Here is a 1,079,223-nt window from a genome sequence, read left to right as displayed (position 1 = left end):
GTCTTTGAAAGGAGAATCCCTCACCAGGCATGTGGTGTCTGTGTGTAAGAAACAGCTGCAATTTAAGCAGGCCCTTGGACTCCCATGGGTTCAGTTGGTTGAGGCGTGAGGTTGGCGCCCTGCCCTTTGGAAGCTGTACGGACACTATATCCCCATAAACATGGCCTGCTCTGTAACTCACCTCTCCCTACAGACACTAGCAAAGCAGTGGCACACTAGACCAGCTCCCAAGTTTCAATTAAACAGTCCAAGCTAACCTCCTCTATCAGCCCACAAAAGGCCAAGCCAAATGAAATGTTGATGCAAGAGGATTCTGATCCCAATTCTTCCCCAAACCAAAGAGGCTGCAGCTGCCAGTTAAGAGTCATTTCATTGCTCTCGCCCTTCCAGTGTCAGCCCCCCCCCCCCGAAGTCACTATTCATAGCAGGGGCTTGATGTGCTCTTAAATAGAGAGGGTATCTGCCAGGCACTCCGGAATGAGTCATACTGAAAACCAACCTCTGAATGTCTGCAATGAAAAGAAGTATCTTTATCATGAATAATTAACATTTAAAAAAATACTTTGCCTAATTAATCAGGTGCCGTGTTTTCAGTCAATCAAAAGGTTTTTAATCAGCTAATCAACCACTCGGTGCAGCCCTAAAACACTGGCATGGGGTTGCCTGGCTGGGAGCAGAGCCTGGTGGCTGAGCCGGGAGAGAAAATACGTTTTATAACCATCCTCTTTTTGGCGGATGCCTTCATGCCTCTAAGCCAGCAACCGGCCAAGAGTTCTATTTACAGCTTTATCAATGAGGCCTTTGAGAGTCAAGCCAGAGGCAGCACTTCAAAGTGTGAAGAGAGGAGCAGATGCACCATGTCTGCCTTGATGCCAAGAGAGGCAGGCAAAACACAGTCCCAGCCCCTGCCGCTCCTGTTCAGGAGGCGTCTGATCCGAGGCTGCAAAGCCAGGGCCAATAGTCAAGCATGCCCAGTGCAGAGGCCAGCCTGCTGGAAGGTTTGGTTGCCACAGCAGAACTCAGTCAGAATGCAGCAGACACTTTTGTTTCTGCTACAACTACTAGGGGAGCAGAAATAATGCAGGATAACTCCAGAGTGAGGTTTGGGTGGGACTGTGGGTGCTGGTCCCTTGAAGAAAGAAGAGACTTGGGGCTTGCACCCACTAGAGGGAGCTGCCAGTCACCCACTCTGCTGCAGGAAAATATTGAGGGGCTCACATTGATTAAACTCCAGGGCAAGTCTGTGGACATTCTCTGAGGGCAGCGGCAGCGGCAGCAGCAGCAACAGCAGCAACAACAACAACAACTTTATCCTCATTATGTTCAGTAGAATCTTATATTATTTGGTCAAACTCAGAGCATGGCAGCCGCTCCTGCTCGTGTAAATTACATTATCCAGGTGATTTGTGATGTACACTTTGAAGGCGTAAGAGTAAGAGTCTGGGTGCTAACATCCCTTCTGCCAATCCCACAGGTCACAAGCACAGGTGCCCAGAAAGAGCCAAATGACAAAAGATGTCAGCAGATGTCCCAAAAGCATGTTAAGAGCAGGTATGAGGACACATTGGATCAAGGGCACAGTGCTTGAGAAAGGCCTAACCTGCCCCCATTTTCACAATCCTCTCCTTCCCCCTGACAAATACACTTATTAATAAACTTGGGGTGTCATGTAGTGGGGAAACAAGACAGCTACAATCTGGGTACCCGTCTTTTCCCAAAGGAACTAATAACAGCTCTGGGGTGGACAATATGTTCATGAAAAAGGTCAGGAAGTAAAAAAGTTTAAACACTTCCTCCCCCAACATCAAGTTTGCTTCAGGCAGCTATTTTTAAACCTTGAATAACAACATGAAGAGACACAGATCTTCTATATCTTGCTTACTTTGATAGAGCAAGTCACTGACAAAGAATTTCTATATCCTCCCTCCCACCCACAAAGCATATCTGAATTGCGCTAAAGATCCTCTCTGATTAGCAGAACACCTCCAAGAGACTTTAAAACACATCCACTAGCTCCGTGGCCTTCAACCTTTCCAAATCCAGGATTCGTCTTTAACCAGAGCATGCATTTGGTAACACAATTTTTCCTCTCTCTCTCTCTCTCTCTCACACACACACCATATAGTTATATGGTGATGCTGCTGCTGTTGCACTATCCCACCTTGGATCAGGCCATGACCTGGTAGTGGGTCTTGATCCAATAGTTGAAGACTGGTGCTCTAGCCTATGTGGTTTCAGTGGCAGGAGCCACTGAGAAAAGGCAGGCAATTGGCACAAAAAATCTCTGTCCTTAGGCAGGACAGCTGCATGTTAGCGAAACCTGGATCTCATGAAAGCAACTGTGTGCAGCTTTCAGAGCAAAGGCCATTTCTTCCCTATCAGATGTGCCTAGATGATAACCATGCCCTTTTTTCTGGTGTGTGCATGTTTAAGGCACAGAGACACTCTACCCCTCTGGCTTATGATTGTTTATTTTGCGGCAAGGGAAGTTACAGAAGGGGCGGAAAGGAAGTTCTGGGGTGCAAGGGCCTAGTCCCACTCTCCTCCATCCCCCTCGGGGTTGTCATCCCGTGGTGGCTCCTGGAACTGGATATTTGCCAGCATGTCCCGCATGGCTGCCATCAGTCTGTTCACACCTTGGTTCAGATTCTGTCCTGCACCCGGCTCTTCCTCTCCACCGGCTCGGACTTCTCCCTGAAACACAGCACAGGGCAAGGAGTTAGACAAGGCAGCTTGACTGGAAGAGGTGCTGGGCACTGAAGGAGAACCAGCCCAGTCTTTGGGGTCCTCAGAAGAAATGCTAGAAAGAAGCTTATCTCGGTCTCTTTGCTGAAAATTCTTCACCTCTTCTGCTCCTTAGAAATACCATACACTTAGGGAGGAAGGCCTGGACACTCCAGTCTTCTCGGTGGGAGAACCTGGCAGACTGGATTGTAGAAGCACACTAGATGGGGCTGATGGGAGTTGGATCAAGCAAAAGAGGGACCATCTAGTCCAGCCTCCTGTTCTCACAGTTGCCAACTTGGTGCCCATTATGGGAAACCTGCAGGCAGGACCCAAGTGCAAGAGCACTCTCCCCTCCTGCCGTTCCCAGCACCTAGTACTCAGAAGCATGCAGCCACTCAACACACCTGCCTTACCTTGGCCAGTCATTTCACACTCAACATACCTGCAAGTTGAAGTTTGGCAAGAGTGAGCGAAAGAAGAGAGATAAAGTGCTTTCATTGGCTGGATGGGTTGCCCTGGAAAAAAAAGAGAAAGTCTGGTCACAAATGGACCTCCTCCTCTTTCCTAGGAGGGCACGTCATGGCACTTCATGAGCCAGGGAGTGTGCAATTTTGGACTACTATCCAGAAAGACAGTCTAGTGCAACGGATCTTAATGCTGGGCTAAGCTAAGACTCTGGTTCCAATCCCCACTCAGCTATGAAACTCACTGGGTAAACTTCAACCAATCACAGGGGCAAGAGGCCGATTTTATGTCATCTGAACTGTTTGGAGGACCGGTGGGATACAAAAGGCAATGTAAAAAGAATAAATAGTTGGCCCCCTGCGTGGGAAGAACAAAGTGAGATGGGGAAGGGTGGGTGGGTCTTTGATGCACTGAGGAGATGGACCACAGCTTATGAGCAAAGTATGTACTCTGCAGGCAAAAGGTCCCAGGTTCCATCCCTGTTATCTCCAATAGGAGGTGATGGGAAAGAACATTCTCTACCTGATTCCCCAGAGCACCTCTGCTACTCAGAGAAGACAATAATGAGTGTGATAGGCAGGTAGGCTGGCCTGGAATAAGGCAGCTGACTGGTGTCCATTGGGACTAGAAAGCAGGGAGACCAAGAGGAGCCACAGTTAAGTGAGAGGTGGAGCCAACTAATTCTAGCTTTTTAGTTTTGTCCCCATCCTTCTCCTTGCTGAGTTCTACAAGGGCAGCATTGAGGCTAAGGAGGAGAAAGCTGACAGGCAGTGACACTTGTTGGACTGGTTGTAAGTAAACGGGGGAGATTACTGAGGGAAAACCGAGAATGGTGGAGCAGTGCCCCATTTGCCCTAATGGACCAGTTTTCACTGCCTGTATAAAAACTCGTAAACACAATGCATGTTTAAAAGATTCAGAGAACTGGACCACTTCTGGTCCTTCCTGGGTTTTTTTGTCTACCCCAGGCTGACACAGATCTAAGTAAATATCCAAGCTACTGAATTGGATGGAGGTGTGCAGGAAGCAGCAACAGGTGGTACCTTTCTGGCCTTGTGTACGAAACAATGGAGTCCAGAGGCGGCAGGGGGTCAAACCCCATTATCGGCTGGGAGGTCACTTCCTTGAGAGAGGGAGGGAAATTGAATCCAGGTCAGAACTCATCACCAGCTTTGTATTTAGCTGTAGCATTTTTTTACCCTGCTTTTCAGCAAATAGGCTCCTAGAGCAGCTTACAGAAGAGCCGTAACTAACAAGACAATCATTGTGAGTAGGCTTATGGTCTAAAATACATGTACCCAAAGGGAAAAGAGAAGCAAATTCAGGCACCCCTTCTTAAAATTAAAATATTTGTTCCCACAATGGCCAGCTTGAGTGGAAACAGTTCAGGGAGAGGCACCTGATGTAGCTGATCTCTGGGCAGAGCCGATGGAGTGGCCCTGCTTTGCTTCCCTCCCTTTGCTGCTTCCTACTGGATTACTTCCTACTGGGGACGCGGGTGGCGCTGTGGGTAAAACCTCAGTGCCTAAGACTTGCCGATCGCATGGTCGGCGGTTCGAATCCCCGCGGCGGGGTGCGCACCCGTTGCTCGGTCCCAGCGCCTGCCAACCTAGCAGTTCGAAAGCACCCCCGGGTGCAAGTAGATAAATAGGGACTGCTTACTAGCGGGAAGGTAAACGGCGTTTCCGTGTGCTGCTCTGGTGCCGGTTCGCCGGAGCAGCTTCGTCACGTGACCCGGAAGTGTCTGCGGACAGCGCTGGCTCCCGGCCTCTAGAGTGAGATGAGCGTGCAACCCTAGAGTCTGTCAAGACTGGCCCGTACGGGCAGGGGTACCTTTACCTTTTACTGGATTACTTATAAAGTGCCAAATATGCACTAGGTGCTGCACAAAAAAACATACAAAAACGGGTTCCTGCCTGTAGGCTTACAATCTAGAAATATGAGACAAAAGAAGGGAACTTTGTACAAGCTGGGAGAACTGTGAAAGAAAAAATGTGGCTGCTCTCAAGGTGGTGGCAGATGCAGCCCTGGGATGGCTAGCAAGGCCCCTTGTGGGTGGGAGGGGCCTAAATGGCAGTAGAGCTGATAAGCTTGCTATACTGACGAGAGGCACAGTGCACACTTGCCATGCAGAAGGTCCCAGACATTCCCATTAAATGGTATCAGGCAACAGTGCTGGGAGAAGCCTCTGCTCTCCAGCTAACAACACTGTGCAGGATGGGCCATTGCCAGCTCAATACCAGCCAGCTCCTTATGCCCAAAGAACTGTGATACGGGAGCCCAGAAAGGCCATATTGAACAGAATCAGAAGAAGGAAGAGATACCGACAGGATATGCTCCCCATAAAAAATAGGTTTGTGAGGTGCAGCTATGCCCCTGCCCCATCCATTCTCTCACCGGAGGCAATGCTGCTGTGGCTTCCCTTATCTCCGAGAGGATCACATGGCGGTAGACATTCCTGGGAGCGTTCTGGTACCTTGCCTTTCGCCTAAGGGCCAAAAATATTTCAGAGAAGTGGCTCTAATTTGCTATATGCATCCCTCGGAGCTCTCTTTCCCAGCCACACGTAAGCAAAGGCCTCCTCTGCAGAAACACATTGGCACCCAGGGCTGCTTGCCAGAATCCCCCAAAAGTAGCTGCATTCAGTCAGCCCAGTTAACAGTTCTTGACATGATAGCTTCAAAAAGGTTTCTTTCCCGGCCACCCTCAAATTAGCTGGCACATCTAAGCAGGCACCAAGCACAGCCCACTGCCCAGCTATGTCTCTCCCCCACCCCCTGGTTGTTGAACACTCTCTTCTCTCAACAGGAGGGTAACAGCATGCAGGAGCCAGCAGAATATGGCAGGGAATGCTTGGAGCCAGAGCGGGAATGAATTCTGCCCGCCAACATCCTGGAGCAGGTGCAGAGACTCACTTCTGCTCAGCCTCCTCCAACATTGGGTCCTTGGCATCCACCATCCGCAACACCTCATGCACGTTTGTTTCGAGCCAGGCCATGACAGCCGGGTCCTTCCAGAGGGAATGGGTCCTCCCAAGATAGAGGGCAACCAGCTGGTTCAGCACAGGGGGCGAACTGCAGAGGGAAAACGAGACACCTTTAAACATGGCAGCTTAAAGCATTTTGCTGCCTTAGAGGTAGACTTGCTGAGGGCAAGTCCTCACAGGAAGAGAAACGAGAGCAGAAGGCCTCAGTTCCACTACTAGGCATCAAGGCTGATGAAGACAGCGGAGCTGAGCCACCCAATAAGGCATTTTCACTTTTAGCAGGGTACATTACACTTTTATTCTGCCCTTGTCCTGGGGGAAAGGCCAGAGTCAGAAATCATCCTTATGTCCATTCCATAGACTGTGACCTGCCCCTCCGACACTGTAGCAACAAGAGACCAGACAGTCTTGAACCAGAAACGTGCCCAGCCTCTTTGCTGTAGAGATCCCTTGATGCTTGCTGAAAGCATTAGAAGAAGCTTCTGCTCTCCTGCTGACTGCCATTGGCCCCAGAAACTGACAACACAAGCACCCATGTAAGCAACTGATTCTCAGTTTGACCTGACGTTGCTGACATGCAATCCTCTGGTTCTGATGCTTCCCTTGGTATTCTGAAAAACCTCCCCCCAATCTTGCTAGTACTCAATAAGAAGATTCAGCTGCTGACACCTCAAAACGCCTCACTCCATTCCTGTAAGACTTGCATGTTCTTGGACTGCAAAGAGCATTTTCACACACTCCTTACCTCAACTGGGCGTCCAGTCCAAAGAATGCATGGGATGCTACTGTGGAATCTGGCTGCACACTACAGCGATCCAACAAAGGCATAAGAACTGGAAGAGGCATGAAGAGAAAGAAATGAGAGGGAAAGACCTCCAACCGCCACAAATGCTGCTGCACGGGTACTCAAAATGGGTCACAATATTGCTCTGCCTCTTGTTCTTTTATTCTTCCCACCACAGAAACAAGTTCTGAATGAAATGGACTTGCAAGGAGTGAGGTGCCATTAAAACCACACAACAGAACTTTTCCTGGCCCCTAATTATTATTTTTAAGGGGTTTTGTTTGAAGTCGCTGTGAAGGAGCAGAAAGGGTGTGCCTTGTCATGGGTCAGCAGCCCAAACTGGACTCCCTTTGTTTGGAGCAGAAGACATTCCCTGCTCAGCCATGCAAGGCTGTCTTGGCAGACCTTATATCCCTTTGGAGCCTGGGGCTGGAAGGGGAAACTGGGCAGGCCCCTCCCAGGGACGAGGCAGTCACAGCATGATGAAAGGCAGGACCCATGTGCTGCTCCTGGCTAAAGCGTGACAGTGTCTTGAAGGGAAAGCGCGGACAAAGAGGAGACGACCAGTCACGGGAAATCTTGATTAAAGCAACCCAACCCCCCTCTGAGGTTTAGCATTACTGCCCGCCCTGAGCCACCACTGCTGAGGGAATATGAAGGGCTTTATTCACAGCTGCGGCCTTCTGTACACCCATCTTTGAACATTTTACACAGACAGACTCACCATTTGGGAACATGACCAGTGACTGCCGAATGAGGCTGGCAGCTCTTTCGTGGGCTTGGTTGATCTCCGACTCTGGGAGGTCTTCCTGCTGGCTCAGAAAGAAATATGCCAGAGGGACCGAGAAGGCAAAGTTTGGGAGTTGAGACAGGTTCCGATGACCCTAAAGGTGGGGGGCAGGAAGGGGGGGGGGGAGAAGAGGAAGAGAAGCTATGTAAGTATCTGGTTGACAGCTGAGCTGATTTTTAAGAAACTTGTATCCCATTTTTTGACCCTAAACGGGGCCACAAAGAAAATTACCAGTTAAATGCAACACATTAACAGTCCATAAAACCAAACACGGAAAGTCAACAGTAACTCTAGTGGTAAATTGCATTATAAGAGTTGCTCATGAACAGGCTGCAGTTACGACCAGCTCCAGAGGAATCGGAAGCACCACAGGCTGTGGCCAGAGTGACTCACACCTAATTCTTCTGCAGGTGGTGGGGTGACCTTCTGGCAACTCAGCCAGACTCTTCCGTTCTCAGCACACTTCCTGCCAGGGCCACCCACTAGCAACTCACCTCCCACTCCTGAAACATGCGTGTCAGGAAGGCGTACTCTCTTGCTCGTAGCGACAGCAAATCAATTATCAGCAGTATGCACAGCGGGTCATTCTCTGGATCAAGGCTTTGGAGATAGGAGTGGAATTCAAGGGTGGGGAGATTAAAAACCATGTGAGTCTATTGCAAAACCAACCAGCAATAGTCAAGACCAACCAGCAAATTAATCAACCCTTCTCCATGTCTACATAAGGGAGTTAACTGCCCCCTTAAAAACTTTTAGAGAAATTAAGGGCTCAGTATGTAAACACACACCTGCTCAGGGTAGAGGTGGGAGACGGGTGTGCTGGTCAGTCCTCCCACCAAGTCTAAAAGACAGACCAGAGGCCTAAAGCTGCCTTATAAGAACCAGTAGTTACCTCAGAATAAGTTTGCAGAACTCCAGGGCGGTGCGAGGACAACCTCTCCTCTCTAGGAAAATCATATGCTTGAACAGAGCCAGATAGAAGGCTCTGAGAGGAACAGCAAAAAAAGCAAAGATTAATGATTAACAATATAACAACAACAATTCAGTCTGGCCATGGAAAAGGGCATAAACAGAGGCCTAGTAATGCAGCTCGAGACAGATTCAACAGGCTTGATCAGCCATGAAGGGCAGCACATTCTGGTTCGACTCCTTTCCTGGCTTGTGCAAAGAAGTCATCTATCTTTAGAGTGAGAAGTCCTGACTGAGCAAGCAAACTCCCATTCGGCACTGTCAATGGGACTCTTACCTGTTCTCTGGCCTCCGGTAGTCCAGTCTGCAGGTCCCGCTAGTGAGGCTGAACATTGGGTGAAAGGCGCACTCCAGGGTGTAGAGGGCTCTTTCTGCAAAAGAGGCACCAAGAGTGGGGCATGGCTGAGTCACCTTCTGTAGCCTTTCATGTACTGATTATATTCTTCAAAAACAAGGCGAGGTATTAAATTTTAATACTTTAAGCCCATATGGTTTGGGTGCAGGATACCACCTCCCTACCAACTTGCATGCTGCCTTAGATCGTAATAACTTAAGAAGAGCCTGCCGGATCAGACCGATGGCCCATCTAGTCCAGCATCCTGTTCTCACAGGGCCAGCCTATGGGAAATCAGCAAGCAGGGCTCAAGTACAAGAGCAGTCACCACATGTGTGGTTTTCTGCAACTGGTATTCAGCTGTGGTGGACAGGCCTTCCTCCATTTCTAGCACCGACATAACAATATTGTAGATTTTTAATGATACTGTGATTTGAACTGTTGCAAGCTGCCTGAGTGATGCAAATGCATTTGAAGTATTAGAACAGAAATCTAATATATACACTATGTAATGTAAACAAACTATGCAATACAGATTTAATAACACACAGTAAGCAAGTTTTAGTGTTGGTTTTTGCTGTTGTGAGTATCATGTTTAGGTGGCAGCAAAAAGGTCAGGCAGAGGTAGCCACAAGAGCAATCCCACTCTGGTCCAAGCTACCTGGGAAATTGGTGTGTGTGTGTGTGTGTGTGTGTGTGTGTGTGTGTGTGTGTTCCCTCCTATAGCACCAGAGCAGGGGTAGCTAACATGATGCCACCTGGATGTTGTAGGCTGCAACCTCCATCATCTCTGACCATTGGTGATGCTGGGAGTTGTGGATCAATAACATCTGGAGGACGCTATATTGGTTACCCCTGTCCTGGAGGCAGGAGACACCACTCATCTTTGGAGTTTTTGTTGTTGTTGTTGTTAAAATATTGTTAACCCATTTCTCTGTCAAATCAGCATTAAACCCAGATTCCACTAAATGCTAGAAATACTAAAATTAGTACTCTACTGTTGTTGAAATGGCTAGAGTGGGAACATGATGAACTGAAAGGGGACTTCATAGATGAGGTGCCACAACTGTTCCCTTCAAGACTGACTCTAAAGAGCAAGTGGAAGGTGCTTCCTAATCCAGGTGTCCTATGAAACAGTAGCATCCCAGGGGGTGAAGAGCAATGCTCTGGATTACTAGCTGGTGACACATATGGCTCCCACAATCCCCTATTCTGGAAGGCATGGCCCTCTTTAGAACACATGCATCCTTCTAGACTCCCTCCTCTGTTTTGGGGAGAACCATAATTCCAGGAGCAGCTCAAGCAACACAGCACAGCCCTCCCAGCTTCTACTCTGGCTGCCCTCAGCTTCTTACCGACAAGGTCTCTGGCCATCTCCTGGTCCTCCTGCATCCGACAGACGTCACTGAGCTGTAAGAGTGAATCTACATGCGAAGGGTTCATCTGGAGCAAAAGCTGCAAGCAGACAGATGAAGCAAGCATTTTGAAATCTGTGACATGGCTATTTCCTTCTCTTCATATTTTATTGATCCGGAGGACGACTTTTCATGAAAACAGCCGGCTACATAATAACAGGCTAGGGAACAAACAATTACTCCAAGATGTGAAACATTCAGTTCTTTGATTGCTCCGAAGTGGTGTATTAAGTGAAATTCCAATGGGCTGCACTTCACCTTGAATGAACTCCCAAGCCCATCAACTGTGAATGGTGCAAGAAAGCAGATCTAAGATTAGAGAGGGATCTCCGGGGTGGGGGTGGGGAGGGGCTGACCAGAATCACTACAAAGTTTTCAGTCAGCCTGATTAGGCACCACCATATACGTACGAGACAACGAATTTCAGAACTTGTACTGTGAGGCAGTTGATGACCTGAGGAGTCACACTAGGACATCTTGACTAGTCAATTGGTCAACAAGGGCCTAACCCCTTGGAGTTGAAGGAAGCAAAGGTAGCTGCAGTGTGGTGTGGGGGAGGCACATGCTGGTGGGACAGGACAGGGTCGTACCATGCCTAAGGGGCTGCACACACCATAAGCTTTGATGCCTGCAAATCGCAACCTCAACCCACCCCTATCCCAATCACAATTAGCTGGGAAATAACAGGACCACCCAGCTCTAGTTGTCTGTCTGTCTGACCACTTGTAGGCCACAGAATGCTGAACTCAGCAGACATTTGGTCTGACCATGACCCACTGTGCCAAGGCTTGCATTGCGACAACTGAGTGTCATCTGAATTTGCAAAGCTGCAGCTTCTAGCTGCTGCCTTCTGTTTCTCCCCAAGCCAAAGACGCCCATCAAGCACAGATCCCATGCCCAAGCAATGAGTGGTGAGAGTGCAAAGCGTGAGTCTTCCCCAGACAAAGGGTCTTCTATCTAAAAAACAGAACAGTAAAGTTTCAAAGAGCCGTGTTTGCCCTCATCGGGGAAGGGGAAGGGGGGGGGGAGCTGGGGGCTCTCCAAGCTCAATGTCCTGATTATGCTAATATTAGGCCAAGAATGATTTGCCTGCTTTGTGTGTGCCATCAAAGTTGTTGCCCAACTTAATTCACCAGGATATGGTCAGTAAAGCCTCAAAGCAGAGCCTGTTCTGCTAAAGTACCAAGAAAAATTAGGCACGCCTTTCTTCAAATCTGGAAAAAGAAGTTTAAAAATAGCACAGCTGCCTATTCAAATCTTGCTTGTTAGAATCCACTCAGCGCTCTCTTTGCTCACCCCCACCTTCTGTCCCAGACAGGAGGGGCGTCCTCAGCCAGGGGCTTGCTTTATGGGTGAGTTCATCCAGGTCAACAACAATGGCTGCAAGCCCAATGTGGAAATCAAGTTCCTTTATGACAGGCAGGGCAACCTCTGCGCTGCAGGAGAGCCTTGTTCCACATCAGATTTCTGCTCCATAAAGTAACAGAACAGACTGCCTCTTCCCGAACCAATGACTTCAAGTTACAAGAAAGCAGACTGAGACTAAACACCAGCAAGAACTTTCTGACAGTAAGAGCTGTTTGACAGTGTAGCAGATTCCCTTGGGAGGTGTGGACTCTCCTTCACTGGAGGTGTTTAAGCAGAGGTTGGATGACCATCTGTCATGAATGCTTTAGCTGAGATTCCTGCATTGCAGATGACTGGACTAGATGACCCTTGGGCTTTCGTTCCAACTCTATGATTCTCCACAGGACCAGGAGTACAGACCAAAGCGTCAATGAACATAATTATATCGCAATTCCAAAAGTGATTTTTGAATTTTCAGAAAGAGAGATACAAAGGAGGAACTTCCAGCTACCCTCCCACAAAATACAGAGTCAGCCTTTGGAATTCACTGCCTCAGGCTGTTGTGATGCTACCAATATAGCTTGCTTTTGGAAAGGATTAGGTGAAAACATCAGTCACTAGTAGCAAAATCTTCCAAGACACAAAAACGTGGCAGCAGATAATGCTTTAGAAACCCACCACCATCAAGGGTCTCTTTAGTGACTGAACCCTTCAGTCCAAATCTTACAAACATGGGCAAACATTGTGCATAAGATCTGGGCAAAAGGATGCAGGATCTGTGACTATGCTATGTACTGTGAAGGACTAGAGCCCAGAATGCAGCAGGGTTTGCCATCTTTTGTCATATATCTCCATGTAATGACAAACTCATTGTCCTGTACTCTGAAGGCCAAACTAGACAAGACATTTGTCATGCAGTTTGTTTTCTGCTGTGTTTGAGTTTAAAAACAGAAGGGGAAGGAGCCTTCTTAACCATTTCCCCCTGCCACATTCACAACCAGAATCGCTCACCCATCCATGCCTACAATTCAATTATTCTGTTTGCTGATGGGGAATATCAAAGGAAGCTCCCCTTCAGGTTGTGCAGGGAGAGGAGAAATTCTGATCATGACTGTGGCTATGGGGCAAAGGGATACAATCTGATTTGGCTCCCTGCCCCTGCAAGCCATGGCAAACTACATGAGCAAAGACACATCTCATTTGGTCCCAAGACATGGCACTTCTTGCCCACGCTGGCCGCAACCACTTTTTCCAGCTGTCCGCCTCTGACCACTAGTGTGTAAGGACATCACAGTATACATGCCCTGCTTGTGAACCTCCTACAGTGGCCACTGCCAGCCTTGGGTCAGAGCAATTCCACAGATGGAATGCTGAGCTACCTGGACAATTGCTCTGACACAGGAGGGTCCTTCTTGTAAAACATTCAACACGCAATCGCCTGATACAATACAGGTTGGCAGACTGCTGGATATTCAGAGACCAGGTACTGGCAACATCAAAAATGGCTGCCATTCTTACAGGTGGGTTCTGATCATCGCAGCAGGGCCTTGTCCGATTGAGAACCTACCACCAGATTGTTTGGATCCATGGACTCCACGGCATCCAAGAACTTGAACTGCACCTGCTGGTATTCTCGATGGTGCTCAAATGCAAAGTGTTGTACCCCTCGCTTTGTTTCTAGCAGCGCCATGGATATGCCTAGGCAGAATTGGGGACGGGAAGGGGAGAGAAAGAGGGCTGTTAATGCACGATGCAATATATTTACAGCACCTAAGGGAGCATGCCCAACCCAACTTAACTAGTTCTGTTAGTTGACTCCCTAAAGCAAGTGTGGGAAACCTTTAGATCAGCCTTTCTCAACCTTGGGTCCCCAAATGTTGTTGGACTTCAACTCTCATCATCGCTGACCACTGCTCCCACTAGCTAGGGGGAGTTGGAGTCCAACAACATCTGAGAACCCAAGGTTTAGGAAGGCTGCTCTAGATGTTGCTGAACCACAACTCCCATCATTCCTGGCTACTGGCCATGCTTGCTGGGGCTGATGGGAGTGGTAGTTCAGCAACACCTGGAAGGTCAAAGCTTTCCTGCTCTTGCACCAAAGCAAGGATTCTTGCTTTCTCCAGGCTTAAAAACAAATTGAGGCTCCAAGCAAGCACACAGGCAAAGAAGTGTGGGCAGTCAGGGTTATAGATACTTGGTTAAGGAGATAAATTTTCCTTTCCGACATCTTCCAGAAAGCTAGACTGCGCAATGATTCCAGGCACAGAGGAAGAGACCTCCTTTTGGTCACATAAACAGAAAGGTGGGTGGTAAAAGGTAAAGGTACCCCTGCCCGTACGGGCCAGTCGTGACCGACTCTAGGGTTGCGCGCTCATCTCGCTAAAGAGGCCGGGAGCTGGCGCCGTCCGAAGACACTTCCGGGTCACGTGGCCAGCGTGACGAAGCTGCAACTGGCGAGCCAGCACCAGTGCCGCACATGGAAACGCCGTTTACTTTCCCGCTAGTAAGCGGTCCCTATTTATCTACTTGCACTTAGGGGTGCTTTCGAACTGCTAGGTGGGCAGGAGCTGGGACCGAACGACGGGAGCTCACCCCGCCGCGGGAATTCGAACCGCCAACTATGCGATCGGCAAGTCCTAGGCACTGAGGTTTTACCCACAGCGCCACCCGCGTGGTGGGTGGAGTGACATACAAACACTGCTCCTACATGTCAGCTCAGCACATGCGGTCCTGCTACTTGACATGTGAAGATGTACTTCCTCACACACAAAATAAAGCAGCCTGCCCCAAATTGGCTGGGAATGACGGGAGTTCTAGTCCAAAACATCTGGAGGAAACTAAGTGGAAGGGGAAGATTGCACTAAAGTAACAGCTATGAGGATGTAATCAGCAACCAGGCATGTGTTTCCAACGCAGGTGTAAAGCCAGCGGGAGTGCACAGAGCACCTGAGGGAAGCGGGGAAAGCCTCTCACCTGTTTTGCTATGGCGTGGCCAAGTGTTCTTAGGCACTGTCAGCCACGTGCTGCGGACATACTGGCGCTGCCTCTGCCGTGGCCTGCAGAAGAAACAGAACTTGGAGACTGAATGCAAGACCAATGAATACCACAAGGTATACCACAGTGACACACAGAGAGAGACACATACACAAACAAGCAGAAACACTCATGCAAAATATTAATAATAATTATACCCCGCCCATCTGCCTGGGTTTCCCCAGCCACTCTAGGCGGCTTCCAGCAAAATATTAAAATACAATGTTATTTTAGCTGAACAAACTGATGAAAATTACTTTTGATATTTATTTTATTTATAAAATTTATATCCCATTCTTTAATGCAAACAATCTCAGGGTGGCCACATTCCAATAAAACAATAAAAATACACACAGTAATCCCTCCACAATAAAACATTAAAAACAGAACAAGAAATGCAATTTTCAATCTGCTCCATATGATGGCTCAGCATTTCATCTCCTATCCAGATTTCCAATGAGCTCTGTCTTAAGGGGCATTTATTTACCTGAGCCCTTATCTAATTTCCAGATTGGTCTTCTAGTCCACATAGCTGATGGCTACATTTGGAGCATTCTTTTACCATGAAAGGACTCTGTCATGTGACTGACCTGCCCTGGCTTCCTCCTGTGGTTACCTAATGTGTATCATAAATATATTCTGATACCGGCCACTAATAATGAACAACACATTATAGATATTACTGCAATTTTTTAATGCTATTTTTTGTGATATACAAATAACATGAGAAGGAAAAAAATGCAATCTGGTCTCTCAGAATTAGGAAGGTCAGATATCATCTCCTTCCCACCTAACTAGAAAGCCATCTTTTTCATTAGCAGATTTCTCTCTGTTTCAGCCTTTCCCCACCTGTTGCCTCCCACAACCCCCATCAGCCCCAGTCAGTACAAGTTTGCTGCCTGGGGCTGATGGGAACTGTAGTCCAAGCCAGGGCACCTGGTTAGTGAAGGTGGCTCTACACTTTGCTGTGCTCTGCCAGTAGTTGCCGCTATCTTGCTGAAGCAAACAGCACTATAAGCACCAACTACAAGCACAGCACAAAAAATTACAAAATGCACCAAAACGAAGCAAACACCCACAAGATCTCCCATGCAGAGAGGAAACTTGTTTAAGTCTGACGCTGCAAGCTGCTCACGCGCTCTTTGTAAACAAACCAGAGAGTCATATGTAGCACCTCATTAAATTCAGCTGATTAATTGATACTTGGGGAATGGCACGGCAGTAAGGGAAAAGAAGCTCAACAGGACAGGTATTTAGGACAGCAGCACACTACTGGCTTGTGCCTACCAGAACTGGGACCATGCCTCCTGAACCTTCAGATATCTGTGTTGGCTCCCTGCCCTCCTGAAGAAATTATAGGCTGCTTCCTGCACTTGGAACAGCAGCATAATCATGGTTCAAAGTCACCACCATGTCCTCCTTCCTACCACATCCGAATGACCTACAAGTACTCGTCCCCATCCAGGCACCTCACACTTGTAGGCTGGGCTTTAAAGAGATTGTTTAGATTAGCACAAAGGGTTAAAAACTGACACTATCTCTAAGGAAACACTGAGGCTATTGTGCTGAGGTCCCATTTCCCTCGTCTTCAGCACTCTGTGATGTCTGAGATCTCCACAACACAACCCTAACCCTAACCCTTGTCTCAGAGACAGTCTAAAAGTGGAGTGTTAAGCAAGAGGCATTCAGAGTTCCTCAGCCTAAGAGGCTTAAGCAAAAAGTATGTTTTTATAGGACAACTGGCAGATGCTTTAGTCTCCCACAGGACCTAACTAAGCACATGCTTCACACTTCTAGAGTTTGAACTTACCTCTGATCACCAAGAACTGCTCGGGCCCCGAAATATCTCTTCAGCTCTGTTTCTGGATTCAAGTTCCTGGAAAAAAATTGTAATACAAATCAACCTATTTATTTATTTATATTAATTATATACAAAGAACAAGAAACAGGTCTGTGCCCTGAGAAGCTTACAATCTAAAATTCAGCAGCAGCTGGGGAGAGTGCTGTTGTGCTCAGGTCCTGCCTCTGGGCTTCCCCTGGGCATCTGACTGGCCACTTTGAGAACCAGACAGGCCTTTGGCCTGCTCCAAGAGGGCTCTTCTTATGCAACAAGAGAAGGAGCAGAGATGGAGCCAGAGGCAGCCGGGTGACAAACACCAATTTGTTTCAGTTTTCTTAGGCGTAAGTCAGGGGCAGGAAACCCATGGCTCTCCAGATTGGCCAATGGTCATGGATGATGGAAGTTGGAGTTCAGCAACATCTGGAGGGCCACAAATTCTCCTATCCCTGATGAAGATGTTCTGGGAGACAGATTCACACTTACAGGAAGGGAGACATGGCAGAGGCCTCCCCAAAAGGTATATTCAGCAACCCCTTTGCTGAAACACCCTACCTAGCCTTACATTTCTTTCCATACCTCTTCTGAGTGTTTCACTTATCTCTACTACTGGAGGAGCAGAGGCTATATTTAAAAGGGCAGAACCAATAAGGACTACAGTAAACAAACACAGGAAGAAGCAGGGCAGCTTAATACAGTATTTTCATCTCACCACTCCTTGCCCTTTCAGTATTACTACAAAATAGCTTTGAAACAGAAAGTGCCAATACTGCCCTCTCTTGATCAAACAGTGCAAGACTTCTAACACATCACTAAACTGCCAGCAATCCTACAAGCAACTGTAAACAGGGCTGGAATTAAGTTGCACTCTCTGAAATACAGTGCAGAATTCTGATCTCTCAGAATGCAACCCTCTGTTTTGATCCAAATATATTTCTGACCCCTGTTGTGGAGAAAGGTTGGCTTAAGGCAGACTTTTCAATGGTCAGCGTGAAAATGGTGCGTCATTCATGTAAAATGCTGCCGTAATAATAAACTGAGGGAAGCTTGTAATTTGATCTGCTCTTCTACATAACGCATGCTACGTCAGAAGTTCAGCTTTTCATACACTAAGTAGAATAGAAGCATTGCCACCCGATCCCACCCCCACTCAACATGCCCCCTCCACCTCTTTCCCCCTTTTCTTCCTAATGTTACACTAATGTCTCAACAAATGAAACTGATCTGTAGAAAATATAATTGGAAAAAAGAGACATTGCACATAACTTTTGTAAACCAAGAAATCTTTAATAAAAATATGTTTGTTTTTTAAAAAGTTCAGTTTTTGCACAGACTTTTGAGAAGCTTTACCAAAGACTAGTGGGAGGACTATTGAGAAGTGCATGGAGTCTGGGGAGAAGCAAAAGCTGAAATAGGAAGAGGCAAGACAATTTAGCCACCAGAGAAGGTGAAGAAGAGATGCTCAAGCTCCATTGTTCAATTATTGCCTACCGCAACCACTTCCACTTTTTGAGGATACACCACACATGTATGATTTTAATAGACAACAATTCATTGTATTTGCATTGAGCTTCCTGTGAGGCATGCCTTATTTTCTGGGAGGGACAAACACACACACACACACACACACACACACAGACACGGAACATCTACTGAGCTGCTTCAGCTCTCCCTTCCCAGGTGTAACTTGACAGGCCAAGGATTTGGAGACACCGTTGTAGCAGCAGCACAGGAGGTGCAAGAAGTGCTGGTTGGTATGGCTGGAGGACACGCCCTTAAGTCAAGAATATGCAACATGGTGCCCTCCAAATGCTGCAGACCACAGCTCCCATCAGCCCCAGATAGTATGGCCAATACTCATCGAGATGCTGCAGTCCACAACATCTGAAGAGTACTACCTTGGCTATAATATGCTGCCATCTAGCATGGACTCCTACTACTCACAGCAGCAACCAGGTCCTTCTCCAATCTCTTTAATAGTTTACAAAGCAGCAACTGGGAAAATGTAAGGTAGGTGGCAAAACATGCCTCAACTCCCAGACACGAATTGCTCACTGAGCCTGATTGTTTTCCCCATTCATCTTTGGGGAAGACATACAGTCTGCATGCTGGAAGGTACTTTGTTGGCAGATAAAGAGCAAGTTCCAGAACCTCCAGATATCAAAACCTCCACAGCACGCAGAATACATGTGGATGTGACAATATAAAACAGGGACTTCATTAGGAAGATAAAGGACTTCTGTGAATGGTGTCTAAATGCAAAACAAATGGAAAAAAGGAAGCAACAAAAGCTCTAACAGCACTCTCTAAAGCAGAGGAGGAAACCTGTGACCACTAAGCATGGCCAATGGTCAGGGATGCTGAGAGCAGTAGGCCAGCAACATATGGAAGGCTGCAGCTTAGCCACCTCCGTTCTAAAGCAAAAGTACTTTTGTGCAGGAATTTTGGTTCCTCCCACAAACATTCCACAAGCCACAGACTTCATTTGGTCAACATGCTCCCAGTCCCAAGTGTCCCTAGGTTAGGAAAACGCCTTCGTAAGACTCGGCTTCTTACCTGTGCTCTATGTAGAGCAAAGGCCGATGGTCCGTGATAACTGTGCTCTGGCTCTGGCAAGGTGGCCCATTGGAGTTCTCAATCCTCACAAGGATGCTTTCAATGTCTTCTGTATCGTCCTCATCTCCAGGGCACTGTTAAGAAACATGAAAGTTTACAAGGAAAGCTGCAATATTCTGAGATTCAGCCCCTGATAAAGGAGCTGTCTGTAATGCCTTCCACGTACCCAAACATACTGCTTTAACTTGTCCTAGCACAAATTTCTTCACCCTCTTCTACTAATATGGTGTGGCTGTGTGGCTGTCATGACATCTAGTCTCTGTTCACTACATCTAGCTGGTCAGCTTTCAGTGGGGCTGGAATTACGTTCCCACCACATTTTAAAGAGCCAATCCTACACAAGGGTATATAAATATTTCAAATCCCAAGGGGGCCAGGAGGGTGGGATTCATCCAGCCCTGTCTTATCCTTCCTATATGCATTAGCCAGCCTCACTTGGCATCCCCCTCTGGGTGCTAAACCCACAAACCTAGTTCATATTTACCAGAGACTCGCCAGATGCATTCTTCTTATTCTTTCTTTTCTTCTTTTTCTTTCGTGATTTGTTATTTGAAATAGGCTTTTAAAAATAGAAGTGAATGGTACAATTAAGATATATATATTGCAGCATCAAACCAGAAGCAGAAACATAACTAAGGGATCTAGTCCTGAGAAAAACTTCAGCATTACTTCAGCATTTCTTTTTAAATAAATCATCTCTTGATTCACACATTCTAACACACAGGACACATTTGCATAGTGGCTATCCTAGGAATTAGATGCAATCATGTAGCACATCTGACTCCTGAAAGTAAAGTTTGTCAGGAGTTTATGTCACAGCAGTCTTCCTGCTGTCACTGCTTCTGCTTCCAGAAGCAGAATCTATACAGCCTCACATTATATGTATAAGGGTTTCCCAAGGAAAGAGCACCCTGCCTTTTCCAGGGATACATCTGGGGCACTCACTACTCTTTTACACAGCTGCCTACAGGGTACTTGCCATATGGTCCGGTTGCTCTGTCTCGTCTCCTTCTCTCCGCCTGTCAGTCTTGAGACCTTCTTTGTTCCCTGTGTCACCCTCCTCCTGCAGCCTGGAATCATCTTTGTCCTCTTTAGATGCTACATCATCCTCTGCTTCTTCATTGGTTATCTGTGCAGGTAAAAATTAGTCCAGTTGAACAAATAGGACACATTCCCTAATCATTCAGTGAAATAAAAGCACAGGTTATGTTCGTTTCATTTTGCAGAATAGCAGAATAATGCAGAGGTATGGATTCTTTCACTTATCATATAAAAGGGAAACACCACAGCCTGGTGATAAGTCATGATTTGATAGAGAAAACCACAAGTTCAATTTCTTGTAAAACACACTTTAGAAAGCAGGGCCAGGAAAGCCCTCTGGTTTGATGCTTCAGAGAGCCACTATCACTCAGAGTAGACATTACTGGGCTAGACAGACCAATGGCCTGATTCTATATATGATGGCTTTCCAAGTTTATAAAACGGGGGGAAGGAGAAGAAAAGAGATTAAATGGGCCCATTTCTTTCTCTCTCCCTTATAATATTAGAATGCAAGGCCAGGAAACAAAGCTGACTAGCAGCAGTCATAGGAAAGTGCATTTCATGCAATGGAGAAATTAACTTCATGTCACCACACAATATTTGCCAATAGCTCAGCTTGCTTTAAGAAAGCAACTTCATGGCACATTAGACAACTTCATGGCACATAGAGCTTCCCAATACAAAGTCATTTTTGGGGGTGGGTGGGAGAGGGACTGTTGCCTTCAGGTCCTACTTCTAAACTTCCCAAAAGCATTTGCTTGGTCACTATGGGGAACAGGATGCTGGACTACATGACCTTAGGGCTGATCAGTCAGGAAATTCTGATTTGCTATGACAGCTAGGGACACGGGTGGCACTGTGAGTTAAACTACAGAGCCTAGGGCTTGCCGATCAGAACGTCGGCAGTTCGAATCCCCGCGACGGGGTGAGCTCCCATTGCTCGGTCCCTGCTCCTGCCAACCTAGCAGTTTGAAAGCACGTCGAAGTGCAAGTAGATAAATAGGTACCGCTCTGGCGGGAAGGTAAACGGCTTTTCTGTGCGCTGCTCTGGTTCGCCAGAAGCAGCTTAGTCATGCTGGTCACATGACCCAGAAGCTGTACACCAGCTCCCTTGGCCAATAAAGCGAGATGAGCACTGCAACCCCAGAGTCAGCCATGACTGGACCTAATGGTCAGGGGTCCCTTTACCTTTATGACAGCTAGCAGTGGAACCTCCACATACTGCGAGGGTATTCAACTGAATACCATTTGCTGGGGTAGGGAGAACATAAGAAGTGCCTAACTGCTGGATCAGGCCAAAGGGCCATCTAGTCCAACATTTCTCTTTTCACAATGGCCATCAAGAGGCCTATGGGAAGCATGGAAGTAGGACCTGAGCTTAACAGCAACTCTCTCAACTGGCATTCAGAAGCATAAACTGCCTCCAACCGTGGAGGATAAATAAAATGCCTGCTGCCTGCCATCACACCCTGCTGCTTCTGAGCTTCTTGGAAACATCTGCCAGGCTACTACGGGAAAGCAGCGGAAGCTGAAGCGGGCGGCGGGCCTTTGCCTCTTCTTCTCCTTCTTCCTGAGCCATTATGGCAAGCCTCCTCCCGCTTCAGGGCCACACTGGCGGCAGCTCGGCAGACCCGACCCTCACCAGCTCGAAGAGGTTGGTGACCCGACCCGCCGGCTCCTGCCGGGGCCGCCTCCTGCTGCCTCCAGCCCCCGACAACGACGGCACCTCGCCTCCTCCTCCACCTCCTCCGTCCTCTTCCTCCTCCTCCTCCTCCTCGCCGCCGCCTCCCACATCTAGGCCTCCCAGAGGCGACTGCCCCCGCGACTCCCCCCTCAGCCTCCTCAAGGCCCGTCGCGACATAATAGAACCGTAGCACCCCGGGCAAGAGAAGCCGACGGACCGGAAGCCGCCTGGAGGACCCGAAAGAGAGCAGAGGCGCTTCTTCGTGACGTGTGCGCGCCGCTGCCCGAGAGGACGCCTCTGACGAGCCGGACGGCTCTGCGCATGCCTCGCTTGCCTGCGCGGTCGTTATATTTGATGCCACCAGGAGCGTGCGGCATAAGTCGCGGCTGCAGAGCAAAGCGGGCTGCGTGTGCGCAGGTCCTCGATTCCAGCTGGAATTAAGAGCGAAGGAAGAGCCTCTTGGATCCGGCCATCCCTCATCCAAGCTCTCGCAGCGGCCGACCAGTTGCCTGAGGGAGACCCGCAAGCGGGACCCGAGCACCACAGCGCTCTCCCCTCCTGTGGTCTCCAGCAACTGGTATTCAGAAACATCGCTGCCTCCGACTACGGATAGGGAGCCTAGTCGTCGTGGCTCGTAGCCGTCGATAGCCGCGCCCTCCATGAATGTGCCTAATTCTCTTTTAAAGCCACCCAAGTTGGGATGGATATTGAGATTGAGGAGAAGGAAGGAGCATCGTTCTCTTGTATGGCCTTTGACTGCTTGCTTTAATATGGTTAGAACTGCCATTGTGAAAAAGATTACTCATCAACTGAAACGCAGGCAAGGTCAAACAAAACTAAACTCTATATACTTTCATTTGGCCTTTTATTAATTTAGTTGGCTTTCCAAAGAAACTGCCCATTCAAGCTTGGGAAATGTAGCAGCATGTATAAATACCACAGTGGTCATGCATATTCCGTCGTTGTTGCTGCTCTTGTTTTTGCCCCCTGAGCTACAGAGTGCAGTAAATTGGGTGATAGGCAATCTCTTACACTTCTAAATGAAGCAACAGTGCCTAACAGTGATTTCTATTTTATCAAAATGCTATTTCAGATTTTTGCTATCACACTCCTTGTAATTGGGAGACACTGTAAAAAGGAAAATGGCAATAAAAATATTTAGGACTAAGAGAATAGAAATTATCTGTTTGGATTATTGCTTTGTTATTCATCCTGGACGTTGCTGCATATACAGTATATGCACACCTGGAAGCCACTTCAGTTTCTAGAGAAAAAGCTGTCACTCAGGTAGGAGATCTCAGCCTCTGACATCATGAAGGTGTGAAAGAGAACAACAGAATCTGGCAGTCTTGGGTCTGGAGCTGGGAAGAGGTGTAGAGACCTGACTTGCTCACTGAGAATCCAAAGTTACGGTATTGGGGAACAGGATTTCTTGGAGTCTTAATGCTCCCACTCAACCCCTTATATATGTGCAAATATATATATCATGGAAAGCACCATCAGTCACCACTAGGGCTGGATGAATCTGAAACCTCCCACTGCCCAGAGGTGTTTATTAGCAAGGCCACACCACCAGATCAGTTTCACTTTACATTTTATTTACAACTCTTTACAATACAGGCTGCGTATAAAACATTGGTTGAGGGGGAGAGTAAGTGCAGGCAGAACATACAAGAAAAAGGAGGGAGCACACACACCCCTTTTGACACAGAGTGCAATGAATTATTGCAAAGAAGGTGAGCAGGGTGATAAGGCATGTTGAACTCCAGAGGCAGCAGCCAGCACGATGCAGCCAAGGCAAGACTCCAAGCAAGCAGATTGGCACAAACAGCAATAGAAGTAGCAGTGGCAGTGAAAAGCACTAGCGGTTCCTATAGCTGGATTACTTTCCTTTCTCAGCACCGAGGAAAAACAGGCTTGAGTACTCACTGCAAACACCTGGCTTCCTCTTTGACCCTCATAACACTCCACCTGATTTGTTTCTACAATGTCCTCTCTCAGTCCCCTGTGTAACTCAGTCCTTTCTTTTTCCACTTGCATCATGTGCAAATTGACAAGCACTTAATCCTCACCCCATAACTGATTGGTTGTACAAGTAGGTATTTGCACATCCAGCTGTGCACCTTCAGGTACACGGTCTGTTCCACTATAAAGCACCGACTGCATGAACTGTATATTTGGCGTTTGCAAGTATTGGCAAGATACAAAATGTGGAGCTCTATGGTGCTATACACAAAACTAGTGGCATTTTAGGAAGCAGTTACGTTCCCTGGGGCAGGAAGAGGAAGGGGGGGGGAGAGAGAGAGAGAGTGCAGCTTTTGAGACTGTGTGCAGGCTTGGCAGGAGATGGTGCTAGTTCTGAGCCACAGAAGTGGTCCAAGGGTGTCTTAAGTGGCCGGTTGAGATCCTGAGCAGCGGAGCCACTGTGGGTAGGCGACATGCAGGAATGGAGCCATGGAGGCTCTTGCCAAACCCAAATGGCCGTGCTGAAGCCCACTTTCTCAACAGGACAAATGGGTAACACCAGCCTGGCACCTTGCAGCCCATGGCTCATGCCACAGAATAAAGCCCAGAGCTACAAGGCTAAATATAACCAAAAAATAAAAAAATTGTGTCCTGTGGCACTTTAAAGACTTCATTCATTATGGCATCAGCTTTTGGGGACTAGAAATCCACTATGTCAGATGCAGTGGTCCACTAGTCCATGAAAGCATATGTTGGGGTGCCTTTCATATGTGGTAGACTACAGTTCTCATCATTTCTGTCCATTAGCCATGCTGGATAGGGCTGATGGGAGTTGTGGTCCACCACTCCCAGAGGACACCATGTTGTCTGCCTTTGGCTTATACCATAATAAATTGCATCCTTAGGGAGCCACAGGGTATTGGCTGTCTTTGTTGCTCAGAAGACTGAATGGTTCACTGGTGGAAGAAGACTGGGCTGCCATTGCTAGCGAGGAACTTAGCTTATCCCAGCCTGGTCTCACACTTGAACATTCAGAGGCAGATCTGTCATCATCCCTGGCAGAAATAAGCAGACCAGAGACGGCAGAAGTGCTGCCATCCAGGTTGAATAAAACTGATCCAGGGAAAAGACAAAAGGGTAGGAGAAGCAAGACCCTTTTCTATCCATCTGTCAAAGATAAATTGATCTACTCCCCATTCCGCTAGTCACACTCAATAGTCTCAGGCCCCATCTGCACTATACATATGAAACAGTATCATACTGCTTTAAACAATTATGGCTTCTCCTAAAGGACCCTGGGAAGTGTAGTTTGTCAAGGGTGCTGAACGGTATAAGATGACCTGTATCCCACCCCCCAGCTACAGTTCCCAGAATTCCCTGCAAAGGATTGATTGTTAAACAATGCTGGGAATTGTGGCTCTGTGAGGGGAATGGGAGTCTCTTCAGAACTCTTAAGTACACTTAACAAACTACATGCCACAGGATTCCTTGGGGGAAGCCAAGACTATTTAAAGTAGTATCATAGTGCTTTAAATGTATAGTGCTGATGTGCTAATTTGGCATATTAGGGCTGTGGATTTTGTATTTACAGCCTCTGTTTTTAGGGTGCTTCCAGGGTTTGGAAATTAGCTATCAAGGGAAGATGAGCTCAGGATGCCATGGCACAGCCAATTTACATGTGCTGGCCACCACAGCAGCAGGCTTGACAGGGAAGGTGGTTGAAAGACTCTGGGGCAGCCCTGCATATCCCAATCTCCTCTCTCCAAATTCTCTTAAGGGCAGAAGCGAGACCCTAGCCCAGGCCTGGCATAGGCTGGATCGGGCTTTCATTCTGTCCTCACAGGGAGAGCTCCTTTGTGCACCTCTGTTTTCTATTTTCAAGGCAATCCTGAATGGAGTGGGGGAATGAGACATGTGGAAATAGACTGCTCATCTTATCAGCCTTTGGAGAGCCAGAGTCCTGTTCTGCATGAGGAGACATTGCCATCAGGATCCTGCCACACACAGCTGATAGTCTTGTTGGTGCCTGGCTCTTCCCTAGCAGCCATGCAACCCCCCAACTGTAGTTCTGACAGCCACACAAAACCCACTGTGTGGGAATTGTTCAGCCTTTGTCTAAATGATTACAAAAATTACCCCTTGCCTCCTAAACCCAAGGAGCCAAAAAAAACCAGGGATTAGAAAACAGAAAATGATAGTCTGAACACATTTTAAAAAGCACCTCCTGCTGCTTGGTGCTGGGAGGGAGCAGATAATCAAGACATCACCAAGAAAGGGGGGGGGGGAGAGAAACAGCTTGGAGGAAGATACTGGAAAGCAGCAGACAGGTCATGGCACAATGGGCCTGCTTCCCATAAGACTAGAAGCTGCACAAGTAAGACATCTCAGAGAGAGCTTCTCTTACTAGTATGACTGAAAGGGCAGAGCCCTCAAGGGAACAAGGTCAACCTCTGGGGTGGCTGCATCTGGGATTTCTAGGTTGCATTTGCAGCAACTGAGATGGCCAGGCTTCCAAACTCTCTGGAATTATCCTGCCCCAAATCCATCTTTCTTACAATCCAAAAAAGGTGGGTGGTTAGGAAGACTTCAGCAGAGTCCTCGTTTGCCAAGCAGGGGCATTCCCAGCCCAAACGTAGCCCATGGACCACAGCAGCTGATCGACAGATATAAATATAGTGTCTCTATAAGGTTATGTATATATGTACACACGCACGCAGGCCAGGCAGGGGATGTTCACGGGAGGCTGGGATGGAGGGAAAGGAGGAGATGGGCTGGACAGAGAAGCAAGGAAGCCAGGAGGCAACAAGTCCAGACAAAGCCAGCTGAAGCTTCCTTGGCCAGAGAGCACCTGCATCCTCCTTGCTGGGGGCTGGGAAATACAGAGGATCAAAGAATGAAGGTTGGGTGCAGAGGGCAGGGGGGGGTTGTGGAGGAGACCAGCAGCAGAGGCGTGTCATTTAACTGGAAGGGATGTAAAGGGACTGGGTCTTGCGGCTCCTGCACGGGGTGGTGTTCAGGATGTCCATGCTCTTGCGGCTGGAGCTGACGACATCCGTGACGAACCCGGAACAGTCGCTGCAAACATCCTTGAGCACAGAGCCATGCGCATAGATGTACGGGAATTCCTCCTCCACGCTGCGCCAGCGCGTGCCCTGCAAGGAGCTGGAAAGGCAAGTGGGGTGGGGGCAGAGGGGGATCCGTCACAAACGCCCCAAGAAAGACAACTAAGCCTGGTTACTGACATCCCCCTGGCTCAGCTAGGATGACAACGATGACGTAGCAGCTAGAACACTGGGCTGGCAGCAGGATAAGGGTTCAAATCCCCACTCAGGCATGAAGTGCACTGCCTAGTCTACCTCTCAGCCTAGTCTACTTCACAGGGTTGTTTGTGAGGATAAAATGGGAGGGGGAGACACATGTAGTGCCCCAATTTGAGCTCCCTGGAGGAAAGGTGAGTGATGATGATAATATTGATGACTATTATTATTAGGTGGATTTGTGCTAAGGCAATAGTTCCATTGGCGTAAGCATTTCCAATTTCATGGTGGAATGAACTCTGCTCTCCTCCCATCATGCACTATTCTGGTGGTACTTTCAACTCCCCATAGCTAATTTGTGGGGGAGGAGAATGGAAGGAATGCCCAGTTGCCCTAGTGGGACTCTCTGTGCTGGCTCCCACTAGTGCAACTATTTGGTTCATTAATAGTAGTAGTAGTAACTCATTTCTAAAGCCACCTGAATCCCATCTTGCAAACAACCCCAGCCTCCTCAGCTTTCAAATGTCTGCATGATTTCAAGAAGACAGAGAGATGGCACCAGCTCCAGTCTACACAGAGCTCTGCTGTTCAGCTGTATGAACTCTCAGCCCCCTGTAGCTCAAGTAAGACCTCTGCAAACAAGCTTACCCCCATAAATAGTAGAACTTATTTAAAAGAAAACTAATCCAGTATTTTGTGGTGTATTCATAGAACTGTGAGCACACAAGTGCCCTGGGAAAAACTTTGCCACCTCATATTCTTCTTGGACCTGGCTAAGACCACATAAAATTTGCAATGGCAAATTTCTCTCCCTAAGCATTTGCAACGATGTAAGGCCTGTTGTCTCCAATCCTGGATGACATTGGAACAGGGGTAGGAAAAACGTTGCACTGTTCTATTTAAGGCCCTTAACTCTACCAGGAATCATACAGAGCACACTGCCATCATGAACGAATGGGGGTGGGAGAGACAGATGCAGAGAGTGCGCGGGGGTCCTACTTACTGGAAAGCCTCCCTCCTCCGGAATGGAGGTGCCCTTGTACCCAATGAGCCTGGAAGGGTCTCAAAGCCCAGGGCATAGACCGGGATATGGGCAAGCTTCTTTGAAGGCATCTTGATCTAGGAGGACATAAGAAAGAAAGGTTCTCAGCAAAGGTGAAGAGCAGGAGCACTGGACATCACTGTCATGACAGGGAGTCATCACCACAGCAAGGGCCTGCACTGTATCCCACTGTATTGGGAAGGAGATGTTTATTGTAGGTCAGGGATAGGGGACCTGTTTTCAATCTACAGCTCCCATCATTCTTAGCCATGGACAATACTGGCTGGGGCTGATGGGAGTTGGAGTCCAATGACACCTGGATGGCCCTTATCTGGTGTAGATCTTCAGAAGATGGGAGAAAACCATCTTCTGAGCCACAAGTGGGCTCACCTTTTGCTCTTGCACCAAGGGGCATATTCATGTCATGGGCAGAGCCAAGAGTCTCTTACCTTTAGACTACAGGAGCTGCAGACAGACCTAAAACCAAAAAGGGGAAACCAACATCAGATCAAAGGAAGGAGCCCCTTCAGCAGCCATCAACCAACAACACTCCCGGGCCTAGACCACACAAACAGAGCTTGCTCACCTCTTGCAGAACAGGCAAGTTGGGGGCCAGGAAAACAGAGCAAACTTGGTTTTGCAGCAGCAGCAGATCTGAGTGGTGAGAGGGGAGGGGAAAAGGAGACACTTGAGCTTCCAAGTGGAGTATTGCTCAACGCAAGAGGCCCCTGCTCAGCAACACACACAGTCACCCCATCCCGCATCCTCCAACTCTCACCTTCCCTTTCTTCAGGCTGCTGTACAGCTCCTTGCTCTGCAAGAACTTCTCCATCTCTGCTTTGACCAACACCCGCCGCACATTGATCATCTCCTCCACAGTGAGTGCCAGGCTCTCCACAGGGTGGCTGAACTCTTGCTGGAGAGAGGAGAGAAGAGAAGGACATAGGAGCCACCTTTGACCACCAAGCTGTTGGTCCAACTAGCCCAGTATTGTTCACTCTGACCAGCAGCAACTCTCCCAAGTCTTTCTTCCCCTGCTAGCTCCTTTTTAATAGGAGAGCAAAACTCGAATCTGCACCTATCACTTCAGTGGAAGAGCCCAGTATGTTACGCTGTTCTTTAAATTGTTTTCAGCAGACTGAAAAAATGGGAACCTGAGAAAACTGAAACAGACAGATCTTTCCATGCCCCATAGTGTGTATTGAGACCACCCACTGGGGTGTTGATAAGGCTGTGGAGGAAAGGGGCTCAGACCCCAAACCTTTTTCCTGAGTGCCACAAGCACATTTTGGTGGTGTAATATTAATTGGAGGAATACATTAATTTAAGATGACTTTATCTCTCCATGTTTTGGGGCTAATGAATGAACTAAATGAAGGGGACTATCTGGAGCAGTGTCCGTAAGGAAATTAATTAAAGGCAGATGGCTTTAAGAGGAACCAATTTGGGACTGTCTGGGGTGGGAGGAAAAGGAAGAACTTATTTGGAGTGATCTGGAGCAGAGATATTGTCTGGTTTGCCTTTTGTGACATATTTAACTTGTAAATCTGTATCTATACATATAAATTAGCATAAGTGTACTTTAGGCAAATCTGAGTCTCTGGGCCCATGCTCCAAACCTTACAGGTACCTAGCAGTTCTCCCTCCCTTCCACCCATGCCATTCATTCTATATGCAAGTTTTCTTCCAGGTTGTGACAACATCTCAGCTTACTGCATGTTTGGGGCATGCCAGACTAAGACCGGGACAGTTAACGGATGCTCCTTCCCTGCCTATCCTCACAGGCTGGGAGTTCACCCAATGCACAGGAACACCAGACTCCATGAAAGTTTGATTCATACCAGAAACTTACCAGCCACAAATATTTCAAGTTGACATCTGGGGCAGTACTGGAACCAGCCTCTGACTTCTCGTCCACAGAGCTGAGGACGCCATGCTTGGGGGGGAAAGGACTGGCACCACAGGGAGCCTGCTGGTAGCTGGCTGGAACTGAACCTGGAGGACGACAACAGAATGCCAGCAAGACCAGAGTCAGTGCCATCTTGGTATATGTGCACGTTGAGAGACAGACAGAGACAGACTTGCCCATTTCCTCCACACTGGTCAATGCAGGACTCATGCTATTTTAGTGCAGAGCTGCTGGGTCCCTTAGGTTGCAAACACACCATGCATTTAACCAACTTAGAACCAGAGTGTCAGTGTGTGGAGAGTTAGGAAGAAAGGCTTGGGTGGAGTTGGAAAGCAGGGGGGTGGGGAGTGCACTTGCCCGTATTTTCCATGCTGGTCCATGCAGGGCTCTCGGTACCTGAGCGGGGTCTCGGTTCAGACCCGCTGGGTCCCAAATACTCTGAGTCAGGCTGGCCCCCACCACTTTCGCTCTGAAACTGGGCCAAGTCTTGCTCCGAGAAAGAGCGGTCACGCTTCAGGGGCATCAGTGGACCTGGTTCCTGTACAGCCTCAGAGCTTGGAGAGTCTTCCTCCTGTAGAGAAAAGGGAGCAGGAATAGGTGTATTCATCGATGCAAGAGGTCACACTTGAGGGAATGGCTTTTGAGCCCAAGAACATCAGGAAAACTCTGCAGCAGCTGGGTCAGGCTGGGGTGCAGGCATGGCATCTACTCCAGTATCTGCTCTTACAGTACCCAATCAAATGAGAAGCCCACAAGCAGGACATGAGAACAACAACACTCTCAATTTTGTAATTCCAGAGACTGGCAGAGATGGGTGAATCTGCCCATTTCAGTTTTCTAATTTTTCCACATTTATGCAGCAGTTTGTGGTTTTAAAATTATATATATTGTTAATCCTCTTGAAAAATCAGCATTTTGGTGTGACTTTCCTTTCGTATGCATTTTGACTAATATGTACACTTTTGCAAGCAATTTTCTCTAACATAATGCATTTTTGTATGTTATGTATTGTAATGCTCACTTCCCCTTCATATATGCATGACTGTTTGGCTGGAGAACTGCATTGCAAAATTTGTAGCAGTACAAATTTAAAAGGTTAATTATTTCGGTTCAGGAAGTGTGCATTAGGTAACTTCTCGTTAAAATGCCAACAAAATCTAATTTATCCTCCATCCCTAGTGCCAACTGGTAACATCAGGCAATGCAGTTGAAGGCTGATTCCACAGGCACCACCACAAAGTGCATCCCCACCATTTCCAGACACCTCTGGGCGCCATGTGCAGTACAAGGCAACATGGTGGCTGGGACCAAGGAGCAATAGGGTAGCAAAGTGTCTCCATTGAAGCACAGCACCAGTTCCTACAGGCTAAATAACTCTTCTTCCTGAAGGTGTCAAGAGAGGCAAAAAGCTTGGTTCTCACCTCCGAGGTCAACATCTCCTCCATCTCTGCCAGTGTGGGAGCCTTCAGCAAGACCCTCGGCCTCTGGCGCTGGGGCAGGGCATTGGCGTCAGAGACATCTGAGAGGTTGATGCAGGAAGTTGAGGTCACATTGCTGGAGCAGGCATTCAGGATGCAGGGGAGGGAGCCAAACCCTGGAAGAGGAGAAGAACAAGGATGGCAGCACCATGAGGGCCCAGTAGGAGCACAACAACTTCTAGAGTTGGGGCCACCTAAATCCTATTCAGAGAAGACCCACTGAAATTAATGTGCCTAATTTATTTATATCCCACCTCTCCACCCAAAGAAGCCCAGGGTGGAAAACAGCAAGTGATGAAACATCTTTAAAATGTCCATTACTTTCAATGGGTCTACTCTGAGTAGGACAAACATTGGATACAACCCCTTTCTATCTATAAATTGCTGGACATATTGAATATTTTGACATTGCTTCTCCTTTTTATTAAAAAAAATACATTTGGGTTGTATTTAACCAAATCCTATTTAACCAAATACTAGAAAACCTATTGAAATTACTTAGTCATGTTCATTACTCTGAGCAAGACTAGCATTGAGTACAATCCTTAGAATACACTGGGCACATGACTGACATTTCTTCTCTCATTGGAGAGTGTTTTGTGTAACTAACTCTACTTCCCTAACCTGGTGCCCTCCGTATGTTTTGGCTGATCCAAGACACTCAGACAGCTTCAAAGCCATCTTCCACCAGTCACAGTAACAGCTGGTTCCACAAAACGGAATCTCTTCAGTTTTTCCAGGTTTTTTGATCACCTTGACATCTCTGAGATTTGCACTTTGAGTGTTTTGAGTTTCCCACTGAACCCAATAACTTAGGTCCCAACTTTTGCCCCTCCCATTTCCCATGTAATTTCTGGACCCAGCATCGAAATGTGAATGATAGTGGCATACAAATACCTTATACAAATATGGCCCGAATGGCCCCATGTACTTACTGATGAACATGTTGCACACTAGCATTTGTTAGGATATTTCCGTTCCACCTTAAGAAGGGAGCAGGTTGTTGTGTCACAGCCTGCGTATTTCCTGTTCACAGGATGTTTCTGTTTTTGTATATAGCTTTTGTTTCCTCTCTCTGCGTCTGGACATCAAAGCAGGCAGTCATGTTTTTTCCTTTGTTCTGACCAACGCTGAATAAAGTTGTAAATAATGCTCTCCTGAGTGCATCTTTTGCTGTGCGAACTCTGCTGAAAGAGCGTGCACCAGCCTTGGAATGTTATTTCTGAGGCTCGTGTCACTAATTGAATGATACTGTATTTACGGGAGATTGATGGATCGTCCGGAGGCGACGTGGAATCATGATGGCCTTTGTCTCCCTGGCAGTATCCCAACAGCATTAAGGATTCCCCTTTGCCTTTGTCATCATCACAGGCTTACCTTTCTGATTCTGGTGCCGGGATGCCACAGGTCGGAGCTTCCTTTCCTGCTTGATCTCCTCCAGGATTTTCTCATGGAGCGTCCTCTGTTTCTGAGGAATGGGGCGCAGCCTCCGTTCCGAAGCCTGCAGCCAGGTCAGGAGGACAGTTTTTCATTTTCAGAAGGGCTATATAGTTAATTGCCACCTTCCTCATTAAGGATCCCTAAGGCACGTTGATCCCACAAAACTAAGGTGACAGGGTGACCAAGATACAGCAACTGCACAAGAAGTTCCACATGTCCAAGTATAACCCCCATCGGTCAAGTTGCAGGGCACATGCTCTCAGCTTACAGAAGAGCCCCAGGATCAAGCCCTGGCACAGCCAGTTGAGACAGAGGTGGCAAACTGTTGGCCAGTGGGCAAGGTCTGCCCATCCCCACAGGCATTCATTTGCCTACCCAACCTTGTGATTTTGCCACTGGCAGTCACACAGCAGTGGCAAGAAAAAAGTAAATAGAGTTTCACAGGAGGATCCTCTTTCCCTGCACAGCACAGTCCCCCTAAGAAGAAAACAGTGGAGGGACCCAGAGTGTGGCTTAAGATGCCCATTCCTCTCTTGCAGATGCTGTGTAGATACACCTTAGGTGGCCTTATCGGCATGAGGTTCTCAAAGGGTTTCCTAATAGTTGAGCCACCCACCAATTAGATGGAGATTGCAAAACAGCGGGTAAATAACCAGGAGAGTCCCCTGCCAATCTGCTTGGCTAGGGAATCAGTAGCCTCTTAAGTTCATAATGTTTGGTTCTCCGGATCCAAAAGCAAACCCCTGCCAGGCTACAGGGCCAACCCAAAATTGGGGGCAGGGGGCTTCTTCCTAAGAATAACCTTTTCCACCTACCTGTCTCAGGGGTGGCCGAGATCTTATGAAGTCAAGGATAAGCTCATGCGCATCCTTCTTCACCTTGGGAGGAATGTCGCCGTCCACCTGGTAGATGCCCCAAAGAGGAAGAATTAGCAGCTGGACGCTATCCAAGTGTCCCTCTTTCCCAGCATCTGTCCAGTCCCCCATTTTGCCTTTGGTGAATGCCTTAAGAAGCTTTGAAAGTGTGAGCTGCTACATGTGTGAACCAACCAGTTTCAGCTCCCTCCCGAGAGGGTCTCTGGAAATATTTCCAAGCGTGATGGGGACTCGGTCTATGGCCCAGGCATGGGCAGACTTGAGGCTTGTGGGAATTCTCCCTGTTAGTGGGTCCATCAGGGGGAACCAAAACAGGTGGCTCAGGGGGCAGAGCCAGTTACCTGCTGAATCCCAGGAGCCACACACTGGGAAGGTGCTTCCAAACAACCTGTTTATTGAGCATTCATTCTGATTTGTTTGTGGGGAGGTTAGATGGCACTGATGTCAAAGCAAGTGTTATCCCACTCTTTTCAGGGCATTTCCCTGTCACTCTACACAGTCCAGCAGGACCAGGCTTTGGGAGGTGTAGGCAGGGGTAGAGACAAAAAGGAAAAGGAAAAGGGGCCCTATTGCTGCAGTGATCAAAATAGCCAGGGACACCTACCCACCCACCTCACTCACCATGACCTTGCGGAGCTTATAGTTGCGGGCCCGGATGTCCTGCATCAGCATCTCAAAGGGCGTCAGCTGGTACTCAGTGGGCAAGGGGTTGAACTGCTTCTCCTGGACCTTCTTGAGCTTGACTCCATTGCGGAGCTCCCTCATTAGCTGGACCCACAGCCGAGCCTACAGCAGGCAGAGAAATATCAGTCACTGATGAGAAATGGCTTGGCATAAACCTCGTGCCCCTTCCTCCCCCAGAAAGAGCCTCTGCAATGCATTTTTGGGTCCACCTTGGGGAACTCTCCCTAAGGCCATTGTGCCACATAGCCCCCCAGCGCGCGCACACACACACACGGCCCATACATTCCCTCCTTGCATCTCCCCCAATTTGGAGCAGGTGAAGCTGGAGTAGCAATTGATGCCACACCTAGCAGGACCAGCATGCAGGGCGCCTCTCCTGGCAGCCCCAGGATTAGTCCAAGGAAAAGAAACTGAAGTTGACTGGCCAGCTTTGAAGCTCTTGCCATGGTTAGCCCACTGGGGCTAGCCCAGGGCCACCAGCCATTTATCCAGGTGACAGTCCCCCATCCCACCCACCCCCATCACTCTGTACCCAGTCTGTGTTCTTCAGGTTGTCTAGATCTGCAGCTGATCGGTCCGTCAGCTTCTCATCCTCATCCTTCAGCTTCGTCAGCATCTGCACACCACAAGAAACATAAACTGGCTAGCTTTTCCTTCTGCACAGGCCACTCAGCCATCTCCCCAGAGACAGTCACCAATGAGAGTGGCAGTGGAATACAGGCCCTTTGACCAACAGCCCAGAGGGACTTGTTAGTTTTTCTAGATTCTGTCAGGATGTGAAGTCTACTGAGATCCACCACCCAAAAAGACACTAATTGCCACAGGGCCATATTTTTGGCGCCCTACAGCCAGCAAGCTGCTTTATTGGGATGCGATCGTACAAACAGTTATTTCCACTTAACAAATCTGCAATGTATTTTTGTCAGCTCCTGCTAGAGAAACCCACATCATATTTCTACTGCCGACAGATGGAACAGGCAGAGGCCGTGGTAAACAAGGCATTTATCTTATTAACCACTAAGTCCTCTAACATATTAATAATAACTCCCACTGGGCTGATGGGAGTTAGGCATCTAACAGCAGCTGACAGACACACATGTTCTCCATCCCTGACTTAAGGACAGTGGCTGTGAAGAGCTGTGTTACATTTCATCCCCAGGAAGGGCAGGTATGGCCAGACTTCACCCCTCCAGAGAGGCCAAAATGTGCCAGGAGGAATTCTGGGTCTCCATGAAATCGTTTCCTAGAGTAGCTCATGATCCCTTCTGAACTGCTTGGCTGCAGAGTTATTAATTAGCAACAAGTTAATTAGCGTTAATAGGTTTCCGCCCATGAGACAAGCCCACAAGGATGTCACTTATTATTTTGTGCTGGAAGAGCCAGGTGAAAGCATTGCCTGCCTGCCCTCCTTTATTCCTCCCAGGAGACAGGTGATGTCTCTTTGCAGGTGTGTCATTTAGAAGCTTTGGAATGAGAGGAATGCAAATTGCTGCTCCGCCCATTCCCAGAAGAAAAGCTTCCCTGAGATTCTATGAGGGCAGGTTGCTGCCGATCAGAGATACTGGCCTAAAGGAGGTGCTGTTGCTGCTGGTTTTTTTACAGCCCAGGGAGTCTATACAAGGAAACAGCTGAAGGAAGTAGGGAAGGTGCCTAATACTCATGGAAGGATCTGTGTTTACACAACTGGGATGGGCTGCACGTGAGAGACCAGGAACTGGGTAGAGAAGGAAGGACAAGTGGTGCATCAGGATGTGGCCCACTGCCTACTCTCTCCATCTCCCCTCCCTCCCCTGGAATTCTTGCAAAGTCTGCGCAAGGTGGGAAATGTCACTGTTCATTAATCAGCAAGCTTAGTGACTAAGGCTGTGTACACAGCATACATTTAAAGCACAGTTCCCCTACCCAACCAAAGAATCCTGGGAGTTGTAGTTTGTTAAGGGTGCTGGGAATTATAGTTCTCTGAGGGATAAACTACTGTTTCCAGGATTATTTGGGCAGAGGGTTGTTGAAAGGGGGGATGTGCTTTAAATGTATGGTGTGATCACAGCCTGAGATTGTTAACTATCAAATTCCAAGGACTTATGCAGGATACTATTGCTTTAAAAAGCTAAAAAAGCCCAACAAAACAAAAGCCAGGGAACCTCAGACATTTTAAGAAAACTGCCCCTTTGCCAGCAACTAGGAATTGCAACATGCATCACCAGTGCAAAAGGGTGTAGGGAAGTCAGTCTCCACTGAGTCCGTCTTCCCCAGCCCAGGTGCCGTTAACTACTCAGCCACCTCCTTTGTGCTCCAGCCCAGATACAGCTTCCCTTCTCTGACACCCACAGGATCATCATCCCTATCTACCCTGTTCTGCAACTGCCACCAGAATGCCCCCTATTCTCAGCTTACACATTGCAACTTAGGCAGCCTGCACAGAGACCAAGCTGGGACACACAGGTGCCATCATCAGGCTGACAGGCAGAAGGAGCAGCCTCATAAGCTCAATGAGGCAGAAAACAGCCTCTTTAACAACAGCCGCAGCTCTACAGACAATTGATGCCTTTCCTTCCCAGAGAAACAAGGTCACTGCTCTGCAGATACAGGTGGGTGCAGGGTCTGGAGCATCCTTATCCTTCCTCTAGCTGCTGTGTAGGAAGCTTATCCATGTTGCAGCTTCAGGCAAAAAGCAGTGACGCCGTCATCCATGGAGTGCATCTTCCAACAAAGCTGCAATGCTGTCATGTATGGAGCATGTCCTGAACTCCAATCAAGCTAAAGGCTTGTAGTTTGCCGTTTGCCCCAAATCTTCCTTTCCTCCCTTGACTCTCCCTTTCTCTGTTTTCCCTACTGCATTTTTAAAACTGTTAGTTCCTTGCAGGCAGAGACATGTCACTGTGTAACTCTCCAAGCTGCCATGTGAATAGTAGGGATGCAAGAGGGCTACGTCCCACCCTACATTCATCACAAGCAGCACTGCTTCCTTTCTGCTGCAGTTTGTTTTCTACAGAAAACTGCATCATGGGTTTCACTGTCGGTGGTAGCAGGATCATGTAAATTATGCAATTGATTACATAAAATATATAAGCTCTATAGTAGTCTCATTATTCCAGCCTATTCATCTCAGTGCAAAGGAAATGCAATGTAAATTGGGATGGGGGAGAGTAATAGACTATGCATCATTTGTGGACTGGAAGTGCTAGTAGTGAATATAGACTCTATGCCATAGTTTGATTTCCATTCCAGGCATGGGACGAACAAGAGAACACCAGCCACTTCCACTCCTGTTTCCGTTTCCAACAGAAATCTCTGACACCCCTAGCAAGCAGACAACATGTCACAAGTGCACACATGCTCCTTCTTGGGGCCAAGCAGCGCTGATGCTGCCATGCATGCCCTCCCATCAATGCCCATGAGGCAAGAGCAACACAGCCCACTGCAATGCTCACCTCCTTGGCATCGCGAATCTTGGCCAGAAAAGCCTTCAGTTCAACTGTTTCCAGGAAGAGGGCTCTGCAGACAGCCTGGTAGTGGGCCTCAGCTTCCTGGGGCTGTGTGAGGCGCATAGCACATAGCCGCATGGCTTGGCTGAAGGTGCACACGGCCCTCAGGGTGCCCTCTGCCACAGCCTCCTCTTCCTCCTCCTGCCCGCCATAGCCTTCGTCTGCCGTGGCACAGCCACTGTCCTCTGAATCGCTGTTTGCCATCAAGTCAATAAGCCGCTCCAGTTCAGGGCTGAGCTCTCGTTCCTCATTCTCATCCAGACCCCAGTCCAGCGCTCGGTAGATCGCAAAGCCGAGAGACTGCACCATCTGCAAGCAAATGGACACAGGTGGTAAGGCAAAAAGGTTGTTTAGGTGAGACTGTATCATTAGGATACAAGGTTAAGTGATGGCCACTAACTTGAATGGCTTTCATAGCGGATTAGACAAATCAACAGAAGATGTGGCTACATGTAGCCAGTGGCGTTGCAAGGGGGGCGGGGGGCAGTGTGCCCTGGGTGCCATGTCTGGGGGGGTGGGGGTGGGATGCCCTTTTCAGAGGCAGTATCTGGCTGGAACTCTGAACAGGAGCACTCCTTTTGAGAGGGAGGATATACCGCAACACTTAGTTGCAGGTATTGTGTTGTATACTGTTCTTGTTGTTACTGTTGGTATTACAGTGGTACCTCTGGTTAAGAACTTAATTCGTTCCGGAGGTCTGTTCTTAACCTGAAACTGTACTTAACCTGAAGCACCATTTTAGCTAATGGGGCCTCCCACTGCCGCTGTACTGCCGGAGCACAATTTCTGTTCTCATCCTGAAGCAAAGTTCTTAACCCGAGGTACTATTTCTGTGTTAGGGGAGTCTGTAACCTGAAGCATCTGTAACCCGAAGCATATGTAACCCGAGGTACCACTGTATTGGAGATTTACTGAAATGTTTTTTTAAAACAATTCATTTTATTTCCCAAACAAAGGTGTGCATTCTGCCCCCCCCCCCCCCCCGTTTTCCTTGCTCTCTGCACCACGAACACCAGGGCTCCATTATCTAGAAGTCAAGGGGAACATGAGCCCCCCGCAGGGAACAGGGTTGATGTGGAGAGCCAAGAGTCTCCGAGCAGAAACAGAAGCTGCACTGTTAGCTGGCTTCCTTCCCCTGTGGGAAACTTGAGTGGGGGGTGGGCAGCCATAAAGGGAAGAGGTGAACATTGATAGAAGAAAAACAAAGATACTGTCATGTCAAGTTGAGCTCAGCTGTGGAGACCAAGAGGAGGACGTGGGGAAAGAGGGAGAGGGAGACACACATGTTCAGGGTGTGCAAAGAGATTAAAAGGGCCTAAATTCCACCCTTGTAAGATCTCCAAACCAGATGCAGCAGGTGCATGGCACCTGCCGAAGGATCTCCCTTGCTGGCTGCTTTTGGTTCCTGGCCCATCTGAAGCCAAACTACTCCAGTCTCCCAGCTACAATTTTGGCCATCTCTAATGGGATCAAGGAGGGACTTGATTTGGCCTGGGACAGCTCATTAAATATAGTTATGCTTCAGCATTTGTGAATTATTCATTGCTTGGGCTTAGCTACCAAGGCGACAGGCACCCAGGAGAGATGGGCTGATGGCGGAGCTGCAGCTGCTTTGAGTTTGGGAAGGGCGGGGGAGGAAGGGAGAGGAAAGAGCCTCCCCCAGAGGTCTTCTCAGGAGGAGGACACACAGAAATCACTCGGAATCAGAAGGGTTCTGCTTGCACCACCTTAAAGCGCTTTCATTCACATAAAGTTGGAAAGGCATGATAGGAGCTTTTAAAGAAAATAAATGGCCTGCAGAAGGCATATCTCTCCCTCTCTCATAACACCAGAAGGTGGGGTCTTTCGCCTGATCCAGCTCCAGAGCTCTTATGTTCTTAGCAGACTGAGGTTTTCTGCACTGATCTCTTAAAATCTATGCTGTCTTTCAACTGGCTGAAGGCAGAATGACTTCACCCACATGCTGAGATAAAAGCTTTTTAGCAGGTCACCAGAATGATCCAATAATGCTGGCTTTTGGGGGCAAGTTTCAGTGACCCCTTATTTCCTAGGAGGGAATAGACAACGTACCTGGGCTTCAGCAGAGGGTGTCAAAGTCAATGGGAGCTCTGCAAGAGGAAAATGACACCATTAAGATTGCTGCCTTTTGGAACCATATCCCATATTGTCAAGTTGGGGTCGTTATACCACCTTGTTGTTCACATGCCCCACTTACACACACACTCTTCCCAACCACAAGAGCCAGGCCAGACACAAAGGACCCAGATTCACCTGGGCACCTTTGTAGGAGTCCAACCCAGCCTCCTTCCCTTATCAAAGCAGGAGTCCATATTCCCTGCTACTACAGACCAGATAGCAATTCAAAGGGTGCTGTAGACACTGTCCAAAGAGGCCTACAGGACAGCTTAAGAACCAAGTCCAAGGGTAAGAGATTAATATTTCAATGCATTAAGGGAGGTGGTGCCAAAGCCACAGCTCTCTCAAAGACAATGAATGACTGGCTCAGCTACAGCACTGGGGTGCTCACAGAAAGCCCACTCAGCAGCATGCATGCAACACATTACCTGATGCAGGCCAGACTGAACCACAGTGACATAAAAAACACTCACATCTCTTATGGTCAGAGGGCAACGAGTAGTATTCCCCTTTCCCCACAGCCACAGTTTCTCTGTCCCAAGGCAAGCTGATTTAAGACTGGGAAACCCTATCCAAGCCAACTGCCCAGTAATGCTTGTCTCTCCCCCCAAACTCTTTAAAACAAAAACTAACTTCCAGTAGCTATTTTTATGGGGACTTGAGATCTCATCAGTTTCCCCTCAAGTCTCTTTTCATTGGTCAGACAGGAAAAAAATATTCTTTCTTTTCCTGTTCCTTTAGAATCTTATGTTCATATATAGTTTTTATTCTATTGGTGTTTAAATGTTTTTAATGACTCTCACCCTGCTATGTTTTTAGCTGTTCCTATGTTATTTGTAAGCTACCTTGAGGTATTATAATAATTACAAACCCCTGTTTATTATTGCTTTACCCTCCATGGTGAAGGAGAACTATGGCTTGTCATTGTACCAATGATGATTTTCTGTTTTATACACCAGCACACACTACTCCTTCTCCAAGCCCAAATGTGTCATTTAAGTACTGCCTTCTTCAGTCCTGGTTGGCTGGCAGTGAATCATCATGGAGAGCCACACAGGTAAAGAAGGTGTAAGTCTGCATGGCTGAAAGTCTCTGTCTGCTGCACCTGTAGGATCAGGCTCAAGTGTACACATGAAACATGAACAATCAGGGTTTGCCTGTGAACATTAAAAGAGCAGCAGCAGCAGCAGCCTCCTCCTCTTCTGCAAGGGACAGGCTGTGAACTCCAAATATCAAGAGGTGGGAGGGGAAGAAGCAAAAATGCACGAGTGGTGGGAGTTTGGAAAAGAAACAAAACAGAAAAAAGACACGTGGCAGCTGGTGCACCAACAGTCAAAAAGGCAAATAAAAGGCTCTCTGGGGCAGAAAGTGTTTTTCCAAGTGCATCTTTGGCAAGACAGAAATTAGCCCTGAAAAGGCAGGCCATTAAATTCACCCACTTGGGGACCATAGTCCTCAGAGAACCTGCCATTTATGAATACAGAGCCTTATTTTGGGGGGGGGGAGAGAAGAAGAGCACTAAGTGGAGCAGGTTTTCATTCCCAGGCAGGGATAAAGCAGTTAAGGCAGGCTCCCCCTGCTCCATTTTCCATAATTGTCCGCAGTGCTTCAGAGCCACTTTGCTGTCATGCCCCCTGTGACCCGAGGGAGCTCAGACCCCCCCATTTCCTGCCATTTCCCCAATCAATGAGCCACTTATAGGCTGCCCTGCAGAGAGGTCAACCTGGCCCACACAAGTGCCTCTTGTCTCCAGTGACACTGAAGGGTGAAGCTCTCCTTCTCTCTTAGCATGCGCAGCACAGAGGTCGAGGATGCTTCCTGCAGGGCTGCCCAATGCTGTTTAGACTGGTTTGGGGTTTGTTTGCTTGCAGGTGGTGGAGGAAGGGTAGTCCTGGTGGTGGTAGTGGTGGCAGCGCTTCTTACAACAACAAAAAGTTGTTTTTACTGTATACTGAAAAGGATTGTAAGCCGCTCTGAGGAATATTATGGGCAAAGGTCCGAGGATATAAATCAGAACAATATAGCCTATTGTTATTTCTTCCCATCATCGCTCTGTCCAAGAGGTGCTGGGGAAAGAAGGCTCAAATAAGCCATCTCTATTTAGAGGTACTTCCATAGCCAACAATCAATGCTCTCAAAATTTTGCAAATACTACAACCTTCCCCAAGCTGGTGCCCTCTAAATATTTTGGACAACTCCCATCACGGCTGAGAGGTATTATAGTAGGAAATGGCTATCCTGGCTGGGGCAGGTGGGAGCTGTAGCCTGAACTACCAGGAGACCACCAGGCTGGGGAAGGTTGCCCTACCTCTAGGATGGGGGGGGAGGCAACATGGTGCCCTCCAGATGTGGACTGCACAGGTCCCATCCTTCTTGGGGCTGATGGGAATCGTACTCCAAAATATCTGGAGCTGCACCAGATTGGCTGCCTTGCATTGGAAGAAAGCTGAGCATGGCTTCATACAGCCACATGAATGGAGCAAGTGTCCTGTACTCCATTTATCAGCAGGACAACAGGAGCAAAAGCTGTTAAAGAGGCATAACTTGCTAGGGCAGCCGCATCAGCAAAGCGCAGTCTAACAGACTCAGCAGATTCTCAGCAACTCCGAGACATTTCAGAGAAATTAAGGCATCTCCTAAGCATCTCCGTAGGCAGCACTACACAGCAATTCTGTGGCAGAAGAACTTTAAAAAAAACCCAGACACACAAAGAAAGTAGCAGCAGCTCAGATTTGCATCCTTGTAAAAGGGGCACAATGTCAGCTGGTGAACGGATTTGCCCCTCTCTCAGTTCCTAGTATCTCTCATATATCACAATTCACCCTTGACTCCAGTTCCATTATCAACCAGTCCCTGAAAGAGGAACTGCAGATGCTAAGCAGGAAACATTTCTCTTTGCATTTGGCATTAAAATGTCCCCAACATGGAAATTCAGTCACTACAGTTTCTCTGTTGGTCTCAAAAGGGCAGGAGATAGCATGTAAATAGTATATTTAAATTAGGTTGAAATAGATATAAGCAAGGTTTAGAGCTTTACAGAACTCTCTGATGGACAAAGGAAAAAATATAAGGGGTGGGGAACCAACCCAGTCATTTGTAACAGAGTTTAGTCTTGCTTCTCAAACTATCTGATGTGGCAGACCAGCAATTCCTACCCCCCCCCCCGCCCCAATGTGTCAGAAACCAGCACCATATTGGTCCCTGGGGCATCTCACCCAACTTGAGTTGTGATGACGTTTTCACAGACTGGCAGCTGATGGCTTATGGACTGGCACTATTTTGTGGACCACCACTTTGAGTAGCCTTTTTCTAAGGCCATGCCCCATGCCCCATGCTCTCTCAGAATCTCCACACAGAACATGCAGGGGATGGCAGCAGAAAGTGCCATACATCAAGATTTAAAAACACTTCGCAAAATTATGTGCTGGTCTTGCACAAGACTCTTCATTCCAGTATTTCATTGCTGCTCTCTTTTGGGGTAGGCTGAGGAAGACAGGTGGTTGTGTTGTTAATGGTTACAGAGGCCTACTGGGTATTATTATTATTATTATTATTATTATTATTATTATTATTATTAGATATTGCTTACCCATCACACCTTCACCAAATCAAACTGCAGACTGATATAGCTAAACATTGTTCTTGTGCAAGGGTTCACCATTAAGATTACAGTGGTGCCTCGCAAGACGAAATTAATCCATTCCGTGAGTCTCTTCGTCTTGCGGTTTTTCGTCTTGCGAAGCACGGCTATTAGCGGCTTAGCGGCTATTAACGGCTTAGCGGCTTTAAGAAAAGAGAAACAAACTCGCAAGAACTCGCAAGACGTTTTGTCTTGCGAAGCAAGCCCATAGGGAAATTCGTCTTGCGGAACAACTCAAAAAACGGAAAACCCTTTCGTCTAGCGAGTTTTTCGTCTTGCGAGGCATTCGTCTTGCGGGGCACCACTGTAATGGGAAATGTTGCACCCTCCTCAAAAGCACAAGTCTGCATTTTAACTACAGTACTGTTAAGAGTGATGCCTAAAGGCTGGTTACATTTGGTCTTGCAGACTTCCAGTGGGTTGAGTTTTTCAGAAGTGCACACAGATGCAAAAATACCTGCAGGTGTGCCCAAAAGTGTCAGGACTTATTCATGCTGTGCATAGTTAAAACTAAGGAACTTGGTCCCACAGGAGGCAGTGATGTTGTCCACCAGCTTGAATGGCTCTCAAATAGTATTAGACAAATTCATGGAGGAGAGGGCTATCAGAGGATACTAGCCAGGATGGTTATGCTCTGCCTCCACAGCTGGAGGCAGAAATGCTTCCAAGTAACAGTTGCTAGAAACCACAGGAGGGGAAGATGCTCTTCTGCTCACATCCTGCTTGCAGGTTTTCTGCAGGCATCAGGTTGGCTACTGTGAGAACAGGATGCTGGACTAGATGGGCCCCTGATCTGATCCAGCAGGCTCTTCTTATGTTCAGAACAGAAAAGGTAGAGGAGGGCAGGGGAGACATGGCAGAGAGGAAGATCAAAGCAGCTCAGCACAGATACATCCCATCAAGCTCTAATGTGGATGGGAAATAGTGGGAAGCAATGTGCGACACACAAACGTAGAAATCAGATCTGAACTCCCCATATATGATTTTTAAGAAGTGTCCTTCTGGAAGCACCCCTAGCTATATCAAGCAAGGTTTTCAGGATACCATGGATGCTGGAAAGTAACATGCTAGGAACTGAGCTTCTCTCTACTGCAGCAAAGATTCCTTGCTATATACTGCTACTGTTCATCACCGTGTTCCTTCAGGGACCATTAAACTGATGCAATTCTTGGCCTCCTCCCCACTAAAACATCAGTGGTGCCTGTGGGCAGAGAGAGAGAGCTCTTGGGCTGGAATGATTTAAATGCACCAAAAGAGTCACCTTCGCTTTGCATCGTTGGTTGAAGGTCAAGAAGTCAGTGACCCTTTAGTAGCTGCTGACAATCATAGGCTAGGCTATGTATAGCCCAGAACCGGGCAGACCAGTTTTTAAGGCACTCTGTGTAATGCTTCTAAGTAAATATTATCAGAACAAGCAGATCAGCAATAGCTACTCCTGCAAAGACTCCAACGCAACCAGCTGCAGCCCCTGCAAGGACAAAGCCAAAAGGTTCCATTCTACTTTGTCCCTCCAGGCATCTCTTATTCTTTCAGAGTTTTCATACATGACAAAGAACATCAAAACAGAAAACAATTACCTTCCGCATGCATTCCTTCCAGTATTTCATTCTCTTGGGATTAGCAGGAAAGAGTTGGAATTTTGAAATAGAATTGCCACCTGCCTTTGCAGACACCAGAGAGATGTCAAAACATGGGGGATTGTGAAGTGCTTTCTGGGGGATGAGCACAATGGAAAGGATTTCGGTGCCTGTTGGTGAGGATTGGTAAAGTAGCAGCAGCCAAACTGATTCAGATACTGTATATGAAGCTTAGGACAATAAGGTTGTCAAATTTAGACAACAGGGCAGTGGCTTTGAAGTTGAGAACATCTCAATTCTTTGCATGTAGGCACACCCTCATTTCTTCAGCTACGCAACAGGAGAGTCACACACAAAAGGGACACACACACACACACACACACACAAACGCACACATACACACAGAGGAAGTCATGATATTGCTGCCTCAATTCTTTGTGAATTACTCTTAGGAAGCTGCCTTATGCTGAATCAGACCATGGCATTGGTCCATCGAGCTCAGGATAATCTACATAGACCTGGTTCTCCGGGGTTTCAGGCAGACGACATTCCCAGCCCTACCTGGAGATGGTAAGAAGAGGATGGGACCTGGGGCCTTCTGCATGTAAGGAAGATGTTCTTCCACTGAGCCATGGCCCTTCCCTCTTGACACAAGTTCCGTACAAAGCACATGAGTGTCAGACAGACATGCTCATCCCGCCTCTTGTTTCCATCCACCACAGACCTACCTTAAGTGGGGAATGGAGCTTCGGGGAACAGAGCACAGAATAAAGTTGTGAAGTCAAGAGCTTTTGTGGACAACAGGATTCATGTGATGCATAAAGGGAACCGAGGGGGTGGTAAGTATATATATGTGCAGTGCACACATAAGAACATAATAAGATCCTGCTGGATCAGGGCAATAGCCCACCTAATCCAGTATCCTGTTCTCACAGTGACCAGGCTGATGCCTCTGGGAAGCTTGTAAGCAGGACCTGAGTGCAATAGCAGCCTCACAACTTGTGATTCCCAACAACTGGTATCCAGAGCAATACTGCACCCACCAATAGTGCAAGCAGAACATAGCCATCGTGACTAACAGGCATTGATAGTCTTTACATCTGTGAATTTGTCTAATCCTTTTTCAAAGTCATCCAAGTTGGTGGCCATTGCTGCCCTTGGTGGGAGCAATTTCCATTATTTAACCATGTGCTGTGTGAAGAGGCACTTCCTTTTGTCTGTTTCGAATCTTCCAACATTCAGCTTCATTAGAGACCCTCTGCTTACGGGCTGAGAACACCAAGTTAACAACGTAAGAACTCAGGATGCCCAAAGGAACAAGTCGCTGCCTGATAGCTGGAGCCTAACTTCAGGACACATTCTTCAAAAATATAAATAATTACTGGCATGGCTGAGATAAAGAGCAGTAGCTGTTTGCAGAGATGGAACCTCCTTGGTTTTGAATTTCATATTCAAGCAGCAATTTGCCTCCAACAGGAAACATGGCAGTATGCCAACCTGCCCAGAACCTGTAAGTCCCCAGCTTGTTTGAACTAGGCAAGAAGTGCATTTTTTTTTCCACTGAGAGAGATAAGCAGCTGAAAGAGAACCCAGGGTACATGCATGTCCGTTTCCTCCATTCATTTCACTGGTAAATCCAACATCATCCATCGCTAACCTGGTGCCCTCCAGAATTTTTGGACTGCAACTGTTATCAACCTCAGTCAGCAGACAATGGATGGGGTGATGGGAGTTGTAGTTGTAGTCTAAAACCTCATCTCAACACCTGCCTGCCCAAACTCCAAGACAGGAATTGGGAACCTGTGGTACTCCAGATGTTGGACTACAGCACCCATCAGCTCTGATCATTGGTCATGCTGGCTGCTTAGAGTTTAAGTCCGACAACATTAGAGGACAGCACACTAGATACCCCACTCTAAGACCTTCAGCAGAGGCTGTCCTTTGGCTGCCCCGTCATCTAAGGTGTGTCAACAGGCTGCAGGGGAAAGGGCCTTCTTGCTGGTGGCCTCCTGACTGTGCAATGCTCTCCACAGGCTTCACTGATGTCTTTTCAGTGCTGCCAGTCAAAGCCCCCCCTTTCCTTCTGGGCTTTTTAATTCCCTTTCATGCCACTTTCATGTCACACACATCCTGTCTCTTTTAGTTCTGATAGCTTTCATATCGTGTTGTTTTTGATGTTTTATACGTATTGTAGCTTTCACATTTGATTCCCAAAACCCTTCAGTGGCTTTCTAGGTAAAATGTCTACTGCAGCTCTTCCTGCCTGCCCCAAGCCTTGAGATGCATGCAAGAGCATAAATGAATGTGTGTGTGCATTAGTTATGCGCATCGCTGGTGGGGACGTAACCTCTGCTGCATTTCAGAGAAGCCACAAAGGGAGCAGCTTTGCAGTGATTCAATACACAATTCTCTCCACCTGCCATGTGGCTGGTGACTGTGAGATGCTAAGCACCCAAATATTGATGTCCCTGAGGCCACACAGGGCCTGGCTCACCCCTTGGGGCCAAAACACTTCCCTACCCTGGAGACAGATAACAAGGCAGAATCTATAGCTCTTAAACATCTACACCTGCCTTGCATGGATGTACTAAACGATGAAGGCAAGCAGCGTGACTCAAGCACTGAATGGCTTGTGTTTATGCTAGCACATGAGAACACTCCGCAAATTGCAGCAGATTTGTATTGGCCGTTGGTGTAATTACACACATCATAAACATACCAAGGATGTGAAGTGTGCCCTTGGGAGATACTTTGATCTCTTTGCTCACACATGAAAGATAATCCAGGACTTACTACAATCCAGGATCCCCACCCAGTTTGCAGGTGCACAGGGAAGCTTAGACTTTGGACTTGCGTGACAGCAGGCAAGTGGGGGAGGGGTGGGGCAGGGAAGAGGTTTGCTTGAAAAGAAAAGCATGCAAAGAGGTTGGGTAACACATAATAAAATTATATAATTAATTTGAATAAGGATTTGTTAATATGCTGCTATATTGTCATGTTATCACAATACGTATAGCTTTAATTTCCAAATAAAACAGTGTTAAAACTTTTAGAAAGGAAAATGTGCTTCTACAGCAATGTGTGGGCGGTCCAAGACATTTTGCTGCCTGAGATGGCCAGGATTGCACCTCCCCGCCCCCGCGTACAAAAGTCAACCAGACTGACAGCTTTCTTAGATGTCCACAATTGCACTCAAGGGAGCAAGTTACCGTAGTTTAAGCAGGCTGTAGGGCACACACAGTTCTGCCCACTCCCCACCCACTCCACAGCATTTGCCACCTGTGGTAGTTGCTTCAGCTTCCCTCATGTTAGTGCTGGCCCTGGGACAGCCTTGCAGTGCTTAAGGCAATCGCAACATACCTGGCGGGTCTTCCATTAGGAGGCTTGTTTGGTTTGGTTTTAAAGCATGATGATATTGTATCTACTTTCCTGCAGTTTAAGTGCCTTTCACCTTCAAGTGGAGACCCCACACACAATCTTTTGATTCATAGAAGTGAGAGCATGTAGAAAACAGACCCTTCAGCTTACTTAACCTGAATTAATTCTTCTCTGCTTCTCAATTTCCTTTCCAAAGAATTAAGTTTTGTCTGTTTATAAGCAAGGATCGGCAGGAACACAAAATGCACAGAGACCAACTCCTACAAAACAGGACGTCCTCAAATGCCACCACATCTGACAGATTGATGCCTTGAGGATTCCCTCTGCCTACTTGGGAACAGGCTGCTTTCATGCTCCAAGAAAACAGCTTTAAGTTAGCACATGGGGAGAGGCTGGCCCCATCCACAATTCACCTCCAGTTCTTCCCTTGAGATATTCAGAGCCAACCAAATTGTTAAAACCTTTTGCCCTTCAGAAACAACAAGTCCAGGTTGTTGTTTTTTAATGGAGCGTCTTTACAGGCCCCTTATCTTGCAGAAGCAAGATTTCACTTCCCACCATAACACTTTTTTGTTTACTTCTGGAACACATCTCAGGCTCAGAAAGGGGGGGAAAACCACACACACATACATGCTTAGATGTACTTGGAGGGCTTGACTATTATATTAGTAGATTCTAAAACAGGAATCACAAAAGCAAATCACCAATGAATACTTCCATACTTTTTTTAAAAAAAAGGAAATGAGGGTGAAAGAAAAGGAGGGTATTAGCCCGGCAGTTCAGTTGTTGGCTCTTCCCTTGCCAAGGAATCGTCCCCCCACCTCCCCCTACAGCTCTGGACACACCCGCCCACTAGCCTCTCAGGTAGGGACCAGCAGGTGAGTGGGGGTGGCTACGGTACTGCGGGACACAGAAGCCCTCTTTGCTTCCCCCCCCCCCCCCAGCACTCGCGGTGCGTTTAGCTCTTAGCTAAAAGCTCCCCCCCCCAACTTAATCCCTGCGGGCTGAGAAGACGGGGGAGGGGCCGAGCGCTCAGCCGCAGTCCCTCCAAAGCGCCTCCGTCCCTGAAGCTTTTTCCCGGACAGCCCAGCAAAAACCGACGAGAAGGTTGCTTTGCCCGAGTCCGGGGGGGGGGCGCTCCCCTCGCTCCAGCCCCGCCGCCGCCGCCGCCCTTGTGGGTCGTTCGGCCCGGCTCCGTGGTGCCGCCCTGCTCGTGCCCCACTCACCGGCCACGCCGTACTCGCCGCAGGCGGAGACGGCGCCGTCCCGGTGCAGGCGGATGTCGGCGGTGTCGCGGATGCGCCCGGCGGGCCCCCAGCGGCGCGCCTCCTGCTCGGGCGCGCCTTCCTCGACGGGGCCGGGCTGCAGCAGCCCGCGGCAGCACTGGAAGCACACGGCCCAGGCCTGCTCCTCGTTGATGGGCTGCTCGTAAGACTTCAGCACCTCCTCCAGGGACAGCTCCGCCGGCTCCCCCGACGGCCGCTCCTCGGAGGCCGCCACCGCGGCCGGCGCGCCGCTCCCACCGCCGCCGCCCTCGGTTCCCGCCGCCGCTGCTCCTGCCGCCGCTCGGGCCATGGCCGCTGCTCCATCATCGGCTCCTCCGGCGAGGCGGGCTGGTTGCCATAACAGCGGCGCTGCTGGGCAGCCTGAGGAAGAGGAGGAGGACAAGGAAGGGGAGGGCTGAGCTGGGCTGGCCGCCGCCACGGCTGCTTTGTCATCCCTCCAGCCCAGCCCGCCGAGGAGGGAGCCCCGCAGCCGCAGCCTATGGAGGGGCCAGGTGCGGCCAGGAGGTGGGGAGACACGCCCCGCGGGCCCGCGCCCGGCTCCGCCCTGCGGAGGACAAAAAAGCCGAGGGCGCCCTCTCCCACGCTCGGCTCAGCTCCGGCACAGAGGTTCAGCGCCAAGCCTCTGCCCTGAAGTGCTTCGAAGCAGTGCTTCTGAGCGCATGCAGAGAGTGGCTTTGTAAAAAAAAAAGGGGGGGGGCTCTGAGCGCATGCGGCTACTAAAAAGTGCTCCTGAGAGCACGCAGAGCGCGTGCAGAAAGTTGCCTTTTATTTTTAAAAAAATGCCTCTGGGTGCATGCAGAGAGTGCCATTTTTAAAAAGTGTCACTAAGCACATGCAGAAAGCGACTTAAAAAACAAAATGCATCCAATTGGTCACTGTGGAAGCGAGTGGGTAAGATAAAAAGGTAAACGACCCCTGGACAGTTAGGTCCAGTCAAAGGTGACTATGGGGTGCTGCGTTCATCTCGCTTTTCAGGCCCAGGGAGCCTGCATTTGTCCACAGACAGCTTTCCAGGTCATGTGGCCAGCATGACTGAACCGCTACTGGAGCACAGAGGACCGTGATGAGTGCCAGAGCGCACGGAAATACCATTTACCTTCCCGCTGCAGTGGTACCTATTTATCTACTTGCACTGGCATGCATTCGAACTGCTGGGTTGGCAGAAGCTGGGACAGAGCGATGGGAGCTCACCCCATCGTGCAGATTTGAACTGCTGACCTTCCAATCACACTGTGGAAGGGGATGGGAGGGACCAGGTATACCTTTGATGAGATCTAGTGGGGCTGCTCTTAAATAGCCAGAGAGCCCCCTTCACCCTCTTCAGTGTTCAATCAGGAACAAACTGATAATTTTGTACATGAGTGGAGCTCTATATATAAAGAGAGAGGAACACCAAGAAATCACTATGTTGAAAAGGGAACACCAAGGCTCAAAGGGGGGGGGGAGGAGGAAGAGAGCACATCTTTGGATCCCTGGATGCCATACAGATGTGGGGCGGCTGGCTGCAGCAGCTCAGGAGAATCACAGAGATTGAAGGGGCCTCCAGAGGTCATTACTTCAACCCATTGCCCTGTGGAAGGCCTCTCATAGAGGATGCTGCTGCAGCACCCCTGACAAGTGGCTGTCCAGCCTCTGCTCAAATGTCTCTAGCAAAAGAAGAGCCCAACCCCCCTCCAAAGTATAAAGTGCACACATGGGCCAATAGCCTGTCCCCCTGCCTCAAAAGTAGGGATGGAAAGACACTCTGCTCATGCTCTGAAGCACTAGTATATCTACCCATGTTTGAAAGAAGGGGTTTTAGAGCCTTTACCAAAGACTTCCGGGAAGCCCTTCTTTCCATCACCCTTCCCTTGCAAATTCCCAGCCACTGGGGGCTGCTGCTTTTTACAATGGGAGGCAAAACAGAGAACTGCCATCAAAGGCACGCATAGCAACGCAACTCTACAGGATCCTGATGACCAAGTATAGTAATTTAATCTTAACCTAGTTAATCCCTTAAAGCATTCACAGGGAAGGGAGGGCTCTCTCCAAATAAATTGCATTTTCCTCTATCCAGCTCTTGCAGGTGCCCTTGAACAACCCTTCAGGAAATCTTTTTATTTTCTTTTATTCAGTGCACGAAAGGGAGGGCACATTACAACAGCCTTAGCAGAGGAGCTCCCCCTGCCCTCATACAGTAAACGCAGTGATTTGTTGTAGGGGGTTCAAGGGTCTTTCCCTTCACTGCATGGATGCCCCATTTTCCCCCAGCACTCCAGACGTTAATATTTTTGTTCCTCAGGGGAAAAGACATTTCTTACTCAAGCTGCTAGTATCTTAATTGCATGCTGTGCAAAATGCAGTTGTATGATACCTGAGAGCTGGCGACATCAATAGCAAGCAGTGGGGTGTGTTTGTGTGAGTTCCTGCGTGCAGGCACACCCGTGTCATTTTGTAACTTTTAGGAGTGGTTTTTAAAAAGAAGCCTAAGAGCAGGAGTGTTGTTGTGGAGCTCTAGAGGCCAGAAGCACTCCACTCATTATAAAACTGTCTCCACTCATTATAAAACTGTTCCTTTACTTTAGGATCCTTTTGCTTCCCTTCAACAACTAAGAGTTATCTGAAAGCTGTGCACTTGCCCAAAATTATAGAAAACTGCAGCTGTGTAGCCTACACCCAAGAGAGGGCGCTGCCAACTACCATCCCCTTAGGTTAGAGAGGGGCACACTTCCTCAGCCAGAGGGACCCATTCCCTCGCCAGGCAACCTCCCAAGGGCCAACTATGTTAATAGTTGGTGGGGCCAGGGGCAAAAGAGGGCCAGGAGATGTGATGTGTGACTCATCTTCGCACAGTGGGTTACATGCCAGCTATGCAAAAGCCAGATTTCTACACACCTCTTATGTGTCTCTCTAGCCACAAATGCAAAAGGCATTCCTGCAGTTCAATGGCACATTCTGACTAGGCAAAAGCACATAGTAGCAGGGCACAGAATAGCACTTGGGGGTGCATGGTTTGGGGAGGGTCCAGGACCAGAGAGAGAGAGGGAGGCCTGAAGGCCATAGACATTCCTCACTCCAGCCATAGATATTCATATGCAGTTTTAGGAGATTAGGAAGCTGCATCATACTGAGTCAGACCATTGGGCTCTCTGGCTCAGCATTGTCCACACTGACAGCTCTCCATGATTTCAGACTGGAACAAATTCCCAGACCTGCCTGGAGATGCTGGGAATTGAACCCAGGATCTTCTACATGCAAAACAGATGCTCTGCCACTGCACTGAGCTGCAGCACTTACTGATTAGGGAAAACAAGAACACACCATGGTCTGCAAGATATACATGAGATTTCGATAAATCCCACCTCTAAGAGCACTTGGGAATCATTTTCAGAATTTTAATTTGTTTTTCAAAAACTGTACTGTTTGCCATTTTGTTTGCTGCCCTTGGCTTCTTTGGGAGAAAGTGGGGGATAGAAATTGAAATGATGATAATAATCATAAACGGTTTACTGATGGGACCAGACTATTAATAGTTGGGAGCACAGGGAAATACAGGCATATGGAAATAAATAATTAGAATAAGCCAACAAAAAGCAAAGTCCTTTGTCAGGCAGAATAAGGAAGTAGACCATTGACTCTCTATGTAAAGCAAAGGTAGAGGAAAAGTAATGATGGCCAAACATGCTATCCAAAGAGCATTTGGCCTAGAACTGCATGATTACAGACTGCTAATGATGCTACATAACTCAAAAGTTTGTCTAGATAAATTGGCCCAGTAAAACATACAAGTAGGATGAACTTGGAAGCCAGCATTGCAACACTTTTCCATACCAGGTGGTTCTCCTGGGCTCAGCTGAAAACACAGTGTGATCATACATACATATTTTGTGGGTAGGAAGGAACACAGCAAAGTAACCACCATAATAGCAGCACATACCTATAGACTGCTCCATTCAAACTCAGTTTTGCAGATAAGCACCATACCCTCCAACATTCCTGGAGGGTTTGGAGTACCACCTCAAGTTGTCTCTGCTAATCCCTCCCATCAAAATGAAGGTAGGATATTAACGAGCAAATGAAGTTCAGCTGGTTAGCAGTAGCCAGGTTGGAATGAGGCCACCATTTTTAAAGAACCAGGCAGCACATGAAGTGTGAAGGTGGGCAAGTTAGAAGGAGCAAGAGTTGTACAGCTCTCCAATTTAAAAGCTCTGGGTGGTGGTCACTACAAAAGGAAGGTAGAAAGATGGTGCCAAATCCACCCATCTGAGAACTTGGGGTGCTGACAGGGAGGAGATAGGAAGTGGCTACTCCTGTAAGGAAGGCAAATTGCCTTGAAAGACAAGGAACCAGATGGAAGCCTCATGTATCTGCTCCCAAGTAACCTTTTGCTATGGGGCCACTTGGGTGAAGTCTAGCCTCAGAGCTGCTTCACATATTATAAGATGACTGAATGTGCACATGTTTACCCATGGTGTGCCCCACAATGTATGAAGCGGCCACATAGGTAGAGCATCAGTCCAGCTTTGCACGCAGAAGGTCCCAGGTTCAACATCTGGCAGCTCCAGAGACCTCTGCCTGAAACCATGATGAGCTGCTGCTTCCAGACGTAGAGCTAGTAGACCAATGGTCTGGTTTGGCATATAAGGCAGCTTCCTGCGTTCCTATATTCCACCTTGCAGTCAAATGACCATCAGAGCTGTTGACAATATATTGTAATGATAGAAATGCTAGGGCCGTGGGCCATGGAGCTGACTGTTGCAGGGTGGGGACAGGGACTCCCTGCAACTGCTCTTTCTCCAGCCTATGGGTGGGGCTAGGCTGGTGATGTTCTGGGAGCTTCATGGTGTACATTGCCAGCAAACTTTGGTCTCCTAGCCAGCAAACATAGAGTTAAAGAATCAGAGTTGGAAGGGACGCTGAGGATCATCTAGTGCAACCTCCTGTAATTCAGGAATATGCATACAGGGTTCAAACCTGCAACCCTGGCATCATTAGCACCACCATATAACCAACTGAGCTATCCAGGCACTATGTGCAAATACCAATGTGATTGACCAATAACTAATCTTTTATAGAGGAGTACATAGGCGCCGACTCCATGGGGCCTGAGGGGGCCCGAGCCCCCTCAAAAATTCGTTTGGGGGGCTCTGCCCCCCCAATAATTTAAGAAAATTATTAGTTCGGCCTCATTACGCCCCCCCCCCCCCCGGCGATTCTCTGCCAGCCGCTTCATTCCGCTTCCACGCGCCTCGGATAGAAGGTGACGCGCACCGCTACCTTCTGTTGCCTCCGTCACCATTTATGGGGAAAAGCAGGAGGAGGAGACCGGAGGTGCCCAAAATAAAACTGTAACGGCATTCAGCACTCCGCCTCCCCGGTGGGATCCCGCACGGGCGGCCGGGCAAACGACAAGCCGAGGGAGAAAGTCTGCCTTTCAGCCCCGGCTGACTGACAACTTCCCGGGGCAGGACCCCGGTATGGGCCCCCCCAATATTTTTTATAAGTCGGCGCCCCTGGAGGAGTACCTACATTAGTCTGTTGAAATAAGTACAACAAAGAGCTTTGTGGCACCTTAAAGGCTAGCAGATTTATTGTGGCAAAACAGACCACACAGTCTCTCTCTGTGTATTAGATTTACGAAGGAAGAGTACATACTCAAGTTCTTTTTAACAGTTAATGCATAGCCCACCTGTGTTGATTGATTCTGAGTCTGCTTTTGTCTTGCTTAATAAGAACACGAGAAGGTGGTTTGTTGAATATGATAAATAAAGGTTGATAGTCTGACTGGCTAGCATTCTTTGCAAGAATCCCAACAACCAGCATGCTTCAAATGGTCCATTGGCTAGTGGTCAATAGTTCACTGATGGACTGTGCTCTGTTTTTTAAACCAATTCCGGCATGACATGCTACACCAAAGGTGAGCATGGTGTGCATATTGGAGCTAGGAGGGCCTCGTATACAGCGGCAAATCTTGCCGTGAGCTTTTATCCAAAGTTCTGTGTGAATGATGGCCACATAAATTTACAGAGCTGGAAGTTATACGTGACAGATGGCAGAATGAAATAACATGTTGATAGGACTCACTCAGTGGTCTGCTAGATACTGTGAATGGTGCCAGCCATCAGGTTCCTTTTCACAGAGGCCAGGTCTCAAGAAATAACAGGGCACATCCACCTTTCCCCACATAATTAACCACAATAAAAGCAAAGCTCATCTGCTGTGCTCAGGAAAAAATAATAATAGGGCAATGTTAAACACCACCACCTACATATTGCAATTAGAGATGGGTGGATATTTGAATTTTAGTGTCTCTCAATTTCTCATTTTCCAATCTTAAGTTCACATTTCCACAAGTGTTTGCATTTATAAAAAAAATGCTCGTTAAGATTTATAAGAGATTTTTTAGTATGAATGTCTCCTACATATTTTTGTATATCATTTTCTTAATATACACATTTTTGTAGGGCTGATTTCTCTAATATAATGCATTTTTGTATGTCATTTTCACTAACATATGCATTTATATGCACATTGGTATATGCATTTTTGCACACATTACTTGGCTGGAGAACAGCATTGCAAGACTTGGAGAAGCATAAATTTCAAAGGATGGCTATGTATTCATGTATTTTTTCAGAAAGTGTGAATTTGTTAAGTTTGCCATTAAATGTGAATTTAATAAAAAAGAATCCCATGCCTAACTGTGATAGATGTCTTGGTGCATGGACAAACACCCAGATACATGTATGTTTATCAGAAGGGGGAGACTGGTGCAAAGAACAACAGGGGACAGGTGATTCTGCTCCAGAAATGTGGCTTTTAACAAATAGCCCTGTGTCAGTTGCTGGCCTCTGCGGGGCTGGGCCAAGAATCCTTCAGAAACAAAGACGGAAGCTGCAAGTAGTAAAAATTCCATCCACATGCAGAGTTAGGTGCACCTAAGGTCATTGAAGTCAATGTTTAAGTGCACCTGAAGCTGCAGTCTTAATCCCACTTACCTGGGTATAAGCTCCAATGAATTCAACAGGATTTATTTCTGAGCAGATATGAGCTAGGATTGTGGTTGTGCTGTTGGTCTGTATGGGCTGTCTAGCTCCAGTCCAATGCACAACCAGTGGGAATTACTTCCAAGTAAACAGGCAGGGGATTCTGCTGCATGCTGACTGCATACTGAACACAGGGAGCTGCCTTATTCTGACAGTTCCTTGGTCCATCTAGCTCAGCACTCCTACAGTGATTGGCAGCAGCTCTCCAGGGCTTCAGGCAAGAGTCGTTTTCTGTTGCACCTGGAGACGCCAGGGATTGAACCAGTGAGGTGGGGTTTTGGGAACAATGTTTATGCAAATTAGGGACATTTGCATTGGGAAACTTCCAAACTTTCAGATGCCCTACAACGTGATCTAATAAAGCATGTTTATTTGCTTAATTGTATTTGGTAAACAAAGCCAAAAAACATTAAAACTGTTAAGCTTGCCCAGTGATTTTTTTCTAAAAAAATGTTTCAGGGTACTCTCATTTTCCTACTCATACTGAAATATTGCCCCTCAATGAGGCCAAACTTAGATTCACAAAATGCTTAGGAGTATGTGTCCCCCCAGAAAAAAAAATCACTGAGCTTGCCTAATATTGCCACTGATACATTATTACTAACTTCCACCCTGCTAGATTGAACCTGGACCTTTTGCATGCAAAACAGATGCCTTGTCACTGAGCTACTTTGCCACCTCCTGCTTCTGCTGGCTCTGGGACCTTCCCAGTCCTGATTGCCTTCTTCCCTTTTAGTTGGCTGGGAGCTGCATACAGATGCCTTCAAATCAGGTCAACTTCAGTCCCAGATGTTACGCATGAGGTTTGCCAGGAAGCAGACAGGGCTTCTAATCTGCCACCTTTTTGCCTTGCTGATCAATAACTTTCAGATTTGGGTCCTGGCTTCCATTTACCCAGCAGCGTTTGCAGCTTGGGACAGACCCCATGCAGCTGATTATTCTTGCATTGCACGGGGTTGGACTAGATGATCCTCAGGCTCCCTTCCAATGCTTCTATGAGATATCTGTGATTTCACATCGCAACTGCCAGCCCTCCAGACTTCCACTGGGGGGATTCCTGACCATCAGCCCCTGCCAGTGTTGGCCCTCACATCTTGACTGGAATCTTGCTGCTCACTCTTCTCCCCACGATGCATCCTGGTGTGCTAAAGGAGAAACCAGAGGTTCATTCTCACCCAGTCTGAAGCCTTCTGGGGAAGGAACCGACACAATAGTAGAGCAGGAGGACCATTGATCTGCTTGCAAATTAGAGCAATCAGTGACATGCTTTTGTGTCTCCAATCTGCCACTTGGAAAACGGGGAAGCAGCATGCAGTTGCCAGTTAGCGTCACTACTTCAAGGCTAAACTGAGAACTCTGCAGAATGGGCCCCCTTCTTCAGTCCCCTGCACCACCCTGCAAGGGCAGCCTGAAAATTATGTTGCAGGCCTCTCTGATTGGCTTGTGCTTTTTATCCTCCTTGCCCTTGCGTAAAAGCCTGTAAAAAGGATGCAGTGCAGATGGGAGAACGGCTCAGCAGATTATTTCTTTTTGTAGCTTAGCTGCGGAGCTGTGTGTATCCACATATGTGTTTTACTAGTATCCTCAGTAACAGACTGCCAATATACTTAATTTCTCGAGCAATGGGGGAAACAAAAAGTTCCTTTTCCTCTTCATTAATGTTTCAGTTAAAACAACCCCCGATCCATGCTATTAATGTCAGCATGCATTAACTCAAGAGTTGCTGGCCTTTCATATGCTTCGTGGCCTAATAGCAACCACGTTGACCAAACAGGCTGAGGAAAATTTCAAGTAAAATTAAAAATAGATGTCCTGTTGTTAGTGGCACAGAGAGCAAGAAGAATCAGTTGCTGCTTCAGTGGGGACAGCAGTCACCTAGGGAGCAGATGCGACACATGTAAGCAGCAAAAGGTAAGTAAAAGGTAAAGGTACTCCTGACCATTAGGTCCAGTTGCGGATGACTCTGGAGTTGCGGTGCTCATCTCACTCTATAGGCCGAGGGAGCCGGCGTTTGTCCACAGACAGCTTCTGGGTCATGTGGCCAGCATGACTAAGCCGCTTCAGAGCAGCGCACGGAAAAGGTAAGTAGCAAGAGCCAAATAATTATCCATCACAGAATTGCACAAAAGAGGTTGCTGCGAAAGTCAGAGTGGAGCAACCTACAGTACTTCGTTCCACTTTTCTGGCCTGGCAGATGATCAGGATCCAGTTTATTAAACACTGTCTCTCCTGAGAGACTGAGCTCCAGAAAAAGAAGGGGAAAGCCCACTGCTGCACGCTTCTACCTTTTCCAGAGAGGACTTATGCCCTGCTTCAGGCAGAAACTATTGTATTCGTAATTGTATCTGCATCCTGTTCTTCCTCCCAGGAGCTCAGGGCAACATGCACAGGGCTTGTATGAAAGGATGAGAGGTATATAACATTGTAAATGGTGTGGAGAAATCAGAGAGAGAAAAGTTTTTCACCCCCTCTCATATTATTAGAAGAACCTGGGAGCATCCAATACAACTGAAAGTTGGAAGATTAAGAATAGACAAAATTCAGTACTTTTTCATACACGCAGACTGTGGGATTCCCTCCCACAAGATGTAGTGATGGCCACCAACTTGAACTGCTTTAAAAGAGGGTTAAGACAAATGTAGTATAACTGGCTACAAATGGGTACCTTGCTAGGAATCTGAGGTGAGATAGTAAGAGCTGCTCACCGGTGGAACAGACTCCTATGAGAGATGGTGGACCCTCCTTCCATGGAGGTTTTTAAGCAAAGGTTGGATGGCCACCTGTCATGGATGACTTAGTTGAGATTCCTGCACTGCAGGGGGTCAAACTAGATGACCCTCAGGGTCCCTTCCAACTCCACAGTTCTATGAGTCTACCCATGCAGCGGTTCCAGTCACCACACAGAGGCAACTTAAGGTCCAAAATAGTTTAATGCTGCAGAAGATCAGGCTTCAGTAATATGGTTCCAGACATCGGTCTATACATACAGCTTTTAGGCTCTGCAGATACAGATACAGACATATATACAAGTAGGAAGTGTTTCTGTTGCTCCAGCAATTCAAGACTCTTGAGACATAACGGATGTAACAGACAGACTCACAGAATGACTAATAAGCTGACATGCCTTACTCGCTTATATAGATGGCACTGGGCCATTGTCATAGCAACTGGCTGGTTCAAATCCCGTATTCCATCTCCTACACCACAGTGGCACCTGAAATTGAAGACCCTGTCCATTGTTGGAGCAGTGCAAATCCACGACATGGCAAATATAATCCTAGCCAGTGGTCAGACTTGTTAGATATAGGGATCAATAAACAGCTATTCCCATTCTATCTGGAGTGCCTCTGTGCTGTTTGATGTGGTAAGGACACGCGGCCCCGATCCCCAAAAGCTTGCTTCGCTTTCCTGCAGCGCTCAGCCCAGCTTGCCTTCTCCTTGCTGCTTCCACCCATTGGCCCACATGATGAAATTCCTTTCTTGTTCCATCATCATTATTTGCGGCTGCTAAATATTTGCCAATACTTATCATCTCCTCCCAACCATTGACATAATTGCTTTGCCAACCTACACAAAATTGGGGGCCTTTTCTTTTATGAGTCAGGTCCAGGGATTCCAGAACTCTCCCTGGAGCAGGGAGGAGAACTAGGGGTGGCACTCCAGGTGTTGTTGGCCTCCAATCCCCATCAACCCCTCCCTGTATGGCCAATAGGCAGGGGTGATAAAAGCAGGGAGTCTAGCAACATCTGAAGGGCCAGAGGCTGTCCACCTCTGCCCTAGACCTTTCTTCCACTTTATTTTAAATGAGTACATCCAAACCCAGGGTCTTGCTGCAGCTACTCAGCAAGGAGCTATCTGGGTTTGTTGCTCCAAGAGTCATGGTTTGTTTCTTTACCATCACTATGTTATCTAGGTACATAAGGAGCTGCAACTTCTTCATCTAGCTCAGTATTACCTACACTGACTGGCAGTGGCAGGGTTTCAGACAAGGAACAGTCCCAACCTTAGCTGCAGATGCTGGGGACTGAACCTGGGACCTTCTGCTTGCATGACAGATGCTATACCACTTGGCTATGGACCTTCCCCAAACTGCAACGAAATCTTATGTAGCTGCAAATGCAATTGTGTGTATTATCACTTTTTGCCTTTGTCTCTCCTTCCTCTAGTCCAGCCTTTATAAACTTTGGGTCTCCAGATGTTGTTGGAGTACAACTCCCATCATCCCTAGTTAGCAGGGCCAGTGGTCAGGGATGATGGGAGTTGTAGTCCAACAACATCTGGAGACCCAAGGTTGCCTCCTGTGCCACACTGCGGTTGTAAGTTATTGGGGCAGGAAGCAACCTTTTTTTGCTTATCCTCCAAAACGCCATGTACAGCTATAACACCCTATAAACAGCTATAAACCCAAGTGAGACAGATTCTTCCTGCAAGAACGAGAACAATGAAGTAAATGGATACCTTTTATTACTAAGTCAAAGTTCACTGTCAAGCTTGTGGTAACAGCATTTTTATTTCAGGGTGGGGGGCGACCTGGTTGTCACCTGTATGACATGGACCTGGGCAGTTTCTGATATGTTAGCGGAAAGCACAGCAGGAGAGAATCTCCAGCTCCAATCCTAACCTCAAGCACCTAGGAGCATAGGCGCCGACTCCATGGGGCTTGAGGGGGCCCGAGCCCCCTCAAAAATTCGTTTGGGGGGGCTCCGCCCCCCAATAATCTCCGGCGCCCCTCCAGCAGAGCGCCATCGCCGCCCCTCCCCCAGCCCAAAATGCACAGGGAGGGGCGGGCTGCATGCCTCCTGCCCTCCCTCCCGAGCAAAAGCTCCACCCAATTTCCTTTGGAGCTGATTAATAGGCGCAGCACGCTCTCCCCTATTCGCTCACGAGGAGGCGGCACCACTTTATTTGCATATTCATGAGCTTATTTATTATTCATGAGCTTTCCCGGGCCCCCCCAATATTTTTTATAAGTCCGCGTCCCTGCCTAGGAGTAAGTCCCACTGAATTCAACAGGACTTACTTCTGAGTAGACATGGTTAGGTTTGTGCCGCCAGGTTAAGTTTGCTTCCAGTTTCAGAAAGGAACCGCCACTTCAATCTCAGATGCTGACAGCAATTATTCTTTTTAAATATTTTATTTTCTAAATGCACAGCAACAACAAAATAACTGACAGCAATTCTTCATGTCCCTTTGGTCTAATCCAGCAGGGCTCTTCTCCTTGTAGCGGACATGTCCCCAGGCTGAGCCAATGGGGTTCTTGATCTTGCCTATTCACCCTCTCAAAGCCTTAACAGCAAGGAGCTATTTGATCCATGCACATTTCACGACTGGCCCAAGCCGTAGCAGAATACGTATGTGCTTCTCCTGTCCTTCCCTTGCCAGCTGCAAGGTCATGTTTTGCTCCCCTGGAGGAATAACACTCAGGGGGCAAAGTTGGCATCCCAAGAAATCAAGTTTCCTCCCAGCGCTCCCCGAGGCATGCTTTGACTGGGCCAGGAGATGGCAAAGGGTCAAGGCAAATAGGACAAGGGAAGAGTCAGGGAAAGGCAATTAAAGTATCTCCTGACAGTTCCAACAGAAGCCAGTTTTCTTAATTGGTCTCTTGGAAAGTGAAACCAAGCCTGTGCTTGCTCCTCAGGACATGGTCACTGGGTTTTCCACTTGTTTGGCCGGTCACAGGCTCCAAATGAATTAGCAGGACGCGGCACTTGGAATGAGGAACTGCAGCAGCTAATGGGCACTTGGGCCAACCTGAACACATTGCAGATGGGAACCCAGCCAGTCCTGCTGAGAGAAAAACCACAGAAGTTATTCCTGCTAAAGCAGCACACTGTGCAGTTAACTACCTTATGGCCTCTTCAGCAAAGTGCCAGAGGCTTCTGCTTTTTCTTTTTTGTGTGTGTTGCCGGGGGGGGGGGGGGGAGGGGGGGAGAAGAAACCAGCTACTGCAGTTTTTGCCAAGCTGTCCCCCTCTAGATCTTTGGAACTACCATTCCCATCAGCCCCAGCCAGCAATGGGAATGGTGGTCCATAACATCTGGAAAGGGCCAGTCTGGCAAAGGCTGAGCTATTGTAAAGGGACCCTTCTAGGCCAACTAAACTGCAGCAATTGCGTTCTCTTCTCCTGCCTTTAACACACTGCACATATTTTCTTTTTTAAAAAAGAAACAATATATACTGCTTGATTGCTAAAAAAAAAACACCTCCATCACTCTACTAAAAAATAAAACATTGAACTTTAAAAAAATGTTTAAAACAACTATTTAAGATATTAAAATAATAATTAGATTTAGGAATAAGATAAAAATCAGATTAAAACACATATCAGCATTTTGCTTATCTGGATAGGCTTGCCTACACAAAATTGTTTTTAGCAGGCACTGAAAACAGTCATGGAGCCTGCCTGCCTCATGTCAATGGGCAGGGGAGTTCCGGAGTGTAGGTGGTGCCACACTTAAAGATCAATTTGTTACAAAGGGCGAAAGAGTGGTGCCTGCAATAGTGCCAGTTCCGCATACGCTCAAAGGGCTTTCCTTCCACCCCCGTACATATTATGTGCTTCTGAGTGTCCAGGCTCTTATAGGGAGTCACCTTTCATTAAACTAACACACTCAAGCTGCAGCCTCTCAGGCAAGGCGTTCAAATATTTGCACACACCCCTAATAACGCAGCGGTGGCCGCCCTTTTGATAAATGCAGCTCCAATTCCCAAAGATGCAACAGATCTTTGCAACAGATTTATAGGCAGAACTCTCAGCTAAACCATAACCGGGGTGGGTGGGTGGGAAGGGGAGCAATCCTCCTCCCATGCCGGAATTAGTGATCCTTCTGCTATCCCAAGGCGTCCGTTTTCTACCCGCCCCGCCCCTTCCACGGCTCGCTCAGCAATGACAGCGGGACGGGCGCGGCCTAACTCTTCTGTGCCGCCACCACAAAGATGGCGGCTCCCCTCCCCGAGCTTCCTCACCGCCACTCTCAAAATGGCCGCAGCTCTGCTTTAGGAAACGGCAAAGGGCATGCCTCCAGTTCTTCTTCCTATTGGGCAAAGGCGCCCTGCTGGCGGCCAATGAGGGCATAGGGCGCGCTGGTTGGTTGGTGCGCGCGCGCGCGCGCTCGGAGAGCCGAAGGGAAGGGAGCGATGTCTGCGGGAGAGAGAGGCCTTTCTGCGCTCCTGGGTAGGTCGTAGTAGTTGCACTCTGTGTATGCTCAGAAGCTCTCCTTAGAAGGGGTGCAGCTCTTGCCCAGTGTGTTTGTCTCTCTTGTTGTACATTGTATATGCCCAGAAGCTCTCTTTACTAGGGCGGCAGTGTGGAATGAGCCCTGCTCTGTGTAGGGAGAAGTACTTTGTGCATGTTCAGGGGCTCTGTTGACTATTATAGAAGAGGTATTGTGTTGAGCCTCTGGCACAGAAAGCTGATTTGGGGGCTGAACCTGAGAGCAAACTAAAGTTTAACGCTTGTTATGCAACCCTCCAACAGCTCAGAGCCTTCTCACAGCCACCCTGAGAGGTGCATTAACCTGTAAGGTGAGCATAGGAAGCTGTATCGTTATAAAAGGTTTGACAGTTTGTTCATGTAGCCCAGTACTGTCTATTCCAAAAATAGGGAATGTGTGGTTCTCCAGATGTTAGTTGGACTACAGCTCCCATCATCCATCATCCCTGATCATTACATTGATGCTGCATCCTAAGCTCTTTGTGGACATGCCTCTGCAGTGATTGCTACTCACCTATGGAATGCCCTCCCCAGGGTTAGTAAGGCTCTCCCTAATAATGTTGGATTCAGGTAGGTAGCCGTGTTGGTCTGAAGCAGTCAAAATAAATTAAAAAATTGTCCAGTAGCACCTTAGAGACCAACTAAATTTGTTCTGGATATAAGCTTTCATGTGCATGCACGAAAAGGTATCTGAAGAATGCATGTACACGAAAGCTTATACCCAGAACAAACTTAGTTGATCTCTAAGGTCCCAACAATGTTGAATAGAGGTCAGGGGAGTGCTGGGAGAGGGAGGCTTGCCCAAAATGGGACTTGGATGCTCAGAAAAGTTAACTTTAAAAAAATTATAGATGAAAAGTTCTCTGTTTCTTCCTTGCTCCATCAGCTTCTACAACACCCATGTTATTCAGGAGGGCCCCTGGATCTCTGGAGAGGCTTTTCAGGGGGCACCGGGGACTACAGAGGGAAAGAGAGAATGGCAAACTTTCCTTCTATGAACTTCCTTAGGTTATCTTAGGTTCCCATCCCTCATATTTAAAAGTGGCTACTGGAAATGGAAATATTTTCCCATTCTCCATCAGGATGCACAGAGTTCAACTCAGCTTGAACCAATTACCATACCATACCACCTTAGCAAAATTTAGTGGCATGCCTTCTTGGGCTAAGATTTCTTTGTTTCTCTCAATCCACCCTCCCTACCCCTCCCAAAAAAGCTGGAAGATCCAAGAAACAGAAATGTGAACGTAAAAATGAACAGAAGCTGAAGGAGGCAGCTCTTCATATTTTGAGTTGCCATCACAATTTGGGTGACCTGTTGCTTGAGGTAAGAAAGTAGCAGTGTTGACATCCAACAGCTTCCTGGTGCCTGCTTTGCTCCCATTGAACTTCAGTGTTGTGTTTATGTTCCTGGTTTAAATTGTGCTTCTGGACAGGAGTCCTCAGTATGTACTGGGGGGTAAATACAGATGACTAAAAATAAATATCTGGAGTTGATTCTTATTGGAGAGAGAATAGTAAGTCCATGGGGAGCAAAATTGCCTTACAGTGGCAGGCCTAAGCATCCTTACTCAGAAGTAAGTCCCACTGAGCTGAGTAGAGCTTACTGCCTATTTATTTTTTGTATTTTATGAGATGCCTCAGAAAATAAACTCTTTAGGCATTGTACAAGAAATAAAAACAGCAATGAAACCATACTTCAATAAAAACCCACAATCATCTTAAAATACAAACGGTTGCATAAAAGCCAGATACAAAAACAAAAAACAGCTCCATAAGATACCTTCTCTAAACTCAGTAGTAAAAATATAAATTCCCTAGAGGAAAGTATGTTTAGGATTGCAGCCTTAATTTCTTATGAACATTTTCTACCCTACTACCTGTTAAGTTTCCTTTAATCATAAAATGATTGTCCTTTAAAAAAGAAAATGTGTGGATAAATATCTGAAACCTGCCGAGGCCACTGGGTGTTGTTCCTGCATTCTGCTTCCTTTGGACATCATCTTATTCTATGAAACGGGAGAAATTATTTGAATAAAGAAATGTGCAGATTTGTCGACTGAGTAAGTCCCCTATCTATGGAATGTTCTCCCTTTCTCTTCACCGACCTGTTTGCCCTCCTAATGTTTTGGACTACAACTCCCATCAGCCCGGGCCAGCATTGGCTAGGGCTGATGGGAGTTGTAGTCCAAGGCACCTGGAGGGCAACAGATGAGTAAAGGTTTCCTTCTTCCATTTCAGAGAATTTTGGCATTTCCTTCTGGACTCCCAAATGTTTGCTGTGCAAGTATGCCCAAGCATTTTGCGGTTGCATCTGGAACAGGCTAGGTTATATTTGATAGCATAAGTAATAAACAAGATGAACATGTCTCTCTGTGTGTTATTTTTACAGGTGGAAAGTTCAGAGTGGAACAAGCAGCTACTTTCCTTTAGTCCAGCCAATGAAGCTTCCGTTCCAGAACAATTTGCGGGTGGGTGCAAGAGATTATCTGTTTTGCCAGAGGGAGCTGCTGAAAATCAAGTTACTGAATTTTTCACTCTATAGGACGCACCTTGTTTTAGAGGGGGAGAACAAGAAAAAAAAAATCTCCCCCTCTCTGCGCAGCACCCCTTCAGCGAAGGGGCAGGAGAAACGGAGCCCCTTCCATTTCTCCTCCCGCTTAGCTGAAGGGGCGCTGCGCCTTAGCTGAAGGGGCACCTACCCTTGAGCGAAAGGAACCCGAAGCCTCCAGAGCATGGCAGGAGCTCCCGCCACGCTCCGGAGGCTTCAGGCAGCTATATTTGAAGCTTGGAGAGCAAGAGGGGTCAGTACGCACTGACCCCTCTCGCTCTCCAGGCTTCAGCGAAAGCAACGCGAAGCCTCCGGAGCGCGGCGGGAGCGCTCCCACTGCGCTTCGGAGGCTTCACATTGCTATCGCTGAAGCCAAGAAGCCTGCATTTGCTCCATAAGACGCACACACATTTCCCCTTGATTTTTGGAGGGGGAAATGTGTGTCTTATAGAGCGAAAAATGTGGTAATCCATTCAGAAAAATAAAAATATTCTGATCAACATTCTGTCTAGTCTGGTATTATCAACAGCAACTGGGAGCAACAATTTGCCAAGTTTGGGGACAATGACCTTTCCTAACCTTGTAGCCTGAGCCTCTTTTTTTTAGCTAGAAATGCTGGAAATTTATCCTGGGAACTTTTAAGAACAAGATGTGTTTTCTCCCTTGAAATATATCCCCTCCCACTTTCTGTTTTGGGTGTTATTGTTAAGGTTCAGGTGCAAGAATGGATAGGCTTATGTTGCACAACCTGTCCCTGCTAACCCTGTTTCCCCTCTCTTTTCACATTTCTATCTCTGATATTACATTCTAGTCTCAGCATTGCAGGATCAGGCCTTCATGTTGGGTGTGCCAGTGGAAATCCTGTCAGCCAGAATAGCTGCTGGAAACATTGAGAAGATCTCTGCTGAGTCTGGTCCAGCTGTGATGCTGAATGCAGAGCAGAGAGTAAGCAGGAAGGAATTCCATTTCTGGGCATGGCAAGAGTGGGAGAGAAGTGCACACCCCCATCTTGCTGCTATTGTCTCTAAGTATAAACTGTAAATGTTTATCAGAGGAACTAAAGGCTGAGGTTGGCAACCTATTTCCTTACACAGAATGCCACCTCAATTAGAGGGTCTGCAAACAGGAATTATGGCATTCATTTGGGTTTACCTGCAGTTCCTCTGTGATGAAAGTGAAATATTTTTAGCTCATGCTTCATTTGCTGTGGTCCTGTCCAGATGTTTTGGACTGCAACTCCCATCAGCCTCAGCAGCTTACATCTATGCTGCCTGGGGGTGATGTGAACTGTAGTTTAAAACATCTGGAGGGTATCATGTTGGGGAAGGCTGTTGGGGGCAGCTTGGCAACTTCCTTCTGAGGTTTCTGTGACCTACTGATGTCTGATTGGCCTCTGGGAATTACAGTAGGTGAGCTCTCCCTGCAGTTCATATGGGATTTCACCCCCTCCCTGAAATTGAGAAATAGCTCAGCTCATATCTAAGACATTTCAAATGCCCTGAAACCTCCATGAGCCTCGTTGCACTGCTTTCCTTGTATGCAGCCCTCTTATATTCCATTTACTTCATCGCCCCAAATCCCTTTCCCCTTCACTTTACCTGTCTGGTACAAGCAGCTGCAAGGAGAGGGGAAGGAGGGAGATAAAGAGTCTGCACCCTTGAAAGCTGCTGGCTACTTATTATCATTTTTTAAGTTAACAGCACTTTTTTCTTCAATTACAGAAAAAGTTGTCATGCTTGCTTCAGTCTCTGAAGGATTTGTTAACGCACAATGCTTTCTGCCGTTTGCGGTTTGCTCAAGAAACCTGGAAGTTGCAAGTAAGAATGCTTTAGAAATATGGGGTGTTGAGAGAGAAATGCTACATACCAGGGATGGGGAACCTGCGACCTTCTGGACGTTAGGGGGACTCCAACTTCCATCAGCCCCAACCAGTGGTCAGGAATGATGGGAGCTGCAACCCCACCACATCTGGGAGGGCCGCAGATTCCCCACTCCATCTATAGACACATGTGCTGGAAAAACATTCCTCATATAGCTTCACTCCTCTTTGATGCCTTAATGCTGACAAGCGCCTTTACACTGTTGGGGAGAAATACAGGATTCCTCTTCTGATGCCAGCAAACAATTTAAGTAGCAAACTTAAGAGCGCAGGCCTCTTAATAAACTCTTATCATTGTAGTACTTAAATAATAATGGTCCTTGCCAGCTATCCTATTGCCTCTGAGCTTTATTTATTTTTATTTATTCATGCTAAGTATTTATATATGGATCTCTCACAAAATGTCAGGACAATGTCTTCATAGCTTGCCACAGCTGAGGCAGCAAATGGGTTGTGGTTAGATGTGGGCCTTCAGCAACTACGTGGGCCACACTAATCAGCTGTTGAGCCTTAGCCAAGTGGCTGAGTTATTTGGTTGTGGGTGCTTGGCCATACCTCTTTGCGGGTCCTGAACTTAATGGTAGCGTTATTTCCCCCAGAGCCCACTCATTCTGGAAGTTGCATGGCGGTTACACAGAGAGAACATTGTCAGCCTGGAAGAGCTGCTGGAGAAGTAAGTAGAGGCTGCCAAGACTTGCTAGGATTTTGGGCTTGACATGAAATATGGTCAGCTCTTTGGCCTCCTCGTCTGTGGCAGCTTGTATTTTACACTCATAAGATAAAGGCGCATTTGACAAGGCTGCACATAGAGCGCTAAGCAAGATTTGCAGTGACCCAAAAGATTTGCAGCTTTAGGGGGGGGTGTGGGGGGGGACTTGTGGGTCAGGGAAACAGTCCCTAGAAAAAGATAATATTGGGAACTGCAGTTGGTGTTGTCTCTTCTCAGTAATCCAGATGCTCCTGCGTTGGAGGAGTGGTTGTGCAGTTGTCTCTGTCGTCTTTGCCATCAAACACAAGACCTTTCCTTGGACACAGAGACACTGGGGTCTATGCTTACAGGCAAGCTCTGACTTGGAACACAGTTGGTATGGGGCAGTTGGTGGGGCGGGGGGTTGTTAGATGTTGGCTTCTGTGGGGATTGAAGGCAGTGGCCATTGCACATTGGTAAGCCTAGGAATCCTTCTGAGGGCTGGAAGATGCCAGTCCATCTCTGCCTTCTGTGGGGTGTTCTAGGCCAGGGTTGGGATGGCTTGTGGCCCTCGAGATGTTGAATTCCAGCTCTCATCAGCCCCAGGAACATGGCCAGTAATTGGGAGTTGTACTCCAGCAACATCTGGAGGGAGAAAAGTTACCCATCTCTATTCTTGATTTTCATTCCTTCCCTGCATAGTCCTTTAATTGCCTGGGAATTAAACAGAACCTTCCCTAGCTCAGCTGGTCTTTGACCCAGAATATCCTGACTAAGACGATTCAGGGTCTGATGATTCTCCTCATTAACAATTTAATTTTTATTTCTTTAGTGATTAAACTAATAAACCAAAGGTGAACCCTGTTCTGTACAGAAGGGATTTCCAGACACCATTTGTTGCCTTCAGCCTTCCTTTGTTCCCTCTATCTATTTATTTATTCATTGGATTTATACACCACCTTTCTGCTGAGGCACTTAATGTAGTTTACAATTTAAGCACTAAAACAAATGCATTTTGTGAAATGAAGAGAGAGTCCTCTCCTGCCAACTGGGAACTGATGGTATATGTGCTCCCTGGCCTGAGCTCCCTTGCTTTTGCCTTCCTTCAGGGCATGCAGGTCTTCAGCAGCCCTCAGGGAAGATGGGCAAGGAGCTGCCCTTTTAGATTATCTTCCTTTCCCTTTTGGTATGCTGGGAGTATGCTGACAGTGGCTTTGCTCTTAATTTGTAGACTTTGTGACTGTGCTCCTTCATAATGGATTTCAGAAAACATTTGAGATGGGAAAGAAGCTGCAGTTGCAGAAAATCTCCAAAGTAAGGACAGTGCATAATCACTAAGTGTTGTGGTTCTTAATAAAATGGTTTTTGGCACACCAGTGAGATAAATGAAACTAGAGTCTCTGCAGCAAGAGCTTAGTTCTCCCTTCATCTTCAGGTAAGACTGGGACACACCCCTGTCTGAATTTCTGGAGATAGGTTGCCAATCAATGTAAACAGTACTGAGCTGGGTGGATCACTGCTCTGATTGGTACATATGAGGCAGCTTCCTGTGTTGCTAGCTTGCAGCCCATAGACAAGGCAAGTCAGCAGTCCTAGCCCTCAACAGTGAATCTGTGGACCTTGGGAATTTTTCTGAAAGCTCATGCAAGCCTCAGGATGCAAGACGATGCTCTCCCAGAGTCACTGCCTTCTGTTCAAAAGCCTGCACTTGCTTCCTCATCCTTGTTTCTTTCCACCAAAGAGGTGGAAAGGAGAGGAAGTCAGTTTTGGCAATTCCTCTGCCTCTGCCCCCATGTCTTCCCAAGAGGGTTCCCCAGACCTCTCAAGTAGCGTTAGGGAAAGGAGGAGGGGCTATGGGGAAAATGACCTCATCCCCTGTTCTACTGACTGATGCCTTCCATCAAGGAAGGGGGCAGCACTGCATTGAAGCCTGTGCACTTAACTGATTGACAGATTTATTTCCCATTACATTTGAAAGAGGCAGAGCATCTTAGAGTCTGTTATGTGAACATATCTGATGAAAAGCTAATAATTATATTATTATATTTTTGTGTTGTTGTTTTTTTTAAAAAAAAACAGGTCTGCTGTGCTGTACTTGAGAGAATGTTGACATGTAAGTGGTGCCTGTAGAAGTAAATTGCATTGGGATCTAAATTATAATTACACCTCAGTAGAGATACTTCTCCCTGTTCTGACGGCTGGGGGTGTTGTTGACATGCTGGAATGTGCTGTGTATGTAATTAGCCTTTCCAGATACCACTGCATTTGTAGCGAGCTGGGGATTGGTAATAAAAATGAGCTGTAATGTGAAAGAGGAGTAGCTGGAATGATCTCATGTTTTGACTGCTGCCTCGTAGTTGGCACTAATTCTTTTCTAAATGAGCATTTATTTTCTGCTGGAGTTTGAGAATGAACCGCAAATCGTCATGTTGCACATCTCTCTGAATTGTAGTAACACCCCTGGGACCAGGGTTTCATGTGCTTGTGGATGGGGGTGAATTCCAATGTCCCGCAACAGACTAATCCAATGCAGTATTTGTGCTGGCGGAAACTCGTTGCACAATCTGTTGTGCAATGAAGTTACCAGCAATCTGCTTATGCATTTTCTTGTGCAACAATCTTCTGCTGGTATGAAACATTTGGCTACCTGAGCAGGTGTACCACTAAGTGAGTTTTAAGTTAGCGACTACACTGCATCTGTTATTTGTTGCCATGTGCTTCAGCTGTTTCTTTGCACGGCAACAGGAAGGCAGGAAAACCTGTAAATCTTTGGGTTCCAGGTCACCTGGTGCTTTTGTTTGTTCTGATTGCCTTTCCCCCTCTGTTCATGTGCAGCCCATGTTCATTTTAGAGGCGCTTGGCATAACAAATCTTCCTGCCCCAGTTACTTCTGGAGTATAAACATTAGGGCAACCTTTCAGAGCTAAATCTGTGCACGTCAAACCTTTTAGAGTGGTTCAAGGTCAGGGTTAATTGTTTCCAAGTCTTTGCCTCTTAAGAAATTGTTCATAATAACTTCAACGTGAGAAGAATTGTTCCTTTCCACCACTCTCCTAATGAGGTCATCTCCTTAAATGTGTGCCTCCCAAACGGCTTCTTCCATATTGTGGGAGGTCCTTTCCAGCTGTGTTTCCCACTGAGGCTACTTTGTTTTTGTTTCTCTTTAGGGGTGCTCGATGCTGCGGCTGAAAAAAAGCAGGAAGAGACCTCCACACTGAAGGCAGTGAAGTGCTGGTAAGGGGCCATGCCCCACTCTAGAGGTTTTGCAAAGAACAGCGGGTTATGCATGACTATGAGAGCGGTGAAATGGTCAGGGGGAGCACTTCTTAACTATGCAAGCACATTGTTTAATACAGGGCTGTGGAACTGATGGTCCAGCAGCCCCAGCCAGCATGGCGAGTGGTCGGGGATGGTGGGTTTTGTTCTCCAACAATATTTGGAGGGCCAGAGGTCCCCCACCCTAGGTTTCATGGAATGTGGCCTGCAGTTTCAGTTCCCTTCTCACCCTAAAGATACATGAGTCTTTTTTGTTGTGTGATAACCTCACTAAGAATAGAACTTCAGTGTCCAGCAGCCGTTCTCTGTAAACTCCATAGATGGTCCACTGTTTTGGTGCAGTGTCCCAGTGCTTATGTTCTTTATCTGTCAGTCCTGGCCAATGTGCAACTTGCAAAGGAAATCCTAGGCATTGTTTTTAAAGTCCACAAATCATTGAAGCAGTTGTGACTGGTGATGTTTTACCTTGAGCTTCCTATGCCAGAGTTACTCTGCAGGATGCAAACTGCAGATGCCACCTGCTTTCTCTCCTTATCTGCCTATTTATAGCACCCAATTAGTTCAGTTCCTGGAAGTTGGTATGTTTAAACCTTTTCCTGGTCATCTGCATTCCTTCCGAGTTCCTTCCCCAACCCCCATTCCTTGCTTTTGTGCAACAGGGTTTGTGTGTATATGGTGAGGGAATCTAGTGTAGATAGAAAGATAATTTATTACGGTCGGAGACCAGCTTATAAAACACACTTGGGGGTACAATCCCAGAAGGAAAACAAACATTTTAAACAATGTACAACAATAAATTTAAAATTTATAAATGTGATAAGCGTATAGACACTTAAAACTTTAAGATAAGCTACCTCAGAGAGATGACCCAGAATACACCCACATTTTCTTAACAAACTAGTTTGAGTCGGGGGATGGTTTGCGCCTACAGATCTGTACACAGAATCTGATGACCATCCAGGTCATCTTATGATCTTTGCCTAACAGGAAAAGGTCGAATTTTTGCTTTTCCGGGAGGTCAGTGAGCCTCACCAGCAGGGGATCAATGGTCTCACTACGTGCCTCTTCATAAAAGGGACATCTAAAGAATAAGTGCTCTGGGCTTCCTATATCCCCCAATGAACAGGTGCAAAGTCTCTGAGCATATGGGACTTTTTAAAAGGATCCTTCCAGGACCGGCAAGGGCAGAGCCGAGCTTCTGGAGAGTGTAAAAGCCCTTCTTGCATTTTTGGATACGAGAAAGAAGAGATATGCTGCCGGTGCGGCTATATATATCTCGATTTCTCCAATTTTGTAGTCGGGGTACCCTGTCTCTCGGTGTCTATGATTCTTTGCATAACCGTAGCTTTTGCTTGGCCCAACCCCAGACTTAGAAGGGCTTGAGGAGCAAAACCCAGTTTCTGAAAGGTGTTCAGGACTGCTGTCTGCCAGCCTGACTGGAACTGGTCGCAGAGGATCAGTGGGGCTATTCCTCGGGGGAGCAGATTCAATGTCAGCCATTTGCAGATTGATGTTAGGCAGATATAAGCCTCCACTCTCATCATCTCCGTTTCTGGTCTAACCCATGAGTTTGTAACGCATCTGGGGACTTGTATGTAGGAGAGCTCTAAGGAGTTTGGACTGAACTCTCTCAAGGGGGGGAATCTAGTGTATTTTTTCCGCATATGTTAAATGGATAAATATTTACATTCATTTTGACAGCCCTCCTAGTGAATGTCTTTATACTGAGAAAATTGGAGCCATTATCAGCAATTCACCTCTGATGAATCATTGTTCTTGAGCACTGAGACTTAGAGGTTCCCTTTCCATTTCCAGGCTCTGCGTATTTGGCATGACGGCATCCCAAGGCACAGTCCCTCCGGAGTCTCTGCATCAGTTCTTTAGTCACACCTTGACCCAGGTTCTTACTTACAACGCTCAGCTAACAGGTGGGGCTTCCTATCAAAGGAACTGGGAAATAGACCTATAGAGAAGATGGGTTTGGAAGTCAGTGCCCCAGTTAGCACTGAGTGTGAATTTAAAACAAAGCTTTTATAAATGGATGTTTAGACACGCACCCTTCCCTTAAGATTACGCCAGATTTCTCCATGAGTTAATGGCAGTAGTACTGGCATTGTAATTTTGTCTGTCTCATTTGTTAGAAATGCCACAAAATTAGGGAATACTGGAAGTTACTGTTGACCAGTGTACAATATATGACTGGTTACATATTACGTATGTTGGGACTAATAATTAAATGATGTAATGATAATATGTATTGTTGATGTGTTTGGTGATGTATTACTGGTTTTAGAATGATTTTAGTTTAGGGTTTTTTTTTTTTAAAAAAAGCTAGGACTCCAGGGATGAGAGAGGAGTTAATCATACTGGGCATAACTCTTTATATACCTGATGTAGAGCTGGGTGGTGATTTCAGGAGGGTCTGCTTTTCCTTCCTGCCATGCAACCAGCAACTTCTGAAAAGCCCCCACCCTTTGACCCAGGCCCTGCTACTGTCTCTAAAATGCCACCCCTGTTTGATGTGGCCTTCAGAGATAGGCTTAAGCCATGCAGCCCCTTTCCTAAGTTCATGTGGTCCTCAGCCTGGTTTCAAAACTCCTCTGCCCAAGCTCATTGGGCGGGGGAAGGAGGAGAGAGCGAAAAGGAAGGCTGGCTCCCTCCACTTTGGGCTCCGACCCCACCCACTGCCAGCTTTCATCCCCTGACAAATTGTCCTAAAGGCAGTGTAGCCCTTGGAAGTGGAGAGGTCCAGGCCAGAAAACATGAAGCCAGAGGCACGTGGGAGAAGTCGGGACTCCGGTGGAAGTTGGAAAAAGAACAGCTTAGGCTTGAATGCTCTCGCTCCTGCTCCTTAGTCTTTAAAAATTGTATTTCAGACTTCTTTTTTTTAAACCATTTTTCAGCTAAATAAGCCAACCAACTGGCTGACAAAAGCAAAATACACATTGCTCTCATGCTAACAATTACTTTTCACATACTGTAAATGTTACAGTATGTTACAGCCTCCAGTAGAATAGCTGGCTATTAATCAGCCAGGGAGGTTGTCACCATTTAGCTCTTCTGGAAGATAGCAGAATTTCAGGAGTCACCTGAACGTTTACTAAGCCACAAGTCTGCCCTCAGAGCATCCTGCGGATAACTTGCTTTTCACTCATCCTATGTCATGTATTTCCTGAAAGGCATCCCTGCATTGCCCTATGGGAATGCAAACACCTCCATCACCGTGAACTCACAGCTTTTCACTCAGTGCCTTAGCAATGCAGCGAGCAGCGTGTGAAGGGGAACAATTGAAAGAGGCCCTGGGCTTGATGGTTTTAGGAGTTGCTAGAAACAATTGACCTATTTGGTGAGGCATAAGCAAGGGAAGCCTTTCATATTTTGTTATCCTTTGGCAGAATTGCTCTTACTGGTTTGTAAAGTTAGATTTCCCCCCTTCCCTTTGTCTTCTCTGAACACAGCTTTCGAAGCCATTCATCTACAGAGAGACTGGAGCTTTGCAAGAACCAGCTCAGTGCTCACCATGCTGTACCGCAAAGTATGTCTCTTCCTTGTGGGATCTGACCAGGAGCACCTCACATTTTAGCACAACCCTTGTTTATTATTATTTCCTGGAGCTCGTGCAGCTTACTGGAACTGTACCCTTTGGTACAGTCCCTGTAACATGATATGTGCTGCGTCTGGGCTTTTCAGAAGTAGCATGCTTCAATTATAGCAAAATTGGAGCCTGCTCTCTTTCACAGAACAAAAAAAATAAAAGCCAATAGCTTTGTAAGCTGAGGCCAGGAAACCAAACAATGCATTGGGGAAATGTTGTTTGTGCCAAGAGGCTTGCAGAACAGAATGGGGATATCAAAAGGGAATGTGCAAGCAAGGAGAAGTATCCAGGGTGTTCATCTGTGCTTGCTTGCTTGCTTGCTTGCTTGCTTGCTTGCTTGCAAGGAAAGGAAGCCATTTGGCTCTGGCCTTAGAGAGGATTCATCTCTCCAGGGCAGAAAGCTTGGATAAGAGTTCTTTTCTCAGTTCTGCTTATATATAGACACTTCCCTTCTGCTGAATAGCCTCACGGGCAGCTAGCTTTGAAGGTCCTGCCTGACTCACCATCTTATGGGAGAGATGCAGAGTGACACTGACCAGGAGGCCAGGCGGTTGGTGTGGAGAATTAGTCCTGGGCAGGGAAGTCTGGATCCAGTGGCTCTTCAGGGGCACTGGCAGTATAGAGATCTCTTGGTGGAAGTGGGAGTTCCTGCCTCCCCTGCTCCTCTGGGTTGGGTTTCAGGTCTGAAATATAGGAAGCTGCCTTAGGATGAGCCAATTATTCCACTTTGTTTAATACTGTCTAACACTGATCAGCAGTGTGATGGTCAGGAGTGAACCATGAATGTGTTTTGGGTGCTCTGCCCCAGCGTCCTTTGATTCCAAAAGGATTTTCGCTTCCTTCCCTTCTAGTTGTTTGTGGTGTTCAAAGCAGAGGAGCTGACGCATCATTTGCAGTTGGTCTTAGAGACAAGCGAAGTGAATTGGCACCATGTCCTTTCCTGTGTGTCTACATTGTTAGTCTGTCATCCTCAAGCACAACACTTGATTAAAGGTATGTTTGGAGAAGATGTCTGGGCTGCTGCTGGTCTTTCAAGCGCAGAACCAACAGACATGAGAGGAAAATGGCTGGTGTGATCCAATGCTCACAGCTGCTTGTTTGGTGTTTTAGAAATATTCGCTTCTCAGCCAAATATTATCAGTTTGACTTGGATGGCTTTGCCAAGTCTCTTCTCTCTCTCTGAATTTTTAATTTAGCTGTGGGTCATTATGTTGAGACTATTTAAACTGCTATTAATTGCGGCTTAAACTGTCACCTGGAGGGGGCATATTCTCATATGTTTGCAGTACTGTGCCAGGCCCCATTCTGCAGAAAACGGCTTCTTCCATTACCTTTGGAAGGCTGGAAGTGCATGCTCAGGTATGAGCATTAATATATCGAGATTTAAATGTGGTTGTATAATGTTGGAGCTTTAAAACCCTTTAAGTGGTTATGAGATCAGTCCTGTATGTGTTTGCTTACTTTTAAAGAAAATACACATATCCGGCTCTTCTTCTGAAAACCGATCCCAAACTAAAGTTAGCAAACAGTAAAAACAATCAAATCAAAATGCTCAGTGAAGATTTAAACTAAAAAGCAACAACACTGTAGCAGTAGATGCAATAGGAGTCTGCAAGAAGAAGAAGAAAAGGACTTCCCCATATTGTAGTAGCAGCATCAGCAGAAATCAGTAACTACTCTCCTGAGAGAGCTGCATCTTTACCAGGCAGCTAAACATGTGTAATGATGGTGATAGGCAATTATTCCACAATAGCCAAATCACAGCAAAAAAATGACCTTTCTTTCTTATGCGCCCTCCACACATCTGTCAGCTGGAGCTCTGGTGTTGATCATTGGACTGGAAGGGAGACCTACCTTCAGATCCCCATGCAACCATGAAGCTCATTGGGTTGCTTTGGGCCAGTGGGAAAGAGTAGCACATTTGCTGCTGTGGCCTGTGAACTGAGACAACAGGGTTGTCTGTTATTGTCTACAGCAATTTCCTTGGCATTTTTTAATTGCAAAAAAATTATAATACAAGAGTATTCAATATCTTGTTTGATCTTTGAACAGAGGGTTACCTTTTTGTTTTTTTTTATTAGCATCCAGGTTTCCCCATAGGTATGTAATATTTTGGAGATCTTGCTGTGCTTCTTCTAGACCTCCTGGATCGCCTGTTGAAAAAAGCCTTTGAGGACTATGACCTGGAAAACATGATCACCGCATTCATAATAGTCCGCCAGGCAGCCTTGGAGGGCCCTGCGATATTCATGTCTTATGCAGAATGGTTTAAGGTAAGAGCAAATGGAAGATGCTTCCCCAAGAAACTTGTTATGCCAGACACAAGGACGGTGTGTGTGTGTGTGTGTGTGTGTGTGTGTGTGTGTGTGTCTTGAAGGGTATCCAAGCCTCTACAGGAGTGAGCTACTGTACCAGAAACTAGGATTTGAAGGTGCTTTGCATTTGGCTGGGATGGGTCTGAAGTCAAAATGAAACAAGGCTGCATTAGCACAGCAGGAATTTGGCACTGCTGTTCAACCCACACCTTCATTTATCCAAATGGCAAAGGGACTGCGGAACAGAAAACTCAAACTGTAAAAACATTATAAATCAAACTTGGAGTGAGCAGTGCCTGGACCAGCACTGCATAGTAGAATCCCAAGAGTTGGGGGGGGGGCTGTGACCCTACAGAAGATGTTGGGCTCTAACTCTTCTTGGGCTATGATGCATTTTGAGTCCAGCAACATCTGGTGGGCCACAGGTTCACACCCCCCTGCTGTAGCAGATTGCCAGTTTCCTACAATGGCCCTCCAGATTATTTTTAAGCCCACAAACAGGGCATAAGAGCACAAGCCCTCTCCTGCTCTTTCCCCATCCAGTTGGAGAAGGGCCATAGCTCAGTGGTAAAGTATCTGCCTTGCAAGCAGAAGGTCCCAGGTTCAATTCCCAGCATCTCCAGGTTGGGGCTGGGAGAGACTCCCGCCTGAAATCCTGGAGAGCTGCTGCCAGTCAGTGTAGACAATACTGAGCAAGATGGACCAACGGTGTGACTTGGTATAAGGCAGTTTCCTAGGTGGTGTGCAGTAGCTCTAGTCCTACAGGTAACACAGTCGTTGACACCTTTTCCGCCATGCATTTGCCTTTTCTCCTTTTAAAGCTGTCTAAATTGGTGACCGTCACTACATCTTGCAGTAATGAATGCCCTTGTCTCAGTGATGTGCCTAGTTTAACAGTCTTCTGTGTGTTGCTGTCGCTTTCCAGGCTGCCTTTGGGAGCAGCAGTGGCTTCCACAGTAGCAGTAAGAAGGCCTTAGTCTTCCTCTTCAAGTTCCTGTCGGAGCTGGTGCCCTTGGAAGCCCCTCAATACCTGAAGGTGAGAAATGGACAGGATCTTGCCACCTTTTTTAGATTTTAACTGCTGCTTGAACTTCTAGGAAGTGTAAAGTGCTCTCTGCTTTTTTTGTTTTGTTCATATGCATACAAAAATGCAGCATGCAGTGTACTGGTGTGCAATAAATCTTGCATCTGTTCTCTGTAGCCCATACCTTGGAGGGGAATGTGCAAAACTGCTAGGGGCATCCAATGGGCGTGACGGCCGTTGGCCTAACCTTGATTCGAACTGTCTCTCTAGGTCCACATCATGTACCCGCCGTTCGTACCCATCAAATACCGCCCCTTTCTTCTGGAATACATCACTCTCGCCAAAACCCGGTTGGCTGATTTCAAGGTCAGTGAAGGGCTTCTTCCATTTCCGGGCTCAGCCTCTTAAAGAGGGAGGTGCAGGGGCTCAGTCAGCTACCTGGAATCTGCCTCTTCTCTTGCAGATGTGCAGGGGATGCTGGCAGCATTTGTGCAGGGTAGGAAAGGCAAGATTAGCCCCGGAGCTGTCGGAAACCAGTTCTAGGGATGAGTCTTGTTTTGCACTAAGCCCCCTGCCCTTTTCCACCACCATGCCTTCAGTTGTGCTCCTTTTTCTTTCAACGCTTTCCAGGTAGCAATAGAAGACATGGGTCTCTATGAGGATTTGTCTTCTGTCAAGGAAGCTGTGCAGGTACACAAGAACCACCTGGACTGACCCCATAAGCATAATTTCTATGACTTGCTGCTGTGGTAACTTCTCTCAAGTGCAGACCTGCCCTTAATAATTGGTTACATGGGGAGAACATTAACAATATGACTTTACAATGTTTCTTAAGGCTTACAACTCCTACTGTGATGCATCTTAAGGTTATAACCAATGTGAGGGCAGGCAGATGTTGCTGGACTACAACTCCCATCATCCTCCCTGGCTATTGGCCATGCTGGCTGGGACTGATGCTAGTTGGAATTGGGTAGCATCTGAAAGGTACCACATTGGTTGCTTCTGAACTGCAACACTAGCACTGCAACATGCATGCTGGACTTGGGGGTGGAGAGGGGAGTAAAAAGGCTCCATTGAAGGGTAAAGTGGGCATGTATTGACTTGGAGAATTTCTGTTCCACCCTTCCACTATTTTAAAAGCTGGTATTCAGGGTGGCTTACCTCAAGTTCTATCATTTTATTTATATTATTGCTTGGTTGCTCTGTGACCCGGCACTTCCACAGGTTCTCGGGGCAGCTTACGAAAAGTTGCAATTTAGATAAAAAATAAAGCAAAAACATTAGGGCACCGTAATATAAAAGGAGCCAGTGTAATTAAAAACAGACACCAAGCAGCACAAAAACGTAAATGAGCTGAGGATTAAAAGGCCTGAGAAAATAAAAAGGACTTTGGCTGGTGTTTAAATGACATCAAGCACAAACAAATTAAGCATAGCTGTAGATAAGACTGGAACAAAGCAGCCATTTTGCACTAACCAGGCAAATTGAAAGCCTATTTGAAAAAGGAAGGTCTTAACTTGGGAGCAGAAAATTGAGAGAGAGAGAGGGGCCAGCAGTCCTCCTGAAGAGGAAGGGAATTGCACGATTTAAAGGTGGTCAGAAAGAAGTTGCTCTTGTGAATCCCAACCAAGCTTGCCTCAGTGACAGAGAAGCACAGAGGGAGTGAGGCGGCCCTTCAGGTAGCCGGGAACTAAGTCAAGAATAGGGTCTCTCTGAGCACCATGAAAACTACCTTGCATTATCAATGCCCTTCTTCAGCTTGACCCCTGATGAGCAATGACCAAATGTTGAAGCAGGCAAACCCTTTTACTAATCAGAACTCAGGGTTTTTTGTTCTTTGGGAGTGGGGGCACATTCCTCCAGGGCTTCTCCTTCAGTTTCGGAGGCTTCCCTTGGGGTCTTTCAAGGACCTAACTTGATCTTGCAGTTCCACTCATTCTCACCTCTCTTTTCCCCTGCACTTTTGATGCTCATTCTCTACTCGGAATCTCACCTCTCCTGACGCCCACAGGGCTTAGAACTCATGGCCTTACTTTGAAAGGAGGCAAAAGCTTTAATTACACACGGTCAGGGGAAAAAAGGGTGGGTGAGAGCAGCCTTGTGTTTGAGCATTTGCTTGGTAGCTGTAGGTGGGTAGGCTCTGCATGCAGGTGATCTGTGGTGCTCAGCACTTCCTCAGCACTCAGCATTGAAACAGAGGAAGGAAGCCCAGTGTAGAAATACAGCTGGCAGATGAACAAGGCATGTAAAATGTTTGCAGACTGGTAACTTTTGTGCAGTTACGTACAAGGCAGACAGAAAAGTGTAAGTAGGTCCAATTTTAATCTCCATGACAAAAACGAAACATGACATTCCGGTTTGTTTAGTTCGGACCAATATTATTCTATTCATTTATTTCTACAACTCTGTCTGCAGTCTGATCAGAGATGCTGGAACTTACTGGTGGAAATGCAGCATAACAAATTTGGTCTTTTTCTTTTAAGTGTGATACATAAAAGCTGTTTGCTATAGCTATGTTTGTTTTCAGGGGGTTCTTATTTCAATTTCTCAGCGTATCCTGCAGGAAAGGTTGCTTTTCATTCCTCTTATGTCTCTGTTGGGCCCTGTTGAATGTCACAGAATTGATTCCTCGGCTCTTGCTGTTTCTTTGCAGTTTTTATTGTGGCTGCTCATTTGTACCAGACCCAAAACAGCATTATTTCTGCCTGACTTTACCCAGAGCAGCCATTTACACTTAACAGCAGAATCTTTAAGTCCCAAGGCATAAAATATATGAAATTTGGAAGATACACTGGAGTATCTTTTATCTGATTGTGATCTTATTCTGCTGCTGTTATGCTGTCTTAGTTCCCCATCACCAAGTATTTGTTATGCAGCTGAACTGGCCATATCTCCCATGGGACAGAAAAAGCAGTCACAAAGCACAATAGAGCAGGAAAGGAAGACTTGGATCAGTTGTGCAAAAAGAGATAAAAAACATTTCTTTTCTCCTCTGTTGCTTCTCTCTCTGTGTGTATGCCAGCCTCACTGCCAGGCACTTCATGATGTTGAAAAGGCCATTCAGATATTTGAAAACACCGGAAAGATCCCAACTAGTGTGATGGAAGCCAGGTATGATATCTTCATCTCCCAGCTCCCCCAAATATTCTGTTCCAGGAACATATCAAACAATACAGTCAGGAAAAAAGGCTTTAGAAGAAGAAGAGACGGAATTGCTGGCTAAAATAATAATAATAATAAAACCTGTTGGTAGCTGTTTGTCTAGTGTTTGCCGCTGCATGTGGAAAGAATGTGGAAGGAGGGAAAGAGCCGAACACCCATGAATGGTGGTTCCCCAACTCCGGTTAGAAAGGCATCCTTTGGAAACATCCCCCCAGGAACATAAGAGCCCTGCAGGATCAGGCCAGTGGCCCATCTAGTCCAGCATCCTGTTCTCACAGTGGCCAACCAGATGCCTGTGGGGAAACCAGCAAGCAGGATTCTCCTCTCTTGAAGTTTCCAGCAATTGGTCTGGCACAGTCCCCCTCTTGTGCATTTCCTCAGTGTAGCTCGCTCAGGGCAGGGGGGGAAATTGTGGGGCTTGTGGCCCTCGGATTGCAGCCCAGAACTTGCTTGTTCTGTTGCCCTTGAATGGACCCGCTTGCCTTGAGGAAGCTGCCGTGGGCTGCAGCTGAGGGTGTGCCTGGCTCCCTGTGAATGCCCCCCAATGAAGGAAAAAATGTTGTTGCTCTCAGGTCCTATTTGCAGTCTCCCTTGGGGGCTCCTGGCTGCCCACTGTGAGAGCAGGATGCTGGAGTAAGATGGACCCTTTTTAGTTTGATCCAGCTGCTGCAGGGCTCTTCTTAGATTATTATTCATTCGGTTCTGCAAAGGCTGCTTTGTGTTGTGTAGTCCTTCCTGTGGTGGAACTGCCCTATAGCTAATCATATCAATGGGTTAACATAACAATACGCCCACATGCCACGTTTTTGAAGTACTGTTTTTCTGTGTGATTTTTTGAAATAAAAACCAGTAGGTTTGTTTTAAGGCATTCCTAAAAATGTCAAGATGCACTTTGTGTTCCAGATGTGATTAATTTCTACCGCATCTGCCTTCCTGTGTTTCAGCATCTTCAGACGGTCCTATTACACTTCGCGTTTTATTCCTGCTTTACTTGCGCCACGTGTGGTGAGCATCCTTCTTTTCGTTTCCTCCAGTTTTGGGCGGCGAAAGAAATTTTTTGAAAGTTTTGGTTGCTTTTCTGTTTTATGTATTCCTAAACTTATAGGTTACTGTTCTATTAAGCACATTCACACTCAGAATGAGCTGCAGCATAAAAAAACATGGGCATCTAAATCATTTATGTCAAAACAGATATTAAAACACTATTTTTTATTTTATTTTTTTAATTGCAGCTTCCTGAAACACCCGACTCCCGCATGGCTTTGATAGACTCCCTTAAGAGGTAAGGAAGTGGATTCTGTAAAGCTGCAATTGTTTTTGGTATTAGAGGCTTCATACGGGGGACGTTTGACATCACCTGATGTGATGTCCCATGATGCTGAGTTATCTCTGCACCTGCAGCCACGTAATGCAGTGGTGTTATGGTCTTACCACACTTCTGAATACCCCACAGACCTCTCTGCCTCTTGGGTCCACTGGTCTTGGTCTCCAGGTTTCCTTTGATTAACTGCATGTGCAAGAAAATATTCCCACATGGAACAAAATGGTCTTTATCTCTTTGGTTGCTTCCATACTGAAGCCGTTTTGCACTTCTTCGGCTGTTCTTTTCTGCACTTATTGAGAAATGGGATGACAGGAGAGGTTCCAGACAGCGCTTTATAACCAGCAATGCCTTTTCCTATGGCCAACATCCGTTTACATAATCATGATTAAGTTCTGTTCAACAAAAAGTCCCCCCCCCCCCCGGATGTTAATTGAAAGCTTCCTGTTTGCAGCTCTGGCCCATTCTATTGCTTACTTGGTCAGCCAGTAAAAGGGGCAGCCACCTGCCTGCCCTGGCTCACTTTAAAACATAGTTTGCATGTGACATGCCAACTGCGTCATGATGGTAACTGGAGGCTGGTTCAGTGGTGGCATAAAAACGTTTCTGTCTCCTAAAACAGGGCTGAAAAAATTCCCGTGAACATGTACGCCACTTATATTGAAGAATGCAAAGCTGTTAAAGAGAAGCTCTTGCAGGGTGAGAAAGATCTATATTTGCCTAGTGGTAAGAATGAAGCAAAACAAATGCTGCTTCTTTGCTCACCTCCTCCCAGGTATTAAAACAAATACGAAACATTGGCATTTTCCCAGGGATAGTGTCTCTTTTGTGGTTGTGTAATGGGGAAATGCATTATGGAGGCGCTGGCATTTTCCTTGCTGCAAAGAGAAAAGGGGGGATGCTGCTGCTGAGCCACAAAAGTGATTCAGTGTGGAGCTTCCATGCCTGTTAATCTGGAATGTGGGCTGTGCAAGAAGCTCCCTGTGTTTTCTGGTACAATTCTGACAAAAGATGAACTGGAGCTGATGCGTCCTGCTGCTGCCTCTAAAGAACTCTGGACCTTTCTACTTAATGTGAAAACTCAGATGCTGCTCTCAGGCTTGGGCAGCTTGAGGTCCTGAGTGCCAGAAATCAAGGGTGAAGTGAAGCTTTTTAGCAGCTTGCAGCAATCAAAAGGAATGATTTGTGTTCCAGAGAAAGTGGGGACACTGGCCCCTAGTGGCTGTTCCATTAAATTCCTGGTGCTGTAGCAGAAGTGAATAAAACGATTTAGCCTGCTTTTGTCCTTTAATGCAGCTGGCTTGATATCGATGGAATTGCATTGCCTGTTAGCTCTAAAACGATCACTGTCTGTTATATGTAGCCTTGGGGCATCACGCCAGTGAAGCAGGATTAATGAACGGTGCTGCTAAATTAGCCTGGAGACTTCGATGTGCTGAGCTGGCTTAATACTGATACATATGTGGAGATAAATTTGTTCAATTGCACAAATTCCAGTCCATTCTTTAGGTTGAGTGCCCTAAACCAGACCTAGAGAGGTGGTGCTGTGAGTCACTGTAGGTCAATAGTCTGCATACTGTCTAAGAACCTCGTTAAAAATGAGGGCTGTTACTCTTGCAAATGCTCTTTTGAGGTTGCTCCATCAAATTAGTGGGGCTTCAAGTTGACAGTGTTTATATTACAGGCTGAACTAAAATGCACTTCCCATTGGGAGGAGGGGTAGCGAGACTATAACTCATTGGTGGAGAGCACACACTTTGCATACAGAACATCCCAGGTTCAACTCCCAGGCATCTGTGGTTAAAATGGGATCTGTTTGCAAGTGCTAATGAAAGACATTTCTCTGCCTGGGACCCTAGGGGTGTGTAAGGTTAAGGACTTTTATATTGGCCCAGGCATTTTGGATGGAATTGTAATTGGAGCTGCTGCTTTCTTCTTGTTGTCCATAGTTTGTAAACATGAGTTTTTAATCTGCTTTTTCATTTTGCTGTTGCTTTTATATTGCATTTATATTTATTTAAACATTTTAAAACTCAACTTGCATAAAATTACAGCCAAGTGGCAAACGCCATTCAAAATTATAGTAAGAATAATAAAAACATCACTAAAATACTGGTTGGCAAAAAGAAATTCACATGGCTTGTCCGAATAACACAATTTTTAGGAGATCTCTGTAAGTTGGCAGGAATGATTCCTGCCAAACCTCTAGTGGCAAGGAGTTCCACAAAGGCAGGGCTTGCTGCACTAAAGGCTCAGTCCCTAACAGAGGCTGACCAAACCTCTGGGGTGTGGGGAACCCCAGGAAGTGGCCCATCAGAAGATCTCTGTGACTGAGGTGGAGCATAAGGAATCAGATTGTTCTTAAGGTACTTGGGGCCCAAGTTCTTCAGGGCTTTGTGAATTAGCACAAGAACCATGAACCTGGTCCTGCAGCAAATTGGCAACCAGTGTAGCTCTCTCAGCAGAGGAGTTCCCGTCAGCCTGCTCCTGTAAGCAGTCTTGGCCATTCATATATAGCAGTTTGTATGTTGGGTAAATAGCTTGCATTTTGTACGCTGCCCTAGAACCTTCTGAAGGGCAGGTAAAAAAACATTTTAAACACAATAGAAAATTCTGGGCTAACTTTACAAATAGCTTGATCCTGGCATAAGACTGCAGCAGCTTCTTGTGTTCAGCAGATGAATCAATGGAAATTGAGGCAAGTGATCTCAGGGAGCCCTTGGAACTTCTAAAAGCTGAACTTGACACACTGAGGCTGCTTATTACAGACCAGAATAAGCATGATGGTAAGTGAAGGCAATCGGGGAGAGAATGGGGACGAAACAGCACAGAACGCGTCTGCAAAGCTGCTTTGGCAGATGACTTGAGCCTGTGTCAGACGTGTGATATGTTTGTGGGCCTCACGCATCACCAGCCAACTTCAGGGGTAAAAGACAACCCCAAGGGGGAGACTGCAGATCCCTGGGGTAGCTGGTTGGGCAAGGGGAGATGAACCAGGCATGACAGTCCAGAAGGTGCAACCTGGCCTACTCAGGGGGTGGCCAAAGGGCAAATGGAACTGCTGTGGTGGAAACTGTCACGCAGCTCCAAGTGGCCACAGTGGGAAGAGGTGGTGTGAGGGCTCCAGCAGGGTATTATGTCATCCCCTTCGACTTAACATGGCTTGTTTTGGTCAGTGGGCCAAAGCAAAGCCATTGGGAGAAGCAGGTTGGGGTTGCATCTTGGACCGGGGTGTGTGTGCGCGCACATAAGTTGTCTGATTCACTTTAATTTCGAGCATCTAGTATTTGGCAAATGTTGTGCTTTTTCTTGGCTGAAAAAGACCCGCCCACTTTTTTGGCTTGCTAGATGCAAGCCTGGCCTAATCTGCTTGAGATGGCTCGAGGTCTGTTTCTAGTTCTCAAGTGCATCACTTAAACCTGGTTGCTCCCTTGTTAACGTTATTGCTTGTTAAAACTTCCCGCTTCCTTCAGATGGAATCAAACGCCACATATGCCGGTGGCACTGTGTGTTCAGGGTGGCAGAACAATTTGCGTATGAGGTTTTAAAATAAATTCCTAAGGAACTTCAGCAGCTGGATATACCCTTGCCTCCTTTGTTGGCTGTTCTGTCATGTTGTTCTCTTTTGCAGAGGTGCCAGCTCAGATTGCTGTGGTCTCTGATAAACTGGTGGGCGTTCTGGGACGTATGAAAGACGAGGATGAAGCCGCATCCCTGAGTCTTAGGATCAAGCTAAACCTTTCCATTCCTGAAGTTGAAAAGCAGGATCAAGGGGTGCGTACAGAGGTGCTTTGCTCTAAGTTGCTTCACTGAAACATCTCTGAGACAGAATCATTTTACGGAGATAAAATGTTGGGAACCCATCCAACCAATGAGCCATATTTTCAGTATTTGTTGCGGTCCTGTCAGACAAAATATGAGAATTGTAGTTCTCAGTTCTTCATAATTGCATGGTAGGAGCTTGTATCTCTGCCTGCTAGATACCAACACCAGATACAAAGGCCCTGGGGTAGAAATCAACAACCAGCCTCTCTCTTTCAGGCTATTGATCTTCTTCTAACATCGTTCTGCCAGAGTGTAATGGCTGCCTCCTCCTTCCTCCCTCCAGACAGGTAAAAATAACATTTGCTAGGTACTTAAAGTTTCTGGAACGTAGGTAAACAGAGATAAATAATTTTTCATCCTGGCAGCAATATGATGGCATGGCTTGTATTCCTTACAGACAAGGGGCCTGGCCCTCCCTCTTTGTGAAAATGGTTTGTGGGCACCGCCGACTCTTGCCATCCTTGTTGGGCAGGCTCTGCCAGCTTATCTGTCATCAGGTGGGTTTCCCAATGCGATGAGCTGACGTCTTAATGCATGCACCCCTCTGAAGAACCAGAATTTAACTGGCTCCTTCTGTTGCCATCACAGAGTGTCGGTCTGCTTGAGGTCCTGAGATAGGCCTCTTTGAGTTCTGGGCTTTACTGCAGGGATAACCTGTGACCTGTCAGATGCTGCTAAATTCCAACTCCCATCAGCCACAACCAGAATGGCCCAATGGTCAGGGATTATAGGAACTGTATTCCAACGGGATGATGGGAACTGTAGTCCAACAACTGATGGCCTGCAAGTTAGCCACTCCTGGTTTACTGAAACTGGTTGTCATGGATACAAAATGTATTTTCATGTGCTTTGATTGGGATATGTTTTGTCTGTTTGCCAGGGGCCTTCTCTAAGTGATGCTCATGTCATCGGCCTGGCTGTCTTTGCAATCCACTTAAATGAAGCCAAGTCCTTGATTCCTGAGGTGGACATCTGCTCTTGGCTTCCTCACTCTGCATCCAAAATATGTCTTTCAATTACTGAGCTCTGGGATTATTTATTGGTGTGCCGGACAGGAGAGTCCATTGTCTTCTGCATGAGGTAAACTTCCTTCTCCATCAAAGGTTTCATCTGTTGTGAGAGTAAAATAGGTGGTGGGTATATTTCTCTTGGAGGATGGGATAAAAATACAGTAGATAGCATTTGAAAGGGGACCGGTGAATGACCAAACAAAATAATACTTTTTATCTCTCTCTCTGTAGGTTTTGCACAGCTGCTCTCTCTTACTACTTCTGCAAATTTCCTTCCCTTTCCAGTGCTTGTCTGTGCTCCAAACTTCATCCTGGTTTTGTAAAAAAGGTAACTTTATAAAATATATATTTAAAGCAAACGACAGTTATCCTGCACTCAGAAGTCAAAATCTGAACACGAATGCATCTTTCCACTGCAGATATTTCTGCTCAGTTACTCTATAGTGTGCTAACCTGCATGTTTGTCCAGGATTCTCTCTAGATTGATTGCTCAGCATTCTGTGAGTGCAGCGTTTTCCAGCCTGCTTTTCTCAAAACTTGTGGTTCCAGATTTTATTATTGTTATGCTCCAACATTTTTCTTTGGGGGGGGGGGGATACATCAGTGCTGTTTAATAATTTGGGGTCATATTTGTGATGAAATCAATAATGTCAGCAAATATGAAAACCCTGTTATTCTACAAAGTGAACTTGTGGATTTGTATATGGAATATAAGAAGTCAGACCAGTAGTCCACCTAGCTCAGTGCTATTTATATTGACAGGGTTTTTTCCCTGTTTTGTAGCTTCAGTATGTTGTTCCACGGCTCAGCTTAGAGGCTCGAGGAAGAGCCTATGACGGAGACCCAGCTGAGATTCCTTGGAAAACTTTATCTCACCCTGCTATCTGTTACCGGAAAGCTGCCCTCTGCTTGTGGAAGCAAACCCAGTTCAAAGAGCTCTTGCAGGAGAAAGAGTTCCAGGTAAATTCAGTGACTGTGCCAGGTTCTTCCCTTGCCCTCTGGCAACCATGTCTCAACGTTATCTTTGCAGGTTGAGGCCTCACTGTTGGGGTGCCAGTTAAGCAGGCAGAAGCTGCTGGGCTCAGTTTAGCCAGAGCTGAGCAGCCCTCTGAAAGTTTGAGTGAAGTGTAGAAGAGCTCTTAGTCCATTACGCATGAAGGCCTTGTGGTAGTGGTAGGATAGGTTATTGTTGCTGCTGTTAAGCAATGGGGAGTCAGAAATCCTTGCCAGTCTACTTCAAATCATTGAGAGCTCTGCTAGTAAATCCTGATTTCGCCCTGAGTACGTTTCCGAGCACAATTCAAAGTGTTGGTGCTGACCTTTAAAGCCCTAAACGGCCTCGGTCCAGTATATCTGAAGGAGCGTCTCCTCCCCCATCATTCTGCCCGGACACTGAGGTCCAGCTCCAAGGGCCTTCTGGCGGTTCCCTCACTGCGAGAGGCCAAGTTACAGGGAACCAGGCAGAGGGCCTTCTCGGTAGTGGCGCCCGCCCTGTGGAACGCCCTCCCATCAGATGTCAAAGCGATAAACATCTGCCTGACATTCAGAAGACATCAGGGAAGTTTTTAATATGTGACATTTTAGTGTATCTTTCATCTTTGTTGGAAGCCGCCCAGAGTGGCTGGGGAAACCCAGCCAGATGGGCGGGGTACAAATAATAAATTATTATTATTATTATTATGATTTAAGAAATTCACTGCTATTAGCACTTCGGTTTATGCCTGAGGGCCAGAGCAAAATGACCTAATGCTTAGCATGAAGGAAAAGTCTAAGGTGTCTGGGGAGCTCCTGTTGCTGTTTTGTGTCTCCCCTACAAAAATTTATCTGTCTTGTAGCTGACCCTCCAAGAGTGGCTGCTGATGGAGCTAGGGGTCCAGCCTGATGAAGACGTTCTTTCTCCTTGTGAGAGGTGAGTGCTGCAGGCTGGCTTTAACTTTAGTTCAAGGTTCAGCCTTCACCAACCTGATGCTCATCAGACATTTTGGACTACAACCTCCAGCAGCCTCATATGGCTGTGCTGACGGCAATTGTAGTCCAAAACATCTGGAGGGCACCAAGATGGTGAAGGCTGATTTCCATCCATGTGAAGAAGTACTTTGGGTCACCTGCAAATGAGCCCAGAAAGTGAAAATTAAGCACTGAGGCTGGTTTTTCACAAGTTGGAACATTAGGCGGGGGAGGCAGTTGTTTTAGAAGGGTTTTTTGTTTTTTTAAAGAATCATAGTGCAGGTGTTTATGATGTGAAAAACAGTGATTTGTGTGTGAAAAATCACCCTTTCTCAAGCACCTTTTGTTGCTTATTCTTGGTCTACTGTGTGATGTGTGTAGCTACGTTTTCTGAAAAGCATTATAGAAATATTTTAATAAATAAATAAAATAGCCCCTTAATCCTTCCAAAGGCAGAGCACAAGATCCTGACACCCTCGTTCCTAAAGCTAAAGTCCAGAGAAGGATAATTAACTAAAATAATTCATGGTTTAGTCTCTGAAATGGTTTTGCAAAACTCTCACCCTCTGTCTGTCCCTTTGAGTCTGAGCTTAAAAGCCTTCACTTCTATGGCCAGCCTTGCGCACCGATGATAACCGTAAGAAGATTTGGCCCAAGGTCTTTCAATCCCCCCACCCTCTCTCTTTTGCCTTTTGATTTGCTGGCAGAAGATCTGAGCTTTTTCTGCCTGTCTCTCCTACATGCAGGCAGGAATTCCATTACTGGGCTTTGTATCAGCACTTTCTTCCTGTGCCTGCTGCTGCTGGAGGCTGTGATGGAGACCTGAGAGAGATGTGTGCTGTTCTTATTGGCACCATCCTGGATTTCTGCCAGAGGTAAGAGCGTCAGAAGAGCTTCACTGGATCAAGCCAAGGCCCATCTAGTCCACTGTCCTTTTCCTGCCAGCCAGGTACTCCTTCTGGGAAGCCTGCTACCAGAACCTGAGCACAACGACTGGTTCCCTTTGATTAAAGGTGCTGGTTAAATTGCTTCTACAGATGAACAAAACACCCATTATCTTTCCCACCCAAACTCTGCCTTTTCCCTCTGCCTGTGATCAGCTGGGTGAAAGGGTGTGTTGCTCCTACAACCTACGCAATACTGATAAACATCTGCCTTAATTGAGATTGTTCCTTTCCCCTGCCCAGGAATGCACTCTATTAAAATAGTTATGGTTTATCGGTAGTGTGTTTCCATGGCATGTTAAAGCAGGTAAAGAAGCAAAATTAGCAGCTTTAGGACTTGCACGTATCCCTCTCCCAGTTTCTCTGGCAAATGCTTCTCTGTGTGTTCAGATATTTCTGGGCCCTGCAGTAGCTGCTCCTCCATTGCTTTTGGTTCCAGGTCTGAGCTGGACAAGCCCAACCACCCAAATAATTCGAAATGCTCCATATCCCATGGGAGAGGAAGCCCCGATATCTACTGCCGGTTGCAGGTGATGCGAATGTGCATGCTATGTGTTTTCTGTTTGTACTTGTCTTCTTTTGCTCAAAGATTTTGCTGCTTGCTGGGGTTGGTCTTCTGATGCTAGGAATGATATGACAAGTGCAAAGGTGCTTTCTAACCCATAAAGCAACATTCAGTTAAATTGCTGGAGAGTCAGCCAGTCTTGTGGCTGGCCGTCTTGTGCATTGGCTTCTAGTGATGGCTAACGATGACCCAGTCTCAGGTACCATGCTGATAATAGAACATGCACATGCATGTTCTCCTGTACAGCATTGTTGCTAAATACTGCAGCTTGGGCCGGAATGCTTGAGGCCGCCACAGGCCACTGCATTCTGCACTTAGTATAATGGTCTTCAAGGGCAGGTGGGAATTGTAGACCTAAGCATATGGAGGGCACTGAGTTGGAGAAGATTGCTCTAGACTGAGCTTATGGTAGCTTTATGATAGTGGCCTGCCTATCTGCAAAGCTGTTTTAAGGATAAGGGACATATGTCAAATGCTTGTGAGGGAAAATGACTATATAATAAGTACTGGGCATTTATTGCTATGGAATACCACTATTTTGATCTTTGATCCACTGCTGTGAAGATATTCATGTTTTCAGACATTCTTTTTTAATTTTTATTTATTATTTTCAAATTTATACACTTCAATAATTTTACAATCCTTTCAACATTTTGAAACTCAACTTTCTTCCCCCTCTTTCCTTAAATTTATTTTTTATATTTTCTGCATATTCCAAATTGACTTAACTTACTCGTTTATTCACCTACTTTAAATATATACTCTTATAAAACTGCAGGTTACTGCAATATGTTTTTAGACATTCTGAAGAGTTTGAAATGTTTTAGGTGGTTTAGAATTTTTTAAAAATATGTTGTTGTTGTTCTTTTGAATGGAATTGTTTTAAATTTTTGATGTTTTCTGCCCAGGGCTCCTTTGGGAAGAAGAGTGGGATGGAAATTTAATAAATGAATAAACAAACAAACAGGAGTTGAAACGCCATCTCCTGCTGTCTACTAACTGGCTGCCGTCTCAATTTCAGGAGATGCTACTGGAGCTGGAGCTGGAGCGCAAGAAAGCCCCACCTGACTCCTGCCCCAGAAGGGAGGAGCACTTCCTATTCAGGGTTTTCCAGGAGCGGCAAAAAGCTCTGGGCAATGGGTCCTCTGTGGGTGAAAGGCTACTTCAGCAGCAGGAACTGCTGCTTCAAACCAGGTAAATGCACCATGGCTGCCTATGAGTCCAAGTGGCTTTGGGGATAATTAAAAACACAGCTGCATAGAGGCCAATGGAAGGCAAGATTTTCTTTTCCTGCTCCCTCCTGGGTTATGGGACATAGGAAGCTGTAGATACCCAAGACAGGGCATTCCCAGTGGTGGCACCCCAGCTGCGAAAGTCCCTCCGAAGGAAGACTTGGAAAGACCCTGTTTCCAGGCCTCTGGCTATCAGATTTTTCACACTGCTGGTTTTAACTGTTGCCTCAATATGTTACAGTGGTGTTTTTAAATGGGTTTGCATCTAATTTTATTATGTTTTGAGACCCTCTAGGCTCCCTTTGGGAAGGAACGTTGGCCAAACATTCAAAATAATAAAGATACGGAGTCAGGCCACTGCTCCATCTGTCTCAGCATTGTTGAAACTGACTGGCAGTGGCTTTCCGGGGTTTGGGGGGGCGTTTCCAGGCCTCCCTAGTGATGCCAGCGGGGATTGAACCTCGGGCATTTTGCATGCAGACCTGGTGCTCTGTCACAGAGCTACAGCCTTCTCTGCTCTCATGAGGGGCAGAGGGAGGGCTAGGAATAGGCTGATCTTGGCCCCAGTTTTGCTAATGCTTCTGTTCATTGCTTTCATTGGGAATCTGAAATCCTGTCCACAGCAAATCAGACACTATTCTTAAAGCCAGAATGAATATGGTTTTTACCTTGAAACAAACTGCTTCTTGTTCAGGATTCTTTTAGGTCTCCCTCCATCGGTTCTCATAGCAACACAGAAGAGAGGAAATAAAATTGCTCTGGATTGCGAAGACTTCTTCTGTTTTGCAAACACAGAACTGGTGTGTATCCTGTCCCAAAGAACTGCAGTGCTCCTGATAACTGTTCCTGGCTGTGTGTTTTGCTCTCTGGGGGTGCTGTTGCTGAATCTTCCTTCTGGGGCTTAAAGCAGCCTCAGTGAGAGAGCAGTCTGCTTCCGTTGTTCTCAGCCTGCTACTCTCCAGATGTTTTTTGGACTACACAGCACAGTTTCATGATGATAGGAGCTGCGGCCCAAAACTTCGGATTGAACCACATTAGAGAAGGCTGGTCTACCGCTTTTTAAAGAATGCAGCCCTTATGCTCGCTTGCTGTTTTGGGGAAGATCGCTTCCCTTGGAAAGGGACCTGATCCCCTCTCTCTGTGATATCACTCTGATCTCCTGCCTGCTAACTTGAGAGGAGGAGCAAACCCCAAACAACCTGTGCCGCCAGCAGCCAGAATAAAACCATCACAGTCTTGGGTGGGGGGCACCATTGAGTCAGGGCGCACCTACATTTATGTGCTGATTTTGGAGTTATTATCCAGATTTCTTGGGAATGCTTTCCTCACTCTCTGAAATTTCCTTATTCACATTTTTACAGAGGAATATCTGCTCCAGGGGTTGTGTGCTCTCCTACGACATCACATCTCATTTCTTCAGGGTAATGTAACTGCAAACTCACCTCTTGTCTTCTGAATTTCCCCCGACAATTTGGGGTTGCAGGGAAGGAATTCAGTCCCCTGGCCATCTTATGTAGTCTCTCTGTGTGTGAGTGCTGTGTGATCCATTTAGAATGGGTAACGAGACAGTTTCCTATGAGGGCTGAATGTCGGCTTGGAGTACATTTTTTAAAATCCTCCCAAGTGTTGTTTCTCCACTGCTCCCACTCATGCCAGTGGAACATCTGAGGGACATGGCCTTTGTGCTGCCTACCACAGCCTGATTCCCCCCCCCCAGTGGTTTTTCACAGCAGCCCTCTGTATCAGGCTGATGAGAGCTGTAGTCCAAAGCAGGGGACCAGGTTGGCTTAGGCTGCCTTAGTGAAGCGCCTTTGCTACCTTAAAGGTAAAGGGACCCCTGACCATTAGGTCCAGTCGTGACTGACTCTGGGGTTGTGGCGCTCATCTCGCTTTATTGGCCGAGGGAGCTGGCGTACAGTTTCCAGGTCATGTGGCCAGCATGACAAAGCTGCTTCTGACGAACCAGAGCAGCGCATGGAAACGCCGTTTACCTTCCTGCTGGAGTGGTACCTATTTATCTACTTGCACTTTGACGTGCTTTCTAACTGCTAGGTTGGCAGGAGCAGGGACCGAGCAACGGGAGCTCACCCCGTCGCAGGGATTCGAACCGCCAACCTTCTGATCGGCAAGTCCTAGGCTCTGTGGTTTAACCCACAGCGCCACCCGCGCCCCTTTGCTACCTTAGTGCTCTGAAATTTGCCTTAGTGACTGTCCTTGCTGTCCTTCAGGGCTTGCTGAGCGCCAGCTTGGAGTGTCACAAACCTGCGCAGGAGGTGACTGCCGTTCTCACCTTGTGTCAAACCACGTGCCCTATAATCCTGTGTTCTGCAGCGGTAAGAGGCCCGTGCTGTTGATTTACCTTTCTATATGTCTCCTTGCAGTTCCAAAAGCTCTTGGCTCAGCTGGTAGAGCACAAGACTCTTAATCTCAGGGTCATGTGTTCGAGTCTCACGTTGGGCAAAAGATTCCTGCATTGCAGGGGGACCAGATGACCCTCATGGGTCCCTTCCAACTCTACATACAATTCTATGATTCTATGATAATATGATGCAAGTTCTCTTAAGCAGGAGCTTGATCAGCCAGGGTGGTTTTGGAGATCATAAAGGTACACTTTTTGGGGGAGGGTTGGGCGTTTCTAACACCATAATAGCCCATCCTAAGCAAATATTATGCCGAACTACTCAAAATAAATTCTTGGTTTAAAATAGCCATATTAAAACAGGTAAACAGGTGTGTTTGTTTTTTTAAAGCATCAGTCCTAATTCTGCCTGCAGATATTCAGGTCGCACAAGAGCTTTCTGTATTAATAACAATAAAGTTTTTTCTGTTACGCCTCATGAATATTCCACTTGATGATCCTAATGACTTCAGATGCATCCTTAGAAAAGTAACTAGTTGGGGCCCAGAATATGGGGCAGGGGGGGGGGGAACGACACTTGATTCTGCAACACTGCTCAAATAAAGTCGGTGAGGAAACCCTATGTAAGAGTGGCATGTAAACACATGGCATTGATGCAATTTTAAGAAGTGGCTGATTTGTGCTCTCTGTCTCGACTCCACGAAGTGCTGGTGGCAGAGGCTGGAGCCCGTGCTTTTCTCGGAGTGGAACAGACTCTTCGGCGCTCCAGTCGCACCGGGATTGCAGAGCCTCAAGGAGTTGCAGACCTCTGTCAGCAGGTAATTCCAAGGAAGCAGCTCACACCTGAGAAGCTGTTGAGCTTCTGTGTTCCCTTCCTGCCTCCCACTCCAGCCATGGGAAGAGATGGGGAGGGGTTGCATCCCTATTACCTTTTTAGCTCTCACCTTGAAAAACTTGGTTTTGGACTTCCAGATGTCTCTGCATCATCTCTTCTCAGCCATGTCACACACCTGATTAAGGAGGGCTGTCATCTTATGAAAAGGAGCCCACTGGCCTTTTAACTGACAACTGTTTTGTCTTTACCACTTAGGTTCCTCTCACTGGAAGCAGCTTCCCTGGTCTCTGACATTCCATGGATCTCTGCTGCCTTTCTACATTTCACTGTGCAACGGCAAATGGTGCATGAAAAGATGGCTGAAGGGCTGAAAAGGCTGGGGTCTGAAGCAGAGCAAGTAAGAGATTACATTTTGCATTTTGCTTTACCATGATGGCACAGAGGGTGACACTGGCTTCTGCAGACTAGACCAGTGGGTCGACGTCAGGCTTGAGAAACTCACTTTGTGTGATACATGCGTTTATTTTTTTCTTTTACCTGACAGCTCTTGGTGAACCTCTTCTTCTTTTCAGTCGTGGATTTCATCTCAGTGAGAGTAACCCCACAGGTAAGTAGATTTCTCAAACTGCCTGGTAGACCCAGGGCCTTCATTTGTCACTGTTCAACTGTCACATAAACTTGCAAAGGTGGAGTGGATAGCTCAGTTGGTTAGAGCATGGTGCTGACAATGCCAAGGTTGCAGGTTCGATACCCGCAAGGGACAGCTGCGTATTCCTGAATTGCAGGGGGTTGGACTAGATGATCCTCAGGGTCCCTTCCAACTCTGATTCTACAAGTCATAAAATTCCTGTACTTTTAAGTATGTGATGATTGTTACAACCTTTGCCTGTCTGCTGCTTATCCTGAAAGGAAGCCTGAGAAGTAGGAAGCTCCTATAAACCTGTTCTGTATAGATAGGTAAACTCATGGAGAAAGGTAGTGGGGTTTGCTCAAAGTGACCCAATGGCTGTTCCCAGTAGCTCTGGTAATGCCTCCAGGGTGTACCAAAGAGGGGAGGTACGTGTGTGCTTTTCCCTTGTAACTTGCAGGAGGGCATGGATGCTCACAAAGCCTTGGATTGGAGCTCAAAGCTGCTTCAGGGCTTGGAGGAACGAGGTGCATCCTGGCTGGCCATCTTCAGCTCAGCAGTGAAAGGTACGAACGCTCCTTCATAAGCTGCAGCCATCTGAGGGTTGTAGCCAGCTAAGTACTGCTCAGGCTAGACCATTAACAGACAGAACTTCCGTTACTTTCAATGGATCTAGTCGAAATGAGTTGGATACAACCCCCAAGAAAACAACTGTGAGAAATGTTTGATTGAAAGCTGGAGCCCAGCTAAGATCTGTCTCTTTTGGCATTGCAGACCACAACCCTTACCAAATCCTGCATGGTACTGTATCACATCAACACTTGAGGCTGTTACCGGTTGCCTTCTATAGGTAAATTTCACAAATGTATTCTGTGTGTAATGAATATACTTGCTGAGAAAATCAAGGGTACCAGAAACTTGTCAAGGGCCACTTTATGCACTTGCTTAACTGATACATCCAACCACCCAGTAATCCCAAGTTAAGAAAGAAGCACCATTAATAGCCTGTATTTTGTGGAGTTTCTGCATCCTTCCTCCCACCTTCATTTTATTTTTTCATTTTGATGTTTTAGTGGTCCTCACCAACCATGTGCCCCCCAGCTCTTTTGGACTATAGCTCTCATCCATCCCAGCCAACATGGGCTGTTGGGAGTTTTTATATGGTAGAGGCACTTGGGAGTTTTGTTCTATGAAGATAAGGTAAAGGTAAAGGTACCCCTGCCCGTACGGGCCAGTCGTGACCGACTTTAGGGTTGCGCGCTCATCTCGCTCTAGAGGCCGTGAGCCGGCGCCATCCGAAGACACTTCCGGGTCACGTGGCCAGCGTGACGAAGCTGCAACTGGCGAGCCAGCACCAGTGCCGCACACGGAAACGCTGTTTACCTTCCCGCTATAAAGCGGTACCTATTTATCTACTTGCACTTAGGGGTGCTTTCGAACTGCTAGGTGGGCAGGAGCTGGGACCGAACAACGGGAGCTCACCCCGCCGCGGGGATTCGAACCGCCGACCTTACGATCAGCAAGTCCTAGGCACTGAGGTTTTACCCACAGCGCCACCTGCGTCCCCCTCTATGAAGATAAAGTGGAATGCAAATACAAGCTAGAGGCTTCCCCTGCTGCTTTTTAGCAGGACATCATCACAGCCTCCTTTTTTGCTTTGCTGTCCTGACTCTGGGCAGGGGGCAGTGTCTATTGCCGAATTCAGAAGACAAGAACTGCCATTGTGGGCCTAGTGAACAGTCTCCTTTCAGCACCCCAGTACCTACCACAAATGGGCAGAAATGCCATGAAAGTTGCAATCAGGTCACAAAGGCACACCTCAACCAGTATCTGGAGAGTGGCCTTTTGGGCTGTCAAGGCCAAAATCTATCAAATTTGGCTTTCAGTTTGTCCTCTAGTCCTTCTTAAAAGGCCTTTGTGCTAGTTATATGAACCAGCCCAGATCCATCAGAGGCCCTTCTCTGTGTGTCCCACCTGAGGGGTGTGGAAGTTGGTCACACAAGACTGGACCTTTTTCAGTGGTGGCCTCTTATCAGTGGAGTGCTCTCCCCAGGGAGACACACCTTGGGCCATTCTTGTCAGTCTTTAGGTGTCAGGTTAAGACCTTTTTGTTCACTCAGGGTTTTGTATTGTTGCCTTTTTGTGGTGCATTTTAACTTGTCAAGTCGCGTAGACTTTTCATTGTGTTGAAGTGACTTGATACATGTAGATAAATCATCATCACCACAAAACCCTTGTAAAGTTGTTTTGAATTTTCAAGTCAAAAGACATGGCTGAGTGGCTCGGCTGCAAGTCTGCCTGCAGACGTACATCTATGCAAAGCGAGCAGGGAGCCTGACCTGGTCACACTTGTTGCCTGCTTGGTCTGCTAACTTGTTCTTTCTTCTGTAGCCTTGTTGTCACCTTTGAACCAGGACACCTTATTAAGGAGCAAACATTCCTGTATGTTGCCATTGACATGTACACACAGTTGCTGCAGCTCTTTATGGATGGGACAACAGCAGTGGGACCAAGCCTACATTCCATTGAGCCTGTGAGCATCTCATCCCTTTCATTTGTTTAGATCAGCCCCTCTGCTTCCTTCCAAAGTACAGAACCATCCTGTTCCCTTTTTGGCTAGCCACAGTCTTTATTTGCCTATTGTGTTGACTCTATGAGTCATTATTTGGGCAGCACCCACCTCGTACTTGGGAGCACCTGGAACAGATTAGGGCTCAGTGATGAAAGGGGGATGTGTGTGAGAGAGAGACTGCAGCTGTTCTGATAAACAGCCATGTCAGTCAGCTTTGCATTTCTGTCTTTGCTGGCTTCTGGCAATATATATAGTTTTACCTCCAAGCAAAGTCACTCAAGGAAAACCAGTGTGGTGTAGTGGTTAGTGTGGCCGACTGGAACCTGGAAAAACCAGGATTCAAATCCCCAATCAGCTGTGAAGCACACTGGGTGACCTCAGGCCAGTCACTGCCTCTAAGCCTGACCTACTTCACAGGGTTATGGTGGGGATTAAATGAGTTGAGGAACCACTGATACCACCTTGCACCCCTTAGAGAAAAAAGGTGGGATATAAATGCAATAAATAAAATTCTGAGTAAGATCAGTCTACAGAAGTATTATTCACTGTTTCCATTCTGAAAATGTGTTCAAAGCAGAAGCAGATTTAGCTTAGATACCAGGAAGATGTTTCTAACGGCTGATGCATTTCAGTACCAGCGAAAACTGCCCATGGGCGAGAATCCATTTGAGAAAAGCTACACCAACCAGGGGTTAGAACAGGGATGGGGAACATCTCTCGGCCATTTTGAGCTCAACCCTGTTGTTGGGAAAGCGGAATACAAATATTTAATCTAGATCTGTGGTCCTCAAGATGTGGTTGAATTCCAGCTCCCATCATCCCATGCCATGCTAGCTGGGGCTGACTTCCCTGCCCTTGGATTAGATGAGTCGCCAGCTGCATCCCTTCTGTTCCTGCAACTCTTAAGCTGTGGCTTAGTTGCAACATTATTTGAATGGTGCCTCTCTTTCCCAGGAGGAGTCACTGGCACTGATAAGAAGAGCACGGCAGTTCCTGCTACGTGCAGTCCCCCAGTGTCCTCAAGGGAGCTTTTCCAGCCTCCAGCAGGTGGGTGAAAGGTCTTTCTGCTACCTCAAAACTTGGGAAATCCAGGGCTGCTGGCAACAATGTGGATTGTCCTGCTGATCCATCCAGCAATCAGTTCAACAAAGCCAATGGTGACTGGCTCAGTCTTTCAGCCCTCTACTTCACACTTCCTTTGCAAAGATCTTTCTATTTTGTTTTATTTGGATATGGCTTTGTACAGAGGTCATATCCAGCATTTATTCTAGGAGAAGGGGACAGAAACTCAACTTCGCCATTTTAGAGGGGGTGAGCACAAATTAATAGTAGGACTTTTGGGGAAGAAAAAGCTGAAATGTGCCCAATATTGGTCTGGCTGCACCTGAAGACTGGCCCTTGCTCTGCATCCCCTAAAGGCCTACTTAAAGTGGAGGTGTTTTCCAGCCTGTCTGTGGGTTCCATTCACTGGAAATGCTGGGATTGAACCCAGGCCTTAATGCTTTGCATGTCTGGCTCTATACCTGAAGCACAAGCCCCTGAGTAGGATCTTCTGAGGCTCTCGAGCAGTTATTTCCCATTCTCCAGTCCTGTGGTTGCTTCCAACCTCGTGTAACTGGCAAAAGAAGGGCAAGGAAGACTGTGCCTTTTAAAACTTAACAGTTGTAGTGGGTAGGAACCCTAGCTCAGTGGTAGAGCACATGCTTTGCATCCTTGGCAACTCCCAAGAATAGAGCTGAGAAAGGCCGTTTTCTGCCCAAGAACTGCCAGCCAGTCTGACCTGGTATCCGGCAGCTTCCTCTGCTCCTAGCCTTGCCGCCCGTGCGCTCCAAGCAGGAAGCAGCTGTGCATTGACTCTTTGCACACCTTTGGCTCCTGCCGTCCACAGGTGTGGTAGATTACTAAACACTGTGACCTGTGTGCTCCTAGAAATGACATGGCCAGGCCAGAGATCTGTCTTTTCAGAGTGCTGCTGGCTGACTGCAGCGAGGCTGAACCGGTGGCAGCTTTTCTTTACAAACCCGATGTCATCGTGCTGTCTGCGGACAGTCTGCCCAAGGATTTAGCTTCAGAGAGGTAGCAACAATTGACACCAGACTCTTTTCCTTCTTAGCTGATGAGTCTCTGTGAAGACTTGGACCCAGAGATGAAGGCTGCCCTTGTGAACTCCAGTGATGATGGGGACCTGCTTGATGAAGAACTTCTCCTTTTCTGACAGCGGAAGTCCAGGCAGGCAGGCATGGGGCGATTCCCTGCCCACCCGGACAAAATGCACAGATAGGGAAAAGTGGACACGCCTGCAAGGGCTTAATCTGTTCAAAGTATGGTGTAAATAATTTATTACAAGCATGACCATGACTTTGTAACAATAAAAACCATGTTACAAATATTCTGGTTCGTCTTTCTTTTTCAGATTGGCTTTGGAATTTAATTTAAAACAAGTTGTCTCGGGCTTAAACTGGGCTTTCCGTCAGCTTGAGAGCCTCTAAAAATGAGCCTGTGCCTATGGCCGACACACCTTTATAACAGGTGCGATACCTTTTCTGAGCTCAACCAATCGCCACATCAGAGGGAAGGCAGGACAGCCTGCTTCCTTTGGCGAGACGGATATGGCTCTGTAAGACACTGCTACGGTCTTGGACACAAACACACACACGGAGAATAGTCACAGCAATGGAAAGCTTTTCACCAGCAAGCAGAAGCGAGTCCCCACCCCTTTCTGTTTTTTGGAGGATCTGTTAAAACGTACGTTTAAAACTCCCACTCAGTGTTGCTTTATGCAAAGCTGGATCAGGGCTCCCATCCAGGGCTCTTTCAGGTGGGCTCCTGCTGCACACTCGGTTCCAATTTTACAGGATGGTTCTCCGCAGTCTCTGAAGCCTCCGACAGAGCCTCTGGCAGAGCCTCTTGCTCCAGCTCAGCAGCCTTGGCTTTGTCCTGAGTCTGGGTGAGGGGATGCACCATGGACATGTGGACGTTGAGGTTGTGGGCCTTTTCAAAGCGCTTCCCACATTGGTCGCAGGCAAACTCCAGCTCAGTCTCTGCTTTGTGTTTGGTCATGTGGTACTTGAGGGATGCTCGCTGCCTGCACTGGAAGCCACAGATTTCACACCTGCAGGGGGAAAGCAGAAAGCAGACCTCAGACCAGCCACACGGTCTCATCCCCATGAAGGAGGGGGAGCAGCAGCACAGCCTCAGCCTTGGAAGAAATATATCAGCTGCTCTCAGACAGGTGAGAGGATGCTTCCAATAACCAAGTGTATTTTATCTACTAAGAACCCTGAATACCGAGCTGCACTTGAGACTATTGCTGGGGCGGGAAACATGCTTCCAGATTTTAGTTTGGATGTCCCGTTCAAAAATCCAGGATGCTGGTGGGCGCTGTGTCCTCGCTCTCTGTGGGAATGGAATATCCTATAGGAGAAGTGGAAGCTTAGCTCTTGTTAAGTCAGACACTGCAACCTTGTTCCTCTTACAGACTGGTCAGCCCTCTGTTAGGGACTGGTGCTTTAACAAGACAGACTTGTATGGCATTTTTCTCCATCACTCCAGGTTAGTTGCACTAACCTGCATAGGTGTTTTTGAACATCTCACCAGCAGCAGCACTCCTTCATTCTGAAGTGCAGGAGAGGCCACAGTCCACCAAAAGAAATCTGAGTGCTGCTCTCCACTATGGCAAAATGATCAGTCACATGTACAGTCGTACCTTGGTTGACGAACACCTTAGCAGTCGAACTTTTTGGCTCCCAAACACCGCAAACCCAGAAGCGAGTGTTCCAGTTTGTGAACATTCTTTTGGAAGCTGAATGTCCGACAGGGCTTCCGATTGGCTGCAGAAAGCTCCTGCAGCCAATCGGAAGCTGTGCACTGGAAGTCAAATGAACATCTGGAAAGGATTCCGTTTGGCTTCCACGGTACAACTGTAATTCTGCATTGAGACAAGATGGTTTTGCAGGAAATGTCTCCCAAACCAGTCCTAAAATCATCATTTCCCACACTACTGGACGTATGAACCAAAAAACCAATCCCAGGACCCAAAATGTGTGTGTGTGCTTGTGTGCCACATCTTAATTTGGAAGTGTCATTATTGGCACATCTGCAAGGGAGATGACCTTTCTTCAACCTTGTTAGTTAGGGAATAGTAAAGGTAAAGGGACCCCTGACCATTAGGTCCAGTCGTGGATGACTCTGGGGTTGCGGCGCTCATCTCACTTTATTGGCCAAGGGAGCCGGCGTACAGCTTCCAGGTCATGTGGCCAGCATGACTAAGCCGCTTCTGGCGAACCAGAGCAGCGCACGCAAACACTGTTTACCTTCCCACCGGAGCGGTACCTATTTATCTACTTGTACTTTGATGTGCTTTCGAACTGCTAGGTTGGCAGGAGCTGGGACCGAGCAACGGGAGCTTACCCCGTTGCGGGGATTCGAACTGCCAACCTTCTGATCGGCAAGTCCTAGGCTCTGTGGTTTAACCCACAGTACCACCCGCATCCAGTTAGGGCATACTAGTTTTCAAATTCATCTTTGAGTAATCTTAAGATGCCCCTTAAAGGCAACACAAGCTTATCTCTAAAAGGCCATAGGCGAAAAGTGTGCTTACTGGAGAGGCTTTGCTCCTGAGTGGCGCATCTGGTGAACGGAGAGGTGTTTGCGTTGCTTGAATGTCTGGCCACATTCGTCACAGATATAGTTCCGCACCTCTGCAATGGGAGAAGGGAACAGGGTTGAAAATCACAATGACTTGGGTGGCTGTAAAAAAAGGGGTTTAGGAGAATTCATGGTGGAAAAGGCTACCAACAGCGAGTGCAGTACTAACCCCCCCACCCCAGCATCAAAGGCAGTCTATCTTAATACTAGCAGCTGGCGAATGTGTGTGAAGAAGTCTGATGCAGGCTTTCCCTAGGTATCTGGCTGGCCATTGTGGGAGCTGCGAGGTGGGGGTGCCCCTCTGGCCTGACACCAGCAACCCAGCCTCTTCTTATGTTACTGGGACTGTCACCATCATTGACACTCTTGAAAGACTTTGCTTAGGGGTTTATGATTGCATTTTGTGTGAACCTCTTAAAGAGACTTTATTACATTAAGCAGTAAATAAGTAATGAAAATGAAATGAATGAGAAGAATGACGGCAGAGGAGGGGAATAAGATGGCAATGTTTTCCCCCAAAAGGAGCTAGAGCACTTTTCCAGTGCTTTCTCTGTGATGATACAGAGGTCTGCACAGTTTGTGGGCAGGTAAACTGCAGATCCATGAATATCAACATTATTTTTATTTTTTAGTTTCTTAAGTTGCTTCATACAGAACAGCCTGCAAACAACCTAACTTAACAAAATAAAAAACAGATAAAATTAATTAACAGTCAAATTAAAAACAATAAATCTGCATTTCAAAATTCCTAAAAATTTCTTCCAGCAATACAGGAAGAAGGACAATTTTTGTCCTATCCAACTAAAAGATGAGCACCACAGTAGAGGCTAACTTAACCACCAGAAGAGTGGGGTAAATAAAAACGTCTTATAATGATGGTGCCAGGCATGTCTCCCTGGGGAGAGCATTCCAGATGGGGGGGTGGCCACCACTGAAAAAGCCTGTTCTCCTGTGCCGTGTGTGATGCCTGATTCTGCCCAAGGCATTTCTTTCTCTTCCATGCAAATCCTCCGTCATTCTCTCATAAGCACAACATACCTGTATGAATGAGCTTCACATGGCGCTGAAGGTACCGGTCAATCATGAACACCTTGTTGCAACCTGGATGCGGGCAGGGCCTTTCTCTGACCTCCTCATGATGCTCTTTGATGTGCTTCTAAATGAAAGAAGAGAGAGCAAGATCTTCACACAGAGCCACCCTTTCACTCCATGCAGGTTTGCGGGCAGTGACAATCTGATCACCTATGGCAGGCCTGGCTAACTGGGGGCCCTCCAGAGGTTTTGAACTACAAGTCCATGTGCTGGCTGAGGCTGATGGGGATTGTAGTCCAAAACGTCCTAAGGGCAACTGGTTGGCCAAAGCTACTCCATGGCAGCGATCACGTGAACAGAATGAGAAAGGAGGACGCTCCACCCATTTCCTCAAACTGGCAGCAAAATCTGGATTAAACACTTTTAAAGTAATAAGCTTTTCTCCTTGTTTTTCTCTTGTAAGCTAGGGTTACTCCCTCCCGTTAGGCAGGGCTGTCAATCATTACAGTCTGGCTTTTGATTGGTTCGCTTCCACCCAAAGGAACTGGCAGGGAGAGAGAGACACTTGTTCCAGAAAGTAAAGTCCCGCCGAGGGTCTGACGACTCCAAAGTTAAATGTAGCTAGTAATTATCCACATACCTTCATGCCATCTGCACCTCTGTACACAGCTGTACAGCCCTGATAAGGACACTTGTAAATAGTGGGCAGCTCTTCCCTTAAAAAAAGCAGAGGAAAGAGTAACTGGTGAGTAGGTTGGACCATTCTTGGGGGTGGGAATCTCACACCTTGGAAGCTTTGGGTATATGATACCTTTCACATTTTATTTTCTTTTTCCAGCCAGGTTTGGGTCCTGGCTTCTTCCTTATTTTGGGCTCTTCAAGCTTCTTTGCTTCTCTGCTTTCAACGTTCCTGTTGTTGGATACCCTAACAGAGGAGGAACAGGGAACTGTTGCTACATGTCAACTGAGGTTATAAAACAGGGCTGAACGACCTCCCTACCCCTGTTGAGGGCTGCATCTCCCTATTTCTGCCCCCCCCCTCCCCAATGCCTACATGACATTAGGCCAGTGCAAGGATCTCAGGCTGGCCACCCATTAATAAATGCAAACATTTGAAAGCCTTACTTAGAGACTAAATTGTTGAAATAAAGGGAAGTATACACATCACTCGTTTCAACAGCACAAGGATTTGCACAATGGAATATTCCCACCCTATCCTTCCCCTGAGCTCTCCACAAATCTGCTCGGAGGGTTGAGGGAGCCCCTAAAACAGATTGAAGGGGCTTTTAGGGGTCAGGAGAATATTCTATTGTAAAAACCCTTGCACTGACAGAGCGTTTGCATAGCTCTACTTAAAATACAATCCTAAACAAATGGACGCATTTGTGAGGAGGCTGAAAAGAAACCTGCTCACTCCTAAGAAAAGAGAGAATGTGCGAATATGCGGGGAATGGATGTGGGCCTTTGCCCACTGAGTGTGGAAGAGGGTGCAAAAGGTCAAATTCCTTCGAGAGAAAGAAGTTACCACTCCTGTCTTTTGCTACAGGACAAGAAAAAGCCCTCACCTCTTTTCTGGGTAAGGCTCAAAGTAGTCGTCCGAAGACTGCGCTCTCTTGTCGTTCTCGTCGTCACTCAAGGAGTACCTGAGAAAGTAAACAGGCCCTTTCACTAAAGCAGAAGGCAGGTGAAGCCTCATTGGGCCTTTATGTTGACAGCGGGGGGGGGGGGGGGAGCTCAAGAGAAAATGCTGCAAGTCCGGCTGCCCCAAAGTGAGCTTTCCTTCTTCAAGAAAACAACACACTCCAAACAGTGGCCCAGAACCACTCAATGTAAAGGCTGCTATGCTACAAAAAGGCGAGCAGAGAAACTGCCCTGCCATGTGGGTTCCTGGGCATCAAATAATTGGAAGCCCAGCCTTCGTAATCTTTTAAAAAGCAAGTGCCCAGCTCTAATCAGTTCCATGCTTAAAAGCTGAAGGTGGTGCCTGCAAAAGGTTTCAGACCAAAGTAATGTAGGGAGCTGCCTTACACCAAGTCAGACCAATGTTCCATCCAGGTTGGTATTATACACTGACTGGCAGCAGCAGCTCTACAGAGTTTTAGGCAGGGGGCATTCCCAGCCCTACCAGGAGGTGCTGAGCATTGAACCTGGGACCTTCTGAATGCAAGGCAGAGGCTCTACCACTGAGCTATAGCCTTCCCCCACAAGATCACTTGCTAAGACTCCCCCCAGTTCTCTGTCTAGGCACCTCACCTGCCCACTGGTTTTTTGTTTTTTTTTTTTGTCAGCTACACTTTTGTAAATCACTTAGAGGTGCTTAAAAAAAAACACACCAAAAAACCTCAAAACTATCAAGTGGTATATACATTCTATTAAATAAGTAAAATAATAAGACTGCCCCAAGTGACATCCTTTGGAATCACTGCCATAGGCAGTGTGGATTTGTATCTGTCCACATTCTGGCCCATCAGTGAGAATAATATATCCAGTATCATAAAAAAACAACCCAATACTTGGGCATCATTTATAACCTTTGTGAAGAACAAAGGTTATAAATAGTGATAGTAACTGCAACAATTACTTTGAACTAAACTTAAGGTAGTATTAAGGAGTTGTTGTTACAGTTAATAATTGTATTTTTATTACTGGACTGCATTGCTTCTAATAAAGGCCGTGAAAACTGCCCTTTGTGCTGTCCTGACCCCTCCCTCCACCCCCTAAACAAGCCGTCTCCAGTGACTGGACCCTCCAGTGAGGAATGAGATCCACTCCCGCCCCACAATCATTGTTCATGCTTGCAAAGGTGACATTTGAATCCCGCTCTTCTTCTCTCACCCCTCAAAAAGGTCACTGAACTCGTCTTTTACCCGCTCATCCGAGGCTGCAGAGGGAACCGGCTTCTCACTCAGTGGCCCTAGAAGACGGAGAAGAATGCGTGTTGCAAAGGGCGCAAAGGAAGGCACAACAGTCGTCAAGGCACAACAGTCCTGCGGCACCCGACCCAATGGAGCATAAGAAGAGCCTGTCTGCCAGGTAAGGCCCACCCAGTCCAGCATCCTCTTCTCGCGGTGGTCAGCCAAAGGATGTGGGCCTGAGCTCACCTGGGCAAGAGCCTGCTTCACTATGAGAAGACGCGAGTGTCTGGGCACACTGGCTAGAGGGAAAGCCAAGTTAACGGGGCGGAAATTAAAAAGCAACAAGAATGCAAAGGGCACGCCTGGTCCCAGACAGCTGAGCTATAAATCAGAAATGCTGGCACTCAGCTCTGTGAACGCACTGCTTCCACACAGGCTTGAACAGCTGAACACTCAGAAATAATGATGATGATGATGATGATAATTATTATTATTATTATTATTATTATTATTATTATTATTATTATTATTATTTATTATTATTTGTACCCCACCCATCTGGCTGGGTTTCCCCAGCCACTCTGGGCGACTTCCAACAAAGATTAAAAATACATTAAAATGTCACACATTAAAAACTTCCCTGAACAGGGCTGCCTTCAATTGTCTTTTAAATGTCAGGTACTTGTTTATCTCTTTGACATCTGATGGGAGGGCGTTCCACAGGGCGGGCGCCACTACTGAGAAGGCCCTCTGCCTGGTTCTCTGTAGCTTTGCTTCTCGCAGTGAGGGAACCTCCAGAAGGCCCTTGGCGCTGAACCTCAGTGTTCGCGCAGAATGATGGGGATAGAGACGCTCCTTCAGGTATACTGGGCCCAGGCCATTTATGTGTATATTGTGTATATGTGTATGTGTATAGATGTGTATATTGTGCTAAGAAATGTGCAAAGGCCTGTGTGGAGTTGTGACCCGCACCCCTACGACATCCTGGAGATACATCCTTGGCATGCCACTTACCTGGACTGCCATTCAGAGGGCAGTCTGGCTGCGGCAGGCTTTCCTCCTGCAAAGGAGCTTCCGAGGCATCTTGGAAGGAAGGCAAATCCTGGCTCTCCGACACCCAGCTTTCTGTGCTAAGCGCAGGTGGAGGAGTCTCACTTTTTGCAGGTTGCTGGCTGGCTGCCGTATGAGTGGCGCCACGCTGGGGTTCCGGCGGTGCTGCCGCAGCCACAGTACAGTCAGCCCCCACCCCGTTGCCCGTCACGTGCGCCTGCTGCAGGGCAGGGCCCTTGTTCAGTTCCCACTTGACGGACAGGGCGTTGTCCACCAGCAAGGTGCTGCAGTCCGAATCTGTGCTCATGACATAATCATGACCCTCTTCGCAGCCCCACACGGCCTGGATGATCCCGCAGTACTCCGAGGACAAGACGCCTTGCAGGCTGGGAGCAATCTGGCAGCTTTCGGCGTGGTTGTGGGTCCACATCACTAAGCTGTGGAGGCACTGGGGGCTGGATGTGATCAGGTCTGCTGTTGGCAGGGAGAAAGACAGAGGGTAGCAGAGACCAGGCATGCCACTGAAACCCCTGCCCCACACCATAAGCCCCAGAATAACTGGCTGGCATGGACTATGGCACCTGTGCTAGGTGGTCACACACACACACACACACACACACACACACACAAAATCAATCAATCAATCAATCAATCAATCAAGCTTGTTGTATTTTATTTATGGAATTTATAGTCCACCCCTCCTCCTGAACACATTGCTTTCTGTTAGGCAGAGTTACCTCTTGAAATTACACCACCTTCAGCTCCTTGAAGGAAAGAAGTGTAATAGATAAACAATAAAGCCAGGCTAAATACATGCAGCTTTGCATCTGCTGAAGGCAAGGGATGATGAGCTACTGCTTCTTTATACTGAGCTTGGAAGAAGGAAAACCCACTTGAGTATCATCCTGCCTAATACTTGGTTTGCAGAGAGACTGACAGTGGCAAACAGTTGTGTGGGGCTCCTTGTGCAGAAGGGATTATTTACTGTGCTGTGACTTTGTCTCATACACAAATCAGGGGTGTGTACTGCAACGTTGATCAAAGCCTTTCTTCAGATGATGGATCAGAGACCAAGTACAAACTGTCATATTATTTTAAAGTATACAGAAAAGATCCATGTTCCCAACAGATCTTAGAAATATGCTTGCCTACACTTAAAAAGGAAAAACATTATTTACTTTGTTTATTCATATTCCACCCTTCCTCCTGAATGTTGCACACATTGTTTTCAGTTAGTAATTGCAAGATGCAACTGTGTCTATTTTATTTTGTTATTTTTGTCTTTGTATCTTGGAAATAAAATTCAAGAAAGATAAAAAGAGGTTGCCTGAACCTGTGATCTGGCAAAAGAAGCTGGGGAGCCCTAGCTAGAATTGCACATGGCTGGCTCATTGGCACTCAAAAGATGAGTTTTCCTTTTCTGTAGCTGATGCTGAGTTATTTTATTTTGGATTGATGTTTTACACTGTTTTTATTTTAGATATCTTTGTGCTTTCATACTGATGGTATCCTGCCTTGGGACTTCTCATGAAGGGCTGCTAACAGATGTTTTAGATAAATAAAAATACGGCCTTCCCAAGCGGACGCTGGAGCTGGCCCTAGAGTGCAGAGTCCACCCTGGTCCCCACTAGTCATAGGGAAATTGCCAGAGACTGAGTCCCACATCAGCTATAAGCATAGGCAAAGTGGAAACTGCCCTTAATCTGTGGAAGCAACAGAGCAGCCACAACTGACACCAAGGAGAACATTCAGAGGAGCCAAAACAATCCTACTTACCTAGAGAGGGAGCATCTCCTTTTGCAGCAGGAGGAGGAGGTTGGGCAAGGTTGTCCCTGTACACAAAACAGACAGCAGAGCAAATCAGATGCCTTCTAGGGAGGACAGACCCAGGCAGCATGTGCTCTGGTCTCATGGTGGCAGTTTCACAAACAAAAAATGTGCACAGGCAATTTCTAGCTGCTGGAAACGGGACTTTTGGCCTTGCAAATAAGGCCACATACATTACGAACCCACAAAGTATTTCCCTAGCCCTCTGTACAAAGTGCAAGTCATTAGTGGGACATCAGCAGCCTAACAAAGTATTTTGTATACAGCTCATAAATGTTTGCCTGCTTGGGGGCCAAGTCTTGGTGGCTACCGAGACAAGCCACAAGCAGCCCAGCCTCCTGCGAGTGGAGAAATCCGCTCAACCTACTTTCCGTGTGGCTTGAGGTGGCCAGTGGGAGACAGGTTCACCTTCTGGATGAAGGCCTTGAGGATGCTGCGGCACTTGTAAAACTGGGCGTGGCACTTCTTGCAGACAAACTGGGGGAGGGCCGGGTCTTGCCGGACAGCCACCCCCACCAGCCGCTGGAAGTCCGTGAAGAAGACCTGGTCCATGCGCCGCTGCTTCTCGGAGCTCTCCCCCACCACAGGGACCTTTCCAAAAGCGTTCCGCAGGCTCCGAGAGGAAAACTTCCCGTGGCAAAGCCGGCAGTAAGCGGTGCTCACACCCCGGCCGAATCCTGCAAGGATTTCAGGAAAGAAAGGAGGTCACTCGGAGACTAGCATTGCCTTTAGAAGCATAATGAAGGTACAAGGCAGGCAGAGGGCCTTCTTGGTAGTGGCGCCCTCCCTGTGGAATGCCCTCCCTTCAGATGGCAAGGAGATAAAGAATTGCACAACTTTTAGAAGACATCTGAAGGCAGCCCTGTTTAGGGAAGTTTTTAATGTTTGATGCTTTTAGATATGCTGTAAGTCGCCCCGAGTGGCTGAGGAAACCCAGCCAGATGGGCAGGGGAATCAATATTATTATTATTACTACTACCATTGGTCTACCTACCTCTGTATCATCTACAGTAACTGGCAGCAGACCTCTGAGGTATCGGGCAGGCAGCTTTCCCAGACTTGACTGGAGATGCATTGGGGATTGAACCAGGTGCCTTCTGCATGCAAAGCAGGTGTCCTGCCACTGAACTACAGCCCTTAAAAGACTCCTGGGCAGAGCAGGATGGCAGGAGGCAGGACAGAGGAGAAACAAGCCCAACCGTTGTGTGAACTAACTCCCAGAGCATATAAGTGGGTGGCAACCAGAGAAACGCTATTAAATGGTCCTTGCCAAATACCCAGGAACATCCTTTTGGGGCATGGGGGGTTGAATTTAATGTATTTGTCTTCCGATTCCATCAATAAAACTTTCCATAATCACAACACGTAAAAGCGTGGCATTCTGCATCAAATGCATAACTCAGCATCCTAAAAATTAGGAGTTTCTTCAAACACACCCAAGGTCCTAGTCCTCATGGATGAAAACAAACTGTGTTAGTGAACACAGGAGCAACCTGAGCTGGAGTAAAGTATCAAGCTGAGTGTTCACCCCTGCTGTTGCAACCAAGAAAGGCAGCCCTGGTCATATTGTCACTGCCCCCAACTCCAGCCCTACCTTCTGGCATCCCTTCGCCTTTTTTGTCTTCGGCTCAAGAGAGCAGTCCTTGCTTTGAACCATCCAGCTCCTGCTTTGCCAAGAACTGTGAGAGAAACAGGAACCAATTTCTTTTGTTTTCCTGTTTGCTTTCAAGCAAGTTCTGCTGTCTGTGCAGGGACCTGGTTTGCAAACTGCCCACAGCCCCTCTGCAGCACTTCCTGACTTGGAGGAGCCACAGAGATGATGTCAGCAGTCTTTACTGTGGCACTGGCCAATCAGGCGACTCGTTGTCTCAGAGGCATAGCAAGTCTCCTCTTGATCATGGGTGGCGGCCCCAGCTTAGCACCCAGGGCCCTTTCTCATCCAGGACTCCTCCCTCCCCCGCCACCAATTCTATGAGAGAGCAGAGCTGAATATTTTAAAGTAGAGAAGGCAGACAAATGAAACTAAGGTGCCGCAAATCAGGCCTAGAAAACATAAAGCATCAGCTTTCTGTTTTGGTGCTATTCTGCATATTTTCCAGGGTACCAAGCTACCTGTGATTTCTTTTTATCCCTGCAAAAAGCCCTCCAAGCAGCACAAAGGTTTTCTCCTCAAACCCTCAGCCTAGACTTCCCCAGAACCGTCTCTGCTAAGCTACATAAAAAAATCCATTCACTAATCAGCTTTCCCATGTAATAGTAAACACACTATACTTTCAAAGCACATTCAAAGCATCTTTCCAGACATTGTAGTTTAAGGGTTGCTGGGAATTGTAACTCTGGGAGGGTAGACAACAGTGCCCAGAATTCCTTCCCTCAATAACAATAAGGAAAGTAGGGGAGCCTGCAGTTCTCCAGATGTTGCTTAGACTACCACTCCCATCATCCCTGACTACTGGCCATGCTGGCAGCTTGAGACTGCTGGGAACTGGAGTCAAAAGACAGCTAGACTGTGCCCGGTTAGTGAAGGCAATGGAAAATTTAAACAGGTACATTTACCTGATCTGAGGCCAAGAACAAGGGTTACAGATTAACACGACACAAAACCGTCCAACGTTTCAACAAGTACATTAAGTACACATGTGTTTTTGCTATGGTTATGGAGGTGCAATTGCAACCCACGACCCACATGTTGGCATATGAACTGTCAGTGAGTGTGGGACTATCTCCACGCCAAATCAGTTCAGCAAATGTGGAACATGATGGTGCCCAGGTTATTACATCTGTAGAAACCATTACCCCACATCACACCTGGTACAAGAATGTAACAGGACAGATCTATGATTTATAGCTCCCCATAAGGCCTCAGGTTGTACTCCTCTAAAAGAGGGGTGGGGGAGACCAGAGCATGTGGCTACTAGGTAGGGAAAAGCTGATTGATTCCTTGATTCCCTGTTGTTGGGGAGCAACACCATCGTTGTCTATCTAGCAGCATCAACTATGTATCGTCTTCCACAGAATTATCAGCAAAAGATAAATATAAAAAATGCAAGTTCCTGTTCTAAGACTGCAAAATTGTGAGTGAACCCCGTACAACTAAATCATGATACAGGGAGGAACAATATATGAAAATGGATGAGCAACCATTTGCTGCTAAGGAATCTGGGAGCTGAAATCCATCAACCTCTGGAGGAAGGCCAGAGGTTCGTGTCAAGTCCTCTTCCTGGTTCATCCACCTGGCACCTCTCCATGCCTCTGATGGGCACTGATGGCTTCAAAGTGGGAGGCCAGAGCCTCTGTCACCCCTGCTAGGAACTTGTCAGCTCAATGGCCAGGGCATACCCACTTCACGGACAGCCTAAGCAGTGAGATTCAAGGAGGCCCAGCTCAATCAGCTGCCCCAGCGCCCTCTACATCTCGGCAGTTGCACGATGCTTGCGACTACAGGGATGGTGAAAAGTTTTGGGTGCGCCTTGTGGGTGGCGGAGCAGCTAACCTAGGCTGTGCATGGAAGCTCTACAAGAAACCCACGTGACTGGACTCCAAAGCTGCCCACTGGAGAGTTCCGGGTGGCAAAAGGCACGGGCTCCTGCAGTTAGCATTTCAAACGTGACCGATTGGGAGAGGAGAGCGTTGGCTGTTTGCGCGCTCGCGCCTGCCTGCCTGCCTGCTTGGCGCACATCAGCGACGGATGTGCTGACCCAACGAACAGGAAAAGGCATTCTGCACGCGCTCTGTTCACTGCTTTTCACATCTTAAGGCCCAGCCCCGGCACTGGAAGCAGGACCAGCCTAGCCCAGCTCCGCCGCCACCCGCTGGCCAGTCCAGCCCCGGTGCCAAGGCGCCTCCCGAGCGCGCGCGCCCCGTCCGATCCCTGCCCGGCGCACTTCCCGCGGGGAAGCGCGGCTTCCATCCGAGCGCGCACGCGGAGGATCGGGCCGCCCGCCGCCGCCCGCCGGGTCCCCGGAAGAGCGCGCTGCCGGGGTGCCCCTATCCGCCTGCGCTCACCCGCTGCCGCCGCCTCCGAGGCTGGCGAGGCCCACTGCTCGGACTCCGGCTCGGGCTCCTGTTCCTGCTCCCGGGAGGTGGCGGTGGGGCGTCCCCGGCGGGCCCGGACACTCTTGGCCTCGGCTGGTGGCGGCGGCGGTTCTGGAGCGCCCCTGGCCGCCGCGCCCGCGGGTAAGAACCGGCCGCGCCGATCCCGCTTCATGGCCGTGCAGAGCCCGGCCCGGCCCCCGCTCGGCAGGCTCTGGCTGCGGCTCCGGCAGCGCCTTGGCTCGGTTCCGGCCCGCAGCGCCCCTGGCGGACGGAGGAGCCTGCCCGGGCAGGAGCTCCGCCCGGCGAGGGGCTCCCGCTCGCCTGCCAGCGGGTGGCGGACCTGCTGCGAGAGCCGCCTCTTCTCGCCCGGAGCGGGTCTGCCGCGGGCCTAGAGACGGGCTGAAAGCCGCTTAGTCGGAGCCGCGCCGTCTCCGCTGTCCTTCGACGGATGCGCCCGCAGGGTAGGGAGGGCGCCGGTGCGGCTGGAGAAAGACTGCTGGCAGGGGCGGGCACCGGAAGAGTTTTGCCTTTTAAGTCAAAAGGCTGTTTGGCATCAGGGCACATAACGAGCGCCAACTTGATTAAAATATTGGAGTTGGGGCAGGTAGGTCCTATCCCGCACAACTGATCACAAGTCATGGCATTCGCACACCATTTGAATAGCAGTGCCCATCAACTTTGAGGGACCCCAGTTGGCTCCTGCGATGGGCGCAAAGTTCTGGTGTTATGAAAGAGGGACAAAAAGTTTTCTCTATCCACTTTCTGAGCTTTCCTGAGGAGAGCATTCCAGAGAGAAAGATGGTGTTCACCACCTAGTTCACTTACGACAGTGAGCACATGAGGTGAGGAGGCTCTGAAGACGGGCAGAGTCCTGTAGAGAGTAGATCTTGGATCTACAGAAAGTAGATGCCATTGTGGTGCTGGAAAGGAAGGAAGGAAGGAAGCAAACAAACAGACAGACACTCTTCAAAACAAGCAACCCATCCTTTACCACTAGACCCCCGCTGTTACTTGAAGAAAAGCCTCTTTGCATAGGTAATGTTGTTTATTATCACCACTGTATAATAAATATTTAATTTACTACATAAGTAGTGTACCTTCTAAACTGGGCAATTTTGCCCCCAAATCCGGGGGGGGGGGGGATTAAAGCATTGGTGGCATAATAAAGGTGCTTCGGAGTGTGTTCTATGCATGCTTAGGGGGTAATAAGGAACCTGAGAAGTGCAAAGGATAATTTTCGAACATATTGCGAAAATTGTGTGTTTTGTAGGTGCATAAGCACATTTGCTATGGGCTTGCATATGTGTGTTACTTGTAAGACTAAGGCTGCACACACCAAACATTACGCATGACTTCTCACAAAGAATCCTGGGAACTGTAGTTTACTCCTTGCAAAGCTTCAATTCCCAGCACCCTTAACAAACTAGTTTCCAGGATTCCTTGGGGGAAACTATATTTTTAAAATGTATATTGTGTATGCAGCCAAAAAGTACGCTACCACCCCCAAAATACCCTTTGCTCCTTTTGTGCTCTCCTCCCAAATATTCTCATGTAGCACCCCCACTGCAAGGGGACCAGCCTGCGATATTCTTGCTCAAATGAGCATAATGCTAATGTGGTGAGCCAATGCAAAATTAGGCTTGCCATACGTCAGGAAAATTCCTGACATGTCCTAGTGTTCGGGTGTAAAAATGGTATCATGGGGGAATTTTGCCGAATCGGCAAAATGTCAGGGAAAACCTAGATGTATGGCAACGCGATGGAAAAACCAGCGGAAACAGTTTCAAAAGCTCAGCAATGTTGGGGTTCAACTTTACGGGTGTCAGGAATTTTACTTTTTGAAATATGGCAACCCTAGCAAAATCGTTAACAACCAAGGCCCCAAAGGGTCTTTCGGAGCGTCTTGCGAGCCCAAAGGTCGCGCTCGGGAAAAGCGACGAGCCTCCCTGCGCGCTGCCGGCCAATGGCAAAATAGACGGAGAGCGCTGCTGGCAGCAGCTCCGCCCACTTCTGACCTCATCTGCCCCGGCTCCGGTGCTCTAACTCATCCGGTTCTGCCGTGCCCGCTCTCTATTCTTCCCGTCCGGGCGGTGCTCCCTAGAGGAAAGGTTCCGGCCCAGCCATGGCCGCCTCGGCACCCGCCCCGGCAACCCCGGAGCCAGCGGCGAAGCCGCTACAGGGCGCCATGAAGCTGGCCAGGGGCGCCCTCGAGCTGGACGCCGGAGACCGGCCGCGGGTGAGACGGGATGAGGGAGGGGCGGCGAACAGCTCCCCCCCGGCTTTACAGGAGAGGGGAGGTTTTGCTCGGGTCGGAGTACGTGTGAATGCGCATTCCGTGTTAGCTGCTGCCGGGGGTTTGGCGTGGCTTTGAAGAGAGGGGAGGAATTGAGGTGCCTTTGGATTCCCCAAGCCCCTCTCTGCCCGACGTCCACGGGCCCGGGTGGGGTGGGGCTCTTTCCTCTGCGGCGGACAAAGACCCTGCGGGGCATCCCGCTCCTTCTGCGCCAGCGGCCCATCCAGTGGTCAGCGCTGCCCAGCTCCCCACTTTCCTCGGCCTTGGCGTCCGGCCCCCTACCCTTGCTTCGGAAGCGCCCTTGCACACGCCTCGCATCGCTTCAAGCTCCGTAATGCAAATGCCGTCTGCGGCCGTTGCTTTGTTCCACGTCTAGATTGCTGTCTTAAAAAACAACAACACAAAAACGATTATTCATGTGGTGCCTTCAGTGGGTTTCCTTTACTGGTTTCCTTAGGAGGATTTAAATGCACTAGACTGGTGCCCTCCAGATGTTTTGGACTACAACTCCCATCAGCCTTTGTTAGGGGCTGATGGGAGCTGTAGTTCATAAGACGATCCTGCTGGATCAGACCAATGACCCATCTAGTCCAGCATCCTGTGGTCAACCAGATGCCTGTGGGAAAGCAGGGCCTGAGTGCAAGAACACTCTCAGCAAAGTGTTTTCTAGCAACTAGTATTCAAGAGCATAGCTGCCTCCAACTGTGGAATTCAAAACATCTGGAGGGTACCATGTTGGATCAAGCTAGGCCTTGCCCTTTCACGAACACTCATTTATTTGGCTTCAAGTTAGGATTAGAGCCTGCCGCACCCCTTTCAGGGCCGAGAGTAGCATTTCTTTGTGGCCAACTTTTCAGGGGTTGCATGTCAGAGGTGGGCATGGCCAGAGGCAAAACTGAGCAGAGCAACAGATGTGGCGTCATTACATTAAATGTTCCTGTAAATGGCCCATTGCCAAGAAAAGCCGACATGGCCACATTTTATTTCAAAAAAGGAAACTTCCCCCAAATGAGAAGCTTCCCCCAAATGGGATTGGTAAAAAGAAATTTGAAAGGCAAAGTCAAGATTCAATTCAAATTCAATTCAAAGATTCAAATCATTCCAAAACGCTTGGGAGATGTTTAAAAACATAATATTAGAAATTCCACTGGAGTGTATACTGCAGATCAGGAAGGTACCACGAGGTCCAGTGCTGTTACAGGCAAGGAGGCTTCCTTTAAAAAGTGGAAGTCTTGTCCAAATGAAGGGAACAAAAAAAAGCACAAACCTTTGCACAAAAAGTGGCTGCAGACAGCAAGGAATGCTAAAAATATATATTGAGCACATTGCTAAAAACATTAAGACAACTACAAAGTAGTTCTTTAAATGTATTAGTAGCAGGAGACTTTCTTGGCAGGCGGTTGGTCCCTTTGGCACACGAGGAAGTCAAAGGTGTGCTAAAGGAGAAGAAATTGCAGAGAAAGCAAATGAGATGTGGGTCTTGTCTTCACTATGGAAGATATAGGGCAGACCCCATGGCCTGAACTAACTTCTGTAAGAGGGGAGTATGAGAAACTGAGGCAGATACTGGTGACAAGAGATGAACTTGTAGGCCTAAGAGACAAAATAAAAATTATTGCGTTTGAATCCTGCTTGCAGGTTTCCATAGGCATCTGGTTGGCCACTGTGAGAATCGGATGCTAATCTAGATGGATCTTTGGCCTGATCCAGCAGGCTCTTCTTATATTATTACCTCTGCTCTATAGCACCCCAAGTGGCAACATTTTCAGGGCTGACAATGCAAATAGCACACTGCCTGAGAGAGCTGTCACAACATCCTCTGGGACAGGATTCTGACTTATGCTTCCCAAATTGTTGCACTGCAGCCAAGCATCTGGGACTGGTCTTGAGAATGGGAAGAGTAGGAGCTGTGTACCGATACTGGGGACTTACCCTGCTGAACTGTATTTCTCTCCTGTTTCCCTCTGTTTGGCAGGAAGCCTACGTGGAATACCTGAAGAGCATCAGCTACATTTCCCAGGTCCTGTTGGAAGAGGCGGCAGCAGGCAATGGTGTGTCTAGGGTTTTGCTTTGCAGCTTAAGTGGTTGCTCTCCTGGCTGGTTTATGTTTCTCGTGGCTAGAAGGTGCCACTTCCCGAGGTGGCGATGGGCTCGTGTGGATTGCTGAGCCCTTAGGCTGCCTCTGTGGCTCTTAAGAATGGGTTCTACAGGAGACTAGGAGGACTGTTAGAAATAAGCAAACATGTCTGGATACTCAGGACCAGAACAAATATTTGTAGAGGTCAGAGGCAACTAACAGTGTATTTGCTTAGGGAGTTGTGAACTCTGCTGTGCCCCACCCCACCCCACCAAGTTTTCCTACTAGTCAATAACATCCCTCCTCTCCTGGATAGTGAAGCTGGCTGGACAAAACTGGGCAGATTTTATGGCTCCATCTGGCATGGAGCCTTCAGAATGTCGAGGTGGAGGGACTCTTGAGAAGGCCCTTTGTTAAGCTGCTGTTGGCTGGAGGCACATTGCCAATTGCTGCAGTTCTTGAGTGTGTTTGTGGAAGGCTTTGGGGCTGCTCTTTCCTGATGCGGTTCCTGCAAGATGGGCCAATTGTTGTGGAACAAGTATGGAGAACATAGCCTTTCTGGCAAGGTGGGGGCAGGGAAGGTGACCTTGTGGTTGATGATAGCGAGCCTGAGGATATTTGACTTCCAAATGTGACGGGGCTGAGGCATTGCACTTTTTCTGTCCTTCCCTTACAGCGGATGGAAACGACATGACACCCGACACTCCCAAGATGCTGAAAGTGGCAGAGCAGTGCCTGGAAAGAGCCAAAAGCAGCATTGCCAAAATCGGTGAAGGATGTTCCTCTCTCTCTCTCTCTCTCTCTCTCTTTCTCTCTCTCTCTCTCTTGCTTCATTTCTGTTATCAATTTTGTTGATGTTAAAATGTGACTTTGGGCTGAAATTCCAGGATGAAAGCTAAGGAGGGGGCTGCATGTTTAATATTCACATCAGTGAATTGTTCATAAATTGCATAACAAGTTATAACAGCTCATCGCCAATCCTTCCAGGGATGGGCCAGGGAGGCTCTGTGGTTCCTTGCTTTGCCCAATGCTCAGCTGTTGTCTTTTCTCCCCAACACCAGGAAAAACTAAGCTGAAGCTGGCAGCAGCGGAGAGGATTTTGGGCCCTGCTCCTGTCTCCCGCCACCGCAGGGTCTTCTCGGATGAAGGCGGGAAGCTGTCGCCTTTCCTGCCTCCCGAGATGTTCCAGAAGCTGCAAATTACAGAAGTGCAGTGTGCGAAAAAGTAAGGGGAGCCTTCTTGATGGGCTGGTGGCTTGACTTGGGGGGTAAGGGAAGGGTGGTGACTGAAGCTCCCAGCCTTCTGCTGGAGGTTCCTGGGATAACCGGTTCTGGGCTGAGAGTTTCCTCTGTTTCTGCTGACCCTTTGAAGCATTTCTGCTTCCTGTGCAGGGAGCTCACCCCTCTGGAGGAGGCATCGCTGCAGAACCAGAAGCTGAAGGCCACCTACGAGGCTCGGCTGGCCCGCCTCAACCCCAGTCAAACCATGCAGAAGACATCGCTGGCAAGTGGGGCTTGTGGGTGCAGTGGGTGGCCCGGAGGATGGGTCCCAATAGGGCTGAGTACAACACCCCACCCCACAATCCGATCTGGGGCCCCTTCTGACACCTCAAATCCATCCTGATCTTGCCCAGGACAATCTGGGGCCAAGCTGACCCACATCTGGGCCCTGAATTGATTTGGGGGTCAGCCCATATGCTTAATTAAACATGTGGTTGGAAGGAGGAAAAAGGCGCTTCCTTCGGTCCTGCTGGGGGCTGCTTTGCAAGCGGATTCCCTGCGGGGAATGCGTTGTCAAAGCAAACCTTGAAGGGGTGTCCTGCCTCTCCTCCCTGCTCCCCACTGCCCAACTGCTTGCTTTTCAAGAGCCCTGGGAATTTTGGGAGTGGGGACCTCCTTGCACAGCCTTGATAATGTGGCACTGGGTTGGTGGTGGAAGGGGAAGTTGCAGCTCCTCTTCCTGGCTGATCCCTAAGTGCAGCACAATGCAGAGCAGACCCCTACATTGTCCGTCTGGCTCCCCCGCTCTGGCCATGACTGTGGGCTACTCCCCTGGAGGTGCTTAGTTGCCTTCTGGTACCCAGCAGGCTGTGCCTCTGCCATCTCCTGTTTTTTAAGAAGCTAATTTCAAGGGAACGACCCACCTGCCACCATAGCAATTTCCTAACAGTAGTGATGGTGGTGCAGTTGTGCATAATGAGTACACAACACCATCCATTGACAAATTGTACCAGCAGTGACAACATTCATGTGAAGGAAGCTCCAGGCTACAGAGGTGGGGGATTCGGGCCCCCCACAGTTTCTGTGCTTGCTTTGTGGAGGAAATGTTTTTGGTGTCCTTGTCCTTCTTCTTTCCCCACTCCTGGTCCAAACAGTTCTGTGAAGTGTAGCCTCAGTGCCATTTCTTTACCCTACAGACTCTTTCCCTTCAGCGCCAGATGATGGAGAACTTGGTGATTGCAAAAGCACGAGAAGAGACAGTATCCTTTTCTGGGGAAGATGCTTAATTGCTCTTCAACCATCCTTGGAGGTGACCAACTCAGGGGGACATGACAGTAAGAAGTTTGGCAGGGACAGTTCCTTGCAGGTTCTCAGATCTGTGAATGGGATTAAATCATACCTGTCTAATTTTTCATGGGTAACCAACCCTGATTCCCTTCAGGTGTTGACTACAACTCTCGTAGAAACAGATGACTGACAGCAATGGTTCTCCAGGACTTCAGGCAGGAAGACTCTCCCAGCCCTACCTGGAGAAGCCAGTGGGAGTTAAACCTGGGACATCTTCTGCATGCAAAGATGCATTGCCTCCCTCATCATTCCTAACTGCTGTCCATGTTGGCTGGAGCTGAGCCCACAATACATGGAGGGCACTGTCTAGACTTCCCCTGCCCTACTTATTCAGGGGCTCTGCTCTGAGTGAAGGTCTGGGTTTTTGTGCGGGAGATGATGATTATTACTGGGAGATCAGCTTTTGCATCTCTGCTTTACTGAGATTTTCAAGGTGGGAGAAGGATGCTGGCAAACTGGAATGCCTCCAGGAGCGAGCTGCAGGGCAAATTGTAAAATGACAACTAGCTGGAGAAGTCTGGGTGCAGAGGAGGAGGAGGTGGCTGTTCCTGGGCCTAAGGGTGCGCAGAATGGTCCAGGCCTTGAAAAGGGAATTAGGAAGGTGAGCCACTTCTTGAGCAGAATGGCCAGAGAGTAAGCCAGGAAGCAGGGCTGGCCAGCTCTCACCAACTTGGTGCCCTCCAGCTACTTTGGACTACAACTCACATGAAGCCTGAGGTCATGGACGCCACAGCACTGTCGGGATCGGGGAAGGAAGGAAGGGGAAGGAAAGGGTGGAGAGCTGAATTGTGGGAATGGGTTGGAGGAAGCAGGAACCTTCCCTTTCCACCCCGATTTCAGTCACATTGGAAGGGAGAGCAGGGTTGCCATCTCTTCCCTCTTGACCTTCCTGCGAAGCAGAGAGCCTCAGTGGAAGCTGGGAAGGGCTTTAATCAGCCAAGGGAGGGGGCAGAATGACTGAACAGGAGTCAGAACCAGGCCCCTCCTACGCAGATGAGAGCAGACCCAGCTGCCTCTTGGAGCATGCACTTGCAGTCTTGACCTTCCCTTGAGGCGAGAGCATCTCCTGAGTGCGCATGCCTTGGCTTTAAATGTGTGGCAAGAGGGGCGGGCAAACTCATTGGGACATCTTTGTTGCTTAGACTTGCTGCTGAACTTCTTGCCTTGCTCCTGAACTCCTGAATCATTACTTATGAGCCCTCATTCTCCTGATGAGCCTTTCCCGCCACCTGCCTGAACAAAGCTGTCTTTCTTACCTCCAGGGAAGAACCTCTGCCTGCATATGTTGGGGGGGAGCCAGGTTCCCCTGCTAGCATGGCCGTACAATGACAGGCCTGATGGGAGTTGTAGTCCAAAACAACTGGAGGGCACCAAAGGCTGACCAAGTCTAGTGTCACATCTCCCGCAGTGAGCCAGGCAGATGCCTCTGGGAAGATCACAGTCAGGACCCAGAAGCAGCAGCCTCGCCTATTTCTTTGTGTAGTGGTTAAGAGCAGTGAACTAGTAATCTGGTGAACCGGGTTTGATTCCCCGCTCCTCCACATGCAGCTGCTGGGTGGCCTTGAGCCAGTCACACTTCCCTGAAGTCTCTCAGCCTCACTCACCTCACAGAGTGTTTGTTGGGGGGGAGGAAGGGAAAGGGGATTGTTAGCCACTTTGAGACTCCTTCGGGTAGTGATAAAGCAGGATATCAAATCCAAACTCCTCTTCTTCTTCGTACCCAGCAACTGAGATTTAGTGGCTCTGACCCTGTAGGTCAAATCCCACCCTTCTGTTAATAACCAGGGACAGACCATCACATTCTCCTCCATGGATTTGTCTTGCTAGTGGGTTGCAAACCTCTGCCCCTGATCTTCTTTTTTGAAATAGCTGAAAGCAGTTGGACAATCCTGCCATTGTCCTCATGCCTTTCCCTGCCCCCTGTTCCAGGCTAGGCATGCACACTTCACCCAGACTCCCCTCCTTGGATTTACCCCCAACACTGTTTCTTTCTCTTGGTAGACTTTGGAATCTCTCCCCCCCCCCCCCGGGCACTTTGTATGGATGTCTGTGAGGTCAGATGCTGGTGGCTGGGCTCCTCTCTTCCCCTCCAGTGGCTCCCTTCTCCCCCCAACTGACCAGGAGGACTGGAGTTACCGGATGCCTCCTATGTTTACCTGCCCGTGAGCTTGTGATGCTTGCAAATGGAGGAACAGGCCCCCTGTTGGCCTCTGGGGAGATGTGGTCACTCTGGCAGAGGCGGAGGAGGAGGGAGTGTTGCATTGTGAAACCTTAACTCTGCTTCCCTCCAGCTCCAGAGGAAGATGGAGGAGCGTCGGCTGCGGCTGCAGGAAGCAGCCAACAGGCAAGTCTGCCCTGTGGGGGCCAAGCAAAGCCTCCTTGTGCCCCCAGATCGTGGCTTGGAAAGGGAGGCCTGGGTGCTCTGCTCCCCCACTGACCCCGAGCCTTGTGCTTGCATCTCCTTAGGAGGTTTTCCAGCAATGCGGTGCTGACCCCAGAAGAGCAGGAGCAGAGGGCCATTTACGCCGCGATCCTGGAGTACGAGCAGGACCATGTACGTGCGAGGCCAGCAATGGGTGGTGCAGTTGGTTGCAACAGCGCAAAACCGAGTGTCCTCTACCTGGTGCCTCTCAAGCTCCAGCTCTGAAAGGATGTGGTCTTTTACTGGAAAGGGCAGGGGTGACAGAGAGCCACCGTGGGGGGCCTGAGTCTGGAAATGGGGCGGAGAGGCTAAATCCACCCAGCATTCTTGGTTGTGCTTGGGGGATTTAAAGGGGAGAGCTGCAGCTTGGCGGGAGAGTATGTGCTTGGCATACAGAAGGGCCCAGGTTCAGCTCCTGGGGTTGTATTTGGGGTTGGGAAAGGACCCGCTGCCTGGAAAAACCTGGAGAGCTGTTTCCAGTCAGTGTTGGCAATACTGAGCTGGGTTGACTTGGCCAAAGGCACCTTCCTGTGCTCTGTGCTAAGCCTTCTCTTTGCAAATCCAGAATCATAACAGGAAGGGAATCTAAGGTCCCTTAATGGGAAGTCTCCCCCCTCGCCCCCTTGCCTAGGTGGGTCAGGCCGCTGAGGGACATCCCCCCGAGCACACACACAGCAGAGGGGGGGGGTGGAGGCATCAACCAGCACCATGTTTGCAGCTTTCGGTGTTTGCCAGATGGGAATTGGGGACTGTTCTGCAAGTGGAAAGGGTGGCTGACACAAGGCAATGGTGTTCTCTGCTCCCACAGGAGTGGCCAAGGTTGTGGAAAGCCCAGCTGAGGAAGAGCCCCAACGATCTGTCTCTGGTGCCCAAGCTCATCTCCCACCTCCTCAGGTAAGGAGCAAATGGCTGTAACCTGTGTGGGCTTTGCTAGGAGGCCTTGGGCAGGAGAAATTACTGCAGTGTGTAATATGTGAGACTGCCTCTGAAGACGGTACAGAAACTTCAGCTGGTGCAGAATTTGGTGGGCAGGTTGCTCACTGCGACAACATGGTTTGAGCATATAATGCCAATCCTGACCCAACTACACTGGCTGCCAGTCAGTTCCCAGACCCAATTCAAAGTGCTGGACCAGAATACCTCAAGGACTACCTCTCTCCATATGAACCTACCCGGACCCCGAGATCACCTTCTTAGGCCCTTCGTGTACATCCTCTCTGAGAGGTCCAGAGGGTGGCAACACGAGAATGGGCCTTCTCTGCAGTGGCTCCGTGCTTGTGGAATACTCTCCTCGGGGAGATTCACCTGACAACTGCATTACATATCTTTAGGTGCCGGGGTGGCAACACGAGAACGGGCCTTCTCTGCAGTGGCTCCCCGTCTATGGAATGCTCTCCCCAGGGAGGTTTGCCTGGCGCCTTCATTTTACACCTTTAGGTGCCAGGCAAAAACATTCCTTTTCTCTTAGGTCTTTGGCTAATTAAACAATCTGTGGCCTTTTAAACTGTGTTTGGCAGGTGGGGGGGGGTATTGTTTTCATTTGTCACTATGTCTGTATTCTTGTCTTTTTACATTGCATTTTTGGATGATAGTTTTATTAGTTTTCAATTACAATCCAATAATAGCCTCATTATAACAATATCAATTTATAATATAATTACTAATGCCAATTGTTCAAATACCAAATTATATAATTTAGATAAGGTGCCCCCCTTCATGCTAGAATTGATGGTTTAATGATATTTTTTGTGTGTGTTCCAAAATCTTATTAATTTCAATTACATTCTGGTCATAATAATAATAATCCCTTATAGAACAACTGCAATATTTACATTGTAAACTGCTCTGTGACCCTCTGATGAAAGGTGGTATAGAAATTTAATAAATGATATTTTTAAAATGGTGGTAGATTATTGTGGCCCAAGCAGGGGTGGTGGCCTTGAGGTTGCCTGTGAGTGCCCTTCTCAGCATTGCCCATGCTCCTGCCATAAGAGACGGCAAGGGGAAAGCATTCATCAGCTGCTGGGGAACTCCCTGCCCTGTGACTGTCTTCAGACAAGTCATTGCCTGAGCATCTGTCAGAAGCTTTGGAAGGACTTTTCAGGAATGACTTATGAGGTGCATAGTTAAGTTGTTGTGTAGCCTGGATTTTCAGTCAGCTAATATTTTGGCTTCTAGCACATAATCAGACATCTGCTCTCCTCCCAATATGCCTTGCAGAATCGTTGTGGAAATAAACTGGGGGCACCCTGAGCTCCTTGGAGGAAAGCTGGAGAAATATAGGCAGAGTTGTCACCACCTAACTTCTACTGAGAGTAGACCCACTGAAATTAATAGACCTAACACAGTAATGCCCATTAATTTCAGTGGATCTGCACTGAGCTTCACTAACAGTAGATACAACACAAATCATTTTGGTTGGCTGTGCATGCTTACTTGCTTCCAAATGAACCTGCCAAGCAGTGGTGGAAGAGCATCTGTGGTGGGCTCCCACTCCCCTCTGCCCCAGCATCTGGCATGGCCAATGGTCAGGACTGAATGGAACTGGAGTCCAGCAACATCTGGAGGCCCCCACAGATTTTCCCTGCCCCTGCTGTGTCAAGGGTGCTGCTGCAAATCTCTTACATCCACTGACCCCAAACCTTTCAGGAGGCAGCTGCTGCAAAGCTTAGATAAACGAAGGTAAGGATGTGACCTTGCACAGACTCCCCTGAGGTCATCCCTCCTCTCGCCTGAGGGTCTTGTGTTCATTTTATGCTGTCATGAGATCTAGGAACCTTAAACCCTTCTCAGTTATAGTCCATGTCAGCTCTTGGGCAGCTGATGTCTCTGCACCTGTTGGTCAAAGGTGGCCTCCTTGTTTTGTTCTGCCCCAAGAGAGCGAGAGAGAAAGTGGTGCAGCCCCCAAAGGGAATGGGTCCGTGGGTGCGGGTCCTTCCTGCCATGATTCTCTAACAAGTCCCTCGTTTCCTTGCCTCCAGCTTTGCGGATCACCCCATCTGCCAGCTGCTGCGGAAGCTGCAGTGCTCGGCCTACAGCCGCGTCTATCCACTCGTGAGCTGGGGCAGAGCAGACGCTCGAGCCGTTGGGAAGGTCTCCCGAGGCCTTTCCCTCTCCTCCTCTCTGGATGCCGAGGCCTTCCTCTCGCCAGCCCCCGAGGGCCGGAGGCTGCGGTCCTCCCAAAGCATGCACTCCATGTTCTCCGTCCAGGAAAACAACAAGCTCAACCTGCGGCACAGCGTTTCCAGCAGCCCCCTCATCGAGGACCCCAGCCTGAGCACCCCGGAGCGGAGCCTGCCTCGTGAGGAGCCAGCACCTGCCCTGGCAGAGAAGGAGAGTTCCTTCGAAGACCTGGAGCAGTTCTTGTCTGCCTCCGAAGCCTGGCCTTCAGGGCCCCTGAGAGAGCCCCAGGGCCCGCCGGCCGGGAGGAAGCTGTCGAGCCAGCAAGAGCAGCTCAAAGCAGTCGTGAAGGACATTCACAACGCCATTGGTGAGAGCAGATTAATTAGCTTGCAAGAACGAAAGAGCCTTTTGCATTTATTACGGAGTAAGGCTTTTGTGCGTTAGGTGTCTGTTTCGTCCAATGCATGCAGTTTTGTCTCGTGTTGCGAACACATATTATATAGATTGGGGCTGTAAAAAGCAAAGTAAGAGGGAAATGAAACACAGAGCAAATCAGCAGTGGTGGTTCACAAATCTGTTTTGGACGATGCAGACATCCTGGTATCAGTACACCAGTTAACACTCATAACTTTAAAAATAAATAAATCCTGTCTCTTGGTTCAGGTTTTTTTTTAACGTAGAATACCTTCTATCTATAAGCTCAGAGCAGCTTACAAAAGATTTTCACAATAAAAACCACCACCAAGTCTTTTGCATCGGACACAGGGCAGGCGGCCATGGCAGGGAGGGGTGACCACTGACCTGGGGGGGGGGGAGAGGGGTGCTGTGAAAGTAGTAAAGATGTGCCAAATCCTACAAAGTTGCAATGGACAAGTATGTGAGAATTCAAAGTCGAGGATTTGCCTTCAGCTTCACCCACCCGCTTCAACATGCTCTTTTGATTTTTTAAAAATCAAAACCAGCAAGCGAACCTTGGGACGCTATCCCGTCTCTGCGAAGAACATCAGCAGAGCCCCGCAAGTCCTCTTCTGAAACCATCCAAGCAAGCGGGCACCATCCCCACGTCCTGTGTTGGCAGATTCCATCAATCAGCCTCCCCGCTCTGCCTAGCCTATTGCCTTCCAGTTGTTTTGGACTAAAACTCCCATCAGCCCCAGCATCATATGACCATACTGACAGGGGCTGATGGGAGTCGTAGTCCAAAACAGATGAAGGGCACTGAGTTGTCGAAGGCTGCTTTGAAAGATTCATCTTCTGTGGCTCCCTGAGCACCACCAGAAGGGGGCAGCACTGCCTCCTTGGAATCCTTGTCTCCGAAGGCTGTAAGGTTGCTGACTCCTGTACCTTTCCCCTTAAAAGGGGCTTCCTGCAGTCTTGACCTCCACCATCTCGCTTTCATTAGCTTACTGGTCCACAGAACCTACAGTCTTGGGTGGGAGAATAGAGAAAAATCCACACACATGTGCTGAAAATGTTGGTTCACTGGTGGCTGTTGCCCATTGGGACGGGAGGCAGGGAGACCGATAGAATGCCAGAGCCAGGAAGCTTCTCCTTCTACACAGGCAAGACTTGAGATGGAGCAGGAGGAACCTGCCAGCCAGTTCACACAGGCAGGAGCTGGCTGAGGGCAGACAGAGGTTTTGGGGGCAGTGCCCCATATGGTGCCCCTAACGTTTTGGGGTTTTTTTAGAGCTCAGCAATATATATATATAGAGAGAGAGAGAGAGAGAGAGAGAATAAAATGGATTTGCTGCTACACATAACAGGATCTCATTTCTTTGCATTATTCTGATAATTGATATTTGCCTTGCAAGCAGAAGGTCCCAGGTTCAATCCCCAGTATCATCTCCAGCTAGGGCTGGGAGAGACCCCTGCCTGAAATCATGGAGAGCCAATCAGTCTGTAGGATACTGAGCTGCATGGACCAATGGTCTGACTTGGTATAAGGCAGGTTCTTGCGTTTCTGTAATCTAAGTTAGCAAAAAGAGAACAATAAAATAGGAGAGTGTGGAGTGCAGTGTAAGAAAGTTCCGACTTTCCCCATGAGTGCTGCTATTATTATTATTATTATTATTATTATTATTATTATTATTATTTTATTATTATTATTTTATTATTATTTTATTATTATTATTATTTTATTATTATTACCAAATGTCAATTTTTAAAAGAAAAATCATTATTTTTAGTGCCCCTGCTTTGCTGGTGTCCCAAGGGCGTGCTCAGTCTGCCTTATTGGCTAATCGAGCGCTTCCTTACAGGACCGGCCTTCCCTGTGTTGGTTTCATTTGCTGACCACCCTGTCAGTCCACCTCCTGGGCTGCCTTGTGGAAGTGTCCTGCGCCAGCCGCTCTCTGGAGCCTTTCTGGCTTGCTCTGCCTGAATTGTTTCTCTCCCCAGACAGGCTGCTTTCCCTGACTTTGCTGGCCTTTGAGGGCCTGAACACAGCAGCCTCCAAGGACCAGTGTGTGGCACGTTTGGAGGAGGCCTTCTTTGCCCCACTCTGGGGGCCTCTCCTGGCTGTGTACAGGTAAGGGGGCCATGCCTTTTCTGGCAGAGATCCTCGTGGCGGGACTTTTCGCAGCGCAGCAGGTGGGGCGAGAGCCACCAGTTGAAAAGCCCTGCCTTGTGGACAGTTGCTTCCACTCGGGGGCCTGTGAGTTTGGGAAACCCCACAACATCCATTCAGGCTGTTCCTTTCTCTCTCCCTTTGCTCCACACCCCACACACAGGAATGTCTACAAAGCCCGGGAATCAGCCCTTTCCAAGATCATGGAGCTGCAGAGAAATACGCCCCCCTCTGAAATGGGGATCTCTTCCAAGCTGCTCCCCCAGGGGAACGCCACCTGGGGAATCGGATCCTACCCATACTGCGCCGCTGTGCAGGAGCTGATGCTGATTCCTCTGGGCAGCTGCCCTCAGAAGAAGCTGGAATGCATAGGTGAGGCTGCCTGATGCACGTGAGGTGCTGAGCACCCAAGCATTGGAGACCTGTGTAGAATCCAGAACCATCGGTGCATTAAACGCATGGCAGACTGCATGTCTGTCTATCTAGAGTGCTGGTGGGGAAGAAACCTAGGAACAGAGCCGGGCCTTTGGCCCACCCAGCTTCATGCTGTCTTACACTGACTGGCAACAGTTCTCCAGAGTTTTAGGAAGGGAATACTCCCCCATTGGGGTCTGAATCCGAGTATCACAGCGCTCTCCCCTCCTGTGGTTTCCAGTGACTGGCATGCGGAAGCATCACTGCCTCCAGCCGTGGAGACAGAGCACACCTTTTGTGGCTAGTAGCCACTGAGAGCCCTCTCCTCTACGAATCGGTCCATTCCTCTTTTTAAAGCCGTCTAAGTTGGTGAGCTGCATGGACTTGATAACTGACTTTGTATTGTGTTCCTATGGCACCTCTTTTTAACACGCCCACTGTCTTTTGGCTGCCGTTCCCTGCAGTGCGGACGTTGCGCGTCATCTGTGAATGTGCTGAGGAGTACTGTGGGGGCCGGGAGGGCCGGCCCCAGCCAGCATCGTCTGCCATGTAAGTACTGCAGCCCAAGTCCTTCCTGTGGGGAGAAGCAGGCAGAAACCGAGCCCTGGGTTGGCCCTGGGTGGCAAGAGGCTTCCTCTGTCTTGGAGCCTGCCCCTTCCTCGAGGCGTGGGCTGCTTCTCCTTCCTTCCTTCCTTTGCACAGGCCCTCCCCTCCCCTCCTCTGCTGTCTGGAGCTCCCGGCGCTGCCATTGACTCACTCTCGCTGGCTCCAGGCTTTCCGCTGCCCAGACACGCACCCAGCAAGGGGGCTCGGCCGTGATGGATCCCTTCCGACAGCGGGGCTCCCCGCTGTGCCCAGCCTGAGTGCCGGTCCCCGCGCCTGTGGACCGAGCCCGAGTCTGCCAATTAAGGAGCTTGGATCTGTCAGAGGGACTTAGCCCGCGAGCTGCAGAAGGGCAGCGGGGAGGGAGGGAGGGGGGGAGCGGCTTCCCAGCCAAGCAGCGCTTAGCCAGGCAAAGGGGGAGGGAGGACTGTCAAAAGAATTAAAGTGGGCGAGGGCAAGGCAGCCCAAGGGCTTCAGGGGCAGAGCTCCAGGCCAGGCAGGAGGGGCCCTGAGTCTTGGGACAAATCTGCCAGGCTCCCCGCTGAGCAAGGAATGCAAGGGAGGCTGGGGCCTGCCCCCAGGGATGCTTTGTCTCGCCTGTTCCCCACATTCCAGGGCTAGGCAAGTGGGGAGCTGCTTCCTCTCCCCGGGCCGACTTGCGTCAGAGCGCCTCCGACCACCGGCTGCTGGGGAAAGGCCCTGGCATCTGGGGAACAGCTGGCAAAGTGACCAGCCTCTCTCTCTCTCTCTCTCTCTCTCTCTCTCTCTCTCTCTCTCCCACAAGAGTTACAATTGTGGTGCAAAAAAAGTCTTCTTAGGTTGTATGAGTAGCTTGTTGGGCTGGCTTGCTTCCTTGCCCTCTTGGTCACACCCTTCCTCATTTCCACCCCATGGTGTTATTTGCTAAAATGCATTCTCGTTTTTTTAAAAGTTTGCTTCATTGTTTTCTTATAGAATTGTTATAGAATTGTAGAGTTGGAAGGGACCCTAGTCCAGCCGCCTGCCATGCAGGAATCCCAGCTAAAATGGCAAAGCAAGAAGCAGCAGTAGAACAAAAGCCCAACTTTCCATGCTTTCCAAAGATGTGAGGTTGGATTGCATCCCTTAAGTCGTGCCAACATGCATTCTGTCTACCTTTAGCAAGGAGAAGCTGTGCCCATGAGTAGAGCCTTCTCTGCAGAGGCCCCCAGCAAGAAGGGCTGCCTTATCCATTCCCTGACAGGTGTCTTTCGACAAAGCCAAGGCCAGACAACTATGGGTTTGCAGTGCATTTCAGGGGACTCTCATGCATTTTGGAAATGCACTCCCCCACCCCCCGCAATGCTTTGGCCGTCACTAGTGTACTGGGTACTCCCTAGCTGCCTCTTGCTGAGCCAGACCAAGCACCTCTGGGCACTTCTTGTGCTAAAACTGCCACCTGTGGGACCCCTGAGCCAGCCCTCCCTGCAGTGTGGGCCACAAAGCTGATGTGGAATTTTGTCTTGCAGTGGTGCTGACGATCTCCTTCCCATCCTTTCCTATGTGGTCCTCAAGAGTAACCTGCCTCAGCTGGTCTCGGAGTGTGCTGCGCTGGAGGAGTTCATCCACGAAGGGTAGGCAGCAGGGAAGAAGCGCCTCTGTCGGCCGCTGTGACAAGCAGGGGCCGACCTCTCTCTTGAAGAGAAGGCAGGCAGGCAAGCATATCAAAAGCACATCCCAGTTGAAACCTGCACTTAAATCTTAAGAACCAGAGAACCAAGTTTGGAGCTCTCCTGGACAAAATCACTGTTGGAACTTTCTGCATCAGGCTTTGTAACCAGAAAAGATGTGGTTTGGGGTGTAATTTAATGGTTGGCTGATTCAGAAGTCATGTCCGTTCCTGTATGTTTTTAGGTGCTAAATGCATACTCTGCAAGCCTTATAGCAAGTCAGACCACTGGTCCAGCTAGCTCAGTGTTGTCTGCACAGACTGGCAGGGCAGTTCTCTACAGGTTTCAGATCATGCGTGTGTGTATAAATATTTTCTCAGCCCATCCTGCAGATGTTGAGGACTAAAGCTGCATGCAGAGTGAGTGCTCAGCCACTGAGAATAGTTGAGGGCGTTTCCTGCCACAGCAGCTCCTAGTCACCGGGCATAGTTCTGTCCCCCATTCCCTGGGTGGTTTGGGATGGATTCCTTTGCTCCAGAGGGGATCTAGTGCCTCACTCCATCCCCTTCTCCAAATTTCTGGAGCCATGAGCCTTCACCCACAGGCCCACCCAAGGCAATACAATCTGGCTGGCGACAGACACAGACACCATTGCCTAAATCTGGCCGAGTCTAGCTCTGCCCACCCACAATCTCCATGCCGCCCGCCTCCGCATGGGGAAGGAGTCCCTCCACCACCACCTCAGGCTGTCGGCTCTGCTTACACGGCCTGCCAGCTTTGGAGTCTGAGCAAGACGCAGCCAGCATGTGGGTGAAGCAGCCAAGGCATAATCAGACTGGACAGGTGCATGGGGATCGCAGCTCGGCTCTGGAGCCTCTCCTCTCCAACCTTGCTCTGTTTTGACTGGGAAATGTCCCCATTTCGAGCCCAGAGGCCTCCACAGATAACCCAGAAGCTGCCTAGTGGCCCGGTCACAGCCAGGCATGCAGCCAATTGCAAACTCCAAAAAGCTCTCTTTGTTTTTCTAACTTCTCTGTTTTCAGTAGATACTTCTGTGACTTGTTTTTTGTCCCTGGAGGGACCCAAAGCCTTTCTAGCTGAGCTTGTTCATTATCTGATTGACTGTCTTTTTGGTTTATGCTGCTTTGTCTCAAAAGACTGCAGGGATGAGCACTGAGAACAGCACCCAGCCAGCATAACTTTACCTCCATCCTCTCATTTCTGCTCTGTTTATGCTTTGAACATTTGCCCTGAGTCCAGAAGAGATCTGGGTGACTCCAAAGCTTGCTGCAAGCATCTTAATTATGAATCCATCTTTTTTTCTCCTTAAAAAAGCTTTGCTCTTTCCTGCTGCCTTCAGTAGACGAGTCCTGCAGGTGGCTGAGACCAGGATCGCCATCTAGTTCAGCGTACCCTGTCCTGCAGTGGCCAGCCAGACGTCCCCATGGGAAGCCCACACAGAGGAGAGAGAGGAGGACAGTAGGCCTTCTTCCCTGAGCATTTCCAGCATCCATCATTCAGAGCCAGACTGCCTCTGAACCTGGAGGCTCCACCTGGCCACCGGGGTTGACACAGCATCCTCCATGAAATGGGCACTACATTCAGGACAGACAAAGTACCTCTCCATGCAGTGCTTGGCTATATTTGCTCCCACATGAGGCAGTGATGGCCACCAAGTTGTGGGGCTCCAAAAGAGGAATAGACCAATTCATAAAGGATGCGGCTACTCCACACGATGGCTATGCTCTCCCTCCACTGTCAGAGCCATCTGCCTCTGAATGCCAGTTGCCAAAACCTCAGGAGAGGAGAGGACTGTTGTGCTCAGGTTCAGGTTGCAGGCTTCCCATTGGGTCACCTGAGGGTCACTGTGAGAACAGGATGCTGAACCCGATGGGCCACGGGCCTGATCCAGCAACAAGGCTCTTTTTTGTTGTTGTCGACACTTTCATTGTCTTTTCTCATATTGCCTTATTTAGTCAAGAAACGCAACAGACTGCAACAAGAATATATAAACAAAACATGCATAGTTTGGTTCTCTTCATATGTTCATTTAAAGTCGCCCAATTCCATACATTAATGCAGGGTTCTTCCCCGTCCTGAGTTCTAATATGATGGGAGAGGAAAAAATGACATCTCATTTTCTTGCTAGCATACCCTCTACTACAGGTGTTGCCTGTTGGCTTTAAGGCCCTGAGAGTTTCAGCTTCTCCAGCCAGTCACTTGGACATTGCCATCTGCCTGATGTCTCTCCCTGCAGATGCTGAGCAGATCTTTCTCTGACACTCTCGTTTCCTTGCCAGGTATCTGATTGGCGAGGAGGGGTACTGCCTGACCTCCCTGCAGAGCGCCCTCTCCTACTTGGAATCCCTTCGCCATCCCATCCTGCAGAAGTAGCTGAGCTCTGCCCTGGGATGCCAAGGCGACGGCCTCCCCCTCTTTCCTTCTCCCTCAGGTGGGAACACTCCTGCCCCCCTCCTCCAGTCTGCGAGATGACAGCTTGCGGTGTTCTCCAGAGGGGCCCAACTTCCCCCCCCTGCCTGCAAAAAACAAACCTGCTGAGGAGGAGGAGGCCTCCTGCCCCTCCCTGGACTCTGTGCAATATTGGCAGGGGAAATCTTCATAGCCTTTTGTATTAGCCTGAAATGTTGGAAGGGGGTCCCTGCCTTGCAGCGTGGACTGGATGTGGGAAGGGGGTGGTATCTGACACTACCCTGGCTTTGGGGGAGGGGTGCCTCTCCTGAGCCTCAATTTGCTGCTGACTTTCTGCCTGGATGCACTGGGGGGGACAACGAGAATCAGGCTGTTTCCCTCTCCTGTTTCCCTTGGCTAAGGAGAATCCTCTGTCCCTGTCCCTCCCCAGATCCATTGTATTTGCTGCTGGGTCCAAGGAAGCCAAGCCCCTCTGCCCATCGTAATGCGGGAACTCCTTTTAGCGTCTGCAAGAGCAGTGATGGGCACCTGCCTAGGCCAGCATCTCCTGCCACCACTTCCACCACCACCCGGCCTGCATGCTCCCTCTTGCATCCTTGCTTTTGCTACATGGGTGGTCTGCGGTGGGGAATCAGGAAAAAGGGGGCAGGGGGCAGAGATCCTGCTGGGATTCATACTGTGAGGTAAGAGAGGGGAGTCTGATGTTGTGTGTGTGTGTGTGTGAGAGAGAGACGTATGGATGTTACGTGCATGTATGCTTGGTGAAGCAGGGTAAGACCGGTTCTTATCCACTCCCACTCACTGAAATCATGGGATTGGTGCAGTTTTTAGAGGCTGTTTGTACTGCCTCCCAAGTGCATGGATTTCAGAAAGGAGTGATTGTGTGAGAGAGAGTGTTTGTTTGTGTGTGCGTGTGTCAGAATTTGCACGATCTACTGAAGATAAGCTTTGGCCAGAGTGGAAGCAAAGCCCTGGACCTTGAGCATTTTGAGGCCTCTGGATGAATTTGCACAAAGCCCTGCAGGTGTGTTGCCTGAGTTGCAGTTGAGTCACGCACTGGCAGGACTTCCCTCTGCTACGTTTTCCGGAGGAGTCAAACGGGACTTTGAGAAGGGAGGCCCTGTAATACCTGCCTGAGCCACACCTGCACTGTAAGCCCTTCCAAGCTTGGAGGAGGTTTCAAAGAGCAGAATGGGGAGCAACGGGTCTGATGGGGGTGATCTTCCTCCTTCCTCCTACTGTTATTATTATTGTGAATATTTATTTATGATCACACTCCTCACTCTTTCCTCCAAGGAGCTCAAGCTGGCTTACGTGCTTCTTCCATGTGAGCCTCACAAAAGCCCTGCGAGGTTGGCTAGCCCCTCTGCTGCAAAGACACATTGGCTGCTGTTAAAGGCAAGGAGAAGCGAAAATTGTAAAGCAACGGGGGTCCAGCTGCTGCTGTTCATGCTCAGCGCTGCCTCCTCTTGCAGTGCCCCTGCCTGGCCAGCCATGACTCCTCGAGCCTAAATTGCTGGTTCCTTCCCTTTCCACTTGTCCAGCTTTGCTCTTGGTGGGCTGTAATAAACACACTGTCTTCTGGCTGCTCAGCAAGTCGTGGTTTTTTTTAAAAGTGGGGAGGGAGCATTAACGGTTGGGTGGAGACATGCTTTTATGAGTTCTTCCCCTCCACTCAACATAGCATCAGTTTGGGGAATCATAAAGCCAGCTTGCCTGATCATCGGATGAATTTAGTTGGCCACACACTTTGGGGAGACGGCAATAGACCAGACCTACAGAGGAGCGGACGTGGCGCTGTGGGTAAAACCTCAGCACCTAGGACTTGCCGATCGCATGGTCGGCGGTTCGAATCCCTGCGGCAGGGTGCGCTCCCGTCGTTCGGTCCCAGCGCCTGCCAACCTAGCAGTTCGAAAGCACCCCCGGGTGCAAGTAGATAAATAGGGACCGCTTACCAGCGGGAAGGTAAACGGCGTTCTGTGTGCTGCGCTGGCTCGCCAGATGCAGCTTGTCACGCTGGCCATGTGACCCGGAAGTGTCTGCGGACAGCGCTGGCTCCCGGCCTCTAGAGTGAGATGAGCGCACAACCCTAGAGTCTGTCAAGACTGGCCCGTACGGGCAGGGGTACCTTTACCTTTACCTTTACAGAGGAGCGGAGGGGTGATGGGCTGTTTGTGGCTCACTGGAGGCATTCTAAGCAGGGCCTATTTTCACCCCCTCCCACCTCTTTGCAGGAAGATGTGAAGACCAATCCCAGGCTCGTCAACAGTGTGCAACTTTTATCTTCTGTACTGCTCTTCCTCTCCCTGGATTCAACAGCACTGGGTTGGGGCAGGGGTTAGTGCCAATCTCCCAAGCCTGTTGCAGCTGCCCATGCAACCATGCTATGCTAACCACTTCCTCTTCCATGTGAGAGTTGTCGTGGGGATACGCCATTTCTGTGGAACCCAGCAAAGAGTGGGGAGAAAACTGAATTGGGGCATGTGGAGAGATCAGAGGATGGACCTGGCTTCAGATGGTCCTGGCTCCAGTACTTAACTAGCCAGTTAAGGCCATTGCCTTAATGAAGGAGCTGTCACCTTTCTCTTACCCCACAGACACAGAATCACAGGTTTGGAATGGACCCATGGGTGTCATTCAGACTGAACCCCCCCCCCCAAAAAAAAACACCCTATAAGAGTTCTTTTCTGCTGCAACTGAAACAAAGCCACATGGCCCTCTTGAATGTAAGTGTGATTTGAATGGTTCTGCTACCATTGAGCTAGACCAGGGCAGGGGATAGAGGCAATTTACAGTGAGTCTCAAAGAGAAGTTTATATTCATTTAAGATCTATCTCTTCCCAGGCCTGTGAGAAGGACCTTAACAAACATCTTGTGGTATCTTAACAAGAGGGATGTGTTTTCAAAGACAACAATCTGCCCTCTGGGTGGGGTTTTCCCGACTCCCCTCCAACTTCTGCATGTATGGCCCCTTTGTTCTTCGATAGAAATCGTTTAACACAAAAACTCCTGCTCACCAGAAAGGGAGATGAGATGCTTCTCATTCTTTTTTCTTTCCTTGCAGAAAGGCACGTACTTTCTCTGGAAAGGAGGGGGCCTTGGAAAACAGCTAGTGGGAGCCAGGCAGGGACCTTCGGTGCTGAGCTATCCCAAATATGATTGCATTGCTGCAAAATCCTTGCTTCGGAATGGGTTGGTTCGTGTGGATTGAAAACGTGCTTTCCTTCATCTAGGGGAGGGGTCTGAAATGGTGCCTGATTTCTGCCCAAATTCAAAAGGGTCCTTGCAATACCCCCTTCTCCTCAGTGTTAACCCTTGCAAATATCAACTGGGGCTGCTGTTCATTGCTACCCTGTAGTCACTCCCCCAGAAGGCAGATGAACAGCCAGCAACCCCCCCCCCCAGACCTCCTCCAAAAGGCACTTAAAGAGGGAAAGCAAGAGAAAGCAAAGGAAAGCACAATAGACAGTATTAAGGGTTTATTAAATATAATACAATGTTTAGTGAAAGGCGCAAATGAACATGGCAAGACGGGGACAGGAATGTGCAGCGAGTGCTTGGCTGTTGGCATCTCTGTCTCTCTCCTCTCCAGGCTAGGTGGGCCACAGGCCATTTCCAAATGCTGGGCTGCACTTAGGATGGGGGGGGGGGGAGATAGAGAGACTCAAGGGCAGGGTGTCTTTAGAGCAAGGAAACTGGTGCCTTGGAGGCTGGAACCATCTGCCTGGAAGACAGGACATCGTTAAGGTAGTCCAAACGGGTTGGGTGGGCTTGTAGGACACACAGTGAGTCCCCAAAGCAGGGGTTGCTCGGTAAGCAGCTCATAATTTTGCAATGGTTGTTTTATTTAAAGGCAAATCTAACACAACCCATCTTGTTTCTGGGATGAGAGGGGCCCCTCTGAACTAAGCCACAAATGCCCAGCATCCCCCTGGCCTCCTTAAACCCTCTTTTGCCACCACTGGTACTTGATGTTTCTCCTTATCCCTGCCCAATCTTGCAAGCCCACCCACCACAAGACTCTCCAGGCAGGCTGTTGATGTGCAACCAGCTAGAGGACCAGAGCTTCCCTGGGGAGGGTCAGGCTTGGTTGTTCAGAGGAGCTTCTCCCTCTCTCAACCAGATCCACCACCAGATGATCCACTACCTCCCTGAAGTGGCTCATGCCGGTTTCTATGTGTGATGTTGATGCTCCCTTTCTGTGCCCATCTGGCTCTGAAGAAGGGCCAGAGAAGGAGAGAAGGAGCCTCAGGGCTGAAAAGCACCCTTTCCCTACCAGTCAGGCACCAAGGAGAGACACAGGGGGTGGCATAAGGGGAGGGACTATGGGTGGGTATGGCTGGCAAGTCTCCTAGCCGGCGCCTCAAAGCTTCCCTTCCAGCGCCAAGGTCTTGAGGTCAGCAGGCGAGCTGGCGCTCAGCACCGTATGTGAGACGATCCTCTTGTCCACCAGGGAAGCCACGGCCTCTCCCACCTCCAGGTGGCTCACGTACCCGGGGCCCAGGCGCTCTGGTGTCGTCACACCCATGTTGATTTTCACCTGCCAGGGAAAGCCAAGACAGTGCCAGAAGAGACATTGGGAGGGGGGAGGCTGCGCCAGCCATCCACTGATCTGCACACAATTGGGAAGCCCCCCCCCCGACATTGTTGGATTCAGAGTCCCAGCACCCAACACAGCCAGTGGTCAGGGATGATGGGAGTTGTAGCGCAGCCACATTTGGAGAGCGACTGATTTCCCCATCCCTGCTGAATGAACCCTGCCAGTCAGAGACTTGCGGCTCACTGGGATCAACTAAAGTCAGCCATTTCATTTATCCCAGACCCATGGTGAACCTCTAGCAGCACAACTGGGCACCGTCATCTGCCCCACCTGCAGTCTGCGATTGTCTACTGAGGCAGGCAGATGCCAGCAACACCCTGCCTAATGATCTCAGTCATTCAGAAGGTTTTCCCCAAAGTTCTGAGTGAGTTAAAGGTTCCACAGAAGTTCTGCTGAGTTTGGTGCTAGAAAGAGGCTTGGAAGGAGCTGTAGGGGGAGCGCTGAGCATCAGGGTTGAATCTGCCTGGGGACTATTCTCCTCACACACACACATTTCACAGAGAAACCTCAAAGTCTCCAGCTCTCTCTCCTGCAAGGAAAACCAACCCCACAGATCAGCAGCCAACATGGACTACATCCCCATCTCCCCTTATTACTGAGCCATGCTGGGACTGATGGGAGTCAGGACCCAACAGCATCTCCTGGGTGCCACATTGGCTACTCCTGCTGTTGATCTGGCTACTAGCTATGCTGGCTATGCTCTGCCTCTATGGCTGGAGGCAGTATCCTTCTGAATGGCAACCACAGGACAGGAGTGTGCTCTTGTGCTCAGCTGTTGCTTGTGGGTTTCCAATTGAGGCAGCTGTGAGAACAGGATGCTGGACTAGGTGGGCCTGTGGGCCTGATCCAGCAGGCTCTTCTTATGTTCTTAGATGCTGAACACCCCACTAATTACAGCCCTGGGAGGGCAAAATTACTCCCCACAGTGGGTAGGGAGCTGGCTGACCCACCAACAAACCCAGCACTGACCTCATTCAGCTTGCAGGGAACGTCTGGGTACTCCTCACGGACCATGAGGGAAAAGGCCAAGGCCCCCGCTGCCCCCAGTGTCAGGAAGCCTGTGCCTGGCATGAGGAGGCGCTCCCCAGCCCCTCCTGAAACAGAGAAGATGATTTAGCCGGGAGGGAAGGAAGGAAGCAGCTGCCATCACCACCAGTGGCTGAGTCAGAAGGTCCAGGGTTCAATCCTCACTCTTTCCATCTAAAAGGATATGTTTGCAGCCAATGGGAGACCTCCCAGACAACCTGCTTTTTGAATATTCATCCCAATTTGTTTGTAGGGAACTTTGATGATGTCTACATCATCAAATATATGCTTTGATGAGACATTTTCCAGTGCATCAATTCCCTTATTGCAAAAAGTCCAGTCTTTGTGGGTGGAGCAGGTTTGTTGTGCAAGACTTCCTGGCCAACTATAATTGCGCAACCTGAATTTGTTGGTATGTGATTGAATCCCACCTGGAAACAGTCTGGAAGCGCCTTGAGACTCCAGCCACTGCTAGCCTGAGAAGGCAACACTGGGCTAACAAGTCGTCTTCTTCCCATGTGCCTGGGTAGCTCTCAACAGGGCAGCTTTTGTGCCAATGATGGCTCAGTACCTGCCAACCTAGCCCCACAAGGCACAACCTGCTGCCCCACAAATGCTGGTCATCTGCCCACATGCTCAGGCATGCAGGACTTAATTGGAGAGAGGGTATGGAAAGGTAGAAAAGCAATGAGGGCCTGCGAACTGAAATGAAAGGTGCATTTCTATTGCTACTGGGCAAGAGAAGCTGGCTGAAGCCCCAGTAAAAGTTCTCTCCCCAAAGTTAACTTCTGCAGACCAACCCAGCTCATCTCACCAGTGATGAAAGTGTAGGTTCCATCTGCGTTGTCCTTCACGAGGGGGAAGAAGGCCTTCCAGGCAGTGAAGGTGCTGAGAAGGAGGGTGTCCAGGACCTGTGGGAGAGGAAACAGAGGGACACCCGTGTTCATTGTCCCAGCTGAAGTATTCCAAGAGTCTCCAAAAGAGGAGATCCACACAATCACACCTCTTCTGCAAATGTGATCAAGTTACAGTTTTCTTAAAATTAGGAATTTGCCTCTCTGCCACTACAAACTATTATCTGTGGCCAGTTATTCCTGTCCCAGCTTTTTGCATTGCTTAAAAGCACCGCTGCCACTTCCGGTGTTTCTATCAACATTCTACCTGATGGCTGGCCTTACCCCAAAGCCCTCAACCCTGGCTTGGCCAGCATCAAGGAGAAAGTGCTGCTTCAATGGGCAGAGATGTGTTGTTATTAAAAATGCTATAGCACTTTCCAGTACATAATTGCAGAGTGCCAACAAGACCAACTCAGGGGAAGAGTACCATTATCATAGAAATGGCCCCAAAAGCCAGCAAACAGAATCTATCCATCAGAGAAAGGGAGAAGGAAAGAGAATGGGAGAGGGTTGATCTGGATAACTTTGGGTTCCTCCAGACAATCTGTTTTGCTTGCACAAAGCTTACACAAAAGTTATACAGTGTCCTATCTGATTTTATTGCAGGCAGGTCATATATGAGCATTGAACCTGATGTCCTTGTGGGGTCTTTATGCATCTTCCCATTCATAGGAGCCAACTCCTAGGGGCCATGGGGGCTTTGGCCCCCACAATAAAATATTTGAGGGGGCCAGGCCCCCACAGAGTTGATGGGCATTCCCATTCAAATGGTGTGTACACTGCATCATGTGATTAATTATGCAGGGCAGGGGCTTACTTGGGCCCCTAACAATATTTTATTCAAGTTGGTACCCCTGTTCCCATTAATGATTTGTTCATCCCACACTTTTGAATGCATTTCCCCATCACTTAGGTAAAGGTAAAGGTACCCCTGCCCGTACGGGCCAGTCTTGACAGACTCTAGGGTTGTGCACCCATCTCACTCAAGAGGCTGGGGGCCAGCGCTGTCCGGAGACACTTCCGGGTCACGTGGCCAGCGTGACATCACTGCTCTGGCGAGCCAGAGCCACACACGGAAACGCCATTTACCTTCCCGCTAGTAAGCGGTCCCTATTTATCTACTTGCACCCGAGAGTGCTTTCGAACTGCTAGGTTGGCAGGCGCTGGGACTGAACAACGGGAGCGCACCCCGCCGCGGGGATTCGAACCGCCGACCTTTCGATCAGCAAGCCCTAGGCGCTGAGGCTTTTACCCACAGTGCCACCTGCGTCCCTTCCCCATCACTTAATTTACTGCAAAAAAAAAAAAAAAGCCAGTTTTCTAAATTTAAAAAAGTGGATTTGTTGTCTTAGGGTGACAGAGCCAATTGCACAAACCTACATTCCTGGTATGCACTAGAATCCTTCCTGCAAAACAGGGACAATCTAGGGGCACCCCTGTTTCTGATCTATTTCCCTGCTCACCCGGTGCAGCTCCTTCAGGGTCTGAGTGAGAGGGGGACCCCCTTGCCACCAGCTGAAGCCCAGGGAGGACACCACGTCTGTCACCTTCCCAGTGCTCTTCAGCAGAGCCTCCTTGGCTGCCTCTGCACCTTCCTCAGAACCTGGATGGATGGGGAAAATTTAGGAGCAGAGATAGTGAGACCAGGTGGCTGCATTCCCCAGCATTATCAATCTGTACTCCCAAACAGCCCAGAGCCTTTCCCCTCCTGCCAAACTCATGGAGGAAGAAAAAAAGCAAGGCCACCCAAGGGTCTTCACCTACAGGTGGCCTGCCAATAACAGCATGATGCCTGTATCCTGCAGATAGGATGCTATGGCTGCCTTGCAGGTGTGAATGGTCCATAAGGATTGCAGCATCAGTGACTCAGATTACAGGCTGGTGCATCCCACAGCCACTGTGACATCCTGTGCAGGTGCAGTTGGCCAAGGGACCCCAGTTATTTGGTGGAGAGATGACAACATACTTGGCTCAACTAAAGCTCCACTGAGCATGCTGGGGATTCATCTTCAAACCTCAAAAAAGAGAGAGAATTGCCCTCAACTGTCAGGGCTTCCTTAAAAAGAAAAGAAAAAGTAGGCTTGAGTTTCCTTGCAACAATTTGAATTTGTATTTTCCCAAGAGAATTCAGGTACTTTCTCCTATTTCTTTTCTTCTTCTTCAATGCTCCCAGTTATGGACCATCACCTTCCTCTCTTTTTATTTATAAAGTACCTTGAATTCTAAAGGCTATAGGATTGTATGTGGGTGTTTACTGCAGTGGTGCTCATTGCTGCCTTAATTTTATCACAATATCTTTCGATGCTGGCCGTCAAAATGCAAATCATGAAATGCTTTCCCAGATTCATGCAAAGGCTGCCTTTGCCTCTGCTTTTCTGAAGGCAGCCTTGATCAGCTCTTTGCTGGAGGGGGCAGTACAACCGCCTGCAGCTTGAAGGCTGCCTGTCTGCTGGGCGCCTTCTGCCTTCCTTTTTCCTAGCTCTGGACACCTCAATAAATTTGTGCCCCCTCCACCATTCAGCCCAGCCACCTCCCCGGACATTATGGAGATACCGTTCCAGCAGGGAAGGAAGGACCTGTCTGTTTTGCTTCTCTTGGTTTCTCATTTGCCTAAACTTAAATTCAGTTCTCCACATTTTTGCAGAAATTTGAGGTTTTTTTAAAAAAATCCTTATGAAAATTTACCAACATTTTAGTGTTAAGTTCTCCTAATAAACACATTTTTATATGCAGTTTTGAATAATGTACACTTTTTTTGCAAGCAGTTTCCCTCAATATAATTTATTTTTTGCATGTTGTTTTCTGCATTCTAATGCACACTTTCCCCTCATATATGCATTCTTGTAAGCACGGGTGGTTGGAGAGCTGCATTTGGATAAATATCAGCTTCGAAGAACAGTTGTGTTTTGGTTCGCATATTAGTTTGGAAAGTGCAGATTTGACAAAATCACCTTTAGATACAAACTAAAATGAATTTCTCCACCATCCATACATTTCAGCCCCCACTCCGTCTGCCCAGTATTTCCCCACAGCAGCCCCACACTCATGGCCCTCAGAAGCACTGTAGCCGAGGTCTTACACACAAAGTCTTACCTATGTCCCCAACCAGGGTGTGCAGCCGCTGGCAGGCTGATGGAAGCAGAAACTGTTTCAGCTTCTCCAATCTGCTTCTGTCTCGAGAAATGACAGCAACCTGGAAGCCTGCACAGATGACAAAGGATCAGAGGAGGCAACGCCCTGGGCACAAGGAGGGGGCATGGATGCCATTGTATCAGTTCCTATGTCTGATTGATGGCGGAACAGCTGATGAAACGGAGCTCAGCCTGGTCTTGGCAACTGTTTTTAATGCTAGGGCTCAGGCCTCAGGCACATGAGTTAATGAGAGAGACACAAGTGGCTTCTGGGTGTGTGCAAAGTGCTTCCAAAAAGCACAGTAGTCACAGATACTGTCCCCCTCAACACACACACATGCCTGATATTAGAATATTAGAACTTCCATGGTATATTTGGGGCTCATCACCGCTTGGTAGAAACAAACAATTGGTAGCAGGAGTCAAACAGATCAGAACACTATGGAAAGATAGTTGAATGTGCAGCTGCTGGACTCAGACAGCCCCAAGTATATGCATTCAGGCAGACACACACAGACACAGTCAATGAATCTCGACCCAGGCTCTTGCAAGATGGAAGGCACGTCAATGTAAGCCTTACCTTTCTCCAGCAGCGCCTTGACAATGCCAGAGCCCACTGTGCCAGCTCCGCCAAGCACCACCACCACCCGGTCCGATGCAGACATCCTGGCAACGAGAGGCTGTTCAGAGGAGAGTCGCCAAACGACAAGTGGGGCTGCGGTTTCCACGCAGGAGAATAAGTAGGGAAAGCAGCACCTAAGAGTCCCACCTCCAAGGAAGCGGAGCCCAGCCCACCACCCTGTATCTCCACCTCCTGGTCCTGTTCATGCTGCACATCTTGAGCCTCGGGTCCCACAACCTGGCAGGCAATAGATCCTTCCCGAGATGGTCTTGATGAAAGTGATTGCCGGCCTCCCAATGTCCCACGTAAACTGAAGTCACTTTGGCTGCAGTCTTGGCTTGTTACGTAGGTGATGGGCTCAGCACGTGGCTTGTGGGGTGCCGTGGTCTCCGTCCTCAAGATTATGGCAAGCTAAGGTGCAACGAACTTTCCTGAGTCTCTGATGGAGGGCTCAGCTGGCTACATATGTCGTCTTTGACTTGAGTTCAAAGAATGGAAGAGAATGGGGACCATGTGGACAGGAAAATGTTGATATCAGTGGAGAGACATGTTACAAAACAGACAAGTACATCACTGCCCTCTTGCAGTGTCAATCTACGCAGTGAAGAGAGCCACAGATTGTGTTCAATAACCATCCAGATACAGTGGTACCTCGGATTAAGTACTTAATTCGTTCCGGAGGTCCGTACTTAACCTGAAACTGTTCTCAACCTGATGCACCACTTTAGCTAATGGGGACCTCCTGCTGCTGCCGCGCCGCTGGAGAACGATTTCTGTTCTCATCCTGAAGCAAAGTTCTTAACCTGAAGCACTATTTCTGGGTTAGCGGAGTCTGTAACCTGAAGCGTATGTAACCTGAAGTGTATGTAACCCAAGGTACCACTGTATTTATTGCAGGGAGGAAGGAGTTTTGATCCTTCCCTCTAACTCCAGCTCGCTCATGATTTGGGAAACTCCATGGTTCTGCAGTGCATGCAGAGGCTATTCATTGCACTAGACACCCCTCATTCCTGCTGGCCCTCTGGCAGAGTGGAACCAAGCTAAGCATTGCAGACGCTGAATTATTGGCCCAAAGCGAAGCACCAGGCCACGTGTATTGCAATAAATGAAGATAAGCTTATAAGTGAATGCACAGAACAGCCTCTCTCTGAGGGGCTGACCAGAAGAGGTATGGGGTAAGGTTGGGGTACATTGGAAGAAAGCACTTTGCTCATGAAGATTCGCAAAATGAATGAAAATGAAGAGCACCAGTGCTGGCCTGGCCAGATGTTTTTGTGGTTTGAGTTGAACTGCAGTGGAGCGACAGGAAATGTGAGTTGGGAAAGGTATCCGTGGCAGAGCACCTGCTTTGCATGCAGAAGGTCTCGGGTTCAATCCTCTTCAGGTAGACCTGGGAGAGACCCACGGCTGAAACCCTGGAGAGGTGCTGCCAATTATTTTTGACAAACTGAGCTAGATTGACCAGCGGCCTGACTCAGTATAAAGCAATTTCCTGTGTTCCCGATTCCTGGGATGGGAAGTTCCTGGTTGGGCAACGTAATCTGGTGGCAGCATCCCTGCTTCCCTCCCTGGGCCTGTGGCTCAAGAGTGCCACCTTGTGTTCTTAGTTTGAAGCAACACCACTGCGGGGGCCAGAACTGCAGGACAAGACTGTAGACAAGGTGAGGAGTCATTGGGGGGGGGGGGGGAGGGAGGCAGAGGCAACTTCAGTGCAATCTGGCTGCCGGCTTGAGGTGCCAGGAAGAGGGTAAAAGTTGGATCCAGGAAATTAAAACCAAATCTCCAAAACCATCAAATCACTGGCCACACCCACCTCTCTACACCCTGAATTGTTAAAAAAAAAGTTCCTTTGTTCCTATAGCTTGGAGTTTGCAAAAGCAAGGGCCCCCCCCCCCACATTTCTTAATGTCACTGGGTGGGGTGGGGCTCCTGCTGTAGGTTGCTTAAATTAGACTGAAGCCAGTGGGAAACAAGTGTGGAGGTTTTGCTCCTATTAACAGGTGACCTGCTGTTGGATCTCAGTAACTAGATGGGGTTTAAATGCACAGTTCTTAGGGAGTTACCCTGCCTAATCGAACACAGTGGGTTTCCATATAGTCATGCTTTGCAGGCAGAATATCACACCTAAAATCCTGGCAGGTCCTGCTGGCTTCAGGCATGGAGTGATGGGAAAAGTCTCAGCTAAAGCCCTGGCAGAGCTGGTGGTGCCTGTCAAAAGTACACAATATTGGTCTGAATGGAGAAATTGTTTGACCTGACCTGAGGTTTTGAATTCGCAGTATCAGAGAACACGAGTCTCACATTCGCAAAATCTCTTTTTATTGTCATCTGAAATTGGAAAAGGCCCCTTGGGAAACAATAAGGAGGTTGAAAAGGAATATGTAGACATGGAGCTTGCATATCTGCCACCCAGAAAGCAGTGCAGACTGTGCCACTGAAGCTTCATCCCCACAGCATGGAAGGGATGGGAAATAAAAGTGGGATGCCACCCCACCCCTAGAGAATAAGGTGCCAGGCCCAACTTTTTGTACATGGCTGGAAGGGATGAAAAAGAAGTTTTCATTATTCTTCCATTCACCTGCCCAGAGCAGGGAGGCTCCTTGGCACATCAACCTCTGCACAGACAGCTGCAGAATCCTCCAGCCTGCCCAAGAAGTACCAAGGGCATGGGTCACACACACAAGGCCCCGCTAACTCCAGCAGGCATACTACGCTGTGCCACAGCCTATGGCAAAATGAATCCCCTCGCACACATTCAGCACAGAAACAGCTGTGGCCTCAGGAGGTTGAAGGACCAGCTGCTTTAGAGCAATGGCCATTTTTCAAAGGGGATGAAACAACAGCATCTATTAGTACAGGCAGCTGAAGGACTACCCACAGAATAGTGCCTGAAACAAGATCCAGGACTCATTAGTAACTGAAACAAAGCCTAAACATCCAGGACTGTAATTGTGCATGTGTTCAGTAATGCTCTCGGGGCAGGAGGGCCCCCAAATGCAGAAGGGCTGAGTGGAATAATATACCCTGCTATCTAAAGTGCCCCCACAAAGTCCAGAGTCTGAAGTTACCTAACTGCATCATGGCACCTACTGTATTCCTCTCCTGCTGCGCTTGTACCTCATTTGTGTGTCACTTCCCTTGCCTACCGAAGCATAACTGTGAGGTCCTTGGGGCAGGGACCTGTGTCTTGTCACTCCTATTACGGTACTCTGCAATGTGCCAAGGACACAGGTGGGCACTGTGCAGAAGAGGCAGCTGCCAACGTTCTGTTGTGACCCGGAAACAAAACACAGGCCGGGCCTGGGCAGGGAGAAATGGGCAAGATTCTGCATGGCTGCAATCAGCTGGGGGCAGGGAGCAGATTCAGTCTCCAGCCCATGTCAGTGCAAAAGAGAGTGTTGTACCTGGAGGACCTGTAATGGTGTGGGCAAATCCAGACCTAACTCCTGTCGATGCTGCACCACAGAGTTGCAAGCATGCACACGTGTCTACACACAGCTGTAAACATACACACTTAGCCCTCTCATAAACTGCCCCTACCATACTAATGTGGTAAGTGAATAAAAATAGTAATTAAAAGGGAAACTGGCCATGATTTAGGGGAAAGGTGTCTGCTCTGCATACAGAAGATGCCGTGGCTACACTTTCTGGCACCTCCAGTAAAATGACTTCAGGTAGGAGGGCTGGGAAACGCCTTTCCTTCTGCCCAAATGCTTGAAGAAAATTCTCTTTTACATGACTAGGTTCAGAAGATCAATGGTCAGATTCCGCTTAAGGTAGATTCCCACAGCCAAGGCCAGTTTGAGGAATATTTCCCTATTTTGACATCAGTCACAGCCAGCTGAGCACCCTGGGCCCCAAAACCTACATGTGAGTGTGGCCATTGCCCTGCTAGAACAAAATAGTCAAATGGGAGCAGGAGGAGCAGAGTCCAAAATTACCCCTTTCCTCCAGCAACTTACCTACTCCCACCCGTGGCCAAATCCAGAGGTGATAATCAGGGGTGGGCTACAGAAGTGACAGTTACTTTCCAAAAAACCAATGAAGAGAAAGGGTTTAGGACCCCCTGCTCTCACTGTACCCATTTGACAAAGATAAACATTACATCTGAATTTCACTTTATTGTTGCTAGCTCATGGTCCTACCTGACCCACCTGTGGGCCTAGCTATATGGAGCTGTATGCTCCCTCCCATTTCCTGGCATGTGAAACTGCAGAATCAGCCTCCTTTATCCACACATCAGCTCTCACAGAAAGACCAAGCTACGTAAAATGCTCCACCTGCAAAAGGTTCAGGCAAGGACTGAAGAGTCAAGACGCCAACTGCACACATACTGTAAGAGCAGCTTAGTAGTCATGCCTGGGTTGATCAATAACAACACAACTGCAACACATCATTAACAATCCTTAATCAGGATTGGTGCTCATTTATAATGTGAATTAACAGGGCAGCTACGGGAGGCAAGCAAACACACCCACACCTTCCTCACCACTTGTACAACTTGCTGAAATTCAACCAATTTGTATTTCTGCTACAAAGTTTGGAAGACACTTTCTAGTTTCAAGCAAATCATTTTCACACCTCCCAGTAATCTCGTCTTGTGCTTCACATTACCCAGTCCTGTTCCTTTTGCACAAGCAAACCTCTAAAGAAGTGCAGAGGACAGAATGTTGAAAAGGAGTGAAGAAAGTTTACAAGAAACCAGGACTCATGGGCAATTCAGCCTATGGAAGAAGACAGAGGTTTCCCCCCCACGCCCTCGCAGAGCACACGTTTCTCCCTACCAAGCCTGCACAGAGTATATAAAAACCTCTTGCAGCCAACCTGCATGTTCAGCGGTCTCTAATCTGCATGCAGATTCCCTTCTGCACTGATATGAAGATCTCAAGAATTCTAGCCTTGTCCCTTGAGGCTTTCCATGCTTTTTCACCTTCCTCTTGTGTTTCCCCAGACCTGGCTACCTGCTTCATTCATTGTTGATGAAAGCTTTTACCTGTTTCCAGCAAGATCTGGCTTTCTCTTCTCTCCTTACCACTTGCTAACTCCCCACCCCACAGTCCAGACCTCAACATCCCTTTCATCCTCTTCTCATCAGTGGATTGAATTCATGGGTTTAATTATGGCTCCAGTGTAGCTTTGAGACCCTGATACTACAAATAATGGATTTATTGCTGTTGGTGCTGTAGGAAATGAAGAAGCATCTCCCCCGAGAAAGGGCTATGTTAGACCTGCCCAAGCACCCTCCTTGCTCATACGGAAAGATTACAATTCTCCCTTTGTAATGCTACAGCAATTAGACATGCATTATATACAGTGATTACAATGCTGAAGAAAAAAGCTAAGAGCAGATTCTTCCCTCCCAGTGGATAAACCTCAACAATGGGCATGGAAAGATAGTTTTTGTTGTTCATGTTATAATTCCTGTAATCCTATGATTAGGGATACCCAAGGGATTTCTGCTGGAGCATCTGCCAAAGATACCCAAGAGGACTCCAGAAGAAGTGGTATGGTAAGAGAGTGCAGTGGTTGATGTATTGCTCCTTCAAGGTCTGAGTTGTCCGTTTTGGACACTCTCTGTGGCGATTTCATGGGAATATGGTGGTTGGTCATTCTTCTTTCTCAGCTTCCCTTCCAGGCGGCTGAAGGACTTGAATATTTTGCAGAGGATGGGTGTTAAGAAGAGCTGAAAAGCTTTCCAAAACTGTAATGGTGGGGCAGAGGGCAAAGGAGAAAGAAAGCAAGAAATACAAAGATTCTGCAAATTAGACATATATTTGCAAGCTCCAGCTGCTTAAAAGGAGGTTGTTCCCATGAAGGATCCCTAGGTAGAGTAAAGGGAAATTACAGAACAAATCCTAGAATTGCACGAGAATCACACAGCTTCTCATAAGGCTTGTAGAGGGTGCAAACCGGAATGAGGGCACCGGGTATTAGTTGCATTTTGTAGTGCATACATGGCATGAAGGGGAAAACGTTACAGCTCCCAAGAATAGGTGGCTTGGGCCCAAGTAAGGCCAGAACTTGGCAAGACCCACTTAAAGTGCCCAAAGGTGGCAGCAATCTTGATTTCTGTCAACAGGATCTACTCCTTAAGCAAATGCTGAGCAGCAGGAGGAGGAGGCCAGGGCACCAGTGTCAAACCCTCACACAAGAGGCACAGTGGCTGAACGGCATGGAAAGGGAGAGAACAGGAGAGAGCATCTAGTGTGTTGTGGAACTTACAATTTTTCAAGAAATAAATAAATAATCATCATCAAATCAACAGGCCTGAACCTGCAGCCACGTAATGCTATAAAGTTCTTATCCAAGTCACATGATGGGCTCAGAGACATGGGGGGAAATAAGAGAATATACAGCAAGGGTACCTCCTACTCAACTGCTCCAGAGGTCTCTTTGCGTACCCTAATTTCCTGCTACAGCAGGTGGAAAAGAAAGGAATGCAAAGGAGCCTGTGAAAAGGTTAGGAAAGAGGCAACCAGGCTGTGTTTGTTGCATGGTCTCTCTCCCTTTCCCCGCATACCCCACTCACACAGACAGAGTTGCCCAGTCAGAACTCTCACATTTAAAGGAAAGCTTCCTGGATCTGAATCTCATGGCAGTTAGCCACAGATCACAATTTTTAACATGATTCTTAAGTGAGAGAGGCATGTTCAGAAAATAAGCACAGGGCAACAGAGCCATGTTGGAGAACAGCTTCCTGGCTCATGGAGGATACTGAGTGGCTGCTGCTCGTGTCACACACACACACACACACACACACACACACACACACACACACACTTATTTACACTGTCTGCAAAGTGCTGGTTTTGGTTTGTCCCCACTCAAGCACTAAACTTCAGGGGGGCAGGGAAGGAAAAGCAAGCATGCTAAGCTGCTACTACCTTGGCCAGCTGTCCTCCAAATATGCAGACCTATGTTGCAAACTATGCATAACATACTGTGGAAGTTTCATTCGTGTGTTAAGCAGTGTGTGTGTGTGTGTGTGTGTGTGTGTGTGTGTGTGTGTTTTCATTTTGGTAAAAAGTCCTCCTTGAGAAGTGCATTATGTCTCGAGCTCTCGTGGCTCCAAGGGTGAGTGCTTTGCCCTCAAAATGGAAAACGTGAATCCCTCCCCCTTCCAGCTGCCAGAAGAAGCCGCCATCATGATGTAAGTAACTGGATGTTCTTCAACATTTCATCGAAAGCCTCCTGCGAGGGAGCATCTGCGTTCTGGAAGGAGTCCTTGATGCGGCTGTAGAGACTAAAAGACTGCAGCTCCAGCCAGATGAAGCCAAAACGGTCGTCATCAAACAAGACAAAGACGCCAGGTGTTCGCTCAGGGCTGGTGAAGCCATGGCCAGCTATGAGCCCCGTGCCGTAGAAACTAAGAACAAAAGAAAATAAACGATGCAGTGATATACCTTCCACAGGAAAATCCAGGCATCACACACCTTGCCCCATCAAACAGAACTGCCAGGTTACCTGGCTTCCATGTTGACACAGAGATTTCCAAGAATTAACATGTCCTTGCAAGGCCTATGCTATGTGACTTCCAGAGTTTCAAGCTCCCTGTCTCCTCTAAAAAGCATTAATCCAATATATGCTAATAGCTCCAACCAGAAGTTCCTCCCTGCTTCACACCCTGATAGAGCAGCAGCTCTTTTCTTGGAAAGATTGGATCTCCTGGAAAGGGCTGGAGGTGGGGTTATTTTGTGTTTCTCTTTCTCTCTTTTCAATAATATTGTATTTGCTGCATTAAACAGTTTTTATTTCCACCAGATCTTTTTGAAAATATATATATTTTAAATTGTGCTTTATTATTGCTTTGTTATTTTCTTGTGTTATAATGTTATGATCTGGTAATGCTTTTATCGTATTTTATGAACTGGCAGAGTTTAGGAATTCTCTTATAAATGCATTATTAAGTCACCTTGGGTAAAATTTCTTTTTAAAGGGAAGGACAGAAATAATAATTGGAGCTTCTGTCATACATTGAATTAAATAAATGCTGCAGGGGGGGCGGAGAGAATATTTTCTTTTCTGGGAGCAAATACTTCATAAAATATTGGGTGTGGTTGAACTGGACAGAAGCCCAAAGGATATTCATGGGCAATTTGCTCCACACCCTCCAGGGATGCCCCTTGAAACACAACTCTTGGCTTTTCATATTTACCATGCTCTGCAGGTCCGAGGGTAATCCTCATTCCTGGATGCAATGCCACCAGGCAGCACAAAAGGGCATGAGGCTGGGGGAGAGCCCTGGGCCACAGCTTCCTCTTCTGCTCCTCTGCCTGCTTCCCGCTGAGAGGGGCCTGGCTGTGGCTGCTCCTCCTCCTCTTCCTGGGCCTGCGGCTGGTGCTCCTTTTCAAGGCCACCCTCCTCCTCCTCCTGCTGCTGCTCTCGCCGCACCTGCTCCTGCACTTCCAGGACAATGCGGGAGAGTTCGCTGAAATTGCTCAGGTTTTCAATATCAGGCAGCTGGATGGGATGCGCCAGGTCAATCTCCACTGTTTGCTGGCCAGCTGGGATGTTAGGGTCACCCTGGAGGATACGCAGGAAGGAAAGAGAGCGGAATGACTTTGCTATGAATGCTAATGGCCACTGACTCCATCCCATTCCAGTGCCTCGAACAGCCTCCTCATCCTTGCCAAACCAGTTTCTCCTCGTTCCCTTCCCCAGACCCTTATTTGAAACAGAACACATCCTGAACCACTGTGCCTTGCCTTGCCTGTATATTGTGGTACTAGCAAATCTCTCTTCTCCACTCTGTTCATCACTTTCAGTAGGTCTTGCCCACTTCCTTTGCCCTGCTAGTCTAAGAAGCTGTACTATTTGTTTACTCATTGAGAGCTGGTGTAATGTAGTGTTTAGTCATGATCTAGAACTTGGGAAGCCATGCTGTACATTATGCTGTACATAATTTTATAAACTTCTATCTTGCCACCTCTTACTCACTTTTTCCTCAACTAAAAAGTCCCAAACGATGCAACCCTTTTCCTCAAATGGGAGTTGCTCCATTCCCTTGTTTGGCATGGCAACAGTGACAATACATACTTGAACAGAGAAAGCCAGATGCTCACTGTGATTTTAGTTCCTTTGGCCTTTTTTCCATGGAAGCTGAGCATGACTATTTCAAGACCGTGGCTCCCATATGTCCCCTTGAAAAGGCCTGGCTTGATGAGATCAATGGCACTCCGTGGAGGGAGGTAGATGCGTCTGTATGTCAAGCAGTTGCTGGAATATTAAAAAGAACCACAGCTTGATATAATGCAGGCAGGCCACAACCTGTTTGGTGCAATCTCTGAATCACTGACAAGGCATAGAATTTGGCATCTGACTAGATCACCTTCCTGTTATAAAAGCAACGATGCCTTCAAAAATCAAAACTCTAGCTCTCTTGCATGTTGAATGCAGCTTTGCCATGAATGAGCAGAATCTGAAAGGGGTTCAAATTAGCAGAGTGAGTTTCTGGTAGGGAGAGGATTGAAAACCATGTTGCTGCGCACGTTTGGCCTTCCCTCTGTACCCACCATAGCTACTATTTCTTAGACTCAAGACCCATCTGCTCCCTCCATTCCTCATTGTTATGGTCTCCATTCACTGTCATTCCCTTGCACCATTCCAGTTCTTGCCAAAGGCATCTACAGCTTTTGAAGATGGGGAACAGAATTTGCCAAAACAAACCAATTCATGGTTCTAGCATTTATTTTTATCTGTAAGCTTCCTTGAGTCCCACTAGGTAAAAAGGTGAGGTAATAATAATGATAATAATAATGCTTCTGCAAACCTTTGGGCTTGCCCAAGTCTGCTGATACCTCCTGATCTTGTGAATGGATGGTACTGTTTAGGGTACATAAACAATGGCATGTAAACCAGAACATTGGAACTAGAAGGAATTACGATGATTACAAAGGCATCGTAAGTCTCCACTGTTCTCTGAAGCAAAAAGCAACCACACCTAGATAGTGCACCCCTTCCCTTTCAAATGTTCTCACTGTATGGGGAGTTTGCAACTGTACTACTTTACTTGAACAAGTTATTCTAAAAATACATTTCCCCCCCCTCTTTTTGACTGCAGAAGCAGGAGGAGGAAAGAAGGGTCCTTCACCGCCCCTTACTCATATTGACTGGTATAGATGAACTTCATCAAGATGAGCTCTTGCATGTGCTCATGGAAGATGTCTTCTAGAGTCCGCCCCCACTCCTCTCGCAGCCATGTCCGGAACTCCTACAACAGCACCCCAAAGAGAGAAGCAAAGTCAATGAGTTGCAATTGCCTGGGACCCCTTCCTCCAATAAGAAAGCACAGGTAGATATGGACAAGAGGCAATTGCTTTCCTCTGCTTTCATCAAGCTGCTCACCCATTAAATGCCCCTTCCTGTTACTGGACTACAAATTCTAGAATTCCAAACAGATGATCCATAAACTGATCTGCTTGCAGAGCCAAAGGCAAAATGATTTCACTCATTTAAACACAATAACTGGGTGCTTCCAGACACAAGCCCTCTTAAGGCCATTGTTTGTTGACTGTGAAACCACAGCAGATCTTCCAAACTATTGTAAATGAATCCCTTGCCCCCAACAGTTGTTTTGTTTGTTTGTTAGATTTTCTATGTTTCAGGTGGTGGAACAGACAGGTGGAAGAAAAGGCACACAGTACTTTCAAAAGAATGACACCATCATGTGGAGTCGCAGTAGAAAACACTGAACTGTGGAGAAGCCATCTCTTACACACATTTCCAAAGCTTTGTTTCAAGCATTTGCTTTAAGATGGAAGAATAAAAAAGAATCTGCTTCTGCAAGGATGGTGTCGTTTTAGTGTTACAATACGCATTGAACCCTCAGAGGATACAGATAGCCTAATTCATCCTAATGATCTTGCTGCAGACAGCATGATTACTTGTCAGCCGTGGAAAATAATTTCTCACCCCACCCCCACAAATTCCCAGCCCTGCTTGCTTCTTGACAATGAGCTACTCGATCATGAGGCATATTCGTGCTAGAGCACAGCAGCAGCATTTCAGCCTTAACTCTGCATTGCCAACTGTGACTTTAATCCCCAACCGCAGATAACTGTCTCTTCCTCCCTAGTCAATACAGGGCAACAGAGCCTAATTCATCAAGCCTCTCTGTGTGCCTGTGAACATGCCTAGGCCTGCACATGTGCAATAAAGACTGAAATAAAACATTCTGTGAGCTAACTTCATTCCCAGTGGCACTAAATTACCACATATGTTGAAAAAGCACTATCTCAGATTAACAGTTGCTGGTGGTAACCTTTGCTAAAGGCCAAGTTTTCAGTGCTTACATCAACAATGTTTATACAAAGACGACATCGGAAGCTCGTCTTAGAGCAGGTCTCCCTTTTCTTGGAACCTTCGTCTCAAGGTTTTCCTGGGAAAGGCAGAACAGCATTTTCCTGCCTTCTCTATTTTAAACAGGAGTGCCCAAAGGTCACACCAGAGGTTGTGTGCAATCTCTCTCTCATTCCTCTGCTCCATTTTCAGAAGCAGCCTTATATTATTAAATGAGGTGGGGTCAAGGCATACCACCACCACTCCTTGCAAACAGATAGTTATGTTCCATGTGCATTTCTCCCATAAGCTTTGAAAGTTGTTTGCCAGGCAGTATGGGGAGAAATGCACATGGAACATAGCTTTCTGTTAGCTGCACAATCATTTGGATCGTGTCCAGAGCAATAAAAGTTTCAGTTCTTTAAGAGCCCAACTCAAGGAAGCTATAAGTCACTCCCTGGCTAGCAATGCAAAGCATAGACCACACTGAATGGCACTGAAGCACCTGGACAGCAGCTGACAGTTGAACCAAAAAGTGACTTTTGGCTTCCAGGTGCTGGGGGAAGAAATCTAAGCCATGGGAAGTTTACACAAGAAACCCTGAATCCTATCCCTGCTGGGGCTAATGGGCATTAAAGTACACTAAATGGGGGGGGGGGGGCACAACAAGTTGACAACCCCTGCTTTAAAGTAGTAATCATCCAACAGGCTGAAAAGCAGCTCAGGGTATCTTCATTACACAGGGCCTACCTCTTGCCTTCCTCCTGACATTCGGTGGTGATCTGTCTGGTTGCACTTTGTTGAAAACTCATCCTTTTTCACAATCTGTAGATATTAAACAGCAGTATGAAGCATTACAGGGCATAAATCCTCAATGAAAACAGACCCACAAACAGGCTAAAAATTACCCTGGCACAGAAGGCCTTAAAAAACAAGTGTTTATTTTGCATCTGTGGCAGAGTGAATAGGTAGCTCACCTGAATATGCCCACTGTGGGGTCCCTTGTGGCCATACATGCACTCCACTGTGGCACTCTTTCTTTCCATTAAGTGGATCCTGAAGAGCGGCTTGACTCTCATTGGATCATCCACATGAGGGTCATGTGGGGGCAAGTACATCCAGCCAATAATGAACAAGCCATCTACCTGTCACAGACAAAGTAAGGAGAGTCTTTCTTTTCAGTCACTGTAGCACCTTGAACAAACCCCTGCTCTATGCAACATGGCAGAGCCTCTATACTCACCACTACGTTCAACAGCCCCCCATACGGTCCGATGTCTGGCTGCCAGAGTCCCAAGATGTGCCGGTATCTGTGGAGAACTGGAGAATTGAAGAAAAAGCAAGAGATAATCAAATGGTACACAGAAAGCTAAAGGGAGGGGAAATACTGAAGCAAAGGGAGAGTTTCAGTGGTGTCAAAGAGCTCCCTGTACAGCAGGGCTGTGTGTACTTGGCAATAAATCCAGACACCAAGATTCTATGCCCTGGGTGTATCATGCAAATTAAAGAACCCCTTGCACCTATTCTACTCATTTTGTACAATTTATTCTACTTCTGCAAAACACAGGGAAGAGGAAGGACTGCAGGACAGTCAAGACCTCCCTTCAACATTAGTGGGAATCTCAGAGATAAAAAAGGCGTATCTCTCAATTTAAAATGAGAACTGAGAAGCAGCTTGGGGAACAAACTGGATCAGAGCAGCAGAATGTAGTGTAGTGGTGGGGAAGAAGATTTCTTAAAGCCCATCCCTCTATGTCATTTCCCTGGTTAACCCTTCCCTCTGCTAATAATTTTGCTGGGTGTGTAAGAGACAAATACACAGATTTCTCTTCAGTATGGTAAATAGTAGTTGGGTGTGTGTGTTTGATCAGGGAACACCCCCCCCCCCACTGTGCTCCTGCCTTTACCTAACTGAGCCCCTTCCCCTACCACTGCTTTTAAGATTTGAGAAAAGCCATCCAAAGATATGGTCCTGGATTTCCCAACTTCATGCTTTTCTTTTTTAGTCCCTCCTTTGGCTTCTTCAGCTCTGGAAACGGGAGAGAAATGTTGCATCAGGGAACCTGGGGGTGCCCCTCCTGCTTTTCCCTCTCTTTGCCTCAAATTCACAGCTTGTAGCCCTCCTCAGTGGTGCTGACTGCTGCTCTTTCACTCTCAGCCATGTCTCAGGCAGGGAGAAGGGTGCTGGCACTTGATCCTTGTCCAAATCATCTCTCGCCTGTCTGTCCTGCAAGCTGGGGGAGGCTCCACAGAGAGCCAACACTGAGAAGAGGAAATGGGCTCCTCCCCTAGGAGTTTAAAGGGCCTTCAAACCATGCTTCCACCCCCAAGGGAGAAATCTCTAACTAAAGTAAAAGTAAAAAAGGTAGAGAAGGCTCTTTCACCACCACTGCGGTCATCAGAAACATATTCTGCATTAAAGAGGTCAGGGTGTTAACATTACACTACTCAAGGGAGACGCCAGTTAAAGCAGTGCCTTGGTCAAAATAAGGGACACTTAATGCCACCATGCCCTTTGCAAGGGAGGCCTCTGCAAAGGAAAAGGCTGTCACCAAAGGGATGTTTATGAGCTGCTTTCTAAGAAAACTGACAATCCTCACAGAGAGGGTTTGCTCAAGACAATACGTTAAGTCATGCAAACATACCCCTGTGAGTATCAAGGTCCCCCTGAACTTTTGAGACACTTCACTGAAACTCTCCCTCTCACAGCAGAATGGAGTTAAGAAGGAAGGGGTTATCTGGGGCTATTCTGCCTAAAATTAGGGAGGAATGAGAGGCAGCTGAACACAGGACAGAACACAGTTGTAGCTGTGGAAATCAGAAGCACAATTTCAAAATAAAAATATTAAAGTGAATGATACAATGCATTATTTTGATGAGCACTCTGTTTCAATAGGTCAGCAATCATCTGGGCAAGGCACTTCTTTCTGTTTTTATTTGGGATTCCCAACCTGGAAGAAGCAGCTGTCAAATACTAAAAGCTTTGCTTCTAGCATCTGTAATGCTCATTGGTCAAACAGAGGCAGGCCCCAACTGCCTCTGTTTCCATATGAACCTACCTGGACTCTGAGATCATCTTCTGAGGCCCTTCTTTGCGTGCCTCCTCCACAAGAGGTCCAGCGGGTGGCAGCATGAGAATGGGCCTTTTCTGCAGTTGCTTCTCATTTATGGAATGCTCTCCCCAGGAAGGTTTGTCTGGCGTCTTCATTATACACTTTTAGGCACCAGCCAAAAACGTTCCTCTTTAACCAGGCCTTTAGAGCTGACTGACATCCAATGTCCTTTTAAAATGTGTTGCGGAGTAGGGGTGTTATTGGGTTGTTTTTGTTTTTATTATATATTTCGTGTTTTTATATTGTGATTTCATGTTGTAACTGCCCTGAGACCTACAAGTATAGGGCGGCATACAAATTTAATAAATAAGACAAGGGAAGGCAAAATAAAATAAAATAATGTGGTCAGGGGGATAAATGGCAGAATAAAGGTTTAGGAGCTTGTGCGCTTCTAAATGGGACTTTTTACAAGAGCACATCTGTCCCTCTGCACAGCTCTGGTGCATTTCAATCTTATTGGCAGTGTTTATTTCTTTAAGAGGCAACAATTCCAGAGATGCAGACTTTTCCAACACTGCATTTCCAATCTGGGGGCAGCTGTGTATGTTAAATGGTTGCCCGGCTTGCAGCTTATCGTTACCCAAAGCAAAACCACAGACTATTCCTCCTGAGGGTTAATTGGCATTTTGGGGAACCCATGACCTAGAAGCATGTGAGCATCACATGGATGGAGCAGTGTGAATATAATGTGGATTTCTGAGCAGCTGCCCAGGACAGGACTTGTTTTCATAAAATAAAGTTTCTATTTCACAGTGTCTAAAATCTTCAGACTGTTTAGACTGTGCTTCTTTCCTTTCACTATTATTTTACAGAGCTGAATATGTAATAGGCAGCCTCAAGATCCATTTTGGACCAAAATGAATGCACCAGCAGTGACTCTCAAAAACCCACTGATTTATTTTCCAATCAAACTCACACAAGAACCAGATGACTCAATGAAGAACTCACTGAATGAAAGCAGCTTACCAAGGGCTAGGAATAAAGAGTTGCTGCTCAATATTTTTTTCCTTCTGTTCTTTAGTTAAAAAAAAAAAGCTACATTATTTCCACTAGAACAGGGGTGGCCAATTAGCAGATTGGGATTCAATTTCAGAATTCCAGTTTATGTTTTAGGGACTGCTACCCTTGCTGAAATGGAAAAACAGCACACACTTACATGGGAAGACCATAAGTTTCTGGCTTCCCAGCATGGATGTCACAATTTCCCAGTGCTTTCTCTGCTGCTCTAGAGGATCCTGAGTTACTGATCTACATCCCCTTGAATCTCTTTTTGGGATGGCAGAGATGCTTTGTCAGAAAGGAACTGCTTTGGGACCCAATTCAAAAGGGTATCACGCTAGAGGCAATGGCTCTTTCCTCTGAACTACAGTGGTACCTCGGGTTAAGAACTTACTTCGTTCTGGAGGTCTGTTCTTAACCTGAAACTGTTCTTAACCTGAGGTACCACTTTAGCTAATGGGGCCTTCCACTGCTGCCGCACCGCTGCTGCGTGATTTCTGTTCTCATCCTGAAGCAAAGTTCTTAACCCGAGGTACTATTTCTGGATTAGTGGATTCTGTAACCTGAAGCATCTGTAACCCGAGGTACCACTGTATTGGAGACCTGATCAGAAGCAAGAAGTTTTCTCACTTGGCTTAAAGACAGCCGTATTCTTGCTACAGCCAGGAAGCAACTGGGAGGGACTTCCCAGTCAGGGGTCCTCAAATACTGGCTTAGCTTACTTAGGTAGGCTCTTACTTCTGGTCCCATCCCCTGGCAAGGAAAGGGGGTTTGGGAGACAGGCCAGGTCTTCTCTCAATTGTGCAAGGTAGGGAGAAGGTCAAAATCAGCAGCAAGACTCCTTTTTCAGTGCTCAGAAAAGGCTCCTACTATATCTTACCTGCTTGAAAAATGCAATGGAGTGAGCTCTCTGAGGTAGGGATCTACAGGATGTTAGGTGTCCACCTTGCCAGAGGGGTGGGCAACCTTGCCCCTCGTGAGTAGATTTGTGGATGCCTTTCCCTGCAATAACCTGGTATGTAATTCTATCAAACAGCTTCTGACTTGATGCTTCCTGAAAACTTCAACTTTTCAGCAGTTTCTTTTGAGATGCCAATATTTCATCTTCCTGGGTCTTATCCCCTTCCCCTAGTGTTGATACAAAACTCTGTGAGTGGGACTACAAGGCTCTACCCAAACTCTATCCACCCTCAAGACGGTCCCATCTGCTCCTCAATGCATTTTTATAGCTCTAGAGACCCACAGCTACTGCTACCTTATTTGTTTGTAGCACTGCTTACTCCTATACCTTGACATAGCAGTGGTGGTTAGCATTCTTTCTTAGTCTGCTGGCTTTGGCACCCGCTGCTCTCAAAACATATCCGTCCCCCAAATGGCCCTGGGAAGCTTAGCTTGTCAATTAAGTGGTGAAGCAGGCACACTCCATGCTAACACAACGCAAAAAACATTTGCCAATGGAAGGTACATACGGCAGGTGTAAACATCTCTGTATTCCATGTGCTCGTAGTCGGGAAGGATTTTCATAAAACGCCCTGATTTCACTCGTGGGTTTATACCTGAGCAGACACAGCAGGGTGAGTATGAGAACTCTGGTCCTCTTTTTACCACCTCTTCTTACCACCAGATGTTTTCAAATTTGGCATACTATTGTAGAAATGGAGGGTGGGAGAGGCTGGCCTGAAATAAGTGGCATCAGGGATGATCTCTTGCAGGGTTGTTGTTGTTTTTTAAATGAAATAACAGGAAATACTTTTAAGGAATTCTCTTTAAATAAGCAAAATATGGCTCAAGGGATTGACTCCTTCAGCTCATGTTGCCAGTTGAAGGGTTGGGGATATTCAAGGATCTATCCTCCAGACAGTAAATTCAATGTGTGTCCCTACAATAGAAGCACCAGACTTATACATCACTGGGGAATGGGGAGCTGCTAAGCCTGCTAATCATAAACACTCATGTATAAAAGATTCACACAGAGTGCTGATGCCTTTTAAAAATGTATTTAAGTTTAGAGAGATGGGAAATAGAGGTAATGCTGTTCTAAATCTTGACATTTCTAGAGTGCATGTAAGTGCTAAATGAACTAATCTCAATATGGATTTACAGATAAGAGAAATATTGCTGTTGACACACAGCCCTGCTGTAGTTTAGACTATTGAGTTGCTCAAGTTAAAAATTCACTTAGAAATTCACTTTCAACAATGAAACTCAAAAAGGATCCCAAGCGCTTGACACTTACGTTTGGCATATACATCTCGACAGGACACTCCTGTGATCTCCAGCTTTCGCAGGTTCTCGCAGACACCATATTCTGCAATTAAATAGGTCAGGTCATACCATCTGCTGTCCAGAGGTAAGGATGTCCAACAGCCTTTTCCATTAGAATCCTTGGAGCTTCCACTTAAGAAAGCCCTTGCAAGCTTCCACCTTGATTTTTAATCACACTGGCACTATCAGCTCTAGAATACAGTCAAAAAGCAACAAAAAGCCCATCACGTGTTTTTCTCTGTCCTAGCAGTCATATTTGTTGATTTAAATCCAGAATATAAATTCAACTTTTAAAAATGTTTCCTAATAATTGCTGAAAGTCTAAACAGGTAGGTGGATTTTTTTTCATATGTGGTGCACTTGCAAGAAAGCGAGGGTATTTTGGGAAGTGATACATGACAAAATTAAAAAGATGTTTAAAATGAGTATATATATAAAAAAAAACGCCCAAAACATTTCTGTTAGGAATCATAGGGGCAGAAATCCCCAAAAAATGTTAAAGTTGTTTATCAGCAGCTAGGATTCTATATGCGCAGAAACAGAAGACGTTCCAACCAAAGAAGAATGGATAAATAAGGTAATGGACTATGCAGAACCGGCTAAATTAACAGCAAAATTAAGAGAATCAAATGATGAGTGTTCTATGGAAGAATGGATGCCTTTTTTGGACTATTTAAATAAATATTATACTATGATGAACTTGCGAGTAGGATTTGAGCTATGAGCAACAGAAGTAATTAGATTATAATATTGTGATTTTATATATAAAAGATAGGGTGCAGTAGACGGGGAGAAACAACAACGCCATGGAAAACGGGGTGGTGCAAATGCTGTGGAGACAACATGAATTGCAAAACAATATGGAACTGGACAGGAACTGGACACTGGCTTGGAGGAGTGTAGACTGGAAAAGTGAAGATGAATAATGACTGGAAGGTGATGGATGGTGGAGAAGATAGACACAGATGGCAGCACACGCAAGATGAAAAGAAAGGAAAGCGGCTTGTCTTTGTTGTTATGAGAAAGTAAGGGTTCACAGGGGGTTTTTGAATCACATGTTAAGGAAATCACTATATGGTGTATGGGATAAATATGGGATAACCCTGGTGGTTATCTCCACTTGAAGCCTTCACAGGAAAGAAAACAAAACATGAATAAGAATTGGGCAACATACAAAGATTTATTAGAAGAGGATAAAACCCAGCTAAAACTGAAAAAATCTTACAGGTTAGTTACAATACCACCAATTGAAAATCTTTAAGGCTGATAAAAAAATATGTTTTGTGATAGAAATTTTGGAATTAGAAAAAGGTTTATTAAAAAATAAAGAAAAACAACTTTCCAAAATGTACAGATTATTATTAGATTGGGAAGTAAAGGAAGAAGAGGTAAAATCAGTCACAGTTAAGTGGACGAAAGATTTGGTTACAATATTCAAATGGAGGAATGGGAAAATTTATGGAGAAGGGAATTGAAATTCACGGCCTGTTCACTATAAAAGAAAATTTTATGAAGATGCTATACAGGTGGTACATCACCCCCAGCAAACTGTCCAAAATGTACAGAACCAACTCAAATTTATGCTGGAGGTACAGAGAGTTAGAGGGCATGATGTACCCCATGTAGTAGGGTTGCAAAAAAAAAAAAAAAGAGCTTTTGGGAACTTATATACAATAAATTTTTTAAAAACTGTTCAAAATAACGTTCAATAAGAAACCTGAAACCTTCCTATTAGGCATAATGGCATCAGACATCCCAAGGGAGAAAAGAAGGATTTTTTTTTAATGCAACAACGGTGGCAAGGATGCTGACTGCCAAGGGATGGAAAGGAGATAAAACTCCATCAAAGGAGGAGTGGCAAGTAAAAATGCTTGAATACATGAAACTAGCATACTGTATATGACAAAAAAGATCAGAGGTCGATCAACCCAAAAGTTCAAAAGAGAATGGGAGATCTATAGACAATATTCAAAAGAACAGTGTCCCCATATAAAAACATTAGAATGCTTCGAATAACCCTCAGAATTGATTAAGGCATAAAGAAGTCAAACAAGATTTAATAAAGACAAAGGTTATTGAAAAACAGAGGCAAGTAATTAGGAAAACAAAGAGCCCATATCAAGGAAGTCGGAGGATGATGGTCGGAACATTTTTGTGAATTTGTGATGTATTGTTCTACTGTTTTTTGTTTGTAAGAGATGTATCGTGCTGCTTTTGTTTCGCCTTCTTTCCTTTTTCTTTTTTCCTTTTTTTCAAGCTTTTGTTGTGTGTATGTTTTGATTTTAAACCAATAAAGATTAATTTAAAAAAGAAAAAAAGAAAAGAAAGAAAAATTAATATAGAAGTAATAAGTAATGCTTTAAAGTGGATAACCTCTTTTGTTCTTTAAGGGAATATGTTATTGTTATGTAAATATATGAGCAGGAATTGATCAAATAATAATTAATAATTGTAAATTGAATATAATGTAATTTCAAACAGCAATGGGGGGGAAAGAGGGACACACGTAGGATGAAGAGTGGGAAGTCAAGTTTTTGGGGAAATTGTATTAAATTTGATGTAATTTGGCACTGATTTATTAAAAATTGGGAAAACTAATAAGAAAAGGAAATGAAAAAGAAGAGGAAAACGGGGTGGGATGTTGATAAAAATAAAGAGAAAAGATGAAATTGCATCTTGATTTTATAGATTAAAAATATTGTAACTTAATAAAACTCATTGGGGAAAAAAGCTTTTAAAACTGGATTATTCAGCTTCCATTTCCACTTCTATAAAATGACATTAATGGCATACCAGTGCATTTGGAACAGACTGCCTGCCCACCCGCCTACCTCGCCATGCTACTGACTCCACGTGTATATGACTTAATATGTCTTGTTTTACTATGGCTGCCAAGATTTCCAAAAAACAAAACAAAATCATGGGGTGGCAGGGGATGAGAATATTAGGCCACAACACATGGCTAGTGAGCTGCAGTTGACTTCCAAGGGAACGAATTGTGGCAGCTGCTCTTTACTATAAATTTAAACAGGACTTGTGGGGGGGGGTGCGTGATCACATTTCTAACCCCCAGCATCAAAATTCTAAGCATTCAGCAGGATTGGTCCCCACCAGTCCTATGTAATGAAGGATCCCTGAGTGTTTTGGAACATGGGCACAGTGCAGCCTGCTCCCTTGCCAATCAATGCCACGGCAATGGCACCCTCTCAGTTCATTACACTGGGTATTGCTGGATGTTTCTAACTATAAGGTAAAGGTAAAGGTACCCCTACCCATACGGGCCAGTCTTGACAGACTCTAGGGTTGTGCGCCCATCTCACTCAAGAGGCCGGGGGCCAGCGCTGTCCGGAGACACTTCCGGGTCACGTGGCCAGCGTGACAAGCTGCACCTGGCAAGCCAGCGCAGCACACGGAAACGCCGTTTACCTTCCTGCTAGTAAGCGGTCCCTATTTATCTACTTGCACCCGGAGGTGCTTTCGAACTGCTAGGTTGGCAGGCGCTGGGACTGAGCAACGGGAGCGCACCCCGCCGCGGGGATTCGAACCGCCAACCTTTCGATCGGCAAACCCTAGGCGCTGAGGCTTTTACCCACAGCGCCACCCGCGTCCCGTTTCTAACTATAAACACACACAAATGGCTTTTGCTACATTTTGAAAAAGAAAAACAATTCACAGGAGTTAGATCAATTTACAAAACTGCTACAACCACCATGGGAGAGGAAATAAATGACAAAACAGAAGGCACCCACAGCCACTACAGACCACATGCCCGTCTGCCAGTACCAAGAGTCTATTTGTTCCAGGCCTTTGATGTACTAGTTAAAATCAGACCAGCTTTCTAAAGTAGAAGATTTAAACTGCAGTTTTACACTTCTAGCAGCTGCTAGACATCAGACACCAAAGATCTGCTGCCGCTCTGCCGGTGAGTCTTGGGGAGGACCGCTCCCCCCTGAAGCCCATTCTCCATCTTGGGCCTGGGGGCGGGCCCCATACTCCACCTCAGCACATAAGGCTCCAAGGAGGCCTCGGAACATTGCTGCTGCCGCTCTGCCGTGAGTTTGTGGGGAGGACCGCTCCCCCCTGAAGCCCATTCTCCATCTTGGGCCTGGGGGCGGGCCCCATACTCCACCTCAGCACATAAGGCTCCAAGGAGGCCTCGGAACATTGCTGCTGCCGCTCTGCCGGTGAGTCTTGGGGAGGACCGCTCCCCCCTGAAGCCCATTCTCCATCTTGGGCCTGGGGGCGGGCCCCATACTCCACCTCAGCACATAAGGCTCCAAGGAGGCCTCGGAACATTGCTGCTGCCGCTCTGCCGTGAGTTTGTGGGGAGGACTGCTCCCCCCTGAAGCCCATTCTCCATCTTGGGCCTGGGGGGCGGGGCCCACACCCACCACCGCCACAACTTTGGGGACACTGGTGCTGCTGCAGCAAATTTTTAAAATGCTTTTATATATTTTAAAGTGTTGTAAAGATGTTTTTACTTTTTATTTTGCTGTACCACCATAAACGGTGGTTTTATCCATGTATTTTTATTTTGTTTTGTTTTATTTTGGGTTGGGGTGGGCTGGTTGTTGAGTGGGGTGGGGTTTGGTTTTGTTCTGGTGTAATTGTTTCTGTTTGTTTGCTTTTATATTTTGTAAATGGAGGCGAATATGAGGCTTGGGATTCCTACTGTGGAGGGGCGAGGGAGGTATGGCGGTGGGGGCAGATGTTATAGGCGAAGGGGATCGAGATACGGATATGCTCGTACCCCTTCCAATCTGCGCCCCATCCCGAGAGACGAGGGTAGGGTGAGCAAGGATTACTCACCTCCGTCACTGGTGTTGTGCAATGCCAGGTCTATAGGCAACAAAACCGCCACCCTGCGAGATTTCTTCATCTCTCAGGGGGTCGACCTGGCTTGTGTGACGGAGACCTGGGTGCGCGAAGGGGATACTGTTACCTTACGAGAGATGGCGCCCCCGGGTTTCTCCGTCCTCCACCAGTCACGGACTGTGGGCCGGGGGGGAGGGGTGGCATTATTGATCCGGGAAGATTGTTCTTTCAGGGCTCTACCATCGCCATCGATCCCCGGCATTGAATGTGTTGGCCTAGTGTGGGGCTCCGAGGTGAGCTTGGCTGTCTGGCTGGTGTACCGGCCACCTAGCGCACCAGCAGCCACCCTGTCAGGCCTGCTGGAGGCGGTGGCCGGCTGGGCCTTGGAGTTCCCTAACCTATTGGTATTGGGGGACTTCAACATCCATGCTGATGCCACTCCCTCCTCACAAGCTCTGGACCTGGTGTCTTCCATGGCGACACTAGGGCTCTCCCAGTTTGTTTCGGGCCCCACACATCAAGCAGGCCACACGCTGGATTTGATCTTTGGCGTCGGTATAGATGTGATCATGTTTCCTTCGATGAAGGTGCCATGGTCTGATCACTACGCTCTGAAAGCCAGGATTGACGTTCCACCCCCACCCTGCTTGGGTGGCGAGCCGATTTGGGCTCGCCCGCGGAGGCTGATGGACCCTGATAGATTCCGTCAAGCCTTGAGGGACCTTGCTCCCCCTGGCGACTCATTGACTGAGCTTGTTGAGGGCTGGAATACCCAGCTCCTGGCAGCCATCAATGAGATCGCACCTAAGCGCCCTCTGCGACCCCGCAGAAACCGGGCTCCCTGGTTTACCGAGGAGCTCCGGAAAATGAAGCGGGACCTCAGACGGCTAGAGCGAGTATGGCGGGGTGCCCGTGACGGAGCTTCAAGAACATCCTATAGAGTTTTTATGAAAACCTATGAGATGGCAGTGAAGGCCGCTAAGAAGTCCTACTTCTCAGCCTCCATTGCATCCGCTAGCTCTCGCCCGGCGCAATTATTTAGTATAATTCGGTCTTTAACGTCCCTCGAAGGACAGCCAAATTTAAATAACAATTTGACACACAGCTGTGAGGCATTTGCGAGCTTTTTTGCGGAGAAGGTCCTGTTGCTCCGCCATGACCTCCCCGCCAATTTCGATACAATAAAGGAACTGGAGGCCCCTCGACTGTCCTCGGGTCCAGTATTGGACCACTTTGACCGGATATCCCCAGCCGATGTGGACAGACTCCTCCGAGCTGGAAAGCCCACCACTTGTCCTCTCGACCCGTGCCCGTCCTGGCTGATTAGAGCGTGTCCAGACGAGGTGCGGGCCCCCCTGGGGGATATCATCAATTTGTCCCTTGGCACCGGGACATTCCCAGGGGAACTGAAGGAGGCAGTGGTGCGCCCGCTTTTAAAGAAAACATCATTAGATCCCTTAGATCTATCCAATTACCGCCCGGTTTCGAATCTTCCATTCCTGGGTAAGGTGATTGAGAGAGCGGTTGCGGAACAGCTTGGTAGGTTTCTGGATGAAACATCGGCTCTGGATCCATTCCAGTCCGGCTTCCGCGCTGGTCATGGGACCGAGACGGCTCTGGTCGCCTTAACAGATGATCTCAGTAGGCAGCTGGATCGAGGCGGGTCGGGGCTGCTGATTCTTCTAGACCTGTCAGCAGCCTTCGACATGGTCGATCACGAACTCCTGGACCACCGCCTTGCCGACGTGGGGATCCAGGGCACAGCCCTTCAATGGCTGCGCTCGTTTCTCTCTGGTCGGGGACAGAGGGTGGCGCTTGGGGGGGAATTGTCATCCCGCCACTCCTTGGTGTGTGGAGTGCCTCAGGGTGCGATTCTCTCCCCGATGCTTTTTAACATCTTTATGCGCCCCCTTGCCCAGCTTGTCCGGAGTTTTGGGCTGGGCTGCCATCAGTATGCTGATGACACCCAACTCTATCTGTTGATGGATGGCCATCCTGACTCGGCCCCAGACACACTGATCAGATGCTTGGAAGCTGTGGCTGGATGGTTACGTGGGAGCCAGTTGAAGTTAAATCCTTCGAAGACAGAGGTCCTCTGGCTGGGACGGGACGATATGAGATTGAGGGGGCAACTCCCTTCTCTTGCGGGGGTGCAATTAGTGCCAGCACCGTCCGTTAAGAGTTTGGGGGTAATCTTCGATACCTCCCTCTCCATGGAGGTGCAGATTGCAGCTATAACAAAGGCGGCATTTTTTCATCTCCGCCAAGCTAAGCAGTTGGCTCCTTACCTCTCTCGCCCTGACCTAGCCACTGTGATCCACGCGACGGTCACCTCCAGACTGGATTATTGTAACTCGCTCTACGTGGGGCTGCCCTTGAGACTGACCCAGAAACTCCAGCGGGTGCAGAATGCCGCAGCGAGACTCCTTACGGGGTCTTCGCTGCGAGATCACATTCATCCGGTGCTATACCAGCTGCACTGGCTCCCGGTGGAGTACAGGATCAGGTTTAAGGTGCTGGTTTTAACCTTTAAAGCCCTATACGGCCTAGGACCCTCGTACCTACGGGACCGCCTCTCCTGGTATGCCCCACAGAGGAACTTACGGTCTTCAAATAAAAACATCTTGAAGGTCCCAGGCCACAGAGAGGTTAGGCTGGCCTCAACTAGAGCCAGAGCTTTTTCGGCTGCGGCTCCAACCTGGTGGAATGCCCTGTCGCAAGAGACAAGGGCCCTGCAGGACTTGACATCTTTTCGCAGGGCCTGTAAGACAGAGCTGTTCCACCAGGCCTTTGGTCAGGGCGCAGCCTGACTCCCTCCTTTGGCAATCTCTACAAAGCTTTAGTCTATGGTTGCCATCAATTTGTATTTTAATTAATTTTTAGAATGTATTTATAATGTTGTACTGTTTTAGTGTTGTTAGCCGCCCTGAGCCCGGCTTCGGCTGGGGAGGGCGGGATATAAATAAAATTTATTATTATTATTATTATTATTATTATTATTATTATTATTATTATTATCTTCTGACACAAAGCTCATCCATAACTACAGCGGCTGAGGGTTTACCCATTTCTAAATTAGTGATCACAGCCTCTGACTTGCAGAAGCCATTTCAGGGTATACCATATGATGTGTTTATTTGCACATACCTCTAAGAGACACTGTCACACACTATTTTAAAGAGAACCTGGGTTAGAAACGGAGATATGAAAGCTAAGAACTAAATGGCACCTTAAACCTACGTTATGGGAACAACGGAATGTCTAGGCGCACTTTTTTTATAACAATACCTATAATGTTGTTGTTGTTGTTGTTTAGTCGTTTAGTCGTGTCCGACTCTTCGTAATACAAAGCTCAAAATGAATGAATTGCAGCTAAAATATTATGTCCATTTTTCGCATGGTCTACACCTTCCCCTGCTCACCCCCTAATATTCTTAAGGGGGGTCTCTTCTCCAGTCTTGAGAGAGAAGCTGGAACTGGGGAGGCAGAAAAAGGTCCTCCTTTCCTTCTACTCTGCAGTTTTAATCTAAAATCTTAGGGGTAGTACTGTGCCCAGAGCTCAGAAACTGCTCGCACTAATGAAATTTCCTGTCGCAAAATGCGCCTAGAACAATGGGAGTTTCAAACACTGAACAGAACTATAACACAACAAATAGGTTTCCAGTATAAGGGGCAAAAGACTTTTAGATCTGGGTGCAGGTTAAGGCAAGCACTCTGGGCATTAGTGAGTAGGTTCCTTAGCAATGGCTGGCGAGAGGAACAATATGAAGTGGAAAAGGTCAATTTTTAAAAAATTGTACCAAGAAGCTGATCCAATCAAAGATCTCTCAATAGGCTCAAATGCACACAGATCACCCTTATATCTGAAAAGTTACTCCTTTAACTCACACCAAATTAAAAAAACAAAAAACAAAGCCTCTTGTGTAAGAGTGAGCTATCCAGTACCAAGACAACAGTCCTCAGGCTTTGCCAGTCTTGCTTTCTCATGATTCAGATTTGCTCTGATAATTCAATAGCTACAAGGGCCACCAGTATTGTTAACCCAGCCCCTATTTTATTTTTAGAGTAGTCAGAAGTTTAACTGAGCAATGCGACTTCCAGCTGTGTGTACAGGATTGCAGCCTTAATCAATGTACGGCACAAAGCAGTTTTAAACATGTTAAAGCAGCCTTTTCCAATCTGGTGACCATTACTGTTTTTCTGCTATGCAGGATTGTTGTAAGGTTTTAGTGAGATAATGTATGTTAAGTGCTCTGAATACTGTAAAGCCAAGTATAATAGTCATTTATTCTGGATACGGGGGTGGGGTGGGGTGGGGACTGGATACTGGGGTTAAAAAACTCAGTGTATTTGATATAGCTACAGACCTCTAGAAAATCAATATCCTTTTTGCTTCCTATAATAGGCTGTTGCTTTTTTCTGTGAGAAATACTGCACTGTTACCCTTAAGGCTATTAAAACACACAAACAACCACTCTCGCTGCTGCAAATCACCAGAGAAAATTAAATATTAAAGCTGTTCTATGCAGATAGAAATGTATACTCCTAGCAACAAACAGAAACCACATACTATAATCTGGACATCTTCCGGGGAGATTAGGGTTCAAATCCCCATTTTGCAAAGAAGATCACTGGGTGACCTTGGAGAGGAGACAAATACCCTCTTCCTGAGCAACTTGGATGACAAAAATCTGATTAACAAAATTAGAGAAAATAGCCATGCTTTAAGTCTGTACTAGCAGGAAAGGCTGAAAACACCATGTAGTTTAACTCCCTGTTCAAAGGCAAGGTTACCCACTACTCCTGCCATAGTCCGGACCCTCCTCTGCCACAAGCAGGTGCCCAACAGAGATACTTGCTCAACAAGTAGCTCCAGATAAGTCAAAGTGAACACTGCATACTCGGATGAGATGGGCAGAACACATCCAAAGTCACTGCTAGTCTGATCTGAAGTAAATTCCTTCTTGGTGTGAGGAAACACCTTTGCTTATCTACTCTACATGAGCAAAGGTCTAACTCACTAGGGCATGGGTAGGCAAACTAAGGCCCAGAGGCCGGATCCGGCCCAATCCCTTCTAAATCTGGCCCACGGATCATCCGGGATTCAGCGTGTTTTTACATGAGTAGAATGCTTTTATTTAAAATGCATCTCTGGGTTATTTGTGGGGCATAGGAATTCGTTCATTATTTTTTTCAAAATATAGTCAGGTCCCCCACAAGATCTGAGGGACAGTGGACCGGCCCCCTACTGAAAAAGTTTGCTGACCCCTGCACTAGGACTTCCCTATTAGCTATCAGGTGTGGGCCAGGCTTGTTCCCTCCATTTCAATGAACAGCAAAGTGCTTGCGGTCAGGGTGGAACAGCTGGTTCAACTGCAGTCTAATCCTAATAGCTTCAGTCACCCTGTCTTGCATTCTAAAGCTACAGGAATCTGCAAAGCAAGTTGTTTGTTAGCCATTCATGCCCTCTGTTGAACTCAAGCCACTATTCACTTTGCCAGGAGGGCTCACTGCCACACCCTGGACACTTTCTTTTAAAGACAAAGGTCAAATCACTTAGCATTTAAAAACAAACAAATGGAGCATGGAAACTGTTGATTAATCAAGGTAAGCTGAGCTACAGGGAGGAGAGAGAGGCGCCAATTTGCTTCCGCGCCCGGGGAACAGTCAGTACCACCTATTTATAGCTTTGCCCAAAAAGTGAATTGAAATCCACAGCTCCACAAAAATCGCAGAATCTACTTACTCGCAAACTCCAAAAAAGTAAAAGGGAAGAAACATACAGACAACACAAAGTAGGCAGTTACCAGCATGACCCACAAGTGTACTCCAAGCCGCTCTGGAATTGCTGCATTGAGTGCCAACTGCCATGGTCTAGTTGCCCACATGTGCTATGAATCATCTAGTCCAATTCCCTGCAATGCAGGAATAGATAGCTGTTCCATATGGGAATCAAACCTGCAACTTTGGTGTTATCAGCACCATACTCTAACCAACTGAGCTATGCAGGCTAAGTTGGACATGCTTGGGGAAATCTCTCTCTTCTTGATGAACTACAAGAGAGAAACAAAATTAAAAAATTCCTTCCAGTAGCACCTTAGAGACCAACTAAGTTTGTCACTGGTATGAGCTTTCGTGTGCATGCACACTTCTTCAGATACTGTATCTAAAAGAGAGAAAGGCCATTAAAAAAACTTGTAATTTCTGACACACGGCAGAGCTTGGGTTTTTAGAGAGAGAACAAAATAAGGCCATAATAAGATGCTGGCACATTTAATAGTGGGCGGTGGTGAAAAATAAATAAACATTTCTGTCTTGGTGATGATTGCAAACCTGACTGCAAGGCAATTAGGGGGCTTCAGAGACAATGCTACCCGCATGAATGGGATTCTGTCATAAGAAGCAGAATTAGGCAGCAACTGCAACATGTTGCTTCTATATAAGCACTTATATTTGATCATCTCACACTCAAATATGTGTTTCTAAATGGAAAATAAACAAATAAATAAACATGCACCACACTGGATGGCAAGCATGTCTTATCTGACTCCAGCAGCTTGCATGCTAGTAACCCAAAACCTATTATCCCACTGTCTGGCATCTTAGCTCTGACATCAACTCAAACCAGAAGTTAAAAACACCAACTCCACCACTACCAACAACAACAACTGTGCAATATCAAAACTCTCTAGCTGTACCTGTGGTTTGGGTCTGCCAAGCGTGGTCTGTTTATGTTTATTTGCTGCTTTCTTCATTATTTTCTACATTGGGAAAAACATACAACGATCCAAGCCTTTCTCATAAAAGAAAATGGCTGATTAATTCCAAAAAAAAGGGTATAAAATTATATCCAAGAACAGACAATCCATATTTAACCATAAATTAGGTTATGGTTTTTGTTATCTATTTTTTCCCCTAGCTCCATACAAGCAGGTCATTAGATAATAATCTGTCTTGGCAGGGCAGACATTAAGACCCTTGAAGATTCGGATATTCTATTTTATGGATGGGGGCTATATTAGATTTAGATAACCAGGAATATCCCTTCCAGCTATAGAAAAGGCTTAAGGAAAACAGAGCTTTGTACCCAATTTAGAAAACTGATGAGGCCTCTGTGTACAACTGCCATGACATTCAGTGGCACGAAGAAAGATGCCACCCCTTTATTTTCCCCAATAACTGTGATGGAACTAAGATGGCACTTGCCCAAAATCATGCCAGGCAAGAAAGAATGCAGCAAGCTGAGGCAACATGATGCAAAATCCATTTAAAGTGTGTTCCAAGCCTATCCACAAGGATGAGTCAATGTTGGCAAATATCCTCAAATGAGGCTATCAAACAAATTAGAAATAAGTTCTTGCAGCTGCAGACTGCATTCTTAATGTACCCAAAGTCTCCAGCTCACCCAAATGCAGTTGCTGGCTGCACTCTGATGTCCAACCCCAAAGTTCTTCTTGGCAAGGCCAAAAAGCATGACTTCATAGCTGGCAACAGATACGGCTGGTGTGGGTCCTCACTAATGGGCCAGAGGGCATGAATCCATTTGCAATATGAAGAAGAGGGATGAAAAGTGCATGGCAGGATGTGATCTTGCTGGGAAATGTTCAATAGAGCACCAATTGAAGAAGGCAAGCAATCCCCTTAAATGTATTGTGGTTGGGGTTCCCAAATTTAGCAGTGCGGGTACAAGATGCATGAATGACACCTGCCATCAATGTATCCTTCATACCACAAACTTCACCCTATCCTTTGAACTCTCAATATCATCTTGGCCCTCATATTTCCCAGGTGAGCACAGCAGCACTCTTCATCCCAAGTGTTGATTTGAGAAAACTGAGGAACAGGAGCTACTAAGGGATACCTCCATGCCTGGGTTCATCACTCTCAATCCAATAGAAAGCTAAGATTGCTGGCTAATCATCTTATAAATAAAAGCTGATGGGATGGACCCTTTAACATATATATAACATGTATAGTTGCCTCATGTTTTGCCAACTTGCAACTCACCAAGCCAAATGACTCCCATCCAGGGACAGCCCAGGGCATTTTGCCACTAGAGGCAAAACAGAAAATGCTGCCACCTTCACCTTCTCCACTGCATGCCTGTTGTGACCCACCTGAGTACCCACTGCCACCCTGTGCCACTGGGTGGGTGTGCAGCAGCAGGCACACAGGGGAGGAGGCAGCAGCTGGAGTTTGCCACCCTGAGAAAACTGCCTCATGGGCAGGTTGGCCCTGAAGCTACTGAAGGGTTGCTTCCTTGTGTTATTTGCCACCTATAATAAAAAAATTATAATTGGGGAGATGGAGAAGTACCCAACAGTTCACAGTACAGTACATAGTTGCTGGACTGTTCTTAGCTTGCTGCGACACAGTTGTACAGACCTAGTTTATGTCATTGGTTTGTGATTTACTTGTATTCATACCTCATAAGACTGAAGTGGAGTTCTATAAATGCCAGCATTTTACATTAATAGAGCAGTCTATAAAAGAGTTGATGTCAAAACTAGTCTCTACCTATTTTCTGGATAACTCAGTATTCTATCAGTATTTTTTTATCAGCAATTTTTCTTGTACCTCAGTTTACAAGCTAGATACAGCAGAGCCTTCCTCTGATCTACTTCACTTTGTACTGAAGCCTACGTTTCTAGACTAATTTCTTTCCCAGTGGCTCATAGGATTTGAGATCCATGTTTTTGAGAAGAGCTTCTCCTGAACTTCCTGAATTCTGTCTTAACTGTACTTCCACTAAATCTTCCCAAATCCACCTATGTTTCCATTCCTGCTCTCTTCGCTCTCGTCTAATTTAGGCTGCCCATTTTTAGGTATGTGCCATGCTGCTGGTATGCTCAATCTCGAAACATAGATGTGAATGGTATTACAAGAATTACAGAATCACAGGATAGGGAAAGACCAGGAGGTCATAAATCAATCTACTATGTCAAGGCAGAATCCTCCATGCCTCAGCTCCATTATCCTTTTAAGTTTGTGTGTTGCACAGCTGTAAACTGTCTTGCAACCTTCTGTTGAAGGGGTGGAGTAAATTTCTAAATATCCCTTCACAAGTTTCAAGTTAGGCTACAAACAAACAAACAAACAAAAAAAGCTCTGGTACTTTAAAAGATAAAAGGTCACAGTGCAAGGCACTCCTATGCCTCCAGTTTTTTAAGCAAATTTCAGCTGCCCTGCTTCTAATTCAATTACCCTGATGTTTTTAAAGCTTTGATTTTATGGGTTTCCCAAGATACAGATAGTCCCTTTCTTTCAGAATGCCTTTTTGTCTGGATAGTAAGAACTTCAGAAAAAGTAGCTCTGCCTGTTGTTTGCACTGCAAGAGGCAGTACTTTAAAAACTAACAGATTTACTGTGGCAGAAGCATTTGTGAGTATCAGGCTTTTGATCTGATGAATTCACCTGTAGCCCATGAAAGCTTTTGCCACAGTAAAAATCTGTTTGTCTTTAAGGTGCCACCAGCCAACCCTTTGCTGTTTTTTTCATCTGAACTACCAGCATTCATTTCCAAAGCAAAAACACCAGTGCCACATGGTATCCTCTTCTGCTGGCATCATCTGACCTACCCAGGATGTGAATATACCATATATTTAAATCACATTCTAAGTTCCTCCCTCTAAGAATCCTGGGGACTGTTAAGGCCGGGTATTGATATTTGAAGATCTGTGAGGGGTTAACTACACTTCTCAGGATTCTCTGGAGTGGTGGAATTTGCTTTAAAGGCATAGTGTGTATGCAACCCATGACCCCCACCATTGTTTGGTGAGATAAATGAACTCACCAGATTTAAGGCTTCCAACTCTCTGCAACTTGAGCCTTATTTTCCTATATTTTGAGGCTTTGCCTCCTTCCTTTAACCTGCACCCCTTCTGCAGCTCCTCCACCCAAATCAGCTCTCTTCATTACTGCTTCCTCCTCCCACCTTAAACTTCTTCATACCAAGCCTTGCCGAGAGCCAGGTCTGCGCATCTGTCTGTGGGCATGGACAAAGCTCCCCTTCTACTCCTGTGCTATATTGGGGGAGAGGGGGAGATGGGGAGCGAGGTTTCGGGTCGCCTCAGAAATGGGAGCGGGTTGCTACCTACACACGGAGGGAAGCTCACCTTCTTTGCACCTCCGGCGCCAGATGGTGTCGGTGCGGAGGATGCGCCTGAAGGCGCTGCAGACGAGGGCCAGGTTGGGCAGGTCGGTGCCGGGTAACGAGCCGAATATCTGCACCAGCAGCTCCGGTGGGAGGTCGAGGAGCGAGAGCGGAGCCCGGGCGCGAGGGCTGCTCTCGGCCAAGGCCGCCCCCTCGATGCGCTCCTCGGCAGCGTCGTCGTCCTCTGCCGCCGCCGCCTCCCCGCAGCCGCCGCCGCCTCCCTCCTCAGGGTCCGTGTCTGGCTCGCTGCTGTCGCCCGCCGTCCCCTTTTGCTGAGCCCCCCTCCGCCGGCAGCCCCGCGCCGGGCCCACTCCGCAAAGCCGAGCGCAGACCGCCATGACGGACCGACGGGGCGAGCGCCTCAGCTGCGCTTTCTCCTCGCTCGCGCTGACAGTCGGGGGTCGCCGGCACGCGTCGGGCCCCGCCTCCCGGCCAATCGCAGGCGGGATCCGCCCCGTGGCCTGCAGCCCTCCGCCAATCCAGCGCGCCCTCCCCGCGCCCTCATTGGCTGGGGCCTTTCGCCAATCAGGGCCGCGTTCTTCCCTATCCTTCAGGCTCCAGCCCGGACAAGGCCGTCCCAGCCCTTTTCCCTTTCCCTCAGCCTCCCTACTCGGTTGTTGGCTGTCAAGGTGGCCACGCCCTCCCGAGCTGCTATTGGATGAAACGCAGGTCCGCCTGGCTACGCCCACCCGGCCGTCATGAATGCACTGCAGAATACGCCCGCAAGAAGGGAATCGAAAAGCCCCGCCTCTTTGGCCTTGTAGCTCCGCCTTCTTTGTTTACTCATACGGCTAGTCCTGTTCTTATTATCAATGGAGTTTTTTTGGGTTTTTTGCCCGAGAGGCAGAAAGTGAAAAAGCCGAGAGGGAGAGAAGGCCCTGTAAATAATCTACTTTGGATCATTAAAACCTTTCATTTAGTGATCCAGTGCTAGCCTGTTTTTGAAGCGGAAAAGATGGCCAAATGGTTGAAGGGCGGGGGGAGGTGGAATTAAAAATAAACTCGGAGTTAATATTTCTGCAATTACCCAAATCCAGAGCATGGTTAAGTAAGTTGATGTCCGAGTAGCATCTTTCTACGCAAAATGGCACAGCCCCAGTGCAGCCTGTTCTGCACCTTTGCGTCACACCGTATACATAGAATCATAGGCGCATCGAATTGTCGAATTGGAAGGATGGGCGTAGCGGGGTTGGGGTGGGGGGGGGGCAGAACGTCTGTTATGTATTTTTATTGATTTACTTGATCGGGAGGAACAGGAATCAGAGTTACGCATCCGTGCTAAGGATATGTGTGCTTGTTGTCTTCGTGGAACAGTAAATTCTCCTTTGCAGTTGCGCGCTACAAGGGGTGGGGCAATATAGAGGCAACAGTTAAAATGTCGCATTCTTCTCCTTTTTACGACTCTCCTCCATAGTTACTTCTTACCATGCATGGACGGCAGCATTTGCCACCCCGAAACCCCCAGCATTGGTGGCTAACGGTAAACTGAACGAGTAGCTGTTACGGGGCAGAAATAAAGGGAGAATAAAAAAGTAGGCTTGCCCCGTGTGAGGCTCGAACTCACGACCTTCAGATTATGAGACTGACGCGCTGCCTACTGCGCCAACGAGGCTCCTGCGAAAATCGGCTCGGCAGAACCTTCTTGATAGCCACCAGCAAAAATAAAATATGGGTGAGTTTTAATCCTTGTGTAGCTCGTATGGATTTCGTCAAACCTCTCCCCCGAAACTCCAAGACATGTAAAAGCGGCATCCGGATTCACAGCTCTACACTACAAAACAGTTGTCATTGCAAATAACTTTGTGGTTTGAAAACCGTTACGAAATCCCTGACCAGGCAAATAATCACCATTTTCTTCTTACATGGCGACATGGCTCAATGGTAAATTACGGTATAAAAGTTTATATTTATAATACATATCTGCATATAAATAATATATTTTTTTCTTTTTAAAAAAACCCCTCCACTTTAGAAAGATTAGTTATAAGACTTCAAAAATTGACTAGCTTGGTGCGGTACAATTCTAACAGGTTTCCTCTGGGAAGAACCAGCACACCACGATAAATAATGCAAGGAGTGTGTGTGTGTGTGTGTGTGTGTGTGTGTGTGCGCGCGCGTCTGTATATGTATGTAAACACACACAAACAAAATAAACTATATAGATATATATCTAATCTCTGATATATAACTATCTCTATCATCTGTCTGTCTGTCTGTCTATATCTGATACAAAATTAAACACGTAACAGTCATTTATTAAGGTTCAAGGCGTAGGTGTCCTATCAGAGATATTCTTATGAGTTTGTGGGTGCTAGACCATTATAATCTCTTGAATAAACTAGTGTTAGAAATTAATCAATGCTTGGAGTGTTAAAACCAGGACTCATGCGTATTACGCCAGATCCATGTGTATTAAGCTGTGTGGTAGACAATACTTTGAATCAGCAAGTGTTAAAAGCTAATTAAGCAAGGCTAACTTCCTCATGCCTGTTGTCTTCGTCCATGGAGTTTTCTTGGCAGGGATACTGGAGTGGCTTGCCGGTTCCTGCTCTAGGTGGATCACGTTTGGTCAAAACTCTCCACTATGACCTGTCCATCTTGGGTGGCCCTGCACGGCATAGCTCATAGCTTCTCTGAGTTATTCAAGCCCCTTCACCACGGCAAGGCAGTGATCCATGAAGGGGATCACTGCCAACAAAGGTCCGTATAGTTACATCTATGGTTTTCCCAGTAGTGATGTATGGAAGTGAGAGCTGGACCATAAAGAAGGCTGATCGCCAAAGAACTGGTGCTTTTGAATTATGGTGCTGGAGAAGACTCTTGAGAGTCCTATGGACTGCAAGAAGATCAAACCTCTCCATTCTTAAGGAAATCAGCCCTGAATGCTCAGTGGGAGGACAGATCGTGAAGCTGAGGCTCCAATACTTTGGCCACCTCATGAGAAGAGAAGACTCCCTGGAAAAGACCCTGATGTTGGGAAAGATTGAGGGCACAAGGAGAAGGGGACGACAGAGGATGAGATGGTTGGACAGTGTTCTTGAAGCTACCAGCATGAGTTTGACCAAACTGCGGGAGGCAGTGGAAGACAGGAGTGCCTGGCGTGCTCTGGTCCATGGGGTCACAAAGAGTTGGACACGACTAAACAACAACAACAACTTCCTCATGAGGCGATGGCCTGGGGATGTGCCATTAAGAACAAAAAAGGACCACAGAACTCTGTCTAAAAAGGCAAATGAATGAGGCCTCTCCCTCCCCCTACAGATAAAGGCACACAGCTAAGAGAGAGTTAGCAGTTATGTGAGCAAGATGCTAAGCAACAGGCAGAGCCATGGCTATTGTCTGCTTGAATCCAGGGCTGCACATATGGGAAAAGCAAGACCCTCATGGAGTGTTAATGTTGTGAACCACTCCATTGTAGGCTCAGGTTATATGTGTAAATAAGCCATATATCATAAAAACACCACAGTCTCCACTGTGTCACCTTTCCAAAAGGAAACACAGACCCTGGGTAAGTGTGCCTGGAAACCCTGGAACATCGCACCACTTGGCGATTGAGTGGCAGGCAACAATATTATACAGTGTGGTTCTATATGACTGTATACTCAGAAGTAGGTCCTACTGTAATCCAGGGTGCTTGTTCCTAGGCATCAGTGCAAATGAGTACAACATTGGAAATATCTAACACTGCAATCCTATGCACATTTACCTGAAAGTATGTTGCACTGAATTCAGTAGGACTTACTTCTGAGTAAAATTGCACTGCAATGTTGCTGATGTTATCTAGTTGCACAAGCAGCCAGCAATCCACAAGCCAATGGCTCTGAGTCAAAGCATTTAAAAAATCAATATCCTTTAAAAATTTACCACATGGGAGACAGTCATAATCACACTCATTCTCTTGGATGGTAGCTTTACTCATCATTACTTGCTTACCCATCTGTAATATGGGACTTCATTCTGAGACAAAACTAAGCTCAGTGCAAACTAGAGAGGTTTCTATAAACTCACAGCCTCCTGGTTCTCAGGCCTGTCTGAAATGGGAGCTCAGTTTCTCAAATCATACAAAGGAATACATTTAACCAAGAGAGATTGAACACTGTACAGTAGTTTGCCTCAATGTATTACTGTCAATGTGCTGGAGGTTTTTCTGTTATTTTTATTTATTAAAAAGTTTATAAAGAGCCAACTAATTTTTAAAAAATCACAGTGGAATACAATAAAATCTAACAAAATTATAAAATACAGATTGAAAGACCAACAATGAATCAAATTGGTTCAACCCACAGCGCCACCCGTGTCCTTTAATTATCTAAAAATGCTTGGCAAAACATAATGTTTACAGCAGGCAATGAAATATCAAAATTGTAGGTGCTTGTCTGAATTACCTGGGAGCAGTGTTCCAAAGGGAAGTTTTTCATGTTTGATGTTTTATTGCATCACCACCACCATCATCATTATTCTGTCGGGAGCCACCCAGAGCGGCTGGGAAACCGAGCCAAATGGGTGGGGTATAAATAATAGATTATTATTATTATTATTATTATTATTATTATTTACTTTTATTATGATAAAAATAAAAGCTTATTAATAGAATGGGTGCTCAGTTCCTTGCCTACATAGCCCCATACAGTACTAGTTCAGAGACTCCTTTTACTGTATATGTAACCCAAACAAACTTAGGCATGGGGAGCACAGGCTGGTTCTGGGTCTAAGGAAGCCTCACTGGGAATGATGTAGCATTGGCAACCTGCAATTGGGGTCAGTCACCTGCTATGTGCCCCGTCACCTCTTCTTTCATACCACCTAACAGATGATTGATGTGGTGAGAGTGAAACTTCAAACATTAACAGAGCCAGCTGGCATCTGGGGACTGTGGGGGAGTGATTGGTGGTGGTGGGAGGCTCAGTGGCACTCACTGCAGCAGGGAAGGCAGGGCAGGCATCAAGCCCCAGTGAACCTTGCCAGGTGTATGGGCCCAACAGTTACCCAAACACACAAGGTGCTGACACTAGACCTACTGAATCAGACCAAAGCCCAGCATCTCATTTTCCAGTGGCCAACCAGATGGCTCTGGAATTCAATAAAGCTTTATGTCATTTATCTGTTGTTGGAGATATATTATTAATTTGTTTTTGTCTCTGGGATCAGAGTTTGGCAGGCAGAAGTCCCACAGCTGTCTGTCAAACTGCCTCTTTGTTCTGTTTCAGCTGCATGCTGGAAGTTCCTCTGAAATTGACATCCGACTTCAGAGTATAAAGACTCTGTCAAACAACTATGCCAGTTCCTTTTCCAGTGTTGTTTTGAGCAGACCAGTCCTTCAAACTACGTAGTCATAGCCAATAAGATCCATGTGGCTGGGAAAGGGGGGAAACAAAACAAGTTCTTCTTCCAATAAAATGTATGACATGTCTTATTAGAGTTCAAGGACATCACACTTGTAAGTGCCATTATAATGTTAGGCTTATGCAGCTACAGGAAATACTTGGCTTTGAGTAATCAGTAATTAAATGTCTGCTGATCTGCTATTGTAGAACACAGTCAGAGCATCTTGCAATGGATTTGCATCCTTTCTTGGCCACAAATGCAATTAACAGAGACAAGTTACAGAGAGAAACAGTGTTTTTTTTTTCTGGTGGTACTCAGAGGGTACACAGCACCAGCACCTTTTTTCTAGAAGCAAAGCACTGGAAACACACATGTTGTGTCACCTTAAATATGAAAAGAATTATTATGGAAGGCATGCCCCCCCTATAATACTCCAATAAGGCTGATTGGTGGGAGATTTGTAGCAAACAAAAGGAACTACTTCTTCACACAACACATAAACAATGGCATTTGTGCCCATAAAATGTGGTAATGGCCTCAGATAGATGGCTCTGAAAAGAGATTAGGCAAATTAAGGGAAGCATATCCGTGATACCCCCAGGATTAGAGGTGGCATGCATCTGAATACCAGTTACAGAGAAACAACACAGGAGAGGGCAATGCTATCAGGTCCTGTTTGTGGGCTTTCAATTGCACATTGGAGACGGGGAGGAAAGTGTTTTGCATATGTTCAAAATATCCCCCCCGCCGCTCTCTAGTATTACTTGATGAGCTCCAGATCTTTATCTGTGAGATCAGATCCCGCCCCAGGTGCTTGATCGTGAGATGAGGGGAACTTCTTTCTTTAATATGGAAATTGCGGCAAAACCAAACCAGAGGCCTTCTCTTCCTCCGGGGAGGGTGATATGGTAACCATGGTGATGGGCGGGGCTGCGTTTGTGCGCGATGAAGTCACTGTTTTAGCGCCGCCCTGCGGCAGGCTCAGCTTCTGACTCCCCCGCCCGCGGCTCGTTTCGCCCGCGCAGGCGCGCTCGCGTCACCAACGTCGACTCCCCTCCTTCTCCTCTCCTCTTCCTTGCTTGAGGCGTCGGGCTTCCGTCGCTACGCACGCGCACTACCGCGCGGCGAAGCCTACGAATGCCCGGCCTCTTGCTTTTCCTTCCTTCGTCCGTCTGTCCCTCCCTCCCTGTGACGCAATCAGCTCGGGAGAGGCGGGGCTTCGTTGGTCAGCTGATCGCGGACGAGGGTTTTGGTGTGGATGGTCCGCGCCGCTGAGAGGGGAGAGAGTCGAAGGAGGTGGAGGAGGAGCCAGTCGCCGCCGCCGCCGCCGCGATGCCCTCGGAAAAGAGCTTCAAGCAGCGACGCACTTTCGGTGGGGGAAGGGCTTGTGCGTTAGCCCCTCGAGGGGGGGGCAAGAGGGGGCTGTTACTGAGTCGGGGGGGGGGCGTTGGGGAGAGACGCACCACATCAAGTGGGGCGGCCAAGGGAACACCTGCGAGGTGGATTTGAGTGGGGGGGGGGGGAGCTTGGTGACTGGAGGGGGGATACTCAGAAGTAGGGAACAGTGAAGAGCTGGGAAGATGGTCCATGAACGTGGCGGCGGGCGCTGTGTGCGCTATATGTGTGGCGGTGGGGAGAGGGTAAGTGGGTCTCGCTGGGGCAAGGGAAGAAGAGTTGAGGAAAAGGCAAAACACCCCCTCCCATTGTTGGGGGGGGATGAGGCTTCTCCCCCCTTCTTCCTTCACGGAGGTCCTTGAGAAGGTGCTTGGCCTGTTAGCGCACTCTCCGTCGGCCATGGGGGGCGGGTTTATGGGTTGGTGGCACAGTCGTATCCCCCCCTTTAATACAGTAATCACCTTTTCCCCCATCTCCTAGTTCTGGATCTTGGGCAGAGTGATTCACCACCCACCATGACTGTTATTCCCCACCCCCCCAAATTGGGAGTGTAAGGAGGACCCCCTTGCATTACTTTCCGCCCCCCCTTGAAACCCCTTAAGGATTGAAGGCTAGCCCTGAGGATGACTGTTGGTGGTTGGAGGCCGGGGTTGGAGGGGCCTGAGGTGTTGTGTTTGAGGCGAATGCAGGGCCTGTTGACGGCTCTGCCGGCTTCCGTGGAGCTCAAAAGCCAGAGGAGTAAACAGCCCCCCCCCCCGGTGCCAGCCTCTTTCCCTGCCTGGCATCGTGCCTGCTCTGCACTCTGCTGTAGCACCCCTTTCCCCTCACCCCCAGCACTTAGAGGGTGGTGGGCCTACCCTTTGTTGATCAGTTGTCAAAACACTGGAGATGGTGCTGTTTATCTTGAGTATATTGTACAGTATGCTGGATGCTGTAGTGTAGAACTTCTTGTCTGGATGCTGCATGTGTTTGTAGTTTCATTCCCAGGCTTTATCTGCGGTGTCTTCCCTTAGCGACGTGAAAGTATTCAGTACTTATGACGGATCCCCTTCTCTATTCTTTCCTGGGTATTGCCTGCACAACTTTAAGCAGTTCAACTGTTTGGATTCCATGGATTTGTTTGTCTCCGATCTGCTGTGTCAGTTTGTTGTTATGTGAGGAAGCAGAGGGTAATGTTGAATCATTGGGCTGCAATTTTCCTAATACTGTTGATGACCAAAACAGAGGGTGACCTCCAGACAGAAGCAGGAAGTTTTGGGAACAACGTTGGGCAATTACCTCCACCTCTCAGGAGTTAGTGACAGATTAAATAACAAATATTGGCTGTAGCAAAGGCTTGTGAATTAGCTAGCCTTCCAGCCAAGTCCACCAAGTTTCAGCTTCGTGATATGATCCAAAAATCCTGATGTAACAAGCCCTAGTTAGGTTCTATTGTAAATTTATTAGTTATTACTATCACTTTAAAAAGAAATACAGGAAGACTCAGGCTGTTGCTTTTGTTGTTACTGTTTTTGTTCTGCTTAAACTGGTTTTCCTGCTTGCATGTTGGAGTGGAAAAAGAATTGAGGCTTTGTTTTGCTGCTGTGCCGCTGAAAACGAAAGTAAAGGTCGTTCTAGCTGTTTGTTTTCCTTTGCAAAGGAGTTTTGGACACCAACAGTCCTGTAGGCTGGGGGTGGGGAAACCTAGTGGAAGCTCTTTAGCTTTAAGAATGCAATAACTACAATATATATTTAAAATGCTTTGATGAAATTAATATTTTATACTTTTAATTTACATAGAGCACTTTTCCTCGAGGGGATAGCCATGTTTTCTCACTAACTTCTAGCAGTAAAAACAAAGAGTCTTGTAGCACCTTAAAACTAACATTTCATTATGACATAAGCTGTGAAGTGGGCTCTAGTCTAGTCTTATGCGATAAGACTCTTTGTTGTGTTTGCTCCTTTCCCATGGCCCTCAGACTGGGTCCTTGGACTTCCCAGATGCTCTCAGATTTAGAACTACTTCAGCCTTAGCAGATTTGTTGTACTACTCTGTGCCTTTAAACCAACTAAGCTCAACTTTTTTCTTCTTCTTCAACTTAACTTGCCTGCTTTAACTTTTCACTATGAAGGGTTATGCTTCTTTATTTTTCAAATGGCATTTTCTCCCCCCCCCCCCCGAGTTTGTCTTAAGTTGTCCCCACCCTTCCTGTTAATAAATTGTGCTGCAGAATTTCTACTAGCACACAGGTATGGTGGGGGGTGGCATCAGTTAGCAGCTTCATTTGTGGGGCTACAGTCAAAAGTGGGCAAGTACCCCTTTTTCTCTTGTGCCTCCCCCTTTCCACTGTAGCTTCTTCATTCCCTACATGAATTTTCAGCAGCGCTTGAGTTGCATTCCCACCCTGATCTAGAAAGACTGCCAATTAACCTTGCTTCTAATGCTATCAGCTTGGGTATACTAATGTGGGTGTGGTTTAAGCGCCTCTCATTCTGCTTATGATTTATTTATTTGATTTATATCCTACCCTTCCTACAAACTACTGCCTCTGTGTGTGCTTCTCTTCCAGGGCAATGAAACACCAATATAACAGGTTGTTCTGTGTAGATATTATACGATATATCTGACAAAAGTGCCTCTTCAAGCATTTAAGTACAACTTTCTTTTTCTCCCCTGTAGAACAAAGAGTAGAAGATGTCAGACTTATTCGAGAGCAGCATCCTACAAAGATACCAGTGAGTAGACTTTCAACTCTATTGTCTGTCATTTGGTGAGACTTAAATCAGGGAAATAACCTGGTAGGTAGTGGCAACACGTGCACTTTGGGGACTAGCAGTGAAATCATCCATACTAGAGGCTGCAAAGATATTTGCCCTACTCCATTTCATTTTACATAACAGAAGTCAATTGTTTGCTGCTCCCAGGTTTTCCTGATTGTAGTCCTCTTGCCCTGTTTATGCATAACTGAATGGAGAAGAGAAGGGGCTGAAATTGGGGTGACAGGTGGGGAGGAGGGCACGCTAGCCTTTCACTGCAAACCTGTGCCAGGAACGGAATTAGCTCTCCCCACAAGGCTGGGGTCTTCTCTATTGCAGCTCCTTTTCACAGCTTAATTCAGGTGACTGGGTTTGTTTTAAGAATTTCAATGCTGAGCCTCATTAAAAATGCAAGGTGGCATACAATAAAATGATAGAAATAATAAAATTATAAACCACTGTATTACAAAGTAGAATTGCATTAAACAAACCCATAGGTATCTAGCAAGAATATGCCTGTGGCTCACCATACTGAAAAGTCCTAAATTATAAGTCCTAACTTTACCATTTTCCTCCAGGTAATCATTGAAAGGTATAAAGGAGAAAAGCAACTTCCCATTCTGGATAAAACAAAGTTTCTGGTCCCAGATCATGTCAACATGAGTGAGCTGATCAAGATTATCAGGTATCTAACCTACCTGCTTTACTGAAAGGTTTCTCATTCAGGACAGTAGCTTGTGCTATATATTAAGGGTTTCCCAAGTGAGTTAAAAAAAAAGTCAAGTAACAATCATAACAAAGGTCCAGAGTGTTTGACCTACTTGTTGGCAAAGCAAAAAAAAAAAACAACTGGTCTTGCTAAGCCTCCTTCCTTCCTACAGAAAAGCCTGGCAGGGAGTGTGCATGGTTGGGCTCCATTGCCTGAAGGTGCCACAACTTCTTGGAGGTTGAGTGGAGAATGTTTTGTTCAGTGCCACTGCCTGTAGTTGTTCTGTATGCCTCTAGGAAGTGGAAGGAGCAGGAAAGAGGCTAGGTGGTTTTTTTGGTGAGGAGAGGGATGCTGTGTTGGTTCTGTTAGAGCCAAGGCTCTTCAGGTCTGCCTTTGCCATGCAGATGCCAGTTTTCCACCCAACTTGGAAGGTGGCAGAGATCTTCAGCAGACAATCCCTGCCCACCTCTGCATCCTCAAAGTTTGGATGGTTGCTTGATACGGAGCGGTGCCACACTCTGCATGGCAAGCATGTTTGCCGATGCTTGATCGTAACAGGAATTACGCTGACACAGCTTTCCGTCTCTATTGGTAACTCTTCACAGAAAGGGAACTTGCTTATATGGGCTCTTTATAATTCTGGAGTGTGGTGCCTGTTACTGAGTAAACTCCTTGCTGTAGCTGGCACTGATGTGCTCTGTAGTCCATTGAAATGGTTAAAATGGGTGGTTAGCATCTAAAAGCAACAACCTAACATGCACATTATCTCTAGCAGTGTTGTCCTTCCTCTTAGGCAACACAGCAGGCCTTAAGTGTCTCACTTGAGGCTTTATAAGATCAGTGTAGTTGCAAGTCCCTCCCCTCTGATGTTGCTTGGGTGAGGAGGCTGCCTTCAGAAGTGCTCTAATCACACATGCTTTCTGGTATTCATGTGATTCTTGGATGTGGCAAAGGAGGAGACTGTTGCTAAACCTGGAATTTCCAAAGGCAGTTCTTTTTTTGTATTTTGCTTCTGCATTTAAATTTGTTAGCCATGTTCCAAGGGAAGTGTCCATTCAGTTTCCTGTCTTCTAGGCGTCGGCTGCAGCTGAATTCCAATCAAGCTTTCTTCTTACTGGTGAATGGACACAGCATGGTGAGCGTTTCAACACCAATTTCGGAGGTGTATGAAAGTGAAAAGGACGAGGACGGATTCCTGTACATGGTGTATGCCTCTCAGGAAACATTTGGAATGAAATCTGTGTAAACCATCCCCAGTGGCTTGTAGCCTAGGATAGTTTTTACCCCTCCCTCCCACAGGAAAAAACAAAGGGATGTCACCAACCTGCTCACAGTAGTTGTGCTTAGCGGGTGTTCTCACCGTACTGTTTTATTTGTGAATATTGAACAGATGAGTGCCAGTATAGACAAGCAGCGCAGCTTTGTAGACCTGCTATAAAATTTGCACAGGCACATTTGCTTTAAGCCTCTGGAATTTTAAACTATACTGTATGTGTGTGTGTGTGTTAAGTTGCCAATAAAAGGGATGTTTGCATTAATCATAGAAAATGGGCTAGCATTTAGCAGCAAACTAAAATACTTGCGTGTGACATCTCATAATGTTAAGTCATGTTTCAGCTCCTGAAAACTGCTTTTTAAGAAAGGGAACAAATAGGAGTAATGGTCTGCTTCTTTTAACCTTTTTTTGATAGATCAGTGCATGTGATGAAAGGGGTGGGCATTAATTCATTGGTACTGTTACTTTAGAAGGCAAAACATCAGATTGCTAATTATTGTTATATACCAAACATCACAGCTTTATGCTAGTTTTAGGAAATATATACATAACTGTTGTCAAAGAAAAGCTTCCGTCTACCCAGAGTCTGGTATTCTGTTCTACACCTTGTTAAATTTATTCTAATTAAATCAACCCAAACCCTCAGCAAAGAGGACTTCATTTTGTCAGTCAGAAAGCATTGGGAGGTAGCAGGGTTTTGAGGTTAGCCAATTGCCAAAGTAATACAGTAAACATTGGCAAGCCTCGCAGCTGTTGATGTTTCTTTATATTTAGCATATTAACCTCGCTACCCAAGTTCTTGATTTTCATTGAAATACATGAAGAACATTTTTGTATTTCCTCGTTGGCAGAAAGCCCTTGTTTCTTTTAGCTGCATTTCAAACTATCAAAACTCAAAAAGAATTTCCCTTTGTTTTAGACTGGGCAATATCTAAAGTTGCAAAGAAGTTTGATCACTGCTTCCAGTCAGTTGCATAGGGACTTAAATTTTGCTGTAAACAGGGTATGTCCTGTGCAAAAGGAAAGTAATTCAGATAGTGTCCTGCTTCCCCATTTGTTATACAGTGAAATGTAGTAAGCTAAGACTTATCCTTGTATATTAATGCATGTGAATTTAATTATATGTTATAGCAAACAAATTTTTATTATGTGGAGAAAAGAGGCTAAATCTTGACATGCTGTAAAATATCAATATGACATGCAGTTTCTACCTTTGCATGCATCTGTTCAATGCTTGCTTCTAACAAGTTCACTGTGAGCTTTTACTTCACTGTAAAATTTTAAAGTCTTCTGTTCAGTTACTATTTCTTCATAAGACAACCATCCTTACAATGGGCTAATGGCTGCTCTTGTATAAATGTTGATTTTTCTTTTGTTTTTTAAAGTGCTGAAATGGATGATTCCATCTCAACTTGATTAGAAGTTAAGCTTATATACAAGTCCATTTTAAAACGATCTTAATGCTGTATATGAAGAGCAGTAGACAGAATTGAACAAAAGCCTTCAGCCTCCCACAACTTTGGCTCAGATTCCTTTACTGTTGCAGAATAGAACATTGTCACAAAAGTAGGAGATTCTGTGGCCATACTAATGACACTTGTGAAGATGCTTGAGCTATGAAAATCAACAATGCCTGCTTTCTGAGTGTGGGCAAGATACTGAATTCCAAATGAAACTGAGAATTAAGTACCTGTATGAGAACATGGAAAAGCTCCTGACGGAAGAAACTGATATCCCAGGCTGCAGTGTGGCTTTTCTGTACCCTTCAGAGCACCTACCTAAAATGGACAACTTGCAGATAATGCTGTTGGATAGCTCTGCAGTACCTGTCTACAGCTGCCACATTTGAGACAATGCATGCTTATGTTAGCCTTTGGTTGAACCTGCTGCGCTTGCAGTAAGTTTTCTTTAGCCTCCCACTGAAAATGGAAAAAAAATATTAAAAGTGAGGATGTCAGAAAAGACACTATTATAGTCTTTAATTTTTGTTCAGTACATTAAATTTACTCAGATAAAAACATTCTAAAAATGTACAATTTTACCTTTAACAAAGTATAATAAAACATAAAAATTCAAATACCAGAATACTTGACATTTACAATTCAAAATCAAATTAGGTGGATATTAAATATTTACAAAACTTTTAATATTTATATAAAGTTACATGCACATTTGTAATATAATGTAAAAGAAATGGCTCGAAATGGGCAGAGGTGTTTCCTTCATTCCTAATGGAAAGTCATTTCTGAAAAGAAAGATGTTAACCTGTGCTGCAAGACATAGGCTCTTCCTATGTTTATAAGAAGTTAGTATGCAGAAATAGTTCCAAAGGTAGCTGGAAGAGTAAAAATTGTTTGAATATTTGTTGCTTTCTGAATTACTATTTAGGGTTTCTGCCTTTGGCCATATCTAAGTAAAGCAGCGTAAGAGGCTTATAAGTGTCTGTTCAGAAGCAAAACAAAATACTCACCCTTCCCTCCCACCTTAAAATAATTAAGTTGGCCTCAGTTTAGGGCTTTTCCCATAAAATGGTATTGTACCCATTGAATAACTTGCCTTTTACTTGGGGTGGCTTACATTTGGGTGTCTCTAACAGAATTCTAGGCTGGCATGAAAAAAAGGGTTTGACATAATTAAGAAAGACCCTTCTTTGTTCAGGCATGGGTCCGCATACTGCTCGAGAAATTTACCATTAACTAAGTCATGCCTAGTTAAAACCTTAGTCATATGCAAATAGCAATTCTCCAGCAGTTTGCCATGCCAGTTTTTAGTACATAGTTTGTTTCATACAGACAAGGGCTTTTGATGGTTCTGTTTTATGCTCTCTTCATGATGCAAGTTACATTCTCTAGTGTAAAGTTTCAGCCAAACTATGATCTATGCAGCTAGTGTCCATTCCTCTTGCACTTGAGTCTTGCTTCAAAGTCCTCTGCCTGCATGAAACACTGGCAGCCACTTTGTGGAGGAAATAGTAGAGAACAGCTTTAATAAAATTAAGTCACTATGTAGGCTTGCCTTTCTATGTCTCAGTTTACCTTTAGAAACGAACAAGGCAATTGGCTCTCCAAAGCTTTCCCCTGGTAATTCCACTTGTCCACTAGTTAAGTTAAACATAGTTTTGTTTGACAGCCCAACAGCTAGCTGAGACAGCTTTCTTTTTATATGAATGGAAACCATATTTCTGAACATCATACTGCTCATGGGGCCATGTTTCTAGAAACTTTCCAATTTAAATGCCTGATAAAGGCTTTCTGTTGATCCTGGAAAGTTTGTATGGTGTTTGGTTATTTCTGTTTAAGAACTGATACATTTGGCTTTTGGCACATTTTGGGCCAATGGGAAGGCTCCCAACTTTTAAGAGTAAACAATAACTGACAGATTTAGTACAGAGTGGCATGTTTCTGCTGATGTCAATCAGGGTCATTAAGGCAAAGTAAATTGCTCTGTCAGTTCTCATTACCTCTGGTAGTTTTACAAGTTTCCTAATGGTATCCACCTCTATTAGCCGTCTCAGAAGTTCAGTCATTACACGCATAATTAAATATTGTGGGTTGGATCTAACCCTATATGTAATACTGTTTTGGTAAAGCCAAACTGAGGATATGAAAGTCTAGCACTTCATTGCATAGAAATAACTGAAGTTGGATGTAGGGCTGCTACAAACCATGTGTTTTTACAACTTTGGACTTGGTCTCTATGAAGCTGAGAAATGGCAGGAAGCTCATGCTAAGCTTCTCCCAGAGTTGAATATGCAAAACCCATTGAATGCCTACACCCAAGAGAATACACCAGTTTGTTTTTAAAGGCAACAGGTAAGGATAATAGAGCTTATTTCTGATGATATAGAAAACAATAGTGGAGTACCTGGTTTTCTGTCAATCCTACCATTATTTCCACAAGATCCACTGTTTTACTACCTCATGGATATGCAGTGCAGTGATACAGCCAACCCCACCTCCCTGCACCTTCAACCATACAATACTTTCAAGCAGAAATACTCATTTGCCACCTCCATAGTAACATATTGTGCACAGCCACTAAAATGTCCTATGTGGGGCAGTTTAAACTTCAGCCCTATCAATGAAAGAAGATAGCTACAACCAATTCAGCATGAATACAAAAAGGTATGCCTCCTTTTGATCAGGTAGGTCTACAATGTTTCAGTTCTGAGCTTTGCTGGCTTTAGTGGAAAAGAATTCTAACTATTTAACATCAAAGCCAATACTCTACGTATTTCAAATAAAGGAGGCAGACTACAAACCCGAGTTGTGGTTAAGATGTACAGCTGTTTCTTACTTTGTGACTTCTATATCCTGTAAGCAAGAGCCCTTGTAGAAAGACTTTTGCTATGCAAAGTAAAGCAACAACTTGCAAACTCTGCTGCAGGAGTCTGTGTTTTAAAACTCGGTTTCAAAGGTAGAGTACTGTTTCCTGTGGCAGAAACTAATATATGGTAAGATTTGAAAGTTGTAGAGGAAAAGTATTTTTTTAAAGACCTGTTTGAGCTCAGTCTCTGGCACTAGACACTTGGAAACGTAAGTTTAATCCATGACTGACAAATAAATGCCGACAAGCATAGCATAACCATTTCTAGAATGAACTGAAACTTCTATCTTTGTTCTTTTGGAAGAGAGGGAGGGTTAAGATTTCTTTATTAGAAGTTCACATAGCCTGCTGGTGCCTATTTCCAACCATTGGAACGTCTCTCGCACTGATCTCAGTCTGCTAAAAGTGCAGATAGAATTATACATTCTTCTGTAGTGCAATCCTTTAAAATCCCAGAGTGTGGTGCCTGATTAGTTTTTGAGAAAAAGTAGACATGTTTACCTAGCCTCAAATGTCAAGAGTCCAGCAGGCAAATGGCTACTGTACCGTCAACCTCTAGCTCTCACTCCAGATTACAACATAGCTGCCCGGGAGTTCGAGTTTCCAGCACAGAAGATCAAAGTATGGCAACATTCTTCAGCAAAAGTGCAGGAGTTTGTTTACAACAAAAAAAGGGTAGTTGGCCAGTTTCACCTCCCATCTGGAAGGTCCAACATTTAAGATCCATGTTATAATTTTGGCAAATCAGTAAAAATGGGTTTGATAAACCCCTAAGCTTCAGTTTCTTCCTAGTGTAGTGAAGTAGAGCACCTTTGGATTAAAAAAATAATGTTAATAAGCTCAACAAGTGGACTTCTCAGATTCCAATTTGAAATTCTGTAATTACTCCATGGGCTTTTGCCATCACAAAAAAAAAGAAGTCCATGGAGTTACTGTCAATCTGTGGAATCTAAACTTTCAGCTGGTGGAGCATATTTTAACCGAAATGTACCTGCATGGAGAAGAGAAATACAAGTCAGCAAGTGTAAGACTTTTGTGAAGTCTACATTTCACAAGCAATGACACATCACACAGTTGAGCACCATGCTGTTCATAGATAAGGAATGAACATATTAGCAGTAGCTGTGAAATAAGGCAAGAGCACCATGGATACCGGTTTTGAGCGTGAGCAATCTCAAAGCTTACTACCACAAGAAACCAACCCCTTATTACCCCACAAAACTATCTGGGCACTGCATGCTCACGCCAGAGCAACATTTTGCCACTCCTGTACTTTGGTTCTCTCAGGTTTGCTTCAGAGTGCTACTGCTCATCCACAAAAGTACAAACTGTTGGCAAAGTGTGAGACCTACAGTGGATTCCACTTGAACATGCTCAGACTTGCCATCACTTTAAATTACTGACCATTTTCAGATTTTCCTTTATCTACCACCCCCTTTCCCCAAGCAGCCAAACCTGTATTCTGAGCAATCTACCAACTGCACTTCTGGGAAGCCAATTATGTTCCTAACCTTGTCGATTGAAATCCATTGGTGGCTGCTTGCAGTCTTGAGCTCGGTGACCACTGGCTCCACAATTGTAACAGGACAGATTCCCATTCTTTTTATGGCCTGTACCACTGTTGTTGCTCATCATCCCCTGTGCTTGGTACACCCCTGCTGTACTTGCCATAAAGCTTTGCATTGGTGGCACTGCAAACGTAGACTGCCCACTCATGACAGAGTCTGGTGTTATGCCACTGTTGTAAGGAGAGTGAACCATAGGGAAGGCTGAGCTGCTGTTGTACTGCTGTGTGTTGATGTAGCCACTGCTGCACAGTGGATTGAAGGGCAGAAATGGGAAAGTAAACACGGACGGTCCGGAAAAGGGGTGCTGGAAGTAATTAGCATAACTGACAGTCATGCCACTTGAACCACAGTTCCCACTACAGCCACAGGAACTGCACACCATGCATCCAGGAGGCTGCTGCTGATGGTGGTGGTGATGGTGGTGATTCTGATTTGGTACTGGGATACTTCCTCCTGAGCCACTACTACTGCTGTTGTAGAAATTGTTCTCGGCAGCTGATGAAAGCGTGGGGCTGGAGCTGGGAGCAGGACAACTGGGTAGGTTTGCCATATTTGCAAAGGATGTGGAGGGGTGACTGCTAGAAGAGGCAGTGTTGCTATTTGCACAGAAGCTGCTGCTGGGCATTGGGGCTACTGGCATACTGCTCAGGGCAGAAAAGGCCACTTTGGTATTGGCTGTATAGAGAGCAGTCCGGGGGTTTATTATTGCTGGGGACACACTGAATTGCATATTACTGGAGCAGGAAGACTGCCCCACAATGGTTGAATCAGTAGGAACCGAAGAGGATACCAGGAGTTTTATGGGGGGTCGTGCCACATGGAAGACGGTGCTGGAAGTTACAGTGGCTGTGGTGCTTGTTTCCACTATTATTCCCGGCTGCTGGGTTGTTTTCACCACTCTGTCTAGAGTGGAAGCATGTACCATTTTGGTCCTGGGACCAAAGTTAATTGAAGGTGTAGAGGAGCCATTTTCAGAAACTCCAGAGAGCACTTGCATGGGCTGATGGGGAGAGGCTGGTATCCCATCCACAACAGTACTCCCAAAGCTCTTCTCCATCTTGATGCCACTTCGAGGTGTGCCAGGTGAAAATTTTGTCCTGTCTTCTAAAGACAAAAGCGAGTGCATAGATGACGAAAGGAGCTTCATGTCTGTATTTCCTCGCTCTGATTTGTGCATAGAGTTCAGTATTCTAATTGGAGTGATGTGAGGGGAGCCCGCAGCTATCATCTGTACTGGCAAGGTGTGGTGACCGGATGGACTGGACACGGCATCATTCTGCACTGGTAAAACCTGAGCAGTGGGCCTGGCTGAGCTGGAGTTGAAGTGATTCAATAACATTACTGGCTTCTCCTTTTCTGAGGCTTCCAAGTGGACCTCTAAACCTACAAGATAGACAGATGTCAGGTACGACCAGTCACCTAAATGTGTTAGATGCTGCAACACAACGAGACAGCTTTCCTTACGTCTCTCATTCTCCTCAGCACTGTCTGAGCTCTCCTCCCGGGTATGGATTCCCATGGGGCTAGAAGAGGAGCTGGAGTATTCTGAAGAGCTTCCTTCGCGGGGGGTTGAGAGGGTTGGCTGATCAACATCGACACGTAACTCTTGTGGAGGCGGGGAAGAGAAGAAGAAAAATCAAGTCATGTGAATGGTACTGTTAAGTCATTTTTAGACAGACAAAATCTGTTGCGACTCCCAAGTACATTTGGCTGATAGCCATTGTTAGCCAGGCTCAAAAATAGATCCATGGAAAGTAATTAACTTGAGTCTATTAATTCAATGGGTCTACTCTTCTAAGTATGACTATCCTGAACTACATTGCTATCCAGTATGTTACAATAATTAGACAAGCGCCAATCTTCCCTGTGTAGGAAATATACATATTCAAACCTCATAGCCTGTTTACCTGCTGTATGGTTACCACGAATGCTTTGGATGGGACCAATATGAGTGGTAGGAGGAACTCTGGCCACCCCAGTGCTCAGGGAAGGAGATGTAGCTGGATTGAGGGTCCGTTTCTCAGACTTTTCCCTGGAATGAAAAGGGAAGTGTGGGAAGCAATTTATTAAAATAAACTTGGGATTTAAATCTGAATTGGTTCTCTAATTTAAAGTATGTGTGGTATCCAACTAACTTAGAGTAAGCCCACTAAAGAGGTTCTATTCTATTAATTTCAATGGGTCTCCCTTGAGTAAAAATTAGCTGCATATAACCTACTGGTATTTTTAGATTTATTGTTCTAGACACATGCATGGGGTATAAATGCAACAAAGTTTTAATTCAACTAGTGCTGAATTAACCCAGTCCTACCTCTGGGTTTTCCTTAGGCAAAGTCCACAGCAAGCATTTTTACTGGGAAAATTAGGAGGAAAAGATCCTGAAATAACATGGAAGAAGCCAGTTTTCTTTAATACCTACTTTTCCAACTCCAGCTGGGTCTTGAGCTTCTTCTTTGCACCCATTGTAAGGGATTCAAATTTATTCAGATCTTCTTCAGTAAGGCTCAGGAACTTAGGAAAAAAGGGAAAGTCAATTTTATAGTATGCATTTAAAAATATAGTATGCTGTCTAATATGGCATACTTGACAGAAGCTTCATTATGAAACTAATGAATATAGCTAATTTACATATTTTGCTTAGTTTTAAAGCAAAATATGTAGATTAGCTAGATTCATGAGTTTCATGAGGTGTTATTACAGTAGCTAAGGCTCTAGGGACAAACAAGTGTTTAACAGCATCCTAGTATAGAGATGAGCAACAGATTTGGGGACACTGTGGCTTCCGTGCAAAATCAGCTTTTAAATTTGTTTTGTTGAGCTGTTGCTACTGATGCATGCCCTTGATCATTTCTGTTATTTTGTCAAGCTACTCAACAACTGAGGTTGTCTCAGCATCCAATTTTATGTAAAATTATTCAGTAGTTATTTGTCAACTTGCAGACTAAAGGTACTTGTCAGATTCAGAACATCCAACCCAGACTTTATTTTCAGGCTTATTAATATTGATAATTATTCTAATAAAAGCAGAGAGAAATACCACAACAATACCCCATTCTGCTATTAAATTCAATTTATATTTCATTATGTATCTTTTATAAAGTGTCTAAGATGTGCTAAGCACTGTACACAGATTAATGATATGATGTATTTGAAAACAAATTAGAGCTTTAGATTTGAGAGCAAAAAAAATAGAGCAAAGAATCCACTAGAGGGCACTCTGATATATATATTTTTATTAAAAAAACACCCCAAGAGTAACGTGATTAGCTTACAACATATCTGAACAGAGTTGTGAATAAAACTGTTAAAAAGAGTGACATTCATTTGAGCAAGGCACAGCATCTCCGCTCCTTCTCAGATCACATGAGGAATTTTGCTTTCTAGGAACAAATACTCATGCATCCAGGGGGAAAAAAGACATCATAGAGGGATGTTTGATCTATGTGCAACAGCTTTTGTTAGAGGGTAAATACTTGTAGTGTGTCAACATTTCACAAAGAAACTTCTAAATATTAGATGAAGACTTTTGCTAGAAAGCCAAATTGCTGAAGAAGTCATATCAGTATTTCTAATCAGTCTTAAGCCTATCCCAAAATTTGCATTCTCTCTCTATACCGCAGATTAATACAGCAAAACAAACACAGCAAACTGTTCCCCCCTAGCCAAGCCAGGACTCTACCTTCTCCATTGAGAGCTGTTTGAAAACAGGGTAGTACTTATGCAAGCGTAGTTTCCGCAGCCAGTCTAAAATCCCATTTTGTTCCTGGGGGGTTTGAGGACTAGGAGTCAATACCGATGAAGAGTTCTCCAGCTGGGAGCGGCAAGTGAGTGAGGATGCAGCCCCACCTGTATGAGTGCAGTGGGGGAGTGCAACAGGTGTAGCGGTCGGATGCTGCACATGATGCTGGAGACTGTTCTGCGAAGACTGGATACCAGCTACGCCACAGATAGGTCTGCAAACATAGAAGGAGAAACTATTCTATGCATCAAACCAAGAACAGGAATGCTGTACATTCTCGTTTCATCCTAGAGCATGTCCCTTGATCCATGATGCAGTTTGCCATCTTTCTGAAGAGCCAGCATAACAATGAAAAGCCAGAGGGCTGGCGAATGTAAGGCCACAGTTACTCCAGCTGCTTAGGTTAAGGAATTACTGATCTGACAGTGCCAACAGGCATAACCAAGAAAAGGGAGCAGAAGTGAGGATTATGTAGATGCAGTAAGTCACTAACCATCCTGCATATTTACTTCAACATGAGCCTCTTGTATAGAAACATAGGGATGAGTTTTAGCTGCTTTTCGTAGGCCAGTTCTAAGTTAGCATTTATATCCTCATAAGTGTTTTGAGGAATTTGTTTCCATGGAAGAATATACATGGGAAATCTTACATCAGAACTGTAAATGATGTGTTGATTTTCAAAGGCAACTAAACATTTTCTATGTTAATTCTCTCCAATGAAATAAAGCAGCTGTACAAAGTAAAATGCCACCTTTGAATGTCTTTTGAGTTTATCATTGGGTCATCTAAACATGCTCAGAACAGAAGGATGACATAATGCCAGCAATACCAAATTTATTCCACACAAAGAATGAAGGGGCAATCTGTGAAGTCACTTTCAAAGTGATAGTGAAAAATGTTTCACATTATGTGGAAATCTGAATAGCATGCTATAGCTTCCCTACATCACACATACACTAAAATCATCTCACCTTCCGGAAGCACCCAGCGTCGTACCTACTTTATAAAGGGAAGTGTTGCCTGGACCTAGAAACAAGGAGATCAGGTGTTTGGACAAGGCCTGAGTGGTAAAATGTCTATTCACATGTTTGTTAATAGGGAGAAATGAATCATAAAACTCACTTGAACTTTGAAATTGCTGGGAGTGAGATGAAGTGCTGAAAAATTTCTTGACGTGGTCATTTTTCCAGATGTGGGAAGGTAATGATGCCAAATACCTGAAAAATGATTTCAACTGAGTAATGGTGTCTTTGCATTTGCACCACAAAGATCAAAACTGCAGCTTTTAACAGAAGAGTGCCAAAATGAGCATTTTAGCACACAGGACACAAACAGCTACTTGACACACTATGGAAATACCAGGCACACATACTGAGGAGGTCCCTACAGACAAATGCTATTTGTTACAATGTGTAAATTGTCACAAGGAGCCCTGAACCTCACAAGTAGTCAATGAGAAGAATATGGTTCTCTCTTGATACGGAGTATACACAACAAACGCGAACACCTACTAATTTCTGAAATGCGAAGTGGGTCATATTAACACTGCAATGTGCTAAAAAACCATGAATCTAATCTGAATTTGTACGGATTGCTGCTAACCGAGTGCTATAAATCACAATTTATATATATGTATATGTGTAGGTGTGTACAAATGCATGCCACTTCTCTCAAAAGTTGTTTACAATACACAGAAGAACCATAAAACTAGGAACAGTTAAAAGTCAACTAATAAAAAAACATAATTTCAGCAACAAAGAAAAATTCAGTATCAGCAGTCAGGAAATATCTGGGTAAACAAAAAGGTACATTAGAGAGCTCATTTCACAAGGTGAGTGTTGTTGTTTAGTCGTGTCCGACTCTTTGTGACCCCATGGACCAGAGCACGCCAGGCACTCCTGTCTTCCACTGCCTCCCGCAGTTTGGTCAAACTCATGCTGGTAGCTTTGAGAACACTGTCCAACCATCTCGTCCTCTGTCGTCCCCTTCTCCTTGTGCCTTCCATCTTTCCCGGCATCAGGGTCTTTTCCAGGGAGTCTTCTCTTTTCATGAGGTGGCCAAAGTATTGGAGCCTCAACTTCACGATCTGTCCTTCCAGTGAGCACTCAGGGCTGATTTCCTTAAGAATGGATAGGTTTGATCTTTTTGCAGTCCATGGGACTCTCAAGAGTCTCCTCCAGCACCATAATTCAAGAGGAGCTCATTTCACAAGGGAGCTCATTTCACAAGGTGGGTATCATAACATAAAAAGACCTTGCTCTGAACCCCAGGCAGCCAAACTTCAGCATGGTACCATCATAAGAACCCCATCCAAAGACTACAATGACCTGGGCAGACTATATGGAAAAAGGTGGTCTTGGAGAGAACCTCGCCCCAAGCTGTTAGGGCCTCACTGGCTAAAATCAACCACTTAAAACTTCCCAAGGTAAATATTTAAAATGGAGGGCAAATTTTGAAGTGTATATGTAGACAAGGATGGAATTGTGAACAATGAAAATTTCAGCAGAGGAAATATTTTATAGTATTGCTCTTACATAATAAATTTTCAAGAGATCAACAGAAGTGAAAGATAGCAGGCAGGCTTTTAAATGTTCTCCTCTGCCAGTGCTTTGCTTTCTCTTGAAATTAAAAAGACTGAGCTCCCTAGAAACATATGCTAACTACATGCTATATATAAACATATTGTCATAATTTCTCCATAGGCTTGTTTGAAAGCAACCAAGTATTTAAGGTCCCACAAGCTGCTTAGAAGCAGGAATGGAGAAGAGATCAAATTGGGAATATGTTTCTCTTGCATTTACATTTTTAATCACAGTTCTGATCATTTACTAGGGATCACAAGACCCAAACTGTTAAGGCAGTATCTGATTTGCAGACGAGTGGGGAGAAAAATAAGCAAACCTCAACAATCCAGACCAAATCACAACATCTGGCAAGTCAACTGGTATGTGCTCTTCTGGAACCCTTGGCCCAATTACAATCTCTATGGTCCCATGACTGTGGCTTTATTTTACAGTGATCAGGGACATGTGAAAATCATTAATATGAAAAATGCAGGCACTACAGTTTTGGAGCCTCAAACTTGTAATGAATCCAGTTTTTAAAAAAAGAAAAAGAATCTGGACTCCAACTCTTCTATGAAACAGCAATCACTGTATGGATATGCTAGTTAGTACAGCAAAGGTGGACTAATTAAAACTGATCCCAAAAGCCCAGAAACCTCATGTCCTTTACAACTTGCAAAGCCAATAGCTGCAGTGATCAAAGTTATTTCTACTATTATATTGCTCATGTCAGCGAAACATGAATTTCAATACTGGGAAGAAACTAACTAAACGTTGATGCACTATTTGGTTTGTTACCAGAGGCACATCCTTCCTGTCTCAGCCCGGGAAATTACTTGTGCTGCTCTGTCAATCCTAGCAAAAGTGAAGAAAGACATTCCTTGAGCCTAAATGATACATAGAAATTTTGTTTCCAACACACCACTGAGTACTATAAATTATGATTTTCTAAACTTGATTGGAGCCCTCAGAATACAGCCTATTTCCCGCTAGAGTAACTATTTTTATCTACTGAACCTGGCTTATCATTTCAGGGGCCAAATAATGTTCTGACCTAGTTAGGATGTAAAAAGCTGCATCGGAGTCCTTAAGACTCATCTGAGCTGCATTACCACAAGCTATAACTTGGGCTTCTGCTGCTAGTATGATTCCTTCTTTGTACTTTAAAACTTGCTTGTTAGGGAACTTGGCACCATTATTTTCTGTGAAAATGATTCACCTCTCTTGTCACTCAGGCCATGAAGTGGGATCTCTCCATATGCAGGCTTCCTGTCCTCTAACAGATCCATCACAAACTACTATTGCCACTCAAAGAAGAAGAAGAAGAAGAAGAAGAAGAAGAAGAAGAAGAAGAAGAAGAGGAGTTTGGATTTGATATCCCGCCTTTCACTCCCTGGTCCCTGGTCCCTGAAACAATTCTACCTCTCTCCTTATGCATGCAACCCAAAATGCCTCCTCAAACCACACCTTTGCTGGGAGCCTCTAGAACAGCTCCCTAGTCCCAATACCCTGCTGTAATTTAGTCAAGAATGGGTAAATGAAATAATGGAAGAATGTTTATTGCTGCCATCATTGTTTCACTGTCTGTTTTTATATTTGTAAGCCCACTGGGAGTAAAGACCAGTCAAACCTGTTCTTTGTAAAGTGCTGTGTCAATAGATGGTGCTATCAAAATAAACTTTCACAAATGGCTGATATTTGGGTATCTGGTGGGCCCTTTTGGCTCCTAAAACTGCAAACAAGGGGCCAATAAAAACCCCTACCAAGTAGAACTGCTTGAAAGACTTAAACATGTGTAATAGCAATTCAGGTACAGCCACTGCCAGTGCTGGTACTGGGTCCAGAAGGTACTAGATATGCCACCCCACATTTGGAGCATAATTACTCAGCACTAAGGAAATGCTGTCAAGATAAATGTGCATAAAACTAACAGTAAACTTAAATCCCAGTAAATCTGACAAAACATTCACAGACCAATATGCAGACAATCAAAAGAGCGAGAGAATTATTAACAGCAAGTATTTGACCCAAACAGGTTTCCATTTGGTGTAGTTTCCTTTTTGCACTGACATAAAATACTTGCAAAGCATACCTAAGGTCCGATTCCAGGTCCATGTGGTTTCTTTCTAAGTAAAATGAATCTGGACCAGCTAGGCATGGAATGAATTTCTCCAATTTTTCTTCTGGGTACATTTGACCTAACTAAGAGACAAGACAATACGTTTGAATGCAACAATTGAAATTGAAAGAAACAAACCAACCCAAGCTTATTTACACAATTTATTTAAAACAGTGCCTTGCAGATAGCCACTATTTCAATTGCACTGATACTACAATATACCTCAGGATGCTCCTGAAACATTTCTTATACAACCCAAGACATCTTATTCATTTTACCTTCGAAATGAATTCAGTCACTTCAGCAGAAGACTTTGTTACCAATGTCACTGAAGAATCAGACCAGAAGACCTTTGGGAAGAAAGAAGAATTTGAGTTACCTGCATCAAACACATCTGGAATTGGCCTTGCTAGGATGCATGACCAGTGCCCTCAGATTGGTGACTGAAAAAGGGATTCTGGGAGGTATCTCTGCCTACTTTTACATGCCAAAGATGACTATCTTCCTTCCTTCTCCCTGGGACCTCTGGAATAATCTGCTATGCCACTCTCACTAAATTGTACTGGCATAGATTGCAACATTTATCTCTCCCATTGTTACACAAAATCCTTTGCTGATTATAGTGTATTATTTTGTATCTGAATTTGTGTACCAAATATATTTCAAGTTAATACTGTAAGTCCGAGCCCATTTCACATGTCATCCTTTGGACAGGTAGCATTACTCTATGTGGGAGGAACTATTCCATATTAAAAAAAGGACATGAAAACCATCACATGAACAAATTCTACAGTCAACACCTACTGTAACTTGTACAAAAGCTGTGGCTATACTCTGCTTCCTTAGGTCTGAAGCAGAAAAGCAGCACAAAATGTGCCTCTTTACATCAGCAAAGTATTACTAAGGGAGAACTCCATATTGATGGAACAGTCAGCATATTGCAATAATCACACCCACTTGCAGTGCAAGTTGTTAATGATGGGGGCTAATGCGTGTGAGAATACGACATGTTGTAGAATCTGCAAATCAGTTGCCTATCAGGACACGAGATGGGCTTCTAACCTATGCCTATGGATTTGTACCTGAAGTTACCAAGCCAACATGGTCAGCGTTCCCTTTCATGTATTTTCAATAAATTTACTGAAAATTTATTAACACTAGCCAGAGGATCATTAGGCTGTTGGCTGACGGATTTAATTCAGCTATATTTACATCTTAACACAATGCCCAAGAATTTATCCAGCACTTTAAATTTCGTACTTTTTCAGTTTGAGATAGAGGCATTTATAAATTATGGGGAAATATTGCCTTATGCTTAAAAAAGAGGGGAGGGGGAGAAAATTAGAGTGATATTTCTACATGACGCTAGTATCGATGACAACCAAACACACACAATTTTCCAGAACTGATGCTGCTGCCAGAAGTACTGGTGAGAGGAGAGAGTTTCAAAATACATTACGTAATTCAGGAATTTCCTCTTCCCAGCACTTGTTCCACCAAAACCAAGAAACGAAAAGCAGAGTTTCTAGCACCACCACAGGCTTTAAAAAAAATCTCTTTTACACACAGATAAATGATACAACGTGAGGAACTAACTAAGCTCTTGAGGTTATACAGCCTTCAGAACTATGGCAGGATGGTTCTATTAGATTACATCTCACTTGCCTTTCCAGACACTTGAATGTGAGAGAGTACCAATGAGATCTGCCCAGAGAGGATGGGATACAAATCTAAATTAAAGAAATATATTTGAATTTTCAGTACTATTTTATACAAGTTGGCCCCAGAACAATTTTGCTGACAGCTACCTGTAATTCTCACTGAAATTCTAGCACAACACCCCTGTGTTATGCATGTGATATTCTGGGTAGAGCAGTTTATACATGCAACTCTCTCTCCTTTTGTAAATCGCCAATAATAAAACAGCAGCCAAGAATAAGTAGAAAGCTGGGGAAAGAAGTTATGAAAAACGGCAAAAGCATTTGGACAGAAGAGGCAAAGAGGCTGCTTCTGCAGTGGATCATCTACAACCAGGGAATTAGAGTGCAGCTAAAAGACACAGGGATTTTTGCTGTTGTGGCTTATACTGAGAGTAAAATATATTCAGTGCATTTTTTAAAAAATGCTAAAATTAAATTTTATCTATTCAACATCTTTACACCCATGCCCAATTTCCCCTATAACTGTATGGCTCACCTCCAGTTAGAACATGGTTTCAATATACTGTTTGTTTTAGTATATTGTGATGTAATATGAGAAAAATTTTATCAAATGTTTCAGATATAGTTTTGATGTCAAAAGACATCTGCTAAAGCAATAGAATCCTCAAGGCTTTGAGTGCCCCAAAGGCTGGTCCCTTTCATACCTTTTTAAATTTAAAAGTTCTCATTCCTTGGAACTTACCTCAAAGGAATATTCAAAGTTCCTATCATTCTTCCTATGCGTTAATCCCTTTAGTTCCACTTTTTCAACACTCACTGTTAGAAAACAAAATGAACAAGATCTGTTAGGAACATAGAAAACTAGCTTATACTGTCAGAACATTGGTCCATCCAGTTCACTACTGTCTACATGGATGGGCAGCAGTTCTCAAGTTTTCAGCCACGGGTCTCTACCAGGCCTACCTGAAGATGACAGGGATTGAACCTGGGACCTTCTGCATGCAAAGCAGATGCTCTGCCACTGAGTTATGGCCCTTCCCCTCAAAGGAATATTGTTGTGTCCCAAACAGGCAAAGGATGAATGCACAACATTATATCCTTTCTCTCAGTTCCAGAGGTGCAAGTTCACAGATGCTCCTGGTAGTAGAAAACAGCAAAAACCCTGCACGTCTACTCGTGTTCTTGGTTGGCATCAAACCAAACATGACAAAAAGACTTAGCAAATTGGTATGAAAGTTTCAGAATGATAATGACCCATAACTCCCACATTTCCAAATAGGCTAGGCTAAGCATGGTGACTAGCTCAAAGTCATCCAGTGAAAATCATGGCTGAATGCAGTGGCAGAGAGCAGGCGGAGGCGGGGCTGGCGCGCATCCCGGGGGGGGGGGGCAGCTGTGATGGAGCCCCACCAGGATCGCGTTGCTGGGGGTGGTGCACTCTCCCCGCCCCCCCTTCCTCCACCAGTGGCTGAATGGCAACTTCCAACTTCCAAACCTGTTTTCCCAAGGCAACCATCCAGCATTTGTTTCACTCTTGCTTTCAACTTTTACCTTTCCTAATGCACCCAAATTCTAGTTCCTTGATTCCTTCTAGCAGCTCATTTCTACCAAAAACTTGTAGAATGAAGGCCTCTCTTATGAACTTCAGATAACTTTCCCATCTTTAGCAGCCTAGATTTGGAGTAAGCTATACTTGTGGTGATTACAGGAGCAGTTGCGGTAACTGTAATTGTGATTCCATGTGGAAGACGTTTACAGGACACAGTAATGTTTTTGTTATGGTTGTGAAGGGGAAAGGTAGAGAGGTAGAAAAAGAGCACCCTCCCTCCCCAATCATTAATACTTTGTCACCCAACTAAACCTTTCATCGGCTCCAGGAGACTAGGCTCTGCATACATTTGAACCTCGAGTATTCAAACTCCAAGTTGTTATGTAAAAATAAAAATAACAGTGAGGGAAATTTCTAGAGGTGCAGCCATACTTTTCTATTGAAGGAAAAATACCCTGTGACACTTTAAAGACTAACAAATTTATTATGGCATGAGCTTTTGAAGATTAATCTTCCACTTCATCAAATGAAGTTGTCTCAAGTCACTGAAAGTTGATGCTGTAATAAATGTGTTAGTCTTTAAGGTGCAACAAAACACTTTATTAATTTTACTGGAGGAAAGTTAGCATCAAAGTCCCTTTGCCACTGGGATTCTTTGCCCTTTCCTCTAGGAAATTTGGTTCTTGTTGTCACCAAGTAGAGATGTACTGATCAGTTGAGGAGCCATGCATATGCTGAATGGTTGCTCACAATAGTCTTGAGGATTTTCAAAAGCCAAGACTGCAGACCACCTCAGACAGAGCTTTAAATGGAGCATTTCTATGTTGTTCTAAGCACTGGCAACCTCTTCCATTGCTGCTGTGCATGAGAAAACACATACATTTGCTCCATTGTCAACTCAAAAGGTGCTCATCAATCAAGCTCAAGATGGACTGGATGGACTTTTTGAACTTCATGAATGACTTAAAACAGGCCAAGGCCATTTTCAGAACTCATATCCTGTTATTTCTGAAATTAAAAGAGACTTTATATTAAGACATGGTTAATGAAAGCATGACTATACAGGAAGAAACAACATAGGCACTTACTTGCTCCATCTGCCAAACACTTATGGAATAAAGCCACAAATGGGAGCTACTAAAACTCACATTTTAATTGTCCAGAACTCAACTTACAAAAGATATCAGAAATGTCTTTGAGGAAATCTTCAGAAGTTGAGATCAGGAGGTCTCTAATAATAGAGTTACTAAAGGACAAAGTCATGCTGAAATACTATTTGCCAGTTTATACAGAGCTGAAGTTGTGAGCATCTTGAAGAACAACTGACAGAATTTTAAGTTTGCTTTGCAAGTTACCCAATACAGTACTGTACTGGCACCGAAAACAGAATGAAGAAGAGTTCCAAACAGACTTTCCAAAAAGGAAACATCACTCTCAATGAAGTGTTTCTTTTTTACATTGCAACATTCAAAGAACTACACAACCACTTCAAGCCTTGAGGTAAGCAGCTCTTATTCAAGACTAAGGCTTTACAACTGAGGCACATTTGGACCATCATCTTTTTTTAAAAAAAGTGAGCTAGATGATAGGCTATCACAACCCAAAATTAGTGCTTACTCAGAATGTTTTTAACATATGCAAAATACTCAATTTTGAAACAAAAGGAAGAGTCGGGTGATTGTACCTTTCTAAAAACACAACTGTTCTTAGCTTGCTGGTGAATATGCCAGCAGGCAAAGTCAACAAGAACATGTTTAAAAATAGCAATGTCTGTATAATAGCAGCATTCATATGTAACACTAAACCATAACATTTCGTTTAGCAAACCGTACTCTGCAGGTGTACATGCAGCCAGAGCCCCTCCCACTTGCACAAAGGGAGGAGCAAACAAACCACAATGGGAAAAGCTTAGCACGTTGTCCAAACCTAAGATCATGATTTGTTTCATCCTAACAAACCACAATCTCAGATTCAGATATACGGAAGTTTCTCTGTCATGTTTTGCTCACCCACTTACACAAAGGGGCATGATTTAATAAGCCAAACTTTATGGCTTACCATGACCTGCAAATGCAGCCAGTGAATAAAGGTAATTTGGAAAAAGTCAACACAAATATTTAAGCATTTTTCCAAACCTCACATAGCTCCCTTCCCCTCTTGCCCACCTCTTGAATAACATTATTTCTCTCTACATGGTGAATTCCAGTTTTAAATGAAAAAGTTCATGTTTCACTTTTGCTCAGTCTGGTCCATATTCAGAGAGCACCAACATATAGGAACCACTGAAAGAAACATAAATAAAATAAAATAAAATAAAATAAAATAAAATAAAATAAAATAAAATAATAAAATAAAATAAAATAAAAACTCAACTAAGCTTCTAGAACTATTTAATACCTGTAGTATTACTTTTCAGTACTTTGTACTCCAACCACATGTTCATCTTCCTCTAAAACCTAATCAGACTTAACTAATAGGGATTCAAGAACAGTCCTAAGTGCAGCCGGTCATTTATTTACAGAGTACTCATTCCACTGTGAAGCAGGTATCTGAACACTTTGCCATGGATGGAAAGAGGGACATAGCATACTATCACCGTCAGCCCTACAGGGAGCAAGTGCCTTGTTTTGATTGCATGTGCTATGTTGCTTAGGCACCTTCTTCATCATAGGTGCACTAGTCAGGCCTGAGGGCAAAACTTAAAGCTGCCATCCATATGTCCAAGGGTCATAGGACTTGGCCTCAAAATGAAGCAATAGAAGATGGATTCAGCAACTCATAAGCTGGTGTCTGGTGCCTTTCAGTACAAATGATCCCTGTATTCATTCTGTTTATTAACTAAATCTGAAACACAGTATATGATTTTTAAAATGTGTGTAAACTACATTCAGAAAGAAATCACACCAATGCTCAATAGAGTATGTGCCATCGCAAACTCAGGAATATAGCTGATACTATATTCTTGGGGCTTCAACAAAGGGTTCCTTACTAGAACACTCCACTTGAACTCCTTTTTTCACCTCCACCCCACCCCATTTATAACAGCTCAGCTGAGCTTCCTATCTCATGACCTACTCTGTTCTAAATCATTAAATATTAAGATGACACAGAAACCTTTAGACTTAAACTTTACTCCATTTAATGCTCAGCACACGAGACACAGGATTCTCCTGATACACATTAACTTGTTCCAGAGACAGCATGAGCACAGTAGAAGCAGAAACAATTCTGTCTCTTTGGATATGTGGGAGAGCTGTGCTCGTGACAAAGACTTAACTTTCTTCTGCTTTCAAGTCTGCTTTACATGGGGAAAGTGGCCCTCAAACTGCTGTTAAACCCCAACTCCCATCAAGGATTAATAGGAGTTAAGAGTCCAACAACAGCCTGAAGGCCAGAGGCTCCCCATCCTTGATTTACACAAATACACAGAGTGTATCACTCTTTTCTGCACCTGTAAAGTACCAAAAATGAAACAGCCAGTGAGCAGGTAAAGAGTTATGGGCTTTTCATAACTTATTAAGAAGCAATTAAACATGCATGGACATCAAATTACCACAAGCTTACTACCACCTTTTTACATAACATTATTATATGCCTATCCTATAGGTTAGAAGAGTAAAAAAAGTGTTTTGTATCTGACTGAACACCAGCTTGGAGTCATTAGCAGCCAGTGCTTGTTCAATGATCCTGCTGAAATGAATTATCTAAATCCAATCAATGACCCCACTGAGCATATTTTCCCACTGTATGGTCACCCAAACCACATTCAAACACAGTTTTTGATACAACAGGAGTCTGCTTTAATAAAAACTGATCAAGTAAAAAAAGGTACTACAGGGCATGTGCAAGTCTTTTAGACATGCTAGAACAAGCTCTTTGGCTCTGAGTCAAGACTTACATGTAACAAACTTCAGAAGCCAAAGTTAACACAATGAGCCCAGAACATGGAATCCTAGCTACTCCATATAGAGGCAGTGTGGACATACATTTTTATTTTTGAGAGATACTCTAGATGTCCATGCACAAGCACACACACCATGCATAGTGAAAGTAGCCCTTCAAAATCTGACTGACTTTTCCCTGAGGGAACCCACTATTTGTGCACAGTATATTATGGAAAGGGAAGCACTGATGCGTCTGATTCCTAAAGTGTCTGCATACAAAGATAAGCCCATAGGTTGAAAACAGTACCAGAACTTGGTATACACAATTGGCAACACAAAAGAGATGGGGTTATTTACTACTACTACTACGTAAGAGACAGGTTGCCATCACCCATACTCGTCACAGAGGAAGGCCTAGTACCTTTATAATTAACAGTTGCTTCAATCAAATACTGTAATGAAGATTTCCCTCCCACTCATGCAAGATGAGCTCTCTGTGGCTGCATTCACCCATTATCTTAAAACCATAGTTAAGATTTAAATACGATTAAACATGAAGCAGCAGCATGGTATATATTGTTCAAAACTTCCCCCTTTGCTCCCCTTGGGAGGAACAAACCATAAACTTTGGCTTGCCATGTCATCAGAGCAAAAGTTTGTGGTATGTTTGCCTCAAGCAAACCATGAGCAGTAAGGCAAGAACAAACTGATGGTGCAGCTTGTGCTTTATTTGGAGAGGAATCAGCCACAAACTCAGGTTCAGACATTAACTATGGTTTAACATGATGTGCAACCAGGTTAACATTCCATTTTCACCTTCATTCAGTCTGTTCTAAGAAAGCAGATCTAAAAAAGGACACCACAGACCTCCTTACCTCTACAAGGAAGGTTGTTTAAATTTTTTAACACAGCTCACATACCACACTGACATCTTTTTCCTATAAGCAAATTGATATACAACTTAAAGACTACTAAATTTTATAGAAGCATGTAGTCCTTTACTCAGAAGGCTTTACAATCTTAAATGGTTGCTTTACACTAGATTTCAAGGTCAAGAGAGGGGAAGAGATCTGGTAATAAATCAGCAACAGAATGTCTACAGTAGCTAGTGACAGTTAATCACAGGAGAGCTGCCATTTAGTGATTATTTGTAGACTCTTCAAAGTGCTTTCCAATTTTTCTGGATGGGTTGGGAACTTTTTCAGTGCAAGAGCATTGGCAGGCCTCAAGGTGCCACATGCAAATAGCTGGCAGGACCAGAGGTGAAGCAGACAGAGCAGAGGATGCACTTCATATCTTTGTACAGTTAAATGTATTTCAGCCATGCAAGAAGCAGAGGTTTCTATACAAACCTCAATCCTTCATCCCAGCCAGAGGCATTATCACAGTTCAAGGACTGCAATACCTCAAGGACCACCTGTCTCCATATGCACCTACCCAGACCCTGAGATCACCTTCTGAGGCCCTTCTTTGTGTGCCTCCTCCACAAGAGATCCAGAGGGTGGCAACACAAGAACAGGCTTTCTCTGCAGTAGTTCCCCATTTATGGAATACTTTCCCCAGGGAGCTCAGCTGGTGCCTTCTTTATACACATTTAGGGGCTAGGCGAAAGTGTTTCTCTTTAACCAGGCCTTTGGCTGAGTGACATCTGATGCCCTTTTAAAATGTGATGTGGAAGGGGGATTATTGGGTGGTTTTTGGTTTTGTTTTTATTATGTATTTTCTGTTTTTTGTATCGTGATTTTATGTTGTGAACCACCCTGAGGTCTACAGGTATAAGGTGTTATACAATTTAATAAATAAATTGGGGGATGTAACCCACTGGGAGAAGTCAAATACAACATTCCTTGTTTTGCTAGAGTGGACATGCAAGGGAATGTTTGGTCCAGCCAGTCGAAACTTCCTGTTCCTCCTGGCCTGGAGCATCTTTCCTTGCATGTGACTGGTAGGTGGGTGTGACCTTTCCAGACCTGGTAAAAGGCCAAGTCACGCAGCCACCTCCCTCTCTTCGATCTTTTTTTGTCCTGTGAACCTCCTGATTCACCTAGACTGTACTGCTGGCTGCCAGCCAAGCAGTCCCCCAGGTTATCTCCCATATGGGGTAAACCTGTTTGTACATGTTTGTAACTTTAAGCCTAAAGCCTGCCTTCAGGGATCACACTGTGCTCTGCCTGTTCATGAGAAAAACCACTTTTTGTTACTTATAAATAAGACTGTTGTGTCTTTATTCTTTTAGGAGGGATCAAAGGGGTCTTACCAGGAATAATAGAACATATCTCAATCTGGGCAAGCCAGATTGAATTGTTTATTGTCTTAAGACTCACAAAAGTTTGCAACCAGTTTTCTGCTGCATAAGAAGGGGAATGTAACTCTGCTATATAAAGAAACTTGCTAGTGCGAGTTAGGAAGGATATTAATTATCAATATATCCTCTCCTGCCACCCTCAACATTCCCACATAAATAAATTCCAGCCAGGCAAAAGAACTTGAGAAGAGCACTGAAAAGGGCAGTGAAGCCCCCTGTTTGGGGAAGTGTCTTGAGGGTTGGAAAGACCTGGAGGGCCATATTTTACCTCTAGACCTGAGATTTCCTGCTCCTGTTTTATGGAATAGCAGTATTCATAGGGACAAACACATGGAATACTTATTTATTGGTTGTGTCCCTTACTTTTAAATTGCAGTGCTAATCTTTTTTATGTTCCTGGCTGGTTCTGCAAATGGGTTTCTTTCAGTTTCAGACAGTGAATAACTCTCATGTGTCTCCAAAAACAGGATCTAAATTAAAAGAAAAACTTGTGCTCATATCCTTTCATTCTTAAAAAAATAACAATCAAAACAAAGTATGAATTCAATGGCCAGAGGAGTAGTGAAGTCAGCATTTTAGTTAACCACAAAGTCCATCTTAATAAGTATTCCAGAAGTTTATTAGTATATTAAGGGTTATGAGAAAAAAATAACTGCTATTTAAAAGGGGAATGACTCATCTCAGGAACAGGAAACAAAAAACCAGATGCATATTATTTCTGCACAAAACAGCTGAATACAACACAGTATGATCTGATGCTAGAAGCAAAAAGGTATTAAGTTTCTTAAAACTCCCTGGATAACACTGCTATATCTTGTATTAAGAATAAAACTACTGAGTCTGCCCACTTTCTAGGAGACTTTAAAAAAAGAAAATGAACAAACTTGTGAAAAACAGTGTTGTATGTTTGTTCCTGGAGCCAAGAATATATTGTTGATCATCACACCACTCTTTCAAATTCTTACCTCCTATTCACTGCACACCTAATCTATGAAATGTGTGCAGAAAGACAAAGGTGGAATTAAAAAATGTCAAAGAATCTCCAGCGCCACACTTCATATCAGTCTAAACAAATGTCCTGATTTATTTTGGCAAACTCAGTTCTAGGTAAAAAACAAAGATTCCGGACTTCCAGGTAATACAGTAAGTACATGCATCCCTTCTGAAAACCGCGATCATCCAAAGTTCAGAGGTCAGTTAACAACCTGCAGCTTAAATATAAACGTTCCAAATATAGAAAATCTATACTTGGTCGAAGGTAGCTTCATTTCGGGGAGAAAGGGGATGTGAATCAACATCTAGAACAATTGAGGTTGGCAATGCCAAAATGAAACCCACATTTTTACCATTTTGAATCTTGGAAACCTATCCTTGGAGCCAGCAAGCTGTAGACAGAAAAGATTTAAGCTAATTTTGCAAATGATTTTTTTTTTTTTTTTTTGAAACCTGGACTGCTCCAAACACAGGATCTCTAGAGGCACAGCCCAATGGAACGTTCAGTACACAAAATTTAAACACGTTCAGTACACAAAATTAAAACAAGCTATTAAACAGGCTGGATGCATGTCACAGTAGATTAATATAAACCTATGTTGCAGCGACATGCACAGTTGGTTGCCCAGTCTCAGAATGATTTCTTAAGAGCTAGAAAAGGGCAACCAGAAATTATCAACAGGTAGGAGCAGTGTGAGCCTTTTTATTTTTTAAAGAGATAGGGAATGCTAGGATGGAGAATATGACAGAGGGTTTATACAATGACAAATCAGGTGGATCAAACTGGGGAATTGAATCCAACATTCATTTTGATGCACTATTTTTCTATGTACAGGGTCTACCTACTCTATGAACAGGAAATCATTCTGGTATGCGGTCTCTCTACAGGTAATTTTGTGATACAGCCCAACAACAATTTTACCATGTGATCAACTGCTTGAATGGACAAGGCCTGATTTGTAGTATTCATGACTAAACAATGCAGCCATAACCTTTTAAAAAAGGATTGGACAAATTCAGGGTAGTAAGTCTATTAATGTTAAAATTGAATTTCTGCAGTATCCTGTAAAATAAACAGCCGCTTGACAGAATTAATCAAATCAGGATCTGAAGCAGCTGCAGAACGTTCATGTTTTCAGGCATTAATTAATCCATGTAGGATTATACCTGGAACCTGTCAGTGGGACTACAATATAGTATCAGCAGCTGCTCTGACAGCATGCGCCTGAGAACTGTCTTGTGATAAGACACCCCAGCCAGATCAGATGGCAGTCTGAAAAAGCTCTATGCAGAGTAGCATTTGTGACTAAAAAACTGCAGCCTTAATATAATTCAGACCTAAAATGGTAAAGAGACTATGAAATTAAGATTGTGAACAAGAGGAAGTGATTCTCTGCATTTTGATGATTGATTTACATGGGGGTATCAGTGGACAACATGGAATTCGTAACCAGAATATACATGTATACATACAACATAAAAATAGTGAATACTATTTTAAGATGTAAAATATTATAATGCTACATCATAATACTGTATGCCAAGGTGGGGAAACATCAGTTCACAGGCTAATCTTGGCCTGCCAAATTACCCTGTGAGACCATTTCCCCCATACCACGCCTACCTGCTGACGTCAGTAGTTACATCTGCTGATATGGAGGATAGGATTTAATCCTGCCTTGGCTGTCTTGTCCTGTTCTCAGCAGAGCCCTCCCACCTCCTTCCCAAGGCCCAGCTCCTTGCTTACCCAGCCTTGGTTAAGGCAGTGAGAGGGCTAAGGGCAGGCGTCAAATGTTGCTGAGGGCCACCAAAAAAGGTATTGAGGGCCGTATGCGGCCCTTGGAATGAGCATTGGACCACCCTGTCTTAGAAGCTTATAGATACTGATGTCACACACAATTGCAACAAAGCCCACACATGCTACTGGCCAGTGTGCCCACACATGCCCACTTGTTGACAATCTACACCACAGCCTGAAAGAATCAATTGCCTCGTTCAGTTTAAAAAGTAGCCTCAAGCTAACTCTTTTCCCCTACCGCTAAGTAGTTATTTACAAGCATGAACTATCAGAGGACAGTTGCCTTCCAGAAATCTAACAAATACCAACCCAGTCCAGACCTGCCTATTCTTCCTTCCCTCCTCACCCAAGTCCTTCCAAAGTACTTTAAACAGGAGTCTATGACATGCTGTATTTCGGATGATAGTAGAAAAAACAAACAACTGTAATTCATCTTCAAACTCTTACAAAGGCTAGGTATTTCACAAAACACCTGCCCCAAGTCAAAATACAGAAAATGCAACTATTATCAATGCATAGCTTCTTGCTACTCAAGGAATAACAGCCCCATCCAATCACTCTTTGAAGTCACCCAACCTGTTCACATGAGTCACACAGGGATACTCTCTTAAATGATCTTGGTGATTTATACCACTTTCTCTCAGCCGTGTATGTAAATGATGTAATTTCATCAGTGCTGCCCCTTCAAGTTATTGTTAAAAATAGCACAGGCATGATACACTGATGAAATGGATACACTCAATGCAGTGAGGTAATGCAATAAATCAATGGTCCTTCCTAAGAAGCACAACACAAGACGTTAGAGAGGATAGCAGCTCTGCATTTTCTACTTGGTCTTTTCTTCCTTCTTCTGCTTTCTTTTTTGCTTGATCAGAGAAAACAAAATGATGACTATTCAAACTATAAAATAAATTTAAAAATCAATTTGGGGGGATAGTCATCACCAAAAACAAATCATTTTGCTGCGTAACAGCTGACCTGTATTGCTACATCTTGATTCCCATTACTTCTAAAGTTGATCAAAAGGCTGCATCATCTACCCCTTTTAAGACTTAAAATTGCCTATACCACATAGACTCAATGTAGGTTAACAACATTAGAAACAGAAGAACTTAAATATGCCATAAACAATTTCCATGCTTTAAAAGTATACTACTAAAATATCCCATGAAAATTACAGTACTGTACTTAAATGTGGCCATAAATTTAAAAGAGTTCAGGTTCAACATTCCCTTTCATCTTAAGTTTAGAATACTGCTACATGGTAGAGCTGCACAATGGACAGAAAATCCATGTTTTACTAATTTTGCATCATTTGAAATCTTAAATGGTGAAGTATTTGGAGTTTCATCTGGTTTTCATTCTCCTTGGCTAGGGCCGGACATACTTCTTCACATCACTTTCCAAAGTTTTCCATTCATAGTAGGCCCTCACAATCAAATGGCACTGGTCCTGACCTAGCCACATGTTACGATCTCCTGTTCTATGGCGCTTTCTATTTTATCAGGTTATATTCCTCTCAGACTAAGGCCTGTATACTACAGGTGCTGTTTGACAGAAGTTTTCTCAGCAGTGTTAGCCCTGATATTTTTTCATATTTGGACCCGATACAAAAACTACTACAGTGACTATAGATTCCAAGCAGGCTGCAGGAAAATGTAGAAGTACTTTTTCAATTCTTGCATGAATATTATTCTCTCTTTACTTCAGTTAGATGTAAGTGCACATATTTGCACTCAGTTGGGAGCCATCATCTCCAAATCAATTCAATACTGGCAATATAAAGATTAAGCTTTTCCCTTCCCTCCACATGCAAGTGGATATATTCTGGGTAACCTCTTATCATTACTGCTGACACTTGAACCTCACCTTCTTTAAACCACCGGATGTTCAGCTTCAAATGTTTTTTAAACAAGTCGTCCAGAGAAACATTTGTGTATACAAGCAACATATATTAGGAAATATGTGAGCAAGAGACAGACTGAGTAATGAGTTAATAGGAGTAGCAAGAAATAATGAAACTAGCAATCAGCAGTATTCTTTCATCTCTTTAAAATTTAACCACTCTGTGCAGGAAAATAACCTGGGGGAGAAAAAACTTTAAGATGCAGATTGATTCTATGCTGAGGTACAACATCTATAACAGGGTAGAAATCTTCTTCAGTCTGACAGCTATATTCCCTTGTTGGAAATCTTCAGGGGCCACATGCAAGTGGTGGGTGGGGTCAGAGGCAAAAGGAAGAGGAGCAGCTAATTTAAAATTTACCTTTGTAGAGAAAGACTAGTTTCATACACTCACACCTCTCCTCCATCCAGGCAAGGAAGAAGCATTATCAGAGTTCACAGACACATTCCACTCAGGCAAAAACACTCAAGGAGGGCAAGAAGGTGGGCCAAATGTCAGACCAATTAGGGTATGGCCTGGGAAGAGGGGGTGTAGCTGGGGATCCGACTCAAGGATCAGTAGTAAAAGCCGAAGGATATCATTTGGACCCTGGTCTGAGGTTCTCTACTGCTTCATTATAAACGCAGAACTGTCTCACACTATTTGTTGTACACCCTACTAAAAATGTTAAAAGAAAGAGAGCCCTATACACCACCTCACATAAAAATCACATGTTTCTATATTGCAATGATTGCTTGAGCTTGGAAGATGCTACATTCTTGACATGACTGCATACCTGTTATATATGTTCTTATGTAAGTGCTCCAAAAAAGTCATATGAGGAGCCCTGTGCAGTAAGGTTTTAATGTTTTCTCCATCATAAACTACTACTGTAAAAGCTTATCGAATGTAGAATTCTCTTCAACATCTGGTTTAATGTACTTTATCCCACACTATGCTTTTGGAAAATATGCTGTGGTCAGGGCAACATCTGTTACAGTTCTAAACAGACATACTGCATACATAAATACTACTTGTTGCTCTTATCATCTGCCCAAAAAGCAGAGAGAATAATCTTGTTTTGTTTTATGTTTACATTCAGGGACCTTAATTGCAGGTTCTCTAGCAACAATAAGATAAAAGGAATGTCCAATGTTTATCAGGTACTGGTCTACTGAATGCCTGTATTCATTGTTTTTAATATTGGACTAGAGCAATGTTCTCACAAACCAGTACCCTCCTGATGTTACTGGACTCCAAGTTCCATCAACCCAGGCCAGCATGACTAATGGTAGAGGATGATGGGAGCTGTAGTCCCACACATCTGGGAGGCACCAGGTTGGGAAATTCTGGACTAGACTGATTAGACACAGATCATTCACTGGATTATTGTCAGGGAGGCTCTAGTTTTGTCTCTGCATGTGATCTCACAGAATGGAAAGACTGTTTTCAATTCTTTTGGAAATTAGCTCAATTTAATATGTAGACAAAAAGACAAGCTGAACTTCATAATGAATTAAACTTCTTGGACTTGCTTAGTATTTAGCATAGTCAAGTTTTAGCTCTTTTTGCTTCAAAGCATACTTTAGGACATTGAGTATCTATGTACAATACTTTGGCACAAGAGAAGTTGTGCCTATATTAACGACAGTACAAGATTTTCCATCATAACAAATCATTTGGTGAAGAGGGTAGTATCACAAATAATCCTAAATGATATTTGGGGATTGCCAATTGAAACAGAACACTGGGAGCATTGATACTTTTCCTAGCACCAGAGTGAGTTAAAGTTTGTTTAATTAAATCTCACATTCTAAAATCCCAATGGAAGTTTGGATAACTCACTCTGGCTCTAGGAAAAGTATCAAGACTTCCACTGAGATTTTAGAATGTGAGATTTTAATAAGCAACCTGTATCTCATTCTGGTGCTAGGAATGGTAAGTTTTGCTCATTAAGATCTCACATGCTAAAATCCCAGTGAAAACAGAGAGGACCAGACCTATATAGATCCACTGATATTGGAAGTGTATGCCCTTGAGGTATGAAACATACAAATTATGAAAAACCACAGAAGAACAATAACTGGACTTGAGGTAACAATGGAAAGCAGCATGCAATTGTTTATAAAGTGGAACTTAATTGAAGCATTGGATATTCAGTACAACAGTGCTTTGCCCTGCATGCACAAGACAGGCTGTCAATTCAGAATCTGCCATGTAAGTCTCTACTGAAGTGGGCTAATACAACCTGGCTATTAATTCCACTTGCATGAACTAGAAAAACTGAAAGCAGATTTGTACTTGATTGAGACATAAAGCAGCATGAATAATAGCATACTCCCTTGTTTTGATTCTCTCAATCATTTAGTACTATTATAATATTTTAAAGACACAAGGAGGAATGCAAGACAGAGCCATGGAAAACACACCTGCACACCAATACAATAAAGAATAGCAACTCCTGTGGCTAACCAGAAGCTCTGGGGGCAAGCGCTACTATAATTGTTGCAGTTACAGAACTGCCACAGAGAGGCGAGAGATAAAATTGTTGCACTGAAAAATAAATAGGGAATGAACAAGGCACTTTCCTTTCCTTCTGGATTACCGCTGGATTGTTCACAAATATATACCCAAACCAGGAACAGCACGCCTAGAAAATTAAGCATTTCCTGTTTTCATGAAAACTGAACTAAACAAAGAATTTGGATTCACTGCACATTTTACTTTCAAGTATGTATTAATAGAAATGTTATGTCTACTTATAACTAATGTCACTTCACTGGCAAGGTTCCAAAACACAGAAAGTCAAGGAACAAAGGACAAATAACTTGGCTTCTGCTTTCCAAGTCTTTGCTGTAGAATCACCATTCTCTCTAACCCTGGCACAAGAGGGAAGTTTCAGCACACTTGGAGAAAGCCGGAAGTTTGCAGAAGTACAAATCCCATTTTAAGAAAAATCCTAAATGAGGTTTGAGCATGCTCAGTCACCATGGAATGCTGGTGAACTGCTGGGGTGGGAAGGGGGAAGAGGAAAGGAAGAACAGAAAACCAAATGGGAGGGGAATTGGAGTATATTGGAGGGGAGATTACTAACTGGAACTCCACACTGCAACGTTTTGTTGCAAATCCAACTTTTCAACACCCCAGTGCATTTTCTGAAATCACCAGTGGTTTCAAAAGAATTGTTTTTAATCATTATACAGGAGATACGGAAGGCAAGAGGCTTATTCAATACAGAAAAAGCATTACCGGTTATAACACGCAAAATATAGATCAGAATTCCTTCCAAAGGACAATTTGCTGATGTCTAGTTGGTGTTGGAGACCAAGTCCAGAAATGCAAAGAATGGAAATAATAGAAATAGTAGAATTGTAGAGTTGGAATAGACCACAATAGTCATCTAGTCCAACCCCCTACAATGCACATGAGCATTAAATACTAATTTATTCCCAGGAATAATTTATGTGCATCAATTTATCTATAAACTGATATTAATTCAGCACTGAACGAGAAACACCAAACACACTTTATCATCTAGAGTCAATTCTTAAAATATTTTAAAGCAGAAATATATTTTTTTCTTCAAAAATAGGAGTATTACACAGAAATATCATGCAAAACCCGTAGATGCACCTTTTGAGTGTTTCCCTGAAGGCCTCTTGGGTAATGACTCCTCAATGGAATGTGCTGATGTATGTAGTGCATTTTCTAAACTGTTACCGATGTTGTTTATGGGGGTCTCAGATCTTGGAGTGACCTGGGAAGGAAGAAAACCACAAGAAAAAAACTAGTCAGTTTTATTTCTCCAAGTCAGAATCTTCTAATAGCCCCATGGTTATTTAATTGAAAGCAACTTTCCTATTTACAAGTTCCTTTGCATTTATGGTATGTTATCATACCCATGATGAGGATCCAAAGGGTATTACACTATGAGGTTTCCAAATTAGGATTCAGTTCAAGGTTTGGCTTTGAACATGAACCAAAACCATGTGAACAACCTGAAGACTCTTGTTTGTTGACGCCTAGCTTGCATCAGTTTGTTACTACTGTTTATCCTAGTTGCAAAAGGGTACCTAACTTCCTCAAGATTTCATTTTCTGGATATAAGCCTGACTCTCATTTCACAACCAACACAAGTTCACCTAATACGATGACTCACTTTCATAAAATACACATATGAACAAAAGGCCCCAATCATTTCCAAATGCAGCACTTATGGCTACCAATGTTATTGTAGCTGGGGCTTAATACAACTGTAACTTTTTCCTCTAATGCAACATATTGTTGATATTCCTCAGAAGGAAGAAATGCAGTAAAACAATTGTTTACAAAATCAGCTGTGTTTTCTGTGGCCCTTCCCTTTCTTAAAGTTACAGAATGCAACTGTTGGAATATAAACCATTATATACACTGCCTTACTAATCATTGTCCTCCCACCTTCAAGACACAACAGGGCATTTGCACACAACTCACACTGGAGCCAGCTAGTCCATGCTAGGACCCCTAGCTTGCCTACTCGCCTATTTCTGAAATGTGGCCCCAGCAGGATCCCAATAAGTTATTGCTCCTCATCCAGTTACACTTTCTTCCAATGTTAATGGTCTCCTAATATCCTCCACCTGCTTTCTAAACAGCACCATACTCTGTCCATCTCTATGTCTTTCATCATCCCTGAGACACAGAACCATGTGCACCAAAGCAGCACTTGCCCACCCAGCATTACTGTCATAAAAAGGTGTTGAAGACCAGTATTTGTTATTTCTAAAGTACACCCCCACACTCTAATAGAGTTAGCCTAAATTTAATTGTTTTAAGTAACCCAGGCATCAACTCTGTATAAAAACTGTTATACACTACAACTGTAAACTGAAGGCAAGAAATAGCATTCATCGCAGAACTGGCTTATCCATTAGCATCCTGATAAACAACAGGAACTTTGGTTGTTTTTTACAAGAAAAGTGGGTAAAGATAAACTTTGCTCTCAAGGAAGCAAACAACTGGATGAACGCAGGCAACAAATAAAGTCAAGACTAATAGCACAATCCAAACTTTGTTTACTAAGAAATAAGCACTAACTGAATTCAATGGGGCTTACTACCAGGTAGGTGGGGTTACAACTGCAGCCTAAGAATATCTTATTGTTGTGTTAGGTTTCAAGGAGAATGTACAACAAGTATCATCAAGTAAAAGAAGCTAACAAGTAAAGAGAATGGTACCCCAAATATCTCTTTCACAGATGTTGCTTCTGTTAAACCTCCACTTGCTGGAGAGAAGGTACACATGAGGGTATATTTTCTATAGCAGCAGCCAGCCTGTAGAACATTCTTCCCCAGAAGACCTTTCTAGCTCTTCTTGTGTTAAGTTTTTGTCACCTGTTTTCTTGCCATACTTTCTTTTTAAAATGGATCAGTCCCAAACTCTTACCTATGATTAGATCAGCATCAAGCTCCTTCCTTCCCTCCTTCTCTTGTGCAAATCCCACCTTTCATGGTTTGTTTTAAACATGATGTAGCATTATGCCAGCCTCAATATTAACTAAGATTAATACTAACCAGGATTTACAAATGGTCTGCAAATCCTGGTTAAAGGGGGTCAGGGATGACATTTAAAGGAAGCCATGGAGGGGGAAGTAAGTATGTGCAAGAGAAGGAGGAACATGTCTATCCTTAGCATGCTCCTGAAACCAGGAATGATTAGGTGGCTCCAAGGCAACATTCTAGAAAGAACTGTTTTATATCATTATACAGATAGTTCTCTTTTCCCCTTTTGACAATCTCAGGATTATTGATCGCTGTAGGGTTAATTATTGCTGTTGATATAATATTTTAATAAGTAGATTATTTGTAGAATCAAAGCATCCGAATAAGCATTGAAAATATGACATTTATACAAGCCTACTTTAGAGTAGCATACACTTTTCACCACTAGTTTTCCTGTTAGTGATCACTGTCAAAGTTCACAGAAAATATGAAGAAAAAGTAGTCTTTACTTCAGTAGCTAATAGGGAAATTTGTTGCATAACATAATGCCTTAAAAAAAGTTGGTCAGACTAAGGCTTGGATGGGAAATCTATGGCCATAGAGATGTTGTTGGGCTAAAGCACCATTATATGGATATTTAATGATGAACTATATTCAGAACAGGAAAACATTCCTTTTTAATACCTTTTTGTGATTTTAAGATGTGTCTGAGAAGGCATTCATTGAGCTGGAAATGAGTACCAGGAATCTAAGGCACTATACTTGCTCAACATTAATTTCTATTGTCCTGTTGCATTTGTTACTATAGTATGCTGCCATGTTTTTGATAGAGTCGCGAGTTAAATAAACTCTGAGCAAAGATGCTATATTTTCTGATTTATACCACAAAGCCCACAGGATGCCAAAAGGAAGCTCTTTTTTGGATTCTCCACCCAAGGGATTCCAAGTTCAGGGATTCCCCTTTCAAAGCCCACAGCACACCTTCTGGCCACTTCCATGAGTCCCAACTATGATAGAAAATACATCTTACATCCTACTGCGTAGTGTTTCAAGCTAGGCTTGTACTTTTTCTTCTCTGTGGTAAAGGTTTTCATAGAAATGTATTGTGGTGGTTTTCTGACACTTAAGAGTATTGGACTTTACAAGTGTGTAAAGAAGCCTCACATCTAATAGTACTTGTGATTTGTATGGGTCATTTAACAGGGACTGCCAGAGAATGTTGTCTGTTGCTTGTCTAGCTACAGATTGAATCCAATAGCTGTGTGTTTGTATGTGTGTGTAGAGAGAGAGAGAGCGTGCGCTACCTGTAGCTGGTCTAAAAATGTCAGTTTATTCCAATAAATGAAGTTTTATTCTTTGAAACAAAGAATACAAAAAAAAAAAGTTTACAGTAAGGATAGATTAGAGTTTATGTTTCTTAAATATACGGAGACTTGGAATTATCAAAATTCACAAAACAACACATTTCACTGTTTTTATATACTAACCAACAAGCAGGTCTCTCTCTCTTAAACACACACGGAAAGCAATGTTCTAGCAAAGTAAATATTAGCTATCAGATAGATGCTTCCATTCACAGACCTATCAGTCTCAGAATGGACAAATTTGTGTCAGAACTCCTGAACCAGAACAGTTTTTTTTACAGTGAAAGTTCTAAAGGATAGATCCTTAAAAAAGCTTCACTTTTAACATATGTAGTGTATTGACCTGTCAAGTTTACATTACAAAGCCACAGTAAAAAAAGCAAAGCTTGCCTTCGACCACTTCTGAAAAGTCTCAAAACTCTTTTATATTATACCACTTTATCAGCACCTTACCTGGAATGTAAAACCATTCATGCCTCATCTCTCCTTACTGATGCTACACAAGAGACACATGTGAAAGTGTCAAAATAACAGTGACAAAACCAGCACACTAATAAAGGATGCCTGCAGGAAGTAACTTTAACCTGTAGCTCCAAATCACATAGAATTCACTCAGCTATCTTAAATCATTAAATAAACAATTTCAAGCACAATTGAAAAAGCAAATACTTAGGTCTCTACCTTTCCAGAGTAAAACAGCAGGAAGCTATTCTCTTGGTCCATCTAAAGAATAGCCAGTGCAAAACAGCTATACACTTCACAGAATGGCCATTGTTTTACTTAGGACCCACATCTAAGCAGCTTCTGACCATTAGGCATGGGACTATCTTACTAGAGTTTAAAAAAGAACACCAACTATTGATGTGTAGGAAGAGCATCCTAGGAGAAGAATGCACATAAGAGAACGGAGTTTGACACTCTACTGATGAGAAGAAGGGAAGTGGGATAGGGAGAAAAGTGACCTTTCTGGCCCATTGGTGAAACTAGCCAACAGCCACCATAAACCATAGCTGCAAGACATTCTTTCTCAGCTATATCCTAATAGGCAGACACCCTCCTCCCAGAAAGGAAAGAATACTGTCCCTGCCATCTCTACAGTTCCTGGAAGAGAAGTCCCTGGATGTAATACACACCTTGTGGCAACCAGGACAAGTTCCCATGTTGCTAGCTGTGGGAGTGCTGGGACTCTTGCTAGTACTGGCAATGATGTTTTGGATCTTGGTGAGCTCTTGCCTCAGCACCTGCTTTTGGTGGAAACTGAAGGCAGGGTGGTTGGAGGCCATGGTGAAGAGCAGCAAAAACTCATCCCCAGTCCGACCCTCATTGAGCTGCAGTCCATAGTTGTTGATGACAGAGTCAATATGGGTGAGGGTGCGGAAGAGGACGCCAGCTGCTTCCCGGTGGGATGAGCCCAGGAGTGCAAGTGAGACCAAGAGCTTGCTGCGCACCACCTCATCCGTCAGGTTGGTGAGGCTGCCCAGATCAGCCGGGTTATTGGCCTTGATTTCGGAATCCCGCAGTGAGTGATAGTCTTTGCGGGCCAGGTCCTCTAGGCAGGCTCCCAGGAAACGTAACTCAAGTGGGATGCACAAGTCCAGCAGGCCACAAAGGAACTCCACCCGTTGAGGAGAAGGCAGCTCAGAAAACCAGCGGTACACACTCTCTCTCTGCAGTCGTGGACACCTCTTCTCTACCATGCTGCTAGCTACTGCCACCAGAGGCAGCAGAACCCCCCAGGGCAGAGGGTGGCCAGAGACGTGTTGCACAGGAGGGGAGATTTTTTTAAAGACCAGACCCAGATAGAGACTTGGCTAATAGGGCCTAGCCTGAAAGAGGGTTTGGTTGTTGGTTTGTAAAAGGAGGCAGCACAGATACCAACACTGAAGGGAAAGGTAGACAGAGCACCCCCACCCACCACCCCCAAAAAGAAAAAGAAACTAGGACTGGGGATCTGGTTGCTAATAAGGGTAAAAGTGCAGAGACCAAATTAATGAAGGGTGCAGGACCTGAAAAGGGAGGGAGAGAGGGAGGCAGAGGCAGAGCAGCTTCTGCAAGGCTGCAAAAGCGGATAAAAGTAGAGGACCCTCAGAGATGGGGCCAAGCACGAAATCAGAGCACCCCAATGGGGGAGAGGGAGAGGAGAGAACAGTGAGGACCCCAGCAGAAGGCCTCGATCGGAGGGCCAAAGGGGGCCCTGATCAGGTGGGGGAGGGGCGAGGGTCTTCCTCAACGGGCTGATGATGGTCGAGGCTGGGGGAAGGGCGGAGGAGGGCGGCGGGCGAGGGGCTGAGGTACCCCCCCGGCATGAAAAGAAGGGGTAGGGAACCGGGTGGGCCTCACGTGTTAATCTCCCCCCTCCTCAGAAACCGAGGCTAAATGGGGGGGGGGCAAGGGGGAGGGAGGGAGCTGAGGGAGGGCCTAGGCCCGTTATTTGGCGGATGAGGAGTGGAGGCCTCCTCTTGATTTCCCACCCTCCTCCTTTCCCCCTCACGGGGCGGCTCCCTCCCTCCGCCTCAGCCCGGCTCTCTCCATCCCCCTCTCCGGCAGGGCGGAGGAGAAAAGCCCGCCGCCGTCGCTGCTCACCCGCCCTCCTCCTTTCTTCCCTTGTTTTCCCGTCAGCCGCCGCCTCCTCCTCCTCCCCCCGGCGGCCAATCCACCCGCTTCGCCCGGCCGCCGTGCCGTTTCCTCCCCCGCCTCTCCGGTTCCAACGGCCACTAGCACGACAAAAGAAACCCCCGCGGTAGGCAATAGGCGGAGGCACACACGGTGCTGCTGCTGCTGCCACTAGTGCTGCTGCTGCCGCCGCCGCCTCCTTCGCCGCCGTTATGTGTGGTGAGTGTGTGTGATTCCAAAGGCGGAAGGATCCCTCTTCGGCTGGAAGTGAATCGACCAGGCCGGCTGGGAAAGGAGGAGGAGGCCGGGACTCATTCGCGCTCGTTGCCCCGCCCACTCCTCCCACTGACGCGTCGCGATTGGTCTGAGCTCCTGCACCCTTTCCTTCATCCCCCTCCTCAGCTCCGCTGCCCTCCGCCGCTTTCTCTCAGCTCTCCTCACCGCCCGCCTAACGTGAACCACTCGCGGTGCCGCCGAACATCAGCGGCTGTCAATCACGTCCCCCAAAGCCCCGCCCTTCAGCGTGTGGCGATTGGGCCAGGCTCTGATGGAGGGGCGTGGCCGTAGAGGGTCTGTTTCTGCGCGTGTTTGGGGCACGTGCTTGCCTTTGCCTTGATATGGCGGGGAAGAAAGAAGCGCCTCGGCCAATAGGAGGCTAGGGCCCTGGTTGCTTAGCAACAGGGAGATGGGGCTAGGGAAAGTCTGAATCGATAGGGCGAGAGGAGGGGGAAGTTACTCGTTGATGGGACGAGAGATGCTCTGGTTGCCTAGCAACCAAGGCAGCTGCGGTGACTGGGTCAGTTGGGAAGGGGTCTTGAGGCTGTCTTGAGGAAGTGAGGACAAGAGGGAGCAAAAGAAGAAGTTGGAGTCCACAATGGACCACCTTAACATGGTGGAAAGAAAGGCCTATGTTAGCCTTCCACAACCTAGTCTACAAAAACTTTCCTTGTGCCAAAAGAGATGCTTAACAACAGGCTAAGATGTCCGTATAGTTAAAGCTATGGTTTTCCCAGTAGTGATGTATGGAAGTGAGAGTTGGACCATAAAGAAGAAGGCTGATCGCCGAAGAATTGATGCTTTTGAATTATAGTGCTGGAGGAGACTCTTGAGAGTCCCATGGACTGCAAGAAGATCAAACCTATCCATTCTTAAGGAAATCAGCCCTGAGTCCTCACTGGAAGGACAGATCCTGAAGCTGAGGCTCCAATACTTTGGCCACCTCATGAGAAGAGAAGACTCGCTGGAAAAGACCCTGATGTTGGGAAAGATTGAGGGCACAAGGAGAAGGGGACAGCAGAGGACGAGATGGTTGGATAGTGTTCTCGAAACTACCAGCATGAGTTTGACCAAACTGTGGGAGGCAGTAGAAGACAGGAGTGCCTGGCGTGCTCTGGTCCATGGGGTCACGAAGAGTCGGACACGACTAAACAAGAAGAAGAAGAAGAAGAAGAAGAAGAAGATGTCCTAATTCTTATACTGTATGTCAGGCAGAGGCAAACTCGGCCCTCCAGATGTTTTGGTACTACAACTCCCATCATCCCTAGCTAACAGGACCAGTGGTCAGGGATGATGGGAATTGTAGTCTCAAAACATCTGGAGGGCTGAGTTTGCCTTACGCCTGCTGTATGTGGTATACCACTTATGTGGTGGAATGGAACCAGTGAGGCATAGTTCTTTCAGGATACAAATTCTGGAGAAGGGACACCAGCAATAAAACTCCTTAAATGCATCGGTAGCAGGTGACCAGCTGGGGAGGTGGTTCAACCTTGGATGATAAGGGAGTCAAAGGTATCCTAAAGGAGTTTGCAGAGAAGTTGAATGTAGTTTTTGCATTTCTCTTCACAGCAGATTATTATTATTATTATTATTATTATTATTATTATTATCTATTAAATTTGTATGCCACCCCTCATCTGAAGATCACAAGGCAGTTTAGCAAAATAAATAAATAAATAAATACAAAATAGAGAACACAAAAATCATAGTAAGATATAGGGCAGATCTCTGTGCCTACTTTTGCAGGAAGGGAATCTGAGGAACTGAGCAGTGACAAGATATTCCAGGCTAGGGCGATTCATTGTTTCATACCAAGTGGGCCGCAAGAGTACTTTGACATGGAACCCACGGGCCACACACTGCCTTATTGGGGGGGGGGGGTGAGACCAAAATCTGACAACCCATTGCCCCCAGCCCTCCTCCTGTCTTCCCAAAGGCTTTGGGAAGGAAACGCGAGGCTCTGGTATGGTCCTAGAACTCTCCTATCTCCTTCCCAAAGCTAGAAAGCACTAACTAGGCTTTGTGAAGAGACAGGAGGACTCTAGGACACTGTCAGAGCCCTCACACCTTCCCAAAGTACAGTGCCTTGCTTACCACTTTGGGAAGGCAGGCAAGGGCTGGTGTGTGTGTGTCTAATTTTGCTTAGGGCCACTAAAAAGGCATTGGACTACCCTGTTCTAGGCCTTGTTGACAAATTAAAAACTGACAAATCACTGGGTTTGGATGGCATCCGCCCAAAAGTCCTGAAGGAACACAGGTGTGAAATTGCTGCTCTCCTAACAAAAATACGTAACTTGTTTTTAAGATCAGCCTCCATACCTGAGGCCTGGAAAGTGGCCAGTGTATTACCATCTTTTCGAGAGGAATCCAGAGGAAGTCTGGAAAATTATAGGTTGGTTAGCATATCTCTGTTCTGGAAAAACTTGTGGAAATCATTAGTAAATATACAATTGCCAAGCGTATATAAGAATATGTTTTGCACATTAGTGATAATTCAGACAGTGACTGAAAATAAAACCACTAATATTACACAGTACAGTTATACTAATCTAAGGTGCAATCACAAAGAGATGTATAAAATTATGCATTGTTTAAGAAGGTGGATAGAGATTCACTGATAAAACTCAGTGGGGCCATCTAATGAAGCTGAATGTTAGAAGATTATGCACGTATGGGCAAGATGCTTTTGCCCACATATGTTCTCCAGACTGATCTCACGTGACTGAAAGAGGCCAGCTGAGAAGACTAACTCTTGTAGGAAACAGAAACACAGGGAACCATCAAAGTATGACAGGTGTGTGTTAGAAATTTTAAAAGGGAAAAAAGAGTAACACAATTTTAAATATTTATATTAAAAAAAGGGAGACTACTATCAATGACTAAAATCATGCTAAGCTACTTCTTTGGCACATTCTTTATTCTCTGGTACATCCTGATCAGTACCCCTCCCCCCTCATTTCCTCTCAAAACAAACTGCTCCCACCCCCCCAGTAGTGTATTAAAGGGTCAATAAGCGGTGGTGTCCTGTAGGAATCAATATCAGATATGTGATATTTCAGTTGTTGACATGCACAGTGATGGCCACTGGTTTTCATTTCTTGAACAGGGAACTGGACAAATTAATGGAGCAGGCAAATTAGCTGTGAGCCTCTATGTTAAGCAGGATGGCTAAATGGAGGCAGTGTGTCATGGAATAGCAGCTGCTAGGTTCATACCCTAGGAGTTTGGGTCCATCTAAGCCTTCCACTGCAGCCATATCCAATGATAGTTAGGGCTGCTATATTTCAAAGAGTGAAAATCTGGACAGGAAAGTTGTTGAACTTTTTTTTGGGGGGGGGTGCAAAAATAAATTCATTTTGAGCTATTTCTATGGGAAACTGGCAAAAACAGCTTCCATATCTCCGGATTTCCCCGGACATTTGCCTGATTTCTGCCCAGACACTGCTGCCGACTGCAGTATTCTGGGTATGTCTGGGAAAATCTGGACGTATGCCAACCCTAATTAGTATAAATGTTTTAGTTAATAGCTGACAGTGAAATCAAACATAGAAAACCTGATTTAAGATGGGGCCTTTAGTGCTAATGTCCCATTTCCTATTTTATCTGATAGGATTCAGCTTCATGCAGTGCATTCTCTCAGGTTAGAGCAGGGACAGCAGCAGCAGCAAGCTTCCTTCATGCCCTGCTTGTGGGCTTCCTGGAGGTACTGGTAGAAACAGGATCCTAGGCTAAAAGTGCCCAATTGGGATTTATCAAGCAGAGCTCTGCTTATGTCCATATGTGCCATTAATGTATAAACAACAACAACAACAACAACAGGTTAAGGCTAAACAGCTCAGGAGGAATGCAAGTCTATGTTAGTTCCTTCAGAACATGATAATGCCATCTAGTGGAAGTTTGATAGTAGCGCTCCACAATCCCCCGCTTCGGTGCTTTCCATCCATACTGGCAGTGCTTTTTTTCTGGGGGAAACGGGTACACATACCCCTAAGCATTTTGTGAATATAAGTTTGGCCTCATTGAGGGGCAGTATATCAATATGAGTAGAAAAATGAGAATACCCCTAAACATTTTTTTTTAGAAAAAAGCACTGCATACTGGGATAGCAGAAAACTAAACTTGGAAGAAAATGTTATATATTTAATCAAGTGCTTAAATAAAAGGTGAAGATGCACATAGTTACAGAGTGAAATCCATTTTTTTTTTCAAATTTCTGTTTGGTGATTACAGTAACTGTAATACATATAAAGATGCATAATGTTTGTGTGTGTGTGATATCATTGCAGAGCGCAATGTAGGTACGTGAGCAAGCTCATACATCTGCAAAAAGTTGTCAAAGCTTGTCATACAGCCTTTTATGTGGGCATCTGCTACTCTAGTCCAGCAACTGTGTGTATGTTCGGAGTAAAACTCCTGAGACACTTCTGGTTACCTGAACTGCAAACTTGTCTTATGGGCTAGTTTCTCTGTTTAAAACATGACATGGCAGGTTTGGTCACTTCATTACGGAAACAATTGTGTGGCCTTCTAACATCTGCTAGTCCACCATGCAAACAGAACGCTGGATGAGAGAGGCTTTTGGTATGACCCAGCAGGGCTCTTCTGATATTCTTGGAATGACTTTAAGGCTTAAGCCCCCTTTGAAGTGAATACGTCAAGGATTGCAATGCAAGACACAGTTCTACACATGCACACACCTCCCCAACAAGGTAAACAAGAGGCATTAAGAGACCAGCTGGTGGGAGTTGTAGCCCAAAACATCTGGAGGACACCCAGTTGGTGAAGGCGGACATCCATTTCAGGTTGCATAACCTGAGAGTGATGGTTTCGCTCTGCAGCAAGCTGTGTTTTCCATTGGTAACCATATTCCATATGAAAGATCTTCAGGAGGCAGTTTCCTGTCATGTACCAAGTTATTTCTAAGCCTCAGCAAGACAAAGGAAGATCCCTTGAACTCTTTGTTGCAATGAGGGCAAGGAGTGTAGCACAGGTTGGAAATATATGTTCCTGCATATATTCTCTTCAGCGCCCCCATTTCCTCCTTTGTTCCCACGCAGCTAATATCGCAACTCTGGATCAAAAAAAAAAATTATTTATAGACCCAAACTCTGCAAAGGACACAATTGGTTGTTGCCATGGAAACTGGCATTCTGAAAGTATTCAAACAGTTTGTTCCGGGAGACTTCAAGCCAGCACATGAGCTTCAAAAGCAGCGGGCTTTCAGCTGCAGGGATCTGGGTTCAAGGGGTTGCCTACCTGAGCATCTCCCCTGTTAAACACAGCCGTTTGCAGCAAAGACAACAAGAACCTTTTCTTAGGGTTTGCACATGTCCTAAGGAGTGGAGCATTCTTGGTGCGTATTCTTGAGGTATACAACGCAGCTGTTACGGATATTCTGAGAGGCCTGTGGTAGCCTGCCTTCATTTGTTCATAGCAACACATGTGGTTTGTCTGGTGCAGCTGCCATGTGAAGATGAGGGACTTTCACTTTTAAAGGCAGCTTTGCAAATGGTCTTGAAATGTGCTCTTACCATCTCCAGTCCCTGCACCCCAACCCCCACACTTCTCCTCCACCTGCACTTTTTGTCCATCCCTTGGTTCCTTATGCCTGCCACTGTCACTTAGGACCAAAATAGGTATGGCCCAAGAGATCTGTCATGTGATTTCCATGTGTGGGTATGCTTGTTCTCAGTCTAATCCACCACCCCTCCACACACACCTGCTATTAGCCCCACTTGGGGCAATACAGCAGGCCTAGTAGCTGGGCATGGGGGCAGTTAGAACAGGAAAATGATGGTGGTGGGGAAATCGTTAAACACCCCCATCTCCAGCACCAATTTTCCAATCAAATTCATCGCCCCTTTTCATCCATTCACAGAAAATCAGAACACAATTCTTCCATATCTGTTTTGGTACTAAGACTGCTGCTTATTTCATCTGATAGCACTAGGCATTGGGTTGGCCAACTAAGTCCTGCTCAGAGTAGACCCATTGAAGTAAATGGCCCTAGGTTGTCATATCCGTTAACTTCAGTGCATCTCCTCTTGAGTAGAACTAGGATTGGCTGCAGCCCATACACTTGTAGGCTTCACCTCGAAGTGGCTAACCGTAGTTGCACTTCAAAACGCTGAAATGATTCTCTTCAGCCACATATTTTGGTGAGCTCCGCTACCAACCCTGATGGTTGGAGGCAGTAATGCTTCTGAATACCAGTTGCAGGAAACCACAGGTGGGAAATGTGCTGCTATGCTCAGGTCCTGCTTGCAGGCTTCTCACAGGTATCTGGTTGGCCACTGTGAGAACAGGATGCTGGACTAGATGGGCCGCTGGCCTGATCCAGCCTCCAGGTTCTTCTTAAATTGTTATTATACTTGTACGCAAATATTGGTCTGGTGACTGCTTTGTATAGGATTACAGCTGGAAATTGCCCCCCTTCTGTAAATGGATACCAAAGTTAAAGCAGTTAGCATCTTCCTAACCCCACTTACTTGGGAGTAAGCCCAACTGAATTCAGTAGGACTTCTGTGGAAGCACGGTTAGGATTGCACCAATAGGAAATAGGAACAAATCTGGGGTTCTTGTGAGTTAAACGGTGCTCAGCTAGTGACTGCTGGCTGAGCAAGGCCTTTTGGCCTTGCCAAATATGCAGGAGGAGGTGGCATCTGGATGGGAGCCTGGCAAGGCTTTGCTCCTTTGCTGCATGGCAAATCCCCAGAGTAAAAAGGGGCTGGGAGGCACTGCATTGTAGCATTGTAACTGGGCATTGCTGTAAAGTCTCTTTGCATAATAGAAGAAGAGAATGCAACTGGCTCTCTGGGAATAGCTCGTTTAGTCACTGTGTTGAATCAGCACCGAAGAGACGCCTGTTTGCAGGCTTCAGCCTCCCCCAGCATGGCTGCCAGATTGTCAAGTAAAGTTCTGTTCCTTAGTGTGCTCTTGGTATTCAATCAGCACATTCTTTGGGGCTTGTCTAACCACAGAGCATCAATTCAACGCTTGAGAGTTCCTGGTATGAGACTGGGGTGGTGCTTGAACAGAAGAAGCACAAAAGGAAAACCTCAAAGCAGTTGCAGTTGTTGTCTTCTTCCATTGGAGGGAGCCTGGGGCCTTTCAGTTGCAAGTTGGTTCTTGCAGAATCAGCGCCACCCTCGATTTGGAGCAATTGCCAAATTCCAACAGAGTTCAGCGCAACCATCTTGTTGGATCGCAGCCAAAATCATTTTACTATATTCCATGCAAAGGGATTTGAAACTCATGAGAGATCACAACCACAGACATCTTTAAAGAAGAGTTCCTTGAGCTCACTTGGGTGCTATGAGAGGCACACTTCACCTTGGAGTGCCCCTGTTCACCACAGAGAGAATTTATTTCCCCACTGAAAGTGAGGTTAAAGGAGGGATATGATCCCATAGGGCTGTATCCAGCTACACTATACTCAGAGGGGTCCCATTGATATAAGCTGACTTACATTAGGGATGCAGACTGATTTCAACAGGTCCACTTCGTCACATGCAACCCATAGTTTCATGGAACCTTCAAGATTCGATCACATGCAAACAGAGCACCGCCTGTATCTAAAAAGAAGGAAAAGAAAAGCATCTGACCCTGTAGAAAGACTTTATGCTGTAAACAGAGCCTGAGACACTGTGAAACAGGCTGTGAGGTCATCTGCACCATTATATAACACCCAACACACACAGCCTGTGCGTTTGGCAACTACATGTCCTGCAGCAAATCAACAGGTGAATGACATCCTGTTGTTGCATGTTCTATGCTTAAAGTTTCTTCCGCTGAGTTTTTGCTTGTCATAAAGCATATGTAGCACAGGAGCCCCAGCAGGGGAAAAAAAGGTGGTGGTTGGTTCTAGCAGTGAAATGGCTCACCCACAGCTATTCTGTAGCAGCCACAGCAGGAGCACTTGGCCTCCTGACTACAGAGCCTGTGCTTTAAGCCCAGTGCCTGCCATCCTTCTCCTTGGCACCCATGTTGGCAGTTCTCCAGACCTTCCGTTCTTGCTCCATGCCGCGACAACACTCTGTCTGGAAGAAAAAGCAACTTCTGTCTCATGGGCACCCAATCCAGATGGAACCGCTGCAACATTTTGACTTGAGACTATGAAGCCTATTTTCAAACTGGGATGTTATTAAGTGGCTGCTCTGAATTTAGGGCACAAAGGATGCTTGCGCAGAATCAAACATCTGGGAAAGAGACTGATATATTCTCTCTCCAACCCCTCTAAAAGTAGAGACTTATTTCTGCCAGAGTCCATCACTAGAACATAGACGGGGAAGGGCTGTGGCTCAGTGGTAGAACAACTGGGCATCTCCAGGTAGCACTGGGAGAGACTCCTGTCTGAAACCCAGTCAGTGTAGAGGCAATGGATTGTAGCCAGTGCCAGCCTACTCAAAGCAAACACTTTGAAATGAATGAACAGGCCTAACTTAGGTTCATTCATTCACCATCTTCATCACCATCAATTCCAATGGGTCTATTTTGAGTAAAAATTAAGCTGAATACAGGCCAATACTGGGCTAGATGGACCATAGTCTGGCTCAGTTTAAGACAGCTTCTTTTATTCTTAATGCTGTTGAAAGCTTAGCCAACTCTTTCTAATTATTAGTAATGAGAGCAGTTTAGAATGTCATTGATCTTTACCCAACTCCCTTGCTATTACAGTAATTGCTTTCTGATCTCCCACCTCTCAATTTTGTTTTATGTTGAAGAAGTTGGTTGCTCCTTCCTTCCTTCCTTCCTTCCTTCCTTCCTTCCTTCCTTCCTTCCTTCCTTCCTTCCCACATCACCTGCAGTTAAAATGAGCTTTGCAAGAGACAGGCTGCAAGCGGATTGCTGGGGAGACCTCACTTCCTTACAGAATTACGGTCCCCATGTTTCCTTGGCAAAGAGTTTTCTCCCCAAAAGCACCCTGTGCTCCTCCACCAAGTCTCACAAATCTTCAGAGGCCTCTGGCTGTTCACTCCATCTATCTGTAGGCAGTGCTTCCTGTGGGGGATTCACAGGTGCATTTCATCGCTTGATGTCACTCATTGAGTCACAGTGGAACATGTGAATTCTCTTTTGAAATGTATTGTGTTTGAGGCGATGTACAGAAGTCTTCCAAGTCTTCCCTTGATCATACTACAGGGCTGAGTGATGAACTCACATGTATGAATGTCAGAGTGTTCCTGTCTAATGAAATAGATGTCCTGGCTTCATAGTGATAAATGGGGAAGAGCTTTTAAAGCCCTATGAGCTATATGAATCACAGTGAACATTTTTGTTACAAAAGATGGGATATTAAATCAACAAAATATAAACTCCTATAAAATCTCCCATTTATCACAAAGACCCACAGTTCACTTTTCTGAAGCTCCTCTCATTAATTTGTTGCTTATTGTCCTCGATCATGTTTGGGCCCCTATCTTAAGGACTCAGGGGGGAATGAAATCAAGCTATCTCATTTCAACTGCAAAAACTAAAGTTCTATGCAGCAATTTGGATCCGAATCTCCCACCACTGCACACCATACACTTAGTACGCACCTGTCACAATTTAGGGTCCAGAGGTTGAGATACAATCACACAACTTGGTTTAGTTTCTGTATGGATGGTGGGAGACCTTGGGTGGTAGTCAGCCTTGTTCTACTAGGTGTGCAGGGAGAAAAGTTTGCTTGTGGACCCATTACCTAGCTGGAAGCAACATCACCTTATAAGGTAGAAGAACAATAGCCTGAGTTTTGTGTGTGAATTTGGCTGAAGCTGAAAGCTGGAGACACAAAGACATGACTGCTTTGTGCTGGACCCAAAGCCATCACTTGGGGCTTCCCTGCTGGAGATCTAATGGGGAAGTCAGATCTCCTGGTTTGTTAATGGTGTGATCTCCTCCACCCTTTGCTCAGTTTGTATTTATATACATCTAAATAAAGCCAAATATCCTAAAGACTCCACAATCTCCGCTGACTTTCATTCTAAGGAAACCGAATCATGGGCAAGTGCAGGACCTGCTCACCACTTGGAGATCAGGGTGTGCGCAACACTATTTTCCTTTATTGTCCCAAGAGGGAAATTCAGTGAAATTCTACCTCTGTTCAGATGCTCAGCTGTTCCCCACCCCCTCCTCCTTGCTGCCTTAGTGACCTACCAGCAACGTGGGGATGACTCACTCAATGCTTGTGGCAAGTCCACACCTTTTTAAACACTGCTATTTTAGTTGCTGCTCTGAAAAGCAACAAGGACGGGGGAAGCCTGGGAACAGGGGGGTGCTGTGGAATATGTCACTCTCCAGAGATTCTGTGGCCTATCTGATCATTGGAGCTGCTCGTTTGCCTCCCAACCCGTGGAAGATGTGGGACATAGAAGATGTGGGAATATAGGCCTAGATTTTGTTCAGTGCAAGGAAGAGGGAAAGAGAGAGGATGCAGACCATTGGCCAGCTCAGCAACACTGATTTAGGACTCCACATTTGCAGTTTAATAGGGCTGTCATTGGCATTTATGATAAAGAAGCAATGTAATGCAATAACATCCAGATTCATTGGCTGCATGTGGGGAACTCACGATCTCAGGGCATCAAGATGGCCTGTCCTGAAATCTGTCCAGTTCTTGGGCATATGAAAGGGACATTCTCAATGTTTGTGAAGCAGGCCTACACGTTAGACATTTGCTTAACTTGGCAAATCCACAGCATGCATTTAAAGCATATTCAATGAATGTTTAAAGAGCAGGCATATCTCAGATATATTGCGGTTCCATTTCCAGACCACCACAATAAAGCAAATATCGCAATAAAGCAAGTCACACACTTTTTGTTTCGTTTCCCAGTGCATATAAAAATTATGTTTACACTATACTGTAGGCTATTAAGCCAGGCCAGCTGCAGGGGTGGGAGGGGGGAAACCTGGCTCCATCCCTAGCCAGCTTCACTCCTGTGGCCAGAAGAGGGAAAGCAATAGCAGGGGCTTTCCCTTTTCCTGGAAACAGCTGGGCTGCCTGCAGCTGCACCTGCGTCCTCACAAGGAGCAATATCTGTGAAGCACAATAAAGAGAAGTGCAACAAAGTGAGGTACACAAACTACACTTCCCAGGATTCTTTGGGGGAAAGTCAAGTATAAGTGTGGATCTGCCCATTGATATCAGCAGTGTTTGTTTCTCTTCAGGGTTTTGTGTGAGGGTGGCAGGCAGCTTCTGTTCTAAATACACTGATTATCAAGGGAAGCAATAAACTATGTGAAATAATAACTCTGTCCCCCAAGAAAAGATCCTAGCAGCTTAGTTAGTTTGGCAGGGATTAATTTCAAGTAAGCAGACCCAGGATTGCGACCTAAGGGTGCTTTCAGGTTGTCAGCATTTTGTGGGAGGGATTCAAGCAGAAACCTGACATTTAGGGTTGTGCAACTGAAATGGACTAAAAGGCTCTGTCACCCGAGTGCAACAAATCCATTTTAACAACAACAACTGGACTTTTTGCAGTGTGGAAAATTACAGGGAAATGCCCTGAAAAGCATATGATGAGAGCACAATTAACAGGAAGACCTGAAGGCACTCTGCATGTTAATCAGGATGAAGGCTCATTGTCATATAACTGCCCTGTCAACAAATCAGAAAAAAGCCCCATAAAGAGTGGACAGAGACTATAAAATTACTGAGGTGTTGGCAACCTTGTTAGAGCTGGAACACTTTCATTACCTTGCCCTCTCCAACATGAATTACATCCAATACTTCATGCCAGCTTCACATGGGGGTCAAGGGCCCCTCCCTTTGGGACCATGGCATTGGTCAGCAGCTGATGTTTGCAGGAGACACAGCTCCCCTTCTCCATTCATTTTGCCCAGGGGAAAAAAAGTAATATTTGTGCAACCAACTGATGGCAAAATGTACTGGTGCCTGGTGCCTATTGGAACTGATAGGGGAGAAGGCAGGTGGACTAACAGGAAGTGAAGCCAGAACCAATGACAGGCAGGGACACTCTCTGACTGCCTGTAAGTAAGATGGTTGGCAGGCAGGTGAGGACCAGCTGGGGGAAGACTGAGATTAGTGGCCCAGTATCCAATTCATCCTAATGGAACAGCTTCCACTAGCAGAATGTAGCTTCTGTCTCACCCTTGGGGAGTGTCTGGTTTAGGGTGCAATTCCACAATTCATAAGGTACAAGATGAAGGGGAGGCATGCACAAGCCCCTCCCTTAGACCTGTACAACTGGTAGCCCACCAAGGTAACCTCATCTCACCTGACATTGTGTTGTGACCTGCTGGGTGCTTGCCAATGCTCATCTCCCATTTTTGCAGTCCCAGGCAGGTAGTAAAACCAGAGGTTTGGTGGGCTGGCATTAGGTGGATTGCATTCAGTGGCTTTTCAAGCTCTCATAGGCAGGGGAGCTGTCCAGCAGGACAAAGTATGTAGAACGTTTCAGAGAAAGGTTGCTGAGGCAGCTGGGGAACTGTCCAGCTAGGTAGTTATGACAGGAATCGAGAAGCAACAAATTGTGCAACAGCAACATCCAAGCAACAAGTGAAAAGCTAAATAACTGCCTATGGCTGCTAGCTATGGCTATGCTGTGCCTCCACCATTGGCCAGAAGGCAGTAATGCTTCTGAATACCAGTTGCTGGAAACCACAGAAAAGGAGACCACTCTTGTGCCCAGATTCTTCTTGAGGGTCTCCTACAGACATTTGGGTGGCTACTATGAAAACAGGATGCTGGACTAGACGGGCTATTGGCCTGCCCAAGAAGGCTCTTCTTATGTTCTTAACTCTCTTCCCACAGCATTGGTAGGGTCCTGATCTAGAGGCTACTTAGGTTGAGCTGCCAGCCACATGCCGCACCTTTTGGCCTGGGCTTTAGCAAAGACCTATGCTCTCACCTGCTGAAGTTGTGTAATTTGTTTAGAGCAAACAGGTGTGTCTCATTGGCATGCATTAGATTCCCCCCACATTCTGCAGCCTCTCCAGGTGGACAGTCTCTTAGGGCTGGCAATCAGAGCCTACACTGTTGACTTTACACCAGGTGTGGGGAACCTTTGGGCCACCAGATGCTGCTGAATGACAACTCCCACCATCCCTGACCACTGATCATGCTTGCTGGGGCTGTTGGGGGGTTGAGCCACATCTGGACGGCCAAAGCTCCCCCACAGAGTAGACTCTGATTCTCCATAGATGAAACTGCAGGTCCCAAGCTGAGGGTGGGAGGCACAGACCCTGGTGAATTGGCCTCCTCTGAAGACACTCCTTCTGAGTCAAGCTCTGATGGTGAGACATGATCTAGCTTGTGCTTCAAATGATAACACAACAATGCATATAGAGCAGGCTTCTCCAACAGCTACTTAATTCTTCTCCAAAGACATTTCAACAGGTGTTTATGCACGATAATCTGTTTAAAATATCACTCATTCATTCATAAATACTGTATACTGATTCTTCTCACAACAGGCATTCTCACAGCAACTTTATTACGGGATAGTTAAAATATTTCTTTTTGAACATTCTGGCCTTTTCTAATATTGCACAGTGTGGGGTTTTTGCTTGTTTGTTTCTTTAGAGATCCAATATTGCTGCCTAATTTCCCCTGTCTGTCTCATTTGGGGAGACTTCTGCTGCCCTAGATCATCTTGGGAGTCCTGCTATATTGACAAACCAAAGCCCGGTTCTTCCCGGTGCTAGAAGCAAAGAGACACACACACACCTGCCCAGTTTCCAGCAGAAAGCTTGCTGGCTGCTGTGCTTTTTCAGATCAAGATCAACTCTTTCCTTTTGCTGCTGCAGTTCAGCCTCTTGATGTGGAAACTGGCTCTATTTTTATCTGGCTAAGGAAGATCAGATTTGCAGTAATTGACTGGATAAACAGACACACTATGTACGAACCAAGTTAATGGGATACATTTGGTGGCCAGCAAGGGCACTTTGCTGTTGCTCTGCCCAAATAAGTAATTGGACTAATTTATGACACTCAGGCTGCTAACGTGTCCATTAAAGGCCCCTTTTGTGCCCTTCCCCTCCACAAATAAAAGGGGGGAAAACACATTTCCTCCTGGTTCAAAGCATGCAAACACCATGCCTTCATCAGGAGTAAGTATAAAGCATTTCCTGACTGTCACTAAAGCTCTTAGCAAAATGGAATTAGAGCCAAACACGTGCAAGAATTTCTCTTTCCGGTTAACCCAGGTCCTGACCTTTATTAACCTGGCAGAGATTATTGACAATACAGTATGCTGGAATCTACAGGAACTGTACTAACATCTATCCTGTCCTGACTGCAATATAGCTCAATAATCTGCTGATTTTTGGGGGGTTGGGCAACAGATCAAACTGATAAGAAAAAGTTGGAATGGAAGGAGGGAAATCTATGCTACATAATCTTGCCTAATGAAACACTAAATGAGCTGCTCCCCCCCCCATTCCTTCTCCCCTGATGCACCAAAGCTGCTCTCATTTGTGCAATTTGTGGTTCCCTTGTGACACATTCTAATGGATATGGAGAACAGTCAGATGCAAATATGAAGCTTATGGCAAGTACGGAAGTTTACAGGGTTTGTGCCTCTGACTTAAGTGTTCTGAACTGCACATCCAGCCATTTTCCGACTCCTTCTCCACATGTAGGGAAAAACACAACACCAGAAGCAGTTTTTTCCTTTCCCAGAAAGTGGCAAGTGGTTGACCATTAGATTATGATTGTACAATGTAAACAAGTGTCAAGTGATGCATATTGAGTTTAAGTAAATAAATAAATCTTAATTTCACACATACACGTATGGAGTATTAACTGGTGCTGATTGACCAGGAATGAGACATTGAGGTTGAAGCAAATAGCTTGATGAAGACAGCAACCCAGCATGTGGCACCTGTGAAAAAGGCAATCTCCTTCACTATATCTCAGAAGTGGAATATTTTTCCAGAAACATTACACAGCACAGAGGCATTGCTGCCTCACTGGCTCACGAGTCCACCCCCACCCCCTGTTCTCCTAAAACAAAGTAGCATACCCATGGGAAGGTGCCACAGCTATAGAAAATGTTTCCATGCTGTTTCACAGCATGGGGTGACAGGAATTAGGAGAATGAAACTTCTGCATATTAGCACCATATAAAAAGAGAAAGAGTCGCCCAAGTAAGAATAGGCTCAGAGGAGAAACTGTAATGCTGGATGAGTGTCCCTTATTTCAGAATTGTTACATAAAGGATGTCTCATTATTTTACTCTGATGTGCCCCTTTTGCCTGGACATCTGCTCCTGCAAACTTTGTGCAAGTACCTGTCCCAGAAAACAACAGTGCTGCCCTTGGTGACTGGTCTTAAAACTACTGTCACCTAATACAGGGTTCAGGAGCATGTGGCCCTCCTGATGTTGGACTCCAGTTCCCACCATCCCTTATCATTGGCCATGCTGGCTGGGGCTGATGGGACATGGAGTTCTAACATCTGGAAGGCTACAGGTTCCCCAGCCCTGACTTAATAAAATGCTGTGGCTGGTAGAACATATAAATAAGTAGATGTTTTTTGCCTAGGGTGTCAGTTGGAGTTACTAGATCAGGAGATTCTTTTGCTACCATTAACTATGGTGTCCTCCTGGAGCAGCTATACAGGTGGGAAGTTGGAGGCCTGGTGCCAGGGTGAATCTGCTCCTGGGAAATGGCCACTGCTCAGAGGAAGAACAACCATCTTTGCAGAAAGAAGGTCCCAGGTTTAACCCCCAGCATCTCCAGGTAGGGCTGGGAATGTTCCCAGGCTGAGACATTGGACAGTCACTGCCAGCCTAGGTTGGCAATTCTGAACTTCCTGATTCTGTATAAATAAGTTTCCTGTGTGGTCATCAGGGATGTGTGAGCCCAGTGTCAAGATTAGCTGGATGTTACCCAACTATGTGTCTCCTTGTTATCTGAGTGAGGTGATTGATAGGTGATTGGAGGACGCCATGGTCTGGATGAGTTCAGATAGCTTGTTAGCTCATTCTGTTTCTATATCCCTTTGCACAACCAGAGGTGTCCCAAAGCAATTTACAATGAAGGCCAATGAACTGAACCTGAACACCAACATGATGAAGGTTCTGTTAGCCAGAGGTTTTCAGGTGCAGGAAACTTAAGGTTTTAGTGTTGGCATATAATGTCTTGAGGGACGCGGGTGGTGCTGTGGTCTAAACCACAAAGCCTAGGGCTTGCCGATCAGAAGGTCGGCGGTTCAAATCCTCACAATGGAGTGAGCTCCCGTTGCTTGGTCCCTGCTCCTGCCCACCTAGCAGTTTGAAAGCACATCAAAGTGCAAGTAGATAAATAGGTACCGCTCCATACTGGCATTAGGGTGTGTGATGTATGAAACTAATTGGAGCCATTTGGGTTGTCTTAGAAAGGAGCAGAGGAAAAGAACTGTCTGCTGCCATGCTAGTTTTGAGGTTTCTGATTGACTTTATTATTTTTGTTTTCTTTTTGCTGTTGGGGCCCTCCCTGGACTCACGCAACAACCAAGTGGATGGCCACCAAGTGGAATGGATTTAAAATGTGATTAGAGAAATTCTTGGAGGAGCCGGCTATCAATGGCTACTAGTGGTCAGAGGAGACAGTTGCTGGAATCTGCAGGAGGGCTGAGGGCTCTTGCATCTGGCTGGCGACTGGGAGAACAGGATGCTGGGCTACATGGGTCAGGCATGTCCTTATGACAGGAAGGATGTAATTTGCTTTAGTAAATAAATAAGTGCTCTTGCTGTTGATGCAGGGGTATACCTGGACTCACTTGTGCCCTTGGGAAGGAGCTGTATCAGTGCCCCCCCCATCCCTTGTACCCTCCTCCAAGGCACCCAAAGGAGCCTGCGCACCTTGCCTGGCCAGTTCAGAGCAGGAGAGGAGTGGCCCTGGGAATGGGCAGGCGAGCGGACTCCTAGCCACTCCAAGCCAAAGGGGCGATGTGTGATTTTTGTGCCCCCCTAGGCCTGTGTCTTTGGCAGGGGCCAAACTGGACAACTCCTAGGTATGCCCCTGGCTGTTGTTTTCAAGTCAGGAGATTAGGCTTATTTAAGAAGGGGGATGGGAGAAGAAAGTATTGCCAGCAACAAAATTAAGTGAGGAGTGGGGTCCTAAGCATAGCCTCTTGCGTCTCCCAGCAAAATCAGTGCCACTTGTGAATGAATAAGCCAGGTTAGTGTTGGGCTATCATTATGGAAGGCAAGAGCTCCCACTTGGTTTCCCTGAGAAATCTTTACCCTCTTCCTAGGCTGATAGATTGCAGCCTGCCAAATGCATTTTTTCTGGATGCTATCTCTTTCTGGCCTGCTGGAGGTTTTTTAGCCTCCTGTCTCTAAGGAAGTGAAAGAGAACAGAGAGATCTGCTGGGGGGGGGGGGCGAGGAGAGAGCGAGCGATGAGTGTTACGCAGTTCCTGTACCTTTAAATCTAAGGAGCTTGAGCTGAGACAGAGAGCGAGAGAGGCAGAAGCCGAGCCGGGGGTCTGTTCCCCTTAATAAGCAAGATCGGTCTCCACTGAGGAAGATGGGAAGAAGAGGGTGAGGAGGATGCAAGAAGACCTCTGCCCCTCCCAGACTGGAGATACAAAAAAGGAAAGAGAGAGAGGCGCCTCTTTCCCTCCACCCTCAATCTCTTCCGCCTCCTCCATCCCTTCTTTTTCTGCCACCCGGCTGAAAGAATCCAGCCCTTCCGAAAAGGGCATCTCTCCCTGTCTCTCTCTTTGAAGGCAAAATGTGGGAGTCGTTCCAAAAAACAAGCCGAGATCTAACGGAGTGAGAGGTTTGCTGTGGGTGGCGGTGGGAGGTGTGGGGAGGGGGGGAGGAGGAAGAAAATGAGAACAGTTGTTTTTGTAGGGTGAGGTGTAGGTGTGTTTGTGAGTGTGTATGTGTGTGTGTGTGTTTGTGTGTATGCGTGAGTGTGTGTGTGTGAGAGAGAGGAAGAGAGTGTGCGTGAGATTGAGACAGACACAGACACTGCATTGCTGCTGATTCAGGAGTCTCTCCAGCAAAAACATAACCACCAAGATGCTGCTCTGCCTTGGACTGCCTGATCCATTTCTCCATCAAAACAGCAGCAGGTGGAGGTCACAGAGGGGGATTTGAGACCCTTCCTGCCGCCTGCGTGTTGCATCCTCCCCCCTCCCGCAAAACCAGAAATTCTTCTTCTTATATGTTGGCACTTGGCCTGTTTCTCCGCATCCTTTCTTTCCCTGGGTTTTGCCTCGGATGGTTTTAAAGGAGACTTGCTTGCACCAAAACCTGATTTGCTGTTCTGGACAATATTATTCTCCCTCTTTTGCTCCAATCCAGCCTCCAGAGCAGGAAGCCAAGAGGATCAAGGTTCCATGAGTCTCCCCCTTGAGAAAGTGTGAGCAGCAGAAATTGACTCAAGCAGCTATTTGGATTTGGTGCATTATTTAAGGTGTTGTTTGGGGGTTTTTTTTCCTCCCCTGGCGGCTGCTTCTCCTCCTCCTCTCTCTCTTTTTCTTTTCACCTTTTTGAGAATTTTCAAACTGAGTTACATGCATGTCCAGTGGGGGAAGGTTTAATTTTGACGATGGAGGGTCCTATTGTGGAGGCTGGGAGGACGGCAAGGCTCACGGCCATGGAATATGCACCGGCCCCAAGGGTCAAGGAGAGTATGCGGGTTCCTGGAGTCACGGCTTTGAAGTGCTGGGGGTCTATACCTGGCCGAGTGGCAACACCTACCAGGGCACCTGGGCCCAGGGAAAGCGCCACGGCATTGGTGTGGAGAGCAAAGGGAAGTGGGTGTACAAAGGCGAATGGACTCATGGATTTAAGGGACGCTACGGAGTACGTGAATGCACAGGCAATGGGGCCAAATATGAAGGCACCTGGAGCAATGGTCTTCAGGATGGTTATGGGACAGAGACCTACTCGGATGGAGGTAAGTAGCCCATTTGCTCCTTCTTTTCCTTGGTGTTGTCCAGTGGATCATCCTTCCTTTTCTTTGCCAGGTTGTAGTGTATCCTTTTAGGAAGCCCTGCCAGTTGAAAGCTTTGTTCTTACTGTAAGACAGAGAAAAGCAGCTCACCCAGGCAGGGCCCCTTCCCAATGGAGCCCTCTAAGTTCATTTGCGACCAGGGCTGTTTCTTTTCTTGTGCTCTGTTGCCTGATGAAGGGAAGGCCTTTTTTTTGCAAGCTGGTTTGTTGGATAGAGTGGGGGGTAGAAGGCTGGAAGGCATTCAAATTCTTACTCAGCTATGAAACTCCCTGTGGTGGGTTAGTCACTATCTTTCATCTAAGCTTACCTTGTGGGTTGCTGTAAGGATAAATGAGGTGAGAACTGTGAAACATTTTTATTTTGTTTTTTGCGTATGGAAAGGAGCTTAGAAATTAAGAGCAATGGCTGTGAGGAACCAAACTATATCCAAAGTTGTATATGAGGAGGAATACAGTAAGGCAGGGTCAAGAAATTGGTTAGCATCATAACAGGAAATGCAGGTTTTTGGTATCTGGAGCAAATGACCCAAGAGAGACCCCTTTACATGGATTAATCTGAGGCACAGTGTGCCAGGAAGTGACGTTTGGCTTCCATTCATTTTCATGAGGGTTGTTCAGAACGTCCCAGTGAATTATGCCCCCTGGATCAGATTTGTGTCTCTGCCACTGCCAGTCTGCTATCCTTAATTGTTGCCCATAATCTGCCACCTGAGGTGGTCACATGCCTGTCCTATCATTGGACTGTTTCATGACTTGAAGGCATGACTCTAGACCCACCACTTGAACCTGTAGGTTCTTTCAACTCTGAAGCGGATTAGGTTTAAAAACAAACAAACACATAACCAAGGCAGCAAGATGCACTGCTGGATCTTCTCAATGCAGGCACTTTGAAAATCTCACCATAATGAAAACATATTGCAAGCTGCTATCGTTTTTTATAATCCCCCCTCCACACATAAAGCTCAACCTGATGGATCCAGAGCTTATCTGGAAAACGACTGCAATTCATAGAGTGTTCCCACATTGAGATTTCACAGCTTGATTGTGTGCAGCAAGGGTAGAGGCCCTCAGGCCCAGAGGCCAGATGTGGGCCCAAGCCTCTCTCTCTAGGCCATACTCCTTCTTTAGTCATGTCCTTTCTGCCCAGGCCACCCTGCTCACTGGTCTTCCTTCACACCCTCATTGAGTGCTTTTGTGTGGCTGGGATGTGTCCTTGAACTCTGATAACGACTTGCCTGCCTGTATAGAACATAGAAAGGTGTATGTGTGTAGAAGTACATTTACATTTGTTGCTCTGGCCCCGTCCATCACTGACTTGCAGCTCCCAGAACGTTGCTCAGAAGGGAATGTGGCCCAGGGACTGGAAAAGCTTTCCCACTCTTAATGCAGAGAAACCCAGAGGCAGGTGAGGAGAGCTGTTTTTGACCTCTGATGGCACTTTCAGGTGTATCAGGGTGAGTGGGAATGGGTACAAATACTAAATAAATATTTAGCAGAGACACAGAGAGAAATTATCTAGTTCTGATGTCTTATCCTGAGAAAACAGCTTTCTTTCTCTCAAGTGACTGAATCACTTGGTCTCTTGTTCACTGACAGTGTCCCAGCTCCCCTAGGTAGTAGGGGCCAAACCAGCTTCCAAGAGCCCCATGGAAACAACAAGGGAGGCCTCTGGTTTTCATCTTATGTGTCTGTATCCAAACAGCTTTGATCTCCCTCACCCCAGCCCATGTTGCTTAGAGTGTTTTAAAGATTTTAGATAGAGAAAGAAAGAAAAACATCCAAGGCCTTTATCCTCAGCCTTGAAAGTCTGGATTGGCAGGGAGGAGGAGGAGAAGCAGTAGAGATCCAAAGCTTTAAAATGCAACTCTTTATAAACAAGTTTGTTGTTCTGACTGGGGTAATAGCAGAATGGGGCAGTGGGAGGTTTTAACACTCTGTGCTGTGCTTATGAACTTACTTTGAAATGGTTAGAGCTGAGGGTTTTCTTGATTGAACACAGAATTTTGAAAGAGCATGGATACATTCTACATGTTTCTTGCTCTGCTTCTCTACCTTTATAATAATAATAATAATAATAATTTATTATTTATACCCCGCCCATCTGGCTGAGTTTCCCCAGCCACTCTGGGCGGCTCCCAATCAGTGTTAAAAACAGTACAGCATTACATATTAAAAACTTCCCTGAACAGGGCTGCCTTAAGATGTCTTCTGAATATCAGGTAATTATTTATCTCTTTGACATCTAATGGGAGGGCGTTCCACAGGGCGGGCGCCACTACCGAGAAGGCCCTCTGTCTGGTTCCCTGTAGCCTCACTTCTCGCAATGAGGGAACCGCCAGAAGGCCCTCGGCGCTGGATCTCAGTGTCCGGGCTGAATGATGGGGGTGGAGACGCTCCTTCAGGTATACAGGACCGAGGCCGTTTAGGGCTTTAAAGGTCAGCACCAACACTTTGAATCGTGCTCGGAAACGTACTGGGAGCCGTATCACTCGCTAAGGAGAGCTGGGATTATTCCGAATACATGGTTTTCTATAAAGACAAGACTGAAGACCAGCTTGAAAAGTCTCTTAAAACCCAAGGGATGGTTTTTTAAAGAAGGCATCTGGCCTGTCCATGCCTTTATCCAGAGCTCAGGTGGTCACGATGGAATCTTGCTGCAGCAGTACAATTCCTAATGAATTCTGGCTGGCTATGGAGTCCACAGAATAGGACATAAATTTGAATAACCCAGGAATTGGACAGAAATGTAAATCTTCTGTCGTGGCTAAATTAATGTTGCCTCTAAAGCTAGAAAGGATGGGGGAAACAGACTTCATGATGTTTGTGAAACTAGTTTAGGAATAAATGCTGTCCAGGTAGCAGAAACCTACCCAGCAAAGCTTTGGTAGAGAATTGTAGGGCAAGTGTGGGCAACTTTTGGCCCTTCAGATGTTGCTGCAACTCCCATCATCCCTAGTCATTGGCCATGCTTGTTGGGGCTGGTAGGAGTTATAGTTAAGCAATATCTGGAGGGCCAAAGGTTCCCCACACCTGATGTAGAGCCTTATTTTGCACCTATGATTATTATTATTTTTTTAAAAAATATTTTTATTTTCCAATATTTTTTTAAAAAATAACAACACTTTTACATTCAATTATACACCAAATTCAACTTGTTTGACTTCCTCCCCCTCCCCCTGGCTTCCAAATTCAATCATTCATCATTATGCATATCATTATTTTTTCTCTGCAATTTTCAAATCTTAATTATAAATATGTTGTCCATATTTAACACATCATAAATGTTACAACAACCCTGCTAATGTTTTAACATATTTACAGTGTTCTTTAACATATTTTATCCAATCTTGTAAGAATTTCTTCTCATCTTGTTTACTGATCCTATTGGTAAGGGTTGCCATTTCGGCATAGTCTATCATCTTGATTATCCATTCTTCCTTTGCCAGTGTGCCTTTTTCTTTCCATTTTTGGGTAAATAGCATTCTGGCGATCGTGGTAGCATACATAAACAGTCTCTTTAAGTTCTTTGGTATGTCCTCCCCCACTATTCCAAGCAAGAAGGCTTCTGGGTGCTTTTTTTAATAAAAGGTTATCTTAAACATTTTTTTAAACTCATAGTAAATCATTTCCCAGAAGTCTTTTGCCCTTCTACAAGTCCACCACATATGCAAAAAGGTATCTTCATTATCTATACATTTCCAACATATATTGGTGGAATTTTTATACATCTTTGCAATCGTACCTGGGGTTAGGTACCAACGGTACATCATTTTCATATAATTTTCCTTTAAAGAACTGCATGCAGTAAATTTTAAATCCTCCTTCCACAGCCTTTCCCATGACTCAAATGAATATTGTGTCCCAAGTCTTTTGCCCATTTTATCATTACATCTTTAACCTCTTCATCTTTTGTTTCCCATTCCAACAGTAGCTTATCCAATTTTCAGACCCTGAGAATTCCTTCCCAAAGCCTCTCTCCTTATCACTTCTGAATATGTCATTTAATTGGTGATATTGCAACCAATCTGTTAAGAGAAATTTTATTTCATCAAAATCTTTTATCCTCAATTTATTTTCTGTTTCTGTTAACAGATCTTTGTATGTGGTCCAATTTTCTTTGCACCTACGATTAGCTCAGCAGTTGTCGGTGTAGAATCAAAACAGACATAAAAGTATGTCCCTAAAACAGGCTCATGTCTCATATGTCTTTTAATCTTGGTTCACCTGAGGATAACAAATGGCCTTAGTGGAATTCAACTGAGTTCTTCAAGGGGACTGGGCTGGCGATCAGTCCTAATGAACTCATGCATTCAGATATTATTGCATCTGGATGTATGTATGGTCAAGAATATTACACTAGGAAGGAATGGCTCACTGCTTGTCATGACAAAAAGAGGTAGCTGTTGGGAATTAAAGCTCATGTGCTGCTTTAATCCTTCTGATTTCTTAAGCTTCATCATTTCCTGGGATGTCAACATTGCTATCTGCCACAATTCTATTCTTTAAATTGTAGATAAACTTCAGTATTGTAAGCAGATCAAGTTTTATTAACAGGTTTAGACAAAGCAAAGCTGGTGTGTATTAAAGATCTGATCTGAAGAGTCTACATTTTCTTGCATAGGAGAAACCAACCAAGGGGCATTAAGGTGCCAACAGGAGCTCAGCATTATTTACAAATGACCATTGCTATGTGTATAGTACATTTTAGCTTGAATTTGGATCCAAGGGGTCCAAATACTTCTGTTTTCATCAGCTGTCCACCTTATTGGATGCACATTCCTCTTTCTACCTTTGATGCTCCCACCCACCCCCCACATCCCATAACATGTGCTCATTCCTGTTGCAGCAGTACACAGTTTCCTTTTGCTGTTATCAGGCTCTTGGAACTCCCACACAATCTCCTGTTCTTCAGGCACATGCGCATTGTCACTCTCGCACACTTCAATGCTGTCATACACATAATATTCACCCTTTGTACACATACCCACACACAGATGCTCACACCTCCGCATTTGTTTCATGTTTCAGACATGTTTGTCAAAAACAGACCCATAGATTGCACAATTATATCTCACTGTTGCACAGATGCTTCAGAGGCACAGGAAAGGTACACTAGGCCTTGCAAGCACACAGATGCATTGCTCATACCCAGAAGCACACAGTGAATACCTTTCACATAGACACATCTCGTTTTCAGTATCACTCGGAGGCCCAGATCACAAACATTCCAAAGCCCACTTTTCTCGATGTCATGCTGAAGTTGCCACCTGCATGTAATCACATTTGTGTATTTGCTGTGCATCCTGGATATCTGCACTTGCATCCTGGGTCAAATACATCATACGCACAGCCACATTGCTACTATCAGACTGACTCTCCACATACATAAGCTTCCCTGTATTGGAGCAAGGGGTTCGGACTTGCGAACCCTTCCAGCCCCATGATTTTATACATCTCTAGCAATGCCATTTCTCTCTCAGATCATGCACACATAGAAAGAAGAAGCATATTCTTGCTTTTCCAGGGTACAAACCTTCACAGCAATCAAAGCAATGGACATTAGAGTGATAGGAGAGCTAAAGGAGGAGAGGAAAGTGAGTACTCATTTCATGTTTCTAGGACTGAAAATTGCACTCTCTATATAAGTGTGTGTGTGTGTGTGTGTGTGTGTGTGTGTGTGTGTAGCCTGCAAGCATTTCATACATGCCAGCAATCTCTATTTTAGTTGCTTTATATTTGGAAATTGAAGCAGAGCTAATTGAACAATACCAGAAAGCCATCCCAGTCCTGGAAATAACTAAGCAATACTATGTCAGGCTGACGTTAGCAACTCAAATTAGCCTAGCCAATCATCAAGAACATTCTTTTTTAAAAAAACAAAAAAAACCAGTTTTAATTTCTAGCAATCTAATCTCAAAAGAAGCACACACTCTCAATCTTTCTCCTCCTCATATCAACACTTCCTTTTTCAGGACCTTGGAGAGTACTAATTGAGCTGACTGGGTATGGAGCAACTGGGCCCTGCTGCCATAAAATTTCCACTTATTTCAATCCCTTTGCCCCAGCACCCTAAAATGAATGTGGTCTGCAAGCCTCAGTCCGTGGTTTATTGTAACCAATGCACTCTCCAAGGGCACATCCAGATGGCCGTTGTGAAGGGGGAGATGCTGTATGTGTATCAGGCGCACACCTGTCTCCTGTGGGTTAACTCAATCCTTCCCTGGCCCTGGAGGTCCCTGCCCTTCCCTGAACAACAGCAAGCATATCGGACTAATATTAAGTCATGAATGGAGACTGCAGAGCTACAAGGCTTGGTATACGGCAACCAATGTTTTCTCCAAGGACAGATCCAGATGGCAATTCATATGGTGCGAATCTAACTCTGATAAAGTGGAGGGGGAAATGGTACTGCCATTTGAAGATACTTCATGAGTCAAAGACTCGTTTACTGATTCACATGCACAACTTGTAACCCACCAAGCCAATTTCATCCACCTTGGTTGCCAGATGCTTCAGAGCCAGCCTGTTTTTTCTGCAATCCCACACAGGCAACAAAACAGGAGGCTGATTGAGTCCCTGTTGGACTTCCATAATGGCTGTGGGCACAGTTTGGGTCACAAGGTATATGTAGGCCTGGTGTACATCATCCTATGAAAGCTCTGTGGTGTTTGATCTGCAGTGGCTCTTTCTTACATGCAAGTAATCCTTAAATGCTGCCCTCAACCTGTGTGGCAGACAATGCATGTCCAAACCTCCCTAACCACTCTCCAAGTTTATCACACAACTGCCCAGCTGAATGTGCTGAAAGCACTTGCTCAGCAATCCCAACCCATTAGGGGCATGGTCCAGCACATTTTTCAGGGAACAGGGAAGTTTTTAAATGGAACTTCCCCAGCTCCCCACTTTGAGTCGTACCTTCCAGTACTGCAAACAGATTAGTTAGGAAAAAACAACAAGTTGGAGGTAAGAAGCATCTCCTTCCACATGTAATGAATTTTATTCTCCTGCCCTCTTGATTTGCACCAGATTTGGTACCCACACTAAAAGGCATATTTACAAGAATTTGGACGATTTGTTCTGCAGCCAAAGTTTCGTTCTGAAAATAAGATGGGTTTTTCACCTCACCACAGTGATAGAAATAGACACTGAACTCAGCTCTGTGGGTGTGCAGAGAGAGAGGGGTGGTGGTAAAGGAATATAATTATTATTCTTTGCTGCCATTGTTTATTTATTGCCTTGCACATATACATCTCAGGACGATGTACGAAACATAAAACTGAAAAACACAAGAAATAGATGATTTTTGTTTGTGTGTAATTATACAGAATGGACACCTTGGCAGAGACCTCTTCATCCAGCAGGGAAAATGTGGCAGAACATGTAATTATGCCCCCCTCTCTCTTATTTTACTCTCTTTCCTTATAAGGCCTTAGCATTTGCTTACTTTCCTGGACAGCACATCATCTTCCAGATGGGTTTCTTTTCAGAGGCACAGTCACTATTTCCCCCACTGTGCAGGCCACTGGAGTGCTCTGGGTTTGTAACTTAGGCTAAGTGCACATCCCATCTGCACCTATTTGATGATGAAATACTTGCCCCCATCCATTCCAGAGCCCCATGTGAACTTTGGTGTGTGAGCTCAGAGCTACCACATGTACGGGGCACTTGTGCTGTTGTTCTGTAGAGAATAAAGAACTGTTGGCCCCCTCACCAAGCACAGAAGGGCCACAGGTCAGTGGCAGAGCACCTGCTTTGCATGCAGAAGGTCCCCCATTCAATCCTCAGTGGCATCTCTGGTTAAGTAGTCAGATAGCAGAGATGGGACAGATCTGCTCCTGAGACCCCAGAGAGCTGCTGTCAATCAGCACGGACCAGGGATAGGAAAAGTTGTGGCCCCCTCCAGATATTGTTGGACCACAACAGCCACCATTCCTGACCACTGACCATGTTGGATGGAGTCCAAACAGCATCTGCAGGGCCACAGCTTGCCCATTCCTGGGGTAAACAATACTGAGTTAGTTGGACCAGTGGCTTGACTCTGTAGAAGGCAACTGCATGTGTCCAGGCTACAATTTTGCAGGGTTTCCTGAGGAAAACAATGCATTAAAATGGTATAGAACCAACATAGTGTAGTGCAGATTATGGTGTAGATTAGCATTCTTCAACATTGGCTAAGCTGGCTGGGGATGATGGGTTTTGTAGTTCAACTGCACTTCATGACCCAAAGTTGAAGAACGCTGGTGTAGATAATCACTAGAATTCTGTCAAATGGTGATTATGGGACCCGCCCAGTACCTTTTTTTAAAATTACACATTCCTGATTATTTGTGCTATAATGCTATGTGGGGGAAGGGCAGTGTCACACATGATCCTGCTCTTTTTATACTGTTCACACTTGCAAATGTTTCAGGGTGATCACACTGCTTCATTTCCAATCAGTGCCTATCCTGTAATTACCTGCTGAAATCATGTAGCTTTTTATACCAGAAAAGTTCTAGTTTATTTTTGCCCTGCTTTTTTGTGCTATAGCCCCTCTGGAGAGCAACGAGGTGGTAGCTTCGGGGAAGCATTGCAGAACAACAAGTAAAGCAGAATAAATCCACCACTAAGGCACCATTTTTGTCTTAAGAACATGTTGCTGAATACAACCAAAATAAAAAAAACCGGTCTGGTGGGGCCCAGTAAGATTTCCCTCAAGATGATGGTGAGGGATTGTTTCTTTTTCCTGGGATGTAAGGTGTGTGGCAAGCACCCTCTTCAGCCCTTCTTGCTCATATTTCTCCCTGTCAGATTCTCTTCCTGATAGTGAAGCATCTGAGGAACCGGCTGGTTTTTGTTAAGTGCCTTGGTTTCGCTGTTTACAATTCACCTCAGCGTCGTGGTAAATGTACCATGGAACATTGCATAAGGAGAGAAAGGGCCTTAACTCGCCTGAGAAGTGGGATGAGATCACAGAGTTTGTGATGAGGATTATTGAGTTTGAGGATTAGTGAAGAGAAAGAGAGAGAGAGAGAGAGAGAGAATTAGCCAGATTCTGCTGTACTTTGTGCAGGAAGCGTATTAGAAATAATAAGGCAGCTGAATGCATTTGGGAATGTTTAGCATGATACATGCTGGAGCATCAGGCAATTTTGTGGCACCGATCTTACCCTCAGAAGCAAAGTTTCTTGGATCAGGCTTGGATCAGGACAGGGAAATGGGCTGATTCAGGTGCCATTGATGCTGGGTGCTTTTTAGGTGAGTGGCCAAGATCCTTTTCTAGCCATAAAGCCTTGGCAAGTAAACATTTATCAGCCTAACCTACTATGCTGGGTTGTTGTTATGGAAGAATGATAGAGGCCTCCATTCTCTGGAAAGGGCTACAGACATAATTTATGAATAAATGGCAGTCTAAGGTTGCACAGTGCAGAGCTCCTTCTCTCTTGCCACCAACTGTTCTTCTGCAAGGCTGGTCCAAGCAGAAGTGGCATTCACCTGGGGGGCATGGAACTCCTGGGGACAGATGCTCAGTGGCTCTTTTACAACCTGCCTGAATATTGTCATAGATACAGCTCCTTCTGCCTCTGCTGCTACTGAAGCACTATGGAGATGCCTGCCTGTTGCAGAGAGACATCTCCTGCACTTTACTCCACCCCACATTAGCCCCTTGTGCCCCATGGAGAAGATCCTTCCTGGAACACCTGATTTCCAGAGCATCAGAAGCCACCCAAAGTGTCATTTAATCCATGGTAGCTTTTTTTAAAAGCAGGTGTGGGGAATTTGTGGCCTTCCAGGTGTTGCTGAACTAAAATGCCCACCGGCCCCAGCAAACATGGCCAATGGACAGGGATGATGGGACTTGTAGTTCTGCAACATCTAGAAAGCCAAAGGTTCATCACACATGCTTTAAAGCCTCCTCCAACAGAGGCTCCCTGTCCAAACCTTTTCTTTGGACAGAGAAAAGAGATGCCACAAGCTATTTAAGGCAGCCTATTGCTGAACTGTGCTTTACATTTGGAGAGTTTCTTCCTTATATTCCACCCTGGAGTAGGGGTCAGCAATGGGAGGCTCCAGCTCTGATCTGGGTCCATCAGGAGGAGTTCTTCCTAGCTTTTCAGCCAAAGGAGTTGAGGCAACAGAACTTACTGGCTGGCTACTTTGGGGGTGGGTGGGTGATTGAGGTGCAGGTTCATTGCTCCTAAGCTTCTTATCAAAGCCCTCAGAAAAAAACTAGTTTCTGACAGGTCACCTAAATCAACCTTCTTGCAATTTAATTCTATTTCTTCTTGCTCTTTGAGAACATAAAAAGAGTCTGGCTGGTCAATCAGGGCAAAGGCCCATCAGGTCCAGCATTCTGTTTTCACAGTGGCCAATCAGATGCCCCAATGGGAAGCCCAAAAGCTGGCCCTGAGTGCGACTAGGGATTCCCAGCAAATGGCATCCAGAGCCATACTGTCTCCGTCCGTGGCAGTCAAGCATAGCCATCCCTGCTAGTGGCCACTCGTAACCTTATCCCCCAAGAATGTGTTGAATCCTGTAAAAAACATCAAGTTGGTGGTCATCATTGCATCTCAGGGTAATTAATTCCAATTCCATATTTTATCTATTTGATGCCTCAAGAAATACTTTTGTCTGTCTGTCTTGAATCTTCCAACACACAGCTTCATTGGATGGCCTCAAGTTCCAGTTTTATGAGAGAAGGAGAAAAAACTTTTCTCTTTACACTTTCTCTCCATCCTGCATAATTTTATACACCTCTGTCACAGACCCTCCAAGTGTTCCTGTTTTCCAGCAATGTCCCTGATTTAGAAAAGCTGTCCCAGTTTGTGATTTGATTCCAGAATGTCCCGCTTTTCCTTAGGATGTCCCTTTTTCATTGGAGAGATGTTGGAGGGTATGGAGTTATCCAACCCCCAAGCTGTCTGAAGGCAATCCTGTATAGGGAAGTTTTTTAATGTTTTATGTTTTATTATGTTTCTGTATATGTTGGAAGCTGCCCGGAGCATCTAGGGCAACCCAGTAAGATGTGTGGGGTATAAATAGTAAAATTATCATTATGGAATGGGATGTCCCTATTTTTATTGGAGAAATGTTGGAGGGTATGCTATCATGTCCCCTTGTACTCACATTTTCAAGTTTAAACTAAAAACCTCCAAGTGTTCTTTAATAGGGAGTATATTCACAGTGGGTTTAATATGCTCATGTTAGCTGTGAGCAACAATTTTGTTACAGATTGAGAATCCGCACGAACTGTCAAGCAGGAGGGACAGAAATTTGCCTTGAGAATATAGAGGAGCATTGTCTCTTGGTGGTAAAGTTTATTCTAGAGCAAACTGTGAGAGCAACATTGTACACACAGAGAGATTTTGTTTCAAATATCTATATGCTATTTTCAACCAAAAGAAATTATTGAAGCAGCTTTCAAAAATGTTAAACAATTGGGCATTTAAGCCAAATAAAGAAGCAACATTTTTAAAAATAGAGGGAGGGGTGATTCAAAGATACCATTCCACTAAGGCCTTTTGCCAGCTGCCTTAGGAATTCCCAAAGGTAATTCGGAATGCAGAGAAGGCCCCTCCAATGGGAGAAGGCAATACTGTTCCCAATCTGCCCAAGAAAACTATATGAACAAGAGAGGGTTTTGCATCCGGAAAGGTAATGCATACTGAGGCAGGCAGAGGAAAAACTCTCACTCCAAACTGAAAGTCCAATTTAAATTTTGTTTTGTGAACAAGATTGCCTGCATTGTCCAGTCTGAATGTTGGTTCATATCCTAGAAGGGCCAGAAACTCACCAGCTAGCCATAGGGCAATTTACTGATTTCTCAGCCTCAGCTTCTTATCTAGAAAATTAGTGTAATAATGACAATAGTCCACGGTGCTGTTTCAAGAAAGCGTTAAGTACAGATAATGAAATACACAAATATATGACAAGAGGTTGTAAAAACTTGTGATGTGATGATTAACTTCACAAGGACCTCTAGTAAGTCTTAAAGCCTTTCTTCTTCATTTATGAAATGTGTGTAAGGATATAGTAACATCAAAAGCAAGGATGATTGTTTTTGCTTTGTGCTGGCTTGAAATCACAGGAAGTTGTCCTTTGGGAAACTGGTGAAAACAAGCCTTTTCTCTCAGGAGAATACCGGGCGGAGGGCCCAAGAGTTCAACAAACAAACAAAATGAAAGAAGGAAATTACTTGGGAGTGTATCACATAGGAGATCTGCCAGACATTGCCTTTAAACTTTGGTCCTCACTAGGCTTTTCTCTAATCACAGATTAAATATTGCAACTGGAGGTGGGGATATTATATTTTCCCAAAATTCAAGCAGCAGAATTTTTGTTGGGCAAAATGCTTTTCTCTCCTCCATCTCCTCTGCTAGCACCATCCCCTCTATTAGCAATGTTTTGCAGAGTGAGTGCCAATCCTTATTTAGCCAAAACTGCACCATACACACACAGGAGAGATTTCAGCTCAAGGGAGCAAGCATTATAGAGCTACCAAAAAGAAGAAGAAGGAAAAATAGAAACAAAAATGTAAGGAAGCAAACAGAAAACCCCCAAAACAACTCACCAAGGCCTAGTCATACACAGTAGGCACAGGATGCTGGCTGGCTGCTGAAGGGAAAAAGCTGAAAACTGGGGGAGGGAATGGAATGGAGTATCCTGGGGAAGGGTCTTACTGGCCAGAACCTTGAACAGGAGCATTCCATGTTGCACCATTATGTTGCAGGCCCTGCGTACATCCATTGTAATGGTGATGATGGAATGTAGTTCTCTGATTGTCAGGAAATGCTACTGAATGTGGCCAAGTGACTCACATAACCCCGTGCCTGTGCTGTTTTTTGTGACTGCTTTTAAAGATGCACCTTTTAATGTTTTTAGAGGCAACACACTCCCTCACTCAACCATCAGAGCTATTGAAATATGCACCTGTTTCTACACATCCTTTGCGGGGGGCAGGGAAGGGGGGAAATGAAGGGGAATGGGAAAGAATAGCTGTGCTTGTTAAAGCTGCACACCAAAGACTCTTTTGGAACCGAATGATGCCCTGCTGCACCTTTAAGAGCTTCTGCTGTTTCCATCTTTAAGCACCTCTGCTTTGAAACAGCCAGGTAGCTCACTGCAATATGCCGTGTTGTTACTGTTTTAATGCATTACATGCCTGAGATTCTCCAACGCTGCCACTTTGCATGGAAATGAATCCTGCATTCCAAATCCACCGTTGGAGGCCAATGCAGCATATTTCCAGACTCAAAAATCGAAATCCAGGTCGAAGCTGTGGTGCAGTGCGCGCTTTCCTTTCCTGCTCGGTAAAGATTCAAGCCAAAGCACCTCCCATTTTCTTCGTAGCCTTGTCTGCTTCAGGCACCCCCCTTCCCGCCCCCAGCCATGCCCCAGCATCCTTGCATTCTCATGTTCTGAGTGAGTCAGTTCCTTCTCTTCCACTCCATCTTCTGCAAATGCATCCTGAGATTTTTTTGTTACTTGTCTTCGGCAGAAGCATTCCCCCTCGGCCAGCCTGCCTTTCTTTACAGCACTTTCTTCCTTCTCTAATAGCCTTGTTACCTCTCCCCCTGCTCATTTCAGGCAGAGGTGGCCTTTGCGGCTCTGCTGCCTTCTGCTTGATCATTGGTATTTTCCAAAGAAGCCTGTTGCTTAATCACACAGGCTGGAAGAAGGAAATATTACTCAGTCTCTGGAGGGAAAGAGTCCAGAACAATGGGCTTCTTTAAAAAGAAAAACCTACCAACCAAATCAGCCACCCAAATAAGCAGCCAAAGTGATAGTCACCTGGAACAGAAGCTGAGGAGCTAAGCTGAAGCAGAGGGAAATTCGCTCTCCCGAATGTGATTGTATCTATTTAAATCTATTTTATCCAAATTCATAAGAAATAAAAAAAGGACACTGCCATTCCAGGTCAAACTTATTTGTCCATCTAGTTCAGTACAGTCTACTCTGACTGGCAGCCATTCTCCAATGTCTCCAACAGAGACACCTTTCCTATTGCCTTCCTGTATGATCCTCTTAGTTCAAGATACTGGCTATCAAATGAAATCTGAATGTCAGATTAGCACTGTGTAAGGATACAAGCGAAGAAGCTTAAGTTCCAATTCATGCCAACTTGTTTAAATCAAACTGGAAAATTTGTTTATGCATTTATCTTGTACATTTCAACTTCATTAGATCCAGTTAACTGGATTCCTAACCCAAGTCCATGTTTGGCATGCATTAATTAATTTTATTAACTCAAAATCAGGGTGATGTGTTGCTTTAATTAAGGCAGCACGCAGACAAGTTTAAATCCTCCTGTGAGTTATTTCCAGTGCCTGGGGGCGGTAACCAACTAAGTCTTACTCAGAGTAGACCCACTGAAATTAATGGATCTATGTTTGCCATGGGCATGAATTTCTAGAGGTCTGTTCTGAGCAGGACTAACATTGGATAACAACCCCGAACAAAGAAACAGATAGCTTCCTTTCCCCCCACTCCACATTTTATACGCCCTCAACATGCTCCCCCAAACACATACCTTAATAAGATTTTTGATAAGGTTTTGATAAGATGCTACTCTGGGAGATGCAGGTGGAGTTGAGAGCTATATATACTCCTGTAGTGTTATATGCACATACCCTCCAACATTTCTCTGATGAAAATAGGGGCATCCAATTTATTTAAACCCCTCCTATCTGACTGGGTTGCCCCAGCCACTCGGGGCATCTTCCAGCATATATAAAAACACAATAAAAAAGCTGCCTTCAGATGTCTTCTAAACATTATATAGTTACTTATCTCCTTGGCTCGGGGGTGGGAATGGAGTCAAATGACACCCCACCCTCCAACATTTCTCTGGTGAAAATAGGGACATCCTAAGGAAAAGTGGGACATTCCGGGATCAAATAAGGAACTGGGATGGCTTCTGTATATCTGGGACTTTCCCTGGAAAATAGGGACACTTGGAGGGTTTGTATGCTGTCTAGGCACCCTCACCTCTGTGAAACAACGAGTGTTTTCACAGCTCCTTTGTTTTCCAGCAGCAGAAGCTTCCTGCATTTTTTCTTCCTTCCATTTCTGCACTGCCATATGAGTGTGGACTGAAGCAGAGCTATTCCCCTTGCACTGCCCTATTCCAGAGAACAGAGAACATGCAGCCCACCTCCTATGTTTATTTGTATTTGGGTATAGGACAAGTGAGCAACACACCAGCCTCATGTTATGCAACCCCCCCCCCAACACCTCCTGTTCTCTGCTCTATTCTTCCATCCCAACAGAATTCCTAGCCTCCTCCTCATTTCCCCTTTATTTACCATGGATTTTTAACGTGTAATCCTCTCCACCTCCTTCTGTGTTTTTAAGAACAATTAGATGGGGCAGTATTTTATTTAAAGAAAGTAAACTTTTTTTAAAAAAAAAAACCTTTTGCTGGTTGTCTTGGAGAAAAGCTGTCTGAGAAGAAACTGGTAGGTTTCTGCCATGCATAGCACACTAAAGTCAGAAAGGAATTACTTTCACTTGCTTTCTAGAACAGTAGCTCTGTTGTACTAAATAAATCAATCTTCCATATACTTTTTTTGAGAACAACTTTTTTAAAAAAGCAGTGGGGTTCACTTCTTATCAAGCCTGCATAGGTTTGGGAATTTTAATGTGAGGTCACCAGGATGAGAAGTGATGCAAGGTGATCTTTATTCCAGGTTAGTCAGTCCCAAACACTCTTTTGTCTGGCTCCTTTCACCACTGGCATCTGCCCCCCACCCCACAGATAACCATCGAAGGAATGCAACCCTGGACAGCAACTAAATTGACCACCCCAGAACAAAGGATGCAGCCTTTGAAAGTGGTCTCTCCCCATCATTATTTCAGTGGCAATAGAACAGAAATAGTTACTCATAAGAAGAACTCAGCATTCTGGTGTTGTCATTGTTGCAGTAATCCAATTTTCTACATTTTCCCCAAGAGCATCCCCATGCACGGGAGTCTAAACTGGAGGTCACTAGAGCATGAATAATGGTGGCAATATCAACTGTGTAGCCTCTGTCACAAAGGTGTTCAATGCTAAAGTGCCCAAGTTATGTGGCTGCACTCACTCAATCTCTTCCCAGTTCAGCAAAATGTCCCACTGTTTTCGAAAGCCATATGGGTTGCTTTCTCTGCAGTGCAGTCAGCATTATATAAAAAAAACCCTCACCCAACATCTCTCTCTCTCTCTCTCCTGTGTGCTTTTAACTGCTGCTTGATGGAGATTCAACAGGTGCACATTTTCTCTGTCATGGTGCACCTGTTGAATTTCTACATGCCTTGTAAAGCTCCCCCTCATTGGTTGCCTACTGAAAGACACATCAGTGGGAACTCCTTCTGCTTTTTCCAAGTGATGAGGCTCCCTTCTGAACTGTGACTCCCCAGGCTCATCGCTGTGGGTCCGTGGGAATATATTTTCCGAGGGCCCAGCAATACAACCAACTCGCTCATGAGCCTCATTTCTGAGTCCTCACCCTCCTCCTTTTGGTCCTTATCCTAATCCCTAATCTTTCCCTACTTCCCAGCGCTAATCCTATAAATCCTCCATTAATCCTATCTGTCTCGTTCTCTCTCCATCACCCTTCTCTGTCTTTATGTGTGTGCTGGGGGCGGGTGGGGGAGACAGTGACGAACCTATGGAGGCTGCATTTTCATATTCTCCCACAGTAATATTTAATAGGCCCTGGAGCCATATCTCCCTCCCTCCCTCCCTCCCACATACACACAGAGAATTTATACCTGATCCTGGAGCTCACTTGCTTCTGCTACCCATCCATTCAAACTGCCTTGCTTGGGAAAAAGACCTGAGAACTTTTTTTGGTGTGCAGGGAATTTAAAAGAGCTCCTATGGATCAGATTAAAGGTTCATCTGGTCTAGACTTTCCTCCAAGGAGTTCAAGGTGGCAGATGTGATTCTCCACCTCCTCATCTGTTCCTCACAGCAACCCTGTGAGGTAGGTGAGGCTGAGAGACCCAGTGACTGCCCTAAGGTCACCCAGAGAGTTTCATGGCTAAGTAGGGGCTTGAGCTGTGGTCTCCCGGGTCCTAGTTCAACACTCTCAACCATTACACCACAATGGAAGCTTGATGTTTTCAGGAAGCTCACGAGAAGGCAATGACAGCAACAGCCCTCCCTTGTTGTTGTTTTCACCCATTATTGGCATTGTGGTACACTTACCCCTGGGCATGGAGTTTCCATTTCAGCCTCAGAACTCATAGTCATTGACAGGCCTACTAATGTTCTCCATGTAGTTGCCCGATCGTCTTTTAAAGTTGTCCAATGCTTCAGTCCTAACTCCACTGTGAATAAGCCCCATTGAATTCAATGCGACTTTCTTCTGATTATACAGGGTTGGGATTGTCCTGAAAACCATTGTTAACTGCATAGCAAAAACTGTGCAGATTTGTAACATCTACCCTTAGGACTGATGAGCGTTGCAGCCCCAAATACCTGGAAGGCACCAGGTTGGGGATGGCAGCGGATGTAAAGTATTCTTATCCTGCCCTTTGGCCAAAAGAGGCTCCCAGAGAAGCTTACAGATGACAGCAATATGACAGTCCCTGCCTTCAGGCTTACATGTCTAAAATACACGATGCAAAAGGAAAAGGGATTGGGAGGGAGGGAGGGAAAAGGAAAGCCAGGCACAATTTCTTTGTTACATGTAATGACTGGCAGGAATAGAAAGGTTTCAAGGAGAGGATCAAAAGTCAAAAGTTGCTGGTCTTTCAGCAGATCCGATGGGAAGGGTGTCTTCAGTCTCCCTCTCCTGCAGCCTGATGAGAACCACTGGTGTAGGTTTGTGCATGCTAAGATTTCTGGGCTTTAAGGGAAGAGAGAAGTTAATATGCAATGCATGGGAAAGGTGTTTCTCCATCTCTCCTAATCCTAGAGGACATCCAAGGAAGCTGAATGTTGGAAGATTCAGGACAGGTGAAAGAAACCTATACAAGCCGCTCTGAGGTCCTTGTAGGAAGGGTGGTGATGTGCTTCATGCAGCACATAGTTACTCCATGGAATTTGTGCCCACAGGAGGCAGTGATGGTCACCAACTTAAATGGCTCTGAAATAGGATTAGACAAATCCATAGAGGGGAGGGCTATTCAATGGCGGAGGAAGCGGGTGTGGGGGATACAGTTTGCCCCGGGTATCATCATGGTGTGTGTGTGTGTGTGTGTGTGTGTGACAAAATGAGTTAAAAATAAAATAAAAATGGACCTACCAGACTTATTAGGAGTGACGTGGTGGCCTAGGCGCCTGCAGGTTCCACGCTGCCTGAAACAGCAGTGTGGGTCTTGCCTCTGCCTACTGCCTCTCCCTCAGCAGCCCTACAGCTGGGGGGGGGGAGGCGGCGGAGAGGCCCCAAGTGTTGGAGAGGTGTGCCTCGCCCCCATAGGCAGCTTGCCCCGCCCCCACGGACAGATCGCCCCACCCTGGCTGCTGGACACGCCCCTGCATCAGTCACCCAAGCGGCTAGCTACGCCACCGGGGATATTGATGGTTGATAGCTATGATGGCTATGCTCTGCCTTCATGGATGGAGGCAGTAACACTTGTAAAAACCAGTTGCTAGAAACCAAGAGGGCTCCTGCGCTCAGGTCCTGCTAGCGGGTTTCCCACATGCATCTGGTAGGCCACTGTGAGATTAGGATGCTGGACTAGATAGGCCATTTTAGAGAGAGAGAAGAGTGTCCAGGCACAAGGGACAGAATGGGAGAAAGGGCAAACTTTAATAAAATGTTCAAAAGAACATTTCCCACAACCCCAGAATCTTTTTTGTCAAGGATAATCATAACAGAAGTTACAAAAAAACAACAACCAATAACCAGAGAAATTTGTTCCTGTATGTGGCAACTGCTACATGCGTGTTATTAGCACAAAAATGGAAAATAGATAAGGTACCAATGAAAGAAGAGTGGCATCTCAGATTGTTAGAATATGCAGAATTAACAGGCATGATCACTAGAATAAGAAACCAAAATGAAAAAAGATATAAGGAGGACTGGGTATTATTTATATGAAAAATTATTATAAGCAGACAATTAGCCGAGGAGGATAGTAATATTTTCAACAACATAAGTTAGAACTAGAATTGACGGGAGGAGCAGAGAAAGATTGGGGAAACGAAGAAAACACGAGAGGAAGTGAAAGATAAAAGGAACCATGGAAGGAGAGGAAGGGAAGTCAGTCAATGCCTGTTGGTTGTTTTTTTTAAATGTACTAGAATATGTAATATGCAATTTTCTTTTTCCTGTTTCCTATTACTTTCGGGGGGAGTTGTTTAGTTTTTTTCTTGTGTTGAAATGTATCAGAAATGCAAAATAAATAAAAAAGAATGGGAGAAAGGGCAGAGTCATTTAAGACAAGGGATCATAGTACAGTGGTGCCTCGCAAGACGAAATTAATTCGTTCCGCGAGTTTTGTCGTCTTGCGATTTTTTTCATCTTGCGAAGCACGGTGTCGGGAAAGTTTTGGAAAAGCTTCAAAAATCACCAAAGTCTTTAAAAACCTCAAAAAAGGCTACCACACCGCGTTCTATGAGTTGCTCCTCGAAGTCAATTCGCAACTGCATTAACGGTGTTAAGAAAAAGGAAACAAACTTGCAAGACGTTTCCGTCTTGCGAAGCAAGCCCATAGGGAAAATCGTCTTGCGAAGCAGCTCAAAAAACAAAAAACCCTTTCGTCTAGCGAGTTTTTTGTCTTGCGAGTTTTTTGTCTTGCGAGGTACCACTGTAGGTCCATAGCAAACTCATTTGCCCCAGTCCTTCTGGGCATGCTTTGGACTAATGGTTTTCCTACGGCAGGAGTATGTCAGCTTCCGCATGATATTTCAACAGCTGGAACAGAAAGGGAACTAATTATTGGCTGGACATTGTATTAGAACCCTCTTATTCCATCACCAGAGCAGGTTGAGCATATCTAACTTGAAGGGGTCTGACCCTGATTATGCCTCTGAATACCAGTTGCTGGGAATTGCAAGTAGGCAGAGTTCTGCTGTGTTTGTGTCCAGCTTGCAGGCTTCCCACAGGCTCTGCTTGGCCACTGTGAGAATAGGATGCTGGATTAGATCACCATCATAATTTTTAATTTGTATACCATCTTTCTGTCTTACAATTCTCAAGGCGGTTTACAAGCTGAAGAAACAAAAAATGTACATCTTATAACAATCTAATGCAATACAAAAATGTGATAATAAAACATAACTTTACAATAGGCAACCTACATCAAAAAAGTAACATTCAACAATCATTAGAATAGCATTAAATAACAACAACAAAATATAAAAGTTAATCAGAAATCCACTCAACAGTTACAATAAATAATTTCTAAACTATAATCAATAAAACGACGGCAAGCCACAGTACATAAAATAATACAATACACATTAAGAAGCAGAGACTAGAGGGTAGAGCAAGGCAGGTGGAAGGAGGCCTTGCCTGATAGGGTCTCTCCCCTCACAGTTCTTCCTCCTGGACCAACTCCCTTATGAGGACTCCTAGGGTTGGAGGGTGGGGCAAGATGGGCTTGATCCAACAGGCTTTTCTTATATTGGATGAAAGACCACCCAAGAAACCTATGAAAACCACTCTGAGGTCCCTGTAGGGAGGGTGGTGTATAAATGTATTAAATCAGTGTTCTTCAGTCTTGGGTCCCCAGATGTTGTTGGATTACAACTCCCATCAACCCCAGCCAGCCTTCCTAATGGTCAGGGATGATGGGAGTTGTAGTCCAACAATGTCTAGGCTAGGGAGCCAAGATTGAAGAACAATGTAATAAATAACTTTTTTTAAAAAGGTTCCTTTTAATGTTAACAGATGCTATGTAATACATTCCACTGACCTCTTCTGGACTGATGCAGAACTGCTCTGCAGTGCTTCTGCCTTTCAGCCAGAGAGATTGTGCAGGGCAGTCTCCCCACCCTCTGCTCCTGCAAAGGCCTTCATGCAGCATTGTGCTGAAAAATAATTTGGCCTTTCCCTGTTGGAAATAACACCTCCCCCCCCCCACAAAAATCTAAGTTTATTTTCACCAGTGGGAAATGCTTCATTGCAATTGCAATTCCATCCTGTCACTTTTCAAAATGTGACAAGTTCAGATGTTCGTAGAATTTCCCAAAGTTTTCACAGGGCCTGGATAGCTCAGTTGGTTAGAGTGTGGTGCTGATAATACCAAAGTTGCAGGTTCAATCCCTGTATGGGACAGCAGCATATTCCTGCATTGTGGAGAATTGGACTAGATCCGTGGTTCCCAACGTAAGCCACAAGCCACACAGGGGGGCAATATGATTTTTAAGGAGGGCAATTCAAGAATGAGTTATTAACAGTAAATGGCCTTTTAGGCTTCCTCCACGTGAATAGGAGTTCACTTTTTGAATAATAAGAATTATATGTCACGAGGGAAGAAGAAGAAGAGGAAGAATTTGGATTTGATATCCCGCTTTTCACTACCCAAAGGAGTCTCAAAGCGGCTAACATTCTCCTTTCCCTTCCTCCCCCACAACAAACACTCTGTGAGGTGAGTGGGGCTGAGAGACTTCAAAGAAGTGTGACTAGCCCAAGCAGCTGCATGTGGAGGAGCGGGGACACGAACCTGGTTCCCCAGATTACGAATCTACCACTCTTAACCACTACACCACACTGGGGAGGGGGCATCAGGATTTTAGAGATGCTTAGGTGGGGCATGGCCAAAAGAAGGTTGGGAACCACTGGACTAGATGATCCTCAGGGTCCCTTCCAACTCTACAATGCTCTGATTCTATGACTTGCAGTCCTGTGAGTGCAAGGAGCTTCCACTTGGAAGGGACTGTGTTGCTCAGAGGGTGCTGCTACCACCAGCCTGCTAACCCACCCGCTTTTCCTTTCCTGCCTCTTTACTCACAGGGACATACCAAGGCCAGTGGCTTGGAGGGATGCGCCAGGGATACGGTGTCCGGCAGAGCGTACCGTACGGCATGGCTGCGGTTATCCGATCCCCACTAAGGACCTCCATCAATTCTCTGCGCAGCGAACACACCAATGGCACAGCGCTGCACCCAGATTCTTCGCCTGCCCTGGCCGGAAGCCCTGCCGTCTCCCGGGGCGGCTTCGTCCTGATGGCTCACAGTGATGCTGAGATCCTCAAGAGCAAGAAAAAGGGCATCTTCCGACGTTCCCTCCTGAGCGGGCTCAAGCTGCGCAAGTCCGAATCCAAGAGTTCCTTGGCCAGCCAGAGGAGCAAGCAGAGCTCTTTCCGCAGCGAGGCGGGCATGAGCACGGTCAGCTCCACGGCCAGCGACATCAACTCCACCATCAGCCTGGGTGAAGGGGAGGCCGAGCTCTCCGTCATCGAAGACGACATCGACGCCACCACCACCGAGATCTACGTGGGCGAGTGGAAGAACGACAAGCGGTCGGGCTTCGGGGTCAGCCAGCGCTCCGACGGGCTCAAGTACGAAGGCGAGTGGGCCAACAACAAGCGCCACGGCTACGGCTGCATGACCTTCCCGGACGGCACCAAGGAGGAGGGGAAGTACAAGCAGAACATCCTGGTGAGCGGCAAGCGGAAGAACCTCATTCCGCTGAGGGCCAGCAAGATCCGTGAGAAGGTGGACCGAGCCGTCGAGGCAGCCGAACGGGCAGCCACCATTGCCAAACAAAAAGCGGAGATTGCGGCTTCCAGGTAAGGCTGCTGCTGGGTTGTCAGAGGAGCAGCAGGAGGGTGTCCTGCGTATATCTGTGGTTCCAGTTTCTGAAGGGAAGGTGGGGTGATTGTGTGGGGGACTTCCACCACTGGGCTGTGGTGGGACATAATTCAGTGGCATCTCTTTGTTACGGATGGTACCACGAGGTGCAATAACAAGGCCAGAATAACAAGTGTGGTCTGTAAGATAGAAGGCAGAATTGCTATGAACTTGGGCCCTGAACGGAGCAGTCCTGGGTGAAGGCCCGGCTCATTCTTCCTTTTTGCACTGAGCTCCTAATCGAAACTTATATTGCTATTTTGATGCTGCTTCAGCACTGTAATCTGAATGACATGTTGAGGGCTTGGTTGGTCTGTCTGTTTGATGCTCAGAGCACACAAGGGTTGTTTTTTGGCCGTGAGTCAGGAGAAGGGAAGCAAAGATTCCAACTGGAGGGAGAACAAAACAGGAAACGGGCAGTGTGTGAATCTGATAAATGTTCTCAACAGATCAAAATGAGGTTGATGGGAGCAAGGAACCATAGCAGCTGAGCGGACCAAAGAGGGAGATCCCGGGCTGCACTTGCCTTAAATGAGGCAAGCCACACCCCCTGAGCCAGCCGATTGGCTGGCCAGGGGATGACGCGGCCCGAGGATTCCCCAGATCGCGCGGGGGCTGGAAGCCAGCCTCTGCGCGCGTGTTGGGGGTGTGAAGCCCGCAACACCACCTCCTCCCGAGGTCGGAAGTGGCTTTCTCAACAGATCAAGATGAGGTTGATGGGAGCAAGGAAAATGGGGCTGGGGAGAAAGCGGGGAGTAGAAACTCAACTTGTGGATCTGCCTCTGTCTGCCTGAAATCCAAGGCAAGATGTTTAAGAGAGACGTGTGGGGTCCAGAATGTGTATAGTTCCCATGCACTTTCATCTGACCCTAAGACAGGAGGGGGAAGAAGCTGACCCTCCAGATGTTGTAGGACTCTACCTAATTTCAGAAGGAGGCCGCTTGATAGGTGATAGTCCTCTGATGGTGGTCTTGGGCTATAGGCCAGCATTTTAGGCCTGCTGTGTACTTCTTAAAGACACCAGGGTTGTTTCCAGTTTGCCTGTTCATGCCACAACAGTCCATGCAACACAATACATTCTTCTGTCCCACACAAAGTTCTCTGTTTACTGTAAAGTACAGAAGAAAGCATCAACAACAGTAGGTGCAAGTAATGAAGGTAAGCCTAACAATGTCTGTGTTCCACCACCACTGTTGGGGCTACTATGCCTCTGAATAATACCAGTTTTTGGGAATCCCAAGTGGGGAGAGTGCTGCTGTTTCACTCAGGTCCTGCTTGAGGGCTTCCTGTTGGGGCATCTGGTTGAGAACAGGATGCTGGCCTAGATGGACCTCCTTTGGCCTGATCCAGCTGCAGGGCTCTTCTTGTGTTCTTTTAGTGTACTGTGTGTTGGTTCAAATCCTAACTTGGCCATAAGGATCAGGGGGAGGCTCTGGATAGGTCCCCATCTCACAGCATGGCTTCCCTCAGTAGGTTCATTATGAAGAACCTACTGAAGTTGGTGTTACATTTCCTGTGCTGTGCAAGGTTCGCATGATACATACTGACTGAAGTAAGTACAATCCAGAGCAAATACCAGACATCTCCTTCCCCTCTTAAAAAAAAGTCATAGCTAGTATATTTGCACAGGTATGCGGCTTCCTTCCTAGAACAATGATGTTTTGTGTTTCTGGAATTCAAATTTCCTTGAGTCAGAGATTTGAGAGGAGGTAGAATGTCCAAAGCTGGAAAAATCCCAGGTGCCCTTTTGCCCAGGTGCCTAAAACGAGACACCTGTGCCTAAGTAATTTGCCATTTTTGCTTCCTGCCCCTGCCAATGTGATCTTGGAATCTGGGGATCTAACATGTTTTTCCATCCCAAGGAGCAGACTAGCACTTGCCTAGAATGGAGAGCAGCATCGCATATCTTGGAAGAAGGCTGAGAATCTCCCCCTCTCTCTTTTTTTGTGGGGGGGGGGGAATCATAGCCAACCCTCTCCACTTCCTTTTCAGACAGGCTCCTATGGCCCCAGTTTTTGGCCTCTCTTCAGCCCACAGCTTCTCTCTGCCAGAGAGCAGGGGACTGTGCGTACCCAGAAAAAAGACAGTAAAATCAAACCAGCACACCCAGGGAGAGCACAGACAGTTTCTGCCCAGATGAAGGAGGCTTTTTGAGAAAAAATAATAATTGCTGAGCAATGCTTAGCACCTGCGGGACAGACCCAGTTTTACCCCTATTGTTTAATTACACAGATCTTCCAGTTTTAATTACATTTTCAACACGCACACAAAAGTCTGTGCTGTGGAACACTGATCTTTCTTTCTTTTTCTTTCTTTCTTTCTTTCTTTCTTTCTTTCTTTCTTTCTTTCTTTCTTTCTTTCCTTCTTTAAGGATTTCACACCTTGCTGCCCATCATCATATGCTGGGGCCATAAGTCTCTGTCTTTTTCAAACATGAGCTCCACCTTTAACCCTATCATATAATGTGGAACCCAGTTTAGGTTTTTTTAAACATGCATGTTCCTCTTTCCACATTAATCAATGGCTGCTAGCCATGATAGCTATGCTGTCCCTCTGCAGTTGCAGGCAATAATACTCCTGAATACCAGGTGCTGGAAACGACAGGAGGGGAGGGTGCTCTTGTGCTTGAATCCTGCTCACAGGTTTCCCACAGGCATCTGGTTGGCAACTGTGAGAACAGGATGCCGGATTAGATGGGCCATTGGCTTAGTTCTTTTATTTACTAAATTTATATACCACCCTTGATCCGAGAATCACAGGGTGGTTTACCATATAAAAACACAAAAGGACATGATGACCTGATAACAAACAAAACAATAGCCCTTTCCGCACACACAGTTTAGAAGGCTATGGCTTGATCCGTCAGGCTCTCCTTATGTTCTTAATCCAGTGATGGCCAAATTTAGCCCTCCAGCTGTTTTGGGACTACAACTCCCATCATCCCTAGCTAACAGGACCAGTGGTCAAGGATGATGGGAATTGTAGTCGCAAAACAGCTGGAGGTTCAAGTTTGGACATCACTGTCTTAATCCTTCTCCCTATTACTTTTTCAGCCCATATTATCTACACCACAGCCAGGCACTTTAACAGCTGTTCCTTTTCCAGACAGAACCACGGGGGTTGGTTTATGTGTGGTTGGGAAAGAGGGGTAAAGATTTGTAACAGCAAATTCATAGCATCCACACCAAAGTACTTTCCTGGCATCTTTTGTGGAAACCAAGGCTGTTGAGTCTGTATAGAGCTGGTATAAATATGACAAGTAGGCTTACCTTGTTTTTCTCCCAGCCTTTCCAGGTCTCCTTAAAAATATCAGTTGTTGTGGTGCCCTGGTATGGCCCACCTTCGAGGAGTCTGTGGCCCACTTGTGGCCATAACTCACTACTTAAAGACCAGCATGCTGTAACAGCTGGAACAAGTTTTCCAATCTGCTCCCTTCTCAATGCATTTTAACGACAGGAATATTTCCATCCACTCAGATTGGGTTTTGGATGATGGTGGGTGAGTGGAGGAGAGTCCTCAGCGTGACCCACTTTCCGTAATCTCTCTCATCTTGTTTCTTCATGTGTGAGTGTGTGACTCATCTGGGTGCCTCAATGCCTCTTTGTATGATTGAGATTCAGGGGTGATAATCTCATGGTTTAAACTCCAGCAAAGGAGGTGTCTCAGCTGTCCACTGTCTTGGTGTTGTTATACTGGGGCTGTTATTCTGAGAACAACCTCTGACTGGCTGGGGTCCAAGGCTCCTACAATATCCTCTTTTGATTGCAGTTCCTTTTGCTGGGTCAAAGGTTGATTTGAGGCTAGCTAGAGTAAGGTTACCAGATGTTTTTCAATGAATCCGGGGACACTTTAAAAAAAAAAGAGAGAGAAAAGTTATTAAAAAAGAAGAAGTAGTAATATCTTCTCTTCTGTGGTCTCCTCTGTCGCATGGCCTTCCTCTGGGCCCTGGCCAGGTATCCTTGCTCTCCCGGTGCTCTCCTACCTCTCCTTCTCAGCAGTGGTGGCGGTGGCACAACAAAGTCGGGGCTTCTTTCTTTTTTCTCTTTCTTTCTTTCTTTCTTTCTTTCTTTCTTTCTTTCTTTCTCTCTCCTCCATCTCCGTCTCCTCTCCCCTTTCCTTTTGTGTTGGCTCCAGGTTTTTCCTGGCCGCGGAGCGCCACTGGGCAGTCGGCTGGATGGCCAGCGTTCTCACTCCCAGCTCAATTTGGGTCACAGAGATGTGTGTGTGTCAGTGGCTCCCCCAGTTGATGAACCGGGCGTCCCCGGTTCCCCTTCGGTAGTGGCGGCAGCAGCGGCAGCGGCAGTCTCAGCAGCCCAGAGCCAGCCTGGTAGCTTCAGGAGCTGCTCGCTGCTGTGGCACCCGCCATGTTGCCTCGTCGGAAGTCCCCATATGATGTGTCTTGTGCCATTGAACCAATTACGCAACATTCATTCCCCACTAATAAATCTACAACACTTAAAATATAAATCTGGGGACATTAAATGAAATCCAGGGACATTCCGGGGATGGATTTGTCAGGGGACAGATTTGTAAATCTGGAGACTGTCCCCGGGAAACAGGGACGTCTGGTAGCCATAAAATATAGCCCTTTTAGCAGGGCTGAGGCCCTGCTCCTCCATAGCCAGCTAGAATCAGTTCTATCAGAGTGGCTCCACATGACCTATAATATAGCCTTACATCCTCCTTATAAACTGCAGTGCTGACCAAGGGTACCAAAGGAGCTTGCAGGTGTAATCTCAGAGCCACTGTCTATAATCGTTGAGAATTCTTGGAGAAGAGCTGAGGTCCCTGCAGAATGGAGGTGGGCAAATATTGTCTGTCCCCATCTTCAAAGGGGGGGCGGGGAGAGTGACCCAGACAACTACCGACCGGTCAGCTTCACATTGATACCAGGAAACGTCCTAGAACAGATAATTCAACAGTACATTTGTGAGCACTTAGAAAAGGATGCTGTGATTATCAAGATTGAACATGAGTAGCTCAAAAACAAGCCATGCCTGACAAATCTCATTTCTTCTTTTTTTTTATAGAGTTATAAGTTTGGTAGATCAGGAGAATGCTGTGGATGTAGTGTATCTTGATTTCAGTAAGGCTTTTTGACAAAGTCCCCCATAAATGTGTTAAAATGTGGGCTGGATGAGGTAGCTGTTAGGTGGATTTGTAGCAATGCCCAAGAGTGCTTGTTATTGGTTCCTCAGTATCCTGCAAAAAAAGTGACAAGTGGGGTGCCGCAGGGTTCTGTCCTGGGCACGTTATTGTTCAACGTCTTTATAAACAACCTGGACAAAGGAATTGAGGAGATGCTCATCAAATTTGCAGATGATGCCAAACTGGAAGGGGTAACTAATGTCGACTAATATTGAACAGATGCCCTCAGAAGGTTGTGGACTCTCCTTCCTTGGGGGCTTTAAAGCAGAGTTTGGATGGCCATCTGTCATGGATGCTTTAGTTGAGATTCCTGCATTGCAGGGGGTTGGTCTAGATGACCCTTGGGACCCCTTTCAACTCCACAGTTTGATGATTCTATGAATCCCCAGTGGAACAGTAAAAGAGGAAATGCAGGCTACTTTTGAAGTAACAGGGACCATTTTTGTTCCTGCACTTTCACTCCCTTGCAACTAGATCATAGGAATGCAGGAAGCTGCCTTATCCCATTGATTCATCTAGCTCTGTATTGGCTACACTGATCAGCAGCAGCTCTCCAGGTGCATTGCAATAGTCCAGCCTTGAGATCACCAATGCATGCATCAAAGTACAGTGGTACTTCTGGATACGAATGGGATCCGTTCCGGAGCCCCGTTCGCACCCTGAAGTAAATGTAACCCACGACTGCACATCTGTGTGTGTGCGGGTAGCGTTTCGCCATTTCTGCGCATGCGCATGACGTCATTTTGAGCATCTGCGCATGCGCGAGCAGCGAAACCCAGAAGTAACGCACTCCATTACTTCCGGGTCACTGCAGAGCGCAACCCGAAAATACTTAACTTGAAGCTACTTCAACCCGAGGTATGACTGTAGTGAGTGCATCCTGGAATTGCCGTTGCTGGTTTACCAGCGCAAACTGGTCAAAGGTGCTCCTGGATTAGCTGTCCTTCTGCTTCTTCCAATGCAGCCCGAAGCCTGTTTTTCTCCACGTGAAAAATGTTCCTCTCCTTTCCTTCCATTCTTAAGAGAAACACTTGAACATGTGCGAGGAATGTCAACAGTCGGTGTGCAGGGGAGAGCAAGCTAATGATATTTTCAGGACACTGTAACCCCCAAAAGAAATCGAGCAGTTCTTTCCACAGACAACTTGTTGGATTTATGCAAAAGTTCCTGGCAGATGAATGTGGCTATCCTAGCAGGCCTCATAAATCTCACAAAACTCTCACTCAGATTGAGGAGTGGGAAACAACTCCTTGAATCCTCGGAAATGCCCTTCTGCATCATGGGGTGCCTTGCAGGGTAGCTGGCTTCTGTTTGCAACACATTCTTCTCTGGATTTTTTTCCTGAATGAGACTGGAATGAATGAGGATGGGAAAGGAGGAGGGGTTGGGTGAGCATTCCAGCTTTACTGGATTAGATTAATTGTATGTTTCAATCATGTAGAAGATGGGTGCTTAAAGCCCTTTATCAGCAAGCTGCTGGCTCCCTTATCTGCAGACGTGAATGAACCCTGTGGGTTATGCTAGCTTTTGTGTTCAATGGATTAAGTATATTTGCAAAAATTGTTGTCAGAACTGGAGAGAAAACAGATTGTTGAACATGACTGAGGCTAGATCTCTCTCCTTGTGGCTTTGGTTGCAGATTTTCCATGGTGATGGGATTGTGGGTGGGTCCAGTTGGGAGAAGAAGAAAAAACCCATCTTCCACCAAGAAGATGAAACAATTTCCATAGACTTTTATTAACACAGATGCTGTCTTGGTGTTTGCATTTCATGGGGCTACAAAACAGACACATAGGTGAATGCAGAGCAGATAATGTGGTTGATTTAAGGATTGACAAACAAAGTTTTAATCTGTGGGGGAGATAATTTCTTCCAGGTATGCAGAAATATATACTTAATGTCCCCTGCTCCCCCCCCCCCCACACACATTGGCAGGAGTTGTGGGGTGGACACACTTTTCAGTTTCCATGTACCCTTGTGTCCCTGGAGGTGTAGCACAGAGGATGGGCCATTTGCCTGATGAGGCCTGAGATAAAATGTGCCAACCTTGATCCTTCCAGAAGCAGGAGCTTAGAGTAAAGGTGACATGGGGAAGGCTTTCCCCAGACCCAACGGGAAAAAGCCACCCCCACTCAAAACAAAACCCCAAAGACCCTCTGACCCTCTGTGCTCTCTTTATGCATCGCTGTGGGCCATTCCTCCATCTCACATCCCACAATGTGAACCTTTCCTGTGACTCAGCTCAGAGGGCAGCTGACACAGCCCTGAGCCCCACACTGTCAGTGCCTCTGTTAGTGGCATTCCCCATGCCTGTGCCCAGAAGAACCCGAGCCCTGTGAAAATGGGTTAGCCGTCCAGGCACCACCAGCTTCCTGAATGTGCTCTGGTCTTGGAAACGATGCTGGAACACCAACATCGACCTTCCCAAGAGGCAAATTAAACAGCTAAAAGAAAGACCAGGTCGTTTGAGATTCCTCCCTATGGGAGCTCTTATGGCAGAGGGAGTCATTAATGTGCTGTGTGCGGACTCGGTCATTTGCGCAGGCAGCAGGAAGCCGTGGAAGGGGCCAGTTGTGCTGCTGAGGCTAGGTAGGCAGATCATGGGCAAGCAGGGTTTGAGGCCAGAGATTCCTTGGAAGGCTTGGTGGAAGAGAGCGGGAGCTGGAGAGCCACTTTTTAGTCTGCAGGGGCCCTGAGAGTAAAAGGTTGGCTGCATGAAGATATGGAGGGTGGTTGGGGAGGAGCAGTGGGCATTGGACAGAGTTTGACCCCGTTCTTGTCAGAAGAGGCCATGAAGAATAAACGGGGCCGGCGCTGTGGGTTAAACCACAGAGCCTAGGACTTGCTGATCAGAAGGTCGGCGCTTCGAATCCCTGTGACGGGGTGAGCTCCCATTGCTCGGTCCCAGCTCCTGCCAACCTAGCAGTTCGAAAGCACGTCAAAGTGCAAGTAGATAAATAGGTACCGCTCTGGCGGGAAGGTAAACGGCGTTTCCGTGTGCTGCTCTGGTTCGCCAGAAGCAGTCATGCTGGCCACATGACCCGGAAGCTGTACGCCGGCTCCCTTGGCCAATAAAGCGAGATGAGCGCCGCAACCCCAGAGTCGGTCACGACTGGACCTAATGGTCAGGGGTCCCTTTACCTTTACCTTTAAGCAGTAGCCAGAATTAGTGACAGCTGGTGGAGCATAGTACTCTTACTTTCGGGGTTGTGGGTTGAAGCCCAATGTTGGGCAAAAAGTTTCCTGCATTGCAGGGGGTTGGACTAGGTGACCCTTGTGACCCTTCCAACTTTACAGTTCTAGAAATATGCCATGTTCAAGTAGGGAGGGCTGAACCAAACTGAAGGTCTTCCCAAATTTTCCCACAGTCACACTTGCAAAATGAGCTCTTTATTTTCTCTCCTCTGTGCAAGCTAAATAAGGAGAAGGGGTAACACTCTGTTTTGTTGTAAAGAGATCTTTACTCCCAGGTGTCTGATAATTAAAAAATCTTCTTCGGATAAAACTGAGGAAAGAGCACAGGAAGCAGAAGTGTCACCTTTCTTTTTTGTGTATCTTGCAAGCCTTCGTGCACATATGTATATTTCAGTTTGACAGATTAATTGTTTGTACAAGAATATTTTGCAATAACGACCTGCTTGTGGTGATGCTGTATATTATTTATGTGTTCCCCATTTTTCTCCTCTTTGTAAGTTATTTTACTTTTCTTTTCTGTATGATTTTAAAAGTAATATTTTTAAAAATGGGGGGGGGGGCGTTCCTATCATGCTGTCCAACAAAGGTGCTGGCCGACATTTTCACCCAGGACTTTTTGCCACTGCTCCTGAATAGATGTAGTGAAGGAGGAGGGGGAGAGGAAAAGAAGGAGAAAAACAGAAAGAGAAGGAGAGAAATAAAGAAAGCAGCTCCACTGAGAATGGAAGCTTGTGTTCCCTTTTCCTGGGGGCGGGGGGACTGCCATAGTGTGGCCAGGCTCCTTCACTATCTTAAAAGCTCCTTGCTAGTCCTTTATGCCTTTCACGTTGATGAAGACGAGAGTGGGGTGGGAGAGGGAGGAGTGGAGAGATGCTTCAGGGACGTGCGCTGCTGTTGCGCATGAGCAGTGGCCATGTAAATAACATGTTTTCCTAGGGGTTTTCCGCCTGATTGCTCAGAGCATGGCCCAGCCGCTTTTTAGCCTGCCACAGAGCTTTCAGCATCCCCCTATAATGGGTGTTTGCCCAGTGGCTATGTTGTCCCCTTTTGCAGATGGAGAATGGAGCGGGAGGAGCAGGAGGACGAGGCAGTCGTGGCTCTGGCCTTGTGAACTGGTCTTCAGTTGCTTGCAAAAAGAACTCAGTTCAGCACTGAGAGTCCATTCAATAGGATCTGTTTTTAATGCTTTGCTAACTGTTTGGAGGCTCCTTTTGAAAAATCATGCTTGATGCATGCTCTGACAACCAAACTAAAAGTGGGGAGGGGTGGAGGGTTTTTTATTTTATTAAAAATGTGCAACTAATGGAATTCTGATGAGCAGGAAGTAAACGTTTTAGAGATGCGTGCACACGCAGTTCTTTCATATGCAGTTACAGTGGCAAAGGATCTGTTTGCTGGTAGGAGGCTTGCATTTTTATAAGGGCACCAGAACCTGCCTTAATACTGAATCTGACCATTAGTCTGTCTAGTTCAGTGCAGTCATACCTCGGGTTACAGACGCTTCAGGCTGCGCGTTTTCAGGTTACGGATGCACTGATACCCGGAAGTACCGGAATGGGTTACTTCCGGGTTTCAGCGCATGTGCAGAAGCACTAAAATCATGCTTTGCGCATGCTCAGAAGCGCCGAATCACAACCCATGCATGCGCAGATGCAGCACTACGGGCTGCAAATGCTGTGGGTTGCAAACATGCCTCCCATACGGATCACGTTCGCAACCCAAGCGCCCACTGTATTGTCTTCTCCAGTAGTAGCCAACACAGTGTCCTCTAGATGTTGTTGGACTACAACTCCTGCCATTCCTGACTATTAACCATGCTGGCTGAGGCTGATGGGAGATGTAGTCTGCAGCATCTCCACATTGCCTCCCCTTGATCCATACTGACTGGCAAGAACTCTTCAGTTGCATCTTTGACAACCCTGCCAGCAGGTGCCGTGATTAAATTCAGAGACTTTCCGTGTGCAAGGCAGCTGTTTTACCACTGGTCTATGGCCCTTCCCTTCAAGGTATAAATAAACCAGTATGTTGACTGCCTAGAAGACTCAGAAGTATTTGTTTTAACACTGAGAAGATGCAATGGCATCATTAATTTGAGTCAGTTTTCATTGGCAGGGCAAAGCCTTTGGATAGGTGCAGATGTAAAAATGGTGGAGGGGAATAGCTGAGCCCAGGACTGACCTGTTGGGAGCCTGAAGGGCCCTGCCCTGCTTCTCTTCACCTGGCTTGGGGCGGGGCCTGACAGGCTTCATAAAGGACTGCTGCCGCTGTTGCTGGGCAGAGGGCTCCGTTTTTGTTTTTGTTTTTTAAATTGCTTTTATTTTTTATCTATGTCATTTTAAACTGTGATTTATATTAACACTGTAGTCTTAGTTTTAGATTTTATGATGTATGCAGAAATTGTTTTCCACTTGGTTGTGTACTTTTTGATGTGTTTTATGTATTGTTTATGACTTTTGTTATGCTGGTAATTATGTAAATCTTGTCATGTTGTAAGCTGCCTTGAGCATTGTTTTAACTATGGAAAGGCGGCATACAAATAAGATGATGATGATGATGATGATGATGTGCAGAGTGCATTCCTCTCCCTAGTGCATAATCACAGCCAGCTACCTCACTACTGTTATTGTCAGGAGGGACTGAGTCCCAGGTCAATCTGAGGCCCAGCCGGTGCTGATGGGGAGAGACAGAAGGAGAGAGAGGCCAGTTCTCAGCCTGCAGTGCTGGACAGTGAAAATGCTTGGTTTCCACTCCCCTCTTTGGCCTGGATGCATTTGGGGTCATGGATCAGGAAGGAGCACCAGACAACGTTAAGGTGAACCAGGTCAGGGATAAACTGGATTCCAGAGAGGCCACCCAAGCATGAAAGTTCATCTTTAAGAAAAAGTGGCAGTGAGCCATGTCCCGCCCTGACCTATTTAAAACAGCATAGCGAGAGTGCCTATTAGCGCAGGCAGCTAAATGGGATGGACGCAGCTGGTGGCTGTGAGCAGAAAGGGCGCCCATTCATAATTCATGGGCCTCCTTGGTTTGTGAATGAGAAGTGGGAAGGGGCAATGCCATGGGATTGGCGCTGCCACCGCTCGGGGATATGACCTACATCGAGAGCTAAGGGGCTGTGGGCTCCATGGGTTCTTTTGAGCCACAGCTTAGGGAGAGCACTGCAGCCGCCCTCATGTCTTGCTTTTGAACTTCCCATTGGGGCATCTGCTTAAAACTAGGATGCTGGACTATCATAGGCATTTGGCCTGATTGAGTTGCAGGATCCTTCCAACACTTACTCTTTCCAGAGGCATTGAATGTCCGTTGCTGGGAATCACAAGTGAGGAGAGCCCTGTTGCACTCAGATCCTGCTAGTGGGCTTCCCACAGGCACCTAGCTGACGCCTGTGATCACAGAATGCTGGACTAGATGTGCCTTTGGTCTGAACCATCAGAACTCTTCCAGTGTTCTTTAGGGCAGGACGATGCAAAACAGCGGCAAGAGTGCTGCTGAGCATGTGCAGAGCAGTTTCTGTCAGCATGGAGTAACCCAGGTTTCCAAGTTTAAAGGTGTGGTTCCCAGGATGCTTTTGAGCTCTGGTGCTGTGCCCGGGCATTTCTGCTTTATTTCTTTTGGCAATATATACCCTGCTTTTCTTTAGAAACTCAAAGCTGCTTACGCCATGAAGGAATAAAAACCAGTGTTTTAAAAAGCAAAACAAATGCAAACATTCGTTTAAAAAACAACAACAACAAATGCCAATAATATCACAGAGAGCAGCAGCAGCACTCAGTAAGCAAGATATAAAAACTATTGTTTCTCAGCTGAGAGCTTTCTGAAGCAGCGTGTCTTAGCCACAGCCTCAAAAGGAAGAGTGTCAGATCCTGGCACAGCTTCTTAGGAAAGGCTCTCCAAAAAATGGATTACCTGCTCCTTGTAGCTCCCCAGTCAGACAAATTCTGGTTACATGGCTGCGGTCCAGAGGCAGAAACTAGTGCTGAATGCAACTGCCATCTTGATAAGTGGGGCAAGGAGCCCAAGGGACTGCGTGATTGGCATTGACCAAAAACACTGCCTTTGCAGTGGTGATTCCCTGTCTGTGGAATGTTCTCCTGGTTGAGGTGCACTGATCTTCATTATGGAAAGTTAAAAACAATCCTGTTCACTCAGGCATTTGATGGCTGGGAGATATTGGCTATGGCAACCCTGGAATTAATAACTGAGAGTATCTGGTTGGTTTTTAAATTCTTTTAGATGTTCTAAAAGTTTTTAGATTGTTTAAGATTGTTTTAAATATATGTTTAGTTTACTTTGGATTGGATTGCTTTCACAATTTGCTGTTTGCCGTCCTGAGCTTTGGGTGGAAGGATGATTTACAAATGTAAGCAATAATTAATAGTAGTAGTAGTAGTAGTAATTCTGCTACAGTACCTGGATCAAGGCCTTGGGCTTCTGGCCTATCATGGTTCACTGTGCATGAGCCTTGGGCTGGTGCGGACTACCTGATTCCGTCCAGCTCACTCCCGCAGGGTTCGTTGCTTATTGCTCCTTGAAAGCCATAATCACTAGGGAAATGGTTGGCTTAGAGTGTGCACCCTTTTGGTAGTAACAACCCACGACCCCAGGCTTAGACATAACAGGAAGCCAAGCCTCTCATGTGAAAATATGGGAATCAGGAAAAAGAGAAACAGAGAATCTGAAACGGAAAGGGTTGTCCACCCTTAGTATGAGGCAGCCTCCAGATGTTCCAAGCAGTAATCACAAAACTGGGCCATAGATTGTAGAGATCTAGTGCTCAGTGCCACTGTAAAAGATGCAAAAGTCCACTTTCCTCAACGCAAAGGGAATGCAAAGATTTCCTGTCCCCAGAGCATTACTACAGCCACAAGGACACTGCTTTCATATAGGACTGCATTCTGAATGAGTGCCGATCAGCATTCCATTATCAGCTTCCAGTGACTTTATCTTCAGCATGGAGGGGGGGGACACCTAGATTTGGAGTGGAGGGAGTCAAAACAAGCTTTTATCTGCTCAGGTGATATTGTAAGTGCCAAGCCTTGTTCCCAAGTCCTTCCAAATTTGGGGGGGGGGGGGGGAGAGAGAGTCTCATGAGTGAGAATCAGTTGTTGTCATGGCTTAAGGAAAATAAGAGAGAGAGAGAGAGCATGTCAAGGGGGGTGGGGTGGCATTCCTGTTTCTTTTGTTAGGAACAAAGCAATTGTGTGCCTGTAAATGGGGGCGGGAGCTAAGCACAGGAGGGTTTGTGGCTTTACGGCATCCTCTCCCCTTTCCTTGAATGCCTCCTTCTTCTTCCTCTTTGTCCCTGACAAAAGAGGGTCAGATGATAACCACCGTCGGATGAGATTAGGATCAGCCGCTGCATCCTTCCGTTTCGTTGGCAGGCTGGGGAACATGGGCTTCTCCACTCTGACTCATTCACAGTGCAGGCCCTGCTTCCACCTTGGGGCCATCAAGGCTTCTGTGAATGGCACAGAGCAAAAGTGACGTCTCTAGCTGGACTCCGTCAGTGCTAGGAAGGCCCAGTGGTGATGGGAACGTCGGGTAGCCCTCTCCAACTGTGCATATCTGCTACTGGTGGTATTTGCTTACTTTCAGTGTTGCTGTTCTGCCTTTATGCTTGAGAGTGGGCTCCCAGGGCAGCTGGCAGTAAGTGAAAATGGACACATAAATAATAACAGCGGCAGCTTATGAACGTCTTTTTTAGCTGAGAGGAAAGACTAGGAAGAAGTTTATGAAGTTATTCATGGCATGGAAAAAGTAGAAAGAAAAGAGTGTTTCTCTCCCTAAAATAACACTAGAACTTGTGGATGTTCAGCAAGGAAGCTGAATGTTGGAAAATTCAGGACAGATAAAAGGAAGTAGTTTTTTTCACACAGAGCATAGTTAAACTATGGAACTCACTCCCACATGAGCCAGTGATGGCACCAATTTGAATGGCCTACAAAGAGGAATGGCTGTCCTCTCCCCAGGAGATGAGTGAATCAGCTTTTGTGAGCAAGAGCTCACGATAAAATGTTCATCTTCAGTGTGCAACAAGTCGCTCTGGAGATGTCTTCATTACCTGCTAAAGCCTCTTGTTCCTTGTTCTGCAGGGGGCCCAATGACCTGCTGGCACCCCCAGCAAGTTGCTATTGCATCGGTTTCTACAAGCTATTCTAGGATCATATGAGAAATTGTTAGAAGGCTTTTAGTTGCCTCTTCCTGCAGTGTGACATCAAGGACTCTCTGACCCTACGTGGGGTCTCTCGCTGAAGGGGGCAAAGGCAGAGTAGTGGCTGCAGAGGATCTGGCTTCAGCAGGGTGGCACAAGGAGCTCAACTGTGCTGTTGCCATGCAGAAAGCCGCCTTCCTCCTCCTCCTCCTCCTCTTTCCTTACCCTAAACTCCTGTGTTAACAAGCCATGGACACAGAATACAAAATCAGTGCTGCAGAGTTTGCCTGTCAGCAGCATGCCGAAGGCTGGACTGTCTGTTGATTTGCTGCTCTGTCACCTGGGGATGAACAAAACAACACAGGATTCTTTCTACCAGAAAGGAACTGGGAAGGGGAGAGTTGCAGGCCCCCTCAAAGCAAATGTTTTTGAGAGCAGAAGGCATCTTCAGCTGCCGTTTTACAACCGTCCTGGAGAACCCATGGCTCAAAGACTCTTCCATGTCAGGGAGAAAGACTGAGATGGGGATTCACTCGTTACACAGTGAGAGGCTGGGCTTGGGGATATTATTCCTTTTCAATAAGGAGCAAGATACATGTGCCATGAGGCAGCAAAGCAGTGGAAGGAAAGGATCCTCCTTGTTTAAATCCTGGGCTTTGGCACAGCCCTCTGACCAGTTGCTGGGGGCTAACATCAGGGTGCTCTCCTCGTTCTCACTGCCAATTCATCTGTCCTCTATGTGCATGCAAGGAGTGAGGAGAAAGAGGGCTTCTCTACACTTACATTTTGCCCTGCTATTTCCAGGCACAGCTCTTGAGTTTTAAAGCTCCATGTCCAAATGCTCTTCCCTGCCCCCCTCCCCCCTGAAAACCCGCTTTTTAAAGCAGAATCAGAGCAAACATCAGTCCAGTTTTCCGTGGGTTGACGTTTACTCCAATTGAGCTTTAAAGAGCGGGTTTTTGCACGGAAGGCTCTGGAGGGTGCTCAGAGGCAGATTTTTATATTGCCAGCCATGCCTGGAAAGAGCAGAGGAAAGGTAAGTGTGGATAAGCCTTAGTTGTTCTGGGTATCATTTTCTGTGAAAGGCAGCCACCCAAAACAAAACAAAACCTTTGCATATGGTGATAACCAACCAGTGCCACTTCCTTCCCATCCATGTCAATGTGTTGTTTATTTGAGGCCTCAGGAGAAAGGACGCTGAGCTAAGCAGAGCACGGTTCTGACCCAGCAGTGCATGGCAAGTCTTGTGTTTTTATGCAACCCAACACCAGGGAGCTCCATAGCTCAGCGGTAGATTGTGCAGATGGTCCCAGGTGCAACCCTGGCATTTCCAGATGTGGTTGAGAATGTCCCAAACCCTGGAGAGCCATTGCTGCCAGTTAGCATAGGCAAAAAACTGAGCTAGGTGGACTAGGGCAAGGCAGCTTTCTCTGTTCCTAATGAGGCAGGGCAGCAGTTTCAAGCCTTTGCCGTTATGAGCCTCCCCAGTAAGAAGGATCAGGGGAAGCAAGGAAGGAAGCAGGCACCACAGGCCCCTTCCCCAGGCCCACACGGCGAGGGTCTCACGGAGCAGGGGAAATCTTCCTGGGGAGGGTGTGGCTGAAAAGGGAACAGTTTGGAGCGGAATGTTCTGTCCCTGCGAGTCTTTGGGTGTTTTTAAACAACAGGGCCAGATGGAAGCAGGCAGCAGCGGCACGGCAGGGTAGCGAGACAGGAAGGAGAAGAAGGAGAAGAAGCTGACGGTGATTCACTCTTGGCACTGAACCACTTTCCAAAGAAGGAAGGCAGCAGCGTGAGAGAGAGAAAGGGACGGGCAGAGAGCAACAGAGGCATTTAATCCCTCCTCCTTGGATCCAGGCTAAGCCACTAGATCCGGCTGTGCCTTCCTCCTTCTCTCCACCTCTTCATCACTGCCACTTGCTTGCCTACGCCACTCCTCCCCCACTCCCACCCCATCTCTCAGCTCCCCTCCCTGGCAAAGACAATGCAGTTCAGATGGATGGCACACATGCACTTAGCTAATAATTCTGTCATTCTGGTTATATTGGGATGGATTTTAGGGAAAGGAAGGAAAGGGGTTGTGGGGTTTTTTTGGCAGGGAAGGAGGTAAGAGAACCTGCTAGTTTGGAAGATGAGGATCAGCCACATTTGAGACGAAATTTGCCAGAGAGCAGGTGTTCTTGTACAGCATTTGCAGCAATTATTTCTGGAATAGTGGTTGCTATTGTTAAATTTGCAATAACTACCATGTTGTCATCGGTGTAGGAGAGTCACCTCTCTTTGGGCTGAATGGAAGGGATTTGTGCCTTTGTTCAGCATATTGTTATGTGCTGCTAGCTAGAAAGAACGTCCAAGGGTGCACAGCTGACCCAGATTTTGTTTCCTTGCTGGAAGGTCATGGGAGGGTGTGTTTTTGTTGTTGTGTTTCTTATAGATAAGACAGGTCCTTGGAGGCCTGCTTTCACCAACCCAGTGCCCTCCAGATATTTTGGACTATGACTCTCAGCTTTACTGCAATAAAAACCCCAGCCATATAGCAATATATACCCACTTATTGGTTGATATTTGTTGCTTATTGTGATGAACAAATGTGCTCCTGAAGAATCACTGTACATAGAAGGGGTAGCTGCCCTCTCCATCCTTCCTCCTTAAATAGTGCCTCTGGAAGAGGAATAAGGAGACCAGAGAGCTTTCCTGCACAGTGACATAGCTTTTAAGCTCTCTGTCTTGCTTAACAGGCTCTGAGAGGCTCTCACAAAATCTCATGGGGCCACCTGAGTTCCTGTAAGATCTCGCTCGAGCCCTTGGTGGGAAATAATGGGGGAGGATCTGAAATCACACTTGTGAAACACTGCTATTCAATGGATATTTACTCAGAAGTAAGTCCCATTGAATTCAGTGGCACCTACTCCCAAATAAGTGTTCAGAGGAGGGTGACCAAGATGCAGGCATGCCAACTCTAGGGCCTTTGGCTCCCTCAATATTTGTTGGAAGGGGGCCAGGCCCTCTCAACATTGAGGGGTGGAAGAGGTTGAGCACAGAGTCAAGCATGGCGCAGCTTCAGTGGCTGGCTCCTTCAGAGTGCTCAGCTTCCTCCAAACAATGTGACGTGTGTGTGTGTGTGACATCACATGTGCGTGTTGCGTGCTGGGCCTCTTCAGTCTTGGGGGTCACATGGTGCATCTGCCAACATGATAAAGGGTCTGGAAACAAGCCATATGAGGAATGGTTGAAGGAACTAGGTATGTTTAGCCTAGAGAAGAGAAGACTGAGAGGAGATATGATAGCCATCTTCAGATTTATGAAGGGCTGTCATGAGCAAGCTCCCCCCCCCCCATTGCTCTGGAGGGTAGGATCCGAACCAATGGTTGCAAGTTACAAGAAAGGAGATTCCAGATAAACATCAGGAAGAACTTTCTGACAGTAAGAGCTCCAACTCTATAATTCTATTATTCTATGCGTGCAGGCAATGTAAGCAGCTGTAAAACAGGTGGGCATGTACAAAATATTTGTTTTAAAAGAAGAAACACGCAAAACTCTCTAATCCCTAAGATTGGTGACTAGGAGGATGTGTATTATTATTATTATTATTAATTGTGATGACTGGGATAAGATGAGAATTAGGGGGAGCTCATTTAAAATGTGGAGCTCATTTTAGCTCTCACTACAAAGAGCAAATCAGGTCTGAAGACAGCATTTGTTGTGGGTTGGCATAAGCAAAATCAGGTGAATACTGGCTGATGTGGACATACGATGCACCACAGAATGATACCCAGGTTTTGGTTCCAATGCTGCCTCCTTTTAGCAGAGGGCCCCTTGCATGGAATCGCATCCCTCTACACACACACACACACACACACACACACACACACACACACACAGCTGATTTTACTGTACAAAGAGCAGAGACAGCAAAGCTGCCTTCTCTGCAATTTCGTGAAGAAAGAGGAGCTCACCTCCTACTCCCAGAGCTGCTTCTTTTCAGGCCTCTTGGCAACCGTGCATGTATTTCTGGGTTTCTCTACTCTTTCTTTCTTTCTTTCCTTCCTTCTTTCCCTATGGGGGCTGGGGGTGGCTCTGTGACAAGTTAAATAGGAGTAGGTGGAACACGAGGGCTGTGCTTTGAAAGAGGTAGAGCTTAAAATGTCCCTTCTTGCTCTTACACAACTGCATAGCCAAATGAGGGCAGATGCCTGCCTTCAGTAGCCAGGCCTGTTTCCCAATGGGCAGTGGTTGGAAGGAAGCTCACCATTCCCGCCACCAGTTTCTAACCTCTGCCCTCTGACATTTGAGGGCAGAAAACAAGGTGCCACACTTTATACTAAGGTTTAACTAAGGAAGGGAGGGAGGCTGGCGAATTGTGTCTGGGAATGAAAAGAAACAAAAAAAGCAATTGTGGTTTTGAAATGGATAGTGTTATTTGTGAGTTTCAGGCACACACACAAACATGGCTCATTGCAGCCGATGGAATCCAAACATTCGCAAAGCCTGTCTCCTCCATGCTGCGAAACCTCATTTGTAACCATCATGCCAAATTGAGTGCAGTCAGGCAGCGGCAGAGCAAGCCGATTGGGCACCTGGGGCAGCGCGTGTGCCCTGCACCCAGGGGCAGGGCCAGTCACCCACGGGGTGGGGTGAGCCAGGGCAGGAAGCTCAGCGGGGCCTCTGAGGAGTCTGCCTGCCTCCTCCCACTCAGCCACCCTACAGCTCAGGGGGAGGCGGCGTTTGGGCACCCAAGCCACCGCGTCACTCCCAGGAGAGACGCATGACTTGGGCGCGCTGCAGGCCCCCGCAGTGAGTGCCGCCCAGCATTTTGTCACCCCCCTCAGTGGTGACACCTGGGGCGGCCTGCCCCCACCACACACCCCTTCCTCCACAGCTGCAGTCAGGCCAAAGTCATGTTTTGACCCGCCATCTTGATTTAAAAAGGTGCTGGGTGTCTGTACAGACTAGGAGCCCTTGGGCCAAGTCTGGTGGTGATCTCTCAAGAGGCAGCCAAACCTATTCTCCAAAATATATAGTAGAGTGGAAGCCGTCCTAGACTAAGTCAGGCCAATGGTCCATCTAGTTCCAAGGTTCCAGGTGAGGGGGGGTGTCTTTCCCATCCCTACCTGGTGATGCTGGGGATTGAACCTGTGAACTTCTGCATGCAAAGCAGATACTCTCCCTCTGAGCTACAGCCCTTCGCCAGAAACTGCCTTCTCCCAGGTCAGATTTCTTGTCCATATAGTCCAGTACTGTCTACTTTGCCAGCAGCTCTTCAAGGCCTCGAGTCAGTGTGGTGGTGCTTCATTTCCATCACCTTCTTATCTGACCCCTTTAACTAGGGACTGAGCAAACAAAACGGGGGCTCTGCTATAGAGTCTCCTCCCAACAAACATAAAAGAATGGGAGCATCCCTGTATCTTGCCACCCGAAAGAGGCTTTGCACAGTTGTACTTTCAACAGTTCCAGCCACATTCATTACGCAGGGGGGCCCACAACCCTAGCTCTGGATCCTTTGTAATCCAGGAAATTAAAGGCTTTGGCTTCAGACCGCAGCTCAGCCGGCTTCAAGTAGATTTAATGCACAAGGATCCCTGAGATTATCCTTCTAATATCATGACTAAACAAAGGAACAGCTCATCAAGATGGTGTGTTGCTGTACTTAGTGACCCCTGGGTCAACAAGGGGACACCTAGACTTCTGCAGCCAGTAGGGCACGTCATTTTAGGGGGTGAAAAGTAAAATGTGCAAATTTCTTCAGTGAAGGGTCTTAAAAATATGTTTTTGGGTGTGAGGAAACCTGCTATTATTTTTATAACTGGACAACATTTAGTGTGGGAAGTCTATGTTTGATGAAGAAGCACATGAACTAATTTGGGAAAGCCAAAGGTTTTGCCATCTGAAAATGTCAGGTAGTGTCAGAAAAAGTATATTAATATAGATTATAACTGAAAGTAGTTGACAATCATTTTTAATTATTTCTATGAAATTTTACACACTTACCAAACAAAGCTGAATTATATTAATTTAACCAAAATATATTTTGAATTCTCAAGTCATGTTGCAGCTTTTTAGCACCCCTCAGTTTTGAAAGCTGAAAAATTCAACACACCCTACTGCTGCAGCTCATCTGAGCTGGGGGCTGCACCATGTCAGCGCCCCCAGGCCTTGCACTCCTGACGCACAGAGGGCCCAATACATGTTCAACTTCTGCCAGACCACACACCCAGTCAAGTTTATTTTTCTTGGCCACAGGTTGGCACGGGGGAGACATTTGTTTCAGATTGCAGTTGAAAGTGAACCTGCCAAATTCACAATTAAAAAAAAAAAAGTCCAGTGCAGAGAGAATAAACACTTAAAAAACAACAACCCAACTGTGTGGAGCACTTACTGCAATACAGAGGACACAAAGTATGCATGTACTTATTCTTACACATTTAAAGGAAGAGAATATTCTGAAGAGGTCTTGGTGTTGAGGAAGAAGTATTGCTTATTGACCCAATAACCAGGGAGGAATACATCACAGGGGAGCTATTTCCGTTAATAAAGCTTATGAAGGGAAACCACATCAAAATCGTGTTGTTCCTTTACTTCCTTCATTATCCTGTTCCGAGTAAAATGCTCAAACGGAGCTATATCCCAAATTTTCTCAAAGCAACCCTCTTGAGTGGGGTCAGTAGGCACTTTCCAACGCTGGGTAATTTCTATTCTAGCCACAGCTCACAATAATGCTACCAATTCTTTATGTGTAAATGTGGGATTTAAATTGCTTTCCATAGTCCAAAACACTAAAGCCTGGTCCAGAATGGGAGTTTTATTTGCTATCTCAGAAATTTCAGCAAACACAGATTTTCAATAAGTTGCCAATGTGCTACAGCCCCACCACATGAGAAGCAAGATGCCTCTATGACCACAACCTCATCAGCACAATGGCAAAGTATATTTCTGCACATGTGACAACCTTGCTGATGTAACAGAAGTTGCCCTTTCCAAAATAGTATGTGAAGCAAAACATGGGCATCTTTCGAAATTCACTTTTCTGAATTTTGCAATGCAATTCTCCAGCCAACTAGTGTGTAAAAAAACACATGTACTAGAGCAAAGCCTGCATGAAAATACAGATTAGTAAAAAATACATTATATTGTGCAGAATTGCATTGTAATAATGTACCGGTATATATTGGGCAAAATTGCATGCACAAACGTGTGTTTTAGAAGAAATTTACACTAAAACGCTGATGAATTTTCATGAGAACTTTTTTTTTAAAAAAAAGCCACAACAACCCACAAACTGATGTGGAAATGTGGAGAACTGAAGACTGAAAAACCCCCCTGAGAAATGTAGAAAAACTGAAATCAAAAGATTTGCCATTCACATAAGGATGGGCAAATCAGTCTTTCTGGTCTATTTCACTTGCATGTGTGCTCACCAGCAAACCTGCCCCATTCCATTTCTGAATTATTCTGCATTTATGAAATACTGTGTTTTTCATAAATTAGCTCCTGTCTGAACTGTGAAAACAAACCACCTAACTGCGTCTTAAACCAGCAATGCGAACACAGCCTAAATTTGAAGGGAGGGGGAGCATCTGTTCTGTGTGCTGAAAAGTCCTGGTCTCGATCCCCTGCAGCTCTAAATAGGGCTAGTGGAGTCCACTGCCTGAAACCCCCAAAGAGCTGCTGCCAGTCAGTGTAGACAGTGCTGAGCTGGATGGCCCAATTGTCTGACTCGGCCTAAGGTGGCTCCATCTGCCCCTAACTCCCCTCAGCCCCACGGAGAACTGGTTTAAAAATTAAGAGAAGAATCTTGCGCCTTCTACACTGAGCAGTGCTATAGAAACCCTTTATCATAATGATCTCCTGGGGGGGAAGAGAAGCCTTAGAAATATCTACTACCGGCGTGGCACACGCAGCAGGGAGGTTGGCAATCTCTCAAGGTTCCCTTTCCCTTTTCTTTTTTGTTGCTGTCATGAGAGAGGCAGGAGAGGTTTTTCAACACAAAAGACAACGTGATGATGGCGGTGGGGGAACTGTGCCCAAAGGAAAACAAATCTGGAGTGAGATTAGAAAATTGACTCTTTTGGCGACGGGGCCTGAAGTTCTAATCAGGAAAGAGCCTGCTGGTTGTCATGGCAACAGCAATGATCTTGGTGCCGGACCGGCACAGAAACCGAGAAGGGCGTACGCGGGGGTGGCGCGGGTGTTGTTGCCGGGGAAAGCTTGGTTCTGGGACAGATTCTGAGTGAGAAAGCCAACAGGTAACATCTGTAGTTTTCTGCCTGGTCTAAGGCTGGGAGGAACAGGTGTCACAGCCATACTACGGTGCATTTTGGACTACAGTTCCCATCAGCCCCCAGCCAGCATAGGACTTGTAGCCCCGAACAAATGGAGGGCAAAAGTCTGGGCAAAGACCGGCCAAACGAAAGGCTCATGAGAAGGGCAACCTCTGGAAGTGAGATGCCAATTTCCTCCCCCCCTCCCCCCAGCTCATTGGCAGAGATGCTTTCAGAGAATACCCCTCAAAGGCTAATGGATTTGAGTATAATTCTATCAGCTCTCCATCCTTGCCCCATTTGAACTTGGATCTCTGTAGTTGCTGGGATTCTCATGCAACTGGCACTGCTTGAGGCAGGTGTACATAGCTCCTGAATTCTACAAAGACTCCCCCTCACTGTAAGCTTGGACTGGACCTTGAACCTCATGAAAGCTCCCCAGTTGTTTAGGCACACACACACAGGCACACACACACACACACACACACACACACACTTGGGACTGTGCCCCTGCTTGCTCCATATTAAACCATTTCTACGCCTGACTACTGGTGTTCTGCAACCTGTCCCATCCCAACTTCATGCAATTCAAAAAAATTGTGATGTGGCACTACAAATCCCCCAATGGAGGCTGCATGACGACAGCCTTACATTTTTATGTATATAGGAAGATCGATGCAATAGCTGCTGCCCTCGACTATTGCTTCAGGAGCTTAGGGCGGTGCAGAATCCAGTGGCCCAACTCCAAAAAGTGGAATGTCCAATTAAAAAAACCAACAGCCATTAAATTCACTGACTTGTAGATTGCTTCCAGATAACCTGCTTATTGAGCATTAATGTTGATTTGTTTACACAAGGTTTGCAGGAAGGTTATCGACAACTTTGACTACTGGAGTGGCCCGTCCCATTTCACCACATGAGGAGAAATGGGAATTGCTGCCTTCTGTTCACCCCTGTGCCTCCCCATCTCCACCACACCTCGGCTCCTACCGAACTATGTGGGAACTGAGGCGCTGCTCAGAGTGTTCCTCCTCCACCCAAGGGGATGGGTGGGAAGCCAAGGAGCAACATGGCGTGCAAGAATGTCCCGCCTCCTGCTGAACTCAGTGGGTGTGTCCCATAAAGCGTTGCCACTCAGCTTCTCTGCCTGGGGGCGGGGAAGAGGAGCAAAAATGCTGCACACCAGAATGCCTCCGTCTCACCGCTGCCACCACAAAGCAGTGGGATGGGCGGACTACCACCTCTTGCACCTCTGATGGGCAGGCCAGCTCTGGTTGGCTATTTACTGAGCAATCATCCTGATTTGTTTGTGGCTAGGTTAGACAACATTGCATCATGCAAATGTTATCCCACACTTTCCAGGGTGTTTCCCCATCCTTTTTCTTATCACAAAAAAATCTTATTTTGTAGGGAGGAAAGTACAGTGGTATCTCAGGTTAAGTACTTAATTTGTTCTGAAGGTCCGTTCTTAACATGAAACTGTTCTTGACCTGAAGCACCACTTTAGCTAATGGGGCCTCCTGCTGCTGCTGTGCCGCCAGAGCCTGATTTCTGTTCTTATCCTGAAGCAAAGTTCTTAACCTGAAGCACTATTTCTGGGTTAGCGGAGTGTGTAACCTGAAGCATATGTAACCTGAGGTACCACTGTAGTTTGTTGGTGAAGAGCACCAAAACAACTTTAATTGTGCAACCTGAAATTGTTGATATTTGACTGAATACAAGCTGAAAATAGTGACAGTCTCGAACCTCCTGCAGATACAGCTATAGTTAATTCTTCCTTCCCTTCTTCCCCCTGTTAGCATCTGATGTTTTGTAAAATGAGATTCTGGATGAGGAAGAAGGATCTTGGACTGAAGATGAAATCTCAGTGTCTTGTTTTCCTGCACCCAAGACATTTCCTGCTTATTATTTTCCTGCCTGCCTTGTCTTAATCAGTCACTTGCCTGATGCCCTTGATAGTGTTCCATTAGAGGTGACAGATGGCTGGAGATGCAGCTCCCTCTCCAGATGTTAATTAAGTTGCAATCTGTAAACATCATACATAGACACAGACGTAGTCAGTGTGCAGGCATCACATGGTAGAATTGTCATCACTAACTAATCAAAAGCAGTTGGTTCTGGCCCCTAATATCAGAAAGCCTGTTTGAATCTCATTGTAGACATGTGCTTAAGATATGTCCCCATGTAAGAAATGGTTGGTTTCTTACTTCTTTCACTATCCTTGATTTGTGGGAAATGGATTCTATCAAATATTCACCTTGGCAATTCAGCCAGGCACACGGCCATGATGCTCCCCTTAAGAGACACACATTGGACTTAAAACAAGAACCTCTACATAGAATGCACATTTTTCAGAAAGAAAAGCAATCAGGAATGTTTGTGCGTGTTGTATACAGTAAGTGTCCACTTCTGAGAGGATGTTGGATGGTGTATCTACTACCAAAGGAGTTGCAAGTGGCAGAAATGTTGAAAACTGAAAGTTGCACATTGTTCTGGATTTGTGCACTGGCTCCCCTGGAAACTGAGATTAGGCAGGGATTTTTGAGCTCACCATCCCACCTGCCCCAAGAAATTGGTCACAATTTAATTCCTCTAGTATAGGGCTAGTCACATTATGTTCATATTTAATTTCTCTGAAATCTTAGAGCCAACTGAACTGATTAAACCAGATTGTATCCAATTGAGTCATACTCAGAGTAGACCCACTGCAGTCAATGGATTCGAATTAAACTTCATTCTGTTCTTTTCAGTGGTTCCACTCCAAGTATACAATGTAAGACTTCAGGGTTTTTCTTCCCCCTTACCGCCAAAGGGAGTTTAAAAAAAGTAGCTCAGATATTTTAAAGTTAAAAATTGAAGATTAAATATTTATCTGGCCCAATCTCATTTTGTGAATGAGAAGAGGATGAAAATAGCCTATAGAGAAAAGAAGAGCTGACATGAGGAAGAAAATTGGGATATGAAGTTGTCTGTATCTGAATTTAAATTATTCTGTAATTGCACAAATGTTCCTTCCAGGACCAGGGAGGAAGAGCAGCAAAGTGTCTCTGAGAACTCACTCAGTGAATGACCTTTCCACCATTTCAACCACAACTGCACAAGCTCACTTCCAGTGAGATCATGAGGCTACTTCTTAAGCAGTGAAAGCTTTGTAGGATATTTATTTCATTCTTATGCTTAAGACATTTATCCCTTTGTTTCACACTGGGTGTTCAAGGCTGTTTACAAAAGTTTCAGGACAAATATAAGAAGGTACTTCTTCATGCAGTGCATAGTTAAACTATGGAACTCACTGACACATGAGGCAGAGATGACCACCAGCTTGGATGGCTTTAAAAGAGGACTAGACAAATTCATAGAGGACTCCTGATGGCTACTAGCTGTGATGGCTTTGCTTTACCTCCACAGTTGGAGACAGCAGTAGATGCTGTTGCTGGAAACCACAGGAAGGGAGAGCGCTTGTATCCTGCTTGAAGGTTTCCTTCTGGCAGCTGGTTAGCCACTGTGAAAACAGGAAGCTAGGCTAGATGGGCTACTGACCTGATCCAGCAGGCTCTTATTATGCTCTTACATTCTTACATTTAAGATAATGAATAATTACAAAACCAGCAACAAAGAAAATCACAAATTTCAGAAGGAGCAGCTCCGCACTGTATAATTGCAGTGGAAGGGCAACAGAGAAGGAGCCAGGGAGGCCCCCCAGGCACAGCCTCCTTTAGTGAATAACAGAACAGCCTTCCTCAGCCTCATGCCTTCCAGATGTTTTGTATTACAACAGGGATGAGAAATCTCAGCCTTGGGCAGCACATGTGGTCCCCCTGGCCTCTCTGTCTAGCCCTTGAGACTCTCCCCAGGCTATATCCCTCACTAACAGAGTGAAATCCATTCTGCGCTAAAGGGAAGAGGGGAAGACTCTGCTGTCCACCCATTCCTAGAGTCCAGATGTGATGGGTAAAGAGCTCTCGGGTAAAGTCAGAGCTCCTACTGGCAATTGAAACTGACTAGTCTAAATGCAGATGGTGAAAAAGCAGCACACCAGTTTCGTCTTGGCAACCAGACTAGCTGCATTCTCAAAGCAGAGCCTGAAGACCCTGCTGCCCAAAGGTTGAAATCCCAACTTGCCTGTGCTTCTCTACAATTCAGCTTGAGGTTAGTCCGCTTCAGTTCATTTGCAACACTATTCTTTGCAGGTTTTGCATGGGGGTTCAAAATATGGGGAGGGGTGGGTACTTTAACATAAGAGCCCTGCTGGGCCAGACCAAAAGGCCCATCTAGCCAAGCTTTCTGTTTCTTTCTGAAGCCCAAGGAACATGAGTGCAATAGTTTTCATTTGGTATATACACAGACATGATGCCTCTGAAGCTGCAGGTACCACAGAACCATCACAAAGAGCTTTATATGAGAGCCAGTGTGGTGTAGTGGTTAAGAGCGATAGACTCGTAATCTGGGGAACCGGGTTCGCGTCTCCACTCCTCCACATGCAGCTGCTGGGTGACCTTGGGCTAGTCACACTTCTTTGAAGTCTCTCAGCCCCACTCACCTCACAGAGTGTTTGTTGTGGGGGAGGAAGGGAAAGGAGAATGTTAGCCGCTTTGAGACTCCTTCGGGTAGTGATAAAGCGGGATATCAAATCCAAACTCCTCTTCCTCTTCTTCCTCTTCTTCCTCTCTTCTTCTTCTTCTTATATTCCATGTCTTTGTGTAATCCCCCCTAAGCCAGTGGCCATCTTCTTGCCCTTAAACAGGAAATTCTGCAAGTTGCTTGTCATCCATGATGTCGCAGGCACTGCCCAATAGGTACCTGTCATACTTACATAAAAAGATGCTATGAGGATGCAATGGTCTGGAATAAAGAATCGTCCTTTAAAACAGGTCTGGGGAAGAACCTTTGGGGACCCTCCAGATGCTGTGGAGCTTCAACTCCCATCAGCTCAAACCAGCATGGGAATTCAGGTTCCTCATCCCTGTTGTAAACTAAGAGTTACCAGGAAGCAGGACTGTTTTGCATGCAGCCCTGCAACTGTCTCTTGCAACAAGCATCAATTAAGCCAGGACCTGCAAGTCAATTGACACCTGAGTAGCAAGTCCCTGCTGTTTGCTATTCATAGCACTTGCCTTCTGTCTGGTGGTTGCAAAGGACCAGGGCAGGTGCGTTTCCCTCTCAAATTGCATCATGCCAGAGGTTGCAATAGCTGTTTTGCCTTTCTTAATTAGGGATCTAGCTAAAGGGCCTGCTCCAGGGGGTGGGCACAGGTTTAACAGAGGAGCTGGGCTTATCTGTGACAAGCAGGTAATTTGAAAACCCTCCTTAGAGAGCTAATTGCGGTGGCTAACAGTTCATTCCCTGCTTCTGACATTCTATTACTGCTTTCATAAATCACTGATTGCAGGTCTTCTGTGCAGATAGCAACTTGGGGAGGAGAAGGGGACAAAGCACATTAAGGTAGATAAGAATCGTCTTATTGGGGCTGCAGGCACATGATGGACAAGTATCTTTTTTTAATGAACACAAGAACATCAGAAAAGCCTTCTGGATCAGGCCAATGCCCCATTAATCCAGAATCCTGTTCATGCCTGTAGTAAACCCTCAAGAAGGATCTGAACATAAGAGCCCTCTGCCTTCTTGTGATTTTCAACAACTGCTACACAGAAGCATTGCTGTCTCCAACTGGAGGCAGAGCATAGAGAAATGGAGAGGAAACCAAAACTGACATATTCACCTGTCTCCAGTCAGGAACAATTCACACTACCAACTACCACCATAAAATATTTTGAGAGTTGTTCTGTCCCCTTTTCTTTCTTTTCCTGTATGCACTTAATGGTGTCAAAAGCCCATCAGATGGTCTTTCCTTCTCCTTTGCTTCTTCATCTATTACATGACTACAAAGACCACTTGTCTCTGACATAATACAGAACTAGATTCCTCTGCAGAACACTGGGGATTATGGGATGTGTATGTGCAGAAGTGGGTAGGTCTTCTGTGCATTCCACAGAAGTGGAGGATGAACCGAGACAGGATAACAGGCAACCCAGATAAAACTATGAGGCTCCAGATCATGTAACTGGCAGCAAATCTCCCTGAAATGAAACCTGCCATGGTGGTGCATTAAACCGTTATCACGGCCTCCTCTCTCATAATTTGACTTCCCTGCAAGGTTGCCAGGCCTTGGGAAGAAAAGCAGGTCAGGGGGTGGAGTGAAAAAGAGAGTTTGCCTCTGGGAGTTGATGGAGCTGTCTCCCCAGCCCAGGAGAAATGAGATCAGGACGAGGCAATGGAGAGCTGATAAAGCAGTGGCTGGGCTTGATGAGTTGCAAGTTTAAACAGACTTCAGTGTAGAACTTCTTGCTTTCTCTGCAGAACCTGAACAGCTCTGGTAATGTTCACAGAATGTTCAGAACACAGAACAGTTCAGAAAGAGCCCTGCACACACACGCACACACACACACACACACACACACACACACACACACACACACACACCCTTTTCTTTAAAGAAGAGTCTTTCCTGCTGATCTGTCTTCTAGCTACACCCGTAACTAATCATTTTACAATGAATAATGAAGTGAAAGTCTTTGAAATGGCCTGTTAAGATATTTATTAATGATTTACGTGTGCCTCCACTGGGAATAACAGAGGCATGTACAGAAGCGGCCTGTTGAATTAGGTTGATTTGCATTGGTGCCACTGGGATAATGGAAGCCTTTCATATCCCCTCCATTTCCCCCAAGTCTACTCTAAAGTGGCTGCTCCTTAGAACAGAATTGTGGTATCCAAGTAGTGTACAGGCCCTGACTACAATGGGATCTTGCTGTGGATGCAAAGGGAGATTGGAGAGCACACTTTGAACAACCTCCTGGGTCTTCCTTTGCGGCTACATTTTGAAGTCTAAATCATATTCATATGAAGCCAGGCTGGTGCTGGACTGGTAGGTGACCTTGCCCACCTGTCACAGTGCCCTGTGGAAGCTTAGCCATATCATGATCTCTAGCCCTTTCTCCAGATCCAGTTCAGCACCCCTGGTGTCGGGTAAGGGTCAACCAGGCCTGGTGCCCGGGACAGACAATGTGAAACGTGACCCTAAGCCAACCCTGTATCTTATGACTTAAAAAATTAACAGCAGTTGTAATGCAATGATAAACAAGTGCAATTCTAGGAGTGAGTAAGACTCTGTTAGTGAATATTCATGGGTTGTTTTCAGGAGGTCTAAATGAGCTGCTGACTCTGGAACTGGGAGAACTGACGGCAGCTGGCGCTTGAAGCTTTCAAATTCTGATAAAATTTCTGCAGGATTTAACTCGCCCCCATATTTTATCGCCCTTTCCAATCACCTATTATTAAAATAATTAAATTTTATTTCCGTAAATAGTGTGTAGAACAGAAATCGTGATTTTGGTCCTCCCCTGAACCAGGCCACTGCTTGCCCCACCCTAGTTCTGGCCCTGGGGTCAAAACAATAGTTGTGTCAGAAGAGGGAGTTTTGGCAGGTGCTGCTTGCCAGAAGCTTTGCCTGCCGAAATTAGTTGTAGGCAAGCATCCACCCTTCGGATCCTGCCGAATGGCCAGTACCCTGCTTTGCAGGCAGCAGGGAAAGGAACCAAGAGACTCTCCTCCTTCTCCCACTTGCTGAATGGGTTCCTCCTCCTGATGCTTAAAGCCGCAGAGAGAAGCCAAGAAGTCTGCAGTGGCAATGAATAATTCAGTCGCTGCCTGCGTCCTCCAGAGACAGCCTGGAGAAGAGAAGCTACTTTCCCAATCAATTGTTTCCAGACAGAACCTGAGAGCAGAAGGGGGTTGCTTGCCACAGAGCGAGGCCAGAGGCAAGGAAAGGCCTTCCCAGTGCTCTCCCAGAGATATTGATCCCAAGCTGGGTGGTGTCTGTGCTGAGAACCCATTGCCTTTCCTCCATTAGCACTTTAGTTCGTGGAGGCCATCTGATACCCTTTGGGGAGGCTGACTTCATTGCAGAGGTTGTCTTTCCCTCCCCTTCCCCTGTGTGGGGAAGGGATTCATTTCATCTGCCTGATCGATCAGGGGGCTGTGCTTTCTCCCTCCTTTGGTGCAGCCAGTTCTTGCACAACTTGCCATCTGAAGTGCACAAGTAGGGGTGAATTTGGAAGGCTTCCTTGTTGCTGAAACGTCTCGCTGATTGTGGGTTTCTCTTCTCTCCCCGCACCCTCCTTTTCGCCTTTCGCTGCATCGTTTCCAAGCGAGCTCTCCAGGAAAAGCAGATGACTTTGTCGATTTGGCTCTAGTAAGCTCCCCTGCACCTGTTGCCTCCTGGAGGCAAGGGGACCTGTCTCCATGGCAACTGCCTGACACCACAAATAGATGCTTCAACAGGGAAAGTCTGGCAAAGGTGGTCCACCGAGGCCTCTCAGCTTCGCCTGGTGATAGTGCCAAGACACTGGGATGTCTCAGTTGAGTCTTATGTAGTTTGGATTGGGGAGAGGGGTTTCCTCCCCTCTATTTTTTATACCATGCATGATCGTAAGTGTGCTCTCTTTTCCCTCTGTCTCCACTGTAGCTGTGACTCTTCCTGCCTTAAAGTAGCAAGGGTTACACCATGCCTAACCCTGTGAGAACTCCTTGTTAGTTTAAACTCGGGTTTGTTAACAGGCCAGGAGCATAAAACATTTATTGATTCCGGCATGTTGCACCAAATCGTAGCAGAAGCTAACTATGTCCCCCAGGTTCAGATAAGACAATAAACTTCACTTACTTGACAGTGGCAGAGGCAGAGGGATGAGTGCAAGCCTATAGCTTGCTTCCGCTCATTCATGGTGTGCTAAACCAGGGGTAGCAAACATGGTGCTCTCCAGATTTGCTGGACTACAACTTCTCTCACCCCCCACCGTTGGCCATGCTGACTGAGGCTGATGGGAGATGAAGTCCAACAGCAGTGGTAACCTACTGCAGTGCACTGTAGGTGGAACTACCCTTGAGACTAGTCCAGAGGCTGCAGCTGGTGCAGAATGTGGTGGCTAGGTTGCTTGCGGGGGCAAAATGCTGCCACCATGTGATGCCCTGCTTTACATATGCTGGCTGCCAATCTGCTCTTGGCACAAGTTCAAAGCGTTGTTAGTAATATATAAGATCCTATACAGCTCAAGACAAAGTTACTCGAGAACCCTCATAAGGTTGCTGTAGTCTGCACGAGAACTTCTCCTGCATGTTCCAAGGACCTCAGAAGTCCTTTCTGCAGTGACTCAGAGCAGGGCTTTCAGTGTGACTGCCCCTGTTCTGTGGAATAGCATTCCTACTGCCTCTCTCCCAAAGCCTTTGAAAAGCACACTTTGCACACCTCCTCTCTATTATCTGGGAACTGAAACTGAAAGCAGTTGTTTGAGCATCCCATTTCCCAGAGGATTAGGAGGGCCAGTGAACTGATGCTTCCTCTAGCTATGATGATCTCCAAGCCTTCATTAAGACAGAAAGCTAGGGAAGATGTCTCTGAGGAATCTGGGTTTTCTGTTGTCTGCATGTACACACACACACACACACACACACACACACACACACACACACACACCATGCTAGATATTATCCTGCAATAAAGTGCAACTTCAATGCATTGCTTACATCAAGAAATGTCCATATGGATCGTTTACACAGTCATCCCACCAGAGCAAAATGCATTGTAGAAGTTATACACTTTTATTAGAAGCCCACGTTTAATTTTTTTGCAAAGCAATTAACTGAACCAATTAAGATGTGAATGCTTTCAGCATCATTTTTAACATAGCCAGTGTCTGTGCTTCCTTCCAACATCCCCTGACAACCTATTCCTCATTATTGGTCACACAACAATAATTATCTTGCTGATCTCAAAGAAAAACAAATATGATCTGAATGCCTCTAATGGTGATTTGTCTTTTTACGGACGAACTGTGTGTTGCCAAGGTAGCAAGCTTTTCAATCGCACAAAATTGTTATTTAGGCATGACAAGTGAAGGCTGCAGCAAAATGTTGCAGCTTGGAGCACTCCTGCTCAGAATTCCAGCCTACCAGTCATGCCATTGTTCAGAATATCCCATTTCATTCTCCCTCCTCACTGGTTTTATGCTTTCCTCCTCCTTCTACAACACTCAGCACCATTCCACCTGCTTGGTTGGCTTTAAAAGAGAATTGCACAAATTCATGGAGAAGAAGGCTATCGGCAGCTACTAGCCCTGAAGGCATTGTTTTGCCTCAACTGTTGGAGGCAGTAATGCTTCTGAATACTAGTTTCTGGAAACCACAGGAAAAGAGAGTGCTCATGGGTTGCAGGTTTCCCACAGGCGTCTGTGAAAACAGGATGCTGGAATAGATGGGCCTTTGGCATGATCCAGCAGGCTCCTCTGATGTTCAGTGTAATTTTCCAATAGGATCACCCTGAACCATTTTGGAGTCCCATTGTGCACTGAAAAAGGTAACAGGTGCAGGCGAAACCTTTTTCTTTCTTTATTTACCGTTGCAAGGATAGAGAAATTGTGCAAAGGGATACGGATAAAATAGGTTGAAATGTCGCCCTATCAAGATCCCAAGAGCAGGGTTATACAGAGGTACCTCGGGTTACAAACGCTTTGGGTTACAAACACTTCGGGTTACAAACTCTGCTAACCCGGAAGTAGTACCTCGGGTTGCGAACTTTGCCCCAGGATGAGAACGGAAATCACGCGGCGGTGATGCGGCGGCAGCAGGAGGCCCCATTAGTGAAAGCGCGCCTCAGGTTAAGAATGATTTCAGGTTAAGAATGGATCTCTGGAACTAATCAAGTTCGTACCCTGAGGTAGCACTGTATTATATACGTGAACATTCGCTGAGCTACAGGGTGAAGTGGTGAAGTTGAGTCTCTTAAAACAGGAACCTTGTGTGACTAAATGCTTTTATACACACACACACACACACACACACACACACACACACACACACACACACTTCCTGCAGAAAACTAAATGTCAGAGAACACTTCCACTTACAAGCTAGCTTTCTACTTGTAGGATGCAATCTCTTCCCCTCCCCTCCTAGTGAGAAGCATTTCCAGCCCACGAGCTCCCAAGTGAAGTGTACATTGGAGACACTCTGTGAGCACTAGACCTGGAAATTGCACCACCAATTACTCTGCAGTGGAAGGGAATATTCCCTTGCTGTAGGAAGATTGAGAGGCATTTCTCAAAATATGCATATTTACCTGAAAGACAGTGTGGTTTCCATGGAACCAGCCCAAACCTCAGAGGGAAACACTGGCCTTCTATGGGATGGAGCCACTTGTGCTTTAACTCCTTCACAGCCTATGCGCTTTGAAGATATGAAGCAGCAAGACAGAAGGGGTCTCTTGGCATAGGTGTGAGCCCCAAGTTTTGTTGGGGCGCAGCCAACTGTGATCAGTCTGTGCGCATTTACTGCTATGCGCAGGATGTGGTTCTGGCATGCTCCACAAAGGTTGCTTTTCAAGCATTTGTGGTGGGGTGCCGGAAGCTGGCACTTCAGCTTTGTGGGGGCTGGGAGGAAGCGTGGCTCAGGGGCTGAGCACCTCTTTTGCATGCAGGTCCCAGGTTAAAGGAGGGCAGGGCTAGGAAGGACCCCTGTTGTGCACTCCCCCTGAGGGTGTCACGGTCTGGTTCATGGGTGATTGAAGTCCCGGCAGGGGATGTCAGGACCGGGGGCAAGATGGCAGGGTGGGAGCAGGAATGGGGGTCCAGAAGCCAGGAGTCAGGAAGCCAAGAGTCCAAGGGTCAGAGAGCCAGGAGTCAATAAGCTGAGGTTCAAGGATCAGGAAGCAAGAAACCAAATGCAGCAAGGAAGGAAGTGTGTTGCTGTGGCAAAGAGCCAAAGAGAAATGCTGACCTTATATCTCTTCCCAGCTCTTGCCACCAGGTGCTGTGAGTTACCAATCGGCCTCACCTGTGAGGCCGCGCCTTGCCTCTTCAGAACAAACTTAGGAAGGCCCCAGTCCTGCAAAGTCCTATTGGTCGCAGGGCCTGGCTCCTGCACGCATACCTGACAGAGGGAGAGGGCAAGGCAAACAGCTGCATCTCCTTCTCCATTCCACGGCCACGTTCACATCTGCACGGCATCCTATGGGGCTTGTGGGAATCATAGTCTGAAGCTACTCGATGGTCCTTGGGGTCCCTTCCAACTCTACAGTTATATGATCTGGAGGACACCAGGTTGGGAAAGGCTGGCATAAACAATGGCCTGGATTCAATAGAAGGCAGCTTCTTATGTTCCTATGTATAAGATTTTTCTTTAACTTACAGGCAGTGTATGTGAGAGGTGGATTGGGACCATAGTACAGAGAAGGGCCTGACTCCTTGTCTCTGCTACATCACTGACCAGAACATAAGAAGAGCAGAATCAGGCCAATGGCCCATCTAGTCCAGCATCCTGTTCTCACAGTGGCCTGTGGGAAACCCGCAAGCAAGATTTGAGCACCAGAGCACTCTGTCCTCCTGTGGTTTCCAGAAACTGGTATTCAGAAGCATTACCTGTTCTCCCACTGTGGAGGCAGAGCACAGCCATCATGGCTCGCAACCGTTGATAGCCTTATCCCCCATTATTTTGTCCAATCCTCTTTTAAAGTCCTCAAAATTGATGGCCATGACTGCCTCCTGTGGGTAGGAGCAAGTTCCAGAGTTGTCCTGAGTCTTCCAGGATTCATCTCCATTGGGTGCTCAGTCACTTCAGTTGCCCTTTGCTGAACCTTTTCCAACTCTACAATATTCATTTTTAGGTGAGGTACCCAGAACCAGGGGACGCGGGTGGTGCTGTGGGTTAAACCACAGAGCCTAGGACTTGCCGATCAGAAGGTTGGCGGTTCAAATCCCCGTGATGGGGTGAGCTCCCGTTGCTCGGTCCCTGCTCCTGCCAACCTAGCAGTTCGAAAGCATGTCAAAGTGCAAGTAGATAAATAGGTACCTTTCTGGCGGGAAGGTAAATAGTGTTTCTGTGCGCTGCTCTGGTTCGCCAGAAGCAGCTTAGTCATGCTGGCCACATGACCCAGAAGCTGTACGCCGGCTCCCTCGGCCAATAAAGCAAGATGAGCGCTGCAACCCCAGAGTCGGTCACGACTGGACCTAATGGTCAGGGGTCCCTTTACCTTTTTACCCAGAACCAGACAAAGCATTCCAAATGTGGTCGCACCAAAGATTTGTATAGTGGCATTATGATACCAGCAGTTTCATTTTCAGTTCCTTTCTTAATGATCCCAAGCATGGAATTTGCCTTTTTCACAGCTGTCGTGCACCAGAACCTCCCCCCTCTCCCCTCCCTCATTCCTGCTCTCCTCCTTGCAATGATCTTGTGCATTTGCAGAGTTCTCCATCTCCTGGTGCGAGGTCAGTGCTTGTGCCTCCACGGATGTAAGGAGAAAGTCTCTTCCGTTGCTCCTCAGAAATAATCGTCTGCCTAAGGCAGCTTTTGCTATTAGTGTGATGTTTATATCAAAGGAAGAGATTAACATCTTATTCTGATAGTTTTTCCTGGAAGACTGGAGGATGCTTATTTTGGCAGGGAGACGTACATCAGCCCTCACGAAAAGCTCGTTGCCTGGTTAACCATAGCTGCTCCGTAGCCTGAGCCCCAGGAGGCTGGCTTAAGCCCTGGTTATGACGACTTCAAATTAGAGTCTCTTGTTCCCTTAGTAATGAAATCCAGCTAATAAAATAGGTTACCTTTAGCTACTTGCTTATGGTAAAGAGAGGATACCCCATGGTTACAAGTTCATAACAATTCATTAATACTACCCCCATCACGTATATTATATTAGTTCATTCTCATCACAAAGGATCATCACCTGTAGTAATTGAACAATTAAAAACATATAAGAATATTCTACCTTAACCCATCATATGCTGTTCCTCTGTAAGAGATACAGTGGTACCTCTGGTTACGAACTTAATTCGTTCCGGAGGTCCATTCTTAAGCTGAAACCGTTCATATCCTGAGGCGTGCTTTCGCTAATGGGGCTTCCCGCTGCGCTCGCACCTCCAGCATGCGATTTCCGCTTGCATCCCGGGGCAAAGTTCACAACCAGGAGCAGCTACTTCCGGGTTAGTGGAGCTCGTAACTCGAAGTGTGCATAACCAGAAGCGTTCATAAACAGAGGCACCACTGTACAGGCACAAAGGGTTCCTGGATAGCTCAGTTGGTTAGGGCATGGTGCTGATAATGCCAAGGTTGCAGGTACAATCCCCGTAAGGGACAGCTGCATATTCCTGCATTGCTGGGGGTGGGACTAGATGATCCTCAGGGACCCTTCCAACTCGACAGTTCTATGATTCCAAACACGGGGCCTTTCTACACATGCACAGAAATATTATGGTGTTGGAGTAAGATCATTTCTTTCAATATTCTCACCTATAAAAGCTCTCTGCATGTAGACACTGGTGTGTTGGAAAGGAGGGTTCTAGGTAGGGATGTAAAAAGGCAGAAATTTCTTTCTGACCTGTATCCTTCACAATCAACTCTGCTTCCATTCTGCTGCAGTTCGGTTTCTGCCAACTGCTATGTTATTCATCTTGCTATCCTCTTTTTAATCTAAGTTATGGAAAAGAAAAGAAAAAGATGTCATTAATTACATAGCATTTGTAGACGTAAGAAGAAGAAGAACAATCATGTGAATGAATACTGATCGTAATTTGCTTGATCATATTTTCATTCCTAACGGTAGATCAACACACAGACTGCATCAGTTTCCACTTCCTTTCCTGTTTGTTGTCCAGCCTTTATTCAGCATTCATTCTAATTTGTTTGTGGGGTATTTACAGTATATGGTTTCCCATTAATCATTCATCCTTCTCAAACTTTTCACTGCTTTTCCTTGACACTTTCCTACCACAAAAGTCCTTTTTTAAAAAGAGGATTTGTTTCCCTTAGGCGAGAGACCACTTTAATTGTGCATGGTTAAGTTTCCAGTACGTGCCTGAACCTGTCCTGCAAAATACTGGCAGTCTGGGAGCACCCTGAATTACAATACAATGGACAGGACTATCCCTTTGAAATCAGCTCAGTCAGAGAATGCCCTTCTTTGAGAGAAAGTGGTCTGGGAAAGACCTGCACCAGTGAGTTCATGCACACTTTTGTGGGGAGGGAGTTCTGCTCTCTGGGACTACTGCAAAAAAAAATTGGCCATCCTTCCCCATTGAACTGACCAAGCCAGCAGTGGGTATGCAGACCTCTTAATGCCTAGGCTAGCTCATATGAGTATAGGCAGCCCTTCAAATAACGGGCCCCAAACAATATAAATCTTGCACAAGACCAGCACTTTCAACTGGGCCCGGAAATGCACTGGCAGCCGGTGTGACTAATACAGAACTTGGGTCACTTGCTCCGATCACTTTGCTCCCACCAAGGGACACTCTGCACCAGCTGAAGTGTCTGGACCATCTCCAAAGGCAGCCCTACACAGAGCGCATTACAGTAATATATCCTAGATATGATTAGTTTATGGATTATTGAGGTAAGGTCCAATCTTTCTAGATAGGCAGCTGGGTATCAGCCTATGCTAGCAAAAGGCAGCCCTAGGTACAGACGTCTCTTTCACAGACAGTGCTGGATCCAGGCTAATAAAACTGGTGCTGCAGGGGAAGTGCAACCCCTCTAAGACCAGTTGCACCCCGCTATCCAGATCAGCTGGCTCCCCCGCCCACAACGCCTCCATTTTGCCTGGACTGAGTTTCAGTTTGCTTGCCCTCCTCTATTCCACAACCACTTCCAGATGCCTGTTCCACAGCTTCCCTGGGATTCTCAGTTGAGCAAGGGAGCTTTCTGTGGTGCACATTCTTCCTGTTTATGGGACACCATGTAAGATCTGGAAGGAGTTATTCAGCAGCATTTTTGCCCTGCCACTGGAGACCACAGCAAGGATGGTGTCTGTTCTTTGATGCTTTGTGGACACCTGCTTTATTTAAAGTTGTCTTCTGCTACTCAGTGTGGCGGGTGCGTGAAGCGGGTGAAAAGTGATTAGACAGCATGTACATGTCATGTCAGAGAGCCTGCTTTACAAGGATAATAAAAGCAAGCAATTAACAGGGGAATTAGGAAGATGAGCTAATGCACATTCTATACGGAGGGCCTATATGAACGCAGGCAGCCGATAAGTGCTTTGTGCAGCAAACACGCTTTGCAAGTGCTAAACGGATTACTTGCATTTATTTAGGGTGCTTATGCTTATTATAATGAAGCTGCAATATATACAGATTGCTATCTTAATTCTGCATTTCACTCCTTCTGCTTCCAAGTGCCTTGCTGCGCATTACAGTCACACCAGAAAATTCCCATAAGGCAGATGAAAAATGTGGGTTTTATACACTGGGCCTGTCTTAAAAGGAGAGGTTCCAAATTAACACCCTTCCCCTCATGGGCTTGACATTAGTTTGTCTGTGGACGCTGAGCAAGGAACTTTCCTTCAAACTGGGAGAGGTTCAAGGTGGCTTTTCCCCAGAGACAAGGACTGACAGCAGGGGCTCTGTGTGAAGCCAAGGCAACCAGTGGTGAACAGCTGGAATTGTAAAAGGATGCTAATTAGACTATTATATTGCAAATGCAAACAGTTCCATTGCTCAGCTTGGAGGAGAGTGGCATCCAGGGACTTGTGGGCTCTCTTCCTTCTTCTCTTCTGGTGGCATTTCACATATCTGGACTGTCAGAGGCATCTTCCTCCACCTTTTCTCTGGCATCAGTAGGTGTTTCTTCCGCTCAGCATGGTCCATTGTTTCCAGATTCATCTTCCCAGAGATCCACAACAGGATTCAATGTCCCCTTTCATGTGCTGGCAAACAACTGAGTTCCCTCTCTCCCTTTCTTTTCCTCCATCGCCATCACCCTTATCACTTATGCAGTGCATTTCAAGTTTTCAAAGCATCTCGCCATCCTGTATAGATTGATATAGACAGAGAGATATAGATTTATTAACTGCACTTTCATAAGTAACATCACAAGGCGGTATACGGAATAAAAACACAGCATCGCAGTCAAGAACACTGCCAAACACATCAGTAAGAGCTAGTTGGCAAAGCATCTCAGGCTTGAAAGGCCTGTCTGAATCATTAAGCTTTCAGAAGATGTCTGGAAATGAGTAGGGATGACTCCTACTGCTGCCCAACCTCTATTGGCAAGGAGTTCCACAGGACAGGGCCTACCACACCAAACATCCAGACCCTGGGAAAGGTTAGCCAAATGTCAGGGACATGGAGGAGCACCAAAGGTTGCCCTCAGAAGACCTGAGTGTTCAAGGTGAAGCATTAGGAGTATATTATCATGGTGATGCTTATGCCACCCTTGTAAAGTAGACCAGCAGCCTAAAAGTCCACCATCCTGCTCTTGCAGTGGCCAATCAGATGCTTGCAGAACCTGAGCACAACAGCACTCTGCCCTCATGCAACTCCCAGCAACTGCTCTACATCCCCTTCTGCAAAGGTGGAACTAAAGTGGAGAAAATAGCAACTTAACTACAGTCTGCCTAACTCTATGGAAAATGGCCAAAATATTTTAAATCTGCTCCCCCTCAGCTCCACCCCCAAATTATTTTTATTACTGCTTGATAGCAGGACTGCATGTGAACAGGGATTTTGTAAGAATGTGGGAACTAGCAGTCCGTAATCACTGCCCACTCCAAGTTGTCATTCCCAAGTAAGCATGACCCACGGCTCCTCCTGGAACTAACACGAAGGGCTTCTGCTCTCCGGTTTGCCCTTTGTTATGACAGACATCTGTGAGCAACCATGCAGTGCCCCTATGAAGACACCTTCTTGCAACCCCTGAACCCAGCCCCTCCCAGCGCCAGGCCATTGTAAGGAATTGCTGGCATTCACTCACAGTTCCAGGGCTAAGAAGAACAGAAGGATATATATGCCCACTTGTCAGCTCTGACTGGCCGAACTGGGACTGTTACAGGGCCCACAAAATGCTCACTGTGCCTTTGTAAGAAATTCATCTTTTAGTGTAAGAAATTCATCTTTTGCCTTTGTAAGAAATTCATCTTTTAGTGCAGCACTGTCCACACTTTGGAACTCCCTGCCGATGGACATTCACAGCCCACTTTTTGACACATGCTAAACCCCTGTTTTGTTTAGGGAAGCCTAGAATGTTGGCATGTGTTTCAATCTGGGGTTTTCTTTTAGCTTATCTGATAATGCACTATAGTGTAATTATACAGAATGAAAGTGAAGTCACTGAAGAAAGGAGATGGGGAGGGAGGGGGAGAGGGAGAGGGGAGGAAATAACTTGCGGACCCAATCAATTATTAAGCTTAAAACAGCAGCTTTTTTCTGCCACTCTGGGAGAAGTGCAGAAGAACCACCTTGTGAAAGCCGATTTGTGTCCCAGGAGAGGGGAGGGGGGTTTGAAACTGTCACTCAGGCTGTCAGTTTCAACAATGCTCTCTCTGCTTATTCCTTTGACGTGGACATGGCAAGGGGCCAAAGAGGGACTGGATTTGCTTGCTACTCACTGCTCTTTCACCCAGAAGGGCTTGCAAAGGATCCTCTCACCTCCAGCTTGCACATACACATCCCTCCAGCCAGCTATATCTCAACTGTTGTAACCTAGGAATAAATGCTCATATTATTTTTTATTGTGATATATTGTTAGCTGCCTTGATGCAGGGCCCAAGCAAACATATTGTGTGCATATGTGCTTTTCTTTATTTAACTATGATTGTGTGGCTGTGTGTGTGTGTGTGTGTGTTCGTAAATATTCAACTGGACATTTCCTGCACCTGATCAAGTAGATCCTTGTCTACAGGTGGCTATGCTACAATAAATGTGTTAGTGTTAAGGGGCCACAACCTATTTTTTAATTCTTAAAAATCAAGATACAACCCCACAGGTAGAGCTGTACTGTAAATAAACCTTGATTTTACACTACTTACCCTTCTCCAGAGAATCTTGGGGATTTCAGCGAAGGTGCTAAGAATCCTTTGCTACAGGGGTAACCAATATGGTACCATGTTCTGGACTCCAACTCCCATCAGTCCCAGCCAGCATGGCCAACAATTAGGTAGGGTTGCCATGTGTCCTCTTTTTCCAGGACATGTCCTCTTTTTCAGGGATAAAATGTGAGACAAATTGCATTTGCTTTGAATGGCAGTCATAGCATCCTCTTTTTTGCTCTTCAAAATATGGCGACCCTACAGTTAGGTATGATGGGAGTTGTAGTTCAAAGCACCTGGAAGGTACCACTTTAGTTACACCCGCCTTGCTCCTCACAGAACTACAGTTCCCAGAGTTCTTTGAGAAGCAGTTCTTTAAGTCACAGCAGCAAAATCAGCCACTACAGAGGAACACATTAAGGCAGCATGTGCTAAGAGAATGATGTCAATACTTGGGTGGAGCGGGGAAATGACTGCTCATCCTGCCTTCATGTTTTGGCATCGCAGTTGGCACATTCTGGCAGAATCGCACCACCACTCTGGCGTTTGAGCATTGATTCATACAAGTGAAATAACTAATGTGATGGCCTGGACTGGTTCCCAAGAGTTCCAGTTCCCAAGCACTGGTGCTGCAGAGCTAAAGGATCCAGACAAGCCCGATGGGTGGTGCTGGTGCTGGTGGTGTGTGGATCATGGAACGAGCTGGAGAAAACCCTCTGACCCCCGGTGTTGCCTTTTCTGTCCCCCTTGATCTCTCACAGGACGTCCCACTCCAGGGCAAAGGCAGACGCAGCTGTGACGGCGGCGCAGAAGGCGCAGGAGGAGGCTCGGATTGCCAGGATCACTGCCAAAGAGTTTTCGCCTTCCTTCCAGCACAGGGAGAACGGTCAGTGACTTCATCCTCTCATCCCTGAGCGCTGCAAACGCAGCTGTGTGCCTGGGAAGGGAGCAAGCCATCCCTTGCAGGAATTCTCCTGAGTCAGTGTCAGAGAGCGGGCCTCTCTTTGGCACTCTCGCTCGCTCGCCTGCTGAGCCAGGACTTCTGCTCCATCTCCTTCAGAGTCCCTGAGCTGCCATTTCTTACCTCTGGGCCACGATTCACAACCACCTTGGTCTTACACAATCAAGATCCTGGTGAAGGGTTGCATCCAGTGCCCATCCGACTCGGAGTAGACCCATTGAAATTAATGGGCATGACGGATTTAGGCCCATTCCTTTCAGTGGGTCTGCTTGAGTAGGATTTTGCTGGATGCAACACTTAGTGCATAAGCCCACACTTACAGACCCTCCAAGTGTCCCTGATTTCCAGGGATGTCCCTGATTTAGAGAAGCTGTCCTGGTTTCTGATTTGATCTAGGAAAGACTCACTTTTCCTTAGGATGTCCCTATTTTCACTGGAGAAATGTTGGAGGGTATGGAGTTATCTGACCCTCGAGACATCTGAAGGCAATCCTGTATAGGGAAGTATTTTTTTTTAAGTTTAATGTTTTATTATGTTTCTATTTATGTTGGAAGCTGCCCAGTGTGGCTGAGGTAACCCAGTAAGATGTGTGGGGTATAAATAGTAAAATTATCATTATGGAATGGGACATTCCTATTTTCATTGGAGAAATGTTGGAGGGTATGCACTTATCATTCCTCCGCACTTTAAAGCACCATGTCTGAGCTCTTTTTACCTCTGAATCAGAGCAAACAGCAATCCATGGGAACCTTGAATTGCTCTTTGTTGTGCTTCAGCTTTAAAGAGCGGGCTTTTGCTGTGAAAGCTCTGAGGTGAAAAAATAGAGCGCAGACATGGAGCTTTAAAGTGCAGAACTGTGCCTGGAAGGCACAGGGGGAAAGGTAAGTGTGGATGAGCCCATATCCTCCAACATCCTGGGGATCCTAGTGCTGCCTCTGACTGCTGCCCAGCTGGAGTTTACTCATGGCAGGGCCTTCTTGGTGGTGGTTCCCCGTTTGTGGAATGCCCTTCCTGGTGAGGTGCATCTATCTCCCCCATTACTGACTTTCAGGAGAAATCCAAAAACATTTTCCCAGGCATTTGATGGCCAATAGACACTGGCCATAACAGCCATGAAATGCATATTTGTGAGGATACGTCATAGTTTTTAAATGTTTTTTCTGTGTTCTAAATGCTTTTAGATAGATTTGAATCTCTTTTTATTTTATTTTAAATTGTCCTGTTTTAGCATTTTGATGTTTGCTGCCCTGGGCTCCTTTGGAAGGGAAAGCAGGATATAAATTTAATAAATAAAATAAATTTCTGACATCAGATGTGGACAGAGGAAGATGCAGCTCCCTGTTGAAAGTGGGGCTTGTGGGCAGCTCATGAAACCTTCTGCCTTTTGCCCAAGTGGTTTTATTTCTGATCGTGCAGGTAGAGGAAAATGAATCACCTGATCTCTTTGAGCTCTCAGGTGATTGACAGGTGGGTGGCCATGTCAAAGTTTGTCTGTGGGAGGTGGGAAAAGGAAGGCTCTGACCTGCCAGCCAGGTCTGGATGTTTCAGTACAAAACATACCCATATCCCTGTAGAAACGCAATCAATCAAGGTGTGCTTGCTTTCACAGATAGCTCAACTTGGGACCAAGCTGTTGTTTTTGGTATTATTGCTGCGGCTGCCACTACCGCATATACACATTTTCTGAAGATAAATCACACTGGACCAGATGACCCTTGTGGTCCTTCCCTACTGTATAATTCGATGAAAGGGATGGATAAAATTAAAAGCATAAAAAGCAATCAATTAAATTACAAACGAGAAGGCAGCCTAAGAATCTAATAATATTTCAAAGTGGCACACACTTAAAAACGCACCCTAAAAGCCTGTTGAAAATAGTAAGGTCTTTAAAAGAAGCCTAAAAACCAGCAAAGAAGGAAGCCAGGGGACTGTAACTTTGGGACCACCACTGAAGTGGCCTTGTCGCTTGTACTTACCCCTTAACCCAAACAAGCCCATCCCTATACTCCATGCATTCCCAAAAACAATTCAGACAGCAAATGTGGCGATGGGACAAAATAGAAGCAAACACAGAAGGTTGCATTTGGTGTTGCTGCTGGTTCTATCCCACAGGAAGGGTGTGGATCTGTGGAAGAGCACCTGCTTTGCATGTAGAAGGTCCCGGTCCAACCCCCAGCAACTTCAGGCAGGGCTGGGAGAAAACCCTTGCAGAACTGCTGCTGTCAGTCAGTGCACAGAATACCGAGTTAGGTGGCCTAAAGGTCCGTCTCATGATACGGCAGCTGCTTCCTATGTTCCTATCTACCAATATGGTGCTTCCCCACCTCTCCCCGCTCTCTCCTCATTCATAACCAAACCATCACACAAGATGAAGATGACGCAAAGAGACACAGACAGACACCGCTCCCCGCATCTTTTTCATTACTTTACATGGGAGAGCAGGCCTGTGCTTTTGCTCTGTGTAACGCTGTGCACTGCCAGAAGCAGAAAAACAGTACCTTCCTGCTCAGCCAGCAACACTTTAGGAGGAGGGCTGGCTCCATTTACAAGCAGAGTTGAAAGCATCCTGGTGCCCTTCGGGGCCTGTAGCGCTGTGTGATGTTCTGTGCAAAATTTTGCCTGCTGGGGTAAGGAATTTGTCGGGGTTATAAAAATTAAATTGGAGGTTGCCTTGTGACCATGAGATTTTAGGGGTAGCCCTTTGGTGATGATGATGATGATGATAACAATAATATATTATTTATATCCCTCCCACCTGGCTGGGTTTCCCCAGCCACTCTGGGCGGCTCCCAACAGAATATTAAAAACATGATAAAACATCAAACGTTAAAAACTTCACTAAACATGGCTGCCTTCATATGTCTTCTAAAAGTCAGATAGTTGTTTATCTCCTTGACATCTGAAGGGAGGGTGTTCCACAGGATGGGCGCCACTACCGAGAAGGTGCTCTGCATGGTTCCCTGTAACCTTACTTCTCGCAGCGAGGGAACCGCCAGAAGGCCCTCAGAGCTGGACCTCAATGTCCGGGCTGAACAATGGGGGTGGAGATGCTCCTTCAGGTATACTGGGATGAGACCGTCACATGGGCACCCTGGAGATTCTTCCTCTGTGCTCCCTACCACTACTGAGCCCTGGTAATGGAGGTTAATTGGAAAAGGGGGAGGAAGTCCATTCAATAATTTGCAGCTGGCTCCTACAGGGGTTAAGCTTGCAAGCTGCATACATAGTATTCTTCATCATCATCATCATCATCATCATCATCATCATCATCTAAAGGTGCTCTTTCCCACCTGGAGATTCAAACTCTCCCTTTGCCACCTGGAGGGGACCAGACAAAGTTGGAGACTTCAGGTCAGCCCTGGAGGTCTGGTTGCCCGTCATGTGATTATTCTTGAGAAGAGCAGGTAAAGGTAAAGGTAAAGGGAACCCTGACAATTAAGTCCAGTCACGAACAACTCTGGGGTTGCAGCCTTCATCTCGCTTTACAGGCCGAGGGAGCCAGCGTTTGTCAGCGTCTGCAGACAGTTTTTCTGGGTCATGTGGGCAGCATGACTAAGCCGCTTCTGGCAAAACCAGAGCAGCACACAGAAATGGTGTTTACCTTCCCACCGGAGTGGTACCTATTTATCTACTTGCACTGCATACTTTCAAACTGCTAGGTTGGCAGGAGCTAGGACCAAATAACTGGATGTGGAGGAGCCACCCCAGATTTTAATGCACAAGGGTTTGGCTTGGCTGCGTGTGTCTTTCTGTGTAGGGCAAAGGACAGGAGGGATGGGAGAAGAGATATAAGAAGTCTAAGATGCAGTCATTAAACAGCACATTAATTAATGTGTGTTCATGTCAAGGCACCCAGTTCCAGTGCTCTGCACCCTCATTAGAAGTCTTTTGCTAACATTTTTTTTTAAAAAAGAGAGATTTAAATTGGAGGTTACTCATCGCCCTTATATTAGGGTATTGAGAATTTGACAAGTGATGATTCACTTTGCTAGCTTCTTGTCCTTTTTCAGAGCTCATTCCCACTTCCCCCACCCCCTCTCAGCAGCAGTGACTTAGGAAGGCTACCCTGCCGGTCCTGTAAATTATCTGACCCATGGGGAAATCTCAGCTGACGGCTTCTGTTTCTCCTGCTTCTGCTTAGGGAATGGCCATAACTCAGTGTAGTATAGCATATGCTTTGTATTCAAAAGATCTTCGGTTCAATCTCCAGACATCTCCAGGCAGAAAATACTGCCTGAAATGCTGGAGAGCTACTGCCAGTCAGTGTTGACAATATAGAGCTAGATAGACCAGTGATCTGATTCATGTTCATAGGTTCCTCCGGTGGGCAGAAAATCAGGGTTCCCCGCACTCCCTTTGCAAAAATGGCCTGCAGTCTTCCCCCCTCCCTAAAGTGAGTTCATGAGGGTTCCACCATTTAATCATCTCATTAAGAAAAATAATCAAAATCTGGTGGCTGGCCTGTTCTGAGCCAGAGGGCTCAGACCCGACGGGATAACTGTTCTGTAGTTTATTTATCCATTTCCCGCTTTAGCATGTGTCTGTTCAAAGTGCTTCCTTGCGCTCTGTACAGGCACGCTTGCAATGATGAGGGGCTGTGGTGGGTGTTTCCATGGCTGCTCCTGTCCACCAGTGCCTCAAAGGACACTGAGTTTCTCGGTTTTTAAAAGAAGTCTCAGTACCACAAATGCACACTGCAAATATGGTATGAATACTTATGGAATTCAATTCCACAAGATGTGATAATGGCTGACACTGAGCCCTGGCTTTTTCACCCATGGCCCTGAGAAGATGTTTATGTCGTCTTCCTCCATTTATTCCACAAGTCAGCCAGCAAATCCGGCAAGGGGAACAAGCCTGTCTTTGGAGGATAGGCCGTTCTGACATCAACATCCCCCCGGGGTTATCGCTTCCACACAGAACTACAATCTGGGTATCAGAGATCTGAGCGCTTTAGCAGGCCTCTCTGAGCCCCAGAGGGCTCCTGCAACCCCGAGCTGTTTGCTATCTACCTCTCCAGCTGCCAGGGGACTTCTTCTCTTTAAACATAATCTCTCAAAAAGACTTTTTATCTAATACATTTTTTATCAGCTTCCAGACTAGGCTGCAGAATTCTGTTTGCAATGGAGTTTGTTTCTGATGCACTTAGGAGGGATTTTAATACACATCCCACTATTGCATGCATTTACAAAAAAATGCAAACACGCCAAGCGGAGAGGATCTTGCTCAGGAAGAAATTGAGTAGATAAAAACTGGAGCCCTTCTTGCATTATCTGCCCCAAGCCTTTAGGCTGCAAACTTCAGCAAATCGATAACAAAATGGAAAGGAGCTACGTACAGTTATACCTGCACATATCCAATTGATATTAGTGGGGCTTATCTGAACACAAGATTAGAGGGAGAGAGAGGGAAATGAGGACTTAACTGGAAATGCTGGTGCTGGTGTTTCAAAATATGAGGAACTGTATTGCCTTTGTGTCAGTGAAGCCTTTGATTCTCACCAGGGAGTGATGCTGCACTGGGGTGATCTCACAGAATGTCCACAAACATTCCAAATGGTCATTGAGCGAAGCTGTTAGAATGTTTGCTAACAGAAGGAAAAGCTGAAGAAGTGGGTTGAATTTTCCATGTGGATCTGCGCTAACAAGCCAGCTCTTTGGCAACAGAGTGCTAATATTGTTGACTACAGTAACTGCTTGCCTGCAGAACCTGCAGGAAAGGATAATAACCCCCATGGTAGCACTTGCACAAAATTCAGGTCTTGATTGGTGTTGCTGAGGCTTGATTCATGTGTAAGTCTCCCTGCAATCCTCTGATGAAGAGCAGCATATAAATTTAATACATAAATAAAATGTGCAGGTGGTCATATGGGTGGCCAATAGCAATGTGGTGTAACTTCCATGTGGCTAGTTGCACTAGCAGTGTGCAATTAGTGTGGCCATGCAGTTGTACTGGATGGGTCTGAGCAAGACCCAAGAGAGGTGGTAAAGTCGGCATGAAAGGCAATGTATGATCTCTTGTGCAGTGTGAGGTATTTTCCAGCAATTCCTTTCTGGGAATTTTGGGCCATATGTTTCTCCCTTAAATACCAGAGTGTGTACCTAAGGCCCTTAGAGAGCTGAGAGAGCCAGAGTGGCGTAGCGGTTAGAGTGTCAGACAAATGCCTCGGAGATCTGAGTTCAAATCCCTACTTCACCATGAAGCTCACTGGGTGATCTGGGTCAATTCCTGTTTCTTAGTGTAACTTACTTTGCAGGGGTTTGTGAGGATAAAATGGGGAGAGAGAGGGCTATGTATGCCACCTTGACCTCCTTGGAGGAAACGTGGGATATAAATGTAATAACAAAACAAATAAGCAATGGCTGACTCTTGTGTGCACCTTTTCTCCGTCTCCTTCCAGGACTTGAGTGTCAGAGGCCAAAGAGGCAGAATTCAAGCGACGACATCGAGGTCCTTTCGACAGGGACGCCGCTCCAGCAAGAAAGCCCAGAGCTCTACAGGAAAGGGACGACGCCTTCGGACCTCACCCCCGATGACAGCCCCCTGCAGAGCTTTCCCGCCAGCCCCTCCTCCACCCCACCTCTGGGTCCCTCCTGTAGAAACAAGAGCACCCACTTCTCCAGGCAGGTATGCATGGACGAAGAGAGGGGCGGGGAGATCCAAATGCTGCTGGAGGGACGTGGCAGGGACTATATGAGGCCCAACAGCTGGGGCGAAGACAAGGAGGGCAGGGCACACGGCGTGAGGGGCGGGGCCTTGCGCAGTGGCCAGCCGGGCTCCTCCGAAGACTACCGGGGCCGAAGCGGCGGGCACAAGCACGTGGCCTCCAACCACAAACAGCGGGAGAGGTGGACAGACCCCCCGGCCACGGTTTCATGGACTCACCACCGACCCCACCACCACGGCTCAGGGAGCAACAAGCTCCTGGAGCTGGATGAGGAGAAGCTGAGCAACTACGAGATGGAGATGAAGCCTCTCATGAGGATGGATTCTTATATGCAAGAAATACACTCCCAAAAAAGACATTATAGCAAAATGGGCCCCAGCAGGAGCCTCGCGGAGGACCACCACGGGGAAGACCGGGGCTTTGGAGTCCAAAGACTGAGGTCTAAGTCCCAAAACAAGGAGAACTTCAGGCCAGGGTCTTCTGCTGAGCCAACAGTGCAGAAACTAGAAAGTCTGAGGTTTGGGGACAAAGGGGAACCCCGGCTATTGAGGTGGGACTTAACCTGCTCCCCGCCACAGAAATCCTTACCTGTTGCACTAGAATCGGAGGAGGAGAATGGGGATGAGCTCAAATCCGGTGCGGTAAGTGGAATGTTTAAATAGATATGTATATTGTGTAAGTGTGATCTCTTCAGTTGTTAGGTGTAACAAGCAGAGGCTCACAAATTTTTGAGGACAGATTTGTTTCCACACGTGTGCAGAGTACTCAGCCATTTATGCACCCAGTGTGTGTGTGTGTGTGTGTGTGTGTGTGTGTGTGTGTGACCAGGACTGCATTTTTGAGGCTAGTACAACAAATGGATGGTCTTGTGCCAGGATAATTGTGACACGCTGAATCAAAATTTCCCACTCAACTTTCCACCCACTGAGGTTGCTTCCAGATGGGTGGCTCCTAGGGCTACTTAGTCGACACCCTTCTGTTAATAAGCTACAAGCGAATTGCAGCTGACTTCCCACACTATGGGGAGTATTGCACTTCCTTTGCGTGAACATCTTGTTGCGTTCTGTCCGCTGTAGTGAGGTGTGAAATGGCTGATATGGGTGGTGCTGGTTGCAGCTCAGCACAAATTCCCTCTATCCGTTGGGGTGGATGCTGCTTTATTATCCTGCTTTTAGTTTAATCAATCTTTTAAAAGGAAAAAACACTGCTCTGCCTTTAAGGAAAAAGGGATAGAGAGGTCGAGCACTATAGCACCGCAATGCTATGAAGCTATAGCATTATGGTGTAATGCACGCACACACACACACACACACACCCTCTAAAGTTGCTAAAGTGATAAATAAGTTTTAGCAGTAATTAAAAGATAAGTAAAACCAAAAATAGGCCATCCCCACAAATGTTATAACAAATGATTCAGTCACTTGGCTTACACACCACTGCCTATGTCAGAACCCCACCAAAAAAAAGGGACAGTAGCCCTAAGGGTATCTACACCTATGGAGGCTTACAATACTCTTTCATTTTTTTCTGAAAAGAAATCAAACTTTCTGCAGTCTACAGCCACATTTAAAGCACATTTAAAACACCCCCCAAATCCTGGGCGCTGTGGTTTGCTATGGCTGCTGGGAGTGATAGTTCTATGAAGGGTCCACTACAGTATCCAGGGGAGCAGTGGGGAATGTGTTTTTAATGCATGATGTGTGCGCAGTCTGAGAAACTATGGTGGAATGCCAGCAAAAATACAGAATGTCAATTATTGGACAATGGTGTTATGTGGATTGCCTTGTAAAACGAAGCTTGTCAATGAAGCTCAGCAATCCCACACTGAATATCTGGTGTGGAAGACGCCTCAGGAGCTTGCAGCGTAGATGTGCTGTTGTTCTGCAGTATCTAACAGTACTCTAAAGTAGGCTGTGTTTCAAAACAAACAGAACTCTTGATTAGATTACAGTGGTACCTTGGGTTACATACGCTTCAGGTTACATACGCTTCAGGTTACAGACTCCGCTAACCCAGAAATAGTACCTCGGGTTAAGAACTTTGCTTCAGGATGAGAACAGAAATCGTGCTCCAGCGGCAGCGGGAGGCCCCATTAGCTAAAGTGGTACCTCAGGTTAAGAACAGTTTCAGGTTAAGAATCGACCTCTAGAATGAATTAAGTTCTTAACCCGAGGTACCACTGTAATCTCTTTCTGTGTGTGCATGTGTTTTAAAAGGGAGGGATGCTGTTACCACAAAGGAACACAGGTCTATTTTTGACCCATCCAGAATAACTCCAAGCAGATCTGAGGTCAGGTATGTGGGGCAGTGTGTTCTAAAAATAACCCCCTGCCAGACAGCCCCATCATAAGCTGAATTCTGTCTCGTCACCAGTTTCCTTTGTGTACTGGGTTACTCCTCCCTGACATGCATCCTGGAGTGGCAAATAGGCCTGATCTGTAGTCTCATTTGCACTTCAATTCTGCAAGTGGTGCGAGAAGTTCTAGGAGTGGCATGGCAGGGTTGAGTTTCCTTGGGATGAGAGAACAATGGAGACTTCAGGCATACTCGCAATGTTTGCTGTATTTGCAAATATGCGTGTACAAGCAAATCTTAAGTGCAGTTGAAAAGGCCGGTTCTACTAAGCACAATTTGGGCAGCCCTCCAAACTGAAATCCCAGTTTCATCTAACTCCAGCTGGAAAAACTCAGCTCTCTTTCACATCCAAAACCGGCCAAATTACCCCATCACACACACACACCCCTTTGTCTGTTAGCTGTAGGAATAGCACCTTCCCCACATCCTGGGGTAGGTACAGGCAACGGGGCTTGTATTATTTCTGGGTCATCGCGCATAATGGCGGAGCAATCATATGCCCACCCAACCCCATTCTGCCCCATTACGTGCCCCACCCATGTTACGCCCCATTCTGCCTCCTTTTCCTGCCACTTCTGGGTCACCGCAATGCACGCGGTTGCAGTTGTGGTCTCGCATCAATTGGACGCACGTAAATTGGTTGTTGCCTGTTTACCATTCAGAAATACATAGAGGTTCCCCCTCAGTGATCAGGAGACAATCTCCTAACCTTTAGCTCCCATGGATGTTGCCTTAACTGAGCCTTCTGGCCTATTAAAAAGCACTTTGCCTAACAAAGGAATGGTCAGCCAGCATCCTTAAGAATGGATGGTGCTTCTTGTAGCTACTTCATCAGGAGAGCCTGCCGGATCAGGCCAAGGCATCCTGTTTTTCTGTCCAGCGTCCTGTTTTCACAATGGGTTTCCCACTGGCATTTGGTTGGCCACTGCTCCCTCCCATGGTCTCCAGCAACTGGTGTTTAGAACCATTGCTGCCTCCAGCTGTGGAGGCAGAGCATAGTCATCATGACGCTGATACCCTTCTCCTCCATGAATTTGTCCAATCCTCTTTTAAATCCATCTCAGTTGGTGGCCACTGCTGCCTCCTACAAGAGGCCCCAGGGGTGCAAAACCTCTCAGAGAAAGACAGGGAGAGCTGGCGATTGCCAAGGGTGCAAGGGATGTGAGGGTGACGATACATCTCCTTGCCAAGAGTGCAAGTGAGCCTAAGTATGCCACTGGGAGTGAGTTCTGTAGCTTATGTGCTGTGAGGCAGCGGTGTAAGAAGTGAAGAAACTTTGTGTGTGGCCAATGGGTTGTGGCTTGAGAGGCAGATGCTGGCACAGAGAGCCACCTGAGCCGTGTGATGTCTGTATTTTATATGTTCCTAGAATAGCTTGGAAAGCAGCCAGAGGGAGGGAAGGGCTTGTGCTACTCAGGGAATGACCTTGTTCAGGACCATGATGGGACCTGAGCTCTTCTTCCTTTTTGGTCCAAAGTTCTTCCTATCACTCATAACAAGTGAGGGATGACAGTCTGCTTCTGGAATAAGGAGTGGGGAGGGGGAAGATAAATTGATGCTCCCAGACTCTTGTCAGTGAACAAACTGAAGACCAGACACAACACTGATTTCCATCTAATCATTGCCAGGCAGCCTCCTCTTTTATAAAACTACATATATAAAACTGCCTGCAGAAGCTGGAATAATGTTACTCCTTAGCAGTGTCCTTGTCAAAACTCTTTTGATCTGAGAAGGCTTTTGATATAGTTGAAGCGTTTGCCCTCATTTACCTTGTGCCTGTCACCACCAACAATTAGCTTTACATTTACCCAAGTAAATTTTTAATAAACTCAAAACTCTTGAGCATTTCTGAAGGCAACTGAACAGGGTTATTCCGTGCAAATGAAGCTGGCCTTGGAGATTCTGGGAATAATATGAACATTCCTTTCCTCAGATCCCAAGTCTGGGTGGGAGATAATTTGGCTCACTCAAGGAGTGGGAAGCAGTTTCCATTCCCTCCCAGTTTCTAGGGTTTTGTTTTTGCTTGCTTGCTTTTACATTTAGATACTATAAATCTGTATCTCGCTGAGGCCGTTCACAGATTGGCCTTCTAAGTACAATACTGCTTCAAAAATTCACTACGAATAAATACACTAAAAGCCCAGTAGCAAAGTCAAGAACGTTGATAATCTTGTTAAGCACATTGATTGACCACTGCATGTCATACCAGACAGAGGGCCTAACCTATCTGCACTACAAAAATACCAGTTTTACACCATGAATGCCTTCCCTCATAGAAGCCAGAGTACTGTAGGTTCATTGAACTTCCCAGGATCCTCTGGGTTGAAAGAATGTTAAACTGGCTTAGTCTGTAGTGCAGATTCACTAAAAAAAAAAAGTGGTGTGCCTTGTCACGAGGCTCCTTTTCTGGGATAACTCACCTTTGGTGCTAGTATAGGCTGTGTAAATCTGTAATTTTTAGTAATAAGAATTATGTTATGTTCTATAGCATGGTGCCGTTTTGAGAAATGTGTCAGGCTTACACCAAGGAACATCAGCTCTGTATGACTGCCTTTTCAAAACATAAGCTAGAAATGTTTGAAAGGAAGAGTAGGGAGGGATGGAGAGGAAGTGTCAACACAGCATCTCCCAATGGGATTTTATTTTCCTGCACAGTTTTTCAGTTTATTTTGTCCTGGTTTGACTTTCTCAGCCCTCCCCCATTATTCTTAAGTATGGACACTGTTGTTGGGAGGTGGGGTGTTTTAGAAAGGGGAAGGTACCCAAAATATCAAATATGACAACTTGTCCTTTGACATTATTGCCTTTCCATTCTGCTGACAAGCTGTGAGTTTTAAAAAGTTGTCCGCAGAGTGAAATATCAAAAGTGGCATTTGAAAATGCTCAAAAGCCAAACAAGTCAACTCTGGGTTCTGAACGTGTTTTTGCTGCCATTCAGGTGAGCTGTACGAAATGTCACTTGAGTTATTGTGGGTGGAAGGGGCCTCTTGCCAGCCTGGGGGCAGGAGAGGGCTTTCCCTGGGATGCGGCACTTCCCTCCCCCTGCAGCACAGGGAGGGCAGGTGCAGGGGTTGGGGGTACGGTGCCAAAAGCCGCCCAATGAGAAACCCAGACATAAAAGTTCAACTGCTGGGCTTACTGGCAGAGCTCAAGAAAAAAGCCTCAGGGGCGGAGGGAGCGAAGGCGGAGGCAATCGCAAAGCTTTTTATCAGATTAGTTATGAATATTAGGCAGCCTTCCAGACCCCGGCCAAAGCCGCTGCCTGGTGCCTTTCCAAGGGCCGAGCCATTTCCTTTTGGAGCAGTGGCTGCATTTCTCCTGGGGGAGCTAGGAGAGGCAGAGGAGCAGCTAGCGGGAACGAGAACGACAGGCTGCCATCAGCTGAAACAAGGGGCTCATCCGCTTGTGCCTCCTCACTAGGCACTACTGCCTATTCAGAGTAACACCACTGTTTTGGTGCTAGGGTTTGCTGTGTAAATCTTTATTTCATATACAGAGGGCCACATCCCCTTTTGAGGACCAGGGCCAGAGGGGCGAGAAAGTGGAGCAATTTGTGCAACTCATGCTTTATATTTTTATTCCTTTATTAAATTTGTTAGTTGCTTTATCTTGTCAAAGGCAACCCAAAGGAACTTACAACCTGTAAAGCAAGCTGCATTCCAGGCATGCAAAACAAACAAACAAACAAACAAACAAACAAACAAACAAACAAACAAACAAACAAACACATTAGAGGTTTCCAAACATGCATGCAGGCTCCTCCATCCAAGCAAGCAAGAGGCATTATCCCCATTCAAGGCTATATTCCAGCCTGAGAAAAGCACTGAAGGAGGGTGCAGAGCAGCACGGAGAAGGGTGTTACCTGGGAAGAGTCCTGAGGGCCAGATAGAGAGTCCTGAGGGCCAGCATTTGACCACTAGGCTTGAAACTCCCCACCCATCACACCCTCTTATAACAACCCAGTCATGTTGCTGAAGGCTCCAATCTTCCCCTACAACCCTTCCCTTGGTAATAGCCTTCCTACCCTGCCCTGTTTCAGAAAGCAAGACAGTATTTGCCTCATAATCTGATGGCAGCTATTCAAAATAAGCTTCCCTGAAGCAGAAGTGTGTGCATGCAAGTGTGTTTACATACAATGCAGTTTATAGAGACAAGACACCTCCAACCTTCCGTTCCCACCCTCAGGTGGAGATTTTAACTTCTTGAAATCCTGGAGAGGAAGTTCAACCATGAAGCATGACTGGCCCTAGCTAAATTTCATAGGCAGCATTTTAACAAGTCATTGCCCAAAGGCAAAAATCAGCACCATGGAGAGAGACCAGGAACTGTCCCAGCTAAACAGAGAGAGTTGGCATACATGATTTGTTTGCTGCAAAGTTGTGATGGTTTGATCCACATCTCATTCAAGGCTCCCCTTTTAGAATTCACTCACTTTTGGTAACTGTCCTGGATTTCAAGACACTAGGATTAGATTAAATTCAAGTGCTTCTGATTTACTGGCTTGCACTAGAGTGGCCTTGAAAGGGATTTGTTTAGAAACCTTCCAAAAGCAAGTACCTGTCTGCTAGGTATATGGGAGGCAGTTGGGAGGGGTGTGAAGAGGAAGAGGTGGGTCATGTGGAACCTCTCCCTTTGATTGGCTAGCTTTCTTTCACCTTGTTGCTATGCAACAGCAAAGGCCTTTTCTATCCATTGAAGAGAGAGCCCTTTCCTTTGCCTGTGACAGGACTGGTTGTCTCTCTCTTCCTTGCCAAGAGACGCAATGAATCCTCTTGGTGCTGGAGGAGCAGATTATCTCCCCACTCCTGTCACCAAAGAGTTTTTTAAATACCTCTGCATAGCAAGGCAAAGACGTTTTAATGTCTTCTGTATCCTTAGATGCACAAGCACCCAACTGCACCCAGAATAGGTGTCCTTTGTGTTTGCTATTGAAAACAAACAAGACATTATAAATAATCCTGCAATTTTAGAAGTTGTCAGATCTTGGTCCATGGACTGCTTCCATCTGGTCCACAATTGAAGCCAATTAAACCCAGCAATTAAAGTTTCGCTTGGTGAGTCCATCTCTAGGCCTGGGATAGGGCACTTGTGGCCTCCAGGTATTGCTGGACTCCATCTCCCATCATTCCTGGCCATTAGCCATGTTGGCTTCTGAGAGTGGAGTCCAACTACTTGTGGAAGGCCTCAGGTTTTCCATTACTCCAGAGGCCCCAAAACCCTTGCTCACGAGGTTGTTCCACGTGGAAATGGTGACATTTAAGTGCCCCGGATGTCACACACACACAAGGTCCCTACCTATGCAGCGCTTTGTGGCACATGGGCTAATGAGCATTTACAAATGGCTCCCTCCACATGGAGGGGTACCATGGACAGGAATTGGAAGGCACTGAAACCTGCATTTTAGCCTATACTACACCACAGGGTTGGTGTGGGGCAAAAATGCTCTTGAGAATGAGGAGGAAGAAAACCTCCATCTGGAAAATGTGTGTCTCCTCCTCCCCTTGAAGCAAGAGGGGGAACTCTGGTAGGCGACAGTCTGAGAGGTTTACGAGAAGGCGGCAGTACAGGCTGAACTCAGCGCAGACTGGCTCCAGTCTCACAACAGTCTGAAAAGCCAAGGGTTTGATGGAATATTAAGATCAGATCAGTGCCAACTTCAGTCTGTGTTGTTGACAGCCATGCGACGGGTTCAGCTTCTGGCAGTCCAGCTGAAGGTCAGGAGAAGCAGGTGAAAAGGAAAGGCTGCCACAGTGTGTGGACAGGTTAACCTTTGGAGCCACCCACTGTCGCGAAGCAAAGTTTGTGTTGCCAGTTCCTACACATCAGACCAGCCGGCTTCCCTTGCCCCAGTCCCCAAACTGATCCTGCAAGTGTTGCTCTTTGATGCCGTTAAATAATTCCTTTCTTCTTTTTCTTTTCCCACAGGGCTCAGCTCCAATTCTGGTAGTCATGGTGATCTTGTTAAACATTGGAGTCGCCATTTTGTTTATTAACTTTTTCATCTAACTCGAGACTGTCTTGTTTGCAAAAATTAACAGATTAATAATAATAAAAAGGTGTACGAATGGGGGATGATGAAGCGAATGACAAAAACAAAAAACCATGGGAAAGATGGCATCTTTTTGAACTGTCCTGCGACAACTTCCAAGTCTTTTCACAGATGAACAACAAGATTGAGTATCACTCACAGTTTGCCTTTTTTTCCTGGGTAATGTTTTTTGGATTTTAGCCAAAATTCTTTGCTTGTATAACACGTATGCTGTGTGGCATGGCAGAATGGTACCAGCACTCCACTCCTCCCCAGCGCTAGGCAGGATGGGGGCTCCTCAATGTAATTACTCAGCAAATCTTCATGGATGGTGGGAAAGGCGTTCATGTCAGCTGCATGACTCTGGGAGGGAGGGTCCTCTCGCTGCTGGATCATAGGGGAAATCCAGAGCTGTGTCCTGGGATAGCCGCGTTGTGTGAAATGGCTGGCCCAGATCAGCATGGTTATCAAATTATGTGCTCGTCACTCAATAAAAGTCTAAACTCCGGGATCTGCACGTATTGGGAAGTTGAGAGGAAACACCTAAGTAGTTTTTGCCACTTAGCAAAAAGTTATTAACCAATCTTTTTTCCACTTTGTTCAGAAAAGGGAAATCTGAACTGAATGATGCCTGCTTAAGACAGGAACAAATTCCATCCTAATAAAAGTATTTGATGTGTTAAAAAGGCAATGGGTCTTAAGCTCTAGAGGCCCCTAAATTCCAAAACGCTCCTCTGAGGATCCCACCCAAAATCATTCTTAAGAACTTAAGAAGTCACAATACCAAATTTATAAAAGGTGCACATAGACACATGGAACTGAAAAGATGTCTTGGCTCAGGTAAAATCCTGTACCTATAATTTAGGAAAATTACCAGTCTCACCCAGTGCTTCAGAAACTTCTCAGTCACAAACGTCGTTTCTGGCATGTGTTAAAACTTGACCCACAAAGATTTTTAAGATGACCAAAGTTCTCCTAGGGTTTGTTTGTTTTTTTGCCCAGCTATCCGCTGGAACCCCAGTCTTCATTGGGTCCAGCCTGCTAGAGGCCACTCTCCTGCTGTGCTGGAATGCAGTGGTGTTAAAGGAGAAACTCTCTTGCTTTCCGTCTTCCATCATGAATCACAGCCGCACCTGGCTGTTGGCCTCAACTGTTCCCACAAGGTGCGCTTGTCAGGAGGTTTGCTTGAGGACCCTTCCCTGGCAGGTGTGCAGATGTGGCCGAGGGAGAGCAGCTCCTCCCTGCTGCTGGCGAGGAATGGGGTGTGCTGGGGGGTTCCTGTTCCATCTTGCCATGGGCCATTTCCAGATGTCATGCTTGGCCTCTGAGCATGTAATATTTTTGCACTTTGTCCGCAGGATGTATATTCCGGCTTCCGACATATCCCTGTACAAAAAACAAAAACAAAAAAAACATCATTGACAACAGCAGCCTCCGAGTACGTAAATGCTCTTTTTATATTTTGTTTCTTTGTTTTTTCCTCCTCTATGTATCACTTAATTTTGGTATGGTTCAAAACATCTTTGTAAGATGCCTGCCTTGTTCTTCTTTCTTCACTTCCTTGTTTGGTTTGGTTTCTTTTTTCGTTCTACTTCCCCTGGTAACTCACTGAAAATATGCATTGTTCATTAAAGATGCAGTACCCCTGATCAGGCCACCATCATCCCAAAGAGAGCCTGGTGTTGGCTCAGCCCTGCCTCATATGGAGGAAAACAGCCCCTGGCTGGGGGGGAGGGAAGGCAACCTGGAAAACATCCCTTTCTTCCTGCCAATCAACCTGGACCTGCTGATCCGTTTGACCAGGTTTCACACGTGATGACTTGACTGCCCCTCTCGTCCACTTTGTAGTGATTGGGACCCATTTCTACACTTGGTGTCCTTTAGCTTGAATGCAGGTTTAAGGTGCATCCTGCTTATTTCTGTACCTGGTGCAAAACCTACAAGCTACATGGTGCCATTTCCCTTCCATGTGAGGAGATGTGCGGAAACCATAAGTACCTGCACAGAAGCCTGCCTGCCTACCTGGGAGAGGGTAGGGTGGACATGACAATGCCCCACATGCCAGTGGGGCACCTTTTCTCTGGGGTTCCACCTTCTGCTTCCAGCTGCAGGGCAGAAGACAACCTAGGACCACTCCTTGGGCCCCCACTGTGGCTCAAAGGGCAGGGTTGGCAACTTAGGGGGTGAAGGGGCAGGTGATTGAGGGGCACATTTGGCTGGGGACAGCGCTCCAGTCATCTGGATCCCTCAGCTTCCCATTTCTTCCATTTTAGCAGTCCCTCTGCAACCTTTTGAGCAGGCCTCTTTCCTACACTGTTGGATTGCTACATTTTTAACTGGAAACAAAGCTGAAAGATTAGAGCTTCCCCTGCCCACCCAACACAATTCACCTCCTCCATGTCCATTAGCCATTACTGGCCAACTTTTGAAGCTGGATGATACAAGTGGAGGGGACAGCAGCTCCTCTGTTGCTTCTTCAGATGGTTTCACTTACTCTGCTCCCCAAAAATAAAAATAAAAGTTTATGTGCCTATGGTTTCACTCCCACCCTTTTAATCTGAACCACATAAGGGTTGAACGCAGGCAGCCATTTGTGCTTTGGCATTCAAGAAAGAAAAGGAACTAAGCTTTAGAGAACCTTTTCTGTGTTTTAAGAGCCCCAGCCTGGCCCTTTTGGCTCCCTTTCTCCAGGAGAGCTAAAGCACAAGCCCGGATTCCATAAAGACTTATCCAAACTTCCTATTGTTCCTCTGCTTTCTCCCAGGGAAAACTGCTCTTTAGCACTCAGTCAGAGCACACAGTAATTCAGGTTCTCTCCAGATTGACGTTTGCTCCAATTTAGCACTAAGGAGTGTGTTTAAAACCACTTGGACCCAGTGGCGTAGCGTGGGGGGTGCAGGGGGGGCCGGCCGCACCGGGCGCAACATCTGGGGTTAGGGCAAATCCACAGGTTAGGGGGCGCAAATCAACGGGTTAGGGGGCGCAAATCCACGGGTTAGGGGGCACAAATTACTTGCCTTGCCCTGGGTGCTGACAACCCACGCTACGCCACTGCTTGGACCCGAACTTTCTAGGCACAGGACAAGCGGAAGTGTGGATGAGCCCTAAGCCACACCATGGCTTGATGCCGGGCAGCAAAATTATGGCCCTCTCCCTTTTGGCAGCCTACATGTTTGCACCCAGACATGGTTTGGCTTAGCGTTACAAGCAAAGTTATTAATGTCAGGCAGTTTTGCAGACTGAAGCCCACTTTGTCACAAGCATGAAGTTGGCAGGTGCATAGAAAGTCACAAACACACGTGTGTGTGTATACTGGCAAACATTTGGACCACACTTCCCCCACTCTCCTTGATAACTGAAGCCGACACTTAGAGCAGATAAAGGAGATTTAAAGGCTCATGCTACCATGAAATGGTTAGGGTTTAAGGTGCCACAGGACTGTTTGGTGTTCCAGGGCAGCCTTTGGCAAACTGGTGCCCTTCAGATGTTGTCAGGCAGCAACTCCCATCAGCCACAGCCAGCATGGCCAATGGAGAGGGATGATGGGCATTGTAGTCCAACAGCACCAGGTTGTTGAAGGCTGTTCTAGGGTTTGGGTCAATGCCTCATTGGCACCTCATTCTTCTTCCAACCTGAGGAATATGTGAGTTGGCCCAGTTCTAGCTTGCGGAAACAAAATAGGACATTGTATCTAGTGGTTAATTACACCTAGGAAGCCACACACCCTGTCTTTAAACTCCTGAACTGTTTCACACATGCGGTGTTAACTCCTGGTGACAGGCTATGGTGTCTGCCTCCTGCAGTCACCTCTGCTTTCCAAGAGCGCCTGTTCACACATGCAATTTCCGACCATCAAGCAAGGTTTGTGGAAGGATGGAGCAGCTGTTCAAACTGCCGTTATTCCGCGGGGAGGGGGGACCACCCTAAATGTCTTCAAGAGGAGATGACAGGGGTGCGATTATCCAGATATTTCCCTTTGCATGTCGACGGGAGACTAATACAGCTTAAGAGGCAGAGGGGCTGGAAGATTTCAAAAGACTCCTTCGAAGGTGGTTCCTGAGCAACATGATCAAAAAGAACAAGTGTTTGATTCTTCACAGTGGGCTGAGCCATTTATCATCGCCTCTGCCCTGCTCTGTCTCAGGCAGCCAAAAATAGTCCGACAACATTCATCCAGAGATGCAAGCACGTAATTGGCTTCTCATGCCCAAACTGTGCATTCTTTGTTCTCCCATCTTGAATAACACAATCCCCACCACCACCACCATAGATGCCCTGAATCTGCACAATTCCTTCCCGTTTTCCGTTTCAGATTCACACGTAGACGTATGTGGGGTACAGCTGTAGTGTGCACAGAAAGGCTAGTGATCCAGTTGGTTTCCAAAAGGCCAATCCTGCAGCTTCTGAGAGATAACCCCAGTGAAACACCTTTTTCTACTAGCATTTCATATAGAATCATAGAACTGTTGAGTTGGAAGGGTCCCAAGGGGACATCTAGTCCAACCCCCTGCAATGCAGGAATCTCAACTAAAACATCCATGACAGATGACCAACCTCTGCTTATAAACTTCCAAGTAGAGTTCATACCTCCTGGCTCCGTTTCACTGTCAGGCAGCTCTTGCTGTCAGAAAGCTATTCCTGATGTTTAGTCAGAATCTCCTTTCTTGTCATTTGAATCCATTGGTTTGGGTTCTACCCTCCAGAGCAGGAGAAAACAAGCTTGCTCCATCTTCCATGTGACAGCTCTTAAGATGTTTGAAGATGGCTATCATATCTCCTCTCGGTCTCTTTTGCAGGCTAAACATACCCGGTTCCCTCAACCATTCCTCACAAGGCTTGGTTTCCAGAACCTGATCATTTTGGTTGCCCTCTTCTGCACACATTCCAGCTTGTCAACATCCTTCTTAAATTGTGGTGTACATAATGGATTGTAACTTACACACACCTGTGGGGCTAATGTCACATCCTCACCATACAGTTAAAGCACACGGCTTCCCCCAAAAGAATCCTGGGAACTGTTGTTTGGATGTGACCTACGAGGGTGGAACACCTACCCTGCAAACAGGACCCCAGCTTCAATCCCTGTCCTTATAAGATACCATGAGCCATGTCTGAAGGGTACAGGCCAGTGTTGTGAACAGCCAGAGGTGACAAAGAGGGCAGAGCAACAGAAAGGAGGTAGGGCCTAGAGGAAGACGGAAAGGCCAGATAGGGAGCCCAGCAGGGCCACATGCAGCTCCTGGCCCAGGGCTCCTTTACCCAAAGTTAAAAGGCTCTCAAGGCAGCAGGACTGGGGGAGGGTGGGAATAAAAGCTCCCCCCAAGACCTCCTGGAGCATCAATATGGAGGAAGCATTGCTATGCGAGGTGGACTTCAGGGGAAAAGCTGTAGCTCAGTGGCAGAGCATCTGCTTTGCATGCAGGTGGTCCCAGGACCCACCCCAATAGCATCTCCAGGTTGGGTTCCCTGCCTGAAACCCTGAGGGGGTCAGGGCCCCACCAATGCCCCCCCCCAAAAGCAGTGAAATCCTTCCTCATTCTTTTTTGAGCACAGAGCACTTTTCTTGAACTTCTTTTAAGGGACTGCAGAAAAGCAGCATTGTGCAGAGCATTAAACCATTAGCCGCTGGAGATAATGTTCCCCTCCTGCAGGGCAGGTCCCTTGCGACAATAACCATCTCCACGGCTGATGGATATCCTGCCCGTCAAGAGGCGCCGGCTGCTGTTGGCGCCAGGCCCAGAGGGGCTTGTCCTTCGCTTCCTCACTTGCTCTCAGCCGCTCTTCCCGTGATCAGGGATCCTGCTCTGCCGTATGGCACCGCGGGGAACAAAAGCAACACTTGGTTGTAAAGAAAGCCAAGGATATTGCTAGGTGGAGACAAAGGCGGGCTATTTAAGCAGGAAGATGCTGACCTTTGCCCCAGTTCTGGTTTCAAATGGTGTTTATTGAAAATAACAACAATAATACTGAAATATAATAAAAATCAGGCCACTAAAAAAGAACGCAAATGGAATCTACAATTCAATGCCGAGTGAATTCCTGCGATTAAATAGTGAAAACACCCATTGATGCTCCTTCTCTAGGTTTATATATCAATTCCAAAACTGAGCAAATGAGTCCAATTTTGTTGCAAGAGTTCAGAAGAGTTAGTCCTTAGCGGCCCATTTGACCCTTGGAAGCAAAAACTACTATTTCCAGGGAATCTATTTTGAAGCAGCTATATGAACACATGAAGCTACCTTAGTCCTGAGCTAGATAACACCCAGACTTGAGTCCGTCTCTGACTTACAGCAGAGGGACTTTCCCAGGTCTATTCCAAGATGTTTAACTGGAGACACCAGGGATTGAACCTGCCATCATCGGTCTGCTAAACACACACGTGGCCTGCCACTGAGGGATGGGCCTGCTACATTGACTATCCAAGATCTCAGGTGCCTGAGGTACTTTTAACAGGAATAGCCGAGGCCAGAACCTGGGCTTTTCTATAGACAAAACAAGTGCCAGCATGTACAGCTATGGCCCTTTCCTTGAAGATGTGGTTGTGGGTTAAGATCCGTTTATCATGCAAGCAATAAAACATCTGCAGCTGCTGTACTAGGATTGAAGTAGACTCAACCTGAAGTTAACAGGACAAAAATCAGCTTAAATCAGCATGCAGATCCTCTAGCCAGTCCCAGATTAAGGGTCTAGGCTAATACTCAGATCCAGTTGCTTGCTTATTTAAACTTGTTTAAGGGTTAAATAATCTTGATAGGGGCAGTTTTTCTAATTCCAATGAGAAAAGTTCTTTTTAAGAAATGAGGAATTCTTAAGACATTGTGAATGTTTATAAAATATGGTTCTGACAGCACAGTCAGTCTGAGAAAAAAAGTAAAAAGTTAATGTCTTATGAACCAGATGATGAACCTTGTGGGGCAGATTCAAGGCCTCTTCCAGCCCCCACCCCACCCACAGAGCTCTTTCTCCTATAAATTTGAAACCAGGGTTACTAAGCTTTATTTCTGCACTCTACAAGGAAAGAAGTTAGGCAACGATCTGGGAGGAAATTCAGTCTATGCATTTGGTATGGTGACGTGACGGCGCCCTAAAGCCAGCATGATATAGCTTTCTAAGCATGAAGAATGTCTGGCTTGATGTTGGCACACCTGTCAGATGCAGAACAAGATGGGAGCTTGGTACATCCTGGCTCAAAAGGTTTCCCATCTTCAATACTGCCCATTAAAAAGGAGAAAGCATCCTAACAGACAAAAGAACCTTTATTTATAAAACCTGCCAAAATGGTTAAGTCCCAGTTCCTGGTCTGATGATGGGAGCGGAAAACAGGAGCCTCCTGAAACTCTCAAACATTTAAGTATCAAACTCAAAGCTTCCAACAAGAATAGCCAAGTTTTTAAGCACCTGGTCCCTCTAATCCACCAACTCCCTCAGAGTGGCCCACCCAACCCTCTCCCATTTCCTTTCCTCTTCCTGCTTCCCCTTCTTGGAAGGCATCCCTGTGCCAACCAGGGTTAAGTTCACAATATCACAAGGGAACATCCTCCAGTCCCGAAGCTCCAGCAACCTGTCACAAAATCAGCAGGAGCGGATGAGGGAGAGGGAGAGAAGTGCTTGCAGGGCCAGAGGTGGCCTTCTAATCCTTGTAGCTGCAAACTGCTCCCTTATAGCCAATTCATTAACATGCAGAAAGCCAAGTGGTAGTTTCCGCTGAAGATGGGAGAATTGCATGTTTACACAACAGCTGTCCCAACGTTCATTGAGGGGCAGGCAAGACCTCGCCTAGGCAGACCCTTCGTGGAAGGCCTTTGCCATTGCATGCCCCACTTTCACCATCTTCTTCTCTTTGGCATCAGGGCCCATCTTCTGGCGGGCCAGTTTCACCCAGTACTGCTCTGTCCGGGAGAGGTAATCTGTGTACTTTTCATCAGGCTGCACAGCGGGGTGATCTTCCTCTGCTGCAGAAGGCAGGAAGGGAGAGGGGGAGAGAGAAAGTGCAATGAGGAGCAGAGCAGAGAGGACCACCTGGTCTCTTCCAGGTGTAGCACTCCATAGACAAAAAAGATGCTGCACAAAGAATGCATAATATCCTATGGCAACTCTACTAAAATCCCCAACAAATCTCCACTTCCTTACAGATGAAGCTTGAACTGCACAATTCGTTGCCAAATCCACTTAACAAAAAGTCAAGCTGATTACATTAAAGCTAACATTTGGCATGCAAAGTCAAGCGGAGACAGGAAACATAAGCGTCTCCTTTCCAGCACATCTGAGAACACAGGTGCTCTTTTCCAGCTCTTTTCTGGGCAACTACCTTCATCCTCACCCTCAGCATCGTCAGAGTCCTCTTCTTCATCTTCTTCTTCCTCCTCGTCCTCCTCGTCTCCTCCCTCCGCACCTTCCACATCTCCCTCATCATCAGACTCCGAATCTTCAAGCCATTCCTGAGTTTCTGCCGCAGCCATTAAAATTCACAGGTATAAAAGGGAATACAAAGTTAGCAGCAGGAACGGCAGCTTCCCCTCTGGCCACTTTATCTAGAATTTCATCACCATCAGGGGACCAGCAGCAACTCTTTATATACCTGGGTTTACTAGGGCAAACAGGAGGTTGCCAAGGCAAGCTTGAGACTCATTGTCTCTAACTTTCAAAATTAAAAATACGAACCTAGACTGGGGCTCAGGTACCCAGAGAGGGAGAAGACCTCCTCAAAGCTTAGAGTGAATGGGGAGTTGATTAACCATCAAGCAGGAGGGAAATGGGATCAACCTCACTTGAAAAGCAACACAGCCAGGTGCACCGAGTCCACAGCAGAGTGGGAGAGCATCTGCTTTGTATGCAGAAGGCCCCTGGTTCAATTCCTGGGACCTCTATGTTGGGCTGGAAGAGAACCGTTTGAACCCCTGAAAAGCCTCTGCCAGTCAGTGCAGACACTACTGAGCTACACAGACATATGGCAACTTCCTATGTTCCTAGAACCCAGGGAAAAGACCAGCTAGGCAACTGTACAGCTTTTGGCGAATGCTGAAGATGCACGACTTTATTCTGGCCTTTGACAGCTGAGATGCGTGTGCTTTCAGGGCCCAACCTGTGACTGTAATCTGCTTTTAATTCTGAATTTTTAATTGTTGTAGCCCACCCTGAGACCTGCTGGTGAAAGATGGGCAATGCATTTAATTAATGGTACAAATCATAATAATCAGTCAACACAGCTGCCTGTGTCCAGGTATCATGGAAGGCTTGTGAGCAGCAGAGGCTGAGATTTGTTTTACTTTATTTAAAGGAGTCATATCCTGCCTTCCCACTAGGAGACGGCACTGAAGGCAGGTAGCAACCTTATTTACATGACTGTGATTAGCTGTGATTCCTGCATTGCAGGGGGCTGGGCTAGATGACCCTTGGGGATCCCTTCCAACTCTACAGTTCCATGGTTCTATGACAACGGTAAGTGGATAAACGAAGTGGAAAGACCTGTGGGATAACTAAGAGGAGTTTGTGGCTGGTGCCTGGAGCTCTGGGCAACTGGGGGTTGCCAAAGGCACTCAGCCTAAAAAGGAGTCAACACACAGACATGACGACTTTGGTGGGATTAAGACAAAGGTTTCAAGGTCCAGACACAAATGAGGCCAGACAACTTAGAGCCAAAGGGCATGGAAAAAAAGGTTTTCCCAGGGATTAAGCCAGGCCAAAATTAGACTTTGTGTGCGCACACTTGATGAAATCCAACGCTATTCACAGCCCTAAGAATTAAAAACAGCCTCGGCTGCAGGCTGCATCCCCATCACCTGTCTAATTTGCCAGCCTAAATAAGCTTTTGTCCCCAGTCAGCTGCAGTCGTGTAGTAAAATTAACCACGGCAGCCCTCAGATTTCTAGGAATAGTTTCCAATGCCCAGGAACTTGATGAGATTGTTATACAAAAGGCTTTCCTGAAGTTCTGTCTGCTGACGCCTGTGGATGCTCCACATGCTCCCACTGGTTTTGTGTCAATGCTCCTTGTCTGGCACAGAATCAAGTATTTTAAGAATAAGGGCTTTCTCTTAAGTTTCTAGTCCTTAGGTTTGCAGAGACAGGCTGGTTAAAAAAAAATTCAACGTGGGTAGTGCCTAGTGAAATTTCAAAAGTCATGTTGGATGGGCAGCAGCAGCAGCAAAGCTTGCAGCTCACTGGAATTCGTCGTGGAAAGGAGTTGACAAATACTACAGAATCAAAGCCCTAGCAACGGAGCATGTTTTGTGTTTGTGCCTCCTAGGTAGCTGTTCTATTTAAATCAGACAAATGAACAAAGCGTGCATGTTTTCTGTGCAATACAGGTAAATAAGAGCCTGCAGGATCAGGCCTGTGGCCCGTGTAGTCCAGCATCCTATTCTCACCTTGGCTGACCAGATCCCACTAACTCCAATTGCTGAGTCGAGGTCCTAACCCAATTAAGGACCTGATCAGATGGAAAGCCTGTCATCTATTGGTAGAGTTGTGAAGAGGGTGGCAATTACTGTGTTATTTTATTCTTCTGGTCAGTGTTGTGGATTTTGCTTCTGCTGCCAAGTGAGTAAGGGCAAGGAGTCAGAACACCAGTGTCTGATCCCTGGCTCCAACAGCTTTTGGGATTTCATCAGGCAGCACCAATAGGCTTTCCAGAAAGTTTCGGCCATAACGACTAGCAACTTGTTGCTGTTGTTGTTTTAAAAAATAAACGCAAGAGAATTTGAATTCTTAACATCAACAAATGTTGAATTGCCCAGCGTAACGGCAGAAGTACAGAACAGAAAGCTGGCTGCAAGAGCTTGAAGCAAAATATGGTAAGTGGCTTCAACTTACTTGGGTCCATCTCCACGAGGACCTTCCATTCTTCCATCTTGTGGAGGTCAATAGCATAAAGGTCGTTCAGAGTGAACTGGCGGTCGCCCACCTCAAACATCCCTCCGTAAACATAGAGCACCCCGTGCTTGACTGCCAGCATGGCGTTTGAGCGTGGGCATGGCTCCACCTGCTGGCCGGAGGCCTCATCACCCGTGCCATCCTCTTCATCCTCCGACTCAGGATCCTGCAGCTCCAGCTCAGGGGCCGAAATCACCTGCTTGATAGTCATGATGGTCCCATCCTCTGCCACCACCTCCTTGACGATCTCCACCGGGCCCGGAGGGAGCTGCTCCTCACTCTCACCACCTTCACAGCCAGTCTTTGCCGCAGGCCCTCGACGCCGCTTCTTCTTCTCAGTCTTTGGGCCCTGTTGAGGTTGGAGGGGAGGAAGAGAAACACTTTAATGGAAGCAGGCCGGAGCCCAAAAGCAAAAGCCTGCACAACTTTTGAAAGGCAAAGCAGAACAGACAGCTGCCACCTTCCTGACAAACTGATGAAATTTGGCAGGAATTGGTTCATTATCCAGTGTGCTCTCCCTCCACCTCTCCACTTCTGTTGACAGGGAGCTGACCTGTGCCACAGTGCCAGAAGGACTGTACCATTCAGAAATGGACTGTACCACTTTAAAATGCAGGTGGGAATTGCATGATTGAATTTTTTAACAACAACAACGATGATGGTCGCACTGGGGTGTAGGCTTGGCTGGAGGCTCTCCCCTGGCATGCTAGCTTTCCTTTTTAAGGACTTTGTGATGACACACAGGGATCATTCAAACACACAACTCCCAACCTGCTTTCTGAAGTGGTACAATCCACGTGGGATGGCAACACTTGCATTTTGCTGAATGGGCAGATTAGTCCACTGTGATGACTGCAAGTGATCATTATCTATTTTGTTTTATTCATTAATTGCATTTTTATCCCAGCTTTCCTCCAAGCTTGCAATGACGTGCATAGTCATCTCTCTTTTATCATGACAACAACTCTGTGAAGTAGGTTAGGCTGAGAGGGAGAGATTGGCCCAAGCTTCATGGCTGAGTGGGGATTTGAACCCTGGTTCTCCAGGTCCTAGTCCAGCATTCTAACCCCTGCACCACCCAGGCTACAAGAGGTCTGCATGGGTTGAATTGTACTGCAGGTGAAAATATGTAGGGTCTTTTCTTTTTTTTCAGTTTGCCTTTTTTTATTTGGCAACTTTGTGGTGTTCGTGCACACATCCTAGTCTCCTCTGCAAGGCCAGGGGGCTTGTAAACCAAAAGGTGAAACCCTCAGAACTTGCACAGGGCTCTGAAGTGCTCAGAGCACTTTCACCGACATTTTGCACACAACAACAACCCTGTAAGGCAGGGCAGCATGATTATCTCCACGTTGCAGATGAAGGCAGAGCTGGTGGCTAAAGGCTGCTGAGCAAGAGTAACCCCACGGTTAAGAATCTTTCCAGACCTTTAGCTGTCCAGGAAACCACCGGTTCTTTGCCAAGTCGTAGAAATAAATATCGTTAAAGAAGTCTCCTTCAAGGTCCTCCTCCTCTTCCTCATCGTGGACCCCACCAAAGAGAAGGGACCGGTTGCTGGGACCCACAGCCACCGAGAAACCAGACCTGGGGGTCGGCTTCACCCCTGAAGAACTAATCCGAGCCCAGGTCCACTTGTCTAGGAAACATGAAAGAGAAAAGGAGTGCTTCTTTTTTTAAAGGTGGACAGCATTTGCAAATCACAGGCAAAGGGAAACATCATGAAGTCTAAGGTCAGCAGAATGTGAGCAGAGTGCCACCTTGGAATGAAAAGCAAGACATTAAATCCTGCCTCTACTCCTCTGTCCACCCCATACCTCTGAAATGGCAGCTCTGTCACCCATCCACCTGCTTCCCCCGCCATCCTAAGAGCAAATAGCTCCAAAAATCTCATATAAGTAAGCTTAGCCACTACACTGAGAATATCGAACCCAGGCCAGGCCCAGCTTCCTATGTATGGAGTCCAGGCAGCCCTGAGCCCTCCTGCTTACCTGAGCTTTCAGCCTTCAACAGGAACAAGTCTGTATGAAGAGTGCCCTTGTCAACGTCTTTTTTAATTCGCTGTAGAAAAAAAAAGAAATGTTTGATATATATTTTAATCTAGCTATCTATCTTTTTTTTTTTTTTTAATATAATTTTTATTGGATTTTCAAATTTTAATACAAAGCAAAAAAGAAAGAAGAAAGAAAGGAAAAAAAGAAAGAAAGAAGAGAAGAAAAAGAAAAAAAGAAAGGAAAAAAAAAAGAGAGAGAAATAATCACAAATAGATTCTTTCATAACCCTCTTTCATTGACTTCCCCCCACCCCCGCCCATGCATCCCAATTTTCACACTTAATTCAGCAAGTTCTTGTTTCATTCCTTAAACCTCTTCTTATTATATTTAAACTTAATTCCCTTTATTAGGCCCAACTTATTTATCCCATTTTCTTATATTCCTTAAATTCTTTTTCTAAGATCGATCGAGGTTCTTTTACCATAAATTTCCCCATTTTCATGTTAATCTAGCTATCTATCCACTTCTTAAATAAAGGAAAATCAAAGTGGTTGATATAAAAATGGTACAAAATTTCCATTAAAAACTAATAACTAAAACAGATTTTAAAACTGTGAATATAATAAAAATGGTTTTTTAAAAAACAAACAAACAGATTTTTTAACACAAGGTGTACATCATATGTCTTAATATGTCTGAATGGGCTTGCCTACATATACAAATTTTTACAAAAGGCTTTCCTCTGCAAGCCTGGAACAGAGTTTACTAAGGCACAGAAAGACTGAAATGCAAACAAGGCTACAGGCTAAAGAGTAACCACAGCATCTTCTACGACTTTTAAGGAGTTCAGAAAGTGCTTCACGTGCGTTATCCTGTAATCCTTACAACAGCCCTTTAGAAAGAGAAGATAAGGCAGGCTGGTGGCTTTCCAATATCTGGTCTGCATCACACAGAAGGTGGAACAGGCTTGCTGAGAAACCTAAGAGCCTCCTGCTTGGTCAGGTCCATCTAGTTCAGAATCCTGTTCTCACAGTGACCAGCCTGTCAGAAACCCTCAGAAGGACCTGAGCACAAAAGCTCTCTCTCCTCCTGCACTTTCCAGCAACTGGTATTCAGCATTCCTGCCTCTGGAAGCAGAGCAGAGCCATCAAGGCTAGCAGCCATCAATAGCCTCTCCTCCATGGATTTGTCTATCCTCTTCCACTTTGATGGCCATCCCTGTCTCCTGCAGGAGGGTGTTCCATAGTTTATGCTGCATGAAGTAGCACTTTTTTTAATCTACACTAAATCTTCCAACACTCTGTGGATGCCCGTGAGTTCTAGTGTTATGAGAGAGGGAGGGAAACTGTTCTCTATCCATCTTCACCCATCTTCAACTTTATAAGATTAGATCATCTCATCTCTTACACACCTTTTCTCTAAACTGAAAAATCTCAAACACTGCAACCTTTCCAGCATAGGGGAGTTGCTCCACCCCCTTGAACATTTTGGTTGCCCTTTTCTGAACCTTTTCCAACTCTGCAATATCCTTTCCGAGGCGAGGTGACCAGAACTGAACACAGTATCTCACACCCAAATGTGGTTGTTCTCTCTAGAATGGGCAGGAATTAAAAGGATGCAGATTTTGGCTTAGCATTGTGGAGGCAAGAATTCTGCACTGAGGGTAGGACCAGATGACCCCCCCAATTACCCTTCCAGCTCTACGGTTCTGTATGCTACAACAGGTCTCAAGCAAGTGTCAACACACAACAGACTTGTGATTCCACCTGTGGAACCCGACCCATCAACGTGGAGCGTGGGAACAAAGATGGCCTTCACATATGACTTTTAATGATAAGGACCAGAATCAAGGCTTTTGGCATTTTCAAAGGGTGGCGCTCTTAGACATGTTTCAAATTGCACCATGTCCTGTGCAAAAAACACCCAGCGAGATCTCAGACCTGGTTAAGACAATCCCACTGCACACAGCATCTTGCAAAGGGAGCCAGTGTGGGGCAGTGGTTAGAGTGCTGGACTAGGACCTGGGAGACCAGGGTTCAAATCCCCGCTCGGCCATGAAGCTCACTAGGTGACCTTGGGCCAGTCACTCTCCCTCTCAGCCTAACCTACCTCACAGGGTTGTTGTGGGGATTAAATGAGGAGAGGAAGAACCATATACGTCTACCTGAGCTCTTTGAAAGATGTGGGATATACGGTAAATGCAATAAATTCATTAAGACTGTAAGATCTTGCTAAGGCTATATAGGCTGCCAACATACCTGGGTGTCCCCTGGTGTCAAATCCCCAAAAGAGGAAGCGGGGAGTTCCATAAGCCCATATACAGCAGGCCAAAACTAGCAAGCAGCTTGAAGCTAGGCACTACAAGGCCTTTCCAGCTCCATGCTTGGAAGAGCAGAGTCAGACAGGTAACAACATTGTTACCCCACTTGAAACCACATTACCCTAGTCGCAAACCACCAAGTATTTATTTAAAAACACCCACAGACACCTTGCACGCTTTGTGGTTTGTAGATTGGTGCAGATATTGGGAATAGGAGAAAGCAGGAAAGGGGCAAATCACTGGTGCCTTGCAAGAAAGGAGTTCCTATTTTCTGCATCCAAGCAGGAGCTCCAACCTTTTTGAGCCAGGGGACAAATCTGAACTTTTGAGAAAATGCTGTGGGTGCCAGGCACAAAATGGCTGCCGGGGCTGGGGGCTGGCATATAACAAAATGGCTGCTGCAGGGGTGAAGCAGGTCACAAAATGGCTGCCACATCTAAAAGAGCAGGAAAAAAGAGAAAGGATCACAAAATGGGGCAGGCACCTACATATGTCAGCCGCTGCTGCGCTTGCTCACCGGAACAAGCTTTTTGCCCCTCTCTGCCCTCTGTGGCTACATGTAGGCAACCCCTGAAGCAGGTGAGCATCTGCACAATTGGAAATCCAAGCAGATCCCAACCAATATGGCAGAACACACTAATGAGAAAGTCAGAAAGTAAAAGTAAAATGAAGAATGAACACAGGAGAGCAGCCCCCATTTCCTTCCAGACAAACGGGATCAAAAGAAGGGGGTGGGCGATCGCAACAGTCTAGCTTTCTGCTCATGCTATTAGACATCTTCATTATGTCTCCCCTTAATTTCTAACATGTAGTGCACAAGCCAGCAGAGCAGAGCTGAGCAGCCACTCAGATCTGCGTTTAGTGACTTCCTTGAGGCTTGCCCTCAACCCAACCTACCTCCTGGGGTTGTTTTGAGGCTTAAATTAAACAGCATCCGGTGGGTGCCATCGCTGCCGCAGCTCCAAGATAGGCAAGTTTATGAAACCAGGGAAAGTGGTCCTTGTCCTCGCTGGGCGTTACTCCAGACGCAAAGCTGTTATTGTTAAGAATACTGATGATGGCACCTCTGACCGCCCCTACAGCCACGCTCTGGTGGCTGGCATCGATCGCTACCCACGCAAAGTGACAGCAAGCATGGGCAAGAAGAAGATTGCCAAGCGTTCCAAGATCAAGTCCTTTGTGAAGGTCTACAATTACAACCACTTGATGCCTACCAGATACTCCGTTGATATTCCCCTTGACAAGACCGTTGTCAACAAGGATGTCTTTAGGGACCCTGCGCTGAAACGTAAAGCCCGGCGGGAGGCCAAAGTGAATTTTGAGGAGAGATACAAGACGGGCAAGAACAAGTGGTTTTTCCAGAAGCTCAGATTCTGAGTGGCATGCATTTGCACCAATAAATATTTTTGAAAAGCCAAAAAAAAAAAAATTAAAAAAAATTAAGCAGCATCCTGCCTAGAGCTCCCAGGGATTGGGCAGGAAAGAAAGAGGCATTGTGGAGTTAGCACTATAGCCACAGTCTAGTTATCCACTAGGAAAGGCAACATCAAGGCCTCCATTCCATACCCTTGAATGATGAAGCAAACAGGAAGGCAAAAGAGATGAGACTGGAGAGGCTCAAAAGGCGGTGTCCCTCTGACTGTTCAGATGCAACAGCTGCTAATGAGATCTGCTTCCAAAGGAGGGAAGTCGTACATTTTCTGTACAAACTGCAACAGAGCCCAACTTAGGGGATGTGAAGCTGAACGGGAACATTTTCACTTTAAGAAGCCTTGACCACCCAAATGTCCAGTCTGCTTAACCAGACTGAGGCTCAGTGGCCAAACTTCTTGCAGATCAACAAGTTTGCTGAATGACTTGGGGCACAGAGTGATCACCCCACCCCCCACCATGTGGGAAATCTGAGCCACATGAAGGGAGAGCTGTCCCGGAAAACAACCAGCCCTGAGTGTGTGTCTTCAGTTATGTGGACATTGCTACAAATGATCCAGAGCCCCAACGAAACACAGATAAGAGAAGCTAGCCTATTCCTTGCAAACTCACTCTTAGTCACTCTAAGGAATATGGAACAGGGAACTAAGCAAGTCAATGTAAAAGGCACCACTTACCTGCTTGGAGTAGCCTCCATAGACGAGGATGTTGCCTTCAGGAGTGGTAGCTAGATGGCAACCAGACCTTGGAGCAGGGGCAATCCCGGAGGGAGTCAGCTTGGTCCAGGCAAATGTGTCCAGGTTAAAGGCATAAACATCGTTGTAGTAGATGTAATCTCTGATTGGAACAAAAGCAGCAGGCAGAGGTACTGATAAGGCGCATGGTCTGAAGGCACATGAACCTTGCTGAAGCTAAGCAGGACTGTGTCTATTGATTATCGGACAACCTGCCTCTTGGAGCACTAAGCTGGGGCACGTGCCCACGTCACTGGCACTCCCAGAGATTGCGATGTACACCTTATCCTTTGGAAGGCAGAGAAAAATGTATAAGCACATGAAACTTATCAGGAAGTCTCTTGCTTCCTAAAGTTGCTGTCCCTGGTGCTGAATGTCAAAAAATCCTTACTCTCTGACATGTGGGTGACAAGAAAAAAGGAGTCATTTCTGGAAGCAGATTCCTGAAAGGAACCTCTCTGAATTCCACTGTTTCTTTCTTTCTTTTTTTAATGGTGCTCCAGTCTAGCTTCCAGAATACACTCCAAGCTTGGCTTTAGATGCAACTTGTAAGACATTGACAACATGGAGCAATGCAAAGGCACATCTAGTTCAGCATTTAACTTCCCACACAGTGGCAGATCAAATGTCCCAAAGAAGCCCACAAACAGGGCATGAGTACCTTCCACACTGTATGCCTCTGCTACCTAACATTTAACGGTATACGTCAACTGAACATGGAGGCTCCATACAGCCACCATGGCTAAGAGCTATTGATAAATCCGTCTTCCAGCAATCAGCACAATCCACTTCAGCATCTGTGTAAGCAAGTTTACACAGAGAATCCCACAAGTTTCTTGCATGAAGGTGGACTTCCCTTTGTCCATCCTGGATTTACAGCTAGTCAGTTTCGTTGGAGTTCTTTCTAATGTTATGGGAAAAAGAGACGACACTTTTCTGTGGCCACGTTCTCCAACCCATTCCATCACATGACAAACCTCCACAATGTCCCTAGTCCCTTAATTGACCTTCCTCCCCCTTCCTCCCCACCTCCAATGAAAGAGAGTTCTGCAGCAGATCTGTCTCTCCACAAGCCCTTGCCATCAACACACGGCACACCGTGGAAGAAATGAAGTCCAATGACTGGAGATTAGCTGACAACTCCATTGACCAATGGAACTCCACTGACTGGCAGCATTCAGAATGGGGCGCAATGAACAAGATGGATCTGAGGCAGGAATGGGGCAGCTGCTGTAGCCCTCCAGATATTGTCGGACTCCAGCTGCACAGCCATTGCTGAAGGATGATGCATACGGAGACTCTGGAAGGCCACAGGTGAGCAGCCCCTGGCCTAAGGTCTGCTGGGCCCGAGCCAACCCTTTCCAAGCGAACAAAAAGCACAGCGCCGACCGACCTTGCACTTTCGTGGAACCCTCCAAAGAGGATCAGCTGCCTCTTGCACACCACCATGCGGTGTCCGCTCCGACCCGAAGGGCCCCCAGAAGCCCTGAAACACAAGTGAACAGACTGAGCAGTGATTGGAGAAGGCCCCACTGTTTGCCCATCGTCAGTTTCTGTTTCATACCATTTGGGGGGGGGGGGGACTGAGATGCCTCTGCTACTCCACATGTTGCTGGACTCCAACTCCTGGCAACTCTTGCAGCCAGCAGGACCAATGGCCACAGGGATGGTGGGAGTTAGGACTCCCAACTACACCAGAAGGGCCAGAAGTTGCCCAACCCCAATGTGGGGAACAAGAACGTCTATTTGGCTCAAGCACCAGCTGCCTGTTTTTCTGTAGGCAACACACTTGCCCTCTTGGCTGACAAACTACTTCTTTCCCTCCCCCACCCCTGCCCTTTTTTAGTTATTAGAAACAAAAGCTCCATCTCCGCCTCCTCCTCGGGAAGAGCTCCAACATCTGTGCTGATGAGAAAGTCTGCGGGGGAGGCAGCCCGCCTGTGTTTCACTGCTCTCCTGACAGCGTGTCTGTGTGTAAATCAACTTTCTGCTACTCCCTCCTTCTGGCATTTCGATTGCAGTTTGCAGAAAACAAAAAAGAGGGGGTGAGCAAAACAGGGACCTAGGAGTCTTACTGACAACACAGGGTCAGACAGGGCTTCCGCAGAGTAGTGGCAGAGCCAGTGCATCACAGGCAGAAGGTCCCAGGTTATTATTTATATCCTGCCTTTTCTCTCCAAGGGACTCAAGGTGCTGTGCAGGGTCCTCCCCCTTTCTCATTTAATTCCCACAACAACCCTGAAAGGTAGGTTAGGCTGAGAGGCAGTGACTGGTCGAAGATCATGCTTGGTGAGTCTCAGGGATTTAGAACCCTGGTCTCTAACCAGGCACTCTAACCACTACACCAGACTGCCATCTTCAGCTGATCAGATCTTAGGCAGGAGGACCTGGGAAAGTACTTTGCCCGAAACCTTGGAGAGCCTTTGCTTGTCCAAGTGGTTGATACTGAGCTAGGTGGTCAGACTTGGAATAGAGCAGCTCTGTACAGAAGGGTATTTCTACTGTAGCTCAGGGGTAGAGCATCTGCTTTGCAGGCTGATGTAAAGGTAAAGGTACCCCTGCCCATACGGGCCAGTCGTGTCCAACTCTAGGGTTGCGTGCTCATCTCGCTCTAGAGGCTGGGAGCCAGCGCCGTCCGAAGACACTTCTGGGTCACGTGGCCAGCGTGACGAAGCTGCAGCTGGCGAGCCAGCACCAGCGCAGCACACGGAAATGCCGTTTACCTTCCCGCTATAAAGCGGTACCTATTTATCTACTTGCACTTAAGAGTGCTTTCGAACTGCTAGGTGGGCAGGAGCTGGGACCGAACGACGGGAGCTCACCCCGCCGCGGGGATTCGAACCGCCGACCATGCGATCGGCAAGTCCTAGGCACTGAGGTTTTACCCACAGCGCCACCTGCGTCCCTGCAGGCTGATGTACCCCGGTTCAATTCCCAGCAGCATCTCCCGGTAGTGCTGGGAGAGATTCCCTGCCTGAAACCCTGGAGAGCCATTCTGCTTGTCAGTGTGGACAATACTGAACTAGAGGGACCAACAGTCTGAATTGGTGCAAGGCAGCCTCCCGTGTTCCTGCATGTTCATATAAACACCAATGTGCACTTTCATGTTTTAAATATTTCCTCCAGGTAGGTAAAGGTGATCACACATAGAAGACAGCATTGCCTATTTGCCAACCAGGTAAATGCACGCTTTGTGTTGTCACAATTTCCTAAACGCTCTTCAATATTTGAAGATGCTCTACCTTTCCAATCAGTTGGGATCAGAAAGCAAAGACTCGCTTTGCCTACCCACTTATCACACCCCTCTACTAAGGTTGGGAAACATCTGTGGGCCCCCCCCCCCCCAGACACTGTCGGACTCCAACTCTGGTCTGCCCCAGCCAGCTGATGGGAGTTGGGAGTCCGACAACATCTGGGAAAGGAAAAAAGAGACGTTTCCCAGGACTGGACTCTGGCAGTGCTGCTGCTCAAGGAGACAAGCAGCTTATGCATTATGCCACACCTCACTTACTTTATTTGCTCCCAGGTCTTGCTGGCCAAATGCAAGACCCAGAGATCTTTGTAGTGGTAAAACTGCTCCCCGTCTGGTGAAGCAAACTCCCCGCCAAACACCCAAAGCTGTCCGCCACCCTGAGCTACCACCACAGCCTGCCAAAGAAGGAGAGAGAGAGAAAGTTAGGGCAAGTTTTGTGTAATTTTCAACATGTACAATACACGAACAGCCTCTCTCATTAAACCTTACCAACAGCACTGTGCTTACCCCCCATTTTACTGTCAGGACAACCAAGGCCAAGGCTCTATGTGTACAGGTCATCCAGAGTTTGCAGATCTGAACCCGCTCCAAGCAGAAATGGTAATCATAGCAATGGGTAAAGCAATTCCTTTCCTGACAAAGCCAAGCCTGTGACTTTAATAGCAGAAAGGGGGTGGGAGAGAGATGGCCTGATTGTGGAGGTTTCACAGTTCAGTGGTGGCAGATGGGTCTTATTGCCTCAACTCCTGGGCTGCATTTGGGCTAAAGCTTCAGAATCCCTTCGTAATTCAGAATGGACACCAAAGGATAACAGTGTCACAAGGAGAGGAATCTAGATGTTCTTTCTCTGCAGCATACAAAGTAATTTAGCAGACAGGACTTTTTCCCAAGAGTGGCCCCTCAAGAGGAATCCCAAGCAATTCCCTGCCTCAAGAGATACATCTGGCTCTCTCCTTGTCATCCTTTCACCAGACCTTGTGAATATTTCTTTTTCTATGAGCTTTTGGGTAGAAAAGTTGGTGGGAGGAGGGCGTAAGTGCTTCTGCAGTTGCCTTGTGCTGGGATTGCTGGGTTGAATGAAACAGTATTTTTATGCTTTGATCTGGGCCAAATGGTGCAATGTATGTATGCCAAAGTGTACTGCAACTCCAGGCCAGTGGTGGCCTACAGTAGTTGGATGGTGGCCCAAAAACAGATCACATGTAACCCAAAGGTAGGTCACACAAAGAAGTCTAGAAGGATTTTCTGCTGCTGCTGCTGCTGCTGCTGCTGCTGCTTGGTAGGGAGAGAGAAAGGCATATCCAGTAAAACAAATTTAAAAACAGGTCCAGGTTGCAGGATGAGGTTAAGAGTGGGATCCCAGGAGTTGATCTGTACGGGTTGGAGAGTCCTGCTCCAGGGAATGGCTTGTTGTGGAAAATTACAGCTTGTTAAAGCACCACCTGCTGGACACTGTCATTTATGACAGGTAGAATTTTACAGAGAGAGCACAGAGAGAGAGAGAGAGAGAGAGAGAGAGAGAGAGAGAGAGAGAGAGACCATCCTTTTCTGAGCACCAGCATCAAACTCAGTGGGTTTCTCTAGCACCCTTCTTGCATACATGCTTATTTCCACATCTGATGCAAAAATAACCATGCAACTTTCTCTCTCTCTATCTACGTAAAAATGTAAGGCTGTCATTGCTGTCCCTTATTGGACGATCTGCAGTGCCACATCACAATCTTGGATTTGCATGAAGTCAGGGTGGGGCAGGGGAGGGGAAAAGAAGACAGGTTGCTCAACACAAGGGGCAGTGGCACGGGAGTCAGAAGGGAGAGACACTGATGGGGAAAGTGGTTTTAAACAACAGCAGAAGTTTGAGTAAAGAAGGGGCAGAAGGAACTGAGAGGAAAATGGCAAAGGGGAGGAAGAACAGGGGTGAAGATAAAAACAGGACTGCAGAACCAAAGACAGAGAAATGGAGTTGGGACTGTGCGTAATAGTTGTATGAGTTGGGAAAGGGGATCCCTAGTGTGCATGTGTGTCTCTGTGCCTATATATTTATATGATTTTAAAGTTAAATATATGTTTTATTTTAAATTGTTAATACCCGCCCTGAAACCTTAAAGCAAACAACAAATAATATACTTCTACTCTGAGGCAACACATGGTATGATGCTGGTGAAGGAGGATGTCAGGAAGGCCTCTGCACCAGCTGTGTAACCCCTTCTGCTACTGCGAACCCTCACCTCCTAGAACTGCTTCCTGGGGCACAGAGTATTATTACCTGATGGGCACAGCGGCGTGGAGGGGGGTTGGGGATGTCAAGTTTAGCCCAGCTGTTCTTCCGAATGTTGTAAACAAGCAGCTCGTTGTACAGGAACGTCTAGAGGAAGAGGAAGAGGAGGCAGAAGCTTGCTAGAATATGTAGTGTACTCCACACACTCCTTTTATTTATTAAAATACTTGTATATGGCAATTTAATAATAAAAAAGCCCAAAGTGATTTGCCACAATTATATCTATACAATTAAAAAAAACCCACATCAACATTTATTTATTTTTATAAATTTATTTATTTGGTTTTTCGAATTAAAGTTTTACAATCAAATATCCAACATACATCATAAAAACAAGATTACAAAGAATCTCCTGGACTTGCCTCCCCGCTTTTGTGGGTCCTATCGTTAATCATTTCCTCCTGCATCTTTTGTAATAATCCAAGTCTTTTATATCTTCATCATATCCAAATTTCACCATTAAACTGCAAGTGCTATTCCAATCCTACTAATGATTTTAAACTGTAACCACATTATAATTTAAAATCATGGCTCTTATGTGTATGCATAACCTAGCACTGAATTTTTCCCAGCAAACGTTTAAAGGTGAATGTAATCTAGAAGGCGCCCGATGAATCTTCACCAGTAACAGAATGCCACATCATCAATGCTGCTGAAGACTCAATTTCACATTAATGCCAAATGAGCTTTGGCAACTTGTAGAATGGTCAACACCACCCTTGCAGTTGCTCTCAATGATCAAGCCAGGATATAAGGGTTCAGGTGATCCCTAAGCTACCCTGGACCTAAGTTGCTCAGGCCTTTGCAAATTAATGCAAGGACCTTTAACCTGACTTGGTAATAGACGGGCACTCAGTTTCTTCTGTTAGTTTAGAGCAGGCATCCCCAACCTGTGGCCCTCCAGATGTTTTGGCCTACAACTCCCATGCTCCCTAGCTAACAGGACCAGTGGTCAGGGATGATGGGAATTGTAGTCGAAAACATCTGGAGGGCCAAAGGTTGGGGGTGCCTGGTTTAGAGACTACCCCATCCCTTAAGTCTTGGGAGAGGTACTGATGCCAAAGCATTATTTTAAAAGCTCCCACCATGATTTTCATTTTCCAAGCTCTTTGAAGAGGGACAAGGACACGTCTGCACCCTAGTCAGTGCTCAGAGCTAAACAGAAATCTATTACATTCATAAAAGACTTCTAGTTACCAAAGCATGACCTTTTTTATGTACTGAGGGGTGAAGGTGCAACTCCTAGCAACTTTACCTACCTCAGAAGGGAATCTTGGCATTAAGGGGATAGGAGCTTGGGAAGACATGGTGGTAAAAGCCAAGCAGGCTCCTCCACAATGAGCAGACCTCCAAGAAACCTGTTGCCCCATGTTGAGAAATTATGGGCTGAAGGATGAAGCAGCAGAACTGTCCGCTTCCCCCACTGCACCAGCCCAAAGAATGCTTTGTGCAGAAAGAGGGAGCGGTTGGGGGAAATGACTCAATTCCTATACTGCTAATTTGAGACCACAATCAGTCTGTGACCCAAATGTCTCTGCAAAATTCATAGTCTGGATGTACTCAATTTGGACAGAAAGGAGACCAGCTCCTTTTGGACAGCAGCAGGAGGGCTGTTCATGTGCAGAGAGGCCGAGGAGCTGAAGGAGATGCTCCAAATCTGTCTCCAGGAGTTATGAACTCCTAAAACATTGATGATGGCCAGGCAATCACTCTTGGCCCTTTTAATGGAACCTGCCATGTCTGTGGCAGCTGGGACGTCATTACAGTGGGCAGCATGGACAGGCAGTCCCATTTATTCTGGGACCCTGAATAGCTCCTCATTGCAGTAAAATAATTTTGTGCAAAGTCACTGAAAGCAAAAAGCCAAGGCAGAGTTTATAAGCAGGGTGAACTGGGGTTAGGGCAGGGCTGGGGAGCCCATGGCCCTCCAGATGTTGCTGGAGTACAAAGCCCATCACTCCTGCCCATTAGGCCATGCTGCCTGGGGCTGATGGGAGTTGGGAGCCTGGCACCACCTGGAGGGCAACCACAGGTACCCTGGGTCAGGGAAGGGGGCAGGAGGATAGACAAAAGGATATACTTTACTTTTTTGCCATTGAAATATTCACCTCCAAAGAGGATTAGCTCATCTTTCTCAGGATGTGCAGATAGAGATGCGTTGAGCCTGGAGATGGAAAAGTGGGGCAGATATAAGAAGGGGCACAGACTGGGGAGCTGTTCCATTCGTACCGTGCAAAAGTACTTTACAGCTTTATATAACTCCATCCTGCAACACTTATGGTGACATGCAAAAGCAGCCACTTTCTGAGACGTATGAAAGTGGTCACTATATTGATGACAGCTTAGATTCATTACTGTTGTCCATACTAACATAAAAAGAGGGGAAATATCAACACATTTAATTTCAAAATCAGAGTGTCATTTATTTCATTTATATCCCACCTTTCCCCCCACAAAGGAGCTCAAGGGGCTCTTCCCATCCTCATTTATTCCACACAACAACCTTGTGAGGCTGAGAGGCAGTTTACAAAAACACCAAACCAATAGAAATACAAGAGCAAACACATAGCAGTTCTCCACCTGTGGGTCCCCAGATGTTATTGGACTACAACTCCCATCATCCCTGAGCTCTGGCCTTGCTAGCTAGGGGTGATGGGAGTTGTAGTTCAACAACATCTGGGGACCCACAGGTTGAGAAAGGCTGCAAGCAAGTCTGAAAAGATTACGACTATTAGGTAAAAACAAGCAAATTAAAAAAAAAAAAATAGTAGAAAAAATACCAGAGAATAAAGCCAAACGATGAGACCACTCTGATCTTTTAGTTATTCTGAATACTGCACAATCAATGCTGGTTCCAGCAAGCCTGGTAAAATTATTAGGGGTTGTTTGTAGCCCACACTTCCAGGAAAATATGACCCCTGTGCACATTCTTACCTTGGGGAGGGCGGGGGGCAGCTTGTCTCAACCACTTGAGTCTTCTTAGCATCCAGTGTCTGGAATTCCGCTATCAAAGCTTCAAGATCCTCCTTTAAACAAAGAGACAGTCTGATCAAGAGCATTTCACAACCAGGTGCCCTCTTTATGTTGTTGGACTACAACTCCCATCAGCCAGCACAGACTGAACCACAAGATCTAGAAGGAATTTCCCATCCTCAGATGATATGGGAGCTTATTCTATTACACTGTTCTCTATTACACTGCCACAGCCCCCCAAACCTTTATTTTTAAAAGAACTATAGCTTAGTGGCAGAGCATCTGCTTTGCATGCATAAGGTCCCAGGTTCAATCCCCAGCAGCACCTCCAGGTAGGGCTGGAGACACCCCCTGCCTGAAACACCAACATCATGGGAGGGGGGGTTTCCAGTTACCCCACCCTTTGCCCTTGGAAGCCTTCTAAGCTGCTGCAAGAGGGGGACACTGAGCAACACCTTGGGAGGAGTGCTTCTAGGACTAAGACAAAATGCAAAGCTCCTTTATTATTTCCACTATCAAACGCTGCGTGTTGTTTAAATAACCCTGTTCTATTTATAGTATCAGAATGTGGGTTTTTGTTATTATATTTGTTATTGTTCTATGTTATGAAACTGTTGACGTGTTCTGCTATGTTACTATGAAATTGTTTGAAATGCATCCCTGTTGTTTTGTTGTAAGCCGCTTTTTTGAGCGTGATTTTATTTTGTGGGAAAGAGGCATACAAATAAAATGAATGAAACGAAACCTCTGGAAAGCTTCTGCCAGCCAGCACTGTGCTCAATGGACCAATGGTCTAACTCAGTAATAAGCAGCTACCTACGTTCGTATGAATTGCATTCCTTCCCCCCACCCCGCCCTATAGCTGATGCGCCTTTTTTTTTTTTAGCGGGGTGGGAGCTGAAGGTTGCACAGAAATTCAGCCAAGGGGGCTTTTCTTCTTTATCCAGGAAGTGCAGACCTGTTGAGCTTCTGCCTGCAGCGAAGCTCTTAAAGGCACAGGAGCCCTGGCGGGAGGGGGGCAGCTCAGCTTCCTCGCAGCCCTCTGGGCTCACCTGCTCCTTCTTGGCCCTCTTGGAGACTTTCTTTTCCATCTTGGCGGCTGTTTTCTCAGCCCCCTTCACCTTCTTCTCCTTCTTGCTCTTCTTGCCCATCTTTGCAGCAGGAGAGGCCCCCTGGCCAGCCTCTTCCCTCTGCGCGCAAAAGACACGTGCCCCGACCCAGCCTGGCCTTTTCCCAAGACCCCAAACAAAGGTCATTTCCTGCCGAGGGAAGGAGCAAAGGCGGCAGGCGGGATCCTTCTCATCCGCCGCAAAAACGAGACTATTGCCACCTGCTGGAAGGGAAGGCTCCCTGCCAGGCCTTCGGATCTGGCGAACAGACGAAGCGGGCTGATTTGCTGCAAGTCGGCGGCCGCTTATTCATAGCTGTCAACTTTCAGATTTGAAAATAAGGGATCAGCAGCCTCACCTGTCCCGGGGACAGTCTACGGGATATCTAACAATCCGGGATAGCAGCGGGAAGCAGCGGGAAACGGCGCTGGAATGAGGGAATCTCCCGCGAAAAAAGGGAATGTTGACAGCTATGCGCTTATTCCATTTGCAAATGAAACTGTGCAAAGCGTCTTGGCAGCAGACACGGTTATCCTGGACGATACGGCTTGAAACGAGAATGGTGCCGTGGTGGTTATAGTGTCGGACTGGGACCTTGGGAGAAAGCAGGGTTCAAATCCCCACTCAAACATGTTGCACATTGGGCACTTCCTGCGGTCAGTAGCCTACCTCACAAGGTTGTTGTGGGGATTAAAGGAGGCGGGGGGGGGGACCATGTACCACCACCTTGAGCTCCTTGGAGAAAAATACAAAATATATTCTTCCCTGGGAAAGATTGTGATGGATAAAGCAACTTTTGTGCTGTCCCCAGGATGTTGTATGGGTGGTAAAAGGGTAAAGGTAAAGGACCCCTGACAGTTAAGTCCAGTCGCAGACAACTCTGGGGTTGTGGCACTCATCTCGCTTTACTGGCCAAGGGAGCCGACGTTTGTCCACAGACAGCTTCCGGGTCATGTGGCCAGCATGACTAAGCCGCTTCTGGCGAAACCAGAGCAGCGCACGGAAATACCGTTTACCTTCCCGCCAGAGTGGTACCTATTTATCTACTTGCACTTTGATGTGCTTTTGAACTGCTAGGTTGGCAGGAGCTGGGACTGAGCAATGGGAGCTCACCCCATCGCAGGGATTTGAACCGCTTACCTTCCAATCGGCAAGCCCTAGGCTCAGTGGTTTAGACCACAGCGCCACCGCGTCCCTGTTTGTATGAGTGGACATTTGAATAATTTTTATGAATTAGTAGCAATCAGATTCCTGTATTGCAGGGGGTTAAACCAGACAGCCCTTGTGGTCCCTTCCCACTGTACAACTCTCATTCTAAGCCTCATCAGCTCTAGCAAGCATAGCCAATGGCCATGGATGATGGAAATTGTAGTTCAGCAACTTCCAGAAGGCCACAGGTTCCCCACAGCTGATTTACAAACCGGCGGGAGAACATCTCTGCTTCTCAAAATCAGTGAACAAAGGGAAAGGGTGGGGCTTTTTTCCAGCCAGAAGTCACAGGAGCTCATTTCTGGCACCTCTCAGGTGGGTGTCATTGCCATTATAGCAGAACAAGGGAGGTGTTCATGGTGAGTTCCGGCATCTCTTTTTTCTAGAAAAATAGCACTGGGAAAGGATAGTGTAGAACTGGAAAATGTCCAGAAAAGGGCAGCCAAAATGACCGAAGTACTGGAGCTGCTTCCGGATAAGGAAAGGTTGTAGCATTTGGGGCCTTTCAGTTTAGAATGAAATTTGGTAGCAGGAGACGTGCTAGGAGTGTTTAAAAGTATGCATGACATGGAGAAAGTGGGTAGAGACAAGTTTTTCTGCCCCTGCACTAGAACAGGGGGCATCCAAAGAAGTTGAAAGTTGGAAGATTCGGAACAGACAGGAGGAAGGACTTCTTCATGCAGCGCATAGTTCAACTATGGCTTAGCCTTCCACAGCAGGCAGTGACGACTGCCAACCTAGATGACTTTAAAAGAGGGTTAAACAGATTCATGGAGCAAAGGGCTATGGATGGCTGTTAATCACAACAGATATGCAGTCTCCGCAGTTGGAGGCAGCAATGCTTCTGAATACCAGTTGCTGGAAACCTCAGGAGGGAAGAGGACTCTGGCGCTCAAGTCTTGCTTTCAGGTTTCCTGCAGGCATTTGGGTGGCCACAGGATGGTGGACTAGATGGGCCATTGGCCTTCTGTTCTTCTGTTCTTATCCGGAGGGGCCCCTAGAGGTCCCCCCCCCATGACCTTAGCCTTCAATGGGCCGTCCCTGGCATGCATGGAGGGAGATGTCCCTCTGCCTCACTACACATATCAGATTTCCTTTGCTTTTGTGGACACAAATGCACCACTACAGAGAGAATCTGCTGACAGGGAAGAAAACACAGGTGCCCCTTTTGCCAAAAAAGAAAAAAAACAGAGAAACTGCCGACTGCAATGTCTGCTGTGTGAAGCAGCCCCCTGCTGTCATCCCTGGCGCTGGGGGAGGATCTGAGGCCTTGCCTTGTTATTCCAAGTCACTGTCTGGACTAGGTTTTCATTCATTCGCTTGCGAAATTTGTGCAGCATTAGTAATGCAAAACCAACGCACATGTCTGAGACCCTTCTGGACTGGAACATCTCCCAAAAGCGGGGGAAAGAGGGAGGGAGGCCTGCCTGTCTCGTTTTTCTCTGATCACACACAAAGTGTTTCAGATCAAGATTCTTAACCCTGAGGCCTGTGATGTTTTGTTGATTTGTGACCAGGTGAGGGGGTTGGGGGGGAATGTCTACCCACCCCCTTTCTGGAGAGCACCATCACTTAGTTGCCACTATTGCCACCTAGCTTAAGGTTACCAGATTTTTTTCAATGAATCTGGACTGATTTGTAAATCTGGGGACTGTCCTGGGAAATGGGGACGTCTGGTATCCTTAACCTAGCTCCATCTGTGAGATGCTGAAGAGGGCATGGAACAGGCGAGCCATCACCTTAATAAAGGAATTGCTTTGGCAGGTTCCTCAGCCTCTTCTACTAGATCCTAAGCCTTGCTGGATACAGGATCGCAGGCCTGGAAAGGATGCTAGGATATTATGCAGGCTGACCCTGGAAATGATATCCTACTCTAACTCCCAAAGGAGCTGAGTGGGGATTGGAACAAGCGTTTCCAAAGCTTGAATCCTGCTTTTCCTGGATATTTAGTACCACAACTTCCATTATTATTATTATTATTATTATTATTATTATTATTATTAATTCAATTTATACACCGCCCTATACCTGGAGGTTTCAGGGCGGTTCACAAACAAGACCACAACATATAAAATCAAACCAAAAACAATTAACCTCCCCCCCCCCCCCCAAAAAAGAACCACATTCTAAAAGGGTGCTGGATGTCAATAAGATCAACCAAAGGCCTGGTTAAAAAGGAACGTTTTTGCCTGGCGCCTAAAGGTGTAAAATGAAGGCGCCAGGTGAACTTCCTTGGGGAGAGCATTCCATAGACGCGGAGCCGCTGCAGAGAAGGCCCGTTCTCTTGTTGCCACCCTCTGGATCTCTCAAGGAGGTGGCACACGAAGGCCAGGTGAGGAAAGGCTGCATGAGTCCAACACTGGTTCCAGGTTTCAGAGGACGCTTGAGCAAGATGCCTTCAGTGCCACCCCTTCCCTCAGTGGGCCACGATCTTCCTCCTTACTGACATTCCCACTGCCCATTTATTTGCTCTCTCCTAGACCTTATGGGGCACGGGTGGCGCTGTGGGTTAAACCACAGAGCCTAGGGCTTGCCGATCAGAAGGTCTGCAGTTCGAATCCCCGCAACAGGGTGAGCTCCCGTTGCTCGGTCCCTGCTCCTGCCAACCTAGCAGTTCGAAGGCATGTCCAAGTGCAAGTAGATAAATAGGTACCGCTCCAGCGGGAAGGTAAACGGCGTTTCCGTATGCTGCTCTGGTTCACCAGAAGCGGCTTAGTCATGCTGGCCACATGACCCGGAAGCTGTACGCCGGCTCCCTCGGCCAATAAAGCGAGATGAGCGCCGCAACCCCAGAGTCATCCGCGACTGGACCTCACTGTCAGGGGTCCCTTTACCTTTACCTAGACCCTATAGAACTCCCTATAGAGAGTGTGGCAAGGCCAATGAAGCAGTCTCTTCTCACTCCTTGCATGCTCAGAAAGGGCAAGCGGACACAGAGTAGGAGCCAGGAGGCTCCGGGGGTCGGCAGTGGGAGCCTCTGCAAAGGTGGGGACCTTGGCACCCGCCCCCAAATGCCTATGTCTGGCTCTGGCTCCGCTAACCACGATACTGGCTCCCTTCCCAGAGGGGGTAAAGTGGAGTCCCCCTGCTCACCTCTTACTTCTTCAAAGGAAAGGGGAGGGTGAAGGTCGCCGTTGCCCAAAGATTCCCAGGGGAAAGCACCCCGAGGTCTTGTCTTTGTAAGCAGACGTAGAGGGCCACCTAAATTAATTAAGCTGCCTAAAGCTTCTTAAGAAGTATTAAATCTCCACTGTATGTTCAGCTGTCGAGGGTCAGACAGTCAAGGGGAGAGATGCACAGCAACTTTGATAAAACTGGCCATTTTTCTGTAGCATTCCGTAATATTTAGGGAAGGTTTGTAGGTGGGATTTGTTGCCTCATTAAGGCTCGAGAGGGGGAGTGATTAAACCCCTAACGATGCTCAACTTTGTCTTTGCAAATTAGCTTCAAAGCAGCTAAACATTCAACTAAAATAGATTATAGGAGCAAAGGGTACCTGCTGCCCACAACTGATGTATTAAACAATAATTAAAACATGTTTGTCATTGCAAGTTCTGCTCCTGCAGAGGCACCTTTTTAATCAGGCAAAAGGTTTCAAAGTCAGTTAATCAACCCAGTTAATCAACCATGAGCTGTAGCTCTAATTAGAAAAGCGTCTCATGGAAAACATTCAGCTTGCGATAGTTTTTCTAGACCAAGGGTGGGCTGCCTTTTTTTCTGGAGAGAGAAAGTCACATTCCTTAAGGGGGCTGCATGATGGCTGTGAGTGGGGCCAAAACCACTGCTATGCAAGGGCATCCCCCCTCTCTTTCCTGGCCCTCTCTCTCTCCCCCCATAGTTCTCCCCACCCAGTGGAGGAACAGACAGCTTTTGAAATTAGGCTGAGAGCCACAAAAATTAGTCTGAAGATGAATAACATGGAAACATAAATGAATACCTTTCTGCTGCTAAACACTGATCCAGAGCTGCCAGAGATCTCATCAGATAATGAAACTGGGACATTTACAAGATGCTCCAGAGGGTTGCTTCTCTGCAAAAGAAAAGCCCTGCAGGATCAGACCAATGGTCCATCTACTCCAGCATCCTGTTCTCACAGTGGCCTCTCAGGTGTTTCTGGGAAGCCCAAAAGCAGGACATGACTGCAGCAGCACACTCCCCACTTGCGTTTCCCAGCAGATGACAGTCAGCTGACATTATGGCTTTATTCTTGATATGAAAAGACTCCTGACACTCAGAAGATGGAGACAGGGTGATTGGAGGGTGGGGCGGGGTAGGAGCCAGGCTTCACTCTGGATCTGGGGGTGGTACCTGGTGGCGCCTCCCTGCCCCAGTAGTGTCCAAGCCTTGAGTGCAAGGCAGTGGCGTAGTGTGGGGGGTGCAGGGGGGGCCGGCCGCACCGGGCGCAACATCTGGGGTTAGGGCAAATCCACGGGTTAGGGGGCTCAAATCCACAGGTTAGGGGGCGCAAATCCACGGGTTAGGGGGCGCAAATTACTTGCCTTGCCCCGGGTGCTGACAACCCACGCTACACCGCTGGTGCAAGGAGCACAAACATGATTGAAAACCAGATTTCACCTGATAACCACAATGAACCCAAATCATGATGAATGCGCAATTTAAAAAAAAAGACATCTCCAGTTAAACTTGGAGGTCTGGCTACCCGGATCCATCTGGAGTACAGTGGATTGCAACACAGTTGGAGTTGTGGAGCAATTGCATTTATGACCCTTATGTTTTGGCTGCAGCCGAGCTTCACCCATGACTTTATAGGGAGTGTATCACACGCTTCTTGGCCGGGGGCTGATGCAACTGCGGCTTGGAGGTGACGGGTGCCTCCTTGCTGCAGTGACTGCCAGCCCACACCAGGGGTCAGCATTCTGCAGAGGATCCGGCGGCTGCAGCTGCATCGCCAGCCAAAGCAGTCTGCACCTCTGCTGCTCGGATGGCGCAAGGGATGCCGAGGAGTTGCATCATACCAGGGGGGCTGGTTTGGCTTCTTCCTCCTTGTGCTCAGGGCCAAACAAAAGGCTTTGAGTGGAACAAAAGAATATCCTTGCCTGCATGGGGTGCAGGGCGGCGGCAGGGGGGGGGGCACCTTTCCAGACAGCTTGTCTAAAAAAAAAAAAATGCTTCTTGGTTCGCCCAATGAGAACTTCCGTGGTACACAAAGGCTGCTCAAACGGGCAGAGGCACAAGCAATCTTGCAACGAGAGAGAGAGAAAGAGAGAGTTCAAATCCAATTAATATGCATAGGTATATAGGTCCCAAAATAACACTACCTGGGGGGGGACTAACCTGCTCCTCCACTCACAAGGGGGGAGCTGATCCCCAGTCCCCCACTGTCTGCAAGAAGGATTGTCCAATCTGACCATTTCAGTTTATCATTTTCCCATTCTTAAATTCAGTTCCTCACATTTCCCCAAGTTTTTTGTAAAGGACCACACTAAAATTCATCAGGATCTTAGTGCAAATTTATCCTAACATGGACACAACCAGTATTTTTTTGGGGGGGGGGGCAGGCCTTTTGTTGGGGAGGCAGGACCTCAGCTATGTATTTTTATTGATTTAGGGGGGCAGCTGCCCCTCCCTGCCCCCGTAGACTATGCCCATGCTAATATACAGTACACACTTTTGTATGCAAGTTTGCCTAATCTACACATTTTTGCAATGATTTTCGCCAAATATAATGCATTTTTGCATCTTGTTTCCTGTATCCTAGCTTATGTATTTTGGTATACCTTCCTTGACTGGAAAATTGTATTGCAAAATCAGGAGATGCATGAATTTTGAGGGGTGGCTGTATTTTGGTTCATTTATTGTTTCAGAAAGCCTTCCCAGGGAAGTAGAAAGTAAGGATTTGAACTGCAGTCTCCCAGCTCCTAGTCTATTGCTATGTCACACAGGGCTCTTTTCTGCTGTACACTGCCCTGAAATCTTCATATGCTGGAGGTCAGCATAAAATATGTTTCAAATGAATCACAGTGACTAAGCAAGCACCCCACTTCTCATATAGAAAGTGCAGAGGATTCCACGTGGCAGTCGCAGAGGTCCTCACCCCCAAGCTGCAATATCAGTGTTCTCTGCCTTTGATCTCCTTTGCAGACCACACAACAGAATCAGATCCTGGCGATAGCAGGTGAGGGCCTTTTAATAATTCTTCCTTTAGCTAATTATAGACATGTTCTAACAGAAAAGAAATCAGCAGCACTGTGGTGAGATTGGGACACCCACACAGAAACGACTGCGCAAGAATCACCCATTTCACCATTGTTGAAGGAGATGGTGGAAATGTTTGCTCTTTCTGGCTGCTGTTTACCCTCGGACAATGGCTCTAGGGTGTTCCCATGAATCAGATTTCTGCATTGGCAGCTTCTCGTCTCCCATCCAGGTTGAAGTGTGAGGAGGCCACAAGCCTAGGGAATAACAGGGCAAAAGGCACAAGAGCAATAGTTTTATTGGGGCAGAAGAAAAGGATGAGTGGATTGGCAGGGTGGTGGTGAGGAGGTTAGCCATCGTCGAAAGGAAGTGAAGTAGTAGACATGAACAGAACTGGCATCAGCTGTTGGGGTGACTGCATTTGGAATACCATGCTCATTTATGGTTAGGTAAAGGTAAAGGGACCCCTGACCATTAGGTCCAGTCGTGACCGACTCTGGGGTTGCGGCGCTCATCTCGCTTTATTGGTCGAGGGATCCGGCGTTTGTCTGCAGACAGCTTCCGGGCCATGTGGCCAGCGTGACTAAGCCGCTTCTGGCGAACCGGAGCAGCACACGGAAACACCGTTTACCTTCCCACCGGAGTGGTACCTATTTATCTACTTGCACTTGAAGTGCTTTCAAACTGCTAGGTTGGCAGGAGTAGGGACCGAGCAACGGGAGCTCACTCCGTCACGGGGGTTCGAACCACCGACCTTCTGATCAGCAAGTCCTAGGCTCTGTGGTTTAACCCACAGCGCCACCCGTGTCCCTCAAAAAGCACATTGTAGAGTTGGAAAATATTCAGAAAGGGGAAACCAAAATGATCAAGAGCAACTCCCCTATGAGGAAAGATCGTAGTGCTTGGGACTTTTTAGTTTAGAGAAAAGGTGAGTGAGAAGCAACATGATGGAAATTTATTTAAAAATGGAGAAAGTGGACAGAGAAAAGTTTTCCTCCCTCTCTAGAACTCATGGACACCCAATGAAGTTGAGAGTTGGAAGACTCAGGAGGGCTAAATGAAAATACTTCTTCATGTAATGCTTAGCTGAAGTATGGAATCTGCTGCCACAAGATGTAGTGATAGCTGCCAACTTGGATTGTTTTATAAGGGTTTAGGTGTGATAGCTATGGTCTGCTTTTGCTGTCAGAGGCAGCATGCCCCTGAATACTAGTTGTTGGAGAACACACAGAAGGGAGAGGATTGTTTTGCTCAGGTCCTGCTTCGCTCAGGTCCAATGGAGTGTTTGGCTGGCCACTTTGAGAACAGAATGCTGAATGAGATGGCGCCTCTGTGGCCTGATCCAGCTTCAGGTCTCTTTCAGTGGAAGCCTGCAAGCAGGACATAAAAGCCATAGCTCTCTCCAATTCTTGCTCACTGGTAACTGGCATTCTGGCTTTGTGCATAGGAGTTGGTTAGCCATTGTGACTAATAGCCACTGAGAGATCCACCTTCCATGAATCTGCCAAATCTGCCTTAAGCTAGCAGCTATCGCCCACAGCCTGCGGCAGTGAATTCCATAAACTAATTAACTGGTTTAATTATGGGCTGTACAAAAGAGAAGTCTCTTTTGCCAGTCTGGAATCCTCTGCCAAACAATTTCATGGGATGATCTTAGTTGTAGAATTATGGGAGGGATACAAAGGAGGAGGAGGGGAAGATGTCACCCTGGTTACCTTTGCAAAGGAAATGCTGCTGGAAAAATAATCAAAGGAATGCATGACTACCTCCCCGTACTGATCATGTCAAGAGACCCCATGGCCCATCAGGCTTTCCCAGTGGCTGAGATTCTTCACATGACCTCAATGGCAACCTGAATATTAGGCAGCTCTAAAGGTGGGTTGGTGCTCCCTTTAGGTCACATTGCATCAGAAAAGGCCCCTTTGCGCATCTCATCAAAGGGTCCCTCTAGCTGTACTTTTCATTGTGCATTCATGATTATTTGTGCTCATTATGGTATTAAAGCAGTTATATGTGAACATGCTTTCAACAATATTTTAGGCTTGGTGGGTCTGCCTAGATGACACCTGCCAGGCCTACTTAGAATCTAGAAGAAGAGGCCACTGAACCAGACAATTGGCTCTGGAAGATAATGGCTCTGGCTGGCCAGTTAAGTACCGTGATTTAACATATCCAAATAAATTTCTCTCTTACAGAGACAAGAGCACGGGCCCTTTCCCACCTCATCTGGCTGGATGCCACATCATCCTAGGATGAATAACAATAAGTGGGGGAGGGTGTTGTGGGTGTGAGTGAGGCTGATGCTGGAAGATGGAGATGGAGACATGTCTGCTCTGTGCTGGATCCAAAGTTGTGACTTCCCTGGAAAATCTAATGGAGAAGCATGATCCATTGGTGGTGTTAATGCTGCAAGCCCTTCCATCCTAGGCTCAAGTTGTACATATGTGTAAATGAAACCATATATCCTAAGGACACCATATGCTCCATTGACCTTCATTCCAAGGACACCAGAGCTTGGGTAAGCACTGGAACCCCTTGAGGTTTTTTCCTGCTTAGAAATTGGGGGAGCTTGTAACAACACTGTTTGCATCTGCAGAAGTTTTGGGACAGACATGCTGCTTCCTTTCCAATCAGTGCATGACCTGCCATCCTTTTTATACCACAAATATTTTGGGGTGGTTGCTTTCTTGCTTTTGTTGCACTATAGCGCAAGAGTGTCTCTCCCGGTGGGAACAATGGAACAACAATGGAGAAGCATCACATAACGCGGAATGATATGTGAATTGTACAATATAAATCCACCGCTAATGTCCTGTGATTGTACCAGTGACATTCTGCAGAAATAATGCACTCACTGAAATAAACAAAACCCAAACCTAGTCTGGCCCATAGGCTGTACCTTCATACTGTCTCTTGTGTTGCACAGACTCTCCAAGTGTTCCTATTTTCCAGGCACAGTCCCAGATATACAGAAGCCATCCCGTTTTCAGATTTGATTGTAGAATGTCCTGCTTTTCCTTAGAACGTCCCTATTTTCAGCAGTTAAATGTTGGAGGCAAAAATCTTCCGGCAGACAAAAGTGCAGTTGTCATTGACAAAGCCTAAGGAATTATGTTTTTATTGAGACTTGGGAAAGAAACCAAGCAAAAACTTCAGCTTAATACCCAGTACTATGCAGACTATGACTTCTGCCTTCACAGTAGTCACTGACTTAACAGGAGGGTATGGAATAGGGCATCCCTATTTTCAGCAGAGAAATGTTGAAGGGTATGATTGCATAGTTTGGAACAAGACGGATGTGGACATTTTATAGTACGTCCTGTCAAGTTGGAGAGAGGGGAGACTGGACAAGACTGAACACAAGCAGTGGCAGTTCTCAAAATTTCCAGGGTCTCTTCAAATTGTTCCCTGCCGTTCCAGCCTCAGGGATTTCCCACTTAAAGTTTCTCTCACGCCCATCCTGCTGAGCCCTGCTCCAGAGGCCCTGCCTTTCCCACAGAGGCAACTGCCGTCTGGGCCTGCTGAATACAGACCATTCTTTTCGCCTGAGGCTCCACAGCCCAACCCTTGTATTGACATGTCCATTCACAGCTCAGCTTCTGCCCTCCTATCCTGTAGCCACCTGTGTTCTTGCGGCTGAGTCTCTCTCATATACTCTTGCCTTTGAGGATCAAGGGCTGCTCTTCCTCCTCCTCCTCCTCCTCGTAAAACCAGCTTTCATCTGCCCTTTTATAGCGAGGGGGCAAAGGAGTCCCCCCCCCCCCCGCTGTGTGTGGTTTCCCTTTCAGCTCCCTGACATGTTGCTGCCTTTCTACACCACTGTAATTAAAAGGCTGGTGGCCTGGCAGAGGTTTCTGATGCAATGCCACAGCCACAGAGATGGCTCAAGCAGTTCCTTGTGTTCCTTGGCACAACTGGGCTCCAGCAATAACGAAAAGTCTTGCATCATTAGATCTTTGGCCTCAGTTTGCGATGGGGCAGCCGTCAGGATTGGGGCAAGGCTTTCATGTTGCCCCAGGGAGGCAGCAACACACACGGGCCTGAGACAGGCACAGCAAAAGGTTTTTCATTAGAGGCAACACAAAACACACACACCCTTTCCTTATCCTAATCCAAATCCAGATTCACAGTTAAGTAATGCCTTATTATAACCAGCCAAAACGTCATAAAAATGTCACAAGCTTTTAAGTTCTCCAGAATTCTTCATCAGGCAAAATGTTACACAGAGCTGTTGGGGGGGGGATACCTTCTGCCTCAAGAAAACTTCTAAAATATTGGCTCTAGTGGCCATAAAGTAAGACTGCGAGAATATAAGAAGACTGCTGCCGGATCCAGCCAATGCTGTCCAGCACCCTGTTCTCACATTTGGTCAACCAGATGTCAATGGCAAGCCAATAAGCAAGATCTGAGCTCAACAGCAGCCTCATCACTTGTGATTCCCCACAACTGGCATTCAGAGGCCTCCTGTCCCTGGAGGTGGAATCCTCCCAGCTGCTACAGATGTCAGGGTATGCGCTGAGGATTCTGGGACAAGGAAGCAATGACTGCTCCCCATTTCTGAGAATGTCTGGCTAGTTACCCAGATCTTATCTAACCGGGATTCTGGAATCACAAGGAGCTCACCAACAACAACAACAACACCTCACTCACCTACACGACTCTTTCCCTTTCTATTTCTGATGTTAGTGAACCTTTTGTGTTCACTTTTTCTAAGAAAAGAAAACCAGAACCAATAATAATAATAATAATAATAATAATAATAATAATAATAATAATAATAATAATAATAAACACCATCCATTCTCTGCAAATAGGAGTTAGCTTGCTGAAATTCCTGGCTGTGCTTTAGTTATCACACACTGGCTCAAATGCATCTTTTGCAATTCAGCTGAAGTTGTAAGACTAGCACCAAGTTCCTTATTCTGGAAAGCAAAGAATTTTTTGAACCTGTGTGATGAATTTCCCTCCAGCCATTAAAAAAGCTGCCAGCCCCCCTGCTTCCCTCTCTCCCACCCCTCACTCAGACACGAATATCTATGGCACAGGTGGTGTCATAAAACTGAGGCATATCTCACTAAAGGAGAGGGGGAATAAATGGGGAAAGGGGCTTCCTCATGTTCATACCCTACAATTCTCTGCGTCTGCTGTGGGAATTGCTGAAGGTGTGGAATTCTGGGTATGCCAGCTGGGGATGAATTTCCTTCTGGCTTGGGGAGACTGGGGGTATTCATTCAGAAAAACCCAAAGGGGAAAATTCATCCTATACAACCCATAACAAGCAAGACTATCTGTAAGCTAGAGCAGTGTTTCCCAACCGGTGTTCCGCGGCACACTAGTGTGCCGCGAGACGTTGCCTGGTGTGCCGCGGGAAAAATTAAAAAATTCGAAAGATATCCGGAGAGGCGGCCTTCAGGCGAGTTTTAATTTTAATTTTCCTTCTCCCACTTAATGCCCCACGCTCGCCCGAGCAGCTTGCAGTCCTCGGTAACCACGGCGACCCGAGGGAGGGGAGGGAACAGGGAAGTCGAGGGCGGCGGCGAGCCGCGATGACGTCAGTGGGCCGCGCCGCCTCGCCCTGGCACGGTGTGAGAGCCCCGGCTAGTGGCGCGAGCTTCTGAATAAGTGGGATCCGCGTGCGCGAGACCGAGATCGCGGGTAAGGAGCTCAGCCCTGGGCAGGAGGAAGCGGGGCCGCGCGTGCGGGCCACATCCCCACAGAGAGCGAGCCTCCCCCGGCCCACCACTCCGGGCAGGTCCACTCGCATGAGGGGGCGGCGATGGCGACGGCCGGCAGCTTGCCTGCAATGCCATCCCTCGAGCAGGCAAGGAGCCCGGAGGCTACCAGATGCGAGTCCTCTTTCCCACCCTGCTCGGGAGTCCAGAGCACTTGGTCGCATTCAGGATCTAGAGTGGGGAAGCGGGGCTTGGGTCTGGGCTGGACACATTGGGCTGCCTGTGCCGCTCGACCTGCGGGGAGAAATCAGGGTGGGAGTCACGACCGTGAGGCAGGGCTGCCAAGTGTGGCAGAAGAGGACACGGCCGTCGCACCTGTCCTTAGGTAGGAGCTTCTTCCGTGTCGACCTGCTGCCCTAAAGTCTTGGCTTTTTTCTTGGCTTTTTGGCGGTTGGCACAGAAGGAAGGCAAGGGGGAGGGGGAAAAATTGAAACTTACACTTTCGTGCGTCCCTCCCGGCGTGACGCTGCACGCTGACGTCACGGGGCTGTAATGGTGGTGTGCCTCGAGATTTTTTTCATGAAACAAGTGTGCCTTTGCCCAAAAAAGGTTGGGAAACACTGAGCTAGAGCAAACCATCACCATGTCTTCCTAATTAGGCTTTTGGCTGGCTGCTGTGAGAACAATACGCTGGTCTAGGTGGGTCGTGGCTTGATCCAACAGCCCAGGCTCTTCTTCTATACTTAAGTTTATATATAAAAAGTACCTAAGATACAGTATGCTAGGTCCATGCCTGTAAGATCACAGTCAAAAGACCAAAGTCCATGTGATGTCAGAGACACACAATTGCATCCCGCAGCCTGCCTTCTTGAAGCTGCTGTTAGCAGTGGCATGCATCCCAATCTCCAAGCTGCGAAATACTGTAGGGGCATAGGCGCTGACTCCATGGGGCCTGAGGGGGCCCGAGCCCCCTCAAAAATTCGTTTGGGGAGGCTCTGCCCCCCCAATAATTTAAGAAAATTATTAGTTATATTATGCTTTGTAAAATCACAAAATTATGTTGGTATTTTTTATTTTCCTTGTTTGACGATAGTTACCTTTTAAAATACATTCAGTAATGAGTTAAAACAAAGCCACTCCCGATCTAGAGAGGGGGTGGGGTTGCGGGCTCTCGACCCATCAACAATCTCACGGGGCTGGCGAGAAGTGGGGATTCCCCCTAGCTCATTAATATTCACCACCCACGGCGGCAGCCAATCGGCTGCCGCAAAGGGCGAGCCCTCACAGGTTCACTTAAGGTCGGGGCAGCCCGGGGCTCGCCCCTTTCGTTCCCCCAGCAGCAGCGGTTTGGAGGTCTTGGGCCCCCCCCAATATTTTTTATAAGTCGGTATGGGCCCCCCCCCCAATATTTTTTATAAGTCGGCGCCCCTGTGTAGGGGTCCCTGTGTGTACCAGGATTTGGTTTCCTTGGAATGAAAGTCAGCAGAGACTGTGGTGTCCTTAGGCTATATTGTTTTACTTACAAATATATATACAACCTGAGCACAGTATGGATGGGGTTCATAGCACTAGCAGGGACGCGGGTGGTGCTGTGGGTTAAAGCCTCAGCACCTAGGACTTGCCGATCGAAAGGTCGGCGGTTCGAATCCCCGCGGCAGGGTGCGCTCCCGTCGTTCGGTCCCAGCGCCTGCCAACCTAGCAGTTCGAAAGCACCCCCGGGTGCAAGTAGATAAATAGGGACCGCTTACCAGCGGGAAGGTAAACGGCGTTCCGTGTGCTGCGCTGGCTCGCCAGATGCAGCTTGTCACGCTGGCCACGTGACCCGGAAGTGTCTGCGGACAGCGCTGGCTCCCGGCCTATAGAGTGAGATGAGCGCACAACCCTAGAGTCTGGCAAGACTGGCCTGTATGGGCAGGGGTACCTTTACCTTTACCATAGCACTAGCACCCCCATAGATCTCATTTCCCCTTTAAGTTTCCAGAGGAGCCCCAAAGACCAGCACAGAGCAAGGTATATGTCTCTGTGTCCACACACACCACAACTCTGGCTATTATTCTTCCACATGGGATCATGCAGCCTCCAGTCAGGTGAGGGGAGTGAGGAAAATGTCTACCCCTCTTCCTGGAGAGCACCATTGCTTAGCTCAGTGGTTTTCAACTAGTGTGCCGTGGCACCGTGGGATGCCTTGAATGTTGGTCAGGGGCAGCACTGGCCTCTGTCCCTCTTTCCTTCCCTTCCTCCTCTAATGCCCTCTCGCATCTCTGCCTCTGAAAGGCTTGCACAGCTGTCTATTGCAGCAGCCCTGGCTATAAATTCCACAGGTGAATGCTGTCTCTGGGAGACACCTCTCTTGGGGGGGGGCAGTTCAGAGACCAGGGGTGGCAGCTGTAGCTGCCCAGAGGACTCCCAAGGAGAGGGGAGAGGGAAGGAAGCTGAGGGAACACTCCACAAGGGTGTTCAAAAAAGGGCGAGAGACTGCCAGCTCTGCAGGCAAGGGGTGGTAAAATGGGCTCCTGAACCCCACAGGGGTGCCACAGAAAGAATGCAGTTGGTTAAGGGAGCTGTGGACTCAAAAAGGTTGAAAACCTGTGGCTTAGCTCATCCTTTGAGACGCTGATGAGCACTTAACTGTGCAGCTGAAGCCATTGCCTTGACAAAAGGACTGGTCTGACCAGGCTCTCTCTGATACATTCCAGCCCCACAGAATCAGGATAATAAAAATCTGAAGGGACCCAGGGGGTCATCCAGACTGACCCCCCCTAGTTCACTTAGATAATACATTATTTTTAAAAAACAGAGAGCTGCAAAGAGGAGGGACTGGATGCACCCTCGCCCGAGCCTAGGCAGCTAAAAGGGCATTTTCCTGGGAACAAGAATACTGTGCAGAAGGGGGACGTGGCTTTGCGAAGCAGGAGGAAGCAGACAGGACGGCATCTCCAGGGGGGTTACAGAAACATCTGGAGTCACAAGACTCAGGAAAATAAAAGACTCCCTAAATATTTGTGATGCCTGTTCAATATAACAGCTGCAGGGGGTAGGAAATGCAGCATAAACAACCAAGGCTAATAATTGAGGAGGAGGAGGAAATGCCCCAAGATCCTCGTTCTGCCTTGCCTTGTTATCTAGATGCGCTTTTTTGATGGATGGGGTTTTGATAACATGCACACAGTCCCTTTTATCTCCAACATTTGTGTTTTCCTTGGCTCCCAGAGAAAGGGGCCGTTTGTGATGACAGCGGATGCAATTAACTGATCTGCAGGGAGCACAATATGCAGGCAGGCCAAGCGAAACACGCTCCCGGGACCTGGGCGACAAACAGTGGTGACCTCAAAGCTTGCCTGAGCCCTTGTCCAACAACAGGTTGCTGGGTTTTGAAAAATAAAATGTAATCTTATCTCTAAACTCAGACAATCATCTTTACGTGGGGAGATCCAGGTGAGTAAACAGAGTTTGAACTGGGCATGCAAAGGGACACAGAATCAAAGAGTCGTTTGGGGTCTGAAAGGCTTTCTAAGGTGGGCCCCAAGGCTAGCTGCCTACCAGCCATCTCCCACATTATTCCTGCTAATACCAAAGTCATATGGTTGAGGGACAACAAGACTGGAGCCCAAATGGAACTGCTGTGAAACAACTGGGAGTTACCAATGTGCTCAGGTGAACTCTGAGGTATGCAAAAGCACAAAACATTTAAATGAAAAAAACCCAAAGGAGTTGACTCTTACCCTTGGCTGCACTTAGTAGTTTTAAGCTCTGTACTTACATGGGTGTGGGTGGGTGTGCTTGCTTTTTTAGATGGTTCTCTGTGTTACCTGAAAACATGGTCAGCAAACCCTGCTCATTCTACTGAGACTTCTGAGCCATGTCCTGCTCTGCTGGCACCGTGGGACCTCCAGGAAGGCGCAAGTGTGCTCAGTGGCCACCAGGAGCCATAGAATGTCAAGCATCTGGCTGTGCACACAGCTAGGCGGTTCTTTTTCTCAGTTCAGATTGAAGCTGGTTTTGGGGGGGAACAAATCAGAGTGCAGTAATTCAGAAGAAACAACAGGATAGATATGGATCTTGTCCACACTTCCTTTTATCTTGCTGCTTTCCGCCAGGGAAAACTGCTCTTTAGCACTCAATTGGAGTAAAAGGCAATTCTGGTTTTGCCTAATTTCCTAATGTATCACTAAAGAGAGGGTTTTCCCTTGGGGCAAGGGGAAAACCTCTCGGAGTCATGCTTTCCAGGCACAGGACAAACAAGTGTGGCCGAGTCCATGGATAGTGGTCAATGTAGTGTACACACTGCTTCGCAAACAGCAATTGGAGCACATTGGACACAGAGTGAACAGGAACATGCGCACAGCCTCCAATGAAAAGAAAAACAGGACAAGGAGAGGGAACTTGCCTGTTCAAGCAACTCTCAGCTCATAGCTTCCTGGAAGGGGTCGTGGCTGGCTGGATTATTACTATTATGATAAAATTTATTACCTTACCGTCAGGTCCTAGGGCAGGTTATGACAATTGAAAGTTCAAAATTAAAACAGGAGCAGGAGCGCTCATGTTCAGAGGTAATAGAAGAATCAGAGACCCAGCATGTATATTTTGATTTAATTATGTCTCATACATTAATGGCATTTAACCTTTAGAAAGATAAAACACATCACTGAATAGTTTTTTATGCATGGTTCCTGTGCGCCTACATTTTACAACATCTTATAACCCAGGTGCTCTATAGGCCATAAACAAGAAATCCTATCTAACTCTGAAAGTGCTGTCATCAGGGCATTGGTGAGTTTGAATCCCAAAATGAAGAATTACCTCCCCAGTGGTTTTGCATTAAATAGCATGGGGGAGAAGATTGAACGCCAAGGGACACCATAGGCCAGAGCCCCACTGCCCCCAACTTGAAATCACTCCTTCAAGTTGCTCCTCAGATCACCATATATGCAGGTACAGTGACCACTTTGGAGACTTCTAAGAGAAACATTTTTTAAAAGTAGCTGCGCTGACCCCACAGGAGTTGTTAGAGAAAGGTGATCGAAGACAAGGCAGACCCCCAGCTTCACCCAGCTGGGAGGGGGAATTGGCATTCAGCGTCTTTTAAAGTGTGCGGCAGGTCCAGGCATTCCAAGCACAGCACATCTCCTTTTTTGGCAGTTTCTTTGGAAATACTTTACTTCCGCTCTCCACGCTACCTCGCCTTGTCCTCCCCTCCCTGCGGGCATTTCAGTAATAGGCAAACTGGGTCACGTACGCAGCCGCTAAGTGGGCACCACTCCCTTCCCACAGCCAGCCACCCAAACATCTCTCCGTCTCATCCATTTGCCAGCACCTGGGGCTTGAAACAAAAGGGCAGAGTTGATTGTTTCGGTAAGCAAAGCGTGGGCTGGGATGGCAGAGAAACAAAGAGCACCTGTTCAAACCTGTGTCCATTCATGCTTCCTCCTCTCCTGGCAGTGTGATTGCATTAGCCTCCCGCCCCCACCCCCCGCCCCCTTTCTCCCTCCATCTCTGCACAGCCACTTTCCCATTCCTCTGCTGTAAGTGCAAAGTGATGCATGTTGAGACAACCCAAGCCCCATCATTTCACATATATGCTCCTGGGATTTGAACTGATGGAACGAGACCTCGGGGTCCTAGTTGATAATTGAAGAAAGACATCGGCCCAGTGTGTGTGGCAGCTGTGAAAAAGGCACACTCCATACTAGGGATCAACAGGAAAGGAACTGAAAACATGACTTCCAATATCATAGAATGCCATCATGCAATTCTATGGTGCGACCACATTTGGAACCCTGCGTACGGTTCTGGTCGCCTCAACTGAAAAAGGATATTGTAGAACTGGAGATGGTGAGTCCCCTATGAAGAAAGGCTGCAATGTTGGGGACATTTTAGGTTAGAAAAAAAGGGAGGGTGACAGGATCGAAGTTTGCAACATATATGTGGCATAAGGAAAAAATTGTGCTTGGATGCAGCTTAAGGGCTTCTCATAAGCATCTTGGCCACTGTGAGAACAGGATGCTGGACTAGTCGGGTCCTTTTTGGCCGAATCCAGCAGGCTGTCATTATGTACTTAGGAGAGGTGTTGCCTGGCATTATCCGAGCCTTTGCAGATCTGTCTGTCTAGAAAAGCAGAGCTGACATGACTACCAGCTACAAGTAATCCTAACAGAAATAACAACAGTAAAGCACTCAAAATCAGCTGTCGGTGCTGGCTGCTCCATTCTGCCTAATGGTAGGACTGGGCCTGAATTGCAGGAGCTGCAGGGCCATCGGTCAGCTGGCGTCTTTTATACTGGCAGTCAGCTGTTCCAAGCCAGGAACGCTACAGGCCAATCTGTGTTCCTCTTCATCACTCCTCACATCCCCAAACAGCGAGGACTCCACCTCACTGAAAGCCTTCTGCATCTTCCATTGGCAGCACGTGCCACGTGCCTGATGCTCATGGACCTGTTTTTTGTAAAAGAAGACCGTGGGCAAGGTGCTATTAGATTTAACATATAATTAAGCTATTTGGAAGTGTACAGGCACAACTCTCTTAACAGCTTTGCTAAGACATGTCAGAAAGGTTTGGCCAAATATACCCTATTATGAGTAATAATAGCTGCTTCCATTCAAAAATATTTTGCCTGAAAGCATTTCCCTCACTAAAACAAATTATTTTAGAGCCAAAGCATCATTTTATGATTTACACACATACACACAAAAGTGTGAAAGAGCCCTTAAGAAAATGGCACTAATTTCTGACTAAACTGAGAGGGATCTGGCTGAGCAGCTCAGGATTTGCTATCTCAAGTTCTTGATGTTGTTTTTTTTCAGTGCCCCCAAATTCCCTCCCGTCTGGAGGGCATGTCAAGAGGGCTGGTGGCAGCAGTGATTACTGGATATTTAAGACACAGCCTGTCTATCCTACAAGGCAGTGGTGCAAAAGAAGGGCATAAGCTGGCTCTCCTAGCCTTTCTGTTCTGATACAAGCACAGAATCCTCTTGAGAAGCTTTAAGCACGGCCCAGTTCCTGCCACATGTAGGCCTGAGAGTCAAATCACTCAAACAGGTGGTGTGCATCTCCTCCGCTTCTTCCTTATTCAATCAGTCGCTTGCTCACTTTTGCAGCGAGGAGCCAGAAAGGTGTGCTGATCTGAACAAGAACCCAATTTGTCACTGGCAGGTGGAGTCTCAGAACAGCGATTAAGGAGCAAATCCAGGATTTTGCAAATTGCCAAGTAAGCACAAGGCAGAATTAATTTCAGTTTTGAAATGTGTCAGAAACCATGTTCACCTGAAACTGCCTGGCCACTCTCCAACAAAAAAATAATCATGGTTTGATGCAAGAATTACTATTCTGGCTTAAACAAACAGCAAGTAGCTGGGGCTGTCAAGGGCTGTTTGTAATTGCAATTAAAGGAGACCATTACAGAGGGAAAACTAAGTGGCACTGACCTGCGAAAGAACAAACGGTTCGCTCTGGTTCACTTCTCTTGCTATTATGAAAGCCTTCAGTGTTTGAGGAGTCGTCTGTTCTTGCACCCACTTCTCCCCCCCTTGTTTAAAACCGGAATGCCCAGTATTTGGCCAGGAACACACTGCAATCTTGAGAAAGGGCACAGTGACACTGAAGTGAAATCTTCACACTCTAATGGGAAAGGACACATTTTCCTCACAACCCGTGCTACAAATTCTACCAGCTCAGCAAATTCACCCACAATCTTCTCTTTAGATTCAGGGAGAGGCCCCACCCACCCCAGGAAGAAAACACTCCTCCCCACGCCGGTTTCACATGATGAAAAGGAAATCTCAGGCACCATCTTTTTCCTTCTTCAACATGGTCTTGCTTTTCAGCAGGGAAGTCAATAACACTTGAAGCAGCCTCCAGAGTCTGGAGCCCTTTCGGATTACACAGGAAAACTGCTGTGTTTGCCTCTCTACGTGGCGCATAAGAGGCTGCCTTACGCCATCATGCCCTTGGTCCATCAAGTTCAGCATTGCCTCCACTGGCTGCTGCTCCCCGTAAAAATAAATGCAAGTTTCCAGTCCTCATGGTTCCAGAGGGCTGATTTAAATAGGAATGTAGGGAGTGGCCTTACACAAAAGTTCAGACCCTTGGACCCTGCAGCTCAGCATCATCTTTACTTTCACTCTTGTCTCTACTCTTTATTGACAAATCAAAGATTTTATTTTTATTGTATTTTTTCACATTTTATACTGAAAGATTGGGATGAGGAGGAGATAGCACTCCAGTATTTCAAGCAAGATCCTTAACCTGGAGATGCTGAAACTTTTGCACACTGCATGGACAATCTTGCCTCTGACAAGTGTGCCTGTGGTGCACGTTTTTAAACATCAGTCATATTTTTAGGGACATACCTATTTTTGCTTTTTACAGTGGTACCTCAGGTTAAGTACTTAATTCGTTCTGGAGGTCCGTGCTTAACCTGAAACTGTTCTTAACCTGAAGCACCACTTTAGCTAATGGGGCCTCCTGCTGCTGCCGCGCCACCAGAGCACGATTTCTGTTCTCATCCTGAAGCAAAGTTCTTAACCTGAAGCACTATTTCTGGGTTAGCGGAGTCTGTAACCTGAAGCATATGTACCCTGAAGTGTATGTAACCTGAGGTACCACTGTAGTATGAAGTGCCTGTGGTAATAGGATCCAGTATTTTGATTTGCAGTTACCTTAATGTCCTTGTTTGGAAGCCAAATCAGCAGCCCCCAAAGGCAAGAGTTGTAACCTTTTGAAAGAGGGTCACAGTAGCTTTGTATAAATAGAGATGGAGGATGTGCATGCAAAAAGGTTCCTTTCCATCAGCCCTTATGACCCAGCTTATACCACCCAGTAGCACTGAGAGGAAAGCAGCAGCCAGTCACTTTGCAAGGAAGGTTCTGGGATGGGTGGAGGGAAGAGAAACCTTCCATGATCTTTGCTTTATCAGTAGTTATCCTAGTCAGCTTGATTCCCCACCGCCCTGGTGGAAAAGTCACGTGGAATATAAATACAAATAATAAACTTACTCAGAAATGCAATACTTGCTTTGTGAAAATATCGGGATTTAAAAATATAAAATAAAGAGGCTCCAAGACAAAAGACCAGCAACAGCAGTGTTATAATTCAGAGCACTTCGTTCAATTTAAAAATCAAACACATTCAAAAGGTAACAGAATTTGTTAATTATGAACAGCAAAAAGAGACCCAAAAGGGGTGGGGGGACACACTCAACCAAGAGATTATACATCTTTTTACAAAGCGGAATTGACCGAGTTTACTACAGAACTGATAATAAAATAAGAAGAAGGGAGAACAAACAACACAAATATTGGAACAAAGCTATACCGACAAATGCAAACGTCATAATAAAAATGGCACTTTTTGAATTGAGACACTTAAGATATTTCTTATTTAAGCCATTTAAAATCTAGCATAATCATTAAATTAGTAAAAAATACTTTGCTTCAAGAATAACGGGGAAAAAAACCTTTTAAAGTTAGGTTTACATTTTTCCTACTTTTAAAAAAATAACTATGTTAAAAGAAAGGGGGAGAGATTTGTAAGGGAGTCAATATTATATACTGGGGGGGGGGCATAAAGATAACCCCCTTGGCTGAGAGAGCCTCTGTGCAAGGTCCGTGCAATGGATTGGACTTCCCCATGTTGAGGATTGATTAGAAGGGGCAGGGGCAGAGAAACTACTGTTCCTTCCATGCAGAACTGCAGGACAGAGGAGGAAGGGCTTGCTCTCCTACTCCAGGGAAAGCTCATATAAGATGAAGAGTCTTTGGAGTGGGACACACTTATGAAACGCCATGCGCACAGGGGCTTCATGCTCAAGACAGAAATGTTCTATCTGCACGTAGGGGGGTTCCAAGCTACATGCGTGGTGCACCCTCGCTTCACAGAACAGGGCAGTCGTCATGCTCTGGTTCAGTTCCAGAGAGGCTGGGCCCCAGCAGCCATATGGACTCCAATAAGGCTAAGCCAGAATGAAGAGCCATTCAGCAGCCTCTTCACATACAGTGGTACCTCGAGTTAAGTACTTTATTCGATCCGGAGGTCCGTTCTTAACCTGAAACTGTTCTTAACCTGAAGCACCACTTTAGCTAATGGGGCCTCCTGCTGGGTTAACGGAGTCTGTAACATGAAGCGTATGTAACCCGAGATACCCCTATAATGCTTTTATTTGTCAATTTCAAGACCTGGCATGTCTGCAAACTTCTATATAAGTTGAAACTGACATGTAATAAGAGTCATTTTGCGGAGAACAACTCAGCTAGCTATGCACAAAGCGTTCCCACAAGCCTGGTGTATTAATATTCCGCTGGCAAGTGATTTTAGTGGGAGTCTTCCTGTTTTTTGAAACCAGAAGCAGCTCTCAACCTACACCATTCGGGGGCAGACTATTTTAGACGAGTAGCAACAAAGGGCATTTCACCCACACTGGGAATAAATGGATATAAAGTCACCCAGCTTTAATCATTCATTTGTGCCCCTTTAGAAGTCCTTAAAACTTAAGATGACAGCAAAATTAACACAGGAAGCATGAAAGAGAGAGCTCTTTGGGGGAAGCCACGACTGGCTTGTGCTATCGCTGTGCTTTAAATGTATGGTGGCCTTAGGTAGCATTACTCGATGAAAACAAAAACAAAAAACCCACAAGAAGAAGAAGAGGAGTTTGGATTTGATATCCCGCCTTTCACTCCCTTTAAGGAGTCTCAAAGCGGCTAACATTCTCCTATCCCTTCCTCCCCCACAACAAACACTCTGTGAGGTGAGTGGGGCTGAGAGACTTCAAAGAAGTGTGACTGGCCCAAGGTCACCCAGCAGCTGCATGTGGAGGAGCGGAGACGCGAACCCGGTTCCCCAGATTACGTGACCACCGCTCTTAACCACTACACCACACTGGCTCTCGAACATCATTAAAAGCAACCAGTGGCTTTAGTCATCAACTTCAGCTCAGCTCTTTTGAGGAAAGTGTTTGGGTACATTCTTTTAATAAAACTTAAGGACCCAAAGAGACATTGCACAATTAGGATGGCTCCACAGTTTGTTAGCCATGTGTTTGATGCCTTGTGTGGAAAGAAAAGGGAGCCTCTTACCCAAGACCTTTTGTTAGGAATAATAATTAAAGAAAGAAAGTTAACAAACAACAACACATTTCATTACAAGTCCAGAAACAGCTGTAGTGGTTTGCAAAATAAAATAAAGCACATTATGAGCGTCATTGGAATTATTGTTGTATTCTGCAATAAAAAATGGGGAGAGGGGTTCAGTGAAACTTAAAAGAGAAATGGAATCCCAGTGGCATTTAATTACTGCTAGGGGAAATCCTGATCTGTTACCTTCTTTTTAAAATATATACAAATACATATATTTTTCAAATTGGGCATCTCTTATCTTCTTTCAAGTAAATACTTAAGAAAGATTTTAGCTGCCAAAAACAGGAATTGGAATATTTTGGATTCTACTTGCATGTTTGAGAAAGGCAGATGCAAACACTGAACTGGACTAAAACTAGCACATTTTTTTTCAAATCTAAATTTCCAGTGAAGCATAAGGAGAAGTAAGAAAACCACAAAAGCATGCTAGTCTGCCTGCAACTTAACAATCTCAGAGCTGGCTCCCCTGCATTCTTGGTTTTACACTACATCTTGCTCTCAAAACCAACTTTTCAACGAGGTGCTTGTATTAGGCTCTTGCCCCAGTAGTTAGCAGCGTTCATCCAATATATACTTACGATAAACATGCCACAAGTCACAATAAACACTGTAAAAAGGTGACCTGTTCTCCGAAAAGGGTGATTATCCACAGGGCCCTTCATATCTTGTACAGTACATGACTTGCCCTATTCATAAAAAGTAACTTCAGTGTCAACTTACTTCCTTGAAGTTCATAGTTTGGGGGCGGGGGGATGCAAGCAGTTTTGCAGCACAAAGCTCTGAAGACAGACGACGTGTTTGGTACACAGCCACTCACAGAGCTCTAAAAACCATTCACAGCAGTCATGAAGACTTAGAAATGTATCCCTTGGTAATATTCTGAGCCCTCCAGTTATTTGCCTGCCATTCTTGGCACCACAACAGACGACAAAGGCAACCTTCAATTGTCTGCCTATTCTGCTTTTACAAAACTACTTTGCCTATTTGGAAAGAACAGTTGCCACATTTCAACAACGCGTACATGTTAACAGCAAACAGCAACTGCATTATTCTGGTACATGTCTGAAAAGAGAACAATAGGGAAGTTAAGGCCAACTTCTGTGTTGACAGGGTAGGGTGTTCTTAACTGCTAGGAAGTGGGGTTCGTTAGGCACTTTTCCCACGGAACCCAACTCTCAAAAAAGATAAAGACACAAATATGCCTAACACTTCTGACAATACACACATCTTGGTCACCTCTACTTTGGGCCACAAGAGGTAGATGACCCCAAAGAATTCTGGGAGCTCTAAGCTTGTTTGTTAAAGGTGTTGAGAGTTGTTAGGAGACCATGATTGCATGAAAAAATGAAGCTTAAGCTTCAAGGCCCCTCATCACGGAGGGGCCCCAGAAGCAACGTTGGTCCATGTTGCTTCAGTTTGAGTCGAACAACTCAAAACTGATTATTTTTTTGTTGTATATATTTTAAGAATCCCAAAGTTTGAGAGTCAGGAGCACAGATGTTGAAACGGTGTGGTGATCTGTCATGGAATAACTCCACTGAAGAAGAGAACAGGGGCTACCAGGACTTTATTGCTGGTTGCGAAGGGGCCCCCATAACAGGTCAAGCTTCAGGTCCCCCAAAATGTAGGCTTGCCACTGATTCTCAGAGTGGATAAATACTCGACCCCTCTTTACACAGAGCTCTGGGAGAGGACGGTAGGGGTCTCTTAACAACTTTCAGCATCCACAACAAACTGCAGCTCCCAGAATTCTTTGGCAGAAACCACAGCTGCTTAAAGCGGTATCCTGGTATTTTAAATGTAGGGTGTGAAAGTGGCCCCACAAGAGGCAGCATCTATGCTCCCTTCACTCTCCCACAAAGATGGTGCCTGTTTTGACATATACATGTACCACTTAAAGCAGAAGAGGCTAACCTGCGGCCCTTCCAGCATTGCTGGACTAGGACTCCCATCACTCCTGAACCCCTGGGCCTTGCTAGCTGCTGGTGGGAGTTGGAGGCCTGACCGCTGAAGGGCCACAAGCCCCCCACATCTTCAAAACAATAAGTTGATCATATGCAAACTTAATTAATTGCTTCAAACTAATTTGATCAACCAATTAATACGTATTTTAATTAGGTGACACCTGGGGGGAGGGGAGATTTCTGTGATGCAAAAACAGGGTCCCTTAACTCATGTTCTCCAGGATTAGGATGACATCATTATTAAAAACAGTTAACTGACGGCTAGAGAATTACATGCATATCATTAATTACGCTAAATGCTTGGTCCTCCTCTAAAAGGTCCCCTTGCACAAAGTGGGTAACCAACAGCAAAACCTGCAGCTTTAGCAGCACTGATACTGGTACATTGTGTCTTGGACATTGTAAATGCCACTATAAAAAGGCAGGCATTTTATTCCTCTTTATGGTGGGCCAAAACCATAAAGCAAGTCTCATCCAAGAGAAGTAATACATTCTTCCTTTTGGCTTCCCATGGAAGGACTTGATTGTTGGTCCCCCTGCCCTTTTGCCTGCTGGTTTAGCTAAGAAAATACAGATTCTCAGCAAAACATTTGCACGGCTCCCCTTCTGGCTTAATATGCCTCTTGGATAGCACAAACTGCTGGGATCACGAGCAGGAGGACAATTGTGCTCATGCCGTGCTTGTGAGCTCCCCACGTGGGCATCTGGTTGGCCACTGTAAGCAGAGGAGGCGGCTATGTTCTGCCTCCACTGTTGGAGGCAGTATATGCCTCTGAATACCAGTTGCTGGGAATCGCAAGAGGGGAGAGCAGCACTCCTGTTGCACCCAGGTCCCACTTGCAGGCTTCCCATTGGGGCATCTGGTTGGCCACAGTGAGAACAGGATGCTGGACTAGGTGGGCCCCCTTTGGCCTGATCCAGCAGCTAGGCTCTCCTTAAGTCTGTTTGCACTATGAAAGCATGGGGAGGGGAGGGATAATATCTGCTTCAATTGGCGTTAACATTCATGACTCTTAATCAAATGAATCAATGCAGGAGACTGTAATTTCGTGAAAGGAAACTTTGCCAACAGGAGTTGCGGTCCAACAACACCTGGAGGGCACAGGACTGGGCTATGGTTGCTGTCAAAGCATTCCTGGTAACCCCTCCAAACAATGAATTTCTCAGGGTTCGTTTTGGAGTGTGAAAGGCACAACACGGGCTTGAAATGGTTGAGGCCAGCTCAGATACAGGCAGCCCAACAGAAAACACAATTGCCATGCCTGAGGTGGAAGGCCTACCTACAGTGCACCCCACTCAGTAGCCGTGCGGTTAAACGGCCCTTTGAAAAGGACAACCCCAACCCTCAAACACCACAACTTCTTTAGGGTTGCCAGTGTGGTGCCCTCTGAATGATGCTGGACTCATCATCTCTCTCCATTGGCTTTGCTGCCTGGGGCTGATCAGAGCTGGAGTCTAACCAAAGCTGGAAGGCAGCTACCCCTGTTGTAAAACATTTGCTACACTCCTCCTATGCCTCAAAAACGGGCCTCTCAGCTGGACCATAACACTGCCCTAGTGTGAATGAACTACTTCCTGTGTTGACGGATGCTGGAAATTCTGTGGGGCTGGAAGGCGGGACTTCCAGGGGTCAAGTTTAATTCCCAACGATTAGCACAGGGAGAGAGGAGAAAACCTTTAAATAAAAATAAGAGGGCTTGCCAGAACAACGGAAGCAAAACATTAACATTGAATTGTATACAAGCAGGTCCCCCTTGCCTGCTTGGTCCCCTAAGACGTGAAGTCATAAGACCACTGCCAGGGGGGCAGGGGATGAGATGGCAGCAGACACTCCAAGCTTGGCCAGTTAAAAAGCCTCCACACAGGGTGAACTAGAGCCAGGCACACAAAACTGATACAGGCCGCTGCTGCCCACCCAGAGCTTCTGCTGTTTGCAAACTTTTGTTCCAAGTCTTCCAGGTTCGGCATCACATGGAACTGTCCTTCCCACCCCTTCCCCCTACCAGCCCCAAGAGCAAATGGATGTCACTGGAGCCTATGACTCTCTGTGCAGAAAGAAAAAGCGGCAGGGATTGGCATAACCGTCCGTGCAGCCAGAAGTCGCCGATCGATCCTGCAGAAGGTACTGGGCGAAGGCTGATCATGGAGAGCAAGCTGGATTTCTCCTGTAGCCACCAAAGCTGGCAGCGTTTCAATTCTGGCCACAGAGATCGCTGTGCCACATCATTGTGGATTCAGAGGCCCCGGAGGGAGCTTTTAGCTTGGGTGCCCAAGAGGTATCAACTTAAGAGCCGCCCGGAAGGAACGTCACAAGGGTGACCATGTACAAAATGTTTATTGCAAGTCAAATACAAAGCGGAACTACATGGGAATCTTAAAAGGGAAAAAGGGGAGAAAAATAAAAAGCAGATCCCTAAAAAAAATAATTAACAACAATAAAAATTAAAAAAAAAGAAGTTCATGTTGGGGCAGCCAAGTCTTTTTGCGAGTGGAATTAAGTTGATATCTGTGCAAGTCCACAATTTCAGCGTCACAGTTTTCCTTGTTTTTGCCTGTGTGCGTGTCCATCTGTTTTAAGGAGTGTAAAGCTCAGGGTGGGAGGGGCACAGACTTTTTTTTGCGCCCCAGGAAAACCCTCCGCCGGCAAGAGAATCGGTTGCGTTGGATTCTTTGTCCTTTCTGGACATGTGGAGGGGCAGTTGTGGGACTGCTGGTGATTCTTGGCAACTCTCGTTTTCCTTCTGCAAAGGAACTCAGGGTGGAGAAACTTAGGCCGCTAATGAAAGAGAGGACCAAGCAAAGGACAGACCGAAGAGTCCAGCCCACAGCTGCACATGTAAACATTGCCATCCTGTTGGCTTCCCTGTTGGTGGGTCTACTGAGGCCTCTTGAGGTTCCCAGCAGAAGCTTCTCTTCCTGGATTGAATTTGCACCTGGGACTCTTTGCCTCCTGCCGGTGGTCAGCTGCCTGGCTTGGGGGGGAGGGGAGGGAGGGAGGGAGGAGGGGAGGGGAGGGCCATGCAGGCAGCAGGGGTCTAGGGACTTGTCACTGTCAGGCCCCTGGCTTCGAGGTTTGCTTTCTTGTTGAACGAAGAGTCCGACGTACTCGTGGTTTTCAAAATAATATTGTGCGTTGATTTGGACCGAATGCCTTTCCTCTAGTTTTAAGATTCCTGTGGGACAACCTCCATCAGCTTCTGGCACAGGACTGTCGTGGAATCTGTTTTGAGGTAGGGTTGGGGGTGGGGGTGGACAAAAAACAAAAATGACCAAGCTGCATTGTGAAATGCTTGGAAACCGTAAACACTGAAGGGAGTTTTAAGGACACTCTAACAAATTGTTGTTCTGCTTAGAATCAGCAGGAGTGTGTGGCTCTCTCAAATGTGCACCTGTCCCCTGCCTGATGCATAGTCTAGGTGTCGGTGTGCAGACAAAACCACAATAGCTTTGCTTGGATGTAAGTGGCTTTGGGTTGCCTTGGACAAGATAAAGTGACCAGCATCATCATCATCATTATTATCATTATAATCATCAATAATAATAATAATAATAATAATAATAATAATAATACAGTGGAACGTCGGGTTAAGTACTTAATTCATTCCGGAGGTCCGTACTTAACCTGAAACTGTTCTTAACCTGAAGCACCACTTTAGCTAATGGGGCCTCCCGCTGCTGCCATGCCGCTGGAGCACGATTTCTGTTCTCATCCTGAAGCAAAGTTCTTAACCCGAGGTACTATTTCTGGGTTAGCGGAGTCTGTAACCTGAAGCGTATGTAACCTGAGGTACCACTGTAATAATAAAATGTGAAAGGTGGTTTGAGCATTAGATCATGGTGAGTGGTGTGTATGCTCACGCCACTTTTGCCTCTGTTGAACAGGGCTTGGAAGTATTTCCCCCCCCCTCCTCAGAAAACCTGTAGCACCTATTCATCCAGAGAGACAAAAGAAAAACATAGCTGCACCCTGAAGAGTGTGAAGCCTCTCTCCAAATGTTCCCCATTCAACTTCTGCCTGCTTCCAGCAAAAGGGCTGGACACTTGGCTTGCACCAACATTTTCTGGCTACAAGGAGATTTTCTTGGGTGGGAGGGTGGTAAACAACACAAGGCAGTAAGAGCATTAGCTTTGAATTAAGTCACTTGCAAGATATTCCTTCTATCCACCCTGGAATATTCCATATGCCTCCCCCCCCCCCCGGCCACCCCACTATTCTCTGGAAGGAAGGAAGGCCTGCAGTGCAGGACCCAATTAATATGCTGATTTGTCACCTAACAGCTTTAAAAATTGGCTTCTCTAAGAGCAGAGACGGATACTTGGAAGAGGAAGAAAGTGTGTGTGTGTAAAGGGAGAGAGAATCCGAGAGAGCAACCACTGAAAAGCTCTTGCGTCGTTCTCCACCCGAAAGTGCAGCATTAAACCCTTGGCGCTTCTGCTAGTCTGCATTTCTAGGTCAGCCTGTTTGTTGTTGTCGTCTCGAGCCCCCGGAGAGACAGATGGTGGTGTTTAGTTACATGGACACCATCCAGTGAGACTTCTCATGATTCAGCTGTTCAAACAGAACTTTGTTTCTGGGGCTGAAGAAGAAGGAGAGCAGGTCAGGAGCACCAAATGGCCCCCAACACTTGCTCTGTGGAGTGGACATATACAAGCTGGCTGCCCTCAAGTTATTGCTGTTGTTTAATATATTCTTATATCCCACTTTTCTCTCAATTTGGAATTCAAGATGGCTTGCAGCATTTTTAAACCAACTTCATAAAATGCAAAATAGTGAAGATAAACTAGTTAAAAGCAATAGGTAAAAGACCACAAAGCACATTTAGAACCAGCATGAAAATATCAGTTTCCCTGAGAGCAGCCCAGTGGTCAAAATCATTTCCACCTAGTTTTCAAAGGCTCGTCTTAGCCTGATGGGAAAGTTAACAAGAAGTCAGACAGACCAACAGGGGAGTCAGAGAAGAGAGAGCTAAGAGGACTGTGACTGGGAGCTGATTAAAGTTGCATTTTAGTTGTGTGCAATAAACCAGATCTTAGGCTTTTCTGTTATAGGAACAGAGAAAGCTGCCCTCTGTCAAGGCAGACCACACCCAGCTCAATATGGGCTCTCTGGGATTTCACACAGAAGAGGTTTTCCCTGCTCAACCTGGAGAGACCAGGGACTGAACTGGGGATATCTGGCAGGCAAATGATGTGGTTGGAAAGTATTCTGCACATCCGTGGCACTACCAAGCAAGCACAGACTCTGGAAATGTGTAAGCATGAGGGAATTTGCTTAGCTGACATGATGCAACCTATCTGCAGAGTTCAGGCTTCCTGGTTACAAAGACTGGGGTGGGGCTGAGTGTGTGTGGAGGGCTAGGGTTGGAGGATGCAAAGAGGCAATGTAGCAGAAATACTAGTTCCTAGAACCTAGAATTCCAGCTGCCCCCACAAAACCTGACTGGTCCTTCTCAGTCAGGCAGGAAAAAAGTGTTCTTCTTGTTGCTGCTTGGATAAATGCATGAATCTAACCTTTGGAACATTCTGTAAGTAAAGCATTTTAAACTTACTTAACAGTGTGTTGTCTGTTCATTGCAAGAGGAATAGAAGGAGGGGAGCACTTTGCAAGCTGACTGAATAGGATATGCAAAAGGTTTAATGGTTTACATTCCTATTGCTGCTTGACTTTGTGAGTTCAAACTCTGCTACTAGTGATTCTCTCCTGCTGGAGAATGAGTTTAGTGCCACACTTTGAAACCAGGCATCCAGCTGATTCTTTCGTTATTTATCCCACACACATGGGTCAAAAAATAATATATTTTTCCTCCCATACTTTTAACAATTTATCGAAAGGGAATTAAAAAAAACCCCACACGAATTGATTTAATACCATTATGCTGAGATCAAGAGTACAGGTTACTGCTCTCGCACCCATTCCTAACCCGCACAATGCCGCCATCACCCTGCAAGCCAGGAAAGGGACTCACATATGAGCTGGAGGAGCCACTTTGGTTTGTTTTTCCACCAGACCCCAAAGTAGTAAACGGGGACCCCGCTGAGAATGATGGCAAAGCCAATGCCACACTCCTTTGGGGTCATCCAGAAAGAGACGACAATCAGGAATATGCAGGCCAGGATGAAGAAGACGGGCAAAATGAGGTTCACCTGTACATGGGAAAGGGCCAGGGGGATGGGACACAAAAGAGCAGCGAAGTCAGACAATTTCTATACTAAAAGAAAAAAACCCCATTGGACTGGATTAACCACTCACTGCTTCAGTTTTATTTAATTCAATTAAAAACCTTTCTAGACCATTTGGAGAACATATAGTTCTCTCCCCCCCCCACACACACACAACAACCCTGTGAGGTTGGCAGGCTGAGAGGGAGTGACTGGCCCAAGGTCCAATCCAGTGAGCTTCATGGGCAATTAAGGATCTGAACCCTGGTCTCCCAAATCAAACACTCTAACTACCACACCACACTGGCTCCCACACTTCCCCCCACATTTTACAACCCCCCCAAGAAGTCCTTTTAAAAAATAAAGCTAATTTATTATACGCTAGCATGACAAGAGAGCTTCTCCCCACTTTAACTGTGTAAACTTAAAATTTCTGGCATGTGCTTAAATGCCTCCCAGAAGTTTGGGGTAAATCTGCAGGGACCTTTGAAGCAAGAACACAAGCAAGGGAAGATCAGCCTGTCCTCAGCGGGATGTAAAAGCCATCTTGCAGCTCACTACTTGGTTCTGGCCTTGAAGTAATGGCCCAGCTATGCCTTTTCCCTCCTCCCCCACTTGCCTCGAGTGCCTTTTTCAGTCTGTAAATCTGAGGCTGAAGCTTCTCTCACTTTTTAATTGATATGAGTCAATTTAGGAAACAATAACCGACTGAAAAGCAGGATGAAATTATAGTAAATCAATAAACAGAGCCCACAGAAAGAGCCCTGCTGGATCAAGCCAATGACCCGTATAGTCCAGCATCCTGTTCTCACAGCGACCAACCAGATGCCTGTGGGAAACTCGAACGCGGGACCTGAGCACAACATCAGAAGTCTGCCCAGCTGAGCTTCCCAGCACCTGCCTCTGACAGTGGAGGCAGAGCACGGCCATCGCGGCTGGCAGCCATTGACAGCCTTATCCCCCATGAAAACTCCCCCACTTCTGCTGCCGCCACCACATCCCTCTCTCACCCTTATAGGCCTCTCCAGCTCTGGCTTCTTGTATCTCAACCACAACATGCCGATGATAGCCAGGGCCACGCAGAGCCAGTTGAAGAAGCTGAAGAAGTTGATGACCGAGAATATGTCGTTGGAGAAGGCGTAGAGCAAAGTCATGATGCACTGCAGATTTGGAAGGGGGGAGCGGGGAGAGGAGAGGAAACAGATCGATAAAATTCAGGAGTGACCCAAATGACAATCATTGACTTTTAATGCCTGCCCTCCCTTGCAAAAATGAGAATTAATGGAGGACGTGGTAGTGCAGGTGATTTTGCCATTTGAACGGAAGCCACTAGAAAACAAAAGTGGCTTTAAAGTTTTAAACCTTTGAAACGTGTGCAGTGGAGGTAGGCATAGAAGCAGCAGACAGAAGCAGGAAATTCAGAGCGCAAGCTCAAACAAGCAAGGTGGCTAGTCCTTCTCAGTTCCCCCAAAACTTAAAAAACACAAACAAACCTACGACGCCCCTCTCAGTTCTCCAATAAATGGAAGCCGCTTTCTGGAACAACTTACCAAACCTCAGCCAGGGGTCTGCACTCTGATTTCTCAAGCAAAGGATTTGCTCAACACAGCAGTGGCAAGTTGGTCCCCCTCCAGATGTTGCTAGATTGTAAGTCCATCACACACACACCTCCGCAACCATGAGGCATGCTGGCTGCTAGGGTGGGTGAGGCTTGGAGTTCACAGTCCCTCCAAGTGTCCCTATTTCCCAGGGACAGTCCCGGATTTACAAAAACCATCCCAGCTTCTGATTTGATCCCAGAATGTCCTGCTTTTCCTTAAGATTTTCCTCCGATTTTCATCGGAAAAATGTTGGAGGGTATGGAGTTATCCAACCCCCATCTGAAGGCAGCCCTGTATTGGGAAGGGTTTTTTAATGTTTTATTATGTTTTTATTTTATATGTGTTGGAAGCTGCCCAGAGTGGTTGAGGCAACCCAGTCAGATGGGTGGGGTATTATTAGGGGTGGTATTATTATTATTATTTGGGACGCCCCTATTTTCATCAGAGAAATGTTGGAGGGTATGAATCCAATGACATCCGCAGAGCTACAGATGTTTCCTATCCATGGCTTAATCCCACACACCCTTCCTGAGTGGTCAGTGGGAAGCCATCTCTGATGGACCAGAGTGTCACCCTCTCTGAAAATTCTATGTAGACGCACACACCCCCCCAGTCAAAACTGAGTGCATTTCAGCAGGGTGATCCAATCCAGTGTCCGTGACTGCTGTCCACACCACGCTCCCCACTGCCAGGCCAAATCCACTGGTGTTGATGACAATGTGCTGCTGTTCTCAAGAGAAGCAGCTGGCTTAAGCTGGGTGAGAACAGCTTTGCTGTCCTTGTCACCACAGGCTCTGGCATGAGGATCCTGGCACACTCTCAGCCTGTGCCGCAGGGAGTTCTTCGAGTAGCAAGAGGCAGCCAGGAATGCTGCAGAATGCCCCTCCTTCTGCCAAAGCTGGGACCTCTCTTCTGCTTTCTCTCCCTCTCTCGAGAAAAGAGAGTGAGGCAGCTGTCCGTGTTGCCTCCCCTGGCTCCAACACTGCCTCATCCACTGCTGTGTCCCCCAAAGCTATAAAGAACAGTCCATGAGGAAACGAGAATGCAAGAGCAGCCCTGCTCCATCTGACCAAAGGCTTATCTATGTGGCTTCTCTATGTGGAAGCTGACAAGTGGGGACAAAGCCACCCCTCTCTGACAGACTTCTGCTGCTGCTCCTACTGCTCCCTAGCAGCTGGTATTCTGTGACAAAACCTCCAGCTAGAGAGGCAATGTGGCAGAGCATGTGCCTTGCAACCAGAGGGTTCTGGGTTCAATCTCTGGCATCTTCAGGTAGGGTTGGGAGAGACTCCTGCCTGAAATCCTGGAGAGACACTGACATCAGATGCCCTTTTAAAATGTGTTGGGGAGGGAAGGGATGATTGGGTTGCTCTTGTTTTTGTTTTTATTACATATTTTGTCTTTTTATATTGTGATTTTATGCTGTGAACCTCTGAGATCTGCGGGTATAGGGTGGTATACATATTTAAATAATAGTAGCAGTAGTGGTAATAATAACAATAACAACAACAACAACAACAACAACAACCACCACCAAACAGAGCAAGATTGACCAAATCTGAGTTCGTATAAGGAAGCATCCTATGTTCCTAAAGAAGCAGCATATTTAGCCATAATGACAGATAGCCACTGCCCATGAATTTGCTCACTCCACTTTTAAAAGTCATCTCAGAATTCCTGCAGGAGTGAACAAGCCCCATACATTTTGGGGAAGATGCTCTAACCCTCCTGATCGTTTTGGATGAACCTTTCTCCAACTTCAGAGTGTCCTGCCCCCAGCCCCAGATGGGGCAAGCAGGACTATAGACCACTAGCCCAAAGGTGGTACAAAGTGCCACAGCTTTAAATCAGGGCAGATCTTCCCCTGCTTTGAGGAACCCAAGTGATGCAGCTGTAATAATCCGACTGAGAAGGTGGGCTGGAAGCAAGCAAGGATAGAGGCAGCCTTGGCTAGTTGGATATGTCCAACAGGTGCTGCTGCTTGGGCACTGCAAACGAAAGGCACACCAATTCGAAAATCCACCGACAAAACAGCATTGCTGCTGTTTAGGGAGCTCTATTCCAAGGGCAGCGGAACTGGTTTGTAAGTCAAGGCCCGCAGGTTGCCAAACCTATCATTTTACATCACTGGAAGAGTAAACACCATCACAACAATCCAGCAGCGGACAGAAGAGCTGTCCTCACTCGCCAAACATAGCGATGTATCGTTGGGAACAGAAATTGGATGCTTACCAAGCTGCAAGGAAAGCCGACAGCTAACTCTCTGCCTAATGAATGTAGAAGATATTTTGATTATAACACACGCCCCCTCCAAACTGAAACTTGAATGAGCAGAACTGTTGAAGGTGGACCTGCATCCTCTCCCCCCACCTCCTGACACCACCAGCCATTTTGTTGTAATGGCCACGCCAAAAGAACTATCTTTTTTTTTTTTTAACTAAAAAATCCACTTAAGAAAGTAAGATGTAGCCATTGATATCCCTCTCCTCTCTGAATTTGTGTAATCGTCTTGTAAAGCCATCTAGGTTGGGGGTCATCACTGCCTATACCGCCTCTCAAATGGAAAGGATTGAGGTTTTCCTGTGGGCATCCTTACTGTGAAGACGAGTGAAGGCACCGGCGTGAGGAGCCTGGGATGGATCATAGACAGAACAGAAGGCAGGTGTCCCTCACGAGCACCAACAAAGAACAGCCTAAGAGAGAGAGGAAAGAACAACAACACTGTGGTTAATTCACACTGCCTGAAATTACTTTAAGAGGGCCGTGCAGCTAGAAGGAGCTCCTTGTGGGGAGCCAAATTACTGTGCCTCAGAGGATTCTGTCTGGAGCTGCACCCGTTTCATACAGACAAGGAGGAAGCACAAGTCTGACCTGATACAAGGCACAGCCAATAAATGCAGAAGAAGTGTGGAAGGTATTCCACAACAAAAAAATGGAAAACATGATGCAAGTTGTTCTCCTGAAAGATCCTGGAAAAGTATTTATGGAATTGCCTGCTTTTCATTCGGTCCCTGCACCAAGCTCCAATTCCACCCTCCAGTCACCACAGGAGACTCTCCCACTCCACCAGAGGAGCAAGACACGTACCTGGATGAAGTAAAGAGTGACCCATTGACTGAGCCAAAGCACGACAGGCCAACAAAGACGGGGATGATCCAAGCCATGACGCCCAGGTGATAGTTCCCAAAATCCTACGAGCAAACAGGAAGGAGGAAAGAAGAGGAGTGTCAGAGGTTTGCCCAGGAGATGCCAACAGCTGAGCACGTGAAGAAGTGGGAAGATGACAGTGCCCAGGTGGGCCAAACTGGATTTGCAAGATCATGTGATTCACAGACCGACTTGAACCCAGGAGACCCTCAGCCCAGTGAGGCACACAGGGGGGTTGATTCTCTTCTTCCTGCCAACTGAAAATTGATCTCTCTCGCAGGGTCGTTGCACTGGCAATCATTAAGAACAAGGAGCAAGTTACCTGTCACATTTCCCCCTTTCCCCTTCCTTCTAGGGGACTCAGGAGAACAGGCGTGGTTCTTCCACACTGCCTTCCATTTTAGCATCAACAACCAGCCTGTGAGATTGGGAAGGCTGAGAGACAGAGGCTTCCCCTACAGGGGCTTTATGGGCCAGCGCCCATTTGACCCAAGGTCTCCCCAACCCTCTAGCCAGGGCACCATCAGGCTGGCTGCAATAAATCAGTAGCAGCTGCATGCTCTAAGTGTTTAAAATTACTAGCGACAAAACAACAGCTGGCCTCAAAAGAAAAGAAAAAGGAGAGGACATTTCACGTCAATACTGACACAGCACTTCCCCCTGTGAGGTGTCACTTTGGAAACTGATCACGAGACCACACAGGCTCTGATTTGCTCTTATAGCCAGTGGTGATGGTTTCTCAGACAGATGCATATCCTCGGCTAACGTTCCACTTATCCCAGCTCATCGTCATGTGAGCCACGATGGCATCCTCCAACGCAGAGGGGGTGGCAGCGGGGAAAGATCAGCGTTGGCTGAATGGCAAAGATGGAACTCCAAGATAGCATGAGGTCCAGATTGCACACAGGGAAATGTCAAAAAGCCAGAGAAGCGAGCTAGCTAAAAGAGCAGCCATTTCTGGGTGAGTCACTCCATATTTTACCACAGCAACGGCTTCCGACACCAACATCTGATCCACAGACAGCGTTGTGAAGTAAGCCAGGTTGGTCAAGACGTAAACCAAGGTGACGATGGGCAGGGAGATGATGATGGCCAGAGGCAGGTTTCTGAGGGGAAACGTTGAGAGAAGGTTAGAGTGTTTTGCAAGCAGTTCTAAGATCACCTCTGGGGTGCATATATTGGTGCCCAGGGCACCAATGCACGTCACAACTGCAGCATTAGCAGAAGGGACATTATTCTTTAGTCATGCACACACGTTGGATCACGTGGGGGAAACTGAATATAGCAGCAGATCCCCACCACGTTTAGGATTAAGAGGCCATACGCAAGACAGCAGAAAATCCATCGCCTCCCCTCTCCCCCGGGATCACAGCAGCTCGCTACAAAAAGCTATTTTCTATTGAAAACAGCCTCCTGCTTATCTTAAGACCCTTAGGAGAGCCCGGCTGGATCAAACCAAAGGCCAATCTAGCTCCACATCCTGTTTCCCACAGCGGTGAATCAGATGCCTGAGGGAAGCCCACTTTTTCTCCCACCCCCAGCCACACCAGAGTAACTGCCCAGTCCAAAATATTCCATTGCTTCCTGTGTTGCTCCTCGCAAAACGGGAGGTACTTTGGAAGAGCCTGCAAGTCAGGCCATATGCTACCTTGAGGCAAACAGTCCACACATCCTTCTTGCTGGCTTAGTTAGTTGGCTGACTGGGGCAGAGATTCACAGTTGCCTCCGTGCCAGCTTGTGGAATTAAACCCCACAAAGCCACCTGGCTGTGGATTAGGAACATGTCCTAGTTTGGGTAGAAAACACTTTTAAAACTCCAAGTGCATGGCCAGGCAATAGAAGGCATGGGAGGAAATAAGGCAAACAAATCAAAGGAGATAGACCAGCCTATCCCCCAAGATCTGGTGGCCTCCAGATATTTTGGACCTCAGCTCTCGTTGGCCCCAGTCAGCCCTGACATCACATAGCTGCACTGGCTAGAGCTGATGGGAGTTGTAGTCCAAAACATCTGGAAAGCACCAGGCTGGGTTAGGCTGAGCTGGCCTACCTGCCTTAGTCCAATCATTAAAAGAACCAAGAAAGTTTTAAAAAATGAAGACCTCCTCAATGCTACATGTAACCAACCAGCAGACCAGAAAGCCAGGAGAGGCCAGTGGACATGCTGTGTTTGACAATCTAATTGCAGCCACAACAAACATACTTTAGAAGTTATAAAGCATCCAGGTCAGATGAACTGAGCCTGTACAAACCTTTGTAGTTTGAGCCAAGCATCGCGGGGAGTTGGGAGAGGGGCTCAGCCTCCGGGAAAGAACAATAGCACAGACCCCACCCGCTGCAGGCGGTTTGTGCCTTCTTAGGGCTGTGCGTGAATCAGAACAGGCATATCTGATTCCAACACACTTTGCTGCAAAATCCTGCTTTGCACACGTGAATTAGAAGATTTCGTGGAAGACTAGGCTCTTGGTGGCTTCTAGTCAGGATGGCAATGCTGTCCCTCACTGCCGGAGGTTGCATGCCTATGCATACTGGGGGATGTTAGCAGGGACAGATGCTGCTCTTGCACTCAGGTCCTGCTTGTGGGCTTCCTATTGGGGCACCAGGTTCAATGCTGCAGGCAACAGGATGCTTAGCTGGGTTCAGCTAAACTTTTCTTTAAAAAACACCAACACTCCACCAGATTTCTGATTGAAACAATAGACAGAAGCCTGCTATCTGAATTCTCCCTGAACTGCCCGAATTATAAGGCTTCCATATTCGGTGTCTGGTGAAACAGGGCCACTCCTCCCATGCTATATAACATGGTACGGAATGACTTGTGGGGAAAAGGGAGTTCATAACGGCATTGCCAACTAACAGCGCTCTTCAACAGCTACATGAGTGAGAAGCAAAATTCAGCTCCAACCCCAGAAGAGCTTTGCCAGCCAGGAACCAGAAACCCAGCCAGATGGGTGGGGTATAAATAAATTTATTAATTATTATTATTATTATTATTATTATTATTATTATTATTATTATCATCATCATCATCATCATCATCATCCTCCTCCTCCTCCTCTGCATGCCACAAAGCTGTCAAGAGGCACACGAGCACTGCCAGAAAAGAAAGCTGGTGACTCTTATTATGCAAAAAACAAGTTCTGGAGAAACACTGAAAATCTATAAATACAAGTCAATCACACCTCCCGCCCCAGATGAAGCCTTATTTTAGGATTCTGAAAGCAGGGCCTGCTACAAATCCTCCCTTAGCTTTAAGTTATTTTGAACTTCTGCAAAATTTGGGGTCCCCCTCCCAAACTGCCTGATCTTCCTATTGCTTGCGTGGCTGCTTTGGCTTCATAAGGACGGGCATCTGGAGAACAGTGATCAATAAATATTGATCTATGAGAGCTGGGTGAGGACGCTAAAAAAACATTTCCAGGTTTAAATCATATTTTTAATGGGCTTTCCAATTAAGGAATTAGTTTTAATTGTCTTGTGCTGCACTTTTTCTTGGAACTTGGGGATCTGTGTAAAAGGCACTCAAACACACACCCAGCACAGGGTTTCCAAGGCTTAGGACAGCCATAGCAAGTACGGGTTGGTTTGTACAATTGCTGTAAACCGCTCTGGTGTTGTTTTTTTATGAACAAGAGTACATAAATATTTTTAAATAATATATGAATCTGTTGACAGGAGGAGCTTTGCCTAGAGACAGTGATGGAGGAAGCTTTACCTGTTGAGTTTTCAACCTGCCATTCAGCTGTTGGAAGCCTCTTTCCTAGAAAACCAAGAGGCAATCCAACCAACTGACGTCAGTAAAAGCGTTGAAGTGGTGGCAAGTACAGCAATATCTGATCACCAGGGAGGCTGTTTCACGGGCCAACACAGCGCACAAAAGTGCAAGGAAGCTGTGCTGCAACCACCACCCACAAACACCATATTGAACCCGATACCAAAGCCCCCTCCCAGCAGCCATTTTGTTGTTCTCTTTGCAAGGCACCTGGTGGGGCAGTTTGTGGCAGGCGAGTTAGGGGACTTTTGGTGAACAAGGATGAGAGGCAAAGGCTCAGCTCCTTCCTTCATCAATGAGTTGCCCAGAGGCAAAAGAAGAGCAAAAGAAACAGAACTAATAGCTCAGTTGCTAGAGCATGAGACTCTTCATCCCAAGGTCGTGGGTTCGAGCCCCACGTTGGGCCAGAAGAGTCCTGCATTGGAGGGGGTTGGAGCAGATGACCCCCACGGTCCCTTGCAACTCTATGATTCTATGAAAAGAAACCCCTTACCTGTAAGGGTTGATCATCTCTTCCGTGACAAAATTCAAGTAATTCCTGCAAAGGACAAAGATTTTAAAAGTAATTCAGCTTGCTGAGTGGGATAAGAGGCATCCTGCCCTTGATTATAGGGTTGTATCCAACTAAATCAAATTAGAGTAGACCCACTGAAATGAATAAGCCCAAGTTAGCCATGTTCATTGAGTGGGTCTACTTTGAGAGTAAGTCTAGATTTGATAAGAAGCATCAAGGTTGCAGCTTAGGAAAGATTTCTCTCTCACGCGCGTGGCACAGGAAGCCACAGGTAATTGTTTTATCACGAACACACAGAAGGCTCCTCTCCTGACAGGAACAACAAACCATGGACTTAACAGTGGCATCTGAATTAGCAATCCTGGAGCATTACTCTCTTTTCAAACCACAGCTGAGGAACCAAGAGCAGAACACAGTCTTCTGATTGTGATTTGTTTGGAGCAAAACTGCAGTCCCCTCTTCAGATGAGGGGCTGAGCCACGGATTGTGATCTGCTGCTCCTGCTAGAAGAGGAGTTATGGGGGAGCTGTCCACAGTAACCCATTACCTGTGACTTACCGTGTCAGGCAAGCCTGCCATGCGTGTGCCAAAAATCCACAAACCTCTGTGTTCATTAATATGTATATGGGAGGCCCTGGTCTGGGTGCCAACCACTGCAGAAGGGATATTGAGAGCAACGGAAGGCAGGGCCTTTTCAGTAAGTCTGTGTTCCCAGGGAATTCTGGGAATTGTAGCTATGCAGGGGGAATGGGGTCTCCTAGCAACTCTCAGCACCCATAGCAAACTACACTTCCCAGGATCCTTGGGGGGGGGGAGCTGTTGCTGTTAAAGTGGTATAAGAGTGCTTTAAATGTCAAGTGTGGATGTGTGCTTAGGATGTTTGAACACAGAACTCACCAGCCTCCATATGCGAAGAGACCGCTATACAAGGCCAGGACGATGTTCCCAACCTCCAATTTCGTGCCATCAAAGGAGTGTTCAGGGCTCAGGATTCCAGGACCGTCTTCACAGGGTAAAAACACAGGGGGGGGGGACAAAAACCACAAGGTGTTCAAATACAGTGTCTCCATTTCAGTGAGCTTTTTTTATGGCTGAAGCTGTAAGAATACATTTCTTCTGAATGGGTGGGCAGCTTTATGCTGGACGCTATAGAAAAAAGGAAAGGGCCTTATACAGAATCACCTAGCTCAGTTTTATCTCTACACTGGCTGCAGGCAGAGGATTCAGGTAGGAGTTTATCCTAGCCTTACCTGCAGATACCAGGGACTGAACCAAGGATCTTCTGTTTGACTGTTGCCTTAGTGCTTTTGCTTGCCTGTACAAAGGGGGATGCTTGTGTGTGGAAACCAGCCTACTGTAGAAAGGTGAAGTTCACCATTGTTGCCCCACCCACTTTATCTCTGGCCCTGCCCACCACCGGCATGTGGCCCCAAAGAAGGGAATGTGGCTCTCAGGCTGAAAAACGATTCCCCAGCCCTGGTCCACATCCAAGGAAGAAGGGGGTCCAAACAACAAGAGATTAGCTAGCAAGACAGTTTTGACCTAAAGCAGCCCTTCCGTTTCCTCTTTATGTTCCATACCAAGGAAACAATTCTCTCCCCAATACAAAAAGGAACAAAGTTAGGTCACCGGTTCATCCAGCACAGCACTGCCCACACTGACTGGCAGCAGCTCTCTGGCGTTTTCAGACTGGCAACATTCCCAGTCCTACCTGCATTCTGCATGCAAAGCAAACGCTCTGCCCCTGAGCTCTGCCCTTCAATGCTGGGATTTGCCGGAAAGGGAACCCGAGGCCTTCGGCATGCAAACTGGATCATGTCCGCAAGGCACCCCGAGCAACTGAACCCAAGTGCCCAAACGTCCCATGCCACCCAGAATGCCTACTACAATCTTAGCCAAGCGGCAGCTCTGTCATTTCTCATCTTAAGCTCCTAGGAAGCAATTGCAAAGACGGCTTCTGGCAGAGTGACAGAGGCTACAGCTCAGCCCCAGAGGCCAGCCCCACAAGGATTTTCAGGCAAGAGGAGCACAAAGTTTCAACCAAAATGCTGCGGTCCTCGTCCCCCCCACCTTGGTGAGGACATAAAGGATTCCTCAGGTTCCCGAGGCGCCCAAGAAAACCCTCAAGTGCTCACGTCCCTGTCAGCTGTGGGAAGGGTCCAAATATTTGGAGTTCCTGTTATTCATCCGTTCTTGAATGGAAACAGCCCAGGAAAAAATATATATAAGGGGAGAGGAGGGGAGGGGGTGGTCTTCAATTGTTGAAGACACTTCCAGCACGTTTGCTGCGTTTATTTTAGTTCTGAAGACGTCTCGGTGGACGTTTCGTTTCATGCCTTTTGATCTGGAGGCCAAACCCAGGCTCCTCTAGGAGAGGGAGGCTGAGAACATAGGAGTTCCCGTTTCCTGGCTCCCTTCTGAAGACGGAGCCCCCAGGTGCGCCCGGAGGGGTAGAAAAGGGATCTGGGAAGGTCACTGGTGGCCACCTGACCTCCCTGCTGCCTCACATGTGATTTGTCTTAGGGCGCTAAGAGCCCAGAGAGCCCAGTCACATGGGCGCTGTGGCTGCATTTGGGGTTTAACTCTTCACCCTTTCTCAAACTCCGCATTCCAGCGACTCACAATGAGGTGAGGGGGAAAGGAGGGGAAGACAAATTTGCAACAAAAGCAGCTTTCTTCCATAAACTACACAGAACAGTTCACTAGGCTTTTTACTTGCTGGGCGGCCTGCTGCCAGCATCACTAGCTGGAACAAGACGGCAGAGGAGAGAGGCACGAGAGCCCAACGGAAGGGCAAGGCAAGTGCGTTTCCAAAGGAGGCTTTGTTGAGGGAGATCTCTGGGGTCCTGCCCTCTGGAGGCTTTCCACCACTGGCCCTGCTAACTGCAGGGTTCTCAGGCTTGCTCATCCCCACGTGGCAACATGACTCACAGGTGCGGGGGAAAGACATGCCACCAATGACTCAACCGTGCACCATGAGTTCAATCCTGTTACATTTAGTCTGGAAACGGCTTGATGAATTTTGCACACAAGAAGCAAAGAGCCTGCTGGACCAGGGCAATGGCCCGTTTAGTCCTGCATCCTGTTCTCACAATGGCCAACCACTGTGGGGAACCAGCAAGCAGGATTCGAGCACAAGAGCAGCCCTCTCCCCTCCTGCAGTTTCCAGTAACTGTTATTCAGAAGCATCACTGCCTCTGGCGTGGAGGCAGGACAGAGTCACCATGGCAAGTAGCCATCAATAGTCCTCTCCTCCACGAATAGGTCTGACGTTCTTTTAAAGCCATCCAAGCTGGTGCCCAGCACTGCCTCTTGTGGGAGTGAGTTCCACAGGTTGGCTATGTGCTGCTTGCAGAAGTACTTTCTTTATCTGTCCTGAAAAGATCCCAGGACCAGCCTCCAATCTCCCCAAATAGTAGGGCTAGGTTTAAAAAGCTTCTTCCTGAAGACCAACCTGATGCTCTCAAGGTTATAAGCTATGTAGCCGTTTTGGCCCATGGGCACGGCACAGGTCTTCTAACTGCAGGCAAACTATTAAATCACTGGAGGAGGGTGGCAAGAGACAGGTGGTGCTTACATTGCTATAGAACAGTGTTTCCCAACCTTGTGCCTCCAGATGTTTTTGGCCTACAACTCCCATCATCCCTGACTAGCAAGACCAGTGGCAAGGGATGATGGGAATTGTAGGCCAAAAACAGCTGGAGGCACAAGGTTGGGAAACACTGCTATAGAATATGATGCCACCAGGTTGGTGCCACCCCTTCCTAAGCACCTGCTGCAGTTCAAAATGGCCTTCTCCGTTTACAGGCATCCTTGCTAGTCTTCCCTTCTTCCCCAGCACACCCTCCAACCCCCTCTTCTTAATTCAACCGGTTAACCATAAATGCCCTCGCAACACAGCAACAGCTGCTGGGACAAGCCAAGGTTCCCCCACCATGGCGCCAAGCTCAGATGCCTCTCCAACCACACTCGGCTCTAAAATTAACCAAATTAAAATTAACGAGCTCCAACAACAGCCTTCCGTCCGCAGTTCTTAAGTGGGCAGAACTGCTGGAAACGGTGGCCTGTCCTTTTTAATTACCACCCAAGGGATCTTTTGTGGGAGGGTGAGGGGAGAAAGAAAGAGAAAATTTGAGTTGTTTCATGCCTGGAATGCTTAATTTTCATGCCATGGATGCACAGTCCTAACAGGGCTGGATAGCTGGCATAAAGGGGCTATTAACTGCAATTATTGAAGATGAGTACAGGTAGGCCTAAAATGGGGGAAGGAACAGTTGATATAATTGACAAGATAAAAGGAAATGAAGGCAATATCTCAAAGGCCCTCACAATGGTCCGAAGGCACCTTAAGTCTTCTGATCTCCAACACTAAGTGGGTTTGAGATGGAGCCAAGAGTCCCAGGGGTGCTGGTCTTGGGTCCTGGTGGAATGCTAATTATGTACGTAGACAAAATGCCCAAAGCTACCCCAACTTTAGAACTCAGTGTTGTCTACACTGACTGGCAGTGGCTTCTCCAAAGTTTCTGACAGGGAACAGTCCTGATCCTGCCAGTGAGTGAACCCAGGATCTTCTGCATGTTCTGTCACTGAGCTACGCCCCCTCCTCTTGCAACTTGTGAAATGTCCAGTCGGAGAACTGAAATGAGCTCGCAGTCCCAGAGCCCACTCCTTGTTAGCCGTTTTAATTTCAGCAGCCCACTTTAGACGAAAAGCATCCTTTGGTTGCTGCTCTTGTTAAACAAGGAGTCAAAAGCAAGGAATCAACCACTTGTGTCCAAGTGAAGATGCCTGGGATCATTGGATCTGGACTGTTTTCACACACTAATACCACCCCATCCTGTAGAATTCCATCAGTTATATTTTATCTGCACAATCAGAATGAATTTCCGGAACCAAAATGCTTTTTCTGTGCAGCCTGAGCAGGAGCAGTCACCATCAAGAAAAAGAGGTCAGAATAGGCCAAGATATATGTGGACTATCCCTGGATCAAGTGACTTTTATTCTTTAAGTTCTCAAAGCTCTTAACCTAGCTCAAGGTTGTCATCTGAACTAGCTGGATGTCACAGCAGTCAATCATTTGAAAAATAAGACTTTAAGATGTCTTGCCCCCAAATGGCAGCTAGACATTCCATTTTGGTGACTGTAACCTTGGTTTAAGGAGCCATTTGGTGTCTAGCTTATATATCTGAGTTTCTAGCACTGGTCAAAAATTCTTAGTCACGTCTAGTTCAAGTCTACTGATAGACTGAGCTCTACTTTCTGCCCACCCCCTGCTCTGCACGGAGTGATAGCGGCTCCCCAGATTTTGAGATCCTGACTGGGGGCTGGAATTCCAAGACCTTCTGAGTGTGAAGCATGTGCTATGAGCTGCAGAGCTTCAAAGAGGGTACCCAACACCTACTTCGCCCTGTGCTGTCCAAACTAAAAAAGTGGGGTGAGATTCAGGACCCCAATCCAAGAGTGCCCAAACCACTAATGTGAATTCAGGGCAAAACAAAAATGAACTTTCCTTCTCTCTCCTTGATACAAAAGGAAGACTTAATTCTTCTCCGCTGCAGGTTAGGAGTGCAAAGTTTGTTAGCAGACACTCATGAAGTGCTATTATTAAAATGTACTGAGACGAGCACACACACACAAATGGGGCCTTGGCTGCCAGATTTCCTCCTCCCCTGCTGGGCTAAAAGCACATTATTAACTCAAGTTGAAGAGCCCCTGGTGTTCGCACAAGGCCAGCGCCTGGGAACGAACACCAGGCATCCTGTACCATCCTGCTCCCCACTTTGTCTGGAAGGCTTCTCACAAACAAGGTGGGGCTCATCCTGCCTCAGCCCAACCTCATCAGCCGCCACCACATCAAACCCCCAAAGCGAGATTCTTCCTGATTTGCCCCAACAGGAGGCCCAAATCAGGGCATTCCCATCTCGACCAGACCCCATTGCATCATTCTGCCTGCTTGCAAAACACAACAGCCTTCGCCTGTCTGCTGCCCTCCAGTTTTGGGGGATGCCAACTTCACGTGCCCCAGCCGGCATGGCTGTGTAATGCAGGGGCTGATGGGAGCCTGGCCATGCTGGCTGAGGCCGATAGACAATGCTGTGGAAAGCAACCCCTGGGAAAATAAGAAGAGCCTGCTGGATCAGGCCCGTGTAGTCCAGCACCCTGTTCTCACAGTGGCCAACCAGATGCCTGCAGGAAACACACAACAGCACTCTCCCCAGTTCTGATTTCCAGCAACTGGTCTTCAGAAGCATTACTGCTTCTACCTCTGGAGGCAGAGCACAGCCATCAGGGTAGTTGCCATTGATAGCTCCTCCATGAAGCTGTCCTCTTTTAAAGTTGTCCAAGTTCCCATCACTGTCTTCTGTAGCAGTAAGTTCCATAGTTTTACTATGAAGAAATACTTTCTTCTATCTGTCCTGAATCTTCCAACATTCGTATCCATGAGTTCTAGTATTATGTAAAAGGTAAAGGGACCCCTGACCATTAGTTCCAGTCATGACTGACTCTGGGGTTGCGGCGCTCATCTCGCTTTACTGGCCGAGGGAGTCGGTGTACAGCTTCCGGCTCATGTGGCCAGCATGACTAAGCCGCTTCTGGCGAACCAGAGCAGCGCACGGAAACGCTGTTTACCTTCCTGCTGGAGCAGTACCTATTTATCTACTTGCACTTTGACGTGCTTTCGAACTGCTAGGTTGGCAGGAGCTGGGACCAAGCAACAGGAGCTCACTCCATCGCGGGGATTCGAACTGCCGGCCTTCTGATCGGCAAGTCCTAGGCTCTGTTGTTTAACCCACAGTGCCACCCACGTCCCAGTATTATGAGGGAGGGAGAAAAAACTGTTCTCCACCCACTTTCTCCATGCCATGTATCATTTTATAAACGTCCATCGTATCACTTCTTTCTTGCCTTTTCTCTAAACCAAAAGTCCCGAACGCTGCAGCTTTTCTCATGGCACGTCCTCTTCCTGGCTTTCAAGACAGAACGCCCTGCAGTAGTCTGACTTGCTTCTCCCTAAGCCTATTTCCTCTGGCTTTTGAGCCGCTCAGAAGATTTGGATCAGAGGCCACAAAAGGATGAAGAAGTAAGAAGCCGGCCAACTGGGCTTCCAGGCCAACGGAACACAAGCTAATTAAGGGTCTTTGCTTGGCTCACAACACAGCCAGGAACAAAACACCTTCATCTACGGTACGGATTTGCCCAAGGGAAGTTTGCTGGCTGTTCCTGGTTTCAGCAAGAGGCCACGAGAGATGGAGCAACTCAGAGCGCAGAGAATAGCAACTTTGCTGCAGACATGGAGAGGGGCAGCGCCAGGGAGGGATTAAGACCTTTAGAGGTCCTAAGCACTGAGAAGATTATGCTGCCCCCACATAGACAGTTAAAATAAAAACAATACTGAACCGCAAAGTGTTATTTCTGAAATGGCACAAAACTTACATGCATGCTAAAACGTTTACATGCATGTATGTCCTGTGCAATTCATGGCCGGATCTGATTTCCTCGCATTATTTCAGTCTATGTTCGTAGGACACCCCCTTGGTTTAGGTGGGGATAAATAATAAAAAAGAACAGAGAGATTCAGAGGGTGGCAACACAAGAATGGGCCTTTTCTGTGGTGGTTCCCCATTTGTGGAATGTTCTCCCTGAGGAGGCTCACCTAGTGCCTTCATTACATATCTTTAGGCACCAAGTGAAAACATTCCTCTTCACCCAGGACCTTGGCTGTTAAACAATCAACCACCTTTTAAACAGGGGAGGGGGTATTGTATTGTTTTGTTTGTTCTTATGTTATGCAGCCCTGTTTAGGGAATCTTTTAATGTTTGATGCATTATTGTATTTTAATATTTTGTTGGAAGCCGCCCAGAGTGGCTGGGGAAGCCCACCCAGATGGGTAGGGTATAAATAATAAATTATTATTGTTGTGTTTTAAAACTGTAAACTGCCCTGTGATCCTCAGATGAAGGGCGGGAGGAGGAGGAGGAGAAGAAGAAGAAGAAGAAGAAGAAGAAGGAGGAGGAGGAGGAGGAGGAGGAGGAGGAAAGTCTAACAAAGTTATTATTTTTCCCATGATAACTACCTCAATGTTGTTTTTTGAAAAGTCCAATTGTTTCCAACAAAAATTCTCATTTTTGTTTTGTGCTCCTGCTTTACTGATGCCTTAAGGATGTTCCTAGTCTGCCTACTGAGTAATCCAGCACAGGGCAGTGCCAGTTTGAAGGGGGGGGGGGACACGAGTATGTGCACATTTATGTAGAAAAGGAAATCATGCTAGATGTGATGTGATGCAAACTCTGCTTAATTCTCCCCCAAATATAATTTCAGCTGCCACGCTGGGCTTCTAGAAGAAACACCAAAGTTGCAAGTCTGGCTTTCTGCTTCCGTTAAGACAAGTGTGTTTTCATCGCAAAAGACTTTACATGGCAGCAAGGCAAAAGTACTAGAGGAGAGGGTGTCCTGGTGGGTGTCCCAAGGGTTAAGCAGAGAGGCCAGAAGGGACTGCATTTGGCCCCCAGTTCCTCACCCCTGGTCTAAGGCCACAAGCTGCCTACACAGCCCTCAACACTGCCAGAGAAGCTTAACAGGAAAACTTAACCAAGTCTTGCACTGTAGGGTCAGGAGCATAATTGCACAGATAAGTGTGCATGTGTCATATGGCCTGCCTACTTTTTAATCACAGGTTTCAAGCATCCTATCCAAGGTGAAAGAGGGCCCTGCGGGGCCAGGCGTGCCCAGCTGGCAAAGGCGGGTGCCCATGGTGCCTGAAGCCAGGCGGGCACGGCAGAGAGCGCGATGCAACATGTTGCCAGCTCAACTTTGCAAATCAGGAGTGATTTAGGGTTTGGGCATTGCCAACTCCACTTTGCCTTTTGCTCTGGGGCTTTTCATCACAAGCAGAATCCGGGATTTTAGCATCACCTAAAGAGGTGAGCTTGAACTTCCAAAAAGCTTTCAATGGAAGTTCCTCCCCAAAGCCACCCGTGTTTGCTTAGCAGTCATGGAATAAGAGGAAAGGACTTCTTCTGGATCAGAAACTGGAAGCAGAGAGTAGGAACAAATGGGACAGTCCCCACAATATGGAGGGATGTAAAGAAGTCCCTCCATTCTATGGGAAGGGCTGCAGCTCAGTCCTAGAGAATCTACCCTCCCAGGTTTAATCCTCGGCATCTCCAGATAAGACTGTGATTGTTCCCTGTCCGAAATCTGGGGAGCAGCTGCCTGTCATTGTAGACAATGCTGGTCTAGATGGACCAATGATCCGACTCTGTATATGGCAGCTTCCTATGTTCCGGGCTCCTACCTAAAGTCTTGTGCTAGAACTTTAACTAACTGGGATATCCCAAGTGGAACAGAACCCACTGCAGCTTGCATCTGGTGCTGGATTTAAACAGCACTGACTACAAGCCCATTTGCCAAGGAACACACAGAGGTGCACTGTAAGGTTCCTGACTGGTCACCTGATAATACTAATAAGATCACAGGGCAGAATATGGATGTGCAACAGGCTCAAAGGCTTCAATTCTTCTGGCAGCCCAGTCTACAAACCCCATGTCATTCCTGAAATTTCTGCTTTTGAAGATCACCACTGCTTTTCCTTGGGAAGGACCCAGAAGCAGGGCTCCGGTGCTTTCTAGTTTGCCCTTGCCATGTGTTTTGCTGCAGCATCATGTACAGTCTTAAATAGAGGTACACAATTTAGAAAAAGCACCAGGTGAGTGTTCTGCACTCTGCTGCCAGTGCTCAAGTGCCATCCATCCAGGAGGAGAAAAGAAGGCTGTTCTCATCTTTTCCAGGTCTGGTTCTAATAAGAAAATCCGAGACAATCCCCTCTTCCCCAACGTTGGTGCCAAGCCAAGGAATTAGTCAGATAAGCCTCGTTGGAAGAGGTGGGGAAGGGGCGATGTCCACCAATAAAGGGAATCTGAGTACAATAAAGACGCCAGCCTCCCCTGGGAGAAGCATCACCAGCCAAACGAATTAGACAAAGCGCTCTTTCTTCTGGAGGTAAATATTTCTCTCGCAAGAGTGAACAAGGTAATGAGGTTCCTTAGATGGTCAAGAGCGGCCCAAATGCACAAGCTTCAGCTAGAAATTATATATATGATATGTCTCAGAATCCTTTGCAACACTGCAAGAGATCCTTCTTATGGAGTGTAAAGGGCACATTTTCTTCCTAGTCCAATTTCCCACTCCCCAAAATTTATAAACCACTTAAATCCTCAAATTGTAGTTATTATTATTATCATCAGCTTTTTTCTCTCCACCTCTCTTTACTGATTTCCTGTGTGTGTCTTTTGTATTTGACTATACTAATATAATTTCTAATGGATGGGGTAAAGTAATTAAGTATATAATCACACCTAATGAAATGTGCTGTTTTTCTCCTCGTTTACTTTCAACTTTTCATTATTTAGGCACCCCTCTCAAAAAAAGCAATGCTGAGATCATGCTAAGATGTCTGAACCACATGACAATTACAAAAGTGTTTATCCAGACTTGAAAAGAAAACTATCAAAAAGGTCAGCATAAAATAGTGTAACACGTACTGATAAAATCAAACTTTAAAAAGCAAGGGCCTGTAATGAAATTGTTACTGGGGGCTCCCAACTCCCAGCACCTCCAGCCAGCGATCAAGGATGAAGGGAGTTGGGAGGGTGACATGTGGAAGGCTGCAACTTCCCCATCTGTGTGACAGATGTGTAAAACACCATTTTAAAAAATAAGACATTCAGCCAAAGTCACACACCTAAGCTTCCCATGAAGAGCAACCAAAGCTAAGCGCACTTGCAGTGTCCTTAAATGACCCTGCATCTGTTCAGCAGAAGCTCAGGAGAAGAGCCCCAGAAGACGGGAGAAAAATGGCTTTACTGCAAAGCTGGGTCTGACAGCTGACCTGAAAAATTATTTAGTTCAAAGACATGCAAAAGCAGCCAGAACTTAATTTTTTTTATTTAAACAATTTAAATACCTACAGTTGTCTCTAAGCAGTGTACAAAAAGTACAATATAGAAAAGATAAAAATTCATTGGAACTGTAACATCAATTAAAATGCCAGTGCTGAATAAAACATTTTCAGTAGATGCCAGAAGTTCATCAGGGAGCTGTCCTGTCTGAACTCAACTGGAAGAGAGATCCACAAAATCAGGCCCATGATACTGAGCACACAACTTCTGGTGGGTCTGAGCCACGGAGGACCACTAGCAGACCTCAACGATGACGCAGGGATGCAAGGGCTTGGGCTGCCCTTGAAACATCCTGGACTCAAGCTGTTAAGGGGCCTGTAGCTGAATACAAGAACAATGAAGCTGGCCCAGCAGCATGCAGGCAGCCAGTGCAAGCTTTTGAGCACCAGAGTTATGTGCTGGCAACATCAACCGTCTGGCCAAAGCATTTTCCACCAGCTGGAACCTCTGGACCAGGCCCAAGGTTAGCCCCGCATATAGCACATTGAAGTTACCAATGCATGAATTGCTGTGGCCAGGCCATCCCTGCCCAAGCCAACTTAGTAGAAGAAGAGGTGGGTTTTTATGCATCTTTGCCATTACAAATTTTGATGCTAATGCTTCCTTTAGTGATTACTCAGTGGGCCACTGCAAACAAAGAAGGTGCACATTTTACTGGAAAAATCTTTGTTCTCAAAGGCAGATGGGAATAGGTTATTGACCCAGCCCAATTATCTAGAACTGCACAAGGCCTTTGGGAACCCCTCCATTTGTAAGTGGTGACCAGAGAAAAGAGTCCTGCTATGGAATGCTCCCCACAGAGCTAAGTGCTGACTTCAGCATCATTTTGTCAATGGATCAAAACTATTCCATTTACTGGGGTTGGGGCTAGAGAACTTGCAGCTCTCCCATTGTTTTTGGACTCCAGCTCCCATCAGCATGCAGAAGGGAGAAAGTTGTAGCCCAGGATCATGTGGCTCTTCTGGTTGGGGCTGATGGGAATTGTACTCCAAAGCATTTGGAGAGCACCAGGGTTGGCAAAGGCCGCTTTGCAAGCAGGAAAAATGGTGCAATGCGGATCCAGAGAAGATGGGAGTGCCCTGATATAGGGCTTCTGTTGAGGCATAGTGAGAGAAAAGCCATGAGGTGAGGAAGAATCTCATTTTGGGGGTTTGATGTGGTGGCTGAGAAAGCTGGGCTGGGGCAGGACAAACATCTGGAGGGAAGAAAGCTTGCAAAAGTTGGATTAGGATCTGCCTGCATACTTAAAGTTTTTCTGTTCTCGCTACTTTTTTTATTAATGTATAGCTCCTCTTTGATGCTATATTATTGTATTTGATAGCTTCAAGGTTGTTTTAATGGCTATTTTGTGCGTATAAGACCTGTGAACCACCTCAACAAAGGTTTTTAATATAAAATGCATTAAATGCCCAATAAAAACAAAAAATCAAAACTGTGAATCGCTTCTGGGAACTGTGAAGTGCAGCATATTAAGGGGTGAGATTGTAAACCCAACAACCAGACCAAATGGCTCTTAACCAGACAACACCGTTTTCCCATCATTATCTATGCACAGCATGTGCAGGGTACCTTTTTTGGGTTGCATCCTGCACACAAAGTGAGAGTTATATGACGGGAGAGCACAAGAACGCAGAACTTGTCATGTGCAGAATTCAGAAGCTGAGTGCCTCGGGGTGTTGATCTTGTTAGAAAAAAGGAACCAACTCCCTAGTTCTTATTGATGCACACAGGTAATGGGGGGGGGGGAGTGTGATAGAAACACAAATGTCAACTATTTCAAAATCTACGATTGGTTTACAGCTGTGAGTCTGCCGATTTCTTGCTTGCATAATCATGACCTGAGATGCAGAGAAGACCTTTGAGGCAGATTCCTGTGAGTGAGAAAGGAATCTCTGGAGATATTAAAGGAAGGCTATTATTAGCCTAGAGCCCAAAAGGTGATGCCGGCATTCCATGGCCATTAACGACAGCCCACCTTAAAGGAGGAAATAAGTTGAGCAAAGCACCCTACGCAATATGGAAGGGGTGGGAAGAAGAAAAAAGTGTGTTTTGCAAGCATCACCGCTGAAAAACTGCCCAAAGGTCACAAGGCAATTACAGGGGGAGGCAGTAACAGGAGAAGAGGGAAAGGAAAAATAATATCTTGCAAGTTCCGAAGAGGGCAAAGAGAAGTGGAGAATTCCTTCTGAAAGCTTTGTTGTTAAACAAGTGTCCCTTATATTGCTCCAGAATAGAGGGGCTCCCTCCCCCCCCCCAACAACCTTCTGTTTTGTTTTACAGAGGGAGGAATTCCTCCCTCAAAAGTTCCCATCCGCTTCTTATCCGTTTATCAAAAAATACTGAAAATTGCTGAGCAGAGAGATCTGTGCTGACACCAACCAGGTCCGGGTTGGCAAGACATTTCAAGAGTTTGTGTCACGAGGCTCTGCCATTTAGAAGGAAACAAACACAATTAACAAAGTTAGCTTTATTCTTTTAAAATGCTGAGATGTTAAGAAAGGAAGGAAGAAAATCTTTCAACTTAAGAGACAGGCTCTTTTTTTATCCCTTTGCGTCTTCATTGGACAGAACTGCTTCATTAAGCTCCATTTATTTGTTTGCATTTCTAGACCGCTTGTAAGCTGCAAGATGCTTGAAAGCAGCTTGCGAAGTGAAGCACACACAAAAATGGAACGAAAATAAACAAGAGTGTGCAAGACAGAGAGAGCAGCAAAACAAATCTCCATCTGTAAACACACACACACCCCAAAACACTTGAAGACCAGGGCTGTAACTAAAACAAAAATCCATTTAGACCTTCCAGTCTCTAACAAAATAAAAACAGAACAGTCATGGTTATGGCTACTAGTGCCTACTAACTGGGGATGGGAGAGAGAGAGAGAGAGAGAGAGAGAGAGAGTCATCCAATTAAGCCGGAAGCAGGAAGATCCAGGAGACACAAAATTCAGGACTTCTTCAGACATAGGTCACCTATGGGATTTGCTCCCACAAGATGTAGCAATGGCTACCAACTTGGGTGGCTTTAAGAAGACAAATTCATGGGAGGTGAGGCTATGCGCTAGCCCTGATGGCTGCTGCCCCAGGGCCTCCACTGTCAAGAGAAAGAGAGCCTCTGAACACGAGTTACTGGAAATCTTAAGCTGCACTCTGGGTCCCACTAGTGGATTCCCCATGGGTAATCTGGTTGGTCACTGTGAGATCAGGATTCTGGACTGCATGGACCTCTCATCTGATCCAGAAGGGCTCTTCCAATGTTCGTTTTTGACAGGAAACATAAACACAGGCACCATGGAGGTCATACAAGGGCCCGGGACTCATCTAGGCGTCGGTAGGGAAAAGCCGGAAGGTGGCAAGATGCGGAACAAGGCCTCTGCTGATGGCTACTGATGAGCTTCTGGGTTTGTACAGAAGAAAGCAAGCCCTTGAGATAACCCCAGACACAAACGGTATGCCTGAATTCCTGGAAACCTATGTTACCAACACATAAAGCTGCCTTATATTGAGTCAGACCACCAGTTCAGCTAGCCCAGCATAAACTCTACACTGATTGACAGGAGCTTTCCAGGATTTGGGCAGGAGGAGTTTCCCAGCCCCACCTGAAAACAGACACCAGCACTGAAGAAGTGCATGCAAAGCAAGTGTGGTGAAAATTACAAGCACCTATTTCCTGACTTCTAGCATCTTGTGGCAATCGATCCTCTATATCAGTGTTCCCCAACCTTGGGCCTCCAGCTGTTTTTGGACTACAATTCCCATCATCCTTGACCACTGGTCTTGCTAGCGAGGGATGATGGGAGTTGTAGTCCAAAAACAGCTGGAGGCCAAGGTTGGGGAACACTGCTCTATATGTATCTCTTTGCATGGGGGTGGAGGCAACAGCCCCCTGCTTGCTTTCTAGATTTCCCCAGAAGGACAGGAGGGGGCGCAGTTTCCTCATGAAGACTATCCTGTACTGACAGCCCACAGGCGTCATTCGTCTGCCTGCATCTCTCTTCTGGGAGTCAAATATCCAGCAAGTGGGAGTGGAAGGGGTGTGCATGTGTGTGCTATTTTGCACCAAGCAAGCCCTGCCGGCTGGCGAAAACACACAGAAGGGAAACACCATCCTGGCATTTGATCTCCTCTCCTAGACAAGCAGCGAAAGCAGAAACAGGCTGCCACAAGCCATGTGACCAGCCTGCCTGGACCCCTGTTGAATGAGGGGTTGGCTCAGGTGCCCACCACGTCCTGCCATGTTAAAAACAACAGCGATACAGGCAGGAAGGGCAGAGGGTACATGCAGTCAAGAGGACAAGATCTGAGCCAGGGAAGGTCAGACAGGGTCAAGGGGAAAACTTGACTCTTCCCAAGCAACTCTCGTTTCATAAAAGGCTGATGTGGGGCAGAGAGCACAGCAAATGAGGGAGGAAGGAAGATAAAGGCTGTCAAGGGTCGCTCATCCTTAGGGATGAGGCAGAAATTTGATGCCGTTTGCATTTTAATGACCTACTTTGTACACCTTGAACCAATACACAAACCAGAACGCACCACACTTCGACATTTGTACTCTGATTTTTTTTTGCAATGCAGTCTGGCAACCATAAAATGTATGTGCCGTGGGGAAATGTGAGTGAAAATGCATGCACTTTGTGAGTGTAACAGACAAGAATGCCTGACGTTAGAGGAAATTGCTTCCAAAATCTGTATATTAGTCAAAACTGTATACAAAAATTGTCTCTATTTGGAGAAATTCGCACTAAAAATGCTAACTTTCCTGAGTGGTTAAACTGGGGGGGGGGGGGGGGGCGGGGGCGGGGGCGGGGAGAGATAAAATCCACAAATGAAGGTGACAATACAGGGAACTGAATTTTAAGATTAGAAAAATGAAAAACAGAGAGACCAAATGTGCCATGGATGTCTCTGTGCAAATGAAGCTTTCACTAGCATTTCATATCCATGAAGGCTAGGAATAGCTGTAGCTGCTGAATTTCGTCTGACAGCTTGTCCTGAGCATCCGGTCAGATCTCAGAACTACCACATTGCCCAAGTGAAAGATGCGCCGTTACAAGGCGTTTTCTGGAACGTTTCTCCTATTTTTGCAGTTACCTGAGAAAATGCAGTTTTGTTTTCCCTGGACCATAATGAGAGAGATCAAGTCTAGTCTCAAATAGAAGAAACAGGGGGGCTGCCTGCAGTGGCAGGCCTTGGGGTCCCAAATTTCAGCAGTGCCGTACGTGACACCAAAATCTGGTGCCCCCACCTCTTGTCCATGCCAAGTGCAACTAAAGTGGCTGCACTCCCCTAAATCTGCCTCCCTTTCCTGGAGCTTTTGGAGCTGCGGACAGCGAAATCAGGTACAATATTTAAAGCTATTCTGCCTCTGCTGCTAGAGCCAGAATTTGGGGGAAGTCCTCCCTAACAACCTGCCACCCCTACCCCTGTACCACCTTCTCCTCCACTTCCATCCTGTTTTTTGAAGAAGCAAAACACACATACACACTCACTTTTTCCCAGCTGAACGAAGCCCAGGATGATGATCAAGGCGAGAGCCAAGAGCTTGGCAGCCGCAAAGCCATCTTGGACGCGGGTGGCGGCCTTCACACTGTAGCAGTTGACGGCTGTGAGCAGCACTGGAAAGGAACAGATCAAAGTGGGTTAGTTCACTGTTGGGAGTAGGAGCTTCGCAAGCCACCCTCTTTTTTTCTACAAACAGGAAAAGAAATACACCATACTAAAGATTGAGGGCAAGGCACAGCTGTTTTCTTGCAAAGTTTGGCCCTTTAAGGAATACCACATTCAGCACAACTCCACACCCCCCCCAATCATCTGCTGGAGTTGTACCTGCAAAGCACAGTGTAGGATCTGTGCAAATGAATCCAGGCCAATGAATATCCCCTTGCCCACACCAGGGGGGGAAACATATGCATACAAAATAAATGAGAGCTGCACTACTCTCACCAATGCACAGATGCACTTCTGCGGCCAAACTTTTTGGAAGCTTGTGGTTGCTAGGACTCCACTTGGCAGACGGCTTCCTCTGAAACTGTCCCCACTATAAATGCATCCATGCTGCCGGCACCTGCACACAAACACACAGGCACGCTCCTTCCAATTCTACATTCCTCTAGAGTGCAGTCTGGTGAGAGAGGGTGAGCTTTTCCACCTGAAGGCTGGAGGCAACCAGAGGTTTGCTCTTTTTCCCTCTCAAAGGGAAAGCCTAGAGAGCTCAGCCTCTTCTCCAGCTGGGGAGCTCTAGAGGAAGACTCTAGGGAAGCAGCAGACATTGCACTGGTTCCGTTTCAGAATATTCTGACAGAGGATGCAAGAAGAGCCTGGCTGCTAGATCAGCATCCCATCTAGCCCTGCATCCTGTTTTCACCAGGTGCCTCGGAGATGCTCACAAGCAGGACCAGAGCACTCTCCCCACCTTATTTTTGGTTTCATTGTTTTGCACTGTAGTCAAGCTGGTAACTGTTTTAAAAACAACAAGGACACACAAGGCAACTGAGAGCCACTTTGGGGCCCCTTCAGGGCTCATCCTGCAGCATATAAACGTGAGAGAGAAGATTGAGAACTTCTCTCTAAACTATACCTGCATCTCTCTGCTGCCACCCAGCTCTTCCCTCTCCACTCCAGTCTCCCTCCTATCACACCCTGGCCTCTAATGCAGACTTGAAAACGCTCTCTGCAAGGACAGGGCCACGTGGATGGTCTATGAGAAGCAGTGCCTAGCACAGTTCCGGGTACAAAAAAACCTAACATTTCCCCACAAGCAGATGTTCACATCCTAAGGCAGAAACAGCAGTATCACTCAAAGCTCACAGCTGCAGATTCTGAAACACAGGGGAGGATGCTACCTCCTTCCTAGCTGGGGAGTTTTCCCGTCAAGTAAGGTTACTGCATCTTTTTGATGCAGTAACACATGGTGAGTAGGGGAAACTCGAGCCATACTCAAAATGCTTGCTATCCAGGAAGTCCTAGTTGGGGTTTCCCCCCCCCCCTAGTGAATGAATGAATGAATGATTCAACTTCCTTGCAGATGATTCAAAGCTAGGACAAGCAAGAGAGGAGGACAGTTGCATCATTCACACCTAAGAGCTCCTTCGCCCATTTCAGTAGGTGCCACCTCCAGCGCCACCGATTGGCCCTGCAGCAAGGAAGAGGCAGCAACCCGAGAAGCCGGAAGTTCCTTTGCATAATCCCCTCTCCACCCCCATATTGTATTTGCCTGCAAAGCTGCTGTTGCCTCCTTCGGCAGGGTGGGGGCACCCAGCATCCCCTTGCAGAGAGTCAGTCACTGCCTTATCTAGAGGACGCTGGCTATCTTTGCATCACACTTTTATTAAAATGTTTGCACACTATGAGAATGCAAGCGCACAGGAGTGTGAGAAAGAACATTCCCCCTTGAGGCTAGAGCAGTGCGGTTTTAAAACGTGCACTGCAATCCCGTCCAGTGGCACTCCTGCCTGAAAGTTTTGGGCAACATCTGTGCAAACTCCTCCTTGCAGAATACTGCCCTGTTTTTTAAAAAACCTCCAGGGCTTAAGGCACACCAAGGTATAGCCCTGGAACCTTTCCCAAGAACTCACGGGGGACGAGTGCTTTAAGCAAGTCAGTCTCTCTCGGCTTAGCCTCAGTGCTCCTATCTGCAAACTGGGCGATGCCAATACTGTCCCTACTTTACAGGGCTGTTGGTGAGGACTGCAAGCACGGCAACACACGTTACTTTGAAACACTTACTGAGTGATGCGTCAGTGCCAAGAGGACCCTGAAGCATATACAGAGTGCATGTTTCCCTCACCCGAGTAAACAAAGATTGGAATCATGTGCTCCCACTCTTAATGTAGCATCCCTCCCAGGCTGGTCAGAATACCTGCACATCTAAGTATAGAAATGAAGCGCAGCCAGCCAGAAGCTTCCGAGGCTCATATACGCAGCAACAAGTAAACAGATACATATGTTCAGCAGGAGCTGATCTCAAACTCCCTACAAGACCACAGATGCAGGAAGCCAGATCTGCTGACTCAACATTTGAAGACGGCACTGCAAGATCCAGCAGGGCACCCGACACTTTGAACTCAGACGGGCTAAGCTGGCACCCTTGTCATTTCGGCACACTTTTAACTGGCTAACTGTGCCATGCGTAAAAACAGCAGAGAGGAAGGATGCCAAGGGGTGGCATCCTCAGCAGCTGCTTAAGCCTCCCCCCCCCCCACGGGAGCGGCAAGCAGCCCAAAGGTTTTTGCTTTGTTTCTCCATCCAGCCTGGTGCCCTCCAGATGTGTTGGACTCCCAGCAGCCACAGGATCATGCTGGCTGGAGCTGGTGGGAAGCGCATTCCCAACACATATGGTTGGGATGGCTGCACTACTCCATTTATTTTACAAGGTGACATTCATAGAATCACAGAATTGTAGAGTTGGAAGGGCCCCCAAGGGTCATCTAGATCAACCCCCTGCAATGCAGGAATCTCAACTAGATCATACATGACAGATGCTTTAAAACCTCCAAGGAAGGAGAGTCCGCTACCTCTCATGGAAGTCTGTTCCACTGTCGAACAGCTCTGTCAGAAAGTCAAAGCTCAATTGGACTTATCCCCAGGTAAATGTGCAAAGGAATGCAGCCTTAAAAGGTGCTCTTTGTGTCTCTGAACTTTGATAAATAATAAAACTATATTTTATAAATAATCCCGGTTCTCTATGCTGTGCATTTTGAAAACAAACTTCTATTATGTCACCTAACGCAGCAACTTTTAAAAAGTTTATAGAACCTTACTGGGGTAGCGGGGGAGGTTTTAGTTACAAAACTTTGCTGGTAATGAGCGGCTCCTTCGTTCCCTAAATTTTAGAAGTTCCCACTATGAACAGATAAAGCGAGACCAAGTCACTGTACAAACAAGCCATTTAAGATGAGAGAGAGAGAGACATAGTAACTTATTTGTGTATCTCTCTTTCTAGGCCTGCACAGGACACAAATTTGTCACTTTCAAGACACGTAAGTAGTTTTTTAAAATCATCAGGCTGCTTGGGAAGAAGAGAAGACAGTGGCACTATCAGAACACACTAGCAGGATTCTGAGTGAAAAATAGGGGTTATCAGCACAGAACAAACCAGTAGCAGAAAACGCCTCAAGGAAAGGAGTGTGTTCGTGTGTAATGTGTCAGTGACTTGACTCCACCTCCCTCCCTCAAATTAGCAAAACAGACATCTTCCTACGGTTAGAAGTCCACTCAGAAACACAGTTTCCCCGCTAAATACACAGGTGCATGATGTTGTCTTGCATTGAGTCAAAGAACATTGGTCCAAGCAGCTTGGCATTGCTTACTCTGACTGGCAGCAGCTTCCTAAGGTTTCAGGCAGAGGGAGGTATTCCTCTGCCACACCACCCTCACATAACATGCCAGGGACAGAGCACAGTGTTATAAGAAAACAAGATCACGTGTGTTTGCAAAGCAGGAACTCTGCACGGGCCTCTGTTACACCCCCTCCAGGAGGAAGGAAGGTGCTCATTTCTTGCTTGCTTTCACGCATGAGAGTAACATGTAAGCCAGAAGCTCACACAGCTCTAAGTTGCACCAACCTCCCGTTAAAAAATAAATACAGTGGTACCTTGGGTTACAGACGCTTCAGGTTACAGACTCCGCTAACCCAAAAATAGTACCTCGGGTTAAGAACTTTGCTTCAGGGTGAGAACAGAAATCGTGCTCCGGCGGCGCGGCAGCAGCAGGAGGCCCCATTAGCTAAAGTGGTGCTTCAGGCTAAGAACAGTTTCAGGTTAAGAATGGACCTCTGGAACGAATTAAGTTCTTAACCCGAGGTGCCGCTGTAATTGTTTTGCCATATTCAGCACGATTGTTGGGCAAAGTAGCCAGCCCAGCATAGTCAAACAATGCAAGCAACGTGTTTCCTAAAACCACAAGAGAAACGGGGGGGGGGGGGTAATTAAGCCAAAGCAGCCCCCCATCTGCCTCCCAAAGGATTTTTTAAAAAGCAATAGAATATTTGTTTCCTACTGGTTATAGAGTCTTCTGCAATACAGCTGTTTGTAGATGGGACAGTGGAAGAATCTACCTTTGAATGTGGTGGTCTCTCCTTCCTTAACTCTGATTCAACAGGAATTGGTCAAATCTGCTAGCTGTCAAACAACTGCTTCTTACACGTGATCCTCTTTCATGAGCTTCCCCCACATAGGGACCCACATCCTTTCCAAGGCGCCACGAATGAGGAACCAAAACAGTACCAGAGCCGGATGAAAGAAGCGGTGCAATGCAGGGTTCTGAAACCAGGAACGGAAGCCAGAGAGGAATCCCAACAGCCAGGAAATGAAGGTGCGGAAAATACAACATATTAGATAGGTGTAAAAAAATAAAAATAATCAAATGGAAGAGCAAGTAAGAAGGCCAGTTGCAGTGATAGTACACCATAAAAGCAGAAGGTCTCAGCAAAAGATTAGCCTACTAAGAGAGTTTGCATCTACCACAACAGACAACAGGAAACTGAACTTGTGCAGTGGGTGCAGCTGCTGTTTTGGGGTGGTTGTTTTTTATGAAGACAGGTTGTCTGGCTTTCCAAGAAATGCAAGAACAGGTTTTTCAGTCAGTGGGTTCTGGAAGCCCACTCACTTACAGGAATTGGTCAGCGGAGGAAATATGCATGGGAAAATGGAAATGAGAAAGGCCAATAGTTCTCCAGGAAAAAAGTATGCCATGGCTCAGTGGCAAGGCATCTGCTTTGTACCCAGAAGGTCCCAGGATGAGGCCCTAGCATCTCAAAACGGGGCCCAAGAATGTCACAGACCCTGCAGAACAGTTTCCAGGCAGTGCCACTGATCCTGAGCTAGGTAGATTAATTGACTTGACTCTGCATGGTGCACCTTCCTATGCTGCAATGCTTCTTTTCACATAAGAGGCTTGATCACTTTTGCAGGGTCAACATCAGGGGCTTCTCAACTCCCCCACCCCCAAGACCAGCAGAAAATTGCTGAGGGTCTTGGTGGACCAGTTCATAATTTGTCTGCCTGTTACAGTGGTACCTTGGTTTAAGAACAGCTTAGTTTATGTACAACTTGGATTAAGAATGCTGCAAACCAAGAAGTAGGTGTTTTGGTTTGGGAACTTTGCCTTGGAAGAAGAACATGTTCCCGTTCCTGTTGAGTGTGTTCCATTTGTAAATTGAGTCCCCCCGCTGCTATGGGAAAGCATGCCTTGGTTTAAGAATGCTTTGGTTTAAGAACGGACTTCCGGAATGGATTAAGTTCGTAAACCAAGGTACCACTGTAACGTGTTATGCTAAAATGCTGCATGCGTTTTAACTGCATTTTTATACATGCCATCTGAATGAAGCTCACGTGATGGTCCACGGATCACATTATGAGAATTGCTGGTCTACACTGTGTACCAAGGAAGCCAACACTATGAGCTACCAGGAGATGTCAGTTACTTCTGAAATTTGGTCAGACTTGCCACAGTCTTCACTACCTTTGTAGCATCTTGTGGGTGTTTGCTCAGAGTACTATTTACATCCCAGATCTGGAGCTGGATTCTGCTCTTAAAGGGCTGAACAGTTCTTACTGCTAGGCTTCTTTTAAAATAGGAACACATGTCTCTCTCGCAGGGCACAATATCAGAAGAGGTATCACTTCTCATCTCTCATGCGCATATGAGTGAATGCTTATTTGAAGTTGGCGCATGCCATTTGGAGCTTTTAGTAAGTATTTCCATTTCAAAATAAAAATCTGCTGCCTCGTTTAGATCGCAGAGTAACCTTTCAGTTGGTTTAAAGTGTTTATTTTTTTATGAGCGATTTGATTTGATTTGTGAACTAAACACTTCAGTTGTGGCATTAGAGAGAAAACTTCCCAATGTTAGTAAGCACGCCAGAGATTAAAAGGTTGGACCTTCCATCCCAGCAAGTACAAGTCCCAGGAAACTGAAAGACCCCACACTCTGCTTTGCTGTACAGTGGTAGCTCGGGTTACAAACACTTTGGGTTACAGACTCCACTAACCCGGAAGTAGTGCCTCGGGTTAAGAACGTTACCCCAGGATGAGAACAGAAATCGCGTGGTGGTGGCACGGCGGCAGCAGGAGGCCCCATTAGCTAAAGTGGTACCTCAGGTTAAGAACGATTTCAGGTTAAGAACAGACCTCCAGAACGAATTAAGTTCATAACCAGAGGTACCACTGAACAACTGTCTCAATATATTAACTTTGTTTTCATCCCTTGTAACCCAGTTTATAAATGAAGGAATATGCAGCTGTCCCATACGGGGATTGAACCTGCAACCTTGGCATTATCGGCACCATGCTCTAACCATTTGAGCTATCAATGAAGGTGCCTGAATCTCATTATCCAGCTTGCCTTGCAAAGCAAAAACAACTGCATTCCACTTTGCTAGCCTCACCTTTTGTTAATATGCATGGCAACTTTGCCAAAAGAAGAGGCTTCTTCATCCCAGGCCCAGCGTTATTCATTACCTATCATTTAGAATAGATAGCAAGGGATGCTTCCTACACTGTAAACATACCCAGGAAAGAACTGGAGCAAAAGCATTCCCCACAGGCTCCAGTGTTAGCGTCAGGTGGTCTTGGAAACAGCAAATCTTCTTACAGCCACACAGTGAATGAGAGGAGCCTGTATCCCTATGACCTGAAGCTCCACTTCCGAAAGGACAAAAAAAAAACACCCCACCAGGATGAGTAGTCATGGAGCATGCCCTTCCAGAGGCCAGGGAGCCTGATGCAAGCAAAAACAAGTGGTGCTTTTGCAAACACAGTGCAGCTGTAATTGAGTGAGGGTACTGAACAATTCCTGTAAGCCAGAAAACCAAAGGCAGTTCTGATATGACCACACTTCATAGCTTGGAGTAATTGCAACAGACAAATCTGGTTAAGTTTGGTGGCCAAAGGGATTAAGAAGCTTGAGCCAGACGCCTGAAGTTGAAAAAGCAAGGAGAGCTGAAAGCAGGTTATGCATTTCCACCAGATGCAGGCGGGAAGAAAAATGTGCTGCTACCAAGAGGCACTCAGCGAAACAGTGAACTAGACCCCTCTTGGGGCATGGAGCGAGACTGTCTGACTTGCAGCTCAATGAGAAAGGTCTATCCTGCATCCCTATGCTCCGCACATTACTGGGCTGCAGAGGGAGGCACAACAGGGGTTCCCCAGATGACTGCAGCTTGGTTGATGCAAGGAGAGATGGTCCTTCAGGTAGCATAGTAACAAGCCAAAAAGATTGTGGCAAGGTAAGCTCTTCTAGGAGAGTAGGCAAGAGGCCAAGGCAGCACCACACAAAGAAAGATAAACGCAAGACAAACAGGAGTCAGGCACCTACAGCATCAAAAAGCAATCTTAGGGTGGAGGTCGGCAACTGGCAGCCCTCAAAGCAAAACTGTCCTTGGACTGGAACCATTTGGCCCCCAAACCTCTAACCACTTTTTTCTGGCCTGCTTAACCAGATTTCTTGAAAGGGTAGGAGGAATCCACTTCTCACATGTTCCTCTCTTCCTCCCCATTTGTGGCAAGAGGGTAGCAGGGAGACAAAAAGGGGGTAGGAACTATGGCTAGACTTCCCAGCAGGCCACTTTGGGGAGTCCTGACCAAACACACATAAATAACCTAGATAAAAACCAGGACCCTGGGAGGTTACTGGCTTGCAGTGGAAAAGCTCACATCTCTAAGGCATCAGTAGCAAATGGGCACTGCTGCAGGTGGTTATGTTGATGCAAAACCTTTCAGGATCTGGAGGGCAGCTCTCAATCAGGGGACGCCTAGTCCGGCCAAGCAGCTAAAGGATCAATGCTCAGAGTCAACCGAGCCCCTAATATGGTCAAAGCAGCATCATTGCTCCCTGGAAACGCACAAATATTTATGATCCTCAGTGTAGTGGAGCAAGCAGTGAGCCACCACACAAGCCCTGAATTGTGCAAACCGGGGAGATTATGGGTGCAGCTTGGATCCTGCCTCTGCAGAGAGGCATGAAAAGCACGTTAAAAGAGTCAGGTTGAAAAAGTACAAGAAAGGGGACTGTTTGAGAAGTTGCTCCCAAGTACAAACTTTGAATGCAGGTAGGCAGGGCTGGGGAGGGGGAAAGGAGTGAAAAACAGAAAGAGCTCAGCTTGCACTACATTTATTGGGGAGCCCAGGGCTCTCAAGAAACCAAGGAACACAGAAGCACATAAGTTCTTTTGCAATAAAACTAAATTGTCTCATCCCACCTTTCCTCCAAAGAGCTCAGGGTTATCCCATTTTATCCTCACAGGAACCCTGCAAAGTAGGCTAGGAGCCGAGGGAGACATACTCAAGGCCATCCAGAGAGCTTCATGGGTGAATGGAGATTTGAACTCAACTCTCCCCTGCAGGATCAACAGTTTTGAGAGCACTGAAGAACTTTAATAAATAAATAACTCAAATCCAAACTCCATCCACTACACCGGACTGCCACTTGGTCAGATGTGCTCTGGTGTTCAAGTTACAAGTTACTTCAGTCCATTCTCACTTTTGCACAGATAAGATAAAGGCAATTAAACGCAAAATAATAACACTTAATTGTATGGTTTCCCCCCAAAAAATGCAATTAAAACTATTTAGTTCAATTAATTCAATGAAATTGATGAATGTGATGCACTGATACAAGCTTTTCGATGTCTGATAGTCATTTGCGCTTCCAGTGCCCCCTGCCTTAGTGCTCCCCCCAGGTAATCCCATTGCCCCCCCGGGAGCAGTTCCTAGCCATTGGTCTAGACTCCCTTTTTAAAGCCAGCCAAGCTAGTGGCCACAGCTACATCTCAAGGGAACGAGTTGCATGACTTAACTATGGCACTGTGTGAAGAAGCTCCTCTTAACTTTGATTTAGAACCCTGAAGTCATTTCTGTTTTGCTCCTTGCAAAGGGAAGATGCAGGCAAGCAGACTTGTGACGGATGTATTTACCAGCAGCGCCGAGAGCTCTGGAAGAACATCCTGGATTCCGAAAGTATAAGCAGTGCAATCTTTCGCGTTTGCCATTTATCACCGCCTGCTCATCCAACTGGAGCGAGGAAAAGATATACTGCAATTATAGAGCAGCCAATTCTAAGCAGCTGGAGCAAACATTTCTCAAGTGAGCCAAACCCTCTGGATCAAAACTGCTTTGATCAAGCACTTTGAACCCTTTGCCCTAGATTTGCTCCCACCTTGGGCAAAAAGCTGGCTTTGTTGTAGGCAAGGAAGCAGATTTCGAAGGTGCGTTCACACGAAACCATGCGGAGCACAGATCAAAACATTTCTGAAGCCCAGTTTTGCAAAATTCTCCTCTCCCTACCGATGACATGTCAGAGCTGGGTCAGCAACTGGCAGCCCCTGGGCACAATCCTGCCCAAGTAAAAGCCACCAGCTAGCCTCCCTAAAAACATAAAACGCTCTCATTCCTGTGTAGCCAGCGGCGAGCCAATTCTCCCACCCAGACAGCTGTCTGCCATCTTTATTATTGTTCAGCCAAGCCACCAAGTGGCCAGGCGGGGGGGGGGGGGAGGTGAAGTAAGCCTTGAACTGGAAAGAGAGGAGGGGGGAAACCGGAGAAGTCACGTGCCTAGTTGCTGGGCAACCACACAATTGTCTCCCATTGATTCCCGTTAGAATCCAGCAGCAACGTGGGACCACGAGGGGTTGCCTGGCAACAGCACGTGACACCCCTCCTCCCCTATGTGCGTCTCTCCCCCCACCCCACCCCGTCTCCATTTTCGCTTTAAGGCTTGCTGAGCTCAGCCGTGCCTGCCGCCAAAGTACCTGGCGCTAAAATGGCAGAAGTCAAGAGAGAGCCTCCGCCACCATGTCACATGGTCCAGTGCGAGGCTGGCCCCTGCTTCCAACATGGCAGGCAGCACATGCAGAATCCCCAATGGAGGCAGATTTGGGAATGAGGCATAAGCTGATCACTCCCACAAAGCTCTGTGCAGGAACAGAGTTTAGAAATGCCTGGCGAGAGATGGGGAATCTGCTTGACCCCAGCTACAAAAGCTGGGGCTGCTGAAGAGGCCAGAGACCATCTTGGCTGTGAGTCCTGGAAGACCTGCTCCCTCTCCTGTAGGCCTTTTCCCACATGGCCTGGGAGGGTGGGGCCAGGACGGACTCCAGCTACAAAAGCTGAGCCTGCTGAACAGACTCTTGGGCTGGGGGATGTTGCTATTGGTTTTTTACATCGTTGTTTTAGATCTTGTGATTGATGTGGAGATGGTTCGGTTGTGTATTTTTAATGTTTTATTTACCTTTTATCACTCCTTTTGTTAGGTTGTGGTGATGCATTTTTGCCACGCTGTAAGCTGCCTTGAGAATATTTTGAACAGCAGAAAAGCGGCATGCAAATAAAATGAAGTATGTAATTTTCTAGAGGGATTCAAATATTGCTTGCTGCCACTTTGGACAGCGCTGACGGGTGTGGGTGGCTTTAAATGGAGAGAGAGCAGAATTCATGGCAGACAAAAGAAGCTATGCATAGCTACTAGCTGGATTAGGACCTGGGAGACTCGAGTTCCAATCCCTGCTAGGCCATGAAGCTCGCTGGGTGTCTTAGGGCCAGTCACTGCCTCTCAGCCTAACCTACCTTGCAGGGTTGTTGTGAGGATTAAATGAGGGGGATTAAAAGATGGTATACGAAATAAATAAATAAATAAATAAATAAATAAATAAATAAATGCAAACGGGCATGTTTGGCTGCCACTTGTCGGAGTCAGTAGTCCCTGAATACCAGTCGCTGCAGTTGCAATTTCTCCTGCAATAGAAAAGGTCATTGTTTGCCTGTTCGGATGATCATGGCAGAAGGTGGTGATCCAAAGCACACTTACATGGGGGAGAGTTACCCTCCCAAGTAACACTATCAGATCAAGGTGTTAGCACTGGCTCCAGGCCAGCACCTCCCCTCCTTCTAAAGCTCTTGGGAGGCCAGAGAGTGTGGCTGGAATCTCTGCCTTTCAAATTTTCAGTCTAGGAACAGGTAATGGTAGGGTTGAAATAATCCCTCTGAGCCACATCAGAGATTCCACAGTTAATTCAAGCATGTATATGGATGGGGAACAGGGAGGGAAGGAGGAGCAGCACATCAAAGGCACCAATTAGCAGGGATCTAGTAATCTCCCAACGCAAAAGGAAACATATAGAAGGATTTAACCAAAAGCTTCAGAAAAAAAAAGCCAGGCAGCAGCTCACTCCAAGTACCTAAACTCAGACCCTGTGAAGTTAGAAAACAATTTTTACTTGACATGCATTAAAAGCTTCTGTACCAGGAGGAGGTTAAGTCAGGATAGCAACGAGATTCTAAATTGTGAACCTATTTGTAGTTGCTACGTGAGATAATCCAGGCAGGTGTCAAACAAAAACCTTGCACCCAAATACTGTACAACCTGATGCTGAGTTTGCTGCTTCCAGACAATCCAGGTATTTTCACCTGTGCTCAACCCAAGAAGAGACTCATCTGCACGCACTATTGACCCCCCCCCCATGAAAGTGCCCCCAAGTTACCATTTTCTTTTCTCCCCCAAGTTACCACTGGGCCTCAAGGTGACAAGGGGAGCCAGTAACATCTAGAAGGCAGGGACCAGACCTAGATGACAGAGCACCTGCTGTGCATGCAGAAGGCCTTGGGCCAATCCCTGGCATCTCCAATTAAACGAATCAGGTATCAGGTGACCAGTAAGGCACAACCCTGGAGAGCTTACTTGTCAGATCAATCAATATTGGGCTAGATGGACAAATAGCCTGGACTGGAATAAGGCAGCTTCCAATGTACCTCTCTTCCATACACACACACACTCCACGGTTGTAGACAACATCATTAAGCAAAGATGGAAAGCTGATGATGCTCTGGCATTTTATTTTGAAAACATTCCTGTAAACAAGGACGGGAATGCAAGGTAAGTAGGATGAGGCAGGTGGAATCTGCCCTGCCTTACGGGTGTGAAAAGTAAGAAGATATATTTCTAGTTAAGAATTTTGGCTGGGCTGCACCAAGCAACCCCACCTATCGGGAAGAGTGCCACAATCAAAACGAGCATCAAGCCAAGGGGAGGTTTGCTCTTGGCGAAACCAATTGTGCAATTTTCAAATTCCAAAGCACTCTTCCCCTTGGTTGCTCCAAACCAAGTGCCCTGGGGCGAGAGGAGGGGAGAGAAAATCTACCCCAATGGAGAAAGTGCAATTTGAAACTAGAAGCCCCATGAATGTTTAATGCTTATTTAGTGCCAGCCAAGGCAAAGTGGGTGCCATACAGGGCCCATCGTCATCTGATGAAATTCTACTTGTGACATCACACCTTACAGAATACCACAGGGCTGTGACCCCAAAACGGTCGTATTTTTCACTGCTGCCCCTGTACTTTGGAATGTGAAGCCGCAACCGTCAGTCGACGTCTTGTAAAGACAGATCTTGTTGCCCAGACTTTCCCTAGGCCATAACATAGACTTTGCTTTAATTTGACTCTTCTTTATATGCTTTTATACTACTGTTTTACTGGTTCTATGTAGTATTTTTCTTTTCAGTGATACGGTTATTGCTTTGTACGGTGCTTAGATATTTTATAAATGCTTTGGAATTAAAATAAGTGACAGGTATAGCCTCCGCAGCCAGACACAGGCCATGAAGTATGCGAGGCAAAATGAACTGGGGAGAGGAGGAGAGGTTGCAAAATGACAGATGGCGGGAGCCAAGGGAATTAAAGAGGGAGTGGCAATGTACATGCAAGGGGAGACTTTAAAGCACTGCTGACTCCTGCACAGAACACAATTTGCCCTGAGCTATCTATGCAGGAGGTTAAGCCGGGAGGAGTGTAAACAGTAACAGCCTGCATCCCTTGGATCCTACTGAAAATCCTCCATGGACAGAAAGGGAGAAACAAAAGTAAACACAGTGAGGCACACTCTGGGCTCTGCCATCAGCCAGGTAATCTAGAGAGCCACTGGGAGGCTGCACTTTCTGCTTCCCAGGAAGAACCATCAGGGCAAGAGGGAGACCAATTGGACCCCATCCCTTGCCCAGTGAAGGAGCAGCTGGTCCAGTGCTTGCTTTCCTCTGCCCTACCCATTAATTTTTCCTTTTGTATCATGTCTGCTAGGCATGTGTGCCTGCACAATCTTTTGATATATGCGCATAGCAACATAAGAAGCTGCCTTATATCAAGTCACACGATTGGCCCATCTAGCTCAGCACTGTCTTTATATATTGGCTGGCATTGGCTCTCCCTGGAAGTGTCAGGGATTGAACCCTTTCGATGCAAAGCATGAACTCTGCTTCTGATCCACCAGTTTTAAAAATTTAGGTGCTGAATAAGCTTATTATGCAATACTTCTAAAAACAATAAATTAGCAAAACAGCAACAGAACTAAGAACAGTTCTTCACCAATAGGGAAAAGCCACATTTGCTAGGAAATGGAAATACACTAGGCATGGGGAACCTGGATCCTAGATATTGTTGGACACCAACTCCCATCAGCCCCAACCACACACAGGCAGGCAGTCAGGGATGATGGGAGTTGGAGTCTCCTAATAACTGGGAGGGCCACAGGTTCTTCATACTTCAGGTAAAGAATCCATTCAGAAAACAGCTACCCTAATCCCCAAATCACGTCAGGTAAGAGTTTTAACTCAAAACAGTTGCAACAAAATGCATCTGAAGCACATTTACACCACAGTCTCTCACAGAGCTGCTACTACAGCTCCCAGGATTCTCTAGAGGGAAAATGTGCTTTGAATGTACAGTGTTTAAATGACCCTTTAGATAAATAGCAATACCTACTTTGCTTGTGGAGGAGGCACCTACACCTCGTCCATGAAGGACAAGGGTATTGGCAGCTCCTAGCCACCACGAGCCGCTGTGATAACAGGACGCCGGACTAGACAGACCCTTGGGCCTGATTCAGCATGGTGATTCTTATCAGAACCAGATACTGGGCAAGTGGAGAAATATCAAAAAGAGTAAACAGAAAACTTCATAAACACACAAGTTACCCAAAGACTGATAAGATAAGAGCTAAAATTCTGGATCACACAACACAATTGTTAAAATATTGATATTTTTTTTCATGGCAAGGAGATCTCTTCTCTGGGGCCAAGTGGAACTGGGACCACATACATACAAGATGAAAGTGGAACCAGCTTTTGATAATTGTGGCTCTTCAGAAACACTACCTGCCAGGTAAAAAAAAAGGTACTGTATATTTTCCAGTGTTTTTGCAGAAACTAGAGGGGAGGGGGCACTAAGTCAAGGAAACATCATTTCCCTGAGAACAGTCCTCTAAAGCAGAGGGTGGGGATCTTGCTGTCCCCCCCCCCCCCCGATTCCAGTCCCCATCATCTCTGACCATTGGACATGCTGGCTGCTGCTATGGCAAATGGGACTTGGAGTCCAACAACACCTGGCAGGCCACAGCAGGATCTCCTGCCCCCTCCTCCAAAAGAAAAATGCCCCTCTAAAAAGCAGACCACTTCATCTTGTTTTTCATAAAACCCTGAACTGCACAAAACGCAGCTTTCACACAGTGCCTAATTCATTCTACTGAGTCTCCGCCCCGCGCCCCCCCCCCCTTGTTATTCCAGCTCTCCCTGAGTCACAGGGCCGGCTCTACAAGTCAAACCTCACCTGAAAGCAGCAACATGTGCTGAGGCTCCGACACACACACACTCCCGATTTCCAAGCACCCTCCATTACTACCGACGTCTTCCGATTACTGGTCTCATTTAAGGAATTATTGCTATTTAGTATACAGGGTTGCATCTATCCGAGTTCTATTCAGATTAAATTAATGAACCAAAATTAGGCATATCCATTAACCTCAGTGGGTCTACTCCAAGTAGGACATCAGGGTAAGCCACTTTGCTTATAAAACGTTGGCGTTTCGCACCATGTTCTCTGTTTAACAAATTAAACGAATGCCTTGAGATTTACCAGCTCTCTCGCTTCGCCACCACAGCACCCAACCGAAGAGACCCACTCGTCTCCCTTAGTCCCAGGAGGCCATTTTTTTTTAAATAACCTCGTCTTAGGAGGCCAGTCCTCCTCAGCGCCTCAACCGCGAGGGACCCCCCCCTGGACCGGCAGCAACTGCGCCCCGAGAAGCCCCTTCTCCCCCCCCCGACCCTGAGTTAGGCACCTGGGCGGTGTCAGAAATGGCACCGGCCACGTGCTCAACGCAGCCCCTTCTCTAGCTCCCGCCCCGCTTTCCGAAAGCGAAGCTCCCTCCGCACTTCGCCCGGCGTGCCCCTGAGCGCGTACAGAGTGCCTCGGAGGACGGCGCGCGCCGGGCCCGGATACTCACGGACGCAGAGGCAGGCGACGAGCTTGGCGGCGCCGATGGGGACGGGGCAGGCGGGGAAGATGGGCTTGAGGAGGTAGGTGGCGAAGACGAAGGCGACGATGTACTGCGAGGAGGGCCGGATGATAAGCAGCTCGATCCAGAGCTTGAGGAAGGCCGGCAGCGAGCCGTAGACTTCCAGCATGTAGGCGTAGTCGCCGCCCGACTTGGAGATGGTGGTGCCCAGCTCGGCGTAGCAGAGGGCGCCCACGATGGAGAAGACGCCGCAGGCCGCCCAGACCACCAGCGACAGCCCCGGCGAGCCGGCCTCCTTCACCACCCCCGTGGGCGTCACGAAGATGCCCGAGCCGATGATGGTGCCCACGATGATGGCCACGCCGTTCAGCAGCGTGATGTTGCGCTTCAGGGCCACGCCGGGCGAAGACGGGTCCTCGCCCTCGGCGCCCGGAGACGGCAGCGGCGCGCAGCCGTTCTCGTGAGCCTCCGGCCCCGCGTCGCCGCCGCCGCCCGCCGCCCCGGACAGCATCTGCTTCTTCTCCTCCTCCTCCGGCGGCGGCCCCGACGAGGCGGCCGAGCCGCGCTTCTTCACCACGCCGCCGGCGCCGGACATGGCGAGACCGGCTTGGCGGATGCTGCTGAGGCTGCTGCTGCTGTTGGCTCACCCGAGCCTGTTTGTGCAACCCGAAGCTCCTCGCTCGCTTGCTTGCTTGTTTGCTCGCTCGCTTGCTCGCTGGCTTGTCAGCCCCGGCACGAGCAAAGCGCGCGACACGCCGGCTCCCTCCGCCGCCTTTGGCACCCTGAACGGCGGCGCCCTCTTCGCGGGCCCTTTTTATGGTGCCGGCACCTCCTGCTGGAGGGTGGGGAGAATGAATGGGAGGCCGGCCCGGCCCCTCCCCAACACGTGCTGGCCGCGCCAGAAAGAGGGGAGACTCGAGATCACCCCCGTTTGGCTGGGAGGAGGAAGGGCGCCTGACAGGAGCCCCAGAGAAGCAGCCGCGGGGCCGCGCGGGAAGAAGGGACTCGGTGCATCCTGGCACCGGCCGCTTCAAGCCGGTTCTGGATCGCTCCGCAGAGCCATTGCAAGGAAGGAAGAGGAGAGGTGGCAGCTGGCGGCGGGGCTCCTTTGATCGGATGCAAAGGAGCGCACCGCTGGGGGAAAGCGAGATCCCCACGGGCCAAGCCGAAGGCAAGAGAGCGCCTTCTCGTCCCAAGGGTGGCTTTACGCATGCTCTGGGCGGGGACTGTTTACGCTGCCTGGTGCTCTCCTTGCCTTTGCAAGGTTGCTTCCAAGCGCCTTAAAGCCTCGAAGGAACAGAGCGCGACAGTGCAGCGCGCCAGCAGGAAGCAGCTTTCCATCTGGCTGCCGCTTCTTACTGACACGTGGTCTTATATACAGACGTTTCTTGCGGAGACATGGCTAACACGTTTTGTATGCGACTCCCCGCCGCCCGTGGAAACTATGCAGACAGGAAAAGTGTAGCTAATGTAGATCTGCAAAGCCATTCTGACTGACCCAAAATGTAGAAAGCATCCCGGGACAGTGCTCTTGAATAGCATCATCGCTCCTATGCTATCATCTTTTTCTTTTTCTTCTTTTTGCAGAGTTAAGTCCTGGCCAGTTTCCTTTTTTCAAAGGTCGTCTATGGGCAGGTCTCAGCAGCCTTTGGGTTTTGAATCTTTGCTTGTGAGAGAAAGGCTCGCCTCACCTTTTAAAATTTGTACAGAACTGAGTGAGTGAAGAATAGCAGCAGTGGCTGGTGCCCATTGGGACTGGCAGGATAGAAGGCAGAGAAGCCATCAGTTGGCAAAGCCAGGCCCTGGGGGAGGCGGAGCCAGAGCCAATGAGGGACGGAGCCAATTCTAGTTTTAAACCTATTTTAAGTCTATTCCACTGTGAAATAGTTATTTCTGGCAGAAAGCTCTTCTTGGTGTTTAGTTAAAGTCACATTTCTTGTAAATTGAAACCATTAGTTCGGGTCCTAGTTTCCAGAACAGGAGAAAACAAGTTTTCTGCATCTTCCATATGACAGCTCTGTAGATAATCTGGAAATATCTATCCTATATCCTCTCACTCTTTTCCAGGCTAAACATACCCAACTCCTTCAACCGTTCCTCATAAGGCTTGGTTTTCCGACCCTTTATCATCTTGGTCACCTTCCCCTACACACGTTCCAACTTATCAATATGCATCTTAAATTGTGATGTCCAGAATTGGACACAGTACTCCAGGTGTGGTCTGGCCAACACAGTGGGACTATGACTTCCCTTGATGGGGACACTAGACTTCTGTTGATGCAGCCTAGAATAGCATTAGCTTCTTTTGCTGCTGCATCACATTGTTGACCCATGTTAAGCTTGTGGTCTGTTAAGATTCCTTAGATCCTTTTCACCTGGCAAGTCAGGTATCCCCCATCTTATATTTGTGCATCTGGTTCTTCCTGCCTAAGTGTAGAACCTTGCATTTGTCCCTACCGAAATTCATTTTGTTAGTTTGGATCCAGTTGGGTCCAATCCAGTAAGATCATCTTGAATCCCGATGCTGTCTTCTGCGCCACTGGCTATCCCTCCCAGTTTGGTGCCATCTCCAGATTTGGTGAGCATCCCCGCAACACCTCGACATCCATTGCTTCACACGCTTCTGCCTTTGGCCCTGCCACCATAGGCAAGCAGTCCCCATAAGGATGTCCATGTCTGAATGCTGCAAAAGGTTACCCTCCCCTGATTTAAAATGTCGACTTGCATCATGTGAAGAAAGCTCACAAACGCCCCAGTTTTAAATAAAAGTTTTTTGCATCAGAGAGCAATGTCATCCTCCTTAGATCACCAGTGTGGTGGCCTGGCTCACTGCAGACGTTATACATGTTGTTTAGTCGTCTAGTTGTGTCCGACTCTTCGTGACCCCATGGACCAGAGCACGCCAGGCACCTCTGTCCTCCACTACCTCCCGCAGTTTGGTCAAACTCATGCTGGTAACCTCGAAAACACTATCCAACCATCTCGTCCTCTGTCGTCCCCTTCTCCTTGTGCCCTCCATCTTTCCCAGCATCAGTGTCTTCTCCAGGGAGTCTTCTCTTCTCATGAGGTGGATGTTAAAGAACAACAACTTTGACAAACATTCAGAGTTGTCTGCATAGTCTCCCTATCTAGGCTCAAAGGTAGGTTACCATCTCAGTCCTTGTAAAATAACCAGGCTGGGCTTCAGTTCTTAATACAGTACACAACATCCAGGCTACTCGAGTTCATCCTTATTTTGGGGCTTTTCCATTATCAGCTCCTGCCCCCTAGTGGACTCAATGCTCCAAGGATCATCATATTGACGTCCACACCACACATTTAAAGCACTCTGCTCCCTCCAAAGAGATGGACATGGTCTCAAGGCACAGGCTCATTGTGGAATCTCCTGCCTATTACCTAAGGGATGGAGAATCTGCAGAATCTAGAGTTTTTTGGACTCCAACTCATAACACAGGATGAACCTGCTAGATCAGCCCAATGGCCCATTTAGTCCAGAATCCTGTTCTCACAGTTGCTGACCAGATGCCTGTGGGAAACCAGAAAGCAAGACATGAGCACAAACAAGTGCACTCTACCATCCTGCCATGGGGGGAAGCTGGAGCTAAGCAGAGACCTGCTGCAGGCTTTGACAGGCTGTCAGCCATTTTCAAAGCATTCCTGGGAGAAAGCTCCCAACCTCCAGGCCTCCAACCCTCTCATGTGTCCTGCTTGCTTCCTATCAAGCACACATTTTCTTTTTTAGCTTGATTATTCATTATTACTGCCTTTGTTTTTTTTTACACATATTTCAGTGTACTTGTGTGATGTTTCTAGATCTCTCTAGTCAGTAAATTAATACATACATACAATGATTTTTATTTTTATTTTTACGATGTCTCTAGGAGGCAGCTGGTGAGAATGGTCTGTTCCAAAAGGTAAACGTGGCCTTAGAAGCCAGTATCAAATTAAGATGATTATTTATTACCAATCCTTCCCCAGCAGGTCCCGGGGCAGGTTACCAACAATTTAAGATGAAAAACAGTTAAAACAGATTACAATCACCAAAATAGGGTGGGGCCAGTAACTTTTCTCTCTCTCCCAATTCAGTCCAGCGAAGATTTGCAAGCAACCATCCACGTTCTGTTCACTTCTAAGATCAAGCTGTTCCTGGCTTTTGGTTTCATTCCACTTACTCCTTTCAGTTTTTCAGAAGCAGCTCAAATGAACTTCATCTATTTAGGGGAATGGCCTGCCATACCCCCAGTGGTTCAGGGTAGGCACAAAGGCTTCCCATTTTCATTCCTCCTCCTGCAAAGGCAATGACAACCCCCATTTTATGGATGGAGAAACATATCCTGCTTGAAGGAGTAGAAAGTATACACCCTCTGAGGAGCCTGTGGCTGGCAACCATTTGAATTTGGGTTCAGCACTCTTTCCACCCGTTCACACAGTAAAATTAGATTATGTCCATTTCCAGCCATTTCAAATATATGAAACTCGTTGCCTCTTCTGCAAAAGGAGAGGGGATTATTTTGCACTCGAAGCTTTGAAGTTACCACGCAGAACATAGGAGTAACAGCTCTGAGTGCCTGCCCTATTACCACTCCGGTCCTTCCATTCAGCCACGGACCCTTTGAAGAAGATTCAATTATAGAATCAGTACTCCATGTGCTAATACTCAGACAAGCGGCATTTGTCACATCAAAGGGACTCCTTGCTCACACGGCATAATTATACCTGAAGCAAAAGTGGCCCCAAGGCCAGAGATAATGCACAGGTGACTTTCAACTATCAGGATAATTGCTTTGCTCCAAAATGTAAGCTATTTGCTACACACACACACACACACACACACACACACACACGGTTTTACGTTCTAGCCAATATCTGGAGCTGGTCCTAGCATTCAATAGCTAATTGATTTAGATATCATCTTTATGACACAATCCTGCAGCAGACGATTTGTATAGAACAGGCACATCCAACTCCCAAGTGACTGCGATCTACTAACAGTATAAAAATACTGGCTGTGATCTACCCATTGTCATTGCCAGGCAAAGTTGTTGAGCTTTTATGGGGGGAGGCAAAGCTGTTGTTGAGCATTTTGGGGGGGGGAGGCACAGTTACTTTCCCCCCTACTTCTTTAATTGGACACGATCGACCATTAATGTCCTGCGATCGACCGGTAGATTGCGACCGACCTGTTGGACATGCCTGGTATAGAACAAAGAATCTCCACTCGTCCCAGAACTTGCTTCAGTTTAGACGTATTCTGTTCTTGGAACAGCATCAGCTTTATCACAGGGCAAGGATTTGCTGGAGGGCCCCACACACCCAGAGGCAAGATGCTGCACCCAGAGGCCCTTTTGCTGCTTCACAGGCATTATGATACTGGATGGTGTAGAAGTTTCTTTCCAGACATTGATTCATAGCAGCCAGGAGTCAGGCGGAAGATTGGAGAGGGGCATTTTTGTACAGTTGCGCTCAACGCTGAAAACGCAGGGAAAGAAGAGGCAGAGAATGTTTTCGCATAAGAATATCTCTCAAAAATAGGGGTCAAAATAGGAGGGAGTGGAAGAACGGGGTCAAATTATTAATATTGCTGAGGCCTAGTTACAAAGTGAGTTTGATTCCTTGCAATGCATACAACATGGTTCCCCCATTAAAAGCAAATGGTACAGGCATTTATCAGCTTAAAGCAGACAAACCCCTTTACCTATCACATATTTCAGAGCCATTTTATATGCAACTAGTTCTTCCATTCTGAGATGCCAAAGCACTTTTTTTTTTTGCAGACGTATCACGATTTCTTTATATGGGCTTGTACATGCCCCCAGAATAGCTTGCAAATCAGTGCTCTCTGCTTCTCTTATCTTGAGAGGTTCAAATGCTTCTGAGCCATTTCAGAAACCTCTGGCCTAGCATTCATGAAAAGCCCTGCTTGGCTCTGGGGTCCCGCAACACTGTATTGTGCCAGCACGTTCATGCACTGCTTCTGCACGCAGCCTAGCCACTCCACTGGGAAGATGGAGGGAGGAGGCCAGGCAAACCATCCAGCCTCCATCCAGATCTCCCCCGGGAGGCCCCAGTGATTTACAGAATTTTTTTTAAAAAATGCCTAGTAGGCAGTTTGCTTGGTATTCTTTATGGTTACTGCTCAAGCGAACAGGCAAATACAATGGCATTCAAAGCACCCAGATTGCTTTTGGAGTGCATGTTTCATGCAGTCCAGGAGCATAATGAACCATTACGTTATTCTTCAGCAAGTACTGCTCTCAACACAGTGTGTTATTGTTCTTCCGTTCCAAGTACAATGCAATTCAGTAGATTTTTTATCTAGTCACAGGCGCTCTCCATACAATGAAACAGTTCATTTTTCCTCCCTAAAAGGAGGATAAAACTGAAATAACTTCTGGCAACAGGAGGAGAGGTTTGTAAATACGCATTGTGTTTAACCAATCCACCAACCTAAGTGTCTGAGGTTTTTTGTTTTAGAAAACAGGTGTTAACAGCCTATATAAATTGTTTCCGCCTGGTATCCAAGCCACATGGAGACACATTAATTAAATCAGAATCACCGCATCGCACTATTACTAATTTGAAAGCAATTCATTTAGCATATTCAGAACAAGGGGTATATATGATAGCAGATTTTATAAATACACAGGCATAAGAACAGTCAGGAAGATAAACCATTTATCAAAAAGACAAGTCAAAAAGACAACCCTGAAGTACAGAAGCCAATCCCGTTTCCTAAAGTTGTGTAAACTACCTGGCTCCTATTCTCACCAGCCTAAGTGGAATTAAAGGGTTGATGCAACTAGGTAGACCCACTGAAATTAATGGGCCCAAGTAATCATGTCCATTCATTTGAATGGGTCTTCTCTGGGTAGAACTAACATTGGCCATAACCTAAAGTTGCCACCTTCTGCAAGGTTTAAAACCATTGTGCATGCCAAACTGAGCTCCTATCCTTAGGCCAAGTGTGGGGACCCTCTAGATGTTGCTGAAGTACAACTCCCATCAGCCCCAGCAAGCTTGAAAATGGGCCAGGGATGATGGGATTTGTAGTTCAGCAATATCTGGAGGGCCAAAGCTTTTTCCACACCTGCCCTATTTAGTTACTGAGAATAGATTGGTCCAAATATATCCATACGGCTGATGCCATATTCTAATTTTTGCTATACTCAAGTTATATTTGGCACACAAGACCCACCAGCCTATGGTTGAAAAGGAGAGGACACCCTTGCAGAAAACAAGCTGTGTGCTAAAGACACTCCCTGTGGGCAAGTGGGAAACGTAAAATTAATCCCACTTTTGTATGGAGCAAAATGAGGGCACACATGTAAACAAAAACCGATGCTTGCAGAAAGTGGATTTCAGTTCACCCTATAATTTAAGTAACATGACTAATGAAGCTTGTTTTTCAAAACTGCTAGAACAATTTATTTCTACTTTTGACATGTACATTCTGAAACTGTAACAGAACACTCCTTAGTACTATTACGTGATATTTGGGGGGGGGGGTCTGAAAAGGGCTGCAATGCTAAAAGCAATTGATTAATTCTGGCACATGATAAATCTCAAGATAGCTTTAGCAGAAGATGGATCCCGGATGAGGCTTGTTTCTGCTCATACAAATGCTTTGCAGGCTTTTGTTTAAAAATACAATTGAGACTTGAGATCAGCCTACAGAGTAGGGGGGAAATATATAATTATAGGTGTGCTCATGCCGAAGTCTACACGTGGGAGTCCCAACCATGTCAGTAAATATATACTGATGTGTACATACACCAAAGCCCAGTCCTATGCCCATTTCCTTAGAAGTTGGTCCCGCTGATCTTAATTGAGCTCATTTCCAAGGAAGCACACTTAGGATTTCATCCAGAATCCATTTAAATCCACTGGTTTGTGGAAAGGGCTCATTCCCTGGATCTAGGAGAACTAAAACAAACACCTCTGGTAGGCACAAAAGATACAGTGAAAAATTATTTAACTGTTATAAAGTTAAAAGCTCAGAGGTAGATAGAATTGGACCGTGTGTACCAATATAAGCACAAGTCCATGCATAAAAAAGTCATCTACTCGTGCAAACTCTCCATTTCCTAGAGCTATGCTTTAGTTATGTCTTTCCTGGAATGTGTCCTCTTGGGGACATCTTTTGCCACCATACAGCTTATGAAACTGAGAATCTGCAAATACATATATATTGCAATAGAGAAGTCTTGATGACAAAGCTTGGAATTCTACTTGATGTATACTCTGAATGACTATTTGTAGGAGGGGTTTAAGTTAAAGCAGGTTATTGTGCTACAGAAAAAGCAGCTCATTAGAAGAGGAAAGAACCCCAAACAAACCCAATACCCTTTAAAGTAAGTGACCTTGCATCAAGATATATTCTAAACATATAAAGTGCTAATAAACATTGTATATATTCCCCCCCCCTCTCCTTAAAGGCGCATGTGCCCCGCCTGGGCCGTTTCCTGCTGGGCATGATGTATCTGTTCATCTGATCTTGTTTCAATGTTCCGTCGGTGCTGGATTAGGAAAGAGGAACGGACGGTACGATCCATTATTGGCTGAAGTGGACGGAAATTGTCCACCATCCTTTGCTCTTCTTCTCCCGCAGGGGTGAAAAGCAACATCCGAAACACCTCAAGCTGGAAATGACAAAGAGCAAAGTCCAGAAAACGTTAGGGAAGAAACAAAATTGGTCTCTCTCTCTCTCTCTCTCTCTCTCTCTCTCTCTCTCACACACACACACACACCCACACCCACACCCACACCCACACACACACACACACACCTCTAATACCCAAGTTAATGGTTCAGCTCTCTTCCAGAGCTGCATAAGAAGAGACTGGGCCGCCCTTGGCCACCTGGAGACAAAATCCATCTCTTATCATTTGCAGCTTGTCAGCCTTTGAGAACATTATCAAATCCTAGACATTTGCAGGATGGCGGCATGCCATCTCTTAATCAAGCCTACATTCTTAAACTGGCCCAGTTTCCAGGATTCAAACACCCAGAAGTTAGAGGCCCAGTGCAGTCACAACTATGGTTTGTTGCCTTGGCCCCGAAGATCCCAAATGTGCAACAAAAGCAACCACAGTTTATCTTAACTAGCTAAGCCCTGCACCCAGAGGCCATGCAAGACCAGGCTGCTGATAACAGGGAAGCTGCCTTAACCATGGTTTGCTCAACAACAGTTATTACTTTGTTGTTGTTCTGATTATGTTATACATTTTTAAGTTAGCTTTGTACTGGCCTTTTTTTTTCCTTAACCCGAATTCTAATGGCCATTACAGATCTCTTCTTCTGAGTCAAAAAAGGAATGTAAGTCTTTAAATGAAAGAAAACATTAATCACATGCCACAATTTCGCAGTCAGGTTTGTGATCAATTCTTACTCATGACTCAGATGCAATGCTCAGCTTTGGCTAAAGGAAAGCAAACTATGGTTAAGCATTATGACTGTACCGAGTTAGTGAATCCTGGAAAAGGAATCTAAGGAGAAAAGTGAGAAGGCCATTGCTAGAAAAGAATTCAAACATAATTTGACCCATAGAAACTGGAAAGGCCCAATGCGTGCCACAAAAGCAAGTGTTATTTTAGAGAAGGAAGGAACTGAGCTTAAAAAGAGGGAAATAGCTGAAATCCTCAGGACCCAACCATGAAAGTAAATCCCACTGAGATAAGCAGGAATTGCTTCCAAATGAGAATCCGTATGATTTTGCTTGTTCCAATAGTGATATTATTGTACTGCCACTGTTAGGAACAGGAAGCATTTCATTTTGTTTGTCATCATCTGTCTGTCTCTCTCTGCACCAGACGTTGTTTAAAATGCTCATACTTGGAGCCAAATTGGATGTAATGCTCAACATGCCATTTGCAATCATGTCAGTTTACAAAACAATTAACACAGGAACTGGACAATTTTCACTGAGAGGGCTTAACCTCCCCCCACCCCACCATGATCCCAAAGTCACCCAAAAAACCCGGAACACTATCTCCCCGGAAGCTGCAATTAGCATTGGGTGGGAAGCTTTGAGATACCAAACAAAAATTACAATTTTTTTACCCACATGGTTGCTAGTTACATGTTCGTGACTACTACTAGTTTAGCTTGCAACACACACACACACACACACACACACACACACACACACCTCTACAATACAGAGTTTTAAAGATTTGCCTTTCCACATATAAACTCAGCCTAACAGTGTTAGATACGTCTGCAGGTATTATTCAGCAGTATGTGCTTTCTATACTGCACTTGCAGAGGTGAAAATAAAGTAGAGTTGCATTCACAACATTTTAGAAGACGCCAAGTTCCTCCTAGAAAGCTTTTTTCCCAGCTGAGAATCTCATTCTTCCTTTTACTTTCCCACATCCATCCCCAGCAATACATCAGCTACAGATGGCGAGTTTCCATTTGCTCTACCTGATCATCATCAACCTCTATTGCCTTCTTCTTGATGATCCAGGTGACGGACTCTGAAAGCGGTGGGGTGGTCAGAGATCCTGCGTACGTCCAATAATCAGGGCATGATGGCAACAAGCAGGACGGGTCAAATTCATCAAACTCAACGAGATCATCCTAGCAAATGCAAGCATCAGTGATTAGCCTGGGTTATTCTGTGCAATTGCCTTAAAACTTAGGGAACAAGCTGTGATATCATCATGCTTAAGGTTTTAAATGACACTTCAGGTTAGATTTTAGTGAGTAAGATCTAATTTATATATTTTAACTGCTGCTATATCTGTACTGTCCCTGTTATACCGAACTGCTAATTTAAATGTATCCCTATTGTGTTTCATGACTTCCCTGATTTTGGATGTGAGCTGGAACTGGTCTGTGACCGAAATAATTCATTCAGTCTGGATTATTTGTGATGGGATCCTCAGCTTGCATTACTGGTCTTCCTGGGTCCTCAGGCACCAAGCGTGGAGAGAGGAGCCACAATTCAATACACCACAGCATCCCCATCACATATAGTAGGCCTCAGCTCCTTTTGTACTGCTGTCAGATTTTGAGCCTGTAGGCAGGGATGATCTTATCTTTTTATGTATGTACACAGGGAACATATACGAAGTCAGACCACTGGCTCATCTTAACTCAATATTGTCTGCATGGACTGGCAGCAGCTCTCCAGGGTTACAGGCTGGGTTCTCTCCCAGCCCGACTTGAAGATGCTGCCAGAGATCAAACCTGAGACCTTCTGCATGCAAGGCAGACGCTCTTCCACTGAGCTACAGCCCTTCCAGAAGCCACTGGGAGCATGGCACACACATCCTGGCTCCTCTGCTTGGAATCAGACTGCGCAACTCTCTGAACAAATGCCTGGCTCAAAGTGGGAGCAAGGCCTTGTGAGGTTCCAGTGCTCTAGGCCACCTGTGACATAACACAGGCACCATAAGGCCACCAGCATAAACACAACAGGCGAAAGCATCATCCAGGAATGATCACCGTCAGGTTGGCTTCAGGTTGACTTCAGGGCAAACCTACTGATTGCTCCTGTGCATTGTGTGAGATGGATACTGAATAGCAACTAAAATTCTCTTTACCTTGTGTTTAATTGATGGCAAGGCATCTACTAACTTCTGCAGCCCACTGTGATTGGCTCCAAGCTGCGAAGGGAATGGGAGAAAGAGTATGTTTTTATTCATTGCATCTAGAGATCAAGTGGTTTAGTGCAAACTCCTATGACACGAGGTCAGCCTTCTCTAACCTGTTGCCCTGAAAATGTTTTGGACTACAACTCCCATCAGCCCCAGTTGGCTGGGACTGATGGGAGTTGTAGTCCAAAAGTTCCACAGGGCAACAGATTGGCAAAGGTTGCACTATGCCATTAGCCTTTGCAGGACACAGCTGAAATATTTTCTGGTATTTATTTGTTCCCACCAACTGCATCACACTATGCAAGGGAATGCTGGAAGTTCTCAATCAATACAATAATTGAACCGCTGCAGGGTTCACACATATGCAGTTTGGGTGCTGAAAAGTCCTCACTCTTTCCCCCCTTTCTCTCTTCCCTCCTCCCTATAATTCATTTTTTTCTCCATTTATTCCTTCTTCCTGCTCAGTATGATCCTTGGTTTCTGGTTTTGTAACTGATCTAGTTAACCAACAGGATGTATGCTTATATTACTGTGATATAAACAAAAAGTTAAAAGGTTACTTGCAGGTGGTCATCTGTTTAAAAATCTCAGAAGAAGGAGAGTCCACCACCTTCCAAGACAGCCCATTCCATGGCTGAGCAGCTCTTACCATTGAAAGGAAGAGTTCAGTTGGACGTATTCCCAGGTAAATGTGCAAAGGAGTGCAGCCTTGAAGGTGCTCTTTGTGTAAGGAAGTGTCTCCACACTTTTATAAATGACAGTTCAGAATGAACCACTGGAAGATTACAGGCTTCCCACCATCATACCTTCAAAAAGACTCCAATCACAGCCAAACCATTTTCTTCCATCAAAGCTTCTTCAAAACTTTCATATTTGCAAGAATTCCAGTGTACCAAATGCAGCTGCAATTAAATTCAATCCATATTTTAGAACCGTGGAAGAAATGAGATGGAACAATCTTTTTCTTCAGAAACTGCAATGAATCGTGTAGGGTTCTCAAAGACCTTGCAGTAGAGTTCTGAGCCTTCTACTCTTGGCTGCCCAAGAGCAACCCCACCCCCACACAAAAAAAGAGAAATGGCCGCATGGCTACTGGCCAAATCTTTCCACGCGTTGACAGAACACAGAGGAAATGTCACAGGCCCCAAATGCTTTGGTGAACACTTCTGATTAAGACTCACTGGTGCACAACATTCCAGAATTTCGCGAAAGTATTATGCGAAAGTATCCTCTTACCTCTGCTGGGAAGACCTTACAGTCAATCGTGTGCTCCGAGCCCCATTCATTTATGGCCCCCCAGTGAAAGTGGAATTGCTTCAGCCGGTAGTTGTTTTCTAAGGGGCCTCCTGTAATAACTTGGATAAGAGGGAAAATAATGTTAGGAGGCCAACACTTAAGCCCCAAGCCTATACAATTACCTGAAAGTAAGCTCCCATGAAATAAATGAGATTTATTTCTGAATACACATGGGTAAGATTGCACTGTTGTATCTCTCTCATCCCTCTCCCTCTTAATCTAAAGACATGTGGCAAGTAGGAAGTAGCGGCAGAGTCTGCCTGGTTCTCCTGAAAGTATGTGGATGGCATCAAATGGCAACAACACAGAGGCCAAAAGCAGAAGTGGGGCAGATTTGGCTTGGTGCACAAAGTGCATTGTGCTGAAGAGAGGAGGGGTGTTGCGGGATTGGCAAGAATCTTACAGCAACGTCCTTCTAACTGTTCACACTTCAGAGGGGGAATAAACCACAGCAGGGCTTGCAAAATCACAGTGAAGATGCACAGTGTGACTTCTCTGCTGCTGTAAATAGGAGTCTCTGGGCTGGCTCACTGAGATATTATAGGATGCTTACATCCACAGTATCCAAACATAGTCTCTGCATTGATCCCATGATCTTACAGGGATGCTTCTGGAAGCCTGAAAAATATTGGTGACTACGAAAGACAGAGCTATTCCTGGAGTTCTAGCTGAGCCATCTGAACACAAGCCTGGCATGTTTACCGGGAAGTTAGACTCGGTGGTTATGACCGACACCTTATATACATATAGTAAAGCACACTTGAGATCACAGATTAATTACATTTCTTATCCACACCGTAGCAGCAAGAGATTGCCATTAATGCAATGCAAGAATTCTCATGACTTGCTTTTGCTTAGGAAAAGTAAAATTCTGGAAAAGGTTTTCTGCAGTAACACTTTAGTAATTTAGCACCGTTGCAAGGACTGTTCTTCTGGACTATTTTCCTTCTTTCCGATGGAAGCAAATGTCAAACACATCTGCTGGATACACATCATCAAAGATGCAGAATCTTTGGCACACCTAGCACATGACCTAAAAAGCTTCAGAGGAAGAGAACTGCCGTGTGTGACAGCACCTACAGTATCCAATGTGGTCTGGTGTGCATGCATTATCCCTCCTACTTCACTCCCTATTATTTCAGTTTAATAGATGTAACCATTGATGAAAAGAATGGATATTGAAATATAATTTTGAATTGTTACAATTACTTGCCTGTCTTCCCCAATCTAAACATCCTATGTTATTGCACATCGTAATGTCATTGTAATTACTCTGGCATTCATGCTCTCCCATAACTCTGTCTACAAGTTCAAAATGATATTATTTTGGACTGTTTTATTTTATTTTATTGTTGTAAGTTATACGTTGATATGCAACCAAATCTGTAAGCCTATGCAAATGTATTTTTAAATTTTACAAGAAAATCAATTTTAAAAGCCTAAGTTAGAATTGCCGTATGTGGATAATTCCTTACAGAAATAGAGTCCTACATTGTCCCCATTTAGATTTTTCATCACTAGGATGGCAGCTGAAACTTCCATTGGGCTCACATACGAGGACAACCTAATAAAGTTATCTGTTGCTTAATGACGCCAAATCCTTTATAAGAGATTGAAAACGGTATGTTGTTATGCTGTGTTTAGTCTGTTACTTGCTAGTCGCCATTCCTTTGGCTGACTTTAAAAAGGGGTAATCTACCTATGTGAGCCCAAACATAAGACAGTGCACCCTGCACAACTAAAACCACTTTCCTCCAGGATGTATAGAGAAAAGGGTTTGTGAGCATCTGCAGAGAATTGTGGATGAATGTAGCAGAAAATGAGGCTGAATATGACTGCCCCCTTGTGGTAAAAATAAATACTCGCGTTCTTAAGTCATGTGCTAGTACAACAAAAACATTACTTCTATGTTACTCGGCAATTTCTATACATGCGTGACTACAAAACAAGCGTGATTTTGCAAAAAAAGTGCATATGCAGACACTGAGCAAAATTCCTGAGATGCTTGCTGCCCTCTCATGCCTTATCCACTTGATAGGAAGTGCTGAAGGGTCAAAAAGCGACGTCGCTACCACATGCTTGTTTTTCTACCACATGCTAAATAAGCAGTTCCTAAAGTTTTAAATTAAGGAGAATGGGAGGAAATGCAATATAATGTGGTCTCTTTTGCACCATAGCCTGTATCTCTAGGTGCAGGCGGGGATTCTGTTAGGATTCTGACAGAACAATCCTAATTACAGAAAGCCAGTGTAAGTGACTCCTCCATGCAGGAGGAATTTGACTGCTTGTCAGCTAAGTTCCACTGGGTTTCCAGTCACAGACCAAAGTGAAGGAATAAGTTTGGAACAGGTGTAAGTCTCTCCTTGTCCCTTCATGTGCCAACACACTCCTGGAACACTGCTTTTGGGAGATTTGCACTGACATATATTATGTCATTTTAAGTTCCACCAGCTGAGCCTAGTTTATGCCGGCATAACTCTGGCCCAGCTAGGGTGGGGGGACTTACACTGGGCGCAGCCCCGGCTCAGCCGAGAAAGCTCAGGATCTGACGAATCCAAGTTCTCTCTTCTTGGTGGATCTTGGGCTTGGACTGCACTGCCAAATAGTAATTGCAGGCAATCCCACAATGCACTGGGAGGTGCCTCTAACTCCACTTTGGAAGTTCTGCCTGTCACCAAAAACAGCGGACACCAACACCACAAAGCAACCACCAGAGGGCAACACTGTGCACACAACCACCAGCACTTACCTGCCTTGTCCAAAGCCTTTGTTTCTCATTTCCTTCTCTCTCTCTCCCCCTTTGATTTCATTCTACTCCCAGTAGTGCTGCTAGCCTCATCCTTGGAACAAATCTGATTTAGATCCCATCTCTTAAAAGCACGCTCCTTTATTCAGTTTACTGCCATTGTCTTCCTTCTTACTTTTTGACTCTAATCCACTCTTTTTCCTCTTCTCTATCTGTGCAGCTGCCTATTACTGTCAGACAGCAGAAGCAAGGAGAAAGAAAACAAAGGAAGAAGAGAGCATCAGGAGCAGGTGGGAAATAAGAGTAAGTTACGTGTTTAGGAGTCAGAAAGAACCACAAAGAAGAAATGCATTATAGTAAAGCAAGAACAAGCCTATAATTTAAGTCCCTTCCTAATCCCGCTCCCATTGGAATGAGCAGGGTTTGCAACAGGGGGACTGCAGCATAGGGAAGGTACGTTTATTCATTTTGGGGCTTGAGTAATGTAAATGACACTTGGCTGGATGCTTATCATGCAAGTTAAGACATTTTTATGCCAACAGCACAAATGTGTTTTATTTTATTGTCTTGTAAAATGAGCCTCAAGGATGGCCCATCTAACCTTAGCATCCTGCTCTCACAGTGGCCAACTAAATACCCTAATGGGAAACCCAAAAGCAGAACCGGAATGCAATGGCATTCTGCCCACCTGCAATTGCCAGCAACTTGTATTGAGGCAAAATGCCTCTCTGACAGCAGAGGTAGCATATAAGCATCACCACTAGCAGCTGTCTCTGCTTAGATATTTAAAAAGAGGGAGAAGTTATAGGCATATAATGATTAGATTAGATTGAAAAGAGTGACGTGGATCAGAATGACTTCAAAGCAAACCTAAAGCGTTTCAATGGAAACCGGCAGAGAGCAGCTGAAATTTAGAGAGCAAAAGTTACCCCCGAGGAAGACTAGGAAACTTGAGCAAGAAGGCCGAGATAGAGAATGCAGAGGAACAGGAAAGGAGGGTGGTGTCTGAAGTCAGCCACAGCTATGATAATCATCAAATTTGGAGGGGGGGGGGTTGGGGAGAGAGACCGCTGTGCAATTTCTCTTAGCAGAAACCAAGGGACAGCATGCAGGATAATGGGAAAAGTGAGTCATATCAGGATGCTAAGATAGAAGCGAGATCTTGGAAATGCAAAGCAAAGGTGCTGTTTTCTGCTAGTAAATCTATCAACCTTGCCTAGTATCTCTTCTCCATGTTTAATATATTAGAAGCCTGCTTAAGGAGACCCCCAACACAATTTTAATGTTTTCACTTATACTGCTGGATTGTAAAAATGTATCACAACAGTTTACAACAGTATACAAACATCAAACCAAACAATAAAATCATAAAAAGTTAAAAAAGAAAAAAAATTAAAAACATAAATAGACCACTGTGGGAAGTGTACCCTTAATTGCCTGCATAGTTATCTATATATATTTATACACCAGCATGAACACAAAAACCTGTCTTATGCTGAATGAGCCCACCTAGCCCAGTACTGTCTACGCTGACTGCTAGCAGCTCTCTGAGGATTTTGGTGGACGTTTCTCAAGCGCCACCCTCCAGGATGCTTTCTTAAGGTGGAGATTAAAGGTAAAGGTAAAGGTACCCCTGCCCATACGGGCCAGTCTTGACAGACTCTGGGGTTGTGCGCCCATCTCACTCAAGAGGCCGGGGGCCAGCGCTGTATGAAGACACTTCCGGGTCACGTGGCCAGCGTGACAAAGCTGCATCTGGCGAGCCAGCGCAGCACACGGAACACCGTTTACCTTCCCGCTAGTAAGCGGTCCCTATTTATCTACTTGCACCTGGGGGTGCTTTCGAACTGCTAGGTTGGTAGGCGCTGGGACCGAGCAGCGGGAGCGCACCCCGCCGCGGGGATTCGAACCGCCGACCTTTCGATCGGCAAGTCCTAGGCGCTGAGGCTTTTACCCACAGCGCCACCCGCGTCCCTAAGGTGGAGATTACAGGTAACCAAGTCTGTGACCATCTGCTTCCAAAGCATGCCCTCTAACACTGAGCTACATCCACAGCTCATCCTCTCACAAACATGGATCTGTGAATTCCATCACTGTAGCTAAATGGCCATGTTACTATTAGTACACACTACAGTTTTAACCTCTCCTCCTCTGGGACTGCAAGACAAGCAAAAAGAAAAGCCATAAAAAGCAACTGCAGTATCTAAAATAGCTTTCTTAAGATACTTGATACAACCCAAACACAAGCTCTAAGCTTCAACCCAGGAAGGTTACTACCAGAGAACGATTATGCTTCTTAAAGAGTGCTGTGATGGGCAACCTATGGCTCATAAATTGGATCCAGGTGAGGCCACACTAGGATGATGCCTTATAGAATCACTAGTCCATCTAGCTCGGTACTGTTCCCTACATCAGGACTTGAACCTAGGACCTTTTGCATGGAAAACATGTATCCCACCACAAGGCTATGACCCTTCTCTAATTTAAACATACTCTTTGCATAATGGCTACTCAAGTAACTAGACTTAATCCAAGTACTGTGTAACACACAACTTACTTAATGAGTGCTGCTAAGTGTTCTAACCACACACCACTAACAGCCACCACAATATTAGTTATTGGCTAAACAGATTATCAAGGTACAACTTTTGAGGCTCTGTCTTATCTGTTTGAAATTAAAACAACCATTACAGCATTAAGCACAGAGCACTTGGTTCCAGTGAGCTAACAAAACCTGACTTTTCTTTTCAGGAAGAATAAAAAGAGCTCTTCCAGTGCCAGAGAAGGCAGCTATATTCAGTTTCCTTCAATTTACTGAGGTTTCAATACAATTCCAAGGGGAACCAGAGAACAAGGTGCTTTGCTAGAACCAAGCACCTATCTTGCCTTCTAGATATTTTCCAAGTACATTATTCAAAAGCTTATCTGTGAAATGCAGCCAAAGTGATAAACAACCTTTTATTTCATTAATGTTTAATGCCAGTGTTATACTATTCATTTGGGAACATGCACACATGAAACCTCCTCGAGGGCTTCCTCTACAAAAATGAATGGGTAAAAGTTGAATGAAAAAGCATCCAAAAGAATGAAAAAAATGCATCCAAATAAAGAACGTCAGCTGCTCCCCAAGTCTTGTATGGATTACAGTTGGAGTGAATTTTAGCCAAGAGACAAAATTAATGGAAATCATAGCAAAAAAGAATAATTGCTGGACTACTGGACTAAGATTGCTTGACTAAGACCCTGACGGAAAAACTTGCTTGGCAGTAAAGTTCTCTGAGCTTTTGCACCCCAACCTACCTCACAGGGTTGCTGAGAATTAAAAAAAACAAAAATGAGGAAGTTTCCAGCTATGCTGCCCTGAGCTCCATGGAGGAGGAATGTGTGTGGTTAAAATGTAATACATACACAACAGGAAACAGCCTTTGTTAAGGATTAGTTCCTACATTGAATATACTGTAAATATGCAGTTTCTCAAAAACCAGGGATGGGGAGACAAAACTAGATACTGTATTAATTATCTTAGAGAGAGGATTAGTTAAGAATTTCCACCCACAGACTTCACTCATGAACATTTATATGGCCCCTTTCAGGTATAAAACGCGATACAATTCTCATCTGAACAGGGGCCTTTATTTGGTAGGGCTCTGGGGTCAGGAGAGCCACGTAACCAAACCCACGTAATCGGCCTGCTGGAAAAAGGGGAGATTTGAATATAGATCTCCAGACCAAAAACCTGGCTTTTACCCTAGCAAATTAGCAGGGCAATTGTCACTCGTATTTTAAAGATGTGGATCAACTTTCACAAGGGCATGGATACGAGCAAAAATGCAAGGATTCACATGACACATATTTGCCCAGATATTTAGGGAAATGGGAAATAACTTGCAGAAATGTCTGCCAACGTACTTAGCTTTTGCCAACTGGAGGGGTGGCGAAAGGTGCCTGCTAGGCCAGAACTTAACAGCAGGACCAGTGGGTCTTAGGAGTCTGCTCTACACCAAGTCAGATCATTGGTGCATCTAGCTCAGTACTGTCTACACTGACTGGCAGCAATGAATGGGTCTTCAGGGTTTCAAGCAGGGGGCATTCCCGGCCTGAGCTGGAAAAGCCATCAGGCATACAAAGCAAGTGCTCTACCACGGAGCTATTATCCTACGATCCCAGGGATCCCCTTAAGTCTTACTTGATTTGTCTGTGGTATCCTCAAACTCAACCAGGAACGAGTATCCGTTGTTCCACATATGGAGGCAAGTGGCTGGATCATAGCGTATTTCAAGGGGTTTAAGATGGGGGTCATAGACGCTGTCTCTCCACTGGATATTGATCGGAGACTGCCGGCTGCCCCCCGGAATTGTAATCGGGCTCTGCCACAGCGGATGTACTGGAAGAAGAAGAAGAGGAGGACACAGGAAGCTTCTCATAAGCTGTATGGAACTCACAGATATGTTTTAGGCTGATTGATCAATGGAAGTTGCTTGGAAGAATAGGCCACAGTGCAAACAATTCTCCAAGTTGTTCTCCAATTCTGAAATGAAGGGGAGTTTCAAAAGCAGTTTACAACGACACATGAAAATTCAAAACATCCCACCAAGCAATGGGAAGCTCTTCAGCTTGCTTGAAGTCCTTCTCTTGATCCTGGTGACAGCCTTCCAGCTGGCAACCATATTCAGAGCCAGCCTGCTTCCAAAAGTTATCAATGAAAGGAATAAACAGTTGCAATTCAGATTCACACAGAGAAGCCGCAATTAGATTTGAACCTGATGCTCCCTCACACTGTAGTCAACACCTTTGCATTTTCCAATAATTCTTTTAGGTTTCTGCACTGATTTTAATGCAATTGCTTTCAACAGATACGCTGTCACATCATTCCCTAATCTGTGGTCTTTCCTGCCACTGCTAAATATCAGCACAATTCCCAAGAAAGCCTGGATGTCAGTGCAAAGGAAAGGAAAGCTGCTTTGGGGAGAAAAGTCTGACAACTGAGTATGGAGCATGGTTGAGGGAGACTTCCAACAAGTGGCAGACTTTTGGCTCTCAAATTTCAGCAGCGCCGTGTGCAATGCTAACATTCAGCACTACACCCCAGCCCATCTCTTGCAATCCATTCTATATCCTGAGGTGCCAGCACCCAGTGCAGCCAAACCAGTTCCACTATCCTCATATCGTACAACCCCATGACTAGGGGACTGTCCCCTATGAGATAAATCCATGATCCATTTTTCCAATCAAGTGTTGCATTTGTGCAATACTGAAAAGTATGTGGGGACCCCAGATGTGAACAACAAATAAGGAACTACGGGTGTGCATTTGGGTCACCCCACATTATACATCCCCTCCCCCAGAAGACTGTCCTCTGCAAGATGGTATCAGGACACATGGCTCTGTGACATTTCCCTGCAAAGACCAGCTGAGACCAAAGGGGGCCACTTTCTAAAGGCCCTGCTGTGCTGTTGCTACAAAACCATGGACTAGTAGGTTGGGACTTGGGGGGTTTCTGAAGTGGGTGCAAACAGGTGAGGAAGAAACTGGGAAGGACAGTGCGAAGTGTGTTGCGATTTAATTTATCAAAAAGTTTTAACTCCTCCTTTACCTAATGAGAGCTGGTATGGTGTAGTTGTTAATAGAGTGTTCAGTTAGGGCCTGGGAGAAACCAGGGTTCAAGTCCCAACTCAGTAATATAGCAATTGGGTAACCTTGATCCTGTCACTACCTCCCAGGGCTGTTGTGAGGATAAAATGAGGAGAACCATGTATGCTGCCTTGGAAACTCCTTAAGAGAAAGGTATGGTATAGATGCTATAATAATGTACATACTGTATACACAACAGCAGAGTGTACAGAATACATAACAAGCAGTCCACACAATAATCCATCATACAATATTGGGGTGCTAGGGAAAGGGCACAACCACTGAGGTTCAAAAAAGCAGATCAGAAACGAAAGATTTAAGTTGGGGACAGGTGGAGAATGAATTGAGAGGGGTGTTTTGCGCAGGGGCGAAATTGTAAAATAATAGTAGGTTAGGGTTGTACAGTACCTAACTAAGCAAAAAGCAACCCGTGTGTGTGTGTGTTAGAGAATGAGAAAAGGAACATGGTGGTGGGGAATAATAAGCAGGGTGTGGACAGCTGGGAAAAGAGATGGGGAGGGGGCGAAGGGGAAATATTAGGGCCTTATGGACCCCAGGTACAGGCCATAATTTTTTGGGGGGGGAGGAAAAGTTCCTGCAGAGAGAAGAGGGGGGGTCTCTTTTCTGGGGGGGGGGGGTCGCCGCGGGGTGTGTCACTCACCGCCGTCCCGGAGGCGGTAGGAGGCGCAGGCGCCCAAGCTGCACCGCCTCACTCCGCCGCCGCGGCGGACGGGGAGGGCGGCAGGACCCGACCGAGGGTCCCTGCCGAGGCGGAGGAGCAGCGGCGACAGGAGACGACGAGCCATGGCCGAGGCGGCAGGAGGAGAAGGCGGCGGCGGTGTTATTTGGAAGCGAAGGGCTCCCTCAGTCCTCGGCCGGCCCAGCCGAGCCAGCCCCTTCCGGGGCCTCGCCCACCATCTCCGCCCGGCAAAGCGCAGCGGCCGCCAGCGGGCGAAAGTATCCTGGGAGGGACTGCAGAGTCATTTCCCCGCTCGCCGCCTGAGGCGCCAAAAACGCTCCGCGCCGGAGTTGGCGGGCGAGAGAAACTTTCCCGGCTCGATCCGGCAAAGCGCAGGTTTCGGTGCAAGTGGCACTGGAGAAACCTAAGGGAAAGAGCGGGGCACCTCCATCCCCTCGAGGCGCATTTTATGAAGAGATTTGGCGAGGGAGATAACCAGGCGCTCCAACGTTTTTAATCGGTCCGATGATCGGATGGCCTGGAGCGCTTTCAGGGAGGAAGCCCCGTTGGATTCAGTGTAGGGCTTACTCCTGAGTAGACACCAATAAGGATTGAGGTTACAGATAGGTAGCCGTGTTGGTCTGCCATAGTCAAAACAAAAAAAATTCCTTCCAGTAGCACCTTAAAAACCAACTAAGTTAGTTCTTGGTATGAGCTTTCGTGTGCATGCACACTTGGTGTATCTGAAGAAGTGTGCATGCACACGAAAGCTCATACCAAGAACTAATTTAGTTGGTCTTTAAGGTGCTACTGGAAGGATTTTTTTGTTTTGTTTTAAGGATTGAGGTGTTAACGTGGGAGAGAGAGGGCGGCCACTTAGGCATGGCGTGGGGGTGTGTGGGGAGAGATTTGCATGAAATTATCACTTGCTAATGTCAGATGTGTATCAGATGCAAATTTCTAAATGATTACAATACTATGATTTTAAAAAGCACGCGAGAGCTCTCACCCAAGGAGGGAAAGGGAGTTTCTCTGCGCCTGCTCAAGCCACTGACTGACTGTTGATAGGCAGTTGTTTTATAGGCCTATAAAACGCTGTACTAACTGCCCTTTCTACTGTTTTATAGGCAACGTTATATAGGCTATCGTCCAAACACACAGTCTTTCATTTCTGGGCTTTAGAAAAACTATATACTGCGAATGAAGCATACAGACAATTTGATCCTCCCTTTCTTCCCTGGAAATGAGATTAAGAACACAATTTCTCAAAGAGTTAAATGAAGATTCACAGTGCAGTCCTACTCAGAAGTTGAATCCCGTAGAACTTACTCCTAGATGGGTGTACAGCCTAAATATGGAAAGGTCCTCTAATAAGCAAGGACTCTCTCATTAGTGAGCTAACTGGTTACAGGTGCTCCAATGACCAGGTGTGGGGGAACTTTGGCTTGCTGGTTGTTACAGAACTGCAACTCCCATCAGCCCCAGAAAACATGCTCAGTGGTCAGGGATGATGGGAGTTGTGGTTTGTCAACATCTAGAGGGCCAAAGGTTCCCCTTACCTTCAGAATACAGTACTATAAAATCCAGGCAGGCTTCATGTTAAGGATGCTGGGAATTGTAGCTCCATAAGGGACAAGCTACAGTTCCCAGGATTCTTTACAGAAAGTAATGTGCTTTAAATGTGTGGGTGTGATCTTTGTCTGGATTCCAGTATTTCTTGGTGGTGTTTAACTGTAAGTAAACTACTGGATTAAGAAAGTAGTGTGGTTATTTATAGTGATCAAATTTAGCACATGGCTGTTTAGAATGGTGGCTCTTTCTCTGGGGGAGACACTCCTCATCAGAAGGTATTTGTTATACTGTGATCCTAGGTATCTTTACTTAGAAGTAAATTATGCTGAGTTCAATGGGACTTACTGTCAGATAAGTGCACAGGGTTGTCATCTTAAGTTTATAAACTTATCCTATCAACTGGTGTGCAGTTACCTAAGAGTAAGCCCCTAGCGCTTATTTCTAAAAGAACACATATATAGGATTGGGTCGCCGTGTAACTTCAACTAAATTCTTGTTTTAAAAAATAATATGCAACACTTGTGTTTAGTTTGGCTTATTGGTCAAACTCTTGAATTGTTTTCACCTTTTTTAGGTGGACTTTTAAAAATTTGTGTTGAAATTATGGTGTAAACTTGAAATACTTATGAAATATTTGTACAGTGTCCTCATCAAAAGACTTGTCCCTTAAAATATGTTGGGTGTTGATAGTTTGGAAGGAATTTGTGCTCTGTAAGTTTTGAAGGCATTTGTGTTCTGTAAGTTTTGCAACAAAGTGGATTTGGACTTTATAATGAGTAAGACCTCATTGTTTTGCCCACCACCACCATTTTTGTTGCTCTTGAACTATTTTAAATCAGAAATGAAACCCAACCTGCTGTTATTGCCCTCTAGGGAGAAGTAAGGATGGCAACTGAGGGACCTCTTGAGGAGCTTATTGATGCAATGACTTGTCCCATCTGCCTGGGATATTTCAAAGATCCTGTGATGTTGGACTGCGGGCATAATTTCTGCAAAGCCTGCATTGTCCAGTCCTGGCCTGAATCTGAGGAAGCCTCTGCTTGCCCTGAGTGCAGGAGACTCTTTCAGCCAATGGACAGCAGGCCAAACTGGCAACTGGCAAAAGTGGTCCATCTTGTCAAGCTGTGGGTGGAGAGATGCACAGAAAGGAGAAGAGAGGTGTGTAAAAGGCATCGGAAGCCCCTGAAGTTCTTTTGTAAGGATGATGAAGCCCCGCTTTGTATGGTGTGTAAACGGACCAAGGCGCACAGCGGCCATAAGGTAGCCCTGTTGGAGGAGGTTGCCCGAGAGCTCAAGGTAAGCAAGGCAAACATTGTAATCTGCTTTATACTGAGGCTGTTTGGGGGAAAGACCACAGCTTAGTGGTAGAGCATCTGCTCTGCAGGCAGAAGGTCTGAGGTTCAGTCTCCAGGTAGAACTCAGTCTGTATCCCTAGAAAGCTGCTGCCAGTCAGTGTAGACAATACTGAGCTAGATGGACCAATGGCCTGACTCCTTATAAGGCAGTGTCCTGTGTCCATGTGGCTCAGAACTGGCTGGCAGCAGCTCTCCAGGGTTTCAGATGGAGAACATTCCCAGCCCTACCTGCAGATGCCTGTAACTGAACCAAGGACTTTCTGCATGCAAAACAGATGCTCCACCCCTGAGCTCTGACCTTCATTGGTGGAATTTGCTGCCACCCTATAAAGATGTGGAGGTGGCCTCAGGGACGCGGACTTATAAAAAATATTGGGGGGGCCCGGGAAAGCTCATGAATAATAAATAAGCTCATGAATATGCAAATAAAGTGGCGCCGCCTCCTCGTGAGCGAATAGGGGAGAGTGTGCTGCGCCTATTAATCAGCTCCAAAGGAAATTGGGTGGAGCTTTTGCTCGGGAGGGAGGGCAGGAGGCATGCAGCCCGCCCCTCCCTGTGCATTTTGGGCTGGGAGAGGGGCGGCGATGGCGCTCTGCTGGAGGGGCGCCGGAGATTATTGGGGGGGGCGGAGCCCCCCCAAACGAATTTTTGAGGGGGCTCGGGCCCCCTCAAGCCCCATTGGGTCGGCGCCTATGGGTGGCCTTGGGTTGTTTTAACTTGGGGGTGGGGGAGGGGGTTGGACGAACAAATCAGGTAAAGGGAAAATCTCCCTGATAAAGCAAAAAACATCATTATTTGTTGTTGTTGTTGTTGTTGTTCAGGAGAAAACCAAAGCCCAGCTGAAGGCTATGGAGGAAGAGAGGAAGAACCTTGAGGGCTGCAAAATTACTCAAGAGCCGGGAAGATCAGAATGGCTGGTAAATGTTTTGATTTATATAGCTTGCACAACCTTGGCACTCCTCTCTCCTGTTTTCCAGCCCCAGGCAGCAACAGCACTGCAATGCCCCACTTCCACTTGGGAAGGGATATTTCTTCCTCCCAAGACTTCCTTCCACTTGGTGCTCCGTGCTGTTCTGCTTCCCCTTTGCTGCTGAAGCAGACAGAAAACAATTATGAAAACCCCACTGCTATGTGGTCTTAACTTTATAAGTTAAACTTGTCGTGTTCGGTGTTAAGTGGTTGAAACAAATGACCCCACCCCAGAAAATCTGTGGTAAGAAAAGTTACAGGATTTTAGCAGGGAGCTGCAGGATATGTACTGATTGTAAACTTCTGCAGGCACAAACAGTATTCATAGTAATCACCCTGACACCCACAATCATGAATTCATGATATAAAGGCTTTATGGAGGGGCCCTAAGCTAATTGCTGCCCTTCTCTTAATAAGAGGGAAAACAAGGGAGAAAGGTAATTTTTCTGGCACATCAAGGAAGTGTCTGGGAAGAGGAAACCACACTGCAGGTCTCTGGAGACCAGGTGATGCACACACCCCACCAAACATAGTCCATCTGGCCACTCCTACTAGTGAACGCAGACAGAAATGAAGCAGCCCATGGACATTGCGAAATGAAAGGGAAGCACTGGTGTGCTCCGAGGACCCCTGAGTTGCTGGATCTTCCATTTGCACAGGGAGATGGCACTATCAATAGACCTTGTCCTGTCCAGCTCTGGGATTATGTCTCTTTTACTGGAGCTGTGGGAGTTTAATATATATAGTGGTACCTTGCTTCTCAGACTTAAACCGTCCCGGAAGTCCGTTCGAAACCAAAGCGTTCCAAAACCAAGGCGCGCTTTCCCATAGAAAGTAATGCAAAACGGATTAATCTGTTGCAGACTTTTAATAACAACCCCTAAAACAGCAATTTAACATGAATTTTACTATCGAATGAGACCATTGATCCATAAAATGAAAGCAATAATCAATGTACTGTACTATAAAATAAAGAAGACAGTATTGTAGATAATTAATTTTTTTTCTTATGTTGTAAGAAAAAACTGCTCCTTTTCCCTTATGGGGTACCCAAGAGCCCATATATGTAGGTTCCTTATGTAGGTTTTCTATTGGTAGGAGAAAAATAACAGAGGCCAACCAGAGAATATTGAGAAGCAAAGCAGCTAGTAAGCCTGATCTTTATTAAACTGATGCAACAGGGTGCTCACCCACCCACCCCTGCAGGAGGGAGGAAGAACCCAGAACAAAGGTCCCCCAATACATCATACATACATCACAGAAGGGCAGAAAACCTGTTAATGGGTTTACCTGGAGAGCCTGACCATTCTTTTGTGATGATAAATACTTAATTCCTCAGTCCAGGTCACAGGCTCACCCTATTCATACACAGATATGCCCTTAAGACAGGATTTTTGAGCAAAGAGACAATGGGGAGGCTTTCCCATTTCCTTCCTCCTTGCAGAGAAACATTTGAGGTCAATTTGGGGGAGTCAAAATGGTTTCAGGATTGCTCTCCTGTACTATTTCAGTCAGGGACGCGGGTGGCGCTGTGGGTAAAAGCCTCAGCGCCTAGGGCTTGCCGATCGAAAGGTTGGCGGTTCGAATCCCCGCGGCGGGGCGCGCTCCCGTTGCTCGGTCCCAGCGCCTGCCAGCCTAGCAGTTCGAAAGTACCCCCAGGTGCAAGTAGATAAATAGGGACCGCTTACTGGCGGGAAGGTAAACGGCGTTTCCGTGTACTGCGCTGGCTCGCCAGATGCAGCTTTGTCACGCTGGCCACGTGACCCGGAAGTGTCTCTGGACAGCGCTGGCCCCCGGCCTCTTGAGTGAGATGGGCGCACAACCCCAGAGTCTGTCAAGACTGGCCCGTACGGGCAGGGGTACCTTTACCTTTACCTTTACTATTTCAGACACGTAGTTTATATACTTATGTATGTGTTTGCCTGGTCAATTTATGAACATATAGGAATTCTATATATTCTCACATATATAAATCATAACACTTACCTGCACTGATGATAGTCATTGTTTGGATGGGGGGGGGGGGGGGCTTTTATCCATTTCCATCATCAATCAATCAGTAGCTGAACTGGGTTCCACACAGTCACAAAAACAAATTAACCAAAAAAGCCTCAAAAACAAAAACACAAAATAAATAGCAAAAACAAAAGCATCAAACTTAATCCATTCTGGAAGTCCGTTTGACTTCCAAAATGTTTGAAAACCAAGGTGCATGCAGCTTCTGATTGGTGCAGGTGGCCCGGAAACAATAGCTGACAGCCTCATCGGACGTTCGGCTTCCAAAAAACGTTCGAAAACCGGAACACTTAAATTCGGGTTTTTGGTGTTTGGGAACCAAGGCATTTGAGTAGCAAGGCATTTGAGAACCAAGGTACCACTGTTTATCTTGATAACTAGCCACTACATTCTCTTTGTCCTTGACTTGCCTCTACTAACTTGAAGGGAGTATTTTCTGCTCTCTACGAGGCTTCCTGACCAAATCCATGTGAAGTTTGAAGAGAGAATGTTTTGTGAATCTGTCTGCAACAGCGGATGCTGATGCATCCCCTGATCTCACCCATCCTTCTCCTTTTCTTTCTCTGCCCTGCAGAAAATGTGACTGGACCCAGGCATAGTGCCCTATCCCCTGTCAATCTTTCTGAGGACCCTAAGGGGGTGAGACGCAAGGCGTAAAAGATTTGGAACCTGCCTGTCCACCCTCTGATGTTGTACAAAACACAAAGGAATCCAACTCCCACGAGCATCACTCTGAAGACAGAGGGACCACCAGGTTGTGAGTCCTCGGAAACTTTAGCCCCATCCCATAATTCAATGTGCATGTTCAGTCATGGGTGGGGAGATGGCAGGCTCCACCTCCCCACCTGTAAACTTGCATTTGAACTCCCATGTAAAATTCCCACGTAGAGGGATCTGTTCAGGAATTCAAATGCACAAACTGAGTTACTAACCCTATGCTTCTGTTGAGGAAGCCTTAATACTTACGTTTACCTAGTTGATTCTAGGTTCTTAAATTCCTTCTAAACTAACACTTTTGCCCAGGGAGAAGACTGGGTTTTTTCCTGGACTTTTAGAGGATTTTTTAGAACTTTAATTTCAGCCTTGCTTTGTGAGGTTTGGATTGATCCCTAAAATAAACTGTTGGGAACAATTCTTTAACATGCCTCAGGCAGGGAGTAAATACACACCTTAGTGACCAGAGTCCTTTACTTGCAATGGTTCCTTGAGCGAACTGATAAGTGTTTTAATGCCATCTCATCCATCTTACATTTTTATGTGCTCATCAGATATTCTGATCAAGTGGCATCTCTTTGCTGAGGTTTGTTCTTATATATTTGTGGGGTGGGGGTTGGTTACATATGAGCACTGAAAAAATAAAAATAAAGCTTTTAACAAACTAAGCAGAAATGTATCAAATTGCTGCGTATCAAAGAGAAACTCTTCCATGATCACTCTGATGGCTCTTGCAAGAAGATTTATCTCCAGCACTCAGTTGTCTAGAGATGTTTGAGAGCCGGATGATGTTTGAGGGAGTTGTTTCCTCCAGGGGCATAGACCTGATTGCAAGCAGAGGGAGAGACCCACTTCAAGTGGGAGGAGGGAGAAACACTTGGTCAAAACTCTGTGGATTAAACAAGCAAGGAGGCCAGGGTCTTAGTGTGGGAATGTTCAGGGAGGCAGGAGAGGATATATTGTTTAATGATATCCTTCCTAACTTGTGTTAGCAAGTTCTGTATCTTAGCAGATACAGAACATTCCCCTTTAAACACACAGCGGTTTGCTTGTTGCAGGCTCGTCTGAGCCTCTCAATACCTCAGGTTACATACGCTTCAGGTTACAGACTCTCCTAACCCAGAAATAGTACCTCGGGTTAAGAACCTTGCTTCAGGATGAGAACAGAAATCGTGCTCAGGCGGCGCGGCGGCAGCAGGAGGCCCCATTAACTAAAGTGGTGCTTCAGGTTAAGAACAGTTTCAGGTTAAGAACGGACCTCCGGAACAAATTAAGTACTTAACCTGAGGTACCACTGTATAAGATTCCTGGTAAGATCCCTTATTGTCCCTTTTAAAAAGAATAGAAACGGCAATCTTATGAAAGTCAGCATAAAAGTAGTTTACTCACAATCTTTCAGTTCACAGTTAGATCCCTGAAGGCAGACTTAGGTTGCAAAAGTACAGATCTACATGAACTATCCCATAAAGGAGTTAGTCCCAAGTGACTGCAACTGAGCAGTCACTTCTCCTAACACATAGGAAAACAAAATGGAGAAGAATGTGTGCTCCTTCTTGTCCAGATTTGGCCTCTCTCTCACGCACACAGGCCTCTAGTCACATGCAGAGGAAGTTTGCCACAGCTCAGGAGGAAACAGGAAGTTTTATCCTGACTGCATACAAAGCACCCCCTAGCATGTTCATTCTAGGAATGTTGTACTTGACTGCTATATGTTTCACATCCCACACTCAGAGGCAGCAGCAGTAGGGGATTTCTGTTGCCTCTGCGCTGCACTTGTGGGCTTCTAGTAGTAGAGCACTTTTTGCATGCAGAATGTCTCCCAGGTTCAGTTGCCTATGGGCCTCTCCAGGACTGGAAGAGACCCCTTGGAAGAGACTCCCAGGGCCCTCAAATATTTTAGTAGGGGGTCTGAAGGGACCTCGGACTCTAGGAGTTGGCTCCAATGGAGTGAATATTCATTCAGAGCTTTTAAAACGTGTTGGAACAGTTCCTTTGGATGGAAAGAACATCAAAGGGGAGGGATTACACTGAAAGAAAAGCATGTAAGGTTAAAAAAGAGGAACCCATTTGTTTTATTGCTGGAAATATATGTTGCTTTAAAAGTTTGCCTAAGGACAAAAGTAAGGGAAAGGGCAGGATTGCACCATTAACTGATAAGAGCAGTTGTGTTCTGTCTACCTACGCAAATAGCTGAGGACAGATGATCGCTCCTGGGATTCCCTTATCATGTGGATAGACAGGAAACTGGTTTTTGCCCACACTACTTAAATTAACAAGTTGTAGCAGTAGAGTGGTTCAAAACTACACACCTAGTAAAATTATCCATTTCATAGTGAGTGTGTGAAACAGTAACGAAAAGTCATGAGTAACAAACTTTCCTCTTTGTGTAGCAAGCAATGAATGTGCTCCGTTTCCTGGCTGCTTGCCATCTGACAGATTTCTGTGTTATCTGGCAGGTTGCTTACTGACAGCACAACCGGAAGAAGGTGGTCCAAAGAAAGTAAACAGAAATAATTATTTTCTAAAAGCAGCAGGAGGTGTATCTGTTCCCCCAAAAAGCCAGAGGAGCAAATAGGTGGGATAAACGGGTTAAATAATAACAATGAACGTAGCAAATACAGACAGTGGGTATGTTGTAATATTTGTCTGGCCCGAAGTCCCCAAAAGTAGAAGTAGCACTTATTACAGTGAAGGGCATACAGAATAATAGTGGTTTTTTTTAAAAAAAAGATTGGCTATGTTTATGAGAGCCTGCTCAATATGGTGATTAGGACAATTAATGCTCTTTCAGAGGGTCATCCCTCCCCCCCCCCCCATCTTAAACTTCAGTAGGCAAGAAACAACCTGGAGGGAACAGTGATTTCAGTTTGTAGCGTGCTTGTACTATTGTAAGTTTCCATCAGGGGCTGTGTTTTGTCAGTGTCAACATTCAAGCATGACACACAATTATCTTGACTCCGTGAAGTTGTGTTTTAAGCTCTCTGTACTTTTCCATGTCAATGTGAATTCATATTTGCCTAATATTGTGGCTAGAAAATATCTGAAAGGGCATTCAGTTAAATCTTCCGCTGGAGTAAGAACTCTGATCCAAATTGCAATATTTGGGGGAGGTGAAGAAGAAGAAGGGAGAAAAAAAGGCATGTGCTTTTTTAAATAAAATACTTTTTTTAAAAAAAGTTTTTGTAGCAAAACAAACAAACCCCTGAATAGGATGTGGGCAGGGGAAATGGAAACTGTTCCTTTCTAACAAAGAGGCTTTTCGTTACAGGCTGAGCTAGTATAATTGCCATGGTGATACATTTCAAAACATAAACAAATTTATATGGCTGAATATGTTGCTTCTTTGTTGTTTTGTCTCCTTCACATGCACGTCCAAACCAATATAGGTGGCTTTTTATCCCCAACATCTCCCCCCAGTGCCATAAATGTTTCAAATTATCCCTATTCCCTACCCATCCAATCTGCCTCTTTAAAAACAAAACCCAAAAAACCTGTCTGTCTTGTAGATAGAGTTTCTGCGCTAGGTTGCCACTTCAGCAGTGATCTTTAAATGGGTTGGAGAAACTGCTGTGCAGTCCCGCCCCACCCCTTTGTTTAGACAGGATCAAGGGGTCTGCAATGGATTTTGACAAGGGAAACCCCACCTGTCCATCATGTGGTAGCAGTGATGTCATGTGATTGACAAGTGGATTGCCCCACCCACCTGTAAAAGTTGGTCTGCAAGTTAGTTCCCCAAAAAGGTTCTCCATCCCTGATTTGTACAATATACATGAAAAGCAAGAGTAACACTTCAATAGATGCATGAAGTGGGATCCAGTTCAGAAAGTGTCTGCCACAGGGACTCATCTATAGTGGGGCAAAGATGCTATAGTTCACCCACCCCAAATTATGTTATTCAATACGTAAACTCCTTGCGGGAAAGGACCTTTCTCTTTTTGCCTGTGAAGGCACTAGGTGCGCTGTACAAAGAATAATAAGCACATTTTCTCGCTGAGACACATCTTGCCATAATCGGCATAATCTCTTTGCTTGGCAGAGTTCTGTTTGGGAGGATGTCACTCTTTCGAACCAGGAAATTGCCAGCTTCAGTTGACTAAGGCTTTAATCCCTTTCAGGCCTCAACAAAGAATAAATACAGAAGGTATTTTCACCCCTCCCCCTGCAAAAAAAAAAATCCCTATCTGAAGGTGCACTGGACTGTGTCTGAAACTTGTTATGCAGCATTGCCTGTGAAATGTGAAAGAGGAGAGAGGACATAAACATATGAATTCAGAAGCTGCATGTAGGATGACTCAGCGCTGATGCCATTCTTGACCCCACTCAGCATAGATAGGAGTCATATGAAGGGCAGTTTCTACAGGGCCTTTTTACATCCACACACAGCTGATATCCAAGTGATGTAATGATGTGATACAGGAGATCTGAACAACCCATTTGCAAAACAAGTCACTCTCTACCCCAGTATGTAAGCACCAAGTTTGCCTTTTCCCTCCTCTGCGCCCTTGCCAAATCCTTTTATTTTTGTCTCATGTCTTTTAGATTGTAAGCCTGAGGGCAGGGACTGTCTTATCACTGACATCTGGAAACCACTCTGGAGGCCCTTTTTTGGCTGAAAAACAGGTGGTTTTTTAAAAAAAATATGCTTTAAAGAAGTAAAGTTCCTATTAACATTGTGTGACCTCCAGACAGTGGAACTGAGAAGGGATTGACATACTTATGGGAACCATGACAACATCCAGCACATCAACAGTGCTTGTATTCCCATGATCTCAGTGCCTCTTTTATTAGGTCCAACAGACCCAGGTGTAGCTAAGGACAGCCTTTGGCAGCCTGGTGTCCTCTCCACATACTATGTACTACAGCTCCCATCAGTCTCAGCATCATATGGCTGCAATGGCTGGGGATGATGGGAGTTCTAGTCCAAAACATCTGGAGGGCTCTGTGCTGGGGAAGGCTGACTTAGGATAACAAACAACAGAGATGGGTGGGGTTGGCCATGCAGTATAATCACATTGTCTGCCTGGAGGCATCTGACTGACACTTGGTTGCCTGAAGACAGGGAGGGCAAAGTTGTTTTCTCCTGCCCAAAATGTGCTTGAAATAGAAGTGCCAGGTGGGGAGGATGCAGGAACAGCAAGTTGTTGCGAAAGTGGGGATGATATATTGCGGATCTGGCTGAGCTGCTTGTTAGGCTGAAGTATTGGGAGAAACTGGATAAAAATCCAAACCATCTGGAGATCACCAGGTTGGAAAAGACAACGATGGGTGGATCAAGTCAAACTTCTTGGATTAGTGTAAATGTGGCCTGCATTGGACATGCTGGTCTTTGGAGAGTGCTCAGAGAAAATCTAGGCCATGTGGGTGTAGGGAATTATCTGCCTTGGATGCTATGGGAAAGGGAATACAGTGCTGGATGGATCTGAGAGTGAAAATTTCAGGCATCAGGTTCAAATGGATTTATTTCAGGAGGCCTTTGCACCATGGATGCTGCTCTACTTTTTTTACTCTTATGTTTGGAACATACAATGAATCAGACCACCAGTGGTGGCTTTATGATCTGTGGTGCCCTGTGTGCAGTCCACTTGGGGGGGGGGCCTATTACCGGTAAAGTTAAAGGTAAAGGGACCCCTGACCATTAGGTCCAGTCGTGACCGACTCTGGGGTTGTGGTGCTCATCTCGCTTTATTGGCCGAGGGAGCTGGCGTACAGCTTCCGGGTAATGTGGCCAGCATGACTAAGCTGCTTCTGGTGAACCAGAGCAGCGCACGGAAACGCCATTTACCTTCCCACCGGAGCAGTACCTATTTATCTACTTGCACTTTGACGTGCTTTCAAACTGCTAGGTTGGCAGGAGCAGGGACTGAGCAAAGGGAACTCACCCTGTCGCAGGGATTCGAACCTCCGACCTTCTGGTTGGCAAGTCCTATGCTCTGTGGTTTAACCCACAGCGCCACCCACGTCCCATTACCAGTTGTTCACACAAATAAAGTTGACTATGTCAAGTGTATTCACAACAGAAACAAAATACCCACTTGGCAACCCCCACCTTGATGGACCAGCCTCCTCAGTTTCTCACCTATAAAATGGGAGTGGAATAGTGACCTACAGGGCCTTGTGAAAGTGATCAAGAGAAAGATTGTCACTGGGTTGGCTCAATGAGCCTACGCACCTAAGAACAATCATTTGGGGGTAAATTTCATTGAAATCACTGAAATATAGTTCTGAGTAAGCATGCAAAGGATCAGGCTGCAAAAACGAGAAGACGTGTTGATGTTAATCATCATTATACCTAGCTATATACTGTATATATCACATAATAACCTGTGCTTCTTGACTAAACTCTGGCGCTGAGAGCAGGGCATGGAAAGTGAGGTTTTTTAGGCTGTTTGCATTGGTTTCAGAAAACATTTTGAAAGGCCAGAAAGGGGAAACTCCCTGTTACAGACACACTTCTGAGTCATACCATGTACTAAGATGGGAATAAATGACTCAAAATTTCCTGTGGATTTGCTTTAGCATTAAAAAGATCTGGCAATAATTGTGCCTCAGTGGGGGGGGGGGGGCTGGAATGATGGATAATAGCACAGAAATTATGAAATACTGTGCCTTTTATGGTTAGAAATTGATTGTATATTTTGCTCCTTAAGTTGCAGGAGTCCTTAAAAACCTTGATCTTGTTTTCTATTCAAAAGTAGTAGTTTTAACAGGTTAATCTTTTCTAGGAAACATTCCAAACCCCACAGTCAGCAGTACCTTTGTTAGGACCAACAAAAATGCCTCAAACTTATTTTCACTATTTTGCCCCTGAACTGAAAAATGTCCTCCCTGATTTGTATCCAAAAGCTTAAAAGTTCATTTACTATTTTGTGAAGGTGCTGCCTGACTGGATTTTGGATTATTATTATTATTATTTTGACCATTCACACAGCTTCTTTTGGCTTTTGTGCTGCCAAGAAATGTGTTTTTCTTAATGTGAATCATTAGTGCAATTAGTTCCACTTTATCAATTGACATTGTTCTGAATGGATTTAGTTCTGCTTTGTTCTGTGTTTCAGTTTTTCCTGAAACACAAACCTGTCAATTTAAACTCTTTTTAAGAAAATCTTGCATGCATTGTTCAGAAAACACCCCAAAGTTTGTTGGCTTGGTACCTTAAGTGAACAATGCACCAGCAAATTTTATACAAACTTGAATGAATCACTCTTAATATTCTCCACAGTAGCATGGGATAGAGTTCCAAGTTCAAGGATATTAATTATTATAGGATTTACAATAATGTATATATCTGAATATCATTCCATGTCACTGGCTTCTTGAAATGCCAGACAGGCAATGAATGGCAAAGGGTTTTTGCTCTCCATTTTCTTGGGCACATTTGGAAATCTAGGAAACAGTTGTGGGCCTCACAAAATACCCATTACATTAAAAGAAATAAATAAAGGTGACCTTGGTGGGCACCATGCATGTTGACTGAAGATTCCACATTGGGGATTTCAGCAAGGAACACTACAGAAACATTGAGCATAACTTTTCCTGCCACTTGTCAAAAAAGACGAATTAATGTAGAGGAACACAAGGATGGACATTTAGAGAAAGTGTTACATTGCCCAAGTATCAACAATAATATGGTATTACACCATCTCTCATTCTCTAGAACAAACACACCAATTACTTCGCACACCTAATCCTTCTTCAAAAAGCATTTATTATAGAGCAAATTTTTTCACAAGTAATTAGCTCCCTCATTCTCATAATAAATCTTATGAGGTGGGTTGTGCACACCCCCATTTTAAAGATGGAAAGCTGAGTCTGAGGGGAAATTATTAACCTGCAGTCAGGTTTCATCCGAACCAGTACAAAATCCAGTTAAGAAAGCTGCAGAACAGGTGGGCTAATCATAAAGATGGAAATTATTCTGAGCATGCACAGAATGCATTTTTGCTTCACCAATCAACCACAGCCTGCACTTGCACATTTAGAATTGCAGGACAGGTTTTTCTGTGTATTTTCCAGGCAGCTTCATCCCCAGCACCCATTTTTTGAAGTGTAGCCCTGCAGAGAGCTTCTGCTCCAGAGGCAGTTTCAACCCAGCTCTTGTTAAAATGCAAACAGTTCTCTACAGTATTTGCAACACGACACTAGCATTTTCCTCCTCTCTGATATTTTGTAGAAGCTTAGTATTTATGGCATTGGCATTCAGGCTGACTGGCAAGAATGAAAACTTTTTCCTATTCAGTTTGACTCCTATTAGATAGCTAATGACTTACATTCATTTTCATATCGTATAACCATTACAGCTGCTGCTTTCACCAAACTCACAATTTGTAGAATAATTACTAACTCAAATGTACCAGCAAACTCGTAAAGGGCGACATTTTATTCCTATGCAGCTGGCAAGGAGGAAAGTCCACTGAACATTGGCAGTGAATCTTCAATTTCTACTTTATTCCCCCCTCTTACAAAATTATATTTCTTTCCCCCCGTTTCAATCACAGTATAAAATTCCCTCTGGGTTCTTTCTCATCTGAAATAATGGCCACCATTTTTCTTAACTTTCATAAATGGCTTTCACCCTCACAGTTTCTGCTATGTGTTGCCTCATCCTCACACAGGTGCCAGTGATGCAATTCTAACAAGAAGGATAACAAATATAGATACTTACATGAAGCGTATCTGTTTTTATAAGTACAAGTGGCCAAGCTGCATGCCCTGGCTGGTATCAGATGCTGATGCTGCCCCCAGAGAGTTGTCAGCTGCTTGCTGAAATGTGTCATGTTCGTTACCTTCAGCTTGGTCAGAAAGACCATTTTGGACCAGCACCAAGGCCTCCTGCAGGGTCTATATAGCCAAAGGAACGAGTGCTCTCCCAATGCAAAGCTGGAATAATATGCTATGAGTGATTGGACTTAAATAAACCCAGTTCTGTTTATGAACTATTCTGATCACCCAGGGGCACACCCATTTGGTGGTGGTGATGGTGGGGGGAGCCAAACAGATAGTTAAATTTCAACCGATCCCACAGCTGGATTCTTCATTGGTTCTAATTTTTTGGTGGAGAGGCTGGACTCACTGGCTGCTGCCTGGGAGTTTTGCATATAGAAATGGCCCAAATAAATTCCCTGCCTTGCGCAGCACATTCTTCTGCAGAGTCCGGTGTGATGCTTTAGTGATTTGCATACCTTACTTTTCTTTTGCTTCTTTTTAAAGATAGTGTTGTTTGTTCAGTATCCATCCACACTGTTTACAGATGGCAAACAGGCAGATGAAGGACAAAGTGCTTGTGGAGGGGGGCAATGGTACGAATATTGTTACACACCACTGCAATCCCTGAGCAGTGAGAGACTCTGCGGGTTCCAAGCGCTTACCCAGTGTTCATTTTTGGGGGAATGAGTGTCAGTGGAGACTGTGGTGTCTTTAGGATATATGGTTTTATTTACCCATGTATACAACCTGAGCATAGGATAGTGGGGCTCACTGCATTAACATTGCCATAGATATTGCTTTCCCTTTAGGTTTCCAGGGGAGCCCCAGTACAGAGCAAGACATGTCTCTCTGTCTGTAGCTACTGTTTTCATATATGAACATATCTATCTATATGTATCACACACAGAGACTACCGGTATATTTTTCTCCTATAGTCTGCTTAGGTGAGGGGGTGCAGGAAAGGCTCACCTATTTGTTCTGTGAGTAACTTTTTTGGTTATGCTAAATTGTGGTATTTAACTAGTCAGTCCAAACCATTACCTTGAAAGAAGGAAATGGTTTGGTTGTTTTCCCCTTATACATTCTACCTTCACAGATACAGGATTGCAGATTCTGGAGGGGGACCCAAGGTCCCATCCAGGCTGACCATGCAAACTCATAACATTATGGATGGTCTTGGTGGAGGAGAGAACTGTTGCAATGTTGGCAATTGAGAAAGGTGAAGACAAAGGTTGCTCCCTTCCACACCAAACCCCTTTGGAATCACTGTCACTGCTCTTCTGCAGTTAGTTGGGAGCAGAACTCAAGGCCAAGATCCTTTTATAATGCTTACTCACAAGCCAAGTCTTGTTCAGCAAAGATCCCTGGCAACATCACTTCACAGTTTATTGCTTTCTGTGTTTGTTGGGGACTTTGCTTCACTAGAAGGAGTTCAGAATGGAACCAATTTCCCAATAAATGCTTTTTGGGGTGTGGAGTGGGATTGCAGACTGAGTGTGGACTACAAAGAAAAATTAAGTACTCTGTGTCTACTGATTCCAGAATAAAATGTTGTGTGAATGCAGCCTAAGAATGTCTTAAGAACTGGGGCCTCAATTTGCTTGTTTTCCTTCCCCACCTCACCTTCCTTTTCTCTCATGTATCTTAGATTATAAACTTGATGAAAAGGACAATTTTGTTTTTTTTAACCTTTATACAGCACCTGGAAAACTTTGGCACCTTATAAATTTTTATAAATGTTATAAATTTTTATTAATAATACACATGTAATGCTTTGAACTGTCACAATCTGCTATACATTCACTCATGCTATATAAAAATGTTAACTGTTTATGACAAGATTTCTCATCTATCTTTTTCTGCTCTATATCTGTAGACCTGCTACAGGTTACACAGGAAATTACTACAGATTGTGAACATGTATGATTTTTTGACCTCTTTACATGGGGCAACCTTTGCACTGACCCTTTGCAAAACTGTGTGCACAGAGAGTTAATTTTTTACAATAAATTGGTGCTCCCCCCCGGGGGTACGCAGGGGTACGCATACCCCTAAACATTTTGTGAATCTAAGTTTGGCCTCATTGAGGGGCAGTATTTCAATATGAGGAGGAAAACGAGAGTATCCCTAAACATTTTTTTTTTAGAAAAAAAGCACTGCCTTAAATTATACACTGGGTATATAGAATTTGCTTTGAAGAATAATATTTAAAAATGCCTTGAACTGATAAATGAGGTTATGGACAGTGCTTGTCAAACACTGATTTGCTTGGGAAAAGCAGAGAATCCCAGGGCCCTGCCATGGTTGACAGAAACTTAAAACATCAACAAATCTAGTATGGCATAATACATGTTGAGGAATAAAATCTACATGAAGTGTTATTTGCAGTTATTAGGTGTAGATGTTGGTGGGACCTTATAAGTTTCTGTAGATGAGAGTTCCCATCAATAGATATGTGAACTGTTATTCTCATGAAGTGGACTGTTGCCTATGAAAGGTTATGCTGAACTGTTAGCCTTTTATGATGCCACATAGTTCCCCCTCTCTCCGAATTTGTAACCAGTGAGGCCAAAAGACTATGAATCACAGTGGGAAGCTGCAATTCAGTTACATTTGTATACATAATTCAACATATGCACCAGCTGTCCCAGTTTACCAGAAACAGTACCCTTTTCTTGCTACACTTGCCTTGCAAATTGCTATCCCTGTTCTGACCATTTGCAAATGCCATTTCAATTACTGTATTATTATTTTGCATGAGATACCACACTTCCAGCTCCAGCTCTTTACCTAGGATCTCTAGAGTTAGACCTACAACCTACATTTACAGCACATGGCTTCCCCTGAATAATCCTGGAAACTGTAGTTTCTTAAATGTGCTGGGTATTTAGTTGTGTGAGGGGTAAACCATAGTTCCCTGGAGTGGTTTTTTTTTTTTTTTTGAGGGGGGCAACCATGTGCTTCAGATGAATGGCACTGGATGTGGTGCTGCTATCCTAGGGAGATTTACTTCTTGAGTAAACATGAGTAAGAGTGTGCTGCATATAGAAACATGGCTAGACAATTTGTCTACCTGGCTTTGTAAATGCCTTAGAGATTTTTATGTATTTATTTTATTAAGTGTTCTATAAATCTTGTTAAATAAGCAAATAAAATAAAAACAGAATGGTATTTGTACAAAAGCTTACGTTGGACTAAATTTGTTCACCTTTAAGGTGCTACAAGATAAATTATTTTGCTTTTTTACTGACCAGCACCAGCTTTCCAGGTTTTCAGACAGGAGCCTTTCCCAGCCCTGGGACCTTTTGCATGTAAAGTAGGTGCTCTGTCACAGAGCTAGACCTTCTGCCACAATTCTGACTGGTTTTAACACCAAGCCAGTTCCTCCTTGTTGTTCAATGTATAGGACTAAGATATGGCAGACTATGATTCCAGTCCCCACTCAGTCGTGAAGCTCACTCGGTGACCTGGGGAAAATCGCTGTTTCTCAGCCTAACCTACCTCACAGGGTTGTTGTGCAGATAAAATGGGAAGATGGAGAACAGTGAATGCCAGCTTGAGGCCCTTGGAAGAAAGGCAGGGTATTAATGTGATAAAATGAAAATAATTATGTCTCTCTCCCTGTATATGTAATGTATCGGTCTCTGTCTATGTGTTTGAGCCACACACACATCATATATACAAAATCACGCCTACACGCTTATTGAGGCTTTGAGCAATATTTGGCGGGAATGACAATCCGTGAAAACATGACCTAACCATCGCTCTGCTTTATTTCTGCCGCCTGGTGGCCTCAAGCTTTCAAACTCTGAGCCCAAAGCATCATTGAGCTTTACAACTACACTCCCCAGCGTCCACTTCTTCTTTCCCTGGTTACTACAACTCCCAGAATGCCTCGGGAGAAGCGAGCTTCACGGGAGTCCCCCGCGCGCAAGGCCCTCCGGGACGTGTAGTCCAGCCGCTCGCCGGCTGGAGGCTCTGGCGTTGGGTTGGCTGCCGTGGACCTAAGGTGGGAGCCGTTCAGCGCGCGTGCGCGGCGCCTCGAGGCAGTCGAAGGGGAGCGGCGGGGCTTTGTGGCGCATGCGCAGTGGCGACTCTGGAGGATCTCTCGCGAGGAAGGACGCCATTATCGCAGCCGCCCGACCAAACACCACGAGAATTCGGCAAGGCAAACGGTAACCTCGCTCTCCCCCGCGGCTGGGCGGCTGGCTCGGGCTGGAGCTCCTCGGCGCGGGCCTCGCGCGGCTCCCTCACGACGCCGGAAAACCCGCTCGGTTTCCCTCACAGCGCCTCGGCCGCTGGGCCGCGAGGGGGAGGCGGGAGGAGGGCGAGCGAGGGGCGGGGCTTCACTCTCAGCCTCTCACTCCCCCCCCCCCGCGCCGCCGCCGCCGCCGCCGCGAGCCGCCTGGCCCCTCCCCTCCTGGAACGGGAGGCGGGATTTCCCTGCTTATCTCTCTTTCACCGCCCCACCGCCTGGCACGAATTTAGATGATAAGACATCATTTATTTAGGATTATAAATGTTCAATATGTGTGCGTGTATCTGTCTGTTAGCTTCCTGATTTGCATATATTTGCATACCTCTAATTCGCTTTTTTTTTTTACACGGATAAAATTACTCGTTTAAAAACGTATGGTTGCAACTTTTTGATTTTCTAGATAATATTGATTGATCCTTATGGTTTCATCAGCGCGTGTGCTGGTGCCTTTTAAAAAAACGAACAACAGCAACAAAATACAGATCCTTGCCCGGAAGGGCATGCATACCTACTGGACACAACACAGAGATAAGGTTATAATCTAATCTGCTTTCCCACAGAAGAACAGCGTTCAAGGTGGATTGTAGTATAGGAAGTGAAAAACCACAAGCATGTGTGATTGAGTAAAAACAAATTTGAATAGGTTGAAAATGTGTTCTTAATTTGGTGGGAAGCCACTTAAATATATGTATTTACATATCAATGGGGTATTTTAGCCTATGGAAGCCTGGTGTCAGTCCTGCCACCAAGGTTTTCCTCTGTTGCTGTGCCTAGGCTTTGGAGCTACCAGCTACCTTCCTGACAACATTTGTCATCACTTGAAGATTGCTCTGTTCTGAGAAGCATTTGGCTTGTTTTTGATTATTTTTTGATTATTTGCTGTTTCTGTTGTATTTCTGTTTTTCAGTATGTGTTTTTACACACACACACACACACACACACACACGGGATCTCCCAACCTTAGAACTTAATAATAATGATAATAGGATGCTTAAGTAATCTTGTCATGATGGAGTCTGAGTGGATAATGTTTAGAAACACATTCAAACTACCTCTGTTTTGTAGTCATCCTCTTATTAACTCCCAGATTCCTCCTTTGCTACCAAAGTTTCATTGCCAGTTTCGTTCATTTTAACCTGATGAAATTTTTTTACACTTGTTCAGTTATTGTCAAAAGGCTAATTGAACGTTACAATTTCAGTAATGCGCACATGTTGGAACAACAACCACATGAAATTTTGATTGTGACACTATGCAAAGAAAAATCCAATGAAAACATGTTTAATATTTTGGAACCATATTTATCCTTGGCTGGACTTGAAGTGAATGCACTCCTTTTGATTAAGCTTGACGTGAAAACAATACATAATCTAGTTTTAAAACAAGGATAGGGAATCTGTGGCCCTCTGGATGTTCATTTGGGAGGATGGAAGTTGTAGTCCAACAAAATCTCCTGGAGGGCCACAGGTTCCCTATGCTTGCTGTAGGGCAAGCACATGTTTTCTAGGCTCCCACTCCCCATTGTTGATATAAGCTAAACTTCAGTGATCTCCAGGCTACTTTACAATTTTGCAAAGTTGTAACCGGCAAGCTTTGCATATAACTGGGATAGGCAACTTGTTTAGTGCTATTAGAAAGTGAGATGGGCCACAATGGAGCTTGCTGCAAGTTTATTATAGGTAACTGATTATTAATACATAATATTATTTAGATAATTTCTCACAACCTAGTTAAATGCCAGGTGTGGCATGTAAATGTGCTGTATTTCTGTTTTCTATAATGCAGAACTTGTTTATACTGTGCTCTCAGTATGCATGAAGATATGATAATAGAGAAAAAGGGAGCTTACAATTTATCCAACCAGAGCAGGAGAAGCAACAGAATAAGTCTGGAAATGGAAGTGGCAAGTGTAGCAAAGAGTAGCCCTTAAGGCATCCTCATGGGATTACAGTGGTACCTCAAGATGCGAACGGGATCCGTTCCGGAGCACTGTTCGCATCTAGAAGCAAACGTAACTAGTGATGGCACATCTGCGCACGCGTGTGTCGCTTTTCACCACTTCTGTGCATGCGCGTGACGTCCTTTTGAGCGTCTGCGCATGCGCAAGCGGTGAAACCCGGAAGTAACACGCTCCTTTACTTCTGGGTTGCCGCAGAGCGCAACTTGAACGCGCTCATCCTGAAGCACATTCAACCCGAGGTATGACTGTACAAGTGAATTGCACCCTGTTTACATTTCTTAAGTGCCATAACATTTGCCCTCAAACTACACGTTGCCAGAGAGTGAAGTCAGTTGCATGAAACTGTTTAAATTCTTAACCCCAAACACACGAACAATGAAATGGGATTTGAAAGCAAGAAAATTAGTTCAGCTGCCATTGCAAAACCTGCTTGGAACCAGGGTCTGTGGGAAATGCAAGTACTATTTATTGTACATATATTTATGGTCTAAAAAGGAACATGAAACTGCCCTCCCTGCTGGAGCCATGCAGGTCTGGGTCAGATCAGTACCTGCAAACCACACGTATGCCACTTGGGGTTCCATGATGGAAGAAAGACAGGCTATAGATATAAGAAAAATAAATTAGGGGGAAGGAGGCAGATTACTGTTCTTTGAATATTGATGAATTGGGAGGTATACAGAAGAATAGCTCAGAGGTAGTTTTTGCCTGCTTTGTGTGCAGACAGGCCCAGCTTCAATCGCTGAGGAATCTTTGATTGAATCGGGGTCAGTGGGAATGCTGGTGGGAAGGACTCTTCTGATTGCCTGAAACTACCCAGAGAGCTTCTAAATGACCAGAGTGTACTAAATGGACAAATAATCTGGCCTGATAAAAGGCAACTTCCTACATTCCTGTGAAAACTAGTCTGTGTCCATCCTTGCTGAAATAATATTTCTTTTTTGCTTGGATCCATTCCTCCTTTTTCACTGGTTTAGGGTCAAGATAATCTCCCTTATGTTGTTGCTTCTTATTCACTGCTTCTTTCTGTTCACAATATTATCCTTTCATCTTTACCATCTTAAACAGAAAAAGTGTAACAAAAGAGTGCTATTTGGATTTGTAGCTGCATAGTTCACCTGTTTGGTTTTGCTGCTCAAGACACTTGTGGTGCATTCTGCAAGGACATACTGGTTTTTCACCAGATGGCGCTCTTCCCTTGAAAATTATGAGCAGCAAATGTATCACTGTACAGTATATTCAGTGCTATTTTTCTAGAAAAAGAGGTGCTGGAACCATGAACACCTCCCTCATTCCCTTAGAATGGCAAATGGCGCCCACCTGAGAGGTGCCGGAACTGAGTTCCTGAGTCCCCCCTGAAAAAAATCCCTGATTATATTGATAATGCAATACAAATTTGACATGCTAGCCAATCATTGGCTCTAGCAATTGCTTTCAAACAGCTTCAGTCTTGTGGGTTCTTTTTTAAACTGTTGGAAACCTTCTGAAGGATATTTAAAGCACAACCTTTGTTAAAATAAATATTTAAACTCAGAACTGTTATGCTGTGTAATTTGTTTTGATGATGTCAATCCAATCAGTTTGGTAAAGTTACTCCATAATCTGTGTTCGGATTCCCTGAAGTGGATTTACAAGTACAAGCAATTTCTGTTCTCCCTACTCAGTGATCTGCATTGTTAAAATAACTATGCAGAATCCAAGTGTGACTTTTGCAATTGGATCTTGTCCTTTCTAACTTATACGTAAATTTCTGAGAAAAACAAAAACTGCTCCCTATAGGTGTGTTAAGGATTGCAGCCTTAGTTTTTCTTCTTTGTTCCTTCTTTTTGTACTGTTCATTAACTTGGGGTGAAAGGGGTTAGACATATGGTTTAAAGTGTTGAAACAGTATATTGGAAATGTGTGAGAGCACGCCCTTGGCAGCCTAAATCAGTAATGGCATATAGTGCTTGGGTTTGTTTTAGATGGCTGAAGGCTGTGAAGCAGGCTGAAGTACTGGAACTCAGCTCTCTCTCTCCATGTGGGGCTGGGTTCCAGTCCCACAAGATTCCCTACAGCTGTGCTTCCCAAACTTAGAATAACCGCATAATGCTTTTGAGAGTTTAGTCTCACTGGCATACCCTTTCTCTGGCAAAGATAACTTGGAGGTAGTTTTAATAATACTATTTTATCTAGACCAGAACAAATTCTGCCATGTACCCTTTGAAAGCCTTTTGAATACGCCTGAGAGTATACCACACTTTGCGGAACACTGCACTACAGGATAGGAGCTTGCCCTCTCTGCTCTCCTCCCCACTAAAGGTGTATTGCGGGGGGGGGGGGCTTTTGCTGTCTCTAGATACTGTGTGCTCCCAGCCCCATCTATATATGTGGGCCAGGGTTTGGAGTATGCAAATACCATTGGGGAAAAGTTAAACAGAGTTCCATTGTGGGACTTGCTTCGTCATTCTCCCAGTCCATTGGTGTAATCTTCATAACACAGATGGACAGTGATACTCTTGAGTGCAGCAAACACAATACCATCATTTTCTTCTCGCTCCTATTAATTGATAACGTGGGTCAGATGGTCACACTTTTTAGTAAAAAACTAAAGAAGAATACACTGAATTCTATTTTAAAGTGGCAATCTTCCTATATTTGTTTAAAGTTTCTACAGTTCTCTCCCAAGCACTGCCCACCCCCATATATGGCAGGCACCCATATCCCCCCAAAGTATTAGTTTTCTGCAGCATTCTAAAAAGAGGTCCTTTATTTAAAGAGTTAGTGTAAATTCTTTGGATAATTTGAAGTAAGATGTATCCAGGTTGTTTGCACTTCAATCAGCATGTACAAATATTTTGATTTACAGACAAGTTGACTGCCGAGAAATGTTTCTTTGCCTTTGCTGTGAACATCTAAATGGTCAAGAACATTTGGTAAATACAAACCATTTGTCCACCACAACTCCTTCCCTTTCTGCACCAGTCATACAATCTTATTTTCTGCTAATATTTTGTAGGCACTTCTGTTTGAAGGCTGTTCACATTAAAGGCTAATGATGCAGCCTCTGTAAAGGGTTGAGATGGAGCAGGAGTTTTGTTTGTGTTCTTCCTATGTACCTGTGACCCTGTGCCTGTGATGATACTGCGTGACGTTGCCCTGTGTCCATGGGCTGGTGTGGTGCCAGGAAGAGAGACAAATCAAACCATGAGGTCATGTAGATTCACAGTATACCATATTTTTCTGTGTATAACATGCCCCCATGTATAAGACGCCTCCTATTTTTGGGGACTCCAAATTAAGAAAATTGGAGATTCCCCAGAGTTGGGGGGGGGCTCAGACTTGTTGAGATTTTTTGGGGGGGGGATTTTGTGCCAAAATTTGCTCACCTAACTGCTACTTGCACATGGTGCAAAAGCTGCCTATCGTCTGTCCCCTCGCCGGCAGAAGCCGGCAGTCACCCAACCAATTGCCGTAGCGACAGCCAGTAAAAACTAGCCCTTGATGCAACCACCAACAATAGCATGCCCAATAGCTGCTGATAATCTTCAGCTCGTGGCAACAACCAATCCCAAGTCCCCCCATGCACATTCCGTGTATAAGACAACCCCCAATTTTTAACATTTTTAAATAAACCTCGTCTTATACACAGAAAAGTACAGTAGTTTAAAACTCCAGTTTGGGTTCCTAAGAAAATTACAATGATGTTTGCCCTTTTAGGCCTCCCCAGTGCCAGAGAAGCACAAGTGACCTTACAAAGGGAGCATAACATGGAGTGGATAATGCACGTTTAGATTTCTGCATAGGAGTGAAATAGCATTACACTTTGCACAAATGAATGTATAGGGTAGATGTATTTTACCCTTAAAGCAAAATGAGGTAATGAGTGCAAAGGCTATGGTTGTTGATAAATGGTTTCTTTTAATTGCCGTTTATCAACTTGGAGAGGTTGAGGGTTCTTGACTACTTCAAAGGCCACACAGTAAGCTTTGTGACTGAATGGGGAGCAGTGTAGAACATGACTCTGAAACTTTGTTCAGTGCCTCAGTCTCCCCTAGTGCAGAGAGAAGAAATGCCTTACTGCACCTGCAGCAGCGAAACCTGACGCCTTCATCTACCCCACCTGCAAAACATACATTTTTCTCATATCGGTCTCTATAGCTGCATCAGACGCTGTAACTCTCCCAACGGTTTGACTTCACTCTTGAATGCACACTCTACCATAGTCTCCTGAGACAGACGCCAACAACCATGTACATATTGCGCAGCAGTCCTACAAACACTTACTTGGGAATAGGTTCTATTGAACTTTATGGGAATATCTTCCATGTAGGCTGCATCTATGTAAGCCAAAAGAGGCATTGGTTGCCTCTCGGTATCTTTTTGGCATATCAAGGCCTTTACACTGCCTGTAAATGGAAGCTTCCAAAAGCACAGCTGTAGTTTCACATGACAACTCTGTCAGATCAGGCCAAGGCCCTTCCAGTATGGCATTCTGGTCTCAGACTAAATGCCGATTTATGTTCTGCACCATGCAGGCTTTTGATGAATTTTTGATGATTATAGTTGTGATTAAAATTAGTAAGAATCTGAAGTAGGCAAATGAGGATTGGAAGAACACATTAAATTCTGAAGAGCCAACATTTAGGGGAAAATGCTTCATGGAACTGAGAAAACACCAACATGAATGACTAGTTGCCTAGGGTTTTCCCAGTCCAGATGCAAGCAATTTGAAAAATAGCTCTATATGGAGGCAAGAAGGAAGGCAAAAACTAAGAAGAACTGCAGTTCTGTAATCTTGAGACTGGACACGTTTGGGTTCCCTTTGTAGTTTTATGAGGGTGCCTGTGTAGCATGAAATCTCTCTTTCCAATGAGAATCCTTTTGAGGTTCTACATCTTAATTCTACCCTTAAAAGTCATGCAGAAAAGGCCCTCGGAGAACTGGCAGGGCTCCTGCTTACAATGCGGTTGACCTTCTTTTACTAAAGGGCTGCTTTTTATTATGTTATGCCTATTAATCAATGTTACAATATGTTGACATATGATGTAATTGGTTAGGGAGCAATGGGCTAGCATGAGATGACTAAGATCTAGCTGCCAACAGGTCTGCCGATAGGAGCCAAGTGTAAGGTTTATAAAGTTAGAACAAATCACAGAGGTGACTGGGTTTGTAAAAGAGCGTTCTTAGCTGTTTATGTCAGAGCTGGATGAAGGGCAAGTGGGCTACTAAAGGAAGATTTGGCTGTCATTTGGTGCCTGGGAAAGGGAAAATGATGCATTGAATAACCATGACAGCTATGTGTTAGAATGTTCATAAATTCTCACTTCGCACTGGACTTATTTAATCTTAAGTTTTTGGGGGTTTTTTAATACCAGGAAAGAATTTCTGTTTGTGCAGTAAATTACTACAGTACCACAAACATGCATGATAGAACAAAATTGGTTCGGTAGGCTGTTAGTTATGTGACTAGAAAAGCCAAGAATTACACTTCAATTAAATACCCTTTAAGTACTGGAAAAACCTTTGTATCTTGACACGTAGCTTCTTTTTATTAATTTTAGTTTATTTTGTATGTTTTAGAATAACTATGACAGGTTTCAAATGCTGAGTATAGTTTTTTGGATTAAGATGTTGACAGAATGTTATGATTGTATTTTGTAAGCTGTAAAAATGTTTGGGCAGTTCTATTTTTTAAACTGATACGGCTTTTGATACCTAGTTTTATTTTGGAATAGGAAATAATTACAGATTCTTAGATGACATTATCAAGTATTTAGGTGCCCACACTGAAAAAGCAGAGGCCATTGTTCCTAGGTGCCCGGGATCTCTCTCTACTCATGTTTTTTACCCTTAAAACAGCAAAGGATGGAAACTGTGAAGGATGTACAGGATTTATTAGAGTTTCCCCCTATATTTCTATTACTGTCATAGCTGTCACTTGGAACCAAAGTTAATAGACAGAGACATTGTTGTAAATATGGATCCCGACCCAGATTTTTAAAGCCGCCAAAAATATGATAGCATGAGTATTCATTGACCTTTTCTGCTTTTGTGAAATATATTGTGGGCTTTAGCCCACATATGTTTACACCATGCTAACTATGAAACCTTAAACATGCTTCTTCAGAAGTAAATCCCACAGAACAGACATACTCCCTATTTGCAGCGGCCAGCAAACTTTTTCAGCAGGGGGCCGGTCCACTGTCCATCAGACCTTGTGGGGGGCCAGACTATATTTTGAAAAAATAATAATGAACGAGTTCCTATGCCCCACAAATAACCCAGAGATGCAATTTAAATAAAAGCACACATTCTACTCATGTTAAAACACCAGGCAGGTCCCACAAATAACGCAGAGATGCATTTTAAATAAAAGGACACATTCTACTCATGTAAAAACACGCTGATTCCTGGACCGTCTGAGGGCTGGATTTAGAAGGTGATTGGGCTGGATATGGCCCCTGGGCCTTAGTTTGCCCACCCATGCCCTAGTGAATGTATTGGGGATTGAAGCTTACAATTCCTTAAACCTCAGTGGTGACACAAGACCCTCTAATTCTCTGCAACAGACTTACATGACTGCCTCTGGGTTCACTGTTAGTGTTCTCTTACCTTAGTATGTAAGCTATTTTTCAGGCTGAGGACTGCATTTCCTTGCAGGTAACCCCCAGGGTAGGGGTGGGAGGCAGAACACGTTAGTAATAGGTGGGGCCAGAGGTGAAGTACAGTGGACCGACAGATGCAACTCTCATCTTTGTACAATGGCAAACATTCTGGCCTTGTGAGGGCTCATGGTTTCTACTGAGGGCATGGCACCCAAAATTGGGATGTCACATTTCAACTGGGACAGTTGAGGGGTATGGGACACATTCCAGTTTTGCAAAAGCACTTAAATGCCTGGATAAGGGCTGCTGAGGGGTGGCTTGTTGAAAGAAGTGTGGGGCCTGGGAAGATTTCTTAGGGCCTGGTAGAGAGCCCTAGAGTGTTCATTCTGCTCCTGGGCCAAACATTCTCCACCCCTCATATAAACTGTCATTTCAGTTTTACAAAATGTGTAGATGGCCAGAAGATGTAAATTGATAGAATTCTGTGTGATACATCCCAATGATGTCATTTACCGAATACCTGATGATTTTCATGGATTTTGATTTTTTCTTTTAAACTGTGACCCAAAGCATGCTTGGTTGAAAGTTAGTTCAGTTTAAGAGGTTATTGCCAAGTTGCATATGTTTTTAGGATTGAGGTTCCAGTAAGGAATGGATAACTGACAGCTCACAAATCAACTCAGGCCCAATTTTTCTTGGCCTTCGGACACTTAATGAAATTGAAATAATTTTCAGTTTTCATTAAAATGAAAAGCAAACACCTCAGTACTGCATAGAATAATAAGCTATTTTTGTGGCTTTGGAGCAAAGTGTGGAAAACACATCTGTGACAAAGCCCAAGGCAAGATTTCTTGAATTGGGAAAAAGACTCAGCTGAGTGCTATCCGCATATGGTACCAAGTTGAATTTGAAATGGATAAACCAATCTTATGCATAAAAATCATCTTACCATGAAAAGGAGGGAAAATGCCTTTCTTATAACTAAACAAACAAAACTAAGCATGGGTAACAAAACAATGTAGTGTTTTCAAAATGTTTTGGGAAGTAACCCAAAGCAGTCCCATGCATTGCCCTTCTGGTGGGGGGCTGCCAGGAACTCATTGCCACATTGAGTCCTCTATGTTGGGACAGCTATTGGCAAGGCTGCTATGTGGCATTTCAAAGGCACTCTATCTTGTCTGTGGGCTTTCCATGAGGCATTAGGTTGCATCTTATGGACCTTTAATCTGATCTAGGAAAGCTCTTATGTTCTTAAGTTGTATTCAAGATATGCTGGCCAAAAAGAGAACCTGCACAAGAGCCCAAATATTCCCCAATTTGTTCCAAAAGTTGTGTAATCAGGCAGGAGACACTTGTGAGTGCACCTATAAAATTGCAAAAGGTACTTGACATGAAGAAGAGCATAAACTGAAAAATGGAGCAGGACCAGCTGGTCTTAATGTGCAGTACTATAATATGCTTTATATGATTCAAACTTTCCAATTTTTTTATTTTTAAGAAAAGTAGGGGACTAGGCTGATTTCTTCTCCCTTGGCAGGATGCAAAATTGATTCCTAAGCCTGATAATTACCCAGCATTGCTTGAGAACTGTCTGTCTATCTCTCTTAGTGTAGATAATAAAATACCAACCTCTGCATAATAAGCCATTACTAAAGCATTTATTTTTATTATTTTATTTTATTTTATTTTATTGCAGAGGAGGAACATATTATAAAATACAAAACATATAGTGGTGTTTGTCACTGCAGAAAAGGCCTTTGATAGGCTGGAATGCAAGTAAGCAGAGAATGCAACTTATCCTAAATAATATAGGGATTATCTTTTAAACATAAATACCTAGGATGAACAGTACATTTTCAAATTGTATTTTAAACTTCAAGCTAAAAAACCCAAGGATAAAAGGACACTGTAAAAATTGGTGTGACCTCTTGGTGAACTGCTCTGCATGTGGAACACTGACTACAACGTTATATGATTTTGGACTCTCTGGTTGGTCACCAGAACCTGCAGTATGGTGATTGTAAAATACACATGCATACATATGTCAATATTACTTTAAATTGCGGGACATGTATTGTGTTAATCTGTGTGAATTTTGATTTTCTTACGAGTAAAGGAAGATGAAAAGCGGGCGAGGGATTTTGACTTGTTCTTTCCCTTTTCTTAATGCATGGATTGAAATATTCTTTCCCTTCAAGTTCAGGGCAGGGCTTCCAATAGCTTGCAGTTAGTGACAATATGAAACAGTAATCCTAGCACAGCTGTTTTATTATGTTACGACTGGCTATTTTCCAGGACTTCTGAGAAATGGCAAACTTAATTTGCCAAAATGATAGAAATGGCAACCACATGCCCTAAATCTCTTGCTAGGTTACTTGGGCATGCTGCCACAGTGAATGCAATCACAATAGTTTTCACGGTGATCCGAATTTCAAATGAATCTCTTGGCAGCAGAAGTGTTTTGAGTAAATGCCTCCAATACCGTGTAGTGTCCTCATTTGGAAGAATCTAGAATGCATATATTTTTTGTAACGAGCAGCTGCTGCCTTGGCTGGTCCAGGAACCTGGGCGATGCTGTGGTGTTCTCCACCTGCCTGTTTTAATTGCATTCTTATATTTGAGCAGAAGAAGGGAAAAGTCGTTGTGTGCAGTTGGCTTTGATTCAGTGCTAGTGGTTAATGATAAATTGCCATTTCCACTGGCAAATGAAGTTTATTTCCCCAATATTTTTTTTGCTTCAGGTATTGAATAAACCCCTCAATCTGCCTGTTCTTTTCTCTCTCTCTCTCTCTCTCTCTCTCTCTCTCTCTCTCTCTCTCTCCATTTTTCCCCCTCCCCCAAGTGTGGGAAATGCAGATGTGAATTGCTCCAGCAATTTTAATTCAGCTTTTGGAGGCTGGAGATTTCCTTTAATAAGACCTCTAACAATCCCTGACAGGGAACTCCAGGGGGACAGTGCTGAAAAATGTTTGGCTCTAGAACCAGAGCTGAATGCTGGGATTGGAACTGAATATTGCAGGAGCTGAATTGTGGGAACTCTGGAGACTGGAGAGAGAAAACTGATTTAATTCAAACCAAAGCAGCTTCCAAATCTCATTTTGTGCTGACAAAGAGAGCCTATGACAGCCTTCCTCAACCAGGTGCCCTTCAGATGTTTTGGATGCTGCTTCATGATGCTAGGGCTGATGGCAGTCGTAGTCCAAAAAAATCTGGAGAGCACCAGTTTGGAGAAGACTGGTTTATGAGAATGTCTCACTTTTTGGCATAATTCCTCATATATCTGTGTGTACAGATGTACTGGATCAGTCCAGGACAAGGAAAGAGGACTTGGGGAAGGAAGTGGCAGAGCGCAAGCCACTCTATCACTTGATTGCAGTAAAGACTAGTCCCATCCTCTCCTCTTTCCTGCAATCCACCATGCTGTCCCAATCTGCTCTAGAGAGTTGGTGTATTCTCCAAGACAGTCCGGGGGGGGGGGGGTGGAGGGCTGCAGGGGGCGGGGGTGGTGAGGAGAGGAAGGGAGAATCCTATTGTAGAAGTGGAAGTCTGCTTGTGTGACATTTGAGTTCACCTCTTACTTTAATTTTCAATCTTTTGTCTGCTTTGAATATTATTGATTTGTTAGTCTCCCTTGGGGATAAGGTGGGGTAGAATATTAATAAATAAATGCTGTCTTGCTTAGAAGAGAATAATAGAATCATAGAATTATGTCGGTGTTAAGAGTATGCATGTTACAGTGTCTGCATCATCTAAAAACAGAGTTCCTGCTTTAGAACTATTGCTTGCCTCCATATACACATTAAATTTTCTAGAACTCTGCTGACTTACTAGGAAGCAAGCACCATTGAACTTAGTGGGACTTAACGTCTGAGTTGACAAGTATAGAATTTCACTGTTAAGCTAAAAAAAGGAAGACGTCAGCTATCATTTATTTAACTGTCCTAGAATCTTAATATATAAGCATGAAAATGGTGGGAAAAATATGTCTACCACTATTTACACACCTCTTATGGTTTACATTAGAAGGCTTATTGTGCAAGTATGTTGTGGTAACTAATTTCAAGATGAAGAGCTTTTGAGACTGTCCTCACAATGAGTCATCCAAGGGTAAGAAAAGGGTAGCTTTTTCTTCCCTTTTCTTCCTTTTTCTTCTTATGAGTGCAGTGGGAAATTCTAACCTTAGCATTTAGTAATTGTGAATATTGAGTTTCTCTCTCTCTCTCTCTCTCTCTGTGTGTGTGTGTGTGTGTAGAGAGAGATTTCAGATTGCTATAGTAATATAATTATGTATATGCAGCATGAATTATCTGCCTATTGTTGCTGTTGGAGACAGTGCTGTACTAAATGACCGATGGAAACCTGGTTCTTTATCAGGATCAACGGGATGTTTTCTAAAAAAAAAAGAGAAATTAATAAAAATCTTTTTGAAAAAGCTCATAAATATGATTTGAACATACTCTTACCCCCTTGTGACATATGGTGACTCTTGCATCCACTGTGTTTATTACAATTTCTTCTTAACAATGTTTTACAGGATCAGATTTGCATGAACTGATACATCTCTTCAGGACCAGCGCTGCTGCCTGTTTCTGAATGATGACAGAACAGGATTTAGCTGAGGTGGTTCAAATTGCTGTTGAGGACTTGAATCCGGATCATCCAGGTATGCTGTTGGAGGGGACACACAGTGGGAGATGTAACACAGAGAGGAATAAATGCTAAGGCACCCTATATTTTGCTGTTGGTTGCATGTATGTTTTATTATGTCTTGTACAAATGAAGAATGATAAAGAACTGATCTATAGAATCTCATGTTTCTTTGGGACTAAATAAAATAGTGCTTTAGTAGAGACAGGCTACCACACACCCAGAGTTTATGTGCTCTTTTTCCAGTCCCTACTTCCTGTGTCTCATATTGTACTATGCCCTAAACATTTCTTATGATACTGAAGCATGGCAACTGAGACTGAGGTGCTGGCAGCCACCAGCAACAGAATCCATGTTAGGATACAACATGATTGAAGATGGTTGGCAAGCCTGATGTAGACTGTGGCTTGGCCTGTTTGGGAGCATGGATCTAGAGCTTATCTCAGTCTGAATCAACCATTGAAACACCCTCGGATAGGAGGTAGCTTCAGCTGTTAAAATAGGATTGGAGAAAGGAATTTCCTTGCATGTACTCAAGTGGCAACTTTGCATTCAAAGGCTGTATTTAATTTGTACTGGTTGTGCAGTGTCTGAAAATAGCTTCTCTGTTTCTGTTTTGCAGTTGTGTTGGAAAATCATGACGTGACAGAGGAAGATGTAGACCCACCTATAAAGCGTCAACGGATCGAAATTAATTGCCAGGATCCCTCAATTAAGGTGCCTGTGGACATTTGTTGTTATTTACTACATGTTGTCAAGTATTGGATGGACAAGGGTAGGTTCTGTTACTGCACGGATAGGGACTTTGTGGCCCTCCAGATGTTGTAGCATTCCACTTCCCATCAGTGCCAGCCATCATAACCAATGGTGATGGGAGTTGTAGGTAAGCAACATCTGGAGGTCCACAGGTTCCCCATCTCTGTATTGTGGGCTAAAGACTTCTAAATTGTCTGCAGCTGCAGGTTTCTTGTTCTCCTTAAGAAAGACAGAGACAGATGCTTCAGAAGCTAACCCAAGAATCTTGCCACAGCAGATTGACTCCATACTCCTAGTACTAGGTGCTTCTTTATGGGGCTATTGGGCAGATAGTAGAGGTGGTTGCATCAAAAGCCCTTCAGGGGCTAGATTTTATTGTATGCTTTAGCTCCTTCTGTAGGGAAATGGCCTAATATTTTGTTAACTAGTTAATTTAAGCATTGTATTTTTTCCAAGCTGTTTTTTCTATCTTGAATAACTAACCTAACGGGCTAAATTTGCTGCTTCTGTGTAACTTTTAATTAAAGTCCACCAGGGGGCACAATAGAAATTTCTTTAAGTAAAGTGAAAATCAAAACAAAAATATTTTGTAGTGTGGGGAAGGTTCTTCTTAATGCTGCTCTTTTGTTATTTCTTTAGGAAATTAATCACAGTAATTGCACAAAGGGTGTGTGTATGTATATTTACCAAACTTGCTTCAGAACCCAAAACTTTGGGAATTGATTATAAAATATTTATATCCCTCCTTTGTTTCCAAAAACAACCAAAGTGCCGCTTAGTTTAAAACCTATTGGAACATCAGATTAAAAATTACTTTGGTGGGAGGCGTAGGATAACAGATCAGATATCAAGCCCTAGGGCCTGCTAAAGCAATATAGATCTTACCTGAGATTGGGGTATCATTAAGAAAAAAATATTTCCACAGCCTACTACAGTGGAAATGGCCTCTCCACATGTCCCCACCACTTGTGTTTCTAGAAGTGGTGGACATGTGTTTTACAAAGACCTAAGTGATCTGCTTAGTTGAATGTTTCATGTTAAAATGAAAAGATTTCATTAATAATAATAGTAATAATAATTTTTATTTATACCCGGCCCTCCCCAGCCAAGACCGGGCTCAGGTCAGCTAACATCAGGTATAGTAACAATTGATTCAAATACAACTTAAAAACAGGATTAAAGTACAACTTAAAATGCAGCCTCATTTCAGTGGACGCCCAGATCAGAACTGGGGGAGAAAACGTGAAATCTTCACCAAGGCCAACTATCCAGATTGGTCCTATGTGGGCCAGAAAAAAGCCAAGGAAGTGTCCAAATAGGGGTTTCATCACAGAAGGAAAAGGAAAGAGGGGGAGGATATTAGGCTGATTCCAAGCCAAAGGCCAGGCGGAACAACTCTGTCTTACAGGCCCTGCGGAAAGAAATCAGATCCCACAGGGCCCTGGTTTCATGAGACAGAGTGTTCCACCAGGCTGGAGCCAGTGTTGAAAAGGCCCTGGCCCTGGTTGAAGCTAATATGACTTCCTTAGGGCCCAGGACCTCTAGAGTGTTGCTATTTATGGACCTTAAGGTCCTCTGCGGGGCATACCAGGAGAGGCAGTCCTGTAGGTACGAGGGTCCAAGGCAGACATAGGTATTATGACCATTTTCGGGAAACCATTGCATCTGATTTGATGACTGCATATCCTCAGAGACACCCATATTAAGGGTAAAGTAATGGCATTGAAAACAAGGTTCTGGAGTTTGACCTCAAATTCAGAGCCTTCTAAACTGAGACTTGCAGGTAAGCCTCAATAATGCTGTGATATTCCATCAACTTTGCGACTGATCATACTTAGAGACCGGGTGGCCTGATAGTGCTCCTTTAGTAAACGGGGCATTTAGTTGAATATTGATGTGTGTGTGTTCTTTGAAGATATATATACCACTGTTTTATTTGGCTGCTTCTCTTCCCTAGTCGTTCCTGTATTCCATTAATCAGACAATATGCCTGCGATTGGATAGTATTGAAGCAAAGCTGCTAGCCCTAGAAGCTACTTGCAAATCACTGGAAGAGAAACTGGACCTTGTCATGAACAAGCAGCATAGCCCTATCCAAGTCCCCATGGTGGCAGGTTCCCCGCTTGGTGCTACACAGACATGCAACAAAGTGAGATGGTAAGACATTAATGTGTGAGGACAGCCTGCGCTGTCTCCAGAGCATCTGCTTGGCATGAACAAGCTGGGCAGCTTTTTGGATAACTGTCAGGAGCTTGGTATGCAGTTTAGAATGACAAATGAATTCCTCTCAGGGGCTATTGCACTGTCAGGTTCACAGTGTTGCTCTCTGTGAGACAGAGACTGAACACGCCCCCTTACTTTGTGAATGACTTGGAAATGCTACCACATTTTGCCTTAGCTTTTGCCTGGGTGTAGGGTACATTACAGATGGAGTGGCTTGGCTTCTGTTTTAGCTTGGTGGCAGATCGCTCCTAGTTTATCCTGGGGCAATTGGCTGGGATTTCATTTTTATCCTTTCAATGAAGAATTCAGCATTCTGAGAATTTATTTATATAACATAAATACAAAGACTAGGGTGATATACAAAAATAAATACCAATAATAGAAGATTACAATCAGTGAAGAACAGTTAATTAACTACATGCTGTGGTCCAGACATACGCATCAAAGGCCTGATGAAAAATATGGTTTCACAATTTGAGCATTTGCTTTTTAAAGCAAACTTCTAGCTCTTAGGGCTCGCTAATGCGTCTGTCAACATCCATGGCCTTTCAGATGTTGGACAACAGCTTGCATCATCCCTCACCAGGGCTGGAGGGACTTGGAGGACCAGATGTTCCCCATCCATAGTGGAATGACTAGCAATCTCTTGGAAGCCTGAGCAGGCAGTGGTTAGAAGGCATGACTTTGGGGCTCTGTATAGATTCTGGCTACTCCACACTAACTTTGTATAAATAGCACAATTAGATTTGCATAATTATTTTTGTCACAGAATTAAGCTTTCTTTGGTGCTGAATTTGGGATGTATTGGTATTGATTTGGTATGTATTTTAGTGTGGTTCACAGCCCCTTTACCTTTAGTCTCATAGATCATAGAATCATAGAATCATAGAATTGGAAGAGACCACAAGGGCCATCGAGTCCAACCCCCTGCCAAGCAGGAAACTAATAGTATGGTCCAGTCAGAGGGCAGGAAGCCAAAATGCATCAGAAATATAAAATGAAGACATAATATGGGTTGAAGAGAGCATGCTTGCACCTGGAGAGCCAAATGTTCCCCACACCTGTTTTAAAGCAGCCAATGAATTTCTGTTATCATCCCTTTATTTGGAGGGTTTTCTGTAGTATAATACTTTTGATTCTTAGGGAGGTTCTTCCCAACCAATTCTGAACAATAACCACTTTTTTGCTTTGACTTTTGTACTTCATATGTTTATACTTTCCTTTGCTTTTACTGTCTTAAATAGCTGCGTTTGAGCAGTTACTTCTTTCTACACCTGGGTGTATTTTCTATCTGTATAATATATCTATAGCTATATCTGTATCTATATATATCTTTAAAATTCATTGGCAAACTCTGCAAGTTTCTGAATATTTTTCTGGTATGTGATGCTAGAAAGTGATCTCAGTATTGCAGGTGCCCTCGATACTCACAGAAAGAAGCTGTTCTCTTCTGGCTTCATAATGACAGGCTTGCACATCAGCAGCACAGAACATCTTTTGTTGACATACAAATCCTTTCCTATCTGATTTGGCATCCATGTTTAGCCCTAATCCTTTACTGGATGGCTTCTTCTTTGGTTTCTTTCCAACTCACGCTCCTCTCATATTTTTTTTATAACATTTCATTCCTTACAGATACTAGCAGATATACTCAGTGGAATCTATTTATTTCATAAATGTACAATTCATAGCTTTGCTACTTTTTAATGCACATGTTAAAATGATACTGGACTTTTTACAGTGCTGATCATCTCAGCCATCTCAGTCTATGATTCCATACCCCAAGTATTATATAAACATAATACTAGTAACCATGTATCCCTCTGTGGAAGGATTATTGTGAGTGAATCACTGGTGAAAGCATTCCCCTGCATTGGCAGCAAGACTAGTGTGTGCTGCATTGTGGTCAAGCTGCTGCTGTGCCATAAACTTCTCTATCTGCTTACCCTCCTATAGAAAAGGATCTTTCCAAATATTCTGGATGTTTGTAAGGATGGTTTCACCCAAACCTAAGAAAGTCTGCTTGTGTCCCTATTGGAGCTAGAACTGTGAACTTTGGTGTGCCTTCTTATCTTGCATGATAAACAGAAATTAGGTTGCATTGATCCAGTTCTTACATAATGCTAAGCCAAACCATGGCTTAGTGCAAATGTACAGGTTCTGAAGAGATCACAGGCTTCCATGCCCTGCTGCTGCATTGCTGCGACCTAATCCATGGTTTGTGTAGTATGTAGTCCAAACACAGGCTTGTGGTTTGACTCATTTCAGACAAACTGCAAACTATAACCAAGGGTTGTTCTTAGTTTACAGCTTGTGGTTTGCCTGGAGAAGATTAACCACGAGCCTGGTTTTGGATGACACACTATACTAAACTATTGCTCAGTACATCAGCAGCAGTACATCTGGAGGAGGAACAAAGTGGCTGCAATCTCCTCTCCAGGGATATGCATGCTTGCACATTTGCGCTAAGCCATAGTTTGGGTTAGTGTTACAGGCAAACTGAGCCATTTCCTATCCATAATTTACTAGCAAGAAGCAGTTTTTAATGTGTTGTATTACTACTGGTGTGTATACCCTGTCTTGTATAATCTTTCCTCTTGCGTTGGCCTTTTTGCTGAAAATGCACTATGAAGGAGATTTCTTGAGGCGAATAACTTGGTTAGGAACCCAATAATGCATGTCCAGCGAATGTCACTCTTCACCAGCTTTTACTAATTAGACTCTCTGACAGATTTAGCATGTGCCCCAAGGCTGTGCTTTGCCTTCTGAAGACTTGGGGGCCTTTGATAGGCATTCTGATGGAGCTTCACAATTAATCTCTCACCTGGGGAAGTACTTTTATTGAAAATGTTTTCTTCCCAGGTGGAAAGAACACAGTTTTGTTAGTTGAGATATATGTTATATAGTGATGATATATGGTCTTGCTCTGCTTTCCATTGCCATTAAATGCCAGCGAAATGAGCCTTGCTGTTTTATGGGCTCATCATAAATATCAGCTTCCATAAAAGAAAGTAGAAATTTATGCTCTTCAAGACAGAAGCGGTGCTGTAGGTAGGGAAAGAGCAGGAGAGAGTTGTTATCACTTGCCTTATCTTTAAGAGTCTTTAATTAGATTTGTATGCTTTACTAAATTACTTTTTCCTTTGGGCTTAAAGGAAAACTGGTTCGGGATTTCCCCTTCTAAGAAGCATTTCTCTTTCTAGGGAGCAACCACATTTATTTTGTTATCTATATTAATGAAATATGAGTGAGAGGTGTAGCATAGAACCTTCTCCAGCCCCTTCCTGGTGACTTTGACTGCAGGTTTAAAAAAAAAAGTTGTGCTGTCCCCAGGGTAAAAGAAAAGTAATGAAGACATTTACTTCCTCTGTTCACCATAGAGGTGATGGAAAGACTCGTGAAGATGATAACTGCAGTCCCATGAGTTGGTGTGCATATGGGAGTTGATGTGGGAGCCATTGTTCTTTTCAGTCACTTTGATGGTGAGGGTGAATTCACTTGGGCATCTTCGGATCAGAACCTAGGACTGATAATGTTTAGCATAAGTTTAGAACCTGCAGTTCAATTCTCGGTCTCAGTTTGATGGTTGCTGAAGCAGCACCAGAGCTCTGCTCTCCTGTAGTGTAGCCAAATGCCCAGCACCTAGCCTGAGTCTTGTTGCGACTTGCATCTAGCCTGAGCCTGGCCTGAGATCAGTTCTTGCTTCACAATAGTTATTTCTAGTAGAAACCGGACACTGTTGCGTTTGCCTTTTCTCTTTTTGTTCCCATCCTCTGCCTTGAGTGTCGACTGTAGTGGATATGTGCCAATTTCAGTAGGCATTTTTTTCATTTAGGTGCTCAGCTTCTTTACCTGAGTGAGAGGGATCCCTACCTTCTCTGCTGCTTGCCATGATTATGGCGGTTAATGTTCCTCTCCCCCAATCTGTAACACAAACTTTGGGTGTTCTAGTGAGCAAAAAGGTGTAGGACAGATGGTTTTAAGCCCAACAACACTGTCTTGATTGAGTGCCCAAAAAAACAATCTTGCTCTTTCCCCCCTCAAAAATAAACACTTATACATGTTATGGTATTTTATTTCCAGTGCCTGCAAACTTTGTTGGAGTTATATGTCAGTTAACTGCTTACAGTGATGTGACATGCATTTTTCATAATCAAGACCTGAGCCAGTTTTACTGCTTTAGGCTGCTCTTTTTTATTACATTTTTTTAAAAAAAGTGATACTGTTTAAGTGTATTCCTTTTGGCATATTAGTTTCCCAGTCAGCAGTCTCAATCTCTGGTGGCAGAGCCCTTTTTTAGATGTTGCAATCTAGAAATTTGTGATTCTCAGGTCATAGCATTGTTTAAATTTGCATGAACATCCCCTAGGCAGGATGGGACTGCTCACATGGATGAAAATGTATTATGTAAATTGTCCTTAGAATCATAGGGTTGGATCCAGTCTTAGTTGTACTCGGAGTCGATCGATTGAAGTTTACAAGCAGAACATGAACACAACAGCACTCCCTTTTTAGTTTTCCATAGCATCATGAATTTCAGCATTACACGGTCACTTTCCAAAAAGTTCCTACTACGTTATCTCATTGGTTGAGATTTAGTCAAGGATAGCTGATCTCCTCATTCCTTTCTGCCCCTTACTGAAAGAAAAAGTTGTCAGCAAAGCATGGCAGGAATTTGTTGGAGAGTCTGTGCTTAGCGGTGTTTGTTGCCCAACAGATATCAGAGTAGTTGAAGTCCCAGATTGCTACTGACTATCTGAAACATGTGTAATTTGAGACAAGAAAGCGTCATTGACATCCTTACCTTGGCTTTGCAAACTATTGTAGAATGCGGCTACAATGTTGTTTTATTTCTATTTCCATTTATTTTACCCAAATGGGATACCTTGTTCACTCTCTTGAATTTCTGAGAAGGCATACACATTTGACATATAATGTTATGTCCTCTCCTTTTCTTTTGCATCTATATTTTATTTATTTATTGACCAACATGAGTCATCTGTTATTCCTATCAAAAAATACTTACTGTCCTGAAGTAGTAGTTGCTGCTCATCTTGTTTTCCATACCTGTTAGTGTATAGACACAGAAAGCACTGAATATTCTGCTCTGAGTTTCCCCTACTACGGTATCTTAGTGTTGAGTTTGGCACCTACAGTACCTCCTGGTTTTTGCTGTAGCGTCATAGTCCTTGTCTTTAGTGAACTTACCTTCAGGCTGTTTTCTCTTTCCCTATAGGATTTAGTTTAAAGTCCTCTTGATCAGATTCATCATGCTCTGCCAATCATCTTCATGAGATGCTGCCCATCTCCTGACAAGTAGGAACGTATAGACTGTGGTCCTAGAAACTGAACCTCTCTTATTGACATTTTCTTTGTGGGTGGTCATTTGCCTGAAGTACTCTTCTCTCTCTTTGTAGTCCTCTACCTTTTGCAAGAAGAATGGATGAGCACAAGGTCTGAGCTCAATCTCATCAGTTCTTCCTCAGATGATTATCTGTTGGGCATAAGGGTGATTCCTGTATATCTGGGTATGTCTGTTGTAGCAAAACCAGCAAAGAACCTGAGACAAAGCAAGAGCCCAAGAGCCCAAGAAAGAAAGGATAATGATACAATAATTACGTTGATATTTAAAGTGCCGAAGGGCATTGATTTTTATTCCACTGTCCACTCCATCTTTCTGTGCCAACTTGGTGTTGCAGTGTGCTGGCTTTAGAAGAACAATTTAATTTACACATCCCAGCTTTTCATTCCTTTTGGATTGTGATATAGAATGTCCGAGTCTTCTGATGCTGCACTTTGCAGTAGAATTTCCTTCCTTTTCAAAATTTTGATTGAGTAATTCTAGACTGTAGAAGCCCCTGCCTGAGAAATGCCCATCCTTTCCTGTATAGTGACAAGGGGCCCATGAGTTTCAAGGTTTTGTGTAGAAAATGAGTGGAATTGAAAGGGATCCATGCCTTATTGATCAGAAAGTGAGAAGGTGTTACACACAGAGAGACTAGCTCCACTCTCATGCACATTCTTTTAAAAAACAGTCACTTAATGGCCCATAACTAAGGAGAGCTGTAATAATGATTAAATAAATAGGTGGGAAATAAATATGTAGCTTTTAGTCTTATCTACCAAGCCAGGCCTGTGGCCCTCTAATACTATGTGGATGTTTTTATGTGCTCTATTTATTTTTGTTGCTAAATTAATATACTAGAGAGGGAGCTGTTTTCAGATTTGTGTTTTACCATGGAGCTTTAAATCAGCCAAGAACTGTGTACTTTTTTCCTCTGGGAAAGAGAGGAAGAGGTGTGTATCAATAAGAAATATGACTACTATGTTCATCTGCGGCAAAAACAAAGAGTTTTACGGCACCTGAAAGACTTAATTTGTTGGTTGTGAGCTGAGCTTTTGTGGGCATATGCCTGCATCATTGGATGAAGTGCATGTTTTAAATATTTTAATATATTTGGAGTATTCTCAGCCTCACTTAGCTTTCTTCAGCTCTGTTCATCTTTTCATCCTGCCTGTTCCCGACATGCATTATCTGGCCTTGGGCCGCAGTCTCTTTAATTTCCTAAATGTCTGGCTCCAGAATTATCTTATCCTTCAAGGAAATATGCTGACCACAGCTTCCAACATGATAATTGACAGCCATGTTTTCTTTTTACTGCAGTATGACATCAGATTTCATCATATTGTAACCATCATGATTCTGTTAATGTGCTAGAAAATGTGCAGTGGCACACAGAATCAAAGCTCTGATATACCAAGTCCAATGTGTTGGCCATGATCCATCCAGGTGGCACCAGTAGTTCTGCTTGCCCAGCAAGCTTTTATTTCTAGAAGCTTTTGCTCTGTAGTGTCGATTCTTTATCTGTTTTAAAAATGGGTCTAAACTACAAAACACTTAGGAAATGTTGACTTGACTTGACTTGTGTGTCTTGGATTTGTTTTCAGCACAGCAGCAAAGGAATAGTTGCCCTTTCAGTTGCCAAATGTAACCAAGCATTTATCATGTGTGTTTTATAAAAGGAATCTGGTGACTGCCACTTTATGTAACCTTGGTATGTGTGCATTTTGTAGGTGTAGCTTTGTGATATGCAGTGTGTCTTGCTCTCTCTCAGGATTCAGCAGATTTGGATGTGTTAGGTTTTGATTGATGGGATACATCTTGTGCCATATCTCTGGTATGCCAGCTGGAACGGTTTATTGGCTGGTGTACTGGTATAATTCAATAATGCAGGGTGAGGGAAGTTGCTGTGTATATTGCCCTTAGGAAAGTAATGTGCAAATATGAACAAGAATATATAGACTCAATAAATAAAATAAATGAAAGTTTAGAATCCTAAGGGGAAAGTAATTAAGTTATACATATATACATTTGCATCAACACCAATACATTAGCTAGGCTATCTTCTGGCTGTCAGCAGCAAAGCTTGGTGCGTGTCCTTCCCCCCCCCTTTTCTTTATATTTGAATCGTAAAGATGTTCATTGATTGCAATAAACTATCCCACAGGCTTGGCCATGTGGTTTAAAATAGGAAAATGGGTTGTAGTTTTAATCACAAAACTTTGATGGCTTAGTCTCTGGGGTGTGCGCTAATCCTCCTTTTCCAGCACTTAAGAGTAGCAGATGTGGAAATTCATTGGATAATGTATTCAGCACTCAAAAATTTGGTTTACGTATGAATTCTCTTCCTTTTACCCTTTTACCATTCTTCCTCACTCTAGAGCACCAAGCATGCAGATACAGGTTCTCTTCAACATTCAGGATAGGAGCTTGTTCCCATCCTTGCTGAATCAATGTACTTGAAAATTCTTTGGATATCTGTCTGCTGCAATTTCTCATAATTCTAACCATTACTATTAGGACTAGCTGATGGTCAATTGCTGACTGAGTGAGTAACAACTTAATTTATATAACACATAGACATTGCAAAGTGCTTTACAGTTAAACTTATTTATGGCAAGCATCCTTGCTCCATTATTAAGCATGCAAAAGGTCAAAGGTTGAGTTATTGGCATCTGCACGTAGACTTGGGAAGGTTGCTTCCAGTTGTCACTGAAGTCATTTCTGAGCTAAATTGGTTATGGTTTGACTCTGTAAAAGGCAGCTTCCTATGCTCCTACAAGTACAATGGCTTGGGAAGTCATTATTCTTCCCATTTTATCTATGGAGAATTGAGTCTGAGAGTGACCTGCCAAAGACTGTGCTCCAGATTCGTGTGCTCAAGAGAGTGTGTGAGTGTCCCCTGAGAGAAGACTGTAAGCCTCAGACAAGAGGAGAGTTGCCCCCTTAAATTGGTTCAGTACTTGTTCTGTCTGAAATCTCACATTCTTCCATTCTTGCACTTAAAGGTGAAGGAGCCAAGGATTCAATAGTTTGGTGCTGACATATTACAAGTCCTGGAAAAACATAGCCCTTTCCAATATGAGCACTGGTGTTGAGTTTCACAAGGTCAGTTTATAGAATTAAGAATTAAAGCCAATGCTGCTTATGGGACTGATAGTGGAGTCCAATCATTCATGCGAACACATTGCAGAATTACATTTGTCAAACCTTCTTGAACTGACCGAGATCTGAACTGCATTTACTCCATGTTTTCAAAGCCAGCTGCTATTGTTTTCTAATAAGCCATTTATTTTAGGATTGTTGAAGGCTTCATGTAACAAGTCGAGTGCTTCAAGCAACTGATAGATAAATAATAAGATCAAATGCAACTTGCCAGGTTTTTTTATACATGGCTTGGGGGGGCGGACTAAAGGGATTGTATCTGAATTTTTAATCACGTATCTTAAGGCAAAGAACAATAACAAGCTTCATGTTGCAAACGATTACTGTAAAAAGATCTTGTAAAATCTTAACATCTCTGCAAGCCAGAAAACTTTATAAAAGATTTCAAAGAAGAACGTAAATTAACAAGGTGATAACTATAACCAGAAAAGAAGAAATATGAAAGCAACAAAACCAGAGATGTTTGAGTTCTGATGTTCCTTTAGAAGAATTGTGATCCATCCTGAACAGTCAGGAATAGCAAATAGTAAGGTGGAAGCAGAATTGATCTAGCTTTCATGAATCAGGAGAATTGGTTTTCAATTTGTGTGATTATCAAACTGTAATCCTATACACTTTCCCAGTAGTGATGTATGGAAGTGAGAGCTGGACCATAAAGAAGGCTGATCGCTGAAGAATTGATGCTTTTGAATTATGGTGCTGGAGGAGACTCTTGAGAGTCCCATGGACTGCAAGAAGATCAAACCTATCAATTCTTAAGGAAATCAGCCCTGAGTGCTCACTGGAAGGACAGATCCTGAAGCTGAGACTCCAATACTTTGGCCACCTCATGAGAAGAGAAGACTCCCTGGAAAAGACCCTGATGTTGGGAAAGATGGAGGGCACAAGGAGAAGGGGACGACAGAGGACGAGATGGTTGGATAGTGTTCTCGAAGCTACCAGCATGAGTTTGACTAAATTGCGGGAGGCAGTGGAAGACAGAAGTGCCTGGCGTGCTCTGGTCCATGGGGTCACGAACAGTCGGACACGACTAAACGACTAAACAACATCAAATCCTATACACATTCCTGTGGAAGGACTGATTGCCACATTATACTCCTTATGAGGGAATTTGTGTATGGGGTGTGTGTGTTTGAGCTCCCTTCTGTCTATTTTGAGGTCCCAAAGAATGGAGCAGATGTTCACTAATTCAGGTTAAGGGGGTTGAAGACAGTTTCTAGAGAGGAGATGGTATCTCTTTGCAAAGTATGCAGTGCATTGCCATAGGTTGTGCACATGTTTATTAGAAGTGTGACTTTTTGCAGTATATATATATATATATATATATATATATATATGAGCAAGGAGGTCTAATCTCTGTTAAGTTGTCATCTCCTTTGTTTTAAAGAGATCTAACACTTTAGCCACTGACTCATGCTGGCTTCCATTTGCTGTGACCTTTAAAACAAAACACACCATTTTAGGGTACTTAGCAGCTTCGCCACATGTTTGATTTTGGGGTATGATCTAGAAACTTCATGTGCAAGCCATATTATTCTTATGGAACTTGCATCCATATCAGTGAGGTCCATAGTACAAAGTACAAGTGAAGATACCAGAAACCATCATTTTGGAATTGACCTCTATGCTGGTAATTCTGGATATCTTAGTAAATGTTTGAAAGCATTGTTCTCAAATTCAATGAGTTGCATGAGATTTTTCTTGGTTTAGTTAATAGTAAACAGAAGGGGGCAGAAAAGTATTATATATAAAGCTGAACCTTTGACACTTATGAGCTCAAAATACTTGGCATGTATATAATTTTTGCATATGGGGATCAGGTTGAAAATGCAAGCATTAAAACCACCTTGTAGTAAGTTGGGGTGCATGACAGTAGGGGTGTCCTTTAAGAATAAGACTGAGGAGAGCCTGTATGTAAATTATGACTGGAAAGGATGGATGTGGAGTGTTACCTGTATGTGTGTGTGTGTGTGTGTGTGTGTGTGCGCGCGCACGCACACACACACACACACACACACACACGTATACCCCCACAGAGTGCTAAATAAGTGGTAAGTTGCTTTGGGTTGCCCTGAACACGATAAATCAACTAACAAATGTTAAAAAGGAAGAAATAAAAAAGCTGACTTACCTCAACATGGACATTGTCCAGGTTTATTTCTCTTCTTTACCAGCTTCATAGCCTGCATTAAAAGCTGGGGCCAAAGGGTTATTTAGAGACCTTTACATTTAGGGATGTAAATTTCATTATCAAAGCTTTTTGGCCATGTTTAAAAACAACAGCTCATAACAGGGAATGTATGAGCAAGTTCCTTTAAAAAAAAACACACGATGTCTAGGTACTGTAAAACAGCAGCAAGCTTCTCTTTCCCAGTCTTGGGATCTGTGAGTCATAGAAGCATCAGCCGGACAATTGCTCCATAAATGAACCTTTTGCAATTGAATGCAGTATTTTTTTCATGAATGGTTACAGTGGGCAATGCCTCTGTGTTAAATGGCCTCCCCCAGAGGAAAACAAACCGCAACAGACTTTATTTAAACAGTCTTTCCGTATTGGTTGGTGAAGTTGGACTTGAAACCATTAAATCATCCCTATGTGCTTGTCTGCCCATTCAAAGGGACTCTTTGTAGAGCTAGGGCTGAGGGGATAAACCCCAGCATAAATGTCTTCTGTAGCTTAGAGAAAGCCACAGTTTTTTGTGCATATCTGAACTGAAAGGTGCTTTTTTAGAAACATACTCGGAATGTTTTTGCTGTTTTAATAAATGCTGCTTTTTTGCCTGTTCGTTTTGCAAATTGACCACAACTTCATAAATCTTTCAAGTTCATGAGTCACATTGGGAGGATGGCTGGTATGTTTTGGCTTTTGACCATAAAGTGACTTTAATAATCACATAGGCTATCATTATAATGTCTGCCTTGTTGTGATGCTCCAGATACTTGGGACCCAAAGTGAAGTTTCAAGGTGTGAAATTAAGAGCTGCATTTCACAAACACAAACACTGTTTGCTCCACCCATTCAGTCAGCTGCAACCAGGGAGACCAGTCATGCTAATGAAATCAAGCACTGTGAAGGTTTTTCCAGTGCAGTTGTCCTTCCACCATGACTTGTGCTGCCACTTAAAGGACCCCCTCATTTGTGTGGGGCTTGTATACTTGTGATCCTTTAGAAGGCAATTGTCTCCCTTGGCTTTAGTTTCCCACATCCATAGCCTGGGCATATCTGAAGCATTGCCTCTTTTTTCTGTCCTGTTGCAGCTTGAGGACCATGGCCAGATAATCTTAATAGATGTGCAACCCCCCCCCCCCGCACCCCATGTTGGAACATGAAAAGGACCTGCCTCTTAGGGCTGGTCTCTATATGCAACAGAATGAGGTAGTATAGAGGACTGTCTCTCTTCAGAATGCAGGTGTGTGTGGGAAATCTGCCTATGAGTAGAAAGCTAGCTCTTCAGGGAGAGGGCAGGGGTAGAATCTTTTTCTCCTGAGGTGCTTAAAAGTTAAAGGTAAAGGGACCCCTGACAATTAGGTCCAGTCGTGGCCGACTCTGGGGTTGCAGCGCTCATTTGCTTTATTGGCTGAGGGAGCCGGCGTACAGCTTCTGGGTCATGTGGCCAGCATGACTAAGCCGCTTCTGATGAACCAGAGCAGCGCATGGAAACGCTGTTTACCTTCCCGCTGGAGCGGTACCTATTTATCTACTTGCACTTTGACATGCTTTCGAACTGCTAGGTTGGCAGGAGCAGGGACCAAGCAACGGGAGCTTACCCCGTCGCGGGGATTCAAACCGCTGACCTTCTGATTGGCAAGTCCTAGGCTCTGTGGTTTAACCCACAGTGCCACCCGCGTCTTCCTGAGGTGCTTAGCTTCTTGCTAATGGGGGGCTTTGGTTTGTTTTTACTTGTTTATTAATGCAAGCTTTCAGAAATGGTACTGATTGAAAACTGTGGGGGCAAGTCATAAGAGCCCTGCTGCATCAGACGAAAGGTCTGTCTAGCCTAATATCCTGATTCCCTTAGTGGCCAATCAGATTCCTCTGAGAAGCCCAAAGATGGACATGCAGGCTGTAGCTCTCTTCTGCTGTTGCCACTGCTACTCCCCACAAGTGGTATCTTTTCATATCTTTACATATATGTCAGGACAGTGGGATAAAGATATAATAAAATAAATCTCCAGCTCTTGTGCTACCATCTGATTCTGATGCTAATGTCGGCTAGAACTGTGGTCAGTATCGGAGCAAACAAAGTTGGTACTCTACAAGCTTAGCAAAAACAGTTGGCTCAAATTCTATTATCTAGTATTGCATACAGATATGGGCACTGACAACTGGTGCAGACGCCGAGAAGCAATATAGCAAGCCAATTAATTTGCAAGCGTGGTTTAAGTAATGAAACAGTTTCACTGGTCACCCTTGAAAGTGTGTGTGTGTGTGTGTGTGTGTGTGTGTGTGTGTGTGTGTACAGTCTTGAAAATAGAGACAATGCATGTACTTTTGTAACCCAAGAAATAAAAACAACAGTAAAAAAGGAAAACAGACTGTACTTATAACTGTGTTTAAGGAAAGGCGTGTATCCACTGTACAGCATATTTGATGTGAGTGCATCTAGGATTGTGTTTATAAAGAATGAACAAAGAATACATTTCAAGCCAGGTCCTGGAAATCTCGCTGCCCCTCCTTCATCTCTTTCACCCGGCGAAGTATTTCTATAAATAGCCCATTGATCTGAGCTGTGAGAGGAATCAGCTCCTTGCCCAAAGTGTTCCTGTGTGAGTTTTCCCATAACACCAGTCTGACCCAACTCCTTTGATCATTTACCTTGAGGGAGGTGAAATGTCAGTTGGTTCCTTCTGGTTTCCTTCTGGTTTCCTTCTGCCCCACCCAATTCCTTCTCTTCCAGAGTAATGCAGTCTGGAGGGTGCCAACAGTCCTCTTCTTTTACTGGCTGCCTCCTGGGTAAGTGACAGGTTGTTGGCCAAGAAAAGCTAAATGCTGATGGTGATGGATATGAGTCACACATGCTCTTTCCATGTTAAAACTTACCTCTGGCAGGAACTTAATTGTGAAGTACAAACACTTTTTCAAAACAGAGGCCAAAATATGAGAGCCTGAAAAGCCAAGTCCCACAACTTTATTAATGGCATAAATAACTGGTTGAGGCATTTATGCTTTTAATAAACCTGTGCTTTATTTTTCCTCATACTGAGACATAGAAAAATATCCCATATTGTGCAAGCCCCTTCCCCTTCTTCTCTTCCCTATTGTAACCCTGTGCCCACCCCACCCCCCTGGATCTGTAGGGTCCTCCAACTCTCCTGAGCAGATTTAGGAAGTGCATAGAGCAGATGAGAGGAAGAAAAGTCATGTTGCCTGAGCAGAAGTCCATTCCACTTGCACCACTTGGATATCACCCATAAGCAATACAGCATATTCTAAAAGTGTTTGTAGTTAGTATATCCAGAATAAACAGACGTCTCAAATTTTTCAGTATATACTGAAGGACTGAACAATGTCCTCTGTCTGAATGCAATGTTGTGTGTCTTTCTCTTCCTCCATTCTGTAGTTTGCTTCCCAATGTTTCCAATTCCCAAGTTATTTTGGTGAAGCTATGCTGGCAGCTCTTCTAGGAAGAACCTTCTTACATTGGGTTTGTACAGACAGAAATGTTTTTAGTTGATGCTGATTAGCTCAGATGACAGGCCTTCTGGCTGACCTTCCTATGATCAGTGGAATCTTCTTCTTCTAACTGAGAAATGTTTTTTAAAGATCTGATACCACCTGCAATTAACCTTTATTCTGATTCTTTTGGGGGGGGCTTGTTTGTTTGTTTGTTTGTTGTGGTTTTATGCTTTGTTTTGTTAAAAGGTAGAATTGCTTTCACCACATCCTGCTCTCTCTGATTTAGGTTGTTCCTTCTACCACGTGTGGCATGATATATAATTAATTTTAACACTCTTAACTATCTACAGGATTTTGTTTAATCAATACATTTTTAGTTTTTTGCTCATGTGTGTTAAGTATTTTGGTTGTAGTTTGTAGCTAATTGTGTTTGTCTTTTAATATCTGTTTTACCCCCCCCCCCCAAAAAAAAAGCATTTGAATGCAAATTGCTTCTTTGGGTCAAGTCCTTTGTGTCCATCAGATAGTACAATTATATGTACAGGAAAAAGAATCTTGGCAGAAGCTTGAGAACCCAATTTAAGCAACTGATATCATGTAGACTTAAGCATTCCTGTCGTCTTAAAAATAATACCAAGCCCTGTGCAATTAGGATGTGCTTGCTTTCAGACACAATGTTGGCATCTGCCTGTCTCAAGAGACAGTGGAGTGCACCTCCAAGGATGCTCCTTTAGCAGCACAGAAATGACCTCCACAGGGCGCAAGCCTGGGCAGTGTGGATGGAGGTCCTGGACTGCCCAGATAACAAAAAGCCTTCTGGGTATCTCTGATGTGGTTCAAAGGAAAGCAGAACATTACGTTTGGCACCAGCTTGGTTGCAGGAACTGCCAGAAGTCCCAAACTCACTGCATGCAACATGTTTAGTTTTATGTCTGAACTACCAAATTGATTTTGTTGCCTACATCTTGGATAGTTCTGTCCCAAATGTTTTATGCATAGACATAGCTCTGGATTTTGCCTCTGACTAGAGAATGAAACCATCTCAAACTATCCTGTTCTGAACACCTGACCCTGGTAAGTTGGGAGATAAACCTCCAAAGCCACAATGTCCATTTCTGATGGGCCTTCGGGAATAGTTTCCACCAGATGTTATCAAAGAGCTCCTTAACCCAAGAAATAATACTGGTCTCTTGTGCTAACCCTCTCATCTTGCATGGGTCTTCTTGGCACCTGTGCATACCTGAAGCAACACACACACATGAACGCTCCCCCTCTACATCCCAAGAGCTGCTTCTCAATACCTCCTGCAACTTCCCACTTGAATAGCACATTCAAGCAGTGTACGTGAAGAGCCATTTCAGCTGAAAGAATTTTCCTCCAGATCTGTTAATGAATCCAGCACATGCAGTATCAATGGCTACATTTAGAAGTTCACCCGTTCACGGAACTTCCACACCAACTTGAATCTTGGCACCTCTGTTTGTACAAATGAAGCTGTGAGTAAATGCATCCTGCACGTAGCTCCAGTCGCTTGGAAGTTCCTTTTGCCAGAGATTTTACTGAGTAGAAGAAGGAAAAATGTGGCCTAATTCAGTGTCACTTTGGAAAAGGGCACAGCTAAAGACAGCTGGGGCTGGGGACAAGTGGTACTTGGTGAGACCACGTTCTCTGCAGTGCAGAGGACCCATAACCCTTTGTGCTCATTAAATTAATTACTAATGGCTTATATCAGGGCATTTCTTCTCCTTTCATTTTTAAGTTGTTTTAAGTTAATTAAATGCCATCAGGCACACTTTAAAATGGTCTACAAAAATGAATTAGTTCTTTTCTTAAAAAAAGGACTTTCCCATTTTATATCAATTTTCATTTTAAAGATTTTTCTATTCAAAGGAAACTACAGAATGAGCAAAAGCCTGAGGTCTCCATAAATGGAAGCTTAATTTTATTGCATTTATCTCTATTGCTGCAATTAATTATTCAGAGTGTTCATTAAAAATTGCAGCCTTGGTAAGTGACACTTTTTAAACAGGCATTCTGAGTTTATTGAAATTGAGGGATGTGGGTGATAAAGAATTGGACATCCAAAGGAATGGCATTAAAGTGTCTCAAAGAAGGTTCAGAATGTCATTTAAAACTCACAAGTCAAATTGTAGAATACCTGAAAAGTTCTGGGGGAACATGAAATAGAGCAGATAAGTGTGGTGTTTTGTTGTGACCCCTTTAAGCCAAAGGGCTTCCTTCGAGCATGCAAATGGATGCATGGTTGGAGTTGACCCTTTTGTTGGAATGAAATGGAGAAGACTGTTTGTGCAAGAGTATCATGTGTACAACAGCACATGCGGGTTCCTGGACACTGTGTGTAGTGCATCCTTTAGCGTTACCTAAGCTAAATCTGCAAATGCTTTATTCATCTTTTTCTCTCTGCCCCTTAACTTTTCCTACTTCTTTTAGTTAAAGGGTCCCACAACTGGGGTTCCTGTGTTGAGCTGAAAAGGAGAAAGGAGAACATCAAGCAGACTCCTCTCCCCCCCCCCCCACTTGTGTGTACTTTGAGTTGATAACAAAAATTGAATAATTTTGCTAGAGGTCAGAAAACATTACATAATTCCACAGAAACAGTCAGCCCTTTGAAAGAATTATGAGTTCTAGGAATGGTACAGAGATCAAAATATGATGGATTACAAGCTTTAACAACTGATACATAGTAAACAGCCTTGAAACCAAAGAAGGGGAATAACCCAACACATCCGTGGAAGAACTCATTAATGTGTGGCTTAATGAATGGCAGAAGAGCTTTTGACTTTCATTCTGTTTATTCTTCTTTCCTCTACATTTATTGTCTTTACAGTGTCGTCCCTCAGACCACAGTAATCCTCAACAATGATCGTCAGAATTCGATTGTAGCCAAGATGGTAGGACAGGAAGAGCCATTGACCAGACCAGCGGATTCACTGGAAAACATCCTTAGCACGTTAGTAATTGCAACTAAGCAATGCTCTACCCTCAGTGCACATAGGAAATTTCCTTATGCTGGGTCAAGCCTTTGGTCCACCTGACTCAATATTGTCTACACTGAACCGGCAGAGGCTCTCCAAGGTGAATTGTTGTGAGGTTTAAAGGAGTGGAAGGGATGTGAGACATACCCTTGCAACTTAGTGCCCTAGAATTATTTTAGCTCCCTGTATTGGAGTTCATTTGCTTGCTATTCGTCTGTGGTGCTCAGGGCCATGGACATTACGTGAATGTATTTATGTTTGCAGTATTGCAGAGAAAATGCTCTTCTGGATAAGTTGATATATGCATGTGACATACTATGGTATGGTATGTTATATTGATGCATTTTAAAATTATTTCTATACTGTCCTTCATGAAATATGATTCCAGAGCTATTTACAACAGTGCAGATATCCCTGTACAAGAAAACCAGCATATTAAAATACAGTAATATTCCAACCACAGCAAACCTGTCAGATTTCTAACCATAAGCTCAGTATTAACAACCAATATGGCCCAGATAAAGTGCTTTTTAGACTGAGCTTAAGACTCTGGTTTGCCTAAAGGAAAGTGAGTAAAAAGAGCACAGCAAAGGCAACAGAGCAGCTCACCTCTGGCATAGCTGCTCCCTCTCTGTCCTTGGACAGTAAAAACACTTGCAAAGGACAGTAAAAACACTTCAGGCAAAGGAGCAAGGATCACCCAGTCAGGGAATGGACCACCTGATTGCCTACAGGATGAAAGCTGAAGGGAATAGCTACAAGGATCTACTGAGAGCTAAGGTTTTGGGTCGGAGCATATGCCTTGGGTTGTCTTCAAGATTGAAAGGCAGGATAGAAATCTAACAAAATAAAATATATTCAGAGTTTATACTTTGAGTTCCTTTATATAGTATGTTGTTGGCGTATGTCTGTCTCAGGAGACAAGGGAGGAGTGAGCCTTCTGGGGTGAAGTCAAACTGTTGGAAGGTTGCAGTGTCTTCCGTGGCTGTAGAGACTGATACGGGATGTGCTGCTACAGATGCACCGCAGTGTTTCTTCTCTTTGCGCTCCTTCTGGTGGTCATTCCTCCTCTGGTCACTGCTTTGGATACATGACCTGTCTCCAGGCGTTGCAGTTGTCTGCAAGGGATTCCCACATGTTATGGTTGATATTGCTAGCTGCCTTGTCACATTTTCAGGCATCTTTGTAACACAGAGTTGCTAGTGGGCCTGGTGCCTGAAGCCAGTTCCCTGTAGAGCACACCCTTGGGGATCCTGTCGTCTTCTGTTCTGTGTACATCACCAAGCCAGTGCAGACGTCACTGAAACAGAAGTGTGAATGTGCTGGGAATGTGGGCTTGGGAGATAGCCTGTCGGTAGAGCATGAGACTCTCGAGGTTGTGTGTTTGAGCCCCATGTTGAGCAGAAGATTCCTGCATTGCAGAGGGATGGACTAGATGACACTCATGGACCTTCCAACTCTATGATTCTATTATCTTTACTTGAAATTCTGTCCTGTCATGTGATACCCAAAATCATCCTGACACAGCACATGTGGAAGGCATTGAGGCGTACCTGCTTTTCATGCAAAAGGTCCAGATTCAATGCCTGGCATCTCCAGGTAGGGCTGGGAGAGATTCCCTGTCTGGATTCCTGGAGAGTTTTTGGCAGTCAGGGTAGGCAATCTTGAGCCAGATGGACCAAGGATCTGATTTGTTATAAGGCAGCTTCCTATAGTCTTGTGTTCCTATACATATTGCTGTCCTCCTGTTACATAGAAAGCTCACTTGATAAACTTAGTGTTCTGTAGCACCATGCTGAAATCAGTAAAGCTGTGCAAATATGATTTCCTCAAATTGTATGAATTTCTCCCACTTCCTCAGTGCTGTTCCTGGACGGAGGCAGAATACCATTGTTGTGAAGGTGCCGGGGCATGAAGACAGCCATAATGAGGATGGGGAGAGTGGTTCTGAAGCCAGTGACTCAGTTTCCAACAGTGGCCAATTAGGAAGCCAGAATATTGGGAACAATGTTACCCTTATTACACTGAATTCTGAAGGTAAGCAGATAATAGTTAAGTTCTTTGTCCAAATTAGGGTTGATTTGAATGTTGGAGCCATAATAGTCTGGTACGGCGCAATCTTTCTGTTCTCCTAGGAGAGGCATGCATAAAGTAGTTCTCCTGTTTCAAAAAAACTTTATAGTTGCCTTTCCTCCCCATTTTTGGCTTGTAGTCTGCAGCACTCTTGTATTTAGCACACCTGCGGTCCCCACTTGCTCTTTTTTAAATGGCATTAGCATCTAAAGAACTATTTGCCCTGGTTTTGTTCAAGGAGCACTGGGTTAACTGAATAGTACTAAAGTGTATTAACGTGTTCTCTGGTTATTTCTTAAACTGCCAATTGGGGGATGTATTGCTTTGTTTTCTCCGAGCAGCAGGTGATGGGCAGCTCCTAAAATGCCAGGGAAATTCACCCCCTTCCACTAGGGTTTGATGTCACCCGTACTCTATGTTCTGTAGTTTTTAAAGTGTCAGATATTATAACAAACACTGCATACGAAGCAGTGTCAGACTTAAGCATCCAGCTTTCTTTCATTACTTGCTCTTATTGGTCCAAACAGGCGTTGTGTTCCTGGGACATATCCAGAACACAATAATTTTTTCAAGTGATTCTGGTAGTCTAACAGATCAAGAACACTTGATTTCAAAAAATATATAAGGCTTTCAGAACTATGACTTAATTCTGTGGTTGTGCCTAGAGTTGAAACATAGTCCTATGAAAACAGCTTCATTTCTCTAAGAAGCAACATAATGTACCAGCATGCTGCCTCCTGTAACTCATTATGCCCTTCTGTTAATGTGGAACTCTTCTGAAAGTAAACAGTTACTTTGGCAACTCTAAACAATATTTTTAAAAACAGGAAATTCCCATCAAAAATGTATTGTTTATAGGATAGCCTTGTCAGCAATTTCTCAGTTTCCAAAACTCTGTTCTGGTCTTCAAATATCTGAAAATCAACATTGCTGGAATGCAACCATTTGGAATATGTCTCTAATAATCCTTTTCCCCCCCATTGTATATTGAGTCCATATATAATTCCAAATGAAAAATAGGTGCAGCAATCAATAGACGTGGCAAACAATACAGAGTGTGGCAACCAAGAGGAGCAGAAGCCTTGTGTAATTTGAGGCAGTCAGTCTGTGTCTGGGTTGGGGATGGGGCCTTCCATGATAGTGTTCCTTCTTCGTACACAAAGTGTTCCTTCATGGATAAAACTCTCATGTTGAGAAGAAGACTAGGCTTTTACTATTCTTCCTACCATACCCATTTTCTGTATGGAGGAGCCCTTACTGGAGTGGTACAGCCTAGAACAGTTGTGGCAGATGGGCAAGATACAGAGGTATCTCAGGTAACTGGAGAGCCAGCCAGTCATTAGCACTTAATGCAGTTGCTTTGTCCCTTGAAGTATTAAGAGGTTGCCAGGGATTGATGCATAGGTGATCTTGTTAGGACTATGATCAGAAGGTGACTCTTGTGGGATTCTAAAGTTAAGAGGTGGTGATAAATAACGGCAGCAAGATGTGTTGTGGGTGGCAGAGAGGAGGATGGTGGTGAATGAACTGGAGTGAAGAATTTGTCATTAAAGATGTTTCTGAATGGTGGTGTGCCCCCATCTCCATAATGAAGGTGTGTAACTACAGAAGCAAAATTCAAATTCTTCATTCCAGTCCATGGGAACGTTTTAAAACTCAGGAATAAATAATACTTAAGAAAATTGGTGGAATGTTTTATGTCTTTTGAAAAAGCTCAAATATGAACAGGATCTCCTCCCCCACTTCCTTATGAGAACTGGGATGTTTGTCACGTTGTAGTCAAATTTTCTAAGCAGTAGAGTAGACTACAGTTAAAATTTTCTGCCCGCAGTATATATTGGAAAAGGCAATAATTTTGAGTAATTCTCTCAGCTGTTTATTTAAGGGAAGCAATTTCTAATGGAGTAAAAAGAGGTTTGTAGCAGTCTGACCTTTTCAACATGATTCTTTGGCACAGATTTTCACACAGACAGATGTTGGACTTTTAATAGGAATCTTGTATATATAAATGCTGGTGAAACCGCCTTTGGGACATCCATCCAGTAAAGCTCGCACCAAGATTTATGAACGCTTTGAGAACAAAGATTAGTTATAGGAATTGCCCTCCAGGCCCCACCCTTGTGTCTCTTGCTTTAAAAGTCTAGAGGTGACTTTGCTCAGCTGTAGAGAAGTCTCAGAAGATAAATTCACTGCATGTCAAATTACTGGGCATAGCTTAACACACATAATGTGCTGTGTAGTTTACCGTGTCTATCATGACAGAAACACTACAACAGACCCATCATTCAGAAGGAAAACTGGGACTGACCCAGACCAAACTGAACAAATGGTTGCAGAGAAGTGTAGGTTGGGCCAGGATATGCAAGGAAGAGTTAAGGTTAAAATGCCTGAAGAAAGTTCTGATTTGGTCACAAAATGTTAATTTCTTTGTTAATGAATAGAAAGATGTTGTGGTCCAAATAAGCATGTAGGGACACAGAGCACGGAGCACAGTCTGTCACGTCAAAAGAATCATGTGCATTTCAGTTGTGTCACATTAACAGGGAAAAAAAGGTTTCAGATTGGTTTTAAGAAGATGAAACAGGTAAAGTCATTTACTAGCCTTGGATTGCTTATACTGAACTCATCAAATGCCCTGTTTATTTTTTGGAGTCTATATCAGTCAACAACTACTTATTAAAAAGCAGAGTAACACTTAACTGGGGTGCTAGAAGCAGATGAGAATTTTTCCTCTTCTTACTAACCAGTACAAAGCAGTGCTTTTAAAACCAACAGTTCTATAGCATTATTTTATACTGCAGGGGGAGCTCTATGTCAAGTGAACTTGAAAACATTCTCTGTGTATCTGTGTGCAAGGGTGAGTGTGCACATGTGTTAGTGGTATTTTACAGATAAGGGGTCGTTTTCTTCGCCACTTTGAAACCTGGAAAATGATGTCACTTTAAAAGTGTTTGTAAACCAACCCAATCAACCTAATTTTTATGATTTTTATAGGCATGATACAGCTTAGTACCTTAAAATAGTTTATATCAGAGGTTTTCAACCTTTTTGAGTCCACTGTTTCCTTGACCAGCTACACTCTTTCTGTGGCACCCCTGTGAAGAAACATACTCCGAGCCTCAAAAGGCCAGTTATGTCGCCCCTTGCCTGCAGAGGCGGCAGCCCCTCACCCCTTTTTGAACACCCTCCCTTGTGGAGTGTTCCCTCAGCCTCCTCTCCCCTCCCCTTGGCAGTCCCCCCACCTCAAAAAGAGGTGCCTCATCATGTCGCCACACAGGGGCCTGGGAAGAAGATGCCCACAGCCTTAGTGGCCCAACAAGAGGAAGGGAAGGGAAGAGGGATGGAGGCCAGTGTTGCCCGCGGCACCCTTGACCATCTTTCAAGCCACCCCAGGGTGCCACGGCACACTGGTTGAAAACCATTGGTTTATATGTTTCTACTGTAACCTTCACTTTTAAATTTATTCTTATTTTATGTATTTAATACATTTATCACTTATCTCAAGAAGATTTTACAATGAGGGCTCAGGGTTTTCTAATTTTAATATTAATACACACAAAGAGAAAATGATATATATGTCTCTTGAGAAGTGAATTCTACTAAATTCACTGGGGTTCACTCCCAGGTAAGTGTCTACAAAATTGCAGCCTAAGAAACAAATAAAAAGACCCCCACCTTTTATCCCTCTTGGCAAAATGTCTGGACAACTTAAAATTCTGTGCATTTCTTCTGGCTGTAACTGAAGATTTGGTGAATTCCCAAATTTACAAGCCTCCATTTGTGCTTGGTGCATAAAAGGGATCGTGGAGAATGTTGAATTTTAGATTGTAACCTCTTCAGGACAGAGGCCTGACTTCTTGTCATTTCTCTATAAACCACCCTGCACCCTGATTGTTCTATATGAACAATAATTTAAGAAGCCACTCTGAACCCGTCACCGCTTGGATGTGCTGGGGCCAAGCTGGAAACTTGTACCTGTGCTTGTATTTCCGTGGCAGAAAGCCACCAATGTAATATTCACATCTTCTCCCCTGAAGTGTTTTTAAGTAAGTGGCAATGTAATGGTTAGAATATTTTCCAAATTAACCATTAAGTATTCTTTCAAAGCTATCCCTTCTGCTCTGAAGAACAGTTTGTAGAAACTTGACAAATTATTCAACTATTTCCATGTGCATGGTAGGCTCCCATCTGCTTTGGTTGTCTTCTGGAAACTGCTCATTCTTTGATTATATAGACATTCTTAGTTTATATAAATATTTGCTTTTTAAAAATAATTCTTGCAAGTTATAGCATAACCTGTCAAATATTTAAACAAAGCATTTTGCCATTCCAGCATATATCTATGTGGACAGAGGCTGAGCTTCTCAAACGTTTTGGTGGATGAAAACAGAATAAACATTCAAACAAACCCATTTTTGTTTTGCCTCTTTTCAGCCAGAGAACATTTTTCTTTACTCTAGAGAAATTAAAGTTCAAGACAGAGCATAGGGATATTTTTCTTCCTGTTGGCCACAATGAATATTACGTTTTTAAAAACCAATATGGATTTTGTGATTGTAATTGCAGACATTTGAAAAGAGGAGTGGTAGAATTAAGGGGATGTGTAATGTTGGCTTTGGAAGCTAGTTCATCCGTGTGACCTCAAGACCTGTTGGCTGTACTAAGGTCTACTCAGAGTAGATCTATTGAAATTAATGGGCCAAAGTTAGTCCATTAATTTCATGGAGTCTACTCTAAGTAGAATTAACATTGGTTGCAACCCTGATATATTGTATGTTGGAGATTGGCAACAGGTCAGATCCACTTACTGTTGTACCATTTTGCATGGTGATGGTGGGGACAGCCATGGCAGTGGTCTTGCAACTTCATGGCAGCCTAGTTTGGGAGCTGGAATTGGAGTATGGTCTACTGTAATCCATCTTGGCTGGGGGTTATTTAGCTTTTGAGATTGAGCTGCTGGACAGGGTTATATGGCCTTTGAGATACCGGCGCAGCCCCAATAGGCAAATAGCTCTCAGTCTTATCCAATTACATTAAATGTCTAGCTGCCTGCAAGCTGGGATATTCAAACAGCAGGTGCTCTGGCCAGTCTGCTCATAAGCATTCCTATAGCCTTTGGAATATGGTCTGTGTTGAGCGACTGCAGATAACTTCTTTTATACTTTAGAGAGTTTGCTGCGTGATGAAGAAATCAGATTGTGATGAGCACCACAGTTTTAAGTTGTAGTTTCATTTATAAAAATAAGCAAATGCTGATCTAATATTTTTTAAAACAATTGAAACAAATGAAAAATATTAGCCAAATAGGGAAAGTTATTAGTGTTTGTAGAAACAGACTTGGTGACCATTGCTCAGCTAATTAAACACTGCAGTTGGACTTTCTGATTGATTCCAGACATGCAGATGACAAACCTAACCATTATATAAGTATGCGTTCTTGAAAGCAGAGTTGTGCAATTTAGCAGCCCATCTGTGGAGAATTTTAATGTATTTGAAATAATTCCTCAGTTGCAAAGGGAGAAAATCTCCCTTCTCAGTAATGGCGGCTTTTACATTTTGATGCTAATACAGCAAAGAATGAGACCAAGATCTCCGGAACTGGGAAGACAATCGCACAGTAATAGCAGACATTAGTAGAAATAAGGAATCAACTCAGTAAGCTGAACAAAACTACCCAATATTGTTCACACAAACATGATTTGAGACTTCAGTTTGCTAGGAAATGGGGAAAGATTTGGTGATTCTTGTGTGATTAGTGTTCATTTTACAGCTGCTATATTGAGTACCCTGGAGCAGCAGTGCAGTGAATGGGAGACTAGTACATTCCTGAAATTGATAGTTACAGGCTGCTCTTCTGAGCAGAGCTATACCAGTTTTCTGCGCTCCTTAAAAAAACAAATTCCCTCAAGTTTCCATTCTATTTAAGCTCTGAACACTGGCACTCCTGCATTGATAGATAATGGGAAGGATAGAGAATGAAGGTGGATTGGTGGAACACTTTGTGAAGCAGAAGGTGGGGAGCTGGTCCCTGACCTTCTCTGCTGTTGTGTGCACATGTTGGGATGGATGTATTATGTTTGTCCTGATGGAGAGACCCTCTCTGGCCTCTCATGGGATTGCATTGGAATTTCTTCCTGTTAACTGCTAATCTTGAATTCTTTTCCCAGAGTGCCCACTACAGAGTGACTGGGCTATAAGACAATAATTCCAAAAGTCTTCATTATCACTACTCTGGTCTAAATGAATAGTTTATGGTTGAAACTCCAGCCGGCAGGAAACTTCCTTGTGTTTTTGATAGAGGTAAAAAGCACTGCCAAACAGAAGCCTGTTGCAACTGAACAACAGTTGAAAACTTTGTTATCTGAGAATTACTTACCTCACACATCGTTTTCCTTGGATGCAGTTGTTGGGTGGAAGCATAACACTTTATCTTCAGGTGAATCTCCTTATAGTTAGTGAATTAGTATGAGTTAGTAAAATGGTTTGTTTGGGGAAAACACTATTTCTTTATAAAACTGAGATCGGTTTTACTTGCCTCATGTTTGCATTTGCATTGAATTAAATCTCCCCCCCCCCCCATTCCCAGCTGTGTTCTATTTCATTTTCTGTCAGGTGAAACTTTTATAGGCATCAGGGGAACATAGGAAGTGAATCTTGTGAGTGGATCCCTGGGCGCACTTGTGGTTTTTTTGGACCTTCTTATCCCCACATGTCCTCACAATGTTTACTGCAAATGAATTCCATGGTCCCAAGAGTGCCATGGTGCTTCTTCCAGTGGACCTTTGGTGGTAACTCATTCCATATGTTTAGAACCCTTTGGGTGATACTGTTTTGCCAAAATAATTTGCGTTCCCAGTTTCCTAAGGTTGAGATCATTTTCCTTGGATTTGTTTTCTTGATCATTTTTGAAGAGTTTGTCAGTTTCATAAATCTTCTCTACAATGTAAGGAAAAAAACAATTAAGTCACCAGCAATCCATTTGTCTTGGCCAAAGATAATACATTGAACAGACGAGCAGCCAGTGTTACAGTAGAACTTGGAACCAGTGCTTGGTTGGAAATCACGGAAAGGCCTGTATGTGCTGCGTTTGGGATGAGCATTTGGGCAAGTTAACTGAAGAATGAGACTTCGAAGTTAATTCTTTCACAAATAGTAGTAGTTTTGCTGGGGCCAGGAATTTAAAGTTGAACAAGTGGCTAAGATGGGCAACCCTTAGTTTTGTTCAGATATGGAGTTGCTCCTATATCTGACAGGATATGTGTTAAATGAATCTAACAGTCCCAGATTTGTTTACAGCTAGGCTGTCTTTCATCTTGAACCTTCAGATTAGTTTGCCACTGAATACCAGTTACTAGGAACATAAAACCAAGGAGAACTATTGCCTTCATGCCCTGATTCCCTGAGGCACCCACTAGGAAGAAGGATGCAGGGCTGTGGTTATGTTTTTAAGCATGTATACATTGACGACAGTACCAATCAAGATAATTATGCATCAAGTATACAGATTAGATGAGGCAATCCAACAGAAATATGTTTTCAAGGTTTTCTTACTAATGGCCTTCAGAGAGAGAGTGAGAGTGTCAAGTGCTTGGAGCCACACCCAGGGCTAGAGCTACTTTCCTGCAGTTTGTTTTCATGCCATTATCCTCCTGATAAGTTTTTCCATTTCCCAGTGTACCTGTCAACACCTTACAGGGGAAAGATGCATCATGAGAAGAGAGCTGGATTTTACTGCAGTGAAAATAATTTTGGTCACTGTGTCAGGGGAAAGCTTGGGAATATCTCGCTTATTTAGATTCTCCATTGAGGAATCCTTTTGGTGGAGGGGTTCTCTCCGAATTGCCTTTCTGCTCTTAAAGCACCTGTTTTCCCCTGTCACAGGTATTTTGGTGAGCTTCCAGTCTGAGGAAGAGTCCCCTGTTTCAGTGCTCTCAGCATACAAACTGGGCTGACTAGGTAGTGTTTATATCATCCCGGCTTCAAGTTATATGGATGACATCAGTGGGAGAAAACTGTTGGAAAAGGTTCATAGACTGTACTCAAAATGGCAACACTTGGCTGACCTGCAAGCCCATAATGAATAGGCAGCACTTTTTGTTGAGGAGTCTCCATGGTCTTACGTCTGGCAGCATCTCACCTGCATCAGTTTCTCCGGACCTAGCCACAGGTCTGACCTTTCTGTTCCATGCTAGTGCCTTGATTCATCTGCCCTCCCAAGTTTGTAGCACCTGTTAGAGTCTATCTCCAATTAAGAAGGCAACTGTGGAACCCCCATATTTGTCACAGCCCAATGGTTTGCCTAGCACCAGAAATACTTGTTGCTACAAAGCCCTCCTGTGTGGAACTTTGTTGTGTTAGGGGTTTGGCAGCCAACAGCCTTGGGGTTCTGGTTACAAGGCAGCAGCTGATGAATAGTAGGGATTTGTTAATAGCCAGTTCAAGCCTTTGGATATGAATCCTGGGGAAATAGACCGTAGCCATATGCTGCTGGATTTCTTTGTGCCAAATGCCATATTACTTAAACTTTTTTATTACCTTAATAAGCATTGTGACATTTCTCTCCCACTTACTCTTCAGTGTTGACTCTTAAAATGAGTTCTATCAACCTGTTTGATAAAATGTTTAGGATGTTGGGATATGTGAACAGTTGACTTCTTGTCTATCCCAAGATATTTCAACTACTTATTGTTAACATTTTGGCGAGTATTTAGCATGCTTTCTGCCTTTTATTTGCAGGTCTTGATTTAAAACTTTATGAAGGGCAGGATGCAGGCAAAGAGGATAATCTGCACACTGAGGAACTGCACTGACTCTTCTTGCCAGTGCTAGCGCAAGTGTCTGAACCTTGGTAGAAACATCAGGGGTACCTGAGTTCCAGCACAAGCCAATCAGCAAAGCAGTTATAGCACAGGAAGCAACATGTTGGTTAAGATTGTTTTATAGAACAGAATGTGTGCAGTTAAAGTAGGACTTGTAGTTTGATAGACAAAGAGAGTTGTGCTTTCCTATGTGAGATGCGTTATCAGTTCCATCATTCCTAATGCATAAGTAGTGAGGAGTGACTGCTGCTTATGGGAGGGTCAACACACCCAAACAATCTGGGATGTTGATTTCAGAGACAGAGGGAGCCTGTGCTGCTGTAGCATTTACAGGCCCAAAATGTATGTGAGCAAATGTCTGCCCCATGGGTGTAGCAGGGGGGGGCGGGGGGGGGCAGCTGCCACTCCAATCAAGAAAAATCTATAAAAATACATAGCATTCATCTTAACTGCAGTTAAGATGAATGTATTGCCAAGAATGTTGTTTTTGTTTCAGGCCCTGCAGATCGTGGACAGGGTGGAGTGTTTTGGAAAGTGGCAGAGGGATATTATGAAGTTTGTCTGGCAGGGCAAAAAGCCCCGAATAAAATTTAAAATACTAACAGATGCGAAGGAAAGAGGGGGATTTGCCCTGCCGGACTTAAGGTCGTACTATGAAGCTGCTTCCTTCTGCTGGATGAAAGATTGGTTTTTGTTAGAAAACACTGATGTCCTAGATCTGGAAGGGTTTAACAATGCTTTTGGGTGGCATGCATATTTGTGGTACGACAAGGTAAAGTCTCATAAGTTATTTAAAAACCATATTGTCAGGAAATCTTTGTTTACTGTCTGGATTAAATACAAGGACTTACTCGAAAACAAGACTCCGAGGTGGCTGTCACCGATGGAGGCTAAGGCCACAAAAATACTTAATATGGGGGGTGGCTGGGCAAAATACTGTGAAATAATAGAAAAAGTGGGTGACACTTGGAGGTTGCAGAGTTTTGAAAAACTGAAAGGAAAGGTGCGAGACTGGTTTCATTACGCCCAAATTTTAGAGATCTTTAAAAAGGACAAAAAAATTGGTTTCCAGGTGGAAAAATCAAAATTAGAGTTAGAACTACTTGAACCTAAGACGAAAGTGCTTTCAAGAATGTATAACTTGTTGCTTAAATGGAATACTCAAGACGAGACAGTTAAATCAGCCATGATAAAATGGGCACAAGATATTGGGTACAACATTATGTTTGAAGACTGGGAAAGGTTATGGACCACCGGTATGAAATTCACGGCATGTAGTGCCTTAAAAGAAAACATTATGAAAATGATGTACAGGTGGTACATGACCCCAGTCAAACTTGCAAAGATATATCATTTGTCTGACAATAAATGTTGGAAATGTAAGGAGGCTGAAGGAACATTCTTTCACCTTTGGTGGACATGCCCGAGGGTGAAGGCTTTTTGGGAAATGATTTATAACGAGCTGAAAAAGGTATTTAAGTATACCTTTCATAAGAAACCAGAGGCCTTCCTCCTGGGCATTGTAGGCCAGAGAGTGCCAAAGAAAGATAGAACTTTCTTTCTATATGCAACTACAGCAGCAAGAATTCTTATAGCCAAATACTGGAAGGCACAGGAGTTACCCACACTGGAAGAGTGGCACACGCAACTGATGGACTACATGGAACTGGCAGAAATGACTGGCAGAATTCGAGACCTGGGAGAAGAGGCAGTGGAAGAGGACTGGAAAAAAATTAAGGATTATTTACAAAAACATTATAAGTTATACGAATGTTGAGAATTTGCTAAGTTTTGAGAAAAACATGCTTCAGTATTGAGATTCGGAAATGATTGAAACTAAGTTACGACTGAGAAAAGTTTAATTTTTAGAGTAAATAACTAGATGATAACACAAAAACACATGAAATAAGGTATTAATTTGCTGTTTATTTTTATTGTAAAGAACGCAGGGATGGAGGATGTGGGGAAGTCCAGTTGATGATGAAAAAAAGATTTGGAAAAATGAATTTACTTCTGTTTAATTTTTTCTTTCTTTTTGTAAAATAGCTCTTGTTGTGTTATTGACGTTATATTGACGATGTACTTTGACCTTGGAAAACAAAGCAATAAAAAATATTATAAAAAAAAAAATAAAAATATAAAAATACATAGCAAACTGAGGTTCTGCCCCCCCTAACAAAACTACTGGCTGTGCCCATGGTCTGCCGCTCTGCCCCCTTAAACATACTGCAATGTCTGGCTGTTAATACAAATTAGGAAATCAGAAACATAAAGAAGTTAAATGATGAAAACTAAAAGAAGCACTGCATCTGGATTGCTATTGGGTTGTGCTTTCTTTGTCAGTACCAGCTTTCTTTGTTTTGTGGAAATAATTTTGATACCTCCCCCCTCCTTGATGAATGAGGATCCAGTATCTGTTGGTCTTACCTCTCTGTGTGTATTTAGATATGTATTTAGATACATCTACATATTTTTGCCATATCCCCTGAAGTGTTTTGGCTGCAGTGTAAAATTTCATGAAACAGTAGTGCTGAATTTGATGCTCCTAAAAAGGTTAGAGTCCATCATGCCTTTTTTCAGAATCTAGTTCAATGACAATAAATGGACTTCTTGTTCCCTTGTATATAAGGGATAAAAATCAGCACGACCTATCCTGTTTATACCACACGAGTGTCCCAAAGAAAAACATATCTGTTAGTTCTATTATGCTTGATTAAAAGGAGTTTTTAAAAAGTCTAAACAGATTTAAAAGAAGAAGCTGAAAGGACTATTACATTTCAAAGAAAGATGATATTGAACTAAAAATGTTTGCTCATGAGGCACTGCACTAAAAATGTGTGTGCATGAATAAAGTGAAGGTTCTGTTTTATTTTTGAAAATCAGCACTATTTATGTAGTTTAGCAGCTCAGGAAAAACCATAGGGAGTTTAACTTTTAGTTCTATGTGCTTTAAAAGGTTTTCAGAGTGAAACATACTGGAAATGAGCTTCTGAGAACAAAATAAGCTGGGGTTTTTTGGGGGGGTAAAGTACTTTGTAAAGCATTTTTGATTTTGCGCATGTGTAAAAGGTTTGGCACAAATTTCATGATCGGTGTCAACCTGAAATAATCCTGTGTGACAAAGGCAGGCTTTGTGTGTGATCTGTTCATACAAATTCAAAATCATGAGCGCTTTGTATTCCTGTAGTATTGTGACTTCTGCTACATCAGAAAAAAGCATCCTCTCCTGATTTCTTAAATATTGGCATTTTGGCTGTCTCTTGCTCCCCTCCCCCTTCGACTCCATCCCAGATTCTTGTGTCTCAGAAGTGAAGTTCAAGCTAAATCCTAGTTGACATTGGTTTGTGGAATGCAATAAGAACAGCGTTTGTTTTAACTCCTCAGTGACATACAAAAGCCAAATAAAACCAAAGAAACTGAATTCTTCCGGCCAAACTGTTCTCTTAAGATTCCCTTTTTGTTTTTAAATGCATTATGTTTGTTTTCAGATCAAGAGGAACATACAAATTGGTAATGGTTTTAAAGAGGGATTCCTTTCTGTTTGTTTATTTTTAATAACACCTGGAGTAGCAGCATGTGCAAAGGATGATTATCACTGTGCAGGTTAAGCTAGAAAGACTGAGGGGCTTAGTAGTGGCTGTTCTAAACTTAATATCCTTGAGGGTAGAAAAGGCAGGGTAAAAATAAGTTAAATAAAATAAACCAACTCATGCTTTTATTTGGCTAACCTGCTAGCCTCAAAATCTACCCTTCATACCTTTTAACTCTGTCCTTCCCACCTACATGCCTTTCTATCTGCAGAGTTATGTTATAGACTTGGGAATTCTAGACTGGCAATCTTTGCTGAAAATACCCATTAACTCTTTCAGTTCAGGTTTTGCTGGTCTAAGGTTAAAAGGTAAAGGTAAAGGGACCCCTGACCATTAGGTCCAGTCATGAACGACTCTGGGGTTGCAGCGCTCATCTCGCTTTATTGGCCGAGGGAGCCGGCGTACAGCTTCCGGGTTATGTGGCCAGCATGACTAAGCCGCTTCTGGCGAACCAGAGCAGCGCACGAAAATGCCGTTTACCTTCCCGCCGGAGCGGTACCTATTTATCTACTTGCACGTGCTTTCAAACTGCTAGGTTGCCAGGATAGACATCCTTAATGATCGGTTCTCTCAAACAATATTCAATGTTTTCAACTTTCTCATTGGAAAAAAGAATGGCTGATGGCAGTTTATGTTACATTTAAAAAAGGATCTACAATTTTGCCAAGAGATTATTTAATTGTGTGGTGTTATATTTTTAGTGTTTTGTTTAAGATTATTTCTGTGTTCTGCCTTTCTGGTGCAACTACCAGCTTGACTGCCAGACTTGCACCCAGCTTTGGTTCATCAAATAAATAAAAACTGTTTTGACAAATGGAACCAGTTAATTATCTAAATAGTTACATGGGCAAGTGTTTAGTTGGCTTTCCCTTTGTTTTAAAGAGTTGATTGATGGCACCTCAAGTGAGAAAACAGCTCTGGAATTTTCCTTCCAGATCTTGGTGATGTTCATATGTCAGACAAGTTAAGGGAATGTTTCCTGGTGGATTAAAGCGAGTAGCAAGGACAGGTCAACAATCTCCTTAGGAGAGGAGAAAATGTGCACATACAGATGTAGGAAAAGCCTTCTAAAAAGGCTATTTTTTGGTGATGCAAGTCTTGCATCTATCCAGAATTTAGGTTATCCCTGGTGGTTTGCTTCCACAGCAACAAATTTTCTTTGACTACCCTCATTCCTCCCACCTTTGCAGACATGCGTCACAGCAGGTAGCCACCTGACTTGTGAGTGAGAGCGCAGTAAACTTAATGCCTCTTGGAAGGATCGGTTTTGTGAAGCAAATGATTTTCCTCTTTGTGCAGGGTCAGAAATAAAACATCTGACCCAGGATTGAGATTGAGTGGAACCTGTGTGCACGCGTGGGGGTGTGTGGCATAGGCAAGCATTAAAATGATGATTTATGGGTACTTTCCTCCTTCTTTAGCTAAATGCTTTAAAGATAGTGGAGCCTGCTGGAATGCCTCGTCTATCTCATGCTTTTCATGCATGCCCTGTGTCTTTTGTACATTCTGGGAGCTTGTGTACTTTAAGCCGAGGAGATCAAGCAATGTGTTCCTTTTACAAAAAGGGAAGAGGTCTTCCCTCCTCTCCTATAATTTGAGCAGCAAGTTCTCATAGAAGTAACTGAGGGCTGGAAAAAAGAAAGCCACTTTTATGTCAGTCTGCATTATTTTAACTCTAGGCATTTTCCAGCACTGAAGCCCTGTCTGCTGTCAGAAAAGACTTCATTTCAAATGCAGCTCTCTTGACGTGGGAAAATTAAAGAGTGTGACATGTTCAAGCCAATCTTGTTTTAACTGAGCCAAAGAGAGGCTATTGAAAGTTTCAGGATAAAGTAGCAAAGAAGTAGTGGCCGTAATAGTATATTATTGCAGTTATAACTACACTGCAAATGCTCACAGGATTTAAACTGGTCTAACTATTATGCTTTCCTCTAGGGAGAAGGTAGGCAAAAGAAGCCAGTGGAAGCCACCTCCATCTCTGTGACCAGTCCAAGTGGTCTGGGGATTCCTTGACCGAGCTAGCAGTTTCAGTGCTGGTCATTTCTGGCTTGGACTGGGGGGAGGGGGAAGCAAAGAACCAGTAGTGTAGATAGCACTCTCCTAGCCTGAAACACCAGTGATTGGTAATGGTTTTTATAATGGTTTGAAGAACATTAGCAGATGTAACTCTCTTCCACTGAAATCAGTGGCTGGCTCCACAACAACCCTTCGAGATTGATTGTTAATATTCTAGTTATCTAGATGGAGAGATGAGATTAAGAGATTTGAACCCAGCATCCCTGTCCAACATACTCCAAACATTGGCTTCCAAAGGTATTGGGGGGAGGGATGCTTTTTTTCTTTGAAAAACAAAACAAAACAAAAAACAATTCCTGCAAAAAAATCTAGTGGAAGACTTCAAAAGCTGTTTAGTATTTCATGTTATCACAGTTCACCTGTGTTAAACTTGGATCTACTGATAGTTACATCATTATGCCTTTGATGAGGTGTTAGACAAATGATCCTGAGCATCAGGCCTGCCTCTTGGGCTAGACGTTTATTGCTTTCTTCCTGGCATGCTATCTAACAGAATGCAGGCCATTTAACTCAAGCCAATGGCAGGAAGTAAAGATCGTGCTTTTTAGGGGTCATGCATGTGCATTCAGCCTGGAAAAGGCTCCTCCATCTGAACTCTGCATGGCTTAGAGCTTTCAAATAGGATCGGCATGAAAAACAGGAATTTGTGACTTGGTGTTTATGGGGTGGTCTGCCTATGTCCAGCCAGATGAAGGCTGTTTTTCTCCCCGCTCCTGTTTGCCTCCCGCTACCGCCAGCAGCTGATATTTAGAGGGAAACTACCTGTAAGCTGGGGTGGGGGGGGTAGGGGGAAGTTCCATTTTAGCTGTCAGGTCTGTTACCTATAGATAGACCTCTCCACTTCCTTAAATTTATCTGAACCCCATTTAAAGCCATTGGCAGCCCACCATATTCTGTTGGCAGTGAATCACGTAAGATAGTTCTGTAGCTTGAAGAAATACTTTCCTCTGTCCTGAATTTACTACTGCCAGTCAATTTAATTGTGTGACTCTACATTTTAGTACTGTATTTTTAAAGAGGGAGAAAAGAACTTTACTCCTCTTTCCTCACATCATGCATTACTTTGCAAAAAACATGACCATGTCTCTTAATCATCTCCCCCCACCCCCTGTACAAACTTTAGGGGGAAAGACCCCTGAATACTCCAGCCATTCATTGCAAGGAGAACCTCTAGTCTCTTGAGCATTTTGAGCAACCTTTTCTCATCATCAATTTATTGCAGTCAGCTGCAGTCAAATATATTAAGTAGGCATTGGACAGTGTGTGGTATGGAGGTGGCAGGGAAAAAGAAGAAAGTAACAATAGCAGGAGCTGTAGGACAGGGAGAGAAAATGGTCCTAGGAGTTTGGCTCTGCCATGGGCCTTCATTCTGCATCTTGGTCTTGACAATATAAAGTTGAAGTAAAAAGACCAGATTTCCCATGCATACTGCTCCTTTTGCGAAATCGTGACAAACGAAGTAAGCATATTTCTTCAGCTGAGTTACTTATTATATATTAAATATCAGGACTGTGTGCAAAATAAGGCAAAAATGGTCTTGAAATAAAAGCCAAGTTGTGTCTGTAGCTTGAGAATAAGCTGTCCTCTTCCTCTGTCCCTGCCACTTATAAGTATTATTTGCCGACATAATAAAATACGCTTTCTGCTCCTTTTGATGACCTCAGCTTTCAGATGCACTTGGGAGATGAACTATGGTGATTCATTTTCAGTGCTGGGGTCTGCCGATTTGGTAAATGACGTGTTTAGGAAATAATGCAGGCTCCCATTCAGTAAGTCTGAAAGAAAATGCAAATCCATTTCCATTTGGGAGCTTTGGTTCCAGTTGAGTGACTTCCTTTAATAAACCTTGCTAGTAATTAATCAAGTAAATTGCCACTTGCTGCTGCTCATGTGCTGCATTTTCCAAGTTGTTCCCAGCTCCTGCTGAGTCAACAGTCCTGTTCCCACAACTGTTGTGACTCATATCTCTACGTTTGCTGACTAAGATTCCATCAGTTTTTTGTAGAGAGCTCTGAGCAGTGAGCGACTTCTGTTTATCTCTAAAGTGGTTTTCAGTAGTTGGGATGTTAGTGTATTGTAGACATGTTGTAAATCATTGAACTGGTTGAAGAACGTTTATAAAATGTCACTCTGCAAAGAGTTCCAATTTCTAATGTGTTATGCAGAATTCACCAAGTTTACTTCTGTCCCCGTGTGTCTTATTCTCACTGGTGATAATAATAATAAATAATAAAAAGTGGTTCCCTAAGTTAAGGCAATACAGAAAATACTTTTAAAAGTGAAAGTGGAAACTTTTAATCTCCTTGCAACTGCAAGGAGAGGGAGGGGGAGCATGTAAGCTTGCTGTGGTTCTTTCATGTAGCACAGGGCTGGGGAACCTGTGCCCCTACATATGTTGTAGGACACAATATTTTTAAAAAAATGTTTTAAATATAATTTTACATGGGCGTTTTTTCTTGTTGTTGCCCAGTTTGGGGATCTACAGTTGTGTGGAAAGGAAGGATAGAAATGCGAGAAACAAGAATAATAAATATTAATTACTTCACATGCTATCATACCTTCCCAAAAATCCTAGGGGGGGAATGGGAAATACCAAAAGTCTGGCTACTCTCTAATAATGTGATATAAAATATCCTGTATGTGTATTTTTTAGAGGATTATCCCAGTGGGACGTGGCTGGGAGATGAAATCAACCCTGAGATGCGGGTGCGTTGCCCCATCACGCCAGCAGACATGCTGCACATTAGCACCAACTGCCGCACTGCTGAGAAGATGGCGCTGACGCTGCTTGATTACCTCTTTCACCGGGAAATCCAGGCCATCTCCAACCTTTCGGGGCAGGGGAAGCATGGGAAGAAACAACTAGATCCTCTCATGATTTACGGCATCCGTTGTAAGTATACGTTCCCTTAGGAATTTGGAACTCCTGCCATTAGTACATACTTTACAATTTGTTCTTGAACAGTTCAGAGAGACAGATGAAGTTCGATATGTAGCAAATATAGATTAGAATGTTTTCCTATTTCCTTCTGTTTGTGTGTGTGGTGTATTCGTGTGTGATTATTGTATTGCTCAGTGGGTTCTTTCCAAGTATCATACGGTCCAGGCTTACAGAGGACCTTTGCCAGCAGCCCTGTCATGATGGTGCAGAATGGCTGTTGTCTCCCAGAACCACTCTGACATTTCTGCACCAGTCCCACTGAAATTTGTTTGGAAGATGTATCGGACTTGACTGGGAGGAAGTTTGAGACCAACTCTGTCTTGCGGTGATGTGTGCTCTGGGTTAGCAATTGTGTGGCTGACGTCTAGACCAAAGACTTCATCAGTCTGGGCATACATGACCTATCAGTTTCCCACCTGCTGCTGTGGAAAGCATCAGAAGTTGGTGGCTATGCAGGGGGTTTGCTTTGTAATTTCTGAAATCAGTGAATTCACATTTAAAGGATTCAGCTGCCTCAGATGATCAGATTCCAGCTCTGTATTTTTGCAGATGTTGGAAACCGGTTTGTTTCCCCTTACCTCCAGGCAGATGTTTTGCTAGCTTCTTTTAAAGGCAAGTTCCTCAAGGACCAATTAGGGTTGTAATGCACTCAATGGCTCCCCTGTAGCAGCATCTCAAGTCCTGTTTCGGTTCATGGTGTCACTCTGAATTCATTTTAGCTTGCAGTTAGAGAACATACCCAGGTGTAGCACACATTCCTGATGGAGGAGGTGATTGAAAAAATGAAACCTAGTAGTAATAATAGCTGCATCTCAAAACACAGATGTTGCTCAAGTATTCAGGATAGCCACAGATTGGAAACAGCAGCCAAAGCAGTCAAAGCAGATACATTCTCTGTTTTGAGCTGATCAGAAACAGAGATCCAAACAGGACAAGCTCATTTAATTCTTGTTTTCCACATGCATCATTTCAAAAGATTGAATGTTGCTCATGTTGAAATGCACAGAACTAGAGCAAATTTCACTGCTGCTCGTAAAACTATATATTCCTCTATTTAAGGAAAAACTTAAACTGACATACAACTTCAATAAAACCCTCTTAAGAGCTGAAGTCTGTGTTTTCTGTCCAGCTAGGAATGAATACTTAGGAGGTGGTTAAGTTCTGCTAGTTAGGAAGAATGCAAAGTCAGGTTTGGAAGGTAGGGTTCAGGTTTTTACAGGGGTGCCTGCAATGCCCCCAAGCAATCAAGCGAGGAGGAAGATTAAGGCCTGCAAGGAACAGTCTGTTACCTGATAAGGCAACACAGCAGGGATAATACTAAGTAAGGAGAGGGTGAATTTCAAGAGCACGTAGCTCCCACTTCCACCCTGTAATTGTTGTGTGTATTCGTTGGCCCCTTAGCCACTGTATTTCCTCATTCTTTGCTCTTGCTTTTGAGAGGAGAAGTAAAGGTCGCTATGGCTCTTTTCTTATCCAAGGACAGAGTGGGGAATGATAGGAGAAATGATGTGAGTTGCAGTCCAGCAATATCTGTAGGGTCATAGGTCCCCTATTCTTGCCCCAGGGAAAAGGGAAACCACTAACTAAATTTGCACATCACACCAAACCATGGTTAATGAAGATTTTTGTTTTTTGTTTTGCTATGATGTCTGAATTGGGAAACAACAGTTTGTAACTGGGCAGCAAACTAGAATAAAAAAGCATAGTTTGAAGTGGGCTTGTTATCCATGCATTAACTAATGTTTGGTGTGATGCCTCCATTGACAAACTATAATTTCAGCCATTACAGTGGTACCTCTAGTTACGAACTTAATTCGTTCCGGAGGTCCGTTCTTAACCTGAAACTGTTCTTAACTAGAGGCGTGCTTTCGCTAATGGGGCCTCTTGCTGCCGCTGCGCCACCGGCACACGATTTCCGTTCTCATCCTGGGGCAAAGTTCTCAACTCAATGTAACTCTTCCAGGTTAGTGGAGTTTGGAACCTGAGGCATTTGTAACTCGAGGTACCACTGTACTGAGTGCTGATAGAAAGGATAATGAAAACAGACAAGTAGCTCTAAACAATGGTTTATTGTACATCTAGAAGCTCAAAACTATGGTTTGGGTTCTGAATCACAGTCAGCGCAAGCCATGGTTTGGTATGTGGACTCTGTACTCTGCTGAAACTCCAGAGTTTCCTTGGAATAAGACAAGACTGTTGGCTTCTAGCAGAGATCTGGCAACATGTGCTGGAAGATTTCTGGTTAAAACTTTTGGTTCATATACCATTTTCAAGGGCAGTGGGAGATCCACCAGCAACTCTGAAAATACCACTTGAATATTATGGAAGTCGAAGCATCCAGTGTGGTGTAGTGGTTAAGAGCGGTAGACTCGTAATCTGGTGAACAGGGTTTGCATCTCTGCTCCTCCACATGCAGCTGCTGGGTGACCTTGGGCTAGTCACACTTCTTTGAAGTCTCTCAGCCCCACTCACCTCACAGAGTGTTTGTTGTGGGGGAGGAAGAGAAAGGAGAATGTTAGCTGCTTTGAGACTCCTTCGGGTAGTGATAAAGCGGGATATCAAATCCAAACTCTCCTCCTCCTCCTCCTTCTCCTCCTCCTCCATAATTCCTGGGAACCTCTTTTGTACTGGTCCCTCTCTGGACCTGCTGACCCATAATGGACATGTTCAAGTTGTATGTGGGTCAGTCTGGTCCTACTTTGTACCTTTCTCTAGAATGGCACTCCCACCATGCTATTTTCAGCTTGGATGCTGAATGAATGTCATCACCAAATGCCAGCCACACAGCGTGATTGCCAAAGTCGCCTTTTACTCAAGTCTCTTCTTTCAGCTTGTCAGTGGAAAGATTTTTGTCCCTTTCCTTCTTCTGGGAAAAGAGCCCCCAACCAAATCTGTATTTAATAGAAAATATTTTGAAAAGTATATAGTACTCCGAAGCCACACTTTCCAAACTCAGGGAAATATGCTTATTAAAAATTCTTGATATACTGCATAAGCTTTCCCACAAAGCATTTATCTTCTTGAGGTATATGCTTTCATTTGGTTGTTGCTGTAATGGCAGTGGAGGTTGCAGAGAGAAACTTTGGGGCAATTAATTGATGTCTGTATGATTCAGGCAAACAGTATGGTTTTAGTAACTCGTTACATCAATGCTACTAAAATAAGGGGATTTGGGGATGGGGGCGAAATCTGATAGGCAGCAGTTAGGAGTATATGTGTAATTGAAAATATAGGCTTGGATATTTTGATATTTGACAAGAACCACTGCAAATTTGTGCCTTTAAAAAAGTCCAGCCTCAATGTTTAAAGAAAATGATACATTGCCTATGCAACTTGGGATTGGAGTATCTTAAGGACCACCTGCTCCCAAGTGTTAGCTAACCATCCTCTAAGGCCTGCATCAGTGGCTCTTTTCCAGGTGCTGGGCTGCCTTTGTGGCAGCACCCCCAATAGATGCATGGTCTTTCCAGGAATGCTCATCCAGTGTTGACTTTTTATTAGCTTTCAAGCATCAGGTGAAGATAATTTTATTATCCTGACAGTTTAGTATATACTACTTTAATGTTCTCCTCCTTGTTTTATTGCTATTTACAGCTTTTCTGACTGCTGATTATTTTTGGTTGTTGTTTTTTTATCGCTTCCCTTTGGTGTATGTTACGTATTTTTGTACTGAAAGGCGGGATAGAAATGTTTTAGATTAAAATAAATAATGCTTAGATAAGTATTCCAGATGCTAGTTAGAAAAGTTGAGGTTGATAAGGAATTGTTGTTGCTTCTGGTACAGGGGAAGTCACTTAACAAATAATGCTGAGATTTTAAATTATCTCCTTGGCAATATAGAGGATGACCGTTCATATTTTTATTGATGGGCCATGGCAAAATGCCAAAGCTTCCTCTGGACATAAAATGTCACTCATGTTGTACATGGCATACATACTTCAAAGGTCTTCCAAACAAAAAGGGAAAGGGTGGGGGGAGTTTGTGGAGGATCCTGAAATCAGCAGTTGTAAGTTTTACCAGATTCTGAGTAGTTATCTCATGGTGTTGCAGTTTTGCTTTCTTCAGCAATATAACGAAGGAGTAGGAAAGAGTATATTAAAGGAGAGGTTGGGGTGTTACGGGGAGTATGACTTGAGGCACTACGAAAGAGCATGATAGCCATGCTTGGCATCCACCCCAGGGGACATTTACAAAAAGTTAAACTCCTTTGGCAAAGGTGCTGAAAAATTCCAGAAGTGGACACCAGAAACACAGCACAGCAGAAAGAAATAGCAAATTTTAAAATGCATCTTTATAAAATTATTATTAATAATAATCTGTATAATGTCAAACAGAGTGTAACAGCCTGGCCCTCTATATTGAACCTGTTATCGGCTTAATTCATCTGCTCTTGGGTGTGTTTCATCTGGAACCCATCAGTGTTTAAAGTAGCCCAGACAGACTGCTGCAACCTAAAACTCAGATTACGCAACCCTATCAAAATAGAACAAGGAAAATAAGCTTCTACGTTCTCCCTGTTAAATCAGAATGAACTTCATCTAAGGGTGTATGATTTGCAGGTACTATAGAACTATTCCATCTAACGTTGATGTTGTTTAAAACATCAGGATAGCATAAAAAAGAAGAGGGAAAATCTTGGGAGGATCGAACTATATAGTATAAAGCTTAGAACTGTATAGTATAAAGCTGACAATAGAAAAGATAATGCTTTCACAGATAGGCAAGCTGTCCTAGAGATATGAAAACAATGTCAAGTGGATTGGGAGTGAGCATTCCTCAGAAGAGGTGTGAGCTGCTCCTGTGTGATGAAGTACCCTACTCCTTTTCTGCTAAGTTGCAGACCACCCAAATGGATTTAATGGGGAACACATTTGAATCCTGCTTGATTTTTGATAGAATATTCACTTCAGTGTTCTCTTCCATCTTGTGAAATTGTCCATCTGTTTATTTGCCCACTGTCCAGGCTTCTTGCATACATTGTAATATAAGAAGCCAGTCAGTCGAAGCTTAGATAACAAATATATGGTCAGTTGTTTTGTTGGAAGCCCCCCAGAATTTCTGGAGTAATCTAGTCAGATAGATGGCATATAAAATCATCATCATCATCATCATCATCATCATCATCATCATTTCACCCAAAAAAAGGGCTGTTAGGTCAGAGTCCCTTGAGTGCATCACAGTTTCAGTTAGATTCATTTCCAATTACCCAAGTATCAGCCTCATTTTCTGCTCTGCACTTGATGGTAGTTTCTATTAAGTCCTAACATTTGTTGCATGTTCTGCTCAACCAGAGTTCTATTAATAAAAATCTATTTGAGCACATGCTGTAACTCATAATGTTCATATTTCTGCTATTAACCTGGGGAGTTGCTCCTACTCCCTTGCTTTCCACTAAGCATCCCTGGGCCAGGTGTTAAATCTGGAAACTGATGAGGCTCACCACAACAGCCTCTGCTTGATGAACTGTAATAAGAAGCCAAGCTGAGCCAGAGGAAACGGGCGTGCCTGCCATTTCTGAGCCTTACCACTAATAAAAACTGTGCACGGAACACTTGGATTCCATCTGCGGAACCAAAAATGAAAGCTGTTCTCATGCTGAACTTGCTATCTTGTTTTACTCAAATGCTCGTTAAGTATCCTCAACCAACTTGTTGAACAAATCTTTATTTTGCTCACACCAGATGAGCTGTTGAAAGTTACTTCCTGTTGGCCTTGGGGACCCCCTGCCCAACTTTCTTTAAAGAACAGGAGTGTATGAAATTATACCTGAGTGCCCAGAAACATGAATGCTGAAAACATACTTAAAATTAATAGTGAATTTTTTCATCGACATTCCAAATCTAGCAAGAGTGGGTTAGCTTCAACAAGGTTCGCTGGATCTGTGTGGAACCATTTCTAATATTACAGACTTAATAAATAATATGTTTTCTCTACAATTCTCTATACATATTCTCAGGAATCTACAATTTTGCTTACCATGGTGAGTGCTCCACCACCTTTTTGCAAGCTTGCCATGCCTATGTTTACTCCCATCTTTGGGGTTGGGCAGGGATTTCTCTATTATGCAGTTGGCTGTGTTTTAGAGGCACTGGGTGCAATTGTGGGGACATTCCTACCCCTTCCTGGAAACCTGGGGTCTGTATTGGCACCACACTTCCCTGGTACAGTCATACCTGGGGTTGCGAATGCTGCGGGTTGCGCGTTTTTGGGTTATGGATGCACCGAACCCAGAAGTACCGGAACGGGTTACTTCCAGGTTTCAGCACTCGTGCATGCGCAGACACACTAAATCACACTTTGCGCATGCGCAGAAGTGTTGAATTGCGTCACACGCGTGTGCAGACACGACACCGTGGGTTGCAAACGCTGCGGGTTGCAAACGTGCCTCCCGCACGGATCATGTTTGCAACCCAAGGTTCCACTGTACTTGGAGGTATGAGGTGGAGAGGGAGGTGGGACTTCGTTTTTTGCATCTCCACACAGCGCAATTCCAGGAACAAACCAGTGTCCCAACTCCCAGCTCTAAGCTTAGGGTTAGCAATGGTAGCAAGAGAGTGTCACTGCTTCTTTGCTGCATTTTTGGACAAGGTTTTCCCCTTGTGTATGAGGGTCAAGGTCTAGGTGACCACAGATTGGTGTTGGCCACTAAGGTCAGCCAAAATTTGTGAACTCTGCTTTTCTTGAACTTAATTCTTTCAAATATGCAATGTCATAATGAGGCATAAAACAGCCCAAGTGTTTTGTGAATAGCATTTTTGGTGTGTTCAGAAGAGGAAGTCTCCAAGGCTTGCAGGAGTCAGCTGGTCCATATGTCCAGAACTGAAGCATCCAAACTCCCGCCTCCAACATCTGTACAGCCAACTGCCCTGAAGTAGGAGCCTGGATTGCTGTTGTGGTGCTTCTCTGCAAACACTTTCTCCTCTTTATTGAAGCTGCCAGAACCTGGCTTCAATTTCAAACAGCTCTTTGTAAATCAGTTCAGTCCTGCCATATGGAGGGAGGCAGTCACACATTTCAAGGCGAGGGGAAAAGATAGATGCAAATGATGAAGGCCGCAGCCCTCTGCATGCCAAAACCCCTTGGAATCCAGCAGGCTTTGCATTTGAGTGAACGTGCTCAGGATCGCGCTGCATGTTCTCTCCAACTGTAGTTCTGAGGAAAACCATATGGACTGGCAGCTTGATATAAACCATGGGTAGGCAAACTGAGGCCCGGGGACCGGATGCGGCCCAATCACCTTCTCAATCCGGCTGTGGACGGTCCAGGAATCAGCGTGTTTTTACATTAGTAGAATGTGTCCTTTTATTTAAAATGCATCTCTGCATTATTTGTGGGGCCTGCCTGGTGTTTTTACATGAGTAGAATGTGTGCTTTTATTTAAAATGCATCTCTGGGTTATTTGTGGGGCATAGGAATTCGTTCGTGTCCCCCCCCCCAAAATATAGTCTGGCCCCCCACAAGGTCTGAGGGACAGTGAACCGTCCCTCTGCTGAAAAAGTTTGCTGACCCCTGTAAACTCATTAAACGTTGCTGTCTGGCATCTTCCCATTTTGCCCCCCTGTTCTTGCTTCCATGTGGTGTCACTGGCTAGTTGCAGTTTGAAACAAGTAGAGCAATATAAGGAAATGAATAACTGGCAGTGGTGCATTGTACCCTTGCCTCCCCCATCACATTTACCACAGGCTGTCCATCATTCAAGAATGCAAAATAAATGAATTTAACTCTCTAGTTATTTCTACTAGCAGTTTTCTTGGTTGTTGGTCACAAACAGAATATTGTTCCACTAAATCATGCAGAATATTATATCAAGAAGCCACTCAGTTCCTAGAAAAACAAGAAATGGAAAGAAGTGGTCTTAAACATGGTTTGCTCCAAAACAATTACTATAATTTATATTCATAAAATTTGTATATCACTTTTCACCAGTGAGATTGTCCCAAAGCTTCATTTGCTCTTCAGTGCTCTCTCCCAGTTGGTTTTAAATTGGGTTCTCCTCTGTTCCAAGGAGGTTTCAATACAGGTTTAATATAAGTACCACTGTGCTCTTAATAACTTAAAAAATGCCCCTCTGAATCACAGCAGAGTTCATCTAATCCTGTCTTCTCTTGGTAACCAGATTCCTCCAGAAAAAAACCCCACCATCTAGACATGGGGGCAACATCACTCTCTTGTTGCTCCCCAGCAATTGGTTCTCAGAGATACTCTGCTTCTAAAAGGAAAGATCCATTTAACCATCACAACTAAGAGCCGTGAATAGACCATTCGACTTCCATGAAATTGTCTAAATGTGGCACTCAGTTGGATAAATTAAGTGTATGCTATACAGCATTTTGTGTGTGCTTTCAATAAGCTTCACTGGATGACCCTGAGTTCTAGTATTTTAAGAGAGGAAGAAAAACTTACCCAACTCCTATTCATTTCAGTGGTCCTTGTGCTGGAGATCTTCTTAAGGGATTGAGCCCCATTAGTACAGAACCTGACCAAAATCTAGGAAGCCGTAACAGCATTGTTATGCTTGCCTCGATCTGTTCATCACCATCTCATATCTCTGCAGTTCTGTGAAAACTGCTTTGATGGAAAAGCAGCTAGAGCATGTGGATGTGTTCTGAGGGGTGTCTGTGTAGTTTTGAGTCTCTTATTTTCTGCTTGTCCCACTAGTTGGACACCCACACCAACCTCTTTACAGTGGCTCATTAGCCCATCTTTTTTTACTGCTTGCACAACCTTTTCCTCATTTGCTGGGATTCTCATCCCTTCTCAATCTTCCCAGTGATGTGTGCTGTGCATCTTTTTTTTATGGTGATGTTTGCTAACGTACAGTACAACAGTGTGTTCCTTTCAAGCTTTGGAAACCTACTATTTTTTCAGTTGTTTTTGCCATATTCAAAACTTTATCCAGCCACTGACTCTCTGCCTTTTAATTTACAATGAACACTCGTACTGCCAAGTGGTGAAATGTCCTTGGCAGTGTAGGCATAGTGATATCTTAAAAGACACTAAGCGGTTGATCATTGGCTCAGAACTGTAGCTATTTCTTCCCTTGGAGAGGCAAGAGCCCCTCAAGATATGGGTCCTGGCCAAGAAGCTCATTTTTGCAGGTGGTAGGGGTCACTGTCAAATGCTTTGTGCACCTACAAAAGATCCAAGTGGTTGTATTACAACTCCAGTTTTAATTGCTCAGTTTTCATTTTTGCATACCTACGAGCGGAGCTTGGTGTATATGATTTATAGCAAGTAGCGCTAGGTCCTTTGTAGACTTTGTCATCCTCCTGCTTCTTCCTGTCTTGCCTTCTGTTGCAGCAGAGGGACAGGGACTGAGTTATTGGGTACCTGACAGGATGGGGCTCTTCTTATTGCAATTCCTACCTTCCTCTGTGGATGAAAAAGCAGGTGGGAAAAGAGTGGTGGATGAATTTCTTTGCATCCTGGTTTGTGCCAGATCGTTATGGCTGTAGCGTCTGGCATGTGATTTTTCTCTTATAGGATTTAGAAGTCAGAAGGCATCCCTGGAATCACTTAATCCCTGTTGTCATTGAGAGAGGAAAAACAGTCTCGCCGCTGAATGCGAGCTGTTGCCTTGCGTGAGAATTAATGTACAGCTCATCTGGAAAATACATTGCGTGATTCAAGGAAAGTGATGAGTTCATGAACACTCGTAAATTGAATTCCAGAAAGTTGCATTGCCCATTCTTTTCAGACACACTCTCTTTGTCACCCTGAAAGAGTTAAACCATCAACAGTTGGAGCTGCTGGTATCATTGTTGGCAAAATGTAAATAATTTTACGTATCCATTGGTTTTCTGTCACGCCAGGGCTTTCCAAGGCCGCAAGCTCCTTTGGAAGGGGAGAAATTTGTGTTGTTGATTCCTAAGTTAGTTTTTCTTGGCGGCACATAGGGTGGCTTTTGCCATCCAGCTGGAATTCTGTGATGCTGTGGAAAAGAGCTTATGTAACAGGATGTCTCAAGAAGGCTTTTACATTTTTAAGATATATATTTATGGGGGGCGGGAGCAAGAGCACACACAAATTAGTGGGGGTGGAAATATCTTCCTCAGTTTTTTCCATCTACAGATTCTGAGATGTCAAAATTGAATCAGGTTTCCTTTAAAAATATAAACATTGTTTGTTTACTAATTTATTGCTACAGACTGGGAAGTCAGACTTGACAATGTGCAAGTTGCTGGTACATTAGTGATAGGTTTGTTGAGGTACTTGTTTTGTTTTTAAAAGGTGTTTTATCTTGGTTGAGAATACCATAGTGCAATTAGATGAGACAGCAGGAAATACATGGTAGGATCTCCTGCAATTTGTTTTCAAAAAGAGAAAATCAAGCTGTGGGAGACAGATTTGATAGGGAATGATAAACACACACACACACACACACACACAGTTGGCACAAGAAATTTTGGTGCCTGAGGCGCATCCCCACCCCACCCCACCAGGGAAGAAGGGGTGAAGATCTACATTAGAAATGTGTGTGGGGGGGGAGATCAAATTAACCTTACTCAATGGTTGAAGTGGAAATCAAAGGCCATTTGGGGGGTGAGGGTTGCTTTGAATCACACTGGATGGGTGCAGTGCCCAGGAGACCCCAGAAGGCAGCCCCCACCAGTTTTACCTTAGGAGTGGGAGGAGAGCCGTAGTGCCTCCTACTTGCAAAGAGGCTGCTCTAGAGGTGGCATTTGGGTGGGTGCTGCTGAGGAGGAGGCAGATCTGACCTCCAAGGAGGATGCTGCAACTGTTGCTGTTACCGTGGCTGCGGCAGCAGCAGTGGACGGTGCATTCCTTAGAGGCCAGATCTGCTGCCCCTGTGGATACTACTGCCTGAGATGATCACCCTAACTTGCCTCATGTGTGGGCCGGCCCTGCACACACACACACACACACACACACACACACACACACCATTACTGGGTATCCTATCTATGACTATCCATCTGTTTGGCTGTTTCACCTTTATGTGCAACCACATGTGCCATTTGAAAAGGGGTGAAAAACAAAGTTCACACTGCAAGCGTTTATGTACAGATTCAAAAAGTCCTTCCAGTAGCACCTTAGAGCAGTGTTTCCCAACCGGTGTTCCGCGGCACACGAGTGTGCCGTGAGACATCGGCTGGTGTGCCGCGAGATGCCTGGAGGGAGGCGGGCGAGTCGGGCGGCGAGAGGCGGGGCGGCGGCGGCGAGGAGCCGCTCGGCGCGCAAAGCGAGGGAGGCTGGAGCCAAGAGCAGCGGCGAGCAGGAGGCGCTTGGTGGGAGATTCAGCCGAGCCCGAGCTGCGTGCGCTCCCGAACCTCTGGGCGGAGAAGAGCGTGCGTGTGTCCGGCTTAGCGACGGATCCTCTCACCCGGCGCAGCAGAAGACAACCCTCGGGGCGGAGCTCCTGCCACAGGCCTCCCGCCTTCTTCCCCACGCGGGGCAGAATAAGTGGAAACCGGCGGACGCAGCGGGTTTCTCAGCCGCTGCCCGGGTTGCCCCTCTCTCCTACAGAGCCGCATCCATCCCAGCCCCTCCTGTCATCTCAACCTGCCCGTCTAATTTACATACCATCATATCCTCCTTTCTTATTGATTCACTTAGATTTAGTCTTACATTTCTCGCTTTGTCTCCGTAGACTGCGCGGAGGGAGAGCCAGAGAGAGGCATCGCTCCTGCGCGGCGGGAGAGGGAGCAGCCGGAGCGATGCCCCAAACAAGCTGAATTCCGAGCGAGGGACTGAGGGGGGAGGGAAAAAACTTTCACTTTCGTGCGTCCCTCCCGGCGTGACGCTGCGCGCTGACGTCACGGGGCGGGGCTTTAATGGTGGTGTGCCGCGAGATTTTTTTTCAGTAAACAGGTGTGCCGTTGCCCAAAAAAGTTTGGGAAACACTGCCTTAGAGACCAGCTAAGTTTGTTATTGGTATGAGCTTTCGTGTGCATGCACACTTCTGGTATCTGAAGAAGTGTGCATGCACACGAAAGCTCATACCAATCTTAGCTGGTCTCTAAGGTGCTACTGGAAGGACTTTTTGATTTTGTTTTGACTACGGCAGGCCAACATGGCTACCTACCTGTGTCTGAAACTGTGGAAGTGCACAGATTGTCTTTAAAAGTGCCAGCTGCAGGTTCAAATAAAGTAAATAAGTTTGCTAGTTTCATATTTCACTTTAGGCTTTGCCCATATTCATCCAGTTGCACTTAGGGATGGGAATGCACATACAGTAGATATGTACATTCCATTGAAAGTAATGCAGTGTATTCACACAGCTGTGTATTCATGTACAGTCTGTGGTTTTTCTCCCTCTCTGCTTAGCTTGCACAAACGTTTGCACAAGTATCTTCCAATGATTACTTCCCCTCGCATTCCCCAGAAAGGAAATTTGAGGAGAATTGGACAGAAGGAAGGTTTGTAGTAATTATCCATATCCATAGAGCCACCAAGTGCACCTGATGGATCCCTTGTCAGTGAAGAGCAGCATAGCTTTGGTCAGGTTGGATACATAATAAAAGTTACCGTATATAAGTGCTTGAGAACACTTTCATCCTTCAGAATGATGGGTGGAAACAGGATTCCTCAGATAATTTATGAGCTTTCCCTTCTACCTGCCACCTAAATCCCATTTTGAAACTGCCAAGCATAATATTGATTGGTTGTTGAAGGTCTTCCTTTTCTGTCTTCTGCTATTGGACATTCTGTCTGTTCACCTTGGTTCAGTGATCATATATGCATCTGGAATCGCTCTCTGGTTTTGCTGAAACTTCTGGTTCTTTCTCTTTGCCCTTATACTTGGACTGATGCTACACCTCTTCCCAAAATTGGTACACAAGTCTGCAAGACCACTAAATGTGGCCAATATGTGCCTTCAAATACTTAATCATATACCAAGAAATCCTGAAATCCCTGGTGGAGCTTACTTTTGAGTCGACATCCTTCTGAGTAAGATTGTTCTGTTATGTTCTCTATCATATTCCATTATGACTGGGGGCGGGGAGGACTACACAGGTAATCAATTTTGACACAATGCCCACTCTTTTGAACTTATGACATCATGTAGAAGAAGCATTCCTGTGAATGTCAAATAATTGCATGAACCTGCTTTTAGACAGCAGATGAGAAGGTCCCTCCCTAGTCTTGATAAGGTCAACAATGTCATGAAGCATAGGTTCATGAGTTTTAGATGGCTATGTTGCTCAGATTCCTTGAAAGAGAATTATGTTCGCGCACGCACACACACCCCACACCAGTTTTGGTATAAACTAAGCAACAAATACTTGCAATGCACTAACAATTATTCTCTTCAAAATGATTTCAATATGAGAGTGATGCATGACCAGCACGGAAGAATTGAAGCCTCCAGGCAAAGGACCAGCGTCAGCCGTGTTTATGCCTCTTTGTTTTTTATTATTACTATCTACTGCTCTCTGAATTCTATTGTCGAATGTTATTAGTTTAATATAAGAATTTGTTATTGCCTTCTATGTTCCTTCTTAACGTAATTTTCTGTGTAACAGCTGTTGAGCCTGACCAACTGCTGCTTCTGGAAGGATTCTGAGTGTAAAAAAACAACAACGAGAAAGGCCCTGCAGGACCAGGCCAGTGGCCCATCTAATCCAGCATCCTGTTCTCACAGTGGCCAATGAGGTGCCTGTGGGAAACCCTCAAGCAGAACCTAAGTGCAAGAGCACTCTCCCTTTCTGTGGTTCTCAGCAAGTGGTCTTCAGAAGCATTACTGCCTCCAACTGTGGAGGACAGAGCATGACCATTGTGGCTAGTAGCCGCTGATAGCCTTATCCTCCACGAATTTGTCCAGTCCTCCCATAAAGCCATTCGAGTTGGTGACCATCACTGCCTCCTTTATGCTATCCACCCCAAATCTTCCAATATTCAGCTTCATTAGATGTCCATGTAGTGTTACCTGCCTCTATCTACTTTCTCCATGCCATGCATAATGTTAAAAACTTCTATCACTTGCCTTAATGCAGAATAGCATTTATAGGTGCTATTGTTGTAATGTTCAAGGGAGCATTTTACATTTCATTCAGATGGACAGTATGCTCAATATGGGCATGAGGCCTGGATCTGTCAGCATTTTCTATCCTTTGGAAGGGGTTACCAAAGGGCTATGTAGGACCAGAATATTTATCTCTCTAGCCCATTATTGTTTACAGTGGTAGCTCTAGATGCGAACGGGATCCGTTCCGGAGCCCCGTTCGCATCTAGAAGCAAACGTAACTAGTGACGGCACATCTGCGCATGCGCGTGTCACTTCTCGCCACTTCTGCACATGTGTGTGACATCATTTTGAGCGTCTGCACATGCGCAAGCGGCGAAACCTGGAAGTAACACGCTCCGTTACTTCTGGGTTGCCGCGGAGCGCAACTCGAACGTGCTCATACCAAAGCACATTCAACCCGAGGTATGACTGTATTCTGACTGGCAGCAGTGGGGCTCAGGCAGAGAGATTCCTCCCATTGCCTGCTGCCTGATCCTTCTAACTGAAGTCTTGCTGGGCTTTGAACCAGAGACCTTCTGCTGATCCCTGATGCTGGCCTTGCCATCTGCGTATAAAGGATATGCTCTACTGAGAATATGCAGTCCTTTCCTGAAGGGAGGAAGCTCACCACTCTCGCTATTGCCCTGGGAGTTTCATTCCAACCCTTCCTGATGTCTAAATCTTCAACAGAAACTGCGTCCCCGTATTTCTCTGGCAGAAAGAAATACAGAAGTATCTCTTAAAATATGCTTTGCATTCCCTATGTATGGTGTGATGGTGGAATCCAGTTCTCAGCCCCTCAGTTCCTGGTGTGATCCTGGCCATTCCAATGTGTAGCTCTGCCACATGTAGCTGAGACATGCCCTGCTGTAATTTCTAGCAAGAAATTGGCCCGCTTATTGTGGGTACTGTGACATGATGCTTTAATTAAAATAGCAAGATGGGTTTTAACTGGGAACTTCTGAAATGCTGACTGTGTCTAATGCATTAGTTTTCCATTTATTTTTTTGATGGTACTCTCCTGGAAGCTTAAGCCATGGGTTCCTTCCATATTTGCTGTGGTCGCTCTCTTTTCAGACTCAGCCTTTGTTTAAACTATTGTCAGCCCTGGTGGAGCTGGCTGCAGTCATTGCTGAGGCAAGCATTGCCCAGTGTTGCTATTCCTTCCTCTCAGTTGCTAAGGACCCCTCAGCTGGTATCAGGATAGAAGACCTGCTTTTGAAAACAAGGAACACTTCCTTGCATTTATCAGTTCTGCAACTGTTGCCTAGTGAGAGCAATATATTTCTCTTTATACTGGGCTAGGATGGGTTGGGTGATCAGTTTGCAGGGACATGGAGAGAATCCTTTCTTCTGCCATGTGGAGGCAGCTGCAGTGGAGGAAATGTCATGTGTGCCACAAGTGGTAGCTGCTTTATGTGCACCAGGTAAACTGTGGGAGTATTTTGTGTGGGGCAGTGTTTGGATACAGGGCCTTGCAAAGCTATCAGAAGCTCCCTCATCCTCAGTCTGGCCCATCTAGCCCATGCTCTGATTTGCATTTTCTCTCCAGGGTCTCCTTTAACTGGACTAGAGCCTGGGACATTATATATGCAAAACAAATGTTCTGTCACTGAGCTATGAAGTTGCCCAGAAGAGTTGTGAAATTTCCTTCCCTGGAAATTTTGAAGAAGAGACACTATGTGCAGTTCTGACAGGCCTGGTGCTCGTCTAAGGCATCCTGCTGTTGAGGGAAACTGGCTGTAGGCATCATCATGCTTAAACTGGTTTATTAAACATTCCAGAGAACTGTAGTTTAGTGAGGGATGCTTGGCATTTCGTACATAGAATTCTCAGTGCCCTAACCAAACTGCATTTCCCATACAGTGGTGCCTCGGGTTACATATGCTTCAGGTTACATACGCTTCAGGTTACACACTCCACTAAGCCAGAAATAGTGCTTCAGGTTAAGAACGTTGCTTCAGGATAAGAACAGAAATTGGGCTCCGGTGGTGCGGCGGCAGCAGGAGGCCCCATTAGCTAAAGCGGTGCTTCAGGTTAAGAACAGTTTCAGGTTAAGTACAGACCTCCAGAACGAATTAAGTACTTAACCCGAGGTACCACTGTAATTCTTTGGAAGAAGCCGTGTTTGTTAAACTTATAAAACATAAGTTTGTTTTCATATGAGCTCTGAGTGCCTTTGTGCTGGGTATGCAGGTATGATCCATATATGTACAAAATGGAAGTGGCAGAAGTTGGCTTAGGTGGCCATCACATGTTTCTAAATCTACAGCCCATTAATTGAAGCCCATAAACTGTAAAATATGGATTTTGGCATTGTGCATTTTTTTTGCTTTGCAGGTCACCTTTTCTATAAGTTTGGAATCACAGAGTCTGACTGGTACAGGATCAAGCAGAGCATAGATTCCAAGTGCCGGACAGCTTGGCGGCGAAAGCAGCGAGGCCAGAGTCTTGCAGTGAAAAGCTTTTCAAGACGGACACCTTCCTCATCTTCTTATAGCGGCTCAGGTAAAAAGCATCCTCCTTTGCTAGAAATTAGCAAACTTCTGATCTTCCTTATTTAAATTTATTAGGGTTAACACTATTCTAAAAAATATATATATCCCACTTTCCCTTCAAACAAAACTTAGAGTGTGAAAATACTTAAGAACATTGTCAAAACACAATAAAAGAGCACGTAAACAGCAATAACAAGACAGCTCCTTGCTGCTGATGTACCCACAGCTACTGTTCACTGCGACTTGCCACTATAGACCACCTTTCTCTTCCTGGAGAAAAGAAAAAAATCTTGGGAAGCCACATCAGGAAGTGCATTTAGATATGTTTCATTTGCGTTTTCTTCATGTCAAATTTAGGAGCACTTTTTTGTTTGAACAGCCCCTGCTAATATACAGGGGAGGGGGAGCTATTATCACTAAAACTAGGATCTTGCAGTGTCTAGTAAATACAGGCCACTAGATAAAGGCTGTGAGTGAGTAAAAGTTTTTATCCAAGTCGTATGTGTTCCTTTTGTTAAATGTACTGCTGCTCTTGAGGAATTACTCCTGTGGATGAGCCGAGGGTTGAGTGGGGTTGGTGGGGATATCTGAATAAAGGATCCCTTAATGTTGCATTCCAATCACAGAAGCGTTTCTATCATGTATTGTTATTTTGACCCCTGATTATTCAGTGTCAAGTTTGTTTATACTATTTCTAACTTGCCCTTCTCCAACTCGTCCAAAGTTCTGCCATCTGTCTCCGCTCTCTCCTTTCCACAATGTGTTTCTAGAGGGTATTGTGTGTGTTCCTTTTTTGCCCACATCTAGTTCATGAATGCTTCTGCCATGATAAATCTGTTAGACTTTGCGTTGCAGGTGTTTCATGGAACAGTTTATATTTATCAGTGGTTTCAGTTTATAATAGGAACCGAGTCAGGCACATTTTATTTATTAGTATATGCTTAATTTCATTCAGAAAAAACTTTTTCCACTACCACCACCCCTCCAAGAAATGTACACATTCTCACAAATCTTGTGAGCTTCTCAGCTTTCTACATAGATTTAAGCATGAATGATAAATGGCAAAATATTGACCCAAGGAATGTCCTCTCGGGACCCTTCTGGCTCATGCTTATATTAAAAGCAGGGCTGTGGGATGTTTGTATATCATATATTAAAAGCAGGGGTTTGGAATGGAGCCGAAAAGAGAGGAAATAAGTTTATTTGCCCACATGAAGGTTTGGGTTACATGTTAACACTAACCACTGTATAGTAGGCAAGGAATGACAAAATCTGCTTTTGCTGGAAAATTCTGATAGATGATCAACTTGATAGCCTTTACCCAAATGACAGCTAATTAGCACTGTGTCTTCACCGACTATATCTATGGTGGGGATTTTTCTTCTAAGCTTCTACTTCTTTGCTTTGTGGATCCAATAGGCATGTACTTATTTGTCTGTGCATGCCGATGATACATACACTGGAAAGTCTTTTTATCTGTAGGATGTTGTTGGAACCACACACCAATATGGTCCTATTAGAAGTGTACCAAGAAGAAACTCACCTAGGGGTGGCCCTCTCTCCAGCTACAAAAAAGACACCACAACAAATGTGCCACTGAGACAGTTTGCAAATGGAGCATGTCGGTTTTTCATTTTCTCTTCCTGCTTTTATTTATTTATTTAGTTAGGTGAAGGCATATTAGACAACTGATAAAAATGGCAAAATGTGGGAATTAAAACAAAATAACAGCTGCAGAATTAATGCAGCAGCATTAATTTTAAAACAAAAATTTAAAAGGTATGCTTTGCATTTCTCCCTAAAAACTTTAAAGTGATGTGCACAGGGGTGCTGCCTCTGGGTGTTGGGGCTGTAGTGGGAAAGGCCCTGCTTCTTGCTTGAAGTCTTCTATGGCCTGGTCTAAGCATGTAGCAGAATGGAGTGGTAGAGTGCTGAGAAGAGAGAGTAGACTCTCTGGTTTAAAATGCTGCACCTTCCCCATAACAAAAACGCCCTGCAAATAGAAGGCCCTCTTTCCATAGAAAATACTTACCACACAACTCACAGCTAAACCATGGCATTTATTGCTACATGATGTGGGGATATCAACCATCTGGATGACTTTAAGAGGGGATTCGACCAAATCCACGAAGGAGAATAAGACCCATGATAGCCCATATGGAGCCTCCAGGTTCAGAGATGACATACCTCTGAATCAGTGATTGGTAGATAACATGAAAGAAGGCCATTGCCTTCATGCCCGGATTGTGATCTTCTCAGTTGCTGCTGTTTGTCTGCCATAGGAAGTAGGATGCTGGACAAGGTGGACCTTTGGTCTGACACAGCAGAGGTTCTTCCATTTATTAGGAGTGTAGGAAGCTGCTTTCTACCAAGCCAGTCCACTGGTCCATCTAGATCAGTAAACTGCATTGTCTACACTGTATTGGCAGCGGCTCTGCAGACGGGAATCCTTCCTAACCCTACCTGCAGATGTTGTGGATTGAACCCATGACCTACTGAGTGCAAGGCAGGTGCTGTACCACTGAGCTACTTGAAGCAAGATATGGTTGCTTCTTGAAGAGCAGGCATCCCATGCCATGTAACAAACCACTTTTGAAACTACACAAGTAGCTTGTACTATGACTGTGTGTGTGTGTGTGTGTGTGTGTTTTCATGGTACTTGAAGAGAAAAAGTAGAAAGTTCCACTGGGTCTGCCTGTACCCTTGGGTGTACCTATAATAGAACTGTAAAACCTAATTGCTGTTTCTCAGGTCTCACAATTCACCAGTCAAGTTTGTGCAGGGTTAGACCAATCTGATGGTTGTAGATGTGCTTTGTGAAGTAGAAGCTTCTAGCACTGAAAAAGAAGCTGGGAGCACCTGAGAAACCATGTGAGGAGTACTCCCTGCATTAAACCCGTGTGAGTGAAGCACACCTTTTTCAGGTGCAGAATCCCAGATTCCATCCCTAGCCATTGCTGCTGGAGGATCCCAGGGTTACATAAGACCTTGAAGAGCTGCTGCAGTCAGATTAGACAACATTGGGCTAGACATGCCAATGATCTGACTCAGTATAAAGCAGCTCCTTTTGTCACAGTGCCAGTGTTCTGTTATAGTCCACTTCAGATCAAAATTTGCCTGCCTCACTCAGTTGGTAAGGCTGCTGTTGACTCTCCTTTTTTGGGCCCATGCTTTTATCTTCCAGCCCGCAAACTTGTCTTTCTGATGCTTACACAAGATAAGGGGGGGGGGGGAATGATGGCTGAGTATAGTAGTAGCATTTACTTTCTGTGACCAGTTTTGGTATGGAAAATAGTTGTTGAAACAAGAAATGTTTTGGAAATCTCACTCGACCCCGAAAATGAGCCTGCAGGAGAACAAAAGAAATGGTAGCGATCCAGTTCACAGAACAATTTTAAATCCAATACATAAATAAAAGCAATAAATAAAAATAGTTATTCTGACTGTGTTTCTCTTGATGTGGAGGGATGGCTGGATTGGGCTCTAACCATGATTTTAATGGTCTGCTGCTGCCGTATTGTGTAAAGGGGGCCTTGTTTATTCTTTCATAGGACTCTAAATGATCTGTAGCTTGGAACAGCTCTATCCTGTTGACTGGCAGAAAGGAGGATAAATGTGAAAGGATGTACCTAACAGGATGATGGCAAATCTGATAGCCCAAAGCCTGAATCTCAGACCTATAAGATTTTTCAGTACAGTACAGGATCCCCATGTTCTTTCATTCCAAAGGGACAGCCATGTTAGCCTTTACGGTGCAGCAGGACTTGCTTTTTAAACCCTGGCATCAGGCCCTGGCCCTAACCTGTATGACTGGTAGACCTGTGGCAGATTGAGTAACAAAGTGTAGGACTGCTTCCATACTGGTCCCAATTGGCAGCCATCAATCATGGAACTAAATTGAAGAAAAGCTAATGTGCAATTCCAGGCAGAAAATGCCCAATGAAAATAATGCAACTCCTCACCCGCCTTGCTGTCATGTCCTTCCTCCACCCACCCCACAAGATGTTTATTAAGGTTGCTCTCTGTTTAACTGACTGAGCGAGTTTACAACTGTCACAAGATTTACTAGTTTATTCTCATAGTAACCAGAGCTGGGTTACCCCCCGCTCGCCCATTTCTTTTGGCACAGTTGCTCTAAAAATATTGCTTTTTGTGCTGGAGGTATTGATTACTGTGGTTTGGGCTATGTTCCCCAGAATCAGGCTTCTAGCTTCTGCCTTTCTGTGTGTTTTAGTTTTGTGTTTTTCCTGATGGGGGTGGCAAGAGAGGCTGCTGGAATTATTTCACCAGGTACCCTTTCCAATAGCTCATTTTTAAGAGCCAGGAACAGGGCTCGGATTTGGGATGCTGCTTTCCTCTCCATCTTTTAAAATTTGCTGTTGCAGGCACCCCCAAATTCCCCAGTTAGGTTTGATATAGCTCTGTGTTTCCCCAAATTCCCTCTAGTGAGATGTGCTCTTCTCCCACCCAAATTAAAACTGGAGGTACTTTTACCTCCGTAAAAAAAGTGAGGGAGTGTAATAGACTCCCTCCCCTGGTGCCTATATGTGGGATCCTGTGCTGGGAATGCTACCTTCAAGGGCTGGTAATTCTGCAGCATGAAGAGTAATTGGATGACCCAGTCACACCAAATGCACCAGACCCTCCAAGTGTCCCTATTTTCCAGGGACAGTCCTAGATTTACAAAAGCCCTCCCAGTTCCTGATTTGATCCCAGAATGACCCTCTTTTCCTTAGGCCGTCCCTATTTTCATAAGAGAAATGTTGGAGGGTATGAATGCACAGATTCAGCATATAAAAAACCCACTGACAGTGGAAGCTTCTTGAAAGGAGACAAGACTGGAGGAAAGGAGACTTAGACTGAGTCACAGTGGGCAGAGTCTTTAGTGATGTTCCTAGCACACTTGTCTGCCCCTGTAGAAACGGTAGAAAGAACTGCAATGCCTTAGGGCAGGCTTGTATTTGAGCCATCACCTGGTCACTTTTCATCAGCCTGAGGATCACAGAGTCAGGCTGTTGCTACAACTCTATTTCCTTCTTTAACATAGAGGCAGGGTTACAAGAGAGCAGGATGAAGTGACATCAGTGAGTGGAGGAACCTGGGGCAGTGTGCAGGAAGGCAGATGAAGGGCAAGCTGGTGGTAGTTCTTTTGCTAAATCCATTTTTATAAAACATCTGTGTGAATGGAGCTGAACTGCCAGCCAGGACTCATTTTTGCAGCTGAAGACACATAAGTCAGCTATGCACAAAGCTGCTCTTGGTCCAAGAAACCAACTTTACCCGTTTACTAAAAGGAGATGACTTTGAACAGACGTGGGGTTTGCCATGGTTTTGAGCAGCTGATTAATATCAGATGGTCTTGGGAAGACAACTTCTGACCTTTTAGATTTTATGGGGTTCTTTCAGCCCCTACATAAACCTTTAGAACGATTAGGCCTAGATTATTTTAAGAGGCAATGAAGAAATGGAAAAATGGAAAAAGCTATGTGGCAACAGCCAGAGGTTTCGTCTTTGGGGTGAAGAATGTTCATATTTTCACAGTTTGAAAGCTAAAAACACTCACTTTTGAAACAGTTACAAACTACTTTTGTCTGACAAATCTTCCTGTTCTGACTTTTGAAGGAGGTGTACCTTTTGGAGACAGGCCACAGAAGTATGTCTATGTCTACAATGAATATTTTTCCAAAATGTTTAAAACTAGCTTGATGAGTATCATTTTTTAAACGAAACAAAATATCTTTACCCTGGCTTAGTTCTTCTAATTCATTGGGGCCCTTGTTTTGAAATGAGAATATTTTAAAGAAATCTGACTATTGCAGTTTTTCTCTCTACTTTGTTATCCTCTATCTGTAGAAATTCAGGACCTAGTTTGCTAAAGGGCTGTTTGATTTTTGGCTGTTCCAACACTTTCCTGGAAAGAAGGATGCTGCAGATATAAGCTTGTTACCTGCATTGCCACAACAGTGTTCAGTTGGGTTTTTTTTGACACTGGCCCAATGTAATTTCTGTTTTATAAGCAGCACATTAGAATGTTTTAAATACAACAGCTCTCCTCCAAGCCATGGATTTTTCAGTATATCAAAGCCGCAAAAGAGAGGCCAGATTGCTTACATTTTGACGATCTGTAACTATGGATGTGTCCCTTCCATTCAAGCTGCCTGCAGTATTCATATTCCTTTTTATGTTGAAAATAAATAAATTTTACTTCTGCCTAGTCTCACAGGTTTTTTTATGTGGTGGTGCATCCGGCAATTATGCATGACTGATGATTTTAGGGTTTAGACATGGATAAATCCTCTCTTTCCCTTTTCTATCTAGGGCCATGACATTGCTGACAGATGCTGAAATTCTGTTTATAAGCAAACTTGCTTCTTTCGAGATGTAGTTGTGAATGCATGACTTTTTTTTAGTGTTATGTTTGCGGCATTCACCAGTACACTACTTTAACCCGGGAGATGTGAAAATAGTGTTTAAACATCTGTAGAGAAGCAGCTGGCCAGCAACAAATATGGGTCTCTTTGTGTTGTTCCATTACAAACAAATTTCAGTGCTGCTTTAATGTGCTGTAGGTCTTGTTACTCAAGCACATTCATGGATTAATGGGACATTTCTGGTCAGTAAGTAAACCTGTTGGGAGTCTCTTTTCCCAGGAGCACGGCACCACCAAAAAATGCAGTTTGAACATGGGGAGGGAGCTAGCGCTATGCCGAGGATAGCTCCATTGTCTGGCTCACACTCATTATGATAAAAACAATGGCTTAAAATGGCATTATAAAACTCAAAACAGGCTATGCTAGTAAATCCAATTTAGAAATATACTTCCAAAATGTAGTCTCATGTCCTGCCACCAATATATGTTTGCCCAAACAGGAAATACTTGCTTTTGGAAGATGCCTGCTGGAGCATTGCAGCTTCATTGCTTATTTTAATGGCATCTGTTTGGTGCATAAATAGCATGGCTTAGTATGCTCTTCTGCATTGTTTTGGTAGACTTCAGGTTTTGAGGAACATATTCACACATTTGTGTACATGTATACTGTACACACAGAGAGAGAGGGGGAGGGAGGGAGGGAAGGAGAGAGATGCATGTAGTTATGGGACTTCCCCACAGTGCAATTCCACGCTGCTACAGAATGTAGTTCTGAGATAGTAGTAAGTGAATGTGATGTGGAAACATTTTCTACATGGATTTAGAAACACGGGATCTGACCATCTCTCTTTATTTTGGAATCTCTAACAGATTTAGAACCCCATTTTAATAAAAATGAGGAGTCTAATAATATGTCCCATAAGCTGCTTGAAAGCATCTCCTGCTTTGCATGTAGATTATAGGTGATGCATTCCCTTCGCTTCTCCTCTTCCAACTCTTTACTGAAGCAATATTAAATACTTGGGTACTTCCAAACTGGCAATCTTTTTATGAGTGAGACACTTTTTTATGCTATCCTTCAGTTGTGTTGGGAGTTTGGCACTTATTGGGAAGAGGGAAAAGTGGGAACATTTGAGATTATAGATTTGGACATGCAGACTGGCCAGCTGTTAAGTTGTAGGGTGGGTTTGAACGGCATATTGGAAACATGAAGTCACAACTGGATGGACTCAAAGTAATCAGTGCATTGAAGGAAAAAAAAGGGGGGGATAAAACTTACTTTCCAAATTGGAAACTATGTTAATTAATCTGGAACCATTCATAGGTTAATAAAGCAGAGCTGGTAGAAACGTGAACTTACAGAAAGTTTAAGTTTATGCAGCTGGGCGAAAAGGTGCCTTATAATCTTTTATCTCCCCAGGAAGTGTTTTACTCAATCAGTCAGTCTATCAGACATCATCGGCTCCACACATTTTGGTTAGCCCTTTTCATTACAGATGAAGGATCAATCCCTTACTTTTAACTGCAGTTCTAGAATGACCAACAGCACCTTCCTCATTCTGCTTCCCTGCAGTTTCCAAGTGTTCTTAATGGCCACAAGCAGACAAATTCCTAATGAATAATGCTGAGCTTTGGTTTGTTTTCCAGAGAGTGCTCAGAGTACCACATCGGCACCAAATGAAATTCAGGCCAACCAGCCACAAGCGCTTCACTACGCCCTGGCCAATGCCCAGCAAGTCCAGATCCACCAGATAGGAGAAGATGGCCAAGTCCAAGTAGTATGTACTCATTCTTTACAATCTCTTCTTGTCTCCTGAGCAGCTTTCAGTTTTATGTACTTGCAGCTTAGCTTCAACTTTTCCTTATTTCCAAAAATACATTTTTTTTGTTTTGTTTTTAAAGTATTTTCTGCTGCTAGTTGTATGCATGCAAAATATAGGTGCACCACTGATATGAATAACTAGTGATTTTGTGTGGATATATGAATTTGCATGCAAATGATCACCTACACTTTCCAGTTCTTCCTTCCACATTCAGGGCACAATCACAGGGGATTATGCATTTGCACCCCCAGCCCCTGAAGTACTAGCAGTCTGGAAATCCATTTTAGATTCATTTAACCTCATTTTTTCCAAAGTGTGTTCTGAAGCATTTTTCAACATCTGTTAGCTGAATTCCTTACATGTGTATCCATTTAAATTCATGTATATAAGCAAAGCTTATAAACATTGACATTAAATTCTTCTTTCAAAAAGTTTAAATAAAGTTAACACTTTGACCCAAAACCCACAGAAGACAGGAAGTTTAAAAGTTAAGCGTGACACTCTTGCTATTACTCAAGCTTTTGTGTTTCTTTTTTTAAAAAAAATGATTGCGCTGGTGGGCCATGGAAAAGCTTGCATTGGCTTCTGTAGCTTTGCTTCGTATCATTAAATCAAATGCAATGTTGCATGGAACTTAAATATGATCCCCACAGTTAGGTGGAGGGAATGCATACTTCTCCTACTGATATTTTCATAAGTTTCCAAGTAGTGTAGTTTTCTCCAGCAGTGGCGAATGTGATTGGCAGACAACTAGTTCGCTGCGGTTGGCTGAGTACTGCCCCTTTTAGGTCCAGTAGGAAAGCTCTCAGTCCTTGTCAATCCCACTTTAGTCTAAAACTACCAGGCCAGTTCAGTAATCCCCTCACTCATCCACCCTGAATATGCGGACTGCGGGGTGGTTTATCCATTTGCGTGACTTGGGGCTTTATTGTTGTCCACTATATTTACATGTGAGGATTTTTTTATAAAAAACAACCAATAACAACACCTGGGTATATATGACTCACACTTTACTGCTTTTCTGTTTTGAAGTTCATTCATGCTCAGACCTGTGATAGCAGCAGTGCTAGCATATCCACTTAGAACCAGGAGTGCCAACTTGCCCCCACAACTGTGGGTGCCAGGGATCATGGTGCTATGCAGCGTGCATGGCCCTGGCACCGAAATTGTGGGTGCCTGGCCCCTTCATGGGGAATTTTTTGGGTGCTCGGGCACCCAGGGTCTCAGAGAATTGGCACCTATGCTTAGAGCTGAGATGGCCACTTGTTTTCTGATGGCATAGAGACTGGCAACATCTGAACCTGGTGGGAAGGTATAGAATATGAGTGGCTCACAGTGTGAGGAACATCCCTCAGATGTGCAGCCATTTTGAATGAGGCTGGTTTTATATTTACGATGAGCCACTTCAAAGGGCTGTACATTCTAGCCAGAAAATATTCAAGTCAATCCAGTACTTGAAATTGCTTGTACATCACAGCACTAAGAACTGGACTGGAGTATCTTCCCTCTGATTCTTTTACTTGTACAGAATATTTGAAGGTGTCCAAGATAATAACAAAATAGGTTTTGCACACATGAATGAACACATGATTTGAATGAAGAAGACTTTTTTCATTCGTACCATGGAAAGCCCTTTTCCATGTCCATCATGATCCACTGAGAATGTCCTATTGATTATTCCAGTTCTGTGCCATATTCACATCTTAGGGATAAACTAGCCACCTTGAGCACCCTTGGATGGAAAACTGGAGTATAAATTTACCATGTTGAATAATAAACAAACAAACAATATGAAATGGTTGTGAAAAGGACCTCCCATTTAGTTTGCTATTTTTCATAGCAACCTATTCAGTTCAGGACTATGGCACTGAGTGAGGATTAAAAACAAAGAACAGAAGCACATTTTTCACCCTTGCTTGCTTCTCAATGTAAACCACCCCTCAACGTTGCTATTTGCCTGGGGTGGGTGGAGGAAGAAACATACAGGTCCCACCTCCTTTGAAAGTTTTGTGTGACTTGCAAACAGCTTAATGAGATTAAAATAAAAATAAAAAAAACCAACCCAACCAAACGTTTTGAACATTTCCCCCTAGAAGCCAGTAAGAGCTTATTATTGTGAAGGGAAGGCGATTTAATCTCGACATGGATTGGATCTGTGGTCTAATTTTATATACAGTTCCTATTGTCGTTTTGATACTTTCGGCATGCTGCTTCTCCCTATAAATAGACAGTTTCCTTCCAAAGGAAATGAAACTGTTTGAAATAGAAGGGCCTGTGTTTCTTTGAAATTCATGTGCAATTGTTGGTACGTTATAATATAAGGAAGGCCTTTGACAAAATTCCACATGGATATCTTTAATCTTGGTTTCCTACACAGGCATGTGAAAATGAACACAAAAGGCTTTTACAAACCAAAGTAGCAGCCAGTTTGCCAGCAGGTAAATTTCTCTTGCAAAGGGCCAGTCAGGATTTGGGAGGAAGTTTCTTTGCCTTCCTTGATCATTTTTTTTCCTTTTTAAATCAAGTGATATGCTTGATTTTATTGCCGAGGTAGTTGTACAGGTCAGTGATGTATAGTAGCGATTTCTTTAATATATTAAAACTCTTCAGGCTAGATTCTCTGCAATTGTTATCTGGCACAACTTCAATAGAGAATGATTGGACAGCTGCCATTCTACACCAGTGGAAATGTTGTCCTTTAGTGTTTGTGTGTGTGGGGGGGTAGTGCTCTTCTCCTCTCCATACAGAGCAAAGGGCATAGACAATTCATCACATGAATACTGTGGCGGTAATTATTCAGTGATGGTGGCAGAGAAAGCTTAAAGGGAAGCTTTCAAGTATACTTCTCACCCTGTGCCAAAGCCATGGTGTTCCTAGTGAGCATTGCTTTGTGATAATTCTTTGTGGGGTGGGAAATGCCTGGATGGTAACCAGTGTCATTTGCAACATAGGGTTGGAAATACAAGATGGGGCAAACATTTAATTCATTAATTAAAAAAAACACATATCTGGCTTTCAAAGAAATATCATGAGACTCTGCAGAACAATTAGGCAATGGAAAAATGTGACAATAAAAACTATCAATAAAATAGCAAAACATAACTCTTGATGACAGTAACCAAGGATGCCAAGAGCTGGTATTAATAGCCAGGCCAAAGTATGGGTGCTGTGTATCAGTGTCAGTATCAAACTTTATTTCGGTCACATACCAGCATAAGATAAAACATACGGATAAACCAAACACATAAGACTTAAAACAGGTAAGGGATAAAAGCTAATAACTTAAAAAGATAAAAACAAGGACAGATGGTTGAAAGCGACTTTAAGGGAGGGAACCATCTTTCTATCCCTTTAAATAATTTGTCCTGTTTCTCAGCATCCTATTGCAATTAAAATGTTCATGGCACCTCTGTAGCTCAGCTTTGTTGAAACAATCAATCTCTCTCTCTCTCTCTCTCTCTCTCTCTCTCTCTCTCTCTCTCTCTCTGTGTGTGTGTGTGTGTGTGTGTTTTGTTGGGACAGGGGTTGTTTCAGTATTGTCAAATCAACTGAGGGCCTGGGATCTATAACCTCTTGTTTTAATACAGTAATTGATACAGGATGACTGTGTGTTCAAGTGCTTGTCCAGTAGTCACATGCTAGGAAAGGTCAGGATGTACCTGTAGCTTATTCTCTCCTTATGGGGGGGATAAAGCTTTCCTAAAGAGCTTGACCTTGCGCTTCCCAAACAAGCCATGCCTCAGTGGATATTTTCCAGGCTCTATACCAGGGGGACAACTCTGAATTCTCTACAAGCATCTAAATTATACTCTTCCTGTCACCACCAGTCAGAAAATTTCTAGATACTGAGAAAATAAAACCTTGGATAATTTAGTCATGTACCACCCAGGGCTCAGCAAGCCCACCTGTACTTGAAATGGAATGCTGTAAAAGTGTAGGTGCAGCAAGTATTCTGAAACAAGAGGCATTGACTTCTTCTGTGTCTGATGAGTTGAGTTGCTTTGAGCCTATTGTATTCCACTGATTTTGACTGATGCTTCTTGTGTTTCTTTCCCTCCGCTCATGGATCCCACAGGGTCACCTCCACATAGCCCAGGTGCCACAAGGAGAGCAGGTCCAGATCACGCAAGACAGCGAGGTGAGTCACAGACTGAGTGGCCAGCTGGGCAAAACCTGTCCTGCAGCTGTAGTGATCTTACAGTTCTTAGCATGGCTAACATGTTGATAGAGGGAGGCAACAAGGATGAGGTTAAACTTACGGCATTGTAAAGGAAAGCAGCACATTCCAGTCCTAGGCATGCACCATTGAAATGAAGATATGTAGGACATTGCATATGCCCTTAGTTTATTCTCCCCACCCTTGGTTTCCAGCTGTATTAAAAACACAGCAGGATGAACCAAGGATCACATTCCACTTTATACATTTATATACACAGATCCACACTTCTTTATAATGTAATGTATGAGCATTCATGCAGGGATTTCCTTTTCAGCTCAGTACACATGACTAGAAGCTGATCTGTATTTGTGTCTTCAGCTATTTTTGCTTAAAAGGTGAAAGTAGGAAAGTAGTGCCAGAAGCTGCTCTAAAACTATGTGTATTCAGAACTAGCCGTGGATAGCCTAATGATAGTTACTCTGGATCTCATGTGGTGCTGAGGAAACTCCAGAGAGGCTTTGTCTCTTGCGATGTTAACAAATTACGGGAAGAGTCTGTTCCTGCACGCCCATATGACTTAAGAGGGAGTTGTCTTGGACATGAAGGAAAGCAGGATCAGGTCCTTCTTTCATCCATGTGGATAGAAAACATCTGGATTGGAGTTTATTCCAGTTTATCTTCCATTCCTTTGGATGGAAGCAGAATAGTTGCTGACAGCATAAAAAGGATGACAACTGACTGCCCCCCTTTTAGAGGAATACTCATTTTGCCTCTTACATGTGAAAAATCTATGGGAAATTACCTTTCCCCCTTTCCCCTTGCCTTGTTTCAGGCAGATTCTAAGAGCGTAATTGCAGATTGCATAGAAATGTCTTCCTGTGCTTCATTTCTTTCTTTATGCTTCTAGACCCAGAGGCTTCTCCCAAAATCGGCTGCAGCATTTAGAATCTTTTGTAACTGATGTCTTTTGTGACTTCCATAATGGAGCCCCTGTTTGCCTGCGCAACCGAGTTTTGACAAAAAGAAGAGAAATAGCTAGTAGAAATGACAGCCCCACTGTAGCAAATATTGTATCCATTTAGGAGAGTTGCATTCTGTTTCAGCCAAAACTGTACCATATTACTCTACTAATTTTAGGCTGATAGACGTTTTGATTTTAGGTATGGCTGCATGTTTGCAAATCTGAGCAAATAAACAAAGGATGCTATTTCTAAAAAGTTAGAACAAAAAAACCAACAACAACAACAACACTACTGTATGTTGATCAGCCACGCTTTCCAGAGAATCACCAGCAGGGCTTTGCATAGTTTGCAATGCATGAACAGAGAATTTCCTGTTGGGTATAGTTTATAGCACCCTGAAGTTCTCGGCTTTTATTAAAAGCAACAATGAAGTTTCTAGCCCTCATGGCTGCAAATAAAGTTCAAAAACTTATGAGGAATGGTAGATAAAGCCTTAGAAAACAGAAGCAGTCTGAGTAGTTGTGATGTGAAGCTGCACTCCTTCTAACCTCCCCATAGCAGGTAGCAAAAACTGAACATTTAATTCAGGCAGTGACAAAAGTCTGGTGCCCCCGCTTTGGGGGGGACATGCAGCTGTGCTTGGGAATAGTTGCTTAGAGCTGGGAGATTTGTGGCGGGTTTTTAAAAAAGTATTTTAATTTTCATTGACTGCCAAATGCTTGGGAGGAGAGATAGGCTATGGCAGAATAGAGACCCATAAGAGAATGAGCGGGATGGGAAGTTGAGAATTTAAAATTGCATTTAAAATGTTGTATAATACCACTGTAGGGACCTGAGAGTTGAAAAGTGAGTAGGACCTAAATAAATAAATCAGCTCATTTGCTTAGTTTATTTAGATGCACCATTCTTGGTGCAGAATATAGACATTTATAGCCATTAGCCCTGTCCATGGGTTGGATAGCTTTGTGTATATAAAACAAGGGTTTTATATGGTTCTTACTGCCAGGCACGATAATTCACTTCTAAAACTGGGTGAATTTCCTTAAGTAAAGTAATGAAGAACACTAATAAGGTACAGAAATGTGCCCTTTTTGCAGTCTTCCTTCCTCTTAATTCCTGGCTTACATTTAATGTATAATTTTTTCCCCCAGGGTAACTTGCAGATACATCAGGTTCATGTCGGACAAGATGGCCAGGTAGGGATTCACCTCTTGAATGAACTTCTAAGAAGCATTTGTGATCTTGTTGGTGGGAAACACACTTTTCCTGCATCCTCCTGAGACTAGGCAGTGTTTTTTTTTTTTTTTATGTAAACAAATTTGAAATGTAATCCAGCTTGTAGCAAATGTGGCTGCCTGACATCCTTCTGTCAGTATATCTTAAAACTTCCTTGAGTGCTGGTTGCCCTGGTGCTGTGCTGAATGGAAAGGATGTTCCTCCTTCCTTATCATCGGCTGTCAGCATGGCCAGATGTGATCAACAAATTCTCCAGACATGGGGATGTTTGATGCTAAGATGATAACGGACACTTGACTTAATCACCATCGTGAGAAAGAGAAGCCTTTCCACATCTGCTTTCATTTATTTCAGTAACTGCAAACTTTTTTCTGTAATTCTCAGATGCTTGGGGATATGGTTAGGGATTCTGCACATGCTTAAACAGCTCTCTTCTTACTGTTTTATATGTCCCAGAGCAGTTCCATGACTGTGGTGAGTCTTTTTACCATGGGAACTTCCAGTCAATAGCCTAAAGTATGAACATACCCTCACAAGGACCTTTGAACCTAGTCCATAAAACTATAATGTGCAGAATTGTCTTAAGATTGCGCACAAGGTGCTAGAAAATCTTACCTAGGAAATATTAACCCAGAGAAAAGATAGCCAAGCTCTAGTCTGTAGAAGCGCTTGTAGTATCAGCGTCTCTGGTGTCACCAGTTGTGCGTCTGCCTCCATTCTCTCTCTCTCTCTCTCTCTCTCTCTCTCTCTCTCTCTCTCTCCTCTCCCCCCCCCCCCGCGCCCTTGTAATTTTTTTGTCCTGGTAGTTGCTTTGGATTTAGGTCTTGTTTTTCTGGCATGATAGTCCATGGAACCAACAAAATCCTGCCAAAAAGAACTCTCTCTACCTCCACATGTGTTCTATTAGCTCAACGTTTCATATTTCAGTGCACGTTTAATAGAAATACCAAACTGCAGAAATAATTAAACATCGTATTTTAGCTAATGGAGTGTATACAAGTCTTCAGAACAATGGGAGGGTTCAGTTCTTGGCAACAGATATAGATTCTCCCAGAGGTTTCCTCATTGTCTGTCTTTGTTCTTGTTTGACCTCCATCTACTCTCCTGCTGCTGCCCCAACCCCCCCCCCCCCACTCTTCTTCCTAATGCTGAACTTCAGGGAGTGACCAGGCCCCACAGGTATTGGATGTGTCCATCCTACACAAGGCATGTGGAGATAAGCCCTCAATGTCCTGTACAAGGAGGAGAGCAGAGCATTTTCATAAATGCCTTCCACTTATTTTCTCTGCCATTTCCTTTGTGCAGCCCAGCAACAGCCCACCTCTTCTAATAACAGAAAATTTAGCATGACTCTAGAAAAATAGAAGTTGGCTAAAGACATTAGATTTTCCAGCCTGCTCAGAGTTTGCTCGCAAATTCTGGCTTTTCAGAAATTGGAAATCAATGGTAGGGAGACTTAATGCCTGTTGGAGCAATCTTCCATTGTCTCCTGAGACAGATGGATGCCAGCCAGCCAGCCAGCCAGCCAGCCAGCCAACCAACCAACCAACCAACCAACCGGATTTAGTGAGCTCCACCTCTTCAATCTTGAGCAAGAGGTGGAACCTGCATAGAGCTTTCAAAAGGTTTCCTGAGAGCAGGGAGAACAGGGAGAACAGGGAAGAGAAAAACGTGTTGAAACTTGTGTCTGGTGTTCCTAGATGGAAGCACCGAGTGCTTTGAAAAAGATCCCCTTTTGTGGTGTTTGAGGATGGATTGATGCGGGGTGTGTGAATGAGAGAGAGAGAGAGAGTGCGCAAAAGCAAGCATGTGAATTGGTGATGCATCACCTCAGTTTCTCAGCACTCACAGTGTGGGGTGGGGATGAGCAAGAGCAAGGCTCTGTCTCGTCTACTTTCCTCACGCAGCTCCCAGCAGGCTACAGCCTCTAAGGCAGAGCTTTGCAAACTTTTCATGTTGGTGACACACTTTTTAGACATGCATCATTCTGTGACACAGTAATTCAGTTTTACTAGCAAACCAGAGGTTAAGATAGCCCCTTTGCAGCCCTGGGAGGAGCGTGGGGAGCGTTTGTGCGACACACCTACACACTGTAGCTGACACACTAACGTGTCGCGACACACAGTTTGGAAAGCTCTGCTCTACACTACAGGAATACACACTTGATTTGAAATTTCCCCACCTTCTGTAAACAGCCTGCTGTTAGCATGCAAATAAATGGGGAATCTGGTTGCAGAATCTGATCTTCCTACTCTCCAAATTTAGACTCCTTTTCTTCAGAATTAGGAAATGATTTGGTAGAAGTTTCACAGGCCTTCGTTGCCCTTGAAAGAAGGGTAAAGTGTTAGCTTATATACTTATCCAGGGCAAAATGTATTGACAAGTCTTGCTAAAACAGCTGCTTGTGGTGCCATAACAGATGCATGCTCCTCTGCAACCTCTTGTTCGTTTTAAGGAGGCTTCTGCAAGATAAGATCCCAGATGATAATTGTCCCTGATGTGATGCTGTGAGGTCTCTGACATTTGGGTCTTCCTGCTGCACACAAGAGCTGAATTTACAGCATCTGTTCCCAGCATGATCTGCCATAGGAAGCTGAACAGTTGCTATGTGAAGTGCAGTGTGGACGAGTTAGTGTGTTCTAGTGACCTCACAGCCTTATCAGGAACATCCCAATGCAGTTATCTGTGGGAGGACAATCTGTACATCTTAGGGGAAGACTAAAGGGAAAAAACAAGGGGCCCACAAAGGATGTCTGTTTTCTCTGCCAGTTGCTGCACTCTAGAAGCTGTTTATTTGCAATTAGCTTATGGCAAGAGGCAAATTTGCTTGTTCACAGAGAGATCCAACTATTCACAGAAAAGTCTCAAACCAGCCCTGTTTTAACATTAGCTTTTCATGATACGTGTCCCCTTCCTTCTCTTCAAATTATACTGATTGCATCTTGCATTTGATTCGTATCAAAGAGGTATCTCATTGGTTAGAGTTTGTTTAATATCTAGTTTTATCCTATAATAGCAAGTTTGTTGCAGATGCTGAAAAAAAATAAATATACCAGTCTCACACTGTCATTTTTAAAAAATGAGACTTGCTTTGACTGACCAAGTTTAACATAACCAGTCCATGGGCTAGGAATATCTCCCTGGTTCAGAAAGAAAGCAAAAGCAAAACAGCCTTCATTTTTCTCGTTGAAATAGCTTTCTGGCTTAATATATATGTTTTATTTTTCTGTTTGTGCAATGGTATATGGCTTCCAGGATTAAATGCAGTGTCCTACACAGGAATAATAAAGGGGACGCGGGTGGCACTGTGGATTAAACCACAGAGCCTAGGACTTGCCAATCAGAAGGTTCGCAGTTTGAATCCCCGCGGCGGGGTGAGCTCCTGTTGTTCGGTCCCAGCTCCTGCCAACCTAGCAGTTCGAAAGTGCTGCTCTGGTTCGCCAGAAGCGGCTTAGTCATGCTGGCCACATGACCTGGAAGCTGTCTGCGGACAAATGCCGGCTCCCTCGGCCAATAAAGCGAGATAAGCACCGCAACCCCAGAGACGGTTACGACTGGACCTAATGGTCAGGGGTCCCTTTACCTTTTACACAGGAATAAAAAACAACCAAACAATCAAAACCCCTGTAGCAAATACATGCATTGGTCTTAACTACAGAGTTGATGAGCACATGAAAAGTGTTAACTTGCATACTCTCTTTACACTGTTCCTGCTTAATTCTGAGATCACCTTACTCCACCCCAAACTCCTTCAGCTACAGAGCCTCTGATTTAAAAATGTCTGTTGTGCTCCTTTTTTATTTTAATATTTTATTTAATATTTTAATGTTTTATTTTAATAAAAGTCTTTGTTTTTCTCTTTTCCCCTGCCCTGGATGACAGAACTCTGTTATGTGTCCCATGCATAGCCAGGTTTAAATAGGGTTAGGGTTACAGGATAAGAACAAAGAAACCAGATAACTAAACAATAGCCAACACATCTACTTAAATATAAGCAAGAAGCAGCAGCAGCAGAACAACCTGGAAAAAACAGTTGCAACAACTACCGCATTTTTCGCCCTATATGACGCACTTTCCCCCCTCCAAAAATGAAGGGGAAATGTGTGTGCGTCCAATGGGGCAAATGCAGGCTTTCGCTGAAGCCTGGAGAGCGAGAGGGGTCGGTGCGCACCGACCCCTCTCACTCTCCAGGCTTCGCACACCTCTCCGCAAGCAGTGGGAGCCCAGCGCTGGGCTCCCGCTGCTTGCGGAGAGTTGCCTGCATGCTAAAGCCTGCGCGCGCTCAGCTCAGCACGTCCAGGCTTCGCAGACCTCTCCGCAAGCAGCGGGAGCACTCCCACGGCTTGCAGAGAGCTGCCTGTTTGGGGGCTGGGGTCAGGGGAAGCTTGAGCTTCCCTTTATTTCCCCCCCAAAAAACTAGGTGCGCCTTATGGGACGGTGCGTCCTATAGGGCGAAAAATATGGTAGCTAGGGATGTTGCAAATCATTCAAAGATCCAAAAAAACAGACTTAAATTTACAAAGCAGGAGATTGCCTGTAGTATGGGAGTCTCATACAGATATTCAAGCGGGGCCGGGGGGGGTGTTCTACAACTGGGCACTGCTACTGAAAAGGTTTTGTCCAATGCCTCTACTAGCAGCACATCTGGCAGTGGTGGGAAGAAGGCCTCTGCATCCAAACCATACAGCTTGAAAGAGAGTGACCAACGTTTTGAGTTATGCTCAAAAATGAATTGGCAGAAACCCCACACTCATTCACACAATGTAGAGCGATGCCGAAACTACTGAGCTCTAGTTAGCTTCCAGACGTTAGCTGAAACATGCGCTCTGTTTTCGTGCATATCTGTTCAATGGAGGATTCTCCCTCATCAAATGTGCAAATTTCTACATAAAAAGTGAAGCTTGTGAGAATTTGGTTCAGCTTGAAACATTGTATAGTTTCAGCTTTAAAAGATTGCTGCTTGCCCTGATATCTTCTTGATCAGGCAGTTAAAATAAATGCATGCACAGCTTTCACAGTTTTTTTCTTCTTCAGATTATGAAACATAAGGTTGCTAAGCACCCAAATGTAATCCTTTTAATTCTCTTTACTGACGGCTCAAGTTTGGTTTCTCTCGGGATGCAATTAGGTGGGTGCTTTAAATATAGGCCAGTTCAGTAATTTTTGTTTTGTAAATACTATCTTGACACTCACTCGTGGGGATAGTCTTTTATTATAATGTAGGAATGTTAATAATGTTTCTTGTGTTTTGGCCTTTTGTGGCATCCATGCCAAAGAGCTGATTCTGCTGGAATCTCTCTCGCTCTCCTGGGCCCTTCTGTTATTTGCGTGTGACCAACAGAGGGCAGTGATAGTAAGATCTTTGTTGCACACTTTTCTAAAGGTTTGAAGAAACAGAGAGGAAACGGAGACACTGGACATCTCCTGCATCCTCTAACTCCGTGTTAGGGGGACACAGGCATTCAGAAGGTGGTGGTTCCAGCTCCTCCAATGCCAGAGGCTCTTTCGCTCTTTTGTGTACACGAAAACTGTTTGCCTGTTTCAGCACATCTGCTTTGAATAATCAAGGCGGAGAAACAAACAAGATTGTTAGGAGAAAAACAACAAAACGAAAAACTAAACGCTGTGCAGCTGGAAACAAGAAACTGCTCGCCTTTTTAAAGAAAAAAAATTGAAAAGGAGAAAAATTAGCGTCATTACTGGCAATTCGTTGATAAATGATTGCAAACAGCTTTTCCTGGATTTGCCCTAGTTCTTAGAAACTAAAATATTAATTTGAAGTGAAGAGCTTTAAAACTGTGTTTATAGGAGCTTACAGACAATTCTTTTTTTGATGAAATCTTTTGCAGTTTTCATTCTTGAAAACAGTTTCCACATAAACTTTAGTGGTTTTTAACTTTCCAAAATTGGGAGCTGTCTTATCCCTATGTTCCTGGGATAAAGTATTCCAAACGGGCATCTCCTTGGCACTCCCTTTTTTTAGTAAATAATTTTGCAGTGTTTCCATGCACACTTGGAACTCTTTGTGCGGAGCAGCTTTTTGTTTATTTCTCCATTTCAGGAAGGTGGAGCTTGGAGCTCTAAGGGAGCACAGAGCTTATGGCTTCCATCCCTTCCTGACTCAGAAACGGGTCTTGATCTAGGCAGGTCCTTATGTGTGTTTCTCCCCAGCTCCTGCATAGCCCCACATCAGCTAGCCAGGAACTTCATCAATAGCCCTGATGTTTCTGCCATGGTTTGCTGTCATTGTTGCAGCCCTGGGGTTGATGAGAGTAAGAGCCAGCCAGAAACCCATGTGGCAGGAGTTGTGCCTCTAGGGTACAGGCCATAACTCAGTGGCAAAGCACCCACTTTGCATGCAGAAGGTCCCTGGTTGTGTCCTCAGTCTTTTCCAGGCAGGACTGGAACCCTGGAGAGCTGCTGCCAAACAGTGCATACAGTACTGCTCCAGATGGACCCAACGGTCTGATTCCATATAAAGCAGCTTTCTATGTTCCATCTTCTTTCCATCTGCTACTGAACTGGGTCTGCCACATCCTTCTTGTTGAAAATCTCCTAAATACAGATGCTAAGGAGTAAGTGTCGCTGAACACAGTAAACTTACTTCAGTCTTTATATGTATAGGATTGAAATGCATGTCTAAGATGTTATATCTCCATTGTAGTTAAGTAGTTTTGATTGATTATCAACCGGTCTTTTAACTGATTATTCAAATCAACACACAAATAAATTTGTGTATCTCCAAAAATTCAGTTTTGGTGCCTTGTTGACATATTGAAGGTAATGCAGAATAACATAAGCAAAAGATTATTTCTCATTGTTAATGTGGGGTTTGTGCAGTAGTTAGTTAAGGGTGGATTGGTTCCTTGTTTTCCCAGCTTATTAGAACCTGAAGTTAATTGTTTAGTATATGATAAACATATGCTTCATTATCTGTATGGTCCGTTTTCATACTTCTAAGTTGGGGGGAAGCCATTGCAGAAAGAGCAGCCGTTTAGCATTTTACAAATTGCTGAAACTATTTACAGTTCAGGTTTTAGCAGTTTCTGTTTGAGCATTAAAATAGAACTATAACTGTGCCTCCACAGCGTAAGTTCTTTTTAAGTTTTAGTTTCTTTTTTTAAGGCAAATTATGAAGGCATATCAGATGTACATAACTTCTGTCCAATTTTGCAAGCGAAGGTTGTTGCCGTCCTCCTTTTACATGCTATTTGTCATGGCAGAGAAAGCAGCAAAAAACTCTATCCTCCCGTGAAGTTACTGCTTTGGAATAACAGCTCTGGGTGCTGTATAATGGCTTGTGATATTAAGTTGAATGTAAAATGTCTACTACAGGTTATAAAATTTGATGGCTGCTCTGCAAAATTGTTCATGCTTTAATGGGAAGGGTAAATGCTTAATACTGTGATTGTTATAAGTGTTCCAACACAAGAGAGTGAGTCACACTTCAGCAAATTAGGGCAGGTGCTGGTATTCAAGAGAATTTCAGCAGCTGGGCATACTCTAAGCTCTCAGAAGTAAGCAGCAGGAATCGGTGTACTCTTCAGTCTGGAGTGTAGTTTGCTAAGTATGCTTTAATGGCAGCTTCACCAGACACAATTCAAAGTAGGTTAAACACATTTAAAGTCCCTTGGAAATAAAATGAGGCTTTCAGCCCTTAACTACGTGCTAAAGCCCTGTTGATTACAATGGCAACTAAATTTGGTTTGATATTTATTTATTTGTGGGGCTGTCACCTGATTAAAGAAATATTGGTCTATGAATAATATAAAGTTTAGTGAATCAAGTGAATTCTGCCTAAGTTTGCACATGAGAAAACCATAGCTCTGAAGAAAAAGCTTTCTAAGTTTATTTTTAGGTAATGCATATGTGTGCCATAGCAGGCATTGTCTTAGATGTGTCTCCTTTTCTCTGTCACATAAGGAGTCGATGCCCTTTTAAAGATGGTGCATGTATATTTATAGTAGGGACGCGGGTGGCGCTGTGGGTAAAAGCCTCAGCGCCTAGGGCTTGCCGATCGAAAGGTCGGCGGTTCGAATCCCCGCAGCGGGGTGTGCTCCCGTTGCTCGGTCCCAGCGCCTGCCAACCTAGCAGTTCGAAAGCAACCCCGGGTGCAAGTAGATAAATAGGGACCGCTTACTAGCGGGAAGGTAAACGGCGTTCCGTGTGCTGCGCTGGCTCGCCAGATGCAGCTTGTCACGCTGGCCACGTGACCCGGAAGTGTCTGCGGACAGCGCTGGCCCCCGGCCTCTTGAGTGAGATGGGCGCACAACCCTAGAGTCTGGCAAGACTGGCCCGTACGGGCAGGGGTACCTTTACCTTTACCTTTTTACTGTGTTTATAAGTGTTTCTGTTAGAATCATTTTACAGATTTTTAAAATAGGCAGATTAATCAGTGGGCGCCTTTTCAGTCAACCAGAATGGTTTTTAACCAGCTAATCTAACTTGTTGCCATTAAGCATTATAGCCATATTTACTGATCGCTTGTCCCCTCCTGAAAGTGCAGAGTGGGTTGCCATTTTAAAAGCATAAAGTCCATTAGGATACTGTCATGCAGTTGAGCCATTCTTGCCCCCAACCAATCCACTCTCTGAATAAACATTCATGCTGCCTGACTGAGAAGATAAAAAAGTTCAGATGTATACAGCCAGGACTGTATTGATAAGAAAGTGATACTTCCACACCCAATATGTGAAATATTTCAACCCATGCTGGTTTCTCTCTGGCTGCCTGTGATCAGTGCTGGGCCAGTGTATTTCCTGCTGTAAGGGGCAAATATGAAAGTGTCATAAAGAGAAAAGCGCCATCCCCATAAAATAGATGCACTCTATGCTTTATGAGACTGCCCAGAGTACATAGGAAGCTGAGTATTGCTGCATATAGCTCAGTACTATCTACACTGACTAGCAGTGACTCTCCAGGGTTTCAGGCAGGGTTCTCTCCCAGCCCTACCTGGAGATGCCAGGGATTGAATCTGGGACACCTTCTGCATACAAAGCAGATGCACTGCCACTGAGTCATGGCCCTTCCCAAACTGTAGAGGAAACTTGTTGCTTCTTCTGTTGTGGCAGCTAGTCAGAATAGATGAATGCCTTTTCTCCAAGAATATCAGCTCTCTTTTTATCCATCTTTTTGTATCTCAAGTAGCAGCATTCGTAGATCACCACACCATTAGTTTAACTGCACTTGTTAATACAATACATGTTTACAATTTTGTAATTGTTCCACACCATTAGTTTAACTGCACTTGTTAATTTAAGTTGCTATTTTTAATCTCATGAATCTTTTAAACATGTATTGTATTTTAATGCCAATGCCATCCTGCTTTTAAGGAAACTTGACAGATGGAAGGAACTATTTTAGGAAGGAAGGTATTGAGCAAGTATTATTAACTTCACCTCCCCCAAAAAACTCTCTTATCCTTTCTTTCTCTATTATATCCTCATGGCCATCACTACTTTGTTTAGATTAGTGCTGTTATGGCTCAGTAGCTAAGATGTCTGAGTCAGGAAGCCCCCAGTTTAAATGTTGCCCCAGCTACAAGACCCCAAAAAGGATCAAGGCAAGACATCTGTTGTTTTTTTAATGTTGTTTAAACATTTAAACAACATTTGGCTCACTATGATCCAAAGACCTGCAAGTTGGCTCTGCTGGCTTTGGTTTCAGATGTGCATGCACTAAGGGAAGGTATAGGGGACAGCTTCTTCTTTTGAAATGAACAAGGGGTTCACCAGAGCTCCGCCATGCTCACTGGATCCTATACCATTCATGGTATACATGGACAGTTTCATGGGACCGTACAGCTCATATCCTGCAGGTGCCTGCTTTGGGTGGGGTTTCTGAGTGTCAGAGTCCATGGACTAGTCTCTGGTGAAGCAGAATGAGCTTTCTGGAAAAGGATAATTCCTCTGTCATATTTTTGGCATTCTCCTAAGAGGATGGGTTGTGCCATTAAAATTCCTCTCACACAGCCGGGCGTATTTACAGTGCTTTAAAGGATCTGTTCTTTACTTGGAGTATATTATGTTCTTTATTCACCCAAATCTTGTTTTAATATTGCTGTAAACGTAATAAGGAGAGATATGATAAGACAGGGTAATCTTTTAAAATGAAGGGGAAATAATTTTCTTTGCTTTCAAAGGTGATGTCTGGGCCTAGAATTCATCTCATTACAATTTTTTGTGTGTAATAAAAACTGTTCTCTGTGTGGAATAGCAATGATTACAAAGCTATCTTTCTAGGGAAATCTATCCCTAATCTATGGAAATAATTCTCTCTCTCTCCCTCCTTTTAAAAAAGCATTCTTCATTTGTGATTCTCTGATTATCTGATGAGAACTCTCCCTTAACACTTTTGTACTTGGCCACATGCTACCTCATTTTACCCGTATAAAAATCTGAATCCCTGACCTTTCGCTTCTACTCCCCCTGCTTCCAGCAACCTTTGTTGTCGTTTCTATGTCTTTCCATGGTGTGCCTGCTACAGCCTATAGTCATGCTTCCTTATTTTCACATAAATGTGTACACTGTATTGCAATGCCCCAGTTTGGCTGACTCTGAGCTGCTAGTAGCCTTTCAAAATGCACAACCCCAGGGGTGGAGGGCTCCCCCCCCCCAATTAATTAGTGCTCTCCTAAAGAACCTGATGCATTGGTTTTCTCAGGCCTGGGATATACAGTGGGATTGATCCAAAGGTTGCTTTTTTCCAGCATCCATTGCTGAACAGATCACCCAGTTCCCTCCTTACAAGCAGAACTTTCAGTGAAAGGCAAGTCCCGCCTTTCATTGCTTTTACCAGGCTCAAATTGCTTTTCATTGAATGAGAGTGTGGCTCTGTGAGCATGAAAGGTAGAGGATGCAGGAAGGGCAGCAGACGGTTGCACAGAGTTGGCACATGGTTGGCTTCCAGATTGGGATCTATAGCCCAGTTCATAATCAGGCAGTCGGAGGACATCAGATGGCCTGGCTGAGCCTCTCCAGTTGGCTGTTGGGTCCCCTGCCATCTCCATTGCCCTGCACTTCTCTTTTAACCCTGATGGCACTGCTGTCCAACTACCATGTCCCTTGTTTTCCTTATGTGAGTATGGTAAAGGAACCTGTAAAGTCTGTAAAACACAATCTGAAGAGTGCTACCCTAAAAGGAGGAAACAAATATATTTCTGCTTTTAGCCATCTTGAATCTGTGTGATAATGAGTGTGCTACCCTGTGTAACAAATACACCAAAATGTGCACTTGTCTTGCTTGTTTGCACAGCATCACATGTCTTGAGTGTTGAAGAAGAAAGGGGTGTGGGACTGGTTACAGGGCTTTGGGGTCCTTGTGAGATTTGGCTGATAGGAGAGAGAAAACTTGAAGAACTGTACACTGATGAATTTTAATTCACATACTTAATTGTTGAACTAGAAGATCCTGAAACTTACTTTGGTTTATGAGAAGCTCAAGTGGTGTCCTAGCATCTGCATTCCTCACAGCATAATTGCTTTTTGGAGGAAAGTGGGGGTGAAGTGCAGGAGGTTACACGAGGCACAGGAAATATTTTCTTGTTAATTAAAACATTCTACAAATGAATAACACACTTGTCTTGGGAGGAAAGGACTGGCTAGTGGGTGCCAATTTTTCAGCTCTGCCAAAGCAGGCATGTGAGGATCAAATTAATTGACTTTCTGTTGTTCATTTGCTTAATTCTTTCTATTACTGCTGGTGTGTGTGTATGCTTTAATTCAGTCAAAAGAGGGCAACATTCCTTCCTTTTTCATTGTCTTTTTCTCTCATCACCGCATTGTGTATTCAATAATTAATTTTTTTCATAAATCAATATAGCATTTGTGTCTTCCCCGCCTCCCAGTGCTTCTGAAACATAGCAAAATATTTGTGTTTAGAACAGCCACCGCAAAGTAGAACAAAGGGCTAGCTTATACCAAAAAGCTTTCCCCCCAATCCCTTTTTTCCAAGTTGGTGTGATGTTTTAGTTCAGTGTTTTGACAAACTCTGGCTTGAGCTGCAATGGGAGAGTGTGCCAGTCATGAAGAACCCAGACAAAAGCTGATTTGTTTTCAGTACAGCTCATCTCTCCTGTCTTTTTTTTTTTTTTAACCCTTCTAAGAGTTTGTGGGCTTTATTTAGTTGGTACAACCATATGGTTTGCCAAAAGTAGTGTATTCCTTGTTTAGTTGTTTAGTGGAAACCTTCAGTTGTTCCTTTGAGCCAAAGGCTTTGGTCTTTGGCAGTGGTGCATTGCTGCAAGGATGTAAGTGACATTATTGCTGTGACTGTGAAACTCCGAATAAAGACCATGCCAGCTGCTCCTTTATTTCAAACTAGCAAAATATCTGTAATAAATATGGGGTGGAATGTGTATATGTGTGGTAGGTAGGGTTGCTGGAGAATTTGGATGGGAAGAAAATGGAAATTGCTGCAGTTTGCATGTTCTACTGTGATCAGGAATAGAAATCAGTCAAACAAAAATGAGTGGCATTCATTCATGTAGTATTAGCCTCTTGGGCTTGCTGATCAGAAGGTCGGCGGTTCGAATCCGTGCAACAGGGTGAGCTCCTGTTGCTCTGTCCCAGCTCCTGCCAACCTAGCAGTTTGAAAGCATGCCAGTGCAAGCTGATAAATAGGTACCGCTGTGTCAGGAAGGTAAACAGCGTTTTCGTGCGCTCTGGCACTTGTCATGGTCCTCCGTGCACCAGTAGCAGTTTAGTCATGATGACCACATGACCTGGAAAACTGTCTGTGGACAAACGCTGGCTCCCTTGGCCTGAAAGCAAGATGAGCGCCGCAACCCCAGAGTCGCCTTTGACTGGACTTAACCATCCAGGAGTCCTTTACCTTTACCTTTCACCTTACTAGAGGGAGTTGGACAATATGGTCTTTGGGGGTAATCTTTCCAGTTGTCTTATTCTATAACACCAAAAATATAATACAGCAGGGAACTGGGAAGCACCTCTGAGCTCTCTTGGTTATACCCAAATGTTGTGCAGGTGGAAGGCCACTCAAACAACACCTCCCTCCCAATGCAGTCTGCATAACCTGCCCTGCCTCTATTGGGAGTTGTTAGTAATGAAGTGGGCAGGTTTGTGCTTGCTGAAAGTCTGAGCTAGGTGAGGCACTGCCCCTTTTGTCCAAAGGTCCAGCCTCCATAAATAGTTTTTCAAAGCCCATCGGAAAATGTGAAAAGAGGAAAGCCATTCAAGCCAGGGGCTATGCACAACAACTAGTGGTAGTGAATTCTGCAAATTCATTATGCATTGTGTAAGGAAGGGACTTCAATGGAATTTAGAGGCGGAGAAGTGTAGGAGTTAGTCTAAGGTATAAGCAGTACAACATACTATTGCATTGTAATTAAGGCTATGCAGTGCCTTATAGTGAACATAGTAACTGCTACCTCCCTCTTGAAGAAATGTACGAAGTTCACATTATACGGGGAAAGTGGTTTTGTGAAGGCATTTACCACAGTAAAAGAGCCTGTAGGAGCCCCCACATGAGTGCCACAAGACGAGGCAGTTTGAATTTGAGGGTGAGACTCACTGTGAGGAGTACGTAGTCCAGAAGAAATGTTAAAATGGGAGTTCTTCTACACTTTGTTGACACTGCTTGTGTTTCCATTGAAGAGCAATTTGAGCAGCTTGAATTTCACAGGAATACATGGGGATTCTTGTACAACCTTGAAAAGCTACCACAAGAGATGCTTACCTCTACTGCATGGATCCACATAGAGCTTTCACTGAATACAAGCACTCCAACAATGGTGATGCAGCTCTTTGTATTGTAATCTTTGTCACATTCTGTCTCCTGGAAAAGGTTCACCCATGATACCAAAATAACTGATGTATAGCTGATACCAAAATAACTGATGTCCTCCCACATGTTTGGGTAGCACTATTAATTCCCTCCACTATTAATTCCATGGAAGCGAAAGGAAAGTCCAATGCTGTAAAGAAAAATATTGCATAGGAACCTGGAATGTAAGAACCATGAACCTGGGTAAGTTGGATGTGGTCAAAAATGAGATGGCAAGAATAAATATTGACATCTTGGGCATCAGTGAACTAAAATGGACGGGAATGGGCGAATTCAGTTCAGATGACTATCATATCTACTACTGTGGACAAGAAACCCGTAAAAGAAATGGAGTGGCCCTCATAGTCAACAAAAGAGTGGTGAAAGCTGTACTGGGATGCAATCTCAAAAATGATAGAATGATCTCGATACGAATCCAAGGCAGACCTTTTAACATCACAGTAATCCAAGTTTATGCACCAACTACTGGTGCTGAAGAAACTGAAATTGACCAATTCTATGAAGACTTACAAGACCTTATAGAAATGACACCAAAGAAGGATGTTCTGCTCATAATAGGGGATTGGAATGCTAAAGTAGGGAATCAAGAGATAAAAGGAACAACTGGCAAGTTTGGCCTTGGAGTTCAAAACGAAGCAGGGCAAAGGCTAATAGAGTTCTGTCAAGAGAACAAGCTGGTCATCACAAACACGCTTTTCCAACAACACAAGAGACGACTCTACACATGGACATCACCAGATGGGCAGCATCGAAATCAGATTGATTATATTCTCTGCAGCCAAAGATGGAGAAGCTCTATACAGTCAGCAAAAACAAGACCTGGAGCTGACTGTGGCTCAGATCATCAGCTTCTTATAGCAAAATTCATGCTTAAACTGAAGAAAGTAGGAAAAACCACTGGGCCGGTAAGATACAATCTAAGTCAAATCCCTTATGAATACACAGTGGAAGTGAGGAACAGGTTTAAGGATTTAGATTTGGTGGACAGAGTGCCTGAAGAACTATGGATGGAGGCTCGTAACATTATACAAGAGGCAGCAACTAAAACCATCCCAATGAAAAGGAAATGCAAGAAAGCAAAGTGGCTGTCCAACGAGGCCTTACAAATAGCGGGGGAGAGAAGGCAAGCAAAATGCGAGGGAGATAGTGAAAGATACAGGAAATTGAATGCAGATTTCCAAAAAATAGCAAGGAGAGACAAGAAGGCCTTCTTAAACGAGCAATGCAAAGAAATAGAGGAAAACAATAGAATGGGAAGAACCAGAGATCTGTTCAAGAAAATTGGAGATATGAAAGGAACATTTTGTACAAAGATTTCCATAATAAAAGACAAAAGTGGAAAGGACCTAACAGAAGCAGAAGACATCAAGAAGAGGTGGCAAGAATACACAGAGGAACTATACCAGAAAGAAATTGATGTCTCGTATACCCCAGGTAGTGTGGTTGCTGACCTTGAGCCAGACATCCTGGAAAGTGAAGTCAAATGGGCCTTAGAAAGCATCGCTAATAACAAGGCCAGTGGAAGTGATGATATTCCAGCTGAATTATTTAAAATTTTAAAAGATGATGCTGTTAAGGTGCTACACTCAATATGCCAGCAAATTTGGAAAACTCAGCAGTGGCCAGAAGATTGGAGAAGATCAGTCTACATCCCAATCCCAAAGAAGGGAAGTGCCAAAGAATGCTCCAACTACCGCACAATTGCACTTATTTCACACGCTAGCAAGGTTATGCTTAAAATTCTACAAGGCAGGCTTAAGCAGTATGTGGACCGAGAACTCCCAGAAGTGCAAGCTGGATTTAGAAGAGGCAGAGGAACCAGAGACCAAATTGCAAACATGCGCTGGATTATGGAGAAAGCTAGAGAGTTCCAGAAAGACATCTACTTCTGCTTCATTGACTATGCAAAAGCCTTTGACTGTGTCGACCACAGCAAACTATGGCAAGTTCTTAAAGAAATGGGAGTGCCTGATCACCTCATCTGTCTCCTGAGAAATCTCTATGTGGGACAAGAAGCTACAGTTAGAACTGGATATGGAACAACTGATTGGTTCAAAATTGGGAAAGGAGTACGACAAGGCTGTATATTGTCCCCCTGCTTATTTAACTTATATGCAGAATTCATCATGCGAAAGGCTGGGCTGGATGAATCCCAAGCCGGAATTAAGATCGCCGGAAGAAATATCAACAACCTCAGATATGCAGATGACACAACCTTGATGGCAGAAAGTGAGGTTGAATTAAAGAACCTTTTAATGAGGGTGAAAGAGGAGAGCGCAAAATATGGTCTGAAGCTCAACATCAAAAAAACGAAGATCATGGCCACTGGTCCCATCACCTCCTGGCAAATAGAAGGGGAAGAAATGGAGGCAGTGAGAGATTTTATTTTCTTGGGCTCCATGATCACTGCAGATGGTGACAGCAGCCACGAAATTAAAAGACGCCTGCTCCTTGGGAGAAAGGCGATGGCAAATCTAGACAACATCTTAAAAAGTAGAGACATCACCTTACCAACAAAGGTCCGTATAGTTAAAGCCATGGTTTTCCCAGTAGTGATGTATGGAAGTGAGAGCTGGACCATAAAGAAGGCTGATCGCCGAAGAATTGATGCTTTTGAATTATGGTGCTGGAGGAGACTCTTGAGAGTCCCATGGACTGCAAGAAGATCAAACGCATCCATTCTTAAGGAAATCAGACCTGAGTGCTCACTGGAAGGACAGATCCTGAAGCTGAGACTCCAATACTGTGGCCACCTCATGAGAAGAGAAGTCTCCCTGGAAAAGACCCTGATGTTGGGAAAGATGGAGGGCACAAGGAGAAGGGGACGACAGAGGATGAGATGGTTGGATAGTGTTCTCGAAGCTACAAACATGAGCCTGACCAAACTGCGGGAGGCGGTGGAAGACAGGAGTGCCTGGCGTGCTCTGGTCCATGGGGTCACGAAGAGTCGGACACGACTAAACGACTAAACAACAACATTAATTCCCTCCACATTTCCAGTTATAGTTGCCAGTGGCAAGCATAGGTTTCCAAAGTTAAAGCTCATCAAAGCATGCTTGCAACCTTCCATGGTGGATGAGAGGTTCACATCATTTGATAGCCTATCCATCGAGAGCAGCAGTGCTCAAAACACTGACCTCTCAACTGCTACAGTTTGCACAAGCCAGAGCTAAAAAAGCCACATTCTGAGTAGTGGCAGTGCACTAAGCAACACAGAACTATCACAAGTTTTGCCTCAAATATTTTTTGTTTTGTATGTAGCAGTGCCTATCTTTTGGTAAGCATTCTTTATTTTAAAATAACAATTCATTTTATCTTTATAAATAATAAAGACGTTATAAATAAAAAGGTATCCAGCTGACCTCTTACAGCTTATGCCTTTATTTTATTATTATCTATATAGTGCTTATAGTGCTTATAATATTTGAAGTGCTCAGTAACATTGCCTCAAAGTAAAGCTGTGTTCCACTGATTTTTACCTAGCAAAAATGACATCTAACTGGAAATTGTAAAAGAAACATACTTTAAAGCTAATTGAATCTCAGGGTTTTAGCCCCATGTTGGGCAAATATTTCTGCATTGCAGGGGGTTTGACTAGATGACCCTTGTGTTCTCTTTCAACTCTATAATTCTGTGAAGGAATATCCTTTTTGTAGCCAGTATCTAAACAACCTATAGAACCTTGGAAAAAAGGTTACAGATATTTGCTTTCCCCCCCCCCTAGTTCACTGTAGACAGTACATGCCATGTAACTCAATTTTGTGCTCCCCACTCAGTTTGGCACACCAGGTGACTGCCCAGTTCACCCATCCCTAAGGCTTACCCTTTATTCCAGGCTCAAAAGCTGTGTCACACCCCAGTTTCCAAGGTCAAAGTTATGTAGATAAAGGAAGTCTTCTGCTAAATGAAAATGTTTTATTTCACTGAACATGAAGTTTTACAGCCTAATAAAAAGAGCTCTAGCGCAAATATGGGTGGAGAGTCAAATTGGGGAGTTGGCATTTCTCTTTATTTCATTTAAAAGGTTCTGGCTGTGAAATCACTTTAGCTAACTATGAGCCATTGTTTCTATATGTTATTAAACAGCCATCTCTAGTCCAAAGTTGTATAACTTTTTGAACTTTAGGAGCAAGTTGACATTTAGGAAATATGGACATGCCACTTTTGGAAAAGGCAAATGAAGGACCAGTTTCGTCAACCTCTCCAGCTGTCTGCACAGATGACCTGAGGCTGCAAAGAGTATCAGGAAGGATGTGCTTAATAAATCTGCTTTTCTCTCTCATCCCCTTCCTCACTTTCCTTGAGCCTTATGTCTGCGAATCGCGTGCACTTCTGGGGCTGATCTTCTTATTGTTTCCCCTTTAAAACAAATCCTGATATTACCCCCAATCCCTTTGACTGTGGCTAATAGTATTAGGCTAAACTGTGCCTCTGAAACTGCATGTAGTTCCCAGGCCGTTGAGTTACATCCCCAAACTGCGTGAAGGTAAGGAAAGTTAATGTAGGAGCGCCAAGTGCAAATGTGTGGTGGAGAGTACTGAAGAGTTCCTTTCCTTTCTCATTGCCACATAAGGGGGAAAGTGGTGGCCACAACAGGACAAGGTCTTGCCCCAGAGCAGAAAACCCTTGTTACTACTTCCCTGTGGTTATTTAGGCAGAGCTAATTACAGTTGACAGGCCTGGGATAGAAAAGCTGGTGGAGCATCAGATTTTTTTCATATCCCATCTGTTCTTTTGGTAGTTCTGTGTGAAATGTAATCTGGGTTTGATTGCATTAATTTTGTCTTTTTCCATCCTCAACATACTCTGTGGGTGTTCCTATAAAGTGTTGGTTAGCCTTGTGCCATATGTTCATGCTTGACATTTGCTTGGAGACAGGGAACTCTCTGAGCCCTTCTGCTTTATGAGAGAATGAATGTAAGATGGCATAGGGCTTCCAACATAATTAGCTACCAGCTCATAAAAGAACTTGTTGTTTCATGATTTTCTACCATGAACACAGGTTTTTTGGGGAAAATAAGCTTGAGACCCCTTCAGAAAGAGAAAGAGAGAGGTTACTAATTAGTTTGCAGGCCCCACTACACTGGTATGCTTCAGGCACTCCTGTTTCTGGGGCCTGTGTTATTTTGCATACCAGTGAATCTGGTCCTAATATGTTAGTTCCTGATATATATGGTTGTATCCAGTGCTGTTGTTCTTCTTGCACCACAAACCTAGTCATTCTTCCCTGCACCACCCTGCACCTCCTCAAAATCTTATTCTCAAGAGCAGATTGTGGGGGGGGGGGGGGAGTAGAAAGGGGAAGTCTCATTTCATGAGTGGAACTCCATGCACACAGTGTTGGATACAACCTGTAATATCTACAGCATCTTTTTACTTTCACCTTGGAGTAAACTTCTCATTGCTTTTGTCCAGAGCAGGGCAGTCCAAACTTTCATACCAAGTGGGCCATAAGAATACTTCAACATGGAACTCCCAGGCCACACACTGCCTTGTTGCATGGGAGCGGGAAGCGATCCCAAAATTTGACCACCCCCCATCCCTCATGCTGCCTTCCCAAAGCTGACTAAGCAAGGCACCAAGTTTGAGAAGGAGACACAAGGCTCTAGCAGGGTCCTAGAGCCCTCCCATCTCCTTCCCAATGTTGGGAAAGCACCAATTAGGCCTTTGGAAGGAGGATGGAGGACTCTAGTAAGGACCCTGTCAGAGCATTTACCTCTTTCTCCTTAGCCTGGCACTTTGCTTACCTGGCTTTAGTAAAGCAGTACAATGGCTGGGGCAGGGGGAGGCCTGGAGGGTCATGTGTTGGACTGCTGTGGTCCAAAGGATGTTGTTTGCTTGTTTATTGTAAAATATGTCTTCCACATTTCCTCCAACTCTGGCCGGCCTGTCTCAGTGAATTTCATAAATGAGGGCCAGTATCAAGAAGTGGATCTCTCAGAGCCACTTTCCCTTGGCCACTTCTACTGACCTCAATGTCTTATGTATTTTATGGACTGAACGAGCTGAAAGTTTACAGCTTCCTGTGCAGCCTTGAAAAACAACAACCAAAAACATCCAAGGCAAGAGCAATAAAAATATTTAAGTCCACACCCATTTCAGATGATGTAAATGAAGCAGTCCAATTTCTACCAACTAGCATTTAACTTAAAAATAGCAGTGTTCAGGATTGCATGCTGTGCCAGCCATGCTTTTTTTTAAAAAAAAGAGTCTTCATGTTATTAGCAAAAATTTCTAGAGCGGAGTAGAGGAGAGTAGTCTAGCAGCTTTAACTTGTATCTTTTGAATTTGGGTGGGTTACACCAGTAATTTTATTTACTGAGCGTTGTCCTTCCCCAACCTTAGTGTTCCAGCCAGTCTCCATCCAGTTATCTCTTTAGCAGATTTTATTCATTAAGTCACTTTAAGCTGCAGAGCTGATCGCAGCATACGAAGCTTTGCAAAACAGCATAAACAAAGACAACTCTGTGGTCACAACTATCTGATGTGTTCTCCCAGCAAGGCTGGGAGTTATTGGATTCACGTTCTCATCATTATTGTGGCTTTTAATTCCCATTGCTTGCAGGCTAGCTGGAGCAACCGACCTCCATATGGAAGACACCATAAACATCTCAACATTTAAATGTTGGTGGGAGTGTTTGTGAATCATTTCTTTTTTCAACCCACTTATAAAGGAAAACAGGACCCAAGCCTGATGTGAAAAATGTGCAAGATCAGATTCTCTTCTTTTCTCTTTTCCCTCCCCCTTTCCCTGTGGTTGCTGTTGTTTGAATCTGTTCAGTACATTGTTTGGTCATGTCAAGGAGGCTAGGATGTTTAAATGTCTATTTAACACCTGCAAAATTATATACTGGACTCTTATCTTTTTTTAAATGGAGTTACAAAGGAATATTTCACTAAGCGTGCTTCATAGACAGAATTGAAAGTTCATCCAAGATACAGTTGAAATGATTAGTTCCCTGGATATATATATTGCACAGGCAAACTGGCAAATGGTTGTTGGCCCAGTTTACAGCTTTAATGGTTGGGAAAGCATAATACGTTTTTTTGACACTGTAGTGGGAGTCTTCCCCTTGTCTGTGTTTCCTGGGGCCAATGCAACATGTCAGCCATATGTCGAAGATCACAGATCATACGAGATGGGATGAGCTTTAGGTGACACATCTTTTCTTTATTAAGCAAGTTGTGGTACAGGAAAACCCAGTCCCTGGCTTTGTGGTCCAGAAATGCAGCACTGGGGATGGTTTTCTCTCTGCTCATGGAGTTCTAATTTTCTTCATAGAGAAAATTATGTATCACTGACAGACAAACCCCCCTTCCTACCCTCCAGTATCAAGATGAGAACCCCTATAATTCTGGTGGACCATGAAAGGGAGTGTCAGCAGGAACAGCTGAAAACATAAAGATATGGTAAACACGAATCCTTCTTGTGCCTGACACATTTAAAAATTACATACAGAGTTTATTATCTTTCATTTTCTGTTGCATCGAATATGGGACAACCATATTAGTGTGCAGTATCACCTATTTCAGAACCCTCTTGGAGTTGTACAAGAGCAGTACCATTTGAAAAATAGCACAGGGGGATTTTTTTTTTTAAAAAATGCCTGTGCTCCAGAGAGAATGAAGAAATGTACATGCATGGGATGCAGAGGCAGGGAGAAGGAAGAGTTAAAAAAATAACCATAATAAAATGAAAAAAATAACATCACCACTACTGTTGTCTGTCTTTCCACCTCTTCTGTGTTAAATATCCATTAAATGAATGTTAGATGTGGTTCAAAAAACTGAAATGACATGACCAGTTTCCAGAAGATTTAGGCTGCATTAGCAGGACATAAGGAACAGAGGGGGAAAGCTGGGGACTGAAGGATGATGGAGTGGCAGGCAAGGCGGGGTTAGAGTGGATGGTTCAGACATGGACGAAACGTTGATCTTGAGGGTGGGACATAGGAAGCACTTGGACTGCATAACCTGTTAAATCTCTTACAGCTTTGCAGTTCCAGAGGAAGCTGCCTTATACCTGCTTAAGGCTCTGGTGCGAATCACCACTTAAAATGTTCTACCCTGTTTGCAGCCAGAGAAATTTGGGGAAGGGGGAAACCGTTTCAAAAGATGAGAGCATCTTTTATGTTTTTGCTGCTTGATCCTTTTTAACTGTCTATGCCATGGGCTGAACCTGGAACCTTCAGCATGCAAAGCTGGTATTCTGCCCACTGTGTCGTGGTCCTTTCCTCATTCTACCAGATTGTCCATGACTAGCTTGTGAGATGATTCTTTTAAAAATGATAGCTGATTCACATTTGCAAACTTGGAATTCTTACTATTTCTTTGTACAAAAACTAGTGCTAAGGTTTAGTTAGTTTCCAAATATGCATTAGAAGGTTTGTTTTGTTTTTGTCTTTTTAGTGCATAACTCACCCTCTTGTATTGTCTAGATTTTTGCATTGAGAAAATAAAACTGTTTTGGCTTGCATTTGGCTTCTGCAACTTGGACGAGTTTCCGTGAGGGATTCTATTGGCAAACTTCGGAGGGAAGTGTGGGTCTTTTCTTGAGGTTATCTGTCACAATGTACAAAAGGTTAAAAGAGAATACAAAAATAGTACGTCTACAGGGCCAGAATTATTTCTGAGAGTAGACAGTTGGCTTCAGCAAGTCCTGCAAGGGATAAACTTTCAGCCTCTGATTGCAACATGTTGATTAGAAATGCTGTAACTCAGTGATGGGGAACATGTGGCCCTCTAGATGCTGTTGGACTCCAGTTCCCATCAGCCCCAGACAGTGTTACCGATGGTCACGGCTTTTGGGAGTTACAGTTCAGCTAAAATACCTGGAGTGCCACAGACTCCCTTTCGCTGCCGTAAATCAAACACTTGTGTATGCTTCATTGTTCACATGATACTTCTTTGACATGTACTTGGGCACCTGAATCTGAGTACAGCAAGAAGCAGCCTCCAAACGATACTCCAAATGTGTGAACCAGTTACAAATCTGCTATCACTGAAACTGTAGCTCCATCACCAGCAGTAGGAGTTGACCTGGTGTGTGAGATTCTGTGTGTTTTTGTGTGTGTAACTATGGTATATATCTATAGCTATATCTATAGCTACATCTATCTCTCCATAGTTTGTTCAAACAATTTGATGTGGGATCCCCTGACCCTTGATTCACTAGGATTTCACCCATCATTTTGCTAGGGGGAGCAACTGAGCATATGGGGGCCACCCTTCCATTATATTTATTTCATCTCAAAAAAATCCCTAAAAGCTTGTATGAGCCAATGAAGAGCAAGGTGAAACTAAGGAGATGTGGGGCCTGATCAATGCATGAGTGGTTGACCACTGGGAGCTCCATGTAAACCACTTTCAATAGAAAAGCAGGCTATAAGTGTATCAAGTACACAAAAATATAATATAACCAAACCACATATAATATAATATAATTAGCACATTTGAACCACTGTATCCAAAGCCAACCGGTGATTATTCCAGTAATAATACACCACCACCAGCAGCACCAGCACCCCAACCAATGAAACATCACCTTCAGTGGCAGCATTTTTTGAATGGAACCTTCTCATGTGCACAGAAGTTCCATGTGTGCATCAGAGTGTTCACAGGGCTGTGGATCAGGGCAGCTGTGTGAACCTTTACCATATTATTGTTACTGTTGCTGACTTTACGTAGCCAATGGTGTGACAGTAGCAAAAAGTCCCATTTCCTGTTTTCCCCCTCCCCCCAATACTGTGGTGTGATGATCATCTGTTACTGAAATGAGTGAAGGTTGTATGTTGTCACCATTGGGACCAGCTGGGAGTAGCAAAAAGAAACTGGTCCTTTCTGTTGTCAATAGCTGCCTTGTTTTCACATCTACATTAGAACATTTGACCTGACTAATTGAACCTACAATGCTTAAATTGCACTCAAATGTGTTAATGTTAGATACTGGATGTGCATGGAGTTTTTTGGAATCTTTACCTACACAATTGCTTGCATTGTTATTTTTGAGCAAAATGAACTGTTGCTTTAAAGCATTTGTGTGGTCTTTAATCAGAGCATCTTCTTTCTCCATATTTTTTAATTTTATTTTTAAAAAGCTACTATCCATTGCAAAGGTCCTAAACAATTATTCTCCAGTGGCAAAGTCTTCATTTATTTTTAGACAATTGGCATCAAATACATGCTGGCCTTAGAATGCTTCTTTGATGACAGTCTGTGATCCAGCTGGGTTTACTGAACTCCTGAATAAACAAAGACAGGGAAGAAAATGGGGAAAAGAAACAGCTTATTTTTTTATGTATTTGAAAAGTTGGCTTTTAGCAAGCTGCAGGTTTGATTTTTAAATGCCCAGCTTGAACAGCCTTATGACTGTCAAGTGGCCTTTGATTTATCATTGTGGAGTGCCAAAGGTTATAGAAAGGTTAGTCACACAGTCCAGAAGATCTACACAGGAATGGCACAAAGCCACACATTCTGTAATTCACAGACTGCCTAAACGCTTGTGCTTATACTTAAGCTAGTTTAGTCCCAACAACTGAATTTCAAGGATTGGGCTTAAGTGGCTTGTATACCATGAAGAGTTGAGATGAACACAGACAGTCAATGTGTATTATAAAACAGGGGTGGGCATGGTTTGGTTGCTTTTTTCTGTTGAGAGCCACATTCGCTCAGGGGTAATTTGGGCAGAGGCAGCCAAGTCTACTTAGAAAGTAACCCCCCCCCCCCCCGGTCTGATGAATTGCTTTCAAATTAGCATACAGAATAATTATATTTTAAAGCACACACCAATACAGCTACTGCGCTGGAAAGCAAGTAAAGTAATTTTGATTTCAGGGTTCACATTCTCTCTGTGTACAAACACACACCAATGGGGTAGCAGCTGGGGCACTGAGAGCGTATTTCCTCCAAGCCATAAAACCAGAAAAAGTTCTGAAAAATCAATTTACTTTTATTGTACAAAATACTGTTTCTTCAGTTCTGAAATTATATAGAAGGAAAGGGAAAGTCTGGAAAAATAAGGAGTACATAAATAGAAAAGAAGGATGGAGCAATGGGGCAGCTTCAGGAGGAACGGGGAGGGGGGCTGCATAAAATGAGACTGCAGAACGCCCACCTAAGTTCCGTATAAAATGTGGGATGCTCAACAGTAAATTGAGACATGCTTGAGGGCTGCTCATGGCACTGTAGCTGTCTTTGTTGCTTTCAGAGAACAGCAAAGGGAGGCTGTTACTCAGAGCCAGGGAGTTACCCAGTGGTATTCTGCAGGGATCCATCACCCTCCTCACCCCCTCTGCTGTTGTTTAACACCTATATAAAACTTTTGGAAGACGTCAACCGGAGATTTGGAGTCAGTTGTCACTAATATGAGGACATTCTAGATCAGTTCTTGGAGGCAATGTTGGGCTGGTTGTTGGGCAGCAGATTAGAACAAGATGGAGGTGTTATGGGTTTGAGGGATGGGGAGAAATCTGCTCTGAACAGGGTTGCACTCTCATGCAAAGAGCAGGTGCGTAGCGTGGGAGTTCTATTGGATCCAGCTTTGTCACTGAAGCCTCAAGTAGCCTCTGTGGCTAGGAGTGCTTATTTCTAGCTATGGCTGGTTCACCAGCCAAAGGCCCTTTTGGACAGAGATGACAAAAATCCCCATAAACCACTCTTTTCCACTGGCCCTACAAGAGGGATGTGGAACCTGTGGCCCTCCAGCATGGCCAATGGTCAGGTGTGATGGTGCTGTAGTCCATCAACATCTGGAGGGCCATTGGTTCTCCTTCCCTGACCTAGAGCCTTGTGTCCATCCATGTGCATGCTGTGTTTCTAGTTTATTTCAATGAAGGAAGAAGATCTGTGCATGGAAGAGTACACATATGCAGGGCTGAATGGGTAAAATCTTGAAGGTGGGAAAAAGTCTATATCTTTTTGTTTAGTTTCTGTGCACTTTTCTGTATAAACTCAGTGGTGATAGCAAAACCACATAACTGAAATGATGACAGAATCACAGCAGCCTTGCATATAAGAGAGAAAGGCAGCATACAAATAAAATTATGTAGGTACATACATACATAAGTCCACATACTTTTTTCTTTTTTTTACTAATCAGTTTGTCCAAGGTATTTCAGTACATATGATCTGCAGCCTGGAAAAAATACACTTCTGCAGAAACATCTGTGACTGCTTCCCTGGAGACTATTTTTTACTCCTCATTAGATGAGTGAATAACAGCAACTCTATTCCTTTATTTCTAAACCACTTATTTTGTATAGTGCTTTTTGAGTGTTTTTGACCTTCCATTGTCTGGTTGTAAGTCTTAACAATATTCCTGTTACTGTAAGGTAAGCCAGCATTATCCCCATACTGCAGATGGAAAGCTGAGAGAAAGTGGCTTGCTGAGGGTTAGAGGCAAACTGGGGCCTTAATTAAAAACCTTAATTAGAAAGCTTGCCTTTGCCTTCTCTATCTCTGCTTGTTTTCATGCAACCATGAAAAGATTTAAGAAGGGAAATGTATGCAATTTAAAATAAAATAATAATAATAATAATTTTACTTATTATTCCCCTTATTATTCATTGCTTGGGAACTCCTTTGGGAATTGGTAGCCTGTTTGCAACAGAGGCCTGCAGTAACCCCTGCTTTGAAGGCTTTAGTAGCAATTAGGCCCATGGAAATTCAAACATTTTCACTATAAAAATATTTTTTCAGGTCAGAGTTGCAGCACAAAAGTTGTGCAAATATTTTTACTTTGCAAATAAGCTGGTTCTGCAATGTATTTTATTAGTGATCTCTGGGTGTTCACATTAGAAGCCATTTTTAAATGTACCTAAAGTAGGTGGCCTGCTGGGATTCAGGGTTGAAGTCCAGCTGTCTTGTCAACATGAGAGGTTGTTTCTACCGTATGGAACAATTAAGGTGGCTGAAGAAAGCTCTGCAGGAACTTTCTTCTAATAATCATATTTGTCTTGGATTAGCAGCTCTCAATCCGTTTATTTTGAATATTTTCTCTTTCCCTCTCATTTAAACGCTGAGAATGGCCTTTTGCAAAGCAAATGCTGTACTTGGTCTGAATATTGCCTCCCAAGTTACAGAAAGACTGAGGTCACCACCAAATGTTTTTGTGCCATAAACTATTTATCTTGAATGTGTTTTTTTAACTGCCTTATCAAAATCAGCTCTTGCCAGATTGGGTGGATATAGAAGATTATTTGGCCCAGGGAAGAGTAGGAGTAAAGTCCGCTTGAGACGAGTTAAACCTGGAGACTTCTAAAGTAGTCAGACTTTCTCTGACCTTTCCTTAGAAAGATTTAGAAAGGCTAGCTGACTTCCCCTTAAGTTCCCTCTTTTTGACCCCACATCCCTCAAGACCCTTCCGGACTCTCTATAGGCTGGAATCGTGGCATGTGTGTTGTGAAAACACGTGTCAGAAAATGGGGGGGGGGGGGGAGGGAATTGCCTTGCTTTCCTGCACTGCAGTGCAGTTTCACTGGGGAACATGAGATGAAGTAAATGTGAGTGCACTATTTCTGTTAACGTGAGTCTGGCCACTGGAAATGGCTGCAGCTCAAAACCCGTTGAAATGCAATAATTAAAAAGTACTTTTGTGACTGTTATTCATTCCAATGGAACTTGAGAAGAGACAGTTCCATCTCTGTAACAATAAATTATACTTAGTAAGAATAAGTTATAAATATTTAAAGAATGCTGTTGACTCTGGTAAAGCTTCTATGATTTAGATGGCAATAAGCTGGCCAGGCGAATGATAATTTGGGTCGGAGTGCTCCAGTTTAGGGCCAAAATGATTGCTCAGATTTTGTGCTTTCAAATTAATCTTGTTGAGTCCAAAATCCCCACCTGTTTCAGTTCCAAGGAAAACATCCGGTCATTTAGACCAAACAGTCAGCAAGGGTGTAGTTACTCAGGGCTGTCTAATATGTTAGCCCTAAACTTTCAGTTCAATGCCGGATATAAATGTCATACCCATTCGTCTAGAATGCCCCAAACTTGATTTGAACAATAACCCCCCCCCCTTTTAAAAAAATGATCATCAGATTACAAAACATTTCTCTAGCTAAGAAGACGTTTTTTTAAAATAACTTTTCCCTAGAAGGAAAAAAAATCATTTGCATTACAATATACAGTACTGGTGCTTTTTGTTCATCAGAATAAATTGCATAAGCTTTACCTTTTGGATCAAAGAAATGGAATGACGCCTGCACCAATGAATGGAGTATAATTTGTTTTTACTGGTTTGCTTTTGGAAGGGGGGATTCTGAATCCTCTTAATCTTTGCCCAGAAATTAAAAAAACCCCTGAAATGTCACCATGAATTGGATTACCTTGCATTAAAGTAAATTGTGTTTGTAAAGTTCTAGCTGAGGATCTGGAATATATGACTAGTTCTTAGTAACTCTAAGAAAGTCAGCAGCTGAAGGCTGAAGCATTTTTGTATGAATTAAGGCTTCATTTCCAAGCCTTTTCCAAGCCTTTGTGTTCAGGGTTAGGTTGCTGTGGTCCAAACACGTGCATGCTCAAGTCAGTGCTGATTTTTATTTATTATTTATGATTAGCCCACAAAAGATTTGGAGTAATGTTTCTGTACTTTAAAAAAAAAAAGTCTAGTAGCAGCTCATGAAAGTCTGGAAATGAAGGGACAATTCTCACATGCATGCCCATGTTATTTTACATTGGGTGACTGACTCTTGTACTTGAAGCTTTATCTGTGGTGTTAGAGGAGTGAAAGCAAGTCATCATCACTGAATGTTGCACCCACCAAGTGTTGAAATGTATCCACGTGAACTAGCTATAACATATTGACTGAATGTTGTAGAAATGAATACTTTAGTGCAGAAGTATCAGAGGCAGGAGTTTGTTGCATTCCTGAACAGCAGCATAGCTCAGCAGTTCTGGCATATTTGAGACTCCACTCCTGCCCCTTCTGCCCTCTACTTTTGACTTCTCCCCAATTAAATACACTTGGAAAGACCACATCAGTGCAGTTGGTGCTGCATCTGTATTTCAGTGTGTGCTACAGTGAGTGCTATCTTATAGTTTAGACTTGATTTGTGGCAAGTTTGCCAAAAGGGTAGGCTGTCTGTTCCTTAGCTAGTTGGTGAAAACAGAACTGTGTGAAATTTGCCTGATCTCTACAAGCATGGGCGATCACTGTCCGCCTATCTCAATTTTGCAATAACTCCTACAGCCACCTCTCTTTTAAGAAGGGAAAATACAAATGGAATTACCTCTTGTTTTAAAACAAGCATAATTCTGCAGAAATCTGGGCAGCTCTTCCAAGAGAGGCTTCTTATTCTTTGCGTTCGGATCATTTTGAGCAGCCTTCCAACAATAGCACTGGCATCCTTAACCTTGTGTCCTTGCACTATTAAAAAAAACATTTTTCATAACTCTTTTAAAACAATCTTTCCCATTAAATAATTCCTTGGAAGCGTAGAGGGGAAAAATTTCAGGACGAGTGGGAATGGTCAGTGATTTTTACATTTCAGTCAAGATATTCCATTTTTGTTGGCTTTGGGGCAGGGGCTTCCCCCCAAATGTTTTTTACCTCCTTTGGTAGCTTGTCACATCAGGGGAAATATACTTAATTTTACAGACAGCACACTGTGTCACTTTTCTCCTAATAAAAGTGTTCCTTTGTTGGATGCCAGAACAAAAACAGGAATCTTGGAGTGGCTAGGTAGCGGAGGGAATTGATCCCTTATGAAAAACCCTTTCCCTACCCAGACAAATGGAAAATATCTTTTAAGCCATAAAAGGGTGTGCGTGAGAGGGCTCTGAGGTTGATCAGTTCCAAGAAGCATCCCTGAGAAGTTGCAAAAACAACAACAACAACTGCACATCAAATGTAGGTTGACTTGAAAAGGAAAGCCCATCCAAAAGAGGCCCAGGACGGAGTGAGCTTGACAAATAGACAAGGCTCACTGCTGCTTATTGTGCATTGTGTGGGCTCTCTCTCCTTTGAACAGGGAAGTGGAGCGAGTCTGCTTTCTGTTGGCTATGAAATCCGTGCAGGCTGATATGGCGCTGAGCATTTGAAAATATTGACATTTTCTTACAATCCCCAAGTGAGGCCAAAGCTGCCTCTGATTTGAATGCCAGAGAGAAGCAGCCAAATGATTATGACATTCCAGAAGGCAGTTGGTACGTCCTTCATTTAGTGCTGTCTCATATTCTCAACACCTTATCCCTGCTGCTTCACTCAGTAGCACAGGGTCAGTGCAGGGGCAACAGTTTTGAACCCCCGTCTTAAACTATTTCAGCTCCATTTGAAACCTCTCATTTTGCAGATTATAAAAGGAGCAGTTTTGAAAGGCTGAAATACCCATTTTTCTGGTTCTCAGTTCTGGGCTTCTGCTGCTGAACTGCATCTTTCTGTAATGCACAGAAATTACCTCAATGGTGAAATGCAGCATCCAAGGCAGTGGACGAGATACTACACCTGTGACATGGAGTCTCTCTCTCTCTCCCCCACCCCACCCCGGAAGCTGTAGCGTGATACATTGAAATAAGATTTTCCCTTACATGTTATGCCCTGGGTGTTATAAGTTACTTATAAGAATGAGGTTTAACCTCAGCTTAAAGCAGTTTCTTGTTTTCAAATGTAAATGATACCCACCGACCCCACAAATTCCTGGCCATTTGGAAGGTCACAGACTTTCTCAAAAAGAAGGGAAAACATTTTTATTCATTTATATTATTTGTTAGATGTCTGTACTGCCTTTCAGTACAAAGATTAACCAGGGCAGTTTGGAGTAAGAAAAAATAAAAGCAGTTAATGACACTGTGCGTGTGCGCGTGTGTGTTTGCGCATGTGTGTCCATCCTGCCCCTTCCAGTTCCTCGTTCCTGAGACTGTTGAAAACGTGTGGACATGCCTTGACAGCTATGTTAAAATATTCACTGCATGTGGCTGTTTAGGTAGCCTGAGCGATTTTTAGGTATGCTTTGGCAGCCTTCCAAGAGTTTGCCGTTTGATAAATGGTGAACGTGAGCAGGGTTTGTAACAGGCTTTCATCTGTTGCATGAGCGTGTGTGGCTTAAGAGCCTTTGGCATTCTCCTCTTAAACCTTGAGAAGATATATTATACTTTAGATTATGATAAAGTCATGGGACAATTGAGAACAGAGTGCTTAATATTGTGTTACTGAAATATATTGATGCATGCATCTATCTCTTTGCGGAAATTTAAAGGCTCTGCTCTCAATAGCTAAACTCAGCACCTATTAGTAATGCAATGCATTCAAACTCATGGATATTGTTAGAATAAGGGGTGTGGGCTGGTTAATCCCCGAGGACAGTTGCAGTGGAAACCCACCAATGTAAAACTACACACAAGTTTGATGACTTCTTCCTTACCAAGGGACCCTTTGTCTGACGTTGCTATGAAGCTAAAGCACCTCTTTAATTACAATAAATTAAAAAATAAAAATTGTCCAGTAGCACCTTAGAGACCAACTAAGTTTGTTCTGGGTATAAGCTTTCGTGTGCATGCTGGACAATTTTTTAATTTATTTCGACTGCTTTAGACCAACATGGCTACCTACCTGAATCTTTAATTACAGTTAACCATAATATAGTTTTATATTCTCAAATACTCATATGGGACAGGTCTGGCTCCTGTGTATCTCTGCAGAATGGGTGTCATTTCTGTGAGATGGGAATCCCATGCTGCAGTATTAATGTCAAGAATTGGAGAGCAAATGATTCATTTTTCCACCAGTGTTGCAAATCTCCAAAGAAGTAGCCATGACACCCGCCATATCTGCACAGCTGCAGTTTCAAATGTTACAAAAGCGCAAACTATTCCAGAGGTGTATGCATGAATCAATCAGTCAATCAATCAATCAATCAATCAATCAATCAATCAATTCTTTGAATTCCTTCTTCATTCATGTGTAAAGGTATTTTCCACTCTCCTGAGTACAGGCGCCTGCCCACTTATGTGCATCCCACTCATGCACGGCCGCATTTACGTGGATCAGCGCAAAATAAATAGATTGGCCGCCTCTTGTTTGGGTCTGCTTTTATCAACCAATGGAGCGGGTGGGAGGTGCCTTCTCTATGACTTCACTGCTCCATGGCATGTCCACTCTCCCATCCTGGCACCAGTTCTGCTGGGCTCCCTTCTCGGCCCTTGCCCTCCGTGGCCAGCTGCCGCACACACTGACTCCCCTCAGGCAAGCAGGCAGGCTTGGGGAAGGCTAGGCAGTGTCTCCCGTGATCTTCCAAATAACAATGCTTTAATATCAGAGAAGTAATAGAGTGAAAGAGAGAACGCTCTTCAGGTACCCCTGGCAAACAAGGAGTGGAAGCATTATTGTGAGGCACAAATGCAAAAGAAGAAACCCCTCCAGTTGGAAGATGAGCGTCACATAAATTATTAGGAACCAACATTATTTTCACTCATCTTGAGGATAGAGGAATATATTTAACAGAACATGTAGCTGATACCATTGTCACAACAAGATTGTTCTTTTCAACGTGTTGCCAAGAGTTTGTCCACTTCATTTTTCAGCACATGGTGGCGGTGGCTTTGTTTCAGCCACAATGTATTCATTTCTGGCAGCAGTTAGTGTGCACAAAGAAACAGTGTGGGAAGAATGCAGAGAGACTTCCTTGGATGGAGATAGCAACACACATAGGGTGATTGGACAGCCCAGTGCCAAGTCTGAGAAGCTTATAATGGATAGTTGGGCTATTAGTGAGGAAAAGAATGTAACTTAGGAGCCAGTTGGCGCCTGTAAAAATTATGCACAAACATGCATATTGCAGGGCATGATCCGTTTTGGAAAGCCTCTACTGAAGCCCCACAGAAATGAAAGGACTTTGTGCAGGAGCACAAAAAATATATATGCCACTTTGCTTTTATAATTAAACAATCCCATCTGCACAATTAGCCCTGTTTTGTGTTGGCCTCTGTTACTCTAGTGTGGACCTAACATTGGAATCCTCTCAGTCTAGTGTGGACTATATAGACGTCGCCATTAAAGCTGGCTCCAATGATATCAGAGAGAAAATGGAGCAGAGCATGAGAATTGGCTTTTACAAGCCATGAAGATGTGGGAAAGTGTTTTCAGAGGCCAGAATGAGGGAACAGTAAGAAGGAAATGAAGGATCAATGGGATTTGGAGTAGCTCATATGTTAAAATGAGCAAGGGATTACATGAAAGAGTTATTTGCTTTATGAATAAAGACTGTACCTTATAGTCGCCATCCCATCCCTGGCCATGTGTGAAAGATCTAAGTTTCCTCTTTAAAAACAACAGTAACAAAACACTCCTATAGCGCAAAGTCCATGTAAAAAGTCTCAAATCAAACCCAACAACAACAGCACTGCTATTCAGATGATGCTGATAACTGGCTTTTAAGATATAATGATCTATCTTGCATATGCAGTTAATAAGCATCATGCATGTGAGTGAGACCAGCATTTCTCTGGCCAGCCTTCTGTGGGGTTTATGAGTATATTTTGATTTATACAGCATTCATTTTACAGCTGTAACTGTAACCAGCGCACCAGTGCTGCCAGCATTTCACCAAAGGCATTGGGTCAGTATAACTGTCTTGCAACGGTCAAGTAGCTTTGCAAAATGTCTTATGCCTGTTTTAACAGAATGATGAATAATCCTTGAGATTCAGTGGAAGCAATATCATACGTGCGGTTTTAATACTCAAGTTCTCTAGTGTTTAACTGCCCTTGATTTAAAAGCCACTGACAAGTCTGCTATAATTCTGCCAGCAACTGCTTTCACACTTTTCTTAGCAACTGTCTAATAACACAAGATGTTGCCATCTAATAGGCCCAATGCATAAAGGAGCAAAAAAGCTGTTCATGTAGGTGGTTTCAAGTGGCATCTCTTCTTACACTCCGCGGATGAACAGAAGCTGATCTTATAACTAAAAGTATGTTACGTAAAAATTTGCTGCTCTTAGGCTCTCTTGAGGACTGTCCTTTCAACTGAATTTTGTGGGATTGATTCCTAGCTTTGGTTCTGTTTGTGGTGTCTTTTGCACATGGGAAATTTCAGCGTACATTCTTGAGTAGCAAACATCTGAGATTGGAGTCAGGGTGAATTTCACAGGAGGGACTGAGCTATCATTTCCCTATATTACAAGAGCTCTCCCCTCCCAAACCTTGGTTGTGTGTTGTATAGCTCACAACTGGAGTTGCGGGAAATGGTCTTGGAGAAGGGAGGAACTTATTTTTATTTCTGCCCTTATTATGTTGTCATAATGCATGGACAGCACAATCTGCACTGTGGAGTTAAGAGTAAATCCCATGAGGGATATTTGTGTAGCTTGGTGGTTCAAACACAACATAGTAAACAGACATTTCTGGAGTGAGAAGCCTGTGCCAACCCCCCAACCCCCAGTTGCTGGCTATGACTCCCATAATCCCTGATTGTTTGCCATATTGGTTGTTGCTTAAGGGACAGCCACAGGTTCCCTCTCCCTTCTCTGATTATTGTTGTGTTTAACTTGTTAGTAATGTGTGTTATTATTTTGGGTTTTAAAAGTAGAGGGTTGTATAATAAACCACTTCCTCTTACTTGCTTTATCACTTTTTTTTTTGAGATAGGAATAATCATCACACTCCAGAACCAGACAGTTTTGCCTTTTCACATTCATGGATAGTATAAAATTTTGGTAGTGCTCTGCATCTGTCTAGTCCTGTTGTGAGCTAAAAGAATTCCCCCCTCAAGTTGGCTTGGTAGTGATCTGTTGATTGTGTGTGGGGTGTGTGGGTGTGTTTTCTTTTTATAGTGTGCCTTTGGCTCACCATGGATTATTCACCCTTCTTTCCCCACAGCACCTGCTTGGGCAGGGCCAACTGGGTGACTTAGGTTGCTTTGGGGTTGGACAGTTGTTGCCTTTTCTTGCCTTGCAAAGAGTTGGAATTTGGTGGGCTGCCTTGCCTGCTTTCCACTCTTCTTTCTTTCCACTCTTCCTCTGATCTTTCTGCTGAACTTCTTGACTTTATTTCTTCTCTGAATTTCATAGTCATAGCTAAGAAATAGAAACAAGCCATGAAGCGTTTCTCAGGCATTCCATTTTGTTCTCTCAGAATGAGTAAATGTGGAGAAATGTGCAGCTTTGTTTCTTTGCCTTGGTACTTTGGTGGTCCATTCTGGGTGTTATCTAACAGAATTCCAAACAAAACCAACTTAAAAAAAAAAATGCGTCTCCCATTCCATATCAAGCTTGTTTTGGTTACTCCTAATATCATGTGCTCTTTTGGAGAAGCAGAGGCTGGTGGATATAATCAACTGGAAAAACATAATTTATGTAACTTCTTTAAAAGCCAACACTCCAGATATTTCCCCCCTTTCTTTCTTTCTTTCTTTCTTTCTTTCTTTCTTTCACCCTGATCCTTTATATCTCAGCTATGCCTAATTCGTAGTTTCTGAGAAAGTTTAGGACTGTCACACCCATTGGATGTCTGTTTAATAGCACATAATTTAGCATGAGCTTCATCCTTCATTACCCAGACTGGAACCCTCTCTCACTCCTTTAGTTTAATGGGTCAGTTTCATTGCTGTGTTTCCCTTGGCTGGAAGCCTCATGCTGCAATCAAATTTGGGAATAAACAAAGATTCATCTTTAAAAATGAACCTCAAAAGAGTTTCCTACCCTCTTGGGCAATAAACTGTTGTTTGCAGATTATAGAAGCAGAAGGCATAAGCCTGACAATAGTAAGATAGAACTTGGCCATTTTCTCCACCCCACTTGCCTACAAACCAATAGGCATTATCTTTAAAGTACAGATGTAAAGCAAATTGCTACAAATGAATTCTCTCAAGATGACTCTGCAATATATTTATTTGTAATATGTACATACTGAATTACTGATTTGAGCATATGCACCCAAACAAGTGATATCTTGTTTTAGTGTTGGCATTGACCTGTAGATAGTACACCAGGGCCTTGCATGTCCTAGTTGAAACTGAGGTTTTTTAATGGACTTTTGGAATAGGCTTGAGCAAAAAACTGCATTCTAGGTTTGCTGTTAATTATAATGAGTCTATCTCATAAAACAGTTGGGGGATGGAATAGTGAGAATACTAGCACATTGTGATATAGCTATAATATAACCTTTAGCTAATTAAACAATTGCTGGCCTTCTAAATTGTAAGGGGGTATTGTTTTTGTTTGTTACTATGTTAGGTCTTTTTGTGTTTTTATATTGTAAACCATGTGTGTGTTTGTGTATTTTAAATCCACACATTAGGGTGTTGAAGTCGATCTAGAACTCTCTCCTTGACTGATTTATTTACTGGGTCCAGTTTAAGTAGTGGGTTCAATATCTCTGCTTAATGGTATGGTGCGGTACCATTAAAGTCTCTGGATGCAGGATCTTGGTTGCAATGTAGAATTAAGGGTACCTTTTTCACTTTACTGAAAACCAGACATTGTTTGCATTACAGTGGGTGAAAACATTTTTCTCACATTTTTCTCATATATCTCTCTAGAAGTAGCATATAAAACTCCCATGAGAGTGTCCGAGTGAATATTGTTTTTCCCAACATGCTGGAGTGAAGGCCTTTTTTTTGTGAGAAGCACCCACTTCCAGACCTGGAAGTGAAACCATCTAAAAATGTGTTGTTACACTGCCCCACCAGCTGCTGCTAGCAATGGGTAACCCATCCAGAGTTCCCTTGTGGCTGCTGATCTACCTGTTGCACATTCCTCTAGCCTTCTACTACCCACCCATTCACCCCAGTTCACATGGGCTTTGCATCACATTTTCTGCATGTCTTGATAGGCCAGCCATTAATCCTTGAATGTCAGAGGCAAGGGTCCTGCTCTTGCATTGTGAAACCCCACTGATTTGTAATCATTTCAAGAAGGGCATCAATCTCTGTGGAACTTGGCACTGCAATCAAAAGAATTCTTTGTAAATAAAGCATGTAATGAGTGTAGCACAGGCCTGTGTGGGCCCCTGAAAAGAACACAGTAATTGTCATTAGGAGCAAAGCACAATTATCTGCACAGAATGACAGTATGTTTGTACATCAGTGGGAATTAACACTGTGGCAAATTTTGAACCCAGTACAGAAATACCAAGGGTCGTCAAAGGTTCATTCCATAGTATGTCCCTTGTAAACATTACTCATAGCTAGTTTTTTCCACACAAAGGCATACATTTCTTAGCAAAAGTGATGGCACACTTTCCCCAACTTTCCGTCGAAGAAAATAGGTGCCCTTATTCTATATTATGACTGCATCCAGTGAAGCATACTGGTTCTGGTGACTTCAGTAATATTGTGCCGGCCAAATAAGTCCAAAAGTCAGGTGGGGTTCCTTGCACTGTACCATTTCACTGGCAGAGAAAACATTTGGAAGAGTACAGTCAGTGTCTGGGAAAGGGTTAGGGGCTCAGCTAGTGAAGTTCTCCTTGTATCCTTGCCTCATGGCCTCTGGCTGCATTCCCCTGCTCCAAAGCCCTCCTGATTTCCCTCAGGCACACTGCCTCCTTCTGCTGCCATATTGGCCCTTGCCAAAACAAAAAAATCCATTTTTGGCAAACTAATATCTGATTCATTGTAAAACAGGAAGATTACATCAGCTCATACGTTTCTCTAATTTGCCAAATTTATTTAAAACCATCACTTTCCTTTTTTATATATTTATTAAATTTTATTAAAGATACATGCTAGGAGGTTCATATCCTGAATTTGGTGGAGGGGATGACAGAGTATGAACATAAGGGGAAAGAAGCCAGAGGGCAGCCATCAATCCATGTAGAGAATTCAAGGCAGAAGCCAGGGTTGAAGCAGATGAAACGTATTATAAAAATATCAAAATCTCATAGAAAGTCCCATATGTCAAATACTCATAAAAATGTGAGCAGCCTTACTAATGACACAGCTGACTGGAGAGTGAGAGCAAGAGAGAGCTTTCATAAACTGCGAATTTCCTAGAGAGTTATATATTTGATTACTACCATACCCAATTCCAACAGCCGTTTATTATGTGCTTGCCCTAACAACCCTGTGAGGTGGATCACTACTATTCCTTACCAGCTGTCAACTAAGAATATTAGTTGATTAATTATCTACTCTTAGACTGCTGAGCAAATTAAATGTGCATAAAACAACACTCAGTATTACGTAACTCAAGAAAATGATCTCAAACCTATCAAGATTAAATATCTGACCTATCAATTAATATTTGCTCACTAAGTTATAAATTAAGTTTTAAACTGATGGACTAAACAGTTTGAGACTGCAGCTCTATTATTCTCCTGTACAGATTAGGAGCTGAGGCCAAGAGATCTGATGTGACAATCAGACCTGCCAGTTTCAAATCAGCCTCTCTCTGTCCTCTGGGTCATGCGAGCTCCCAATTTTTCATATCCTCTGTTTGTTGCACAATGCAGTGCCAGATTTTAAGAGATGCTTCACCTAGAGCCAATTTGGAGCACAATTTGAAGGGGAGCCATCAACTGAGCACCCCTCTACATTATTATTATTATTTTAAAAATAGTTATTAAATTCCCATACTACTTCACAGCAATAATAATAATAAATTTTATTTATATCCCGCCCTCCCCAGCCGAAGCTGGGCTCAGGGCGGCTAACAACAACCAAAATAATCCAACGTTCTAAAAACATTTCATTATAAAAATTAATTAACATCAAATTGATGGCAACCATTAAGCAAAATTCTGTGCAGATTGCCGAGGGAGGGAGTCAGGCTGTGCCCTGGCCAAAGGCCTGGTGGAACAGCTCTGTCTTGCAGGCCCTGCGGAAAGATGTCAAGTCCCGCAGGGCCCTAGTCTCTTGTGACAGAGCGTTCCACCAGATTGGAGCCGCGGCCGAGAAAGCCCTGGCTCTAGTTGAGGCCAGCCTAACCTCTCTGTGGCCTGGGATCTTCAGGATGTTTTTATTTGCAGACCGTGAGTTCCTCTGTGGGACATACCAGGAGAGGCGGTCCCGTAGGTACGAGGGTCCTAGGCCGTGTAGGGCTTTAAAGGTTAAAACCAGCACCTTAAACCTGATCCTGTACTCCACCGGGAGCCAGTGCAGCTGGTATAGTACCGGATGAATGTGATCACGCAGCGAAGACCCCATAAGGAGTCTCGCCGCGGCATTCTGCACCCGCTGGAGTTTCTGGGTCAGTCTCAAGGGCAGCCCCACGTAGAGCGAGTTACAATAATCCAGTCTGGAGGTGACTGTCGCGTGGATCACAGTGGCTAGGTCAGGGCGAGAGAGATAAGGAGCCAACTGCTTAGCTTGGCAGAGATGAAAAAATGCCGCCTTTGTTATAGCTGTAATCTGCGCCTCCATGGAGAGGGAGGTATCGAAGATTACACCCAAACTCTTAACGGACGATGCTGGCACTAATTGCACCCCCGCAAGAGATGGGAGTTGCCCCCTCAATCCCATATCATCCCGTCCCAGCCAGAGGACCTCTGTCTTCGAAGGATTTAACTTCAACCGGCTCCCACGTAACCATCCAGCCACAGCTTCCAGACATCTGGTCAGTGTGTCTGGGGCCGAGTCAGGATGGCCATCCATCAACAGATAGAGTTGGGTGTCATCGGCATACTGATGGCAACCCAGCCCAAAACTCCGGATAAGCTGGGTGAGGGGGCGCATAAAGATGTTAAAAAGCATCGGGGAGAGAATCGCACCCTGAGGCACTCCACACACCAAGGAGTGGCGCGATGACAATTCCCCCCCAAGCGCCACCCTCTGTCCTGGACCAGAGAGAAACGAGTGCAGCCATTGAAGGACTGTGCCCTGGATCCCCACGTCGGCAAGGCGGTGGTCCAGGAGTTCGTGATCGACCATGTCGAAGGCTGCTGACAGGTCTAGAAGAATCAGCAGCCCCGACCCGCCTCGATCCAGCTGCCTGCGGAGATCATCTGTTAGGGCGACCAGAGCCGTCTCGGTCCCATGACCAGCACGGAAGCCGGACTGGAATGGATCCAATGATTTCTGAGCGCTTTACAGTACAGGACTGAACAATGAAATACACATACACACACACATGCACACAGATCATCTGATAAAATGTCACCCAAGACCAGAATTAACTCTGCGTGCGCGCACGCTCTCTCTCTCTCATCAATTTTTGTGCAAGGAGCTTGGTGGTAGATTATGCCCCTGTTAGTTTCTTTTGGAAAACTTAGAAAATTGCTATGCTGTAATAACCGGTCAAAATAGGTTGTTCTTCTTTTCCTTCAGGATAGGCTAGGGATTCACTGCTTGTGATCAACTGTCAATGCTGCGTGCAAGTACTGCAAATAAGAGCTGGATTTTGAGCAGGTCACATAGTGTAAGGTCATGTAGCATGAAATTTGGAGATCTCTTTCCACGAATGCCATGATTTATAGCAAGACATAACCAGATGAAGAATTTCTGCACAGGAAGGCTTGGGACACAGGGAACAGACTTGTTTCTGGGAATTCCGTTTTTTATTTGGAAGGGAAGGGAAATATAGTTGGAATGATACCTAAATGTCTCTTCTGTGCATTAACTGCAAACGTATGGCTAGATTCTTCCTGTCTTATCTACCCAGAGGGGCTTTTTTTTTAGCCCTCTTAAGTCAGCACAACTACTAGAGTGGGGCAAGTAGTCCAGCATGGGGGAGAGCATGAAGACCTTGGAAACAGAAATGGATGGTGGTTTTTCCACACAGCTGTACCATGTTCTCACCTACATATGGAGGACCGTTTTTCGGTCCCAAGGCAGTTGCAGAAACTATATGATAGCTGCAAATCTAATTGCATTGTAATCTGTACGAAAACCAGATTTTATCCACTCCAAAAGGGCTCCTCCCCCATTTAAAAAACTTAATCTATTTTAAGGAGTTCAGCAATACTAGCTATATAGGTCTGCAATGAAAGGTTACATTTAGGAGATTACATGAAATTGTTTTTTGAGTTTACAGATCTACATTAGATAAATTTAAACTGCAGCTGGAAAGGGGAGTATAAAATATACCAGCTGCAGTGTTCTTGGACTTCTATAGTTTTGTGTGTTTCTTAAATATGGCTCTTGGTTTCTTCTTATTTTAAAGCTTATGGATTTTAAGAGGAAAACGGGGAGACGGTGAAGCCCCAAATCCTAGATTTTGTGTATGTAAAATGAAAGAAGGATTGCAACCTCTGTAGCATTAATTAGTTTCTCAGACTTTTAACATGCTCAAGTTGCAACCTGTCAGTGTTGATTGCTGGCCATTTCCCCTGAAAATAGAGTAAAACTTTCTGGCTGGTGAAAGACAATTTTGTTTAGCAAGCAGGGGACAACTGGTACTACATGCTTGTGTTTTATTCATTTATAATATAGGGCTTTTTGTTTTCTAATTGTGAGAAAACTAGTTTTCTCAAAGTCTTCTTTTTGTGTGCAAAAGAAAAGATACCTTTCTTGCATCTTCAAAACTCCATTTCTGCATTTTATGCTTTTATACAAAAGTAGCATTTCTCATTAGTAAATATTAGTTGGTTAGTTCAGCTAATTACAAGTGTTGCTTGAACCCAAATTAGTGCTTCTTGCCTTTATTTTTGGTTCCATTCTAGTTTTATATTCTCCCAGTTGGGTATTCAACTGAGTTACAGAACTGGCAGTATACTGGGGAAAGCCAGATGTGTACACTAAGAAAACAACAGTTTTGGGTCCAGAACTTTCATAGAATCTGCTTCAAATTCACACCCCATATTGCTCTCTCTGCTTCCCATAAAGAAACTGGGAGACATTCAAAAAACTTTTCTTTAAAAGACAATCATCTGCCTATTGGAAAACTTACCATGCATGCTGGACACTAATCGGATAAGGCATCAGAGAGGACTTTGGCTGGCCCAGTGGGTCAGGTGATAGCAAAATATATTTTTGTATTGTGAGGGGGCTGTCTCAAGGTCAGCCACAGGCCAGGAATAGCTGACTGGGACTGTCATTTGGGCCAGTGCAAAGCTCTACAGCAAAGCAAGGTGGAGTTGTAGACTTTTCAACACTTGTGATGGGCCACAAAGGAACTAGAGATGCTGGCGGGTCTGCTGCAGCTGCACATAAAGAGTATAACAAGTTGCCTTTAGCAAAGTCCTGGTCTACCCAGCCCAATTACTTGGCAGCAGACCTCTTCAGGACTTTCTTGGAGATTTGTTTTGTTCAGTTTTGATAACTGAGCACCCTTCAATACAACTTAAGCTATTGGACCAACAAAAGCAAATATTCTTTCACATAGGGATTTGCAAAGCCTAGTGGCTGATGCAAATAAATATTTATATTTTCCACAGAGGAATGCTCATTTCATAAGCTTCTGGGAAGTCTTTTTGTAAGTAAACTCTTTTATTAATGCACAAATGTCTTTACATCCATATCTGAGCTTCATGTCTAATTTATAATATATTCACTTGAGCTCAGATAAAGGTATACTACCCTGGTTTTCACCAACTGTTAATAACTGCTGTGCACATGAAACATTTTTTGTAAGTAACACCACTGAGTGGGCACTCCTCAGTAGCAACTAAGTAATTAGGAATAAAGTTTAAGAGAGAGAGAGAGACCACATGGCTCTGAGATAACACATTGTCACAGCCAGGATTATCCTGCTGTTTATGATATGGATACTTTTGTTCATTAGTGACAGCAGGATAAAAATGTTACATAAACCGTTGATCAAGTTTACATTTCAAGGAGAGTTGCCCATGTTGGGACTTGAAGTCCAGAATAGCTTGGAAAATAGCCTAGCATTAACAAGTTTGGGGTTTGTCTAGGATCCAATATGTGACAGTTAGCCCAATACCAGGAATCCACCTGAACTGTTTTGGATCCAATTTCTCTCATGCAATCAACCCATTGAACTCTAAAATCCTGACCAGAACAAAGAAGTTTTCACTTGATTTTCCCAGTGGGAAGTTTAACTGAATCCCAATTCACTTTTTAAAGGAGCTATATAGTGTTAACATGTCAGATTATTGGCATTAAGTTAAATAAGCTTGATTGGGGAAGAGGGCGATAATGTCTTCAACTACAGAGCCTTGCATAAATGGGAAGCCACCATCTGTGTAACCTTAACATTTAGAACAAGACGTAGCCAAACAATCTGATAGCCTTCTAGGATTCATTCTCTCCTTAAGGCTTTAAAATAAGAAATAATATGTTTGGATCATTAGGCTGGTGTGAAAGACACATCCTTTCATCCTTCACCAGGGGATAATAAACATTTGTCCAGTCTTTGCTGCGATGAAAGAGAAAGCAGATGTGTGGTGCATTTATGGCAGGCTCTTCACTGCTCTGTGCTGTGAAAGAGTTGGATGAAAATAATGGGGTTTGCCTACTTAGGGGTCTAAAATATGAGCCTCAAGCTGGCATTCCAAAGAGAAAGCACTTTTCCCCTGTAAAGCAGATATTATATCAATAGTCAAATGAGTTTCAATAAAGACCATCCTTCTGAAGGGACAAAAAAACAATTCCTGCTGCTCCTTCCTTTAACTATCTGATCAGTTGAATCAATTGATTAGAAAGCCATTAAAGTGGGCAAAAACAGCTCATGGCAGGCACCATCTTCGAAAAAGCATTATTGGTGCACACAAGGGAATGTCTTTTTTTATTTATAATGGTGGCTGCATTTAAAAACAAACCAAAATAAGTTTTTGTTTTTGTTTTGTTTTGTTTTAGTCATATTCATATTTAATCAGTCCATGGATGAACTGAAATTCCTTCAAGTAATGAGAATATTTATTTAAGCATCACCCCTTCTTAGGACAAAGGGCCACTGGGAGGCTGCACCCCTTCCCTCCTAGGAAGAACATCATGGCTAGTTGGGAGACCAACTGGGCCCAATCTGCTGGCCAGAGAAGAAGCAGCATCTGGGAACTTGCTGTGCCCCACCCCCCAAATCTGGCAGAAAGAATGCTTGGATCCAGTTGCTACCCTGTTTCCCCGAAAATAAGACAGTGTCTTATATTAATTTTTGCTCCCAAAGATGCGCTAGGTCTTATTTTCAGGGGAGGTCTTATTTTTCCATGAAGAAGAATACGGTACACATTTATTGTCTAATTGTGAGTCAGCCAGACTCCATCAGGGCAGAGCGAGCAGCAGACGGCAGATTATCCTGGAGGCAGCTCGGGCTCTCTGATATAAAGAGACCTTGCACTGCCTGAACAGTGGCCAGTCAGGGAGCTGCGTGGCGGCGCCCACCGCTACGGTCCAGAGGAGTCAGATGCCTTACGGTAGCTTCGGGGGCCTTATGTTCGGGGGAGGCCTTATTATCGGGGAGGTCTTATTTTCGGGGGATGTCTTCATTTTGGGGGGAAAGGGTAGTTGCCCTAGGGCTGAAGAAGCAGTTGTAAGGGAACCACTTCTGCCATGCATTTGCCTTGCAAAAAAAATAGAGGCACTGAATGGGAACACAAAAACAGTAGCAATGGAAGTTCAGTTTGGCCCAGATTGCGTATCAATGCTTGTAGTTTACCACTTTGTCTTGGCCTTGAAGGGCTGATCTTCCTTTTTCTTTTCTCTTCCACTCCTCTTCCCTTGTGTGTTTTATCTTTCTAGTGTGTAAGCCTGATGACAGGGCCCATGTCACTCTCTTTTCATTGAGATGAACCATTTTGGGAGAATGAATACTGGGATAAAAATATAGTAAACAGTAACAACTAAAATTCCTTCTCAAGGCCTGCCTAGAACCTTTCTTAATGGACTTTATGAGGCTGATAGCACTGAATGCACACCTGCCATCATTGCCCTCTATGGTTTTATTAAGATGTATGTTTCTTCATCTTAGATATATTGCCCTATAAATCTTAGAAAGCATGCAGAGAGAGAGAATGGGTGAAGAACTTTTCTCTGAGCTGGGTTTGGGATCTAGACACTATATGAGAACACACTTTCAACCAAAATGAAAAAAATATCTGATTTTTAAAGGCACAATAGAATAATCCCACTTCATTTTTTCCATCTTTGCAAAGGGGATGTGATTGGCAGCAAATGCCCTGCACTTTTTGTTGGGAGAAGCAGTGGCACCACTCTTTCCTCCTTCCCTCCTTCTTGGCTGGCTAGGTGAGCAAGCGGTGTTGGGGTGCTTATTGGTTCGTGTTACAAAGCTCCCTGGGCTGCCTGGGACCCTGAACCTGTGCCCAGTGGTCCAACTTTCATGACATCCTTTGTTGGCAAAGAGATGTGAAGCATCTGCCTGTTGGTTTAATTAAAGCAACTTCTGTGTGCTTTTCATTATTTTTCGAATTGCTGATTCTCTTCTCATGCAGCAACCAGAGTGGCAGATGTGCGTATTTTGTAAAGTGCTGGGGCCTTTTTGGCTCTTCCTTGTGACCAGTACAAAGGGCACTTTAGTTTCTGATTTCAGATCCAAGTTGGGCCAATTTGTATAATTGCTCAGGTAAAGTTCAGGAGATGCTGCATTTATTTCCTTCTCTTGAACTTGCAAGGGAAACACAGCTGTCCTGTCCTTTTGCTCACATGAGATTTGAATCACTGTCAGTTCTTCCTTCAAATTTCTACCAGCTTTGTGCTGCTCTGTAACATGCTGTTGGAACAATGTTTTGTTACCCTGACAACAAAAGCCATATTTTATATGCTGTTTTGCTTGTAATTCTCTTTTGAAAACTCCTCCTGCCAGTTATGATGTAAATTAAAACATTTGTAAAGTTTACTTACTTTTACTACTTGTTTCTGCTTTCCCCCCCTAGTGGAATTTGGCATATCCCTGATGTTTTGAATGTAAACCAAAGGGCTACTTTAGTTTTTCTAAGACTAGGATACTGTGCCCAAGTAATGCTAGTGAACTTTGGAAGATCAGCACAGCTTTGCAGTGTAAAATTATTAGTGGATTCCAAGTACCTTCAACAAACTACAGTTACCATAATTCCTTGGCACGAGCAATGGTAATTACCTAGTTAAAAGTGAGTTTATTTTGATGTGATTTTAATGATAAATATGGGCTGAACACAAACATGATTTGATTTGCTTGCCTTTTGAGGTTGACAAAAGGCAGCACTGAACAAGATTCACATGCACTGGTTAGATGGCAAATAAATAATGAAGTTCATTCCACAAGAATTTTCACCACCTTGCCATTGTCATCTTACTACTTGCTTGTCTGAACACAAAGCACACTATTCTTGCCAGATGTCTTTTCCTGGCTCCCTCAGTTCCAGCTTGTAGCTATAAGATAACGGATAGCTGGTCCTTTTCTTGAGCAACCTTAGGACCACTTCTGAACTATGTGGGACTTGCATGTGGGCTCCCACACCATGCTTGAACTTTCTTAAGAAATATTAACTTGCCTAAATCCACCTAGTGAGCTTTGTAGGCTGGTAAGGATTTAAATCAAGATCCCAAACAAGAAATCCCAGTAAAAGACTCGGGTCTACTACCCTATGCTAGTCCACTACTGAGCAAGTTGCAAGTTGTAACCTTTTACTGTTACTTCTCCGGATAAGAGTTCATGTCTAGGTACCAGCAGTTCCTGGTTGAAAGCCAAAGACCCCTGGCTGTGAATGTTTTCCCCTATCCATTCTTTTCATCAGAGTGTATAATCAGTTTTTGCTGATAAGATGCTGCACAAAAATTGGTTAGGATGTTATTTCCTCTTGAACTTTGTGCAGACTTTGGCAGACATCCATATTTCTTGCCTTTAAGCCCTTTAACTGAGCTCTTGCACTCTGATGAAACTAATTCCATAAGGAATTTCTCAAGGGGCAAATCAGACATGACTTAGACCCCTTGTTCACATTTATTGGTCTAGAAGGCACTTTTGTGTAAATTTATACAAAAGGAATAAGTCCTCCTTGACCTTGAAGTATATTTGGCAATCATTTTCCACTTTGGCTACATCGTGTTGCAACCGGATGTTTCCCGCTAGCCAGCCAGTTTGGCAAGTCACTACTTATTAGTCACTGCAGAGCCCATATTGGGGAGAAGTGGGGGAAGCAATTGGGCCATTGCCATTTAGCTTGGTCCTTACCCTTCTGTTGTATTTCCAACAGCTAAGTCCTGATTACACTTCCCTGATCTTGGTTTATTCACTTCCATGAGAAGTCAGTTTCTTTAGCAAGGCTTTACTGTAGGTTTGTACAACCCCACCTCCCAAAGTAACAAGTCGTAGACAAACATTTAAGCTGTCTTCTGTATGTTTCGCAGAACAGAGACTAATTATAGAATCTGGCTCAGGTTGTACTTCAAAAGGAAAGGTTCAAGGGATATTTGTGCATGGGTTTTTTATTTTTATTTTTAAGCAGCCTCAGATTTTTGGCTGCTTTTATTAGAAGGCTTTGGCCAGTCAATGTATCAGCTCACTTTCAAACACTGTAGTTTGGCTCATTTTTGGTAATGGTCTGAGAGTTCAGTAAAAGAGCCTCTTGGGGCAAGAAGTAGTCCATTAAACATCTGTTACTGTTGGTGTATGAGCAAGTCTGCCAGTCTACTGAAGCCAGTTTATGCAGAGTCTTCCTTAACTGCTTAAGCCAACTTGAGCCTGAACTATGACCAGCCAATTAGCTTTTGGCAGTGGCTCCAAAGAAAACAACTTAACAGAAGAAGTAGAGGCTTTGCAACGCACATTCTCCAGGATCCACAATGGCTTGTAGCTTTGTGTATTGATGTAGAATTTGCCTTCACTGACCAGGAAAGCTTTTCTCCTTGTGGCCTCATCTTTCACTTCCAGTCCATGTGGAATGTTTACTGTAATAAGGGATACCCCATAGTGAATCTACGTAAAACTGCACTTCATCTTCACATGCAAAGCTAATCATTACGGGTTCAGTTCAGCTTCGCAGGTGCAAGAGTAGTTTCCAATGGGATTGTTTGCTTTTGTTATTAGGTATCAAGTATTCTGTTAGAACTTTGACATTCAAAATTAAATAATCTTCCTATAAGTATAAACTTAAACAATTTTGGAACAGGGATTATATTTGCTCTGGGGTAATGGTCTTTGACAGCATCGTAGTACAGAGCCCACACATGCTCACATTTTTAAAAGGCATAATAGGATCTGGAACAGTATGTAAAATTCTCAAATTCCAAATTTTGGAATATAGAGTCTATAAAGCAACACAGAGAGGAGGAGTTTTTCTTGGAATATTCCACATTCTAAAACACAGCATTAAGTGTTTTTTGTATGCCTAGTCAAACAAGCACCTGGTATTTTCCCATTCTTGACCTTAAATATAGGAATGGCAAAAAATGTGTTACCTTTAAAGAAGAAAAGAAAAAGAAAGTCAGAGGTATTGGACATTTAGGACAAGAATTGATTTTCAAAATGAAATCCCTGTAACATAATCCAGAAAATTGTCTTTGTTATACAGTGATGCTGTAAATCCTCACCAGAATCACACATAGTAAGAGCTTCTGAAGAAATTATCCAGTTGCATAATTGGAGAAAATAAAACTTTCTTGAAACCGTGATGCATAATTAAATTTATATATATATATAAAACCCAACTTTCCTGGTGATGAATCTGACACTGCTAGCATAACTTGGATTCAGATCTCTTCCCCCTAGAATAGCCTCTGTAATGGTTTACAGACAAGGGACCTAGATGAGGTAACTTTTCCTCCAGCAACTAGATAATATCCTGAATTTGCGTTCCCACTTTAATCAATGATTCATTAGAAAGCGTGCCTTTGTATGAATGCCAGTTTTCCAATCTGATTTCCACCATGAAGTGTTTGCTTTGTCTTATTGTTTGGTGCATCATAATTGCTTGTTGTCTTTTCTTTTTAACTGTTGTGGGGCCCTGATGATTCCTGGTTAAACTGTGTGTGTGTGTGTGTGAGAGAGAGAGGGGGGGGGGAGGGAGGGAGGGAGAGAGATTTTTTTATTTCAGCAGTAAATAGATCCTGTCCTAAACTGCCTGTGATGAGGTGGGAAATCCACATTTATCCTTTATTTAGCACATCTCACTTGCTTAGACTCCACTGTGCAAAATTAACCATTTTTACTTGGAAGTAGTTCTCATTGTATTCAGTGGAGCTTATTCCCAAATAAGTGTGCACAACATTGCTACCTGGGTGTAGCATCTTGCCATATTCTCCAGTATTCTCCCTTCCAGGAGCAATGCATTATTTCTAAAGTTTACGTTTTAGGGTGTTTCTGCTTTCTAGTAAAATTGCAAAAGGGTGCAAAGCCGAGCATGTTATCTGGGTAGGGGGTGGCTACATGCAGCTCAATTTATCCTTCAGATTTATAGGTCATAAAGAAAAACTGCCCCCATCTGTGAGCAAAGGTGGTCTCTGCCTAAAAGCCCATTAACAGTATCATTTAAAAAAGACCCTACTATGTTATTATGTACTAGCAAATACACATTATTATGGTTGGTGGTGTCTATGTACAGAAAGGACTGGTACACTACATTGCCTTCCTCTTTCAAAGATGTCAGGGATGGAGGGAAAGTCTTTCCTCTCACTGCAGCAAGGTCCCAAGAACAGTGCTTTCACCCACAGGATTGAATGGGAACCATTACTAATATGAGTGAAAGTAAAAGGAGCACATCACTGTGAAAGCCAAACCAATTTTATGTCCTTTAAGTCTCCAAGCCACTTTGAATTTATTTTTTTATTTATTGCATTTATATCCCACCTTTTTCTCAAAGGAGTGCAAGGTGGCACAGATACCCCTCCTCATTTAATCCCAGTGACAAACCTGTGAAGTTTGTTAGGCTGAGGGGGGGCGGTAATGACTGGCCCAAAGCCACCCAGTGAGCTTCATGACTGAGTGGGAGGATTTGAACCCTGGTCTCTCAGGTCCTAGTCCAGCACTCTGTACAGTACATCACACTGACCTTTGGTGGAAAGCTGGGAACTGTTATAAATAAAGAGCAAATCAGAGAAGTTTGCATTTTAACACAAAAACACAAGAAACACAAAATCCAAGTTTGTAATATCGTCAGCTTAGAGGTTCATTTAAAACATGAAAGTTAAGGAGGAGCTGGACATGCAGAAGCCAGTACATCTCTGCATTGGAATCCACTGATAGCACAGTCTGTCAGTTGATGTGCCGTTGCAGCTTTGAAACTCTTTCAGCTGAGCTAATAGTTCACAGATTGGTTTTTAATTACTGTGATTATTCTTGTTCCTCAAGAGCTCAGGATCGCCTGGAAGCTATTTGTTTTTGCTTTTGGTTCTTATGCTGCAGCTGTTGCTCCTGCTGCTGAACATACGTTGCATTTTTTGGCTTGCTGGTGTTCTCCAAACAGGCCTGGGGAACATCCTTTGGTTGCTCCTTTGAGGCCTTTGCATGAGGTTTGCCCTAACAACTAGGCGTAATATGCAGAAGAGAAGGAAAATGTTTTGGTACATGGGGCAAGAGGCCTTAATGTAATGATTTGTTTGTTTAAAGGTGCATGTCTTCCATCCATTTTGTATATCATGTTTAAGCATTAGAATGCATATTCTGTCCAGCTAACTGACCCCATGGGCTGCTTTCAAGAAGCACAGAGCCAAACATGGTTTTAAAGAGCTGCCGTTGCTCTTTGGCTCCATGGTAGGCTCTTGCTGGCCCTGCATCCTAGCCGTGGTGGGAAAAAATGTCCACAGAGTATCTAGATTTTCAGCATATATTTTCTGGGTCATAGATGCAGTATGATCTATGAAATGAGTATTATATGCTTGTATGGTGGTATCAGTTCTATTTTTTGAACTGCCAGAATTCACCATGAACACCTCCCTTGTTCTCTTATAATGGCAATGGCATTCATAGAATCATAGAATCATAGAGTTGGAAGAGACCACAAGGGCCATCGAGTCCAACCCCCTGCCAAGCAGGAAACACCATCAGAGCACTCCTGACATATGGCTGTCAAGCCTCTGCTTAAAGACCTCCAAAGACGGAGACTCCACCACACTCCTTGGCAGCAAATTCCACTGTCGAACAGCTCTTACTGTCAGGAAGTTCTTCCTAATGTTTAGGTGGAATCTTCTTTCTTGTAGCTTGGATCCATTGCTCCGTGTCCGCTTCTCTGGAGCAGCAGAAAACAACCTTTCTCCCTCCTCTATGTGACATCCTTTTATATATTTGAACATGGCTATCATCTCACCCCTTAACCTCCTCTTCTCCAGGCTAAACATGCCCAGCTCCCTTAGCCGTTCCTCATAAGGCATCGTTTCCAGGCCTTTGACCATTTTGGTTGCCCTCCTCTGGACACGTTCCAGTTTGTCAGTGTCCTTCTTGAACTGTGGTGCCCAGAACTGGACACAGTACTCCAGGTGAGGTCTGACCAGAGCAGAATACAGTGGCACTATTACTTCCCTTGATCTAGATGCTATACTCCTATTGATGCAGCCCAGAATTGCATTGGCTTTTTTAGCTTCTGCGTCACACTGTTGGCTCATGTCAAGTTTGTGGTCAACCAAGACTCCTAGATCCTTTTCACATGTACTGCTCTCAAGCCAGGTGTCCCCCATCTTGTATTTGTGCCTCTCATTTTTTTTTTTTGCCCAAGTGCAATACTTTACATTTCTCCCTGTTAAAGTTCATCTTGTTTGTTTTGGCCCAGTTCTCTAATCTGTCAAGGTCGTTTTGAAGTGTGATCCTGTCCTCTGGGGTGTTAGCCACCCCTCCCAGTTTGGTGTCATCTGCAAATTTGATTAGGATGCCCTTGAGTCCATCATCCAAGTCGTTCCTGTAAGTTCCGGCTGAAAAAGGCCCTGGGTGGTATGTTGTTATTCATAAAGTAGCAAATCCAAAAAGATGCCAGCTGTTGGATCACAGCAGAGCGCAAAGGCAAGTCCTGGGCTTGTTGGTAGCCCATTAGAGTTGCCAGCTCCTGCCCCTGAAATGGTTTCTGTTCCTTTACAGAGCTCCAGAGTCTTCATGCTAGGACAGTAAGAGAACAACTCTTATTTAAGGCTGCACGTGGTTCCAATATAATAAGCCATGGCATGCCAGTTGTTGTCTATCTCAGGTCAGTCATGCTTGCCCCAAATAGGCATTTCACATTAATTTTGTACAGGGCTATTTTCTAGAAAAAAGAGGTGCCCGAACTCACCATGAACACCTCCCTTTTTCTCTTATAATGGCAATGGCACCCACCTGACAGGTGCCAGAACTGAGTTCCAGCTGGGGAAAAAACCCCTGGTATCATTAACCATAATGTAATGGACTTCATGTTTCTTGGACATGCTGAGAGCAATATAGAGCAAAACTTTACCAAATCAATTGCTACTGATGATATGTGAAAACTAAAAGCAGATGATAATCTTGAGGGACAGGCGGTAATATTTATTGCACCAGGAAAGAGTCAAGATAATGAATAATATCTGCACAATTATTGGTTTCCTTTTCTACCTCCTGGTAGAGTTAAAAAAGGTTTCAGTTTTCATAGCATGTTGGCTAAGGAATCCAGGAAAGGAAAACTAAACTAGATTAGTGGAAGTTAAGCAAATTGCATCTTGACAGATTTAGAGCCTATGCAGAATTGGGTTGATGATAGCACACTTTAAACTACCAGTACTTAACCGTCACTTTGGTGGCAAGTATTTGGTTGTAAATATTAGTCCAAATTTCAGTACACTATATCCGAACTTAAATATATGTAAGAAATACTTCCCACATTAGTTAGAAAGGCAAGCACTCTCTCTTCCTTGTGAAAATGTGAGATCAGATGGGTTAACAGGTATGTTTCTTTTGCAAAAATGCAGAAGCTCCCCAAATACTCTTTGGAAATAATGGATCCATTCTAGAACATATTTTCTCTCTCCTGTTTTCTTGCTCAGCTGCTTCTATTTCCTTGCAATTTCTCCAGAAGAAGGAACCTTAGTCCTGAAATTATATTAGGGGTCAATCAGAGCAGGCTTTACAGGATCCAAAGGTCTACCAGCAGCCCTGAATTTCTTCAGCCATAGCAGACTTCCAGACTTTTAAACGGTTGCTTCGCAGTCCACAAAAGCTGGTCCATGACACCATATTTCTTCTGTTCCCTCCCTGCACTTTTAAAAAAAGTTCATGCAGAAATTCTTGAAGCTGTTATTTGCATTGTTGAATATTTTAGTTATGAATAGTTTCTAAATAGCTGTACACAAAATAATTAAAATCTTAAGTGTAAAAGGAAAATTTCTTTTATTGCACCATAATCTAGGAGACAGGAAGGAATAATGAGAAGATAAAATGAGAGCAGTCCTGTTGTGCATTGCTGAGTTCCTAATTTTTAAAAAAGGAAACAAATTTGGGATTTGCACAACCTAATTAAAAACAACAACACACCACTCAAAGAAGCAGTAACAAAAATGTATACCCAATATAGCTTTGGCTGCAGAGAGACTGAAGAACTTGTCCTTTTGAGAGGACAGGTTTTTGTTCCTTAGAACTATCCTCCTGCATGGAAATACTTAAAGTTAAAAATGAACATATATATGGTGGCTCCCTGAAGAATAATTGTGAGCAGTAAATATTAATGAACCAAATATGTGACCTGAGCAGTTACTAGGGTTTGGAAGCTTTGCCTTCAGAGAGAACTAGGGAGGCAGGGGAAAGAAGAAGGAAAATGTATTACCTTTTAATACTTTTTTCCTGGTCTGATAGTTAAATGCTAATTGGGAGCTATTCGTTGCAGATGGAAACTATTTTTAAAAGGAATGAAGGGTGGGGGCAGAGAAAGATGTGCATTCTGGCTCAGGCCATTTCCCCCCCTAATTTTACTATTTCTCTAGAATTCGTAATGCAACCGCCTTCATAGTGCCATTGTTGTGAGAATGTGCAAAAAGTCAGGTGTTGAGTGGCTTTCATCCACCCATCAGAATAATTGGCATTGGGTTGTATCTAATGCTGGTCCTATTCAGAATAGACCAATTGAAATTGATGGACATGACCAACTGAAGTCCCATAATTCCAGTGGGCTGATAGGCAAATATAGCTGGATACAACCCATTGTGCAGCAGTTGTCCATGCTCCAACAATATGTGGAATATGCAGAAGAGGGATGGAGAACCTTACCTTTCTTCATAGAATCCAGCATGCTCTAAACAACTGTAGGGGAATGGCTGTAGTTCTGTGGTGGAATGCATTCTTTGCATACAAGAGGTTCCAGGTTCAATCTCTGGCATTTCCAGGCTGGGAAATACAGTGGTACCTCGGGTTACAGATGCTTCAGGTTACAGATCCTTCAGGATACAGACTCCGCTAACCCAGATATAGTACCTTGGGTTAAGAACTTTACTTCAGGATGAGAACAGAAATCGTGCGGCGGCAGCGGGAGGCCCCATTAGCTAAAGTGGCACCTCAGGTTAAGGACAGTTTCAGGTTAGGAACAAATTAAGTTCTTAACCCAAGGTACCACTGTATTCTTGTATCAACCTCAAAGAGCTGCTGCCGTTTAGTGTAGTTTGGGGTGTGAGTCCTGTGGCCTTCCATATTCTGGACTGCAACAACAAAAGTAAATGGAAAGCAAAATTATTTTTTCCCAGAAAGTCACAGCATATCTCTTCTTTGACCTTCTAAAATTGATTTTCTCTTTCTTCAAAGCTGGGCCTAAAGTGTTGAACTCATTTTCTGCTCCTAAGCTGGGGGGGGGCAGGGGAGAGAGGAGCATCTTCACAGCGTTTTTCCCCTCCCCACTTTTCCATTTGTCTATAAGTATCTTGTTAAACTGGAAGGGCACTTCTATTTTCTTTGGTTTTATTGACCATCTTATATTACCTATTTTGTATCAGTGTGAAAGGATGTCTTAAGAAGCCCTCTGGAATTGCAAAAGAAAGTTCAGCCTTGGGGCAAGCTGTTTGTTTAGGGTTTTTCATAGAAGGGTTCCTTTTGTATTTTAAGGTCAGCAGCAGGTAAGGAATACAGAACTGAACTGGTGGTCTAGAGATCCTATGAACGGCCGGACAAAGGCAGTATTCTTGCTCAGGAACCACTTGCCAAAGTTCTCACATAGATTTCCAGGCTTTTTTGCTGTGCAAGAACAAAGACTTCCTTGCATTTGTAGCCTCAGCATAATTGTGCCACGGTTATTAGTATTTATCTGTTATCCTTTCCTGTCTCCTTTAAATGTTTTTGGAAACTTCTGAGCAGGAATGTATTTCTTTTAAAAAGCTCATAAACTTCCATAGGCAAGTACAGTGGGCGCTCCCTCTTCAGTTCCCAGTCTCACACTGTGCACTCCTCCATCCAGATCTAGATGTCCAAAGACAGAGAAAATCTGCTTTCTCCATTGAAACAAAACAGGGCAAGACCTTGCAAGCAAGTAGCATCTTGCGCTCACTGGAGCTTCTGCGCCTGGCAGAACTATCTAAGTGGTTGCTTGGGGCAAGTTCTTATTTTCCAGGATTCCTTGCACTGTGATTGGATTGTTCACAGCATCCAGTTAGGCCCCGGGAACTTTGGCAACATTGGAAAGGGCCCTGGGGCGAACCTCCCAGGCTGGGTGATGCAGCCACTTGCAAGAAATAGTTGCACCAGGGCAACCTGTGTAGACACTCCTGCCATAACCTGGCAGTGTCAGCCTGAAGAAGGATGGGATGAGCACTGTGAATCACACTTTCCCCTCTAATTATGCTCATTGATTTGTCAGGGGTGATGCAACAGATCCCTAGTGAATTTTGGCAAACCAGTCTTACCTGAACTTATTTTCCCATCTTGCAAAATCGCAAAAAATAAAAAATCTCTGCTGACTTTTTAAGCTACATTTTAGCTACCACAGCTCTGTAGTTTGAGTCCAAAAATCCCTGAAAGAATTCTTAGTACTGTAACTGTATGATTTGCAGAAACACAGTCTCGCATTATCTGTGAGAATGGTTGTTCCCTGAAGGTGGCCTACCACCATCCAATACCCGTTAAAGAAGCATTTAAAAGATTTAGGGATTCAGCACAGCTGTGTTAATATTTTATTGCTTGTAAAAGCACATCTCTAAATATTCTCTGAAGTCCTGATGAGAAATGGGGGACGTTTGAATGTGTTTCTTTGTAGAGCTTGGTGGTTATTTGCATTGTCTGCTGAAGACAGTGTGGTTGGTGGGGGCAGTGGTGCTTTTGGACTATACGGTAGGTCCTCTTTGTCATTTGATAACAAAAAGGAGATCCTGAGCCAACTGGAGAGGAGTGAAATGTACTGAGCTGTGACTGAGTCTGGACTGGCCCACACTTTGGCTCAGCAAATTCAAAAATAATACACTGCAACGCTATACTGGCTTCCTTTTCACATTCTTCTTTGGTAAAAGGACGAGCTAGGGGGAAAAGAAGTTTCTTTTTTTACCAGTGTTCTTATCTGTCTCAGTAATAATTCCACAGGCAGGACAGTAGTTTTGAACAGCTGTAAAATAAATTAGATTAGAATCTCTACACTCTGCTTGCTCCCTGGTCCTATAACTTCATCATAGTCAGATGGTTTAATTAAGAGGCATCTCCTTCCTTTCCATCCCAGTATGTCTAGAGGCTGTTGCTTTGCATGCTCTTTTTTCAATCTCTTAAGAAACAAGGGACTTTAAAAAACAAAACAAAACATAATACATATTATTCAGGGATTTGTGTGGAGGAGGAACCCATCAGTTATTCTCAGCATTCCACTTGTGTCTACAGTTTACTTACAAACAAGTCTGGTATTTTTTTACTGTTAGCAAAATATTTAACCAGTTACTTATGACAGTTCATACAAATTTACAAAGCGGGAGTACTGTAGTGTTGGAAGCCCTGTAATTAAAGGTGTTATTACGACACATGAAAATGATCCATTGCTGTGAAAGAATTGGTCCATCTTCAGAATAATACAAATATTTAAGGAATACATTGACATTAAAAGTTTGCTCTGCCAGCTATGACACCAGATCCTCTCATCTGTATTCCTTTTGTGCCTCAAACAGAAAATAGCAATTTGATCCTTTTTGTTGCAAATACCAGGCTAAGAAAGGAGGTTCTAGGCGTTGGGTATAACAATGGTATTTTTCAGAGTTTAGTACATTTGTGTTCTTCCTGCATTAAAAAAAAAATCCACAAAGAAATTGAACCTCTCATTTCTTGTTCTGATCTAAAGGAGAGGTAGAGATGGGTACCATCCGCATACTGGTGAACATCCAACCCAAACCCCCTGATGATCTCTCCCGGTGGCTTCATATAGAGTTGAAAAGCATGGGAGAGAGGACGGAGCCCTGTGGCACCCAACAAGTGAGAGTCCAGGGGTCTGAACACTCACCCCCCAACACCACTTTCTGGACGCAGCACAGGAGGAAGGAACGTAACCACTGCACAACAGTTCTTCCAGCTCCCAACTCCCCTTGACAGTCCAGAAAGATAACCATGGGCAATGGCATCAAAAGCTGCAGAGAGATCTAGCAGAACCAGGAAACAGCTTTTCCCTCTATCCCTAGGCCACCAGAGTTCATCAACCAGCACTATCCCTAGCCCACCAGAGTTCATCAACCAGCACAACCAAAGCGGTTTCAGTCCCATGAGGGGCCTTAATCCTGATTGGAAGGGATCCAAATGATCCCTTCAATGACCACCCACTCAGTCACCTTGCCCAGGAATGGGAGATTTGCAATACCTTGGAAACAAACAGTGTTTTCAGCACAATTTTTTTCTCTAACTAGAGGAGCTATTTTATTGGATTAACAGGAAAATCTGGTAAAATTAATCTGAATACATAGTCCAGGAATACAAATGCATTCTCTTTAAACATGAGTATACACTTCTCCACCTATTCCCCCCCCCCCAGGTCCAGTTAGTTCACAAGATATTGCTTTCGTCCATATGAGCAATCTAGATATTTGATGGAATGCTCTCACTTGGCCAGAGCTTGTCATGCCCACCAGGTGACTGTGGAAGGGGCCCCAGCAAGTTCTGTGGAAGTGCTTATTAAAAGAGCTGTTGAGACCATGAGGATTTAATCTCGAATGCTTCCATACCTGAAAAAAGTATTGCGTGAATGAATGATTCCTCAATTAAAACAGGACTGGAAGAGCACTAATTTTGTTAAATCTGCTATGAATGGTCCTCATGAGAAGCTGGTGAAATTATCAGAGTGGTGATGGAAAATGTGATGTGCTTATTACCAAGGGCAGGATTTCAACAGTTTGATGGAAATTGGTTCCTTGTTGTTCCTAAAATATTGCCACTTTACCAGTTGCAAAGAAATGTCTAGCTAAATTTGTATAAATAAAAGATAAAACTGGCACAATTTTAACTCCATTATCTTAACACAATGGACTTCGTTTTTATATTAATCATGAAAATCAAGATTTTTTTTTAATCCAATGGAAAAAGCTTTGGATTTTAGACCATAAGAGAGATTAAGCATTAAATGCCTATGGAGCTAGGGAAAAAAATATTTTTTCATCACGTCTTTCAGACAAGGACAATATTTTCCTCTCCTTCTGGGAACTCTTGTAGTCTAACTTAATAGTTACGGACTAAAGGGTTGGTTGAGCTTTGGGGGGGCTTTCATCTGTTCTTGGTCTTCCAGATGTTTCATGATACCTTTGTGATGATGTCTGCTTACAGGATCTCTCTCTATTGGTTTGTCTGCAGGTGCTGCCGGGCGCACGATTGATTGCTGTTGCCTCACCAGCTGATCCTGCAGCTGGTGGCGTTGATGGATCTCCACTCCAAGGGAGTGATATCCAAGTCCAGTATGTCCAGCTGGCGCCTGTGACGGACCACTCAGCTGCTAATCAAGTACGTAGATCTTTTCTCTGTTTGAAAAGGAATGATGGGCATTTGTCTCCCGCTGGGCCTGTAATTCTCAGTTTTTGTAAAAGTGTTGCCTATAGTAAGTGCAATCTTTTATATTTAATGATAAGTATCTCTCTCCTGCCTCAGTTTCCAGTTTAGTGGATTTGCCCTATAATGGCATCTGGAATCTATGCCTTGGATACCATTTGTATACATTTGTTTATTTTGCACAGTTTGTCCTGTTTTTCGTAGCATCAGAGTGGGGGACTTCCCTTACATTTTTAATCTTGTCTTTGCTATCGTAACCCTTGCAATTGCACAGTATTTGAATCGGAAGTTGTATTTTGTGCTCAGTATGATTGCTGGTGTTTTTGAATAGATAGAACATAAGAAAAGTCCTGCTGGATCTCAGGCCCATATCGTCTCACATCCTGTTCTCAGGGTGGCCAACCAGGTGCCTATGGGAAGCCCACAAGTTGGATCTTGAATGCACAGAAATAGCTTCACTCCCAACACACCCAATCACTAGTCACCGGGTGTCTTTAAATTCTTGAGGGATAAGGTTATCACTGGCAACTAGCTATTATGGCAATGTTCTACCTGTTGGAGGTACAGTGGTGCCCCGCAAGACGAATGCCTCGCAAGACGAAAAACCCGCTAGACGAAAGGGTTTTCCGTTTTTCGATGTGCTTCGCAAGACGATTTTCCCTATGGGCTTGCTTCGCAAGACGGAAACATCTTGCGAGTCTTGCGATTTTTTTCGCTCCCCCCCCCTTTTTCTAAGCCGCTAAGCCGCTAATAGCCTTTTAATAGCCTTTTAGCCGCTAAGCCACTAAGCCTTTAATAGCCACTAAGCCGCTAATAGTGCTAATCCGCTAAGCCGCTAATAGGGTTGCTTCGCAAGACGAAAAAACCGCTAGACGAAGAGACTCGCGGAACGGATTATTTTCGTCTTGCGAGGCACCACTGTAGTAAGCCTCTGAATATCAGTTCCTAGGAAACACAAGTAAGGAGAGTGCTGTTGTGCTGCTTGTGGGCTTCCCATTGGGGCATCTGGTTGGTCAATGTGAGAACAGGATGCTAGACTAGATGGGACTTTGGGCTGATCCAACAGGGCCCTTTTTATCTTATTATGGTCTTACTGTAGGTAGAAGGAGCACATATGCCTAAATATTTCCACCAGCCCTGAGTGAGGAAGCCCATGAGTTCTACTTAGAATCTGAGGCTCTCTTTCGAAAAATAAAATAAAAGTATGATGATTATTTAAAGGGTCTCACTTAAGAGTTTTATGTCTTTTCATGAAAGACTGAGCTGTTGATCCAGGAGTTTCCCAAAGTTTCTTAAGCTGCACTTCATTCTTGGTGCACATGCCAAGGCTGGCTACTGCTGCTTAAGTGAAGTGTGCCCCAGCATCTTTGGCACTGTATCTTAATAGTGTCCTTGGAAGCAATGTGCAAATTAAGCCAGGGTTCCAAGTCAAGCTGGTTCCAGGCCAAGGCCCCCAAAGCAAGAGGCAGATCCAGGCAGACTCAAGAGCTACTTGTTACCCAAGGGTGAGCTGGAGGCAGGTTCAAGAGGGCTGGGGGTCAGAGCCAGGAAATCAAGTCAGCCCAAGGTGAGTCACTCCAGAGCTTGGCAGTTCCCAGAGCCAAGAACATTCTGTACTCTTTCCATAGCCAAATGGGGGAAGCAAACTTTGGCCTCAAAACCAAAGGATATGACCCCAGACTCTAAATCAGCATGTGTAGGCCTCTAGCTTTTTCTTGGATTGTGATGTGGCCTGAATGAGCTCCCCAGCCCTGGTGCAGATGAAGTGACCGGGGAGAACACAAGGACGAGTTGTGGTTACATCTCTTCTACACACTGCCAAGCCATAATACTACTGATACAGTATTGCCGCTTATGGTGCTTCCATTCCTAGAGTTCAGATTGTCAGCTTTTCCATTCCCAGCCCCTGTTTTGTAGCTATTTCTAACCTGGCTGCAACCATTGGCTCAGAATACTGTGTTCCATGATTTAAGTTAGAATGGTACTCTTCTACTTGACATGCTTCTACACTTTTTTGCCAGCTTGAGGTGCCTTTCTCTATATAAATTATACCTCTGCAACGGTTTGCCCTTTCCCCCCCTTTTTTTCCTGCAAGCCAAAGGTTTCAGGGACCTCCTTTTGGAAGCAACTCCATTAAGGGGCAGTAGAGTGGTTTGGAATGTCCAAAAGACAGTTGTCTTGTACCTCCTTTTTGGATAGAGACAGAGCAGGTAGAGCAACCTGGAGCACGCAAAGCCTTTCTTTTCATTAGGCAGCATAAAAATGTATAGAATTCTTGGTGAAAGAAGGAGCAGGGTGGCTGGTTGTATGTTACAAATAACTATAGACAATTTGGGTGCTTTATACTCTTCATTGCAAAACATTTGACACTATAATCTTGCATAACACTTTATATCTGCCCACAAATATTCAAACTGTTTTGTGGAACCCTGGGGTTCCCTGTTGTAAAGGTAAGGAATGATGAACCCGCTCCCCCTGAAAGAGATCTTGCCTGCCATTGCCCATTCCCCCCTGTACCTCCAGGGAGCTTGGGATGTACTTGAGGTTAGGAGTGGGTGAATCTGTCCATTTTTGTTTTTCTCAGTTTCTAATTTTTCCACGCTTAAGTTCAATTCTCCGCATTTCCACATCAGTTTGTGATTTATTTATTTTAAGTCCTCATGACAATTCTTCAGCAAATTTCTAATATCACAATTTTTCCTACTAGACACATATTTAAAGCAATTTTCCCCAACACTGCACTTTTATGTATGTTATTTCCACTAATACATACATTTATATGCACACTTTACCCTAACATATGCATTTTTGTACACATTGCTTGGCTGGAGAATTGCATTGCAAAATTCGGAGAATGGGGAATTTCAAAATGTCACTTGCTGGTACTCTTTGTTTCCAAGAGTGTGTATCAAACATGGAGCAACCCCTTCTCAAACCCATAATTCTTTATTTCTGGGAGCTGAATGGCCCTAGCACTGTTGATAATACACAGGATGTATGCAGTATTGTAGGCCTGAGAATAGCTAGAGGAGTATAATTAAACACATTTCTCAATGAAGAAGGAATATATGGGCTGGCCAGTTACTTAAAGCTGGTGTGAAGTTCCAGTCAGTCCCCACCCACAACTGGAGTACACAAAACTACCCTCATTAATAATAAGAAGTCCCCCTCCTCTCCAATCCCTTCCCGGTCTGAAATGTGCTTTTAGAGATGATCGGGCTGTTGTGGAATATTATATAACCTTTGGTGTTGATGCCTTCTGGGTGGGGGATCACAAGCAACAAGAGGGAAGGCAGCATGAACTCAAGAGGGTGTGCAGGTCATCTATTGAACAACATGTGTCATATCTTGCCAAGCCTCTCTTGTCAGCTGTACAGTGTCAAGTTCAAACTTGTTATGTTGGCAAACCCTTTTCAACATCAGCTTGTCTGCAGAAAAGCCCTGCTCATTGCAGAGAACTCACATCTATATAGCATGCTGCTCAGGCCCCACAGGTCACTCTGCATGAATTGAGAGCATATCCTCAAAAATGCCCAGTTCTGCAGGGAAAGTTCAGTTGTTGAACTTCCCCTATCAAACTACCTTTCATTGGGAGTTGGTTCGCCATAAGAATCAGTGTGTTGAGGAGCCCTAGATTCCCTGGAGCAAGTGGAACATAGTTCATGTATTCATTTAGGCACCTTAGCTCTGGAACTACCTTCCAAGGAATGTTAGACTGTCCCCAAAAGTAGGAGCAGGAGGGTTTTGAAATACAGTGGCGGAACAACCCCCCCCCCCAACACATGCAACACAGGAGTGTGGGTTTCTCAAGAACTTCCACTTAGCTCTAGAATCCTGCTCAGCAGTGGGGGGGAAAGCATTTGCATAAGGCAGTGAGTGATTTCACCCACTGAAAATATTTTAATGCTACCATTCTGTGGGATTATAAGAGAAAAAAAGTGAGCGTCACCATGAAAGTGTTACTTATTGGAACAATTCCAAATGGATCTCAGATTTTCTGTGTGTGCCAAACCATTGCTGCTAAATAAAGCAGCTATGGCAATAGCCCATCCTTTCTCTAAGGCACTAGGACTCTTTCCAAATGTCCCCCAGACATACGGAAGGCAAAAACCTCCACTGTCATCTGAGTTGATCCCCTAGACGGTTGTCTTCACAGCAGGAGAGTCCTGCTTTCTTAAGTTTGCTTTTTGACCTAGAAAGTGTTCCGCAGACATCTATTGCTGCTGGAGTGATGAAGGGTTCACGCATCATATAATCAGAAGTGTTCTCTTTTAGCAAACTGCCCTCCTGGTTCCTGGCCTCTGAATTTTCCCATAAATTACCTTCCAACCGGGTGAGAGGCACTGCTTGCGACTTCATCCTCCCCTTTTGCTGCTCAGAGTTTGACAGGAGTCGGCCGTTTTGAATCCAGCGATAAATCTTTACATCTGTCTCCCACACCATTGGCAGCGACAGTGGAATTGCTCTCTTTCAGACACTTTGCGCCGTGTTAGCTTTTAATATTGTGGTTAACCACAGAGATTATACCATGCTGAAGATAAACTGAAAGGAATGTTGAAACTTAAATGAAGGAGCGGGGTATGTTAAAATGCAGACAAGGGTAGAGATGGCTTTGCTGGAACTGGCAGGGCTGTCTGCAGAGCCCACTGATGCAAAGGAGACAAATCAATATGGGCAGCCCATGAAAACAGTTTGATTTCTGAATAAAAAGAGAGGACGTTGAGAGGTTGGTGCTGCAGTAAAGCTGATGCAGGAAACGTGCACTGGATTATACATTCCTTTGGGGTGTTTTTACTCCTGGATTTCCTGCTTAGCACTCCAGCCACAATCCGGGAAGCACAGGAAAGGGTCATCAAATGCACCCTTTTGGTACAGCTTCAGTTGCTGTGAGGATATATGCTTTTTTGAGTTGCGCAGAATTTTTCACCAGTTAGACAACCTTGCCTAACTCCAGCACTTGCATGCTTCCACCCCAAGGAAGGCTTGCTGACTTACAGTTTGTATCTTTTACTCAGTGTCAACAAAGCTATAGTTAGCACTGTTTAACGTGCTCCACAGCAATTTTGGTCTCAACAGGCACCATTTAGCACTTTCCGGATTCAATGCAAAACACAGATATTAATAACCGCCCACCTGAGGACCTGTGGCCCACAAATTAGGTGCTTAGGTGGCTAATGGATAACATTCTTGTGGCGGAGTACGAACAAGGCAGCTTTAGGCGTGAACAGATGCCAGCTTGCAACCCATCTCACGTCCAGGCTCCTTGTTTATTTTCACGCGCTGATTAAGTTCTTTCCTTACAGAAGTTCTAATGGTTCCTGACATGTTAAATTACAGCAATAACATTGGGAGTACCACACAAGAATTGTTTTTCCTTCCCTCTGCTGAAATTGGTGCGAGGGGAAATGGCTTCCACTTTAAAGCCAGCCCTTCGAAAGCCTTTCACATCTGGCTAAATTTTGGATAATTAAGCCTGGGTTTGCAAAGAAGCTGTTTTAGAGAGTTCTTTCTTCCAGGTGTTTGGGTGGCCACTTCAGCTGCAGACAAACTGTTGTTGTGAATGTTCATATTGGTAACTTAAAAAAATAAAGAATAAAGTAAGCATTACCCAAATGGCCTGTAAAATTGAAGGCGGGTGGGGGGAGGTGTTGGGAAGTCTGTAGCTGGCAGGAGAACAAACAGAAGTAGGCAGTAATTCATTTTAATGTGTGTGACCTTAATTTGAGAACAAAGTGTTGCCATTTTGAACTTCATAGGCTCTCTGTATTAATAAGCTAATCATTCACCACACAAGGGAGGAAAATCATTAGTTGGACTTTTATTCACTGGACAGTGAACCCTTTTCAGCTAGGACTCCCTGGCCCCATTTCCAGAGATTGCAAAGAGGTGATGGAAGAGTTGGACTATTAAATTTAAAAACAGATAGCCACTGTGCATTGGTTAGAACATAACTCCTACTGGCTTAACACTTGGCCACACAAAACCTTGTTCTGTAAAACCTAAAGCTTTTATGTTGCCTCTGAAAATGCTGGTGCTTTGGTGTGGGCTTCATGGGAAAATAATTTCTGGGGGACAGCAGGGAAATTGACAGAGACTGATTTCTTTACGTGGGATGCAAGTGAAAAAGCTAAAATCTGTTTTCTTTGCCTGTACTCATAGTCACAATGGAATGTAGCAAAGAAGGTGTCATTTTAAGCCAGGGTGAGCTGACTTCACACTTGTCAAATTTACCTAGTTTTTTTTTTTTTAATGGGACCCCCCCCCCCTCGATCTACCAACTGGAGACAATTGGAAAAGACATACAGTATGAATTAAAGAACAGGATGCCTCTGAGCACTGTGAAATTGTTTTTTGCACCAGTCCTTTCACACAATGGTCCACTCCAGGTTAACATTGAACATTCTTGATTTTAGCACCCTAATTTAGATGGGAAAAGTCATTTCCTTAATGGCTTTTTTCAACAGTCACAAGTCAGAAACGTTTGCTGGACTGCTGCAGATCAGTCAGAAATATACCTGTAAATCCTGATCTACCTTCTGCTCATCTCTGCCTTAAGCTATGTGGCATTAAGACAGGGGTGGGGACCTGGATGTGGCAGGTGGGCCAAATTGTTATTTCCCCAACCCTTTGTGGGTGGGGCCAGTCGCCAGCATTGCAGTGATATCAAGTGACTTGCTTGTAGAGCTTTCAAAGCACTATCTTGTGGAGTGCTTTGAAAGGGACCTAGTGATTGGTGGGTCTTACTTAGCCCCACTCAAAGTGTTTTGCAGGCACTGGCGACCAGCTGCTTTCAGCTGCTTTCAGCTGTATACGGCTTCAGTGCAGAACAAGTGGGCATGGCTTGGCTGAAATAACCCTTGTGGGTCAAATGGGGAGAGCGAGGACTGCGGCTAATTAGACCTATGAAGATAGCATCAACTCTGTGTGTCTTCTTTTTCACATACAGTAGCAGAAATTCCTTCCCAGATTAACTTCAGCAATACTTTTGTATTGTTTGGTAAGCAGCCCAAGGAATATTTATTGATTATTTATTGAAAATTTATTGACTAAATCTAATAAATGTGTGGTGGTGGGGATGATGATGAAAATAGTGGCTATTTTAGTATGTTGCCTTCGATTGAATAAGAGAGTGAAGAGGATGCTGCTTCTGAAAAGGGATAGCTCTTTCTGTCCAAGAAGGCTGAAATAGTTACATTCAGCTCCTGAATTATTTGCCTCTATCTGCACTGCTGCTTGAAAGAGGCAAAGCAAAATAATTCAGGAGTGGAATGTAACTCTTTCAGCTAATAAGAGCCAGCTACTCCTAAATCTCATACAAGTGGTTGTGTTTGATCCAAATAGTGCTGAAAGCACTCCTGGGGCCTTTTCTGGAACTTCCAAAAGTGTCTCACTGTATCACGTTATAGCAAAACGTGTATTCCCCCAATCTCTGGCAACTTTCCTACTTGTTTTCTAGAAGTAATACAGTAAGGTGGCAGTGAGGTCTCTGGGGTCCTTTGGAGTGTTCTTACCTTGGCACCCCAGGGAGTTGCAAGGCAAACAAAAATACATGGGTGTCTCGTTGCTCCAGTTTTATTACTCAGGTTAGTTCCACCACCTGCTGGGTTTAAGAGGAGTAGAGCTCTTCTTTGTTACAAGGAGGCAGTCTAAATGGAGTACCAACTCTGCCAGCTTCTGGTCTCCAGCCACTCAGACTCTCCTAGAAGATTGGCATACATTTTCTGACACTGTTGGCAGAGTCAGATACATTACGTCTTCATGTGACTATAGAGGTGTCATAGCAGACATAGCTGCTCCAAGGCATAGCTGCTCCAAGGCACAGAGCTTCTGCTGACTCCAGACCTGAAGACCCTTAATCAAAGATTTGGATGTGGAAACATGGCTATGAAAAGAGGGCATCCTCTGCTTTATGAATGGTTTTCTGATGTAGGATCTAGGGCAGAGTAAGCCTGGGATTTCCTGGTCTATTTCACAAGATTATATTGGCTGATTCAGCAGAATTAGTCAGAGCCCAGGTGGTACATTTAAATAAAGATTTACTAAGGATTGCCTGTAACACCAAAAGTAATGGCCACCAGAGCCTGGGGATAGGCAACCAAGGATGAGATTGTCCCAGACAGTTCGTCTTAGAGCCAGATGGTTGGACCTAAATGGGCCTTGGTTTTGACACCGCACAGGAATTATTCCGTTGAATGTCAATAGCTTCTAGGATTTCTTGTTGTTGGCAGCGGTTGCTTGGACAGGATAGAAGGTCTTAAGCACCCTTGAACTGAGTGGCCAAGCCTACTAATAATGGTAAACCTGTGGCATGTTTGTTTGTCTGTCTGTCTCTCTCTCTTGTGCAGAGCACAGATTCTCTTCAGTCAGCCATCCAGCCGGAAATGCAGATAGACCACGGAGGCATTCAGATTCAGTGAAATGGAGTCAGTGAGAAGCAGAAGCAATACCACCACCACCAAACTCCACTCCAGCCACCTTGTCTGGCAGCTGAAGATCTTCTCCCTACCCTCTCCTGTACATAAGAGTGTGAGCCAGCTCCATTGAACTGATTGTTTGGAACCCCCTCCCACAGGTCCTCATATGAAGGAGCTCCCTAGAATCTGATGTGCGGATGAAGAGAACTGCCATCATTTTCACTCCAGTGCAAAAGACTCCTAATGGACGTGGTTTAGCCATACCTGAAAGAAAAAGATGTTTTTGCAGAAGATGAAAGCTAGCTAACCTTAATTAATCAAAAGATTACAAGTGAATTGATGTGCCACCTTTCATCTCCGTGACTCATCCTTGTAAACGTCTCTAGATACCTTATCAGACTCTTGCCTGTCTTGCAGTACATACCTTACCACACAGAAAGAATCAAGAGTGCAAATATATTTTGCTGTTGAAAGAAGAATTTTTTAATTTGCTATGTTTATAACGAGAGAGAGAGAGAGATGGATGTATTTAAGAAAGAAAATGGGGGGAAGCCCATTATCACAATTGTTAGCTTTTTTGCTGCTGTTTTTTCTGTTTTGTTTCAGTGTAACCAAAATTAATTTTTTTAAAAAGGAAAAGAACAAATTTCCATACACATACAACCCTTGCCTTTTTTGTTGATATTGTTGCTTAACTACTTTTCTAAAGAGGGGTTAACTACTATCCAACACTTGTAATTATGCATTTCTAAATAAATAAATGTGTATTTATGATTTTATGTATTTATGAGCATCCTTCTCTTGCCTGTCTATGGAATATAACTCTTCTGAAAGACTTGCCTTTTCACATAGCAGTGCTTTACTCCCACATTAATTTTACTCAGACATTCTCCATCCAGGATGAAAAGCCCCCTCACTCTCATTGCCACCTGCCTCAGTGACAGGGCCCCCTGGAACAGAGCATCTGAAGATGATCTTAACATCCAAGGCTGATGTGAAGACAAGTGATCCTTTAGCTCATTAAAAGTAGGTCTCTAAACTCTGAGTTGAGATTGAAGCCAGTGTTACTGTTTAAACACAGAGGTGATAGGACCCCAAAGCCCAGATACACTTAGCACCCTAGCAGCTATGTTTTGGACTAAATACAGTCATAATGCATCACCTCCTACAGTCCCAGTAATATGTAAGGATAGATTCCAACATTTCTCTTACAAGTAAAAAATAAAATAAAATTGGGGCTTTGGAACATGGATACTTGGATTAGGGCTTTTCACTGAAAGAAACATTCCTTGCTGGGATGGATAGGGGTTCCCTCAGCTCATAGCTGCAGAATTAGATCACGTCACACCTCAGATTTGAAGCACTTCAGGTTGCTTTGCCTCTTCTTCCAAAACCTTGGATTGTAGGCCATAAAGGGTGTGTGTGTCAATAATTGTATGCAGTTGGCAGAATTGGATTAAATTTGCAGGCATAGGCATCCCTATTGTATGCATGAACATGGCATACAACTTAAAGGTGTTCCTAGGCACTGCTGCTGATATGTTACTTCTGCATCCCTTCCAAAAACACTGTAAATTGGAAGTAAAGAGAGAGCCCTGCTATAGTTGCTGAAAGCTAGACCTGCCAGTCACAGAACTACACCCCCCTCCTCGGCCTCTCCCTTCCCCTCTGCCAGGCATTTTCCAGTTTTGGTGAGGTTGGAGGAGTGTACAAAAGAGTATCAAACTTAGCAAACTAAACAAAAAAATAGAAGTCCCCCCAGCTCTGAGTTGGCTCTAAAGCTTCAGAGCCAGCCTGCTTTCTTTCATACTACCTCATATCTCTGAAATGAGCCTCAGACTCATGCTTCGTCTGAAGTGAATACATAGTCATAACTGGGTTGGGCCCAGCTGCCCCCCTATCTAGACAGGGATAGTCTAACTTCTGTAATGATTCAGAAACCAGCTGGTACAGAATCCAGCAGCCAGGTTGCTCACCAGGGCAAGACGGTTTGAGCATATTACACTGTTCCTGGCCCGACTGCACTGGCTGCCAGTTAGTTTCCAGGCCCAATTCAAAGTACTGGTTTTGACCTATAAAGCCTCAAATGGCTCAGGCCTGCAGTACCTGAAGGAATGCTTCTCCCCATATGAACTGACACGAACCCTGCGACCTGAGGCCCTTCTTTGTGTACCCCTTTCATGAGAGGGCCGGAGAGTGGCAACACGAGAACGGACCTTTTCTGTGGTGGCTTCCTATTTGTGGGATGCTCTCCCCTGGAATGCTCTCACTGGCACCATAATTACTCCTTTGGTGATCACTCGTAGCCGAGTAAGATTGTCTGGTGCTAGGCAAAAGCATTTCTCTTTCCTAGGTCTTTGGATAATTAAACCATCTATGGCCCTTTAAATTGTGTGGAGATGGTTTATTGTTTTGTTTGTTCCTATGTTATGTATTTTTGTATCTTTGTATTGCTAACCACCCTGTGATCCTCAGATGAAGGGCAGTATAGACATAATAATGATAATGATGGTGATGATGTCGTCACTAAAGTGGGTGCCAGGCCATTTCAAGCCATGTATGTCATGGGCAGGTCTATGAGTTGCACCCAGGCATCTAAATGCATCCTAGTTCATTGCATGCCTTGAGGCCCACCTCCTCCTGGAGACAGGTCATTAGGAAATACAAAGTAGTACATTCCATTTTGAAAATGATTGCAGACTGATTTTACCCATATATTTCTTCTTCCCCCAATATTTCTTCTTCCCCCAACAAATATTTCTTCTTCCCCCAATTTCCCCCTCACTTTTGGTTATATGGCTCCTGAAAACTGGCTTTTGCAACATGAAAAATAACTATTGCACACTTGTGGGGTGTCTTTCTTCCAAACAGATCTCAAAGCAGTTAGCTGAGATTTATTTTTTTCCTGAATGCAAGGGCGTGTGTTTGTGCGTGCATACGCGAAGATCATTCCTGGAAAATGATGCTTTGAATTTTGGTTGGGGGGGGGGGGGTTGCATTTGTAGTATGCTGGAATGAGCAAGGAGATGCAATTGTGCTGAGCCAATTGGGATTATCTGGTAGCACAGTAAATTAGTGTTACTTGATACATGCAAAGGGCAACAGTGGAGAATCCAGCAAGGGGAATTTTGCACAGTGGAATGCAATTAGCCATTTACAACATGGCAAGAAATCCAAGGTTAACACCCTTGTTCTTGTAAAATAGCATTTTGGGAATTTTCAGTAATGTTCTCTCCTGCAGTATAATGAATTAGTCTGGAAGAGAATTTTACAAAGGAACACTTTGTTCTCAGCAGCAGATATGCATGGGAAATTGCAATTGGGGAAAAATATTTTGACTTGAAACAAAAATGTGATCTGGGCTTGACAATTCTGTTCTGGTAGTGTATCCCCCCCGCCCCCGCCGCCTTAATAATAAATTAAAGCGTAGTTAAATAGAAAGCTAGGCTGAGCAAATTTGACAGATTGCTACGTAGCCTAATCTAGAAGAAGGAAGATTAAGAGTTTTGGTTTGCCAAGTCTTTCCCAGACTTCCTGCCTGACCTTGACTTCATCACTTACCTCTGGGACTGTGTAAAACGGAAGAAAAAATGGCTTTTGAAATTCCATCTCCCATGCCAAGAACAGCCATATTCCTGTACCAGATTAAATTATGTGACTTAAAACTTTGCCTACATTTGCTGATTGGTGAAATTACAGGAGGGAAATTCTCTCATTTCGAGGCAAGTAGGAAAAAAAGTATTATTTGCATGTCCAGCAAGATTATAGAGTTCTGTGGTGGGACAGAATAGACATTATCTAGAAATGACAACATTTCAAAAACCCAACTTTTCTAGATTCTATCAATGAGAAACAACTGCTTTAAAGTGGAATCAACCAGGCAACCATAAAGTAGGCTCCCTGCAAAACAAGGTAAGAAAAGCCAACACTTTACTTTTCTTTTTTTCCTGATGCAGTCTGGATCCCTATATTTAATTTGTTTTAGGAGGGGGAGAATGGGTTTATCCTGTTTTCAAGCAATGCTAATTTATGCTTGCCTTTATTTCCCTGAGTCATCGTTCATTTGATTAAGACATTTGTATAGGGTCGTACCTTGGTTTTCAAACAGTTCTCGAACGTTTTGGCTCCCAAACGCCGCAAACCCAGAAGTGACTGTTCCAGTTTGCAAACTATTTTTGGAAGTCAAATGTCCGACGGGGCTGCCACGGCTTCTGATTAGCTGAAAGAGCTTCCTGCAGCCAATCAGCCAATCAGAAGCCACGCTTTGGTTTCCAAACGTTTTGGAAGTTGAACGGACTTCCAGAACGGATTCTGTTCGACTTCCAAGGTATGACTGGGCTGCTTTTCCAGAAGCTCAAAGTGATTAACACTGCAAAGGAACAACAAACATGGGGAGAGGGAGGTGATTTTAGCAAATCCTTTTCTCTTGAAGCTCCCTCTGTATCACCTTGTAATGCTGTTCAAAAGGGACACAACTGGATTATACCCATGAAGCCAAACTATTATGAATCACAATTTAAAAACCACATCTGAAACAGTGCAGCCTTGGAAAACTTAAAGGCTTGACAAAATGCAAAAGGTGTTTGAAGCACCTTTGAAAATATGGCAGTTCTGGAACCTTCCTAATTATTACTATTTGTTTATTAAATTTGTTAGTCACAATCCAAAGTGACTTAAAACAACAAGATTCCTTCGGGAATGAGGTTCCAAGTCGATCCGGGGGCTCCTGCTGTGAAAAAGCCTGATACACACCAAGCCAGCGCTCTCTAAACCTGTTGTGGGGATGGGATGGACAACAAGGACAGCTGACTGGGATTCATATAAGGAAAGGTGGCCCTTAAGCCATTGCTAAAACCAAACAGTCAAAAGTCATTGGCTGTGAGATGATACGTTTCAGGAAGCAAATCATCGAAATGTATGGAGTAACTCAGGATACAACTCAGCAAGGAAAAATCCAGCCTGAACATAGAATCCTAGAATTGTGCAGCTGGAAGGGACCCGAAGGGTCATTTGGTCCCATGCTCAGCAACATTCCCTATTTATTTTTGTGTGTGTTCTTTTGTATCCTGCCATTCTATAGATAACAAGATAACTACCACAATGGTAATAAGATAACAATAAAATAACTTTCTCCCCCCTCGTCACAGTCCATGGCTTAATTTGAAGTTCATGTGGGATCATCAGTCTCAAGGCACAGAAAAGCCGGCTGGGCTGGAAACAATCTCCACGGGGGCATTTAGACCAACGGAGATTGCAGGATTTGGGAATTTTTAGGTTAGAGAAGAGGCAATGTAACAGAATTGTATAAAATTATAAAATTATAAATGGCATGGAGAAACTGGATAGAGAAAAGTTTCTCTCCCTTCTTTTGCAACATTTGATTTCGTGGACATCCAGTGAAGCTGAATGTCGGAAGATTTGGGACAAGTGATAGAAAGTACTTCTTCATGCAGTGCATAGTTAAGCTATGGAACCCACTCCCACAGGAGGCAGAGATGTTCACCAAGTTGGATGGCTTTAAAAGGGGATTAGACGAATTCATAGAGGAGAGGGCTATTGATGTCTACTAGCCTTGAGGCCTATGCTTTGCCTCCATGGGCAAAGGCATACTGTCAGAGGTAGTATTCCTCTGAATATAAGTTGCTGGGAAGTGCAGGTGGGCAGAGTGCCGCTGTGCTCACGTCACATTCGAAAGCTTCCCACAGTCATCTGGTTAGTTACTATGAAAACAGGAACCAGACAGAGGGCCTTCTCGGTAGTGGCCCCCACCCTGTGGAACACCCTCCCTTCAGATGTGAAGGAAATAAGTAGCTATCCTATCTTTAAAAGACATCTGAAGGCAGCCCTGTTCAGGGAAGTTTTTAATATTTAACGCTGTATTGTTTTTAATACTTGATTGGGAGCCGCCCAGAGTGGCTGGGGAAACTCAGCCAGATGGGCGGGGTATAAATAAATTATTATTATTATTATTATTATTATTATTATTATTATTATTATTATTATCCTGAGCTAGATAGGTCATCTGATCCAACAGGTTCATCTTGTATTCTTACAGCAGTATATTTTGTGTTTTTATTTTGTATGTTTATGTTGAGAACTGCCCTGAGATTTTGGATGAAGGGTGGTATACAAAATTAATAAATAAGTAAGTAAGTTTTAAAAAATGAATAAAGTGCTCTTGTGCTTGGGACCTGCTTGTGTGCTTCCCACGGGTATCTGGTTGGCCACTGTGAGTACAGGATGCCAGGCTAGATGAGCCCCTGGTCTGATCCAGCAGGCTCTTCTTATGTTCTAAGTGCTGTGTGGCTTTAGCTTTAATTGGTACTGACTCCTGTTAAGTCCCCTTGAAAGAGAAAAAAGATCAGCTCCTCTTCTCCCTCTAAAAAAAGGGGCGGGGAAAAGGATTCAACATCAACCATGTAATAACAATCTTCTTTAAGATACATACTAAAATGTGTGATAGGCTTATTGGAGAATTAGAGAGCAGCTGGATGCAGGGCCATCAGAGGCAGTCACTGCTGGACCAGGCCTACATTCTGAGCTTTCATTAAAGAAAAGTAAGTAAGTAGACCTTTTGGAATGAAAGTTATGAAGCAAAAAGTGCAGACACCATTCATAGCAATTGCCTTGTGAGAGATGAGCCTGCTCCTTGCTTTCAATGTCTTTAGCTGGTTTTGAAATGCCAACATAAGAAGCTGCCTTATACTGGGAGTCAAACCATTGTCTATCCAGCTCAATGTTGTCTACACTGACTGGCAGTGTCTCTCTAGGATTTCAGGTAAAGGACATGCTGAGCCCTAGCTGGAAACACTGGGAACTGAACCAGGAACCCGCACGCAAAGCAAATGCCGTGTCACTGAGCTGTGGCTCTTCCCCTATGTAACGTAATATCGACAAAACTACAACAGCTGAATTAAACTGCGGGTTCTTCATGTGTATGTGCGTGTAACAGAGCTGAGCCGGAAAAGCAGAAATGTCTTCATGCTTTCTCCCAACATTGCACTCTCCTCCTCATTCTCCTCTTGCCTTTGGGAATCTGCAGAGAGTATCTTTCCTGATTGTGTCCAGGAGGAGGAGGGTTAAGAATGCAGAGAGGAGGGTGGGAAGGGAATCCCTTGCTTGGAACTTGAGACTTTCCAGCTGAGAGGGGGATGCAGACGTCACTCTCCTCACTGCTGCGCTCAGCTCCCATGTCAAAGGAAGTCCAGGGAAAGAGCATCAAGGAATCCAGCACCACTGAGAATACAGATATGTAATGCCATCACTTCCGACTTCGGTGAGTAGAGAGAAAAGTGTCAGTCTGTGAAATAGCTTTGCAAAGGTTTTGAAACTTTCTCTTCGGAGACGGCCTCAGGACCGGATACGGGAATCAATTTAAGAACAGAAGCTTGCTTTGCTACCAGGGGCTCAAGAACAGTCTAATACAGCTTATGCAAATGCTGTTACGATCCAGTGAAATCAAGTCAAAGAAATGTCCTGGGATGGTTATCTGTGATACATGCACACCTGCCAAGAACCCAGAACAAGAGAGAGAGAGAGAGAGAGAGAGAGAAATACACAGGGCTCTTAATCTGTGAATGTTCAGGCAGCTTCTGGAAAAGGCTCTTTTCTTTTTGGTTTGGATAGCTGCCTGCTTTGGTCATCCCATGCCTTGAGACTGTTTGATGCTATGCTTATTAAGCTTGTGACCTTTAAGCATTAGGGGTTTCCTCAGATGGTGGGGGGATGTCAAGTCATCCACTTTAACCCAATGTGGGGATGCATTGGAAAGAAGTAACAGGGGGCATTGCCCATCTGTAGGTCCCTTTGCCCTGCCTTAAAAAAGTAAAGTGTGGCCATGAATCTCCTCCCAACACACAGACTATGAATTTATCATAAATGAAATGTCTAAACAATCTATGGCCTTTTAAACCGAGGGGTGGGGGGTTGTTTGGTTTTGTTTGTTGCTACGGTGTGTATTTTTGTGTTTTTATATTATAAACCTCCCTGTGATGAAGGGTGGTATAGAAATTTAATAAATGATAATGTTACAGCTGAATGGTTTTCTGAATGAACAATAGTGCTGTGGTGGGTCAAAGTTTTTGCATTCGTGTTTGTCCCTCCGAATGAGAAAGGCAGCCAATATCTTTCCTCTGGGTCAAGCAAGATGCAAGCTTTCAAGCTGCACAGGAGTCTTCAGGCTGCATCTTTTGAGAGTGTGGGTGTTTGTGTGTGAAAGACACATTTTTGTGTGTCTGGTCATGATGCTTACTCACCCTCTGTCTAATTATTCAAAAGGACTCTTCTGTGGATTTTGCTTTACACTGCACAACAAATTGGCTTGGGGAAAATACCAGCATACCTCTTTCTTTAAATGTGGTGTCTGCAAGGAAAGAGAAAGAAATACCTGATGAAATTTTGGAAACTGGGGGGAAGAGGGGCAGTCAGAGAAGGGAATACGTAATGAAAATACATGTATTTTCATGCTACTTATGAACAGAGGAAGCAGAATAGATTATGAGAAATGAATAAGCTTATGTATATTTGCATTTGCTACTCAGGCTTTCAAGTTTTATTTTGTTTTTAGTCACAGGGTGGTGATGGGGTTGGGGGTAGTGCAGGCCAAGAGATAGGCTTTGACACCCTCTTCCTTAAATTGGTTTAGAAAGGATTCTCAGCTGAACCTGCAATAGTCCAAATCAATTGCCCTACCTCTCTTCCCTCTCTTGGCTCCAGTCACATCCCTCTGAAATCTAAAATGCTCAAAGATCAAATGCAGTCGCTATCAAATACAAGACCAAATACAAGTATCTTCCTGCTAAAAGCCTCTGACGATGACACAAACATCACCTGGTGCTTAAGGGCTTCACTAGCTACATATTCAAGCCCTTAAGTATGTTTAAAAAAAAAAAATTAAAAACCAAACTGCCAGCATGGAGGGCCTGATCCAAATTGGGACCCTAGTGGGTGGGTCCTTGGGTGGGAGCTAGACTTCAACTCTGATGCCTCTGGGAAGCCTGCAAGCAGGGCCTTGGGATAACTGAGTGCTAGCCTGTCTAGGGATTTAAAGGTCAAACTTTTAAAAGCTGCCAACCAACCAGGAAAAAATAAGAAACTTCATCTGCCTGGTGGTTTTGCATTTTGGTCCACTTGCCAGGAAATAAAAATGATCAGTGGGGCCAGGAGCAAAGGAAGAAAAGTGAGCACTGGATGGGATGAACACATGATAGAACATTCTACGAGCCTGGGGTGGAGGAAGTGAAGTCCCCCCCCCCCCAATTTCCATGGAAAAAGCAATTTCACACTCACCCTTAACTATCCCTTGGTCCTCTGCTATACACTGTACAATGGCACCTCGGATTAAGAACTTAATTCATTCTGGAGGTCCTTTTCTTAACCTGAAACTGTTCTTAACCTGAAGCACCACTTTAGCTAATGGGGCCTCCCACTGCTGCCGCACCGCCAACGCGCAATTTCTGTTCTAATCCTGAAGCAAAGTTCTTAGCCCCAGGTACTATTTCTGGGTTAGCGGAGTCTGTAGCCTGAAGTGTCTGTAACCCGAGGTACCACTGTAGTGGAATGAGCAGATTTTATATCGGGCTCCTCCCCCAATTTGATGGGGGCCTCACAACACTAGACTCCACCCCACTAGGCCCCACCCCCTTGCTCAACTCCCAGACCCACTCTTGACCCTGACCCCAAAGGCTCCACCTTTGTCCCGCCCAGATACGACAATCATTATTTTCTATTTTGAGGTTTGGCAATGCTCTCCGGGTGGTCTCTGTTTTTGATTTCCGCTCTTGTCTCTTCCCCCATGCTGCTTTTGTTAAGTGCATGTTTTCCATTACAAAGCTTTGAGACAGGCTAAGGGGACAGCCACATTTTCCTAGTATAAATGTATCCCCCCCCCCCATTCCTTAGAAACCATAAATTCCAGCTGTGCATCTCGGAAGGAGCCATATTTGAGGCAGGTAGATTTACGAGTGTGGCAGGCTTCTCTCAGTGAGGTCTCCCTTGCAGGGAGAGGAGAGGCCTCTGGGGAGTCAAGTGAGACTATTTGTTGTGGCTGTGGTGGTGGCCATGTGGGAGACTTGAGACCTCTCCAGATGGTTTTAACGGCTCTTGATTCTGTTTGCACTAAGCTTGATCTGGTGGGAATTTTGGGGAGAGATGCTTTGAGTGGAAATGCATCACCAGAAGAAAGGAAGCAAATTAGCATTAAAAATTGTGTACTTTTAAAAAATAAGTATAGATGCCTGCTGGATCAGGCCAATGGCCCTTCTATAATAATAATATAATATATTATTTATACCCAGCCCATCTGGCTGAGTTTCCCCAGCCACTCTGGGCGGCTTCCAGTCAAGTGTTAAAAACAATACAGCATTAAATATTAAAAACCTCCCTAAACAGGGCTGCCTTCAGATGTCTTTTAAAGAGAAGATAGCTGCTTATTTCCTTCACAACTGAAGTTCCACAGGGCGGGCGCCACTACCGAGAAGGCCCTCTGTCTGGTTCCCTGTAACCTCACTTCTCGCAATGAGGGAACCGCCAGAAGGCCCTCAGCGCTGGATCTCAGTGTCCGGGCTGAACGATGGGGGTGGAGACGCTCCTTCAGATGCTCCTTCTAGTCCAGTGTCCCCTTCCACAGTGGCCAACCAGATGCATGTGGGAAGCCCTTAAGCAGGACCTGAGCACAAGAGCCCTCTCTCCTCCTGTTATCTCCAGCAACTGGTATTCAGAAGCATTACTGCCTCAGACTGTAAAGGCAGAACAATAGCCATCCTGGCTAGTAGCCATTGATAGCCTTCTCCTTCGTGAATTTGTCTAATCCTCTTTTAAAGCCATGGTCATCACTGCTTCCTGTGGGAGTGAGTTCCTTAGTTTAACTGTGCATTGCCTGTAGAAGTATTTTGACTGTTTTATCTGCCCTGAATCTTCAAACATTCAGCTTCGCTGTATGTCCATGAGTTCTAGTGTTACAAGAGAGGGAGAAAAATGCATGTGCCATGCATAATTTTATGCACTTCTATCATGTCACTTCTTACTTGCCTTTTCTCTAAACTAAAAAGTCCCAAACACTGCAACCTTTCTTCATAGGAGAGCTGCTCCACCCCCCTGGTCATTTTGGTTTCCAACTCGACAATACCCTTTTCAGGGCGAGATGGCCAGAACCGTACAGCTTTCCAAATGTGGTCACACCATTTGTATAATGGCATTTATTTTCTATTTCTTTCCTAATGATTCCTAATATGGAATTTGTTTAGATATGTATGTTGGGTCCATACTGGTTGTACCTTTTATGACTATTTGTGGTTGTTTTGTGTTGATAGTTTTGATCTTGTTGTCAGAAGCTTTGGGTTTCCTTTCAGACAAAAAAAGCAGAGTACAAATATGAAGTGAAATGAATTGGTTGGTGGAGAGATTGGGTGTTCAGGGTGAAGGAAACAGGTGCATGTTGGATGTGCACAGGAAAAGCCTATTAATATGGTTGGCTCCAGTTTGTGGCCTATCTCCTGTCCCCCCCACAGAATTTGGCACTAGTTAGGGGCCTAGTTTTTCTCTACAGGCCCTCTAAACTGCACCCTCTGCCTAGTGGTGGAGAATGCACGGATGGCTTGCAGTGGGCTAGGGAGAGTTATCACATCAGATGGAGCCTTTTCCTGCAACTGTCACATGTCCAGTGATTGTACAAACAGGCCCTGGCAGAGGAGGATTTAGGGGAGTGCAACTAGTTTGGTTACACTGGATGCAAAGCCTCCGGGGTGCTGCTGGGGGGCCCACAAGTATGATTTACAATGGGCACCAAATTTAGGTGTTGCACAGGATGCTGCTGAAATGTGAGACCCCCAAGATCTTCCACTGGCCCTGACGTTTGTACTCAAAGAGCCACAATGCAACACAAAATTTGGTGGGTCTAGTTAAGTCACCTAGTTTAAACATGCTTAACTCTGTTTTTTAAATTTGGAGCGCAAGATAAAACCCTGAAGCAGAGCTCTTTTGACATGTTGGCTACTGATTGTTTTCCAGGTTCCATTCAAGGTTTTGACCTTTAAGGCCTTAAATGGCTTGCAATCTGGTTCTCTGTCTTGTTATGAGTCTGCTTGGGTGAGATCTGCAGGAGAGGCTCTTTTGAGACTGTTACCCTTACAAAGAAGAGAGGAATAGCAACGCCGCTCTCAGTGAATCAGAAGCTGCATATGTTTTGCTAGCATAACACCTCCACCTGCAGAAGCCAGCTTAATGGGCTTGCGTGGAGAGGGCTTTCTCCAGTGCCGCTCCACAATGTGGAATGATGCACTCCCCTGTAGTTCGTTCTGGTTCACTCTGCTTTCACATCTTTTTAATTTGGCCAGTCCAGTTGCTTTTAGTATGCTGCTTTGGTGTTATACAGAAAGGCACTGTGATAATAAAGTCTATTCACTCCATTTTTTCTATCCTTAATCAGCAAATATATATATTTTTAAAAAATAGTTCCTAACTTTGCACATTGAGGAAACAAGGTGCAGGAACACCAGAGCATATATTTAAGTAGGCTGCCTCTCTGACCCGTTCACCTGCAGTGCTGGACTCAGAGGCATTTGATCCAAAGTGCGGTCTAAGATTTGCAGTGGCCGAAGAACAAGCCTTTCCCAGTTATTCTTGTAAACCTTCAGAAAGTTTGTTTAGATTTCTGCTTTTTATTTCCTTTTCCTTTTTGCATGGGCACACACCCCAAGCCTGTGTACATGTGGAGAGGGCAAAATGAATCCATTTCATGGTTTAGTCATGGTGGAAATTTCATCAGATTTTACGGTTTCTCATGAATGCGGGGGCGGCGAATCACATTATAGTGCATACCTAATGATTATGTAGCATGCAAAAGATTTTCAATGGTTGCATATTAAAAGCTGATAAGATGGCAGTTGTGTTGTGATAATGGTTTTTTGGACGGACGATGAAACGATGTGTGGCGTGAGCAGCCTTATTTGTCAATGCGTCATAGCTGGTTGCTGTACCTCTGCGCCTATGTAATCCTTTGCAGAAATGACAACTGGTCTGAGAAATTACCTTTCCCCTCTCTGGATGGCTTTGTGCCTCTCTAGGCTAAGAACTGTTGTTTTAAGAAAAGTTGAAGATATGAATTACCGGCGGGCTGGGCGGGCTGTGGTGAGCACAAGTAATAATGATGGTTCCTGGCTTAATCCCAAGTAAAGGTAGTACTGAAGTAGTTCCCTCCCTCCCTCCCTAGTATTTATAACCAGCTCTTTCCTAAAACTATGGAATATGCTCCCACAGGATGTACAGTAGCGATGGCCACCAACTTGAGTGCCTTTCAAAGAGGATTACACAAATGGTGTCCACAAGGCACCAGTGGACCTTCGGCTAGGCTCTGTCCCCTTCCTTCTGGTGCCACCCACATGTGCTGTTCCTGCTGAACCTCCAAGACTGCAGAACCAGCCTGCCTGAGCATTCTTTCTACCAGCTTGGCCCCACAGGCCAATCCATGCTCACCAAGCTCTAGACACACCCACCACTGGTCCCTCTGTCCCTTGCTTGCTGCTCTAGAATTTGGCTTCTGCCTCTTTTGGACCATGCATCTGCTTGTGTACCACTCTGACTGACTGCCCCTTCTCCCAGACCCTGCAACTTGATAGGGTCCATAGAATTATGGTCATTCTTAGGGAAGCGTGATGGATGATGGGGACTATGGAATAAGTCATTTCCAGTCAATTTTGGGAGGCTGCAGTCTAGATACATTTTCTTTTATGTTTGAAAGACACCAGTTCCTGTTTTCCGACCCACTTGGGCTGGCTGTGTTCTCTGGCTCTGTGCTAAGGGCTTATAAAGGGGTCAGTGTAAACAGAGCCGAGGAGGACTTAATTATGTGAGCTTGTTGGGATATTTACCTTTTTCACTCTCTCTTTTTTTTTAAAAAGTCCAAACTCTTGATTGGTTTGGATGCACAACATGACTGGGACTGAAGGAAGTCAAACTTGCAGCCCCAAAGTTCTTTGGTTGGTTTTGAGCCATGTGTCCCCCCCCCCCCCCTTCTTTTGCCTTGTGGTCCCATGTGGCTGCTATTTCTAACTAGCTTCCTGTTTCCTGGGAAATAAAGTTGACATGCTTGGATTGTCCTGCCGCAAAACGGCTTCCTTCCCCCACCTTTTCTCTTGCTTTAATGCTGACCCAGACTTTGCAGAGAGACCTGTCTAGCACTGCTTGCTCTTTACAATGTTAGATTTCCTCCCAGGACCTAGTGCTCACATTGAGGCTCAGATTATTGATGCAGCCCACAAAGTGCTAAGCAGTACTGAAAAAGAAAGTGCTTTTGAGCATGTGCAAAATGACAGTTTGGGGTGGGAGGCTTCATAGATCAGAGGTCTATCAGAGGTCTAGACCAGATGCTCGGCAGATTTTAGGCTTTCAGGATTTACTTTTTTTTTTTACTAGGATCCTCGATAGCCCCCCCCCATCAGCTGGAGCCAGTTGCAAAATAGTGTCCCATTGAAGTTAGATTCAGAACGAATCACAGAATTGTAGAGCTGGAAGGGACTCCCTGCAATGCAGGAATCTCAGCTAGATCATACATGACAGTTGGCCATCCAACCTCTGCTTAAAAACCTCCAAGGAAGGAGAGTCCACCACCTTCTGTGAGAATTCATTCCACTGTTGAACAGCTCTTACTGTCAGAAAGTTCTTCCTGGTGTTTAGTCAGAATCTGTTGTCTTGTAACTTGAATCCATTGGTTCAGGTCCTAGCCTCTGCTCTATCTTCCATGTGACAGCCCTTTAGATATTTGAAGATGTCTCCTCTCAGTCTCGTCTTATCCAGACTGAACATACCCAACTCCCTCAACCGTTCCTCATAAGGCTTGGTTTCTAGACCCTTTGCCCTTCTCTTATATTGGTGCAGTTGGTTCTTCCTGCTTAAGTGTAGAACCTGACAGTGAAATGGTTGAATCTGTAAATCCTGATTTTGCAGTTTTCTGATTCTTTCAAGTCTGATTGAGCCGTTGAATATGCAAGCGTCTTGGAAACCAACATGAGTTTACGGGTTGTTTTCCCACAATAATGTACACTTGGCATGTAAAAGCTGAAAACTAATAAAAGGGGGAGGGCACAGGGCCATAATCCCCGGGAAATGTCTCCCGCTGAAGCCTTGTTCGGTGGGAACTCTGCAGGAGCATTTGCTGGCTAGCCTTGCACCTTCAAGAGCCTGCAAAATCCCCACCACCCATGACTGGTGTGTGGCGAGTGCAATTCTAGTTTAGGTATCTGAAGTGAGACATAAATCTGAATGCGTTTGAGCATGGTGCTGTCTTCAGGATGCGCTCTTTGCAAAGCTGAGTCCATTTTCTTAGCTGAGTTTCTGTTGCGGACACCCATTAGTCATGAAGCAGGTGATGGATGAGTTTGTTTATGGGCTTTTAAGTTTTCACACAATTGCGTCAGCACCTTCCAAAGGGACTTGAGAGATGGCTACAGGATTTTAAACGGGAATGACATCTAAATGCACTAAATGTTAATCAGAGACAGCTGTGAGTGGCTCCAAGGAGGCCTCCCCCTTCCCCCTTCAGATTAGAAAGCGTTAATAGCAGTTTAATGTTGCTGCAGCAGCCATGGCAGCCAGTCCTTTGCCTTGCCATCTTGGCCAGCCTTTCCTGATCTGATAATGTCCCGCTTGGAGAGAGCTTTGAGCAAAGGGCAGGGCCTCCTTGTGAACCCCCAGCTCAGGGGCTGCATCCAGATGTGAGTCAGCATCTGTCCTGAGGGTGGGTTTGGGTTGGGTGTGCAAGAGCCTCTTATTCTTGTCAAGAAAAGGACTTCAACCCAAACATGACAAGCTGGGCGCGAGAAGCAGTGTCTTGGCGCTGGGTGTGTTTGCTTGCAGAGCAATCTGGGTCTTGACAACAACGGCTGGCAAGGAAACAGGCACTCCCCCACCCCACCATCAGCTTTTGACATCAGCCTCCCTCTGTGCTCTTCCAAACCTGAGAGCAGAAAAGGTTTTATTTGCTCTCCTTTCCAAGCATTCCCCGGGGGCCCTTTCTGACTGCCCATGCTCTGCACGCAAGATCCCCACCTGCTACTCTTGCTGCTCTTGCTGCTGCCTGGAATGGAGTGGCCTGAGAGGAGACAGATGGCTGCGGTTACCTCTCTCCACCCTTTCCCGAAGAGGAAGCCGAATGCTCCAAATGAATGCATGGGAATGAATAGGAAGAGGCAGAACCACCTGCTTGATGGGTCCCTTTTGCAAAAAAGGAATCTCCTTTCCCAGAGCAAGGAGTTACTTGGGGATCTGATGGGGGAAGAAAATTCACATGGCCTCGGTGCAGATGATGTGAAATTTTCACATCTTTCATGGGGGATTCAGCTGGCTTGTGGTGGGGTTTGTGTTAGCATACAAAGCCTGGCGTCCCTCGTGTGATCCTCCCTCCAGAGGAAAGAAAAACATGGAAGGCTTGTGCTTCTCTTCCTAAGAATTTTGCATTAAAATAGTGAGCTAAATCATAAGCGTGTAAGAGTCAATGCTAGATTTAAGGCACAGGGCGCAGAATCATAATCATGATAAATAACTTATTTTTATGTGGGGGGAATCAAATTTTGTCCTTGCTCAGGGCACCATATTACCAAAGTCCTCCCCGGAAGATTCTTGAAGGCAGCATCCAGTGGCCAGCCTAATACCCTAATGGAAAGCCTGTAAGCAGGACCTGCCATCAGCCTGATTACCCAGCCATTGTCTGCTGTGGTCAGCAGGGGCTTTCTGACGACCCAGGGAGAGAGGCATCATTTCCAGCCAGGTTACCTGAGAGTCTTTAGGTGGAGGTGCCAGGGATTGGATCTAGGAGCCATGGTGTCTGCCACTGAGTTGTGGGTGCTTCCCATGCTCAGGAGAGACCTGTATGGACAGCTTGTGAATATTCTAATCATTTCAGAAGATGGTTGCATCTGAACCTATTGTCCAGGGCATGGTGCACCTACCATCAAAATCTGCAGTTCCCTTGATCCAAATGCTGCTTTTCCTTCTGGCTTATACTGGGCAGCTTGGCTGTTGTTCAGCCTCCTCCTTTCTGTAGACTCGCAGCCTTGAGAACAGTTGTGCAGAAAGGCCGAGAGGGAAAAGGTTGCTGTGAGGGGAGGGGGAGTACAAAAGAGGAGGGATGGGGGAAGAAATTCATTTTGGTTCGCATTTAAAGGTGAACGTACCTAATTTGCACTTTCTGAAACAATGCACAAACTGAAACGCAACCATCTATCAGAATTCACAACTCCTCCGAATTTTGCAACCCACTTCTCCATCCAAATGCATATGCTAGAGCAGGGGTAGGCAACCTAAGGCCCAGGGGCCGGATGAGGCCCAATCGCCTTCTCAATTCGGCCCGCAGACGGTCCAGGAATCAGCGTGTTTTTACATGAGTAGAATGTGTGCTTTTATTTAAAATGCATCTGTGGGATATTTGTGGTGCACAAGAATTTGTTCATTCCCCCCCCCCAAAAAAAATAGTCCGGCCCACCACATGGTCTGAGGGACGGTGGACTGGCCCATGGCTGAAAAAGGTTGCTGACCCCTGTGCTAGAGTAATGTGTGCATCAAAATGTATGTATCGTTGAAAATAACATTCAAAAAGTGCATTATATAAGGGGAAGTTGCTTTGCAAAAATGTCTGTGCTAGGCAAAACGGCATGCAGAAATGTGTTTATTAAGAGAACTTGGCACTTAAATACTGCTGAATTTTTATGAGGGCTTTTTTTAAGATCTGCAAACTGATGTGGAAATGTGGACAACTAAACTTTAGAGTGGAAATGTAGGAAATGGGGATGAATTAAATTTGAAAATAATTGCCCATCCCTACTGAAGTGGAATCTTGGTGTTGAAAACACAGGCCTCTGCATTGCCCCCACCCTCTTGCCCTCCTCCTGGCTGGCGAGAGCAAGACACATCAGATCAGGGGCGAGAAAGAGCAAAGCTGCTTAACGTGCACCATTTATTCAGTGGGCTGGACCTGAATCTCCTTGGGGCCAAAGCAGGACATGCTTGGAGCGCCTCCCCTCCCCAGCATTGCAGGCAGGTTCCTCCAGAGAGCCCTGGCTTCCATTAACCCTTCTGTTTCCTTGGTTTGGCCCTTTCCCCATCCCAACAGCAGGTGACCATGTGTTTGGCATCAGGCAGCTGCCCAGCCCTCACATGTTTGCCTCTTGGCGGTGGCGGCTCCTCCTGCCATCTGGAACGGCCTCCGCCTTTATCTCTCTTCAAATCTCAGTCGAAAACATGTCTGTTCTTCTTTGCCTGAGATGCCTAATGTGTCTCTCCTCCTGCTACTATTTATGACTTAGCTCCGTCCCTTTTCGCTCTCACTTAATGAAGCTGAGGGCTGCACAGCTTCATTTCTATGGGCAGCCGGGGAAGCAGTAAACTTTTGCTCTGTGCTTCATTGGTTTGCAAAAGGGGTGCTTTGATGCCAAGCTACCAGGTGCAATGTACACATTTTAAAATTAAAATTTCCCCAAATCCCACATCTTACGTGGTACAAGCAGCCTGTACAGGTGTTGTTTAGTTTAAACTGTGCAAACAGAGCAGGAGACTCTTCAGCATTGAAAGGACCACAAGATGAAGCATCTTAAATGTTGTTTTATGCAGCATGCACAAAAGGATGAGTGACTCCAAATGTTGACACACAGAGCAAATACTTGAGCCTGCAACAATTGTGTTCTCCATCCAGGCCAGGCATACACTTGTTTTACTGGTGTGTTGTAATTTGCTGGTTTCATTCTCTCCATATGCTGCTGCTGCTGCTGCTGCTGCTGCTGGCCAAACCTTCACTCACACAACCAACCCAAACACTTCTTTTCCTCTTCTGAAATCTCCATTGGAAGCCAAAACAAAGGAACTGGAAACATTCACTTTCTAGAAGTCTTGGGTATTAATCCCACTGCTATTGCCCTGGTGTTGTTTGCACATTAGGAAAGCTTATGTACGTAAGCGCACTGAGCCTTTGAAGCCCCTGGGGCTATGCTGTGTAAGAAAGAGGGGGCAGACAAGTGTGCTAAACTGCAGGAGTGTGTTGTGTTAAACGATGGAACTCACTCCCACATGAGACAGTGATGGTGACCAACTTAGACGGCTTTAAAAGAGGATTAAACAAATTCATGGGGGAAAGGGCTATCGACTGGCTGTGCTCTGCCTCCACAGTCAGAAGCTGTAATGCTTCTGAATACCAATTGCTGGAAACTACAGGAGGAGAGAGTGCTCTGCTGCTCAGATCCTGCTTGAGGGTTCCCCAGAGGCATCTGGTTGGCCACTGTGAGAACAGGATGCTGGACTGGATGGGCCCTTGACCTGATCCTGCAGGTTCTTCTTATGCTCTTACTGAATGTGTTCTCCCTTTTGCTTTTATTCTTTTAATTATTATTTTTGCCTTGAGGAAGTAACCTCGAAGTCTCTGAGAAAAAGTCAGACACTTACCTGTTATTTTTGTTCCCTCTGTCTCCTTTGGCCAACTTCATGTGTTGGGGATGGAGACCTGATCACCAGTCATGACCAGCCACCAATAGCTTGAGATGATCTCCCTCCTAAGGTTTGCAAATCAATAAGAGCAAAACACTAGCTCCTCTGCTGACCTACAAGTTCCCTCCGGCTTGTCTCTATGTGACAGAAAGAGGGTTTTAAGGTTGTGGTAGAAACCAGCAAGCAGACTTGGGCTTCCCCTGAAAATCACTGCTGGCCCTGAAGAGTTAAAGCTAAATGCCAGCAGAGCATTATTGGTTGTCATGGAGGGGCTCTTCAAGCCTTTGGTCAAAGGGCAGGAATGCCAGCAACCCACTTCCCCGAAAATAACCCTGGCACCTTGAGGAAAGGGGACAAGGGGACAGCCACAGCCCAGCTAACCTTACCTATTTGGCCCTTGGGGTTGGGGGCAGGGAGATATGAATCTAGTCACCAGGCTGGATCCAGTCCCCCCAACCCTAACATATTAGTTGGAGGTAAAGCTCATACAAATTGTTAAGTGTGTTAATATTGATTATTGAGCTGAGATGTTGTGTATAGGAGGGGGAACGCGGTGCAATCAAGTCAAGCTTAGGGGATGGAAACAAAGCACATAAAAACATGCTATTTCCATTGGCTTTTGTGTCATTGGAAGCCTCTGGTCTTGTTTTGGAATTGACTCAGCTTGCTGGTTAAAAGCTGGATTATGTGGCCAGCAGGACACCCCTCAGTTAGGTTGAGTGTCGGGAACTTTTGACCCTCCAGAACCTCTGAAATGCAACTCCCATCATCCCTGGCCATTGGGATTTATAGTACAGCAACATCTGGAGGGCCAAAGGTTCCCCAAACCTAGACTACAGAGAAAGGAGGGGTCTGGGTAAGAAGTGAGCAAGGAATGAGCTGCTGGAGAGGCAGAATGGCCAGGTTGTGGCCAGATATGAGCAGAGTGAAAGTAAGGTCCATTTTGAATTCCCCAGCCTGTGATTAGCACCCCCAGAGTTAATATGAAAAGCTTGTATAAAGTTCAGTGAAGCAAAAAGACTGTTCTCTCCCCGCCCTTCATTATTTCATTATCTTGTTTGTTTGGGCTGATTTCTGTTGAAAGAGTTATTTAGAGTTTGAACCTGTTATTAATGAATGTTTATACTTTGATTCCATTCCCAGTATGGTTCAAAGGTTGATATGATCCCTAAATTTGAGTTTTCTCTATTATCTCATTGTACAGGCTGAAGTTCAGGCTCTCAACCTGGGAATCAAAATAATTACTTTTAAAAAACACCCATGTACACTTGAGGATACACTGGTTACCGAGAAATGGTGGCTGTGTAATCTTACATATCCGTGTTTTGGGGGGGGGGGTTGTTGCTCTTTATTCTACTCGGCTGTGCCATCTTTGCTTCTCTGTCCACCTTCACAAGCCTTGGACCCTCTAAAGTTTGTTTTTCTAGAGCCTAATCTGTTAGCGGCATGAATGGGAATAAGCCCATTTGTTTCTTCTGATTGACCAGCGAAATCTGACTGTGTGCCCTCTGGGGGATGAGCGGTTGACAATGAACGATCTGCTTAATTTCTTGTGCATTTCATTAGCTGCCTCTTAAGTGGCTCATTGACTGTTGAGTAATGTTAAGTGGCAGGCTCAAAGGCTCAGGGGCAAGCGTATCAACAAGGGGCGCCAGCTGAATGCAAGAATGGTTTGGAGTAAGGCAGTGGATAGACAGCCTTGCATCTCAAGTGCCCTAAAAGTGGCACAGGCAGTGGGAGTTTGCTGCACACTTGCGTATCAGCAGTAGGCACTGATTAGCCAGTGGGGAAACAGGATGCTGGAATAGGGTGAACCCACCTTCTTCTGGTCCAGTGGGGCTTTTCTACTTAGGCTCACCTTGCTTCTATCTAGTACTGCTGTCTCCCGTTTGGGAACTGCCACCACTGGCCCAGGGTCACAGGAGTTTGAGACTGAGGCATGTGAGTCTTACAAATCATTTGGAATACTGGGTGCGCTTCTGGTCGCCTCACCTCAAAAAGGATAATGTAGAGCTGGGAAACGTTCAGAAAAGGGCCATCTAAATGACCAAGGAGATGGAGCGACTCCCCTACAAGGAAACGTTGCATTGTTTGGGACTTTTTAGTTTAGTGAAAAGTTAAGTAAGAAGCGACCTGATAAAAGTTCATAAAAATTATTCATAGTGTGGAGAAAGTGGACAAAGCAAAGTTTTTCTCCCTCTGTCATAACACTGGAACCCATGGATATCCAATGCAGCATAATGCTGGAGGATTCATGATAGGCAAAAGAAAATACTTCATGTGGTGCTTAGCTAAACTATGGAACTCACTGCCACAGGAGGCAGTGGTGGCCACCAACCTAAATGGCTTTAAAGGGGGATGGGGCAAATTCATGGAGGAGAGGACTATCGACAGCAACTAGTGAGCAGGATTGGAGCCAAAACAAGGTGAGGCCTCCCCTTTTTCTCTTTCTGCCACCCCTTCTCGCTCTCTCCCATCCCCCCCTCTCTCTCTGCTACCTGTGGGTGACTAGGCTGAGGGCCACAGGTTACTCACTCCTGGGCAAGACTGGCAAGTAGTTTACCCTGGGTGTAAATATGGCAGCATGTTCTGCTCCTTTGCCTGTGATTCAAGAGACCCGAGGGTTGGGCTCAGCTGAGGTCCTTGGGCTGCTGAGCTCCACAGTTCTGGCCGCAGCTTTCCCCTTTGCTCTGGCTTTGGATCTGGCCTTTGCCGTCTCCGTCCTTCTCCCAGACTCCTGAACAGATGCTCCGCAGGCCCTCTGCCGATTTGCCTACTCCATGTGCAATGTGACCTCTGTTAAACAAATAGCCGCAGTAATCGCCTCCAGATCTTCCGCTCACTTTGATCAGCTTAAGTATCGGTTTATCTTATGATATAAATATGTAAAATATCCCACTTGTTTTTCCTTGCTGGATGCAAATAAATCATTGCCTCAATTTATATACACCAGTGGGGGAGTGCAGAAGGGCGGGTGGGTGGGTCGGTCGGAGAGGGCCCATAACTCATGAGAGGTGGAGACTTGAAGGTCAATACTTCATGAATGTTGATGGGTCCCTTTCCAGCACGTCTGCACTCAGTGTTATTTAACGGTGCTACTCTCCATCATAGGCTCTGACTGCAGCAGCAATTGCAAAAGGCGTGCCACCAAGAGGCTTCTGCTGGGTTCACTTTGACTTTTTGCATTGAGTTTGCTTGCAGCGTTTCTGTGATGGATTGCAGCACCTTGGTGAGTCGCCACAATGCCTGGCTGGATGGCAGACTTGGCCCCAGCACAGGCCCATCCTGAAGCAATTCTCTGTTAACTCTTTCCAGAGGGGCAGCTGTGTGAGACTCTTGCAGCAAAAACAGCAGGGAGTCTGGTGGCATCAGAAAGATACAATGTCAGGGTGCCTGTGTTATCACCAGCAACTGTTTTGTGGATGACTACTGTTTACATTATTATCACTTTGCTTTCTGCATTGCATTTTGCTCTGACCTCACCGTTTGCAATGCCCTTCCAACCATTTATACTCAGGATAATACTTTTGCATCTGCTAATATGAACTGTGGTCCACCCATGTTTCATATTTAAGGTGGTACGAAACCTCTTTTTTGCTTATCTTTTTCGATGTGAGTGAGAGCCTGTGCCACCACTGAAAAGGAGCAACAACCTTCCTTTGTTGTTAAATATGGCCGACAAAACAAACTGATGCCATTTTTTTTTGTACAGACTTTTGGTACTGCCAATTTTTCCATTATTTGCACTAGAAATGTTAGGGTCAATAGAAATCCAGCGTGTGTGTCCATGCCTGCCTGTACTGGTGGGGCATCTTATGATACTTTGCACATGCCCAGATGCATCTTCTTCTTTGGAATTATTTCTCTTGTTCCGAGGCTGAAACTTAAGCATTCAAAATAAATTGTAAGATGGAGCCCAGGCTCAAGAGAAGCCTTGACCAGTTCCTGCGGCCTCTGTGAGTAGCAAAGGCGCTATGCAGACTGGCCCAAATGCAAAGGAAGACGCTAGGCTGCCTGTTTCTTTAATAGCGGCATAGAAAAAGGGTTTTGCACACGCCTCTGGTCTCACTCTGATTTCAGCCTCACCACCCCAATTCCATTTTTGTCACAGACACCCAGAGGCTCTCCTTTGCAGTGGCTCAGCTGATGGCAGTCCGTTGTTTCATATAACAACCATGTCCCCTTAAATGTATGGTGTGTGTGTGCAGCCAAGGCTTCTCCAAAATAATCCCAGGAACTATAGTTTGTCAAGGGGGCTGGGAATTGTAACACAGTGAGGTGTAAATGGCAGTTCCAATTATTCATTTTTTGGGGATGGGAGGTGGGGAAGAAGTCTTGTGCTATTAAATGTACGGTGATCTGAACTTAATGGCTGCTACAACAAGAGTTCCCTTTAGATTTCCCAGTACCAATGAAATTGATCTCGTGGAATGGGCACCATTCCAATATCGGCCAGCCAGTGAGATCTGTTGCCAAAAACACCACTTTCTCCATACTTCCGTTGCTTTGCCTCTGAGTTTGGCAGCTAGGGGGACCCAGGGACACCTCTCAGGGGCCCAGGCTTGGCCCCCTGATGCACCAGTTGTTGACAGAGCGGTGATGGCTGTGTTTTCAAAAACCGAACAAGGAGAGAAATTGCGACTCCCCTGAAAGGAGTTGGATATTGAAAACAGGTGGGGGCTTGATTATATGATCATTTCCCCATGTTTATTTTAACAGGGGATTGCCGATGATTTGTGGCCTAACAGTTTATAATAATTATCGCAATGTTTTGACAGTTTGAATTGCACACTCTCCTGTCAGTAAAATAATACAATATAAAAGTGGGAAGTAAAACACAGCAAAGATAACAGACTCCGTTTTTGTGAGTGTTATTGCAAATGCGCTTAATTGCTGCCCAAAGAAGGGGACGGGGATCCAAAATATGTAGAAATCCACATATTTTGTCTTCCAGTTGTAAAGCCTGGGTTTGTTCAATACTTTCTTTCAGAATGCTAATTTGGCCACACACACCCCAATAGCACCCTCTTAGAAGATTCAGTTTTCAGTTTATTATTATTATTATTATTTTGGTTCCTTTGAAAATCTTGGAAGGAACCATCCTTCCAGGTAACAGCCATCATGAAATTGTCTTTTGGGAATTCCCGCTTGCACTATTTGACCAGTTGTGTTTGACAAGCTCATGAAAACCTTTCATTGGGAGAAAACCAGATTCTGTGCCTTTGCTTCAAGTCATCTGTATTTATTTTATGAATTATATGAAGGCCAGGGAAAATTGCAGATGCAAATGTTTGGATACTTTCTGAGAATGGTTGCTAGAATGATGACGGAGGCTTGCAGCAACTTCTAGTTTGATATTTTTGATACAATTGCTCTGCTGGACAGGAAACCTCAAGGACCTCTGGCTGGGGATTTTTCTGGGCCCCCAAACTTGAGAACCATTTTTTTTAAATCTGGAAATTCCAAAGATTGGACTTCTGGATGCAATGCATGTGTTCTAAGTACTGATATAAGCTCCCCTGGGCAGCACAGGTGGGATTGGGGAGTGCGTTCTGACATGTACCTGTATTTGGAACTGAGTAGATTGTGGCATAAATTGAACTTTCTTTGAATAAGTTTTATATCCATCAATCTCTCTCTGTGTATGTATGTACCCACCCACCAATTTGCCCTTTAATCCATTTGCATCCATTTATCCACCCATCTATCCATCATACAGCACTTAGGACAAGTTTGTTCTGGATCCTGGTAGCATGCAGTGAATCACAGAAATCATACATTGGTTACACTGACCAACAAACCAGAGATCAATTCTTCATGGCAAAATGTTTGGGCTTCTGCAAGTGCTTTGATGTACAGGATCTGCTTTTATATACATGCGTGCGCAATTTATTTATAGAATTTCTATAGCACTCCTCATCATAAGTTATCCTGGGGCAGATCACAACAATATAAAAGCTACCTAATGATAAAAGTACAATTAAAATATTCCGGCAGAAATGCATCCACCTTTCACATCTCTTCCAAATATTCAAAAACAAAACAAAACAGAGATCCACATTTTGGGTACCACAGGTAGAATTGGGGTGGGGTGAGTGCCTCTGTTCTGAACTGAGCAAAATTCCAGCCGAAATCCAACCCCCTAGGAACATGCTTTGGGTCCATCAGTTAAATATTAATAATGCTTAATCCATATTTTATTGGCGTAACTGTAGCTTTGTGATGTCCTATGGAGTGAGCTCAGGAGTGATCCCAAGATAAGATATCCTGCATAAAAGGGCATGGGAAGATTAATGAAACACGTTTGCCCTGGTGAGTGAGATATCGCAGGCAGTGTCAACAATATTTATATTGTGTTTTAAATATTCTTCTTATTCCAATAGTATTTTGCTATCTCTCAGTGCTCAAGGACAGATGGAAAAGCTGATGAGAGCAATGTCAAAAATTTGAAATCTTCCCTGGCTTAATTTTATTCTTTGATCAGAAAGATTCATTCCCCCATTGCATGGTTTTGTGTCTCTTGTTGCTTAGTCTTTGCATCTTGCAAAAGTACGGTCAGTTTCGCAAATGAGGTCTTTGCTCTTTCCAGGATTCTTAAGATATTGGAAGCGGGAGTGGCCATCACTTATATCTCTTTTAAAGAACCATGAGCTGCCATAGCAGCTGCTTGCAAAATTGTTTTCTTCTTTGCTTTTCTTTGCTTTTGCACTGGACAAATGGGCGGGGGACAGAGCACCCTAAGTAGTGGCTTCAGTGCAGCATTGTGGACGAAATAGGAATGATAATCCTCATCCATTTGTAAGAAACACTGAGGTGATATCTACACAAAAAGTTAAGGTAGCCTTCCTAGCCCAGAATCAAAATCCCAAACCCCATGTTACAAAATAACCAGCAAGCATTTGAGTTCTCCAGAATTCTTCATCTGGCTAGATTATAAACTGAGCTAGGAAGATGGTGAAGAGTTCTGGAGAGCTTGAAGCTTGCACACTATTTTGTGATATTTGGTAGAATTGTAGTTTGCAAGTTGAAATAGGGCAGCCTAGCATGATGGGAATTGTGGTTTGCAGTGAACTCTGCTGAAAATGGTGTCAAGTCAGTTTCACCAAACATTTTTTTTTTCGTGAGGGGGTGGAAAGGCGGTCTCTGTCCATGTACATCTGGAGGATTCTCCAAAAGATTTTCATAGGGTTGCATTAAATGAACAAGCAAAACTCAGGCAAAAATGATTCTGTGACTTGATAGACTGATTTGTTCACTTTCAGCTATGAAGGGGGATTAAGAAGTAATTAGTTGCAATTTATTTAATTGCCATTTAATTAAGCCACCTTTAATTGGGCTCTCATTTAATTAACCTAAATTGCACAATGCAACACTGTGCTTCCTGTAAAATACCTGCTAATTGCATTGGTCCGGGTAGGATAAAACTCAAAACATTCCTGGCAATTAAAAACAGTGCTCATCTATGATTTGTAGCTTCTATTAAGCCAGCACTGGGCTTCTTTTCCTCCCCCCCCCCCCCCGCTCTCCCTTTCTCTTCTCCCTACCCCCAAGATGTAAACAGTGGCAGGAAACATCTCAGCTGACACATGGGCATTCACTTGCTTTCTTTCCAAAGATCAGCTTACACAGCCTGAAAGCTGAAATGAAATACTCTGCAGCAATACTGGCGGATTGACCTTTTCCTGCTTCTCTGGATATTGTGTTTTATACCCCTTTAACACCCACACCTCCCCTCTGGCTCCTTAGCAGTGGCTTGACAGATCCTTGCGTTGGTGCAAGCCAAGCCTGGAGAGCATTGTTTTTTTTAATAAAATAAAATTGTGCTTTCCATCTCCCCATCTGCTCTCCCCATCACCCTTGACGGCCAGCCTGCCTTGTGGCGTTTGGATGTCTCCATATATGCCGAAAAGCGCAAAGCAGACAGCACACAGGTAGCAGGTTTTATGGGATCCCCTCCTCCCTGCTGGGGAAGTGTTTTGTCCCAGTTCTCAGAAAATATACATTTCATTGCTGTTTAAATCACCGAGGATGGTGAGTGAGTCTTCACAGCGAGTGCTCTTGGCTGGATATGAAGACCATAGACACGGCACTGAGCCAGTGCCTCCCTCCCCAAAGCAGGCTTGCTGCTCGTCCTGCCTGGTTTCTGAATCTGGTAAAATGAGGCTGTCAGGTCACCTGCAAGGTTTAGCAGACGAGCGCATAGAGGCACACAATGAAACATAAGGATTTCTTTCAGACCAGACTTTGGAGTTTGACTCTGTGGGTAGTGGGGACGAGGGAGGGCTCCAGCTAGAAGGCTCTCTGAGATAGGAATGGCCCTTGCCACTGCACCACATCTCTGGGTGCATAGGGGGAAGAGCGTTGTGTCCTCACCCACTTACCCTGCAAATTTTGTTGAAAATCAGCTGATTTTGTTTTTAGGGGGAGGGTTCAGGGCTGCCGGGGAGTGGGCCCCAGCCCATAAAATGGCTGGGGCATGTTCCACAGGGCAGGATGCACTGGGACAACCGATCTCAGTGATCACGGGTAGGAGGAGGAGTTACGCTAAGACCAGACCCTATCATTACAGAGGAGGCAGGTTTAGTCGTTGTCTGAGGACTATCCCTGCCTCCGGGTCTGGTCCTGACCGGATGGATACTAGAATCAGCAAGGGATACCCACATGACCTGAAGGTGCTGCTGTGCAATGCCAGGTCAATGATTCATAAGACCACTGCCATCCATGACTTGATCATGGATGGAGGATTTGACCTGGCATGTATAACAGAGACCTGGTTGGATGAAGCAGATGGGCCTGTCCTTGCCGCTGCTTGTCCACCAGGTTTCTCTTACGCACAGCAACCCAGGTCATGTGGGCGGGGAGGGGGGGTTGCAGTGATTTTTAGGAAGTCATTAGTTTGCACCAGGCGTCCTGTTGGGAAGACCCAGTTTTCTGAGTGCATGTTCTGGAAGTTGGGCAATAGGGGCAGTACAGGATTCCTTTTGGTGTACCGACCTCCCCGCTGCACCAAGGATTCCCTGCCCGAGCTGCTTCAGGTCGTGGCGGATGTTCTCCTGGAGACACCTAGCTTGGTCGTCCTAGGGGATTTTAACATCCATGCCGACACGACCTTACAAGGGGCCGCTCAGGACTTCGTGGAAAGCATGGCCTCCATGGGGCTGTCCCTGAATAAGTCTGGCCCAACCCATAGCCGTGGACATGCCTTGGACCTGGTGTTTACCTCTATGGATGTTGGTGATCTGACACTAAGTAAAAGCGAAACGAAAGAAGTGCCATGGTCAGATCACTTCCTGGTGCAACTGGACTTCTCTGCGACCCATCCCCTCTGCAGGGAGGTGGGACCAATTCGGATGGTCCGCCCCCGCCACTTAATGGATCCAAATGGTTTCCAGAGAGTGGTAGGGGATGCTTTATCCCATGTTGATGGCCTTTCAGCTGATTCCCTGGTGGCCCGCTGGAATGTGGAGTTAACCAGGGCTATTGACTGTTTGGCTCCGAAGCGCCCTCTCCGATTGCATGGAGCCCGGACAGCCCCGTGGTTTTCCATGGATCTGAGGGCAATGAAACAATCGTTGAGACGGCTAGAGCGCCGGTGGCGGAGAACTCATTCCGAATCTGACCGGACACAGGTTAGAGCTCAACGTCGAGCCTACCAAGTGGCGATAGCGACGGCGAAGAAGAATTTCTTCACCGCCTCTATTGCATCTGCAGAAAACAGCAGCAGGAGACTTTTTCAGGTGGTTCACAATTTAGCGGAACCACCTGCAACATCGGGGCCCAGTACGGGCCACATGTTCTCCTGCAATGATTTTGCAAAGTTTTTTGCAGATAAAATCGCTCAGATTCGGGAAGAAGTAGACTCCACCGTGGGAGCAGGGCCGGGGCGGGAGAGTGCTAGAGTTCTGTCTAGTCAAGTTGAGTGGGATCAATTCCAATCTGTTACCTCCGAGGATGTGGACAGGCTGCTTGGACGAGTGAAACCAACCACCTGTCTCCTGGATCCTTGCCCATCCTGGCTTATAAAAGCTAGCCGGGAAGGACTGGGCGATGGGCTTCGTGGGGTGGTGAATGCTTCCCTCCGTGAGGGAGCCTTCCCAGACCCGCTGAAAGAGGCGGTTATTAAACCGCTTCTTAAAAAACCATCTTTAGATGCGGCCACGATGGCCAACTATCGCCCAGTCTCAAATCTTCCATTCCTGGGCAAGGTGATTGAGCGAGCGGTTGCCGAACAACTCCAGGCACGCCTGGAAGAAGCGGACCATTTGGATCCCTTCCAGTCGGGATTCAGGCCTCATCATGGGACTGAAACTGCCTTGGTCGCACTGGTTGATGATCTCCGGCGGGCTAGGGACAAAGGTGAGAGCTGTTTCCTAGTTCTGCTGGATCTCTCAGCGGCGTTTGATACCATCGACCATAGCATCCTTCTGGACCGTCTTGAGGGGCTGGGAGCTGGGGGCACTGTTATACAGTGGTTCCGCTCCTTCCTCCTGGGCCGTGTTCAGAAAGTGGTGGTGGGGGATGAGTGTTCAGACCCCTGGGCTCTCACTTGTGGGGTGCCTCAGGGTTCTGTCCTCTCCCCCATGCTTTTCAACATTTACATGCAGCCGCTGGGAGAGATCATCAGGAGGTTTGGGCTGGGTGTTCATCAGTATGCGGATGATACCCAGCTCTACCTCTCTTTTAAATCAGAACCAGTGAAGGCGGTGAAGGTCCTGTGTGAGTGTCTGGAGGCGGTTGGAGGATGGATGGCGGCTAACAGATTGAGGTTGAATCCTGACAAGACAGAAGTACTGTTTTTGGGGGACAGGAGGCGGGCAGGTGTGGAGGATTCCCTGGTCCTGAATGGGGTAACTGTGCCCCTGAAGGACCAGGTGCACAGCCTGGGAGTCATTTTGGACTCACAGCTGTCCATGGAGGCACAGGTCAAATCCGTGTCCAGGGCAGCTGTTTACCAGCTCCATCTGGTACGTAGGCTGAGACCCTATCTGCCTGCGGACTGTCTCGCCAGAGTGGTACATGCTCTGGTTATCTCCCGCTTGGACTACTGCAATGCACTCTACGTGGGGCTACCTTTGAAGGTGACTCGGAAACTACAACTAATCCAGAATGCGGCAGCTAGACTGGTGACTGGGAGCGGCCGCCGAGACCATATAACACCGGTCTTGAAAGACTTGCATTGGCTCCCAGTACGTTTCCGAGCACAATTCAAAGTGTTGGTGCTGACCTTTAAAGCCCTAAACGGCCTCGGTCCAGTATACCTGAAGGAGCGTCTCCACCCCCATCATTCTGCCCGGACGCTGAGGTCCAGTGCCGAGGGCCTTCTGGCGGTTCCCTCATTGCGAGAAGCAAAGCTACAGGGAACCAGGCAGAGGGCCTTCTCGGTAGTGGCGCCCACCCTGTGGAACGCCCTTCCAGCAGATGTCAAAGTGATAAATAACTACCTGACATTCAAGAGACATCTTAAGGCAGCCCTGTTCAGGGAAGTTTTTAACATGTGATATTTTATTGTATTTTTGGTTTTTATGGAAGCCGCCCAGAGTGGCTGGGGAGGCCCAGCCAGATGGGCGGGGTATAAATAATAAATTATTATTATTATTATTATTATAAATGTTTTCTTGACTGCAGACCCTTTTCCTTGGTCCATAAATGAATGGAGTATAAGGAAGGGTCTGCAAGTGGGAAACTTATTGGGGAATCATAGAGCCAACCATAGACCCAACTGTTGAGAGATCCTGGCAGGGGGGAACTCTCTTGAGCGCTTTGTTGTTGTTGTTGTTGTTAATTAACATTTTAATCCTAAACTTTTGCCAAGCACCTCAGAACTAGTACAGCCCCCCATACCACTGTTCCATTTTATCCTCACAACAGCTCCTGTGAGGAAAATGAGCTGGGGAGAAATGGGCTGGCCCAAAATCGCCCAGTGATTCTTCAGGGCTGAGTGGGGTCTGTTTGGCCTGGGTCTGTTTGGCCTGACTCTAACGTCCTAACTCAGTGTTGTCTGGTGCCCATTGGGACTGGTAGGGTGCAAAGCAGGGAGGCTAACAGTAGGTGAGGCCAGGACAGGCAGAACCAACACATTCTAGCTTAGGCCCCATTTGTCTTCTCCCTGCTGAGTTCCACAAGGGAAATTCTGAGAGTAAGGAGGAGGTAACTGACAGGCAGGGCTGCCCCCTGGACTGATTGTAAGAAGGCAGACGGGCTGGCTGAGGTCCTGCTGAGGTTGGCGGGACAATGCCCCTTTTGCCCTGATGGGCTGGCCTGCTCTACACTGACTCTTCCCAAAGGAGCCCAAAGCCTCCTGAATTCTGATACTTGAGGCATCAGAATATTGCCCATTGAGTCCTAGCTGGTGTGCTTTTTCCAGCTGGATCTCACTGGAATTCAGTTCCCGCACCTCTCCGGTGGGTGTCATTGCCATTACAAGTGTGATTTCATGGAAAGTTTCAACACCAGTTTTTCTAGAAAAATAGCAAGAGTCCTGGCAATTATGGTTTAATTTTTGTTTTTAATGACAAAGGTCATATTTGCACGACCACTGTGTTTTTTGTTGATGTTGCGCTTGTAAAAAACTCTGCTTGTGGTGAAACTGTCATTGGACCAGCCTGTTGTAAGCGCAGAGGCAAATATATTGGACTCCACACTTCCAAGCTACTTTAGGAAAGGGTCACAGTGGCATGAGTCAGTAATTGCTCCCTAAAACAGGACCATCAGAAGCGGCCTTCTACTGAGTCAGACACTTGGTCCCACTAGCTGATTATTGTTGACACTGACTGGAAGCAGCTCTCTAGGGTTTCATGCAAGCGTCTCTCAGAGCCCCACCTGGAGATGCCGGGGATTGAACCTGGGACCTTCTGCATGCCAGGCATGTGCTCTGCTCCTGAGCCACAGCCTTTTCCTATCCTGTTGTTGATACAGCTGTTTTTAGCGACTGCTTTATTTGGCACTTCTGTAACCTCCCGGAACGTTCTGCTCTGGATGGTGGGTTAAGACGGGCAGCCACAGTATGTTGAGCTTGTTGCCTTTTCACATGGAAAGTTCTAGTTCCTTCCAGCTTCCTCCTTATCTTTTAGGCAACGGAAGCCAATCTCTTATTGTGACCAGGCCGCCAGTCCTCCCTGCTTCCTTTCCCACAAGCGCGAGCCCAAACCTATGCCAAGAAACAGAATATTGTTGCCCAGCTCTTTCCTCTGCCAGGGCTTTGTCCCTCAAGTTGCTCGTCCAAGAATGTCCTCCGATTTCCCAGTGGACAAATTGGCTTGGCTGCATTGGCTGTGAATGCCTTTTGGATTTGCCAAAGGTTTGGCTTGGAGTGCCTCTTTCAGCCTTGATGTGCCATTAAGCTCACTTGGCCCGCGGGCTGCCATTTCAAACAGCAGGAGGCGTGGAGGTTCTGGAGCCCTTGCTGGGTAATTTTGCCTCTACAGGATGTCTTCTTGTAGACATCCAAGACGCAGAGGTGGAACTGCAAGCCAGCAATCCTCGCCGTAACTCTTTTGTGTTTGAGCAGAGGGTGGAAAAGGAGAGCTTCATTGCATAAGTGCATCTAAACAAAAACAGGTGATGAGTATTAATAAATATAAATCTTTTATTCTTTGGTATGTTATTACATAATCGGTCGTGTGTCAGAGCAGGAGCCAAAAATAAAGAGCTCCAAATAACACTTAAATATGGAGATATTCTGCTGTCCAGAGTTAAACTAAACACAAAGGGCTGGAGCTAACTGAACCTTACTCAGAGTAAACCCACTGAAATAAATGGACTTAAGACTATGAAATTCAGTGGGTTTATTCTGAACAAACCAGTTGGTTGGATCCTAGTAGAATCATAGAACAGTAGAGTTGGAAGGGCCCTTGAGGGTCATCTATCCCAACCCCCTGCAATGCAGAAATATGCAGCTGCTCCATACTGCGATTGAACCTGCAACCTTGCCATTATCAGCACCATGCTCTAACCAACTGAGCTATTATTCTTAGTGATACACTGATTTCACTGGGCCTATTTTAAACATACCAAGGCCCCATTTGCACTACACATTTAAAGCAGTATGACTGCAATTTAACAGTCATGACTTCTCCCAAAGAATCCTGGGAACTATAGTTTGTTAAGGTGCTGGGAGTCGTCAAGAGACCCCGTATTCTGTTCCCAGAGCTACAGTTCCCAGAGTTCCCTGGGAAGGGAGACTGATTGTTAAACCACTCTGGGAACTGCAGCTGGGGGGGGGTCTCCTAACAACTCTCAGTGCTCCTAATGAATTCCAGTTCCCAGGATTCTTTGGGAGAAGCCATGACAGTTAATTTGCAAGTTTTTAAAGTGGCATGATACTGCTTTTAATGTATTGTGCAGACAGGGCCTGAGGCTGGATTCCATGCATCACATCCAATCCCCTCATTCCACAACTTGCCTAGTGAGAAGGGCAGCTACCCAAATGCCTTGGACAGTGATCGTGACTGGTCTGTAGACCAGGGTAGGGGACCTGCAGCCCCCCCAGATGCTGTTGGCTCTTAAGACCCCCAGTCATCATGGCCAATAGTCAGTTATGTAACACTGCCTCATGGGAAGTGATTCATAAGTGAAATGATAAGAATAAGAATGATGAGGATGTCCATATCAGTGAACAGGGTCTTCTTGGGCACACACTGGCACCAGCATCGGATGGGAATGCTCCTGCTCTCGCCTCTTTTCTTGTAGTGCCGTCTTCACAGTTGTCCTCCCTGGTGGTGCACTTTGCATCCCTCTCCCCGCTGTTGTTTCTTCTTCTTCTTCTTCTTCTTCTTCTTCTTCTTCTTCTTCTTCTTCTTCTTCTTCTTCTTCTTCTTCTTCTTCAAATGTGTGGGTTTTTCACATACTGCATTCCTTGAGTTTGTGGTCTGTGTATTCAAAGAGTTGAGATCTTGTACCTGGCAGCAGCTCTGTGTGCTCAAAAGTGCTAATTTTTATGGCCGCTGATTTATGGCCCTATGAAATTGGCTTTTCGTCTTGGAAAAATAATGCATATGTGGTGTGGATCCCGGGATTAGCGCCGCTCGCTTTCCATCACCCGCTCCAGCATTCCGAAAGAACCGCTCTAGAGGGGTGTCATCACAGCTGCTTCCTTCACAACTGTCTGAAAAAAAGGAAAAGAAACACCCCCCAAAACATTGTGCTGGGAAAGCAAGACTTTTCGCAGATTCCAATTCTTTTGTTTCATCTCCGAAGGCAGAATCGTTATTCTCAATATGCTGTGAGTGAACTTGCTGTTAGGAGCTGCACTCCGCATGTGTGTTTTAAATATATATTTTTAATATTGCAATTTTAATAGTACAAAACAATCCCCTCCTCATCTTGTAGAGGGAGTAAAACAAAAAACCACCAAAACCATTAATCTTGTCAGTACATCCCATCAGAAAGTATAACAATTAAAGACCACTATATTCATAGCAGTCAGAAAGCTTTGTTTGCTGCTGGAATATGTCTCTGTTTCACAAATCTCAAAAGAGCACCAATATGCTAATTAGACTCTTCATATTTTGTTCCTTTAGCCAAACGTAGGTTATTTGTTAATTCCTCCATCAAAGCAACTCATCAAGTCATCTTATACCAATTAGCTATTTTAGTGCCATTTAGGTCCTTCCAATATTGAGCAACAAACTAGCTAGGCAGCTGCAAGAATGTAACCAAGTAGAGGTTTGAAATGGCAAACCCTGTTGTTGCTCTGAAAAACGCTTAATCTGGAGATTACAATAGTTGCTGTCCAGTCATTTTAGTAATTTTTGCAAAGACCACAGTCCAAAACACCCAACACTTTTTGATGAGCCTGTCACATATAGGAGATGCTCCTTTTAAGAGATGTAACACCGGAAAAGGGTTGTCGACTTCAGCATTTTAAGGCTGCAACTGATAATCAGTTTAATTGGGCAGTTTTGTCTCGACACTATAGCTTTGGCAGAGCTATAAACCTCTTTAATACCTTTTTGCTGTTGCTTTATTTCCACCTTTCTTCTTCTGTTCTTGAACAATTTGGGGTATGTGTGTGTCTATTGAACTTTCTTTCTCCTTCCTAGAGCATTCCTAGCCAATCAGAGATCACTTACCGAACGTGAGAATGTCATGCTGTGATGTAGCTCATCAGATTTGGCTAAGTGAAGACATTCCTGATGGCAAAGGTGATTGAGAATGAATCTTCACCTGGGTGATTCCAGCCAATCACATCACCAATCCCTCCCCCCCATCTCACGTGGCAAATGTTATGGCTACCAGTAGTTTTTGTAAAAGATTTTCCCATTTGACTTAACTCCCCCCCCCTCCACATTTTTTTTCTGAGAAGCACAGTTGAGGGAGAGGCTAGATGAAAGTTTATAGCTTCTTGTTTCTGACATTATTCAGTTCTTGGAAAGCGAAAAATATCCCAGGAAAGTGCCTTTTTCCAGGGGGCTGTTTTGGCAGGAAGGCTTTGTTCTGCAGTTAAAAGGTACTTACAGTAACTTACTGTGTGGGGAGGAGGAGGAGGGAACCCCTCAGTACAAACCAATAAGTAGAAAGAAATGCAAAGTGACAAATGATGTCAAAGGTTGCCTCTCACCAGCACGTGGCTTAATTTTGTGTGTGTCTACAGATGTGTCCAATTTAATTTCACAAGCCTCTTTTGGGGAATCCAGATGGCCTTTGAACAGGGTGACTACAGACCTTATCCAGCCAGGGAGACGTGTCTGGACAGGTGCCTGGATGCAAAATATCCGTTTTAAAATTCAGAGAGTTTTGTGACCAGCTCTTTCAACTTTTCACTGCATTATCTATTGTCTACTGCTCAATCGAAAAGTGCAGTTCTGTATATCCCTCTCTACTTGTTCACTCCCTCTGGAACCTCAATAGTGGTGTGTTTTTGGAGGGGGGAGATATAGCTGAATGTTAGAGCATCCTTTTTGCATACAAAAGATTACAGGTTCAGTCTTCAGCATCTTCAGACAGGACTGGGAAAGACACCTTCCTCTCGCCTGAAACCCCAGACAGCCACTGCCAGTCAGTGTAGACGATACTGAGCCTATGCAGTATAGAGCAATAAAATGTCTCAGCTTGAAGCAGCTTCCAGTGTTCCTATGAAATGCTCCTCACACAAGCTGCTGTTGAAATCTGAACAACTGCATCTAAATGGTTTAACCTCAAGGTTTTGCTTAAATGCTCTGCTCTTACGCTTTCCTTTAAAACCCTGTTCAAATGTCAGCCTTGCAGCTGTGAAGTCTCCACGGGTAGCCAGTTCTTGTGCTTTGCCTACAGTGAGGGGTAAACCCTCTATTTTTGTTTTGTGAGTGAAAGATCTACTGTTTTTCCACTGTCCTCTTCCAGGAGGGTCTTCTTATCCGAACGACACTAAAGGTGTCTGCAAATATTTTCTCTCCTCTCCAAGGGAGCTCTCTTTATCACTTCCTGATCCTGGCAGGTAGATTTGGTAATGCTCTTACCGTTTATGGCTGCCACATGTTAACAGTGCACTCCTTTGGTCCCCCTTCTGGTGTCCTTCTGAGTAATGGTTTTTCTTCTTACTCTTCTCAAAAAGGACAACAGCCCCCTTAAAATTAATCAGCTATTATTGCAGCATTCTTTTATGAACTGCTCTTTCAGTTTCTTCACTCACCATTGGGTTGCAAAGATGTGACTCACAGCCCTTCACCCATGAATTGCCCGCATGAGACTCTCTGCCTTCAAATACATTTTGAGAGCATCTGTTGGCCCAGAATGTGGCTGCCAGGATGTTAGCTGGAGATGGCAGATAAGAATTTAGGACGATGCCTTATACCAAGTCAGACCATTGGCTCACTTAGCTCAGTGTTGTCTACACTGACTGGCAGCAGGTATTCAGGACTTCAGGCTAGGGAGGTTTTCCAGCTCCACCTAGAGATACTAGGGTTGGAACTTGGGACCTTTTGCATGCAGAGCAGATGTTCTACCACTGAGCTACAGCCTTCCCCAACCAAGTCATTGATCAATTTAGACTAGCGTTGCCCTCTCTGACTGGCAGTGATTCTCTATAACTCTACTGAACTTCGAACCTTTTTGAACTGGAAATGACAGGGACGTTCTGCCTGCAAAGCAGGTGCTCCATCCAGTGAGTTGTGGTCTTCCTCTCCTCTTTGGAATAAATAGCACTGGTATCCATATCATCTGCATTAGCTTCCAGTTTGTGGCAGACTAATTCCAAAGTTTTGAGTTTATTTTTTTCGTTCCTAAGGGACGCGGGTGGCGCTGTGGGTTAAAGCCTCAGCGCCTAGGACTTGCCGATCGAAAGGTCGGCGGTTCGAATCCCCGCGGCGGGGTGCGCTCCCGTTGCTCTGTCCCAGCGCCTGTCAACCTAGCAGTTCGAAAGCACTCCCGGGTGCAAGTAGATAAATAGGGACCGCTTACTAGCGGAAAGGTAAATGGCGTTCCGTGTGCGGCTCTGGCTCGCCAGAGCAGTGATGTCACGCTGGCCACGTGACCCGGAAGTGTCTGCGGACAGCGCTGGCTCCCGGCCTATAGAGTCTGGCAAGACTGGCCCGTACGGGCGGGGGTACCTTTACCTTTACCTTATTTCGTTCCTAAATTTCTCTCCCACCCTTCCTCCCAGTGGAGCCCAGAGCAGTAAACATCAAAAGGTTAAAATAGTACAATTAAAGGTGTTTTTTTTAATCGTATATTCAAAACATTTGAAAACCATCTCAAAACAGTTTAGAGCATTTAAAAAGATTTAAAGGCAATCCCATTCCCTCCTGGTTGCTAATGTCCAGTGTCTTTCAGCTATCAAATGCTTTTAAATGTCTCCTGAAAGTCAATAACGAGCAAGACAGACACACCCAACCAGTGGGTGCATTTCACAAATGGGGAGTCAGCACTGAGAAGGCCACCAAACCAGGCAGCAGCCAGAGGGCGCACCTTTAATAATCCTTAAGTGGCCTGGGATCAGCTGATCTCCTCCTGTACTAATCATTGTGGTCTACCTCTGGGATCTTCCCATGATCCCCTCCTGCCATTGGAAGTGCAGTTGGTGCAGGGAAAAGATAGTGTTGTTTTATATCCGGCGGCTGCTAGGCTAGACCTGGCATGGACTTCTGGGGGCTGCTCTAGGCCTTGTGTTGCCTTGGTGGCTGCCAGGCCTGGCACGGCCTTCCCAGGGCCACTTAGGCTCACATCGTCTGGAGACACATCGCCTCGTGAGCAGGAAGCCAAAGACAGCAGGGGGAAGGAGGGGGAAGGGGGGGAGAGCAGGAGGGCCAGGGAGGGGGAGAGCAACGGAGTTGCGGGATGGTTGGGGGGGGGGTGCCCTGAATTTCCCTCACAAAATGTTGAAGGGTATGTCATTCTCATTTTTAATTGCAATTATTAAATATTTCAATACACCTTTTACACTGTTACTACTATTCATTGTTAAAGCCCTCTGAGAATTGCCACTCTGTGAGGGGAATAAGGGCCTCTTAACATAGGGTTGCCGTATTTCAAAAAGTAAAAACCAGGACACCCCGAAATTGATGAGCTTTTTTTAGACAACCCCAAGTTGTTAGGCCAAAAAACATGACTGACTTGCCTAAGATCCAGGACAAAGCGCCACCTTTTGGAAATCCACCCCCCCCCCGACGTCAATTCTGCCTTCGGAATCCTGGTAATGTCTGGGAAAATCTGAACGTATTGCAGCTGTATCCTAACAGTGCTTGACCCCCTTAACCAACTACAGGGGGAAGCCATGGCTATTTAAAATGGTTCCACAGTGCTTAAAATGTGTGGTGTGAATGTGGATTCTCTCACTCTCACTGTACATAGATAAAGATATTCTCAACCAAGAGTCACCACTTTTGCTGTAAAAGCTTTCCAGCCTCAGGAAATGTGGCTTTGATTGTGACAGTCCTCACTCACTGGCACCTCTTTCCCCCCCTCTTCAGCTGCCTGAGGCAGCCATTTTGTGCTGGCAGCCATGACATTTTTATGCTACCTATCAATGATCATTTTGATATGCGGTTTTATTTTGATGCATTTGTTTTATGCTTTGGAGACAGTAGGATAGCTAAGATAAAAACATCATAAATAGAGCCATTAGTCAAAGACCTAGTGTGGTGTAGTGGTTCGAGTGTTGGACTAGGACCTGGGGGACCAGGGTTTAATCCCCACAGCCATGAAGCTCACTGGGGTCAGTCACTGCCTCTTATCCACCTCACAGGTTTGTTGTGGGGATGGGAACTATGTGCACCACCTTGAGCTGTGTCCTTGAGCTCTTTGGAGGAAAGCTAGAATATACATGTAGACATATTCAATTATTCTTTTTATTGCACTTTGTATACAAGGAAACGTTTTGGATAGCCACAGGCAGCCTTTCTGGCCCTCACCCTGCCCCACACTCGCTCAGAGCAAACAATGAGCAGGCATTCAGTGCTTCTTGCCCTATGCAATTGTACTCTGCAAACAAATTATTCTGTGACATTAGCTTGATATTCTCAAATCCAGTAAGTGTTGAGTGAAAGCTGAATCGGCATAGGAAGCAGGTAAAATGATTATATTGTGGAGCTAATGCTCGGCCTATTTAACGTTTTGTTCTCAAAAGGAGATGGCTGCCATGTTGATTATCGGAAAGACTCACTCTAATGGAGTCTGTGCAATAAAAGGAAAAAATAAGATGAAAACCAGATGGGATTCAGTACATGTGATTGAATCCTGGCCTTTTTGTGATCAGAGTTCCTTTGTTGCTGATGAAGCAGGATTGGTGAATAGCCAACCCTGATGGAGGAACCAGCTAAGGTATCATTAGGCTCTTCATTCAGTCCAAGCTCAGCCTTCCCTCCTTTCAAGAGGGAAGAGAGCATCCTCTTTGTTGATGAGCACAATTTGAACATTTGATACTTTAAACTCACTTTTCTTTGCTGATGAGCTATTTATACCAGAGCAAAATCAATGGAAAGGGAGGGTCCCTGCTTTGGTGCAGTGCCAAGATTGCGGTCGGGGTGGGGGGGTGGGCTGAAGTTCAAGTTAGGTTTTACTCATTTCTTAATTTCAAGCATTTGGTATTGTAGCAGTGGAGTTTTCCCCATTGTTTGTAAGTGGACCCACACCCTGAGTTGTTCATTATTTGGGTTTGGGATTCATTAGCTAATAGCACCATGATTGCAATCTCAGAGCCTCTGGAAAAAAATACTTGGGAACAGAAAGAAATGAATCATTTAAAATAAAAAGAATAAATCTAGATACAAATAGCAAAAGAGCAGGGTCAAACCACTTGGAATCAGATGTCGATGTTTAATTATCCACTTTTGCATGGCAGATTGTTCTGTTGCTCAGTTGTTTCAAATGAACCTGCTGAAGACTGCCTGCTCTTCATTATTTTATGTCTCTTTTTCTCTTGGGGGGACAAAAAACCAAACACTTCCAGATAATCCCAAAAAATTTCAAAGCAGTTTAGAACAAATATATAGAATCATAGAGCTGGAAGTGACCCTGCGGATCATCTAGTCCAAACCTCTGCAAGGCAGGAATATGCAGCTGTCCCATATGGGGATCAAACATGCAACCTTGGCGTTATCTGCACCTACACTTGTAACCCTCTTTGAGGTGTTGTTGTTGTTGTTGTTGTTGTTGTTGTTGTTGTTGTTGCTGCTGCTGTTAATCAAACTGTATACATTTTTATTAAATAAGACAAACAAATTAATAAAACAGCATTTTTCCTTTAAAAATATTAATTGTGTTTAATATATGCTTCTTATTGTGCCCTTCCCTGAAATCCCAATATAAGAAGTGACCAGGAAATTTAAATATACTGTATAAAGCTCACAGGAAAAACATAAAATGCACATCAGGTTATACACTTTAAAAGCCTGAGCAATTTTGCCATCAAGGTGTGGTTAGCTTCACCTGTGCTGCTCTACCCTCCGGCCCTTGAAGCCTTCAGAAGGGAGTTGTTTAATGGATACTTTGACTTGGTCTGTTGGTAAGCTGCATGCTTACTTAAACGTTTATGTGGGTTAAATGAACTGTTCATTGTTGATTTTGAGTCCCCCCCCCAGGATTATGTTCCTGTGATATTATATGTCTTAGTATGTATGTTTATTGTATTACTGGAATAGATACTAGATACTAGAAACTGCTTCTGGGTTTTGTTTGTAGGGCAGCAGATTGTACTATAAGTACAAAGCTAAGAGATTTCAACAAATGAGGGGAGAAGTTCTGCAACTGAGAGGTGCAGTTTGGTCCCAGTACATTTTGAGCTGTGATGGTTTCTTTATAATGGGGAAACCTCTTTATCCTTTCTTAGCTTTGGTGTGTGGGTTTATCATCACTTTATAATAATACAGTCACAGCATAATAATAAGCATTTCAGAAAATCATCTAATGCATTCTTCTTCGTACTCAAAATTTTCAGAAATATAATACATGAGTTATATTTTTCTGAAATTATAGATTCCAAAAACCAGTTCGAGCAATAAATTCCATCTTACAGCTCAGTGGTGGGTATAATTTTCTGATTTTGGAGGGGGAGTGTGTAACATTCATTTTGAAGATAAATATTGGATAAATATTCAGAGATTCCCTCCCTCATGTTTAATGCTTTTTAAAAATTGTATTCACACAGAAGTCCCTCTATACATGTATTTTGTTTTATTTTTTCTATTCAAGGTTGGTTCTGGAAGCAGCAGGGATGATTCCTCCTCAACAAAAGCACTTCTTCAAGAATCCTGAACTAGGCATGCCCTCATTATGAGGAAAAGTAAGCCACATTTTTCTCTCTCTTGCCTGTGCTATACGGAAGGGAATATACTCTACCTTACTCTCACATAATTATGTATACCGAGATGAAACCTCTAAAAGCTTTCAATTTTCTGCTTTTGCTCTTGCCCTCTGATGAGTAAAATCTTGTTCGTTTTAAAAGAATTGTATAAAACAACCTGGCTTTTAGTTTTTCTGAGTTGATCTAATCTTGGTGTCTGAATGCCGCTGTACCTAAGTGGAAGGAGAGTTCTCAGTGATGCTGTTATTAAGCTGAAGGGAAAACATTATTTCCACAGGATTGCATGCAAATGTTACATGCACCTCATTCTCTCAGCAGTTAGGGAACAAAGGGGGGTTGGTGCATACCTTGGCTTTGCTTTTGTTGGAAGGAAGGTTGCTAGAAGCTTGTCTTTGTGATGTGTGGTTTTATTTGCTATTATATACAGGCAGAATGTAAGAGAGAAGGTTCATAGTATTAACACTCCCCAGCAGATCTTGGCTTCCCCCCAGTCAATTAGGCATAGCTTTGGGTTCTCACAGAGAACAAAATCCAGCCCTCATTGTGCTTTCTAGCCCCCACTGACAAAACTGTGTGGTCAGTTCCACTTTTTTCTTACAGTCACTGACTTTTGCAGCCGGAGGAGAGGAGAGGACTTCTCCTCTGCAACTTACCTTCTAGAAATCTCTCCAGCTATTTAGTTCCTACTCAACACTTTTGCCCAAGCTTAAAATAACAAAGCCAACATTTAGCAAACTTGGCTAGGTCCATTAACATAACAAAGTGACTGCTTTGACCTACTTTAGCAGTTTCTATTACTTTACAGAAATCCCATCTTACAGATATACAATTTCAGGTTTGGAGGGAACCCCAAAGATGACATCTAGAGGAAGCATTAGCAGGACCATCCTATAAAAGCATAAAAACCAATGGCCCATCTAGTCCAGCATCCTCTTCTCACAGTGGCCAGCCAGGTGCCTATAGGAAACCTGCAAACAGGACCTGAACACAAGAGTGCTCTCCTCTCCTGCGGTTTTCAGCAACTGATATTCAGAAGCATTGATGCTTCCAATAGTAGAGGGCAGGGAACATAGCTGTGGTAGCTAGTAGCTATTGAAAGCAATGCCATCCAGGAATTTATCTAATCCTCTTTTAAAGCCATCAGAGTTGGTGGCCATCACTGCCTCCTATGGGATCCAGTTTCATAGTTTAACGATGCTCTGCATGAAGTACTTCCTTTTATCTATCCCAAACTTTCCAACATTCAGCTTCATTGCATGTCCACCACTTCTAGTATATCATGAGAGAGGGATGCATTTTCCATAAGCCTGAATGATTTTTGCTGGATCCACACATGCAATGAAAAATTGTTCACATGCAACAAGTTATGCTAGCTGGAGCAGATCACACGAGCTTCTGCACCATTTTCTGAATGGCTTGGAATCTGATCTATGGCTTGATGGGATAGGAAGCTGCTGGATGCGGTTTTGAAGGAAGATCAGTGTGGCAGCAACTTATAAATTCATTGCAGTGTGCCCTACTGAGAGAGAGAGAGAAAGAGAGAAAGAGAGAGAGAAACATCTGTTGCAGGCATACCATCATTTTTCACTACAAGCCTGTAATGTTTCATGGCTTCCCCCTTGAGGACGGACTCGTGACTTCTCAGAGCTCCATTCATTTCCCAGCTGCTCTCTATCCTCACACACTGAACATGTGTAAGAAGAAAAAGCCTCCCCTTCCCCCTCTAAGAGATCCTGGATTTCTGACATGCTTGCGATGCTTTCTCAGCCCTTGGAATCCCAGCCTCTGGTCCATCCCTGCTTGCATTAATGGCCCACAGCTGCATCACATTCACAAGTGACCGCAACACTCCTGGGAGAAGGGAGAGGTTTTGGCTATGCCACCGATGGAGGCTCAAATGTTCCCTTTGCTTATGTGAGATGCGCCATGTCCCTGGCTGGCTGTTTATGGCCCTGGATGTTATTTACAACTTGGAGAGGCAAAATTATTCTTTGAGAAAGGAGCCAACATTTTAAAAGTGTCTTGAGTGAAGCCACTTCCCTGGAGAGGGGGAGAGAGAGCCAGCACACGACATGTTTGTCACAGTCTCCCATCCTTGGGTGAAACCAAAGCAACACAAAGGCCTCATATTGGCACCAAGACAGTGGTTGAATTGTTTCCAAATAGTACTCACTGTTTGTTTCATCGTTGTTTGTGTTTATTATCCAGCTCGCTCCGGAAGCTTTCAGTGGCAGAAATAATTGTGAAAGGTGGAATTAATGTGCATGGCGAGGTTAGGGTGCCAGAGAGACAACTGGCATTTGACCCCCACTCAGAGTATATAGATTAAAAAGGCCTGCACTGATCCATGGATCAGTGAGATTAGATGGTTAAAAATGAAAATCTTGTTGACTTAGCTGAAATCTTTAGAATCTGTCAATCTTCTGTTTCATCGCGCTCATGCACATGAACCAGAGGTGCCATGTTCAGCTCCACTTCCAATAATACCAGTGTTGGATCAGTGCCTCAGTCCATAGACACCCGTAGCTGCCTGCCTGCACATGCACTCAAGGGAAGACAGGATAGACATTTAATAAATAGTTAGAGGAGGATCTGCACCTGTGGAACAGTTGCCTGGCACTGGATCAACAGATGCCCAAGAGACAAGACTTTTAGAAAGGGTTCCAAGGGCGGGAGGGAAAATCTGTCAGTTTGAGTGTCTCTCAGTTTCTCATTGTCCCAATCTTAAATTCAGTTCTCCACATTTCCACGGAAAATCGTGATTATTATTATTTTTTAAAAACCTCTTGAAACTTTTCCAGCATTTAAGTAATAATTAAGAAAAAAACAAAACAAATGCACCAAGCAACATCAGCAGGAAAATATAGTAGCAAGGAGCCATACACAACACACACACACACACACACACACACACACACACACACACACAGTAAGAGAGAGAGGGGGGGGAGAAGACTGAGCAGCCAAAGGTTCTGATCCATATCAGATTCTGTTGCTCTGATGAGGTGAGAGCCCAGGTGGAAGGCAAAGCTGTGAGTTGGAGTTGACCTGAAGCCAAAGGACACCCAAAAATACCGAAGGTGGTAGTCCAGAGACCAGTGGCTAGGTTTCAGAACCATGGCTAGTGATCATGCAAGCAAAGGCAAGAAGTTTGGGACACAATCCTCCCTTGTTCAAGCACCCAGTTTATAAAGTCGCACAATTTGTTTGTCGGCAAATTGCGTGTCAGTTTGTGGGTACCAACCACAAAGCCCAATCTGGGGTTGGATTTGGCCACGTAAAAGTGTCCTGGGCACTTGGCCACGTGTGGTGTGGAAATGGCATCTCAGCCGCCAATTAATATCACCCTGTACTTCCATCATTGGTTGGAAATCATTTATATCCATCTGTTCCTGCGTTTGGTCTTGGAAGAAAGAGAATAATATAAAATATATAATTCTGTGGGCCTCTTCCCCCCTCCCCCGGCCCCAGCCATTAAATGTAAACAGATGTTTGAGACATCCTTATGATATATACACATGGTGGAATAACAACTCTGTGGTAATCACTTTAAAGCGGCGGCCAGGGAGATATGAATCTTCCGGTGGATGTGGAATGCAGTGCTGAACTTCTTATTTGTAATCTTGGAAGGGAACATGACATTCACAGGCCGCTTAAGGACAGCGGACGTCCATGGTATGTCCTTATTGACATGCAAAGTTTTATGGAGCTGAAAATTGGTTCAGGCTAATTATCCTGGATCGATCTCTGCCAACGATGCAGTGGGACACAGGGTGGGGGGCATTTAAGATGAGACGAAGCTCTGCTCTTAGGGATTTAGTCTGAAGTTTTCTGCTGGCTTTCAGGGCTAAAAAGCAGCAGCTCAGAATGGGATCATACAGTGATATATATAAAACCCACATATGTGTATATATTCAAACAGCAGCATAGATATTGCAGTCTAGGCCAGAGAATGACTCTCGGTATAACAATGGAAAAAACCAACAAGAGTTTTGAGAACTCCAGCCCGGCATCATCAATTAAAAGCAGATCAGAACAAAAAGATGTTTAAGGCCCCTTGAAACTCATATAATAAGAGAGCCAAATGTGCATCCAAGTGGGAAGCAGTTCCACAAGGATGGGCCTGTGCCACTGAAAAACAACAACCGTCAGGATTCAGCCTGGCTCAGATTTGGGACATGGGGTCTCCTTGGAGAAGGAACAGCAGAAGACCCTAGGTGATCTACACACTTCCAGTGACCCTGAGAAGCCAGCAGATGCAGGCATTCCTGCCTCAGGATCAGAGATCTCCACACCAGTTGTCTGGATGAGTTCCTGACTGGTGGTTGTTCCTCCCCATCACCCCCAGGAGGGCTACAGGCAGTGGCCGACTTTCAGCTCTAAAATTTCAGCAGCACCCTGTGTGACGCTAAAATATGGCACCCCCCCACCTCTCGTGCTCCATTCAGCAGCGTTGTTGTGGTGCCCCCTGAAGTGTGCTGCCCAGTGCTACCCTAACAGGGTATAGATGAGATGGCAAAATAGGCAGGATCCAGGAAAGGGCGAAGTCTCCAGCCCATATATCATCACTGAGTCTGATTACCTTCACTGCTATAGCAACAGTTAATTTATTTTATTTTTTTAAAATAATCTTTATTAATTTTCCAAAAAGGTTACATAAAGTAAAAAAAAGACAAAAAATCAAAACTCAAAAACATCAAAACATACAACACACAGAGAAAAAGAAAAAGAAAAAGAGATTCACCTCTTCACGCTTATTTTCAGTAACTTCTTTTCACAACTTCCCCACATCTCCTCCTATTGTTTTCCAACTCCAATTTATTTATTCTAGCAAGTTTTTCCCCTAAACATCCTGTACCTTATTTTATTAAAATTACTTAACCCTAATTTAATTAAATTCATTTTAGTTATGAAGTTATACTTTAGTTCATTATTGTACTTTAACATTTTATTAGCGTATATACCTTAACCCTCTATATAGAAATGAAAGAACAAACAAAGATATAAGCATAGATCTAAAAAAGAGATACCTTTCCTAAAATTGCCACTATTTCCCTCCCACGGATTCCCCATTCTTAAAATACTGATCTTTATTCTATAGAAAATAAAAAAAAAAGAAAATTCCAAGCCCCCTTCGGACTGTTAAATCCCACCCTTCTCCCCCGGTTTCAATCCTTAATCAAAGTACATTTAGTCCATCTTTTTAGCCTGGTGATCTCACATCCGAGGCACGCAAATCTCTCACAGTTCCTTTCAGCCGATTTCTTTGAAAGTCTCTCATACTTAGCTCCCAGGATCGAAGAATTATTTTCTCAATACTGGCCGTGGTTCTTTCAGCTGGGCCTGCTTGCTTGTAACCAGTATTCCAACGCTGTTTCATAAGTCTATATGTCCCAAATAGTCCTGTTTTCACCTTGGTCAGTATAGGTTTCTTCTTAGCAGGTCTCAGTCTCTCTTCTCTCTTATGTAATGTCTCGGCCTTCGCTTCCTTCAGCTCCTCTTGCTTGGCAGGTGTCTTTTCCTCCTCAATCTTAGGTTCTTTTCCTTGTCCAGCTGCCTGTGTTTTGAACAGCGAGTCCCTTTTATAGCAACAGTTAATTTAGAGCTCTGCCTTCCTGAGCTGGGGAAATGGAAAAAGGCCCCGTTAATTCACCATGCCTCAAAAAATCCTATGTTCTCTCTACACTGTTTTCAATGTATTTTGGAATTCTTTGCTTCTGAAATCTATGCAGTCAAACTGGGGTTAGATACTAGCAAATTATATAAATGTATACTATGTCTCTTAGAGACACCAGGACCTGAACCTTCTGCATGAAAAACACATGCTCAACCACTGGGCTTGATAGTCTCCCCTTTTAAAATGGGTCTAAAAGAAGAAACTGAAGAGTAAATGAATGCTCTATACAGAAAGCAGAGCAGATCCTGGGGAAGGGCTGTAGCCCAGTGGAAGAGTGTCAGCTCTGCATGCAAAGTCCCAGGTTATCTTCAGCTAGGGCTGCAGATCAACCCTGTCTGAAACCCTGGAGAGTTACTGCCAGTCAGCGTAGACAGTGCTGAGCTAGATGGACCCATGACATTCTGTCAAGCTTCCTGTTCCTAATCTTCAGCAATGTGCAATTAGGGTGTGTGTGTGTGTGTGTGTGTGTGTGTGTGTGTGTGTGTGTGTGTCTGGTGGTTCAGGAGCTGGGATGTGACAAGGCTGTCCTTATTTTTATCTATTGGAAAAGATCATATCCTCACTGGCTGTCCTTTCCCTTTCCTTGGCCTCCTGCGTCATGTTGCTTTTGTAATAAAACAAAACAAACTATTCCAAACCCACAAAATATCACATAATGTAAGCATGTAAACTGAGCAGATTTAATCTGATTTTATATACCAGGCGGATATTCACATAATTTATTTGGAGGGCTGGATGTCAGTACAAGATATGGGGTTCCTTGGGAGGGAGAGAGGGGAAAGTTACACATCCATTAAAATATTTTTATATGTTATATGCTCTTAATTTTTGCACAGCCGCAAAATGTCAGCTGAGGACAAATCTGACACTGCTCGGGGGAGACACCTGTTTTTCTCAGTCTTTCCCTTTCTCCTGCCATTCATGTAGCACTTCTGCGTCAGCCTTGAATCTGACCCAAGGCACTTTGGTTAAGGTTCAAATAATCCCTGAAGCATTTGGCTCCTTTTCCAAAGTATAGTCAAATCTTGGAACTTTTCTTTAATAATAATAAAAAAGACACCCACCCCAAAGCGACATTTTCAGTGTCCTGGATGCATCCTTTTGCCTCTGAATTCTGGATTTTCAGCATTCACTAGCAAAGAACCTGCAATGCCTGTAATTGCTGAGTGTCAAGTTTGTTACACAGAGACTAATGATTAAACACTGAGAAAAACTGATAAAAGTGGTGAGATAAGGGCGATTTGGCTTTTCAGATGGAAATGCCTTTGGGGAGGCTGGCTGTTTGAAGTGGAGGATAATCATCTAAGACACGAGACTGTGGGAGCTGTTGGCTGTTTTGCTCTGGATCACGTCTAATGACTTGGGGCTAGCCAAGCACAGGAGAGGAGTGGGCTATTTGGATTATGGGTAACTGAAGCACTTTCTCTCTCCAACTCTCTCCTACTGAGCTAAAGTACACTGCCCTCTGGTGTAAGTACGAATGGTGATGTTTTGTGCAATCTAGTATTTTTCTTCTACTCTGCTGATTAAGATAAACACTTTGGAGGAAAATGGGTCTCCTCTTCGTTTAATTGTTGCATAGAAAATTGGGTTTTGTTTTTTTCTACTCACAAGCCCAGTCTCACCTGCCAAAATCCCACCTTCTGCCCACCTGGCGAGCTCTACACAGTCTCCTTCCTATCTCTCGGTCTTAGGGGTCCTGCTATAGAGCTAGTATTTTTTATTGTATTGCTTATATTTGTAGTTTTAGATTGCCCATCCTTTGGGTTGAATTCCTCACTTTAATTCTATGTACATCAGAGACACCATATGAATAAATGCTAATGCTAATAGTAATAGTAATAGTAGTAGTAGTAGTAGTAGTAGTAGTAGTAGTAGTAATAATAGTAATAATAATAATAATAGCGACTTGTCAAAGGCACCACAGCCTTGTCCTCTCAGACCCAGATCTTGGTGGGTGGGTGCATTAAAAAGTGTCCTGGCTCTCACTCCCAGACACAGTTTTCAGCCTGAGATTCCTGGAGGCTTTACTCCAAAGTCAGCACACAGTTAAGGTGTAGATGAAGATGCAGGTTACACACAGTCATTACATCAGATGCAGACCTCTAAGATGCACAGCGAGGTGCAAGCTAAGACATCTCAACCCCTAACATGACCCTTTTGTTCTCTTTGTGAAGAGCAGAGTGGGCACAGTAATTTGCACATTTGGTTCTTGTTCCAAGGAAGTGGACACTCCTGGGAGTAGGCTGGGTCTGCCAGTGGAGCCTCAGAGATGGGACTTGGGTCTCCTTGACCAGCAAACCTAACTTACTTTGTGGCAGGAGGGAATCAGTCCATTTCGGTTTCTTTGCTTCTCGTTTTTACAGTCTTAAATTCAGTTCTCTACATTTCAGCAGGAATTTGTGAACTCTTTTTTTTTTTATAAAAAAAACCCTCTTGAAAAACTGTCAACATTTTAGTACAAATTTCTCCTAATACTCACATTTTTGCAAAGCAGTACAATCCCAAATACAATGTAATTTTGTATGTTATTTTCCCTAATGTAATCCATTTTAATGCACACTTTACACTGACATGGTCCAAAGGAAAGCAGAGCAATACATTTGGCACCAGCTTCGCTGCAGGAGTTGACAGAAGGAGGCGTGCAAGGCACCATCCAACCATCTTAGGTACTCTCCAGTGGCACAGTAAATCTGGCTGTTAAACAGAAGGTTGGTTGTTCAAGCCCACCCAGGGACTGCTGTGGGCAGGATTCCTACATTGCTGGGGGTTGGACTAGTTGACCCTTGGGTTCCCTTCCAACTGTACAATTCTATGATTCTAGGGTTTACTCCTTAGCTGCCTCTTCTCTCAAATATGTGCCTCAAGGCAGTGAGTACAGATTTTTTCTTGGGACTTCCTGGTGCGCATCTGCCCAGGGGTTTTGCTAGGTACTCAAAGCACGCAGTGGGCAGGGTGACAGGTCCATAACACCAGTTTGCATATATGTATAGCAGATTAAGACTGTGAGTGGCTGTGAGAGGAGTCTCACCAGCACTGCACTCTGCAGGGTATATTGCAAACTGAAAAGTTTGGAACCCCCTCAGCAGGAATACTGTTGGAATCAGCAGAACCATAGAGTCAGAAGGGACCCAAAGAGTCATACTGTCCAACCCTCTGCAATGCAATCGCGGTCCCAACCATTTCTTTGGTCTTTCTTTCTTTCCTTTCCTTTTAAATCAATCAGAAAAGCCAACCTGGAGGTTTTCCAGTGAAAAGAGTATAAAAACTATTTGAGAGAGAGAGAGATACTACTAGTACATTTTGGAAAGATCTAATGGAAGGCATCACAAATGACAACAAAGAATTATTTTTCGGAAATTTGCAGTGCCAGGGTTTGGGCAAAGGAAAGCAGTGATGGAGGGACAAAGTCCAATGTCAAAATTGTTCTTATGTTTTGAAAATATGACTTTGTTCAAGAGGCTCCAACAATGCCTATTGCGGCAAGGACAACTTTTGAGATGTTATCGTATTGGCCGCTGGTTAGCAAAGCAGAAGCAAAGGGCCTTTTCGAGAGACTGCTCCCCAAGGCCACCCACTCTTCCCCAAAGCCCTGCAGAGGCATGCTATACCATTCTGATTTATGACTAGTGACACACAAATGTACAGAACTGCTGAACTTTTCAGGACCCTCAGAAATGCAGACTTGGTGTGCTTTTTTTATTCTTTAAGGAATGCTGATGTGCGCATGAATTGGTAATATCATAGTGGACTTTGGCTGGTCTTGATATGAACGTCCTCCTAGTTCTATGTGTTTTGGGCCAGAAGAACTCAGAGACCACCGGGTCTCAGCTATGCTCTTGGTTACACCTCGGTGCAATGTACAGATGACTCACTTGTGAGCTGGGTGGGCTCCCTCCTTTGCAATCAGAATTGAGAATAATAATTCAAGGATGGAGAATTGGAAAGGGTTGGTGAGAATATCCTTGTTTGGGGAGAAGGAGGGCCAACTTTGGCTGTTCCGGAAGGGGAGATGGACAAGCCCTTTAGTTTTTGGAATGGGGTTTTCAGAGGCTTTAGTAGATTGGCCATTGTGTTTCAGGGATGCTTAAAAAACCAAGCTCAAGTAAACATGCAGCCAATAAAGTGTTCGGGCATTATTTCCCTGAACAGAAAGAAGAGAAAAGAGAAAAATGATTATTATTAATCAGTGCAATACAATTTGAGCTGACTGTTGCTCAAGCTGAGATTGATCCTGATGGTTTTTGGTGTTGAGGTTTCTTTGGGTAGACTTGGCATCAGCATTTCACAGTGGGGTATTTCTGCACTGTGTGCCACTTTCCTGGATGTTTATGTCAATTCCACTCCATTTTTGCATTAATTTGCATGTTTTAACCCCCCATCCTTATTTAAGCATGCATATCTAGATATGCATTTTATCTCAGTGTATACATTTCTAAAATAGCACATTCTGAGTACGTTTCCTGAGCCAAGAACTGTATTGCAAAATTCCGAGAAGTGCAAAATCTATGGGGTAATTACATTCTGATCCAGAAGCTGCAGTTAGCACAGAATGCTGCAGAATAGTTGCTGACAGGTGTGAGATTCTGTCAGCATATATTACCCCTTTTCAGAGATCTGCATCAGCTGCTGATTTGTTACCGGGCCAAGTTCAATGTGTTAGTAAATAAATCCCTTAACAGCTTGGAATCAGTTTTCTTGAAGGATTGCATTTATCCCATATATGCCCACTTGACTGCTTTGATCTGTGGCATTATTACAACTGACCCATCATGTTCATTTCACACTTATAAGGATCTCTTAGTGTGGCATCTCCTACACTTTGGAACTCCCTGCCTACTGACATTAGACAAGTACGTTCGCTGTTGTCTTTCCAACACATACTAAAAAATGTATGTATTTAGGCAAGCCTATCCAGCCATATAACACAGACATATATTAACTTATATTGAATATACTTGCAGATTTTTTCTTTTTTATAAACTTATTTTCAATGTTTATTTTTTAAATCGACAATTTAATATTATTTGTAAATTGCTTAGAGGTTTTATTGACAGTTAAACAGCATTAACATTTTAATCAAACAAACAAAATACATAGTATTAGTCCAAAAGATGTGAATTAGGCCAGTTCATTTCAAGTGTGGGTCAGTTTGCATTCTCCCCCATCGTTTGTTTAAAAAGTCAAATACTTAATATGAAGCTAGAAAATAGTGAAATGAGTGGAATCCCCCACATCAGTCTTGAGTTTCCTTGTTAGGTTTGTCTTCTTTTCTGTTTGTACAATGGCTACATTATTTTATTAAAATATTCCTTCAAATGAATAATGTGAATATATTTTAAAAATCTAAAACACTTTTAAAAAGACAATTAAAACACAGTTTAGACATTAGGCTGATATTGTGTATTTTCTACCTCTTTTTGGACAACATTGAGTAACACCAGATTTGCTGTTATTTAGATAAATGTAATCATCAAGACAGGATCCTTCAACTCAGATAAAAATCTTTTTAACAAATGAGCACATGCTGGATATTTAGAGGGTGTTGCTGGTTACCAAAACTTTTTAACTGCTGGAAAAAAACACTCCTGTCTTTTTGCAAATTAGACTAAATTGAATTTTATTTCCATTCATGTGAGGGCTTACTTACTAGTAAATTGCATTAGACGCTCACAACCTCCCTTTCTCTTGCTCAAAGACTTATTTGAGGCCTGTTGGATTTCAGCTTGGAAAATGAGCTGCAAATTACGTAAGCTCAGGGGTTGGGGGTTCGAGACGGCAAGCTGAACGCATCCAAACGGTGGTTTGTAAACACAGTTTAGAGTTTAACAAGAGTTTAATTCCAGACTGTATACATTTCTAACATCTGTGCAATTGGAACCAGACATGGGTGCTTTATTAATAGAGATCTATAGGGAGAGTTTTGTAAAAGGAAAAAAAAATCCATAGCTAATTTGCTTGTTTTCAAATGTGGGTTTGGGGCCTCTTTTTGTTTTGGAATAAATTTCCTCATTGGACTCCAAAATTTCTCTTTAATAATGCAAGGGAAGAACTGATCTTGAAAATAGAACATCTCAGGGCAGCAAGCCATTGAATTCAATATAAGATTATGGAAAGACCCCAAAGCTAGCTAGGCAAGCTCCTCTGAAGCTTTCTGGGTTGTTGAATCTCACTTCAGCACTGGAGATGGGATAAGATGGCACCTGAGGACAGGAAGTGTCAGGAGTGCATGGCAGCCCTGGTTGGATGCACAGCTAGCTATCTTCCAAAAGGGGGGAATGGATGGGGGGACCGCAGAAGAATGGGGGGGGGGGGTTGTCTGCCACTGCTGCCCCAACAGTTCTTGCTGCTTGAAGCAGTTGCCGCACTGCAAATCTGCAGTTTTGACTAACGTACTGTTTTTGTAAGCAATTTCCCCTGATATTTTTGTGGATATATTCCTTTTTAGGCACACATTGTTTCATTGTTTGGAGAACTGCATTGCAAAATTTTGGATAAGTGTGAATTTCAGAGGAGGGCTGTATTTCAGTTCTCGTATTGTTTTGGAAAGTGTGAATGTAATAGATACAGCACTGGGCACAGCACTCAACCGTGCATGTTTCCTGCTCACTATGCATGGTCCCCTTTGCCTTTTCTCCAGCCCCAGTGTAGAATCCAGCCATTTGTCAGTATGGAAATTGGTTTTAAATGCATCTAACGCAGGGACAGTGTTGGCAGAGAGGAGCGCGTTGGAAAACTGGGCACCTTGAAACTTTATTATATGCAAAGGGAAGCCATATGCGGAGCGTGAAATGAAATCCTCTGAACCAGTAACTAGCGATTACGATTTATGTGACTGGGTGTTAAATGAGTGGATTGTTCCTTTCAGCATCATCAAACCAGTGTTGTTTCTGGTTTCAGCTTGCTTGGACTAAACAATGCTTTGGAAATGTGAGTCTCTTTCAATTCTGTTATCAGGCTCCAAAAGAGCAGGGGCTGGTGATATCCAAATTCAGGGCACGAGACTAGCCATCTTCAATTTAGAGGTCTCTTAGCATCATGCCTCCGATTGTGGGCAGCATCTCACGACTTAGAAGATTCTGTGGTCTGGGGAGAAGGAATGTAGATCAGTGACAGACTGTCCCTGGTTTGATACCTGACATCTCTACATTTTTTTTAAAAAGGACCAGGGAGCAGGTGGTGGGGAAAGGCCTCTTTCTTCCTGTGACCCTGGGAAGAGGGGGCCAGTCAGAATAGACAATGCTGGCATACAAAGCTGCTCCTTAGACTCCCAGAGTAAATAACAAGGTGTGACTAGTGACCAGTATTTGTCATGTTCATTGAAAGCCTGTTAACGTCTTCTTCTCTGTTTTAGCATTCTCAGATTCTGTATTTCAAAACCCTCACTCAGGTCCCCAGGATCTGAGCTTGCATGGAGATTTGGAAACTCTGAAGATCTCAAACACCTGGATTTTGAAAGTGATATTTGGGTTCTATGAGCCTATTGCCAGTTTTGGGGACTGACTTTCGTTCTTGATAAACCTCAGTGCTTGTGGTCAAGTCTTTGGGAGAAGATCCTGCTAGCAAGGGAAGTCTGCCTCCCATCATAGGCTGTGTGTGAGATATAACTGCTTGGCCCCACTTGCTCTGAGGACCTCAGTGGGCTTCTGCCTGGTAGGTGGAAGGCAAAGGGCAACACCAAGGAAGAGGGCAGGAAATGCCACCTGAACAATCCTGGCACCATATGGGCACCATTGTATTTCTATTTGTCTTACCACATTTGAATGGGATTTTGTATTCTGAGAATCTTTTGTAAGCCACTATGAGAAGCTCAGGGGAAAGAAATACTCAGAAGCAATAGTTTGTGAAACAAGGTATTTCTGTTCCCCAAAACACTGTGTAATCCCAGGACACAGGCACAGAACAGCAGCAACCCATCATGCTGACAAAGAACACAAACTCTGTGATCTTCTAGTCCTTGCATGGTCTCTCTTTGCACATTGGCACCACTGTCCTAGTGACACATCCAACACAGTGGAAGATCTCCATGCAGGCGTTCTCTCCCTGTGCTCCCGTTCTGAAGCGCCTCCTTTCTCTAAGTTGGTTTTCCATTCCTCTTCTCCCACAGTTAACAAGTGTGCTTACGGAATCCATGAGTTCATTGGAATCCTGTTGTTAGATCCATTTCCAGGAAGTCCTCCCCACCCACAATGCACCAGGCTGTCTCCATTACCCTCTGGAACGAACAGCGTTCGTGGATGCTGCGAGGTTTAGCCCTGTAGGCGAAGGTGGTTTGGTGTACATGTTTTGCAAAGGGGGCAGGGGTCGGGAATGAAGCCATACAGAAATGTAGTCAGCTGCTTTGGCCTCTGCCTTCTGCTGTTTATCCCCAGACCGCCTCATGGTTTGAGTAACCACCAACAGCCACAATCGCAGCGCACACAAAAGCTGTCTGAGAACAGCCCACCAAGAAAACATCTGGAAGCAGCAGTGAGCAAATCACATGCTTTCCACCACCAGGGCTTGAAACTTAGAACCACAAGACATGTGAGTGGACAGCCAGCCAGGAGTTGGGTTTCTTTGTTTTTTGAATACAGATTTGGGCAGATAGTGTCTATGTGTGTGTGATTTGCCACCCCTCTGCAGCCAGTAAGAAGGGGATGTTGTTTGGCTTTTCCTGCTGGCTGGAAACAAGAGGTGAAGCTTGGAAAGCATCCTGACTACTACCTTTGGTCAAAAATCTCAGACTCTTGGCCTGGGAAACCCCAAAAGCCTTACTGATAAAATTGACACATGGTCTCACATTAGATCCAAGTGCAGGATACAGAGTTCACAAGCAGAGTTCTGGCATAAGCAAAGATATTGTCCCAACATCTGACCAATTACTTCCACTGCTTTGAAATAGCAAGGTGAGTCCTCCTACAGGGGGCGCTGCTGGGTCTGTTCATGCCATCACAGACTATGGCACATCCTTGGTGATGGGATGTGAGTTCAACCCTCCACCTCTCCCTCTGTCTTCATCTCAGCCAGCTCCTCTGATTGGCCACTTGCCTCTTTGGCTTCTCTGGGACCTCTGTTCTCAGGAGGCACAATAGGGACTGGCCTAGTCAATGCTCCCTCCCTCACCTAAGAACATATGAACATGTTGGATCAGGCCATGTCCATGAATTCTAGTGTGAGGAAAGAGGGAGAAAAACTGTTCTCTATCCACTTTCTGCATGCCATGCATAATTTTTATAAACTTCTACCAGAACCCAGTTAAATACAGAACCAAGCCTCAGAGGATTGTGAGCTCGTAATTTAAGGGGTCTGAGTCACAGGAACATCTATGAACTCATATATGTGCTCTGGAGTACTGGAGGTTATGGAAATCGTCCTCAAGCTGCTGGCATAAATGGTACATTGTTCCAAGAATGGGTGGTTATATATATAATGGGTATAAGATGTGAAAGTGCTCTTCATCCATGTTTGTCCAAGTGAGGTCAATCACCTGAAGCGTTTTCTTGTTGAGGTTCAGGGTGGCCCTCTTTATAGGAGAGGGGAGCAGAGAGCCATGATATGAGTATGTCAGCAGCCTGGGAAAGTGGGGCTTCAGATTTCCTGGATGGCTTTCACCGGTCCTTGCTGTGGACCGTGTAACAGCCAATGCTGTAGATCTGATGAGCACTGCATTTTGCTCCAAAACGGAGCAGCTTCTGAAGTGTCTCACTGTCACTCTGGAAAACTGGATCCCTGCTTAAGTGAAGCAATACAAAAGCAGCTGACTGTAATATTTTTTGCTTGTTAAAGTTACGGAGTTTCCACTTTGGGGGCTGGCAAGGAAATCTCTGAGAATCTCAGGGCCTGGAGTGTGCGCCTCTGCCCCTTTCCAAAAGAAACCTCAGTATGCGCCAGTTCTCATTATTTATAATGTTCAAAGCGTCCGAGCCTTTGAAAAAAGGTATTATTGAGAGAGCTGGGCTTAACAAATAGATCATTTTCATGGGATTAAGCTGTTCGAAGCAGAGAAGGGTCCCTTTGCACAGAGAGAATGTGTCCCATTGCCTGGATTACATGCTGAAGCTTACTGGAAACTTCCTGGCTTAAAAAGAAAAATGCAAAGGAGTTTATAATTTTCAAGAAAATAATATCCAGATATCTAACCTCAAGCCACAGTGGAGAAAAAATCTGACTGAACTCTTTGATTCACCACCTGATTATATTTAGTCATTGAGTGTTGTGTGGGTTTTTTTAATCAAGGTTTTTTTTTGCAGATAGCTGGGAAGAATTTGGGATGAGCTATAAAATGGGATTAGGATTAACAAACAGGACCAGCAATAAAAATGTTGCCATATGAAGTGCTCCTGTTCAGGGTTCCAGCCAGCCAGCCAGGACACTTTTTATGATACTCCATTCCACCCCCACTCCAGTTTTTGTCCCTCCTCCAAAAAAAGAAATTGATCAGAATTCAGTGCCCATTGATTATGCTGAATCCTCATTGGACTGTTCAGGGTCCCCCACTCAATATTTTAAAGAGACTTTTTGTACTTTTTCAAACCTTGAGGCTCCCACAAGACGTTGGTGCTTCCTGCTTTTGTATGTATATGGTGTTGATTTGCTACATATGGATAGGCAGTTGAAGAATAGCCTTCCTCAGGTGCTGGGGTGAGGCTTAGTACTGTGAAGAACGTCAGGGTAGTGGCAGCTGGTGCCCCTTGAGACTGGTATTGCAGAAGGCAGGGAGGTCAATAGTAGGTGGAGCCAGAGCCAATGACAGGCAGAGTCAACCAGTTCTCATTTTGTCTTCCTCCTCTTCCCTGCTGAGTTCTGCAAGGACAGCACTTGAGAATGAGGAGGAAGCTGACATCCTGTGCTGGTTGTAAGTAAGAAGCCAGGCAGGATGACCGATGGCAGAAAGAGCTTGGAAAGGCAGCACCCCATTTCCCCTTATGGACTGGGAAGCGTGTGCACACAAGTCTGTCCGCCAACACCCACACATGTGGAGACCTTTGTGCATTGAGCGTGAACATCCTGAGGTGGTGTCTCTGCATAATTCATTTTGCTGAGTGCATACAGAGAAACCTCTGTGATGGGGAACCCGGATGAGGCAAGGTTCCCGATTGCGCTGAGGCTTCTAAGCAGATTCAGCTAATTGCAGACAGATCCCCCCTTCAGACCTCCATGCTAAAGACACAAAGGTCTGAGAGGAGCACCCCATACATGGGACATTGGTGGAGGCCTGTCAGACATGCCCCACCACCCCCTGCACATTTTTAACCTTTGCATGTGTCAGCGAAAACCTGAAGAGAGCTTTCTCTGGATGGAAGTGTGTGTGTGTGTGTGTGTGTGAGAGAGAGAGAGGGGGGGGTTGTAGGTGTTTACTGGAATTTGGAAGATCGTTCCTGGTTCTAGCTGAGGGATGCGCAGTTGCAAAATCTCAGAAATACTTTGGAAGGAGTAAAGAGAATGCCTGCTCAAGCCTGTGGGTGGGAACCACTTGAAGGAGATAAGCTACTGACACAGAGAGATAAGAGGCTGATAAACAGGAGAGTTAATGTCAGTTCTGTAAGAACAGAAGAAATTAAGAAGAGCCTTGCTGGATCCAAGCCAGTGGCCCATCTAGACCAGCATCCTGTTCTTACAGTGGCCAGCCTTATGCCTGTGGGAAGCCTGCAAACAGCACCTGAGTGCAACAGCACTCTGCCCACCTGCGTTCCCAGTAACTGGTATTCAGAGGCCTAATGCCTCTGACAGTGACTCATAGCCATTGTTGATAGTAGCTGTTGTTAGCTATTGGCTTGATTTTAACTGGGCCCATTTCTATGTGGACAGACCCCTTGAAGTTTGGCGTATGCCACTTATACTGCTGCTGCACAGTGACAAACTCCCCCCACCCTTGTAGTTTTTTTAACTATAAGGAGCAGCAACACTCCAGAACGGCTGCCTCCTGGCATCTGCCATTTTCTCCCTGCCCCTTCCCAGTGCAATGGACTGATGCAAAGTCTGGTGCATTGTGGGAGAAAGCAATATGGTGGTTTGCAGCTTGATTGTATCTGCTGCCTGGATCTCCATCCTTGAGATGGTGAAGACAGGCAGCATGGAGGGATCTGCCAGAGTATAGTGGGCTCTGCATGACAGGTTCCTACGGATGCTATCCAGTAAACCCTGGGCTCAGTTTCTCCCCAGAGGTGTGTGATGTGTGCTGGTATAGAGTTGACTAATTATTTTGTGTAAAAAAATAAAACCCTGATCATTTGAATGGTCATCATTTATCGTCATCTGATAGGCCTGGTTGCAAGCTGCTTGGAGAACCTTAATCCCTACAGATAGTGGTGTCTATGTAGCCTTTAGATGGGAGGGTTTTGATCATAGCTGCCTTCTGTCTCCACCTTAAAATGTCTTATTTTGTTTCTGGAGGAATTGGAGAGAGGGATAGCGTGAGAAGTTGGGAAAACATCCCTCGCTTTGGACAGCTTCTCCAATGATATAAAACACAGATAAGGCCAATTGCCTTGTAACTCATACATGGAGGATGGAGGCAGCTTTCTCTCCATTTTCCACATATGTGAATTCTCCTGTGAGCCTGCAGATTCATAACAAGGTTTCCAGCCAAAGGGGCTTGGAGTGTGTGGGACCATTTTGAGCCTGAGAAGGAGAGCATCTTAAAAGTTTTAATGGAGTCACAAGCCGAGGCTCTGATGATGTAACAGGAGTTGGTTCCAACAGCTGACAGAGTACGCTTTGCTGTCATTTATTTTGTTATTCACACATTATCTCTCATTTCTAGTAGGGTTTTCTAGTAACCCATCTCTTTCCATTCCTTCCTTCCTCTTTTTATATCTCAGCGTGACCAGTTCACATAAGCAGTAATCATGAAATGGTATGTTGTGAACTGACTTCAGCTACTGATTAATGTTTACATATTTCACACTCTAACCCTCTAACCAATTAAAATATAGTTTGCCCTGCCAGCAGCCCAGTCATTAGACACCTCAGTTTCCAAAGGCCTGTCTGAAGAGGAAGGTCTTAGCCTGCTGGCAGATGGATAACAGAGAGGAAACCAATCTAACCTCTCTTGGGAGGGAATTCTGCAATATGGGAGCAGCCACAGAAAAGGCTCTCTCTCATTGTCACCACCAACCATGCTTCTGAGGTTGGGAATGAGATGAATGAGATGGGAAAGAGATGAAGTTGCTCACTCAAATACCTTAGTACCCATGATCCCCCCCCCCTGACTACTTGGAAATACGTTGGAAATATTAAATTCTTTTCATCCCCCCCTTCTCTTTCTCTTTTGGTGCTCTTCTCTGCTGTTGCCCTAAACACGAGCTTAGTCTGCCTGTTGGCTGATCCATCTAACTCAATATTATCCACACTAATGAAAAGCAACTGCCCAGGGTTTCTTCTTTCACTACCCTAGCTGGTGATGTTGGGGGTTGGCCCTGGGACCTTCTGTGTACCATGCTTCTGAGCTGCACCACCAACTTATGGCCCCTGCTGACTCCAACCTTCCTGTGTGACGTATGAGGGGGAAACCCATCCATCAGGCCTCTAGGACGAGATTTATTGTGGTTTATTGTGGCCCCTTAACCTCAAGCACAGCCCACCCACTAGCCCATCTCTACTTTTGGCTCTTTCTCCAGTATCCTCTTTTAATTCCCTTGTGAGTTTCTGTCCAAAGAAAATGGACAACTGGTTTGTTTGGTCTGAATGAGAAATCAAATGGTCATTCAAGAAAATGGTGATTAGCAGGCATCAGGGGTATGAATGAGGAAGGCAGGAGTGTCAGTTGGGGAAAAGTCAGCATTAGGAAGAATCTTCTGACAGTGGAGCGGACTACCCTAGAAGGTGGTGGACCCTCCTTCATTGGACATTTTTAAACAGAGCCTGGATGGCCATTTGTCAGGGATTCTTGAGCTGTGATTCCTGCATTGCAGGGGATTAAACTAGATGACCCTTGGGGTGCCACCCAACTCAACAGTTCTATAATTCTATGAATTTACTACCTCCTTGTTAATAATCCAGCAAAAATGTTTGCTGACTTTTCCATTTGATCGCATCAGTTCCAGAATTGCCATTTTTGGTTCCATTTTCCATCTGAGAAAAAGAGTGGAGCAGTTTGGAAATCGTAGTTGGAAAAAAAACACACGGGCAAACCCCCTCAACAGCAGACATATCTCTGGCTTGGCCACACGTCAACCAGACACTTGAGTACATGTGGCTCTCAAGCCAACCCAGTCAACAGTGAGGCTGTCCAGATGAATTTCCCATAAGTTGCCGCCTGGCCGAGAAACGTTTGTGGTCTCCTCAATGAGTAGCTGTTCTGTCAGGTGAACTCGAAGGAAGGAATCCTCCTGCCAAATAGTGTGTGGAATGTTGCTATGTGTGGGATGTTACCCTGCATACCTCTCCAGGGAAGGGCTGCAACAGCTCAATGTTACGATATCATAATGCCGTTATACAAATTTATGGTGCAACCACATTTGGAATACTCTACAGTTCTGATTGCCTCACCTTGAAAAGGATGTTATAGAGTGGGAAAAGATTCAGAAACGAGTAAGCAAAATGATCAGGGAGATGGAGTGGCTTCCTTATGCAGCGTTTGGGACTTTTTAGTTTAGAGTAAAGGTAACTCATGACATGGTAGACATTTATAAAATTGTGCATGGCATGGAGAAAGTGGAACACAGGAACTTGTGGGCATCCAGAGAAGCTGAATGTTGTCTGTTGGCTGAGTGGCCAACTTCTAAAGGCAAGGCAAGGGACCACAACAGGACAACCACAGATGTCTTTCCCAGGTGGTTCATCTATCTAAGTACCAGTGTGATGTAGCTAAAGCCCGTGGGCCAGATAAGGCCTGAGGGACTCATTTATCCGGCCCATGACAACCCCCACTGCCCGCTGCCACCGCCTGCTGTTACTGGCACTGCACTGCGCGGCTGCCCACTTCCAGGTTGGAGGAGCACCAGAAATACCGCTTGTGCACAAGCACAAGTGTTATTTCCGGTGCACATCCGGGTCGGAGGAGACCCGTGCACATGCGCACAAGCTATTTCCAGTGCTCCTCCGACCCAGAAGTGCGCTGGAAATAGTGTGTGGGCACTTGCTCCCCTGCCCTCCGGGCCACATTACGATTGGCACTGGAGACACCGGCCCGAGGCACAGTAAGTTTGCTGACCCCTGGGTTAGAGGGTTGGACTAGGACTTGGGAGGCCAGGGTTTACTGGTTGACCTTGGGCCAGATATTGCCTCTCAGTCTAACCTCATATGACTGTTGTGGGGATCAAATGAGGATTGGGGTGAAACCATGTATGCCACCTTGAGCTCCTTCAATAAAAAGGTGGGATATTAATCAGTTAGTCCATCAGTGGCCTTAGTTTTTTGTTTTTTTTTTAGTTTTTTTTTTAAATGGCAGGGGAGTCAAAATAAAAGTATTCCCGGCTTCTATTTTTATTTTTCCTTGACTTTGTGGTCTTAAACAAGCAACACCCCCCCCAATCGCATCATCTTTCATATAACCATTTTGTTTTGCTCTGCTTTTTACTCTCCTCTGTGGAAAAATCCTCTCTCTGTTAGACCAGATTATCAATGGGGGAAACCGAGGCGGCTTCCAGAGCAGGGCTGTTGCCTCTTCCCCCTCATCTCTTGCCAGTTGGCGTCCAATGCGGAGGGCTGCCAGGGCCGCTGCAGCAGCAGCAGCATATTTTGGGGGATGCTCTGAGGTTTCTCCTGTTCCCTGAGGTTTGCTGCTCTATACTTGAATTTCAATGCAAATCTTGAGCACAAACACACACACAGGCGCATAGACAGCCGCCTTTAATTGGGCCAGCAACTAGGAATGAGCTGATGCGGTGCCACTGAACCACCTCTGATCCTCTTTTCCTGTCCTCCTCGCATTGTTGCTGAGGAAAGCATCCTTTCCCCATTCGGTGGTTGGTTTGCTGCTATCCTCCTTTGATAAGGCAGCCGATGTTTTGTCTCTCCAACGGCAGCAGACAATGCTGTTTTGTTTAGATTCCTGTGTTTTTATCTGTGTACCGAATACTGTACACGGAGAGCACAAAGGGACCCCAGCACGGTATTAATATTCTTCATATTCTTATTTTTCTTCCTTCATTTCCTGACCCAGCTGTGGTTTTGTTCCCGATCGTTTGGGACGCCAGATGTGCTCAGAAGTGAAGTGTCAGCTGAATTAAAATGAAAATGAGGGCACTTTTATGTGACCACTCTTTGTAGCAATGATGGAAATTATTATGGCTCTGGTGACTGAAGGCTCCTTTGTTTGTGTCCACAGGATCTGGACCATCAGGCCACCTTGCTGTGCTGTTTCCCCCCCCCCCCTCTCCCATTGCTTTGGCCTTGAACTTTCTTGCCAGGCCTGTGGATCAGCATGTTTGTCATTATTCATTATGGCCATGTATATGGAGATTCCAAGTTCAGGAATAGTCTAGCTCTGATTTACCAGTTACTGGGAACTAAACAGAGAGGGGGCTCTCTTGCCTTCATTTCCTGCTTCTGGGTTTCCACTGGTCATCACGACAAGCTGGATGTATTGGACCTTACATTTTTCTCTCTCTCCCCCTCTCTGTTAAAAAACCCTAACAACCATCAAACTTAATGAACACCTAATTTAAGTAAGGAGAGTAAATGATGCAAATTTGCAGAAATGTATTTAATTTTTATCATTGGGATTCCCTGAGTTCAAGAGCTGGCCTTTTGTTTGATGCAAGAAAATGCCCTGAACCTGGGAATGGTTCCTTTGGCGAGCAGCAGGAGGACAATTGGGTAACAAGGAAGTTTCCGCAGGAGTCAGATTCAAGAAATTGCTCTGGTGGGGTGGCTGTGAGCAATACGTGGGCCCAGCTTGTGCACACGTTGTATTTAAGAGAGCAGGAATGAATAACTGGAACTTGCCACATGGGCTTTGGAAGTATAGCTGATGGCTCTCCGAACCCCTATTACATTACTTTCCACAGATCAAGAACAGATTCACTTTAAAATAACACTGCTACACCATACTGGTATCATTTTTCATGTAAGGTGTCTGAATTAATAAATATTTATTCATAACATACCGATCATCACATGGTGATAATTACATTTGGTTTAACTGGGAAAGCTGAGAACTTTGGAAAGAACTGCCAGCCACCATGTGGGGTTTTTTTTTTATTTGTGAGTGTTTGCGCCCCATGGGTTTCGTACACTAAGGAAGCTCTGAAGAGTTTTCAGTGTTCAGTTTCAGCTTCTCCTCTCTTGGCAAGGAAGATGTAGCTTCTCGCCCGAAATGGGGAGGGGGTTTGCGAAAGGATCTTGAACCTTCAGATCTCTAAATCAGAGGGGCTAAGTTCTGGCCCCTAATATCCCTTCTCACAGGCTGTGTACATGCCATACTTTTAGAGTGGCCCCATTCAAGAATCCAGGGAACTGTAGCTTCCCCCCTCACAGAGCTACAATTCCCATCTCACTTAACAAACTACAGTTCCTATGATTCATTGCAGGGGAAGGGAATACGCTTTGAATGTGCACCTGTCATTTGAAGGTGCATTGTCAGCCTGGATAGATCATTTGGTTAGAGTGTGGTGCCAAGGTTGCAGGCCGCATATTCCTGAATTGCAGGGGTTGAACTAGATGATCCTCAGGGTCCCTTCCAACTCTACAATTCTATGTTTCTGTGATCTGGCGCTGCCCGCCCGCCTGCCCATCTGCCCCTACTCCTTTTTCATGAAAGACTCCTTTGGGTGAACCTAAACCACAAACAAGGTGCAACTGTGCCTGTAAAATCGTATCCCTGGTTTTCTGACACAAAGGGATGGGCAAAAGTTCAGTAGTCAGTGCACAGCCACACATCTTAGTGTTGCAGTCTTCCAGCAGATATGGCAGTGGTAAGTTTTTTTAAGTGGGGTTGGAGGGAAGGAGTTTCTCACTCTCCTGAACAGTCAGTCCACTTCGCTCAAGGAGCAGTTTTCAAATAAACTTCTAATTCCCAGCAATAAAAAGAGATGGGTTTTGGAAAGTACAAACAAATTAAGATTACGTGCCGCTGACTTCTTCCAAATAGTATGTTTGTGAAATGAATTCCCAAGTTTTGCTGAAGAAACAACATCCTTGCAGATGTTGTGAATAATTTAAATTTTGAACAAATGAACCTCTTGATCTGTTTTGTTGATCATCCTTTCTTTTCTGAAAGATGGGAACACTTACCGGTACCTTAAAGGAATGTCCATGACAGATACTATCTGAAGAGTGAGACTCACAGCTAGGTCATTTTAGACCTCTCTCTCCCCCCTCTCACCTTTAGATTCCCCTAGTATGTATTATTGCAATTAACATTTTGTTTCCCTTCCCAGGCTTACAACCTTTGTTCCATGCTTAACAACTGCTTCTACATCTACTATGTGTTTTGGGAAGTGGTTTCTTCACTATGGATTTGGACACTTCTTAACCAAATTTTGCATGGTGGTTCCCAATATTAAGCAGCAGCGGGGTGTGTGTTTTTTTGAGGCAGGGCTTATTACTAACCAGACTATACCTTTAGACCCAAAACTTGCTTTTTTTTGTTCTTTGATTCCAATACTCTGGATCTGTCTCAAAAGGACCTTATTTTTCATCTTACAATGGCGTCGTGGCTCACCATTTTGAATCATTGACAGACTCTCAGAAGTGCAAAGTCTGGTTGACAAAATTATCAATAGATAAGTTGACAGATAAGGGTATGTAGGGGCAGTAATCAAACCAACACTTTTGCTACTACATGGTTCAGTTTTATTTCTTATAAGCTTGGCTGGTTGATAATAACCAATTTAATGCAGGTATGGTCACATCTTGATCATACACATGACTTCCTCCAAAGAATCCTGGAAACTGAGCTTTGTTAAGGGTGCAGGAGATTGTAGCTCTGTGTGGGCCAAACTACAAGTCCCAGGATTCTTTGAGGAAAACCGCATGCTTTAAATGTATTTTGTGGGTAAATGTGTGTGGGATATACATAAAAACATGCCTCAAATTGTGTAAGTATTCATATTTCCCCCTCTTGTTCAGCACCATTCTCCGCACACACACACACCCCCTGGCTGTGAGCTTCTGGATGGGCCACTGTTGTGATCCTTCCCAAGCGGGATTGTGATGCAATGAATATGAGGACATTACAACACTGTCTGATGAGTTCACTGGGTTCATGCGGGGAGCAATATATATGGCTAAGTGAACATTTTCACAAGGATAGCCAAAAAAACTGTCGAAAGGGTAGGCTCCCTCCCCTCATTTGCCCTGCCAAAAATGTTCCCTAAATTTGTATGCGGTTTTGGCTTGGCTCTAATCTAACGCAGGAGTCATTAGAAAAATATATCTCTGTGGCGGATATTAGACCTAAGATAGCAGCCAGAGGTGCTTCCAAGAAACCCTCTGACCTTACATGGAGTCCTAATCATCTGACATTAGCAGTGTTTGTTCCGTTAGTGAGGTCTTTTATTGTGTAAGGCACAGTGGGAGTGCAAGAACAGTTTTTCACTTCCTCTGAGCCTAATCCAGAATGAGCCTGCTAAAACAAAGATTTGCATTTAGCTGGATAGTCCCTAAGAGGCCTAGTGCTTAATGCGTGTGCTGTGCTCTCTCTGTGTAAAGGCACAAACTTTGCCTCAGGTGGTTTGCGGGTGTGCAAGTAAAATTGCCTATTCCTGACAGCCCAATCCTAGGATCTGCTATAAACAGCACAATCCTCTATGTGTCTGCTCAGGAGAAACTCCCATTGGGTGCCTGCCTTCCCCCTAGGTGAGTGATCATGGGAGTGAGCATCCCACCCATACACATACTACTAGCTGCTCCTGCCCTCCTCATCTGCTTTTGCTTGGTTGGAAAGTGATGACCCCTCTTCCATGCCCGGATGGTGTACAGAGAGATGGCGATGTAGAGACTGCTGACTTTTGCGTGGCTGGAATAAGTGCCATGCCCATTGCTCCACCCACCCCTGGCATGCAGTCCCAATAAGTTTGCTCATGAAATGATGCGGCCTGTGGGCTCAAAAGCTTCTCCATCACTACAGGATGCAGTGTTGGGTTGACATGTGAATGTGGGTCCTGCCCAGACCACCAACAACAGAGGCCCGTACTTGAGAGTAAGGAAGAAATATTGACTGAGGTGGAGAATACAGATAGGCTCAGCAATGGTAATGAATGGCAGCAGCCGCTACGCTCAAGCTAGGGGACCAGAAAGCTGAGAGGCTAGCCAGCCTAGAAGTAGCGGTCCAAGCTTACAGAGTCCAAGATCGGGGCAAGGAGTTTGGAACTGAATGGAGTTGTTCCAATGGGTTTGCAAGCCCACCCACCACACTTTTAAAGACGGAACAAGGCTTCCTCACTTGTGAGGCTCTCATGGCTTGTGAGATGCAGATGCTCACTGGGAGGAATTACTTGTTCCCAGTAATGGGAGCACTGTGGAGTCCTTGCTGACCAGGTTGGGCCCTCCTCTTCTTACTCTGGTTCCTCCAACCCGGTGGTCAGTTGACACCCTTCCTGGTTCCCTAGAAGAGAAGAAGGGAAATGGGAGTCCTGCTTCCCCTTCCTTTGTTATTCCCCTGTTCTCTCTCTTCATCTGCCTCAGGACTCCTGAGAGGAGGCACCATCTCCACCTGCATATATGCATGACTCTAGCCTTAGTTGGGCATTTTGCTTTGGCGTTTTATCAGTGCATTATGGGCATAGAGCAGCTGTCTTAAACCTTTTCAGACGCAGGACCCACTTTTAACCCAAAGACGTATTTGGGGACCCATTTCTTAAACTTTTATCATGTATTTGCATGGAGGTAGTGTTCCTGTCGCGACCCACCTTGGATCACGTTGTGACACGCTAGTGGGTCAGAAACAGACAAGTTGAAGACTAGCAGTGTAGAGCATGGATGAGCACAGAAATTCTGCCTCACCTTCGTTGGGAGAAATAACACCTGCAATGAGGAATCATTGCTCCCCCCCCCCCCGTGCCATAATTTGGAACGTGGCGCTCTAGCTACAGCCTGTCTCCAGTGCTTGCTGTCTGGAAGGGACACTTAAACCATGCTTCAATTTTACACCTTTTGATGTATGTTTTAACTGGAGCTGCTCAGAGAATGTTGAAGAAAACAGAGGAGTTTCCTGGAAAAGAAAATTTCCCAGCAATGGCTCCACTTTCCATTTAGCTGTACTCTTAGCCTTTAAAAGAAACACAAACCCACAGGAGCTGAACCTCTCTCCGCACCTCACCTATTCCATTTTCTTTCTGGAATAGCAGAGCATCCTTCACAGAGAACAGCTGTGCGCATGTGTGTTGTGGTTTGTGTGTGTGTGGTTACTGGCCTTTGAAGATATTATTGTTTTCCAAGAAGGCTTCCTTTCCTTTGTAAGGTTTTGGAGGAGCCAGCAGTCCTGGCTGCTTACCCTCTGCACCCACAGATGAAGCCATCGCAAGCCATCCGTGGATGTAATTAAATCTGTTTTCCAATCAGATAAGAGCGGAGACGATTAGGCCTTTCATTTGCTGTGACTAGTGGGGGAGGGGGGAGTTTACAAGGAATAAACAAAGGGGGCTGCGCTGAAAATCTATTAATACATTTCCATCCTTTCCAGAAGATACAAGCGATAAAGATGTAGGCCCAGATGTGCAAAACCGTATGGCAATTAGCATTCCTCTCGCGCGGAGGGCTGGGGGCAGACAAAAGAAGTTGCATTGCAAAATATAGCCCTGTGGCCACCCAACATTAATCTCTCTCTATGTAATGCAATGCATGGAAAAAGTGGCTAGAGAAAGTATTTCTCCCCCCTCATAACACTTGAATTTGTGGACATCCAATGAAGCTGAATGTTGGAGGATTTGAGACAGGTAAAAGAAAGTGCTTCTTTATGCAGTGCACAGTTAAATTAAGGAGGCAGTGATGGCCACCAACCTAAAAAGGTAAAGGTAAAGGACCCCTGACAGTTAAGTCCAGTTGCGAATGACTCTGGGGTTGCGGCGCTCATCTCGCTTTACTGGTCGAGGGAGCCAATGTTTGTCCACAGACAGCTTTCCGAGGTCATGTGGCCAGCATGACTAAGCCGCTTCTGGCAAAACCAGAGCAGTGCAAGGAAACACCATTTACTTTCCCGCTGCAGTGGTACCTATTTATCTACTTGCACTGGAATGCTTTTGAACGGCTAGATTGGGACCGAGCAACCGGAGCTCATCCTGTTGTGGGGATTCGAACTGCTGACCTTCAAATCGGCAAGCCCTAGGCTCAGTGGTTTAGACCACGAGGCCTCCCACGAGTCCACCAACCTAGATGGCTTTAAAAGAGGGTTGGACAAATTCATGGAGGAGAGAGAGAGAGCTATCAATGGCTGCTTAGGGTTGCCATATGTCCTTTTTTTCAGGACATGTCCTCTTTTTCATGGGTTTGTAAAATGAGAGTCATCACAGCGATCCATAGTTAAAAGTAGAAGTCTGCAAATGTGTCCTCTTTTTTGCTCTTAAAAACATGGCAACCCTATGATGACTATTTTGTGTTTCTATGATAAGAAGCAGTAATGCTTCTGAATGCCAGTTGCTGGAAACCACATGAGGGTAAAGTATTCTCCTTGATAGTTTCCCACAAGCATTTGAGAACAGGATGCTGGACTAGATGGGCCCCTGGTCTGATCCAGTAGGCTCTTCTTATGTTCACAGCTATATTCGAACAGTGGTAGCCGTGGCAGCAGCTGTAGATGGTCCAATTGATTTTCATGCATGACCAAGGTAGCCGAAGAGCCTGGCTTTTGTTGAGGAAGCAGGTGTTGGCATACAAAAGACCCATCAAGCCAGCTTCCCTGCATCCTTCCCTTCTTCCTCTGTGTCTTGCATCCCACCCTGTCCTCTGAAACCCTGGGAGCAGAGGCAGCCCTGCCAAGGGTCATGGCTCTCCTTGTTGCAGCCAGCACAATCTACAAGCCTGGTCCAAAGGGAGAAGAACATGAGTGGGAGACTTGAGAAAATTTGGCAGCTCCCTGGAATTGTTTTCTTCCCCCCCGCTTCCAAAGTTGTCTTAATTATTTTTCACTCTGCTCTGTGAGCTGGGAGTTTGCCTATAGTATTTTGGTGGTCTGACTTTCCTCCTTCCTTTCTTGTCAATGAATCAAGAGGCCTTTTGTTTTCTCACAACACACTGCAAAACTGCAAATGAGCACAGTCATTTACAGCAGGCGTGAGGGACATCTGTGGCCCTCCAGGAAATGATGCTGGACTCCAGCACCCAGCAGCCCCTGCAGCCAGCATGCCCAATGGTCAGGGAAGATGAGTGTAGTAGTTCCCCCAATCCTTTTCCTGAGTCTGCACACTGCACACTGCCTGCTTTGATTTTCTGATTCACCCAGATTAGGTTTGATGTTCCTTTCACATTTACCTTGAAAAACTAACCTTTTCTTTAAAACAATAATAGATCAACAGAAGAGAAGCTTAAAACAGAATATGTCACTCTCTCCATTGAGAATGGTCTCCCCTGCCAAATAGCAGGCTTTGTCTAAGAAAGCCACTGCAGCCTAGAGAGCCCCCCCCCCCCCCGGCAAATCTTAACATTGTCTTGTTGCATTCAGTGGGATTTCTCACCTACACTGATTTTTCCTGCACAAAGAGTTTGCAAGTTCTTGGTCTCAGTTTTTGGTTTTGTTTCATGGAGCAAAAGAAGAGATTGATTTAGAGAGAGACTTAGCAGAATTCTCTTCAATGTTATGGGGGAAATAGAGTTTTCTTGGGGGTTGAGAGAAGATAAGTTTCCTTGTAGTCTGGGCCATTCTGTAGTTTACTGGGGAGCACAGTGTATGATAGTTGAAGTTCAGTTCAATCACTAGGCGTTCCTTGTTCTGATGAATAAGATGTGAATCAAAGCATTTTTTTTAAAAAAGTAACTTCCCCAAAAGCTGCCCTTGGGACTTTCTGACCAATCTGACCTCCAGGAATGACTAAGAGCCATTTCTTAATGGAGATGAGCAAGATGGACCATTGATTCTGGCGCAACAGATTCTGTTCTGGTCTCACATGAATCATTCAGGCCTTAGTTAGTTAGTTCATTGTCTCTTTCTCTTATTACATGAAGGAGATCTGCTGAGTGTTCCTGGAGTGGTCAAGAAAGAATGGTGCAAGCCCCTTGAGGAATGTGATTGCACGGTGACTAGACACAGCTGGAGTCATATAAACAAACCAGAGTGTATCTGATGTTTTCTTGTTCCAGGCACGACTTGAACCCCATTCATATAAATGAGGGGTGATGGAATGGCCATTGTCAATGACACAGATGTTGCCTAGCACAGGAAGTGGCTTGTACACAATTGCTAGCCTTGCAAATCAAGGGATCATCACTACAAACCACCTCCAAAGTCCCTATTTCACCCACCCACCTACCTCTGTAAGCCAAGACTGGCAGGTGGGTGGTTCCACCCACCTGTCAATCACCTGGTGTCACAATGACATCAGGTAGCCTGGTATTACCTGGTGCAGGCATCCCCAAACTCCGCCCTCCAGTTGTTTTGGGACTACAGTTCCCATCATCCCTGACCCATTGGTTCTGTTAGCTAGGGATGATGGGAGTTGTAGTCCCAAAACAGATGGAGGGCCAAGTTTGGGGATGCCTGACCTAGTGCTTCACAAGCCTCTGTCTGCCAGATGAAGAAATGAGCTGGCCTGTTAGAGCCGTGGGCATAGCCAAGGGGGTGGCAGGGAGAGGCAGCTGCCCCACTAAATAAATAAAACTGACTCAGGTTCTGCCCCCTCCCAACAAAAGGCCTGCCCCCCTAACAAAAATCCTGGCTACGCCCATGGAACTTAGAGCTGCTTAGCAGTTGCAGTGCTAAACCTTGGATATCAGGGAGGGAGGGAATGGGGGAGGGGAGGAGAGCAGCATGGAAGGAGGGAGGGAGTGAAGGATGTGCATGCTGGAGGGATCCTCTTCTTCCCTAGAACTTCACTGTACACTGCTGGGTGTCTTGCATCACCCAGGGGGCTTCCCTCCCAGCTTGAGAACCACAGTGCTATCTATGTGTTTAGCAAGATGTCACAACTGTTCCTTGTGTTGCTCAACAATAAAATCCAGATTTTTTAAAAAAGCAACAAAACACTACAATGCTCCTAAACCAGCACCACTTTGTGACACTTTGTGACAAGGATTGGGAAGAGGCATTCTGCCGGGTTGTGCTTCTTGTGAAATGTGTTTCTAGCTATGATTTGTTATAATACACCCTGCTTTTGTTTTTGTGGACAAAACAAAGCTTTATTCCTGAGGTTTTTAATTCTGGCCACCTTGGTGAGAAGTGACGTGATTTTGCAAAACTGGCAGGGGTCACATGGCTCCCCCCCCCCCGGCTTATGAGATCATAAACCAATTTCTATTTGGCTTCGTCCTTTTTCAGTAAGACAAGATGTTAAACTGTGTATGCACACAAACTTAATTTTTTAAAAAAAATTAGGGGACAGGATTATGATGAAATAGCTGAGTTCTTTATTCCCTGGTTGAGTCTCACCCACAGAAAAGGCTTCAGGCACATTCTGCTTCTGGTGCTGGAACTGGGGAACATTGCGGAAAGCATTGTGTGCTTGTGGATGTACACACTTCTGCACCGCAACTATTTGGACCGGAATGGTTGACACCTCACTTTCTGACACAAGCAAAAAGGGAAGTCTGGTTTTCAGCCTTCTCTTTAATATAGGACTTGGGTTATAAATTCATTTCTTTAACTCGGCATGACCTCGCTTTTTGTGCAAGGAACAAGGCATTTGGGAGAAATTGTCCTTGCCTCTCTTTCCAGCTAAAGCTTTAACTTCCTTGGTCAATTTTTCTGAAAGTGCTATGGTTCCAAATTTTTGTTTCCACTGCGTCATTTGCAAATGCTCCAAAGATTTCCAATTTGGGGCAACATGATGTCGGGCTACTAAAATGAAAGTAAACAATTTGTTGTATCTCAGATTTCATTTTAAAATCCAGGTATGTTTTTCTTGAAGGGCTAAATTTCACACATTGCTCCACCAGTGTGTAATGTTGATATCGGAAAAGTTTTCCATTTTCAAACTATTGTGCAATTAATAGCTATTAATAAAAACATTCATAGATCCTTTGCCTTAATTTATTCATTTATTCAAACGAAGAAAGCAAAACCAACTTGGGTGAGAACTGAATCTGATAATCTTCAGTATTTCTGCAAAAACCAAAATAGTTGCACCAGTGGGCACTTCCACCACAAATAGAAATAGGGACCCTTGTTCCTGCAGCCCCTCCAGAACAAAGAAGAGCTGGAAGCAATGCAGGAACACTTTATGGGAGTATAATACCATCTGTGGTACATTTTTAAAGCCTGCATGTATCAGCAGAGATAGCCTTAAAAGGACAGCCTCTCTATGCTCTCCCCCATTTTCCTTCATCAGTACTCTTCTCCAGGTCTGTCCTGTCATCTCTTGACATGTGCCCTGTCTGTCTGTCATTGCTGTGGTGTGAGAATCACAACAGTCTAGCTCTGAAATGATCAGTACAGTACAACAAATTAATGGGCCACTCAACTCATTAGGAGCATCACTTTCTTGGGGTCTATCTGCTTTATACGTCAGTGAGTTTAATTGCCTGTGGCATTTGTTGTTGTTGTAGTTGTCGTTTTAAGAACCATGCTTTAATTCCCTATTTGAAAAGTGTGTGCTGGATTATTTCCTCTTTGTTTACGCAAAGTAATTATGAGCATATTCTGGGAACGTCTCTGGAGCAAAGATCTGGAAATAGTGGAAGCGGAGCAGGAATGCGCAGGCTTTGAAACTGGCATCCTCAAACAAGTTTTTAAAAGGACAGGAATAAAAATAAATGTGCAGCTCCAAACAGCAACATGTGGTTGCTCTTCTGCTTCTTTCTCTGCTGTCAGGTGAGTGATTTACACAGGATCAGAGTCGTTCCAGAAATTGAGCGCAGATTAGCATGTCTTTTGAAGATGCACGAAGCTCTAATATGTTTTTCTAAAGGTGTGGCATGCCTACGGTGCTGTGATTGACAGTTTCCCATAGAGAGCACATTCTTGCCCCCATCTCTGGGATTTGTAGCCACATGGGCATGCCTGCTTATATCCACAGTGAGGTAGCACAGGGGCACAGGAGTCTGCCTTATACTGAGAAAGATCATTGGTCCGTCTAGCTCAGTATTGCTTACACTGACTGGCAGTGGCTCTCCAGGGTTTCAGATAAGGGGACATTCCCAGCCCTGCCTGGAGATGCCCAGGACTGAGCCTGAGTCCTTCTGCATGCAGAGCAACTGCATGCAGTTCTACCATTCATCTGTGGCCCTTCAGTAACCTCTTGTGCTAAGTGGGCAGGGGTGCAGTTTGGTAATGTTGGCCTCCTGTCTTAGGCTGAGTCTTAACCCTCTGATCATAGAATCATAGAATTGTAGAGTTGGAAGGGACCACGAGGATCACCTAGTCCAACCCCCTGCAGTGCAGCAATCTTTTTGTCGAGCATGGGGCTCAAGCACATGACCCTGAGATTAAGAGTTTTTTGCTCTACCGACTGAGCTATCCCTAATGGAAGCCGTTGAGGGTAACCTGAATGGGGAGGCAACTGGGAAGTGTTTTTCTAAATAACATTTTATCCTAAAATACACATTGGAAACACATTTTGTTACATTTTTTTGAGCTGTAAACTGTCTCACAAAATCTAGAGAACTGCAGAATCTGATGGATAATTGTGTTCTGATCTGCACATTAGTCCAATATTATTATTACTCACCTACCATTTTCTAAGCACATGTATTTAAAGATAAGACAGTCCTTGCCTGAAAGCTCATAATCAAATAGACATGATTCAAAAGGAAAAATGAATGGGGAGGGGAGAGGAAAGCAAGTGTTGGAGCAGCTACCTACCCCTTTACTGGGCGAAGGATGGGCAAGGCTGGCCTCCCCTCTGTCCCTTGCCAGGATGACATCAAGAATTGACCTCTTCATTTTGGGGCCATCTACCTTTGATCTCTGGGGCAGAGATGACATAGGAAAAAGAATGAAAAGGGGGATTGAAGGACTACAGTGAAGAAACTGTAGCTACATATATGTAAACTTTGTTACAGTTGGAGATTAAGTCTCCAAGATTAATGGATTTAGATTCTAGGAGAATTGTAATCCAGCACTTGACTAATGTGGAATTGCTGGAGGGTTAATAACTGAAGCCAACCTATATATGCCCCCCTTGTTCTTAAAGCAGCCTCCTCCCAGAACAATAGTTTGGAGAGCTACATGTTGATAAATAACCAGATACCCCCCATAAGCCAGTCCCCTGAACAACTCTGCAAAAATGGCTTCATTGCTTGAGACACAGGCTGCTTTACAGTTTAATCTCTCTCATAAAGACAAGACTGTGGAAGTTAAATGAGTGAGGCTTGGATGTTTGTTCACAGTTCTAGCTAAAATAGGATTGAACACCTGGTTGGCATCTGTATACCAGTATTTTATTTCTGTGCTTTAAAAGAAAGGAATCGTTCTGCACAGGCCCCATTGAAATGAAGTGGGATCTATGCAAGATGAAAGGCAGTGTGCACTGAAATGTCACTGCCCTTCAGGGAGCAAAGACCAGAGCTCTGTTGTCCCACTTATAGACTCCTAAAAAACCCAGAGACAGGCCTATAATTTTTCATTTCAAGGATTTTTAATTTCAAGGAGTGAATCCTGCTCATTAGCCAAAGCAGGCCTATATAGCAGCTGGAAGATCACTAAGTAAATAATATTTACACAGCAGCTTACAGATCACTAATAAAAAATATGTTGCCCTGATGCTTGCCATCTAAGAAGTCACAGCATGAAAGGAAAATGGATTGGGAGGGAAGAGACGATGTTAGGCAAACTCGGGTACAAGTTTTTAGTTTTGATTACCAGTCCAAGGGAAGGAGGTGCTAAAAGTTGCTGGCCTCTCAGCTTCACTAGTGGAGTGACCCTATTTCCTTCCTCGGCTGCAGCTTGATATAATGGCTGCTGCCAGGTGACCACTGATGGAGGCAGGGATTATCATATGTGTATAAATGTTGCATATGTTTGTATGGTTGTTGTTGACTGCAGCCCATTTTTCTGCTTGTGTAATGTTTTCCCCACCCCACTCTGCAAGATAAAAGTCTTCCAGCTTGCTTGTGTCCTGACAATTTTGGTCAAACCTTGAAAGAGCTGCAAATCAGAAGCAGCCAATGCACAGCGGGTTACCTGGCTGAGGGCTGCCCACATTCCAGCTATAAAAACACACCACTTGTTCCGTTCACGCAAAATGTGCAGATGCACGGCGAGTGACTGCCAAGTAGGGTTGGGAGGAAGTGCCATTTGGATATGAAAGGAGAGCAACTGTGCATCTCATCCCAAAAGGGGGGAAAATACTACTTTGCAATGCAGTCAAAAAATGCTGCTGGCAAGAAGAGGCAAAGGATGGGGAGCACATTAAGATATTTCCTTGGTTTGGCCCACATCGATGTTATTGTGTCCACTGATTCTGGCAATGCTCTGTTGCCATAACTCACCGTGACTTTCATGGAGCCCAGCTCTGGATGGAGCATAAAATTGTATTTCCACTGATTTCAATTCCTGCAGACAGGACTGAGGATGAGACTCGACACATCCACCTAATCCCAGGAGCAGGATTTTGATCACGAGTCTATAAAATTCTAGATGTGGAACAGAATCAAAATCACTGCTCTTTAGCTCACAAGAAGCCCAGCACCAGATGGAAGCGAGAGCTCAGCTGCACTCTGCCTCTCCAAGCCAAATAAAATGCTCCATGTGAGCCACCCGCAATCATAGAATTGTAGAGTTGGAAGGGACCCTGAGGGTCATCTAGTCCAACCCCCTGCAATGCAGGAATCTGTCAGGGGCTGGGCAGAGGAGGAAGAGTGGTGGAGACCACCTCCCTATCCTGATCCTTCCAGGGAGGAGGAAGAGGAAGACAGTATAGATTTACAACAGTAGTTGTCAGGAGGTCACATCTCAGAGGCAGATGAAGGGAAAAGTTGGGAAATACTGGGAGAGGAAGAGCAGGCAGAGCCGGAGCAGCAGCTGACTAACATGTTGTCACTAGAAAGCATTCCAGACCCACCATCTCCCGGAGCCCAGCAGGTCTTAAAAGAAGGCACTTAGTGGCACCCGTAGAGGAGATGATGATGATGATGATGATGATGATGATGATGATGAATGAGGAAGTGGGAGAGAAGGGGGGCTGGAGATTCACTCGGGAAAATGCCGTTATCCAAGAGGCTGGTTTCTATAGCCTCTCTCTGTAAAGTTTGAAATAAAAAAGGACTGTAAGAAACTTTTCCTTGTCTTTATAATTTCCTGGGCAACCAGGCGGGAGCCGCTGACAGCACCCTGACAGAATCTCAACTAAAGCATCAATGACAGATGGCCATCCAACCTCTCGTAGGAAGTCTTCAGGTCCAAATCAGCTTGGAGGTCTGAAATGTACACTCTGTGAAAAAGTCTCCCTTTTGTAGATTGGGAATAACACAAATCAGATCAGCAGTTATGAAGAAATATGCAGAGTTCTGGTCCCGGTGATGCATGCAATGCCTCAGAGGCAGAGCACCATAGTATCCAGGAGAGGTGGTTGAGATGCTAGACTGGTACTTTGAGGTGATAATTTCAATAAATTGGTGTGGTCTAATAAATTGAGGCTGAATCCTGGAAAAACAGAGGTGTTAAGTGTCCTGATTTTTTGAGAGTGGGTGGCGAGATGGCCTGTTCTGGTTGGGGTTGCACTCCCCTGGAAGGAGCATAGCACGGGGGCACTCCTGGCTCCAACATTGTCACTGGAGGCTCAGAAACACAAAATACAGATTCACACATCCAACCTAGACTTAGGCAAGCTTCAAAATGGCCAGTGGACAGCTTACTAAGTGACCAACAAATGCATCACTGGGAAGCTTACACTTTGGAAAATAGACATCTGTATCAACCCACAGGAAATTTACAGAGCGAGGGACCTAGGAAGCTAGGAGACTTTTTGTACGATTGAGCAATCCTCTCATCCAACACTTTGCAAGACAGTGGAAAACAGAGGAGCCAAGTCTCTGACCTCTAATGATGCAGCCTCCAAGTTATATTGCATTAAATTGCCATCCGTCATGCGAGGTCATGTGGTGTACCATCCAAAAAGGCCTGCAACTCCAGACACAACATGTTATTCCACCTGCCTCTGGTTACAGGAGGGAGCATCCAGCTTGGCGCGTCAATTGACTCCATCCTGAAATTCCCTGAGAACAATCAGGCGACCCTCTGTGGGATACTGAGTTGTGTTTGTGTTGGATAGTCTACCTGCACAGCAGCTTGTCTTGGTTCCTGGTGGTATCTCACTGTGAAGTGACCGGGCGGGGAGGGTGGGAATCAGCTTACAGCAAGAGGGAAATGGTTGTGTGAATCTATCCAAGGGTCAAAGTCCAAGAATCCACAGTGCAATTCTTTGATTTCCTTTTCTCCTTATTCCCTATTAATCTTTGGAGAGAGAAAGGGAGATTTCTCAATTTCAGTACAGCAGGAGTAATTGTTCATCTGTATTAGTTCTAAGAAATCCATAGCATCACCCTGAACCCAGGAGCACTTTGTGGAATAACATCAACCCGAGGACAGATTCCCACTCCAGGAATATTTCAATTAGGCCTGGAATACAGGGAGAAGGGTCTGATAATACGAACTACATTTTATAATATTGAATCATCAAGTTATCAAACAAATCAAGGGGATGATCAAGGGGGGGTGGAGTAACTCCCCTGTGAGGAAAGTTTACAGCATTTGAACCTTTTCAGATTCTAGAAAAGGTGAGGAAGAGGTGATGTGAAAGAGGCATATAAAATTATGCATGGTGTGGAAAGTGGATAGAGTAAAGGTTTTCTCCCTCTCATAACACTAGAAGTCAGGGACATCCAATGAAGCTGAATGTTGAGACATCTGGGACAGACAAAAGGAAGTAATTCATGCAGCTTATAGTTAAACTATCAAATTTGCTCTCACCAGGAGGCAGTGATGGCAATTCTAACAGAGGATTAGACAAATTCATAGAAGAGGAGGCTATCAATGGCTCCTAGCCACAATGGCTATGTTCTGCCCAGTGGCATAGCATGGGGAGGGGGCCACAGGGGCTGTTCCCCTGGGTGCAAAATTGTTAGGGGCACAAACTTTCAACACTCAGTGCTGCCTCAGTACAGCTATGCACTTCCGTCACTGGGCTCCATTGAAAATGACTTCTCCATGCAAACCAGGAAATGATCTCTCCAGACAACAGAATAATTCTTCTTTTCTTACCTCTGTGGCTGTGGTCTTCTGGGTGCTGTTAGGCAGTTGAATGTGCATACATACTCTGTCAATTTTCCTCCCTCTGTGCAGCCCCAGGCATGGGCAACCTATGCTATACCACTGGTTCTATCCCTCCCCATCAGAGGCAGTAATGCTTCAGAATACGAGTTGCTTGGAACTGCAGAAGAGGAAAGTGCAGCTGGGCTCAGGTCCCAGTTTTGTGCTTCTCATAGGCATCTGGTTGGCTTGACTAGGTGGGCCAATAGCCTGATCCTGCAGGCTCTTCTTATGTTCTTAAACAATCTGAAGTTAGCCAGTGTTCTAATCAGAGAGAATATTGTCAGACATAAATCATGCACTATACGCATTCTCTCAAGCAATTTCCTGTTCCTGACTTTGGCAGTGGCAAATTCATAAATTGCTCCAAGTGGTTCAAGCCCTGGGGGTCACTCCAGGACTTGAGGTCACAAGGCTGTCTAAGTAGAGGCTACAACACAAGTGGGGGAACATTTGATTCCCCCCTCATATCTTGCTGAACTACAACTCCCATCTGCCCTAATAAGTAGCCATGGATGATGGGAGTTGCTTTTCAGTGACATCAGGAGGTTCAAAGGTTCTCCACCCCTGGACTACAGCAGGCAGTTAAGTGGCTTAGCATATGGGGGCACCTATGCACAGGCCCAAAGGTTCCAGGTTTAAGTCCAGACAGCTTCTGAATCAGCTCATCTTTCTTTTCCCTCCTTGGTTCTTTTCCCATCATGCCATTCTAGATTGTAAATGATTATTGTAAACTGTAAACTGCATGAAATGCTTGGGGAGAAATGTGGTATAGAAATACACACAAATAAATGGATAATGTTTGATTTCCAGTGGGGTAGCCTGGTCTATTCCAGAAATCAGCACCCACCTGGACAGAATAGGGAAGGATGCAGGAGGGATCCCTTGGATGGCCATGACTGCCTGGGAGAATGTTTCTGGGGCTGTGCGAATTTGCTCTTGGCTCAGCTCAGGGGCAAGATAGTTGCTGCAGGGTGAGGCAGGGGAGCAATATATACATTTTCTTCCCATAAAAGATTGAAAGCTAAGTATGAAGTGAACGGTCTTAGGAATAACACAAATCCCAATGAACTCTGACCCTTTGCTTGATGCGCTTCCAAAGCAAACTGTCTTGATGTCATATCATTTGTTCATTGCCACAACTGGAGGCCACACAGCCTCACACAAAAAGTGTGGGAACTGTCTAGAGATGGGGCCGGCTTGGTTTGCTAAATTGAAAGGTTGCCAGTCTTCTTCTGGTTCGGTCATGGGCAGTGCGATTTATTGACCCTGTTCCAAAAAGAAAAGAAAAACACACACCATATTTTGTGCCCCAGAATAAATGTATGCATTGGGAGTAAATTAATGCACAAACGCTTATCTTGCATGTGTAATTTGAGTTCCAAAATTAAGGTTTTCTAAGAATTTAGGGTTGTTTCTAGTGTTATTTCTATCCAGAGTGGACCTGTTGAAGTTAGTGGACCTAAGCTTGTTTATTTTTTTTATTTTTTTTACATATGTATTTATCATCCACACTTTTCTAAAACATCTTTCATGACAGATAGCAACATAGGAGAATAAAATCAGCATAAAGGCTTCATTAAAAAAATAAATAAATACTGATTGGTTAAAAAATAAAAGCCCTGTCAAAATAGTATACACTTTATTGTTTCAGAGGCCTGCCCCAAACTTTGTTTTGTTTTGACCAGCTTGCCTTGACAAACAATTTAGTTTCTTATATTCGATTTGAAAATTGTATTGATTTTTATGCATGTGTTAATGATTATGGTTTTATGTACATTTGCTGCTTAGCAAATGAAACAGTTATTTTATCTACAAAACTGTGTTTCATCTACAGTTTTATCTGTGCCCTGCTTGGAGAGCTATTTTTTTATCAAGCAGTTTATAAATCTTCTAAATAAGTAATCAACTAACTAGCCAGTTTGATGGACCTTAGGTGTGATGTGAGATTATCGCACTAGGGATGAAAATGGCCGTACTGTTGTCTGCCCCTTGCAAACTGAAGAATCGTTGTTTTCTTTTCATTTTAAAACGAGTTTCAAGATATCTAGATGGATAAACTTCTTGTTTTGGCATGCCAAGTCATTTTGTTTTGGTCTGAGTTTCTGACATTTGTCTTTTTCCACGAGAGCTTTCAGCACTTCCAGCTCAAGGGAGAAACGGATATTTGAAATGTCGTCATTCTTGCAACGCAAATCTAAAAACATTTGGCTGATCCATACAAAAAGCATCAACGTGAGGCTGCTGACACCTTTGGGGTGCCAAGGGCGGAGTCTGTGACTTGGATTCTTTTGCACAGGAGGTTTTTGAGGAGAGCTGGTTGCTTTCTAGGTGTGTATCTGAGTAATTCTGCACCTTCTCTCCCAACATCTCACTCCCTGGACTTTGAGTGTTCAAGCCAAGCTCTGATCTGTGTTCATTCCTTGCACTTGAAGGAAAGCACACAGAAGTCACTAGAATAGCCATAGACCAGGGTTTCTTTCCTTGACCATGGATTTGGTAGTTCTTGATTTGTCAGAGTCCAACATCTCAACTCATAATCTCAGCTTGTGACCCAAACATTCTCTTGCAATCACAAACGTCAAAACTCAGCTTCAGATTCTTTGTTTCAGTTATCGTGTTAGTCTGATGAATCATATCACTAAAGTTGAGCAAATGATTAAAGCAAAGAACTCCCCCCACCCTGATCTGTCTCCCTTTAAACAAACCTCAGAGAGATACCAAACTATATTAAGAAACTTTGGATACCAAACTATATTATAAATCAGTCATCCATCTGTCATGTATTTTCCCCCCACAAAGCAAACAAAGGCACAGCTTTGCAACTTGACTATCTAATGAAATCATAGTAATATTTATTACATTTTCTTGCTTACTTTGAGAAAGCAAGGCTGGACTTGCTTGTGTTACGATCCCTCCCCCTATTCGGGAGGAATTGATTAATTTCCTCCTCCTTTTCTTGGTGACATGAAACATTCATGCAGATACCAAACTTGTTACACTCAACAGAGGAGGCACATCCTGTATGGCAATTAATTTGAGGTTTCATCAACTTATAGAAGGGGTTTTCCAGGAAGAAATCCCACCACCCCACCACTGCTAGTCTTTTGTGAACATAAATGCACCTATATTTTCCTGTATGTTTGTTCATTTGACCTCTTTGGGTATGGTTTCTAATTAAGAGAAACTTCAGTCGTGTGCCCAGCCCTGAGCACTGACTTAGACAAAGACCCTATGGAAGCAGTATCAGAGCCAGCCTGAGGCAGCGGCTAGAGTGTTGTGCCAGGATTTAGGATAGCCAAGCTCAGATCCTGAGTCAGCTATGAAGGTCACAGGTTGATTTGGTTCAGTCAGTATCTCTCCGTCTAACCGACCTCACAGGGTTGTTGTGGGGATAAAATGAGAAGTGAAGGACCACACGTGCTACTTGGAGCTCCTTGAAGAGAGGCAGAATATAGATATAATAAATAAGTAAATACATGTCTGTATAATCCAAAGGTTAGTGGTACTTCCATCTGAAAAGGAACAAATAGCAGTCCTCAGTACAGAAGGCGACAGACCCACATCTTAAGCTCAGGAATTCAGACAATCTGAGTGACCAACTCAAACTCTCATGTGACTTGGCCTATTCAATGCCTAAAGCTCCTGCAGATCTTTTTCCTAAGACGCCAGCAGGACCTACTTTAAACCTACTGAGGGCAGAATGCAATTTACAAGAAAAAATAAAATAATATTAAAAATTTAAAAGCAGCCATTTAAAACCTTCAAAACTATTTAAAATCCACAGTAAGATTGAAAAACATGTCAACATTCTAGTTATCTGGGTAGACTCAGGTTAAACAAAAACTTATTTAGCAGGCACCAAAAAGAATACAGCAAAGGCACCTTGTCTGGTGTCAATAGGCAGGGAGTTCCAAAGTGTGGGGGCTGCCACACTAAAAGTTTGATTCCTTACAACTGGTGCCAGGTAGGGAAGGGAAGGGTGGTTTTTACCTCCCCTCCCACCCCATCACCATTTCCCTAAACAAAATTACCCTTGCCTGGCTGCTGCTTGCCTTTGGCGGGTGGAGATAGGAGTGCAGTTCTGGTCTGGTAAAAGGGAATCTCTCTCTCCCCCCTCCTCTTGCTGCTCCAGACTGGCATCATTCCCCTGTGGCTGCACTTTAGCAGAAACAAACCAGACCTCACACATAACTCATCTTGGTCCTCATCAGAGCCATCCTTCTTGGCTCTTGGAGCTGTCCAGGGTCTGGCAGAGCCCCTCTGCGACCTGAGACTCTTCCCCATGATTCTGCTTTTCAAGCTGACCACTGTTTGTCCCTTCTTCCAGTGGACTTTCTTTCTTTCTTTCTTTCTTTCTTTCTTTCTTTCTTTCTTTCTTTCTTTCTTTCTTTCTCCTACCCCATCTCAGATTATGTACACTCAACTAATAATTGTGTCTTTGATTGTCTACAAAGTCAGTGGCTGAAAATGAACAACCAGAAATTTATGCAGGTTTGAATGTATTTTTCCGCTTCTTCAATCAGGCTCTTTTGGCTGCCCATCTCTCACCTGCCTGCATGCTGAAGTAGGCTTGCCAGGTCAAGAGCACCTCAGACCCTGATATTCCAAGGCCCACACCTGAGACCTAGGGGCAGCCCCTGGTGATGTCCCAGGAGAGGGAGCTGAGGAGGGCAGATCCCTTGCAGCGGTTCTCAACCTGTGGGTCCCCAGATGTTGTTGGACTACAACTCCCATCATCCCTGAGCTCTGGCCTTGCTAGCTAGGGGTGATGGGAGTTGTAGTTCAACAACATCTGGGGATCCACAGGTTGAGAAAGGCTGCCTTAGAGTGTATATGCTATAATTCACTGCCAGCTCCTGCCGGGCCGAAGCTTGCAAAGTGAATGCATAGTCTTCTTAATTTTTTTAAAAATTAAAAGCACACTCATCCAGCTGGAGATTTAAGCTCTTCACTTGTCACCTGGAGAGGGCCAGGCCTACTCCTTTTAACTAATTGATGTAGCTTTTATACTGCATGCTGCTGCCTTTTTCTAATACGTATCTTGTTTTCTCTGCTGTCTTGTAAATGCCACTCAGCAGCTGGATAAGTCTTTCTTCCACCACCTTCTCTGTCCCAGTCCTCTGCCTGGGACCCAACTGGTTTTCCTTGGCCCAGGGAAGTGTTACAGTTAAGGAAGTCAGAGGTGGACCAGATTATCCCAACCTTGTAAAGAAGGCAGTGCTGTGCACACTAAAGACCTGCAGGGTTTTGGCAAGTGAGAAGGTACATGAAGCTCCTCTGCTGGCCCGTTCCCATGCAAGATGTGCAAACTTCCCGATGCAGCTGTCTTTCGGATGCATTGTGTTAGATTGACATGAAGTCTCAGCGCTCTGCAGCTCTGAGGTGGCCTGTGATTAAGGGATGATGACAGCATGACGCCAACTCTTGGCAGCCAAAAGGATTAGCCTTGCAGACTTTTGCTGTGTGTGCATCATAATAAGATCTTACATTAATTTCTCTGAAAGAGCATCTCAGAGCCAGGAGCTGGTGGGGGGAACCACACCAACCCTCCCCCTTCCTTTTGGCCCTGTTCAATCTACCTTATTAATTTGCCTCCTGAGGTACATGAATGTGGGAGGCAAGCATGTGAGTGCAGGTCCTGGGGGGTTTTGTGACTGAGAGAGAAGCCCGTTTTCAGCCTATTGAATCCCTTGGTTGTCTCATGAGTTTGAATATTGCAGTAGAGTTGGTAAGGAACCGAGCAGTAAATGGCACAAAGGCAAGAGCCAATTCATTGAACAAGGGAATGAATGTGTGGTGTCAGAAGTGCGATCTATGGCTAAGGCTGAATTGAGCTGAAGGGACAGCTGCTGGGGCCTGAGTTTGAAGTGCAAGGTGCCAGCTTACAAGAAGTCAAGAACAGTGATACCTCGGGTTACAGACGCTTCAGGTTACAGACTCCGCTAACCCAGAAATACTACCTCGGGTTAAGAACTTTGCTTCAGGATGAGAACAGAAATCACGCAGCAGCGGCAGCAGGAGGTCCCATTAGCTAAAGTGGTGCTTCAGGTTAAGAACAGTTTCACGTTAAGAACGGACCTCCAGAACGAATTAAGTTCTTAACCCGAGGTACCACTGTACTAGATGCAAGATAGTAGAAAGTAGAGGAAAGAAGCAAACATGTTTCCCATAGTAAGCAATGACTGAGGAGGGGAAGAGGCATCTAGTGACCTTAGGAGGCCAGATAACATCCCCATTTTCTAGCTGCATAAGCCATTATGGGCCTCTGTATGAGACAGTGTGGCACTTGCAATATGCTTCTGACACCATGGAGGCTGGTGCAATGATCTCCCTCCCTCCCTCCCTCCCTCCCTCCCTCCCTCCCTCCCTCCCTCCCTCTGATAGCCAGTGGTGGCTGGTGCCCATTGGGACTAGTGGGGCGGAGGCAGGGAGGTGGAGCCAGAGCCAATGATTGGCTGAGCCAGAGCCAATGACAAGCAGAGCCAACAAATATTCTAGTTGGCATCCTTCTGCCTTGAGAGACAATGGAGTGCACCAACAGGGGTGAAGTCAAGCAGCTGTGTTAGCAGCACCAAAGTGGTGCTCCCTAGGACGCAAGCCTGGGCAGTGTGTATGGAGGTTCTGAACTGCCCAAACAACAAGACCCCACACTTGGCCTCATTGATATGGTCCAAAGGAAAGCAGAGCAATACATTGGCACCAGCTTGGTTGCAGGAGTTGCTGGAAGTAGGCGTACAAGGCACCATCCAACCTTCTTAGGGATTCCACTCTGGATTTATGTAGCATTTACTCCTTAGCCCTTTCTTGCAGAATAACTAAAGGTCTGAGTCACTGTTGCATGCAAGTGACTTAATTGCCCAACAGCTTGTAGATCCAGTTGCTGCCTTTCATTTTGCAAATCTGACAACCAGGATTCTCAAACACTGTTGGTTGTTCAGGAAATGTATCCAGAAGAGCAGATAGTTGGTTTTCACATTGGAAGAAAAAAACAAAAACCACCCTTGTAGCATTCCCTATGTGGCATTGTCCAAAGAAACGTCTGATTGGGGATTTTATCTGGTGATGTGGAGGTCACACACAGCTTAGGAATGCAACGTAAGCTCCAAGCCAAGCCTCAGAGCCTCTTAGATTGCTTCTCTGTGCAGGTTTTCCATAGAATTTGGCAGCTGTTTGAAAGCTTTGAGAATGAGCAATGAAGACAAAGGCTGCCTTCCTCTTGAGCTTAGTTGCTGGCTCCTGTTTTACTCTGCCTGGAGGTTAGAAAGGAGAGGAATGATGTCATCAGAGGCTGCAGGGCAGGGAGTAGCTCCTTTCCCTGGTCCCAGCATGCATTTCTCTTTTAGAACTCTCACCCACTTTGGATGAAATGTCCCCTCCAGAAAAAAAAAAAAGCCTGCACACACCATACATTTAAAGCACATGACTCCCCCCAGAGAATTCTGGGAACTCTAGTTTACACCTTACAGAACTACAATTCCCAGCAACCTTAACAAACTACAGTTCCCAGGATCTTTGGGTTTTTTATGGTGCTTTAAATATATGATGTGTATGTAGCCATGGCTTCCCTCAAAGCATCCTGGGAACTGTAGTTTGTTAAGGATGCAGGGAATTGTAGCCCTGTAAGTGGTGAACTACAGTTCCTTGGATTCTCAGGGTTGTTATGTGATTTAAATGCATGGTGTGTACACAGTCATGAAGCTAAGTGGTGAATGTGTCCAGTTGATGGTTTTTTATTACATGCCCGCCCTCATTGGGCTGTTGCCATTGACATTACAAGCTTTACTTTTGAAAATGAGTCTTTAAAAATGCTTCAGATTCTACCATCCCATTAATAACTCAGACAGACATTACAGCTCGTTATTAGTTTTGTCAGATCGCTAATAAAAACAGATGGGAGCAGCCAGGAGGGAAACTTGGGGTGATGAGCTGGGGAGGGGAAACAATGAAAGGCGGTGGTTTTTCAAGGTCTGAGAGAGGATTTCAGTTATGGAATGGACTGGATTTCACCCACCACAAACTGGCAGGTTCTGGCATTTGGGGAAGGGGTGTCACTGCTGAGCTTATGATGGAGAGAATGGCCTCCTCTCCTCTCCAGCTCCAAAGATCATTTCCATAACCATAGTGTCTCAGGTTTGGAAGTGCTTTTTCCATGGTGGATCCTTCATGTGGAATTTCCTCCCTCCTGACGTGCACCTGGCCCCATCTCTCCCTATATACAGGTGCTTAGCTAAGACACACCTTTTTCTGGTGGCATTTGGAGGAGGAGGATTCAGTCCCTGGTATCTCCAGACAGGGCTGGGAGATACCCCTGTCTGAAACCCTAGAAGCCACTGCCAGTCGGTCTACTGAGCCTGATTGCCCAATGGTCTGACTCATTGTAAGGCAGCACCCTATGTTCCTATAAGCAGTGTGCGCTGGTTCTGAGAGCCAGCTGGCAACCAGCACGAGAATATGAGGGTCAGCACCATGTGGTCAAAACTATGAAAGAAAGACATGAACTAGGCCACCTAGTGTTCAGTAGAGGTGAGATGATTTAAGACAACAGAAGACCTGAGAGGAAGAGATTGCATCGTCTAGGCCAGTGTTTCCCAACCTTTTTTGGGCAAAGGCACACTTGTTTCATGAAAAAAATCTCGAGGCACACCACCATGCCAGATGGGGAAAGGTCACTTTTTACTTATGTAAAAAAAAAAAAAAAAAATAGTAACAGCATAGAAGGTAATGGTTAGGCTAGCATCCCTCTTCCAAATATGCTAGGTTTTTATTTGCAGGGACTGTTCTACATGGGAAAGCATTCAGCACTGTCATTCTCCCATCTGCCATCTGAATTGGTACTATTCTGGGTCAACTTACTCTGCTGCATGTGTAGATGAAAATGGCACCAAGTGTGGGGGAGGGGGCAGAACAGGTTTCAGATACAGGATATTAAGCATACACGTACTTCAGATTGAACTGGTTGCTTGCTTTGCAAGTTTTCATTTCCCAAATGACTGCCTTGGCAAGTGCAATACCTACCAGGCTCAACGCCGGTCTCGCGCTGCCGCTTCCCGCGCTCTCAAGGACCCGGGAGGAGGAAGGCGTGAAGGGAATCCCGAAGGCGCGAAAACCTCGCGCATGCGCAGGCCTTCCGCCTGCGACAGCCCAGTAGGCCGGCCGAAGTGAGCGGCGATGGGATGTGGGAGGGAGCTCGCTCGCCGCCCCGCGTGTGCCTATGTGGGGCACGTTACAGCCCCGTGACGTCAGTGCCACGCAGGCAGCCAGGCAAGCAGCCGGCGAGAGCCCCGCGCTGGGCAGCCTCTCCTCGCCGCCACCGCCCCGCCTCTCGCCGCCCGACTCGCCCGCCTCCCTCCAGGCAACATCTCGCGGCACACCAGGCAACGTCTCGCGGCACACTAGTGTGCCGCGGAACACCGGTTGGGAAACACTGGTCTAGGCAAGAAATGACCAGGTACCAAACAGAGTTTTTGTTGAGGGAGAACAAGGGAAGGGTTGTTGTAGAAGGGAGAATACATGATTTGGAGTGTGTTTATTAGTGCTGGACAGAAAATTCCCTCCTGTGTTCGAGCATCCAACATCAATTATTAAGGAAAGAAATGGCACCCCATAATTATCAAAGGGAAGAGAAGATTATAGTGAAATCCTCATGGGTGGGGTCAGTGATGGGCTTTTGTTGTGTTTCTTTTATTTTCATAGGGTTTCGTGACCGCCTTTTCTTTCATTCTTCAAAAAATCGTTGCAGCAGGCTCTGTTCTGCAATCTTGCTGGATGTCTGCTCTTCCTGGAAATTTCATGGTATCCTTTGCTGGGCTTTCCTGTAAGTGGGGTAAATCCAATGGCTGGTTTTTCTTTTTTTCACCAGTCTATGAGATTGGATGTCATTCCAGCAAACTCTCCTAACTGCATTTAGAGGGGTGTGTGTGTATGCACAGCACAATCACACAACCTGCCGTGTTTATGAAGCAGACCTTTCTGTAACATCAGTGACTAATGGTGTTAGGAATGCTTGGCATCCCCTTTCTTGTAACGCTAGACCCCCATTTGGAGTTCCTTTTCACTATTCATCCAGCAAGACAGCCAGGGGAAGTAGGGGAAAGTGAAAACAAAACAGCACATTAGCAACCAGGGCAATGTCCCAAGCATGTGCGAGGTTCCTGCTGCTCGAGAGATCTGTGAGAAGTAGAAGAAGAAGGGTTGAACAGTGTCCCTACATGGGTAGAACATGAGGGAATTTATTTATTGACCTTGCATTCTTGGGAGTCTCTTCTGCCATTCTCAGAGAATCACTGGACCTTCACAGCACCCCCACCCCTGAAATAGCTGAAAACTATTAGAAGTTTGGGTGCATCTCAGCTTGCCAAGAGAAGTTTGCATGGGTTAAGACAGGTAGAGTAAGGGACTTCCAGATTCCCAGAATCTCACTTTAACTTTATCTTTATGCTGATTTCTATCTGTTTGATGTTTAGACTGATAAGTCTTAGGTTGCATCCAGTTCACAGCTTCCTGCTCCTCCTCTCAAACTTTCTCTGGACCTCAAAACAAGACGCCACCTTGGATAGATCTTCTGATTACAAAGGTGCTGGCCAAAGGTGAATGCGGCCTTAGGCCAAAAAAGGTTACCCCCTACTTGCTCAAAATCAGGGGTTGCTCTCATTTTGCCCCTTTGTTGAATTGTTTTCCCCATTCATCCTGAATTCCAATTTAACCAGGGTGTGTGTGTTTTTTTAAAAAAATTACATCCTTTCTTAAATATAAAAGTACTACAACGACATGATATGAGATGCAGTTTAGAACAACAGAGCATCTAAATGAACAAATTAGCACCCAGGCAATAAATCAGAATAATTAGGAATAGTAAAAGGTACAGCAAAGTTTTACCTTGATGTTTGTAGAAAATAATTCAGCAAAATGCATAACATCTCATTGGACTGCTAATGTAGTGTCGAAAAATATCTGACTGGCCTTTTGGATTTCCAGTCAGCCACTCCAAAGACATTTTGAGCCAGGCAGCATTTCCCAATAAAGTCGTCATTGAATTTGGGACTAGCTCAAGCTGGACCCTTTAATTGATGCGTGAGAGTATCAATAGTTAATATTTCCCATAACTTGTCATACAGTCTTTGAATAGTAGGATCCACCCCCCACCCATTTTGTTGCAGTTTGGAATCAGAGGTGGATTTAAAGGAGCACAACTGATTTGGTCGTACTGGGCTGGGTGCAGAGCCTCGGGGGCACTACAACTATGATGTTGAATGGAAGCGGAGAGAGCAGGGCCCCCCTGAATTTTGGTGTTGCACAGGGTGCAACAGAAATTTGAGACCACCCAGGTCCACCACTGTTGGAATGTTGCTGTTAAAGGAAGGGCAACCGGGTCTCTCTTAATTAAGGTTACCAGATTTTGCAATGAATCCGGGGACACTTTTCAACTTCAATGGATTTTGTATGGGGACTGATTTGTAAATCCAGGGACTGTCCCTGGGAAATGGGGACGTCTGGTAACCTTACTCTTAATTCCGTTCAGCTCCCTTTTAACTCAGCCTGACTATTTGCAGGAATCAAAGAGCGAGAAACACCCTTTGCATTTCTTAATGTGGACAAGAATCCTTTCCCAGTTACTAGGACCATTGAAATGAATGGGGTAGGGTAACGAATCAACAATGTAATTTATGTAACTTATGCAAGTTACATAATTAGCTACGCTCATTTCACAAGTTACATAATTTCACCACAGACCACAGTGACACACATTACGTTATTTTTTGTGGAAGATAAACTGCAGCAGAATGGAAACAATGGAGCATGCCACAAATAGAAGTCAGAATGAAAAATGGTGCTCTGCTTGCTGTTGGGCTCCCTGCCTTCCAGGTTGTCAATCTCAGTGGTCACCAGCCACCACTGCTTGGGTGTTATTCCTGCTGGGTTCCCCCTAACTCACAAGACAATGCCTGTTCTTCATGATAGTTAGCCAGAACCTGGGGGTCCTGCAGATTCAAGAGGTAGCAGCCAGAACAGGGTAGATGGATTCTGTCTCTAGCATATTGTGACTCTGGAGGGCCTTTAAAATAACACCAGCCCAAATTTTCCAAGGAATCAAAACTTTTATCTGACTAAGTACATTGTTTTGTTTTTATGTGTACTACTGGATGTTGTACAATCAGGTTATTCTAAGCTGGAGCTTCTGGCCGGTTGGGGCTTTGGAAAGATCCTTGTCTGGAAATGGCGAACTTGCACATGGACTGGAAATGCTTTCTTCCAACTCAACCTTGTTACAGCTGGCCCCGATAGGGCTTTCTGTACTTCTTTTACTACATCCACTTTGATTTCTCCGGACTCGTTCCCGACGCTCAGAAGGTTCCTGACTTTCCTTTTCTCCTTTGCCCTCTCCTTGCTGCGTGTTTCAGGACCATAAACATGATTGATCGCCATTCTCTGTGACCTGCTGAATTATTTACGGATCTGCTGGGACCTCGGGGCTGCCAACGAACAGGCGTGCTTGGCCAGGGGAGCAAGGGGGCCAAGGGTTGAAAGGGAAAACCTCAGCGCATCCTGGAACCTGCTTGGAGCAGAGTTGAGATGCAGTGCCAGTGACCTCCCAAAGAGCTTTTATCTTGCACTTAATCGAAAGGGGTGTTTTGCGCGGGGAATCTCTGAACAGTATTGGCTTGGAGGCTTTTATGCCTGGACTGTGGGGTGTGCATATTAAGGGGGTTATTTTTATTCTTATTTTAGTGTTGTGCAAATTCACTCCAGACGGAGAACCAAAAAAAGGCTTCATCTCCCTATTAACTCTCTCGCCCAATTGCTCTGAAGCCGCATGCTAGACTGAGCTGGCCGTGGTTGCATATGTGGTTAGGGTACCCGGGGAGTAAAGTACCATCAAGCCAGGATCATGTGGCCCCTTTCTCTATGTGGCGCAGCTTCTCCATCTGGTGGGGATGAGTCCATGTTGAACGCTGACATGGCATTCTGCTGTCCACATAATGTTTATTCTGGGGTGGGTCTGGGAAGGTGCTTCCTTCCTGGGAGAGCTGCAAGAAAACTATACTGCAGCTGTGGCATGCAGAAAAGTGATAGGAAAGCTGGTAAAGAGAGGAAGACAAATGCTAAATGGGAGGTGCTACTTCACCTTCTCTCTCCCACTTTGGTGAATTAACAGAGGCCCCTCTGGAAAGGAGGAAGAGAAATGGAATGAGGGAGCAGGGCTGCCACTTTGTTTTTGAGGGCTGGGATGCTACGGAATGTCTCAGTAATTAAATAAATCAAGGTGACAACATTGTTTTTTATTATAAAGATTTTTCTTCCTTTCATTTTATAACACATATTAACAGAGAAAACAATTCAAACAACAGATAAAGATTAAAACAGAAAAAAACAAAACCTTTAGACAAGCAAAGTTACATATGGGTTAAGTAATAAAGTCCAGGTCATAAAAGGGAAAAAGAGAATAAAAGTTGTCTTCACATAAAGAAAGGATATGAATGTTATTTGACAAAATTCTATACAATTTTGTTTCTGGATATTAGCAGCTTTGCAGTGTTTAATGAATAAGTAATTGGTTAGAGTCATCAGTTACAAATTCAACTAAGGTTCAACAAAAAGGACATCCCTGCTGAACCAGGCAGCAGATTTTGCTGAGGATGTCAGTGTTCCCTGCTTAGAAACCAACCTGCCTTTATCTGTGCCCCTAAAAACCCTGCTGCCCTATGAGGGATGACTTAGGGTTCCTCGGACAATTGCCCTTCTTCCCCACTTTGCTTCCACTTCCTGTGCAGTCAGTTGCCATGCAATTAAACTGAGAAAATGAGATTTGCCACAAAGAAGCTGTGAGTGATTAACAGCATCGGTGGGCAGGCTTTTGCTGAGCTGTTAAAACCCATTGAGCTAATGACTGCTTTGGGAAAGCAGTGAAAGTCATGCCTTCTTCCTAGCAGCAAAGATAGGTCACTACTAGAATTTAGTATCTTTAAAGCCAAATGGTAGGGAGGGAAAGGGAGGCTCCAGAAGGATGGACCTGGTACAAAGTGTGAAAGAAATTTGATTGTTTGCATTTACTTCATTTGCACTTTTGAAAACAAAAGTGACACAAAACGCAGCCATCTGAATTTTGCAGTTCTTTGAATTTTGCAATGCAGTTCTCCAGCCAAGTGACATTTAGAAAAATGCATATACTAGAGGAAAGTGTGCATAAATACATATTGTTAAAAGTGTGACGGGTCAGTCTGAATGATATCTTTGGGTCCCTTCCAGGCCTGTAGTCCTATATCCAGTGAGGTTTAAAATCTATTAGAAGAGGCCGCTGAACTAGGCAGACAAGTTTCTTTGTAAAATAATGGCCTTAACTGGTTGGTTAAGTACTGCCATTTATGTGTCCACAAGACATGTTGGCATAGAGATAAATGGGCGGATCTTTCCCTACCTGATTTGACTGGAGGCCACATCATCCTAGGCTCAGAGCAAAAGACCAAGGAGGCACTGTGTATGAGAGTTTTGGCTGATGCTGAAAGCTGGAGACACATCTTGCTCTGCGCTGGACCCAGAGTGCCAGCTTCTGAAAAAGGTTTGTGGGAGCCCAATGCAATGTCCTTACGTTATACATGTGAAGTTGCGAGGAGTCATGGAACGTGAACACAGCGGCAGCACAGCCCCCCCCCCCGACCACTGAGCCACACCTCTGTCTGTCTGTCTATCTATCATCTATCTGCAGTGACAAGGAAATGTGGAACACTGAGCTTAACATTGAAGAATGAGAAATTGTGAGATACTGAAATTGACAGACTTGCTCATCCATAGCTGAGCAATGGCCGAGGCTGAAGATGAACTCATGCTTTCCTCTGCAACTTACACTATCAAAGAAAGGTGTGTGGGGTTGCCTCAGTTAGGGCATAACTACTCAACAGAACCCGTTCCCTCCTTGCCCCGGGGAACCCTCAGAGCTATGAAGGAAGTGGCTGTGGATCTTGGACAGAGAACCCTTCACGCCCTTCTTTTGGGTGAAGCCGCAACAGTGAAACAGGAGTAAGCCTAACCCATTTTGTACAAAACCTCATTTTCTCCAGGAGCGGCTGCAACTTTGGATGCCTCCCTTGGAGATGAAAGATGTGAGGAGCATCTGGAAGCTTCTAGGACTCCGGGTGCTCTGGTTGAAGATTTATGGAGGGCAAACAATTGAAAGGCAGATTTCCACCATTTCTAGCCAGGAGGCTGATTACGCTAGCAGGGGAAAATCTTTGTAGTTGCTTCAGACATAAGGCTGCTAAAAAAAAAAAAAAAAAAAAAATGCTTGGATGGATGGTTTGTTTGTTGGTCCATGTTTTTAAAATGATTTTTAAGAGTATCTCATTGTTAGGAACATAGAAATCTGCCTTATATCAAGTCACACCAGTGGTCTGTCTAAACTAGATTTTACTTAAATCATAATTTGAGTAGGGACTTGTGGACCTCTGTCTGCCCAGCCCACAAGCTGAGCCAAAAGAGGATTCCAGAGTAATCTGAAAGACATAGCACAAAAAGAAAAGGGGCAGTAGGAGATGAGGAAAACAAACAAACTCAGGCACTTGTTCTTCATTACATAACCCTTATAATAATTAGCTGGAATTGACGGAACCATGTGAAAGCACAACTCTCCTGTGTGACATCAGCAGTACAGAAAGAGGAAGGAAAGCTGCGAAATGATCCAGTTTTAATTGTGATTTGCTTTGTAAAGCTGAGAAGAGATACTAGGGGTTGCTGTTGTTTCCCTGCTGATCTCCTTCAAAATAATGGGGCTGAGCTTGTAATTGTTAAGTCTGATTGCATCCCTGCTAGGCTATGTAGGTGGGATCAAAGTCCTCCCCCTCCCTCCCCCCTTCCCCAATTTTCTTTTGCTGGGCTCAAGAGTTGCCAGCTGATCCGAGGCCAGTTCCCAATGGCTGCCATTAACCTTAAAACAGTCTCATATTGTTGGCTTAATGAGTCACCCTTGTATCAACAGAGAGGCCAGCCAAAGATATCATTTCTTCAAGGGGAAATTACTGGAAAAGACAATCCCTTCTTAAAATCTAGCCTCACCTCCCGCACTGGCACCCAGTAGCCAACCTCGGCCCTGACTTGGCAGAGCGCTATGAGGTTGGACGGGTGTTGTATGAGGGAAGAGGAACGAAGCTGCATGCAAAGGAAAATGGAGATTGCCCCCCTCCGTCTTTCTTAAAATATACTCTGATGTCACCCACTCCTTGGGTGAGGAGCATGTTTTGTGTCTTGAAAGGGAAGGGGGAAATAAATGAAGATTGCAGCGTGTTCCCCTTTGATTAGGGCTTTGCAGGAGAGAAATGTCTGCCTCTCCTTTAAGAGCCAGTGTGATGTAGCAGTCAGAGTAGACCAGAATGCAAATCCGTACTTGGGCATGAAACTCATTTGGGTGAACTAGCGCCAGTCACCACCTCTGGGCCTAACTTACCTCACAAGTTTGTTGTGGGGATCAGATGAGGATAGGGAGCACTGTGTACACCACCTTGAGTGGGATATTAATGCAAATAAATAAGAAAAAGCAAAAGAAAAAGAACACAGTTGCATCAGTCCAATGACCCATCTAGTCCAGCATCCTGTTCTCACAGTGGCTAAACAGATGCCAGGACACAAACACAACAGTACTCCGTTGCCCCTGCCATGGCTTCCAGCAACTGGTGTTGAGAAGCATTGCTGCCTCTGACAGTGGAGGTAGAACGTAGCCATTGTGGCTAGTAGCCACTGAAAGCTTCCTCTTTCATTAATGTGTCCAATCCTCTTTAAAAGTCATCCAAGTTGGTGGCCACCACTGCCTCCTCAGGAAGGGAGTTCCATAGTTTAGCTATGGGCTGAGTGAAGAAATCCTTCTTTTTTCCTGTCCTGAGTTTTCCAACATTCATCTTCATTGGATGCCCATGAGTTCTGGTGTTACAAGAGAGGGAGAAAAACTTTTCTCTAGCCTCTTTAGAGGGGGAGAAAGTTTCTCTTCTCTACGTTTCAAGGCTAAGCTAGCAAGCTGAAGCTGCTGACAAAACCCCTAAGCCCCCTAGCTTCTCCCACTGTCAAAATGAGTATATTAGGGAAAAATGTATTCACTCAGTTGATTTCGATTATGAAAAATGACTAATAAGTGAGACAATCAATTTCTGTTCCTGGTTTATTTTATTTCAGAATTCTCTGACATCCCTATTGACAACATAGCATAGGACAATTATATTTTCCCACCATACCATATGTTTAGCCTGGAGAAGAGAAGACTTGAAGGTGATATGCTAGCCATCTCCAAATACGAAGGACTGTTACATGGAAGAAGGAGCAAGCTTGTTTTCTCCTGCTCCAGAGGGTAGGACCCAAACCAATGCATTCAAATTACAAGGAAGGAGATTCTGAGTCAACATTAGAAAGACCTTTCTGGCTGTAAGATCTGTTCAAAAGTGGAAGCGACTACCTCAGAAGATGGTGGACTCCCATTTGTTGGAAATATTTAAACAGACGCTGAATGGCTATCTGCTAGGGAGTCTTTAGCTGTGATTCCTGCATTGCAGGGGACTGGACTAGACCACTCTTGAGATCCCCTCCAACTCTACAATTCTATCATTCTGAAAATTGCCTCATTGCCTTTTACATCAGTGGAGGACAACTCATGACAGAATGAGTGGGTGAATGCAGCATCATAATCAGGGTAAAAGACTGACAGCAGGGCCATCCAGGCAGGACTATGGGGCAGAGATCCAGAGCACCCTACTCAGTAGAATGAACAGAAGAACTCCCAAGCATTGTAGGACTGGCACACCACACAAGGAAGCAAGTGAAGTAATACTGTACACATGGCTGTCTAAACAGACGCACCCCCAAGACCATTAAGTCCAGGATCCAAAGTTACCAAACAGCGCCACTGATGAATGGTGGGGCATGCTAATCAAGATGTGTCCCGAAGGCTTGTGGTATAAGGGAAGTGAAGGTGGCTGTGAAGAGAAAGCGCAAAGAAACGGACTTCACAGGGAAAATTCCCTCAGAGATGCTGATGCATCGTTCCAGAGTTTCTTCCTTCTGGCATCTGGTTGGTTTTAAAAGTGGGTCACTGTGTGTGTGCATGGGTTAGAGGACATCAGCAGTGGTGCACTAGGGACATACCGGAGGTCCCTTTAATCCGACATCCTGCCTCTGATGTTGCCGGTGTTGTATGTTTAAGAACATGTAAACTCTCCATAATGCACCTAATTGTGCAATATTCCCCTATGGGAGAGGCTGCTTCCTAGACCCAGCTGGCGCATCTGTGCTCCGTGCGCGAGCCTCATCTTGATCTAATATTCGCTCCTTGGCTCTTCCAATAATGAACTCAGAGCAATTTCCCTCATGCTTTCACCTTTTAAACATGCTCTCGTGTCTTTGAGTGCACTTTCCGTCCGTCCGTCTCCAGAAGCTTTAACTTGTCCAAGAAGTAAAACACGCTCCCTGGAGGTCCCAGGCTCTCTAGCAAAGAGAGCAACGAGGGAAGGAAAGGCGAGTTTGAAGGTTGAGAGATGGGCTTCCTGGACACGGAAAGATTCCCCTCTCTTCGTCTGCGCAGCCTTGGCATTCAAATGAAGTCAATAACTCTGTTTGAAGGGCTGCTGCAAGATGTTTCCATAATTGGGGTTTGGGGGTGGGGGGGGGGGGGAGAAAGAACAGGCTGGATAACTCAGAAGAGCATTTGTAGCAGGACATGGGGTCAGAACAAGGTCAGTTCTTTAGTTGCATCTACAGTGCAAAAGACAAAGACACCCAAGGCCTGATCTGGGTGTTGAGGATGCTTTCTGTTCTGTTATGGCCACAATTAAAAATGGCTAAACAGACCCCCGCCCCTCATGCGGATCTTATCTGATGTCCTTGTGGGGAGCTTTTCCTCTCTGGTGCAATCTCCCAGCCTGACCCCTGTTTCCTTCCGCTGCACCTGGTTGAACTTAATTCCCCAGTGGAGCTGTCCATGCTTCAGCTTCCTGCCTTCTGCTGCTTCTTTCATTGGCTCTTGGGCAATATATCAGGAGCACTGGAGGAGACTGGAAGTATCTACTCTTCAGTTACCCCTTCTGCTTTAAATTATGACCCTGAAACATCTCCTTGTCTCCACATATCACAGATTTCATCAGGTTAATTCTATCACCAAATAGTCTCACAGTTCATTCTGTTGTCCCGCAAACTGCAGTTAAAATGTGTACCTGCCTGCTATGAAGCGGATTTCTCCCTGCCCTCAGTTTCTTCCCCCTGCCATGTATTAATATTAGCAATTTCTGCAGTTAATTTTCTTTCAGTTTAGAAAAGTGCAGACACAAGAGCTGAAACTGGGAGTTGGGATTGCCATTCTCTTTAGTGTTGGGAAAACCTTTAATGGAAGGGAAACTGCTGGCATTCTGCCTGGCACACCATCCTTCGAGAGCAAGGGCAACATTTCTCCCACTCTCTCTTTCTCATATATATTTTCTTTCTCCCCCTCTTATAACACTAGACCTCATGAACAACCGATGAAGCTAAATGTTGAAAGAATTCAAGACAGAGAAAACAAAGTGCCCCTTAACACAGCACACAGTTAAACTCTGGATCCTACTCCTGTATGAGTCAGTGATGGACACCAATGTGAATGGCTTTAAAAGAAAATTAGACAAATTCATGGAAGATAATGCTGTCAATGCACATGGAGCCACAATGACTATGTGTCTACCTCCATTCTCAGAGGCAGAATGCTTCTGAATGCCAGTTGCCAGAAAGAGTTGCTGTTGCACAGGTCCTGCTTTTGGGCATCTGCTCTCATTGGGAGAGCAGGATGCTGGACCCCCTTTGACCAGGCTCTTCTTACATTTTTATGTTCTTAATTCAGTGGAACTTTCCCATGTTAAACTTGGTGTCAGTGCAACAGACCTAGTCAATGAGGTGGCACTGGATTATTGCAAGGAACAGAACTTCTGCACGTCTCTGCTGGGTGACTCATCATTGTTTATAGCAGGCTGCTTGGAGGACACTAATGGAGTGCAGAATTCTCTTACTGCAGTCTGGTTATTATTATTGCACCAATGTTGGGGGGCGTTACTGAGATCCCTAATCTTGGTTTATTTATGGAGTTGGCTTTAGTTGCTTAAAAAACCCCATTTCATCTGTGATTATGGCTGTCCTTTGTCAAGAGAAAGACTTTGGCACCGTCTTGCTTCCCTTTTGGATATTACAATCCTGGCTGTTTTGATATCTCTGAGTTGAAGCCTCATCTTAAAGGATGGACAGTGCTCATCAATTCCAGCCAGCCATCGGGGGAGACCAGTTAAATTCCAAAAATGATTTGCAAATGTTCTCTTCATGTTTTCTCAATAACCTTAGCATATTCTGAGGGAATGCAGTGTACCAAGGTAGTGTTCTTGTTTTTTTTTAGCTTGATAAAAGAGGGACCATTTCTTAGTGGGGCAGCCCCTCCTTTGCATGCAGAAGACCCCAGACTCATTTCCTGGAATCACCAAGTTTTAAAAAAATAAAAACCAGGTAGGACATGATGGGGTAACACTCTGCTGGTCAGTCTAAAGAGCTGCTGCCAGTCAGAGTAGACATTGGGATCAAAAAGGACCTAGGAGTAGAAGAGGCATTTTAAAAGTACAGTGGTACCTCAGAAGTCAAACAGAATCAGTTCTGAAAGTCCATTCGACTTCCAAAATGTTCGGAAACCAAGATGTGGCTTCCAGTTGGCTGCAGGAAGCTCCTGCAGCCAATCGGAAGCTGCGGAAGCTGCATTGGATATTTGGGTTCCAAAGAAGGTTCACAAAATGGAACACTGACTTGTGGGTTTGCAGCGTTCAGGAGCCAAAACGTTTGAGTCACAAGGCATTCTTCAACCAAAATATGACTGTATAGTGCAAAAAACTCTGAGCCTCAGAAACAAAACATACAGGCATGTACAAAGTGTACATTCCTTGCCAATGAGGAATCTCTGTATTTGGTAAGCTAATTCCACAACACAACAGTATTCCTTATTTTTTCTTTACATTGTATGGTTCCTAGTAATGGCGCCTGGTGATTAATAACTGTTGATTATGTATTGATATTTCTTGACTTCACATTCTTATGAATTTGGTTTGGGGCTGATGGCAACTTTATAAGCTCATCAAGGCATCAATGAACTCAGAGATTTGGGAAGCCTAGGGTGTGAAGATGGGAGAAAGTTTCAGAGACCTTTCCATCTGGAACCCTGATGTACAGTATAAGGGGTCAATCTGTGTTGGTGTCTGTTAGGCTGTTGGATATGTGGGGGACACTTTGACAAAGCTTGAAGCTCAGGAGAGCAGGGGAAAGCTATTGAGCTCTAATACTGAGGATATCCAGGGTCCATGCTTACAAATTCCAAGGTGTACCTTTAAGTGGAGAGTATTCCACTGGTGTCGCTTTAACCAGAGTTTGCTGCTCTGCTCCTTAACTCTTATTGAATACTCTCACGCAGCACCTCTTTTGTTTCAACTTTTATTATTTTCAATTATAATTCAAAGCAGAAGCCTTCAGCATACTTAGTGGTGTGGACTACGCAAAATAAACACATTCACTTTCTTGTGACACTTACAATATCATAATTTTTCAATATGAATTAGCTGATAGTTTATTTTGGACAGTATCTTGGCTGCATTTGCCCTTGTAGGAGATTTAAGCCAAATGCAATCTTTTTGATATCAAATATTACTAAGCAACTGAAACCCCAGATGGGCTTGGACAGGAGTGGCTGAGTAGGATTATATTGTTATCACGTTCCCTACATTAGTAGGTGAGGAATGCTTAAAAACAACAACACGAAAACCTCCTCATATGTGTTAGTGCAGTTTAAATCAATGGGGGGGGGAGTAGAATCTGGTATCGTTCAGATACCTTTCAGTCTCCCATTAGTCCTGCCTGAAATAATGTTCTGTGTGATCTAAAAGTTTGCCAATGGATTTTACCAAAACAGGGGACGCGGGTGGCACTGTGGGTTAAACCACAGAGCCTAGGACTTGCCGATCAGAAGGTCGGCAGTTTGAATCCCTGTGACAGGGTGAGCTCCCGTTGCTTGGTCCCTGCTCCTGCCAACCTAGCTGTTCGAAAGCATGTCAAAGTGCAAGTAGATAAATAGGTACTGCTCTGGCGGGAAGGTAAACGGCGTTTCCGTATGCTGCTCTGGTTCACCAGAAGCGGCTTAGTCATGCTGGCCACATGACCCAGAAGCTGTACGCCAGCTCCCTCAGCCAATAAAGCGAGATGAGCGCCACAACCCCAGAGTCGGCCACAACTGGACCTAATGGTCAGGGTCCCTTTACCTTTGCCTACCTGTTTTTCTAAGAAGTGCAAACATTGCAATAACTTGTGTGCAGCTGTTGTGAAACCCATAGAATTGTAAAGTAGAGATGGACACCCGAGTCCTAGACAGGCTAAGTGGAAGTAAACCCCATGGAAGCCATGTACACAGGTAATTTGTAGCCCCAGAACATGTGCAGTGCACCTTGTGGATCTGTGTAGTGAGCAGGATCATAGAATCATAGAATCATAGAGTTGGAAGAGACCACAAGGGCCATCGAGTCCAACCCCCTGCCAAGCAGGAAACACCATCAGAGCACTCCTGACATATGGTTGTCAAGCCTCTGCTTAAAGACCTCCAAAGACGGAGATTATGTCTATGATGAGGACCAGGAGTTTAGGGTCAAGACTGTAGCTCAGAAGACAACCAACAAAAATGGATTTCATAAGTCCTTATGGTTGTTAAGAGACTTCAAGCCCGGAAGAATAAATACACACTATCTGTTACACAGGGGTTTGAAGACCTTAACACCCTGGCTGCATTTGAACATGCTTTAAGAAATTAAATTAAATAAAAATTAAACACCAACTTTCTTTGGATACCTGTTTGGACATTTGGATGGCATATAATGGGATGAAGCTAGACTGGCAAAGAAAAAGTGATTTATATGCATTGTATATGCGATATAACATTGTGCCACCAGATGGCAATGTGGAATCCCATTTTTCTCTACCTGTTTTCCCTGTTTAAATTTACGCTTTAAACTGAAACGCTTCTCTGATGTGTCTAGATCCAGCTTTGATTTGTATGTGTAAACTTTAGAAGAATGTACTGGTGCCTATTGTATTGGTAGTGGGAGCTCCCCTCCCCCTTCTCTCTCTCTCTCTCTCTCTCTCTCTCTCTCTCAGTTCATTTTGTTTTCTTCTGTAATAACTTTGATTGAAAAAAACTGTATCTCAGAGCACATGCTTTGCTCATGAAGAAGGTTGCCTCTCGTTTTGATCAGCATAATGAATTGAAGATGGAGCTGTCTTTGAAGATGATCCAGAAATTGCAGTTAGCACAGGATATGGCTTCTTGACTAGAAACTGGTTCTAGTTGTTCGGGTCATATTATATATGCCTGTACTTTCCCATTCTCATTGGCTTCTAATCTGTTTCTAGTCCAATTGTGACAGAATCAGGAGTGCCAACTTGGCCCCGTGACAGTGGGTGCCCGGGGGCATGGGTGCCATGCAGTGTGCATGGCCCTGGCACCAAAATTTGTGGGTGCCCAGCCCCTTCAAGGGGAATTTTGTGGGTGCTCAGGTACCCAGGGCCCCAGGGGGTTGGCATCTATGCTCTGAGTAGCCACTTATTTCCATACATACCAACCCAGTACACTGGCTGATTTTACTCTGGCTGATTTGCAACAGATTGGCAAGGATTTCGGTTTAAGAAATAGCAGCAACAATATGACACCCCCCCCAAATGTATGCTCTGAAATGAAGAGAGGTTGGGGTAACCAGGAGTGGGGTTTTGTCTGGAAGTTCTGCTCAGATCTAGGACTCAGAACAAATTCCTGGGCTCAGAGTTCTCAAATTCTAAATTTATGTCTTGTGCTGCCTGAAATCCAGGAGAGCCGTTGCCACTTGCCAGGCTGTGTTGCCAGTACAGAGCTAGATGAACCCAACAGTCTGGCTTGGTCTGAAGCAGCTTCTCACAATATGAGCATGAATGGGCAAAAAATGCTAGAAAATTGCCATGGAATTGTCACTACAGCACAAACTTTAAGAACCTTTTAAAAAATAAAAATGCAGAAACTGCATTTTCTTCCTCCTGCCCCTTCCCATCTGCTTTCTCCGAATCAGTTTCCAGCTTGTAAATCTTATTCCCAGTAGGCTCTATACTAATTAGGTAACTAATAAAATTTAGCAAACGCTAGGCATATTATGAGAGTGATTGCGTGATTGCTGAAATATGCCTCATTAACACCCGGCAGGCACATCCCTTTGCTACAAAAATAAGCAATCACAGCAAAGGCCTTGCAAGTGGCGGTGAGGATAATTGTCCTCCCTGCAAACGAACTTCAGAGGCCTGTTCAGCAAATGGATTCTTTGGCGATGTTGCATTTGGAGAGGTGTTTCAAAACGTGGCATTCTGGTCATGCACAGTCCCTACATGTGAGCAGGTGCTCATACTTTGGGCTTTCAGTTCAGACAACCATGGGCAACACATTGTTTAAGGAAGGAGGTGCGATGTTAGAGGTGAAGCTAGGAGCATGGCCTCACCCCCATGTAAACATGGCAGTGCCTTACATGCGAGGAATGTGTGAATGGGGCTTACAATTCCATGCCACGGCTGGTCCATTACAGAGAGTTTAAGCAAACTTAATATGCCCCCAGCTAGCCCCTACCAACCTGCTTCCTTACTTGTAACCAGCCAAAGGGCGGCACTCCTGAGTGTCAGAATTGCCATGGTAAAACTCTGCAGAGAGGAGGATGAGGCAAGACTAGAATTAGCTGGCTCTGCCTGTTGTCGGCTCTGCTTCTATCTACTGTGAACTCTCTGCCTTCTGCCGTACCAGTTCTAATAGGCAACAGCCACCACTGCCATGCAGACTTTCTAGGGGTCCTGTTAAGATCTTACTTAAGAAGAGCCTGCTAGATGAGGCCAGTGGCTCATTTGATCCTGCATCCTGTTCTCACAGTGGCCAAGCAGATGCCTCTGGAAAACCTGCAAGCAGGTGCGCTCTCCCCTCCTGTGGTTTTTAGCAAACTGGCATTCAGAAGCATTGCTGCCTCCAACCTTGGAGTCAGAGCATAGCCACCATGGATAATAGCCATTGATAGCCTTCTCCATGAATTTATGTAATCCTCTTTTAAAATTGAGGGCCATCACTGCTTTCTGTGGGTGCAAGTTCTGCAGTTTAACAAGATAGCTTTGCTTTCCAGCTCAAGTATACTTCCAGGGTTGCTTAGCTCTGCCTGATGGACAGGTTCCCACATAGCCATGGCAGGGGGAGGCGGGGGGCAACAACCCACACATGAACAGATAAATCACAGTTTGTGTATTTTCCACCTGCCTCTTTTGTTTATTTATGCATGTCCTTACATCATTTTAACTGCCTTTCAGCTTAAAATACACTGCTCAACATGCCAGGGTATTGAAAAACAGCCGAATCAGTGCTCCTGATCTTTTTGACACATATATGTTTTGGAATTATTATTACTGTTTAAATCTTTCTGTGCATGCTAGAATTTGTACTATGTGTTGTGGTGAAGAATCAGAAACCTCAAATGGTGAAAAAATTGTTTTGTGTCAAATGTTTGTCCTTGAGTTTGGTAGTGAAACTTTCAGACTTCTGTCATTGCGGCTCTAAATAAAATTAAATGAACCATGTGCAGGGGAGACCACAAAAGCAGAATTTTTTCTTTTGGGGCCAAATGCTCAACAATTTGTTTAGCAGCTCCACTTAAACTAATAGCCATAATTGGGAAGTTGCCTCCCCCCCCAATCCAGTTCTCCGATTACTAATAAGAAAATGACAGATCTGTAATTTTCCTGCCTGTTCTTTTGCTTCTGAATTCTATTGGTTGAAATGTCAGCTGCCCTGCTGGGCCAGAATAAAGATCCATTTAGTTGTCAGGATTCAGTCAGTCCTGCCAAAACTTAGAATCTGGAATCTCCTCAAGAGGAGGAGCTAAGGGAAAAGGACCTCTCAGAAGATCTCTGCACCATCAGCAACACTGAGGAGTTGGTCAAATCCAGGGATTCCTGGCCCAGGCGCAGATTAAGACCTTTAGACGCCCTTAAGCACTAGAAAGATTATGGTGCCTCCCATATGCAATTCAAAATAAAAACAATATTAAACCATTCAATAAAATTTTAACAAACAAAACATGAATTTACTGAAACACTTGACAAGATCAGATTTCCTCACATTATTTCAGTCTATGTCAGTAGGATGCCCCTGTGGTTTAGGTGGGGATTCTTAATAAAAAGGAGAACAGGAAAAATTGGAAAGGAGTGTGGAGTAGTGCGTAAAGAAGGCTAAAGAAGTTCTGATTTTCCTCATGGTGACTACTTTTATGTTGTTGAGTTTGCCGGGGCTCAAACCATGAGCTTAGTCTGCCTATTGGGGAGATCTAATGCATTCATTCATTCATTCATTCATTCATTCATTCATTCATTCATCATTCATTCATATTCTCTCTCTCTCTCTCTCTCTCTCTCTCTCTCTCTCTCTCTCTCTCTCTACACACACATCAGCTTTTGCCAACCTGGTACCCTCTAGACGTTTTAAGATTACAACTCCCGTCAGCCCCAGCCAGCTGGTTGTCAGTTCCTTGTTTTGGAAAGCCACACTGACATGATGTTTGTGAACCTTCTTGCAGCAGTAGTAGTAGTAGTAGTAATAGTAATAATAATAATAATAATACAGATCTCAGCTGAATGAGCTGATATTGTGACTCAGATTTCATGCAGCTGCTCCTACCTTTTCTGGGAAACTTGACAGAGAGAGTGACAGACAACCTGTCTTTTGCTTTGACTTTTCCGATAAAACACATGGCTAGTGAAGTAAAAACCCCACATCTTTTTTTGGGCCCACATCTTACAGTCTTTTGGACACGCTCCAATTTGAGAAGAAAGGGGGTGGCTATTGAATGCATGAGCCAAGCATGCAGAGTCTGTGTTTCAGAAGATAACAGGTCATTGCCAGGGTGGCTCTTTGCTTGGAGGAGGCAGTCTCCCAGCACCAGGCAAATTCCTTGGCCAGCAGTGGCCTTGGTTTCTCCCATTCCTTTGGCTAGTGCTCTGCCTTTCCAGATGTGAGGTGATGAGTGACTCACTAGCCATCATTGTCTCACCTTCTACAAGCTCTTCTGAAGCCTTCTCTGTCTGCCCTCTAGGGTCCATGTAACACCTTCCTACAGATGCAACTGGAGTAGGGGGAAAGCAGGGGACAAATTGGTCCCTGGCTCGTTCACTTCTAAACCAAAAGCAGCTGATGTGTGTGTGTGGGGGGGGGGATCCAGAGAATGTTCTCTAGAAGCAATAGCAATGATGATAAGATTAATTATTAAGGGTGGGAAGAACTTACCCTGAGTAGCTTTTCATCATTTTTTCTGCTTTGTTGAGCTGACTGGTGGCTGCTTTCAGATGAGGAGGCAATTTGGTTTGCCAGGACCACTGACTGTCACCTTGCCCTTGTGGAGACCTTGTAGGGCTGCATCTTCATTGCCAAGGCTTGGGAGATAGTAGACTTGCGGAAGTGGGTAGAGAGCAGTAGTGGAACTCTCCCCAGACCAAATCCATCAATGGCCCTTGCTTCATACTTCAAGTGTTTTTGTCCAACTGGAATGTGTCTTTGAACTCTGATCATGCCTCTTAGGAACATAGGAAGCTGCCTTATACCAAGTCAGGTCCATCTAGCTCAATATCCTCTACACTGACTGGCAGCAGCAGCTCTCCAGGATTTCAGGCAGAAGTCTCTCCAAGCCCTACATGGAGATGCCATTGGGGATTGAACCTGGGACCTTCTGCTTGCAAGGCAGATGCTCTACCACTGAGCTATGCTTAGGGCCTTTAAATCATGCCTCTTGCTTGCCCAGATGCGAGATAGAGAGGGGTGTGTCAAGTGTGTGTAGGAACTAGCCTTCTGTAAAAAAGTGATGGGGGGGGGGATAACCAGCCACAAATAACCAACATGCTTAAGCCTAATTAATGTGTGAAGGGGTTAATGCCATAGAGTAAGATTCCTGCCTCGCTCCCTCACCTTGGGTAATCAAGCCTATCACTCCCCTTCAGTCTACCTGAGAAGCTCAGTGTGTAAAGAGGTCTGAGCTGGTTGCTCCAAGCTCAGTCCACGTGGCTCTTACAATATTCTCTTGTGTTCCTATGCCAATAATTTGGGAACTTTCACCCTTGTAACAAAGCCAAGTTTTACTGCCTGTGCAACTTTTTCTGAATGTTGTGTGGAAAAAGCACATGATTCTGACGTTTGGAGAGTTTGTAAGTAAAACATTTGAAACTTACCAAACATTTAGTCTTTTTCTGTGCTATGTAAGAGGGAAGCTTTGGAACTCACAAGGGCATATTTTAAAGGTCTAACTGCCTATATTTCCATGCTTTGCTGCATATTGTGATTTTAAATCTCCTGGAGCTTTCTCGCCAAAGAGTACTTGCCCCAAACCTAGATCTTGGAATCCTCCTTTTCCTATTTTGCCACCAACAAAATCTGCATTTTTTTGCTCTGCCCTCTTTTACTTCTGGCCCTGCCCACCATGGACATGTGGCCATTGGAAGTTTGCCCATAAGGGAAAGTGTCCCTCAGGCTTGAAACAGCATTGCTCTGATGTCAGTGTTGCAGTACATTGATTGGGTGTCCTAACCTGGGCTGCTTGACAGCATTGACCTGTAAGCATAAAGTGCTCACTGTTGGCAGCTGCCTGATGGTGGAGGCCAGAAATTGTAGTATAGGCCACTTAAGTAAAACACTGATCTCAAGAAGAATCGACTTGGAAGCCAGTGTTCAAGAGCATGTGCTACAAAATGGTCTTCAACCAGAGCTCTCTCATCTAGGGACTGGGAGGGACCAGGCAATTCTTACACTCCAAGAAAGGCCTTGGCAAGGATATTTATAAGCCTCGTGTATTCAGCAGCTCTTGGAAGAGAATGGAGAGGCATGGCTCAGTCCTGGATCTAATATTTTTTGTGGCATCCCAAGTGCTTCTTTCGTCTTCATCTTCCTCATCCACAACTTTTCATGAACAATGTGCCCTAGCTGCAAAGCCTGGAATGGGATCCAGGACTCATCGGATGTTTAGAAGTCTGATTTTGGCTTGGGAGACCCATCAGCCTTTGTCAATAACTTCCATTCTCAAGTTTACAAAGCAGCGGGAGTTTGTTGTTGGCTCTGCCAGTTAGGCCTGGCAGCCTCAACTGTTCCCGCTGCTGCTTATCACTTCTAGACTTCATTCAGTGCTGGCAGTCTCAGGTCCTCCATCTGGACACCAGATTTGGCTGGGACCCTTTGGCGGATGATGCATGAGGCGGAACAGAGTATGAGAGCCCTCTTAGCTCCCTCCTTTTCCAGCCTTGTTGGCTTCTGACAAGAGTGAAATCTGCAAAGTATTAGCAGATAGGGATAGGGACCCAAGGGGGACGTGTAAGGACAACAGCTGAGACATCAGTTAAAAGTCACAGCCAACTTAATCTTTGGGAGGATCCCAATGAGGAACCTTGAATGTGGGACCTAAGCAGATTTTGCAGGTTTTGTTTTCCATGTGATTTCTTCCACTGCCACCCAGTTTGGACTACAAGTTCTGGGGGGCCCTTGGGCAAGGGGCTTCCAATTGGTCCTTCCCCATTGTGAGTGGACCAATATCCTCCTTGCCCATTTGCTTGTCCCCTTCCTCTGGGCCCAGTCCACACAACCACATGGAAGGAGAGTGCAAGAGAAGGGGATGAGGAGGCTTTCTTTCTTCAGGCCTCAGGTTCATGCCCAGTTAAGCTGGGAAATATCCCCTGCTTGAAAACCTGGAGAGCTGCTGCCAGTCAGTGTAGGCAATACTGATCTGTCTCTTTACTGCAGCTCCCTATGTTCCCAGGTAGATGGAAGAGAAGCAGCAGCAGAGTCTGGGGGTCAGTCATGGCCCCTCTGCAGGGTTGTGGGCATTGGCAGGGGCCCAGCAATGCCAACTGCTGATGCTGGCTCTGTCTTGGGATCTGCTGCATGAAAGTGGTTCTGCACCCTCTAGCCTGCTGAGGGCTAGTCTGCTGCCATTTGAGGATGTTGAAGTAAGGTTCAACAACCTCAAGGTGGCATCCTGCCCTTTGTTTGACTCATGCAGCAAAATGCTTTGGGCCAGCCCAGAGTTAAACTGAGTCAGATCAGTGGACCGTTTAGACTATGGCTATTCTCTGTGACTAATACTGGCTGAAGGTCTTGCAGGTTTACATTTATTTATTGAAAAAAAGACTTTTATACTGCCTATTAGTCCCAACAAGGGCCCCTAAAGCTGTTTACACAAAATAACCAAGTCAAACACCATCAAGGAACATGAATTGAAACCCATGAATCAAAAGGAGCAGTGTTAAAACCTTCACTCAACGCTTAAAATCCCGCATAGGATAGGCATCTTTTCAGCGCTCACCTATAGGCCCTCAGGGATGAGGCTGATCTCACAGCTGGGTGTTGCCACAGAAAAGGTCCCATCTTATGTTCTCTCCAGCTGAATCTGTTCTGGCATTGGGACTTCTAACCAGGCTTTTGAAGGTTATCTTAGCCCATGAGGAGGTTCATGGTTTTTGAAGCAATGCAAAACCCTGCAAGTTCTGTTTACCAGAGGTGAAAATGTGATGGATGCCCACCATGCTGCAAGCAGTGATTTGCTCTCAAAATGCCTTCAGTTCTCTTCAACCACCCATTACCTGTTTGCAGAACTATTGTCTATCAAAACATATTTTTGTGTCCAGCGAAATATACATTTCCTATCTTTTAAAACCTTCTTCTTCTTCTTTTCACAGATGTCCCAGCACACATGCAAATCCAGGCATTTAAATATTTCTTGCTAACTGCTGACAACTTTTAAAGGTAAGCACAAAACATCACTATGTGAATTGTTTCTATTAACTACACTGTTTCAGTTATTTATTTCACTTGGGAGTGAAGATCAAGTGCAAAAGGGGGTAAAAATACCAGTTCTCTGGTCATACCTATTAGATAAAAGTCTTTGCTTGCAGAAATAAGTATATTCAGAGCCAAAGGCAATATGCAAATTGTGTTAATGGAGTGATAGAGATGGAAGCTGACTATTACATTCATGGTATTCAGAAATGACTGGAGATGTGAGACTCAGGTTTTCGGATTCAGTATGTCTCATGGCCTCTGATCCTGTGTGTGATTTGTGCTTCTGCCCAGATATGGGAGTTGCGAACCTGACTTCCATCAGCAGTGTACATCAGGCTGTGCTGTTAATAAAGCCTCAGGATGACGTGTCATTGTGGTATGTAAATGTGGGTAGGCAGGAAGGTGTCACTAGGAAGGTGCCTTGAAGGTAGGAAAGGTGGGGAGGCAGGGGGAGAGACATTAATTCAGTGCACATCTTAATGCAAACCTATGCAATTCACAGTTCCTGAACAAATACAAGAACCAAATGCAGTTATCCTTCAAAATTCACACTTCTCTGAATTTTGCAATGCACTTCTTCAACCAAAAAACGCCTATGAAAAATGTGTACGTTAGAGGGAAGTGCACACAACAATGGGTGTATCGGCATACTGTATTTGGAAAAATTCTTTGCAGAAATGCATATATTACAAAAAAAAGGATATGTTAAGAAAAATGCCTATGAAAATGCGTAGGAATGCATAGACTTTAGAATAGAGAAATTAAAAACTGAGCAAATCTGAAATTGTCAACTTTGTCCCTTCCTCCTTGAAGGCACTGAGCAATGGGTTGGCTGCCATAGCTTTGGTGTTCTGTTTCATGGCATTGCCTTGTTTTGCGCATCATCCATCCAGCTTGGGCAGTTTGCAGCAGGAGTTAGGATTGTTGGTTGTGGACCAGCGTTAGCAGCCATCTCTTTTTCTGTCATCTGCTGCAGGTTCTGTTATCTCCCTACTACTTTGTATAGCGTTGAACCAGAGGAATCAAATCTTTGTGGATTGCTTATGAACAGGGTTGATGTGCATCTCCCAGACTAGTGTGCAGATCAGAACTTAGACTATTAACCAGCATTTGTACATCCTGATTGTTCCAGCGTAGTTGTTGGTTCAACGACAACAACAAAATCAATATGCATTTTAAAAAGCACAAGTTTTGGCATGTATTTGCATGGAAGCTCAGTTCAGATATTGGAAGGAGCACACAGTTTGGAATGTATATTTGTATACAGAATCTAATAAACATATTTATTTTTTATAAATAATCTTTTGAAATATAATTTGTTCTGAAACCTATTTCAAGAGAACATGTCTTTATGCATTTAAATGTGAATCTTCACAAGGATTTCTTTTTTGTAAAGAAGCTGATAAATGCAGTAAAATGGGACAGAAGAGATTGATGGATGGATGCATGCATGTAAAAGAGATGCAGATTGAGAATAGGCTGTCAATCCATCTCAAGCTTCAGAGAACATATGGGCTCTGCCTGCTGTTTGTTTGCCTTGGCCCTTGATGGACCAAGATCACCGTTTCTACTACACCATCTTTTTGCTACCTCCAGGCATTTGGTACTTTTTAGTTTAGGGGAAAGGCGAGTAAGAGGTAACATGAAAGAAGTTTGTAAAATTGAACACGGCATGAAGAAAGCGTACAGATAATTATTTATTTTCTCTATCTCTCATAACACCAGAACTTGTGGACATCCAATGAAGCTGAATGTTGGAATATTCAGAAGGACAGATAAAAGAAAGTCCTTCTTCACACAGCGCATAGTTAAACTATAGAACTCACTCCCACAGGAGGCAGTGATGGCCACCAATTTGAATGGCTTTAAAAGAGGATTAGACAAATTCGTGGAGAAGAAGGCTATCAATGGCTACTAGTCATGATGACTATGCTCTGCCTTCACAGTTGGAGGCAGCAACGCTTCTAAATACCAGTTGCTGGAAACCACGGGAAGGGGGAGTGCTCTTGTGTTCAGTTCCTGCTTGCAGGCTTCCCATGGGCATCTGGTTTGCTACTGTGAGAGCAGGTTGCTGAGGTAGATGGGCCTCCCTTCAGACCTCCCCCATCTCCCAAGTGCTACAGCAGCTGCCTTTGGGGACTACACTTGCTAGCTTAATTCCCACCATTTGTGCTCAGGTTAGATTCAATTCATTGATTTCCTGTTCAATGAAGCCATCATCCGTGCATATGCTGTTGCTCCTGGATGTGCAACAGATGTCAGAACTGTAACAAAGAGCTTAACTCTTGTGATTTCAAATCTGGTGGAAGATGGTGTGAGGGAAAACTCTTCAGAAGTATTTCTCAAGAAACTATAGGGATACCTATGGATTGTGGCTAACAACATGTGGACTTGGTTTCACATACCAGCGGTGGGTGTGCAATGAAGCCAGAGTAAAGGGTACTATATACACAGCTTCTATCTGCAGTTCCAAGGCTTACTACATGGGGCAGCTCCACACACAGATCCTGGCATCTCCTGCCAACTTCTAACTCCTGCAATTTATTTCTTCCATTTAACTGTACCGGCTCAATTGCACCATGATGCATTTTTAAAAAAAATGCTATGGAAAAGCAATATGTGCCACTTAAGAAGGGCAAAATACAGGAAGCCATCAGCCAACTAAAATAGTCTTGCGAAAGGATCCAGTAAATTTTACAATGTCTGGCTGCCATTTTTAGAATCTGAAACCAAAAACTATAACATAATACTAAGCCAGGCAGACTGTAATGGGTGGATTTTTGGAATGTGTTCCTCAGGTTCAATGTTTATTACTATTCCATTTTTGCATTGTTTTTCAATTTGAATTTTGCGGGCAAATTAGAATAATGAAGTGTTTTGTTTTTTTAAAAAAAATAACAATCCTATTTTTAGCAAGAATTAGCCAGCTATTGTGTTGAAAGTATCCTGGATTTTGTAGCTTCTATACCCCAAAGGCAGTTGACCTGGAGGGAATGTATGTATTTGCAGTGGGGTGCACGTGTGTGTATGATCGTGTTCATTGTGTAAAAACAGACAGAGAGGCAGAGGCACCGGCATGTGCATTGAAAGAAGTTTCTTTGGTTTCTACCCTGCTTTACAGTCAGGATTGATTCCCTAAGCAAATTATAAAGGAAACCCACACAAATTGATATCAGCACATCTTGTGTGTTTGTGTGTAGGGGAGAATAGTTCTGACCCCTAGCATTTGGTGATGCTATCCAGGTTCCAGGGATGCGGGTAGCGCTGTGGGTAAAACCACAGTGCCTAGGGCTTGCCAATCGTATGGTCGGCGGTTCGAATCCCCGCGGCGGGGTGAGCTCCCGTCTTTCGTCCCAGTTCCTGCCCACCTAGCAGTTCGAAAGCACCCCTAAGTGCAAGTAGATAAATAGGTCCCGCTTTATAGCGGGAAGGTAAACGGCGTTTCCGTGTGCTGCTCTGGTGCCGTTCGCCAGAGCAGCTTCATCACGCTGGCCATGTGACCCGGAAGTGTCTCCGGACAGCGCTGGCCCCTGGCCTCTTAAGTGAGATGGGCGCACAACCCTAGAGTCGGACACGACTGGCCCGTACGGGCAGGGGTACCTTTACCCTTTACCTTTATCCAGGTTCCAGTGCTGAGTGAAGCTGATGGGAGTCAGATGTCCAAAACAACTGAAGAGCTAGAGGAATTGCTCTAGAGAAATAATAATAATAATAATAATAATAATAATAATAATAATAATAATAATAATCCTTCCCAGAGAAGGATCTGGGTTGAGTGGTGTCAAGTGGGAAGAGGGCTGTTGCATTCGTGTCCTGCCTGCAGGCTTCCCCTGGGGGCATCTAGTTGCCCCCTTTGAGAACAGGACTTTGGACTAGATGGGCCACTGGCCTGATTCACCTGCAGGATCATGTACCTTCAGACCATTATTATTGTTCTTTATTAAGCTCTTTAGTTCTTTTTTGCCAGTGCAACCCGGAATCATTAAAATCATCATAAAACAAAGTATAGCAAAATATAAAACATATCCATATTTTTTAAAGGCAGGATTAAAAGATTCCACCCGCTAAAGTTGGTGTTATATGCTTAAACCATCTTGCCCCGGTGAGCAATCTGGCTGCTGAGTTCTGCACCAACTGTGGAACGGTCTTCAAAGGCAGCCCTGTGTATCATGCGTTGCGGCAATTGACCTACAGGTTACTGGAGTGTAGCGACCAGAAGTGGCAGAGAAGGGTCTGTCCCTCAACTGCTTCCTGGGACCATTTCAAGCTTGAACTTTGAACTCAGGACTTCCTTATGCAAGCCGTGTGCTCTACTGCAAAGCCAAAAAGACAGGAAGGCGCGTGGAGCTGTCATTGAAACCAAAGGGGTTTCCAATATCTTTATTTCATTATTCTACAAGATATATGTGTGTGCGTATGTGTCTCAGATTGCTTTATGGTTCGATGCTGCTTGTTTTAAAGCCATTCAAGGCTGGTGTGCCGGCAAGGCTGGGTGCCAGCCAGGAAATTCCATGAAACTAAAGATGGACCCTGTACAAACAGCCTAACATGCCTCAGATGTCTTTTTAATATCGGAAAATGGAGGGTAATAAGGAGCACATGGGCGCTGCAAATAATGAGATTATTAACAAATATACTGAAATAAAGACATTTGACTGCACCATTTAAGCAACAACAAGAGCAACACCCTGCAAGGCTCTCCCCTCCCACCACGTTTCATCTGGGGTTACTTTCTCTTCCTCTCTGCTTCTCTCTTTAATGGGGATTCTCACAGTTTATAGCTCCATAATCGCTTGTAGACATATATATTTAGATGTTCCCTCCCTTGCAGACAGAAAAAAGCTGAGTCTAGCACAGAGAATTGCATAAAGATGGAGTGGTTGGAAGCGATTCTAGTAAAACAGAGAGTGGAAAATGAGCCCTGGGTCTGAAATGGAGAAGAGGGTCTTCTGGAAGGAAACAAGTGAACCAAGAGAAAAGGAAAACATATAAAGGATGGGTGAGAGTTCAGCAACAAGCCCATGGCTGGAGGCTGCAATGCTTCTGAATGCCAGTTGCCAGAAACCACAGGAGGGGAGGGTGCTCTTGTGCTCAGGGCCTGCTTGCGGGTTTCCCTACAGGCATCTGGTTGGTCACTGTGAGAAAAGGATGCGGGACTAGATGGGCCATTGGCCTGATCCAGCAAAATCTCCTTATGTTGTTAAGATATTATTATACAGAAATGAACTTTCTTGCGTTCTCAGTCATCTAAGAGTGAGGGCAATTAAGGCAAGAGTTTCTAACCATAAAAAACCTACATAGGATGAGATGTTACATAAGACAAAAGCTATATTACACTCTCTGTAAAAAATGGAAAGAGAGACCTAAGTCCATTAAAGAGTCCTGCCCCTTTACCAGGCGAGTTTAAAGATGTTCCCATCAATGTCTCTGTAGCAATTAAAATGGCTTCGTCTTCACCTTACGGCTTTCATTGGCTTCATTCTGCTGCTTTTATGGAGCAACTGCTTTCTTTTATTCTGGTTCTTTGGCTTTTTTCCATTGTCAGTTTAATTTTTTGTTGCAAGCATCCTTGAGGATCTTTATAATGGAAAGGTGAGGTTCTAACAACAGTGGTAAGCAAACCAACGGTACCTTCACATTGTCAGTCTGTGACCTCCTTTTCTAGTCAGCAGTGGGTGTCTATCAGGTTGCCAACCTAAGATTCAGGGAACAAGTGAGACCATTCCAAAGTGGCTTATGAAATCTTCTTGAAGCCACCTAATCAAGCCAGTATGAAGCTAGTTTGATTCAGTGGATTTTGATCAGGGAACTATAAGTCTTAAAACAACGGAATTCTATCCTGAAAGTGGTGTGTTTCACAAATGACATCATTCTTCTGACAAGCGTCACAAATGACATTTATTTATTTGTTTGTTTTATTTAACAAGACATACATGGCTGCTTAATCACCCCCCCCAAAACCCCTCTAAAAGAGCAGCCCTAATCATGTCTACTCAGAAATCAGCCCTATTGAATACAATGGGGCTTACTCCTACAATGGCAGGTTTAGGGTGGCATTCAAAGTGGTTTGCATAAAATAATATTAAAAAGTTCACAAGAAAATGTTGATAAAATCAACTGGCATTTAAAAGCAAGGAGACATAATAACACTGTCAAAGCACAGATACAACCAACAGTTCTACAGAACAAATATGCATCGTAAAGTTACATGTCTAAGTAGGCTTGCCTGAACAGAAAAGTTTTTAGCAGGCATCGAAAACAGCACAATGAAGTTGGCTACCTCATATTAACGGGCAGGGACTTCCAGAGAATAGCTGCTACCATAACAAAAGACCAATTCCTCGCAAGTGCAGAAGGAATGTCATACAGCACTTGTCCATAATGCTGGTATTAGTGTTATTTCTAGGAAATTAGAAAGGCTATTCCTGAAGAACACCTTGTCACCAGGTTTTCATGCCCTTTATCTGAGCTCTGAATCACGAGAACTAAGTGGGAATTGGAGAGGACGAGAAACATGATTTTAGCATTACCTCGCTGGCCTTGAGTAAGTTTTTTATGGAGCAATTTTCCTTTGGACAGCACACTTGTAAGGATCATCATTACATCTGCTTGCTCCAGATTGTCCCGGAGAATTTAGTTCTTCCTTTTGATAAACTAATAGTTTTCACGTTGCATTAGTATTGGGGTTTTGGAAAGGGGTACGGAAATGGCAGATGTGCCAAAGGAAAATAAAAGAATAGATTTGTTGGAAAGAGGCCTTCTTTGTTTGACGGAGACCTACAGATGCTGCAAGCCATCACATGGGCTTGCCTATCCTGAGTTCTTTCCCAGTAGAAAGGATGAGTAGTTTTGCAAGAGAGGTCATGATGATCCTGCCTCCCATATATACTTTCTGGCCCCACTACTTTGTAAAGACACAAAATTTCAAGAGGTGTACCCTTTAACTGATTGATGACATCAATTAATCTCTTAAAAGCCATTTTAAACAACGAAAGAGGTGCATCTGACTAATCAGGCAACATATCTTTTTTAAAAAATGCTTATTTTAAAAAGAAGCACTTATATGCTTAAAAAAACTACTACTACTACTACTACTACTACTACTACTACTACTATTTAGGGACACGGGTGGGGCTGTGGGTTAAACCACAGAGCCTAGGACTTGCCGATTAGAAAGCCGGTGGTTTGAATCCCCGCGACGGGGTGAGCTCCCGTTGCTCAGTCCCTGCTCCTGCCAACCTAGCAGTTCAAAAGCACAAAGTGCAAGTAGATAAATAGGTACTGCTCTGTCAGGAAGGTAAACAGCGTTTCCGTGTGCTGCTCTGGTTCACCAGAAGCGGCTTAGTCATGCTGGCCACATGACCCGGAAGCTGAACGCTGGCTCCCTTGGCCAATAAAGCAAGATGAGCGCCACAACCCCAGAGTCGGCCACGACTGGACCTAATGGTCAGGGGCCCCTTTACCTTTACCTTACTATTACTATTTATTACCTGCCCTTCACCCTAAGGTTCTGGGGAAGGTTACAATGATTAAAAATAACATTCATATTAAAATACAATATTAGACAAATTAAGAACAGTTTACAACAACTCTGTTGCGGATGCATCATCCCCATATTCATTTTCTCCCTCTCTTCAGCAACAATAGTTTCTCAACCTGCTGAATTCTCTATCAGCTCCTATGGATGCATAGAATAAATGCAGCCTCCTGGCTTAGGTTTCTAGTCTTCATTGTGCTATCTGGATACAGGTTCTGCTGGTGCAAACACCAAGACTTTGAACAGCATAGAGTGCAGAAAAGGATGACTACTAATCATCCATTGCTACTTCTAGTAACATTTCCATCTCTACCGAGCAATTTCCCTTTGTCTGGTCTGCTGGAGCCTGGGTTGCAGTCATGTCATTAAGCTCAAGTACTAAAAATATCTCCTGGCACCGGGGAGGAAACTGTTGCTAGTGCAGGTAACCAGATCCACACTTTCGTGGCTTTGTCTCCTGAAAGGAAATGACATAGGAAGGAGAGAGAGAGAGCAGAGAAGGGGCCCTGTTACAGATTTGATTTATCAAGCCCAATACTGCCTTGACAAATAGGTTTTCAATGGAGCCTCTTTTTGAAATAAGGAGTTTCGAAATCAAGGTGAAAACCAGCAGGCCATGCATGTGATGTGAGTGCCTTCACAGGACACCTGTTACATATATTTGCTGTGATGTCATCCCGCTGGCCCAGTTGTGCTAGCTAGGATGTGCCATAGCCTCAGGAGGTTCATGAAATGGTGTGTTTGGTGGATGGCTCCAGAGAGTGGAGTACGTAGTGTGTTTGCAAAGCATCCTCTGATTTCACTGGAGATAATGCAGGGATGCTCCCATATGAACACAAGAAGGGCCTATTGGTTGGATCAGACCAATGGCTCATCTAGTCCAGCATCCTGTTCTCACAGCAGGTTCTGAGTTGTGATTATAGTATTCAGAGGCACACTGCATCCAACAATAGATGCAGAACACAGGCATCATGGCTAGTAGCCACTGATTTCTGATCTCACTGGGAGGACCCCTGACAGCCCTTCCAAGACTTCTGAAACAATGCTGATCTTTGACCTTCAATGACTCTTCCCCCTGGTGATAGCATGCAGTTGCTCCCATGTGCAGGATGGTTGTTTTCTGTATTAGTACCACAAAAACACCATAAACATGAGATAATGGTGATGTGCTAAACTGCAGTGCTGTGTCTGGTGGCGGCTGCACAATACTGGCTCTCTGCAGCGAAAGCGCCAATGCAAACCCTGATTTTAAACAGCCATAGTGTGCCCAGATAGTTATGCAACTTGCAGTCCAAATTAAGTAACATCACACAATTTGCATGATTTAGTCTACCCTTGATGAACTGGAATAAGAAGTCAGGCTTTGAGCAGCAAATTTTATGCTTTTTGGCTTGCATTAAACATGGCTGCACATGTTTATTCCTAGAGAGCTGGGATCAGGTACCACCTTCCTATAAAATGTAGGCTCTGCTCTCCAAACTCCTTGTAGCTGAAGGGGAATAATTCTCAGAAACAAACAAAATTAGCTCTGCATGCTTTGCTCAAAACAATAAAGCTCTCCCATTCCCCAAACACTTCATCTTATATAGACATTCCCCCCCACCCTTCTGTGACATAAGAGCCATTTTTGTATTCCTGTTAAGCAAGAATGGAATTACAGGGGTTTTCCTTTCCAATGGGGCCACATGGATTTGCTTATGGAGGGCAGCTCTAGGAAGGGCCAGAGATCCTTCAGCCTGAGTCTCAGAGCTTGCAGTCAATAAAGTCATTGACATGCTTCTCAGTAGATAAACAAACATTCTTTTTTCTTTTCTTTCTTTCTTTCTTCCTTTTTTTTTTTTTGGAGACAGACAGGAAGGATGGAAAATGATTCATAGGAAAATGGAGTATAAAATATACGCTAGCATTAGGTATTACATGTGCTGAGTTTTTGTTGGCTGCCCAAGAATGCTGAGGTTTCTCTCAAAGGCTGATGCCATTCTGGAACAATGTCATTGTGGAGAGTTTGGTCAAGATGAGACAATCGTGTCTGGCCAGTGCTCACCAGCGAGAGGACTAATGTGTTATTTGGCATTTGGAAACTCTTTGGCAGGCAAGATTTCTTGAGTGTCTACTCATCCAGTCGGCTGTGGCATTTTGCAAAGAGAGCTGGCCACTGTGCTGAGAATGCCCACCCCCACCTTGGTGGCCTGGCTTATTTTCTTTCCTCCCTCCACAGTAGCCACAGAACCAGCCCCGAGTCACCATGTAACATCCTTGGCCAGTTGGCAGGGGCCCTGGTGCCCCAAAGAGCTGGGCAGCTGCTGTTTAAATTTCCCACAATGCCTCAGAACAATAGTACATCAGGGTGACTGTCTCTTGAAACAAGCATGGAGGACCTGTGGCTCTCCAGGGGATGCTGTTGGACTACATTTCCCATCATCCCTGATGTTTGGCCATGCTGCTGGGAATTGGAGTCCAACAGCATCTGGAGGGCCACAGGTCAAACCTCAACCCCCCTATAATTTTTGTGATAGGTTTTCTACAGTGCTTGGGGACAGAGGCAGAAGCCCACCAGCTGCCTCACCAGAATCTTAACCCCCAAACTAAAATTGGTTGTGGGGATATTGCAGCATGTTTGCTGTCTCTGTATCTACACAAGGTTCTGACTACATAGAGAAAAGTCAAAATTTGCAAGTGGGGCCCACTGTTGAATGCATTTTACAGTAGGTGCACACACTTCTTTATAAATTACTTGGATGAAGGAATTGAGGGCATACTCATCAAATTTGCAGATGACACCAAACTGGGAAGGGTGACTAATGCTGCAGAAGACAGAATTGGGGTTCAAGATGACCTTAACAGATTGGAGAACTGGGCCCATACCAACAACATGTATTTCAATAGGGACAAATGTCAGGTTCTACTCTTAGAACCAGCTGCACCAATATAAGATGGGGGACACATGGCTTGCCAATAGTACATATAAAAAGGATCTAGGGGTCTTAGTAGACCATGAGCTTAACTAGAGGCAACAGTGTGATGCAGTGGCAAAAAAAACTGTAGGCTGCATCTACAGTATAGTGCCTCAACCAAGGGAAGTCATAGTACTACTCTATTCTGCCTTGGTCAGGTCACACCAGGAGTACTGTGTCCTATTCTGGGCACCATAATTTTAGAAGGATATTGACAAGCTGGAATGTGTGCAAAGGAGGGTGACCAAGATGATCTGGAAACCAAGCTTTATAAGGAACACTTGAGGAAGTGAGGTATCTGTAGCCTGGAAAAGAAGAGATTGAGAGGATATACGAGAGATATCTTCAAATATCTAAAGAGCTGTCACATGGAAGATGCAGAAAGCTTGTTTCCTTCTGATCTGGAAACTAGGACATGAACTAGGCTTCAAGTTACAAGAAAGGAGATTCCAATTAAACATCACCAAGAACTTTCTGACAGTAAGAGCTGTTTGCCAGTGGAGCGCACTTCCCTGGAAGGTGGCGGACTCTCCTTCCTTGGAAGTTTTCAGGCAGAGGTTGGATGGTCGTTTGTCATGGATGCTTTAGTTGAGATCCTTGCATAGCAAGGAGTTAGACTAGGTGACTCTCAGGGTCTCTTCCAACTCTACTATTCTATGATTCCACATCATCTGTTTAACATTTCGTAATCCTGTGTTGGTAGTCCACTGTAAATCACTATTCCTAGCCCTGCCAAAAGCTTTGCAAACTGTTGGACAGCTGCCCCTTTGCCTCTACTCTCTCTCACTGTCTCCCAAAAAGTTAATTCATACCCTTTGGGGCGTAAACCTTCATTAGCATGATTAGTTCCCATTTAAGTCAACTCAACGGCAGCTCGGCATATGGCGTTTGGCAGCACCGAGACCTCGACTCGCTGCCAGGCCAATGGCAGCCGTCGAGTGAAGTCACCGGCGGATCTTTTGGAGAAGGGGGGCTCCATTTGTTTGCTTTGGCAAGGTGAGCACCTGCCTGAAGGGAGCCGAATATGAAAGAGTGACATTAATTGTTTTATTTTTAAAGGGCCAGGCCAAGCCTTTGGCAGTGGCCAGAGAGCCTTAATTAATCCCCTTTGTATTCTGACTGACGTGCATTGAAATGGCTCTGGAAAAGTCTGATCCATGCCGAAGCAGCATTAAGTGCTTGAAAGGGAGATGGCGGGAAGAGACAGGCAAGGTGGAGAAGGGGATGGGGAGCAGATCAGAATCAAGAAGAACAAGATTTCTGGAATTTTCTGCCGTTTTCCTTCCAAATCCTTCAGGTTGCCTGTTTATGGGAAGATGTCAGAGCACCATTTGCACACATCCTTCTCCCAGCTACATGTAGCAGAGTGGCCCATGCCCATCTCAGGGGCAGGGAGTCTGGAGGGAGGGGTGTAGAAGAATTTCAGTGAAAGCAGAAACAGGAGAGGAAATTGCCGACATTGACTAATTCGTCCCATGCCCGAAACAGATATCAATCCAGTGAATATGGTCGGTATTCATTCTTGTTGCTTTCAGTTCATGAATGATACATAATGGACTATGCCCACCCCCCATTTGCACTGTGTTTCCTTTGCATTGAAACAAATGGGGCTAATGTTGGTGTAAAGCAGAGTTCCGTGCCCAGCGGAAGGATGAGGAGTACGTACTACATACTCTATATTGCTTTATTTACAGTTCAAAGCTGATATATTACAGAAAGACATCTTGCCTCTGCAGGAGCAGAAAAAGCATCCTCTCTCCTCAACAGCTTGGAGAGAATCACACAGTGAAAAACAGGAAACCAGTGTACGTCACATCCAGTCTCCCTTTCCCGTGAGAAACTCCAACAGTACAGACTGTGGAATGTAAACACCTGTCTCGTGACAAGCCCTTTCGCTGCACAGTGAAGGAAAGCAGAAACCAACATCCTCCCCCTTTCTGTGAACATCACTGGGCAGCGTGTTCGTACAACATCAGTATAAACCCAACTTCTGCACATAGGTACAGTGTTGATCCCTTGATACAATCTTGGACAATACATCAGCAGGAATTTCATTACCTGGCATATAGGACACCGTTACAAGTCCCTTCTGAATACATTCCCTAGCATGCTGCAACTTTAATTGCAAGTGCTTCGTGCTTTGCTTACAGCCTTCAGACTTCAGCAAAGTCAAACATGCTTTGTTGTCCTGGTAAACCTGGATTGGACATTTGACAGGAATTTTCATATCTTTGCACAATTGTATCAACCATTCACAATCCTTAAGTGAATAAGACAGTGCATTCAGTTCAGCTTCACAAGTACTTAAGCTAACTGTTGTTTGCTTCTTGCATGACCAATCAAACAGACCCTGATTGTACATGTAGCAAACTCCAGACGTACTTTTCCTGTCTGTAGTGTCACTTCCAAAACTTGCATCTGCAAATATCTCAAGACCACCAGACTTCTGATTGTTAAATCTCAGTCTGTAATGCATAGTGCCTTTCAAATATCGCGCTATGCGTTTCAGAGCTTTCCAATCCTTGACACTAGGATTGTTGACTTGTCTGCTTAGCAAATTACAGCTAACAGCAATGTCTGGTCTTGAACATCTGGCAATGAAGTTTAGCTTGCCTAGCACACTTCTGTATAGTGTAGTGTCAGAAAATGCTTCTTCCGTGTCATCTACCTGATAACCTGTTGTCATCGGTGTGTCTACAGGGTTAGCATCCATCAGGTTTAGTTTGCTTAACACATCAGCAATTTTCCGTGACTGGTGTACTAGAATGTTACCATCTTGTTCTCTCTCTATTTCCAGAGATAGGTAGTTGTTTACCTCACCAAGATCTTTCATGTCAAAGTGCTCTTTCAGTTGAGCTAGGGCGTTATTGTACATTGCGACATCTTTCCAAAAGAATAATAAATCATCAACATAAAACAAACAGTACAGTTTCTTTTGCCCCTCCTCTTTGACAAATACACATGGATCAGCTTTCCCTTGCTGAAAACCTAGAGAAAACAATACTTCAGTGAGTTTTGTGTGCCAACACCGTGCACTTTGTTTGAGACCATAAAGGGATTTCTTCAGAGCACAAACAAATCCCTGTTTTACCTGTACGCCATCAGGTGGAAGCATATAAAGTGATTCATCTAGAGATCCGTACAGAAAAGCTGTATTAATATCATGGTGACTAATGTGTAGATTTTGCTCTGCAGCTAGCTTGAGCATAAGCCTAATGCTTTCATACCTCACTGTGGGTGAGTAGGTCTCGTGATAGTCTTCACCTGGTACCTGTGCAAAACCTCTGGCTAGCAATCTGGCTTTGTGTCTGACTATCTCGCCATTTTGATCTGTCTTCGCTTTGAAGACCCATTTGCTTCCAAGCAGTTTCATTCCTGGAACTACTGGAACTAGCTCCCAAGTTTTGTTCCTTTCCAAGGAATCAAGCTCAGCCTTCATGGCATTTAACCATGGCTCAGCTTCCTTTGAATCCAAACCCTGGATTTCTTGGAAACTTGAAGGTTCAAATACCTTCTTGGAGCTTTTAACAGCTGTTACTGCTATCGTAGCAAATTCATCAGCAAATCTCTTTGGAGGTTTGCCTTTTGTGGCTCTCTGTGACCTACGAATTAGCCTTAAGTCTTCAACACTCTCCTCTTCCTTCTTAGGAGAAAAGCGACCTATTGTGAACAATGGTTCCTCCAATTCTTGATCAGAGCTTTCAGAGGGTCGCATAGAGGCTTTCGCACTCTTGAAATCCTCTGAATCACCCGATTCAGTTTCAGATTCAGACTCAGAACCTTCATCAGTGGGTGTGGGTTGTTGTGGTTGCTTTTGACTATCCTCAGTCTCATCACCGTCATCAGGATAACATTGGAAAATTCCCACATTCTCCCCCCACTTTGCATTGTACTCAACACTTCTCGTGAGCTTAATTGTCTTAGAGTCAGTCATCATTATTCTGTAAGATCCTTTCTGATAACCTAGAAAGATACCATGCAAACCACGCTTGTCTAACTTGGAATTTTGTGGTGAATGAACCCACATATCAGAACCAAAAATTTTCATGTGTTTGATGTAAGGCTTCTTGCCAAACATCTTCTCATAGGGGGTACAACCAATCGCTGAAGATAACCTGCGATTGTAACTGTAAACAAAACACGAGAGAGATTCGGCCCAATAACTCTCTGGAAGATTGGCATCATGCAGCAAGGTTTTTAACCCTTGAAGCAATGTCTGATTTGCCCGTTCCGCAAGTCCATTCTGCCATGGCGAGCGAGGACTAGACAAATCGTGTTGAATTCCTTTCTCAGTCAGAAAAGCTTCAAACTGCTGAGAAGTGAATTCTCCCCCGCGATCACTGAAAAGAGTCTTTATCTTCTTACCATGCACATTTTCCAACCAAGCACAGAATTCCTTGAACCTAGGAAAAGCCTCTGATTTCTGCTTGAGATTGTACACAAAAATATACCTCGAAAATGCGTCAATGAGAACCATGAAGTACCTATTTCCACCCAAAGAGGGCGATAGTGGTCCAACCAAATCAGCATGAACAATTTGGTATGGTTCCGTAGCTTGCCTACTAGACACCTTACCTTTCGCAGCCGTTTTCACCTTGTTTGCTGCGCATGCTTTGCACTTCATGTGGTACTTGCAGGGTTTAATAGTCATACCTTCAACTAAGGCAGGCATTTTAGATACTGCCTCAAAATGCAAATGACCAAATTTTCGATGAAAATCATGAATACATCCTGCATGCAAACTTTTGTTAGAACCTGCAATGCAACAAGTGTCATCCTGCACAACATCATCATAATACAAAACAAACAAACGATCAACATATTCAGCATGCAACTCATAGTCATTTTTCTTTGTGATGATGCACTTCATGTTCTTAAAGGACACGTCAATGTTCCGCTCATTCAGCTGTCCAACGCTGAGCAGATTATGTTTAGCGTCTGGCACGTAAAGGACATTCTGTATCGATAAGTCCAAACTCTGAAGAACAACAGTTCCGTAGCCTTTACTGGGAATAGTGTGGTCATCCGCCTGGTGAATCGCACCTTCCTGCGGTGTAAAAGACACAAACAGTCTCTTATCGTTGCACATGTGGTGGGTCGCCGCCGAATCAATAACGAAGAAAGATCTAGACGTCTTCTGGACCTCTGCAACCTTTGGAGTGAAGCGTGAAACCATAGCCTTGTGCTGCGTTGTCCTAGACACCGGACCTTTGCCTTTGCCTCGGCCTTTTCCACGCGATGAGCTTTCGCTGCGCTGCTCTGTCTTGGCCCTGGGATATCTGCATTCCCTCTTCATATGGCCTAGACGTCCACACGAGTAGCATTTCACTGCCTTCAAAGCTTTGGCGCCATCTGGTGGTTCCACTGCACTATGGGACGACGTCTGTGAAGACTCCCCCTTGCCCATGCAGCTAGCACCCCGGCGATCCGCTTCATTTAAAATCACGGCAGTAACAAAGTCCACTGTCAGCTGAGCTGTTGGCTGCACAGCAATCTGGGTTGCAACAGACTCCCAACCTGAACCCAAAGATTGTAGTATCATGAAAGAATACACAGCCTCTGGAAAGTTGAGTCCTCTCTGTTGCAGCTCATGTCTCAGATTTTGCATCTCCATCAGATGTAAACGCACATCTCCACCTTCAGCAAGAGCCATATTATGCAGCTTGTTGAAGTAAAACATAGTAGATCCAGCTTCTGTCCTTAAGTGAGCCTCTCTCAAAGAATCCCAAACTTCTCTGGCTGAGGTCTTATCACGCAATAGACAGAGCTCTTCTGGGGATACTATCAGTGTAAGAGTTCCCCTCGCTTTAGAATCTTTAGCTTCCCATGCATCTGTAACTGGAACTGGGGGGGTTTCTGTAATCACCTCAAACAAACCCTCTTTCCGCAGAATTGCCTCTGCATACAAAACCCAGTCCGCATAATTTTTCTTGTTGAGCTTAGGAATCCCACAAGCATCCTGAAGGGCCATCATGACTCTGGCATTAGCCTTCAGTATTATATATGCTGCTTTAAATCTTGCTGCGTCACTGCTGCAGCTGCTTTATTCCAAAAGCGCTTTTAAAAGTTACTTTCGATTTCCCCAGCATAGTAACTTGTGCCTGGGAGCCTCTTGCCTATTCCCGGCAAAACGGCTTTAAAAGTTCAAAGTCCAGCCATAAAGCCATTAACTGGAAGCTGGCAGGCTGCCCGGAGCAGTAGTACATACCTCATCAATCACTTTTACGCGCAGAGCAGATTCCAATCCGATCTGTCCCTCTGCATTCCGATCCTTTGCCGGCACTCCGATTCGACTTCTGGGCCCATAACCACGTGTTGGTGTAAAGCAGAGTTCCGTGCCCAGCGGAAGGATGAGGAGTACGTACTACATACTCTATATTGCTTTATTTACAGTTCAAAGCTGATATATTACAGAAAGACATCTTGCCTCTGCAGGAGCAGAAAAAGCATCCTCTCTCCTCAACAGCTTGGAGAGAATCACACAGTGAAAAACAGGAAACCAGTGTACGTCACATCCAGTCTCCCTTTCCCGTGAGAAACTCCAACAGTACAGACTGTGGAATGTAAACACCTGTCTCGTGACAAGCCCTTTCGCTGCACAGTGAAGGAAAGCAGAAACCAACAAGAATAACATAATTTATGCATTTAATTACATACATCCTGTAAGTTACATGATTTTGCCACAGCAGAGAGTACAACAAGCAACATAGTTTTGAGTGGAAGATGAACTGCAGCAAAACGGAAACAGTGCTGCATGCTGCAGCTACAGGGCAGAATGAGAGATGATGCTTTGTTACATCCCTAGCTGAAAGACAAGAGAGTTATTCCAGTGGTGCAGCTGGGCAGTGAGCTGGAGTCCTGCTGCTGCTGTTCTCCACCTGGTCTGCTCCTGAGCCATAAATTAAGGGGCCTGGTGTGGTCCTCTGCACTGTTGTCACTGAGGCTGTGAGTTAGAATTTTCCAGCAATTCTGCCTCTGTGATTGGGCTGGGAAGCCTTCTATTAAGGACTTGCTTGAAGGGCTGAAGCTGACATCAGCATCAGACTACTTTCACTCCTCCAAGCCAATCCTCCAGCCTATGTCAGCTCCAGGTTCTGAGAATGGGGTGCTGGAGCAGGTGGGCCATCAATCTGACCCAGCAGGCTCTTCTTATTTTCATATGGCAGCCAGAAAACTGTAAGTGGGACCCACCATGGATCTTATTTACATTTTCCCATTCACATCATCTATTGAACTTCATGGAGGTTTGAATTAACATATTTTGAAATTAATGTCAGACACATGAGCACATGCCACATGTTCTGCAAGAATGTGACTCATTGAACACACATTCTGGATCCATGAGAATCCTTGTTCTCCTGGCTGTTTCTGTTAGCACATGCCTCAAAAGTTCCCTAACAAAAAGCTGATCTAATACAGCTATGCTTTTCTCCCCGAAAACAGCATTGTGTGTGTTTGTGTGGGGGAGTGTCTATTGTATGGTTTTGTGTTTAGGACCCCAGAAAGCGGTGAGTGTTTCTTTTTAAGCTATAGAGAACTTCATCACTGAATCTATGGCCTCAACCATAAACTTGTTTTCAGTGCATAGGCTCAGCCCCAGAAGAAGTTAATAAATACCGTATTTTTCGCCCTATAGGACGCACTTTTCCCCCTCCAAAAAGGAAGGGGAAATGTGTGTGCGTCCTATGGGATGAATGCAGGCTTTCTCGTTCTCCAGGCTTCGGGTAGCTCCGCGCAAGCCGCGGGAGGGCTCCCCCGGCTTGCGCAGAGCTGCCTCTTATCCCGAAGCCCTGGCGCTCTGGGCAGTCTCGTCGTGGCTTCGGGTAGCTCCGCGCAAGCCGCGGGAGGGCTCCCCCGGCTTGCGCAGAGCTGCCTCTTATCCCGAAGCCCCGGTGCGCTGGGCAGTCGCGCCATGGCTTTGGGTAGCTCCGCGCAAGCCGCGGGAGGGCTCCCCCGGCTTGCGCAGAGCTGCCTCTTATCCCAAAGCCCCAGCGCGCTGAGCAGTCGCGCCGGGGCTTCGGGTAGCTCTGCGCAAGCCGCGGGAGCCCTCTCACGGGAGGGCTCTCACGGCTTGCGCACAGCAGCCTGTTCTGGGGGCTGGGGTCGGGGGAAGCTCAGGCTTCCCCCACCCCAGCCCCGCGCCTGGGGGGGAAATAATTTTTTTTTTATTTCCCCCCAAAAAAACTAGGTGCGCCTTATGGGCCGGTGCGTCCTATGGGGCGCAAAATATGGTAAGTAAGAAAAGAAGGCCTCTAAACATGCACATAATACTTTTCTCTTAGGAATAATGACAGCCTGCTTCATATGAGCTAGAAGCAAAGTCTTTCAGGTGCTAGGGATTCCAGACTGATTTGAACAGTGAACCATTAGGTAGAAACAAGCTGAATAGGGACCCCCCCCCCAATTGCCTGCAGGTATGGAGTGGCTGGAGAGAACTTGTTGGGTGTGCTTGGACCCCAGTCACCATCTCGCAGCCAACCTACCTTACAGGTAGGATAAAACAGAGCAGGACACACCATGTACAAACATTGAGCTCTTTGGAGAAGAAGCCAGATACAAATGGAATAAGAAGAGGTCTACAGAGAGCTTCTCCAAAGGCAAATGTTCAGTAGGCAAAAGTAAGGGGAGAAATTTGGGGGTGTTTGGGACAGAGCAGGATGAAGGTCCTCATGAGGTTTGGGTTAGGAGGGTTCTAGTGCATACTGTTTCCTGGGGTGACCTGAAGCGTTGGCTACTTTACACTTTTTCTTTACTGTTGAAAGGAAGCTGCAGTTTGGGGTCAGAGGGCCCTGCAGTGTAACCCTATGCTTGGGAACTGGGATCACTTAAACCCCTGTCAACCATAATATACGCTGCCATGATATTGCTAGGGGCACTGGCTGTCCTCACCATGGCCAGCCCTTGGACCACCTTGTCAAAGAGTTAGTAAATACTACAATCTCTTTCAATGTGGATTTACCCTCCCCCCCGCCTCCTCAATAAACCTTGACTTTGCAAACAATTTACAAAAGCCTGTGGAAACATTTGCACACCGATGTTTTGCAAATCCCTAGTTACTTCCTCTCCATCTAGTTGTCTAAGTGCTTGGGAAAACACTGAGATTCACACAGTGTATAGTTAAAACTCTGGTATTTGCTTCTACAAGAGGAAGTGATGGGCACCAACATGGAAGGTTTTAAAAAGAGGATTAGACAAATTCATGGAGGCTATGTTTTACCTCCATTGTTGGAGGAGTCAGTATATCCTTCTGAATACCAGTTGTTGGAAACTGCAGGAATGGAGAGTGCCATTGCGCTTGTGGGCTTCCCATAATAGGCATCTGGTTGGCCGCTGTGAGAACAGGATACTGAACTAGATGAGCCCCCTCTGTCTCTTCTTATGTTCTTACATTGTGCTGAATTCAGCAGTAAGACTGGTGTGGGGACTGGTCCTTTCCTCCCGCATGGGAAGGCAAAACAGAGTCAAGGGCCAGCATCCCTTTCTGATGACTAACAACTCAGGTGAGTAATGGAGCAATTGCAGGAAAGTTTATAACTCTGAAGCCAGCTTTGTTTGATCTGCATCTGGGTGAGTACAGAGAGTCATGAGAATTGCCACTCCCCCCCCCCCTTTCCTTCATTTTGGATATGTTTGTTAATCACATGTGACACATCCTCTGCTTTGAAAACAAACATGAATGAACGAACGCTGCAATTAGAAGATGAGAAAGAAAGCCATTGGAAGAAAGTTGCGGTTCTAAGCCCTTTGTTAATGATACTTGCCAATGATCCAAATTACTCTGTGGCTTTAATCGGTTGTTTGCTGTGACTGATCCTTGCGAGCTTTGCCAATACAGTCTCCCACCTTCAGAATGGTCTCAGAACTCTGGTCGCGCACGAGGCAGATTTATGGTTCCAATGCATTAATGTATGTGAAGGATCTTTCAGAGAGCAAAGGATTAGTTTGCGGTTTGAGCGCTTTGTGAGTCATACATGCTTATATGGCTGTTTACATGATTATGGATTAACTTTAATGATACTGGAATCAAATCTTGCTTATTTGAGACAAACATGATTATAGAGGCCTTAATTCTTCCTTTCACACACACGTGCAGTTTGAGACAGCAAAGTTAACAATTTATGCACATTTCAGACTCAGATTTGTCAAAAAGTGATTTGGTATAGTGCATGGATGGGCGAACATCAGACTTGGGAACCAGATGTGGCCCTCTAAGACTTTATGTCTGGCCCCCAGGAAGCTCCTTGGGTTACACCTCCTGCTCAGCCACCAGACTCACTTTGCACCCTCCTTGGGTATTTTGTCTGGTTGGAATGTGGCTTGGAACTCTGATAATGGTGCTTCTTATCCTGGTTTCTTAATGCTGGTCATTGAGTGTAATAATAAAGATTTGCTTTGCTGCCTGCAACAAATACAGGGCTGAATGGAAAATGATGCCGTCTTACATCCCAACCTGTACCACAGACTTATTATATGCCAATCATCAGATTGCTCTCTCTCTGTCTTGGTTTCTTCATAACACAAGATAAATAATGGCCTTCATTAGAAGATGGCTTCTATGGGATACATAGTAAAGATTTCAGCTGTTCAATCCTCTATGTGTCTACTCAAAAGTAAAATTCCAGAGGCTTACTCTCTGGTAAGTGGATATAGGATTGCAGAATTATCGCAAGCATGCCATCAGGAACATACACTGTGTGTAGCACAATTATATCATTAATGTGTTATTTATATTATTATTTTTAAAAATACCAAATAAACTTGCTTTCCTTAATCAGAATAAACCCCAAGAAGTGGATGTAAAGTTTAATAAAAACAACAACACTTTAATAGCACTTTAACTATAAGTACAGTTACACAACGGCAGATGAAACTATTGACCTGTGATTTGAACTTGCTGCAGACCATAGCATTCAAGGAATCCTAAATCTCTGTTTGCTGTGAATAGATTGGAAGATGCAGCCCTGCTCTTGTCCAAATGAATGCTTGAGATGGACTGAATTCTGCAGCCAGCCCCCCCCCCCCCGCTCTCCCGCCTACAAACTCTGCCTTGTGGGCTTTTCTTAATTGAAAAAGTCATCACGAATCACCTGTAGGCTCTATTGAGGAACCCATTTTTGGTTGATTGGAGATGCCTTCCTATTAGCCATGACAGAATGTGTGCCCAGTGGTCTGGAAACAAACTCTTGGCTGTCAAAAGAATTGAGGCTCCTCTCCCTCAGTTTCAGCCTGAACATTCATCCCTGTCTGGTTACTGCCATAACCAGAGGGAAAATCCAGTCTACTGCTCCATCCATTATAGCATCATCTTCCTTCTTGACTTCTGACTGGGGAGGAGGAACGTGCATGGACTCTGCGAGATACTTTGTCAAATTATAATGAATCTGCAGACCTTTCGGATCTGTATCATCAGAGGAACAGAGCTAGGAAATTGCAATGGCTTGTTCATGATCTGTTATACTTGGATTGCAATCCTCAACTCAGTTCAAACTATGATTTAATATGCTCCTCCCAGAGGGGGAATTGGAGACCCAAAGCGACACAGGATCAGAATCTTTTGATACCTCCTCCTCCTCCTCCTCCTCCTCCTCCTCCTCCTCCTCCTCCTCCTCCTCCTTCTTCTTCTTCTTCTTCTTCTTCCTGGGATAAGCAGTCATGTAGTCAGGTCCATGGTTCTGTGGTAAAGCACACACTTGAATGCAGAAGGTCCCGGGTCCAGTTCCTGGCATCTCCAGAGAGCAAGGCTGGGTGGGGGGACATTTTCTCTGCCTCTGAGACCTTGGAGAGTCCCTGCCAATCAGGGAAGACAATACTGGACCAATAAACTCACATTTTATAAAGCAGCTTCATGTGTTCAAATGCCTGGAGTATTGCTGGTGGGATGTGGTTTGTAGCCTGTGATGTGTCAGCCATAGGCTTAGTTCACACATCCATCTGGCTTGAATAGAACTGGATCAAAATGTCTGGGGAGAAACTCACACCATAAGTAGAGTGACTACATCTCCTCCTCCACAGAAGACAGTCCCCTGTTTCTAAGCATCCTCTGTTAGAAAAGCTATCTGGGTCAAACCTGTTTTCTAGATAAAGAACCCTAAGATGGACAGACCAGGTGTGTGTGTGTGTGTGTGTGTGTGTGTGTGTGTGTGTACATGCATGTGTGTGTGTGAGCGCAGGTGGGCCAATTGTTGATGGGCCTATGATTTTGAGGGGGGCTACTCTGATTCCCCCTGGTAATAGGGGAGCCTTTGGTAAAGATTATTGAAATGGAGCCTACATTTCCCATCTGGTCTTGGCCTGTTACCACATACCTTCCAAAATCCAGGTGATCCAAATCAGGATGCTTGCTTTTTATTCCTGAGCTTTCACAGGAACCAGCTGACTTGGGCTAGAGTGCCAGACCAAAGAGCAGGACATTCTGGGATCAAATCAGCAGCCTGGAATGGCTTCTGTAATTCCAAGATGTCCCACTTAAATTGGGACAGCTGAACGTAATGTTACAAGCTTTGCACAGCCCTGAAGATGGGAGAGCAGGAGAGGCGGTGTGTGTGTGTGTGTGTGTGTGTGTGTGTGTGTGTGTGTGTGTGTCTACAGTGAGCACCTGGACAGAAGACTGTGCAGGCACACTGTTCACTTGGCCACAGGCAACCCCCTTCTCTTCTCTCCACTGTCCCTTGCCAACTGAGTCTTGCAGTGTGTATCATCAGTGATCAGGCTGTTACAGGATTCACCTCTTAACACCTCCAAGTAGCAAAGGGTGGTGGTGCTGGTGTTCATGCAGCCTTAAAATCCATCACCCTGCAGGGAACTTAAGAGACATAACTGAAGAAATCTGAGAGAAGGCCATACTCAAAAAGTGATCCCTGAGCCCCTCCCTGCCATCTGCAGACTTTCTCTACAGCAACTTGGTTCATAACCCCTCGTAAAATCTTGCCAAAGACAAGTCATTAGACAGCAGTGAAACCCTAGACTTCCTTCCCATCTGTCTCTCTTAGACGCTTGGAGAACGTTTATGACTTGCTGCTATTTCAAAACATTTTGTCCCCCCCATTCTTTCCCACCTCCCGGTGATCTTTCTGATATATCTACCAACAGTTGCAAGGTATTATTTCATTCAAGGGACTGTGGGGAGAGGAAGTCCTCAGTGTAAATCCAGTACTACCAGTCCACCTATTGCAGCTTGCAAGTTCTGAGGCCAGCCTTAGGCAGATTGCTGGAGTTTACTCTGTGGTGTGTTCAGTTCAGTAGCTGGACTAGCATGTGCCTAGGGCACGAGCAAAGCAGGGGTCCCAAAAGTAAGTAATTAAGTACAGTAAGTAAGTAAGTAAGTACAACTTTAAAAATGATATATGTATATATTAGAATTCTGACATTTGATATTTCAAAAAAAGGCATCAAAGTAATCATCATGGAGGGAAATCAAAACTTTGTTAGAATTTCTTACACTCCACTGCAACTCCCCCCCATTTTTCTCTTATTTTTTTATTGCTGATTCCCCCCCCCCCCCAAACCAGGGAGCATCCTACTAACATAGATCAAAATAATGCAAGGAAATAAGATCCTGTCTGCAAATGTGATATGAAGGCTGGCAACATTAATTCCACTGTATGGGAATCCCTTGCAGACGACCACAGTGGCTGGTGACACTCAGGTTGTGTATCCACAGCAGTCACCAGAGGAGGAATGACTGCTGGGAGGAGCACAGGGAGAAGAAATGCCATGGTACATCTGCAGCAGCAAACCTGGACACCTTCATCCGCCCCACCTGCAGTAAAACAGATCTCTCTTCTGTTGGTTTCTACAGCCACAGCAGGCGCTGTAACTCTCCAATGGTTTGACATCACCCCTGAATGTGCACTCTTCCATTGTTTCCTGAGACAGACGGATGCCAACAAACATCAAGTTACCCATTTTATTTCAAATTTGGTGGTTAAGTTGCATGCCCTTCAGTCATTGACATCATTTTAAAATGTAGTTTTGAACACAACTGAATGATCAAAGAAAAATGCTGATACCTTATAAAATAATTAAAGCGCTGACTATTGGACAATGCTAATCAGTCAAACAATAATGGGAAACAGACCTAGGTACTGAAATTGAAGCAGTAGACTGGAATAATTCATGGGCAAAAAACCCTCTAAGTTCGGTGTCAACCTGCATAAGAGAAAATTCTTTTAAGTTAATATATAGAAGGCATTTAACTCCATTAAGATGCAGCTGCATTAACAAAACATCCTAACCAATGTTCTGGAAAGGGTGTAACACAGTTGGTATGACATTCCATATGTGGTGGTCATGCAAACATGTGCAGCCATTCTGGGAGAGAGCATTTGTGGAAATAAGCAATATTACAAATCAGCATGTACAATATAATCCAAGTCTGAATTTATTGACAATATGCAAAGAAGAACAGCGCAATTTACAGTCCAAGGAACTACTTTTCTTTTGGTGGTGGCCTGACTCCTCATAGCACAGAACTGGAAAGTACTTGAATATCTACATATCACACAATGCAGAGAATGTATGGACAACTGCTTTATCAGAAGAATTGACACAACGGATGTCGCCTTGAACAGCACATGTGATACATCTGACTTAATTGAAATATCGTGCCTTTTTATAAGATATTCTAGCAAACATTACAATGACTGGCATCCACTGAGTTCACAAACACAAATGTTGACAAGGCTTGCTTGCTACTGTCTCATGTGGCTCCCTCCCTCCCTTGCCTCCTCAGGAGGGTTTTCCACCCTCAAGTCTTATTTGCTCCTTCCTTTATTTTTTTGGCCTCTTCTCCTTCTTATCTGATTGACTTTGTCTGCACTGTTGTTTGTTTTGGTAGCAAAAGCTTCATTTTTAATTTGGAGAAGTTCATTTCCGCCTTTAGGCATTCTCACAGTTTGTTCCTGTAAGTGAGAAGAGGGCTGCTCCTTCCAAGAGTATTTTGCCTTAGTTCCTGAAATTCTTCCGCTCTTGGCTTAGGGGGAATCAGGATTTCTATTTCTGCCCTTTAAAATCTACTTCTGAACACTATTTACCAGAGGATTCCCACTCTGCAAGAAAGGCTTTGTGTGTGGTGAGGGGCACTATTTTAGGTGGAGTGGGGTGGGGGAAGATGAGCCTAACACATTGTAATGATGGATTTGTTTTTGGTATGAGAAGCAGATCAATGCACAGTGTGACCAAATGCAGAAATATTTCAATGGGGGTTCTTTGTGTTCTGTTTTGGTTCTGCAGAAGTGCAAAGTACATCTTGAGGTGATTATCTTTAATTTTTCTTTCCTTTATCTTTTCATAAAGATAGAGTTGAAAGCCTCGACTCAATGCAGAAGTAGCAAAGGAGAAAGCTTTTAAGGAAAGCAGCAGTAGCCCAGAAAAGTCTCAGCGGTGATTTGCCTGCCCACACTGGGAAGGCTGATACGGCATTTGTGTTTGATTGCAAATTAATACTTTCCCCCCTGCCACAGATGTAGCTTAAAAACAGGCAGGATGATGGCACAGAAAATACCACTGTGCAACAATTTGATGCTGTCTGAATTCTCCGAGTGAACAAAGAATATCTATTCCAGATAAACTGGGTAGCAAACACAACCAGTTGGAGAAGCAGGGAGAGAAGGAGAAAGTAGCAACTATCATTAGCAGAGAAGCCTATAAAAGCAGAAGGGAGGATAGGGTGAAGCTTGCATGCCAAACCCCTCCACCCACCTCGCCAGACCTTTTAACTGGCCTCTCGCTTTCTTTGTTGGACCAACCTCACTGACGTCCTCTTCCTTCTGTCTCCAGCGAGTTGTCTAGAGAGACAGGAAGAAAAAAGGGAAACAAGGGAAGTCTCCCAAATCAGGTGTGAATTGGATTCCTCGATGCTGTTCCTATGTTATCCTAGCAACCAAGCCGCTTCAGTTGTGTTCCAGACAGACCGGCCCAAAATAGAAGACTGGGGAGTACCCAAATGCAGGTGGTTGTCATGGCAACTGGACTGTTTGGGTCATGAGCTTTAAGACATTTTGGAAATGAACAGATTAATGAGAGAAGCTGGCCAAATGTTCTGGCTAGGGTTTGCCCGGGTGTGGCCTGTTTGCTGATAGATGATGAAGCTCTCAGTGTTAACAGCAATTCAGTTTGCTGCTCTGCAATCCCATCCTACCTCTTGAGAAGATAACCCAAATTTTCATTTCACTTCACTTTTAATTTGTATACCGCCTTTCTGTATTGCTGTACACAAGGCAGTTTTCGAGCCATAGAAACAACGAATATGCACATCCTATAATAATCCGATCTAGTGCAAATAAATCATAATAAAATATGACTTTATGAATTAAGAGACTCCCCCACCCACATCTTTTTGTGAATGTATGCTAAAAATATCTTACCTCATTATTGTGATTTAATATACTATATGATAACAGCTGCACAGAGTTAGGTCAGGTTTTGGACAGTGTTAAAAGCATTGTCAGTGACTAAATGGGAGGACAAATTATATGATATATTTATAAATGATATTTGGCTAAATAAATAAAATAGCTTTATTCAAAATCCACCTAGCAGTTCAAAAGCACATCAAAGTGGAAGTAGATGTCAGGGAACTGCCATCGGAGCCGAGAGCGGAGGTAAGGCTCCCCAACGATGCAGGAGAAGGGACCAGCAGGGGGAGAGAGAACACTTCCTTTGAGGAAGGAAATAGGAGTGACACCAGGAAGCAAGGGGGAACTGCGGAGAGAGGGCTCCAAGACTCTTCCACAGAGACCAGCGGGGAGAGCCCAGGACCTCCGTTGGGCACACCCACTCTGCGCAGGAGACTTCCACGCAGGGAGGCTAGGAGGAGACTTGGCGTCAAAGAGTTTCTATGTTGGAAGAAGTTCAGGAAACGCCCACTGACGGATTCTGCCAGCGACTGACACAGCCATGGAGAAAGGGCTGTCCAGCCAGGGAAAGGTTTAGCCAGGCTACATTGCCTAGAACAGAAGCACCCTTTACGCACAAGCAACCCCAACTCCCTTTACAGTAGATAAATAGGTATTGCTCTGGCAGGAAGGTAAACGGCATTTCCGTGCGCTGCTCTGGTTCGCCAGAAGCGGCTTAGTCATGCTGGCCATATGACCTGGAAGCTGTACGCTGGCTCCCTCGGCCAATAAAGCGAGATGAGCGTCGCAACCCCAGAGTCCGCAACTGGACCTAACAGTCGGGGGTCCCTTTATCTTTTCTCACTGATCACTGAAGGACTGGAACACACTTGTCTAATGAAGTTGCATTTGCTTTGAATTTATTGTGATACTAAGGAGATAGGTGTGTGTGTATTAGAATACTAGAGTAAGTATTGCTTAAGGTTTGCATGTTTATTAGTTGTACATTTTGATAGGCATCTATATCTTCAAATTGGATAATGCTGGTGTTAGGGATTGGATGAAACTAGCAATTTTGCTTTCTCACCGTTTCTCCTTTTTCCAGTCTTAAGTTCAGTTCAGTTCACCTCAGTCCCACAGCAATTTCCTTCCTTCCTTCCTTCCTTCCTTCCTTCCTTCCTTCCTTCCTTCCTTCCTTCCTTCCTTAAAAAAGCTTACATGAAAATTCATTAGCATTTTAATGCACTTTTCTCCTAAAATGATATGCATGTTTTAAATGCATTTTTGCATAATAAAATGTTTTTGCAAGTGAGGTCTTTTAATAGGATGTACCTATATAAACAGTATTTCCAGTAATATATGTAATTTTTGGCACATACCCCTCCCAATACAATGCATTTTTGTATACTTTTTTGGTTGGAGAATGTTGTATCCCAACATTCAAATAAGTGTGAATTCCAAAGAATTGCTGCATTTTAGTTTACATATTGCTTTGGGAAAGGGCAAATTAGGTATGTCTTCATTAAGATTCAAAGTGAGCCAAATCCCCCTTCCTTACCCCTATCCACTGTGCCTTAGCAATTATGTCTTTCAGTGTTCTCTCCATTGTGTTTGGTGTATTTGCCTGCAGTGATAAAATGCAAGAAAGCAGTTTTCTTAATATTATCTTATGAATTATTTTTCTGTGGAGACTTACTGATGTGCCCCTCTGGATGGGGAGCAGCAGTGATCTGGCCAAAATGTTGTGAAACTGCCCAGTAATTATTTTTTAAAAAACAATTTCACAAATTTGTCTTACCCCAACTTTATTTCACTAAATTCTCCAGCAGGTTTAGTTAGCAGATTCATACCATATAACTAAATTTTATTTAATTGCTGCATTTCTATCCCACCTTTTCTCCAAGTAACTCAAGTGCCTTTTTATTTCTAACAAAGCTTGCTTCAGTCGCTGCCTTTTCTTTAGAGTGGGCCCATATTGAATTCCCCAGAAGTCAAATAGCACCTCAGAATGCATATTTCTGCGAGAGAAAAAGGCAGCTGTTCCAGTTCCCTTCCCACCAAAGAATTTTACCTCAGCCCTGAAATATGGTTGGCACAAAACAGCTGATTTCAAGGTGGTGGAAATGACTACAAAATGGCCCTTGCCACGAGCCCAGACCTGGATTTGATATAACTATACATGCAATGGAATCGAGGTTAGGTTAGATAATTTTGATCATATTTTATCAGTGCACATAGGCAGCTATGGTAAACTACGCCCTGACAAAATTCAGAAGAAGAAAAGCTGCAATAGAAAAGCAGCAGACCTCTAGTGTGTCCATTCCATTTTGAAAGCGGATGAGATAATCTGGAACTCCAAAAATCTAGAGAAAATGAGGAGAAGAATTTAAGAAGCAACCCAAGTTTCGAAATGATCTGCCTCTGAAGTGTGCAAAAAAGCCATCCATCACACAAGCACACTGTCTGTTCTCTGGATTGCTTCACTGTCTAAAAATAAGCTGCTTGTCGAAAATAGAAAGGTTTAGAAAACTGACAGCTTTGCAGAGCAGTCAGGTGAAATCTGTCAGCCGCTTCGTGTATCTTACTGTTTATGGTGATGACAGGCTAGATAGCAGCTGTGTCTAACTGGCGAAATTCTCATCTTTTCCTTTAAACAGTTCGCCAAAAGGTCAGTGCAGGCAAGATTGGATGATTCTTCTCCCCTGCCCTTCCCAATTTTAACAGAGAAAAGATTCCTCCATTTACTCTTATCCTGGAATCAAAATTGGCAATAATGTCCAGTCAGCTTCCCTTGGCCCCAAGATAAGCCTGGTTCCACACGCATGTCAAGGTGTGGCAGCCATGCTTAATGGACATCAGACATGACAACTCAGGTCTTATCAAGGCTGTCACCTGAAGGTGTTTTCTTTCAGCAAAGGAATTAAAGCATCTCAAGGAGAACTTCCAAAAAGTGCGCCAACGTGTCTCTGGAAACCATCTCCCTTTGGCCTCCATGTAGCACAAAGGTTTGTCAGTAACTAACATGATTTGGAAAATGCAAAAAGCTGGTTTCTGCAGCCAAAACTCAAAGCCAAGGATAAATAATTCTTGGAGTCGTCTTGGGCCCAAAGCACTCTAGGGAGCCATAACATAAAGTTGTCTATGAATTGCACTGCTGGCTTGTTATTCCATACTACAAAGTTGATTTATGTTTGTATGATATAGCTATATCTATCTATAAGAACATAAGAAGAGCCTGTTGTATCAGACCAATGGCTTATGTAGTCTAGCATTTCCCACAGGCCTCTGGCTGGCCACTGTGAGAACAGGATGCTGGAATAGATTCAGCAGGCTCTTCCTGTAATCAATAGTAATATTGATGATTAGTTGAATTCAGGGCTTTTTGTACTAAGGATTTCTTCATTAAGCCCATCCCCCTTCCAATTCTGCAGCATCCCTTCCGGTATTGTAAACAAAAAATCAGTTTATGAGAATTTCTTCCAAAATACTTCCTATCAGGCATTTCAACTGTTAATAAAAGCCTGCTAGAATACTTGGGCAACCCAGTCAGATGGGTGGGGTACAAATAAATTACAGTCGTACCTTGGATCCCGAACGCCTTGATACTCGAATGTTTTGCCTCCCAAACACCACAAACCCGGAAGTGAGTGTTCTGGTTTGCAAACATTCTTTGGAACATGAATGTCCAGTGCGGCTTCCGGGGCTTCTGATTGGCTGCAGGAGCTTCCTCAGCCAATCAGAAGCCATGCTTTGGTTTCCGAACATTTTGGAAGTCAAACAGACTTCCGGAACGGATTCCGTTCGACCTCCAAGGTATGACATCATCATCATCATCATCATCATTATTATTAACTAGAAAAGCATGTTTTTAAGAAGAGAGGATTGTCTTCTTTTCCTGTTCCTGTTCCTGTTCCTGTTCCTGTTCCTGTTCCTGTTCCTGTTCCTGTTCCTTTCCCTTTCCCTTTCCCTTAGTCCTTGTGACCCCTCTAAGCAAAAGACTAATGAATACATGAGATCATCATAGATCCAACAAGCACCATACTGCTGAAGTGTTATTTGTATGGTAGCTGTTCTGGCTATTTTTTGCACTGAAGAAGAAGCAGTGATGAGAGGTAGCCTCTCACTCTCCCATACCTCCCACTTTCCCACTGAAGTTCCTACTCCACAGTTATCTTCCCCAGCATAGGATCCCAGACATACGCTTAACATTTGGGGAGGGAGGAGAGTGTCTTTGGGGTGATAGCAGAGGTGTAGTAGAAAAGCGGTGGTTGGGTAGAGGATTGCACATGTCATCTCCACTGAAAATTACACACACGCAACTGCCCAAGGCAACTTGCTCTCCGCAGCTTGCTCTCTAAGTAAATTGGCTCACTGGGACTTAGCAATGCATATGGTTGTTTGTGGTGTGTAGTATGGCCCTGAGCACTGACAGGGAGCAGAGGGATTGAGCTTTTGAAGGAGTGTGCCCATCAGACCGGCAGCCTCCTCAAGCCCAGGTGCTGTTAGAGTCAATTTATGGAAGCTGCGCTCCAACACATTCTGGCACTCATTAGGTTCCCAGTCACTCTTCATCAGCTGCAGAAAATGAGAGAAAGTTTTCATGTTATCACTGTGATCAGGAAGATGATTGACGGGTCTCCAGTTCACCATTGCGCAGCACCTGCAGGGAGCAGATGTTTCCCAAATGCCAAGAGATTCTCTAATGAGCAAATGCAGATCTCACCGGCTGCCTCTTTCCCAGTTTTGCAGCCGTGGCTTCTGATGAAGCAGAGGGGAAGGAAACACCTCAAATAAGCCTGCTCCTTTGCCAGCAGATGGGCTTGATGGGCAGGGTTACTCATCTGTGTTGTCTCTAAAACGCATCCCAATGAAGCCCCCATGCAAGTACCAGTTATGGGGGATTTTTCTGTCAAGTTTACCAAGCCCTCCTTATTACAATGTTGGTTGAAAGCTGGGTCTCAGTCTTCCCATTTTCTCTCTCTGCCTTTTTCATGTGGCTGCTGGTTTCTGACCTGTTTGCTTTTACAGTTGTTTTATGGGGATTGTGCATGTGTTTTGCTTTATTGTAGATTAGAAACTCTTTTTCTAAGCTGATTTGTATATTTTCAAATGGAAAAGTGACAGTAACACTCCTTCTATACTTATACAAAAAACCATGTAAATAATAATACAAACTATTAATTAGTTGTATTAATTAACACCAGTTTCTAATGATATGAAAGCTTTACCATATTCTCATACCTTGTTGAATATCAGACCGCCTGCTCCTGTAATACACCAGTGTTGGAAGTTTGGGTGAAACTCCACTTGCAGAAGAGGGGTATGCATGGGTTAAGACAGACAGAGATGGGCAGGTTGATTCCTAGACTACCCTTCTATCTTTAATCTCTTGAGCTGACCTCTCTATCTCTTATTTGATGTTGGACCGATATTATCTGGTTGCATCCCGTTTACAGCTTCTTCCTCCTCTCAAACTTTTCTCGTGACCCTCAAGATGAAAGAGCTAAGCAGCAAGACTTTTCTTCTCTAGATTAATGAGTTAGGTTAGAACTAGAAACTTTTCTATCCAAGTTATGCACTTCCTACAATAAACAACTTTTATTATTTTCTTGCCTGCAAATATCTCTGTGTGTGCAATAGTCTACTCTTCAACCAAGAGGTACTCACCAAATGCTGCTAACTTTGGATACAAATGGGTTTCAATAGGTAATTGACTCAGTTAATCCCAACACTTAAATCATCTGGGGAAATTCTATAGGCGGTACTACACCCTACAGAATATCATGGACCCAAAAACAGGCATTTTCCACTACTGCCCCTGTACTATGGAATGCACTTTCCTTTGCCATGTGCGAAGTAGAAACCATCAGACATATCTTTTTGCCCAGGCTTTCCCTGAGCCATAAGATCAGGCCCTGCTTTTATTTATTTTTTTGAGTTCCCTGAATTCCTGTTTTTTTCTGTGCTTTTACGCTACTGTTCTTTACTGGTTTTATGTTGCATTTTTAAAAATGACATTGTTTATTGTTTTCATTCTGTACGCTGCTTAGAGATTTCCATGTCAATTGTGGGTGTGGCCAAAAGTAGACACAGCCACCTCACATTCTCATGCAAACACTCATGCATGCACAATATATATTTATTTATAAACCTATTTGTATACCGCTATACCAAAAATAAATAAACAAAGAAATAAATCCCTGCAGATCAGCTGGAGCGGGATGTTATCGCTCCCTCTGTGCTAACCAAAACCATTAATCAGATTATTTGTGGGGACGGGGGACGGGGAGATGATTCACATCCTAATCAGGGCACTGGTCCCCAAAATCAGTGACCTCCATTTTCCCCAGTCCAGTTGTCCACATTTCCTTCCTTGGCTGGAGAACTGCATTGCAACATTTGAAAGTACGCAAATTTCAGAGGATGTCTGTGTATTGTTTTGGTCAAATTGGGTAGGTTGACCCGCAAATGTGAACTGAATTGAAACCCCCTCCCTGCCCCCAGTATGGATGCAGGGAGGAGGAGGAGCAAAATTGTGCCAGCTGCATCCAAAGCTGTGAATAGCACCTGCGTTCACATGCAACATGCGAATGCTGCTCAGGAAAGTGCTTGTATCAGGGATCCTGACTGGCTGCTGCTCTCTGTCCATGGCCAAACTAGGGTGGACTGAGTGGCACTGCAATATGTGGAGCACTTCTCAAGAGCCTGCCAAAGCCTTCTTGACTCTGCTAGTTGACAGCTAGATTATTAGCAGCTTTTGAATCTTTTCCTTGTTCTTAAATCACACAAATGAAGCTTTCGAAAAGCCTCGTTGATAAGATCTCGGCTTCCCTTGGTGAAGTCATTAATTCAATATACTTGGAATGCCATTCCAATTAGCTCGCAGAATGGCCCCGAGAGCCGAGATGATCGTTTTATGTTTTGGGATTATTACGTAACTTGCACGCTGCATATAATTCTGCCCTTTATCTCCCTGAGCCCTGCTCTATATCATGGGCAACAAATGTGCAGCCCCCTCTCACTTTCTCCTCTGGGGATCAAGTCAATTGTCCCAGCTTAAATACATTAAAACAACGCTGTCACTGTTAAGTCCCCCCCCCCCAAAAAAGCCAGGGAAAAGCAGGCTTAAGGCAGATTTTAATTGCCTGTGCTTCCTGCCTGTTATTACAAAGCCTCAAGGAAAGCACATAATACTGCTTGCCATTATGTCATGAGGTTCCTGCGTCTTTCTGCTGGAGATGAGAGGAGAGGGTATCTCCATGCAGACCTCTTAAACACTGGATGGCTAAGACCTGCCTGCTATGTGTCTCCCAGACTCCTGGAACCAAGGCTTGTTTTGAGCCTAAGATGAATCCCAGGAACATGCTACAAGAACACATGAAGAGGAACACATGAAGAGAATGCTCTGTAGCACTGTGCTGAATGCCCTGGAGCATTTACAGAGGGCACGAGCACCTAGTTTTGCTGTTAGGGTAGGGTACTGCTGGATCAGATGGTGTGTCTTCCTGGTGGAGAGTTGCACCCCAAGATCTTTCTTTTTTCAGTTCATATTGATGGATGTAGTGCAGGGGAGCCAATGTGGTGACTTCCATAAGAACATAAAAGAGTCCTGCTGGATCAGACCAAAGGCCCATCTAGCCCAGTACCCTGTAACCATTCAGGTGCCCATGGGAAACCTGCAAGCGGGACCTGATCACAACAGCACTGTCCCCTTCTACCGTTTCCAGCAGCTGGTATTGCAGGACTAGGCATCGGACTTCCCATACCCCAAGCCGTATAATAAGAGACCAATAAGACTGAGTCTGGGGTCAAAACGGGACACAACCTTATTGAATACAGATGAAAGAGGTTTGGCTTGGGCATGAGGCAATCTAAATACTTTCAGCCCGCCCACCAGAAGTGATGCCTGGTCAATTCAGGGAGGGGTTCCTAAGACTTACATCCAATAGGGTGACCCCCGCAGGGACCGCTGTCTGGGTGAGTGCCTTCAGCCCCCCCCCCCCCCAGGGCACATGGCCACTTCCACCCGGATGCCTTTAATGGGATACCCCAGCATTTAGAGGGGCAGGCGGAGACTACCAGGCAGAGGCCTTCTCAGTAGTGGTGCCCGCCCTGTGGAATGCCCTCCCATTAGATGTCAAGGAAATTAACAACTATCTGACTTTTAGAAGACATCTGAAGGCAGCCCTGTTTAGGGAAGTTGTTAATGGTTGGTGTTTTATTGTATTTTTAATATTTTGTTGGAAGCTGCCCAGAGTGCAGAGGGAGATTATTACAATCTCCCCTCCATCCAAAACAAAGGATTGACCCAATGCCCAACCAGTTGTGACGATTGCTATGAGGTAGGCAAAACCACCGGGTCAGTGCCAATTAGCCTGGTGGGCAAATTCCTACCCAGCCCCTTGAAGGATGGCGACCACCATAGCCACAGCAAAGTCATTGACTATCAGTTTAACCTGTGGGTGGGTGGGATGGAGAAACCCGGCACAGGAACAAACAGGCTGAGCCCCAGCTGCTGACTGCTTAAGTGGGCAAGGGGCAGATCCAAGGGAAGCCCACTGTCGGCTCCCTTGGCATCACTCCCGGCACAGCCCAAGTCCCAGCCTGCAGCCCCATTTGCCAAAGCAGGGTGCAGGCTAGGATCTGGTTCCTGATAGGTGGAGGGGGCTCATGCCCCCTCCGCCTATCAGGAAGGGCACAGCAGTTTGAATTCCCATGTTGGGGCCCCAGTGAAGCCTCCTCTGTCCTGCAATGCTGCCGCACACAAAGGGGTGAGCGGGCTTCAGAGACAGACTACCTTCAACAGTGGGGCTATATTGTTGGACTCCAACTCCCATCATCCCTCACCATTGCCCTTGCTGGCTGGTGTTGATGTCCAACAACATCTGGGGGACACCACCTTGGCTAAACTCTGGTGTAGAGTATATTCTAAGCTGTACCAATGAAGTGTGTGCATGTGTGTATGTGAGAATGTCCACCACCTTCCAAGGTAGTCTGTTCCACTGTCAAACAGCAATTACCACCAGAACATTCTTGTTTAGTTTGAACGTCCTTCACTGCCTCTTGACTTTGAACTGTGCTGAGAAAGTTTCAAAAAGTCTTCTAAATTAGTGCAACCTCTCCACTTCTCTCCCCTGTGAACCAAATACGTAGGAATGTCAGGCAACCTTTACATTCCAGCTGCAGCTGCAGCAGCCTTCTTTATCATAGAATATAAACGGCAAACCACAAAGAGGCTGTTTTTGACTCTCTATAAGTCAGATCGTGTACCATAGGATTACAAGTCAGCAAGAGAGGAACTCCTAAACTCCTCTAAACCATCATGCCAAGCAAATTACAGGATGAGGCAGACGGCGTAACCAGAGAAAAGTTGACATAAGATGGTGTGTTTACCAAAGTGTGACTGGAGCATGTCAGAAAGGATGTGATTTACAAGGCACTTTCCTGCTTCAGCCATCAAAATAAGATGTCGTAAAGGATTACTCGGCGTGTCAGTGGAAAGCTGTGTATGGAATGTCTTAAATGACACATGAATGAACACAGTGGATGTTCTCTTTATCCCTGTCAGCCTATCAAAATCAGTGGCAGCGGAACAAAACGATGATTGTAAAGTTTCCATATTAAATCATGTGATGTGTAAATCCCAGATTGTTTATGATATCCCAAAGAGATCTATTTCAGTGCCTTACATTTCAGTAGGGTTTTCTTGCTGTTGCTACTGTCAGAATTGCAAAAGATGTGGAAACTTGTTATTGCTTACAGGATTGAGCAAAGACATATTTCTAGATACAATAGAAAGCATTTGTTCAGGTAGGTAACCATGCAATGAATCCTTTTGCTAAGTTTTTTCAAAATTAATTCTTAGGCACGGGTAATTAACACAGCTGCTCACCCATTCCTGTGTTAATTACCTCATTGCACTGAAAGCTCATTCACCCCCAGGTGTGAGAACTGCATGTGGGCTTTCAGAATCTCACTCTGCATGTGCTCAGGGGCAGATTCTTCTTTATCATTTACCTGTTACTCACAGGCTGGCCTGGCGGATTTGAAGCCAACCAGTTTACCAGCAACTTCTTATGCATTTTGTTGTGCAAAAACAACATTCTGCTTGTGCACAACATCTCACTGGTGGAAAAGGTATACTGCAAATTGACCTTAACTTAGTGTAATACTGGATAGAACACTGCTTTGTTTTTAAAATGCAACAACATTCATCTCTAAATAAGGATTTTATTGCTTATTTATATAAAATGCATTTAAATATACCTTTTATTTCAAGTCAGACATTTCTACATGTACTGAATCCTAAAATGCACATTATTTCGTGGTGAATTTTGGTACATTTTGGGGGCTGAGAAACTTCACAAATTTCAGAGGAGTGCAGAATTGAAAAGATAAGTGTACATCCTAATCCAAAGGCTGCTCTAGGAGGTGCTAATCAAGTCAGTTTCATTTTAGAAACTGCAGAATTCTTCAAGCATCCCTATTGAGAACGGGTGCCATCTAAATCTTGAATACCTGCCTACAAGAGACAAATTCTTAGCTATTCTCAGCCTGGGGTAGCTGCTGGATTGCAAGAGGAGGGAATGTGTGAGATTGTCTCGCACCAAGCACCATTTTGGTCTCTCTAGCTTAATATTGTCTGTGTGGACATGTGGCCCTCCAGATGTTATTGGACTCCAACTCCCATCAGCTCCAGCCATCATGGCCCAGTGGTCAGGGATGGTGGAAGTTGTACCCCAGCAATATCTGGGAAACCACAGTTCTAGCCATCATGACCCCCTCGCCAGATGCCAGGGGCTCCGAGGGCAGTGAGTCCCCCACTTCCTCTTGGTACAGCTGCCTCATATGGTGAGCCACTAGGGTTACAGGAAGGCTGGAGCATCTACCAAGGCACAAACTCATGTCTAGCTTATGATCTGCACTTACGGACAAGGAGATCTATCTGTTTCATTTTCTCATAAATCTAATATTTAATTTGGTTTTCCACATACCCACACCAGTGTGCAGTTTTATTTTAAAAGTTCTCATGAAAATTCATCAGTGCTTCACTGTGAATTTCTCCTACTATCCACGTTTTTATATGCAATCTTGTATTGCATATAATACAAGATTAAATTTTCCCTAATACAATGCATTTTGTATGATGTTATGTTCGCTATTGTATATGCATTTCTGTGCACACTTCACTGTAGTTGCATGCATTTTTGCACACATTACTTGGCTGGAGAACTGCATTGCAACATTTGGAAAATTGCAAAGTAAGTATCCCTGTTCCTGACTTTACCTGGTTACTAATATTTCTGGGCTTTTGAAATAAAACAGAGGCCTGTGCTTTTGAAACCCCTGGAAGAAGTCAGAGCCTACTGGCAAAATAGTGGGTCTTCTGGGCCAGTTGCCTGGGCATGGATGCATTCCTATTCTTTGCTTCCTATCCTGGTGGTGCTTGCAGACCTACAGCACTCACTTCTAAAACAAATGGGGCTATTAGCCTCTTAATGTGTGTGTCAGGGGATTCATCCTAATTTTCTAATCTGACATAGTGCAAATACTTTATTACATAGTGTGGCCTCTTTCCAACCATAGAGTGAAATGAGGGTGGGGGGGATGCCTCTCTGAACTGTTCCCAACCTCCTTCCCCAAATGGGCTGATGGCTTTCTTTCCAATTAATGGGGAATGAGAAGCGTATGGGAGATGCCACTGGGGCATTGCAAAGTGATGAGGTTAGTTAGAAACTAAGGCACACAAAGCAGAGTAATCCCTCATAGCCAGTGCTGAAAAGATGGTATCTCCCTCCAAGCCTATCTGTTCTGATGCTGGGCTGTCAGCTCAGGATTTTGGCTCCAGCCTTCAAAGCATACTTGCTTTAATTGTTGCTGCTCTCTTTCTGCCAAATGAGAAGCCACAGAGAGGTTTCTTCTCCTTGCTGTAAACTGGGAAGTTATTAGGAACTGAGCCCAAGCTGTGCTTGCTTCTTACATGGGCATTATCCCTTGCAAATCTCCCCACTTAAGATCTTTGCTTCTTGGAGAAAGCTGCCCATCTTTTCTTTAATCTTGCAACACTATCTGTTTAATCTTGATAATACGCCTTCAGCCCACTTCCTCCTTTTTCCTTAATGGCTTCTGTTTGCAGTTTATCAGGATGAGGCTAGTTGCTAGTGCCCAAAATGAGCACAACTCATCTAAGCCCCTTCTTTCATTTAAGTGGCTTGGAGAGTTATTTTGCAAACGTGTCTCTGCCCCTTAAGATGCAATACAGAGAGTAAGCATGGGTTTCTTGAAGAAACTCTTTATGTGGGATGCCCATGTTGGTGGCTGTCCAGAGGCATGAGAATGGGGTTGCTGCTGGATTGAAAGAGGAGGGAACGTGTGAGGATGTCTCATACCAAGCCCCATTTTCGGTTTATCTAGCTCAGTATTTTCTGTGTTGGGGTGGAAGTCGTGTGGCCCTCCAGATGCTCTTGGACTCCAACTCCCATCAGCTCCAGCCACCATGGCCCAGTGGTCAGGGATGGTGGAAGTTGTAGCCCAGCAATATCTGGGAGACCACAGGTTCATCACTTCTAGTCTACGCAGACTGGAAGGCTTCCAAGCAGGGATCTTTCACAGCCCTACCTGAAGATGCCAGAGATTTCACTTATAACCTTTTTGCATGTGCTCTACTACTAAGCTACAGTCCTTCTCCAAAAGGTACCACCACTCTATCACCCTGGACAGGAAGTGAGGATCATAGGCCCCTCCCCAACAAACCAGATCAAGAATAAGATTGGGATTTAAATGGGCAAATTTGCTAAAATTTCTGAGACCACCCTTTTTCTTTAATTCATCCAAATTCATATTGTTTTTGTTAAGGGCCATAGGTCAGTGGCAGAGCATCTGTTTTGAGTACAGAAGGCCCAAGGTTCAATCCCTGGAATTCTTAGGTAAGGCAGGAAGAGACTTCTGTCTGAAACCTTGGGGAAGTGCTGCCAGTTAGTGTTGACAAGACTGAGGTAGATGGACCAGTGGTCTGAGTTGGTGTGAGGCTGATTCCTGTGCTCCTCAGTTGCATGCAAGTAGTGATTTCAGCACCACAGCAGCAAATCAGAGCATAAGGAGAACAGGTCAATGGCCTATCTAGTCTGGCATCCTGATCTAACAATGGCCAGCCGGATGCCTGTTGGAAACTCTCAAGCGCAACAGCGCTCTTCCCTCCTGTGGTTTCTAGCAACTGGTATTCAGAAGCATACTCATGCAGTATTCATGCAACCTCTGACCATGCAAGGAGAGGATAGCCTTCCTGGCCAGCAGCCATTCATAGTCTTTAGCTTCATGAAATTGTCTAACCTTTTAAAGCCATACAAGTTGGTAGCCATCACTGCCTCCTGTGAACATGAAATCAATAGTTTAACTTTGCACTGTGTGAAGAAGTACAGTGGTACCTCTGGTTACAAACTTAATTTGTTCCGGAGGTCCGTTCTTAACCTGAGGTGCCACTTTAGCTAATGGGGGCTTCTGCTGCCGTCACGCCGGCGGCGCATGATTTCTGTTCTCATCCTGAGGTAAAGTTCTTAACCCGAGGTACTACTTCTGGGTTAGTGGAGTCTGTAACCTGAAGTGTTTGTAACCCGAGGTGTTTGAAACCCAAAGTGTTTGTAACCCGAGGTCCCACTGTACTTTCTTTTATCTGTCCCGAATCCTCCAACATTCAGCTTCCCTGGATGGTTACAAGTTGTAGTGTCATGAGAGAGCGATTAGAAACTTTTTCTATCCACTTCCTCTATTCTGTACATTATGTTATACAATTCCCCTATGTCACCTCTTACTTGCATTTTCTTTAAACTTAATAAGCTGCAAATCCTGCAACCTTTTGTCATAGGGCATAACTTCCAGAAAGGGGATAATTAGCATTCTCATGATCTCGCCCCCTTTTCAATAGTCCAGAGTAACCCTTCTAATCTAATTCATCTTTGTGGTACCATATTTCCAGTGGGGTTTTTTTAAAAAATATGTTTAGGGGTACTCTCATTTTCCTACTCATATTGAAATACTGCCCCTCAATGAGGCCAAACTTAGATTCACAAAATGTTGAGGGGTATGCGTACCCCTACGTCCCCCCAGAAAAAAGCACTGCATATTTCCATCCCAACATCAGTTTAAAATTGTCAGTGGGTGTAGGAAAGAAGGTGTCTGGGGATCTCAGGAGACATTTTTCACAACAAAATTGTGAACTATTCCAAGAGGACATTATGGTACTTTAAGACGACAACCCTATAACATAGTGTGACCTTAAATGAAATACACATTTGTGAGACGTAGAAGCCAATGTAGAACCATCAGAATTGTATTCATTGAACCATGAAAAATGTCTCCTGAGATCCCCAGACACCTTCTTTCCTACACCCACTGACAGGAAGCACACCAGAATAATGATGAGCCCATTACTCACTGCACAGTTAATATCACTGCAGGAGACTGGAGGGATATCTAGAGAGACATTCTTTTTAAATAAAAACTATTTCCCCTGTGCTTGGGAGGCAATATTTTATACAAGGAGCTCTGCATTTGTTTTGCTTGCTGTAAGAAAACACAATAAAGGAGAGTGCTCTGTTTTTATCCTTATTTTATGGGTGGATATATGGCTGCAGAGTGTGCAAGGAATGGATTTTTAAAAAATTGTTTCTGTGGTTAGCAAGCCAGGCAGCAAATTCCACAGCTGAGGCATACTTACACCTTGACCGCAGTCATGACTAACACTGACGAGGTGTTTGAAAACAAAGAGGCGTCCTTCCCTGCCCTTTCCTTCCTTTCCTCTCCTGCCCACTCCACAACCAGGAGTTAACTTTAGAACACACAGCTGTTGGCCTCCATTCATGAATCAGTGTTTCCTTTCAGAGCTCACTCGAATAGCTGAGGAATGTTTCCTGAAACATCGGAAGCAGAGCACTAGAACTGCCTGTTTCTGAGGAAGATAGGGTGGGGAGGTAAGCAAAAGGGTGGAACGCCCATGCCAAAAGGTAAACTCTATAATACCATTTCACAGAATCTTGAGGTCACTAGCCTGTTGGAATGCAAAATTTTGATCATTTTGCAAAGGAGGTATTGTATTCAAGAGTCCATCTGTGCCAACCTTGTGTGTATGATCTTTTCCCTCCCACTGGGAATTGGGTTAGAGAACCCAGCAACCTGGCCCTTCCACTCACACCTCCAGGTTCCACCTTGGCTGGTCCTTTGCTCTGTCCATCTGTGTAACCCCTCTAAAGCCACCACACTTTAAAAACAGCAGTGTTTTCACACAACTGGGTATTGCTGCTTACTTATACCAAGACAGGCCATTTGTCTAGCTAGCTTGGAATTGTTTGACACTGATCATTTAGTCAAATTTGGGGATGGGTACCTTGCTTCATCAGCTAACAAGCGGCATGTAGCACAACATAAGGAGATCAGACCCATTTAGGCCCATCTTCTCCAGCATCCTCTTTCTGACAGTGGCCAACCTCTTAGAAACTAAAAAGCCAGACATGAGCATGACAGCACCCTCCCACTGGAGCTCACCAGCGACTGGTATTCATAGGCATTCCACCAAACAGGGGGTAACCTTTGACAGCTTTATCTTCCATCAGGTGAATGTGTGTAATACCTTTGTTTGGATGCATGCAATATATTATTAGTCTTAATATGCCTGAAGAGTGCTAATCTCCCATCCTCCCTTGAGAATCTACCTTTTTACTTCGGGCCACACCTGGTAAGAAATGCATGTTGCTTGAAGGTGTGTGTGGAGATGAGTTATTTCTTAATCTTTTGGGATCCTCTGCTCATCCCCCCCCCCCCCGTATTTCCATAATATGTAAAGGTGAGAAATGTGGTTTGCTTATGCAACAAGTTGTTTTGTTTCATTTCATCTTACTGCTGGTTTGCTATTTGATTTTCCTTGTGATATTACAAGAGCTCAGTAAAAATACATTAAAAAAGGCATGCTGTAGTTTCAATGTAGGAAGTAGGTTATCCTTTACAAGTGGCATCCTTCCCCTCCCCTCACTCTGGCGCCCAATAAATCTGTAACCAACCTGTGAAAACTGACTTAAAAGAGTATGAAAGCCAACAGTTGCACTGGCACATCCAGGCTTGAGCTAATATAAAGCCCCTCCACCTTTATTACAAGGGAACTCTTCAATAGGTTGTATATAGGTTTCACATGTGGAAGGGTGTGATTTTTCTTTGACAGGGAGTTTGTGCAATGAACTTAATGCACTTGTAGCTGAGGGAGCCAGAAGTGCTCTTAGTGACATGAGAGAGGTTTGCATGGAGTTAGGATCAGACTTTACATTGACATTATGAGCTGTGTTGCTGGTGGACATTACCTTTCATGCTAGACTTAGAGATAGTCATATCGAGCCTGAGCAGAGTAACTGCACAAGTAAAGTTATGGATTAAATATATTTGTGACTCACCCTGACCCTTTGGGGAATGATGGTAAGGAGACCATCAGTCAGCAACTAAAATTTCAACAGAAGCCATATCTTCAGCTGAGCCGAGCCTCAATGGTCAGCAAAATTGGCTCTGGCCCTTGATCTGACTCCCCGATGAGCAAGGACAAAAGGCTTGTACACACATTGCACTGAATGCAGGTGCAAGCTGCCTCTACACAGAAAGAGTGTACACATGTAGATTTATGCAGCTCAGCTGTTACATACACAAAATTCACACTTGTTTGACATTGCATGTGAATAACTATACGAGTGTACAGCTCAACTGGGAACAAAAGATTGTACCCTTGTTGCAGGCATTCAGCGTCACTGGTCTCATGCTGTGGAACACACTTCCAGCAAAGAGTCAGCAGGCATTCTCGCTTTTGACTTTCAGGCGTCTCCCCCCGAAAACGTTCAAGTGCCACTTGAGTGCACTTAAAAGCCCTGGAATAGAAATGTGTTTGTGCGTGGGGTGTTTTAGCAGAACTCTTGTGAGTTGTGGCTGCTTTCCCAGTCCACTGCTAATTTTACTATCATGCGGTGTCACCCGTCCTATTTATAGGCCTGCCTTAGGACGCCGCAGCACAGCGAGCGATTGTGCTGTTTTGTGCTTTTGTCATCAGGACTTTCTGTTATTACGTTTTGTGCCAAAGTTACAGAGAAGCAATTATTGACAGGACTTTGGAGGACTGAGGAGGAGGAAGAGGATGAAGGAGGAGGAGGAGAGTACTTCTTTATGCAGTACACAGACAGTGAAACTCAGTCCTGCAGGTGGCAATGATGGCCACCAACTTGGATGACTTTAAAAGAGGATTGGACAAATTAATGGAAGAGAGTGTTATCAATGACTACTAGCCACCCTGTCTATGCTCTGCCTCCACAGCTGGAGGCAGTAATGCTTCTGAATGCCAGCTGCTGGAAGCCTCAGGAGTGGGGAGTGCCCTGATGCTCAGGTCCTGCTTGAGGGTTTCCTATAGGCACCTTGTTGGCTACTGTGAGAACAGGATGCTGGACTAGATGGACCATCGGCCTGATTCTGCAGGCTCTGCTCATGTTCTTAAAAGAGGGACACACAAAACATAATCAAAAAGCAGAGATGAGAGAAGAAATTGCCACTCCCTGTAAAAGCAAGAGAGAATGAGCTCGCTGAATTTGGACACTTTGACATCCCAAATGTGAAAATTGCTAAGTTCTTCTCCAGCATCCCAGCCTCAAGGGCCAAGCCCAGCATCAGCATGTAACACCCTCAGGTGTCTCCTGGAGCCTTGTTAAAATATTAATTTCATGTGGGTTTGAAGTTCTAGATCCTGATCATTTGGATTCTAGCCAAATCACAGAAAGTATAACCCAATCTGCCACTGCTTTTCAGCTGCATTATTATTATTGGGTTGCATCCAATTAAGTTCTACTCAGAGTAGTACCACTGAAATTAATGAGCCCAGGTTGGTCATTTCTATTACTGTCAATGGATCTACTCTGAGTAGAAGTATTTTTTTTCTTTTCTTTTATGAGCTCCCTTTCACATGACCCTCAAGGGCATCTACAATCATACAATAAAAGCAACTAAAATTGATTTTTTTAAAACAATACAAAAAACCCCTTATCATCTCCTGCTAAATTTTATGGCAACAGAGCCTAGGTCTTGCTAGGTCTGCCTGTGAGAATTTGGATGGGAATGGAGAACCTATTGTCCTCCAGATGTTGCTGGACTCCCAGCATAGCCAACCTGGAATGAGGGAAGTTGTCATCCAGCAACATCTGGAGAGCCACTGCTTTACACCTTTGCTTTACACCTTTGCATATAACACCTTGGGTTTAGCATAGTTTATCTTAATTGCTTTGCTGAAAAAGTGAGACCTTACAAGTCATTGATCAGGATTCTGTTTTATATAGCTGATATGGGGTGTGTGTGTGTGTGTGTGTGTGTGTGTGTGTGTGTGTGTGCAACTGTAATAAAGTGTGTAGAACAATAACCACATTTAGATCCAATTCTACAAATTATTGGGCTTGCATTGCTCTGAAATTTGTCACTTGGGCGGTGGCTGAACATAAGGGAAGCTGTCGACTGCAGAGGCTTGGGTGGCGGCAGCTCAGCGCTTGATCATACAGCCCCATCTGTTTGCCCCACCATCTCTTTCCCGTCATTCCTGTTCTGTACATTAATGAGATCCCATGCCAGAGAGTGATCAGAAGGTTCCACTATTTCTGCTTTTCCTTCTTCAATTTTTTTTTAATAAATATGAACAATCTTGACTTGCTTGTTAATGTAGTATCAGAATAGCCTGGCAAAAAGGAGATGCTGGAAGTAAGTCAGGAAAGTTCCTTTTTCAATCTGTTTCCATTATTCTTGGAAAGACACAGGAGTGTAGAAGGCAAGCCTTGCAGTGTATGTCTCTGTGTGTGATGGAACCTACTTTGCAGCCTCTTGGCTTGTCTTGGGCCTGGGATTAGTATCTGGGAGCACAAGGAGAGACTTATTATTGACAGCACCCCTTTTTGGACACAAATGAAGTATTTACACTGGCAGCCTCCGGGGGCAGAATCAAGACAGTTGTTTGTTAGGTTGAAACCTTGGTGGCTTTGCCTCTTGGATGCAATAGCTTTGTGCTCCACCAGTGTCCATGGGCACCAGCCACCATATCTCAAATGGTTCCTTCACCTTCTTGAAGTGCACCATGTATGTTGCAATAGTTGCTGCTGCACTGAATTCCTGTTTTCAGCCGTCACATTAAGAACCTAAGAAAAACAACAAAAAGAACATCTGGTCCAGCATCCTGTTCTCACAATGGCCAACCACATGCTGGTGGGAAACTCGTAAGCAGGACCTGAGCACAAGAGCACTCTCTCTCCCCTCCTGCAGCTTCAGCAACTGGTACTCAGAAGTGTTGCTGCCTCCAGCTATGGAGACAGAGCATAGCTATTGTGTCATTAAGTGCTAGGCAAAAACATCAGGTCTTGGGCTTTTCATTATCTGTGGCCATTTTGAGTGGGGTGTTTTAATCATTTTTTAAAAAAATATCCAGAATAATATTTTAGGTTAGATAGTGGCCATCACTGCCTCTTGTGGGAGCAAATTCCATAATTCACCTATGTGAAAAAGTCCTTTCTTTTATCTATCCTGAATCTTCTAACATTGAATCTTCATTGGACGCCCATGAGTTCTAGTGTTAGGGCATCTGGTTGGCCACCGTGAGAACAGGATGTTGGACTGGGTGGGCCACTGACCTGATCCAACAGGCTCTTGCTATGTTCTTGGCATCTAGTTCTTTAGCTAGGACTCACAGCCATGCCAACCTTGGGTCCTCCAGATGTTGTTAGTTCACATCAGCCGCAGCATAATATAGCAGTGCTTGCTGGGGCTGAAGAAAGTTGTAGTCCACCAAAAGCTGGATGGTCCCAAGCTGACAAAGACTAATTTCATATGGTCGAATTTTATTCATCCTTTGTTTGCTTTTTATCTGTAGAAGGCAGCTAATTTCTTTGTGCGTGGAACTATCTCCAAATGGCTTTTCTATCAACAGTACCAGGTTTTCGGGGGGGGGGCACTTTTGTGACCCCAAGTTTATTGCTGCCCTTTCTTGCTGTTTATTTTTAAAATATAGATTTTAAAAATTATCATTTCTTTGGTTTGGCATGTGTCAAGCGGCTGAAATCTTTGCAGGCCCCAACGCGCCAGGGGAGCCTTGCGGGCAGGAGGAGCTTAGAGCAGGTGTGATTGGAAACAATGGCCCACGCTGGAGAGGTTCAAATGAAAATCTATAGCCACAGGCCGTTAGAATGTTTGCTGCTATGCAGACTAGAAAGGTGCAGGGTTTGGCAGGGAGCCACTGGTGACAGCCGCTCACTCTCTAGGGGGAATCACCTGCCCTTTCTGAGCCAAGGCTTCTGAGCAGTTTCATCTGCCTCCCTGTGAAAGCCCACCCCTTCTCTTCCCCACAGCAGCCGCTCTCGAGGAAGAGCCGAGTCCTGACCTGCCTTAGCGGAAGCATCGGAGAATCCTGTGCGTGTCAATGTGATAAATAAATAGCAATAAACTCATCCTGATCCCCTGCAGAAACCTGTGGAGCTGAATGAAAATGCCTTTCTCACAGCCCCAGATGCATGCTGGTTGAATTTTGGCTGGTTTTGGTGGGGCAAAATTCACAAAGAGGGATGCCATTACAAAGCTTGGCTCCTAGGGGCTGTTGATAAAGGAAGGTGGCAGATACCAGTGACAGCTGTCATGAAACACTCAGGAAGCTGCAGTGACATACCCTCCAATATTTAACTCATAAAAATAGGGACGTCCCATTTCATAATGATAATTTTACTATTTATACCCCACACATCTTACTAGGTTGCCCCAACCACTCTGGGCAGCTTCCAGCATATATAAAAATATAATTAAACATTAAACATTAAAAAGAAAACTTCCCTATACAGGATTGTCTTCAGACAGGTTGGGGGTTGGATAACTCCATACCCTCCAATGAAAATAGGGACATCCTAAGGAAAAGTGGGACATTCCAGGATCAAAACAGACACTAAATCAGGGACGTCCCTGGAAAACAGGGACACTTGGAAGGTCTGCAGTGAGTTTTTCCTTCACATGACTTGTAATCTCCTGTTCCTGAAAAGTGAGCTGGGGGGCAGAGAGGAGAGACATTGGTCTCTGTTTCTCTTCCTGCACCCCTCCCCCCAAAACAAACTGAAAACGTTTCCAGTACTTATGATTCACACTGTCTCCCCACTACAGTGGTACCTCGGGTTACAGACGCTTCAGGTTACAGACTCCGCTAACCCAGAAATAGTACCTCGGGTTAAGAACTTTGCTTCAGGATGAGAACAGAAATCGTGCTCCGGCGGCGCGGCAGCAGCAGCAGCAGGAGGCCCCATTAGCTAAAGTGGTGCTTCAGGTTAAGAACAGTTTGAGGTTAAGAACGAACCTCCAGAACGAATTAAGTACTTAACCCGAGGTACCACTGTATCTGTTCTTTATTGCTTTTCCCTTCCTGTCAGCAAGTGCCAACCACTGCCCCATGTGGTGAGTCTGGTAACTGCAGCCTCTTACAGAATAACCTTCCAGATCTAGCCTGGCTCCACCCACCCAAACTGGCTACTCACCCTCTGGACTGGAAGGTGTATAAAGTACTTCCTGTCCAAGCAAAGCATTGGTGAAGCAATAAGGTCTACTGGTGTATTATGTTGGCTAGCCTAACACAGTGGACCTAACCCCCAGCTTGTACTTGTTTGCCCTCTGCTCCTGATTGCTATTTTGTCTCAATTCCTGGCATGTTTCCAGGTCCTACTTCCAATCTTAACGGCCCTTCAGTCCTGGCTGCAAGGGAGGCATTCATGGTGAACTCTGGCACCTCTTTTTCTAGAAAAATAGCACTGCTTTTGTCTGTCCAGAATCTTCCAACATTCTGTTCCATGAAAAGGCCTTGAGCTGTAGTATCATGAAACAGGGAGAAAAACCTCTCCCTATCAACTTACTCCACACCATGCATCATCATTGTTTAAGCCTCTACCATGTCCCCACTTGCCTTTTCTGTAAATCAAAACCTCCCAAGTGTGGGTTGAGTGGTGTGTGTGCAGCTTGGGAGCCTAGCCAGGCTGGCACCATCAGTAGCTACAGCACAAATGTTATGACACCCTGCAAGTTGCCAGTTGATTCGGAGACCTGATTGGTGATGTGTCTTGCGTCATGTTTATTTATGGACTGAAGGCATCATCCCCCCTCCCCGGCCTCCTTTCACAAAGGAGTTCAGGAATCCCCCTGAAATCTGTTGCTTTTTGGACTCATTTGAGACTATGGGCTTGTGGCTTTTACTGCTAGGCAGGATGGATGAGCCAATTAGGAATATAATAAGCAGACAGCCCAGAGAGCCTGAGAGCTGGCCTAGGCTGCAAACAAAAGCTTTGAACCAAATTGAGCTTGACTCTCCATAAAGAGCTTTTTTGGAGACATTGGGCCTTGTTTACATCAAACGCTATCACGGGACAATCGTCTATTTTTTCCGAGAGACTCTATAGCCAGGATCGCATCATGCAAGTGTGAGATTTGGCACCAGATGCTGGGTCCAGTATCCTGAGAATCTCGAAATGAGCTTCTAGCGCTTAGCAGCCACAGAGATAAGGCTGGGAATGATTGGGAAATGCCTGGTGGAATTTCTGAAACCAGACTGGGACTGAGCTTGGCTGGCGGAGGCCAGTAGACTGCATCCGACCTCTCCCTGCTCCAGTGTGGCTCACAGGAGCAGAAGAACAAAAAATGTTTACATATTCAGGATGTATAATTCAACTTTTTGGTGTGGAGCAGCGGAGTAGCCCTATAGATGTTACTAGATTCCAGTTCTTATCATTTCTGACCAGTGGCCAATCTGGCTGGGGTTGATGGGAGCTGAGTAACCTCCAGAATGCAGGAGTTTGGCTACCCCGGCGAAGAGTCTGGATTTTTTCCGGTCAGTGTCTGTCCATGACTGAGGCTAATTTCGTGATAAAGTGAGTGTGTGTTTCCTTTCAACTTAAGGTTGCTTGGCTCTTTCATTGTTCTAGGGTTACAAGTTCTCTCTCTCTATTTTCATCTCGCAGAAGCATCCTCCCACTCCAGCTCTGCTAGGAGCCGCCCCTACCATCAGGCAAAGTGAGGCCACAGTCTCAGGCAGCTGATTTTGGATGTTATGAAAGAGCAGGAAGTTGTTAGCTATTTCATTTTTCAATTTTGTGTTTTAACTGCTGAGGAGATAAAGAGCAGTACCGTCTCAGGTATGAAGATAAAGCGGTCGGCCTTGGATGCTTTGTGCCATGAAGAATGGAGTGAGTAGCAGTTCAGGCAGCAGAATGACTAGTGATGGCCCTCTCCAGGAGTGTGTCAAATATTTATTGTGGGGTTGAGGGCTCACCACATTCTTTCTCCTCTCTCTAAATCTAAGGCCAAACTAGTACAGTGTTTCCCAACCTTGGGCCTCCAGCTGTTTTTGGACTACAACTCCCATCATCCCTAGCTAGCAAGACCAGTAGTCAGGGATGATGGGAATTGTAGTTCAAAAACAGCTGGAGGCCCAAGGTTGGGAAACACTGGACTAGTAGATAGATCAGCCTAGTATCTGTGCCCTTAAGTGCAAGGTGGCTTTTTAAAAAAGAACTCAAATCACCACTGTGCTCAATGCATATTGGGACCCAAGCATAGTGGGATAAATTCTGCTGTGTGGCCCCAGTGTGGATCCCACCACCATCATTAATCTGCATAGAAAAATACCTTCCCATTTGCTTCATGGAAGCTCCTCACCCCCATCCATCAAATCGCTGCTACAATTTGCCCCTGATGTGGACTGAGACCCTAGCAGTGTTAAGAAGTGCAAAAAGTTACCCTCCCTACCCCTATGCTAGACTCATGATCCAGATTACGTCCTTTCCACACTGGCAATTTGTATCTAAACCCCATGCACTTAAGTGTATAGGAATAGAACTAAACTATTGTATAAAGTTTGGCTCTTCGTTCATAAGAACGTAAGGAGAGCCTGAATGCTAGACCAGGCCAAAGGGGACCCATCTAGTCCATCAGGCTTACAGCTCGGGCTGGGAATTCATTCTAGTCTGAAACCCTGCAGAGCTGCTGCCAGTCAGTGTAGCCAATACTGAGTTAGATTTGGCAAAGTTCTTATACAGTCATACCTCGGATTACAGAAGCATCGGGTTGCGTGATTTCGGGTTGCGCACCGTGCCGAACCAGGAAGTACCAGAATGGGTTACTTCCAGGTTTCGGCGCTTGCGCATGTGCAGAAGTGCTAAATCGCACTTTGCGCATGCGCAGAAGCACTGAATCACGACCCGCACGTGCGCAGATGCGGCACTGCAGGTTGCGAACGCTGTGGGTTGCGAACGTGCTTCCCGCACGGATCACGTTCACAACCCGAGCGTCCACTGTACTTGGAATAAGACAGCTTCACATGTTCTTATTGGAGAATTTTTCTGCCTCCTGGATAAATTCAGTGTAATGGACACCCCATTTCCCCATGTGTCTTTGCCTCCAAATAGGGAGGAGGATTTCCAGAGTGCACCACTCTATTTGCAGAGTTTGGCTGCAGGGATGGAATTGCCACAGGTTGGTTGATAAGCTGTGGGTGACTCACCCTTTGGCAGCAAGTGTGTTATGAGTATGAATGTCAGTTTGTCAGAGTCTTTAAAGCTGTTTTAACATATGAGTGAAGGGTTTGTTTTTTACAAAAAAACAACAACCCTAATTCCTCTGTTTTTAACAGTAGTGTGCTCCAAAAAAAGGGAAAGTGCCAAGGGGCAGATGGATGGGAGGGAGGGAGGGAGGGAGACTGAAGCTGTGCCCAGTTTCAAAAGGAAGTTGTGGCCATTCTCCAACTAGGCTGCCAAGTAGTTCAGATAGGAGCCCAAACTGTTGGGAGGCGGGGAGAAAAAAACACTGAGTTTTCTCCAAAGGAATTTCGCCCATCAGGAATGCTTGGCTTATGTGGCTGGAAGGGCAAACATTTGCCCCTGGAGCATCAAGGAACTGCAGAGATACAGTGAATAGGCCATGACGGCTAGGCTCTGCCTCCACAGTTGGAGGCAGTAATGCTTCCAAATGCCAGTTGCTGGAAGCCGCAGGAGAGGAGAGTGGTTTTGTGCTTGAATCCTGCATGTGGGTTTCTTGCAGAAATCTGGTTGGCCACTGTGAGAACAGGGTGCTGGACTACATGGGCCACAGGCCTGATCCACTAGGCTGTTCTTAAGTCTTTAACACCAGAGAGAGTTTCTTCCATGCTAGACTTTTGGGGCTGACCAATGAGACTCCACATACCACACCAGTATCTGTCACTTGCCTTCCACACCTTCAGCTTTTATCATTCTCACCCCTACCTTTCCAGCTCTTCTGGTGAAGAGATAGAATATGTTCCACTTGTTCAGATGGGCTTTCGTTGGTTGATTGCTTTCTGGCAGCTTCTTAATTTCATCTGCTGATCCTCTTTGTCTCTTTTTATAGCCCGAATTCCCTCTCTCCATCCCTGTTCCATCACTCCTGCAAAGCCAAGAGCATGTTCCTTGCATTTGTTGGCCCAGCCTGGCTCTGGAGTCACGCTTCATTGCGTGCACACAATTTCATGACAGCATCTTGCTTGGCTCTCTTGCACACCAGCCCTCATGTGACCTGCAGCAGCAGCAGCGCTGGTGTGGAGGGCGCCCAGCTCTGGTGAGGCACGTGACCATCACTTCGGCATTGTCCTTTGCTGAAATGGAGGGGGACAGGCGGACTCGCCCAGTGCTGCTGCTGCAAGTCTCCTTTTGGATGTAAATTTGGAAGCAAACAAACCCAGGGTGGAATCTTGCCGTCTGTTGTGAATTTTTCAAATAACGCTCGATAAATGACTGAGAAAGCTCTCAGAGTAGACTGAGAAATCAGTACAATATGTCCATGAAACCCAGACTTGCCTGGGAACATCTTCCATGGTGTACAGTCTCTCTCTCTCTCTCTCTCTCTCTCTCTCTCTCTCTCTCTCTCACACACACACACACACACACACACACACACACAAACACGATGCGCTGTCCTTAATTAAGTACAGCCACTAGCGATTCTTTGACCAATTTTTAATTAATGGTCTCCCCACTTCCTTGCAGCTAAGCTAAGCTAAGCTGCATGGAATGTATACAGCACATTCCCATCTCCTGGCCACTTCCTGGTAAGGAATATCCACCTCATAACTAAATGTGCCACCCTTGCACTGGAACAGGTAAATCTGTCATTGTCACACCCTTCACCATAGGGTCCCATGGTGGGTTACAATGATATCTTAATACAATATTGAAATCAGTTAAAACAATTTGCAACCAGGATGCAACCCAGTCCAGAGAGACAGAGTGGATGGGTGCACAGTAGAAAGCTGTTTCTGTCCCCTGACCCGTAACAGACTCCAGCAAGTGAACTAAGCCTCACATTATGTTTGGCTTGCCTTCATCCAGTAGGTTGGGGCTCTCAGGTGGATCATGAGGTCATCCCAGGCAAGTTGTGGCAAAGCTGTTGCTGCCATATTAGACTCCAGCCAGTGGCGTAGCGTGGGGGGTGCAGGGGGGGCCGGCCGCACCGGGTGCAACATCTGGGGTTAGGGCAAATCCACAGGTTAGGGGGCGCAAATCCACGGGTTAGGGGGCGCAAATCCATGGGTTAGGGGGCGCAAATTACTTGCCTTGCCCCGGGTGCTGACAACCCACACTACGCCACTGACTCCAGCTAAGGCTGACCAAACTTAAAGAGCACTTACATGCGGTGCCTGGATAAAATGCCTTCTCCTGATGACACACACATTTGATCAATTTCCATGAGTGCTGCAAAGTGGCAGGAGAGAGGCAAGAGCATTTTTCAGTAAGAAAGATATTTTTGGCCAGCTGCATGCAAGGAAGCTCTCTGTGGAGCAGGGACATTCTGTTCACTTTCTAGTCTGTTTCTTTGGTTTTCTAGATTGCTCCCAGAAGTGTCTACTGCTCTGGGTAGCTTGGCTGTGCAGTGCTTGCCATCATTTAAAAAAAACAAAAACTACTGGTTTTCAGTAGTTTCTCAGTCTTTCAGCTACGAACAAGTGTAAAAATCACCAATTTTCATTTAGTAGCAATCCTAATGCAACACTATGTCTATTGCTCGGTGAATTGTCATTTTAGGATTAATAATGTTCTATTAAGTATAACTCAACAGTGAATATGAGAAAGTGGATCCCATGTCGCAGGCTGTCATTGGGCAACAAACTGGCTGCACACTACACACCATACATCCAAAGAATCGAGGAAACTGTTGTTTACCCCTCCCAGAACTACAGTTCTCATCACAAATTACAGTACCCATGAATCTTGTGCCTTAAAGGTGCCTTAAATGCAGTGCTATTTTTATAGATAAAGAGGTGCTGGAACTCATCATGTACACCTTCCTTGTTCTCTTAAAATGGCCATGGTGCCCACCTGAGAAGTGCCAGAACTGAGTTCCAGTGAGTTCGAGCTGAAAAAAGCCCAGCTTAAATGTATGGTGTGTATGCAGCCACTATGAGTTTTGGACAGTCTGTTAGTCTGCCTGCATGTCTGGCGCGCTCTTGCCTGATACAGCATGGTTTATTTGCAAGCACTATTTTGTGGATACCGTGTTTTAACTCACATCCCCCTAACACCACCAAGTCTTTTGTAGTCTTTAAAAAAGAATGTGTTGGCCTGGCTCTCTCCTGTGTATTTATTCTAAAGTTGCCTTTGTTGCAAGTGAAGGAAGGAAGAGAAGATTTGTCTGCTGGGTTCTGCAAGGACAAAATGTGGAGAGGTGTGAGGGAGGGAGCTACCTTGACCAGCTCATCATATTCCGCTGACTCCATCACTTTCTGTATTTTCTCAAAGATAGAGGTAGCACCTATCTACTGCCCCATCCACACCATACATTTAAAGCACTACAAGCCCACTTTAAACAGTCCTGGTTTCCTCCAAACAATTATGGAGGCTGTGGTTTTTTATGGGTATTGAGAGGTGTTAGGAGACCCCCTATTCCTTTCAGAAAGCAACATTTCCCAGAGTGGTTTAACAATTGATCCCTCTTCACAGGGAACTCTGGGGATTGTAGCTCTGTGAGGGGAATGGGGGTCTCCCAACAACTCTCAGCACCCTTTAGAAAATGCAGCCCCCATAATTCTTTGGGGGATGACTTTAAAGTGGTATCGTAGTGTTTTGCATGTATGATGTGGCTTGAGTTGTACTCAAAATTAATGGGCCTATGTTAGTCAGGGGCATTGTTTACTTTGAGTAGGAATAGCATCGCATGCAATCCACAGTCTTTGTGGTAAACTGGGCTGGCTGTGTTTGCTTTTGGGGCAGGTGGTCATTCTCCAGAGTGCGTTGTTGGTGAAATACCTGCCATTGTAATTATACCCACGCTATTGCTGCAGATTTGTTGCGGTGATGCAGATTTGATGGTTAGCTCAGGGCTGTTTCCATTCTTGATTTGCCTTCCTTCTGCTTTCACAAGTTATGCAAGATTGGCTGGAAGCAGGAGACAGGGTGAAGAAAACTGAACTGTTGGCTCCAGCTGAGGAACAGCATCTGAATGCCAGTTGCTGTGAATCACCCCTGGAGGGAGCTGCTGCAGTTGTGTTCAAGTCCTGCTTGTGGGCTTTCCAGAGGAGCCATCTGGCTGGCCACTGTGGTAAGAGGATGGTAGACTAGAGAGGCCTCTTTTGGCCTGATGCTGCTGTAGGGCTCTTCTTCTGGTCCTAGGCATCACGAGCTTCAAGGCTATTTCCTTCCCATCAGGAATAGGAGGAGGCTGAGCAGTGCCAGTCAATTCTTGGGTGACGCTATGGTTGTGTTGTACTCATGCTGGTCAATAAACAAAGCAATTAGGCTGGTGATTCTCTGTGGCCTTTTGCTTCTCGTATACTTACTGGCTTTGTGACTGCTGTGTTTTGTTGTTGTTGTTTTTTTAAAACAAATAGCTCACTCCTTTTTCTGCTAAAGGCACTTGGGTTAGTCATAATTAATAAACCCCTGTCAGTCAAATATCATCAATAAAGTGTGAGTGCAGTAAAGAGAAATATATTATATTGCTGCATTTCCCACAGTAAAACTGCATACCCTCCAACATGGCATCCTATTCAATAATACTGTAATAATAATACCCCACCCATCTGGCTGGGTTGCTTCAGTCATTCTGGGTAGCTTCCAACATATATAAAAACATTAAAAATTAAAAATTTCCCTATACAGGACTGCCTTCAGATGGCTCAGGGGTCGTATAACTCCATACCCTCTAACATTTCTCCAATGAAATAGGGACATCCTACCATACCTTCCAATATTTCTCCGATGAAAATAGGGTTGTTCTAAGGCAAAATGGGACATTTTGGGAACAAATCAGAAAGTGGGACAGCTTCTGTAAATCCAGAACTGTCCCTGGAAAATAGAGACACTTGGAGGTTCTGAAACTATTGTTAAATGCCTGCCCAGATCAGTATGTTTTTGTAGTACTTTTGAAGCTATACAATAGTTTGGGGGGTTGAGGGAGGTCTCAAAGTAGGTAACTGTGACTTTCTTTGTAGCACTGCATAGGGAAAGAACTGCAATTCAGTTGTAAGGTATCTGCTTGCCAAAGGGTCCCAGGTTCAATCCCTGGTGCTTCCACATAGGAATCAAAAAGACACACACTGCAGCTGCCTGAAACCCTGGAGAGCTCTCTGGAGTTGCTTCTCCCTGCAAAAAAAGGAAAAAGTTTGGCCATTTTTTTTAAACACATGCACACACTAACCACAAAAATCATCAAGCTTCTAGTCCCTAGTTAGGAATGTGGGCCCCATCCCATAGCTAAGCCTAGTTCAAAGGAAGGGCTTGTCCATACTTCTTTTGCTCTTTAGCTCTCAATAGAGCGAAAGGCAATTTGAGTTATCTCCAGATTGAAATTTGCTCTGATTTAGCACTGAAAAGTGGGTTTTCCCTGGGAATGGAGCGGGGCAAGGGGAAAACTGCTCGAACCCGTGCTTTCTAGGAATGGGATAAGCAGAAGTGTGGATGAGCCCTAAGCCTATTTGTATTGCATCCTCCTGTGGGTCAGACTGGACAGCCCTGGACTCTCTCCTGACAGCTCCTTGCAAAAATCTATCATTTGCCTGATAATAAATGTTGGAAATGCAAAGAAACTGAAGGTACATTCTTTCACCTTTGGTGGACGTGCCCAAAGATTAAGGCTTTCTGGGAGATGATCTATAATGAAATGAAAAAGGTATTTAAATATACCTTCCTGAAGAAACCAGAGGCCTTCCTCTTGGGCATAGTCGGCCAACTGGTGCCAAAGAAGGATAGAACTTTTTTTATGTATGCAACAACAGCAGCAAGAATACTGATTGCAAAGTATTGGAAGATACAAGATTTACCCACACTGGAAGAGTGGCAGATGAAGGTGATAGACTATATGGAATTGGCAGAAATGACTGGCAGAATCCGAGACCAGGGAGAAGAGTCGGTGGAAGAAGATTGGAAGAAATTTAAAGACTACTTGCAGAAATACTGTAAAATTAATGAATGTTAAAATGAAGTTGGATTGAAAATAAGTGGTATTGGTTACAAGATTAATAAGAATATGCAAATACGGATTGATAATGGATGAAAATATACAGTTATAATAGGCTAAGATATAGAGTACAGATAAATGAAAGAGGGTAAGGATTTGCTGAAATGTTTTTGTAAATGGGAATACAAAAAGGGGAGGTGTGAGGAGGTCAAGGAAATAAGCAAACGAGCCAAAAGATATTGAAAAATGGATTTATTTTTAATTTTTTTCTTTTAGTTATCTGTGTTTTTTCTTTTTTTCATTGTATTTTGTATCTTTTTTTCTTTTTTTCCCCTATGCGTGCTTTTTAGTTTGTTAATTTTTGTTTTAATTTTATATATTCTGTAAACCTATGTTTTTTAAAAAACCTTAATAAATATTTCTTTAAAAAAACCAAAAACAGCTCCTTGTCTCTTTGTCCACCCCAGAATGTCGGATCATGGGCAGAATACCAAACCCCACCCTTGTGTGATAATCCTGCAGGCATGCAGAATACTCCCTTAAGAGCTGGCTGCATGCTGGAATGGTTTCCCCCCTCCTTTACATACCAGGGCTGCACTTACACCAGGTGTGAAGCTGACAGGTCCTTCAACTGCATTGGATTTCTTGGGAACCGAGGAAGCTTCGCTGCACCCCAGGATGTTTGGGCTGGTGTCCATGAAATGCAGCTGGAAAACTTGCAAGAGAACTCTAGCGGCAACCTGCTGAGAAACCCGGGTGTGAGGGAAAGATGTCCTCGCTGACACACTCTGTAAAATATGTGACCTGCACGGGCAGACTGCTATGGACAACAGAGCCAGCCCATGGTTCCATCTTCAAAAGAAAGGCAAAATATTTGAGATGAAGGGTCTGTTGGGCTGAGTGTTCTGCCAGTGCAGAATGTAATCCTGGGCACAGAATCCAGCACCCCAAACATTTCAGCTTCAAATAAAGAAAAGAAAGAAAGTTCAAGTTTCTAGTCCCTGACGAGCAGCAGGTTGGGCTAGAAGCCTGCTTTGAACATGGCCTCTAATCCCGTCGCTCCTCCTCCCCTCTTTTCATACCTTGTTGTGGTAGATCATGCATCCACACTCTTTTTCTTTTACTTCTTGGTTTGCAGCTGGTGGGAGGAGGGGGAGGCAGTCAGGGGCTGGATTTGGTGTAAGGAACTCCAGTTGCTAATTCATATTCCATCCTTTTTTATGTCTTCAAATATAAACCTGAAAGTGTGTGCGATGCCTTCTGGCTCCCAGGGTCACAGTCATCATGTATCTGCTGTGCAATGCCTCTGTATCATAATTGAACTTTGGGGGCCGAAAGGGAGAGTGCTGTTGCACTCAGGATCTGCTTTGGAGCTTTTCATAGGTGTCTGGTTGGTCACTTTGAAAACAGGATGCTGGACCAAATCCAGACTGAGAGCTCTTATGCTCTTATTTGATGCATTGAAACCAGAAATGAGAATGAAAAAGGGGAATACTGAGCAGTATTCATGGTCATCAGGAGATGGCACAGTGTACCTTCCTTAATGGAACATATTAGTGCATCTAGCTCAGTTTTGTGTACAACTTGGTGTTTTGGGCTATAGTTCAACATCAGACCCAGTCACAACAGTGATGGTTCAATTCAAAGCATGAGTGCTCTACCTTTGAGCTATGTTCCTTCCCTGCACTAAGTTTCTTCTTTCCCATGGCTAGCAGAAGCCAAAATTAATTTTATGCATGTTTGCACATGTTATAGAGGCTGAAAAATTGTTCTTTCTGGTGCACAAAATCAGCATGGTGTTTTTTGCATAGAGTACAGTGGTGCCACGGGTTACATACGCTTCAGGTTACAGACTCTGCTAACCCAGAAATAGTACCTCGGGTTAAGAATTTTGATTCAGGATGAGAACAGAAATTGTGCTCCGGCGGCAGGGCGGCAGCGAGAGGCCCCATTAGCTAAAGTGGTGCTTCAGGTTAAGAACAGTTTCAGGTTAAGAATGGACCTCCGGAACGAATTAAATACTTAACCCGAGGTACCACTGCATACACAAAGTGGTAGAAAGATGAAGGCTGGGAATCCCAAAAATGTATTGTTCCTCAGGAACCAGGAATGGGGTCCTGTAGTAAGAGTGGAGTGTTTGGGTGGGTCATTCTGTACCGTGAGCTTCCCGTAGATGACAGTGGCACAGTCAGGGTGCCATAGCGCTGGTTCGTACATCTTTGATCTGTCTTGAATCTCCAGTGTGGCACTACGGACCTCCTTCCCCTGCTCTTGCCTCCAGCCTGTCATCCTAGTGGGGAAACTACCTGGATGGTTTTGCCCCCGAATCATGACTGACCTCACAGGATTCTTGTGAGGATTAAATGAACCATGTATGCCACCTTGAGCTAACTGGAGAAAAAGTTGAGATATAAACCCAATAGATAATAATAGGTAATATTATAAGAGATAACAGTAACAACTACTACTTCCAAATCTTAAGCTTGCCACTTATTTATTTAGATCTCAATTATTTGAAAACATTCATACACCACTTAAGATATTTTTTAAAAATCTCCAAATGGTGTACAATATAGGAGCGGTGATACCAGTAAAAGTGAAAGTACAACTTAGAACCAATAAAATAGCAGCATAAAAATAAGAATTCAGATGATTCAAATGCATGAATATGTAAAACAGAATCCAGTAGTCTTATGAGTCATTTCATCAGACTTTATGTCTTTTTAGCACCTGTGCGAAGGATAGAAATTCAACAGGCAGAGTGTTTGCCAGTGTAGCATGACCATGACAGTGAAAGCGTCATCTATTGAACTATGTCACACTTATGCTGCCAGGGGAGGAAGTAAAAGGAATGCTTGTGAACTCTGCAGGTGAGGTTTCCTACACGTCAGGCCTGTAGTTTAACACAGGCTGCATTTCCTGCCAGAGAAATCCTCAGCAAGCCTGAGGTGGGGGGCAGGGGGTGGGAGCGATCCATGCGTTAGGAGTGAAACACTTTAGACTCTCCAGGTTTCCATTCCAGAGGGAGCCCCACATCTCCCTAACCTTGGATTCCTCTCAGCCTCTCAGAGCATCTCAGCACACAGCTGAGGCTGTGAATCAGTTGTCAAATATGTGGGTCATCTCCTGTGCAGTGAAATGGATGTCCAAGAGAGCCTCGCTTCCCTGAGGTCATTCCTGTTCCGTCCGAACACGGCCTCCAGTATTGCCGGGTCCCGCAGCTGTTCTTCTCACCATTGCGCCTTTATGCGCTCTCACCGCTCCTGCACATGAGGCCTCGATTAGGTTTCAAAGCTTCCCGGGGGCCAGTTTTTGTTTTGTTTTGGGTAGGTTTTTTTTGTAGCATTTGTAGCGGAGGGGTGCTAATTGAATAAGAGTGTGGGAGGGACTGTGTTTTTGTTGTAATGCTAATCGGGTGACATTAATGCTTCCAGGGTTGATGGTGTTGGCCCAAAGCTGTGATAGTTCTGGGCAGATCGCCCAGTGCCACATGTGTGGAAGAGGGTGCATATGAGCACACACACACATGCCAGTTGTGTGGTGCTTTTGAGTCATGCTGGCAGTATGTGACAGTTGTAAGTTGATCACACTGATTTAGAGCTGGAAGAAACTCAAAGGCAGATTTATTACAATTATTAATTAAAATTGAATTATTAATTAAATTATTGATTAATATTAATATTATTTAATATTGTTGAAGGAATCGTCCAGTCGCCTTCCAGTCCTCCTTTGTTAACCCACTACTTCCTTCACCTTCCAGTGTGAACTGATTGTACAGTTTCGTTTGGTGTTAACTGAGCCAAAATTTATCAGAATGGAACTTTCTGAGAATTTTTTTTTTTTTTTTTTTGCCATATACCATATACCTGATTGTTAAAGAATTCTACCATCCGTTGACAAATATTTGGCCAAATCCCCTCCTCTGCCTGTAAACAGGGTGAAGATTTTTTGGGGAGGGTTTTCTTTTTTCTTTTTTTAGCTCAGAACGCCTAGTCCTGATTACCGTTCAAACAAATATAATCAAATTTAGTGATAAATTGCTCTTCAGAAGTTTAAATTGGCATCTCCTGCCAAAGTTCTCTTGGTGTCATTTGGGTCAGCAACAGAGTGCCCCTGAAGACTGAAATATTCTCCCACTTCTTTCTGGAAGTTGCCATATTAATGTTCTGTAACAGGGTTGCTTGAGAGGATATAGGCACTGGGGGAGGAAGAGGAGTGCAGGGGGAGCATACCGCCCCCAGCAGTGCGATCCCAGCAGGGTGCCATCGCGGCTGCCCCCCGCCTGCGCTGGGCGCCCCACAGGTGGCGTGGCCTGCCCCCAGGACACGTGCCAGCCCTGCCCCCGCCTGCTCTCCGCCCCCCCGATGCCGGAGCATGAAGCTCTGCCACTGGACATAAGGATAGAGTTTGCCATCTGTGTTTCTTCACAGGGCCTGGTCATTTTTGTTTACCCCTTTTTGTTGACCTTTCATAGCTGCTGAGTGTTCTTAAAAAAAAAAGTAAAAAAAAAATTAGGGGGATGCTGAATCTGATTTAGAGCTAGAAATTGCAGCTTGTGGAAAACGTGATTTGACCACTGTTCTCTAGCCAGGTGGGGGAGAAATCAAAATGTATCTAATCCACATGATGCAAATAAAAGCGAACAACATGTGATACTCCTGGAGGGGATGTTTCAAGAGGGCATTCCATACATCTGTACTGTTTACACACAATTTAAAAGCTGGAGTGCTGAGTGCCGTCTTGGATCACATTCAAGGACATTTTAACTGTTGCAGCCATGTGGTGTGACACATGGCCTTGATGCTGTGGCATGGCTGTCACGTTTAAATGTCTGCAACCGCACAGCATTGGATCATTGCTCCCCCCCCCCCCCCGATACTGGGATGGGCAACACTTTCATGTTAATGATGCATGTTTCTATTGATTTATTCTTGATTAAATTTCTATTCCACCCTTCCTTTCCAAAGGAGCTCAGCAAACAAAAGTAGCAAAATGATTAAACATAAAATGAAAACACATTTAAAACTTTTTAAAACATCAAAGGACATCTCAAAACATTTTAAAACAGTCTCTCTCGCAGCTAATAATTTGCAGGTTATCAGCAGTGGTATGTTTCAGCCATCAAATGCCTGGGTGAACAGGAATGTTTTAAAATTCTTCCTGAATGTTAATAACAAGGGAGGCAGACACACTTCGCCAAGGAGGGCATTCCACAAATGGAGAGCCACCAACAAGAAGGCCCTGTTGTGAGTCAATGCCAACTGTGCAACATTGGTCATGGCCTTTCAGTTCCAAGCTTTTGAATGTTTCAGTCATGTGGGTGGGTGGGTGGGGAGCAGAATCCACAGGAAGCTGGCCCTCACAGAAGCATCTGTTTAAAGAGGACTTTGCTGATGCAATGTTGGGATATCCTGTAATTTTCCTGAGTTCTACTTCCTGAAGCATAAGGAGAGCTTGTTTCAATAGGTTGACAAAGACACCCTGAAAAGGGAAGAGGGATCTGTATTTATGCAGCGTTCAGGACCCAAAATCTTTTCCATTCTAGTCTCCTAAAGGTTAATATCATTCTTCAATTGATTCCACTCTCCAGGGTTGATTGAAATATTCAGAAGTTTCCTCTGGCCTCTCATGGGATGTGTCATCTCATTAGAAATTGCTCCTTTGGAAGTCAGGAAACCCTCTGTGTTGACAAGTGACATGTCAAGTCAGAATGAGTGGGGTATCCAGAGGCATTCAGACTATTACCTGTCAGCTGGAGCTGTGGGCAGTGGGCTGGGAACAGAGCCATACCATTGTTCCATCTAGCAAGGCTTTTCCTGGGATCAAGGCCAGCCCTTCCTTTAGACAGGGTGAGGTGACTGCCTCAGGTGACACCAACTGGGAGTGGTGACCTCCCGGCTGTTTCTCCTGAGCACTTTGGCTGTACCCGTCTGTTTGAGGGCAGGGCTGTGTGTGCCACATTATCTGTCCTGCTGCCTTTGGGTATTGGACTGAGATTGAACTACCAGCCAGCCCAGTTGGCTTCTGCACATGGAATGATGCAGGTACCATCTTGTCCTTCACCCCAGAGTAGCAAAATGTTTTGGGCTAGACCTGCCAGGGTTTCAAGCGGGGCGCTGGTGGTGTCTTTCCCAGCCCTGCCTGAGATGTTGGTAATTGAACCTGAGAACTTCTGTGTTCAAAGCTACTTTGACGTAGTCCCTCCTTGAATTTGGGGGAACCCCACCAGCAAGAGCTGGATTAGTGGCAAGGCTACTATAGAACGGATGATGGGTACTTGTCACAATGTCTATGTTCTACCTCCACGACTGGTTTTCAGTGGCCACACGGCTGACTATGAACATTCAGAAGCCTGATCGGCCTGCCGGGAAGGGGCTGATTTTGGCATCTCCATGCTAGAAATGCAGTAAGAGATTGTACGGGTCAAAGAGTTACGATGCAAGGCCCCAGAACATAGTCTAGCACCAGTCTGCCCCTGCCTCATTTCAGCCACCTTTGGGTTAGGAATATGTTTCCAGGCGATGAGCCATGGACATCGATAGGATTTATTGCTCTTGGCCCATGTGCTGGAGCTTGAGCTCTCACTCTTGTGTTCTTCTCCCCACCTTCACCCAATGCTCCCTTCTGCTCACCTCACTGGAATTTTGCCTCTCCTCTCAGAGTGAGGAAATGGTTAAGCACTCCAGAATTTTGATTAGCAGAGAGTCTTAAAGTCAGTTTAAAAAAAGAAAGCAGAAAAGACAGTCTGAGGGAACTATCAGAAGCATGCTAATGAGGTGAAGTCATCAGCAGACACCAGAGAGGCTTTTTCATGCCTCTTCCTCTGAGGACGAGGACGACGGTCACACTGTAGGACCTGTGGAAGGATGGCTGCAGGTGGGCTGCCCTCCAGAAGAGCGATGGGCAGAAGCCTGCCATGGGGAGAGACTCCCTGCCTTCTCGGAAACCTGGACTCCGGTGCTTTTTAACCCAGTGGTCTCTCTCTCTCCAGAATCTGAGTGCTTTCCCCCAGTCCTGAAGGCTGTCGCAGGCAGGGAATAGCATCAGGCAAAAGGGAGAACGTGGGTCTGCAAAACAGAGGGAAGTGGGAGCATTGTTTTGGAAGGAAGAGCTCCCCACCGCTGCTGGGTGGATTGTGGAACGGCCTGGGGTGAGCGCTTGCTGCTCCGAATGTTTTTGTATATTTTTTAAAATAAAAAAGTAAAAATCTGCAAACGGCAAGGCTCCCCATAAGCTGTGCACCTGGAAATCTACCCCTGCTGCAAAAGAAGCCCCGTGGGTTCTGTAAGGCAACACCGGGCGAAGGAGCACCGCTCACTGATGTTATCCGCTAAGCCTGAGCAGGTAGGGGAATTAACTCCCATGCCAGACAGTCAGGGGGGAATCCCCACTCCGTACTTCAGAAGGGAGCGCATCAAGGAAATAGACCAGAAAGGTAATTAAAATCTGGTTTGTATGTTGCAGATTTGGAAATTAGCTTGTGTTACCTCTTGGGAATAAATACCAGGAATTTAACAGGTTCTCGGAAATAAGGATCTGTATCCCGTCTGAGGTTGTTGTTTTTTAAATAGACTTTCCTGTTAATGTGCACTGCATGCATGAAATGAAGAACTGTAAAATCACTTCTCTCTTCCCGTTTTCTCCCCCTCCCCCCTTCCTTTCTTAAAAAGTGCTGCAGGGTTAATAGTTCAGTTCAGGGGTTAAAAGCCAAATAAAATGTTTTCATTCAAGTCAAGGGAGCCAATCCCTCAGGGAGCTTCTCCTCTGCAAGCTCCGTTGCAATTAATGGGCTACAGCACAGCAGGGGTGCCATTCATTCACACGAGTGGGATAAGTTATTGATGGACGGATTGGGCTCGATGGGTGCAGGCCAATTTAGTTGCACTTAGTTCCTACTGAAATCAAGGAGACTTGAGTTGCAGCTAACTTTTGCCCCATGGGTTTCAACGGGGCTTTAAGTTCAGCTGACTGTGTCTGGATCCAGCCCACTGTCTGCGTGCTAAAGCCAGCAGAGCACAGATGCTTTCAAAGAAAACTCTGCAGCACTTTTCAGTTCCTAGATTACCGTACCTCACTAGACATTCCCTTTCTGCAGGCGTGCATTTTCTGCCGCTTAAGCTTGTGAAGCAAAAATGTACCAACAAGAAGCGTGCCATTTAACCCACACCTATGTGTCAATTAAATGGATATGCTTAAGTTCACCAGGCATGTGTAGCTGTGGCCTGGACGGCTGCCAAGGATTCCGCTTTTCAATTAGCTTGCATTAACCCTTTGGGGAACCCTGAGCATTTTGAATTTATTTATTAGAATTCCTTCTATTATTATTTTTCGAGGTTCCCATTGCTTGTCGGTGCTTAGGAGAAAAGAAAAACAACCCCTTTTGAAAGCAAGCTAGCATCTCTTCAGGGCAGCAAGTGAATATATTTTAGGAAACCATTTGCAATATTGCTATTCAAAATAACAAATTGTTAAACACTTACAAAAACAAACAAACAATTTTGCTTTTTATAGATCGTATCAAACAGGCTATTTTCTTATAGTTGCCATAAAGCATACAAATAATTTTATTTCCAAACAGTTTGTGATGGTGCATTGGGCAGACAGTGTTTAGATATTAACATTCCTTAAAAAGAACATGTGCTTGTAAGAGTTATGAGCTGATATCTGATTTTTGTATACAGGGAAACTTTTGTTTTTAATAAAAGTGTTACTCAATTGCAGGGTCTAAACACGCTATGGAAACTTTTGTTTGCTTTGAAGAGAGAGAAAATCAGACTCCACCACCTGCAATTGATGAGGCTATATCTGATGTGTTGTTGCTAGTAAAGGCATTTCAAATATAAACTTTTAATAATATAGCATTGCCAGTTACTTAGGAGGGATTTTGGAGGTGGTGACTGGGATTAATATTTTTCTATTAAAAAATGGAAGTTAGTTGCCATTCCTATGGCAGCAGGATTTGACGCACGGTCCAGTGGGGAGACAATGGGAAATATGCACAATATAGCCACATTAATGCAACTTCCAAAGAGGTGGACACGCTTGTTGTTTCTACTACAACAGAGTAAGGGTGGTTCCAGGAGACCTGTTTATTGAGCATTTATTCTGGATTCTTTGCATGGAGATTAAGTGATGTTGACTATTTAATGAGCATTCACTCTTTTTTTTTTTTTGCGGGAAGCATAGATGACATTGTATTATCGCACATTTCCCGAGGCCTTTTTCTGTCACTTTCCTTATTGCAAAACAAACAACAACAAAAACAGTCACGTTTGGGGAAAGTGGGTTTCATTGTGGAAGACTTCCCAATCAACCATAATTTTGCAACCTGAATTTTCCACTACGTGATTGAATCCCAGCCCCAAATAGTGACTGTTTGGAAGTATTATTAAGAGCCTTACAGCACTTCAAGACTACCACATTTATTCCATCATAAGCTTTTGTCTGGGTTCAGTTTCTTTGAACCCGGAAGTTGCCTCTGATCCATATGCTGGATTGCAATCCATCAGGATGTTTCTTTTCATCCCCACCTAAACTGCACCTTTGGACACCTCCAAATCATTACCGTGCAGTTCCTGTAGGAGTAGCTCTACCTGCTGCCCAACTCCCTCCTGTGTGGGCTGCCCTCATTGCCACATTAGAAAGCTCCCATCCAAAATGCCATTGTAGCTACCAGACATCAGGCTGTTTGATTAATGATGGGAGGTGGGGTTTTACGCTGCATACTGATCCTAAAAAGTGAAATTTGCACAAAGGGTTGTATCCAGCTAAGCCCTACTCAGAGCAAATCCACTGAAATGATTAGATTTAAGTTAGTTGTATCCATCAACTTCAGTGTGGGTCTACTCTGAGCAGGAACTAGCATTGGATGTTCCAAGCTTTTCATTGTGGTGAGGAAGGTTTGATGTTTCTGTCCTCAGAGCAAAAGCGAACCGTGCTGGATGACTTTAAGCAAATTTCTGTTTATAAGGCAGGAGGATGGACTTTTGGGGGTGTTCTTCATCCAGACACTCAATAAAAGTAATATTTAGGAATGAGGATTATGGAGGCTTTTGACAAGGAGAGTTTTGGTTATAAGTCTTGCTTATGGCAGAGTTTTAACCTGTGAAATCTCATCCAGGGCAAGCGTCTAAGATTCTGCCGGGGGAAATGCAGCCAGTTTGGTCCCTAGCAGGTTTTGCTCAGTAACAACCGCTGTTAATTAATTCACAAGGTCAAAATAGTCACAGGGCCATATCCAACTAACCTCTACACAGAGTAGACCCAGTGAAACTAATGACATTAAGTTAGCCATGTCTATTAATTTCAGTGGATCTAACTCTGAGTAGGACTAGCTTTTGCTCCAACCCACACTCAAGGATCTCCCATGCAAGATTTGTCGGATCTATTTCAGAGAGTTGACTTGATTCACAAGTGAACTCCATATCAAAATGCTCCAGCATGCGTGGAGCATCACACATGGGGCAGTTGCCACATTACCTTTCACAGATCACGTCAAATCTCTCCATGTGCACTGTGGAGATTTCTCGCACTGTGTTGTAGATGAAGAATTTCTTTGCCTAGGAGAGAACTAGACGAGCACTCTGTCCGTGCATCAGACTCTTGCAGTAACGTTCCAAAGCTATTGCGGTTTTCATGGCCGCTGAGTTTGCCATTGTTATTTTGCTCTGTTATTATTATCCTTCTGTAGCCATTTTTATTAACTTAAAGTTTGTTTTTATGGATGTTTGCACCCACTGTGTAGGTTTTATCCTTTTATTCGAAAGCTGGCAGAAAACAAGGTGTTCTTTTTTACAGACCTGTTTAATGATAGTTTAATAGTTTTTAAAACAACAGCAACAACTGGATTTTTGTTTGTTTGTTTGTTTTGTAAGGGGCTTTGGGAGCCAGATGGTCCCAAAGCAGGGTATGCCTTTTTAAATGAAATAAAGAAAACCAACCACAAATAAATTCAGATATTTCCCCACTGCAACAGATGTTGAGAGTGAGCACATTGCCACGGTTAAGTTCCAAAACTGCCTATTTAGGTTTAGCAAGGCCGTCTTCTCCCAGCCTCAGTCTTCTCTTTCTGTAATATGGGGATACTGGCCCAACAGAAGTGGCAAGTTTGAAGATTACTGCGATGATGTGTGTGAAATGTGTTGAAAACTCTGAAACCTTCTATATAAATGCTAGTTTATGTATTTAAGAAATGTTTTAGGCTGCAGGGCATAACAGTGATAAAACAGCAGTGTGTAAAACTGCAATTAAAACAGATGTGGCTCAATCGAGACAGCAATAAAATAAAATAAACAAAGCAGATAAAACAGTGTTAACACCCACTCCCATTTCATGCTGGAATGCATAGGCAAATAAAAATGTCCTTCCTGGAATAAAACCACAGTTGCGCCAAGGAAGCCTCCCTGAAGAGGGCATTCCATAGGGCAAGAGATGCTATTGCTGAACAGTCTCTTTCCAGACATCACCTATTTAATTTCAGGTTAATGGGGGACCCAAGAGGGCCCCTTCAGATAATGAATGCAGGGTCCCTCCCAAGTGTTCATGTTTCCCCCACCACCACGCCCAGCAAAATGTGGCCATGCTTTCTTTCTAGAGGCATGCATAGGGATGGGTGAATCTGTCAATTTCAGTTTCTCTCAGTTGCTTTACATCTTCAGTTCTTTACATCTCCACATCTGTTTGTGCATTTTGGGGGGGGGGTGTCCTCATGAATATTTGTAAGCATTGTAGTGTGAATGGAGCCTAATATGCACATATTTTTTTTGGCAAGGCAGTTTCTTTTAATATAATGCTTTTCTGTATGTTCTTTTCACTAATATATTAGTAATATGCACTAATATGCATTTTTATGCATGTTGAACCGTAATGTATGCCTTTCTGTACACATTACTTGGCTGGAGAACTGTGTTGCAAAATTCAGGAAAGTGAATTTTTAGGGAAATTCACAGTAAAATTGTGACAAACTTCCATGAGGATTTTTTTATAAAATAAATTTTTAAAAAAGAATCTACAGCCTGCTGTGGGAAAGTGAAGAACTGAACTTAAAATCGGAAAAATGAGAAACAAAGAAACTGAAACTGACAGATTCAGCCATCCTTATAACACAGGTTCATTTTCGGGGTGCAGTCAAGCTCGTGGCCAACATGTTTTATGGCAGAACTGCCAAGGCAACAACAGAGCCGTTGACTTGTTGGAGAAGAAACAAATGCATCATTATGTTTTGATGTTGAAGCAGCAGTGGAAAGTGGGAGCTAATCTCTTTGAGAGGAGGCATCTCCCCCAATGAATTATGTCGGGAAGCTGGAGGCTGGGATCTTCCGGTGGCTTTTGGCACACCTGCCTTGCGTTCATTCTATCTAGAGCACAATGTCTTTAAGTTGAAATAATGCCAATAGAACTTTATAGCTCTGCTGAAGCAACGGGCCCTTTTGCGCATAAGGGGAGGCCTTTCCCAGGCCTTCTGGGAAGCCTGGCAAAAATCTGCTAGGGTTGTGGTAAGTGGGAGGGTCACTTCCCCCTCCCCAAATACAGTGGATTTGTGGAGGCAAATATCCTAACAGATAACTCATGTGATTTATTTTCTTGGGACAATGAGGAGGAATTAGGAGGACTCTGGTGTCCTCCTATGCATGAATGGATCCTGTCTGGTGAGGGTTGGGATGGATGGGGCCAGTTTTCATATATTTTTGTAATGTGAAGGCCTCATTGCAGAATTTTTTATTATGCTAATAGCGTCCTATAAGAATTCTGTGTTTTCTCTATACGCGGAGAATTTCATCCTCTTTGATTTTCAGGCCAACCTGAGGATCAGAAAGAATCCATATTCCAGCCTCCACCTCCATATCTGTATGCAAGTAACCAAACAACCCATCTTTCTTCACAAGAGCTGTACCTTTGGCACTGTAGACAAACATGTTTCTGGGGTTTCCCTGCAGATGTGGTGCTCTCAAGTGCCAGCTGCAAAACTGTGGCATGCTGAATCCAGTGATTCTTTCTTGTGTTCCTAAGGAAGCAGTGAAGGTTTTTCAGAACAGGAATGCGCCTCTCCTCTCTAAGGGCTGAGTTTTTATATGCAAACTAGAGTATAATTTCAGATGCAGTGCAGTTGTAATTGACTATTTGCATTATTCCCATCCAGAATTAAATTTGCCAGGAAATGACATTTTATCCTGATTGTTGGCTGGTTTGCTCTGTCCATCAGTTTCTCTCTCTCTCTCTCTCTCTCTCTCTTTCCCGGAAAATAAAAGGATTCACAATGGCTCTGAATGCAAGGTTGTATCATCCTGGCATCTTGAATGGCCTCTGGGTAAAACTGACTGTGGATTCTGAACATCCGCCCAGCTTGCCTTAGGGCTGATAGAGGAAAGAGAGGTCTGGGGGATGGTGCCTGGCCCTCCTCTAAGCAACAGTTACCAACAAGCTCAAGCAAATAAAAATATGTGTGATTATGAAAGCAGAGGAACACTCCATGCTTTCTCCCAGCACCACTTCAATATGAGCTAGTATCTTTCTGCTTTGCTGGCAGAAAGTGATTGAAGCATCGGATCCATAAATGCTCATAGCAGATTCAGAATTCCTGGTGCTATGAAAGTTCCCAGGATCGTTCTCTTTGCAAGCTGCTTCAAGTAACACGAGTAAGAAGAAGTTAACTTGCTTCTCTCTCTCTCTCTCTCTCTCTCTCTCTCTCTCTCTCTCGTAAAATTCTTGAGTCAGATGTGGGATTTTCCCCCTTTTCTCTTAACAATGCCAACTCTAACAATCCAATGAAGCCCAGAATGATCAGCAACAGGATTGGGCCACTGAATATGAATTGCAGATTTGGATAAGAAACAGAAGGATGTCTTGTGGATTATAAACAGGAGCGTTTTTTGGTTAGTTCCCCCTGGGTATATAACACTATAGGGGATGTGCCCAGGAATGCATGCAAAGAAAGGACTTTTAACAGCTGCTCTCGGAAAAATCCTGAATCCAAGGGAATTGTTCCAAGTGTAGTTTTCAAGGGACAGCTAGAGCGAAGTGTCTTGTAGAAGTTGAGAGTCCAGAAGTAGTCCCAGTAAAACTCAATCTGATTGGGGGTGGGGAATCTGGCTCAGTGGTAGAGCATCTGCTTTGCACACAGAAGGTCCTAGGTTCAAATCCTGGCATCTCCAGGTAGGGTTAGGAATGGCTCTTCTCTGACACCTCCGAAAGAGCCATTGCCACTCAGTATAGACAGTATGGAACTAGATGGATAAGGGTCTGACTTGAGATAAGGCAACTTTATATGCACCACAGTGAAGAGGCCCCAAATTGTGATGCTCACTTTGATGAGGCTCTGTGCAGGAGATGCTGCCGGTGGGTCACAGCCACCCCTCTCCCTCCCTGCCATCCCAAAGATGGAGGCCTCATCTAATTTTAAAATGAGGTTGATTCTGATGGGGAGATCTGTGTACAGCTTGGCTCCAAGGCCTTTCCTCCCTCATCCCCATTTACAAGTGCTTCCTGAAGTGTAGTCCTTTCCCCTTTAACCATATCTTTGTTTTTTATTTCTGCATATCCCATACCATCTTGCTATCTGCTCCTCCACCGCCAAATCCACTTCAAAGCCTGATAACTTCAGACTTAACTACCCACACTTGCTTGCATTGGTTGTCTGTCTTCCTGGTGGTTTGCTGTTTATGTTGATTCATTAATTAAGGACACAATCCACTGGGAAGATGGCCAGCTTCTCTGGCACCAGCAAGTTCCTTGGGTGGCTCTGGATTGCACATACTGTTTTGTAACATCTCCTCCAGGTTTAAAACATAAAAATGAAAATGGAGGATTCCTTCCTTGCAGTGCTGGAGCAGATGGGATTTTTGCTGTCATTCCCTGCTGAGAGGAGGCTTCAGGCGGTAACTGCAAACAGAACCTAGGGCATGTGGCTATGGTGAGATCAAGCAGGGAATAATTGCATCAAACAAATTTCTGGAAGAGGTTCTGAGCTCCACCGAAGATGAAGCAAAGGCAGAGTTTGGGGGCTGAGTTAACCCTGCAGGCAAAACACAGCACAGCCTCTGTTCCCTGTGTGGGCCAAAGGAGAGTATAGGGGTACCTTGCTTTGATTCCACTCCTTGCTTGCAGTAATTCTGGGTGGGGGAAAACCCTTCTGCCTCCTGCTTCTAATCTGGACTAAGAAGGACCACAGCATCTGCCTTAGACCTAAGTAAACCTTACACTGCATAGAGGAGAGTCTTTAATCCTAACTGTCCCTGCATTCTGGCTGAAGCCAAATAAATCATTCCTGAATAGCCCTTGCTTTAGATCTGAAAGTCAGAAAATATTATAATGCAGGTGAGAATGCCTCTGTGCATGTTCAGTGTGCACCTATAGCTGAATAACCCGGGCAGCCTCTTTGTATGCAGGCGATGGCCACAAGCTTTCACACAGGAAACTGTAGTTGTTCAACCCTGTCTTACAAACAAAGTACTTTGCAGACCTGGTTAGAAAATGAGTCCAGCCGCTTGCAGGCCTTGAAATACATTCTAAGGTATTAGAGCAGGGTTCATTTGATTTGTCAAAATTATGCAGATAAAGCTGAAGGAAATGGATTTAGCCTCAGGTGTGCCTTATTTGTTGAACTTTCTCCATTTAATTTTGGAACAATTGAGTGAAATCCTACACCGCTTGTAGATGGTTACCATATGCATGACAATAATGATTATGTGTCACGGTGGACATTAATGCAAACCAACACAAGGATGGGATGTTATAGCTATGGTTGGTTTTTGTTGCTATTGTTGATTTTCCATTTTTGTTTATGTATAATTGAAACTTTTTGATGGTGATCTTCACTACACTAAATAACTTTTTGTTTTCCCAGGCTTCCCTTCTCTTTTTTAGCTTCTAAACTGACACCTCATATTTGCCAAATAGTTTCTGCTGCTTTTATATTTCTCCATATAGCCATCCTGGGAACGGTCTATAAATGCTTAGAATAAACCAGCACATAGCTAATGAATGACCCAATCCTATGCATGTTTACCCAGTCCTAGTGACCTAGTGAAGTCAGTGGAACTTACTCTTAGGAAACTAGGATTGCAGCCACAGTTTACTATCTTAATATACTAACCTAGAAATAAGTTCCACTGAAGTCGACAGGGCTTACTTCTGAGAAGACGTTGCACAGGCTGGCTTGCTGCAAATGTGTTAAAGAGAGGGATAGAGATGCTTTAAATAAATAAAGCTTTCCTCTTCCCCAAGCCCAAGCATCACTGGTGTCCTAGACACTGAGCAGCCATATAATCTAGGGTTTCCCAAACCTCTGAGCTCATTGAACCCTTGGTGAGCATATAAAGTTACTGACCACAACCCAAATTCCTAGGAATGTAAATGAAACAAAGTCATGAAATATATAATCAGTGTTTAATAATCATCAATCACCATTACTTTAGGAATCATGAAATGTAAAAAAGAATAAGAATGTATGACAATAAAGAAGCATGGACTGAGAATACAGTGGTAGTGTGGAATTATCTTATTAAATGCAGAGGCAACTCTCCATTTAAAAGCTTGGCATGAGGGGAGATATCTCAGGACATCTCTGTATCTTCTGTTTGGCTATGAATATCTTGCCTTGCTCATGTACCTTTGAATCTTGACTTCTGGACCTCATGCTTGCTGCTGAGCCTGTTCTGCAAGTAGCCTTAATAAACATCTCTTCCTTGCTTTCAAGTAAGAATCACTGTCATTGTGTTTTGGGGTGGGAGCCTGACACACACACACCCCTACACACACACACATTCTGTATATCGTAGTTCTGTATCCTATCTAATATTAGTTCTGGTTAAAGGTGAGTTAGAAACAGATTGCATGAATAAACAAATAAATAAATGCAAATATTGTTGCTTAAAATCCTAAGGTTAACTGGGTTTCAAGATTAAGTCTAAATAATGTGTGGTTGATCTTGCAAGCAAACTTCTAGTCTGCTTTTACACAAGGTCCCCGGTTCAGTCATCATGCAGGGCTGGGAATGTCCCCTGCCTGAAATCTTGGAGAGCCGCTGCCCGTTCGTGTAGAAAGTTATGAGCTAAGATGGATCATTGGGTCTGTGTTGGTGTAAAACAACTTCCTAGGTTCTTCCTACCTTGGTCTGATTTCATACTACAGCCTAGAGTACGCTATGAGCAAAATGGGACTGAATTCTGAATAAACACTCATAGGTTTGCACCATTAGAAATTGGCCGTCTAGATATGCAAGGAATAGGAAATGCTTTTCAGTTCAAGGGTCACATTCCCTTCTGGGGGCCACATGCAGTGTCAGGTGGGGCCTGGGGTAATGGTGGCTGGAACAATAAGGGCACATTTTTACCTTTGTACAGCAAGCAGGTTTCTACACACACACTTCTCTATCCCCCATCCAGGCAAGCAGCAGTACAGTGGTACCTTGGGTTACAGATGCTTCAGGTTACAGATGCTTCAGGTTACAGACTCCACTAACCCAGAAATAGTACCTCAGGTTAAGAACTTTGCTTCAGGATGAGAACAGAAATTGTGCTCTGGCAGCGCAGCGGCAGTGGGATGCCCCATTAGCTAAAGTGGTGCTTCAGGTTAAGAACAGTTTCAGGTTAAGAACGGACCTCTGGAACGAATTAAGTTCTTAACCCGAGGTACCACTGTACTATCAGATGTCAGGGACCTATTTCTGCCAGGCAAAAGCACACAAGGACAGTGCAGAGCAGGGCTGGTGAGGGGTGTGGCTGGAGAAAGTCTCAAGGGCCAGATAAAGAGGCTTGGCAGGCCATATTTTGCTGCATGGCCTGAAATTCCCCACCGCAATATACAGTACAGTGGTACCTCGGGTTAAGTACTTAATTCGTTCTGGAGGTCTGTTCTTAACCTGAAACTGTTCTTAACCTGAAGCACCACTTTAGCTAATGGGGCCTCCCGCTGCCGCCGTGTGATTTCTGTTCTCATCCTGAAGCAAAGTTCTTAACCCGAGGTAATATTTCTGGGTTAGCGGAGTCTGTAACCTGAAGCGTCTGTAACCTGAAGCGTATGTAACCCGAGGTACCACTGTAATTACTCCAAATATTTTACCTCTGGAAGCACCTTATGTTTACCATGCTTAGAACCAGCCGTACTTTCTTCCACTGCTTTGCTCCCATGCAGATAAATAGTCTCTCTATCTGCATGAGGGATTCCATCGAAATGGGATCTTTTACTGTGCATATTCTGACATGGTCAAATGGTCTGCTGGAGGTTTTTACACCATCCCGACATGACGGGTGAATCTGTCTTCCTTGCTTGGGTCAGCCTCTGGCTTGGGGTGGCCTGTGAGTTGAGCTAGAAACCATTTCAGGCGCTCCATGGTGGGCCACCCTGCCCGCCTCTTCTAGGCACTCACTATATGTGCCCCATAACTCATCTCTCCTTCATTGACAGCATTCGCTCCTCTTAGCTTTCCCACACACTCCCACACACCAAGGGTCGTCCACCCCCACAGCTTCTATTTCAGTCTTTTGTTGCATCTTGGTGCCAATGAAACCCAAGGCTCCTTTGGCTTGGTCCTTCATACTGCTGTTCAACTTGGCCTGTGCACTTGCGCTTGGATCCTGCCAGCCAAAAGCACGCTGGCAGAAACCTTCTGACGCCTTCTGGCAGGGCCTGACCTATTAGACAAAGCGATTGCAAGAGAAGCCGCTTGCAACAGCAGGCCAGGAAGAAACTCTGTCCCTGGCAGAGCTGCGCCAAACCTTCCTTGGCATTGCTCGGTTTTGGCAATTTGGGGGGTTGGGAAAAATTGTCTGAATTTGGGGGGGGGGGCTTCTTGGAAAATCTCAGGGCATTTGGAAGTTATCTCAGTGTAAAATGAGGTGGCCAAGAGTTCCACTCCCACCTCTTTTGACAGTTTTTAAAGAGCACAGCCAGATCTGCTTATAGCGGGTGATAGGCAATGGTGTTTGGGGTCCAGAGTGGTAATTGGAGGAGGGGTGTCAAAGACCTGTTTCTATTTCTGAAGCAGGGTCCCTGTCTCTAGCATCCTAGAGCTGCCCAATCAGCATGAAAGAGGAGCACTTAGCCAAACTGTGTTGCGGTGCTAAGCATTTAGGAACACAGAAAACACAGGGTGCTTCAGTTCCAAGAGAAGGGTGTGCAAGTTCTGTTACATACCGTGGAACTTCATGGCAAACACAATTAATCCACTCCAGAAGAAGAATCATTTGCCCACATACGTGCACAGAAAATATTAGCTCTAACTGAAAGGCAACACATGGAGATCTGCATTAATCATTGCAATGTATCACTAATTATTATTACTGCATAATTAGAAGATCGTTGTATCATATTAGAAGGTGTATGGCTGTGAGGGGCTATGGCTGTGATGATCATGATAGGGCTCTGCACTTCTGAATTTTCAACTACACTTCTGGTGATGCGTCTGTAGCATCATTTGTTTCCTGATGACTGGGCTTCAGGAATGCCTGGGAACACAATTCTAGTGGAGTCTTGGGTTGTCTTACAATCAAACAGAGTTATTCGTTATTAAAGTCCCTTTTGTCAAATGCATGAAGTGTCAGAGGGCTGTGAAACCGTAAACTTGACTGACCATCTTATGTGATGTGCCTACACTGCTTTTTTCACTTCTTCAAAGGAGTGCACAAATCCTGTTGGCTCTCGTTTGCTGTTCTTATGCAGCCCATGGGCCATGGGGCTGAATGTTGTGAGCACAAACCACAAGTCTGCACACTGCCGTGCTGTGGATTGCAAAATGTCTGCGGCTGCTTACAGCAAATCGTTACATTTGGATTTAATTTGCCCTGAGCCTAGCCCAATATGAGTGTGTGAGAGAGATCAGAGCAGTCCAATCCTGTCTATCAGCAGATGGTTGGTCAGAGCGCAACTATCTCCCAGCTTCATTTTTGCAACCACATCATTGTGCTTGTGAAACAGCCACTGCATTTCTTGAAAGTTTTCTTTCCAAAAAAACCACTTTTTCCAAAATCTCTCACTTCTCCCTGCAGCACAGATAGATGACTGAGACCTTTCTAAAGGACGAATATCTTGGAACCGGTTGTTTTAATCAGCCCAGGAGGGACAGCAAATAGGTTAACATTCCAGGGGGAAGAATAGACTGCTCTTAAAAAAACAACAACAAACAAAACACTGTGAAGATTGCAAAGGTCTAGAGGTGCTACTGGAGGTAGATAGCTAAATAGCAAAGAGCTTATTTTTCCTTTACAGAGCAATAAAATTTTGGAGAGCAACACCGCCACCTGTTAGGCACAACAGAATGTGCAGCTCTGAAAAGCAGCTCAGTCAGTGAGGCGAGGGATGGAGAGGCAAGGTGCCTCTGCAGAAGCCCGTAATCAGCGTAATCCAGTGGAGGGCGAGCTAGGCTGTATCCTGAAAGCTTTGGGTTCAAGTCCTCCTCCTACTCACTTGGATCCATGCTAAGTATGCATGCTAATGATAGAAAGATTAGAGACTGAAGGATTTAAAAAGTGACATCGCTATGAATGCTTGGTGTCTGGAGGCAGTTGGAGGATGGATGGCAGCTAACAGATTGGGGTTGAATTCTGACAAGACAGAAGTACTTTTTGGGTGGGACAGGGGTTGGGCAGGTGTGGAGGACTCCCTGGTTCTGAATGGGGTAACTCCACCCCTGAAGAACCAGGTGTGCAGCCTGGGAGTCATTCAGGGCTCACAGCTGTCCATTGAGGCACAGGTCAGTTCTGTGTCCAGGGCAGCTGTCTACCAGCTCCACCTGGTACGCAAGCTGAGACCCTACCTGCCAGCGGACTGTCTCACCAGACTGGTGCATGCTCTGGTTATCTCCCGCTTGGACTACTGCAATGTGCTCTATGTGGGGCTGCCTTTGAAGGTGACTCAGAAACTACAACTAATCCAGAATGTGGCAGCTAGATGGGTGACCGGGAATCACCGCTGGAACCATATAACACCAATTCTAAAGGATCTTCATTGGCTCCCAGTGCATTTCCGAACACAATTCAAAGTGTTGGCCTTGGCCCAGTATACCTGAAGGAGCGTCTCCACCCCCATCGCTTAGCTCAGACACTGAGGTCCTCCAAGTGTCTTCTGCTGGTTGCCTCACTGCGAGAAGCGAGGTTACAGGGAACCAGGCAGAGGGCCTTCTCAGTAGTGGCACCCTCCCTGTGGAACACCTTCCATTCAGATGTCAAGGAGATAAAGAACTATACAGTGGTACCTCGGGTTACAGATGCTTCAGGTTACAGATGCTTCAGGTTACAGACTCTGCTAACCCAGAAATGGTACCTTGGGTTAAGAACTTTGCTTCAGGATAAGAACAGAAATCACTCAGCGGCGGCACAGCAGCAACGGGAGGCCCCATTAGCTAAAGTGGTGCTTCAGGTTAAGAACAGTTTCAGGTTAAGAACGGACCTCCGGAACGAATTAAGTTCTTAATCCAAGGTACCACTGTAAAACTTTTAGAAGACATCTGAATGCAGCCTTGAACCAGGCAGTTTTTAATGTTTGATGTTTTATTATGTTTTATATATTTTGTAAGCTGCCCAGAGTGGCTGGGGAAACCCAGCCAGATGGGCAGGGCATAAATAATAAAATTATTATTATTATGTGGTCCCCACAAGCCAGCTACCCCTGTGGCATGGGCAAAGCCAAGGACGAGCAGAGGGGACAGCTGCCCCCCTAAACCAAGTAAATAAATAAAAATACTTAACTTGCTGACCAATTTCATCACAGATAGCTCGGTTCTGCCCCCCCCCCCAACATAAAGCCTGCCCCCTAACATAAATCCTGGCTGTGCCCATGCCCTGTGGTCACTTTTCTGACACCTCCCGCTTGGTTGCACCACTTCTCCATTTGCAAAATGTGACCCATTTCACAGGGTTCAATTCGCTTCAGTTTAGCCGTGCTGTAGAAATGACAGAATTTGTTAATTTAGAACAGGTAGTGGTCTCTAACCAAAGCGGCCTGGGAGCAGAGCCCTCCTCGTGCTGTCAAGAGGAAGAAGAGCGCAAGGCAGGCGGGCCAGAGAATGTCAGGGCCTGCTCCAGTCAGATGGCCTCCCCAGCCTCCCCACCCCAACCCCAGCTAACTTAGACTGGAACGCTTTAATCCTTTAAAATTGTAAACTACCTTGGGTGGCATATAGTGGTAAACTACCTTGGGCAGAAAGGTGGAATATAAATGCAATGCAAAAATAATAAATAATAATAATAGTACCTGTTAGATGCCAGTGCACTGAAGAATCGGTCTTCAGCAGCTGAAAGGAATACAGTGGTACCTCGGGTTACATACGCTTCAGGTTACAGACTCCTCTAACCCAGAAATAGTGCTTCAGGTTAAGAACTTTGCTTCAGGATGAGAACAGAAATCGTGCTCTGGCGGCGCGGCGGCAGCAGGAGGCCCCATTAGCTAAAGTGGTGCTTCAGGTTAAGAACGGTTTCAGGTTAAGAACGGAGCTCCGGAACGAATTAAGTACTTAACCCGAGGTACCACTGTAATTGAAAGAGGCAGTTGCTCTGCAGAGATCAAGGAAGAAAAGATCAGAGGAGGAGGAGGCCTCTCTTGAGCTAATGTGGCCTTTGGGTGTTTGAAGAAAAGACAGGTTTATGGGGGTGAGTTTAGCGCTCCGTTCCGTTCCTCCTGTGGTGGTGTATTTCGGTAGCACTGTCTTTCTTTTTTATGTTTTTATTACCGACTCCAGAGATGTGCACTACACACACCCCATATTGAGCTTCTCCTCGGCAGCTGCTTGGCCACTGTGAGAGCAGAATGCTGGGCTAGACAAGCCCTCTTGGGCCCAGTTCATCAGCCAGACTCTTGGGCTCTTATGGGCTTCCCTTCATTAATGACCCTTAGTTCTGTGCAGCAGTTTAGGTTGTTATGGCACACTCCTATAGAACAACTATTTTTTCCTTTTTCATCCCATGATCAGCCATGCCAATTTTTCAACTTTGACTTACACACACACACATTTCTCAAACCTCATTATCTACATCTTTCTCTGGCAGTTGCTTTTTAGCAGTTATGTGCTAACAAAATGCATCATTTACTAAACATTCCAATTATGAAGCTGTACGTAAATTCCTTTTTTTCCCTTTGCAATGGCAATTCATTTTATTTGAATATAAATTATTGTCTCTGTTATATGTTACGATAGGCATCAAACAGTAATGATGGGGTCTTTTGTGAACTCAAATAACATTTTGATTTGAGGGGAGTGGGGGAGAGAAACTCAACCCAACAATTTAGAACCTCCAAAAGAAGGATTGTGGGAAGATAGTGATCCACCCTTGCAAACAATCCATGCTCCCACCCCTGTGCCTCTTTCCAGCTGGAACTTCCAGTTCTGTGAGCACTGAGTTCCTGGTTTATTTATAATCGGTATACACATACATACACATATACATATGCACTTGTGCTTTGGGCCCAAAGCTACAATTTTTAGAGTAGCAAAAAAAAAATTACAGGGTTCCGTTTTGTTTGCTCGTCTCTTTTCAGACAGCTGTAACTTCAAAGCAAAAATTGGTTTAACTCTTAGGTTCTGAAGAGCCTTGTCATTATGAAACATATATTTGGGGTCAAGGTTGACCTGGGATATGACTCTATGGCATTAGTGCTACATACTTGAGCCCTGGCAACATTGCTAAAGAGAGAAGGAAATCATCTTGACCCCTTGTTCCTCTTGCTAGTCCAGATTTAGGGAAGGGGTAGGGAATGTGGTGCCCTTCAAATAGGGAGGAGCTGTAGCTCCATGGTAGAGCATCTGCGTTGCATGCAGAAGGTCCTGTGTTTGATCCCCAGGTAGGGCTGGGAGAGACCCTTTGTCTGAAACCCTGGAAAACCACTGCCAGTCAGTGTAGATTATACTGAGCAAGATGGACTCTTGGTCTGAGTTGGTATAAGGCAGCTTTGAAAGTTCCTATGTTGTTGGACCACAGCTCCCATCTGCCACAGCCAGCATGGCCAATAGTCTGCTCCAACCACCACCTTCAGTGGTGAGTCTGTTGGGGACCAGAAAGAGGAACTTATCCAGTGGCAGTAGTACCTGTGTTTAGAAATCCTCTCCCCAGTGACTGGGAGCTGGCATGTACCACTAATTGTTTTGGAAGGAAATGATGCAGGTTTCCTTTATATGAGCTTTTAATGGATGGCAGATTATCTCCTTCCAATTTCTCTGCTTTTATTGCTGTTGTGCTTTGTTTATTTTGTCACTGAATGTTGATTGTTGAATTTTTGTGTTTGTACCACTGGTTGCCTTGGAAAGCAATTGCTGAAAGTCAGTAGAGGGATCTTTCAGACAAATGCATAAATATCCCAGGCTTCTGGGCTTGCCCAAATTCCGGCATCGTGCTATGCAACAGTGACTCTACAATAGTCCTAGCAGTGCCATAAATGTCACTTTGCACACATATAAAGAAACTCCCACACTGTTTTAAACTGCAGGCCACAGGCCCATACACATGGTCCAAAGATCCTTGGATGTGATGGATTTTAGAGCATTCCTTCACTTGAAAGTCTTGGAAGTGGGAAGGGGTAAATTAAGTTTGTTTGTTTGTTTGCAAGCTGGCAGAGACCAGTCATTAGGGTTGACTTTTCTTTTTCTTTTGAGTCACAGTGATTCTCCTGGCTAGAAAGGAAAAAAAGAAGGGAGTTATATGATGCTTGACTTTTACTTCTCTCCCCCTCAAGGAAATAGTCACAACAACCTTGAGGCCAGACAGTAAAATTGTGGCTCAGCAAAGTAGCAGGACTAAACATGCCATTCTGACTCAATTGATTAATCTTTTTTTTGGGATGGTGTGGGGAAGGACACAGAAAGGGGGCTGAGCACAAATGTGCTACAGGAAGATGAGAGGGTTATAAATTGTAATCGGAAGAGATGGCAAAGGCTGAGGGCAACAGCACTGCCCACTTCCCAGGAATTGCTGCTGTACAAGGCAATGCAGCAAACAAACCAAAAGTGAGCATTACCACATGGCAATAGTTTAATGGCGGAGTGTACTCCAGTCACCTCAAGGTCCCCAAGCAGGCACTTCGCCATGCTGGCCATAACTGTACAACACCATCTGCTGCTTGCTGATGTTCTCCAGCCAGAGAACATGCCCTACTCACTACACTTGCTCCCTCACCCAGAAATCCAGCTGGAAATCCAGTCCCTGCTTATGGCTGACTTCAGTCTTGATTCGGGGTCAGGCGGCTTGCATCCTGGCAATGTCCTTCCCAATGTTGCTTTCTTGCTTCCCCCCAGTTTTATGAACTCCTTCCTCCTGGTTCCTTATGCAGGCAACTCACTGGGGTCCCTTGTTATGGTAAAGTCAAACAAACCTCAGCCCCTCACCTTTCCTTCTGCTTTTTACATGTAAGCATTCTTAGCACAGTTTCCAAACCAGAGTGGCTGGAATTGGAGCCCCCACCCCACCCTAGGGGAGAGGGGAAGCAAACACGCTCAATAAATGCTTGATTGTCTTGGCTGTTATCAAGCCCATGGCAGTTATTTGCTGAGTCTTTGATGGGCGACCCTGATGCAACCCAACACCTGAAGCCACGTTGATATCCATCTGTAATGCATCACTTCAGCGGCATCGAACTCGGCCACATGTGATAGAGCAGCGATGCCAAGGAGTGCCTTCTCCTGTTGCACCAGACAAAGTATTGGCAGGAGGTGGGATGTCAAACGTGACATTCCTGGCATAGCTGTATGCAGTAAACATGTCCTTCTGGGCACCTCTGCCTTTGGCGAGCGGCAAGCTGCTGGCCTGCGTGTTATGTCATCCTTTAGATTCCATTGCTGAAATCTCCCCTGTGAAGAAAGTTTGCAACGTTTGGGACTTTGGGGTTTAGAGAAAAAGCAAGTAAGAAGTGGCATTATGGAAGTTTATATAATTATGCATGGCATGGAGAAGTTGATAGAGAATGCTTTTCTCCCTCTCTCATAACACTAGAGCTCAGGGACTTTCGATGAAGCTGAATGTTGAAAGTCTCAGGCCAGATAAAAGGCTTCTTCCTGCAGCGCATAGTTAAACGCTGGAACTTGTCCCCCACAGGAGGCAGTGATGGCCACCAGCTTGAGTGGCTTTTTAAAAGGGTTAGACAAATACGTGGAGGAGAGGGCTATCAATAGTCACTAGCCATGATGGCTATGCCCTGCCTCCACAGTTGGAGGCCACAATGCTTCTGAATGCCAGTTGCTGGAAACCACAGGAGGGGAGAGGGCTCTGCTGCTGAAATCCTGTTTGCAGGTTTCCCAGATGCATCTGGCTGGCCACTGTGAGAACAGGATGCAGGGCTAAATGGGTCATGGGCCTGATCCAGCATGCTCTTCTTATGTTTTTATGTATTTTTCTAGGTCTTTGTCTCTGAAAATAACCAATTCTTATACTCCCACCGAGGAGTGACAGGTTTGGGACGGTCAATAACTCTATTTATACATATGAATAGTGTCATTTTTTTTGGTCCCCAACAATTTAAATTAGTGAGTTGGTTGTTGAAATACAAATATATTGCCTGGAAGGTGGAAGTTTTGTCACATTAAGTTGCCTAAGAGGAGGGGGTTCTCCATGGTTAGCTCCAGGGAGTAGGTATAACTGCCTCTGAACATGGAGGTTTTATTTTGCCAGTGGGGGAAGGGTGAGTAGATTCAGGACTATCTTTAGATCTTCTGAGATGCCCATCAGAACCCTGGGAAATTCAGGAAAGAAAAAAGGAAGTACTTTTTCACACAGCGCATAAGCTATGGAATTGGCTCACAGAAGAGGTAGTGATGGCCACCAACTAGGATGGTTTTAAAAGGGGTTAGACAAATTCATGGAAAAGGCTATACAAAGGAGGACCAAGGCTGGGTTGGGTGGGGAATAGAGATCTACATTGGGATCTGCTTTCCCTGTGAATCATACCACTTGAGGCGGTTACCTCATGAGTGTTTAAGTTTGTTGATTTGTGCAGTTCAGCTGTTGTGGGCACACACTGTACGCTCATTGGCTGTGATGTGTGAACCCAGCTACTGAGTCAGACCTTTGATTCATCTAGTCCAGTACTGTCTGATTGGCAGTTGCTCTCAAGGGTCTTAGACTGGGGGTCTCTTCCAGACCTGCATGGAAACGCCAGGGGTTGAATGTAAAACAGATGCTCTGCCACTGAGCTATAGCCCTTCCTCATCTTCAAACCCTTCATGATCACATCTCCCTAATTCACCAGTCTCTCTGCTCTTATACTGGATAGTTCAAACTTTTAGTCCATCTAACCCAGTATTGTCTACTCTAACTGACAGCAGCTCTCCCGGGTTTCAGAAGGAAGCACTTCCCATCACCTGCTTAACTGGAGATGCTGCCAGAGATTGGACCTGTTGCTCTGCCACTGAGCTCTGTATGGCCTCTCCCGGCTCTGCATGGCTGGGTGTGGGCACCTATCCTTGTTTGTCTCTGGCATCTGATGTGCCAAAGGATTTTCTGTTCCATTTCCTCAAACTGGCACCTTTCAGTTTGTTTAGAGTCTAAACTTTAGACTCTGGCACACTTCCTCTTGGTAAAAATGTGCCTGGCATGTGCCATCTTTCCATCCCACTCCGCAGCATCTTGGTAGACTGTTGTCTCTCTCGCCTCCGCAATGCATTTTGTTACAAAGTCAGTCTGAAAAACCTGCCTGCAATTTCCCTCCCCCCCCCCCTGCCGCCTGCCCGTTTACTTGAAAGTGCCAGAGTTTAGCGTCTCCTTGCGCTGCGTCAGAAGGAGAAAGCTGACATTGTTCCGTCCTGAACACCCGCCAGCGTCACTGCGCCCTGAATTCTGGAACTGGTTCAGTCATGCATGTTTGCATATGTTAAAAATATTTAGTCCAGTGCTTAAAAAAATATTATGCCCCAAGATCTGGGCCAGCTAAACATAATGCCATCTATGTGTCTAGCTGAACTGGAAACCGTGCAGCACAAAGCAACACTATCTTCATGCAGGGTTTGACACGGCCATGTATTTAACTATTGAGTGTGAACGAAAGATATTCCCCTTTAGGATTTCTAGCATGCTGACTCCAAAAGGTTTCAAGAATTACCTTCTCTCCCCCCCCCCCCGCCCGCAGCTCCCCTGTGTTTTATTTAAACAACCTACAAGCCTGTTGTCCTGTGAGAAAAAAGACGGCACGCTTCTCGAGAGGTCAAAGATCGCCCAGAGTTTCTACCCTATTGACCTCCGTCTGCTAAAACTGGTGTTAAATTGGTGCTCTGGAGCAAAGCTTTAAGCGATGAGTGACAGGAACAATTTCAGAGCCCCCTTGCTCTATTGCGTCCCTCCTGCCACATACGGTTTGGGTGGTAATGACTTTTCTCCATCCAAGTTTAGCTTTTGCGATTTCTTATGTCCTCCTTTGAACAGCCCTCTATAGATTGTGAGATTGCAGCCCAGAATCTTTCCTTCACAGCCTGATAGTGGCATTTGAAATGCAAGGCTATGTGGGTTGTTCCCCAGTTCAAGGACTCTTGTGCCGGTGTCTGTGATGTTGTACCTTGTGATTTTGCACCTTGTGGAGTTAAACTCCAAATATACTAGTTGCCGTATGCGCTAATTTACAATATCCATCAAAGTTGTCACAGAAGTCACCGAAAACTTAACTCACAAACTTTATACCGTAAACCAACTGACCGACAAACATATCTACATGCCTCTAGCTACCATCCCAAACATACCAAACAGTCCATTGTATATAGCCAGGCACTACGTTACAGCCGTATCTGTTCCAATTCTACAGACAGAGACTCTCACCTAAGAGATCTACAGCAAACCTTTTTAGAACTAAAATACCCAGCAGATGAAGTTAGACAACAGATCAACAGAGCCAGACTGATACCCAGAGAGAACTTGCTGCAAGACAGACCCAAAAAAGAAAATAACAGAACACCTCTAGTCATCACATACAGCTCCCAAGTTAAAACAGTACAACGCATCATCAGAGATCTACAACCTCTCCTGGACAATGACAGTTCTCTTTCTCAAGCTCTGGGAGGAAGACCTTTCATTGCCTACAGACAGCCACCCAATCTTAAACAACTCCTAACCCACAATAATACTACAACCAGACTTAACACGGACACTGGCACCAGAGCCTGCAATAAACCCAGATGCCAACTTTGCTGCCACATACACCCGGACAACACCATTACTGGCCCCAACAACATCACACATACCATCTCGGGACTATTTAATTGCTCATCGTCTAACATTGTGTATGCCATCAAATGCCAACAGTGTCCTTCAGCTCTCTATATTGGACAAACAAGCCAAACCTTACGCCAAAGAATAAACGGACATAAATCTGACATCAAGAATCACAAGACAGAGAAACCAGTAGGAGAACACTTCAATCTCCCAGGACATTCTATACAAGATCTCAAAGTAGCTGTTTTACTACAAAGGAATTTCAGAAATAGACTGGAAAGAGAAGCTGCTGAATTGCAACTCATTACGAAACTTAAAACCATGGAGAAACCTGGTCTGAACAAAGACATTGGATTCTTATCTCATTATACATGACAAAGCCATTTTTTTCCTTCTCACCCCTTGCTTTTACCTGTAAGACCTATTGCAGTCGTTAAGAGTCGTCAACAGGCTCATCACAGCTATCTGCCAATCACCCATTCCCACCACCCTTCTGAGTAATACCCCTCCCCACCTTCTCACTATATAGAAGGATCTGGCAACTTCTGTTTCTGTGTATCTGAGGAAGTGTGCATGCACACGAAAGCTCATACCAAGAACTAACTTAGTTGGTCTTTAAGGTGCTACTGGAAGGAATTTTTTTTTGTTTTGACTATGGCAGACCACCACGGCTACCTATCTGTAATCACAAACTTTGTGTACTCAAAGGCAAAGAACCTGAGGAAAACTTTTTGGTGACTTGGTGGGACTTTATATCATATGCATCAACTAACAATTTGAATGACTCCTTACCTGCATCTAGAAAAGAAATATGGACTTCCTGATGAATGTGTCTGCTTAAATTAGATTAATAGAATTGTACTTACCTATAATGTATGAGCATCTCCTCAGTGACTTCGCAGGTTTTGGGGTTGGATTTTCTTTGTTTCATTTTTGTTATCTACAGGGAAAAGGTGATAAATGCAATAAAAACGGTATTTATATATATAGAAAGGCCATTACACAAGTCAGATGTGAATGGAGGAGGAATGTGACCCACACAAAGTGGGAAGGTGGAGTTCACATTGGCAACTTTAGTCACCATCTCATCCACAGCAAGCAGAACCATGGAAGCATCCGTTGCACTGGCACAAGTTTGTGATCAAAAGCATCGGAATACTGCATTTGTCATCTGGGCTCTTTCTCTGTGTGCTCCCTCCAAAGGAGGTGCAGAGGGTGGCAACACAAGAACAGACCTCCCCAGTAGTGGCTCCCCATTTGTGGCATGCTGTCCTCAGGGAGGCTCACCTGGCACCGTTACTTACTGTTTTTAGGCACCTGGCAAAATCATATTTATACACCTAGGCTTTTGGACCTTAACTTTCTGTTTCTCTTTCAGTGGAGTCGGTTGAGTTGAGTTGGATCTGCTCTTTCATACATGTGATTAGTGAGCATTTTAGGTTGTTTCTACATTTGTTTTTAATGTTTGCTTAAGTTGCTTTTAGTTTACATTTTTAAAAGAAAAAAGACCACTAAATAATAGCAGTGGAAATAGTACTTATTAACTCAAAAATGTGGGTGCTGATGTGGAACAGGATGCTGCCCTGAGCCACTAGGATGAATGCCACTACAGTGGTACCTTGGTTCCCGAACAAATAGGCTACCGAACACCGCAAACCCGGAAGTAAGTGTTCCAGTTTGTGAACATTTTGGAAGTCAAACAGACTTCCAGAATGAATTGAGTTCGGGAATCAAGGTACCACTGTACTGAATAATTATTATTTGTGCTAATCACACCCTATATCAGAACCTCAATACTGTTACAATAGAATCAACACTGCCCCTGGGCTCACTAATATTCATCTTCCCAACAACAACAAACCATCCTTCAGATCTTAATTTTTCATTTCAAAGGTGTGATGAATGAATGAAATGGACCAACTAACAGCGGTGGAAGGTTCTGTCAGTTTAAGTTCTCTCCATTTCTTATTTTTCTATTCTTAAGTCCAGTGCTCTCCATTTTGCAGCAATTTGTGTGGTTTTTGTTTTGTTTTTTCAAAATCTGGATAAGGGCAAATTTCAAAGAATGGCTGTGTATCGGTTAGCATAGCAAAGTATGGATTTGATAGAGTTGACTTTAAATGCACACTGAATCAAATTTCCCCTCCATCCCTCCCAACTAATCAGGTAATGTTTTCAGCCTAGCTTTGGGACAGTGGTGATGCTACCGATTTTCCAGGAATCATTTTCCTCTGAAATGCAAAACAGGAAGAAGTCAATTTTGCCTGCACTGCAATGACAACATTGGGTGGCTTACAATTTATTTCTGTACAAGCGTATTGAGAAATAATAATAATAATAATAATAATAATAATAATAATAAGTGTAAAAATCAGAGAGAGGGAGACACTGAAGGGATCTTTATTCCTTCCTCCACACACCTCATTTCCTGCAGGCATTTTGAGAGCAACTGTAAAAGTCTATCCGGTACACTGTAGCTATTCATGTCTCAGTTGGGGGCCAAAGTGCGTCTGAAGTATATATAGAAAGGGAAAGGGTGAAAAATATGTGTGTGTTGTTTATATATATATAAAAGGTGCACACGGACAGGCATGGCTAAGAGAATGACTTGTTCACAATGTGACCAAGGGGCATAATGAGTCAGTTGTTTTAACAGCGCAGTATACGTAGAGGCTGGCATTGAGAAGCAGAGAGGCTGCTTGCTAAGGAGGCTGTTAAATCAGCTGGACGGAACTGGCAGGAAAGTAACTGTTAAGTTATCCCTTGGAGACAGAATTATAGGAGGGGTGGGGAGGGGGAGGAAGATGGGCTTTGCCCGTTTAGAAATGGGGGAGCTTTTCCTCTTCATCAAAGGAATAGAGATGCATATTTCACGCAGTTCTTCACCATGAGAAATGTTGCAAGCAAATGCTGATTTTTTGGGGGGGAAATGTCTTAAATATAGACATGCTTGCCTGGTGATATGAGTGTAGCTTGGCGGCAGAGCACCTACTTTGCATTGAAGTAGGTCCCAAGACTGAGCCATCACCACTGATTGGTATTGCCAGGCACCTGCCAGGGCCCCCAACACTTCAGGGGCCCACCGCTGACTCCAGATCCCCCAAGCCCTTATCCTGTTGCTACCTAGGAAACTGCATTATGCTTAGTCAGACCACTGGTCCATTGAGCTCAGTATTGGCCACACTGACTGGCAGACATTTCCCCCAATCCTACTTGGAGATGCTGTTGGGGATTGAACCTGAGATCTTCTGCATGCAGTTGCTGCCTATTCACCTCCCACCCAGAGACCAGAGTGAAGAAAGGGAGCATTTTTATCCCCTTATCTTTCACTCTCCTGGGTAGTTGTGTGGATTGGGGCCAGAGTCAGAGGGAAAGCGGATGGGTTGCAGTGATGGTAGCAAGGAGGAGACTGCACCTGAGGGCAGGAGGCTATCTTAGGGGGTGCAGGACACGGATCTCTCTCTGCCTCTCTGTCCCTGCTGCATGAGACGGCTGCATCACTCTGTCTCTTGATAGGACCATCCTTACATAAGTCTTGTATGTATATCATAAGGGAACTTTGAATGTTCAGACAGTCACATACAGCTCTGATTTTTCCTCATCCATTCCAATGGAAGGAGGAATGACTCTGCTTGAAATAAACAGGCTGGAGACATCTGTGTGGACTGCTGAAATGGAATTGCTCCCTGAAAGGCTTCTCTGATTCACCAATTGCAAATTCATAAGATGGATATTCTCCTAATATTTTCTGGAAATTCTAGTGATTCCCAAACATATGCCGGTCAACCTCAATATTCCATGTCTGGTTTTATCTTGATATGTGGCAATAGTGGGTGGTACTGATGGTATTTGACAGAAGGTTGCGTTTCCATTTTGCCTTTCCTCTGAGACACTCAGGACAACATCCTCTGAGACACTTCACCCCTCCTACCAATTTCTGTCCTCACAGCAATCCTGCTAGGTAGGTAAAAAGTGACCAAGGTCACACAGAGAACATAATTTGGCTGAGTGCAGATTTGAATGGGTCTCCCCAATTCTAGTCTGATGCCCTAGCCACTACAGCATTGTGCATCTCTTTAATAAGTAGAAAGGTCTTCCTTAAGCAGATAGGGTTGTACATGAGCTGTGATCTGGCAAGTCCCCTGCCTGGAGTCTCACCTTGGCCTCAACATCTCTAGATGGGTATAATAATGCCAGTCAACTTCACAAAGCTGTTGTAAGGAGTGCTGTGACACAGACATAAAGAGTAGAGCATGGATAGGCAAACTAGGGCCTGAGGGCCATATCCGGCCCAATTGGCTTCTAAATCTGGTCTGCGGACGGTCTGGGAATCAGCGTGTTTTTACATGAGTAGAATGTGTCCTTTTATTTAAAATGCATCTCTGGGTTATTTGTGGGGCATAGGAATTCGTTCATTATTATTTTTTTCAAAATATAGTGCAGCCTCCCACAAGGTCTGAGGGACAGTGGACCTGCCCCCTGCTGAAAAAGTTTGCTGACCCCTGGAGTAGAGGAACTGCAAACAGTGGAAAGAGGCATACAAATGCCACAGATAGTAGCTCAGTGGTAGAGCATCTGCCTTGCATCCAGAACATCTCAGGTTCAGTCTCTGGCTGGACTTGGATTATCCACTGCCTGAAACCCTGGAGAGCTGCTTTCAGTCAGTGCAGACAATACTGAGCTCAATTGACAAGCGGCCTGGCTCAGTATAAGGCAGTTTCCCAAGTTCCTTTCTAAGGGCCCAATACAGCTGTATGTGCAGGACAGCTGTTGACAAAAGAAGCAGGGGTAAATGGCAAGGGACTCCCTCACAGGGAGCAAAGCACACATAAAGGGGGGGGGGAGGCAAACTGACCCCTACGCATGATTCATATGCAACCATTCCAGTGTCGCATTTTTGGTGGAAGAGAGGTGGGGCAATGCATACAGATTGTCTTCCTGGGGTCTTTCCCAAAGATCTGAAAACTGTCCTGCATCCACCTCCTCCTTAACCTTCTTCCAGGGCAAAGTAATTCCTCCTTTTCCTTTGGCATTTCCCCCCTAGACTCAGCCTTCAATAATCATTTTCATAGTCCCCCCCCCCAATACAACTCCTTTCCAATTTGTCAACATTTTTGTCAACTTGTCAACAGATATCTGTGCTGCACCCTTTCATCTCCCATGACAGCACTGTCTGCTTGCGGGTGCTGAGAGGAGCATGGCCTGCCCCCCCCCCCATGAGAGGCTGAGCCTCCTAATTAAAGGAAAGTTCTGTCTCCTTATTCCTGGAGTGTTAATGGATTCTGCTGCCCAGTTTGGATGTACAGGAGTCTTTGAATTCCACAAGCTTGTGTGCCACCGGCTTTCTCTGGACCACAGTGAAAGCTTCCATTCATGCCGCCAGCCCGGCCTTCTTAAATTACCACACCCCAGGCCTCTGCTCCTCAGCCTCGCACTGTTTTCCTTTCATTAACAGGATTCCCAGATTGAATGTCTATGAGAAGCTGGGAAGAGATGCTGTTGCTGTATTTGCTCTCAAGGGCTGTGCAAAAGGGCTCTCCATTGGAGGGAGTCTGGCTGCTGCTTATCAGGTGGTGGAAAGAGAGCAAGACATTTTTATTTTTATTTAAACCAGCTCCAGCTTTGCTTTGTGCATATTATTTTTTCTTTAAATGTGGATTTAAAATGGAATGTATCATTTAGAACAGTGGTTGTATGGGATGAAAGGGGGGAGAGGAAGAAACACCAGGTCTTGGGTCAATCTTTCCAAGTCCTCCTGGCTGAGAATTTGATATGATGGTCCCATTTTTGTTATGAAGCTGTGTTGTAGGAAGGCAGACTGCTCCCCTTTTTAACTCAGTATAGTCTACTGTGACTTGGAGTAGCCAGGTCCTCTGAGAGGCAGATACAGGGGCTACTGATGAACCAGATCCAGAACTAGCAGATGGCACAGATGTTGAGCTTTCTTTTTCTTCTTTTTTAAAGTATAAAAAGCCCTCCTAGAAAGAAAGTTATGAAGCAAAATGTGTAGGTACCCTTCTTGGCGATTTCTGGGGGATGAGTTTACCTCATTGCTCCCACCTCTCAGTCTGGCAAGGCTACTGTGGAGGCCTTGTGAACTTCTAAATCAGACTCCTATAGTGCATTCTGTGTGGGGCTGCCCACAAGGGACGAAGGTTTAAACATTACAGCTGGTGCAGGATGCTGCTACCCAACCAGGGACTAGTGTAGTTCAGCCAAGCCCCATTACACCTGCAGAAATGACAGCATTGTTACCTGTGGGTTTCCATGTCCTCTTTGAGTCACTGCCTTTGAAGTGTGCCTCTGGGTACCAGTTGTTGGGACACCTGAGTGGAAGGAGCCACTGCCCTCAGTCCCTGCTTGTCTCTTCCCCACAAGAGAAATCTGGTTGGCCGCTGTGGGAACAGAATGCTGGACTAGAGAGAGGCCTTTGGTCTGATCAAGCTGTGGTGTTCTTCTGATGTACCCTCCACGGTTGGAGGCAGGAAGCCTCTAAATACCAGTTGCTAGGAATCACAAGTGGGGAAAAGCACTGTGGGCTCCAATTAGGAGGGTCAAGGACTAGTTGACAGGGAAAGCTCAGAAACATTTTCTTTTGGAATAAATGAAGCCCATTCTTTGCCACAGATCTTGCATGGCTCATCAGCACTGGGGTGTCCATTGAGGAAGCCATCTATCTGCTGTGAGCTTTGGCATCCTCTCCAAAAGGCATGGTGGCAGTGCTATGCGCTGGTCTCATACAGTCTTGCTCCAGCAGTTTTCTTTTGATCTGCTCAGGGTTCGCTCCCAAGGGTGGCAAAGCTGGGCATTTGCAGGGGACCCAACACCAACCAAGAGCTCCTGCCCAAACAGTACCTTCATTGTAGTAGCCCCAAAAGGCCCAAGGCAGAATTCTCAGTTTGCACACCTCATACCTTCCAGATTGAGAGGGCCCATTACTGTGGCCTCCAGGCTTTTGCAGGAGGGAATCAAGTGCATTCCACAACTTAAGGGTTGCACAATTAAACTGGATTAAAGTGGATCATTTGTGGTTAAAAATGTGACAAGAAAACACAATGCAAATCTGGGACAAATGATGGCTCGAAATATGTATAATGCTAGTCAAGCAAATTAGGACGACTGCTTGTTGCCATATAACTATCCTGCAAACAACAAAAATTCCAGTACGAAAGCTCAATGAATGCACCAGGAAGGTTGTCAGCAAAGAGAAGAAACGAGGGATAAAGTTAAGATGCAATGAAGTCAAACTCCATTATATATGGGTTTTAAAAGCAAATAATTTTACAAGTTTTCTGAACCAGAAAACTTAAGACTAGTTCTTTAACTAATAGCATACAAATATAAGCATCTTGAAGCATTTACGATTACCTTAGGGGTTTTATAGCCCATTATTATTTACGGCAAATACCATGAACAAAATGGGAAATTGGCATGGATTGATGTTTACTTCGTGATGATTTGAAATTCAGTCTCAAACCTACATAACATGTTAGCAGTCTTATTTGTCAGTTTTATCTTTCATTAATTATTTTATTTCTCTTTCATTTATTTTTCTTCCTATCTAGGCAAGCTATATAAAGTGTGAGATTCATTCAGGCTGAATTTATTGACAGCATTTGGTGATTTGGGATACATTGTATACACTATTTTGATTTTCAGTAAATACAATTTTAAAAGAAAAGGCGGGGAGGGGGTGAATGAAAGCTCAATAAAGACTGGAGACAGCCTAGCCTCCACCTATTTTATGCAAGCAAATCAACAAACCGGCCATCTGGAGAAGCCCTAAGTGAACACTGCTTGACTCCAGCCCACTTCAATGTGGATCTTCTTACCTCTGGGCTGAGGACAGGAGTGTGTGCATTGCCAAGTAAATGGTCTACCTTAAAAGTCATGCTCATGTCCATCTGTGCACATCATGCACACTGCATGAGACCTTTAGAGTCAGGGTGGTTTAGTGACTGGAGTGGAAAGCAGTGCCTAGCATGTTGGATTAGGATGGACAAGACCCAAGTTCAACCCCCCCCCCCTGGCACAGTGAAGCTCATTGACTGACCTGGGGCTGCTACCATCTCAGCCTAACCTACTTCACAGGGCTCTTGTGAAGATAAAATAGAGAAGCAGGGAGTCATGTATGCAATTGTAATAAACAAAAGTAATGCACAAGATTTGCATTTCAGTGTATGGTGGAAGCAGCGGCCCAAAATGTCTTTGGCAGACAACCGGGAGAAGAACTGGTTGTCAAAATGCACCTCCTAATTTGGGAAAAATTCCACAGAGGTTTTAAGATTAGACCCCTTGCTTTTCTTCTCTCTCCCCTCCCCAGCATGCCTGTAAAATGTAAATATTTTTTGTTAAACAATTAAAGTGTTCCACTGGCCGGTCTTAACAATGTGCAGTGTGTGTTTATGTGTGAAGTGTGTGTGTGTGTGTGTGTGTGTGTGTGTGTGTATACATACACATACATACACACAGAATTCTGTATACTGAAGAGAATGGTCCAGGGTGAGATGGAAGTGTATATTAGACACTTCTTGAACTTGGCTCAGTGCAGGGCTTTCAGAATAAGTGAAATGCAATTCCAGCATGCTGCCCTACTTCATAGCTGGGCCACAGCTTTCTGCACCAGCTGTAGCTTCCAAACCTTCTTCAAGGGTAGCCCCACATAAAGTGCATTGCAGTAGTGCAGCCATGAGGTTATCTGAGCATGGGTTCCTGAGGCCAAGCTGCCCCTGTCATCCAGGAATGTCTGCAGCTGGTGTACTGACTTCTCCTTCTGCTTAGAGATATTTCTTGCTATAAAAGAGCAGTCTGAAGCAGTACAGTTGGTTTACTTCCTCTGACTACTTCCAGTGAGAAAAAGCCTTTGAGCCAAGACGTGCAGGGTTAATGCATAGCTGGCTTGGGAAGAGATCAGTGAGTGGTCAGAAGTGAGGGTCCTTTAACAGACGGGTTTGCACAATGTGTGTGCTTCTTGGTTGCCTGTTGGGATGACACTACAACTCAGCAATGTTTGGTTGCTTCTGAGGCCGCCTAAACTAGAAGATAAATGTGAGCTATTAGAAACCACACATGTTTTATTACAAACAAAGCTAAAAGTCATCCCAGCCCTGATATTACAAACGACAAAACCCAAGCCCTCGTCACCCTCCCCCGAATCATATTGCAGTTATCTCTGGTAATAAACGTATAGACACAGAGGGGAAGCCTTTCCCCTTGGAAGAGCTGGTTGGCTGGGCTCTTTATCCTGTCTAAGACTTTTATTGAAATTCCACTTGATTGTCAAGATTAGATGGCAAATAACTGTCTGCATTTATGGGGCTACATAAATAACTAGCATCTGAGAAGGAATTTGATCGCATCCTATGGAGATTTGTATTGCCCCATGTGGGGGTTTCAAACGATCAGCATCTCTGCTTCCACTAGGAAGTGGGTACCTTCAGTCTGCTAATATTCTTCCTGCTTTTCACAGTGGAAAACCCAGAGCAGGGTTTTGTTTCAGCCAGGCAAACACACTGTGTGGTTTGTTCAAAGGAGGCCAGCCTGTGTCTGTCCCTCCCCCCTTCTTTATTTTGGTGTAAATTGAGAAGAGGTGATTGCTCCTTTTAAAATGTGAAGCACTAAAGGTGAAACCTGCCTTGTGACCTGGAAAATGAGCATCCTTCTCCTGGGTCTATGGGAAATTGTCTGTGTTCACTCGTCAGTGATGGGAAATGAATTCTGCATATGCCCAGAGACACTTTCCTTTATCATTGCATTTCATATTCCTGGGCTCAATCCTGGATTAAAAAACAAACAAAACAGATACTGGGACACTACTTTACTGAGCCAAGAGAGGAACAGTGCCCAAACCCTGGGGGAGGGGTGCAATCCTGATTAATCCTCCATGCTAGGACAGTTATAGTACAGGTGAAATTGCATCCTTACAGAGGCAACTTGATTATTCAAAACACTGAATGCTTTTTAACCAGACGTATTCTTTGTTGGCCACCAATGTTCATTGTGCACACAAAATAGAGTTGTTTGTGCTGTGTTTGTTTTGAGGACTAGCTGCTTGGCATAACTGCACACGTATTGTTCGCTGTACTTTAGATTAGTACTGATTTGCACTTCTCAAACCAAGACCTGAACTGAAATGGCTATCCTTTGAAATTTCCCCTTCTCCTGATGTCTCATTGGAGTTCTCCAACTAATGTATGTGTCCAAAGATGCATGCATTAGGAGGAAATGTGCACACAGATGCCTATTTGGGTGAGAATAACATGCAAAAATGCATTATATGGGGGGGGGTGCTTGCCAAAATGTGTACTTTAGTCCAAACAGCATACAAAAACATGCATATTAAGAAAGCTGTGTGTTTAGTGGGATTTGTTCCCAGTTGCTGGGAATCACAAGTAGGCAGAATGCTGCTGTTGAGCTTGGGTCCTGCTTCCGGGCTTCCTATTAAGGCACCTGGTGAGGACAGGATGCTGGGCTACTTGAGTCCAGCTGCAGTTCTCAGAATTTGCACTTGAGTGCTGATGAATTGTCAAGAGGGTTTCAACAATCAAAGCAAGCAAGGTCTTCGTGAATTGCTGCTGAAGTGTGGATAACTAACTGGGGGGCGGGAGAGAGAATGAGGAACAGTGAGAGCCAGACTGGACAGAGGCCTTCCATCCCTCACTTCTATTCCTTCCCAAAGGGTGAGATGTTCCCACACACCTTGGCCCTGCCACTTCTGGACTCTCTGTCTCTCTCTGCCTGCCTTCTCTCTCTCTGGGCTGTGCCTGGTGCTGCTGCTGCTGCCTCCTTCTCCTCCTGGAGCCTTGACTTCTGTTTGCTACTGGCTGGTGCAGCGGAGAGGAGGCGTGCGCTGCCTGCGAGGAGAGGCTCCCTCCGTGCCTGTGGTCAGTCATGAAACATTTCTCTTTTCCTCCGCAGATTACTAAGCAACTGCACAGCGCAAGGCGCTCACTGGATTTGCCCGTCTGCCTGCCTTTGCCTTTCCAGAGCTGCTACCAGCCTCCCCCTCCCAGGCCAGTCCCTCCAAAGGCTCAGCCTTGCAGCACTCTGCAACTCTATAATGAGGTAAGCCTCCTTCTCTTTGTCTCTGGTGCAGTGGAAATGCTCTGTGTGGTTGTATGTGTGTGAGAGAGAGGAGTACAGTAGGGGCTGAAATTGCAGCTCATTCCCCCCCCCCCCCAATATATGAGGTTTGGGGTTCTGTCCTCAGATCTTCCAGCTTTTGCTCTCAGAGTTATTAATTTATTGTAATTTTTTTACAAATTGTGGTGCAGTTGTTATTATCCTCCTCCTCCTCTCTGTCTCTCTCTTTCTGCATTCTGCAATAAAAAAAAGTTGCATCAGTATTTTGGCAGGAAGGGGGGAAAATGAGTTGCTCTGTGCAGTCTGTTGAACTTTTTCATTCAGTCTCCCAGCAAAAAAAGGGAAGGAGACTTTGCAGGAGTTAAAAGAGCAGAGCCAGGGGATGCGTCTCTCACGCACCCCTGAAATATTCCAGCTATTTGTGTCATCTCTCTCAGACCTCTGCAAGAAAGTAGACCAGCCTTTCCATCTGCCCCCTTGCCATAGAAGTGTGTGAGTTCTTGGAGGAGCTCAGGCTCTTGAGTATGGCACCAAGAGGAGCTTGACTTGTGCTGCTGAGGTCTACCAGGAAGGGGGTTCTCAGAGATGCTTAGAGACCCCTCCCTCCTCCCCCCACCCTGTGGCTCTGAGGATGTGAGGTTGCTGGGAGGTGAGGAGTTAATACCTCATCTTTCCTCTCCTCCCTCCCCCTTCCCATCTCTTGGATTCATCTGTAAAAAATAAAAAGTGAAGATAGATCTGATCATCTGCTGAGCAGAGAAGCTGCCTTTGATCTGAGCTGTTCCTCCTCTTCTTATTCTCTATGGGTGTCTCTCTTTTTAACCCTTTTTCCTGGTGGCTTCTGGTTGTGTTTAAGGAACCACATAATTTGCCTGGGAAGATGCATCAGTAACCTTAGATCACACAGGTGGGATAGGGTCCTACTTTGCAGAGCTGCCAAGAGACAGTCCTCTGTCTCAAAGCATCTTCCATTGGAAGGGCTGTGTCCAGTCCACGTCCAGTTTGAAGATAAGGAACCCCAAGAAGGGAGAGCAGGAGGGAGTCTTGACATTCCCCATCTTCAGTGGGTACCTGGGTGGCAGACAGGCACTCAGCTGGTCACCTGCTCACAGCCTTCCCAGCCCAGCCCACCCTGGTGAGATGTATTGTATTTCTATTTCAATCATAGTAATTCTTTATAAATTTGCATCTAGACATACCTATAAGCATATACATATTTTATGCAATTCTGTGTGCCCTTTTGTTCTTTTTGTGGTTGGGCATTTGTGACTTCTTGGCTATGTGACACCTTAAGGTGCAGTGTAATATCTTAGCGCATAAATACATTTAAAGTGCTGGAAGTTGGTTTGGGGGCAGCAGAGAGGTTCCAGGATGCACGATTCCTGCATGTTTCTTTGCAGTGCTAATTAAGAGAATTCCTCTGAGCATGTACAGAGAGTGGACAGGGACTGCTGGCTGCCATGAACCTAGGGTTGGAGGGAGATTATTTTGATTAGCAAGCTGATAGCTTGTTTGAATGCCAGCACCTGTTTGTTTATGGTGGTTTTTAGGAACTAAGCACTGTGACAATGAGATGAGTTTCCATCATATCGTGTTTTTCGCAGTTCTAGAAGAAGCCAAATAAAATATACCCTTGTCATTGAAATGTGTACAAACCTACCAGTACAAATGGTAGATTGACAGTACAAGCTTATATATGGCTGCTCAGAAGTGAGCCCCATGGAGTTCAGCAGAGCTTTCTTCTGGGGAAGAGTGTATAGGATTGCACTCTAACTTGTTCTTTCATTCAAACAATCAGGGCAAATGAACAAATTGCTTTGTGCATGACTAGTCTCTCCCATTCACCTTTTATACCCACTCAGCCGGAGGTAAGCTCCCTTGAACTCAGTGGGATTCACTTCTGTTCTGAGTAGCAGGCACATCTAGTATTGCACTGTAAAGCTGTGGTTTTGCACTTTATTACGTTTCTATCTCACCTTCCCTCCATGGAGCAAAAGGAGACAGATTGTGCCATTTTCCTCCCTTTACCTGCACAACAATCCTGCAAGGTAGGTGAGGCTAAAACATCAGGTCACTAGCCCAAGGTTGCCCAGTGAGCTTCATAGCGGAAATGGGGAGACCTTGGCTCTCCCCAGTCCTAGTCCAGCATTTCAACCACTGTGCTGGACTCACCCAGATCAAACTCGATCTTGTGAATGACCTGGCCATGTCTGTACCAACCTCTGTACCTCAAATAAAATAAAGTAAAAAGCAAAAAAGCAAAACAGAGAATGGGTTGATGTGGAAGGAGAGCTTTCCAAGAGCACCTCTCTCAATGCCATGCAAACACCAGAACCACCTTTTGATTGCCACAGCCTGCAATGTGGTCTCTGAAACTTGATGGGAGTCTTGTGGGCCACTGGGTAGCCCATGTAGAAGCAGCCTGTGTAAGGGCACCAATGAGTGGAATGCTGAAGGAACATCTATCCCACCATCCTCTTCCATGGTCTGGCTTTTAGATCCTCATAGTGCTTCATTCCTAAATCAGGAGATGCCACCAAGGCCCCCACTGGCCTTGAACTGACTGACTCCCTTCCACAAACGTTTGAGTCCGTGATTGCATCCCAGGTTAGGGTGGCCACTTACGCATCACCACCCCCAATGGAAATGCATCCTCAAAATGAAGAGGAAAATATGGCACAGACTTGCAAAAACCAAAACCAAAAGGTGTATATGAACTTAAATGTATGGCTGTAGATTTAGAAATGCTTACCCTAATTCAGTAAGAAATGCTGTACATCTTACCATGGTGGGAAAGACTATGAGAAGCTGAGTTGTGTGTGCTGGCTCAGTCCACTCTCCAGGTGCTCCCTGTTGATGGGCAACTTCCAGTTTTGCCTCCCTGCCCCCAGCGCTCTCCCTTCGTAGGAGTCTTTATCCTATAAACCAAAGTTGGATGAGAGTGGCCTTCAGATCAAGGATTGTCCTCTCTCAAGTTGGACACATATCTGGAGTTTGATTGCAGGGGGGTGGAAGTGGGAAATATGATCTGCACGTGCTCAGGGATACTATCTTCTTTACTTTACATGATCCAGGGTTGAACTTCTGCATTGGTCCAATGCTGGCTTGACATTGTTAAGGGCTGTGGTTTGGAAAGCACCTTCCTGGTCAAGTTCTGAGGATGTTTGACAACCATCTGTATGCACCCAGGTGCGTAGTATAGTGTATTGTAGGGCCAGGATGGTGCAGTGGTCAAGAGTGTCAAACTAGAACCTGGGAGACCAGAGTTCAGATCCCCCACTCAGCCATGAAGCTCACCAGGGTGACCTTGGGCCAGACACAGCCTCTCAGCCTAACCTATGCACCTCATAAGGTGGTTGTGAGGATAAAATGAGGAGGGGGAGAAACATGCACACCACAATGAGTCCTTTGGAGAGAGAGAGAAAGCTGGAATGTAAATGCAATAAGTGCGAAATGTGAAGCAGTGCTTCCAAGGAGACACCTTCCCTCCAGACCCTGCGTGGATGCTCATAATCCTGTGAGCCGTCTCCTCCTGCAGACGTCTCTGGATCTAGAGGAGCACTCAGAGAGATAAGATAGTGAAGAGAGGCAGACAGGGGGCTTTGGCACTGGGCCGCCATGAACCTGTTTTGCCTTTGCTCATTGCAACACTGTGCAACAGTGAACTTGCTGTGGTCGCACCGTTCCCTGCTGCTGCACTTCTCCTTGACCAGGGAAACAGCACCCTGCCACTTTAACGCGGGATCCCCCTTTAAGTGACTTGCCATTTGCTGCGCGCAGAGTGCTGAGAAGTGTGGTTTTACAGATATCTTTTGAATTGTGAGCTACAGAGCAGAAAGAAAGAAAGAAAGAAAGTCTTGCTCAATCACTGTTGTAGTACTCATCATCCTTCCCTCCCTCCCTCCCACCAGGCTGGCGGGGAATGGGGGAGGCATCCTGGGGCAGAGGGATCCTCCTGACTAGTCACTTGGCATCTGTCCTTTTATGTGGGCCGAGGAGTAGATGGGAACACTGCGATTCAGAGGCCCTAGAAAGCAGTTTAAACACAGGTCAAGCAATCTGTGCCTTAAACATACCAATAAGAAGACCCTGAAGGAGATAAATGGTCAGTTAAATTGTGTTTATTTTGTCTCCCTCACCTCCCCAGTGTTGTAAATTCCAGATGTTTTTACTTTGCTCTTACTGGTTCCCCTCTGTTTTCATCTCCTTGCTTGACAGTGTGACCTAGCAGTTAGAATTGTCAAGCCGGGAGTGGGGAGACCTGGGCACAAACCCTCACTGAGCCACAAACCTGCCTGGCTGACGTTGGGCCAGCTGTTAAGCTGAACCCACCTGACAGGATTGTTGTGAGGAAAAAAGGGGCAAGGGGCCATGTCTGCAGACTGGAGCTGCAGGACAGGATAAAAACATTGGCCTGCCATGTGTCAGTGAGGCTGTCATTGCAAATCTTGTTCTGAGGAGCAGGGTTGGGCTTGATGACTTTAAGGAACCTTCCAGCTCTATAATTTCATGATTCTGTGATCATCAACCCCTCCCCCTTTCCTGGCCGAAAGAGAAGTGGCAGAAACTGCTCACTGCAAAAGGCCCATTTGGGCCTGTTTCTTCTTTAAAAAAGAGAAGGGTGGACTCTTTGCCCTTCATAGATCAGGTGTGCTTTTGCGGTGTTGTGTTTCGTGGCGGTGGCATGCACCCAGGGTTTGTGCGTTGCTGGCAAGAGCCAAGTTCCCACCAGCTGGAATGTGTCATAAATTACTTGAGGGTTGACCAAAATTAATTTTCATTTTATTTTCATAATGTCTGCTGCTGGAAACTGAGCAGGCAGCTCGGCGGAGGCAGCGGATGAGGCAGAGGGAAGGGTTCTGTTTCCTCACTTAACTAGGATTTGCCTTCCTCCCCCTGACAAACGGAAGGCAGCCCTTTCAGCCTCTGGATTTGTGAAACTTTCTCCGAGTGCCAGCTCTGCTTAGATGGGGGGACTTCTGAGTGTTAGTGGGAGAAATCCGAGTCTTTGGCTTTCTGCTTAACTCTTTCGAGGCTCGGCTGCCTCTGTGCGCCACCTTTTTAAAGGAAGAATTGGCAACATGCTTGAGGATTTGGCAGGGAACACTTGGAACTGAATTTCGCCATGGTTAGGCCTGATCTAGCAAAGGATCAGACATTTTTATTCATTTGTTTATTTCAGAATTTATATGCTGCCTTTCAGGGCAAAACCCTACCAATACTGCAATAATGGAGAAATACGAAACTTGCTAAAACTGGTTGCTTTTTTGCTTTTAAAAGGGAAAAGGGGGAAGGGAAGGGCCATGGCTCAATGGCAGAGTGCTTTACATGCAGAATGTCTCAGGTTCAAGCCTTGGCATCTCTAGGTAGGGCTGGGAAGGTACTCTGCCTGAAGTCCTGGAGTGCTGCTGCCAGTCAGTGTAGAAAATGCTGAGGTAGATGGACACAATATACATCTGATATTTCACCTGCTTTCATTATAGGGCTGATGTGTTTAAACTTTTTGTTAGGTCAGGACTGTTGCTTAGTGGTAGAGCACCTGCTTTGCATGCAAAAGGTCCCAGATTCAATTCCTGGCATCTCCATGTAGGAGGGGAGAGACTCCATCAGGCAAGGCCTCCTTCCACCTGCCTTGCCCCACCCTCCGGCCCTCGAGTCCTCATAAGGGAGCTGGTCCTGGAGGAAGAACTGTGAGGGGAGAGACCCTATCAGGCAAGGCCTCCTTCCACCTGCCTTGCTCTACTGCTCTACCCTTCTAGTCTCTGCTTCTCAATGTGTATTGCATTATTTTATGTACTGTGGATTGCCGTTTTATTGATTATAGTTTAGATATTATTTATTGTAACTGTTGAGTGGATTTCTGTTTAACTTTTATATGTTGATATTATTTTATACTATTCTAATGATTGTTGAATGTTACTTTTTTGATGTAGGTTGCCTATTTTAAAGTTATGTTTTATTATCACATTTTTGTATTGCATTAGATTGTTATAAGATGTACATTTTGTGTTTCTTCAGCTTGTAAACCATCTTGAGTATTGTAAGATAGAAAGGCGGTATACAAATTAAAAATAATGATGCTGATGATGCTGAGGACAAGCCTGAACCCCTGGAGAGCTGTTGCCAGACCCTGTAGACAGTAGTGGGCTAGATGGACCAGTAGTCTCATTCTGTATAAGGCTGCTTCCCTTTGTTGCTAGGCAAAGCTTATTATTTCACAGACGCATACAGAGAACTTCCAGTGAACTGTGCCCTTCCATGTTTATTAAAGCATCTCTCTACCAAGAATGGGCAATGTTGGAGCAAGGAGATGCAAGCTGGCAGTCAGCTTGATGGTCCAGTAGCAGCAGCACATTCAGAGCCACCCTCCTGACACTGTCATTGCTGCTACTTACCTGGATGGGGTGGGGCAGCAGAGAAACCAAGGCCACATGGTTGCACCAGCAGGAATACTGGATTACCTAGCAGCAATCCAATGAAGTGCCCCTTCTCTGAACGGAAGTACAGTGCATAGATGGCTTTTGATGGCTTTTAGACAAAGGAGGATAAGGCAACCAATGGCTACTGACCCTGGTGGCTGTGACCTGCCTCCACTGTTGGAGGGAGCATGCTTCTGAATACCAGTTGCTGGAAACTGCAGGAGGAGAGAGTTGCTGTGGCGCTCAGGTGCATCTTGTAGGCTTCCCATTGGGGCACCTAGTTGGCCTCTATGAGGATGATGACGGGTATTTAAAATTCTGCAATTCACAATTTCTCCTTTAAAGAACATAAGATATTATTGCTAAATAACATGGTGATTATTAAAAAATGCATAAAATTAACACTGAAAAGTTTTTGCAATAACTGAACTTTGTAAACTTTGTAAACCTTAAACTGGGCAGGCCGCAGGCCGGGTCTTCCTGTTATATACCTGCTGGGATTGACAAGGCATCTGACCTTCACCTGAATCTCATAGCTTTCCTGACAAGTGCTTTGGTCTGTTACAATCCTCTTCTCAATTAAGTAATCAATTTTAATCTAGAATTTAAATTCTCGAAACTTTCCTATTTGTTAATTTGAGCAAGTAAACTACTGCTCTCACTTCATTGCAAACAGTATTTCTACCTGCAACACACTTGCAATTAACCAATTAGAAGGATTACTGTTAATAGCACCAGTTTTTCTATAACTTGATATTGCTGGATAGTTTTGATGAACTGCAAAAGCATTTTTAGTTTGCTTTCTGTTGCCACCCTGGAACTTTTCTTTATTAGTGCCACTTTGTTTTGTACGATTCCTTGCAAATGAAGGAAAACAACTTTTCTGCTTGTATATGTTCATAATATAATTTAGGTTACTGAGGACAAACAAGATTGTACAAAAACAAGATTGGGTGCAGGCCTGGCCAAGACATAGGCATCTTGACTGTGACAAAGGGGACCTGTGTGCTTGCTTGCCTGCTTAACAGATGTTGGGAACTTCAGGGTCCCTGCTCTCCCTTCTTATGGTCTTTGTACTGGACCTGAAGACTCCAATAGAGAGCATTCCATGTCAAGAAGGAGGGCAAGTGGGCCCCCTATCAAATAACAGGGCAGGAGCTACATGGAGCAGGGCCTTTTCACTGGTGGTGCCCATTGTATGCCTCACTCTTCCCAGACCTGCTCTCTTTTGGCCTGTATTTTGGAGCTTTATAATTTAGGAAGACCTTGGAAGAACTGGTTGACAAGTCTTATCAGTCGCTGACGTATGAGCGGATTTTATTTGCTGCTATTCTGGGCTTCTGGTGCACCAGGGTTTACATCAGCCAGGATGCCAGAAGGGATACTATTTATGATATTTCTCCATTATCTGCACAGCAGGGGGTGTTTAGTCAACAGTGCAAAGGCTGAGCTGAAGCATTCCCTGCTGGTTTCCTGCTTTCAGCAATAGGGGTCACTGTTCTGTAGCACCCAATTGTGTGCTACGCTGTTTCGTGGCACTCAATTGTTTTCGTAGCACCCAATTGGTCAGATTCTAGAGCTCCCTATTGGTGGCTCTTAGGTAATTCACGAAATACAGAGTCTATTCATAAAATACAGTGTTCATTCATAAATCTCCATTGCTACATATTGGGTGTATATTTCAGCAGTTGAACGTACAGGTATATGGCCATGCTGTAGTGTAGTGCTTATGCGACTGTGAATAAAAGGTGGCTGGGCTCATTGTCTCAGGGTTTGGGGGGGGGGGAAGAGGTGACAAAACTGATTTCCCTCCCCCCATAACAAGTCCTTGAGTCTGTACTCTGAATAGTGACACCAGGGACCTAGAAGGTGCAGGACTTGTCAGTCCAACCCCTGCATGTCTCTTCAGGGCTGACCTTAAGGCAATTGGAGCAATTGGGCCAAATTGGGCCCCGCGTGCCGCTCCTAAGGGGTCCCCGCACCAGGCAATCTAGATGGATTTTATATAAGATTTTGCAGACTTTGGCTGTGAACTGGGGCCCTACCAAAAAAAAAAAATCTAAGTTGCGCCCCACTGCTTCAAATTGGGCCTCACTGGCTAGCCCTGAGTCTCATAGTCTTGGGTTTACAATTTTGGGAGAGGGGAGACTGCGGCACTGGGGAGTGGGCAGGCTGGCAAGGCCCCCTAGATTTAGAGGCCCAAGTTGTCCTGCCATCACATGAAGTATTGGGTTTGCAATTTTGGGAGAGGGGAGACTGCCCGCTGGGGAGCGGGGTGGCTGGCAAGGACCCCTAGATTTAGAGGCCCTAGGCCTCAGCCTACTTAGCCTATGCATAAATCCGGCACTGACTGCCAGCCCCACTGTGGCTTTGCCCACACCACTACCGTTGCCACCATTGCACCCTTGCCCTCCATGCTACGGCTGCGCCTTCACCGCTGCATTGTGGGGCCAGTGTAGCTGCGAGCAAGGGTGCAGTTTCAGCAACAGGGCCAGAAACAGCACAAGTGCAATGGCAGGGACAAAGTTGAGAATACCCTCCAACATTTCCCAGACATTCAATGAAGCTGAATGTTGGACAGACAAGAGAAAGTCCTTCCTTCATGCATTGCATACTTAAACTGTGAAATTTGCTTTCTGCAGGAGGCAGTAATGGCTGCCAACTTGGATAATAAGTTTCTCAAAGGCTACTACTCATCATGGCTTTCTGACTGCTCATTCCCTCATCCCCATGCCTAATCTGCACGGACCTAACCCGCTCGATCTCCATGGCTTCTCCTTCTCTCATCCCCATGCCTGATCTCCAATTTCAGATATTGTGATATATCGGAATATTGTGATGTTTAGCTGCTGGTATATCACAATGTTGAAAACCAGATATCACACAACCCTAGTCTGTTTTTTATTATACCTAAAATCCTTTGCTTATTAGGGGCTACCCCACATTTTGTTCAAAAAAATGCTTTGCAGAGGTAACTACCATAAGAGTTAACAAAAATTTTCAAAAGTAGGGGGTCTGTGGCTTAGCTTTTGAAAAAACTGGGGGTCTTCAGTAATTAGCTAATTGGGAACCACTGCCCTAAAGTGAAGCCCCCAAGCAGGAACTGAGTGCAATAACTCTCTCCTCACTTGTGATTCTCACCAATTGTTATTCTAATTGTTGTCTTCTTTTTGCCCTTCAGCCTAGTGCAGTGAGCATGGTGGCTGCTTCCTTGGTGGTGCTGAAGGGGCAGCTGCCTGCTTTTCAGTTGCAGGAGAGGTCCAGCCAGGACACATCTCTGCCATTCCATTGATTTGGAGACTTATAAGTAACATGAATGAGAAGTGAAAGCAAGCAGGGTGGGGGAAAGCAAAAATGTGCATTTCTTTTCTCAAACAAGACCTAAGAGACACCCAATAAAAATCTGCAGACTGTAGAAAACAGACCACTCGTTCAGCAACCAATCACCTCCTTTGTCCTGCCATGAACTCAGTATATGGGCTTCATTTGTCTTGGGTTGCTGACTAGCAGCTTCTGATTCAGGCAACCCAAATCCCACCAGCCAGGAACACAGGAAGAGGCCATATATTTGTCTGTATACCTCTTCACTTAGCACATAGTTAAACTAGGGAATTCCCTCCCACAAAATGTACTGTTGGCCCCCAACTAGGAAGGTTTTAAAAGGGGATTATTCATGGAGGGTAAGGCTAGCAATGACTACCAGCCATGATGGGTATGTTCCATTGTTGGAGACTGGACGCCTTTGATTACTAGTTGCTGGGATTCACAAGTGCTGTGCTCAAGTCCTGCTTGCAAGCTTCTCCCTGGGGCATCTGGTTGGCCACTGTGAGAACAGGATGTTTGACTAGATAGGCCTTGTCCTGATCTAGCTGCAGGGCTCTCCTTGTTTTCTTATCTAGACTAGATATTTCTCCTTTGACTGGCAGGGTTGCTACTCAAGAGCCTTGTAACTTGAGACACTAGGCCCTGGGACCTCTTGCATGCAAAACAGGTGCTCTGTCACACTGAGCTGTGGTCTTTAACTCCCTTTCCCCCTCTGCAGTGCTAAGGCTCTTCCCGTATTGTGCTGAATATTTGTAGAATGAGATTGCAGTGCAAAACTGTTCTCTGTAATCTCCCATGAAGGTCACTTATTGCCAGACAGCAGAAGCCTGATTGTGCGATACCAGCCGCCTTAATAGCTGCTTCCAACATTACCTTTTTCGCTTGTCATTTTTCAAAGTGTGTAGGGAGGTGACTAGGCATAACCCACCTTTGTAAGCACAGGAATCATCCAATGTAGGTATGAAGCAGGCATTAGGTAGACCTTCTCTGGAGTTTGTGAACAGGGTACTTGGGTCAGTTCTAGTCAGTTTCATTTGTCATCTACCGTGCAGTCAATGCAGATTCCTCCAGCAAAGCTCTTGAAGGAAAGTTCCTGGAAGCTGGTTTGCAAAATGAAATATTAGCATATTGCTCTTTGCAAGGAGCTCATCTGTGCTGTTGAAAAGCTGCCTTGCAAGAGATCTAGCAATTCAGGGCAGCACAAAGTTCACTTCACAAACTGACTTCTCAGGAAGCCCTTGACTGTGATGGTTTTAAGCAGGGCTAGCCCAACACATTTTGGCACCTGAGGCAGACCCAAAATGGTGTTCCTCTCCCCACCAGGGAAGGATGGAGTCAGGGAAAATCTACATCAGGAACAAGGGTGAGGAAGAAAGAAAGATTGACATTGGGATCTGCTGCCCCTGTGGACCCTGCTGCTTAGGGTGGTTGCCTCACCTTGCCTCATGGGTGAGTCAGCCCTGGTTTAAAGATAAAACTTCAAATTAAGAAAAGTTAGTCCAATTGTATATTTTGCATATATGTATACAGATTGCAGAGTTCAACTTTTTGGTACAGAATTCTGAGTGCAGAATTTGAATGTGTTCTATATGCAGTCATGTCCACTGAGCAGTTCTCAAATTTTACAGGGCCAGGTGTTGCCCCCCTAGCTTTTTGCAATGCCCTCTTTCTGCTAGTGGTTTAGAAGGCTTTGGGGAACATGATGTGCCTGCTACCTGTATTCCAGGCTTCGGTGTGTGCCTGCACTCCCCCTGCCCAGAGCCACACCATGTCTTCCTGTGTTCTTGCACCTGTCTGCATTGATTTCTTTTCTCAGGTTGCCAACTCAGAATTGCAGATCCACCCAAGTTCAGTCAGTGCCTGACTGATCCCCCAATACCTACTGTTTTGAGAGTGCAACAAGGGCTCACAATTTTTCTAACACCTTGAAAAGTCAGGGGTTGGAGTTTGTAGATTTCACAAAGACCTTCCGCCACCTTTCCCCCACCCGCTATTTAAAACACGGCTCTGGGGTACTTCCAGTTGTACGTCAGTGGTAGAGCATTTGGCTTTACATGCAGAAGGTCCCCAGCATCTCCAGAGAGAGACCCACATTTGAAACCCTGAAGAGCCGCTGCCAGTCAGTGTAGATAATATTAGGCTAGATGGTCCAATGGTTTGATCTATATAAGGCAGCTTCCTATGTCCCTTTGCCAACCATTCCATTACAGTGTTTTAATGGGTCTGTGTAGGACGCAGCATAGAGGCCGTGTGGTCTCTGGGCCGTAGCACACAATGACCCAGTGGAGGTTTCAGCGGAAGAACCTTCCCTCAAATGAGCTGAGTTCCAAACAATTCTTCATTATCTCGTTTTCCTGCCGTTCAGAGCTGCAAATCGCTTTGGCTCTAAATGGTTGAGGATGATGAGTCATATTGCAAGATGGGGTTTGGCGTTTTTAATGATGCTCTCCGGGGTTTTACGCCCCCTCCCTTAATAGTGACTTCCTGGGAAATCTGATACAGATTTTGCATCTTTGTTATCGTAAATGAAACAAAGGAATTTTCTTGTGTTGGTGCGGGTGGGGGTGGGGGATAGTGAAACAAAACAGCCTCCTTCTTCCAACTTCCTCTTGGACCGAAGAACTGGGCTGGTGTTCATGAGCATCTCAGTCTGATTCTCATCTCTCCACCCACCCAAACCATTTGGGTCCTACAACACTGGAGGTCTTCTGGGAATGTTTGGTAAGATTTTTCCCTTATTGAACTCTGCAGGCTCTATCAGGCCTTCCAACATTTTACAAATGAATCACCGAGCCATCAAAGTTGAAGCGGGCTTCGGAGGTCATCTTGACCAACCCGTTGCTCAGTGCAGAACCCGCAATCTCAGCAGCAACAGAGAACAGTGTCTGCTCCATCTTTTGTGAGAGGAAAGCTTGCTTTGCAATGCAAACTGTAGTGCTGTAGTGAGAGGGGCTCTACCTGGATTCTGAAGTGACCTCAACAGAGGGCAAAGAGTTAAATTCCCCAACCTCTACAATGAGGCCTGATATGCTGTGTGTGTGTGTGTGTGTGTGTGTGTGTGTGTGTAAGAGAGAGAGAGAGAGAATAACCTAGCTTTCAAGGGCAAAACTCTGCACAATTAAGGCCACATGTAATTTGGCTCTAAGACTGTATACATATTCTCCCTTTCATTCTGCATCAAGCATTCCCACCACTGGCTTAGAAAGTAATGTATACATGGTGTTAGCCACACTCCATATCTATCCTATATCTTTCCTGCTGTTTCTTGCAGAAGTCTGAAAGATTTGGTTGAGATTCTGCCCTCTTCCTGACTCCCAGATATCCCACTGATATGACCTCTGTTGGTTTTCTGCAGATTGAAAAAGCATTGTGTCATTAAAGGTTTTTCCTTTTTTGGTGGAGAGAATTAGGGCAATGGTAAAATGTCCCTTTGGAAAAGGAGTGTTTTCTTCCAGCTGTTTTTGAGTGGCAGATTTATTAAGCCCCCTCTCCATTGCAAATAGCAATAGCATCTTCCTTTGTCACACCCCCAGGGGTCAACAGGCATTTAATTGCCAGCCTGACAACCTGTCCTATTTAATGAGCACCCTTCTGACTCATGTGCAGGTTTAAAAGCATATTTTGTCAAAGATGTAGTGGTAGATTTTGAAGTGCAGAAGCTCATCATGACAGCTCCATAGCAACACACTCCAAAGGAGCGTCCAAAAACTCTACCAGCTGTGTTGCTCCATTATTACACACAACCATGCAATCCTTAAAGAGCATCAGTACATATAATCCCCAGTTTTTTAGGATCAGCATGGCTGCAATCCCGTGCATAGTAAACTGCTTTGGCTGTAACTTCTGATTGCATAGAGTCAGGGTACAAAACTCACCACGTTTTAAGCAAAGATCTTCTGCCAGTTGAAATCCAATCTGTAGCTTTTAATTAGAAATGTGAACAATTTTGCAAAGAAGTGTTTCCATTTCAACTGCTAGCATGGGGTAGGAACCCCATCAAAGAAAAGGAAAGAAATAGCCACCCCCTGCTTGGTTGTTTGGCTCCTTCCCTGACTTCCTCTGTGCTAATCTGTCATGAATAGTACCTAGTAAAAAGTGAAAGCCTTACCATCACCTCATTCATTTGCCAGGGCACTGGAAGAGGTGTCAGTCAATTAGTGTGACACTGGGAGATAGCACTTTACAAAAAAAGTTTCAGAGTTGCACACCTCTGCCTTCCCCTCCCCTCCGCTATACTACTACTCTGCCTTGGTGACAGATTAGGTTGTGTTGTTCTGGGGGTCTCTCACTTGGGCCTTGAGGAAATCCCTCCAAGGGCCATGGGATATAAGGTAGCACAGTACTTGATTCACCTTTTCAGCAGCGAAGGGAAGCCAGCAGTCCTCGAATGGGGAAAGAAGCCTGCTCAGATCCACCCTTGCCAGCTGACCCTGAGCTAGTTGACTGCAGACCAATAAATCACTCATATTTGTGCTTCCCCCCTAAACAAAATCCTCCTTTTTTTCTTTTTTAGCAGCAACAAAGCCTTGAACTGTACTTCAAAGTTGGGTTTTCGGAGAGAGTTGCATACCTTTTTAAAAATAGCTTCCACCCATTGCCAAGTGCTAAATGAGTTGCAGGGAGATGAGGAGGGGGTGAGGGAAGATGAGTTCTTTCACATGGCGCTTTAATACAACCAGTCTGGAAGGGGGCTGTGTCACAGTCTTTCTTTTTCTGTAACCTAAAGCTTAGAAAGTTAATGTTTAGGTGCCCCATCCCACATATAAAGAGAATTCTACAAATGTACTGATTTTGTCATTTCCATGCCATGGAATCATATGGTGGCGGTGGCTGATGGGGTGCCATCAATTGAAACTAAGCCAACTAACCTATTGCAGCCCTTTGATGTGCAGCTTGTGAATCTGGCTCTGACTTTACCTGTTGCAGCCACACACAGAGAGCTGCTTGTTGAGTAGGAAAACTACAGAGTAGTCTATTATAGGAAGTACATAACTTGTATAGAAAAAGGTTCCTAGTTCTCACCTAACTGATCTAGAGAAGGCAAAGGCACCAGTGCTTGCACCTTTGTTCTCAGAGGGCAGATCCAAGGTGACCTCTCATCTTGAGGTCTGGGAGAAAAGTGTGAGGAGGAGCACCTATGCATGCCTTGCTGCTAAGTTCCTTAAAGGAAAAAGGAGTGCTGTTGGACACACTCTCTCTCATGTCCAGGGTGGGGCAGGTTACCAACAGAAGCGAATACTTCTGGCTTTGAATAAGGGCCTTCAAAACCAACACCGGCAAATTGCTATCTGCCCTCAGTGGAGCTTGGCTCCCGAGGAAGAGGGAGACTGCATTTAAGTCTGGGAACAGCTCTCCCAGCCTGCCGTCTGCTTTTCTTGGAAGGCTATGCTGTACTTATGTAGGCTAGTATGTTGAATAGTAATTAGAATCTCATCCTGGGCTCTCGGCGGATGGCTTTTCCATCTGAGATGTTGACAACATGGACGAATGAGCTACCTATGCCCCTTGCAGCCAGAAGCTTTCCAAACAAGAGCAAGAACAAGCCGGATCTCCTGGGGGTGCAGATGACTCTTAAAGGGCTGGGCTGGGCATGTGGGTGCATCGCCTGGCTTCCCATCACTAGGGTTCTCAGCATTTGATGACTTGTATCTGATGGTATAGCTTGTGCATCAATGGGGAAGAGCCATAGTTCACTGCCTTACATGGAGAAGATCCCAGGTTCAGTCCTGTCAATCAGGTAACATCCCTCTCTGAACCCTGGAGAGTTGCTGCCACTGGTCTCCATTGCAAGCAATTCTGTGCTTCATGGACCATTGGTCTGACTTGGGTATAAGGCAGCATCTCCTAAATTCCTAGAAAAGTCCAGGCAGGATCTGCAAAGGAGATGATCACATAATGCATGGCAGTGGGAGGGCTGTATCTTAGGAAGAAGGGCCATAGGTCAGTGGCTGAGTATCTGCTTTGCATGCAAATGGTCCCCAGATCAATCTCCAGCATCTCCAGGCAGGGCTGAAATCCTGGGAGAGATGAAAAGGATGGCCATTTTTGTCTTGCCACTGTTACTAGCGGGGTTGGAAACATATCACATCCAAGCCTTATGAACCTGTTTTTTTCCTTGCCCACCTGTATCCCAACAAGACAACCCAGGGCAAAGTTGCTCAACTTCAGTTGCTCCAATGTTTGCATTGACACCTGTAAATTTAATCATCAGGTTTAATTTATGTAAGATTTTTGTACGTTGCCTTAATGTTGTCACATGACAGTAGAAAACCAAAATTTGTAAGTCATCCTGAAGTTGAGAATTGTAATGCCCAACACATCATTGTGAAAGGAAAATAAAGCGCTGCAGTAAATGAAATGGGAAAAAAAAAAAAGAAATCCTGGGAGAGATGCTGCCAGTCAGGGCAGGCAGTTACTGAGCCAGTTGTCCTAAGGGTCTGATCTGGTACAAAACAGATGAGATTATTTCCTTTGTTCAATTTCCATTGTCTCAAAGGTTTACTCTGCCTTGTGTTCCCAGTACTCATGAAGTAACTAGGAGGATTTCTTTTCATGAATTGTAGAGTGCACAGCTCTCCGTTCGTGGACATATTTGTTCTCTGCTGTATTACTGATACATTAATAAAAACTGCAAAGAGAAAGAGACAAACAGTCTCAATGGGATTGTATAAGAATTATATTTTGTGTGGTGTTTTATGAATATGTACACACTACAGTCATACCTCGGGTTACAGACACTTCAGGTTGCATTTTTTCGGGTTACGGACCACTGAAACCCGGAAGTCCTGGAACGGGTTACTTCCAGGTTTTGGTGGTCGCGCAAGCGCAGAAGCGCTAAATTGTGCTTTGTGTGTGCGCAGAAGCGCCAAATCGCAACCCACGTGTGCGCAGACACGCCGTTGTGGGTTGCGAATGTGCATCCCACACAGATCACATTTGCAACCCAAGCGTCCACTGTATCCTGCACTTTGGTAAAGCAGCACAGAATCACGTTGTTCTTGCTTTTTCCTTTGTTGTTCGATCACTGTGCACAACTGTGCATGTGTAAAACCATGAATCTGTAAACACCACACAAAAAGGACCTTGGTGCAGTTGTGTATATCATTACCTTAAGATTCCAGGCTGCAACACCTTGAGCAAGTTGTATGTCTGGTATGTGCAGAACTGAGCATGGATTAGTGGAGGACCTAGGGGCAAAAAGGTCTCCCTTGGCATGCTCCAGTCCTGCATGGTTAGTGTAGTGGCTATTCAGAAGTGTACTATACCCACCATCCGTATATTTGTGGACTAGCTCAGAACCAGCTCTGTACCCACTCTAGAAACACATCTGACTCAGGTCTGTAATCTGTTTGAGAGGGAAATCTAGTGGATCCATCTGCCTCCTTTTAACAAGAACAGAGACCCCGTTTTCATGCTGCTTGCTGCTAGTGCAAGTTGCTATTCTTCAGGACCCCATTTCCTCCCAGGGGTCTTAGCAGTGTAATCTTTCCCCTAGTCCACATGTAAGACCATGTAATATGCTCCCTAATACTAGAGACACAGCTGCCACTGAGGCATATTTTGAACTGAGTGCTAACATACTGGAGGCAGTAGCCTTTTTCAGGGACGCGGACTTATAAAAAATATTGGGGGGGCCCGGGAAAGCTCATGAATAATAAATAAGCTCATGAATATGCAAATAAAGTGGCGCCGCCTCCTCATGAGCGAATAGGGGAGAGCGTGCTGCGCCTATTAATCAGCTCCAAAGGAAATTGGGTGGAGCTTTTGCTCGGGAGGGAGGGCAGGAGGCATGCAGCCCGCCCCTCCCTGTGCATTTTGGGCTGGGGGAGGGGCGGCGATGGCGCTCTGCTGGAGGGGCGCCGGAGATTATTGGGGGGGCAGAGCCCCCCCAAACGAATTTTTGAGGGGGCTCGGGCCCCCTCAAGCCCCATGGAGTCGGCGCCTATGGCCTTTTTACGTTGTGGCATCTTTAAGCAAAAAAATGAAAGTCCCCTTGGTGTTTAAATTAGAGGAGGGCAGGGTAACTGCAGAATAAATGAATACAGCAAGCAGACGTTAGAACATAGCCTCTGTTGTTATGTAATATTGGGGTACAGGGCTCGGGTCCTGCTCCTGGGTAACAGAATTGGTAGGTGTTACAGAAGTATGACCCATTGTTCATTTGTGAACTGTCACAGTGTCTGCACATCTGTTTTCACATGCGCAAGCTCAACATCAATCAGCTAGGGTGACCACTTATGCATTGCTAGGAAAGTGGAAAGGTATCACCCCCCCCCCCCAAAGAAAAGAGGGCACAGATTTGCATAAAAAAGTGTGTGTGTGTGTGTGTGTGAGAGAGAGAGAGAGAGAGAGAGAGAGAGAGAGAGAGAGAGAGAGAGCGCAGATGTACAGAGGCAAATTTAGAAATAACAACTATAGTTTAAATAGGAATACAGGACATCTCACTGTACTTGAGGTTATTGAGGTTATTCTGGGACCGGGTGACCGGCTCTGCCAGCTCAGTCTGCTGTCCAGGTGTCGCTAACTGTTGATGTGCAACTTCAGCCTCTGATGGTCTGCCTTCTTAGGGATTTCTAAACCAGACTTGGATCACAGTCCTCTTCAAATAGAGGACTCCTTTACACAGAGGGCTTTCTATAGTGAAGTAGGCCACAGAAAAAAAGAATCATATAATTATAGGGTCAAGAGGTACACCAATGGTCATCTAGTCCAACCCCACAATGCAGGAATCAAACATCAGTACTTCTGAGTTCCACCCACAGGACAGAGGGCCACGCAGCTGGCTGAATTTCAGGTGTTAACCTCAGAATGTGCTGATGAAAAAAGCAGTTCTGCCATTGGGGCCATGTGAGTGTAGGAGGAATCAAGGAAGAGCTGAGCACAGGAAAACTCGCCGTGCCATTTTGACGTGCACAAACAACTGCTTCTCCCCACCCACCATACTGATGGGGTGACGCCCTGGCCTGTATCTGTCGTCGTCATCCTCTCACACTTTCTCTCTCACTCTCCAAAGGTCCCCCTTTGCAAGCCCACAGGCTGAGGCAGGATGCCCAGATGGAATGGATTAAACATCTGCTCTGCTGTAGCCTCTGATTAAGGCAGTGTGCTGATGGGGGGCTGCGGAGCTGGAGGAGAAGACAGTAGCTTGATGATCAAAACAGCAAGGCAGGCGTCTTGGGGTGGAAGAAGGCAGCTGCTAGAATGACCAGGTTTGCCATCGCTTGAAAACCAAACTCCTGGTGCCAGCATGCAAGGCATGTGCGCAGAATGCATAGCTTTGGGGCAGGGAAACTTTGTAATTTTGCTTGGTGTAGGATAGGGGTGAGGGAGAGATTTGATTCAGTTCACATTTAAAGGTGAAACCAACCACATGTGCGCTTTCCGCAACAATACATGAACCAAAATACAGTCATTCGTGGAATTTTGCACTTCTCCAGATTTGGCAATGCAGTTCTGCAGCCAAGTAATATGTGCATTAAACTGTATATATTTGCGGAATTAACATGCAGAGGTGCATTATATTAGGGAGAAGTGCTTGATAAAAATGTGTATATTAGGGAAAATGCATGCTAAGATGTTAATGAATTTTCACAATGGGTTTTTTTATTAAAAAAAAAATCACAAACTGCTATGGGGATATGGAGAACTAAACTTAAGATTGGAAAAATGAGAAACTGAGAGAAACTCTCCTAACACTGTGTGCACATTTTTATATGCAATTGTGCCTAACAAACACATTTTGTAAAGCAATGTCACCAAAAACCAGCCACTTTTGTATGTTATTTTCTTATCCATTTTCGTACGCATTACTTTGCTGTAGAATGGCATTGCAAACTTCAGAGAAGTGTGAAATTTTGAAAAAGGGCTGTGTTTCAGTTGGCGCATTGTGTCAGAAAGTTTGAATTATGAAGGTCCTCCTTTAAATGTGAACTGAGTCAAATGTCTCCCCTTTCCTATGAATGAAGCAACTACCTCCCTCTGCTTCATAGTAGGGGCAGGCCTCTCCCTCTCCATCTCCCCCACCCTCCCGGATGAATACTTTTATGTCTCTGTACTATTTCTGACTCACTCCATCACACTTTTTGGAGGGGAAGCTCCAAAGCCCTGAATGCTCTTTTGTCTTTCCTTTTAGGGAAGGTGCACTGGTCATTTGGGTTGCTCTTTGCTGCATCCACCTGACTGCAAGGGCAAGAGCCTGATGTATGTATGTATGTCATCCGAGCCAACTTGCAGTGCCTAACTGTGGCCAGCAGGGGATGTCTGCAGTGATCCAGCAACCCTTGATGAAGCCCAGTAATAAGTGCAATATATACCAATGGCATCCTGTCTTTTTGAAAAATCCTTTTCTTTTTTCTTTTTGAATAGGTGATACAAAACTCACTTTTATTGTCATAGATCTGTAATTCCCTGAAGGTCATGTCCTTTTGTGATTCAGTGCTAAAAAACATTGTGGCATTTCTCTTAGCGGGTATTTTTGCAAGGAGCGAGTTAGATTCTGATTGTACGTTAGCGTTTCTCTGTCAGTTGCTGGTCAGGTCTTGCATTACTAATGGAGGTCAAAGAAAGTTCAGGAAGGGTGGAGAACCCGGGATTCTTTCCTGTTTTACCTGGTGAAGAGTCTTATGTGACTCACAAATGTATGTATTCATATTGCAACAGAAAGAAATATATAAGGTGTCACCACAGCCATTTTGCATTGATTAGTTTGGACAGTGGCAAAACTAGCAAATCTTGTCTGAATAGACTGCTTTCCTCCATTTACATGCCTGAAATTTAGCCACCTTAGCATTCTGCCTGACAAAGACTTCTGTGTAACTCAAAAGCTTGCAATGATCAGTCTACCTAATGAGAGATACCACCTTCCTCCTCTTTCCTCCAAGGAGCTCAGGATAGTGTACCCAGCTCTTCCCCAACTCATTTTATCCTCTCCATTTCAACCCCAGTGGGCTTTGTGACGAAGCAGAGATTGAATCTGGGTCTCGGTCCCAGTCTCACATTCCAACTTCCACATTATGGATTTAAGGGGGTTTTCTTTCATTTTTGGGATCTAATAACAGACAGCTGTTAATTTATAGCCTAGGAGCGCACTTTTCATATATCTTCTGTCTCCCCTGCCTCCTTAATAATGCATATTTCAATCAGCGTCTTGTCGCCGCTGCTCATGTCTCTTTACCTTGATTTGGTGGTTTCCTTGCGCTGACCTTCTTCTGAAGCGTAGTGGCTGAGATTTTAATAAGACCAAGCGAATTATAGATGTCAAACGTTGGGAATTGGTTAAAATATTAGCCCTTTGCTTCCATGGAATTGCTTTTATGCTGTAGACAAGGTCTCTGTGGGGCTATAATAACTTGGTTCTCAGGACTTTGCTTCTCTCCAGACTCTGCTCCGCAAGTTTTCTCTACTTGCCAACGGGTTCCAGTGGGGAAAAGTTGACCTGCCTTGCACCTACTGCTCATCTTTTGTGGCAGAAGCCCAAGGCCTAAAGGCTCTGTGTCTGGGGGCCCCTTGTCAAAAGCCTGATCTCAAGGGCAGCTTGTATTTCTCGTTTGCATTGTACCCATGTTGAATCAGAAGCAAAGTTCAAATTTGAACCCAGGTCTCACCAGTCCAGATCCAACGATGCTGGTCTTCCATGGGTGGATCATTGCCTGACTTAAGGTGGGCCAGGCTCTGGTAGGAATACCAGTTTCTTTTTCGTTTGTTAGTATGTTTTTAAAAAGAAGCCTCAACATGGAGAAAAGTGAATGCAAAAGAGAGAGAGAAAGGAAGAGGACTGGACACCAAACTCCTTTACTAAAAAGAGTTTCAGCAGGGGTATGGCAAGCAGCGTCAATTAACTTGTAGAACTCATTGCCACAGGAGGTGCTGATGTATTTTTTTAAAAGGTTAGGCATATTCTTGGAAAAAGATAGTCAAGTCAAGTCATTACTTGATCGAATGACTTATATGATCAATCAGTTTCAAGATGGGTTCCAGACATGCTCATCTCTTTTAGCAAACATGACAAGTGTCTTGTCGCACCTAAAAGATTGTGAGTTGTCACCATTGCTAGTTCTGCTAAGACTAGAGCCTTTGAAGCTAATGAACATGAATGGCTTAGGTTCTTTAATTTCAGTTGGTTTACTCTGATTAGAACATTCTTTGATACAACTGTGACATAGTTATTACAGCAAATGTGTTTGTGGACAACAGTCCTCTTCATCAGATGCATGGTGTGAGATCCTCAGTTGTGTTGGCTATGTATATAGATAGGTTTTTGTGGGGTGAGGGGAGAGACTGTAAACAGTGATATCAGAGGGCCTTCTTGGTAGCTGCCCCCAGACTTGGGAATTTGGGAACTCCTCGTGAGGCTCGACAACTCCCTCCTTCATTGTCCTTCCACTGGCAGGGGAAAACTGTCTTCTTCCAACAGGCTTTATGTAATTAACAGTGACCATTAAAAAACACACCAATTGTTGGTAACACAGATTAAGGTATGTTTAAACTGGTGATGAAAAATTCAAACATGTCAGCAGATACGCATATTTAAGTCATGTCAGGTGTTCAACTGAGGCTGCAGTCTTGTAGGTCAAACTGTTGAATGCCTGCCTGCATGAGCTTCTTGTCCTCCACCCTGGTCCTCTGAAAGTTGCATCTTCCTACCTCTGGTATCTTGCCTTGCAGTTTTAAAGACATTCTTTGAGCAATCTTCTAACTCCCTGTAACTCCCTGGGGGAAACTCTGTGGAAAGGTCAAGTACCGGTATTTATTTTGGATTATTTCATTGCAAATGCCCCTGCTAGCTTGGGCCGGCAAAACTTCTCTACTTTTTCTTCTTCCCCTGAGAGATTACCAATTTACCCTTGTCACTGAACATTAGCATTTGCTTTGTCAGCCCTATCATCTCACCAAGCTGACAGTTCATTAGAGCCTCCCCCCCCCCCCCCCCCAGCCTGCCTGGTCCTGCTGTTCATTTGCTGCTGGGACTTGGGAATGGGGCAAGGAGAGACTTAGGAACAGCTTTTGCTGGCAAGGTGGAATGGCATGTCCGAAAATCCTTTTCAGTAGCGGCTCCTTGCAATCGGAAACATCTGTTTAAAAGGCAGCCGGTGATAGCTTTTAGGCTAACGAAAACGAAAGGCTCCCTAGGTAACCGCTCTGTATGCAGTTATCATTCCTACAGCATCTAATGTGAAACATGAATTATGTGCGAGCGTCTGATTATTGGCATTTCTTGTGGGCTCCTGTCAGGCAGTTCCTTTGCTTGGATATACAGAAGGCTCATTCAATTACGGAACCGCCTCCCCAGGGTGATCTCCACAGTAGCCCCGCTTGAAGGAATCCATGCCTTCCCTTAAGCTCCTGAGTTCAACCCTGTGTGTCCCCCCCCCACTTCACCCCCAACCATTGTCAGCTTTGATTTGCAGCAAGATTCCTGGCATCTGTTTTTCATATGAGGTATTTTGAATACGGAGAGCCTGCTCTCCCTGCTGCTGCCACTGCTGCTACTGCCCAGACCTATTCAACTAGGCAGTTGGAACAGGGCTGGCACCAAAGTTAGGGATAGCCAGGCATCTGCCAAGGGGCTACACCCCAGCTCCAACAGTCCATCCGTCCGTCCCCCCACGGAAACCGGATCCTGCTTTTCACCATAGCAACCTGCTGGCTTGTTCATCCACCTCTCACCTTGACTCAGATAAGGATGGTGGGAAGAAGGAGCAAAGTGCCTATGCCCACATTGGTTGAAATGTCTCTGCCTAAGACCCTGGTGGGGATGCAAATCAACCCTCGACAGCCTTCCTAACTGATTTGTCCAGATCAGCTGAGGGTGGTGTGGGTGTGTGGGTGTGTGTGTAAGAGTATGGGGTGACCAGAGTCACCACTAGCATGTGACCCCTGGAAGGTTTGAATGTGGCCAGGGGGAAAAAGCTAATCACCTCTGGACTATGGCTCCAAAGGCCAACAGTATATGGTAAAAAATTAAGAAAGGGGTCCCCAAATGCATGTTTGGGTTAGAGGTGGTCCGTTTATTTGAAAAGGTTGAAGACTACTGTTCTGTCTAATATACCATGAATATGGCTCACTGAGTCCTTACTGGTAAAGAGGTAACAGGCAGTTTCCATTCTGACCTGTATTCACAATCACAACCAGCACTGTTTCCATTCTGCTGCAGTTCAGTTTCCACCAAATTCTACATTATACATTTCACTGTCTGTTAAAAACAACAACAATGGTGTGAATGAATACCAATATTTGCTGGACCAATTTTCATTCCTGACCACAGACAAACACCCAAACTGCAGCAATTTCCACTTTCTTTTCTGTTTGGGTTGGAATTCTCTGACATACCTATTCATCAGCTTGCTATATCGAGGTCATCAGCAGAGGCTTGTGTCTGTGCACCTGCCTGAATGCGCCTTGCATCTTTGGGGTTTCCCAAAATTGGCAGTTATGCAATGCCTTTGCTATCACAGCTGTTAAAAACTGCTGGAGAGAGAACAAGCCAGAGAGGAAAAAACAGTGACTGCCCCAGCAGGAAAGATTTGCTTCTTTTGGGGGGGAATCCCTGTTTTTTGACACTTTAATTAGTGGCCTGATCCATGTGGCTGCAGCATTGTGAGATTGACTTCCTTGCAAAGCACTGGATGAGTAATACTGGCTCTGCCTATGGAGCAAGCCTCCAATTTGTCATTTGTTATTAAAGGTCAGATTCCTTGAGGAAGCCTCTCCTGCGCTGAGGCCCTCTTAAGTGAGGCAAGAGTCTACATTATCCTGATGATAATTTGCAGTTGAGAGTAGATTTCCCTTGCGTGTGCAGAACCAATTTCTTCAGATCTTTTCCAACCAGGGCAAAATGCTCAGAATACAGAAAGCTTCTCCAGTCTGATCCCAACCATATAACCAGATTAAGTGGAGAGGCTTCTGGGAGTACATTCAATACGCCCTACCTTCACTCCCCTTTTTTTGGAGAACCAGGCTGAGCCGAGGGCCAACGGAGGTAGTGGTGCAACAAGCTCTGTTGACAGTGCTGCTCTGTTTCCTCTTCAATATGGGAGGTGTCTTCTCATGGTTATCTGAGAAACAGAGACCGTTTTTGTTCTCCTTATGATGGTGTCAGATTGTTTCATTGCCTCACCTGGGAACCTTCCAAGATGATTGCAATCACTGCTGGGTTGAGTTGCTCAGAGCAAATGCTTTGTATGGCATAGTTAACCAATGGCAGTTGCTTCCCAAAGCTATTGTGATGGCCACTGCTTTAGATGGAGGCTAAATCTATCAGCAGCTACTGGACATGGTGGTTGTGTCATACTTCCAGTGTGAGAGGCAGCCTGCCTCTGGATGCCAGTTGTTGGGTAGCATGGATGCGGAAAAGGCTAGTGCGCACATATCTAACTTATGGGCTTCCCATTAAACCTGGGTGATTAGAGTATCTGGCTGGCAGTTGTGGGAACAGGATGCTGGACCGTCTTTGGTCTGATCCTGCATGGCTCTACTCAGGGTTCATATGTCCTTGAAAAATGTGACGTTAGTAATGCTGCTGAAATCAAACTTAGATTGTTTGTAAGTTGAATCTAATATGTTTGGAGTTCTAGAATGTATAATGAGCCATGACTTGGATCCAGCTTCAACATTTTTGTAATTTTAGCAGACTGATTTAGCAGATTGATTACAAATTAACTTACCATTTAGGCGAGGTCTTAGTAAAGTTACAGAAATACAGGGTAGTTCAAGGGCATTTAAACTATTTGCCACTTATTTTTCTTCACCTTCCTTAAACTTGGATTGCTTTAAAGGAGGATTAAGCAAATTTAGGGAAGACAGGACTGTCCATAGCTGCTAGCCATGATTGTTATGTCTACCTTCACTGTCAGGGGCAAGTTGCCTCTGAAAACCAGTTGCTGGGAATCACAGGCAGGAAGAGTGCTGTTGCTCTCAGGTCCTGCTTCTGGGCTTCCCATTGTGGCATCTGGTTAGCTACTTTGAGAGCAGGGTGGGCTTTAGGCCTGATCCAGCAGGACTTCTCTTATGTTCCTGTGTAAGGAGGAGCATTCAGCCATGCAAGGACCCCACCTGTCATCTGCAAGTGACACAGTCCAGACACAACATTGCCTCCCCATCTTCTTTTTGTGAAAGCCTCAGCCTGAGATGAACAGCTTTTCCTGGTGTGTTTTGACCTGTGCTGTCATCACTGTGCTTTGAAAATCAGTAGAAACACTTCACCTGATGAGTTATGGGCTTCGAAGCCAGCAACCAATCTGAGCAGCTTATCCAGTAGGCCTTGGCTGTGGAGTTTATTGCATAATATTGGTTGCTACAAATTATTGAAAGTATGCACACTGGAGACGGGAGTATAAACAAAGCGATGTTACTCTTAACCCTGACATGCCAGTTAACGTAGCTCCTGTCTGATGTTGTTCCATTTACCAGAAGTTCACTTAGGTCCATCTGCCTGTACTACTTCAATTCTTATATTGCCAGAGCAATCCTCAATGTGTTTGCTCAGAGGTACGTCTCACTGAGTTTATTTCCCAGTAAGTGTGTTTATGATGGCAGCCTGTGCCATTTCAAGGCTTACCTGGAACCTGCAAGTGTTTGAATACTGCATACAGTTACTGACTCACACCTGTGTGCATGAAATAGTTAACTTGAGCCCAGAGCTCAGGTTATAAGTAGGTGTGGCTTAGCAGGCTCTCGGCAGGATCTGGTCCCCACCTTCTCAGTCTCTTCCTGCTTCCTGGGACAAGTAAAGAAGGAGCGTACAGAAAGAGCAGAAAGATAAAGGGCATTAGCTTCCCCATCAATGGAGGAAAGGGCACCACCACACTCATTCACAAAAAAAAGTGTGTTGCCCCTCTCCTCAGAGCAGAAGGGAAGGTTGGTGCCCAGTCCTGGCATCCACTGAAATGCAAGCATGTTTAAGGGGACATGTTTTAATGTAGGAGAGGCCAAGCCAGGGCAAACAGGAAACTGAGGAGGAAGAACAAAATGCCCCTCGTGCACTGTGAACTTTTGAGGAGATAGTAACTGAGGACTTTTGTGGAAGTCATCAGTGCCAAATTTAGGGTGGTGTGGGTGGTTCGCCTCAACAGGGCGCTGAGCTGAGGGGGCACGAAATAATAATAATAATAATAATAATAATAATACCTACATTTATATGAGTACCCGATGACAAGATCCATAAAAAGCAACTGTACCAAAAGGTATTATTGTGAAAATAGAAATATTTGCGGGAGCGCCAAATTTTGTGTTTGCTTAGGCCACCATATTACCAAGGTCCACCCCCAGAAGTCATAGGGAAGTACCAGTGGGCACCCTGGCACCTGAGGGCCCTGTGTTGTCAACCCCTGTCTAAAAATACAAATGAAAGTGATTTGAAATAACTGATCCCTCGTTTTTAAAGTACAATGAAAAAATAATAGGAGAGGTTGATTCAAGAGATGTCTACATGTCAGTATCTGTATGCGCCATGGCCAACTGATAATCCTGTGATGAGAAAGTGGGACAGATTTTGACACCCCGGCCTCCTTTATTTAGGCCTGTGCTGTCCTTTTTGGCCAACTGGAGAGCTTTAAAGGAACAGATTTTATTTTTGGCCTTTTCCTCTATTGGGGCCCCGAGAAAGAAGCCTTTGATTCTACCTCCTGATGTTATCGGGTAGGAAGCTGCAGTTCTTTGAAGTGGTTCTATTTAAGGGATTCTCGTTATTATCTTTGAACTATCCGGGGGCTTCCAAGGCTTCGGTCAAAGGCATGTTCTTCCAGGAATATCCTTGCGCCATCAGATTTTGTTTGTGAGGGGGACCCAAACTGGGACTCAGGGGGCAGACTTGAGGAAGGGGCCTGAAAGAGGTTGGACACCAGCCAGGGAAGATGGAGCTTAGTATCTTTAATTGAGCCAAACACCTTGAAGAAGATGAGAGTTCATTTGTAATTCTTCATGGCTAATTACCATAATGTACTCTGTGTGGGGCAATTTTCAAGGCAGGGGGGAAACGTTTGGGAACCACTGCTCTGCACCACGCTGGAAAGACATGCTGCCCTCTCAATGTGCCTTTAGCAAGCCTGAGATCAGACCACAGAAAGTCACCTCTGGCCAGAGTAGACGTCCTTTAGTCTAGATGGACTAATGGTCCCACTCAGTCTGTCTGTTTCATCAGTTCACATGTGTCTCCAGAAGCAGATGGCCCTGGGGGAAGCTGAACTCATGACTGGAGAATAGAGGATGATCAGCACATGGCACACATTCCTTTCTCCCATTGTTTATTGCACAGACAATGAGAAGAGCACTCAGGTAGCCTGATTTTCAGGGGGCCTCTCAAAGTTTGCAGGGCTTCCTGATGGAAGCCTGGTTTAAATATAAAGGATGCAAAGAAGGATGACGTGTTTTGATTCGTGTATTGTTTCACAAAGTGTGAATTAAGTTTGTTTGATGCAAACTGAAGTGAAATACTCCCTCATGGCACATAGCAGTCTGGATAGAATGGGGTCTCTTTGGGAGAGGGCTGGCAGCAGGTCTGTGCCTCTTCCAGGCAGCTCCCTTGTTCTGTGAATTCTCTGTCATTGACCTCTCTTATGGCCCTCTTATTCCCCCATTTTACCCTCACAACAACCCTCTATGGTAAATTCAGGAGATAGTGTCTGGCCCAAGACCACCCAATGAGTGATTCACAGGTAAGATGTGTGATTAGAACTTGGGTCCTTCCCTAACCTAAACTTCCTCAATCGAGAGCCCTCCAGCTGCTTTGGACTATAACTCCCATAAGCGCCAGTCTACATGGCCATATGATTCTGGGGTAATGGGATCTGTCCAAATCTTTTGGGGTGGAAGCACCAGGTTTGAGAAAGTTGCTCTGTAGGCTGATAGTTGTTCAAGTGAGAGCTTCCCTTCTGCCAGCATTCTGGGCTTTCCATTGAGTACTAAGTGGAAGCAAATGGTTTAAGAGGAAATTAAATTTACAGCTCTATTTTTTTTTTCTTCCTTTCTTTTTAAAAAATGCATTTTATTGCTTTGCCTTTGTCATTCCATCAAGGCTAGGAGATAAAGGAATGTTCTGCATTTGTTCCTCATTTAGCGGCCCAGAGGCAAAAAATGAAATAAAAAAGTTTTAAATAAAAAAAAATACCCACCCCACCCCCAGTCACACAATGATGGGGGCATTGCCAAAAACGCAATTCCAAAAAGGACAATGGCTACTCTTTGTTGACTAAGTGCTGTGATTTTCAAACTTTGTAGCTTCAGGGTATGCTTTCCACATTGACTTATCTGCTAACAGATATCTGCGGGTCATGGGCGGGGGCCGGGGGGCCGGGGGAGGATTCTGGGATATGGTCCCAGGGTCATTCTCATACCATGTGAGGAACTAGCCTGGCTTGCAGAGCCTCACAATGCCCATCTGTAGCTATGTTCACACCACTATGATACCACTTTAACTAGTCATGGTTTCCCCCAAGGAATCCTGGGACCTGTAGTTTGTCACAGGTGCTGAAGAGTTGTTAGGAGGCTCCCCTATTCCCCTCATAGAATTACAATTCCTGGAGTGGTTTAACTATCAGTTCTTGTTCCCAGGTAACTCTGGGGATTGTAGGCCAGTGTAGGACTACAGGGCTCCTGACACCTCTCGGCACCCTTAATAGACTGCAGCTCCCAAAATTCTTTGGCTGAAGCCATGGCTGTTTAAAGTGGTAGCATAGTGCTTTGAACGTATAGAGTGAATGTGGCCTGCGACAGGGCTGGGTAGCTTGTGGTCCTCCAGATGTTGCAGCACTCCATCTCCCATCATCATTTCTGACCACTGGCCATGACCACTGGCTGGTGAGAGTTGAATTCTAGCAGCATCCATAGGGCCAGTGCTGGTTCCAGTGCTTTCAAAGAGCTAGCCTCTTTTTTCTGAATCAAGGCTACCCCTTGATTCTAAATGGGGCGCCTATAATAAAGCTACTACCTCAAATTACATTGGAGGCAGGGAGCGAGAATAATTATATACAGAGCACATTTTTTATTCATTTTTAGAAGGGAATCTAAATGTTGCCAAATGATAGATGTCTCCTATTAAAATGTCACAGTATTCATAATGCTTCTTCAAGAAAATAATGATTTTTATTTTTTTATTTTTGCTGGGGTGGGGGTTGATAATGGTAGGAGGCCACAGTGGTAGGAGGCCACCTTGTTTCACTTGCAGACAGCTGGAGGATTCCTACCCCCCCAAAAAAAATCCCTTTGTGGAATAAGCTACTGGATGCACTGCCAGACTCCATGGGAGGTGCTTGTTCACACTGCTGGGGTGCTGTACCCCACTCTAAAGAGCTTCTCTCATTCCTGTAATGCAAGCCAGGTGTGCTTTGTTTCATCTGGTCAGCCTTGGGAGGGTTATGCATGCAGGTTATGGTGCAGAGAATGAACATCTGGTTGTTCTCTGTCATCGGCATCCTGCTGTTCCAGACACAGACAAAGATGAGACCTAAGGGCAAGGGTTAATTTGAGCCAGGACTCACCGGGACTTAGACCCATCACATTTTCCCCATGCGTGCAAAAAGAAGAAGCCCTTAGCCCCAGGATTTGTGAAATGACGCTAAATACATGGGAGTGCCTGAGCATGTGCAAAGTGCATTTTTTAAACACAGAATGAAAACACAGCCATGCATTTGGGATGGTTGATCGTTACCACAGCATCTGTTTTGCATGCAAAAGGTCCCAAGTTCAGTACCCCAGCATCCCCAAGTAGGGCTCAGAAAGAACCCTCTGTCTGCAACCCCAGAGAGCTGCTTCCAGTCGCTGTAGACAGTGCTGAACTAGATGGACTCATGGTCTGGCTCTGTATAAAGCAGCTTCCTACGTGAAAGAGAAGGGCCAGAGTTCAGAGGTAGAACACTTTCTTTACTTTCAAAAGTTCAATTCTAGCATCTCCAGTGAGCCAGTGTGGTGTAGTAGTTAAGAGCGGTAGTCTTGTAATCTGGGGAACCGGGTTCGCGTCTCCGCTCCTCCACATGCAGCTGCTGGGTGACCTTGGGCTAGTCACACTTCTCTGAAATCTCTCAGCCCCACTCACCTCACAGAGTGTTTGTTGTGGGGGAGGAAGGGAAAGGAGATTGTTGGCCGCTTTGAGACTCCTTAGGGTAGTGATAAAGCGGGATATCAAATCCAAACTCCTCCTCCTCCTCCTCCTCCTCCTCCTCCTCCTCCTCCTCCAGGTAGGACTGGTCACCTAGCCCTGATCCAACAGGATTCATCTGGCATAGACCACATTCGCCCCATAAACACTATGATATCACTTCAAACAGTCATGGCTTCCCCCAAAGAATTCTGAGACCTGTAGTTCGTTAAGAGTGCTGCTGAGAGTTGCTCGGAAATGCTTGTTCTCCTCCCAGAGGTATAGTTGCCAGAGTGGTTTAACCATCAGTCCCTCTTTGCAGGGAATTTTAGCTCAGGGAGATGAATGGGGGCCTCCAAACTTCTTCCCAGGGTGCTTTGGGGGAAACCATGACTATCTAAAGTGGTATTGTAGAGCTTCAAATGTATGGTGTGAATATGGCCATATTTAAGCCTGGTGATGGCTTTGGCCTAGATCTAAGAAGGAACAGCATGGTGTTTTCCCCATTGACCTCAGTTGCATCCTACAGCACACTTGGAGGTTCAGATCACCTCCCAGCCCCCTTCTTTGGTGAAGAGGAAGGGGGGGGGTCTTCTGAGTGCATTGTACAGGAGAGCAAGAGAGATGGACTGCCTTACAGAGCAGCTGGGCGTGAACGCCCACCACGTGGGATGAGGAACGCCTCTGTCCCAGCTCCCGTTCCTCCTTCCCAGCTGTGTCAATAGACTCAGAGGAAACAGAGCACTCTGTCTTCTTTTGTTTGGATGGCGGGGCGGTTGGGTTGTGACATTCGCTGGCCAGCAGAGCCACGCGCTGGAGTTGGCCTGGACAGCTGCGTCCTTCGGGGAGTCCTCGAACAATGGAAACCATAGCGGTGCCGTATAAAGGGGGGGGAGGCCCACATATGTTTCATATCTTTACTGCATAGAGAGGCGATGCCGGGACATCAAAAGGAGTGCCAGGGTGCAGGATAAGGGCACCACCCCCTCCTACGCATGCACATGCAAAGCTTTCAAACTAACCACAGGTTGCAGCTGGGTAGGAAGCAGCGGGCAAGGCAAACTTTATAGGGCAGCTGCAACATCGGCTCTCACTGGCCCCTCACCCCCCGCTGGTGCTGTTTCACCCCTCCTGTTGTTGGTTCTGGCCTCAGATGACTCGGGACGGTTGCGGGCTCTATTGCCCCCTCCCACAACCGATGCAGCAAACTGTTTTTGTGTCTATTTAAAGATGGCCATCTTTTTTCTTTTGCTTCCAGGTTGCAGCCATTTGAACTTGTGCATCTAACCCAGAAGCAATATGTTGCATGCTTTGGGTGGTGGGCTTATGCATTAGAATAATAAAATCATAGAACTGTAGAGCTGGAAGGGACAAAGAGGGTCATCTAGTCCAACCCCCTGCAATGCAGGGATATTTTGCTCACTGTGGGGCTCGAATCCGCAACCCTGACATTAAGCGTCTTGTTCTCTACCAACTGAGCTATTAGTTTGTAGGGTGTGCTGGTAACATGGCCAGTCTTAATTTGGTTTTGTGTGAAGTTGTGGGCAGTGCAGGGGGCATCCTACTAAAGTAGATCGAAATAATTTTGCAATCAGAAAATTTAGGGGGGGTGGAGCTATTTTGTTGCTATTATTCTACTCTGTTCTCCAATTTAGAAATTCTGGCAAACTGAAGGTTTGTGATATAGATCTTTTTCAGATAGATAGATAGATGATAGATAGATAGGTAGGAACAATCTCTGGCATTTTGCCTTGTACAAATAAATGAAGAACTGTGACACAGAAGATGGGGGCAGGCTTGGACAGTGTACAGCTTCCCCCAAAGAATCCTGGGAACGGCAGATTATCCCTCACAGGGGGTTGGACACAGCCCTGCTGGATTATGAAATGTAGGCTAGGGCTAGAACCAAGGGCTGGAAAATATAGGGCAGTGGGTTTTAGCTCAACATTAGAAGAAATTTCCTAAAGGCAAGAGTTGTTTGACAGTAGAGCAGATTGCCAAGAAGGGGTGGTTCCTCCTTTTCCAGAGGTGTTTATGCAATGCCTGGCTGGCCACCACTTGGGATACTGGAGTTGCAAGGTTCCTTCACTGCGCCATGGGCTGGATCAGAGGACTTTCATGGTCCCTTCCAACTCCAAAATACTATGATTCTATAATTGGAGGGGAAATCCATTTTCAGGACTGATAAGCAGCATCTTGCACTTAATGCACAAGTTTACAAATCCATGGTTTGAACGGTTTCCTGTGTTTCCAGATCAATAAGTTATTTTTCACTTTTAAACATGGGTTGTTTAGAACATGCAAACATGACCAGGACCATGCATTTTCAATCTTAGCAGATATGTGGGGGGGGGGGGGAAGCAATCTAGGATTGAAAAGCAAACTGCTATTATCACGTCAGTCTCTCCTGCGGAAGCTCTCCATAGCTGTTTGGACATCTCTGTTTGGACACCAGTCTGTTCAGATTTAGCTATAATCTCCAAATCAGCTGGGCATGCAGCACGGCTTCAATCACGAGCCCACTTCCCAAAACATAGCACTATACCATGTACTTCCTCTGCTTTCTAAGTTTGGTGTCTGTAATTGCAGCTGAAGGATCCAGGGAGCATCTGGGCTCTGCTGCTGGCCTTTCAGGGATTAGGGCTTGGCTGGCTAAGTCTCATGCTGAAACCTGGCACTCTGCACCAAGAAAGGGAAAAGGCAAGGGAGAGTGGGGAGAGAAAAAGATGTTGTGTTTTGGGGGCTGTAATTCCCTGCTGAATCTCTTCCAATGAGTCTGCTGTGCACTGCCCAGTCACAGGAACATATCAAAAAGGGAAACCCTAAATGATCGAGGGGATGGAACAACTGCCCTATGAGGAAAAGTTGTAGCCAGGCTTGTGCAGAGTAGAGGACAGCTGGGTACACTTGTCCCAGGCCTTTGAGGACTACACCAGCCAGGGCCCCCTGCCATGCCTTCTAGGATGAAACTGAAAAGAAGCACAGTGGAAGATATAGGACTCCTACCCTGGGCCCCAGACAAGCTCTGCACAGGCCTGGCTGCAGCATTGGGGACTTTTTAGTTTAGAGAAAATATGAGCAAGAAGTGACATGATAGAAGTGTATGAAATTACGCATGGCACAGAGAAAGTGGATGTAGAAAAGCTCCCCCCCATCCCCACCCCATAACACTAGTACTCATGGACATCCAATGAAGCTGAATATTGGAAGATTTAGGACAGATAAAAGAAAGTGCTTCTTCGCGCAGTGCATAGGTAAACTATGGAACACTCTCCCACAGGAGGCAGTGATGGCCACCAGCCTAGGTAGCTTTGAAAGGGCATTGGACAAATTCATGGAGGATGAGGCACCAGGCATGATGTCTGTTCTCTGCCACCATGGTTGGAGGGAGTGATGCTTCTGAATACCAGCTGCTGGAAACCACAGAAGGGGAGGATGCTCTTGAGCTTGAGTCCTGCCTGAGGACTGCCACAGGCATCTGGATGGCCACTGTGAGAACAGGATGCTGGACTAGATGGTCCATTGGCCTGATCTAGCAGGCTCTTATGTGATTATGAAACTGGCCAAAGGACCAAATGGGAAGGCATGAAGGTAGCTAAACAAGGCTGAGTGGGAAGTGTTTGAGCACTGATAGGACTTTCCTCATATCTTCATTGTTTTTTATTGGTGTTGTTGTTAGCCATCTTAGACTCTTTGGGTAAGGCAGGGTATATATCTTTTTAATTAAGCAAAACATTGGGGTGCTTCCATACCTTTGTCAGGTGGGATCCAGTCACATAATGGCACGTTCAGGTTGCAGAAGATTTTGCGCTCTTGTGTGAGAAAGCTGCTTCCTCAAGAAACCGACTTTGCTCTGCTGCAATGTTGTTTTGCCTCCCTGCAAACATGTCAATAAATATCCAATGCTGTTTAACCTCCATCGCCACCCCAAAGAAAAACCAACAGCTTTTGGACAAACAAGTCAAAATGAACACTCAATAGACAGGTCATCTGAAAGTGACTATGCTTGTTCTCATGCGAGTGTGATGGTGCCACAATTAATTTGATTGCCTACAAAAAAGTTTTTGCTGAAGGGGTCTTCATGGCTGTAAGCATGAAAGAAAAATTTGCAGCTGTCAAAAAAAAAGAAAGGGAGGAAAGAAGGAAGGAAGGAAGGAAGGAAGGAAGGAAGGAAGGAAAAAAAAGATTTTGGTGCTATCTCTGCCCTGGTTGCTCTTTGTCAATCTCAATTTAGCAACATGTGGAGAGGAAGATTAAAGGGTGCTGTGTGTTGAGGCTGGAGTCGGAGGAGCAGCAGGTCTCTCCAACTCTATTCCTGCCCCAACAGCTGTTGCTTTGAGCAGCTACTTCCCTTCCTTTTCTCTGGGGAGCAAAAAAGCTTAATTGAATAACTGCCTCTGAGCACTCTTGGCTTGTTGTTCCGGAGACCGTGTGTCCTTTTTATGTTTTCACAGCGGGGTGTGTGTGTGTGTTAGGAATGAGGAAGAAATTTGTTCCCATTTCAGCACAGGCCTTCCTAATTAGCACTTCCTGGACCACAAGCGAGGAGAGCGCTCAGATCCTGTTTGTGGGCTTCCCTTTGGGGCATCTGGTTGGCCAGTGGGACTAGATGGGCCACTGGACTGATGCAGCAGGCTCTTCTTGTAGTGTTATGTTCCCATAGGCATCCAGGTGGCCACTGTGAGAGTAGGGTGCTGGACTAGACAGACCCCACTTTGGCCGGATCCAGCTCCAGAGCTCTTCTGATGTTCTGGCAAATAACAGCAAAGGAGGGGCTCTTGCCTTAATATGGTTGGGCTTCCTATTTAGGCATCTGATAAGCTGCTGCACAAACACACCGCTGGACTAGTTGGGTTCACATTAGCCTAGAACAGCAGCCAGGCTCTTCTGAGAAATATCTCCTCTTAAAAGGCTTCTAGAAGACAAAGGTCTCCTCAGTAGGCTCTGAAAAAGCAGCAGAGATTGCATGTGTCTAATATTCAAGGGGAAGGAATTCCAGAGGGTAGGTGTCACCACAATAAAGGCCCAATTCCTGCATTGTGTGGAATAGGCCTTCTGAAATACTGTGTCTGCAGGAGTACCTCAGCTGCACTGCACAGTTTGACAGGGCATAGAAGGGGTGAGACGATATTTCAGGTATGTTTCAGATGTTGCACATTTGCTTGAGGAAGTTAGAAAGTAAAGAGGAGACTTTATTTCTGCAGAGAGAGATTTTGGACCCTTCCTGTGCTTGTTTTGCTCACTTTGTTTACTTAGGCCACATTCACACCATTGTTGGCATTCGTCTGTCATGAGAGATAGTGGAAGAGTGCGCCATCAGGGTTAAGGTCAAACCATTGGAGAGTTACAGCTCCTGCAGCATGGTGTTCCTTTTCTCTGGACTCTAGTCACCGCTGTGGATATATGACCTGTCTGTCTCCAGGCACTGCGGTTGGCTTCAAGGGATTCCCACATGGTGGGGTTAATGTTGTCAGCATTCATGTCTCATTTGTAAACATCTTTGTAGCACAGAGTTGGTCTGCCAAAAGGCTTGGTACCTGAGGCCAGCTGCCCATTCATACCATACATACTATGATACCAATTTAAACCGTCACATCTTCCTCAAAGAATTCTGGGAGCTGTGGTTTGTTAAGGGTGTTGAGAATGGTTAAGAGACCCCTATATTCCCCTCTTAGAGCTACAGTTCCTAGAGAGGATTAACAATCAATCCCTCTTCACAGGGTTCAATCCCCGGGCTCTCCAGTTCAGCCGAGAGGAAAAGACCTTTTGCCTGGCACCACTGGAGAGCTTCTGCCAGTCAGAGTAGACAATGCTGGGCTAGATGGAACAATGGCCTGACTTGGTATGAGGCAGAAGGTCCCAGATTCAAGGCTCAAACAGTAACAAGTGGGGAAGGCTGCAGACTGGGACCCCAGAGAGCTGCTCTTTATTCAACATACAATCAAAAGTTTGGCTAGAAAGCAGAAGTGGGAGAGTTAACTTTTAATATAAAAAACCACCCCCTCCTTACCTCCCCACACATCATTACGACATCCAGCCTCCTTCCCCCAACTCTGCTTTGCTACTGGAAATTTTGGGCTGTTTTTTTGACAGTGAAGAGGTACTTAGGGGTCGAGGCAGGTTTCCCAGAGACTGCTTTGGTTACGTGTGGGTTTGCCCAGGCAGGAAGCATCAGGAGGAGGAAGCGATGCCCCCTCCCAGCCTGGTGATATTTTTCAGACACAACCCCCCTCCCATTCTTCAGCCTGACAGCTGGCAGGCGATTAACTAATGACATAAACATCTCCTTTGCGGCAGCCTTGGCAGCATGTGGGGAAGTGATTGGTGACGAGGTCTCCATGGCAACTGAAGGAAGCCTGGTCAGTCAGATTCTGCTCCCTGATTGTTGCCAGAATCCTTCCCAATGTGAGCCATATCAATTCTGGTAGCTTTGCAAATTTGCCTTTAAATCTTCATTCGACCAGCCACAGAATTTCAGGACTTGAGTTTTTCTTTGCTGCAAATGAGTTTTTAGAGAGAGGGAATTCTAACCCCATTGTTAGAGTTCAGCTTCAGTTGTGTCACAGACATGAGCCACACTTAAGCATGGAGGAGGGACTTGTTTGCTCTAATTTGCAGTTACGGAACCCAATCGATGAACCGAAACTCAGCTATCCTCTGAAATTTGCACTTCTCCAAATTTTGTGATGCTGTCCTACAGTCAAAAGATGTGCATTGTACTAGGAGAAACAGCTTGCAAAAATGTGTTTTAGTCAGTGAAATGCACGTGTAAATGTGTACAAAATGTTGTCTAAAAAAACACCCAACAACAAGTACTACAAACTGATGTGGAAATGGAGAGAATGAAACTTAGGATTCAAACTGTGAGAAACTGAGAGAAACCTGAAATGGCAGATTCATCCATCCATAGCCACAATGTTGGAAGAAGGGACTTGCGGAAGCTGGCTCTGTCCGCCACCATCCCATCAAGACCCTTCTTGAGGGCTTGCTATTATGTATTGCCAGTGCAGATTGGCAATGCCTGCCACAGCCCTTCTGTCCCATGATTGATTGTCATCTATATAGTGCCATCAATGTGCAGCTTTGTAGCAATGTGCAGCAATGTGTAGCTTTACAGAACCCAAGAAGACAGATCCCTGCCCTGAGGAGCCTGCAAATCTATAAATTTGAGACATGATAGATGACAGGCTACATGCGTGTTCTTGCATGACACAGACATTGTATGGTAAAGGCAAGCGAGCAGCTGTCACTACCTGCAAGCATTTGAATAGGCCTGGACATAGAGATCCTCTTTGGTGAGGCTGGAGTTCTAAAACAAAAGGAGTCAGGGATTCACCCTCTGCCATGAAACCCTTCCTCCAGTGTGGTTGTGGAAGGAAGGAAAGCACTCTGCTCATGCTCAGAAGCATCATTCTTTATACCTCGTATTTTCTAGGATATCAGGTGGGGGGGGTAAAGGTAAAGGTACCCCTGCCCGTACGGGCCAGTCTTGACAGACTCTAGGGTTGTGCGCTCATCTCACTCTATAGGCCGAGAGCCAGTGCTGTCCGCAGACACTTCCGGGTCACGTGGCCAGCGTGACAAGCTGCATCTGGCGAGCCAGCGCAGCACACGGAACGCCGTTTACCTTCCCGCTAGTAAGCGGTCCCTATTTATCTACTTGCACCCGAGGGTGCTTTCGAACTGCTAGGTTGGCAGGCGCTGGGACTGAGCGACGGAAGCGCACCCCGCCACGGGGATTCGAACCGCCGACCTTTCGATCGGCAAGTCCTAGGTGCTGAGGCTTTAACCCACAGCGCCAGGTGGGGGGGGGGGGTAGAGATCCCCAATGACCATTCATTCATTCATTCAATATACCACCTTTTTCTTCAAGGAGCTCAGGGTGGCATACATGGTTCCCCCCTTCTAATTTAACCCCTACACAGGAACTCTGTGAGGTAGGTTATGCTGAGAGGCAGCGCATGGCCTAAAGTCACCCAGTGAGCATCACAGCCAAGTGGGGATTGGAACCCTGGTCTCCCAGCTCCTAAGCCAACATTCTAACCACTACACCACACTGGCACTAATTATATTGCATTCTTTCAGTTACCAGGACTATTGGGCTGCCCATCTGAGTTGGGAGGGATTGGGGAGCCATTTTGAGAGTTGGAGGGGGGATGTGGGAGGGAAATGCAGCACACAAAATCAGAAGCAGCTTGCCATTTGGGGCAGAGCCACTACACTAGCTCCCTGGCAGTGGGTCACTGTTGTTTATGAGCAGGGAGAGGGGCCAGGGAGGCCAGTGTAGTGCAGATGCACCAGCAGAGCCAATCTTCTGCTCCTTTCAGTGTCTTTGCACCATGCCAGTATCCCCTTCCCTGAAAGCAACAGAGACCCACCGGCCGGGAGGTGAGCACCTGGTGAGCCATTTCAGCAGAAAATCCTCCATCCTCAGACCAAAGAAGCAGTTCAGAAATAGAAGTCTTTTACAGAACATGACCCCAGAGGCGTGTGGCCCAGGGTCAGGAATGTGCCATAGTCCTGAGATCACCCTGAGGCCTCACAGAGGGATGTCACCCTGAGCAAAGACAGAACACTCTGGCAACTAGCAGACATGTGGTGCAACCCTAGTTGTGGTCACTTGGAAGCAAATGCCACCCTGTTCAATGGAGCTTATTCCCTGGTAAGCATCTCTGTGTGCACAAGGGTACGTAAGGTTGGGCAGTAAATCTCGTGAAATCATCAGTACTGGGGTGGGGAACCTCAGGCCCAGGGCCTGAATGCGGCTCTCCAGGATTGTCTTTCTGGCCCTCAAAACTCTCCCCAGGCCTCATCCCTTGCTCCTCCCAGGCTGTATCAGGCCAGTGGACCATGGAATCCAGCATCCTGTTGCCGCAGTGGGCAACCACAAGCAAGCAAGATTTGAGCACCAGAGCCCTCTCCCCTCGTGTGGTTTCCGGCAACTGGTATTCAGAAGCATTGCAGCTTCCAACTGGGGAGGCAGAACATAGCCATTGTGGCTAGTAGCCATTAATAGCCCTCTCCTCCATGAATTTGTCTAATCCCTCCAATTGGTGGCCATCACTACCTCCTGTGGGATCAAGCTCCATAGTTTAACATTGTGCTGCACAAAGAAGTACTTTCTCCTATCTGCCCCAAATCTGAATGTTTTTGCCATTTTGGAATGTGTCCTTGCACTCTGAAAATGTATCTTGCTTGCCTGGCTGGAGGAGAGAGAGGGTTGTGTGTGAGTTTGTGTAGAAACAAGCCAAGTGTACAGAAGTCAAAATCTGCATTTGTTGCTTTGCCCACTTTTGCCACTGGCTCTCTGATCTAGAGCTCGAATGTCCAGCTGCAAAGCCCCTACAGGGGAGCAAATGCCCAACCTGTTGCCATTCCAGGTGAGATATGAGGACCCAAGGAGGAGCCACTGGTAGATGCAGTTGGCCGTTTGGCCTTTTGCGAAAGCCGCAAGCAGCAGCCACAACTTGTCAGGAGGGCTTAACTTTAGTGGGAAGATGCAGCAAGGAGGGCAGGAAGAGTCATGACAGTGTGTGAGCATTGCTGCTGACAACCGTCAGGACCTATTTTTCCTTGCAGTTGCTTTAATTCAGCCTTTTAAATCATTTCTAGATTAACCTCTCCTATTCTTCCTCCCTGCCCAGCACTCTCTCTCTCTCTCTCTCTCTCTCTCTCTCTCTCTCTCTCTCTCTCTCACACACACACACACACACACACTATGCTTTTCAAAAGGAGGAATGCAGAAGCTGACCCACACTGCAGCCTCCCGAACAGTGGCCCTTACACAACGCCTGGCGCTCACAGGCCTCCTGCCCTTTATTATCTAACGTCAGGCTTGGCGTGCCGGAATAGAGAGAGTCATCATTGTGCCGAAAATACTTCTTTGGCTTGCGCGGTGGCAGCGCAAGGAAAATATTTTCACAGCCCCCTTTCTCCAGGCCCTCTGAAATATTCCATTTTCATTTTTTGAACCGATGGAAGAAAAATACACAAGGCTGCAAAGGGAGGGGACTTTGATTTGCCGGAGAAAGTAGCCACCCAGCCAAACAGAGGACGGGCTTGTCTGGCTGATGAATATCGGTTTTATTCGATCACCCTCTCTTGCGGACGGGGCCTGTTTTCAGAAACCCCAGGCATCTCCAGCATTTCCCTTCCTCGGGATCTTTGGGTCTGTAGCGTGCCATTGTTGGGAGATAGTGATTTTATGAAAGGCTGGGTCTGTGCTCGCCTGGTCTGCTGCTGGCAGCCGGGGCAGTTTATGAAGTGTGTGTTTACTCGCCGCGAGAAATGTTTTCCTAGACAGATCTACGATTCACACTTTATTTCATTGATGGACAAGGCGAGTGGCTGCGAGAGAAGGGATCCTTTCCCTGGAAGGGGAGGGGAGGAGGAAGGGCTGCTTAATTGCTGTCACATTTTCTGTTGGAGGAATGGTCTGTGTGTGCTTTTTTGTTGTTGCTGTTTGAGTTTTTGTAGGCTTGCAAACCGGCTGGAAGGCACAGAGGTGACTTTTGTGCCATGCGCTCATTGGCTTTGTTTGGATGCCAAGCAAATTGCAGTCTCTAGCCGATTCCTGTCATGCTATGCCCAACGGGCATTGGCCTGCATAGGTTTTCCATGGCCTAATAACCACTAATAAGACTGGGGGGGGGGGTGCTAACTTGGCTACCCATGGCCCCAACTTCCAAGAAGAAGAAGAAGAAGCAGGTTGCTGGAGAGCAGGCTGGTGCTTCTGTTTCAGAGGGGTGTGTATGTGCCCTCCAGAGAAGCCCCCATTGCCCTTGGGCACCTACCCTTCCTGACTCATTTGGAAACTTGAAGCTAGCCACCTGATGTTTGCCCAGTTGCCTTTGCTTTCTGGCTTTCGGTAGTCTCTCTCCATCCCTAGGTTTTTGGATGCAGTTCCGTCATACTTCTGTCCTAAACCCCCTTACATTGTGGCACATCATCTGAAAATGGTCACATTTTGCTGGACCTTCTGCCCTTGATTCTGCTTTGCCTTCAGCTTGGGTCTGCTCACTGCTGGGTTACCCACTGAGGAGCCAAAGCAGGGAACCAGCGAAGCAGGGCCACAAAAAGAGAGTTTGGGTTTTTTTTTAAGAACTAGACATTTGATTTTTTTTTTTTTAAGCATCAAAGTAGTCATTATGGGAAAAATCAAAACTATGTTAGGTTTCCTTACCCTCAATAACCCCCCCACACACACATTTTTCCCTTCTCTTTTTGTTACTTATCCCCTAAATTGGGGAGGGGGGATCTCACTAACAAAGATGGAAATAATATGAGGAAATCAGATGCTGTCTGCGTTGCGCATTTTCAGCATACATGGAACATTTGAGTCATTTCAAAGAACATTATTTTATTTTATTTATTGTTTTTATTTTGAATGATATCCAGGGCATGGGCACCATAATCTTTTCAGTGCTTAGGACCTCTAAAGGTCCGAATCTGGCCCTGGGTCTGCTTTCGCACAAAATATGATCCTGCCCACTTTTCCCTGGCCCTGGACTTGTAAAAACTCTGGAGCTGGTTCCCCTAAACCCACCCATGGCCCCACATTTGCCAGCCCCATTTTTGGCATGTATCCCCCTCCCCTGCACCTTGAAATCATCTCTGTTAACCTCCAGTGTCCTTTTCTGGGATGCTGCTGAAAGGCATCACTGCCTGGTGTTCAGAGTCAGAGTTTGGGGGTTAGGGCTGGATGGCACAGAGCCTGACACTCCATGCTTGTTTTGGACACTGGACTGAGATTCAGCTCAACATAGGCAGGGCTGGTGATTTGAGGGACCACGTAGGAACCATCAAGTTTGCACAACGGACTTGGCAAGGGCTGCAGCATTCATGGCTGAGCCGGCCGTGCAGTATTAATTTTTGGCAGAAGGGGAAAGAGAATTCGACAAACTGCAGAGCTGGAATAGTGTGTGTGCGTGTGTGCATGTGTGAGAGAGTTGCATATAGTGTGCCCTCTTCTCACGCCAGATGATGGTCTGGATATTGTACATAAAAACAGCACAGCAGGAGGAAAAAAACTTTTTTAAGGGGGAAAAGGGGGAAATGTTCTAAAAGGAAAGCATTGCTGGATCACGTCAAAGCACCTGGAAAACAGACAAAGCCTTCAGGTAGTTCTTAACTGTTAAAACGGAACGAGATCGAGATCTGGAGGAGAAATAGACTCCAGACTGGGGAGTCTGCTGTAGCAAAGGCCTGATCACTCACTGACTGATAGCATAATAGCACACACACATACACTCCAAAGCCCAGGCTTTCTAAGAGAGGGGCAAGGAGAGCAGAGCAGGCCGAAGAGGTGGGTTTGCCCTGTGCCAGGCTAATACTATGTTCCTTCCTTCATAAGAGCTACCCTGTTGAATTGAGCTTCCTTCCTTGGCCTGCTAGAAGCCCCCCAAGACCCCACTGATGAAGGCAGCAGCCCTTTCCTGATGCTACCTGCTGGCAAATTGTATGCAGAGATATACTGTTTCTGAACATGGAGGTTCTATTTTGCCATCACAGCTTTCCTCCTCCATGCATTTGCCTGATCCCCTTCTAAGGCCACCTCTAAGAATAGTCAGGGATTCTGGTATGCCAGTGGTGAACTTTTCACCAGCAGTGGACTAAACCAGCGCACCATGCCAACAAGCTATTTATTCATTGGTCACAATCTAATAGACACAACATAAAAGGAAAAAACTGAGTCCAAGGAGGAGGGACAGGAAACGAAGGACTGGAGCAGTGGTTCTCAAAGGGTGTGGTGCACCACATTGTTGTGGCAAGAGAGGATAGCAAGTGTAGCATGAAGATTCAAGGACAATCAATATATTTTGAGAATGATTCATGTTCTTATGTAGTTGCATTGTTTTATACTTTCTGGATGCCTCATGATCATATTATAAAGTAGTTGTGTTCTATGTTATAAATCAGGCACTGCTAGGAGTTGTTTCTTTTTGTTTCCCAAGGTATTTCATATCAATAATAATAAAAAAATCAGTGTGGAGCAAGCAATTTTTTATTCTGAAAGTGTGGCCCAGAGAAAAAAGTTTGAGAACCACTGGAATGGAGAAACTGCTGTTTCAGTGGCAGAAGGATGGTGAGCGAATTCCTCTCCATCCGCACCCTATATAAACTGTGGAACTCACTTCCACAACAGACAGTGACACACGCTTGCATGACTTTAAAAGATTATTCATGGAGGATAAGGCTATCAATGACTACTAATGGTTGTGTTCTCCCTCCACTGTCAGAGGCAGTGTGCTTCTGAATACTAGTTGCTAGGGAAGAGTGTTGTTGTGCTTTTGAGAATAGGATGTTGGACTAGATGGGTCTTTGGTGTTATCCATCAGGCCTCCTTTCCTCGTGCAAAACCCTGTTGGATGTATCCCCCGCCTAAAATGATCACGCAAAGCGAGAGAAGATAGCAAGGTGTGGGGAGAGGATGGAATCCAGAGCATGACTTCATTTCCAGCTCCGTATTGGGCCATGGCCCTCCTGCAAAGAAAACAGTCTTGAATTGCTGGGGATTGTCTTTTTGAGAAGGAGCCAGGGAATCACTGCACAAAGTCCTAGCATTTAGTCCTGCTGATGAGAAGGAAAGATAGCCAAACCAGTTTGTTTATAGCAGGGATACGGTTGGCCAGTGGCCCACCAGATGCTGTTTGACTCCAGTTTCCAGAATCCCTGACCACTGACTGCACTGATGGGAGCTGTAATCTAATAACATCTAGAGGACCACAGGCTGGTTTAGAGCATCAGTACAAGTTGGAATGAAGAAAAGTAAAGATGGACAGATCATTCTGTCCTGGCCCATCCCTCGGGGAAGGAGCTCAGCTCAGTGTGGTGGTGGAGCATCCACTGTAGGTCCCTGGTTCAATCTCCAGGTGGGGCTGGGAGAGATCCCTGCTTCAAATCCTGGATAGCCTCTGCCTGTCAGTGTAGACAATACTGAGCTAGATGCACCAATAATCTGATCCAGTATAACACAGTTTCCAACATTCTCACATTTCTGTTTCCATATCTCTCTTTGATTAGAAACCAAGTAAAAAAGTTGTGTAACTTTTGATTGATTTTTGTCCTGCAGCATACATCTTTGTGTGCATTTGAATTTAAAATACCCATTTTTATTCATATACCCATTTTGCTATGTTTTAAAGGCAAGAGCAGAGGAGTATGAAAACCAAAGGGTAACTCTTCTGATCTGTATTTTAGTCCAGGAATTGTAAATTGGGTCAGTTTGCTTAAGCTTTTGGACCGAACAAAAGCCTTGAATATAGACAAGAACTCCTGCCTCTTGACACCCACTAGGTGTGTTCTGCTTCTCCTCCAAATTCACTGCTCAGCTGATTCTCAGCTGAAACCTCTCAGAAATGTCTAGGCAGAATTTCTCCTGGCTTTGGTCTTTGGGCCACAGCATGCCAGAGACTACCAGTGTGAGGCTCCCGCTGTCAGTCAGATGAAATGAAATGAGATCTAGCCAGCCCAAATGAAACAGCAACCCTGTGGGTTTGCTTTTCTGTTTTTCTCTCAGCTTGGGAATTCTCTCGGTCTGAATGAAGACCTTGGTTCTTCATGAGGAATTCAACAAAGTCCAGCTGGACCTATTGTGAAGGAGTGTGCATGGCTTGTGCTGGTGTCAGTGTGCCCCACCAGCTCTGACTTGATGGGAAGTAAACATGCGTGGGGTAGTTTGAGGCAGCCTCAGCAAAAATATTACGCATGCTCTGTCCTGCCCCCTATCTGCATATAGAGGGGGAAGCACGGCCAGAAGAAGAGGAGGAGGAGGAGGAGGAGGATTAAGCTTCAAACACAGCAGTAGGGAATGACCTAATAAGAAGACCCTGCTGGATGAAGGATGGAGAGACAAAGACAAGAAACTAGGCAACTGTACAAAGGGAAAATGTACATCTGCTGGTTCACCTTCTCTGGCCTCTGTCCCTGACCACTACTCAAAAGGTTGCCGAGAAAGGAATGCGTCTCTCAGGCTGAGAAAGGACCCCCAGCCTTAGGCTAAATATTGTTCATGTCTCTTTTCAGCACTGACATATCGGAGTCCCAAAATAACGCCCAGAAAGTATGGGTTTCACCAGCTCGTTTCACCAGGTGCATTGCTGTCATCTGCTCTGACAGCTGCTTGGTGGCAGGGGGTGGGGTAGATTCTGAAGACCTGCTTGAACATCTTCTGCAATCTAGTTTCTTCCAACCCCATGGGCAGAAGGGCTTCAGTCAGGTGCGGAGGCCATTCAGAGGGGCTGGATCTGCAGGGTCCCTGCCTCTGCACTTCCCCATCACCTGGAGCGCAAATTCCTTTCCGCACACTCTGCTCTTTCATGGAGAGGGTGAAGTGGGGGCACTGGAGCCATAAATCCACCAGCGCCCAGGCAGGCTGGCCTCGCATTCCTTTCAGAAACAGTTGTCATTAAGAGCTTTCCTTCCAGCTGTGACGTGCGCGCTGGCCTCGTGTGGGGCTCTGCTTTCCTTCCTCGCAGAGTTCCTCCGCTCTTGGCGCTGTGCTTGCCTAAACGCAGGAGAAATTAGAAGAAGTAGGAGGATGCTAACTGGAGAAGCGGTTAGAAAGAGAAAATCTGAGGACAAGCCATTGGTGGTTGGGGAGTTATTACGCCTTCCGTCTGGAGATCTGATTTTTCTCCGTGCGCTACAACAGCAAGCTGCCTTATATTGTGTTAGCCCATTGTCCCATTGCTGTTTGCACTGACTGGCAGCTGCTGTCCAGGGCTGAGCTTGAATCGGAGGCCTTTTGCAGGAAAAGCAGACTATCCTTTAACCCAGGAAGCTGCTTTGCCCTGAGACAGACCAGTAGCCCATACAGCTAAGTATTGTTGACACTGGCTGGCAGCAGATCTCCAGGGGTTCTTTTCCAGCCCTGCGTAGTAATGCCAGGGATTGAACCTGGAACCTTCTGCCTGAAAAGCAAGTGCTTTGCCACTGAGCCACAGCCATTTCCATTGTGGGAGGGGGGTTAAAATTACTTACTCCCACTGGAAGGACCTTTGTGGGACCACCCCTACCATTACGCAGAGTAAAGTGGTTGCATCAGATGGAAGGTGCAAACCGGGTGGAGGTGGTGAGTTGCTGAAGGACAGAGAGAGTTGCTGGAGGACAGAAAGATACTCTCCCACTCTCCCCTGTACTGAAGTCAGATTAAACGCCTTTTGTACCATGGGAGGGAGCATCATCTTCCATTGCCTCAGGAAGCAAAACGCCTTGGGCCAGCTGTGTGTGCGCAGCAGAGGCTGTGACTTATTGCTTGTGCATAGTGGCTAACTGCATGGATTGCAGCTTTTGCACGAAAAGAGTGTCTTTGCCATCACCAGCTGTTGCAGGGAACATCCTGTGATGGCGAGGAGACCAGCAAGGACAGGCAGCATCTGCCTGGCAGCTGTTCCATGAATGACAGGCCTGCAAATCCCAGTTGTGTGGTTTTCTAAATCACATTTGCAAAGCACATTTCAGACCACTGAGGCAATGCGAGAGGGGAAGGTGAATACATTCTCCTCTTTCTCCAAATGTCCCTACATGTTTTTGAGACTATGCCTTGGTATTGAAACCACGGAGATCATTGCAACCTCTCTCTCTCTCTCTCTCTCTCTCTCTCTCTCTCTCTCTCTTTCTCTGGGTGTGTGTGAAAATGCATAGAAATATATAGAAAAATACTTTCCACAATTCTCCATAGCGGAAACTTCATTTCAAACTTTGTTTGAGGGGTTCTGATTAGATGATTTGCTAATTGAGTGATTAAAAAGCAGATCAGTGAACTAGGATATCTTTTAACAAGGCTAATCGCATAAATTTTCGAAGTTTGCACTAACCGCAGGAAATTCAATTCAGCTGGCTTTGGCTCCATCTGCTGGAAATGTGTATCAATTGCAACCCTGTTCTTCCCGCCCGCCCTGCCCCCCTCTGCCCAAATTTTCTGGGTCTTCTTTATTATTACCTTCTTATACCACTTTCTCCTTCAAGGAGCTTAAGGTGGTGAATGTGGCTTCCTCCCTTCTCATTTTATCCTCACAACAACCCTATGAGGGAGATGAGAGGATGAAAGAGTGACTGCTTCTGCAGGAACTGCTTATTCAGTTTAAAATGTTTTTTTAAGTCAACTTTTCTTTTGTAGACTAAATTATAATCATTTTAATTGATTTCCGCCTCTCTTATTTTAAGCTGATAACATTTTGAGCTAAATTTCTGGGTCAGAATAATTAATGGGGTAATGAAACCACAATTGAAATGCTCATTAATCGTGCTTTATAGAAACAAGTTCTCAAAGAGAGAAACAACGAAAGCTCACATACAAAATTGGCAAAAATTATAGGAGCATAATTAGGATGGGCGTAGCTTGGGATAGGCGTGGCTCAGTATCAGAGCACCTGCTTGGAGTGCAGAAGGTCTCTGGTTCAATCCTTGGCATCTACAGGTAGAATCACAGAATTGTAGTTGGAAGGGACCCTGAGGGTCATCTAGTCTAACCCCCTGCAATGCAGGAATGAAGGTAGTGTAGAGAAAGACTCCCATCCGAAATCCTGGGAGTTGCTGCCAGTCAGTGCTGGCAGTACTGACCTAGGTGGAAAGGGCAGTAGTATTGAGGTAGCACATCTGCTTTGTGCTGCAGATCTAGTTGGACGCAGCCTACAGATCCAAAGGACTGTTTCATCCTCACAGTGACCCTGTGAGATAGGGTTAGAATGAGGGTGACTGGCCCAAAGCCTACTAGGGCACTTTATGGTGGAGAAGGGACCTTTAAAACAAAACAAACAAACAAAAAACCATTTGTCTTCCTGTATACATAAAAATGTAATGTTGTTGTCATGCTGCTGTTTGTGTGGCTGCTGATTGGCGGCTGTGCCAACTCCAGTGTAATAGCAGAACAGCAGGCAGGCAGGTGGCAGGCCGGCCAGGCAAGCTTTTTAACAGATGCAGGAGAGACTCTTTAGAGAGTGGCTTGCAAACTGCACTCTGAAGCTCCTCCTCCTTTAAACGTGGCTATAGAATGGTTTAATTGGGGGGGGGTTGCTTCAGAGAGCAGTTTGACAGACCTGAAGCACCTACCACCCTCCTTTAAAGGGGGTTGGAGGTTGGGGTGAGCTGTGAGAGGATGAAGGGCTTGGGGTGAGCTGTGAAGGGCAGGGTGGGACGAGGGGTGAGGGAAGTGGCCAGGTATAAAGGGAGGAGCGTTTGGCCAGGTGTGGGGAAAGGGGGCTTGGCAGGTAGATGGGGCTGGCCAGCAGAGCAGGAAGGGATGGCATCCCCTAGTTAAATGTGTAATTCATAACACAAAACACACCTGAAGCAAAATAAAAGAAACCACTAGGGGGGAAATGAACCCACGTGTTTAGCCATTTCCAACAACGATAACTGAAGAGAATATAAAGTATTATTTTATGTCTTATGTGCCAAAGTGGCTTCTAATGGCATCTGGAAAGTATAAAATACAGTGACATAAGCTCAAATAATAGATCCCAGGTGTAGGGACCATGTTATCCTCACAACAACCCTGTGAGGTAGGTTAACCTGAGAGGGATGGTGACTGCCTCAAAGATACAATGTGAATTTCTTGGCTGAGCTTGAACCTCCTTGGTAAAAGAACCAGAGCATATCCTGAGCTGGTCCTGAGCACAGCCCCTCTGGCCCCCTCCCAGCACACTCCTTGCTATTTCCCATCCTTGAACTCCACCTGGAGGTGTCCCCCCCGCAACCCCCCCTAAAGTCCTGTCCCTTTTATCTCCCTTAAATGATCTCAAATATGTGATATGATAAAGACAAGCGCCCATTCAATTTAACTCACCCTAATGCCAGATTCTACTTTTACCAAAGTAATTAAGATAAATGCAGCTGATAATTTAGGAAGCATTCTTAAATGTACCTTTCCTGGGAGCATCTGAGATATACTTTTACCTTAGAAGATTTATCAGCATACTTAGGTAACAGATAATTCCTTAGCGAATGGCAGCATTTAGAAGCAAAACGAGAGATAAATATTTCTTAAATAAATGTCAAAATAACTCAGTCTTTATTACAGTCCCTCAAAGGAGTTGCAGTCAATCCTGCGCCTCTAGACAATTTCTGTACGATATCGAAACCTGCAGCGGTTGGGTGGTGTCATTCGTACCAAATGTAATTGTTTGCACACAGTTCTTTATGGTTTGGGGTTCTGAAATAAATAAAGGAATTAATTTAATGCTGGCAGAAAGTCTTCAAGCCGAGAGCCCTGAAAAATGATCTGTGCGCTACAAACCCTTTCATAATTGCCCTGAGCCAAATGAATTGATCTAAAGTTCAAGACATACCTAACAAGAGAGATGTGTGTTTGCGATTAAAGAGTGGATGACTGTATCGAGGAGGCGAATTAAGCTGCTACTTAATTTATCGTTGAGTCCCACCGTATGTGACACTTATGTGCATATAGCTTCATTTGCTCACATCTATCCCACCTTCCTCCTCCCCACTGTCAAAAAAGTAGATGTGAAGTTCCTAAACATTAGGAAGAACTTTCTGACAGCAAAAGCTGTTTGGCAGCAGAACAGACTTCCTTAAAAGGTGGGGGGCACTCCTTAATTGGAGGTTTTTAGACAGAGCCATCTGCCAGGGATTCTTCAGCTGTGGTTCCAGCACTGCACAAGGTTGGACTAGATCAGGGTTCTGCAACCTGCGGCTCCGGAGCCGCATGTAGCTCTTTTACACCTTTGCCACGGCTCCGGGGTGGATACCAACAAGGGGAGGAGGCGCATTGTGTACCCCGACACTCCCCACTGTGGCGGGCGCTGTACTGGCTGTGACGTCGTATGGGGGCAGTGTGTGCGTTAGTCATGCACCGTCCCGACGTCACCTTCCCACCCACTGTCAGATCGGAGGGCAGCGGCGCGCATGCTTTAAATGTCGCAATGGTTTTGCGGCTCCCAGTTGTTTTTTTCTTCGGAAACGGGTCCAAGTGGCTCTTTTTGTCTTAAAGGTTGCAGACCCCTGGACTAGATGACTGCCACAGACTGGTTGGATGCAGAGGAATAGTTGGGAGAATGAGCTGGGGAACCCCCAAGGGAAGATGGCTCTGAGCCTAGGAATTGGTGGTGGGACAACAATGAGTGGCCAGAGGGAGAAGAGAGAGCAGACTGGGAGGAGAGAAGCTGAAGTGGTAACAGGACTTAGTGAGTGGGGAGAGTCTGTGGCAGAGAGAAGTCCAAAATCAGAGGCAGAAGCTGAAGTAGGAGAGTGGGGGGAGATGAGTCAGTCTGGTAAAGAGGCACAGCTGCCTCTCCCTCCTGCTGTGAGAAGCTCCCTTCCCTCTGTCTACCAGAACCAGGAGCGGCATTAAGTGCGAGGAGCAAAGACTGGCATACATGCTCAGTCTCAAAAGTCACCCATCCTCTGAAATTCCTTCTGTGAATTTTGTGATGCAGTTCTGCAAACCCTTCCTCCGAAAGAGTGAACCAAAATACATATAATATTAGGGGAAAGGATGTATAAAAGTGCATATAAGATACAAAAAATGCAAAAAGTGTTTGGAAAAGATGTATACACTAGTTAAAATCACATACAAAAATGTGTAAATTTGGATAAATGCACACTAAAAAAACCTGACAGATTTTCGTAAAGACTGAATCTGAAATGGACAGTTTTGCCTGTGAAGGACATCCCTCTCTCTGAGCTGGGACAGCCATGGCTGCCCTGATTTCGCTCTAAAGACTTTGGAAGTGGCTCTGGGAATCAATCAGTCTCCGGGTCTCCCTTGCCTATGCTGCGGACAGATGCTCTGAAATGGCAGCCACTGTCAGATTCAAGGGAGAATGGGCAGCCAGCACCTCTGAACTGCCCTGTGGAGTGTGTGCTGAGAAGCCAGCTCAGCTGAATCACTCGGAGCCGGCAGCCGAGCACATCTGTACATTAGTCTCCCGGGAGCACCCATTCCCAGCACGTCCAACAGCACAGCCGGAGGAGAACGCGCCTTTCACGTCCAGCTCTGGCAAGGTGCTTGAATGAGCTTGTGATCTGTGGCGGCCATGGCAGCCAAGCCAAACAAAAATTCCTGACATATTTTTCATTTTGCTTGCAGCCAAGAAATTCATATTTCACGGGAAGTTAAGCCGAGACCCAGCAGTAGCTGAGTGACGGAAGTTTTCCAAGGTATGGCGAGTTGACAAGTGGTGGCTGTGGGAGGGGGAGGGGCTGTTTGACTTTTTAGAGCAAATGTTCTGCATTTCTTTTTTAATCCCCCAGCAGACTGGAATAATCCCCTTGCGCCTCTCACCCATATATTTCTCCTTCTAGGGCTCATCAAAAAATAGAAAACCCCATTCAGGGCCTGTTAAAGGACAGGCTGATTTGAAAACACACACACACACACACACACACACACACACACACCAACAACAACAACAACAATTGAATGTATTTGTGGTGGAATAACCATTTCACAAGTGATTTTTTTTCCACAACCATAGCCAAACTTTTGGTTTCAGAAGCTTCAGTTTAACCTGCCTGGATATAATTTAAATCTTGATGAGCCACTCAAATACTCTTCTGTATACTTGCCATGCACAAAATATAAGGGTTTGCTTCATTATTAACCCTCCCTCCCTCCCTCCCTCCCTTCCCCCCCCCCTCAGGGAAATTGCTTAAAACTAATAAGTTGGTGGAGGAAGTAAAGAGGCACTCAGAGGCAGCTTTGATTTCAGTGGCTACTTTTCTGCTGCGTGGGATCTGTTTTTTCTCTGCTGAAAGGGCACTGAGCACCTTTTCACCTGGATGGCTGAAGCCTCCTCCCATCTCCCTCCTCAGCATGCTGGCTGGGGGCCCCTACTTGAATCTATGGGGAATGTTTTGGAATAATCCATGGGTGTCAGGTTTATCCACCCAGCTACCAGGCTTCTTTTTCAGCTTCCAGAGTGGCAGGTGTCTTTAAGTCTGATGCAGTTGTCAGAGTGGGAAAAGGTTCAGAAAAGGGCAATGTGAAATGATCACGGGGATGGCAACTAGGCAACCGGCGGGCAGGGCCCGAAGAGCCCTATCCCCTCCTGTGGTTTCCAGCAACTGGTATTCAGCATTACATTACAGCCTCTGGCTCTGGAAGCAGAGCAGAGCCACCATGGCTAGCAGCCGGTCGATAGCCCTCTCTTCCATGAATTTGTCCAATCCTCTTTGAAAGCCTTCCAGTTTGTTGGCCATCACTGCCTCCTGTGGGACTAAGTTTCATCGTTTAGCTATGCGCTGTGTGAAGAAGCACTTTCTTCTGTCTGTTGGGTGTCTTCCAACATTCAGCTTCATTGGGTGTCCCAGAGTTCTAGTGTTATGGGAGAGGGAGAAAACGTTTTCTCTATCCACTTTCTGCATGCCATGCATAATTTTATACAGTTCCATCATGTCGCCTCTCACTCGCCTTTTCTCTAAACTCAGAAGTCCCAAATGCTGCAGCCTTCCTTTGTAGAGGAGTCACTCCATCCCCTTAATAATCTGTGTTGCCCTTTTCCAACTCTACAACATCCTTTTTGCGGTGAGGCAGCCAGGAGCATGCATCGTCACTCAGATCCTTCCCTAGGTTGCCATCTTCCCCTGTGTTTCTCTTCCACACACCCTCCCCGTATCCATTCATGGAATCAACTGCTTGAGTTGGAAGCCAAGCATTTATGTCTTCTGGCTGCCTGCAATAATGCAGCCGTCAGCCTAGGCCCCAGCAATGCAAATGTTGCAAGTTTTATTGAATCCCCACGAGAAGGCTTTTTAAAAAAAAATCCTTCCAAAAGGCCTTCTTTATGTGGCTGAGTGAACCCAACTGTGATAATGTAACTAGCTCTGGTTTTGTCGGTTGTTTTATCTTGGCAAGGTACCTTTGCAAATTTCAGCAGCAGTAAACAGGCTTGCCCGTCGTGGCTCCAAACGGCATATAAGTGGCACATTGTTGGCTGGCAGAGAGGGAGAGCAATAGGACCCTCTCAGCTACCTCTATCGGGCTGGGATTTATTTTGCTTAGCCAAGTGTGAAACTGTGGAGAGGTGTTTTTTGTTGTGGTTTTTTTTAAAAAAAGGCTGTCAAGGTTGCATCAGACTCTGTCCTGGTTGATGGACAGGGCTGATAAAATGGGCAGATCAAAGAGGCAGCGGCCAGTGACCTCAGGCAACCCCTTCTGCAACATTTTGGTTCCCAAGCTGGGAGTAGAAGCAGCAGGAAGGAAAGTGGCCGAGGTTAGATCTCTTGGTGGAGTACTTGTCCATCAGCCCAGTTGCCTAGCTGGAGATTTTGACAGCCCCACATATGTCCCCCCCCCCCCAAGCTTCAAAATGAGAGCTGAAAGAAAATTCAACTTTCCAGAGAATACACTTGGAAATAACCAATCTAAGCTGCTTTGGCACCTTTGCTTTACACTTAAAGTTAATGTCAGCTGAGGAATTAGCACCAAATTACTCCTGCTCAAATGCTGAGCCTGTAGTAAGGGCAAATGAAGCAGTTGATGCCCACTGCAAATGTCCGTAGGAAGTTCTCTCACTGAGTTGGACCATTGCTCTATCTAGGTCAGTACTAGCTACACTGATTGGCAGCAGCTCTCTAGGGTTTCAGGCTGGGGACATTCACAGTCCCACCTGAAGATGCCATGGACTGAACCTGGAGCCTTCTGCATGAAAGGCAGATGCTGTACCAGTGAGCTACAGCCTTTCCCCTTCAACTGTGGTACCCTTGCTAAGAGGAAGCATGAAGTACTTTCCAAATAGCTATGGCTTCAAGTTGCATATATTTTACCATCATCACTACATGTGACCTCACAGTGCAATTTTGGCTGCAAAATTTAGCATCCTGAGCATCCTTATTTATTTCTTGTTTTAAGGTGCTAGTCCGTAAAATTGCAAAATTAAGCTGAAAGAGTGTGGGCAGCCCCAACCCACTGACGACCAGAAATCTTACTTGGCAATCTCTTTGGCTTCTGAGATTTCATCGTACAGTGCCTACACATTTTTGAGTGCATCCTCAAGACCCTGCTTTGTGCTATTTCTGGGCCAATCAGGAGACTAAGCCAGAGACTCTCACAATATTGATAACAAAAAATAAATACATTTGAGAGGGGTTACTTATACAGTATCTCAAAAAGCAGGCCTTTTGATGCAGTGGGCAGGACTGCTTCGCTCAGGCAAAACCCCTCAGCTGGCTGCATGAAGTAAATGCACGTGCCTGTGGTCAAATCCATTCCATCCACTCCATGCACTCATATGCCACTTCAACAGTTATGGCACCCCCTAAAGTATCCTGGGAACCATAGCTTGTTACGGGTGCTGAGGGCTCTTACAAGACCCAGAACTAGCTGCCATTCCAAGGATATTTTGGAGGAAAACATGACTCTGGTGTAGGAGCTTTAAGTGCATAGTGTAGATGTGACATAGGAGCACAGGAAGCTGCTGAATCAGGCCATTGGATCCTTACATCTTTTGGTCTACTCCAGAGGTTTTCAACCTTTTTTAGTCCATGGCTCCTTTGACCAACTACATTCTTTCTGTGACAACCTGTGGGGCTCAGGAACCCAGTTATGTCACCCCTTGCCTGCAGAGCTGGCAGCCTCTCGCCTTTTTCAAACACCCTTCCTTGTGGAGTGTTCCCTTAGCCTCCTCTCCTCGGGAGTTCTCTAGGCAGCCACAGCTGCCCCCCTGGTCTCTGAACTGCCCCACCCCCACCCCAAAGAGAGGTGCCTCCTCACAATGCCCTGCAGGTGTCTGAGAAGCTTCCCCTGGCCAGCTCTAGAGTAGCTTGTAGCCAGGGCCACTGCAATAAACAGCCATGCAAGCCAGAGCCAGAGATGCAAGAGGGCATCAGAGGGAGAAGGGACAGAGGCCAATGTTGCCCTTGGCACCCCCAGCCATTGTTCAAGGCACCCCAGAGTAAACCACTGGTCTGCTCTGGCCAGAAGCAGCTCTTTAAGGTCAGAAGGAAGCCTTTCCCATCTCCTCCTGCCTGATGGTTTCAACCAGTGACGCTGGAGATTGAACCTGGGAGCTTTTGCATAAAAAATGTCTGTCGCTATGGGACCCTCCTTTGAGCATCAAACATCCAGGTGGTTGTGGCTTCCCTTGTGTAACTCAGCTGGCTTTTCAATAGCTGCCATCCAACATCTGGAGGTTACTATGTTGGCTAATCCTGGAAAAGAGGATGGTTTTTGGGGAGGCCCCAAATGACCCTGAAATATCTTCCATGTCATCTCAGAAATTGTCTCCCCCCCCCAAAAAAAAAAAGTCAACAGGCAATAAAACATATTATGTGCCCCTCTGAGGCCCCATGTCCAGATATTTGCATTTGGGGGGCCTGCCCATCTTTCCGCACATGGGTGCCCAGTGCCTAAAACTGGCACATGTATTTGAGCCAATCCAACAGTTGTAAAATCACAGACTAAGAGACCCTTGGTGCTCATGTGCTGCTTACAGGCACCATTGGAGCATTCCTGTGAGAACAGGATGCTGGACTAGAGGAGACCCCCTTTGGCCCCATGTAGGTGCTGCCGGGCTCTGCAAGTGTCCTTCACTTTTGCATGCAAGTCAAGTCACCTTCTGCGCAAGGCCTTGCACCAATGGAGGCTGTGCTGCCATTCAGCTGCCAGCAATCAAGCGGAAGAAAAGGGCAGAGCAGCTGTTTCTGGACATAAAACGATGATCGGTGCCAGGAGAGAATCTGGGGGGGTGGGGTGGGGGTGAAGGGAGAAATCCAGAGAGCCCAGCTTAAGAAATCAAAGGTAGAGCTTTCCCCTGACTATAAGCCATAGGCGGGGCACTTCTGTCATCTGCTCCTGCTAAGAGAAATACCGTTTTAAGGCAATAAAAATGCCACCTTCAGCAGGTTTTAGCCAGAGGTAAATTACTTATAATAACCTTTGAAGTGCTGGAGGGATGCTGGTGGGGGTGGGAGTGGGGGGCTGATTGCCGCAGCTGGATATGTCTGTCAGGAGTGTGGACTCCCCCCCCCCCCGGTAAGGCCTGTAAACAGCTTGGGTTTCTCAAAGGTACTTTTGCACAAAAAAGCTTGGTCCTTCCTACTATTCTCACCTGGGCCGGATGGAAAGGCCCTAAACGCTGAAAATATTATGGTATTCCGCCCTCATAAGTAATTCAAAATACAAACAATAGTAAATTATAAAATAATTTCCCCAAAAAATGACACAAATGATACATGTATCCTGAAATGTGCATGCATATAGTTCATGTGCAGCACCTGACAGAATCTGATTTCCTGGCATTATTTCCGCCTATGTTAGTAGGACACCCCACTCCTGGTTTAGCTGGGGATAAGTAATAAAATAGAACAGAAAAATAGGGAAAGAATGTGGAGTATAAGGAAGTCTTAGAAAGTTCAGATTTTTCCTGTGATGCTTAAAAACCCCCCAAACCAATTGTCAGATTATTTCAAAAAATTCTCATTTGCTGGTGCCCTGAGCTTGTGGTTTTTCTGCCTCTTGGTAACACAGTTCCCTGGTTCTCACCCAGGATGGGGCCAGTGCTAACCCCAGTAGGCAGTAAGTGACAGGGGACTCTGTCCATTTCCTGACATGGCCAACTCTTCCCTCAAAGCACCCTGCTGATTCCTGGAATCAACTCATTCCCATCTCAAGCAAAGTTTCAGTCTTGGACATGAGTTTGATATGTTTTTGCTTACATTCTGCTATCAGGGAGAAGCAGCCTTAGTCCTTGGGTTTTGTCACCAAATATTGTAAACGTTTAAATATTTGAACATTGTAATATGAGACTACAGAGCTGCTGAATCTCACGAGGCTTTTCTCTCTTGCAGGTCCCATGTGGAATCCTGAGATGAACCCCCAACAGGCCTCATACGCAAGTCCTGCCCCATAGCCAGGATGGAACTGGGAGCTGTCCGAGAGGTTGAGGTGCCTCACAGCTGCTGGAGAAGAAGGGATGATGGTTGCCATGGAGGACTCCCGTGCTGAGGGGCTGAAGGAAACCAGTTCCTTTTAGGCCTGGTCCTTAGTACCATGATGGGAGAGACACAGCATGCTTATGCCACCAACGATATTGAGCCTAGCGCCCAAGACAAAGATACTGGCTTTGAGCAATTTGGCAAGAAAGACGTGGGCGAATTTGATGGTCAGCTCCAGGAAGGCTCAGAGTCATGTCTCCACACTGGGACTGAGAATGGGTCCAGCTTCACTGGTGTCAAGGACAAGGAGCCGCACAATCAAAGGGAAGCTGTGATTCGGCCTCAGCAAGCAGGCAAGATAGACTTCAAGTCCCTCCACAACAGGCCCAAGTTCCTTAGCGATGGCCCTTGGGGTTCTGTCAAAGGAAGCCCCCAGTCTCCCCCTGGAAAGAGCAGAGCGAGGGATAAGAACAAGCGGTCTGGAAAAGGAGAGCGTGGCCACCAGCAGCTCTATAGACTTACTATCAGCAATGCCAGACCAAACCCCACCATTGGTATTGCTTATCCCCAGCAGAAGGTCACCCCGCCCAAGAAGGTCGAAGTGGGCCGGGGACCCATCTCGGGGAGCTACAGGTTCCACGTCCCCAGCATCCCCGAGAGAGAGGTAGAACTGCAGCAGGAAGACCTCAGTTTTGCACGGTGTTTTCCTGAGGCCCCCTCAAGCCATATCTCCAGCAACTTTACCTCCCCAACACCAACCGCGCGCCCAGCCCATGGCGCAAAGCTTCAGCTGCCAGCTGGAGTTCCTCATGAAAACTCTGGCACCAACGGGCAGCTGCATTATGTGGAGTTCCAGGGTAATGGGAATAGCTCGTGGCCTTTGCCAGAGAAAAGCCTCCCAGGTGCTAACAATGGACTCTCTGCCCCCAAAGCTTGCCCCTTGTTTCCCGAGAGCAGCAAACCTAGCGCACACTGTGTGGGGCCCTTGTCGTTCCAGTACCCCTTCCAGACTTTGCACAGCTCTGCTGCGGACCCTTTCCAAGGCGACATTCATGCTCAAGATTACATCGATGTGTCGCTGGCTGCCAGTCAGGCTTCTCATGGTGCTTTTGCCTTTCATCCTTCCTCCAGGGAATGGAAAGAGGAAGCTCTCGCCAGTGGCTCCTATGACCACGTTGGCCCGGAGGGCAGGATGTACGGGTTGGCTCCCCAACAAGCTCCCTTCCTCCCGTCACAGACTCAAGGGCATTTGCCTTGCTACAAAGGAAGGAATGAACATTCCACTGACCACAATGGTGCTATTTCTCCTTCTGGTGCTATCGACCAAACTTCAAGCACTTTCCAAGAAAACCAAGGCGTTTTCCCACCCAGTTTACACGTCTCTAGTTTGCCAAAGCCGACCGGGAAGAGGCAGTCCTTGCTGACAGACAACGTAGCTAGTCAAAGGATACTGGATCCCGGTGGTGCTCTGAGAAGGAACATGCCACAGGTCTCTCTACCCCAAGTGCACTTTCAGAACAAGTCTTATGGCGACCCCACGGCCAGTGCTGCCAGCCTGGGCTCAGTGCCTTTCGAGAAGAGCCTTCCCACTACTGTGCAGGCCCAACCCCGGCTCTTGCAGTCTTGGGAGGGAGGCAAGAAGGCTTACCCTCCCGTGGAACAAAGCTCAACCGTATACCCAAGCCCTGCTGGGAACCAGCTCTCGTTTGGGTGCCACCCAGGGGCAGAACAGAGGCAGCACATAAAGAAGGCCTGGCAGCAGCTGCGCCTCACCTCCGCAATGCCCGGCCAAGACCGAATTGAGCTGTCAAGAAAGCTCGCCAGCCAGAAGCCACCTTTCCCCCTTGGGGCATCAGACTGGGACAGCAGCAGCAAGGTTCAGAAGAACTCCACTCCCAGCTATCCAAGTAAAGCCCTGCTGTCTGGGGAGGGGGTCGTCAGGCAGCAGCATGATCCGGGGTCAAAGAACTGCACTCCGGCCAACGCTTTTGGCTTTGACGGAGCAAAGGACACGGAACTTCCTGGCATGTGTGTTTCCAGGGGCAAGCCCCTCTTCTTCAGCGTGAGCCAAGCACTGCCGCTAACTTCCTCTCGTCTCTCTTCCAACCCAGCTTTGGTGTTGCCACCGTCGGCCTTGACTGCCTCCCCAGCCGATTCTCCCCTCCCATCGCCTGCCCCCCACCCAGCCAGCAGCGGCAGCACCTGCTCATCCCTCTCGCCCACGTCAAGCAGCCCAAACAGCCACAGTTTTGAAGATGGCACTGTGCTGACCACGTCGCCCTTCTTTCACCACCAGTGCCAGCCAAAGGATGCCAGTGAGCCTTTCCATGCCTCCGACTCACTGAGCTCCACCGCAATCCACTACCAGGCAGCAGACCCTCTCAAGGGATTTCATCTCTCCCAAGGTGCCTCAAAGGATGAACTCCTCTACAGAGGCGTCCCTGTGGACAGCCACGTCCACAAGCCAGAAGCAGATGCCTCCAAAGCGCGTCTGGAGGGCTTTGAGGCTGAGCTGCCTCCACCGCCTTATTCCTCGCATCACTTCCTGGCAAGCACACTGAGCAGCACCAGCCTCGACCAGCTGGATGTCTTCCTGACTTGCAAGCAATGTGACCAGAACTTCAGCACACTCTCCTCTTTCCTGGACCACCGTCAGTTCTGCAGTTCTCACGCAGCTCTCCAGGGCCCATCAAAAGGCTCTTCCCGGGGGGCGGAGATCCGGAGGCAACACCTGGTGCCTCCCGAGTCCACAAAGCATCCGCAAGCTGGCCTGGGCCTCCTGCTGCCTCCTGTTGATTTTGCAGATGGAGAGAGCAAAGGGGAATCCAAGGAGGACCCTCTGAAGGCGAGTCAACTTAACGGCCTTGCCCCAAACCCCATGCAGCTTAGCGCTTCTGACTTGGAGATAGACGACGCCAAGCTCGACAGTTTGATCACGGAAGCTCTGAACGGACTTGGGTACCAGTCAGATAACCCTGAGATTGACAGCAGCTTCATCGATGTGTTTGCTGATGAAGAATTGGCCTCTGTGAAGGTCACCAATGGTGGGACCACTTACAAGGCAAAAGAGAGCGTTGCTTCAGGGAAGAAAACGAAGCAGCACCCAGGGATGGAGGAGAATGTGAAAATGTTGAGCTGCTATGATGATCATCCCGGCATGGACTTGACAAAAAGGAAACCACCCGAGAAGCAAAATGGGCATAAAGAGAGAGTGGTGAGCTGGTTTCCAGACCAGGGAGAGGAAAGGCTCGAAACACAGAGCAGCAGGGAGTCTGCTCAGAACAAGGCTAACGACCTGGCAATGTATGGTGAGGCCAACGTTGATGCAAATGCCCAACTGAAGGTCAGAAGGAAAAACTGCAGGAGCCCCTTTATGCCTCTAAGGCAGGAGGCCAAAACCATGTCAGAGCTGAAGCAGACCAAGAGCCTGAACCGCCCTCCTTCTCCAGGGAACAGCCTGCTCTCTGCAAAGGATGCCAAGAAGCGCAAGCTGCGGAGCGGCACCTGGAGCAAGGAGCTCATCCACAAGATTGTCCAGCAGAAGAACAAGCTGCACAAGCTGCACAGCAAGGGCGGCAAAGCCGTGCCGCTCTCCTTGCTTGCTGAGCGGATGCTCCCCGAAGCCAAGGACAGCAAGTTTGGCGAGTACGAATACATCTCGGAATCGGACGACGAGCGCGTGGAATACGCCAAGCGGCACTGCAGGAGGAAGGCGGGGCAGCGGTTCAACGGGAGGCTGAGGAGCAGCCTCAGTCGGAGGCGCCAAGGGAGAGCAGGGAGGGAGAAGGACAAGGAGCCAGCGTGGAGGTACGGTCAGAGGAGGGGCAGAGAGGAGCCCCAAAGGGCTGCCAGCAAAGAGCCCGGAAGTAAAAACGAATGCACGGGCAGAGTGTGGCGCAGGTGCAGCCGCTCTTCCACCAGCAGCTGCCAGAGCACCAGCCTGTCCAGTGAGACGAGCAACAGCCCTCAAAGCACCGAGAGGGCCGATTCTGACACTGAGAAGGAAAGTGAAGAGAGGAAGAGGTTGCTGCACGCCACACCACATCCACGAGAGCAGCCGGACATTCCTGAGAAAGAAGTGGAAGGAGGAAGAAGCCAAAGAATGACGTCTGAGTTGTCCAGAGAGCGAGGCAGCGTCAACTCACCCCCAGTTCAGACAGCAGGTTTCCAGGTGCATCAAAGCTCCAGCATGTCCCCAAACCATTGCACAAATGGAGATGAAGGTTTGCTCCGGGCCAAGGGGAAGAGCTATCACAGCAGTGGCCTTCTTAACCAGAACCCCAATGGGCTCTTTGGCACTGAGGATGCAGAACAATCCCACGGGGGATCAAGGCACAATGATGATAAGCCCCTGGCTGCACCAAAAGATGCCGAGCAGTGTTCACTGGAAAGGAATCAGTGCTGGCCCCAGTTTGCTACCTACAATGGAGAGGCCTTGAAATACCACCTGGATGAGCTCAGTGGCCCATCCTCTGATGGCAGCCATGACATCCCCAGTGACAAGAGCAACAGCTATGAACAAGTAGACCTCAAGTGTTCAAAGAAACCATTGATTGTGGCTCCAATCAGCTGTTTCCGAGACAATCCCATGGGCATAGGGATAGCCAGGAAAGGAGCTGCTGCGCTCGTTGATGCTGCTGGTGCATTCTATGACTGCAAAGGGTTATCTAACAGCTTTGAGTCATCGGGCCTTTTCTCGGATGCTGCAGGTGTGGAACCATCACACAGCAGCAATGTGTTCCTGTGCCAGGGGGGCATTGACCTCAACTCATTCAAACAGAAGCACCCTGAGATCACACCCTACGAAGCTGATAATCATGAACAAAGCAAAGTCCCCTCACCTCTTAGCTTTGATTCTTCATCGGTATTCGGGGAGCTGCCTGTGGCCGAGTTTGACGCCACCTTATATGATGGTGTGGTATCAAGCAAGGACAATTACGTGGCCTTTGAGTGTGCTGGCCATCATCAGCTCAGCAAAACCACCCCCTTTGACCAGCAGTATTCTCCATTCCCACAAGAGAAAGACTGGAATCTGATGGAGGGGACATCCCCAGTTTTGCCAGAAGACATTGCCCAGTTTCACAGCCTCCCTGTTGAAAAAACAGTCGCTAAAAGGTACCCTGCTGAGATCAACCAAATCCCTTTACCCGAAAGGATGGCAGATTACAGTATGGCTTTCATGAGCACTATCTCAGATGACGAGCTCGAGATCAAAAGGTTAGTCACTGAGTTGGAAAGCCAGCTGCAAGCAAACAAGCTGAACATGGAAGTATCCGATGAACACCAAGCCCCCAGACAACCTACCAGCACAGATAAGAAGGAAGCCACCCACCAGTTTTCACTCTTAACCCTCGACCAGGAAAGCAATGGGAAAGGGCTGTTCCTAACAGAAGCCGAGTTTGAGAAAGCAAGCCTCCTTTCTACAAAAGCCTGTGTCTGTGAAAACTCAGGGAATGAGAAAAGTCTCCTTGCAACTTTAGATAGCAAGTACAGAAGCCACAGGGACCCTTGGCCATGTCCGGTGCCATTCAGCCCAATACACTCCACCATGCACACACCATCTGCCACTGATCTGATTTTGGGAGGTCCTTTTAACTCCAAAGAGGACCAAGACAAGCTTCATGACAACCTGAAGGGTATTGAAATCTCCGAGGAAGATGACTTCAGTGAAATGCAGGCTGCACCTGCCAGAATCATGCCAGATTCATGCTCTTCAGGCATCTCTGACGATTTGCGAGTTCCAAGCTACACAGAGCATTTGATACAAAGCCCTGATCCATTGTTCCCTAAAACTCTGGAGGCAGCTGAGTTAAATGTGCATGAGCCTTTGCCTCTGAGAAGGGAGGTGTTTGCAGAACTGCCACCAAAGGAAAAAACTTTTGATGGTGCGGCTGAGTTGGAAACGTACGGGCAGCAAGTTCTGTGTTTGAAGCCAGATTTTGGACTACAAGATGTTGGTGGTCCAGAGCTTGATGGCAACTTGCCCTCTAGTGCCCAAAGCATCAAGGACCCAGAAATGCTGGAGAGCATCACACTCTTCCCAAGGGATGAGGATGGATCTGCCCTTCTGGATAAGTCCCGGCAGACTGTTTGCCACTCTCCAGCCCTACACAATAAAGCTGGAGATGGGAAAATGCTGGTTTTTGACACATTGCCATTTTCAAAGGAGATGAATGGGGAGGTAGAAGATGTGTCCACTCCCCAAGAGAAGGCAGGCAACCCATTGCAGCAGCTGCAGTTGTTTGTGGCCAGGACGGCCAAAAGCAACGAGGAGGACTTGCTGATGCCATGCTTCCCAGCCCTGCAGCCCACCTCCCACTTGCCTGCAAGTGTTGACATTCAGTCTGAACAGGAAGAGGCATCTATGGGCCCTGTTGCAAGTGAGGAGGTGGCTGAAAGCCCCACAGTGAAGGAAAGGAAGAGCTCCCTGGCAGACGAATCTGAGAACAGGACCAAGACATCTGATTCAACTGAACTGTTTTTTGAACCAGGCAAACAGGCAGAATATCTTGGTGAAAGGGCTCCCTGCACAACAGAGCAATCAGCCCTTCAGAGCCCTGAAAGACACAATCCCAATGGAGAGGAGAAGGAGCAGCAGCAGCACCTAAAAGATGACTGTTTCGAGGTGGTGGGTGACATTAAACTGTGTGCAGGTGGCATTTCCCCAGAGCACAGACACCTCTCACCACTCAGCGGCTCAATGGTGACCTCATTGCTAAGGGAAGAGAGAACGCAAGGTTGTCAAGGTACAGGAGAGGTGGTAGAAGATCAGCAGAATGCAACCCTGGCATTTAGGAGCCACAGAAAATCCCCCTTAAGCTCTGGATCATTTGAAAATGAAACACCAGGCTGTGCTTTGCCAGCCACGCTCAAGGGACTTGTGGCTCACTGCACACCTTGGGGTGAAACCTGCTGTGAGGATCAAGTGTTGTGTGCTGCAGAAGTCCACCAGATGGAAAGGAGTGGTGATCAGGTGGGACAGTTGCAATGTCATGTGACTTTGGCTCCCAGCAACTCACCTGAAAATCAACATCAGGATGATTACTCCTTGCACGGGAGAGGTTTCTGCTTGGGAACCAGCCCAGTTTCAGAAGAAGGCCAGAACTTGGAGGAGCAAGCCAGCCACTGTGCAGAAGCTTTGTCGCTGGAAGTCAGCTTGGCTAGTCAGAAAGAAGTGCTGAAAAGTGACACAGGCAGCGTAACACTCTCTGACTTTGGAGTACCACCATCTGAAGAGAGTCCGACTGCTGCTGGGGAGCAGCAGATTCCCCTTGTGTGCTCCTCTAGTGCTGAGAAGACTGTTGTTGGGGATCCCATGCAGGATTATTCGGAGCACCAAGAATGGACAGAAGCACCACAATTTCTACCCAGCATGCTCCCTTGTGGTGCCACCTCTCCTTTGCTGTCAGATATGATCAATAGTAGTCAACAGCACATTGAAGAAGGTGCCACCAGCACCTTGGCAGAACCTGAAAAGGTTGTCTGTACATCACCTGCCTCTTCGCTGTGCTCTGGCGACCTGGCAGCTCCTCCTGTAGAGATAAAAATACCCTTGAAATTACAAGCCAACAGCTGCACATCTCCCATCCTGCTACCTTCTAAAAATAATGATATTCCCGAAGAACTATCCAAGCATCCAGGTCATGAAGACAGTGGCATGTGCTCTGTGACGGATGTGATTACCTGTTCTCAGTCAGCATCCTTGCAAAACATCATGCTTGACCAGCCTGCATCAGAGACAGATTCTGCTCAGCTTACAAATACAAAGACGAATCAAAACAGGGAGTTAATGTCAAAGCCTCAGGGGCCAAAGGAGGCTCAGATTTGCCTCCAGAAAGACAGCAAAGATCACGCTCAACCAGAGATCCTTAATGATCAAGAGATGGCCACTGCTGACCTTGCAGGAACAGCTAATGCCAGTGAGGTTCACCTTAGTGCTGGCCAATTTCCAGAGACCACAGAGACTGGGATCAAGAAGGCTTCACAAGACATGGACAGCAGAGGCGACAGTTTGAAGAATGAAGGCTCTGAGAGTGTGAAAGGGTACATTAGCTACGCAGAACAAGAGGAGGGCAATGATGAAAGTCTGAAAGATGATTTCAAGACCAAGCAAGCAAAAGAAAAGAAGGAGAAAGGACTGCAAGTCACCTGTGATATTTGCACAGTTCGTTTTAGAACCAAAACTGGGTTGATGAGGCACAAAACTGTGAAACATCAGGAGAAAAAGGAGACCACTCCGTTACCAGGCCTGGACTGTGCTCCACTGGAAAAGGCATTCACAGCAAGCAAGCAACTCTCCCGGAGAAACAGCAGGGCTTCCATCAAAGAGAGAGCAGGCAGCTCACACCTGTCAAAAGCAGGCATTAGCCAACCATTTCCCAAATCCTGCAGGAGCCAAAGGAAAGAGCCCAGTCCAGAGATCCAAGAAGTTGTTAGTAAGGTGCTCAGTGACCTAAGTGTGATTTCATTTGATGTAACCCAGGAACTCCAAAGTACAGATGTTCCAAATGAAGACATGAAAACGACGTCGCTAAGGACAGAGGCAGAGAGATTGGGCAAATCAGCACCTGGCTCTAAACCAGGGCCAGACACAGGAGGGAAAGACAAAGAGGCTGGTGCTGGTGGGTTGGGCAGTTTTGCCAGGAAGAAATTGAAGGAAAAGGCAAGAAAAGCCAAAGTATTTCCCAATGAAACCATCAAATCTTCTCATCTAGAGAGTGAGATCCCTGAGCTTCGCTCCACAATGATTCCCTGCACTGTCAACCTCCTTCTGACCACTGTCTCTAAAGAACTGGAGAGCAGCACTCCATCACCTGGCCTCCAAGCACAGTCACCATTGCCACTTCACCCTCCAATAGTCAAGGACTTGGAAGAAGTTGGTGAAAAGACATCATCAGCCCAAGAGATGGCTGGGCAAGAACTTCTTCAGGATGTAGGGAGCTGTAATGAGCAATTGGTGGATCCAGGGTTGAAAGGACACTTGCCAGAGAAGTGGATGAGCAGGTACCCAAAACAAGTTGAGGAAAGGTTGAGCAATGTCTGTGAAGAACCAGGTGAGGATATCAACATGGAAAAACCAGAGTCATCTGAAGAGAATCCACCCAAAGAGATTTGCTGTAGAAATCAAAAGAGGCCATCAATGTATACACCAAGTCCCAGCAGCCTCCAGCAGTCCTGCCATGCTGGAGCAGTTGAAGAGGACTTCCCTGAAATCATATCAGAAAAAGCTTCCAGTGGTGTCCCTTATCCCACAGAGTCCAAGCCTTTGAGGATGGAAGAGCTTCAGATGAGGAATGAATCTCAGGGGGATGAGGGGGATGCCATGGGTCCAGACCTGCAGAGTTTGTTTGATGATGACTCCACGTTTTCACAACTTTTCCCCAGGAATGACCGGTTTGCCCATCGGAAGTGCAGGCGGGTATATGGAAAGCGGACCAAGAAGCCCAAACCTGTCATAGAAGTGAACCCCAGGCCAGAAGGCATGGCGGGTCTCTTTACAACCAGGATGGCTTCAGATCTAGGAGAAACCAGCTCTTTCTGTGTCACCAGGGAGGACCCTTGTGAGTACGACACCATCTCCATTGATGACGCTCTGACTCTCAACATGTGTCATGGCAGCAAAGCAATAGTAAGTGATGTCAATTCCGGATCTACCAAAAAGGTTCTGGAGCCAGACGATGCCAGGCGAAGGGAGGACATTACTGATTTGAAGAGCGATGGCACAATAAGGAGTCAAACAGAGGATCTTCCCAGCTTGAGTAGTTGGGGTAGTCTTGAGAAGAAGACGGAAGGCATTTCTGTTGACAGAACATTGCTCAGCTCATCCATGGAACTGACAAATGGCCAGTCATCAATGGCTCCCAGTCCAGAACCTCCTGACCTGGAAGAAGAATCCTATGACACTAGGATGAATGAAAATCCTGGCTTGTCTGAGTTTCATACAATTGATATGGATATGTTGAACACAAAGTTTGAGATGAGAGATGTATGCTTCTACAGCATTGGGGAAGATCATCTCAGCCACACTGATGATGAATGCACCTCAGGGTTCAAGCCACCGTCACCAGCCCAGCAAGGCAGACCCATCAAAAATAAGCTAGGAGAAGGAAAGCAGGGGAAAACCCGTAGCGACTTGAATCTCAAGGCTAAAGACAAGCAATACAAGTGCAAGGTGTGTTTCCAGTGGTTCCTCACTTTAGGGGAGCTGGACTTCCACAAGCTCACTCACAACCCTTCTCCACCACCAACATGCTACATGTGTGTCCAGAGGAAGTTCAGCTCCCGGGAGCAGCTAAGGGACCATTTGAAGGAGAAACATGCCAAGAACAAAGCCGGCTTGTGGGCCTGTGGGATGTGCCTGAAGGAAATATCTGACGTCTGGATGTACAATGAGCACTTACGAGAGCATGCCACTCAGTTTGCCCGGAAAGGCCAGGCTCAGAAATCTGTCCTGGGTGGGTTGCCCAGCTGCTTCAGTGATGATGATGATGCTGTCACGCATTTCCTGAACTCTATCATATGCCGGAAACCCAACAAATCAGCCAAGCATGCTGAGCCTGGCAGCAAAGCACCTGCTTGCAAAGAGAGCAAAAGTCCCAAGGAGCCCCAAGGAGGACAAGAACTGACTGTCAACAGGGACACCTTGGAAGTCCCACTAAGAACCAAGCCAACTGTTGCCTCTCCCAAAGCAACAGCCCCATCTCCCGACCCTGCCCCTAAAGCCGAAGGGGCTCCAAAGTTGGCTCCCATGCACCCAGAATGCAAAGATCCCTCTCGAGATTGCCATCACTGTGGGAAGCAGTTCCCCAAGCCCTTCAAGCTCCAGCGCCACCTGGTGGTGCACAGCTTGCAGAAGATCTACCTGTGCCACAAATGCCCAATGTTTTACCAGGAAACCAAAGAGCTTCGGAACCACCTCAGCCAAGAGCATGGAACGGCTGAGGAAGCAGACATCAAGCACACCACGCTCTATGCCTGTGAGCTCTGTGCGGATGTCATGCATGTCATCAAGAAGTCTTTCATCTGCAGCACCTGCAACTACACCTTCTCCAAAAAGGAGCAGTATGACCGGCACATGGAGAAGCACCTGGTGGGGAGCAGCAAGACCTTCCGATTCCGAGGAGTGATGCGGCCAGGAGTCTTGGCCAAGGATGGGGATAAGAAAGTAAAAGAGGAAGGACACCTGCGGGAAGACATACCAGCAGCCAAAAAGAAAAAGATGGTCCATCGCAACACCTTGCTTGCACCAGGCTTACCTGTGCAGGCAGATTGCACCTGTGTCCCCCAACTAGGGAGTGAACCTCTGCTGTCTCCAAATGAGTCTCTATCCACAGCAGCCAATGTGGCCACAACACCTCGACCCCAGACCTCCGTAAAAACAGAAGACCTGGTGGGCCGCTACTCCAGTCTCCTGGGTGAAATTGCAAAAACCCAATGTGATGATCTGCCTCCACCTCTACCAGTTTTGCCCCAGGATGAATCAGGTGGCCCAGAACTCAAGCCCACCACTGCACTTTCTGCAAGACAGCTGGTGAAAGGCGACTCCCTCGGCGACACTCCACCTCCTTCCATAGACTCTCCTGATGCAGTTAGTATTGATCTGGCCAGCTTAACACATAAGCAAACAGCACCACCAACACAAAAGCTGCCTCCAATTCATCTCTCTGAGAAGCACAGCAAGGAGGCAGTGGCCCCAGAAAAAGTCACCTCTAATGGCAAAAGTGAACATGCCATGGGAACCTGGGACAGCCCACATTTCCAAGAAGAACCCGTGAGCAAGATGCCTGACCTTTCTGCTGCAAATATGGGGGCAACAGAATGCAGGGGGACTCCCAAAACAGAGTGGAGCGGCAATCCTGATCTAAGTGATACAGCTCCTCAGGAAAGTGCCACCAAGATGCACTTACCTGAAGCGACCTTCCACATGCTCCTGCTGAAGGACAAGACCTCCTCACTTGCCCTCAACCGGTCTGCCAAAGAGATGCCTTCAAAGAAGGTCACAGGTGGGCAGACCTATGCCGAGAACGACCCCAGTGTCCATTGCTCCCTGGGCAGTGCAGAAGAGGCTCAGAAGCCACCACCCTTAAAAGACAAGGCCCTCCCAGAGATGGGTGCTGCTTATTCCAGAGACAACGGCACCAGTGTTGGCATCAAAGAGATGGGAAGCAACCCCGTCAAGCCTGTGAGCGGCCACCTCCGGAGCGAGGTGGGGAATGCCCAGGCAAAGCACAGCCACCCTGACCAGAGCAAATGCCCAGAGAGACCCATCGCTAATGGGCTGACCAAGCTTCATCCCAAAAAGCGGAAAGAACACAAATCCACTCACAAAGGAAGCTCAGCCTCCCGCGAGAACATTGAGGGGGATGGCAACAAGAAGAAAAAAGCCCGGACGCCAGATGCTGGGAGGAGCGACGCCGCTGGAGGGTTCAAAAGGGCTGATTGGCCCAACAGTGATGCTTTTGCTCTTTACCCCCGGAGGAGGGACCCTCACTGCAACAAACTGAGCCCTACGCTCAAGGTGCCCATGGCTGGCGGCCAGCTCAAAAAGATGGTGCTTGACCAATGCTTTCAGAAGAAGGCGGAGATCCGCCACACCAATGGAGACCTGAAACGCAAGAAGGACCTTTTGGCCGGCAAGGCCTTCCACCACCCCCTTTTAGCCAAAGACCCCTCTGCCTCCCTGCCAGGCTCTTTGAGCCGGCACAGAGCTGTCCAAGGTGCTAAGCTGCCCGACTCTCACAATTACAGGACAGCTGAATCCCAGAACAATCTCCTAAGCCAACTGTTTGGGCAGAAATTAAGTAGCTTTAAAATTCCTTTAAGAAGAGATACTTCTGAGTAATTTATGAAAGTGACTTATGGTGATCCTTCGCTGCTTTCATTGGGGTTTGCAGGGGGGGGGAGAGAAATTATCAAAGCATTAAATTCGTTTGTGTAGCGTGATTTCTCTGTCTAGCTTAAATGAACTTGCACTGCAGCCTCTGAAATAGTTTTGCTTTGTGTCTTGCTAATCTACTTTAATTCACCTGATTTATCATGCAAATGCTAGAACTTTGATGTTGCTGATGATGTTCATGAACTAAAACTGTAATCGCTTTGGGCAGAGTGAAGCGTCAAGAGGAAATGCTTTATTGGAGAAGTGCTGAGGTTATAAGGATACTTGCAAATCCCAGCCCCTTTTCAGACTGTGTCTCTGTTATCTTTGTACAAAGTACTTGAAGAGATGAACTTCATTCCAGAGACGTCTTATTCATAAGGTGCAGCACACTGTAGAAAGCATTTTTTTCCTCCTCCCAAAGATTTTGCACAAATAATCCCAAACGATTTCATTTAATTGGGAGCCAGCCTAAGAAATAACAATTTTAAAAAATTAAATTAAGAAGGAAGCAGGCCACAGTTTTGACAGACAGACATTTCCAAGAATGTGGCACTAAGAACTGCCATGCAGCATTTGGAAAGTTACTGCCTTTATTAGACCACTGTAGATGTTGCTAAAAGAGGGTTATATTTTTTATTTTTGCAAAGAGAAATGTACACGCCTTCCCCTCTAACCTAGCTAAACTGCACCTTGAAGATTTGTGACATAGTTTTTTATTATTGTTTTTAATTATTAATATTTTCCAGTGAGAAAACTGCCAACTTACATCTTCCCCACTCCCCTGCAGTACTGTGTCTCAAGGACCTGTAAGGTATCATTTTTATATTAAAAACAAACCAACAAACTCTTACTGTATTGAGGTAGTTGCTAGACTTGGTATGGGCTTTACACTATGCAGTTAAACTGGTGCTATTTTTATTTTCATAATGTGAATACAGACAGGAACACACACACACACACGAGTCAAGGAAGAGGGAGAAACTTGTGAAAGAAGTAAACAGTTGCCTGTCTAAACCTAACACGGAGAGTGCAGGATGGTGTTCTGACAATGCTCCTCCTGCGATGCTAATACTCTGCAGTGTATGCAGCAAAGGTAACATCTTGAGGCTTGAATCTCAGGTGCAAAACGCGACTTGGAGGATAATCAGCTGTTAATAGGGACCTCCATGTTTGAGAAAGAGGAGGAGACAATGCACTGAAGGGGTTAAGGGGGCACGCTCTCAGAGTACTTTGCGTGTGTCTTGCAAACTATATGTGTTTCAATTTTTTTAAGGAATTAAATGGCTTTATCCTGTTAATATGTACCTTTACAGTTCTTTGTGTAAAAAAAAAAAAAGTAGGTTAATTAAACGTCAGGTGCAATGCATTATGTTAAAAGTTTTTATTTTGATATTTGTCAGAGAACAGAGAAAAGTACAGAAGATGCCATTTTTTAAATAATAAAAAAGATGTTGTAAAGGTGCTATTTGAGCGCCTCTGCCTCTTTTAATATTGTTGAATAAAGTATGAGATGAACATAATGCTGTGGTACTGTAAAACGGGGCCCGGATTTATCTTCTCAAATATAGTCCAATATTTTCACAGAAGCTCACCGGTCTGTGTTGCGTTTTTCAGACAGTCTGCCTTCTATTCATTTCTTGTCCTTTGGGGATGCAGTGAGCGTGGGAAGGTGGTTGCCTGGCAGGCAGGACTGGACTACCATGTAACAACTGAAATTGCGTTACCGGGGGTTGGACTAGATGACCCCATGGGGTCCCTTCCAACTCTACAGTTCTATAATTCTGTGAAACCATTCTGGGTTAGTGTTCTTCTGTTGACAAAGAGCAGCCAGCACATGACTGGGGGTGTTGTGATGCCATTGTCAAAAATATAAAAGGTTTTCAAATGACTTTCAGATGGTTAGCCAAGAGCAGATCTTCCATTTTCAGAGACAATGGAAAGTTGTGATGCTAACATGTCTCTGAGCCCTAAGAGGAAGGGTAGCCTGGTACAATAACCAGCCCTCACTCCCACTTGCACTGCTCATGTTCTCCAGCATGCTTGGCCCACAGTTTATTTGTGCTTCTACAACATACCCCAGCATTTCTGAAGACTGATTGTTTGGGCTTTGCTATGCGAGTCTTAATCCTTGACTGCTTGGCTCCCTGGTGGACATCACCCTGACTCCTGTTTCCTAACTCCACCCTTCACACATCTCTTCCTATTCCTGAAATGATGTACTTAAAATATCCCCAAATCTGCTTCCCAGCATCCCAAATGCAACACAAGAATCTGCCAATTAATCACATGTGCCCTAATTCTGTCTGTCTGTACAGTGAGCAATCCCCTGTACAGAGAAGAGAGGAGCAGTTTTGGCTTCCCTTGGTGACTGTCCACTCCCCTGTATTCTCAAGGGGCTTTGTTGCATCATGAGCCACTGTCTCAGCTTGTCAGGTTTAGCAACAGGAGCATTCTGTTGCATTAGTGGAATGCAGAAAGTAATAATAATAATAATAATAATAATAATAATAATAATAATAATACCAGCACTTGGTAGAGAAAAGCTTATCTAGGACTCTCCTGGTCAGTCTGCCTTTGTCCTCAAGATGACCTCTGTGTGAGTCTCCCTGAGTTCCAAAGGCACGGAGGCCGCCGCAAAGCGATGGGTATATTATATTCTTTAATTACTGTTGCAATCATAACATTTAAACACTGTCAACGAGAGATAGCTCATAACCGCAGGCTAGAATCCTGCCACTTGGGGCTTGTAACTCAAACTGCAGGATTAATTTGATTAATTGATAGAATTATTTTCCAAACCACTCTTTTGTTTATGGCGGCTTTAAATGCTCACCGCCCGCACCCTCCCTGAGTGTTGCGAAGGAGAGATAAAGCCAGCTGAAAATAATTAGTATGGCTTAATTTAGGGAGGGGGGGGCGTGAGGAAATAACCTCAAAAAGAATTTTGTCAGGAAATTTACAGCGGCGCATATTTTGCAAGCGGGTGCCAGGAGGAAATATGACGGGCTTGAAAATGGAACTCTGGCGCCGCGTCTCTGATATATTTCGCTGTGGATACAAAAGCATCAGGCAGAGGCATAGTTTGTACCTGCTTGTTCCAGATTTCTCCCTCCTCCAGATTAATAGCATTAAGTGCTTTTGAAAACAACAGGCTCCTGTGGAAGGAAGTCCTCCGGCAGGCTTAGAAACAGCCACTTCCAGGTGGCCAGTGACATTTGAAAGCAACTGGGATCTCATGTTCCTTATCTTATCTGATTATTTTTTTAAAAAGAAAAAAATATACTAGGAGAGTGGCAGCTCAAGCTGTCCTGTAAGCCACACCCAGCCAACGTTTCTTCTTCTCCCGACTGTTTGGGAGCACCAGCTGGGATTACTCAGCAACAAAGAGAAGGCACTCTGTGTGCGCTTTGGCGCACCCTCAGCTATTACTTCCCATTTTCCCAAATGAAACAGGTTCTGGGGTTAAGCCCCGTCAAGTTAACCCTGCTATTGTCCTCATGTTGTGTTTGCAGGGCTCCAGCAGGAAATGGATGCTGGCCTAGATGAGTCCTTGCTCTGATACAGCGTGGCTCCTCTTTCAGTGGAGACTGGCCTCTTGGTCCTAACAGGGCCCTGCCCCACCAGCGTCAGCCTGCAAGTCAGCCAGCCTTCACTTTCCTACCTTCTTGCTTTCAATGAGTCCAGGCGGTGGCACTCCCTGTCCTACCTCCCCATTCTTAGTCTCACTGTTGCCCTTGTAGAACTCAGCAAAGAGGAGAAGGGTGGAGACAAAGCCTGAATGAGTTGGCTCTGCCTGTCTTGGGCTCCCTGCCTTCTGCCTACCAGTTGCCAAAACAGTTCTTATGAAGGGTGGCAGGGAAATCTCAGCACCTATGAGCAGAAAACACCCTAGAGAGCCCTTGAGGAGACACCCAGGAGAACCAGCCCATCTTTCATCTCATTGCTCTGTAGCTGTGCAGTTGAGACAACGTCCTGGCCCTTGTCACCAGCCGATGAACTCATGCTCAGGTTTCTTTCCCTGCCAAATCCTTTAATGCATAAAACCGAGTAATGGATAGGCAACGGTTAAGGGCACAGCAGGGGGGGGGTTGCATGGCTAAGCGGGAGCCAAGATGTTCTTTATTTCATAAAATGTATACAGCTCTTGATTTATTTTTTTTAATAAAAACAACAACAACATTCAAAAACAGTTGACCAACAAGCTCTTCCTTTGGAAGAGTGGGGCAGACGTAGTGGTTAGAGTACCAGACTCTTACCTGGGAGACCACAGTTCAACACCCCTCTTAGCCATGAAGTTTACTTGGTGACATAGAGGGTACTTTACCTCATAGGGTTTCTGTGGGATTAAATGAGGTGGTGACAGAACCATGGATGCCATATTGAGCTCCTTGGTGGGTAAAGGTGAGCTATAAATGCAATAAAATAATAAGCGACAGGCATCTCTTCTCTGGGTCAGCAAGTGGACACTTCTGGGAGTGGGCTGGGCCTGTGAGGTTTGTTCACACTAGCACAGACATTTCTGTTTCCTTGGCGACAGGAGGTGCCAACTCAGTATCCTGCTTACTCTCAGGCACTTCCCATGGAGGAGGCTCCTTACCAACAGGAGTGATGGGGGAGCTGGCAGTAGCTGGGGCCTCCTATGAGTGGCCTGCTTGAGGGGTCCAATGCCACAGGGTTGGGACACCTCTCTTGACACTTGAGCCTGCCTCTCTCTCCCCAGTTCCTGACGCTTGATCACTGGTCCCCTTCTCCAGCTCATATATTTATTGGGCCCCATTTCACCTCCCTAAAACACTCTCCCAGGTCATTTAGCTCCACCTCTCTGATCTGCCCCCCTCTGCCTTCCTCATGATCTGCCCATCCCCTCCATGACATCTCCACAGGACCCATAACATATCACACAGGTCTGGAAGCATGGTCTGGGGTTTGTCTTTTGAAGACAGGTGGAGCTCATGGGGCAGGCAGGGGAAGAAACCCAGTGAGACTGTGCAAGATGGTCTTCACCAACCTGCTGCCCTCCAGAAGTTTTGAACTACAACTCCCATCAGCCCCAGCCAGCATGGCTATATGGTGCTGAGGCTGGTGGGAGTTGCAGTTCAAAGCAACATCCTTGCCATTGTCTTCCCTTCTGTGAGGGCCTTGAGCATGTCTCAAAGGCCAGGGAGGTTGCCAACCGCACCCCATCTCTTATAGGCCTCAGTAAGTGTGTAGTCTTTTTATTTGTATGCCACCTTTGGACCCCAAAAAGGCCCCAAGGCGGCTGACAAACAAAAAACAAATAAATGCAAATACTGTACAAAAATAATGCCAATGCAAACCATACAAGTAAGAAACATTCCCAACCAGGTCATGACATTTCCAAAGTAAAAACCCAATACAGCCATGTTCCTGCCAAAAGGACAAAGAGCACTCCCCAAAAAAATATTAAGAGGACAAAGTAAATACAGTACTTAAACAGCAGCTCTCCCTCATAAAGATCCCAAGTGGGGTTGGGTGGAGCAATGCAGGTGGAAAAGGTTGTCCTTGATAGGTCCAGCACTCCCTCCCCCCCTCTAGTAATGGCTGCCAAGCAGCAGCTGCTCCTTATAAGGTCCAAGGCAGGTGGAAATATTTGTCCCTTGATGGTTCCAGCAGTCTCTTCCCTGTAGTCTTGGATCTGAACACCAGTGGGCCACTCTGTCCTGATGCTTGAGGGTGGCACCCGGCCACCATAGGAGGTAAGTGCTTTTGGAACTTATTTATTACTTTAAACAGCTGTGGGGAGCCTGTGTTGCTGGACCCACCCCCAACTTCCCTCTCCCCCAGCCAGCATGGCCAGCTATTGGGGTTGATGGCTACTGCAGTCCAGCAACCACCCACTGGTTTAAAACCTATATGTCGCCCTTTGCCCTTAGCCACAGTTTGCATTCACTGTAATCTGTGGTTAACATTAGCTAAGGTTTAAAAAGCAGCTAATGAGCGACCTTTAACCATAGCAAAGAAGCCATAGTTAAACTGCTGGGTTTTGTTCACACATAATGCTAAGTCATAATTTAGTAAGCCATAGTTTAATGAACCACCATTTAATGTTAAGTCTGAACTGTGCCCCCATGTGCCTTAGAACATGTCCAGTCATACAAGGGCTCCATTGGAGGCAGTAGAGCAAGGAGTTCCTGAATAAAAGTTTAAATAGTCTCTCTTGGACTATCTATCACACTGATATGGGAAGGCTGGGCATTGCCAGCCACTTCCACGGAAGCAGCACACAGGTTTACATGTAGGCCTCCATCTCTTACCCATGCTGCTGCTAATATAGTTTTTGGCTCCTTTGACATTGCTTTGGTATGGCAGACAAGATGATATTTCCAGACTGGGAGCTACTTAGCCTCCCTATTTTCTCTCTGTGTCATTTTTCTCCCCCTGGAAGATATTGATGATCCACGTCTTTTGCAGCTTGGCAGAAATCTGTTGGCGCATAATAAGGAGATTTGCAGGACCTCTGCCAGAGCAGGTGATCTGCCCAGATTGAGCTCTTGCCTGGGAAAAGAGGAAAGGAAAAGAGAGAGAGAAAGAAAAACCCCTGTCCATCAGTCAGACTCAGCTCCACAAAGCCCTCAAGTTTGCTGAGCCTTGCTTTATCACTGAGCATTTCGGGCGCTTTTGACACTTGGAAGATTGCAGGATGCCGCCGTAATTCCAACGAGGAAGGAAAAGCAGGGTGGCTTTGAGCGGCTGCAGATTAACATGAGTTGCGCTGTGGGTGTGCAATGGCCAGGGAGAGAAGAGGAAAGAGAGAAAGCGGGGAATAGGGCCAGGAAAGGAGAAATGGATGGGGATTATTTGGGGTGATGGGAGAGCCACAGTGCAACTTGTATAGCAACCAGTGCTCTGCATGCAATAAAAAAGGAGCTGGCCTGGAGCTGAGCCTGACTAAAGATACCCTATCCAGATGATACAGGAGGCCAGAGCCCAAGCTGAGACTTCAGTGGTCTGGATCTGGCCCCTTGGCTGCAGGATATAAGTGCATGCCCAAAATACAGAGCCTCACAACTGCACCCTGGGTTGATCAGATTGTTTGGCTTACAGATTGTTCGGGCCACCTTTAGTGATTTCAAATTATTGCATAAATACCACTTCCTGCCCCCGTTCAAGCATTACACTATCTAATAATACTGGGCAATATCTAATGCTTGTCATACTTAGAGTAGACCCACTGAAATGGATGATTGTAACTAACTTGGGTGCATTGATTAAACTGAATCTGCTCTGAGTGAAACTTAACTTGATACAATCTATTATTATTATTATTATTATTATTATTATTATTATTATTATTATTATTACTATTACTATTACTACCAGTAGTACATTTGTAACATTCTCCACATGCATTATGTACAGTAGTTGTAATTCAATCAACAAGCCTATAAAGTAGGCCAAGTTCATTATCCTCCTGTATTGCAGATGGGGCCACTGAGGCTGAGCGGGACTTGCTTGCCTAAAGCCAACTAGTGAGTAGTTCAGGCTGGATTTTTGAAGCAAAGACTTCCTGCATTCCTATCTTTTAGCCACTGCACCAACAATGAGGAACCTGTGGTCCTCCATCAGCCCCAGGTAGCATGGCCAGTGGCCAGGGGTGGCAGGAGTTGTAACCCAGCAAAGGAGAGTTCTGGGCTCTCTTTCTCTGCGCTGCAATTTCCCAGCGCACTAGCAGTTGTAACGCATGGATTTTCACCCCAAAAACCTCCAGCATGGAAAGAGAATGATGCCATTGCATCAGCCTTTTTCACACTGGTGTCCTCCAGAGGTTTGATACTGCACTTCCCAGAAGTGTTGCTTGCTGGGGATGATGGGAATTGTATTCCAAAGCCACCAGTTTGGGGCTTTTTTCAGCGAGAACTCAGTTCTGGCACCTCTCCAGTGGGCGCCATTGCCAGGTGGGCACCATAAGAGAACAAAGGAGGCATTCATGGAGATTTCCAGCACCTCTTTTTCTAGAATAAATAGTGCTGGAAGGCTGCATTAAATTATAGCTCAATCCTCTAGGCTCCTGTAGCTGTGCCATCTTCAGCTGAAACCTGTTGTATTGCAATACCTTCTTGGTGGTGGGGCCCCAGCTTTTGAGACTCTCCCTCCTCCACTGCTCTGAGATATGGCTGGCACCTACTTTATTTTCATTTTTTACATCAGCTGAAGACCTGGTACTTTGCCCCAAAGCTAGAACTTCCTGGTTTCCAGATCATTCGCTTAGCTACTGTATGTACCAATAATGGGGGTCCTGTGTCCCTCCTGGTGTTGCAGGGATGTAATTTGCCCAGACTTTTAGTGGATTCTGATGTCAGATTAGCTAAAAGTATCTGCTCTACTTTTTAAACAACTGTTATTATGCATGTTAGATTTATTTTACTTGCAATCCTCTTTGGAACTGCATTTGGAATGAAGAGCAGGTAAAAAATATGCTTTGATTGAAATATTAATTTAAATAAATGCAATGCTATAAAGAGGCGCCTTATACCAAGTCATGCAATTGCTTACTTGAATGAGCAGTGTGTCTCCATGGTCTTAGATAGAAAAGGGCCCTTTCTAGGCTGGCACCTTCCCAGTAGCTCAGAGGTAGAGAATCTGCTTTACATGCAGAAGGTCCTAGGTTCAATCCCCAGCATCTCCAGGTAGGGCTGAGAGAGACTCCCTTTCTGAAACCCTGGAAAACTGCTGCCAGCCAGTGTAGGTAATAATGAGTTAGATGGATCAAGGGCAATGCATGTTTCCTATGTTCAATAGTGCAGGATCCACACATTCCCAAACATGGGCTTGCCGTGGTCTTACATTGCATTTTTAAATATATGGTACATGTGCCATCTATTAAAAAGAAAAGTCATGTGGGAAGAGGCTCAGAACCGCCCTGTGATCATTGGATTTAATAAAAAATAATAACTTTATTTCCCCAGAACTCTGCACATCATTGTCTTCAAACAGTGTAAGAGTCTCTGCCCCAAGATCTTACAATCTGATTTCCCCCCACATAGGGGAATAATGATAGAAATGGGCAGAAGGGGGCAATGAGGGTAACCTGGGAGGAATCTGGAACTTACAAGTGTTCAAATGAAATAATAAACAAATAGCCAGCCTCAAAGGCAGGTTCCTGAGAAATCACACATTGAGACCTAACCAGTAGGTGGCAGACTAAACTCCTTAACTCCTAACCATTCCCCATCCCATCCTTCCTTTTAAAAACAAGCAAACCCATAAAACCTTAATAAAAATTTATTGGAGGTGTTTCAAGGATCCTAAACTGCAGCCACACACCTCTGGGTTTCAGAGTCTGTGACTTCCAGAGTAAAGATATTAACTTGAGAACCCCTCTTTGTAAACTGAGAGCTGCTCTGCTTATTTTGTATATTTACTTAGAAGATTTGGCCCCGCTCTAGGGGGCAGATGTGTGGGCTTTCTGGATTTCCTCCATTGACCAGTGTGCAGGTAAAGCCCCTTCCCCCCTCCAATTTTATGGCAATAATTAATGAAGGAATAAAATCACTATTTCCACATACATTATTTCAGTAGGCCTTACAGCAGCCTTGTAATGTGTTAATTAATTAATTATATATTTTATGAGTCTGATTTCTGCACTCCAGTGCCTCAGAGTGATGTACACAGTAAAAATAAAATAGCCAAAGACATTAGAATCGGATAAAGCCAGCAAAAAAACTACAACTAAAACACACATCTGACAATACATTTAAAAGGAACAAGTCCTACCTACCCCACTTAACGGAGGGGTGGCTATATTATTCCATAGTTATTAGAACTGCCTTGTCGGGTAGGCTTTATTCTTCATCATCATCATCATCATCATTATCGTGTATTCATTATTACTTAGTTGCATCCTTAAGTGATTTTCTGGCCAGACTCCCTATGTCATTTAAAAAAAAAAATCTAATGAAACCTCATCTAGTCCAGTGTTATTCAAGTCTGGGTCCCAGATGTTGTTGGACTATAACTCCCATCATCCCTGATCACTGGCTAAGTTAGTTAGGGAAGATGAGAGTTGATAGTCCAACAACAACTGGGGACCCAAGGTTGAATAACACTGTTCCAGACCACAGTTCTTCAACCCTGGGTCTCCAGATGTTGTTGGGCTACAGCTACCATCATCTCCAGCCAGCTTGGTCCCTTTCCTCAGCCAATGGTTAGGGATGATGGGAGTTGTAGTCCAACAGGATCTGAGGATCCAAGGTGGAAGGCCTGTGCTGTAGACACCAAGCAAGGGTTTAGACACATACCACATGGCTCCTAGAGGCATATAGCCCTGATCACATGGCAAATGCCTGAGTGGCTGAAGTCAGCCCTGTTATGTCCTAAGATATCCGGCCAAATGGTGTGTGTGTGTGTGTGTGTGTGTGTGTGTGTGTGTGTGTGTGTGTTAGCAGGGCATTCCATCAGAGCATCTCTGGCTTCCAGCTGCCCCTTCCTCTATCTCTCCCCCCCTCCCTTTCCCCTTAGCCTTTGGAGCCTTGCATTCCTCTGCTCAGCTGCTCCTTGCCACCCCCAGCTTCCCCCACCCCCAAGGCACCTTCTCTCTGCGTTGCTTCTAATATCGCCCCTGATTAATTGGCACTAATACAAATGTACACAGCTCCATAAAAAGATGTCACTTTGCACACAATGGGAGTCGCACATTATCTCTCCACTGCAGGCATGTAATTCAGTCCGCGGGAAAACATTCTATTTATTCTGGGGCGTTATGACAATCTCTCTGCAAACACAACTCAAGCAGGGACACACACACACTCTTTCACATGCCTGCACACACACACACACACACACACACACACACACACACACACATGACAGAGCTACACTAAGTCACTTAAAAAGTGCCATTAGTAGCGGGAGGAAGAACATTCAGCCCCACCAGAGATCAGAAGTGCACCACATCCTAGGGATTAAAAGAGAAACCAAATGGAGCAAACAGCCCTGTGGTAATGGTGGGCTTTTGCTGCTAGAAGCCCTGCACAGCAGTTGTTTAAAAGGAGGTGAGTGTGTGGGTCTCGTGATGGAAGGGTAAGGGTTCTCCTTGCATCAGAACAGTAGAGTCCTCTCCAACAGTGTAGTGGCAAATTCAGGCAAGCCACCACCACACCCCCTTCTAAGATTATACAATACACTCAAAATAATACAATAATAATTATTAGGGATGTATTGAGACGATCGATGCAGATCTTCATGTGTTGCCTTTCAGCTACATCTACTATTTTCTGTGCACGTACCTGGGCAAATGCTTTGATTGCATTTCCCCCCCCCCCTCCATGAATTTGTTTAATCCTCTTTTAAAGCCATCCAAGTTGTTGGCCGTGACTGCATTACTGTGGGATTCCATAGAGAGCACAGTGCCTTGAGCTAACCTATGGTCTGACTTGGAGCATTTTCTACCTCATAGCACACATTCTTGAAGCATAGTGGTACATCAACTCCAGACCCTCCAAGTGTTTGTTTTCCAGGGATGTCCCTAATTTAGAGAAGCCGTTCCGGTTTCTGATTTGATCTTGGAATGTCCCACTTTTCCTTAGGATGTCCCTATTATCACTGGAGAAATGTTGAAAGGGTATATGGAGTTATCCGACCCCCGAGCTGCCTGAAGACAATCCTGTATAGGGAAGGGTTTTTTTTAATGTTTAATGTTTTATTATGGTCTTATATATTTTGGAAGCTGCCCAGAGTGTCTGGGGCAACCCAGTAAGATAGGAGGGGTATAAACAGTAAAATGTTTGTTATGGAATGGGACGTCCTTATTTTCATCAGAGAAATGTTGGAGGGTATGCAACTCAAATAATGTCCTCCTTTCCCTGCTGTGCAACTCCCCAAACAGGATACAGATCTGAAACACTAAAATCTGGTCCAAAGTTCTATGCCAGTTTGTGCTTTTCTGTCCCTTCCAAAATGGTGGCCATTGGTTTGTCTGGGTTTTTTTTCACGGCACAAGGAGCTTCTTTTGAGATATCAGCTGCTAAGGAGGCCTACAGACTGTCATTTCTTTCCAGGAGGGATTCAAGTGCATACCAGAGATTTAGATTTGTGCAATTAAACTTGTTTCAAGGGCTCTGCCACCCTAGCCAATGCAACAAGTATACAGTACTTTTTATATTAAAAAAAAACTTTTGTGGTTAGGAAAATGGCAAGGAAATGCACTGAGAAGTGTGAGATGAATATATGATTCATGAGAAGGCACACAAACATTGCAGAAACAAATCAGGATGAGTGCTCAATGCCCCACAATGTCCCCACAAACAAATCAGAGTGAGTGCTCAGTAAAGGCTGGGCATTGTCTAACCCAGGCATAGGCAAACTCCAGCCCTCTAGATGTTTGGGACTACAGTTCCCATCGTCCCTGACCCACTGGTCCTGTTAGCTAGGGATGACTGTGCATAAGCTTTGTGCAATCAAATCAGGATGAGTGTGTAATGAACAGGTCATCTGGAAGGGCCCTAAGAGTCCGTGGACCTCAAAGAAATCAAACATTCGCCACTGTGCTTAGTTAGGCTCTCAGGGCAGGACTTTGGGGCAGAAGTCCAGTGCTCCACGTAGCAGAAAGACTCCTGGACACAGCAGGGCTGACTTCCCACCTGTTGAAGGCATACCCTGCAACATTTCTCTGATGAAAATAGGGACACACACCCTATTCCATTATTATTATTATTATTATTATTATTATTATTATTATTATTATTATTATTATTATACTTTTCTGTGGGTAGCTCAATGTCAGAGCATCTTTGCATGCAGTAAGGTCACGGGTTCAATCTGCAATGGCATCACCAGGTATGACTGGGAAAGACCCCTGCCTGAAATGCTCGAGAGCCATTGCTGCCAGTCAGTGGAGGCAACACTGAGCTAGGTAATGGTCTGACTTAGTGTGAGGCAGCTGCTATCTATGTTCTAGGTTTGAGGTCCAGCTGCCTGTCTGTTTGCAGAGGGGGAGTGGGCAACATCCTGTCCTTTGCCTCAGACAGCAAAATGTCTTGTGCCACCTCTGGCCTCAACGCTCCTGAAAGGAAACTGTATGGACCCCCCTCCCTCTTAAATCTTCTTGGTGCAGGAGGGGGGCGAGACTCCCCAGCAGCCTGAGCGCTGGCTCCATTTTGCGGCCTCCTAGCTGCTCCTCTGTTCCTTTTCTCAAGGAAGACACTCGCCTCTGCAAACGTGCAAGGTGTTCAAGTAAATAATGCTCCGCTCATCTACATTTATTTATTTATTATGATAAAATGATGGGAAATTTATATGCAAATAGGCCGTAGCCCCTGGGGTTCTGGCACAACGCCAAGGCAGCCTGCCTCTCTCCCACCACCTGTCATTCTAGGATTTTTTAAACCTTTGCTGCATTAGCAAGATTCCAGCCTCATCCAAGAGAGACGAAAACACACACAGAGAGAAAGAAAGAATATCTGCATTTCATTTACCCCTCAAAAACTACCACTGGTCCCTATAACATGAGGTCCTAGTCAAGGCAGGGCTATAGCTCCCTAGGAGAGCACCTGTTTTCAGCCCTTTGAATCCAGAAGGTCCCAGATTCGATCCCTGGCATCTCCAACCATAACAGATCAGGTAATGGGGAAGGCATATGAATCTAGGAAGCTGCCTTATACTAGGTCCTTGAGACCAGTATGGATTAGCAGCAGCTCTCCAGGTTTTCAGGTGTGGGACATTCCCAGCCTTACCTGTAGCTGCTGGGAAGTAGACCTTCTGCATGGAAAGAAGATGCTCCTCTACCTGGAGAGAGACAGATTGTTGGAATGGACAGTACTGGGCTAGGTGGAATAATAGCTTGATCCAGTAAAGGTCCAGGATGTTCCTTAGGCTTTTGAGTGGTGGTGGCAGTGGTGACAGCAGCAGCAGCAGCAACAACAGGGGCGTTACCAGTTTGAAAATGAAAGGATGGTCTGGTCTGGCCATTGCCACCAAATGTGGAGAGGGGCTTTGCTTTCCACCATGAGACCCCTCTCTCGCGTTGCTGCACTTCTTTGCTGGAAACTTTCCCCCTGGTTCCTAACTTAATTTATGTCAAAATCCTCCCTGCATAGCTTGACCTCTTTCCTGGAGTCATGTGGTGCTTAAAACTCATTATTCCTCCATTGAAACAAGAAGTTAATTAAAAACCCTTTATATGCTTTAAAAAAAAGTTTTGATGAGTTGTCAGCAGTCTTGCCTTGCTGGACTAGAGATAGCACAACATGCAAAAGTTTAGCAGGCGATCGGGAGATGCTTGCATTTCCCCTCGCTTTGCAAGAGGAGTGCTGAGGGCGCAGCATGCAAAGCCATTTTTGCAGCTGCCATCAGCTCCATGGGCCCATCTCCAGCAATGCAGATCTCTCAGCTTCTTGCCGTTGGGTGAAGAGCTCTGCTCTCCCCTTCTTCTGAGGTGCAAACTTCCCAGAGGAACTTCCCAGAGTGCAAAGTTTTTATCTCTGCATCTTTTAGGGTTTTGGAAAGCCAGAAAAACAAATCAAAAATCTCACATCAGGCAGGGTAGCCAAATAGGGTTGTTGTGGTTGGATTGCAGTGCCCATCACACCCAGCCAACAGATACAATGGTCAGAAATGAAAGATATTGTAGCCCAGCAAGGTCCCGGGGGGCACCACGTTGGCTATCCCTGTGTTACATGTGAGCCCCCTTTCCATACCGTTTGCACCTGCAGATGTTTCAGGGTGGACATACTGCTTCATTTCCATGCATGTCCCAGAACTTGTTGCTGAAATCCTGTAACTTTTCTTACTACAAATGTCCCAGGAGGTGTGTTTTTTCTTGTTGGGGGGGTTGTCCCTCTTTCATTGCACTATATAGCACAAAAGTGCCCCTCCAAATGGCAAAAATGTGGTAGCATTGGGGAAGCATTGCAGAATGACTCATAAGGCAGAATGATGTGTGGATGGTCCTGTAGAAATCCCCTGCTAATGCACTGTTATGGTGTCAGTGACGTTGCAGAATACATCCATTAAGAGGCACCAGCCTGGAAGGGCCCTCTTAAGTCATTGCTGGGCTTAATTCCCAACACACCCATTGTTGCCTGCTTCTTCCAGCTCTCAGAGAAGGAGAGTGGAGTGCTGGCTGGTTTAATTTGCACGCCAGCTACCCAGAACCATCTCCAGTCCAATCCACAGCTATGATTTCAGAGCAGTTTGGCTTCCCAGCTCTGGAAGCAGGTTGTTTTCTTGGCATTGCCTGGAGTTATCCTTCTGTTGCATTATTGCCCTTCTGCGTGCATTGGGTGTCAACAGAAGGCTGCGGGGAAATAAAATGTCACACCCCACCATAAGGAAGAACGTGATTGTTCAGTGTGTCGATCTGATTGGCAGGAGTTGAGCAGGTTTAGGGTTAACTTTAAAATCTTATATGTAACAGAAACAGCAAGTATAATTTACTGAATTTGGGATTCACCCCAAAGGTTTGAAAGCACCTGTCATTTTATATCAACACGCTCTTCTTTCTTTCTTTAAGCGCTGTTTTCATTGTATGCTACACATGCCAGGTGGCTTGGGAAGCATGTTAAATGAAGCTCAAATTATTTACATTGAACTGATTCCACCTAGGCGCTTGTGGTGCCCAATTGCACTTTGGTTGCTAGGCAAAGGCTTTCCCAACAGATTAAGGTGGTGGGTGGACAGCGCCCCATGGTAACTCATAGTATGCAAAGTCTGTGGGTTTGGGAGCAAGCCTGTCTACTGAAATGATCCTTCCTAGCAGCATTTACCCATTACATGGGTGGAAGCAGAAAGGGAAGCCCTGTTACTCCAAAGGGATCCATATAAGTGGTGCTCTGTTTATGCTTCATGAGTATATTGTGATGGGAGGAGCCATTGCTGAGTGCTGGGGCTCCTACTTTGCATGCAGAAGGTCGCAGGTTCAATCCCCAACATCTCTAGGTAGGGGTCCTCTCTAAAACTCCAGAAAGATAGGTAGGGATGTTAGGGATTGAACCTTGGACCTTCTGCATCCCAAGCAGATGCTCTACCACTGAGCTTTGGCCCTTCTCCTAAGCCATCCCAGTATAATTGCAGACTGGGAAAGATATGTCATTAAGAGTATTGAGGGAAGAGGAAGGTCTTCAGCAGGAGTTCCCATTCCACACACCCGCACCGTGCAAAGCTGGTAATAGGCCCAGACCAGATGGGAGATGTAGACCCCATTGTAGGCCCATGCCAATTACACCCACCCAGCCACCCCATTGTTTTGCCACACACTTACCAGTTTTCTGTTTGGAGGATGGAAATGAGAGAACTGGCTTCCTCTCTGGTGATCTTCCTGATTGTGGCATGCCTTCCCCGTCTGGCAAAAACCTCATCATCCTTCCTGCACCAGGCAAGTTGTTTTGATTCTCTCTGTTATTTGGACAGTGCTAATGGTCTGACTTACGAATGTTTATATTTCAATGCTTGTGCAATTGTAGTTGAAACTTGTAAACCATTTAGAAGCCTATTTTGGCATTAGGCAGTAAGTAGTAATAATTTATTAAATCTCTATGCTGCCCTTCATCTGAAGATCACAGGGCACTGTACAAATAATAATAATAATAATAATAATAATAATAATAATCCATAAGAAAATCTTCTGGTTTTATGTATGTGCTGAATATGTTTTCCCAAATTGCTCTATAAGAAGGGGAAATGTTCATTCTAAATGGGCAGTGAGGGAACTCTGATGAGGAAGACAGAGAAGAGAAGTGAGTTAGAGAAGAGCTAGCGGGGTTTGCTTTGGCGCATTTCCATTTTGATTCAGGTTGTTCCTCCTCCCCCTTCTTTGGTCCCATCTCCCACATTCTTCTTCCCTTGGGTTAACTCAGAGTAACACAGTTTGGCAAGCTTGGATTTCTTCACCTGTCCTCATCCTGCCAGACGTCTGCTTTGAGATGTATTATTAATATTGATATTTTGCAAAAGCTACCTGTACACTTTTGTTTCCCTAAGTCAATGAGGACTAGAAAGCTGCTATTTAAACTTCTGTGCGTTTTGTATCAACAGGCTAGATTTTAGCATGTGAAAGGGCAATCAGGAGTTCTGTGGAGTCCTAAGTGCCTTTGAGCTTGACAGAATATGACTCATTATGATGATTCTGGAATTTCTGGCAATTTTATGATGTCCTTGGGTGGGGTGGAATGACAGATTTTATTTTGGAAGCAGGTGACTTCCTTCCTGAAATCTCCTGGGCACTTCATCAGGGCCATGGGAACATTTGCCAGGAGGCATTGCTCCATCTGTCCCTGCTTGGCTCTCGGGGGGCAACATTTTTTGCTTGCAGTTTTTGTTTGCTGCTGTTATAGCATTTGAAATCACATTTTGTGCTCTTTGAATTTGCCTGCACAAGGCAACTGGGTCACACCCAGCTCTGTTTATTTATAACAGCATCCAGGCCATCTTTAGGTCTCGTAACTGGACTTATTAAGAGTTTCTTGACGTTCCTTGCAGAGATGGAGCAAATGAGGGGTGAGGTGAAGTCCCCAGATAGAAAACAGCTTAACAGGGAATATGATCCCCAGTGTCTCTAGGTAGGGCTGGGGAAAGATCCTGAGGCCCTAGGGAACCCCTGACAGCCAGTGTAGGCAATGCTGAGCTAGATGGACCAATGGACAGCATAATGCAGCTTCCTCTGTTTATATCCAGAGCACCAGTTTCTTCAACATACAGCTCAATGTTTTTTTTTAACAAAAGAGACCTTTGGAGATTAGGCAATGTTGTATTAATTCAAATCTACTTCTTACCCAACACTTGTTCCCGTCTCCTATTTAGAGCTGCAACCTTTAATTCATCACTTTAATTGGGGATCAGGCAAAACCTATCTAAGTAATGTTAATATGTATTCAAACCCATAGCTGGGTTGCCAGACCTCTAGGCTTCAGTCTGGCTGAAAATTATAGCATAAACACTCAGGCAGGGGGTTGTCCTCTCCCTCCCCTCCCTCCCCTCTCCCAATTAACCTCCATCTCCAGGAACTTCCCCCATGACAATGCCAGGGGCCACCCCTAGGTCTGAATTTGGGCCCTGGAATATCAGAGTCTGAGATGCTCCTGACCTTGCAGCCCTCTGCACAGCAGGGTCCCATCTTCTTTCCTAGGATTAAGGGTATGTGTGGGGCTGTCAACTGAATTAACAGTTCATCAAGAGGTTCAGAACCTGTGGCTTGAATCAGGAGGGTAAAGTGTTTAAAATAAGCAATGCCACACTACAGGTGGTGACCAGTGGGGTGTATGAACTGGGAAGGGGTGGGAATAGAGGCCTCCTTTTGTCCTGTTCTTCCTTGAGAAGGGGTGTGCACAAAATTATGCCTTGTTCCATTTCCTTGAGGGAGAACAGAAAGGAGGAATGTGTTGCGAAGAGCTGCACTTCCACAATTTGTCTGCCCCATAAACTTGTTTTCAAGAGCAAGGCTCTTGATTTCACTTTTTTTATTCTTTAAATGATTTTTATTTAAACATTTATTCCAGGTTAAATCCTACAAAAAACAAAATTACAGCAATAAAAGCACTTTGGCAGAGAATGGGAGTGGGAAATACGGAAAACAAAGGAATATGTAGAGGAAAGGAAGGAGGAAAAATAGTCTACTGAACACCACAAATCAAAAAATGATCACACTGTGAATTAAAACTACCATTCTCTAAGAGATTTTAGGGCAAATGTGGGGAACTTTTGGCCCTCCAGATGTTGCTGAATTATAATTCCAATCATCCCTAGTTTATTGGCCATGCTTGCTGGGGCTGATGGGAGTTGTAGTTCAGTAACATCTGGAGGACCACAGGTTCCCCACAACTGTTCCAGAGAGGACATTTTTACTGATAATTTTATTGGGGGGTTTTGGTAAACCATTTTGAGGTTTTATTACAATCAAGGGGTGTATTAATCTTCTGAAACAAATTTGGCTCTATGGAGTCTACATTGGAACGAACAGGTGCAGAGCTGCCTTGTGGGTACTCCTCACCTGCAAATGGTTGTTGGAGCTCCAGGTAACTTCAGTGGCAAAGAGTGTTTGCCCAGCTATACTTGGCTCACCAGCTAAGGCCATTCCCAGATTGGGACAGACTAGTTTATGTAATCCGTCAATTTCAATGTGTCTACTGTGGGAACAATTTAGTTTGGATACAAGGGGGGATTATTTGTTTTTGTTGCTTGCTTCAAAACTATAGTGTATTGTTTTACTCATTTGCAAATGCATGGAATTTAATCAATGGACTAAAGCATGATTAATCATGTAATGCACAGGTGGGCAACCTGACACCTCCCTGAAGCTGCCCCTTCCCTTCCATCCTATCAGCGTCCCTTCCTTCTAGCACATTTCCTCATTTCCCCTGGCTTTTAAAACATGCCCCCCCCCTTCTGTGCAGATCTCACACACAAACACACAATATTTCTTTGAGAGTAACTTATCAAACCCAGAGAGGCAATTCTGAGTTGACCTGCACAGGAAGGGGAATTCTCATCTCAGCTAGCTGTGGAACAGTTGAAGCTGGACCCTCAGTTAAAATGGAATTACTACCTGTTTGCTTTGACTGTGTAGCCACAGTCAGCATGTGATGCCAGAAGCAGTGCAACCCTCCACAGAAAGAGGTTCCCCATTCTTGGACTAGTATTTTATTTTATTTTTTAATGGTGAAAGGGTTATAGACTCGTGGCATTACTTGTTGGGGTGGTTTAGTGGTTAGACTGTCGGACTAGGATGTGGGTCAAATCCCATCTGCCTACAAAGCTCGGCCACCATTTCTTAGCCTAGCTAGCCTACCTCACAGGGTTGGTGTGAGGATAAAAGGCTTCGGGTGGGGAGAAAAACCATGGAAGCCAATTCTAATCTCCGCGGAGGAAAGGCAAGATATAGAATGCGAGCAATGAATTAATCAGATGGATTGAATCACCGCGGAGGCTATGCCGTTCGGGTCCTCACCTCTCCCCAATCCCTAATTTACTCTCCGCGCGGCTGTAGCTCCGCCCACTCCCCCTTCTTGCATCCACCTTATCCGGTGGGCGTGGCTAGGATCCGAGCGGCTGCCCTATGAGCGGCTGCGCCTGGGCCCTGCTCGCCCCGAGACCACGCCCCTTTGGAACGCTCGGCGGTTTTGATACATTTTCAGGTTCCATTGAGAAAAAAACAGACACGCGCGCAGAAGCCCCCGTAGAAATCTTGCAGAACGGGAGCCGGGAGGAGGAAGAAAGAGAGCGGCGCTGCGGGAAGGAAGCCGGAGCCCGCCGAGTGCCGGGTCGTCAGCGGGGGACGCCGTCGCTGGCGGCGGCGGCGGGAAGCACCAGAAGACTACGCGGAGGAGAGCGACGGAGGCGCCACCGCCGGGCGAGCAGCCCTTCTCCTCCTCCTCCTCCCGGCCAGCTCGCCCTGCTTGCCCGCCGCCCAGCCCTGGGAGCGCCGGGTGGGCATGAGAGCCGCGAGCCGGCCGCCCCCCGCCAACCTGCCTCTGCAGCCGCCGCCGCCAGAGGAAGACGAAGCCGCCGCCGCCGCCGCCCCGCGATGTCCAGGAGGAAGCAGAGCAAGCCCCGGCAGATCAAACGTGAGCAGCGCCGCCTCCCCGACAACTTTGCTGTCCGCCCGCTCCCCTCCCCCGTACACCCCGTTCTTGGCCGCTTCCCGCCCGCCCGGGCTCGGAGTACCGTCCCCCCCCCCCCAATCCCGCTAATTTCTTCGTTATTTGCTTTTCTGTGTCCTGTCCCCGCGCCTTCCCAATTTCCAGATGTACTCAGAGTTGGTGCTTCGAGACTTCTTCCTCTCTCCCCCCCCCCCGCCAAACTCTGAAGGGTTCTCCTTCCCCGGAGGTTTTCTCCCTCCACCCTTCTTGTATATTTCTGACTGGGGAATACTCCTGCCTTGCGGCGCGCTTAAAACACCCCCCCTCGCCGCCGCCAATTATCCTGGAGTGACAAGGCGTGTGTCTGCGGGGCTGGAGGGGCTTTCTGTCCCCGACCCTTTAGACGCGGGGCTAATTGCCCGGGACCGTCCTCTTTTCTGCACTTCCACGCTTCTACCACTTTGATCTTTGCCTTTCCCCGAAAGCTTCGGGCCAGTTTCACGTCCCACTTCCATGCAGCTCCTGGATCGGGTCCTCCCCGCTCCATCCCCCTCCCAATAGGCTTCCTTGCTGGTTTAGGTTTTAGGTCAATCCTAAGAGTCTCCGGGCGGGAGGGGGGATTGCGCGATCCCATTCTAGTCCCTCCCCCGCTACTCAACCGCCTGCCTTTTACTTGACCCTCGTGGGAACGAACTTGGCAGTCTGCGGGGGGGGGGAGATGAGGCGTCATTTTGACAGCTGCCCTGTAGATGGAGGCGGGGGGGGGGCGGCGGCGTTGTCGCTCCTTGTTTGTCCCCGGATAAGAGGAATTGCTACCACCCCACCCTCGCTAGCAATGCTTCTTATTTACACAATGACCATTCTTGGAAGCTCCCCCCAGCGCCGCCTCAGAAAGCGGCAGCCTGCAAGCCAGACGACCCGGTGAGGGTCTCTCTCGGGCTCCGTGGCGGCAGAAGTCCCCCCTTTTGGGGGTTGGCGGCGCGATGTCCTTTGCCCCCCGATCTTCCTGCTCCATCCCCGCCCCCTCCTCTCCTCCTTCCCTGGTGCGATCGCCAGGCCGATAGAGCCGCCCCTGATGAGAGCCGAGATAAAGGCTTTAAAATATTCCTTTCTGCAAGTCCCGTCCTGATAAGATCGCCCTGTCGGGATGGGCTGAAATTGCGATCTTATCTCGCGCTTGACTCACTCCCATCTCCTCTTGCATTAGGAAGCCTCATCTTGAGGGACTTTTGCAAATGTTGGCGGTGCGCGTTTTTAAAGGGGAGGGGGCTTGGGAGAGGGTCTTCCTTAGGAAATTTCTTGGAGGGGGGAGAAAGTTGAGGGGCTCAGACCCTGGTTAGGTTTTCACTGTCTGTGCCTGGGACATTTGGTGCCTTAAAAACACCTGCCTCTGAGTGTCTGCAGAGTGCGTTCTGGTACTCGTCATTTATATCCTGATGAGCTTGTTGTCCCTGGAGGAGGAATAACAGAAAAAGGAAGTGAGAAGATTATATCTTCTGAACTAGGTGGGTGTAGACTTGTGAGTTTCACAGCACTCTTCATCAAGGAAAATTCTTTCGCATGTGCATCATTGAGGCATTGAGATTTGTATTTGTGGCCTTTGGAGGTGTGGACAGTTGAAGTGCATGCTGTGGACGTGATGCTCATTGAAGGAGGACCCTCTGATTGTGTCCAATACAGAGAATTGTGTTGCTGGAAATCACTGGAAGCGAGGCCCCTGTGAGAATGTATCCACATGCAAGGTACAGGAGCAAGCTCACTGCTGATAATGGCTTCCCAACCAGGTGAAGAGTTATGTGAAAGTTGGAAGCTTGCATAGGCCATGCTTGGACCAATCATGGACGTTTTCCCTATTTTACATCTCCTACTTGGTCGTTTATTAGTAACTATTCCTGCATCTGGAGAAAGGGAAACAGTTTTGGTTTCACTTGACTATTTTTTTAAAAAGTAAAGGTTTTTTTAAGGTACATGTTACAAAATCCCAACTCTCCCCCACTTTTGTTTTCTCTTTTTTGCAGTTATATATTGGAAATTAATAAAACTATTTTTTAAAAGGTGCATTTTAATACTCTGCTAGGTTGTGGGAAGGGTCATCAAACCATAGAGATGTAGAGAACTAGAAGGGACCCCTCAAAGGTCATCTGGTCCAAACCATCTCAACACACACTGTCCCCCATCCAGTTTGAAACCATACCGGACCCTGCTTAGTTTTGCAAATGTGCCAGCAGTTTTTATTGCTGAACCACCAGGGGGTGCTTGCAAGGTTCCAGGTCCAATCCCTGACACCCCCTGCCTGAAACCCTGGCGAGCTGCTGCCAGTCAGAGTAGACAGTACTGAGTGAATTGGACCAATGTTCTGCTTTTGGATGAAGTGCCTTCCTATGCCCCATTCCCACAAGTTCTCTTTATGATTCTTTCTCCTCCTTGCTCTTGTGCTGCTGGTTATCTTGTCCTCCCTGATGCTTCCGATCTGCATATCCATAACCCAATTAAGTTTTGGTAATCCTTGATTTCCATATCCGGGAACATCAATGTTAGGCACCACCCTCTCTGCAAGTTTAACTCTCCTGGGCATTCATATTGGTGTCTCTGGATCAAACAGTTCTCTTGAGGTTCTCAAACTGATCCGTCAAAGGTGGTCTGGATTCAGGTCAGCCATCTAGGAAAGTGATTGTTTGTTTTGGGGGGGCACGGGGGATTTTAATATCAACTACTGGAACATTCCCACTGGCAGGTTTGACTGCTTTTTTTCTGCTCCCTTCCTTCCTGAACAGATCTTAGCCGCTGATAAGGCAGAGAGAGAGAGAGAGAGATGTGTGTGTGGATAGGGAAGCAGGGCCCCATGTGATAATATTGCTTTATCTTCCCCTGGAAATAATTGCTATACTAAGCTGCATCTACCTGTTTGCCTGCCTGAGGTGATTCCTTTTACTGATAAGAACAAAGCAAACTTTTTTTTTTTTTAGGGTGATAGTTACCCCTGCTCACACCCCTGCAATTTCCATTAAGTTTTCTGAATATCCAACTTCTTCTTTGCCTCACAACAACTTTAACAACTTTTTTTCCCTTTAGCCACTCCCCTTGTTTGTGGGGGTGGGACTTCCATGCCATCAGCTGCTTCATTATTTTGGATGTCTTCTATTTGGGGAAAAGCCATAGCTCAATGGGAGAGCATCTGCTTTGCACGCACCAAGTCCCAGGTTTGCTCCCCTTCCCAGCATCTCCAGGTATAGGGATGAGAGAGACTAGTGCCTGAAACCCTGGAGAGCTGCTGGCAGTCAGTGTAGACTGTATTGATGGGGCAACACGTTCCTATACAATAATAAGATTGTAACAATCTGGGATCCTGCTGGCTTGAAAAGTGGGTACTAAACCTCTTATACAAGGGGAATTGGGTCGATTTGACAGATTTCCACCCATCACAGTGGAAAACCAATGTGAGGAATTTCCCATGTTCAATATGTGCTTAACTCGCCTCCCCTTCCCCAGGTTTCAGTCCAGGAACATATGAAACAATGAGTGCTTTTGGGCACATGCAGAGTGCATCTTTCCCTTGAAATATTTGGGATTAGGCATATGAGCTCCTAGTTAGAAGGAATGGGCTGCAGGTGGGATTATATCTGGAACACTTGAAGAGAATGGGAGGGAGGCTAAGCCCCAGGGGTTTCTGCGATGATGTTTTTGGCATTCAGCTGTGCTGTGCGAAATGCTCCCAGATTCCCTCAAATGATCCCGTGACGTGCGTAATGTGTACACCAAGAGTGAAGTTCACGAGGGGGTGGAGGGGCTGGTCACGTTCGCCCATTTCTTTTTGTGTAACTGGAGGATTTATGGGTCTGTGTGAATTATCTGGTGTTGGGTGCGAACCTTTAAAAGAAGAAGGGAAACTTCTTAATGACAGGCAGGCTGGGGGACTGCAAGGAAGGCCAAGTGCTGCTTCAGTTGTGGGCTTAGGAGAGGCGCAAAGTGATCTGCCTGCTTCTTTTCTTTGGCGGAGGAAAGTGGCGCCATCCAGGACTGCAGGCCTCTTAGCCGCCCCCTGGCACATGCCTAGCAGAGATCCTGTGGCTTCCATCTTCCGGAAGATGCCGTTTGTTTGGGTGGTGTGTCTTCCTCTCCCCCCCCCCCCCTTTCTCCTTTCAACTTTCCACCCTGTTTTGTCTTGCCAGGAGTTGTTAGGTCTTTCTGAGCTGCTGTTGTGCATTAATTTCCAGCTCCTTTCTTGTCACCCCCGTGCGCTGTTCTCCGCTTAATAAGGAGCCAAAGGTGATCCGAAGATGGATTGGGATGTTTGCAGGGATGGGCAGCTCTGTGACTACATTAAGCTGACTTGCACTTGAAAGCTCCAGGCTGCTGCTGCGGCTCCTCCTCCGGTTTCTTCAGAGATGCGAAGGGATGATAAAGTGGAGGATGTTGATGGGAGGCCAGATAGAGATGGCCAGAACTGATGAAGGGGTTGGAGATGGCAGATAGGCACCCTTTGTTGTCCCCACCCCACCCTCCGTTGGCATGAAAATGGCAGTCAGCAAGTACACAGGGCAGTGAAATACGTGGGTGTTTAGAAAAATTGTTCTTTTTGTTACTTTGCTTTCTCTCAAGGGGGAGAAAAGTATGCATGAGTTAAGGCTTTTGTAACTGAGCTGCAGACCTTTTTTTTTTTCCTTTTTCTTTAAGTAGATGTCAGATCATCTCTGCCTTCCTGATTCATATCTGCTGACTTGAGTTTGCTTCACTGCTTCTTGGCTCCATTTCTATTCTCAATCTCCCCCCCTCCCCCCCCCAATGCCTGATGTGAAATGCAGATAAATTTGAAAGAAGGGGGGATCTACGAGGGGGAGGAAGCCTGGGAGATTGACAGAAAGTGATTAGATGAAGATGAGACGTTGGATTATATTTAACCAGCTAGTTGGTGTAAGTTATTATTATTATTACTATGATAATGAATTGCTTCTCAGGCCACAGATATGCTGCCGTTTGTTTGCATTTTTTAAATAGGAGAAATACTAAACTAGTGGTTCCCAAACATTTTGGGTCCTCTACTCTATTAAAAACATTATTCAAAATAGCAATTTGCCCAGCCCACTACGGAAAATGATAACGCACTAAAATTCATTAATTGCACATTTATTCAAAATTCAGTTATAAAACTATTTGGTTTAATTAATTCAACCAAATTGATGAACTTGGTCCAGTGATGCCAGATTTCAAATTCTGATAGTCGTTTACACCTCCAGCACCCCCTCTTAGTGCCCCCTAAGTAATTTCAATGCCCCCCAGGGGCTGGTACCACTCACTTTGGGCTTTGCCACAGGCGACACTTTGCCTGCAGGTCATCTCCAGTAGGACTGGGAGCGAACCCCGCCTGAAGCCCTGGGGAGCCACTCCTAGTCAACGTGCCATGGGGAAGTCAAACATTTAAAGTACACAATTTCATTCCAAAGACTCTTGGGAATTGTAGTTTACAGAGCTACAGTTCCCACATCTTAACAAACTGAAGTTCCTGGGATTCTTGGGGCGGGGGATGCATAGGTCATGTGTGGAGGATGTGCTTTCAGTGTATGGTGTGGATCTGCCCCTATAGACGGCCCAGTGGTGCGACTCATCCTAAGGCACCTTCCTAGGAAGATGTCAGTCAATCGACCTGGTGGGCTTGTATGTGCAAAGAGTCTGTCCTTCTGTCCTGTCCTGCGGATGATGTGCGTGCCTTCCGAAGCACCACAGCAGTTACTAGCCGTGACTGTTCGCTACAGAGATGACTAAGAAAGTTGTCCCTTACCACTGGTGGTGTGAAGGTCATTCCGATTTCAACTGGAGTTTAACCACATCTGTCGTTTATGGTTTGTTTATTTTGGGGCCACCCCTCAGCTGAAGTGCTTGTGAAGGGAGGACAGTGCACAATAAAAATGATAATACAATAAAAAGTAAAAGTGCAACCTGAGAAGGGCCCAGCCTTGGAACCAGAGCATCTTCTTAGAGTTCTCAAGAAGAGGAGCCTTCCTGGACCAGACCAAAGGCTTGTGTAGTGTAGCCTCCCATTTCCCAGGAGTAGCCAAGGTGATGCTCCCCAACAGGTGCCAAGAAGCCCTGTTCCTCCTCAGCAAGAGGCATTGAAAAGCATACTGGCTCTGATCTTGGAAGTAGAGTATAGCCTTCATGACTGCAAGCCATCAGTAGCCTTACTCTTCACAAATCTGTCCCAACCCTGTCTTAAATTGTTGGCCACAGCGGTAAAAGGTCGGCAGAGCAGTTTGAAAGCCAACTTATGTTATGTGCTGGCCAACGAAGAACTACTTTGGAAAGAAAATTGTATCACGGCTGACACCAGGCAGACCCTCTTCCCTTATACTGCTCCTCTAGCTCACTGTGGCCTAGTAAGGTTGGGGAAGCTTTGACCCTCCAGGTCAGCTGGATTCCATCTTCCTTCAGCACCAGGCAGCATGGACAGTGGTCAGGGATGATGGGAGTTGTAGTCCAGCGACATCTGGAAGGCTGCAGGTTACCCAGCCCATTGTGCACTGGCTGGCAGAAGACCCATGGCTGTCAGAGGGATTATGCCCCTGAATACCAGTTTGCTGGGAGTCGCAAGTGGGCAGGGTGCTGCTGTACTCAGGTCCAACTTGCAGGCTTCCCACAGGCATGTTGTTGACCCCTCTGAGAACAGGATGCTGGACGTGTCACTGGCCTGATCCAGCAAGCTCATCTTCTGTTCTTAAGGAACTTCTAACTAGTGTTTGCTGAATGTCAAGAGGTACTATTCCGCCCCTTATTTTTCCTCTGAAAAATATTTCATAAGCTATTGTTCCGTTATTGAAATGTTGCAGTCTGATGAGCAGAATCCTTTTGGGAGAGATGTCATGGCTTTTGAGAGACAAGTCCCTCCAGCTTGGCTGCTGCAATAATTAGGACTTGGTAGATCCCATTTCCTGGACCCTTTTTATTTTTTAATGCCATTTTTCTGCCACAAAGGCCTTTTGAATAGTTCACTGTCTAAAGTTTAAATGTTTGTGAAGGGTTTGTTTAGAGCTCTTGCTTTGTATGCAGGAAGGCTCAGTGCCCAACGCCAGGAATCTCTGGTGAAAGAGGATTCTTGTGGCAGACTCCCTACTAAAAAGGCCCAGACTGTGGCAAAGGATAATGTCACTGTGGCAGCAGCTTCTTTTCAGACATGCTTTTGTACGTCATGTGTACATACAGTGATATACTTCCTGAATTATCCTGGGTTCATAGCATTTGGACAGCCTCCCCCAGCTAAGTGCCCTCCAGACCTTTTGGAGAGTTTGGGCTTTCAACTGGCATTTGGTTGGCCACTGTGAGAACAGGGTGATTGATGGATTAGGTGGGTCTTGGGTCTGATCCAGCAGGGCTCCTGTTATGTTCTTACGACCACAACTTCCATCAGCCCTGACCATTGGCCATGCAGGCTGGGGTGGATTTAGGCTATTAAAGGTGAAGATGCAGGGCTTTTCACTTGGCCCAGAGCAAACTAGAGAAGATCAAAAGGAGCACCTGGGGGGAGTTAACAGCCACATTCCAGACCAGCTTCTCATCTGTTTTCAGTGACAAGCCTTGTGTGTGTGGCACATGGCAATGCTCAGGTTGAGAGGCACCCAAAGCATGATAGACTGTACCTTTGTCAAAAAGGAAGTCCTCCATCATACAGTGCATAATTAACTTGATAGGTTAGATACATCAAGATGGCATTAAATTGACAAATTCATGGAGGAGGAAAGGGGCTGTTGATGGCTACTAGTCATGGCAGTATGGAACCTCCAGGGGCAAAGGTAGTCTATCTCTAAACACCAGCTGTGACCAGACATTTGTAGCTCAGTAGCAGAGCATCTCCATTGCATCAGATGGTCCCTGGTTCATTCCCTATAATGTTTAGGAGGGAGTGTAGTGCCCCCCAAATGAAGTCCTGGAGAGCTTCCACCACTGTAGGTGATACTGTGCTTGATGGACCAATAGCCTGATTTGGTAGAAGGCAGCTCTCTTGTGGTCCTAGCTGCTGGAAAGGCTGTTCCTGTCATGCCCTGCTTCTCTGATTCCTGGAGGCTTCTGGTTGGCTCCTGTAGAAGCAGGATGCTGGATTCGATGCACTGTCAGATGGATCTATCAGGGCTCTTCCTTATTTTCTTCTTCTTCAGAATACGGCTGAGTCTCTAAAAGCTAGAGTATGGTGTGAAGGCGCATGAGGCCCCCACCTTGCTTAAACCTAGCACATCTGGATCAGTGTTAGGGTGGGTGACTGCTAGAGAACCAGATGTATGCCACCACGATGGGAGGAAGTGAAAAGCCAGGCTGCATCCCGAAGCACTCTTCTCACACGGCAACGTGGTTCTTTGAGAGCGTGCATCCCGGTCGCACATCCCTGCCCCATATCTAGGTCAACCAACCTGTATAGCATTTGCATCACTCTCCTGTCTGTCTGGATGTTGAGTTCATCTGTCCTCATCTTATGCTGACTTTGGGCGGTCCATTTCCAGAGCCAAACCTGATGATGAGAGTAAAGGAGAAAATAGAGCTAAGTGTCAGGTGTCATCAGCATAGTAGCCCCCTGAATGACCTTGCGCAGCAGCAGCAGCATGTGGCTGTTGAAAAGCATGGGAGTCTTCAAAACTCTGTAGGACAGTTCACCCCAGGAACAGGGGAAGTCTCCCAGTATTGCCGGCTCCCGAGGTAGGAGCAGAACCCTGGCCAAGCATAGGCTCCCATCCTGTCCCAAACTGCAGAAGGATACTATGGCTGTTGGTTATTAAAAAGCCACCAAAAGACCCAGGAGAATCAATAGTGCCACAGTGTTTCTCCTGGTCGAGGTCATCTACCAAAGCAAGAAAGGCAGTTAGTGCCCCATAAACAGAAGTAAACAGTTTCCTCCCAAAGTGCTTGAAGAAGATGATAACATCCTAAGAGCTGGCCTGCTGGGGGCCCATCTAGTCCAGCATCCCTTGTTGACAGTGGCCAACTTGATGCTGAAATGGGAAGTCCAATTGTGATTCCCTGCAAACTGATATTCAGAGGCGTTTTGAATCCTCTTTTAAGGCTTTCTAAGTTGGTAGCCACCACTATGTCCCATGGCAGCTAATTCCATATTTTAACAAAGTGATGGGTGAAGTCCTCTTTGTCTGTCCTGAGTCTCCCACCACTCAACTTTATTGGCTCTGGTATTATTATGAGAGAGGGAGGAAAACTTGTCTCTGTTGGGTCCATTTTTTATAAAACACAAAGCGCGTAATTTTACAGAACTCTATTTGCCTTCTCCCCTTTTACTTGCACACCCCCCCCTTCCCCAAACAACAAAGTTGTGGTGCCTTTCCAACCGCTTTGGCCACGAATGAAGCCTGTAAAACACAAGGCAACTTTGACCCCGGCTAGCTGCTGGATGCTCTTCCCCCCTGCCCCGGTTCAGCCAGCGGTGGCAAGCGCCCTGTGGAGGTTTGGCACGTAATTGCTTTCACTATTAAGGGTTTTCAGAGAGCAGCCTTAAGCGCAGCGTCTCTCTCTCTCTCTCTCTCTCTCATTCCTCTTCCTTTTTGGCTGGAGCGTAGATGCTGCGTTGAGTTAAGGCAGTAAAAGCTTGATTGTAACTGGGAGCTGATGGTGACTCCGATAAGGGGATCAGAACATCCAGCTATCAGGCCATGCCGGGGCTTTAATTTTTAAACCCACTTTTCTGTGTTCTCCTGGGCTTTTGCCCTGGCAATCGGCTAGCTAGTTGTTTTTTTAGTCGCCCCCCCCCCCCGCCAAGGTTGCTGCAAGTCAATCAGATAACTGCAACCGTAACTATAAAGACTATTTTAATACCTTCGTCCACCCTTCATCCTTCATTTTTGTTTTCTGCTCCTCCCATCAGGTTTTTCTTTTCTTTTATGACAAACCTACATAGCAACCTCAAGGTGCACCCTGGCACCAGTTGTTTTGTTTCTCTCTCTCTCCTTCTCTTTTGTTCTGCTGTTTGATAGTTGTGGACAGCTGATAATAAAATAAAAAAGAGAGAAGAAGTCAGGGAGCTGATCCCTAGCCGAGATAGCTGGTTACATTTATTAACTTCAAACACGGGAGTGTGGGCACACACAGAAAATGATCAAACCTCTTGGCAGCTGTGTATATGCGTTTCTGCAAGCAGTTACAGTCCTGGGCTCTTTAGATTGAGGGGAATGATAAAAGCCTGCAGATTGATCTGGTTGCGATTGGGTGGTTGTGCACATTTAATGTTTTTTTAAACAAAAACAAACACACACACACACACACACACACACACACACACACACACACACCTCCAAACAAAGCAAAACTCTCTTGTGGGAGCACGGAGGCAGAAATGGTCTGTAAAGTTTTGTAGGAGCATTTCTCGCCTCCCCACCCCGTTCCCCGAAACCCTCCCCCCTTTCCGTTTTTTGCTTTCTGCTGAAGCAGATCTGAGCTGCTGATAAGCAAGGGACTCGATCTCTCCTCTGATAAAGATTGCCAAGTAAGATAAAGGTTTCCTTATCTCTACCAAACAGACGGCAGCAGGATTCGCCTACTACAATAACAGACCCTGGAAAGGGGAGGCAGGAGGGCTCCAACGATTTGTTCCATTGCAAATGTGATTAATGCAGGCATTTTAATTATCTGATTGAGATGGGGAGGGGGGAGAGGTTGGGCCCTTCCCCACACTCTTGCTGTAGCGCGCACGCATATATATATATATATATATATATATATATATATATATATATATGTAATATAATGTGTCCTTTTTCTTTTCTTTTTAGACTTGATTTCTCTTCTGGGTCTGTTTATCAGCCCCAGATGTTGCTTCGTTCGAAGTAAGCTTTTAGATCCTTATCTTCCATTCTGCTAAGTGTAGCAAATATGTCTTTTTAATAAACTCGAAAGGCGAGTCTTAAATGCTTGTGGATAGTCCCTGAGCTGTGGTACGGTGGTGTCGCTTAGCTGGCAGTTAGGTGACTCCTGTCCTGGGTCTGACCTCTCTGCTGCAATGCTTTAGACTGAGTGGCTCTTGCTTACGGGTTGAGCTTAATCTCTTGCACCCTGACTTGGCTGCCTTGCTGGTAAAGGGAAGTCGGGCAAGTCAGCTTCAAGGAACCTTGGCCAGTTTAGGAGATGGAATATCCCAGATTCTACCACCTCCCAAACACAAACACACCACATGGTATAGGATGCTTGTTGAAGCTATTTGCATAGTCCCCCCCCCCCAATTAACAGACTCTTAAAGCAAACATACTTTTTGGAGGGTACTGCTCTTGCTGAGCGCGGAGCATTTAAGGACATGGGAAGCTGCGACATTTTATTTATTTATATGTTATTTATTAAATTTCTGCTTCAAGGATCACGGGGTGCTTTACAACACAAAAATACATAGCATAGTAACAAACAAAAACAATACCCCCCACCCCCCGCAGTATAAAAAGGCACAGATAGTTTAATTAGCCAAAGGCCTAGGAAAAGAGGAATGTTTTTGCCTGCTGCCTAAAGATATGCAATGAAGGCGCCTGGCAAGCTTCCCTGGGGAGAGCATTCCACAAGCTGGGAGCCACAGCAGAAAAGGCCCGTTCTTGTGTTGCTGCCCTGCACCTCTTGCCAAATTCTGCACCTGCTGAAGTTTCCAAAACCGTCTTCAGAGGCAGCCCCACGTATAACACATTGCAGTCATCTAACCTTGAGGCTGATGGAGCATAGACAACAGAAGTTAGGCTGACCCTAACTGGCACAGCTGGGCGACTGGCACTGAACTATGGAGCCCTTCCCACATATCCGAAGGGGGTCTATCTTACATGTACCCCTATGCAGCTGCCTTTTACTGGATCCGTCCCTTGGTCTTCCTAGTGGCTGGCAGGGGCTCTCCAGTCTTTCCTGATCCTTTTTACTTGGATATATCCGAGACTGAAATTGGGACTGCCTGCCTGCAGAGCATGTACACAGTCCCTGAGCTGAGTCTCATATGGGCCCTGACAGCTCCTGAATGTCTTGTTGGTATGAATGTAACTACTTATTTATTTGATTCCTATTTGATTTATTCTGTCCTGTATATATATATGTCTACTCCAACATTAAGCCCTATTTGACTTCAGTGGAGCTATTGGGCAGCAGTCATATTGATTAGAATACTGTTCATTGATTTAAAAAGATCCTGCCAAGGAGTGTGTGTGTGTGTGCACATGTATAATTTTTAATGAAAATAGTTTTTTCAAGCTGCAGGCAGGAAGCACCCTCATTCCAATAGGCATTCCAAATTTCCCTTCTGCTTTCAAGATGGCGCTTGCTATGAAGCATTAGTGCATGGTCTAAAAACAAAGGGTGGTTTGTGTGTTAGAAGAATTGTTTTATGCCGGTGCACATTTGATGAACCATTTGACTAAATACCAGCTAACATTCCTTTATTAAGGTGACAGCACTAATTAAGAGGGAGGTCCTGAGATTTTGGGGTAGGGAAGGAGCGAGCCTTGCTGTAGTTGAGGAAACATCCCACTTCTGGCAGATATTGGGGGAGGAATTTGGTTCAGTTTGTATTTAAAGGCGAACCAACATAATTCACACTTTCCGAAGCAACCTGTGAATCGACATGCGGCCCTCATTTGAAATTCACACTCCTACAAATTTTGTAGCAGATCTCCAGCCAAGAAATACATACGGAAATGCATACACTGTGATAAAGTGTGCATTAAAAATGCACATATTGGTGAAAATCACACACAAAAATGCAATCCGTTTGGAGAAATTAGGAACATTTGCATATAAAAAGTGCATGTTTGGAGAAATTCACACCAAAATGCAAATGGAATACCATGAGGACTTACTGGTAAACAAATCTAAAATTGATGTAGAATTATGGAGAAGACTGAAAAAATGAGAAACCGAAAGAAGCCAAAATTGAAATTCTGGCCCAACTCTACCAGTGGGGCCATCCAGAGGTTGTTGGACTGTGATTCCCAGCTTCCCTGATCACAGGACATGCTGGTTCTGGGGGCTGCTGGGAGGTCCAGTTCAACAGCACCCAAGGGGCAACGGATTCTCAGTCAAAGTGTCAGGTGGCACAATGGGTCAGTGTTTCTGGCTGCCCACCCAGGGAGATTCCTGCATTGCACTAGCAGCCCCTCAGGGTCCCTTCCAGGGTCCCTTCCAATTCTATCTATGACTTCTATGACAGATTTCAGCCGAAGAAAACGGGGAAAGGGCTGGTTTTTTGCTTAGCTTTGTGCAATTTTTGCTTAGCTTTCTGGTGCACGGGGGGGGGACCCCAAATATATTGTGTTTTCAGTTCTTACGGTTTCTAGAGCTTTCCTTCTCTCCCCATCCAGCCTCACTGCCATGTGCTCACCAGTTCCAGATTGGCATTTGTTGTGTTGATGCAAATCTGATGTGAGTCTTTGCTTTTGGTATGTGTCAGCTCCTGCCACAGACAGGCCTCACGGTCCTGTTTGCTCAGAGGGAGTTTGTGCATTTGTTTGAGGCTGGAGTGACCGGGAATGGGAAGTTTGGAGGAATAAATTAGGAATCCGTTTGAGAGCGTGCTGCTTTCTCCAGACACTTCGTCCTTCAAGGCCTGACCCTTAATTTCAGAAGTATGAGAGTGGCTTTAGCTGGCCTCATGGTCAAGATGGGACACTTGGTGAGCCCACATGCCTCTGAAGTTTAGCCGACTCTGACCAGGGATCAAGAATTTGTGGCCGGCCCTGCCCTGTGGAACTCCTTGCTAGTAGAAGTTCAGCAAGAGTCATCCCTGTTGTCTGTCCGATGTCTTCTAAGCACTGCATCATTCAGACGGGCCATTCAAACCTGAGATTATTTGCCAACTAGCTTTACGGATGTCTTTGACCCTTTAAGTGGTTTTAACTGTAGGGTGGTTGTTGTTGGTTTAGATTGTATACATCCTTGAAATATTTTACGTGAAAGTGTGGCCTTATAAATCTGTAAATAAATAAATGCACACTGTGCATGCATGGGACACCCTTCTTTAATACTACTGCATGATTTCTGAATTCACCTCTGCTGTTACTCTCACACTCATTTTGGGGCTACCTTTTGAATCCTCCTTGTAGTCCTAAAGACCACTTCACCTTCAAAATGGCTTTGCCTGTGATTTACCGTATTTTTCGCTCTATAGGATGCACCCGACCATAGGACACACCTTGTTTTATTATTATTATTTTTTAAATATTTTTTTATTGAGTTTCTTTTCTTAAGGTCATGAACACAAAATTGGGGTAAGAAATTACAAGAAACAAATACAAAATCAAAATAATAAAAAGGTCATTACAATCCAATTTTCAGTAGTTTTTTCAATATTCCAAATTGACTTCCCCACATCCTCCCGACTCTGCGTTCTTTGTAATAAAAGTTTCAGCAATTTGTTACCTTATTTCTTAACTTACTGTATCTTTCAGTTATTATGTTTCTAAATTCACAATATTATATCCCGACTTTGTACATTTAAAATTAACATAATAAAATTTTTTCATATTACCACCTCTTTTTTCTTGTCTTAATTTTCAGTTTACCTAATCAAGTTGCTAACGCAAAAAAATTACATAATCGTGCGTATTTCTTAACATTCATACAACTTATAGTGTTTTTGCAAATAGTCCTTAAATTTTTTCCAGTCCTCTTCCATTGTTTCCTCGCCCAAATCTCGGATTCTGCCAGTCATTTCAGCCAGTTCCATGTAGTCCATCAACTGCGTCTGCCACTCCTCCAGCGTGGGTAAATCTTGAGTCTTCCAGTGCTTTGCAATAAGGATTCTTGCTGCTGTAGTAGCGTACATAAACAGAGTTCTGTCCTTCTTTAACACCTTCTGGTCCACCATGCCCAATAGGAAGGCCTCTGGTTTCTTGGGAAAGGTATACCTAAATACCTTTTTTAACTCATTATAAATCATTTCCCAGAAGGCCTTCACTTTTGGGCAGGTCCACCAAAGATGAAAGAATGTCCCTTCTGCCTCCAGGACACACCTTGTTTTAGAGGGGGAGAACAAGAAAAAAAAAATCTCCCCCTCTCTGCACAGCGCCCCTTCAGCGAAGCGGCAGGAGAAACTGAGCCCCTTCCATTTCTCCTCCTGCTTAGCTGAAGGGGCACTGCGCCTTAGCTGAAGGGGCACCTACCCTTCAGCAAAAGGAACCCGAAGCCTCCGGAGCGCAGCGGGAGGTCCCGCTGCGCTCCGGAGGCTTCAGGCGGCTATCTTTGAAGCCTGGAGAACGAGAGGAGTCAGTGCGCACTGACCCCTCTCGCTCTCTGGGCTTCAGCGAAAGCAAAGCGAAGCCTCCGGAGCGCGGCAGGAGCGCTCCCACTGCGCTTTGGAGGCTTCATGTTGCTATCGCTGAAGCCAAGGAGCCTGCATTCACTCCATAAGACGCACACACATTTCCCCTTAATTTTTGGAGGGGAAAATGTGCGTCTTATAGAGCGAAAAATATGGTATGCTGGCAATGTTTCTGAGTTCCTTTTTCATGAATGCCATAGCTCTAGAGAAAGTAAGCAGGGTGGTGTTTTTCTTCACTTACTCTTTAAAGGCTGCAGTAGCCAGTCTGGCATCTATTTTTAGCTTTAAATTCCCCCTTTGCTCCTTGCTTGCTGCCTGTCACAGGCAGTTTGAGCATTTTCATAGTGTGCTCATGCATGTCCCCCCAGTGGCCTATGGCTTGGAACCTTTTATTTGCTTAGGTTAGTTATCTTTCACAACAATGTGAACTTTTAGACTTTCAAGTCGCTGCATGATACTAGTCCTCAAAAAAGGAAGGAAGGAGGGAGGGAGGGAAGAATGGAAGCTACTTTTTCTCAACTAGGGGAGAGAAGGGCCGTAACTCAGAGGTTAGAGTTCTGCGCTCAGATGGACCCAACGGTCTGAGTTGGTACAAGGCAGCTTCTGATGCTTCCATCTCTTCATTTTCTTTGTGAGCATGGAGTCAGAAGGAGGCTGTGGGCATCCTCTGTTGCTGCATAATCTGGCTTTGGCAATGCCTGCCTGGTAGCAGAACCCGTTCTGCAGAATTCCAAGCACATGCCCACTGGCAGCTTCTCGGCGCATAAGAGCATTGCAGGGATGGCTCCAAAGTTAATGCTGCTGGTTCCTGATTTGGCTACAACAATACTAATAGGTACAGTTTCCTGGATATCTTTCCTGGGGGCCAGAAAGATGCACGCTTGAGCTTTCATTTTTAAACTTGTGGGAGGGTCTATTTTATATTTTTAAAAGTGACTTTAAGGATGGACAGAATCCTGGCTGTGCCCTCAATTTTTTTGCATTGTCAGCAGGAGGAGACCCCTGTTTGGCATCTTTTTTTTTTTTTTGCCCATTCCTAATTTTTTCTCCGCTGCCAACCCCCCCCCCCCCCCCCGAGATCTTGGCAGGATTATTTCTCTCCCATCTCCTGTTAGCACATATTGCATATTTCCAAGCAGTCGGGATAGGAGAATGGCTTGGGGATGGGTGGAGGGTAACCTGCTGTTTTAAGTAGGAAAAAAGATTCTCTTTCCTAAACTCAGGGATGGTGGTTTAGTGTAATCTGCCTTGGATAATTTGGTATGAGCCCTCCCCTCCCTTCTCAAAATGTATGAATTCTGTAGGTCATTAAGCAGCTACTCTTCCATTCATTTGCTCCTAATAAGCAGGGATGCTATTATGGTGTGGCCCAGGAGGACCCTCCCTCTTTTCTTATTTTTTTTTTAAAAATCTCATTTTACTTTTCTTAGCGGGCAACTTTCCTTCTGCCAGTCAGCCGAAACTTGAATCGGCACATATAAATTAGCATGTGCTAATTTTGTGGCTACACACAAAGTCTTTCAAGGCTCTAGCAAGGCCCTTGCTAATAAATCAAGTGTGAGTGATTTACTAGCTACAGCTGTCCAGCTGTTCACTCAGAAACAGTCATTGGCCCTTTTAAAAACACATTTTATTTTATTTTTTTAAAAAGCAAGCCAGATTCTACACCCTGCCTATTGGGAATCCTGCTCAAATCTGCCTCCCTCTCTCCTCCAGCTTCTAAATTTTTGCTTGATAGCATCAAAATGCTTTCAAGTTTACATACCGCTATAGGGCCCAGTAAATTGCTTTTAAATATGAAATTGGGGGTATTGGGGCAGTGCAGCCTCTGCCAGGTGATAATTTATGCCCTTACTAGTGTGTCCAGAGACTACAATCCACAGTACAAAATCTGGATGCCCCAGAAACTGTACAAAGAAGCGTCGACTCTTGTTTGGTAAGAGAGCAGCCTCCTTTCTCTGAGTCAGCGGCCACCTAGGTAGTAAAAGATTCCTCCAAGGCATATTGCAAGCTGTCCAGGTGAGATGCAAAGGACTTGGGAAACAGCAAGGAGGGAGAAGTTCTGATGGTGCAGAGATGGCAATTAGATTCTTAACTTGCCTTTTCCAGAGGGGAGGTTTGGGGTGTTGATAGTTTGATCCTCCTCAGTGCATCGGTGATAAAGAGGGCCAGTTATTTATACTGGTGGGGTATCTGGGGAAGCCAGCCTGGTTTTTGGGAGCCCCCAAAAGCTGCGTGGTACTGTGTTTCTCTGCTTGGCACTGTAAATTGACCAGATTCTAAGAATTGCATGGATGGGTCCAGCAGGCCAATGTTGCAACGAGAGCCTTGCGTAATGTACCGCGGCCTCCAACTTGGTTTGTTGATATTTGGGTTCATGAATGGACCTTTTGTATCAGTTTCCTTTTCCAGAGCGTGATCATGAGCTTCTGTTGGAAGCTATGCGCTCAGAAGCTTCCAGTTAATCATGCTCGACAGCCGTTTTGCAATTTTAAAACCAGACATTGTATCCACAAGTGTTTCTTAATTGGGGCTTATTTTGACAATCAGCAGTAGCAGGTAAAATCCTGCTGTGTTCTACTCATGATAGACCCCAACAGCATTAATGAGCTAAGTGGGCCTAAGTTAGTCCTGCCTATTAATGCCAGTGGGTCTACACTGAGTAAAACTTATCTGGATGCCACCCAATTACATGAGCATCAAAGCAGACGTCAGCATTCCAAGGGAAACCCTGCCAGGGAAATTTCACATTGTAGATTAACCTGCAGATTTTGTAATGGAGATTGATCACATCTCTGATCTGTGGGAGTCAATTTTAGGATTACAGCATTATGCTACAAGCAAAGTGTTCCAGGTAGTTCACACGGCGTGCTGCAAAGTTCAGGACAGCACCATATTTAACTTAATCCCAGACTGTTGCAGGGTTGCACGCTAGTTTCTCAAAACTGGCATCTGATCACTCAAGCCAAAAACTATATTCCAGTAACATTATCAGGGCAGGTATTAAGCTACATCTTAGCAGCATCTGATCATCCTACTGTATGTGTGTGATTTTTGACATTAATTCTGTATAATCTTAAGTCCTGTCTTTAAGGATAACATTAACTTTTTCCTTCCTGGGTGGAAATGAGAAACTGAAGCTAAGGTATTGGGGAGAATAAATCTCTGTATTGGAATGAAGTGTGGAGAACTTGTGAAGGGTGAAACTGGATATAAAATAGGAGGGGGTTCTCTCTCTCTCTCTCTCTCTCTCTCTCTCTCTCTCTCTCTCTCTGTGTGTGTGTGTGTGTGTGTGTGTGTGTACAGTTTCAAAGCTCCCAGTCTTTTATTATGTGATCCGTTGCTTTTAAAAATGCATCCGTTTGTTTTTAACGACTGGTTTTCTTGGCTAGTTCACCTAGGCCAGGGGTCACCAACTTTTTTGGAGAAGTGGACAGATTTTGAAATTTGAGAGTGTGCTGGAGGTGCCAGTCATGGAAAAGCTGCTGGGAGGGGCGGGGGCATAACAGCACCAGAAGGGCCAGCCCAAAGCATTTAGGCACCGAAGGCAAACCACAAAATGGCACACACACAGCAGACACACCTGCCTGCCTGCCTGCCAGGGAAGAAGGGGCGAGTGACAATCTACATCAGGAACAGGGGGGAATAAAGACCTGCATTGGAAATGGGTGGGTGAGTAATCAAATCAACCTTAACCGATGGTTGAAGTGGGAATCAAAGGCTGTCGGAGGGTGGGGGAAAGGCCCCCCCCCCTCTGAATCACAGTTGGGGTGTGTGCAGAGCCCAGGAGACCCCAGAGGGCAGCCCCTGCCATTTCCTCTCTGGAGGTGGCAGCAGTGTTCAGAATTAGCCAAGCACATTTTGCACCAAGTGAAGATGCCTGGGCACCTGGTCACCATCTGTAGGTGCATGCCTGCAGTTCATTGGATCTGGACTGTTTTCACACACTAATACCGCCCCATCCTGTAGAATTCCATCAGTTATATTTTATCTGCACAGAACCTGGGTGCTTTTATCTGTGCAGGAGCGGTGAATAACATTATAGTTAATTGTTGTAGCTTGTCTTCACTTACCCCCACCTCCCCACTACTGCCCACTACTGCTCACAGTTGTGAAGAACATTCTTGCGTTATGAATGGTCCATGTCACCATTAAAAGAAAGAGATAGGAATAGGGCAATATATATATATATATATGGACTGTCCCTGGATCAAGTGACTTTTCTTCAAGTTCTCAAGGTTGTCATCTGAAATAGCCAGATATTTAACCGATAGTCAATCACAGTCATTTGAAAAACAATATTTTAGAGCCGTCTTGCCCACAAATGGCTACTAGACATTTTGGCAACTGTAACCTTGGTTTAAGGAGCCATTTGGTGTCTGGCTTCTACACCTGAGTTTCAAATACTGGGTGGGGGGAGACCAGCAGCACCTCCTATTCACCAAGAGGCTGCCGTAGAACCGGCATGAGGGGCTGCCAAGGAGGTGGCAGATCTGGCCCCCAAGGAGCCCACCACAGTTGTCGCTGCCACCACAGTAGCAGCAGTGGGCAATGCGTTCCTTGGAGGCTGCCCTTGCTGCCCTTATTGATCCAGCCACCTGAGGCAGTCACCTCACCTTGTCTCATAGGTAGGCTGGCCCTGGGCACCAGGTTGGCTAAGGCTAATCCAGATCATATTGAACTCAGTGGGCCAAAAGTTACCCTGAGTTAGATGAACTAATGGAGGGTCTTTTGGGGAAGGTTGCTTCCTATGTCCCTTTAGCACTCATATATAAATGTCCAATTTTTAGCCTTTATGACACATTTTATGCACTATTTAGTTTTTGGGCCATTTGGTATAGCCTCACAGTGGCTGCTGCTTTTATTATTGTTGATCTACGATTACATTGGGACGCTTGCTTTTATTTGTCATTAGCTGGTATGTTTCAATGCGTTAATGTGCTTTAATATATTTAAATGATTGCTAGTTTGTTTTATGGTGACTTTAAAATGTCATAATGTCTGCACGTTACGTGAGTTATTGCTGGATTGTCATGTTAGGCCTTGAAATGATTTAGTGCTTGATTGTTATTGTAATGAAGTATTGGTTTATTAATTTTGTTTTGCTGTGAACTGCTTTGAGAATATTTATATGGGAAAGTGGCGTTCAAATTTAAATATTGAAAAATAACTTGAGGAGGTCAGGATCTTCTCGATGGCCACGTGTCCTGATTTGGTCCCATAGGAACCATGCCAAAGCATTCCCATTCACATCCAGCCAATGGAAATAAATTCTCAGAGCCATGTGTTGATTGTCATAGCTGAGAGCCAGTCAATAACTTCTTATTTTCTGATTGGTTTGTTTTGAAGATTTTTTATGAAGGACTTTTTTGCCCTGCCCCACCTGCCAAATCCCTTAGGTCCCTCCTATGGGCACCTTTTAAAAGCTCCTCTGTGTATCCACGTTGCCCTCTTCCCTTTTCATTTGTGGAATCTCAGCTAAAGCATCCATGGCAGATGGCCATCCAACCTCTGCTTAAAAACCTCCAAGGAAGGAGAGTCCACCACCTCTCGTGGGAGTCTGTGCCACTGCTGAACAGCTCTTACCGTCAGAAAGTTTTCCCGACTGTTTAGTCGGAATCTCCTTTCTTGCAACTTGAAGCCCTTGGCTTGAGTCCTGCCCTCCAGAGCAGGAGAAAACAAGCATTCCCCCTCCTCCATGTAACAGCCCTGAATATCTCCTTCTCTCAGTCTCTTCTCCAGACTAAACATCCCCAGCTCCTTCAAGCGCTCCTCATAAGGTTTAGTTTCCATACCCTTGATCATCTTGGTTGCCCTCCTCTGCACACATTCCACCTTGTCAACATCCTTCTTAAATTGTGGTGCCCAGAACTGGACACAGTATTCCAGGTGCAGTCTGACCAAGGCAGAATAGAGTGGTGCTATTGCTTCCCTTGATCCGGACACTATACTTCTGTTGATCCAGCCTAGAATAGCATTAGCTTTTTTTTGCTGCTGCATCACACTGTTGATTCATGTTAAGCTTGTGGTCCACCAAGACCCCTAGATCCTTTTCACATGTACTGCTAGTAAGCCAGGTGTCCCCATCCTATATTTGTGTGTGTGGTTCTTCCTGCCTAAGTGCAGAACCTTACATTTGTCCCTATTGAAATTCATTTTGTTAGCTTGCGCTCAGTTCTTCAGTTTGTCATTTTGAATTCTGATTCTGTCTTCTGTGGCATTAGCTTCCCCTCCCAGTTTGGTGTCCTCTGCAGATTTGATGAGCATCCCTTCAATTCCTTCATCCAAGTAATTTATAAAGACATTAAACAACAACAGGCCCAGGACAGATCCCTGTGGCACCCCACTTAACACTTTTTTCCAGGATAACAAGGAACCATTGATGAGTACTCTTTGGATTTGGTCAGTCAGTCAGCTGCAAATCCACCTAACAGTTGCCTGTTCAACCCACATTTTACCAGCTTCCTTGCGAGAATATCCCTGATCCACCAAGTTTGTAATTCCATCAAAAAAAGAGAAAAGAAATCAGATTGGTCTGGCATGACTTTTTTTTCCAGAAACCTATGCTGGGTCTTAGTAATCACAGCATCCTTTTCTAAATGCTCACAGACCGACTGTTGAATGATCTGTTCTGGGACCTTCCCTGGTATCGATGTCAAGCTCACCTGTCGGTAGTTACCTGGGTCTTGCCCGTTTGCCTCTTCTTTACTAAAGCCCTTCAGCCTTGGAAAGCCTTCCAGGTTTCCTTGGAAAGCATCCTTGGAAAGCCTTTCCTCTGCACACTTGAGGGTGTGGGAGATGTGGGAATGCCAACTTTTGCCTTTTATCATATTTTTCCTGGGCAGAACAGAACAAATTCTGCCTGAGTACTGCTATCCTCAACTCTGGCTGTGCTGCCTTTCTAAGGAGGGAGTAACTGCCTTTGACTTGTTTTGGCCAAAGAAGATTCCTTATTGTTCTATAGCAATGTTTTGTTGTTGTTTTTTGAAAGGATGAAACACTGACAGGAATGTAACTGTTGACCTTGGGCTGGAATAGGGTTAAGGAATGAGTGCTTCTGAGTCATTTCAGATAAGGGCCTTCCACTGCCTTTTTTTTTTCTTCCCTCCTCTCCTCCAAAATATCTGTTATCTCTTCTCTTCTCACATCAACATGCTTTGGTGACATCTCTCATTTGCCAGCAGAGAAAGGAAATGCTTTTTTCTCTAATTCGTTAATCTCCTGTTTTTATAATCTCTCTGAATATTGCCCTGTCTCGGTTGTTATGAATGCAAACACATTTACTCTCCCCACACAACTCGCCAAGTCTGAAAATTAGCTCTTAATTCACACAAGCATCTACAGCTGTCACTTGATGACTGGCGGCTAAATGTGTGAACAGGCTCTGCTGAGAAGCCCTGTGGTATGTGAAAGTTCTGTCTGTCCAGAACAGGAGTTGTTATTCTGTGGCCCTCCGGAAGCTTCCGGGCTCCTCTGACCATTGGCCTTGCTGGCTAAGGTTGATTGCTGGAGTCCAACAATGTCTGTAGTGCCGCAGGTTAGTTAACCCTGGAGTAAAGCCTAGAATGGCAATAGCCTTGAGCTAAAGTGGAAATAAACAACATGCTAACTGGGCAACCGATTTTGTGTTCTGTCAGTGGTAGCCCACTTGTATGGTGCAGTTGTCCCTTGATGTTGCAGTCAACGCACGGTTGGCATATGTGTAATACGCAAATTATTAGAATAAGTGATTCCAAGCTTCATGAGAAATTATTTCAAGTCCTTAGGAACTAGCCCTTCAGGAACTGAGCTAAGTATTTAAATTTGTGCATGCTGATGTCAGACTTTTATGAAATGCCCACCCTCAGCAAAGCACACACTAAAGAACTGCAGCTTTTAACTCGTTAGATGGGCTGCTTTTAAAAACACACAACTTCTTTATTGCTGAAAAAGACATCCCTGGTTAACACTTTTTAAAGAACTATTTTTAACCTTGGACTTGCTGCCCACTGACGTCTGTCTTTGTATCTTGGAAGAGGCATTCTACTCTCTCTCACCAGGTGGGAAGCCTCTTCTGAAATGGCACCTGTTGAAACATTTACCATCTGCATGTACGAAGAAATGAAGTGTGTTTTTCTCTCTTGGTTTAGTTGCATGCAGACTTCTGCAGAATCAATTGATTAATTAACCAATTAAACTAATTTGATAATGAAACAAGATATCTTTAATCCGGAGGTAACTCCCCCTGCCCCACAAGCGAAGAAGAGGAGGTGGAAGAGTAAATCTTGTGGTGCCTCAAAGGCTTATAACGTGTTGTGGTATAAGCTTTTGTGGACTGGAGCCCAGATCGCTCTGCATGATGGCAGCCTTTGGACTTGTATGGAAATATAATATACTAACTTGGCTAAAGGGTTCAGTTGTGTTTCTTAGCCTGGCATTGCTGCAAACTGGCAAATACCGAAAGAGCAATTTAAAGGGTGACAGATGTACATCCAGTTGGCATCCCAGTTGTTGCTGGGGTCCAGTTTCATTCAGCTCCAGGAGCATGTCAGGGATGATCTAAGTGCACCTGTTGTGTGAGAGCCAGGGTGGTGAGAATGTTGGACTGGGTCCTGGGAGACCAGGATTCAAATCCCTGCTTGGCCATGGAGCTCACTGGGTGACCTTAGGCCAGTCACTGCCTCTCAACCTAACCTACCTCACAGAGTTGTTGTGGGGATTCTGTGAGGAGGAGAACCATGTATGCTGCCTTCAGCTCCTTGGAGGAAAGGGTGGGATATAAATGCAATAAATAATAATCTCTCCCTGCACTAGACCCCACTCCTATTGTGTCATGCAATAGCCAATGAACTCCAAGTCACAGGAGCAGCCCATTTTATGTGTGGAAGGCCCCAGATTCAACCCCTGACATCTCTTGGGTCGTAGGGCTGAGAAAAAATGGAGACATGGAAAGCCATTTGTGTAAATGCATAAGGAACCTGTGGCCCTCCAGTTGTCGTTGAACTACAGCTCTCATCATCCCTGGCCTTGGTGTCTGGGGCTGACTGGAGTTTGAGTCCGATGATCTCTAGAAGGCCACTCGTGGACCAACGGTGTAGTCCATTATAATGTAGCTTCCTGTAGAAGCTGCAGCTCACATGTAGACTAGCCAGAGGGAGGTCTGCTTAGCCAGACTAGCCAAGGGGGAAATGGCTGGTTCTCTTCTTCCTCCCCCAGCCCCTCAATATTTCCCTGATTTGGCCCACAAGGAGACGGGTTACAGTCTGACTTCCCAAGAGCCTTGGTGTTCCAAATCACAGTTCTCGGCTTAGGGGCTGGAGTGAGTTTGGGGGGAAATGCAGTCTTGGCAGGTAGTTCCAGTTGTACATCCCTTGTGTTTGGGGGATAGTATTTGTCTGTCTTTCCCTCCAATTTCTTTGGCTTCTTTCCTGCTCACCCCAAGTTCATGTCCTTTCCCATGGTGCCAAAAGGAACACTTTCTTAGTGGCCAAAAGGGCGTGTTGAGTCTGCATGCGTGTGTGAAATTGGCAGCAACGCTTCCAACTGACAATCTTTGGTAACAGGCAAGGTAAATAAGTTTCTTAAAACTGATATCGCTGGCTGTTGTGCCACGTATTAGCTTTGTATTAGCTTTTCCTGTGATCGTTAAATTTATCCACTGATTTGCATGATGTTTGCTGCCTTTATCCCTTCCCCCCATGTTCTTCATTATGGGCAAAACAGCTTCTCTGACTACAGTGGCAATAACTTTATTCCATGTCCTCATCTGATCACACTTTTAGCGACTTGACAGGTGGCTTTTTTGACACACACATTTCTTTGCAAGAGCGGAAGATTCAAATGGGATTGTCCAGATGCCCTGGTCACTATATAAGAGGGGTACAGAATCTCAGGTCTGGCTTGTGTGGGAAGCAAATATGGCCCTCCAGGCCTTTCTATCTGGCCCTAGAACTTAATTCATAGTAGCATTGAATGGATGCCAGCTGAATCCACTGAAACTGCCATGCCTGCCCAATTGCAATTTTTTAAGCTTTTTTAGTGGAATCATAGAATTGTAGGTTTGGGACAGACCAATGCAGGAATCACAGCTAAATACAATACTAAATACAGCTAAATGCAATACTAAATACAAGCATAATAAGCATGCTAAATTAGATCACTAGAGCATCAGAAAAGTTTCTGATGGAAATTACTCCAATTTTCCAATTCAAGGAAAATCTTCTGATTCAAAATATCCCTGAAATCCCACATCACTGATCATAACAACTGTGTTAGTTTTCAAGGAGACACAAGACTCTGTAGCTGTGTGCGGGTGTTTGTATGTTTTGCTATTTGCTTGTCTTTTCATTTGAACTCTCTAATGTTATTTTTAGAAACTGTTTAAATTGTTGTTGCAAACCGCCTTGAAAACTCACCTGGTTAAAAGGCACCCCGGTGGTGTCAGGCGCTGTACATCATGATGATTTGATAACAGCACCAATCTGAAGAACTTTGCAGCTGATGCTCTGTTGGGATTGTGGGAACACATAGAGAGAAGGGCTGCAGCTCAGGGGCAGAGCATCTGCTTTGCATGCAGAATGTCCCAGGTTCAATCCCTGCCATCTTCAGGTAGGACTGGGAATGTCCCCTGTTTGAAACCCCAGAGTGCCACTGCCAGTCAGTGTAGACAGTATTGAGATAGATGGACTCAGTGGTTTGACTTGATACAAAGTAGCTTCCCAGCTTGGTATAAAGTTGCTCCACCCACTTTTGCATATGGCCACGCCCATTTTTTGCATTTGACATGCAGCCCCTGGAAGGTTGTTCACAAGAGAATGTGGCCCTTGCATTGCAAGGTTCCCCACCTTGCACCTTTCAGGAACGTGGGACATATAAGTAGACATGCATACGTTTTCTCTGCCAACAAGTGGGGTGTTTGAACAGAGGAGACCAAAGGTGCTGGGGTCTTCAGCATCGGGGTGTGTGTGTGTGTGTGTGTGTGTGTGTGTGTGTGTGTGTAGTGACTGACAATCCCCAGATGGCTCTCTGCTTCCACAGGAGTCAGTGTGGGTTGCTGTTTCCCCCTCTGTTGAGGGGCTCCTGTCGCAACTCTGCCATGGATGATGGCTCCTTTTGTCAATGCTGTCAACAGAGGACAAAATGAGTGGGCCCCAGAGACAGCATATTCTCCTCCCCACCCCCACCCCCGTCTCTTATCCTGGAAGTCTGCAAAGGCTGAGATGTGTCATTTTGGCCTGGAGGGGAAGGGAGGGTCTTTTGTGGGGAGCAAAAAAGAATAATTCTCCAGGTGTCTCTGCAGAGTTGCTGCAAGAAATTCTTACAGTCTTCAAATCTGCATTTGTTGCACTGTTCGGTAAGATTCTTCTCCTCCTTCTCATGATGATGATAAAGTCCATTAATGACCTTTTGGGGTTTGTTGCTTTCACATCCAATATTTTTTTAAAGAACTGTAACTGTGTTGCACAGCTGCTCCTGTGTTTGGCACAGCCACCAAATGTGTAGAGCAGGATCTATTCAAGGCTGGAGATGGGTTTTTTAAAAATTATTTTTATGGAAGTTGTAGTCCAAAACAGCAGGAGGGCACTAGGTTGGCCAAGACTAATCTAGATAAGAGATACTTGGTTTTGGGACCAGCTCTTGCAAAACAGTGACTTGCCACATGCACACAACTAAGCAAGTGATTGTTTGACAACTCTGCTGTACTCCAGCTCCTTCTGTAAGTTTTGGGTTAATATGCTAGGAAATCTGCTTCTTACTGGAGCATTTCCTTTTTTCTTTCTTTTCTTCTTAAATTAAATTTGCACCTTGCCCATCCTCTCACAATGGCACCTGCAATTAATGGGGAAAATCCAACCTAGGAAGAACGATGGACTTAGTGGAGAGTTTCCTACAATCCAGGTTTCTTGGCTTAACCACCTGGGATGTGTAGGCCAGGGACTGCCCACATGATGCTAGACTCTAGCTCCCATCATCCCCAGCTATGGTTGCCAGAGAATCCCAGACCCTGAGTTTTCAGAGTCTAGACCTGAGACCTGGGAGAGGCTCCTGATGGTGTCATGGGGCGGCCCCCAGTGACATCACAGGGACAGGCCTCGGAGACAGGTTAATTAGGAGAGGGTAGCAGAGGAAGGCAGACCTCCCCACACCCGAGTGTCTGTGCTATAATTTGCAGCCAGCTCCTGCCTAGCTGAAGCTTGTAAGCTACATGTACAGTCTTAATATTATTATTTTAAGCAACAGTTGCATGCCCTCCACCTGCTACTTGGAGGGGACTAGGCAAACCTGGAAACTTAAAGTCAGACCTGACTGGGGGGGGGGAGCGGGGGCTGATGGGAGTTGGTGTCCAGGAGCAACTGGAAAGCACCACTTTGGCTATCCTTAGTGGTAGGACCTTTCTGGAAATTAAGCTTCAAACAGGCCTCTGAGATCTGTGATGCTGTGCTGGTTGTGTGAGATGTTTGAAAGTATGGCTTTGGGTGGGTAATGGAAGCAGCCATGTGTGCTCTGGGGTTCCTTAGATTTGGGCTCCTTTTAGGAGCCCACAGTGTCAGTTTTGCTAGCACTGGTAGCATCATCCTTACTGTTCTCTAGGAACCCCTGAATTGGCAAAACCAGCAGACTTTAGGGCACCACAGGTCTCTGGTGCGCACCACTCTCCAGAGAAAGGCTCTGGGTTTTGCACCATTCAGGAAAGGGCAACAAAACAGCCAGCCACTCTGCTTGCATCGCCTCCTTCTCTAGCTTCCGCGAATCTGGATTGATTCATCTGGCATTTTTCTCATACCACCTCCCCCAAATAGCCCCCATTCCAGTCCTCTCCTCCCTCCCTCCCTCCCTCCCTCCGTCTTCCTTCCTTCCTTTCTTTTTCTTTTTTTCCAAACGTGGAGTTCAGTCGCTCGCTCACTCCTCTGTCTCCCAGCTGAGGCCTCTCATGCAGGTTTCAGGCGGATATGATAATGCGGGAAGTTGAACTGGCCCCATTACTGCGCCACTGATGGTTGAATTGATAAGGGCTTGATAATGGTGGAGATAGCCAAAGCTCAGTAGCCAATCGCTCAGCCTCTTCTCCCATTAACATTCCCCACCACGGGCTGGCTCTGGAGCTGCCTATCTCCTCTCCATTTCCACTCCTCCACTAGATAAGAATGGAAATACTGACTTCATAGCTCACTGATTAAAGTGTCTGGATTTCTTGATAATACACAGATAAATTATGTTTTTCAAAAAAGAAGGTAGGGATGGGAGTGTGAGGGCAGAGGAGGGGGGGAAGGAAAGAGCGGGGGGGGGGGAGAGAGAGAGCCTTGAGTCGTCGTGCCCCCTCCCCACAATATTTCTTCTGTTCTGCCCCATGTTTCAACTACATAAAGGCCTGGCTCTTCCGGAGCGCTCTAAAAAATTCATTGTGGCCCAGACAATTAAAAAAATGCAAGCCTGCGTTGAGTGAGCCTGATGCCTTTTTAAGCGCGGTGCTGCAAATGAGACAAATGGAATTTGCTTTTTTTTCTTCTTAAGCTGTTGGGAGGATTTTGTCCTTTTTTTCTTTTTCCTTTTGCTGGGGATGGAGCAACCTTGAAGCGCCAATTTTGTGTCTGTGTGTGTGTCTCAGAGGAAAGGGAGGGCCGGTGGGGGTTTGGGGATCATGTCAAGGAAGACATTTCTCCCCCACAGTGCCCAGTGAAAGAGTTTTATTGTGGGTTTGTTTGGCTTTTGAGGCCTCTGGGTAGAGGAAGAAATTTAAACGGAACACGACAGACAATTTTCTCTGGGCTTTTGATCCCAACTGCTCTGGCAAGGAAATGGGTGCACTTTATAAAGGGACACTCTATATTGTTTTCCTTTGTAAAGAAAAGATCTGGGTAGCCCAGTGGCTAAGGGAGCAGGCAGAAAGGCTCAGGTTCAAATCTTTCTTCCTCCGCACTGGCCTTACCAGGTGAACTTAGAGGTCTCGGCTTTCACCTCCTGGCTGTCAGCTGCGGATAATAAATAGCCCTGGCCTTACAGGCTTCTTTAGTGATTACAAGTGAGCACAAAGTTCTTTGACCACTCTAAGGCGTTCATAAAGGCCACATCTGCACCAGCAGATAACAGCACTGCTATACCCTTTCTAACAGCCATTCAGGAAAGAACCCCAAAGACATTCCCAAAGAATCCTGGGAAGTGTAGTTTGTTGAGAGTGCTGAGAGTTGTTAGACCCCCCAGTCCCCTCACAGAGCTACAATTCCCAGAGTTCCTTGGGAAGAGGGATTTGAGGGTTAAGCCACTCTGGGAATTGTAGTTCTGTTAGAGGAATAAGGTAAAGGTAAAGGGACCCCTGACCATTAGGTCCAGTCGTGACCGACTCTGGAGTTGCGGCGCTCATCTCGCTTTATTGGCCAAGGGAGCCGGCGTACAGCTTCCAGGTCATGTGGCCAGCATGACTAAGCCGCTTCTGGTGAACCAGAGCAGCACACGCAAATGCCGTTTACCTTCCCGCTGGAGCGGTACCTATTTATCTACGTACTTGCACTTTGACGTGCTTTCAAACTGCTAGGTTGGCAGGAGCAGGGACCGAGCAACGGGAGCTCACCCCATCGCGGGGATTCGAACCGCCGACCTTCTGATCGGCAAGTCCTAGGCTCTGTGGTTTAACCCACAGCGCCACCCGCATCCCGTTAGAGGAATAGATGTCTTCTAATAACTCTCAGCACCCTTAACAAACGACACTTCCCAGAGTTCTTTGGGGAAAGCAATGACTGTCTAAAGTGGCCATAGACTACTGCTACTATTACAGAGTTAGTGATCTCGAGCTCTTTTTGCATGTGCAACAGCAATTCCTCGAACCAAGATTCCTTGGTTACAGTACCCAAGTTCGGTCTCATCACAAAATCTCCACCCACATCCCAGGGGAACTCTGCGTGCCATTGCTAACACTTTCTACACTGGTCTATGGGAGGCTGTAACCATTTTACATCTCCATCTACACATGATGTTAGTTATATGTTTAAACGAACATCCTTGTTTAACCTAGCTGCTTTTAGTGTATGTGGGGGGGGGGGTGTGCCACTTGGATTGTAGCTTTGTGAACTCTTGGGTACTTGGAGTTTAGGGACTGCCACAGACAGAGCCAGGGGGTCTGATTGTGATGTGGGCTTTGTGCCAGGAGATATTTTACTCTCCTTTTCAGCTCGGGAGATGCGTTTTGTCCTTGTGCCAAGAAGGGTGATGCTAAGGGGTTTGCCCCTAAATCAGGTTGACACAAAGGTCATTTCCCCCACTCCTACAATGGGTGGTCTAAAGCAGGGCATGGGTAGATGTCTGTTTCCCCCTTTTTGAATGCCCTGGCATGGGAGTATTCAGGATTTGATTTGAAGAGAAGTTCTTCTGGATAAAACTGCAGAGCATCGATATGAACACTTGTGGCACACATAGTCCTTGCAAAAATGAGGATGTGTCTGAACATGTGCAGAGAGTCATTTTTAGCTGTGAGTATCCACAACCAAGTCTGGGATTAGGGGCAAGACTTTCATTTACAATCCTATGTTAATGCATAATTAAAACAAACTTCCCAAAATACTTTGTGGAATTGCCCTTTTAATTGCTGTTTGGCAGGATGGGAATAATTTTGCCCTTTTCACTACTCTTTTAAGCATCCTGATTTTTTACGTGGATGACTGCAAAGCAGGATTGCAAGTTAGCCTCTTGCCCATTCTGCTGGGATAACTTTTATTTATTTGCTTGTTTTTACACCTCTATCCTATCTTTCCTTCAAAGGGCTCAAGGCTGCATACCCAGTTCTTCCCCCTCCCCATTTTATCCTCAAAACAACCCTGTGAAGTTGGTTAGGCTGAGAGACAGGGACTGGTCCAATTTAACCAACTGAGCTTCCTGAGTGAGGATTTGAATCCTGGTCTCCAAGGTCCGAGTCCGACACTCTAACCACTACACCACACTGGCTCTCCAGTTCCTTCTGGAGGAATAAGTTTCCAGATCCCCTGGGGAACATCTACCCTAGCAAGACGATACATGTACAGTGGTACCTCAGTTTAAGAACAGCCCTGTTTACAAACGACTCGGTTTACAAACTCCGCAGAACCGGAAGTAGTGTCCCGGTTTGAGAACTTTACTTCTGTCTAAGAACGGAATCCGAACGGTGGAAGGGCACCGGCGGTGGGAGGCCTCATTAGAAAAAGCACGCCTCGGTTTAAGAACGGTTTCAGTTTAAGGACTGACTTCCGGAATGGATTAAGTTCGTAAACTGAAGTACCACTGTATATGGATTGCTGTTAGGATCTGGCAAATGTTCAATTCTTATTTGCACCGCAGGACTTTAGCAGCAACTCTCTTCATTTCCAGTTCAACACCTAAACATTTTTTGCAGGTGTTCCTTCAGTACATTGAAAATAACCCATCAAGGAGGGGGTAAATTCCAAAATCCATAAATAATCACCTTTTTAGGGGCTGTATTTTAGTGTGTGTGTGTGTGTGTGTGTGTGTGTGTGTGTGTGTGTATAAACCCTGTGCAAAATAAATGTCAGTCCTTAATTGTTCAGGGTTTACTGACCTTTGAAGTTATCTCTCTTTCAAATCTCAAGTTTTCTTCCCTCTAAATTTTCTAACTAAAGACCAGGCAGTATAAAGTTCATTTTCAATGAGCTTGCCCCATTCCAGTTGGGCTGTTCTCTTCTCTTTATTTTATTTTTTTAAAGGAACTGTGATAAAAAGCAGAGATAAGTCCAGGGCTGTTTTGTGTAGGAGTTGATATCTGCGTTATCTATCTCCCTTTTTCACTCTCTGAGCAACTCTGTTGTTTTTTACTCTTATCTCGCTCTACCAAAATGCCAAGAACAGAAAACACACAAACCCTGGTGCCTTGATAATTCATGGAACTGGTGATAAAATGTTACCATTAAATTAAAATTGCACATTATTTTTTTATTTTTGCAAATGAAGTCAAAACACAACCCCGGGAACCAAAAGAAGAAAGAAAGCCCACAAAAAACGCAGAAGCAGGAGAGAAAGAATCCTGCTCATGAGAATAGAATGGCTGACTCTTTCTCTCCCCTCCCCCCCCCCCACTTTTTTTACTCTTTGGTCACGTAATAAGATCTGGAATAGGACTTACTCACATGTCTACGTGTTTCAGGGTGGGGTTGGCGGGATGGGAGACTCCTTTCATTCCAGGCCCACTGTGCAAGATAGCAAGGAATCATTATTTTGAGCAAATTGGCATAGGGCCTAATAGATTGGGAATAAGGGTCTGATCCACCACAACTTTCTCCAGAGCAAGCCATGCTGAAAATGAAAACTTGAAATGTGTTTGAGTTGAAAAGGAGGCAGAAGGTTCCTGCAGATCCTTTTATTGATCAAGATTTGCGCTCATGATGGTACATGGAACAGTTTTACATGACCCTACTTTCTCTCCTGTTTGTGCCTTGCAAATGTTTTGGGGCAGACACTGCTTTGTTTCCAATCAGTCATGTTCCCTAGTTTTCCTGCTAAAATTGAGTCACTTTTCACACCACAGACTGTTGTTTGTTTGCCCTTCTTTTGTTGCAAAAGAGTCTCTTCCATACTACTGCTACAACAACAATAACAATTTATTAAATTTATAAATAATGAAAAAAATCTAGCAGACAATCCTGGAAAAAAATAATATTGAAATATCCCACCCAGTGACAAAATGCAGTCGCATTCTGGAGGGGCCTAGGTAGGATACTGTTTTTAGTGTTTGTGTGATTTGCAGGTAGGGGATTACTTTCTTCAGTGATGTACTCTGCTGTAGCTCAGTGGCAGACTACCTGTTGGAATGCAGAAAGTCCCAGATTCAATTCCTAGCATCTCCAGTTTGGGCTGGGAGAGACCCCAGTCTAGAATTAGGAAGACAGAAAAGCCTTCTTAAAACAAAAGGTAAAGGGGGTGAAGATGGTAATTCAGACCAAAACAAACAAGCTCCTGAACCGTCAAGGGTACTCCATTCACTTTGGTAGCAGGATGTGATCTGAGATTTGCATCTTTCCACGCATGGAGATGCCTCTTCCATTGAAGTTCATGGGGAAGCCTGTGTGCAGAAGAGCTGTATTGCAACGCAAGAAGGGGTCTGCATTGGGAAGATGAGCTAGACACAATGAGTGAAACTAAGGTAGGCAACTGGAGAACGTGGATAGAGAAGTTCCCCCCAATACTACTGGAACTGATGGAGCTGAATGTGGAAGATTCAGGACAAACCAGAGGAAGGGAAGGGCCAGCACCTGCTTTTCACTTGGAAGGTACCAGTTCAATCCCCAACATCTCCTGGTAGGACTGGAAGAGAACCCTGCCTGAAACCCTGGAGAGCCACTACTGGTCAGCACAGCGAGCTAGAAGGATCAAATGGTCTGACTCAGTATAGGGCAGCTTCCTATGTTCCTAAGGACTTACTCCATTCATTAAACTATGGAATTTGCTACCACAGGTTGCTTAGAGGCAGTATGCCTCTGACTACAAGTTGCTGGGGAGCTCAAGTGGGGAGAGTGATGTTTCACCTGTGTCCTCCTGGTCTTCTGAGAGGCATCCAATTGTCCACTGTCAAGAAACGAGATAATGGACTAGATGGGCCTTGGGACTGATCCAGCAGCCAGTCTCTTCTTCCATCTTCTCAGGGAGATGCTAAAGCTGTGAAAAGTTTTCAGTTTGCTGAAATTGCTATGTTTGAGGGAAGTTAAATTAAGTTACCCTGGCTCTGATCTTGCTGTCCAGCCTCTTAGGAGATTTCTTACTGCTTATGTGTTGTCATGCACAGCTCTCCTCACTGTCTCCCCCTGCCTCTTCCATGGGGTAGCACACTCCATGTGACTTCCACATTGCCTAGAATTCTCTCCCCCCCACCCCACCCCTGTTCATATTGAAGCTACTCCATTTATATTTTAACCTTGATCATTCACCGTTGCCCTAAGATGGTATAGTTCTGCTTTGACGTATCTCAGCTACAGGATTTGGTCTGCTTTGGAATCCTGTTTAATACCTTATTCCCTTTGGAGACGGCATCTGTTATCTGGAAAATGTTACATTATGAAATTGAAGTGATATAGGAAACCAACGTTGAAGGAATCACTTTTTTCAGGGATTGGAAGTTTATATTCTCTGCCCCATAAGGAATGTGAGAAGACCCGTCATAATTCCCCGTATGTCTTTATAGAAGAAGTTTCCATTTAATCAATGGGGCTTACTCTCACGTAAATGGTTATAGGTACAAGTCTTCAGGTACAAGTAGTGGAGCATTGTTACAGAGAAACAATCGTGTTTTTAGCAGACAGACCCACTGTATCCTGAGGCTTTGCCTGCTCTTTCCTGCCAAGGCCATGGGTTGGGTTAAATGTCAGTACACTTCACTCCAGCTAAACAAACAGTAAGGCAACATTTCTCTAACGTTTGAAAGCTGAAACGAAAATCTCCCACCATCTTTAAAATGGTGTGCTTCATGTGGTTTTATTTTTTTTTGGTATGAAAGTGAAATAATGGCCTCCCCTCAGAGGCATCTGTTTATATTCATCTATACCTAAGTGTGTCACTGTTCCGAGTGTGCCTCCAGACTGGAAGAAGAAAAGGCCAGAACAGTTAATTATATAGAAGTGCAGTGGGGAACCTCTTCTGTGTTGGAATCACTGGAGCCTTTGACTTAACTGATTTCTTTCTTTCTTTCTTTTTGATTAGTTATTCATTGAAGCAATTTGTTGGCAGTTTGGAAAATATTGCCTTAAATCAAGGGTGGCAAACCTCAGGGCTGTATATGGCCCTCTAGGTCTCTCTGTCTGGCCCTTGGGACTAGCCTCAGACCACACCTCTCCTTGGCCTGGGTTTTCTTGCCAGACTAGAATGTGCCCCAGATCTCTGATAATGCCTGGATGGAGGAGAGGAACTAGCCTAGCTGCACAAAATTCAAATTCACATTCATTGTTCCACCCACTTTTGCTTCTGGCATCATCCACCATTGGTATTGCCCCTCGGGAGGTTTCCCAGAAGGAAATGCGGCCCGTAGGCTGATACAGTGGTACTAGTTGATGCCTTTCTGGGGAAACATTGAGCAGGGAATTCTTCATAAAATTCTCTTCAAGAGCAAGGAAGACTTTGAAACCCACACTCACACCCCACTGCCATGTGGCTTGTGTAACATCCCCGTTCTGTGGGCTGCATCTGATTTTTTTTTTTAAACCACCACCTGAGGAAACCACAAAGGAATAGAGCTCATTCTTTTTTTATTTTTTTTATTTTGCGTCTCTCAGAGAACTGTTTCCTCCAACCTCAAAACCACCTTTGCAGCAGAAATGTTTCCCTTCCTTCCACCTCTTGGATTGAGTGCAGAGTAAATTGGGGCCTCTTATTATATTATATTTCAATGGCACCAGCAGGTTTGTCCCCCCCATCACATAATAACATGAAGCATTTTAGCTATAGACTTAATAATGTGCAAGTGCAGTAACATGTAGAATTTGCAAACATACTGGGTTTTGCAGATGCACCCATGTTGCGTGCCTTCTCAGCAGCAAGCACAAGTTTTGCTTCTGCGTGGTGTGTGAAATGTCCTTTTGCATATGTAACAATAATGCAGTGAACTCACACTGGCTGCTGTTGAGGGTGGTAATGAAAGAGATGCTCTGCACAGGTGGTTCATTTCAGTCCTGAGTTTGTATTTCCTCCTGATGCTTCTAGCAGGCAGGTGGGGAAACCTTTGCCAATCTGGTGCCAGCTGTGTTGACCAGGGGTGATGGGAGATAAAGTCCAAAAGGTCTCTGAAGTACCAGGTTGATAAAGGCCACCACAGAGGCAGTAGGTTCCCATCTCCTCTGCAGTCTCCCATAACCCAAATGAGGGTATCCTTGCTGAACACTGGGGCCAGTGCATTTCACGCTTAACCTAGAAGTGTTGTTGCCTTTACTGCAAATGATTCAAGATGATGTTACCCCTCCCCCACCTGCTACCCTCCAGATGTTTTGGACTACAACTCCCACCCAGCTGCATCTAGCATGGCCAATGGCAAGGGACTATGTGAACTGCAGTACAAATTTCAGATCATTCTAACACAAATGGAAATGGGAGCAGAAATCACTGATCCATTCCATGTCTGGGACAAAACCAATCCAGCAAAGACAATCAGCATTCACTGTTGTTGTTTTCAGTCTGCTAATGATACATAATTGTTTGTGCCCCCGCCCCTTTAATCCTTTGCATTGAAATGAATGGAGTAGAATAATGGCAATGTAACTTATACAGTTTATGTAACCGATTACTGTATGTAATTTTGCCACAATGAGTTGCAAAACCAATAACACAGGTAGTTTCTGCCAGAAGATGAACCACAGCAGTACAGAACCGGGCTGCATGAGACAAATACAAGGCACAGCAACAGAGATGGTTCCCAGGTGGGTGAGTCAGTGGGCCTGAGGAGGGTGTAGACTCATCGTTCTGTACCAATAGGAAATGTCTCATGTTCAGATTATTTAGAGAGATCCCTGCTCTTCCTCTGCTGGAGGTCAGGAGGCTGACTGCCTACAGATCCTAATCTTCCCCATTCCAGCGCTGCACCTCTGTCCTCTTGCCCACACCTCCAGTGCTTCACTTGTGGACAAGGTTTTCTTTATAAGAGTCTGAAGATCAAACACTTTTTGTGCCATTGTTGATCCATTTGTTGCTTTCTTTTCCCTTTCTCTCCATGTTTTGGTCTTGCTCACCTGTCTTTATGTGTAGCTCTTTGGTAGCTCAAATGGGAATAACAGGAAAGAAGATGAGCCAGGATGATTTCCCAAGGCCCCTTTGGTTGCCTGCATGTCCTTCCCATTTATACCAGCCTTCCCCAAGCTGGTGTCCTCCTGCTGGTTTGGACGATGACTCTCATTGGCTTCAGCCAACAGAGACAGTGGGCATTATGATGGAAGCTGAAGTCCAAAATAACTGAAGGGCACCAGGTCAGAGAAGGCTGTATTAGATACCATTCCCTGAGCAATTTCAGTTCTGCATAATATATGGAGCAAGATATCACACCTAATTACTAGTAAACTGCCTTCCTTCTTACTCTCTCCTTGGCACTGGATGGCTGCTTCACCCTCCCATCACACAGAATTGATTGAGGTTTTTATTTTATATTTCGACAGTCAGTCTAGGAAACCGGGTTGTTGTGAAGAGACACATTTTGTGTTGAAAGTATTCCTGACAATATTCTTGGTTCCTGTTAGGGAGATGTGAAACCATTTTGAACGGCAATGCAAATGCTAAGCACAAATTTATTTAGTAATTATTACATACGTTACAGTGTTGAAATGCAGTCTTCCCCCCTCCATGGAGCTTTTAAAATGTTAATTTTATTTTTTGCAATATTGAGCGATGGAGAGAATTGGAGTCTGTAGCTATCTCCTCTCCTCACCACCCGCCTATGAACACACCCCAGCCCTCTGTTCCTTCCCTGTTCCAGACTCCCCTTTTCCCTACCCCTATCAGATGAAAGGCTCAGCATTGCATTAGAAGCCGCCGCCTCCTTTTTGCAAAGCAATCTTTTCCTATCCATCTGATGTGTCTGAGGACTGGGGATAGCTCTATTAGAATCTTTCCCCTCTCTTAAAATCTATCAGTGCGTTATCGGCCCCCATCTGAAACGTAAAGTCACTTCATTGCTATTGCCCTCGTATTTTCTTTCTCATTATTTCTCTTCTTTTCTTCTCTCTCTCTCTCGCTTCCCTTCTTAGCTTGATATGATGTGAGAGAGCGAGAGAGCGCGTACACACACACACACACACACACACACACACACACACACACTATTAGTATTAGTAATCGTGTCCCCTGAAGTGAAACAATCTTTTGTAATCTATCAGTGGTTTATCGGGCCTATCTGAGAGCCGAGAATGGCCGGCCCCTGAGATGGCGCCATACTCAAGAACTGATAAAGTTACAGAGTTCAGTCCGTGATGAATGTTAAGTAACTGCACCCGCCTCAGATAGGATATGGACTTGGCAGAGAGAGGAGCTCTGTCTGAAACCAATCTCCCTGATAGCGGCAGCAGAGCTGTTTTTTCTCAGGCTGTGACTCTCCTCCTCCTCCTCCTCGCTTACCCCCCTCTTCTCTTTCCTTTCCCAAGAGATTTGGGGAACAGGGAAGGGTTTTTCTTTTTTGCTGAAGTAAAGCCAAAAAGTTCAGATGCTCTCTTGACCTTTGAGCAGCCATCTTGTTGTGAAGGGTGTCTTCAAAAACGCCTTTTGAGCATTCCACTGGCTTTCTCGCCTTCCTTCTTGGATATGTTCAGCTGAGAATAAATGTCATTAATTAGTGCTAGCGCCCAAAGGGCCTTCTGCCCCACTTTATTTTGTGGGGGGTGGGTTCCTGTTTGCTGCATCAGCACAGGCTTACCAGGATACAATGTTGTGGATGTGACCAGGTATAGGCGAAAAAATGAGTTTTTAAATTGTCCCGTTTACATCTTGTCAGCTGTTATGAATTTTGGCTTATTTCACTCTTTTTTTAAAAAAAATACTTTTTTTTTAAAAGACGCAGTTATGATTTTAAAAGGCAAAATGCCCTGGCCCATGACCAATTGGGCATTTGAGCCTGATCTCCCAGGTCCTAGTCAGAAACTCATAACACTAGTGTAGTGGTTCTTTAGCGTAGTGGTTTTATTTAGTGAAAACTATATACAAAATGCATTCTATTAGGAGATATTGCTTGCAAGGATACATGCTTTAGTCAAAGTACATTAAAAAAAACCTGTACTTATTTGGAGAAATTTGCACAAAAATGCTGATGAATTTTTGTGAGGATATTTTGTTTGTTTTTGTTTCTTAAATTCAAATTGCTGCAGAAATGTGGAGGACAAAATTTAACGTTGGGACAATGAGAAACTGCATGAGTCAAAATTGACAGATCCTTCCATCTATATAGTCTCAGTATTGTGCCATGGAGAATTAGTTTTTTTGTGGCACTGTTTGTGTGAACAAAGTGAGCCATGGAGCATTTTCCTGATTCTTCTTAAGAACAGCTCTGCTGGATCAGACCAAAGTCCTATCTAGTTCAGCATCCTGTTTCCTGCACTGGCCAGTTGCATGCCTCTGGGAAGCTCACAAGCAGGGCCTGAAAGCTGCAACCCTCTCTTGCTGTTCTCCTTGTCAACTGGTATTCAGAGGCAGGCACCACTGCTGTCGTGACTTAGTAGTCAGGGGTAGCCTTCTTTATTATTATTATTATTATTATTATTATTATTATTAGTCACTTTTCAAAAAGTAACTCAAACATACAATAAAAGACACATACATTAAAATTAGCATAAAGCAAAACAGAGAAAATTCTAAATCTCATTTATATTTTTTAAAGGGCTGGCAGAAAATAAATGTTTTTGCCTGGCACCTAATGATATGTAATAATGGTGCCAGGTGAACCTCCCTGGGGAAAGCATTCCACAAACTGGGAGCCACTGCTAAAAAGGCCGGTTCTTGTTTTGCCACCCATCATATTGGGGGCACATGGAGAAGGGCCTCTCTGACGATTGCAGGGTCTAGGTTGGTTCATATGGGGAGGAGTGATCCTTGAGGTTCTGGGGTCCTGAGTCCATTAATTTGTCTAATATCCCTTTTAAAGCCATCCAGGTTGGTGGCCATCTTGTGGTAACGAATGGTCACATTTTAACTATGTGCTGTGTGACAAATTCATCATTTCTACCTCCTCCCTGAAACTTGCATCATTCATCTTCATTTGTTCTCATGTTACGAGAGGGAGAAAAAGTCCACTTTGAATGATTGTAGAGGATATTTATTGGCTGTTGCTTTCAAAGCAGTGCAAGCTGTTCAGATTGTGGACTTATGTACACTGCAAACTCTTAGTTGTCATGTCTTTTCCCCAAAGCACCCTGGCAATTATCAGATGCTTCCTTCTCCCCACCCCACAAAGAAGCCCAGTTTCCCAGGGAGTGACTGCTACAATTTGCTGTGCAGTTTAGCAATACCTCTTACCATAAACTCTGGGAATTGTAGCTGTGAGAGTGGATTAGAGGTCTCCTAACAACTCTTGGCAACCTTAACAAACTACAGTTCTCTTATAATTATTTGGAGGCAGCCATGACTGTTTAAAGTGCCATAGAGCTTTCAATGTATGATATGAATGTGGCCTTTGTGCAGTCTGGACCTTATATGTCTCGAGGAGGTAGAAAGAATCTGAGAGACCTCTATCAACCACACTTCCTGGCTGAATCGTGGTGTTTTTAAATTAGGCAAACAGCTCTGAAGCAGAGCAGGGTGAGAAATAGTAAAATTATTGGACTTCCGCCTCTTCCCTCCCCAGTTCTTAGCATTTTTAATCACTGGGAGCGTGTGGAGGGCAGAACGTGCAGAGGGGGCACCTGTGTTACTATGGAGACTGAAGTGGAAGGTCAGGCTCAGTTTATCATCTTGGAGCAAAATGGAGAAGGACTCCTCATTTGGAGAAAGAGAGAGGTTCCTCTTTGCTGCTGGGCGTTGCCTGCACACTTATCAGCTGCTCACACCAGACTGATATTAAACTTATCTTTGGACAAGTTTTTAAGTTGTCAGGGGAGGGCAGGAGAAAGAGAGTAGTAGAAACCAGCCCAGACTGAGGCTTTTGAGTCTGGTGCTGGGCTGATTGCGATATGATATGGGGTCTCTCTGGCGGCATACGCACCATATATTTAAAGCACATTTCACCCACCTAAAACAAATCCCAAGAACTGTAGTTTGTTTGGGGTTATTTGCGTTCGTGATTGTATTGGAGCGGACATACCGCTTTGTTTGCAATCAGTGGGTGTCTCATCAATTCCTGCTGAAATCCTGTAACTTTTCATACCCCAAACGTTCCAGGGTTGTTATTTTTTGGCCCTGCTTTTCTTGCACTCTCTAGTCTAGCTGGCAATAATAGAATAACATTAGGGAAGCATCACAGAACAGCTAATAAAGCAGAATGATATGTGTACAGTCCAGCAAAATCTTCCCCACCATTAATGCATTATGATTGCATCAATGGCATGTTGTAGAATACATACAGTACATAAATCCGCATCACCAACTTTACCTAGTTTTTATGTGCCAGCTGAAACCATGCAGTATGTATGTATGTATGTATGTATGTATGTGGTCAGGCCTTTGATGGATAATATGCTTGGACCACAGAATATAGTTAATGGTGGACTTTGGGAATTGTTTTTAATTGGTTGTTCCATTTCTTATTTTGATCTGCACTGGGCAGTCTGCAGATGAGGGATGGGATATAAACAATGAACAATACATTAATAAACGACTGGTAATATTTAGCACAGATACAATGTGCTTGGTGAATACTCAAGGTGCTTCATGTATCCTAGAAATACTTAAGAACAACCTTGTAAGATAGACTGGCGTTGCCATCTTTATGTTAGGAAGTTGGGGGGGGGGGGAAGGTGAGTTTCTTAAATGAATTACCTAGGGAAGAACTTACTACACACTTACGGTTCTGAGTTTAAAACCAGCCAATGTCATTGAGTGACCCCATCATTCCTAGTCATAGAGGGAAAATATTTTGTTCTCCCTGTACATACCAACTTCTTAGGCTCCAGAGGGAAAGGAAACCCACTATGGGCAGTAGGTTTCTGATTAACAATTTTGGCATCTTTGTGGGCCTTCTATCTGTGGCTTGCGTCTGGCTGAGGGCTCTTCTTTTGCTTTTATCTGCCCAACATCCTCTTTGGTGGTATTCACCGCTATCTGCTCGCTCACCCATCTTCCCCTTATGCAGATAGGAGCTTGTCTGTATAGCTTTCCTTGGGCACATGTCTCCTCTGTGTGGAGAGGCCTCGTCCAAATGAACACGCGGAGCATGAGGTAGCTTTGAGGTGAGATCCTGAAGTCCCAACTTGGTGCCCGCCTGATATCTTCTCAGACAACAACTCCCGTCAGCCCCGGTCAGCCTGGGAGAATGGTCATGCTGGCTGGGGCTGAGAGGAGTTGGTATCCAAAACATTGGGATAGCCTCAGGTTGGGGAATCCTTCTGTACCTCCCCTTTGGTCTGAATGGGATTTAGCCTGACAATGGGGCTTCGGTTGGTTGACAGCTCAGCGTGTTTTTCTGGAACTTTCAGTCAAGCATGGAGCAAGATGCTGTGTCCGTGGCTATATGTGTTCCTCATTAAGGGACTTTTTATCAACCTAGCTCTGAGTCCAGATGTTGATGAGGTTGCAGATTTATCGAAAGATACACTCAAACCTACCTTTTCAATACCCCAGAAGCTTAGAGCAGAGCTGTCCATTGAGCAAAATCCACATAACATGAGACCTTTCTGGACCATACTATGGTGGGGGTGGGTGCTAATTTGATTGTGTTTGTGTTTAAAACCATTCAATTGGGTGGGGTGAGGAAATGTTTTAGGGCAATATTTCTTGTTTCTATATTTCAGAAATTATTGCATGGAAGAGCATTCAGATGTAGTATCTGCCACCTGTAGGAGACATTGGTATAGGTCAAGAAGAGCTCTAGTGAATAATTTTTTTATCAGTGCTTTTCCTCACTTTAACCTGTCCCTGTCATGTTCATGCAACCAAACACTTGTTCTAGAACCAGATTTAAAAGCCCCATACCCCCACCCCATGCCTTAAATGGGTACAGAATGAAGAGAGAACTTGTCCCCATCTTCCAGACTGCATTGCTATTCCTCTCCTCCATGAATTTGTCCAGTCGTCTTTGAAAGTCATCCAAGTTGGTGACCATAACTGCTTCCTGCAGGAGTGAGTTCCATAGTTTAACTCTGTGCTGCACGAAGAAGTACTTCCTTCTGTCTGCCCTGAATCTTCCAACATTCAGCTTCACTGGATGCCTACGAGTTCCAGTGCTATGAGAGGGGGAGAAAACCCATCCTCTACCCACTTTCTCCAGGCCCTGCATTATTTTGTAAACACCTCTCATTCTCCCCCACTTACTCGCCTTTTCTCTAAACAGCCCCAAATGCTGCAACCTTTCCTCATAGGGCAGTCTTCCCATGCCATCTCCAATTAGGACCGGGAAAAGCACCAACCTGAAACCCTGGAGGGCCACCACCAGTAACTGTAGACAACAGTGAACCACATGGAGCAGTGGTTTGACTCTGTATGAGGCAGCTTCCTATGTTCTCCGCAGCTGAAACCAGATCAAAAGCTGCTGGCAGAAACAGCAGTGACTGTGGAAAAGTTATAATGAGAAAACGTTAAAGCAATAGGTGCTGGGATTTTTTCCACCCCACCCCCTTATTATAGATCATGTCTAAGGGTTTTATTATTTACAGAGATATGCAATTTATCCTCACAAAAGCCCTGAGAATTAAGGTATTAATATTCACATTTCACAGATGAATTGGGTGTGTTGAAATCGCATTTGTATCCCACTAGTATTCTAAGGAGCCAACACTAGTATTCTAAGGGCAGCCAACTATATCTATATATCTATCTATCTATCTGCAAATTTTATCCTCATAACAACCCTGTGAGGTAGGACAGGCTGAGGTGGTGCCGTGCCCAAGGCAGCCCACGGAGCTTTGGCTGAGCATGGTTTGGAACCTGTGTTTCTTTCTTTAATACCTGGTAGTCTTTTGCCGGCTTGCCAGACAGAGGGAGAAAAAGACTAGCCCAAGGCCACGCATTGTAAATCACTTGGCCGAGCAGAGATTTGGACCCAGATTGTAGACCACACTGCGGTCTCTTGTCTGCCTTGTGTTCTCCTCCTGGGTTTCAAAGTGCGCCTCTCCCTCTCTGTGTGTAAAGCATCCTGCCTGTTGAGAACCCTTTTCTATTGTCTGGTGGGAATGACCTCAGTTGACTGCAGGGGGAACAAACCTCCTCCCCAGAGATTTTTGTATTATCTCCTATGGGTGGGTGTATCTATCCTATCCTGCTATCTTTGCTTCTGCAGAGCTGTTTGTCCTCGCTATGTTCCCCTGCCAGAGAGCTGCAGGTTCTCTTGGAGGAAGACATCATTACAAAAGCAGGAATAGTTGCAGGAGTGAATGCCCCGGCAATGTACCTTTAAGGGAAATTTTGCAAACTACCCCACCCCGCTTCCTTCCTTTCTTGCAAGTCCCTCTCTCACACACAAACTGATCCACAGGACCAGGTGTATCCCACTTCTCCAGATAGAGAGCCTGTTCCTCTTCTCTGTCTCTCCGGCTCCCCTCCCTCCCTCTGTGGGTTTGATGGGTGTGTGGAAGGGAGGGAGAGGGAACAGAGAAACTGTCAGTTGTGCTGCCGAATCCCTGCCTCCCCTGATCTCCAGGCTGGTGGGAAAGTTTGAATCTGTTGCTATTTTCTAGCTGTTATCGCAGCTTCTTATCGCTAAGCTCTTGTCTACATGCCTACTTTCGGATAGTCCAGGGTCTCTCTCTTGGAAGGCTTGCGGGGGGAAACTTCTATATATATAGATATAGATATAGTTGGGTTTTTTTAATTTACTGGATAAATGAGAAGGATCAAGAAAAGGTTTATTGTTCAGACGCTGAAAGAAGTTTAATTTGAGTGCAATGATCAAATAATTACTCATCTAATGGTGATTTCTGCTGACCCATGTCTCTCTGCTTCCTGAAGCAAATGTTTCACATGCCGTTCCTCTAGCAGCGTTTTATCCATGTGGTGCCATTGTTCATTGGATGGTGCTTTATTTTATTGAATATCTTGGGGTGTGTGGAGTAGAGTACAGTAACGCCTAGGAGCTTAATTTGGCATGGGGGGGGGAGAGAAGGCAGATTTGGTGCATTCACTGTCACATGTTGAGTTAAAATATCAGCTGAATATCCTTGCCAGATGGTCAGTTTATAGCACAACAAGGGGTTGTTGCTGTTTATTTATTGCATGGGGTCCAGATGTGTATCTCAAAGGAGTACTTCTGTTGCAGGCATATCACATTTCCCTAGCATCTGACATGGTAATGCCGGTCCTGGGGGCTATGCTGTGCTTTCCTCAGAAAGCAGGGCTGTTATAATCTGGAAGCACTTTTTGGGATTTGGTCACACATGTGATGGGCACCTGTTGATGGTGTCTGCACTGTCATGAAAGATGAGCCCCACAGCTTTCTCTTGCCCCCTCCCCCTCACCATGTGGCTGCTGTTGCTCAAACTGCAAAGCTGTGACCCACCCAGGTGCTGTAAACTAAGCAGTCCCTCTCTCCCTTTCACATTGCGTGTCTGTCTCTGACACTTTGGGTGCTTCCAGGGTTCTGAATACTGTATCAGTGGCTGGAAACTGCAGAAGGGAAAGGCGCTCTTCTGCTTGGGTCCTGCTTGCAAGTTTCCCACAGGCATCTTATTTGCCACTAAGAACAGGATGCTGCGCTAGATGGGCCCTTGGCCTGATCCAGCAGATCTCTTCATGTGTTCTTATTTTCCCTATTGAATCCCTATGGGAGGGATTCAAGTGCATACTGGAAATTTAAAGGTAAAAGGTAAAGGTACCCCTGCCCATACGGGCCAGTCTTGCCAGACTCTAGGGTTGTGCGCTCATCTCACTCTATAGGCCGGGAGCCAGCGCTGTCCGCAGACACTTCCGGGTCACGTGGCTAGCGTGACAAGCTGCATCTGGCAAGCCAGCGCAGCACACGGAACGCCGTTTACCTTCCCGCTAAAAGAGGGAGTATTAAAGAGGAGTAATGTGCTCTTTCACACTAGCACAACAAATCAACTTTAAAAACAGGACAAAAGCACTGACTTTTTGCAGTTGAGAAAGTGATGGAGAAGTGCATGGAAAAGTATCGGATGAACAAATAATGAACAGGAAGACTTGTATATGCCCCACAAGCAAATCAGAATGTATACTGATTATAACAGAACCACCCTGGAAACAAATCAGAAATAATGCTTAATAAAGATCATACATAGTCTAACTACCATAAAAGCTTTCTGCAAGCAATTCCCCAAGAAAGTTTACATTCCTTTGTCTGTTGTCTGTCTCTCCCCACCTCCCCCGGCACCTTGAGGTGGAAGGTGCTTCACCCAGCCTTTTAAAGTGGAAAGGGGTGAAGCTCTCTTCTCCTTTCCCTGCCCTCCAGGATCAGTGAACTGGACCTCGCACTACTGCCTTTGAAATGGGACTTGCACGGCTATAATAATGATTGGAACCGCAGCTCGTACAGCAACGCAATCCTATACATGTCAAAAGTAAGCTCCATTAATGCTAGAGCAATCTCAGTGCAGGAAAGGGATGCTTTTAACAGATCATCTGGATAAACCCAGAGAGAGACAGAGGCCAGACTTGATGGAGCAATAGCTGGAGTGCTTAATCCCTATTAATACTTTATTGTTGCATTGACCTTGCAACAAGACTGTGAGGGGAAATGAGCAGAAAAACACCCAGGAGAGGTTGCAGTGAACTCATTGGGAGCTGAACCACTGGCCTTTCAACCCCAGTGCCTCTAATCCTTCTGCTTTGTTGGCCTTCATGTCTCTGGAGATCCCAGACCTCTTCCCAAGACTGGTAACTGAAGATCTTTCCATGAGGCAGTGGGAGACCTGCTTACCCAAGATCATTCTGGCACTATGACTACTGAGGATGGAGGGGGGTGGGAATCACCTTGTAGTCACCTGGCTGCTATACTACTCCACAACCAGAAACCTCCAATATTGGTTGCTGGGGAACAGCTGTGGGAGCAAGCTATTGCCCTAAAGCTCTGGTCATGGGTTTTCCAGGGGCATCAGGATACTGTGGGAAACAGGATGGTAGACTAGGTGGACATTAATCTGATCCAGAATGGGTCTTCTCATGGTCTTGTGACTCCAAAATGAAACAAACACATTTTGTGAAGCTGACAGGTTACATCCCTTTCCTGAATGGGCATTGCTGTAGCTTAGAGACTAAGAACAGGAACGGTAAATCCAGGATGCCTGCAGCTCAAGGCGTTGCCAGGAGCTCAGTTGAGTAGAATTGGGCAAGCCCATCTTTTGCTGATTTGATGGAGCTTCTGCTCCCAAAATCACAATGAGGTCATCTGCTGAAGGCCATCTCTGCGAACCCCTGCCGGAGGCAATGAGAGCAGTGATGGGAAGGGAGCGCATTTTCTCCTTGTGCAGCACCTTCCCAAGGGAGGGTCTCCTGGGGCCTGTGATCCTTTCTCTTCAGTACCAGGCAAAAGCCTTTTAAAAAAAAATCCCCCAGAACTTTGAAACATCTAAAGCTTTAAAATTCTTCAAATCTGCTGCTGTTCATTAACTGCTGTCATCAGTTTATATCAGTTTATATATATAAAATTTTCTTTTTTAACACAATATTTCAAACATTCAAACCTTCATACTGGATATTGTACCCAAAGCCCATTTTGTCATCACTTCTTTAATTTCTTCATCTTTTGTGTGCCATTCTAACAACAAGTTATACATCTTTGACAATTCAGTTTGAAATCTGGATTTTTTGTTTTCAAAACCAAGATTTATTTTGTCTACACTAAATATATCATTTACTTGATGATATTGCAACCAACCAGTAAATACTTCCCCTATTTGATCATACGGTTTAAGTCAGGCTTCCTCAACCTCAGCCCTCCAGATCTTTTTTGGCCTACAACTCCCATGATCCCTAGCAAGCAGGACCAGTGGTCAGGGATGATGGGAACTGTAGTCTCAAAACATCTGGAGGGCCGAGGTTGGGGAAGTCTGCTTTAATTTCATCATTTGGTTTTTTAAAGTCACTGCTTATATATTTTTATATTGCATGCTCCCCTGAAATCTTATAGCAAAGGGTGGTTATGTATAAATCCAAAGTGAAGGAAGATGTGGTCCTCCTGAAGTTACTGGACTACAGCTCCCATCATCCCTGACCACTGAACCATGGCTAAATAGCCTGGGATGATGGGATCAGTGAGTGTAACTGAGGAGTTTGTGAGCATTAAGGGGCACTACATCCATGCTAAACAACACTGAAGATGCCTTCTAAGGGTCCGTCCACACTCCTGCTTCTCCCATTCCTAGAACGCATGGCTGCGGAAGACGTGATTGTCTCTTGTTATGGTTCAGTGCTAAACTGCAGGTTTTCCTGGGGGAAAGTGGTAGTGCAAACTGAAGTCTGGGTGAGGGAACTCTTCTTTGAGCGCAGGGAACCTCCAGCCAGTGCAGAGATGCAACAAGTTCTTTGTGAGCTATCTCCCATCCCTGCCTGCCAGCCCCGTAAAGCGTCCAACACGGACCCAGCTGTCTCTCAGAGGTGATAATTAGACACACTGGGTAACTGATGAGCTAAATATGAACCTGACATCCTCCTCAAAATGGCTATTTCAAGGATTTGTCAGGGAATTATCTCAGCTGCCTTGAGCCTGAACAAGTTGACGGACAGCCCACACATTTTAGTATGTCGCTCCCTCTGTTCATGGTGCATTTGGGAGAAAGAAAGAGAGTTGGCAATCCAAAGTTCCTTTGTGTGAGTTTACAAAGAGACTGTGGCAAAGTCAAAAACTTGACACTGGCGTTCACAAAGCTGGAAACATTCTTACTATTTATTGTGGAACTGCTGTATGTAACCTCTAATGCAAAATTTGAGCTTTAGCTTTAAAAACAAAACATGCTTTTAGGGTAAAAATGTGTTTCCTTTGCATTGAAAGCATGAAAGCACGTGGGTAATTTCTGTTAAATTTTGAAACGAGAAAGGGAGTTTCTGGTTAGCACACGTTGTACTTCCTAAATTGGTGTAGTTCCTTTCCTGTTTCTGTTATCCCTAAAAAACCTCATTTGTTCTCTACTATCCTACTGACCTTTATTCTGTGAATTCTATGAATTTTTCTTTTCATGTTACAAGGAACTGTAATTCACAATTGCTTCAGTTATTTGGGGGAAGGGGAAAAAAGCAAAACAAATTGGTCAGCAAATTTAAACCAAGCAAGCCTTTGCAGATCCGAATAGCATGTAGTCTGTTGCAGAATTCTTGTTTTTCAGAATTCCTGTATTTCAGAAAACCTGGGGTGGGGGATAATTTTTCACACAGCATTTCAGATCTAACACTTTCATACAGCATATCTGATCTGCTGAGCAGAGTCTTTCTTGGCTGATAGCAGCAGGAGATCTCATACAAAAGACCCAAGATTGTCAGGGCTTGTGGAGAGAGGGGAGGAAGACCCCCCCAAACTAGGATTTGGGATCCATAGGAGATCTTCTGGTGTGTGTGGCTATATGTGTATGTAATGGTCTATTGAGTGAAGTGCCTCATTGATTTGGCCCAGTTCAATCCCAGACTAATCCTAGTATTGTCTACTCTGGCAGGAAGCAACCCTCCAGGAGTTCAAGTGGAGAGAGGTCTCTTCCACTAACCTGACTACATGCTTCTTAGCTGGAGATACCAGGAACTGGCCAGGGTCTTCCTGCCTGCCGGCACCAAATGTGTGCCTTTACCCCCATGAGCAATGGTCCCTTCCTTGAGATATGTAAGAGTGCATTTTGCTGGAGCTTTTGCAGGGCATGATCTGAGCTACATGTGTGCCTCTTGCATGCTTAACTACACACACACACACACACACACACACACACACACACCTGTGCACACCTGGTATTTTATTTTTATCTGTTAATGGAAGTGAGGTGGCGAGAACCAGTTAGTATCTGCACAGTGAAACTTTGTCGCATCATCTCAGATTTGCGCAAGTTCTTCCTTACAGTAGTTTTCAAGAAGAGAGAGAAATCCTTCCTTGTTATCAAAAAAGGCGGGGGGGGGGGAGGGAGGGAGGGAGGGAGCCCCAGTTAATCGTCTAAGCGGAGTATCTGGGAAGTAAGTGGGTTTCTGGGCTCATCCTCTCTCTGTAAAGCCAGCCTTCAGTAATTCAGTTTTAAAGCATGAAAAAAGGGAGTTGATGAAATTCCACTATCAGCACTGAACCAATATGCAAAATATCTCGCCGAAAATCAAATAGCTATTATGTTTTCATTTCCATTTCAGCGTATTTGCTTAATGAAGAATAGACAGATCAGGCCGACTGAGGGAGCCTGCGTGAGGTGATAACTCCGCTAGGCTTCCAGCAATCCCGCAGAAATGAGGCTCTGTTTGCTGCCTTGGCTTCTCTCTCTTCTCTTCCATCACCCCCCCCCCTCAGTTTTCTTTCTTTTTTCCTCCCCCCCCCTCCCTTCTGCCTTTTTTTTAAAAAAAAAATCTACTAGCTCAGTTAACCCACACTGCTTGGCATGGGAAAGCTGATGGCATGTTTCTGGCTATCAGTGTTCTGCAAGAGCAAAGTATATGTTCAAAAACTATAAAAAGGTAAAGCTACCCCTGACCGTTGGGTCCAGTTGCAGATGACTCTGGGGTTGCAGCGCTCATCTCGCTTTACTGGCCGAGGGAGCCGGCATTTGTCTGCAGACAGCTTCCGGGTCATGTGGCCAGCATGACTAAGCTGCTTCTGGCGAACCAGAGCAGCACACGGAAACGCCGTTTACCTTCCCACCAGAGTGGTACCTATTAATCTACTTGCACTTTGATGTGCTTTCGAACTGCTAGGTGGGCAGGAGCTGAGACTGAACAATGGGAGCTCATCCCGTCGCAGGGATTCGAACCTATGACCTTCTGATCGGCAAGCCCTAGGCTCTGTGGTTTAGACCACAGTGCCACCTGCGTCCCACAAAAACTATAGTATGCTTTTATTTTCCTTTTTTGAGAAAAAGAGGGAGGGGGGATGTGTGCAATAGCTAATACAGTGGTACCTCAGGTTACATACGCTTCAGGTTACAGACTCTGCTAACCCAGAAATAGTGCTTCAGGTGAAGAACTTTGCTTCAGGATGAGAACAGAAATCGTTCTCCGGCGGCACAGCAGCAGCAGGAGGTCCCATTAGCTAAAGTGGTGCTTTAGGTTAAGAACAGTTTCAGGTTAAGAACGGACCTCTGGAACGAATTAAGTACTTAACCTGAGGTACCACTGTATTTAATTTGTGGGTTGGGGTTCAGCTCTCCCTGGGGTACCATCCCTACTGCCCGAGAAGCTCTGTCTGCAAGCCCTGCAAAGAGAGTCACTAAAATAGCTCATTTATGTGGAGTCGTCTCCTGTCTGCATTACAGTCGAGTCACTGAAGCCATCACCATTCCCCACGGGCGACTGGATTAGATCAAAGGTGCAGGGCTCTGTTTCCCACAGCAGCCATCAAGATGCCTCCTGGAAGCCCACAAGCAGGCGTGGCAGTGATTTCCCTCCTGTAGTTGCTCCTGAACGCAGAGCCCTCAGATGATTGTAGTGGCTGGTGAGATTGCAGTATGGCACAGGGATTAGAGTGCTGGACTCGGATTGGAGAGATCCAGGATCAAAACACCAGTTTGCCGTGAAGCTTGCTAGGTATCCTTGAGCCACTTGCTCCCCTCATCCTGCCCCACCATCTGCCTAACCTACCTTGCAGGGTTGTGGTGTAGATAAAACTGTCTTGGTGGCAATTGTGATGTGACTTCCTTATGTCTGTATTGAACCTCCTTCCGGCAGTGGCGTAGCGTGGGTTGTCAGCACCCGGGGCAAGGCAAGTAATTTGCGCCCCTGCCAGGTAGGGGCAGAGAGCTGCAAATGCGAGCGCCCCCCCCCCAGATGTTGCACCTGGTGCGGCCGGCCCCCCTGCACCCCCCACGCTACGCCACTGCCTTCCGGTCAGTTACTTTAGGCAGTAGCCCTAAGTTCTCATATTATGAGAGGTGGAGAAAACTTTGCCAAGTCTGTTTTACCACACCACAGAGCACACCTCCCCTTCGCTCAATGTATAAGAAGCCTCCATCCTTTCTTCATAGGCAAGCAGCTCCAGTTCCTGGAAACCACAGGAGGGGAGCATGCTCTTGAACCCGGGTCCTGCTTGTGGGTTTCCCATGGGCATGTGGGTGGCTACGGTGTGAGAACAGGATGCTGAATCAGCAGGCTCCTTTTATGCTCTCTAGACCCTTGATCTTTTTAGTCGCCCTTTTCCAGCTCCACAGTGTCCTTTTTAAGAATTAAGGGGTGGGGGCACAGGAATTGAGATAGAAGGGTTCTCTTGGAAGGAGCCCCCGTAACCGTTGCTCATTTTACAGGCTTAAGACCACTAGGATTTGGATACCCACAGTGAAGTTATGTAAAGTCCAAGTAAATGTGTCCCGAAAAACTTAAGCTTTTCATATTTAGTACGGATTACACTATTGAATCGTTTTTTTAAAAATGTATAGCCCACCCTGCATCTTGAAATCCCCTGGTGGGAAACAATAAAAGCAACACTCTGTCTGTTCAACAGCTTCTTCTCCTTCCTCCTCTTTCTGTCCCTCTTCTTCTCTTCCCTGATCCCCAAAATGTCTGGAGGTTTTAGCCAACCCTTCTGGATCCCAAGATTTCCACAAGCATTGCGCACATTTTTTGAACGTTGCCTCCTTGGCCAGAAGGACTAGAAGCTTGTTTTTATTATTAATATTACCCTATTAATCATAATACCTTAGTTTAAGAACAGCTTAGTTTATGAACAACTTGGATTAAGAACGCTGCAAACCCGGAAGTAGGTGTTTTGGTTTGTGAACTTTTTCTTGGAAGCAGAACATGTTGAGGGTGTTCCATTTGTAAATTGAGTCCCTCGCTGCTATGGGAAAGCATGCCTCTGTTTAAGAACGGACTTCCGGAACGGATCAAGTTCGTAAACCAAAGTACCCCTGTAAATACAGTGGTACCTCGGGTTACATACGCTTCAGGTTACATACGCTTCAGGTTACAGACTCGGCTAACCCAGAAATAGTGCCCTAGGTTAAGAACTTTGCTTCAGGGTGAAAACAGAAATCGTGCTGCTGTGGCAGCAGGAGGCCCCATTAGCTAAAGTGGTGCTTCAGGTTAAGTACAGTATCAGAACGGACCTCCGGAATGAATTAAGTTCTTAACCTGAGGTACCACTGTAATAATAATGGACTCTTAGGTTTCTCAGGTGGTTGTGCTGTGCCACACATCGGGCTCGTTCAGGGCGCATACATACAGCCTCGCTAATGCAATGGACACCTGCCCCAGTGTTGATTGTTTTCTGGGGGCCTCTAAAAAAGAAAAGAGGTCTTACACCATTGCAGGGGTCAGTCTGCCTTTCCTGGGAGCTGGCAAGTGCTGCTGCTGGGGGTACAGCACCCGCCTTCACCCTGAAAAGGCAAACATTTCAACGACAAAGGAGAAGTGGGCTGGCACGGGGGGGGGGGGCGTTGCATGCGGTGCATTTCCCCAGACCTCAGCCACTCTCTATGACTCTAGGCATGTATATTTACGCTGGGAGAACAAAGGGCCCATAATCTATACAAAGCAGACAACAATGAGCGTGAATAAAGAGGCTGCCGGAGAAGGGAAGGCAATTTATTCTAATTCTACTAATTTCAGTTCCAGCACAATTAAAAAGGCTCTGATAATATTCAGAAACAATCGCCGGCTAACAAATCGTTTCTCTCGCTGTAAATGAAACATCGTTAGGCTAATTTTTTCTTTCACGCCTTCACGGCTCTCGGGTTCTGATAAAGTTAACCCCCTCCTCTTCCATCTCCTCTCCCCCCCCCCCCCCCCACGCACACACAGAAACTTATTTCACCCAAATGAATAAGGCCGGAGCTAGAGAGAGAGAGGCCAGAGAATGGCAGACTTTGCACCACACAGAAAACCCGCTGGCTTCTCTCGTTCCTTATTGTATTGCCCTCTTGGCAAATAGGGCTGGCCCAGATGTTTGGGCAGTGTCAGCAATGGCCATGGGGTGCACAATTAATAAGGGGGTTCATCATGCCAGCTGCTGGTGTGAAGCAGCCGTACACCCAAAAATTATCAGATGTGTCCAGATGTACTTTTGGTGAGGAGTGGGAGTGGGGGGAGAGGCTTCCCACCATCCTTCATACTACCAAGAACAGGTGGGCATGGACAAATCTCTCAAGGTCAGTTTCTAATTTCCCCAGTCTTTAGTTCAGCTGCCCACATTTTCTGCATTGCATTTTTTTTTTTAAAGAAGAATCCTCCTGAAAATTCATGAATAATTTGGATCACATTTCTCTTAATCTACACATTTATTTAGGCAATTTCCTCTAACAGAATGCACTGGCGTACGTTATTTTTGTTACTAACTGCATTTTTGTTCACATTTTTTGGATTTGTTTCCCCCCAATATTTGGAGAAGTGCAAATTTAGGAGAGTAGTTCACATATTTTGGTGGGGAAGAACACAACTCCCCCACCCCACCCCCAGTCTCTAAAAAAAACCCTTAAGGCAGCTGTGCGAAGGAGAGCCTGGGGGAGGGTCTCTGCCCTGTTCTTCCAATCCATTGCCCCAGATATGCACGCAGCAGGCATCAGTCCCCAATAGCATCTCCCAAGTAGAGCTGGGGGAAGGATTCCCTGCCTGAAACTCTGGAAAGCTGCTGCCAGTCCGTGTAGACAGTACTGAACTGGATAGACCACTGGTTTTATTTGGTATAATGCAGCCCCTCAAAGTCACACCTTTGGGTTTTGGGGAGGCATACTGAGCATTTGAATTCCTATTGCCGCTACTGCTTTTATTTGTAATTAAAGTCTGTAATTTGTTTTATGCATGTTTGATTTTGGTTTACATTGCCCATGGTTCCACTCTGGGACCTTTTGAGTGGAGGCAGCTTAAAAAGACTTCGGATGAATCAGTATGAGGACGATGCTACATCTGAGCCATGACAGATCTTGGGAATTCTAGCACAAAGCTTTTCTGTGTCCTTAATCTCCCAGTACTCCATCTCATTTTCCATCCCCAAGTTCTAGTATTATGAGCGCTGGGGAAAAAAATTCCTGTTTTCCTGGTGAGCAACATGGACCCTAAGCAATTAGCACAAGGGCAGTCACGGCCGAGAGATTTACTTGCTGCTGTTAAATTATTGTGACTCAATGCACTATAAATCACCCAGGGAACACATTCTGCCTTCTGCCCACCACATCCCTAGACAATTTTATGCTTGCGCCCTGGTATACCTCTAGAGATAACTTTTTCTCCTCCTTTTCCAAACGAACACGCAACCAGAATCCACCCATACGTGACAGAAGAGGCTGCTGTTTATTGCCAATATCCTCTCAATGTGCTATTGATTTGCCAGGAGACCTCAAACTCTGTGGATCGTTAACTGCACTGTTCTTGGTGCATTAAAAAAACAAATGTAGCATGTTATTTGAGCGTCTCTTTTACGTTGGGCTGGTGGAATGCCTGCATAATTTCTGACCTAGTTTTGCTCTTGCAGGCGCCTTTGGTGAGATGGAAGAAGGGGACGAAGTTCCTTTGGAGGACCACAGCCATTCAGAAAAGGAGGGAGGCGCTTCTGACCGCGAAGGCTCCGTGGAAGGCGATTTGTCCAGCTCCCCTTGCAGCGAAAGTAAGTTCCTTTCTTGTGCTGTGCCTCAACTTGCAGGTGTTGTTGGGGTCCAGCTCCCATCAGCTACAAGCCAGCGGGGCCAGTGGTCAGGGATGAAGGGGGTTGTGGTGCAGCAACATCTGTCAGGCTGCAGGTACGCCCCCCCCCCCCCGCTCTGATACATGAAAGGATTGCTGTGGTCATTCTGTAGAGAAGGAAACGCAATCTGCCCATGCTCAGAGGTGCAGTCTTTTATTACTCCTGTTTCTCATATGGGAACAGAAAAGGATGCAGTTCAGTGGTATTGCCATGGCTCAGCGGTAGAGCATGTGCTTTGCACACAGGAGGTCCCAGGTTCAATCCCCAGCATCTCCAGATAGAGGTGGGGATCCTGGAGAACTGCTGCCAGTCAGTGCAGGCAATATTGGGCCAGATGGACCAAGGCTATGACTCTGTGTAAGGCAGCTTCCTGTGTTCTTCCACTGTCTGCAATCATACTTAGGGTCTGTAACATTTGCAAAGCAGGTTGTGCACGTTAACTTGGAATCCTTACAAGAGACTTGTAAGATAGGTCAGTACTATTGTCCTCATACTGCAGATGAACAGCCTACCCTAAGGGCTGCTCACGGCTTCGTGGGAGAGGCAAGACTTCCACTGGGGATTTCGTAGCTCTGCTTCTTATAGCCTCTATGCTGCTGCTGTAGCAGCAGCAGCAGCTCCCTGCTCTGGCTCAAATTTCAATCAATAAATTCTGCTCTCTCTCCACAGCAATTGGTAATCTAATTAAAGGTCTGAGTTTCTTGCTACTGCGCCTTGAAAGACTGCAGACCTGGCTAGGTAAATGCTGACCTAGAAATGCAAAACACACACACACACACACACACACACACACACACACACACACACCACTTCTGTCTCCCAGCTTTTTAGAAACATGAGTTGGCCCAAACAATAGTGACTGTCTTATTTGTCCATAGAAGCAGCAGGAATATTGAGGCTGTAATACTATGTGTGCTTACATGAGAGAAAAAGTCCCTAGAAAAGAGCAAGATTAACTTCTGAGTGTTAATGTCGACAAGATCTAATTGGACTACTTTTACCTCTCTACACCTCCCTCCCTCCCTTCCCCTCCTCTCTCATTTATTTATCTATAAATACATTTTTATTATTTTAGACGATTTTATAAATGGTTAAATGTTACAATTGAAAATAGAATTTAAAAACACATTTCTCAAAAAGGAAATCAGATAACTGCCCATGAGTCAACTCATCCTTCTGGAGAAGGCTAGACAAATAAGAAAAGTTTGTGGCACCCAACAAAATGTGTATAAATGTTTGAATGTTACAAAATAGCTTAGCAGCATGCAGCAGGAAAAATACAATTGAAAACAGAATTTAAGAACACATTTTTCAAAACAAACAAATCCGATAACTACCTATGAGTCAACTCATCCTTCTGGGGAAAGTTGGACAGATAAAAACCGTTTCTGGCACCCAATGAAGTGTGTACAGTGTTGGAGGCTGTGTTCAGGCCCCATCTGTGCTAAACATTTAAAGTTAAGAGGCCTCTGTTGCCCTCACAGAACTATAGTTCCCAGATTCCTGAACCCATTAAACCACTCTAGGAGTTGTAGCTCTGTGAAGGAAACAGGGGTCTCCTCTCAGCACCAAACAGGCAAACTACAGTTCCTGGGGTTCATTGGGGGAAGCCATGACTGTTTCAAGTGGTATGATAGTGTTTTGAAAGTACAGTGCCTGCGGTGACTACCTCCCAATGCATAATGTGTGCTCTGCCAGGTAGGGCTGCCATGTGTCCTCTTTATCCAGGACATGTTCTCCTTTCAGGGGTAAAATTTAAGACAAATTGCATCTGTTTGCTTTGAATGGCTGCCATGGTGTCCTCTTTTTTGCTCTTCAATATAATGGCAACCCTACCCAGGTAATGTGCTCCTGTGCCTTTTAGGCCATAACAAGGTTCCCTAAAAAAAGATGATGTTATAGAACCCAACTATGGGTATATGATGATTATTATATACTTTTTTCTTTTCATTCCCCTCGCCCCGGTTTCTTTTCTTACTTATTTGTTTAATTTATATGGCAAGGCACCCAATGGCATTTTAAAGCACTAAAACAAATGATATAACATGTAAAGTTGGCGACAGGGGGCAGTCCGACTGGAGTAGGCCCTGATGTTATGTGTGCCTCCTTCGCTCGCTCGTCCTCTTCTTCCTCCTCGCAGGCCAAAAACAGGCAAAAAGGGCCTGCTTCATATTCCTGCCAACCGGTTCCCATTTGGTAGTGGGACATAACCTAGAGCCTAAGTTGTGTGTTTTGGTTTCATTTTCTGCTTCTTAAATGGTGGGTGTGCTTGGATCCTAAGCAGAGGGTCAGCAAATTTCTAAAGCTGTTTTCTTTATATATTTATATATAATAAAAAACAAGGGAGCATTAATAGTAATATTCATAATTTGATTATCTCCCTGATAAATGTCAGGCATTATTTGGTGACCCTTGGCCATCTAATCTAACATTGAGTGTTGAGCCAGTGTGGTATAGTGATTAAGAGCAGTGGACTTGTAATCTGGTGAACCGGGTTCGATTCCCCGCTCCTCCACATGCTGGGTGACCTTGACCCAGTCACACTTCTCTGAAGTCTCTCAGCCCCACTCACCTCATAGAGTGTTGTGGAGGAGGAAGGGAAAGGAGATTGTTAGGCGCTTTGAGACTCCTTAGGGTAGTGACAAAGAGGGATATCAAATCCAAACTCTCCTTCTCCTTCTCCTTCTCCCACCCCCCCCCCCCCGGCACGATAACTGCCATTGTCCACGCACAACTGCATAGATGTCTATTAGGAAGCTGTTCATCTCTGAGGGACTTGCAGGATGTTTGGGACCTGGGGCAGGGGCAGTGAGGCAGTTTGTGGGTGGGTGGGAAGCCAAGTGTTTTGTGCAATGGCAGACTTTGACCCACCGAGCTAGTCTGTAGAAAAGGAAGCAAGAGATTCCTTTATCTGATTTTTAAGGCTCTCTACAAGAGCCTCAGGCTGAGGGGTGGGGGGTTGCGGGGGGGGGAGGTTAGGGAGAGCAGAGAGCTCTGAAAGCTCCAGCCTGAACAGTGCACCTGGCACTAGCGCGTCGTGATAAAAGGAGGCGATAGCGCATGATAACGCACCGGCTGCAATAACTGCTGCTCCTGTGGCGCATAGCAAAAAGCTTTCAGCGCGATGGATAACAATCAATATGCCAGCCACTTTGATTTATAGCCAAAAATAATGGGACTTTTATACCCGGCGATTGATTTATTTGATGTTAATCATCCACCCCACCCCCCATTCCCGCCTTATCACCTGTATTAATAATCACCAATCGCCGGTGACGTCACCACCCCCAGGCGCCCTTTATGGCGCCAATCGATTGGGCCATGGTTGTGGGGCCTTTTTTAGCGGTGGTTATTGGGGGCCTAGGTGCAAAGGCAAACATGCCCTCTGCCCGCTAATCTTTCCCGCTGTCTTATGCAGATAGGCTTATCGGCAGGATCTCAAACAGCAGTTAATGGGGAAAATAATTGTCATCAAGTTGCTATGAGTCTGCCACCGGGAGAGTTGGCCCAGGAAGTAAGTTCTCTTTCCCCACCCAATTTTCTTTTCTTTTGTTTTTTCTTTTCGTCAGCCAGCTGGCGCTGGGAGAAGGCGGATGGGAGGTCTGGAAAATAAGGAAGCAACTCTGAGTCCCCCAAATCATCCAGTCACGGTTGATGTTTGTATCACACAAGCTTAAAGTGAAGCATCCTGGGAGCGTTCTGGGATTGCCAGCTCAGTGAGCTCTTCAGCAAAGGCTCTCTGTTATGTGCCCTTTCTACACGGGCTGTGTTAGGTTGGGGAATAGCCGTAGATTGGTGGAAGAGCTCATGCATTGCTCGCAGAAGGCCTCAGGTACAAACCCCGGCATCTCCCTATAAGTGTGGGAGACTCTGGACAATTGCTGCCAGTCAGTGTGGGCAGTACTGAGCGATGTGGAGCAATTGGCCTGGCTTGATATTATGTACTTCGAATGACTTGAGAGAGAGCATTCCTGAGCAATTGGCATGCTCATTCTGATGGCTTGTTTTGTTTTGTTTTGTTTTGTTCTATTTTATTTTATAAAAAAGCATTCATTTTCTGGGAAGTTCTTTTTAATCTCTTCATAACAAGGTGTGATTGACCCTCCTGATATTTTAGTGCCGAAACAGCTTGATAGGTAATGGTACCGTACGGCATCTTTATTTTCAGACTGCTTGATACTGATTTTATTTGCTCTTTTATTTTATATCATCTTTTTCTTCTTACCTTTTTTCAAACTGTTGTTTGGAGATTTTATGGAAAGGCAAAGTATAAATGTCGGCTGTGGCTTCTTCTCTTTTTTTTAGGCCTTACTGGCTGCAAATAAGCTTGAAAATAGATTGAGAGTGGCTAGTAAAACCTGATATGCCCAAGTGAGTCTTAGCAAGAGGTAGTGATTTGCACTTTGCATAGCTCCTTATTCTTGCTTGTTGCCCCGCCTTCAATTTGAATAAATTTTAATTTGCACAATTCATTTGGATTTTAGGCTTTGCCTTTTCTTCACACAGAACACAAGCTTCTTTAATTATTAGAACTTCATTAAGTTGTTGTTTTTTAAAGTAAGTATTGAGCACCAGTGCAGCATAGTGGTTAGAGTGTCAGACTAGGACCTGGGAGACCAGGGTTCAAATCCCCGCTTGGTCATGAAGCTCAGTGGGTGACCTTGGGCCAGTCCCTCTCCCTCTCAGCCTAACCTACCTTACAGGGTTGTTGTGGGGATTAAATGAAAGAGGGGGAGAACCATGTATGCCACATTGAGCTCCTTGGAGAAAAAGGATATAAATGCCACAAATAAATAAAATATTGCAAAGTATGTCTGGTTTGTGGGCTCTGTCTTCAAACATCAGGTACAGGGAAGATATAGAGATAATACACAGGTAGGGGTGCCAACTTAAATAAAATATTGGGGGGTGGGGAGGAGGTAAGCCACGCCCAACACAATCACAAGATGCAGCACGCACACACACTATTTGAATGGCAATGCCCATCAACTGAGCTCAAATATTTTATTGGGGGAGTTGAAGGGGCCTCGGCCGTTAGGAGTTGGCTGTTATGAGGATGAGTTATGAGGCAAGGGCTGCAGCAGTCAGATTCATTATTATCTAGCAAGCAGCTCTGTATGTTGATTGTCACCTTGTGGGGTTTCCTGGCATCCTATGCACGTCTTTCTATCCTTGGTTGGGAGCCAGTTCAACATATTAAATGTCATTATTACAGTGGTGCCTCGCAAGACGAAATTAATTCGTTCTGCGAGTTTTTTCGTCTTGCGAAGCACGGTTTCAAAAGAAGTTTTGGAAAAGCTTCAAAAATCACCAAAGTCTTCAAAAACCTCAAAAAAGGCTACCACACCGCGTGCAACTGCACCTCTTCAAGCAATGCACCCTGGGTATTAACGGTTTTAAGAAAAAGGAAACAAACTTGCAAGATGTTTTCGTCTTGCAAAGCAAGCCCATAGGGAAATTCGTCTTGCGAAGCAACTCAAAAAACCAAAAACCCTTTCGTCTTGCGAGGCATTCGTCTTGCGAGGCATTCGTCTTGTGAGGTACCACTGTATTCCTGGGCCTAGTTCTTAGACATCAGGTGAGAACCCAACCCATTCACTGAAGTCTAATTCTCCCAGACATTAGGTGAGGTGATAAACAATTCACTGGACCACTTCTGTCTTTGAAAGCTGAGGGGTGGGGGAAGCACAGCTCACACGGTCAAATGCTCTCCTATAATTAAAATGATATACTTTCCTGCACTTAGAAAACAGTTGTCTCCAGAAGACAAGCTAAGCTTGAATCCCTTCCTGCTGACAGACCCCTTTCCAGTATGCAGGGGCTGGTGTCATTTTGGATAGAAGATGTCAGGGAACTGCTATCAGCTCAGAGGCGAGAGGTGGAAGGGCAGTTGTGTTATAGGGAACCTCCAAAAATCTTGCAGAGCAGTTCCTCCTCTGGCGAGGAGGGAAGTCCCACTTCCAGTGGAGAGGAAGTGGTGGAAGCAGGGAATGCTAGGTAGAGCCTCAACACCAAGCCTGAGCAAACCGGCGGGGAGGGAAGTACCCCTTTGCCAGCGCCCATTCTACGCAGTAGGTTTAGGTGCAGGGAAGGGAGGAGAAGGTTGGGGTTCATGCAACTGTTATGCTGGAGGAGGTATAAGGACCGCCCACTCCCAGATTCTGCTAGCAAGTGAGCCAGACATGAACTTGCGACGCTCTTCACTGTAAATAGTTTGCACTAATAATAAAGCCTGGAAAAGACAGGTCGGAGTCTTGCCTATTTGCTCTCAAACGACCACACCAGCACCTGACAGAAGGGGTATAGTATTCACCCATGTGCATCCCCACGTACAGCGTGAAATGGTACAGACCAGACTCAGTTCCATGCAGTACAATTACGTTCTGATCACCCCACTTGCTGCGTGGGGGAGCTAGGTCTTTTGCTTTCTATCTCCAAAGAACACCCCCTTCTTAGACATGGCGAGCGCTCTGTTCATGATGCAGCTGTGTGAATGGCTGTCTTAAAGCTGGATCATGTGACTTGGCTCATAAAAGCCTGGTGCACCTGAATGGCTGACCATATTTTCTTCACAGACCTCAATGATTCTGAGTGATGATTCAATGATTTCATTACTTCAATTTTCAGAGACTGAACTCAGAGAGAGCTTGGAGAGCCCAAAGGAGCCAGATAAACAAGAGATTCTGGAGAAGCCCCAGGAGCCAAAGCTTTGGAACGGGCCAGGTAAGTACCCCCGCTCCTCCTCCTGCCTTCCCTGCTAAACCAACCCAAACTCCCCTAAGTAATGAAAGAGATCTCATGCAGGTAGGGGCAGGCCTGTGCTGCTGCTGCTCTCATGGAGCTGGTATCTTAACTAAGTTCCAAACTGAGCACAGATCTCTCCAACCAACATTGGTTTTTAAATGAAGGCAATCAATCAGAGACTTTTAATTCTTTCCCCCTTGATTGATTGACACCTGTTGGGGAATCCTGAAGGACAGTGTCTTTAAGAACGTGAAGACTTCTTTAGTAATTTGAAGCAAAAATGGCCACTCTTAGGGAGAAAGTCCACTGTTAATGTTTCTTTTCTATGTCAAATGTGGGGATGTTACAGACAGAGCAGAGCTAAAAAGATTCTGAAGGCTAGTAAGCTCATGAGCCCTGAGTATTGTGGAAAGCCGTGAGTTTTAGGAAAGCTGGATGCTGCTCATAGTTGTCCCCCCCCCCCCTTCTCACTGGACTTTCATCTGTAAACCAACAAGTCATGCAGAGAAACAATTGGGTGTGCCAGTCTCCATCTGTCAGTGGAAAAGTCTGTGAGTGTGTGATGAGCTGGCGAACAGCAGCTTGGTTATATATGATCTGGGGTGGAGGGGGATGGATGTGTATTTAGAGTGATAGGGAAGGATCCTTAGCTAAGCACCTGCTTTGCATGGTCCCAGGTTCAATCCCGGGCATCTCCAGGCAGGGCTGGGAGAGAACCTTGCCTGAAACCTTAGAAAGCTATTGCCTGTCAGTTTAACTAATTCTGAGTTAGATGGGCCCATGATTTGACTGAGTATCAGGCTGGCCCCCGTAGGGATAACTCCCCTGACAGTGGAGGTAGAGCTTGGCCATTGTGGGTTGCTTTTCTGTCCATGAATTTGCCTAATCTTCTTTTATCCAGGTTAGTGGCCATTACTGCCTTCTGTAGGAATGAGTTCCATAATTTAACAATGCGCTCTGTGGAAAAAGTACTTCCTCTTGTCTGCCTTGCAGCCTCCCAACATTCAGCTTCATTGGAGGTCCATGAGCTCCAGTGTTATGAGAGGAGGAGGGACATGTCTCCATCCATTTTCTCAATGCCATGCATCGTTTCATGAACTTCTACCATGTCGCCTCTTACTCACCTTCTCTCTGGCCCAAAAAGTTTCCTCAGAGGAGAGTTGATCCCACCCCCCTCGATCATTTTGATTGCCCTTTTCCGAATGAAGCCAGTAAGCTCCCTCCTCCTTAGTGTTGCCCTTGCAGAACTCATCAAGGCAGAGGATGGGGACGGATCTAGAATGAGTTGGATCCAAATGGGCACCAGGCATCACGGTGTGTCACTGAGGATGGCAGCCTCTGTGATCTAGAATGGATCAAGGATGAGAAATCTAGTTCCAGGTCTGTGAGACTGCCTCAGGTGTCTTTAAAAAAAAAAAGTTTGTCATTTCTTACTTATTTGTGGAGGAGGGCCCTTTGTTGTTTTCTTATCCTTCCTCCTTTTCCAAGCACATCCAGGCACTGTTTTAGTGTTGCTAGCCGCCCTGAGCCCGGCTTCGGCTGGGGAGGGCAGGATATAAATAAAATTTATTATTATTATTATTATTATTATTATTATTATTATTATTATTATTATAACTCCAGCTTTTGCTTTATGGCTTTTGCTGCTTGAAATGAGATGGTGACCAAATTCATCCTAGCAAATCCACAGACACCCCACCCCATCCCACCCCACATATACACACAGCCTCTCGGTCACTTTGTAAAGAACTCCAAAGTCCAGACTGCCTTGAGTCTCCCCCCCCCCAATGCCCTGAATGTGATTCCCATCTCCCTCTGCAGCAGCAGTTGCTTGTGAGTATTATAATATTATTAAAAGACTTTATACACCACCTTTCATTTCAAGAAGAAATACAGTGGTACCTCGGGTTACATACGCTTCAGGTTACAGACTCCACTAACCCAGAAATATTACCTTGGGTTAAGAACTTTGCTTCAGGATGAGAACAGAACTCGTGCTCTGGCGGCGTGGCAGCAGCAGGAGGCCACATTAGCTAAAGTGGTGCTTCAGTTTAAGAACAGTTTCAGGTTAAGAACAGACCTCCAGAACGAATTAAGTACTTAACCCGAGGTACCACTGTACTAGGGCGGTTCAAAGAAATGAATAAAAGCCTAGCCAACAGCAAAATAACAAGAACAAAACCAATTCTAAAAATGCAGCTACCCATAATTAAAAGGCACAGTGAAGCAACAACATTATAACATCCATAATTAAAGTATATAATAAACAAGGCAAATTAAAGCAGTGTAACAATAAAGAGAAACCATTAAAGCAACAATGAAAGCAGAAGATTCAAGTCAGGAGATAGGAAAGTGAGAGTCGCTTCTAAAAGTGTTTGTCTGCTTTCTTCTTCTCTTTCCCCTGCCCCAACGCACACACAGAAACACACACACACACACCACTCCCTGTTCAGGAAGGGAAATGTCTGTTCACAGCCAGGCTGATATCCCCAGCCCTTCCTAGATGTATTGGCCGGAAATATATCTGCAGGACTTCCCTCACCACTACCTCCTCTGTCTCTTCCTTGGTTATCTGCTCTTTCCCACCCCAGACCTTTTGGCCTCGATGGACGGATGTGAGGCTGCTCTGCTCATCCTTGGCTGGCCACATGGCACAGCACCCCCTCCTTCCTCCCACCCACCCTGCCTAGGCCTGCTCTGTCCACTGATGCTCTTCATTCATCTCAGAACAGCACAAGGGAGACTCAAGATGCCCAGATCCCTTTTGCCAACATACTAAGAGCAGAGTATTGGTTTATATTCAGCTTTGCTTACGGGACCCTTAACCTTGACTTTGTCCCTGGCTCAGCCCCAAGAACTGGGGGGTTGTTGTCTTCTCAAGGGGTAGGATGCTCAGCTGATGGCACAACAACCAGATAAGACAGAGTACTACTTCAACACTTTATATTGTTTCATTGGTAACGTAAGAGGAAAAATGACTATTACTCATATGTAATCTAAGCACCACCACAAGGGATCCTGATTAAGCGTTTAGCTATTTGATGCTGAATGTTATCTGTTAATTCTCTTCTATCCTGTTTCCCCATTCTTTTTCATAGAATCATAGACTGCTAAAATTGGAAGGGACCACAATAGTCATCTAGTCCAACCCCCTGCAATGCAGGAATCTTTTGCCCAATGTGGGGCTCAAACCCATGACCCTGAGATTAAGAGTCCCACGCTTTACTGACTGAGCTATCCATCAAAAACTCTCTTTTCATTTAAACCAATTCATGAACCAAGAACCTATACACTGACCGCTAACCTGTAATATGGTAAATATTAGTGCAAATTCATTATGGTTGTTGTGATATACAAATGACATGAGAAGACTTGGTCTGCTTATTTGTATCATTTATTATTCCTATGATCCTTGTTGATAAAATCCAACAGAAAGTTATTTAGAAAAAATGACGACAAGGCTCTCCTTCATGCAACGCACACCGTATTTTTCGCTCCATAAGACGCACCTGACCATAAGACGCACCTAGTTTTTAGAGAGGGAATGCAAGAAAAATAATCTTTAAAGGGAGCACGGCTCTTGGGGGCTTTTCCGGGAGGTGGGGGAAGGGACTGAGGGGCTAAGCCAGAAGCTAGAACAGCAAGAGGGAGCGCTGCGCAGCGATCCCTCTCGCTGTTCTGGCTTCTGGGATAGCCGTGCAGCCTGCATTCACTCCATAAGACGCACACACATTTCCCCTTATTTTTTAGGAGGGGAAAAGTGTGTCTTATAGAGCGAAAAATACGGTACTTAAACTGTGGAACTCACTCCCACAGGAGGCAGTGCTGGCCACCAACTTGGTTGACTTTAAAAGAAGATTAGATAAATTCATGGAGGATAATGGCCACCAGCTTTGATAGCTATGCTCTGCCTCTCCACCGATGGAGGCAGTACTGCTTCTGCATGCCAGTTCCTGGAAACCACAGGAGGAGAAAATGGGTGGCCACTATGAGAACAGTTTGTTGGGCTTGATGGGCCATTGGCCTGATCCAGCAAATTCTTATCATGTCCACATATATTAGGGGTGGTGAATAAATTTGATTTAGTTTGCATTTAAAGATGATCCCTCCCTAATTTGTGCTTTCCAATATAATGTGCAAACCAAAACACAGCACTTCTTCGAAATTTGCATTTCTCTGAATTTTGCAATGTAGTTCTCTAGTCAAGCAATATGTACAAAGATTTGCATACTAGCATGCATAAAAATGCATGTATTGTTGAAAATAGCACATACCAAAATGCATTATATTAGAGAGAATGGTTTTTAAAAAACGTGCATATCAGACAAAAGCCATATAAAAAGGTGAATGTTATATTATTCACATGAAGATATCAATGAATTTGAATGATGATTTTTTTTTTAATGGTAACTGATATAAAATGTGGAGAACTGAATTTAAGCCTGGAAAAATGAGAAACTTGGAGAAACTTGAAATTGACCCATTCATCCATCCTTGGTTTATTTGTTACATTGATATTCTTCCTCTCCTCCAAGGAGCTCAATGTAGCATCAAAGCTCCCCCCCCCCCTTTAAATCTGTGCAACAATTCTGTGAGATAGGCTAGACTGAGAGAGTAGTAATTTGCCCATGATCACCCTGTGATTTTTGTCACCCAATAGGGATTTGAACTCAGACCCTCTAACCACTACACTACTGCAGCACATTGCATCCAGCTGCACTGGTCCTCAGTCTTGTCTGCAGATGGTGGGTGATGATAGGACCAGCACATGGGGAACTGTGTACACATGGTCAGGATTGGAGCAACTTGGACACAAGATTTCTCCCACGTCTCTTCTTTTCTTGTGTTCCCTAAGGACAGCATATCTCTGTACTAGTAATTGAGAGGAATAGAGTGTACAGCTCTAGCTACCCTGCATGCCTTAAGACCATGTATAGGCTGAGTTGGGAGATGCATATCAACCATAGCTCAGTGGTGGAGTGCACCTGATTGGTGTGCAGAAGGAGCTAAGCTCCATACCCGACGTGTTTATGAGATCTGGTGGCAGTGGATGGGAAGAAGAAACCTTGTGAGAATCTGGAGAGCCACTGCCGGTCAGTGTAGACAATGCTGGGCTTGATGGACCAAGGGCCTGACTCGATGTAAGGCAGTTTCCTATGTTACTGTGCATAAAGCACCAGCCAAGGTTCAAATCTCTACTCGGCCGTGAAGCTCACAGCGTGACTTTGGGTCACTCACAGTCTCAGTAACATAGGAAGCTGCCTTATACTGAGTGAAACCAATGGTCTGTGTAGCCCAAACTTATCTACAATGACTGGCAACAGTTCTGATGAGTTTCAGGCAGGGTTCTCTCCTAGCCCTACTTGGAGATGCCTGGGATTGAACCAACGACCTTCTGCAGAACAGCCGTTCTACTACTGAGCTTACGGCTCTTGGTCTCTCAGCTTGACCTACTTCACAGGATTGTTGTGAGGATAAATAAGGAGGGGGCGGAGAGTCAAGTTCCATCTTGAGCTCCTTGGCAGAAAGGTGGAATATATACAAATGTAACAATAAATAAATAAACTGCAGCCACTAGTCTTCATATCAAGTACATCTTGCAAAATATACTTCTCCCATCCTGTTTTAAGTCTGGCACCAGGTTGCTGTCAATGCTTTCTTAGAGCCTCCCTTATATTTCACTTGCAGCCTTCTTAAAAGGTCAGGAAAAACACCTTTTACTGTTTTCTATCCACTCTCTGCATGGAGGGGCTTCCTTGCGTCTGTGGAACCCATGCAAGTCTGAATCTGCGTGGTAGGATCTTCCTTGTGTAGACTTCTGCCACTGCATGTTGTGGGTGTTCTGTTTCTAATTTCTGTTGACGGGATGTGAGCTGGGACTCCAAAGTTCTGGCTTCCACTTGTGTGAGGGAAGTGCACTCTGAACATGCTCGTATGCACCTTCCTACCAGAAAAGTCCCAGATGTTGCAAATGTTGCAGTCAGTGGTTTGCTTAATTAAGTTCCCTGAAGTTGAAAAATAGGTCCTGACACTGTATCCTGGATCAAATTCATAAGCAACCAGAGTAAGGGTGGCAAGTTGCTTCCTCTTCCTTTCCCCCCTTGTTCCTCCCTCCTCTCCCCACCAGCCCCCACTGGAGTTGGTTATTTGCATTCTTTATGTAAAAGAGATTTTATTATCGCCGCTGTGCAGCCCATCTCCACTCTGGTAATTGGAGTGATATTAATTTCTGTGTGGCTGGGAGTTGATGTGAGTCCGGCGATGCTGCGGCGATAGGCTTTTCCTTTCTGCGCTAACCGCCGCGATAGGCCTTCTATCAGTCTCTGTGCAGGCACCACACTTATCAGGAATGGAATGGGTAAAAAAAAAAAGGGAAAGAGGAAAAAAAGGGAAACTTTGAGCAGCCTGAATTTCTTCTTTATCTGGCAGGATCCGCCGTGTGTCAGCAGTGGCAGGCTAGGAGGATGCTGTGTGGAGGCCAGGCCAGGCGGGTGGGTGGGGGTGGAGAGAGTTGTGTTTTTCAAAGCTGCTGGGTGCCATCCAGTTTTGTCCCTCCCAAATCTTCTTTTGCCAAATCTTCCTGCAGAGCCTCGCTGACTTATTGAGTGGCCAGGTTGGCGTACCTCAAGCGCTTTGCCCAATCAGGCACCTGTCGACATCCTAGGTGAACATAGGATGCTGCCTTATAATGAGTCAGACCATGGTCCAGCGAGCTCAACATTGCCTCTAGTAGCGTTTCCGGCCATGGCTTGAACCTGGGACCTTCTGCATGCAGAGCAGGTGCTCTGCCACCAAGCTGCAGTCAAGGTGAAGTTCTGTAGGCACAACTTTATGGCCATCATTTGTTAGATAGGGCTTCCATGACCAGACTGGGGGCCAAGCCCATCTCCCCTTTCAGGTTGCTCACTAGCAGAGCTCCAGAATCATCTGCAGCTTCTTTCCATGTTCTGTGTTTCCTTTTCTTCCTTTGGTCCCTGGAAGGGCATGGGAGATCAGTAGAGGGCTGGCTGGTGGGAGTGGGGAAATCCTTCCCATTCAAGTATGAGAAAAAAAAAAGGATAGGGGGCTGATGAAGGATCTGAGCATGCCTTCTACCTGTTGCAGGGCTGCTGCATGGAACTGAGAAGCATAGGGGGAAAGCTCACTTCCATGTACTCAGTGCACTAAGGTTTTCTTGGGAAGTTGTAAAAACTTCTACTTTGGACTCCTGCAAGAAAAGCTTGGCTGGGCACATCTGGCAGGGATGCCTGAGCATCTGGAATCTTGCATTGGAATAAGACAAGGATAGGGAATATCTAGCCCTTCAGATGTTGCTGGATTACAGCTCCCATCATCAGTTTGGGTTTCTCTCATCTTACCATTTTTCCAGTCTGAACTTCAGTTCTCCACATTTCCACATCAGTTTCAGGTGTGTGTGTTTTTTTAAGGCTTCATGAAAATTCATCATATTTTAGTGTGAATTTCTCCTAACGTGCACGTTTTGCGTAAATCACACATTTTTGCAAATGCCAATATGCATTTTTGTATGTCACTTTACCTTATATTTCCATTTCTATACACACTTTACCTTAATATATGCACTTTCATACATGGTCGCTTGGCTGGAGAACTGCGTTGCAAAATTTGGAGAAGAGCAAGTTTCAAAGTGGGGCTCCATTTCAGTTGGTGTATTGTTGTCTTTAAATGTGGGTAAAAGCCTCAGCGCCTAGGGCTTGCCGATCGAAAGGTCGGCGGTTCGAATCCCCGCGGCGGGGTGCGCTCCCGTTGTTCGGTCCCAGCGCCTGCCAACCTAGCAGTTCGAAAGCACCCCCGGGTGCAAGTAGATAAATAGGGACCGCTTACTAGCGGGAAGCTAAACAGCGTTCCGTGTGCGGCTCTGGCTCGCCAGAGCAGCGATGTCACGCTTGCCATGTGACCTGGAAGTGTCTCCGGACAGCGCTGGCCCCCGGCCTCTTAAGTGAGATGGGCGCACAACCCTAGAGTCTGTCAAGACTGGCCCGTACGGGCAGGGGTACCTTTACCTTTTTAAATGCCAACTGAATTAAATTTCTACTCCACCTCTGTTGGCTATGCAGGCTGATGGTGTCATGGGACTCATTACATTGTTTCCCCCTTCTGATTCTGTTAAAAGTATTAATGAAAATCCAAGACAGACGTTTTCAAGGGGCAGTTCTAGGAAGAACCCTGGCTACTTAAGAAGCTGGCAAAGGAAGTCCTTATATGCTCCTCCTCTGATTTCAACAAGCCAATCGCCATCTTGGATGGGCAGGACCAGGCCTGCTTTGGAAGCTTCTTCCCTGGAGACTGCAGTCACATGACCCACCACATGGGGCAGTGATCATCACTTCCTGAAATTATGTTGATCTAGTCCAGGGTCCTGCTTCCCACATGGAGAGCAGAAAGGTGCAGGAGCCTTGTCCCTCAGTTGCACCCCCCTCCCCCTAATCTGAATATAGAGAAGTTTACTGCTTCAGAACCTGGAAATTTCAGTTGTGTGTACTGAAGGTCCGTTTGTGAGGAACCCTTCCTGAAGGGCAAGGATGCTCTACCACATCTCTCCAGGGATGTGCTATGGGGCTTGGAGTACCCCAATGCTCCTGTTTCAAGTGCCCAGTATTTTTGCACCACTCTTCCTCCAGCACAGGCCGCAGCAGGGCAGGCTGCCAGGCGTGGTTGGGTGGGAGAGGATGAGCAGCCGTCCTTCACGTTTCTGATAGCCCCGCACATTCATGCGCCTCACTGAAATGAGAAAGTCAAGGGAAGGAGAAGAAAATGAGAGGGAATTTTTTCCTCCCCTCTCTTTCTCTTTTTAATCTTTGCTATGACCTTGTTCGCTGGAGGGGTCTTGGCTGCTTTAAAATTCTGATATGCAAATAGCTGATAGCTATAATCTATAATCCTCAACTTGGGAGCGTTTGCAGATGTAGCTGCCCATTCTGTTTGACTTCCTGTTCTTGCAAGTCTGGCTCGTGGCGTGTGTGTGTTTCCCCAAAATAAAAAAAATAAATTTAAAAACCTCATGAGAGCTTCTAGTTGCTCCGAATAGAGTGGGTTGCCATTTCTGAAATGTGCCCCAGAAGTAAGAGAGAGGGGAGGAAGCGGGCAAAGTCTCCCGAATTTGTTTCTTGACAGATCCCATTCTGTAGCAAAGGTAGCTTGGACTAGTTGTTGGAGAGTAGCTGGCTGGTTGTCACAGGAGCTTTCAGTCTGCAGCAGCCAATCACAAAAGGAGTGTTGGTGGCTAAGATCCTACGGCTGCAGTGGCCTTGTGAAAATGCTATCGGTGAGAACAGGGAAGATGGTGGGTCATTATATTGTTGTCCACCACCCAAATCTCCAAGCGGTGCAAGCACCAAGCAGTGCTTATCCATGGTTCCTTTTGGGAATGAGACTGAGTCTTTTTGATGTATTGTTTATTTACACATATATGCAAGCTGAGCCTATGATGGAGGGGTCCCCAGCATCGACACCCCAAGAGCTTATGGTTTCTCCCATAGCCACAGCCTTGGATTCAAACACAGACCAACCATCATGCTCTGACCTTCTCTCCAGCTTGCTGCCTTACCAGCCTGCAACCTTTTTCCTTCTAGGCCACATCACAGCCAACTCTCAATTCTGCTTCAAACTGTGGCTTTGTCTTCTAACCAGCTGTTTGAGGAGGAGAAGGTCCCCCACTCATTTGCCACCTGGCCCAGAGTCCCTTCTCTTTCTTCATGGCCCATCACCTTTCCCTTTGTTCGTTCTTAATGGTTCCACGGCATTTACCCTGTGAGGAAGCTAGCCTGGCCTATGTTGTAATCCTTGCTGGATCCAGGGGTTCAGGAGGCTTGATTTACTTCCAACACTGACTGGGTCTAGGAATTTAGGGGAGTCTGGCACTGCCGAACTCACAACACTATTCTTCCTATGTGGAATTCCTTGCTGTAAGAAATGTCTTCCCCAAAAAATTTGTACCCTCCAGTGTTTTGGGCTACAACTCCTAGTGCCGTCTGGTTTGATGGGAGTTGTAGTGCAAACTTCCTAAAAGGAGTGCCAGGTTGCATTGGGTTGGGGGCACAGTTGCCGTAAGAGCTGGAAATAACTACTGAATTGGATACCTTTCAGAGGGAACTGGGCAAGGTCAATGAAGTCAGGTCTATCTGCTGCTCTCAGTGCCTAAATGGAGTCCTCATGTCCAGTAAATTTTTTGTGTTGAAGTTGCTCCAGCCCCTCTGGCTTCGTATAACTTGAGCCCTTGTGTTCTTTGTACCTGATATGGGGCCCCTGTTCTCTTCGACCACCTGTGTGGCGTTAGGATTTAGCCCCCAAGTATTTATTTATTTATTACGTTTCTATCCCAGCTTTCCTGCAAGGAGCTCAAGGTGGTATATGCATACTTCTCCTTCCCATTTTATCCTCGCAACAGCCCTATGAAGGTAGGTTAGGCTGACAGCAAGAGACTGGTCACCCAGTGGTCTTCATGCCTGAGTGGGGATTTGAACCCTGGTCTCCCATGTCATAGTCCCACCTTCTAACCACTACACCACCCTGGCACACTGAGGGTGCAGACACACCCCTGGTTGATGTCTGCAAGTGAGAATCTCTTCTCATTGCCCTGAGTGTTGTCGCCTGCACACAGTCACACCCACACACCGGCTTTGAAAACTGGGCTGATGCTCTGTGTTGCTCTGTGAATAAGCCAGGCAGAGCTTATTATGGGCCCGCATCCAGATCAATATGTGCCTCAGCGTCATGGGATTAGCAGAGAGGGCCCTCCTTCCATTGCAGCTTCTCCTGTGCTGAGTGATATCCGTGCCTTGTGGATAGATCAAGCTCCGCAAGCATATTTAAAAGAAGCGGGGGAGAAATAATTGGGTTGTGACGGGGCACCTTCTCCACCTGTAACTCAGCCTTGTGTTTTACTGCCCTATTTCCTTTTTATGGGCTCCTTTATTTTCACACCCTATCGAATATTCAAATGTATCTGCGACCCCTGAGCCTCTTTATGGGGGGTCGTTTGTCACCTTTTATTTCTTTTTTGTCTCCTGGTAAAGAGCTCATGCCATTAATTACAGGGGCTAAGGACCTTCCCCCCCCCCCCCCAGCCTGCTTTCTCCTTCCTTCAGTAACTCGGAGGGAGAAAAGGCTGCTGCATTCAGATGCCTGAAGCTTTTGCTTTTTCACTCCCCCTCCACAGAAGCTGCTAACATCCCCTTGCACCCAAGCCCACGGGCCTTACCTTTGCCTGGTCATGTCTGTTTCTCACCTTTCTGGGGCTCTAGGTGGCAAAGCTAGGGATTCCAGGGAGGTCTCCTATCCAGCCACTGGCCGGACCCAAACCTTCAGCTAGGTTGCACCACAGCATGCCTTCAGAATATTCCCCAAGACCACATTCCTGAGCTAGTCCTTTGGATCTCAAAGAAAAGGGGGGGGGGCAGGAAGACACAACTTCTTGTAAATTTTCTTTGAATGATCTATAGGTGGTTCTTAACTTGCCACAGGCAAGTGTCTCTTTGTAAGCCTGCACTCTTAATTAGTAGGCCTCTTCAGTATTTCTGGGCATAGGTCAGCTAGCATTAAGCACTCTCAGGTAGGCATGTTGCTCATTTAACTGTATGAGTTCTAGTCACTCAATTTAAATACATGAGGGGGGAAACAATATTTCTAAAGGGACAAAAGCAAACATCCTTGCATTTTAAATGGTGCTCATATACATCACAGTGGCTATCCCCTCCCCTTGTCTGTCATGTAGAGGACATGCCTGTTTTAAGATGCTTTCAACCTGCAGGGTTGTTTTTCTAAAACATATAGTTTAAAAATAATAATACTTGTTTTTGAATTTGCTGACTGACAGGTGTAAGCATCTGCTTAGCTTTCCCACCAAAATATGAAGGGAGATCAAGGTGTCTAGTTTTTGGCTGGTACCCTCATACTGTCCCTGTGGTGAATGCCATTATTTTATTAGTTTTACAGAGGGAAAGGTAAGGCAGGGAAGGAGATCAGTTTGCTAAGGCCAGATGATGAACCCATGACAGAAGAGATGGACACAAATCTCCTCGTCCAGAGCCAGTGATTTATCCTTGAGTGAGTTTGCTTTCCAAAGGGCCCACAGGGGCCACCCGCCCACACCTGTGATTATAGGAACATGAAGAACAGCCCACCTGGATCAGACCAAGGTGAGCTTATGTATCCCAGCATCCTGAGTTCCACTTGGGCCAAGCAGATGAGTCTGGGAAAGCCCAAACAAGGCATGGCAGAAATAATACTGTTTTCCCAGAGTTCTCCCCCAACAGGCACACTGCATTTGAGCATAGATTGCCTTCAGACATGGAGGACCTGCATGTCTCCTCCAGCAAAAGTCTTCTTCTGGGATTGAAGATGTCACTTGCAAGCAACCTTCAGTTCCAGCATTCTCAGTGTTTAGGAACCGGCTGCTACATAAGCAGTTGCCTTGCTGGATCAGTAAAATCTACCCTGTCCACCTTTCTCTTTCCAACTGTGGCTGGCCAGGTGCCCTTGGGAAGCTTGTGAGCAGGGCATGAATACTGTTGGTTGATTGGTCCAAGGTACCCTGCCACTGGACTTGGAGGCTCCATTTTCCTATTACAGCTGATGATCATGGATATTGTCTGAGCCACAGCCAAGGGGCGACTGTTGCTATCGAATTAAAACAGTACACACTACCCCCCCCATTTCCCTGGCCTTTATTTTTGCTCCATCTCCCACCCCCTAGCCCAGCTCTTTTTCCTTTCCTTTCCTTTTTTATCTGTGCTGCGACTCCTGTCTGAGTAATCTCTCCCCGCCTGAAGTTTTCTCTGCAAACCTCAAGGTTTATTATCAGGCAGCACAGGGCAGCGCGAGGCGGGACGGCCCGTTCTGATGGACAGGGCAGGGTTGGCCACCATCTTCCTGATTATCTTTTTGTGTTTTGTGTGTGTGTGTGTGTGTGTGTGTGTGTGTTTCTCTTCCCCTTCACATTGGTATGTGTGGGTGGGAAAAATTATTCCAGCTATTTTTCTTTATCGCTCATAGCAGAGTTTTACACTAGATAGTCCTATTTGTTTTAGATTACCGTGCTGGAAGGGTTAGGGCTGGGCTGCAGGAGCCTGTTGCATTCTGGGGCTGAGGCCAGCCTTGATCCACGAAGCACATGATGCTTTGCAAAACATTCCTCGTATTGGGAACTGGTGTGGTACTGAGAGTCTAGTGCTTATAGTGTGTTGAACTGAGACCGCCCTGACCTGGGTTCACTTCCGTTCTCAGCCACAAAGCTTGTCTTTAGCCTAACCTACCTTGTGGTATAGGGACGCGGGTGGTGCTGTGGGTAAAACCTCAGTGCCTAGGACTTGCCGATCGTATGGTTGGCGGTTCGAATCCCCGTGGCGGGGTGAGCTCCCGTTGCTCGGTCCCTGCTCCTGCCCACCTAGCAGTTCGAAAGCACCCCTAAGTGCAAGTAGATAAATAGGTACCGCTTTATAGTGGGAAGGTAAACGGCGTTTCCGTGTGCTGTGCTGGTGCTGGCTCGCCAGAGCAGCTTCGTCACACTGGCCACGTGACCCGGAAGTGTCTGCGGACAGCACTGGCTCCCAGCCTCTTAAGTGAGATAAGCGCACAACCCTAGAGTCGGACACGACTGGCCCGTACGGGCAGGGGTACCTTTACCTTTACCTTTTGGTGAGAGGAGAAGGTAGGCAGAACCCCTTAGGCTAATCAGAGTTCCTGGGAAGGAAGGGCAAGCAGGATAGCATAAATAAATCTACTTTCCTCTGTGCATGCTCAGGAACACCCTTCCAATGCCGCACCAGGTGTTCTAGGGTTAAATGTCTCTAAGGTGACGCCCTGTGTGTGCTGCCGGACTATTTAAGCAAAACCACTTAGGAAGGGAATTTTTGATTGGGGGGGGGGAGAAGCAAGGTGGGTCATGCTGGCGCTGATAAGGCAGGCCAGCGTAAAACAGAAGAAAAGGCAGTGAAGAGTCCCTCCTTTTATGAGACACAATAACCCACACCCTGGCGGGGGAGATAGGATCACGGTTCATTCCAGGCCTGAATACACCGCCCTTGCCTCCAGGATATGATCAGACCCTCCAAAGCCCATCTCCCTATTGTCCCTTCTCCTTGGAGCTGATGGTATCAGGGACCAGCCGGCCAGGACTCCGGTTTATGAGAAATTCTCTAAAGGGGTGTGTGGGGAGGCTGGAAGCAGGGTGGCGAGGGGGCAGGGTGGGTGGGATAAAGAAATAAGACCTGATATTGGGGGTGGGGAAATGGCATGATGTTGGGGCTTCGGGCTGACAAGGGCAGCCCAAAAATAGGTGCGGGGTGCGAGTTGAACTATTAAGGCAAGGTTGCGACAGCGTCAGAATAGAAGGAGCTCCCTTCTGGGTCAAACCAAGTGTCCCAGCTAGTCCAACATCCTGCTCTCATGGTGGCCCCAATGGAAGCCCACAAGCAGGACACAAGAGCAGCAGCAGCAGCACTCTTTCCCATTCGCAATTCCCCTGTATACATGTGAACGCTTGGCTAGCTGGCTGTTGCACCTGGAGGGCACATGTAGGTGCTTTTGCACACTGCCTTGGGTCCCCACACTGCTGTAAGAAGAGGGGTGAATGTGAAAGGAGAAAATGGCAATGTACATGTAGTGGTAGCTTTACCACTCAGAAGTGGTCCTCTGTATCCTTCACCCATTGGCAAGGGAGGATCTTTTGAACTTGCATGCTGTCCTCCCCTCACTCATGGAGGCTGGCTCCACCTCAATCTCGTAACGGCAAGCCACAGTTTTCTTTGGGGATCTGAGGGCAGCTGTTTAGGAGGCTGCTGTTTTGCAGCAGATTTGGCATCATGGCCAAAGGTCTCTTGTTCCTTTAAGGGATGCTTGCGAGGCCCATGATTAGGGGTAGAGACGTTGAAGAGTTCTAACAGGAGCAGAAATTGCCAGTGTTCCCTTATTCATCCGGAATGGAAATCAATCTAGTGAATATGATCGGTATTCACTGTTGTTTTTCTGTCTTCAAACAATATGGAATCAATGACCTCACCTCCTATTTACATTGCATTTCCTTTGCACTGAGACAAGCAAAGTGATAATGCAGCATTAATAAAATAGTTAATTATGTCCGCAGCGGACAGCAAGATGGAAAACATAGCGTTTAACAGAAGCTAAACTGCAGCGGAAGGGAAACGGTGCTGCATTGAATGTGGGGCAGAATGCAATTCAGTGCCTTTTTGCATCCCTAATTAGGGATAAGGGCAGCACATTGGCTACCTATGAACGTTTCCATAGGTGCTGAGGACAAAGTACGTGTCCAGAAGGGGAATGCTTGTACTTCCTCTTTTCCCATTCCCTCCCGTCTTCCTCCGCTTCCTCTGCCACCTCCCCCTGTCAGATTTTAGATTGAAAAGCTCCACAGGGCAGGGCTCCACCTTATTCCCTGTTACGCTGTAAAGCGTCATGCATGTTGACGGGGCTCCATAAATAATGATAGAAAGAGCAGCGATAATAATAACGGTGGCAGCTAATATCCCAGCGCCAAAAGTTCTGGCTATGTTCTGAACTCCACAATTAAACCACTTTCAAGCTGCTTTGAAATCTTTGATTGCTTCCAAAGAATCCTGCGAATGGTAGTTTGGAGAGGAGGGTCTCTGAAAATTGTATGGGAGTTCCCCCAGCTCTTTTTGCTCCCAAAATTCCTCAGTGGGATGTTGTGACAGCTTTGAAACTGGCTTATATTTGAAGTATAGGCATGGCCTTTGCCACTCAGAATTTGGGTGCTCCACCCCTGCCAATCGTTGCACAGGGCAGCCACTTTAAAAATTTGATGGTAGTTTGAACTCTTCCCCCACCCCCCACTGCCACCGCCCACCCTGGTATAATCCAAATCCTGGTGTGATAAAACTGCTGCCTCTGTTGCCCTGAGCCTGCAAAGAAGAAAGAGAGTGGAAGGGGGCTGTGCCTTAGTTACAAAACTGCCTCATTGGCAAAAGGGCTCCCCTCTCGTCCTGTAACTGTGACCCTTTGCCTAAAACTCCTGCCTTGGAGGTTGGGGGGAGGGTAGACAGGTCCACGTTGCTATCCAGGCTTGGTAAGAGCCTCCTCCACTAATGGGGTCAGGGTTTGCAGAGATAAAGATTTGCTGTTGTTAACTGTGTCAAAAAATCAATAAATCCCCAGTGATGCTTGGCTGCGATAGGAGAGGAGAAATCCCCAATAGCCAGCTAAGTGGCGGGGGCTGGGCATGTGCTGGCAGTGAGGTAGGGAGGGGGGGTCGGCGGCGGTCCGGATAAGCGGAGACCCTACAGAAGAAGAGAGGGGACTTGGGGCTATGTGAATCGCCAGCCCCATACTTCCTGAAATGCAGTCCTCGGTTACCAGGGCGCCATTTTGAAACGGAGAGGGACAACGGTGAGTGGATGTCAGCAACCCAGACGCAAAGGTGAGGGGCAGAGCAGAGCTCTGAAGACTGTTGCTGCCGAGGGAGGGAAGGAGGACCACGTATCGGATGGGCTGTACCTTGCCCCACCTTGCCTTGCTGGCAGGTCTGAGCCGCTGCGGTTTGAGCGTACAGAGGTGCGACAGGGCTCTCTCTCTCGGTGGGGAACTTGCGTTGGCAAGCTGGAGTGACCTGCTCCCTGAAGCCACCGTTGGCAAGGAGCACAAGGGCTTAAGTTTGGTGGCGCAATTTCATCACCCAAAGTGCATTTTCTGTTCACATTTAGTCCTGGGATTGTGAGCAACTGGGCTAGGGGGAGGGAGGGACATTCCTTTTTAAGGTGAATTTGCCTGGTGTGCAACAGTATAGATGTGTGTCTCTAACAGAGAGATGTCAGAGAATTCTGAGGAAACCAGAAACAGCAGCAGTAATTGTCAGTGTCTGCTTATTTGTTGCGTGTCCAGAACAGAAATCAACCCAGCATATATGAATGGTATTGTCTGTTGTTGTTGCTTTCAGTCCACAAACAATATTTAATTGATTCCCCCCCCACACACACACCAAATTTGCACTATTTCCTTTGCACTTTAACAGAAGGAGTAGAATAAGGAAATGACAACATAACCTATGTGATGAATTATGCAATTTATGTAATTTCAGCATGGCGGGCAGTGAGACAATGTAGGTATTGGCAGAAGACCAACTGCAGCAGAACAGAAACGGTTCTGCATGTGATGGATACTGGATGTAATAGAAAGCCATGCCTTCTTACAAGTTTGCTTCCCCTCTTCTGTGGGCTTCTAACTCCTTAGATTCCACTAATAGGCAAGTGGGGGAATCTGCCACGGACATGGGGGAATGAAGGTGGGACCCCTCCAAGCCCCTCCTCTTTTTCTCTTTGTCTAATTTTAACGCCCAACAGCTCCTTTGTTATTCCCAAGGCTGCCCCTGATTACTTGAGCATCCGAGCTGCCAAAGCTGGGATAATCTCCTTAGCCCCTTTAGAGATATTTTCTTTTGTATGGGAAGGTGAAGTGTAAAGACGTTGCTTGTACGCAGCTTAAAAATGCTCCCCAATCGCCCCCTTCCATCTTATCAGGCCGGTGCTATCACGCATCGTTTTGCTACTTGAGTTGTCAGTTTTAAAATATGTATAATTCCCTCTGCCTCGTGTTTGAAACTTCTCAAAAGGAAAACCACCTTTTTGACAAACATCCTCTTAGTCCATTTCATCAGCACCCCTGCCCATCAGACAGAGCCGGGGAGGCGTCTCTCAGAAGCTCACAAGTTTGGGTATGATGGCACCGGCCAGCCCTTGTTTCTTGTTCCCAGCTTATGGTACGCTGTCCCCGAATGTGGAGGTGGGCAAAAAGCAAGTCCGTCTTTGCACAGTGCCTAATTAACTGATGGAATTCCCTGACACATGGTGTGGCGGCCCCCACTACCTTAGATAACTTTAAAAGAGAACAGCACAAGAGTAGGAAGAGGAGCAGGCAGTCAACCGTTATTAGATATGATGGCTAAACTTATTTATTTATAATAATTTACATCAGCCTTTCAGGTCCCATCAGTTCCAGCCAACTGAGTTTTTTGTTGGAAGTTTCAGGACAAGACAAAAAAAGTACTTCTTCGCACAATACATAGTTTGGAACTCGCTTCCACAAAAGGCAGTGACGGCCATCAACTTGGATGGCTTCTTAAGAGGATTGGGCAAATTGATGGAGGACAAGGCTATCAATGGCTACCAGCCATGGTAGTTATGCTCTGCCTCCATGGTCAGAGGCAGTAATGGTTCTGAATACCAGATGCTGGAAACCACAGACGGGGAGAGTTCTCTTGTGTTTGGTTCTGCTTGAGGGTTTCCCATGGGCATCGGGTTGGTCACTGTGAGAACAGGATGCTGCTGTCTTGTGAAAATTGACCCCTTATATGTCAACTAAGAGACTTACCTGTTCCCTTGAATATCTTCACTGAGAGTCACCAAATGGTGAAGTCAGTTGCCATCATGCCTCACTGGTTGGGTTCCCTAGCTGGCCACTTTGGAAAGCAGGAAGCTAGGCTACATGAGTCCATCTACACAGCTTAGGTTTAAGCCAGTGATGGCCAAACTTGGCCCTCCAGCTGTTTTGGGACTACAACTTCCATCATCCCTAGCTAACAGGACCAGTGACCAGGGATTATGGGAATTGTAGCCCCAAAAGCTGGAGGGCCAGGTTTGGCCATCACTGGTTTAAGCTACCTGAAAGACCGTTTTCCCTCATAGGAACCTGCCCCGAGTTTTGAGATATTCGGGGAGACCCTTCTCTCGGTCTGGGGACCTTTACAGGCATGCTTGCTGGGGTCATGGGAGAGAGTATTCTCAGTGGCTTCTCCAGATTTTTGATACTCCCTCCCTAGAAAAGGTAGACTGGCTCCCTCCTTGCTGACCTACCTTTGGCAAGTGAAGACTTTCTTGTTCCAACAGGCCTTTGGGAATTGACTGCTTTTAGTTAAAGGGATGGTGCCATGCTGTTTTCATTGTAATAAATTTATTTTATTGTAATAATTTATTAGTAGTAGTAGTATGTTTTAAACAGATTTTATTTATGTACAGTCAAACCTTGGGAGTTGAATGGAATCTGTTCTGGAAGTTCATTTGACTTCCAAAACATTCGGAAACCAAAGCACGGCTTCTGATTGGCTGCAGGAAGCTCCTGCAGCCAATTGGAAGCCGTAGAAGCCCCATCGGACATTCAACTTCCAAAAGAACATTCGGAAACTGGAACACTCACTTCCGGATTTCAATTGTTCGGGAGCAGATTTGTTCAGCAGCTTTCAAGATCCAAGTTACGACTGTATATAGTTTTGATACTGTCAATGATATACTGTATTTTTCCATCTGTAAGATGCCCCCATATATAAGATGCCCCCTAATTTTTGACATTATTTTTTAGGGGGAAAACCTAATCTTATACACGGAAAAATATGGTAGTTTTAATTCCATCAATGCTTAATTTTGTTATTTTCTGGTTCTTGTTTTTAGCTGTAAGCTGCTTTTAGTCCCATCAGGTAAAAAGGTGGGGTATAGAGAAATAAAATAAATAAATATTCTTAATCTGACCCAGCAGGGCACACACTGTCTTTCTGCAGCCTTTGAAATGTTGATCGCCTATGAATTTTACAAGAATGCAAGTCCTTCCAGTGTGGGTCAGTTAGGTACCAAGCTGGAGTTGGATCTGGGTTGAAAATCCCATCTTTGCCTTGTGGTGGGGTGGCCTACCACACAGGACAGTTGTGCAAGTGAATACAATGAAATTTTGATGTCCTGATGAATCACAATGTGGATAATCCTGGACCCTTCTTTCAGGTTAGGATCTTGGCCCAGAGAGATACCAGCACAGTCAGGAGAAAGCAAAAATTAGAATTGTTGCTTTTGCTTGCATGGGTGAGGAGGTGACATTAGCTGAGAATTTCTTATTTCTATTCTAGAGGAGCTAACTGAAGCTAGCACTTTGGGGAGTGGTCAGGTGGCAATCTCCCTTTGTATTTTTCACATTTCTGTTTTAATAAAACAATTCTTACTATCTTGCTTAAAAAAAAAAAAAAAAGCTTTGCTGTCATCCTTTGAAAACAATTTTATCCTCCACATTGTAGTTAGGGGCAAGCAAACCCAAGGGCCACTGCCTGCCTCTACATGCTTCCTAGTTCCTTTCTCCTTTTCTTAGGCCCCTTTCCCAGCAGTGCTTTTTTATCAGCTTATGATACTAATAGTTAATATCCTCAGTATAAATAGTGCTTTGTAGAATAACACAAGGTTGGGGTGTCTTCTGTGTTCATGTTGCTCACAGTCTAACTTTAAGCAGCGAATAAGACGATCAAGGGAGAAGAAGGAAGGAGTAATGAGACTCTTGTCATTGCAACTTGACGATGTTCCATGTGGCAGTTCTAATCACGTGATAGGTTGGTTCTGTGTTGCTTCCAGGTTGAACACGGAACTCAGCACTGCCATATTACTTCTCTTTATCCTTTCCTGTGGGATGCAGCCTACTTGGTGCTACTCTTGTGAACCAAGCAGGCATAAAACTCCCAGAAGGAGGCAGTCATGTTCGCGCACGCAAAAGGGAGCCCTTTTCCTCACCTTACCAGAAGTGGTCCTTTTCAGGTTTAGAAAATAAAGACAGTAGATGGCCAATGCTGGATATATGCAAGATCAAAGGTAGTGCAGAGGGAATGAGTAGAGGAAAGTTTAGTAAGTCAGCTGTCCCCCGAAAGCTGGTTGGCAGTGAGGTGAAGGCAAGCACAGAGGAAGGACCTGTGGAACGTTTGGCCGCAGGATGTTGTAACAGGCTAAATTAGGTGACATACATGCTTAAGCAGTGGGTATTGGCCATACTAAGCCAGAAAAATGCACAAGGACACACACACACACACATGCAAATTTATTGAAATGTGTAAGGAGAATTTATTTCAGGCTGCTGGAAGGCTTGTGCATGGGCTATACCATGCTGCCCTTACACTTTTGACTGGCATCAGTTGGCCCACTGTCGAAAGACACAATTGCTGAGCTATCTGGACCCGGAGTGGCAGCTTTGAGTTGCTTCTCATCTCCCCCAACCCCACCATTGTGGCTGAGATCCTTCTTACTCTGCCTGAGAGGCACCCCCAGGGAACGGAAGCGTTTTTCAGACGGCGTCCCTCGCCTTATTTTCTTTTTTCCTCCATTCCTTTTGTAACTTTATTATCACAAGCGCGCAGGCCGATACCAGCCCAATTTGGTTAATGATCCCGGAGATAAGAATTATTCCGATAACTTCCAGGCCAGCTGGCTTGCGGGAGCCAATCGGATGCCGGCTTTGCCAGGAAACTGATGGGGAGATAAGATAAGGGAGGAATTGTATTAACCTGCAGGGTGGTGAAACTGAGCGCCAGCACCACCGATCCCAAGATTAGGGGCAGTGAGACGCACGCACACAAGCAGAGCAGGCGGGAGGGAGGGAGGGGGAAAATGGACTTTGTTCCTTGCGATAATCTGCAAGATTGTTCTGACCATTAGCTAGGCTGGGCTGGGCTCTTATTAATAGACACGTCATGGCTTCCTTTTCGTCCCGGATGGGGCTCAGAGAGCTGGCGTGTGTGAACAAGTGTGTTTGAGGGTCTCAAGTGACTCTCAAGACTGTGGAATCTCCAGCCTTTCCTGCCCCGTTGTAGTATTTCATGTTCCCCATGCTCAAATCTCTTTCTCCCTCTCTTGTGGAGTCTGCATAGGGCTTTATGGGTAGACCCAGATATGCTCACTTAAGCATAAGGATGGAGGAGAGGTTTGGCACAGTTCACCCTTTAATTCAATCCTACCTAACCCTAGCCTTTCCCGAAACAATACATCAGGTATCCCCAAACTGGGCCCTCCAGCTGTTTTGGGACTACAACTCCCATCATCCCTAGCAAACAGGACCAGTGGTCAGGGCTGATGGGAATTGTAGTCCCAAAACAGCTAGAGGGCCGAGTTTGGGGATGCCTGCCATACATGAACAGAACCACAGCTGCCCTTCCTTCTCTGAAGGTTGCAATGTAGTTCTCCAACCCCAAAATGTCTAAATTAGGATGTGTGCATAAAAATGATTATTAGTAAAATAATAATAATAATAATAGCAATAGCATCCAGCGGGTGTATTTTATTAGCAGAAAATGTTTCCAAAAAAAAATTCTTAGTCAAAATTGCATAGAGAAATGCCTCTTTGGGGGAAATGCACACAAAATATTGTAGAATTTTCATGAGGACTTTTTTTTTTTAAGGTAAATATGTTGCAGAATGATGTGGAAATGTGAATGGAGATTAAGACTGGAAAAATGAGCAACCAAGAGAAACCAAAGCTGACAACCAATTTGCTGTCCTTCCCTCTGTCAGCTTCTATGAGTCCCTGGAAGCCTCAACAACAATTCAGCAAAACCCATTGCAAAGATGGCAGCAGCAATGTTGTTTGAGATGATGATGGCAGTCAGGAAGAGTTTCTTATAAGTGAGAAGACCTTCATTTGGTGGGTGAAGGAGTGCAGGAGGCGGGTCTTACAACAAGGGGTTCTATAGGGCTTAAGATCTTAAGAGCCTGGTTTTTGGATCACACCAAAGGGAGCCCATTTCCTCCAGCATCCAGTTCCCACAGGTGCCAACTAGATGCCTCTGGCAAGCCCACAAGCGGAACCTGAGCAGCGCAGCAGCACTCTTCCCACTTGCAATTCCCAACAACTGGAATTCAGAGGCCTACTGACGCTGAGCCTTGGGGTTTTTTAGAGCCATATACAGACAGCCAACCATCGTCCATTCTCTGAAAGGGTACAAGTTGCTCTCTGGCAGACACAAACTTGAGTTGGGCACACTTTACTTAGCTCATATGTTGTGTGAGCCCTCCAGCTTTGAGGTACTGTTAACGATTGACATCTCTCTACAAACGGGTCCCAGTTAATTGGATTACCAGCGGTTTCTGCATTGCCCCCTAGCAGCTGGAGGTTGGCTGGGCTATTCCTGGCCAGGTGGCCCAGTGCTTGTGGGCAGGGAGGCGGGAGAGCCTCCTGGCCTCAGTGCTGCGGTTGGGATTCTGCTCTGCTGTGCCTCGGTTTCCACCTTGCTTTCCTGGAGCTGCCCTTCGGCATCCGCCTTGGCTTTTGACGAGGGGAGTAGTTCCTGTTACGTCCTTTTTAGCAAAATCCGGCAGGGACGGAGGGAGGGAAGCGGCTCGGCTTGCCCTATTTTCGTCCCCTTGTGTCTGGAACGGTTGCTTTCTTTATCAGTGGCTGTGTGTTTTCTCTGGTGGGGATTGATACACAGAAGATGGAGTGCTCTGACATGGAAAGTGTCAGGCAAAGGCTCTTATCTTGGAGACATGGTCGCCTGACCCAAACGCAACTGATTAGCCAGCAAGAAGCTGGAAGAGGAGGAAAGGGGGCAGGAGGAAGGGTGGCAGTTGGGCACAAAACAGGTTTGTTTGCTAAGCTGGACAGAACTTGCTCTTTACTGCTCACTTGGCTGCGGCTCTCCTTGAGATTCCCTAAAGGGAGGAACCTTTTTGCAGAGGGCTGACTGATCAGAAACTGGATTTCACTCCCTCGCTTCTTCCCAGACGGGAGTGATGCATTTCAGTAGAGGCTGTCCTGCTTTAAGGGAGGGGCCATAGCTCAGCGGCAGAACATCTGCTTTGCATGCAGAAGGTCCCTGTTTCAATCCCTGGCTTCTCCAGCTATGGCTGGGAATGGTCTCCTACCCAATACCCTGGAGAAAACAGCCATGGCTGTTGTGAGTTGTAAGTGGATAGGTGAAGGCTGCATTGTTACCATATCAGCAGAAGCCTCCAGAATGGAGGCAAGATCAAGGGCAGGGTTTCCTATTAGTGTGCTCTTTCTTGGGACAGAAATGTAAATGAGGTGTAGCCTCAGTAAGATGTTGCCAAGTGCACAGAAAAGAATTTAAAGGAGCACTCCACAGACGGCAGCTCCCCAGTGACCTGCCACTGTGCACAGGATGTCTCTGCTCTTGCACATGTTGTCTTCCCATGCGCAAGGCTGTTGGGTCTGGGGATCAGTTGCCATGGCTAAAGAACAGGAGTGAGGAGTTGGCTTCACCCCTTTCTTCTGGGTCTCCTGGAGGCATCTGGTGGCCATAATGGCTATGTATGTTACCTTCAGGATCAAAGGCTGTATGCCATGGAATACCAGCTGATGGAGAGCAAGAGAAAGCGCTGTTGCTTTCATGCCCTACTTGTGGGCTTTCCGGAGGCATCTGCTTGGCTGTTGGGCCACATTCTCACCATGCAGTTTATCTCTATGATACCACTTTAAATGGTCATTGATTCCCCCAAATAATTATGCATGCTGTAGTTTGTTAAAGGTGCTGAGCATCGTTAGGGGACCCCCATTCCCCTCACGTTGTTTCAGTTCCCAGAGTGGTTTAACAGTCAATCCCTCTTCACAGAGAACTCTGGTAATTGTAGGGAATAGTGGCCTTTTGAGAACTCTCCGCACCTATGAAAAACTACAGCTCCCAAAATTCTATGGCTACTTAAAGTAGTGTAATAGCACATTAAATGTATGTTGTGAATGGGGCCTCAGATCAGTCTTTGATCTGAGCCAGCAGGGCTCTTGTACAGGTTGAATCCTCCCACTCCTCGTGTGCGCAAGGCCACCTTGGGAATTTTGCTGAAGCTGCTCTGAGCCCAGAAACTCTACAGCCATGGTCTCCCCTCCCTTCACCTCACCTCTGCCCTGATAAGCTTCAGCACATGGGGACCTTTGCCTCCCTGTCCACCCCAGTGCCTTTGATGTGTTTTGGTGGAACGAGCAGTCTGATTCCAAGGCCTTGTTTCCCACGCAAGGAGTTGGATCTGGACTCTCGCCAAGCCTCCCTCCTGCGCCTCTGTCCGTCGCTCCCTCGGAACACCTCGACTGCAAGGCTTTGGGGAGGGAGGGAAAGAGGGCGAAATGCAATGCCGACCCCTTTCTCCCCTTTCAGATGTACAAAGGGGAACTGCTGGGAGTCTCCGTTTAACATCCATCTGAGTATTGCTTAGCTGCCATCTTATCTGTCCGCTGAAAGATGAAGGTGCAGCTAAAACATTTTAGGCTGGTCTTCCCAGCCGATTTACATGTTATCTAACCCATTAAACCGAGAGGCTTATCGGACCATCAAGGCCATTACAGCTCAAAGCCGTCTCAACCAAGGGTCCTAATGAAGCAAAATAAGAGGCTCCCTTTTTGATGGAGGGATGCCAGCAAGCTTTGATCCGTCCCCTGCCTTGCAGCTCCTTGCAAAGTAACCAGAGAGGGGCCACAGTGGCTGAGGTGATGCCAGGAAGGGTTGGATCTGTCCATTTTGGTTTCTTTCAGTTCCCTGTTTCTTCCCATCTTAAGTTCAGTCCTCCACATTTCTGCAGCACTTTGCAGTTTCTAAAGGTCCTCATAAAAATTCATCAGTATTTTAGTGTGATTTCTTCTTTGCATTTTTGCCTAACATGCACACATTTTTGCAAAGCAATTTTCCCTAATATAATGCATTTTGGAATATTATATTTACTGATACAGGCAGTTTTATAATGCTCTACTCTAGCGCATGCATTTTTCTACACGTTACTTGGCTGGAGAACTGCACTGCAATATTCGGAGAAGAGCAAATTTTGAAAGATGGCTGTGCTTCGGTTCTTGTATTGTTTTGGAAATTACAAACCTGGTAGTTTCACCTTTTAATGCAAACTGAACTGAATTCCCCCCCCCCCCCGCCCATCCCTACATGATGCCCAGACAGGGAAAACCCAGTGCTTTCTGAGTCATCTTACAAAGGTTGATGCAAACACAATCTCTTACCTTTAACTATAGTTGTTGTTTTTAAAAGCACATTGATGGATTTTGTGTAACTCAAAAGCTCATCAGACAGTGTAGAGTGCCATAATGTTGACATTCTAGAAAAGTTAAGTAGGATTGCCTGCACGAAGGAAGGATCTGTGGTTCAACTGAAGAGTATTTGCTTTCAATTTAGAAGGTCCCAAGTGAAATCACTGGTATATCAGGTAAGAGCTGGGACAGACTCCTTGCCTGAAACCCTGGAGAGTTGTTGCTGCCAGTCAGTGTAGATAAATTAGAGGGACCCTATGGTCCTGACATTGTCCCAAGTTCCTATTAAATCAGCTATTTATCCTGAAGAGTTAAATAGCTGGCTTACTGGGCTGCACACCCTGGACACCCAAGTGGACAGAGATGCCACTCACAAAACAGGCAGGTTCTTGAGGAGGTAAAAGGTGACTTGCCCAGTCCCCCTTGCTTTTGTGGGAAACGTGCTAAATATTTTGCTGAAAACCCTTTAGGGTATACCCAACAGTTGCTTGATGCTGTCAGAGCAACCTGGAAATCAGAGCAACCAGGTGCGGCCATCTTGGACGTGGTTGTTGAGGTGCAACTTTCACAGGGGGACCCCATATTTAGCTGAAGCACCAATTCCACCTTTGAACTGAGGCGAAAGCAAACATGTTCATTGAAAACTCTGGCTTCAGAATGTGGGCAGCTAATCGCAGTAGAAGTCCACAGGTTGAAGCTGGGGGGAAATTCTCGGAAGCAACAGGCGAGGGACAGGTGAATATCTGGAAGAAGAGCTGCTCTGGTTCTTGTTCAGTAGGTCATTGGCAGCAGTGATGTAGCGGTCAATGGTCATCATGGTGGCTGGCATAACCACACTCCCTAAACTATAGGCTGCTCTGCTGATCCTATATGTGCTCATATTCTCCTCCAGCTTATTTGGAAAGCATAAAGGGATTCTTTACGCACAGTGGACATGCGTTTGTGGTACTGGGGAGGTGGAAGACGTGGTGCATTCTCTTTTGCACTTTCCCTCGTATAGAGATCTCAGAGCTCATTTCTGGAGGAGACCTTTGGAGAGCAAGAGCTGGCTGGGCCCTGCCTGATATTATTTGCAATCTGTTGGCAGAGCACAGTAAAACCATTGCAAACCTGGTGGCCACCTTTGCAGTAGCAGCTTAAAAAAAATCCTTAGCGTTCCTCTTTAACCTTTGGCTGATTGACATCCAATGCCCTTTTAAAATTAAAAAAAAGTTGGGGGGAAGGGTTGTTGGGTTGTTTTTGTTATGTATTTTGTGTTGTTATATTGTGTTTTTATTTTGTAACCGCCCTGAGACCTGGGGTATAGGGTGGTGTACAAATTTAATAAATAATAATGACAACAATAATAAAGGCTTTTGTCGTGGAATGCAAAAAGGGCTATCCACAATAGTATCGTGACATTGTTGTTCATCTTGGTTTGTGCTGATAATTATTAGTGTCAGTTATTATTAGTGCTGTGCTTTGTCCTTGTTTCTCTGGTGTTTGCAATTGTGCCACACATAAGTACCATATATCAATGCAATTTTTTTATATTAAATTTTGAATTATAACAAATAAATAAAGAATATGCCAAGTAAAATATCAAACGTCAGTGAAATCATATACAGCATAAAGTCCAGCATGAAGAAGAAGATGGTTACAAAGTTTACTATGCAAACAATAAACCCACCAAAGTAAAACCTCACAAAGATCCACAGCTTTGTATAGGCAGGAGAGACTGCCCAGCCATGAGCTTCATCATTTGTAAATGAAGTCATGCTATATTGCAAAAAAAAGTGTGTGTCTGGGGGTGTCTCTTGTACTATGTTCTTCAGCAACTTTTAATTTATGGAAAATGTTTTCTAGAAGAGCATTTGCCCTTCTAGATCTTTGATCTGTAGAACTGCCACTGTTACAGGTGACACATGATACCCATTCCACATCTGTAAGAAAATGATATTTTAGTGTGGTGGCACTTTGGAATTCCCTGCCTGTTGATACAACGAAGCAGGTGCCTTCGTTGTATTCTTTTGGCCACCTACTAAAAGCATTTTTCTTTAGACAAGTCTGCCCAGATACATAGAATCTTATGTGCTTTTAGTTTATTGCTACTTTCACTTATCTCAGTGTTTTACTTGTCTTTACTACATATGTTATTGTTTAATTATTTTTGCAAACCACTTTGATGGCTTGTTTGTTTTTACAATCAAGCGGTATATAAATTGTATGAAATAAATAAATAACATTTGCAAATAACATTTCCTGCCCCTAGTGGCCTCGGGGCTTGCTCAAGTGGAGACAGGAGGCTTTCCGCCCCACCCCCCACCCCCCCTGGCTGAGCAGCAGGCTAGGGCCAGCTGTAATGGCCACAGCCTGTGAGGCACTGGGGTGAAAGCACAATGAGAACTGTGGCAGCTTCACTCGGCATCTCGCCAGCTTGGGCCAATGCAGCTTTTCCCAACATTGTGGTATATCGTCAAACCGCGTTGTTTGGCTGGCGTTGTTGAAAGCCCTAAGACATACATACCTTCACTCTGCAGAAAGCAACAGTGCATAATATAATTCCAATTTATTATGATTAGCCAACAGCCAAGGAAATATGTTTGTAGAATTAATTCAACTTATTAAGCATATTGAACTTTAAGGAAAGATCTTCCCCAACCTTTGTCTTTTAATCAGGAAATGTGAACAATTTTGCAAAAGAAGTGCTTCTGCTTCAACTGCTAATGTGAAGTAGGAACCTCATTAAAGAATAAGAAATAGTACCTAACCTCTGCTCAGTTCTTTTGCTCATTCACCGAGGTCTTCCATGCTTTCACAAGCAAATTTGAAAACCTCATTTTCACCTGCCAAAACAAGGAGGGTCCATCTGTCACCCTGGTGTGCAACCAGATGGCACCGTCTCTCCCACTCCATTGGTTGATAGATGTTATGGGAACATTGTAATCTGGCCATTTCTGTGGTTTTAAGAAAGAATGAAGCCCACACCACCTAGTAGGGAAGTCTCTCTATGCTGAAGAAGCTTCCTTGAAAAGTTTATGTATAATCTCATCTCATTGATTTCTGCTTCCCTTTTTTTCCTCCTGTCCATCAGGTGAACTGGAGCTGATGACATCAGAGGGCGAGAGCAAAGTGCGTGCCAGGCAGAACGTGCCTGAGGGATTGTCCTGGGGTCCGTACCAAGGGAATATCCACAGTGAGCCTGCTTCTCCAGGGAACAGTGAGCCAGTAAGTAAAGCAGTCACTAAGTCAGCAGAAATGAAAGCGAGCACCCCTCTCCTCTTTTCCTCTCTCTGCAGCAAACAGCTGCAATGCCCTTTGGTGGGTAGCATCGTTTTAATCCCACCTTCCCTCCAAGGAAATCAAGGCAGTCCATGGTACTCCAGTTTTATCCTTGCAGAAACCCTGCGAGTTAAGAGACGGGCAGTTGTAGAGCACCTGCCTTGAATGCAGGAGGTCCCAGGTTCAATCGTCTGCATCTACAGGTGCCACTGCCAGTCAGTGCAGGCAGTACTAAGTTCCATGGACTCTTAGTCTGGCACTCTGGCCACTACACCATCCTGGCATTGGGGCTGAGCTTGCACCAGATGGCATTCCTAGCCTGGCTGTCATTTCAGACCATCTTCCTGCACTTTTGAGGCAGTCCCTTTCACTTCCTGGGACTTAAAAAAATCTATGTATGTTGCCCAGTACAGGTGTAAGCATGGATATCTCAGTTGGTTAGAGTGTGGTGCTGATAATGCCAAGGCTGCAGGTTCAATCCTTGTATGTTACAGCTCTATATTCCTGCATTGCAGGGAGTTTGACTACATGATCCTCAGGGTACATTCCAACTCTACGACTCTATGATTTTATGATTCTAAGCCAATGTGGTTCTCTCCAGATGCCTTGGGACTACAAATCCCATCAGCCCCAGTGAGCTTGGTCAGTCATCATGGATGATGGGAATTGTAGTCCAAGGACACAGTCTTGGCTAGCCCAGACCTTGCAGCATGTCTCAGGCACCTCCACAGGTAATAAGTGGTGGCCATTATAACCACACCCCAAGGCAATGCTTCTGATTCTTCCTGTTTCTCACTTACAAGCAGCATCCTTTTAGCACAGGCCAAGCTACGATTCTGTGTTTAGCACCACACACAAAGTGCCCGTCAGCAGGATGCAGCTACTCCCATGCAGCTAATCTCATTAGTGCGGCTCATGGCAGGGCTATATCCCATCAGCATCAGGTTCTTAAAAGCTCCTTTCTGCACAGGCCTGTGGTATGTTTTTGAAATCCCGGCTGGAAGGCCTTTACCCTGCTGGGTTTAATTTCTGGTTTCCCCAGTTGTCTTGCCGTTCTGTCTCGGAACTGGTGCTGCTTTGCTTATTCATCAGCGATCTGGAGCTGGGCTGAGCAGGGAGGTGGCCAAGTCGCAGGTGACCCCAAATTGTTCAGGAGGCCAATGAACCGAGCAAGGCTGTGAAAAGCTTCAAAAGGATCTCTCTAGGCCCTGTAATGAGCAGGCAACAAAGTAGTAAATGAGGCCCAATGTCAATCAAGTAGGAACAAGGCTCATTGCAACCAAAAATAATCCCATGTGTATCCCAGTTTCATGGATGACAAATTGCAGAGCCTGTAATTCCCCCAGAACAATTTTTTTCCACACCAGTGCTTCAGCTTGGAACATAATACAAGCGCCTTTGAGGATGCACAGAGTGCTTTCCTTTTGCTGCTGAATACCAGCCAGCTGATGTATTGGAGGTGGCTAGCCAGATCTTGTTGGACTTCAACTCCCAGCTGCCCCAGCCAACATGGCAAGTAGCCCAGGGCATGATGGGAATTGTAGTTCTGCAACATCTGGAGGGCCACAGCTTCCACACCTCCATCTCATTTGGGTCTTCATTTCTCTGAGAACAGGGCTTTGCTAGCTGACCCCACTTCCCCCATTGTGTTCATGTGTTCAGCCCCACCACCCTCCACACAGGTGTCTGCATTGGGGAGCTTCCTGACTGGCCAGGAAATAAGTATTGGGGTCATTGTGGACAGCTCCCAATGGTGACAATGGAAATGGGAAATTCCACGTTAATGATGATTAAGGAAAGGGATTGAAAGTAAAACAGCAATGAAGACAGGATATAAATCTTAAAGTGGACCTGCCTTTGGAACAACTGGGCCCCATTTGCACCGTATATTTGAAGCAGTAGCATACCACTTTAAACAGTCACAGATTCCCCCAAAGAATCCTGGGAACTGTAGTTTGTTAAGGGTGCTGAGAGTTGTTAAGTGACCCCCTTTCCTCTCACAGAGCCACAGTTCCCAAAGTTCCTTGGGAAGAAGGATTGGTGGTTAAAGCACCCTGGGCGTTGCAGCTTTGTGATGGGAATGGGGGTTCTCCACAAGGCATCTCTTCCGTAAGCATCCCAGGTCACGATGCTGGGTAAGGCCCCTCTCAGCCTGAAGCCATGGAAAGCTGCTGCTAGTGTGTGTAGGCATCCCTAAAGTAGCTGGACTGGTGGTCTATCACAGAAGAAGGCATCATAATATGTTGTTTGTGCATCTTTGGCTTCTGTCCGTTTAGTTTGTTCCATTTGTGCTCCTCTTGGGTGTCCAAACCTGGGTTTCGTGTTGACTTACAAACCCAGTTTCTCATCCTCACAACCTCTTTTGGCCCTGCTTCCTTTTCCTCTTAAGCTTCTCAAGTTTTGGCAGAAGAGGAGAAGGACGTCAGAATCAAGATTGTTTTGTGGGGTTGTGTGTGCGCATGAGTATCTCATTTTGTGCAACAAGTACACGTCTGATTCCAATAAAAATATTGCAAAACCTTTTAGAACAAATGATAAGAATAATATAGCAATGTGCATGCCTCCAAAAAAACAGCTATGGACATGATTTATAACTAGGCTCAGGGAGTTCTGAAATTACTTGGAATTCAGAAAAGGGGAAGGGGGTTGGAAACCCAAAGGATTCACCCTTCCTCCTACAAGAGAGGAGTTGGGCACTGGAGAGGAGCAGCTGTTTGGCCCCTTCCACCCCCTCTTTGCCCCCACTGGAGGAGGCTGGAAGAGCAGAATGGGAGCAGGTTGGTGCTAACTTTCTTCGAAGGATCTTGTTCCATAGCTCTGGGTTTTTCTGTCTGAGCCCTGACTGTATTATTGCCATTGCTGCTGTTAGATTTATTACCTGCCTTCAGCAGAAGGAACCAGGGCAGGTCATAGCAATGTAAAAATACAACAGTCAAAGCAGTTTGAAACAAATTACAATCACAACTAGAGTGGGTCCTAAAAATAGACATCTCAAGTAGAGGAGGTGGACACTGTCAATGGCTACTGGCCATGGTGGCGATGCTGTACCGGCCTGGTCCAAGGCAGCTATGTTTATGTATACTAGCTGCTGGAAACCACAGGAGGGGAGAGTGCAGTAGTGCTCAGGTCCTGCATGAGGGTTTTCCACAATCTTCTGGTTGGCCACCATGAGACCCGGATGCTCAGCTAGGCGGGACCTTTTCAGCCTGATGCCCAAAAGTCAGGGCAATGAGGTGCCTCTTCAGCATATACTGAAAGTCACACTTCTGTGGGGGAAGGAATTTCAAACTTGGGGGGATGCCTGGCACCCCCACCCCCACAATGGTTCATGCCCTGCTCTATAGGTGGCTAGGCTGCCCCCAAGTGCTATCCAAGGGACCTTGGCCTGGGCAAGACCCGATCTCTGCCGGTGGGAAAAGGAGGAGGCGGCGGTGGCTCTTTTGGGATTTCTTCCAACTCGTTTTTTATGGGGCTTTGTGAAGGATATGGGACAGAAAGCCCTGGCCTCTCCTCTCCCTTCTCTTTCTCTTTCTCTCTCTCTCTCTCTCTCTCTCCCCCTCCCCCCCCCCAGCTCAAGCCTCCCCGTTTATCTTTTTTTTTTTTTTGCCAAATTAAATCCTTGATTAACCCTTATCTTGCCAGTTTGGCGGCTATCTCTCCTGTGGCGCCGTATGTCCAGACAACCGGTACGGGATGATTGATTTCTTAAAGATATGCCGCTGCTTTTTTCTGATACTTCATTTATTGTCTAAATATTTTTGCTCCCATTTCAGCAGCTTCCCTTATCAAGTCGTGTTGATGATTCCCAGCCCTGCCCTCTCTCTCTCTCTCCTCTCATCCCCCCCCCCGCCCCAGTTTCTTCCTTTTCTTTATATTTTCAGTTGCCTCCCTTCTCTGTTGTTGTTTTTTTAAACCCAGAAGACAGAGGAAAGGGTTGTTGCTCTCTATGGCCGAAAGTGACTATCAGTCTCTTTTCTTGCCTGGGGAGGGGGAGATTGGGGAAGCACGGAAAAATGGGTCTCCCAACTCTATCTTTTCTCCAGTAACTGGTATGAAAAATCCTTAGTCTATGATGGCCATTAGGGAAGGGAAAGCAGGAAGCTGCCTTATATCATCAGACTATTGGTTCATCTAAAATAGTAAAGTTGTCTCTGACTGGCAGCAGCTCTCCAGGGTCCCAGGCAGAGAAACATTTCCCATCTTCTGCTGGCTGACCCTCTTAACTTGAAAGTGCCAGGATTAAATCTGTTCAATATGTTGATTATTATATTTATTTTCCACCCTTCACCAGAAGGCCCCAGGTTGGGTTACAGCAATATAAAATGCAGTATTCAAAACAGTTTAAAACAGCTCACAATCACAGCTGCAGTGAGTCCTAATAGAGACAAAAAAAGAAGCGGAGGGGTGGTGGTGCTGCCTTTGGACCCTGCTTGTGGGAGCAGCCAGGAGGCACATTACAGGAATCCGGGTTGCTGGACTAGATAGATCTTTGAACTGATATAGCTGCCCTCTCCTCACGCTCCCATGCCATTGATGGGCAGCAGAACTGAGTCTGCCAGGCCCTACTAGGAATGAGGGAGGAATCTGCATTTTGCAACAGACCAACCTGACCTGATGGCTCCAACTCTGCTTGTGGATCAGCTCCCAGTTGGACGGTGGATTTTGCAATGCATTTGCAAACTGTAAAAAGTGCACACCAAAATCCATATGTTGAGTTAACGGTGCATATAAAACGCGTGTTTTGAGGTGAATGCATTGAAGAGTGTGTGTTTACATTTAAAAGTGCACACATGACACATGGGACAGGCTCACGACTGAGTGGCAACGAGGCTGAAACAAGATGGAATTAACTGCTCAGCCCATCCGTAGTCTTTGTCCATCCAAATGCAGCTTTGTAAAAAAATATGCTGTGTCCAGCTCCATGCTACAATGCCATACGCATATAGGAAGCTGCTGTGTCAAATCCATTGGTCCACCTGGCTCAGTACTGTCAACTCTGGCTGGCAGCGGCTCTCCAGCTTTTCAGGCAGAGGTCTCACTCCCAAGCCTGCCAGGGATTGAACCTGGGACCTTCTGCACGCAAAGCAGATGCTCTGCCTCTGGGCTATGGCCTTTCCCCAAGCCAGGCATGTGGGAAGATGCCATTAGCACACATTCGCTGCATCCTTACCCCTCCCTGCAAGACTGGCACTCTTTGCCACAATGAAGTGTCTCTCCCCAGCCTCAAAAAATAAAAAAGCAAGCAAAAGAACCCAAACCTTCCTGTGGGGAGGGCCGAATCATCCTGGAGGTTAATGATTAACCAGCGTGACGGTTCTCCCTTCCCTTGTTTGGCAAGGGGTCCGGCTGCCCCAGATAAAAAAAAAGTCCCAAGCGGATGTTGCTCAGATACAGTTTCCGATGGTTATCTGGGCCGCTGCAGATTGGAGACACTGACCTCTTTGTTAAGGGGAAAACAAGGAGGGTTTCTCTGCCTTGCCTTCCTGCCCGGACCCACTTACCATGGAGGGGCTGGCATGGAGAGTGTCCGGGAAGGAAGCCACACCTTGCTTGCCAGTCTGTCTCTCTCACAGCCCCTTTATGCTCCCAATGGGGCATTGTGGGGAAAGGGGGGCTGTTTTGGGGAGCCAGGTTTGCACGGATGCAGACCATTGGGAGCTTGTCGCCTGGAGTTATTTGTAAGAGACAGTCTTGTTACTTGACTCCAGGGCGCTCTCGAGAACCTGGGGGTGGTGACGACAGGGCAGGGCTAATGAAGCAACAGAGTGATCCACTTCCAATGTGTCCGTCGTGGTTTGTTCAGGCATCTTTTTACACCCATATAGCACCATAAGCCTGCAGGGAGCTTTGCAGATGAGAATGTGGGGGGAGCTCCTTGCCCCAAAGAGCTGTGAATAGAGTTACAGTGAAGGACTGACTTACAGAAGGGCAGCCTTTGCCAAGCTGGTTCCCATCCTGGAGCTCTGGACTACAGCTTGTGCCCATGGGGCCTGATGGAGAAATGTAGCCCAGGAAGGCACAAATATTGCAAAAGCTGCTGTTTATAGTAAGGGGAACCTTGCACAAAGCCCCTGAATCTTCAAAGGAAATGCGGGCTTTCAGGAGGGATCCGGGGAGAGGTGGCTTTGTGCTGGGTAGTGATTCCAAATATATGGGGCAAGAAAGGAGAAAGGCTTTTTATAATGGGGAAAAACACATTTTATTGAAAAATTGGGATTTATATGCCAACAAACAGTTGAACTAAATTATAACAGCAAGCGATTAAGAACAAGTTAAATAAATAAAAGTATTCAAGGACGTAAGAAGCCAAATGCCCATCTAGTCTAGCAACCTGTTCTCCTAGGAGCCAACCAGATACCCTAATGGGAAGCCTGCAAGCAGAAACTTAGTTCAACAGCACCATCCCCACCCACTATTCCCTGCAACTGGTAGTACACACACTTACTGCCTCCAACAATGGCAGCAGAGCATAACCATCCTGGCTAGTCATCATGGATAGCCTTATCCTCTGTTAATTTGCTTAATGCTCTTTTATAGCTGCCTGAGAGTGGGTGGCCATCATTGCAACTCGCGAGAGAGAGTGGAGGAGGTGTGGGCAGCTTCCCATTGGCTGCAGGAGCTTCCTGCAGCCAATGGGAAGCCGACCAGCGTCACGGAAGGTGGTTCCCGCTCTGCTCCGCGCATGGGCCTTAGGTTGCCGACCCCTGCTCTAACCAGTTGATTATTCTGGCTTCCCTTTCAAGGATGTAAATCAATGGGTGTGAGGTGCCAGTTTGCCCATGGTTTCCTATGGATGCAGCTGTTTGCAGTTCTCTTCTCCCTAGTTTTACTGAGCAAGAGCCAATTGCACCCACTTCACTCATCGCTGGTAGTGTGCAGAGGAAACAAACCACAATCCCTGGCTTAGCATCACATCCAACCCAGAGACGATGGTTTGTTTCAGTCAGTAAGCCCAAGAGCAAACCTTTAGCTACAGATCCTGGCTTGTTGCAAATGTTGCAACCAAAACAAGCAGCTATCCCCAGTTCAGATGTGAGTCTAAGCCAGGGATTGTGCTTTGTTCCTCCCTAGCAAGGAGGTGCATAGCAGGTGCCAGTGGGCCATGTGTTGTAAGCCATGATGGCCAAATGTGGCCAGTGAACCTAGTGAACACTAAGAAGCCAGAGGGGGGTGGGTTGCCCCCCCCCCTGCACAGCTCAATAGGGAAGAGAGCTAAAGCCTTGAAAATTTTGCTTGCGTTGCACAATTGATTCATGACATCTTCAATTTAGTTGCGCCAAAATGTTATACAGTATATGATATGATAAATTACTTTTAAGTTTACATTCTAGAGGAGGGATCTAAAGGAGAGTACTGTTTGATGGGGGAGGATGGCATGGGCCCCCATCTCTATCTTTAGCGAACCATTATCAGACAGTGAAGTGTCCCAGACTGAACTGAGGCTTTGGACATCTTTCCACCCAGTGAACACGGCCATTCGCGGTGGCCCCTGTGTACCTTTCATGGCTTTGTGGCCAGCCAGGAGCAGAAATGCTGAATCAGCAGATTGGAGAGAATCATCCGGCCCCCCTTTTTTTAAAAAGACCCAGGCACGTGGACGTGTCTTCAGTGACACACTTCTCTCCCACCCCCAAGATATATTTTGCTTGCGCACTCTCTCTCTCTGAAGTTAGGAATGTTTCTTTTCTTGCAGCATCAGCAAAAGTGTGTGCGCGTGTGTGTAAATGAGGGGGGGGGAGAGTTGTGTGTGTGGTGCATGTGTGTGCGTTTTATCAAGCCGTGAGCACTCTGCTCCTTGGAGTGATAAGCTCTAAACCGACCAAGACTGTCAGTCTGAGTTGGAGGGTTTAGAAATATTGGGACGAATAATTAGATTTCATATCGTTACTGCTGCAGCCATCGAAGGATCAGGCAGATTAATTTTTCTTCTCTCTCTCTCTCTCTCTCTCTCTCTCTCTCTTTTTCCCTCCTCTGCTCATTAATATTCATTAGCGGCACATGAAGGCAGAGAGGAGCCGAGGCAAAGTTGGGGGGGGGGGAGAGAATGAGGAAGGCCAGCGCTGCTGCTCATCTCAAAGAAAGTGTCTCTCTGCCCAGGGCATGGCTGTAAACCCTGTGGGTCCTCCAGGTGTGGTCCAGGCCAGCTCCCATCATCTCTGACGATTGGCCGTGGGGCTGCTGGGATCTGGAGGCCAGGCACACCACAGCTTCCCAAATCCTGACCCAGAGCCGTCTCTTCCTCCAGCCACACTCCCTCCAGCCTTTCCTGAGCCTTTTCTCATTGCACGCTATCCTTTGTAAGGCACAGCAGTTAGAGTTAAGCACAGTATTCCAAGTATAGTCACACCATCTTTGTTTTTGCACCTCTGTTCCTGAGATGGAGCACCCATATGTACCTAATGCTGGATTTAGGGCACTGGAGATGCACATGTTCCATGAATTATTAGCCTGGGGAGTGTTTTTTCACTTCTTCTTTCGCCAGAGGCAGTGTGGATGCTGAATTGACAGGACAGAGTGCTTTGCACTAACCTGCCGCCTTTTAAAGAGGGGGAGGTAGATCTGTGGGTCACCTGAAGGGGGTGTCGTCAATTTGTTTTATTTTTTATTTATTGCATGCTGGCAAGCATAAATGTGAGCGAGGCAATTTGCATTCATTAGAGCGTGTGTCTGCCCTGGAAGGTCTCATGAAAAAAACCTCCCTAGGCTTCTTCCGGACACACCTCTTTTGTTGCTGTATCAGTCAGAGGTTGTACTCAGGGCAACCCTGTTTAGCTCTGAGGCCTTGCCATTCTTGATTCACCAGATCTTTTGACTCTCACAAGCCTCCTTTGGGCTGGGACTAGCCCCACGATCAGTCTCATACGCACGAAAGTGAATGGTTCGTCATTTTCTTCTTGGGCTCAGGGAACACCTTTTACGTTGGGATCAGGGGAGAGAGGGCTCAGACCAGACACCTGTCAAATCTAGCCAGTGCTTACAAGTGCCACTTCTTTCATGGGGTGGAAAGAAGCCTCACGTGGCAGTTGGGCTTCTTGTCATGGCTTTGGGCCTTGTGGCTGGCTTGGCCTGCCCCCAAAACAGGGTGCTCTTCCCATCTCTGCTGACCATCTGTGGCCGCATCAGCAACACAAGGATTGTTCGCCCGGCCCGGGACGCCGCCGAGGCCCTTCCTCTTGTCTCCCCCAAGCAGCGTGAGGCTGCTCCAGCCCCGTCCCATCCCTCCTGCTTCCCTCCCTCCCTCCCTCCCTCCCCCAATCTCTTTTCCTCTCTCTGCATGGCTGAGGTTAGGGGTGAAGTGGCTGTTTCCTCCCCAGCCGGTGATGGTCGGCCCTCAGGTTAAGAAGAAGAGGAAATAACAAGCTTGTTGTGTTCGCAGTCACGCTCCGCCAGCCGTTGGCCGTGCCACGGGGTTGCCCAGGCAGCAAGCAGTGGGCTCAGTTTCCCCATGGAGGGGTGGGCTATCCAGAGGCGGAGGCCTCTCTGTAGGAGGCTTGCTGGGACCCCTTTGTTAGTGCTACCCTGTGAGGAGTTAAGCCTGGGCTTTCTTTCTGGGAGACCCAAGGATGGCAGACTGACCGGTGTGTGTGAGAGAGAGCGAGGGAGGAGATGGGAGCAAAGTGGTGTTCCCCAGTTGTGTACTCAACCAGGCATGCAGCCGCTACGATCTAGATGCACCACATTCACACCATACTTTTAAATCACTGTGATGCCACTTTAAACAACCAAAGAATTCTGGGAGCTGCAGTTTGTTAAGGGTGCTGAGAGTTGTCAAGAGGCCACTATTCCCTTCACAGAGTTCTCTGCAAAGAGGAATTGACTGTTAAACCACTCTGAGAATTGCAGCTCTGTGAGGGGAAGCTCTATGATACCACTTTAAACAGTCATGGCTTCCCCCAAAGAATTCTGGGTGCTGTAGTTTGTTAAAGGTGCTGAGTGTTGTTAGGGGATTCCCAATCCCCTCACAGAGTTACAGTTCCCAGCGTGGTTTAACAATCAATCCCTCTTCTCATAGGGAACTCTGACAGTTGTAGTTCTAGGAAGCCAACAGGGGCCTCATAACACCCTTAACAGACTACAGCTCCCAGAATTCTTTGGGGGAAGCCATCTCTGTTTAACATGGTATCACAGTTCTTTAAATGCATGTTGTGAATGTGGCCTTGGCCTTGTCATCTTTGACCTAGATTTGGCTGTGATTGTCTGTTCCCTCCCTTGCTACGTGACCAAACTGATCTTGCCACTAGGCCAGTGAAAGGATGAATCAGCTGCTTGGAGGTCGGCCATCTCTGGATGGAAGCAGCCATACAGACATATACCACTCATCATCCATGCACATTGTGCTTCCTTTCCCTATCCTCATGACTCCTCGTGGGAGGAAAGGCTCCTTGCACATGTTCATGTTCATGTTCATGCACATGTTCAGGGTTCATGTGCCACATGTTGGGCTGGAGCATATGGGAAGGGTGGGACACTTCAGGGCCTGGGACCATATGCGCCCCCCCATCCTTCTCCAACTGGCCCTCAGAACTTTGCAGGCTACACCGGAAGCATTTTTCCCTGACTGAAATGTGCCTTTGCTCCCTGGTAATACCTCTTGTTTGTCTGCATGGAGGATAAAGAGGGATGGGTGTAGGAACTAGCCTATTGTACAAAGGTCAAATTTACATTTGTTGTTCCACTCACTTTTGCCTCTGGAACCTCCCATCACTGGCATGTGGCCCCTGGAAGGTTGTCTATTCAACCTCTTCCCCCCCCCCCCCCCCGCCGCCGCCGCCCCCATTTATGAAACTTATGCAAGTGTCTATTTTAGAGGAATTAGCTCGCTGAGACGTTCACACAGGACATTTCAATGGCCGGTGTGTGACATCTGTTCTTGAGTTGTAGCCCAAAATATTTGGAGGGCCCCTGGTTGACAAAGGGTGCTCTGTAGATACACACACTCCACACAATGTGGAACCAGGGTAACAGCTGAAGTGAAGAAACCACAATGTGCTGGTGAGGGTCCAGTTGTGTAAGTGACACATATGTTGTTGTTTTTTATATTTCTGTCTCTAGCCAAACCCACCCGTGACCCTGGTGCTGGAAGATGACAACTGCTGGCTGTTGAAGCTGCCCTTGGTTTCTGGAGAAGGCAATACCAACTCCGTGATCTACAAGAAGGGTAAGTATTTGGACAATGGCCTCTTGGCACCTGGCAGTTGGAGGTGCCAAGTTGGAGGCATTTGATCTGTAGTGTTTTCTCAAAACAAGAACAGGGTTGCTTAACAGAGCCAGATTTTTTTTTTATTGGCACTTAAGGGCAGAGTTGGATTCCTAAGGGTTTTCTTAAGCCACAACCTAGTCTTTCTGTAATTGGTCCATTCTCTGGGCAGAGGGATGTCCCATCCCGTTTCATCTTCTCTGAACATCTTCATCTCCTCTCTCCAGTTTCCCTTTGATTAAGCCACACTTCGGCCAACCCTCAGCCCCTGTCTGCAATATGAGGATAATCAAACTAGCCCACCTTAGAGGGTTGTTGTGCATATTACAACATAACAGTGCAGATTACAACACAGTAGTGTGTGTGTGTGTGTGTGTGTGTGTGTGTGTGTGTGTGTGTGTAGCACTTTGAGCTCACAAAAGCACTCTGTAAATGCTCAGGGTGATGGTGATGATTATCGCAACATATACAACACCATTAGCGTACGTAACTGCCCTTCAGATTATCATAGGCAACAAATTGGCCTCTGCCCTCTAAGATAAACAATATGGAAAATAGCAGAGGAAAGGAGAGACGAAAATAACAAGGAATGAAGGTGGGCAAATTACAGTAGCATGTACCCAAAATATAACTACTGTTGGGCCTGAGGGTTTGACAGTTAAACCAAAGCCCACCTGGGGGGAAATGGGTTTGGAGACAGATTTCAAGAGAAAGACATGAAGGCAGGCAGATGTGGTACTGTGGAAACATTTAGGGAGAGTGTTCCAGCCATAGGGGAGGCCCAGGATAATAGGCAAGGGACCTTCAGGTGGCTGAGAGTAAAAAGAAAAAAAAGATTAAGATGGCATAGCTATGGGCAGCAGAGTGGCAAACAGGGAGGGAGAAGGAAATGGTTAATGCTAGCTTTTGACAAGCCATGGGCTGATGCTGCCACCTCTGGGTGGCTTTGTGTATTGCATGCATCAGCTGCTACAACATTATTCTTATTTATTCAGTTTATTTGGTCCCACTTACCGGTACATCCTATCCTTTTGCCTCCGAGGGGACTCAGAGTAACTGTTTAGCTGCAGCCTAACCCTGCAAGGTACATTAGGCTGAGATAGTGATTTGTAAAAGGCCACTTAATGAACTGTGTATGGATTTGAACCTCAGTTTTTCTCACTTTCAGGTTTTAATTGAGAATTTATTTCTCTGGTACTCCGATCTATGTGTACCAATAGCCATGATGCAGTGTTAAGTACCCAAACAGGGTTTTTTTTTCTGGGGGGAAAAAAGATCCTGGAACAAACAAAACAAAAGAAGGAAACTGCTTCTTACTGTCACTCGGCTGCCTTTTCATCCTGGCCAGTGTTAACATATCCCATGGCATTTTCCAAACAATATCTAAGCTAAGCAAAGAGCCTTAACTGCCTACCCAACAAGCATGGCTTTCTTTTGGGACACTTTACTCCTCTGAGGATACACTGGAATTTAGCTCAGGGTAGAAAATGTGTCCCCCCCCCCCCCCAACCAATTGTCTTATGCTTTTCATGGGGTTATTCAGAAGTAGGCATGAAGGAGAAATTTGATTCAGTTCACATTTAAAAGCCAACCTACCAAATTCACACTTTCTGAAACAATACGTGAATGAAAACTCAGCAAACTCTTCAAAATTCACACTTCTCCGAATTCTGCATTGCAATTCTCCAGCAACAGGCATACATTAGAGTACAATGCACATATTATGGTAAACTAAGAAGTTGGAAGTAGGGAGAGAGAGTGCTGCGAGTGGAGAGCTGTCCTTTTTCCATCCTTGGGACCCCCTCCCAGGAAACTCACCCAACTTTCTGCTCCCTGGAAGTGGGTGAGTGCAGCGGAGGTGATTAACTGCTGAACAGGACAGACCTCTTAGGAAGCTCCACCCATTTTGGTGCCTGCCCATGAAAGCAAGCCTGGAGTGAGAGGCTAGGATGATGCCAGCAGTTTCCAGGAAGAACCCTCTTCTTTGTCAAATTATGTGGGTGATCTGTGAGCTTGTTTGGACCCTGAGTGAGAGTCAGAGTGGATGGGTGGAGTCCTGGGTAAGAGCGAGGAGACAGTGTGGGTGTGCCCGATTTATGTTGGTCTATCTTTATTAGCCGTTTGTATTAATGTAACATTTTTGTCATGCTGGCCACATGACCCGGAAGCTGTCTGTGGACCAGTGGCGTAGCGTGGGTTGTCAGCACCTGGGGCAAGGCAAGTAATTTGCGCCCCCTAACCCGTGGATTTGCGCCCCCTAACCCATGGATTTGCCCTAACCCCAGATGTTGCACCCGGTGCGGCCGGCCCCCCCTGCACCCCCCACGCTACGCCACTGCTGTGGACAAACGCTGGCTCCCTCGGCCTATAGAGCGAGATGAGTGTGCAACCCCAGAGTCGTCTGCCACTGGACCTTTACCTTTAACATTTTTGCATATGTAACAGTGTGTATTTTTGTAACATCTGTTGTTTAAGTTGTCTTTGCTGTTGCTGCTTTAGTTTTCTGTACACCGCATGGAGATATTTTAATATTTTAAGTGGTACAGGGATGGTGCAAAGAAAGGAATTAAAAAAGGATATAGCAGTTTAAAAAAACAGCATGCAAATATGCATTATATCAGTGGAAACTACTTTGTGATAATGTGTATATTAAGAGAAATCAGCTCTAAAATGTTGATGATGATCTACATGAGGACTTAAAAAAAAGAAGAAATAAAATAAATTGCAAGTGTGGAGACCTGAACTGAATACTTGGGAAATGAGAAACTGAAAGAAACCCAAATGTGACCATTCTTACTGAGAAGTGGCTAATCTAATTTAATGGTCTTTCTCCCCACCCATTGTCATATCTGCAGATGATTCTATCTGGTGCAAAACCACCAAAGCCATCTCAGAAGGAGACGCACTGAGCGCGTTTGTCATGGCTGAGCCAATGGGGATTCCCAACCACACCGTGAAGACTGAGCCTGAGGGGCCTTCTTACCCAGCAGCACTGGCCCCTGAAATCCAGCTTCTGCCACAGCAAGCGGGCATGGCAGCCATCTTGGCCACAGCGGTTGTGAACAGTAAGTACCCAGGATATGGCCCATGCTTCTTATGCCCCCTGGATCCCAAATTTAGGGCACCTCCAGATGGTCATTATTGTGTGGAAGGGCAAAACGGACATTGAGGTTTGGCTCAATTAAAGAGGATGAAAGTGCTTTGTCCCCCTAGCACAATTAATGCACTCACTTGAATTTTAAGCCAGCAATGTGTACATAGCCCAAGTTTTGTACAGTAATACCTCCACGAACGTCTGCCTCGCCCAGTGTCCATTCCGGTGAACATCCGCAGCAAACCCAGAAGTACCGGAATGGGTTACTTCTGGATATGCCGCTCACGCATGCACAGAAGTGCTAAATTGTGCTTCACGCTTGCGCAGAAGTGCAAACCGCTCAATGCGCAGATGCAGCACTTTGCCCTGCGTCCTTTTTTGGCTAGCGGCCAGGGCTCCGGAACAGATCCCGGTCGCAAAACAAGGTACGACTAAAGAGAGGTTGAAGGAGTTGCTAATATTTAGCCTGGGAAAGAGGCAGCACAGAGGTGATTATATCTGAAGGGCTGTCACACAGAGGATTGAGCAAATTTCTTTTCTGCCACTCCAGAAGGCAGGGCCCAAGTGGACAGATTCATACTAAATGATCTCAAAGACATCTGGTTGGACATTGTGGGGACAGGATGCTGGACTTGATTGGCTACTGGCCTGATCCCATAGGTCTCTTCTGATGTTCCTTATTAGAAGGAATTTCTGGAGGCTACTATCTGTTCAATAGCAGGCGAGACTGTCACCTTGGGAGGTGGTGGACTCCCCTTCATTTGATGCTGGAGTTAAGGAATCTAGATGGATATAGCTGGTGCTTCCTTTATTTTATTTTCTCCCTCCCTCTCCCCGACTTTCTCCCTTCTGTCCAGAGGACGTCTTTCCCTGCAAGGACTGCGGAATTTGGTACCGGAGCGAGAGGAACTTGCAGGCCCATCTGATGTACTATTGTGCCAGCCGCCAGAACGCCACGTCTCCCACGGTGGATGAAAAGCCCAAGGAGGCCTATCCGAATGAGCGCATCTGCCCTTTCCCCCAGTGCAAGAAGAGCTGCCCCAGCGCCAGTTCCTTGGAGATACACATGCGGAGCCACAGTGGTACGAGGGTGCTGCCTCTGTCCTTCTGGGATGGGGGAGGCTGGTGGCTTTGGGCTTGTTGGAGGAATGAGGAGGAGGTGTTAAAGAAGACTGAACTAATTGGATTGCAGGAAAAGGGCAGCATTTCATAAGGTGGGGGGGGGTGTTGTGTGAGTGAGAGAAACAGAGACAAAGAGTGAAGGCATGCAAAAGACACAGCAAAGTTTAGAGCAAAGGTAGCTAACCTCCTGCCCTCCAGATGCTGTGGGGATTTGGGTTGGCAAAGCATTTTGGCAGGGGGTGCTTTTCAGCTACATCCCAGAAACGTTGCAGAAGATCCTGATATGTTTCTCTGGGAATACGGTAGTCTACTAAAGTGTTGGGAATCTTAGGTGATGTTGTAGCAGAAGTTACCCTCAGTTCAAGTCACCACACAGAGGCAGCTTAAGGTCCCAAATTTTTACTGCAGCAGAAGATAAGGCTTCAGTTCCAGATGTTGATATGTGCATACAGTTTGTAGTCTTTGCAGATACAGATACATACATACAAGTAACTCCAGCCATTTGAAGCATAACAGACTCTGACTCACTTCTCAAGACTGACCCTGACACACAGCACAAGACCCACTCACTGACTGATGAGCTGACACACCTTAATCACTTACATAGACAGCACTGGGCTGTTGATATAGCAGCTGGCTTGGCTGGCTATACATGAGGCTATTTGTGCCCCTGAAAAAAGTAACTCCTTCCTCCATGTCCAGTTTCTCCAACATAAAGGGCACTGAAATGCTCTGGGCCCTTCCCTGCTGTTTGGGTGATAGAACAAGTCTTGTGGTCACCTTTCTCATGCTGTTGTCTCCTTCTGGCTTCTCTTTCAGGAGAGAGGCCATTTGTGTGCCTTATCTGCCACTCTGCCTTCACCACAAAAGCCAACTGTGAGCGTCACCTGAAGGTCCACACAGACACACTGAACGGTAATCCCCAATCAATATTGGAGTGAGAGATCCAGCTCACAAGCAGTGCTCCGTAGAGGTAGACCACTGGCAGTACTGCTTAGTTAGAGCACTGTTTGGTTTCAATGGGGACAGGCTTTTTAGAAGTGGTTCAAACAAAAAAGTGAGATGGTCCCCATCCCAGAGTAGCTTATCCTATGTTAGCCAGTGTGGTGTCATGGTTATAGTGTGTTGGACCTAGAATCTGGGAGGCTGGGGTGCACATAGACATGAAGTTCACTGGGTGACCCTGGTCGGTGCGCACCGACCCCTCTCGCTCTCCAGGCTTCAGGAGAGCCCCACCGCCAGCCCCGCAAACTCGGGGGACAGCGGGAGAGGCGCAGCGTGCCTTTCCCACTGTCCCCCGACTTGGTTAGAAGGCTGGCGGTGGGGAGAAGCCTGCTCCTCCCCATCGCCAGCCCCGCAAACTCGGGGGACAGCGGGAGGCGCAGTGCGCCTTTCCCGCTGTCCCCCGACTGGGTTAGAAGGCTGGCGGAGGGCTTTCCCCCCTCCAGCCCAGCAAGCTCCCAGAGCGATGCCAAAGCTGCATGCAGCTTCGGCATGGCTCTGGGTCCCGTTCTGGGGGCTGGGGGAGGGGGAAGCCCCTCCTCCAGCCCTGCAAGCTCCCAGAGCGATTTCAAAGCTGCACGCAGCTTCGGCATGGCTCTGGGTCCCGTTCTGGGGGCTGGGGGAGGAGGAAGCTCCGCTTTCCCCTCCTGCAGCCCCGCAAGCTCCCAAAGCGATGCCAAAGCTGCACGCAGCTTCGGCATCGCTCTGGGTCCTGTTCTGGGGACTGGCATCGGGGGAAATCCGAGCTTCCCCCGCCCCAGCCCCGCACCTGGGGAAAAAAAAAATTTCCCCCTTTATTTCACCCCCCAAAATCTAGGTGCGTTTCCTATAGGGCGAAAATTACGGTAAATTTTTATACCGCCCTTCATCCAAGGATCACAGGGCAGTTTACAATATAGAAACACAAAAATGCATAACAAAAACAATACCCCTGGATCCAACCACAGTTGAAAAGGCCATGGATTGTTTAATTAGCCAAAGGCCTGGGACAAGAGGAATGTTTTTGCCTGGTGCCTAAGGATAAGTATTGAAAGTGTCGGGGTGAGCCTCCCTGGGGAGAACATTCCACAAACAGGAAGCCATCTTGAGCTCCTTGGAGGGAAAGGTGGGATATAAATGAAATAAATAGACACAAAACTGCTGGTCCTCCTGCCCGCTCAACAATCCAGTGGCAACTCATGATGGCATTATACCACCTTGAGGATCAGAGACAGTATGGGTGGTATTCAGCTCAGTTTTACTCAGAGGAGACGTATGAGAACTAATGGACTGATCCCATAGGTCTGTTTTGAGTAAGACATAGTTGAAAACCACCCAGTAACTCTGAGCACCAGCAGCTGGGAATCGCAAGTGGGAAGAGTTGCTGTTGCACTCTGGTTTTGCTTCTGAGCCCCCCAGAAGAGGCATCTGAATGGCCACTGTGAGAACAAGATGCTAGACTAGATGGGCTGGGCGTGGTCTTAGGTGGCCTTGTTCTGCATGTAGTGTAGCAGAGCTGTCTGGAGGTCCTCCTCTTTGCAGTCAACAGTGCTTCCCACCATCAGCTGGCCTCGCACCCTTGCTCACCCACTTCACACTCAAAACCCAACAAAATATTAGGCCATGGTTCAGTGGTATAGCACCAGTTCTGCATTCAGAAGGTCCCTGGGTTCATCCCAAGCATTTTCCATTAGGGAAGCAGTTGAGTATCAGGGCTCAGAAAGGACCCCTCTCTGAGACCTGGGAGAGCTGCTGCCAGTCAGAGTGGATGGCACTGGATTTAGGTGGGCTGGTAGGCGGTCTCAGCCTGAAGGCAGCTTCATACATCTTGATTTCTTAGCGCTCTCCCTTGTTTCTACAGGCGTCTGCCACAGCTGCGGATTCATCTCCACCACCAGAGACATTCTCTACAGTCACCTGGTCACAAATCATATGATCTGCCAGCCAGGTTCCAAGGGGGAGGTCTACGCCCAAAGCACCACCATTGCTGCCCCGGCCACCAAGCCCCTGGCCCCAGGTAAGTCAGACACGTGACATGGTGTGGTTTGGGTCTAGAACTAGGATCAGGAAGCGATCAGGTTTAAATCCCAGCTAGGCCAGCCTCACAGGGTGGTTATGAGGATAAAATGAGAAAGAGCTATGCACACCACCTTGAGCTTTTTACAGTGGAGGTGGGATAGAATGTTTATGTTGTGGTTCTTACCATCATCATCATATTAATAATTATTGTTTTAATTAATAATTACCGTATTTTTCGCCCTATAGGACGCACCTAGTTTTCAGGGGGGGAAATCAAGGGGGAAAATATGATCCCCCCCCGCAGCTCTGGAAGCAGTGGACAGGCTGCACGCAGCCTGTGCGCTACCAGGACCTCCTCGGGGAAAAGCCCCCAAGAGCGGTGCGCTCTTTAAAGGGTGCGCGGCTCCTGCTGGCTTTTCTAGGAGGTGGGGGAATTCCCCCCCTCTGGGAAAAGCCAGCAGGAGCCCCTTTAAAGAGTGTGCAGCTTTTGCCTGTTTTTGCGGGAGGTGGGGGAATTCCCCCATCTCCCGCAAAAGCCCAAAGGAGGGTTGCAGAGTAGCGGGAAGGCGTCGCGCCCCTTCCCGCTGCCCCCCATCCTCTGGGGCTGGCGATGGGGTAAGCGCTGCTTTCCCCACCGCCAGCCTCAAACCCGGGTTGGAGAGTAGCGGCAAGGCGTCACACGCCTTCCTGCTGCCCCCCATCCTCTGGGGCTGGCAATGGGGAAAGCGCTGCTTTCCCCACCGCCAGCCTCGAAGCCGGGTTGGAGAGTAGCGGCAAGGCGTCGCGCCCCTTCCCGCTGCCCCCCATCCTCTGGGGCTGGCAATGGGGAAAGCGCTGCTTTCCCCACCGCCAGCCTCGAAGCCGGGTTGGAGAGTAGCGGCAAGGCGTCGCGCCCCTTCCCGCTGCCCCCCATCCTCTGGGGCTGGCGATGGGGGAAGGCTGCTTTCCCCACCGCCAGCCTCAAACCCGGGTTGGAGAGTAGCGGCAAGGCGTCGCGCGCCTTCCCGCTGCCCCCCATCCTCTGGGGCTGGCGATGGGGGAAGGCTGCTTTCCCCACTGCCAGCCTCAAACCCGGGTTGGAGAGTAGCGGGAAGGCGTCGCGCGCCTTCCCGCTGCCCCCCATCCTCTGGGGCTGGCGATGGGGGAAGGCTGCTTTCCCCACCGCCAGCCTCAAACCCGGGTTGGAGAGTAGCGGCAAGGCGTCACGCGCCTTCCCGCTGCCCCCCATCCTCTGGGGCTGGCAATGGGGGAAGCGCTGCTTTCCCCCACCACCAGCCTCAAAGAGCAGACTCTCCTGGCTTCAGCGGAAGCAACGCGAAGCCTCCGAAGCGCAGGCTTCGGAGGCTTCGCGTTGCTATCGCTGAAGCCAAGGAGTCTGCATTCGCCCCATAAGACGCACACACATTTCCCCTTCATTTTTGGAGGGGGAAAAAGTGTGTCTTATAGGTCAAAAAATACGGTATTTATTTTTACTTTATTTAATAATAATATTAAGGGGATGGCCTGCCATAAATTGTTTTAAGAAGACAGGAACTTGCAGAGATTTGAGTCAGTTTGGGAGTTGCATCCACAGAGGGGCTTATCTGTGGTGTCACATACACATCCAAGCATTTGTGGAAGAAGCATACTCGGGGAACTAATGATGAGATGAATGCCCCTTGTCAGGCTCAGAAAGCAGAATTGCTTTCCTCTGTGACTTGGAAACGTCCTCAGTTCATTCTGAGTTCGATTCCAAGCTAATTCAGACCTCATTATGGGACTGTGGTAAAGCAACAGGGTTTGAATCTTCCCATTCCCCGCCTGTCTACATGACTTGCTGCCTGGGCCAGAGGAGCAGTGGAAGGGAGGAAATCTCCCTCCCTCTCCCCACTCTTTGGCTACCTAGGAGCTTGGAGCACTGGGCAAAGTAGTTTTCCTAGTGCTATTGGCCAGTAGTGTTGGGAAAAGTACATTTCCCCAAATCCCTTCCTTTCTACTACTGGCCAAGCATTAAGGAAGAAGGTATGTGGCCAGTGTTAGGGAGGAATTGGAGTGGAGCAGGACTTGTTCTTTTCTAGATAGGATTTTAATCTGAGCCCGAGAAGAATCTGGGGGGAATAATTTCCATTTTGCTTCCCAGGCAAGCTTTACAAGCAGCCAGAATCAGTGGATCTCTGAGCCAAAAATTACAAGATTCAGTGACAATGCTACAGCCAGCCACCTCAGGGCTGTGAGGATATGGCCGAGCTACTACCTAAGCACCTCTCCCTTCTCCCTACAGGTCTGAACACGCCGGGCCCAGCCTCCACCTTCAAGTGCAGCTTCTGTGGCTATGTGGCTGACTGCTTGCCCAGCCTCCAACAGCACGTAGTCCTGCACAGCACTGCTGCAGCTGTACTGCCAGGCCTGGAGCCCAAAGCTGCCCAGAGCCAGCTGGACACCCCTGCCAAACTGGCAACACAGGGGGTGATGGCGCCCCCTACGGAGGAAGCGGCAAATGGCTCCCCACCCCAAGAAGGTTTCTCCTCCACACTGGGGGATGGGGTGACAGTAGTGCAGATCAAGGAGGAGCCTGAAGACGAGGGGGAAGCCCTCAAGGGGACCTCCCAGACAGGGGCAACCGCTGGTCCTGAGCTGGAGCCAGACGCCTCCTCTCGCGCATCCTCTCCACATAGCCTGCATTCAGTAAAGGTGAAGTCTGAAATCACCAGCCCCACGCCCGGGTCCAGCCCAGTGCCCAGCGAGCCCGGGTCGAGTACACCTGGTGGCACAATATTTCTCCCCCAGTACATGTTTGGCCACGAGGCTACGGTGGTGCCCCAAGCTTCAGAGATCCTGGCCAAGATGTCGGAGCTGGTGCACAGCCGCCTGAAGCAAGGCCACACCGTGGTGCCCCCTGTCCTCTTCCCAGGCACCCCAGTGCCCAAGGGCGCCACCTGCTTTGAGTGCGAGATCACCTTCAACAACATCAACAACTACTACGTCCACAAGCGGCTGTACTGCTCCAGCCGCCGCTTGGCAGAAGAGAGCCCCCCCGGCCCTCGCAAGCTGAAGGCGGCTCCTTCAGTGCCCCCCAAAGGCCCTCCCACACCTGGAGTCCTCCTCTCGCCCCCACTACCGGGAGACAGCAAGGCCACAATTGAGGGGGAAGCTGGGCCAGGCGCCAGCCCACCCAGTGTCCCAGAGGTCAAGCAAGAGATCAAGGTGGAGGAGAGTGGGGCAAAAACCAGCCCCTCCCCTGAGGCCGATGGGACGGGGCGCATCAGTGAGGACAGCCGGAGCCCTGGGGGCAGCTCCATGGAGGAGCCAGACGATGACCCTAGCCGGACTGTGTGCGAAGCCTGCAACATCCGCTTCAGCCGCCATGAGACGTACATGGTGCACAAGCGCTACTACTGTGCCTCCCGCCACGACCCGCCACTGCGGCGGGCTGGCGCTGCGGGCAAGGTGCCCTTCCTCCCCCAGCCGATCCGTACACGCAAGCGGCGCAAGCTGTACGAAATCCACAATGCCGCCAACCAGCTCAGCGGTGCCCCGGATGCCACCCACCCCGAGGTGCCCCCCGTGGTCCCAGCTCTCATTCCCGTGGTCAAGGCTGCCCCCTCTCCTAGCTCGAGCCCCGACACGGACGGCCCCATTGACCTGAGCAAGAAGCCCCGCCTCCACAGCGGTGCGGAAGTGCTGCCGGCTTCCCTCCTGCCGCTGGCCGACTACCACGAGTGCACGGCCTGCCGCATCAGCTTCCACAGCCTGGACAGCTACCTGGCTCACAAGAAGTACTACTGCCCGGCCACACCCTTGCAGCCTAGCACACTCGAGCAGCTGCAGAAGATCAAAGGGGCCGTCCCAGCTGTGCCGAAACCTCGGGGCAGCCCCGAAGGGCTGAGCGAGGAACCTGAAGCGGCATTAGTCAAAGTAGAGAAGGGGGTCCCTTCTGTGAGCCCTGCAGCACCCCCGGCTGCCTTCCCTGGCCTGGACTCGCTTCCGCAGCGCTACCTGGATGCCAAAGCCCTGCACCTCCCAGGCGCCAAGGTGCCCCTGGTGGTGTGCCCCTACTGCCCGCTCAACGGAGCCATTAAGGGAGACTTGGTGGAGCACTTCCGCAATGCCCACGGCCTATTTGTTGCCAAAACGGTGGCTGGCGCCACGTTGATAGAGGCCACCCGGACGCTGGCGGAGGGCAGCCTGCTCCCGCCGCTGCCCACTGCCTCCCCGCCACAGCCCCTCCCCAGACTGCGCAAGGACAGCTTCAACGGCAAGGAGCCTCCCACTCCTTCCGTCTCCAACGGGAGCCCGCGCCCTACCGTCTCCCCACAGCCCCTTCTCCCCCTCTCCCCTCCTGCCCCCTTGCCCATCTCCCCCTTGCCCGAGGCAACACCCAACGCCCCTCCTGGCTACACGGACAAAAGCATGCAGACCCCACTGGGCAAAGGACCCCCCACCCCTGTGGCCAACGGCAACCACAGGTACTGCCGCCTCTGCAACATCAAGTTCAGCAGCCTGTCGACCTTCATTGCCCACAAGAAGTACTACTGCTCCTCACACGCTGCCGAGCACGTCAAGTAAAGCCTCGTCCAGGCCTGGGTGTTGTTTGGCATCCTGGAATCACAGCCTCTGGCCACTCATGGCTATGGGGGGACGTAGGGCTTGGGAGCAGCCAGTCGTGATGGACTCTCCTGCCGTCGAGAGCGCCCCATGCCCCCTGCTCTGGACCTGGGGAAGGGTTGTTTTTGCACTAGGGCTGTGGAAAGGGGGCAGGTTCTTCCTTAAGGCGCCAGTGGAGCCCTGGAGCGGGGGGCAGCCAAGTTGCACGCAGGGGCTCGGAGGAGCTGAAGGAAGCCATGGGGATGTCTTCCTTACAAAGTGGGTGCCCCAACTCACAGGCTCGGTGTAAACCCTTCCTCTCAATCCCAGCGCTAATAAGAGATCAGGGATCACTCTACCCCACCCACCCTCATTTTTACATCTGGGGGAGTTTGAGGCCAGTTTGCGGGGGGGGGGGGGAGAGATGCACTGCTCTGCCCCTTCTCCAGCCCTGATTGTCTAGAATGAATTGACCTGAAAACAATAACAGTGGCGGCATTTCAGAATGGGCAGCAGCTGCACAGGTGAAATCTTGGGGCAAAGGGCCAGGTTGCCAGCTTCTGAATGGGAGCCTCTCTGCTTTTCTAGTGCATCCCCCAACTCAGCCAACCCCTCTGGAGGCCCAAGTTGCTTCCTATCTCTGCTTTCTATTTCCCCAATGCCTTTCTCCTAAATTTTGGGGATTTTTCTCCACCAGGGGTGTTGGGGAAAGACCTCCCATACCCAGAGAGACCCCCAAGATATACCTGTCTCCTTTTTATTTTTTCAGGGCTTCACTTTAAGCCAGGGCTCCTGGACAAAAGCTTCCCCCCCACATCTCCTATTTCTGCCCCACCATTTTTGCTTTTGGCATATGAAGTCAGAATGCTGAAGCAACTCCTTGAGCATGTACAGAACTGGCTCCCCATCATCCCAAAGGCTTATGAGAGGTGGGAGAGAGCAACTGTCTTCACTTGGTGGTGAAGGAGCTATTCTCTGTGTATGCTCAAGGGAGACCCTGATTTCTTGACATGATGTCTGAAAAAGTTATGGGGTTAAACTGTGGATCAGTGGAAAGCACCAGGCTTTCCATTGCAGAGGCATAGCTTGGGGGGGGCAGGGCACTGGGTGCCACACTGCGGGGGGGGGGGGCAGCACTAGCCTCGAATCTCTCCTGGGAGTGGTGTGGGAGCTTGGGTGCCTGCAGGCTCTGAGCCTGCAAGTGCCTATTGGGTGGAATGCCATACAGGTGACCTTGGGAGCAGCTGGCTGTGCTTCTAGAGCAGTCAATCAAGAGTGAGGCACAGCTCTGCCAACTAGAAGCGCCCCAGGCCCAAATAACACAACTGGGTTTATTTCTACTTCAGTGGGCATTGTGCAAAGAATGGGACTGGACTGCAGTGCACTGACCAGGCAAAAAGCACCTTATGGTCCATCCACACTTGCCCCAGAACTCTTTCCCACTCCTTTTGCCCCTTGACATCTTAGGATAGTGGCCTGAACGCACCAGGTGTTGGATCCATAGGCATTCCTCAGCCAGGTAGCTTGCACCAGATGGTAGGGTGTCCATCCTCTTAAAGCAAAAGCAAAGGAGCTCCCTCACATTGTCTGGTGGTCCCTTTCTGCAGAGGCAATGGGGTGTAGGAGGGAGGGTTCCCCCGCCTCTGGGTGTGCATTTCTCCCTTTCCCTTCCCAAATTGTCGTCCGGTGGGTTTATGTAGAATCGATGTGGACTGGAACTGAATTGCAAACAAGAGAGCACTGAAGAGAGAAGGCAAGGCCTCTCTGCTTGGGAACTGTGTGTATAAGTGTGTACATAAATAAATGTCTACTAAATCTGTGCCTCCGGTTTCCATTGGTGTGGATGCGCCTGGATACATGTGAAAAGGGGCCCTTTTGCCAGAGGATTTGAAGTCCTGGCTGCTGATGAATGGAATCAGATAGTCGGGGGGGGGGGGATGATCACAGAGCCATTTTTTGCAATTGTGATGTTTCATTTGCTTCCATTTATTGCTTAAACTCCACTTTTCCTTCCTAAGGGAAGCCCAGAAACCAGCTCAATTGGTACAAAACCTCAGCGTAATAAATATAGCAAATCTCAAATTATAAAATAAGTCAACAAAGCCACCTTCATGTCAACACAATATGAAATCTGTAAGAATTAATTCAGTAACAGCAAAGCCTTTCTTCTGGCCTTGATGTCCACACCCCATGTCCCCATTTCATTTGTATAACGATGGAAGATGTTTCTCTGTGGCACAGTCCCATGCCGCTGCTTCTGAATATTCTCCCAGCCTTCTGATCCACACATTATGGATCAGGCGCCTGATTGGGCCTCTCCCCAGGACACCCTAGAGTGAAGGTGTCTAACCTGTTGCCCTGCAGATGTTGAACTCCAACTCCCCATCCGCTTCAGACATCATGTCCAACGGCTCAAGGGTATGGGAATTGCAGTTCAGCAACATGTGGAGGGCCACAGGTTCAAGCCCCCCCCCCCCGGTGCTTCTACATCTGCCCCTAGCCTCTCTAACCTTCCTGCTGCTGTCATAGCTACTATTTGTATTTTGCCTGTTTATGGGCTTTGCACAAAGATTGGCTGGCCAAAGGACACAAGCCTCAGGCAAGCCAAGAAGCTTGTGTGTGTGCCTGTAGAAGAGGAGGAAACTCAACACAGTCTCAGATTCTGGCAGTTCCCCAGATCTGCAAACCCTTGTAAAAGTTTTATTAATTTTAACAGATTTACGTATTGCTTAATCATTATCTAAATATAGATAAAATCAACAGATTTTTAAAACACACCTAATAAAATTACATGTCTGGCCTAAACAAAAAAGGTTTGAGTAGGCATCAAAAACAACAGTGCAGGGGCCTGCCTAAAGCCAGTCAGCATAGCATTGATGCCAAAGGCCTTGAGTTCTCACGAATGCAGAGCAAACATTTTGTGATGACTGTAGGAGTGCCACCTTGGCAGATCGAAGCCTTCAAGGAGCTGCATTCAGGTTTAGGCTAGGGGTGGGGAACCTTTGGACCTCCCAGAAGTTGCTGAACTTCAACTCCCATCACCCCTGTCAGTCATGCATGCTGTGGCTGATGGGAGTTGTACTTAAGCAACATTGGGAGAGCAAAAGGTTCCCTGCGCCTGGTTTCAGACAGTCCTTCATGTAAACTGGTTACAAGCTGTTGGTAGCTTTCCAAAGAGGAACACATTGAATTTGGCGTGGTAACAAATTGGTAGCCAGTGCAGATCTTTGAACAGGGGGTGCCATATGCTGGCAGGGTCTTGTTCCTGTCAGCAATCCTGCCACAACAGCATTCTGCACAAAACAGTTTCTGGACCACTGAGCACAAAGGAAGTCCCACAGAGTTAGCAGCTTCAGGAAGCATCATTCCAAGATATGGGACAGAATCAGCCCCAGTCTGCAATGCTATACAATTCTGGTTTAATAGGGCCTTGGGACACTGGGACAGATGGTATGGCCAGAGGACCTCTGGTGCCTTACTGCTCCACCTGTCTGGTTTGAAAAATACAATGCATGGGCCCTATTGCCCCTGCCTGATGGTGCTTCCTAAGATGTTATGACAACCACTGTTGTGGTGCTTTGCTGGAGAGTACAGTTCTTTCCTTGCCCAGGGTGAGTAGTTTGAAAGGAGTACAGTACAGTGGTACCTCAGGTTACATACGCTTCAGGTTACAGACTCCGCTAACCCAGAAATAGTGCTTCAGGTTAAGAACTTTGCTTCAGGATGAGAACAGAAATCGTGCTCCGGCGGCACGGCAGCAGCAGGAGGCCCCATTAGCGAAAGTGGTGCTTCAGGTTAAGAACAGTTTCAGGTTAAGAACGGACCTCCGGAACGAATTAAGTACTTAACCTGAGGTACCCACTGTACTTGAAGAGGCGGTGGAGCGGTGTGAGGCTATGTGGCCAACAAGTGGAAACACTTCTGTTGCTGGGTGTAGGCAATATAGCCACCCTGGATATATCCACACATTCAGCTTTAATTAACCTGCTGCCTTCTGTTCAATGTGAACAAAGACAAGCAATAGAGCAAGTTTGCCTGTTAAACAGCATTTCCCGCAATGATTCTGGCCACAGGGTGTCGCTAAAACACTGCTAGTAGCCACAAGAAGTTGTTTCCCTACCTGCATTTCATATTTGCATCACTGACACCAGAGTAATGCCACTGCAGGGACTCATAGGGCGTAGGAAGCTGCCTTATACCAGGTCAGACCATTGGCCCATCTAGCTCAGTGTTGTCTGCACTGACTTGCAGTTGCTCTCCAGGGTTTCAGGCAGGGAGCATTCCCTGCCCTACCTGAAGATGCTGGGAACTGGACGTGGTTCCTTCTGCATGCAAAGCAAATGCTCTACAGCTGAGCTATGAAAAACAGGAAGAATCTTGGGAAGTTTTATACTGCATCATATGATTGGTCCATCTATCTCATTATTGTCAACAGCCACATACAGCTTGATATGAGCAAGAATTCAGCCCATGAACCTATGTTTTAGTGCCATGGGTCAACCCCTGGAACATGTGTAGTTAAAAAAGGATATACTGCTCCTGAGCTTGTGCAGAATGCATTTCTCTCCCAGTGAGCACCCTTATTTATAGGGTTTGGGATAAGGCTTTCAAAATTGGAATGCATAATTTCCAAACAGGACTGGGTGTTGGCATCTCTGCCTGAAGGATTTATGCCCCAAGGCCTCTGGCACTGGAAACTAGGTCTGAGACCAAGATCTCTTCCAGGTGGCCTGTTTTATTGAGCATTCATCCTGATTTGTTTGTGGGGAGTTTAGATGATGTTGCAGCAAAGCAAGCATCCATACTTTTCAGGACATTTCAGTCACTTCCCTTATTACATAAAGTCCACTCCTTTGGGGAAGCAAGCTTGTTTCACAAGACCTCCCAACTAACTGCACTACCTGCATGTGATGGAATCCTACCCCAAAACAGCAAATGTCTTGAAGTGCCCGAAACCAGTCTGTTGGCTGGGGCTGATCAGAGATGTGGTTCAAAATATCTGGAAGGCAGGAGACTGGTACCAGCTGGATAAAACTCTAGGTCTGGACGAAACTCAGGGGGAACTCCAGCTCGGCATGGCCACAAAGCCACGTCTTCTGCGCCCTCATATTTAAGATTCAAAGGTCAGTAGAGGAGTGGGTGGAAACCACCCTCTTCCTTCGTTACAGTCAGACACTTCCCCTAGAGCTGTGGTCAACCTTTCCAGATCTGGCTCCCACCTTTAGGCACCACCTCCCCTTCTTCCTCCTCCTGCTGTGTGTCATCTATGGATGTGGCACTTTATAAAGACTATGAAAACAGATCCCTGCCTGAAGGAGCTTGCAATCCAAAGTTAACACGAGAGAGGAAGGGGTTTGCTTTTTAAATAAGAGCCATTCATCATCATCATTACTCTCATGGGGCTGCTGCTGCCACTACTCTCATTGATCGCAAACTCTATCTACCCCTGACAAACCCTCCATTTCCTCCTTTTACACTTAAACACCTCAAATCCCCTCACAGTGCCTTCAGGGGCCCCCCATATCCCCTCACAGCTCCTCTGTGTTTCTCCATCCCTGTTTTAATCAAACCTCGGCTGTTGGTTCAGGCAAACATTTTAAAACCTGCTTTCTTTCTTGCTCCTCTCCCCTGCTCCTCTCCCTGACCATGCAAATCCATACAAACCCAACAGGGGCTGTGTGATGACAGCCTTACATTTTTATGTTTATAGGAAGATGCTATTTATTACATAAAACCAATAAGCATGAAAAACATCAGCAGCTCACAGCCATGACCATAGATATCACCAGCCATGTAGTTCATCCATTTCCAAAAGGGAGATGTACCTCAGTGGCAGAACACCTGCCTTGCATGCAGAAGGTCCCAGGTTCAATCCCTGGCATCTCCAGGTAGAGCTGGGAGAGACCGACCAAGAGATCTCGACTGAAACTTTGGAGAACTGTTGCCAGTCAGTGTCAACAGTACTGAGTTAGATGGACCAATTCAGTAGAAGTGCAGTGATAAAACTGCTAGCACATTTGCAAAGCTAAGCAGGATATGGTATGGTTTCCAATTGTATGGGGGACTGGGTGGAGTTGGGTCCCTTCCAACTCTATGGTTCTGAGATTCTATCATTCCTATGTTCCTAAAAGCTGGAAGGAAAACAGTCATTTCACATGACATCTAAAAGCACCAGTTGCTGGTGTGCATTGGGCTTGGTGGGGTGGGAGGCAGGGTGGCCAACAGTAGGTGGAGCCACAGCCAATGGTAAAGGTAAAGGGACCCCTGACCATTAGGTCCAGTCATGACCGACTCTGGGGTTGTGGCGCTCATCTCGCTTTATTGGCCGAGGGAGTCAGCGTACAACTTCCAGGTCATGTGGCCAGCATGACTAAGCCGCTTCTGGCAAACCAGAGCAGCGCACGAAAATGCCATTTACCTTCCCACTGGAGCGGTACCTATTTATCTACTTGCACTTTGACGTGCTTTCGAACTGCTAGGTTGGCAGGAGCAGGGACGGAGCAACGGGAGCTCACCCCATCGCGGGGATTCGAACCGCTGACCTTCTGATCATCAAGTCCTAGGCTCTGTGGTTTAACCCACAGCGCCACCCACGTCCCAGGGTCAACTCATTCTGACAGCCAGTGCCACCCCATTGGACTGGCTTGAAGTAACAAGGCAGGCAGGTGGAGGTGGGCTGAGGTTGGAGGGGCAGCAGGGTTGGATTAAGACCTTTAGAGAGCACTGAAAAGATGATGGTGCCTCCAATATGTAATTCAAAATAAAAAACTTTAAAAGATAAAATAAAATTGCACTATGTAAAATATTTTTACACACACACATTCATGTACAGTGGTACCTTGGGTTACAGAAGCTTCAAGTTACAGACTCCGCTAACCCAGAAATAGTTCCTCGGGTTAAGAACTTTGCTTCAGGATGAGAACAGAAATCGAACAGCGCCGCTGCAACGGCAGCAGCGGGAGGCCCCATTAGCTAAAGTGGTGCCTCAGGTTAAGAACAGTTTCAGGTTAAAGACCGACCTCCAGAACGAATTAAGTTCTTAACCTGAGGTATCACTGTATATATAGCTCAGAAGCGCATACCAATAATAATAAAACTTAGATTCATTGCAACACATGACGGGATCTGTTTTTCTCACATTATTTCCATCTATGACAGTTGGACGCCCCTCTGGTTTAGATGGGGATAAGTGAATAAAAAGAGAACAGAAGAAAGGAGAGAGCGTATTGAGAAGAATGCAAGTTCTATTTTTCCATGGTGACTACTTTGATGCTTAAAAAAAAAAAATCAAATGTCAAGCTGTGGTCCTGAGATATGTAAGAGTCCCAAGAAGCTTAAGGGCGACTTGGAAGACATGAATATTGTCCTGGAGTGAGAGAAGGAGAAGGGTAAGGAAAAGGCTTCTAAAAGCTGCCCAGGCATGTTGGTGCAAGCAGAGCCTTTGGATCAGGACATTGCTGCATGCAAGAAGTAATTACTTTTCCTGCCATAACCATCTCTGCCAACTTCCAGAAACCCTTCCCTCCTGCGAAATCCTCCACACTTCACCCACGGCAACAGCAAAGCAAGGGAATCTTTAAATAGTCTGGCTTTTAATAACAATGCTTATTCAAATCCTATTCCTAAATATATGCCAAAAAAAGCAAGCATGAGAGCTTTAAAGATGTGTCAAAACCTGACAGCCATCCTTTGAAAGGGAAGGGTGGTGGGTGGGAGTGGAGGGTAAATTTATCACCATTTTCTACAAGGCTGTAAATTCCAGGCGTAATTGATTTGCAATTGACCTTTTCGTGAAGCGGCACCTGTGTAGCTTGATGGCCAAAGAGCTGCTGACATCTCAGGGGGAACTCCAGCAGAAAGCACCCAAAGTGCCAGTCACATATGACCTTCCCAACCCCAGTGATGGTGACCCACCACACAAAAAGCAGCGTGAGCTAAATCCGCCCACTGGCAAGTCCAGAACCAGGACTAAGGCAAAGGGTAAATTCACTGCCTCACTGAATTTATTTATTTATATTTATTTAATTGATTTATTGTAGGAATTAAACTCTAGTTCCCATTTACAGAGTTATGCGGAAGACAGCACGAGTCATTTGACCCTTTTAGTTCCCTTTTCCTTCCTATAAAAACTATGCAATACACTCTCTAAAGTTTAAATAACATAACTTTTACTTAGTGTCAAAGGAGGCATCTCCTAGAGGCTGAGGGGGTCTTTGCCCCCTATAATATTTGAGGGGACCGGGAGCCCCCAAAGTTGATGGGCACTGCCATTCTAATGGTGTGTGTGCATCATGTCATGTGATCGATTATGTGGGGCGGGGCTTACCTTAGTGTACTTGCGCTTGCAGATTAAAATATACATTGCATATAGGTGTTACTTATGTTACTAATACATCTTACATAGATTTGTATCTAAGATAAATACTGTTATGGAATGACTAACTCCGAGGCAGATAGCAACAGAACAGAACAGATCTGCTACCTAGCTGGCGACTCACTGCCAGAAACTTGGAAATCATTGAGAATTGTACTATGTCCTAAACCACACAAAGATCATTCTCTGATGGAATCTTACCACCCAATTTCTCTACTTAATCTTGACTATAAAATCTTTACAACAATAATGGTTACTAGAATGAAAGCATTTATTGGGAAATACATCTACCTGGACCAACCAGGTTTGTTCCAGGATGCAAAATTGCAGACCCAATTAGAAAATTACTGAACTTAATATACCACAGCAAGCAGACAACTTCAACACTAGCCTGTCTATCATTGCATGTATTTAAAGCATTTGAATGTGTAGAACCCAGGTGTTTAATTGAAGTGATAAAGAAAGTTTTATTTGGCCCAAAATCCATTGGATTATTAGAGAACATTTATGGCACCACATTTGCCAGAATTAGGATAAATAATATAGACTCACAAAAGTGTCAAATTGACTGTGGCAAAGCAATGATGCCCACTGTCGCCTTTATTATATGCCATAATCTTGGAACACTTGCCAATTAAATGTAAAGGTAAAGGGACCCCTGACTATTAGGTCCAGTCGTGGCCAACTCTGGGGTTGCAGCGCTCATCTCGCTTTACTGGCCGAGGGAGCCGGGGTACAGCTTCCGGGTCATGTGGCCAGCATGACTAAGCCGTTTCTGGTGAACCAGAGCAGCGCACAGAAACGCCATTTACCTTCCTGCCAGAGCGGTTCCTATTTATCTACTTGCACTTTGACGTGTTTTCAAACTGCTAGGTGGGCAGGAGCTGGGACCGAGCAACAGGAGCTCACCCCATCACAGGGATTTGAACCGCCAACCTTCTGATCGGCAAGTCCTAGGCTCTGTGGTTTAACCCACAGTGCCACCCGCATCCCTACTTGGCAATTAGACTGCGCCAAGGAAAAGGCCTAATCATCAATGGAAATGAATATATTCTGGGACTGTATGCAGATGACTTTGTTTTATGCACATCAGAGCCAATCAACCCCAGAAAACTATTGAGTCTGGAATTGGAGAAATTCTCCAATATTTCTGGACTTACGAGTAAATTTTCAAAAATCAGATGTAATGTTCTTTCATAACCCCGCCCCCCCCCCCCCCAGCTTCAAAAAACCTTCTCTAAATCCCAATAGCTAAAAAAAGTTTTGGATACTTAGGTGTTCTGATTACTCACAATTTAAATAAGTTATATCAGACAAATTATGGCAAAGTATGGAAAAAATATGCAGCGCTGGGGGGGAAATGAAATTTTCTATCATGGACCAACTGGCCACAACCAAAATGATGATTGTTCCAAAGTTATTACAGTCATACCTTGGTTCTTGAACGCCTTGTGACTCGAACATTTTGGCTCCTGAATGCCGCAAACCCAGAAGTGAGTGTTCCGGTTTGCAAATGTTCTTTGGAACCCGAATGTCCGACACAGCTTCCACAGCTTCTGATTGGCTGCAGGAAGCTCCTGCAGCTAATTGGAAGCCGCACCTTGGTTTTCAAATGTTTTCAGAAATTGAATGGACTTCCGGAACGGATTCCATCCAAGAACCAAGATATGACTATATTTTTATTCCAAACCCTATCAGTGTGGATCCCACCAGCCCACATGTCCAAGTGGCAAAGAAAAATTAATAAATTCATATTTCAATCACATAGAACACACATGTCAGGGCCGCCTCAGGTCCCAGCTCACAAGAGACCAACGCCAAGTCCACTTTATTTACAAAAGTCTTTATTGAAGTACATTGTTTGTTCCACAGCCGAGGCGCGCAGCCCCACGTCTGTTACGCTTAGACCGCTGAAGTCCCCTCTGAATCAGTCCCGCCTCTACACCAGTTTAAGAGGCTTGTGCTGGTCCACCTCTTCCTGTCCTTCCTTTTCCGCAGGGTCTTTCTGCCCCCCTGGGTTCCTCCCCTCCTGGATTCCCCTGACGCTGAGTCCCCAGACGCCTGCTCCCCCCTCCTCCGTGCTTTGGGACCAGGCTCCTCCTCCGGGCTCTCCGCATTTCCGCGCGCCTCCACATTTGAACTTGGCGCGCGTTCGCTACCTCTGACCTTCCTCTTGACAGTTACACTACTCTCTGTACTACTCTCTGTACTACTCTCTGTACTACTCTCTGTACTACTCGTCTGTCACACTGGGAACTCCACCCTCTTCACTCCGTTCCGGCGGGGAAGCCGGCCCCGATCTCCAACTCCCACTCGGGGTTCCCCTGCTGCTCCCCTGCTCCTGACGAGTCCCCCCTGTGACTCCCCTTGGCCTGACCAGGGGCGCCCCCTTTTGGGAATCCTCCGATTCACTTGAAAGACTCATGGAAACCCTCAAGTCATTGTCATCCTCCTCCTCCTCGTTCCGGGATTCTTCCCCCTCGCTCTCAGTCTCCTCCCTCATCTGTGCCTCTCTCCCTGAACCCCTGACAACACATTAAAAAATCCCTGTTGTATCCGCACTCAACTGTTGGAGGATGGGGACTTCCAAACTTAAATAGCTATTATAGTGTGTGTCAGCTGAGCAATATGATAGACCTAATGTCTGGTATTTGCGGTACCAAATGCCTCTGTTGGATTAAAGAATGGATTGTCATAAAAAATACCGACTTGTTAGATCTAGAAGGCTTCAACACCAGATTTGGATGGCAAGCATATTTGTGGCACAACAAAGCAAAAGTACATAAAGGATTTTCCAATCATATTATCAGAGGACCACTATTAGAGGTATGGGAAAGAAACAAAAATCTGCTTGAAAGAAACATTCCCTGGTGGTTATCTCAAATAGATATTTTAACAACCAAAAAAATAAATATGGAAGGTGAAAGATGGACATATGAAGACTTATTAGAAAGAACAGAAATAGGTTGGAAACTCAAAACATATGAAGAATTAGGAAATACATTAACGAGTTGGCTACAATTCCATCAAATTAACGCTCTGTGGACAGAAGATAAAAAGATTGGGATGAAGGAAAAAAATCTAGATTTCAGATAGAAATATTGGAAGTAAATTCAAAACTCTTATCAAAAATGTATAACCAATTGTTAGAACAGGATACTAAGGATGAGGAGATAAAGGAAGTTTTGATGAAATGGGCGATAGACCTGGGATATAATTTGGAATATGATAGTTGGATAAAGCTCTGGAATAAAGATATGAAGTTCACAGCCTGTGTTGCACTAAGAGAAAATATGGAAAAAATGATGTACAGATGGTACATCACTCCTGTAAAATTAGAAAAAGATTGGAGACAAAATGTGCTGGAAGTGCAAAAATAAGGAAGGAAGTTTCTACCACATGTGGTGGACTTGCGAAAAAATTAAAAAGTTCTGGGAACTTGTTTATAACGAATTTAAAAAAATGTTTAAATATACCTTTGTTAAAAAAACCTGAAAATTTCCTTCTGGGGATGATTGGCAATGAAATTAAGAAAGAGGACCAGACTTTATTCCAGTATGCAACAACAGCTGCTAGAATATTAATAGCACAAAATTGGAAATCAATTAATATCCCAACGGTAAGAGATTGGCAAAGTAAATTATATGAATACTTAGAATTGGCAAAAATAACACAAAAAATCAGAGATCAGAAAGAAACAAAGTTTATTAAGGAATGGAACAAATTTATTACATATATCGAAGCAGACTTAAAAAATTTAAAGATCACAGTAGGCTCAATATAACCCTACGACATGCAGATGTTTTAAAGATAAACTGCGGAAAAAATCCTTTGTTATATAACCCAAAACCGAGGTGGAGGGAAGTCAATTAGTTGTATGATGTCTTTGTCTTTTCTTTTTTCTGTTGTTTTCTTTTTTTTGTTTGAGGATTTTGTTTTGTGTTAATTTGTGTTTGATTGTTTAACAGAAATTAATAAAGAGAATTCAAAAATAAAAAAATAAAACACCTGTAACTCTGGTAACTGCTTTAATCGCTTGCAAAATGCTCTATTGGTGCGAATTACATATTAATTAGCTGTTCTGGAGAGCTAAAGTGTTTTGACACAGTGCTCTTTGTGATTTATCACTGGCAGTTGGTTTTTCCTTTTCTTTCCCCTTCCAGCTGGCTGACTAGCTGGCCCAGTGACTCAGAATGGGCACACGGGCAGCTGGCAATGGAATGAAAGAGGGAGCGCACTGCAGCCGGCAGCAAACGGAGATCGTGGCAGCAGTGCCAAGCAGCTCCGAATCGAATCACTGTGCTCCTTGATGAGGGCAACCATACTGTTACGGCAGTGCAGGTAAAGCCCCTGCAAGGCTGGAAGCAGAGCAACTGTGAGGAGGGAGGGGGCGGGGTTCTCTGCCACCTAAGGCAAATGGCTTCATCGCCCCTCATGGGTAGTCCTTTCTAACAGCCTTCATCTACCCTGTTCTACTGACCAGGTGCGACCCGTCCCGTTTTGCCACCCGAGGCAAAATGGAAAGGTGCCACCTCTCGCAGCTGAAGCCTCTCTTGCCAGGGTCATGTGGTGGCGGCGGCTTCCAGCGAGATCTTGCAAGATCTCGCTGGAAGCTGCCACAGCGTCTCCTCATTTGTGTGGCAGGCGCGGGCAGAGTGCCCACAGGGGCGCCACCACGTGGGACTCCAGCACCCAAGGCAGCTGCGCGTCCCCTTCGCCATGCTCAGAGCACACTTATAGATGGGGTTTTCTAATCTCGTTCTGAGTGCAGAGCCAGTGGGCAGGTTAACCTAAAGTAAAAAAGCTTTGAGTCATACAGGGAAAAGTGGAGGGTATTCCAGGCTTATGGGCATAGTGATATCACCATAAGAACATAAGAGGAGCCCTGCTGGATCAGGCCAATGGTCCATCTGGTCCAGCATCCTGTTCCCACTGTAGCCAACCAGATGCCTGTGGGAAGCCAGCAAGCAGGACTCAAGCACAAGAGCACCCTCCCCTCCTATAAGGTAAAGGGTAAAGGTACCCCTGTCCGTACGGGCCAGTCTTGACAGACTCTGGGGTTGTGCGCCCATCTCACTCTAGAGGCCGGTGGCCAGCGCTGTCCGGAGACACTTCCAGGTCACGTGGCCAGCGTGACGAAGCTGCTCCGGCGAACCGGCAACAGAGCAGCACACGGAAACACCGTTTACCTTCCCGCTATAAAGCGGTACCTATTTATCTACTTGCACTTAAGGGTGCTTTCGAACTGCTAGGTGGGCAGGAGCTGGGACCGAACGACGGGAGCTTGCCCCGCCGCAGGGATTCGAACCGCCGACCATGCGATCGGCAAGTCCTAGGCGCTGAGGTTTTACCCACAGCGCCACCCGCGTCCCCTTCCTATAGTTTCCAGCAATTGGGATTCAGAAGCATTGCTGCCTCCGACTGCGGAGACATCCTGGCTAATAGTCACAATAGCCGTATCCTCCATGAATTTGGTAAATCCTCTTTAAAAGCCAACCAAATTGGTGGTCATCACTGCCTCCTGCGGGAGTGAGTTCTATAGCTTAAACAGAAAGACTTTCTGTTATCTGTCCTTCATAGGATGTCTCCAAGTTCTAGTATTATGAGAAAGGGATTAAAAAAAAAATCCCTATCCACTTTCTCCACACCACGTATAATTTAATAAACTTCTTCCCTGTCACCTCTTCTCTATATTCAGGTAGGTAGCTGTGTTGGTCTGGCACAGTTGAAATAAATTTTAAAAATTTGTCCAGTAGCACCTTAGAGACCAACTAAGTTTGTTCTGGGTATAAGCTTTTGTGTGCATGCAAGAAAAGGTATTGGAAGAAGTGTGCATGCACACAAAAGCTTATACCCAGGACAAACTTAGTTGGTCTCTAAGGTGCTACTGGACAATTTTTTTATTTACCTCTTCTCTATATTCACTCAGAGCTGAAGAAGGCCTATAGGCATAGCTGTCAACTTTTCCCTTTTTTAAAGGGAAATTCCCTTATTCCGAATAGGATTCCTCGCAAGAAAAGGGAAAAGTTGACAGCTATGCCTGTAGGGATTGTGACTCCTGCTCGCCTTTAGAGAGGACCAGACTCAATGTGCATAGTGTGTGTGTGTAAGAGAGAGATTTTACTTTACATGCCCCCATTCCATGCCTAGCAAACTTCCAAATGCATCACAATTTTACTCCCTGAATAAATGTTACAGATGACACAGTTTTGCAAATACCTTTATACCCTGCCTGCTGAATCACCATCTCTCAGCCTATATTTGTAGCCTGAAAAGGACTAGGCTAGAAACTTCCATTAGAGGGGGGAAAGCTCATAATCATATAAAACCGAATTCCCTGCATATGCAGGTGTGCCTGCGGAAAAGCAAGGTCCAAACAGAAACCAACCAAGATAAGTTTTTCAGTGATGAATAATTCACTCTGTTTGGATTTGTTGGTCTCTGCAGGCAGACTGAGATGGATATTCTGTGACTGATTATTTTTTTTTACAAAAATAAATCATAGAATTAGCTTTTGAGAGCTGTGGCTTGCCCTCAGAAAAATCTGGAGTGCCCTTTGGCTGAGAGAAAAACAGCAGAAGCACACAGGGAGGCTGGCTGGCTCAGTCTGTTGTAAGATTGTGATAACTGAAGGGCACCCCCTGCTGTAAATTACCGGTAACTTTTAGGAAATAACATTCAATGAATTCAGATTAGAACGGGGTGTTGTTGTTGTTGTTGTTGTTGTTGTTGTTGTTTTTAAAAAGGACTCACAACAACAACAGCAAGGATAACATAGATGTCAGCCATCAGGCACCTGGCTGAAAGAAAAGGGGTGCCTTTGCCTGGCACTAAAAAACCCAAACATATTAATGGAGGTGACAATATGCTCTCTTTGGGGAGCACATTCCTCAAAGGACAGGAGGAGGAGGAAGCAACACTGAAAAGGATGAGGTAGCAGATGAAAAACTCTCTCTCGCCCCCCCTGAGACATTGGAGAGCTCATTGGAATAAAGGCAGTTCTGGGCTAGATGGCCAAAAGTGTCTGACCTGGTATACAACAGCTTCCAATGTTCCACAACTGCTCTTTCTTGGGGTAAAGGTTTCTGTTCCAATTAGCACCCAGAAGTTTTTACTCCATGTAAAAACTTTCCATTCCCCCTTTGCCTTTTCCCCACAGTCTGGGTCTCCTCTTTCTCACTGTTCTCAATTAGGCTGCATTACTTTTCTGGTGCCCCCAGTGCTGTGCTGGAGCTTCACTGCTGCAGCCGGCTTGCTTTGAAATGCCCCCTTCCTGCATTTTTCTGATTTGTGGCTGCTAATTCTGATGCCTTCTTGCAGGTGGTCATGTGTGTGTGTGTGTGTGTGTGTGTGTGTGTGCGTGCGTGCACGCACACACACACACACACACACACACACACTTGTCAAAGAATAACTGGAAAGGTAGATGCTTTAATGCATCCCCTTGCTGGCTGTGTCCCTGTAAGCAACTGAATCCCACACCAAAGTCAGTTTGAAAAATCTTCCTACTCTCCACCTCTGGCTCCATCACTACAGGTTTGACAAGAGTTATTTCATTTCCACTAGTTTCACAGGAGGGATTGCATTGATTATGTATACAGGGCAAGCAAAGGTCTCCAGCACCCCGTGCAGAGCCTTTCAAAGAGGATGTTGAGCGAGGCTGCCGGGGTCACTTAATGGTTGGCAGGGGCACAGTCTGCGGACTGCTGACGAGGTCCTGTGGCCTCTGCTCTCAGTTTTCTCTCTCCATTTCTGCAACCATTTCTAAAGGAGAACGCAAGAGAGCTATAGAATTCACAGCCAGGTGTTTAGCGTGGAACCATCTCACTGAAACACAATTATCCTTTTCTTTTTACTTTTATGGGCTTCACCTCCATTGCCCATCTTTCATACTACACAGCCAGCAGGTGGAAGCTGGGTAAGTGCTGGGGTCTCCCAAGCAGGGGCATCAGAGAATTCCAGCAAAAATGGAAAAAGGAAGCAGAAATTGCTGCAGTTTGTGGGTTCATCTGTGGTCAGGGACAGAAATCAGCCAATGTAACTGGTATTTGTTCACCTACAGTGGTACCTCGGGTTAAGTACTTAATTCGTTCCGGAGGTCCGTACTTAACCTGAAACTGTTCTTAACCTGAAGCACCACTTTAACTTATGGGGCCTCCTGCTGCTGCCGTGCCGCCGGAACACGATTTCTGTTCTCATCCTGAAGCAAAGTTCTTAATCTGAAGCACTATTTCTGGGTTAGCGGAGTCTGTAACCTGAAGCGTATGTAACCTGAAGCGTATATAACCTGAAGTACCACTGTAATTGTTGTTGTCATTTTAAGTCCACAAATGATACATAATTAAGTTTTTTTAAAAAAAAAAACACACCAAAAAACCACTGTTACACAAGTTACATAAAAAGTTATGAAAGTTAACATTAAAAAGCAGGTGGCAAGGTGTATGAAGTAATACTTGGCAGAAGCAGAGTGGAGCAGAAACGGCACTGACCATGACAAATACAGAATGAATTATAGAAATGGAAGGGACCCCAAGAGTCATCTAGTCCACCCCCTGCAATGCCAGAACCACAACTAAAGAATCCCTGACAAATGACCATTCAACTTCCATTGAAAACTTCCAATGGAATGCAACAGACACCGCCTGCCATCTTACACCCCTGGCCCAAGCTGCTCCTTTGCAGGCGCATTTAGCCCCAAAGTAAAAGGATAACCACAGCAAACAGCCCACCGACAAAATATGCATTTCAAAGGACATTGCCCTACAGTCGCAACACTTCACGGCCTAGGACCCTCGTACCTACGGGGACCGCCCCACGGAGAGCCTCAAGGTCCATAAATAGCAACACCCTAGTGGTCCCGGGCCCTAAGGAAGTTAGATTAGCATCAACCAGAGCCAGGGCCTTTTCAACTTTGGCTCCGGCCTGGTGGAACGCTCTGCCTCATGAGACCAGGGCCCTGCAGGATCTGATTTCTTTCCGCAGGGCCTGTAAGACAGAGTTGTTCCGCCTGGCCTTTGGCTTGGAGCCAATTTGATTCCCTCCCTCCCTTTCTTTTTTCTTTTTACTTTCTCCTCCTGTGATGAGGCTGCATTTTAATATTTTAATGTTTCAATATTTTAATGTTGTATTTTAATCTTGTTTTTAAGCTGTATTCATTCAACTTGTTTTTATTATTGCTTGTTAGCCGCCCTGAGCCCGGCCTTGGCCGGGGAGGACGGGGTATAAATAAAAAATATTATTATTATTATTAACACAAACATAAGCAAATGCTGCCAGATGCACAAGCAACTATTTCCCACCCTTTTGCTAATTAATCACCCACATCCATATATTCAGTTGACTTTATCCAAATTATCAGTTGCCAAGGGTTCTAAAATATTATTCAGCTTCCCAACAGAATTCGTTTCAGTCATGAACCAACAGGATAGCAGGGAGGAGGAAGAGGATCCCAGCAAGGGGCGTAGCCATGACTGGGACACACTGGGGCAAGCTGGGGATGGGGAAGGAGAGGTTGGTGTAGAAAGTACTCACGAGGCAACAGAGGATGGTGAGGAGATGGGCGTCAGTTCACAGGAACCAGAGCAGCAGGACCCATAACCAGAGCCAGAGGGGCCCCTGTCTCCTCAAACACGGCAGGCTCTGAGGTGCAAGGAGCAGAAGGTAAACTCTAGGATGCTGAAGCAGACAAAGGCTCACTAGCTGGCCAGGTGGGGCTCATTAGCTCTGGGAGGAAGTGAGTTATTCCTGAGCTGGAGTAGGCTTCGAACAGGTGAGGGTCATGTGCCTCGTTAAGCCCAGATGCTGCAATCAGCAGGCAAAGTATAAAGGGAAACAGAGCTGAGGGGCTGGGTCTGCTCAGCTTCTTGGATATCCCAAGACTCTCTTTGACATTGTGCTTGTGTGGGACTGACCTCCAGGTGCTCTGACCCCTGGATCAACTGCAGAGGCAGGAACCTGGCCTGACTGGACTTTGGACCTGCTGGACTACACACCAGCATCTGCCATGGGATTGGGGACACCAGTGGGACTTGCTGCCAGGTACCCCGTGGTTCAGGACACCTACACCTGGGGGGGGATGATGATGATTTAATTTGTATTAAATTAATTTGTTGGTGCTGACCTTTAAAGCCCTAAACGGCCTCGGTCCTGTATACCTGAAGGAGCGTCTCCACCCCCATCATTCAGCCCGGACACTGAGATCCAGCGCCGAGGGCCTTCTGGCGGTTCCCTCATTGCGAGAAGTGAGGCTACAGGGAACCAGACAGAGGGCCTTCTCGGTAGTGGCGCCCGCCCTGTGGAACGCCCTCCCATTAGATGTCAAAGAGATAAATAATTACCTGATATTCAGAAGACATCTTAAGGCAGCCCTGTTCAGGGAAGTTTTTAATATGTAATGCTGTACTGTTTTTAACACTGATTGGGAGCCGCCCAGAGTGGCTGGGGAAACTCAGCCAGATGGGCGGGGTATAAATAATAAATTATTATTATTATTATTATTGTATACATCCCTATATCTGCAGGTTTCAGGGCGGTTACAACATAAATTCACAATATTAAATCACAAAATGCATAATAAAAATAAACACAAAAAGAACCCAATAAACCTGCAATGACAACCCAATAAACTAACCCATTTGTGGGAGTTCCATTAAAGCCATAAAGGAGGCTGAGGCAATCCATGACAGCTGTGTTCTATCTCCACTGTCGGAGGCAGTAATGCCTTGGGATACCACTTGCTGGGAATTGCAGGTGGGGCAAGTGCTGCTGCACTCAGGCCCTGCTTGTGGGCACCTGGTTGGCCACTGTGGAAACAGGGATGCTGCGCTAGATAGGCAACAGGCTCGTATTACATGCTTGTGTTGTTCTACTTTTGTAAATGTTGGTCTGCTTGATTTCTCTCTCCCATGGTACTCCTGTTTTTACTATTGAGCGTATATCCCTGAACTATATATTCTCTTGTTTTGCTTTATGATATCGTAAACTGACTGGGGTGGGTATTTTCTTTAGTGAGGCAGGATATGAATATGAACTTAAATAATTCAAACAGGACTGTCGACCTGTTGCCTTTTATGATGAAGGCATGAAATATATTTATTTTATTTATACAGTACTAAGAGTTCTGTCCCACTTCCCCTCCCCTACCTTCCAATGGCGATGCTCAAAACAGCTAACAATGTAAAGCAGACAATATCAAAAGTTAAAAATAGCAATAATCCCTCTTTTGGTTAATGGAATAAATAGCCACAGACCAGCAGGAGAAAAAAAAACACACCACACAGATGAGAAGAGGAGGAGGAAGGAGAAAAAGCCAAAGTAACAGATAACTTACTTAGTAGTACTAGCAGAATTAACAGAAGGGGAATGTCTCTCCAAGTCTGTTATAATATTTTCATCTTCCCTAAAGGGCTGTCACATGGAAGATGGAGCAAGCTTGGTTTTTTGCTGCTCCAGAGGGGAAGACCCAAAGCAATGTATTCAAAGAACAGGAAAGAGATTCCAACTAAACATTAGGAAGAATTTTCAGCAGCAAGAGATATTTGACAGTGGAATGGTGGTAAACTCTTCTTCATTGGTGGTTTTTAAGCAGAGGTTGGATGGTCATCGGTCAGGAGTTCCTTAAGCTGTGATTCCTGCATTGCAGAATGTTGGACTAGATGGTAGTAACCAAAGGGATGTTTCCATTTGGATGAATGAGCAGCAGAGTGTCCTTGTAAAGTTTGCTTTATTTATAAATATACACATTAGAGCATAAGGGGAGGCAAAATCAGATCCTCAGGAGTAGTGCCGGATTTACATATAAGCTAAACAAGCTATAGCTTAGGGCCCCACGCTATTGGGCCCCCCCCAAAAAAAATAAAGGAAAAAACTGGATGTACATTTCCAAAATCTAAGATTAAAAAACTAATAAAATAAAACCTACATACAGCAACAGTGTTTTGTGTTGTGTAAGCTCCTATGATGTAAGTAATGGGCCCTGCCTGCTATATAAAGGGCCCCATTACCTTCAGTACCTTAGGGCCTCATCAAACCTAAATCTGGCCCTGCATGCAAGTGTTGGAAGTGTGGGTGCAACTGAGCTTGCAGAAGAGGGGTTTGTGGGGGTTAAGACAGGGACTCCAGATTCCCAGACTATTCCTGTACAGTGGACACTCGGGTTGCGAACGTGATCCGTGCGGGAGGCACGTTCGCAGTGTTCGCAACCTGCAGCACCACGTGTGCACACGCGCGGGTCGCGATTCAGCACTTCTGCGCACGTGCGAAGCATGGTTTAGTGCTTCGCACTAGTGCTTCGTAACCTGTTCCGGTACTTCCGGGTTCAGCGCGGTGCGCAACCCGAAAACATGCAACCTGAAGTGTCTGTAACCCGAGGTATGACTGTATCTTTAACCTCTTGATTTGAACTCCCCATCCCTGCATTGTTTAGACTGATATTCTCAGAGTGCATCCTGTTTTACAACTTCCTCCTCCCATTTCTCTCTTGGACCTCAAGATGAGAGGTCATCTTTAACTATCCTATGTGAGAAAAAAAGGTGCAGGCATTGCTGCCTTGTTCTTCTCTAGGCTAGAACTAGAAACCTTTCTATCCAAGTTGTGTATTTCCTACAATAAACACATTTATTATTTTCTTACCTCCAAGTATGTGTGTGTGATTGCAACAGGTAAAGTCTAACCAACTTTCACTATCTGAAACGCTGCTCATTCTGCATACAGTGGTACCTCGGGTTACATATGCTTCAGGTTACAGACTCCGCTAACCCAGAAATAGCACCTCGGGTTAAGAACTTTGCTTCAGGATGAGAACAGAAATCGTGCTCTGGTGGTACGGCAGCAGCAGGAGGCCCCATTAGCTAAAGTGGTGCTTCAGGTTAACAAAGGTTTCAGGTTAAGAACGGATCTCCAGAACGAATTAAGTACTTAACCCGAGGTACCACTGTACTCAAAAGGGGTTCAGTGGGTAATTGACCCTATTATCCTATTAGCAAGACTACTTCCTCCTCTCCATGAACTCCAGCAAAAAAACTCTGAAATATATAAATCTCCCTGTTCCAAGGAAAGAAGTGCTGCTTTGAAAACACACACATTGGCCCACTTTCCTCAGCAGGAGGAGAGGGCCCTTACTCAAAGCACTGGTGGGTATCTCATTTAATGGGTATCTCATTTAAAATTGCAGAAAGAGTCACAGCTACCAAGAGGCCATTTCTTCACCATAAAACTGCCAGGGATGGAACTTCCACCAGACAATTCTAGGCATTTACCAGAAATTGCAAACAACAAGAGAGTCATCTAGTAGCTGTAACCATATGTGTCGTCGAGAGTGGGGGGGTTTGTGATTGGAAGCCCCACGTTCTTCAAATCCCTGCTGGAAAGGGGGAGCAGCTTTGGATAAGTCACAGGCTCTGCCTGTAGCCTTATCAGAGGCTTATTTTGAAGATAAGTACACATTGCAAGCCCTGTGCACAGAAATGTTTTCCCAAAGCATCAAGATTGCAAGGGCATTAGTGACTCTTCTGCAGCAAGGCACTTCTCTCTAACCCCCACCCCGGTCTCCCTTTCTGCAACAAACCTCCGTGTCCTCCTGTTTTCCCCCTCCAGGCCTGAGCAGAAGAATTGATTTCTAGTACAGCCCACCCTCTCCTTACTTTCCTACACATCAGAAGAAGCGTCTGTTCTTCGTCAGATCAGCAGGGCTTCCTTCTACACAGCATGATCATCTCCATTTTTTCCTCTCCATTTATCGGTATCTTTTCTGCTGTGCAGCCTCCGATCCTCAACACCCACTGATGCTTTTTGTGTGCAGCCTCCAAGGAGGCCATTGTTATCAAAAATAATTCAGCCCATCCTTGCCAGATGTCCCCCCTCCTCCCTCCCCCCATTCCTGCTTTCTTTTTTTTTCTTTTCCTCCTTGCATCACTCTTCTGATGATGAATAATTGCACAGCTGAGCTTTCTTCCTGTCTTTTCAGGTGAAGTTTCCAGACTGTTCTGGGCTGCTTCTACCTCTTCCTTCTAGATTTCCCCAGAAGACTCTAGAGCAGGCCACAGACATAATCATTCTTTTTTGAAGATGGTTCACCCATGTTCAGACTTGCTCCTAAGTCATATAGATCAAGCCAGAGAGGGAAGCTTTCTTCATGCGCAATAGCTAAATAAAACCTTCACGTTTCTTGGAAGTGTGTCTCTGAATACCAGGTGCCAGGGGGGGAAATAGCAGAGGGTTGCCTTTGCATCATCAAACATTTATACCCCATCTCTCTCTAGGGAGCTCAAGAGGATACAAGGTTATGCCGCTCCCATTTTATGCTCACAACTCTCCTGCAAGGTAGGTTAGGCTGAGAGATAGTGACTGGTCCAAGGTCACACCCAGTGACATGGGCTGGTTGGATGCAGAGGAATCGTGGGAGGAACCAGCTGGGGAACCACCAAGGGCAGAAGATGCCAAGGGATGATGATGAGTGGTCAGAGGGAGAAGCCTGGGAGGAAGAGTTGTCAGAAGCTGAAGAGGTAACAGGGCCTAGTGAGCTGGGAGAGTCTGTGGCAGAGAGAAGTTCAGAATCGGAGGCAGAAGCTGAAGCAGGAGAATGGAAGGAGGGAGGCCAAGAGGCAGGAATGAGTCGGACTGGTAAATAGGAGTGTCTCCCCTCCTGCTGCAGCAAGCTCCCCTCCCCCCTTATCTCCCAGAACCAGAAGAGGCATGAAAAGGGCGGAGGAGAGAGTGACTGCATGCAGGTGTAGTCCCCGATTGCTTGGGGAAAGTCCTGGTGAGGAGGCAGGGACGGTCACTCCTGGCAACTGATTTTCATGGAGGAAGACCACTGGGAATGAACTGCTCTGCTCATTAGGCCAGACACACAACCAAGGTGGAATCTACACACATGTTTAAAATGCTGTGAAAATGCTTTTTTGAAAATTGTTTTGAAAAATGCATTGAATTCGCCAAAGCTCACAGTCATCTAGTGTCATAATTGTATATTGCACTTTACAACATATTCAAAACATTTTATTTGCAGCTGTATAGCTGAGTCCCAAGTCTGTGTTTTTGCTGATAAAGATTTCATTCCATCTTTGAACTGTGTGATTACTGACTGGCAGGCTCCTGTGACACCTAGAGAGCTTCCTGGTTGAGTAGGGATTTAAACCCTGGTCTCCCAGGCCATAGACCAATGCTACAGCAAGCGTGGGGAACATCTGGCCAGGAGCCAAATGGCCTCTCCCCCCCCCATCCCTTGGAATTCTCCATGGGTTGCCCCCTTCATTGGTCCTGCTGTACACCCTCCCAGACCCTCCAAGTGTCCCTATTTTCCGGGGACATCCCTGATTTATAGAAGCTGTCCTGGTTTGATCCCGGAATGTCCCACTTTTCCTTAGGATGTCACTATTTTCATTGGAAAAATGTTGGAGGGTATGGAGTTATCCAACCCCTGAGCCGTCTGAAGGCAATCCTGTACAGGGAAGGTTTTTTTTTTTTAATGTTTAATGTTTTGTTATGTTTTAATATATGTTGGAAACTGCCCAGAGTGGCTGGGGCAACCGAGTAAAATGTGTGGGGTATAATTATGGAATGGAATGTCCCTATTTTCATCAGAGAAATATTGAGTGTTTTTCTCTTGAACTCTAATAATTTCAATTAAGAGTCTGCATGGTCCTTGCCACAAGTTATGCTTCGCTTCCTGTCCCTACTGGGTTGCTGAAGGGCAAGTCTGAAGCCAGATTAGATCACCAGAGCAACACTCTGCATCTGCTCTCTCTCCCAGACATTTTATTTCCAGGTAAAATGTAATTAATCCCACCTGTTGGGACAGCTCAAAAGCATCTACACTTAATCAACTTCAATTGTCCCAGTTTCTTCAGTGAAATTGGGACAATTGATGCTGATTAAGTGGGGCAGCTTTACAGCGAGAACTTCAGACCTGCCTTTCCTTGTCCTGGTTGCAAGTGCTGTTTTTGTTTCACATATTTGCAGGTCACAAAATCCCCTTTTATTGTCATTATTTTGACAACTACAGTTGTCCTTAGATTTGGACAGATGGCCGCATGTGTTGGATTTTGGTGCCCATCCAGAAACTAAATGCTGGAATATTGACAACTCCTCTTTTGAAAAGTTGGTCTGCCTTTATTCTTGCTACGTCCTGCTGAGGAAGTGTCAGAATGAGTGGTGAATCTTGCTGATAGAAATATTCCTCCTCACAGAAAGATGATAAAGGGAGTATAACTCAAATCTAGACAGCTTTCATAATTTGCAGGGTTCTCTCCCAAACCTTTCTATGAGCCTTCAAGTCCCTCTTTAAGAAGGCAACTTTGCTTGGCAGCAGCTGCTGCAATGGATTCTTTTGATTCCTGGGCTTGATGTGACAGCAGCAGAAACTTCTAGTGAAATTTAGGAGTTACATTTTGACTCTGGGAGCAGTGAATGTGCCTGGTGCAATCTCACAAGAACATAAGTAGAACCTTGCTGCATCAAGCCAATGGCCCATCTTGTCCAGCATCCTGTTCTCACATTGCCCCGCTTGCAGATGCTGGTGGGACAGTTCTGTGGCTCACACCTGCCCAGAAGCTGTATCATCTGAGCTGGATTCTCTGCTCTTCATCCCAGGTATATGAGATGGAGTCCGCTGTGTTTACTTGCTAGGAAAGGAAAAGTACAGCCAGCAGCTCAGAACAGATTAGAGATGTCTTCAAAACACACACACACACACACACACACACACACACACACACACACACACCATAGACATGAAATGCACAGGGTGGGGAGGAGCTTTTCCCCTCTCCCTTTCTTGCAATCCTAGCACTCCAGTGAAATTGATTGGCAGTAGATTTAGGACAGACAGAAGGAAATCCTTTTCCCCACAGTGCATAAGTGGACTACGGAAATTGCCACAAGCTGTGGGGCGGTAGCGGCCACTCCCGTGGCATCAGTGTCATCAAAAGGCAATTAGACAAATCCATGGACAAGGAGAGTTCTATCAATGGCTTTTAAGTGTGGTGGAACATTCACATTCAGGAGCAGTCTACCCCTGAATCCTGAAACTATGTTGCTCTTATATTAGTCTGTGGTTTCATTCCCCCACAATGTTAGCAGAAGATGGACATTTGGATTGATCGAGCTCCTCTTATGCTTTTGAGCCTGTCCTTTTGAATAGTGTCATTATGGCCTTTCAAGGGTATGCACTCACCCCCATGGTTCAAGGCTTTGAAACTCTTCTCTGTTCAAAACATGCCTGGCAGTGACGTTTGCTCTAACATGGTATTTGGCTTTGATTTGGAAAATAGGCTTGTTGTTCACATGATTAATTAGGGCTAATTAACAGGAGTTTGTTCAGAACGTTGGAGAGCCTCTCTGAAGAGGCTCTCTGTGCATGGGAGATTCCAGGAAATATTTTTATAACCCCATCCAGCCTTGGAAGCTTCCAGACCTCAGAGAGAAAGAAGCTAGACCCATTGAGGGACTTGCCTCTAAGTAAGGACTCACAGGACCTATTTTTCCATCCTGCTTTGCTTGCCCAGAGCTTATGCGGAGATTAGATAGATTCCGGTTTCTTGAGCATTCCTCCTGATTTGCTTGTGGGCTGTTGATACAGCTGCCCATTAATCATCTGCCCATTCTACACTCTTCAATGATTTCCCCTCACTTTCTAAACCACAGAAAATTCTGTTCTGTTCTTTGTTTCTTTTTGTGGATTTGTTGCTCTAGGCCAGGGTGACAGAGCCATTTCATCCACTTTAATTGCGAAAACCTAATTTCCACAAATCCCTTCTACAAAATGCTGAAAGTCTGGGGGTGCCTGCCATAAGCCGCCTAGTGGAAAAATAATGGAATCATAGAATTGTAGAGGTGGAAGGTACCCAAAACATCATCTAGTCCAACCCCTGGCAAGGCAGCAGGCACAGCTGAAGAAGCCATGACATGGCCATCCAACCTCTGCTTAAAAACTGCCAGTGAAGGAGAGTCCACCGCCTTCTGAGGTAGCCCATTCCTAATATTCGTTCTTGTAATTTGAATTCATTGGTTTAGGTCCTACCCTCTGGAGTAGCGGAAAGCAAGCTTGCTTCATCTTCCATGTGACAGCCCTTCCAATATTTGAAGATGGCCTCTCTGCCTTTTCTTCTCCAGGCTAAAAATACCCAATTCCCTCAACTGTTCCTCGTGAGGCTTGCTTTCCAGACCCTTGATCATCTTGGTCGCCCTTCTCGGCACACGTTCCAGCTTGTCAACATCCTTCTTAAATTGTGATGCCCAGAACTGGACACAGTACTGCAGGCATGGTCTGACCAAGGCAAAAATAGAATGGTACTATGACTTCCCTGTATCGGGACACTAGACTTCTGCAGCCTAGAATTGCATTAGCTTTTTCCCCCTTTCCCTGCTATTTTTGAGGGGAGGTTATACAACAAGCATTCATTCCCAATTTGCTTGTGAGATGTTTCCACATCTTCCCACTAATCTTTTGTTCATTCCACACTTGATGTATCTCCCCATACTTTCTTAACTGCAAAAGAACGTAAGAAGCGCCTGCTCAATCAGACCAGTGGCCCATCTGTGACACAGTGACCAGCCAGGTGCCTGTAGGAAGCCTGCAGCCAGGATTGGAGCACCAGAGCACACTTCACTCCTGTGGTTTCCAGCAATCTGTATTCAAAAGCATTACTGCCTCCAAATCTCACAGCTGAAAGGTAAGGGAACAACTGCTTGATATGGCGGAGATGGAAAAATGCCACCTTTGCTGTGGCTGCAACCTGCACCTCCATGGAAAGCTTACACCCAAACTCCTGACAGAAGGTGCTGGCACTAATTGAGCCCCCGCAAGAGATGGGAGTTGGCCCCCCAACCCCATGTCATCCCGACCCAGCCAGAGGACCTCTGTCTTTGAAGGATTTAACTTCAACCAGCTCCCACGCAGCCATCCAGCCACAGCTTCCAAGCATCTGGTCAGTGTGTCCGGGGCCAAGTCAGGGCAGCCGTCCATCAACAGATAAAGCTGGGTGTTATCAGCATATTGATGACAACCCAGCCCAAAACTCCAGATAATCTGGGCAAGGGGGCATAAAGATAATGAAAAGCATTGGGGAAAGGATTGTGCCCTGCAGGACTCCACACACCAAGGAGTGGCGCGGTGAGAACTCCCTCCCTAGCGCCACCCTCTGTCCCCGACCTGAGATAAAGGAGCGCAGCCATTGCTGGACTGTGCCCTGAATCCCCACGTCGGCAAGGCGGTGGTCCAAAGGTTCGTGATCGGCCATATCAAAGGCTGCAGACAAATCTAAAAGAATCAGCAGTCCTGACCCGCCTCGATCCAGCTGTCTACGGAGATCATCTGTTAGGGCGACCAAAGCCGTCTCGGTCCCATAACCAGGGCGAAACCCGGACTGAAATGGATCCAGAGCTGATGTTTCATCCAGAAACCTACCCAGTTGTTCAGCAATCGCTTTCTCAATTACCTTACCCAGGTATGGAAGATTCGAAACCGGGCGGTGATTGGATAGATCTAAAGGATCAATAAAACCAATAAAAAACATTTAAAAAAGAAAATTCAATTAAAAAATGGGGTGGGGTGGTGGGGACACTTCCCTCTTGATTGGCTTTCCTCCCCTCTGCTCAGCTTTGATCCTTGCCACACCCTTCCCCTCCCTCTCCTCTCTCCCCCACCTCCCATTTTATTGCCATTCCAGTCCTGTTGCAACAAGCGAACTGCAGCCCAGCAGCAGCTGCTGCTCTTGCTGCTGTCCCAGCAGGGCTCTGCTGTCTCGCTAATTTGGGCCTTGATTAGGCCACTGAAGCATTGCCATTTTTTTGCTGCTCCCAGTTGCTTCGGCTGTGCACACCATACAACTTTACACGGATGGCAGGAGCAAGACGGGCAGATTAGCCAAAGCTCTCCTGCCAAATTGATTACTCTCATTAGACCATCACCTGGAGAGCAGGGGAGGGGAGGGGAGTTGAAGGCTTGCTATCTCTCTCCCCCGTCTTCCTTTAAAAAGAAGATCGAATAGAATCAGGCCATAGCAAAGTGGTGGAGCACATGCTTTGAGTGCAGAAGGTCCCGGGTTCAGTCCCTAGCAAGGCTGGGAAAGAGGGGCCTTTTGTCTGCCCCTGGACCCTGGAGAGGCCCTGCCAATCAGAAGAGACGATGTTTGCCTAGATGGGCCAATGGCCCAACTTACTGTAAGGCAATTTCATGTGTAAAATATCTACTTGCATATTGCAAAAGGAGGGGACAGGAGAGGACACAGATTTGAATAAAATTTGTATGTACAATTTAATAGGTATAGGTGCAAACTGAGAAATAATAGCTAAACTAGAAATTGAGAACATCTCACCATCATGGAAAAGACTGTGCCCAGGGCCACATTTACATCATACGTTTAAGGTACTATGATTCCACTTTAAGCAGTCATGGCTTCCTGCAAAGAATTCTGGGAACTGCACTTTGTTAAGGGTGCTGGAGAGATGTTAGGAGACCCCAAACCTTGCATGAAGGGGAATGATGGCCGAATGGTCCAGTATAAGCCCACCAGTAATGCACTATGATTGCATCCATAATATGTTGCAGGAGACACCTGCAAAGATTGTGCAGGGGGCTAGAAATGAGCCTTTGGTCTGATCCAGCAGCCAGGGGCTTCTTATGCTTTGCAACAGATGAGGCGGGCCATTGATTAGAGCAGGATTTCTGCTGCCACTCTTCCTCTTCCACCTAACAAGAGCTTACTCATGCTGCTTCCTGTTGCCAGCATGGCTCCAGATGGGCACAGGCTGCATCCTGCCTCATGCGAAGCCTTTGTTGCCAGCTCATCTCGGGGTCTGGATGCTCCGAAGCACCCAACAGCACCGACTCAACACATGTGACTCATGACTGCGGGAGGGGTTCTCAGAGGACTTAGCAACCAGATTTAGCAGCGGAAAGAACAAATACATATCCGTGGGCAGACTGGCTCATATTCTGGCAATCGGGAACGAGACGTCTGGATCACCCACTTCTTCTCTGGGATTAGCTGACACTAACAACAGAGAGGTTGCCAAAGTTCGAGACTGCCTTTGCGTCATCTCATCCAGAAATGTAGTCCTTTAATTCCATCGATGCAACATCAAGGTGTGGCTGTGTGTTGCTGATAGAGGGGCACCTCTCTCTATTCTCCTCCTGTGATGTTCTAGGTCAGAGCACAGGTATTCAAAGAGTCCCAGGCCTGAAAGTCAGCCATTGCTCCTTCCAAAAGCAACACTGTCGGGTGCTTGCTTAAGCTTCTGTTTGGAAGGAGAGCCCTGATCCGTCTGAGCAGCTCACAGGTCAAAGCTGTTCTCAGGAGTGTACCACTTCAGATTGCAGGTGGGATAAGCACGTAAGAGCCCCTGCCCTTAAGAGACAAAAGAACACAAGAAGAGCCCTGCTGGAGCAGGCCAATGGCTCATCTAGTACAGCATCCTAGTCTCACAGTGCCCAATCAGATGCCTTTAGGAAGCCTACAGGCAGGACCTGGATGCAACAGCATCCCTGTGGTTTCCAGCAACTGGTATTCCAAGGCATACTGCTTCTCCCAGTGGAGGTAAACACACAGCTTTCACCTAGTAGCCCTTGAGAGCTTTATCCTCCATGAATTTGTCTAAACCCCCCTTTTCAACCTAACTAAGTTGGTGGGCATCATTATACCTTCTGGGAGCAAATTCCACAGTTGAACCATGTACTGTGTCTTTATCCAGTTTCTCAAGGCTATGCATAGTTTTATACACTTCTTTCATGTCACCACTTCCTTTAGTCCATGGAGAGCTTCACCATGTGAGTTGCTGCTCATCTTGGCATGGGGCTTCTCCCAGGTGACTTGCTTACTGAGCGTTCATCCAGATTTGCTTGCACAAAGCTTACGCAGAGGCTAGGTTGTTTCTGCTCTTCACTGAGCATTCCTTCTGCTTTGTTTAAAGGGGCACTTGTAGGGCAATGAGCATTCCTGCTGTTTTCATCCCGATTTGCTTGTGAAGTATTTATCCATCTTCCCACTGATCATTAGGGCACCAAGTTGTTGAAGACTTTTTAAGGGGTTGAGCAAGGTATTTCTCTCTAGGTTTTCCAGCTGACCGTCCCCCTTTGACCACCTCTCTGTTGCCCTTTGCTAGCTTGGCATACAGCAATGTTTTTTTCCTGAGAAGGAACCTTGGCTGAGTGGCAGAGTGTCTGCTCTGCATTCAGAAGATCCTGTGTTCAGTTCCCTGGTGCAAAAGATCATTGGGTAGCAAATAACACAGAAGACATCTGCCTGAAACACTAGAAATCTGCTGCTGGTCTGAAGAGACTTTTCTTGTAGAAAGTGTCTTTTTCTGTTGATTCACTTCCTCCAGACACTGGCAGCTATTTGCTCTGTCAGCTTCTTTCTCCCACTCAACAGTTCTTTGCTTGCACCACAGCAATGTCTGGTTTGCTTGAGCTGATCCGGCAGGTGGGTGCATAATTCTGCCTTTGGGATGACAGTAGGTTGACCAGATAAGCCTGAGTCCTGCATTGTTCTATGCTCTTAAGTGCACAGATCTGTCTAGACAAATTAATTTCTTCTATTCACTGTTGGTGGAGTCTCTGCTCGCACAAGAAGTAAAAATAAAATAAGAGATTCCTTGTTCCCTCTACTTTTCCTTCCCGGATTTCCCCTGCTTTTCTTGGTGGGGGGAATGTAATCCTGACTTTTTCATGCTGCCCTCCCCATTTTTCCAACTGTGCTTAAGTAATTAATGTAGACAAAGGACCTGTGTACCAGAACAACAAAAGGGAAGCTGCCTGTTGTTTAGTGACATGCTTGTTCAAAGATTGAAGTCACACACACACACACACACACACACACACACACACACACTGCTGCAGCAGCATTGGTACACAACTCAAGAGCTGCAGAATAGGAAAGCTTTCAATGCTTTTCATGGCACAGTCCAAATAAAGGTCTCTTCAGAACATTAACTCTATTGGGGAAGATGAGATGGGGTGATGAAAAGCATTTTCCCTGTTCTTGAAAAGTGCAAGAAGCCATCAGATGCACTTTCAACTCTTGTGCTTTCAGAGCTACATTGCCATTTCCATGCAAAGCTTAGCAGGGGGCCCCAAGATTCTGGGTGGGTGGAGGGGAGATAATAGGACAAAAGGCAGAGGAGAGGAAATAGCCAGCTAGCGGTGCGGTGTGCTTATTTCTGTTCAAACCCAACAGCATTTCAATTCGTGATGCAGAATGCATTTTCTTTTGTAAGCTGAGCTGATCCATTTACAGCATTTTTCTTCCTTTCTTGACTTAAAGGTGGCTGGTCTGTTATTGTTTTCCTTTGCTGTGCCAAATATTACCCTCAGGAAATGGACCTGCCTCTCATACCTTGGAGAAAGAACAGCCAAGCAAGCCCAGAAGCAACGCATACAAAAATTATTGCATGCTAAATTTCCTTCCCGGTAGATGTGGTAGATTGTTGAGCTAAGTACAAACAAACATAGAGATTTCTCGCCTCTGCTGTTCTCACTTTCTCTGTGTGGCATCCTCACATCATGTGCACGTCTGAAGCACCTGCATCTTAGAATACCTTTAAACCCTGCTGGCAAATCTCTTACTACCAGCATCAAGCCACCCAAAACCTAAGACACAATGACAGGATCCTCTCCAAGTTAATGGAACAGGAAAAGGTTGCTGGCATCCATCTGTCTCAGGAGACAGTGGAAGCACCTCTGAGTGTGAAGTCAGACTGCTAGAGAATCACAGTCCATGAAGTGACCTCTCCAGGGCAATGTACAGGGAGATTCTGGACTGACTAGATGACAAGACCCCCCTCTTGGCCTATCTGGAGATGCCAGAGATTGAAACTGGGACATTCTGCATACAAGTAGATGCTCTATCACTCAGCCACAAGACTCAGGCTCTGTGATAGGAGCTGGTCTGGACACTTTTACCTGCTCTGCTACCGGATCCTTGGGGAAGAGACAGCTTCGAGGGTGGGGGTGGGGTAAACCACTCTGTATCAAGGGTAAGACACCCAGAACCACCACTGGCAGGGGTGCAGAGTTTCTGCTCTTAACTGCGTTATAGGAACTGTGTCTTGACAACTTTTATTTGAGCTTGCTTCATCCCCCTCCCTCCTAATCCCTTTTTCCTTATATGTCATGTTTTTTCAGACTATAAGCCTTGAGTGCAGAGGCAGCCTTAATATTGATTTCCACAAGCTGCCCTTTTTGGCTAAGGGCAGGGGGCTATAGATTCAATAAAGAATCAAACTCAGAGTTCCCACAATGATGTGGCCAAACAGCCATGGTAAAGGAGACCTTTTTGCATCTCCCTTCAGGAAAAACAGAGGCAGTGATTAAATGCTAGTGTGCTAGTTCTGTTTTTTTAAGAGTGCTTGAAGAAGTGCTTTCCTCCCTGTATTAAGTGTGCTAGCTAGGAAAAGGGTACAATAGATGTGTACCCCCTCTTTTAAAAAAAGTTATATAACTACCTTCATTCCCTCCCAATGAGTGCTCCCCTTTAACTCCACTCTCCTTTTGTCTCATAGTTTTTAAAGAGTGTGGCTTGTGCCCTGTATTTCTGTACAGCACATAGCACATGTTGGGCACTTTTACAAATAATAAATAATGCTGGTGACGTATGTTGACTTAATGTGCAGTTAAAACAGTGGTCTGGAAAAACTCTCAAGCCTCCATCCTTTGCAGTTCAGTACCATGGACAGCAACCCACAGAGCTGCCTTTTGAAGCGGTTTGGTGCTGCAAGCTCCCTGTGATCTTCCATTAAGCTATGCTTTCATCCTTCACAATGCTAGTGAGAGTCTGATGTCAGTACTTTCCATATGGATATAGGATCAGATGGCTATACCTGTTTTTTGCCCCTTAATGTTCTCCTTCTTGGAAAGTTTTATTTGTTCCATTTGTGGCTTTTTGCACAATTAGAAAAACAGACTAGAAAAGTGCTGAATAAATATGTGAAGGGCAATTGCACAGATCATTCCACCACCCACACCTCTAGCATTAAAGTGAGGGGTTCAGCACTAACTCAGGGGGAAAAATCAGACAATGAAGAGAGGATGATCTTCACTAATTATGGTTATCATACATGTTTAGGACTGTCCATGAATTTATTATGACAGTGAAGAGCTGGAGATTGATGGGAGAATTTGGCATAGAATTTAGGGAAAGCAAAATTCTAATCCCCTTCCCACCCTAATTAAGAAGGCAGCTTGGCAATATCAGATCGTGACTTCAGTGCCCTCCAAGCCTCCCCTGCTCCTCATCCATAGCTCATATTCTGTGCATCCTGTCATCCAAGCTGCTGCACACCCACTTCACGGATGCTTTCCTTCCCATACATTTCCTTTTTGCAGACCCAGCCAAATATCCTACCTATCTTTAAAATCCTGAGTTTCGGAACCAGAATAACACCTCTCTCTCTCTCTCTCTCTCTCTCTCTCTCTCTCTCTCTCTCTCTCTCTAAATTGTACCTAATTTGCAAAGCATAGGTAAGCGTTGTTTGGGGTGCAGCACTGGCAAACACCCCTACTCCATTCTTAAGAAGAAATTCCAATGTGCAACTGAAAAGGAGAATCACGAGGAAGTACCACAACTCTTTTGTTGAATGATCAATGGGCAAGAGCAGGAGGGATGAGTCTTGCATCACTTACCACTGCCATGGAGCCATCACTTACCACTGCCAAAATAAGCATATGACCCAGTAGCACCTGCCTAGCAGCAGCTCACTGGCTGGCGGGGAGGGGCTATGCCCTGAAGTATGTCAGCAGCTCTTGGGAGCTTCTGGAAAGGAGCCTCACATTATCCAGGAAGCCTATGGCAGGGATCTGTTCCTCACTGGTGCTTTGGGTGTAGTAGCTGGTGGTGTTATTGCTGAGCACCTCTGCTCCTTTGCACCCACTGTCTGGAAGTTTGACTCTGCTCTGTTGGACTATGGCTCTATTCTTCTTCTGGATGTGACCCTGCCGGTGAACCACTCAGTGCCATTGCTTCAGCCCAGCTTTTCCCAAGAGCCTTGAGCCATGCTAGGACAGGACAGCTCCTGGGATGCGAGACACAGCCTATCAACAGCCTGTGTGCCCAGGGACTGGCACTTGCTACTTCCCCTCACTCTTGTCTTTCAGCTGGCCAGTCAGCCATCCCTTCTGTGCCCACGCTGTCTGCAGCTCCCAGGCAGGCAGTCTGAAGTTGATTCTGAAATGCCCTTTTCCAAACTCCCAGACATTTCATCTTTTCCTTGCAATAAATGGAAGTCCCGTGTTGCATTTAAACACCACCTTGCTATACACTGCAAATCCAAGGCAGCTTGTGGCAATTTAAGAAGAAAGTAATGTGATAATAAAGCTGATTTAAAATACAGTAAAATAGCAGGTACTGAGCAGTAAAATAACAGAAGCAATCAAAGAAATGTAAAGACTTTAACTTAGAAGAGTGTAACTTGATATGAAGTCGTGTGTGTGTGTGACAACCTGATATTCCTGATATTTGGTGATTATTGCCCAAACCCAGCCCATTTGGCTATTTTGTTAGTTTAGTACATTAAGTCAGACATAATTTGCTAGTCCAGGCTTAGACTTGACCCTCTGTTGTTATGTGCTACCTGAGATGTGGGTAGTGCTGTGGTCTAAACCACTGAGCCTCTTGGGCTTGCTGATCGGAAAATCAGCAGTTCAGATTTGTGCAACAGGGTGAGCTCCCATTGCTCTGTCCCAGCTTCTTGCAACCTAGCAGTTCGAAAGCATACCAGTGCAAGTAGGTAAATAGGAACTGCTGCAGTGGGCAGGTAAATGGCATTTCCATGTGCTCTGGCACTCACCAGGGCCCTCTGTGTGCCAGAAGCAGTTTAGGCATGCTGGCCACATGATCTGGAAAGCTGTCTGTGGACAAACACCGGCTTCCTCAGCCTGAAAGCGAGATGAGCACCGCAACCCCATAGTCACCTTTGACTGGTCTTAACTGTCCAGGGTTCCTTTACCTTTTACCTTTTAATTGCTACCCCATTCTCCAAGCAGTGAGAGATTCCAGGGGTGCCTGTGTTTACCTGAGGTTCACTTTCCTTGAAATGAAGGCAGTGGAGATGGCAGTGGATAGGATAGATGGTTTTATTTACACATATATACAACCTCAATACAGGATGGTAGGCTCACAGCGTTAGCACCCTAATAGATCTTGCTTCCCCTTTAGTTTTCCAGGGGAGCCCCAAAGTCCAGTGCATAGCAAATGTCTATGTGTCTCTCTCTCCAGGTTCCTGCATCTATCCTCCCCTTCCAGCATCCAACTCTGGCTGTTGTTCTTCTACCTACAAGCCAGGTGAGGGGGGGGAGACCCACCCATTTGTTTCCGTGGCAACCTCTTTGGATTTGTTAATCACAGTACTCTAAAGTCATTACCTTAGCAAAGGAAATGGCTTGGCTGGTTTTCTTTTATAAACTACCCCCCCCCCACACACACACACAGGATCAGTCTCCCCTTCGCATTAGTAAAATGGGAACAGCCAAGATCAACTGCGTATGATTGTTGGGAAGGAAAACACAACAAAGGTGATGAAATACAGATTTTGATTTGCTTTAGACTTGGCTTTGAACTTCATTTCTGCCAGGAATTGTGCAATGCCAGGGATTCATGGTGTGAGCTGACGTTGTCAGCCTCACTTGTGTTGTCAGTCTCACTTCCCTCAAGAATAGGGACAGCCTCACAGGGCTGTTGTGAAAGAAAGCAACCATAAACACTTTGGCATCAAATGTGAATGTGCATTCTTGCATTTCAGTCAAGCTTGTTGTTTCATGTGCTTTGTGGAAGGTGAGGAGACATGATGTGCTTGGTTCAGGTTCTTATTCTGTCACTGGAACGCTCTGGGGACTGGGACATTTCCCTTGTCATTGGGTCAGTTCCAGTCTCTGATTCAGCTTTGAAAGCTCCCAGGAATAAAAGCTGAACCAGTTGATAGGAGGGCAACAGTCACAGCTGCCATCAGGATCCCTGAGGAAATCCTCTCTGGGTCGCTCTGCAAAGTTATTGAATTCAGAATAAGAGAAGTCTTAATAAGCAACGCTCAATACTGAGTTATAACAACCTGTCCAGCTCACACAGGGGCTGGTTTGACATGAATCTATTCTATAGCACCCCTGAAGGCCAAAGGACGTGTCTGTTTATTATTATTATTATTATTATTATTATTATTATTATTATTATTAATTGTTGTTGTTGTTGTTGTTATTTTACAATTTATATACAACCCTTTATCAAAAGATCCCAGGGTGGTATACACTATTAAGAACACATAATGGAGCATCAATAATAAAAACACAACAAAGGGGCCATTCTCTTTTCAGTGCAATTCTCTTTTCAATACCCCCTCCCTTAAAGTTGTTTGTTGTATGACTTGCATTGTGCACACAGCAGGGAATATAGAGATCAGACCACCCAGGAATCTGATATTTGCAAATTCTGATGCAAATTGACTTGATCCACACCATCTTTGTCCTCCCCACATACCACCCCCAGGGGCCTTGTAGTGAAGGGCAGATAAGAGGAAGAAAAGAGCAGCAAAATACGAACTTCTCTCCCCACCGGAATATTATCACAATGCATGCAGGTCACTCCAGTGTAACTCAGCCAAGCTCATTGGGAAGCAACAGTCCAGGGTCCTCCTTCAATGCTTCAAGAAATATCAAGCATCAAGTCACAGCCTTGTCCCAAGCTCACAAATATATATATATATATATATATATATATATATATATATATATATGTAAGGACATAAGGAAAGCCCGCTGCATCAAGGCCAAGGACCCATCAAGTCCAGCATCCTGTTCTCACAGTGGCCTCCAAGAATCCTGTGGGAAACACACAAGCAGGATCTGATCACACAAAGTGATGCTCCTGCTCCTGAGCATCCTTGACCACGGATGACCCCTGCCTTTCTGCCTTCCGCAGGCAGCTAACACGGGAAATGATTATCTGAGTGTACTCAGACTTCGCACAAGAGCCACGGCTCAGGCGGTGGTGACAAGCAAATAATTACACTTTGTGAGGGGGTGCCATCCCTGGAGCGGACACATTCAGAGCTGGCTGGTTCTCTCTGAGTGATGAGGGGCCTCTTTCATCAACACATAACAGCCCTTCTGTACGGAAATCAGTTTTGCTACAGACCACCCACCCTCTCTGCCCCTGCCTCCACTGGATGCACCACAATACAACTGGGCTTACCTCTCTTGCCATCGTCAGCAGCTGCTAATTACAGTTTTCATCAGGAAAAGCCACTCTGCTTAATTGGGGTTGTGAGACAGTATGACAACTCATTTTCTTTTGCCTGTTTCTGGCTGTAAATGAAAAGCACACACAGCCTTGTCATTTGCAGCTTTGTGCCAGCACCTCTGGGCAGTAATGCACAGTTTTGGATGTGCCAGGCAAGCCGAGCCTAAGCATTAGGCTAAGCATTGGGGTGCAGAGTAGAGACCCAGACAAAGTGGAAGAACTTTTGATTATATTATTCTCTGGCCTGTTAATACATGGGATGATGAAGGTATTTGTGACTACCTTATGATACAGTCACAATCCACAGCAGGACTGATGAGAAGGCAGCAGATTCCAGCTGGACCTCAGAAGGCTGAGGCCCCACTCTGTAAGGCCAGCAGCTTCTGGCTGCACTACAGTCACTTCCAGGAACAGATGGATCAACACCAGGCTGTGTCTCAAGTCCTGTTTTTTTCAGCTATGAAGAGCCCATTTCCATCTGAGCTGGTCGTGAAATAAAGGTAAAGGGACCCCTAACCATTAGGTCCAGTCGTGACCGACTCTGGGGTTGCAGCGCTCATCTCGCTCTATAGGCCGAGGGAGCCGGTGTTCAGCTTCTGGGTCATGTGGCCAGCATGACTAAGCCGCTTCTGGTGAACCAGAGCAGCGCACGGAAACGCCGTTTACCTTCCCGCCGGAGTGGTACCTATTTATCTACTTGCACTTTGACGTGCTTTCGAACTGCTAGGTTGGCAGGAGCAGGGACCGAGCAACGGGAGCTCACCCCATCGTGGGGATTCGAACCGCCAACCTTCTGATCGGCAAGTCCTAGGCTCTGTGGTTTAACCCACAGCGCCACCCACGTCCCTTTCGGTCATGAAATAGAACCTTGTAAAATCAATAATTTGGTAGCCAAATTTGCTTGTTTTCCTCTCCTCTCCTCAGCCCTTTTTTCTTTCATGACATGCCTTTTCAGATTGTAAGCCTCAGCAAAGGGACTGTGTTGTTTTTGTTCATCTGTAAACCACTCTGAGGGCCTTTCTGACTGAAGAACAGGGCATACATTAGGAGCGAGCCAGCTGGAATTTCTTTTTGACCTACTGAAAACGAAGCACTAAATTACAGTATTTAAAGGGTTGGTGAGGAAGTGGTGAGGAAATGTCTCAAATGGTTTTTAGCTTCATGTAAATACTTTCTGGTTATTATTTTTTAAACCTTTTCAGCCTGGAACATTTTCCACAAACATATCCTGCCCAGCTGCTGGTAATTAGAATGGTTTTTAAAAACCCTTCTGCGAAACAGTTGCACGTCTTTGCTGCTGTGTTTCAAGGAGAAACATTTCCACTAACTTTTTTAGCAGAGAGTTTGGATGCTCATGGTAGGGAATTGTCTTTTCAAAATCCTGCTCCCAATGGCAGATCTTGCTACAAACGCGCAGTTTGGTGTCTTCCTCATTTGGTAGGGAAACTGTGTTCTGGATCAAATGGAATACACCTCCTGTAAGCTCTGCTGGCTGTGGCAGATGGGAATTGTAGTGCAAAGCATCTAGGCAGTGCTAGGTCAGGGGAGGCTGCTCTAGGTTAATTGCAGAAGAAGATTTGTGCATCCCACTAATTAACATCCAACAAACAGGAAACCCAGCTTGGCAACATCTCAGAGCCTATAACTTAGTGCAAAATCCTCCAGAACAGCTTTTCTCAGCAAAGGATTATATTTTTGTCAAACCATGGCAAAGCTTTTTCAAAAACACTCCTTTCACCTTTTGAAATGCCAAAGGAGCAGTTCCTTTCTGGCCTTCAGGCCCCGGTGCCCTTTGCCTGAGCTCTCCTACTGCCAATGTTTACTGCAGTAGCACCAATTTCTCTCCTCGTCTCCCTTGAGCCCAGCTGTGCGGATGTTCTAGAAGGCAGTGTAAAAACCCTTCGTTTTTAGAATGGCCTTTAAGAAATGTGATGCACTTGGCAACAAAATGTCATGGTGGCTACCAGACCAGATGGCTTTAAAGGGGGATTAGACAAATTCATAGGGATTCAAGCTATCTGTAGCTACTAGCCCTTGGAACTCAAATACCAGAATGCACACATCTCCTTGCACCAGCCGCTCTGTGTTTTCGATCTGGAGCTCAGCTACCTTCTGTTGGGAGAACAGTATTAAGCATGGACATATAATAGGACTTCCTGCCTGATGAAGCCCCACCTGTGGAACACCCTTCCCACAGAGCAGTGTTCTTCAACCATGGATTTCCAGATTTTGTTAAACTACAGCTCCCATCATCCCTGATGATGGCTAAGCTGGCTAAGGATGATGGGAGTTGTAGTTCAGTAACATTTAAACCCCAGGATGACTGGCACAGAGAATTTTGTCATTTTAGAGCCAGATGAAAACTCACCAGTATGCCTGTGTTTTGGGCAGGGGGCACAGTTAGGAATTCTGTTGCAGCTACAAGTGATGAGTTCTGGTTGTGGCTCCCCAGGTGTGTTTAATGATGTTGGGTTTTTATTTGCTTTTATGAGTTATGTTGATTTGCTTTTATTGCTGTGTTGTTGTTTTACTGTTTTATTGTGTTGCAACTTGTCCTGGGATCATATGACAAAGAGCAGTCTAGAAATTGTCTTGGAAACAAAATGAAATATTTACGGTGGCTATGTCACCTCTAAAATCAGAAGCAATGTGCCTCTGAATACCCGTCACAAGTGGGGAGAATTGCTGTTGCAGTCAGGTCCTGCTTGCAGGCTTCCCATTGGGGCCTCTGGTTGGCTGCTGTGAGATGCTGAATTAGATGGACCATTGGCCTGGTGCAGCAGACAGGATTTTCTAACATTTTTCTATTATAAGTGGTGTCATCTGGCATGCTTGCAATCCTGTAGTTTCCAGGGAGTAAGCTCCGTTGGACTCAGTGGTCCTTCTGGTTGTGTATAGTTTCAGCTTGTAAAATGCATTTATCTTTAGCAAAAGGTCTTCAGCCACATGAAATGCAACCTTTAGCTTTTAATTCAAGATACAGTCTTACAAAGAAGTGTTACCTTTTAAGCTGGGCTGAAGTCAGGACACTACTGAAGAGAAGAAGAAGTAGTACCCAACCTCTGCTTAATTATTTTCCTCTTCCTCTACATGTCACAAACAATAGCAAAGCTTGAACGCCGCGTTATTACCTCATCCACTTGCCAGAGCAAGGAACATCCATCAGTTACCTTGGTGCTCCTTGTTCCTGTTCCTGCTCCACCACACCACTGGGCTAACCTATATGTAATGTCTTAGTAAGCATATTTATTAAATTTATTATACACCCAATTACTCTCTGAACTTGCTGAACTTTGGGGGCCCTGCTGAGTCTGACATGGGGCTGGCTCAGCTTGTGCTGGTTCTAGCAAACTTCACATTCCTCTTCCTCCTGCAGATTTTCACTCAGGTGTTGTAGATTCCCCTGGCATTCTTCCCAAGACAACACTGACCCTGAAAACTAGATTTTCCATATGTATTCCCCACCTTCCCATCAGATATTGAGGTGAGTCTCGCTTGTGCATACCTTATAGATGTTAGAGAAAAGCTACAAGACCTTTGGGTATACGGTGGTAGATAAATTCAATAAATAATAATAATAAATAATAATACAAAAACAAATTAGTTCCCTTGAAGAGCTACTGGTGGAAAGACAGGGTAGAAATCTTTTCAAGCAAGACAAAATAAGCATTGGCAGGGCCTTTTCTGTTGTGGCCCATGTCCTAAAGATATGCCTGGAACACTCTTGCTAGTGGGTGGTATATAGCCCTTGAAAATGGATAGAATAAAAGCAGGATGTCCACAATGCAGTCATAGTGATGCCTTTCAGATGTTGTTGGATTACAACTCCCCTCTTCCTTAGACCCTTGTCCATGCTAGCTGGGGATGATGGGAGTTTGTTTGTTTCTTGTTGCATTTATTTCCCACTTTTCCTCCACAATAATAATTTTTTTTTTAATAATACTCCTCATGATCTTGAGGTTGTTCAGATTTCCTGGTGGCTGATATTTACATGACCCCCCCCAAAAAAAAGTTCACATTCATTACACTCATCTAATTAACCACAGTTAACACCATCATAACTAGTTTAGCACTTGGCTACAATTTTGACCCCAATTTTGCTGGAGCATTCCTAAAGCCAGGGGAGATTTCCACTGCCACACAACAAGCTGTGCACCTCTCCTACATCCCCACCAATGGAGCAATAGAAAGCCCATCATATTGGTCGTTTCTAAGATGATATGTTCATCTATGCAATGAGAAGAGAAAGAGAACTCACTTCGCATATTTAGTGTGCATAAATCATTTGGCCTACAATAGCCAAGATTAAAGAGCATTATACATTTTCAAATAAAGCTCACGCACGAGTGTGGCAACGGAAATCAACTTTGAGCTGGAGACCATAAGCTAGCACTCTGTCTCTTTCCAGTCTTGTGGGAGGGAGGTGTAAATAAGTGATTTTTCTTTTGAACTTCCATACTGAATTATGCCTGGGAGGAATAAATTGCTCATCAGCTGTAGCTTCTGAGTTGGAGCCAGCATGCTTAATGCTGTTTTGATTCGGTAGGTCTGAGGACTGACATTTTAGAAAGTGTTGGGAGTATATTTTGAGAGTCTTTGGATTTCTTTGCGTGGGGGCAGGGGATCCTTACCAAAGGACAGAAAGCAGACAATGAGAGATGAACTTTTCTGTTCTGAAAGAGGTGGGGAAATCCCATTGACAAAGAGTAGTGGTTAGCAAACTTAAAAACAAAAAAAAACTGTTCTCCCTGGCATCTTTTGATGCTTTCCTTCATTTTTTACTCTGCAGCGTTACTCTTTTGAAATTAAGCAATGGGACAGGTTTTTCCCAGTGGTTCCCTAGTTTTTCTAGAACATCCACCTTCCACTTGCTGTTGACTGTGATCTCAAGACAGGGTGGTCATTTAGAACATAAGATGAGCCTTCTGGATCAGGCCAATGGCCCATCTAGTCCAGCATCCTGTTCTGACAGTGGGCACCCAGATGCAAGCAGGACCCGAGCACAAGAGCCCTCTCCCCACCTGGGATTCCCAGCACCTGGCATTCATAGGCATTCTGCCTCCAACAGTGGAGGTAGAACATAGGCAGCTTGGCTAGCAGCCATTGATAGCCCTCTCCTCCATGAACTTGGTTGCCAGTTTAACTTTCTCTTTAAGAGGTGGACAGCAAATTGCAGCAACGCAGGTTCCTTCAGAATCCTGAGTCAGCCTCTGGGTTTTAGAGGAGACCCAGTGAGGATGTTATTCCTGCACAAAGTTCCAACCCCAGAAATGCAAGTTTCAAACGATAATTGTTTTTCCACCTCATTTAATTAAATCTTACATACTCTCCGTGGTTCCATTCTCTCTTATCCACCTCTCTCTGTGTACAGAGTTACATCACTCACAGTCTTTGCCTGGTGTCTCTCTCCAAATTCTGAAATACTTATCTATTTTGTTTAGCTTTCCTCCCATGCTATATGAAGGGCTTCAAAGTTTCATGGGCTGTGGAGCTTTCCAATTACAAGGCTGCTGCTCATCCTCTAGCTGTTGGTTTGCCTGTTTATATAAGGTGGGGCCAGTGCTTTCTTCCCTGTCCCATCACATACACCCTACTATAGGCAACTTCCAGCCTGGGCATGTTTGCATTATCATTATCATCATTCTAATTATATTTAATTTTATTACCCTCCCTTCACCAGCAGGTCCCAGGGTGGTCATATTTCCAATCCAGGGACTAGGACCCTGGGCAGACAGCAGCATTGAAAACACCTGCTGCCCAAGCTAGGTTTGCACAAGCTGCTGGGGCAGCTCTATAAAGCCTGGCTGTCCTTGGCTGGCTAGTTCCTTTGCTGTGTCCTACTGGACAGCTCCAGTGTCAAGGGGAGCCTAGCCACATAGCTCAAAGTGAGCAGAAATGAGTCACCGGCAACTTGCACAATAGCATTTACTTTCCAGAGTCTACTTTGCCACCATCATGTATACACCTTCCCCCTGATCCAGAAAAGCCAATGTGAGGTCGTCCAGATGTTGGACTACAATTCCCATCATCTCTTGCTGAGACTGATGGGGGTTGTGGTCCAGCAACATGTGGATGGCACCAGGGCACCTGTCCCTGCCCCCAATGGATGCTACAGTCTACCACTGAAGCCTTGTAACATTTTATTCTGCGTCTGTTGCCATGCAATGCTATGCCCAGTAGTTACCCAATTCAAGTCACCAAGTATCTCATAAAACATTTTCTTAAAGGCCACCCTTGACTCATTCCTAGATGTGGGTGGAAAGGGTTCAAAGGCTGAGTTACAAAGGTTTAGATGCTGCTGTTTCAGACAGCTTGTCCCTGTTGAACTGAGCACCTTCTGGGTGACTTTGCACTTATAGAATTGTAGGAACCCCAGAGGGTCATGCAACCTAACCCCCTGCCATGTAGGAATCACAATTCAGGCCTGTGATGCAACTGTGTTTCTGCCCATTGTAAGACCAGCAAGATCATTCCAGCACAACCTGTCTGCAGCCTTGAGAGCAGCTTTTCCCAACCTGGGATGCCCTCCACACATCACTGGCATCCCTGACCACTGGCTATGCTGGCAGGGACTGATGGAAACTGGAGTCCCAAACCTTTGGAGGGCACCAGTTTCAGGGAGATGGGAGCAGAGAGAGTTAAGCACACCTTGTCCCTTGCTTCTGGAGCAGCAAGGCAAATAAAAAGGAGAAGTATCTATAACCATCTATCATCTATCTATCTATCATCTATCTATCTATCTATCTATCTATCTATCTATCTATCTATCTATCATCTATCTATCTATCATCTATCTATCTCTACCTACTATATATCAAAGAGGCCAAAGCAAAGCAAGTCATGGTCACTGGACTATGGAGTGACCCTTTTCAAGGAGGGGTTTGTGCCATCTTCTTCCCCCATTTGCAGCTCTCTCATACCTGGGCAGCAAGGGGAACTGTACTGTCTCTAGGTACTCAGCTCAGACCTGTGCACAAGCTAAAGATGCCAGCTTTTTATAGGGGTCCAGGAGCATCAGCTGGCTTGCCCTGGCCTCTCACTGCCAAGAGGCTTCCTTGGCTGGTGTGGTCTGTCCCCTTGCAGCTCTCTCTCGTTTCCCTGGAGCTGGGGTGGAGCTGGTACACAGTCCTGATTCTGGCCCAGCATCCTTTAGGTCCTGAGTACAGAACTTGTAGCAGGGCTCCAGCCCTGACAAACTCCTTCCCAGAGTCAGAAACACAATTCTGTTCAAAATGGTGGGTGAACACTGATTTGGGCTCCTGAAATATAGCTCAGGGGTTGCTCAGAGCACCAGTTTTGCCTGCAGATGGTCCCAGGCTCGATTCTGGCATTTCCAGGCAGGGCTGGAAGAGCCCCCCTGCCTCCTGCCCTGAAGAGCCACTGTCAGTCAGCATAGACAGGACTGAGCCATGGGTCTGACTCAGTAAGGCAACTTCCTATATCGCAGTTACCATAGCTCACCTGCTTGGCATGCAGAAGGTCCCAGGCCCATTCCCCAGCATTTCCCCATAGGGCTGGGAATGTCGCCAGTCTGAAATCCTGGACAGCCTCTGCCAGCCAGTGAAGACAATCCTGAGACAGATTGACTCAGTAGAAGGCAAATGCCTCTCTTCCTATTTAAACAAGAACCACGAGATCTTATTATATTTAAAGGAAGTGTCATGACTCAGTGAGATCACTTGCTTTGCATGCAGAAGGTTCAATCCCTGGCATCTCCAGGTAGAAACCGAGTCAGTG

General features: G+C 45.5%; 18 protein-coding genes, 2 non-coding genes and 1 pseudogene across 50 annotated transcripts in view; 10 read left to right on the top strand and 11 right to left on the bottom strand.

Moving 5' to 3' along the window:
* Positions 1-2,455: 2,455 nt before the first annotated feature.
* On the bottom strand, positions 2,456-22,220 carry TCF25 (TCF25 ribosome quality control complex subunit). Its single transcript, XM_028739913.2, has 18 exons — positions 21,987-22,220; positions 20,283-20,432; positions 19,788-19,862; positions 19,244-19,377; positions 16,661-16,726; positions 14,791-14,873; positions 13,385-13,515; positions 10,411-10,510; positions 8,999-9,092; positions 8,645-8,737; positions 8,247-8,352; positions 7,687-7,846; positions 6,924-7,011; positions 6,108-6,266; positions 5,590-5,680; positions 4,236-4,315; positions 3,170-3,242; positions 2,456-2,694 (listed from the first exon to the last, which is right to left on the bottom strand). Exons 1-18 carry the CDS (start codon positions 22,203-22,205, stop codon positions 2,530-2,532), a joined length of 2,067 nt encoding a protein of 688 aa, XP_028595746.2. The 5' UTR covers positions 22,206-22,220; the 3' UTR covers positions 2,456-2,529.
* A 1,385-nt stretch (positions 22,221-23,605) lies between these two features.
* Positions 23,606-50,636, bottom strand: SPIRE2 (spire type actin nucleation factor 2). 3 transcript variants are annotated; one of them, XM_077931631.1, is made up of 15 exons: positions 50,121-50,636; positions 40,234-40,271; positions 38,110-38,472; positions 35,211-35,294; positions 34,607-34,780; positions 33,935-34,021; positions 33,057-33,180; positions 31,623-31,795; positions 30,598-30,772; positions 30,145-30,287; positions 29,071-29,208; positions 28,879-28,946; positions 28,742-28,769; positions 28,254-28,369; positions 23,606-27,155 (listed from the first exon to the last, which is right to left on the bottom strand). In XM_077931631.1, exons 1-15 carry the CDS (start codon positions 50,467-50,469, stop codon positions 26,951-26,953), a joined length of 2,265 nt encoding a protein of 754 aa, XP_077787757.1. In that variant the 5' UTR covers positions 50,470-50,636; the 3' UTR covers positions 23,606-26,950. The 3 variants fall into 3 exon arrangements, with proteins under 3 accessions (XP_077787757.1, XP_077787755.1, XP_077787756.1); XM_077931629.1 differs by having other exon boundaries at positions 30,559-30,772; positions 50,121-50,635; XM_077931630.1 differs by having other exon boundaries at positions 30,559-30,772; positions 34,616-34,780; positions 50,121-50,634.
* Positions 50,637-64,268: 13,632 nt separating this feature from the next.
* FANCA (FA complementation group A) lies at positions 64,269-102,530 on the top strand. Of its 6 annotated transcripts, none has more exons than XM_028739915.2 (43): positions 64,269-64,379; positions 65,633-65,742; positions 66,808-66,886; positions 67,778-67,911; positions 68,688-68,783; positions 69,445-69,518; positions 69,792-69,904; positions 70,765-70,847; positions 71,613-71,646; positions 72,701-72,767; positions 74,625-74,737; positions 76,268-76,344; positions 77,256-77,397; positions 78,544-78,677; positions 79,645-79,755; positions 80,014-80,109; positions 80,374-80,433; positions 82,766-82,854; positions 83,850-83,910; positions 84,138-84,187; positions 84,849-84,925; positions 86,905-87,012; positions 87,858-88,000; positions 88,268-88,338; positions 88,449-88,548; positions 88,932-89,131; positions 89,293-89,389; positions 89,845-90,021; positions 90,897-90,970; positions 91,755-91,883; positions 92,392-92,482; positions 93,539-93,711; positions 94,444-94,549; positions 95,111-95,170; positions 95,978-96,082; positions 96,814-96,926; positions 97,199-97,340; positions 97,488-97,550; positions 98,032-98,137; positions 98,346-98,421; positions 99,963-100,104; positions 101,098-101,190; positions 102,257-102,530. In XM_028739915.2, the coding sequence occupies exons 1-43, from the start codon at positions 64,343-64,345 to the stop codon at positions 102,356-102,358; spliced, it is 4,308 nt and encodes a 1,435-aa protein (XP_028595748.2). In that variant the 5' UTR covers positions 64,269-64,342; the 3' UTR covers positions 102,359-102,530. The 6 variants fall into 6 exon arrangements, with proteins under 6 accessions (XP_028595748.2, XP_028595749.2, XP_028595747.2 ...); XM_028739916.2 differs by having other exon boundaries at positions 86,902-87,012; positions 89,347-89,389; XM_028739914.2 differs by having other exon boundaries at positions 86,902-87,012.
* ZNF276 (zinc finger protein 276) lies at positions 102,455-115,902 on the bottom strand. 2 transcript variants are annotated; one of them, XM_028739923.2, is made up of 11 exons: positions 115,560-115,902; positions 111,922-112,231; positions 111,504-111,559; positions 109,692-110,201; positions 108,658-108,736; positions 107,388-107,465; positions 106,634-106,747; positions 106,463-106,538; positions 105,829-105,946; positions 104,744-104,843; positions 102,455-103,255 (listed from the first exon to the last, which is right to left on the bottom strand). In XM_028739923.2, exons 1-11 carry the CDS (start codon positions 115,759-115,761, stop codon positions 102,958-102,960), a joined length of 1,941 nt encoding a protein of 646 aa, XP_028595756.2. In that variant the 5' UTR covers positions 115,762-115,902; the 3' UTR covers positions 102,455-102,957. The 2 variants fall into 2 exon arrangements, with proteins under 2 accessions (XP_028595756.2, XP_028595757.2); XM_028739924.2 differs by having other exon boundaries at positions 109,692-110,198.
* Positions 115,903-115,918: 16 nt separating this feature from the next.
* VPS9D1 (VPS9 domain containing 1) lies at positions 115,919-137,307 on the top strand. 3 transcript variants are annotated; one of them, XM_077931628.1, is made up of 15 exons: positions 115,919-116,050; positions 119,858-119,933; positions 120,636-120,728; positions 121,021-121,183; positions 121,351-121,462; positions 122,376-122,438; positions 124,818-124,870; positions 124,993-125,080; positions 125,757-125,842; positions 127,930-128,438; positions 130,472-130,601; positions 130,804-131,012; positions 131,519-131,603; positions 133,145-133,249; positions 135,586-137,307. In XM_077931628.1, the coding sequence occupies exons 3-15, from the start codon at positions 120,650-120,652 to the stop codon at positions 135,677-135,679; spliced, it is 1,776 nt and encodes a 591-aa protein (XP_077787754.1). In that variant the 5' UTR covers positions 115,919-116,050; positions 119,858-119,933; positions 120,636-120,649; the 3' UTR covers positions 135,680-137,307. The 3 variants fall into 3 exon arrangements, with proteins under 3 accessions (XP_077787754.1, XP_077787753.1, XP_077787752.1); XM_077931627.1 differs by lacking the exon at positions 115,919-116,050 and adding an exon at positions 116,058-116,624; XM_077931626.1 differs by lacking the exon at positions 115,919-116,050 and adding an exon at positions 117,628-117,825.
* A 1,875-nt stretch (positions 137,308-139,182) lies between these two features.
* LOC114602105 (farnesol dehydrogenase-like) lies at positions 139,183-147,670 on the bottom strand. The gene is made up of 6 exons (XM_028739926.2): positions 145,949-147,670; positions 145,331-145,438; positions 143,701-143,840; positions 142,156-142,252; positions 141,285-141,409; positions 139,183-140,255 (listed from the first exon to the last, which is right to left on the bottom strand). Exons 1-6 carry the CDS (start codon positions 146,031-146,033, stop codon positions 140,079-140,081), a joined length of 732 nt encoding a protein of 243 aa, XP_028595759.2. The 5' UTR covers positions 146,034-147,670; the 3' UTR covers positions 139,183-140,078.
* Positions 147,671-151,743: 4,073 nt separating this feature from the next.
* FBXO31 (F-box protein 31) lies at positions 151,744-179,030 on the bottom strand. Of its 5 annotated transcripts, XM_028739928.2 has the most exons (10): positions 178,575-179,027; positions 163,616-163,687; positions 162,849-162,935; positions 158,511-158,587; positions 158,245-158,412; positions 158,018-158,092; positions 156,091-156,200; positions 155,053-155,206; positions 154,146-154,513; positions 151,744-153,356 (listed from the first exon to the last, which is right to left on the bottom strand). In XM_028739928.2, exons 1-10 carry the CDS (start codon positions 178,948-178,950, stop codon positions 153,134-153,136), a joined length of 1,710 nt encoding a protein of 569 aa, XP_028595761.2. In that variant the 5' UTR covers positions 178,951-179,027; the 3' UTR covers positions 151,744-153,133. The 5 variants fall into 5 exon arrangements, with proteins under 5 accessions (XP_028595761.2, XP_077787748.1, XP_028595764.2 ...); XM_077931622.1 differs by lacking the exon at positions 158,245-158,412 and having other exon boundaries at positions 178,575-179,030; XM_028739931.2 differs by lacking the exon at positions 162,849-162,935 and having other exon boundaries at positions 178,575-179,026.
* Positions 179,031-180,151: 1,121 nt separating this feature from the next.
* TRNAM-CAU (transfer RNA methionine (anticodon CAU)) lies at positions 180,152-180,224 on the bottom strand. The gene has a single exon. It is a non-coding gene; the product is annotated as a tRNA-Met (tRNA).
* A 4,925-nt stretch (positions 180,225-185,149) lies between these two features.
* Positions 185,150-192,019, top strand: MAP1LC3B (microtubule associated protein 1 light chain 3 beta). The gene is made up of 4 exons (XM_028739935.2): positions 185,150-185,309; positions 187,992-188,047; positions 188,647-188,753; positions 189,852-192,019. The coding sequence occupies exons 1-4, from the start codon at positions 185,270-185,272 to the stop codon at positions 190,021-190,023; spliced, it is 375 nt and encodes a 124-aa protein (XP_028595768.1). The 5' UTR covers positions 185,150-185,269; the 3' UTR covers positions 190,024-192,019.
* ZCCHC14 (zinc finger CCHC-type containing 14) lies at positions 190,986-228,358 on the bottom strand. Of its 2 annotated transcripts, XM_028739934.2 has the most exons (13): positions 226,422-228,357; positions 222,078-222,201; positions 206,773-206,846; positions 204,648-204,719; positions 204,343-204,452; positions 200,809-200,903; positions 200,658-200,712; positions 199,627-199,900; positions 198,367-198,458; positions 197,855-197,979; positions 197,412-197,552; positions 195,891-197,330; positions 190,986-195,370 (listed from the first exon to the last, which is right to left on the bottom strand). In XM_028739934.2, the coding sequence occupies exons 1-13, from the start codon at positions 226,983-226,985 to the stop codon at positions 195,315-195,317; spliced, it is 3,222 nt and encodes a 1,073-aa protein (XP_028595767.2). In that variant the 5' UTR covers positions 226,986-228,357; the 3' UTR covers positions 190,986-195,314. The 2 variants fall into 2 exon arrangements, with proteins under 2 accessions (XP_028595767.2, XP_077787746.1); XM_077931620.1 differs by having other exon boundaries at positions 195,891-197,552; positions 226,422-228,358.
* A 17,117-nt stretch (positions 228,359-245,475) lies between these two features.
* On the top strand, positions 245,476-328,929 carry JPH3 (junctophilin 3). Its single transcript, XM_028739936.2, has 5 exons — positions 245,476-247,019; positions 268,945-269,722; positions 312,147-312,271; positions 318,747-319,654; positions 327,294-328,929. The coding sequence occupies exons 1-5, from the start codon at positions 246,638-246,640 to the stop codon at positions 327,372-327,374; spliced, it is 2,274 nt and encodes a 757-aa protein (XP_028595769.1). The 5' UTR covers positions 245,476-246,637; the 3' UTR covers positions 327,375-328,929.
* Positions 328,930-334,634: 5,705 nt separating this feature from the next.
* Positions 334,635-354,501, bottom strand: KLHDC4 (kelch domain containing 4). 2 transcript variants are annotated; one of them, XM_028739937.2, is made up of 12 exons: positions 354,297-354,501; positions 353,206-353,297; positions 352,357-352,435; positions 350,260-350,358; positions 348,252-348,388; positions 346,134-346,226; positions 344,684-344,843; positions 340,253-340,322; positions 339,692-339,900; positions 338,208-338,616; positions 335,705-335,842; positions 334,635-335,348 (listed from the first exon to the last, which is right to left on the bottom strand). In XM_028739937.2, exons 1-12 carry the CDS (start codon positions 354,498-354,500, stop codon positions 335,173-335,175), a joined length of 1,866 nt encoding a protein of 621 aa, XP_028595770.2. In that variant the 5' UTR covers position 354,501; the 3' UTR covers positions 334,635-335,172. The 2 variants fall into 2 exon arrangements, with proteins under 2 accessions (XP_028595770.2, XP_028595773.2); XM_028739940.2 differs by lacking the exon at positions 346,134-346,226.
* Positions 342,390-343,988, top strand: LOC114602112 (large ribosomal subunit protein eL27 pseudogene; annotated as a pseudogene).
* A 28,299-nt stretch (positions 354,502-382,800) lies between the features above and the next one.
* On the bottom strand, positions 382,801-429,039 carry SLC7A5 (solute carrier family 7 member 5). The gene is made up of 10 exons (XM_028739942.2): positions 427,889-429,039; positions 412,117-412,242; positions 396,572-396,677; positions 395,654-395,698; positions 392,374-392,497; positions 391,332-391,435; positions 390,841-390,937; positions 387,654-387,803; positions 386,451-386,628; positions 382,801-383,704 (listed from the first exon to the last, which is right to left on the bottom strand). Exons 1-10 carry the CDS (start codon positions 428,493-428,495, stop codon positions 383,649-383,651), a joined length of 1,593 nt encoding a protein of 530 aa, XP_028595775.1. The 5' UTR covers positions 428,496-429,039; the 3' UTR covers positions 382,801-383,648.
* Positions 429,040-434,473: 5,434 nt separating this feature from the next.
* Positions 434,474-465,356, bottom strand: CA5A (carbonic anhydrase 5A). Of its 2 annotated transcripts, none has more exons than XM_077931618.1 (7): positions 465,144-465,356; positions 447,732-447,929; positions 440,740-440,858; positions 440,310-440,405; positions 439,450-439,512; positions 438,326-438,481; positions 434,474-436,539 (listed from the first exon to the last, which is right to left on the bottom strand). In XM_077931618.1, exons 1-7 carry the CDS (start codon positions 465,286-465,288, stop codon positions 436,330-436,332), a joined length of 987 nt encoding a protein of 328 aa, XP_077787744.1. In that variant the 5' UTR covers positions 465,289-465,356; the 3' UTR covers positions 434,474-436,329. The 2 variants fall into 2 exon arrangements, with proteins under 2 accessions (XP_077787744.1, XP_028595783.2); XM_028739950.2 differs by lacking the exon at positions 465,144-465,356 and adding an exon at positions 449,838-449,982.
* Positions 450,294-463,452, top strand: LOC114602116 (zinc finger protein RFP-like). 2 transcript variants are annotated; one of them, XM_028739948.2, is made up of 4 exons: positions 450,294-450,432; positions 452,301-452,723; positions 453,604-453,699; positions 456,342-463,452. In XM_028739948.2, the coding sequence occupies exons 2-4, from the start codon at positions 452,313-452,315 to the stop codon at positions 456,348-456,350; spliced, it is 516 nt and encodes a 171-aa protein (XP_028595781.1). In that variant the 5' UTR covers positions 450,294-450,432; positions 452,301-452,312; the 3' UTR covers positions 456,351-463,452. The 2 variants fall into 2 exon arrangements, with proteins under 2 accessions (XP_028595781.1, XP_028595780.1); XM_028739947.2 differs by lacking the exon at positions 450,294-450,432 and adding an exon at positions 450,638-451,588.
* Positions 465,357-469,191: 3,835 nt separating the features above from the next.
* On the top strand, positions 469,192-620,858 carry BANP (BTG3 associated nuclear protein). 6 transcript variants are annotated; one of them, XM_077931614.1, is made up of 13 exons: positions 469,192-469,359; positions 482,524-482,652; positions 483,259-483,353; positions 485,350-485,549; positions 502,587-502,709; positions 504,596-504,771; positions 521,946-522,185; positions 538,543-538,710; positions 546,718-546,848; positions 549,271-549,331; positions 550,969-551,031; positions 553,166-553,210; positions 609,981-611,459. In XM_077931614.1, the coding sequence occupies exons 2-12, from the start codon at positions 482,583-482,585 to the stop codon at positions 553,168-553,170; spliced, it is 1,332 nt and encodes a 443-aa protein (XP_077787740.1). In that variant the 5' UTR covers positions 469,192-469,359; positions 482,524-482,582; the 3' UTR covers positions 553,171-553,210; positions 609,981-611,459. The 6 variants fall into 6 exon arrangements, with proteins under 6 accessions (XP_077787740.1, XP_077787741.1, XP_028595778.1 ...); XM_028739945.2 differs by lacking the exon at positions 609,981-611,459 and adding an exon at positions 611,474-611,567 and having other exon boundaries at positions 469,197-469,359; XM_028739943.2 differs by lacking the exons at positions 549,271-549,331; positions 609,981-611,459 and adding exons at positions 611,474-611,620; positions 620,011-620,858 and having other exon boundaries at positions 469,215-469,359; positions 550,960-551,031.
* Positions 620,859-623,470: 2,612 nt separating this feature from the next.
* Positions 623,471-900,590, top strand: ZNF469 (zinc finger protein 469). 3 transcript variants are annotated; one of them, XM_077931613.1, is made up of 6 exons: positions 623,471-623,991; positions 662,146-662,236; positions 730,960-731,026; positions 828,384-828,530; positions 880,408-880,478; positions 886,107-900,590. In XM_077931613.1, the coding sequence occupies exon 6, from the start codon at positions 886,309-886,311 to the stop codon at positions 899,032-899,034; it is 12,726 nt and encodes a 4,241-aa protein (XP_077787739.1). In that variant the 5' UTR covers positions 623,471-623,991; positions 662,146-662,236; positions 730,960-731,026; positions 828,384-828,530; positions 880,408-880,478; positions 886,107-886,308; the 3' UTR covers positions 899,035-900,590. The 3 variants fall into 3 exon arrangements, with proteins under 3 accessions (XP_077787739.1, XP_028595784.2, XP_028595786.2); XM_028739951.2 differs by lacking the exon at positions 623,471-623,991 and adding an exon at positions 627,216-627,355; XM_028739953.2 differs by lacking the exons at positions 623,471-623,991; positions 880,408-880,478 and adding an exon at positions 627,216-627,355.
* Positions 802,427-802,505, top strand: TRNAA-UGC (transfer RNA alanine (anticodon UGC)). Its single transcript has one exon. It is a non-coding gene; the product is annotated as a tRNA-Ala (tRNA).
* A 4,044-nt stretch (positions 900,591-904,634) lies between the features above and the next one.
* Positions 904,635-1,035,705, top strand: ZFPM1 (zinc finger protein, FOG family member 1). Of its 6 annotated transcripts, none has more exons than XM_077931608.1 (10): positions 904,635-904,787; positions 974,939-975,070; positions 981,776-981,871; positions 1,010,727-1,010,860; positions 1,021,967-1,022,072; positions 1,024,967-1,025,176; positions 1,026,063-1,026,287; positions 1,027,147-1,027,242; positions 1,029,170-1,029,325; positions 1,031,588-1,035,705. In XM_077931608.1, exons 2-10 carry the CDS (start codon positions 974,953-974,955, stop codon positions 1,033,870-1,033,872), a joined length of 3,426 nt encoding a protein of 1,141 aa, XP_077787734.1. In that variant the 5' UTR covers positions 904,635-904,787; positions 974,939-974,952; the 3' UTR covers positions 1,033,873-1,035,705. The 6 variants fall into 6 exon arrangements, with proteins under 6 accessions (XP_077787734.1, XP_077787733.1, XP_028595787.2 ...); XM_077931607.1 differs by lacking the exon at positions 904,635-904,787 and adding an exon at positions 919,061-919,583 and having other exon boundaries at positions 1,027,198-1,027,242; XM_028739954.2 differs by lacking the exon at positions 904,635-904,787 and adding an exon at positions 919,061-919,583.
* Positions 1,035,706-1,078,269: 42,564 nt separating this feature from the next.
* LOC114602121 (thyrotropin-releasing hormone receptor-like) overlaps positions 1,078,270-1,079,223 on the bottom strand; it is a 7,004-nt gene continuing 6,050 nt past the window's right edge. The window contains exon 3 of the mRNA XM_077931606.1: positions 1,078,270-1,079,223. This exon is cut by the window's right edge and continues 566 nt beyond it. The gene's annotated coding sequence lies outside the window, so the exon portion shown is untranslated.

The sequence above is a fragment of the Podarcis muralis genome, chromosome 7 (genome assembly GCF_964188315.1).
Source record: "Podarcis muralis chromosome 7, rPodMur119.hap1.1, whole genome shotgun sequence".
Taxonomy (NCBI): domain Eukaryota; kingdom Metazoa; phylum Chordata; class Lepidosauria; order Squamata; family Lacertidae; genus Podarcis; species Podarcis muralis.
Note: the sequence above shows the minus strand (reverse complement) of the source record. Positions and strands in the feature narration are given on the sequence as shown.

Coding starts and splice junctions, on each gene's coding strand:
- TCF25 (XM_028739913.2), bottom strand. CDS start 22,205: ATGTCGCGACGGGCCTTGAGGAGGCTGAGGGGGGAGTCGCGGGGGCAG. Junction 8,353..8,644: donor TTCTGCAAACTTATTCTGAG/GTAACTACTGGT, acceptor CTATCTCCAAAG/CCTTGATCCAGAGAATGACC. Junction 2,695..3,169: donor TGCCAAACTTCAACTTGCAG/GTATGTTGAGTG, acceptor GCTGTGTTTCAG/GGAGAAGTCCGAGCCGGTGG.
- SPIRE2 (XM_077931629.1), bottom strand. CDS start 50,469: ATGGCCCGAGCGGCGGCAGGAGCAGCGGCGGCGGGAACCGAGGGCGGC. Junction 28,370..28,741: donor GCAGCTCCTGTAGTCTAAAG/GTAAGAGACTCT, acceptor ATGTCCTCCTAG/ATCAAGATGCCTTCAAAGAA. Junction 27,156..28,253: donor CGGAGGAGGGAGGCTTTCCA/GTAAGTAGGACC, acceptor TTGCCTTTCCAG/CTCCTTGCAGGGCACGCGCT.
- FANCA (XM_028739914.2), top strand. CDS start 64,343: ATGTCTGCGGGAGAGAGAGGCCTTTCTGCGCTCCTGG. Junction 69,519..69,791: donor CTGGAAGAGCTGCTGGAGAA/GTAAGTAGAGGC, acceptor GTCTCTTCTCAG/TAATCCAGATGCTCCTGCGT. Junction 82,855..83,849: donor ACTAGTGTGATGGAAGCCAG/GTATGATATCTT, acceptor CCTGTGTTTCAG/CATCTTCAGACGGTCCTATT.
- ZNF276 (XM_028739923.2), bottom strand. CDS start 115,761: ATGAAGCGGGATCGGCGCGGCCGGTTCTTACCCGCGGGCGCGGCGGCC. Junction 112,232..115,559: donor CTCGGAGGCGGCGGCAGCGG/GTGAGCGCAGGC, acceptor AAATCCTTGCAG/GATTCGGCCGGGGTGTGAGC. Junction 103,256..104,743: donor TCAGGAGCAAAGCCTCTCCA/GTAAGCACACTT, acceptor TTCCCCCTGCAG/GTGTGAAATCTGTGGCTTCC.
- VPS9D1 (XM_077931626.1), top strand. CDS start 117,712: ATGGCCGCCTCGGCACCCGCCCCGGCAACCCCGGAGCCAGCGGCGAAG. Junction 119,934..120,635: donor AGAGGCGGCAGCAGGCAATG/GTGTGTCTAGGG, acceptor CTTCCCTTACAG/CGGATGGAAACGACATGACA. Junction 133,250..135,585: donor GAGGAGTTCATCCACGAAGG/GTAGGCAGCAGG, acceptor TTTCCTTGCCAG/GTATCTGATTGGCGAGGAGG.
- LOC114602105 (XM_028739926.2), bottom strand. CDS start 146,033: ATGTCTGCATCGGACCGGGTGGTGGTGGTGCTTGGCGGAGCTGGCACA. Junction 142,253..143,700: donor CCCTGAAGGAGCTGCACCGG/GTGAGCAGGGAA, acceptor CCTCTCCCACAG/GTCCTGGACACCCTCCTTCT. Junction 141,410..142,155: donor AACCTACACTTTCATCACTG/GTGAGATGAGCT, acceptor TCTCTGTTTCAG/GAGGGGCTGGGGAGCGCCTC.
- FBXO31 (XM_028739928.2), bottom strand. CDS start 178,950: ATGGCGGTCTGCGCTCGGCTTTGCGGAGTGGGCCCGGCGCGGGGCTGC. Junction 163,688..178,574: donor GCGCCGGAGGTGCAAAGAAG/GTGAGCTTCCCT, acceptor ATTTAATTGCAG/AATATGGTGTCTGCGAGAAC. Junction 158,413..158,510: donor GGGGGCTGTTGAACGTAGTG/GTGAGTATAGAG, acceptor TGTCTGTGACAG/GTAGATGGCTTGTTCATTAT.
- MAP1LC3B (XM_028739935.2), top strand. CDS start 185,270: ATGCCCTCGGAAAAGAGCTTCAAGCAGCGACGCACTTTCG. Junction 185,310..187,991: donor CAAGCAGCGACGCACTTTCG/GTGGGGGAAGGG, acceptor TCTCCCCTGTAG/AACAAAGAGTAGAAGATGTC. Junction 188,048..188,646: donor AGCATCCTACAAAGATACCA/GTGAGTAGACTT, acceptor ATTTTCCTCCAG/GTAATCATTGAAAGGTATAA.
- ZCCHC14 (XM_077931620.1), bottom strand. CDS start 226,985: ATGGTAGAGAAGAGGTGTCCACGACTGCAGAGAGAGAGTGTGTACCGC. Junction 200,904..204,342: donor GACCTGGAATCGGACCTTAG/GTATGCTTTGCA, acceptor ATCATTTTTCAG/GTATTTGGCATCATTACCTT. Junction 199,901..200,657: donor ACGCTGGGTGCTTCCGGAAG/GTGAGATGATTT, acceptor CTATGTTTGCAG/ACCTATCTGTGGCGTAGCTG.
- JPH3 (XM_028739936.2), top strand. CDS start 246,638: ATGTCCAGTGGGGGAAGGTTTAATTTTGACGATGGAGGGTCCTATTGT. Junction 269,723..312,146: donor GCGGAGATTGCGGCTTCCAG/GTAAGGCTGCTG, acceptor GATCTCTCACAG/GACGTCCCACTCCAGGGCAA. Junction 312,272..318,746: donor CTTCCAGCACAGGGAGAACG/GTCAGTGACTTC, acceptor GTCTCCTTCCAG/GACTTGAGTGTCAGAGGCCA.
- KLHDC4 (XM_028739937.2), bottom strand. CDS start 354,500: ATGACCTTTGTTTGGGGTCTTGGGAAAAGGCCAGGCTGGGTCGGGGCA. Junction 352,436..353,205: donor TGCCCCCCGCCCTCCCCAAG/GTAAGAATGTGC, acceptor TTCCATCTCCAG/GCTCAACGCATCTCTATCTG. Junction 338,617..339,691: donor GGTTTCCTGGACAGCTAAAG/GTCTGGAAAGAT, acceptor CAACCTCAACAG/GGCCCAAAGACTGAGAAGAA.
- SLC7A5 (XM_028739942.2), bottom strand. CDS start 428,495: ATGTCCGGCGCCGGCGGCGTGGTGAAGAAGCGCGGCTCGGCCGCCTCG. Junction 412,243..427,888: donor CGTCGCCTGCCTCTGCGTCC/GTGAGTATCCGG, acceptor GTTCCTTTCCAG/TGCTGCTCACAGCCGTCAAC. Junction 392,498..395,653: donor GAGATGATCAACCCTTACAG/GTAAGGGGTTTC, acceptor GTTTCCCCTCAG/AAACCTGCCTCTGGCCATCA.
- LOC114602116 (XM_028739947.2), top strand. CDS start 451,535: ATGTGTGGGTGTGATCTTTGTCTGGATTCCAGTATTTCTTGGTGGTGT. Junction 451,589..452,300: donor TTTCTTGGTGGTGTTTAACT/GTAAGTAAACTA, acceptor ATTGCCCTCTAG/GGAGAAGTAAGGATGGCAAC. Junction 452,724..453,603: donor AGGTTGCCCGAGAGCTCAAG/GTAAGCAAGGCA, acceptor GTTGTTGTTCAG/GAGAAAACCAAAGCCCAGCT.
- CA5A (XM_077931618.1), bottom strand. CDS start 465,288: ATGGTCTTTCTGACCAAGCTGAAGGTAACGAACATGACACATTTCAGC. Junction 438,482..439,449: donor TGCCATCAATTAAACACAAG/GTAAAGAGAATT, acceptor TGCATTTGCTAG/GATGATCTCGTTGAGTTTGA. Junction 436,540..438,325: donor TAGAGGTTGATGATGATCAG/GTAGAGCAAATG, acceptor TGTCATTTCCAG/CTTGAGGTGTTTCGGATGTT.
- BANP (XM_028739943.2), top strand. CDS start 482,583: ATGATGACAGAACAGGATTTAGCTGAGGTGGTTCAAATTGCTGTTGAG. Junction 546,849..550,959: donor AAGATGGCCAAGTCCAAGTA/GTATGTACTCAT, acceptor CTCCGCTCATGG/ATCCCACAGGGTCACCTCCA. Junction 611,621..620,010: donor ACCACTCAGCTGCTAATCAA/GTACGTAGATCT, acceptor TCTCTTGTGCAG/AGCACAGATTCTCTTCAGTC.
- ZNF469 (XM_077931613.1), top strand. CDS start 886,309: ATGATGGGAGAGACACAGCATGCTTATGCCACCAACGATATTGAGCCT.
- ZFPM1 (XM_028739954.2), top strand. CDS start 919,076: ATGAGCGGCTGCGCCTGGGCCCTGCTCGCCCCGAGACCACGCCCCTTT. Junction 1,026,288..1,027,146: donor ACACATGCGGAGCCACAGTG/GTACGAGGGTGC, acceptor CTTCTCTTTCAG/GAGAGAGGCCATTTGTGTGC. Junction 1,027,243..1,029,169: donor CCACACAGACACACTGAACG/GTAATCCCCAAT, acceptor TTGTTTCTACAG/GCGTCTGCCACAGCTGCGGA.